The sequence below is a fragment of the Bombus pascuorum genome, chromosome 1 (genome assembly GCF_905332965.1).
Source record: "Bombus pascuorum chromosome 1, iyBomPasc1.1, whole genome shotgun sequence".
NCBI lineage: Eukaryota > Metazoa > Arthropoda > Insecta > Hymenoptera > Apidae > Bombus > Bombus pascuorum.
In genome coordinates this window covers 14,401,941-15,407,015 of record NC_083488.1, presented here as the reverse complement: position 1 = coordinate 15,407,015, position 1,005,075 = coordinate 14,401,941, and the positions used below count along the sequence as shown (strand labels likewise).

General features: G+C 32.9%; 38 protein-coding genes, 4 long non-coding RNA genes and 3 other non-coding genes across 76 annotated transcripts; 22 read left to right on the top strand and 23 right to left on the bottom strand.

The window, feature by feature from the left end:
- The first annotated feature begins 59,868 nt into the window (after positions 1-59,868).
- Positions 59,869-59,981, top strand: LOC132916147 (U6 spliceosomal RNA). The gene has a single exon (XR_009660030.1). It is a non-coding gene; the product is annotated as a U6 spliceosomal RNA (small nuclear RNA).
- Positions 59,982-131,877: 71,896 nt separating this feature from the next.
- On the top strand, positions 131,878-210,727 carry LOC132906065 (fibrillin-1-like). The gene is made up of 20 exons (XM_060957925.1): positions 131,878-132,203; positions 133,894-134,045; positions 134,951-135,082; positions 137,965-138,087; positions 140,341-140,598; positions 141,047-141,289; positions 141,401-146,131; positions 147,236-147,349; positions 147,421-147,534; positions 148,134-148,239; positions 148,562-148,751; positions 149,619-149,808; positions 155,721-155,835; positions 157,593-157,729; positions 173,548-173,687; positions 176,087-176,189; positions 177,443-177,468; positions 181,297-181,371; positions 182,072-182,258; positions 208,990-210,727. The coding sequence occupies exons 1-20, from the start codon at positions 132,076-132,078 to the stop codon at positions 209,142-209,144; spliced, it is 7,419 nt and encodes a 2,472-aa protein (XP_060813908.1). The 5' UTR covers positions 131,878-132,075; the 3' UTR covers positions 209,145-210,727.
- A 2,400-nt stretch (positions 210,728-213,127) lies between these two features.
- LOC132906132 (uncharacterized) lies at positions 213,128-291,678 on the bottom strand. 3 transcript variants are annotated; one of them, XM_060958005.1, is made up of 13 exons: positions 291,488-291,677; positions 266,625-266,736; positions 263,933-264,120; positions 260,340-261,417; positions 257,690-257,943; positions 255,208-255,330; positions 254,268-254,525; positions 253,083-253,262; positions 240,223-240,348; positions 233,768-233,995; positions 232,404-232,655; positions 225,277-225,407; positions 213,128-220,003 (listed from the first exon to the last, which is right to left on the bottom strand). In XM_060958005.1, the coding sequence occupies exons 1-13, from the start codon at positions 291,564-291,566 to the stop codon at positions 219,893-219,895; spliced, it is 3,120 nt and encodes a 1,039-aa protein (XP_060813988.1). In that variant the 5' UTR covers positions 291,567-291,677; the 3' UTR covers positions 213,128-219,892. The 3 variants fall into 3 exon arrangements, with proteins under 3 accessions (XP_060813988.1, XP_060813994.1, XP_060814005.1); XM_060958011.1 differs by having other exon boundaries at positions 260,340-261,414; positions 291,488-291,676; XM_060958022.1 differs by lacking the exon at positions 255,208-255,330 and having other exon boundaries at positions 291,488-291,678.
- Positions 291,679-293,381: 1,703 nt separating this feature from the next.
- LOC132906000 (transmembrane protein 53) lies at positions 293,382-296,975 on the top strand. Its single transcript, XM_060957817.1, has 5 exons — positions 293,382-293,783; positions 294,544-294,751; positions 294,837-294,989; positions 295,174-295,299; positions 295,412-296,975. The coding sequence occupies exons 1-5, from the start codon at positions 293,569-293,571 to the stop codon at positions 295,688-295,690; spliced, it is 981 nt and encodes a 326-aa protein (XP_060813800.1). The 5' UTR covers positions 293,382-293,568; the 3' UTR covers positions 295,691-296,975.
- A 342-nt stretch (positions 296,976-297,317) lies between these two features.
- Positions 297,318-298,946, bottom strand: LOC132906023 (structure-specific endonuclease subunit slx1). The gene is made up of 3 exons (XM_060957851.1): positions 298,256-298,946; positions 298,109-298,160; positions 297,318-298,019 (listed from the first exon to the last, which is right to left on the bottom strand). The coding sequence occupies exons 1-3, from the start codon at positions 298,432-298,434 to the stop codon at positions 297,477-297,479; spliced, it is 774 nt and encodes a 257-aa protein (XP_060813834.1). The 5' UTR covers positions 298,435-298,946; the 3' UTR covers positions 297,318-297,476.
- A 402-nt stretch (positions 298,947-299,348) lies between these two features.
- On the top strand, positions 299,349-301,319 carry LOC132906009 (protein NipSnap). Its single transcript, XM_060957830.1, has 5 exons — positions 299,349-299,717; positions 299,841-300,023; positions 300,246-300,414; positions 300,535-300,802; positions 300,960-301,319. The coding sequence occupies exons 1-5, from the start codon at positions 299,635-299,637 to the stop codon at positions 301,106-301,108; spliced, it is 852 nt and encodes a 283-aa protein (XP_060813813.1). The 5' UTR covers positions 299,349-299,634; the 3' UTR covers positions 301,109-301,319.
- A 6,174-nt stretch (positions 301,320-307,493) lies between these two features.
- On the bottom strand, positions 307,494-314,161 carry LOC132905966 (serine/threonine-protein kinase Tao). 2 transcript variants are annotated; one of them, XM_060957766.1, is made up of 12 exons: positions 313,198-314,161; positions 312,418-312,860; positions 311,967-312,315; positions 311,651-311,826; positions 311,356-311,518; positions 310,905-311,254; positions 310,582-310,827; positions 310,288-310,515; positions 309,943-310,182; positions 309,350-309,607; positions 308,834-309,090; positions 307,494-308,607 (listed from the first exon to the last, which is right to left on the bottom strand). In XM_060957766.1, the coding sequence occupies exons 2-12, from the start codon at positions 312,721-312,723 to the stop codon at positions 308,487-308,489; spliced, it is 2,694 nt and encodes an 897-aa protein (XP_060813749.1). In that variant the 5' UTR covers positions 312,724-312,860; positions 313,198-314,161; the 3' UTR covers positions 307,494-308,486. The 2 variants fall into 2 exon arrangements, with proteins under 2 accessions (XP_060813749.1, XP_060813739.1); XM_060957756.1 differs by having other exon boundaries at positions 313,818-314,161.
- An 807-nt stretch (positions 314,162-314,968) lies between these two features.
- Positions 314,969-317,676, bottom strand: LOC132905974 (vacuolar protein sorting-associated protein 33A). Of its 2 annotated transcripts, XM_060957777.1 has the most exons (8): positions 317,469-317,676; positions 317,047-317,243; positions 316,477-316,961; positions 316,236-316,356; positions 316,017-316,177; positions 315,381-315,926; positions 315,185-315,307; positions 314,969-315,088 (listed from the first exon to the last, which is right to left on the bottom strand). In XM_060957777.1, the coding sequence occupies exons 1-8, from the start codon at positions 317,571-317,573 to the stop codon at positions 315,000-315,002; spliced, it is 1,827 nt and encodes a 608-aa protein (XP_060813760.1). In that variant the 5' UTR covers positions 317,574-317,676; the 3' UTR covers positions 314,969-314,999. The 2 variants fall into 2 exon arrangements, with proteins under 2 accessions (XP_060813760.1, XP_060813770.1); XM_060957787.1 differs by lacking the exon at positions 314,969-315,088 and having other exon boundaries at positions 315,191-315,326.
- A 254-nt stretch (positions 317,677-317,930) lies between these two features.
- On the top strand, positions 317,931-324,171 carry LOC132905930 (Fanconi anemia group D2 protein). The gene is made up of 16 exons (XM_060957685.1): positions 317,931-318,168; positions 318,229-318,582; positions 318,747-319,020; positions 319,109-319,468; positions 319,550-319,910; positions 319,986-320,419; positions 321,104-321,195; positions 321,268-321,442; positions 321,507-321,764; positions 321,847-322,180; positions 322,308-322,623; positions 322,711-322,917; positions 323,060-323,357; positions 323,433-323,650; positions 323,754-323,962; positions 324,041-324,171. The coding sequence occupies exons 1-16, from the start codon at positions 318,009-318,011 to the stop codon at positions 324,161-324,163; spliced, it is 4,173 nt and encodes a 1,390-aa protein (XP_060813668.1). The 5' UTR covers positions 317,931-318,008; the 3' UTR covers positions 324,164-324,171.
- LOC132906015 (transport and Golgi organization protein 2 homolog) lies at positions 324,034-325,901 on the bottom strand. The gene is made up of 4 exons (XM_060957842.1): positions 325,565-325,901; positions 325,161-325,410; positions 324,698-324,916; positions 324,034-324,630 (listed from the first exon to the last, which is right to left on the bottom strand). The coding sequence occupies exons 1-4, from the start codon at positions 325,704-325,706 to the stop codon at positions 324,417-324,419; spliced, it is 825 nt and encodes a 274-aa protein (XP_060813825.1). The 5' UTR covers positions 325,707-325,901; the 3' UTR covers positions 324,034-324,416.
- Positions 325,902-326,699: 798 nt separating this feature from the next.
- LOC132905984 (uncharacterized) lies at positions 326,700-330,036 on the top strand. 2 transcript variants are annotated; one of them, XM_060957799.1, is made up of 10 exons: positions 326,700-326,999; positions 327,067-327,219; positions 327,317-327,608; positions 327,680-327,732; positions 327,810-327,890; positions 327,958-328,227; positions 328,296-328,400; positions 328,966-329,034; positions 329,112-329,261; positions 329,336-330,036. In XM_060957799.1, exons 1-10 carry the CDS (start codon positions 326,790-326,792, stop codon positions 329,564-329,566), a joined length of 1,614 nt encoding a protein of 537 aa, XP_060813782.1. In that variant the 5' UTR covers positions 326,700-326,789; the 3' UTR covers positions 329,567-330,036. The 2 variants fall into 2 exon arrangements, with proteins under 2 accessions (XP_060813782.1, XP_060813789.1); XM_060957806.1 differs by lacking the exon at positions 329,112-329,261.
- A 236-nt stretch (positions 330,037-330,272) lies between these two features.
- LOC132905947 (girdin-like) lies at positions 330,273-334,183 on the top strand. 4 transcript variants are annotated; one of them, XM_060957725.1, is made up of 12 exons: positions 330,273-330,467; positions 330,633-330,852; positions 330,922-331,188; positions 331,378-331,840; positions 331,933-332,602; positions 332,671-333,018; positions 333,133-333,300; positions 333,361-333,405; positions 333,481-333,550; positions 333,622-333,775; positions 333,843-333,921; positions 333,995-334,183. In XM_060957725.1, exons 1-12 carry the CDS (start codon positions 330,273-330,275, stop codon positions 334,088-334,090), a joined length of 2,775 nt encoding a protein of 924 aa, XP_060813708.1. In that variant the 3' UTR covers positions 334,091-334,183. The 4 variants fall into 4 exon arrangements, with proteins under 4 accessions (XP_060813708.1, XP_060813702.1, XP_060813724.1 ...); XM_060957719.1 differs by having other exon boundaries at positions 333,361-333,550; XM_060957741.1 differs by lacking the exons at positions 333,622-333,775; positions 333,843-333,921.
- Positions 334,184-334,483: 300 nt separating this feature from the next.
- On the bottom strand, positions 334,484-339,910 carry LOC132905941 (uncharacterized). Of its 2 annotated transcripts, XM_060957696.1 has the most exons (10): positions 339,222-339,907; positions 338,937-339,159; positions 337,099-338,815; positions 336,372-336,632; positions 336,153-336,303; positions 335,920-336,093; positions 335,571-335,838; positions 335,213-335,365; positions 334,979-335,121; positions 334,484-334,890 (listed from the first exon to the last, which is right to left on the bottom strand). In XM_060957696.1, exons 1-10 carry the CDS (start codon positions 339,449-339,451, stop codon positions 334,644-334,646), a joined length of 3,567 nt encoding a protein of 1,188 aa, XP_060813679.1. In that variant the 5' UTR covers positions 339,452-339,907; the 3' UTR covers positions 334,484-334,643. The 2 variants fall into 2 exon arrangements, with proteins under 2 accessions (XP_060813679.1, XP_060813689.1); XM_060957706.1 differs by lacking the exon at positions 334,484-334,890 and having other exon boundaries at positions 335,048-335,121; positions 335,221-335,365; positions 339,222-339,910.
- Positions 339,911-354,496: 14,586 nt separating this feature from the next.
- LOC132905894 (dephospho-CoA kinase domain-containing protein) lies at positions 354,497-355,967 on the top strand. The gene is made up of 3 exons (XM_060957630.1): positions 354,497-354,862; positions 355,152-355,443; positions 355,545-355,967. The coding sequence occupies exons 1-3, from the start codon at positions 354,751-354,753 to the stop codon at positions 355,846-355,848; spliced, it is 708 nt and encodes a 235-aa protein (XP_060813613.1). The 5' UTR covers positions 354,497-354,750; the 3' UTR covers positions 355,849-355,967.
- A 1,898-nt stretch (positions 355,968-357,865) lies between these two features.
- Positions 357,866-372,157, bottom strand: LOC132905848 (zinc finger CCCH domain-containing protein 10-like). The gene is made up of 4 exons (XM_060957551.1): positions 372,015-372,157; positions 360,448-361,051; positions 359,998-360,283; positions 357,866-359,876 (listed from the first exon to the last, which is right to left on the bottom strand). Exons 2-4 carry the CDS (start codon positions 360,975-360,977, stop codon positions 359,406-359,408), a joined length of 1,287 nt encoding a protein of 428 aa, XP_060813534.1. The 5' UTR covers positions 360,978-361,051; positions 372,015-372,157; the 3' UTR covers positions 357,866-359,405.
- On the bottom strand, positions 362,114-367,367 carry LOC132905819 (sarcolemmal membrane-associated protein). The gene has a single exon (XM_060957479.1). It carries the CDS (start codon positions 366,209-366,211, stop codon positions 363,809-363,811), a length of 2,403 nt encoding a protein of 800 aa, XP_060813462.1. The 5' UTR covers positions 366,212-367,367; the 3' UTR covers positions 362,114-363,808.
- Positions 367,817-369,356, top strand: LOC132905888 (G patch domain-containing protein 11). Its single transcript, XM_060957617.1, has 2 exons — positions 367,817-368,670; positions 368,774-369,356. Exons 1-2 carry the CDS (start codon positions 368,448-368,450, stop codon positions 369,292-369,294), a joined length of 744 nt encoding a protein of 247 aa, XP_060813600.1. The 5' UTR covers positions 367,817-368,447; the 3' UTR covers positions 369,295-369,356.
- On the top strand, positions 369,492-370,457 carry LOC132905918 (partner of bursicon). Its single transcript, XM_060957664.1, has 3 exons — positions 369,492-369,900; positions 369,981-370,105; positions 370,193-370,457. The coding sequence occupies exons 1-3, from the start codon at positions 369,780-369,782 to the stop codon at positions 370,361-370,363; spliced, it is 417 nt and encodes a 138-aa protein (XP_060813647.1). The 5' UTR covers positions 369,492-369,779; the 3' UTR covers positions 370,364-370,457.
- Positions 371,791-373,663, top strand: LOC132905909 (bursicon). Its single transcript, XM_060957654.1, has 4 exons — positions 371,791-371,854; positions 372,022-372,188; positions 372,822-372,947; positions 373,397-373,663. The coding sequence occupies exons 1-4, from the start codon at positions 371,836-371,838 to the stop codon at positions 373,544-373,546; spliced, it is 462 nt and encodes a 153-aa protein (XP_060813637.1). The 5' UTR covers positions 371,791-371,835; the 3' UTR covers positions 373,547-373,663.
- A 672-nt stretch (positions 373,664-374,335) lies between these two features.
- On the bottom strand, positions 374,336-419,680 carry LOC132905795 (eukaryotic translation initiation factor 4 gamma 3-like). 5 transcript variants are annotated; one of them, XM_060957452.1, is made up of 25 exons: positions 418,747-419,680; positions 393,333-393,691; positions 392,847-393,089; positions 392,494-392,620; positions 392,230-392,430; positions 391,211-391,407; positions 389,606-390,506; positions 381,945-382,753; positions 381,761-381,865; positions 381,258-381,569; positions 380,966-381,187; positions 380,798-380,874; positions 380,531-380,690; positions 380,185-380,449; positions 379,814-379,911; positions 379,545-379,705; positions 379,293-379,345; positions 378,845-379,074; positions 378,322-378,491; positions 378,023-378,102; positions 377,619-377,845; positions 377,406-377,543; positions 377,254-377,329; positions 377,017-377,166; positions 374,336-376,942 (listed from the first exon to the last, which is right to left on the bottom strand). In XM_060957452.1, exons 1-25 carry the CDS (start codon positions 418,934-418,936, stop codon positions 376,728-376,730), a joined length of 5,766 nt encoding a protein of 1,921 aa, XP_060813435.1. In that variant the 5' UTR covers positions 418,937-419,680; the 3' UTR covers positions 374,336-376,727. The 5 variants fall into 5 exon arrangements, with proteins under 5 accessions (XP_060813435.1, XP_060813444.1, XP_060813452.1 ...); XM_060957461.1 differs by having other exon boundaries at positions 392,853-393,089; positions 418,747-419,678; XM_060957469.1 differs by lacking the exon at positions 418,747-419,680 and adding an exon at positions 416,133-417,089.
- Positions 378,572-378,737, bottom strand: LOC132916149 (small nucleolar RNA SNORA53). Its single transcript, XR_009660032.1, has one exon. It is a non-coding gene; the product is annotated as a small nucleolar RNA SNORA53 (small nucleolar RNA).
- On the bottom strand, positions 394,165-395,274 carry LOC132905923 (uncharacterized). Its single transcript, XR_009657888.1, has 3 exons — positions 394,858-395,274; positions 394,713-394,783; positions 394,165-394,620 (listed from the first exon to the last, which is right to left on the bottom strand). It is a non-coding gene; the product is annotated as an uncharacterized LOC132905923 (long non-coding RNA).
- Positions 419,681-420,396: 716 nt separating the features above from the next.
- LOC132905901 (protein LZIC-like) lies at positions 420,397-422,314 on the top strand. The gene is made up of 3 exons (XM_060957643.1): positions 420,397-420,909; positions 421,000-421,135; positions 421,265-422,314. The coding sequence occupies exons 1-3, from the start codon at positions 420,809-420,811 to the stop codon at positions 421,604-421,606; spliced, it is 579 nt and encodes a 192-aa protein (XP_060813626.1). The 5' UTR covers positions 420,397-420,808; the 3' UTR covers positions 421,607-422,314.
- A 252-nt stretch (positions 422,315-422,566) lies between these two features.
- LOC132905836 (zinc finger MYND domain-containing protein 11) lies at positions 422,567-428,676 on the bottom strand. Of its 2 annotated transcripts, XM_060957516.1 has the most exons (8): positions 428,243-428,676; positions 424,841-425,251; positions 424,441-424,771; positions 424,018-424,331; positions 423,783-423,815; positions 423,163-423,669; positions 422,905-423,087; positions 422,567-422,822 (listed from the first exon to the last, which is right to left on the bottom strand). In XM_060957516.1, exons 2-8 carry the CDS (start codon positions 425,234-425,236, stop codon positions 422,700-422,702), a joined length of 1,887 nt encoding a protein of 628 aa, XP_060813499.1. In that variant the 5' UTR covers positions 425,237-425,251; positions 428,243-428,676; the 3' UTR covers positions 422,567-422,699. The 2 variants fall into 2 exon arrangements, with proteins under 2 accessions (XP_060813499.1, XP_060813508.1); XM_060957525.1 differs by lacking the exon at positions 423,783-423,815 and having other exon boundaries at positions 428,243-428,672.
- A 351-nt stretch (positions 428,677-429,027) lies between these two features.
- Positions 429,028-430,763, bottom strand: LOC132905874 (pyridoxal phosphate phosphatase PHOSPHO2-like). Of its 2 annotated transcripts, none has more exons than XM_060957604.1 (2): positions 430,637-430,763; positions 429,028-429,934 (listed from the first exon to the last, which is right to left on the bottom strand). In XM_060957604.1, exon 2 carries the CDS (start codon positions 429,932-429,934, stop codon positions 429,188-429,190), a length of 747 nt encoding a protein of 248 aa, XP_060813587.1. In that variant the 5' UTR covers positions 430,637-430,763; the 3' UTR covers positions 429,028-429,187. The 2 variants fall into 2 exon arrangements, with proteins under 2 accessions (XP_060813587.1, XP_060813581.1); XM_060957598.1 differs by lacking the exon at positions 430,637-430,763 and adding an exon at positions 430,266-430,630.
- Positions 430,764-431,280: 517 nt separating this feature from the next.
- LOC132905841 (ankyrin repeat, SAM and basic leucine zipper domain-containing protein 1-like) lies at positions 431,281-434,732 on the top strand. The gene is made up of 9 exons (XM_060957540.1): positions 431,281-431,724; positions 431,939-432,104; positions 432,192-432,314; positions 432,402-432,522; positions 432,589-432,694; positions 432,758-432,892; positions 432,949-433,295; positions 433,391-433,613; positions 433,685-434,732. The coding sequence occupies exons 2-9, from the start codon at positions 432,014-432,016 to the stop codon at positions 433,841-433,843; spliced, it is 1,305 nt and encodes a 434-aa protein (XP_060813523.1). The 5' UTR covers positions 431,281-431,724; positions 431,939-432,013; the 3' UTR covers positions 433,844-434,732.
- On the bottom strand, positions 433,647-437,392 carry LOC132905826 (conserved oligomeric Golgi complex subunit 5). 2 transcript variants are annotated; one of them, XM_060957493.1, is made up of 14 exons: positions 437,118-437,392; positions 436,958-437,050; positions 436,764-436,888; positions 436,470-436,689; positions 436,247-436,389; positions 435,908-436,174; positions 435,700-435,820; positions 435,526-435,643; positions 435,309-435,449; positions 434,853-435,233; positions 434,647-434,772; positions 434,467-434,575; positions 434,165-434,386; positions 433,647-434,047 (listed from the first exon to the last, which is right to left on the bottom strand). In XM_060957493.1, exons 1-14 carry the CDS (start codon positions 437,158-437,160, stop codon positions 433,862-433,864), a joined length of 2,295 nt encoding a protein of 764 aa, XP_060813476.1. In that variant the 5' UTR covers positions 437,161-437,392; the 3' UTR covers positions 433,647-433,861. The 2 variants fall into 2 exon arrangements, with proteins under 2 accessions (XP_060813476.1, XP_060813485.1); XM_060957502.1 differs by lacking the exon at positions 437,118-437,392 and having other exon boundaries at positions 436,764-436,859.
- A 5-nt stretch (positions 437,393-437,397) lies between these two features.
- LOC132905859 (AP-3 complex subunit mu-1) lies at positions 437,398-439,653 on the top strand. Its single transcript, XM_060957562.1, has 9 exons — positions 437,398-437,571; positions 437,776-437,960; positions 438,037-438,271; positions 438,348-438,507; positions 438,604-438,717; positions 438,781-438,960; positions 439,038-439,196; positions 439,287-439,337; positions 439,405-439,653. The coding sequence occupies exons 1-9, from the start codon at positions 437,537-437,539 to the stop codon at positions 439,537-439,539; spliced, it is 1,254 nt and encodes a 417-aa protein (XP_060813545.1). The 5' UTR covers positions 437,398-437,536; the 3' UTR covers positions 439,540-439,653.
- A 219-nt stretch (positions 439,654-439,872) lies between these two features.
- LOC132905864 (transcriptional adapter 1-like) lies at positions 439,873-441,651 on the bottom strand. 2 transcript variants are annotated; one of them, XM_060957575.1, is made up of 5 exons: positions 441,341-441,651; positions 441,091-441,127; positions 440,794-441,003; positions 440,214-440,726; positions 439,873-440,134 (listed from the first exon to the last, which is right to left on the bottom strand). In XM_060957575.1, the coding sequence occupies exons 1-5, from the start codon at positions 441,409-441,411 to the stop codon at positions 440,000-440,002; spliced, it is 966 nt and encodes a 321-aa protein (XP_060813558.1). In that variant the 5' UTR covers positions 441,412-441,651; the 3' UTR covers positions 439,873-439,999. The 2 variants fall into 2 exon arrangements, with proteins under 2 accessions (XP_060813558.1, XP_060813567.1); XM_060957584.1 differs by lacking the exon at positions 441,091-441,127.
- A 1,664-nt stretch (positions 441,652-443,315) lies between these two features.
- LOC132905789 (uncharacterized) lies at positions 443,316-443,957 on the bottom strand. The gene is made up of 2 exons (XR_009657862.1): positions 443,829-443,957; positions 443,316-443,472 (listed from the first exon to the last, which is right to left on the bottom strand). It is a non-coding gene; the product is annotated as an uncharacterized LOC132905789 (long non-coding RNA).
- A 6,824-nt stretch (positions 443,958-450,781) lies between these two features.
- LOC132905467 (polypeptide N-acetylgalactosaminyltransferase 35A) lies at positions 450,782-454,898 on the bottom strand. Of its 2 annotated transcripts, none has more exons than XM_060956775.1 (7): positions 454,751-454,898; positions 454,283-454,631; positions 453,468-454,149; positions 453,262-453,379; positions 452,709-453,197; positions 452,515-452,646; positions 450,782-452,438 (listed from the first exon to the last, which is right to left on the bottom strand). In XM_060956775.1, the coding sequence occupies exons 2-7, from the start codon at positions 454,629-454,631 to the stop codon at positions 452,277-452,279; spliced, it is 1,932 nt and encodes a 643-aa protein (XP_060812758.1). In that variant the 5' UTR covers positions 454,751-454,898; the 3' UTR covers positions 450,782-452,276. The 2 variants fall into 2 exon arrangements, with proteins under 2 accessions (XP_060812758.1, XP_060812766.1); XM_060956783.1 differs by having other exon boundaries at positions 454,698-454,876.
- A 160-nt stretch (positions 454,899-455,058) lies between these two features.
- Trnar-ccu (transfer RNA arginine (anticodon CCU)) lies at positions 455,059-455,131 on the top strand. The gene has a single exon. It is a non-coding gene; the product is annotated as a tRNA-Arg (tRNA).
- Positions 455,132-455,237: 106 nt separating this feature from the next.
- On the bottom strand, positions 455,238-461,305 carry LOC132905510 (asparagine synthetase [glutamine-hydrolyzing]). 5 transcript variants are annotated; one of them, XM_060956885.1, is made up of 10 exons: positions 461,168-461,305; positions 457,638-457,782; positions 457,407-457,532; positions 457,077-457,313; positions 456,835-457,009; positions 456,530-456,759; positions 456,332-456,459; positions 455,958-456,247; positions 455,655-455,889; positions 455,238-455,579 (listed from the first exon to the last, which is right to left on the bottom strand). In XM_060956885.1, the coding sequence occupies exons 1-10, from the start codon at positions 461,278-461,280 to the stop codon at positions 455,399-455,401; spliced, it is 1,860 nt and encodes a 619-aa protein (XP_060812868.1). In that variant the 5' UTR covers positions 461,281-461,305; the 3' UTR covers positions 455,238-455,398. The 5 variants fall into 5 exon arrangements, with proteins under 5 accessions (XP_060812868.1, XP_060812896.1, XP_060812903.1 ...); XM_060956913.1 differs by having other exon boundaries at positions 457,638-457,777; positions 461,168-461,292; XM_060956920.1 differs by having other exon boundaries at positions 457,638-457,732; positions 461,168-461,268.
- On the top strand, positions 458,244-459,462 carry LOC132905769 (uncharacterized). Its single transcript, XR_009657855.1, has 2 exons — positions 458,244-458,371; positions 458,509-459,462. It is a non-coding gene; the product is annotated as an uncharacterized LOC132905769 (long non-coding RNA).
- A 130-nt stretch (positions 461,306-461,435) lies between the features above and the next one.
- Positions 461,436-595,742, top strand: LOC132905496 (serine-rich adhesin for platelets-like). The gene is made up of 16 exons (XM_060956831.1): positions 461,436-463,207; positions 495,052-495,774; positions 500,708-501,294; positions 515,161-515,254; positions 515,360-515,700; positions 516,340-516,555; positions 525,417-525,456; positions 554,758-554,891; positions 573,664-573,712; positions 591,111-591,248; positions 591,465-591,617; positions 591,699-591,877; positions 591,960-592,163; positions 592,246-592,392; positions 592,577-592,670; positions 592,773-595,742. The coding sequence occupies exons 2-16, from the start codon at positions 495,060-495,062 to the stop codon at positions 593,051-593,053; spliced, it is 3,372 nt and encodes a 1,123-aa protein (XP_060812814.1). The 5' UTR covers positions 461,436-463,207; positions 495,052-495,059; the 3' UTR covers positions 593,054-595,742.
- On the bottom strand, positions 595,708-598,067 carry LOC132905580 (WD repeat-containing protein 74). The gene is made up of 8 exons (XM_060957059.1): positions 597,875-598,067; positions 597,544-597,691; positions 597,364-597,459; positions 597,003-597,309; positions 596,814-596,911; positions 596,522-596,723; positions 596,156-596,428; positions 595,708-596,060 (listed from the first exon to the last, which is right to left on the bottom strand). Exons 1-8 carry the CDS (start codon positions 598,017-598,019, stop codon positions 595,971-595,973), a joined length of 1,359 nt encoding a protein of 452 aa, XP_060813042.1. The 5' UTR covers positions 598,020-598,067; the 3' UTR covers positions 595,708-595,970.
- Positions 598,068-599,723: 1,656 nt separating this feature from the next.
- Positions 599,724-656,781, bottom strand: LOC132905681 (uncharacterized). 2 transcript variants are annotated; one of them, XM_060957247.1, is made up of 6 exons: positions 656,560-656,781; positions 651,226-651,431; positions 638,335-638,467; positions 628,709-628,842; positions 626,303-626,504; positions 599,724-599,826 (listed from the first exon to the last, which is right to left on the bottom strand). In XM_060957247.1, the coding sequence occupies exons 1-6, from the start codon at positions 656,624-656,626 to the stop codon at positions 599,822-599,824; spliced, it is 747 nt and encodes a 248-aa protein (XP_060813230.1). In that variant the 5' UTR covers positions 656,627-656,781; the 3' UTR covers positions 599,724-599,821. The 2 variants fall into 2 exon arrangements, with proteins under 2 accessions (XP_060813230.1, XP_060813221.1); XM_060957238.1 differs by lacking the exon at positions 599,724-599,826 and adding an exon at positions 623,337-623,520.
- Positions 656,782-657,359: 578 nt separating this feature from the next.
- On the top strand, positions 657,360-661,566 carry LOC132905508 (vacuolar protein sorting-associated protein 53 homolog). The gene is made up of 13 exons (XM_060956870.1): positions 657,360-657,781; positions 657,942-658,342; positions 658,433-658,553; positions 658,627-658,763; positions 658,838-659,273; positions 659,356-659,702; positions 659,774-659,926; positions 660,005-660,130; positions 660,212-660,290; positions 660,383-660,531; positions 660,600-660,765; positions 660,875-661,021; positions 661,089-661,566. The coding sequence occupies exons 1-13, from the start codon at positions 657,695-657,697 to the stop codon at positions 661,248-661,250; spliced, it is 2,511 nt and encodes an 836-aa protein (XP_060812853.1). The 5' UTR covers positions 657,360-657,694; the 3' UTR covers positions 661,251-661,566.
- On the bottom strand, positions 661,517-664,097 carry LOC132905711 (large ribosomal subunit protein eL8). The gene is made up of 6 exons (XM_060957312.1): positions 663,938-664,097; positions 663,479-663,593; positions 663,218-663,367; positions 662,901-663,121; positions 661,959-662,081; positions 661,517-661,757 (listed from the first exon to the last, which is right to left on the bottom strand). The coding sequence occupies exons 1-6, from the start codon at positions 663,950-663,952 to the stop codon at positions 661,575-661,577; spliced, it is 807 nt and encodes a 268-aa protein (XP_060813295.1). The 5' UTR covers positions 663,953-664,097; the 3' UTR covers positions 661,517-661,574.
- Positions 664,098-664,646: 549 nt separating this feature from the next.
- On the top strand, positions 664,647-670,694 carry LOC132905566 (UDP-glucose 6-dehydrogenase). 3 transcript variants are annotated; one of them, XM_060957027.1, is made up of 6 exons: positions 664,647-664,934; positions 666,047-666,529; positions 667,984-668,181; positions 668,442-668,888; positions 668,974-669,129; positions 669,199-670,694. In XM_060957027.1, the coding sequence occupies exons 2-6, from the start codon at positions 666,068-666,070 to the stop codon at positions 669,373-669,375; spliced, it is 1,440 nt and encodes a 479-aa protein (XP_060813010.1). In that variant the 5' UTR covers positions 664,647-664,934; positions 666,047-666,067; the 3' UTR covers positions 669,376-670,694. The 3 variants fall into 3 exon arrangements, with proteins under 3 accessions (XP_060813010.1, XP_060813021.1, XP_060813030.1); XM_060957038.1 differs by having other exon boundaries at positions 664,648-664,934; positions 666,231-666,529; XM_060957047.1 differs by lacking the exon at positions 664,647-664,934 and having other exon boundaries at positions 666,057-666,157; positions 666,231-666,529.
- Positions 670,695-671,225: 531 nt separating this feature from the next.
- LOC132905553 (TGF-beta receptor type-1) lies at positions 671,226-739,584 on the top strand. Of its 7 annotated transcripts, none has more exons than XM_060956973.1 (9): positions 671,226-672,402; positions 689,626-689,740; positions 695,888-696,045; positions 707,921-707,959; positions 726,442-726,669; positions 727,598-727,831; positions 731,065-731,405; positions 732,495-732,734; positions 737,434-739,584. In XM_060956973.1, the coding sequence occupies exons 1-9, from the start codon at positions 672,318-672,320 to the stop codon at positions 737,554-737,556; spliced, it is 1,563 nt and encodes a 520-aa protein (XP_060812956.1). In that variant the 5' UTR covers positions 671,226-672,317; the 3' UTR covers positions 737,557-739,584. The 7 variants fall into 7 exon arrangements, with proteins under 7 accessions (XP_060812956.1, XP_060812966.1, XP_060812976.1 ...); XM_060956983.1 differs by lacking the exon at positions 695,888-696,045 and adding an exon at positions 710,410-710,561 and having other exon boundaries at positions 671,227-672,402; XM_060956993.1 differs by lacking the exons at positions 695,888-696,045; positions 707,921-707,959 and adding an exon at positions 717,977-718,146 and having other exon boundaries at positions 671,227-672,402.
- A 23,328-nt stretch (positions 739,585-762,912) lies between these two features.
- On the bottom strand, positions 762,913-764,300 carry LOC132913301 (odorant receptor 13a-like). Its single transcript, XM_060971584.1, has 6 exons — positions 763,868-764,300; positions 763,640-763,804; positions 763,465-763,555; positions 763,252-763,388; positions 763,040-763,172; positions 762,913-762,963 (listed from the first exon to the last, which is right to left on the bottom strand). Exons 1-6 carry the CDS (start codon positions 764,224-764,226, stop codon positions 762,913-762,915), a joined length of 936 nt encoding a protein of 311 aa, XP_060827567.1. The 5' UTR covers positions 764,227-764,300.
- Positions 764,301-767,768: 3,468 nt separating this feature from the next.
- LOC132916037 (uncharacterized) lies at positions 767,769-768,351 on the top strand. Its single transcript, XR_009660005.1, has 2 exons — positions 767,769-767,903; positions 767,994-768,351. It is a non-coding gene; the product is annotated as an uncharacterized LOC132916037 (long non-coding RNA).
- Positions 768,352-815,231: 46,880 nt separating this feature from the next.
- Positions 815,232-817,559, bottom strand: LOC132916036 (cytosolic endo-beta-N-acetylglucosaminidase-like). The gene is made up of 6 exons (XM_060975781.1): positions 817,114-817,559; positions 816,607-817,050; positions 816,352-816,526; positions 816,060-816,278; positions 815,557-815,785; positions 815,232-815,466 (listed from the first exon to the last, which is right to left on the bottom strand). The coding sequence occupies exons 1-4, from the start codon at positions 817,137-817,139 to the stop codon at positions 816,255-816,257; spliced, it is 669 nt and encodes a 222-aa protein (XP_060831764.1). The 5' UTR covers positions 817,140-817,559; the 3' UTR covers positions 815,232-815,466; positions 815,557-815,785; positions 816,060-816,254.
- A 116,639-nt stretch (positions 817,560-934,198) lies between these two features.
- Positions 934,199-988,271, top strand: LOC132914721 (lachesin-like). The gene is made up of 9 exons (XM_060974069.1): positions 934,199-934,265; positions 961,049-961,155; positions 963,719-963,904; positions 976,107-976,190; positions 978,758-978,878; positions 983,477-983,614; positions 983,732-983,851; positions 984,916-984,918; positions 988,057-988,271. The coding sequence occupies exons 1-9, from the start codon at positions 934,199-934,201 to the stop codon at positions 988,269-988,271; spliced, it is 1,041 nt and encodes a 346-aa protein (XP_060830052.1).
- The last annotated feature ends 16,804 nt before the right edge of the window (positions 988,272-1,005,075 follow it).

Here is a 1,005,075-nt window from a genome sequence, read left to right as displayed (position 1 = left end):
AGGCATAATACTTGGCAAAGCAACGATGCGACGTAACAGAATGTGATATCGAAATGTGTAGAAGGAAACAAATATTTAAACTTAAATTTTAAATAGTACGAAAGATAAAGTTGTTCTGGAAATATATACCGGTACACCTCGGATTTCATAGAATATTCCTTGTCCCGTAGTGAACAATTTATTCATATGTGTGTGAGCTATTTAAGGCATTCTATCATAGATCTTTAAAAAAATCTGTTGATTGTACTTTTTAAATATTAGAATCACTTCCAATGTGTACTTTGAAATATATTATCGTATATGTATAAATAATTATAGTTAACAGCAGTTAAAAATATTAGGTTGTTTTATTGGAGCAATAATAATTCAATAAAATAATTTAATAAAATAATATAAAACGAAAAATGTTGTGTATCTGTTATTTCTTTATAAAACGAAAGAAACACGTTTTTCACAGTAGAACATCCTCTTAAAATTGTTATCTCCTTAAACTTGCCTTCTGTTTCGTGAAACTTTCGTTTCACTGTGAGAAATAAAAGTCGGACGCAGTAGTCACTCTTTATTTACATTAATCTGTCGATGAATTTAATTGTTTAATTGTTACCAATCCTGGCTGATTAACTTTGGAAGCATTTATTGCTCATACCGTCGAGAAGCATCGATAATAGCCCTATATATTATTCCGAGCGGGTTTTGCTCGATCGAAACGAATGATGCGGAATTTGTCGCTTTGTAAAACTCCGGAACACGCTGTTTTTGATGAAATATCGTGGCCTGAATTATCGAAATGCGATAATTCCATCAGTGCTAATAATCGAAACATCATTCAGTTGTATAGTATTCGTGCCAATTTGCTGTTACGCTAAGAAATGATTATTTACTTAAAGAAATATAAGAAGAGAAAAGAAAAATATAGACGTTAAAGTACATATCTGTTAGAACTTAATTTTAAAGTTAAGATTAATAATCTGTGGAAGACACAACGTTTATGTTACAATAATATTCAGTGATATTTATTAAACAGAACTACAGAACCAAACGTATATAAGCGAGTGATATAATTAACAAAGTATGGAAGAATTATTGATTGTTGGCCAGTTACTCTCAGACTAGACGTAGGTAGTGACCCATGATCCCTTAAATATTTTGAACCCCATTCTCTATACAGTAATGAGTATGACCTGTGTAAGTGTCCTGCTCAAATGCCTGTGGGTGTCTGTGTAGGAGTATTTGTGCCTATGCGTGTAATATCTTTATATCATAGAAATTGCCATAGAAAATCAATCTTAAACAAACTTTCACGAATAATAACAGAAAGACACAATATAGATGTCATAAATACAAATAACGCAGATTATAAATCGTCGTCAAATAATAGAACGTTAATTTCGGATTCAGAAATTGTCGATAGAAAACATTGTCGCCTTTCAAGAAAACGATTTTAGGCTGCAATGTGCCGAACCTTAGTTGGGACATTCTACTTTATTCGTTGCATTGCATCGTCCTGCCATCACTTAATTCGTATGTACCATATAAAATGCTGATTCGGTAATTGGACACACGTAAATTTGAAATACAGTAATTGGAAATATGACTTAACGTATTCTTCCCTCGTAAGTCTTCATTTATAGCAACAATGTCGGTTTCCATTTCTCATCTATCGACTGTACCCGCTTCCTTTCTCGTAAATTGAACGTATCCGATTACAGGGAGTTTGCACTTATCCAACGAAGACACAGAGGCATTGCCGGTGAATATTTCACAAAACGGCGCAAACGCATCGGGCCTCTAGCAATTTTGGGAATTTTCGTTGTGCACGCCTGAAATATTTGCCGGCCCGTATTTTCGTGCAAACGCATAATCGGAAAAGGATACGCGATATTTCCCCCTCGGCAGGCACAGCTGCCACGAGCACAGCCAGCTTTTATTTTTCTGTCAACAACGCTCGTGCAAGCTTTATTACGCGACGAGGGAGAACACGCGACTGCCTCCAACTTCTCTATCGAGGTTTCCCTGTTTTCCTCGTCCCTATTCACGCCATCTTCTCTTGCTTCGCGGAAATTCCGTCGACACGGAATTCGTTCTGGTTCCACGGTGACTGTGCTTTCTTCTAAAACTGTTATCGCCTACGCTACGGAAAACGAAAAGAGAATAGCCTGTAGCGAACGATTTTCTGCGACGAGAAACCCTCCATATGCAAATTATTATCTATCGGAGAAATTGTCGGAAATTTGCTCGGTTATACGATTTCCAGCGTCGTGAAATATATCTTACGTCTGGTCTACGCTGGATGAACGAGCGTAAATTAACAAAAGCATGAATTATGCATCTGTATCATCCCGCTTATAAGTATTAGTATTCGAAATATTTAAGAAAATATGAAAAAGTAAATGAAAGGACAGCTCTAGTAATCTGGATTTGGTTGGTGGGGTAGCGAATTTCAAAACTACTTTAATAACACAATATGCATAATATCGATAATAATACAATAATCTCATGGTACAATGAATACTTGTAAACTTCTTCTGTGAATATGTTACGTGTGTTACATGGTACATTATAAAGTTTCACTAGGTTCATAACGAGACGCAACTAACTTGATTATATTGGTAAAGTTTGAAACAAATCTAAGAACATGTAGATAGAAATTACAAGATATCCCGTACAAATATATATTTCACAGAGATCGCGTTATTTAAATTATTTAAATAACTAATTATCCATAGTAAGCCTAAAAATTAAGTGGAACTATATTTAATACTTATTATACGCTTAAGATGCCTACGTATACTAATTGTTTATTAAATACATATATATGTTTGCCATGAATGTCTTGTAATTTCTTTATATTAGGTCGTCCGAAAAGTTTCTTTCCTTTTATAAGGAAATAATGGATACACGAGATTCTCCGTTTTATATTATTTTATCGAATTAGGTATAATTCATTTTGTTCTATCAAAATAAAGATTACAACGTTCGACAGATTAGGTTTCATGTTTGTATAAAGATGCATCGTTGTAAAAGACGTGTCTGTAAAAGAAAGACACTTTTCGGACAACCTAATATATAAAAGTTTTCTATGGTAAGTATTCAAATAATTTTGCGAGCCATAGTATGTGTACATAGTAAAAGACTCGTTTGTTTTAAGTGCGGATACGGCTTGAAGCGTAGACTTAGAGTTAACGTGTCTGTAAGAAAAATTCATCGAACATACGATCGTAGTGTCGTTCCGTGCGAAATTTCCATCGTTCCTAAAACAATTTTCCTATGGATTTTACCATCGTCGATTTAAAACGTAGAAAAGGTGGAGTTCCGCGGTATTGGAAACGTCGATTTGGTATCTCTACTTGCCAACTTCATTACCAGGTTGTGGTGGCGCGGCTTTGCGCTTTCTCATGCCAACTTCTCCGTTTGATAGCCGAATTGCGTTTAACAACGTGGCCAACTTTCTTCCTCTTTCACGCTTCTGTGCAATACCATTGCGGTGAATCACTTTGTCGAGTTTACTGATCGTCGATAACACCTGCAAGACAATTGCATAAATTTATATTATTACGTTGTAACAAAGAATTAGTAGATTAAAAAGGAAGTATCGAGCAAGGCAACAAACATAGTGAACTATAAATTTCATCGTACGTAACACAACTGCCGATATTTACTTTCTATAAAAAAATTGAAAGTGCATATTTTTTATGTTTAATTACTATTATAATAAATACAATTACTATTATAATTATTTTTTAAATTGTTCGTTTATAATATATTAAATACAATTACTACTGTAATTATTTTTTAAATTGTTCGTTTATAATATATTAAATACAATTACTATTGTAATTATTTTTTAAATTGTTCGTTTAGAATTCTTCGTTATTTTGTTGCAAAAGAGATATCAGGTACTCTATTTAGCTCATGGTCGCTTAAAAGTGTCGCGAATGTAGATATTAGAGGAAATTTATTAATCTTTATCGTACAAAACATTGTCTCAGTACTAAAGCGATAAATGAGCCGGAACATAGAAATAGTATTTTTTAAAGCATTTAGGGAACTCAAATTGCAACGTATCCATTTCTCTGTCTATCATTTTTTCAATCTTTTCGAAAAGCAGATCATAGTATCGTTTTTGATTAAGTTACGATCTGTCATTGTCTCGTTTCCGGTCTCACCGATGTTACGAGCTTCTAAGCAGCACAACGAGAGACCTGTCTCTCCACACTTGCGCAAGAAGCATCCCTTCTTCTCGTCATTTCGTAAAATTCCTTCTTTTTCATTCGTGTTTCCGTGAAGTCCTAGTTTCGACGCCGACTACGAAACGTGCGGTACTTCCTCGAATCGAGTGTTATTACGTCGGAAGCGTGTTTGCTTTTTACTTTTCTTCTTCGAAGGATTAATGAGAGCGCATTTCGTTTTTCATACAATGGCTTCATAGAAACTTTTTACCCAACATATTATGAGCGATACATGAAACATTTTTCAATGTCATTAGCATTCTAACGAATACGTTGCGAATATCCACGCAAACTCGTATCCTGACAAAGATAATTAAAAGAATGGAACCTAAGCAAAGATTTATTTTATTTATTAAATATCAGGTAATCGAGACGTTTCTTGACGTTTTAATCAACAGAGATAAATCTAAAAAGGGCAAGAACTTTCTCGGTTACCCGATATTATATCAAATAATATTCAAATCGATATTATTTATGGAAGAAATACCTTGTATTTACCGTAACCATGTAGGTACAGGAAAATCGTGCTCGTTAATACACATTTCTGCCATATAACGTCGCATCAGTCATCACTGCTATATTATGGTAATATGTATATAGTAAGCTCCGGGGCTTGGCTTAGGCAGTTCTGCTGTAGATCGACATCAAATTGCAAGTTATACGTTGTAACATGAACGATATGAGAGCCGTTCTTTGAGCTATTTTTACGGCCTTAAAATTATTCTCGATACAATATTATTAAAACTTTACCTTCATACTTATGAAAACCTTCTCACGAGTCATATTTAATCTGTTATATGAGATAGATTACTTTAGTTGTTTTAATAAGACATTTATCATGTTTAGACAGGATGAATCTAATAACCGAGTCAGATTACACCTCTGTTTCTACTGCAGATGGATAGAAAAAAAAAAAAAAAAAAAAAAAAAAAAAATACGGAGAGAAATTTTGCATCCTTTGTCAGGTTCTACCTATCGTGTGGTGCGATTGTTTTCAAAAGTGCATCGACGCAGTTGCAAAGTCCACTTTATTTTTCAAACAAAACCCTACGACTTTTTTTGCATTAATCGATCCCCGTGCTATCATTTCGTTCCATTGCGTCGTTTCAAATCCGATAAACTTGTCGAAAAAATTTCCTTTCCCGTTATTCGAACAAAATTTCGTTCAACTTTTCTCCAAAACAGCTACGCTACGCATTTTTATGCGTTTATAGGAAATCTGAAAATGCAGATATTGAAAGCTTATAGTATGCGAAAATATACAAAACGTCCATAGTATAGTACCTTTTACGATATTTAGTAGATAAAATAGTCTTCTATCTAAGTGCTGTGTTTTCTAAATTATATTCATAAAAATATGAATTTGCATAAATATCTTCGCTCTAAGGATAAGTTGCCACGAGTGTTCGAACATTTTCACCTGTGTACGTTGCCGAAATCACTATGTGAATCGCATATGCGGCAGGAAGAAATTCGGAGGAATTTATCAGATCTGGTGGACATCCTCGGACTGACCGTGTCAGCAGGGCGAGGCTGCTCCTTTCGGCTTGTCTGGCGTATCTATGTACATTGTTTTTACCGCGACATGGTAGCAGCTGCGAGCCAGAAGCCGCAGGCCAGCAGAATCTTCGCGGCGAGATATCACGATGTCCCCTTTGCACTCGTTTCGCCGGCGCTCTCCTCCGCTCGCCAGCTTTCTTTTGTGTTTTCTCGCCGTTCTCTAGTGGTTCGACCCGGGCTAAATATAGAGGCGTCGCAAGGGTCTGTCCCGCTGACGGGTCAGAAGTAACTTGTTGCTATTAGCGGACGAGGGTCGAAAGCGCAGGAGGAGCTCGCCAGAGGCAACCTTAAGTTATCCAAACGTCACGAAATAAGAGGCACCAATGGACGAAGAAAGAGGGGATGCACACCGGTCATGCGACGCAACTGCTGTCACTTCGTTAAATCATCCTTCGAATTAATAGAGTCATTTTTAACGACTGTTTCTTCTTTATCATCTTTCTTAGTTCTGGTTGTTCTTTACAAGGAATCTTTCTTGGGTGATGAATTTGTAGCAAGTAGATGGTGGAAAGAAGACAATAACGTAGACCTTGATACATACTACATACGTTAATCATCTGTTAGGGTTTCAGGAATTTGAAATATTCGATTTAGAAAATAATTACACATATATACATTTTTCTATCAGGATCTAACTTTGTCTAAAATTTGTTCCAATTAGAGACTTTGTCATTTATACCACTTGTTCTTTGATAATTATCTAAAGACGAACGCATATATCATGGATAAAATATATCACGTATAATTGTATAGAAAGGAATATTTGTAAAATATATATTCGTACTTGTTTCTGAAAATACGTTAATATTAATTACAGTATACGTAGTGAAACGTAGCGAAATTTGAAGGACATTTTATTAGCTATTGTCCTATAAATCATATCAACACGTTTTCAGTATCAAGTAAGAAATGAAAATGAATTATTAATTACTTTGTCATTTAATCTTCAATTTTTCTAAAAACTTCTTGTATCGTATGATATCGATCATTTTCTTTATTTTCCCAATGTTAAAGATTTCTGCTTACGATCGAAAGGAATTAAAGCGGTCCTCGATCCTGGAATTTTTTTCTTTCTCCGTCTAGAGGCCAGCGAATAAATCGTTGAATAGAAGAGAGGCGCGTTATGCGGCTTCCAGCCCGTCAAGCCTCAACGATGATTCGAAATATCGTTTCTCTTTCACCGTTCCTTTCCTTCTCTTTTTACGATCAGACGTAACGTCTTCGTGGTACATTTCTCCCTCCATGGTCGCCGTCAATCGGACTCCATTTTATGGATTCCCTTTTACTATTCGATTCTGTCCCAACGTTTTGCCCGCTTCGCCGTCTGTTTTACCGTTTTCAACACGTTCAAAGATTTCCCGTCGATCGAACCTTCTTATTCCACGGTTTCTTTCCTTCTTTTACTTATCCCTTGTCACGAATCGAGGTGTGAAAAGAAAAGAAAAGGAAGAGGAAAGAAGGAAAAAAGAGGAGAATAAGACTGAGAAACGGTTTCCTTTGAGCCGTCGCGAATCTCTCTGCTTCAATTTTCTTTCTTTTTCTTCTCTCTTTTTCTTTCTGTACAGACACGCATCCGTGGGTGCGCAAGTGGTTCGCGAACCTTTGCGAGCTTCTTGAGTGGTTGACGGAGACGCGTGCTATGCCCTCGCATAAACGTTCGTTAAAGCAGAATTCACATACATTTATAACATAACGTCGCCATGTAACCTTCTTGGACGAACGAAAAGAACGAAACATGGATGAGATTCTGTAATTATATCGCGAATATGTTTTGGCACGGAGGATGTTGGTAATCATCTTTGATTAGTAGACTGTGAATCTCTGTGCATTTATGGGAAATTTGGAGATGGAAGAAGGACCTCTCATCTCCGCTCAATGCTTAGCGACGAATTTTATTTATCTTTTCTATCGTATTCGTAAAAACCGTAATTGTACAATAATTATCATTGCCTATCTTTTTCACAAATCTAATCATTAACTTATTCACGTGTTTTAAAAAAAACATATATAGGAATAAACAACATTATACAACAAAATTAAATAAATAAAACCAATAAAGCTCGGTAGAAGAAAGTTATATTAATTTTTATAATTATTCAAAATAATTAACGATCGCATCATATATATCCGAACATACTACAATAGAAAAGCTATGTCACAAAGTTCGATAGAGTTGAATGAAGCGATTGAAAAAGATAAGAAAGGAAATGTTGCGTTAAGGTAACGTTGATTTTTAATGGGTTAAAAATCTGTTTGCTTGTTAAGACAAGAGCAAGACGGAGATATGAAAACTCGAGAACTGTAGCAGAGTCAAGTTCCTTTGTTCGACCTTTCTTTCTCACTTTTCTTGTCACCTCAGTTTGGATGGTAGGAACCGGCCCTTTTTCTGACGAGCACCTTTATTTACGGCACCGTAGTCGAAGAGAAATGGTAACAGGGTGCACCATAGAGGGGGTACAGCCACTCCAGGGACGCGAAGCAACTTAATGACACCAATAACACGACTAATTTATGCTGCTGGTAAAAGTGTTAAGCTCGAGCCGTATCGTTAGGCGCGACGGCGATTATATTTTGATCATCGTTTCGTGGCAGTATGTTAAGCATCGGTAATATCAGACGCGCACAGCCGGTTGTAGGAACTTGCTTAATTTAATCCTTATGTCTATAATTAGAAGTTAGTCGGACACGTAGACGCTTAATGGAGCCGGGCAAAAGTAATGTGCACGCGTTATTAAACAGTTTACTATTTAAGTTTTGCTGATCTTTTTCCACGAAGTTGTTTAATGGGACAGGCGAACAGGAAACTTTTCATTTTCTTTTATTTTTTTGGATATTAATAATAGGTAGTTTAGAATTGCAGCGTAATTATTAGGCTGCGGGTTTCTGTGCATCTACAAGAAAGACGATGGTGCAAAAATGTGATGGTGTTTGAATAAAATGTGCGAATACGTACGATAGAGAGTTTAAAGAAAGTTGAGAAGAAACAACAGTTTGTAAATAAATATCAAATTCCAGTGATTTCTCTTATTAATGGCGGTTAATAGCAGTTTTGCTTATATATATATAGATTAAAATTAGTTTGAGATTCATTCTTTAATCAAACAGTTCAATAATCACGAAATCAAAAATCGATAGAAACAAATGGATCTGAAGTAGGAGGATTTTTATTCTTCCGAACAGGAATGTAATATATTTTCAACAGCAGTGAAAAGTCAAGTTAAGATATAAGGGACCCATAAATAAGGAAGTTATGCTATCATAGATATTAAAAATTGAAACGATAAATTAGCTCGTTCTTCTGAGTTAACAGATTCAAAATGTATGAAAACTAAATATAAATAAGGAACATACGTTATTACAATACGAATTGTTCGGAAGCAATTAAGAGCCGTTTCGTTCAAATGTAAAAGTTCAAATGTAACATTTCACTCTCCTCCCATTATGAAGCTTTTATACAAATAGTCATTACTTTCGCGATATTTCAAGAATCAATTATTTTAAATTGGATGCACAGTGTATCAATTAACTTTCCTCTACAAATAACGCGTAGTAAACATGCATTTTCATTCGTGTATGAAATTAACAATTTTACTACAGCTCGCAACTTATCATTGCTGTATTAACTGTAAATTTCACGGTTCGGTAGCTCGTACAAATATAATCAATTATCATCAACGAAAGATTTCAGTATCAACGTACCAGCGACTTTATCGCTGGTTCCATGCCTGGTTGATCCCACATCTGGCAATACTTTGCACGCGCGCTGTATTTATACAATATACCATAGATCCTGCCTTCATAAAACGCTGTATTATGAGAATCCCTGCGACTTTACACAATGTACCATCGCTATTTTCTTTTTCGAGAATTTATTCTCTTTCTTACAGCAACTCGTATTGATATTTGAATATCATGGTGGTCGAGAGATTATTGTTCTTTGCATTACGCGTACAAACGAATAATCCAAATCTTTCACCGAGATTCAAGGTTTATTTAAAGAAAGATATCGCAAGTTGTTCGATCAAAGTATTTGTCGTTGCGTTCTATAGCTTTGACGGACAAAGGAGAACTTTTTGTGAAATTGCTGCGTGCAAGGCAGCTTATTTACTAGACATTATTCCTTTGGATTCCGATCGATGCCACATGGTTTATCCGATATGCATTTCCAATTAATGAATCAGATACAAAAATGACTTGACGACTGGTTCCTGTCCGAAGATACAGCATTTTTCCGTGGCGGAATTCATCACTTGATAAACGGTTTAAAATTATAAAAAGCAACGACGAATATTTTGATTGAACAGCTTGTTGTACCTTTTTTGAAGTAAATTTTGAATCTCATTCACAAAATGTTTATTTTTTAATATTATTCATTTGTACAACCAATTGGTCGTTTTTTGGTATATCATATTAAAATATTTATTCTAGTTAGTAGAAATATAAATTTTGTTTATTTAATGCAGATAGTTTTTCAAGTGCCGAGTAAACAAAAACAGGTGATATTAATATGTTAATCTTCGACATGATACGAGGAGCATAAAGAGTGAAGTCTATATCGTCAGTTTGACGTTAGTTTTGTAAAATGATTCAGGCATGAAATTTATTGTGATATTGAATTAAAAAGAAAAGGAATTGTCAAATAAAGTTAATGCCCAGTAGCTATATTAGATAATTTTCAAATCTTGAATTTTAAATTTTACATCGTCTTACGTCTTTAAAGCTTCGACAAATCTTGGAAATCTTAAAAGCCTTTAAGACTTGGACGGATATTCAATATCTCTAGTAATTCATGTTTCGAACTTCTTACATGTATTATATCTATTTTAGCTTTGATATATCACAAAATTGTATCTTCAATATATTTTACATAAAGCGTTGGATATTTACCAAACTTTCAAAATTTCCTAGACTTCAAGTACTTTTAATACCTTTTAAGACTTCCAGTATTTATAGGAATGCAGAAAGTTCAAGATCTACTAAGACTTTCAATATTTTTATATATCGAACCATCAGTGACTAGAATTTTTTACGCCATTGAAAAACATGGAAATTCCGATCCAAACGTCCGCCTTAATTCGTATCCCTCGCGCCTTTCAATAATCACAGAAACGTACAAATCCCGAGATTTATTAAGACTTTTGATATTTTGAAATGTCGGAATTTTTCAAATTTGTCGCAATAACGAAGAACATTGAAATTCGGATTCGAACGTCCACCACTGCTCGTATCTTCGTGCAGACAGCTCTCTACCGGTGGACGTCGGATGATCGCGTCAAAACAGCACGGCATCGTATTGAATTTTGTGCGAGCATTTCGTGAAAAGTGATCTCGCGGTTTTCTAGTGGCTCTTTTCTACCGAAAAGAGTAGACGAAACTCCAGACGGAAATACCAGATGCACGTACCGATAAACCGAAGTAGTCTACGAAACCCACGGGTCACGGCCCACGGAAACGACATTCCTGTGCGGCGTGCGACGCTTTACAACTTTATTGCCGGCTGATTATCGACTGCGTGGTCGCACGATCTGCCGGATTCACTCTGATTTCACTTTTATTCTCATGTCAAAGCACGCACGCTCGTAGTAGCTGACGAGCAGGATAAAGTGTCTCCGTGGAGATGCACGTGATCTATAAGGGGAGACGAGTATTTTAGATGGCTCGTGGTGCTTGGTGTATGTAAGTACGCGCGCCGACGAGGGAGACTCTCTGTGAAAGTTTGTTTGTATCTTGGATTGAGTTATAGAGGGGAAGATGGTTGTTTGTGTTTTGGAAGATGATGCGTATATAGAGTATGAAGGATTCTTAGCTTTTTTCTTGGTTTTGTTTTAATACAGGCTGACTTATAAATACATGTCCATGCTTCAAGTCTGGCGAGTCTAATGGCATTAAAATAAGTAAACGTGTTATACGGTAATTTAACATTTTAATTTAACTAATAATGTTCGTAATACTTACTCTTAACGTTTGATTTTTATTACGAAACTTGCCATTGTGACGTGCAAAGATATTTATTATCTGATATTGGTAGAGAAAGATACCGAAGTATCTATTTGTTACTAATGTTATCTAATTGGTAACAAATAACAGGACCGGATGATTTTTTAATTAGTGACGTTTGTGGACGAATGGTAATTTTCCATTTCCCATTGTGATTTGTGTGCATTTCCCATGCAGAGAGAGAGAGAGAGAGAGAGAGAGAGAGAGAGAGAGAGAGAGAGAGAAGACGTTGGTTTGTAAAAGATTTTCAGCAAGTTTTTGATCATTGCGATTATGTTTAAAATATGCCAAAACTTTAGAGTAAATTATTGCATCTACTCATTTGTATATGAATTCTATGATCTCGTGATAATTTTGCGAATATTTCGAAAATACGAAATTTGACGTGGAATTTTAAGTTTTAACGCGGTACTGCTAATTCGGAATACCAAGGGAAAATCTACTAAGAAGGATGCTGCGTACCTCTTCTGCAATGTGAGTTACAGCGAAGACAAAAGAGACGAGTGGCTGCAGTGTTTCATGCGCGAAATATGGTTATACCGTGAATGTGTTGATTATGACTCCGAAACTGACATTTATGATTACTGTATGTAAATTTTAAGACCTAGAATTGATATTCACATGAGATAATTGTTGCTATACTGTGATTTTTGTGCTTGATTAGATCATAAGAGAAAACAATTTTATTATCTACTTGTTTCTTTAATTTTATAAATTGAAGGAAAATTGGAATATATCTTTTTATTTTTCACTTTTCTTTTTTCACGATTACCGACAATTCGAGATATAAAAGTTTATTAGTTTCCCTATGATATTATGCAGTTTTATTTGTATCCTCCGCCATAATTATTCTTCGTCTTTAACAAACTGGTATTCCAAATATGCTACACTTCCTCTAGTTTGTAAATTCTTAAAAAGACTTGAACTTAGTTGAAAACATCATCAATTGCCCAAGAGCGTTCTGGATTTTTCTTTTCATAAAATATGAAATATTTCGAATGCATTTACCAAATTTTAAATCGTAAAATAGGTAGAAAGTGAAATTCACAAGACGAACATTGTATTGTAGAACAAACTCTACATAAGATATAGGACAAATCCATCGAGTAGGTATCATAATTCTCTTGGAACTAATAAAATATTCCATTGTTTATCAAGTATAAGATACTAGATTTCTTCTTCATTTCGTTATTTGATTGGTTGCAAAATTTGTTTGGCTATGGTGAAGGCACTGTGATATTCTCCAGTAGCGTAAAGTTCCAATTACTGGGTCACGTATAAAATTCCATGAATATTTAATGGAAATTCCGATCCATTGGGAAGTTAGTTTAAGCGGAACGATATTTGCGTATATACCATGTGAGTGTACATTAGGCATTTTGTACATACTTGCCATGCGGGTTAATATTTCGATACGACCGACGTTCATCGTTCTCGATGAATCGAAATAATTGCTCGACAAACATCGTGAAACGCTTTGAGGTACTTCATTTTTTCAAATTTATTCAGCTTTATAATTACGTCATTAGATTTTTAAGAGTTTCGCATGTTAATTTTTCATGAAATTCGTTCCCTGCAGACTTTCCGACGCAATTTTATTTTCTTGAGAGTCGCTATTTTTAATTCTTTTACAAACATAAATAGCTGGTTACAGTGGCTAGCAATCGGAGACTGAAAACAAGTTCAACTAGAAATAATTTTCTGATTTATTCGATAAAAATCTAAAACAACTACAGAAACGTAATTTGAAATATTATTTTTCATCCTATTACAAGTCGTATGCGTCATTATGCTTATAGTGATACAACAGAGATAAAATATCGAGTGCAAGGGTTAAAGCAAGTTCCGCTAAAAATAATTCTCTGATTTATTCGATTTATTTGCTTAATTTAATTTGATTTATTTAAAATTTGACGTATAGACATCTAATCTAAAATATCATTTTTCATTTGATTACAAGCTATACATGTCACTAGCATTTATAGCGATAAAAGAAAATAAAATATCACTGAAGTGATTATTATCTAATGTATTAACCACACATTCAGGTTAAAAGAGCCAAAACCAGTCATTGAATGATTAAGAAACCGATCGTAATCACGATGGAATTACATCGGTGATCGATAACAATGTCAAATGGTTAATGCGAAAATCGCCGCTCGTACGTGTCGGGATATCAATTTACGACGCGTTCATTAATCAAACGCTAGACTATACGTTGCCATTGGTAGCCCCAGCGACTTTCACGCGATACCGCGCCGATTGCTTTGCGAAAGTACATATACAGCGAACCGGTCTATTAAATACGGAGCGAAAAGTCGCGAACAGCAAAGTGACTTCTTCCTGTCGTGACGAGGCGTCGTTTCATAGACTATCGGCGCGTCATAACTTAAACATACTGGCTAACGTGAAAGGAAAATTACCACGAGTTCTCGATCGTGTGTCCTATCTTCGATCGCCTGTAATCAAGTGGACGATTGGTTTTCTCTATCGTTATCGTATCTGGCCGTGATACAGATGTAATTTCATTTTGAATAACGACGCTGTAATTTGTTAGCGTAGCGGTGATTTGTTGCGAAAATCGGCTAATACCCGACGACTGTACACGCGTATTGCGAAGTTTTGAAAGTCGACTGCGTTTTCTTTGACCGTTCCGGCAGTAGAGAACGAGGGGAAAGAAACGAACGTATGTGGAAGTAATTACACCTTGCAGGGTGAACGAAGGAATTGTAGAATTAAGGACGAAAGAATCGATGCTGGACCCTCCTGCATAATTGAGTTGATATTATTAGCGGAATTTCGTAAGTCACTAGTAACAAGCTAATAGCGGTAATAAATTTTCTTATAGTTGGTTGCCGCATAAATTCTGTCCGTCTTTATATAAGCAAGTTATCAACGTTATAATTACATTGCGATTTTTATTCGTTTATGTAAAATTCAACGGTGCAAAGATTCACGGCATGAGCGTAATATGCTAAAATACGTACAACCACCAAAGTGTAGTACTTGTTAGAATATTTTGTAAGCAGAACAAGTTCCTCGTTAGATAATACTCTTTTAGTTGTGTTCATAAAAATATGAATTTGCATAAAAAACTGCGCTCTGTTTTTAACAAATGTAGCATTATATCTGTGCAGAAGAGAATGAAAAAGAAGTTGCTATACAATATGTTTGTTTCAAGTGCGTACTATTTTTTAAATGAAAGTTGTATGATATCGGAGGTAGCATATTATGATGATAATTGTTTCATCTTTAAATAACATTGACGCCACACGTGAAGATAGCTCTTTTATTTTTAAACGCGTCCCTAAATTTTTTATCGTATAATCTTGCAGCTGATATCGAGATTTTTCCAAAACACGCGTAATTTACATACACCGGTTTAGAGATACGACCTCTGAAAGTTGACGTACCGCCGATATTTGCGTTGCCCGATGTGCACCTTAAAAGGCTATCCGATAATCCGCGTTTCTTTTGTAGATAAAGACAATTGAACCACGTGGATTCGATTCTGTTTATTTGTCACCGTGCGATTGTACAGCACCATTAGCACCTACGTATTGTTGCAACCTTGCAATTGAAGTAAAATGAAGAGATTCGTTCTAATACGTTAATTTTGCATAAGAAATAATGTATAGTTGTATGTGCAAACAATTTCATAAGCGTTTTCCTAATCGAGTAAAATCACATGTTACATTTTCTTCAAACACATACACACACACATATGTAAAAAGTCGGGTTTTTTTTTATATATAATACATAAGAAATAAGGATTAGTTGAATTTGTATTACTTCGAGGCGATGGATATTTATCTTATCGCAAAGTGTGCAAAAAATTTCATAAGCGTCTTTCTAATCGACTAAAACCAGATGTTACATTTTCTTGAAACACATACACGCACACATATGTAAAAAATCGGTTCTTTCTAGAGCCACCATGGTGCGTAAAGTTCGACCGAGAAACATCCTCGTGGTGTACATTGGGTAACGTTAATGCCGTAGACACATCAACTTTTAGAGGTCATATTTGTAAAACGACGTATGCGAATCGCATGTGTTGTTAGTGTTTTGAAAAGGTCTCGAATCCGCTACAAGAATACCCGATAAGAAATATAAAGATCTATTCGATATTTCAAGTGATCTTCACAGGCTGTTCCAACGTTCTCTGTCTTCAATCTTCTCTCAGTGAAATATTTTTTCGTATCTTTGGTAGTTATAGAAATAATCGCACGTACACACAAAACAGACATACTGTATATAGCTGTGTCCGTACATAGAAGTAGTTGCGTCTTCTAGGATGAACGAAGGAATTCTAGAATAAAGAAGACGGAATCGATGTTAGACCCTTTTGCATAATTAAGTTGATTTTACTGGTCGAATTTTGCAAATCACGAGTTACAAGTTAATAGCGGCAATAAATTTTCTTATGCTTAATTATTTATACTAGATAAATTCTGTCCGCCCCTTTATTTATATAATCGAACAAGTCATCGGTGTATAGTAGATACAATGTTACATCTATAATCATCGACGTAAGCTGCGCTTGTATAACTTAGAGGAGACATAGGAATAAGATATTTCCATTAGTTCTTAACACGCTGATTCGGATTACAACAATTTTTTACTGCCGTCAAAACGATCTAAATTTTATCGACTAACAAGTTTTCACCAATGCGTATGATTCCGATTAATCGCGAGGGGAGAAACGAGGGGTTGGGAAGCACCGGCTTGCAAATACCATGTCTTCATCTCGATTTAATAGGAAACGACAATTTTAATAGAAATCTGGAAACAATGGATTGGCTGATTAACGGGTGTAATAACGTTTAAACAAATTCCACACCTCGGTCAATAATCAATTTGTGAGGCGTACCAATGAATTCAGGTAATTCCGTGGCCGTCGACAAACGAACACTTTTCCTTCGCGTGTAGAGGGCTATCAGCGACCGCAAAATCGCACGCGCATCGCCTCCAATCGGATTTCGCGGTGGCCGCTCGTATTATTTGCATATCGCTGCACAGACAGCGCGAAACAACGAGGCCGCCGTATCGACAAGTTATGCGGAGGAACGGAGAAACGCAAGAAAAGAAGAAATAAAATGGATATGTGGAACGGAGAAATAAAGCAGCTTTTAGTAGGTACAGCTTACCAGAGGGAGAGATTAGAAGGGTAGGTACAGTGGCTCATGAAAGTATTCGAACACTTTTAGAAATTTCCTATGTACATGTATAATATACAAAATATTTTGAAATTTCATCAGCACTGTAACGAAACACGACTATAGTGATTATAGCGAGAAAACTTGAAAAAGATTTGAAAATGTACATAGAAGATACAAGATGTTCGTTAAAAGCATACACTTCGCGAAGATCATCAAAGTATTTGAACAATCAATTATTTGCTGTATCAATAAGTCACGATACGTAGAGAAAGTATTTTTAGCTCCGCTGTACGTTTAACGCCATTATTCACTGTGTATACTAATTTTTCATCAAGTGTATGTTTGCAGTAAGTGTCTTGTAATTCCTATATACACTCTTCCGGATCGATTTCAAATTTTACTGCTACGATCACGATGGTCGTGTTCCATTATGGCGCTAATTAAGTTTCGAATGTTTTGGATAATGTATATAATATGTATATTTGTAAAAAAATTCTCTGGTGTTCAAATACTTTCGCGAGCCACTGTATACTCGTATCTCGATGAATTTATGAAACGTTGCACGGTGACGTTTCTACGAGCTGACGTTTTGCGCGAGTATCAATTTGCATAATGCGTGCACTTCGGTCGATTAATGCGAGACGTAGCTGAAACATTTTTCACGTTAATTCTCGCGAATGTTTGTCGCAAGATATTATCGGAGAGTCGCTGGTCCATCGAGTGGTAATGAATTATTTCAACTCGTTAATGATACTATATTATAAAATTGTGTGATGTTGTTGCATATTGTAGGGGAAACGTAAAATAATATCGGTCCGTAGCTAATACACAGTTAAGTATAACATGTTAGTTATTTTGGTATTCTGTGAATGATTAAGTATGGTGTTTGAATAGAATTCTAGCGAATCGTTGTATCGTATATGCGATATAAGATCATTTAAGAAGAAATTAGATTTAAGAAATTGGAATCGAAAGAAATGAAAAACGTCTTTCAAAAATGCAATAAACATTTTAGAATACGATTGTATTATGTCGTTATATCGTCAATATTATTTTCCGAGGATATCACGTTATAATAATAGAAGCAGCGATTAAGTAAAATGACGAACCTCTTACAATGTTATCTGCGCAAATTACTACCAAGCCTTAATTACGTTTTTCAAACGTCATTTCCAACGTAATTACTTTCGTCCCACAACGTAATAAATACACAATAGACTTTAATAACCTTTTTAGAAACAAAGATACATGTTAAAAGAATTAGAAAAAGATTAAAAAATATGAATTGACGAGCGATACCGTTTAGAAGAAAATTGCAGTCGCATTGGAATCGGCCTACACGGCGCAAGGATCGCTCACCCACGCGATGGCGACTCAGCCAGTTCCCTTTTCCTGTCGCGTTACTCTTTCACAAGGTGTATCGGTAATAGGCCAAACGATCAAAGATTCTTATCGTCTCCGCGAAAACAGGCCGATCGGTGGAAACGCCTCCGTGTCCTGCGAGAAAGTCGAATCTAAATGCTCACACGTTGGTCGAGTGTCAATTTTTCTCAAGTTTAGAACCACGTGAAACAACCCGTTATCACGTTTGTAACTGGTGCAGGCATTAAACGTTGGGTAATTAACACGCTTTGGTCAGAATTTAGATTCAAACGAAGTGATTAGATCAGAATGTTTAATCTTTTCAGCGTAGATTAAAATGACTGTGTTGCAACAATTAAAAAGGCTCTTTACATGATATATAATATTTATATAATAATTGTATAATATTTAATATCTAATATCAAACAAACGGACCGTTTATTTTGAAAATGGTATAACGTGGTGCCTATTGTCCTTTATTTTGAGATATTGAAATGTTCGGGACTCCATCGGGTGAAAAATATTGATAAAGTCTACCTCGCCTGTCCACGTCTCCGCGTATTTAAATAGATGTAAATTCATTATACAAATAGCTTTTTTGAAAATTAATTGGACTAATATCATGTTCAAGGATCATAAACGGACTTACATCACTTTCAAAGTTAGTGAGTTGTACAATTCATTAAATTTTAATTATTTAAAATTTGTATCTTTGTTTAGAAATAAGAGCAGGAAAAACAAAATACTGTGGTTTAATTTCATTATCACTTGTTTTTGATTACTGATGTTTCTACTGTTCGGACAGGCTACAAATTACAGGAAATGGGACTTTACCATTTTCAAAATAAATGACCATGTATTTCATTTACTTTACCTTTACATTACTTTCAAAATAAATGTTTTAAATACTAAAAATATTAAATATTAAATACGTAAATAATTTGTATATCTTCATTTATGTATATTAAAGTAAGTTTGTTTGGTCAATGAGATCTTTTACGAAAATGCTTATACCTTTCCCCTGCCAATAATGGCTTATAGATACCGTAGATAGTTCGAAAGGCGTTAAGTAGAAATAAACGGTCGATGAAAAACAGAAAACCGAGTGAAGAGCGAAATTAACGCTGGAAACAAAAGCAGCCAGCGGTTGAAGGAAGTGGAAGGAGTGAAAGGGCGGGAAAATAGAATGGAAAAAGGAAAGCGCGGAAAAAACGATGGCGCGAACGCATTTCGCCATGAACAGGATCACAGGACGATACGTTAAAAGGGCCATACAGATTTTTGTCCCTCTTTTTCGACGTTCAAGTTGTGATTTCAAGTTTGTTCCCCCGTTTTGTCGCCACTTGGAAACCATTCGTCGTCCTGCCGTGCTCTTTTCTCCCCCGAGACATTTTCAATGTTTCGTACTCTGTTGTGTTTCGTTCGAGAACCGTCAGGGAAGCTCGTTCCTTTCGGGAGATTTCGAAAAAAAGAAGAATATAGAAATAGTGTGAAGAAAAAAGAAAAAAGGAGAGACTAATATTAACAGTAGAAGAGCCAGAGAAGTTGTTGTACTCGCCGAGGTAAAAACCGAAAAGTTTCCTAACGAGTATCGTCTGGTCGTTAAAAACGGAAAGAAAGAGCAACGCGACGTCCGGGCGAAATTAAATCTCACGGCGGGGTTGGAGAAAGGGGGAAGAGAATGGAAAGAACGATTGTTAGAAGGCAAAGAGGGCCAGGCTAGAAGCGGCAACTTTTCGAATCGCAGAAGCTTTCCCTCTGCTGTTGCCTCGGGTACACGTTCGCGGACGTTGAATTATCGAATATCCGGCGATTTAACAGATTTTCTCGACCCTCTTTGATATTTCGCTCGCTAAGAAATCTCAGAGAGGACTTGTATTTTAATAATTGGCTCTTACTAAAGAATTGCAATTAGTTCAGAAATATTCTGCCGTAGTACAGTAGTGTTTATCGTATCTTGAAAGTTTTCGGTCAGAAAATAGTGCAGAACCGTGCAGGAGGTTACAACCGTGTGCCTCGCTTATTTTCATAATAATTCAAAGAAACCGGTGGTCATTTGGCGATTATTTTTCATCGTATGAAAATATCGTTGAATGGAAATGTATTAATTATCAAAGCAGTGTTTTCGTAATTAGTTGATATGCTACGCAAAGAAGTATATACCAACAGTTTCTATTTAAAGAATATTTAGAAAATTGTTGACCTAGATAAAGGTGAAAAATGAATTTGGCTTCTAAAACTAATTGTGTCGTTTTCTGTAGTATTTGTACGAGCTTTGTATCTTCTCGAACCATATCAAAAAATCTATGTGACTTCACCATGAATTGAATAGCGTTCGTTGTAAGAGACAACTCATTGTCAATTAAAGAGTTGATAAATTTTTTACCAGATACTTTAATAACAAGCCAAACTCGTACTTCAGTACATTCAATTTTATGATATATTAAACGGATTTATAGCATTATATCGTAAATGTAATAACCATACCGGATACATTAAATTCACCTCTCGACGCTATTAGCTCGCTGCAACTTTTACAGAATACCTTTTCCATAAATTACTCGATCGCGTTTATAACCCGCTTTTGTTACCTATAGCGTGAAGATTCGTTCACCAGAATTTTCAATTTCTCAATATTTCTGGCAAACAGAGAGAAACACCGTGTGCTCGTTCGTTCGATTCATCGATAATGCAATTAATTCGCATGTGTACGAGCGTAAAAAAAAAAGAAGAGAAGTGAAATAGAAGGGACGACGAGATGAAGGGAGGAAGCACATACACATACATACACAAAAAAAAAAAAAGGAAAACTTGGCAAGGGAATTCGTTTTAGATGTGAGCGTTACGAGGCGAACGATCACGGCCGTATAAACGTGATTACGGTTTTAGCCGGGAAAAGAGGTTGCTCGTCTGTTTGCCGAAAGGAATTTAGTCCGCGTTACGGTTTTAATGTTCACTTTGCATGGAATTAAACGGTTAATGGAATTTTCGGAAATTCCTCCTTCGCTGGAGATAAATTGCGCGAGTACGCGACCACGCTACTCGTTTTCCGGCTATTCATCTAATCAACGAGCATTATGTCGTTTAAACAATTTCCTTCCTATTTTGAATACAATTTGTTGCCGCGAATAACGTTAGAACGCGCCTATACATTTTTAAAGCTATTTTTATTAAATCAATTTTGTTATCGTTAGCGTTATTCTTTCTTGTGGACAGGGGAAAATAAGATACAATATTTTTGGAAATTGACCAGCTGATCTAACAGCAAAAATTTGCATCTATGGAAGAACCAATTCAACTTTCAATACGCAACACATACATTTGGTATCGTAAAACACGTTGAAGCGATATGCGAACAAAAGTGGAACGTGTTATGGCAAAATTACGATATAAACTTTCTCTATAAATTAATCCCTAGCTTCCATGGTTTGAAGACAAAGAAGTTCAATTGTAAAAGACATATCACAATAATTAGGATAAGATCAGGACATTTACGTACTGACACATACGTACATATTGAAAAATAGGTTTCCTGTTAAACGTAACATCTGCAATGCGAGATTATCAATCAGTCACATAATCATAGAGCGCCCTATGCACAATGAAGTAAGACATAATGTCAACAATAATCTTAAATTTTAAATGATAATTAAATTTTAAATGGTTAAAGCTTATCAACTTTTGTAAAGAAATGAAGATACTGAAAACAGAATTTAATAAATCATACAAAAATAGTCGCTAATGGTCTTGGTAGTAGATGCGATCTTCAATAAAATAAACAATAATAATACTAAGACAGCTTGGGTTGGAAACTTTATATCGATCGCTTCGAGTAATGCTCCACTATATTTTTAGTTTATTTGTGGAAATAAGGGAAGGTGAGATTTACTTCATTCGAAATGATTTATTAGTTTGTATAATATTTCTCTGTTCTATCTCATTCTGTTATAACGTAGTAATTTTACGTTATCTTTTATATATTTTCCATTAACTTCTACAGGGATGATTTATTATTATCATTTTGTTGATTAACGAAGAATTTTGTTTTTCAATCGAAGAAAACGTTCCTTGATTTTTCTACATACTGTAACTATTTTGATATTTAAAGTATTCAATTATTGGAAAATGCCACATCGAATGCCACTAACTTCGATAGAATTGTATATCGAAAGATTGTTCAGCATCTTCAAGGCAGGATTCTTCTTATCGATTACAAAATGAACTTACCACTTGAATTTGACCAAAGCATTGAAATATGTATCCACTTTCGAGGGTCACGTAACTACGACCATTACGAAGAATAAATTCAATTGCACTTTGAGTGATCGATAATTTTGTAATAAAATTACAGCATTCCAGAAGCAAGCAAGCGAATGCCTTTGAACAATAACACACGTACAGAAGCATTATTTCTAGGCTCCGCGTTTCATCTTCATGGCATCAAATTTTTGTGACGAATATCAAAGTACTACTAACGACATGAGAGATATACTTGAAGTATCGATGATGAATATAATTAATACGTAGATACTGCACAAATACCTTTTACATCCATTGTATAATTAAATTATCCAATTTTTCCACGCAACTTTACCCAACTACCCCATTCCCTTCTACTTCATCTGTCTGCTAAATACTTCACAATGCACCCTCATAGTCCATAATAGCCCCTACAACCTCACACAAAGACTTAAATATTTCGCAAAGTAATCAACTCGGAGCTATTACGAATTAAAATTTGCACGGCAGAAGTGAACTGTTTCTTCCTGGCTGTGACATTTACATCAAAGGGAAAATATCGCGTGCAGTTATCGCGAAATATACGTGAAAATATTGCGCCGAGTTATTACAGGGATGCATGGTAACGGCATGAACCGTTGCAGGCCGAGGCACAAAGGTTATTCCGTTAAGTTGCACGGAATTTATTAGATAATTAGCGAGCGCGCGGACTTATTTTACTTTCCATTGCGATTTCAACGTCACTTTCGAGAGCGCTCCGCGTTATTCAGTCGCTGGTCGGTATGTGAAATCGGGGCGAAGAGACCTGCTTTCAGGATAGCTGGTTTCGAGAAATATTTCAAGAATCGGAGAAAACTAATTCAAGAAAGAGGGGGAATGCATTGGCCCCTTGAGGGTGATTTAGAAGAAATTTAATGAAATTGGATGAGAGATGTAAGAATGGCCTTCCGGCATCTTACACCCTTCGATCTTGTAAAATCTCGTGCATAACGAGCGATCGCGAATTCGTGGAAAATTAGGAAATCTTGTAATCTTAGGAAATCGTTGCTTACCTACAGAAATTATACAAGGTGATTCGAGAGAAGGGATAATTTATGAACATGTAGTAATCGTTAAATCGACCGTTTGATTAGACTATTTCAAGAGTAGTTTGAATATTTATTCCATTAAGAAAATTTTTTTAAGAAAGACATACGACATAATACGAGTTTGAGTTGAAATGGTCAGTTTTATTTTGATTTATGGTTAATAAAAAATACTTTTTACTTATTTTTACTTATTACTAAGGGATGCTATACACATTCAAATTTGACCCATTTTTAAATCATTTTGTATGTGTTTATTAAATTGAGATCAATATAATTTATTTCTTATTAAAATCACAAATGCTTTATATCTGTAAATATTTAGAATTAAGAAACTACAGATGCTATATAATTTTAAAGATATTTGAAAGATACATATACAAAAAATGAATAAACGATTTGGTGTTTTAAGAGAACCCTCTAGCTAAAAATTCAAATAAATATAAATTATATCTAATAAATTACCTTCAGGACAACGTTTAAATACATCCTGTGAATTTAATTTGTCTCCAACTATAATCTTGACCGAAGGAGATTCGGGCTTAACGAAACGTTAAGCGGAACGCAAGATTCTTGATAAAGGACAGGTTGAAGCAAACGATACTCCTTCCAATTTACGATGGAAGGACACTCGTGATCGATTTAAATGCATCGGCAATTTTTATCGGCCGAGTCGATCCAACTTTTCTGGCCGTGTACGGCGAAAAAGTATTAAAACGTTAGCAATTGGACGCGGCGATAAATCGAGGTCGTTGTGGCCGCAGGAGAAAGGAAGACAGAGAGCGAAAAATGGTGCAGCAGAGTGGGATAGGGAGCGAGTCATTCGATCAATTAAATTCGGCTGACTAATTCAATGCGATCGAGCTTTTAACTCGGCGATTAAACCAACCTTGCCGTTTTCCTCCCTCTACCTCGTCCCACGGTGCTTGCTCGTTGACGTGCCGGCACAATGGAATCCACTCTGGCCCGGAGATTAGATTTCTGCATCTGACAATGGGATCATTCTCGTAATTTCGGAAAAATTCGATCACCGCAGTCGTATGGAATTGAAAAAAAATTATGATGTAAATAGCAAATTATGATGTATAATATAGAATCTGTGCGTAGTTACATATGAAATAAATAATATATCCACGATTAACCATTTTGCTGTGGATTAAAACAATGGTGTGCTGCCAATAATTATGTTGCAAGAGTTAAAACGAAGTTGTTTTGTTTTGGATATAATTATTTATATACTGGCCAACGTGCACTTCCTAATACGAATGGAAGTTAATTTTGTAGATATTTAAGTTTGAATATAAGGGATTTGAAGATCCAGAAAGATGAAGAATTATATAGTAAGTATAGATTAATAAAATTAGTTAGTAACTGAAGATAAAGAAAAATGTAATAAATAAATCGATTTGAGGTTTGGATTATTAATTGAGAATTCACAGTTACTTTTAAAATAGGAAGTACACGATGATTCGTGCATCGTTTTGATCAGATCTTGTGGAATAGATTTCCTTGGATGAATCTTCACGTAATAGAGATTTTACCAAGTACAATAAATAGCCGAGCAAATAGATCGTAAATCTGAAAACAATGCCTATTTTAAGATACTTGACAATACTGTCCTACATAAAGCTAGTTTTTGTCCAGTATTGGCTTACCGTTATGATAAACAGTATGTATAATAATGTTATGTAAATAATATAAATAAATTATCGATTTAAAGAGTTGATATATGAACAATGAAAACAGGATGAATAAAGATTATCAGATATATAGTTTGATTGAATAGGATGTTTCGATTTATATATTATTCAATAACCTTCGAATGGATTAATATTCACCGGGGTTTGTGGCATAATCATGTTTCGGCGCATTCAATAACCTTTGAACACACGCTGATGATATTATAATTGAATAGCTGGCATAAATCGAGGTTAGATACGGAAACCAACCATTTCCAGAGAAAATTAATAATACAGATATCCTTTTCAATAAGATCCTGCTTTAAAATTGAATTCTTCGGAGAAAATAAAAAGTAACGAATATCGCTTTACTGTTAAAAGGTACGTTAAATTAAATATCATTCGATAATCCGACAATTAAATTTATTTATTTCATCGTGCTTTGATAAAAATTTCTATGATTAATATTTTTAACATTTAATTGTTAAATACGTATGATACATTTGATAGAAAATAACGTACTCGCGTTAGCCATAGTAATTTTTAGTTCGATCTAATTTCATTCACAAAACTACTCAGTTCTCTCTTATCTATCCGAAAAACCCGTTTTTTATTTTTTATTTATAATATATAAAACATTCGTCATTTTATTACATATAAAACATTAACTTTAACTTTTTAATATATAGGTTGTTTAAAAAAATTAATACCGTACTTTTAGCGTGAAACCAAATTGTTTATAACTCGAAAAATAATCGTTAAACAACGTTTCTGTACACGAAACTTTCTCACATTGTCTCAATGTTTATAATTACATACGTCATATAAACATCGCCCACTTTTTTCAATACCGCGTATTAATAATTTTTAATAAGCTCGAATTTTAATTTTTAACTCTTTCATAACAAACAAAGGAGACCAAACATCCATGAAAGAAATACTTCTACAAAAACTGCCGATTCACCAAAAAGCTGCTAGTGACTAACAGGAGATAACGCCGGCCGGGCAACCATTCCGCTATTATTTCATTCCGCAGTTCCGATCGACGAAGGCAACAGATCAATCAGCCAGTTTATCTGAAGATCGATGAAGACGGGGTCAAATGGTGCCGGGATAGCTCGTAATTCTTCCGTTGGCGTCTATCGAAGTGGCCAAAATTAAACGGGAGTCGATCCTGTTACAAAAACGGCCGGAATGGAAGGAAAAGAGCCGAGGGAATGATAGACGTGTGGAAGCGGTGGTCTTCGACACGGGATCGTACATTAATTGAATCGGTAATTTGTACAGTCTGCGATCCTGCTTCTTAATTATCCTCGTCTCACCGGATAATAAAGGATCCTGGACGTTACGATGGTTCGTGGACCATCGATCGGTTACCAGGCATCCGAATTTGATAATTGCTGCCTCTGACATAGCTATCTTGCTTCTTGTTGCTCTTTCACTGTTATCAGGGATGGATATTAATCACTTTAGCCGTGATCGACTTTACGATGCACGCGAGTAACACTGTGACTAAATCTGCAGTTTAGATTTTCGAGTTAGGTGTGCTTTTAACGCGTCCGGTGTTCGATGGAGGATATCAGTGGACAGAATTTAATTTCGCGAGCAGATTAAGTTCGGTCGATATACATGTAGCGGCTACAAGAAATATCAGTACATACGCTTATTTTCCAATATAGCGTGTTTTATTATCAGGTTCTATACGTTTAATTTTCATAGTATTAATTTTTTGTAGTCTTGTAAAGAGAGTATTATTAGACGATACGAAGTTTAGATGCGCGTCTTCGTACTGGCTTGTGACAAGCGATTTTTTTGTCGACTATAGCTGCGTGAAGCAGTTTACACAGCCTTTTTAACAGTTCACCGCTTAATTAGATGCCATTAAAATTACATTAACAATGATTAATGATGATTAACGCGTCACGATGATTAATACGCACTGTAATTCGCGTAAATGAACTACGCCGACACTGCAATCATCCTTTCAAGACCCTTTATTGTATCAACGCAAACATATTTGCTCGATAATGTAGGACGTCAAAACTTACATGCACCGCGGCAAGAAGACAAGAAAATCGTTGATCCCTGAAAATATCCAGAATATCGATTAAATATTAGAGGACTGAGTGATATTTCCGGAATATTTTATCGAACACACGTATTCTGAATTAAGCCTTTCTACACGGTTATTATTGTAAATTATTAATGTAAATAAATAATAATGATGGAGGGTAACCAACAACACCCGAGAAAGAATATACGTTATAAATAGTTTCATCGTTAACTACAAACGTTTGAGTTTGAGCTTTTTGACCTGTCTATTTTTTAATCGATTTATCTCGAGTCGCATCCAACTCTGAGTGTTATTAACGACTACAGTTGTATACAGCAGTATTTCGTAGACTTATATGATATCATATTAGGCTAATACGTTGTTGTTTGATCATAAATATGTACGATATTTACACTGATTAGCGGGCTTAACTATCTATCGATAATACACGTCAGTGTAGTAAATGTCGCATCTTTTCTGAGGCCAGATTAGTTGGAAAAAGTTTGTGGTTTTTAGAAACTGTAAGAGCCGTGTTATTCCTTCCTTCTTATTTAGAATCATCTTGAGCTTGCTTGGAATGCTATGCGTTGCCCTGCGTTTGGGAATTTTTTTCCTTTCTTACACACAATTCACCATGGACTTACATAATTTACAAATAAGTGGTCAATTTTTTCTAGCAGTAGTTTCTTTAAACTTGTTTCTTCGTTCAAGTGACAGCGACTCGTACGTATTCCAAACACGGCCGTTACGTTTGAAAAACAAGCGTGAGAAGTCCTTTCTCACAGTTCGTAAAAACACGTCGCGTAAATATACAAAGACCGTGAGTGGCGCGGGACGGTTACTAATTCGGCGAAGTTTTCTCATTTGGTGGAAATTAATGCCGGTCTATTTGTCCGGGTGGACGCACGGGACGAGTGAAAAGAGTCCGAACGATATATGTATGAACCGGCAAAAATAAAGCCGCTGCTGCCGCGTATATACGCTTTCTTTTTTCGGGACGCCACTGTCCGACGACCTCTCGTGCTCGTTTGTTACGCCGACTCCTCGAGTACCGATGTAAAAGGCTTAAAGGTCTTTGCCGCCGGGAATAATAAACTTTGCCTGGCTTCAGGGAATTCGTGCCGGGCCACCGCACCGGGCGAAATTAAGTCGAAGAGCTCCTCTGCAACTCTTTGTTCCTCGTTTTCTCTATGCTTCTGTTCGCCTTTTATGAGATTAATGGAAGATGATCCGCGTTTGCCAGTCGTTTGAATCGATGATTATCGCTGATCAAAATATGGCGGATTTTAGGTAAGCGCTGTGGTTTTCTTTTGCAGGAAGCTCTTCAAGCATTAAAATTACACATCCATGAGTAATATCGTGATTACATTAATTAAATTAAATTAAAAAAATATTAATATGAAAAGTTTATTACATTTATCAATGTATAATAGATAGATTTAAAAGAAAATTCCTTTTTAATTTATTAGTATTAATTGCTTTTATATTAGGACTATTTGCAATGTTTGTAATTGTTGATTTGGTAGCATACAGTTCGGTACTGCTTGCTTTTATCTTAGAAATTCAAAGTATAAAATGATAATATTACTCGTATATAGAATACTCCGATTTAAATTCGGTTTTTCGACGATGAGCTTTATTTCTCCTGTTTACTAATTTATATTTTAAATGAGATTTAATTAATAATTTTCTTTCCATAATAATTATACAGATTATATCATGACAGGTATATGTATTTATTTCCATTAAAACGCTAAATACACGTATTAATTTACGATTATCGATATTTCTGGGAAATATCAAAGTATATATAAATCAAGTATTATACGATATTTTAATTTTATGTAATTATAAAATACAATTATTAATATCTGATTCATATAAATGTAGAGCATTTAAGATAATATGTTTAATCAACAATGCAATTATTTCTAATGTACTCCAACAAATATGTTAAATAAATTTTATATTTCTCAATACATTCATCAACTCCTTCGATAAAACTTTCAATTTACTTATTATCTTCCGCATTCTGATACAAAGTTTTTTCTTTGGAAACTGTACTTTAAACAAATAGAATTTTCTTCCTATTCAAAGGCAGCAAGAGTTTCACGCGCTTTTGAGCACGTTATCTCGTTACCAGGGATTCCTTTGCACAACTTCCGGAATCGAATCGCCGTGAAGTCATCGGAGAAAACGGCACAAAGCACGTTGAAACTTTCATCGAACTCGAGCCTCTGTTTGCGTCGTCGAAACTCGTCAAAGATGCGTCGCAATAGCTTGATTCGTCGCAATAGCTTGATTCGTCGCCGCTAACAAGCGTGGTTATAACGAGCGAGAACACGCTTTAGTTTCACCACAGGTTCATTTTTGATAAGTGCCGTCTGCGGTTGAAATTCCCCGATACATAAAACTTTGCAAAACTATATCACGATAACTATGACGGCAAGAAACTTTCCGCGATTCCTCCGCTTCCTGTCTATTTCGCGGCTCTTAACTTTTACTTTAAGAGGATATTCGATTATAATCGAACGTCGTTACACGCCCGCTTTCAGCAAGATTCTAGTTTACGATCTATGTTTACGTACCATTAAAATTTATTTCGCTTCACTATGAGGCTCGACTATGATGTAATACGCTTTAATAAAAGGCATAAATATCGCGAAAATTAGTTGGAAATTTAAGAACCTATTTCGTCTTCCAAAATTGACACTTAAAGAAATTAGGTGATGTAGGTACGTACATTTAACCTCATTACATTTTACATACGAAAACAACGGAATAAATATTCTTCTGTTGGAAACATTTTAGCAGAGTTTAAAATTATCCTTTTTAAACGTTGAATAATATATAAAAATAATATTTCGTTGGAGATTCCCAAGACCCGAAGATCACTATCAAAATTATAGAAGAAAGATAGCTCTTTGATTGCCAATAATTTTCTACTTCAAACATTCAATTTCTACTCGTTTTCCCCAAATGTATTTTCCTTAGTTATTTTTCTAACGAATCATTACATACGACTTACATTATTATACGCGTTATCGATATTTATCATTAAAACTATATATCAAGCTTCAATGTTCCTGCGACAAAGTAAGGAGTATCCAGTGACAGTATTTTAAAAACTATGTCAAACTACATACAAAGGAAACTATAATACAACAAAACGATAGTTAATCTCACATTTTCATAGTCAAAGAACGTGTCTGTTTACTCAATGAAACTTTTATTCTCGGTAGCTTCCGCTGTCCACAATAATTTCTTCGAAAATTGACCGACATTAAAAACTTTCCACCATTCGCTCCACTCTCTTTTACCTCGATCGCTATATTAACACAAAATACAAGGTAACAATCCCATAAATAAAATCTCCTCCATGCAGGAGGAACAAACACATTCCAAACTCGAAAACGAGCAATTCATCATTCTCATCCCATCGATACTGCAAAAACCATTTAATCCCAGCCTCGTGTCTCGCCTATACCAACTAACTAAAACCAAAACCCCGATCGATCTTTCATTTAACGTGTACAACCTCAATTACTCGGAGCAGTTTAATCAAACGTCAATTACTAACCTCTGCAATAACAATCGCTCTTTAATGTTCGACGATTTAACCGTGGTTTGGTTCGGACTAGGAACAATGAAAAGAAGCTGCAGCGGCTCAAAAGGGACGATAATTCGAAGCATACGTTTAGAGGAAGTCTCGTCGTAAATCGTATTAGGGTTACGACCTCTTCTCTCTCTCTCTCTCTCTCTCTCTCTCTCTCTCTCTCTCTCTCTCTCTCTCTAGATACGATTGCAACGCTCGAATCGTCCCGTTATCGTTGAAGAAGCGTTTCGAGAGAGAAGTTCACGTGCTGGATTACAACTTTATCTCGGTTTCGTTGCGGGTGTCAAACGGTTTTCACGTTACGTACAGTTCCAAATTGTTGCAAAATTGTAAAGGAACCTATTTGCATGATTGGCAATATTTGATTATATGTAACGAGTAACAAGTAGTTTAGTAACTGTTAGTTTATGGGCTACGGATGTTTATGCACATGCATATTTTTATGGAGGTAATTAGATGGATGGAAACTAGGTAAAAATTGTTTTACGTATTAAATACCGTAATGGCTATTATACTTTGGATATTTGATATATGTTTGCATATTACGTGCATTTCGTGCAAGTTTGCAGCTTCATGTTTCCTATAAACGTATACAAAAATTTACAGCATGATTATAACAATGTGAAATGGCGAATGTATTGTTGACCATTATAATAGCTCTTTTCTACTATTATGACTTGCATTATTCAAAGATAAAAAGAGAGACGTCCAAAATGTCATTGATGGAAAGACCAAAGAATTAAATAAAGTTTAATAATAGTACTGTTTAATTGAATTAACTTATACGATATTATACTATACCATAGAACTTAGTACCTAATTCATGACCTAATTCAGGACTTGACATAGAACAGGTAAATATAAAAAGCAGTTAAAATTATATTAAATGTGTACGTTTGTAACAGGAATTGTACCCAGCTTTAAGCCTCGCTACAATAAACAAATAGTAATAATGATAAAATTAATTTAGTATGAAAATAACAGGCTTCCAAGAGATTACATATTAGAATTTCTATTTTAAAGATGTTTTCAATTTGAGCAGTTTGACTATTTCAAATGGTTCTGTTGTTGTTGAAGCGCGAGAGGAGAAGCGTTTCGAGAGTTTCGCGGCTGGTTACAACTTTATCTCAGTTTCGTCGCGGGTGTCAAACGGTTTCCACGTCACGCAGAGCTGCACCGTTTCAGGTTGCTGCAAAGTTTTATACAGCACGCCGTGCCGCGTCGCGAGGAACTTCCCCTTCGCGGCTTTGAACTCGACGACGAGCCTTTTCTGGGTCCATACGGTCGAGGAGGAGCGTACGCTCGCCACCATATAAAATTCGGAGTTAAGTATAAACGAAAATGTCGGCCGTGGTGCGCGTGGAACGAGAGGAATCGCCGACCGCAGCACACTCATGGACCAACAGATCTCTTGCCTCGTTCTTTGAAGTCGTTTTTCTTCTGCTTCTGGGCGGGACGTTTTCGTAAATGGAATTTTACGCTTGCGACTTTACTCTACTAACGATGATTGGTTTTTGAATTATTGCATTTTCTTTCTCTTTCTTTGATTATGCAGATTTTTATGAAAACATTCATGCGCTATTTGTTTTAGAGAAATTTCTTGTAAATGGTTTCTGCACATTTCATCGTGGGTCTGTTACCATGTGTCACGCGAATATAAAACTATCTTGTTCGATTTCTGCACAAGAACCAGCTTCAAGATACGATATGATAAAAATTGGTTAGAAATAGATATGTAAAATCGATTAGTTATACTTATTGAAAATAGAGGAGAATCCTATGTTTAGTAAGTTATCGTTACAATTTTGTTTTATTGTATAGAGATCAATTTTTTATGGAATAAAGTATTCTTTTATCAGGAACTCGTTGGTTCTAGAAATTCTAAAAATAATATTGTATTTTTTGTATAAAATATTTTATACAATTTATAGAAACGGTATGCGGCAGTTGATCAGAAATAAAGGACCTCTTCGTATTATTAAAATTTGTATTTGGTGCAACAACAGACTTTTCCAGAGTTCCAAGGAAATAATATTTCCCATTTCTCCATCATGTTTACGGAACCATTTTTTTTTAACCTATTGATTTTTTTCATAAAGATGCCGAATGCAATCGCTATACAGCATTGTTAACAGAGTGCATTGTGCGCGTTTTGCTTTCAAATAAACGTGTTTTCCTCGTCGTAGACTTAACCAACTTTCTGTCGTTTAAAGCAACAGAATCGCTTCGTTATCAACGGTAAATGAGATTATTTTATCCATTCACGACACAGCAAAAAAAAAAAAAAAAAAAAGAAAAGAAAAAAATCGATGCATTGCATGGTTTCGGTAACTTTGCTATTCGATCTAAACTTCTGCAGTTAGCTGTAAAAAAGAATTGCCATTACATCATGTTGAACGTATGACGAAAGTAAAGGAAACCATAAGACCTTTAATATCAAAAACGGTTTCTTCTTTATCGTCGTGATATTCAATTTTCATTTTTCTCTAGCCCATTTCCTATTTTTCACGTCCACCAACCATTCACTTTCCAATTTTCTCCATCCTCGGACTTTCATTTCTCCCATTTCCACCTGCCATTCTACCACTCTTTCCACTTATTATTTCCCAATCCTCGCTTCTCCATTTTCTCGATAACTTCATCTCCTATTTCTTCATTCTACTTTCCTGCCCTCTGTTTTTTCCATCGTTTCATTCTTCGATCTTCAATCTAAAAAAAAAAAAAAAAAAAAAAAAAAAAAAAATGGAAAAATAAGAACCTCCTTCGACCATAACCAGGAATTAGCGTTCCTCTCGAGCGCAGGAAAGTACGTATACACTTAATCCTTTCTAACTTCCTAAGCTTGATTCTCGTTATGCAACGTACATATATACATAGATACTTCTGTTCATAAGTGTTGGGATGTCTGCTAGTTTATACGAAACGTAACGAATTAACTCGTATTGTAAATTGTAATTAACGGTTACATAAAGTCTATTAATAACCATTTTTGTACCCTATACAAGTATTAGAATCGTAAAAGAAATAATTCAATAGACTGGATATTGATTTACTCAGCGAACATTTAAAAACTCTACGTTTTTATGTTGTTAACAATGAATTTAATACAAATTTTATATAGAGAATTTAATATAGAAAGAATTTAATTTTACCTGTATAACATTGTAACAAACACGAGATGTTAATGATTTTTTGGATTTATTTTATTTCTCTTAAGTGTCGTAATATTTATAAACGGGAGTGTACATGGCGCAGCGTAACTCGAAAGTAACGTGCTTTGGATGTCGATAGACCTTTCGCTTTAAATACTTTAACTGCCCTTTGCCGACGAGACCCGCGTTCTTTCATAATTCACTGTGCCGAAACGTTTAGCAAAGCTGCAGCTAACTCGTGTTATCGTCGTCGTCGTCGTAAAGAGGAAGGTGACGTTCGCATCGATTCGCAGGGGCAAACAAAGGACGAAGACTGAGGACACACATCATTCTTCGCCGCAGATATCCGTTATAATAAGCGGTGCAACGTAATACGTAGTCGGTTTTCTAAGCTGGTTGATCCCCGTCGCTGTTCAAACGAGGAACGCGGCCTGAGTGCTCTTTCGTGGTCGCGGTAATACGATAGAACTATGCCAATGGCTGCACCGTACGGCAAAAGTTCGTGCGGCTTGGAAAACCTTCCTTCGTCACGTCGAATGCTGGAACGAGTGCCGTTGACGCTTTCAGCCGCGATCCGTGGATTCGTATTACCGAATCGAACCGGGAAAAATCGGTCGCGCAGATGTCAGCTTCACTGCGTTCTACTATTTAACGAGATTAGTTTGAATTTCCCGCGCTCTCCAAAAGTACGCGCTTCGCGTTCCTTTGTTATTTGTATCCTCATTAATTAAAATGTTGCATTCAGCATTTTTTAAAAATATCGCGCGTATATTTCAAAAGTGACATTCGGTAATTGAATTTATTATATTTTATTAGTATAGTATTGGTTTAGTTATAATTTATTAATATAGTATTTAGCATGTACTCATCTTTTAAGATATCGGAAATGTATTTAAAAAAAAGGTTTCACTGAAACAAGTTTTCCAGAGGAAGCGAAAAACTACTTGGAATCTTACAAGAGAATTATTCATCTAAGAAACAATATGTTAATGCGAAATATCATTATTTTTTTATTATTTTTGTAATTTTCCATTCTTAGCCCTTGACAGTTTTATTCTTCTTCTAACACAGCACAGAGATATTTTGAATTGTGACATTTTTGAATTATGCATATGTAGAACGACTTTCTTCTGCCAGGTTTCTGCGACTCATTCTGTCATATTTTGTATTTGTATATTACTTCCTGAACCATTTTCGCTTATCTCCATTTTTCATTATTCGCTTCTTTTTCTTATTTCAAAATTTATCTTCTACTATATTGCTTGTTACCTGTATTGATTATCAATAGTTCAAATGCCACAACAGATTTATACTCAATTTTTGATACGTCGACGTTTTCCGAAGTATTAGGTCGAAACGATTGCAGGATAGGATCGAGCAAGGAGAACGAGCCGGACAGGAAATTCACGGGAAAAAAATTTCAACTAACCGATCAAAACCGATGCCGGATCAAAATGGTTTCTCGCGTGCATCGAACGACCAGGACAGAGAAGAGTGTATCAATCGGCTTGTCTTGTATTACGAGCCGTCCATTTCGTTCTATCATAAAAAGACAACGAGAAAGTAGCAGCTCGAGTTGCTTATCCTCTTAGAGGTTCTCACCGTCATTGGCCAGTATTCGCAACTCAGGAATATTTCAATTTGGCTGACGTCGAAATTGCACAAATTTCATAGAAAATATGTCGAATTTTTAAAATAGAATACCTCACCTTACAATTTCAAGACATTTTCCTCCTGCTTTTGACGATGAAATGGATTAAGCGGCAAAATATCATTTGAAAAAGGAAACTACTTTTGCAAATCTTTTCTTAAATCGTACAATGGATCAAAAAGTTTCAAGATATGTTTCTTTTTCGTTCGACGATGCAACGAAATAAAGCGTAAAATATTATACAAAATACCTTACCTTAGAATTTCAAGTCTTTTTTTTCTTTTCCCTTTCGGAGATGCAACGAATTAGACGGTAAAATATTATCAAAAACAGAAAGCTATTCTTGTTTTTCTTTTTTTAAACGATGCAATGGATCAAAGAGTACAATTTTATTGGAAAAAGGAAGGAAGGTGTATATTTCTAATTTTCTTGCTTACTAGATGAATTTGAGGTTGTTGTGGTGCACGACCACTTCATTTGGAAAATTTCATCCGGGAGTTTAATTTCACTGGAAATTGGAATCCGCGGTGCCGTCTAAACAGATTTAATTCTCGGTGACAGACTTGATTCAAACACGCTTCCTAAGGATCTTTCGCTAGCAGTATACGTATTTGTATAGTACACATCGTTCCGCAAACTGGTATATGAAAGAAAATTACGAACGCGTGAACACGAAGACTTCCATCTTTGCACGATATTTTCCGGATTTTGGCCTACTTGAACGTCTATTTCTTTCCACAAATTTAATCCCTTTCCGCAGAATGTTCTATACATGGATTTAGTGACAATCTGGAATTTATCTAAAGCATAATTCGATATAGTATGAAACGGTGTATGAAATTCCACGAGATAAATTTTAATTACTTTTTCTCCATTAGTTCTTTTTAATTGTCTGTTTGCAGTTTCATCAGCCATTCTAATAGATTGTTTACGAATAATTGAAATTATACGTTCAGTTTTATAATTCTCGAAAAAGATTGGTTTATTTAAAAAAATTTAACAGCTGTTAGTGTCTCATTTGAATTTTCTGTTATTTCGCATAAAAAAAAATTAGTATCAAAGTATGGTCTAGTCATACAAATAACACATAACATGATCTAACAATAATTATTACTTCCTAAACGTTAAAATGAAAAACTATTTAAGCAAAAATGGGTCTAGGTATTATCGCCATTAGATCATTTATGAAATTATTAACACATTCGTTTCTATCCATCAATAGAAGCTTTGTTTTAATGTCAATAAGCTGTTCGATGTATACCAGTTATCGCTCATCGTCACCATTAAAACATTCACATTCTACATATGTATATAATTCAAGTCAATTATTAGAATGCCCTCGATTAATTCACGAATAATTTATGTATTTGACTTATTTCATCGGAGTGACAATGAGATTTGACTTTAATTCGTCTTATTTCTTTTTATCTAACTGTTGCTTTTAGTGTTTATTTTCTAATCGAATATTATCTTTGGGGTATCTCAAAAACTATCATACTTTTTCGAAACTATAATTTATGGAAACGCAACGAACAATGGGAATACCAACAATGACCAACGTAGAAAGAGTTTTCAAACCATATATCAGTATGTATGACGTATATAACTTACCTTCGATAGATAGTTAAAACATAACCGAAAACAATGGGCAAAGCAATACGATATATACAGGGTGCGCCGTTAGAATCCGGACAAAAGAAGTTTTGTGCAGAAAGTTGTTTATTTAAGTCAATACACAAAAACACATGAAAATGTTGTTATATCTCATTTAAAGGGTCCTTGCTGAGAACTTTTATTCTATGTAACCACCCTCTGCCTCTATGACCTGCTCTATTCTTGCTCTAAAGCGCGAGCACGCTGACTTCAACTGGTCGCGTTTAATTGTCGCGAATTCTGACTCGATAGCAGCTCGTAGGGAGTTGACGTTGGGGTGCCTGCATTTATTAGTTTGTCTCTCGATAACGCCCCACACGTAATAGTCCAATGGGTTTAGGTCGGGACTGTTAGGAGGCCAGAAATCTTTCGACCAAAACATGTCCACATTGTCAGAGAGCCAATTTTGAACAAGATGACTTGTGTGAGCAGGTGCGCCATCTTGTTGAAATAAATACGGCCTTCCAGAAGCCGTAATTTCCATCCACGGCTTTATTACTGTCTTCAGGACCTCCAAATAAACCTCCTTTGTGATTCTTTCGCCTTTTTGGAAGAAGTGCGGAGGCATGACGTCGCCCTCACTTGAGACAACGCTCAAAACGTGAACACTTGCTGGAAATTTGGTTTTGCCCACAACAAAATTAAATTACCGTCGATCTTGGGTAGCTAAAGAATTTTATAATTTCGACCGGCGTTCTCCCGGCGCGAAGACTTTCTATAATCGCCGCTCTTCTATCGTATTCCGGGTTTTGCTTAACGAGTTCTGTCATTTTGAGGTTATAGAAGACTTATTGACATATTTAACTAACTTCAGAGTCAATCAGCACAAACATCTGAATTCTAATATGGTGGGAACTACAAATTGAATTCTGTCCGAATTCTAACGGCGCACCCTGTATATTCTGGCGACATGTCGTCGCGTCGATAGCGTAAGTTTGACCAATTCAGTATCATCGAAACAACCCAGATCCAAGTCCATATCCAAATCTCTATGTAAATCTCCATATAATATTGTAAATCAAACGTTATTTTCAAATAATTGCACGTGCAAGCAATAAAATGCGATTTATAGGATATACAGTGCTTTTCTGACTCTCAAGACTCCATTAATACTCGTAAGATTATCGGATTCGTTCTATTATTGAAGTACTTGTAAGTAGATTTTCGAAACTTGCAAGTACTCGGTCTAGGGCTCGAAAACAGTTTGCGAAGATCGAATACTTCGCAAGTACAATGAATAAACCATTATATGTATGAGTAGTATTCCAATCCAATCAAGTGCTGACTGGCTATTGGATTTGATTCAGATTTATAAGTACACACGTTGAACTGCATCTCATCACCAACTATGTATGCTTGTACTAAATACCTTGTAATGCCTATATACATTTTCTATTCTAATTTTGCATAACACCAACGAAATGTGAAAATCTTTCGTACAACACTCGCGATATGTTTCTAAAAGCTGTCTACGATTGTTCGAATAACTTCGTGACCCAGTGTACGTTCGATTCTTCGGACAAAATGTGTTCGAACAAAATTCAAGTCTTTCCTCGATCGATTTGACGAGGCCCTGACCCTTTGAACGTTAATGTGATTAAACTTTCAATTTGCTAAAAAGCGATAGGTAGGGGTGCGACGGACGGTTTCTCTCGTCCCTTTTCCTTTCCTCGCTTCGCATCTTCTTTTTGCCTCGAACGTCATTACTTATTCGTCGTTCTTGCGCGAAACGCGGCGCCAACGGCGGATTTATTGGGTGAAAAATTCAGCAGGGAGAACCGGCAGCCACGCTGGATCAGTTTCACGGTGCCAAATGGGAAACCGTTGTCCGTGTAGCGGAGGATTCAGTCGGCCATCAACTACCTGCTATGGTGGAATACGTGTGCGGCCTGGCATGTGAATAAATAGCGGCAGGAAACGGACTGTACTAGTTGCACCGTACGCTCCGCCTCACAGTGACTAATCTTCCAGAGGTGTCGTTTTACGGTTTCATTAAGCCACGCGCGCTTACTCTGATGGATAATGAAACAGTTCAGGATACTTATCATCATCCTTTTGGATCCTTTCCCAGCCAAAAGTCTCATACCGAGAGCAGAGGAAAAACGATTCCCTCCCTCCAAAGATTTTGCCGAACTTTAACGATGCGATTCCTTCAAGAGGAAAAGCTCTTGTCAGGATACGTTTAAAGCATATTTATGACGAACCCGTCTTAGTGAGTGCAGAGGATTATCGTGATTCTCAGAAATTTTTGCAATATCGGTAGTAATTGGAAATGTTGGATTTTTTTATAAAATCATGTAATTTTCTTTTTTAAAAATAATGTAATTTCGTCCAGACGATATTTTAATGGCGAGGAGCTTTTACTGGGTGTAAGAGATTTCCTATATACTAAGAGTGTAGTTTTCTTGATTTTAAAGATGTAACTTAATTCAGAAATTTGATTTAATGAAATCAAGTATATCGTAGATGTTTAGTTTGTTATTGTTCGCAGTTTATCCGTAGAAATATGAAAAAACTGTCTATAGTCATTGTATCAATACGAGATTGAAACACGAAGGACAGTTGGAAAACGGAAAAAATTGAACGTGTCAAAACAGAATTCTTTTTGTAAAAAATGGATATGCATTTGGTCTTTTTTGTTAGAACAACCAGAAAATAAAAGAAATTTTTAAATCTTTTTGCGATAGAAAAAATCTGGTTTTCGCAGAATAGAATGTTACGAATGTCAAAGCAACTATTTGGAGGAATGAATACTGCATCGTACCTTGATAAATAACCAAAGTAACGTTGCGATAGTATGTATATTGCGTTGTTTTTAATAGGAAAACAAAGAAAAATACATACATATGGTCGTAGCTGAATTGCGCGGTACAACGCTACTCGTGTACATTTAGTATTAATCCGCTTGAAGATTACAGGAAAGAACACGATGAGCCAAACTCTCTACTTTTTACAAGGAAACTTTTTACAGTTTCAGACCTCGATAAATCGTCAATCAATCCCGTATCATCGCAAATTTTTATTCATTTATAGGAAAAGTACAAAATTGCACAGAATAATATAATATGAAAAATATATAAAATATCCAGAATATATGCTTTCTATTTATAATACTCGATACGTAAAATAATTTTCTACCCAAGTTCTATTTTCTTAATTATGTTCTGGAAAGTATGAATTTGAATAAAAATCGCCGGTCTAATAATTTCTCCCGAAATATAAATTACCATTATTATCATAAAAATATTTTATTTTATTAAAGAAATACGTATATCGAATTGCTCAAGTCATCGATCCATCCTAAATTTATCATCCTGTGGTTAATTAAAAATGGGCGGAGTTTATTTGTAAACTCACGACGGTTTATTTGTTGCGATTAATTCGAAGGATCGATCCGTGTGTTAACGAGTGGTCCCTATGGTTGTGCATGGTCAGTCTTGGCTCGCTAATTGCTATCGGCTGGAATTTGGAGAGTTTCTCGTAATTAGGACTGTTTATTTGCCCGTTGCATCGCGTCTGTTTTTTTCTGTACGAACTAATAGCTCCTCGTTGTCGACGTTTATTGGCGTCCCGTGTTGACGGGCCTGACTCTTCGTTATCATTCGATTGACATCTTGTTTCGTTGTTACGCGTTATTCAAAATTAAGGAACGTATTAGCAGTTGGTGTATCGATCTCTTTTTCTTTCGAAACGTTTGAAATATTTGAATCTTTAATTTGGCGTGTAAAGATGTAAAAAATGTGAATAATGTGCAAAAATATATAAAATATCGATGGCAAGGTGTTTGTTATAATATTTAGAGGATGAAAAAAATTTCTATTAGGGGTTGGTACATTAATTTTATTGGATCGCTTTCTTTTTTAATTTCTGAAGTATTTTAATCGGTATATCGGTCCTTGTTTTTCTTTTGAAACGTCTGAAATACTTGAATCTTTAATTTGGCGTGTAAAGATGTGAAAAATGTGAATAATTTGCAGAAATATATAAAATATCGATGGCAAGGTGTTTGTTATAATATTTAGAGGATGAAAAAAATTTCTATTAGGGGTTGGTACATTAATTTTATTGGATCGCTTTCTTTCTTAATTTCTGAAGTATTTTAATCGGTATATCGGTCCTTGTTTTTCTTTTGAAACGTCTGAAATACTTGAATCTTTAATTTGGCGTGTAAAGATGTGAAAAATGTGAATAATTTGCAGAAATATATAAAATATCGATGGCAAGGTGTTTGTTATAATATTTAGAGGATGAAAAAAATTTCTATTAGGGGTTGGTACATTAATTTTATTGGATCGCTTTCTTTCTTAATTTCTGAAGTATTTTAATCGGTATATTGGTCTTTTTTTCTTTCGAAACGTTTGAAATATTTGAATCTTTAATATGATGTGTAAAGATGTAAAAAATGTGAATAATGTGCAGAAATATATAAAATATCGATGGCAAGGTGTTTGTTATAATATTTAGAGGATGAAAAAAATTTCTATTAGGGGTTGGTACATTAATTTTGTTGGATCGCTTTCTTTTTTAATTTCTGAAGTATTTTAATCGGTATATTGGTCTTTTTTTCTTTCGAAACGTTTGAAATATTTGAATCTTTAATATGATGTGTAAAGATGTAAAAAATGTGAATAATGTGCAGAAATATATAAAATATCGATGGCAAGGTGTTTGTTATAATATTTAGAGGATGCAAGAAATTTCTATTAGGAGTTGGTACATTAATTTCGTTGGGTCGTCTTTTCTTTTAATTTTCGAACTATTTTAAGCGTTTGTGGAAAATGGAAATGCGTAAAAATATATAAGATGTGCACAATAAGCAAAAATATAAAAATATTCGAAGCAATGTGCTTATCATAATACTGAAGGAGCGAAACTTATATTATACATTATATATTATGACATATATAACATATATTAAAACTATATAGGTTACACTTCCTTCATTGCGTTAATAAAAATATGAATTTATATTAATATCTAATACTCTATTTATGAAAGTATTCATTTAAGAGTAAGGAAGGAAATGAAGAATAAATTAAATAAATTGAATAATTTTTCAACAGGAAACAATATATGAATATAACGAATATTAAGCACTAGGTACAGCTTCGAATGAACGAAAGTCGGTCGAGATTCTACAGGAAATACTCGTCTCACCTGACTCGTTTTTTATCTCTATCTTTTCCTATTTTTATCTCCGAATTCTTGTTTCAGAAGGTTGTTGAATATGAACTACTCGTTAGTAGAAGCTGACTGTACTCTTATTTACTTTGTTTTCTGTTTTTTTTAATCACGTAATAAACTTCACGGTAGCTATTCGTCTGGTCGTTTTGCCTTCTTACAACCATTCGATTGGCGCCTTGATTGTTCACAGTTACGAACCAATCGAGCTTGACATTCATGCGTGCAAATGATGCGTGTAGATTCTCGAGTTTCTTCATACGACGTTCAAGATGATTTCCTTATAGCAAACCTATGACGCATATATCAAAAAGGAATTATTCGATATAATTAACGACTCGTTAAAATCGATAAGCCGAACTGATTTGCTTTGTAATTAATTCATCGTTTATATTTTATACATTATACATTATAAAACGACGTACCTCCAAAACAAGCAGTGTCAAAAACAGTCTACCTGGAAGGAAAACCGACAACGATATGCTTTATCAATGGTGGTGAGTGCCCAGCCAAAATAATCAATCTTATCGAAAATTCAAATACATACGATCAAGTTTCCACATTCAAAGATTTAGTCAGACTCTCGCATATAGAGAAAACTCTCCGTGAAACAATCGGAAAGATATTGCTGTTTTACCTCGACGTATTCAATTTAGAGACCGACCTTTTACCATGCACTAACTTTGCTAAACACACAATAACGTTAAAAGAAAATAAAGTCATTAACACAAAATCTTACCAACCACCCAATGCCACACGACAAATGGACGAAATGCTACAAAAGAACATCATAGAACCATCTGATTCCCCTTACAATTCACCAGTCTGGGTAGTACCAAAAAAGGTAGACGCCTCAGGGAAACAGAAATGGCGAATCGTAATAGATTTCAGAAAAATAAACGAGCTAACTGACCAAGACGCATACCCATTACCTGACATAGACGACATACTATCCCAACTAGGCAACGCAAAATTCTCCTCAGCCCTCCTCCAGATTCCACCAAATCCCAATGGACACAGACTCTAAGAAATACACGGCGTTCTCCACACCGCAAGGACACTACCATTACAATAGAATGTCATTCGGTTTAAAGAATGCACCTGCAACGTTCCAACGCATGATGGAGCTAAGAGGACTCATAAATAAACATTGCTTTGTGTATTTAGACGACATTATAATATTCGGACAGTCGATTGAAGAGCACAATAGCAACCTCGCGATAGTATTGCGACGCTTACGCGAACTCGGACACAAAATACAGCCAGACATTTTGGCTAATTAGTTTAAATACTTACGAAGAAATTAAATTTTATTTCCTTTATGTTTATTGTATTGGAAATTTTAAACAAGGTTTTCCTATAAATTAACATTCATTCGATGTTAGTATTAGTCCGAGAGTTGATCACCATTAATTGACGCTTTTGAGTCATTACATTTCAAATCAGATTTCGTAATTGCGCGTAATTGACCTGTTAACAGTTAACAAATATATGATGAATCAGTGACATCCAAGGTTTACATCCAACTCTCTTTGACTGTCTAAGTTTATTAGATACTATTTTATTATTTAATTTTATTAAGTGTATCTACTTTATACAAATCGTATATGTATACACCGTTTTCATATGTATTAAACCGTTTACGATAACACTCACAAAAGAATTATTTCGTTAAGTATTTCTGTAACGAGCTAGATCAATTATCATGTTCTGTACGAATTATTTGAATTTAAAGGAAATTAATTGTAGATGAATTATTTTCTCTTGAAGTTTAATGCTTATGTTAAGTTAAAAAGTATATTACGACAATAATCAGAGAGTACATAGTGTACGTTGAATTAAGTAAAATTAACGTAGTCAATGCAAATAAATAAATGTATTCTAAGATCAACAAAGACAACTTATTTATCTGCTAATATTTATTATATACAGTGTATATAATGTATATATCATGTATTCTATTATATTAATTCTATAAATGCTTTTTGTTTTAGACAAACTAAAATGAATCTAATTTCTTTTTAATGAAATAATCTTTTTAATGAATCTAATGTATCATTCAGAATTCTTATCTGCTGTATCAGCTTACTGTTCTAACGAGGAGCAATATTTTTTTCAGCAAATTTTTCCCCGACTTATTTTACGTTATATAGCACGTATCATCACGAAATTTCAGAACCTACAAATTTTTCCACAATTTGTGTTAAAGAAGTTCGTCTCTTCTAACAATATTATGGTTTGATAATCATATCTCGTTACACAACTCATAAAATTTCACAAAGTTCTGTACAACACACATAATGCATTGCTATGCGTAAAAATGCACAAAACAACACAACAGATAATGTATATAAAATATCAAAAACGTGACTATGATATTCGGTGGGCAAAAGAAATTTCTGCGGAAATTACATTTCTTTCGTTATATTCGTAAAAATGTAAATTTGCATAAATACTCACAGTTTATTTATACAAATCTTCCAGGGGTATTTTAACACTTTTGGACAGTGTTTTGACTGAATATATATTATAGAAATTCTCGTTTAAGATTCTTCTTCTAAAATGCATTTGTCGTTTCTCTTATACTAACATCGTGCAATTCGATATATTATAGGAACTCGCAATCAAATGTAAAATTATCAGATACGTAATTCCAAAGATAATGAATCACATGAGTTTATGGTATAATCATTACATTATTATACTATGCTTGTTATAATTAGACCGCGGATTTCTATGCATTTATGGAAAATTTGAAGATATAAAAATTCACAGAACGAAGATAATATGTAGAAATGTATAAAATATTCGAAATACAATACCCTTTACAATATTTAATAGATAAAACATAATAACAAATGTTTTTTATCCAAGTTTCCACATTATAAATTGTACAAATTGTAGATTATATTTATACAGAAATATGAATTTCCATAAACATTCGAGTCTAGTTATAAAACTTACACTTAATACGTACTACATTAATGTAACAAATTACCGTGATAATGTGACACGCGTAATGTGACAAACTGCTACAACCACATAATACGTACACTTATAACGCGTCTTTTAATTTACATAGCTGAGAAGAAGAAGAAGACAGTCAGCCTATTTCTTCAATGAAGAAGCGAAAATTTTCACGTTTATGACATTGGCATGAAAGGGGCGACATTCGAAAATTGCTTACCGCTGCAAATGTTAATGATAAATCCAAAATCCACTCTGACAACACGATCAAACCACATTTAATTCTTTGCGCTCTAGAGGCGACTCTCAATAGTCACGGCAACTCCAGTGGCGAGTGACAGGGGACAGTTCCTGTTTATACTAAATTTCGATATCTCTAATTGATGAGAATGCAGAATAAATTCGTAAATAGGTTCCTTAGCGCTTTATGTTCTTTGTTAGGAAATGTGAAATGTTACACTTTAAAATGGAGATAAAATATTTAATCTCAAATGACTCAAAATTATGTTTCTGGAAACCCCTCAAAAATGGGTTTCGGAAGTGAAATTAGCTCAAATAAAGATGAACTTGATTTTGAACTATTGAGAAATGAGATCAATTATATTCTAGAATGCATCTTGGTGAATGCTTTATAAATTATCATACAAAAAAATACAGAAGTTACTACTATTATAAACTCACATTTTCAAAGATGTAAATATAGATAAATTGTTAGAATATAATATTTGTGTAAGTTAATTTGTATATAAAATTATTTTACACTACCTGTAATTAAAAAACGCGTCACATATACGATAAAACTCTTGAGTCGCTGTTACGCCCGACCGAAAAAGTTCTCGAGCGCAAAGAGTTAACCCCGACATTAATCGAGATCCACTATCCCAGGCTCGCTTTAACGTTTCTGAAATTCCACACTCCCAATTAAGTCGCGTATCGGTGCGTTTACGTGCTTTTTTAGGGAAATGTCGGTCGATGATACGGATGGTAGCGGCGTTTTGCTTGCTCGTTATCATTTGATTGGCGCCTTGGTTATCGATCTGTGCGTCCTCGCCGTACGAGCTACAAAGAAGGGGACCACGTGTGTACACACGCGTGCAAATCGCCGAAAGCGAGTCGGCTGCTCATTCGCGAGTAGAACCGGTCGACGATCACCGTCGATTGTAATGAACTCATTAGCACGGGAGGTCGCGGCGTGCGATTTCTTTTTTGTGCGCTTCGAATGCAGTGTCTTTTTTTTATCACGAACTCAAACCACCCTTACTCCACTTCGTTTGACAATACGGAATAACACGCGGAGAGAAACTAGGTTGCTACCATTCAGAGGGAAAGCTTCCATTTCGTCTAGCAATCGGTTCATTACGGATAGCGAGGGTAGGGAAGATTTTCACCAGTTTAACCGGCGACACATATTTCACTTGGTAGACGTGTTCCGAGGATTTTGATTCCTGTTAACACTTAGCCAACCGAATAGGGAGATCTCCCCTCTGTGAAGAACATCGCTGCGTGACCAAACGACGAGATCTCCCTTTTTGACTTTTGCAACGCGTTTTCTTTTCTTTGTTGTTATTACCAGTTATTGTTTACTTGGAATTTTTTCCAATTATAATAAAATACAGCAATTTAGTGGTGTTAAAATTAATTAAAAAGTTACACTATCAGTTATGACTAAATAAAATCATAATCGAACGATACCAGATTGTAAAAAGATAATAAATTGCATTATAAATTTTTAATTTCACCTTCAAGTCGTATTATTTATCTTTAGATATCTTTAATGTTTTTAATTTCATCTATATTTTTTTATACTTTTAATATATATTTTTAATTCGATGTTTTGTATAAAAAATATGTGAAATCGTTAAATAAGATCATTATCGCAAAATATAATTAACCACTTACATAATTTTTAGACTTCTTTGTTTTTTAAATAGTGAATATTAGTTCTGGATACTTGGAAAAATGCATGGTGGACAGCATATAGGTTGGCTGAGTGTTAACGATGCTATAGTGTGGCTATGTATGATCCTATGTTATAGTGGAGAAGTGTATACACTTATCGTAAAAACATATGGTGGAACACGAAAGTATCGACACATTTCTAAAAACTTTTTACGTATATCATTCGTTCGTTTTTATCTCGTCAAACGATATCAGCATATTTTATGATTAAGAATAAGGAAAACATGTTATGTAGACATAAGGTCGTAAATGCTTTACTACAAAGCTATAACGAAGATACTAAAATTATAAATGTTTGGTTTCCTGTTTGATTCTGTATGAAAACGATGTCAATTTTGCATATGCAAGAATGATATTCTGAACAAGAGCTTTGGTAAACACAATCGATCAGACGAGAATTTAGTCATTTATAATTTTAGTGTCTTTGTTATAACTTTATAATAAAGCATTTACGACACTATGTTTATATAACATCTTTTACTTATTTTTAATCATAGTATCTTTAATACGTCTACATTGTTTGACGGGGTAAAAATGACACATGTTGTATATATTATACAAAATATTTTACAATTTTATTAGTAATTATCATGATTAGATTGTTTTTGAAATGGTATGAAAATGTACATAGAAGTTACACTTCGCAAAGAAATTAAACTGTTCACCAGAGTATTTGAGCAGTCAATTATTCACTACATAGAAAGACCATCTCTAGTACTAATTGCGTATTTAAAACTTTTATTCATGCGGCAAAATATAAATTTCAAATTGCATCTACCTACATCTTCTTTACTATAAGAGTATCAAATTATACAAATGAATCATTACAACATAATTCATCCATAATCTTGTCACCCACAATTTCAAAGCAAATGTAACCATCTTAAAATTTTTGAGTGGGAATGTAGTTTCTCATTAAGTATATCATTTTGTCTTCGATGACTGCTTATGCATTATTTCAGCCCTCTCTGTTTTCATGTTTGCTGAGTAGTTGGTGAAAGATGATCAAGGATTAGTAACACGATTAAAGTAACAAAAGAGGAACGATAAGAACGCGGAGGCGTATCTCCGCAGGTAATTCATTGCGTACGTGGCAAATCCAGGTGGTTTAACCCGAAGAACCCTGGTGCGCGTTAACCGCTTTGACATCGTGCCACATTACGAAACGGTTAGTCACGCGCGTCCATTAAAGCCTGCTTCACGATCGAAATCGCAGATTTGATGTGTTGTCCCCCTTTAACAATATACACGCGGTATACGTGGATCCCACCCAGTGTCCGGCTCGTCATGCCCCTTGAACACAATCGTCGAGAATGTCGGCGCCGGGGGAAAAAATCCTTTATCGGTATTCCGGTACGCGAAAGGGCTGATGCACGTGGCTATCGCGGCTATGTGGTATGAATAGAACGTTAACAAGATGTATCGCACGCGGATACGTGCTGGGCTCCAGTGGAGTCCGCCTGTGAATCGCTTTTTGGGATCAACATTCACGACACGGTTCAGTTTCACGCGTCTAGCGTGTAGTTTATACGTTTTGTTCAATTTATCGATTTATGTATATTTGGAATTGTTATGAGTCGTTATGTGTTGTTTCGGGAATATTGCGATGAAAGGGAAATTTTAGCGATGACAAGCAGATTGCAGATGTGTTTATGGATTTCTGGAATGTTTAAAGATGATAGAATGTACGGAATGTACACGTCCGTGCATAAGTGTTAGGATACTTCTGAAAAATATCGTACATATACGTAGTATGTTCATGTATCATCGTTGTAATTCTTAGCTGTTCTAACTCTATTAAAAAAAAAAAAAATGTAATTAACCGATCTACATATATCTTATTGGAATATAAATTAATGACAATAGGATGAAAATTCTATTTAGAAAGCAACATATATTCAGTTCTTTATTTATCTTATATTAACCTCCGCGAACTTTAAGCTCGGTTTTCTCAGTTTTCAAACTAGTGGAGGTAGACTAATTAAGAACTGGAGCGACGATATGTAAATATTCGTAGTTTGATGATAAATAATATCTATGTTTGATTCGGGGAACATTTTCCAGATATCGCTGAGAAAACGTAATTATTGATTGCGTGGTAAGTTTAACCTACCCATAATTCCAGTACATGGGATTAATGGAAGTTATCGAAAGCAACCAGAATACGATAGGAGAAGAAAACACCGAAACATCGAGATCCTGAGGATTATAAGTAACTCAAACATTCTAGGGATTTCGAGGCCTCCAGGATTTGCGAATGTTTGGTGTATGAGGTCTGAGAAGTCTGGAAAATGTGGTTTTTAGACTTCTAGGAACTACGACGGTCTTAAGGGTTTCGGAGGTCTCTGGAGTTATAGATTTCTTGGATCCGGTAGGTGTGAGAGGTTGGAGCGTTTCAAGGGTTTTGGGGATTGTTGAAAAGACCTGTGTGTATCAGAGTTATTGTACTTTATGTTTTGGCTTTTACAAATTGCAGGGAATCTGATTAATTCTGAAATCAGGCTGAAAAATCTAAGTGTATACAACAGAAGATAGAGAAGATATTTAATATTAATATACACTTCGAAAAAATTATAGAAATATTTAAACATTATTTATTATTGTTACCACTATTTTTACTAATTATTTATTCGCTATTCATACTATATATGTAGTAATTTTTTATTGTAAATATACTTTTACGGTAAAAATCTTTTATATACACTTTCAGATTGCTTTCAAATTTTACCAATATTATTATGCTCCCGTATATTACACTCGTGTCTCATTACGATGCTAATGAAATCTTAAAGTGTTGCACGTAGTACATAGAATATATACATGAAAGTTTTACCTATATGATAAGTGTTCAAATATTTTCGTGAAACACTATATATACACAAAATTTTTGCACGATTTATTTTTATGAAAATCACAAATATAATTCGTTCTTACATGTACGCAGAATCTATTTTTTCCGACTATTTTTTCCAATACCAGTTTTGGCACCGATTCGTTGATTAATGTCACAGTCTTTTAATATTTTGTCTGTGCTAAACGCCCCGTTACACTTAATGATGTCACATTGGCGAGACGTTATAAAAGTAGAACCTATACCTTATACATCGTGCGATTGGTATACTTTATTTTGTAGCAGAACGGAAGAAATAAATTACCCGTATTTAAGGATCACATAACATATTCCGGGAGATGTTTCACGAGTCAGAGTATACGAGCCGAAGAAAATTTTGTCTGCTGCTCGACACCGAGAGAAACGTGCCATTACGTTCTGCTTACAAATAAATGATAAAGACCGATAAAAGTGCATTCTTCTTTTCAGGTCTGTTCTCCTACCGAAAGGATATACTAGGTTTGTAGCAAAATTATTAATGGTTTGAATTTGGCTTCTTACTGTCTCACTCAACAAAGCTATTTTTCTTAATTTAATTCTTTGAAATATTTATAAATCCCTTAGAATCCTAGACGATGCACATTGTTACATTAGATCAGAGTAATTACAATATTGCAGAATAATTTGCAATTATTCCGAACCTAATGCATTGTGAAATAATGCATCGCCGAAAAATGCTCAGAAAGTAATTGAGCTTTTAATATTACAAGGTAAAATAAAACGAGAAATAGAATAGAGGAAATACTTGATAAGTGAGAAATATTAATGTAAATTGTTCATTTCTTCAAAAGTGTTCAAACAAAACGAGCCGATAGCATCCGCTCTGGCATACTTAGCTCACGTTCTATGAAAGGCTATAGCAGCACGTAGAAGAAATCCAAACAATAGTGATTTGTCGTTTTTGCAAGCTCTTTATAAAGGGACTAAAATTTCGTAGTTAAGTTGAAGAAAATTGTACGTTCAAGCTAAAGAGGTAGAAAAAGATCTTCTCTCCTCCATAAAGGAAAAAATTGTTGAACGAATGGATTGATTAAACATAAATTGAATTTTATTTACCAAAACGAAAAATCATTTTCGTTTTGTACTTTTCCAATAAATTGAAAGCCTTCCCATCGGTTTAAAAGAATTTCCTTACTTTATAGTAATTTACAACTCAGCAATGAAATAGTCCGAAGATGAAGAGCTTGTCCACTAACAAAAATAGACTTGCAGGATATGTCACTTGTAAACACCGGTTTTGCTATTGATTCTTAAAAATTAATTTAGTCTCAGCATATTGTAATATCCTGTTATAGATAGATTTGACGATTTATCTGTAATTTCGCAAATAAAATACATTTTTCCTATAACATGCATCCCCCTTTCTGTACATATAGCGTTATATCGCTTCAAATTTCATATTAAAACATAATTCATCCATAATTTTATCAAATTTTGAAACAACTGTCCTAAGACGTTTTCATAGTAGAAACAAGCAAGTATCTATATCTAGTAGTATCTGTACACAGCAAATACATTAACAACATAGCCAACCCATCTGTTCATTTTCTATATTTTTCCTATTCGATCCAAGTGGCTAATAACATCGAGATGAACAAAACCCATTTACTTGTACCGCGTCCCGACTTTATTTATTCCATATCGCCTACAGTTTACAGTTTACGCGATCTTGAACATTGTGAAGGCAAAGCGAACGGTGTACGTGAAACGAGATTTTTCGCAGATGACGATCTTCAAGTTCACGTAGACGAAGCTACGTAGTCTCGAGGGAAAAAGAGGAGATGGCCAGAAGGCTGAAACTCTTTTAACGCCCATCCGAGGCGTCCGTAATTAAATCACGATCGCTCGGCTACCATGAGAATCCGGGGTCGAGATCGTAATTTCTCCTCTGCTACGAAAAGGTTATCCAGGCGAACGGGTCCGGCTATCAGCTCTCTGTGCTTGCCGGAAGCCAGTGTACAACGTTGGAAGCCTCTGATACGGTCAGCTTGCACGCCGAAAATCGAGTTATCCGGAGCTTGTTTCGACGTCTGGTATCGAGGTTCTAACCAAATGGTTCACAGTTTAATTCGATGTTTTCAGTTTAAGACGCTTCCTCTTATTCGATTCAAGTCGTTTTTCTTCAAGACAAATTAGCGTGTCGTGTGGTTCAGCATGGCCCACAGCCTTGTTGTTTGTTATTACTAAGGGAGGGAAGATTCATTATGCTAAGTTGCTTGCGGCTGCGCTATTTATTCAAAGATATATTTGGTTTAGACCCCACATTATTTGAGTAAAATATTTGGAGAAATATTATTTAAATAATAATATTATTAATATATAATTATATATAATTACGTAACATTTTGTGTTTGTTATTTTTGTTGAATGTTATTTTGAAATAATTATATGCTAATTTATCTGAATAAGCAAATGATTTTTTTCTCTAAATTATTTCTCCGTTTTCTTTCTTATTCATTTTTATTATTATTTCTTATTCATTATTAATTAGAAAATGAAATAATTCTTTTGTTTTAGATACTCATCAAGTACTGTGTAAATTAATCTCCGGAATAGGTTCTGATTCTATTATATCAATATTATCAATTTTGTCAAAAATGTAGATCATTTTATAAGGTCCTATGCGTATAGACATTTATCATTTAAGAGTAATAGAAATTAATATACTTCCAAATGCTGATACGTTGGACAATAATTCGACTACTTTATCTATGGCTCAAATGTATGCAAAATGCAATATTTAGAATTCCAATAAATATTAAGATCCAAACTATTTATCATTTTATTTGAAAATAAGCTAAAAATAATTTATTTGATTTCAATACAAGTCTTAATACAAGTTTAAACAAAAATGTTAAATCAAACCGATATCAAATTTCATAACAATATTGTTTCCTAAACCTTTTCGTCTAAAACTAAAGATTTTTACAGAATATTCAAATTTGTTATATCTCCTAATACGAAAGGGTGTTAAATCATAAAATCAAACACCTTTGTCATTTTACTGACTCAGAACAAAATCATAAATTTCAAGCATCATATCAACCTGAATAATTTGGTTAATCTTGTGATTTACTTCCTCGCGAATAAATTGAAACTGTAAGAAAATCGAAACTTTTAATATCGTTATAATGATTACGAATAACTTGAAGCTACACTTCATCGAACGAAATTTCGCACCACGTATAATGATGTTCCATCTGCCTCCCTGTTTCGTTTAATTAAAATTTCAAATACGAGCAGCAAAATATGCATAGAATAATACTTTTAACAAGATTGTTATCGGGTCTCGAGTATTTGCGGGCTTGAGTTATTATTAAAATTCATGTGGCTGAATCTAAATGCTACGAATACTTTTTAGTATGTTGATCAGTATACACCGTTCTAATAGGATTTGTATAAATTTTTGATGAATGGAAGTGTTGGTCTCGGGAGACGATTGTATTTTGAGCTTTCTAAAACCTTTGTTATATCCTATTTTACAGTATTTCAGTCGTTGGCATTGATTACAACAAATAATATTTTAAGGATTATTAATGTTTGAATCATGCTGATTGGTATTTTATTTGAAATAATCACATTGCAATGTATAGATATGGAAACCAGATATCTCAAATAGTTTGTAACACAAATAATGTTAAATAATATAGGAATAATAACTAACATTTCTTTAACATATTCCAAAATTATCGTAGATATTTTTATTAATTTTTAAAAGATACAGTTTGAACGAAATTCGTAATTATGTTGTGTCAAATATTTTATATTGAGAGGATGGCAAGCATGTCTGAGTCAGTACCTCGAATCTGGCATTTATTTGCTCTATATTACTAATAAAATTTCTATAAACCATGAAAATATTACTTTCACGAGTTTATATCGTTTCTCACACGGTTTTATTGATTCAGTATTAAATTTATTAAAACTTCTCTTTCTAAATGAAGGTCTCTAATACGACTCCAACAAAACATAATTCTGCATAATTCATAGAACTACTTCCGTGACAACCGTTATGCACAAATTGCTCCTTGAATAAATTTATTAAACCTTCTCTTTAGATAAAAATATTCAGCATCACTCCAGAATAGCACCATTGTGCATATACTGTAAACATACACACTATAGATTGTAAACATGTTTGCCTTGCAATCATGACGCGATTTTTCTCTCAATTAATCAACTAAATCTACCAAAACATCTCTTTGTATATAAAAAAAGATCCAATACCAACCCTGGAAAGCACAATTTTCTATAAACTCTATATCCAATAATCAAACTATAACAGCAATTCCATTATCCAGTTACATTCATTGAAATTTCTGCCTTTAGATAAAAATCTCGAATATCACTGGGGAAAAAAGCATAACTTTCATTTTATGGCGTTTGCCAGATCAGCATGGCATCGTAATAAAGGTCCGAAAAAAATGGTCCGGCAACTGCAATCGGAAATCCGTACGTTCTTTTCCACGCCTCTCTTCAATCTACCCGAGAATTATCTGCGATTCGAGTTGAACGCCAGGTCACGGGTTAATGCAAACCATTAGTCTCGGAAACGAAAGGGTCGCCACGACGAAAATGTGCACTCACCGCGAACGGGAATACTCGAAGCTTGCAAGCAACGAGGTTGTTGCTTCTAAAAGAACATATACCTATGCTACCGCCATTTCCTCCCATCCTGATGGATGTGCATCTCGTTCGTTCTCAGTGAACCAACGAGTACTTACTGAAACGTATCGACGAGGACTGTCTTCAAATTTATGTAGTTGTTCGAGAGACAAATAAATACTGAAAACACCGTATTTATTCTTCTTCTTTAGCGCGATCAGTTGCAAACATAATGTGAAACATTAATAAGTAAATACAAATTTATTTCTTCAACATTGTACTAATACCTGTTTTTAGACTGCGAAACATGTGCAAATGCATAGAATGCACATAATGTGAGATATATTTGAAGTATAGCGATACGTAATACTTGGTAAATAAAACAATTTTCTATTCTTTCGATTATATTTCCAAACATATAAATTTGTATAAAAGTTCATAATGTACTTATAAATACGCAAGCTACTATAATTTGAAGTTATGGTATGATATATTGGAATAATGAGTAACTGTATAGAATAACAGAACTGTTTGGAGTACGTAAAGGAGCAAATAATTAAAATGTAGAAATTTTTGAGTGTCTTTAGTATTTATTTTTTTGAAGGATTTATTTTTAAGACGCTCTTCTAAATACTGTTGTTTATTATTTTTATTTATTCGTAATAATAGTTTTGGAATACTTTTGAAGAAATTTTTAATACGACGCAAGATTTAATTGGCAGACATATAAAACAATTTTTGTATATTGAAAGAGAATGTAACTTATTAAATATTATGTATCTTCTGTATATTTTTTTATGGATCTTTAATATTGAGCTGACGTTTCATCAAGATAAAGAAGGAACGTGATGAAAATTTTTGGAAAACTTTAGAATCGCTCAAAGAGAACTTTCCATGCTATATGCAATTTTCATCTTGCAACATACATAAAATCGATATGGTTTCAACTTTTCTCTTTGAAAGAAACATATTGAGGGCAAAAGAGTGGGTATAAAGTTCGTGACAGATTTAGATTGAAGTCAAAAGACAGAATATTTTTCCGAAGCAACATATAGACTTCCATGACAGTATTATGAATCTGACTAAAGGGTTTACTTGAATGTGAATAGAACGAAATATCTTCTTTAGTACGTATTTACTCTGGTTACATCACGAAATTCAATATAAATGGAGGATTTTGAGTCAAACCTTTATGCTTCAAACAAATACTTCCTTTATCTTTTATAAGTAAAAGATCTTGAAATGAAGTTTTCCTATTTCCACTAATTATATTTCTATCTATTTTGACTATCTTATCACACGTCGAATCATAATCCTATACTCATAAATTCCATACAGCCCACTTTAAACTTGCAAATTACTTATGCAAATTATTAGAGATAAATTAGTAGAGCAAATGATTCTTTTTGTTCTTTTGCTCTACTGTAGAGTTCGAGAAGCGATTACAGTTCAACGTAATACGCGACACGAAACAAACGAATAAAATTGATCGGCTGACCCCCTAACAAACCGCGATCTTTTTATAATGTTCATGAATAGTCTCATGTACAAAGGAAAATTCAGGTCTTTTAGAAGGATCAAAGAGTGTATGGAACTGGAATTATCGTCGTTTAGCAGGAATGAGCTGTAACAAGCGGGAAGTAGCGATAATATGCGCAAATGGTAAATTAATGGTTGAGAAGTGATGTGTTTGACCTAAAAGGGCCACTATTATTGATTATACGATCAATATATAGATATTGTCAATATTTCAGCATCCTCAATATTATTATACATTGTATGTATACAGACGACCAACTTACATATATTAACCACACAATATGTAATATCTGAGGGTTTCCTTATATGTACGATAATATTGAGAATCCTGAAATATTGAGCATATGATTGAACGTCAGAGAGATCGTCATTTAACGAAACGACTCGCGCGTGGATTCGCGATAGTGAATATCTCTACTACAAAGTCACCTATTGTATCAGAAGTGAAACTAAAGGGAGGAACAAACCCTGACTCCCATCCCTGATACGGTTTGCAATTCTCCGAAGGGTCATCATGATCGGCTGTTCCCTCCTAATCAAGATCGTTGTTGATAGGAAGCAGGCCGATCGCTGGACCAAGGATGAAGAAATTCGTCGGTCTTCTTTACGGGCAATTCGTGAAACGCGATTAACTGGCAAAGTTCGGTTCGTTCGGGCTCGCTAGCGGCGGCCGGCGTAGCGTTAATGAACCATAGTTCGCTGATTCGACGATGAGCATTCGAGAGTTAATCGTCTGCGCTACGAAAGCAATTTTGCCAACTCGACTTGTTTCGCTCGATAAGGTCTCTTCAGGCGATTGTATCTTTGTACGTATACACGCGTACATCGGAGTACAGATTGTTTCACTGACTTGTTTCGAAGACGAACTTTGCTTTGTTACGTCGGAAAGGAATTTATACGGGTACCGAGACGAAACCGTTGAGAATCGTTGATCTAGAAATTTTGTTACTAACTTCTAGACGTTCATGAGCGAGTACTTTAATTCGCTTTGATCCTCTCATATTAAAAATTTTGCTAGTCATGCCATTTTTTCTTTGAATCTCATTAATTTATTTTTAAAGTACTTATTTTTACTATCAAGGAAGTCGAAAAGTCTAAACTATGTAAGCTAGATGAAACACCTTGTACGTATATATATATACCTATATGTGCACTGTGTGCATACATGGCTGCTCCGTGACCCTTTTCCGGAATTCGGGCTCGCGTTCTTCTTCTTTCCCTCAACAATGCCAACTTTTACAGTCAATCTCGTTTCATTCGGATGGAGAGTTCGAGTTCCGTACCATCCATGGCCGAAATGTGTGTATGCGCGAACAGGGACGGGACGAGATGGATTTGCCTTTTCGTTCCTTGACTTTCGTTGGAAATCTTGTTTGCCACGTTACGACCTCCCTTTCTTACTACGGCATTTATTTAATCGAAACTAACATAAATTGTGTAACGAAAGGATCATATTCTTAATCTTGTTTTTTAGTATTTTTAGAGAAATTTTGGTATCACTCTGATCATTTTTTAATATTTTTCTATTATGTACGTGTTATATTTGGAAATTTAATATCGTTACGAATGCTGATTTTTGTAAGGAGCTTGGGACTGTTTGAAAAACAATTATCAACTTACTGTTGGTCTCTTCTTTAGTTTTAAAATATATTACATAGAGAATTTAAAAAATTGTAGTGTCACTTTGAGCACTTTAGATATTAATAAAACCAAATTATTTTAATTCTAGCAAATGTGAATATGACATAATCTATTTTTAGTTTTTTCTAGATAGATTTAGTTTAGATAGATTAAAAAGGGACTCATAAAGGATTCATAAATAAAAAAATTATTATTATACACAAGAGATCGAGAATTCAATCGACGAATTAATTCGTCTTCTACAGTTAACAGATTAAACGGCATACAGTAGAGTCCGTTAAAAGATGGTCAAAATTAAAATGTTCAAACTTATCTAAAAAAAAAAAAAAAGAAAAAACGCTTTTTTTATATCATGCAAATGAGATAACATAATTTTCTGTCGTATGACGTATTTCCTTAAAAATATCTCGCATAAACAAAAGTCAAATCGGATTATCGTGTAAGAACGTACGATACTGCATCAGGAATACTAATTTAAGCTTAGAAATGGTCAAGGAGAAGGTATCGCCATACTTCTACGGAATGAAACATGACAGAACGGAGCACGCCCTTTTCGTCCTTTCTAAAACAACTACCATCGCAGTTTCTATGTTGTCGTTCTGTAAATCCACAGAACACGTCTCGAACGATAATAAGTAACAGTCCGCAGGAGATTTATTACGTCTCGTAATTTGTCACGAGTCTCTGAAAGCCAATAAATACCGGATCGTTTTATTTCCAGGCTGTACGTCTCAACACTCACTTCGTAAAACAGATTTATCAGGTGTACTAGGAACTGTTTAGAGAAAGCTCCTTTAATTTCTCCACGAACAAAACAAACGTCACGTTCGGGACTTAACCTCTTAAGTACGATGCACCACTATAGTGGCTTTCGCGGATGTCATCTTATATTACGACGCGCCACTATAGTGGCTCATTCTACTGACTCATTCGCTTACCGTTTGAACTAAATGATGATGTATTTCATTTGTCTTGCTTCACGCTTTTTTTGTTCTCGCAATGTTTTATAACAGTGTTAACAATACACAGGCAGAGTCTTTATTTTTGATACGCCAGTGTCAGATATGAATTGTTGCTTTCCGTTAAAATAGATATATATCATTATTAGATGCTCTTTTTAACATGCCGATCCGTATCCTTATAATTTTTTAGAATCTTCAACTTCAAAATGTCGCTACAAAACAGAAAACGAACAGCAATTTGAAAAACGCTGTAGCGCTATGAGTGTGAAATTTGTGACGTAGTCTATGTGTCGTACCATGCTTTAAAATATATCATACTCAATTGTATTATTAATTATTCAAGTAAATTATTAAAGTTAAAGTATATGCATCGTACCTTTAAGAAAAATTATAATTTAATTATCAAAAACTTCGTTCTAATGTGGTTGCGTAGAGAACAGTATTATCCATCACACATTGCAGTGCTTTATCGTTTACGCGTAATTCGCGTCAAACTCTGGCGTACAGAGAAACAGCCTCGCACAAAAATCAACCGTACCTATGAGGTTAATATAGTAAACAATAAGTACTCTTGCGTTTGTAGTACACCGACGCGTCGCTAGGTGGTGTATAAGATATTTATTTTTTCACTAGTTGTCGCAAAGGTAGTATGTTGCATTATATACGGGAAACAAATCGCACTTTACGTACTTCCTTCGGTAGTACATATACTAAAAGTGGAACGATACAGAGAAGTGTATCATGGCCTGGCCCCTGCACACGGATGACACGCAAAATCGTTGAAGTGTTCCATTGAATATGTGTGTGTAATATTGTGCGTTACAACCTGGGTTGGCCGCGCACTAGTGATATGCATATTTGCAGTGAGTGTATGAGTTAGTTTGTGAGTTTGTGCGTGACACTAGAAGAGTAGTGAAACACATGTAATTGTTATCTATGAATATATTGTAAAACACATGCTAAATAGTTGCAAACATTTTTGTATTTTATCATCTCTACATGTAATGAAAGTGTTCTTACATATTTATTTCGGCAATTACGATCCATAATTCTTAAGACGTAATATGCATTCAACGTAACAAGAATCTCATATGATAAATAGTTAATGTTTTATTTGAGACAAATTAAGTTTGTGATAGAGGAAGTTATGTTATACAAGCATTTCGTCTTTTTGCAATTATGAGATTTCTCGGCGACTTATATCGGGGTTCCACGCACTCGTACCGTAGAAATAATGGTCGCAGTAAGCATATTGCCAAAGCAAACTACGCGTAATACGTTGGACAACTTGATAATAACTTACAGCTCCGAGTTTCAGATCACCAAATTTATTCTGCGGTGATCGAACATCCGGAATACGGAAGATTCTAATAAACGACTTCCGTTCCCGGGAAAATTCAAAATGTCAAAAGTTCACCCTTAGACTGTAACCGTTTTTACGGTACTCTAACTCCGACTTTCGTGTCCGATGCATTTTTCAGTGAGTAACACTTGTTAGAAAAATTCCAAAAATTCCTATGATATCTTCAAATGTTTTGGATTAAGGTTATCGTAAAACTTTTTTCAAATAATTTTTTTTTAGGCAGGGGGCTGGGAAGGTTTTCTACCTGGTCCCTTGCGAGAAACTCAACTCGGTGAAAATAACTTGGACATGAAATACCCACCTCTACAGTTCAAGGGTTAAATTTTCTTCATCTTTTATATTCTTGTATATTCTTTTCCTTGAACAATACAACAGCAGATTATTGCGACTGATGGCACAAGCGAACGAATAATCTTCCACATTAACGAAAATACTCAAAAGCAGTTGAAAACTTTCATGGAATTTTAGATAAATTTTTTACGTTTTTCATAAACGTATTAACATGTGTCATGCGAAGCATGAAATTTCATTTCACTCTAATGAGACTCGAAACTTCCAAATGTTTCATATAACACATATAACATACACGTAAATGCTTTCTATGGAAAATCCAAATACCTTTATGAGCTACCGTAATGAGGGATGAGAGACACGGAGGAACTTTTTACCTGCTTGTGGTGCACCGTTATGTAGCTCTTTAACTTGTTAGGTACGATGCGCCACTATAATGGCTTTCGCGGATGTCATCTTATATTACGACGCGCCACTATAGTGGCTCACTCTACTGATTCATTTGCTCACCGTTTGAACTAAATGATGTGTTTCATCTGTCTGGCTTCACACTTTTTTGTCCTCGCAATGTTTTATAACATTGTTAACAATATTCATGCAGAATATATAGAATTAAAATAGATGTCTCATTACTAGATGCTCTAACATGCCGATCCGTATCCTTAAATTTTTTTAGAATCTTCAACCTCAAAATGTAGTTTCAAAATAGAAAACGAACAGCAATTTGAAAAACGCTGTCGCGCTACGAGTGTGAAATTTGTGACGTAGGTCTATGTGTCGTACTATGCTTTAAAATATATCATACTCAATTGTATTATTAATTATTCAAGAAAATTATTAAAGTTAAAGTATATGCATCATACCTTTAAGAAAAATTATAATTTAATTATCAAAAAATTCGTTCCAATGTGCTTGCGTAGAGAACAGCATTATCCGCCACAAATTGCACTGCTGTATCGTTTACGCGTAATTCAGACTTTGCCGTACAGAAACAGCTCTGCACAAAATTCAACCGTACCTAAGAGGTTAATGATTCCCTTTTATCCGTTTAAATTTTCTTTTTACCTTGTTGGAGTTTGCTTCGATGTTGTTTTTTGTATCTATACGACGCCATAACGAAGACTCTGTATCGGTATCATTTACTCTCTGGAATGTTGTTTAACTTGCAGGTTAAATAATTTATATGTTCACTTTTTATTTTGTTGGAATACAACGATATTACACGCATAGGCACAAATACTCTTACACAGACACTCACACAGGCATTTGAACAGAACACTTACACAGGTTATACTCATTACTGTATAGAGAGTGGGGTTCAAAATATTTAAGGGATCATGGGTCACTACCTACGTCTAGTCTGAGAGTAACTGGCCAACAATCAACAATTCTTGCATACGTTGTTAATTATATCACTCGCTTATATACATTTGATTCTGTAGTTCTGTTTAATAAATATAACTGAATATTATTTTAACATAAACATTGTGTCTTTCACAGATTATTAATCTTAGTTTTAAGATTAAATTCTAACATGTTTAATTTATTTTCTTAACTTATTACTATTGTATATTCTCCCCTTTCTCGTTATAATACTATAATAAATTGTATACAAATACTTTTCCAGAATATAAATAAATAATTATGTACATAATTATGAAATAATAATTCTTGTATGTATATAATGATGAGACTAATTCCTTACAATATATATAGGTAATTATGAGATTAATAATTATAATAAAAAAGTATATGACGAATAATTCTATAAAAAAATCATTCTAAATGTTTACAGAGTTAAATGCATATAATTATTATGTATTAATGAATAGATATGTAACTTTCAAGTTATATAAACCGTTGCATTTTTTAAAATTAATTCGCTTTTTATAAATTATACAAGAGAGCATGTATCGTTTTTAAGTTATACATTTGACAAAACTACCGCCACGTCTTGCTGTAGTACATACGTATCAACTTATTCTATTCTAAGACTGCACGCCATTTTGCATTTCCCCCTTTGCATCATTTATGCGGAGCTACCTATTTTATTTTTTCCTCCCGAATTATTTCGAGATGGAAAGCGGGTCAACGGAATTTTTGAAGGAATCCGAGAAATTTACATACAAATCGTAATACATAAGCAAGGATAAGCACAGTCTGACGTGTTAAGGGAATATTGCCAACTGATCTTAGAAAATATGGAAATTCGATGGGTGGGAAAGAACCGGAGGAACATCCGCCAATGTTGAACGTTCACGATGTTCTTGGGAACCGAAGAGTCGATTTTATCAGTGCTGAAGTGTTTGACTAGCACGTATTCTGATTGGAACTTTTAAGACAAGATGTCATGAATTTGTTTTATGTCGCCCGTTTCTGTTCCGACGTTTTTCTCGATCCTGAACGTATTTCCGAAACTTCGAATTCACTTTGTGTCTGGATTTTCAGCCGTGAACAGCGGTCTTGTGTTTTTAATTTAAATAAATTTGAATAAAATGAAACATGGGAAAGGAGTCCAAAAGGTTTTGTTATTTGATGGTTCTTTTACATCGTCATATATGTTGTTCCGTTCTTGTATAGGTATTTCTTTTGTAAAAATCTCGCGTTAATTTGTTACACGAGAAATGGTTGAAATGGGAACGAACAATACACTGCTTCAACTTTAAATGCTCCACTTGAATTTCGTGTAGAAATATTTATGTCAACAAGCCAGCTGACATTTTTCAAATATAAACTGGCACGACTGTTTCTTCGTAGAATCTTTATGACAAATATTTCTGAAACAATGTCGTTTCAAATGCTTCTTCCTTCTTCGCTATTCTAACGAATATTTTATATTATACTTCGATATATTTTGTTGGACAATTATAATTTCCATACATAAAGACAAATAAAATTTCTTTCCTTAGAATTGGCTAATTAATTTTGATAGCTGCGCATTCTGAAAATATATATGAACCAATTTTACAAAAATTAGTTAATAAACCATAAATAATTTTCCAAAGTTTTATTCAAAATTTAATTGACGCACGAGTACTTTTCGTACTGTTTCGTACTGGTCTTGAATTTAAAAGCACAAAAAGAGAGGTAAAAAGAAGAAAAAAAAAATTGTTTCGAACCACATTCGTTTAATTTTTTAAATTTTGAATTAAATTCATTCGAGTCTCTGGCAACATTCGCGATACACGGGACACGAATTCGATCCATGTACCGCACGATATCGCGCGTCGTGTAAATTAGAGCGCTAATTAATCGGAACGACCATTGACCGTGCTCGTATATGCAATCCATAGCTGCGTACGCATGTTACAAAGGAGCATCAGGTTGGCCAGAGCAAGTGGCGTTGTATGCTGTACTTGGTGTAGGGCTTTCAAACAATTTACAGAGCCTTAATTATACAGGATACACCAGTTTTTCCCACAAAATGATGCTTCATACACTTTCCGTGCTTTACAGAAGAAAAATATTAAAATTCGTTATATTATCAATTAATTTTATATAATCCATTTCTTTCTTTTTATTTGATGTTGCCATGTATTACACGTATGTATATCTTCCTCTCTTTTGTTGGAAATCTCAAAAATATTAACGGTTATATGTAAATTTATATCTTCATGGACACGACTAAAGAAATAGAAGAATCGAAGATTCGTTCTATTTATTAAAAATTATTATCAGCATTCTACTTTAAATATTTTATATTCATTCTGTTCTTTTCTGCATATTCCTATATATTCCTGTATATTCCTAACATTATATCATTGATTTAGTATGATGTTAATTATTTGCAAAGTTGTCCATTAGCGTAGCGTCATATCAGAAGACAATTTGCAAATATTACAATACATAATTTCTATGTAATTATGTTCCCTCTAAAGAGAATTGAGATTGAAGTCAGAGTCCCAGCTAAACTTTGTTACGAATACGACATAGGTATTGTTATTGAATCGAAATAGTAATTTCGACTATGAGTATGAGTGGATGTTACCAGGACAAAGGGTTAATGTTAATGCCATAGTACAGGTAACGACATTTTCTCAGTGAACTCGTGATTAATCGTAATTTTGATTGCGGCAAGCTAAGTACAATTATATCAATCAAGTAAAGTCAATAACCAAAATACTACAAATACCAACAGTTCCGTCTTTTCAAATAAATTATTTAAATTATAGATTGCCTTAGAGATTAGTTTTACACGGAAACTTACATAGAAATAGGTTTACGGATGTCCTACTTCAAGAATACACACAATTTAGTTACGTCATCTTTTAAAGAAACACATGGAACATATTTACAAGAACATATGGAAGTGTTAATTTTTCTTTGAGAATCGAACATTAATCGCATATTTGTGCAATGAAATTAAGAAATTCGTAAAAGGTGGAGTTGATGGGTTTGACCTTTGAGAGGCTCCTTATGAGGAACGATCAGTATTTGAGATAAAGGTGCGAAAGAAGAAAGTATGGTTATCCAAGGTTTAAGTTGGACGTGACCAAAATTCTAAAAATAGTATGCATGGTATTTCTGAACTGAATGAAAGAGATTGTAGGATAGGGAAAGAGAGAACATGCAAGTGTATGTGTATGTATATTGGGTGGAAGATGCGTGCACGGGGTTGGAATTGGGAGCCAAACTCATTTTACGTTGTCGAGTCATATCGTTGCATTCGGTTGCATATCTAAGGATTACTTTGATATATGTATACCAGGTTTATTATTTTATGCATATTTTATCTACAATAAAACAATTTCTACGAATCACGTATTGTTAATAAACATACAAAATGAACTTGCATTATATTACTGTTTAAAATTCGTGCTTTGATATTATTTTGTAAATTTGTATGCATATACAAGTTAGTTAAAAAATTTATAACATTTTTCTTATGTTCGCCAATGAATACATTTTCTATAAGATATTCTAATATCTTAACATCATAACTTGAATAATAAATTCAAATAGATTGGTTACAAAAATCACGTATATTCGATCTATATTCGTCTGCCTCACAGATACGTATATCCGCTAATGGATTAACTTATTAAGTAGCAAGCAATACTTATAGTTCATCGTAATATTGAAAATTCTTCAATTTCTTCAAATGTTATACAATCGTAGAATCTAGTTAAAAAAACAATAAAAATATTAAACGAATCTTTGCAATTTCCCTTTACGTTATCTATGCACCTTTAAGTTTCCCATAAATACATAAAAAGCTACAATTTATTCGTAATAGACTAGCCAATCAGTCAAACAAGAGAGTCAATGAAGAAACAGTAGCATTAAATCAGAAAGAATAAAAGGTATATACCTCGAAGGAGAAAAAGAAGAAGACGAAGAAGAGAGAAAAGGAAACGAAGGAAAAGGTACGAGGTAAGAGAAATAGAGCCTGGATGCTTCGTTATACAAGTTTTGCAACAATGCTAAAAGACTGTACCTACATGTACAATACATAGAATATAGTAGAGTATACAGGCTGGCGCATTGGCATCCGCGCGCAAAGAGGAAGGCTAACGAGCCATGCCAGCAGTGGCGCACGTTCTAGCTATTGTTGTCGGGTAAATCGACGTCCGAATCAATTCTAATATTTCTCGCGAATCGATTGTTATCGGCATGGGTGCAATGGTTCTGCCGGCGGCGTCGCTCCGCCGCCGCTTCATAATAATAGATCTCCATGATAATGAACCGGAAAAGCGTTTCGCGATGTGGCTGCCACGGTAATTCGTCGATCCTCCACGAACCAACGCCGCTTCTAATGTTGCATTAGTGGAAGACTGGTCGAGAACGTTTCGACTTCGTCGTTTCGCGAATTAAGACTTTCGGTACGGTTCTGTTGCTACTTTTCATTCGGGATCAAAGCTGTTCAAGTTTTAAACGCGAATAGACTTCTCGGAGATTGAAGATTATGCAGCTGCGTAGTTGCGGTTTTGAAAGGTTTGAAGAAAAGGTGGCTTCGAATCCGCTGTTTTCATTAGAGTAGAGCATTTGTAGTAATTCTAAGAATAATATGTTGTGATATTATGGTTTTAGGGAAAATAGAGTTGTGGAAAATTTGGCCGTTTTGAATTTTATTTCATTTTATTTCATATAAAACCGCGACCTTATCGTTTTTGGCAGTAGCTAAGTTAATTTTTACTCTTTCTGATCAGAATTTTTATAAAGCGCTTGGAAATCTTCACTTCGTCGTATTGATAGTAAAAATTTCGTCGACGTCGACGCATGGCATAGAAAATGATGCACGCAGAAAAAATTAATCAGAGGAATATTTGAAAAAAATGGACTGCTAGATTTTTAATAAACAGCTATTCGTACGACGGACGTGCTATTTACAGTCTCATCATGCGAGGCATGGAGAGCATAAATTCGCATGTATGCACACTATTGCACACGTACACCGGTATACCGGAGAGGTAGGTACCTAGCTATTGGAATTCGCGCGGAATCTCCCGAGGAAAGTAGCAGCAAATCGAAAACGCCCGGAAGTATTTGCATACGGTGGAAAATTCGAAAGAAGCTCGAGGAATTTCAGACGTTGCCGTGGAACGGTTTAAAGTTTCGAAATTGGAAATTGGAAACGTACACTGTCGGCCCCCTCGACTATGCTGTACATGTAGGTCAGTTAAGGTGACCGCTTTCATTCGTCACTTCCTACTATTCTATTCGACACGACTCGTTGCCTTCGAGCTTACGCGGAAACTATTTCCGCACTTCCGTGTCCTTCCGGCTCGATCCTCGAATTATTTTGAATGGACTCTGACAACGTCCGATTTTTCTTTATTTCTTCTTTGTCGTGAACTCTGTCTATTCCATTCGTTTGGAGGAGACAGATTTGCCATTATGTGCGTGTCAATGATTTCTTGTTTGAGAGGATATTCTTGGGATTTTGCTGACTGACGATAGAAACGGACTACAATGGTAGCCAGAAGAAAATTTACAATCGATACTTGTGCATTTATTATTATTATTTATTATATATGAATGTGAAGATATCTGTGTTAAACATTTTTTCTGTATTAAACACTCGTCGAAATAAATGTATAATATAATTTAACAGAATAATTATGTTATACATTTATTTCTTTTGTCAATTATAATCCACTTTTTTTTTAATTACTGCGATTTTTTTCGGTTTACACTTTAAACTCCTTTTTGGCCATCGCTGTAAGTCTTTTGTTAAAACACATTGTCCGTCACGCGAATTTTATATAATTTGCACTGGAAGCCGTAATAGATTGAAATATATTGTGCTATAACATTCAATTTTTGCAAAGTATATTACATTGCATTTGCGCTGTTTTTTTCTGACAATGTTATCTAAGTCATTCACATTCTTGAAAATTTTTTAATTCGTCAAATTTATCTGATTTTAATCATTAAAAAAATATAGCACTGTGGATCTTCTGTATTACATAAGAAAAATTTGAAAATAAATATGAGAATTGGAAAAAGTTGCTACATTTCTAATCATACGTTTTTGTTCCCGTTGAAGCCTAATTTATCGATACTAGGAAGTAAATCGAATGCCATGGGCGAATGTCCAATATCAGCGTGTAATTTCGCTATTCTGCTGGCAACTCGAGGAATCATGCAATCATGCGCTGTATCGGTTTGATAAATATTCAAACATCAGGTAAACATGCAACAAAAAGAGAGAGTATGCCAGAAGAAAAGAAAGGGATGGAATAGAAGAAAAATGAATTGAAGTTCAAAGTAATAACACAAATGGAATGTAAAGTAGTGAAAAGTGATTTGTGCGAGAGAAAGCAGCGGTCAAATTAAACGAAGAATGAATAGAAACGAAGTGAACAACGAAGAAAAAATTCTCGAAGTTATTCCAAAGAAGGGAGAACAGACATCTAAAGAGGATTGTAGAGAGGTTAAGCAAATACCGAGGAGAGTAAAGTTCTAGTATTATGGTCTTTGAAAGGAAGAGTTATAAAGAGGAGAAATGATCGAGGAATATGAAGTTCTTAAGTAAAGTTTGTCTACAATTATTTTCTATGCACTCGTAAACATACAAAATTTCGTTCGTGACTTAAAAAGAGAGAAATTCCAACTTCTCGTCTTCTACAGCTCGATGTTGTTATTTCAAAAAGCGTCGAATTCACGTGGAATTTTTCATTCTTACGATAGAACCATAGAAATAATTGACTATACTAATTACACAAGATTACAAACAGAAAACCCCAAGACGAATTTCATTTTTTACTGAAGCTATTTTACAGATTACAACACGATAAAATTTGTTTGCAAAGTTAACACCTAATAAAAAGGTCAGTTTCTATAAGTGTCAATCATTATAGAACAATTTTGTTAACTAGCTATTTCCAATCTTAGTATCTTCTTAATTAAACTTACAAGGATATAAAATCATTGCAAAATAATTTCTCGCATAGATTATACCGTGCATAACGTAACGAGCGAAAAAAGCAGTAAAACGCAAGGAGCCCTCGAAAGGCGTAGCCACAAAGAGAAAGGAAGGTCTATTAAATGTACGTAGCTGAAACAAGAAACGGCAGTGCGGGTAGAATGTAAAATGGTCGAGGTAGAAGATGCAGAATGCATGAGAGGCTATTATGACAACGCAAGGGAGAAACAAAACTATTTAGAAGAAAGAACAGCGGGAAGAAAAAAAGGAGGCAGTGTGAAGGAGGATACAGAAGTATAAAGCGCGCTGAAGAATATAAAAGGTAATATAAATGGCTGGTGGGAGGCAGCGCGGGACCGGAAGAAGGAAAAGAAAGAGGAAGTCCTGGCGCTGGCCGTTCGTATATACGCTATTCCATGTGTTTCCCTTCTTGTGTAAACGTATGCACAAGCACTGAAACTCGCGTATCCAACGCCAAAACTACACGCAGGTTTATCAACGACACGACAGTCCGAGAGACGAAACGGACGAAGCTTTTAAACTTCAACTACCATATCTGGCCTGATACGGCAACTTGGATAAGCTGAATCAATCTACGTACAGGAATAACGAACGTTGAAGGAGCAACGTGATTGCTCGTCCTGTATGTATAAGGTGTTCTGAACGCATGAAGCATTGCTTTGATTTTAGTATACACTGTGGTAATTGGTTTTGTTTAACAATTACTTGCGAGTTAAATGAAAACTTCAAGTTCAAGATCTGATCAATGATAATGATTAATGATTATGCATCAATTCCACTGTATAAAATATAAATGTCACCGTTTATAGGTGTCAAAGAAAAAATAATTTTAAGCGTTTATTACTTTTCACGATTGATGTTCGATATATTCGCGGAACCGAAATCAAACGCACAGAGATTGCACTCTGATTTGTCGCAGTTCAGAAACTACGATGTGTAGAATCTATTCTAGGAAGAGATAGAACTGATAAACGGGCTTGCTAGACCGGAATTGAAACTCGGATCTTTGAGATTGCTCTAGTAATTCAACTATTCAGGCTATCTGTATAATACTTCTTGCTAAATCTATTGTTAGAAAAACAGACTTTCTATACACACTGTAGCCGATTATTATATTCCCGCCTGTAAATCTTCGAACGTTTGGAATGCTCGAATTTATTAGGATGAATCATGAATTTCTGTCCAGCCTGCATTTTACTTCACTGACAAATTATGTTATTTAAATAGCATTACCCATAAACATTGTATAGTCATGCGCATAGCACAGAAATAGATTAACGGTATAAGTCATAATGATTTTTATTTCATGGGCTATAATTCATTAAATGAAGTTTTATAGGAGAAATAAACATTGCGTATAAACTCAGGAAAAATGTTTCAACTTATTCTTTTGCAAATTCTCTAGGGGATATGTCAATTATATTTTTATTAACGTCTCATACGAAATCCATCACAATATATACAGTGGTTCACAAAAGTATTTGAACACTCGTTGCAACTTTGAATATACTATGTATGTGATGCAGACGATTTTATATAATACAGGATTACGAATGTTACGATAATATTAATAAAGTTTGAAACAAATACGAAAATATACATGGAAGTTACAATATACCTATTTATTGCAATTGTACATTTTAAATACATATATATTTCGCAAACTTAATTAAATAGTCAACTATTTATTATATTAATAAGCTTCGATATTTAATTGAATCACTTTCAATAAATTTCCATACTGATGATGATCGTGTCTTATTACAATGTTAATAATAAATATAATATATTCATAAAATTTTTTTATAATAAGTATTCAAACAATTTCCTGTGTCACTATGTATATGCCTATATTTTATTTAATGTTAATAAATATTTAAAGTAATGTACGGGTATTGTGTACGATTAACAACAGTTAAGTATTCTCCACTTTAAATACAGATTATACTCCACACAGTAGAACTCCATTTCTACAAACTCTATTCATTGGAACGAAATTCTATCCAATGCTCGATTTACTGTGAATTCCTATTATTTGGGCTATTGTCGAACATCACTTCAATTGCAGCAACGCTTACACAATTTTACTCTTATTAGTAGTTGAAGGATTGCGTAAATGCATGTTTGTATCTAGCTACTCGAACGTGAACTACGGTTATTTAAATAAAAAATTAGGAATAGTGGAAAAAGTCAATAAACTTCTATTACGTCGTTTATTTAACTGATCAAAATGTTACCAATTTCGATCAACCATCGACTTCCTCTTAACGTTTAAGTATCAGTAGTATTCTTCAACAACGACACACCCTGTATACACGGTGAATATCTCTGTCGATTTTATGTCGACGAGTAATCGTGCAGTCGGGCAGTTCTATAAAAATGTGGAAGGAACGATGAAAGGGGAGATCGAGTTTCGGAATATGGCAGAGGACAAATTGCACGAGCCAATCAACTCCTGATTAGCTGGCACAGATCGTAAATAATGTATGGAAATTGTGGCTCGTTGTAGATACATCACAGGCCGAATATTATAATTTTGTACCACGAAGCGGTTTTGATCGTTTAAATCAGCAGTCCATCACGTGATGAATTGTGAATTATAGAAAAGGTAAAAAAACTATTTCGAAAACGGATATGCAACCGTTGGAAAGCCGTGAAAAACCTGTACAGTGGTTCACAAAAGTATTCGAGCGCTTGTAGTATTCTAATATTTTAGTATAGTATTTGTAAATATTTTAGAATTATATTGGCACTGCGATGAAGCCCGACTATCATGGCTATATTAATAAATTTTGTAACGAATATGGGAATATATATCGAGATTACAAGTATATAATACGAGTATACTTTTACAAAAAGTATACTGTTTTACAAAAGTATGTAAACGGTCGATCATTACTTATGCTACTAAATCTCAATAACCAGCGGGATGTGAAAAATCAACACTTATATTCGTAAGATGACTACTTATGCTTCCATATAGTATGTCTCCAGTAAACATCTTGTAACTTCTACGTATATCTTCCGGTCGGCTCTAAGTACCAATATGATCATGACAGTCGTATCTCACTATAACGCCAATGAAATTGTGAAATGTTCAATTTAAATATTCGAACAAATACTTTAGTGAATCACTATACGTTTCGTTCAAAACCTAATATCCGTAGAAAGGTTCGAACGCGGATCGTTTCTGCGAGATGTAACAACCTCTTAGAAAATATTTTTCAACACATTCACGTTTTTCCACGGTACATCGATGTTCTTGTCACGTAGAAGACACAGGAAATCGTGAAATTAACAGATCACCGGTGGTCTCTTCGCGTCGTAGTTCGAATATTTCGCAAGTAATGTGAAAATTTCGGACTTTAGATATTATATATGTCGAGTTAACATTATGATTAGAGTTAGGGGCGTGTAATGAATATTCTCTGGAATTAGCCATCGTTGTTATGTAATTGAGGCAATGTTGATTAGCACAAGTGTGAGTATTACAGAATCGACAAGTAACCGCGGTGATTAGACGCTAATGACAATGGTCTTAGGTCCGATAACGAATCCGCGGTCAACGGGATAACAAATATACTTTCTTTCAAAGTCTAAGTCGGACTCGTGATTAAAAACGTGAAGTGTCCATTGATCATAAAAGGCGTTGTTTCCTCATTAATGAGACCGCACGAGAATGTCTCTCCATCACGGTGATGCTGCAGAGGAAAACTATGATGGGGTGTGTCTTAGGGCACGAGATCATCGGTTTCGTCGAGGACAACCCTCGTTCAGAAAGTGAGGGAAATGGACGTTACTGTTAATTGGTTAATTTCTATGTTGGTGGTTAGAAAGGGACGCTAGCCGCCCTTGAGAGAAAGTTGCTAGCGGGAAGCGTCGTTCGCGAGGAAAGCCGATCTCCTGTATCTTTCCGTAGTAGGTGACAGATTTACGGACTGTTAATTTATAGCGGGTCCTCCGGCTAGCTGAACATATACTGTGAATGATGCATTGACATTTGGCAATTATCTTGCCCGAAGAATAGGGTCTGTGTGTAGTGATCCACGAGGCAGAGGCCGTTGGAATGTTTACTGTTAGGTGTCGGTACAACTATTTATTTTTTAAGGAGAGCTATGTAAAACCTCTGTTAGGTAAAACGTTCGTCCCGTAACCGCGGCTACCTTCGGCGAAAAGTTGTCGCCATGAGCCCAAGCTCATTATCGCAAAATCTCGTACAATTATAATCGAGTTAACTTATAGAGATTAAAGTATTGGGGATTTTCTAAAGAGTTCCAAAGGAAAGGCCCGGTGTCCTTTCATCTCCGACATATAAATTCAACAAAGTAACGGTTCAGAATGTTATAATAAAATTGTCTTGAGTGCTGATTTGGAAAACTTTATATACTAAGGTTTGGTCCCTCAGGAGAGATTATCGTCGGGTATCCATCAGACGTGGTTATCCTCTTCTATCTGGTTATTGTTTCGATGGTTGTAGCATGCAGGATATTTTGTTTATGCTTTTACTGTTTTCTGAGCTTGTGACATTCTCGACGCTTGTTTTGTACGAACAAAAATTATTGATTAGATCAACGAGAAACGCATTCGGGAAATATGCACAATTATAAGTATTGTATATCGGTGTACGATGTCGATTAATCGTTATGTTGTGTAAGTTAGTTCGATCCGAAATTCTCTGATTAATAGTATCGGTTCGGGATGCGAAGGTTTTATTACAGGAAAAATCGTTTTATTTCATTATTTCTATATGCAAGGCCTGGCGTACATTTCATACCACATTTCATTTTTCACGTTTTGATCGAAAGAGGTCAAAATGCAATTTTTAATGATAATTGCTCGTGATAAACAGGTGAGCCTGCTTGGTTTCTTTTGCAAAGAATTTTTCCACATCGGTATTTATTAAAAATGAGAATTGTACGAATGGTGGATGGCCTTTGATCAGTCAGTGGGACGATTAATTTTGCAGTTGAAATTTTACATTTCGTTATTGCGCGATCCGATGATACTTTGATAAATACGAAACGTTCAAATATTATTTTCGCAAATAAATTAGTCGCGTTTCTCTCGTTCTTTATCTGACTTTAAAAGTTCATTTTATCTGTGTTATGAACATTTTTATATTATATAATATTAGATGAAATATGAATTTAACGATTAAATAATTCCTTAAATTATTTATTTCGCATATATTTTTAATATAAAATCTTCGTTTTTTCTCCGTGCCTTATATTTATATAAATAATAAATTTCCAAATTTATCAAATGTTTTATATTCTATAGTTATACTGCATTTATATAAAATTTATAGGAATATATTTTACTATTGATACTATTTTTAAATTAATGCATGGAATAACAAAACATCTCATGTAATAAATCATATTTTCTTCTCTCAAGAGAAGTTTTCATACTCTATTTACTAAAGGATTATATCGTATTTAACTAAAATGAAGTAACTTCATTTAATAATGTACTTAATATTCATTAAGCGATCTCTTCATACAATATAATATTTTATAAAGTATTTTACATTAATAGAGCTTTTAGCCTCGTTACCGCTTAACGAACTAAACACAATGTTGGCCGGCTATTTTGTGCAAAGACTAATACATCCATAATTAAATATAAAGATTGAATCTATCCTAATAAATTATTTGCATATAATTTAACAAATACTATCGAATAAACTAAACAATATTACAATGACTACTTACAAGTATACACGTTGCTCTAAATTTGTAATACAATTGAAGTCAGGGAGATTGTATGGCTCAAAATAAAGTGAAAATCAAGTATAACAAAATCATGTCGAAGATTTTATTTTGAAGAAAATCGAGTTGAAAAATTTATCAGATATATGTCAATCATTTAGACGATCGATAGGGAGCTACTCTACATTTTCGACTTATTTTCGCAATAATCTCCTGTCGATTGTCTACTCCTATCTAGTTGGGATTATGCAAATTAACGTATACTTGACAAGTTTTCAAATTTGATTTTGTCGAAAATGAAACCACGATTTTCGTCTTATTTTGAGCCACAGGACTTCAACTGATCACGAATTTAGCAACTCGAATTTAAGTACACTGTCACATATAATACTTTGCTGAGTCTACAGTACATGTATCGATAATCTCCCTTGAAAATGTCTTTCTTCCCTTACGATGACATTTCAGTTTCCGATCACTGTCCTTCTCTGGAAAATTGCGTCAGTCACTATTCATATTCGCGCTCAACGATTTTAATAGTATAGAAAACTCGATCGTTTATCGAGAAGACGCGTGTCGAATAGTGGTAATTCAGCTGTCCGATAACACTTACAAGGGCATTTCGCGCTCGAAAGTCTACGTGAAGGACGTTGTTTTCTTCGTGGTTTCTCGAGAGTTTGCTGATAGCTGTCGTTTCGAGCATCTGTTGTAACCAGGTTACTGGCAGACTAGTTTCACCCTGTCGTATGTTTCAGCAACCAGATTGCATGAATGTGGTCTGACGTTTTCATAGTGGCACAAAAAATAAGCGCCATTCCTGGCGTGGACATTTTCTGCAGTATCGCACAATGGCAATATTTCTCATGTAACCTTGAAACGAGATGCGACACTATGCTTAATCCTGTAGTCGACTTGCATCGTAAATTTCTTTGACTCTGCCAAAGCAAGCTGGTTTATCTTGTTCTAACATATATCATTCTAACTATTGCTTATTCCAATATATCTGTGTCGGTTAAGTAATATTTGCGCAGAAACAATTTACAATTATAATAAATTTAAACTTTCATTGCGATGATCCGTAAATTGTCAGATTGAAAGTATGCATGGTTGTTTTCGTCACTGAAATTCATAAAAAATTTCACGCTAATCTCAGAATTTTTTAGTCCAAGATTTCATTTCAAGATCATAGTATCATACACAGATGAATGTACATTAATGTTAGCTTACAAATCTCCCACGATAATTCTTAGACAGTAATAATAAAAAATAAGTGAGCTTGTTACCTTTGGAGATAAATTTAATAACAATGCACTTCACAAAAACAAGATAATTTTTTTCAGTTGTAATTATTTATTTAGATATCATTTATTAATTACTCTTTCGAATTTAAAATGATTTGTGGCTCTTTTAACTTTGGTTGATATATTATAAAATTAGATTGCAGATATTTTTGCACTTATGGAAAAGATATAACAATGTATGAGATATGCATAATGTACAAAAATGTAGAATATATCCAAAGTAAGATGTTCTTTATAATCTATTTATAGCCCGCAGTCTACTTATAGCTGATATTAACATTACATGGTCCTAAATCCTATGGATGATATCCTATTCTGTAGAAGATGCTATGGACCATAACTTGATCCTTTCGGATCCTTCGACCTAGGATATTCTCTTGGTCGGGTTCTTTGGTCTGTGACATGCTTTACTACAAGTTTCTCGAATTTGGAGTGGTGTATAGCGCGAATCCTTGATCCTGGTGTTACGTACAACTAATACAATAGCTGAAACCTATTTACTTTGCACTGTTCCATTCCTGATACTAAACATTATTTACCTACTATAATATTATGAAATAATCAGACTACAAATTGGTAAATAAAATATCCTTTATATATCATAATCATATATCGTCCAATAGAAAATCTATATAAAACCGCAATTATTTTATACTTTATATACATATATATTACAGAATTGATTTGATCATAGTTTTATAATACAATTATTGTTCTATATATATAATATCGATAATAAATAATATCGAGCTTACATCTATATAAGAAACAGGTACATACCACACATACTGTGTGGTCCATTCTTCAAGGAAATACAACGATTTGTTAGAACGAAATCGGAGTAGCATTTTAGTTGCCCATTTTCTCTTCCCAATTTTGTGTATCCCACTTCCTTGTGTGAGAATAAATCGTTAAATATCGTTTGAACATCTTTGAAGAAGCAACGATGTAGTGTCAGGAAAACGTACTGCATGGATAGCAAAGTATGATGAGTTTAGCATGACGGGATGAGAAACGCGATCTTTGCCGATGTCGAATGAGAGGATAAAATTTTAACAGGCGAAATTTCGGAGACATAAGAGTTAGTACACCTAATCTTTGACAATGCAATGAGATATAATTACCAATCAGAGCATTGTTTTTACGAGTTTATCAAAATTTTACGTTGCACAGAATTGATATTGATAAGATAAAATATGAGACTGTCTCGCTGAATGTGCGCAGTTGCTATCAGTGTCGTAATGTTAACACGTTAAGTGGATTGTATCTTAACCAGGAATTTCCACAACCACGGAATTGAAACTTAGAATTAAGACTGTCTATGAACACGGATTTTATTGATATTTATAAATTTATTTATAGTTCTTTTAATATTATGAATGCTGTTATGGCAGCATTAATGTATCATAAAAGGTTAATGGTAATAAATACCTCGTAATGAAAATGCTACTGTCGCCATCAAATTGTTCTAAAGTATAGTCCTATTTCAGTTTATACCCTAATAAAATATCTTGTTGCAAAAATTTTTACGATATTGGACTTTATAAGATATGTACTTATCTGTATCGTTGTACAATACTGAGAATCACCCGTAGGATATATATTAAGTTAGCAACCAAGTGATTGCGGATTTTATCATTACCACCTAATGACAAAAGCTCTTAGTTGTCAATCACTTAGTTGTCAACACAATAAATAAAGAACAATGCTAAATGAATTTACCAAATGCCGATCTGGGCAGATTTTAAAGATAAATATATTTCAGAAAAAAGTATACTCTATCGTATTTTTGTATCACCAAAAAATTTCTCAAATTTGAGGAAAAAATGAAATAATTATTCTTGATATACACAATTTCTTGTTTCAATCTTTTTCTATAAATGTTGTCAAAATATTAAACATTTTCTTATTTGTTAAATAAATTATATAAATACGTAAAACAAAGATATGATTCGAACATAAAAATTCGAGAACTGCAACATACGTGTATGCAACAGCCATAATCTTCACATATATCTATATATAATTTAGTTTTCCAAGTTAACATGATATCTCCGCAGCAAGATACACTATATGTAAGTCAATAGGACGGTTACTTTTGGTGTAAATAATCTTGAATTATCGATCTATGTAAATTGCGGCGGTGTCAGTAAACTCGAGGGTTTCCATGTAATCTTTATGTAACACACATCCGAATGCCTTCGGGGAGATGACTCACTTTACCACCAATCGGTTTTGCATGCACACTTCTCGCTTGCATTAGTTCACGCGACCATGTTAACGTGTTCTCGCGAATTCTAAGCTTCCACGGGGTTTATCTCAACGCTAATCTCGCGAAAAGCTGTATCATATCATCTTCGTGGGAATCGACCGTGTCAGAAGTGGAACGTAGCAGAAGTTTCAGAGAAGCGTTCGTTATCGCACAAGTTTCCTCGGTATACATATAGAGGATCGACCGTTTTCATTCGTTCATTGAAAGCAATATGATAAATGGAATTAACACTAGAACTATCGATTTCTAATCTGTAAATAATATCAGAAATGTATCTTAAATATAAACATGTCATAAATGTTTTTAAATATATCATACATGTCATGTTTCTAAATACGAGTATACATATATCATACATAGAAGATTATAATTAAGGAGAAGCGACAAAAAAAAATAAATATATACAGCGACGAGTAAAAGTATGAGTAAAGAGTAAAATGGGGAAAAAGCGCAGTAATTTTGTGAAACTAAATTATAATAGCAGAGAAAAAGTGTTTAACACAAATTTGATTCATATTCATATACACAGGTATCTAAGCTTTTTTTCGTCTGCCACTATAACAACGTTAATTTTGTCGAAAATTCCTACGATTTTAGAAATTGTGAAGATAAAAATATGGAACTATTAATTATTCTAACTGGTTGAATGTGATACAGAAACAGGAAGGTCAAACAGAATAAGAGCTGCGGAGTTTCTATGAAATTTGTGTACCTTCCTCTTAGCATGCTAATTTTTCCGCGGTAATTAATTTAAAATGACAGATTTTTCTCTTAAAAAATTGCTTGTTTATTTGCGATGTTAATTTAATGGTTTAATTAAAATGTACTTCTGGTTTCATAGTTTTAAGGATGCTCATGTGTATTTCGAGCTTACAAGATTCGTTAACTTTGGACTTTTCTAGACGAAGATATCGTCCGCTATATTTAATTACTGGTTTATTCAAACAGGTCCTCTCTTATGAATAAATTCATGTATAAAGTTTTTAAAGATTATTTAAAGATTATTTAATGATAGATGTTCTGTTAGTTGTAGTTCTGACTTTGGAGAAAGATGTATCGTATAATAACTGAACAATATATCTACAGTTGCGTCGTATGAACAATATATTATTATATCCACATTTGCGTAAAATTACACAAAATTACGTCATTTAATTCTATTAACGTTTACCTTCATGTTCGCGAAGAGTTTCTCATCGAGCAATAATCCAGTTAACATGTGAATAAAATACAGTATTAATAAGCACGATTCGATGCATTTTACTCGTATTGTGTTTTTCATGCGAGATATTTCTGGTACAGTGAAAAAGCCGATAGAAATATACTAAGGAAAAACAATGTAAAAGGAACTAACGAAATTATATAACTCATCACGATATTCCTGTTCGCTCAACCTTACAAAACTGGAACAAACTTCGAACGAACGAATCCTCCGTGGTTCTCTTTAGGCAGTTCGTCTTTTTTAAAAATTGTTCAAAGCGGCGCTGATGAAACATAACCATCGCGTCGAATGAAAGCCACAGTGTCAGAAGTGGATTTCGTCTTTGAGAGCCATGGCAATATTAACGGAGTGCTGCATTATTTTAGAATCTGCACGAACCGCCGACGTTTATCCGATTTGCGTTAATACAAACAGCGGATTGTCTGGCTCGTTGCGTCGATTCCGCTGTGAACGCCCCCTCCCCCTCTTGGAAAAATTTGTTCTCGTAAATCGTCGGCTTTAGTTAGGTTCACTGGTTGCTGCTTTGGTACTTTCATGAAAGGGAATTTCATTAAACAAGCGGAATATTTATCGGTATGACTTTCTAGATGATTACGTTGAGGATGCCGTAGTGTAAACGTAAATTGAATTTTTACAATTTTGTATTAGATATGGTGAACAACCTTTTATTTGGGGCGATTTTGCTAGATCGTGTGATTATGGAATTGGAGCGGAAAATACCGTCCACTGAATGACGTTTACGAAAGTAATGCAAACAGATATTTTGTCGATGTCATTATACTGTTTCAAATAGTTAAAAGCTAGTATTTATTCTGCACAATATCGTACCTATAGCACCAGCTACAATATAATGCATTCCATAATGAGGCAATTTAAACATTAAAATATGAAATTCAAAATTGTAAACTCATAATCCTGTAGCACGTTTTTGAGTTATTTCAAAAACAATTGTGTGTTTTCATTGTTAACAACACATTATACGAAACCTTTTCAAAATCTAGCATCGTAACGACACACGGCTACCATGATTATACTAGTAAAATTTGAGATCAATACCAAAATGTACAAAACAATTAATGAAAAATTAGCATACATCATAAACAACAATGGTTCTAAACATACAATCAGTGTCAAAGATAATCTCATTACATATTCTGGCTTACTAAATACACAGTTAATAATTGATTGTCCACTTTGACTGTAATTTGGTGATTTTTGCAAAATTATGCTTCCAATAAATATGTTACGCCACAAGGCTTAGTATAGATCGTATTTCTAGCCGTTGCTCACGGTCCTACAGCGTCGCAGACAGATCGTCTTGTTTGCCCGACGAAAAATATACAGTAGCGGACAAAAGTTTAAGACGATGATTTGTAAACCGGATTACAAACATCTTATACGCATATTGTTCTTCTATTCGGTTTGTCTCTTTGGAATAACGTAGCTGTATGTTTGACCTTCGTAACCTCAGACAGTCAGTTGTTAAATACAAACAATGTAGGAGTTACAACAGTTAGTTACCGCCTAGCACTTGGAAACAGTGGACATTAGTTTAAGACGATCTGTGTAAAACGTGAGTACGAGTACAGTTTTTGAACATTTTGATTCTGGAATGTCAAAATCATTGTTTAGTGTACCTTTTATTGCTTAAAATTCATTTAGGTAGGAACAGACTATGGGTAAATGAAAGAATTTACTTGAAAACGAAAGGGAACAAATCGTAAGGCTGCGAAAGCAAAGTAAAACCTTCACCGAAATAGCAAATATAGTGAACAGGTCAGAAACAGCTTGTAAACAAGCTTGGTATAAATGTTTAAAGACAGGCATGTATTGCGATCAACCGAAAAACGGAAGACCACGGAAAACAACACCGAAAATGGATCGCCGGATTCATCGATTGAGCGAAAAGGATCGTTTTCGTAGTGCAAATAATATTGCTGCGGAGATAAACTATGAAAACGATACACAAATTAGTGCTAGAACTGTTAGGAGAAGATTAGAAGACTTTAACTTAAGAGGACGAAAACCCCAAAAGAAACCACTGCTGAGTTCTAGGAATCGAAAAAGACGACTTGCATTTGCTAAAGCTCATAAGCATTGGACAAGTGAAGATTGGCAAAAGGTATTGTTTTCTGACGAATCGAAATTCAGTCGCGTCTCTTCTGACGGGGTACGGTACGTTAGACGTCGAATTGGCGAAAGTTTGAAAACACAGTGCGTTTTAAAAACTCTTAAACATGGTGGTGGCAACGTTATGGTGTGGGCGTGTTTTTCTCGAAGCGGCCCTGGTCCGATATGTCGTATCAATGGAATTATGGACCGTTTTCAATACAAGGACATACTCAAGAACACAATGTTACCTTTTGCACGCAACAATATGAGTGATGATTTTATTTTTCAAAATGATAATGATCCGAAGCACACGGCTCGGGTTGTGAAACAGTTTTTTCAAGAAGAAAATATCACCGTGCTGCCGTGGCCGTCCCAATCACCAGATATTAATCCAATCGAGAACTTGTGGAGCATCATAAAAAAGACAGTACAAGGTTATAAACCGAAAAATTTGAATGAACTTTACTCTACAATTGAAACAGCTTGGAGTAATATTACGGTAGATCAATGTAAAAAATTAATAGATTCAATGCCAAGAAGATGTACCGAAGTGATAAGAAATAACGGATATTGGACAAAATATTGAATTTAAACAAAAATTGTGCATATTTTTTTACCAAAACTTAATATTTTTTGTGTAGTCTTAAACTTTTGACCGACAAAATATTATACAGATTTCGTTCCTTTTTTTGTAACTTCGCTACTGAGCAAAATATCAAAATGAAATTTTTTTTGTAAGTGTATAAACAAATGCCTAATTAGTTAATACCAAATGTAGAACACTGTATTTATATTTTTTATGGAAAGTAAATCAATTATTTATTTCTTCCATTTCGTCTTAAACTTTTGTCCGCTACTGTACAATGTATCGACGTGCGCATAGTTATCACCAAGCAGCGAGTTCCAGAAACGTCGATTTCGGTTCGTTATTTTATTCTAACAAAGAAGGTGGCCTACGTAATCATCGACACGAGCGGTGGCGTAATCCGAGCGTAATGGGGGTTGTCTCCCCGAGAAGACAAAGAATTGATCCAAGGGCAATCAGTCTCATTTGAAGATTTAAACGATATACATCGAGAGGTCCGACTATTGAAATTAAAGTCGCTTAGTCTAACGAATTCATTGAGAGATATCGTAAAGTCGGGTCGAATTTCTGTAGCGCATTAACTGTATTCATCGCTAAATAATTTGTGACGCTTTTATTATTACATAATTTATTGTTAAATATACAAGTTATATTAACCTGTTAATACAGTGTTAAATTCAATGAACCACCTCTGTTATCTTAACCGAAACAGGGGAACGACTAATTCGCGGCGTTGATTATACGAATCGTAGCGAAAATTTACGCATCTCGCTGACGCGTTTTCCTCGCGACCGTGTCTCTCCGTGATCGGTCGTAACAAAATATTTTGTAATTTTCATATATACCTTCAAATCGGTTTCAAAGTTTGCTAATAAATATAATGGCGATACCCGTATCTCGTTACAGTACTAATGAGATTTCAAAATGTGTTGTATAATACAATATATCTATCAAAATATTTGTATACAAAGTTTCTAAAAATATTTTAATACTTTTGAGCTGGTCTAAGTGTATAAAAAAATCGTTATTGATCTAAACCTGAAAATGTCAGGTTCTGAATTACTTGATTTCAAAGCACGGATATAACAATTACTTATCACGGCGACACTGAAATTTTATGCCCTGTATCTAGAAGTAAAATTTTAAACTCATGCGATAAAATTTCGTAAAGAACACTGAATGCTGAGTCCGGCAGTTTTCGAGAATCGTTCCTCGACGAAGCTCGATGGTTTCACTGCGAGTTTTGATCCAACTTACGGATGAAACAGCACTGCGAAACTAGCTGTGTGTAACAATACGTAAATCTTGGGATTGTGACAACGCTTGGCTCGCCGGTTCCTCCCTTCGATCGTAAAATATTCCAGTGGGAGAAATATACGAGTGGAGCGGGTTAGCTGTCGTTAAAAGGGAGGCGGGTGCGACGAGGCTTAATAACGAGTACTTAGAGCGACGTAGATGCCGCATCTATCGATCGAGAGAGAACAGATGACTCGAGAAGATTAATACGATATTCAAATGAAAATGCAAAGCAAACGAGATGAAAAGTCATTGTGACAATACGTTTATAGTATAAATAATATTATAGCAAATCCAGCGAAAACGTATAGGTTATTGAAATAAAGTTTAAGATTGCGTATTCCGTGCTCATAACTAAAATATGTGAAGAATAAACATGGTAAAACTTTTACTTGGGTATTAGAGAGTAAATTCGATGATATATTTTAGTATAAATTTATAATAAGACGACTGATGTATAGCTTATTATAAGAAACTTTAGCATTGTGTAATATATATATTGTGAGCTTATAAATAACATTTAATTTGAAGAATAACAATTAGATTAAGAGAATATAAATAGAAGAGAAAGTCAAAAAGGAAACGTTCCATCATAAACGCGATAGCGCATTCAAAGAAACTGTTCCGATAAGTACAATGAATTTCTATAACAATATAATGCTTATCGGCAATATTTGCATTCCAACGGCAGAAGAAGTTGCATTCCGCGGAATCTAACTATAAAGTCGGGCAACACGCCTTTTGGAAGAGAGATCGCGGGTGACGTTAATTAGAGAGTCACTACGGGCAGGCTGCATTAAGTAAATGGGGTCCGGGTTCGCGCAGATTGCTTCCATAAAAGACTCGCGATCGTTTGTTTTCCCTGTTGGTAGCTTGTGCACGATGTTTAGCCGCGAGAATTTGCGGGGTGAACAAATTACGCTAAACGCCCAACGGGCACGAGTTTCTTTTTGTTCCTATACAACGGCACACTGTTAACCTTTTCTTTCGAACCATGTTGATTTTTTGAACGGGAACAAGCAATTTTTCCGCGGTCTCGCGACAACACCGAGCTGCTATTCACGTGGAAACGATCAAAGAATCGAATCGGTTTGCTCGCGGTCGCGTTACGTTTGAGTTGCCAGCCTTTTGTAAGAGTGATTCAAAGAACGAATGGGTGATTTTGTTTTTCCGATTACGCAAGTAGTGCGGAAAACTTCGCAGTTTCTGCTACTGAATCACTGTCAACGTTTATTCTACCTTTTTTAAATCGTGTATAATGAACGACATAACTTTTCTGAAAAGCAGGCTTTCTTTCTACAGAATAAGCGTCATTATGTTAGACATACACCGTCGTAGGAGACTGTTTGATCATTTATAGAAACTTTTTAAAAGTATATTCTATGTTTCATACGAAATATTTTGAAATATCATTCGCTCTGTAATGAGATACAATTGACTCGATTACATTAGCACAGTTTGAAAGCAAATCGAATATATAAGTCATAAAATTATCTATTTCAAATATATACCTTACAGTGGTTACAAACTGTTAGAATTTAATCTTAAAGTTAAGATTAATAATCTGTGGAAGACACAATGTTTATGTTAAAATAATATTCAGTGATATTTATTAAACAGAACTACAGAACCAAATGTATATAAGCGAATGATATAATTAACAACGTATGCAAGAATTGTTAATTGTTGGCCAGTTACTCTCAGACTAGACGTAGGTAGTGACTCATGATCCCTTAAATATTTTGAATCCCTCTCTCTATACAGTAATGAGTATAATCTGTGTAAGTGTCCTGTTCAAATGCCTGTGTGAGTGTCTGGGTAAGGGTATTTATGCCTATGCGTGAAATATCGTTGTATTCCAACACAAACATATTTAAACAACCAATTATCTGCTATATTAATAAGCCTCGATATTTAGTAGGGCCATTTTTAGCAGTAATTATGGGGTTAAGGTGACTTACTGCAAACATACACTTAATAAATATTTCATATTTTATCAATACGCGTATAATCATGATAATCGTGTCTCGTAATATTGATGAAGTTTCGAGATTTTTCACTTCTTCTTTGATATCACCATTTTATAATAATTTGGGGAATAATGGAATAACAGGGAGCGGCGAAATCCTGAACTTCTGCTATTTCTAATTATGTGCAAATAACACAAGGAATTTTGAACTTTGTACTATTTCCGATTACATGGGAACAGTGGTGAGAGGATTAAATTTTGCAGAGTTGGTAATACGTACGATAGAATAGTTACGTAGACAGTATATGATTGTTCGATAACTAGATAAAAGCGATTATCCTTTCGTTTTAATAAAATTTCAGGCAAAAGAGAAAAAGAAGAAGGAAATAATATTTGAAAAGCGAACTAATTGTTAGAAAATTCATATTTTAAACAAAATCAAATAAGTGTAAACATTACATATACATACATCAACATTTTAAAAAATCATGAGGAGATTTTTAAACTTATAACGCAGAATGGAGAATGTCGACACGATCGCAAACGAATTTATCATATTTCCATCAATCACATTCATATTGTCTTAAAGAAGAATTTCGCGTGATATAATTAGACAACCGATAATCGTTACAATATTATATTATCTTGTTACGAAAAAGTCCCTCTGGAAAGAAAAAACTCCTCGAACGCTCACAATGAACCGTAACTCCACAATTTATAAGCAGTTTGCAGCATTTAACGTTCTACCGAGATACCGGACAGAGAATATTCTTCCTACGTTTTTCCCTACAATTCGCCTTAAAAACTAACGAAATTACACCCGTTTTTTCAACGTTCGAACTATCTCGTTAGTACTTTTTGTTAATTAGCGTTGACGTGGCTTGTTCCTAATTTTCCTTTGTTACTCGCCGAGATGGGTAACTTTCGTTTACGGTTAGATGATGCTATTTACAAGTAAAGTACACTTTAAACATTTTCATAATATTATTATAATCGCAGCGAAACATAAAACTACGAATCGCATAACGTCGAAATAAAACATTAATGGACATAAAATTAGAAATAATGGAAAGGAGAATATTTGAAAATTTCTATAAAATAAATCATTTGATTGTGCACTGGCGAATGCTCGTTAAAAATTCAAAAGGCACTGCAAATTTCGCTGGCGCACTGTGGCCTGGCTGAAATTCTAACCAGTCGTTATCGACAGGCATAAATTTCGCGGTTAACGCTAACGTGGCTGGCTTTTGGGCCCGCCCAACCACTCATTTGATACAATACCGCTCCGTACGATCGGTTAATTATTTCGATTCGACTATACGTGTCTGGAGGCAGCGCCTCGAAAATTGCTTGCACCCTTGTGCGTCGACGAATTAATTTATCGAGGCATTTTAGACGAGTGTTCGTGACACTAATTAAGGTGTTTCAATTAAAGTGTTGCTTCCCGTGATTGAAATCTTCGTTCCTCTATTATACATGTATCATGCGTGACGAATCTATCTTGATGAAAATTCTTAATTTTTATTCCAGTCCCTATTTGAAAAATATTTATAACAATTTTGATTATATTGTTATAAATTTATTGAGATAATATCTCTGATCGGCTGTTTATATTTGCGGAGTTACTGTCAAGAAGATGTTATAAAATAACATTTTCGATCATTCGATCTAATCGTTCTTTTATATTTCTGAAATTTTTACGTAATAATTTGTATTACCATATAAACTTATGAAAGAAATCAAATTTCAGTGATACAAAGAACAAATGCAAAGACATGCAGAAATGAAATTTCAGCGGAAAAGTAATTACGGGTATTAAAAAAGGAATTTCAGCAATGAGAGCAAAGAAAAATTTCAATAATAAAGTACATGAAAATACACGGAGAAAGGAATTTCTATGATAAGAAAAAAGAATGTAACTACATGAAATTCCAGTAATAGTGTAGGTCTAGTGTTAATATACTAAAGGAAAAAAAAAAAAAAAAACGAAAAGAGGGCAAGAAAGAAAAGAATGCTAATAAACAACAGAAGATTTCCTAAAATATGGAAATTAATTTTCTAGAATTTCAATCATGTTTGTATCTAAATTTCTCAATTCATCCGTATTCGTTTCTGCATGATATAGTACTATATAGAAAGCGAACGAAGCATGTAATGGGGTGATCAATTCCCGTATCTTTATACATATTGTGTCGTTCTATTCATTTAATTAACGTTCTTCGTTTGATTACGTTTCTCTCTTTGCCCTTTGAGGAATATCGAGGCACATGAATAGAGAATTGACCGTGCGCTTCGTGTTCCAACAGCGTCTTCATATTAATTAAGGAACGTAAACGTTCAGGTATTAATTAAATGACAGACCTTCTGTGGATGATGCTTTGGGCTTCAAACGGAAACTTCCTTCATTTCGCTTCGAGTCGGAAACGTTATCATTTTATATGCGAGACATCGGATTGCTCACCATGGAATTCGTCGTGTTACCGAGTTGTAATGTTTGTAGATTATTGTTCGTTGGATGTTCATGCGAATATTGGAGCAGAGTGTTTCGAAATTGGTCACGGAATTACGGTTATACTGTTACTGCAGAGTAAAGCGTTGATTTTGTCGTTTTCACTGCCGAACTATCGAGTAGATTCAGACTTGTTTTTTTTCTTATAATTATTAAAAATATGTAACTACTTTTAGCAAAATTAATTTTCAATTTTATCGAGATACCTGTAGAAAAACACTACAACCACGTTTTCCCGATTTTTATTATAAAACACAAATTCTTATATTGTATATTTCTTTTTTTACCTCGGCCAATCGTTCAAAATGTTTCTACATCGAAAATACTTGTCGACCATTGAAAAAATGGATGGTAGATATTACTTAGTCAACACTGCTATAAAATTTATAGCACGAACGAACAAACTTATTGATCGATCAAACAGTCAAATTTCCATGGAATTCGAATAACATATAGCCGGAAGAGTGCGTAAACAAAAAGTTTGTACGGGAGGCGGTAGAAATCGAAGTGTCCGCTTATCACGTAGAAATCACTGTCCACACACACAACGAAAGTCGTTTCGCGCGGCGACTTATGACTCGGAGACTCGTTTCGTTCTGGTCATCGTTGGCGGTGGCGAACATGACCTCCGGTCTTGTGGCTCGTAACTTGTCCAGATTTTTGTGGCGAAACGATTAGGAGCTTACCCTTCTACTGCGGAAACTACTGGTGATTTTACAACCGCCGAGGTACTCGTGCTTTTCTTTTTTTTTTTTTTTTTTTTCATTTCGTGTTACTATCACTCAGGTCCAATTTCTTTGGTATGGATATATATTATAATTTATAATAAAATGACACGTAATATTCTAAAAGTGAAATGTACGATGTTCATTAACTTATTAAAAATCAAGCAACGAAATAATGCATGAAAGTTGAATAAACGCAATGTTATTAAGTAATTTAATGTAATTTGTAACTGCGTATTTTGTTAAGGTACAAAAAATATATTAAGAAAATAAATTTAGTAATCAACGTTATTTATTTTACAGTAGATTATATTATACATTAACTTTACAAAACCCCACTATAGAAACCAGAAACATGGGAAAGTTCTCTATTATTTAATAAAACGAATAATTTATCATAGTATCGTAAATATCCCAATTTTTTCAATTTTCATGAAACCGTACGATCAGAAAAGAAATAATGACAAAAAGATATCCCACAAATATCTTTGAAAATCGTTTTTACAACTACGATGTTAGTTTTAAAGAAACTTTTATAATATACTCGATAAACCAAATTTCTATGAAAAATATGCTCACCAATTCTCGTACCTCAATGCGTAGAAAGAGAACTTCGTAGCTACATTAAATTATAAAAGTTTTGTTACCGAGTTGAAAAAATATTGATTAACTGCGTACGAGCTTTTTGCTCTTATAAGCGAAATTGGGTAGTAACCAATCGCAGAGTTAATTGTGATGCTGGACCAATACCTCTTCGAAATTAAATTTTCAGTGTACTCTCTCCTATGTTCCGAGCTCATAAAGTATCGCAAAAACTGTTTTTTTTTCATTTAAATAATGATTTAGCAAGACCAATCACAATTTGGAAACATACTGGAATCATATCTTTGTATAATAAGTCAAATCGAAGATAATTTCCAATTTGTAGTCCTTTAATTGTTACAATATATATATATATATATACAGTATAATAAAATAAGAAGAATTGTTAACGAAACAGCTTAATTATCTTATTTTGTAAATAAATTTTGTAAATTTGTAATGTAAGGGCTTTCTTGTACGATAATTTATCAACTAGTAACATTTGTAAATTGACACTATTTCGTTGAGTATAGTAAAATTCGAATTTCTTTAGGTTTTTAATGTTCTAACGAAAGAAAAAATGTACAATGTATAAAAATTGAGAAAATCAATATTGTATTCGATACAACGAAGTGAAATCGTGGCGAAATTTGATGTGCAATAAATTCAATATTCTGTCGATATCAGGCTTGTTCTGATAAAAGTGCATGACATTTCGAAATTCAAAAATAGGTTTCATATTTTATATTTTTGTTACAATTGTTTAATACAACATTTATTGATCTTTCCTATTGATTTATTAATATTTTAGTTTTATTCGTGACTGTAAAGTACAATAGAAAAGTTTTTATATTCTGTATAGATGTGTATCTTCTTCTATCCTGAACCGTTAAGTTATAGGTCGATAGCTTGGATCAGATTTGAATTGGGTTACTTAATTTTAGAATATTTAATTCTAATTTATATACATATGTATATACTCTATGTTCTATATTCTATGTGAACATCTCAAAATCGAAATTAAAATTAAGTCAAATGGAATTAAATTATTTGACCTTTCAGCGATGCCAGTTAAGCTTTTAAATCAAAAGCAATGAAATCATTATTACTATTACTAAGTACATACTTGTGTCCTGCAGATTTTGAGAAATTATTAAAGAAGAAGTAAAACCGAGGAACGATATTTCCCCGACATATTATTTCCCCTATATCTTTTTACTTTTCCGATATTTCATTTTCATATATTTAGATCCACTTAAGAGACCAATTCTACTAGGTTTTCTCAACAGGCATTAAATCTATTAGTTACAAAGTTTTAAAAGATTTATTCAAGCATAGAACCTTTTTATTTTCCCACGCTTCTGCACGATTAAAGCTCTGCAATTCGACTTTCAGGAGTTCTGGGAAATTGTCCCCTGGTGCAAGCACCTCAGTGGGGAAGAGTGAGAGAGCGCGTCCTTAAGGATGGTACTTTACAGACCGTGTACTCGTGTGAACCAGGCCGTAGATTGAAGGGCCATAAAATACTGACTTGCACCGCCGACGGTTGGAATCATCCTATCCCGAAATGTGTGCCACACGGTAAGTTACTTCTACTTCCTTTTATGTCTTAGCCCTTAACATACTTAAGTGTATTACATTTGGAGTCTTAACAAACTTAAATGTGCTACAAGAAATTCCTTTCTCAAATACCACATTCTTTTCTTCAAAGTTGGCATTTTCAAGATTTTTCTGCTATCTATTTTGGTAGTGACTAATTTCTTAAACACACTATCACAGACCTACAAATCTATTTTTGTGTCTTTATAGAACTACACATTCTCTACGATAAAAATACACAAACAGGGTTCATTCGCTTAAATATCCCTTTTCATATTACATTTTAGATTTTTCAAAATAATTAATTCCAATTAATTTCATTGATAAAACAGTAGAGAACAAGACGAAAAATATAAAATTCTAAAAAGCAACTTTTATCAAAAATTTGAACAATCCAAGTATGCAAGCAGATAATTTTGTACAGAGGAATTTTTGTGAAAGCATTTGCGATAGGTGGAGTGAAGAGAACGATTCTCTTTGAATAGCGTGGAACGTGGAGAAGTTATCGAGTAGAAGGCAAGTAATATCTAACGGAGAGTGGAATGAATCTCCGGGTGTTTGTGGACACCACGTGTTTGCATAGGCAGAGGGTAAACATATGAAATCCGGAATAAGTGTGTTGCTCGCGATTTATCCAGATAGACGTGCCACTCAACAAGCCTATTCATCGTTTCCACGTGTATCGAGACGTTCTCATTTCGTGACAAAGAAGTTCGCGATCGATCGCTGAAATTATCGTCACATTGCTAGAAACGGAGATCTTCGTTAAACAGAAGAACGTAATCTTGCTGACAAGTGGTTTTCGAGAGATGTATTGTATGTCGATACCTACGCTTACGTGACAAGTAGACTGTGGATATTTATAGAAATTCACGTTTTCGCAAATATAATTAAAAAAGTAGAATGCAGATGGAGAATTGTTTTACTTGTTAAATATTATAACGAGTACTTTGGATCTTTTAAATATTTTTGCGTATTATATGCAAACTGTACTTGAGAAATATTTTCGGTATGCAATATATGAAATTGAATCGACATTTTGTCTTTCTTAACGCTCTGTCGTAAATATATTAATGTGAGTGAGCTAAGAAGAGTTCGACGTTACAACACTTGTGAGGTAACTGATATAATACCACGACATGTATCTCGATCCAAAGTATCTTGCAAGTATCTCGCCAGATGTCGACGTAATAATACGGCAAATAGCCCACTTGACTCGTGATGATCTCGTTTCAGAACAAGATAAATTTTTTAAATCCACTTTCCACGACATACTTTCGTTTAAGTGTCTGATTTTTATGTTACATTCCCCTTTTTATTTCAATTCTTTCTTCGGTACTTATACTTTTTTTTTAAATTAGTAATTTTAAATAAAATAGTTAAACGAGATGCGAAACACTTTTTCAAAATTAGATCGAACTTTCCATTTCCTTTTAACAGATTTAGGGGCCATTGATGTAATATTATCTAAATATGAACAAAGCTTAAATGTAGCTTATGTAAACGTTCGATGTTTTTGCATATTTTGACATGTCCTTTCGTGAAATGTATTTTTCCTTTACAATTGTCCCAATTATACATTTTTACAAAGTGGAATATTTTTTTCGATCTCTATTAGTCAATACGCACTAAAAAAAGCCTTATAGCAAATGTTTGTAATTGAAATTTCTATTTCTAAAATCGTGATTAATTTGTGTTACTGTATCAAGCAATAAGTTAAATAAACATTTACTATAATACGATACGCGCGCGTGCACACACAACAAATTAATATTCATCAGGGTAATGGATTACGCATAAATGCCAGCAGTGGCATGCAACGATGGGATGCACGAAATGTGGATTTTGCTCTTTTAAATGTACAAAATGCACAAATATGTAAAGTGTCCTATCATTTCGTCCGGCACTGTAGATGGTGCTCGGAGAAAAAAGAAAAAGCAATAAAAAAGAAAAAAGGACGGAAGCGGTGGATGGAAAGAGGTGGGTGGTTTTGAAGACGCGAAGGCGCCAGCAAAGAAAAGAAAGGAGGCGATGAGGTTGCGGGTGGGCAACGATGACGAATGGATTTTTCGCAGCGCGACACCTCCCAGGGGCTGTGGTCCTGAAAAGCACCCCTTTCCTTCGAAAGCCGGTCGGGATCGAAAGCAACGGGATTTCGCTTTGATTTATTGCCGCGGTCTCGCGCGTTATATTCGAGAGGCAACGCGACATCTTTCTTTCCGACTGGGCGGACATACCGTGTGCCCAGGACACGTGTACATTTTCTATCTCCCGAAAATATTGGATTCCTGGCTTATAGATATTTTTGTATATATGAGACATGGTCTGTTCGTCGTTTGTTATCCTTTGCGTATTTTCTGTTAACTTTAGAGAACACTATTACGGGAAATTATATGGATTAAGATGTAGAGGGAACAAGATATTGGGGTAGATTTGATCCGATTGTTTGTAATCTTCATAGGATTTCTGAGGTGCTTTAGGTACGTAATATAGAAGATGAAACTGGTATTGTTTTGTGGTGTATGGTTTGAGTGACTTGACGAAGTTCTTCCTAATTTAGAGTTTTGAGAGATATAAATATATGAATATAATTGTATTCATTAGTACTTATCTTGAAATGTGTGGCAATTAATCGCTTTTAAATCATTTTATTGTTATAAAGTGTCTACGATTTAAAAAGAGCCTATGCAATTCCATTGCACACGAGGGACCGTTTTAATTGTTCCATAGGGATCCCTGAAGTTTGTAACGAACAAATATTCATTTTGTTCCTTTTCTCTTTTACCAACTTATATTAAAAGCCACGTATTCTTTTTATCATAAACTTATCTATGTTATCTTATTGTACATTGTATTACGTTCTTTATGTTACCTTATTACTTTTGTTTTAATTGATTATTTACCGTCATGTTAATCGCTATGATAGGTTATTAGTGATTCAGTTGAAATGAACTAAATTTTATAATATTTGGGAAAAATTGCTTTGTTTTATTAAATTATAATAACTGTAACGGTTGATTAAAATTTTTGTAATTATTTTTTATGCAGGAGGATTAAAACAATTTTCATTAGAATTTTCAACAGAAAGTTTGTAGTTTCCTAAATTGTTTGCTTTATAAGTGAACGATAAAAAGATCCACTTTCTTTTTTGTATTAACACAGTTCCTTTCTAATCGTTGTCTTAATTAAGCATTTGATCGGCCGATTCTTTGATAAAATAATAGGTTTGCCGGGTCGTGACTTTAATTCTTGTTTGACGCTACGGCTAGAAACAGTCAACTTTTCAGAACGCAAAAATAGTTCACGGGAAATTAATTGAAACGTCGCTCATCAGTTAAACCGGGTCGTTAGGAAAGCATGTACAAGCATAGTAGCGGGTAGGAAATATTAAATCTTATTAGAAGCTGTCACAAACACGACGGCATCCTTTCAACGGGTCGCAACGATTAAAGGAAGATCTTCTTCCGAAGTTGGAAGAATTTCGTCTGGTAAATCCCCAAAAAAGGTTAATGCCAACTTAATTTCCCCATTCCTGATAAAACTTCTTTGTTATTTGTCTTAAACGAGGAAAAACCTAGATGGCACAGTTAAATGAATCAATTAATCACTAGGATGACGTCTCTGAACGGATTCTGCGGATATTACGGTATGCCAGAATATATCGTATAGCCTTTTCATGAGACCATTAATGCTATACGGTTTGAGAAGCTATGGGTGCACTGATTACGATTATTATTGTCTGCGCTGCCCAGAGAAAGAGTTTTACAAATGACAAAATATTAGGTTGTCCGAAAAGTTTCTTTCGTTTTATGAGGAAATAATAGACGCACAACGTTTTTTGTTTCATATTATTTTGTCGAGTTACGTACGATCCATTTTGTTCTGTTGAGATAAACACCGCGACATTTCACAGATTTGGTTTTACGTCTGTACGAAGGTGCACTGTTGTAAAAAACACATTTGCGAAAGAAATACACTTTTCGGACAGCCTAATATAATATTATATTAATATTATATACTAATATGATACGCTAAATTGAAATTATTTTACAAGGAAGCCGTTTTTTAAATCAGATTCTATATTTTATTTTCATAATATGAAATTTCCAATTCTAATAGTAATAATAAACACAATATGGTATGCAAATGATTTTTGTAGCCACTCTGTACATATGATGTTATCTTCCCGTGAGCCCTGCATTTTTACTCGTTAGATTTTATGCGAAACAAACAATATAATATAATATAAATGTATAAACAAGCACATGAAATAAGCAATATTTTTCCGAAACCTTTTCGTATTACATAATTTTACTGTTTCGACATATGAAACGTATTGCAGTATAAAAATAAGCCACGGTTCTGTTTGAACAGAAAAATTAAAGGACTGTAGATAACGAATTGAATATTGACTTAAAAGGAAGAATATATAATTCGAAGAAATTTAAAATTCTACGAATTAGTTAGGTTCTGCTTATAGACCCTGGGAAGGAGTATGGACTGTTTTAGGTCAATATCACGTTTCCACATGTGCACCACGCAGCTTGTATCTCTTCTAATGCTTTCGACAACATGTTCCGGCGTACGTGTGCCTTTTCACATCCTTTTAAGTGCTCCAGCGTGTTTCGCGCCGCATGTTACACGCGTGAGAACACGATTTTGGTTTTCAAACGATTCATCCGCCTTCATCGAATGTTTTGTGTAATACATGCATAGAAATATGACTTAATATAGGTTTATGATACGTCAATCGTTGTGAAAAACGAAGGAAGTTTGTCAGTCTAGGTTTTTAGGTCACACGTAGGATTTGCAGCTTTGTGTTCTTATATACGTTTCGTCATTTATTATGGAGCGTAGGTGTGAGACAACTTTAGGCGGGACAAGTTGAAAAACGTTAATGTGTGTGTTATGATGTGCAAAGAAATACATAGATTAGTAATTAAACTAAGTTATAATTTTATCTTAATATAATATTTGACACTTTTATCGTAATATAATTGATAAAATTTACGTAAGGAAATAAGATATTAAAATTTATACTTGGAATGGAAATATAATAAAGATAAAGTAAATTTGAGGAAAAAATATGAGTAGTAATAAGTAATAAAATATTATTATTACTATTCTGTGGGAATAGCTTTAATCTATGCCATCAAAATAGTGATACGATACAAAAAGGGTTGATGTTACATGAAGAAATAAAGATTTAAATGATTTGGAATGTTCTAAATTTTCAAAAAGGGGAAGGTTTCGAAATTTGAAATTTTATATATTATAAAATATATTTATACATTTCAAAACGTTGATAGATTAATTAAGGTACATGTTCCTATGTTTTAACTAATCAGATACTATTAAGCACGTCGATTCAAAGAGAAGGCGAATCAATAGAAAGCGTCGAACGCGTACAATAAAGATTCTCTTTCGGCGAGGATAGTAAACCAGTCAAACTCATGAGCTGCGCATCTGCATAAAAGTCGAAGTGCCGCACTCAGTCTCGTACATTTAATGCAAGCGCGACCGCCACAGAATTGGTGTTAAAGTATCAAGTAAGTAAGTGAAAGAGGTCACTTGTACCTTTCCAGACCATTCTCGTGCATTTTCAAACGTGTCCTGCTTTTTATGGTAATCAATTAATATGTGTACGAGCCTATCCCCGTAAAATATACTAATTTAGCATGTCTGAATCTGGAAATCCGTTTGCTCGAAAATATAATAATAAAACAAAAAAAAAAAAGCGAAAGTAAAAGCTTGATTTTGACGGAGAGTATTTGTTTTGTAATTTTTGAATTGATTGTTTCGTTTAATTGTTAGAATTTAATCTTAAAGTTAAGATTAATAATCTGTGGAAGACACAATGTTTATGTTAAAATAATATTCAGCGATATTTATTAAACAGAGCTAGAGAACCAAATGTATATAAGCGAGTGATATAATTAACAACGTATGCAAGAATTGTTGATTGTTGGTCAGTTACTCTCAGACTAGACGTAGGTAGTGACCCATGATCCCTTAAATATTTTGAACCCCACTCTCTATACAGTAATGAGTATAACCTGTGTAAGTGTCCTGTTCAAATGCCTGTGTGTCTGTGTAAGAGTATTTGTGCCTATGCGTGTAATATCGTTGTATTCCAACATTAATGAAAATTAATTACCATATTCAACGCGATCAATGATCATCATATAAGTAATGAATGAAATACACATCCTATTTTGTGACATGTTACAATATAAAATTAAGTTATATGTATATTTCATTGTTCATTGTAATTTAAAATAGTATGAACGACGTGAATGGAAAGTCAGCTGAAGTTGGTTTCGCGATGCACGTGTTAAATTTAGTTTTATTAGATTATTTAGAAATATAATACGTTAAGAAATTATATTAAAAATGCAGTCCATAAAGGATATAGACATTTCACGATTTGATTCAGTGGAAGTAATGTTGTAGAAAGAGAAATGAGGACAGTGCACGTCGTGTTTACCCAAATAAAATATAAATGTTTCCCATATTTCAATATGTTACTAAATAGAAAACCTATTACAAATTATACAACATCTTCCATCCATTCAAGCCACGTTCTTCGCAATGTAATTTCGACATTTCCATTCCCCCTAACTTCGTCAAAACGGCGACGATACATCTTTATCATCACACCGGTGCAATCGCGAACTCGATTTCCTCATAAAGTTGCCGCGGATACGTCGCGGAATAAAAGCTAATTAAGAGGAGGCGCGTTAAGCGAGCTTTCCGCGTGGTTAAATCGAATGAAATCGTAGATTAAATGCGGAAGATCTATTATGCCGTTATCATTGCACGTAGTGGAAGCGTTGTGTCGCAGCGGGAGTCTTCGTTGGCGTCCCGTTGAGCCGGAATTTAACATAGGAGTTCAGAGGAATGCCGCGTGTTTCCGTGCACAGCACCAACAACGTAGTCATTAAGTTGTCCCTGACAGTTGCACCTTCGTGAAACTGGAGGGAATAATTCGCTGTGTTCTCGAACTAACACTCGCCATTACTAGGGAAACCCACTTCTCAGCACAGTACGTACATCGAATTAATAAGAAATGCTTATACACATATTTGTACATAAAAAAGTATTCGAATACTTGTAGATACCTATTATGAACATACTATGTGTGTTATACGAAACGTTTTAAAATTTTATTAATAACAATAATCTCAAATCCCATTATTTACTTCCAACTCAATCTGCTCGTCTATGTACTTCTTCTCGCATACCTTGAGACACCTTTTATGAATGTATTACGTACGTTGTACAGAACATTTTGAAATGTAATTAGCGCAGTTATGAAACTCGACTATCATGACAGTATTGATAAAGTTTGAAACCAATGTGAATAGAAGTGTAAAATGTATGACAGAAAATATCATACGGGAATAGACAGTAATTGTGAATCAGTGCTAAAACAAATAATATAGCGATCTATTTATTAAGATTATCATTTCAATACACTTCCTTCAATTTTAAATACGAGTACTATCGCGAATTATTATTAACAATCTATCACTAAAATCAATGGATCGCTGAAAACAATTTCTCATTGTCATTCTCGCGTATCTACATTCACGATACTTTAAAATCTTTAAAAAGACATTCTTGTCGGATGACTGGCAGAGGACTCACGTCTCGATATACTTCCGGATCGACTCTTCGCTACGGAGTGGCCACTCATCGAAGCACTCCTTAAAGAAGGTCGAGAGGTCACGGTACTCCACTCGAATCGAATCGAGAAGCACAGACGCGCACACACACATACTCACACGAAATCCATGGACGGCGGTTGGCCATCAAAGAAACCGAGATATCACGCATAGTGGTGTACCTCTTTCGTTTGTCAACACGACCGACGACGACGAAATCTCCACTGGGACACTGGGATAGCGAAACTCGTACGAAAACAGAATGTATCCGCCTTATCTTTGGGTTCAGCGAAGGACTCACCCTGTTCGCCCCTTTCGCTTGTAAAACTGTTACGGAGGGAAAGATTGAAGAAATTGTTTTCACGGACGGATGAAAAAGTTTGATTACTTTGGATACGTCGCGTCGCTGCAAACAGTTGTGGTTTTAGTCTTTGGGGAAGATTGAAGAAATTTTGTGAAGAAATAGCTGGTGGAGCAGCTAAAAGAATTTGTAATGGTTAAAGCTTGGATTTGGAAAAATATAGATCAAGGATCCCAATACATGTTCTTTAGTGGCTTTGAATAATTGTTATTGAGTTATTTCCAATTTCTATTAAAATTTCTATCAAATAATGAAATGTTCAAACAAATATTAAGAAAAAAAGTTAAGGTGAAGTATCGTATTTCATCTTGCATTCGCACGATGACTTGTGCAGTAATGTATACTTATATAAGAAGGTTTGAGTCAGGGCCAATTATAGGAATCTAGAATCTAGACAGATTGAAGGATAGACTTGATACTTGATACGTACGTGGTTTATGTCAGAACTTGTCATATCACACTAGCCATGCATAAAGTACGTACTGTGTACCTATACATAAGATATGTTAAGAGCTGATTTATTATCCAACGAGGACTTTCTGATTGGCAGATAGTTAGATAGCTTAAATGAAGCTATATATGTATTAACACAAGATCATTGATGGATTTGTAGAATTTATAAATTAGAATAATAATTTAGAATTACAATCCAGAAATTAGAATAATCTTATAATTTAATTCGGATAATACCGATCATCTTTATTTAACTAGTTTTAGTATAGTAAATGTAAATATAGTATACGTGAATTTTATACTTCTAATCTCAAAGTAGGATGATAAGATAAAAAATCTGTCCGAAGTGAATAGTCACATTTCTATTTTTATATAACGTATTTGATCCGGATATGTGCATATATCCATTTTCATTTTATCTGTACATTGTAAATTCGCTTTATATTTATAAATGGATGTATTTTAAAACATTTTTTTTTTGTGGAATCATAGCTGCCAAGAATATATTTGAAGTTGCACAAATTAAAAACTAAGTTTATGTAACAAAACAGCAAATGTGTGAGAATGTTTATTCAATGATACATACGGTTTAGAGTAGAGTTTAGAATATCACGGAAAAATTGTGAATTCTTTATTTTGACATAAACGCGAACTTGTTTGCATTTAAAATTGACTGTTAAACACGAATGATTCAAGGAAACTATCTCTTGTAATTGTAAATAAGGATTTGAATAAATTTATATTAAATATGACGAGAAATCAAGATGAATTTCCAATTGAAATAGTATATTCAAATTATTCAATTTTTATGAACCTAAATTAAGTTTTTTACATATATATCTATATAACACAGCGATTTAATATCTTGAAAAATGATTAGGGTCGTTTTTACAGAAACATTTTATAGAAACTACCTGAACCTTTTTTCCTCTATTTTTTCAGATTGCTTTCCAATAAATCCAACAAGATAATCTCGATTTCATTCATGTTTCACCTCAATTCGGTAAAAGCGAAATTTCCAAATCAATTCTGATGTTAACGTACCGACAACCTACTACAAATCTTGATCATTCTACTTTATTGACAAACAACGCGTACCTACCAATTTTCCGTGTATGCGAGAGTTGGAAAATCTTTGTAGAACGTGGATGGAAAAACACTAATCTACATTGGAAATAAAAAGCAAAAATAGACCGAAACTGCGATAGGAAAATTTATTGCTGTGTAAGCTGTACCAATGATAACGTATCGGAATTCCAAAAAAATTTTTGTACACAGTTAATTATCTATGCTAGAAAGAATATAAAAATTTTCGACAATAATGCATTCGCTCGAATAATTTACATATCTTTTTTGTTGAAAATTTTATAATTTAGTTAATGATAAATTCATGATAATTCATATAATTCTTGTAATAGATTTCTATCTTTCGAACTTAATTTTTTAAGTGTAACAAGATTTAAATATGTTTGCGATAAATATGTTTATTGATTGAATCCACGGGGACGGTTTTCCGAAATCATACCAAACGATCTTCTAAAGTTGATAATTTTAAATAATGTTTCCCCAATATCGTCTTACAACTTTTCGATAGTATTTGATTTGCAAGTAATCATTACATTGTTTGCAATAAACCTTCTGTTATTTCCCAACTTGAAGTAATTTCTACAGAATTTCGACAGTAATTTTGAAGCAAGACTATTAATCTGATTAAAAACCTATTTATTCTAGCTCTTTAATGTCCAAATTATTTAGCAATCACAAGTACTCCTTTCTGTTTATTACGTGACAAATAAGTAATTTATGAATATTTCCTTATTTAGGAACATGTATCTAAGGATTATTCCCCTGAAATGTAATAAGATTTTTATAAACACCTAAACAATTCTTTCTTCAAGAACTTAGAACTTTTTTCTGTTGAAAACAAAATAATCGAATTTTTTGAACAATTATCAACCTGAAGTCATCAATATATATTCCTTTTCAGAAATAGCTTGTAGATTGCAATGAATGTAATATGATCATGAATTACAGCAAATGTAAACGTTATGGCATTATCGGTATTTATGCCCGACCAGGTTGATACATTTATATTGAACTGTGACTATATTTGTAGTCATAGGATACAGTGCAACTCGTATCGCGGTTTACCAACGATTAAAACATGGAGAACAGTACCTCGAAAGAAGCCACAGTCATTCGCGATGGCCCAGAGCTGAAAATTCTGTTTGGTCAGCGCTATCACATCTAAAAGGCCGACGATGACAGGAGAAAAGTTAGACAGCAGGATTCCGAGTGACGGAAAGATAGAGAAGAATTAGAGGGATGCGACAAGGATTTATAGCGAGACGCTCGCTTTGAAGCTTCCCCATGGGACATAGAACGTTTTGTACGACAGAATTCTGAAGGACATTGATCCTCCTCTTAAATTTTACCATGTAACGATGTTTAACACTCAACAAGGAGAATTGCAGGTATCAAACGGCGAATCACGCGTCAAATACCAACCATGCAAATATGAAATAACGAGATTCGTTGACTTTAATCCGATTTATTTCTTCCGCTTCTTTTCTTCTCGGTCCTTTTTTTTTCTCTTTATTGTGGTGCAACGAATCCTGATAAATCAGACTACATGCCTTAATGGAATTTTATTTCCGCATCATAGAGAAGGAACGGTGTAAATATTCTTTTCTTTTTTCTTTTATATCTGTTAGCCTGTGTGACATTGATCTCCCGTGCCTCGATAAAACAACATGGAATATTGCAGGAATTCCAACGATATTTAAAAATACGATTTATAAAAGCCGGTCAAAGCATAGGGAACAGGTTTTTCGTTCACTCTTGATGCTCGATATTGGGATTTGTACGTGAAAGAACATTGTATACACGTCGCTGATTCTCTTTTCATTTGCCTGGTTTGAATATGTGGAAATTTGGTTGCTTCCTTTTTAAATAAAATATTTAGTAATTTAATACAGTAAAAATATATTTTTGTCGGATTAATGGCAAGAAATATTCAATGTTTTATAATTTTGATTTTAAATCACCCTATTTTACAAAAATACTTATAATGTTTAAAGATAGAATATACATGTTCTGTTCTAGTATTTATGTTCGGATTTTACTTCTGATCATTATTTTTTCAGCACAAAGATAAACGCTACCATTTACGGATATTATGTATATGTCTAGTGAACAGGTTATGATGAATTTAAAAACAAGTCATGTTCCTTTAATATGTCATGAAACAATTTGTAATGGCGTGTGTTGATTATGAGACGTCTTTCTGCTCTTCTAAAAAATACTTTTCAAGTCTCAATTATAAATTCGAATGTTACATGTACAGAACGATTCCGAAATCCTGGTACTGGAAAGGACGTGATTTCTCGCATAAAAGTAAGTTGAAAATATATGTAGAATACAATTTTTTCTGGATAACGTTCACATAAAACAATTTTATGCTATATTTTGGACTTATTTTTATGTAAGGAATCGCATGTTTTTCGGTTGTATGATTTAAGAATCACCCTGTATTTATTACTCCTCGAAATACATGAAACGTTTCAACATTGATCCATTTTTCATTAGCCTTATTTCAAAATATATTTTTCAAATCTCAATCCCAAACTGAAATCCCATACACTATATCTTTTCGCCTGAAAACGTGCCAATATTCCAAACCAACCACCGCTTAACTTCCGTCTACAAGATTTATGATTCCCGTCATATCTCTTCCGCCACCAGTACCCTTATTTCATACTTCTAATCTCTCCTCTCTTAAAGACGATGACAAAATGAAAAAATAAAGAAAATAAAATTCTACACTCACCAAAGCAACCTCCTCATCTCACGAACATAACCTGCGAATCGAAATCAATTCTCTTCTCCTTTATCTTTCCACGCTATTGATGCCAGTAATGCAGCGTTATTCCTTTCAAGACCTACATGTATACGTTTGAAAGGCCTAAAACCATATCTATGTTTAGGATTTTTTTCCTGTGAAAGTAAATACAGTTTAAAAAATAACTTTATATTATTCCAGAAAGTATTTGGCCGTCCAGAAAGTTCGTTCCGATTTACATTTCGATTTAATATACGTTTATTGAATTATATGGGTGCTATTTTGTTTCACAACCTTTTTTACATCTTCCAGGCAACTTGAATATTCAATCATTCCAGAACCTCCTAGGTTTTTCGGCGAAAAATTTTTCAATATGATCTTTCATATCGACCAAATTCTTTAAAAATCGGAACGAACTTTCCGGACGACTCGATGTATTCGAATTTAACCATTATATAAATTCTATTACAAAATACTGAATCAGTATTTTTGTATTTTTTAGGATGTAATGCGTAAAAAAATTCAATTGATTTTTGAAGTAGATAAGCAAATCTAGTTTTCATCCTAGTTGATTGAAAAAATATTAATTTATCGGCCACTCAAAGTTTTTTAAAGTGCAGAACAAATAGAAAACACAACACAAAACAGATATAGAAGCTGTGTACAAAATTATTCTATATATAATATGTAATTATATATGACTTCAAAATCTACATCTGATGATGATAAATGACCAATACTTTAAGTCATTTTGAAGATCATTAAAAAATCAGACATATGTCTGGATAGTATATAAAATTCATCATTGAAATGATAATTTGATTAAAATGTTACGAAACATCCAGTATTTTGATTGATAGTTTTAAAATAATTGGGAACAGTGGCCAAAGCAGTGCAATATTTTTTGATACACGCACATATTACATCACACATTCAGATAAAATTAACGTGATATGCCAAACAATCATGTACAGTTCTCTCTCTTAAAGACAATGACAAAACGATAAAATCGGAGAAAAGAAAATTCTGCACGAATCTTACCTTACGAACATAACCTTCAAATCGACGAAATCAATTTTTCCATTCTTTATTTTCCCATGCAATTAACGCTAGCAATGTAACATTATCCTTTTCAACTTTCCGTTATTTAATTTGTTGATATCCATCTTCATTTTCAAATAGAATTCAGAATCCCGGAGGACGATTTCCTCTTTTCATGGACCGTTTTCACGGCTCCGGGGTCACATTTTTCAGCGAGCATTTAACACGAACGTTTCGGATTTTCAGCGGTCCAAATGCCGCGAACAAGGGACGACGTTAGAATGGCCGTGAAAGAATCTCGTCCGAAAGAGTGGTTTCCCCGTGGAAGCTTCTTCTTCACCGTTTCCTTCTTTTTTCTTTTCCTCACTGTCGTTTTGGTTCATTCTTTCGGGTCAGATGTGCGATGGGACATGAGATTCGCAATTTGTCCTTCGCAGGAACACGGTCAGATGCATGTGATTGGTGAATGTCTGGTTATTACTAGCCCGTGACAGTGCCGCCAGATGAAATTGCATTCATTTCACTCGACGAGATTAGGCTTTCTTTCGGCGTCCTGTTAGACACGTATCATGATTCGTGAAATTCCACGTCAAGTCTTACTTGTATACCGTAAGATTTATTATATTATTTTTATGAGACTTGTGTTATTTATTTATCTACTAGTCGATTTATATCATTTCTGATGGGATTAATTAACCAAGCGTAAAGAAAAAAGCGTCTAAAAGAAAAAGAATAAATGTATTCAGTAAATTGAAATAACAATTGTACACGAGTCAAGTTGTGTACACGTTTTTAGTTTTATGTTGTTCACACACTTTCTCTGAACACACGCTGAGATCAAACTGTCTCCCTATTTCACTGCCTCCTTTTTGCTTTACACATGGTTTATACTACGTTAATCAGTTCGGGTTCCAATACCTGGCCTCGATTTAAACTCAAATAAAAATTTACTTAGATTACGCTATTTTTCTTTCTTTTAAATCGCTTATTCTAACCCTTCTTACTTACATTAACCTCATGGATTATTAATATTAGTACATTTTCTTAATTTTATGAATCTGTCTTTGACTAACGCTTTGGTCATTATATCCGCTATGATTTCTATGTGTTTGTGTCTGGTTTCGAGTTTTCATATGAGTTAATCATACTTATTACTCATTGATTGTTCATTTGTAGAATCTTCTTGTCATCTATATCGAAATCTCGAACTATAAAGATTTTAAAGATCTCCACACCTTGGAGATTTATTAAATCTTGTACAGTTGAGGTCGCTGCCACATATTTTGCTTCGGTAGTCGATAGTGCTACACACGTTTGTTTCTTGGAATGCCAAGATACTGGGTTACCCGAGGAGAATATTGCTCAGCCACTTACGTTTTTCTATGAGTCTTATCACCAGCCCAGTCAGCATTTGAAAATCCTTCTATGATCCTGTTTTTAGATTTTTTATATTCTAATCTCATCTTTTTCGTACCATTTAAATATCTTAAGATTACCGGCTTACCGGCTTTTCAAGTTTGTTCGTGGGTCTATTTAATACTCTACTTAAATATGAAACTGCGTACATTAAATGTGGTTTGAGGTTACTGCAGCATACATAATGCTACCTATTAGCTCTTTGAATGGTACTTGTATCTCCTCTAAGTCTGTATCTATTCGGAAGTTTGTTTCCATGGGAGTGATGGCTGTTTTATAATTTTCCATATTAAATTTATTTATAATTTTATCTATCATCCTCTCTTGACTTATTAAATTGTTTATTTCCTGTTTTGTAATTTCCATTCCCAAGAAATTGCTCATTTCTCCCATATCCTTGCCTCTAAACTTACTCATTAATGCGTTTATTACCTCTGTATAATTCCCACTTATTATTATGTCGTCCATATAGATTATTAAATAGCAGTCTTGTTTATAATATGTGCAAAAATCATATTTTGGTCACAGAAATCCGAATTCAGTGATAAACTTGTCAAATTTATTTTTCCAGCACATCGGAGATTCTTTTAACCCATACAGGACCTTCCTTAGTTTCAAAATTTCGATCCCGTTATGTTGCAAATCTTTTGGTATCTGAATGTAAATATCTGATTCTAAGTCCTCACTTAGAAATGCTGTCGGGATATCTAATTGCTTAATAGTTGAATTTTTCTGGACCGCCTTTCAGCATTTGTATGGTGGATAACTTTGCTACAGAGGCATGTATTTTGATATCTGTCTTCTTTCACTTGAAACTCTTTAACAACTAATCTTTCTTTCTTACGTCCATTTTCCTTTGTTGCGAATACTCATCTTGTTTCTATCGCTGTTTTTTCTTTGAGTAACTTGGTTACTTCCCACGTTCTCTGGTTTTCAAGTGTTATCACTTTCTCTTCTATTGCTTGTTTCCATTCTTTTGTTTGTGTTGCTTCTTCAAAGATGGTTGGATTTTCGCTTTGGGTCAAAAGACAATACGTCATATACATCTCATATTCGGACTGTCATTTAGATTTCTTCACTATCCTTATGTTCACTTTCTAACTTATCACTTTCCTTTTCGCTATTTTCAACTTCACTGTGTTCCCTTGTTGATGTAATTTTTCCTGTTTCTTCTATGTCCTCTTCTTCCTTGGTTTCTCTCTGTCCAAACGGTTCTTTATTGTTCTATTCCAAATTTCCTAACCTCTCTTCATTGAATATCCCTTGATACTGTTATTTTCTTTTCTTCCGGATACCATAGTTTATACCCACTCCCTTCATATCCATCTAATAGCATGGGTCTTGCTCTGAGAACTAGTTTACTTGATCTGAGTACAGCAACCTTCCATATAAAGCAATCAAATACCTTTAATTTTGATAAATCATTTTCATTAAACCAAATTTTTGCTGACGTTACATTCTCGTTGGCATTTGCTGGGCTTTTATTTAGTTCGTAAGGTGAACATCTAATAGCTTCTCCCTATAGGGTGTTTGGTAACTTTGTCTCAATGAACTTAACTTTAGTTCTATCCATCAGAGTCCTATTCATCCTCTCGGACTTGCCATTTTGCTGGGGAGTGTATGAACACGTATACTGAATTCTTATGCCTCCTGATTTATAGTAGTTCTTGAAGGAACCTGATGTGAATTCTCTATCATTATCTAGTCTTATATTTTTTTATTACTATTCCTCCTTGTGTTTTCATTTCTATATAATTTTAAAAATTTTCTTCATTCTTTTGTTTTTGTGGATATACTAAATAAGGTCAGAATAGTCATCTATCATCACTTGAAAGTATCTATATCTCTCTAGAGTACATGGGTCCTAATAGATCGGAGTGTATCAAATCCCCTATTTCTTGAGATTGTTTCTTTCTCTCATAAAAATAGGTCTTCCGGCTTTGCTTTCCACACATGTGGAACACTTGTCATTGTTCATTGGTAGCCCTAGAATTCGCATTCCTTTTCTATTCAAATGGCCTAGACTTCTATGCCAGAGCTCAGACTTTTGGGTTTGACTTGCTTCGAAACCTACACAAATCTTATCGTTTTTAGGGCTTAATTTCAAGATATACATGTATAGGGTATTTTCCCTTTTGCAGTATAACTTATGGTTTTTGTTTACAACTTCTACGCTGTTCATATCGAACGTCACCTTGTAGTTATTTTGGGCTAGCTTTCTAACTGACAAGATGTTATATTTTAACCCTTTTACTATTAAATCATTTATTTTTCCCTTTTTCTCTTTGTACATTCCAACAAAGTCACCCTTTTTTGTAGCCTTCATTTTCTCCCCATTCCCCTACGTGGATTGTTAGCCCTTCCTGTAACATTTCTATATTGCTCATATATTTTTCCATACTTGCCTTCATTAAATGTACAGTCGTGCCTGAATCCAGAATAAACTTGGCAAATTTACTCTCATTGCGACAGACCACGCTGCTTAAGGCCACAAATGAGATTTCATCCTTAGTAGCTTGACCAGCTGTCTCTGGTCTTCTTGGTAGGTAACCGCTATCTCTGAAGAAGCTTCTACCCCTATACGAGTTCCTTTTTAGAAAGGCTTTAAGCGTTACCTTGTCATTATTGCTTTTCTCGTTCATCGTCTTACTCATCATTTTCAACTCCTCATTAAGCAGCCTAGTTCTGACAAAGCCTAAAGCGATCTCTTTATTATTCATTGCCTTGATGGCAGTTATTACGGCATTATAGTCCTCAGGCATCGTCAACAGTAGGTGACAAATATTATCGGATTCATCCATTTTGAATTCCGCATTTTCCATCTCCCTTATACTCAAATTTTAACAAGAAATCTTCCAGCCTTTCATTCTGTCCACTCTTCAGTGAAAGTAGCTTTCTCTTTAAGTGCAATTCTGAAAACGTGCTGTTGCTCTCAAACATATCTTTCAAAATCTTCATCATTTCTTTTCCAGTGGATGCATCTTTCAGTAGATCCAGATGCTTGTCCGTAATGCACTGCGCCACTATCGACTTGGCTTTCGCGTCTCTTAACAGAAAACTCTTTCTATCTTCACCCTTTGTGAACGACGCGATTTCGACGCTTAGCGTATCATCTATCTGCCTTTCACCCAACAGGCATTTAACTCGGAATTTCCAGTTATTGAAATTTTCTGCGGACAACGGGAGAGATACTGTGCTGAATTCATGTTTGCTTTTAAAATACTCTTTTTGAAACTATTTACGTTTTAAACTGATTTTTTATCTTTTCGCTGCATGTGGTTACCCTCTCGATTGTCTGTTATAGATTGTCTCTTTCGTTTTCTATTTTATTTCTACCTCTTTTACACCTACTCTGGGTCCATAATCTGATGGAATTAACCAAGCGTAAAGGTATAAAAGGAAAAGTATAAATGTATTTAGTAAATTGAAATAACAATTGTACACGAGCTAAGTTATCTACACGTTCCTAGTTGCACGTTGTTCACACACTTCTTGAACACACTCTGAAATCACGCTCTCTCCCCTAGTTCACTCTCCCCTTTTGGTTACCACATGGCTTATATTATGTTAGTCAGTACGGGTTCCAACAATTTCTCTTTCTGAATAAGGTGTACTTGTTGTATTTGAGTAAATATGAATGTACGAGTATGTTTACACGACGAGAGTGAATGTGTAAATTTTGCAAAGTGTAATTAACATGTAATTAACATGGCAGCTATTTTACCGAGATTCGCAGTACTCCTCATAAATGTTAAGAAATTTACAGAAATAAAAATGATAATATTGTACATTATGTTTATTATTTTAATTAGCAGTACTATACAGTGTGTATTTTCTAATATTATCACAAAAGTAAACATTAAAATATTTAATGACACCATTTTATCAATTACAATTTGGTATTTGACATTAGTTTAATTTAAATTGGAAGAAATTTTTGATGTTTCCAATTACTAAACTAGGATGTCTATATCTATGTTACAATGAAGTATATGAAAGAATGAGATCTAATGTAGTAACAACGCTCTTTGTGCAGATGATAGTTGTTATTTTCAAAATATTCATGTCATCATATAATAAATATTTCGGATATATATTATATCAATTATTGCTCATAGCAATAATGGAACATTGCAATGAAATTGTATTGTATTCTATTCCAATAAAAATAACCTTTCTATAACTTATAAACTGTAGGTTTCTGACAGAACAATCAAGGAGCGCTTGATTCTACGATGTTCTCATTTCGTTAAAAACCTTTTGTTGTTCCTTTCGTCAGTCATAATTCGAATATTGACCGCTGGTCAATTGAATCACGGGTCAATCGATCAAGTCTTTATTAGTGTGAATGAAGGGTCGTCTGGTGCAAGAAATGTTGCTAGTAAATTCTCGCAGTGCACGTGATGAATTCCTGGTATTGTTTATTCACGCGAAATATATTTTTCATTATTTCGTCGAAGCCTTTTAATTCCCAAAGTGAACAGACACAGAATATTTAAACTACGTATAATAATCGTTTGGTCCACACACATATGTATATTTTATCTCCGTTTTATTCTGCACCATTCATGTCGTGTAAAGATTCATAATCTACTACAAAAATGAAAAAGATTTTAAAACCTGTAAAGATTTAAACCTGTCTTTCTATCAATCATTTTCATTATTCAAGATTAACTCGATTACCATTGCAGTTTTGCCATACGATTTCCTGGAATATTTAATCCCTTGCTGCACACAATAAAATTACAAAATCGGAAATAAAATGCACGATCGTATGACTTCACGTAAAATTAATTTCTAGCGAAGTGGATACATTTCGTCAAAATATGAAGCAACAAAGCGCAATAGATAATCTTTTTCAAAAAGTTACTGATTAATTTACTGAAATCCCATTCAAAGTTTAAATACAAAAAAGAAAATGTTGAGAAGAAGAGGGGAAAACGAATAGTAATACAACCAGTCGTAAACAGCAGAGTGAATATAATATCATGGTTTCTAGCATAAAATTTTTTTCATTTTAGATAAATGTAGCCGCAATTTTAGGGTTTACATTTCTGGCTAGAATTAAGTTTTCATTGCTCGTTCATTATGCGCACAATCCATCATGATAAAAATGACTTTAATTTTTCTGTCTGTATTATTCTGTAATTGATTCTTATCGACATCATTCAGGAAATATTTTGTATTTGGTGCATACTAAATGTTAGTTTATTGATTCGAAGTAAACAGTCGAAATAAACATTTCAATTATTTACATGATTTCAAAACATGCATTTGCTGCAATCATTAAAATCATTTTGAAGGTCATTCCACGATCATATATTATTACGTAACACATGTTAATATTTTACGTATTAATATCTTTGACGTTACAACTTTATACCTTATAATTAATACAAGTTATTCATCCTATAATTGAGCCGCTTATTTGTTAAATCAATTAACTCCACAAAATAACAGACAGAGAAGGCACTAAAATTTAATTTACTTTGGCACTAAAATTTCAAAAGGTAGAGATAAACATTTTGGCTTGTACACAGCACAATTCAGGATTACAGATCACACATTTATATGAACTTCTTTCTTTATTTTTGTGTTCTCTATCCACTAATAAAATGGTAGTTAATTCATCATGAAATATTATAAAGCACTCTATACTTTAATTTTAAATTATTAAATAATTGCAAACACTGGTTTAGGTTTGTGGAATATTCTAATGTTACGTTACATCCAAATGATATCTACGTGATATATTGAATGATCCAAACTATTTTAAACGATTACATATGGTTCGAAGGCTCGATGTGCTACTGAAACATTATTAGAGGACAACTGAAGTTTGCTTCTTAGCGGATAAAGATCTCGACGTGTCCGTATATCTTCAATTTGACAGAGGATATAGTTTTTACGAGGCTAGCTTACGTGTCGTCAACTTGGCGTCACATCGTCGAAGTATAATAAACACATATAAGAGTTCAATTTCGGAGTTGACGTTGTAATACATCAAAATTGGTTGAGCAACGACCACATTCGTCTCGTATCCGTAAATCGAATTGGTGGATAAGGGTTTCAAATGCTGGTACCGTGATGTAATCCAGCGTGTATGAAATTGTTCCTACGATATTATTCCTTTGCTAATGGGTAAGTCGAGATGATACGTGGTACGGTTGAAACGCTCCTGTCAAACAAGATACGAATGATCTAAAATACAAGAGAGAATATGGTTCTTGGTTTGCTTGATAAAGGGAAAATGCAGAAAAATAGCAGAACCTATTTGATGTAGAAACTTGACCTCAATATAGCAAAATAGCAAAAATAATTTAGTAAGTGAAGTTGATAGAAACATTTATATCTTTCAATGTTTTAATCGTTTTCCATGTTCCATTTTTATTATTGTGTAAAAATTGTCTCACGAATGGATCAATTAATACTCGCACTTTTTTATTAAATTGTATCAGGTGCCTAAATACCCGTGAACGATAGTGTGTGCATAGGAAAATTGTAGATAAGAAACTTGGGAAATTTGGACGTAAATAGCGAATACATAAATATCGGAAGTCTACTTTTCTAATTTTTCGTCGATTTTAATCTTCATCCGAAAACAGCTTCTTCGTATTAATTTATGCTTATTTATATATATATTAATTCTAATCATCAGATGAATTATTGCAGAGCTTATTCGTTCAATGGACATATATCTTATCACTACTTTATCGACGCGCGTTAGATTTATTTCTATTCCATATATTATCCTTGTTCTATTGTTCGAACACGTAATATCTAGTTGTGCAGTGCAATATCTAGCGTACAGTCGACGTTCCCGCAACGAAAGGATTAAAGCTTTCCGCATAAGATTTATCGTAGACGTACCAAATATGCCAATATTAATTTTATCGCCACATAAATGTAATACAAAATTCCGAAGTTTAAAATGAGAAAGATTGGAAAGTTTAATACTCTCAGAGTCAAGGAAATAAAACAAAAATCATAACTTACAATCTATGGCAAATCCTTTTATTAAATTTATTTTTTTAATTTTACGCTGGTCCAAAATTTTTTGCTATCAGCCCAGTTTCTACTGTCTGCAAAATTTTTCTAATTTTTCCTACTGCTACTATTTATCTATCTTTCTTTTATAAAATAAGAAAAAAGTATCCAAATTTAGTTTTATACGGTCAGGACACGAAAATTCGAGTTACCGTGTCATTCCTGCGGTATTTCAAAATTAAAAAACGTTTTACACCGATAAAAAAGTTCCTTTGCTCTGGAAATTTCACGGTCTGCCGTTCACTTTGAAATTATTTCACTCCCATGGTTTTCTATCTACCTATCAAGCCGCACTTTTATTTTGACTTTATTTCGTTTATCCGCTGCAATAAATTCTATTAACTATTCGTATCTCGACTGGTTCAGGATTCGACGATGTCCGAAATACAGTGTGACTCGTTATCTCGTAACAGTCATATATTTTTTTATTGCCTTATTGATTACCAATAACTACAAAATATATATAGACATAGTTACACGCGGTGCTTCAAAAGCACTCGTCTCTTTACTGTCAAATGTACGCAGACACGCTCGTTATTTTTGTTTCAAAACGATGTTCTCATCGTAAATATGTTCTCGTTCAACAAAATGGTACTTTTACGTACATATATCTTGTAAGGTTTCCAAGTGGTAATCGTAAACTGTGATAATTGGATACGTCTTGTAAAAAGAAAAGAACAACTAGCGTGGAATTGTTGTACCGAACATTAGATTGCCTGGAAAATATAAAGTTTATTAAATCAATAATTTTTATTATTATTTTAAAAGACCACTTTTAAGAATCGCATGTGTCGAACATTGATTAAATTCACTTTGAATTAATGTCATATATGTTTTCAAGAATTACGAGAATTTGATATTTTTAATTCGAAAAATGTTATTTAGTTGGCATTAGGTCGTTGACGGATGTGATAATTTCAGGGTGACATGACATTTCGACCAAGTTTGAAATATTATTATCTTCTTCTTTGTGTGACAGATAGATTTTTTTATATTTTCAAAATATGTTTCTATTGTGTTGATACATTACGATGTAACCATTTATATATTTTTTGTAAATATCTATAAACTGCATTGAAGATCCTATAATAATATTAATAATACGGATACTAAAAAAATAGCAAGGGTAATAAAACGTAACAACAACAATAACAACAACAATGATAATAATAGTTGCTTCACGTTCAATGATCGGTTAAGTCTATTTTGTCTAATAACCAAGAGTTAATCTCTCTCCCAACATTGTTAGCACGCAGTTAATGTCAGCAGCAGTTAGTTCCCTGCCTCAAAATCGGCTCATCCATCGATCGTTCCAACGCTTCCAACTATCCCAAGAAACTGTCACGAAAATATGTTTCACTGTTACGATATAATTCGGCGTTACAATATCGCTTACGAAATTCCGCCAAAATGTAATAACATTATCACCGGTCTCGAGTACAAACCGGAAACTTTCTCTTGTATAGAAATTTCTCATTGGCCGGCAATTTTACACGCTTCGATTGTTTCAATTTGGGATATTTGCTTTCGAATTTTGTTCTTCCACCTCCCTTTGTACCACTTTCATCGTTTCTATCCCGGCAAGAGTAACGTTCCGACGAACTTCACTTAAAACTTGTGTTCAACTTCACTGCATCTAGCAAGTTGCATCGAGAAGTATTTTCCATTCTTCTCTAGCCCGCGTTTCCGATGAATTACTTGTCGCATTATTTCTAGGAACAGGAGCCGAAAATTCGCAGGAAAACATCGCTCAAAAAGAGCGTGCGCGTTCAGGCATAAAGAAGTTTCCTTTGTTAAAAGGACAAAGAGCATTAACCGGCGAGGAGACTTCCGGCGTTTCTTTGCTCGCCGGGGCATTTCTCATGCACGACGATTGTTCCACGATCGCCCCGCGAAAGATGCCGGCGGGTTCGCATGCTTGCATTAAACTCGAGGATTGCGGACCGTGTCGTTAGATAAATCGATACGCGACAGGAAATGAAGTCCATGGAAATGGTACCATTGATTTAGTCGTTCGTTGTCGGGCTTTCGTTGCAACGATGAATTTCTTACGTTTGTTTAAAGGTTGTTCCAATGGAAGTTTATGCAAGTAGACTTAAGCAAGGTACGAATTATAGAGAAAATTGTTGTCGCTTGAGGAAAAATTAATGTGCTTGGGTAAAAAACATTTTAATAAATCATTGATTAATTAAACGATAAATATATTCGGTAAAAGTGGTCATAAATTTCATCGCGTTGTGTCTTCTTTAGAAAACCACCCAAAAAATTTCTTTCCATTATTTGTAACGAATAAAAATCATTTATCTCACAGGCTGAGAGATTCGATCCTGAAAGCATTAGTTACGTTCAAATTTGCTTAACCATATTATAATACACCTTTTTAGAACTGTTATTTATAATATATATGTAAAAAACATCATATTTTAACATATTTTAATATATTCATAAGCCAAATTGATGTATTCTATTTTTAAAAATTTTCATAATTTATATTTAATATGTGTTTAATCTTCAAAACTCAAATGATATTAACTACGAGTTGGTGGATCAATTTGGCTTCTGTGTAATTCTGATCTGTAATTAAACAATTATTTCGAAGAACTATAAAATTTGAAATGTAAAAAATCATATTCGTTGGATCCAGTTTTTCTTACATATTTATCTAGGTAGCTACGAATATAGAAAGACATTTACGTAATATTAAATATTCGGCGTTTGACGATATTTTATCTCTTCTTTTCTTCCCTCGTGTCTGCTTTTTAATATTGCATATTCAATGTGGCCCACGATTCATCCTGAAAATCCTATTCGGGCGCATTATTATTTCAATACGCGAGTCTGCGTACGCCTCGTACGAGATTTTATAGCTCTATTCGGTAACAATGGGCAAACTGTTAGCCAAGTTTTAAGCAGAGAGCCATTAAAAGTGCGTCCCGAACGTGACTGTGCTAAAAGTTCGAATTAAAATAAAATCGTACAACTCGGCTTGAATACGTCAGTTGCGAATCTCCGCTTTAATTCTCCCTCCCTAAATCGCTTGATTTAGATTTTCCTTCTATTTTTTCGTTGGTAGAGCTGATGATTTAACGCGAGCGCTACGTACTTTAAATCGTTGTTAACGTGGAATCATCGGATTTGTGTAGTCTCTGAAAAGTTGGAATGAATTATACATCTTTTACTTCGTGGAGAACCAATACAAAACTAAATTCCGTTCGCAAATTTCTTTTTTGTATATTAAATTGCATGAAAGTCTTGATACAAGAGAAGCGTACTTTTCTTTGTGGATGTAAATGTGAAGCATAAAATTACACAATCACGATAGCGAAGGTGTCTGAGAAATGACATTTTTCTATATACCAATTTTCCAGATTTTTCTCTATATCTGCTGTATTTCTTTCAATATCATTTCAGTTTCAATCCTTTTTTTATCTCGCCAAGTATATAAAAATATACATGTATCATTATATATATTAAAAGTGTCATGAACTTTCAGATTACCCAGCATATCTGTTCTCTGCAATAAACTCGAACAAGAGAAAATGATTTTCATCTTAAGCCTCTTTATCCTATAAATTATTAACGGATTCTGCTGTGCGGAATAAGCTACTTGCGAATTCCTCTTTCTCTAAAATCATAACGAAGAAAATGGAAGCCGGAACGTTTCGCAATTGATAGGGTACGAATAAAAATCCCTGTAATCGCGTTGCTCTTGCTCGCTTCCCACGGAAATTAATATCACCGCTCTGAATACTAATCGATTCCGTTCTTCGCCCATCGTCCATCGTCCATCGTTTACACGCCGAAGGATTTTCATTTCAGCCAAAGGATATTGCCTTTGCTTTTATTCCTCGTGTCTCGCGATGTTGCATCGCTTTGACCAAGAACTTTGCCTCGTTTAGCATAACTAGCCTCACAGGATACTAATGGAAAAGAGAACTGCTCAAGTGGTAGCGCATCAGCAACGCTGTTTGATCGTTTAAAAGCTTTGAAATAGTAAATATAGAGCTGAGAACTTGTAGAAATTTAAGCACTGGGCACGGTATGATATCGAAATTATGTTTAGTGTAAACAGATCAGATTCAGTAGTGATTCACGACCACAAAAGAATTGTACGACTATATTATGTGTGCTAAATGAAACTTTTTGAAATTTCAATGCGTACTGCAATAAAACTCGACTACCGTTATTTTGTTGGTAAAATTTGAAACCAATCCGAAAATTTATATGGAAGTTACAAAACATTTATTGTAAATATACACTTGGTAAAAAATTAGCACACAGTATGTGTAATCTTAGACATACGAGGTTACTTCTAATAATGGTCGCATTAAAAATATTGTTATTTATTAATATAATAAATAATTGCCTTTCATCAGTTACTATATATCAGTTTAATAATTCTCACGTGAGATACTTATCCGTGAGATACTTTCATCAGTTACTATATATCAGTTTAATAATTCTATAGTATTTGTAACTATTCTCTCGAGTGAATAAGCCAGATGATACGAGGTTAGATTCTTCAACCATCCGTATGGAATGGCGGAAGAATTGGGTGATCTCGCCTCAGATCTTGAAAGGAATGTGAAACAGCGTCACGCAAAACATTCTAATTTACACGTTCCTTGTTTGACCAGTTCAACATTGACAGACTTTAAATCTCAGGACATTAAGCTCGCAATGTCAGCGATCAATAAATGAAAGCTTAGAAGTTACTTGTTTGACTTCATGAAATGTAGAAATTCAACAGTTTGATCGAATTGACACAATAATTAGCGTTTCTCCTAGTTTCATTTCTACGCATGACATTTACTCCCCTAACGATAATTAGTTCAATTCTATCGTCGATCGTTTCATAGATTCATTCCTCGATTAATTCGATATGGATCAACTTGCGAAGTTTTAGGGTCGTGGTACTACATTTAATTAAACTCGAAGTTTCGGAATTGGAATTGGGATTGAGACGTCGTATATTCAGTATCCGTGAGTCATAGGAATTAGTATATTACAAATCTGAGATCCAGAACGTTTAATTTCTGATATATCGGGATCGTGAATCTACTCTCAATATGCCAAAGGTTTAGGAAGCTGTCTCTCCTTAGAATACGAAGCTGATCCCATCATATCAGGATCCCATGGAAGATCTCAGTCTCTGAAATCACGAGTACAAGGCTTGCAGATGTATCATAGATCACCCAGAGTTTGTAGAACCACAAACTCAGATCTCTCGAGATTGTGAGATCCATTACGATATTTGAGAATAGGGAGATCCATCCTTGACCGCCCACAGTTAAGTACACCGAGCCACAGATTATCTTAAAATCGTAGGACTTCTACCTCAGTCCTCTCGAGCTCGCACGAAAGACATTAGAAAACATATTAATATTATTTTAGTTCTTTAAATATTATTTTAATATTATTATATAAAATTATTCCAAAAGAGCGTATGCAAATATCTTTTAGCCCAAGTGTAGAACGTTGTACTGATAGGATTTAAGTAATTTTAAGATTATTTTTAAGGAATCGTGGCAAAGATATTGTTACGCAACTGGTCTACAAAAGGTTAATGGTGTTAGTGTAAAAGATAGTGGTTACAGCGATAAATCATGATGAACCGTTTCAATGAACTGTATCGAATTGACTGAGGAATGAATCTACGGAATGATTAGTTAAGGAGCTGAACTAAAGTTTATTAGGAGAATAAATGCCATGCGTAGAAATGGAACTAGGAGAAACGCTAATTATCGTGTCAAACTTTCTGCATCTTATGAAATCTTTCATTCGTTGAAACACTGCTATTAACAAATATTAGTTCTAAATGGAATAATGTTCAGATAATACAATGGTGGAAGTAAATCAACGAAGGTATATTAATAAATAACCCTTCTTTAAAATGTTGTATGTCTAATAAGAAAATTTTAATTCGATCGTTTGCATTCTAGAAAAAGGATACAAAATTATCGTTTTAACATTATTGTTTGTAAAATATAGAATCTCTTAAATTAGATATATGATAAATGTTATAAGATAATATTATATAAAATATAAGATAATGTTATAAGGAATAAGATATAAGATAAATGTTTCCGAATTTTTCACCTATTTATAACATTTTCACAAAAATCGATACACAATACTGGTTGCAATACCTGCTCGAATAATCAAATATTTAACCAATCTGAAATCACGAACTGACCACTGGATCACTCAACCACCCGGACTAAACTAAATCACGTATCCTCCGCTACAAATCCACGAATCCTTCTCATAAAACGTATCCACGAGTGAAAACGGTGGTTCGACGAGTGGCAACAAGCGTTGCGCGAAGAGTAATGCGGATCCTCACGGCTTATCGAGAGGATAAATCGCGAAGCTTTCAAAAGAAGTGTACTTCGCTCGATTCCATCGTCGTTTCAATCGTTTCGCGAAGAACTGTCATTTCTCGACTTCATGGCCATCTCGCATTTCCATAAGAGTATCGCTTATTTGATTTACGACCGTCGATACGCGATCGGCAACGAAACTGCCTGGCGAAAACGATCAGAGTGTTAGGCTCGCTGCACACGAGAGCGATTTACCGATCTTGGAAAGTAATTTTTCAATTTATGAGTTTTTTAATTAAAATTCAAAATGCAGTAATAATGGACTGTCAATTTTATTAGGTAAAACTTTGTAATTGAATAATGATGGAAATGTATTACAATGTTGGAATTGGAAATTCCAATTATTATATTTTATCTTAAAATGAGAATTATATCTTTATCGATATAATATAATTATAAATTCTTGCTACTTTCCGGATAGATTCTTCATAATTAGATAATTGGATGATACTATACTTGAAGCTTCTCATAGATCGTAGACAGTTCTATAATTTCATTTTATCGTGTAGGTATTATGTTATCATTCTTTTACCTACATATCCGCTTCATATTCCATCAGTGATAAGTTTGGAAGCTCTATATTACCAACGACACTTGATGAATGGAGGAAATGATAAAATTAAATTCATTGTATCGTGCTCCGAATATAAGTTATCATTTACCATCAGAACTAAAGCCTACATTTTAACAGTAGAAATATCAGAGTGGTCGGAACGATCGATTCGAAACTTTTCATAGGAATTTTATAGGTTTGCAGATTTGTTAACTGATAATTTTTTTTCAGGTAACATTTTATTCTACCTCGAGTTTTCGAACTCAGAATGAAAAATAACAGATGATATTATTTATGGAGCGATCTAATAGTTAAATATCATTTTGGATTTAAGTTATAGTTTTTAAAATACAACGTGATTTGACACGATTACCGTGTCTATACTACGTCGGCGATAGCTATATATTGGGTAAAAAATAAGATTCTTAGTATGATATTATAACGTCGATCCATGACACTCGTGTGTACCAGGCTTTACGACAATCGTTAGTCAAGCTATCTAAAGTACCGCGACACTTTTAGCTTTTCGCCCGAAGACACCGTTCTGTTGAGATATCTTTCTGAAGAAGAGTAGACAGTGAATAAGATGTTGAAATTTTTAATCGTATAGTGGTGATGGAAGGATAAGACTGTGACCGAAATTCTAATTGGAACTCATAGTTAGCCGAGGAAATATTAATCAGATTTTCAGGTCAAAAATGTTTTTAGGATTGTAAACGTCAAATTATGGATTGTAATAACATTTGATCCTGATTAATGGATATGATAATTCAAGAAATTTTAAGAAGATATTCAGCGTTAGTTTTATCGGAGCTTTGCAAAGTTATACTGTTTATGCAAACTACTTATCATTTATCTATATATCATTTGTTGAATTTATTAAGAAATAAATCTCTGTCGTTAATTTAATTGAATTTTCCTTTTTAGCAAAGAAAAAGGGTAAATGGATAACTAAATTTTCTTCGATGTTATCCGTGTCTAGCATCACTTTTGTTCTACAGCGAATCTAAATCACACGACGAAATAGAATTTTGCAAAGTTTGTTCTACCTTATCATCTCCGTCCTTACTGCGAAAATTGTTAAAAGTCTGAGGAAGTCTGGAAATGAGAACTCTGGTTCGGCGCTCTTCCTCAAGAGAAATGTCTAAAGCACAAAGTGGACCTTGTAACTCTAAAATTTTGCTATTCTGGACTGTACAGTCTAAGTTTTATAATAGTTCTGCATACACATGCTCTTTATAATATTACCGATGATGACTTCCTTTTTTAACTTTAATATGATTTCTACGTTTACATTGTTTTTCATTTGTTTATGTTACGTATTAGAATTTTCAGATTTTGTTAGATTATTTTAATATAGACAATGGTTCGCCAAAGCATATCTATAAATTCGATTTACAATATCCATTTACCCCCTTTTTTAATAAAAATTTTCGGTCTTGCCATTTAAAAAAAGGACTTGCACTTTTACGATTTCAAAATTATTTAATTTCTTTATAAAAGAAAATATGACGTCAATATCGGTACCAGTTCTATCATTATAGAAATCTTTCTGAACGTCTGATCGTTAAAACGAAATTCTATATAAGTGATAATTTAATGTATACTAAATTCCAAACTCGAAACATTATAATACTAAATCAATTCAACGTTTCAACCAGATTCATAGAGGATTTCCATTTGAATCAACTGGTTGATTACGCAAACCGAAAATAATTCAATGGAATAAGAACGCGTTAGTGGGTGTCCCTTGCTTTAAGCAACCGTTGAAAGGTCGAGGACGCGGAAATTGTTGAAGATGTTGTCGATTTACGATCGATTCGGCGGTCTGCCGTCGGAACGGAATAGCTGAGGGGCCGTAGAGAACTCCGGAACGTTTCTGCAGTGGTTGGGGAATTTGTCGAGTAGCGGTTAAGGAACGTGCCCTCGTGAACGCGTCGCCCCTTGTTCCATTCGGCGTGCTTCAGGGGCACGAAATTCACCGGCATAGCATACCTCGGATTTGCCGCGATCGAGATAAACCTCTGGCTGAATGTATCGTATAACACGTGGAGACCATGTTCCTTCCTAACGATAACGTTCGCGATGCTCATCTCGCACCGCCATCTCTGTTTTTATGTTGGCCAGCGCTCCAGATTATTCGAATATACTTTTTATTTCAGCGTAGTACTTCAATGAATTGTCCGGAGAATGTTGTTTGAACGAGTTTTTATATGAACGTGATAACTCTTGGATTTTTTGAAGATTTTTTTTATTCTTTCGAGAATTTAAAATTGGTGTGTAGTTAAATCTTTGAATTTTTTAAGATTAGAATCTTTGAACTCTGAGATTTGGGTTAGCTATCTGTACATATTTGTGTCTTAAAAATTTGGGATTTTTGGAATTCGATTTTTAAGTCCTAGAAATGTAGGATTGTTTAATTTTAAATGTAAAATTTTTGTGAATTTTTGCACCTTTGAAGTTTAGAGCATTTGAATCTTTAAATTAAATAATGTTAACAAATGTCAGTACGATTAATTATTATAAATATGAATGCTATTAGTAATTATGGGTATTAATATTAGTTTGATAGTATATATACAGGGACTTTGCGTATATAGTAAATTATGATCAGAATCCTGAGATGACGTTGATACCGAGTACAACTTGGAAATCCCTAATTCTAGAACTTAATCTATTCTCTTCGATGTCTCTTGAAGGAATTTGTGCACCGATCCGTGCGTTTGAAATCTGACTGAAATCTCGCTTTAATCTTGTAATTTACATTGCTCGAGATTTTCTACAGAAGCTTCATTCGTATTTTACTATTTTCATCTTGTCTTTAATTGTTTATTATTCCGATTTTATCGTATCGAGATTTTAACAAGTCTCTCTGCTTTTTCCCAAGATATTTTTATCGTTTTAAAAATGAGAATTTTCTTGTTCATATACGACTTCAATCTTTTAATTTTATCTTACGCATATAACCGCCTCTGTTTTAGGATTCAATCAGGTATAACACGCGAAAGATCTCATATAATAATTTCGTATGTTACGATATAATAGAATTTCGATGGATTGTTAAATAATTTTCGATATATCCTTGCGTTGAAAGCTTCATTGCTTCAACGACATTTTCTGTTGACTTTCATTACAGTATATCTTAATGGACTCTATTGGAAAAATATAAGAGCTATGACCTAATTCTTTCTCTGTTACAATCTTATATATTATGATTTATAGCTTCGAAGCATCGCTAGGTAATTCAGAACGAAAACGTTGGGCTAGAATCGTGATTGTTTTAGTGATCTTTTCAGCTGATCTTTGCCTCTTCACGTCTCAATCTATTTACTGGAGAAAATTGAGGAACTATGACCTAACCCACCCTTTTATCGCGACCTCAGTGTACTTTCTTTCGAAAACTATCTTTGTGCTCCAGAATACGATTGGTGTCAGAGTAGGACTCTATGAGGTTTTGTTTTACAAGGCCCATAGCCCTAGCAAGTGTCACATCAGCCTTGGAAACAGACTATAGGAATTTCTTATGCCTTCATCCACGTGACAAATATCAATTGTACAAAGTCGGTAATTAGGAAGTACGAATTTAGATTTTTTTGTTTCTTCAGCACAAGACAGTTATTTATTATAAATAATATATGTGAGGTGGTTAATGTGTAGGCTTGTTTGATAAAGAAACGAGTGGATGAATTTGCAATAACAAGATATATTGAAACAAATATAGAGATAATGTATGATCGATTTTGATCGTCGTTCACTCAATGCTACAATACCAAAAGAATATCGTAGAGAGCACGTTCATACATTTATATCAACGAATATTACCAGAAAAAGTTAACCTTCTTGTGTAACTCTATCTGAAGATTACAAGAAATAGCAATAACAATCTAGACTTTGTAACCGAAAACAACGTTAGTGTCCAAAGGCACAATAATATCGGTCTCTCCCAGTTTTGAATTTCCCGTTTCAACTTGAAACTTTTTCTACGACTATGGGCCGCTACATATTTAATCAGTTTATAAAATAAGAAAGAAGAGAAAATAGCAATTGCTGAATGATTTGTTAAATTTTACGCATCACATGAGGCGTTAATAAGATGCGAGTGTAAATATGTGGTTGGTAGGCGACACTACTATGCGACTAATTCTACTGATTCGAAGTGGGTCGGGCGAAGACCGCGGAGAAACCTTCCGGGTAATCGTGTGCACGCGCGTGCCAGCGTGCAAATCAAGTGCATTGGTCACTGCAGGCCCAACCCTGGACAGGAAGCACGGTTGCATTATGTGCGTGGTTAGGATCCAGTCTCGCAAACTCTGACTTATACAGGATGTCCCACGCAACTTGGCCAAACCACATCTTTAACCAATTAAATAACATTTTATTTGTAATTTGCGTTCTTTCGGTCATCTTCGAAACAATTGTATTTTTCTAATGTCAGAACTGTCTGAAATTTGTATAAAATATGAAACGTTTTTATTGGTATATATGACTTCTTTGAATATTATGTTAAACATTTGTTTGCAACGTTAAAAATGTTTTTGCTGAAAATGAAAGCAAAAGTGGTATAAATTTGGAAATGATGACAGTTAATTCGTATTCGAGGAGCAGTAATTTTTACGGTAGAGTTTTGATTGGTGATGTTGAAATTAATGATTTCGCTGTGAAATTGAAGCTAAAATGAGAGAGGAAAATAGCATTGCGCTTAATTCATTGTTTATCGACGTGCAGAGTAATTATTTCGCGTTCAAAGTTAATTCATCGCGCAAAGCTGTTCTCGTGTTTGAAAATGACTCTGCAAATGGTCACTGTTTCACGATCTTGATAAACGTGTTGTGATTGTTGTCTAATAGGATTTTGACAAAAATGCCTGTTCATAAGTCTGTACTAGTATTTCTCATCTATAACGTGTTTCATCTTATCGAGATAGAATCATTTTTTAAATTAACTTTTCAAAATGCCCCCAAAGAGATTAATTACTTAGAAAAACCATGCATTTTTGTCTATATAGTTATATACATCTATTAAAATAATAAGAATCAGAACTTCCATAGCACTTTACTTTAAGATTTAAAAAATATATCTTCGAATAAGATTAATAGATGAAGGTTTTAGACGGGTCAGTTTGAAGTTTATGTCCTTTGTTTCCGATGTTTCTTACAAGTCGCTTGTCCCAATGCTCGAAACACGTGTACGTTTGACGCGTGGTCGAATTTACGGCTCGTCCCGTGTCTCTTCCAAACGAGTACACGTCGTTTTATAAATCTTCGCGAGGGTGTGGTCGGTTAGATGGCAACTGTATCTGACAATGATTTAGTAATGACGGGATCCTCTTCGGGGCAAGATCCTTTGTTACGTATAATGTAACAAAGATATATCTATTTTTAAAATATTATTCATTCTCTTTGCTTGAAATGGAATTATTCCAGGCAGATGTTTGAAATCATTCAGAATGTTGCTATTTCATTTTAAATACAACAGATCCTCACCTATTTCTAGTATTTTTCTATAATATAGAATTCAAGAATACATTCCTTACAGTTTGAAACACTAAAAATGTAGAATAGCTTACAAATCTTTATTTCCAGAAACAATTACGAAAAAAATTCAGTTGAACCTACATTTGATATGAGAAACTTCCCTACTACTTTATTTTTCTTTTTTTGATGTCAAGTAGAATCGAATAAATTTTGGAGAGATTTTGTACAATGAAATATTCCGATAATTCCGATCAGAAAAGTCAACGCCAATTTTCGATGCTTCGCTGCGAGATGCTACGTTTTCATTAATCGATAACGACAAAGGCTTTCCAGAACCCGAACTAGGGTAACAAGGAAGTTACGGTTGCCACGAACTTTCGAAATCATGCGGTTAAGAACCGATCAACGATTTTCATCGCATAAGAATGCTATCGATTACCGCGACTGAACTAAGTTGACATAGTATGACATTGAATTATTGATAATGATCGAGAGATTTGATGAACAGGATTTAAGGATGGGATAAACTTGGAAATACAGAAACTATTAATAAATACATTTTAGCTGTTTAATTGGGAAAAAATCACATACTACACCTCAACTACAAATGCAACTATAAAACCACTGCACCATAAAACCTCGTAACAATAAAGAATTTCAATTTTTTTATATACTTTAATATTTTAACGTGATAAAAAACGAAGCATAGTATTCTTCGTACTCGATTCATTTATTTTTATTGGTTGTATTATTATTTTCAGGAAGTTATAGACTTTGACAGTCTTATGAAGAGTTCGATCTTTAGTAGCTAATTATAAAGTATTTATTACTTGTTTCCTTATTCTATCGAATTCTATCGAATCATTTTCTTGAGAATCATCAGAAATAATTTTTTCGTTGATGTTATTAATGGATGTTCCAAAGAAAGCGATTGAACTCGATCTTTCCTATTTTAGAGAAGTGCGAGGCGAAGCAGTTGATTCGTTTATTAGACCGTTAAATCGCTCCGAGAATAGAACTGTTGCTTATTCGCTAATTAAGCTGTATCTCTATGTTTGAATATGGAATCGTTTATTCAATGTGATATTGTTGTCTTACAGTCCAGTTTAAAATCGAGCGAAAACTATGTATTATGATAATAAATTTATTTTTAAACATGATTGATTCATCTTAATATTCATTGAGATTGAGATTTAAATATATTTCATATTTTAAACAACTTACAATTTGTATAATATATTTAGTTAGAATATTAAAAACGATTTATTTCATCATTTTAATTTGTAGAATTATTTCTTATTGTTCCTTCTTTCATATTATTAGAACTTCTAAGTAATTCTACATGTTTATCGTGAACATCTTAAAAGCTTCTCTTCTCTTCCTCTTTCATCTAATAACTGTATTTCTCTTTTTACACAATTGTATCTCATCTCAGTTGTAATAATTTTTACCTGAATTACCAGAAATTAAATTTAAAAAATAAAAAGAGAGCAAACCACGTAGCTTTCGGTGTAATAAAGTTACTAATATTTTATATATTTATTTATTTATGTATTAACATTATATTCACGTTATTAACAGAACAATATCGTCCATTTCAAATGAGTTAACGTTGAAACACGAAGTCATTGTCCTGCCTTTGTCTTTGTTCCTGAGATAGAATGAGCTATATAATTCATTATGATGAAACGAAACCTCATCCAGAGTTGACTTTGGAAATATGGGCAAAAGTTGTAAAACTTTTAAGAGGATAATGCAAGCTGGAAAAGGATCAACCGACCGAAATTTCTTCGAATCAATTATCTCTTATCCTACATAACTTTAACTAATGTCCACTTATCTGATTTTAATATTTACTAAGCTACTTCAAAGTTACCTATTGATATTAATTTTCTTTCCGAATTCCATTTTTATTTCATATACGGTAGAATTTCGTTTATCCGAACTCCGTTTATAGGAATCTGTTTTTGTTTATCGTTAGTTATACAAGCACTCGTAACTAAGCACCTATTATTCGAACTATACTCCAGCGTACTTTCATTTATACGAACGCGTTTATTTAATACAATTTGTTTCGAAATTGTGTTTCAACTTCAGTTATTCGAATGTCAACTTCTGTTATCGAAATTCATAGCAGCAGCTGATGGAAGTAGCAAGCGAGTTTTTATTCGAATACCCGAAATATTTTGTCTCTTGACCGGTTCGGATAAAGTAAGTTCTATTGTGATAATTTTCTAAGTCGTTATTACCTAATATGTTTATTAATTCAATACTGTTTCCGCTTTTCTTCATTCAATTTACAATATTCAGTTAGAATATCGCAATAGTCTGTATGATATAACTTTGCTTAAAAGAAACGAAACGCTGGGAACTTCAAATATTTTATCGTATTCTGAAAACCGTAAAATGCCAGATAAGACATTTCAATTAAAAGAGAACAAAGCAAGCTTCTTTTGAATAAAAATGATTTTCCTAGTTTTTCCAATTATCATCTTTCGATGATATTTTCGTTTCATTAAATTTTATTTACTTTGTAATCATTCATATACATCGTAATTAATTACTTTTGTTTCCTTTTAATTTCATAACTAAAATAATTCAGCTATATCAGCAAACGCGTAAAAGTTCCATGATAGTAAAATTCCTATACTTCGTTATGTTCCGTATTAAATGAAGTATTCTCTCCAAACCGGAAGTATGTCTTAATCTACGATCGTCTTTTAAAAATCAACTTTTCGAAATTTTTCAAGTCGTAAGATCCTCAACATGTATCGCATATAGCCATCTAGCAAGAAGATGAAACGTATCGGACTCAGTAGTCGTATCGGAACGGATTTCAGTAAACGCACGAGCAAACACGCCACTTACGAAGAAAGTTCTGGTGACGACCGGATGTTCCGGCTGTCGAAGTTGTAGTTCTCCTAAAGTTTCGGGTAGGAATCACGCGTGCAACGGCACGCGATCATCGTTCATTGACGCATTGTCGGTATTTACTGCTTGTCTCTACGCCGCGATAAACAATATTAACGCGGTAATGCGTGCACACACGCATCCGTTGTGTTGTTGAATTTAAGCAATGACGTTCGTTATCACATTAACGATCGTAATACCATACATGACAAACGGTACACGGTATCGCCATGCCACGATTTAATTAGCGTTCAATCTGAATTCAATTTGCACGCGTTTCATGTTGTACGTATTTCTCCACTGTGTCCTTCTTCTTTGGCTGCTGAAAGATGAAAGGTAGGATACGATGCTACTTTTAGTCAATCTTTTTTTTATTTTGTTTTTCCAGAGAAAGTTGATTACATAAGTCGTCGCAAGATCGTGTTGTAAATGCTCAACTAAAGCGACAATACATGCATAGTTTGTAGCAGCTCGATAAACGAGCTTCATCAAATAAATTACTTTCAATTTTTTCAAGATATCATTACTAACTAGAAAAGATTTTTGAATATTATTCTGCACCTCGTGTTAAGACTGTTTGTTGGGATAAAAACTAAATAACAAAGGAAAAAGAGTAAATAAATTAAAACCGGAAAAATAGATAGAAATATTTATATAAAACCTTATTAACCTAAACTAATCCATAAATATAAAGAAAATACACTTCTTTAGTAAATCATCATGATTGCAGAATTTTAGTGGACGCAACTAGGATATGGCATTAGTTCCACTAAGATCAGCTGACACTCTCAATCCGCCAATATCTGTCAGTGTCCTGTTGAGGAATATCAGTCCTATCCAGCCGATTTAGGAATTATAAATTTGCAATAATTACTATCACGCATAGGTTTGAAACCGCACGTCAATTTTTTATCATAAACTTGTCGAAGAGTGTGATAGACTATAGGAATGTTTCGTTCGTCTTAGATTAAGCCTGGACCATCCAAATAAACAGAAGGTTCTGATGGAAAGTAACTTGATTCTGCCGCTTCAAAATAACTCGACTGTGGATAAACCATATAAAATTATTACTAGATATATTCCAGTAATTCCCCGTTAACTTAAGAGTGATTAAATCAATTCTTGGAATTTTGGCGGTATTATAGAGCACGCGCTCACTCGCATTTTTCAACCACTTTTCGTTACATATCTAATGAAAGAAGAAAATTGATTCAAGTGCCAAGGTCTTTAATTTAAAAGAACTGTAAAGTTAAAGGTTCTTTTTTAAAGGAGTATTCTACTATGAAACATTTTTTTAAGGATGTTTTGGATATTTTTATATAAAAATATATTTGACAAAATACCGATAAAAAATCTGTATAATGCTCCATATATTAAGATATCAAATGGTGCGACTAAATATGGAGAACATTCGTACAATTTTTCCTGTAGAATATGTACAGTTATACTACGTTTTCACTGAGACCTTTAGTTGATAGATGTTCCGCCGTGTATTTAGATCATTTTGGCGGTGGAGATGTGATTTTGATGCATGGTTAGCTGCGTGTTACACAGTCTGTTCGTTATAACTCAAATTTGAATTTATGGAAATTTGGGGAACTCTCTTACGCGACTGTGTCAATTACTAAACTGTGTTATCCATTTTCAACTTAATGGTAGCAGATTTATGGATGACCACGGTTTGAATCAGAGTTTGTTTAATGAGAAATAAATAAACTGTTAAAACTGACCTGACAAGACTGCAGTATATATTTGCGAGTGATGTTTGATTTCTTCTATCATTCTTCTATCAAGAGAGATTTATTTCTATGAATTTAGGGAGAACATGCCTTTCTTTGGAACTCTAAGGTTGTTCGATCTTACTATGATGCCTCTACAACAGCAAACACACGTATAATATATCCACAAAATTAATTTTTTTGACATGAAACGTAGACACAGGTAAATAATATCACTATAATAATATTAATAACAATAGATTACAATGGAACATTCATTACCTAGCACCTATTATTCAGATGTTCCGCTATTCAAATATTCTGTTATCTAAACATTATATCGCTCGAACGGTATATTAAAATGGAATTTGTATCGTTTTATGTTACGAGTTTAAAAAAGAAAGTATGACGCTAACTATTGAAATGAAGAGAAGCTATTTTATAGGGTAAAATGCGGTAAAAGTAGCGTAAAAGTCGCAAAAATGTACATCGTTGAAACCATTCTCACTCTGAAACATTTATACTAATATCAGATGGAAGGACATTCACATGGTTTGAGAGATGGCTCTTTAGCGAAATGTAATTCAACGCAACTTAACATATAAAAAAATCTCTGCAATTTAAATTTAGTACAAGAATATGAATAGAACATTCACGAATAATTTATAAAATATTATATTTACATTGTATCTTTTTCATTAGTATTATGACAGATATTATTTCATATTTCGATTATAGTAAAATGCGTTACAATATTATAATATACTTTAATATGTAGAAACTATGTTTTTCATTATGTAAAAGCTTTCTTATCCAATCGATCATATCTTTCTATTCATTGAAATATTGAATATTCTACAGTATCTTCACTGTCATGCAATAATTGCTTATTAAAGTAATATGTATAATTAAAGTATAGATAAAATAAGGAGAGAGGAGTTAAAAAAGAAAGGAAACATGCAAAAAAAAAAAAAGAAAAATAGAGGAGGAACAGAAGTGAATATGCCTGTATGCTAAAGGTGAAGTGCAACTATGTGTTGCCATTAACTAAAAACCCATTCCTTTACTAATATTTTCAAGGTTTCTGAAAAAACTAATTTTAAGCATTATATCAACAGGTAATTCTCGTTTCCTACACACAGTCTGTTAAGTGGTAAAAGTTTATTATGTAGATGATTCTCTGTGTGGAGATAATTGGTTCTGCGATGACCGCGTAACAGTAGAATAGCCAGGGTAATGGTCAGACATTAGGTTTCAATGCTTTTTCAATGAAGTACACCTTCTCTGTTTATCTTTTGCCGAAAAAGGATTATGTTTTCAAAATTTTGGTTAAACAGGGGATGAAATAAATTTAAAAACATTTGATACAGTAGAATAAGTAGAGAAATGGTCAGACGTTAAGATTCAATGTTTCTTCATTGCTCGGTCTATCTCGTGCGTGAAAAAGTTATAGTTTATAAATCTTGTTTCAATAAGGAATGGAAATATAACTAGTTGACACAGTAGAATAAGTAGGGTGATGGTCAGACATAATGTTTCAATGATTTTCAGTCAGTAGACTTTCTCTGTTTATTGTTTGCTGACAAGAGCATTATATTTCTCAAGTTTCAGTTTACATGTTGGATGGCTCATTAGTGACATACACATCCTGGATAATAAATCACATAAAATTTACGTCACACAGAATGTGTACTAAATTAGTTTCTACATTAAAATACACAATTCCGTCCGCAATGTATTCATCATCCTCGTTCCTTCAGTCTTTTCATTTTCTATTATATTCTCCACAAAAATGACAGCTATTCCCTTCAACACGTATCATTATTTAAATTTCCGCGGATTATTCAAAGAATTACCGCCTTCATTACCTCGGTCTCTATCGCAATTTTGATCTCCGTTTAGACAACAGATTCCGACACTTTCGTAACGATCTGTATCTCGGTGACGATCCAATTTCAACGACACCGTCGGAGGAAAGGGCGGCGAGGGAGAGGCTGAGGGCGCGCAAAAGGATCGGTGAGCTGAAGAAGCGGAGGAAGGCCAAAGAGAGGAAACAGAGGTTGAAGCAAACTGGCGAGAAGTCGGCGCTCGAATCGCCGCCAGCTATGGCGCGCGCCGCGCTCAATGAAACAATAATGTCGAGGTTGGATCTCAGCTGCTTCATGAAAGCTCGCAGAAAAGGATTTGCTAAAGCTCCTCTGCTTGAAAACGCGAATCCTGCCAAGTACGCCAGGTTTGTATCTCATTTTCTTTCTATCTCTATCGGGAAACAGAGGGATAAAGGAAGCGAATGTTTATTACGTTTGTACCTGTTTCTCAACTATTTTCTAACTTGATTTGCGGTTTGATGTTTCGTGGTATACCTCGCAAGTTACACATTACTCTTTTGTATGTTTTTCTTGATTGTTTGAACATGATCATAGAGTTGATTTTTGAGGTAATTGAAGGAATTCTTTTTATTGTTTTGATTTATTTAGTACGGCTGTGTTTCATATAATTGCTATTTGCGATATTGCATTGTAAAAAATATGGAGATTGAATAGGATTTCGACAACTGTTTATTAATGCGATAAAGTGACGAGGAATTCAGAATGAACACTTAAAAGATAATTATCTCCTTATTTTCAAGACGTCTTACGTTTCTGATATCAGATGCAAAAAATGATAGTAGTAATTATATTATGCATAATGACGTTTAACATGCGAAAATAGCATTAGATGTATTTAGCGGTTTGCCTGAGCGCTGCCAGGTTCTTCCCAAAGGATCAATGTTTGAAGATTCTTTATTATTTATTGTATATTTCTTGTATATTAGAGGGATCGGGAATCGAAGAAAAGATAATATCAGGGTTTAAGAAGGTTAATACTGGATGAATTTTTAATAGAGAGTAAGCAAAAAATTCCATATAAATATTTCTTCAATTTGACAATGATGTATCGATAATTACAAGTTTGAAGGATCGAAATAGAGGCTGTTACCTAAATTCGAATTGAAATTGGAGAATTAACTTCGTAACTTGCTGTAACGTCAGAAACTAGGTCGGATGAGAAATTAGAGAAAAGCGATACATTTGTTAACGCGTCCCTTGCTACGCAGGTCGCCGGTAGTTTATGATATTTCTGAGAAGTAATACTTTTCAATTTTCATCAATCAAACAAAAATATTGGTCATTATATCGATTCAGCCATTCAGGTAATAGATATAATACTGTGTGCAGATTCTAATCATTTAAGCTCTCACGATCGATAGATTCCTCTAAACAGATCTCGCTTATCAACATCATATTCCCATGAGTTGAAATAGTCTATTGAGGATTTCTATACATCCTGCGTTTCGAATTTTCCCGATAGAGAGCTTCCGTACCTGATTAAGTGGCATACAGAGAGTTCTAATGTAACTCTCCAGTCCTACAGAATTTTGTCTCGTAGATATAAGAGCAAATCTTGGTAATTTGATTAAATGTATACGGTAAATCTTTTTATTGCAAAAGATTCTTCTCTCGTAATATTCTGTACAGAACTTTTCGATTAATTCAACCAATTGTATTTCAATTTTCTCAATAATATAATTCAGAAATGTAAATATGATAAAATCCAGTTCTTAGTTTATTGAACTTTCAATTTCTCGGTCCACCAAATTTCAATTTTTTCGCTATATATCCACTTTTATTTCGTTAATATAGATATGAGACTTAACTTTAGGCACGACATGAATTTGAACATAATATCAGAATTTTTTCTATTTTCATCGTGCAAAAGATAAAGTAGTTTTGAACATGCTGTGTGAAGTAACGAACATTATATTGACTTATGAAGATTAACTGATATCTTATTAACGTAGCGTCTCGTTCGATAAGGATTTATCGCAATTTCGAGTGCGGGATACGACCACCAAACATGTTTCTCTGGGTACTTTTTTTCAGGAGGAAGAATATACTGCCACCGTACAATCGATACCTCGTAGCAGTTTACGAGTGCACCAAGGGATACGTTTTCGAGGACTCCACGGCTGATCGACTTTTCTGCAGCGATAGCACTTGGTTAGGCGTACTTCCACGTTGCGTAAAAGAGGAAGGTAAGATGCCGTGAAAACAAAATCGATACACGGAAAAATATTTGTCCGAGACATTCAAGATAATACTACCTTTTAAAACGTTTTCGGGCAGAAAAATATAGAAAATTGAAGTTTTAAAGTAACTTCTATGTCCAAGCTTCAACTTGACTCACGATGGAACCTTCTTTTCTTTCCTTTGATTTTGGTGGGAATTAAAACGAAAATGAAATAACTTTCAATGAAAGCTTCACGTAATTTTATACGTTAAAAGAGTATTTTAGTTTAATGCATCGCGTTGGTGTTTTCAAAAAAAAAAAAAAAAAAATCGTGAGGCATTTTTGTATCAGCGTTTTCTTATCTATTTTTGTTATGCTTCGACAATACTCGTCATTTTTTTATACAGAAATAATTAAAATTAACTAAATTAGAGGACATTGATTAAAATAACTATCTCATCTCATATCTCATATCTACACCGAAAAGACTCAACAGAATTTTAATTTTAAAAGTTCATCACTAGTTCAATTTCTTTTTGCAGAATTTTCAAAGAAATTCTATTACACTGGGAAAAAGAGGAAAAATTTTCTTATACGTTTTATATAAAATCAATACAAAGGAATTGTCCATATTACAAAAGTTCATCACTGGTTGATTCTCATTTTCCAGAATTTCCAAAGAAATTCTATTGCTTGTGGAAAAAGAATTTTTACAGAATTAACGCGAACATAACCGGAGTGGGGTGTGATATTTTCCTACACTACAGGTTTTATAAATTTCAAACTTCGTCACCGTAGATAACACCATATACCAGACACAAAGAATCCATAAAAATATCGCGCTCGATCAATTTAAAGTCGCTTCTCGACGGGGGAAAGTCGGTCGGATAAGAGTCCACGTAGGGAAAAATTCATTGGCTTTTGTTTCAGAAGCGACACTGAATAACGTGAAACGTTGCAATCAGGATCGTGGTGGGTGCGAGCATGTGTGCGAAGACACTCAAACGGGCGTGAAATGCTCGTGTTTCGACGGATTTCGTGTCAAAGGATCTTCCTGCATAGGTGATTTATGTTTCATTTTAAACGTTATAATTGCAACTATTGTTTCACGATGATATACGTGCGGATGGAAAAAGTTGGACGAAAGATATTGTTTATAGTGTTACACAGTTTGATGTATTCATTCTTGACAACAAATGCTACCATAAGGTGCATTCGTGAGTTAGACAATTTGTTTTAGAATTAACGAAATAGTTTTACCTTAATCGGTAAAAATAAATAAGCAAATATATATATTTATATAATATATATAAAAGTATATATATACATATATATGTCGTGATGTCCTTAGAAAACGGGGTGTGTAATGAGTCTTGCTGCGAGTTATCCATAGTTGTTTTATTTATGGGAATGTATTACAAACGCTAACAAATGATGTCGATGATTGAGTAATCGTGATAACTATGACGATGAATTTAGGTTCGATAACGAATACACGGTCAACAGGATGACAAGCGTTCTCTGTATTAGTCGAACTTATCGAATAGAATCTCAGTCCAAGTGAAACTGCCCTTATATACTCCTCTCCGTATTCCTCAGGTCAATCTCTGTTTTTAAGGAGAGTTATTTAATTACTTTATACCTCTGTTAAGTACACGTCCCTCCCGCGACCATGGCTACGTTCAGTTACACATTATGTCACTTCGAGCTCAAGCCCACTGTCATAAATCTCGGATAATCATAATTGACTTGACTCATAAACAGCTATTTTTTAGTTTTATTGTTTAAGTACTGCTATAATAAAAAGTCTGGACTAAAGTATTGGGGACTTTCCCAAACATACCGAGAGAAAGGCTCCGGTGTCCTTTCATCTCCGACATATATATATGAGGTGGTTTATTATACGTGTTGGTTTACTAAAGAGACCAATGATAAAATTGTAATAGTCAGTGTAAATTAAAATCACTTTAAGTACAAGTACAGAGATAGTGTATACCGGACGTAATTGTCGCTCGGTGAATGCTATTGTTCAATTCTACGCTCGCTATTCGACTGTATGACTCGCTATAATGATCGTCTTAGAGAGCACGGTCGTCTATTTGTATCGACCGGTGGTATTGCAAAAAGTTCAGACATAACTCCGGTTGACCATTACAAATAACGGCGATAATGTTTTGTCCGGAATTCGTTTACCTTTGAACCTAGCAAACCAAAACAACGTTGGCACAACAATATGAGTCTCTCTCGATTGGAATCTTTCATTGACTCATATGCCGTTATATATATATGATGAATAGATTAATTCATTTCAGAAATTAATTTGATTAATTGCAAATAATTTTTCACGAATTGTTATTGTTACAATTATATTATTTCAAATTCAAACGAATTACCATTTACTATGAGACTTTGCTATCAACTTGGTTCAAAAATTAATTCAACTAAGTGCCAGAAATTGTTATTTAACTTGTGAAATATGGATATTTTAAGCAGTATTGGTAACATCGGAAGAAATTCTTTCTTTCAATTATTCATAGTATCTAATATCTCGTACCGGCAAATCCTTGGATTTGTAAAGCCGGTAGGATCTGAGATTGAGATATAGCACAGTTGTCACGCGGGCGCAAAAGGTAGAAACCGTGACTTACAATTTTCTATCCCTAAAACCTACGCTCGGCGCGACCATCCCCCATGTTTCTTTCGTGCAACTTGCTGGAAATACGAAAGGGAGTAGAATCTGAGGTTGGAGGATCGCGTAGTTCAAGGCGTGAAAAAAGCAGATACGATATTGAATGAGAAACTCGTAAATCGTGAGATCTCGCTTTCCTTAAATAAATTCTACTAAATTCCGATAAATTCCTTAGAACGTATATGGTGGAAAGAAGGGTTGCTGTTAGAAACACGGATGCGTCTGCAATTTTTAATGTCTTTAAAGAGATATAAAATGAAGGGTACTTTTTGACACAAATAATTCCCTGCTGAATTTTAGATATTTTTTAATAATTCCTCAGATTCTGAGTAATTTGAGATAAAAAAGAAACCAAGAAGCAAAGATTCTGAAACCGATACCTATCTCGAGAACACAAAATTTTAGGCAAATATCTGAAATTCCAAACAGACCGCAGCTACAACCAATCATCCCAATCATCATTAGAGAACAATCCGGCATCCATCAATCGTTTCGTTCCGTTTGGCCAGAAGCCGGTGAATAAATCACCGAGCACTTTCGCGTCGATTAGTCAACTTAACAGGCGACTGTGTGCGATTCGCAGACGACGCGTGGCTTGAACACGGCGGAGGTGCCTATATAATCCCATTGTATGCTAATCGACGTCGGTATCTCCGTGAAAACGAGCTCGCGAACACAAGCTCGAATCGAATCGTGTTTCAAGTGCAACCGCGCTCGCCTCCAGTCTCTACGTGCCGGAATTCGTGTCGTCACGATAATCTCCTGTCTATAAATTCACATTCGCGTGGTCACGCGCGATATCGTGTCGTCGAAAAATTGACGAACGATGTATGAATGCTCTTTGGCAACTGGTCCTTGATAAAATGGCATTTATTAGAATATTTAGGTAATTTAATATTATGAAGTAAATATAAGCTATTTTCAATATCGTTTAATTTTTATCTTTTTAGTTAGAGCTAGAATATCTCATTAATCTTTTCGTAATTCTTCTTTACGATCTAACGTAAACCAATGTTTTATGTGATTTTTATAAACTTAGAAAAACGATACAAATTTTGGATATGTATTTGGAAAGGTCGATAACAGGAATAAAAAAGTGGAATGATAAAACATTTTGAAATAGTATATTTTTGGAATAAAAAGTACAAAAGTATTGAAATATGAATTCAGTCAAAGACGCGAATATACTGCTGCGATTCGATTTAACATTGTAAATAATTGTTTTGATAGCAGTTTTCTCGTTGACTCTTCACAGACATAGATGAATGTGCCGAAGGTACAGCTGGTTGTGCGCAAATTTGTCACAACAATCCTGGCTCCTTCCATTGTGAGTGCCGTTCTGGTTACCAACTGGGAATTGATGGTAAATCATGTCTGGGTGAGTTATAAGATCAATTTACTCTTTTACACCCCCTAGTCGTTTTTTTTTATACAGCGAAACTTATAATTATATTATCTTTGTGCATTGTATACAAGATAAAACATATTATTATCGAAGTTCAATTTCTTTGTCAATAAAAATATGAATCTGTACAGACAATCGCGCTAATAATTAGAATTAACAGTATCAACAATTTCAATGGACCCGCCAACCTCAAATACCGGTAAAAGGTAAAAAAGAGCACAAGAGGAAACAATACAAATAAAATGAAATGAAAAATCCGCTGCATTTTATTCATTTATTAGCTCGACGCGTCGTTTAACGAGGCAAAAACTCGGAGATTCGTGCAAAGAATTTGTATGGCGGACGTTCAACTCACATAACGAATTAATTTAACCTCACCCCGCCCCCAAGATACCCAGTAAATTCAGCTTTTCCTGGGTAACTAGCTAAGGTGAAGGAAGCGAAGCTTTGGCTTTCCGCGATTCAACAGCAAACCGAAGAATTACAAACAACCCTTCCGTTTATCGAATTACGTATTGCGGTTCGTACATTTGGACGAGTTTTACCGTCTGTCCCGCTAATTCAAACTGATTAACCCTCGAGAACGAGTGGAAAAAAACGTGGAGCAGTTGAATGTACAGGAGGAAATTTAAATTTGATACGAGCCATTTCAACGAAAGCACTTTTGAAACGAAATTTCGAGACGGGCATACTATTTCGCGTTCAACTTTGTCGACGTGGATTAAATCAACGGAATTGGATGAATTTTTAGGGAAGTTTTGACGGTTCTTGATTAAACTGGTTATCGTGTTCTTAGTTGGCGAGTAATTAGAAGTTAGGCGTAATGGAATATTTCTTTTATTTCTCTTAATACAATTCGCACAATTATAGTTATCATCAACTGAATTGGATTACATTGTGGAGGAGTGTTAATGGTTCATCAGTACATTGATCATAGTCCTTTAAATTTCTTATGGCGTAATTAAAAATTAAACTCGAACAGAGTATTCTTTTGTTTATATTATTCCTATTGATATCTTGTAATTGTTATAAACAAAATTAATTAAATATTTGGGAGAACTTTAACCGTTCTTTAATAAATATATTATATATGGTGTTCTTAGTCATGCAGTAATTAAAGTAAATATAATAAACATAATTGGATGAATTTTTGGGGCAATTATAACAGTCTTTAACTACAAAATTACGCTTTCTATCGTAAAGTTACTTTGAAACTTAGATGTGAAATACTTTTCGATATTTTCTTCGTAGTATTAATAGAAAGGTACCGAAAAATATGATGTTTTTTTAAAAAGTTTACGTTGTCGAAGCATCGAATGATTGGAATGTGGCATATCCTGTAAAATCCGGTGGGCGTTTATTGACTTTGCGAGATAGTTCGATTGGAATTGAATGGAATCGATGCTTGGATAATTGAAAGCACTATTAACTGGTGCTCAAACAATCAAGAATCTATTATAGCTGCGCATAGTTGTTGTATCACACGATTCCGTCTTCTTTATCAGAAATTTGTTTATACCAGAAGATAATTTCAAATTAATTACATTTCTGCTTTTGATGTTTCTAAATTCTCTGTATTCTTTCCCTTTCGTCACTTTTCTTATTACTCTCCTGTTAATTCTTTAGCTGTTCGTTCAAGCATATAAATATTCAACTGAAAAGAATTCTCTCCATAAATTGTTATAAGCGAAACAGAAAAAAATAATTCTTCCTTCTGCTACGGCTTTATAAATTATTCACAGACTCTTTCACAAATTTTTCAAATAAATTAACTTACCTTTATTAAACTAATCTTAAACTTTTGATGAAATTTTTCAATTAAATTTTATCTATTAATTTAATTTATTAGTAAATAAATTAAATGAAACTTTCATTAAAGTAATGATACTACATATGCCATAAAGTAATACTTTTATCAAATCAATGGAACACATTCCATTAAACCATTGTTTGAACAAACAATATCTCTTTCCATGTCTCTATCGTACTCGGTTTATCGAAACTTCAGATCCAAAACTTCTTACTTTCTTCGTTCTCAAAATGTGAAACGAATGATCATTACTTCAAATTGAATTAGGTTTGGATTAAGTCAGTTACGATGCTTTGCGAGAATCGCTGCTCGATGCTGTGTGAGGAGCTAAATGAACAACGAAAGTAGATAGTCGCGAGTTTTGTTCGTTAAATTTCGAAAGCAATTCACAAGATTGCTTGGTTGTTCTCGTTCAGACGTTAACGAGTGCCTGGTGAATAACGGGCATGGCCCATGCCAAGGTACTTGCATCAATCTCGAAGGGAGCTACGAGTGTAGCTGCGCCGATATTCCTGGTCACAAATTGGCTCCGGATAATCACACCTGTGAGGATATCGACGAATGTTCGACGAACAACGGTGGATGTTCTCATGTTTGTTTGAATACACCCGGAAGCGCCTTTTGCCTCTGTCCAGATGGCTTTTATCTGACCAGTGACTGGAAGACTTGTCAAGGTAAACCATCTTTCCGTTATATTTTAAGAATATCTGAAATGTTCGATAGAAAATTCCGTTAGAAGCTATTACGTTATTGAAAAATTATTATTAAAAAAGTTATTGCGTGTTATTGGAATACACACGCACACACAATGGAATTTTATTTATATACTTAAAGTAATGTTGGAGGCAGCTGGATTTGTAATATACAGTAGATATAAAAAGTATTTGTGCACCATTTATCATTGCATTGATATACTAATTAGTTGAATTCGACTATAATAAATTGTGTACCATTTAAATATATAGAAAAGCTGATAATTTTATTTCAATATATAATTTAATATAGAGTATATGTTGAAAACGAGTAACCATAATCTTTAAAAAAATTAATTTAACATAAATATAGTTTGTTTGATCTTCGTTGTCTATCATAATTAGATGATACAATTTATCTTATTACTAGATGTGAATGAATGCGAAAACGCATCCAAGGTTTGTGAGAATAATACTGATTGTGAGAATACTATCGGTTCGTTTAAATGCGTCAGCAAGCCGCAAAAGATGACAAAGATTCTTCAGGATGAGGATTACGACACGGAAGATGACGACGACGATGATTACGACGAGGAAGAGAGTATCACGGAAATTCCAGAATTCGGAAAATGCGAGGATGGCTTTCGAAAGAATAACAACGGCGAATGCATTGGTTCGTACATATTCTATTTTTATGTAGCACGAATTAGTAATGTTTGACAATGATGTTTATATGGTAAATTGAATTTACCAAATTGATTTTTTAAAATCATTACTGTTTCAGACATTGACGAGTGCGTGGAGGGTGACGGAGGCGAACCTCACGGTTGCCAAGAGGAGTGCATAAATGAGCCTGGTGGTTACTACTGTAGTTGCCACTTAGGATTCGAGCTCCATGAAGACGGTGTGTCCTGTATCGACATCAACGAGTGCGAAGGAACATCAACTCCATGCTCCCATACTTGTAACAATACCATAGGTTCCTTTGAATGCATCTGTCCTACAGGATTCATCCTGAAAGAAGACAACCTTACCTGCGTTCGTGCAAAAACTTGTGAAAGTCTCACAACACCCTGTTCTCACGAGTGCCAGGAATCAGAAGATGGACCTATTTGCGTCTGTTCTGGTGGATATCAGATTCATGAAGATGGAGTGAGCTGCACAGACATCGACGAGTGTACTCTGGACTTGTGTTCTCATTTCTGTGTGAATTTAGAGGGTAATTTCGAGTGTATCTGTCCGGAAGGCCTTGAAACACTGGAACACGATAAATTTAATTGCACTGACATAGACGAGTGCACTAGAAGCATGCATAATTGTGAACATGAATGTGTAAACATTCATGGCAGTTACACTTGCAGCTGTCGACCTGGATTCACATTGAACGACGATAAGAAGACCTGTTCAGATGTGAATGAATGTTTAAACGATGAACATAGGTGTGACCAAGTTTGTGTAAATTCCTTTGGCAGCTACAGTTGCTCGTGTCGTAAGGGGTACAAACTTTCTGAAGATAATTTCAATTGTGAAGATATAAACGAGTGTGTTAACGAGGAACATGGATGTTCCCACGAGTGTGTCAATGAAGAAGGAGGATTTAAATGCAGTTGTCCTTTCGGTTTCTTATTGAGCAACGATACTAAAACTTGCCAAGATGTGAACGAGTGCTTAGAAGGCACTCATCAATGTTCCCACGAGTGTACCAATGTACAAGGATCATACGAATGTAGATGTCCTCTTGGAATGATGGTAGCAGAAGATAAAAGATTGTGTATTACAACTGACGTGTGTAGGTTGGCTAATTGTTCTCATATTTGTGAAAAACATCAAGATACATTCAAGTGTAGTTGCCCTGAGGGATTCATTATGCAAGATGACGGGAAGACGTGTAATGATATCGACGAATGTCTCGAAGATGAACACGATTGTTCTCACGACTGCGTAAATGCAGTGGGAAGTTACAAATGTGTCTGCCCTGAAGGCCTGGTGCTTCTACAAGACGGTTTGACATGTGAGGATCCATCTTGTCCCCGAGGATTGCGTGAGAATGAGAAAGGACAGTGTCAGGATATCGACGAGTGTTTGGAACAGAATCACGAGTGTTCGCATATCTGTATCAACGAACATGGCTCCTATCGTTGTTCCTGTCCTCCAGAATTGATGTTATCCAATGACAGCATTACGTGTGTCTACAGCGATCCTTGTTCTCACCTATCCTGTTCTCATCTTTGCATACCGGATGGTTCGTCCTACAGATGCGATTGTCTTTTTGGATATAGAATAAGTAGAGACAATATAACTTGTGAAGACATCGATGAGTGTCTAACTTTACAACACAACTGCTCCCACGAATGCATAAACACCATCGGCGGATTCGACTGCGCTTGTCCACCAGGATGGAAGCTCGATGAGGATCTAAGAAGCTGCCGAACATACACCAATCGGAATTGCTCGCACACGTACGAGGAAGACGGCGAAGAGAATCGTTGCGGTTGTCCCGAAGGATTCGAGTTGCAGGAAGACGAGAGTACTTGCGGCGATGTAGACGAGTGCGACGAGGGACTTCACTCTTGTAGTCACGGTTGCGTGAATACCAAAGGATCTTACTACTGCGAGTGCCCTGCTGGTCTTCGATTACAAGCAGATAGAACAACCTGCCAAGACATCGACGAATGTCTTGAAAATAACGGAGAATGTTCTCACGATTGCGTAAACACCGAAGGCAGCTTCGACTGTACATGTCCGGAAGGGTACGAGTTAACGGATGACCGCAAGATCTGTTTGGACGTGGACGAATGCAAGGAGGATCTCCATGAATGTTCCCATCGATGCGAAAATTTGGACGGTGGCTACGTCTGCTTGTGCCCAGAGGATTTGCTCCTCGGGCAGGACAATAAGACCTGCTCGAATGAGGGCCCGTGCGAACGTGCACACAATTGCAGCCATACATGCGTGAACGTCCACAGTGGTTACAAATGCGAGTGTCCCACCGGCTGGAAATTAAGCTCGGACGGTTGGACGTGCGAGGAAATTGATTTTTGCGCCGGTCAACACGACTGCTCCCACGAGTGTGTCACCAGCCTGGACGGTTTTCAGTGCCGCTGCCCGACCGGTTATATTTTGTCCAAGGACAACAGGACCTGCCTGGACAAAAACGAGTGCGAGGAGGCGAACAACGAGGTAAACAACGGTTGCTCTCATTCCTGCGTCAACACAGCCGGCAGCTTCGAGTGTGGCTGCCCGAACGGCTATCGACTGGCCGTCGATCGAAGGACCTGCGAGGACGTGAACGAGTGCATCGAGGACAACGGCGGTTGCTCTCATCTCTGTGCAAACATCGAGGGTGGCGTCGAGTGTGCTTGTCCTGATAATTACAAGTTGCTCGAAGACGATGGGAAAACATGCGTCGAGATCGACGAATGCTTGATCGATAACGGTGGTTGCTCTCATTTGTGCCATTACGAAAATGGCACTGTGTCCTGTTTCTGTCCGCCTGGAATGCTCCTGGAGGATGATAATGCCACTTGTACGGAAGAGAACAAGTGTTACGTAGATAATGGTGGATGTTCACATTTTTGCAACAACGAGAATGGACAGATATTCTGCTCCTGTCCATTCGAGATGACCTTGTCAGAAAATGGAACCATTTGCGTGGAACAAAACAGATGTTTGGTGGAAAACGGTGGCTGCTCTCACGATTGCCATTACGAGGATGGAGAAACGTCTTGCCACTGTCCGGTTGATATGATCCTTTCGGACGATAAACTTCTTTGCATTTACACGAATAAATGTTTCGTCAACAACGGCGGTTGCTCCGACATTTGCGCCTATTCCAACGGATCTATCAGCTGCGAGTGTCCATCCGGATTCAAGCTATCGGAAGAAGATAACGCCACTTGCATCGATATCGATGAATGTTTAGAATTATTCGACAACTGCACGCACAAGTGCTTGAATACGGACGGGGGATTCGAATGTTCCTGCAACGGAGGATTCAAAGTGAATCCTATCGAACCCGCTTTTTGCGATGACGTGGACGAATGCGAGGACTCGAATGCAGGATGCTCTCATACCTGTCTAAACTTGGTAGGATCGTTTCGTTGCACGTGTCCATCAGGATATACCTTGGAGAACGATAATAAAACATGTAGGTTAATCGATGGTTGCAAACAGAACAATGGAAACTGTTCCCATCATTGTCACCACGAAGAAGGCAACGAAAAGATTCACTGTTCCTGTCCTCTGGGTTTCAGATTGAAACAAGATCAAAGAACTTGTGAAGATATCGACGAATGTGAAGAGTTTGAGAATGACGTAGAACTAGGTTGCTCTCATATCTGCGTGAACACCGAAGGAGGCTATTACTGTGAATGTCCTTCAGGATATATTTTGTTACCAGAGGACAAGAAAAATTGTATCGACGTGAATGAATGCCTCAATAGTCAGCACAATTGTAGCCACGACTGTTTGAATCTTTTAGGAAGCTACGTGTGCACCTGTTACGAAGGACACTATCTGCACTCTGACAAATCCACTTGCCTGGACATCGATGAATGTCTCGAAAAAAATGGCGGCTGCTCCCACCAATGTACCAACACTATAGGTGGTCATTTTTGTTCCTGTCCAACAGGTTACGAACTTTCTCAAGATGAAAAGACCTGTGTAGATGTAGACGAATGTGAAACTGACATAGCTGATTGTTTCCATGAATGCATTAACACGTTAGGTTCATGGAAATGTGCTTGTCCCGATGGTCACGTTCTGGCAAATGACTCCAGAAGCTGCGTGGATATCGACGAGTGCAAGCTGAACAACGGAGGTTGTTCTCACGCGTGTTATAACATTATCGGAGGTGTTAAATGTAGTTGTCCCATTGGGTTGCGTTTAGACGAAACTGGAAAGACGTGCAGCGATGTGGACGAGTGTTTGACAGAAAATGGTGGCTGCTCGGACATCTGTGTCAATTTAGAAGGAAATTTTTCCTGTCAATGTTTGAGTGGTTTCCATCTGCACACGGATTCCAAGACTTGTTTGGACATTAACGAATGTGAGATGGAAAATGGAGGATGTTCTGATAATTGTATAAACGTGGAAGGCAGTTATCGTTGCGAGTGTCCAAATGGCTTTTTTTTGAAAGATGATTCAAGATCTTGTTCTGATACAAACGAGTGTGAAAATAATAATGGTGGCTGCTCTCATGAATGTATTAACGAACTTGGTTCTTATCGATGCGATTGTCCAATTGGTCACGAATTGAAGAATAAATCATGCCACCACATAGATCCTTGTGGCAATAACAATGGTGGCTGCGAGCAGATTTGCAACGCGAATAATGGCACGGTTTTATGCACGTGCAAGGAAGGTTTCCAGTATGACGAGACCGATCGTTCGAGGTGCAAAGATATCGATGAATGCGCTGGTCGGCATGGGTGTGATCAGTTGTGCGTGAATACTATTGGATCGTTCGAATGCACATGTAAGGATGGATTCAAGATGCAGAATTCTACGTGTGTTGGTGAGTATTATGAACATATCTCTTTAGTTTTGCTTGGTAACTCGAGCCCTGTTCCATTTAATTATTTAGCTTCTTAGTTCATTTTAAGTATAGAAATATGTATGCACAATATTTAGGATTAGGACAGATATGTTGAACTATTTAGCTTCGAGATTTAAATTTTTTAATTGATGATGGTATCATTATTTTCTGTGTATTTCTTAAGACCAGACCTTTCTTCTTCGATCGAATATAACCAAGCATTGCATGAGGTAGAAAATTAAAAATTCAGGTCAAGGAAAATTAAGCACGTACAATATGTATTTACAGTCGCTTTTTTTGCGCAGGTAGCATTATTGTTGAAAAACCGGAAACATAATACTTTACCTCGGTATTTCACTTTTCTTAGAATTCGGTTTCATTCGTTACCACAGTTTCCTTGAAAGTTTGGTTTCTTGTTCCTCGTGGTTTCAATTTGCAGATTTATTCATAATTACAATAAATTGGACAGAATAATAATACCGTTACATAGTATTAAAATTAAAATTTCATGTTTACAAATGAAAAGTTTGAATATGATTTTGCAAACTATGTGCATAATTGAAGTAAATAGAAATACTTCGTCAATAGAATTAATTAGACTTTATTTATCCAATTGTAATTATTAATCGTAAAAGTGAAAGACAACACGAATGTAGTTATTATTTTTCCGATTTATGTTGGTTAGTTTTCTTTCTAGTAATTAAATGGCTAATACACCGTCATTTTTATTATTCAAACTCGAGAATCGTATAAATCAATAAATGAAAAGAAATATTACACAGTTGTTAAACCTCATGACCATCATTTGTTAAAACGTCACAATAATCAACAATATTTAGACTATGGATTTTTACGCATTTATAGGAAATTTGAAGATGTAAAAATGCATAGAATATACATAATATGACACAGATATGATACAAAAGTAAATAAAATATCCAAAGCGGAATACTTACAATGTGTAGCAGATAGAACAATTTTCTACCTAGCTTCCATTTTTTAAAATTATATTCGCAAAAATCTGAATGCGCACGAATATCCGAAATGTAATAATAATTTTTTTCTAACACTAATCATTTTCAGACATCGACGAATGTACAACAATACCCTGCAAAGGAAAGGAGTGTATCAACACTTATGGCAGCTATCGTTGCAACTGCGAGACAGGCTATCGATTGGACGGCGACGATTGTGTAGGTACGTGGAAAATATTTACTTGATCGAAATATTCGCTACATTTCTATTAAGCGCAAGATTGGACTGTGCAGATGTCGACGAGTGTGTCGAGAACGCGCCTTGCAAAGAGAACTGCATCAACACGGTTGGCTCATATCGATGCAGTTGCTCGCAGGGATTTAGGCCACGCGTAGATGATTGCATAGGCAAGTATGGTCGACTACGACGGTGTTTCGGAAGTGAAACTGTCGTCGTCAGACGTGGTGCATGCTTCACCTATGTAATTTTGGTCAGATGGAAAGGTGTCGCGACGATTAATCGTTTGTTAACGGCCAAACAGGAATACTTTGGCTCTCTAAAAGGCTGTTGCGCTCCAGAAATTCGGAGAATGTCGGAAGGAATTTCGAATGATGCTGAAGTTTGATTAGGAAGACAAAGAGTAACACCAGCGCCGATTTTCGGAATAATTGAACGCTCGTGTGTTTGGGAAACTAAGCAAATTTTCAATGAAATATTGCAGCTTGATTTAAAATATTTCTCCCTTTTTTTCATAAAGGAAAATTCAGAGAAAAGGACCAGACAATTATAAGTCAATGGTTACTTTGCATGATTATTTGAATCGTAAAAACGCCTCTTCCATAATTGTTGTTTAAAAATTCGGAACTATTGAAAGGAAAATATTTCAATTCACACACTTCACACTTTATAATCAAAGTTAATTAACACATGAATACGATCGTTTGAAAATTATGAAAAAACAGAGATATGCATATGTTGACTATAACACCTTCTTGTTTCTAATTAGATATAAATGAATGTGAGTGGAACAACGGCAGATGTGAACAAGATTGCATTAATACAGTCGGTTCCTATGTATGTGCTTGTCGTCCTGGCTATATATCCAGTCAGAGGTGAGAAAACTAATTAAATTTATTCCCTTATAGCTGACTATAAAACAAAAATATTCCAAACAATTGTTACGCATAATTAAGATGTCAGAAATAATTGAAGTTATTCTTGTTTTTAACCACTAACATTAAATTTCATCGCGAACGAAATATATTTTACGAAATTCAGTTCTCTACCTAATTTTTCTTCTGAAAATTGTTTCTATATAAAACAGAAATTATTTAGACTCCCGTGTGTATAAATTCAATGACACTTTATCGAAACGTTCGACGTAGTTCGTGTCATCGAGATTTTCGTAGACGAATTTCTGGCTTTTGTTTCCAGAAATAGAAGCCAGTGCCAAGATATAAACGAGTGCTTGAACCGTAACGGGGGCTGCAGCAGCGAATGTATTAACACAGCCGGAAGTTACTACTGTACGTGCAGCGGCGACCTGGTGTTGGCTTCCGACGAGAGAACTTGCGTTTCAGCGGAATTGAGATGTCATGCCATGGAACCGCCTTTGCACGCCGAAGTGCGTGACAATTCGTTCTATAAAATATACGTAACTGCTTATATATATTTGAAATATGTTAATTTCATCTGCATACATTTTCGTCAGTTTTATGTACGGAAACCTGCACGAGAAAGAAAAAGGCAGTATGGAATTATTTTGTAAAGATTATACACGATGCACTTTTTTCATTAAAAAAATTTTAATACGTGTTTTTTCTGGGGTTTTTAAAGTATTGATATGCGGGTAGTGGTACAAAATAAAAAAGAAATAAGTTACCCGAGCTATTTCGCTTTTAAAGGTTTTTTTTTCAAAAAATTCACCGGAAAAATTGCGAAGTGTCACTGAAATAAAGGAACATTCTGTTGTTTCGGAAAGAGTGTTTTTCTCCTAGGTAAAATACGTTCCCATATTTAAAACATTAGAATATTTACTAACAAATTCTAGTCAAAGTATTTATCTAAATTTAGTCCAATTTTTAGCTTCAACTAATTTTCCTCTAAAACATTTAAAACGGAAATTATATGTACATCGTATATATAAATTTTATCTCCATTTTACTATCTAACCAAAAGATATTGTAAATATTTCTCCAAATGCGACATTGCAAGGTGAACGAATTTACTACGCAACCTAACACATTAAAGTCAATATATCCTATCGCTTTCGAATCTCTATATCTGTCATCCTACTAACCAGTAAAAGGAAACCTGAACATAATAAAAAAAGAATCAAATCTCTGATCGTCAATACCCTCATTTCAATGTCACAGCCACTTTAATACCCAATCCTCTTACGTGTACGAATTCTCTAGCCGGCTCGGAACAATATTCTTAAAATTTCTGCTCCTGCAGACATATTGTATTTTTGACGTCCCTCTTATTCTAGATCAGATGCCCAGGTCATTCTTCCGGGGCAGTGGATTATCCTGTTGGAGCCAGATGTCATATACGATGTGGAAGAGGTTTCAGGCTAGAAGGACCGCACACGAGGTACTGCATGGCCGGAGATCGATGGAACGGGAAAGAGCCGACTTGTATTCAAGAATCGATCGTGACCGATTCCCGTTATCATTCAGGTGAGCTCTTTCTTTGACCTTTCAGCCCATGGTAATCCGTTGCGAAGTCAATCTTTAAATTTAGATGCTTTTCCTTAGATATTCCTTATTTATATTTTAATGTTTGATTAAAACTAGGCTAAGGTAGGTTTATTCGAGTCAAGTTAAGTAATTTGCTTGTAATTACGTGCTTTCAAAAGAAAGTTTGATCCACCCACGATTTCGAGTTATTTCTTCGATCCTTTTTCACATTCTTCCTTTATATTAATTTGTTGATGTTATTGTTATCTGTTTCTGACCAGATTCGTAACAAGACATCTTTAAATAACATTTTACGTTACGTGATATATTTCCATCGGACCATCACATGTTTGATAGGGTTTTAATCTAATGTGCAGAGTAGGCCACGGTAGTGAAACGATGTTATTTTCCTAAAAAAATTACATTCGCTTTGTAAAAAAATAATAATCCGCAGTGATTCGATTTAATAATATTTGTCTGCTACACAAAAAAGCATTAATTCCCAGTGAAACCATATTTTTTTAAAAATAAACTATTTAAAAACTTCAAAAAACTATTTTGTAAAATCTTTATAAAAAGAGTAGTAAATTTTGTAAAATCAGTACGAATTATGTAAAACATATTTCGATTTTAATTGCGTACAATGTTAGTTATGTGTAAAAATTCCGTTACCAATTAACAAAAATTGCACGAAGCCAATCTTCCAAATTATTTTAACGAAAATGTCAACTATAATAAACGGATTCAATAAAAGATTTGTACCCTTTCCTAATTTGTTTTCAACGGTGAAATTAACGAAGAAAATGCAATTAAGAAAATTAGCATAGCAGACGATGAGACGATATCTGGTCGGTGTTCTTTAAAATTTAGTGTGCTTCTTGAACGTCAAATTAAGTTACGTTAAATTTGGCGTTGCATTTGAAACTTTTATTATGACGGAGAATACACACTGTGCACTAGAGATATCTAGTGATTTGAGATCAAAATGATGGACGTTTTAGGTTGAAGCATAAATGTTAAATTTGAAATAATGTAGATTGATGTTAGAAAGATTTTATTTGTAGACATTACGGATGAAGAAACATAGAACGATAAAATTGTTGTTAAAGAAAGCTTCAGAAACCATACTTATACGTTGGTGTGTTGATATTATTTACTGTGAATATTTACGGTGGCTACAAAAAGTGTTTGCACATTTAATTTTCATATTATCAAATTTTTATAATAATATGAAAGTATTATTAAATAGTAGAAAAGTGTAATATATCTGGACCTAATTAATTACTATGTAAATATTGCAACAAATACACTCTGCAAATATTTTCTGTAGCCACTGTATATTCTTTGGAATATTTAATATGTAATTTCAATCGTTCGATCGATAACGTGTGTTTACCACATTTGTTTAAAGTTATCTCTATCGAGAGATATATAAAAGAAAAAAAAAATGTTGCAAAAAATCTAAGAAAATGCTCTGTCATAAATCCAAATAATTGTAACTCGTAGATTTTCCGAAACATTTAATAATTTTAAACTTCTGATTGATAATGCGTTTCTATCGTTTTCATAGAAATATGTAATATAAGGAATCCTGTGTATATTTAAAAAATGGGTATTATGTAACAGAAAAATAGAAAATGTTGACACATTTTTTCGAAAAATTTAAAAAAACGTCGCTATAAATTAAAATGATCCTTCCGAGGAACCGCGAAACGTGACGTTTCGAGTAATCTGTTAGCTCGCCTGTTGAGGGAACGAAATTACAACCTCGAGATCCGAGAGGGTCGGCTTACGTCTCATTTTCCAAAACGAATGGCAAAACGGTCGCGGAAAGTTGGGGAATCCAGTAGTCGGCTCGCAGGTGGCCTTTGCAAACGATCGGGAAGAAAGATCACCGTCAGCAGCAATTATTTACCAACGAAAATCCTGCCGGCGCATTTAATTAGTCACGCGGCCGGTCTAAACAGCTTTTAATAATAGGAAGTTCTGGCGTAAAGGCCGGTTGCTAACGACGCTATACGTTAACGCCATAGCTTAACGAGCTTGCAGAGACGCATTTCAGTTTTTTACATTTCATTTCCTACACTCCCTTGTGTTGTTTCCATCGTTTCGCTTTCTCTTCTTCCTGTCTATTCTGAATGTCTATTCTTCTCTTCAGTGATTTCCATGCCGCTTTGTTTCGCGCGACAGCGATGAGATTTCCACGTGTTGGTTGTCGTGCTTTATTGGAGCGTGCTGATAAGAGTCTTCTTCTTTTTACCTTTTTTGATGAAGATGAATTTATTGCCTGCTACTGAAATATAGAATATCAGTTAAAAAATTATATAACAATGACAGTAGCTTTATTGATCCTGGAATATCATATATAACCTTCTTAATCTAATTTATAATTCAGAAATCAAGCAAATTGAATATGAATTCTTGTTTAACTAACAGAATAGTTCCACAATGTTTGATAATTATAAGTAGTTGACTTATAAGTAGTTAATTTATTCGTATAGAGACATTATTGTATTATTATTATATTATATAATTATTAATATATTATTATATTATAATATTGTATTATTATTATTGTATTAACAGTAAAATCACATTATTGTATTATTACTTTGAAAATATAACAAAGATCGTCCAAACATTTGTAGTATATAGTATTGTAGAATTTGCAATCTATCATTGTAGAAGGGTAAAATTAAAAGTTCCACCTTGTCGATTCTAACATTGTATATCTACAGAAAACCCATGAGACACGAGACCAATAACTTCACTACACTAATCCATGATTCAAAATCCATAGTAAACATCTCAGATACAAGAGTCATAGAATTTCGGAATCTACGTACCCGAGGGCGTACAATTCACCAGAGATTACACAAAAGTCGCAGAACTTGCGTTAAACTAGTAGTTCAAAGTTTGGGAACTATGACAGTTCCATCTCCGAAATGATAGGATTTACCTTGATTCGGATCGGAACCCTTAGCTTTCTGACATTAGGGTTACAGAATCTTCTTCAGGCTGGTTGAAAGTCTAGAAACCACGACATTCCTCACTTGAAGCAGTAGAATCTACTACAAATCAGTTCAGAATTCAAAGATCTCGATATTTCGTTTATAGAATGCGTCTTGAATCTGTTCAGGAGCTAGGAATTTTTAGATTTCTAGTTATTCGAGACTGCAAAATTGTCTTGAATCAATCTACAGACTAGAAACCGTGATATTGATTTTCGAATAATATTTGTAGTAGTATCTACTTGTATTCAATTGGATCGAAGGCTCTTTTATTTTTGACTTTAAGGACGTAAAATTTTTTTCGAGTGAGTAATTAAAAGTATCAAGATCTCGACGTTTCTGATTTTAAAATGGTAGAATCCGCAGAATCTGCAAGGATTGATCTCAATGATTAAAGACCTCGACTCTTCCATCACTGAAGTCACTAATTTATACTTATTTTCAATCAACTCAGAGAATCTTGAGATTTTTAATTCTATATATTTTTCAATTCTGAAATTTGAATTTTACTGATCTTCTAATAAAATTATATTAGAGTACTTAAAACATTTGTGCGTTTTCATGGAAGTTCTAGTAATATTTCTTGTATATATAAATATCCTTCCTTACCGTCATTCAAAATGAAAAAACTTCTTCTGTTTTTAATGGAAAGTCTAGACACTTTATCGGTATTAAACAAACTGAAAATTGTAGCCGTGTTATACGAAATAATTCGAAAATTTCATTTAATTAATTATACTTTAAATATGCATCCGTTTAAATAACAACAATTTCTGTCCAATCTTCAAAAATTTATTCATGTAATATACCTAATAAATATACCTAATAAATTTTCAAACTCAATTTTCATATCATATGTAAGAAATCACTTTTCAATCACGGATTTACAATTTACAATTTTAGAATCACGTTGTATATATCACATGGACCGGTTTCCTCTTGCAAAAACTTATGCAAAACATTCTAGAGATACTATGATACGATATATCCGCGTACGGTATGCAAATCATAAATTCGGCACTATTCTATTTGGCGTCTTAGCGTCGGATGGGTCGAGAGTCACTTCTAAGTTGTGATAGCCATTAGAGACACTACTTCAACTACTTGAGAGGGAAACGCCGAGAACATCCAGCGACGATAAAATTTGCGTCGTGGATGCTAATACGAAAGACTTCGGAAGTGGTAGAGATCCAACGAGGAAGATTTCTGCTCCTAGAATTTAATATCGAGGGGTTGTCAGGTCACAGACTCTGATTACGATGATCCTCCAGTGAAGTGTGTTGATAATGGTTCTCTGCAGGTCAATAGCGACAATTAATTCAGAAGTTGAGCTTTATGTGTTCATAATTGGTCTGGCCTTTCTGACAAATTTCGAGTCGTTATAAATCAGACTTATGGTCTTATGTTAATCCATATTTATCGTTATCAGCTTTCTTGCTACCATTAGTGCACAGGTTGTTGGTTCGATGCCGAAGATACGACCTTTAAAAACAGGATTGTTAAAAGATGCTAGCAGAATATCACAGAACGAACAACAAATTGTACTTTAACAACTTATCGAGTAATTGAACAATAAATATATTTTTATTTTCTTTTATATAATACAAATATATCTATGGTAAAACTGACCTTAATATTACTGTATTATGCCCTATCTATAGAAAAATATGTGCGTTAATAAAAAAGAAAATCAGGTAAATGTGTGAATTCATGATAAAAATATGTACTACAAATTCTGCGAACAATCCAATAATTCTTTCGATAAAAATCCGCACCCTCGTGTTAGTTGAAAAAGATATCAATTTGCAATGAATACCAAATGTCAATTTCATTATGAGAAAAGCAAACCTAGGAATTAGCTGTCAATCAATAGCAATATATACTATCGCTCAAACGAGGTGTTTCAGTCGTTTGACGGGAGAGTCAACTCGTGAAAACGTTTGACTTCCACGCTATTTACTTCCGACCAGACATTCAGCCTAGCGCGCGCATTCTGTATGCATAGAACAGGGGCTGCATGCAATTAGAAACGCTTTTTACGGCGGCAAATAATTACGGGATATGGGTGGAACGCCGTCAAACAATTAGACGCGTAAAGTAGCTGGTCGATCTCGAAGAGGACAGTTTACCGCGTCTTCGCGTTAATTGAGTTCCACGAGTAATTTGGCGAGAAACCCAATCGATAATTCGACTTCTCACAAGTCGTGAAACGATTTCGCGTGACAATTTCAATGCAAAATATAGTTGCAACTTCGAAAAATATGATAAGTCATATAGCAATTTTCTTTGTTTTCTTTCCACTGAAATTATCTAATTCATCAATCCATTGATCTAATAAAAGAATTTAGGAAAGCACAGGTTGTACCCAATGTACTGAACACGAACACGATATATCTGCTTTAACTAAATATTGAAATGTGTTCTCATGTATACCGTCTTCTTAAAAAATGTAATTTCCAAATTTAAACTTTTGACAATTGACATTACGGTTCCCAATTTTTGTACTCTTATGGGAAGTTTAAAGATACAAAAATGCAGATAAAAATACACAAGTATATATAAAATGCAAAAATATATAAAATATCCGAAATAGAGTACTCGTTATAATACATAAAACTTGTTAAGATTTCAGTTTTCTAATAGTGTGCATAAGGATATTAATTTGTATAAATTGTAGTCTAATTTTAAGGTAATAACTTCATGTAACAGCTAATGTGAACCACATAGCTCTTTATGACGAGCTTTGTTGGGGCTTAATAAAAAAAAAATATTCGTAGGCATTTCGAAACAATGAATAGTATACGGTTGCATCACATCCTTTCCGGTTCCAATGGTTATTAACTATAATTCCAGACGTTTCATGGAACACCACATGTTTAATAACAGGCTTTGTTGCTTTAGACATGCCACGACCGTTCGTCAGGTGTCCCCGAGACATGGACGTCGAGCTACCCGCAAGGCAGAACACGATACGCGTCTCGTTTCCTCAACCTAAGTCCAACATGAACTGGTGGAGGTATTTATCAAGACACTTTGTCCATGTTATTATATCTAACGTTATTTCCGTAGGTAACGTAAGTTGAACGTGATGGTGAATTTACGATAAGGTAAGGAATTGGCATTAATTCTAATGTATGCCGATGGTTATGGCATTAGGCTGTGGAAAATACGATGTTTTTAGTTCTTTTTAACTCAGTAACTGACAACTCCTCTTGTGTATACATCTAAAAAAAATACACTGTACCTTATGACTATGAAATGATCATAAAATTTTGAATTTTTAATAACACCATAAAATCCGACTAGAAATATACAATATCGAACAATTAAAACTTACAAAAGTTTTCATTACAATCTCATTTTTCTTCTATCAATTTTTCTATAATAAAGTACTCTGTTATACTCGTTATACATACATAGCAATTCGTAATCCATGGTACAAGTGTAATCAGGGAGATTCTATGGCAGAAAGTAATACAAGAGTTAAGAATAACAAAACCCTGTCAAAAGCTTCATTTTGAAAAAAAATCGAATTTGGGTATTTGTAAAATATACGTGAATTTGGGCAGGGTTAGACAATTGAAAGGAACTATACATTTGACTTAAATCAATTCCAAACGTTCCAAAATTGACACCAACGTCATTTCCACTTCATAATTCTTTTATGCCTGGGCTTCTTCGGCCCAGATTAATTTTCATATTAAACACGACGGTCAAAGTAACCCCCCATTCGTAAAGTTTCGCGTGACGAGGTGAAATTAATTTCTTTTCGCGAATCTCTTCGCTGCAATATGTCACCACAATAGACTGGTTTATCTTGTGTCGCAAGCGGGTCTGCTTGCAAGCCTTCCACGGTGCACAATGGGAATTCCAAACGAGCTTAGGGGCTTCCTTCCAAGGCCGTATACACGTCTTTGCCCCGGTATTTGTGCTCGCGTTTCTATTTATTCAGCCGAGCGTCGAGTCGGTCGTGCACGCTTTTACGCGGTCCGATAGAGAAATCATCCGCGACGCGGCCCCGTCAATCGCCATGGGGATCGTAAAGGCAACGCGGATTCGTATTTGTATTTTTATGTTAATGGGCTGCCGATCGATATCTGTCTCGCCTGACAGACAGATCATGATCTCTACAAATCTGTCTATGTTAATTGGATCAATGCATGACTCAGTATAATATACAAGTCGTATGTAAAAGTGCTTTGATGGGTAAAAGTAGATATCCAATCACAGAGGATTAAATCAACTGACAAAATGAATGTCTACGATTTATTAATTTTTTTCATTAGGTGCTAAAAGTAAATGAAGATCACATTGAGAATTTATGACAAGTGCGTTTTTGCTAATCTCGTGATTTTTATAGCTATGTAATATGAAATTATTAGGAAAAAGTATAACTTAATGGATTCAAAGATATAAGTCTCTTGAAAATAGCTGGTAAATCATAATAATATTATAAATAATATTAGGTTAGTTTAACTTTACTAGTATTAGTCTGCATTATGATTAATGTTATTAATGTCTGTTAAATATTTAAAAAAGTAACAGAAACATATACTTAATCCCACAACCAAATACAAAGATGCTACATGTTACATGGTTACTTAAGGTTTAGTTGTTATATATACATATATTCATTTGGTAATCGACCGTCGATTGGTCCTTGATTCGTCTGACAGACATAGAGATCATGATCTCTATAAATCTCTCGCTGCGTGCATGACGAGTCTGAATTCTACGTTAGTTGGATCAATGGTTGACTTGGTTGTTTTGCAGATACGTGGACGCGTCGCCGTCGTGGGCAAAGCAATTGGAGGCGGATTTGCCGGCAGGTACGACGATCGTCACTTTCACGGCATGGTCACCCGTGTCGAATTATACCAGCACGTGCAGGATAGTGATCCGCGTTCGAGGTGAGTGTTCCTAGATAGTCGTACGATTGTTGATTGTGAATATACCGATTTATGACGAGATTTCTGAATACTGGTCATTGTATGTAGATGTAAGTTTCGCATGTATTATCGATGGGAGACACGTAAAAAATAAATTGAAATTGCAGGGGACGTTTTCCTACAGAAAGCTTTCTTTCCAAATAAATCGATGACGAAAGATAGTGAGAAAAATTTATATCTAGCCAGCTAAATATATTTGTATATATTTTTGAAATTTTGTAAAAGACGAGTCTATATTGGATTATCTTATCTCTGACAAAAACATTCTACGTCAAATGTAGCTATTACATATTCCTATTTGTCAAAACAATGTCCCAATGTATGTTTGTAAATTAGCAAAAAATAGAGTCAGAAACATAGAATCTTATTTATTCTCGCAGCACGAAAAAATGATATCCTGAAGAATCTCCAACAAGTAAAGTTTGAGAGTTTAATTACAAAAATTTCAAACCAAGTTTAAATTCCGTTCGGAAATTACCAACGTCGAGTCGGTGATATTTTTATCTCGTGCAAAAGGTAATTTCACCTGTAACGTTGTTTTCGCAACAAGAGGACATTCGTGAGGCAATTTCTCGATTTATCTACGATACTCGAATCACACACAAACGTACAAACTTTAACAACGTGACTATGAATATGGAAATATCGATATCGAGGAATTATAAGGCTCGATCCATCGATCCGATGGAAAATTCGAAAATTACCGTTTACAGGGATAATTTAATGCGGGGATATCGCGATTTAAATCCTATTTCACGTACGAGTGGTCGGAGAATTACCATTGTCGTTTCAATTCGAATTTATGCGACTTTCGTGTCACGCGATACTCCTGTTAGGCGTTGCGATCTTAATTCCATGGAATTAAGAGACACAGTTGTGGCACACGCTTGCAGTGTATGCATTCTTATATACCATTATAGTTTGCTTCTAAAACTGTTAGGCGTGGCATGTATGTATGTATGTATGGCGTGTATATCTTTTTCAAAGAATTTCCACGAATTAGTAAAATTCGTTTCTACGAAATAGTTTTTAATATTGGACTAATGTTAAGCTATCCAGATTTCAGATATTAACCGTTTGAGTCCCAGGGATCATTGGAAAAACAGCGCAATAGCGCTCGTCATATTTGTTACTTTATGAAATAGATCTATATTATTATATATGAGTACTGTAAGTTTATAAATATTTCAAGTTTTGTTCAATAAAAATTATCGAGAAGATAACAATGAAATACAAAATACCGTCAGTCGCCCGTAGCGTTCAAATGTACTGGGACTTTCCGACACTAAATTTAAATTGCTTGGGACTTGAACGGTTAAATCACAATTTTACAACTGTCTACCAGAAAATATTTTTATTATTAACAATGGATAGAAAATATTCTTCTTATAAGTTAAAGAAATGTTCGACCCTGAAAGAGTAAGATTAAAATTAAATTAAAACGATTTATATATCTTTCATCATTTTTCGTTGAAATTTTGAGACAGCGATGAGGAAAGCGTATTCGTCCTTTCTACGAACAATCGTCTACAATAATCATGCGGTTTACAGTTTCAGACCAAATTAACCTGGTAACTACACAATTTCCTATATGTATATACAGTATAACGTATGTAAGCCTTGTTACGATACAATACAAACGTTCTTAATCAAATAGATATAGCACATTTCATCTATATAATACTTTAATCACAATTACAATTAAATTAATTACTAGATTACATTAAAAAATTACACAAAAACCAATTTCAATTACAATTATTAATTTCATCTCTGAAAGTTAAAGTTAATGAAAGATCGCTGTAGCACATATCTTGAAATTAAAAGATTAATAAAATTAAACAAATGGGATTAAATGTTTTACTATTGATCAATATCGGATGAGTAGAAAAATTGCTATTGACAGCAATTACAAACAATAACATTGAGGTATTACAGGACGATAATATTGAATTAAAATTTGTTTTTCGAATGAAATTTCATCCATGATAGCTTTTGAAGATTAGAACCGTCAAAATAATTTCTCTCCGTATTTTCTCCCTCTATTAAAATTTCCAATATTTTTATTGCTCTTTAAAAACTTTAAGTAACTTGGTTACATTTCTCTGGTATTTTTATTACTTTTCACAGACTTTAAGTATCTAACAAATATTCGATTCATCGACAATTTTTGAGACCTAGTTGACTATTTCGTTCCATGGGACACAACGGTCACATTAAATTCATCGAAACGTCATTGTTTCATTGGTTTCCGCGAGTACGAAATAACACTCGACGGAAAGCGTTCTCCAGAGGACCGCGACGGTTTCCGGTACCGACGTCATAAATACACGGTGGTCCACGTTACCTGTAGCTCTATTTCTCCCATTGGCTTTTCCACCGAGGTCATCGAGATATCGATGGGAAAAAAGTTTTTCACGCTATGGAAACATTATTTCACTGGTGTCTACTGCGCTGTCTATTTTTTATCGACTGCACATGGTTTTACTTTTATTTTTTCTACTGTGCCTTTTCATCACATATGGTAACAGTATTACAAAATTATTTGTCCGGTAAGAACTATAAATTCTATTTAAAAAGGCTATAAATTTAAGTTAATTGATGAAATAAATATTTATAATTTATTAATTTTCTTCGATATATTTTGAAATTGAAGAATTTAGGAAATCATTTTAATGATTCTGTAAAAGAAATAGAATTTAAGAGAAACATTTAGTGATCGTTGCTTGAGACTTTCAAGAGAACCTGAAAATTTAAAAAATTACGAAACTTCGTGCGTGTAGAGTAGGTGATCCGTAATAAAATCCTATTTTTTGTCGATGTTAACTTTAGTTAAACAAGTTTAAAGAAAAATAAATATCTTTTTCGATGGAACGTTTCGTTCCCTGTAGAAAGATTCTATTTTTCATTTGATTCTACAGAATATTCACACGCGTGATATCAGATACGAGATTGTATGAGAAAATAAAATTTCGAATGTCATTTACAACATATTTGAAAATGTTAAAATTGTTTTTCTTTCTTAATGGGGTTAGGAAACAATTTTTCTTCGATCTTTCTACTTGTAATGTTGTATTATAGCGAAAGAGTCACTATATTATATTTATCATATATTATACATAAATATATTAAACATATTTCTATATTCGGAATAAATATTTATATACTCTAAATTATAATTTCTATATTTGGAACTAAAATATGTTTGCATATATACAACATACACGTACATAAAAAAATATAATTAAAATTAAAATTTGGAAAAATCGTAAAATTCAAAATTCCGTATTTCTTAGACAAATTCGAACGCAGCAAGATGATGACTTGAAATCGTTTCTAATTTCATAATTTTCTACGATTTAAAAATATCTTTATCACACTTTATACATGTGAGATTAAAGCATGATAAAAGAATAGATCAATTCTGTAAATATAATGTTAACGTTTAATATTGGAAAAGAAAATTATAATGCTTCTTAATACTGACCTGATAGAAGATAGAATTCTTATGGCTGATTGTTAATGAAATGAATGGCGTTGAGGATCTTGAAAGGAAATAATATAAGAATGAAAAGGAACGATAATAATGATGGTAATAAGAAAAGGTCGAATATGCTGAAAGTAAAGGAACAATAGTAGAAGAAAAATTAATGAAACGCAGAGCTTAAGATCCCCTTTGAGTTTAAAAGTGAAATTTAAATACCGTAGAACTGTTATGTATACTACTACGGTGTCCCGCGTTGATCCTGAGAAGCATGTTTCCATTTTATGGTCATTTACAGCGCGCGACCAACTTTTGCGATCTATTTAATTCGCAATCTATTTAATGTATGTTAACAACAAACTCTCTACTGTTGTAAAGGGAACGAAATTGTTCACGTATTTCATATCTAATTAATATCATGAGAATGCTATTCTGGTTATTTCCAGTCGGAATTTCATGTTTATTTTGCAACCACGTATTTCGTAAACTTTATGTTACTCTTGTGAATATTTATAGTAAAATACAGACGTTTATAAGATCGAATTCTAGCTAAAAGAAAAATGAAACTAAATACAGGATTATTTTTTAAATTTCAAACATTAATACGTTCTTTGTTTTTGAGACGAAAAAATATGAAAAAATATATCGTGGAATCTCAATGACATTGCTAATGTGTAGCAATAACTTATTATAACTATTAGTTTAGCTAGTAAATTCTAGAAAAACTTTTAATGTGTGTAAATTTTATATACAATGCGATCTATTTCTTCCCCTCTACTATCTAAAATTCTACTTACTGGATCCACCCACTACGAATAATACTCAACTGAAACACAGAAGTTATTAGAAAGTATCACTTATTGAATGTCCAAAACGGTCGAGTCGATTAAGATAGTCGTTGAACCAGTGAAAAATCTGTACTTCAAAAAATTGCTGCACGACGAACTCGAACGTGCAAAACCGATAGTGCGAATCGTTAAAGTTTCGATGGATGTATTCGCATTCCATAGGTCGGCCACAATATCGCGTAACGCAGAAGAGAAATGAATGGCTGTGGCCGCAGACAGTTCGAATAGAAACGTTATTTTGCGGTATTATTTGATCTCGGTGATGCATGATTTACGATCGCGCTGCTTAACCAGCGGATAATGGGACCGTTGCCCAAAGCATTCGCGTAAAGAAAGAAATCGAAACGGTCGATCACATATCATCCTGGTGAACAGGCTTTCTCACGTGGTCCCTTTGTTTCTCCAATTTTTCCTGACCGCTTGCCTCGCCTGCCAGGGTGCAACCAACGTGTCCCATAATTCTTCATCTTGATCGTTCAATATAACGTCTCTATTATTAATGTCGGGTTTCTAGCGGTACCCGAGCTCGCGCGAGGCTTAGCTTGCGTTTCGTGCTATTTTATCGGGTTTACGTTTACATGACAGCTAGTTTTTTTTCAGAGGAAATGCCTTCATGGTAAATGTGAATCTATGTACATACTTTTCTGTTGCTTTTATTTTCCGGTAAATAGAGGGAGTCTAAGTAGATACAATTGGATTTTTGTACTTTTTATGTTATTATTTATATTAATTAATATTCTTATCCCCCGTAAATCCTACGTAAATCGTACATAAGATATAAATGCCAAAAATAAATAGAATAATTTTTCTCACAGAATGAAAAAGAATTCCGTTATGTAAGGATTAATTGATACAATTGCAATTTAGAGATCATTATATTCATAAAATCAAAATAATTACAAGTACTTACGGGTTTTTAAAATTTCAAATTAAATTGATAAAATTAATAAACCAAGAAATTATAAAGAGATGCGGTTCGTGTTAGTATGAGATTTCAGAGCTTTCGAAATAATATTCCATAAGATATTATGAAAATAATTTTTAGTAGTTGAATTACATTTTCATAATTTTTCGTCTTACAATTTTTTCCCATAAAATTAAGGCTGCAAAGGAGGCAAAGCCAAAAGCAGTCGGTTTCGTATTTTCGCGCGCACAGCAGGACGCTTAATTCGCAGCAGAGTACCGTCCGTAAATTACGAGCGAGCTTCGTGAAACCACAAAGGCCGATATTGCCATTGTACGAGTCAGGATTTCTGCCCGCTTGCTTCATTTCTTCGCGATATTCGAATAGTCGATGACAGGCGGAATCTTTGCTCGTCCTGTCACTAGCAAACTTCCGTTTCTCCGTTCCTGATTGCTGTTCCTGAAAGGAAGTGTCTCCTACCTCGGGACAAATTACACGGAAAACAATTTAAAGAATGGCACGTAGACGCTTGGTCGATGCGGAATAAAACAGCGTAATTATACGACAGTCTTGCTTTGAACGCGACACAATCAGATTTTTAAAAAATACAAAAAAATTATCTTCCAATATAGTAACACTTACTGTCTATTAGCATTTTGTTAATGTATTTATCAGAAAGATTTTTTTAATTAAATTTATAAATTACTATAAAATTCGCAAGAGGAAAATATGATTAATTTATTAAAATTTAACGCAGAAATAATATTGCATTGAGTTAGGAAAAAATTTTATGAAACATTATACATAACACGAAATATAGTCTACGTTAGAAAAAAATTCAGTGAATTCTATACTATACTGTAAAATTGTATATAAAAGTTGTACATACAACTAGTTTAATAAAATTCGATAACTAAATATCTAAATACATATTGTAGTGTATTTGCTACATGTAGGTACAAGAACATTTTTGTTCATTTTCAATAAATCGGTTTCAATAAATTGGTTTCAACAAATCTTACTTTTTATTGTTAATTAAGTTTATTGTTAATTAGTTGAAATGATGTTGATGAACGTCAGTTAATTTTATAAACAATATTTATAGCTTTATAGACTCAAGCAACCAGCAGACATTTTTATCGAAGTAACGATCGAAAGCTTTAATTCTTCTTTATAACCCAGAAAATACTAAAATTGAACATACAAAACGACGAGGTACCAAGTTAATTAATCATGGGTATAAAAAAAATCCAAACTCTATAAAACAGGTAACTCGCACCTCTCAGTTTTCTAAACCCAAAGATGCAGAACCTTACCGCCGAAAAACATCTCCTTTCCGAGCGCGAAACTTCTAAATTCGTACAATTAATTTTGCCTCCTCCATCCTCTTGCACCTACGTGTTTTCTACGTTACTGTTTCCACGTCTAAGCAAGGTGAATCGTTTCGCGTTTACCCGGAACAAGTTCGCAGACAACAAACTCTCCGGCGCAAAACTACAAGGTGCGCCCTGGTTAAGAATCGGTACGGTCGTTTCTGCTCACGGAGGAACGTTTGTTCGAAGGCAAACAAAAAACGTACGCCAATTCACCGGATAGACCAACGATCGAAGGGCATTAACGAACAAACCGGACGGGTTACAAAGCCGCGGTTCAATCTAGAGTTAGAAGAAAAACAGCAAGAAAGAGAAAACCAGCGAACTCGACGCTGGACGACTAGGTAAAGGTTGGCGGAATCGGAGAAACCAAAGAGGAAGAAAAAGCGAAGGGAACGCAGGATGTGGACGAATAGACTAGCTCGATTCTCTAATAAAAGGAAACTTTTTCAAAAGCTTGGGGACATCGAACGAAATCGGCCTCGGTCCCAGTTTCGAATCGGAGCTCCGAGACTGGTAGAAGTTTAGTTTCGTTGGTAGCGAGTGCACTTAGTCCAGTCTCGCTTAATTACTCATTCCTGAAGTTCGCGAAACTCCCTTTAAGCGAGTTCCTTCCGATGGACGCCGGTGCTGGACAAACAGGAGAGAAAAAGAGAGAAAGAGAGAGAGAGAGAGCTGGCTGACACGGTCAGATGGATTCTGGCTCGATATGCAATTACGTGAAACAGAACTGCTGTTGATCCAGCAGTGCGAGTGAATCCGGCACGGTGATTCTTAATTGCTCGACCTACGATTTCATTATACCGTGAAATCTCCCGCTGGATTAATTAATGGACGATTTAAAAAGCGCCAACTTTTTCTGGCCGGTGGACATGGAAATGATGAAAGCGCGCCGATGTATCGTTGGCCGTGGAAAGAAGTGTCAGAGAACTGTCTTTTGATGATGGACAACTTTGTGTGAAATATCGTAAAAGGAATTATAAGATGTAATGAAAACTATTCTTGTTCATTGACGAATATTGTAGAGTAGTGTTTATTAATATCAATGTATTACATAATAACACAAGAGCTTTAGAAATTTTAACTGAACGTGTAAATGACGAGAAATGTTTTTTCATTGTGGAGAATTTTATAAAATAGAAAGAGTGATGGGTGTTGTTCGACTATGTTCGAGGGAAGACACGTCTGCGATGTGACTCGTCAACGAGAGTCGTAAATTCTCGTCTCCATTAATATCGACATCACGATTCCCTACTTCGATGACGATAATAGGGATATTTTAATAGAATCTAACACAGGGTTTTACAGTTTAAATATAACTATATATTTCACAAAGAACACCTTTGAAGACTGAATGTACGGATGAATGTCAAGTGTAAGCGGAACGGTATCATTTTCTGTGTATCTTGTGCGGAGAGCTGAGAACAAGTGAAGTATCGATGGTGCATGTAGAAAGGATGAAAACTTGAGATGGGTGTGCCTAGAACATGGGACAAACGTTAATTCGTCAATTACAATCTTCGGCGAAGAAGTAACAGCAACGATCATCGCTCCTAATTGGTTGGAAAAGCAGGTAGAAAATGATCGACCCCAAACTGAAGGTCACTCGAGGGTACGCTCTATACCGACATCCCGCGTGTTCCAACGCTCAATTGTTATCGTTAATAAAATCAAACAATACAGTTGAAATAAGAGACTCGACGTATAGTAGAAATAAGGGAAACACTAAACCTTATGGCAGGCAGATGGAATCATTGATAATACAGACTAATTTTCATCACGGCAGTAACGGCTCCTTGGGGATTATTGCTGGTCTGAGTGGATTTGTTAAGGAAAGCGTGGGCGGAGAAATTAAACTGGAGAAAGGTATATGGCATCTTTAGAAAATTAGAAACGGCTATTCTCGAAAGGTTGTTGTTGTGGGAAAGCGATACGGGACAAGTGTCACGAAAATTATTCTTTTCGATCTATACATCGCATCTATTTATGTATATTAGTTTTTATATTTAGAATAGAGTTTAATAATGTTTCTATAGTACATAAATATACTACGTATTTGAATAATGCAAAGATAACTTATTAAGTTTTGGAAAGAGACGATACAATAACTTTATGTTTACTGAATGAAAGTTAATTATAATTCCACTTCAAACTCAATCAAAAGATTAATTAAGCTCTGCATGAAACAATATTCAAATATTTAAACTGTTCTTAACCGAACTCCCAACTTAACAGACTGGCACGATAAATTGTACCCCATTCACCACTTAGTAAAATAGTAATAAAACACCAAATTATATTAAGTACATTGTAAGATAAAGGGATTGAAACGGTTAAAATTCTTTCCTTAGGACTTAGACAGGAGTTCAAACAAGAAATTTCAAATTGGTCAAGCGTGAAACTTTTAATCGAAAACAAAACCATGATCAAAGAACTATTCTGGTGCAATTTATCGCGATAAATGTCCTCGTCTGAGTTACCGTTGAGATCGAGGGCATCAAGGATCTTGTCGAACTATTAAATCGGATCTGTGAAACTTTAAATTGTGTCAGACCGTCTTAGCAAAGTGTCTCCTAACACGATTCGTCGCTGCTGCTCGTCAGATCTTGTTTCTGGTTTAATTAAAGGTCATAAAATGATAAGCTGGATAATCTATTGACATGGAGAAGCAACCGATTGGTAATTGCAGTCAAATCGATCGAGCCCTCCAACGAGGATGATTTACTATGAGTGTCGTGAGAAAGAACGTGGGTAGCTCACGCTTGCAATTAGTTACGTTTATACGTACATTTTTCTTTGGATCGATTTGGCTGGAGCTTAAGCATCAGTGAGTCTTATAATGAAAAATGAGAAAATAGTTTCGTTACAGCCTCATATACAATAATTCGCAAAATGTTCTTATATTTATTATAAAAACCGAGAATATTCAAACACAACATACAAACATCTTTATGAATTTTTTTATGAATACCTGTGTAAATTCTATAGAATTTAGAACATCAACCGACGGTTTGACTTTCCCTGTGTTTACTTTCCCTGTGTGGGAGTCGGTCGAATAATATAAATAGAGAAGGGCGGGGACTTAGGATAGAGAATAAAACAGGATTTCAAGAAGCGAAGATTAAACAAAGAAGAAGAAAAGCAAGTTAAAAGTTAGAAGGAGAAAGGAAGAGAAATTAGAAGCGAAGAGTTTTGAGGAAATACGGAAGAAGACTCAGAAAATTGATCGCCTGGATTCCAAAATACTACACCATTACATATTTTTTTTTATTTTATTTTGATTATTTTACAATTTGTCCTTATGGACATTTGGTAAAGTGTTATATCTTATTGGTGAAGAAAAAGAAAGTAAAAATAAATATAACATGTGGGTGGTTACCCCCAGCGGGGTGCCAGCTTCGTTTTTTCTAAGTTATATCTTTTATGGTTACATATGTATCTACTTAAAATTTCGAACCAATCTAAAAATGTACGTGTCGCATAAAATGTGATATAGATAAATACTGTAGATTTAAAACATAATGTGATTTTGTATTACGTTTATCTGAGTTGTACATCACTTCTGCAATTTTTATGTAATTTTTAACGTTATTAACTCAGAAGAAAGGAATATCGCAATATCTCAAATAATAAGACAAACAAGCTAAAAACAGTCTTCTTTTATCGTATAAATGAAGAATATAGTAGGAAAGAGATATCGATTTCTCTCTTGACGTAAGAGAAAACATATCTTAGTACCGAATGCACAGTGAGCTTTACCGAGATATTTTATTGTTAGCTAAGTTTGAGCATAAGACACCACGTATCTGTTGTGGTTTAGAAAATCCCACGAGGAAGACATATAACGTATACTTGCCGTACTTGTACTTCAGTTCAACACTAAATCTACCACTGCTGATCAAATTGACCGTTTTCAAATTTCTACACAAATTTAACTATATTTAAACGTTATCATAAAGCTTCAAAATTTATGACGTTTCATAAAACATGTATACAATACATTTTTCGGTATTTATTTTCAGTTTGCTTTTTTCTTTTCTAAGAAGAAATTATATTCTGTTTTCTCTACCGCGGGTGGTCAATTTGACTGGTCGATAAAATATTTTATTTACTTTTAAAATAAATGCAATCAGTACAAAGAAAATGGTATCTCAAGGTCAGACTACAAACAAAATCAGCAATAGCAAATAACAACTGTTACGCCCATAATCTTGTTATAAACCATAATTCATCCCTCGATCAAGATAGCCACCAGGTATTAAAATATATTAACTCAGGCCCACAATAATCCTAAGGAACCGCCATAAAATTTAGCATTTTTTACGATCAATTGTTACAAACATTTTAAAAGTCGAGAAGTTTCTTAGGGTTATTGCTCATTCCGGTAAAACACGGGTCTTTCCTATGTTCAACGATCAATTCCACCTTCGAGCAACCGTTGATGGAGAACGGCCAGCACCCATAAATATTTTCGTATAAATATCGTCGTCAGAGACCATATTCTTACTTGCTATCGTCCTTTCGACCAGAATAGACCTCAGTTTGTTAATCAATCAGTCGACATCTAAACTTGTTATTTCTAAAACTCAGACAGCAAGCATCTCAGAGCGTTTTGTGTAAAGTTGTTATAAAAGAAAAAGTAAAGCATATATAATTTGACAATAATTTTGTATTCCGCACATGGTGTTATTCTGTGATAAATATTTACCTCAAAAATGTCAAGACTTCCCCCCAAAAAAACATTATTAAGAAGAATAACGGACATAGAAGAAGACTGTTCAGTGTGCGTTGAACAAGATGAAATTACAGCAACTGAAAACACCATGGAAACACATGAAAAGCTATTTACAACCGAATCAGAGTTGAATATTATAAATAAGCGTTCACTTCCAGCGCAAAAAAGAAAGAAATTATCGTTGGCAGCAGAGAGTGAGACTGATGTAGAGAGCCAACTAGATCCGATGAGACAGTTTGGAGAGAAATAGATGCAAGTTCCAAAGCTGGCAGGACGTCGGTTCATAATATTTTTAGGGATATGCTAAACGGCATATAATGAAAGGACAAGTAAAGACGGCATTTTATCTTATTATTGATCACCGTATAAGGAATCATATAATAAAATGTACGGAAGAAGAAGCATTTAGAGTATTGGGACTAAGTGAGAGCTGGATACAACAAAACTAAATGCATTTATTGCTCTGCTATATACCCGCGGTGCATATCAGGCAAAGAATTTCGATGTCTCATATTTTTGGAGTAAAATTTGGAGACATGCATTTCTTTCAAAAACAATGGCAGCAATGACTTTGCTGAAATTATGAGGATTATATGATTTGATAAGAAGAGCGAAAGAAGCCAACATTTACGAACCAATAAATTTACAGTGGTATCTACAGTATGAGACCGATTTATAGAGAATTCACAAAATTGTTATAAACCTGGTACACGCATTTCTGTTGTATAAAGAATCGCGGGGGAAAAACCTTGCAATAAAACTATCGACAAGTTCAGATTCATTACCACAAAAAACTTGTCAAGTAAAATATTATAAAGGTTACAAAACTACGAAAATCTGTTTAAGATGCGGGAAATATGTATGCGGCAAATGTACATTTGATGATAAGATAATTTGTAAAAAGTGCAGCGAAGATGAATGAGCTATATCTCTATATAAAATAAAACTGTAATTTTATTTAAGTCTATAATTGAAATTAAACAAAAGTAAATTTGGACGAAATGTTCTAAAAGTTCATCATTTTACATACATTCAGTTATAAATTGACCGTTATCTAAGTTAAATCATAAAAGCTATTACTTTTCTAATCATCGGTCATTTTGACCGGACAGGGTAGGAATAGGTATACACGAAATGTCGGTGGGTTTAGTGTTAATGATCAAAAGAACTAAAGTGGACTGTAAATATTGTTGTGATTTTTTGCTTCAAATCACTTTCCAAACATTGCTCTGGATAACTCAATGATGCTCAAGGCACAATATAAGTGAAAATGGCTACGGAATAGTATTGTGTAGCATATATACATAGTAGATATGTGTATATAGTAGAAGTATGTAGAACTATGTATAGATTAGGTTGTCCGAAAAGTTTCTTTCGTTTCATAAGATGATGATAGACGAACAACAATTTCTGTTTTATACTATTTTATTGAATTAGGTATGATGCATTTCGTTCTATTTCTATTATTATATTCGTGCATAATTCAATGAACTAATATAAAACAAAAAACATTGTGCTTCTATTATTATTATTATTATATATACAGTAGCGGACAAAAGTTTAAGACGATGATTTGTAAACCGGATTACAAACATCTTATACGCATATTGTTCTTCTATTCGGTTTGTCTCTTTGGAATAACGTAGCTGTATGTTTGACCTTCGTAACCTCAGACAGTCAGTTGTTAAATACAAACAATGTAGGAGTTACAACAGTTAGTTACCGCCTAGCACTTGGAAACAGTGGACATTAGTTTAAGACGATCTGTGTAAAACGTGAGTACGAGTACAGTTTTTGAACATTTTGATTCTGGAATGTCAAAATCATTGTTTAGTGTACCTTTTATTGCTTAAAATTCATTTAGGTAGGAACAGACTATGGGTAAATCAAAGAATTTACTTGAAAACGAAAGGGAACAAATCGTAAGGCTGCGAAAGCAAAGTAAAACCTTCACCGAAATAGCAAATATAGTGAACAGGTCAGAAACAGCTTGTAAACAAGCTTGGTATAAATGTTTAAAGACAGGCATGTATTGCGATCAACCGAAAAACGGAAGACCACGGAAAACAACACCGAAAATGGATCGCCGGATTCATCGATTGAGCGAAAAGGATCGTTTTCGTAGTGCAAATAATATTGCTGCGGAGATAAACTATGAAAACGATACACAAATTAGTGCTAGAACTGTTAGGAGAAGATTAGAAGACTTTAACTTAAGAGGACGAAAACCCCAAAAGAAACCACTGCTGAGTTCTAGGAATCGAAAAAGACGACTTGCATTTGCTAAAGCTCATAAGCATTGGACAAGTGAAGATTGGCAAAAGGTATTGTTTTCTGACGAATCGAAATTCAATCGCGTCTGTTCTGACGGGATACGGTACGTTAGACGTCGAATTGGCGAAAGTTTGAAAACACAGTGCGTTTTAAAAACTCTTAAACATGGTGGTGGCAACGTTATGGTGTGGGCGTGTTTTTCTCGAAGCGGCCCTGGTCCGATATGTCGTATCAATGGAATTATGGACCGTTTTCAATACAAGGACATACTCAAGAACACAATGTTACCTTTTGCACGCAACAATATGAGTGATGATTTTATTTTTCAAAATGATAATGATCCGAAGCACACGGCTCGGGTTGTGAAACAGTTTTTTCAAGAAGAAAATATCACCGTGCTGCCGTGGCCGTCGCAATCACCAGACATTAACCCAATCGAGAATTTGTGAAGCATCATAAAAAAGACAGTACAAGGTTATAAACCGAAAAATTTAAATGAACTTTACTCTACGATTGAAACAGCCTGGAATAATATTACGGTAGATTAATATAAAAAATTAATAGATTCTATGCCAAGAAGATGTACCGAAGGGATAAGAAATAACGGATATTGAACAAAATATTGAATTTAAACAAAAATTGTGTATATTTTTTAACCAAAAATTAATATTTTTTGTATAGTCTTAAACTTTTGACCGACGAAATATTATACAGATTTCGTTCCTTTTTTATAACTTAGCTATTGAGCAAAATATCAAAATGAAATTTTTTTTCTAAGTGTACAAACAAATGTACAATTAGTTAATACCAAAAGTAGAACACCGTATTTATATTTTTTATGGAAAGTAAATCAATTATTTATTTCTTCCATTTCGTCTTAAACTTTTGTCCGCTACTGTACATATATATATATATGCTACAATACTTAATTTCTTGAATAAAAATACTTTGTATTGAGTAAAGTAGTGTTGGAATCAGTGAAAGAGGACATGATTAAGTAATGAAGCTGTTTATATATAATTAGCTGTTTCGCTAAACTACGAGATAATGGAAAAATAGCTTAAATAAGTGACTATATTTAATGACCCGCTAATGATTATTTTCTTTTTTTATTCTTAAATAAGTTATATAAACTAGCAAACTCTTTTTTTACGAATAAATTGTACGTGTACTTCATTCACAAAATACAATTTTTCTCGAAATCGTTATTTTTAAAATAAAAGTCTCGGAGAAAATTTACCGAATAACACACAAAGCTCAATTTTTTAAATCGTGCAATCTTGTATAAACTAAACATTATACATTCTCCAATTTTCAATATAACATATCAAAGGCAATTGCAACTGCAAATGTTCTTGAAATTAATTACTACAATTCCGACGATGATACAATTTCTTTCCAAAATATAATTGCAACAGAAAAAATTCTAAAGTAAAAAGAAGTAGAACTCTAAACCGAGAAAAACGCTTACATTAACCTACATACAAACTTATCCCAAATTTCCCCACGTACTTACTAATTACCCCAACGCTTCCAAAAGCTAATCTGATTAAACAAAAAAGTAAAATAGAGTAGACAATTTTACGCAACTTATACGAAACATTATAAATTGCAAAGATATGACCGCAGTCTTGAAAATCTTTCTTTCTAAAATTTAAGCTTTTGTATCCTGAAAGCTTCGCTGTGTACTTTAAAGCGCCAATTTCATTAGTGTAGTACCATGAATCAAGTACCTATGTAGAATGATATCAAATATTTTTAACGATATCTATAAGAGGATACTGTGTAGAGTTTCATAACGTATTAAAGTAGATAGAAATGTAGTAGATATTTCCGTAGAATTTCGTATACATATGTATACATTTATGCTATGATAATAAAAACTATTTATACACAGTGTCCCAGATATTTTCCGCAAGAAGAAAAATAAAAAAAGCTATCATATAAACATAAACTTGTAAATACTTTATTATTGTAAATGCTTTATGAAAAATGTATAACTTTAGATTGCTGATTCTATAATAGAGATAGTAGTGAAACATAATAATCGAGATAATAGAACCATTTCTGATGTTGGAATTGACATTCGCCGTGCATTTGGAAACCTAAAACGGCTCCATTTGTTTACCATACTGACGACTGATTATATTACCATTTACAGACACGGAGAATCCAAAAGTTTCGACGTGCCCGACGTCCTTTGAAGTGCGGCTAAGCCCCAGCGAGCGAAATCGCTTAATATTCTGGCAGGAGCCAACGTTCACCGACAACGTCGCCGTCGAGCGGGTCTACAAAACGAGGGTGAGCAAACGACATCGAATTCGGCTGGGTAATCCCCGCTGTCTCCGTTTCCGACCGCTCCACCCGCCCCCTCTGGACAGTCGGAAATTTCTGCTCGCGTTTGATCTTGAGAAGATGACGCCTCGCGACAACCCCTTCCTTTATATCCGACTTTATTTCTTCCTTTATTTCCGCGTGGAAAACGCCCCTTTTTACCCCCTTTTCGCATTCCTCGCCGCGAGGGGATAAGATTCTCATCCTCCTTCCTCCTTCCTTCTCTCTTCTTCTTCGTTTCTTTTCTTTCTACCAGACACTTCTTCTCCCACGAACAGTTTATTAAAACTTCTTCCCTTAACGATCAAACTTACCAATCTCGCGGTTATCTACGGTCTCGTCATTAATTACCTCGCTGTGTCTCGAAGACGCGGACTAGGTAAAAAGAGGAAGAATAGTGGAAATTCTTTGGTGATCAACTTTTTTCTACTCTCCTTTTCGCCCTTTTCCTTTTATCTATCTTTTTTCTTCATTTGTTTACTCGTTTATCTAATTCTTCTCTTTTATTTCATCACGAAGTGTTCCATTCTGTTTTATCTAGCTTATCATTAGAAATCGTCCGTTAGATAAAATACTTTGTTCTTTATAAAATTTTAATTTTTAGTTCTTGTCGAATCTAGGCATGAAGAGTCCTAGTAAAATAGTAAATTAGTAAAAATAGTAAATTATTACGCTTAATAATTTACTATTTTCGCTACACGTAACCACACATTGGTACGGTGAAACAGAAATTAATGCCAACGCTATTTTATCATTTTTCTTATGGCAAATTATAAGCTTCGATAATTACCATTTAATTTTACTACAAAAATTTAAAACGCAAAATAAGAGATGACATTACTTATAGAATGACCTACAAGAAACAATTATTATTGATATTTGTAACTTCCTGCTTTATTCTTATGTGAAAGATTTTTTTGACGCAATAAAACTTGTTTTCTCGGTAGAAACAAAAGCCGGATTGGGACATAAAAGTTTCGAGGATCGAATGGCGCTTAACTTTTCCTTTTCTTCTTCTCCCCTTCTTTCCTTTCTCTTTCTCTTCTTTTTTAATTTCTGTTTGTCTATCTGTTTGTCCCTTCTATTTTTCTGTTGAACTTGTACTTTGACGGGGGTTGTACACTTTACTTTGGTGAATGGAGTGGGTAGTAAAGTTAGAGCAGGAACTTTGAGGTCGATGATAATTAGTTACGGTTGGATTTCGAGCACTCGTCAAGCAGGCGAACGACATCGCGACCGTTGCGTTATAACGTGATAACGTGTTCGCGAATTGGCTGGACGGGCGATAATTGACCCAGCCGTAATTGGAGGGCTTCCTCCTACGCGGCTAATAAACGCGACGCGACGTTCCGGTGTGCACCGACAAATTGCTAAGTTGCGTCGATTAAAGTGGGCTTCGAGTGAAAAGCGAGGGTACTAGGATAGGGATTAAAAAAGGGAATATTGGCGAAGAGAGAAAAGTGCGTGTAACGAGAGTAACGAGGAAGATACGGAAAAAGGTAGAAAATAATGGCAAATGAAGGTACCTATGGGGTTTTAAGGTATTAAATTTCAGTCGATTTTATTGATATTAGATTGAGAATGTTTACGTATTTTTGAGAAATTCGACTTTTGCTTTGCAAACGTGGGCGTTTCGTCGTCGGATAGTTGGAATATAATACTACGCTTTATGTGGTTTGTTATATACTAACTATTATATGAAGACAACATGAGAAAAATATTCATAATAAGCCCATTTTTAATTCACGAACTTTCATATAACTTGAAATGATAAGAAACAAATAATATTAATATAATTGTCATGTTAATTGATCAATGTTGACAATATTTTTACGTGTTCAAGAGGGTTATAAAGTCAAATATAAGGATAGATGGGTTAAGAAATTCTTGTTTTCCAAGTCCTTAAACTTTTCCAAAATTCCATTCAGCTGCCAACAAATTTTTAATATTATAATCTTCACTATTTTCTAAAATACCAATTCACTACGTAAACAAATGGAAATAAATAAAAATATCAGTGAAAACAAACAAGAGAAAAGAAAAGAACAGAAGAAAGGGATCGAATGAATGGAAGAACCGGGTGGAGGGCACGAATTAATCGACGCAACGCGATTCAATCGTCGAAAGGGGTGGGTATCGTCTGAGAATTCATTGAGGATTCTATCGAACATTGGCCGTGGTGTCTGGGAATGCAGAGTTATCGAACGATAAACGAAACTCGTCGCACGTCTGCCGCTTTAGATAATAATTCGAAGTGCTCACGATATCACGGCGGCTCTTCTGTATTTCAATCCCCAAAGCGGGGCGAGTTTCAACACGCGAGGGCGGTTGCTATCGAAAGTTAACTCGCGTATATTCCCACGCAGGAACCCGGACAACTGATGTACCCCGGCATTCACAACGTGCGCTACATCGCTTCCGATGCAGCCGGAAATCGAGCCGAATGCCATTTCTCGATACACGTACGAGGTAAATTTATGTAATGTGAGAGAACGTCGCGCTCGGTTGAGCAATCGATGATATCGAACTACGACGACCTCCGCCGAATATTTTCGCTTGGTAAATTGGAGGGTGGACAGAGAACGTCCTGTTAGCTGGACGCGATGATTGCCTGTTATATACGATCACTGCGCTGAGCGGAGGATCCTGGTTTATGGTTTGTTAGGAGGCTGAACGAAGACTCGCTCGCATGCGCGTTTGCAGGGAAGTTGTTCCTACTAGCAGATAACATGTGGATGTTCATGCATTTAAAGGAACTTTAAAAGTGCAAAAATATTCAAAATTTATATTTACAATGTTCATGCAAATATATAAAATAGGAAATATATGAGAAGTGATATATAATTATATTTGGTAATAATATATAAAAAATAATCTGTATAAACCATATATATATATTGTTATTACATTTATTGGCTGCGATAAATTTCTATTCAGGTTCCATTTTTTTAAATATGAATTTGTACAAATATCCGCAACCTAATTATCTCTTTAAAGCAGTGATCGTTTTAGAATTTTAGATTTGATAAATCCTTTGACAGTTTTTATGAAAAATGGAATTTCTTATTCCAAGACTAACAGAATTTAATGTAAAGTAATTATAAGAGAAATTTCCAAGGAAATTTTACGTGAATAACTGGAAAAAAAATATTTCAGTTGAGGTAGATCCGAACACCATTTTTAAGAAAAAGACAATACATTTAAATTACTTATTTCCCATGAATTATAAATCTATATCATCTTTTAAGATAATAATTACAGCAAGTACTAATCAGAATAATCTTTCCATTAGCTTTAAAAAAAAATATGAAGACTGTTAGAACATAAGTACCAAAGTGTAACTTTAGTAATAAAATAATAATTAGCAGAAACAAAAGAATGATCACTAAGGTGTAACTTCAGGCATGAAATAGTAATTGTTAGAAACGTAAAAATACCTGTAAAAATTATACATTTCTTGGGCAAAGCCCTCTTTTCACGCAATTTATCAGATAAGATCTATCTTAATCGACTTCACCTAATTATATCGGTTTAATGGATTCAATGAAGGCGATTCTCATAAAATTTCCGTGTAGACCAATCGCCTAATCGAGGAATCGCCATGATAAGAAAAAGAATTATACTTTCGTCGGAGGCTCGGGGAAATTTCATCGTCGATAACATCGATTGCGCACGATAGAAGACGATTAATCGAACTTATCTGGTGTCCCGTACATTTTCAGAATCCGAGCATCGTCGAGATTCCGAGGTGAGCTAAAAAGGGATCGTTTGCCAAGGTTTCGTACAAGTGGAATAGTTTTCTGATACGATGAAATGGCTAGTCCCTTCTTTCATCAGAAATATAACTTTATTTTTTTCATTTCGTAGCATTTTCAACAATCCTCATTTTCTTTAGCTTTAGAGCTCCGGAAGTTTCACTGCTGCATGTTGTCGCTCGTTATTTGATAACATTACAATTATAATTAATTAATTCAATTATTTAATTTTTTTATCGACAGTTGTGAAAAATAACTTAGAGAATCGCTGGATTTTATTTATTATTTATTTTTTGGAAATATTTTGTTTATTTTCATTCTTGGCAACTGTCAATAGTATAAAGTTACAAACGTGTATTTATTGAAAGTTTGATACCGAAAAGGTTGTATATATATATACAAGTATAAACAAATTCAGTGAACATAGGTGTGAACGTTAATCCCGAAAAAAAATAATTCTAAAAAAGTTTTTATTTTATCTCATTTTAAGTAATAAAAAACTACAAACCAGCAACGTGACATAGGATGTTGTAACTTACGTACTGCCAACTCTAACAAATAAAATGGATTGTCTGTATTTATTTCGGGATTAATTCACAAACCTATATTGTTTGAATTTTTCTGGTTTATTTATACAAGTATTGAACGCCTATAAATTATTCAGCTTTTTTAAAATCCCTCTGTACATAGTACATGGGTCAAGTTTGAAATCACTTTCATTAGAAAAATTAGTAAATTTGCAATGCTGTCTAAAATTTTCTAATTTATAAGCTAAAATGTTTGTTTATTCTTTGTTTATTCTTTCAAACGCTAGATAAAGCATATTCTGACCTACATTAACATTGCATGGTAATTTTATCTAACCCTCTAAAAAACAAATTTCTGCTTTAGATTTAAAATGCCTAAAAAATGCACGTAACTACGTGTTCCACTTTCCCGGAAAATCGTAAACTTATTCGTGAAAAAAAATGCTCGAGGTGGATGCACGAATGCACGAATCTTCGCGAGAGAAGACATAAATTCGTTGGCGTTGCATAATTCGACGGTGACGAATACGGGCAAGTCTCGCCGGAAATCCGGTATCCATCGCGTGATCTCGTGCACTCCCTTATCTTTTCTCTTCCATGGAAGAAAAATTCCAGAAGCCGCGGGATGCTGTTGCATGTTCGAAAGTGTTCTACCCGAGAAAATTTCGAAACGCTTCCTACGTTTACTTAGTTTATCACGCGATTTACGAGAGAGGATTTTCTGGCCGAGCTGACAGACAACTTTATAGTCGTTCCACGAGTTTTTCATGCGAGAAAAGCGATAGCTTCTTATAACGGAAATAGCTGTACGCGGTTGTAAACGTAAGGGAAATTCGCTAACCGACAAATTTCGTGTCGTCTTCGTTTTCACATCAAGTTACTCACGAAAGTATTTGAACACTTACCAGAGAAAACTTATAAAATTATGAGAAAACAGATAACATTATGTGTGTTACGTAAAACGTTTAAAATTTTCATTCACATTATAATGAAATAATACTATCGTGATTAATATTGGTAGAATTTGAAACTAATTTGAAAATGTATATGAAAGTTACAAGCTACACATTGTAAACACATATATATTTAGTCAAAATTGGTATATATTATGAATAATCATCTTATACATAATGTATAAACATATAATAAGTGTTAAATATGGTCCATTAAATGTGTATCGAGTGGATAATAATTTAATATTATGGATAATCGATTACGTGCTTTTGTGATCTTTGCAGCATGTATACCTGCATAAAATATCTTGTACAATTTATGTCCATTTAAAAAAGGTATTATTAATTAATAGTGGATTGTGGACTTTTATGAATTTATAGGAAATCTAAAAGTGCAGCGTTGCACAAAATACACGCAATACAAAAATATATAAAACATCCCAAGCGTAGTGCTTTCTTGGTAAGTCAAACGATTTTCCTCAGAGTTTTTAGCTTTTTATATTCCTAATTTTTTATATTCCTATTTTATATATTTCTAAAAATATTAATTTGTACAAAAATTGGCAGTTTATTAATTAATATACGTCTTACGCGATATGATAAAGGTATTATAAAGGTCCTGTATATTCCGGTATTATCCCAAATTACTTCGTTTTTATTTTAAATCTTTGTATATACGTACAAATTCCTATGTACTTCGTCTATTGCAAAATGATAATTTTAAATATTTAAGTGGCTCATTTTTTGTATATATTCCTCTCCTACTTTCTACTTTGTTTTGTCTTTAAAATTCAATAAGGAATTGAATATTTTCTACCTAGTATTTGATAGTACCACGCTAAAAAGATAGCAGATAACTGGTTTGTGATTTAATGGTTCGACATCGGTGAGATGGTTTTATTAATGCAGCAGCATCCCCGTTAACTAGAAATCAATTAACTCACCTGTCGATTATTCGGATACCTATTAATTAAACTCTCGATCATCTGCATGCATAATAACCGTACCGATATTGGCATAATTAGACCCTCGTCGAATTGGTAAATCATATTAATACGTTCGATGCTGAATAGCGTTAATTAATGTTAAGATCGATCATTGACTGAATTCTTTTTTTCTTATTTTTCTTATTTAGGTTTACATAGTTTTTCCTTTTTTCAAACTAGCTGGCTTAACCAATCTAGATGCGATTAACGTATTATGATGCTTAAATTCTAAATACGTGCTTGCTCCTCAGGCTACATACATATAATTACTGTTGCACGACCACTTTAAACCAATATTAATGATCACTTGATTATTGAGATCACGTTTCAGTAACACTCGCAGCTGGATATTATTCACGTGATTTAGGTCGAATGCTACGTACAAGTTGGGACAAATAACCTGTATTTAATTTAATAACGCTTCAAAATTATATAATCGTTGCTAATTGTCGTAGACTTTGATTAATGTTCCAATAATTGTTGGACAAGTATGGTATAATATCGATGATGAGTAATTATTGAAATGATTATAGTTAATAATCAAACATTTTTCATTTCTATCAAGATTTTAGAAATATATTTTAGAGTATTCAGAGAACCAATTCTAACCTTTGATACAAAAAGTGATTCAATGATCTACTATCATACGAAGAAGCTATCAAATTCTTCTAGCTAAAGTGTAAGTCTATTTCAACTAAATTTGTACACAAGAATAACACTCTTGCTTCAAAGATTTTAAACCAGGTCCGATTAATAATTTTATAAATTATGTTGCATTGTTATGTGTTCTCCTTTTCGTTCATACGACGAGTTCTACAAAATCGAAATTCAAATATCTTTCAAACCAATTAGTATTCAATTATTTCACTTTGATAACCTTTTGCGTAGGCTGAGAAGACAATACGATCTATGCAAAAAGGAACGTGAGTTTCCATTTTAAAAAATAATACAACTGCGAAATGCATCATCGCACTTATAAAACAAGTATGGTCGTGGAAATGTAGTCCTGCTTCGATTATTCATCTTCTTCCTCGAACATTTCCTTTCATCTTAAACGAAGGAAGAAATATAACTTGTCCAACTTGTATACACCTTGGCCATCAAATTTTGACAGCAATCGCAGCTATAATTCACAGCAAATCGTTATTCAACCTCGAACTCGATCATCATCATCACCATTAAACGTCGACAATTTGTTCTCGCGGGTTCTTATCTGATGCTCTCGATCTAAATCAAAGTGATGCCCAGCTCCGAGTGTTAAGATAGCGGGCGTTTAAATCAAAGCAGTGGTTGAACGCCGTGCAACCAGCAGAATCCAATCTGAAACCGGTGCTTACACTTGTTTTGCTATTTAGCCACGGTACTATAGAAGAAGGATGCTGATGTGTCCCGGAAGACCACCCCAGCCGATACCATCCACCGCTTATGGGGTGAGTGTACGCGATTTCTTCCTCTAGAATAATTTTCGCTCTAAAGGCCCGTTCAAACATGGCCAGCAGTTTAGTCAAACGACAAGTAAGAAACTTGGTACTAAAATTTTAAGATAGCGATCAGATATGTTCGATAAATCGGTAAAAATAAACGGCTGGATATATCTAAATGGTTTTTAGGCATCTATAGCTGAGATGACCAGGTCGCTCGATCAAAACCAGAAGAATGAATTATTTCTGATTGGACGACTACGATGAAGATATGAGATGTTGGCACACTACCCACAACCTGCAATGACACAGGGGAAAGGGAAATCGTCCGACCCAGCCAATAATAACAATGTGTCTGAATAGGGGCGTCACTGTTTTGTCCGTCGATTAATACGAGCGAACGATTCCTCTTTCCCCAGTGTCGTTTCAACTTGCAGGTAGTATGCCAACATCTCATCTCCCTAGAGTAAAAGTCGTTTCAATTTGGTTGACACTGTGTTTACACGAGTGAATTCGAACAACTTAAAGTCGATCGATTAAATCGTTCAATCAAAAGTTGCCTAATGTAAATGATGTTTAAAGGCCCTAAATTCTAAACCTTTAGTAGTGAGTTACTTACTTGTCTCGTTTGACTAAGCTACTGGCTATGTCTGAACGAGCCTCAAAGGAGAAAATAGAGGGAGAAGAAAATCACGAGTCGCATTTTCAGTGGCAGATACCGAGCGGATGCTATCTGAGGTATACAAGAATCTTCTCCGGGGCGTACGCTGTTCAGAACTATCGAGGACAGAGACAGGACGCTTATCAGGAAGCGAGGGCGGCTTATCACGAAGTTCATCCCATTCACGAGAACCAAGGTCAAGCCCAACTACCTGCCTCGTATCCCCTCGGAGACTGTAAGTTTCTGCACGTTTCTGCACGTTTCTACACACTTCTGTCCTTTCTAGTATTACTCTCCCTTTGTTGCTCTATTAGATCTTTGGGTTCCGATTGCACACAGTTTCATGCGATTTCCAAGTTTGCAATATTAAAATTCATATTATTTACATTCAATGCGGGAGAATCTCTACAATTTTTTTCTTCCACGAAGAATATTGAACAAAAAGAATTTTTCTTGCATTTAATATATTTATAAAAAATATTTTTAAAAAATATATGACATCATCGACATCGAGCTTGCTCGCCCTCCAGAGATGTATCGAAGCCGCATTGAGTGCGTTAATTTTACATGATTTTGATAATTACCGAAATACGGATTTCGCACAAACTTCTCGAAGTTTTCCACCTATTTCATCTCAGATTTTTTCAATGGAATCGAACGTGATTATAAGGCCTAATTATATACGTGTCATAAGACTTAATTATATAATTGGTCATTGTACCAACGTTTTATGAAATAAATATTGCATATTTTTAAATACAAATGCTCTTGACACGTTTCATTGTCTTAAGCAGAAATTAATAATCGTAAGAATCTTACATAAATTTACTGTAATATATATAGCAACATCGTGATTTAATTCTCAAGAAAATGATTAGAGCTTATACACCTTGTTCTATTTCTAGAAGATATTAAGTTAAATACACACCTACATTAAAACTTCCTTTTATTACTTTAGACAACTTAATGCTATGTAATGAAGCTTTCTACAGAATGGCTTTGTCAACATACCGGGCAAGAATAATTAACTTACAAATGTACGAAGTCACACAAAATTCCAAAACGATATAATACTTGATTCTATCATTCTACCTTTTACACCTATTCATCAACTCGTTCATAAATTTGGAATAGAACAGTATAATACCTGCGAACAATCTTCGTAATCGCGGTCAGTATTTCCATTTTATTCAAGTTCCAGAGAATTCTGTTGAAACTGTATTGCAAACATTAACTTCGTTCCACGTACGAATATTTCGCGGAAAACGAACTAATCCATTGCATCCAGTTAAATGGATGGATGTGTGTAATGTTTTCTCACAAATGTCGTGCTTCACTGGGAAAATGCCAAAAAATCCACTCGATCGACTGATTTAAACATTTTTTTGATTGCATTTTTTACGGGAAATAGTCCACGAGGAAAAAACGGGAATTAACTTTTAAAGGGACTTTTTCTAACTATTGTCGCAGAAATATTTCAATGCGCTGGCTAAAACAAAGTAGGGGGTGTAACGACCCCATTTGCGGTCGTCCTATGCACGATCGCGGAAAAATTAGTATCATTTGCGACTTGTACACAACAAAGTGGTAACTGCTACTAACTGGCCCTATGAGACCAATTGTAGTTTACGTAGGAAAAATGTCACGTTTTTTACATCTACCGAAAAGAAACACAGGCTAAGATGTTAAAATAAATGTTCAGAAAATAATATTGCACAGAGATTAATTTTATCAGAGATTAATAACAAAATAATAAAACATATAAATAATAAAGAGTTTCCAAATAATAAATAATATTATAAATAATAAATAATAATAAATAATAATAAAAGAAAAAATTAAATATCAAATCAAATCTGAGACGATAAATTTTGTTGAAACTTAAAATTTATTTTAACAGCGTTCGAATGAGGAAATTCAAAAACTTATTAGGAGTTAATCAGTTAAAATTAAAATAAAGGAATATAATTTGGAACGTATTGTATTATGTAAAAGTATGATATGGATTTGGACAACATAAATAACATTGAAAATTGTATATGTATATACATACTATGTTTAAGTCTTATTTGTCACATTTGATCTTCTCATAAACATTTTAAAAATTCCAAGCTTCTTATAACATCTATCCTAGTCTGGTCTTCGAATTTTTATTTTATTTTAGTTTCAACTAACAAAAATATAATTAACATTTCTATGAAAGTTTTAGCATAAAATTCGAAACAGTTAGATGGTTTAATTCAACAAATAATCGCTTACGTTTTAACTTTTCGTTAAATAATTACCTTTTCTCTTATGATTTCACAAACTTTTGTTATATCGACTTGTTGCTACCATCAGAATTCGTTCATAGTATCGTTATAAGAACTAAACGTTCATAAAAGTCTATCTGAATATAAAACAAGTTTTCACATAGTACTTATACAGATACAACGATATAACCCGTTTTTAGTTGAAAACATGTTCCCAGGGGAATACAGGACACAAAGTAATAGTCTCATTAGAATTTTAAATCCAGTATCTCTCACTGTATCGCGGGGATTCGATGCGCCAACAATTTCGACATTTTTTCAGTTCAAATATTTCGCACCCTACCGGTTCTTCCTTCTTTTCTTGCCTCTCTTCTTTTCCTCTTTCTTCATTATCACTGCATTTAATACAGTTCCAATTCTGATTTCGTTGAGATTAAAGCAACTTGAGAAGAAATTACTTTCCTCTGTTTTTAAAGAATTTTCAGGAAATCATCGGTTCTGTCCAGCTTCGACCTTTCTCTCATTCCACTTCTTCCACTCACCCCACCATCTTAGCCCAGTTCGAGGCTGAAAATGCAGATAGTTGCAGCGAGCTCTTGGGACTTCCTTTCTATCCACGATCTTCGAAAAATCATCCATCTCCGGCAAGTGTTTCCCCTGTCCCTATCGATTCCCCCGCTTTCTCGTGTATTCCATGTCGCGATATTTCTTTCTCAGCTTCCTGGAATTATTTTTCGTAGATATTTTTGAAGCATTCTTTATCTGTTCATGGATATGTCTTATTTATTAGAATGCTTTTGTTTACTTGTTTTACCTACTTTTAGTTGTTTAGGTTATTTTATTTGTCTAAGTCTGTAGTAATTAAAGGAGTATACTTAATTGTAATTTAAAGTCTTAATTGAATTCCGAAGCTATCAAACGCAGAAGAAAATTAAAGCTGTGTCGATAAATAAAGAAGCTTTTACATTGATCAGTGAAATTAAAAATTAACTAAAAATGTTGGAATATTATATATATTATTATATACATATTTAGTTATTGTATAATGTATTTCTCAGTTCAGCAAAATAATTTTACAATATTTAGGTGAAATAATAGTACGAATCTGTATGATTCGCAAGATCATAGAACTGTTTCAGTAAAAATTGATTTACGACTGATTTCCATTTCCAGATTACTTTGACTTATCGCTGCGTTATTTCATGGTCTTGATTTTTACTTACGGCACAATTTCCGGGAAAATGTTTCCCGCTCGGCCGCAGACAAGCCGTTCTTTTATTTAGTATCACGATACTCTCAGGCGGAATTAAAAAATAATTCTCCCTCGCGAGATTTCTCTGTTCTAGCTAAAGCGATCTCTTTCTTCTTTTTAGCCTGTGTTTTCAACTTGTTTTCATAATTTTTCTTACCTTGCTCTGAACAATCGTTTCCAAAGATAAATAATGAGAAGTTTAATTTTAATGGACTTCGTTTGATGTATTGAAAGCAATATTTAATAGATATTTTATGACAATTTATCTATTGAAGAAGATATGATTGCTGTTGAACTAATACTGTAAATAATAGTTTAATTTATTAGTATTAATAGTGTAATATTTTTATAGTATTTGATATGATGAATACGCTTTATATAAACAAGCCAGAACTTTGTAATTTTATAACAAGTATTTTTTAATCTTCCACTTATGAACATTTTAAATAAACGCAAAATGCGTTTCCTCAAAAGCAATCAAATCTCTTTTACTCTTCCGTGATGAAAAGATTACAACAAATAACGTTTCACAAGTAAAATTTTGTTACTATCCGAATGTTTATGGGACTAATTTGCCTTTCACTTTGATTTTCTTGGTACCTGAAACTTCAATCGTCAGTAGTTCTAACGTTAAAGCATTTGGAACTATTCAAAACGCTGTTCCTCGTCTATTATCATACCCAAAATCCACATTGGAATCACGAACATCCATCCAAATGATCTTAATTCTCGACATAAAAGCACAAGAGAACGTTTGTGTTTCTTCAAAGGCAACAGAAAAAAATGCATCGCAACGATGTCTATTTGGCAATAGAAACGCAGTGCTTTCCGCGAACGATCTACCCCTTTACCCCTCCGCGGTAACATTCTATTTTCCACGCGAAAATCTGACGGAAAATGTTGAACAACACTCGCACGTATACGTGTATATGTATATATACAAAGCACGGGTAGCCGGCTGCGAAATGAAAGAGTGCGAAGCCATTGTGCATCGAGTGGTTCGCTGACTGCACTTGGCTGCTACGATACGCGCGAGCCCGCGCCGATGGTTTCGCGCGTATCGTGGCCACTTTCGTGGTCCCATTTCCGCTTTGCCACCCTTTTCAACGCTGATTTTTCGCCGATTCGCGCACGTTCCACGATCCTCGATCAAGAAACAAAGATTCTCTAGGAGTGAAGAACCTACGTAAGAAGAACCCAGCTCTAGGTGACACGACTTTTTGAATTTTGGGTATTGAAGTCGGATCTTGGAATTTATTGAAAAATTCAACCACCGCACTACCCTAAACTTTCTTAAAGAATATTAATTAAACATTACAACTGCTAAAATATTTCAAACAAATCAATCTTTCCCAAACAATTACAAATCCAACACGTCATACGTATACTTCCAACTAAATCATTCAATCACCAATTATCGTACTCGATGCGACTATAATTAATTGATTAAAAGAAGAAATAACAATAACTCTAACGATTACAACGTTCCGTCGTAAAATTTCACTCACAATTCAAAGAAACGTATGCAAGCCCCCCTTGATATACTCGAGATTTTTCAGTCACGTCAACCGAATACCCCGACTCCCATAATTTTTCACGGCACATCGCGGCGTGGTCGCGTCGACTTCGCCTCGAAGCGACAGATTACATCGCGTTTCTCGTTACCGCTGCCCCCGTAGGCGTGTTTTTCACCCAACCCTACATGAATATACAATCATACGCGATCGACCTGGTGTCGTTCCCATCGCGGTATACAGATTAAATTTCGATAAAAAGGCATGGCCGCGAAAATCGACGTTACCTATCTCTTATCTCACCCTCTTGTCTGCCCTCGCTTCGCAACTTCCGTCTGGCGTCGCGATGGCGTCCCAAGTGACTGTAATTCGTACGGTAATTACGAATTAACGAGCGCACTCGGGCACACAGGGCGGTGTTAAATTGGTCCCGCGGAGGTTTCGCCGAAATTGCTAGCGGAAACACGACACATCGCAAGTAGCCCACGGGCGAGCAAATACGAAGCGAAATCGGATGTAGTTTCATGGTTGACGAATTAGCAGCAAGCGTTTAGCGGATTCTTCGTTTGAAGGGATATGGGGTAGTTCGTGCCGTTTCAGATGTTTGATACGAGGTTCTCAATGGGTTTGTTAGATAATTAGCAGATACCGTTTTAGGTGAAGTAGAAGAGAATAGCTGGAGTGAAAGTTAAATGGCTTTTGTGTTGCGATTTCGTGCTTTTGTACTTCTTGTATTTTTCTGTTGTTTTGTGTTTATTGTTTCTTTTTCATGTTTTGTTATTTAATATATACATATAACTTTTACTGTTATAACATATGTATATATTGTATTACTTTGTATTATATTATATTGTATTAATATAAAAGTGAGTAATGATTGTAAATAAAAATAGTAAATGTATCATGTTTAAGAAAGCGGCAAAGAATAATGAGAAATGAACATAAGTAGCTTAAACGGTTCTTAGATTTTTGTTTTTCTTTTTTTTTTTTTTTGTCCTTCAAAATTATTTAAAGAGCATATATTGTTGAGTATATCTATCATATTATTCTGTAGTAGGTAATTAGGAAATACAATCTTAGTTGAACTGGAAGAGAATGGCCAGAAATGAAGAATAAATAGCTTCCATGTTGCGATTTCTCATTTTATGCTTAAGGGTTATTTAAGACTGTATTTACTTTGTCAGAATATATTATATATAATATGTGCCTGAGGATGGGTAAATTGGATGAATATCGTTATGAATAAAAATTCTACAATCCATTTTATTAACGAAAGAGAATAGAGATGTATGAAATTAAATGGCTTAAACGTTACCAATTTTATCGATTGGTACCCATTACTTCGAAATAAAAAAAAGCTTCTTTCCATTGCAATTTAATAATAAGATAAAAACTAATAAAATCGTGTGATAGAATATATTTGGATAGGAATAACGCTAAACACCAAATGGACTTCGGAAATCCGTAAGAGGACAGACTGTTGAAATAGTATTTCGTAGAAATCCAGTAGCGATACAGCACGTATGGAGAAGGATTGAGAGGACTAGTAGGATGAAATTTTGAAGGTAGCTGAAATGGAATTTCGAAGGACTGTGAAACGGAATTCTGACAGGTTGTATGTTAGAATTTTAGAGAAACAAAGAATGAAATTTTGGAAGGACGAAAGGAAACTTTGCCACATACACAACACGTTTTCTCCATAAACATTCCATTTTCATAAATAACGAAATAAATAAATTCGAGTAAAAATATAAAAAAGTATAATATAAAATAATAAATATCGGAATGTTTCTGATTTTCGTGAAATTTTGAAAGAATATATTATATTACATTTGTATTTCAAATAAGGATAAACGTTTCTTTCTTTGATTTACCTTAGTATGTTAGCAATGAAAGCTGAGTTTCTTTTTCAATCCCAGTGGAAATTTTCGATCCAAAAATGACGAACTCGATGGTAGATGAGGTTCTAACGGGAGATTCTTGAAATCAGGCCGTTCGCTTAGAGCTGGGAATTTCCCTGGTGGTACGCGACAGTAAAACTTAATTCCATCCATTATTTAATTTTATTTGAATAACGCCGGCAACTTGAATTATTTAAATTGTTTAAATTGCTCGTGAATGGCAATGAGCAACGAAACAGTAGACGAATTGAAGGAATGCGATTCATTTAAAGCTTCGCTAAGCGTTCATAGTCCTTGATTCGACCCCCTTGAAAGGATTTATCGAGTTGGGGAACTTCAACTTATATTTATTTATTGTATTTGTTCACCGGCGTTGCCTTTAAGTTTCCAGCCATCAGTATAATATTTTAAATGTGATTATTAGTCTGCGGATTTTTATACGTTCATGCAACGTTTAAAAATACAAAAATGCATATACAGACGTATATAATATGCGAATATACATGAAACATACAAAGTATAGCAACCGTCATAATTTTCAGCAGATGAAACAAATCTTTATGTAGATTCTAGTCTTTTACTTGTATTCATAAAAGTATAAATTTGCACAAAAATTGCAGTCTAGTTGTTATTCTTCGTATTTCTTAAATTTTTTTCAAAAGTGTCAAAAGTGATCACTTAAACTATGGACTTTCTGCATTTATCAGCTTTAAAAGTTTAGAGAGAAAATGAATGATAGATAAAAAATACATCAGGTCGATTACATTTATTTCTTTGTACATTATGCTTTCATCTTTTTCAACCATAGAATGGTTGGCATTTACGATCATATATTTATCTTCCAGTACATGTAAAAGTTGAAATAAATTTTTCTAGGACCTTTTTTTAACCATATTTGAATAGAATTTCGTTTCTTTACAAAATGATTTCTACTGAACAATATTACTGTGAAAGATAACATTGTACCATTAAAAGACGGCACCTATTTATGAATTCCTGTTTTTTCTTTTCAATTACTGCTTTTAATAATGTCGTCAAATTTGGCATTTCGTTATCTACATGGCAAAAGTTGATGATTTTTGTCATTTTTAAGTAGATAAATCTATATAATACATTGACAGATTATCAAAAGGAAAAAAGTTCTATACCTAGTGGTAGGTCGTTGTATTTATTTCAACAAATGCTAGCATATCATGAATATAAGGATATATTTTCAAAAATAACTTGAATTTCATATTTTCCTCGCTACTACGTTTATAGAAAAATTACTTGTATTAAATAACATCCCTCTATATACCAAACAACTTTTGCATAAACATACTCGACAACATCAATCTCTCTTGAGATATTGCACTTTCCTCATTTAAATGTATTAATATTTTCGGAAGTCCTCAAATATATTTTAATGTTTAATACTATTCTTGAATTAACAGAATTACAGATTAACAAATCACAAAAATAAAAAAAGCTCACAACCCTCAATATACGGTTCTCTACGGTTTTCCCATTTTCAACTCGTCAATTTCGTTACAAATATTGGCAAGCAGGGGTTAAGTTAGGAAGAGAACATAAAAACAAGCGAACACGATCTTGGAAGGAGACGTGGCGAGGAATGGCTGGGTCGACCGGTAATTAAAACCCCCGAAATTTTATTTCCGCTCTCACGAAGAACGCGACCAACGTGTATTCCGCGAAATCGTCGAGGCTGGGCAAGCAAAATGAACGACGAATAAACGAGAAACAGGCGACGTCGCTTGGATAATCCTTAACCTCGTTACGGGACTATTTCGTCCGAGTTTATGCAGAGTCGACGGTCGTTCGGACGGCACCGTCTCTTTTAATGAAACTGCTAAATTAACGTCGATCCGCGACGTCTTTGCCATTTACGTGATACGCGAGAGTCGTACATGATTCGAAAGATTATACGACGATTTTATTCTGCAGACCGAGTTCAATAAACGTTTCATACAGCTGTGTCAATCGTTTCGGCAAATCAAACGATACACATGTCGAGTTGTGGCAACAAGATCGAAAATAAGTTGTGATAAATTGTTCTCTGTTAAATAGATTTATACTTCATTTAACCCGAGCTATCAACCCCACTTACATTTGTTAGTGTTTTGACACCCTACTAATATGCCAGTTTGATAGATCAATCTTTTGGAATTCAGTGACGCTTGTCATGAAAATTGTGCAAACAAGATATTTTTCGATTAACAGGTATTCGTTTTATTGTATGATGTTATGATACGCATGTGTTAATAATTAAAATAGACAATTATGATAGCTTTTAACGGGAATCATTCGGGAATAGAATGTATCTTCTGAACGATTTAATTATAAAAACTAGATTACAAGTAAAGAGATTTTACATATCTCTGCATATTACATGCTTTCTGTACATTTTTACACATTTTAATTTCTCGCGAATATTTAGCTATAATTATAATTTACACACAATCTAATTATAATTATAATTTTCCTTATTATCTAGATAAAAATTGAGACTATATAAAAACCAATAAAATACTAAATAAACCCTAACCAATAAATCCTAAAATATATTTACATTTCCTTCGAAAAATTAAAATTCATACCAATAAATCAAATCTATCCATTCCATTTATTGCGTAGCCAAGTCACGCGAAATCGAGTTTCATCGTTGTGCAAACATCGATCATGGCACAATCTAAACATTTTACCCGTCCCGACGCATATTACAACAACTTTTTTTCTCTCCTCTATCCGTTAGACAAATTCGTCACTGTAAATATATTGATTCGCCTCGTCTACAATATATCGATCATAGAGATATATCGTGAGTCAGTACATATTCTCTCAAACCATCGCTAATAATCAGTCTAGATTGCACATATTTATGCAAATTCATGTTTTTATGAACACAATTAAAAGAATAGGATTTTGTTAGAATTTCTTACTTATTTGTTAAATATTATAATGAGTACTGTACTTTAGATATTTTACATATAATCGGGGACGAAAGTAAATAGACAACTAGTGGAAACAGATATCAATGAAGTTTCGTTAAATACATATTATTTGCACAAAGATGTAAATATCAATTTCGATTGCATATCGATAAATAAAACTTAAGTATATAAAAGTAGTTCCGGTTCGATTAAACTTCATTGATATTTACTTTGCTTATATCGAACTATTTGCTTATCTTTGTCCACGACTATGTCTCTGCGCATTCCCGTCTCTCTATACATTTTTACATTTTAAAATTTCCCTTAAGTGCATAAATATCCGCAATCTACTAATAACTTTGTAATTGACACTGGCACTAAAGACTAATTAAAATAATAATTAAAATGGGAGCTAAAGGGAAGAAGAAAAGAAACGAAGAGAAAGGGGAAAAACGCAAATAGGGAGAAAATAGAATGAAATAAAGGACGTGTTGCGAGGGATGAAAGGCCGTATCAATCCCCGGCGAGTTTCAGCGTTATCAGGGATTTAAACTTCATTACTTCAATGGCTTGGCAACATCGGAGTAATCAGCCGTGAAAAGTTTACAGATTCTGCGCTTAACTATCCGAGCTCCGGTCGTTTCGTGAACTTCTTCAGAAAGCAATTTCACCGTAGTCCGGTGCCGTCTATCGTAACACAACTACGAACAACGCGTGTATATACATCGTTCCATGATATTTCTCTCTTTTTCATTTTTTGTCTTATTGACTGACTGCTTTATCGTATTATGCCCGAATCGTTTCACTTTTCTGAGAATTCAGAAAGACGGATTGAACTGTACGATCGATCGTGCTGACACAATGGGACTTATAATTTGACCGACTCGGTATTGTAGCTTTATAATTGAAAATATTCGTATCGTATTGGACAAGACTATTCGTACGAACGTGGAACAAATTCAAAAGAAGTAAGAATTTTATATAATTAATTAAAATAATAAATTGGTGTGGTTCAAATAATTTTTTGAACAGAAGGGTTAAAATAATTCTTATATAATTTGAGATCATTTTTCTGAATGTGAATCTATAATATAATATATTTTCGACATAATTAATATAATATAATTAGTAAATGACTCATGGTATATTTATTCTTTACTTTTCTTCTTACTAATTCTTCAATCTTTGTTACACTTTGAATCGCTGTTATAAAATATGTTTTCTCATTGTCAGCGTTCATTATTCTTTTGAATTGCAGCGTGAAACGTTGCATATTCGACTTGAAAAATTCAGAGTAACCCTTACATGTGCAAAGTAGTAAAAATCTAGTTACCATACTTTACGCATCCCTTGATATCATACACTTTTTATTTGAAATGTTTTTTCATACAACACGCAGTTTACAAGCAATTTAAAGCGGTTGAGGTAGGTAAATCACTCTATTGGGAGTCGTTGGTCGCCAGTTGTAGATTACGTGTTACACTTCGATATAACAGAGTCTCGTTGAAATCGAGCGAACCTGCATATCATTTATACAAATGTTACTAACAGGAAAATGTGTGTGTTCGTTAATTCATAATGGAAATTCCTTTCATTACTTTTAATTACCTCATAAAAGATAATTGCAGGTAAAGTTGCGTAGATATCCACGGTATAGTAACGACGAGAATGATTGCACCGATAATCAAAATCAATAGTATTAATCAAACATCGCTTTCTTTCAATAGAAAGCATCTTATCCGAAAATCAGAAAACGTTGAAAATTCGTGTTCACTGACTCCTTTTAAATCTCGTCAATATTTCCCATCGCTAGCTAAGTTTAGAACGTAACACGAAATCACGCGACGTATATGACACGTTCTGCATACAAAGAGCGTATACCCACGTATAATAAGAAAATTTATGAATATTCCAAACGGAAAAGGAATATGCGACCGTGCCACGATCACCTGTGCTTACGAAACGATCATCTATGCTTACGAAACGATCATGACGGATTAAACGGATTTTCCATGTGGCCGAGAAAATTTATGAAAGCATCGATAGTATTTCGATCACGGTTGCTGCGCCCGCGCTTGTTCAAACTTAAAACGATTACATTGTAAATGGAGTAATTCAAGCTGGTTGCCATTAAATCAGTTATGGCCGGCCATTTACGCAAAACATTATACCGGTTTTGTACAAATTGCGTTTTGTTCATCAAATTTTGTCAAGCGCGAATTTCAATAATTAAACTCGGGCCGTGGTGGATGGCGGCGCATTTTCGTTTAAATACATCGCGTAATGGTAATAATTTAAATTGTTCGGCCAACGAGCGTCTATTATTTTCCATCGAAGGTTGCCTTAGTGATCCACGGAAGTGAATAGTAAACTACCAAGGAGCATTTAGGCCGCTTATCGTATCACAATTGAGCATTTAATCGTTGAACAATAACAGACAACTGGTAAAGGGAACGTATCTCCACTACCTTGTATTGCTTCCACGGTATTCGACTATTTTATTGTTCTTCTCTGCTCATTTTATTGCAGTTTCATTATGCCGGACGTTAATTACCATTCGATGTTTATCGAATTATTTTACACTCCAGGAAATTTGCCATTTCGTTGTTTAGACTCGATTTAAATGGGATAATTTGCAATTACCTTTTAGCATTGAAAAACGCGTTTTTCTATTTATTATATAAGATATCTAAATTTAAGCTCTAAATGCAAATTTCTGCCAAACTAGCTGCAGTATGAAAAAGATTTCAGACAAGAATTAAATAGTTTCGAGGGGAACATGACCCAGTGTAATTTGTATAGTTTTTCGTAGATATGTAGAAATGTATTAGGTCGTCCGAAAAGTTTCTTTCGTTTTATAAGGAAATAATGGATGCACAAGATTTTCCGTTTTATAATATTCTATCGAATTACGTATGATCAATTTTGTTGCAGACGCATCGTTGTAAAAGACGGGTCTGTAAAAAAGAAACTTTTCGAACAACCTAGTGGAAGGTGATGTAGAAGGTGACATACGTTTTCTTAAAGGGAGTTATGTAATTTGTAATTGACTAATCGATCTGTCTCGGTATTTTCCACAAAAAGACCTATAGATCTACTTATGTCGGAAGACGATGGATTTAAAAAATTAATTAATTAATTTGAAATACTCGCTTTTATTTTGTACGACCTATCGTATGGAAAACAGAGAAAGACGTAACGCGCTATTTTAATATTTGTACAAATTGAACAAAAACGTATACTTTATACTATACTTGTGTAGTGATATTTATATGTACAATATTTCATTATAGAAAAGAGAAGATTAAAAGACTGCAACTTATTCAGGATTTAAATTACTTAAAATAATATTAAACAAGGTATGAAATGATCTTCTCACGACTTTAAAAAGTTCGTCTTCGAAGAGATTAAAGGCGATACCATGTAAAACTATCTCAGTAGCTTGTACGACTGAAACAAAGGATCTGAAAGTATTTTCCAATCTTTCCCCGGGGTCCCACAACATGAATATCGCCGCGGCAGTAAACACGAAAGGACGTGAAACGACAAACGTGGCCAATATTAAAATCCGAAGAAAAAGAAACAGCAGTCGAGCCGGTCGATATCGAATCAAACCATCGAGACGAGCAGAATCTGCTTCCACGTATCACCCTATTTTTCGAGCAACACGTTCTCACCGATATATTCCCTCGCGAAAATAAAATTTTCGCTTCCTGGAATATGTAAGGATTAAGTGATCTTACATTGAGGAATTTAGTATCTAGACAATTGATATTGTATAAATATAACTATATATATGTTTGGATGATTTAAAACGAGTCAGTGGAATATCTTAGAAAATTCAGAAAATAAGAATATCTTTAAAGTTTATTTGAGAAATTTGCATCGAGTATCGTTTACATACATTGAAAATATTATTGTTCAATTATTTAAGTATCATGTTCGTCATTTCCATGAGAGAATAAAATTTCCATTTAAAATATATTTCGTGGAAAAATCCCACATATTCCACAGATTATTCCTGGATTTATATGTAGAATAAAGCGTTCTAAAGTCCGGGTAGACCAGAAAAGAATTTCTTCCATTAAAACATCAGTTTCTATTAGAAACTAGCACTTCTAATTTCCATAGGCTCCATTACCCCATACACGAACAAATTTCTTATTCGGATAAGTTCTTATTCGACTGGATGTTTATTCACCAAATAAACTTTTATTTCTTATTTTTATACATTACCTGTTATATGAATCGAATTGCGTCCAATTTTACTCCCCACTAAACAACGAAAACATACATAAAATTTTGTCGATCATGGAGCGCCACTCGCAATCACTCGGATATTCTAGCGGCGAAAGACAAACGAAGAAAAAAAGTGACGAGCGGAATCCGGGACATCGGCGATCGTTCAATTATGGAAAGCGTTTTCGAGGACAGTGTGCGGGCTGCGAACGACATCGATCGGTCGAGCTTCCATCTGATCGAGATTCTAACATGAGGCACGAGACTCGAGGAAGCACAGCTGCCGGAAATCGAGCAGGCACCGAAGAAAGGCACCGTTATGTTGAACGTTGTGGCGCCCGGAAAGCTTGTTCTAACCTTGCAATCGATACCACCGTTCGTTGTCGAGACTATTTTCGCTTTGACGCTGACCGTGCTCTTGGCTGTACCACTCATCCTTCGCGTTCAACATTCTCTAGTACGTGCACTTTGGTTAGGCTTGCCAGAATTCAATCCAGTACCTGCGTGCGTTCGGTGTTTCCTTGGAATTTCATACTGTTTCCATTTGCCATTGAACGTACTTTGCGTGAGTGCGTTTGACAAAGTAATTTAATTGCGAGGGTGATCCAATTATAAAGAAAAGTAAGAAAATAATTTCAAATGTAAAGATAAATGTATGATAAAAAATGGAGGTAAAAAATGTAGAGATTGACGAAGTTAAATTATGATGTGAAAGATTGGACTTGTAGTTTTAAAATGTAATCATACATTTAAGAAATATCTCCGTATTTTTCTTTGTAAATGAGAAATTCAAGGGCCATCAAAAAGATAGTATAGACGCATTTTTCCAAATTGATTCTTTTATACTCTTTTGCTACATAACAATTAGAACATGATATTCAAAAAATAAATGATTTACGTATGAAATGCAACAAAATTAAACAAAGAACAACGTTTTGCCAACTTTTGAAGCGTATAGCTCCTAATTACATCAAAGACGAAAGATTTCCAAGGAACCCACCGTAGGAACGAAGGCATCTCCGAATACGGTCCCTAAACGAATCATCCCCAAACACCTTTTCCCTTAACCTTGTCTGTGAAACGATATACCATAGCAATTCCTTGTACCAGTATACACCACACAACACGCGACCTAACACGTAATCCAATCAAAAATCCTCTGCTTTCGTTTCTTGCATCCCTGCTTCGTCGTACATTCGTTTGCGCACACTGTCTGAATATCCAATACCTACACCGTGTGGCAGCAGGATAGCTCGATGAAACTCACCACGAAGACTTGGCAGACTCGGCAGACTCGGCAATGTAACGTGCACAAAGTGGAACAAAGTCGAGATCGCGTGGTGACGACGCATTATCCAGTCTCGACGTTCGACTCAGCCTCGAGCTCGAGCGCGGATTTCCATTTGGAATCGGCTCGAAAGACGATCTCGACGCCCATTTTGCAAGCGAGTGGTGACAACGTGAGGACGGAATATTGGAACGCTAAAACTCGGGCAAATGTGCAGGAAGCACGAGGAAAAACGGAATCAACGACGAAACAGAACGACGTGGTTCTAAAAGAATCTTCATCGTTCGTCGCCACAAATTCTGAATTACCAATCGTCGACATATCTGCGTTTGATTACGACGCATATCGTTTCCAACTGGTAGAGGCTGCTTTGAGGAAACAATACGATGATTATCAGCCTCCTGGTGACGTCGTGTTAAATTCTATTCATTTAAATAATAATGATTCGACAGTTGCTATCAGATTGAACGATCGGTACCATCATAGTCTGTTTGACTTTATCGAGGAATATTACGATGCCACGAAAGGTATGAGCAAAAAGGAGACAGAGTATCTCCATCCGTTGGATCACTTTTTGATAAAGGGGACGCAGAAGCCGGAAACTGTTGAGAGGGAAACGGAAACGAAACATGTGGATGTGGTTAATGCTGCTGGTCAAGGTGAAAGATCGCCCAGAATTTCGTTTTATGATGATACTGTTGTGGGTTCGATGCAGAGGAGACAAGGTATGTTGTACGAGAAACTGCGTTGTGTAATGTTGTTGGGATACTTTTCGTGAGAATATAAAAAGAGATAAATCGGATGAAAAAGAATGCTAGAGTATTTACTGACGTTCCGTTTGCACTTTTATCGAAATAAAATAGTCGGAGAACTTGTCGTTAATTCCAGTTTAGTTTTTCTGCGAAATGAATCGTTCTTCATTCCTTTTTGTTACCGTTTCTTGCTTTATATTCAGGGGAACTCGTTTAATTCTACAAATTGATTGTATAGATTTAAAAGTTTGTTAGTATCAAAGGTCTTAAATATTTTGTAACAGTAGTAAGAAAAGCTTTTTTAATAATTAAACTCTTGCAATTTGCTTCATGTTTCATCTAAATTCAGGTGTACTATTTTCTTCAATAATGCATAACATCAATCTCTAATAACGATTCTAACAAATTCTTTAAAAACCCATAGAAAATGGCGAAAAATGCTAAAAAGAAAAATAATCATTCACATAAAAATATAAATGAAAATTAAAAAAAATATGTTAAGCAACTGCCGCTTTTTCACGTAAATTATAGACTCGATAACGAAAAGAAACTTAAGACCTCTTAAACCAAGACCATCCAGCGCGGGAACCGATTCAACGACGTCGAGAAGATCCATGTTACAACGATCTTCAGGCAAGAAGAACGCGACGAAATTCTCAAAGAACAATTCGAGCACGGATTCGGTCAGCTCGAAACGAGACACGCTCTCAGGCTCGCAGAAATGCGAAGACAAACGCCAAGCTCTGTCATCCATCGATGGAGTTGAAAGAGAATCGATGAACTGTATGACGATCAGCTCCATCGACACGGAAAGCATCCGCAGCGAATCCAGCAAAGCTCGCGATGACCATTCCGGACGATCTCGCGACTCTTCTGTTGCCTCCAGGCGGTGTACTTCGGAGAAACCTCAAATTCTGCCTTGGTTGACAGGAAACCCGCGGATATCCTTTAACCAAAAATACGGAAACTCTGGCAAAACGTTATCGAAGATGTTCGAAGCATCGCGGAGAAGTTCGATGACAAAGAAATCCAGCTTCCTGAGTAAACAGAAAACCAACAAACAGTCTGATCGTCAGAGTTTAGACTATATGGATCAAATGTCCACGGATTTACCTCCGTTGAATACAAATTTTGATAGATCTGATAAGAACGAATCAAAGCTCGACGACACTAAGTTGAGTAATCAAATCGGCAAGTTGGAAGTAATCAGAAGCGAAACCGAAGAGTTACCAAGGGCAGATTTTCCCACAAGTTCCACGATTGATTTGTCTCGTAGGGAAAACGATTCTTTGGGCCACGTTTCGAATCAGAATTGTCCAGCGACGATCGCCGCTGATAAACAGCGTTCGCCAGCGAAGAATTTGTCCGAGCGAAGCTCGCCAAGAGGTCAGGTGATCGAAACGATCGACTCTTCGGCGGAGATCACGCAGCAGCCTCCCGGAGAGCCAAGGTTAGCGCAGACTAAGTCGAAGAAGACGACGAACGACGAGAGCATTAAAGAGTGTTCGAGAAAGTCGTCGGCGAAACACGACCAGCCGGAGAAACTTGGGAAAGTTTTGAGCGACAGGAAACAAGACTCACATACTGTCGGCCCTATATCGGCGAAACAACCACCGAAATTGGAACTTTCTACTGACACGTTTCTCCAGCAAGTGCTTCGTGGAAACATCGACGATTTAGGCAAGTTTAAAAATAACGAGAAAAAAAAGGAAGTATCGAACAAAGAAAACGAGAATATTAGAATGTTGAAAAGGGACGTCAAAAAACATCAGGAGAATCAGCAAACGAATGTGGATTCGAGTTCGGCGAAATTGAATGCGTGCGGGAGGAAAAACACGATCGATTCGTTTCGAAGTAAGAACGAGGAGAAGACAAGCGACGTTAATAGAAGAAAAGCTTTCAGCGCGATCAGAAATTTCGGATCAACGAGCACTGCTAAAAGCAACCTTTTGAATGCCGGTAAGCTGTCCTCCATGTCGAAGAGCTCGCAACAAAGAACGACGGGCTCGAGGCTGAACACCGGTTTGCATGATAATGTGATTGGCGCTCGATCGATGCAAATCAGGTCGAGCAAGTCCCCGATGGGCGAGAGGAAGCCTTCGAGGGATGAAAAGCCGGGAAGAACCGAGGTGAATCGGCCGGAATTGAAAGAAAGTGGTCCCGATGGCTTAAAACTGCCTCGTCGTGACTCCAAGGCCGGCATAGCGATGCAGGTCGGATTGAAGAAGTATATCAAAAAATTGAAACGAGTGCTATCCGATCGCGACAACACCGATATAGGCGAATTGGCATCTTTAAGCCTTACCGACGCCATTTTGCCGGATCTAGAGTCGACTTTGTCGTCTGTCGAGGTGCAGCAAGTACAGGATCTGTTGAACATGGCAGAGAAGAAGTCTGAATTGATGGAAAATAATTTGTCTGGACTTAAAAAGAAGGCTTTCTGATGGTTTCCTTCTCTGGTTCCCTCTGTCTATATTATTATATATTTTGTTAATATTATTGGAATTATTGTATATTTGGCTTGAGAACTTTTTGCGAAGAAGATGATTTTATATTTGAGAGCAGGCTGATTCTATAACCTTTGGAAATGTAATATAATTTGGTATAATATAGTTTGATATAATTTAATGCAGTTTTCATTGATTTTGATGATTTGGATGATTTTATCGTCTATGTGTTCATCCAATTCGTGTTTTGACTAAAAGTAAGTCTTTAAAAATGGTTTGTTTAGTTACATATTTGAATTTAGTAGATTTAATATCTTTTAGCAATAAAGTTTAGTTAATTTGTCTTTTGAATATTCTTCTTCATAATATCATAAACATACAATTTAAATGTCTGCTTGAGAAGATGAAGTGAAACTAAAATGTAGGAATTGGATGGTGGAAAGGTTCTTGCACCTGTTACCATTTTAATTAAGTCATTCAGATAGTTAGGCTGTTATTTATGACAATAATCTCGTCGCATGGTAAGTTCGTGGTTGTTCATGAAATATTAATAGATAATATTAAGAATATATACATATATATATTTACATGTACTGATTGTAAGACAAGGAATTTCTATCTCTTATGTTAACATAAATACGTACGTGTATATTTTTGGTAAAAAAATTTGTATTTTGCAAAATGCTGTAAAACGAAGTATCTTTCATACATTGTCGTAATATATTTTAAGTTATATTTATTATAGTGTATTTACATATTACACTATATTAATATAATTTATTAATACATAATGTTAATATAATGCTACTGAATAAAAGATAGATAGAAATGATTATCTTTATAAACAAGATTAAAAAAATTAAATTTCTAAATATATCAAAAGCAGAAATATTTTTTTCAATATTATAGTAAACAGTATAAATTAATTTTGTACGTGTAATATAAAAATGTAGCGACTCGAAAAATAGTCACCGGTGTACCTTTTACAACATTGTGCTTTTTAAAAGAAAAATAGAACAGATAAATGTATTCTACAACACATAGATACATTTAGTTTATCACAGGCAACCAATCATTTTTCAATTGCAGTACGATCTACATACATAGTACTTTATATTTTCCCTCCAATATTCATGAACACCAGCTTTTTGAAAATCTGTTATGCAGTATTCGTATTCTAGCATCAATGGCAACGTTCTAAAAAACATTTAAATCCAGCTAAAAAATTTTGGAATCAAACCTATCGGATATTATACAAAAGTTATGTTACCAGCAAACGACGCTAGAAGAGTTCGATTCAATACATATTACTATCTCTAAATACAAATAAAATCGAATTTTAGTAAAATAATTCCTTTTTACCTATATTCTTCTGTAGATTTTATATCTATATACAGATATAATTCCATTCATATTCCATTCATATTCATACAAACGAAGCTTTCTATTTCATGAAATATTAAATATCTATATCTCGATATTAAATAGATTTCGAACAATAATATTTTATTGAACTCATGTTTATGATATCGTTTCTCATTACTCTTTGTTCGTTTGCAAAAATTATTAGGTTATTCACCAGGATCTTCTCGCGCAATAATTTACTAACTAATAATATTAGTGAATTGACAAATTACACGTTGTAGGTTATAAACTTGTCTTAAGCAATTTACACGCTTGCGTGAGATAGGATAATCAGATAACTTGTAATTTATAAAATTTAATTTTGCTAATAACCAAACTTGCTGGTACTAAGTAAGGGGATTTATTACTGTTGATAAGGGCTATGTTTTATATCACACTGTGAAGATTAAAGCATACCGTTAAGGTATAAAGTATCATAATGTGCATAATGTGCAGCTTGTTAATTATCTCAAATGCCATTATTCGTTTGCAACTCAATTTGCTCGTATACTTCTTCTCACATACATACATATTTACACACATAATCAAAAATTCTTTTTGTGAGAATTTATCCGTTCGATATTCGTGTACAAATTCCATTCTTTGCGAATTAACTATACGAGTCTCGTTAAACGATTCTAACTGTTTTAGTGATTTATGTGTCGTTGACAGTCATCGTGTCAACGACGAGCCTATTAATAATGCATAGCAAAGAAAGAGGACGATGTCGAGGGAAGACCTGGAGGTCGAGACATAAACTGCCGAAGAAGATGGTCACGATTGTGTGTGCTTGCGCGTGCACGTGAGCCAACTTTCCACGATGACACCCACTTGCGGAAGACCAGCTCACGGCTCTTCGTATCTCGATACCGTCTGCAATCTCGTTTAAGCTTTACGACACGGCACTTAACGTTCAGGCTGCCCCTGCGATTTTCTTTCCGTGGCTCCCAAGGGGTTCGTGGCCGGAAGCGAATTTCTTCTTGCTAAGCAAATATTCGATGCTCCGACGTAAACAGAGAAAGTGAAGATAATCGACGATGAGCTTTTTACTTCCAAGCGATAAAAAATGAACATTTTTAGGTTTCACAGTTGAATCTTATATCTGTGAACACATATTTCTCTTTAGTTTTTGTAATCCTTTTTTTACCATGGTTTCGTAATTATTTTCTTGAAACTGTAAAACTTGTTCTTTGTCCTGTAACATCTTAACATTTGTAACATATTATATAACATATTTGTTACGTATTACATATTACATCTGTAACATATTATGTAGTATGTTACGTGTACGTACGTAGCATGTAAAAATATGAATCACTATTGATATGCATAAATTTTCGTTTCAATCTTATACTACAATTTTTCTTACAGTGTTGAAACCCTCTTTGTTTGCTGAATCAAAACGAAGAACGAGACACACGAGCTCTAGAACCGCAGCAGGTCTAACAAATATATGTACATGATTTCTCTTAGAACATTAAGTATATTTCGCCTAAAACGAGGACGAGAAATTTCAACGATCGTAAATTTAAAAATTAATGTACCGTTAAAAACCACGGTTGACCGGAAACATGTTCTATATAACAGCATGTAATATTCAAAGTTAAGTTCATACGAAACAATAACTCAGAAGATACGAACTGGTACAGTAACAAGGCCGATGACGATTAAGAAAGCGTGCTTTGAGAGTCAGATGACTTGATTAATATTCGCGCACGCGAGCGCGTTTACGGAAATCGTGGAACAGCTGATTTATATCCCTGTGTCCGGATACAGCACGCAATTTCGCTTCAGAAGAGCTTACCATCGTGCCATTAACGATATTCGGGTCACGCGACTTCTTGCCGTCGTATCACGTCGGCACTGTCATCGTAATCGTCTCACGGCGATGATCTGGCGATGTTGTAGTTTTGATTTTCAAACCGAAAATCGTACGTTTTTCATTGATTACGATAAGAACAAGAACGATAACAAACAAGGTATTTTGAACAAGTCCGTTTGAAGATCACACGAGAAAAATATAATTTTTGTGGATTAATTGGTAAAAATAATAGCATAGTAATTAGATAATAATAATTAAATAATTGATAAAAATACATTTTTCTCAAAGTCTCAAAAAAGTCGATTCTGAATGGGATAAAATGAGAAAACTAGAAATATATGCCATTAGCAAGTTATCAAGTAATGGAAAATCAAAAGTAATTAATTTACGAGCTGAAAGTAAAAGTAATTATATGTTCATTAAGTATATGTATAATATTTAATTGTTGCCCGACAATTTCATTTCCGTAAGTACATATTAGGTCGAAAAATAGGTGGAACGATCGATTATTTTCATTGTACGTTGCATAATGCCGTTAATTGCAAATGCACCCGCGAAACGAATCGCTAACATGTGTTCATGAGAGAGCGTGCACCACATTTTATCGGCCATCCAAAATTCTGTGCAGTAAATAATTCTAACACCAATGAAACCGATGAAATAAAATTTGTAGCGCGATGATAATGTACAATCTACAGAACGCCATTCCAGTAAATATTTTAAATTTCATAAAAAGGATTATGCTACAACCAAAAATGACTTACTTTCGTTTGAAAACCATTCTTTTATTTATAGCGCGAAGCTACAATTTTTTTTTTTTTTTTATCTATATCGTGTTGATATTTGTGTAATACTTTTATATAACTGTAAAAAAATGATAGCGTATATTTTTTAAAATTTTTATTAAATTTGTGTAATACTTTTATATAACCGTGAAAAAATAGATAACGTATATTTTTTTAAATCTTTATTAAAATATCAAAATCAAGCATTTTCGTCCATTTTTCTTTTCGCATTATATGATTAGACTTTCGAAACCTGTCTATAATTTTACATTCCCTCGTTGAGTTACGCTATTCTCACGGTTTTCAAGAATTCAGTCGCTACAGAATGGAGGAATTTGAAGACCTTTGAGTTTTAACATGCACGGAAAATTCTTTCGTCCAGACGTAACAAAATTGGAGGGTGTCGAAACAGAAAAAAGATGTAAATTCCAAGTCTCCAAAATAGGAGAAATATTATGTTCTTGTTATAAATGTATTTCTCATAAATCTTCAATAACTTTTTCTACTAATAATTAATTAATTAATTAACTTTATTGTTTTTATAAATATCATATAGTGCTGTGTAAAATAGCATTTAATCTAATTTATTTTGCTTTTTGCATTTTGAAGTAAATATAAAAAAATAATTAGTAACACCAAAATTAGTTAATAATAATGATAATACTAAAAATAATGTATCTAAACTTGCAAGTAATATTGCACATAATTTGACATAACTTTTTATATAAAATAGCAAAGCAAAGACTGGGAAATGAAACGTAAAAAATTTCAAGAAATATCCTCGCTTTCTTTTTTCTCTTTATTTCCCTATATATTTGCGGGACATTCTGGACAAACTAATTTACAATGGCAGTACATTCCTCTAAGTGCAATAACAGTAGCAAGAAGTTAATATCCTACGCGTTCATAAGCTGATCTCACCTTCGATAACGAAACTATTATCTGTTCCTAGCATCTGTAGCGAGTAGTACCGAGTTAACTACATCAGAAAATCTTCTAAAGTACTAAAATACACTAAAATAACAAAATACAAACATTAAAAATAATCCAAATTGCAACTTTTTAACAAACATTAGAATTTATTTATTATTACACTCCATCAACATTCGCTCAAAAGTTTAGAGCACCCTTTGCTTTTTGTCTGGTACAAACCTTTTTGTATATCTCTTTGAGAAATAAGAATACATAATCAGGATTATAAAAAAATAAATAATACAATAGTATGAATAAAGTTTCTTTTTAAAGACATTGTTAAAATTATTGTTTATCTTTTAGCGAATATTTCGTTTCACTTGTTCAATCGTCGAAAGTGAAAATCTTTCTGAAGCATTAAAAGCTGAAGTTTCTTTGATATTTCACTTTGTTTTTCGAACTTTGTAAATATAAGTCGTACTCGTATTTCACGATAGAAACAACGAAACAGAATGAAAGGTAGAGAAACAATGGAGAAACGAAACATTGATGGCCGTATCTGGCGAGAATAAATCAGTAAAAGAAGGATTTAGGTATCTGCTTGAATTACGGACGCCAGTGGTTAATCTGATATCGATCGACGTTTAATGATTTACAATCAGAAAAAAAACAAGTCATCGAACGACGGAACATGCTTTTTTCGTTTGTTTATATGTTCGTTTTCGACGAGTCGTTTCGATACGAAATAGATGTTTTGACAAATGACGAGCCATTTTACATTTATGACAGAAATCTTAACAAATCGCTGTTGGATTGCTGCAGAGACAGTAATTATTTAACGACGACGATTTATACAAACTATCGAGATTTGTATGTGTAAACTTTATTCAGCTAAAAGCGATTAAATTCTCATAAATCTTGGGTACAATGGTAATTGACTCCTTTTTATAAAGTTTTGCTAAGTATATTTCTGTTTTTGTACTCTGGAAAATTAAACAATCGTAAATATTTAAAAATATAGGCAATATCGTTGTATTTACAGTAAAATATTTCTATACGTTTTCGCTTTGTTTTATTTAAGAGTAAATGTTTTCCGTTTTCAGGTTATTGAATAACATAACAGGTTTAATACTTAGTAAATATTTTATAGAAGCTGTTAATGTTTCGTCAATTTCTGTTAACTATACCCTGGTAATATTAAGCAATTGCAAAGCTTTAAGAATTTATATGTTATAATTAAATATAATCACTTAAATAGTAATAATAATATCGGTATACATATTGTAATATATTGAAATTTGAAATTACATTGAATCTAATTAATGAGGTTTAGATGATAAATTATTAGTAAACTCTATGATAAACTTTCGAAAAATGAACCACTTTTCGAGAAAGGAAGAAATTAGCTTTAATTTAATTCGAGATAATTAGTTGAGTAAAATGCATAAAAGTGATTATCAAACTTTGAAGTAATATTAATTTTCCTGAAACTTAAAATCTCATTTGCACTTCTCGAAGTACTTAAAATGATCTGTTGGGATAACTATGCATCAGTAAAATATGGCAGTCTTATGTATCATCTTCCAAATATCCAAATAATTTTTTGAAAACTTACAAAACTAAATTTATCATTTCATAACGATTAAATTTCTTGAAATCTACAACGAGTTCGAAGCAGATCTTCAACATTGACACTCATCCACGTTCCAACCCGATTACATCGCGTCTCACTGTGACATGGTAATTACCATATGACACGCATTGGGTCATCTGAGAAAGAATTCCAGTAGCTTGATCCCGCGACGATAGACATTCCGTTCTACTTATTCGCAACCACACGATAAGCAACGCTTGCTTGTATATACACGTATACACAAAACACTTGTAGTTAAGCGAACACTAGAAACTGTCTGAAGCTTGACGAGACAATACAATATTCACTTCCTCCTGCAGCAATTGGCCGTTCAAATCGCTCTACGTTACGATGGCTATCAATGAGTTAGTTTATCACGTTGCTCGTTTGTCGATCAATAGATTTGCTAATGGTCTGTCCGTAAGTGCTCAGCTGAAAATTTGATCAGCAATTTCGAACACATATTTATTCTCTATCTTGTTTTTAGGTACTATTTTAATTTCGCGTGTACGATATAATATAATAATAAAGAGATTTATTAAAATTTATTAAAAATAGAATAAAATAAAAGTCGAATAAATATAATTTAATACAATAACAAAGAAATTTCTTAACATTTTTTTTCTATTTTAAAAGAAAAAACGCAAAAGGTATATTGTCTTATAAAGGAAAATTACGTAGAATGTGTCAGATACGCTGAAAATTCAGAAGCACCGATTTACATACGTAAATTTCGCTAAAGCTCGTAGTAGCGCCCTAAAAGCGTCGGCGGATAAGTGTCCTTGACTGCTCAGATTTATTGTCCTGCCTTATGCTTCATTCTTTTTACCTCTTTCTTTTCAACAAATTTAAATACTCACCTTCCATCCATCTGGTTAAGATTAAGGTTGTCTTCCGGATTCAGATCAAGGTCAAGAGTTGGGTTTAGAAAGGTCATCTGATGTTAAAATCAATTAAATCAATTGTTCGAATGGTTCTTTATTTTTCGACGTCTCCAGTGAGCTCAATTTGTGAATGTACTCATTGCAGCAACCTCGTTGAAATTACAAGCCCAATTTAATAAGTGAATTAGTGACATTTCATCGAAGTTCGTCGTTTCGCCATTTTTGTGTGACGACTGCAGCTACCTAATCACAACAACTTCTTGGCACAACCTCTTTTTTGTTAAAAATCTATTCTACAGTTAGACATTATGGTTAAGAAGAAATTGTTTGTATTTTCAAGCTAGAATAAATGATTCATATTTTTATGGACTAAGCAACACAATATTTTTATTATCATCTCTTATACAAAGCAACAAATACAGAAATAACAAGAAAAATAGAACCCTGTCTATACGAACCTATCGGCAGACAAGTTGGATCATATAACAAGGTCGTTCATATAATAGGAGTCCGTCTGTTTTTCCTCACCACCTACGACTTTTCGTTAAGATAATAGTTCAGTTCGTGTTCATATAAGAGAATACCACGATACATTTACATTTAAATACATAATAAAGTTGCAAACTTGTACCGACTACGAAGTATGCTCCACTGTTTACATCTTATTGTTAAGCATTCATATAAGTAGATTGATGCTCGACGCTAGTTCCAGATAATAGTAGATCAGCCAGAATTCAATTAACCAGACACTATCAAAATTTCATTCGTATAAACGGAGTTTACATAAACGAAGTTTCATTGCGATACTGTGTTGAAATAGTTCGAATAACTGTATCTTAACGTGGAAATGTGGTAGAGTGGGGCAAGCTCCGTGAACCGCGACCTTGACTCGGCTAATACCGACTCAGGCTATGGACCAACTGAGACTAACCCAGATAATTTTGTTCACAGATCGACACGCGAGACAATATCAGCTTCAGCAGTTGCGCGAGCAACAGCAGCGGCATTCATCGAGGGCTGACCACGTAGTATCTTCACCAACGACTCATTATGGCAGAGGCCGTGTCGAGACGAGAATATTGCCACGGCGTAAATGTTGCGTATAAGAAGATCGATTGTTTGCCAACGAAACACGCAATAACCGAAAGTAATTTAACTGTTAAAGAACGGCCGGTCTGTGGCTCGCACATAAATTATGTCAAGAGTTCCTCTCACCGAAGGAGTAAAGCAGGAAGGCAGAAAAGGTAGAGAAGGCTACTAGTTCGTTCCTCGCTTTAATTAAGTCTAATTTAAAGTCGGTTGATTTCGCGAGGTGCACGACCGGTTCGCCACTTCCATTCAGTGGATCGACAGTGTTCCAATGAGTATTTCCTTTCCTCACCAAACGAATCTTGAGTGAACGGTGATCTTTGGCTTTTAACCCTTCGCACTGATAGATTGCGTTGTAGCAAGAAGTTAAAAGTGGACTTTTGTACTTGAAACGGATCAAATTTAAGGAGATTGAAGGATTGAGTGGTATTGATTAGATAATAGTATTCTCTTGTTCTGAAGTACGGTAGAATTTTATTTAACTGAATCCAGGTACTTTGTATCTTAATACCATAAAGATAATATTTATGTTCTATACCATGGACGTAACGTTTTCATATCATGACATAATATCAGTTGCCCTGATGCTTCCTTGATTTATCAATGAAATTAAAGTATTATACTTATAATATCTATTTAATGAATTCTTACTTGTTTCTTGCAAATTTGATATTCAGTATTGTAGTTTGAACTAATTTCGTGAAAAATCGTCTATTAGCTTTAGTTTACAAAGTCTCTTTCAATAGACTTTTATTCTCATTTTAAACAACTGTGTTTTTAACTGAGGATATTTAAGAAATTCTACATTCAAAAAGAGAAAAGCCGGACTTACTTTAATTTCCATTATATTTTTTTAAGGGAATATTCTTCGCGAGCTACTTGCACATAGTCCTGCACCGAATTATACTGTTAACCTACTTCTCAAACAACTCTAAATTTAATTAAAATTTATATCTTATTCGTTGTACTGCAAAAATGTTTTAGAAGATGTTTTCGAACAACTAAAACCGGTTATTCTTTCCTAAGTATTTTCAACAAAATTCCCATTCTTCTGTTTTTTAATTACGACATATAATATCCTGCTCATTTATTTTTAATGTCATTGTTATTTTATTCCACTTCTCTTTCTTAATCAGTTTAATCTCATTAACTGAAGGGTTAATCCGGAAAGATCACGAATCTCAAAGTATCGTACGAACAATGCATCGGTCTAGATTCTACACTATATATTCGTAAATCTACACGCTGCACGTAGATTTATTACGACTACATAATTATTTTGAAATAATTACTGCCATCCAGCACTGCCTTTCACAAATTGTAATTAATAATAAGTTTTTAAAGCCAGGAAAAAGAAAGAGAATGAGCTCAGTAGAGGAATTTCAGAGGTGTTTCTTTTTCACTATGTCTTTTTTTTTTTTTAATCTTTCTTTCTTATTCTTTGTAATATACATATATATACATACATGTATTCGATACATAAATTTTATACATTTATTTTATCGTAATGTCGTTAGGATTACGTTACTCTTTAACAATGATATGCGAGTGGCGTGGAGGGGTATCAATAAATAATAAACGAAACTTCGCATACATTAAATCGTTCCCTTGTGTTCTTTCTTTTTTATCCTTTTTTTTTCTCAATTACAATACTTAAATGTAACGCAATCTAGTTTTCCCCTTAGTGTGTTGTTAACTTCCGTTCCATCGACGTCGTCGATCACGGAGCAATCGTATCCTCGTTTGGAAAGAGACAAAAAGTGCGCATATCGAACGCGAACCGCAGTTTCGATTGCCGTGGAGAGGAACATTTGGTGCAGTGCTACTCGATGATTTATTGATTTCGCTGCAGAGAGGTAATAGGCGTATTTTTTCTGTTTTTCCTCGTTTTGAAGAAGAAGAAGAGAGGTATTTTTTTACGACTGTATTGACTTAACGATCAAAAAGCGTTTTTTATACCAATGTGTTTTACAACTTTGTTAATTTTGTAACAGAAAAGTGTTTTGTAACTTTACCGATTTAGTAAGTTTCGAGATAAATTTTATAAATCAATGCTCTTAACACTGTCACTTTTCTATACTTTCCAATTTTGGAGTTGATCAATATGGCTTGTGAGTGGTTCATTTCTGGCAAATTTATCGAGATATACGTTTAATGGGCGTATAACTCGACAATAGACATGGCCTAATGCGATCAATATCCTTAATGATAGCCAATTATTCTATCAACCATACACAGCGTTGTTCACCACCTTTTATGGACAGTATGTACTTACACTACAATTAGAAAGGGATTGCACCACAGAAGTAGCGTCATCCAGAAACACCGTGATCACGTCATTGATGAAGTAGCGCGATATGTATGCGAGGTGTGAAACACAATTGAAATACTTGCAGCAAGAAAATAGATGGGGATATCTTTATTAATGGATGTGAAACTGGTAATTGAAACATAGGTTCTGTAGGAAGATTATTAAAGACTTCTTTATTGGTGGGCTGAAGGTTTGAACGTTTCATTTGGTATACTTGCTTATCGATTACTGACCGAAATAATTATTGTTGTTGTATATATTTCGTTACGGTAGTTGTACGGTGAATTCATATGTACAAGGTATTTTGTAAATGACGACACAATCAGATATGAAATGATTTTACTTAAAAAATTATGTCGAAGATGTGGAGTAAAATTTATTCATATGACGTTTCGCTTTTTAGAAAAGATTTCCAGTTTTAAGTCTTGATAATATATTTCCAACTCTTTTTTGTTTTAGAACTTCCCTTAATTATATCATCAGTTACAAAATATTTTGTATAATATATGTGATGAAGAAGAATCGAAAAAATAAGGAAGATAGGCGTATAAAAATAAAAACAAACAGCGTAAAATACCGACGAACAATAAGTAAAGCCATCGGTGCACCGATAATAACCACCTCTTGAGATATATACACTCTCGCCACTCATTATGCCGGTTTTCGTTCTTAATAGCCTATTGTCTAACGACGCGGTTGTGAAGTATTCAGTACCTTCGCGACAATGTTATTCAGGAAAACAGGAATCTGGCGATGACAGAAGCATCGTCTGGAACTACACCATATATATGATGGTTATACATTAATATACGTAAATCTGGTTCACGTGAACGTGAAAGCGTAGCTTGCACCAAGGGATTACCTGCTCGTGACGTAGATACATGAAAATTTCCTCGTAAAATATTTAGGATATACTGCAAAGTATTGCACGGCTATACCCACTGTTACCGATTAATTTTGGATAGTCTGTTGAAATCCAATATACAAGATACTTTATCCAAATGTCCGAAGTAGGAAACGTTACGGTTTGAAAATGTTCTAAATGAAGATTAGAGAAAAGATCTCATAAGGCAAAATTAAACGACCTCGGATAGTAAGTTTTTTAGTGGATGAGTCGTTTTTATACGCGGTGCAGGCAATGTACCGCTGTAGTGAAATCCAATTATCCTAATTATATTGATAAAATTTGAAACAAATCTGAAAATATACGTATATAGAAATTATTTTGAAGAAATGAAGGGCCAAAATTTTATTTCTTATAAAATATTGTTCTAAACCCAAATATCATTTTATCGATTATCTATTCCATTCTCCCATCCTATTTGTTATTATTGAATTTATTAAAATGTCCTATATATTATGAAGAAACTTATATATATATGTATATACATCACATAAATGTACGAATAATATACATAGGTGTAAAAAGTTTTTCTACATAATTATATTTATATATCTAATAATATCTTATATTAATTTTCATTGTTTATTTTTTCACGATAAACAAAAATTTTGAGGCGAGCTGTTTCTCTTGGAATAAGTTAAAATATAATAGTAATAGTATTATAATATAATAAAATTTAGTTATGAGAAAGTAAATATATTTATAAAGAAAATATATTTTGTTAGGCTCCGTGATCATCGACGATTGTTCATGATGGAAACAAAAGAAAAAAGATCTTCTAACTGTTTTCTCCTGACTCGTTTTTTTTATTTCGTTCTAAAAATTACGGCTTCGAACGCAGTCAGCGCTTATCGATATAATTGAAGGTATCACAAACTTTTGATGACCTCTAATTACATTTACCATATATTGTCCCTATGCTTATTAATTAGTTAAAGTGATTTAATCAATAATCTCGATTATTATACTCCTCGTTCCATGCTTTGATCGAGGTTCAACAGGGTGATTTAACCCTCAAAGTGGAACATCGTGATGGTATGTAGGTAATTGAAGCGTTTGAATATTTTATACTTTATAAAGAGAGTTGAATTCAAATTTGAAAGTTTTCATAAAGTTAATTTCGAACAGATTTTGGAGACGGTGGAATACTTTTTACATTTAAAAATTTAACGTACTTTTCTTAATGCGTAATTTACATATTCTTTAGTTTAAAAGACCTTAAAATATCATGTGATACTTTCCAAAATGTAAATCATTTACAAATCATGTAACAATTTCTTTGGTACCATAAACGTTATGAATTTACATATTTTTTCGATTAACCTACTTTCATTTTAATCGAATTTGTAAAATACAATATGCATGTATATTGTTTCCCAAAAACTTCAAATTGCTATAACATGAAAATTATGTTTGTATCAAACCTCCATTTACTTTATTTACGATGTAATTTTCTAGATTTATGTGTCATCAAACATATCTAAATTTTTTCAGTAAAAAAATTTTTGTAATGAGATTATAAAAAGATGAAGCTTATATAATTTTTTCCAAAAATGTCCAACATGCTTCTGTCAAAATGCCAGGATATTCCAGTTTAAGAATTAATCACCTTCTTCCAAAACTTCTTCCCATTCTCACGAAATCATCATTCTTTATACTAAATTTGAAATTTCTCTACCCAGCTACCAAATAGTCCCTTTTCTCGCACGTTCTTACATCATTAAGATCGACGTCGCCGACATTTGATTGCTTGGAATTCATTGCTCACGCGTGAACATCACATCTAACACGCTAACCTCGCTCCAATCGATGATACTGTTCGTCGAGCACAAATGACACGGTGTACACGAAAAGATCTGACCATTCAATTTTTCACGTTTTCAACTAATCGATAGTTCGAACGCGCCTTCCACCTGCCTCAAAAGGGTACCGAGGTACGAAGGATTAATATCACGTCGATTTTTAATGACGATTTCATAATACGTTTCCTGGAAATCGTTTATGCACGGATCTCGAACAGTGATTACGTGGAACTGTTCGAGTTAAAGGAGCACTCTCATCTAAACGACTCTCTTTAAGTAAACTCTGGCACATTTACCTCTTTTTATTAATTCCGTTAATATTTTTAATCTTGTCATGGCCGAAAGCATAAAGATCAAACAAATAAATTTCATAAAAAGGTAGTAGGCTCTTTTATTTATCATATGGATTTTAAATATAACAAAATAAAGCTATAATTCAACCAAGATCACCTATTATCGATTTGTCTGAAAGAAAAAGATAAGTTCGAATTTGGGTGCCAGTCGCTTTAAAAAGATACGTCAAAAAGGTTTTCAAGCAACTATAGTCTTTAAATTTTCAGAAATAGTAGGAATTTCTCCTTTGTAGTTTACACATACACCTTCATATAGTCCCAATTATGTACAAAAAATAGGAAATCGAATTTTCGGTTTTTCTATACTAAAATAGCTCCTTAAATGCAAGTATTTGCACAGTAGTAGTGCGTACTGTTTTATCATACTCTCTACGATTTCTTAGACGATTACAAGCCTCGAGCGCTCCTTTTTATAAAGGCCCGTTGCAAATCAAAGGTAAAATGAGTTTTATAATAATAAATGTCCTTAGTCATTGAAAAAGAAGAATGAGAACATACGTGTATACACAGTAACGATAATATTCCATGTTTTGCTGTATGTGAAAGAAGTCGAGGAATTTTGAAATATATAACGAGATTGTTTCGAGAGAAACATTTCGTTATTTATAATGTTGAATAGTAGACGCAAATTGTAATATTACAAGAAATTTTATACCTAATATAATCTTGAAGAGATATTTATAAATTAATTATTAATTAATTATATTTAGAATAAAGTATAACTACTTACATTTTATAACATACTTTTCGTGAAGTACGGTGATAAAAAACAATATCATACATTTAATATAAATTCTTTTGATTATATACGATAAGAGTATAACATAAACATAAGGACTGTTTTTTGATAAATTTTTCGTTTAATAATCTAGGAGTATACTTTATACAATAATTATCCCCTATTATGTATTGGTAACAATTAATTAGCGAAAGAATAAATAATTCGATTAACGTAATAAATAGTGGTAAATTCCAAACAAACAATATATAGTATAACATCTTTTAGCTTGGCAATGTGCTTATCGCTGATTGCACCGATAACAATCGCGTTATTTATTTCGAACTCATGACTGTAAAATCAACAAATTGTAGCACTAGGTGCTTTTACTTTGATAAATTCTTACAGATATCGGAAAAAATTTATTATAAAATATATCGGATGTAAAATAAAATTGGGATTTTACAACATATAAGAAAAGATTACTATCGATATATGGATTCATTTTTAATTTGTAATTTCTAATCTTTTATCTTATTTTAAATTTCCAAATTTTCCATTTTCATTGTTAATGATTTCTCATTTTAATCATACAGCACGTAGGTTTACGTATTTGTTGATCGTTATTTTATTAATTACGGCGCAATACTATAGTATTAAATTATTCTGTTAACAATTAATAACTATTGAAAGTATAATATTAATTTATAAAAAAATATATAACATGTAATTTATATAACAATTTGTGACAAAGTAGTGCATACTACGTGTAGGTATTACGAACAACATATCAGAAAAAGATCGTACAAACAAATAGCGATGCAAATACGAATCTCCTCGACGTCTTTGCAATAATAAAATTAAATATCATAGTATTCGAAAAAGATAACGAAAAATCACAATTATATTTATTTTACGGTCGTTCAACAGAAACTTTACGTACTAATGGAAAATATGGATTTTAAAGAATTGTAGAAACATATTTGTGAAATTGAATTAAACAATATTAATCCTGCAAAACTGAGTGGTTTTAAAAATGAAAATATTAAAAGTCATATGCAGAGTGTAATTAATAATTACAAATATTTAAAAAAATGAAAAATTTAAATAACACGTAATCACAATCTGCACGGAACAAAAATATTTTGTAAATCAGTAAAAAGAAAGAATAACTTATTGTCCGATAAAGTGCTTAAATGAAAAATGAATATACTATGAAGTTACAAATAAAATACAAATATGCAATCCCATAGCAAAATATTATTGATCAAACGTAATAATACGAGATTGACTAAAAATATTTACGTTATACGAATATCAAATGTTCTTAAAACAAAAGAGAAAGTAAGGATCGCTTAACAGAACACACATTTTTATTTATGCTATTAGTATTAAGAAACGGAAGTGAACAAAATAGATATATACTTAATATTAATACTATAATTTTATTTAATTTTTCACATCAAAGTCTCAATGTTTTTCTCAGTTTTACAATAAATATATAATATTATTGCGTTTGATCAAAACCATTCTGTCAGGGATCGTAGTTGATTGAAAACTAGAAACGTACGAAACAAGATGCGAACCATAACGTTCAAAAATATTCCAACCGAAACGTAAAGCGCGACCGCGGGAACTGATTAAAAGACGTTTCGTTTTATCCGTTAATCGCGGTTCTCGGTCCAATAGAACGCATAATTCGCGCACACTCGATTCGACGGGCTTTGACGTAACCTGGGAACTTTGCAATTTCCATAAATCCGTTTCGTTTTCCGATCGGCGTGCGGGCGACCAGCCGAAGACCGCCCTTTAACACACACTCTCTCTCTCTCTCTTTCTCTCTCTCTCTGCTGAACGGGATTAAAACTATCGTTGTCCCGGCTTGTCAGCTGCAAGCCGCGTGAAAACACACTCGACGAAGCGTCCAATTTCAAAATTAATCGCGACCGGCTTCGTTTAACCGGCACGGACATTGTCCGTCCCTGGCGAAATTTTAATCGACGATCGACGATTAACACGGAAACTCCGCGTGAGGGTGAAACGGGGAGAGGTGGAGGGTCAACTCGAGTTTCGTTGTATGCGGATCGAACCTCGTTTCGTTCGACAAATTCGCGATCGTTGTCCCGTGAAAAGAAACGAACGTAAAATCGCCGCGTCCGCTGCAATGCGTGTTTCGACCAGGTCCTGGTAATCGGCGAAACTCGTTCGACCAACGACAACGCACGCTCGATTCCAGATTTGCATAGAACTCCCGATAGATTTCCCTACTCTTTACCGTCTACGAATCTACGGATCGCGGATAAATCGCCCTTTGTTCCGCTCTTGGCTGTGCTTCCGAAAGGCACCGATAACCGATCGGGATGAAATTTGGTAGATAACACGGGTTGAGATATTAGATTTGAAATATAAAATCCTAGCTTTCAGAAATTAGACGTTTGGAAGATACATGTCCTTATATGTAATAGATCTTCGCTGCTATAGGTGCAATATTGGGTAATCAGTATAACGATGTAGGCATGAATGACGAATAAATATATCATTAAAATAAAAAATGCTTAATAGGTGAAAGGAAAAACGATTAGTCTCTTTTGAGGAGAGATGTCGGTATATGTTTGGCTTGGAATTGAGTGTTTTTGCGGCGAAAACGCTGTCACTAGATCAATTACAGTGGCTACAAAAACTATTGGCATATCACTGTATTTATTACAACACTTACGTACTAATTAGTTAGTGCAAATATATTAAATTTCGTATCATTTACTTTCATACGGCCGTAAAAATTTGATGTTATGAAAGTAAGATGTGGAAATCGATAAAAAACGCTTTATTGGCAAATAAGGATACGTGCTAATACTTTTTGTACACATGATTTCTCGGAGTTAGGATTTTATAATTCAGATTTACTATCTCGTCCAATAATACCCGCCAAATTTCATCACGATTAACCATCGGTGCCATTCGGAATAATATCCCCGCTCTTTCCTTCTTCTTTTCCCTTTTGTCCTTGGTTTATCGCGTATGCCGGTCACGCAACCATCACTTGTAATTTTGTTCGAACCGACAAGTAGCAGCGAGGAGAGTGGCTTGCGTATTTCCTCGAATTTCTAGATCTCCTAGATGGTGTGTCGATCGTGATCGTAATCATGATCGTGGTATGTAATAAGTGAATCGAGCCTCCTGGTGGAGGTCGAAGGATTGATCTAGGGTCTAGATTCTAGACGATTTGCTGCAGGGTACACCGTGTGCGGGCCACGATAGATCGGAACGTGAAAGAAACGCGAGAAAGAAAAGACGAGAGTGCGATGGGGAAACCTGTGGATCGTTTCAAACCGTGAAAAGTCAATCGTGATGATCGACGAGACATCTTACTCGAATACCTCGATTACTACATGTTACGCGTGTATATATATGGTGATAATTACAAAAATGAGGTACATTCACTGTTGTTAGGGACTCTCTTGTTTAAATGCAGATTATAGCACGTATATGTATATGTATACATAAAGTATTTCGTACAAAAATCTCAAAGTAAAAATCCCATTCTTCGGGAGATTAAGAAATGATCTCGAATTGATTATTATTAATATACTATAATAAACGTAACAACGTAAATGTTACACCATTTAGAATATCAAATAAGAAAAAGAATAATAATCACCAATTTTCTACGGATAAATTTGAAGCTAAATTAAACTAAATGAAGTTTAACAGATTCATTAAATACAAATTATGGAACATACGTATACATAATGTATTTCGTACAAAAATCTCAAAGTAAAAATCCCATTCTTCGGGAGATTAAGAAATAATCTCGAATTTATTATTATTATTAATATACTATAATAAACGTAACAACGTAAATGTTATACCATTTAAAATATCAAATAAGAAAAAGAATAATAATCATTAATTTTCTGCAGATGAATTTGAAGTTGAATTAAACTAAATGAAGTTTAACAGATTAATTAAATACAAATTATAGTACATACGTATACATAAAATATTTCGTACAAAAATCTCAAGGCAAATTTCCACTTTTTACGTAATTAAGAAACGACTTTAATTCTATTATTAATGATATACTAGTATAAAAATAACAACGCATAAATTATACGACTCAGAATATCAAACAATGAGTATAATAATTATCAATTTCCCGAAAATGAGTTTGAAACACCAAACTAAATAAAGTTTAAGAGAATAATACCCATTATATTGTTTTTTAAACTATCATCAGCAAATGTAAAGTAAAAGCAAGCGTAAGAGCTCTTTTCCAAGCTCAGTGCAAAAAGATAAGAGAGAAACATTTCTCGAAACATTCTCCAAAATTAAATTATCTTTGAATTCCATTCAAAAGGACGATTTCCAACAAGCCCTTTTCAGTATTCAAACCAAGAGATTTCCATCTCCGTGTACACGCACTCGCGTGTGTATCAACGAGTACCACGAGAAGATATCCGTGTCTCATCCGCGTTTAACCTTCCGGATAAAACGGAATCCATTACGCACGCGGAGGGAACGTTGCACGAGTCCAGAGCATTTCCATTTATATTACCTTATCGTTATTCTTCCGGTCTGCTACCTTTGCCCCCCTTTCACCTGGATTCCTTTTTCTCCGTCGTTCCTCCTCCTCCTTCCTCGTTCTCGCGCTCACTTGATCGCTAAAGAATTCGCGACTCACTCCTGACGTAGGACCACGGTGAACACGCACTTGCTTGACCAACCTGCTTCATCGCTCGCCTCGTACTCTACTCTGTGACCACCGACGTCGAAACGCCGGCCTGGACTCTGAAACGAAAAAAAAGTACGTCGAATGATGAGTATCGCATAGCAGAAAATCGTAGGTAAATTATGTTACGATACAATTAATAAAATGGATAAAGAAGTACAGGGTAGTTAGTAATTTATGATACAAATAGGGGAAAATAAGAATAATTAAATTGCATTGGAGATCTCATTTTCGAGAAATTCGAATTTCAAAATTTGACTAGTACTTATACTTCAAAGTTCTGGGGTAAGTGCCGTGTGGTCTCTCACAGTCCGCTTACCAGAAGGGGATCAATCCCTTCCCCACTTCGTGGCCAGATCCTTTCCACAAAGTCTCTATTCTTTGGTAATACGACGTCAGATCGCTTGCCACCCGTAAACTATCTCACGCGTCTTCTAAACACTTTATAGCTCGGCGACTTCGAGTCTTGACTGACTCCTCGGCTTACACATAAATTATCGTAAGGCTAAATAGCAGCATGCTATCCTAATCATTGTATTGACACGATGGTCCGTCTTCGCTAACATATATTAGCCCTTATTTTCCTAATCTGTGGAAGCTAGCACAGATCATAATGTTACCTAAGCCAGGCAAAAACCCACACCAAACTGCATCTTACAGACCAATATCACTACTTACTGTGTTTTCCAAAATACTAGAGAAAATATACGAACGCCTAAAACCAACGATAGAGAAAGAAAAATTAATACCAGATCACCAATTTGGATTCAGAAACAAACACTCCACGATAGAGCAAATGCACAGCCTCGTCAACGAAATTTTACTAGCGATAGAAAAGAAACGATACTGTACAACTCTCTTCATGGACATTGAAAAAGCATTTGACAAAGTGAACCATGAAAGCCTCTTACAAACAATCAAAAACACTTCCCGGAAGAACTCCACTATTTACTCAAATCATACCTAAGCAACAGAATCTTTGTAGTAAAAATACAGGATGTATTTTCTGAAGTAAAACATCAAGCCAGGGGTACCGCAAGGAAGTGTCTTAGGACTAATATTATACATACTATACACGACCGACATATCAACAACTACCAACAGCAAAATACTGACATTCGCAGACGACACGGCTGTACTAGTCAGGCACGCTAATCCAGAAACAGCAGTCATTACTACAAGAGCACATCACAAAGATGAAAAAATGGCTACAAGATAAACAAATAAAAGCGAACCCTAGTAAATTCAATCATATTACATCTGCACTAAGAAAACGGAAACCACCAAATATCCAATTGAATGGCATGCACATAACACAAACAAGGCAAGTTAAATACCTAGGACTCCACTTAGACACACAACTTACATGGAAACAACATACTAAATCAATTATAGACAAAATACGGATAAAAAGAAGACAGATGTACTGGCTAACTGATCAAAATTCTAAACTCAGCATAGAAAATAAATTAAAAATATACAAAACAACAATAAAACCAATTTGGACGTACGTAATACCACTATGGGGGACAGCAGCAATGAGCCAATAAATAAACTAGAGTTGCTACAATCGAAGATATTGAGAACAATAGTCAACGCGTTATGGTATATCAGAAACGAGGATGTACACAAAGACTTAAAAATACCAACGGAAAAAGGAGAAATCGGCAGTTACGCAGAAAAATACAAGGAAAGAACGGCAACACATCCAAACCAGCTGGTTGCTGAAGCGAGCAAAACTTTCATAGAAAGAAGACTAAAAAGAAAACATTCCACTAAACTCACTAAAGAAATAAAATAGTCAATCTCGAAGATGATATCTCGCTGGGGGTAGCCATCCACGTGTTATTTAGCAATTAAGTTAGAAAAATTTACCAAATGTCCAACTGGACAAATTGTAAAGTACAAATTAAATAATTAAAAAAGAGAAAGATATCTAAAGAAGTTTGGAAAGGGAACGTTTGGAAGAAGCAACATAAAAGATTTCTTTTAAAGAAGTTCATTGGTCTGAACATAACACATGTAATAGCACAGTAGCATAATTACCACACCAGTATCCTATCGTAATAGCATCCTATTAAGGTGTTTTGGAGATTCCAACTTCCTAAATTGAAAGTTCGTAGGATCCGATGAAACTTGTTGAATGGGAATGGTATCACGCAAAAGTGGTTTGAATGTTATTGCCGAGTTTAGTGAAGTTTGTACAGCAGGAAATTGAAATGTGACGAGTATTGTTTTAAATGTACAGTAGTCGCATGTGTGTTTCTCCATACGAAAAGCAAATATTTTTCAATATCTTAATATTTTTCATCGTAAAATAAAGGCAATTCTTATATATTGTACAGTAATTTATTTAGTTTGGTAGATAATTGAAATAACTTTTCATTAAATAAATAGAAAATAAATCCAGAAAGCCCCATATACAAATAATCACTAAAATAGATAAAAAATTACTAACATAAATCAATTTTGTACATCAATGCAAAATACAGAATGTCAATAAAATATTTTCAGAATAAACTCAGAATTTTTTAAATACTTTTACCTCTTCCCCATGAAGATATGAAATTTACATCAAAATTGAAAATAGAAACGTATGTATATCGTCTTTTTTAAAAAATTTTTAAAAATTTCATTTCAAATAAACTCCAAATAAATCATTATTTATTTGAATAAACATTGTTATTTTTTATCTATCTTCTTTAAGATTAATTCATGATATCCTAGTCTAGGAAATATAAATAAAACATTTCTAACTTACCTTCATAAGAGCGGTATATTCCTAACAACAAATTGTTCAACATTTTTCTGGATCCCGTTGTACGTAAAATGTACATACATATATTCAAATGTTTCTTTGGCAAAGTTTACTTTTAAAACTCCTGGTAATATTTAAAATTACTAGAAATTTTAAACAATCTTAAATATAAAGACTATAGAAGAAGAAGCTACATCTACTTTTTTGATTTTTAAATTTAATCCTGGAGCTAAATGTGTGTTGTTTCGTCTTCTTCATAATTTTAAAAATATTGCTTCTTGCAATATTAAGATATTGTTTTATCTTAACAGCTATACTGTATTACTTTGCCTTTTGTAAAACTCCATCAACTATGAGTATCTTTAGACTTAATAGACCAGTTATTTTATATTAAAATATTCCTCTTTAGTCATAAAGTGACATTAAAATAACAGATAAAAAACAACAGAAATATATTTATGTGCTTACATATTCAATAACTTCTTTCACAGTACTTTCACAGAAAAATATTTAATTCTCTAAAAAGGATAAAGGTACACTACGTGCTGTCATTTGCTTTCATTTCAACTACGGTTTAATTCAATTGGATCTGCCTTGAAGCACGTCAAGAGGTTTAGAATGCACGTAAAAGGGTAAAGAGCAGCCAGTATTTATAAGGCAGCGTCATATTCTCCGTACAATGTAGCCGTGAGACATAGCTTACCATCACGAACTAGTTTGTAAACAAAATTGTTACACGATATTTGCATGGAAACACAGGTCGTTCTCCGTGCAAACTTCGCACGGTTTAAATCCTCGACAAACTTTCTGCAGTTTGCACGAGTAATTTGAACTGATACACCGGACCGAATCGACATCGACCACAACGACCATGATTTTGTGTAACACCATAATGAAAATTGAGATTCGTTCGACAAATATCTCGTTTGCGCTATGATCTATTCATTTCCAATTTCTCTAAATCTTTTTTTCGCGTTTTATTTCATGCAAATTTCTGTAAATATATTTTTGCAAACTTCGTCTGCTTTCAATTCAATAATAATATCATTCAAAATCATTTACTAAAAATGCATTATATGCATCTTAACAAGTTTCTGTTCTTTACAATTTGCTGTAATATTTATTCTTTTTGTCCCGTTGAATCTCTTTTATCATTATTTAAGCAAATGAAAATGTATTTTTCCACGGTTAATACTTACTATGACCTATTTGAAATTAAAACACGCAGAATTAGAAATTTAAATACTACGTATTCAATTTTCCAGTAGTAGACAGTGTATACGAATAAACAATTCATTAAACAGTACAACTAATTTATGTGATGTAACATTAATTTACATACAAGATTAAATAACTAAAATATCGATATGAATTATTCAAAGAGAACAATGGATAAGAAAAGACAAACGTACGATATTCTTCTTTTAATGAAATTTCCTTAGAAATTCCTGTATGTCGGCGGAAGTACAGAAACGGTGCTTTCTATAGCAAGAAACCCTTCGCCGTAATTTCGCTGGAGAAGAGTATTTCAGAACCGAGATTTCTGTTTGCACGCCCGACTCGTTGGCCTTACTTTTTTCTAATGTTTCTTCTTTCCTCTTGAATTGTCTTTCTTATGTAAATTTTCCCTCCAAATGATATTACGAAATTAAGATAACCCGTACTTTGTAGACGGTGTGACTTAAACCTGAATTATACCAATACGATATCAACGTTGTGAAAGGAAAATGAAAATGGGCTAAAAAAAGAGATGAATTGCACTGAAATTTATGATAACATAAAAGAAAGAAAGATTATCAAAATCATTTACAGTAACTTTCTACATTTATAAAATTGTCTATTTGCCTCCCTTCTTTTTCTCTTTTTACCCTGTGCAGTAGTAAATTCAAAATTAATTTATATTTAATTATAATTTACAATTATTAAACAAAAGCATTTCTAATGAGCACATTTATTCGAAATTAATGCCGATCGTCGAAAGGTTTCAGGAACTATGGAATTTTTATAACGTATCGTGTATAGAGACAGATATATACAAAATTAATAAATGCCGCATGGAATCGTCACATAGATCGAGATTCATGCGATTGCCTAACACGGGAAACCTTTTACGCCATTACAAAGTAAATTGGGACGAAATAAATGATATCAGAAATCGATAAATAAAACGTTATTAATATACGATCTAGTCTTGCATCATATAAACTGCATCTCGGAACTTCAAATTATCCAAGATTTTTTACATCTTCGCATGTAGCTGTGAAAGTAAAAGAAAATAAACATCTATTTATCGCTATCAATTATAAAACGTACAAATTAATCTTCCATTCTTCATCGGTGATCAAATGAGAAAACGGGAAAAGAAATAAATTACTGTACAAGTGTTGCGTGTTATGGGCATTACGCTTCTCCATCAATAGACTCGCATAATCAGTGTATAAAGTCCAAAGTCTATAGAGAACTCATAGTTTCCTCTCCAACAGGCGTTGGTCGTTAAGAACGTGACACACATTCGACAATCGCAATATAATCGAACTTCGTTAAGAAATTAAGTGCTTTATAATTAATACTGACCTCGTTGCTCCTAATCCGGGTCACCTTCACATTGTCCGTAAAAATTGGTTCGGTCCACGTGATTGCCGTCCCATTTCTTCCAGTGACCTCTATGTCGTTCGGACAGTCCTTAACTTTTGGCGCTTCACCACCTGAAATACGATAAAATCCAATCAAAGGACCTTTTCTTCGTTCAGAGACAGAAAACTCGGTTGAAGTGAGTTATAAAACGGAAAGGAATAGTGGGATACGGGCGCGGACGACGTGAATTTTCGAAATGTTAAAGTTCAAATCCTTACGCTTCCCTCTATGATTGTTGAAAATATACAGTGGCTCACAAAAGCCTTATAAACCTCCTATGCGTACAAGGTGGCCCGTAATTCATGATACAAATAGAATCAGAGAAATTTTATGATTCAAAGTAAAATAAAAATCAAGAACAACAAAACTGCGTTGAAGACTTCGTTTTTTTGTTCATGTTACACAACATGGAGATATTGTTCATTTTTAATATCGTGGATATTACAAAAAATGTTCAATGATGGTGGTGTAGTTTGAGCATTAAATTAATTTACATCTACTATTAGGTTAGTAGATCTCACGACAGTTTAAATTAAGTTATTTAATTTCAAATATACTTCATTTTCATTCGAATTTTGTATTTTGCTTGATTAGATCGTACAACATTCATTGAATAAACAATACAAAGAAATACGAACGAGTTGTTTAAAAAGTCGAAAAGGAAACAAAAGAAAAAATCGATCTTAGTTAAAGTTGCGCAGTTTGAAAGCAAATAATCACTTCGTTACATATCTTAAATGGCAGCACTTACAAGTAACGCAAAGTTCAATTACGAAACTTCATCTTGTTTCAATTAAGCGAGAGCATTTACCGAACGTTTAACAGAATAACAGTCTTTAACGATTATTATAGGGTACATTAGTATTACGTGAGGAGTTCTCCAATGTCGACAAGTTAATATTCTGAATATTCCTTTCGTTCTTCCCTCCATTCCTCCCTTTTCTACCTGACGCCATTTGCCAAAATTTCCATCAAAATTGCAATTTTTCATCAGTAGACTGCGGTTCTAAACTATAAAACTATTTTCTATAGTTAGAAAAATATAAAAACACGTGCAAGTTATAAGCAAATTTCGAAAATAACTTATTCGATACAAACCAGTTGGGATGAAAAGAAGCTTATAAATAAATTTCTCGAATCGTAAACAGTTAATAACTGTGTACCAAACAAAACACAGCTGCACTTCATTAGTATAGCGTGGAAGCTGTCCAGAACTATTATGGCGTTGTGCGAGCAACGAATTGCTCCGTGTTGGTAGCAACTTCTACAGTTTTAAAATCGATACTTGTTACAAGGACTTCATTAATAATCTCTACGGCCATCTCATAGCGATTACATTATTAAAATTTTCACCAAATGAATTACTACAAATATCTGTTTAGAGTGAATCGCCATGCTTTAAAGTTTCATCTTTATCAACGCTGAACATGCATCCCGCTTCTGACCAATAAATCACGGGCTATGATTAAAAACTCTTTCCATGGTCGAGAGAGAAACTGACTCCTCGACGAGTGGAAACTTCATCCGGTCGCGTTTAATTAATTCTGGTAAATTAGTTTCCGTGGAGGGTGCTGCGTCGGGATCGTTGTGCGTTACTTTGCGGAAAGTTTGCGTATTTCATTGACGAAACGATCGGTTACGAACGTCGCATATGGAAGTTCGATAGTTGTATGGAAAAGAAGCTGATAATGCATGCAAGTATTGTGCACGGTAATAGAATTTTGTGAAGTTAGTAAAATGTGAAGAAAATTTGGAACCCGTGAAGTGAATTTGGAGGAGAACCCGAGAGAGAATATCAGACACGTAAAGTGAATTTGAAAGAGGACGATAGGTGTGTGAATGGTGAATACTTGGTATAGAATGTTAAAAATTTGAAAGAAGAATGTTTGGGACCATATGGAGAGGATATGTTATTGTGGCTACAAAAAGTATTTGAACATACCCTTATTTACCAATAAAGCATTTTGTTATTAGATACTATATTTTATTTTCATAATATCATAGTTATATGAAAATACTACTAGGTAATACGAAAATGAAATTATACCGTTGCGTTTGATGGTTATATATAGGAGAAACAACAGTATACGAACACGGAATACGAAACATTTGGCACATTACATTTCACGTACAATTTGCATCAAACTGAAGCGGGTTGTTGCACGTTGAAAAGGAATAAGCACATTTGTGGAAAGATCGCTTGTAGCATTAACGCGTAAACGCGCGTTTAATTGCTTTAGAAAGGGAATCGTCGATGTACGCGGGTATCTACGTTCCCATACGCCGAATTAATCTTGGGCTGTACGATGGATAATGTTGAATGAGAATTAGCTGTGCAGTTGCAGAGAGATTTCATTTGTGGATTTCTACGGATTTTCCTAAATAAGAGCTTATAATTCTTGATTAGTAGCCGACCACTGACTTTCCTACAGTGACTTTGTAAGGGCCTGCAAAATGGTCGCATAATACACTGACTTTTATCCGGAAGGCATTCGCCTATTCAAATGTTTTTGTAAGGGTTGAAACACTCTTTTAGTGATATTATCATGACGACACAAAGGATAATTCACGCAACTGGAAACTCTTTTTTGCCTAAAATTAGAATAAAATGTTAGGACAAAAAAATTCTAGAAAGACAAGAATGATTCAACGAGGAGTACAATTTTACAGCCATATTTTCTCCACAAGTGCAATGATGTAAACTAGTGTATTTTTACAAATACAACAAACATACAAAGTAGGTAAAATAATTTCTTATCTAGACTCCATTTTTTAATTATAAATACCCGCAGCGTGTTAAAGCTACTGTCACGAAAACGATAAATACAACTTTAGAATACAGTTAAGCGAATACGTCTAATGCAAATATGTGTAATATAGTATGTGTACGGAATGTAACCGCGATATTATGGCAATAATTTCAATTTTACTAAACCGAATTAATTTAACCTGAATAAAAACAACTAGCTGCAAATGGATACATACGATTCCAAATAATAGTTTAAATAGAGAAAACAATTAAATTGATAATGGACCACGCCTTGGTTACTTGGAAATGATATTAATTTTGAATTAATAAGGCTTGATCAAATTACATTCGCTCGCATGCACTGAATTACATTTGAAGCTTGCTAATGCGAACACAAAGAAGCAAAGGATGATCTTCCTCTTAGCGTATAGCTTTAAACATATCTTTTAGATTATCGTGAGTAATGTGGGTTACAGATTAAGCGGTAGTTAAATCCTACTTTTATTTTAAACGCAAACAATCTCATATTTAATTACTAACGTTGCGAGGTAGATTCCTTTGACATAAAAACATTTTTATCTCAACAAAGGGAAGGAAAAAGTTTAATGAAGAGTAAAATCGTAGCCAGTTTTTCTTTGTTTAATATATATTGAGCGTGGCTTTTATTATTTTTAATGTTTCAAAACTGTTAGCTGCGATTCAACAATTGCGTTTTATTAATTATGTACGCATTGTGAACGAAAAACACAACAATGACGAAATACGATTCTGATTTAACTTCCATTATTTCTTCGAATGGCTTCGTTCTAGATGTATTCAACAATGGTTTGAAAAAAGTTCAAAAGGAAAGAATTAAATAATAATCCCAGTATATTGTACTTATTATATTGTACTTGTACAATATTCTCTTTCCAAACCATAAACAATTTTAAAAGCATAGAGTATAAGGCATTAAGTATCAAGAGATGAAAGAAAATATGCTTATATAATATAATTTGAATGTGGCATAAAATATAAGTTATTTTATTTGTCATTAATCATTATTATATGTCATATTACATTGTGGTAAACAATTTTTAGGGAGAATTTTATTAATCATTTTTAAATATACGAACTGGATTTCATTATAAAATTATTCAAAACTTGCATTAAATATCATGTAACTTCTGTGTACATTTTCAATTTTGTTCTAAATTTTACCAATGTAATTAATGATTTGTATTTTCAAAAGTTTCTTTCTTGAACGAATGTATGATGACAAGTAGACTCTAAAAGGTCAAACGAAATTCGACATGTAAAAACATGTAGGACAAAAGAAACTTAGTAAGACTAAAAGATCACAAGAACACTAAAGCCAAGCCTACATGTCCACCAAAATATCCACCCATTTATTCCTCCTACGCAAATCATGCAATCTGAACGTTCCACCCCCTAAACCTTAACCCATTCAAATCACCCTCCTAATTATTCCAATCAACATAACTCGCCTGGCAACACCCCAATTTGTTGCCCCATTTCTTCGATCGTTCGCCGTGGTAGATCGTTACACCGACGAGATACTGTTCGATACTTCGTCGAACGCGTTAAATCCAAAGCTCGACATCGAATAAAAAAATAACAACTGGCGTAAGAGAACAGCGAGTAATTTCCTTCGTCTAGGGATTCAGCGGTTTCCGGCAAGAATCAGTCGAGCATTCACTCGGGGATTCATCGAATAATCTAATTCGTTGGGGCAACGAGCAACGATCCGTAGATTATACAGCATTGTGGCGAACCCTATTCCGGAAACGCATTTAATTAAACCGTCGCGGAGCTCGGATTCCAGCAGACGAAGGAAGAACACTTATTTGAGTGGTAAATGGAAAATTTCTGTCTCGACCTCTGTCTCAGTGGCGTCTTATTGTTAACAACGCGTAGTGTCATTTTAATGATCTATCGAGTGAAAATTATAAAGTATTCTGCTAAATGTTGATAACTACAGTGACTCACAAAGCTATTTGAATACTTATAAATATTTTTTTTTGTTTAATATATAATGTGCGTTACATAAAATATTTTGAAATTTTATTAACACTATGATCCGAGACTCGATTTTCATGATTATATTACAAAATGTAAAGAAAGGTTAAAAATGTATATATGTATATACACATGAGCCATTTAATGTAAAAGTGGTGTAAATCAAAGAAGGTTCTTACTTATTCTGCTATCCACCGAGAAACTAATAAAGAAAACAGAGTGAAGGTTACGCTTTCGTGATGTGGTGTTGAACCAAATAGGCAAAAAATTGACACATCATTTTTACCATTTTTACATTAAATGGCTTATATATAGATGTACAGAAATTACAAGATATATACTTTTAAAATAAGCACTTGTCTACATAATGTACTAATTTTTTTATTAGGTTATTTTACATGCTTTTGTATATGTTCTGAAACTTAGATGTGCAAAACATTCGTAAATTCTTATGCAAGATGTCAAAGTGTTAAAAAGCAAATTTGTATAATCCAAGCATGTAAAAAATTTCTGTCTATATTTCACAAGAATACGCATTTTCATTTATAATTAAATTACCTAATTTTGCTAATTATCTAATATTTATGTTTAATTTAATTTTATTTTATTAATAGTCTTTGTCACGATGAGTATAGAATACCACACAAAATTATATACTTTAAAATTTAATAACCTAATCACTATAGTCATCCATAACTCAACGATAGTATTTGAAGATTAAATAAATGCATAAAAAACTGCAATCCAACAATAAATATTTATAATTTAGATCTAGGCTGTGAGTATTGTAATTTGTCTTACGGAATTACAAAAATGTCAGGATGTGGAGCGTCAGGACGCCACGCTGGAATGTCAACGACAATGTCCAGTACTTTCGAGTGTCTTTTAATGGAAGAACACAACGTTCTCGTGCGTTTCAGACGACTGTGTTAATAGCCACTGCCATGGCAGAAGCTTTTAAAACAAGCGACACGCTCGACACGAAAACGTGTAATGACGCATTAAGTCACGAGAAAATGCGGCTGAACGGTTATTTCGCGTAATAGGTTTTTCGTCAGAAATACATTCCTTTCTTTCCTTCATTTAGAACATCATTTCTCCTTACCAAATGGATTCGAGGCAAGAGATGGAAGATTTAAAGTTTGAGGTTCACCCATATCTGAGATCGTCATTTCTGAGTTTACCCTCGCGGGACAAGTTTCGTTTAATTTAGTTCCTTTTCCTTCGGTTTCTTTTTATTCGATACACGGTGAAAGTGAATGATAGGTTAATTAAACGGAAATGAAAAAGACAGTTATTTGAAAGTTCTGGGCAGAACTTTAAAAGTAATCGAATTTGTAAAGAAATTTAATTGCAACATGAAATCGATGATGATAATGTGAGAAGTTTTTTAAAAGTCTAATTTCGTGTATAGACGATTTTTAATAAATGGTATTTAAATATGGAAGCTAAAACGTATTGATATAGAATGTTTGTAATGTATAATATATATAAATGTGGGATACTGTAGAAGAGGATTTTTACAATTCTCCGGTTCAAATAAAAAAGCTTATGTAGAGATACGTACCGTTGCCTATGTGTAATACAATACATCAAATCTTACGACTGATGTATTGTATGGAACAATTACTTTAGTGTGCAGAATACTCTGTAGTACCCATTTGATTAATCAAATGTAAATATATTACGCGTAAATTAATTCCGTGTCTTAAGATTTGTAATAATTATTTCAAAAGTCATAGTAATAAATGTTTTATTAATGGTAGATGTCAGTATGTTTTATAGTAACTAATTTAACTTAAACATTTTCCTGACTTTCGTTGGAAAGGTGGTTAAGTTAATGTAGAATAATACAATAGTATTTAAAACGATAATGAAGATAAAAAAATATATTCGTAAAAATTTTCAAACACGTATTTTGAAAGAAAATATGCATCGTTTGAAATCGACTCGATTAAAAAAATACGAATACTTTTGTAACTCCTCGTACTCGCAATCAGTAAACATTGTATTAACACTTAAAGAAACGGAAAGCATAATTAACGTTCCAAACATAGAACCGCTAAATAACTAATGTTTGCAACCAGAACGGTACGTCGTCGAAGACTATCTGCATGTTGTCAGAAACAGTTCCTTAACCCCGGAAAATTAATCGTTCCTGATTCCATTCACCGATAACGCGGACTACGAGCAGATCTACCCTCGTTGATTAATAGCTCAGTTTGATAATCAATAACGATTATCATCGCAAAGTTTACATGTCACGCATTGATTTCATGCACGTGTATTAATTAATCACCTTTGACAATGATGCGTAACACGCAGCTGGCCTGTTTCTTCGATACCGGGTGTCTCGCAAAAAACGTGATCTCGTGCATGCCGGGGGTTAGATTCGCCTCTAGCCTGGTCCCCCAAGAAGGTTTCGACCTAACATATCGGAACCAATCGAGATCCGTCGACGGCTGATCGAAAGTCACAAAGGCCTCGTCTCGTCCGGGCGGTAGTTCCGCGATCACGTCTTTTGGACATTCTAAGCGAGGTTTGCTGTATCCTGCAACACGAAGTAGTTGCAAATCAGAGTAGAGAAAAGGATAATTGCAATTTCACTTATAATACTTGTAATTAACTACTGTAATATTTATAATTATTCGTGATACGAATACGTAATACGAATACACGTAATATGCAAAAATATGTAAAATATCCAGAGTATACCCGTTATAATATTCAGTACGTAAAGTATTTGTCTACTAAGTCTACCTTATCTACTTATAATTGCAGTTCAGCTTTAGCTGTTGAGATATACACAAAGGCATCTTTTAGTGTTTAGATTGGATTTATATATGTAAATATTAGGTTTTGGTAGGATAATAAATGAAAAACAGATAACTTGCAAGAAATGTTATAGCAATTTTCTAAACGAGACTTGCAGTATCCTGCAAGCAAAATTAATTGGATATTAGAGCATCAAAAAAGAAAATAATTGTATAGAAAATAATAACAAAGATAATAGTAAATAGAAAAAAATAACAAAATAATTACACACCTCTTTCTTTTGAGTAATTTGAGGAACGATTGAAATTATTAAATTAAAATTTGTTATAATCTTATTACGTTGTCAAGATTTACTTAAAATACATTTAAAAATTCGTTTATATATTCATATTTCAAGGGACTAATTTCATTAAAATTATTACTAAGAACATTTTCTTATACTTGTGGGCATTAACTTGTACATTAGTACATCTTTCGCGTCTGTAGCTAACTTAATTAGAATCTGAGTTAGCACATACAATAGAAAGACTTGGACTGTGATAATCTCATGCAAAAAACATTAAGAACGTATGAAGATCCAAGTGTTTAATACTGCGTTGTTATTTAAATTGTTAATACTCATATATATTATTTATTAATTACTAATAAAATCAGTTTCATATAGTGAAGTAAATTTAGCTAATGGAATTAGACTTCTAATTGATATTCATCATCAAAACGGTATTTAACCATAGTGGTGTTCAGTAATATTAGTTAAAGAATACACAAAATTATGTGAAATTTAACAAATTAGTTTCTGCGTACTATCCTATACATGAAGAATTACATTATCTTTATGTATCTAAGAACAGAGTAAAAAGAAACAATTGGATTAATATTTTTACTCACTGACGCACTCGCCGTGTTTCGGCCCATCCCATGAACCATCCGATCGACAAGTCAATTCGTATTCTCCATGAAGCTGATACCCATGGGGACACTTCAAGAAACATTTGGTACCTGGCCGATTGGCTACTCTTCGTCTACCTCTCCATGGCTTTGGCGTTGCCAAACGTGAACACATTAAATATCCTCGGCCCTCGGGATTCAATGGAGGACAGGACACGTTATTTATATCTGAAAGAGACATTAAAATAAACCGATATAAAAAATATAAATTTCTATTATTTGATTGTACGAATTGAAATACTTTTTCCCAGTTCCTTCCAAGTTTCCATTATTTAAATATGTATATATATAAATCATGTTATGTTAGCACAACCTCTGTCGTGATTAACTCTTTGAAGACTGCATTTATGAATTTCTGAAAAATGGCCGGTGAATTGCATAATCCAAACGGTATTCCAAGAAATTCATATTGACCTGCGGGAACTACAAATGCCATATATTTCCTGCTACTTTCCCCGATGAGAACGCAAAAGAATCTGTTCTTAAGTCTAATGTATTGAATATTTTCGAGCCTTGCAATAAATCTAATTGGTCCTTGAGCAAGGGCAGTGGATATCTATCTTGCACTATCTTCCTAGTCTATAGTTGTCTATAATCAACACAAATTCTAGTTGAACCATTTTTCTGTCTGATCAACACACGATCCAGCTTGCATAGTCAGACTGGGACTGGCATATCATCCCGTCTTCCAACCACGTTTTGATTTGATTATCGACTTCGATCTTATCTCAAGGAGATAGCCTTCGCGGTCTTTCATAAACGGGGAGATCGTCTTGCAATATTAAGTTCATCTCAACTTCTACCTCGCACGTTTTCTGCGGCCTATAACTTTGAATCAGATTTTCTATAGTTTGCCTGTGTGGGATATTCGTAACGTGTGATAAATCTACCTCGTGTGCCTTTACTTCTATTTTAAATATCTCCGGAAGTCTATTATAATCTTTGCTCTCTATTTTATGAATAGTGATGTCTCTTTCCTTTATGTTTACTTCGACGGTATTCAGAAAGTCTGTGCCGATGATCAGCGAATGTTGCATCAAGGTATCCGAAACTACATGTACGATCATAACGTACGACTCATCATCTATTATAACATTCGTCGAAAATTCTCCGAGTGTGCAATTACTCTCGGCAATCTCCGATCTTAACATCTCTACAACGCTCCGTCTGTAACGACTGCGACGTACTGCACGCATCCTTAGGGAACTTACTCAGGTTGTTTCATTTCGATGCGATGTGTCCGTACTCCTGACATTTGAAATATCTAGCACCTTTCGTTGCTTTTCGTTGGACAGTTCGCACTTAGATGAGTTTTGTCTCCGCATAGAAAACACCGTCGTACCAGCTCCTGCGTAGTTTCGCTGCGACTCGTCCTCTTGGATTTTTCTTCGACTCGCTTGCTTTTCGTCTTCGCGTTTTCCTTCGTTACGGGGCGAACTTCTCTTTTAATTCTCGAATATCCTTGGCGCCATACAGTATTATTTTGTTGGTCTCCTCGTCACAAATTCCGTTGATGATATATTTTATCACGGTTGAACTTTCCATACTCGCTTGCTTAGCTATGTCGAACATTTTGTAGACATACTCCTGGTATGTCACGGTTTCCTTTTTAATTCGACGCAACAGCTCCTTGTGCGTAGTTTCGTAGTCGATGAACAACTTTTCCGAACCGCGTAAAAGTCTCTTCGCGTATATTATTCGCAGCAGGTCAGTCCACCTACAAAGGTCACATATTTCCTCAAATTCTAGCAATCAGCTTTGCACATTGACGTTATTATCGCCACTAAATGTGCTCATGGACTCTTCCACGTCCCTGAATGTTAGGACGTGTGCGCTCCTACTGTCGATTCTAACGCGTGTTTCGAACACATCACACTCTCTTTGTCTTCTTCGTCTTCCTCTTCGTCTTCTTCGTCCTCACCGTGCTCAATTTCCAAGGCAATGAAAGCTCTTAGACGATCTTGCAGTTCTTTCTTCTTACCAATTATTTTTAATCTTCATTTCTTGAGTTCACCTTTCAACTTCGCAACTTTCATTGTTCCGATTCGGGTCAGCTTATCGTTAACAACGCACCTTTCTTCAACATCGACGATGGTATTATCCGCGTATAATCCTTCGGTCATGGATAATGATTCAACTCAATTTCAACTCAATTTCACAATTACTACACGAATAGTTCTGTTAAATAGTTCGTTTTCTGTTTTGTTCAATCCTGGTCCGAGCCTCCAGAATTATAGCGACTTATTTATTTGATATATTTATTTACAATGATGAAACAGGAAACTATGATTACTTAACTAAAGAACTATTTCTTAATGTAGTAATATAATACAACTAAAACAACTAAATTGATACAACTAAACAACTTTTAAATGATACTTCACAACTCAAAACTCGTAACTAATAATTCACAACAATCGATAACCAAAAACTCGCAACTCATGACTTACTCCAATTGATTAATTTTCTCCACCAAAACATCCTTTTATACCAGTTTTAGTGCTCCGACCACGTACACGTGTTGATGACCCAAAATGGTCAAGTACATCTTTCTTCAACTATCTATTCCCCTATAGGGCCACAAGCATATTGCTGGGCCACATGGCCCATTGGGATTTCTCATCCTTTCCGGCACTTTCATCTTTCTCTGCACTGTAATTCATCTGTAGTTCCTCCTAAATGGTTTTTCCACCATACTACGTATATGTCCACCACTGTAAGTTAGTATTGAGCCTGTCTTCACCATTCGAAAGTTAAATATTAAATACCAATTCCATTAATAAACGAAACACTGTAGACATTCTGTTAGCTGATTCACTTTCCATTCTCCGGAGAACGATTTTCAAAGCCGTGCATCGATCATCGATATGATACCGCGAATCCCTTAATCCGCTTACAATTAGCTGGATTTTCGCTGACGCGTAGTTGCTGGAAGGCAAGAGAGTTTCTGTCAGCGTTAATCGGTTGCCTTGGAGGCAAGAACGGAACCGAGGCGTCGATACGCGTCGAGCGCAATCTCAACCCTACGACAACGCCAACCAAGCATTATCGTCCATAGCAGATGTTCGCTCCTATTATTCTCCACGTCTGCATAATATATGAATCGTGGATGTTAATGACGACACGTATCGATACTGCATTTGCGAGAATCAGTTCCGTGACGGTTCTGCATGGCGCCACGGTGTATCGACGTTGTTCCAACGCTGGACGGCTTTCGATAGAATGCTCCAGGATTTCGTTGTGTGTGTGTGTATATATATATATGTGGAAGCGAACACCGTGGAAATCGGGTCACTTGACGGGGAATCTTGCAGATTTGCAATACTGCATCCTCGATCGAATAAGCGACTCGAGTATCGACTAACCCATTAATGGCCAACGCTGCGTTAACGCAGCATTTCAATTGCAATCTCTTCTCAGTGAACACATTATTAACTGTGTTGTTGTTGGGAACAATAACTTTAGTCGAATTGAATCTTTTTAATTAATCTGCATATTGGAGGATATATTGAAAAATTTATTTCAATTATAATTTTTTAAATTTAAGAATATACATTGTCCTATACATATTAAGATATCTACTCGTTACAATTATTACAAAATTCTAACAAGTTTTACCTTATCTAGTTTTTTATATTATAAAACATGTGATACGAGTGAATTAACAGATTTATAGTAAAACATGTAAAAAATAAAATCAATAAAAGGCATTGAAGTTAACATCATGATGTGTTTAAATCGGAATTCCAAATGGAATATACAATTCTTCCAGTTTCAATAAACATCTGATACGGTGGCACGTTTCCTTCTCGCACCCAACAAATTCTTTTAGAACTCCGTAAGGTAGAGCAGAACAAACTCCTTGTTAAATTTCCAAGTGTCGTACATACTAGATTTCGCGACTCGAATAACCAAACACATTCTTTATCGATAATTTAATGAAATTCGGCAGTTATCGGTTCGTCGCGAAATGTATACCGTCACGGCATAACTGTGCAAACAATCTCAATCTGGGTCACTTGATTTCATATTCCCCGAGAAACTTGTAAAACGTTAGCGTGCACCCAAGGCGATGCAAATTTCACGCTGAAACTTCTTGTGTCTTTCTTATTGCCCGATAAGTTTATGCAAACGAGAGAGTAAACTGGCAGCAACAAAAATTTGACCAATACGCTGAACGAAATCGGAATAATACTTAGAAAGTTCTAGTCTCAATTCCGTAAGGATACGACGATACGGATGTATTTCGAAAAAGCTGCCAATGTCTCCGTTTCACATTTTCTACGTTGTACATTTTTCCATATAATATCATATAATAATATATATTCGATCATTAGTTTATTCACACGTGATAGATTTATTTTATTCCATTATTATCTTAGTTCTATTATTCGTGTATGCAATGCATAATCGTGCACAATAGTGCATAATAATTGTTCGTTTCACATTACCCTGGGAAAGGGTTAACGAATGGGATCATTGTTCCTAGAGGATTTGGCCACAAAGTGGAGAACGTAAAGGAGCTTTCTGATAAGGGAACTGCGAGCAACAACACGGTACTTAGTCCGGAACCTTAGGTATTTACCCCAAGATCCCGCAATTGAATGCGAGTGATTTGGCTATTCCTTGCGACAAGAACTTTTTATGATCTCTAATATATTGTTGTAGACAGCGATAGAAATAGATTTCACAAAGAATTTAATTACACTTGAAAAGAAATGGTAAAGATAAATCCTCGCTGTTCAATAATATTGATTTAATTTTTTCAGTATAATGAATCCATTATATATTCACGTACAATAATTCAATATATAATATGAATTTATTTGTGCATCTAATATTAATTTTATTGTTGGGTTGGGAGATGAAAAAGAAAAGTAGTCGTAAGAAACCGTTTTTATATTCTATACTTAATTTTTAGTTTAACGGAGCTTTTCTCTCGCCATCTGCTATTCACCACCTGTGACTTAACATACACTCGAAAAAATTAAGGATAATAGATATTTTAGAAGAATTCAATACAAAGATCAAAGATATAAAAATACTTTCCCTATTTTTAAGTATAATTTATATTGTATTGTAAATATTTCAATTTCCTCGAATATTATAAAATTGTAAAATTTATGTGAAAGAAGAAATATCAGGCAACTTCTCAGAATTCCCTTTCATAATCGCGATATTTAAAGTACAGAATTCAATAATATAAATCGACTACAATAAAATTGCAAGTGGAATGAAATGGAAAAATAGTGCTTATTTGATTTAAATTAAAAAAATACTACTATCTCTTAATGAGTTCAAGAAAAAACTAAAATAAGAATCGAGAAACTCTCGCGTGGACAGAGCACTCGATAAAACGCCAAAAACTAATCGCCTAAAGAATTTCCTAAAGGTGCAACATTCAATACCATCTAGATAGATCCCTGGGAAAACTACCAGTAGCGATATGCGGAAAAGTGGATCAACAAAGAGTGACAAAAAAAAAAATAGACAAAGTTCGCCATGCATAATACGAAGCTAGAGAAATGAAGGGTTCGAGACATGAATCCAACTGCAAGAAACGTGGACGAATTTATCGTTGTCCCGTGAATACGTCTGTCTAGCAAAGAGAACTTATTACTCAGTCGTAAGTATTAATCGCAAAAACGTTGCTTGTCGCAGAAACGTTCGCGCGCGTGTCCACGATAGCATTATTACGACGCAGCCAAGAAATTTCCCCCGTGTCACTGGAACATATTGCGTTTCCCAGACGCGCGAATGATGTATGATCCTAGAGGATGGGACAAGGAGTCGAATGAAAAGGAGAAGATCCGAAACTTCTCTCCAAAGAAAAGGGAACGTTTCAAGGGACGAGCCGTGTACAAGCTGCTACAAAATTGTTGGTCGATGGAGTAGAACATGGTAAGCAATGATAGAAGGGACGTTTCTTAATTAATAGATGCTTCATCTTTTGGTAAAAGATACTTGGACATGAAAATTTTGGGCTCCGAATGTCGAAATATATATTAACGATGTGAAAAATCTGTACATATGTTATGCGTCGTAAATATAAATAATATTTACATATATATAATTTCAATTTCAATGGTAATTGATAATACACAATAACATTTCAATTTATAATTCTTAATATAATAAAAGCTTTGTTTATGGTGTTTTAGAGATACGATATCCTTCGTTTCACATATTATCCTTTATTTTATGTATTAAAGATTAAACATCCACAGTCCATGTGTCATATTTAAAAAAATATTGCTATACCTACTTCCTATTAATTAATTTTTATGTACGCAAAATTAATTTTTATGTACAGAGACGATTGATGATAAACGTTTTTATAAAATGCTTAATCAAGCGACAGTTATGAAACGCTCAATATAAGATAAGAAACTTACCCACGCAGGATTTGCCATCCGATGACAGAGCTTTCTCGTCACCGTCGCAAGCGCAGAAGAAGCTTCCGTCTGTGTTCTCGCAAACTTCCATGCATCCACCATTGTCGACCGTACACTCATTGATATCTACGCAAACAAATGCAAAATTATTTTATATTTTATGCATGAGAAACAACACAATACAAGCTACAACACAAGGGCGAAACTAAACGCTCGGAGAGTACGCGAATGGAATACCATTTCTTTTTCCATCTGCTCACGATCACGATTTAAAATTTTCAGAACCGACTGTAGCGTGCTCAGTTTACAAATGCGCTGCAATAAACGCACATAGAAGGCCTGAGTTTATACGATGGATCATATTATACACGGTGACGTGTTATTGACTGGAAGCCATTTGTTTCAAGTAGATAGTAATTAATCGTTAGTTTACTAATGTGTGCATTGCCTGGGAATATTTTAATCAGGGTGGTGAAATACCACTGTTTGTGATTATCGTAAGTGTTTAGTAAAATCGAAAAGTACATTTTTAAGTTATTAAAAACTATTGATTTTTTGTATTTATGTGGTATTTTGAAGTTTGTATTTATTATTTGGTAAAAATATTATAGAAACGCTTATAAGTCGATACTAACTAACTAAATTAAAATTGCAAATAGGATAATAAAAAGGATAATGGAATAATGGAAGATCATGTACCTTGACAAGTATCAATATAACAGATGAATTTAGAACTAATCATTGGTTATGATAGCAAATTCTATCAAAAACTTCCTACTCTTTATGGCCTGTCTGATATCTTAGGAAATCTAATTCCATAAATGCGTAACGGAAGAACAGTCACTATATCGTTTGTAAAATTGAAAGAGAAATTTCTGACGATATGGAATACCACATTGGCCTCCGTTATTCTAGCAGTAACAAGCGTTTCCTCCCTATCGTGGTACCGACTGGTATCGATCGACATTCCGCAAAGTTCAAGTTTCAGAACGCGAGTGTACTCGCGCCTGATAACGTGTGTGACCTTTCATCGTCTGGGTAGTCGAGGGAAAACGACGGAAGGCCCCTTTCATTCGCATACAACCACTCCTCGTGAACGTGTCTGCATTCTTTTGCTAGTCAACCACCGACCGGCCGGTCAATTGTCCACCCGGTGGCGTTAAATTGACCGAAATAGACGTACAAGGGTCGGCCAGATTGCGATTGCCTCGAACGCTTTCAATGACCGCCAAGAGTGCTCGACTTCCGTCCCTTTCACGACCTACGGTCGCGATATGCTATACTACAAGAACTATCCGCGTGATAATGACGCGCCAACAAAATGAACAAGCAATGAAACGTCCCTTCTCGTCCACCTTATCCGAATCCTGGGATAACTCTGTGGCGAATCGATACAATACCCCCTGATTTTGTCCCATAGGATTTCTATTGTTGGTTGTGCGCATTCTTGCTGCGAGTTGATATCTCTTGAATGTGAAAAGAATACAGGGTGCGCCGTTAGAATTCGGACAGAATTCAATTTGTAGTTCCCACCATATTAGAATTCAGATGTTTGTGCTGATTGACTCTGAAGTTAGTTAAATATGTCAATAAGTCTTCTATAACCTCAAAATGACAGAACTCGTTAAGCAAAACCCGGAATACGATAGAAGAGCGGCGATTATAGAAAGTCTTCGCGCCGGGAGAACGCCGGTCGAAATTATAAAATTCTTTAGCTACCCAAGATCGACGGTATACGACATTGCTAAGAGATACGCAGCCTCAGAGTGGTTCGAGAAGGGTTCTCCTTCTCCGGCGAGAAAAGTTCAGCGTTGTCTCAAGTGAGGGCGACGTCATGCCTCCGCACTTCTTCCAAAAAGGCGAAAGAATCACAAAGGAGGTTTATTTGGAGGTCCTGAAGACAGTAATAAAGCCGTGGATGGAAATTACGGCTTCTGGAAGGCCGTATTTATTTCAACAAGATGGCGCACCTGCTCACACAAGTCATCTTGTTCAAAATTGGCTCTCTGACAATGTGGACATGTTTTGGTCGAAAGATTTCTGGCCTCCTAACAGTCCCGACCTAAACCCATTGGACTATTACGTGTGGGGCGTTATCGAGAGACAAACTAATAAATGCAGGCACCCCAACGTCAACTCCCTACGAGCTGCTATCGAGTCAGAATTCGCGACAATTAAACGCGACCAGTTGAAGTCAGCGTGCTCGCGCTTTAGAGCAAGAATAGAGCAGGTCATAGAGGCAGAGGGTGGTTACATAGAATAAAAGTTCTCAGCAAGGACCCTTTAAATGAGATATAACAACATTTTCATGTGTTTTTGTGTATTGACTTAAATAAACAACTTTCTGCACAAAACTTCTTTTGTCCGGATTCTAACGGCGCACCCTGTATATGAGAGGATTTATTTTAATATTAGAAATAGGAATTTGGTGCAAAAAATGAGGAGTTAGATTCGTTAGATCGGTGCGTGTGACATATTGTCTTTTGAAACTAACATATTGTTATCTCTCTCACATTATTATGATTAATAAACGATGTAGTATAAAATGAAGTACATAAATCATTTTAAAAAGTGATGATTCCGTTGCTTTTAAAGGTTGTGAGGTATCTATTCACAGACAGTTTCGGTAATAACTAAACTGTAATTAAAAAATGGATACATTTGTTTTGAAAGGATGCAAGACTTATTAACTTTCCAGGATTCAAATTTTCTCAGCACCTTGTTCGGTGTATCTGTCTTCTTTAGAGCCACGTAAATTTTAACTGATTCGTTTCTCTCACAGAGATAAGCATGTACATGTACATATCAAGGCGCAAAAATAGCGAGCTATAATTAATCTTCGTCGTAAGAAAATTCAATGCAGTTTTCTAGTCAAGACTGAAACAATTTGTAACGCTTCGCGTTATGCGTTATTCATTGTGAAACTTGGAGGCAAATCTGAGAACTCTCGGCTGAGCTAGACAGCTTTTTATACTACTTCATGAGACCCGTGTGCGCATATGGTAGACATCGATCCAACACAGCCATATAGCAGTTGACAGAAGAAAATGTATTGGAGAACGGAAATCGCTATTACATAACTCCATTGCTCGATATTGTCTAACGATAAGAATATCTCATACAGTTTCTGCATATTTCATTTCATATTTCATTTTTGCACTTCGTCTCATAACTATAGAACTACTTTAAAACGTTCAAATTTTATATATTACATTTTTATATATTTTCGTATGTTATTTTTATATACCGATAAAACCGAAGTAATTATGTTTAAAATCGTATTAAACACTTCCGTCTTTTTTAATGATATTCATAAAAGCATGAATTTGCATAAATATTTACAGTCCACTCACGACTATAGAATCAGCGTAGCAATATATGTTTTTATACAAAACCTGATGTCAGGGTATAATAAAATAAAATTGTAACAGTATTTTTTGTAAGTTTAACTTACCTCATCGTCGATATCATTGAAACCTTATATATTCTGATTCAGATCTTTTGAATGCAACACCTCGAACAGAAATGAGCGAATAAATAATTTGAAATTACACACCTACATGCATTGTTCATTTATATTACACTCACAAAAGGCACAGAAAATTATATAGTAAGCAGCATTAAGCTTGTAACTCTCTGATTTGGCACACGTGCTTTCGACATTGATGGCAAACGACCATTAGTCACTAGAGGCTATCATCCACCAACTAATCTAAAAGTCAAAATGCAGAGTGTCATGTACACAATGACACCTGTATATATATGAAATACAGAAATTTTATACGGTTTTAAATTTCATCAGAATTGTGCACAGATCATTTTGTTCTTGTAATAGTTTTTGTCTTGTAATTAAAGTCTACTTTTCAACGCTTTCATCTTTTCTCTGTTAGCTTTGTTCTCAACTCATTGTTTTCATTGTTTCATTGTTGGTAATTACTAGTATATTAATTAACAGCATGTTGTATTAGCTGTCAATAATAGGAATATGTTACGTTACTAAACAATAAGTTATCGCAAGCTTATTGAAACAATTAGCAACAATACTGGTAACACATGATGCATGCGGAACAAACACATTACATACATAAATTATGTTTAAATTACTTAATTATTCTTACGAAATTAGATTTTAATAAAAAGAAATATAGTTCAATAAAATCAATATTTTGCAATTAAAGGTATGAAAATAATAATGTACAATATAATAATATATAGTATTGTTTACATAATATAATTAAATTCATTGTTTATATTTTTATATTCCATTACAATTTATAATTATAAATAACAGATATCCCAATATATTTATTTCAATTTTAACTAGAAAAACAATTTTTATTTTTCAGAGAACTAGATTATTCATAGAGAAAAGCATGCACCGCACTGCTGTTTGTTTTTCGTTCGCAATAATTTTTTTACTGTGATTTATGTTTCAGTTTATCAAATATTCCGCGACATATTTGCAGGTATAATGCTTCATTTAATTGCAGAGTACTAATTACATTATGCTGTGACTCGCTGTTTGGACAAATATAAAATTTCGTTCGTTGTTGCATGATGAATGCACAACTCATCGTATTTATAGATGACAAATATATTCTACTAGTTACCGAATCGTGAGCATATTCTGATACATTCAATCAATTGGACTGTACAATTCATTTACATAAATCAGCAACTGGAAAATTTAAAACATAAATTTCAATAAACCGTGCAATCACATACAATAACGGTCTTATCGTAAAAAAAAAAAAAATAAAATAAGATAAAATGAAAACAGAATATATATAATCGTACGACTACATGTATATTTCCAAATTGATCGCAAACTTTATCAGTATCATCTCGATAGTTGAATCTCGTGACAGTTGCAATGAAATTTAAAAACGTTTCCTATAACATACATAATATGTTCATAAAATTATCATAATCTACAAGTGTCCGAGCACTTTTGTGAGCCTGTGTATGTCTTATATAATATTGTCTTCTTAATTAAATTTGTAGAATACATATAACAAAATTCGATTGTTAGATCATGGGGCATCTGGTACATCTCGTTTTCATAAATATTTACATATAAATTTTCTACTTTACTGACTGAAAGCAAAGAAAATGAGATGGATTTCCAACAAAAACATTTCTTAGTGGTCGTCTTCATTAATTCCATAGCGATCACTTTCTAAACAAAATTACCGTTTGACGTGCTTCTAAACTGGAAAAGAGAAATTTAAATAACCGTAAGAAGAAATGTAAATAACCATATGAATAACGATGGACACGGGCAGTCAAAATGTTTGTTCGTGTCCCCTATCTTCTTTGCTACGATTCAAAATGAAGAAGAAGCGCTGCACACATACGTGTACGGAAGAAAAACAAACTCTCGCGAAAAGTGCACAAAGTTAACCGGTAATGAGATACTTATAAAAACGAATGCTGTGTTCCACAAAAGTGAAAAGGGTACTTTGGCCACGAGAGTAAATTTTTATGGAATGTTACTCTTCTAACAATTTTCTGAACTTATAACGACGTCGGTGAAACTTGGCCAGGGAAACGTCACGTCCAGATGAACTACAACGAAAACTAGAAAAAAAAAGGAGACAAAAGAATGAAAATACGATAACGATGGAAATCCTGAGAGGATAGTTAACGAATTTTCTGATGTTCAGGCTATTTCGCCGAAACGTAATGAAAATACCGAGACAATAAAGAGAAATTACAATTTTCCTCACATCTAGTGCAACGGGGCCATCGTAAAAACTTAGTAGAATCGCAGAGAGTTCGCGGAGGATCTTGTTAGAAGTTCGTCCGGACCGAGGAAAATATGAATAATACTCGGGTAAACTTTCACGTACGGCTCAGTTTTTGTAGGACCATTACGGAAGAATTGGCACAATAACTGAAGAAACAGTGCAAGAAACTGAGTTGACCAAAGATCTTGGAAAAAGATCTAGATATACTTTTTCCTGAGAAAATAGTGAATAATGTAAGAATGATAATAAGGATAATGATATGCTTAACAAAATATTCAAATTCAATTTTCTCAAAAATGAAGCGTCGTATGAAAAATATTTTATTCTATATTTTCTCCTTACTTCTTCATAAGGAATCAAATCGTACGCGTTTATACGTGTAATTCGGTCACGTCTTGTACAGCTCTATTGTCAATTATAAAATGAACATAAATCAGAACAGTGCCTTAACCGATAAGAAAAAAGGACGAAAAATTCCCTGATTCGCAAAATTATTCGGAGAAAAGGAGGGAGCCCACAGTGGTAGAAACGCGGTTCAAATATCGCTAGTAAAAAAACGAACGTAATGTGAAACGGATTCAGTAGCGATAGAAAAGAAAAAACGCGTGAAATCTTTGCACTCAGATGAAGGCAAGGGAATGAAAGCGTTAGCTTTCCTAAAGTACATCGCTTCTCTTTATCCTTGTCTCATCGAAAAACGAACGGACACTCGACACAGGTACCAAAAAATGAGCTATCCCTTCGCCATAAGAAAGCTCGCGTTAAAAGACTCGAACGAAACTAATTCAGAATTTCTTGCGACCGCATTGAAAGACTTTTACGATGTTCTCCGCGTATTCTGCCAGAAACTCTACGAAACTAAAGAAAAAGAGACCTCCTTTCGCTTCTGCGCGCGCTATTGTTTTCCATTTTTATTCATTCGCGAAACAGTTCCCCAAGTTAATCTTCGTTGATAAAAGTTCCTAAATAGAGAAGTTTACGTAAACCAAAATTGCAGTTAAAAGTCGAACGATTCCTTAATCTTTCGTTGTCTTTAGATCTGTTCGCCATTGTTTTTTAAAAGTCATAACTTTGTGCGTACAAAAATTTCATATTTTTATCAAAGAAATTTACGAATTTATCTAGTTATCTTTTCATTATACATATTGATTTCTTATCACTGTATCAATTTAATACCAAAGGAGAAATTAAACTGGGAAAATGGTGATAGCGAATGATGGTTAAAGAGTAAAAGCGTTAATGATGACGTTCATATCGATTTCTATTTACTTTTTTCTTGGGAACATACATGTCGGATCATCTTTGGAAAACGGGGCGTGTGATGAGTCTTGCTGCGAATTGTCCATAGTTGTCTTATACCAGATGATATTTGTTTATGGGAATGCATTACAAAAGTTAACAAGTGATATCGATGATTTAGTGATCGAGATGTCTATGACGATGAATTTAGGTTCGATAACGAATACACGGTCAACGGGATGACGATTGCGATTAGGAACTCGATGTACGTGTTCACTGGGCTAGTCGAACTTATCGGATTGCGCCTCAGTCCAAGTGGAACTGCCCTTATATATTCCTCTCCGTATTCCTCAGGTCAATCCCTGTTTTTTAAGGAGAGTTATTTATTTACTTTATACCTCTGTTAGGTACACGTCCCTCCCGTGACCGTGGCTACGTTCAGTGACCCATTATGTCACTTCGAGCTCAAGCCCACTGTCATAAATCTCGGATAATCATAATTGACTTAACTCATAAACAGCTATTTCTCAGTTTTATTGTTTAAGTACGATTATAATAAAAAGTCTGGACTAAAGTATTGGGGACCTTCCCAAATATTCCAAAAGAAAGGCTCCGGCGTCCCTTCATCTCCGACATACATATGTATGTACTTATAATAAGTCTACGGATCTCGTATTTTCAATGGAATCAAATATGTAGGTTTTTAATTTTTGATGTATACTAGCGTCTTGTTCAGCTTTTAGTTATGAATGTAAAATTTTATAATTTATGGGAAATTTTAAGGTGCAAAAATGCACAGAATGCATGTAATATGCAAAAATATATAAGATCTCCACAATATAGTACTCGTTATAATATTTAGTACGTAAAACAATTTTCTATGTTCCATTTTTTAATTACTTCCATAAAAATATGAATTTGCATAAATATCCGTAGTCTAGTTATATGATATGCATACTATACTTTATATTCCAATGTAGTAGTGAAATCATACAGAAAAGGAATGTAGGTCACGTTTCAGAAATTAAATCTTTTCCTCTGTGATCCTTTACTACGAAGGCTTTACTGATCGTCAATCAGTTCAAATCCTATCTACAGATCCCTTCAGCGTGTTTCTAGCTTTGGAATCCTTCTTAGACAGAAAATAAGATTTCTGTGGTCGCTTTTCAAAAGATCAGTTTAGTATTAGAATGATTTATTAGTTTGGAATTGCAATATCTTTGTGTAAGGAATATTCAAAAATGTTTGTTTAAACAATATTTTCGAAACGTTTTCTTCAATTGCACATACCAAATTTTTATTTCATATTCATACGTATCACTTAATTAAGTTGATGTTACTGCACTCAGAGATGATAAAACGTAGAAATAAGAATACGTTTAATTCGAAGATAATTAAAGGTTTATTATGAATTAATTAATCAATTTAACAATAATGAACGTTCATTATGTTTGAAAATATTTCAATTAAGATAATAAAAGGAATTAAATTCGTTTCATTGAAATTCATTTCGATAAAAAATTCCAAGTATTCTTTAGTAATTTGATGTTCCCAGAATGAAGTCGGTCGTAACTCGTTCAATTATTTTTCAATAATTGAATTTATTCGTTAACAGGAAAGTCGACTTTTCTTCTCAATATCAGATATTAATAATCATAGGTACTGCATTCATATCATCGTAATTAATTGGTATTACGTTTGGCAAATATCATTCATACTTTATACAATATTTCTTCGAAACTGATTATTTCTTGATTGAACCCAATTAACAGAAATATTTTAAATCACGAGTCTCAAAAATATCGACGAGCAACGAATTATTGTTGTAAATTGTAAAACTATTGACTGGAAAATATCGGACATAAAAAACGTACGTAACTTAGAAATAAATCCATATGACCAGATTCTGAAAACAATTCGTATCTCGTTCGTAATAAAAAAAGGTATTCCTAAATTTAAAAAATTCCCTAAAAATTTATCGAACCCAATAAAAACATAAATAAAATAAAATAAAATAAAAGCAGCAAATATTTAAAAAGAAGCGTATATTCTCACGTATCAAATAATATTTTTAGTAATGACACAAATCTCAATAAATTTCCTTATTAAGAAACAAAGAATGTCCATTTACTTTCTCCAACAATTTAAAGTAAGAAATCACACCGTTCTCGAAATTGTCAACAACAGCTGCGCAACGAAACACCACAATACCATGAATGAAAACTTAATCATCGTTACACCCACGATTTACGAAGCGCCAGACCAAAAATTTAATTCAAAATGCGTTAAGCTCGATGAAATTTCGCGATAAATTGCCTCCTCGAATTTTTAATTTTTGTGAATTAACTCGGCCGGAACTAACCGCTTCGTGCATCACATAATGAGTCGGGCATAACTTCATTAATGAATTCGTCCCCATTTTCACGGTAAGTTCACATTTGTCCCTGCCATCTCAACCAACCGACCCTTTATATCCCATGGGAGAAATTCCGGCAAACTGTCACCTTGTAATCAGAATCGTGAACGTGCAGGTTCCTTTAGACGAAATCCCCTTAAATCAAACCATTTCTCTCGACTACTGTTTCCTGCAACCCCTAGCGAGTTTGTTTCGAATGGTAACCATAAAACGGTGGTGAATTAGAACAGGGGTTCAAAGAGGAAAAACCGAATTTCGCGGTTTTTCGTGAATTTTGTGCTTTTTATTTTGGTAAACATCTCAAACATCTAAAGAATGTTCCGTTTCTAGCGGAAAATACTGACGGATTATTATAGAAGAGAAAATTAAGTTTTACCACACTCGATGATCTGACCTTTGGAAATTCTTGCAGAATATTACAATCATTTGAATAAAAAGTGGTCGCATTTCGCAACGCTTGACTCTTTACTCTGAGAAAATCTCGTAGAACATTGAAAGAATTCATTTCAAATGGAAGATGTTAGGAAATTAGAAAAGAGATTCGAACACAGGAAACGATATTCTGCGATGCTTAGCTTCCTGGCCTTCTAGAATTCTTGTGGAATATTGAAAGAAGGGGATATATGCTTTGAGAAGGGAGTACGGTATGAGTCTTGTGTTGTGGTAAATGCTCTAGGACCTATAAGAGAATGAGTGAAAACTAGAAATATATAAGCCAAATCCTTTTCCTAGACTGTGAAGCCGAAAAATAAATAGATATAAAGTTGCATTTCCCCGTTTATCATCTTTCCCTTCCTTTCTTTTGCCTTCGCTGTATATATAAAGAAAATATATGAAGGGAAAAGTAAATTTCATCACATTTGATTTTTTATAATTCTTGTGAAATGCCGAAAGAATTTGTAATAAAAAACAATGATAAATTAGAAAAGAAGTTCGCATTTCGCAGTGACTGGTTCTGGTCTTTTGTAATTCTCGTGGAATATTGGAAGAATTTTAATGACAAAATTTCAACGGCAGCGAATTTCTGTAAAAGAGAACTTTGAAAGGAAAACTAAATATATCCACATTTGATCTTCCGGAATTATTACGAAATATTGAAAACATTCATTCTGAATGGAATACAACGAAGAATTAGAAAAGAAGTTTGAAAGAGACAAACCTTATTAATAAGCGGTTAAGAATATTCGAATTAAGAGATAAATCTGAAGATTTAGATATTCGTAAAATGTACTACATACAATTTTATCGTTTAAAGTATAACGATATCTTTTTTATTTTAAACATATCAAATAGAAAAAATTTTTTGCCGTGAGAAAGATTTTCTACCAGTATAAAAAAGTCAAAGAAAAATGAAATAAAAGAGATATTTCAAGTTTCAAGATTTTCAAATGATGATCAAATGATAAAATTGAGTGAAACGCTCAGATACTTTATATGAAGATATAAATTGTCGTTGTTATCTTTTATTAATAGAGTCGGCTGATCCTATCAGTTAAGCTTTTATGATGGTTTGTCAGAGACTGAGCAGTCGCTGAGACAAGTTTTGCATGATAGATAGTTGCGCTTAAGATCAAAGTTTCTTGCCAACGTCTCGAGACACAAGTAGATTATACGTTTCGTCTAATAAGAAAATGATGCATGATGGCAATCTTACTGGCTAATTCCACTTAGATAGTTGCGGTGATAAGTGATTTGTAATTCGTACACGACATAAGGAAACAATAGCAACCTAGCTAAGTTCTGATAAATTCTGATCCTTAATCATGAGTACTAGCAAAAGTTGTTAATTTAGTCGCTTCACACTTGCATTTCAGACTATTTTCAATCACGAAGGAAGATTCTATCATTATAAAAAGGTATTGTTGAATGTAGAAAACAAATGAATAAAAAAGTCTCTTATAGTAAATTATATAAAAATAAATTAATATTTGTTAGTAAAAGTTATTTGAAAATTGAAACTTATCATCTATAAATCTTTTCATCTCTATAACAATTCCCTCAAATGATTGCTCAACCAAATTGATTTAGAAGGTGTCGCAAAGGTCAAAGTCGGAAATAGGATCTTATTGGAAAATTGATCTTGAGAAGATCTTAACCACGAAGTAACAGTGCAAGTGTGTAACAACAAACATTTTCTTTAAATATGCTTAGAAAAAGTGGAAAATCTCATTGAAAGTTGAATAACATAAAAAATTGAATATCCTTCTATCCAAGTAATTATGAACTTGCATAGCATGTGCATTTTTGCAATTTTAAATTTCCTATAAATACATGAAAATCCGCGAACTAATCATTGGTTAAAATGAAATAAATAAAAATGAATTCATGAAAATGGATTCTATTCATAATTTATACGAAGAAATGGAAAATAATAGAAAAGCTTTCTCTAAGCTAACGTGAAACATTTCGAAGCAGCCACGAGGCCATTAATTCGGACAGTTTTCCGACAGTTGATGATCCAGAATCTCGACCCAATATTGCAGCAGAGAAGCCGCTCGCCTACCGAGTGGATCCATGTGCAGGCTAATTCGATTACGTATATACTCGGATCGTCTAGAACGGTATTATGGGGCACGACTAGGGCCAGGCGGCAGAATCTCGTTAGGACGCTCATCTCCCTATAGGGAATTGTTATCGTACTACCCATCAGTTGACTATACTGAAATTTTGCGCCGCGAAATGAACGACAAACGCAATTATGTCGACCAGTGAAGAATATCATCGTTACGAATGTTAGGACGTCTCGTTGTTTTAAATACACTACGGAAATATAATAGAAACGAATTATACTCGATTCGTAACTCGATATTTGTTAAGTGTCCATCTTATTAACGAATATACGGTAAACTGTGCTAATTACTTGTGACGCCATAGTGAAAAGGAAAATCTTACTTTCGAATGATAATCTGGTCTTATATGAAGTAAAGACAGAAAAATAATAGAAGTAGAAAATGTTATCAGAAAGATAAAAGTTGGGAGACAGATATTTTTATACGAATTATAATGTGTATTCAGAGTAGCATCCGGAATACAGAAAAATTTATTAATGCAAACTATAAAAACAAAAGTTAAGTATTTACTCTATATCTTTTTTAGAAATATTCAAAGTTTAGATCAAAACATAAGCAAATATTTTTGTGAAATCTAGATTATTAGAATACTAAATAACGAAACGATTGATCAATTTAAATCAAATTATCAAAACGTCGATTGACAAAAGATTTTGTATCGTCATTTGGTGATTTGGTGAATTGTTTTAAACTGCGTTTAAAACCAGTGGTACGTTTCGTAAATCGTAAAGCATGGAAATCACGGAATCACAAGAATCGCAAGGCAACCAAAGTACAATGTATTACACAGCGGAGTGTATGTTCGCAGTGAAAAGTGTCTGCCGCGGGGCTTCGCTGGCAAATCCAACTTCCTGTTAAATCACCCGTACGGATTAAACCACTTACCGATACAAGTTCCATCGGGGGTGGCCTCGTAGCCTGGCAGGCATGTGATCGACAAGCTGTCCAGTATCGGTTGATCCTTCAACTCCATTGGTTCGGCGCATCGATAAGATCCTGGCGTGTTGATGCAACCGTACCGGCACATTTCCGTTTGCAAATCTGGTTGGGCACACTCGTCCACGTCTAGAAAAGAAATGAAACATCCTGTTATTTCTTTTTTTATTATAATCGCTATAATTTTTCATCTTTTCAATAAATGAATTTTCCTAGTATCGATGTTACTTCTGTTATAACTCATCGAGATAATAATGGAGGGTACTTTCATGCTAAAACTTTTATTTATGTATGTATTTCAGTAAAGCTTCTCATAGATGAAGAAGAGCATATTGCATGCGATTACATCACACTGTTTAATAGGAGGTGATAAAGGAATCTTTTTAAACGCGATAATTCATAAATTGTTGTACTTTTTGTTTACTTTAAATATTATTTTGCATTTTAAGAGAATTGCAGTAAGAAATAATAGAACGATAACAATCTTTACAGCAAAAATTCATGGATATCCTTTTGTCACGTGACTCGATCTATGCTTAGATAAAACTAGATAAAAAATTTGATTTATTAAATAATAAATTGAAAACATGTAGCTGGCAATGTTTTACAAGCTTTTCCACTTAGATATATTTATTGAATATCGAATTTAAATTAAATATAAAAATTGATTGATATTGTATTCGTTCGAGTAAATGGTCAGAAGGAAAAGAAGCATTTTGAAAACAAACTACTAAATGGCAGGCAGCTTTTATTTGCAGTTCATACACTTCTAACAATAGCATATTCATAATAGACGGAGATCTTTATACATTAGCTAAAAAGACGATTAAAATCCCAAAGGGAAAGAATGTCGTTTATAAACCTGTCATACATGCATATTACACACGTTCTCGATTTCTCTGACGGGAGTAATTAAGAAGTCTCTTGACTGTGTGGGATGACGTTCCCAATTGTACGAATCGCTCATTTACTCGAATCGCTCGTTTACTCGCTCGAAACATATGATTATTCCATATTTTCCACAATTCTTTCTTGTAGCATATTATTAAAATCTGTTTTTGTCATTCGAATGTTCCAGGGGAGAACAATGGACAGGGCTAGGAAAGATGGCGAACGATCAGGAAATTCTATTACCTTGACAGGTCTTCCAATCGTCCTCTAGGATGAAACCATCAGGGCAGAGACAAAATACTCGTCCCATCGTGGAGAGACAGGTGTGGGAGCATCCGGCGTTGTTGACGCTACAGGGACCTGCGTCCTGACACGTGTGGTTGTCAGCTGACAGAACAGTATCCTGTAGACCATCGCAGGAACATTCATAGCCGCCTATGGTGTTCCGACACGTATCCTGACACGGCCCGTGTCCGTTGTTCAACAGACACTCGTTAATGTCTGCATAATGAAAGCGGCCGAGTAATTTTATTTTACATATCCCATTTCACATTTTTCTCTTACATATAGTGGATCAAGTTTGAATTGAATTGACGCGGATATTGAAGGAGTGTACAACATTCTTGTTTTGGTTAATTACGTTCGAGAAGATGGAAAGTGGCATAAATACATTTTTTTATTTGGGACAATGTGTATTTAGTTAATTAATTTTGAAATTTCTATCAAGTAAACGCCTACATCCAATTTCTTTTGCATATTACTTTACGTTATCTAATAAATTCTATCAAACTATCAGAATATTATAGTATTCATTAAAATATTATTTACACCAGTTTCTGCGTAGTACTTTCAATTACATAAATTCTTAAAACGTAAATTTTAAGAACATATTGACATAAAAGAACATTCGAAATGAATTACTCGATACAAAGGATATTAAAATAAAAAACAAATTAAACAATTTAAATTAAGCAAGACATTAAAAAAGAAGCGAATTGATAATATTTCTAAGCAAATAGGAAACACACGATCGAAATTCCAACTATAGTCATGGATGAAACAGCATAGGCTTTTTCGCGATGTTTACACTTGTTGCTTTTTCAAAGAGAAGAGCAGAGAGAGAGAAAGACAGAACGATATTTTTGTTTCTCGAAGGGTGTATATCCAGGTGCAAATAACTCACCCTTGCATGTGAACCTGTCTTCGTCTAGTTTCATCCCTTTCGGACACTCACAACGAAAGGATCCCGGCGTGTTCACGCATTTATGTTCACAACCTCCCTTGTTATCCTTGCATTCGTTCACATCTGAATTTTAACGAGTACGTGTAATTTCTGAAATTTAGCTAACTTCCGTGATGGTCTGCGTTTCCGATATCATTTTATAGCGCGGTTAATCCATTATAAGTATAATAATACTTTAACACATATATATCATGTTTCGTAAATATTTTTTCGCAGAGAATTATATACGAGCTAAATAGTTTTAATGTAATAGCCCCAGATTATACGATACTTTTTAAAAATTACGAATATGATACTTCTTAACTTTTTATTTGATTACTTTCAAAAATATAATCGTTTCAATAGTAAGAGGAATCTGTTTTTTAAATAAATAACTCTTATTTCTTATTTATTATTTCGTTAAAATTTTCTCGAAAACTTGATGCAATCTACATGATGTGGAATGATACGAACGTGATTCGAAATGACAAAATAAAACCCTTGAATGGGGAAAAACATTTCCGAAGAATATGTAAATGCACTGAATCTCGTTGATAGAAATTTAGTTACTTCAACGTTTCATTCTATTCGTATTCCTTGTTCCTCCAATTTATTCGAGTCAGTGATTCTTTTATTTTGTACGTATATACATGTATACCTCGTCGAATTGAGTGGAACTTTGTTTTACTAGACTCGGTTAAGCTGGACTTTTAACTAATTCGGATTATCTGTCTTTACGATTCGCTTAGATTAACGATATTTCCCCGTTCGCTACAAGCTAATTTTTCCAAGAGTCCGTTAATTCGAATTTATGCTTGATTTAAACTACTTTCTCATTCAACTTAAATCAACAAACTTTCGTTCAATTTGTGTTTTCCTACGCTTTTAATACAATTTTCACCCGAGGATTCTATAGTCCCATTTATGTTTAATTATCACGAATATATAATGATAATTTATATTAAAAGAAATTTCCCGAGAGAAATATTTTAATTTAAAAAATTTGCTCTTGATTCCTTGTTTCTTTTGACATTTTAAACTGAACCAACGTGATTAATATCGGAAAACAGCTTGTGAATCCATTTTTGAAATTAAAATCTATCTTGCAATAAACGCGAGAAACATTGAAAAAAAAATAAAAACAGTGCGACATTGTCGATATCCAATTTCCCTTTCATTTCAGGATATACAAACGAACTTTGAAATAATAATTTATAATCGCCCTTCAGTTTTATAAGAAACGGACACTAATACATTCCACGGGCAAACAAGGAAGGATTTCTGAAACGAAATCGTTGATGTTTTAATACAGACAGGAAGAACTTGTCTCCTACAGAACGCGGAAGCCGTCAATATTTCAACGAGTATCCTGTCGATATTTCATCTCGAGACATTTCTTTTTCACCGCTTCGACAGCTCGTCTTCCGAGGAAAAACGGTATCGTTTCTACGTTTTAGTATTCATTCCGCTTAAAAAAAAGAGAAAGAAAAAGGAGAGGAATAAAAACGTGAGAGAAATCTTTGAACCGGTGGACTATCAAAATATTATTAGATCGCAAAATGTTATGATTATTTTACAGCATGTCGACATCGAGAACGTTTTGCGCTTCTCACGAGTAATGATCTTATAAAAGCTTGTTCTAGAAATATTAATCAATAAAATCATCTGATCGATAAACTAAAATTATAGTAAAATATAAAATATGTAAATTAGAATGAACGAACATAAATTTAAAAAATTAAAAGATTATTGCTTCTACTTAAAAGATTAAAGAATATTTTAACACTTAATTGTCCATGTTCGTGCATACAATATACTCCGATTTTTAGCTTTTTACATTTTAATCACTAGCAAATAGAATGGAAGATTAACGTTTCGAAACAATTTGTTACGCAACGCTGAATACAAAGATGAACGTGATATAGTCTCTGATTTATGTGGTTAAGCGTTCCATATATGCTTGATAATGTGTAATAAACGCAATTTAAGCTATAGATACACACAATTTCTATGAAGCATTATAATTCGATTACCTTATACTTGAAACGCTAAATATTCCAACTATGTAATATTGAAAATTGAAAATTTTAAATATTGAATTCAAGTAGCCGTTTTTGTTCATCAAGCAAATATGTTAATAACCTATACAAGCGGTTGATGCGACACTAAATAATAAAAAAATAACATTTTGATAGAATAGCAGATAAAACATATAAACATGGTCAGTTAAGTATTACGTCTAGATTGTGAATATTTACGGATTTATGACTAGTCTGCATTTTGAGAATAAAGCATTCTTTTATATTCAAGTTTCAATTTCTTATCTGTGTCTGCAAAAATATGAATAATACAATATACATAAATATCCACAGCTTAGTTATATCATATCCAAATAATAAAAGGGAAACAATTGATAAAGCGAAGATACGCAAGCATAACTCACCGATACATTTATCATCTTCCAACCGGAAACCCTTGTAACAGGAACATACTGGCCTGCCATCGACTTCTTTGCAAACATGGTCACAAGAAGCGTCGATACACACACCTTCAAAATTCGCTTTGATCTTGCACTTTGGAAGTTGCCCTATCCATTGACGATTTCTGCAAAGTAGTCTAGTTATTGTGCTCACCATGTAGTACCCTGGAGCACACTCGTAATCTGCCTCCAAATACTCGTGGCCTGGTATCGACGATCTTGGAAAAATAGCAATCATATACTTAATATCAATATACTTAAACATTTGCTAAATGATATAATAAACTTTATATAATGTGCATGGCATGATAGTTCATTATCTACATTGCACGATTAGAATTATTTATCATCATCTACTACTTAATCTTTGATTCACCTACGTAAATTGGTTTTCCTTGATTTCTCCAAAAAACTAGCGGAAAAGACACTTTAAAAGTTCGTAGCCGAGAAAGTGAAGTACAAGGGAGCTTTCGTAATAAACTTTTGTTTGCATTGGTTGCCCGTGGAAATTAATTCCCTGATTGGTTACTGCCCCGACTTCAAAAGTTTACGCTGTTGGTAGATATACAATAGCTGATCGATAGTTTCCAACATGATGATGTAGACTCTCGCGAAAGAGTTTATGATCCGTTATAAACCCCTAAGTCTATCAAATTCAGTAACATAATTGAAATACAGCTTCCTCGTATAACACATAATAGATTTAAAAATCTTTGAAAAATATTATTACAAGAACCACTCCCAGACTCGTAACTTTTTTATTACTATATTCTACCATTCAAATAATTAATTTATGGTGAATAAAATAAACTAAACTGTGAAAGAAATTTCATATACGAGACAATATTTATCGCAACAATTTCTAATAACTTATGGAACATAAATATAGAAATAAAATATGTAGAAAATAGAAATATGAAATACATACATTTAAATAAGATACATATATATATTAAATAATATATAAACATAAATATAAAATAACAATAAAAATATTTAACGTAACAGGATATTGAATATAAAAATTACATAATGAAAGAGGACAAGGTACATTCAAATCCTCACAATCACTCATTGCTTCTTAGAATCGTCATCATTTTTCCAATGTTGTTCCTAATACGTTTCCAAACTTTTGACCTTCCTTGTTCTTCTGATTCAACATTCGATAGAATCGAGATTTACTTGCCATTACAGTCACTTGCCTTACTTTCACGATCTTCTTATATTTTGCAGCGCTGTCAGGTAATTCCAGCACGTCGAAGCATTGAAAAGTTCGAGACCCCCGATCCGAAACTTTTCTGGTTCTACAATCCCGGCTACGAACTTGTCCCAGTAATTCAGTTTTCTGACGAAAGAGGAGAAGGGAGTGGAAATTTCAAGCAGCAATGGATGGACGTTTCACGGCGTAGACCAGAGGCGTGTGCTCGATTAAAGAACGGATCAAAGTAAAGGGGCAAAAGAGAGAGCCTTTGAAAGGAACCTTTCGCTACCAACCGGAGAAGGTTCGTTTCAAACGGAACGAACAACAAGAACAGCAATTATAGACTTTTTCATCTGAGTCTCCCAAGGAGAAAAAACGCACACTTCCTTAGAGATTTTGTACAAAATGCTCAAAACGAAACGTTCGTTCCATATATCTGATAGAAGCCACGCGTTTGTAAATCAATTTTTCCTTTTTATTATCGAGAAAGTTTAAACACCTCGAAAGATTGAAAATATTTGGAAGTTCACTATGTATCGCTCAAAAGTATATTAGTTTTGATGAAGTGTAGGTAACCTTTAATTATGATATTAATTATGTGTTATGAATTATTATGTGTACATCAAAATTATGATCATTGTAACTACATATAATGGTATATTATGATTAAATTGATTTTTGTGAATCAACATGCGATAATAAAGTTGGTGTTTATAATAGTCAAACTTTATATTATTATTTTGTTACTTGACAAACTCTGTGTCTTTCATCCACATGAAAATGTGCAAATACTTATATGCGGCAATTCGCATAGTAAATGAAACATTACTTATATCAATGAAAATAATTTGAATTTCTCAAAATGAATCAACATTTCAATTTAGTTAAGCGATCATGATTGTTATATTAACATAATAATTATCATTAATTAATCCATAACATTAATTAACGAACAAACCATTCCAAGGAACATTTGATTAATCAAACCACATAGAATCTTGTAAACCAATTCAAATTATTAGCTTTTATTTTTAAATCAATGCAATATGTAGCTAATTTTATGCAGGTAATGTAATGTATGCATTATGAATATGTTAAATAAATAATATTATACACTCCTATTTAAGTTTCCACTTAAATAAACGGAAATGAATCAGCTATACTATTCATCGGACAAATGTTAAATCTAACTCGATTGACTGAAATATATCCAAATTATTGTTTGCCAACACATGAATAAAAACTCTAGATGTATGAAACTCGCATTAATTACTTCCGTTCTGGCTCTACTCTATCACGAGAACATAATACGCGCGCAAGATCCATCGTCATAAGAGAAATCGCATTGGCTGAAACCAGGTACCTGGCCGGCGTTCGAGATGAGTTGAATTATTCATGCTAAAAGCCACTTACTTTACATATTTGATCAGTGCATGGCGGGCAAGGGGTGCCGGCACGAACGTCCCGTTTATGCATGATAAATCCCCTCTCGTATCGTCCTCGTACGCCATGGTGCTGCTCATCGTTTCCGTGCTCTTCTTTCCGCCCAACCTATCGAACTCTACTCCGTCGATTATGGGTTTTCCATGAAAATGCGATCCGCCAGTTTTCCTATGCTCGATTTCGTCCCGCCTGGGTACCATCGATAACTTCAAGCTCGACGTCATATAAGCGTTGTAATCCTTCAAGGTCCTCGCCAGCACCTCGTTCTCCAAATCCAAAATAGGTAAATCCTCTTCTGTCCGTGAATAACCTAACATTTTATCGGCGTCGTACCTCGAGTTGCCAAACTTCGACTCGTTCGTATTTGTAGAACCATCCTCTTTATGTTCTGTATTCTTGTGAGAGGATTTTGGCACGGAACTACCCAAGATACGGTTCTCCAAGCTGGCAGGGTCTTCCATCTGCGTCCGCGAGATCTCTTTTTCAAGCTGCTTCGAGAATTCCCTTTCGACGGTATCTTCGTACACCTTGTAACGCGATGTAGTGTGCGTGGACCGTTTCGTGGCCTCGGTAGTTAATTGGTCCTGAAGATTGAACGGCGAGGTAACGTCAGAACCGTTCGAGAGATTCTGGTTACCTCTCCCAGTCACGTTCGAGGAGTCGTAGCCGGAAACATTGTCCTCCGCCACGTGACCATCGATCTTGCCGAGCAGTAGCGCGGCGGGCACATCGTTCATTCTTCTTTTGAACTTGGACGTCCTACGCGCCTCGTTTTTCTCTCCGTTCTGCTTGGACCTCTTCCTTCCACGCTTTCGTTCGCGGTTTTTTCTCCTCCTCCAACGCTCGACGCGATACCTCCTCGCAGCGGTATCCTTCGATTTTTTCGTTTGACCACCTCGTTTCCCCCTAATCTCGTTCTCGTACACCTCCTGCGTGTTCTCACGCTGTCGATCCACGTCGGAGTTCTTCGAATCTTTGTTTCTACGTCGTTTCTTACGGGATCTGTCGTTGATATCCCCCTTTCGACGGGTGATAGACGTTGATGCTGCTGAAACCAGGGGTTTTATGTGAAAATACGATGTAAACGTGTGAAATGGAGCTGAAAACTTTGTTTTTGCTAATATCCGGATAGTTTTCTTACATAGATAGCTATGGATAGATAGCTTGGATTTAGTCATTTTCGTTTAAAATTGTTTTAAATCTTTGATAATTAGACTGCGGATATTCGTGCATTTATGGGAAATTTAAAAATATAAAAATATATACAAAAATATATAAAATGATATATAATATATAAAAATATATAAAAACAGCCATTCAGAAATTTGGATGAAATAAATCACGAGTTAGAATCAGTATGTTTGTTTGTGTTCTTAAAAATATGAATTTATATCAATGCCCACGTTTTATTGATAACAAATTTTATGACTGTTTTTATGATATTTTTAATTCTCTTTAAGACGCGGCAGTTGTGCGCGTATAAGCGGATTATTTTTGCAATAATGTAAGTTTAATCGCTTAAATATGGAAACATAAATTAGGAAATAAATAGTATGCAAAGTAGACTATTTTTGGATTAAATGGCAGCGCATTGAATGTCACCATAAACTGCTATACTATAAAAATTATTTTCCATGCATGATAATTTGAAAAACAGCAAACGATGCGTTTGTCACGCACTGGTCCGTATGTTTCTTCCCTAGTTGAAGTACGCACTATCTTCCCTATCGCGACTCAGCCATTACACACTCGTCCATTTCTTCATCCACGGTACTTCACAATTCTTTCCTATTTCCATAACAACCTTTTGAGAATAGCTGTTTCTAATTTTCTAAGGATACTATACACTTTTCTCCAATTTTTATTTCTCTATCTACGCTTTCCTTAACATATTCGCTTGGACCAACAATAATCCCCAAGGAGTCGTTACTGTCGTCTCGAAATTTAATCTTTATTAGCACTCATTCCATCCGCCCGTCATAAGGTTTAGTGTTCTCCGTCAACTTTCTTATTTTTACAATGTATTATTTAAGTCAAGGCGCTGCTTGATTTTATTAACGGTAATGATTAAACAAACGTTGGGACACGCAGGATTTCCACATGCGTCACTCGAGGGAATGCTCCGTATTTGCGAGTGACCTTCAGTTTGGAGGCAATCAATTCTCACTTTTCCTATCAGTTTCCAACCAATTAGCAGCAATGACCGTTGCCCTTATTTCCTCGTCGAAAATTGCAATTGACGGATCCGCTTGTCCTATGTTCTAGGCACATCATCTTTTCCACATGCGTCACCGATTCTTCATTTGCACTCAGCTCTCCGCACAAAACACACAGAAAAATGACACTGATCCGCTTACACTTAGCATTCATCCGCACATTCAGTCTTCAGTCTTAGAAGGTGTTCTTTGCGAAGTATATAGCTATTTGTAAAATGTAAAACCCTGTGTCAGATTCTATCTAAATATCCCTATCATCGTAATCGAAGTAGGGATTCGGCTGATTCGTGGTATCGATACTAATCAAGACGAGAATTAATAATTCTCGTTGACGAAGCACACAGCAGATGCGCCTCCCCGCGAACACAATCGAGCACACTAATTTATGTATGCTCCAACGTAAACTCTGTCGTTCGCTATGCAGTAAATTGAAACAATTTCTGTTAGCAATCAAATAATATTTAATTTCTCCGATGACGTTTATCAATAGTGATTTGTCTAATCTATTTTTAACAACAAAAGGCGCATTTGTAACATAATGCATATTGGTTTCTATCCGTAGCAATTATTTGTTTATTTAAACGTTCTCATTGAAGTACTAATTTGATGTAATTACTCGGATGATAAAAATCTATATAAGTAAACAGATAAAAAAAATAGGTATATAAAATAAAATTTTAATTCTGATTTTTGATATAAAATTGATCATTAAAAGCTTTAATTAAAGAAATTTAATATTACATATGTAGAAAAATGTAGAACTTCTAATTATGCAACGTTTCAATTAAAAACTAAATAATAATCATAATAAATATCTATAACCAATCTATATTATTTGTAATACTTATTGACAAAATTTCACTTCTATTCTATCGTTTCACTCCTCTATAAAAGATTTTAGACAAAATTATAACTGTTAAAATTTTTAAAACAAAACAATCTTTCCTAGAAATGATAGAACTCAACTTATTATTTCAACTGAGATGCTAATAACCTATTTATTATGTAATAATTCATGGAAACTGTAAATGATTAATTATAAAAACATATTTAATTTCTCATCCTGTTTAGATACAATTTCAAACACATAAATTTTCTAATGCGTTACAATATGTCAAAACTACTGAAACAATAAATGCTTTAATTCGAATCAATACTGCGTTCATAATAAATTATCAACGCAATCCTCTGTAATCATTCTTTGAAACTAATGAAAGCAACCTTTGAAGAGTGGAAACAAATAAAGCTGTAAAGCTTTATTTCCACTTTTCATTTACAGCACGTAAGTTACACGATCATACCTGCGGCTCTTTCGGTCCGATTTAAAAAGCAAACGTTTTTACTCACTGACATTCAAACCCTGCCGAAGCGAGGAGTTGGAAGCATCTTCTGGTGGAACGAGGACCTTGTCCCTATTTCCGTCAGCCCGAGGCGCTGTTTCCGCTTCCGTCTCCGGCACCTCTGCCGCGTTTCGAGACGAGAGGGAGCTCCCGTCCTCATCGAGCGCCTTTTTACCCTCGAGAGACGCATCCCAGCTAATGGACAACATAGCCAACCGTTATTTCTCTCTTTCTTTCTCGACAAAATAAAATGAGATTATACCTGGCAATATAGGCCCCTTCTCCCTTTGGCATGTATAATGTTCTGTATCTTTTTAAGTTTTAACCTCTTTTAATGTTTCTACTATAAACAAGTGGGATTTTGTAGAAGAATTAAAGAATTAAAAAAGTAATAGGTACACATCTGTCTTCCTGTGAAATTGTTCGAAAATTCTGAATTTCATGATTCGACACCTTTGAGAAGGTAGTGAATGTGTTAGACGAATCTGATCCTATTAAATATACAAAAATCTCCGTTTCAATAACGTTCCAACAACGAGGACCAAGCGGTCTGATTGCATGCATAATTTCATAGGAAGCCGCGAAGCGTACTCAAAGAGTCTCAGCCATCCCAACTATCGTAATAACGACAAACGAGGGAAACTGTAACCACGGTCGTTAAACATTCCAGCACTTGTAAATGAAAATACCGTGAAAAGCTGGGATTCCTTTAGAAACGAAGACGCGTGCACCGCCTCACGAGAACGTCGAGCACGATTCCATCCTCTCGGGACCCTTTAGCTTCGGTAATTATAAGTCGTGCTAGTGTGTAATTGAGACAGGCGTTAGGTGGTGTGCGCGCTTTAACCGGGTTTCCATGACTGCGGTTCGACTGTGTTACGTATCAATTAGAAAGTTCGAGTGTGTAATACCACCGTAATACGACCGCCCTTATTTCGTGCACCACCGTAATTATCGGTTCTCCAGAGTCCAACCGTTTGATCCTCGATGCCCACTCCGTGCACCGGAACTTGCGACTCTACTTCAACGACGATTTCCGTGACCATTCCATCGACTTTATTGAATTCGCCAAGAGGACTTGTTGCCCAGAAACAAGAAACGTGAGACACGTTCCTTCACTTTTCCTGCTCCTTTATTTTTTCTCTCCTTTTCCTCTCTTTTTCCTTCGTCTTACTCTTTTTTTGGTGCAGCAACTTATCAGTATCGACATTTGTAAGTTAGTTTTGCAGTTTGTGAAAAAGAGATAAGTCCATATATGAGGAATATAGGCACAGTGCAGGATTGTTATACGTATGTATTGTTATTACTATATGTATGTACATGGTTGATTCTGTATTCATTAACATTTAATCATTTGACAAAGTCCTGATGATATTAACATATAATCGAAGTCTACGACTTTTATTAAACTACCAAAAGATAATTATAGCATAAAACGTATTCTACGTAGAATGTATGGAACTCTCAGTGTAAGTGCATCCAGATAATTAGTAATTTTTTAATATTAATGATATGACAAATTTCTGATGATATTAATCGAAACCTATGACTTTTATTAAACTAGCAAAAGATAATTATAGCATGAAACGTATTCTACGTATAATGTACAGGATTCTCAATGTAAGTGCATCCAGATAATTAGTAATTTTATAAATAGAAAAAAGAAATGTTTGGGAGAGAGCAAGAGAATAGAAAGCGAAGAATCAAAAATGAATTCAATTCAAAAAGACACATTAGTGTCAGCACGTTAATATGACATTTAGAGACAAATAGCCTGCTACTTTTGAAAGATTTGCCAAAGATGCCAAAGATTTATACCACGTGCGACCTTAAGAATACATCTAGAAAGAATGTCTAGATTCGTAATTATATACGAGCAACCGTAGGAAGTTAGAAGGTCGATTTTTGAAATGGTAATCGACCCGTCAGAGTATTGTTAGAGATTAATTTCATTATTCCCAAGTAGAAAGGATCTGGTTACAAACTAGAAAGGACGACAATCTACCCTTTTGACAAGAAATCCCACATTTTTAGCAAACTGAAATATTTATAAGTCTGAAAATATATCTACCAAAAATATACTTGACATTGAATATAAAATTTAAATTATCTTGACAAATTTTGGCTGTAACAAGATTAATAAAGCTATAAAATAAAAAGGAATATATATACTTAAAATGTTATTTTAAGATCAATTGGAAAGTGAGTTCACTTAAAACAATTGACACTGCTCCACAAACATAACGATCGACCTTGATAATTAACGAGCCAATTCGCTCATTAACTCTGATGTCACAGGCACGCGTTACACATTCCAGAGGGAGATGGGGCAATTGCTTTCAAACTGTAATGAATCATTTTACATAAATCACTGCAAATTCTTATACCGAAAAAACGTTTTTAAAAAAATATTCTTGTCATTGTTCAGCGATGTACAACCTCCGTGATTTATTTACATAAATTACTGCGAACTTTTACCGAGAAAAACTTTCCTAGAAAAATATTTTCAGTAATTTTACAGCAAAAAGTGATGCTTTAAAAAATGATAATCTTAAAAAAAACATGGTCCTAAAAGTGTTCAAACTATCGCTCGTCAATTTACAAGCCCGATTGATGTCTGTTTCTATTTCCTCGTACACAAAGCTTTCGATAACCGACAACGTTCGATCGAAGGCATCAAATATGCATAAAGTACTTACACATACGACTGATCCGCATCGTCAGCCTGCAGTTCGTCGCGCAGATCGCCTATTTTCCTCGTATCATCCCTGCTATTCGCCTGTTCCCGTGGACCTGCGTTCTGGCAGCGTCCTGAAAACACAAAAATCGCATTGCATTCATTTCACGTCGAATATGAAACATTGTAATAAATCTAAAAACGACAGAAAAGCGCTACTGCAGAAAAAGAGAAACAGCAAAAAGTGTAGAGAGAAAGAGAGAGAAACATACACGCGCGCGATACTGCTGCGTCCGTACTGAACGCGGAACAGAGGCGCGAGAGTTTCCATTTCCGGCTGGCGGGAAGTTTCACCTGGCCGAGGAGGAAAGTTTTCTCAGTTCCAGGTCTTAGAACCTTTCTTTGGTTCCGCTCGCACTCCATCCGAAAGTCAATAGGACCCTCGCTACTTTGAAATGCCAGGAGAAGTACTTGCATACACCCCTCGCCGTACCACCGTTTGAAAAGTCAGCTTTTCAGCGCGATATTGAACTTTTTATCGCATCGAACGGGAGAGCATGAAAGGTTAAAGCGAGAGCCAGGCAGGAAACAAAGCGGCGGTTTGCAATAGTTGTTCTGCGTACAGATAGTCGTAGAAATCGTTGATCGAGATGCGCATTTCACCGACTACCGTTGGAATTTGCTTACGAACGTTCTTCTATTTCGAAGGTTACGAGCATGACTTGCTGATACGCGATAGCTTTAAACGAAGCTGGCATGAGTAATGTAGAAATCGGAAAACAATTTTGGACATAGTGAACTCCATAAAAACGATGTAGCATCGTCGACGATTTTAACGGTACAGCTATTAAATCAGTCAAAATATCAGGTTTCAGTATTCTCGTTTTCGTAATTACTAGAACGTAAGTACTTTCAACAAAATTAACGTTGAATTTTATCTTTACTTGTCTTCATCATTTCACTTTAATTATAATCATCTACTGTCCCTGATCATTGATTTAAGACCACTCAACATTTTCGCCGTTTTTCCTTTTTCACCTTTTGTAATAGCAGTTTAATAACGAGATTCTTACATAATAAAAAAAACATAAACCAGAAAACATAACTAAACGTAAAGGAATAATTCAAACCTTAATGAAACATTAGAAAATGTACAGACACAACTATTAATTATTCGAAATGTCAATCAACAATTATCATAACTAAAAACACATCAACGTTACAGTTAGTATTGAATTGTGTCTATGAAACCACAAATACTTAACCTAGCAAATTCTACAAATACATAACGCGATACGGAATAATACCAAAAATAGAAGATTACACTCACTAAGGACCATCAGTCGAGAGAACACGCAATGGAAGACTCATGAGATCAGTTCCAACAAAACCACGGACGCATGGGACTACGTTCGACATGACCCTGGACTCATTCGACCAAGACCAACATAATCCCGAATCTCAAACCCTCGACAGGACCTTATAAAATGAGTCAAGGTGCTACTGGTCGCAGATCATGTCGAGCTTGGTCCTATGGATGCGTGGTCATGTTAAACCTAAAGTGGGGCGTCTAAAACTGATATGTGAATTTACCACCTCTATATTGGATGATGTTTAGCAGTGGAGGTTGATTGATACTTTTATTAGCCATTAATCTGTTCGTAATCACAGACGCAATTAGCAATGAACATGATATACAATATTTACAAAAATTTATATTTGCATACCACTGTATTTATTATGGTATTTATTATATTTACATACGAATTAATTAGAACCAAGTGTGATTTATCTTATAATTCAAAAGTTAAAAAATTGAAAAATCTGAAGATAAATAGTTTGTCCAGTAACAAAATAATTCTATAATGTCTGATAATTAGAAATGCCAGTTTTATTGTTACATAAACATCAATTTAATCTAGTTATAATATATGTACTATTATGTATAACTATGATCATTATAAGGAAGTTTAATTTATTATTTGCAGTTTGTTTTATCAATAATTTTATAATTAAAGATATTCACATTTTTATCAAAAATAGGTAAGTATCCAGATACTTTTAAACGATACCGTACATGCTATTGTGCTTCTCTTCCTATCTCTTAACAACTAAGTTTGCCATTGAATTCACAGCGTGGTTTCACTCAACGAAAGACACAAACGTACTTTTATCTTTTATAATGACAGCATTAACGTTGACGATTACATAATTTGGAACCTATTAAATTGGCACAATTCTGGTGTCCTTTGGCACCTCTGGACTTGCTCTGTTACACCGTTATCTTTTTCTGTCTGACTTCCTAAAAATTTATTTTGTTTCTGAATTGTTTTAAATTGAATGAAAAATATGAACGCTTTTGAAAGCTTTGATAACATATTGTTCATATTATATAGTTACGTTATACAATTGAAATAAATCGCAGAATACTAAATTTATTAGATGCAATAGAGAAAAACATTTTTTCATTTTTGTGTATGTACGAAATATGTATCTATAACGCTTTCTCTCTTTTTGTAGTATTAAATTGCATGCTTTGATGTTATTATATTTTATATACTACGTACAACTCCATTAAATCATTTAAAATATGGATATTTCACGAAATATTTTCAGCTTGCTGCTAATTTTTCAAAAAATATTTATAGAATATCTACAAAATATGTGTAACAATTTATTATATTATTTAATTTTTCTATGTTCCACATTTCTTTCTTCTTTTATTGACAACGAGAAGAGAATAATGACTTATCTCATATGTATGTGTTGGTATTACTTGAACTTCCTTTTTATTAAATACATCGCATAAATCAGCTAACAGAACTGAGTGCATTTGGTATTTTAAATGATATTAAAACCGTAATAAAATATTGTATTAAATCGAGGAGTAAAAATTCAATTTTTTCATCGTCTACTTAATCTGGCACCTCAAAAACAGAAACCTAACGTGCCCATAGTATGATTTGATAGCACTGCTACGTCTTTGAACTAGTAAGTACGTAACGGAAAACGTCTGATAAAGTTATGAATTATGATGCATTGGCCTTCGAAGCTCGTCGAGGTCGTTCAACATGGGATAGGTCAGTTGCTGGCTCTAACTCATTCTAACGGGGGCCGCGTACCATTCCCGCCGCCAATTCTACGTGAAGCGGAAATATAATGGCGTCGGTCTGATTCGGAACCTGAGGAGCACACTTCCGTGCGCGGCAAACGTTACGAAACTGCTCAAAAGTAGATAAATCGAAGAAGCTGGTGAGAAATTTGCTACTGATACATTATAGGGATGCTATTAGGAAAAATGAAGAGCAATGAAAGTACGAATGATACATTCAAAACGTTTTAATGGACTCCGGTTTCTATGAAGATTTTGAATACAGTCATTAATGAGAATTATTTAATCCGACGTTACATTAGGCTGATTTAGTTTTTAATTATATCGAATTATTGAGATTAAATAAAAAGTTTTACCGCGTAAACTAATAATTGCGTGAAGTTGTGGTAATCTTGATAGTCCGAATTAATAATTACACACGCTGTTCACGTTTAAAACGTGACGTTTAAAAATTGTTAAGTACAAACATACACAGAATGCGCGTAATATGCACAAATATCAAAAGTGTAGTATTTATTGGTTATAGGTAAAAATATAAATATCCATAAACATTTCCAATCTATTGAGGCAAATCTACAAAAAAATTTGAGGACACAAATACATATATATGTTAAGAAAAATTGTTTCTTCGAGTTGTTCAAAATTGTTCTACGAAAACACACATGTATAACGTTTCTAACGAAAGGACATCAAAAGAAATTATATATGTATGTTACCACGGCGAAGACATTGTGAAAGAAATAAAATGTGTCACGCCCCATGGTACATCGAGAAATTCGTCTGAGATCATCGGTTTATATAAAACTCCATTGACAAAGCGGCGTTTATACACAAGTATCAGGTCAACGCGCGACGACCGCAATTTTAAGTTTCACACCCGAGCTCAGACGCTGTATTAAGCAAATCCATATCGGGGAAGTGATGAAATGCTCATTTCTTCGTATTTTGCACGTGGGAGTTAATGCCGTATGCAGTGAAAGGAATCTTGATAAATATATGTTGCTTTACCTCGAAATAATTTCTAGCATATTTTCTTTATTTTATAACACGAAGTAAATTTAATGCAGGGATTCCTTAATAATAAATTGATAATTTTACCTTACGCAATTTTCTTTGTGAAGAATATCGATTATGAAGGATAGTAAAATTTCATAATGAAGCATATACATGTTTTTAGATAATCTGATTGAGGTACTCATTTCTTACGTTTAATATAACAGATATAACTATATTGATATTGGAGTATATTAGTATTACATCGATGAAGACAGAATAATTTTACTTAGCTTCTATTTATTATTAGAATATTTTCTGCTTCAAATCTTTTTCATAAGTTACTCGTTTAAAAAGCTTCTTTAGAAAGTTTCTAATGTAAACTTTTGAAAAGCTTCTAACAAATAACTTTTCTTATTGATGAACTCAAATAATTTTCTACTTTAACATATTATTTTTAAAATTGCTTTTAAACGTGTCAGTCACTACTCGATATCTGAGAAACTTTCAGACATTAATGTATAATGCATTCGAAATACATACAAATCAAACTCTAAGCCAAAACTACGAGAGTAGACGAGAAGTCAAAGGAATGTTTCACAATTTTGAGAGACAGAGTAATAGTGAAGCGAATCGTATGCGGAATGGTGAACCAAACGTTTATTTACACATAAAAAGTTACCCTATTGCGCCGAGAAAGTTTCTAATTGATTTTGCAGAGCGTCGCTGACTCCAACGCTGAAACCTTCCAATCTTGAATTATTGAGCTTGAAAGATCGTGGGTAGATTTAAGCTCTTTTCCTTACTATTTCATTTACTATATCAATATTGAAATTCAAGACTATAGGTGCAATTATTAAACACTATAAAACTGTATCAAGATACATGCACGAATATACATATGTTGTTCATTATTGAAAGCGTACTATCAAAATCCTTCGATATTTTCCGCTTAGTTCACGTTCAACCAACACTATATACTTCACTCGTGAAAACATAAACAGTAGCTTCCACAAGATGCCTTACGCTCCCAATTAATTGGACGCCATTAACGAGAAACGTTTGACAATACGAAAATTCACAGTAAGCCTGAAACTTTACAGAAATGTTGTAGAACTAGAAACTTTACAGAACTATGTACAAAACATTGAAAATGAGATTTGCACTGTTTCGTAAATATTCTTGGTAATATGGCAAGTTGCAATTTATTTAAGTGGGTAATTCCATTCCTAAGATCGTTTCTTTATTGAATCAAAAGATGGTTATTTGAATTATTTTCTTGTATGAATTGTATTAGCGTTACTTAAATTATACACCGTGGCCCTAAATTCAATTGAAGATAGACAGATCTCATATTTCAAAATAAGACGAAAATCAAGAATAATTTCCTGCAATTATATATTTCTGTCTAATGAACTGACGTTTATTTGATAAATTTTTTAATTCGGTTATTATGAAATTGAAGCCTCTAAGATAATTTTACTACTTTCCGTTCTCGTCTTACTTTAATTCGTAGAATATACTTGACTTCAATAGTACGACGAATTTAAAACCACGATATATTTCTAAACATTCATAATTTAACATATCTATATATCGAAAAGAACATAAATTCAAAATTGTATATTTCTTGATACCAGTATTCTGATAACAAAATTCTTGAAAAACACTAGTTTTTACGAAATATACCCTCGCTAACCTTAATTTTTCGAATCTCCATCTCCATGAAAAACGAGGAAGAGAACGAAGACATTCTGTCAAATTACCTTTTTCTTTTATTCTCATTTACTCTTAAAGTTGTAGATTAGCTTCCAGGGTCGCGAATTAGTCACAGAAACGTATAGTTCCATACTTTACTTAGACGCGAGAGTTCAGAGTGCTTAAAGCTCCTGAAAATGCCGAGGTAAGTCTTTCCGGCCCGCCTTTCGCGTGCACCTTTCGGTCTCTCGTTTTTCCCTCCTTTTTTGTCAGCTTACCTGAGCGGGTAATTAAGACGTTCTTCCAGTGTGAACCCGGGAAACCCGCGAATACCGGAATTATTCTTCGCTGTAGCGTACGCACACAAGACGAAACTTGCTGTCGTGAAATACACCGACACCTGTGCAATGAAAAACTCAAACGATCCACGGAGCCCTCGAAGAAGAGACTTAACTTCGTCTGGGTTCCGTTTTAACCCTTTTTTCACCTAAGAAGATGAGGAAGTTATTCCAACTTTGAGCGACAGCTTATTTCATATTGGGATTAAAGGATTGAAAGATATACTAAAATTATTTTGTTTATTTATTTATTTATTAAATTATTATTTTATTTTTTTATTAAAAAAGCTTATTTAAGCTTTTTTAACGAATAAGTATTTGGTAATGTGCAAACAAAGTTGAAATTATTATTTGCCTTTTTTATTTTACATTTGAAGATTACGTGATAGAAATATCATGAATCTGTTTTTGCTGATTTCTTAAGTTTTATGCTACTTGTTGGCTGAAAGGAAATACTTCAACGTGATACAATTAGAAAGTGGATCAATTTGTCAGATGCAAAGATATAAGTTTTGTAAAAATAGATAATAGATATGTACGTGCATGAAATATTACGCAGAATCCACGACATAATTGATACTGTCACTATAACTGTTTCTTAAATGTTCAAGAGGATGAGGGAACGACATATCTAATCCGAAACCCAAATAAAAATACGAATCGGTTCATATGAAATTAATTAATAGCGTAGAAAATGTTTAAAAATATAACATTATATTCTCCTCCTGTGATCATCGTTTTAAAGAATATATCAATAATTACAAAATTTCACAAATTTCCACTGCTATTTTTCCCTCGCTCGAATCCCATTTCCCATTTCCAGCAATTTACCCTTCGAAAAGGAGCAGCAAACATTCATTCTCCTAAAACCCTTCCCAGTATTTACGCAAGAAAGGAGAAAGAGAAGAGGTGAGCCCATCAGTCTACAAAGAAACTTATCAACGTGGCCGATAATAAAAATCTCTCGGCTCGGAGGATCGGCAAGAATTCAGGTCTGATCCGTGGGTTCTCGCGCGAGAAGAGAAGCGTGCAAAAGGAAAACTTTAACGCATCCCCCGAGTTAATTTTGCGGTAGGGCGTGGATCCGGGAAAGGGTGAGCGTCTCTCGGCGAAGTTGAAAACGCTTTCCAAGTATCTGTCGGTTGAAAGTACAGACTTTCCACATTCGCAACACTTGCCACGGTTTACTTGATTTAAGAGGCCGGGTTCGTTAGCCAAACATGTAATTAAGGCCGAATCGGAGATACTTTCGCGGTGCAAGAACCGGAGAAATCGATTCTGTGGACACAATTCGTACGCAGCTGCGATCCAGTTCCAGATTTTATGGAATATTTGCGCCACCGACGAGTTTCAGTCTATCGGAAGTGCGAACTTTGCACAGCTTTTCGCGTAGATTCGAGAACAATTATGTCACCATCGACGCTTCGTTGCGGCGATTCGGTGTTCCATCATTGTGGTCTTTCATCATTCCTGGTTTTATGATAATGAATGGACATGGTTCAGGATGGAGAAATAGTGAAAAGATTGGTAAATACATGAGAGGAGAGTTCATCGACCGTATTCTCTTTACTCTCAATTTTATGAAGCGAGAATGTCTGTACTCCTGTTAACCATGCCACGATGAGGTTTAGGAAAATGAAAGACGTTAGATTTTAGCAAATGGAATAAGATTTTAAACTTGAGTGAATACTCGAATCACATCTTAAATGTCATGTGCAACGCAATAATTAATACTTATTTGTCATAAACAATTGAAACTATGTGTTTTTTTTTTTTATCTAATACCAGAAATACAGAAAATCTTGGAGGCAAAGAGATAATTATATTCTAAATCGTTCATTCTGAACTCTCCGTTATTTTCTAATATGTCGAAGCCTTAAAGATTATTGATTATTCCTTAACATATTTTATCCCTTATTATATGCTCCTTGCTACTTAACAAAGTTCATTTCTTATTGACATCCCTTGTCAGACATTCCTTATATTCCTCAACAAACATTATCCCTTACTTAATCCTTTAATAAATAATCCTCCAAGCACCACATACGAGATACAAATATCAACTTTTCACTTTCAATATCACTTTCCTGAAAAGAAGTAAAATAACGTGCTATATATCGTGCGAACAAGAGAAGAAAGAGATGAGCGAACGCATTGACCTTGTTCCAACGACGGTGACAATAAAATATCGATTTCATCATCTACACATCTCGCGGCTAACTCGCGAACGAAGAAGCGTCGATAATAATTTTCGCTGTTCGATTACGCCAATTATCGAAGAGAAACCCGTCGATCCGAGACGATCCATTTTCCTGATTCCATAATTCGCTTAAAAGCAACTTCACCTCCTTTCTACGGAACGTTCCTTGTTACGAAACGTGGCCGTGAAACGAAACAGCGAAACAGCAAAAGACGGCAAAAGAAAGAATCGTTCCAGGTGGAAACGATTAAAGCCGGCAACAAAGCCACGCCGACGGGCGATTGAGAGTAATTCGTTCGTTCCTCCATTGTAAGCGGTCACGCCATGCCGACGAATCCATTGCAAAAGTTTAATTAAACCTCGACAAGGGGTGGCAGAGGGTGTCGTCCTTCAACAACCCTGATCCTTCTTACGTATACGCGACTTCACCAAGCTTTTTACGAGCCGAGGTGATCGACGGTTTGGATGGTTCTGAAGAACTCGATATGGAGAAACGAATCCCTTGAGTAACAACTGAAAACTCATCTCGCCAATAAAATACAACGTGACGTCTTTTTCCCAGGGAAAGTTATTGATCTCCGCTGGATACGGAAAAGATGTTTTACGAGATAATTTTAATCGTAACGTGACACCCATTCAATGATACTGATATTGAAATTTAAGAAACTCTGTTGAGAAATTGGAAGAAAGAATTATTGCGTTTTTAGAAAATATTTACAAGATGTATATTATTATAATGGGCACAATTGAGATAAAAAATTACAGTCAAAATCAACACTTCGACAATCTGACAATATATAGGTAACATGAAGAACATTTTTCGTCTTTTATAATAGAGCAATTTTAAAATTCAACACCTTGTGAATTAATTTTGAACTATTTTTCCATTTGACTGTAGCTGACTATTAAATCTTATATCTTTTGAATCAATTTATTGAACATTTGAAAGATGTCAATAGTTACCCAGAGAAAATCATGGACATTTTGCATTTTTTAATTAATATTATGTAGACACTTTGTATAAAAGAACATTTTTAACGATATAACTTAATGATCTTAAAATACTTCTATTGATATTCAGAGATCAATCACCGACACTATCTTGAAGCCATTAATCAAACCTTTCGTGGAAAGATAAAAAAAGATTTATTACCGAAAAACCACTTACAAAAGAAAACAAATTACAGAACATTCACAAATTACAGACCAGAAGGAACTTCTTAAATAATACACGTGACTTCTACGAGCACCTTGCAATTTCTCGCATAGACTTTGAATGCTCTATCATACGAACGCAATATCAGAAAAACCTTTTCGCTTAACGTAGGAACACGAGAATTATTAAAATTAAATACATTCGATGAAAATTGCATCACTTATACTCTTCTGTACGTTCGAACATATGTGTTAATAATCGAACGAGTTACTTTGATAGATGTAAACAGGATGCGTTAATTAACATGTAAGGACAACGATACAAAATCATCAACGTTTGTCGATAACAGGAACTTTTACCGTGATATATTATTACTAAAGTGCGGATTTTTATACGTTTATCTGAAACTTAAAGATACAAAAATACGTAGAGTATAATATACATTATAATATTAAGGATTATAATATAATATTAAAAAATAATAAAATACCTAAAGTATACTCGTTATAATATTTGAAAAATAAAATATGAATTTGTATAAAAATCCACAGTCTAATTATAACATATCTAATTGTACGAATGGAGAACGAGCAACGTGAAGAACCGACGATTTGTCGTGCAATTAGCAGGCCCTTTCTCCGCTCTTTTCTCAACACCGCGATTTCTCGTTTCCGGTCGTCGATCGTGATCTGCTCGAGGCTACTTTTAAGTTTAAATGTATCTGAGACACAAAGAGCGAGATCCACCGAGAAGTTTCAGTTAGCTGTGAACGAACGTGCAAAGCGACCAGGGGCGTAATTAACCTTCCCTCGCGTTGGCCGGCCATCCGACCAAAGAAATTACGAAATTAGTTCAACTTCTTCCTCTCAGTGGCTATGGAGCTCGTATAATGGTCATGTGAGAAAATGTAGCGCGTTTCTTCGTATCGTTAACGGTTTTTACCGTGAATGGATATTTCCATCTTTCAAGAGACGAGGGTGGATTTCATTTCTTCGATAAAAAGTTTTTGCGATCAGAAAGTCCTCATTACTTCTATATTGCAAATGGCTCTTTCTTGATTGATGGTTTATAGTTTTTTGGTGCATCGTAAAATCGATTATTGGATTTCAAATTAAGGTCGTTTTTGCGATTTTGAGATAACAATATTTGTCATCATATTGATCTTTTTATGCAGGTTAAAGTAAAGAGATGCTTTAAGACGGAAATTTAAATAAATGTACAAACATGTACGAGAACGAACGAAATATAAATCTCTATTTAGTTTGCATCTCTTTATTTCTGTTCATAGAATGTATAAACATGTACAGTTTAACAATTATGATTAATTATATGAGAAGAAAGTATGTTTTCTTAATGACAACATTAAATTGCGAGAATTAATTTAGTTTTGAGATGGTGTTTCATTTGACATAACTTTCTGTGAAGAAAACGATGGTTCTGCAAAATGTTGAAAAATTCAAAGATCACGGAAAAAGTGGAACTTGCATTCATAAAAATATGAATGTAACCATTCACAATCAACCGACTCTGATTGGCAGATATGAAAAAAATTGAGTTTGTTAATGTCGACATTAAATTGCAAGAATTAATTTAATTTCACAATGATATTTTATCCGACTTTTTGTGTAAAAGACAATGTTTCCATGGAATATCGAAGAATCCAGGGATCACGAAGAAAGAACAATAGTATTAAGCGAGAAGATTGCATTGAAATTCTCTTACGGACTTACTGATTTTAGATCGTTACCTTGGATCCTTCTATTACCTTCTTTGTTAACTTTTATTCTTTGTTCATTGGAAGTTACTTCAATGAACTGTTCGTGAATAAAATATACCATATCTTTTCGAAGGTACTGTTACTTTCCTTTAATTAAGGGAAATTATGAAGATTTATTGCCAATCTCTATTATGAAACTTTCAATTAAAACGTTACCTGTTCGCCATTCTATATTCGATACCGTAGAAAGAGAAATATTTTCTATATCATTAAATACATATATTCAAACATATGTAACTGTGTGATACTTGTAGATTAATATTTAGTTTGTACATTTATGTCTCTATATTATTAGCAAAAAAATATTATATTCCCATTCTTTTTACTCTCTTCATTTCTATATGTTCATCGTACAAATATCTTTATCTCATACTGTACGCACACTTATACTTGGAATAAACCCTGTGATATATAAAAGGTTGAGTAAACTAAATTCCTATCATACCTGAACATTTAGAAACACTATTGACGGAGTACCTCACGAATAGCGAGTGTTCGACTTCATCGCCTAATTCTCGGTATCGTTCTCTATATATAAGCGCTGTGTCACGCCAAAAATCTGCAGATCGACAAACAAGAGATTTTATATAGCACCTCTATTACACGATTTCATTGACAGAATTAAGGTTAAGGTTTTGATCCAATAATTTCTTCGTTTTTAGATCTCCCGTTTTATTATCTGGGTATATATTGCTATGACTCGCATTAAAATAGTTCATATTTATGTGAAACATAATTCATGATATTACATCATTTATTTAATTTAGAAAAGTAATATCATAATTCCATCAACTTTAATTGAGGCTAGTATCAGTTACATCTGATCTTTTATTGATCATAGCCGTATTAATATTTCATTATATTACATTTATCGGTCCACATATATGCCGAAAACATTTTCTATAAATATCTGGCATAATACCATACAATTTTTAAGTAAACAGAACTCTTAATATTGAAAGGTCTCATAAATTTCTATTTGCTGTTTTAGGCTACTCACGTTCAATCTACGCCTTAACTTTTTCTTACAAAGTATGAAGTAATCGTAATATTGATTTACAACCTCGTCAATTCTCTTCCCATAAACAAGCTTTTTCAAAACAAATGTATAACAGAATATCATGATACGCGATTAAACTGATTTTTAAAAGTCAATATGTAATAATAAAGAAGACATATATAATTGACGAAACCTGTAGAATTATTTTGTTACTTAATCTACATTCTATAATTTCTGCATTGCAAGTTATTATAATGAGTTATCACAACTTCCATATATATTTTCAGATTGATTTCAAATCTTACCGACATACATTACAATACTAACAAAATTTCGATATGTTTTACATAACGCATATAATATGGACGTAACAGTTTTGCAAGTCACTGTATTATTGCATTGATCTACTAATATGGGCCACTCTAAACCCAACCCGTATCGGTACTCCAAGGGTTAATGTGGATACCTATATCCGTGATACAACTTTCAAACGAAAGGGACGGTCCCCCGTTGTTCCATAAATTGTTTTTACGGTGGCCGGCCACATGCATCGTGGCCCAACGCAGAAATTTATCTTTTCCTTGTAACAACGCCGAGGCCAGACAACGTAATGGAATTTTTTCATCAACGGGCTTTCCCACTGACACGCTACTCCTAAAGCCCCCTTCATACCCCTTATCAGGTCTTACTCCGACGTCGTGACGGCGGAGAGCTACGATTTTCACCGGGGATTGCATCGGCGACGAGACAACCAGTGGAGGGGAGAAAGAAGAAAATTTCATTTCGAGCCATGGCCAAGAAGAAGAAGGAAAGAAAGAAAGAAAAAGGAATTCTTCATTCGCTAAGGAACCGTAGTAATCGAATAGCCGGCGGAGCTTTTGTCGATGTAACCGGAATACTCGCAAGAGCCAACGATCGATGAAAAGCAAAAATGACCAATGGTCCATTGGCCGCGGCGCCGATATCGGATTGACGTCTTCGTGAGTGGCCGTCTAATGAGATGCGGAAACGATAGGACAATCAATTAATCAAGTTGCCTCTCTCAAGAAGATTAATGCGTATATACGACCCGTGGACGAGGGAAATTGATGCGCCGGATCTTTGCGGAAGAATGGAAACATGGTAAACTGTGACGCATCGATGGGAGCAATTAGATCGTCCAGTTGGATAACATTGGGAAAATAAATTGATTACCGAGGACCAGAGTTACCTGATTTTAAAGGGGAGATTGGATTTTATTGAATATACTATTTTGTTTAAAGTTTAAAATTTTTAGAGGATTTAAAAGATTGTTAGAAAAGGGAAAATTGTTAATTCATGATACATTATTTAATGATTTTTTGAAGAAATCTTAGAAGGAGTAATAACTTTCTTTTATTATATTAATATTTTTGACAGAGCTCACAGTGCAGCACGCGTAAAATTTGAACATTAGAAGCTCAAATGAAAGATCGAAAAAGTACGAACAAAATATTTACAACTTGAAAAATAACTGCATCAGAGGTTACGAAATTCTTAGAGTATCGAAAGTATCGCAAGTCCAAAATGTCTTATAGAGTTTCGAAAGTATACAGAATTCTAAAGTCTTTAGGGAATTTGAGGAACTCCTTCGGTACCAACAATATCACACGCTTTAAGCGATACACAAACTTATAATGTTACAAATTACAGAAAATTTGATACGCTCCACAACTGTGATAAACATTCAACCGTATTTGAACAGAGAACGCACAGAACATAGAAATACATACTTTCTTACAAAACATACAATAAGACAACTAGTAACATATAGGCGTGCGTAGTATGTTTTTCTATTAATAATTATACATCGTATCTATTTCAATAAAATTCAACTTTCCCTCATTTATTTGTACAGTATGTATAAAAAAAGTAATTTGAGCACTGTATTACAATTTGAAGTCACTGTATTCTTAAGAAATATTATTTAATAGAACTTTAGGATCAAGACTCATACAAGGTTAAACAATAGAATATCACTAATAATACCATATCATACTGATATTATATCCCAGATAATAAACATGCTACAATTTTATCATCCTAAAGTTTAATATGCAATCAGCATACGCTACAAAACGTGGAAAACAAAGGAATAACGGGGTCATTCATAAAAGTGATCTGTATGCATTAGACATAGTGTTGACATTAGATTAAAGCATTGTAACGCGAAGTTTTGGTTAATGTTAATTTACAAGTCAACCAACACGATAATAGCAGAACTAATTACGCTCAGCATAGGAAAATGTCGAGACAAATGAAGGAGTTAGTATTTCCTTGTGGTCATTCAGTTTGCAGACTGCCGTAAAAATTAACAGAGTTCCCGTCAAGTCATTCGTAGTTTAAGGCGGCAAACTGAAGCTCGACAACGGCTCGGATGTAGAGCTAAAAGCAAGCTTTTTCATCAGATACACACGGTGAAACGCAATTTCTTCGAACTACTTTTTCCGGTTGACAACACGAAACAAACTTAATCAAAATGTTATCATGCATTGAGTTATAGTGAATTATTATTTAATTACGAGTCATAAGATTTGTTAATAGGTTTAGAAAATAGCGTTGTATACTTTAATATTTTTAATAATATTTTTTGTTGTCTATATTTCTTACCAATAAAGATACGTTTTCGTCAATTACAGTATATACATACATACATATGCATACAATATTCGGATATTTTGGTCGATTTCTGGTAACAATATATGGATTTTATATCGCTCAAATGTAATACAATATGTATAAATTAATAGTGAATTGGTAATAATTATTAAATAATGAGTTAGTAATTAGAAGCAACGTTTACTATCATAACGATATATACATAGAATCACCAGATTATAAATCTAATAAAATTTAAATTTGGTATACAAAAATTTATATTATTTTTATTTAAATCGTTGTCTTTTTATTACGATACTATAATGATTATATAACATGTAATACAATAATAGTACATTTGTATTCATCACATGTACCTATGTATGTATTTTTAAATAATATTAAATGTATAAAATATAACATCATTATTCAATCATTATTTAATTTATCTCGGTAAAATGCAACGGAAAACGTACCCATTGTTTAGCATCGAGCTATGGTTTGCGTTTATTGATTACATGGCTGATGCAAAAACACATCAGCACGCATCATTAACGCACAGACTGGCTGTAATACAATCGATATTCATTAACACATTAATTAAGAATAAATGAAGAGGCTTACTAAAAGTTTGTTGCATAAATCAACAAAATTAACCGATGAATTAGAGGAGATTAAATCTCTTTTTTTGAAAGAAATTTAAACTCATAATAGTATTTAATTTAGATTATGAAGCTACAGAGAAGTTTAAACTTCGAATCGAACAATCGTTTCCTATTATTTCCCATTTGAAACGCAACTTTGATTCCACGTAGAACCAGGTGGCCTTTGAAGAGCTGATCGAAAGAGTACGTGAACAATACGTTCAAAGATGAATTCGTCCTGTAGATCAGGAATATCGAATTTACATTGCTAATTTCGCGAGATTTCGGCTGCTAGCAGCTCACTCACATTGGAAAGGCAGTGGAGAGACCACAATGAAAGATCGACCTCGTCGAGAAAAGGTACCTTCATCATCAATTCAGATCTTCTATTCTCGTTCCATGAAATGTTATTTACCTTGAAATACGATGTAGAGTACGTGGGTAACTTTGATTTATTAAAACTGATCGTCGACCTATTATCACTTAATCATTAAACCTACAAAAAGGATAAAACTTATCTTTCTATATTTATATTTAATTTAAAAATTACGCATCTATACATTTCTCAAGTTTTATCTCGTATTTCGAGTGATCGTCAATATCTTATTTTATCATCATATTATTACATTGCATTGATCAATTTTTTTGTAATAGGTACTCTATTACAAATAGGTATTCTAGATATCTATTGCAAAGAGATAATAATGTTGCTTTAAAACAAAAATAATTATTTCGGGAAAGAATAGAATATAGAATTTAAAAGAACAGTATTTCGAAATTTATTACACCTAGTGATTAAAAATTTCATAATGCATAATAAATTTATCAGCGGCAATTTAAAGGAATATTTCAACAACACCCTAAATCACGTTTGCTACAGGTTCAATAAGATAAGGGGACGTACTAACTTCTCGTCCAATTACCTTCATCCTTAATTACCAGTTACATGTAAACTCCGTGCGTTTTGTCGCTCATATGTAATACAATTAATTTGCGGCGAATACACTGTAATAATTTACACCAACTACTAATGTCTAAAGATCCATTTCTTATTAAAATAAATGTTCTATGTCATCTTCCAAAGAATTGGAAGCGTTAGAATCTTAAAGAAACTTAACAAAATATATTCACGAAAAGAAGTTCAGAAGAATAAAGGAATAGAAACGAAGAATCTTTCTCTAAGGAAGCATATTTCAAGCCCGAGTAATGCAATAACACAAGACACAAATTCATCGAAAATTTATTTGGTAAGACAATTTCGATAACATAGTAACATATACAATATGTGTATATATATTATTATGTATATATATTACATTATTACGTATATACATATATATTATGAATATTCATAATTTATTTATTACTTAAAGCTCGAATTTCGTTAATACGTTGAATAATTAATATATATATATATATATAATTAAACAACGATTTTTAAGGATGAACTAAATAAATTGCAGGAAAAAATTTTTCAAATCTAAGCCAAACAGAGGAAGTGATGAGACAAATGAATGATGAAAAAAGGATTATACCAGAAGACGTAGGACAAAAATATGATTTTTCCGTACCGTCGGGTCGACTTACGCTTTCCATCGAGTATTTTCATTCACGCTGTTTTCTGTAGCGTATCTGTGTATTTCTGGCTTTAACTGCGATTCATGTGTAACAAAAATTCACGTGATCCAAGTTCCAATCTCCGATGTTTATTCCGACAAACATTGGATCGGGAAGTAAAGCTGGCGATAGGTATTGCCGTTTTCGATTGTTCAAATGACTCTCTATTCCATCCTCTTCGCTCCTCCGTCTTATTCGTTGCCACACTGGCAACGCCATTAATAAAAGGAGCGATACAGCGAAGAGGATTGATATACTCGCAAGACGGGAACGAATGGATAGTTCTTTCTTGTCATTGTCGATAGATTCAAAGCGTTAAATCGATTCGAGACGTGTATAACAGGATGTTCCGTTTATCTTCACCGGTTTAACCCTTTTAGAGAGTTACAGTCAGTCACAAAAATCTACATATATTCCTTATATATAAAGCATTATAGTAAAAACGTTAGCTCTATGAATTTTTTTGACAAATTAAAGACACATATAGTTAACAGTAAAGTCTCTCAATATTCAAGTTTTTAAATAATCATAAGAATGGAGAGAATAGGTATTTAATCTTGAAATCAATCATATGGACAATTTCGATAATATAAAATTATTTAATAACGTATTTAATAACGTATTGCAATGAATAAGATACAAAATGAATATTAAAATTGCTTCGCTATAAAAAACAATTAGAAATATGCGCCATCGTATCTTTTTCCTGTAAGGATTAAATGTTTTTGATTTTTTCCCCGTGACAACTTTTCTAACGTTCCCAAATATTTTGTTATTTTTGTATTTCTTTAACTGGCGGTAAATGAATTAATTCAGCTATATTTCTGTCTGAAATGTGTATTTTATCAAGATTGGAATTGCTGAATGTAATCGCTTCATGAGTTCGCGAGGAGGAATTAAATACCTTTTTAATTTTGCATGTAGGAATAAAATGAGAAATTTTTAAATATGAAGGTAATATGAATTTGTTGGAAATAATAAACGTAAAAAGTGAGAACGATTTATCATACGAGTTTCGTGATAACTTAGCTGCTACATATAATGAATTAGAAAATTAATATTTAGAATCAAATAAAAGGTTCGATATATTTTATTTTAAACATTTCATAATCCGGTAAAGAATACATATAATAATAAACATATAATAAAAAAATAATAATAAAAGACAGAACAAAAAAAGGAAACATAAGTTATTTTACAGTGTTTAAAATAAAACTTCAATTTATTTAATTTGCTTTTATTGAAATATTCGATACACCATAAAAATTTCAATTAATATCGTCGGATCAAAATATCTATAATAAAGCCGTTAGCAAATAAAAATCAGTCAAAAAATTCAATAATCTGGCCATAGTTCATCCATTACGTTCTAAATTAATCATTATAAAATTCTTCGTTTATAGATTAAAAATGAAAGACAAGCTCTCGTGAAAAAATTTATCAGAACCCAGCTATTTTCCAAGATATCGGAGAATTAGTCCACTTTTTATGGAACATTGGAAATATTATATAAAGTTGAAGAAGAACTTTTGACATCGATATTTTCACAGAAAAGAGGAGATGAAATATGTAACATTTCGAAATCAATTTTTCTAGACAAAAAGAAATCGCAAAATCTTTCGTTTGAATCTGAATGAAGTGGTCGAGATTTCAATTTCCATTATCGAAGAAAATACTAAGATCTGTGCCAGAGCCACTCGCTTCTCCATTCGACCCTTATTATCGTCTTATTTGCGATCAGCTATACCCACTTTGGCCCGACAATCCCAGATAGGTTGCTTAACTGTTCGATCTAATCTTGACTCCCCTGCTTCACTTAAGGATAACTTTTCTTGGGACTCGCGAAACATTAATGAGACGATGGATAACGAATATGCAAGTTTAAACGACAGTAATGAGACGTTCTCGTCTCCTGGAACTCGGTAACCAAGTAAATACTCGAATGCAATGTATGAGAACAAAATTATCTGCACTTATTTGTCTATAATGATTTCTCAAATTTCCGACATTGTATTTCCATGTACATTTCTATGTACATATTCCTGTATCTGTATTTCTATGATTTCTAACATTTAAGGTAATTCTTCTATTGATAACATTCTGCAAAATTTGCATACTTTTTACCTTTTAAAGATCGAATATTGTAAATGATATATAAAACTGAATATTTTTATTACTAGTATTCTTAATCCTCTGTAAACATTGTTTAGAATAATTTTTACAGTTTACAAGATTTAGGATTATTCCTTTTTGAATATTGCGTAACGTCTTAGTTGATAATGTTCTGTGAGACTTAGAATTGGTGACACTAAATTTACACATACATATCTAGTTCCTAAATCGGGTGTGGATAATATTTGCAACTGGCAAATTATACCGCCATAAATATACAAAAGCTTGTTCCAAATTCCAAAATTTAAATTGGTTAAAGTTTCAGTTAAAGAAACTCTAAATGAAGATCTTAGTGGCAGTAAAAGTTCGAAAGTTTGCTGCTTTCTGAAAGACACGATGTCCTATAACAAAATTTAACATCTCTGTCTTCATTATCGTCGCTAATAACAACATATCATATAATGACAGTTAACACAATGTCAAAACCTAATAAAAAAGATTCTGTAAAAAATATGCAGTATTTTGTGAAGTTCGAAGCTTTTGAATTTTAAAGTTCGTATATCGACAAATTGTGATTATTAGTGATGTGGCTTTTTTATTATTAGTGTTCTTGGTTTATTTTTTATGCATCCATTGTAATGCAAAATGTATCTTCTTTTGGATGAGAAAATTCTTAAAGGATTATAAAAACAGGCGAGTAAATGCGGATAGCTTCTTGAATTTCGCATTCGTATCAAATAGGACTGGTGCGGAAGAGCGTGCAATTATGCAAAGCATGCACCGTTGATTTGAAAAGCTGCCCCTCAAGCAATTCTGATTTGATATTTAGTGTTTCTGCAGCTATGCGATACATCAATCACAATTTAGATACGAGGCAGAAATCCTTTTAATTAATATTCAGTATTATCTCAGACTATATCAAAATCCACTAGAACAAAAAATAGTTGAAACATCGAAAATCACAATATCGAAATACCTTCATAATAGCTTGTATGATAAAAAAATGTTAAAATCAGAATTATCGAAGAAGTTGAAAAGCTCGTATCCGTGATAAATAATTTTTAATTAGTCTAGTTTAGTTAGTAAAGCTAATATTAAGTTAGCTAATACTAGCTAATTTAACATGGATTGTTTTTATTATGAGCCCATCAATTATTTATTTCGCGATTTTCTTCAAAAATAATAACGAAATGGACAATATGATTAATTCTCTCGCCCAACGTTTTATCTAAGCTTCCAATTAACTTCTCATGATAAAAATTGTCATTTTCCAAACACTATTCAAATTATAATCGCATAAAAGTCAGAAAAAACGAAGTGGAACAAAATTTAATTAAAATATAAATCAACGACTGAGATATTTTGGGCATGATCAATCAGACAGGAAAACATTCGATACGTGATTTGTTAAATCGTTAAAATTTGTAAAAGTTATGCGTAAACGATACATCCTGTGCGAATTACATAAATAAACAGCTGACCATGCTGCGATCTTTTATTCGGCGTAATCGAAATAATTAAAGGCAGTTTCCGGAAGAATGCACTGTACGTGAAACAAAATACACATACACTTGTGTACTTGCAGGTTTCGAATATCCTCGAATGTCCGTTTCTATGATTTGCTATTAACAGAAATATTTCAGATAGTTCAGTAGATTAGTGACCTACTGAGAAATTGGTATTATCCTGTGCATCGGTAATGATGACCGATGACGACAAACATTATAGCAAACAATGCCCTGTGAAAAATAGAAAATTAAGAGAGTTAATTATCGACAGGCTAATTACAAAGACGAAAGCGAGTCAACAATTGCCATCATTGGATCGCGAAATGTTTGATGAACTACTGAAAATTGCGCCGATTGTCGCACATGTCCGAATAAGGATAGAAAATATTTCGAAACTTTAAAGGGATATCAGCCTATAACTGTTTGTATGACAATATTCCGTGACAAAGGTACACGACAAGTAAAACGTAAAAACAGATGTAATAATATAAAAATAATAAAACATAGAAAAAACAGCAATAGTCAGAAAAATACTACAACAATAACAGAAAAACATATATTTTAATAAGTAACAATAATAAGTCACATAAATGCGAACGAAACCTTTTGTATAATGAGTGAATATCAAGTTTGAATAATAAGGATTTAATAATATGACATTACAAAAAAAGAATGTAAAGATATATTACGGATTGTACTGACGATGAACGACACAGGAACAAAGTAAACCAAATTCAACAAAACAAAAGTATTATATCTTAAGCAATCAAACGTAACAGTCAAAACGAAATTATTCAACGCGAAGCCTCCACTCTCGTCAAATTCACAAGCACTTTTTCATCGAAGTCACCCTAATATCAGAATATAGGATAACAGGAAGCTAAGGTAGTCGCTTGAAACTCATAGCTTCCGATTTTCGCGGAAAGAATTGGGCGTAACGAGTCTTAAAACACGATTATCCAATCGCGTCGTAAGCGAACGGTGGTAGTAAGGATTTTTCGTAGCTGAAAGAGATATCGAGCCGGTTCAGTTAGATCCCTGGTAAAATTCTTGTTCCGATACAAGGCGCCGACTATCGACGATATTTTCCAACGGGGGGTAGGAGCGACGCGAGGCAGCGATGCATGCCGAAACTGCATAAAATAGCTGTTCTTCGTATTTCACGGCGTTCAGAGGACGATAAAATATTCTCCGGAGTACACTTTGCCTGGAATTTCATTCGTCGTTTGGAGCTGCCACGTATTACGGCACGTAATATACCAAAGGGAGTCGTTGTTGCGTCTGACAGGCCGGTGCACGAGTTTTGAAAAGGTCATCCGAACCTCCGAGGAATTCATATTAGACAGCCGCGCGTGCGAACAACTCAACAGCTTGACAAGATGATTACCGTACAATTTGCGACATTTCATCGGAGGATTATGCCTACGATTGAACAGTCCCACTCAGATTCGACTATTCCGCAACGCGCACGCGATCGATGACTTTCAAAGTAGCCTTAACCAGATTCTAGGAAATCTTCTCATCCGTCAGAAGGTAATTTTTGTATAATTTTTAACAATCGCTGTGTATGTGTGATAATGCCTTAATCTCTTAATAGAAGGTAACGAGTTAAACTGTCGGTAACGAGTTAAAATATGAGTATTTTGTTTTTTCTTTTTTTTCGAAATAGATTATACATTTCCTAAGTAGATTTAGTTACAAGTTTATTTCCAACTGTTGATTTCATAAGTAGATTTTGTTATACGTATATGTATACCAAAATATATGATATCAAAAATTGTATTAAGACAGAATTGTATTTATTAGGAAAAAATAAACATTTTAATGGACTAATATATTAATGAAAATGATAAAATTATTATAATAAAAGGCAACTTACGATGCAAATGAATGTACTACATATGTTTTATAAGATATATACATATCTTAGTCTATAAAGTCATAATGATCAAAGACTAAACTAAAAACGATTTATGTCTCGCTGCATTAGATGGTCAAGTACTAAATATATCAGTACATCGTGATCTTTATATCTGTAACACGCATCAGATTGTACACATCGAAAGAATGTTCATGAGCTTTCCACGTAAGCCACTGAATGTCGGAATTCGTTTACTCAAATTCGATTTTTCACAGAAACGTAAACACCTTTCACAAGCAAAGAAATGAAAAATAAATAGTTGAAGCGATCTTTCTTTTTGAAACACGCTCTATTTAGTCAGAATATGCCGCTTCGTCACTCGTCAAAAACTCAGTTTTTAAAGATTTATTTTTGTTATAACAATAGCAAAGAATGAAAAGAGGAAAAGCAATATTTTCTTTCCCATCACTGTCATGACAATGCAAAATTAAATATATTAATAGAATTATTAAAAGATAAAGAAGTTAACTTTTTCAAAGACATATTTTTATATATAAAATTATGGATAGCATACAGGTAGGGCTATACAAATTGAATATTCAGTATAACAGTTATTTATAAATGTTTAATATTTTCTATGTAAGCAACGAAATATGAATTTTGTTCAATTAATTTACCTATTTGGAACACTGTGCATCTTCACAAAATTCTCACAATTAAACTGCGAATTTTTATATATATATATATGAAAAATATAACGGCGTAAAGATGCCCAGAATAAAATATAAAACTCATGTTAAAAATATAATACTCGTTATAACAATATCAAAAAATCTTTACCTAGGTTATATTTTATCAGTAACATACATAAAAATATGAAGTTGTATCAATATCTGCAAAATTTATTGAATAATATTTGTCAAATTTAACGCATGATTAAAACGTGAATATCAATGAATCAGTTCTTTTATAGCCATCTGAAGTAGATCGATCTTAAATCATTAATTCCATGAGCAGTAGCTCAAATGGAAAATCTGCGCGAAAATTGATTCCCTCGAAATGGCAAACCGTTATTTATACTTTCGATGACGATTCAATGATGATTTCAAAGACGAAATCGTACGACCCTCGAAAAGAGATCCTTGTTTAACATCCTAAACGCATTCCAACGTCGAGGAATAGATAAATGCAACACGGAACACGATACTGTTTCATAATTAAACGTCACCCTTGTTCGTTACGTTAATTGACAAACTTGCTATCATTTTGTGGTTTCTATTTTGTATGCATGCGTGAGTCTGGTCTTTTCCTTCGTTCGTATAATAAAACTGAAAAGTTTGTTTAAAAAAGTTACACGCAAAAATATGAAAAAATCAAATTAAAAAAAGATAATCGTGTTAAAGAAGAATTTATTACTTTATATTTCATTATTTCATTATTTCAGTATATTTCAGTAAACGAAAAATATAACGTTTAGTATTAATGAAATTTGTTTGATATACATCATTCGTCATTTCGAAATTTGAAAAATTTTATTGGCATTTGTTTATTTTTATCGAAGCGACTCTATCACAGAAATAGGAGAAATATGAATCAAATACAAGAATTGATAAAGTAAATAAATATTAGTGAAAGTATTTTATATGAAGAAGACTCCTTTTATAATCAAAAATGTCTATTTCCTATTTCTACTCAAATTTTATACTATCGCATATGTAAAAACAACAGTACTACGATATTTAAAAAATAGTCCAAGTAATAAAGTATTTTGAAAGAAACCTTCCAAAGCAATAGACACAAATATCACTGTCAGTGTAATGATTGAACAATAGCGTATTAAAGAATTTTCAAATAACAATCAACATTAACCTAATATTACTTATTAACCAACATTAATCTAAAATCAGCCTTAACCTACTAATATCTATAACATTTTGACCTGCTATTAACTTACTATTCACATAAAACTATTTTATTAAACAAATTTTTATACAGCTCCTATTTTCTTTCTATAAAAAATGTCAAACCCCATATTCATGGCTCTCCTTGTAGTCAAAATGCTTTTAATCACACAAATTTCACATTGTTGTCATAAATCGTAAATGAATGTAACTAGTGGCCACCATAAGAAGGAAAAAAATAAAACAGTCGTCGCCGAACAATTACTGCTTGTATTACTAAAAGGTGGCTTAATTTTTTAATGACAACTCCTGAGGACGATAAAGTTTTATCGAATTTGATTCGTGTACTCACCGTATGGAAGAACAAATCCACAGAAGAGCGATATGGAACAAAGAAGCCACAGGAAATTCGCACTTTTCTCGGTACACATGGCGCGATGCACACTGTTATCGGCTGTTTTCAAACACCCGTGCCGTATCGCGCGGCCACTCTCGTGGCTCTGAGAGTTCCTCGTTAGATTTCGAGTTTGAATCTCGGTCCTTCTCTGTCTTACGCTCTTCATCTCGCACGCAGCCTCAGAAAGCGGTCCAGCGCCTGCTCGCTGACAATATTCCGGATAAACTAATCCGAACAGAGGGCACCACTATTCAAGCATGTTCACCTGTACCGACAAAGCAGATAAAACGTGGTAACTGTTTCCGTAGAGAACTACAGAATAATACTAATTTTGTTAAATGATTGTTTTATAAAATAGAATTATAAATAGTATTAACAAGCTACACCTCGCCAGCGTAAATACATAGTATGTTGTAATAAACAATAAAATCTTTGAATAGATCTTCTTCGTTGATGGGTTGGCTTCCAATATTATCAACTGAACATAGAATAAAATTAGAATTATAACACCCCTAGCGGTTAGAATTAAAATCTACTACTATCAAAGAGAATTCTGGAATTTGAAGATTCTGAGATCAGGACTTTGAATTTTGAAAATTCTAAACTCTGTTATTTGGAGATACTAAAGTTTAAATCTGAGTGTGAGGTCTAAAAACTAAGATCTAGAAATTCTAAGGTAGTTTTTAATTAGAACATAAAGATCTAGGGTTTGATGGTTTTAAGATCTAGGGTCTGGATTTGGTATCTGGGGGATTGTGATTGGTAATCTGGAATCTAGGCGTCTGCGATTTGGAGTCTGGGAATTTTTTAAATGATTGAGGCCTGATGGTCTTAATATCCATGAATTCTAGAATATCTGGAAATCAGTTATTGCAATCTTGTAGTGTACATTTGAGATTTCAATTTAAAACCTAGAGATTAGGTATATGTTATAATATTTAGTACTGTCATTAATAGAATTCCAGTTTTATTTTACATTGTATCGATAACATTGACACAAAAGTTAAAAAAATTCGCAACCCTCCAAATCTAAAACTAATATATGTATAATACAAAAAATACTAATAGAATATTAGGTTATAAACAAGACTAGTTAGGCTTACTTTATAACTTATCCGTATTTCGCTTATCATGATAATACGTCATTTTACGCAACAATGCCATAGGAGTAAAAATAAATCAATGCCATCAATTCTGCTTTGTGCGTTTCACAGCAACTTTATTTTTTATATAATTTACATTTACAGTACCACATGTAACTACGAAATTTTTCTTTGTAAAATGTATAACGTAAAAAATGTTAACACAAGAAATATTTCTCATTCTTAATCAACAATAATTTAACTAACATTATTGACATGATGTTGCACATCATATTATAATACAGTATTGCTATCATCACCAATCCATTTACATTACCATGGTGATATCTACAACTATCAGAATCCAACTTAATAATTACATATGATACCACTATTAGCTGTGAAATTCCGCGCCAGCTAAAACGCATAAAATTTTTGCACACGTGTAACGTGACATTACATCCGCACCGCAGCATCGTGAACCTCAGCGCCAATCCCGATAGTCTATTATCAGCTATCATGTATGGCCCATATCGGCCGAAATCGATATTCGCTATCGATCGGTAAAGATTCGACTAATGGAGAGTCCCGTCAACGGTAACGTCCAAAAAGAAATAAAAAACGCTCTCTCTACATAGAAAGGCCAACGTTAAACATCGACGTCCTCATTCGTGACACCTAACTTTGGTATACAACCATACGAGCCTTTGATATCGATCCTCTGGCAGCTCGGTTCTCTCGACAGCGACGCAAGCTCAACTCGGAACGAGGATCCGTCGCGGTAGAGGGGTGATTTGTCCTCCCTTTCGTTACCGCTACGAACTCCCTCTTCCCTCCCCTCCTCCCAACCTTTTCCCTCACCCCGTTAGCTTGCAGCCCCCCTCACCTTCTGTGTTTCTTTCTCTCCTTCTTTCTCTCGCATCCTCACGAGGAGGAGAACGAGAAGCAGGAAAGATGAGCAATCAAGAGGACCTCGACTATTACATCATGTTCCCGTCGTTTCCGCCGTCCCCGAAGGATCCAACGTTAACCACCGGTAGTCAGGATCAACGTGAAGAGTTCGTATTCGTTTACAAGGAGGACAAACGACCTGTAATAGTGCTACTAGGATGGGCCGGCTGTCAAGACAAATATCTGGCCAAGTACAGCGCAATTTACGAAGAGAAGAGGTACTGATGTTTTGCAAAACTAACCCCCTCCCCCTTTTAACTGTTTCTTCCGATTAATTTCTTTCTTCTTGCTTTTTCATTGTTTCGTATAACTGGAAGTTGAAGATGAGAATATAGATAATAGTTTTTTAGATGATCCGTGATGATAGATTTTGTGGAGTAACAGTTTGATGAGCAAGGGTTGAAGTAGGAGGATGGATATACGTTGTACACGCATGTATTTTTGTGACAAAATATTGAAGGAAAATGTAGAATTAAGTGTCATGTAGTTCATGAAACTGTTGATAAGATATAGTAGAAAATGCCGGCAATATCATGCCGATGATACTTGTTTATTTAATCGATAACAATTTAGAATTTGACTTCCGAAATGAATTTTTATATTTATTTGAATTCCTAGTGAATGTTGTTGTATTATGAGAATTTATCGTTAGCAATTAATAACTCAATCGTATTTTACTACTACTAAAACATAATAATATAATATTACACAAGTCAATAATTAATTAATCATAAACATTATTTTAGATCAATAATAGAAGATATATTCTATACATTTATGTTTATATTATTTTTGTATGAAATACTTTTATAGTAAGTAATTTATTGTACCATCCATACATTTCAATGTTTTCGAATATAATACATAGTATAAATCGAACGATACTCTAATAATCTATAAAATATATTATATACTTCTATATAGTAGAGATTTACAAATTATTTAATACATATCGATAAATAATGTTCCTTTTTCAAGCTGCATCACACTACGATACACAGCACCAGTAGAATGTCTATTTTGGCGAAGAGACAAAATGCCTCATATTGGCAAACGGTTGATCCAGGTAATCACAGACAAGAGTTTAGATCAACACCCGATATTCTTCCACGTCTTCAGTAACGGCGGCGCGTTTCTATATCAACATGTAAGCCTTGCGATGCAACAAGCTAACTCACCGCTTAAGGTAAAAAATACTGTTACCTTTCACCTTTCCAACATTCTCTACATCATTGCTTCACGTAATATACATATTAACATTGAAATTCTAGGTCAAAGGAGTGATATTTGATAGCGCACCTGGAGAAAGAAGATTAACTGCTCTTTTCAAAGCAATTAGCGCAATCATCGGCGGACATCCACTTACGAACATACCAATGTCCTTCCTCATTACGATCTTCCTCTCTATACTTTGGTTTTTAGAGGTATTAATAAAGATATTACTGGACTATGGGTTTTTATACATTTTGCAAAATTTTCCATTTCTAGGTTCCATTTCTTTATTGTGTTCATAAAGATATAAATTTAATTAATAAAAGTCCGTAGTCTAGACATTATATTCTTTTTGTATCGAATTTATTAGTATTATCAATTTAAATCTTGATTTAGGTAATCGCTCACGCCCTTGGTCGTGGTTATCCAGTGCAAACGAACCCGATCGGTCTTGCAGAAGAATCCTATTCTTGGCCGCAATTGTTTCTTTATTCGAATGCTGACACTTTAATTCCGGCAGCGGTATGTATATTCTTGACATAATAGTTCGTTGCAAGAATCCACAACAGACTAAATGTATTTGTACCTTATTCTTTTATATGAACTTATATATTATACTTGTTCGTATTTCAAGGACGTCGAGAAATTCGCCAGTCGACGAGCAGAACGTGGTGTACGAGTGCAGCTGGTACTTTTCACCAATTCTCCGCACGTCAAGCATTATGCTACTTATCGTGATGCCTACGTAAATACAGTTTGTAGTTTCATCCACGAATGCCTGACGTCACCAAATTTAGAATGCCTGGAATTGCCTCAGAATCACGGTATGGAAAATAATTCCCGGAATTACGTCACTATGCCGAGTCTTACCAAAAGAGTTGTGCTACCTCATGAGGCTACTAAGTTAAATTAGAAAAAAACAAATGGAATATTAATGATAGAGTAGCAATATGATCGACGGAAGAGTCGTGTTCCGTACAATTTTACATGTACGATTATACACAAACAAAAGTGGACAAACTGGAAGACTAAGAGGGTCGGCGTATTGTTTGATTTTCATCGTCGAACTTCGTATATTTGAATATATGACACGCATTTTTTATACAGCGTTGAGTCTTAACATCATTACGAGAATCTTCTTATTTGTATTGATACTAATATGTAGTGAAAAGTGTCAGCTACTCAAAAAAGTACATTTCATATAAAATAAATTTTTACTAGAATAATTTCGTTTGTAATATGTTTTATCAAATACTGTTGTCTTTATTTGTTGTTAAATAATCATTATAAAAAATATAAATCATTTAAAAATAGATTTACACGCACAAATATGATATATAGATAATATTTAAACATTACAGCACAGATACTTTCAAATTTAATTTTAAGAAATTTAATATATGTTTATACAAAACTCAACGTTGATTCACGTGTAAAGATGAATTAATCTTTAGCTTTTTGTAGAAATTTTAAAAACTAAACTGAGCTCGACCTCTCTTTCTTCCTTTTGTCCTCTTATACTTATTCTACTTCCGCTTGGTATTTCCTTCGTATCTTCCAGTTTCTTCCTTCGCTGTGTGTTCTTGAACGTCAATGTGCCTGAACTTCACAAATCGACACAATTGCGTTCCTTTCGAGAATAAAAGAAAGAAAGTACACATTCGACAGTGTACAAGTATACGCAAGTACAATTCTGAATTTCCAGAAAGTAAATGGAATAATGTTGCAATACACCCTAAATTTCCATGTTTGAAATATTTCGTAACCTCATATAGTGAATTGAAATAGAAACTCTAGATGCACTTGACAGCGAATTAAGGTGAAAAATTGGAAATTAGGAACCTAGACGCTTGTTGATGTGATCGAAGTGCGCACAAGAAATATACGTTATTAATTGAAATATCGAGGGATCATAATCTCACGATAATTCAATTTCGACGTAAAAAAGTTCTCGCACAAAAGGATCAAGCTGGTCTTGATTTAGCTTTCAATTTAATTGCAGTTGTAATTAAGTATCAATGAAACAGAGGAATTTTCTTGTATCTCTCCTTATCGAATAATGTTATGTCTCTACATAAAGTACACAGCACACACACACATCACGTGCGCGCGCGCACAACACACAACAAACACATATATATACATAAAATATAAATATATTTTGATCTGTCGATTAGTTACAAATAAAGACTGATAAACACACATGATTTATTGTTTTCTTACAGACATATAGCTGTTAAGTGAATGAAATAATCAATATTTAATATGCATTTATGTCTTTTTCAGGTAGAATATGAGATATAAAATTTTTGTTTCATAAAATAGAGATATTTAATATCAACTAGTAATACATTTATGAAATCTTTGTATAAAATGTAAAAGCGTTATTTTTCCTAACATTTTCTTCATTAAATTTTTGTATTACAAATTTTAAAAATCATTACAAATTTTAAAAATCAAGACATACTTGTTATTAGCAGTAGCCTATAATAGTAGCTTATTAACTTAATTATTTGCACATGATACAAAATAAGAAAATGTTATAATAATAATTCATTTTATTTTCAAAATGTTCTTTTACAGATAAAACTTTAAAAATAATAAAAAGTTGGAGCAATTAGATGATCTTAAATTGTTGATATATTCATTGTTGTTATTGTTAAAACTATATACAATTGAAAAAGTTTATATAATTTATCTCAAGTATAATAATCTTCATCACTGAAAATTTCTTGCAAATTTCCATAACAACCAATCTTTCTTCTAATTAAATCCCCCCATAAAACATTGGTATTACAAATAGGGCAAGTACCTTCAATTGGTAAAATCATGTTGTCTTTATGAAATAATTGTGCCAAACAAATTAAGTGAGCTATTAATGAACAGCTAGGTTTTATACAGCGAACTGCTTGTTTTCCTTCTACAGGTGCATTACAAATAGAACAGATTATAGATAATTCATCCAATGTTTCTATTGTATCATTTGTCTTTTTAATCTTTTTGGAAATTACTTTTCCATGACATATAGGCATATGCATTGGAGCTGAAACATAGCTAGAGTACCTTTCAAAGAACTCATAATCTAGCCAACGAATTGTTAAAGGTAAACGGCACCAAGGTCCAACTTTTAACATATTTGACAGAATCAGAAAGCAAAATTCAATTACTTTCTGTTGTGATTTTTTCTTAGGTACATGTCTCAAACGGCGACTAATATGAGGGTGTTGCCAAGCCCACTCAAACTAAAAATAAAAACAAATTAAGCTTCAAATGCAAAAATTACTGATAGAGTGCTACATAATTCTTTTTTTATAAAATTAAATGAACGTACCCTAAGGGCAGATGTATTATTTGGAAAACCATGAATAATTAATACCATATTCCTAAAAGGAAACAAAATATCTTTTTTACAACTTACATGCAATTAACATAACAAAGAATAACATATTTTATGGCTCTTTAAAAATTATATAATTACCATGGCCCTTTATTACTTGTTTTCCATGCACCTCCATGTTCTTTTCCAGCATTATGTCTCTTAAGTCGACGACAAGGATCAACTGTATATCCTATGTATGTTCTTCCCTTATATTTTGGATTCATACAATATAGCAAATATACACCATAAAAGTGCTCTATAATTTCTGCGTTTTCCATTTTCAAATTAACTAGTATAATACATTAAACTACACAAAATTTACAGTAAATTTGAATAATAAAAGAATTGCATCAGAGTACAATAAATGTTTAATGTCATGTTACCAAAATAGAATCATAGAAAAAAATTAATTTTATAATTTTATTATCATTTCATTATTTACTCTCTTCCTATTATTTATTAAGGCAATTACAAATCAATAATGAATTATAAAGATTAATGTATATAATTGACAATGTTAACCTAACATCCCATATAACAAATTCAAACTAACCTAGCCGAATTTAATATTATCAAAATTAGGTACTTATATGTAGATGTCAGATAATGCTATCGAAAGAATGTAAACACGATGATTAGCAATAAAGACTTATAACATATTATTATGCATATGTATTTCATGAAATAGATATTGAATTTATAAAAGACATAATTCAAACATTTTTTCAATAACACAAATAAAAGTGTACAAATCTACGACTAGCACTCTAATAATATTACAGTTAATAAATAGTACATATATATGTATTATCAGATATTATATTTCCTTTCTTAAAAAATAAGTAAATTTATGTATTACATAATAGATTATTATATCTTGCATATATATAAATGCGAATAAAAATTTAAAAAGTTTTTATTGTAGCGCGTTGTTTAAAATAAAAAATGTGTAATGTTTATTTGCATGAATATTAAACTTTTTAAAATTTGCATTTATATACTTATAAATTTTTTCATTTTTACATATCCATTTATATCTTTGTTTTTGAAATTTTTCCTCATTTATAAATTTACATTATACAAACTAAATTGTATATGTACTAATTTTCTTCCCATATATAACTATTATTGCAAGTTATTACATCCCTCTCAATCAGGAAATAAATCAGAATGGAACTAGTATTTTGACGTCATTACCACATCAAGAATAAAATATTTTATTGAAAGACGCAAGCGCTGTGACACTAAATTCCATAGTTTATCAGACAGGTGTATTTTTCACGGTTGTAAGTTTTATTTCGTGTTAAGAAGAAGAAATCGCGAATGGAGATAAATAAGAATAGACCAACAATAACGATCGGTTTCTCCGGGAATGTAATTGAAAGCGCCGCGTATTTAGTTGCAGCACTGTCGAAATTACGCTTTGATCTTGATTGGACACAAACCAGAAGAGATCTGTACGCGAGGATCCAGTAAGAATGGCTGCCGTTTTTAGAAGATTCAGAGCCGTGCAGATCACGGTGATCGGCAAAACTAAACTACCGTCATTTGTTACCAGCCGGTAGGCGATCACGACTGCAAAACTTTGAAGAGCCCTTTTTTCATATGTTTCGTGTATAATCTACGCGAGCTAGTACATAAACGGCGGCTTTTTAGGGCAATAGCCACATCGTGTGTGTTGTAGATCTTTTGCAAGGTCATCGATCCGACAGGATATCAGCGAAGGATGGATAAACAAGCTTTTCGTAAGAAAAATCGAGCCAACCAAAGAGTCTCATTCAAGGATGCTGTCAGATAAAGGAGTTATTTACGCCTTGCACACGCACAATATTCGACCCGATTCCATTGATAAATATTTGACCAATTAGTAAGTTAATTTTGTTTACATTTTCTTTATCTTAATGTCAAGTCGTATGTTTAAATCATAAACATGTTTAGAATACTCGCACAAAAATTCTTTCAAAATTCTTTTTTTTGAAGTTTCAAAAAAATATTAGATTTTGTTTATGTCGCAGAATTGGCATGCACAGAGAATTATTTATATTAGGAAAATTATATGGGGACATGTTTGTATTTTGGAATATTACAGTGAAGAGATTGTTAACATTATAAACTCCAAGAAATCTGAATTGAAATTGGAGCTAGTTGGTTCATGGACTGTCGTAGCTGGTGATATCGATCAAGCGTTGCATCTATGGCGATACTCTGGTGGCTATGATAGTGTTGACCGCGCACAAATTGAATTGTCTAAAGAAGAGGTATGAGAATTAAATAAATTTATTTATATACAATAATATAAAATAAATATTTCATATATTATTTTATTATTTATTGTTATATGATATTCATATATTATATATGATATTGTTTACTCTCAGGCATATCAACAATTATTCAAAGAGAATGGCAAATATCTACGGTCACGTTATTTACAATATTTATTGGCATTTAGCTATTGGCCTCCTCTTACAAAACGAAATGGTTCGAATATATATGAAATACGTAGTTATAGGTTAAAGGCTGGTACTATGATTGAATGGGGTAATAATTGGGCAAAAGCCATCAATTATAGACGTAACAACAATGAACCATTTGCTGGTTTCTTTTCACAAATTGGTAGATTATATAATGTCCATCACATTTGGTGTAAGTATTAATGTTAATATTATTTATGCATTCCTTGTGTACCAGATTAACAATATGAACTATATATAATATTAATTCACAGAAAAGATATATATAATTTATATTAAATATATATAATCTATATGTTTTTAAGAATAAAAGACATGTTCATTTCCAGGCTATAAAAATCTCCAAGCGCGAATGGAAACTCGTGAAAGTGCATGGAGATCTCCAGGATGGGATGAGTGCGTTGCATATACTGTACCATTAATTAGGGAAACACATTCCCGTATATTAAGACCAACTAACTTTTCACCAACAAAATAAGATTTTATGTCCACAAATCTAAATGCATTTGTATAATACAATTTATTTCTTATGTTTACATTATAATGTAAAAATATTTGTTATATTATACACACTATGTTTATATAACTGTATAAAGTAAGCGCTCAATATGAAATGAAATGTAGCATTTTGTTGTATTGCAATTACTAAAATGTATTTTAATAAAATTTAAAATTCTTTGTTACTATAATGCTTCACAATATATTTTTATTGTCAGTTTTTAAATACATCTATATATTGATGAGTATATTGATCGTTGTATTTCTGAACATTTATCTATCTTCCTTTACTAAAATTTTCTACTTTTAATGTTCACATAATGATTGATCAATAATTCAATAAAAATTATCTGGTTTTAGTGAAATAGTTTATAATAAAAGAGGTATGGGAAGGTCACGAAATACGAATAATTATTAAATATCGTTTATTTTTATTATCTAATGAATATATCAAATTTGATCAATCTAATCTGTTTAAAGTTTAAGTGATAAACATATCCTCCTCTCCAGTCATATAATTCAAAGGACATATTAATTTAATTAAACATGGGAATTATGACAAACAAAGGCCAATTACAGACGTTAATTGCATTTTATATTTAATTTTACTGTATTTTCCTTATAAAGATACTAGTTTTTAAACTTTATTAATTAAGCTATATATATATATATATATATATATATATATAATAAAATGATAATTGTCATTGTAATAAAGAATATTATTATTGATAATTAGATTATTTTCACATTAGAAAAAATGTTTTATATATAAGCATATTTAGTATTTTCTCATCACTTAACACAATTAATAGTCAAATTAATTTAAAACACTTCAGCATTGCTTAAATTTTTACTATACTATACTATACTTTTACTATATTATTTTTAAAAACAATTTTTACCTCTATTTAATGCATCAAGTGTGGGAATTAGAGTATATTATTATGTATGTTACTTTCTCACATACTTTTTTAAATACAGAGTTAATGAAATGAAAGATGATTATCTTATGACCTACATCATATACTTTATTAAAATTTATTATGTTAATGTCCTTTGTATGAAATCTTATATCATAAAATAAAAATTTAATTTGCTTGAATTATCCTTAAAAATTATTATGATTCATGCAGCATTATTCTTACAATGCTGATGCGTTTCAAGAATAGAAAAAGTTGGAAATGTAGTAGAATTCAAATTATAGCAAATTTTTCTTATAATAACATAAAGGTGGCGCAACAGTGGAGGACTTATATGTTTAATGATATTGAAAATAGAAAGCATCTTCAGAACACAGAAATAAATATCGATGAAATCTTTGTGAATTACGAATATTTACAATATACAAATATATATACAAGATATATATATATTAACCAACATATTACTTTATAAAAGAGAATAAAATAAGTCAGAATAAAATTCTGTATCAGTACAAAGTTTTGACATTTAATTATTCTATGTCAAGTGATTCTTATATCAATATTCTACACCAGACAATGTATTCTTTGTATTCTTATAATTATCTTTTCAGTAACACAATATTTTTTTGTAAATATTAATGTGAAATGGAAAGTTTAATATTGTTAAACAATTAATTCTGAAATAATGAAGATTCCTTATCAGAATATTTTATGTATCAATATCAGTATTTTATTTTATCTTTAATAGAAGAGTTTATTGTAATTAATAAATAAGCTTTATAGTACATATGATTCATAGCAACCCAATTTTAAATATTATTTTCAATTGTGTTTTAAATTAAAAAGTGCTAAAAAGAATAAAAAGTTGAAATTTGTATTGTTACATAGTATTATATTATAAACTTATATAATTTTAATCATTTGACACAGAATAGAAATTTAATTTTTACAAAAATGCAAAATCAGTAATTAATAACTTTTGTAATTTATTAATCTTATCTTGTGACTATGCATAATGTTTTATACTAAGTAAAGTACAAACAACATAATATCAATTTAAAACGTTTTACTACATTACTGATAATATCATATTATCCGAAATTATACTTGATAAAGTAATTATTGTTATGGATTGAAATTCTAATAAAAACCAGATTTATATAATATATCAAATAATATTGCAAATACATTATACACATACATACATATTCATTAAATGTAACATAAAATAATTTCATATAATATAATACTATATATATTAGAAGTTTAGTTCATTATATCGTAAAAGGCAAATTGATAATGTACTCCAATGATATCTGTAATTTTGTCTGATTTTGTAATTTATATTATGAACTCTTTGCATAAAATTTTATTCTTTTAATCATATAAAATATACAGATATTGCCGAAAATCTCATAAATCTCCGCCTATGTGTGCTCTGAAGTGTTTTCCTATCTTCTAAAATTTAATCAGTGTTAATTCTTGAACAATGATTATATTCATCGTATTATATTATGCAGTCCTTTTCTTGTTAGAAAATAACACTACTAAAAAAGAAAATTATAATCTAGTTAAAGCCAAAAATTAACAAAACAAAATTAACGAAACATTCTTTTAGTAGATTTTTTTTCATTTTTAAATTGATCTGCAAAGATATTATATATCTTAGTTTAATATTAGTGAATATACTATAATACAAACTATTGTCAAAACTAAGAAATCACACATGGATGGAAATAAGTGAGAAAGAAACTGATTTATATTGATTACAAGTATTAATTAGTAATTGATAATTAATGTGCCATGCCTATATTGAATTGGCTAGCTTACTGTATATCACGTTTTAAATTCAAATTACCAAGTTAATAGACATAGCTTTGGAGAATTCAGTAAATTCTATTACATTAAATCCTATTCTTCATAATCAAGATTCAATTTCAAAATCTTACACAGAGTAAATAGATATTTACAAAATGCTAGTAACAACAAAATGTAATATTTTAAATTAATATTTAGCATTTTTTTGTAATGATAATCACACAGTTGTGATCAAAGAATTACATCTTTCCTCTTCTTTCTTTAATACATACATACAATCAGACTTATAGAGAATCCGTGCAACACTTAAGGAAAATAATTATAAAATAACGTTAACATTAATATAATTAACTTTAATAATAATTGAAGTATATGTATGTGATGATACTATTTATATATTTGCTTACTTCACATGAAATTTCACATAAAATAGTATGACCTGTCCAAAACAAAATATTTTAATAACTCCTTATACTACACACGCACGCACACACACACGCACGCACGCACACGCGCACACACACACACATCCCAAAATACCATAACATTCGTTCTAAATAAAATAAGAAAAAATTAATTATCTACAATTTTGTAATATTAAGTTTCATTTTAATTTTCTTAGAATATATATTTAGAATATATATTAGTCCTCTTATGCAATCCATAATTTTTAAGGCAAATATGTTAATTTGCATTCATTACAAACTGAAAATATTAAGAAGCTTTATTGTGGATATATTAAATATTTTTCTTAGATTAAAAGTGAAATATTGTACATACACTTCCAATTTTTACAAATTATAGAATTTGGAACCATTAATGAATAAATCTTTATTTATACCTTAGTTTCTAATATATAACACAATTTTTAAATTGCTATCAGCTAAATGTAATTTTTGTTATAAAAGGTTTTGTTCTTTTATGTATATAATTACAAGTCATGGACAATCTATAATATATAAATTTTAATTTTAAGTTTAATGATGCATGAAATCATTTTCTCTTGCCCACTGCTTTAGAGTTTGATACAATTATTATAAATCTATATCTATATATAAAATTTCCTGTAATTTAAATTCTCTATACTTTTTATAAATTATTTTTTGTAAATTATATTCCTATAAAGAATCAAATAACAGTACTTTACACATTGGAACAACTTTCTTATGAGTCACAATTATAATTTGATTTTTTTCTATATAAAATACAGAATAATTACTCTAAGAACAAATATAGTAATTATCAAATTTATTAGCATGATATTAAAGTAATTTATCTTAAATAAAATGCATTTATATACATATAATCTACAATGTCAAAATATTTCTTTATAAATCTATAATAATAATTTTATGAAAAGATATATGGATTGCCTATGGACTAGGATTGAAATATTATGACTTATTTTATTTACTCATATCACAACATAAAATGTAGCACGAACATCTCTATTAGTCTCTATTGTTTATTATCAATTATAGAAGTTCATTAAAAGTCTGTATTGTATTCATGTATCCTCCTAAGAATAATTAAAGAAAGAATTTATACAAGATACATATTAATATGCAATGCTACAAAACAAATAATTCAGTTGATTGTGACCATTTTCATTTAAAGAGTTTTGAACACATAAATATATATATAAATGTTCCTATTTTTGCTTTACATTTTTATTCTTGTAATTGAACACATTCTCAATTTTTATATCATGGAAGTTCTACTTTTTAATTAAGTCGTTATTAATAAATAATATTAGTATGCAAGAAAATTGGAACGTGTGCTACATTTTTAATGCAAACAGTGGTAAAACATAATAGATAAATATTGCTTGTCGTTTTTATTAAATTATCAATTTTGTGATGCAATGTTAGAGAAGCAAAATAATCTAAAATAATTTTACTACTTCAAAATTAAAGCCTTTTTACTGGTTTTACTATGCGTGCATAGAAGAAATATTTTATTATAAGATATGTAGCTTAATTTATGTAGTATACAAATTGATATATTTATGTAAGTTTCTATTGTACTGAAATATATGGGTAGATAACTATATATTATATGTTATATGACATAACATAAACATAATTATTAATGAAAAGATTTTGAATTTAATGGAAATAATTTTCCGAAAATAATATTATTTTTGTTAATTGAATTGTAGGGAAAATATCATTAATAGTATTGTAAACGAGTAGAACAGTCACAATCACTGAATTTAGATGAAATACTTCATAATAAAGATGAAGATATGTATATATGTGTATGTATGTATACACACACACACACACACATACATATAAAATAGAAAAATACATGGAAATGTTTTAAATGAAAAAAAGACAGAAATTAGTTACTACAATATAAAAGTACAACATTGGGATGTGTACTGGATGGAAACTTTGGACAATTATAACAAAATATAATATAATACAACTGAAAAGTCGATAATAAAAGCAACAATAATGCTATTCAAATCAACACTGAAAGAAGAAGTACTTTATATCTGGAAAATTAATATAACGGATTTGTAATATACCAAAATCAATATATAGACTAGAATAATATTTGCAAATTCATTTCAGTAAGTAAAAGTATATATAATTTAATAATTTTCTGATCAAGCAAAATCAAATGAGTCGTTAGGTGTAATAATAGAGTAGAATTTTTATATCAATCTTAATGTATTATTTATAATGATAATATATTAATAATAACGATATTTGCTTCATTGGTAAGTATCATCTTGAGGAAATGCATAAATTGATTGAATTATATGCTAAAAATAATATTGTTTACATTACATTATATTTTATTTAATCTCGCATATATGTTTCCATTTTTGCAGAATAAAATCGGAGGAATTTGTTGCTAAAAACAATGTTTATTTTCAGCATATTATTTATATTAAATGCCAAAACTTCGAATATATAGCACTATATACATGGGTACTTAAAAAACACCACTTAAGTTATTTTCTACTTCTTTGGAAATAAAAACAATTGTTGAAAACAGGAAATATTTGATATTATATTTAAACATACTAAATTACAATTAATTATTTTTAGGACTTTTTATAATTTGTTATTTCTTATTGTAATAAAAAATTATAGATAAAATACTCTATTGTACATTTAAATTATTGTAGAAAAATTATAAAAATTTAGAAATTAATCTCAATACATTATAAGATACAACGGTACTTCCATGTTAATCATTAGAATTTTATAAGAAAGTTGAAAATATAGTACAAAATTGTATAGTAATACAGTAGTATTATAATCTTAAAATATGTGATTAAGAATATTATAATTATAAAATATCTAAACATGACATCAAACATTTTTTATCTAAGACATTGTCTTTTATTTTAAAAATGCTAGCATTACTACTTAAGTGAATTATTTAGGTATTTCCCACTGTATAAAGTTTCTTATTTTTTATTTCAAATATAGAATATGGTGTTTTAAAAAATATGTATCATAAATTCAATTACAAAAATCAACGTAATTATGTAAATAATTTACAGAGATTTGCATCAAGGCTGCATATTCGATAATATTAAATTAAAATCAAAAAAATATATTTTAATGTTGAAAGGAATTTGAAGTGGACACTGTCATATTTTGGTAATTCAACAATAATTTTATTATCAATTTAATTTTTGATATTGACATTCTTTCTTAGTAATGTAAAACAAATTGTATAAAATAGTAAAAAAATGTCTTTCAATTTTAGAAATTAATTTCTCATTGAAATAACAAATATTATCTATTATGAATGCATTATTATAACTACAACATAAGATACTGTAACTAAATTTTTTCATTAGTCTGTCACTTTGTAAATATCTTAATTACATTAAGAATGCAATTAAATAAATAAATCGACTCACTCAGTTTTTGTTAAATCAGACTAAGTGTCACTGAAAGTTTGAAATAAGGTTTTCGAAGATCAACACATGCAATTATCAGTAAGATTATTTAATACTAGACCTTCGATAAGTTAAAATCTTACCGAAAATATTATTCCTGTGTTGTGCTTATTTCAAATCTTCAATTAGTCAAAATCAAATGTATAATAATTCGAGCATTATGATTATACTGTTTTTTCTTTTTTTATTATAATTGCAAGATATTGATAAATAAATGTCTCTAAACATTTTCTGTAGTCGCATATAAAATTTTCTGTATGCTATAATAGCTGGCTTACTTCAAGCCCAAGAACATTAAGATTTACTTTTCAGTATAGTAGATGAGACTGATACTTAAAAGAGTTTTCTTTTTTAATCCTATTTAGTTCACAAGATATTTGGATATGGTTAATAAATATTACAACGTTGCAAAAAGCATCTAAGTTCTTCTTCAATATGAAGCTCTCTTTCCAGATAGATCACATTGACATATTTTGATAATTAAAAAATATGCTGTTACATTAATTTCAGTCCAATACACATTCCCAACCCTAACAAACCTTTTAGGTTTGGGTCAATGCATATAACGAGCCAACTTTTGCTATGTATGTAAATCATTGAATTAAACGTCGATAGACTCGTTATGCATTCACTACAGGCAAACGTACATACATACATATTCTATTAATTGATTATGATTAAAATTAAAGACTATTAGGGGGGAAGGATGTAGAACTATTACTGTGAGCCAGACTTAACATTGAGCCACTAAGGCTTTCATCGTCTGGGTAAGATTCTTTTGATGCCTCAGCTATCGCCAGAGCACTGCAATAATTTGAAAAAAATGTATATAGGTACATCTACAATACTTCTTTCTAAAGTTCTTAAATTTATCTTTCTATTTTATGAAATGGTAATGAATGATTAGCTTAGCACAAATATGAATTAAAAATAGAAGTATAGAACTAAAGAACAGTTGAAACATTTTCTTCTCCCGTTAATATTTACGAAATTTGTTCGAACTAAAAACTATGAATCACAAATTACATACCTGAATCCTATTCTTGCACTTTCCTCATCAAATTGTTGTAATTCACGTTCTTGTCTTTCATGTAATAAACGTATCCGCTCACTACGTTCACGAAGGAATTCCTGAGTTTCAAGCTCCATTTTCTGTTCAAGCAAAGCTCGTCTAACTGATACTCGATCTTCTAATTCACGACGTTCTCTGTTTCTTTGAGCTTCGGCTTGCATTTTATTCTTAGATTGATATGCCATTAAAATTTCTAATTCATAATTTAACCTTTCCTATAAAACATATGAGAAATAATTATTACATTTACATTACTGTGGTTCTAATACTTGTAGGATATTTGTTTCAAGCATCATCAAAACCAAGTTTCAAAATTATAATATGAATTTTTTTGTATATTTGAACAAAATCATATTTTTACAAACTCATTGAAGAATGTTAAGTTCGTGAAATTGTATGAAATTGAAATTGAATGAAATCGTATTTTAAAAATCTTGTAATTTTATCAGTTTTCAAATAAATGCAATATTTTACCTTGAGGTTATGGCATTCAACTTCTTGTGATTCATCTAAACGTATACTTTGTTTCTGGAGCATTTCAGCAATACTTTGTTCATACTGATCACCCAATAAAGCTAACTTCCTTCTTTGTTCTTCTTTTAATTTTTTGATAACAGCCTTTTGCTCTTCTTTAGCTGTTGTTTGTAATATTTGAGCTTTTAATGCCTTATATTGTCGCGTTTGTATTTTACATGTTTCTCTAAATTGTTTTCGAATTTGCATTTCTTTTTGCTAAAATGATAATAAAGTATTAAAAGCTTTGATTTATCTATATAAGATCTAAACTTTTATTTTTCCCGATATCGGATTTTATTGTTTAAATAAAGTGTTTATATGTTATGATGTTGAAATATATGTTTAATTTGTAGTATTAGATATATGAGGGAATATATATGTTTGGGATCGAAGAGTGGATGAGTGTGGGTCTTTGGATGCTGTAAGAGTTGTATGGGAATAAATAGGAGTTAAGTATATGTAAGCCAAGTCCTTTTTCTCAGCTGTGAAGTCGAAAAACAAATAAATAATAATAATACTATCGTTTTGAAAAATTAAAACACGTTACTTACTTTGAGACTCTTAGGTTGTTGTTTGAGCTCCAATGCATGCTTTTTACGTAAATCACGTTCTGCTCTTTGCATGTAATCTTGTTGATTAGAAAGTTCTGTAGCATGTTGTCGATGAACTTGATCTTCTCTAAGAGTATGAACTGCTCTTTGTTGCCTGTATTCAAGTTCTTGTGTTTTTTCATGATGTCGTAATAACATATTATGTGCTTGTTCTAATTGTTGTTGTCTCTTATTTAATTCCTGAATAATACAAATATATTTATAACATATATTTTAAAAAATGTATTCAAATATAACAAAATAAAAAGAAAGAATTATTTATATAAAATAAAATACTGTACTAACTTCTCGAAGTAGCTCTTGTTCCAAACTATGAAAAACAAGTAGCTTTTTTCTACGGAATTTACGAATTTCGAGGTCAAGGTATTCTCTTTGTCCTCTTGCAAGGCGTTGCTCTTCTTGCGCTTCCATTTGTCGTAAATTATCTTTGTGACTTTGAAGTGTAGCATCTCGTTGTCGCTTCGGTGTAACTTCATCCTGAGATAATTCTTTTTTCCATCTTTCTTTGTAAACCTTAAAAAAACGAAATATCGTTAATCATACAATATTATCGAAAAATATAAAGCTTTTTTGAATTACCTTATAGTCTTTCTTTTGCTGTGCTTCCAATGCTTTCCGATCTGCTTCCTGTCTACTTGTAATTTCTTTGTGTAATTTTTTCTCAGCATTTTGGTTTTGTTTAAGCTTACGTTCTAATTCTTGCAAATGCCTTAATTGAAGTTTTTCCAATTCTTTACTGAACTGTTGTAAAAGAGTTTCATATTCTTTATCTAATAATTGTTTATGGGATTCCATTTCCATTTTACAACGTTCTTCTAATTTTACCTTTTTAAATAATTATAAATGAGATATATTATTCAATAAAAATTACATAATGTTTAGATATTAAATTAAGCACTTACCAAAGCACCTTGATGTTCCCGCCTCATTCGTTTATATCCACTCATTTGTTCATGCATTTCCTCTTGCATATGTTCTTTTTGTTGTTTAGTTACAATCGATGTCGTCCTAATTGTTGCAAAATTATTGGCACCATGTTCAAGAAGATTGGCAGTGACACCACCTGCTGATATTTTATGTCTATTTCGTACAGATCCCGTGGTATAATCATTTGCATCAGCATTTGGCAGTGGCAAGCTATTGGTGGAGGAACTTTGAGAACTGGCAGAAACACCCATTGAATGAATTGAATGCTCTGAGGTAATTGAATTGCTCTTGCTACTATCACCACCTGTTTGTTCATCTGGAGTATCTATAAGATACAAGTAAGAATATAAATATAAAAGTCTAAAAAAAAGGATATAAACAAATACTATGATCTCAAATCAAATTTCAACTGAAAACTTAACATACCATCAGCATCACCAACTGTACTTTCAGTTTCACAAGCATCGATCATTAAGATCTTCTTCATTTTCCGATAATTCAAATTATCCAATTCTCTAACAGCAGCTTTCGTTCTCTGAATTAAGTCTATTAAAACTTGTGGAGAACGCGTTCTGGTGACAAATTGATGCTGTAAAATTGAAAGCCTATAAGAAAACAACTAACTAAACTATAGTATATCTGTTTATATGAAACTTGAACAGTAAAGCAGCAAAAAATCTATATACTGCAGATAAAATAAAGATTTTTGTAGAAGACTCACTGATAACAGTTTACCAGAGGCTGGTCTTTCAGTTGGACTTTTAGTTAGACACACTTCAACGAAGTGACGAAAAACATCTGACCAGTCTGGAGAATTTAAAGTTGGTGTGTCATTCTGAGCAATGTGATACAGAGCACTCATAGCATTCATATTAAAATAAGGTGGTTTTCGTTCCGCTGAAATTGTAATAAATATTCACATAATTCAATAAATATTTTGGTCTAATTTTAAATGATTTGTTTTTTTTTTATATATTTTTAAAGTAATTTATTTTTTAACAGAGTAAAAATATATAACTAAATAAACATTTTGATACCTAATTCAATACATGTTATCCCCAAAGACCATACATCTACTTTTCCATCATATTGTCCTTCATCCATAGCTAATATCACTTCTGGTGCCATCCAATAAGGAGTTCCTACAAAGCTATTTGCTGGACACTTTATGCTTGCCGATCCAAAATCTGCCAATTTTACTGTCCCATTTTCGGTAAGTAAAATATTTCCAGCTTTGACATCTCGATGTATTCTTCCAAGAGAATGAAGATAATGCAAACCACGTAGCACACCTTCACAAATTGCAGCTATTTCATCTTCTTTTAATGGTCTCTTATGAACTTCAATAATGTCTGATGCAGAACCAAGGCAATATTCCATTACCAACTATAATTAATTTATAAAGTTCATCACTGACAATTAAAAGAATGCTTATAACACAATATTATTTAATATATGACTTATTAAAATAATTCTGAAAATATATACCCAGGCAGTGTGGTCCCTGAGATAACAGCCCTTATACTCTATTGTGTTAGGATGGTTAAGTTGCCTAAGAAATCGAATTTCTTTCAAGATATCCTGCCACTTCTCAACAGTTTGTTTTCCCACATATGACATTTTCTTGATGGCAACAATTTCTTTGGTAAGCAAACATCGTGCATAATAAACAGCCCCAAAACTGCCATGCCCGATTTCACGTAAGTCTTCAAATATTTTCTCCGGATCATTTTTTTCAAATAATTCAGCAATCTCTGGGTCCTTAAGGCTACCAGGCCTTGGAACAGCTGGCATAGTAAAATGTTAATAATTAAATAACCAAGGCCTATTTCAGACACCTTTAGACGTCTTCTTGTCTTTCAATCTTCTATCCTAAATTTTATAATATTACTTAATCCTCTGTCAGTCCATTCCAAAATTTAACATTCTATCTGTGAAAAAGAAGCAAATTATATTATTTTCAATTTTGATAATTAATAACTAAACACTAAATATTATACTACTTCTGATTTGAATATATTAATTGAATTTACTTAGATGATTTTTCATTTTATTTAATATTAGAATGTGATTCACGTACAAAGTATAAGGAATAAAGTAAACAAAGTACAATTAATATGTTTTTCATTAAAAATAGACATAATTTTTAGTTAATTCTTAATATTTCTACAAACTTTATATCGTATAAATTAAGTTATTTTTAATTGAACAAATATGTGTATAATATATAACAACTTTGTATATTATAATGCACTGTGATTTGCATACCTTCATTTCATATTTCTCCTAATTTAATTTTTTATAATACATTAATAGCAGCAAGTCTCTCAATAAGTTCAATGACAAACAATATTCAACAAACAAATACACAAGTTTGTGGAATATACAGGGAGTACAATTAAAAATCTTTCCTCGCTATAAAACGTATTTATAATTAAGATGAGCTTGACACTTATCACGAGGTCCTCAATACGAAACACACTATTCTATACGTGGAAACTCATTTGACTTGAATTAATATCATATGTTTTTAAACGAAAAATCTGCAGAGAAGATCGAATCGAATGTTATCAATAGTACGTGAAACTCTTAAGGAGTAAGTATTTTGACGGTGAGAATAAAAATAATAGTAAAATTGGGGTTGGTAAGCAAAGAAGGCGGTCGAGTGAAATTTGCAGGAGGTAGAAATGCGGGCGTAAGGAGGGTTGGGTCTCTGACTCGAAGCAATCGCGTCAGATTGGTCCCGCAAATACAGTAGAGGGATATCGTCGGTGTAGCCAAAAAGGCTTGCCGTGTTTGGATCGGACGTACAACATCGTGGTCAGATCCCCGTGTATCAACTGTAATTTCTCAAAAACTCTGGCAACAAGGAAAAAAGTGATATTCACCTCCAAAATGGCGAAGGAGCAGGCACAGAAGCATGCGCGCAGCTCCGAGCACTCTCTTCAGGCGGAGCACCTCTTTTTCCTGAACTTGGCCGATCCTTCAAGCATATTAAGATCTGAGGATCACGATTTTTTGTTGTGCAAACGCACCGCACCCCGGAAAAGTACACGCCTCGTACGTGTCACGCACGTACGCACACACGCGCGAGACGCGACAATCCGCGGCAACGCAACAATACGGCACCCACTATCGGCCGGACACACGAGAATTCGCTAACTTTTTGACGCCTTTTCGGCTAGCCTGGGTGTACTCTACACAGCAGGCGAATTCTCCGACGATGATCAGTGGCGCCTCTACGTCGATCAAGTACTAAACTAAAAAATATTACCGATAACTAATAGCTACTACTTTACCAATTTTACGCTTTTAACTTGATAAAACAATGTTAATAAATAGAAAACGATCAAAATATACGATAATACTTGATATGTCATTTAAATTTTAGAAATTTATTGTATGTAATAAAATATAAAGTAGTGTTTGATTAAAATTAGCTTTGTTATTTGTTAATTTTAGATAAGTGAGAAAATACGTTTAATAAGAATTTTATAATGAATTTATTTTTATACTTTTTCTTTTATAAATTTGTTGATAAATTTTATATGATTTTGATATATATTTTAAATAACTTATACGCATATATGAATATAATTTGTTATCAAAATAATCATAACTATTGTATAAATATGTATATAATTTTATTTTATATATGTATATTTAAAATTTTAAGAATAACTTATAAAAGCTTCATTTTTTTAAATTTGGCTTTCATATGCTGTAAAAATTTAACTTAGTCTAATGTGTAATACAAGGTTAGTTACTGCTATTTATGTATATACATATTGATATTATATACAATTATATCAAACTTATACATATGATACAAAAGTGATTTTTTTTAACTATACATATAATTTGATACATGTGAATATTGCAAAGAAACGCTTATAAAAGACTTTTGAAGGTATAAATTAATTTTATCATATCTGTACACGTATTACTCTACTTTTTTAATGAATATGCTTATTAGAAAAAAACAATTTACACATATTTTTTAAAAAATATGTATAATTATTTTGCAGTCAGCAATGTGTACGCATAAAATAACGTTCAATTTTATTAGATTATGTACTTTCTAGGTTTTCCATTAATGACATTAAAAATGTGTTTCCATTTATTAGTTTTGTAGTGCAGACAACAAATTCTACGTTTACTGAAAATAGAAATTTTTCTCAAAATATATCATACATATAAACAGAAAATCAATTGTAAAGTTTCAATAATATAATAGATTTATTGTATTACTTACAATCTTCTTGCTGAGATAGAAATCTCAGCGCAGAAATTTCTGCAAATGTACATCCTCCAATAAAGAAAACCATTACTAATTTTGGTGGTTCTGAATTAAAGTCTTCACTAGTAATAGAATTCCCTAAAAATTTAATTTATATCTATATCACCTACAATATAATTGAAATTATATTTTTTTTACATATATTCCTTACTTCTCCCAGATGACAGTATGTTATATGGTGAGCTACTAATAGTAGGGCCAGGTAATAATCCCATTACATCATTTAAACCTTGCCAACCATTTGGTTGTACAAGCTGCTCTGTCAATCGAACACTTAGTGGTGCATATATAGAATGAACATAACTAATATCCTTTGGTGTAATTTCGCTTTCATCTTCAACAGTAAGACGTAGTGCTTTTCGTAAAACTGCATACTGACGCGCAGATTGTTGTTGTTTTAATAATCCGGCTTTTTCTAAGTTTAATATAGTTGGCAAATTATGATATCCGTATGTTTGTATTATTTCTCTCTTATAGTAGTCCAATAACTTTGGCTTGAGTCCAGAATTTGTTAAGGATTGTATACAAAGAAGACGTAAAACTTTTAAAAGTGGTTGTTGTTGTATTATCATATCTTCTATAAAAGTATTTGGTTTATCTGTGTCAATACAATTCAACAATTCTTGCTCTACTTGCAATGATTCTAAAAAATTACTAGAATCTGTTACTTCTTTTATCATTTCAGCTATTGTTGTATCTAACAATGAAATAAAAATAAGTATACAAAATAAATCATACTATAATTAATGACAATTAATATTATTAAATAGAATTAAAAAAAACTTACGTTTTGCTAATGATTGCTTAGTAGCCAACATATGTGGTAATCGTGCTATAAATTGTTTAATTTCTTGCACACTTTTATCTCCATGTCTTTCATCAAACTGTGATGAAATAACTTTAGCTTTTTTACTAAGGATAGGTCCAACTCCATTAAAATTTTTGTCCCTATAATTATAAAGGCTCTGTAAAATATGAAATTATATTAAAATATAAAAATACTCACCTGATTTCTGCAAATAATTCTTCTCCAGAATTTAATATAATTTGTTCTTTTTCATTAAGAGTCATTGTTGTTGGGGAGTCTTGAGAATCATGAAATCTTCTTGCTGGTAACTGTACAGTATCTGAAATTATAATATTTGAATAAACTAAAAATAACAAATTATAATAAAATTACTTATAAGGTATTTTGTTATAAAAGATAAACTAAACTAAAGTTGAAAAGAAAGTAAAAAATACTCAACTATATTTTATCCCAAAAATTTCATCTATTAATCCCTCATAAGTTAATTGCGTAACTAGAGGTGAAAGTAAATCTACAGAGCGATCTAATAATAATAAATGTTCTATAGTAGATGACTGAACTGATGTTGTTTTATTATCCTCTTCTTCTCTATTTAATCTTTCTAATAATTCCCATACTTTGCTAGCAGCAGGTCCTCTTCCAGTAACTTTTGGAATTTTTCCATATAATCGTTGTAAACCTTGAATAGCTTGTGCAACTTGATACAAACAAGTGGGATCATTTTCTAGATGAAATTCCTTAAATGAACCACTAAGCTCCATGGAAAGAAGATCATTATCAAAAGGAAATAAGTCGCATTTAAATTCTTCTATCAATGTGAAGCTACCAAATACTCCACGATTCTGAAGCTTTTTTTGACAAAGAAGACTTTTTCTTGGTACAAAGAACAAATGAAATTCTTTGCGTGGTCTTTTCCCCTCTTCTCTACAAATTTGTTATTATGTAAGCTTCATAATATTATCTTATTGAAAATTAAATTTAAAACAAATATTTCTTATTTTATACATACCCATGAACATTTTCAGCGATTAAATCCATAAGTCCTAACTGAGGTCTAGTTATAAATATTATATTAACAATATTTGGTGGTATTGTCAAACTTCCGCCACATAAAGGATACATTTTAACAACATCATGTTCTTCAAGTAAATTATATTTCGCAACAAGACCAATTGGTCCTTCAAGAGATTGATCCCATATAATTGCCTATTATAAAATACAGGTCAAAATATTTCTAACACAATATGTTTACTGATAATGTAAACAAAATATATACGATAACTAATTATACTTTAATTGTACTTTAAGGTAAACTATGAATAAAAATAAGTTAATTGACTTTATTTATTAAACTAGTAACAACACATATTATCTAACAATAGCAATACATATTAATAAATGGTGAAAGATTGGAAAGGTTATTGTTAATACCTTTGTGCCATCACACTTTTCAAGCAAACAGAGTAACTGTTTCCTGACTTGTACTTGAATAATTCCCACATTTAGACGTCCTGTCGATAAATGTGCCGATGACATATCTTTAATCCTACAATTTGCACACAATTGTTAAACGTACACCGCCTTCTGTCACTTTTGTATCTTAAATATTGCTCTCCTCCCTTCTCTATATATACGTATGTATATACATTCGTAAATTTGTATATTAATCTTACTATAAATTTTGATCAGTGTTACCACTATTATTTTAGAATCTCTCATTTAAAAATATATAAAGATATTTTATATAAAAGTATAATATTTTGATTTCTATATATTTTTACATTTTAACGATTTCCATTGTAATAGTGTAGTTTATTAATTATCAAATTTCTTATAAGGAAAACTCGAAGTATATAGTTATTTTCAATTTGATAGTGTGCATATACACATTTAATTTTCATACTACCTCTTTATACTATAGCGCGAAAAGACATTACATATAATCGTACGCAAAAGTACAATCACTTAATTATGGATAAAAGAAAATTAAAATTTAGAGGCGGTTTACATAAAAATTTAATAGGAAGTCCAACATCTTCAAGAAGTGACATATCTCAAACTAAATCTTTAATTGAACAGTTGCCAAGAAATAATAGTACGATATTAGCCGGAAAGGTCTTCTCAACTCAAAGTAAGCTCATTGATGAAATATTTCGAAATGAAAGAAAATTATTAAATAAAATATTTACAGGTCAAAACAAATTGTCAGATGAGGATATTTTTTCAAGTAAATCACGTAAGGTAGAAGTAAGAAATGGAGAATCATTATCACGTAAACGCAAATTGTCAAGTCTTACTTCGTCAAACTATAACAGTGACGATGATTTAGGTTTCCCTTTGGCAGAATCTACAGTTTTAAAGAAAAAACGAGATGATTCTGACACTATATCAGATAAATGTGAAAATAGTAATCGCAGAAGTTCATCAAATTTATCAATAATTACAGAGAAAGATGTTAATGCGGTTTCTATTACAAAGTGTAAATTTCTTGAGTTTTTACATGACTCAGGCATTAAGATAAATCCAGTTGTTCCACATGTACTTTGTAAGTATATTAATTATCTAAAGCTTAAATTATATGATGGATATTTTGTATATTGTTGTATATAAATTTCAAAGTATATTTGATAGTATAGTACATAGCATATTTAAAAGTATATTCGATTAATGTTATAATATAAATACATTGTATTCATTAAATTATTATAGGTAAAGATGTCATAATGGTACAAAGGAAAATGAAAGAATTATTAAATTCAAAAAAATATAAAAAAGATGAGTTAATTACCCCAATGGAAAATTATTTTGAAAATGAAGAAAATTTAAAAAATGCTTTAAGCGATATGGAATTACTTATTGATGGTGAAGTGTCAAATGTGTTACATAGTTCATCTCTTATAAAAATTCTGTTACAAGTTTCAGAACTACATCCAGAAATATATAGCAGTCTTTTGTCTAGACTCAATGAAGCTATACTTATAGCGTATGTTTTCTATTGTTATAATAGTTTCTTATAGTTTTCCACAAATTTTGAATATATTTTTATAATTCTTTTAAACATATTTTTTTAGTGATTCCATTGAATCAGTATCTTGGGCTCTTCCATTATTGCAACAATTTCGCTTCTTGGATGTTGTAATTAATTCTGATGCTTTGGTCAACAATTTAGAACAACTTCTAGAATCATGTCCTTTATGGTTTCAGAGTGAATTAATTATGCTTTTACCTGACATTATATCTGACAAACAACATCAAGCTATTGCTGAAATTTTGAATAAAATTCTAGAAGATAATTCTGAATTAATAAATTTAATATTATATTGTATGGGCAACTTAAATCTTGGAAAAGAATATTTAGATGAATACAAGGAAAAAACATTAAATTTGTTGAAAACAAATGTTAAAGTAAACGCAATATCAGCTATTATAAAGTATGTTTTATTAGTCAGAAAGTAGAGTATGGAAATACAATTACATGTACAATTTTTATCTATTTTCTCATTCTTCTACAGGTTTGTTTTAGAAGATTGTACAAATACAGAAATTTTTGAAAAGACATTAAAGGTATTACGCAATACTGATATACAACCTCTTGTTGGAGAAAAGATTGAAGAGTGTTATCAAAGTCAATTAAATATTGTGAATACATTAAAAATAAGTATGCTTCTTTCAAAAAATATAGTAAATGCAACTATAACAGTTATAAAAGATATTACTAAAGATCCAAAACCATTAGATATCATTCTTTTGCTTCTTATATCTTTAACAACAGAAGTGAAGAGAAAAATTATTGAAGCTATATTTAAACAACATATACGATCTGGGTTTTATAGAACAAGCTTATTAAATTTATTATATAGTGATTATAAACAAGTTCGTACAGCATAATACAATGTTAAGATATTCTCTTTGTTAAAACTTTAATGTAATTAAGATATTTTTTTATAGGTTGTCCAAGAACTGCAACCTATTGCTTTACAAATATCTAGCAATTTATTAAAAACAGATGAACGTGTATTTATTGACTTCTCTATTGATTGGTTGCGTTTACAATTTAAATGTCACAAAGAGAATGCGTTCAAACAACGAGAGATTCTAGAAAGAATTATATTCCTTATGGGTGATTGCAATCAAACAGTTAAAAATAGTCTGGCGTTTCTGTGTAAAATGGTAGAAAAAGAAGAAGACAGACAATGTCTAACGCCACATTGCAATCATCTTCGTATTTTACTTGAGAAAATGGATAACTTGAATTTAAAAGAAGTTGGTACATTGAATGACTTATTGCAACATTTATGTACAAGCTCTAATGTTATAGCTGATTCACTACGTGATGACTTATTCATACTACTGCAAAAACAACTATCTAATTTTAAACCATTGTATGTATTAACATTACGAAAAACAACGTGAAAAAAATCACCAATTCTGAAATCTGTTGTCAAAGTATGATTCCGAAACTCGCTTTTTCGAGTTCCTTAATTTTGAAATAAATTTCGATTGATCTTATGATCTTGAAATAATCTAATACTACCTATGATTTCAGAGTTTTAGAGTTCAAAGTTCGATGGTTTAAAGCAGATTTTTTCAATGTCTTTTGTATAACTAATCTTATGATCTTAGAAAGAAATAAAATAGGTACCATAGTTCGAGAATCATAAGTTACATGCAATCATAAGTTACAGTTGCATACAATCCTATGGCTTTGGCTGAACTATCTTATCTTAATATGTAGTCCACATTTGCTGCTACGTACTCCAAATGACTCGTAGTGTATCACATTTTACTTTTATAATAATTGTTTCTCCAATTTAGTGTACGTTATCATTATTACAAAGTGAATTTGCATTTATTTCCTTGTTTTTAATTCTTTCATCAAATATTGAATAATGCTTCTAATATCTCTAGAATCAATGAATACATAATTTATAAAAATTTTGCTTTGACAGTAAGTTCCAAATTGGTTATTCTTTTCCCAATATATTCTAAGTAATGTGTAGAATGCTTTTAGTGAGAAGAAAAACATTTTCTGATATTGATTTTATTTTTAAATGATTATATTTTAGCACGAAATGCAAAGGTGTTTTAGGAGCAGTAATGGCAATAAAACATTTAATGCAAAAGACAGAGAAGTCTGATGCAGCGTATAATTTATTTGGTAAGCACCATGAACTACCATTATAAAATTTTATATCTAAGTCATAAAGATACTAAGACTTTAATTTTATAGAGACAGTATTAAATAATGTGAAGAAATGTTCACGATCACAAGCTCTGTTTTATGATCAATTGACTTGTATCATTTTACAAACTCAAAATATTAATACAGAATTTATAAAAAGACTCACAGATTATATTGAAGAAGAATTTGTTATTACAAATATGATTGATAAGTCAAGTTATAGGTATATAATATTTTATAATCTTTAATATAATATTCACTTATCTTATAATCTTGTGTATATTTAGAGGAAATTTAATTCCTAAATTTGGATTGAATAAAGCTGAAGATGAGCCAGAAAACTGCATTTTAACTTTTGAAGACAAAAAATATGGTGCAATTGTACCAATTTCTTTCAAACTTCTCAGAACTTGTTGTATTAAACTTAGTGAAAATGAAAATCTAGATGCTATAGATTCTCTTTTAGGATGTGCAATATTAATGCCAACAGATTTTGATATAGCAGAAAATTCAGTAATCGATTTAATAATATGTTGCATTAATTGGTAAGTTAAAAATTAAATAAGTAAATAGAAATATAATATTAATTTTAAATAAATGGACTACAAAATTTTTATTTTTTTGTAGGTTTCGTGAAGTGATTAGTGGTTTTGTTACACAAAAAGATTCTTTGTTACAGAAGCAAGTATTACAACGATTAGACAATTTGATAGATTTACAAAGTGAATTGAGCACATTGTTCTCTTTGTGTGACACAAAATATCAACCACCTCCATGTTATTTTCATCAGTTTCCTTTACCGCCATTTGTAAGAATAGATAAAAAAGTTGGAAAAAAAGGAAAAAAAGAGAAAAAGAAGTTCAAAGAAAAATCTATTAGTATAAATGAAATTAAAGACTGGGAATTGGGTTCTTTAATATGTTCCAAAAATCCAACATATTTTAGAAAATTCGATGCATCGGTATATACATTTTAATATTAAATAATTAGTATTGGCGAAAAGCACTTTTTTATTTATATTTATATACATTAAATATTATTTACGTTTGCGTTATACTTATTTTTATAATTAGCATAATATTTCATAGATAGTACATCTATTAGATATAAAGATGGACATGGATACAACACAATCTGTGGGACACAGTATATCTATAAAACAAGTATGTTTTATTGTTAAAGAACTCCTAGGAATCTTTGAGCATGACAGTAATGAGAAATTTGTAAAGGATTTAATTAAATTATTACCAAAAATTTGTGCAAAATTACGAGATATTGTAGACATTTTGAGAGAAGAAAATGAAGCTCAAAGCAGAGAAGCTGTTCGATTATTGTTATGTCTTCTAACAAAAATTTTTAATTGGAAAGGATTTGAAAGTGTTACTTATAATATATTATTACGAGGTATGACACTTATATATAGTATATTTATACATAATAATCATATTGTAATTTATAATATATTTTAATAATTTCTACATATTTGTTTAGAGGGTTTACGAATTTTAGCAAGTCAAGTTGATGAAAGCAATATTACATTAAGATCGTGCAAAGAACTTGTTACAGAATGTTGCAAATATTTTGAGTCTTTATCCGATATTATTACACAAATATCATTATCAATTTCATTAATCAATGTATGTCAATCATTAATGAAACATTCTGAATCTTATACTAAGGAAAATAAAGAAAAGTATGGTGAGGAATATTATGTATAATATGTTTGCATAATATATATTGCATATTATGCAATTCATAACTTATTAAATATTAATTTTACATCTAAAACATATTTAATCATTATAGTGTTCAGAATAACCATTGATGCTATCATTTTTAGCAAAAATGGCATTTGGATTTTTATGCCTTCAGTGGCCGGAAGACAATCATTCCAGTACTCAATATAAATCAACTGTAATTGAATTGTTAAATAGTTGGATTAATAATGAATCGCTACCATTAGAAACAGTAACTTCAATTTTGGATTGGTTACCAGATGAAACTTCAGAATTGGAAAAGCCACAGGATAGACTAAGTAGAATACCTTCCATATCAAGAAGTAGCTTTCATTTTTTATTTAAAAAAATGTTCGATGGTTTAATTAATGGTATAAAAACAGCGTTGCAAATGGCTGATAGGTATGTATCATGTACTTAATAAAAATTGTTTTACATGAAATGAATATTTTATAAGTTTACATGTTTTTTTATCAGAGATCCTAAAAGGATAAGTGTATGGTATGAAGTTGCGAAAAACGTGCAGAAGTTAGTTCAAATATGTAAAACATTAACAACAAAAAATAATTTATTGATATTCCTAAAACATATGCCTATATTATTGAAATCTTTTTTAAACCTTGGAATGCCAGTTCTAGAACATAATTTAAAATATCAAACAGAAGAAGTAACAAAAATATTGAAGATGATGCAAGGTATAAATTTTAAGTTATCCAATAAATAGAATAAAGTAATAAATAGCTAAAAAGATATTAATAGTAAAAAAGTAATGCAAATTATACATAAAATTTGTTTTAGGAGGCACACGATATTTACATACAATATGTTGTGATAGTGCAGAAAAGAAAGATCTTACATTATCAAAATATATTCCTGCAGCAAAATCTATATTAGAAAGATTAATATACAGTGTAAAGGGAATGTTAGTTCTTAACAATAGTCCTACTGCTTTTTGGATGGGTAATCTTGTTAACAAAAACTTAGAAGGTCAAGAAATTTTTTCTCAGGTTTGTATTTTTTGAAATATATAATCTTTTAATGTATCATGTTTTGATTGTATTTTATATACTTACTGATATTTTTAGAATTTATCATCAGAAGAAAGTTCTGTACAAAATTCTAATATAGCTGATGATGCAACTAATGTATCGTCAGATATATTAGAAAGCGATTCGAGTGATGACCTTGTTGATGAAAATGTGCCATAATATTTTTTATACAGAAGATTTAAAAAAATAACTGTACTAAACCTAAATAGTATAAAACAACATATTTTTATAATAACAAATTTATATTATAATACTTCTTTGTGTACTTTGTACATGTACTTTCATACACGTCCAAAGAATTATGTATTTACATTTAACATTATATCAAATGTTATAAACTAATAATATAATTATTAATTAAGTAAAAGATTAACTATATAAATATCGTTTACAATTATTTTTATTATCACTGTCAATTTTTATCTATTAATTTGTTACTAAATATTTGACGTTTCCATGTTAAATTCGGCATAAGTGTTTCTTCAACAAATGTTAGTTCATTGTTTCCATTAACCAACAAAATAGAATGAGTTCGTGTACGATATCCATTAGCTGATACAAAGATTGAGCTGAGTTCCTTATATCTTTTTGAACAATGTTTTTGCAATTCAGGATCTGGCAAATATCTGGAAATTAAAAGAATAATGTGTTAATAACAACATAAACTATAATTTTTTAAAAAATTATGCATACCTTTCTTTTGATTTCAAAAATTTCAGAAGTTCTTCAATCAAAGTCATTTGTCTTGATACCTTAATATCCTTAACAATATTTTTGAAAATTTCTTTTCCTGCTTCAACTTTTTTATATGGAATATCAAGACCACTATTACCAAAACCTAAGATATTGTCTTGACTTGAATTAGGTCCTGTTGAATTATGAGAACTGCTCAGATACTTAACATCTGCATTCCTAAATGAATTAAAATATATATTAAAATTTTAATTAATTTATATATTAATTAAAGAAAATTTATATTATTAAAAAATATATATATATAAATTTATATAAATATATATATTGTTTAAGTATATAATATATTTTATATATTAAGTATATATATATATATATATATATATATATATATATATATATATTATACTTTGATTATTAAGATTTTTTTGGTTATAAAAATATTATAAATTTATTCACATACTGTAAATCTATTAAAACCAAAATAAAAGGATTATATATTTGATTTTCATTATTCTTCTTGTATAATTTGTCTAAATATGAAACTGCAGATTCATTTGTTGTAACAAAATTAGGCACTAAAAATCCTCGTCCTTGTTTTGGTATATTAGTTGAACTTGCTTCATCAGATAAATTTAAAACAACACCAGCTTTTCCTGTTAATGACATTGCTAGCCAAGTCCCACCTTCTTTTCCAGGCTCCATATCAGTACCTAATAAAATATAAATTGTAATGATTTCTAATTTGGAATTAATTATTCAATAATATATTAAGATAAACATTTTGTACAATATATACATATATGTTACTATACATATATAAACTTAGCATGTAATTAATTTCAAATGTACATAGCTTTAACTTACCTCCTAAACATAATGGATGGTGTTCCCAATAATGAGCTGGTGATGTTGGACGTTTAAAATCTTCATCTCGGTTTGAGACCAAAATCAATCGATATGACTCACAATCAGCATCAGGATTACGATAAATAAATAAAATACACATAGTTGTAACAAATTACTTAAATACTCCAGAGCAATATCTGCTTATATCACAGGCTTTTGTTTTACACCTCTTTTATTGTATGTCATTGATAAGATTAAACACTTTTTAATCATAAATTAAGATAATGTTCTGTTCATTGATAACTGGAGATAAGCTAGTAAAATATCAACATACATTTGCATGAAGCATGAAATTACATTTTACAATTTATAAATGTAATTTTTTGAAATAAAAGGTAAAATTATGAAAAAGGTAAAGTAATGCTCATAATTTTAATTATATTTATATACAGTTTTGCCTCTAAATAAACAACACACTCGGGTCAGATTAATTGCGTATTAAGAGTCAAATATGCTATTCTGTTTGATTTTGTTCTTGAATGGGACAAAGAAGAACACGGAAAACGAGCGAGAGGCTTGACATAGTGGCAAATAATATTATGTTATTAACACAAATAGTGACATAGTGACATAGTGATTGGTCGAATAACATATAAGACGTCAGGATCGCTAATACTAAAATGAGAAAGCATTATATATATTGTATTCATCTTTTACTAAACGCTGTCATTGTTCATTCAACCACAAAAATTTATGGATCCTCGTTTTCACAAACCTCTTACTCCTTCACCGATCTCTCATTCTGTCGACAAGTTCAAATAAAGGAGAGGGGATAGAGGATTACTTATTTCGAGTCAGAAACCAGTTGCTTATTTCGAAGAAGAACTATACTATGTAATAATAATTTCTGCACTTTAAAAATCTAAGCAGATGTATGTCTATTTTATAACATTGATAAAACCGAAAGATGTTTATTAATATTACCTATTAGTAACTCTGATGTCAACTTACAAAATAAAATATTTTATTATATAACTACATAGGTTTTATTGATCACCACTTATGTTACTTTGCATTTTGTTTCTTAATAGTTACTATAGTACATAAATAAAAACAATCAAATAAATAATACAATTTATTTTATATTATATTATATTTTTAAAAAGAATTTTAGATTTAGATCCGTTAACAGTAATAATAATTAATGTTACTGATTTTTTGAGCAAAAAGAAAAAAAGTAAATATGTCTTATGTAGAACATGGACCTCGAATTTTTTTAGCTAGTAAACATAACTCAGGAACACCTTTGATGTATGGTGACTATGTTTTACCGAAGAAACGTTTAGAAGGTCGATTAAAATTACATGATTCTTGTTCAGATATCAGAGCATGGAGTCCAAATTCTTTAGAAAATTCACGTTACTTTCGTGAACTTAATGAACATGACTCATCAGTATGTATTCAATTAAACAAAATATTCATATCAAAGAAAAACATTCTCACTATGTATTTTCTTGCAGATGGGAAAAATAATACCATTTAATGTAATTATTGATAATATTATTCAACTCAATCCGAAAGCACAAAATGAACTTCTGATAGTTAAAAAAGAACTTAAAAAATATAAAACTCTTAAACTTACCACTAAACAAGAAGAACAGTTACAAAATTTAGTAAGTTTTTAAACAATTTACTTTGTATATTACTCTTTTATATAATAACTTAAAATTAAAGTTAAAAGTAACTTAATAATGTCATATTATTTTTTAGGATAACATTTCAAAAATAAAAGAATTACCACAGAAAAACAATTATACAACTGGAGTTCTAAAAGGTGCATTTTTCAATATCAGTAAATCGAGTCCTATAATTCAATCAAATTTATTATCAATCCATAAACCTTGTAAAAGAAATTCACAGTCTAACACAAGAAATGTATCAGCTATAACAAACCAATATAATCAATTATATTCTTATTCTTTAACTATGTTTGATCCATCTTTGAAAAATTATAATTTAATACCATCATGTAGGTCTACTGTAAGATCACTTCCTTCTGCAGGTAAAATGAGACAAAAAAGTATTAAAAAATTTTTTGCTTTCTAAATTCTTATTTGTACCTTAATTTTGTAGATTACAATAAAAACACAGCATCTTGGATAGAATATATTGATGTAGCTGTACAAGTAGTATCATTATATCATAATCAATCTATTAGTACTATAATTAAAATTACTTAAATAAATGTAATATTTACTTACAGGTAAACACAGAAACACATGATATAGAAATACAAATTGATGATGAAGTTGATAAATATCTAAACAAAATTATAACAATATCTGTATGAAAATAATTGTGCTTTTTGTCATTTAAACAATATATTTTTATATAAATATTATTCTATCTAGGCAATGTCACAAACGTCATTCACATCAAAATTCAGTAATGAAGATAACAGTGCAGATCTAGACAAAAATAGTTCACAAACAAATAATCACAAGGAACAAAGTTTTGAATGTGATGCTTCTTGCAGTAATAGTTCACAAGATATTGAAAGTCTAATAGAGTCTGACACTGAAATGGGAACAGAATCTGATTTTGATCTACATAATAGCGTTCATAAAGGGATTATCATCCAGAAAGATTCTGAAATTATTGTTTTGAAAAATGAACTCTGTGTATGATATATCAACTTAATAATTTATATAGCTATATTATAATTTATACAATTGTATTTAATTTCTAGGTAAGGGATGCTGAGTTAGAAGAATTACATGATATGAATAAACACTTGGAGATTTTACTAAAAGAAAAAGAAAGTTGCATATGTACTCAACAAGGAAATCTCAAAGCAAGTATATAAAATACAATTTTGTAGAATAATACTAAAGTATGTTGTATGACAAAATTGAAGTCAATTAATATCTAATAATAGTAGTAATTCATTTTCAGTCTCCTGGTCAAAAAGAATTTGGTTCACAATTATTTTCCCTGTTTCCTTGCGTTCTCACTTATTTATTTACACATACATCCACTCACTCAGACGCACAATTTTATTTTACTCTATCACATATTTACTTTCTATCATCTATTTAATTATTAATTATTATTATATGTCTATTTTCTGTTATCTATTGCACAAATCTTTACCTACTTACCTCTTCACTCTTTTCTTTTTTTCTTTCCCAATTTCTTCACCAAGTTGACAACCCTATCTTTTCCTCTTTTGTTGGCTATTTCTCCTATACCAAACCTGCTTTCTAATTTCACTCTTTTTTCATGTGCTCTAAATTTCCATATTTGTCCCCACAAAGGTTACATTTCTTTCTTTCACTCTCTTACCAATAGATATTCCACCTCTCCATCAATCCGCATCTCACTAGTGCCAGTAATAATACTTGATAATAATTATGCAGATGTTACATGAGAAACTATATAAATTGGATCATGAACGTAATTGTGAAGTAGAAGATTTGAAAAAGAAGGTAATATGTTTATATATTATTTTATATATTATCTTTATATTATTCCACTTTGAAAATTTTATCTTTTCTTTTTCTAGCTCTATAGTTATAAATATTTAATGGAACAACTCAAACAAGACTTAAATGAGAAATGTGAAAGTTGTTATTTATATTCTGAAGAAATTGAAAAACTTCAATTGTATGTCAAAGAAACAACAACATTACGATTAGAAAAAGAGTTACTCTTAGTTAGTTATCACACATATCTAATATCAAGGATTAATTTTCAAATAAAAAATTATATATTCTTACTGTATTGCAGAAAAAGATACAAGAAATGGAACAACTAGTAGAAAAAGCAGAAAAATATAATATAATACTAGATCAATTAAAGAATGTCTTAGAAGAAAGAGATGAACTTAAAAAACAAAATTATGAACAGAATTGTATATTAACAAATCAAGAAGAAAAGCTAAATCAACTGTTAAAAGTGATCAAAGAACTGTCTATTCCATATAATGAACAAGTACACCATTTTTATTATATTTATTAAATACTTTATTCACACATAATTATATACATTTACACGATTATGAATAATTATAATGTCAATTACGTTAGATGGAGACAAAGAATATGTTAGAAGTTTTAAAAACTGAAATCCAAGATAAAGATATTAAAATTGCTCAATATAAAGAGCAATTGGTTTCTATGAAACAAGAAATTAGTGATTTTTTCAATAAGTTAAAATATGTCTTAAATAATTTGGAAGAGCTTAATGGCGTTTGTGAAGAAATTTGTAATTGTTCAAAATGTAGCTTGGATATTGGTGAAGAAGCAAATAATATACTGTATAATATAAACATCATTATAACAAGATTTCAAAGTTATAAAATAGAAAGTCAAAATCTCTTACAACAAATTGGAGATCTAAAGCATTATATGGAAAATGATAAACTAGAAACTTTCTCTGATCAAAATTTAAAATATATGATTTGTGAAAAACTTTCTTGTGATTCTGAAGTGAATTCAAAAAATACAAGTAATGCTGTTATTTAAAACATACATAATAATATATAGTGCATTATATACCTATATATATATATATATATATGTGAGTCACATATCACACATTTTATATATTATAAGTGAAATCAATATTATATGGTTTATATAATATCATAATAATATCATGTATTATCATATAATATTTATATAATATATAATATGTGCAATACATATGTAATATATAATATATTATGTATAATTATACATATGTATATGTATGTAAATATTTTGTATATATAGTTGAAGACAGTGTAGTTGCATTCAATGTAAAGCAAGATATGACTAATTCAAATGAAATAGAATTTGACGATATTTCTAACGCAGCTAATAATAAAAATTTATTAAGTGAAATAGCAAATAATTTAGATTCTTGTGGATTTCAAAAGGTAATACATGTCATTGACCCAATCTTTTACTTAAAAAAAATAACAACCTATTATAATATTTTAATTTTATTTTAATTTTATTTTAATTTAATTTTAATTTAACATTATAATTTTATTTTAATGCCATATTATAATTTGTTGAAAACAAATAATGACATTTAATAGGAATATCACAATTATACCATTAAATTAAGTAGAAAAGATGTCATAGATAATATAGAAAAGGAAATCATTGAATATTTTACACATTTTTTAATTAAATTACGTTCTCTTACACAAAAGTTAAAAATATATGTAGAAATCGAACGCCCTGTCATGATTAAACAAACTTATTATTTTTATGAAATTCTGAAAGATACACAATCAGCTATCAATGTTTCTCAAGGTAATTTAAACTTTTGGTTTGCGTTTTTACACATGTATATGTATATCAGCATATTAATTTTTTTGCTAGATATAACTTTGAAGAAACAACTAATTTCTGAATTATATAATCAGCATAAAAAAGAAAATAAAAAATATGACTCTTGTATTAAACAGCTTCCTAATGATTTATTGCACGTACAAAATAAGATAAATGAATTTATTGAAAACATTTTATATCAGTTATTAAATGAAATATTACATACAGAGGAAACATATTTATATGATGAAAAAATTAGTAAAGCGATCGAAATACATTTGAAATCTTGTATCAATAAAATAAATACAGCTCTGCAAGGTAATTTTTAAATGTTTAAATTCCATTGTATTATAATTTCAGTTATATTTTATGTATAAAATTATATATTTGTAGTATTTTAATTATTTACTAATACCAGTATTTCTAAATGATTAATTCCTTCCACGATTATAATAAATATTAATTATATATACAGTATTGCTTTTTTACATGAAAAATTATGTTAAGGTGCTGGAGATCAACAGGTACAGATAACTGAAACAATAGAAGAACAACAGAAGGAATTAAAAAGAAAAAATTTAGAAATAGCTCAATTGAAAGAAGCAGTGCAACAGCAAAGAGGAGAAGGTATTAGTTTAAATGAAGAAAATATAAAAATTAAAGAACAGCTATCAAAAATAACTACAGCACTTAATAAAAAGGACGATCATGTATTGAAGTTAGAACAACAACTTGAGATACATAAAAGTGAATTATTTATATATAATAAAAATTGTAATGCATTAAAAAACGAAAACAAGAATTTAGAAAATATAACAAATAGATTATCAAAAGAATGTCGAGAGAGTAAGAAACAATTAACAATAAAAACTAAACAAATTAAAAATTTATCAGAGGAAGTTCGTGAACTTCTTGAAACTAAAAACCTAAACACTACTTTAGAAAATAAGATTAAAGAAATAGAGAAAAGGTAATGCTTCTATTTGTTTTATAAAAAAAAGAAATATTTTTTATATTAATTATTATTTTATATCATCTTTTAATTACTAACATCTTTTGCAGATTGAGTGATTTACAATTTGAAAATTATGAATTAGAAAAGAATATTATTCAATCCAATATGATCATTTCCACAAAAGAAGAAGCTATAACTACCTTGAAAAATAAAATTGATGCAAGTAATAATATTTTGTCACAAAAAATTGGTGAATACAAAAATGCAATGGAACAAAAACATCATGAAGTTATAAAATTGGAAGATGAAAATATATTATTAAATGGAAAGCTGAAAGATGTTGAACATAAACTTATAGAAATGAATCTAATAATTGTATCCCTAACTGAACAAAATGATAAAATTAATATTATATATACAATGCAAGAGGATCTTGCAAAATTGGATAAATATGAAAAAAAATTAAAAGTTGAACTCAGTAATTTAAGAACACAACTTATAAATGATCAAAATAGTAACAAAAAACTTGATAATAGCTTAGACATATATCTACATGAAAATGAAATATTAGAAAAAAATGTGGAATATTGGAAAAATGAAAACTCTGAATTATTAATTAGACTGCATGATGAAGTAATGGAAGAAAATCTAAAAAGCAAATTATATACTCTTTCCAATCAAATATATGAAAGGCTATTAAGTCTTCAAAATCTATCTAATTTAGAAAAAGATTCATCGAATAGTAAATTTATTAAAAAATTACATGATCAGTACATAGTTAGTAGTTTTTGAGATATGTTTTATTTCTTATTAACTATGTATTAATATATTTATTTTATTTTTAGATTCAGCAAGATGAAATAATAGAGTTAACTGTAAATAATAGAATAAAAAATTTCAAACTAGAATATAAAGATCAAAAACGAGAAGTAAAAGAAACTGAAACAGAAAAAATCGATGTACAATTATCGAATAATGTAAATATAAAAGAAGTACCTGAAAATAATTGTATAACATTTGAGCGATCCAATTCTCCAAATAATTTATTGATGAGGTATAAGATGGAACATTCGAAAAGTGAACATGATGAAAACCAAAATGAAATAATGAATAGAGATTGTGAAATAAAACATTCTAAAGAAATTATTAAACATTTAGTACAAGAAAATGCTGAGCTTCGTGCTATCCTTAAAGTAGCTATTACTTAATATTATTATAGCAAGTATATTATTTCTATTAGTACATTATGCTCAACTATTTTATATTAGATGATACTTTTACTTTAATACTTTTACAATGTTACATAGTCTCAGATGGAAGAATATCAAGACAAAATAATATTAATGAAAAAAAACTATGACAGTAGTTTAAATGCAGTTTGTGAAAGGCACAAAGCAAACGTTGAAATTTTGCAAAAACAATTTGAAGATGATATGAAGAGTGAAAAAATATTTGACTCAGAAAATTGGTTATTAGTATGTAACTGTACATTCATGTAATGAAACATTTAATTGAGGATAATTACATGCTTTTAGTCATTGAATATGAAAGAATTAATGGAACTACATGAACAGATAACTGTAATTATAAACAACAGCTCTGATGTAATTCATATGGAAAACGAAAATCAATGTTTATATGATAATGCTCAGCAGGAATTTTATGCAACACTAAATGAAGTGGAGAAAAAATTCCAATTTCTACCCACAAATGTACATAAAGAAGGTAATACAAATAATATTTAAAATAAGTAATAAATAATATAGTTCCATTGATATATTCATTTTAATTTAAAGAATCAATGTACAAAAGAATAATATCATCGATTTCGAAAGAAAGAAATTCACACATACAAAATCAATGGCAATTTATGCCATTTTTGGGTGATACTCAAAAGTATCGAACTTCACAAACACAAGATTATAAATCAAATTTGGGACATAACTTTGGGTAAATTGTTAAATATATCACCCTGCATTAAATATCATTAAACTATACCATAAAAATTATGTTATAGGTACCAAAATGGTGAAGAAAAATCTCCAGAATTAGAAAACAAATCTAAGAAAGACAAACAAATTGAAAAAGATATCACTGTATATTTATTCTCTTAAATTTGTTTTTCTTTAGTTATATTTATTTTATTCTAATACATACTTTTATTTTCAGTTTGATCAACAAAGATGGAATTTTATTAATCAGTGTAGTGCATACCATAAATTGAGCAATATATATGAATATACTACAACATTTCCTACAGATTAATATTATTGAAGTCTTTCAAGATAAATTTCTTTAATTTAAAAAAAAAAATTCGTTCTTTTACTTAAATAATAAATTTGTAAAGATTTTTTATAAGATGTTTATTCTGAATTTTAACATTGTAATGACTTCCTTACTGTAATTTATTATCTTATAAATTATGTAATTAATGATATACATCTAAGCTAAACACGTAACAAACATATAAACACATATAAAACTAAACATTTAACATTCAAATGAGAAGTAATTGCAATAAATTTTTATAAAAAGTATAAAATCATTATTTGTAATAAAAATTTAATTTATATAGAACAAATGATTTAAAAAGTACATTGTATCTTTTTATAAACAAATATATTTTTTAATTTGAAATTAAATTATATGTAAAGAATATTTAAATACTGCAATAAAGATTTATTCTTTGAAGGACATGTTACAAATATATAAAAACAATAAAAATATACATTTAATACAATATTATTAACATACAAATATTAAAAAATTTATATTGCTACTCATATTTTACATTTTGCAACTTCTATATTTTTCTTTGTTATACAGAAGTTACTTCGGATTTCGAATTAATACGTAATAAATTAACAATTTTATCACAATTTGTTACAAAGTCAAAGGCACTTTTATATGTCAAAATTTCGTTTTCTAGTTCTTTAAGTTTTGTTATACCATTTTTATGAATTTTTAAGTTTTTCTTTTTATATCTAACTGCTGTGATCATTTTATCTAAAGTATAATGCAGCCATAAAATATTTGTATAGGGTTCAAATGCTTGCCAATTGTTCCTAAAATAAAGCGCAAACAATAAATACGCAATTCAATAAGTGAATAATAAAAATTAATATATGGAAATTAATATACTTAAAAACTTACTTAACTTTATCCCTCATCAAACGATATATTTCAAATTGATATTCGCCCTGAGCTGTAAATAGTGTAGGATCTGATGCGAGGTCATTAAATACACTACATCCTTGATACTTGACTCTTGAAAGGGTGAAATCTATAATAGACACCTAAAACCAGAAATTCAATATGTTTTTCGATTTAATTTAAAAAGAGAAATCTCACAATTAGCTAAAATTGAAAATGGTCTTCTGTGTATACCTTCACACCTTTACTAATTAGTTCAATGTTTTTTTGCCCAATCTTATAATGTACATAATCTTCATTTGCTGATGATATTAATATATTTCCCCAATGTAAGTCTCTGTGTTCAAATTCAATAGCCTTTTCTGCAACTGCTAATGCTAATGCAGCCTATTCAAAAATATTAAATATAATTATTCAGGTTGATGAAAAATTAAATGTAAGTTGACTTGCTATTTTAATTATCATATGAGATTAGTTATATATATTTAAAAATAAAGCAAAAAACACAATAATTGAATATGACAATGAAACTTAGAAATGAATGTTAATATACTTAAAATTCTTATAATATTAGGTACATTATAATAACAACCTGTATAAACAAAATATGAGCTTCTTCTGCAGTATTAAATACAAACGCTTCTAAATCTTGACCTCCATGTCCAAGTTCCAGAACAATGTATAATTGGTCATCATTAAACATTGATGGACAATCATTATCAGAATGTTTCTCTTCATCATAGATATTCCACAATTCTATAAGTCTTTCTGGATATTTTCCTTTTATACATTTAATATCTTTTACTTCTACAAATCCATCAGTATTGTACCTGGTGTTGAATCTTAAATTGTGTAATTCCCTAAAATTATTTTTATTAAAAGATTAGTATCATAATTAATTTTAATATTCATTATAACTAACAAATTGTAATTATAATTACATTGCAATTACAATTTCTGATAATATCTCATGAAATTTCTTTTGTGGTTCTCCATTAACACAATCACTACCTTCTATAGGAATAATCTTTATAACAGATTTTTTATTTTCTTGTTCATAAAGAAAAACTTCACCATATACACCTTCTCCAATTTTTCGACAGTGTTTCAGGTATCTAAACAAATTATTATATTACTATTCTCTAACAATTTCATTATATATACATATACTTACGAATCAGAAAAGTATGTTGTAAATGGTATATAATCTTTTTGTAAACATCTCTGTAAAATAACTTCTCTGGCTGTTGAAACTACATGCTCTTTAGTAACTTGGATATCACTGTCATTATTTTGAATGTTACATATAGAAGATTTTTGAGGATCTGTATGCAGATATATGAATATAATGACAAAAACTTTATTAAAAATTAAATTTAATGATATGACTTACTATTTAATAATGTAAATCTCTGACTCTTAACAGGAACAATACCATAGACTTCAAGAAATGATGCATCTTCAATAGATTTTACTGTTTTATGAATTGGAACTACACGAACTGATATCCTTTTTGAAACACGTGTGAGATTGGTGGAATCACAAGTTTTACCTTTGTTATTAATCAATTCATATTTTGATTTATTAATTACCTCATTAGTTGTTCGTAATTTTGTATTACTATCATTCTTTTTTATGCAGCTTTGTATAATTCCTGCATATATGAAAAATTAAATTAATTTCACTATAATATATATTTAGAAAATTGTTATTTATATTACACTTTTAAAACCTACCCATTTACAACATATTTACAAAATAATGTGTATTTTATCCATTTTTTAAATAGAAAAGCATTTTTAGAATGAAAACTTATTTTAAAGTAATGGATACTTAAAAAATAAAAAATATATAAAAAGTATAAAATATGAAATAAACCATGTATATTATATCATAAAAAACATAAAATATTAATATTTCAGGTTAATGAATTTTACAGTAATATTTTGTTTTGTCAAATAAAGACACAACATTCAAATGTTTGCATGATCACATATGTATTACATTAAATTTTCTCTGCTAACATTATAACAAAATCAATATAATGTATAATCTATTAAATCAAAAAGTTTTAGTTACAAAATGTATAAAAAATGTCTTTTTAATCATTGCATAATTACCTTGTGTTTGCATATTTAAAATATCCTGAACACTATATCTCCATTTTTTACCTTTGCCAACAGATAATTTATCCAGATTAAATTCAGTTTGCAAATTATGCAAAATTGACAAAGATCTTATCCAAGATTTGCCTGGTTTTAAATAAACAGGTTCTCCAACTACTCTATGAACATTATTAGTACATTCCTCCGTTATATTTTCTAAAACTGATAATTCCTTTCGTGATAATATCATTTCTCTTTCAGTGTTTGTCTTTCCTAAATGTATCTGTTTTTTCTTCAGTTCTGTACTATTATCACAATCTTCTCTAATACTAACTAAATCAAGATCCCATTTAGTATATTTTTTTCTTTTTGTAACTCTAATGGAATCTTGCAATTGCTTCAAAACTGCACGAGATTCACCACATTTTATACTACTGTCTACAGAAGAATGGTTTATACTTAATACACTGTCTCTGCTTGACAGAATTTTTCCATCTACATTTGCTATATCATTGTTTTTATCATCAGATGATGAATCTGATTTCGTCAATTTAATCGGGACTGAAATTGCAGGTAATTCTTCCTGTGACTTATTGAATGTTAAATTTTTATCAGTACTTATATTTGCAGTAGATATTTTATTTAATTTAACAAAATCAGAGTGCCTCTCATTATTTAATACAGTACTTTTTTCATTTATCACTAAATTATTAATAGATATTTTTATTATATCATTCACTCCAATATCATTGCCTAATGGAGTTTGAATACTTCCATTGGTATTATCAAATAAAGAACGTGACATATTTGCATCATTAGAGAATCTTAAGATATGTTTGTCTATTTTTACATTTGAAATTAATTCTTCTGTTAATACTGATTTATTTGATATATTATTTTTTTCAATTCTATTTCTTGGAACATTTTGAATTGAATCTCTTTTTGTTAAAAATTCTTTCTGATCACAATTCTTGCTATAACTAAGTTTAATCAATGAATCTATATCTTTTTTATCTATATTTTCAAATTGATCGAAATTATACTTACTAAAATTAGATGTGTTTGCTAAATAACTAGATGACTTATGTTCATCTTTACATTGTTTTGTTATATTTGTTCCTTTATACAAATCATCACTTATTAGTTTAGATTTTAATAAAATTTCATTATTTTCATTAAATGAGATATTGCTTGACAACATTGTGGAATCCTTCAACTTTTCAAAATATTTAACTGGAATTGGTGATAAAGATATTAAATGAGCATTTGATCTAATAGGTCTACCATTAGGTGTACTACTGAATACATTTTCGTATTTTTTTCTAATATCAAGTGGTGCTATATATGGATTTGTTCCTAATTGTTCTAGTTTAATAGTACAATGTTTTATTTTTGCTTCATCATGTTTTAAATTATCAACACTGATTCCACTAATTGAATGTTGGTCTAATAATTGATCATTTTCTTTTAGTAAATTATTTTCTATTGTATGTAACTTACTATTCCATTTTGATACAACAGATCTGTCTAAATTAATAAAACATGGTTTTATCTCCACATTGTTACAAGATTTATCACTTTGTATATTACAAGCTTCTTCGTTGTTTTTTACAAAATATTTTTTATTATAATTTTTTTTAGATTGTTTGATATATGAGTATTTAAATGGCACTTTACTGTTATTTCTCGTTTTACGCAATTTATACTTTTTATGAGATACGTCTTCTTGTACCTATTCAATAATATATGGATATTTATTACTAATACTTTTAATATGTGTATATATTAACTTATAATGTAATTTTAATGTAAATTCAATATTATGTAGATATACTTTATAATATCAAACCTACTTTAGATTCTCTATTATTTTTTAACACAGATACATTTTTCTTAGACATTGTTTTCTTTGTAATATGCACTTTTATCTTTCTGTGTGTTGTTCTAGAAACTGGTTCTGTGTTAAAATTTAATGTTTTATACAATGAAGATTTGTGATCGTGTATTTCAGATTTACTATCTGAACTAGTTAGTAGTATTGTATCACTATGTGTCTTTGGCATAGGTGGTAGAATTCTATTAAACAAACAATTCTATTAATAATTGTAATATAATAAAGCAATAATAAAATTTCGTACCTTGCATTTTTAATTAGTCTATCAAATGTTGTCTCAAAAGGATCATTATATAGAGAATCATTATCAACATCTTTCTCTTCAATTATATTTGAATCATCATTTAGTAAAACACGATTTCTGCTCTTCATATTATCTAAAGACGAAATAACTATTTTTGGTACTGGAACTACAGCTTCTTTAAATTTTTTTCTTTCATAAGTTCGAATACATTTCTTGACTCGTTGATTCATTTTGAACACTTTTTTATAATTTATTTATTTCTACGTAGAATCAGTTTCTCTTCTTTTCGTTTAAAAAGCACAGAAATTTCACATTTCCATAATAAAAATATATGAGATGATATTACCTACTAAACAATATCATATACTCCGAAAGATTTAATATCCCAAAATCAAAGTAAATAAAATACTACAGTGAAATGAATACCAAATCTTTTTACGGTTTTATTATAGTACAGAAAGCGCGTTTTTTAAAATTAAAGATGGTGTATCAATGTTATGGCACTAACAGAGAAGAAGAAACGAGAGTGCTCACGCTTATGATTCTGCTTGTTTCCGCATTAGTGCTGCACCATGCGGTCAAGTGCTGAGATTAAATAAAGCTAGCATGTGCAAGAACCTATAAAATTGAAGATTTGCTCAGTTTGGTTGCAGTTTAGCATATACAAGAACCTATGCATTGAAGCTCAAAGTTAAGAATCTGCCCTGTTTGATTCCACGCTAGCAGATACAAGAATTTATTTAATTAAATCAGAAAAGGAGTTATACTCGCTATGGTTCCACGCTACAAGAATCGTTTCGTTGTTCTATGGAAATGTTTATTGTTTTCTATACAATATAGACAAGTATGAGAATAATACAATCGTACAATAATGTACGATTCTACGAAAAAGCTCATGTCTACTTTTCTATCCGAAATAGACAAGTATGAAAATGACGAAATCGTGCAATAGTGAAACTAATTGTATGTTGCCTAAAAAAGAGAAATTAATTGTTTATTATATCTCCTTTAGAGAAACGACAATGAATCAGTGGAATGATGAAAGTAATAGCATCAGACGCAAATAATTTTAATATTTTTCCGTACACCATTTAGATTTAACATTAATCCTCAATACTTGGCATGTCAATTGTACTAGCGTGAATATTTTTTCATCGTCGCATGGAATCACATATTCTTTTTCCTTAATACATACGATGGTGTTTGTTGAGACGGCCTTGCATATGAGGTCATATATTTTTATTGATGAAAAATCAAACATAAGAAAATTTGAGTTTTGAGGTAAAGATCTCAATTTATCGCGGGTCTTTAAATATTTGTCGACCGCTTCAATTCTCAGTCCCTCGTTCTCTTTCACTTGCATTGCCCTTTTCTACGATAGGTACAATTTAAGATCTCCAGTTTCAAGAAATAAAATTGTTTCTATATCTCCATTATTGCAACACTTGGGCTCCGATTCTTATGCAATTATCGATTTGTAAAAACAAATAAGAACGTTTAATAAAGAAAAATTAAAGAAAAAATAGCACAGAGTAGGTGTTGAACTCGTTGACAATGTCCAACGAGACCGCCAACGCCACCTCGCCACGAGAGACCATAACCCCCGACACGGCTCGCACACGATTTACCGCATCCACCGTTGAGCGGCCGCGCCGAAAGCCGTACTAACTTTTGTGCCAACCGGGCACCCGCTCTGACATGTGGACCCCCAGACAGGCAGTAAATACTCTTTCAAAGAGTTCGCCCACCTCGTCTAATAGGCACACCGGCCGATCGTATTATAGTGCCTGGGTTCGTTTGAACTAGACGGCAAACGATGAAAGTTGTTTATGTTGAGGTGATGAGGAATTTGAATGGACGCGCGTCGAGGGACGAAGGAAAGTCCGAAGCCGAATAGAAAGCTCGACGGGCAGAGAGGGGCTTAATGGCAGGACTCAGGTAAGAGTAGCCAGAGAGAGGACGTCGAGAAGAAGGAGAGAGGCGATCCTCGTTAAGGTTGGTCAGGGCACCAATTGGATTGACTCCTACAGGGAGGCCGAGGTGAAGAGCGCCCTTAAGGAGACGACAGCAGTGAGGAAGACCAGAGCCGGACATGTCCTGATTGAGCTCACCAGTAAAGTAACGGCGGACGAAGTCGCTGATAGCTTCAAGAAAGCTATGCGACAGGGTACGAAGATAGTTTCTCTGGCTAACAGAGAAACACTTGAAATGAAAAATATAGACCCGATAGCTACAAGGGAAGAACCAATCCAGGATATAGCAATGGGATTAGACATTGAAGCGGAGCAATGTATACAGGTGAAGTCCTTAAGAATGACGCCATGGGGAACGCAGCAGGTGGTAGTGGTGCTGCCGGCAAGCACCGTACCCAGAGACAGGCCGATTAGAATTAAAACATAGCTAACAATAGCGACGGCTGGAATTTCAACATAGTGGGATGTTATAGATGTCACATGTTGGGACATAATGCTGCTAGGTGTACGGCGTTGAGACCAGGTAAAGAGCTGTATAGGCGGTGTGGTGATAAGGATCATATCATTAATCAGTGCATCAAGGAGCCTAGGTGCGCTATTTGCGCCAATGGAAATAGAAGAAATCTGAGGCATATCACCGGATTCCTGGCATGCCCGGCTGTGAAGGATAGAAGAAGAAATGACATAGTACGTGCAACGTAATGGTACCAATAATTAATTTGAACAGACTTGCACAAGAATTAATGTACCAGTATGCCTACGAAGTCAGAGTTAACATAGTGTTTATCATGGAGCCATATCGGCAGCAGACATATCGGTTCAATGATGACAAGGGCGATATGTCGCTATGGATGAACCTCTTCAAGGGAAAGCAAGCTGGCGGTACTACATTGGTCACTAAAGATGGCATCGTCGGTATGAATGTGGGCGATGTATTCTCCATTGGGGGGTTATTGCTCCCCCAATGTGAGCACGGAACAGTTCAGTTCCTACGTCAACGAACTGGACACATTGATACGTGTAGCTAAGATGAGTTACCCAGCGATGATGATCGCCGACGACTTCAATTCAAAGTCTACCGCGTGGGGAGGCAGGGTGAATGACCGTAGGGAAACTTGCCTCCTGGATATAATAATGAAAAATGGAATTGTACCAGTCAGGACGACGTGCATGGATTACACGTTCTCTAGAAACGGGGGAACAAGTTTCATTGACTTAATTAGCGTGAGCAAGGGACGGGCGAGTAGGTATGTCGGTGGGAAGATGCCGAAAGTCTCGTCAGCATCAGACTACCCCTACGTTCTACGTAATTTTAGGACTACAAGGACGAAGCGTAATGCCGAGAACTTTAAATACTTAGCAAAGGACACGGACATGAAGAAATTTCTTTTAGTATTTGACGTTAATTATAATAATTTATTGGAAGACAATAAGAGGGACGTGGAGGCATATGGTGATTGTTTACATGAGGCACTGGAGATGACATGTGCCTCGGAGTTGAAAAAGGTTTATTCACTGACGAGGCCGACGGGAAGTAATGACTCTATGAACTCTACCAAATGTTCTTCAGAACAAATTGTAAAAACCAAAATAAACAATATAAAAAAAAAAAGAAGTAGGAGGGAGTGGTGCGTAGTTAAACTCAACCCTGAAGTAACGCTATAAGGCGGTTCCGGGGTTGATGCTTGCACAGAAGTGGAGCGGAGAGAGGAGGAGTTTTTAGTGGGTATGGCAACGCCGTCGGCTGAGTCTCACATAGTTCAGTCTTGGGTATCCGTTATTAAATGCTATTGCATTTTCCCTTACTCGATAAAAAAAAAGAGCCAGACCGAAACATTTTGCCCATACGAAAATAATAAACATGTTTTTTTTTATTATTTAATCTGTACTTTACAATTTGTTCAGCTGGATATTCGGTAAATTTTTCAAGCTTAATTGCTAAATAACATGTGGATGGCTACCCCCAGCGGGGTGACAACTTCCTGTTTTCTAAGTTATATCTTTTATGAGGTCTATTGGGTGTTCCTTTTTAATCTTCTTGCGATGTTTGTTGTGTTGTTCGTTTCCGCTGCCAGCTGGTTCGGGTGTGTTTCTATTCTTTCTCTGTATCTTTTTGCGAGTCTGGTAATCTCCTCCTTGACCGTTGTTATTCCCAGGTCTTTCCGTATGTCCTCGTTTCTAACGTACCATGGGGCGTTTACTATCGTTCTAAGGATTTTGGCTTGCATTGTTTCGATTTTGGTTATATGGCTCATTGCTGCTGTTCCCCATAGTGGAATTCCGTATGTCCAGATTGGTTTTACGATTATTTTGTATATTTTTAGTTTGTTTTCTGTGCTTAGTTTGGATTTTCGGCTTGTTAACCAGTGCATTTGTCTCCTTGCTATCTGTATTTTGTCTATTATCGATTTGATGTGCTGTTTCCATGTGAAGTGTGTATCTATGTGAAGTCCAAGGTATTTGACTTTCCTTGTTTGTGTTATTTGCGTGCCGTTCAGGAAGATGTTTGGTGTTATCTGTTTTCTCAATGTGAATGTGATGTGGTTGCATTTGTTAGGGTTAGCTTTGATTTGTTTGTCTTGTAGCCACTTTTCTATTTTTGTGATGTGTTCTTGTAGTACTGTGGCTGCTGTTACAGGGTTAGTGTGCCTGACTAGCACGGCTGTGTCGTCCGCGAATGTCAGTATTTTGCTATTGGTAGTTGTTGGAATGTTGGCCGTGTATAGTGTGTATAGTATGGGTCCTAGGACGCTCCCTTGTGTAACACCTGCTTTGTTGTCTTTGGCTTCGGAGTGTGCGTCTTTGATTTTTACTGTGAAGGTTCTGTTGCTTATGTATGATTTTATTATTTGGTATATTTTTTCCGGGAATTGTTTCTTGATTGTTTGAATTAGGCTTTTGTGGTTTATTTTGTCGAATGCTTTCTCTATGTCTATGAATAGGGCTGTACAATATTGTTTGTTTTCTATTGTGTGTATTATTTCGTTGACGAGCCTGTGCATTTGTTCTATGGTGGAGTGTTTCTTTCTGAATCCAAATTGATGGTCTGGTATTAATTTTTCCTTCTCTATTATTGGTTTTAGTCGGGCGTATATTACTCTTTCTAGTATTTTGGAGAGCACGGGGAGTAGTGATATTGGTCTGTAAGATGTTGCTTCATGTGGGTCTTTGCCTGGTTTGGGTAACATTATGATTTGTGCCTGTTTCCATAATGTAGGATAATATTATATTTTTAGTATTGCATTGAATATTATAGTGATTAGTCGTATCGTTTTTGGAGGGAGGTTTTTCAATATTTTGCCATTGATTAGATCGATTCCTGGTGCTTTGTTGTTTTTTGCTTTTTCGATTATGTTTCTAATTTCTTGTGCTGTTGTTTTGGGTATGGTGTATTGCTTGTCGATTGCAGTGCTAGTAGCTATCGCATCGTCGTCCGTATGGTTATTGTGGTTGCTGTTATTGATGTTGTGTGGTGTAAATGTGTTGCATAGGTGGTTGGAAAATTCTTCGGCTTGCTCTTCGTTGCTTCATGCCCATGTGTTGTCTGCTTTTCTGATTGCTGGTGCTGGTTTTATTGCCTTCTTTATTTTTTTTTGTGGCTTTCCATAGTGAGTAGTTGTAGTTCTCGTGTGCAGATAGTGACTCTATGAACTTTGTGAATTCGTTGTTGTTGTGCTCATTTATTTTGTTTTTTATTTCCTTTGCGAGTTTGTTTAGGTGTTTTTTGTTTTCTTTTGTTCTATGTTTTTGCCATTTTGCTTTCGCTTTTCTTTTATCTCTAATTTTTTCGAGGATGTCTGATGGGATTTGTTTTGTTTGTCTAGTGGTAGTTTCTGGTTTTGTGGTTGCCCGTGTTGCTTCTTGTATAGTTTCTGTAAGTGTTGTTACAGCTTGTTCGATGTGTTGGGGCGTTTTCAGTGGGATGTTGCAGTTGATTTTGCTTTCAATTATTTCTTTGAAGGTTTGCCAATTAGTGGATTTGTTGCATAGTGTCTCTGAGTTATTGTAGAGTATTGGCTTGTTTCTGTATGTTATTATTATGGGTGTATGGTCGGAGCTAAGCTCGAGGCTGGATGCTATATTTATTTTATTTCCATTTAATCCCTTTGTGACTGCAAAGTCGAGTAGGTCAGGGATTTTGCTCAGGTCTGTCGGCCAGTATGTCGGTCTTCCTGTGGATAATATATTGAGATAGTTTTTCCTAATGTGTTTTTCCAGGGTTCTGCCTCGAGGTGTAGTGATTCTTGATCCCTATGTTGTGTGCTTTGAGTTGTAGTCTCCTGCTGCGATATACTTGTCGCCTAGTTGTTGGAAGTATTCTTTCCACATTTGTGTTGTAATTTTGTGTCGCGGTGGTGCATATACTGCTGACAGCTGTAGACGGTTGCTGCTAGTTTGTACGGTAACGGTAGTTGCTTGTATGTGTTCTTTACTAACTTGGCTGTGTAGGTGGTGTTTAATGTCGTTTCTTATTATCACTGCGGTTCCTCCGTGTGCTTTTCCTGAGAGGTGCTTGGTATCGTATATGGTATAGTGCGGTATTTTTGTGTAGCTTTTTGTTGTGAAATGCGTCTCTGATACGAGTAGTATGTCTATGTTGTTGTGGTATAGGAATGCTTTGGTTTCAATGGCCCTTTGTTGTAGGCCGTTAGAGTTCCAGGCAGCTATTTTTAGTATGTCCGTTTTTACTTTTTGCTTAGCATGGTTGTTATCAGTTGTATCATAGCTGTGATTTGTAATGATTGCTGTTTGAATGCTTCGTTTAGTTCGCTTATCGTTCTTGTTAACATGTCGGTGCTTTTGATGGATTGTTTTAATAGTTCTTTTATTTCTGTAGCGTCGTTGGTGTTGTTGTTGTGGTTTTGGTTGGCTACGGGTGTTACTTCCTTGGTTATTTGCGCGTAGCTTCGACTGCCAGTGGTGTTGATATTGTTGTGGTTGTTGTTCATTACGTACTGTACTTTAATTGGTGTCTCAGCTTCTGCCCTGTCTTGTTGTGTGTGATGGTAGTTATATGTCCTGCTTCTAAGCGGCGGAAACAATTTACGTTGGAGTATTTTTCTGGCTGGGCAGCCTTTGAAGCTGGCTGGGTGGTTTCCGTTGCAGTTGTAGCACTTTACCTCGTTTATTTTTCCCGTATATGGGCAGTAAGTTGTCAGGTGCTTTTCTGCGCATTTGACGCACACCGGGTTTCTGTTGCAGTAATTTTTTGTGTGCCCATATTGTTGGCACCGCATGCATTGAGGTATGTCTTTTTTTTGTCTGGGTGGTTCAACTGTGATTATTGTGTTTAAGATTTGTTTAATGTCGTAGATTTCCTTGTTGTTTTTATTCGGTTCTAGTTCTATTAGGAACAGTGGTAGTGGTTGTTTGGTATCAAATTTTGTTATGTTGTTTATTACCCTTACTTGGTGTCCGATTTTGGCTAGTTCGTCACATATGTTGCTTATGTTTGTTCTTGGGTGTAATCCTCTGATTACTACTTTGTAGCTTTTATCCGATTTCAATTGGTAGGTGTGGTATCCGGCGTTTTTTTCCTTTAGTAGCTTTACCACTTTTCTATAGGTATCTGGGGTGTTCGTTTGCACTTTTATTTGGTCTAATTTTAGTTGTTTGATGTTGTAATTTTCTTTGCCTGCCGTGTTGTTTAGCAGTTCGAGGAGGGGGTCTATTACCTGCGCGTCTATGTAAATTGGTGGTGGTTTCGTGTTGTGTGTTGGTTTTTCCGTTGTGTCTGATTCTTTCTCTTGTGGCAGTGCGCTGAAGGGGTTTTGTAGAGGAATTTCCTGGAGCCATTGCTTCCTTTCTGTTTCTGCAGTTCTCCTAGTGTTTGCGTTTGTTGTTATTTTTCTTCTTTTGCTGGGAGTTACGACCTTCCAGCTTCCGTCTTGTTGTGTCAGTTCGTTGTTGTTGGTGTTTATATCGTCGCTCATTCGAGTGATATCCATTTCGGTTTCTGTACATTCTTGGATTTCCATGTTTTTGTGTATGGCGTATGTTTCGCTGTTGTTTGATATCCTGAGCGGTGGCACTCGTTGCATTTTTTTGTTTTCCCTGTTTTTCGCACTTTCGGGAGCACTTTCTCTCCACGTCCGGTTTCGAGGAAGAGACCTCTCCGGCCACCCGGCACGTCTGCACTCTTCGGCAGTCAAAAGGGAACTCGAGAGAATCAGTGTAGAGATATTGACTGATCTATAGGCGAGAGCAAGTCCGAGTAGATATGTTGACTGTCCTGTCGTTGTAGAACAAATGTTGAGATGTTGATTGATCTGTAGTCGTATAGCCAGTCCGAGATGTTGACTGTAGTAATGTCGCAGATCCAGTCCAGAAATGTTGACTGATCAGTAGTTGAATAGGAGGTGTTGACTGATCTGAAGTAGGGTAGCCAGTGAAATCCCGTTCTCGCAAAGTAAAATTCTTGTTCGATAGTGATTGCCCCACCACTGATCGCTTGCGGCTGAAATCCTGGAAAAACCCAGGTTATTTTTTTTTTTTACCTGATCAAGTAATAACCATAAGGAACTTTCTGGGTCGAAGCTGTTTTACGCCAATTGACGGACTTAACGGTAAATCAGGAAGTCTCGTTTTATAGCCGTTCCTTAGACTTATTACGACCCACTTAATTATATGTACACAGCTAATGGCCACCTCGACCGCAGAGAGTCACCGGACATAACATCCTCCACTCTTTAAAAGGGTACCGATCCAAAGTTCTAAAAGGTAAAATTAGTTGGACTTCCCATCTAACATTTTGTTGATTGCTGATTGTCTGTATTCCACTGGATTGAGTTGGCTCGATAGTGGGACAAGCCGCTTGTCACCGCGATCCAAGATGCTCGTTGCCGCACAAGCTGTGATCGTCCGGATGATGCCGTCGCCACCAGGGTGAATTTGATGATACGGTCGAAGATCTGTTGCGTTGAGGGCTCGTCGTCTACCTCGTAGTGCGGATGGTCGTTGGTCCTTGTTGTAGCCAATAAAATTAATGCTGGAGTTCACAACCCAGGACGTGTCGTGGAACGCATCGATTCTGGAAATGTCGTGGAACACCTCCCAGGAGGTGTCGATGAACATCTCGGCCTAGGAAGTGTCATGGAACACCTCTGCCCACGAAATATCATGGAACATGTCGGCCCACGAAATGTCGTGGAACACGTCGGCCCAGCAAGTGAAGTCCCTAGGTAGATTCATTGCGGAGGTGCGAAGGATGGTTATGGTTGATTGGCAAACAGGGCTCCCCCCGCTAATCGGGAAAGAGGTGACCGCGCGTTGCCACTACTGCGATGCAGGTGTGGACTCGGCGCAGCACACGCTGGAACATTGTACGGCGTGGGCGGCGCCGCGCCACTCTCTCACCGTAGAAATAGGATACGACCTCTCGCTGCCGACGATTTTTGACGAGAATCGCTGACGAGCGAGAGGGGCAGGAAGGCCGTAGCCTCCTTCTGCGAGCTAGTTATGCTGCGGAAGGAGGCAGCCGAGCGGGTGAGGGAGCGGGATTCCCATTCCGAGAGGATTGGCTGACAAGGGCGCAATTGGCTGACCTCCGATAGGGGTTGAAATTAGTGATGACCCGGGGGCCAGCAAGTAGTCCGATTGGGGATCCGGACGGCCCCCGGGGAGGGGACGCGACGTGACATGGCAGCACACCGCGCTATTTGCGGACAGATTGTTGTGCGCGGGGGAGCCTAATGTGTCGCCTCACCGGTTCCCGGGCACCCCTCGATTGCAAGAGAGACGGTCATCGTGGAGGTTTGGGTCGGTTGAAGTCTGACATTACCACGCCGCTCTTCCCCCTAGAAGCGGCGGGTGTCCGTGCGGATTTCCTCCACGGAAAAAAAAAAGAAAAAAAAGGGCTCCCTCCGCTGACCCATCCGTCTCGCGCTTTCTTGCTAATGATCTTGGGTGGTGAAAGGGGGTTGGGCGTCATGGCGTCCGTGATTGTAACTTGAGTTGACGTTGGACAGAGTGCTGTCGTCATTGAAGGTAAGGGTAATTCCAGGGAGTGGGTTGTGGTTAGAGATTGATTTGATATGGTATTCCGTGAATTCAGTAAGTGTTGAGCTTATGGGTCCCATTATCCATGGAAGATCCTGGATCTTTCGATCATCGTAGATTCCGGAGAGTCTGCCATAGGTTTCGACTTTAGATTGAACTCGGTGTCATTGACGGGATTTAACCTGTTACTCTCTACGTTATGAATTACAGTTACAGGGCATCGCACATTCTTGTAACGGATTCGGAGAGATCAATGTCTGCGACGGCTTGTCACCTGGTGAAGTTTTCTCTTTCTTCTGGTCCAGAGGATCGTGAGTTGTCTGATTCAAGGCATTTGGTGGCGTTGAATCAGAATATTGAGATGCTGAACATGGTTATCGTCAGGTCGCGTGTAGGTGAGACGTTGCGAGTGTCATGCGACGGGATCGACGTTCGATTCCATACGATGTCTTCTGTCGGCGGGGTATGATCATTGGTACTGTTGTTTCTATTTAAGTATTTCTTACTTCCCTGGAAATGGTTAGACGTGTTGCTGCCCTTAGGTATCGACGGGGTTGCTGATCGCTTACCCTGTATCAGATTCTTTAATCGAGCTCCCAGGGAAATGTATGTTTCTAACGTGTCTATTTCGAACGTGGAGTCTGCTTCGCCGAGGTCCTCTGAATCCTCTTGGGCGAGTCGGAACCGTTTCCACTCTTCCTCGAGTTGGGCTTGATATGTTTTCAAGAGACAATCGTCATTCTTGTTAGCCTGTTGATATTGGTCGACGCGTTTCTGTATGGTCTGGATGGTGCCGAGATATTTATCGCGTTTTTGTCGTATGATGTTGATTTTTGATGCAGTCGGCATTCTTGTGGTTGCGAGATTTCGTTGTTGCTGGAATTTGTTGCGCTGATGATTGTCCAGCTACGGCGGGAGACTACGTGGTTGCGTTCCTCAAACAATGGATTATGCTTCTTGATGAGGATACTTCGTTAACGAAGGTGATACTTAAGATGTGCAATCGGCGATTCCCGATGCGGAGTTGTTCCGGCTGGAGTTGTCGCTCGTCACTGTGCAGCGAAATGTTGTTGACGTGCGCATGTCCAGATATCTGACTGAATCTTTGTTTGCAATTGGAATATTATTTATGGTCACTTGTGAGCAGAATGGTTTTCGCAGCGTGAAGATTATATGACTGGATTTATTTTCATTTATTTTGAAGCGCCATTTGTGGAACCACTTTTCCATAGAGTCGAGACCTCGCTGGAGAGTTGAGGAGGCAATTATCGGGTCTGAGTGGGATGCTAACAAAGCTGTATCATCAGCAAATGTCGCTGTGGTTATCTCTGTTAAAGTTGATAAATCGGCAGTGTAGATGGTGAACAGCAGAGGTCTGAGGACACTGCCTTGGGCCAGCTTCTATTGGAAATGTTGCGGTTATAGCGTCCAAGTGTTTAATCATGAATAGTCTATTGGTTAGATATGATTTTAAGATGGAGTAGTAGATGTGTGCTAGGATTTTCTTTAGTTTGAACAAAAGTCCTTCATGCCATACTTTGTCGAACGCCTGCTGAATCTCCAGGAATACCGCAGAGCAATATTTTTTCTTTTCTAAATCTTGGGTGATTTTATGTTTTAGACGATGAATTTGCTCTATCGTAGAATGTTGCTTCCGAAAACCGAATTGATGATCTGGCATTGTCTTCAAATCCTCTAAGAGTGGAAGGAGTCGTTTCGTTAGCATCTTCTCAAATAGTTTGGACAAAGTGGGTAGAAGACTAATTGGGCGATAAGAGTTAGTTGCATGTATTGGTTTGCAGGTTTAGGGATAAGAGTAATCAATGATATTTTCCAAGACTTAGGATAGTATTCAAGGCGAAGAATTGCATTAAAAATAGAAGTGATGAGTGCAATCCCGTTTATGGGAAGTTCCTTAACAACTTTGTTATTTATCAGATCATGTCCTGATGCTTTTCTGGGATTTAGACGACGGATTAATTCTATAACTTCCAAAGATGAGAAAGGCTCAATAGGAGGAGAGATCTGGAAGGGTGAGTGCAAATATTCAGTTATTTCCGCTGTAATAGTGGAAAAATACGGTTTGAAAACATCAGCTAAGTGACTTGCAAACAAGTTGGCTTTTTGTATAGGGCTACGCGTCCATCCTCCTTGCGGACAGCGAATTGGAGGGGGGGGGATTATTTGCGGAGGACGAATGAGCTTCCTGGATGCCTTCCATAGTGAGTAGTTGGAGTCAGCTATGGGAGACAGATTAGCAAGATATTTTTGAAAACAGTCATTTTTATAATTTTTAAGGGTTTTAATTAGTTTTCTTGTTGCATTATTTAGCTTACGCTTGTCATCAGGTGTTCTATGACTTTGCCATACTCTTCTAAGTCAGCGTTATTCTACGATTTTTTTTATTAAGTAATGGGGGTATAATAAACATAAATATGTTTATTAGCAAAACTTTAGCAAAAAATTAGTAGGAATGGATCGTATTTGTATTTTCGTCCAGTCGCAGGGAGACGCGATCGCGTTGAAGCGCGTCAACGGGAGTCGTAAATTCCCGTTACGATTATACGAATCGACACCACGAGCAGGGCGATCCCCTTATTTCTTTTGGGATAATAGGGGTGTTTGTTGTTGAATACGACTGTAGTCTACAGTTATATAATATATATATTTCCACCAAATTACAACACTTATAGCGTAGACAGAAATTATTTGACTTCGTCGTGTCGGAAAGTACAATGATGGACCCGAGGGATGATAGAACAATAGATTTGACTGCCCGAGAAATGTTAGAACAATAGACTTGACTGCCCGATGAGTGAAAGAGCACTAGACTTGACTGTCCGAGGAGTGTAAGAAGAGTAGACTTGACTGTCCGAGGAGTGTAAGAGCAGTAGACTTGACTGTCCAAGGAGTGTAAGAGCAGTAACAGATCCGTCTCGTACTATTTAGGAGGAAAGCTCGGTGTGGGTGTACCCTTTTTGAACTAAGAACGCGGATTCGTTGCTCGTCGAGCTTTCTATTCGGCTTCGGACTTTCCTTCGTCCCTCGACGCGCGTCCATTCAAATTCCTCATCACCTCAACATAAACAACTTTCATCGTTTGCCGTCTAGTTCAAACGAACCCAGGCACTATAATACGATCGGCCGGTGTGCCTATTAGACGAGGTGGGCGAACTCTTTGAAAGAGTATTTACTGCCTGTCTGGGGGTCCACATGTCAGAGCGGGTGCCCGGTTGGCACAAAAGTTAGTACGGCTTTCGGCGCGGCCGCTCAACGGTGGATGCGGTAAATCGTGTGCGAGCCGTGTCGGGGGTTATGGTCTCTCGTGGCGAGGTGGCGTTGGCGGTCTCGTTGGACATTGTCAACGAGTTCAACACCTACTCTGTGCTATTTTTTCTTTAATTTTTCTTTATTAAACGTTCTTATTTGTTTTTACAAATCGATAATTGCATAAGAATCGGAGCCCAAGTGTTGCAATAATGGAGATATAGAAACAATTTTATTTCTTGAAACTGGAGATCTTAAATTGTACCTATCGTAGAAAAGGGCAATGCAAGTGAAAGAGAACGAGGGACTGAGAATTGAAGCGGTCGACAAATATTTAAAGACCCGCGATAAATTGAGATCTTTACCTCAAAACTCAAATTTTCTTATGTTTGATTTTTCATCAATAAAAATATATGACCTCATATGCAAGGCCGTCTCAACAAACACCATCGTATGTATTAAGGAAAAAGAATATGTGATTCCATGCGACGATGAAAAAATATTCACGCTAGTACAATTGACATGCCAAGTATTGAGGATTAATGTTAAATCTAAATGGTGTACGGAAAAATATTAAAATTATTTGCGTCTGATGCTATTACTTTCATCATTCCACTGATTCATTGTCGTTTCTCTAAAGGAGATATAATAAACAATTAATTTCTCTTTTTTAGGCAACATACAATTAGTTTCACTATTGCACGATTTCGTCATTTTCATACTTGTCTATTTCGGATAGAAAAGTAGACATGAGCTTTTTCGTAGAATCGTACATTATTGTACGATTGTATTATTCTCATACTTGTCTATATTGTATAGAAAACAATAAACATTTCCATAGAACAACGAAACGATTCTTGTAGCGTGGAACCATAGCGAGTATAACTCCTTTTCTGATTTAATTAAATAAATTCTTGTATCTGCTAGCGTGGAATCAAACAGGGCAGATTCTTAACTTTATAGGTTCTTGCAAATGGAACCTTCAGCACTTGGCCGTATTGGTGCAGCATCTGCACTATGGAACAACTAAAACAATGGGCGTGAGCACTGTCATTTCCTCTTCGTTCATATCTTATTGGTACCACGATAATATAGATCTCGACACTCGCTAGGGGAAACCGTCCGAAAATTAAGTCGTACTTAGTCATGAAAAATCAACGTTGAAGATTGACAAAGTCCGTGTTCTTGCGAGACAAACAGAAATGAATAGAGTGTTACTGTATCTGCTTGAAACATTTATAGTATGTCACGCATGCGTAGAACAAGAACTTATCTACCATATAGATTTTTCACAACTAGTCACGACTCAATTTTTGAACGGTTTTCCCTAGACTACGGTAGCTAACGATGGAGGGAAATTTCCTCTCTAGTTACAGTATATGAATGTCGAGATCTGTTTATATGATCGTGATCGGTACTTAACCAAGTTAAACTATATTTCACAAATATTCAAAATCAATTTTCTCAGAAAGAAAGCATCATATGAAAAAGTTTTATTCTATATTTTCGATTTGTTTTTTCACGTAGAATTACCTCTCGCCTGATTATACTATGATTATCACCCCAACTGTGTTTCTTATTTAAAAAATATCATATTGTAATAAGTCATAATATACACGCATTTGTAGTTATAATTTGAAATAATAAAAAAATGTCAAAGAATTTCAATAAAGAAAATATACAATTTTAAATAAATTATATGTAATTGTGAATAATATATTGTAAAATATTAGGGCATAAAATATGTAGTGATTTTAGATATTAAAATTACATTTATATACTCTAGTATAATAATTAATAAAATAGAAATTAATGAAATTGTGGAATTAAACTATATCAATATTAGTCCATGTTTCATGAGTTTGATGATTATTATTAAATAAATCATTATTTATCTTAAAAGATCGTGAAACATTTTACGTAAATGCGGAATATATAAAATAAGAAATTACTGAAATATCCAAAAAATTATCTTCACAAATTTATCAAAATTCAAATTCAAATTGGACATTTTTATCAGTCCCATTAAATCATTAATCTATAGCAAATTAGGTTATTATTCATTATGTTTGATTCATTTCATACATCGTTGATTAGATGATGTATCTAATTTCAATAATACTTTATATCGAAATTATACAAAAGAAAAGGTTTTGACTTCAGTGAAAACCGTCGTAACGTGACCAATGTCAAATAGGATTAAATTTTGTAATGCTAATAACAGTAACAATGTTCGTTTAGCTGATAACAAAGAGATCAGGGAATAGAAATAAATACATATTTAATAAGAAATGTTTTTAGTAGGTTTGACAGGAGGAATAGCTACTGGGAAAAGTAGCGTTGCTGCTATTTTTCATGAATTCGGTATACCTGTCATTGATGCTGATCAAATTGCACGAAAAGGTTAGAAACGAAACAAAACTTTTTCTCCGTGATAATTACGATGTAATTTGTTATAACATGATTTTAATATTTTTGCTCTCATATTTCTTTATATATATAAATAAATAAATATATATATATATTATATGTATTATATATAACAATATATATATATATAAATATATATATATATATATATATATATATATATATATATTTATGCTGTTTATATTTTTATTACTTTGTATATGTAAAAAAGATGTATATTTCATTCATTTGTTTAAAAATTTATATGTTTCATATTATGTAGTTGTGGAACCTGGAAAGCCAGCTTGGCATAAAATACGAAAAGAATTTGGTTCAGAAATGTTCTTAGATACAAATGAACTTGATAGAACAAAGCTTGGAGATATAATATTTAATGATGTAGAAAAAAGAAAAAAATTAAATGCTATAACACATCCAGAAATATATAGAGAAATATATTGGCAAACATTCAAATATTTTCTACAAGGACATCAGTTTATAGTTATGGATTTGCCATTACTTTTTGAAACAAGACATATGTTGAATTATTTACATAAAATAATTGTTGTAACTTGGTAAGGATTTTCATTTACTAACAATTATAAGAATACATATACATAACTAATCAATAGTTTAAAGTTATTAAATATGAAACAAAATGTACATTTTACTTTAGCGAAGAAGATTTGCAATTGCAACGACTTATAGAAAGATCAGGTTTCTCAGAAGCTAAAGCAAAACTAAGAATTGCTGCACAAATGTCATTGGAAAGGAAAGCAGAAATGGCAAATTTTGTTATTGAAAATTCTGGTAATGTACATGATACCAGAAAACAAACTATTAGAATTATTAATGTTTTAAAGGCTTCCAAATACCACTGGAAGTTACGTTTTTTGGTTGGACTTTGTTGTACTGTTTTACTAGCAGGCGTATATTGGTTACGAAGTAGAAAAATATGGTCTTTACCAACTATAGTATAATAGTCGTTCACTTACAAATGCTTATAAACACAAATACCAAATTATAGTGAGATCTTAATACTACATTTGTCAAATTTGGAAATTAACCTGTTTGTATAAATAAATAAGATAGTTTAAGAGTATATAGTATATAGCTATTACACACTTTACACACATTTGAAAATATAAGATGTAATGATATTATTTACTAAAATTTTCTTATATTATTTTTTTTGTAAACTAAGTGAAATATACGAGGATTGTCTGGAAAGTAATACCCGTTTTGAAATAACAACAATACAAATACATCTTAAAAAGTTTTCTTTATTTGTAATTTTAGTATATATACTAAGTTATTTTCGATATAACCACCAGCTTTACATTTTAACACTTATCGTAACGTTATGCGAGTTTTTGTATATCTTCGTCATATACTTTCGCCGTCAGTTCACATGACCATCATCTTACGCAATCCTTTAAATCATCGTTTCTTGCGAAACATTATCGACCAAACAACTCTTGAAATTTTACGAAAAAAACTGCAATGAATATCATTTTGCTATGAAATCACAGACACAATCTTAAGTTCCTCTATAATGAGGAACGGGCAACCTGAATGCTTATGATCACGTAGTTTCTCTGTCCCTATTGAATTGTCGCATCCACGATCTTACTAATAATTCATCCATAACTCTATTATCGTTACTTGCCGTAGTTCGGTAGTGAATAATTTTTGGAAGAATTTTTCAGCTTTCGAGAAGCGTGAAAGTGTCATCGACGGGATTTTCAATTCGCATCGTCATTTTAAACGTGGGATACAAAGACAATTTAAATATTTAAACACAAAATTTTTCATGACGTATGTTAATACATGAATGAAGCTAGGTGACCTTCCATAAATACATTCCATCGTTTTACATAGTTGCTATATATAAACGGGTAGTACTTTCTGCATGATCCTCGTACATTATGCTTTACAGTTCTTCCAGTAGTAGAAATTGAGATATACATATATGTTAGTATAAGGTACAAGATTACAATTACTATCTGCTTTATACATATATTTGAATTAGTGAATGAATTATGAGTTATTATTAGTGATTCATATAATATCAGTAATTATGATAAATTTAATGCACGTATTACATAAAATGATTTTATATCTGATATATATAATTATATTCACTTTTTAGATAATTAACACGAAATGTATCCTTCAAATGATATGTGATTTTATATATAATGTATTTTAAAAAGTAGCATGAGTCAAGACATATTACGTGAGAAAAAGTTTTGAGATCTTAAAAACAAATTTACCTGGTTAATTATTTTGATCTACATAACTTGTTTTTAGTGCATAAATAACATTGATAATTATTAAGACAGAATAAGAAGTTGTAACAGTGATGGAAATACAAACTCATGGGTTCAGTTGTAACTTGCGAATTTCTTAATATCTTTTGTATCACTGGTTATTACTCCTAGTATATCTTGTATAAATAAATAGCCAAATGGCACATAATTGAAATTATATCAGAGAAGATTATTATAGAAAAATTTGTCCATGTGTTTCTATATGTACATACAAAAATTTATTTTCAACTGTGTTTTTGAAACAGTTAGCAAACATTCGCAAAATTATGAAACGTATTTTTTAACATTCCTATTATATTACCCTTTTTCCTTTATGTGATGGCGATCTTTACATTCATAAAATACCTACAATGGAGGATATTACTGTAGAGACATGGCTAACCAATCTGTGTTTGCAAAAGTACTCTAAACTATCCATCTGGACAAAGAGCTTTGCAAATCCCACTTATTAAAACTCATAGGAAGAAATATGGAAGAAAATGTTAATATACAAATTTTGTACATTATAAATACATAATTTATAACAAGATGTATTTATTCTTAGATATATAATTCATTATTATTCATTCACAAGATTTCTAAGAAGATTATTCTCCACAAGATTATTTTACCTCTATAAAAAATAATTAAAAAGTGGAATATGAGAATAAATAATTTGCAGATCTATATGTAAGCACATTTATTTCATTTTATGAATTTATCAATCAGTGCAGTTATAAACATTTTGAACATCAAAGCAATACAATTGTTTGAACAATTTCTATATTTACAATTTCAGAAATCAAAAATATTTCGTAATATTTTGTAAATGTCAGAATATTCGATTTTCATTAATAAGAATAACGTTTAGAATGTAATGGTACACTAAACAAAAGTTATATGAAATACATTTTTTCATAATTTTTTAGAATAAAATAAAATATTAAGTAACAAAATAAAATCTTAAAAAACTTCAATTATGTGAACAAAGAATGTGGTGTGAGTACTACTTCTGAAGAATTTAAAGTAAGAAGATCTATCTTTTTAATGAAGTGCTTATTAACATAAAGTTATACATAAAAGATTATACATTTGTATGCATATATAAAATATACGAGTACTTATTGCTCAATTTCTTATACTAATTACGCAAAATATATACACATATATCAACCCATGACTAATAATATGACTTGAAAACATACACATATTTATTTGGTTTATGGGATGCATATTACATTATCTGTATACCTGATTCTTACATTTATGGGTCAGGTTTAAATCCATAGTCTTTACTTTCCATCACCTAAACCCAAAGCCATTTACTTAAGTAAAATTGTAAAAACACAAAAGTTCACAATAAGTACTTAATTAAAATATCACTATTTTATAAGAATCGTTAACTTATTTGCTAAAAAGATGGAAGTATAAAAATTTTTTCTGAGAAAATGAGGAAGCAACAGAATACTATTTACAGCAGTGCATAGAGAACAATCATAAGGTTCACCACCATTTTTGTCGCAGTGATAAACCTTAACTTTGAACTTTCAATATAATTCATTTACATACTTCATTCTAGTTTTGTACTTATCTTAACATATTAGTCTAAACGAGTCATTTCTTACCTATATCTTTTTTAATTTACAAATTTGTTTACTTGTGTGAGATTATTTTTTTAATGATACAAAAAATTACCTACAAAATTATTTGTATCTTCATGATATTACATTATTAAAAGAAGAATAAGAGAATATCATTTTTGACCATCTGACATGGTTCTAGATCAGTATTCTTATTAATCTAAATCTATACACACTTTGGACATTTATTATGTTGCACATATTAACATATTAATGTAGTCGGCATTCACGTTCTGCAGGATAAATTACTGAAAGGAACGAAAATATTCAACTTAAGCAGCTGTAAGACATAGTAGTACAAAACAATTATGATCGTTATATTTGCTCTGTATGATAATTTCTATGAATTCCTATATAAATATTTAAGATGTCGCATTCTTTAATTAATATGACATTTTCATCTTTTTTTATAGTCTGCAGACATTTTCTCCATTTTTTTTTTTTTTTTTTTTTTCATTCGCATTCATTACTTGTAGTCGAAGAAATACAGTATTATTTTGAAAGACTGAATGCAGGAGACAGCACTCTTGACTTGTCTATGTGCTTGAGGTACTATTTGACGTTCCCTTCGTGCTTATAATTTATTTACTGCAACACAGGCCTAAGTTCTTGAGTCATAATGGGATACGAAACCAACGGTGCAGTAGCACCGGATATCGAAAGAGGTAAACTAGCAGGTTGCTGTGTATTAGGTGGCTGTTGATTAGTTGCCTGAGGACCTGAACCGCTCATCGTAATCGTTTGTTGAGCCATCGTAACGATAGGCGGCGGGATTGATACTGGTGCCATTGAAACTGCTGCAATAGAAACAGGCGCAACTGTGGCTATACTTACAGGAACTGTCGCAACGCTTGCTGTAACTGTACGTAAAGTTCCAGCAGCTACCGCTGCGTTAACCATTTGTTGAGGTGTTGGAGCTTGCGATGGTGGAACAGTGTTTGTGATAGTAACTGCTGGAACTGTAACAGCTGTTACATTTGCAGTTCGTTTCCCTGACATTCTTAACTGAGCATTTTGATCCAAAAGAAATTCATTAGTTGCTGTTAGATCGCTAACCTAAAGAAATAAAACGTATAAATACATCAATTATATGTATACAACATAAAGAAAATAATTATAACAATGGAATTAAATCGAATTGAAAATAATTATAGTAATAAAATTAAATCAAACTGACTTGCTTTTTTAATTCCTCTATTTTCTTTCTTAGTAACGCATTTTCATCTTCCAAAACAATTGCTCTAGCTTCATTACGCGGTATCACTGGATAATAATATCCTGGAGTAACCGGTTGCGCAGTATGTTGGCCTACGAGCGGTGAAGTTTCAAAATGAACAACAGTTTCACCAGAAACTATTCGTCTCTTTGGTTCAGGAGGTCCTATATAATCAGGTGGATGTGAAGATGCATTGTAACTATTATTTGTGACTAAATTATGTTGATCTTCCATTTGCCAGTGAAAGCTATAAAAATATATAAATATGTCATTAAACAAATATATTTCAAAGATATTTGGGGGTATTTCAAAATATATTAAACATTTGACGAAAGTTTTGTCTTTTTTAAGATACACATCAAATAATTTAGATAGGAAGAAGATAAACAGTAAAATTTTTAAGAGACTCACTTTCTATCCTCCTCGTATCTGCGATTCTCACCATTACTCGTACCATTGAAATTGTGCTGCGGCCTGGACACATTATGATGGGATGTTGTGATCAAATTATGTTGTGGTTCCTCATTTTTCCAATGTCTAAATTTACAATTTGTCCTTTGGCAGCTACCCTTGATAAAATCCTTACACATTGGATATTCGGACTTTTCATTGTTATTTTTAAGCCTACTCAAGATATGAGCAGGTAATTCTCCTGTTGCTCGAAATCTCTTCTCCTCACTTTCTGTGCAGTGAAGGAATTTGCAGCCAGGCCAATTGCACATCCCATTTTGAAAGTCATGGCAGAACGTATATTCTTCTACAGGATCGTCCTCGGAACGTTCGTGCAAATACTTGCAACGTTTACCCCTATGACACACGTTTCGCAGAAAATCTCTGCATACGCGGGTAGGTGATGCATCTCCGCTTACATTCGTCGCGCCTACTGTCTTGCTCGCTTGCCCGCCTCTCGTGCTATCCGACTTTTTTTTCAGCTTCTTCATCGATGATACATTGCGATCATACCTCGTAACGAATTCTTAATCAATCGTTATTACTCACACGTTATACGTATGTGCTGTAATTACAAAACAGTTTATTATAATACAATTGGTAATAGGTAAATCAATTTATTTTATACAAAGATAGAAATTGTAAAATTGAACATAGGAAATAAAATACATTGTCATCGATTTTCCTATTGTGAAAAACTGGAACGTTAGAACAATATCGATATCGAATATATCAGTATAGAATCATAAAACAAGTCGACAAGACCAGTCAAAATAAAATGATTCTTGCAACATCGAATTATTTTTAGAATTATTTATCAGAAAAACATTTAGGAACGCAAGATTTATTTTAGCAATTAACAAATATATGATTTGAATCATTTTAAATATTTTCTATGATGCCGTTAATTTGTTACTTCATTCTAAAACGTGCTTGACTTGCATCCTTTTGCACTTACGTAACATAGTCGGCAAAGTTGTATCGTAAAGAAAAATCTCTGGATATAACAAATAGAGAAGATAATATTTCTCTTGTCGCGTAAAACCCTGTAACATTTAATGCTTAACTTAATCAACTTACGTACATACACGCATATAAATAATACCATTTTTATACTTTGAAAATAATTTGGCATATACGTATATAATGTTGTAAAAAAGAAGAACTACCTTGCCCAATTGTTTAATTATATATTGCTGAAAGATTAAATGATTAAAATATTTATTACGATTACGTAACTCTCTCGCGGTGGAGATATTTTTAGTTCGCGTATATGTAGTCATGCCAAAAAGCGATATTATATCACAGAAGCATTTTCTGAACTTTACTACAATTTGGTAATTCAAGACGCTACAATCCAACACATGTTCAAACTATAATTACACCTCGTACGAGTTATAATTATGCACCATAATATTAAGCCATAATGTTAATTACTGTGAACAGGTATTAGTATAATGGATAGAATATACAGTAAAACATGTATAATATGTGTTTAAAACTTCCTTGTTAATTTTTTAATATCTGATTTTTGCAAAAATCGCGTAATTATTTAATAAATTTCCATATTCATTATATAAATTGATCGATGATTAACATAGGTTGTTGGTGAAGAAGAGTAAAAGACTTCAGTTAAATTAATTTTTATTTTTTTTATATAATGATTATTACATGAGTGGTAAGAGGTCAACAATGTTATATACAATATTACCTTATTATTTATATAAACCTTCACGATCGTAAATATAATTTCAATCTACCAAGAAAGTAACGTCCCTATAAAGCGGTCAGGCCAATGTTCTTTTTTGGGAAACTGAACACACTTTATATCATTCACTTTTACAATCGATCGGTATCTAGCGTTTAATAGGGCAGAAATAGATCGGGCAATGGCACTGTAACTAAACTATTAATGAATTAAAAAAATACGATTAATTTTAGTCGCGTTCGTATAAAAAGAATAAATAGAAAAGTATAACTACAACATTGTCCATCTTTTTTTTTTTTTTTTTTGTTCTTCTTTGTTAGAAACAGACATCTAGGCCATCATATTTGGAAAACCGCTAAATACATCGATTTAATAATAAGAACCACAGTAAAAATTTCGCACTGAAGAATCATTTTCGTCTTAAAATTTATTAGGTCGTTCGAATCGATATGCTTCTATTGTCATTCTACTAGTAAAAAATAAAAAAGAAAGGGGAAAACAGGAAACAAAAAAAGAAAAGCACATAATATGTATAACGAAATGGGAAACGAAAAAAATTATTGGTCAATTCTTCAAGCTACTGAAGAGTGTTAAACATTATATCAACAAATTATTTTTTATGTATGTACAGAAAATAATTACATATTGAACAAAGGAAAAAACAGCTGCAATTTAAAATCGACTAAGACTTAACATTAAATAATTTCTTTAAATCAACGAATTTACAATTAAAAGATTATATAATAATGTGATTATTGATCAAAGAGCATGATAATTCGACTTATTTCAGCTTATCATTATTATAATTACTACATTTCTCATTAAAATTCTTAACATTAAAAAATGTCAAAAGAACCGAATTAATTAATGGTTTACACTTTGAACACAAATAATCCCGAAATCGTTTAAATAAATACCGAGTATTTTTAATTAGAACGGATTTCAAACCACTAATTCTACAAGAAATATATTAAGGAAAGTTTATCAAGACGTAGGATATCGACACAGGCATTTATAAAAATCGTTCTTTGCATATAAACGTTATTTATAATTTATGTAATGATACATTTGAGTCGTAGGGTGCAGTGCTTGAATTGATCGCAAAAAATAATGACGTAAACGTGTGTAATATCTGTAAATAGAGATTAATACCATTTTATTCAAGAAGATATGATATCGAGATTGGCAGCATGTTGAACATTTTACATGGTATTGTCTATATTTTTTCTAATACATTTTCTCCTAGCCTAGAATTTTGTTCTATGTACATATTTATTGCTACAATTCTCTGCTTAATTTGATTTTGGTTCCTTGTTTTTAAACGGTAACATGGTATACGTTTGCATTATTCTTGTCATTTATCAGAGCAGGTTTTTGAGATTGGTGCTTCAACAACAATATCGGAAAAATATATACAATTCTTAATATTTTTGTTGGTATAAAAATGTTCAAGACTTTTTTGTTGAACCTACACGCTACCCAATTTGTTATATTCTGTATTCTCGAAGTATTTAGCAAACGATACAAAAAAATTACGAAAATAAAAGGAAAAAGAAAGGAAACTTTAAGATTAATCAATGTTAAAGTTATATACAAAAAACAAAAAGAAAGACATTAAAATATTTTTTCAAGCAACATCCATATTAATATAATTGCAATAGGTGCCACATAATGTATTGGTATAGTGTAAGTTGTATTTAATAAATCACCGCATTGTGCTTTAACAGATGTATATTTTTTCAAGAGCTCTGCTTTTTCTTCAACAAATGCATTGTACTTTTCTTTTAAAATAACCAATTCTTCATGGAGCTCTTGAATTCTTTGAGCTTCGTTCTTGGCACGATAATACAGTTGTTTTAGCTTCTCAACAATTTCTTCATGAGATTCACAAATTAACCAGTCCTTTAGGCTTTCTAGCTCTTTCTTGATGGTTTGCTGTGATTCTAAATTGTCTTCAACTTTTAGCGAATCCAGAGATCCTATCAAAGTTTGCAGCAAATATTCTCTGGTATGTACACCTTGCTGTGTGGTATCATTCTTAGATAATGGTTTTAGAGTTTTGACATAATCTCCTTCTAAATGTTCTTCTTCGTATTCTTCATCTAATTCATTGCTATCTTTATCTGTTTCATCTTTCTTTTCAAGCTGATCAATTTCCATAGGGACAGGCTCATTTGAAATGATGTTAATATTGCTCACGCTGTCAACATTCATTTCTGTTTCTTCGTTTCCCTTTAATTTTTGTACAGTTTGAGGTAAATGAGAAATTTCCAGCTGTTTAACATTTTCTTCGCACATAAATCTAACTTCCATTTTATAAGGTACAAAAATTTCTTCTGCTACTTTATACACAGGTTCTTCTTTTTTAACTTCTATAACAGATTTCTCACTTGTATCATCACTGGTAATACTGCACGTATCATCTGTTGCATCTGAATTAGCATCAGATTCTGAATTCATATCTGTATTATTTATATTTACATTTCCATTAACTAAAGTTTTTCGAGATGGAGGTGGTAAAATATATTCCGTTGAATTATCATTATTAACCAATGAATCATCTAATTGTTCTTTTGAAAAAGAATCATCAGAATTTTTCAGCTGATTTGAATCAATATCTTGTGAATTAATTTGATTATCTTGTTCATCTTTCACAGAATAAAAGTCCATTTTTGTCTCTAAATCAATGTCTACATTGTCAACATGAATGGAATTTAACTTATTAAGAATAATATTGATAGCTTCTATAGGATTTTCTTCATCCTTTGCATCTACCATGCCAGTTGTTACTAATTTTGAATTCATGTCCTGCAAAATTTGCATGTAATTTCTGAGGGCAGTGATCTGCTTATAGATATTCACAGAATCTAATCGAGAATCACGTAATCTTGCCTGCAAATTTTTCTCAATTCTAGATTGATCTTCAAGTCTCTTTAAAAATTCTTGCTTTTCTTGTTCTGTGCTTTGTACTATATCCTGTATTTTTTCTTCACTTTCTTTTAGTTTATTTGTAGTTTCTTGTAATTTTTTTTGTGTTTCTGTATATTTGCTACATAACTCCTGAAACTCTGTTTGAGTATATTTTGCTACATTATGAAGGCTTTGACATTCTTCTTCTGTTTCATTTAAACGTGCTTCTAATTGGACTAATCTTTGAGTTACCTCTAATTTTTCTTGTAATACTTTCTGTAATGCCTCTTTTGCTGCATTTTGGTAATGTACTTTTTCTTCCTGAAGCAATACCAATTCGTTTCTAATTTTATCTTCCGTATAATTTTTAGAATAAACAGCCAGTTGATTTTCCATACTCTCCACCCAAGATAATAACCGATCCTCTGTTATCAATGCTTTCCAAGATTGATTAGCAGCCTTTCGAGTATTTGCTACAAGTTGTTGAAGATGTACTAACTTAGAATAAAGTGCTTTCTCGCGTCTTGAGGCTTCTTGCATGACTTGATTCAGCTTGTACACATCTTCCAATGAAACATTATTGAGTGGAGATGCAACCGATGTACTAAGACTAGCTTTAGCTTCTTTTCCATCTGGCAAATATAACTTTAATGTTGCAACTATACATCCATGTCTAACTTTTTTTGTACTTTCTATCACATCTACTCCAAATTGCACTATGTCACCAGAACATACTTCTTTAGGTGCTGATTCTAAACTAGCTGCACTGAGTCTTTGATTATTAACAAATGTACCATTACTGCTACGTGTGTCTTGTAAAAAAAACTTTCCACCTGAATACCATAGCAATGCATGGTTTCTGGATAATACTTTACAATCAAAAATGGCATTGTTTGGTGTAGCTCTGGCTCTTGCCACAGAGCGACCAATTTTAACAGGTTGCTCCAATGTCAATGTACGTTCTTCAAAAGGATGAGAATTATCACGGCAAATTAAAATTCCTTTGGCTGTCATTTTGTTGTTTTGCATAGAGTTTATTTTCAAGTTGGAATTCTGACTGGCAGGAAAACTGGCATTTTGTACCCACTCACCACTGGCTACAACCATAGCCGATGTAAAATCCAAATGGCAAGTTTTTCAAGAAAAGTTTAAAACTCGTATGAAAAAGGAATTATTGATACATAATGAAGAAGGGGGAATTTGAGAATTTTCAAAGTCACGCGTTTTAATATCATCGAATATTTTTACTATCGTGTTGGTTTATCACGGAAGTTACTACTCACACTCGATCCTATAATTTGGACATGAGGATCATACATCGACTTTCCAAAACTTAAAATTTGTCATAATAATAAGTGACATACGAATTCACATGTTTTTGCAGTAAAAAAACTTCCGTTACTATCTCAACAGTCTTGTGGTGTTTCTTTTTCTATTTATCGTAAAATTCCTCGTACAAACGTTACAGTTACACTGTATTCGTCAATTACTCGAGTCCAGAATATTCCTTGGTTGGTTAATCAAACAAACGAACGTTTCATCAACAATATAATCAAATCGAATATTCCGAACGCATTAAGAATAGCCAAAAGATATGTTTCTTCGAGTAAGTAGCAGTGAGCGTACGCTTTCACACTTTCGTCCTTCGTACCAGTTCCCTAGCACTTTGATGTCTTCGACGATACATTCAAGGAAGTTCATTAGAAAAGTGTGAAATACACAATGCGTATTCAACAATACTCGAACATGATAAACCGAGTGATGTTGTGATCAACTAGATTAAGACTAAATATATTATTCTCGAACTACTGCATTACTGTATTAAGATACAAGCGGTCCACATTCCTTTAACTCAGTACTTTTCAGTTCCGCGTTTCGCTGTTTATCGACCGACGGCAGTATAGTCATCTATACGACTACAACGGTGTAGCAAATTCAAAGTAGACACTTGGGCGTGCTACATCGTGACAGTCATTCACGAGAGAAAGAAACGTATTTAAATAGAGACATTTAAAAAAGCATTTATAACCAAAGAACCAATGGCAGAACTAAAAACCATAAAATTGGTGTATATATTTCGAATCAGTGACGTAAAGCACTATTCATAGATAACTAAAATCATTAAATATTCTTTCAAATAATTATGCTAATTTTTTAAAAATGCCTATTTTATGCTATTTATTCTATGTTATTTATATTTAGCAAAACAAATTTATTAAGTTTGTTATAAAAGGTTAATACTTTATAATATAGAAGTATTAATTACTGTCACAACATAAAATAGAAGAATAAAATATATTTATATTTTTGTTTGCAAAATACAAAATGTGTAGTATAAAGGAAATATTTCCATATAAATATCAATGGACATCGCATGCATCAGTGAACTCAGATAGATTTGCACAAAAGAATAGGATAATAATATCGTTATAAAAAAATCTTTTAAAAATTAATTAAGAGTACAAAATGAATATACGTATTCACGGTGTTTCTAATACTGCTAGTACTTGATAAAATACTAATGTGATCAATAAAAAGGATAATTTATATTTAAAAGTATTGGTAGCTTATTTTTATAACGCAAATTTTATAATGTACATATATAAAGTTTTATAATTTCAAAGTAATAGCTTATTAAATGTTGTACTTTCAAAACTAGAATAATTAATTCACAATGAGTTATTGGAATTCTTTCTTATAAAACATTTATTTCTATTTATGAAATTATAATTAATACGAATTTTTATGATTGAATACTAGATATCAATTTATGTACGGTTCATAAAAATCATGCAAATATAGAATTGTTGTTCATAAAACATTATAAATAACTGAACAAGATAAATAAAACTATTATAGTTAATGAATACCTTTAAAAGTATTCGATTTGAATATTCTTACATGAAAACATACGAAGATCGATGTTTGCGGAATAGCTTAATGTATCCGGAAACACTGTGAATATAACCTAAATAAGATTACGTAGTAAATTTTCACGGTTTTAAACAAAGTTCATGGAATTTTTAACGTACAAATCATGTATAAATATTCTAATATTCAATATCAATTCATTTTTTGATTATATATAATTTTATATTTACTTCTTATAACTGAGATGTGAAATAAAAGAATTAAGTAATTTAATACATATAAATATCTTACATGTATGTATATACCATACACATATATGTCAAGTAGCTATGTATATCTTTTTTTCAGTGATTAATAAGTATTTTGTAATTTTATAAGACTTTGTGTTTCATGTATAAATAACCAAGATACAATAACATAATTTATATTTATAACAATAAAACGTCATAAAAAAATAAGCGAATAAATAAACATGTCAGATACAGAAGATTATATGTCAGATAAATTTTTACATGGAATTGAAAAATCTACTTCATCGAGTCTCATATATCGACATGCAGATAAAAGAAAATTTGAACTTATGAAGAAGAAAACTCAAATTGAAACAAAATTGAATGAAAAAAATAGCATAAAACATATTGAGGAAGAAAAAAGAGAAGCAGGTTTATCCTCTGCAATTACAAGTTCTAATAAAGGTTTGTTTTCTTTTTATTTCTACTAAAATTTCTGGTTTAATGGCATATTATATTATTGTAATGCTTATATTATGATTATACAAATTTATGAATTTATTCTTAGGTTATGAAATGATTATGAAAATGGGATATAAACCTGGTCAAGGCATAGGTAAAACAGGATCAGGAAGGATTGAACCAATTAGCCTTGAAGTAAAATTAGACAGGCAAGGTTTAGGAGAAGGAATTGCAAAAAAAGAAAGGAAAAAGAAAGATAATTCGCATCAGGATAAATTAGATAATAAGAGTATGAAGGATTTTCGAGATAGAATCGCACAAAAAAGAACAGAACAATTGTTAAAGACAGACTTGTATAAAAGTCAAAAAGTTTGTCAGAAATTAGATATGCGACAAGAGATAAAAAAGCCTAGAGAAATGTGGTTTTGGTTACCTCAAGATAATGAAGATGATGATAATAGTGATGCAGAGGAAGATGATGATATTTTGCCTGTTAGTGGAAAACTTGAAATTTTAACTAAATATTTAAGAGAAAAATATTTTTATTGTATTTGGTGTGGAGTAGCACATCTAGATGAAGATGATTTAAGAGATAATTGTCCAGGAGATACAAGAAATGATCACTAATGCTATTAATTTGTATTACTTCAATGAAAAGTGCATATAAATAAAAAAAAACAAAATCGAAATTTACTATGTTTTTACTTATACCTATGTTTTAATCATATAGTAAAGAAATCTTATAAAAAGCATACAAGATTCAGCATCTAAATAACATCAGTAATGCTTCATTAGTGTGGTCACCCACAGTGTATGAAGACATAAAAGATCCATTAGAGTCATAATGCAAAATACTGAAAAAGTACAGCAGAAAAAAATCTAGCAGTGTACAATGTAAAAGCAAGGGAAACTTAGCCTGATTCAGCTATGCTATTATTTCCTAGCAGGAGTTCAGCACCCCTAAGTAACAACATGTTGGAGGGAAAGTTACCTATAAAAGCATCTGTTTTATTTTCTGTTCTTTCATTTCAGTCAGAATCTTTGACCATACCTTTACTATATTCAAAATAGATTAAGTAAAACAAATATCACTTAAAGGAATCCCTATCACAATGTTTATATTTGCACTTTTCTTTGTATTAACAGCATTTATATATATGAATGATACAGTTGCTCAAGTAACAGATGATGAAAATTGTGAAACACTACAGTCAGAAGTACATATTACAAAAGGTACTATTTTTATTTTGAATTAATTAGCTTCATATACAAGCAAGTATGTGTAAAACAAAGATATTTTTTTATTATTTTAGATCAATATGATGAAATAGGTCGATTAAAAAGAACATGTAGTGGAGATATAACAGTTACAAAATGTGAAGGGTTTTGCAGTTCACAGGTACAACCAAGTGTTGCAAGTACAACAGGATTCTCAAAGGTGAGGATATTGTTTTAAAGAAGAACAAAATTCATATAAAAGTAATGAAATATACATTTTCGAAATTAATTTTTATTTCTCCAATAGGAATGTTATTGCTGTCGTGAGAGTTATTTAAAAGAAAGGCACATCACACTACACCATTGTTATGATGCAGATGGAATAAAATTAATGAATGAAGAAGATGGGGTAATGGAAATCAAGATAAGAGAACCAGCAGAATGTAAATGTATTAAATGCGGTGATATATCCCGATAAATATGAAAATATTTTATAAAAGCATTAATAAAATATAAAATAGAAATTATATGTAATACAAATAATGTGATTTAAAATAAAAATATAGAACATATTTAAGACAATTTACTTTCCCTTTCCTCTTATATTTGTAAACTGTATTAAAAAATACAAATTAAATACTACAATGCTAGATTAATTAAATGTGTATTTTGAAATGTTATAAATTAGATACTAAAAAACAATAATAGATATTATGCTCAATATAAGGTTGTTGGTTTTTATATTATACATAATTTTGTTTCCATAACTAGCGAGTAATAAAATTTAATTTATTTATGACTAAAAATTTTAACAAAAATAGAATTTTATTTATAAAAACAAAAATTGATATAAGATATTTAATATAATCGTGAATGGAATTTAAGATAATTATCAATTAAATTTCACATAGATTATATTAATGCATATTATTAAAACAAATAGATTAAAACGTCATTAAAATAATAGATAAAATGTACCAGTTATTAGTATAACTAACATATAACAAATAATTAATTTCCCAATTTTATCATGAATAAAATAGTTAAAAGCTAAAGCCAAATGATAACATTATAAAAAATACTAATAATACTATATTTTAGAATTTTTAACAGCTAGAAATATGTATATATGCTGTAAAATATACAAAATAATTCTTTGCCATCTAAATCAATAAAGCACCATAGTTTATATACAGTTTATTGTTTGATTATAATTTTCACTGTGGTAATGTACAACAAATTATTGTCAAAGTCTATTATACTGCAATGGAAAATAATATTATGTAATATTACTTGTATAAACAATTAATTTAAAAAGGAATTGTTAATTTTGTATGTAGATAAAATTATAAATATATAAATATAAATAAAATTTAACATGTAACTAGGATTTGCATTGATTATAATATACTAAAAATTATTTATGATTTAGATGTTTTAATTGTTAGCAAGATTATAGTATTATAGAATATAATTTTTATATACATATATATGTAGTTAATATATCATGCATATAATTATTACCAAAACAAATGTCATTATATTTGTAAATATATAGTGATAACTTATAATAAAAGCATAACAATATAAAAAAAGTTGTAATGTATAAAAAATTATAAGAAATTAAACTTTGTCTTTACTTATAATAAATTGCTTTCATAGAATATTATCATTGAATATTATAAAAGATATTATTTATAAATCTAAAGTATGAAAGAATATTTGATGAAAATGTTTGCTATATATATGAAACAATATTTTCAAAAACATTTTTATTCCCTAATAATAGTTCTATATCATATATTTAATCCCTTTCTTAATGCTATTAACATACGCATGAAAAGGGAAGGGAGAAAACATGATCACCTACAGGGTATAAAAGGATAGAACGTACAATCTCTAAGCACAGTAAAGTGGTAGATCTAAGAGGAAAAGTATCGTGCTAACACTATGTTACTATATCATATTGGTAAATAAAGAATTATATAATACTTGTGTTATACATTAACATTAAAATTAATATAAGCAAATAAAATAAATGAAATTTTATAATTGAAATTATAAGCAAAATAAGAAACATAAAAGTATAATGTATATCGATATAATATTTATATTATTCTATTACTTACTGTGTAGTAGGTGCCAGTGTTTTAATATCCCTGCTAAGTGAAACTGCAGAAGCTCTTATAGGCGTTGATGAATGTCAAGCAACTCCAGTTATCCACTTTTTGCAATATCCAGGATGTGTCCCAAAACCAATTCCTAGTTATGCTTGTAGAGGACGTTGTAGCAGTTACCTACAGGTAATATACATATATAAACAAACAAGTAATTTCACTTATAAATATATCAATATAAACAAATAAAAACATTTCCAATATAGAAAAATACATTGTATTTTATTTTTATACAAAAAATTTATAAATCTTATCTACATTAAGAATAAAAACAATAGACAATTCTTTAAGAAATATTTGTTTAGTTTTATACTTTTCATTAATTATTGATTAAAAATAAATAAAAACATATTACTTATATTAATCAGTTTTAAAAATCTTTCAAATTTTATTATATATTATATAATATTATTTTATATTAATATTAACATTAAAATAATCGAAGTTTATGTAAACATTTAAACTTAAAAATATTCTTTTAAACATTTATAATATTCTGATTTGTATAAGCGTGCATAATAAGATGTAGGTATCACTGTTTTTCATTCATGATTATAATATATGTATAAAAAAGTCTAAGTATTTTCTGTTACTTATATTATTTATAATTCCTATAAACATACAATTAGGCATCAGCTTTATATTCATATTTACTGAATATCATAGTATCCTGCACAATGTTATCTCAACCATATATTTCATAGAAAATTGACAAATTAATATATATAAACATCTATTCATTCGTACCTGTTTCTACAGGTATCTGGATCAAAAATTTGGCAAATGGAGAGAAGTTGCATGTGTTGTCAAGAAAGCGGTGAACGAGAGGCCAGTGTATCCTTATTTTGTCCGAGAGCCAAACCAGGCGAAAAGAAATTCCGAAAGGTTAGGTTAATGCTTTGACTTAATCATAGATTTTTTAACATTTTGGATAAATGTGATAAATTAATGAAGTGTTGGCCGATTAGTCACTCGCACTATAAAATCAGGAGCAAATCTTTTGATACCATGAGTTCCTCACAGCCATATTGTTTTTGTCTAACTGATCAGTGGGAAGCGCATCTGAAAATGAATATCGCGCGTCATTTGAATTGGATTATCCTACAAGGACTATTTATAAATACAAAATCATGTTTGTTTGTATAATTTATAACTAACATGTATAACAAATCAAATAAAAATATTTTTATTTAATAAAATTATGTATATATATATACAATTATATATAAAATTATATATATATATACACATATTGAATTAAATTATTTGAATATATATATATATCCAATTTAATTCAATTCAATTCAATTTACCAGCTAATTATTCGTTCATAGGTAATTACTAAGGCGCCTTTAGAATGTATGTGTAGACCATGCACTAGTGTAGAAGAATATGCAATTATCCCACAAGAGATTGCTGGATTTGCCGATGAAGGCCCGTTTACGACCTCTGCGCATTTTAGAAGATCTTCCGACTTGCAGTAATTCTTTTATCAAACTTTATATTGTAAAATTAAAAAAATAAAAGAAAATATTATAGATAAGAAATACTTTATTGGATGTAACGTTATAAAAACGTAAATAAATTGAAAATGTAAAGTATTTGATGTAAAAAATTCATTGATATATAATATAAATGCTATACATTATATTAAAAATGTGTTTATCCTCTGCTAAATATTTTCCATACATAGAAAACCTTCGATGATATTATATATTATTTATATACGTTATTTTAGCATTCTTACGTTAAAGGAAATGAAAGATAGTTTTAAGAAAATATCGTGAAAGATAACTAATATTTTGATGGATGTATATCAGAAGCCTTATTATTTTGTTATAAATAATTTCAGTTATATTACATACATATAAAATAACTACATTGTAATAAATATACAATATAGGATATTACGCGTTTAGTATTTTTCTAAAAATGCGTATTTAAGTGATACATTACAGTATGATTATAATTATTGCATCTTAATGTTATACTGTAAATTATTACATCCTGTTAAGTATACAATATCTACAATTTTTGAAATTTCAAGTGCATCAGATATTAACGTTGAAACTTTAATAAGATTTATTCGAAATCGTGTACATATATATAATTCGTATAGTATTACACGTATTTCGTTCAGGATTATGGAAACAATATTATTTGAACAGTGTTACAAAAAAATATACAGGTTACTAATTTAATTAATTAGTTTCTTCGGCGGTGTGATCGATGTATCTAGACAGGCGTATATTCAAGAAAATAATCAACAACAGTTTGACATGGAGTTCTTTTTTATTTTTTTTTCTTTTATGTATAGATATGATTTATCATAGAAGTGTACGTGTGTATTTTTGTATTGTGTTTTGGAATTTTTCGTGATATTTTATTTATATTTTGTATATGTGTATTAATGTAAACGTAGGCACACGCAAATATATGTAAAATAGCTATATACGTGCGTGTTCATACGTGATCCATCGGCACAATGCGTCGCATGCATGTGCAACATTCCAGTCAGCATAATAACAATGCTATCTTCTTCCATTATTTTTGCAAACTGATCATATTTCACTTACAATATTTACTTATTAAATATTTACAGGGATCATTTTTTTGTTGTAATTCACTTATCGACATTTCCTCAACAACGTTTTTTAATATATAAATTATTGTAATTTTATTTATTTACTGCGCCTTCTATTTTATGTTTCAACCCGTCGAATGATACATTCTACTACTGAAGTAGAATGAAATCTTTCAAGGAGACAAATGTTATAAATCATTAATACTTAGCTCATACACAAAATTTTCCATTCTTCTGTATTTCATGTATGTCTCATTTTTACAGTGTGAAAAAAGTAATAGTGATGTATTTGACTTTCCCTACAATCTCATCCTTCTTATCTCCTTCGATTTTGTCATGTTCAAAAAAATGCTGCGTTTTATACTTAAAAATTTTCTATTATATAATTCACAAAAAACAAAAGTTTTTCAACATTCTGTAATTAATTTTAGATTATTAAACAGAAATAAAGAATTTGGAATACAAGCAAATTATATAGTGTAATTATAAGATGCAATAAAAGAAATAAACATATAATGAATTCACGATGGTGAAGGGTATATTCGTATGAAAATTTAAGAACAAGCTATGGACATTCTGTGAAGCAAGAACTATAATTTTTTTATATTGTATATTTACATACACATGTACATGTATAAACATATGTTTACGCATACATATGTATTTAATGCAAGTTAGATAAAATATCTACGTGGTAACCTTCTATCCCTTCAACAACGCAAAGAAACTTTGAAAAAATGATAAATGACAAATTCTGCTAGTATCTAATAATCAAATAACAAATTTGAACATTTCGGTATTAATTAATAATTACAATTTCTTAAATAGGGAGAATACATTCAATACGAGAAACATTAGACAAAAACAATGTAGTATTTCCTAAAATTAAACGAAAATTTTTCATGATCATTCAAATTTCCTATTTCATTTTGTGTATTATATATAAATGTACATACACACACACGCGCGCACGCACGCACACACTGTATATATAAAGTCATATATATATATATATATAATTGTGTGTGCGTGCACGTGTGTGTGCAATATACTCAGAAAATGTATTTTTCACACTGTACTTTAAATTAGTGTAATAATTTTATACAATTTCCTATTATACGGTCGATCTGGATTCATGCAGACATATTCCACGCACTATGACCTGCTCTCTCAATGTTCATAAATAACTAGTGTTAAAAAATAGTAGCGCCTTAATATGCACACCATTTGTATCCTTTTTCTAGTTTCAGCATATTTTGCATTACGAAACATATCGCACCGAACCACAACATGGTTCGTAGTGTTATGTTTTAGTGTTCACTTTCATTCACTTTTAGTTGTGAATGTATATTTTCCTTCATATAGTTGAATACATTATAAGTTCGCAAGATATAAATTAGTAATTGTTATATTTGTTATAATCGTAGAAAGAACCATTGCCCTTGCGTCAGGCTTGGTTATATAGTTTTCTTTTGCATATCTCAAATATAATTTACTTAAAATTGATCTACTTATACACATCTGATTTTTAATTTTTTATCTACCTTGCACATAGCAAGTACCGGCTGTTTTGCAAATATCATTTGATGAAATTGAATAAAGCTTTTAGAGTTACCAATATAAAGCGTAAAAGAAAAATTGTACGTAATATTCAATTTATTGGGCGATTGACAAGCTGCAGTGACATCGCAACACATAAGAAATACGATAATGTCCTTGAGTGTTTTTTTTTTTTGCTTTATTTAAACTTTAAACCATTTCAATGAATTATATATAATAATTATCTTGTATTTACTTCTGTATCATAATTAATAATCTGCATCTTCATTATGTATAGCGGTCTCAGCTATTGTGTCCGTTTTTATGATAACCTTCTTTATTATTTGTCACTTCTTGTTCTTTGAAGTTCTATACTATAATACATGCACACGCGCACATCACTTTTTGTATTCTCTCAATACATATGATGTTTTCCTTTAAAAAAACTGCAATTTGATTTCACTTCGCGTAGTTTTTTTTTAACGAGGAAACATATATTTAAGTCTTTTTAATAGACGATACTGTACTCGATCACGGTATCGTCAACAACGTTCTTGGCTGACGCTAGTTGATACGTCTTCTACACTGGAAGCATCATCAGCTTCTTGTAAACCAGTGAAAAACGAAGTCAGCGCCATCGTCGCAACTCCATGCCATTCACGCTGGGCTGGTTCAGGACTCTTTTTCCACGTTAGGAACGCGTCACTGGATATTATATTATAGTCAGACAAATTTGTCATAATATTGAAGAGAGTCCCTGTAGGTTTAAATTTTTTATAATTATAACTAACTTTCTATTACAGAAAACAACATTTTATTCTTGTATGTTACCGTGTGGATATTGTAGATTGTGCAAATGAAGTTGGATTGCATAAAGACACTGCAATTCTAAAGATTCATTCGCATCGACGAATCGGCGAATTAATTGTTGTAAATTAATAAAAGCTTCGCTGTTTAAACACCACCTGCTGTTCACTGGTTCTAATAATAATAATTTAAAAAGCACACAAACAATTATAATCAATAAAAAATGTTAAAAAAGAAATATGATAAAATAACAAAACGTACCCATGGACGTCTCTAAAATGGCAGTCGTTAATACTCGAATGAAAGTTGGTTCTTTGACCCGATTACCTACATGTACCTGTAATGATCAATGAATGAAGTATAACTGTTTAATATTTTGTAAAATAATATACAATTAAATTTAAAATACTTACAATTATCCACCCACAAATTTCATCGAAACTACTTTCTTTCATGAGTCTCCTAAGTTCATCGTGAATCTGTTGCATTGTGGGTTGATTACTAGTTGAGCTTTTGGCACTATTATAATCACCAGTGCAGAACTCTAAGTTCTAAGAACAATAACATTATTCTTAATTCTCGTTATTTAAAAATAACATTTATTAATAATTTTAGCGCCAACTTACGTAATCTTTAATGATTTTGTCAACTTCTTCAAGTTCTGTATCAATTACATTACTCAACTTAAGTCCACTTTGGTCCCATTTATCTGCAACCCACTTATGTCCTTTATCTCGGGATATTTTCGATAGTAATTCCCCAAGGAATTTTCCTACATATCCCCGAGTTCTTAAACTATCAAATATAGGTTTCAACTCGGTTAGGGGGACTATCTCCTCTTCTATTGGATGTGCTGTAAAAAGAAAGAAATATCATAATACTAATTTTCTTTTGGTATAAATAGTATTTTTTGTCATTGATTTCAGTCCTGTTGAGCTAAAATTCCCGCATGGAAACTCTACGGTGAAGAATAATCATCATAAATGACAGTTATCTTTAAACATAAAAAGTGTTAATGTTATTTACTTACATAATATCTCTGCTAGATATAACCAAACTTTAGGTATATCGAGTACGAGATCATCAACTAGTTCCAATATTTCAATGAATCTAAAAAGGTAATTGTGATTAGTTTTACCGAAAAAACATACATTTAGAATTTTTATACTGAAATTTTTTATCAGTATCCTTTTGGCTTTGTATTTATTATTCAACACCTTTTTTCTGCATAAATATTTCATCATTTATACAAAAGATTTAATTAAAAAGTGATCTTAATTAGTGCATCAAATAACACTATAGACATATATACGTACAAAAATAACTTACCCGTTTCTTAGATGTGATATAGGTAAAATTTTTTGAGTAATTAAATGCGACAAAAGATACGATATGCATTCTCTGTCGAGAGGCGACTTTTCAAGAACGAAGTTGATCAATTCACGTATGAATTTTGTTAATGTGTTATCGAAGTTCTGTTGAATAGCCAACGAAACTTTCTGCAAAATAAAAAATTCCAATTACAACAGATATTTAAATAAATTGTATTTTATTACAATGGATTTTTTAAATAAAATAGTGTGTCCACCTACTGATCACTCAAGCAATTATTTATATAAATATAGCATTATAGCTAATTTATAACACTGTTTAAGAAGATCAGAAGGAAGGTATTACATAATTTAGCACACTAATGACTCAAGCATCTCCTAGTAAAAAGCAGAGATGGATCTAAGGAGCGTGCTAATGTTAATAATCACAATATTATCCACTAAGGATTAATACTGTGATATAATAATGTATATAATATTAATATTTACAAACATAGAATATGAATATAGCGAAAACTCACTTCAAGGATAGGATTTTTGAGATAGTCTTTCATTATTTTGTTTAACGTTTTCATAAATTCTTCTTCTGACATCTGAGGTTTATGGGTGATAGAGGTAGATTGTGAGGACGATTTTAACGATGGCGGTGGCATAGAAACGCTTTGACTTTGTGAATTATCTAATAACGAACTGTCTCTACTCGACGACGAACTGCTTAATTGATGACTACCATTGCGTGAACTCCTACCATCTATAATAATGAAAATATAAAATTTTCTTACATTTAAATAATATGAATAAAGTAAATGTGAAATGTATTTTTTAAAATATCAGAATCCTTTTGGCTAACAACATTAAGTTCAACTTTTCAAAAATAAAAAATTTGTCATCATGCGTTTCATAATTTTTTGCTTAAAAAAATCAACAAATTATTTAATTCTTTTATTATCTAACGTATCATAGACATACCATAGGAAGGTTTGTAGTCTCGACCATACTCTCTTGGTCCAGTGGACCTTGATCTAAAAATAAATGAGATTATAATATTAATTATTCGGATTATTCAGTACATCCCATATGCGATTATTAAAAAAATATTCAGGATATTTTTAAAATCATACTTCATATCAGAAACTCTAGCCTAATAATCTGTATTTCATCATACCTATTTTATTAAATATTGAGCAATAAGAAATATAATAAAAAATATTACTCTCTTACCCAGAGAGTTGTGGAGACGTTTTTCGTTTATCTTGATCTAAGTTCGATACATTTTCTAAGCATGCAAATTTATTTGAATTTATTGCCTTTGAGCCACAACTCGAAGGCGTTTTCCACATATACATATTTCTGCTTCCTAGTTGTAAATCATCCATTGGAGGCTAAAATAAAAATGATGAATATTTATTTGTTATTATTCATCTTCACTGTACTTGTGATTATAAGCCTTTTGTAACTATTATTGAAGTTTTAGTAATATAAATGCTTACAGGTTTGTTTTTAAGCTTAGCTGTCTCAACAGAATATGGTTGCCTTGTTCTGACAACAGGTTGACTCCAACCACCATCATCAGTGGGACCCACACCACCTACATTATAATGCATTATTGATTGAATAACATACTATGTATATTTATTTATAAGCGATATAATAATGTAAACAATTAAATAAAAGTTGTCAGAATACACAATACAATCATTCTTATCAGAAACTCTAGTCTGGCAAAAAATGTGTGATTCATCATGCTGCTGCATTATAAAAGCGAGTTCTCCACTTATAAAATATCAATTTATTTATAATTTATATTTATATCTTTGTTATAGTGTTATTAATTCAGATATTACACTGACTAAATACTTACGATTCCTTTTTCTATCACTAGTACGTTCATCTTTTCGAGGTGTACTCAAAGGAGTGTTACTCAATTGGCTATCTAATCTTTCAGAATCTGCTTCTTTCTGGATTTGGTCGATTGTTTTCGGATTACTATCATCTCTCCTTGGAATCCAGCTATTTGCTCTTAAATCTATTACATCTTGCAGCATAAAACGGATTCTGGAACTAATTTTTCCATGTCCCCGTCGTGCAACGATATCTTGCATTTTATTAAAATAATCTTGCATTTCCTAATAAAAAGGGAATAAATTATTATCTTCTTAGTAACGAACTGAATACTTTTTATTAATTATAATAAAAAGCGAAGTTACTTCTGCAGACACTTTTGACTCTAAATCTTTCCCGACTGTTGTTAACAACTTGCACAAACATTCAAGACTATCTTCATCACTCTGAATTAACAGCTCCTTTATGCAACGATGCATGATTTTAGTTGTTAACATTCCTTGTTTATACAATTCACCAATGAATCTGTATAACAAAAAGTAAGAAATGTAGCATAAACAATACAAAATATATCAGCAAAAATTATAATGTTTATTATAACTACATATTTTAGGTTACATTTGTTACTTTACCGTATATTTCCTACTGATTTTATACGTGTTTTTCGTTCTTCATCTTCAAATTGTAACTGCAAATCTTTTTTCTTTTCCTAATTTTAAATGTAAAACAATTTGATGATAATGAAAATATAAAAATGTATAATACAATACAATACAGAAATATTTATTGATTGAACTTACAGGATCAACACATTCTTCTATTTCTTTAAGCTTAGCAGCTCTTGCCACCTCGTTTACTGGATTTCTTTCGAATTCCTTTTGACAACGATTAATAATGAGTTTCTTGAAGGTATATGAGCACTCTTGCTTGTCAGAATTCTTGTCTGAACCTGAGACTTCCATTACAGCAAGTTCTTTGCACATTAATGCATATGCTACAGAAAAGCTTGGTTCATCCACAGCCTAAAAGTTAATAAATTATACATAACTAAGAATTACATAATTATTGCAGACATTCAATAAATAGATTTACCTTCTCGAAGACTAAATTGATGACACCCTGTAGTCGTTCCGGAGTGTCGATGGTTAATGTACGAACCTGATCGACTAAAGTATTAAATTTTTGGGGTGTGAGTTTATTTAGTACACTTCTAACTCTCTTGTAAAGAGCTTCCGATTTAGCTTCTTCTTCACTAAGATTCAAACTTTTCAATCTTGTCGGCCTCCATGCATTTTCAGTTTCTCTCAATTTTACGTCTTCCCTCAAAGATAACGATACATGAATAACATTTGGCTTTGTTGGTTTCGATGATTTGCCTGGATTGCTCTTCCGATTCGGTGGTAGCTAAATAGAGATAAATACATTATATCAACATGTTAACATTCATGATGATCTAATGTACAATAAAATGCAAATATCAGACAAAATATTCTTTATCAAGGAATTTCAATCCACTACTTTTCCCATTTATAATACATCACTTACTAATCATTCCAACTCTACCTTACAACTCTATTTCAACTTTTCCAACTTACCGCTCGGTTATTTGCGTTTAACGGTTTTATGAATCCAGGGAATAAAACATCATGTCTATTGATATTTGTATCTTTAAATAGCCTAAGTTCAACATTATTTCTTGCCTATAAGAATTATCATTTTATATATCATATGTATTTATAATAATAATAGGAAACAGGAATAATCATTTTTATACAATACCTTTGAACTATCTTTCAAAACAACGTCTAAATCTGGTAAATTAGACGGTTTGATTTTGCTATTGGGATCATCCTGTAGTTTCATTAAAAACTCACGATCATAAATCTTTTTACCGCTTTTATTTATAGGGCTCCACTGGTCCTCCTTATATTTGTATTTCAATTGTATTTGATTAGTAACCGATGTGATTTCAGTTTGAACCGGAGCTTCGCTTTCGGTTGTTTTTTCAATAACCGGAGATGTTTGCGGCTTCTCTTCGTTTACCGTTCGAATTGCTGAAACCTTCGAATTCTCTTCGTTCTTTTGTGCTACTATCGCTTGTACGTCAAATTCTTCTTTAACTTTTACATGATCAACAACATCATTAGGAACTGACTTTGATTGCATATTACATGCGTTCGATTTATTACTATCCTCTATCTTAGGGGAAGATTCCTTTATAGTTTCATTTTTACTTGGCAGTTTTTCTATAGCAGGTGTTTGTATGGGAATACTTTCTTTTAGGCTATCTGGTGTCACGGGTGTTTGTTTCTCCGCTCTTTCCTTTGTATGATCGGAAGTAGCTTCCTTCTCTTTTTTGTGATCGTAATTATCTTTTTCCTTATTATCTTTCATAATTTCACGATTTCCTTCCTTATTACTGTCCTTCGGTGTTAAAGGATCTTTGTTGTCTTGTTTTATTTCAGGTTTCGCCGGAGGTACCGTGTTTACGAAAGCATCCATATCTGTACCTTCTTTCTCCGCTCCTTTCCGATTAAGTTCACGGGGTTTGAGCCTGTTTTTACTCTTCTGTTTCTGCATAGCTTTACCTGACAAACAGAAAAACCATATTACATATAATAATTAGATTACTAAAACTTGTCTAAAACTTTATATAATACTAGATTTTAACGAAAAAGTATACATTTATTCGCACGATGCGTGAATCATAAATAGTCATCAAAAGTATTATTACATTGATATCACTACCGAGAGATGCAGCTGTAAAGAAAAGTGAGTATTTCGGCTACAAGCCAAGGATAATTATAGTCTCAGATCACAGTACATTTCGTAGTGTGACATTTCACTTTTTTATTAATGTATACAGAAATTTATGAATGTTAGAAAAAAAATTTATGATTTGCATTAGCACCTCATCTTATCATTACTTCACAAAGAAGTAAGAAAGAGAAAGATGGTTCCTTATTCTCGAAATAATATTGTTAAAAATAAGTGTATTTACTCGTACAAGAACTAAATATATTCGATGATACCACATCCTTTAAGTAAATAATTTAAGAGCAAAGATTTTAATGCAATAAAATCAGTAAATTGCATTATACATGTAATATATTGAAATATAATATATTTTCTAATATAATAACTATATTTTCTAAAATCTACCAATTCTAAAATCAACCTAAATTTGTAAGTTTTTGAGTGATTATAGAAATTAAAAAATAAAAACTGATTAACCCAACTTTTTGAAAATTTCTTAATTTCGAGACTAAAATACACGATTAGTGTTTAATGTTTCGAAAAGCAAACGATTATTCTGGACGAAATTAATCGGCTTGACTTCTATATGGCTCATATATGGAGCATTTCCGTAACATTCGAAATAGAAGTACGAAAATGAAGATGAAAGTAGCGAAGTAGTTTCTTTTAACATGTGTTATCATACACTCACTTCATGTTTTATATTAATATATAATTAAATATGTACCATGGTCTCTGGAGCCCCGACGATTACTTCTTGATCGGGAGCTGCTGCTGACACGAGCGTTACCATTAACTTTGCGGTCACTCATTTTCACGATTATCAATAATCAAAGATATACTGTTATTTACGCATGTTTAAGCCATAATGTGTGCCTGTCCATGCCATATTACAAGCATATTACATATTATTGCAAATCACATTCTTGAAACATAAAACTCTTTGTGCGGCTCGAGTTTCAACAGCTTGTATGCTACTGCTGCACTGAATCAGTATTTATTTATAAATCTGCCAAAAGCTTGCCAAAACTGGGGTAGATGGATCCATGATCACACGCGTAACATCGAGCAACCGTGCACAACGCATTTTAAATTCCTTTTTTACTCTTTTCACAGCGGTAGATAGAGCACAGAAGAAAGTCAAGATTACAGTACAATAGTAACGGAATTCTCTGAATAACAGCAAATAAAAAATACAGGTACAAATGAATTCTCAATGAAAAGATCGATGTATACAGATTTTTCGGTCCGGTTTATACAAAAAACTGTAGTAACACTTCAAAAATTCCTTTGGAAGCTCTTCTTACACGACTTTCACGCATCTATTTTAACCTGAGAACTGGTGCAAACCGACAGGCACGACATAGGATTTCTTAAATTAGTTCTGTTCGCCGGTTGCGCGCCGGAGCAAGCGCATTAGTGACTTTCCTAATACCTAACCTGATATACGAACTGCTTTAGCCGAAATGTATCGAAAGTAGAATTTCTACATCTTCCATTGGAAGATACGTTAATAGTCTCAATGATAAAACTTATATTACGATCAATTTCATATTCGCTATCATTATCCATAATTTTTCATTTCTTTGACTAACCATAAATACAAAAACTCTAATGATGCTGAATGATTGTTGGAGTTAGTGTTATATTATGAAAAATTGCACATTTATCATCGTAAATGAATAAATATAAATTCAGACATAAAACTATGCATGAATTATCTTATTAATATTTCGATAAAGCTTTTAAAATAACTGCTTGACAGAAGAAATTGAATTAGTTAGCTATGCAGTAAAATGATAATCTTTCGGCAGAAATTTTAATGAAATTTTAATTCTTAATACAGGAATAGTTCCGTAACTTGACAAACTTATTCAGTACAACCCAGCATCTTCCTATTTTCCAGCTTTATAATACTAAAGAAACAATTCCGTTTAGAAATAAAATTTTGCTATGTATGTATAGAGAATTATGTGTTTATATGTGCAACAAAGAAAAACAAAATCAAATAAGATACCTGAATAATAAAAGAAAGCAAAATAAAGACAATATTTTATTATTTTGGAGTAACGATTTAAAATTATTCCTATGTACAATTCTTTAGCAACAACTTTTTAAAAAAGTATTTTACTATGAGATAGCAGTTAATTTGATGCATGAAAGTAGCTTGAGTAAGATTTTATAAAAGCAGGTCGAGGTAACAATATCTAAAAAGAATGTTGAATGATCGTTAAAGGTATACACTAAGTTTATTTCATTTTATTATTCATCAAATTTACCGAATAGGATATTAGAACAATGTACATAGTTTATATTAGTTCAGAAACATAACAAAATTATAGGTAATACCGAATATGAAATTGACCATAACATATGCTTCACTATCCATCTGGGCGGAAATTGGAAATGTCAATTGGAATTAAAAATTTGAGACGATATTTCAAAAACGACACTTTCACGATTTCATTTGTATAATTTTTAAGAATCAGAATTATAATAAAAAATTATGCAATTTATTATTACTATAGCAGGTAAATAGCAACTTTTATATTGATAGAATTAAGAAAATTTTCCAATTTATTGTATATCGTTATTCAATTTGTTCACAAAATTAGCATAGCATCATTAATTTATTGAATTTTATCGTATGGGAAATATATACAATTCATACGACCAATTTTTCTAACCAGTGGGAACCTTTCACCGGATTGGTGAACGCTCAAGGTTGCCACTGACGCCGAAAGTCTTAAGATATTTTTTGCACACGCATGACGCGTGCTCTTGTGAAACGGTATTAAGAGACCTTCAAACCATGCATGTAGCTCGCCATACATGCGTGGCCGTGACCTCATGCGACTTAATGACCGAACAGTAATACAATTTTCACTATCATATACCCAAAAATGGTGCTACTTCACTTCGACACATGAAATAAACAATTTTTTATGAAGTGAAATGAGGAATAAAAGTATCAATGAAAGAGAAATAATCTTATACTGAGTTAGTATTTCATGTTTAATTCCACGCTATAATATTAATCTAGATATCTAGTAAAAATAGAGTCATCCATAAATGAAGTAGTGAAGACATACTCAATAATTTCCCCCGTAGTTATGTCTATTTCTAAATAATCAAATGTGTATTTTTCTTTCTCTGCTACTGGCTCTAACCAATATTAGACTTTTTTCAATTTTGCTTACGAAATAATATCAATGAACAAATATCTTTAAAAATTAATCAAACTTTTTCTGCTCATGCGGTATGAAAAATACTTAAGAGGTTACTTTAGAATAATTTACTTTACGTTATTCTTATTAAACATAATGAAATTATTCACATGCGGTAAAAAAATATCTGAACAGAAAGAAAATGAACAAATTTAAAAATTTAATGATTTCAGTTATCATACATTGAAACTGATGATCAAATATGGAGTAGTTCTCTTTTGTAACGGCTCACAAAATGGCTACGCAAGCTGATACGTAGAAACATAAAACTACTGTTAATAATACTGTGTAAAAAATACTTCTATTCTGTAAAATAAGCATTATATATTAACCAATTTTTAATATATGCAAGCCTATAAATTTAAATAACGGATAAAAGGCAAAATACTTGAATATTAAATCATTTCAGAAACACGTGTTTAAAGCGTAATGGACGAAATTTAACTATAGATTTCAAATTAGAGATTTTCATAGAACTTCAATTTCCTCTTATAATAAATGTGCTTTTTAACCTTTAACCTTACTAAATAATAATGATTTTAAATCTCTTAAAATATGATATTCACTATGTGTTCCGTGAGGTCAAAAGCAGCCATATTTGAACACAATTGATGCTTCGAAATATATTTTCCACGATTTAAGATTTACTTTCTTTTTAAAGAATAAATATACAACTTGGGAGAAAACTACAAAAAACCTTAAACCAATTACAAATATGTAAGTATAAAAAAGTATTAGATGTTATAATGGAGCTCACATTTGAGAAAGTTTGTGAATACAAGATGTCGGAACCACGTTGCGAAAAGCAGGTATTATATTGCAACCATATCTATTAACTTGATAAACTGTTCTAAGGCCAAACCAAAATAATTTATACATACATTTTTTATCAAGTTATTCCTCTGCCGTGGTCGTTGCATCCGCTTGATCACTTTGTCACAGTAACAATAATTTAAAATAAAAAAGTAAAAAAAGAATGCAATAAGACCTGTATCCTTTAAAGCCAGTACACATAAGGACTTTCAGATTGAAACGCGTAGATTTTTATAAGGAAAAGAAAAACGATGCGTGTAAAGGGCGCTCGTTACAATTAAATAAAGGATTATGTGTATAAATTCTACAGAATATCGCAAGATAAAAAAGAAACCTTATATAGGAACGGAATATAGTAAAGACGCAAATACATTAAGCGTATTCGTTACGTTATGAAGTATGCAAGCTCAAAGATGAGTAACCTTTTAAGTAGTATGAATGTAAATGTAGAATTATGTATAACTACGAATATACAATTGTTGATTAAAAAATAATAATTATAAAAGGAAAAGGGAAATGGGAAAAACGGAGTAAAAAATACAGCTGGCTAGCACAGCACGTGCTGGCTACTGGAGGAACCTCCGTTGTTCGACGAGGAAACAAGTCGGGAACCTCCCTCCAGCAGCACAATCGCCGATGTTCGTGTACCTTCGGTACATTTCGCGCCTTTTCGTCGTATGATGTCACAGTTTGGTTCAAGCTCCCTTCGGAGTTTTATATATACCTTGCATTTCAATCATTGAAAAAAGATCCGTTCACATTAGAAACATGTATTCCAATAAATTACATGATGTATGCTACACTTTGTTCATAATATTCTCAAATTTTTAAAAATTACCAGGAATAATCAAATTTGTAACTTGTATAATGCAATTTTGTTGAAACGATTGAATTTAATTTAGTGTGATTAAGAAAACAAATTTTAATCTCATGGACAATGTATGTATTGTCACTATAATCCTTTCATTCCATGTATTTAAGAAGTATTTTCCCCCAAGAAATAAGAATTCATGTAATAAAATTAAGGTTTGACAAGTACACGGAAAACTATTTTGCTCGATTTTTCTCCATACAAATAACGAAAACTTGACCTTCTTTTTGTTCCCATTTTTAAAAAATATCTATAATAGAAGTAATTTGGCATCCCTGTACTTTTATTCCACTTTGCAATATAAATTAATGTTTTATAATAGAACTACTTTAAAAATTAACAGTTTGCACTTAGATCATTATTATGATCTAAATATTTTTGTTTTTAAGAAATTTTTGTCTTACAGCACTATTCGATCGTTTCAATTATGAATCTGAGATGTATGCTTTAAATAATGTGTCTTCACTTGCTTGAATGTTCGAATATCTTTCAACTTCAATAATGTTATTACTTAAATGTGCCATATTAAATTTCATGAAAAGTATCACCTTGCATAATCTATTTTGAGAAACGTTTAATGCATCGTTTAATGCAAACTTTTTTGTATACGTGTAAAAATAATCTATGTATATTGAATGCTTTAATGTATATTGAAATGAATACGAAATTAATGTATCATTTAAAATAAAATTTGCGTCACAATTGCGAAGTTTAAGTTGGATGCAAGCAGAAGGAATTTTAAAACTTTTAGGTTAGAATCAAAGTAAATCGTATTGTATCATCACAGTAACATCCAACAACCCTTCTTTTTAACAATATTTTTAAATAACATAACCACACGACATTTCATTAATAGGTGCTTTACATTTTGTAAAAAAGAATGAAAAGTTTCAAAATATTCAAATCTATTTCCACATGTGTAACTGAAGAAATACGTTTCTTTCACACATATGATACATATGTCCTTAAGTATGCTTATTTGAAAATATCTCCGCGGGTAAGCACACTATATACCATGATTTAACATTAACATTAACCGAATTACTAGTTCATAACAATTAACATGTAAACTTATGGACAATAATGATTATTGGAGCTATCACAGAAGCAAAGTTCAAATTACAGTCATATGAGAAAAAAGGAGGAAAACTATGTAGATATATCGGAAGTCTTAATCTAGAACTCTAATTTGTATATGTATATGAAAATATTGTATTCTCAAGAAAAATCATTATTGCAATATATGAGTGTAGGATACATACAAAATGATTAACAATCACGAACACAACTATCAATAATATTGTAAATCAAATAAGAAGTATCTATACAAAAACATAAATCAACTATTTGTGAGAGAAATATAAAATAAGCAATAATGTATGTGTTCATATACTACAAATATTTTGAATAAAAAAGAGAAAAATAAAGAAATATTTTTCGTAAAATATTAGTTAATATACTTCATATAAATTTAAAAATAGCTATATAAAATCATAAAAAATTTACGTTTTTTAAACTTTTTATTCTACAGAGATAAAACATATTATCTGCATTTTGTTAATTTAAATGCCTTTTTTATATAATATTACTCAAATATCAACCAAAAAATTTAAATATAATAACAAATATAATATAATATCCCTTACTACGAACATTATTATTGCAATATCATATATTACTCTAACTATATTATCATGAATTATGTATTATGAAAGCAAACAGAAAAATAACCGATAAAACAAATGAAAACTTAGAAGTTTGCAAAAACTTACCATCAGATGATTTTTGTTGTTGAACTTCAGTTCGAACAGGATCGGATTCCAGTTTATCACCAGACGCATCTCCATTGGTTTTCAAATGATGATCTGTTTGATTATGAGCAGGTGTAGGAGTAGTACCTCTAGAACTAAGACTCTTTTCCCTCGTCTTTTTATCTTTTTGTTCTTTGGCACTCGAAGGCAACTCAGTTGCAGCAGCAGCAGAAATAGTAGCAGTAGCAGTAGATTGATTGTGGGTGTGAGTCTGAGATTTTCTTCTAGGCGGTGAACTCGATGAATTTTTATTGGATAAATTTGGGAACGGTTCTCTGGCAGGAACAGGGTTAGCACTTGGGGCAGTGGTGGACGGTTTAGGGACCTCCGGAACGTTCGTACTTGGTATAGTCACAGTGGAAACTGATGTCTGTGTTATAATAGATGTGGCACTCGTACTCTTCACTTCAACTTCAGTTACAATCATTGCGGGTAACTGCGCAGAAATATCATCCTTGTTTACGTTACGCGATATAGCTAATGGTGGTTCCTCGATGACTCCACTTTTTGAATCGCTTCGAGGTTGGAATTCCTTCACAGGAATTTGTAATGGTTTCGACTCTGTTTTCATTGCACAAGAGTCTATTAGAGACACGTTACTAGTGGTACCTAACGATTGACTACATAACGCGGTTACATTAGGTACATTTTGTGTTGGTGAACTGCTACTACACTGATTATTCACGTCATTAGTAGAATTTGTTTGGGTATTAGATAAACTTTGTATTACATTTTGAGTTGTAGATGTGTTTGGTACACAAGTCGGTACCGTCGAGTCGGAATTGGACTCTTCGGTCGCGACTTTCACAAGTGTTTTTGCAACCCGGGCTGCAAAGTCGGCTTGCACTTCGACGTCATTATTCTGTAACAATCACCAATTCTGCGTGATAGACAATGATACATAGCAATCGGATAAAGATTATGTTTGACAACTAAAAACTGGCTCCAAACTTAAATCATAGGACGAGAAATAAAACCAAATGTACTAAACGAAATAAAAGAAACATTCGATATATTTTATACCTCTGTAACCCCTCAGCCATGGTTTGCAAACTATAAGCAGAATTACAAAAAACTGTATGTAAATAACGTATCTACATAATAATATACCTAATCCAGATAAAAATTAATTCTATTCTTATAAGAGTTAACTGCAATTGAGCTAAGTGGCTTCATCAATTCATTCAAATTTTGTATATCGACGTAAATTTAGTACTACTAAAATTCTATCATACATGCAAAATTTAGTAGTAGGAGTAACATAGAAATAGTAATAAAAATTTTCATACAATATTCTAGTCGTCCGAAATAAGAATATCTTAAAAATACTTCAATGATCATGGCTTTTGGGTACAGATATTAATAATGTAAACAACTGACTATAAGATTACAATAAAACATCACATTCATTCTAGGAGTTGTTATTATAAAAATAATATTGGTATAAATATAAAAATTAGAACGCCAGCATTTGCGTTTTATTTACATTTAATCTGATTTTTCTTCTTTTAAATACAAAGCTCTTATAGTCAATTGTTAGTGTATTAATATAATAATATTACTCACTTGTGGCTGAGGTGTTTCACGATTGCTGGATTCACCGCTTTGAATAGTTTCATTATCTTTGTAAATTTCGTGACTGATATTTTTACCAGTTGTTGGATCTACAATATCAGTAATAGCATTTTGTCCTCTTGGTTTCCGAGATTTTGTCGTACTATTTGACGCACTTGTTGCACCACCATTATGACCTGAGTACATATCTTTAAATAACAAAATACATGATTTACAATATATACAAAGACCTAATTGATTAATCAATTAATGTTGAATTATTCAAATGGTAATATTTGTTATTAGCATCTTCAGTTTTAGTTCAGTTTTTATATATAATACAAGCTTGTGTGAGCTTGTGAAATCTACCTGAATCTCTACCTGAATTTCTACCTGAATTCCTACCTGAATCTCTACCCGAATCTCTACCTGAATTTATCAGAAAATCTCTAAACTTAACAGTTTCAAGTTGCGATTTGAATCCCTGAGTCATAAACAAAATTTCCTGCACTTTTACTACCTTTCTTTCATATATTTTCCATGAAATATGATGCATTTACCCTTCATAGAGATTTATGAACCATAAATATTCTATATAATCGCGGTAAGTGTTTGGGGAAGTTTAGTTCTTAAGTAAAATAAAATAAAATAGTGATTTTTGTTGGAATTGGGGTCTTCCAAATTTGAGATACAATATTTATTTGCAAATGTTGAATTGTCATAATTTTTATAACATTTAAAAATCCTTGCATATATATATGTATTTGTCTATATATACACGATATTCAATTTCATTTAAAACATTGAAACTATTTGTTAACATATTGTAATGATAGCTAACAAGGAATTTATGTATGTATTATATTTATATAATTTTGATTCTATACATTTTACCAAATACTACTTATTTTATTACATTATATCGTTTTCTCCCCAAAAAATCTACTTCTTGGAAATTACCATTAACACAACCTAACAATCTAGACAATACAATTTATATTGAAATATGTTATGTTCATTTTGCAACTTACCAGTCTGAGAAAGAGATATACCCATGGGGGGTAAAGGCTGAGCCTGTTGCGTAGGTTGCTGCAGTGTACCTTGTGGTACGACTGGGGCTCCTTGGGCACCGGCCAGCGGGCCTGCAACATGTTGAGCCCCACCAGTGACTGCACTTGCACCTGCTCTACTTAAACTTAACGGTGTATTTGGTTGGCCTGTAGGCCAGTAATCTATAAAGGAACATATAATTTGATTAATTTTATCTTCAATCTTTACAGTTTTGCGTTACTTACAAGGTTGGGGAGTAGGTGCAGGTGCACCATATCCAAACATACTCTGTGTTAGAATGGCATTATGTTGAAATGGTTGGAAATAAGATTGATTTTGATGTGTTGGATGCCTTTGGGGTGGAGCACCAAACTAAAATTATAAAATATTTATTACATTTATAGTCATTATCAATAGAAATGATGAATATGATAATATTTTACAAGCAAGTAATGATATATTTGGAAGAAAAGAGAATAAACTTTAATTGCAAAATAACACTTAAATACAATAACTTTTGTTAGAAATTATTCTTTTGATGACACAAATGAAATGAATAATGCATGACGATAAATATATAAAATCAACAGTACTTAACTACTACCTGAAGGGGCATTTGATTGTTCATTGTGTATAAGGATTGCTGATGTGGGATCTGATGAGGGACTTGGTATATTGCTCCAGTTTGAACTGGCAAACCACTTGTATGATAAATTGCAGTTGGTTGTCCTCCACTTCCTCCAACTCCCGACATTCCAACTACTTGTGCACTAGTACCCCCTTGGCCACCTCTATGACTAATACCCCTTGGTTGTTGGGGCCGGGGTCCTTGATAATATCCCTGAAATTGATAATGCAATTAATAAGTAAAATTTATAAATTGATGTGCATTTATACATAGAATTAATATCAAATTGATAGCTTACAATATATATTATAAAAACACAAATAAAATTTACAATATATTTTAAATATTTCTAATACTTTTTATAAACATTAATATGTAATATACAAATTCATATAGCTAATACACGATAATGAAAGTTCTTATAAACAACATTTTTTCTTAACAATTTCCTCTTACTTGGGATGTTGGCCTTGTTTGCGTTGGCCCATATACTTGTGATAGAGGTTGTGGTTGAGGTTGTAAATGGGCCTGTTTTCCCATTTCCTGCGGTGATGGAGTATGTACGGGAGGTGTCGTAGTTGGAGCCGGACCTTGCGGCGGTTGTGATTGTACCCCAGGTGCAGGGGTTTGTGGTGGTGCTTGCCCTCCAGCAGGGCCTCCTGGTGGAATACCTGCTGCTGATTGTCCAATGGACTGTAAGCCACCAAGTGGTGGAGGTCCTCTGCCCCCAGGTACTCCTACACTACCCCCACCCCCACCCACCTGGCCCCCTGGTTGGGTGCCGTAATTTTGACCAGACACATGAAATTCTGATCCTGAAATTCAAAATAAAAAAGATATTAGACATTATGCTTGAAATATCTGAAACATTTAAATGTAAATAATCGAATTTTACAGATAAATAATATAAATGAATATTAAATTTATCTTTAACAAGGTTATTGCTATTATTATAGTTCGTATTTTCATATGTACATCTAGAAATGTTTAAATGCTTCATGCATTTTCATATTTATGTTGTTATACTAATTGCTTTAAGGGGAAACAAAATTTAACTGTTACCATATGTGTAAAAAACAAACTTAATTTCCTTTAAATAAAAATCAAGATTTATGTTTGTGGCTCTTTTACAACGATCATAAATAGATAATTTAACACATATCCGTCAAATATTTTATATTGTACTGTAAAATTAAAGCATTTATTTATATAATGTGAAACATATTTCTGAGAAACTATCTAGGTATATAAAACATATTAATTTCTTGTTAATGAGAATCTATTTCGACAATATTACTGACTTTACAAAAACTTTCATATATGAAATGCAATGGGTTCCTCCTTACATGCATCATTATTATACAGGATTATTATGCATAATTAATATACGGGAACAAAAAATAATTTATTTTTCTACCTAAATTATAGTCGAGCATTGTTTTCCATGTGCATGGGGTCATACAATGACTTGTAAAAAAGTGATATCGCTAATTGCTATAATGTAACAGGAACTTCATTATTATCGTTTTATCATTTAGCTATTAAATATATATCTGGTTTTGTAATATAAACAAGAAACAAGAAAAGAAAAGAAAATAGATAATTATACACTCAAGTTTGCATATGCACGGTATTATCCTACCATAATATGTTCGCCATTCTGTCGTTAAATGAATTACTCGTGAAAGCGATTATGCGTGGAATTGCATGACATCGCTTGACATGTCGTCGTTGTCGTCATCGTCTAAGAGATACAGTATGATTGATTATGCATATGTATTATCAAAACATCGAATGGATTACAATTATTATTCCTAAAAGACTCTATGTACTTACAATAAGTATTACGCATAAGGTACATGCATTTTCACAAAAACATGAAAAAACTTTATCACCACATGCTACGACTTTATGACGAGAAAATACGTTAAGGACATAGAGAGATAAATGAAGGAAAAAATATGGATATTTGAGCGCTCACCGTTGAAAATCGAAACAAAGCTGGTTATCGTGTTTTGTCACGGAAATACTATGTTTATTCGTACAAGCGAATTTTTTATAATGAAAGAACAATGAAGTGACAACAAGGCTGAAACGTGAGCAAAGAAACCGAGAAGACGGCCTCGCGAACGGCCATCTTTGCACATGTGGACAGGGCTCGAAGCAGTGCTGCTATCTGTAGTCCCGTAAGTACATTGATTGCTACGAAAGGGGGGCGAGGCCGAACTCCATCACCAGGATCGTACTAACTACCGCACCGTGAAAACACACAAATTAAATGTATCCATAATATAATAGCAAAGAAATTCAGAACTTCATGTCGTACATATTGAACTCATTTGTAGCGAAAAAAACTCATTTCTAATATATCGACCATATTTTAATAAAGTAAGTTCATTAATTTATTGTCCTCTAATAGAATGAAAAGAGAGCTGTATCTTTCTTTTTTATATCACTTATTGTAAATTACTTTTTTAGAAGATTAGAAGTTTCACATTGAACTATAATACGGTTGTTTTATTATCAGAAGTAGTTTATGTAAATTCGAGTAAGCTCTATCACATATTATTTTATACATAAAATGTTTATTTATGTAACATGCGAGTTAAAAATAATTTTTGTCATATTCTCTAACATCATACATTCATATTGAAAAAATTGTAGAGTTGATAATCTTATTTATTCATAAAAATATTGATAAGTAGATATGTACGTATTCCCGCAAGTTTAATAATCGGCGATCTAAAACAACACACACGCGCGCGCGCGCGCGCGCGCATATATATATATTAACAGAGTGAAAGAACATGGCCTGAAAAATAATCCAGAATGCAATACGTCATTTCCGGTACCGATTCCTTCTCTCTCTCCTCTCATTCGCGCGTACACGCACACGTACACACGCTTTCTTCTCCCCCTCCCTCCCTCCCTCCCTCACACACACACACACACACACACACGCGCGCGCGCGCGCGCGCGCGCGCGCATTAAATTTGATTTTCGCTATTCAGCCAAGCGAGATGAATTGAAAACAATTCGGGGAACTTAAATACAAGGAGAAATCAGCATTACACATAATATGACGTATATGAAAAGAAAAGTGAGGTTAGAACGACCACACTTTAGCCACGTGGCTGGCCAATATAAGAATAGTAATACACTTAAACGTATATTATAATTCTATAAATTATATAAATATTATAATCATAAAAACAAGATCTTTTAATGTTGGAAGAATATTATCAAAAGGTAAAACATACTATCACAACGAGTCCTCTAACTTTCGAATTTTGAGAAAATGCTTTCAGCTCGCACTTCATTCTTTAAATATTGAACTTTATAAGCAAAATGCTATTATTTAATACTAATATTATTGCTCATTATTAGTTGCTATCGTGTATTAGAAAATAAATTTCCTTTATTTATGGATTCAAATGTAATCTTTCAAGAATCAGTACTGCCTAAAGTAATATGATAAAAATTATAGAAATAAATATAATAGACAAATTTTTTAACTATTATAGGTATCTATAAAATATTATGCTGTAACTTTTAGCAATCAATCACGGTTCAAAAAACATTTTTCAGATTCATGAAAATAAAATATAACAATTGTAGTACAAAAATTTTCATTGATATATCATTGTACGTATAAATGCATGTTATTTTATTAATTTACTAGAAGCTATTAATAAGTATATGTATATATATATATTCAATAATATATATTTAACTTAAAGAAAAAATAATATATGATAAGTAAAATAATTAACTGTACTTGAAATGAACAAAATATTGAAAATGTATAAACTTCAAAATTCTTAGAATGGCAAGAATATCTTGAAATCGTACGTTGGCGTCATCACGGCGAGACATGTCATACAAGAGTGCAAGAGGAAAGAATCGAATGTACCTTCGCGACTGTATAAGGTAGAAAGCATTTTATCGATTGACCTATATCGTGAATTGTCTACAATGCCGCCCAGGGGCGCTAAGGACTAACCTAAATACTAACTACTCGATATGTATATCAATACAATAGTCAATCGTAAATTACGAGTGATTTATTCATCAAGTCTTCTTAAATACCTGTCCTGACGGGAAGATTTCAACTATTTAAAATTTTGGAACAAAATTTATTTCACGTTAAAGAAATTAAACAACAAATATGCATATTAAATTTTTAGCATTTATAGTAATTTATACTGAAGTTACTAGGAAATCGATTTGATGGAATTGGATTAGTTCCACAAAACAAAACTCACATAAGAAGATGTGTACACTAAATCAAAAACATGATTTTGTTACTATAAGTGAAAGTATCGTAAATTAATTTTTGTAATCACTATGTGGTATAAATCGAGCTTAGCCGTGTATCTACAAATAGATGCAAACGATTCGACTTCTGACAGATAGGGCACCAGGTCAAATTAACTACCTCCAGTGTGCTCGAAAATAACGGTCTTCATGTATGTACATCTCTTTCTATATATATAGATGCGCGGTGTTACAGAATATATATTTGTCGAGTTCTCCTTAGGGTTGGGGGCGTGTGACGAATCTTCACTTGGATTAACCATTGTTAGTGTTAGTGGCGATTAGACAATGTTTAGACAATGATTAGACAAACCATCGTTACTATAATGGTGTGACGAAATTAATGCAGTATAAAACATATAAAAATATGTTTTATTTATACATGAAATATAGATCTATCTTATGTAGGCCCCGCACCAGTGGCTGTTGACCATGGGAAAACCCGCTTTTACCTTAGTGAACAATAACCCTAAGGAACATTTCGACTTGAAAGATGTTTGATGGCAATTAAGAGCTTTAACAGTAAAGTAACAAATGCTAAATCTTGTGACGGTACTTTAGGATTATTGCGGGTCATAAAAGTATGACCGAGGGATGGATTATAGTTTATGGTAGGTCCCGGAACGTAACGGCATAGAACATTTAGCAACGCGAAGAAACAATATGAGATAATTGATAATAGTAAAGAATAAGTGAATCGACAATGCTAATGACTATGATCTTAGGTTCAATAACGAATCTATGGTCAACGGGATAACAAATGAGTTTTCTTCCAAAGTCTAAGTCGAACTGAACTTACTGAGATCCACAATTCAAGTGTAACTCAACTTAGTTGTCCACAGTAGAACTCAACTAACTCGTCCACAGTACAAGTAGAACTCAACTAACTCGTCCACAGTACAAGTAGAACTCAACTTGTTGTTTAAGCAAATAAGTAAATAAATATAGTGAGTAATAAGTAATAAAAATAAGAATAAATAAACAATTGAGGTCAGGATTTGAGAAAATGCTTCCATTGGTCACGAAAATGTATGTCCATGATGGAGCAAATGAAGAAGAGATTTTGCTTGGGTGAAATATGTACATGCAAATAAATGTCTAATGCGACTATAGTAAGAACATAGTACCTATTTCTAACTTGTTTACTAAGAGAAGTTCTAAGAAGATGATAAACGAATAACGTATATTACTTGCTATCCATGATTATTAATACTTTGAATGCCATGGGAGTCACCGGTGACCGGCGCCCCAAGATTAGTAGAAATACATAATTTGAACAAATGTCAATAGTTATAAATTTTTTATTATTACCATCGTTACTATAATGGTGTGACGAAATTAATGCAGTATAAAACATATAAAAATATGTTTTATTTATACATGAAATATAGATCTATCTTATGTAGGCCCCGCACCAGTGGCTGTTGACCATGGGAAAACCCGCTTTTACCTTAGTGAACAATAACCCTAAGGAACATTTCGACTTGAAAGATGTTTGATGGCAATTAAGAGCTTTAACAGTAAAGTAACAAATGCTAAATCTTGTGACGGTACTTTAGGATTATTGCGGGTCATAAAAGTATGACCGAGGGATGGATTATAGTTTATGGTAGGTCCCGGAACGTAACGGCATAGAACATTTAGCAACGCGAAGAAACAATATGAGATAATTGATAATAGTAAAAAATAAGTGAATCGAGCGAAATTGCATTATCGGTGGGGGTCACCGGTGATCTCAGTGAGACAAATTCATTAATGATTATACACCGTAACATATCTCTTGTAAGTAATATTTCAACATTATATGTATCGCATAATAAAAAATCGTGGCGCCACGACCAAACCTTGTAAAACTGACGTGGCATTCAACGTGTTAAATTCTAAAGTTAAAGACTTGTCTTTCTAATAGAAAAAAGTGATTAAGAATGTTGAATAATAAATCGTTCACTAAACATCAAGAAAATTTTAAATAATTAAAAATCTTACGCTGTTATTTAAATCTTCTTTGATATATTCCGAGAATTTACTGTACGACGATACTCAAGTCACAAATTTGGTTAAAATTTACTACATGATCAGTAAATAAAAGTGTGCTAAATGTACAATTAAGCAGTAATCGACAAATAAGCGAGAAATGGAAAATACATTTGCATTATATTTTTGTAGGTATTATAAATATAAATATATAACGTCGTATACCAATTTTCAGCCTTCTACTTCGACTGGAAGGATAGTTACTAGTTGAATTCGGATTATCCGTTTTTACGTTATTTTCCTTGTTTAATGTAATGCAAAATGTTGACCTGTTAGAGAATTCTTTTAGATTTTTTCGTTGCAAATATTAAACGCAAAAAATGAAAAACGTAAAAAAAATGCTGAAAAATATAGATTTTATATAGAATTTTTAGAGTGACCACTATTTTATTTCTATGGTAGCGACATGTTACCTTGACTGTTGTCCTGAATCTTTTTCAGATCTTTTGGTAAGGTGCACCGTAGCTAAAAAAAATCAAAAACCTTTTTTTCCGACCTATATGTCCCTTATCTTCTCGGGTATTAATCATCAATTCAACCGCGAAGTGGTTATGGTTAAAATATTTGACTGTGAAATGTTTCTTTATAAACCTTTTTTTGTCATAGTATCGCTCCTCACGGAAATTCAATTTTTTATGCTAATTTTTTTCAATCCTTAGTTACCTGATGATAAACGATATTCACTTGCAAATGTTCTAAAAATACTTTAAAAGTATTTTATCATAAAATGTACATAAAAATTAGAACTCAGGACATTACATATTGTCTTCATCATAAGTCATCAATATGGCACACAACATTGTACGATAAAACATTTTGTTTTAAGTATCATTTATTGTTATGTAATTGATAAATAAAAGAGAATTAATGATACAAAACAAACTTAAATTTGTATGCGAACCAACTACCAAAAAATTTCATAGAGGTTTCCTAGTCGAATACCTTAACCATTGGTTTCACTACATCTTTAAATGGACAATTGATATTTTGAAACCTAGAAGATAAAGAAATATGTTTTTCAATTAATTGAAGTAGTTAATTCTTTTCATTTATATATTATTTTTTCGAATATAAAAATGTTGAACACCACATAATATATTCACTGTATTTAAAAAATGCAAAAATTAATGGTATTGATCACGTTTCTGCCCGAAATTTCTTGACAAAATCGGTGTTTGATTTTTTAAAGTATAGTATACATTGCCAAAAAATATTTGAAAAAAATTGAAGACAATAGGCATGCTAATATGTTGTTACTGTCAAAATAGGAAAGTGGTCGCTCTAAAAACTATATAGGAAATCTATATTTTTAAGAACGCTTTTGCATTTTTTTTTTCTTTTTTTTTTAAGTTTCTAAAATATACAACCATGTCTGCAATGACCCAGAATTTCTGAGAATTTTTGCATACCATTAAGTAGGGAAAATAGTATAAAGGCAGATATTCCAAATTCAATCTGTAACTATTCTTTCCGCCGAGATAGAAAGTCTTATTATTAATTAATTAATTTACAAAACAATACTGCTCAATCGATACATGTAGCTAGTCATTAAATTTTTAATAGACTGTTCAGTAAAATCGTTCATTACATGTGAATATTTTACAGCGATTGAAATGCATATAAATATATATGTACATTGTACATATCTAAAGGCAGGATATGTATTTCGTCCGAATATTTTTTCAACCAGTTTTGTAATTTCATAAAAAAAGAAGATAATATATTCGTATTTTGATATATTATTGCTATCAACGAAGATATCATTTGTAAAACATCCGATATAAACTTCGTTCTTTTTATTTCATTCTCGCTCTTCATTGGTTGTTCTTGTACTTACTAGTATTTGCAGTAACGACTCGATATTGTGGCGGTGCTTGTTGATGCTGGGTTTGTTGCTGCTGTTGCTGTTGATGGCTCAGATGGTTAATGTTAACTGTTAGCTGATGATGGCTCAGCTGATGATTCAAGTGGGGACTCGGCGAGGGTGGTGGCTGATGGGCCGGATGCACGTGGTGATTGTGACCTGGCTGTGGATTTTGTGGGTGGGGGGCCGAAAGATGATGATGGTGGTGGGGCCCTCCACAATGTGGCAAGAGACAGTGCATAGGTCCTACACCTACGGCTACACCCACTGCGCCCTCCTTAGAGACGCCATATCTCGAAACCATTCTTCCTGATGTACTTTTTCTTAACCAGCGTCAAAGTTACGCACCGCCTTTGATTGATTGATCAAAAAATGAACCGATCAGAACGAGCCGTTTCCGTCGATCCTTTTAAAAATCTTTTCAGATGACGAATTCATTAGGATTCGAACGATCGATGTTTTTACAAAAATATAATAATTAAACTTAATTCTGCATAAATTTCCAATCAACCAACTTTTTTACCGTTGGAGCAGTGCTATCATACGTGTTCATTCGTTTATATTCTTAAATAACATACGCGAGATCGTATGAAAACACGTTTCTCAGTTAGCTGTGTCGTAAAAATAAGTAATGTTTTCTTTGTCTCTTTTTTTATTTCTTTTTTTGTTATTGTGTAGACGAGCACAAAACTACTGACAGGTTCAATACATTGAACAAACAGACAATGGTGTCAAGTGCAAAGAGCTCATCGATATTTAACCGACACTACTTTCGTTGTCCACAAATCTCTCAATCGGCAATGCTGCACCATGATGTCATCTACTTGATCGACAATGTAACATAGGGCTTTACGAATGGAGTTCATCTATCGTGATAGTTGAATACGCCCTGCGGTGGAAGTCACGAGAGGTTTTCTTTGAAGATACTGGCAGTATTGTTGATTTTCCTTTTTTTCTTTAAATATTTATAAGGTTTCCTTTATTCGTACATGTATAGTCATTTCTGACTTTCTTCTCTAATACTATATTATACTTTTTCTTTTTCTCAAGTTTAGTTAGTGGAATATATCTTGAATTTCATTTATTAAGGTATTTAACGCGAACCGCGCCATAAATCATGCCTGTAAATGGAAATTCTTCAAGGCTAGGAGGAACGTAGATCAAATTCTTGAAAATTGTAAAAATTTGAAGAACGACGTAATTTCCATTGGTATGATAATAAAGGGAATAAAATATCTCTTGACCAACATTTAATGGTATGATCGATCGATAGTCACCGAATATTCCTGCCTAAGACGTGTTTTATAGACAAAATGTCTGTACACGTGATGATCGGAAAACAACATTTTTCATTCGACACTTTTCAAAAATAGTATGATAAAAATAAATTCACTCGTGTGATTCCATTATTCAAGAAACGATCGCCCACAAATGAAATTTAATTTTCTGCCAGAAAATATCGCACTACCATATTGTTTTTGTTTCGTATCGATGCATGCGATGCCACTTGATGTAATAGGCCCGCACTCAACTGTCAAAACTTGTCAACGTGGAGATGCACAAAGGTAAGAGACACGCTGAAACGGACGGACTATCGCACCTCCTCCATGCCAAAATCGATATTTAAGGCTCGACCGGCGTCTCCCTCTTCGCACCGCCCACTCCTGCCAGAGAAAACTTTCTGTTCACAGGGCACATATAGGTTATGTCCACCGTAGATTTACCACAAAAACGGAATCAAGCGTCACCAGGAGTCCATTTCACAGGCCAGAAACCTTTGAATTTTTTTCGCACGTTTTCCTTCTTCGCTATTGTATTACTAAGGGAAGTCTCGAGACTTGATGATCGGAGGTATTCGGCCGCGTGCCGAAAAGTACCGAGTCGCGCGTTCTCTGTAGTTCTCCGTATCGAGATTTATGAACGCGATAAAAAGCGCCGTAGGTAAAGAAGCGAATTGCTCACAACACAATGCACACACGGAGACTTTAGTAACACTAAAAATATTCAATAGCACGCACGTTACATAGTCGAGAAGGAAAATGTATACGGGATGTAAAAGTTAAAACTGAGCAGAGGAAAATCGAAAAGGCGTCAAATCCGTTCCTAGGTTGCGTGAGATTCTTTATACGGACACCATAAGGTTGTCCGAAAATGTCGTCCTTCTTCAAGGACTTCCTTGTTCCTTGTTCGATATTACAATCGAAATATGGTATATATTTAACGATGCGTTTATAGCTGTGTAACGTGTGCACTCGGAGAGGGGAGAGATAAATCAACGAAGACGTGAAGACGAGCGTACCCTTTTGCAAGGGACGCGGCGTAAACTGATGCAGGCTAGTCCTTCTCGCACGACCTACGAATCGCGACCCGTGGCCCCCTACTTGTTTCGTTCTGCAACTAAGGAGTGACAGGATCGTGCATCGATTTTAAAAGTACCCTTTGCTACATGACAATTTCTGGCATCTGATTTCTTTTCAATTCTTATAAATACAGCACCTCAATTATTCTCAATAAAGAATTAGCAATAAACTATTATTTATTTAAAAATGCTATACAATATCAAATATTTTTAAAAAATCATTAAAAGAGCGAAATATTTATTATTAAGCACTATCTTTCTACTTTTCACTCATGAAAATAAAATCCTTATTTTATTATATTTAAGTTGTTATTGAAATAAATAAATGTCTATGTACAATTTCTTCAAATAAGTTTTTACTTTCAAATATACAAAAGTATATAAATATATCAGATTTTGATCACGTTGGAAAGGTATTTTTTAAATAACATTACTTAGTATAGTTAGATCTGCCATTCTATATGAATAGTGAAGTGAAGAATTCAAATTTCATAACTGTTAAATACACGTGTTGTAATACGGCCCTGAAAAGTAGTCAAACGCCAAACCCACACCGAGTCGAAGGTACAGCCGCGTGCGCAGACCAGTGGACAGAGTGCAAAGCCCTGCGCATGCGTAATGGACGTCGACACGGCAGACCCTTCAACTCGCATGAATGCAGTAGGCGCAGCCCCACGACACTTGAGGGTAAGATGACGTGCAGCCTTGTGCATGCGCGCATATAGTCAATTCACCTTAACTTCGCCACGATGTCACACCCGTCTGTTTATACTTTGTATTACCGTGAGAATCAATGTGCTTGTACATAGATAGATATTCTTCAAATGTCAATAGCAATATTTCAGAATTTCCAAAAATTTTATCTTTTCAATAGTAAAATTTCTTTAAAATCTTTAAAATAATAAAAATTCACATAAATACAATAGAAATTACTTTCTCGTAAATTCTGAATGATTAATTTGTTTCATTAATAATATTAGCGAATTTATATTTCTCAAATAAAATTATTTATAATGTAATAAAAACGATGTATGATAAATATATAAACGATATAAGCTTGGCAATCATGTTTATAGTGGAAATATTATTCAGATTTCTACAATTATGTTAAAGGACTTAGTTATTACATTCTTAATTTAATGCCAGTATATTTTGTATGAATGAAAGTTCAATGACGTAATATCAACATTTTTACGAATAATACAATTAATCATAAGATTTCTTACAGAAATCTCACAAAATATTTCTACGGGAGAGTCTACCCAGTTATAATACGCAAAAAATGGAACATATTTGAAACAAGAGCTGCATACGTGGATTGACATCCTTTATCTTTCTGCACTGCACGTTCCAAACATTATGTATTATGATTTTGTATTACGCATCCCAGAGTCAAAGTCATACGTACAAACATACATGAAAGTGCGATAAATGTTTCCTATCAATATCGTATATACTTCTTTCCATCTTACTATATCATTTAGGTCATTTTCGATTCAATTATGCTCTTCTACCATTAAATAATTCTTCATGTTTGAAGAAAATATGTACTGTTATCCATACATATAATTTCTCATATTAGTTTCATACAAAAGTCTTACTTAAATCAAAAATCTTTTCATTTGTTAAATCGAAAGTGGAATTTCAATATAAAAATTAGAAAACCATAACCCAGTTAAACCAATGTGTTGATTATTTAATATCCTCTGTGTCATAATTAATCGTTATCTACATATGCTTTCAAGAAATAATTTTTAATAATCATATGAATTAGTTTTCACTGTTTAATCGCTAAATACGACAAAGCAGCTGAAATGCTCAATCATTTGCAATTCAAACTTCTCCCTACACTACAATAAACAATGATTTCATGAATCAAAACATGTATGTAATCATAGCATATATGCATACACTGCTACCAACAGTGAACGTTCCTCTATTATTGTCGCAAGAAAAGAGATGGAGGGAGTATAGTATATTTCTTAATGACAATCAAGATGATGCGGTGGAACAAACAGAGGTAGTAAGAGAAGAACGAGCAGTCACGAAGATGCACGAGTGTATCCTATGCGTGGGTGAAAATGCACGAACGTGTGGATACAGAGAAAAGAAGAAACACAAGAGGCGTGCTCGGCTTCGTTCAAACAAGGAACAAGATCCGCGAATGATGTGTATAGGTTAGGTAGGTAACCCAGTTTCGCCGGTGCACCAGGCCAGGCTGCAGCAACGCCGTTCAACGATCGATACGTATATGCACCCCGGTACTGCCCACAACCTAGATTCGCTTGTCTAGGATAGGTGCAAGAAGGGGATAGCGTGACCTACATCTTATGAACAAATGTTACGAAAAAATGATTTAGAGATACAACATCAGAGTTCATTTATTAACAATGACACCATAGTATCGAGAGAATGATTCTCTTATACTGGTATGTTAAATTCAAATTTGATTTATGATTCTTATCCTTAGATTTATCAAGATAGATCTTGATAAATATCTTTGAAATATTTTAATCTTGATACTGAGCTGACGTACTTGGCAAGTGAAGTTTAAGGTTCTGAATAAAGCTTTCAGTGTCATATGCGCATATATGTAAATGATGTAATTTAAAAAAGCTCATATATGTGGAATCAGGAATCATTTTTGCGATTAATAGGAAACATTTTGCATTGTAAAATGTCTTATCAACGGCAGAGAAAGATATAAATTATTGATTATTATTATCAAGAATATAATTACATTAAAAATTTTGCAAAATCCTATTTTTGCAACTTTACTTAAAAAATTAAATTTCTTATTATTCAATGCTATAATCTAATTTTCAATACGACAAAAAACAAAAAATATTGATTTTTCATTTGAATGCATATATGTACATTTAAGGGATAATTTCAAAAATATATTTCCATAACGGCAGAAGATCTTTGCGTACAAAACGCAATAGTGATAAGAAACAATCATTCAGCTTTTAGCCTTGAAATCGTAAAAATGCAGAGATCTATGTCTACCTATGCACACATACATCTCGTCTTTGTGATGTATATGTGTATATACATAATGTACAAGACGCATATTTGCGTATATAATAGCGAATGTAGTCCAAACAGACAAGAAAACCGTCTGGTCGCTTAAACAAAAAAGACCGAAGGATTTCGGGGGATGAAAGGTAAACTGTGCGTCGAAGACGTACAAAATGTTTCATGGGGAGGGCAAGGAAAGGGGAAGAAGAAAGGAGTTAGGTCGTAACCTCCAGCAACCTTTGGTTGACTCGGTTCAAACATTTCTTCCAGACGAGACGTAGTAGTTCAAAATCCTCTGGTGAAAACATAGCCACTGACTCATGTTTACCAAAAGAATTCAAGGAAACCAGGCATGGTCGCAAACTTTTCCAAAGTACACAATGATTCAGTGATAATTACGCCTCTTAGACGAAAACTCTAAATTTTCATGATTCATTCGATATACAAGACTAAGTAATCTTAAAACTATTTATATGAAAAATATTACTCGGAAAGAAAAGATAACAATTTAGATACTGATAGCTTGTAATATTTTCAAGAACGCATTTACTCGAACGTATTTCAGAGAAATATAAAATCTTTGGTATAGGATGTTGACCAAAAATGTGCGTGTCTTATAGAGATTCCATAGAAAAGACGAGGACCGAGATACAAGAGAAAAGTAGATATTGAAGATGCTCGCAGGCCATAGAAGTCGGTTTCCAGGGGTCTTTGAGCCCTCAAGCCGTTGACCTTGGAAAGGTAGCATGGAAATCTTGTGGTGTGAGAGCAGTAGTACTCTGCCTCTCTACGTGGGCGTTCGGTAGGAGGTTACAAGCCTGCAAGAGGAAAAAGGCTAGTCGCAAATGTAGAGGAAAGGAATAATGCCAGCAAACGTATGTCTGGATAAAGACAGAGAGTCTCTATGAAGGGAGGGTCGATATTTACCGGCTTTTCCCCTTCCCTCGGCCGGGCAACGACCTACCGCCCCTTGCGTATCCGTTAAATCCTCTCTTTTACCCTTCGTATCGCTTTCTGTCTTACATTCAATTTCCCTCTTCTCTCAGCCCCTTCATCGTTTCGGTCCCGAGGCACGTTCAACCGCCCATAAGCATTTTCCTTCTCCCTTACTACCCTGAGTGTCACTACGTTACACGTTATTGTGTCCTAACCCTGAAACGACCCAACTTGTGTCCCTTGAGATGTCCAACTACCAAGAAAGACACCGTGGTCAAGAGCGGGGACTCGACCGTGGCTCATCCAATACACGTGAGCAAAAACAGGAAATCCCCATCATCCTATTATAAATCATCTGCCTTAAAAATATCCAAATGTTGAACACAATACAATAATATACAAAAGTACCAATTTTTACAAGTTCAGTTTAATTATTCACAGTGTATTTATGTAATTGTAAATATGCATACTTAAAACCAGTTTTAGTTATCGTTTGAGCTAGTATTGTTTAGCTCTGATGGGAACGTAAGGCTACTTTTATAGTTTGTTTTTTTTGCATAAAACCATCCTGTGACAAGAGCAGTACGAAACAAACATGTTTAATACGTTTATAAATGTATTTTATAGTTCAATGTTAAGTATGTCTAGCGTAGTAAATGAATATATTAAATAGTAGAAGCAATACATGTAAAAATAGTAACAGAAAATGATAATGTTAACAAATTTTAATGTATTATACGTATATACATCACTATTACTTAGAATTTTAGTATGAATTAAGCACGATACTGTACTGCCATCTATGCGTATCAACGAACAGATCAAGGAATTCCGCCAACTCGGTCGGTAAAAGAATGTGCAATTCAAACTGATGTTTCCTAACAGTTTAATGTAAGTTCAATTAAAAATATAACAACAATGTATACTTACGTAAAAAGATTCGAAAATATTGATCTTATTTATGTTAAAGTTATGAGCTATACTGCGTGTATATAAATAATGGATCTAATATTCTACATTCTACGTTTACTCTTTCGTACGTTTATAGTTTTCAATACCGATAATTTTTTTTTAATCAGAAACCTGATTACTTTTTTACTACCAATATCGAAAGTAAAATGCAAATGGGTAATGGCAATAAGATGACAAAAATCATTGTGGTGAATATTTTAAACGATCGCGCATGTATTCTGACATCTCAACTTCTCTAATCAGGATCACGCAGCAGAAGTGTGCCCTGGTATACATAATTGTGCCGAATGAAACTCAAGCGGAAGTAACAATTTTACTAACTGATCTAAAAACATATCTCCTTTGTTCGTATTTTTGTTCCTATTTAATCGTTTTATAACGAAAATCACCAAAAAATTAAAGAACAAAAATAACAAACGCTATTATTTTGTCAAACGATTGTTATTCTTATTATTTAATTATTATATCATGTGTCATATATGTACATATGTAAACATATTATTATACAACAAGAAACACAATGAATATGATAATGAGTTCAAAAGAAAAGTATTATGATTCAAGGTTCGTGTGTGTGCGTTTGTGTGTGACGTAATTACAATTTCCAATCTATCGCTGAAGTACCTATATACTGTGAAACTGCCTTACTGCTTTTCTAGCAAGATGGAGTCTCTGATACAAATTACAGTGTGTATTTAGGAATGAATCAGGTTGCATAAATCATGATGCATCGGTCAAGCGGACGTAGAGAGACTGAAGCTACTTCGATCCCAGACTTCACTTGCGTTTAAATAGTACATATCAAGTAGCAAGGACATTTATTAAAATTTAAAATTTCTAGTAGAAACTTCAAAAGTAAAATATAAGTACAGAAGAAAATTACGCATTTCTCAAAAAATTAATTATTTTGTATAAAAATTTTCTATGTTTTCGAGGTATAAGGTCAAAATTATATGTGAATAGAAGAAATGATAAAATCCTTGATTGAAAAATGTAGAGAAATAAATTACATAAAAATCAAATAATATATAAGAGTTAAAAAAAAAACTTCTTTCACTTCAATACATAGAGCAACGAATGCTCCAAATGTAAATTTTTATTGCATAGTAATAATATCAGTCTGTAGTATTACTGTATCTGCCTGAGGCAGTATCAAATGTAAGTAAATACAGTTGAGCGCACTGTTCGGAATTTTGAGTGGTCGTCTGTTTATGGCACGGATAGGTCCATTCCCTTCTTTAGAAAATTCCGAATTACACAGCTCCCCGAGCTGTAAACCTAATGACTCCGAGGTCAGGTAAAAACCCCGGGAAAGGACCAACCGGAAGGGCACGATGGACAAACAAAACCTAACGGTTGGTAGGAAGACATCGTACCGTACGGGTGAAATAATTCATTCCCAACAAGATCTTACCACCGTCGTGTTCATAACTGTTACTCTTATACAACAAGTGCAAATACAGTGCTGGATTACTCTAACACTCGATCTATTAAACCTCCTCCACTTTGAGCGTTTTTCGAGGTACGCGATATCGACCGATCGGTTTGACCCGACCGGTTGCTCTTCAATCGATAATTCGCAACACGCATCTCACATGAAACTTGTACCATTGAACTATATAATATCATTAGTAAGTAAAATTTCACAAGTCACAAGTTTGGTAACAAAATAAATAAGATTTTACAAATTACATGTTATTTGATCGAGTCCTCATCTCGAGTTATATAGCGAGGTTTAGCATTATCGTACATAAAATACCTAAAGGATTAGTTCATTCTATAAACGCTAATTTTTCGCGTTTAAATGTTCGCGCGCATATCGCAAAGTGGATAACGCCTACCATTGTCAATGGGTATACTTTTCATATGCTTCCATGGATATTTCCAAGGAACACGTATTTTTCTTGTAATTTCATCGCAGAAAAATATCTCCTAACACTGTAAAGACTTTTCTGGAAAAAATAGGTTGCCTCTTACACCCAAACTTGAAAGCAACTACCTTATTCCGCATGCAACCATAAAGCACTGACATCGGCATTAAGTGAAACTGCTTAATGCATATAGTATCATCATCATGAAGGCATCAGCATCTTCATTCATACTATATTACGTAACGAAATATAATGTGTTTTAAAAATCTGAAACCCGAAATTGAAACAAAACACATTATAGAAAATTAGATTAGATAACAGTATGAACTTCTAACTTCAAAAATTTAATACAAGTATAGTTGCAAATTATTCCAGAAAACTAAATCTATATCTAATAATTTCAGAATTTATTTTCTTTCCTGGCGAAGTAAACTGTTTTTTGTTAAATTAAAGAATAAAAAATTATTACATGTATTCGCACGTATATACATATACATATATATAAATATATGTATATATAAGTTATATTAATTACAGTACAGAAAAAGTCTTTTTGGTAAATATAACGACCACAGAACGATCGGTACAGAGATAAAGTGAGAAACAAACGCTAAATAACTAATACGAAATAAATATGAAGTATAATAAAGAATTAAATTTGAAAAATTATTGAAGAAAATATATCAAGTAATAAACATATAAAAACATGGCTCACGTAATAGTGCAAAATTTTTGTTGATTACTTAAAACATAAAATTAATATCTTCCTTAGAAAAGTGTTTGTCTTTACTTTTACATAAGTAAGTTCACCTCAACTTCTTTCGTTTGTCTTTTTTCAAATAAGCACATATGTTATTTATAATTGTACTAGGTGCATAAATATAATGAGCTAATCGCGTTTGTTATAGATTATAACGATACGGAAACAATACAACCTACAATCTTTTGGATTAAAAATATAAAAGTAACCAAGATAAACCTTGCGTCATTTAATCAAATGAATAAGAGAATAGATAATTTCTTAAAAAGTTTCTAATCTATTGTAGAAAATACTTAGGAAATCTACAAAACTCATTAAAAAATAAAAATGTTTTCCATACTTATATTTACTATAAAAATGATACGACAAATACTTTTTTGTTCTGTATGTATGTAGAAGTACTTGGAAAATCGATGATAGTCTTTAGAAAATTTGAAATTTTTTTGCTCGTTACGTATGAAATCATATTCTTAATATTTACATTTATTATAAAAATTTTAAGACAAATGATTTTTTTTAATAAATAGTCTACATTAAAATGAATAAAATAAATTATAATTAGCTATGAAGAATACAAAATATGTAATGGTTAACACATACGCGTACGCATGCATCAACACAAAAAGTATTTAGTGATATATAAAAGTGCACTTTCTACCAGGAACTATACAGAACCTGGTTTACCAACCAATATGACATGAATGTGTTAAATGTTACAATGCTTAGTCGCTATAAACTTACTAGGAATAAATTATATAACATGTAATAAGTTCTCAGTATCAAGAATATTATTTTAATGGATTTTCGAATGATCTAATCAACTATATACAAAAATAAATAAAAAAGAAGTGTAAATGATCTAAATGAAAGAAATTAATACTATAGATACACATATACATTTTTTGAAAGTAGAACTTTTTTTTGTAATAGAAAATATATAATGTATCTATATATATGAATATATTGAAAGTAAAAATGCTACAAATTTGAGTGTAATGCTGTTGAAATATGAAATCATAAGAGCCGATGTTCATATTTTGGTTCATGTGACTTTTACCGCATTGCTGAAGAGCCCGTGCGATTAGAATTAGGTCTTACGATAAACTCCGTCAACGTAAATTTCGAGATTCTTTATGCTAAAATGCATTCTCCTATCCTACGAAACTATCTATAATTATATTTTTTAAATTGTCCGTTTTCTAATTTTTTATTTAATTAACTATATTCATATAAAAAATGTATTAACAAACAAAAGTTTCAAAAAAAATACATTTATAATTATTCATTCTTCATTATTTTCTAATGATATTTTATGCAAATAAGATACCATTCTATACATATACATATAATAGAAACAAAAATAGATATTAAATATTAGTTTCTTTATTAATTCAAACAATGGAATTATAGCAGACTTATCAAGAAATATCAAAACTTAGACTGTTTGTTTCAACATGAATTAATATTCAAATTAAAAAAAATGCAGAAAGATGTATTAATAGCGTATGTATACTTAAATAATTTCAGTAACAAACGTATTTTAAGTTTCAGTTATGTCTATATGTTTACAAACATTTTCTATACTAACATGGATATCAATCATCAATAACAAAATTGTGACAATTTTTTCTTTCTATTCATTATTTAGAAAAAATTCTAAGCTTAAATAATAATAAACAATTTTAGTAGTAATAAATTTTCCAAAAATGATACCAAAGAAATATTATTTTCCTATAGTAAAACTACCAATGCCATTCAATTGATCCATCTACAGAGAACGTATTAATAGTGAATAGTGAAGAAGTATTGTAGAATATTTCTTAGAATATTCGGATTTAACAAATTCAAAAAAGAAACAGCAATTGAGCGCAACGGGACCGTAAAAACATGGTTGTTGAAGAGGCGAAGAGATCAGTAAGAAGCAAGCAAAGTACGGTTAGTTTCTCTCCGGATGTCTGATGGCCTCTTTCTCGTACAAGCGGCCTTGCCAGGAATGCACATTTTCTGCCTGTTCGCCGTTTGACGTTTACTTTGGCTTCGATTCGAATCGATGCACAGACGTCTGCCACCTTTCACCCATCGTCTTCTAATCACGTGATTGTACTTGTTATCGTTCAATTTCGTCATTATGCTTATTATCACACAGACTATCCTAGGAACTTTCGGTAGCGATTTTCAACTTTCTGTCGAATATCTACTTCTTTCTCAATTAAAAAAATAACATGTTACTTGGAAAATACCTAACAATGAGGAACTTCTACACATACATACAGTGGGTAACGAAAATATGTGAACGACGTAGTGCGAAATATTTCATTATGTAAAAATCAGACAATGGATTGCGACTTGCTGAAACAAATTGCATACTACATATATACTAGAGTTATAGAAATCATTTATTACATTTAATCGATTATTTATTTAATAATGTAATAAATATTTTTGTTTGTAATTTATTCGTTACAGTACAAACACAATTCTATTTTTAATGAATTATTTTTTCTGTTGTCATACTATTTTTTTAGTAATGAAAAGAGCATTTACAATCATATCCGGACTGTAAAATTCTTGGTCTGAATGTTTCTTTCCAGGAGTATTTTAGTTCGCTAAAGTTGAAAATGAGGCTCATTTTTCACGGAAATGAACGGTTTAAAACTTCGTCGTAAATTCATTTATAAATATCTGATCGATAAAGATCTTAACATTAGAAATCCGCATAACCAGCCGCATCACAGTGGCCGGAAAATATAAAGTAACCCAAATCTAATTTAATAAATTTAAAACTTATAATTTACATGTATATAAGGTGTGCTATACAGTAAATAAAAACATTAAAAGTACTAAATTTTTAAGAAGTCTCCTTAAAATCCATAAGAACACATCACACATCAACAAATTGACTGAAATTTTGTATGCCTTATTTCCGTAAAAAGCGACGTTCATTTTCGACTTCAACGATCTTAAAAATCCCTAAGTCTCACTTTAACCGAATACTTTGCAGTCTTTGCAAATATTGCAATATAAGAAAAATTTTATTAAAAAATTTATTCATAAACATAATTCTATTTTTATTCAACCATTTTTTCCTGTTGCTGTATTATTGTGTAATAATGGGAAAAATGCTGTTTCATACAGAAATAATTGAATGTATACATATATACATTTTCAAAATATCATCAAATGGCTAACAAATAATAATACTGATCAAATACATCTACAAAATGTCTAAATATAAAATTATTTGGAAATCAATAAAATTGATATTTATAATCTATTGTGCTGTTATTTGATTCCCTATCCAAACTATTATTAGTAATATAGAAAGAGAAAGGATTTTCGCAATGATATTTCAACACAAGCAAATAACTGGTTCCTAATGAACGCGAAAATTAGTGACTGCTTCTGACGGTACACGTGTGTGTATTATTGCACTCTCTGCATATATAGAGTAAACGCATAATATTATTAAAACAACGAACAGGTAAACTATCGCAGAATGCAAAATTGTACAAAGTACAAAGAAATATTTGACAGTACGTAAATGAAAGCAGAGTTACATTTTATTATTTAATACTTCTAATGATGGAATTAAAATTTTATTTGAAGACAAATTTACGTTGCACTCATACAGAAGTTGAATTATACGTATAAGAAATCCACAAGATGAACTAGTGACCTGAAATTTACATAAAATCCAATCCAAAGCTAGGTTTCCAGGTTGGATTGCGGAATCAGCGGGATTACGTTGCAAAATTCATATCCTGATGTAGGAAGTTTCAAATATTTCATAAGTATTGAAGTTACAACTTCCATGTACACAACATTTCAGGTATAATAGAAAAACAATAAAAAAGAAACTTTATTATTTTTTTTAATAATAAAATCATAACGTAAAAGATTAGAGGAAAGTATTAAATCTCTCAAGCAGATGCTTGAAAATAGAACTGTTCTTCAATTATTAGAAGAATATTGCAATTAGATATTGAAATTATTAAGAAACGTATCTAATTAAAACAACAAAAATAACAAAATTGTTATGTCTGCGAAATCATGGTTCAGAATCACGAACGTCTATTTTATGCATGTGATATTCAATGGAACTGAACAACTGGCAAAATAAATATTAGAATACAATTTTAAACAATAATACGCGCGAATTAATTAGAAGCGCATCTATATGGCAAGTTTGATTTTATTGAGACCTGAGTATTATGCAATTTCGTCCATGAAGGCCTTTATAATAAATAGATATTACCTAACAAGACGAGACAGAAGACCTTGACAATCTCAGTAGAATCTTAACCTAACAGTGAACAATAATTCTTTTATTGCATGTTGTATTGTAATAAAGTGCTATTAGAAACCCGTATTCGTGATAACTGCGATTTCCAGAAACTATAATTGGAAATATGAAAAATTGCTCACCGCAAAAATTAAAAAATATTATAAAGGAAAATCAGATGCAGCTTTTAACATAGACATCTGTAAGCATGTAAATAAGTAATGAAAAAAAATAAATTTTATCTATGAACAGATTGACTACGCAAGCATAATATAAACATAAATAAATTGTTACATATATACATAGTTGTTGGATCATTTTAAAGTAAAGTTTTAATGCTATATATCGTACATTTTTGTAGTTTGATGTCGACAATTTAGAAAATATTGGACGATCTTACAGATCGTACTCTCTTATACACGTGACACATCCAACTGGTAGGCAGTTAGCTACGTCGTCACTTAGCAAATGATTACTGACTCACGCGACATCTTCCGAAATCTATTGTAAGTACGTATCATTTCATCTGATACCAGAATTAAAACTTTCAAAGAATTTTAATTTATTTATCGGAAAAATAATAAATTGTTTTAACGTACAACAAATACAAAAGAGTACAAATAAAAACATTACTTAAAATTTCCATACGAATCAGAATTAATTGAAAATTGAATGATACAGTATGAGAAGTTTGTTGCAAATGCTAGTAACGAAGCACATTACTATCTATGAGATGAGCATCAGTTCGTACATGAATTATATGAGCGATGTGAAAACATTCGATCATTCGAATAGAGGCAACTGTCCCTACACCGCAACATAGCGTGACATTCAACTTACCTATCACCGTGGACATTTTTCGCCTTATGTGCTGTTGTACGTCTTGTCCAAGTTTTCTTACGACCGTTATTGCTAGTGATGGTAAGAAACAGTGACGATTGAGAACATCTTTAGTGGCGTGACTGCCTATTGGTGATCCTATCCACTTTCGTTCTCAAACATATGAAGGTAACACACGAGATCTCTCTTCGTGAAGAATATACGCCCTGTATGGCGCAAATACTTGAAAGAACAATGAACTATCTGAATGAATGGACACTCCTCATGCTTCGCAAACGAAAAAACCGCTCGTCGAAATTATATAACCTCCGCGGCAGCAAAGACGATATGATACTGGCAAGACAATGTTTTTGTCGAGTTAGTAACTACGAGACCCGGCAATACCACTGCTGATACTGTTACTACTATCGTAAAACTCACTCTCGGTACGGTAAATCACCAAGTTTTAAAAAGACTGTTTCGCTTGTCAAGTATCAACCAATATTTTTTCGCCCTCTTCCTTACACGTGAATTCACATTATGTGATAATTACAACAAACATGTTCTGTTACTTAAATTCACGCACTTTCAACACACGCTTTTAACGACCATATGTTGTTTGTAACGATAATTCCATACGTAATACACAGATGACACAATTTGTTTATTGACAAATGTTAACATACACAAAATACAAATTGCAAAATTTTCACGTACAAGCGAACTATCTTAATAAAATGTTTTAGAAAAAAAAATGTACTTCTGACTGTGATATTTCAAATCATAAGATTATAGAGACAGCCTTGAAAATACAACTCCTTAAAAAGAAAATTATGACGTTCCTTTTATGGTACTACGCACAATTTCTTGTTGTATTATCGTGAACTTTTGTATACTCGTGGTGAAATTATACTCGATTATTTTCACTATAAGCTAAATAAGAAAAAAAAGAGAGCGAGAAACGTGTGTACCGTGTGGCTTGATTGCCACATGTACACAGGCTATGCACGATATATAGCCGAACTCAATGTTCGGGTGTTTCCGTAAGCCTTCGTCAAGTTAGCTATGTTGCCTCACTTCATCCTACTCTCCTTCTCTCTTCCTTTTGTGGGTTCTTTCCCTATTTTCTCTTGGATACTTCTTCGTTCATCCTTTCACATAACCCATATATCTATTATTTTTACTATTTTAATTCACCCATTAAATAATCCCTAATTTACTGGAAGAAAACTGTTTCGTAAGATTCAACAGATTGTTCCCCCACTCTCTCACTTACGTTTGTTTTTATTTATATCCGCATTCAGTATATTATTATTTTCCTTGTTACTTCTCATTTTCTTATTAGACTTTTCTTAAGAAAGAAAGAATCCGTATCGAAATTAAAAAGTAAAATGAGAAATAAAATAAACCAAGAAGCCATGGATTTAAGAGAACTAATTAATAAGTATAAAAACAGATTATCGTATCGATGTAATTTAATAATAACGTCAAGTGTTTTGGATAAGGTCATTTCAAGATCGATTAATATTTGTATTTACAATATGTAAATCAATATATCAAAAAGAAAATAAGAATTTCCTCTTAATATAATTATAATTCTAATCGTTATTTTAATTATCTCCTATTTATGATCCATAAAGTATAATATCAATACAAATATCTCTGACACAAACTTATAATTGCAGAAAAAATACGTTTTCCAAATATTGGTAATTTATTACGTAAATCGTTTAGTTTCAAACGAGTATCTCAAAAGACACTTTTAAAATATATTATTATGTAATTTATCTCACGGAAAAATGTAACTTGTAAAATTTTTAACTATATTAAAAAAATTGGAACCTAAATAAATCCGACACATCGAAAAGTAGTACAACTCGTATAATTACGATGTTTCTTCTATGGCTTCCATAATTTCATTAAGTTAATTTTCTTGTATGTTTGGTTGTTAAGTATATATTGGCAAAATGAAATAATTTGCCATCTACAGAACATGTTTGTCTATAACACATGGACAAATCGCTAAGTATTAAAAAATATAAAGTATTGAAAAAAATAAATATTAAGCAGGTGCAACATATTTAAAAATGAAATCAAAGATTACAAATTGTTATTATATCAGTACAACAAATATAGCGACAAAATAAATAGATTGTTAAAAATTATTTAAAAAATATATTGTTTAAATTAAAATTTTGAATTGATATATCAATCTATTACTTTTAGAACAAAAGTACACTTTTACAAATCGTAGAAAATTTATCAATCAACTTGCATATATGTATGTAAGTGTTGCTTCCTTTGTTCAGGATTCTATTATTCTTCAAGTAATATTTTAATAAAATAAATATTAAAAACAAAGAAAATAAAAATTAATAGATATAAAATATTATTAGATGGAAAATAAATGTGTCCTTGTAGACATTTTTACGAAATGCTTCTAATGCATAGCCACATGGACCGCATGGCTATTCTAACCTCAAAACTTAACCTCCTTCCAGTATTTAACCAATATATTAAATTCTAATCGTGTAGAAAAGCACATACACACAACAAATAACAAATATCTGGCAGCGTGTATAAAAATTAAGTGAAATTAAAAATAAAGTTGAAACTATTGCAATTTTGTACTCACCAGCATTCGGTACAAAACGCGGTGTATTCGTTGTAACCACGGTGTTATAACTTTGAGGAGAATGAACACTTGGTTGATTGACGTTCACTATGAGTTGAGGTTGATGCTGTGGCGGATTATGATGCGACTGTGAATGATGCTGGTGATGTTGGGGCAGGTGGTGATGTTTCCCCTTCGTTGGCATGCTCATCGCAGGCGTAGGCCTCCTTTCTTTAAACTCTCCACTACCTTCAAAGTTTGTTGCCTTATGTGGCTCGCTGAGGTCCTCATAGGTACGTTATTTTCGCACGAGCGTAATTAAGTGTAATGTTTGTCGAAAGACTTCTTATCCAAAGCAAACTTTGCTGAAAAATTGGTGGTACGAAAAATGACGGTTAACGTTCGGTCAGCCGTACAGAACTGATGGCACGGTTACACGCGCGCGCGCTTCAATCACGGTCAATTCATACGCAAAATTATTTCTTCACGTTTTCCATATTTTTTTTTTTATCAAAATAACTAGATTCGTTCGTACTCGCCGACAAATTATATACTTTTTCCGCAGACTGTCTTCCTCCGTTGACTCATTCGATCAAAAAGTGTTTACGTTATTATCACTTTCTTTTTCCAAGATCGCGCGCGGTTACAATATTCAATTACGCACGATCACTTAGTTCTTCTTGTAATACTAACAAGCTATTGTCGTCAATAATCGTACCTAGGCCGTTCTACCTGCCTAAAATGTCGCGTAAATTGTCTAACAAACGGTAAATGACTTGTTTCCTTCTAAGAAAAAAGAAGCGACGCGCACCATACATTGAGCACAACCACAGCACGCCTTTCTTTCCATTTCCTCCTACCCAACGTTCCTTAATGATAATACAAAGATCTTAAATATCGTTGCACATTCGACACGATAATGATTTAAAATGGATGTAATAAATTGTTGATAAGTGATATTTATCAAACTATTTAATTATAAATTGCAATTATATGCGTATTAATTAATTTGTCCAAAAGATACTATTTTTTCGAAACGACACAAACGGATTTGTCGTAACGTAACGAAACAAAATTATCTACCAACCAATCAGATACTTGGCATAAACTGTACAAGGAACATAGAACCTATCAGATAACTATTTGATTGGTTGTTATGTTGTTATCCACGCCCGTTTATGCTGGTTATGTAGATAATAATATATCTAGATAAACAGCATTTTTTGTTGTAAAAACTGCTTTCAATAATGAATTTCAAACTATTTCTACATATTGCAACATTTTGCTGTTGTGCTTATATATGTGTATATATATTCTCATATGCCCTCTAAATATGTTATAAATAAAACTAATATCAAAAACGTATATGAATTTGCTACTGAATAAATTTTATATTCTTAAATAAGAAATGAATATTGATGATAGTAATGAATGATAATGAATATTATTATGACTTTGATATAATTATGATCGATATTGACATAAATATATCAATACAAAATATGTAATAAATATTTCTCCATAATTATATACTTACAAAAAACAGAACAAATACATATATATATTAAATGCATAAACATACATTACATATTATACTAAGGTCATATTTTCCATTACATGTGCACACATATATGTATGTACATACACACATCCATACATGACTGCTTTTATACTTGATAATTATGTATATATCTACTATTGATAAATTTAGTTCAATTATTATATTTTTTTATCTATTAATGATTTAGTGTAATGTTGTTGCACATGTTTATAGAAATATCATAACTACAGTTACATTTTTAAAGTTAAGAAAGAACTAAAAACTTCTATAACAATAATACATATGAAAATCGATATAGTTACATATGTGATATAAATACATAGACATTAAAACGATTTAAAAGGTTTTCAGACAAGTACATACCTGTCAAGATAATTTACTACAATGATAAAGAATTGATTTTTTAACCGTAGTTCTTTAACCGATTTCACTTTATAAAATTCAGACAACCATATAAATTTAAACGTTTGTTTTACTTTTTGCTATTAATTTATCTAATTATTATCGTTTTAATATTAAAAAATGAGTTCTCATGGTAAATTACAAACGGAGAAACTAAGAAAAAATTTAGAAGCACAATTGGATAGACTGGTGCAACAATTAGAGGATATAGAAGAAAACCGGTATTATTGATAAATTACATTTCTTAAAATTGTTCATTTAATAATTTTAGAATTAATATTTTTCTTCTATAAAATGAATATATTTTATAGAAATTCACTAGACGCTGCTGCTTATGAAGAAGCTATGCAACTTACAAAAGAAGATTTACAGGAATTCAATGAAAGTTTACAAAGAATGATATCTGGTGACACAACATTAGTTGATCAATTGGGTGCAATACAACTAGTATGTACTAATACTATATCATACATTATAAAAGCATAGATATCATTTGAATTTTAAACAATATTAATATAAGGATATCAACTATAATATTTTCAACAATATTGTAAATATACTTACAATTCTAAATAGGCAATTCAAGCAGCAATTAGCGAAGCATTCAAAACTCCTGCTGTTATCAGGATGTTTGGAAAACGAGAGACATCGCAACTTAGAGAACGATTAGCTCAAATTGATCGTGGTGTAAAACTTGGAAAATTAAGTAAGGAGGTCAGTGATCATCAACGAGCAGAGGTCTTAAATGCATTAAGGCAACTTGGGGAGAAATTGGAACCTCAAGAATTACAGTTATTGGAAAAATTGATGCTTAGTAACATTGACACAACAAGTTATGTGCAAGTAACTGATAATGTAGAGAAAGGTCAAATGGCTATGGCAGCGGTAGGTGATGAAGTCAGAACTCAAAATACTTGAACTGGAATATTTTTTCATATAAATTTATAATTTTTTACCAAGTTTATAACAATTTACATAAATAAGGGAACCAAGTATGTAAAAAGATTGATAAATTAATAATATATATTTCAATAATATTGCTAAATCAATATGTGCGTATAAATATGTGTATAAATATGGAAATATGTATTTTCAATTTTAAATATAACAGCTTTATTGTAAGTAGATTGGTTGTAATGTGAAAAATTTGTATTTTTTATTATTTAAATTTTGTAGTTGTTCTCTCCATTTTCTTGCTAATTTTAATTAAATTTCCAAAATGGTTACTTTCATAAAAATGTGATTGATGACTTAAGACTGAAAATAATGTTAACAATTTTCACCATAAATTTAATTTTATAAGTAGAATATAAATTATATATTAAGCAAATATGCATAGTTTTATCTTTAATGTATCTTGTGCACTATAAATTATAATTGTGTTTATTTCTAGCTGCATTATAGTACTGCAGTACAATGTAATAAAATATGTTTGTTTTATTTCAATGTCATATTTCACATAAATGATTTGGGAAAATAAGGAAACATACATATATTTTGGATTGTATCACTAGTGTTAATATGTATACACACATATGTTATACAAAAATATTGCGAAGAATATTGTGAACAGTCACATATTTTATCAATGTAAAATTTTAATAAATTTGATTTTAAATGTATAAATGTACTATTCACATTAATACCTAAAGGTTTCACATTAAGAATATGACACCAACATATACTTAAAATAATGTAGTTCATTATTCAAAAATGTCAATTTCGAAATAAGTGTATATATAATAATCAGTTATTATCTCTTTACATTTTTACTTATAAATAGGACTAATAATTACAAATCAAAGCACTCACATTTGTTTGCATACATATTACAAATGCTTCCGTTTAAGTAGGAAGCTCACAACAAGGCATGTCAAATTAGTGTCAAGAATATATTAATATACTTCTACAAAGCATCGTCTTTTTTACAAATACAGCAATTTCAATCTCTTTCTCATTTCAATTTCATAATATTTTAAATTTTACTGCACTTATTACACCCATCACTAATTTAACGTTTACGTCGGCAGACTCTTTTATGCTCACGCTGCCAGTGGATTTGTTGACAATCAGTACTGCAATATGCAGTATTCCAACAGCAGTGATATATGGCTTCAGCTTCACAATTATAACACTAAAATTAAGATAACTATTATAATATATGTAAAACAAATATTAGAATACGTGTACATAAGAAAATATTAAAAGATTATTACCCATTGTTTCTTCTTTATTTCAGATATAATTTGTTGGTGTCTGTCTGTTAGTTGCCGTAATTCTTTAGCGTGTTCGGCTTGTAATTTTTCCAGTTCTTTACATTTTTCCAGTTCTAATTCCCGACGTAGCTTCTCTAATGCAGTTGTAGTAGGTTGTTCCGATGTTCTGCGTTCCCTTTTTATCTGTAAAACATAACATTATGAAATTATATAGATACGTAATAAATACATTCAATTAATGATTTTTAAATATTATACCTTCGCAGGTAATGTTTCCGTTTGTATTTGTTCCGTCTGTACGAAAACACATTTGGTTCTTGGTTCTTGAGAACTAGATGTGACCATATCTTCTTGAGAACCTTCTTTCTTCAAGCCTTGAGGACACGTACTGGATATTTCTCTTGCAGGTTCATCTTCTGCCACTGGCAAGCAGGGTACTTGCCTCTCTTCACTTTTAGCTTTAGTTTTTGAAGAACGTTCGTTATGTAAGGTTCCCTCCTGATTTGGTGGTATATCATTGTGACCGTCTGAACTGAGACGTTCTACTTTAACTCTTAAATCCTTAAAAAGTTGTTTCGCTGGATTAGGATTTCCCGCCGTATTTTTTGAACCTGATGACTCTATATTTCGGATTTTAGTTGGTTTTGGACCCTCGCTATCGTCGTCGATGTCCAAATCCCCGATGCTCTTGCCCAACTTTAGCAGCAAATTCTGATGATGCTTCAGTTCATCAAATGCTCTGTTCCAAGCAGTGGATCTTTTTATCTATGGAAGGTAAATTGTGCACGTTTTAAGAAAGGATGATTTTCTTCTGACTGCACAATGAAACAGAGTGGTGAGAAATTAGTTGTACACTTTAGGCCACAGTATGTGCATACCTCCATTTCTTTCCACTTTCCTTTTTCCGAAGGCTATGCAAGAATTTGTTGTTAAGATAATAATATACCTAAGTGCAACAACAATTTCTAAATTGCTTTTTCTCTCGACAGTTCTCTTCTATTGTGTCAGTGATACGATACATTGTAAATGGCGTGTAACCTAAACCGAGAATTTCACAGTGTTCGCGTGACAATTTCGCGTTGAACGCCGGATAATTTTGTGACTTATCTTTACCTGTAAACTCTGTAGACTGGCGGTAATCGGACGAATGAACATCTTTTCGATGTTTGCACGCATATGATGACCTCCAAAAAATCGGACGTCATAAATGTTGCCATTAACTTGCATCACTTTAGCCGGCCAGTAGGGGTATCCTTTTTGTTTTGCATAAACTAGCTGATGTGGTGGATTACAGGGTATACAAAACCACAGCTTCTCTGATTTTTCATTTGATATCCTATAGCAATCGGCACAGCGGCGGATTTCTTGAAGATCATAGCAGCAATCTTGATACATTGTATTACTCATTTCTCCTATTATGCTATGAGCTAAATAAATATCCAAATTAAAATTTATCATTAGTATATTTTTAAATAATTACTAATTTAATACATTTCTTGAAGATAATAATTCATAAATTAGTTTCTAGTTATATACCTCCATGATATACAATGATATTATGTAGCATGTTATGTGCATCAGCTTGAAACTCAGCAAGATTATTATATTCATTTTTCTTAATTTTTGAATCCATGATTGCTAAGTCCATATGGTGTTTTATAAGAACACCTGGTCGCCATGCATCTTCTCCTTCACTAATGTAAGTTGTGCCTGAATATCTATTAGTTGGTGTAACAATAGGATCATTGTTAAAAACGATAGTACGATTTGTAATTTCTGGTGGTAATTTTGCTTTCAAATGTCCACAAGTAAAATTCAGAATGTGATTGAGATCAATTTTATCTGGGTATGTGTCATTATTTATATTCTGTAACAATTATTTTTACTTTATTGGTATATAAAGTTTTAAATTTTATATCTAATGTAATGTACTTACTTCACAAAAATTACATATTTTCATTTTAACATTACTAGGCATATGACATTCAGGGTGATAAACCCTATGACATTGTTGACAGCATTCCACAGTTCCTGCTTTGTGACATTTGCAGCAATACCAGTCATGACCATCATTAGGTATAATATCTGATGGTAATCTGTAACTCTCTTGCTCTATACCATTTTTTGTTGGTACTTTCTTTAAATAAACAAGTCCATCATCAACTGCTTTATTTAATTCTTCCTGGGCTTCTTGTTCTGTAATTCCATAAACTCGAGCTAGATGTCGTACCATACGATCATTGCTTGGTAAACTTCTTTGATGTACAGTTATTTTGATAGCATCCCATATTCGTTGTGTCATGAAAGGATCTGTCCTACGACGAATGGACATGATGATAAATACGCACTGAAACAAATATTGAAAGAACATTGGACTTTTATAAGCTATATAAAAGTAATAAAATTACTTTGAATTAAACGCATTTTGTGAAAATATATTGTTTTTCATAATTTTACGGATATTAAAATTTATTACATAAATGTAGCCTATATACATGAAAATTATGCATTAGAAATATGATATCAATACCAGCATTTACTGATATATAGATAATCAGCATACCCCCATGTTACAATACTTGTCATATCTAAAATGGAATAGTTAAGATACCCCTATAGCTTAACATAACATGTTAAAATAAGATACTTGTATATATTTGTATCCAAGAGCATTTTTAAATATATAGTAGCTTTTAGAACTGCACAAGGTATATATATGAGAAAATTATAATCATTACAGTAAATTTACTAACAATTAGTATTGCATGGAATGCAACACAAGTGAAACTATAATATATAAATCTTTATATATATAATATGTATTTTATAATGCTAAATGTATGTGCATGCATATTATTGTTATCCAGTGTTCTTACAATTGTAATTTTGTTAAAAAAGCAATTTAAACAATGGAAGGGTACACCATTATATATTTTGACAATATCTGATGTATTGTTTTCTATGTTTACATCAAGTATATTATTCACAAATTGTATCGTACACATTACTTATATCAACCATAATAAAGTGAACAGTGTCTTCCCTATAAGTGACAGTATATGGAATACAGAAAGAGGTAATGAAAATCAACAAATAAAGCTTAAAAGCTTTGCAGAAAAATTGAACACTGTCATAAATCCAGACTATTTTAATGCAATTCCAAAGTGTAATATAATAAGTATAATAATGAAATATGGAATGCTATTCTTTCCATTTGTAAATTCATTTGTATCTTTGTTAATATTCTCTGTAGAATGCAATTTAAATGTATTTTATCTTAAGAAGCAGTGCTTTAAATTTCTACATTCAGAAGAAGCAATATGCGAAGATGATACTAGTATAAATAAATTTAACAATGAAATAAAATTTGATTCTGTAATAAAGTCCAAAAATATTTCAGCAATCAAACAGTATATGAAGAATATTTTATATTTGTTTAATTATAATGAAACAAAGAAAGATAAAAAAATTACAATTATATTTGTACTAAGTCAATGGATTGTACCTGTTATTATCACAGGATTGTTATACTTGTCTGAGTATAATACAAGTCCTACAAGGGACATGGAAAATAAAAAATGTTTTATTGAAAGTATACTTTTTCTTGATGATTGTCACAATAATATTAAATCCATAAACATGTTTCAAAATCCTGAATTTGAGGCCTATACAGCTATACTATACGATAATTTTACCAATAATGAAGACTATATAAAATTACAAACTTCCAACATTACTCAAGTGAATGAGATAATATCCAAAGTACAAAATCTTATTTTTTCTGCAATGAATGACATATCCGCTATGTCATTTAATACAACTTCATATAACACTTCTGAAGTTATAGATAAAACGAAGTATTTGGATACTTATATAAAAGATATAGAGCAAAATAAGAATGCTGGAAATGTATTTAATCCAGTCAGTGTTAAGAATAATACAAACTTACAAAGTAATATACAATTAAGCAATTATACTAATAGAGTCAATGAAGAATCATTATTATTTGATTACTCAATGAGAAATTCTTCAACAGACACATTAAGAGTAAAAATTTACAATAACGAAATTAATATAAATACCACAGAAAAATTAAATGTTAGAGAATTACAAACAGATGTTACTGAAAGTAAAGGTACTATAAATAATTTTATGAATACAACTGAAAAATATAATATACTAATTATATCAAATGATTCAAAATACCATAATAATAAAGAAGTAAAAGAGTTGAAAGAGTTAAAACCAACAGAAATTTTTCTACGTACCAAAATCAATATTCATCAAAATGATAATACATCAAAGACAATGCAAGTGTATATAATAGATAAATGTTTTGTATCAATTCAATTTTTAAAAGTACATTTGCTTATTCTGGTATTTATAATATATTTTCTACCAATTTTGTTCTCCTCAATTCTACAGCAATATGGTAAACTAAACTGTAAAATTGTTTTAGAAAAGTTGAAGGCAAAAAATAAAATTCTGTTAAACAACTTTAAATCTGAGTTCACAAATGAAATTAATAATATGTATTTTGATGTTCCTACGAATTCCAAAGGATTTACTTTAAAACAAAAATCTAAATATTTGGATGAAAACCTTCATACACAAGAATTAGTTGATTTTAATAAATTACAACTAATGAGAATTTATCACGGAGACTTTAATCAAAAAAGGAACAAGCACTATAAAGATAATAAACATAATATCTCAATTGATGAGACAAAAATACAATTGAATATGATAAGTCAACGTGCTACAAATATGCTACAGCTTTTTGACAGTATTAAGATGTGTTTACTAAGTGGGGTATTATTATGGACACCTTTATTTTTTGAATGCTTAATCAAAGTGTTTACAGTTTTATATATACCAGAATGGTTACTGAATATAACTTATCTGACTGGTATAGCATTTAGCATATTACGGAATATTTTCAATCTTAAAATGATAGAGCTTCAAGAGAAGGACACAAATACTGCAAAAATAAATAGTATTCATCCTATTACATGAATTTCAATTTCATATTTCTTTAAATATTCCAAGAAAATAACATACACATTTAGTTGTAGTAGCTTCATATTCAAAGTTTTATATAAAGCATATTTTTAGTTTTGCATATAAATGGCGTTATGATAATAATGCATTATCAGCTCTTTAGTTCTTTAACTAAAAGTATCTAAATTTAATTAAAAATTGATTTTATGAAATTTTTCCATTATAACGTTTAACGTTATGGAAATATAAATAAATTTACTTTTGTGATACTTTAATTGATTATTTTCTTGTAATTATAATTGAGTAAAATTTTATAGGAGACTCCAAATTTTCTTACCGAAGCTGATACACTAACTTGCTGTTCGTATACTGCTACTTTCTGATCGCAAAGAAAAATGTTAACTTTTAAATCACAATTAATGATCAATTCATGTTTTTCTGTCTTATCATAAAATACATTAAAGGCAAAAGTAAAACTTTTGCCGACGCCTGCAACCAATAATAAGACAATAATTAACGTTAGAGACGCGCAACTATATTGCACATATCGCGCACGTCATAAGTTCAACCTAACCCTAATAATGCGTGCGCATGTTAGTTCATGATTCATAATTCACAATTCAGTATCATTCAAATTTGTATAATATAAAGTTAAAACAGTGGCACAAATACTATAATTTTATATAAAATATAAAATTTTGATGTTTCAGAACTTAAGAATTATCTCTTGTACAACTAAGAGTAATTAATTTCTTTATTTTCATATTTTATACATATGTAATGTATTTTTTTTTACGTTATATATATTAAAGGTAATTTTTTTTAAATATATCTTTCACAAAATTTGAAAATATACTAATTGTGTGTAAAAATAAGTTTTGAACTATATAAATTTATAAACTGTAATTATAAAATTTCACATGTATACTCCTTTTTACTAAAAAAATGTTTAATGTTGTTTCATCATATAGAATATGCAATTGCATGAAATAATATATTATATTAAATTGTGTATACAAATATTTTACTAAGTACAATTAAATTTCTAAATACATTGTTGCAATTATCATTTTATCTTATGCATAAATGCGCCTGAAATTTGTTTTAGAATAAACGGTATACTTGGAAGGGAAAATTTTATATATGTATTTTTATAAGGGACTTGGAAATATCACTATTATATCACATAATAATTATTGATAATAGTATAAGTATTTTTACCTATTAGTTATAATTAAAGTTAGATAAGAATAAATAAATGTTTTGTTCATTTTCTTCAGGATTATAAAGAAATTTGAGAAAATTCAATTTCTTTTTCTAATATTTTTAAAATTTGTACACCGTCGCTCCATGGAAATACACGTGCACTTATTTTTGGAATCTGGTTATTTTCAGCATGGTTCAACATCTTCATAAGTGTATAATCTTTTCGCGGAAATGCAACATCACGTTCGGAAAGTCGTAAGATCGGGCATAAATCATTTTTGCCATCTCCAACGTATGCTACTCGATCAAAATGTACTCCTTCATCGTTTCTTTTTTTAATGTAATCTTCTAAAATTTGCCCCTTGCATAAATTGATAGTACTCAATTTACAAGAATTTTGCACGTGATACATGTCTAGTTTTATGACCCCATCGTTATCGATTTTCGCAGGATTTGTAAATGTTTCAGCAATAACATAATTTAAATTTTTACTTTTTAACCATTCGCTAATAAATAACGTATTTGAATCGCTAATAATAATAATTTCACAACCTCGAGAATGTAATTCTTTTAGAAGATTAACAATGCCCGGTACAGGAGGTATGTTATTAATAGCAGTTTTGATTTGTTTTATGTCGATGGAATTATTGTGAAGCAATTCAAATATCTTCCCCATGTATGTGGTCCAACCGTTAGAACGATATAGATCCTTTACACTGTCTGGCAATTTTTCGTTGGGTAATAGTTTTCGAGCCACGATATCAGTATTATCATTGACAATCGTATGATCAAAATCAAATGCGATGAGTACCGACCGATGCATCTATTAAAATACAAAACATTACAAAGGTAACCGGTATAAATTTATAAGGTTATTCATTTTGAATTTTGATTTTAATATTTCAACACAGTATATTTTTCTCGGGATAACTCGCGACTGGGACATTTCTTAGTATATATTTAATCGTTTAATTCTTAATATTTGTAAAAGATGAAATATATTACTAATGTATATTGCTCTTATTATTAGCAATACATAAGATTATATAATTTTAAAAGTATATACTTAAATAATTATATACATGATGTTTTAATTATAAAAATTATATTAAAATGTTATGCAAGTTATTTCAAAATATTATACTGTTACTTACTGTTAACCAAATTTTCAATCATACATAAAACTGCAATTTTGATAATATTGTAATTTTTAAATGGAGAACTTGCAACCAAACCTTGCGGCAGGTGTCCAATAACAGATCTTTGTAGAGTTAATAATTTTAACAATATAAATTAGGAGCAAAGAAAAATTTGCAACTGAAATAACTGGCAGATATTCAAATACTGACGTTTGTATAGGTTAAGCAATCTTGATAATATGATTTGTAAACGAGTAAAAATTTGCAACTGATCCCTCAGACAGGTGTCTGAAGACTAAAGATTGAAGACTTACGCTTGCAGGTTAGTATTGTGGACATGAAAATAAATAGTATTACTATTATATCAGATACAATCAGATACATACAAACCCATTACTTCCCCCACACGCAGATTTTATATAATAATAGAATTTATATATATAATGTATATTAAATATATATATATATATATATATATTATAATTTTAAAGTATTTTTCAATATTATACCTATTACTTTGTTAGTTTTTTATGTTTCATTAAGTTTATTGTATACATATTTATATATTTTTGAACAATTAATCGTTTTCATAATTTTATACAGTTCGTCATTTTGAAAATGTAAATAAGTAAATATTACTATAGATCTCTCTTTTATAAACAGATGTTTAATATTTATAAAATAATCAATGTGTATTTAATTACAATGTACTATTTATACAAGTATGATACAAACGTTAATTATAATACACATTAATAGCCATTTGTATAAAATAATAAATCACTGTATATATAATATAATTATAAAATTCATTAGTGGAACAATATGCTCTCGTTTTCATGTAATATAACAGGGGTAATATTTTTACATACTGAAAGAATTATATTTAAAAATAATATTTCATGGAAAATTTTGAATCTTTGTTGTATATATTCTATGTTTTGATATCCTTTTTTATTGTTAAATTTTATAAAATATGCTAGATAAAAAAAATGTTCAGTTTGTCCTATGATCATGCAGACAGGTTCGATACTCATATATCGAAGCCTAGAGAGAACAGTCCGAAAATTGAGTCGTAACTAGATGTGAAAAATCAATATAATAAGTAAAAAGGTTCTCTTTCTTCTCATGCGTGATATGCTATGAATATTTGTGAAAGAAACAAAGACATTCTACTCACCTTTGTCTGTCTCGCAAAAATGCAGATTTATTGACTATCCATGTTGATTTTTCATGACTAGATACGACTCAAATTTTGGATGGTTTTCCCTAGTGAATGTCGGATCTATTATATGTATGATCGTGGTACAGCGCATACGTTGAATGGAAAACATTTTCAAATTTTACAAAGCTAAAAAGGAAAATATTGTCATTTTTATTTTATATATTTTAATGAAATAATGTGCTTCCGAGAAATATTAAAATATTAAGTAGCGAAGTGAAAAGTGACGAAAATTTTTCTCTTTCGGAAAAGGTATGAAAATACATACATACATACGTATACATATGTATATATATATAACTTATAATTTTGAGCCGATATTTTACTATTTGATTGCAATAGTAAAAACTAATCCTTTTAAAAATATTAAAGAGATTGAAGAAGGAATTATTTAATTCTATTAGTACAGAATAAAATTTTTTTTTATTTTATTAATGAAAAATTAAAAGTTTTATATTTTGTATAGCAAACAAGAACTAGGTATTGTGTCAAAAACAGTTTAGAATTAAAAAATATAAATACATTTAATCAAGATAGAAATATGGATAATAATAATGAACAAAGTATTGAACGTGAGATGATAAATGCATGTACAATGGGCAAGTGCGAAATTGTAAACAAATATATTGAATGTAATTATTTTATATTAATAACTTATATTTTATATTGTAAAATAATAATATTTTTAATATAAAGGTATATTTCACTATAATATATAGCATATGATATAAATAAGTTTTTATGTGATGGATGGACTCCACTTCTGTATGCTGCTTTTAATGCGCAAATAAAAGTCATTGAGTATCTCATAAACAATGGAGCTTATGTTAATAAGCATAAAGGTATTTACTTTGTACTTTGTACTTTGTGTTATGTATTAAATGTTTGAGAAAAATTTGAAATCTTATATCGATGGTGTAATATATTAGATGGCTATACACCGTTAATGGCATTATGCAATTCTGTTAAAGAAACAACAGAACAACGTATAAAATGTTTTACAACATTAATTGAAGCAGGTGCTAATCCAAATGCAATCAATAAACAAAGGTATTTATAACATATATATTTTAATATATTAATTATTTTAATAACTATTAAGTAATATTTCTGCAGACAAACACTTCTCATGTATGCTTGTATGTCACAAGAACCAGAATTTATAATAGAACTAGTGAAATATATAAAAAATATTAATGCACATGACAATAGGAAACAAACTGTAAGTTCTTTTAGTAATACTAATAGTTATTTTCAATAATAACAATAAAACTATTATTTGTAGGCATTGATGTATGCAACAATAGCTAATAAACCAGAAGTAGTCAAAATATTAATAGAAAATGGAGCAGATGTCACATTAACTGACTGCAGTGGTCTAACTATACATGATGTAGCTTCTATGAAAGGATATGATAAAGTATGTTAAACTATAATATCCTATTATAAAATATAATATAATGTTAATTATTACAGATTTTGTCGCTATTAAATCTCGATGAAGAAGTAACAATAAATACTTATAAAATATTTAAAGTGTATGAGTGGAAACATATGTTTCCATCACTAGTTAATATAGACAATCAAACTATAGATGCTGATGTTTATACAATCTTATATGGGATGAATTTAGAAAAATATACTCATATTTTTCAAGGAATAAATCTCAAAACATTTTTAACATTAACTGAAAATGACTTAATTCATTTAGGAGTGGATATTAATGCACATAGAATGCAATTTACAGAATGTCTTCATAAATTTCATAGGAAAAAATGGAGTATACAAAGCATTGGTGCTATCAATAAATCGTTACCCTATACGTATGTTTACTTCATAATACAATTATGTATTAATTAATTAACTGCAATTATTGTAACACTGAATTATGAAAATGTAATTTTACATTCGTTTTCAGATTATATAATGGTATAGTCTCATTAGGTATATTATCTAAACAAATTTCTGTTATTGGTTCTAGTTTTCGGTATATTAAAAATAGCTTATTAAAGGTAAATAGTGGAGATATATATTTAACTACTGAACAAATATCTAATTATGAGCAAGAGCTTAAAAAGGTACAAGAAACGCTTAGTATTCTAAAAAACGAGCTTATGCAAATAAAAGCACTTTCTAAAAGGGTAAATATATAAATATCTGGTAATGCACATACATTAAAGAGGAAACATTAAAATATATTTTATTAACATAGGTTGAAAAAGAAAACGATATTGGTATACCCGCAACATATATCAGACCAAAAAAACGTAACATAAATTGGCCTATGTGTTTAAGCATTACATTAATTGCAGGAATCTATTTATCTAAAACAATATACATCCAGAAATATGGAAACATACATCTTGTGTAATACAAAATTTTACAAATTTTAATGTTCATTTAAATTAGCTAATTTTTTCATTAATGGAAATAGTGGGTGGAATGTTGGAAGATTTTGTTGTCTGACTGTTAATTGATAACGTTCCAGTGGTCCACTACAGAAAGCTAATCTATCTCTTTCATTTGGATGTTTATCCATCCACTGAGATAGTCGACCCACAGACCAACTTGTACTCTATATTAATAGTACAAATTAATAGTACAAATATTAACAAATTAGTACCAATCTACATTTTTTTAAATTTAAGATAATTCAGTTCCATTACAAAATAATAAACATATATTCTCATACCTGATGTGGAGATACTAATTCAGGTGGTGCAGTAGAAAATAAATGTAAAAGAACAAGAGAGGAAGGTATGCCACATTCTCGTTCCCCTCCTAAAACTTTTTGGACGATATCATCCGGACTAAGTGGAAGCAGTGTTTTTAATGCTCGTAATGTTCTATATTGTTGTTGTTCTGATGATCCCAATTGCCCTCCTCTACATAATGGAGCAACAGCTATTTCTATCTAAATGAAAATAAAAAGATAAAAGATTGAAACTTAAATACAAAATTTTAGCATGATACTACACATATATTACAACATACCTGACTAAAATCAATAATGAGTTTGGCTCTTCCAAAATCGGTTAATGGTCTTAATATGCAAGCATGTCTTACAAAAAGTTCAATGCACCGTGAAGCAACAGATTTACAACTAAAAATATGATTAATTTCAGTATTATATCGCAAATACATTATAAAAGTTATAATTATATTTTTAATTACCATTCAGCAACTACTGCCTGATTTTTATATGGCATAAGAAATGTATTTACAGAACGTAAAATAAATCCTTGCAATTCGCGCATGTAGAGTGAGCAGTTAATTTCTTTTCCCATAGGACTACTTGGACTGTAGAGGAAGAATATGTATACATATATAGTATATATATTTTAAGATATATTTAATTTCAGAACATTGTATTTACTTACTCTCGAAATTCTGCATCATCATGCATGGTTAAAATAATACTTTCAATTGCGTCACTAATAGACGCTAACAACGGCGATAGTATGTTTTTTGTTAATACGTCTACTTCTTTAAGAGCTACAGAAATTACTGAATTTCCTTCAGATGGGAGACCAGATAAATTTGCTATTACACGAGTTACTTGACTAGAAAGATAATAAAGTAGGTTTGCAAGAGACACATTTGTTTGCTGAACAGTAGTTGGAGAATCAATTACTTGACTAGCTTCTCCACCCACAAGTAATCCTTGTTCGCATTTTAAGCAAAAGAGTCTTATAGCTTTTCCTACATTACGAGCAACTACTGTTGAAAGGCCATCATCGACCAATGACACACTTAATTCACTACAAAGAAATTATGGGTTGATATTTATTAGACAGTATTAAAAATGAAGATATATATCTATTATCTTAACTTACTTTGTTACTGTTCGTATAAGACTATCAATTTCATCCTGTGTAGGTAATCCTTCCCCAGAAAACATAGTATGTACTGGATCTAATAGACGTGATACTGACCGAGATAAGTATGCGTTTTCAAATGGTAATAATACATTATGACTGAAAGAATATAAATATTATTTTTATTATATAAGATAAGTTATTTGACGTCTTTTTTATATATCTTTCTATTTACTTGATTTTGTAAATACTAATGCTCTGTAATCGTTCCTTCAGACGTTTTCTCAAATCTAGAAATATTCTCAAAAATTTTGGGTATTCACCTTCTAATGCTTGTTTTACAAACGATGAGCCTGAAAACATAAACGCGTTTTTATCAGAACGAAGATTTCAATATTATAATTTTTACCTTGTGCACGTTCGATTAATACTTTAGAAAGCAGAGTGTTTACTCTGTTCCAAAATTTCTGTGTTAGCTCATCCAATTCCTTTACATGATGTTCAAATAGTATTCTTTGCAATAGTTCAATCTAAGATAATAATATAGCATATAATTTGAAAATATGAGTAACTAGATTTAAGAAAGATACAGAACAAATATTTTTCAGTTACATTACTTGTAAACAATGTGTATAAAGAGTATCTTGAAAAAGTCTTTCAAGATTTTCCCAAATTCGTGTGCGTAAATTTCCAGAAGATCCTGGAGAAGGAATAGCAGCTCGTCCAGGTGCTGCTCTTTTTCCAAGGTCTTGATTTGTTGTTAAAGTTACATCTAATGATTCTGAAGCAATTTTTTCAATCTCTGATAAGGCAGAATCTATGACATTATCTATAGCTCCATTTACAACTCTCAAATTTTGAAATACCTGTACAGCTGTACTAACCTATTTGTTGTAAATTATAATTAATAGTTATAAAGATAATAGTATCTAAAAGAATAATATGTACTTATATACTTTAGCTCTATCCATTGTTTGTAAACCTTGAGATAAAGTATGAGTTGCTATTCTCTGTACTGTTGTTCTATGAGATTTTACAACTTGTTGATCATCAGCAATAACATCTAATCCATTTAAATCTGTATCCATCATCAACTGTTCTATAAACAACAATTATCATGTTTCTTATATATATACTATATATTTTATGAAATGTAAAATTAAAAATAAATTAATATACCAAGTTCATGGAGGCTATTTGCAGCTTTTATGATATCTGGACCTTGCATATTATTTGTCATTTGAGAACATAAACGCTTTGATAAATGTTGCATTCTAGCTACTCTCCGTAGCAAATCAGAAGTTTCATGAAGCCTTGCTAGAACAATTGTCTGAGTTTCAATTCTATTAAAAGGATCAATAATTTTTCCACGTAAACGTTCTACAGCTGATAAAAGGCTCTAAAACAAAAATTTATATTTTATTCAAAGTAATATTTATTTCCCTCAATATTTATAAATGTATTTATGTGTACCTGGACATGTAACTGCATTATTGAAAGCACACCTTCCAATTTTTCTACCCATGATGCTTGTGACAATAAATCTTCATGATTAGCTAATACTTGCTTCTGTAATTCGGCATTCAATATTTCAATGGCTATATCAAAAATATTATATGTTATAATATATCGTAACATTATGTTGGAGATATAATTTTTTTATTCACCTTGTCCTAATTTATTTATTTGTTGTGCCACTGATAACATTTGACTAATATCACCTTTTTTGGATTCACCATCAGAAAATTGTTTAAAAAATTCTGAAAGGCATATACTTAAAAAGATAGCTTTAATACATATTTTGACACACAATGTTGAATAAATTACCATCATTTTCTATATCCTCCCAATTTTTAATTTCATCCATCATCAAGTTAAGAGTGTTGAAAATACAGATTGAAAATGAAAGATAATTAATGACACGTATGTAGCAAAATGTTATAGGTTGTAATTATTTCATATATTTTAAATTTTACATTTACTTATTACTATAAGTATGATATTTTTTATCATTTACACTATATTATTTAAGCGAAAATTTCACTAATAAAAATATCTGCATATGTAGGTATATCTTCGTTATATTTTCCTCTCTGGACAAATGCTGGATAATAAATGTAGGTTCATGCATCAGTGTTAGTACAATTTATAAATACAGAACCATATGTCAAGTGTATGTAACATATCAAAATAAAATTGACAAACAACTTGAACAGTGGACTGTTCAGATCAATTTCTTTAAAAAAATGATACATAGTCTTTTTATTATTAACTCGTCAGGGTAAGTATTAAATCGTGGGTAAACATATATATTTGGTATCTGACAAGTATTTGGTTAGAAACTTGCATATGATCATATATATATATTATCAACTCTGTATATATATATATATATCGTATTTTATACATATTTCAAAAGATTTTATATATAATTAAAAAATTTCAATTCTGGGTTTCATAAACTTAAAATACTGTTTATCCTTAGAGATGTTTTCATGGAAAAACATTGGAAAAGTGCAGTGGCACGGTCACTATGTGACTACTTCTTTGATCAACAGCGAAGAGTTTTATCTCCTGAAGACACACCACCTGTAATAGCTACACCTCATCATTATCTCATTAGTATATATCGTTGCAATATGTTTTTTGTTGCTGTATGCATGACAGAAGGTATTTATTCATAATATGATATTAATAAATTGTTTCGATTGTAAAATATATTTTAAATATTATTTTTATTTTATAGTTCCGCCATTATTTGTGATAGAATTTTTACACAGAGTAGTGGATACTTTTGAAGACTATTTTAGCGAATGTACAGAAACTATCATAAAAGAAAACTATGTGGTTGTCTATGAATTATTAGATGAAATGTTGGACAATGGTTTTCCATTAGCTACAGAATCTAATATTTTGAAGGAACTTATTAAACCACCAAATATATTAAGAACTATTGCAAATACTGTAACAGGAAAATCTAAGTAAGTATATTAACTATATATTTGAAGTAAAATATAAAAATTGATATATATATTTAATTGTATATATAAATTATAGTGTTAGTGCAACATTACCAAGTGGACAATTATCTAATGTTCCTTGGAGGCGTACTGGTGTTAAATATACAAATAATGAAGCATATTTTGATGTTGTAGAAGAAGTTGATGCTATTATAGATAGAACTGGTGCAACTGTGTTTGCAGAAATTCAAGGCTATGTATGCTTTTTGTCTAATATTATCAATACTGATTTATTTATTGACAAAAATATTTATGCAATAAATATATTGTATAATTATATGTTTAAATTATAGATTGACTGTTGTATAAAATTAAGTGGTATGCCAGATTTAACACTTTCTTTCATGAATCCCAGATTATTTGATGATGTCAGTTTTCATCCTTGTGTTAGATTTAAAAGATGGGAGGTAAGAACAAGTAAAAGTTTAAACTTATTAATTACATCATTAATAGAATACTTTTTTTCCCAGTCAGAACGAATACTTTCCTTTATTCCACCAGATGGTAATTTTCGTCTTCTTTCTTATCACATAGGATCACAAAGTATTGTGGCAATTCCAATATATGTAAGACATAATATTAGTCTCAAGGAATTAGGAGGTGGGAGATTAGACATAACTGTTGGGCCAAAGCAAACCATTGGCAGAACTGTGTGCATTATATTTTTCTTATATTTTTATGTGGAAATGTAAAAAACTGATATAATTTTAATGTATATATATTTCAGGTAGAAAATGTTACATTAGAAATTCCTATGCCAAAAATAGTTTTAAATTGTACATTAACTCCAAATCAAGGAAAATACTCATTTGATCCTGTGAGCAAAATACTCTTATGGGATATTGGAAGGATAGATGTTTCCAAATTACCAAACTTAAGAGGCTCTGTAAAATAATTATACAATTATAAAATAATTTTTTAGGGTGTAAGTAAACATGCATAAATTAAAAACTAATTTAAAAAATTAATTTTTTAGATTACTATTCAAAATTCTGCCAGTATAATGGAATCTAATCCTGCAATTAATGTATGTATATATTATATATATGTATTACTATTGTATGTAATATAGTTTAACAATTATTTTACTTTAGGTTCACTTTACAATCAATCAGTTGGCAGTTTCTGGCTTAAAAGTTAATCGATTAGATATGTACGGAGAAAAATATAAACCATTTAAAGGTGTGAAATATATTACCAAAGCCGGAAAGTTTCAAATTAGAATGTAAATAAGAATAATGTAAAACATTTCTCATATCAATCATAAGATTAAATATGTGTGTTAAAATTCATAAAAATATATATAATTAAAAATAAAGAATAATAAAATCTTGTAAAACAAATTAATTTGATTTTTATTCGCATTATATGTTAAACTTTCATTCTGAATGTACTTACAGTCAAGCATTTCATCATGCTTTTTAACGTAAATGATTTCAAGTGTACTATATTATTAATGATACAATAAAAAAGTGTGTTCACTGGCAATGGAATAAACACTAATGAAAAAATTTATGAAGAGGGAAAGAAAATATTAAAAAAATATAATTAAAAACTTGAAATTAATTTGAAATTTATTTTATTAGCAAAGTATATTTTATAAAAGAATGTCATAAATAATATAAGTAACTTATTTCGAACTTGTTTTAAAACACTTGTTTTAAAAAATAATCTAGACTATTAAATAAATTAATCTATAATAGGTTGATGACGTGATAATCTCTTAACTTCAAGGTCTTCCCATGTTAGATGTGTTGCATATGTAAATAATCGTTCCATATTAGTTGCATAAATTGTATGATTACTAACAAGATTTTTATACATCTGTTTGAAATAAAACAGATATTAAACCATAAAATATTAAGCATTATTTAAATAGTTACAATGAATTACTTTCCCTAACCTTTAGTGTATGTTGTAAATCAGATGTATTAACAGGTTTTAATGAAGGTGGAATAGTTTGTGGAGAACATGCGTAAGCAAAAGCTGTAGCTTGCTCTGCTTCTTCAATATTTGGTTTTATCATAGGCACTTGACCATAAGGATCTATTATTTCTGTTACAGTGTAGTCCGATGATCTTAATATGTGAGTAGAATTTCTTTTCCATGAACTAGGTACTGGTTCTCCAATATTATAAATAAATGAACCATCTCTAACAGCATACCCTTTTCTTCTTGTAAATATTGCTGTAAGTATATTTTTTAAAAAGATCTGTGTAGCTGCTATAACTATATGTGCAGTACTTTCTTCTGCTCCATCCATATTATTTTCCCATGCTGCAAGCATTAATCTTGCTAAAACAAAAGTTCTATCTGGCAGTACAAGTTCTTGAGCACTAGAACGATTTGCTCCAATAGGCTCATCTCCAACAGGTGATGAGGTTTGACTTAATACTTCAACATACATATCTGCGGGCTAAATATAAAATATAAAAGATGTTATAGTTCATGTATAAATAAATAAATTGACTATAATTCCATACCTCAAAATTTGATTTATCAGTTCTATATTTGCGTTTTAATCTTAGCCTCTTTTCTTTTATAGCTTTATCTCGATCTAATTTCCGTGTAGGTGTAGCAGCAGCTAAACCTCTAACTTTATTAAATAAACAAAGAAGAAATTCATTATGAAGATGAACTTGATCTTCTGTCATGATATTTCTTGCTTCACAATCAAATTCTTCTTTCGTTGTCTAAAATAATAACATTTTATGAACGACATTATTAATGATATTATAAACTATTTTTAAATATTAAAATGTCACAATAATATTAAATACCTTCATTTGAAACCACAGTTTCATCTTTTCGAAATACCTATCAGCAAAGTAAGATTTTTAAGAATTATACTTCAATATTTATAAATATTTTATATAAAACATAAAAAATAAGAAGATTGTAATCATTTAAAATGATAAAAAGTTCTGAAATATAATATTCTATTTATAATGAAAAATATGTAAAATATTTTTTTCCAAATGCGTTGGTTATATAATAACCTTTTTCTTAAACTAATAAAATATATCTTACACTTTTGAATTTTCACCAAGCGAGGCTACAAGACTTTTTCTCGCTAAATTTAATTCTTTTGACGTTGTCATTTTTGAGAGAAAAATAAGCTCTATAGAGAATAACCTATAAGTACGGTCAATTTCAACGTGATCCTTAAATATTGCTTTCAATTTGTATTTATATGTACTGTAATATTTTTGATTTAATTACACTGTTACTCATATATTTCGATAAAGTTTTATACTGATTGTTTATAATTTTGTGACATTTCTCTAAGCAATGAAGTCTCTAATAAAAATTTTTATACTGACTTCCATATTAATATGCAATGTAGTATATACATATGAATATGTATATACTTATGTATGTATATTGTTTAATATTATAAATTTTTGAATGTTTTATATGGGATACTTGAAAATGAAGAATAAATATTATTCAATTATAAATTATAGTTATACAGATATCTCCCATATAACATAATATTTCTATAACATAATTTCGCTTATCGGTTCGATAATTGGAGAAATCGCCGTAGAAAAAGGTACGTAATGAAAATTTTTAAATATAAGCATTCGATATTTTTCATTCGAGCAAGCGTACATATTATCCTAAATTAGCGTACCGAATTTCGGAATATTGAAATTTTTGATTCATTTTTAGTTTTTGCAATATGAAGCCTTTGAAAAAGCCGCTCAAAAATTTGTTTGCAATAAGCAAGTAGCAACTTGAAGTTTTTTTGATAAAAAGTTGATGATATTTTTTATAGATAATTTAACATTTAATTATGCCAGATAGTAAATTTTCTCTGTGTGGAAATGAAAAAATATTAGGTTGCTCGGAAAGTTCGTGCCGATTTTCGGTAGGTGGCATTAGGACAGGTCTGAATATATCAGAATGACTGAAAACAAATAACATGTGTATATATCCTAAAAGGTGATATTTCAGGCATCTTTAGAAAAAAGTTTGGTTGGGATACATTAATCTTTGTTAGTTTTATACGCTCTTAAATATGGGAGGAAATAAAGCACTTATAGGCATTTGATGCTTTTCTTCTACCGAAAAGGCAAAAATGCAACACAAGCAGCAAATAAGATATGCGCTGTTTATGGTGACAGCGCTATAGTTGAAAAAATTGTGCGGAAATGATTTGCTAGGTTTAAAGCTGTTGATTCCAACCTTGAAGATAAAGAACTCACACCTATTGTTCTAGTTATCCTATACTACAAGTGCTGTACTGTGTGGCCATGTGCTGAAGGTGTTGCACGTTAGCATATACAAGAACCTTAGTTGCACCACAAACACCAGATATATTTGCTGTGGTCCACACTACAAAGGCCTATTTCATTATACTGTTCTATGGGAAAGTTCATATTTTTCTACCCGAGATAGATAAATACTAGAATAACAAAACCGTGCAATAAATAAACTCAATTGCCTCAGAAAGAGAAATTAATCGTTTATTATATTTTTTTTAGAGGAGAAAAGAAAATCTTTGCTTTCTAACGATAATAAATCAGTGAAATGATGCAGTAATTCTAATATATTCTTTATACACAATAATTTTTTAGATTTAACATTAAATTTATTTTCCTCGTGAGAATGTTTTTGTTATATTAAGGCCTATGTTACTTCTATAGAACGTATTGTAAATGTGATTGCTTTGAATTCGCCTTTAGTATTTTCATTATAAGTTATAAACTTCTGCATTTTTTATTTTCTGTTAATAAAAATCTTATTAACATATTAGTGAAACATTCCCGATTAAAATGAAACCAAATACAATATTGTTATAAAATTCGATTGACTGAGTTTATGAATCTTCCTTGATCATACTTGTCGTTGTACAATATCAAGCAACGTCCTAGCTGTTAAGACTCGTTTTACGTTTAACCCTTTGCACTCGAGAGGTGACAGTCCCTGTTTATGCTAGATTTCGACATCTCCAATTGATGAGAATGCAATATTGGTTCGTAAATTGGTTCCTTAGCTCTTTCTGTTCTTTGTTAGGAAGTGTAAAGTGTTAGACTTTAAAATGGAGATGAAATATTTAATCCCATATCCCTCCGAAACTATGGTTCTGACAACGTCTTCAACGTTATTTCAGATTCGACGATCATGGCAGAAGTATTACAGTTTAGAAACCCCTCCTCCCCTCTCATCCCGCCCCTTCCCAAAGTCCCACAGCACACAAGTAGACTACCGAAGCGTCCTGTTTTGCGGCCAAGTTTCAGGACAAAAATAACAACATAAACAAGAACACACAAAAGCTCCGCTCCCCAGCGGCTTAAATCCAAAAAAACCAACACAAGAACGAAAACACAAAAATTGTAAAAACCACGACACTCAATACAATATGGCTACGTCGTACTGTCGCGTATCGGTACCTTTGCCTAACACACCTTATTCTAATTCATAGTTTAAGTGAATTACTTCAATGTATTAAAAAAAAAAAAACAAATCTTGGCATAAATAAACACTTAAAAAAAAAAAGCAGTTTAGAAACCCTAAAAAAATGGTTTTTGGAAGTGGAATTAACTCAAATGAAGATGAACTTGATTTTGAACTGTTGAAGAATGAAATCAATTATATTCAAGAATACATCTTAGTGAATGCTTTATAAATTATCATACAAAAAAAATATAGAAATTAATATTACAAAATCATATTTTCAAAAATGTAAATATAGATAAATTATTAGAATATAATGTTTTTGTAAGTTAACTTGTATATAAAATCAATTTACGCTGGCTGTAAAACACGCGTCACGTATACGTTAAATCATCCGGAGTAGCTGCTACGCCCGACTGAAAAAGTCCTCGAGTGCAAAGCTTTAATCCCTTGTCCTATAAAAACGAGTGAAACTCGTGGTAAGAAATTTGGGTCAAAAACAATAAGCATGAGCCTGACTCGTAGTACTTTGTTCGGACCAAACTTAAACAATACAAGCCTGGCTCGTGATATTTCATTCGAGACAAAGGTAAATAACATGAGTCAGATTCGTGGTTCAGTTATCCTTGATATTTTCTTTAGTTATGTGTAATTCTTTTTACTTTCACACGTTTGGATTATAATTGCCTAAAAGAATTAAACGACCCTTATACCTATCTTGTCAGCAAAAAGAAAATTTAATATTGATGACAGTAGTAAGAAGTGTGTTATTATTGCGGATAGTGTTTCATTGTTTCGAAAAATATCGCACGGTTGAAGATTACTAATTTTCTACGAGTTTTCTCAAAACATTATTAATTTAAACTAAGTATTAATTTACAAATTGATACATTATCCATTTTCAAATAATAAATCATTTTTGTTCACTGATGAATCGATCATAATTATTTCCCAGACATCTTAAAAGCATTAGTTGTGCTCAAATGTATTTATTATTTCACAATTTCTGTCGTTGCGCCGAAATGTACATGTCATAAGACGCATACAATTTGTGCAAGCACACGGCTAAACAGCTAAATGGCTCAACACATAACCGACCTTCTTGTTTATTGTGGACCGAGCAATCGGGAGTTAACGGGTGAGACAAAGGGTTAACGGACGATATAAATAGACACGAACACAATACACGATAACATACTAATCATTGTTCTTCCTCCTTCCCTTTTTTTTTCTCGTGCCATTGTATGTCATTATCTTTAATGTTATGTATGTAAACAAAAGGTAATCGCTGGCTACAATCTTAGGTGAGCAATCTATTAAGCATCTTTGTGTTAAGTTATCAATCTTAATATGTATTGTAATCTTTTATAGATTAAATCAATAAATAAAAACTCAGAGAATTAATAAGTTTTATCGCGTAAGCCGGTTGTCTCGTGGTGGTCAGATTGAAAAGAATTATCTCTTAAATCATAAATTAATCTTGCATATGCAGTTATGCACGGAGCTTGTCCCAAACTCGCCCTACCCTCGTTTGTCTACATAAACAGAAGATAAGCGTTAAGATTCGAGTAAGTCGTTCTATCCAGTCATTAGAAATTAATACAGATGCATATGATGCCACGGATGCACAATTGCAGGCAGAATTTACTATACATAACAGTTACATGCAAAGAAAAAAGTTCAAAATGTTGAGCTTTACGACATATTCTAACAACATCAAAATCAAAGTCAACCATGGAAATCGAAGCAGACGTAGCGATTCTACAGTTTCACCGATAAAATAATAGAGGAAGCATGTCAATATCATTCATTTTGTAAGGAGCGAATACAAAGAGATTTATAATATGTTTGTTATTGTAGATAAAACGTATATTGGTTTTCGACAATTTTAATTTTGTGAAGATTCTGAGGTAAGTGTTAAGCTTTTTTGATTCAGTTCACAGTCCTCTTGACAGAAGGTTCATCACTCTGATCACCCCGTAGCTAAATCTTTCTAGAAAATCCTTATTGCTCTCTACGTGTTACGAGGCATCGTAATCCCCAAGACATCGACTTTGTGTACGCGATACTTGACGGACAACAGAGGCTCTTGTTTGTACCTCGAAATTATAACATTCACGACTCTTAAGCCGGACACTCATTTGTTATTTTATCATTTTACTGACACTCGTTAGTTCGTTAGTGGTAACGCGATTCGGTACTGTAAAAAGCATTAAAAGTGAATTCGCGATAGCGTGGTTTTGCTTTTACGTTCATTTACGGTGACGACTGTATAAAAAAAAGGCGTCACAGCTGCGTAGAAGGCTGTCAACCAAGGCTCACCAATCTGTGCTATAGCGAAGCGGAGTGCATAACTTTCAACAACCTCAAGTGGCTTCGCTATTTCTTTCTAGAACTCAGGATGACAGAATCCAGGCAATCGCAAGCGCGAGACGTCGGAATCGCTGGCCTACATACCATGTTATCATGTTATTATGTTATGGTATTATGTTACATCCGGTGACTCTTTACGTTCAAGGTGGCCACCAGCTGTGCGCATAGAATTAAGCGGATTACAGTAATTCTAAGGAACTGTCATAAAACGAAGCTTTTTGTTTTACCGTTAAGGCCGTCAATTGGCATAAAACATCTTCGAGTTAAGAGGTTCCTTATGGTTATTGCTCCATCAGATAAAAATTGGGGAAAGGTGAGTTTTCCCACGTTTCCCGGGATTCCACCCGCAAGCGACCAGAGGTAGGGCGATCACCACCGAGTAAGAGTTTTCCTTTGCAACAGCATCGTCACTGGACTTCACTGGTTTATCATCTTTAGAACAGTCAACATATCTTTACTGGGTTTACACCCGTCAATCATTCACTACTTAACTTATACTTCACGCACCAGCGTAACTCTCTTCTTTACAAAGTTGTTGGAAATATATAATATCTTCGAACTGTTAATCAAGTATTACACTAATTAAACCACCTCTATTATCCTAATCGAAATAGGGGATAACGGAAATTTACGACCCCCGTTGACACGCTTTCTTGCGATCGCGTCTCTCCGCGACTGGTCGAATAGACATGGTCCTTCGAATCGGATATATGTCAACTGAAAAGTGCACTCAGCAGTGACGACACAGTGTCACGTGAATACATCAAAACCAGCAGCGGAAGCGTTATCACTTCAGCGAAGCCAATGACGTCAGGAGCGTCACCTTCGAAGAGGTATAACCCGTTGGTCGAGGAACGCAATCACGCAACCTCCCACCGTAGTTGGACATCTAGTGTGTCTTTTGGTAACGGGTTCATTCCTTAGCGTAGATCGCCATGATCTACGATTGACTGGATCCGAGCATAGGGCCATAGGGGTTGGGGTTATACCCAACCAGCGTACAAGGTACCCAGTACCTTGCTACCTGAATTAGTTAAGCTTGCAGGGGCTGTCACTCGGTTCAGGTCGAACGGGGCGCTTTCTAAGTCCTACCGTCTCTCCAGGACGGTTATAGAGCAGGTGGGACGCTGCTCACCCGCCGACGGCCATTCGGGGGAACCAATACCCCTTAAATCGGCCATCTTGCCAGCATCTTTATTTTTTTTTTTTTATTTTATTCTAGTTATTTTACAATTTGTCCTTATGGACATTTGGTAAAGTGTTATATCTTGTTGGTGAAGAAAAAAAAATAAAAATAAAAAATAAATATAGCATGTGGGCGGCTACCCCCAGCGGGGTGACAACTTCCTGTTTTCTAAGTTATATCTTTTATGAGGTCTATTGGGCGTTCCTTTTTAATCTTCTTGCGATGTTTGTTGTGTTGTTCGTTTCCGCTGCCAGCTGGTTCGGGTGTGTTTCTATTCTTTCTCTGTATCTTTTTGCGAGTCTGGTAATCTCCTCCTTGACCGTTGTTATTCCCAGGTCTTTCCGTATGTCCTCGTTTCTAACGTACCATGGGGCGTTTACTATCGTTCTAAGGATTTTGGCTTGCATTGTTTCGATTTTGGTTATATGGCTCATTGCTGCTGTTCCCCATAGTGGAATTCCGTATGTCCAGATTGGTTTTACGATTATTTTGTATATTTTTAGTTTGTTTTCTGTGCTTAGTTTGGATTTTCGGCTTGTTAACCAGTGCATTTGTCTCCTTGCTATCTGTATTTTGTCTATTATTGATTTGATGTGCTGTTTCCATGTGAAGTGTGTATCTATGTGAAGTCCAAGGTATTTGACTTTCCTTGTTTGTGTTATTTGCGTGCCGTTCAGGAAGATGTTTGGTGTTATCTGTTTTCTCAATGTGAATGTGATGTGGTTGCATTTGTTAGGGTTAGCTTTGATTTGTTTGTCTTGTAGCCACTTTTCTATTTTTGTGATGTGTTCTTGTAGTATTGTGGCTGCTGTTACAGGGTTAGTGTGCCTGACTAGCACGGCTGTGTCGTCCGCGAATGTCAGTATTTTGCTATTGGTAGTTGTTGGAATGTTGGCCGTGTATAGTGTGTATAGTATGGGTCCTAGGACGCTCCCTTGTGGAACACCTGCTTTGTTGTCTTTGGCTTCGGAGTGTGCGTCTTTGATTTTTACTGTGAAGGTTCTGTTGCTTATGTATGATTTTATTATTTGGTATATTTTTTCCGGGAATTGTTTCTTGATTGTTTGAATTAGGCTTTTGTGGTTTATTTTGTCGAATGCTTTCTCTATGTCTATGAATAGGGCTGTACAATATTGTTTGTTTTCTATTGTGTGTATTATTTCGTTGACGAGCCTGTGCATTTGTTCTATGGTGGAGTGTTTCTTTCTGAATCCAAATTGATGGTCTGGTATTAATTTTTCCTTCTCTATTATTGGTTTTAGTCGGGCGTATATTACTCTTTCTAGTATTTTGGAGAGCACGGGGAGTAGTGATATTGGTCTGTAAGATGTTGCTTCATGTGGGTCTTTGCCTGGTTTGGGTAACATTATGATTTGTGCCTGTTTCCATAATGTAGGATAATATTATATTTTTAGTATTGCATTGAATATTATAGTGATTAGTCGTATCGTTTTTGGAGGGAGGTTTTTCAATATTTTGCCATTGATTAGATCGATTCCTGGTGCTTTGTTGTTTTTTGCTTTTTCGATTATGTTTCTAATTTCTTGTGCTGTTGTTTTGGGTATGGTGTATTGCTTGTCGATTGCAGTGCTAGTAGCTATCGCATCGTCGTCCGTATGGTTATTGTGGTTGCTGTTATTGATGTTGTGTGGTGTAAATGTGTTGCATAGGTGGTTGGAAAATTCTTCGGCTTGCTCTTCGTTGCTTCTTGCCCATGTGTTGTCTGCTTTTCTGATTGCTGGTGCTGGTTTTATTGCCTTCTTTATTTTTTTTTGTGGCTTTCCATAGTGAGTAGTTGTAGTTCTCGTGTGCAGATAGTGACTCTATGAACTTTGTGAATTCGTTGTTGTTGTGCTCTCCTCATTGTGACGTCAAATTTAAAATCCTTCGACGACTACCAAACCGCTCTCTGTTCTCGCCTAATTATACTTCTAACAACAGCTCATAGCAAGCGAGATTTGACTGTAATATTAAGCGTACATATTACAATGTTGCCACTCTCATATGTTCTCGTGAACGCGTGTTCCGAGTTAAGTGGATAACCCTGCATATTGGTTACCGGTTGCCGATCGCTTAGCTTCTGTTTATTAATGAGGGTCGACCGAGCTTGAAGACTCTGTGCACAACGTACATATGTGAGACTATAAGAAACGTCTGTTACAACTTATAATTCAATTAAAAGTGAATGTCATTAATGTATTAAGTTTGGGTTCGAGTTAGGCTTTTCAATCCGATCACCGTGAAGTGTAGTCAAATAATAAATTATGTAATTATGAAGATAGTAAATGAATGAATAACTGATATTATTTTACGAAAAGTACAATTTTTCTTATTTTGCGGAGGCGTTTCCGGTCGCCTCTCGGTAGCTTAGATTGAAAAAATTAATTCAAATCCAATACATCGATACATTTATTCACTTTTAATTAGGTTACACCAGATATTTCTTACAGTCTCACAAATACACGTTGTGCACAGAACTTCTAAGCTCCCCGGCTCTCGTTTATAAACAGAAGATAAACAGGCAGCGGTCAACAACCAACAGACGCATATGCTGTTGTCATGTCGAAGACACGGGAAATCACGAAATTGACAGATCATCGGTGACCTCCTCGCGTCGCAGTTCGAACGTTTCACAAATAAGGTAAAGAATTGAACTTTAGATATAATAGTAAAATTTATTGTATGAATCCAACAGAGTGACGATTCAGAGTTATAACAGAATGTCTAGAGCTGATTTTAGGAAGGTTTATATACTATGGGTTTGGCTCCTATGGAGGGGTGTCGTCGGGAGTGTCGCCGGGGCACAGGTCAGAGTTGGCCATGCTGTTACTGTTTTTTGACACTGGAACACTCTCTACGTTGTTGTTTCGATGACCTGCAGGATGTTCGTTAGACTCCCTTGATTTTTCTATTGCTAATTTATGGCTCCTGTGACTATTTGTGACACTGTTAGAGACACACAATTGTAGACAGAATGTACTGTAGTGGTACCGACAATTTCTTGCGAATATCTCGTAAACTAAAGCCAAGCAGCGATTATATATATCGCAAAAAGTTGTTCAAAATATTGATTTCTACAACATATCTAAAAATTATTGAAATCAATGAAATGAGTGCGATATCGACAATTACCATGATCTTTTTACTTTGTTCAGCCATTTAAGTCCTAGGGGTCATTGAAAAAACAGGATCGAAATATCCCGAACAGCACGATAACGCTTGTCTTAATCAATTGCGAAGAAAACCAAGCGACGTAATAGTGCTCGTCATATTTGTTACTTTATGAAATACATCTATATCATTATATATGCATACTATTAGTTTATAAATATTTCAAGTTTTATTCAATAAAAATTATTGAGAAGATAACAGTGAAATAGAAAATACCGTCACTCGTCCTTTCCGACACAAAATCTAAACAGCGTGATTGCGCTGCTTGAAACTCGAGCAGTTAGGGAGCAATGGACATAATATTTGCGATTAAGGCGAATAAAAGTGAAAATAGAAAATTTGAAAATACATATTGTATGTCGAAATCATTGTAAAGCTATATGCCATTTCTTCATGGCTGTATCGTAAAAATTGTTCGGGAATCGAAGGAGATCAACTTCACTTTTTTAAATGAAATGTTTTACATTTTTTAATACATTAATCGATTCATCATAGCATTCCTTATAGAAAATTATTTACCTATTTATGTCAAAAATTTATTAGTAGTGCGCAAAAAACTTGTTGCGAGGGTTTAAAAACATAAAGAAAATTAATAAATTTTGGGTTTTTGTCAATTAGCAGTCAAATGTATATACCGTATATTATGATAGAAAATTTCTTTGTCATTATGATATGAATATCATATCATATAAACAATGAAATTATTTATGTCAATATTATACTTTCGAGAGAATGTAATCTGATCTATCTATTTGCTTGAATCGAATCACGTTAACTTTTGGGTTTCCCAGCTACATAGAAATAATGTTATTGGTTAATAGCTATTTCGAATGATCGATGTATTAATTTTTTGATTAGATGTCATTTTTATAGGTGGTTTGTTAGGCTGCCTGGTGCGAGTATAAAGACGCGAAGGTGTGTGGATCATCAGAAAATCTATATGTTGTTTTGTTACGATGCGCGACATACATTTTGTCCTGAAGATAACGGATTTCGGTACGTGATTTTTCCGAAATTTCATCGGAACAATCGATTAAACTCATTAAAATCATCACATAAAATCATTGAGGAAAAGGCTCCTTGATAAGCTTTTGTAAGGTCACGAGGCAATCTCATGCTAGCCCGAGTTAAATGGGCCTTCAAGGCACTTGAACTTAGCTTAAGTAGAAATGGTTCCATATATGTGTACAGAATCGATTTTTCAAGTGGCTGAGCCAGTTTAGTTTGCTAATGAAAACGGCTCCATATAAATAGATTGAGGCAAATGTTCTTGGATTAGCGTAACTTGCCAGTGGATCTTCAGCTTAAACCTTGATGACACATTATTTATGGTTCCGATACCGCATAACATACGACGTATGAGCTTGACATCTGCATTTAACTGCATTGACTGACTTGAAGTTATAATATATGTACAAATATATGTATATGTACATATCTATACATATGATTAAATATGTATATGTTTCATATGTTTCTACTTTCAGAGAAATTCATTTCTATTAATAAAATATTAGCTATAGTAACCGTTCCATAATATTAAAAATTGGTTAAAATTGTATTTAAAATTCTTTAAAAAATTCAATTTTTACTTTTATACATTTTTAATAATAATAATAATTATTTCATCTTCATAATGTAAAATAACATTAAAGAATGCAATGTATAAAACAATATAAAAATCCTAAAACTTTCATAATAATCTATTCCATATCACAAACGCTTGTTAAAATTTATGATAATATTTATGATAATTTTCCTCTTATTACCTTTTTTCTCTAAAAATCTATTTTTTATCTTTTATTTCTGTAACTACCATCGCCCCATTTGATGTCACCTAATTTCTTTTAAAAGAATTTTAGAGTGTACCAAATCCCATGATATAGAGCTTGTATCTTTTTTAGTACACAAATCCATTACTATTTGTGTGCTTTTTACTCCCCGCATTATTCCCAAACATGTGCCAGCTGCCATGTTATATATAGGTGTATTATTCTAAACAAAATGTATTTACTCAGTAAATATAATATAATTTAAAATTGTAAATATTAGAGAACTAATAAATACTTACAGTATTTTTATGATGCCATTCTTGATTGCCACCCATCTCATGGCATTTTCCAAGCTTTGGAACTTTCTCAGCTCCTTCCATGCAAAGCATCTGGCCAAGTACTAATTCGTTTTTACCAGTCTCATACCACATCTATGAAAATTGAAATAAGTTTAAAGAAACTTAATTTGAAAAGATATAATGTATTTAGTTACCTGTGATTTAATTCTTAAACATGGTGCTAATATAAGTTTAGAACCTTTTGTTTTAATATCTTTCTCACTTTGAATGCATAATGCTGAATTAGAAAGTCTAATTTGATATTGATCAGTGTAATTTCTTTTCCTAGAATGCCAGGGTTGTATCGGTTTCTGTTCGATTTTTGCCCATTTTTCTTTTAATCTATTTTTATTATCATCTGGTAATGCTAGTTCAGGGTATACTACATTTAAGTACCATGCAAAATTTTTACATTTTAATCTCTTTCTTAAATTTAATCTTTCCGAAATATCACCGTAATCAACTTTTTGAACATTTTTTAAAAAATAATCTTTATATTCATCTAACCAAACATGTGCGACGCGTAATGAATTTTTCAACATAGTATCATGTTGATCAAATGTACCATATGGTCTCCTTCTTCTAAATACATGTCCAACTCTTGAGCATGGTATTAATTCAATACTTCCACCACACATCCAAATCTAAAAGACATTACAAATTATTATTGGAATATAAAATATATGGTTAAAAAAATGATTATCTTACTCTAAATGATATTTCAAGATTTTCACCACCCCAGATATCCATACCAGCATCATATTCTCCCAATTTTGTAAAGTATTTTCTGTCCATTGCAAATAAACCTCCAGCCATTGTTGGAGACCTATTGAATAATAATTGCTAACATATATATTACAGGAAACTGTTATATTAGTACACATGTAACTAAATAAGTACACATATATCCTCACTTTATAGGTTTTACAAAATCTTCATCATGAACAAATGTACCAATTGGCACATTATCCCATTTAAAATGCAAACCCCAATTAAAACCTCCTCTTACCAGAGGACTACCAGTATATTGAAATGTATCTGGATTAATTATATCAATAACTGGCATGGCAATGACAGTTTTTGAATGAGCAATTTGTGAGAGGAGGGGTTCTATCCACCTTTTGTTTACTTCTATATGACTGTCTAAGAAAATTAAAACTTCTCCAGTTGCTTTCCTTGCACCAAACATTCTTGCTCTGATCAATCCTTCTCGTTTCTCTGTTTTATAAAATTTCACTTTACCATCAAAATTGTTGGCAATGTATGTCTTAATTTTTTCATGTAACGCTTCGCTATCACTCCAATCATTTACTAAGATAATTTCATGTAGAAGACTTGCAGGAGTTCTATCAATAATGGAATGCAAGGATCTTAAAAGTGTCATATAATGTTCATTATAAAAACATATAACAATACTAGCATTTGGTAATTTAGAAGAATAATTTTGTATTTCACATAATTTATGCCTCGTATCTGGTAATTCTCTATGCAGCCCAATATTATCTGACACTAATATATTAAAGGAGTAATTTTTATATCCTTCATCTCGTTTTCGTTGATCTTCAAAATTTTTTACCATTCCTAGTTCATCTAAACCTATAAATAAATACAATATCAATATGGAATCGAATTAATGGTTTAAAAAACAATTATACATGATATAGTGATAAATAATATTAAAAAATGTTATATCAAGAATTTAAAATAAATATTAGTTCTCTGAATATACCTTGTCCTAATGTAACAGCAGGTTTTACTGGTACAGGTTGTAATTGTTGTAATAGTTTGTCACTATTTTTAAAGGCATTTCTCCTTAAATTATAAGTACCTTTATCTATCATACTTTGTTTGTCATGATGAGCAATTAAATTATTGTGGAATTTAAGATGTTGATTACTATAAGTTTTATGATAAAATTGAGAGTCTTTTCCTAACTTTGAATTCTCTAATACTAACATTGTTGGATTTGCAGTATTAGTATTTTGAGATAATCTTGAATAAAGATATAAACTAGAGGCCCATGTTAATGAAGCTATTATTATTCCAGATATAAAAGAAACATATCTTGTTGACATCATCTGTAAAGAATAAAAAAATAACATAGCTTGTATTATATACAACGGTATATTTACTACTAACATTACTTTTATTAAAAGCAATTTACGGCAAGCAAAAGATTACATATACTCCAACTTACGTTGGAATACTTCTTTCTAGCCTTATTCAAATTCTGACTATCTGATGAAAGTGCATTCTAAAGATAAAAAAAGCACACAACGATGTTACTACAAGATACTATGTGTCACCATTTTGTAATTTACCCGTAACAGCTGCATTATTGATTTCTAATTATTTTATGATATATGTGTATATATAGATATATGTGTACAATAGAAAAATGTAAATATTTTAACGGTAGTATTTATATCTATATTAATTTATTAATAATATTTATCTTTTTATATTTTTCAAGCAATTTAAAGAAGTAAGAAGTTTCTTCTACCAGCCCCTGTGGCCTAATGGATAAGGCATCGGTCTCCTAAACCGGGGATTGTGGGTTCGAGTCCCACCAGGGGTAATCTCAAACAAATAAATTTTTTTCCTTACAATGAAAACTTATTTCGTATCTTTACGTTTCTCGTTATTAGTATTTATCATTACTGTCTTTAGAAATGACAGAGAAATTAATAAAGACAAGGTAATTTATTTACACAAATATTTTTTAGTATTCAAATGTTTACATTATTGTAACAGAGAAAATATTCTTTTACAGACATTTCTTACACATTCCTTGTTTTTTTAACTAATTTATATAATAATTAAATATCTGTGCATATTCAGGATATTAATTGATTTTTGCATTTTTAATCTCTGCTTTATTTTTTTTATGATTGTTTTCTACATCTGCTTTATAATGTGCAATAAATCTTGCAGATGGATCACTAACTCCCTTTGTCCATCGTGGCATCCAAAAGTATGGCACAAAATTTTTAGCTTGTTTTGCATAATGTTTCTCAAAAACTTTTCTGAAGTATAAAAATTAATATTTATTTTTGGAGTACTAGTAAAGCATAAAGTAAGTGCAAAGATAAATATCAGACCTGTAATAAAGAGCTTCTTTGGTTTTTGGAGGACAATGAGGGAAGTTTAAATAAGCTTTTTCTAATTCTTCGTGTGAAATACGGGTATTTACTATGTCATCTATAATGTGGAAAAGCGATTTCTTAAGCGATGTTACACCATCGCTGAAAGCTTCTTTATGTCTCCATAATATATTTGACGGTAACAGGTTCGTATCATCAAATGCAGATCTTAATAAATATTTTTCAATTCCTCCTGTAGTAAATAATATATTTAAATTTTAATTTAATCCGTTAATTTTTGTTTATTTTATTAGACTGTACCTTGAGGCTGTCTTGAAGCAGCATCTAATGATAAATAATAATTTGTGAACTGGATGTCTAAGAATGGAACTCGTAATTCTAAACTAAAAGCACTGGTTGTTCTGTCTGCTCTCAAGCTATCATATAAATATATATCCTTCAATAATCGAACAGACTCATTGTGAGCTTCTGTTGCATTTGGTGCATCTCTGAAATAAATGTATCCTTGTGCCAACTCGTCTGCACCTTCTCCACTAAATATTACAGTTGCTTTTGTGTTATATTTTATGTATCTTGAGATAAGATACATACTGAAAATAAAATTAATATCTCTGAACATGTACAAATTATTTATTCATAAAATTAAGATACTTTGTTTGTAGAGTGTAATTTACCCAATAGACGCTCGAATTGTAGTAATATCACAGGTCTCCAATTGATAAATGAGTTTGTCCAAAATATCAACTACATCATCTTTGGAAAATATTACTTCATGATGTTCTGTTCCTATATGTTCCGCAACCTAATAAATGTTATTATATTTAATTATGAACCTGAGGAACGTATCATTACATAAAAATGTAACTTTCAACCTGTCTGGCTGCAATAATATCTGGGCTGTCTCCCATACCAATTGCGAAACTTTTTATTTTATATGGCAATTTCATCTCCTTTGCATGTTTTACAAGTAAAGCAGCAATTAAACTGGAATCTAGACCACCTGATAGTAGACAACCAACTTCTCTGTCACACATGAATCTTTTTTTCACAGCAACCGAAAGTAGCTTTCTTATATTTCCATATACATCTGTACTACTCAAACCTGAAATATAATTTATTAAATTATTTTGTTTGTTTAAGGTTTATAAATACTGCAATATTACATGTTTCAACAAACTATTATAAGGAACAAAAGCTGCAAAATGAGGCTTGTCTCCAGGTTGATAATAGTTTACTTTTGTTAATAATTTCGTTCTACCACCATTTAAAATTTCATACTCTTCATAACTTCCTGGTTGAAATGGCTCCAATGTCCATTTCGATGTCATTTGTTTAGTTATTTCCATAAGCCCCTAAACAAACATTTTAATACAAGAAATGTTTATTTCATACTGAAAGAATATACATTTAATTTATTACTTTGCTCTCTGAACAAATCCCAAGTTGTCCATCATCAGAGCTTAATCGGAAAAGAGGTCTAACACCATAGGGATCTCTACCAATAAGAATCCTTCTACTTTCAATATCCATTAAACAGAATGCAAAAACTCCATCAAGCATTTTTGTCACATTTTCAATACCAAGATGTACATATAAATGTATTATCACTTCAACATCACATTTGGTTGTATACGTAAATCCATGTTCCATACCAAGCTACAAAATTACATTTATTATGTAATAAGCGAAACAGTTATCTGAAAATGAAATAATATTTAAATAAACAATAACAAATAATGACAGTGTTACCTTTTGACAATTATAAATTTCACCATTGCATAGTAAAAATAAATGTGGATATTGATAAAGTCTCATTGGTTGCATTCCATGAAGATTGTCCACAATTGCTAATCTATGAAACCCAAGATAACCATTCTGCAAGAAAATATTGCAAAAATGTGTTTATATTATATAATTACGTTAATAAATGTATGTATAATTGTTTGAAAAGTTCTTTGAAAAGTTTTAATGAAATCATACCTTAACTGCATGATCAAATTCAAGTTTAAATGCTTCTGGACCACGATGTGCTATCCTCTCAAAGTTTTTAGAAATATTGGTTAAAGATGGTACATCTAATCCAAAGAGAGCCCAAATTCCACACATCTTATATTTTTTAACTGTACTAGTTTATAACAAATTATTATCGATTTATAATGTAAACATCTTGCATGGAAAAATTAAAGCATGTACTAAATAAACACTGAATGAAAATATTAAAAACAATAAAAAGTACCTTATGAGGAATTGCTAAGAGTATCTTACGAAAAATCGAATTTCTCTTTCGTTTTAATTGTTATTATATGTATATACATATGTACAACACATATAGTAATTGAAGCGACAGATGTTAAGAATGAATGAACACGTGTCCATTACGAATACGCTATTCCACGTATATATGTAAGAATTTACAGTTTTGTGACGTAATGTTGATAACATTTAACAAATAAGATGATAATAAAATAAAAAGTATATTAATTTAATTCTCATATTGCAGTGCCTGAGTTCGTTCGAACTAGTTAGCAAACGACGTAAGTTGTTTATGATAGGATGATAAGAAGCTGAACGTATCTTTAAATGATGGATTTAATCAGTATTCGATAGTTCATAGATGACTCGCTATATTTGATTGCAATAGTATGTATACATGTACAATGTTGCCATTTTTAATCTTCTCGCGAGCGTGGGTTCCGAATTAAGTGGATAACCCCGTATGTAATTGTTAACTTCTAAATTCATCTCAGCTTTGAACCACGACTGTCATTCTATTTTCGTATTTTGTACTCTTCTTACTCTTTTTACCTATATTACATTCTATTACTATCTATATGTACTACTCTTTTAACAGGCAATCCCAATTTAAAATATTATGTTGCTCCACTTTAAGGAATATGAATGTCTGCGCCAATCATTTTTTATCCGAAATGTTCAAAGCAAATCCTACAAAAAATACAAATAGAAGGAAAAGGTTGAAGGAGAATGCCGTGCCCGAACCATCACAATATTTCTGTAAAAAATAAAGAAGAAAATTAGATGTACAAGAAAGACAACTTGTAATCTAAAAACAGCTGATGAAAAAAGAAGAAGGGCAAGCCGAAGAAGGACATCAACATCACCACACCACTACCAACAACAGCAAGTGAACGTGGTTTATTGGTGTAGAGGTAACACATTTTTTTGGTGTTAAAAATAATATTTTTTAAAACATAAATTTTAATGATTTCACATCAGCTTCATTGCTGTATTATTCCAGAGGTAAATATTAGTGAATACTTTTGGAAAAAGTACAATGTTCCAGTTTTATTTCTATTAAATGCATAATAGTATATATTCGTACAAGAAGAGGAAGACGAATCAAGAAGAAGAGGATGAATCCCGACATTTTCGCCTGAGAAGAGGACGCTTCGTTGCAGAAGGCGAAAATGCTGTTTCCCGTTGATTCTCTTATTCATAAGATAAGGCAATCAATCACTGTGAAGTCAGCCTACAAAACAATCGTGTTCCGAATTCCACATTTTCTGAAGAATCAATTCCTTCAATTATTCTGAAGGAGAGCTTTCCGTTAAAGCTGAAGAAGATCCGCACTCGAGAAGACATAAAAAAAAAAAGAGCGCATGCATGTATCAAGGGTCAAGAGGAAGGGCGAAGATCAGTTTAGATTTTCTCAACGGCAGAAATTTATTTATTTCCTTTATTTTTTGTTAGTAAATTATTATATTCTAAAAGTTTGTACTATTTCTAACTCTACTTTATATGTGTCATCGTTCAAAAATATAGTAAACAATTAATTTCTTTTTCTTAATTTACAATTAGTTTCATTATTGCACGATTTTATCATTCTTATAGTTGTCTATCTCGGATAGGATAGTAGATATGAACTTTTCCGTAGAAACTTATAATTAAATGTTTCTTGTACAATTCAATGGAATTTGGAATGGAACTCAATACGTTCTTGTCTATGCTAGTATGCAACCAAACAGGGCAGATCCTTAATTTTCTAGGTTCTTGTACATGCTAATGTCAATTAAACTCAGCATTTAGTCGCATGGTGCAGTATTAGTCCGCGAACAACTAGGTCCATAAGCACTCTCATTTCCTCTTTCATTCTACTTTATTTTATTCTATTTTGTTATTTATGCAATAAAAATTATAAGATAGTACTTTATATTTTAATTCATTTGAAATTTTCTAACTTTTTTATTCATAATAATGACATAGAATTGTTTTCATAAAATTTTTATTCATGATTTAAAATATTGAAATAAATAGAAAAAACAGAAGCAAATCATCTTTTCTAATTTCTAATTTTGATAAAAGACTTTTCAAGCGTTAATAAGATATCTATGTATGTATGTATATATGTACTTATGTACGTATGTATATTATTTATGTAATGAAGCTTAAACCCTAGATGTAGTATAATTTTTGTTTACATAAGTGTATGTTTAGTATGATTTATTTTATTAAAATATTATATTTTATTTAAATAAAAAATATTATTTTTATAATAAATTCAAACGTTCTCTACTCAGTATTTATGACAGGCGTGGATTGATATGTCCGAAAATTCTTCTAGTAAAGATGATTCCATAAAGCATATTTATTACGTAAAAATTATATATATGTATATTTTAGCATATATATAATTTGTTAAATTCCTTTGACATTACACACAATTAATCAATGAAAGAGTATATTACTTATGAACAAAATATAATCTACAAAGGTACGTCAATGACGATTAAACATTTTTCAATCACAAATTAAAAAATTATCTTTTATTCCCGCAAATTGGTTGAACCTTATTTTAAGGTATCAAAAATTATATGTTTTATTTGCAATTTTGTAGTTCTCGACCTATAGAATTTCAAAATATAAATTTTAAGTTACGGAATTCACTGGTTCAAAAGTTCTGACTGTCACGGACATGGGAATACAGAAACTGTAGAGACTATAGGGACCGTGCAATAATTGAAGAAAGATGGAGCCGTTTTCTGGCAGGGGGGCATAGTATTTGGGGCCGCATTGGTGATTGGATGTGATTGCGGAAGCGCAATTTTATTTTCATCAAGTAACACTGGATCAATGTAAATGGTTAACTGGTTTATTTTCTCCTTCCAATACAGGTCATTAAGTCAGTGATCAATGATCAATGCGACCCTAAAGTACCACATGATCGTGTTTTTCATTTCCTTCAGAGTGGCTCATACAAATAGATCTCAATATTTGTACACCAAAGTCTAGGGAAAACCGTCCGAAAAATGAGTCGTGACTAGCTGTCAAAAAATCAACATAAACAAGAGGGTTCTTGTTCTGCGCATGCGTGACGTACTATGAATGTCTCAGTCAGAGACAGAGACACTATATTCATCTCTGTCTGTCTCTCAAGAACGCGATCTTTGCCTACTGTCCATGTTGATTTGTCACAACTAGATACGACTCAATTTACGGTCGATTTTCTCTAACTAGTGTCCAGACCTGTTTATATGATCATTAGTAAAATTTACCTTGCAGGGTCGTAACTTAGGCAGTCACCGTGATGGGAAAACTCATAAGTTATATTTGTAGGAATATAATAGGAACTGATAGGATTGAAAGTACTAGCGTGGAAGTATCGCATGTCGGTGTGCCGCTAGCCATCTGATGGCAGAGTTTGGAGTGTCTCTACATGATTGCAGTCAGTGGTGCCCTCTTTCAACTCGCTTGAAAATTTGGTAACTCATATGAAGTAGTGATTATATTAAAGACAGGAGGGGGACATACGATCGCTGTTCCTTTCCTCTGGTTTGCTCTTTTTCCGTTTAATTTCTTTGATCGCATAGATTTTTTTTTGGTAGTATATGCATTTAAAATTCAAGACAAGTTACATTTAATTTACATAAGTATGTTTATACAGAGTAGGAGGTAATCAAACTGGTGTGCGTAATAAACATCTAAGTAGTTTGTTCGATCAGCTGGTCTCTTGTGAGTTGTGCGAGACCGCCTTGAATGTTGGCATACAAGTGCGCCGAGCAGTTGGCTCTTGCCAGGGCTCCAGGAAGGATGTGTAATCGGGGGTGTACGGTTCTTGAGACTGCCACCGGTTTTTTGCGTGCCGGCCGCTTTATGGCCTACAACGCGGCACCATAGCCTCGGCTATCCGATTAAAATATCCTTATTTCGTGTTTTATTCATCCGTCCGATGTAAAGAGTATGAGCGACAACTTGTATTCACAAAAATGGAGTAGTTGTTGGCGAAAAATTTTCGGTGACGAGTTATTTTCTACGGTGAAAACAATATCGAGAATCGACGACGTTCGTTAGTTACCGCGTACTTATCGTTAAAGTTTCAGTTCGACAAGTTGAAACCTGTATTTTCAAGGTTAGAACTGACGAATATCGTGCACACAACACGACACGACACGACACGACTTGGCGGTGGTGCGCTTCGTATTTTTACGACGCGCTTAGGTTAAGTGTCATTCGATGTACCATCGAATTGTTGAATGACAAGTTGAAAAAGAGGCAGATACTTATTGTATCAATTATATCAAAATTTTCTTTACGGATACTATACGAGTGTACACATTCTGTTTGAGAGAAAGGGTAGTAAACGTGATTCACTGTGGCGAAGAAACAACGAGACGAAACCTCGCCATTGCAACTGATCAAATTCAACATATGTATTTGTGTGCCCTTCTTGGTGCAACGAAAATTCCCGCAAAACAAGCCGGTCGATACGATCCAAGTGTCTCAGAGAAAGAAATTTGTGGATTTCCTTGGTAAGACAGCGTGGTGATCATCGTTCTGCGTTAGTCGTATTGATAGATGATGGGAATGATCCAAAATGTTTTTCTGCAAACGTAACATAACTTCTCTGATCAATTAAACAAAATCTAAAAAAGAAATAAAATAGTCTGACTCTAAGCTGCTGTAATATCATTCAATTCATTAAATTTTCGGATCGTATTAATTACTGAACATATTAATTGTTCATATCGATACGTGTTCCAAATTGCAAGAAACCGGAAGGAAGTGTGTGCAGTTAAACGATAAAAAAGTACGGCTGACGTGGGTTAGCAAATTATAGGGTTTGTTATCGACGTCATTTAATGGCTCACATGATTCTTGTACTTAATGCAAAACCTAACCTCAATGCAAGCAGTACAAAGTACTTATCGTAAATCGAAATCTGCAGTACTTTCATTTCTAATCGATGAGACAAGCAAGAGAATACGTCAAGTTTGATTTTACAATCGGTTTCTGAAAACGGCTTGACTACCCGATTCCAGTACTTAACAGTTTCGATCTTGGGAGAAAAAGAGAATACACTGTGCCGGCATTATCTATTTATCGACAGTTTATACTAATGTATAGAGTGGTGAAAAATTTATTCAGTGTGTGCATAAATAATTAGTGAAACGCTTTTCTATATTAGCAATTTTGTAGCTACTGGCTAACCAACTTTATCGGAGGACGATTTTCTAGCGATAACGAAAACGATTATTACGCAAATAAACGACATCGCTGCCGAAAAATTTTTAGACAGTGCAACGCATCGTATCAAGGTAAATGCATATATGCATAGTGGCATGAAAATAAAACAACTATCTAAGACAAATTATCTTGTATGAAATCTTATTTCATTTCTTAATTTTAACATTTTCTCTGAAAATTTTTAAATTTGTTTTTTGTTTTACACATTATCACATTTTAAATATCATAATGCTAACGAAACGTGTATTTTTAACAACTTGTATTTTCTGTGTAACTAGTTTTTTTATCGTTTATATATTTTGATTAATTCTTCAATTTAATTCTTAGTAAATGATTAATAAGCATATTCTTTAATGTGAAAAATAAGCTTTCTTGGAATAAAGTAAGGTAGTATTTATTTATTAATGTAAAGATAGAATGTAATGTAGACACAGAAACGGAATTAAGATAATTTTTATAGTATGTAAGAATGTATGATAAAATTTCATTTTGGCCAAGCCAAAGACAATCCTTAATAATCAAGACACCTTATGTAAGATATACCGTGTATTCTTTGGGTTTGGCTAATCAGGAAGTAATAATAGCTGAGGTATATACACATACCTATGTATATATATCTACATATACATATGCACTTGTTATGATATTGAGCTGCTGTTTACATTTCAATATTTTTTTATATAATTTCGATATAATTATCGATTGTTGCGATATGTTTGTTTAATAATATGAATTTTTGGAAATTTTGAGTTATTTAAGGGAAATCAATTCGAATAAAATTTCTTTTATTTTTGCCGACAGGAATAAAAAAATGCTTAATCAATGTAGAATTTGTAATCAATTTTTTTGGAGTAAAATATTTTTTGGAAGTACATACATACATGTATACATTTTTTGGTAATTTCGTATGTGTGTGTGTGAGTAACGTTCGTTATTCGCTATTTTAATATCGGCATCACACTATTCATTTAAAACACAATAAAACGGTAACAAGAAATCGTGCATAAACTTTTAAGGAGTTGTTGTAAAAGAGAGGTTTCAATCTTCATTCTTCATGGCGATGTAAGCTTTGAAGAAATTTTTTAAATTTTGCAGAGGCGTTTAGTTCTATAAAATTTTCGGGGAAGGAAACCATCTTTACATTTTCATACTGCTTGTTAGTGTAAACACATCTTCGAGGTGATTCATCTTACTGAGATGAAAATATGGGTTTCGTAGTAAAATGATGTCAAATGAATTGTTATATGATTTTGCCTACCAGGTTATAACAGTTCGAATATCAACACTTTTTCGATAAAAATTCTGTAATATAATTTCTTAATTTCATTACTGTGGTTTTCTTATTATAAAAAAGACTATGACAAATTGAAAAAAATTTAGTTAGGTCATCCATGATTTCTTTATCATGAGAAACTCAACATAAATTAAAAGTTACCATAACGTATTATACAATATAAACAGTAGTAAACTTCGGTCCCTTTATATTTTTCTCACAAATCTATCATTTACATCATTTATGCAAAATCTCTGACAGTCAATAGTATTCTACATGCTATACTATACGTATGTATATATATATTTGTAAAAAGTCTATTCATTTTATCTTTCTTTCTGTTATGTATTACGCATAATTTCTGCCCATTGCTGTAATTCAATTGGATTGTTATGTATGAACAAATCAATCTCATTAAATTTTCTTAGAAGAAAATGGAAAGCATTAAGCTTCCATTTTAGATTGAAATTATCATATCGATTAATTAGTTTTTGTTCTTTCTAATGAATATTATGAGTTTTTGAAGTATTAAACGGAATCCTTTTTTTTTCTTAATGTGCTACGTATATACAAAATTTAACGTCGAACTTTTAATGAAATATTTACTATATTATACAGAGTGTTCTGTGCAATTTGGCAAAACTACATAACTATATGTAGCTCTAAAACGATAGAAAGTAAGAGATATGTCATTAGGCAAAATGAAAAGGTTCCGATTGTGTTTTGAAAATTTTACGTTTACCTTTATTTTTCTAAAGTGAATTATAAATGTTTCTATATAGCAGTCGATGCCAAACGATCTTTTTATTTTCTACATATAAAAAATGAATATCTCTTACTTAATAATCACATAGATCGAAATTGATTAATTTACAAGATATCTGAACTTTCATTTCGTAAAACTTCTCGTATGAAAAACAAGGAAAGATATATCGCAGTAGCAATACACTTGTGTTTATACCTATATATATCTGTTTGTTTTCCATACGATTATTTTTACAAGATCAAAGTTAAAATATATCTACGACTAATCAATTTAATGTCATTTACGTGGATCACTCTGTATACATATGTATGTACATAGTATATGCTTGTCCATGTTAATCGTGTGACAGATATCTTTTCAATTCTTATGGTTTCAACGATGTATTAAAATCACATATGTATAGTGGCTCGCGAAAGTATTCGGACACCCTATAGAAACTTTTTATAAATATATACATAGGTATATTACAAGTGTTATACAAAACTTTATGATGTTTTATTAGCGCTGTAATGAGATATGACTATCATGATTATATTGGTAACGTTTGAAATAAATCTGATAATGTGTATAGAAGGTATAAGATATTTATTAATTTATTACAAACATACAAGTACACTTCGTAAAGGTTACTATTTAAGCAGTCAATTATTCACTAGTGTATTTAGTAGAGTATTTATTGTAATAAGTCATGATATTTGGAGAGACCATTTTTACTATTAATTATGTGTTTAAGACTTATGTAGTATATTAATTTTTTTATTAAATGTATGTTTGCAATGAATGTTTTGTTACTTCTACGTATACATTATTGGATTGGTTTCAAATTTTACCAATATAATCACGATAATCGTGCCTCATTCCAGTTCCATCCAGATCTTATTCCATTAATGAAACATGAAAAAGTTTCGTATAGTGCACATAATATAATACATTGATAAAAGTTTCCTATGGAAAGTAAGTTAATATTTTCGTGAGTAACTGTGTTTCAAATATTCAAATTAGATGCAATAGCAAGTAACAGCCAAAAATGATAAGAGAAGTTGTTATCTGCAATAGATCGTGTTATTGGATTTAACTATTATTTCCCAAAATAAAATCGATTGTAACTTTCCTTTTATGAGTTATTATATGCCCGATCGTGTGTAAGTATTTTCAGAAACATTTACAATTAACTGTTCGCATAAATATAATGATGTCGAACGTTGCCGTTTATCTACCCGTCTATTAATTATCCGCGCTAATTACCGTTAATATATTCACATAAATAACATATATGGATAACGCCTCTTGGGTGGGAACATAAAATATAATAAAATTAAATTATAAATAATTTAATTGCTACCTTCTTCGGTTATTTTCGGCCCAATTGTATTTCTTTAACGTTTTCCTTAAAATATTACAAATCTTTTTTGTTCGTTACTATAACGAGAGCAGAATACCAATATAAAAATCTCGTTAGAACATATATATTGTGTAAAGTAATATTTTTAAAAAATATTATGTGGTGAATATGAATTTATAATATTTGGTATAGGTATTTCTAGCATTTTCAATCAATTTATATATTTAAATTTTAATTTTGTACATTGTTTCTATAAGAGGGAATTCGTAGGATATACTTAATATCTTTTCCGTTAATATCTGTTTCCTCTTCAATTCACATATATTTTATTTGATGAAATAAATTTTACAAAATTTTGAGAAAGGTTGAAATATTTGTAACAATACGATTAAGTACCTTGTTTTTATTTATAGAAATTATTTTATGTTTTTGGATTATGTAACTATAAAATATTTGTTATTTTAATAGATGTTCTGTTCTCTGAGTAAGCATATGAAAGTTTATTTATGTTTTTCCCGTGATCCTTAATCAGTTCAGGTAATTAGTTAATTAAACGATTAAAAACTGGAACAAATTCATTATTATTTTTTCAAAGTTTCGATTAGATTTCACTGCTTTATCAATAACGTATTTTATTTACAATTTATCCTCGTAGATAAGTTATTTTTTCGTGTACATTATATATTATTTAATACATATCATCTCGAAAGAAACAGGAAAATGATTAGTTTCATTTATTTCATGACAATATGAAAATGATTGTTTAATTTGCTATTCTTCTGATATGTAGAATTTACCAGTATTCTCGTTATCGTCACAGTACTGAGAATTATTTATATTTGGATCGTTTATACAATGCTTGTTTCTGCTATCGATATGCAAATGATTGTACAGATTATTTATTTAGGTACTTTGTGGATGTGCTTTTACCCGGATAGATCGGATTTGTGCCAATTCCCAATGTAAACACTTCAATTTAGGTTAGTAACGATGACTTATACGTCATCGTCCTATTTTTTAAATATTTGTGATATCGTTGGTAGTTGCGTGTATATCCATTTTTGCCTCTATAAAAGGCTTCGTTTACATCTGTGAAAAATCTGATGGTGATGAAAAGAAGTGTACAATTTGATATCTGTTTCTTACAGCAAAGATAATCATTTATATTTATTATTATTTTCTAAATTACTCATACTAAATGTTTCATCATTTTATTACAGTAGCAGAGGGTTACATCAATCATACTTAACATAAGTATTAAATATTAAATAAAGTTATGGTCGCTATGGATAACATCGGGCCCGTCAAATTCGAGACAAACACGAATCGATTCAACAGACATAACAAAAACATTAGATCCATCAGCTACGATAAAGTTACCAGTGGATTTATCACTTTACTAGGTATCATGCAGGCATTTCTAAACTTATCAGGTTTAACAGAGCTATATTAGGATTTGGGGGAACACGTCCCGTATTCCGAGACATTTATATCCTTCACATATCATAGTTTCACTGACGCTGTGCTCTATGGTACTCCTGGTCAGTTATCATTCGAGATTCCATGTTGCTGATGTAAGAAATATACTTTAAAAAAAAGTAGTCTATATTTCGTATTTACTGCCGCTATTTTAAAACGTTCGGTTAATCTCCGATTACAACTCTATACAGCATTCGTCGTGTTGAAAAGGTCACTGCCACAAAAAGCAATGGAAATGACCTTGCTACAAAATGCAACCGTATACAAAATGAATATAAAATAAATTCGACGAGTTGGATCGCGTGTGTATCATATCTGTGGGAGTTGCTCGTGTCTGTATCCTGTATTGGGTATGATAGGTCGAATGGTGTCTGTAACGAGACTGGTGAATTTGGTAGAGTATCTATCGCGTGATCGATGTGGTGTTTCTATTGGGATTAGCGCTTTTCGTAGTGTGTATATTGAGACTGATTGTCCGATGGTGTTTGTATTGGATTTGAGAAAGCCGTGGTTCTTGTATCCGGTATGATGAAACGAATGTTCCCATCTATGTACGTACATCGATGTTTCTATTCAATTTTATATGTTTCTTATTGTCTGTTCATATATGACAAATCCGAATTCATTTGTGTTGAATCTGATAGGACAAATTGAGCACAGGTCGGTGTCTTCTCTACGGATTCTCATGATTCTGAAGTTATGTATTTAATCCGATGATTGCGTTTCGTTTTAATTGGATTGGGTGAGGTATATTTTGTAACTCTCTATATCCCATTCCAGAAAGTTAGAATCCTAATCTTGTATATATAATTCATTTGTCAGTATTACTAATTTGTATATTTTATATTTGTGTTATATAATTTGTCATACTACAGGAATATTTTCCTTCCTACCTTTTCTTTTACTTTCCTCGAGACAATTTACAGTTTATTCATAAGAACATTCGGTAAAACAAAAATAGTAGGCTCATATGTTGTTTCTTTGTTTTTCTTCGGAGAATATTTTCAGTGATAGGTATGCCATTACTAATTTCATGCATTCTTTTTTCAAATTATAGCAATACTTTGTTTTGATATTTGTGTGTCTTCTTCTTTCATTATTTTGAAGAAATATGCAACGATATGAAACAACGTCCCTTTCTATATGCCTTATGTTCAAAGACAAACCTAGAATTAATATTTATATACCAATAAACATCACTAATAAAGCGATCAGAGCAGTTTAAGCATTCAAATTTTGAATACATATATATAGCAGCGGATAAAAGTTTAACGCGACTACATTTCTGATAAATTATTCCGCTATATTATAGATAATAAATGATCAATAGTCTGCAATTGTTTGATATTATTTGAATTGTTCGGATAATGTAAAAACTGTTATTAATGTAATAAGATTGTTCGAATTCCACTTTATTACACTTTCTAATATTCGATGTATCAGAAACTAACACTTCTTCCAAATCTTGCAATGTCCAGTGCTTGTGTGCTTCAATGAAAGCAATTCCTAGCTTTCGATTTTTGCAACTGAGTATTCTTCTGAAATACGCGTCCTTTGGGACCAAAATTATCAAGATATCTCCGAACGGCTTCCAGACAAATGTTCAGATTATTTTTAGTACAAATTTCATTTTAGAAATCAGTGGCAGTTCGAAAATGATTCTTTTTGGATAAGCGATGGATGCAGTAGCCTACCTTTAATGTAGTCTTTTAATTGATCCCAATAGCAAGCATATTTTTCTACACTTATAGATACCATACTTGCTTACAAACTGTCTCAGATCTTCCAACAATATTTGCTATATTTCAGCAAATGTCTTTTTCTTCTTGCGTAGTGATGTTACAATTTATATATCCTTAGGGCGTAGATTGTTGGCTGTATCCACGATTTTCATTTAAATTTGGTAATTATTATTATAAATTTAATATATTATGTTAAATAGACTTATTGTTGTTCGATTAATTTGCAGCACTACTGTGTTTGAATGTTCACCTTAAATTAATGTCAGCAGCAAATACGGTATCGAATCGTTTCATACTCATCTTGTCAAGTATTGTTCGCGTTTTGCAAGTCTCATGATCGTTCGTAGATAGGGTGTGAGTGTACATATAATCGTAAGGACAACTTCGAACTGTTGGTTATTTAGTATTTATAATATGGTGTGATAATTTATCAGGAAAGTAGTTGTCTTAAACTTTTTCCACTACTATATATATATGTATATTGCACAGCAAATTCTGCTTTGTTACGTATTTAAGTTATGTAAATACATAGCAGTTGTTTTCGGTAAAGATATTTGTTGATAGATATAAACAAGTTTATATATGAACGAAAAATTTGAAATTTAAACTCGTTTATTTTTGAAACGTCAAAACTTTTATATCTTATACTACACTACAGCCTTTTCTCTTAAAATTGTATATATAATATGGTATATATGTAACTCAAATGGAGAAAAAAAATAGTCGTTAACTACTTTCAACTATAGTGTATTCTAACTCGTATTTATCCACTCAAATGTCTCTAACAATTTGAGCAATTCGAAAACTGAAATTATGAAATAATAAGGGTGCTATTATTCAACAATTAATTTACTTGGCTTATTGCAACTTTCCGGACTGTATAAACTGTAAAGTGTACAAAGTATTGGGAAAGTTATTCGAGTTAGTCGATTTCCTAATTACATTTCAAACAATTACTCGTCATATTAATGGGCAAGGTGCATTGGAACATAATTTGACGGCACACTTACTCTACATTTCTCGTGGAAATTGTAATTTGGTGTGGTTGTGTATAATTAAGAACTCTATTGGCAATATATCAAGGATTACGCCGGAAGCGAATACGTAGCCATGCGCAACAGTACGATTAATTGCAAGGTCGAGCAGACTCGATGGTTAATTAGTTGGTATTTTTGCAGAAGAAAGATGAACGTCAGCTATATTATATTGGGTGATGATGATGCACGTGACACTGTCTGCTCTGCCATGTATAGACAGAAACGCGTTCGTCACATTCGTGTCGCTTTTAACTTAAATTAAATTGGATTCGTTTTCATCTCACTATCGTATGTTGCTCGTTATCCGATCTTTTCCTCTCTTTCATTATTAGCATTATTCATTAAACAGCATTTACCTATATATATAGCAGAGTTGTTTGATTAACGTTACGCTAAATTGGAAATAGGGTATTGTCGAGTGACTTACAAGTTGCTGGAGACAATCGAGGCATTTTCTATGCTATACAAAATTTAGATTTTAGATTCTAGATCATATAACGATGGAAATGAATCAAATTAAGTTGTGGAGATGAAAAGAATATTTTAACTTTGTTTAATACAGCGATGCTTCTTATGGATGCTTTTCAATTCAACCTGCTAACTCGTAACTTGGATTATCAATTCCTTAGACATAATAATTTCTTTATTTAGGGATTCCGCATTTTCTCTATTTCTTCCGTGAATAAATTATATCATAGCTATATTTAGAAGAATTTTAAATCGACCTATTTCAAATTGATTTATCTTTATAACTTTTAATTTCATGATGCTGTAGATATTTATGCAAATTAGTGTTTTATCCATACTTTTTTAAGAATAGCAGAAATGCATTCTATATTCTATGTACTCTATGTTGTAAGCAAAAATTTGTTTCACTCATTAATGAGTATATTTTATATATTTTTTAGTATTATGTGCATTCCATGCGTTCTGCAGCTTTCAGTTTCTCATAAATGCATATAAATCTGCAGTCTATTTATGATTATAGAAATTTCGAGTTAAAAGATCCTCTGATTAGGGGATTGAATATTAGGTTTAAAGCTGAATATACACAAAGAAGTTTTAGTGTTTAATGCTGTAGAATATTTCATACTATAATACTTATAATTAATGTAACTACTATATTAGTATTCATTCATTAGTATTCATTGTTAGTAACGTTCTAGCTGCGTCAGTCAGTATATATGAAGATGGTTGATAAATTTTATATAATGCAATATTTCTATTAGTTTTATCTGTCAGAAAATAAATATAAGAAAAGATGTATCGTTAAAAAAATATTCAGATAACTTGTGTTATTTCGAACTAAAATTTATTTAAGTTGCAGTGTTTTATTAATTGTTACATAATATTATTTTGATTATTTCCTTGTATTCCTATCTCTTTTTCATATTATATAAAATGTTATAGCGATGCATGAAGCGATCGAAAGTGATGAAATATTATAATTATAATGATCAGTTTTAAAAGATGTCAAAATCGGGATGCAATCGAATCGATATTTGTCCAAGTTGAAGATAAATAGTTTCAACTATAGTCAATTAAATTTGACTCACAACGAAAAGAAAATTCTGGCATTTTATATATATGACAGTACAGTTTGATGCCTCTCTATGTATGGAATGGTTTGAAACATACGTATGTGTAGTGTATGTACACACATTTACGGGTAACACATGTATGTATGTCTATACTATTAGAAATGTTTAATGATGAAATACTTAGATAGAATAGACACTACAAATGACATAAGAAATAATATATGTATGTACATATTTGCAAAAACTATTTCTGCATTAAGACCGGATAGATTGTGAAGTTCTATGACATAGATCTCTACCTTTTTCGTCCGTTAGTTAAACGAAGCTAGAGAGATTTCTGATAATAAGTAGTTTTTATATCTTAATTATGAAACATTATATTTTTCATATCTTTAATATATAATTCAATATTTAATATATAATATATATATATAACAATATAAAATAATATATAATTATCTAAACATGTTTAATAACTCGTAACCTCATATAGTTTATTTTTATGAATATATTTTTTCGTTTTAGTAGATTAAAATATGAGATACTGTATTTAATTTTATTAACCGAAATATCATTTTTTATATGCTTCTATTTATATTTATTAATACAGTTACTTACCAACATATTATACACATACAATTTGTCAATATATTTATTATCAACTAACTTCGTTACATAAAAAGTTGGATGAGTTTTATTTCTTTTCAACGATATTATATAAAATGAAACAAATTTCATCATAGTGATGAATGTTATATTTAAAAACAGTAACATCATCGTCAGAAGTAAAACTATAAAATTTTCGTAGAACAGGTTTCGTTAAACAAAAAATTGAAGATATGAAAAATACATATTTAAATAAAATAACGTAAGAAGTTCCGTATTTTATAGAGGTTTTTATAATTTGTCTCTATTATTTTTGCTTCATTTCCGAAGAAAATCATATCTATCAAATAATTCTTTTGTCACGCATAAAGTAACAAAAACACGTATTTTGTAATCATGGAAGTGTGTCATTCTAAATGTTATATGCGATACGACGATACGTCATCGCTTGACTTACATTAGGAATGTATTCAACAGTGTATTTCTTATCGAACAGTACGTGCCGTATGACGTACCTAGCTTGACTGATCTATAAGTTTAACTGAGCAAAAATGAAGTCCCTAGTCTCTGGTCCCTAGATTTTAGACTCTAGGACGAAAAAGTGGCAGTAGAAGAGAAATTAGGTGTAGTCTCCTTTCAGACATAATGTTGCATGATCCTCTTACAATTAAAAGATGGCATGATCAACGATAGGTGACATGCGTAAGCAGTAAGCAGTTGGCACCAGATCAAAGGGATAATGTCTGGCGTTCAAGGAGTCATCCGTCAGTAATAATTACAATATTTTTATTAGATGTTAATAAAAATACTGGATTTCCTAGATTACACTAATAAAAATAAACCCAAACACGATATATTTATAATTAAACAATTATTGAATTACATAAACGATAGGACACAAAATTCTTAAGGCGCTAAAGATTACAATGACTTTTCAAACATTATTTTCCTTAGCAAAATTGGAAACAAATGAAAAGAAATCTCATGATATGAGACGAATTCGGACCCTGGTCGTTCTAGATCCTAGACTCTACATTGTATATTGCAGGCTGGGGTTGGGTTACCCGAGACCCATAATTCGAAATAAGAGGTTTTCCGTCAAGAAACAGCATACTAGGGTAAAATGGTGGAGATTTGAGCCCCGTGTCCCGCCGAGGTCTAAACCGTGTCTGTCTGCTCGGTCTGTGACGTCAGAGACTTCACTTTTTCTCGTTCGATTAATGAAAAAAAGAGATTATACAATATGATATTGCTATCATATATATATATATATATATATATTATAATACTAATTTGCAAATTAATTAGTAAATATTTCAACTGTTGTTACGTACATAATATATTCTAACAACTTCCGTCATTCAATAGATGTGAATAGTCAAATCCAACACGTGTAATCATTTTAAAATGTCTCTAATCGTACAGTTGCAAATTGCGAGTTGTAATACAGAATTGTATAAATACGCATCTTCTGAAAAATATATATATTGTATATGTCAGTACATTTAACTACTTTTTGCAAGTTGCATTTCCACTCTTATCATGTTTTGCGTTCTTATCATTTCTAAATGATATATATTATCGTTACTGCATTTTTAAAATTAAATCTCGTATTCTTTGTAATTGAATGGAAAAGTTGATATTAGAAAGTTGTTCGATGATTATGCCTTTAACTTTTACTAAAAAAAACAAAGTTGCCACATTATACATACATATATTAACACTCAAAAATATTCGAGTTTTTGCTTTCCTTCGATAGGATAAAATTTAAAAAGCAATATTTTTCCTTTTGATCATTACAACTATGTATTATAATATATAATGATGCGATAAAATAGATTTTTAAAACATATCCAATAAATAATTTGTCGAATTCATATTGATCAAAGCTTGTGAAAATTTTGTTTGGAAAATTGTTTATTGTCGGTTTATGTAATTTTTCAACTATGAGTTAGACGGAAACTGTTCTTTTAAATCGATACGAATATCATCCAAATCATTTTAAGTACATGATGATATCTAAAATCGACGGGTACTGAGTGCTAAATCAGGGATTTAATCCTTTTACAGTTATGTATGTAATGTCGTAAATCTCAGGGTAATTCAGGTGATCGATTCTGAAGTCTGAAAATCGAGTTTATTGTGAAAATACTCAAATGAAATACAGGAGTAAACAACAATTAATACCAATCTATAACAGTAAACAATAAATAACAAGTTGTGTGCAATGTCTACCTGAAAATCGAGAATCGATTTTCAACGTCCTGAGCTACCGATCTTTCTCCGTCAATCTTCAATGTTTTAAATAATTATTTTTTCTTCTGTGATCTTGTCTATCTTTGATGTTGCTCTCTGTCCGTCCGTCCGTTAGACAAAAGAAAGTCGCTTTGTCCGTGAAACAAAGAAAGTCATGCTGTCCGTAAACAGAGAGAGTCCCTGTCACACTTGAACTCTTTCTTTCTTTCTTTTTATATATCACATTAGAACACTAATTTTAAGATACACTAAGATTTAGTGTATTTTACTAAGATGAAAACAGTATTTTCTTCGCACAATCCAGAAATATTCGGTTCTATAAGAATTACTGCAAACTTAATTTAAGACAATTAACTACTTTCCTTTTCGCTGTTATTATTACCACGATGCTGTGATTGATGACTATCGAACAAGTAATGCTAAACAATTTAAATTTAAAATGTACAGAATGTATATAAAGAAGTTTAAATTTAAAGAATGTGCGGAGTGTATAAGTAAATTCGAAGCTTCAATATTAAAAATTTCTGCGTAAATTTCGAATAAAATTTAGTAATATCCAGTCTGGATATCTAGAGGAGTTTTGTGATATTTTTATGAAAAAATGAAAAATAAAAAAAGTTCTTAAAGAAGATTATGGAAATAAGTATTCGCTTTTCCATGCCAACAATAACGTTAAAGAAAGAAAGAAGAAAAGAGGAAAGAAGAATGACAGAGTTTCCCGATCAATCTAATACATACATTTATCGTTACCATTAATTCGTTAGTGTTTGAATACTTACGTCTATGACTTTTATGATATGATTATTTTATATTGTACTATATATACATACATCTGTCTCTGTTGAATACGTTAGTACCAGCGCTTTATTTGGCCGAAGTAAATCGTCTTGTTCTAAATTCTAAGTTCTAACGATGAGTAACAAAATGGTAGAAGAGGTGGTGTGTAGTGTGTGGCAACTATGTTCCGCTGCTGCAGACATCGCGGCGACGTGACACGAAGGGGATATACCGTCTTTACCGACCGACTTGCCAAGGTGGCTTGCCACTTGCCATTGCCATCATCGTCATCCACGTCTTCGCAATATGTACTTCTCTTTGTTGTAGCAATTCATAATCGTTGGCGATGCATTATTTGCAAAAGCCCTTGGCAACGATTCTTCTCGGGAAATATAGCGTGATCGAGGGCAGTTGTGGAAGGTTGCTCGAGTTAACAGTAAATTCTTCGTTTGTTCTTCTTTTCCCTCCACGAGGATGAAAGAGCGTCTAGCGTCTTTAATTTGTAATGCTGTACAATGTCATATTATTGTCTAACGTATGACTCGAAGGTTACATGCTTGTTATTCATACCTTTTTGAGTCTTATTTTATACGATCGTTACTACATATGTATATACATACATATATTATTGAAATTGCATTATATTACATAATTTATTTAAAGAAATAGATGTTATACAAAGAAATAGAACCTGAGTAGAAATTTGTTTCTCCCTGTAAATATTATAATTTTGCTTTGGAAATTTTGTACATTTATTTAATCACTTAACTGAATGCACATGATTTTTTTAATGTGATTAATTATTTTATTGTAGTTATCTGTTTCTATTCTATTGATTCAAGAGTTCTGGATCTCTTATATACTAAAATATCTATATATTTTACAAACTTCCTTTATTTGTTTCTTTATTATAAAAAGAATTGAATTATCTTTACCGATAAATTGAAAAAAAAATTTGTAAATTTTCTAAAGAATTGGATCTCCCATAAATGCATAACAAAATCAGTCTATTTACAATTATTATCAGCTTCTGTTCTTAATAAACATAAAACTGTAATTAATTATAATTTTCCTCTTTGTGTGGAAATAAAGATCGAAGTATAAAGAATTAACAATCTATTTTTCAGTAGACAGAGGTTAGAATTTCGTAATTAATCTACGTAGGAACTTATTTATGTAATTTTCCTTGATAGTGTAAATGTACAATATTTTCAGAAGTTTTCTATTCTATCCTAGAAAGATTCTATGGTAATAAAATAAACTAAAGTAATTGAATTTGTATATTGCAATTTCTTAATTTTATTAATGCTAATCGTTACGGACGAATGATTACGAAATTTCATGAGTAATCTCCGTCCTTACTCCGATTTTGTAATGTATCTCTTTCTCTCTTCATCTTTTTCGGCTTTTGTCTTGTACAACATATATATTTTCCAGAATTCTTGTCGTGAAGGTGCCAGAGATGAGGTCAGACGCACATATAAGCAAAAGTTCTAAGTAAACCTGTTGTAATCCTCGGCTCTCTTACATTTCGTATACTTCGCTGGTCTAAAAGTTGTTCAACGTGTTTATTGTTATTGTGAGTTATTCTAACTCACCCGAGATCTCGTCGTAAACCAAGCAATTTAGTATCTACGAAATGCTCCTATCAATCATCGTTTGTTTTATTTTTGTATTCGATATTCTTTATTATTAAATTTTTAAAGTTATCTTGAATAACTATATGTATATGAATAATTGATTTATTATGAAACATGAATTTTATTTATGAATATTTAGTCTATTGAAAGTGGTAATTCATATTCCTATGTTTATACATGTGTGTATGTACACTCTCGATAAGCGGGTCCTACTTTATTATATTAAATAACACTTTTATTCAAAATAGAATAAACACAAATTATATTCCTATTTTCATATTTTACTCAATTCAAACTTGTGATAGTTATAAATAAATACAGAAGAAGAACATAATATATATATATATATATATATATAATTGTTAATATATATATGTTACACGTATGTTGATATATATGTATAAATGTCATATTTTACTCAATTCAAACTTGTGATAGTTATAAATGAATACAGAAGAAGAACATAATATATATATAGTTGTTAATATATATATGTTACATGTTGATATATATGTATAAATGTATTTTAAGTCGGTGTTATTAGCGACTGGTTTTGGTACAATGGGTTTTCGTGACTGTGACTGTAAACGTGATCTATGGTGTTGGATGGATTCCGAACTAACAGATTCAAATTTATGTTCCGCGTTGAAATAAGCACTGTACGTACATAGTGCTATAATACATACAATGTACAACACGAATAAATCGAGCTGCAGAGATTCCGGCCAAAAATCGATTGAGACTCGAACTCGCGAACCTTGGGTCACGAATCCGAGATCACAGCGCTCTTTAAACAATTTTATTATTTGCACATTTAAAATGAAACAACAATTTTTAAATAAATAAAAAGATCTTCTATTTGGTTTTTACATTAAGTTTGTCTATTATTAATTTTTTCTATTATTCTGCACATTTAAAAAATATGAATTCTAATGTTTGCAATGTTCTTGATTCTTTACAAAGTCTTATGAATTTGTCAATCATTTTTTAATTTTTTGGTTTCCATAAATTGTTTACCTTTTCAACTACATATGTTATACCTATTAAGTACATATTTCTTTCTAGATATTGGATAGCATTAAAATAAAAAAATTATCTTATCGCGTTTAAGTAATATATTTTCTGTGATCTTCAGATGGAAAATCTGTAATGCCTTTTAATTAATTTATTTTACTTCAAATGGAGAACGGAAATATCACTGAACCAAAGGTTCGAAAATAAAGCCCAAAAGTGATAAAAATTAAATTAAATTAAATTAGATTAAATTACATTAAATATATACATTCTCTTTATTCCTTAGATCGGTGTCAACCATGTTGTCTTCGCAATATCAATTACGTTACACGTGTTGCACCGTGGCAATTGAGTTTCAGTATCGTTCTAGATCCTCTTTTCCTTTGCTATACTCTATATCTGAACCGATTAACTCGATGGCACGTTTCATTTTTCTTACTTCGTTCCCAGTTAAATGCAACACGTTTATTATCTTTTTTTCTGCATCTCTTTCTTCACAATTGCGAAACCGAGCTGCAATGCGATCGCTCATTTATTTGTATTCGAAAAGAAGCGAGTCACTTTCCGTGGAATTCCTTCTCGGGATGGAACTCTGTTCACTGGTTTCGACTTCGAGCATAATTGATGCGGGGCACGTGCTTTCAGCGTTTGTCACGTGGTTGATGGCGGATCACCAGTCGTAATTTTCCCGCGATTCGTGCAAGAATCGCATGATTTACTAACGTGGATTTATCATCCAGCGCTGACCGCGTGATTAGATATTTCTCGGACGCGTATTTCTTTATTAATTGGTTTATTGTTCTACCGATGTTTTGAAACAATAAAGCACAATGGATTTCATATTTTTTTATCGTCCTTTTATCTTTGATGCATGTGCTCTTTTGATAGGAATGTTAAGCTAGATTGAAATGAAAGCATAAGATATTTCTGTAATGCGTGGAAAGTGGAAATTAAGATAAATTTAGTCTAATAGAAATATAAAACAAAGTTAAATAGGTCAGAATATTTAACCAGTAACTGATTGTGGGCCATCCAGAGGCTATGACAAACAACTCTATGAATTTAAAAGTAGAAAAAACTAATAAAACTTTTATAGATACTATTACAAAATTTCTTTATAGAATTTACTACTATTCGTAACATTTTCTTATGATGTACATATGAACTGATCATTAATCCATTAATGCTTGTATCTATAATGGAATTAAGAAATATTAAAAGAGAGCTTGTTACGTAAGATTATAGACAATATGTTGAGAAATTTATAGATTAAATTAAAAAAAAAAAAGAAAAAATAAAGAAGGTAATATCGTGAGTTACCTTATTTAAAGACTAGTTAAGTAATGCATATTTGTATATAGGTTATCGTTATCAGATACTAATACATACTTACTTCATGATGAATATTTAGCAAATTACCAAAGTAAAAATTGTTGCTATCTGATACATAGACCATAGAGCCCGCTTTATCAGTTACAGAACGGAATTATTGGCAGTTTAAATTCTTTTGTAGGTATTTGGCTTGAAGTAAGCAAAACTGTATAGGCTGTATAAAGATTAATGTAAGTGTAAAAATCAAGAATAATTCTCACTGGCTTGTATATATGTTATAGGAAATGTTATTTCCTATATTAATATGTTATAAGTAAAATCAGTTTTATATACAATATATGTGCAATATATGTACAATGATACATATATTATATATACATATATGTGTAGAATTAATGAAACTTCAATATCGTTTCCCAAGCGAACGGTTGAGTTGCGAACCACGGTTTCCTTGTGACTTTTTATCCCCATAATGAGTGGAATATGATGCAGCAAAAAAAGTCCTTGGGAAAAGACCTTGAATTTCAAGGTCAAGGTCAATTTTGTTTTACAAATCTCTATCGATCCGGAGGTGTAGAATCCCGCTATGGTGGTTTTTATATTTACTTTTTGTACATAGATCCTGTACAAATGAATTTTCCGGTAAAAACATATCAAGATATTTTTATGTCACTTTGCTACGGATTGAAGCACCCTTCGCGTTTATTGAGAGTAACATTGGCACAAACACCTCGCGTCCTCTGTTAAATTTACGTCATATTTCGGTACTTTTCCAGACTCTAGAGAATGGAAAGTTTCCTTCCTTCATTGTTTGTAGTATTCATCGAAACGAAAGAGTGATCCCATCCCATGCATACACATTGAAATCGATACGTATTGTACAACCTTTTGGGATATTGTACCGAGTATAAAATGTCACATTAAAAATTATAATTCCATTTGTTTATACCGATGAAAGATACCTTATTGACGTAATAGGATGTAATATGTTTTTTTTCATAAGCATTCATAACATATCATTTGCAATATTGTACCACATTTTTTCTACTATACACATACATAATAGTAATATAACATGCACTTTAGATATTTTCCATATGTCTACAAATTGTCCACTTAATTTTATAATTTTTCTCCATATATGTATTTCTCAATATGTACTTCTCAAATAATGAAACTTTTGCACAAAGTCGTTGATCCTTGAACCTAATTTAACATTTAATCCGTTTCATTTATTTCTCGCTTGTAAATATTTAGCTATTTAATTGTGGCTCTTTAAAAAGAATATCCCCAGAACCATAATTGATTAATAGCTTTTGTAAAGAACTGTTTTTGTAAAGACTTAATTTAATCCATTTAACTCGTTTCTCATTTGTAAGTATTTGGCTATTGTTCGGTTTTCAAATAAAATATTTCCAGAACGAAAAGAAATAAATCATTGTCAGAATATTTTTTCATTTGTAACTTCATTACTATACACTTAACAAACATTTTTGCATTATTTTTACATTATATTACATTATATTACCTTTCTTAAATATATATTGTATATTAACTCCAAAAAGTAGTACCGGGATATGTTTGTTTCCTTCAAACATTTTCTGATATTTTTTACGAATATAGACCGATAGCCGATAATAATCAATCAAAATGGTTAGCTTTATACTATCGAACATAATATAATTTTTAGAAGGCATATTTGATTTCTCGAAAAATTATGACTGACAATGAATTTTTGATACCTCACGCTGTATAAGTTTCAAAACGGGCATACAACAATAGCTGTTAGTTATAAACAATATTTTTTCCGTTTACGGAGTAGGTATCTTGTCGTTGTTTACTTGCAAAATGATTTTATTGTTCTCATAAAGAAACTCTTAATTTTCAAAATTAGTTATATCCTGAACATCCATCTCAGTTAGATAAAAAGGGACTATTTAGAATCAAAGAACTATTTAAATTAAGAATTGTACAAGAACTATTTAAAATTTTAAATCCCGAATATTTCAGAATCAATTGTCCTTATTTAAAGAAAATGGTAATGATACTAGATCACTACGGTAGACGATTAATAACGGATTAATACAATGGTGTACTATAAACTTCAATTATAAAAATAAAAGGAATAAAATGTCACCATTTTTTATGCATTAGTAAAGTAAAAGAATTTATATAAAAAAGAGAACCTACTATTTATAGATAATACAGAACACGACAGAGCTTTCGCATTTACCTAATGGTAACCTTCCTTTCCTTAATATTGAAGCAAAGAACGACAAGAGAGGATAATAAATGTAGAATTTGATATTCCTCGATACCTGATATTAGATTATTAGATTATCTACTTACGCTTGCCAACTAACCAATTAACGACACTCACTTGATGACTGATGACGGACAGTAATAGTAATACAGTTCATTTAACATAAATACTCGGCTCGAGGTTTATTGATGGATCACTTTAATTGCTGACAAATTGCTTTCGTATCATGCCAAAAAATTCCGTCCAAAATAACTTCTAGTATGCCCATTATAATCCATATACCAGTTGCCAATCGATCGAAACATCTCTTTTGCAGCATGTGATATTATATGCATAAAAAAAAGTTATGTGTAATCATCTATGATGATGTACAAATTGTAGAAGGAACAATTATCACATCGCTTAGTTGCAACTGTAAACAAAACATTTTAGTGTTTTTGTTAACGATATAATATTTACGCTTTAAATGAATACATAAATTATAAATTATTTAAAACTCCCTGCAAGAGTAGTTATTATAGAAATCTTCTGTGCTATTTTTATGAAAATACTTGAATATCTGCGAAAAGTAAAGAATGTAAAATATATGTAAGTATATGAAAACGAAAATATTTATTCGAAGAATATTTTCGTAAAAAGTAAATGAGTACATTATAATTAAGTATATACGTAATATTTTTGATTAAGAGATATATTTCAAAAGAATCTCTGGAGTGAAACGAGTCAAAATTGATTCACATTAACACGATTTTCATTTAATTACTCCCAATGCCAATCCCATTAACCATATCAAACCATTTCATTCTTAAAATTCAATTTGCACTTATTAGCAAGCAGAGCACGATTTAATCCACTAACGATTTTAAACAGAGCTTATAAATCCTGGATAGATCCTTGACAGAAAATCATTACGCCAGGATAACGAAAGATTGAACTATCATATCAGTCAGTTTTCATGGATAGTTTGACCTGTTTCGTGAAGGATGAGCTCGTGTATAAGTATAAAGATAGGTTTATAACGTGAAATAATAAAGCGTGTCATTCTCGTTGTTTAAGACTTAAGGTAGGTCGGAGGTTACCTCAAACGTGAGTTTATTACTATCAAAGAAACGTGCGACGTCAGTAGGCGTCGACCTTGAATCAGCTGTTTGCTTTCAATGTTGACCAGTATTACTGCAACGCGTGTTCTACATATAAAACTTGTGTATTCAGTTGTTCAATCGTTTCTTCGGTATACATTATACATACACTATACATTAGTTGTTCGTATCTGCCTTGGATATTTCATACAACGATGTATAATACATACTTGTACAATACATGATACTTACACCTCTCGAGGAGAAATTCTTCGACGGAAAGGACAATAATTATAACGAAGAGTATGTAATAAAATTATTTATAGTAAAATAATGTATTTTATTTCTTATTTCAATCGGTTACAATTTTTAAATGGTTACATACTTTTCTTTTATATACTGTGTACAAAAGCAAAAAGTTATGAAGTTTTCTCCATATATTTTTTATTTTTAGGTTCTTGTAAGATGATAATAAAATTATATATATCAGTTTTTACAAATACGAGACGACATATTTAGTGAATCATTCAGAATTACGAAGCAAATTTGAAATAAGTCATTTTCCACTTTTTACGAGACAAGATTTAAAATTCAGTGTGCTACACCGTTGATCAAGCTGATGTCACTAAAATTGTACTTTTATTGTACGAGTGTAGCATGTAAATATTGAAAGACATTCAAATATTGTTTGTTTTAACAATTATATTCTTGATTAGATCTAATAGGATTTTTTTTCAAAAATTAACGAAGATGTACACATGTACACACTCAATGTCTTTTCTATGATCTTTATATATATTTAGTATACATTTAGTGAGCATTTTACATCGTTTAATGTAACAGTACATTAAAGTTACTACAGAGTAACATCATTTGTTTTCTCTCTTGGTAATTATCTTATTCTCTGATAAACGAGATCTTCCAATTATTCGTACTCGTTGACTTGGTGCACTAACCTTTATCGATTTCTCTTTCAGAAATATTTCCGCATCGGAGGACGATAGTATTATGTTGTAAATAGAAAGTTAAGTTAAGAGTCATCGGTGTTTCCTATCTGCTCGTCGATGATAGTCTATCCACAGGACTCAGGATTGCTTCTTGTTATATGTCACCTTGTATAATACCAAGCCATTGTGTTGGTTCGAATTATTTTTCTCAATGAATGTACATTCGTGTGTTTGCCATCTGATAAAAAAGATTGTATTGGTAACAGTTAACAGGTTTTAGTGGAATAAAGAAAATCGATTACGTCATACGTAAAACGGTGTCAGCTCATAAAAACAGTCAGAATCATAAATTTTTCTGTAACGACATCGATTCACTAATACTTTGCGTGTGTTAAACCATTAAGTTTTGTTACGTATGAAAGAAAATAGATAATAATGTATATTTATTCACATTCGTTTATATCGAACAAATACATTTCTTTTAGCATTATCTTTTTATGCTTTTTATATTCATTTTTTGACTCGAAGATTTCACTTTGAGTTTGCACGTTAGATTGAAATGTGCGCAACTCGGATATTCTCGGAAAACATTCTGACATGAAACATACGGCATACTTTGAGTCATAGCTTATTGTGATCATCTCCATTTTTATTCCTTTTCCCACATCTTTTTTCATCATCGTACGGTTAAATGATCGATACAGAACTATGACAGCAACAGTACGATAATGGAAGACTTGGTCGATATTTTGCACAGATAGACTTTTTTCTCCTGCCCTACTTTCTGCAAATGTTTCATGCAATTTTCTCTCTGATTGTGCCAATTGAATATCATTTTTAGTCGTTTCTTTAATAACATACATGTTTCTTATGATTCATTGTAACATTTATTTTGTCGTTGTCTCGATATTAGGAAACAAATGTAATCACGAGATTACTTTTTGCTTCTAATCATATAATCTTCCTATCTGGTTTAATATTGTATGACTTAGTATCTAACATATCTAAATACAAACAATAGGTATATTCGTCTGATATTATAACTCTATAGATATATTCTATGCTGTATTTTACATTACAAGTCTATGTTAATTCCACATATTAATCTTCTCGTGAGTTTTTTAATAGCTGGATAAATTTAAAATATAAGAAATGTACATTTTTTTCTATTTTTGTTCGTTATATAAAATTAAAAGATAATAATCTTTAAAAATCCTGTTCTTATGGAAACTTTTACGAAGGATTGCACGTAATTACGAGTATGACAAATTTAAGATTTTGTTTCATTTTCTCTAATTAAAAAAGCACAAGTAGAAAAGAGTCGCACAGTATTGGCCGTTCTAAGTTTTTTCTGTTATATCTTGGGCTAAAGTCTGTAAAATCAAAATTTTTAAAATGAGTTTTTAGTACAAATGGAACTTAATAAAAGAAGAAAGATTAATTTTGTGAAATTTAATAATAAAAACTAATAATTTTTAAGAGCAAAAATATTATAATTCGTAGAAAACGAAAAATTATAGTTCAGTACTGACTATTTACGTAATTAGTAGATTTGTTGATTTGAATGATTAATAGTGTTAAAACAAAACACGTTTTATTCCAAATCTTATTTTTACATATATCGTAAGTAACATAATTAATATTTTCGTGGTCTGTGCATTCGACGTGTGCCTAGCCTTCACATTTGTTGTTATAGCATTGAAAACCTCAACGGCTTGTCTCTGGGTCATTTTATTTTCAAGGAGTAGCTTGAAGATCACATTTAGTGTGTTCTCCTCTATTCATTTTGCTTTATCTGCTTTGGAATTGAAGACATTTTTCTGCAGGAAAGGTAGAAGAAAGATTAAATGAACTGATTAAATGAATTTAATATAATTTGCCAATAGATTGAACTTACAAGTAAAAAATGTAGTCTGTATTAGTTGACGGTAGTTGGTACTGGACGGCAGTTGAATGGTCGATAGTAAACGACAAACATGTGAAAACGTTTTAGTTTATAATGTATATAATATACAAAGAAAATTGCAAAACTAGGGCTGGTAATTACTCTTAATAGACTAGATATGGTGTACATAATAAAAAAACTATTTATTTACCAGAAGAAATATAAGTTTTAGAAAAAACTTTTATTTGGAATATCATCGTATACATTAAACGTGTCTGAATAGCGAAAACAATGGAATAAGCAATATGGTCCCGAAATATGTTACACAGAATCGTTATATTCAATTTGTTTGTTCAAATAAAAGTGCTAATATCTAGTGCAAAAGCCAGAACTGATTTTGGTTGGTACTACACGATTCTCCTCTATACAATGTATGCTTGTACTAAAATTCTGTATTATATTATATTATATGCTATAGTCTACTTATGCGTATATCATAATTATTTATTAATTCTATGCCAGTTCTCCTGAATTAAGATAACTTATTTGGCATTTTTTATTTTTCAAATTTTTCCGTATTTCTTTATCTTTTAAGCAAATATATGTTATTAACTGTCACTAAATAATGACTAAACATTTCGAACCGAATGAAGAAGAACAAATATGACAAAAAAAAAAGAATAATAAAATTTCAATTCTCTTCAATTTCAAAAAACAAATATTTCAACTAAGGACTAAGGAAGACAGATACATATTATATACATATATTTATTTCTTTTGATTATCTCTACAAATGGACAGATTTAAAATCTAACTGTTGTAAATTTTTTCTATTTTTAATCATCATATATTATCTTCATATATTATCATCATATATTATCTTCAACCAGTTTCTTTTTTTTTTTGAAACTTTTACGAACGATCATAGTTAGGAGTATGATTGGTTTTTCCTTATTTTCTCTAACTAGAGAACACAAGTACGTTGTCAATAATGACAAGAGAACGGTAGTGTTCCTTGAACGCTTTCAAGAGATAGGAACCTTTCACTTGTTTCGTGCGTTCATTGCTGTTACATGACTACTAGCGCTTTCAGCGTTACTGTTATTGTTCTTGGCCGCTTGCACGCAACGCGAATGAACGTATCTGCAATAGCCAATATTTTTCTTCGACTACCGATAAAATTACATAATGTATTTTCTCGAAAAGCTTCCGTGATAACGAGGTAACTTCGATGTGCGATATACGATGACTGTAACATGCTAAATGTTACATTAAAAATTTGTTACAGATTTGGCACTTTTTCCTAAAAAATATTTCAAACGATGTAAATCGTGCAATAATGTGATTGAAATCAACAGGCATCACAACTTGAAAATTCGATAACTATTTATCGATAATATTGTGTGCCTTTTTAAATTTGTATAATTTATATATACATATTTACACATACATACTTATGTACACTTTAATTGCAATGTACCTATATATGTGAACATACATTAGAATTTACATACTTTTGCTGGGAGAATGCGGTTACATGTTCCCTTTTTACAAAATTTAGCATTGAAAAGGTTTGAAAATGAAAAAAATCCATCGAGTGATCCAAGTTAAAAAAAATAGTGTTTTTACAAGTAATTTACTTATTTTGTTTAAATCAAAAATAAATCTTATAAAAATGATATTTATATATCATTATTATAAGTAGACGGGAGAAAACTTAGCAAAAATTGCAATTTATATTATTAACTGGAAGAAATTGTAGTTAAAAATATTTTATATTGAATTTTGTTCTTGAAAAAAGTCTGTAATGTAAAAAACATAATATGTAGATTTCTATAAATTTCTGTGAGCAAACTTGTATAAAAAGTAGGATTACTACGGATGTAAGTAAGATCAGTAGATAATTTTCAAAGAAAAGATTCTGATTTCTAATTTGCAAGAGGACTCAATCTAAATTAGAAATCAACTACTTCTCAGGTGCAACTTACAATAATATTATAAACATCTGAACTGAAGAATATTATAAATATCGTATATCATTTTACGAGGATTTGTGCATAATGTTAATTAAAAATTTAAAGTCTCTATATTCCAGAAATTCGTGGAAAAAAAGTTAATTCCAAAATCTTTTCATTGCTAAAGTTTGTCAGAAGAAAGAAAGTGACAGCAAGGTAAGCTTCACTAAAATTTATGTTTTTTCTAGTGATTCAGACAAAATATAAAAATAACACATTTAACAATTCGAAAATACTTAAATACTTAAACAACGAATAATTTTTAGAAATAGCTGTAAAAATATCGAATTGTACGTCAATTTAATTCTACAAAATTCATTTTTTGATTTAATTTGCCGTTTTTCAATTATAGAAAAGGAACACTTGAATAATAGTTTTAAGAACGATTTTAAGAAGCATTCGACCTGTTAGTGCATTTAAGAAATCGAAAAGTCCCTATATTCCTGATCCCTGATTCAATGTTTTCATTCGATTGCACAAAAGTCGTGTTTCGCATTTGTCTTCCACACTATACATGTAGCGTGTAGGTGTTCGTCATACGTGCTACGATTGCAAACACTCGTGACAAGGTGCACTCTTTCGATGTCTCATCCAACAATTCAACGTTAAAGCGGCGATGCTCTAATCTGTACGTTCCACTGTTTATTCTACGAATGTTTGCACGAAAGAATAATACAATTGCATTTCATGGATAGATCGAACTATAAAAAAAAAAAAAAAAGAAAAAAGAGAAAAAAGAAAAACGCGTCAAATCAATTATTAGATGTGAGAACGTGTAGTATATGCATACTCGATGGTTTGAATTGAAGAAGGTTCTAACATAATTATAGATAGGAAACTAATTTTTAATTGTATTTAAATTAATGAAACATAAATATTTCCATTATTTCTATTTGAGTGAATGGCGCCAGCGTATATGATAAGGAAGGAAATAGAAAAAGGGAAATTAAGGTGAAGAACATAGAATTTTGAGAGGATGTTTAGAGAGAGGGGGGAAGTGGATCGGCGAGGAGCGCCCTAGCCCTGAAGGTGATAGGGTTTTACGTCACACTCTCATACGTGGGAAACAAGTACATATTCGCAAAACGAATCTGGCGTGCTGCCAAACACCCGCATATGTTTCCGCGATATTTGTCTATCTATATCGCCGAGACTACTTTATTCTTGTCAAGATTATGTTAAACGGCTATGTATAACTCTATTCGTATTTTTGGTAAATTTCATTCTAGAACTCTTTCGTCGTAGAAAAACCTGTTGAAACTCATGATTATTTGCATTAATAGTTGAATAGTTCAACTTGAATCAATAGAAATCAATACGTATCAATACGCTAACCAATAGTGTTTTATTTTTATACTTTTATTTTGTTCCTGCTTGATCGAACTGATGTAGATTATTTTTGATTTAAAGTATTTATGGACACTCCCGATGAATTATGATTTTGTTGTATTTATATTAATATACATAAAAGTTATTTATCTTATCCGTGTCATGTTTGCTTTACCGACATTATTCCAGCGTTAACCTGATTCGCGGGGATTAGAGAACTGTCTATTTAAATTACTTTCTTTTTATTAATAAGACTAACTATCCGCCCGCGATTTCGCTCGCACACTATTTGAATTTATATTTATTATCCTCTGTTTGAATCCTTTAAAAGTTAAATTTTATGTATTTAATTTTAGTGGACATAGAGACATGTGTATCCTGTAAAAAAAATGTTGTTCACTTCTTATCTTTTTAGGGTCCCTATTTCCAAAAATTCTTGCGTATCCCGTACCTATGTCATAAAAAAAGTACACTGTGCAATGTCCAAACACGTTTCTAGATACAACGATTTAAGGTGGGCGCTGATGAGTAGGTCAATTACCTTTGTATTATATATATACAAATAATTTGAAGGTTTCGTAGTGGTTTGTCGATTAAAAAAAAATGTTCTGAAACGTTTTTACTAATTATCGATATCTCATCCATCTCACCGACTTCGATGATTTTTTAATTAATTGTAGATGTCAATATTTTGGACAACATTTTCCTGTATACATATAAGTAACTTCCCGTTATGTCAAACGACCTTAGTTTCCAAGATATATGCAAAAAAGTGTCGGTATCAGTATAGTGAATTCTGCCTATAATTGTACCAGATACAATGATCTAACCTAAATATAACCTAACTCTTATCTTTTGTTTATAGTTTATAGTATATATAAACGAGGACTAGTTTATAGTATATATAAACACTTGGATAGGCGTGGGACGATTTTATTTCACATTTCACTAATTCCATCGATCTTTCGAGTGAAAGTGTACAAGCCCATATGTGGAGCTGTAAGAAATGTCTATTAGTTGTAACTTAATTAAAAATGTATATAATTAATATATTAGTAATGTATTATTGGTTTGGATTAGCTTTTTTAATTCAGCCGGTAACGTTTGTGTAAAATAATAATAAATTAATTAATAACGAACGTCGCAAACAAATCGATCTTTTGATAGTTATGATACAAAGATAAAGAGATCGATGGCTGATGGATGTAAACAGATCGTCAAACGGCGAACGAAGTGAACGTGTCGGCTGTGCTTGTGATTGTGTTAGAGAATACATATATGGGCAGGATTCAATGTGTGGTTGCAGTGTATAGTACCAGTGTATCTATGTGTAGTATTCTACGAATATCTCGGAAACTAGGACTGACTGACACGACGGCTACATGTATAAGAAAAAGTTGTTCAGAATCATGCTGCTGACAACATATTAAAAAATTATCGAAATCAGTGAAGGACAGGGAGTAGCCTTGCAACACGTTCACCATTGTACATCGAGCGCTGTTTTTCTATAATAAAATATTCTGTTACGTAGGACAAGAATAAATTAGAATAGTTTTCTGCTGCTTTCTTTTCTTTTTGGGAAAGAAAAGGATGAATTATTTCTCAATATCATTTCAAATATGACGCATGTACGTCGTCCTTTATCACGTTAACATATAAACGTAAAAATATCTAACACAACCCATGAAATTTTTTTTTATTATTTAATTTGCATCTTACAATTTATCCAGCTGGACATTCGGTAAATTGCCCATGAAAATTGAAAGCTTTTGCATGATTTTATAGTTGTGAGACACACGTGAGTGTATATTTACTATTTTACGTACACTTACGTATGTAATATGTAAAGATTTAAAACAAAAACGTTTACGTAATTATTTATTATCAAATATATGTTACTATATAAAAGATTAATATATATAAGTGTTTTAAATTGTTTAAAACTGAAATTTGTAGAATTATTACAAATACTATAGTGTCGTGATATTTATAAATTATAGTATACATTAATAATAATTAAGAAGGGTAATTAATTATAACCAGCTCTAATTTATTGATGAATAAATTTCAACCTGAATTTTCCAAAAATTAGAAATGCTTTTATGTTATTGTAGGCCTATGTAATATAAAAGATGCGATATATTCAATATTTTTAAATTTTTGATTGTTTCTATAATTACTGTGACAGATATAAGTATTTCATGTAATACTTTTCACTTTAAAAATCATTATGTCTTATTAATCATACGATTCATTACAGCTTAAGATTACTTCATCACAAGTTATGTATTTAAGGTCGCATGCAACTGTTATCAAAGTTTGTAACCTTATGTGTGATATATTCGATTTCGTCGAATGAGTTATCAGTTTATTGACGTTTGTTTGTGCATAATAATTTTCTGAAAATTATATCAAGCATTACGTGCAAACTGATTTTGTTTCGTATTCAACCGCATTTCTTTCTTTATTTTGAATTTTCGGTTGATACGTGGGAGTACGGGAAAAGTTCATTGATAAAAATAATTGGTGGTGTAGCTATACGTCAGTCTTAGTGCTTGTTACGTCACGCCGCGCCGCGTCGTGTCATATAGGTACATTACGTACATACCGTGATTTACTTGCTTTTCCTAGTCGGTATGGTGAAGAACCAGGTTGCTGTACAATGTACAATATGCATCTATAGTAAAACTTAGTATACAGGCAAACGTTACCACGGTTACGAAATAGAGGGCGTACTTACCGCAATGCGCCAGTGACGTGTTCACAGATGCAATAAAGCGTCTTTTACTTCTTAAAAAAGAAAAAAAAAAAAAAAGGGAAAGGAAAAGGAAAATAATATTCGAAAAACAATTTTCGTAATTTGCATTTTGTTGGTAATTTGGACGTTAATCATGCTAATGTTCGAATTTAAATAGGTATATGTTAGGTTTATTCCGGTTCGGTAGACTGTTCGGAATTTTTCACGAAGAAAACCAAACACAAAAAAATTGATCGAAAGAGGAGAAGAAGCGATCGAATTGTTGAACCAAGGATTCGAAAACAGAGCTTACCAGCTTATTGCATTTAATCAATCAAGTTATTTGGGTCAACGGCCATTTTTGTTTCTTCCTCTAAGCCTCTAGGCCTAAGGTTTCAAGTGGCAAACGTAGTTCTCGTTCAACACGTATAACGAATAAAAATTACGACATAGTAAAAAAAGCAAAGCCGAATGATTTTTGAAAATCGCAGATGTAAACGGGATTCGTTCCATCGAATCGCTGAATTAAAGCTTTTTCTATTGGATGTTTGTTTTAATCTCAATCAATTGCGTATGATAACTTTAATTTTTTTTATTTGAACAAGTCAAAATTCGTTCAAAATATCGATATATTCTTAAAACGAATTTTTATATAATTGTAATGTTCACTTGACTAACATAAAATGTATTAAAATGTACATAGATATACATAGGTATATAATATGTATTGAACTTTAGAAAATTAATAATTAATAATAATATTATTGTTAGCTTACGGCTGTATATTTGATATAGAACCTATTTTCAATTAAAATTCTGTAATATTTTTTGTATGACTGTACGAAAAACAGATGCAAGTTCCTTAAGTAATCTTTCCGGATAGAGTATCTATAAAGCATTCTGGCTGCTACTGCTGATGTTGCTGTTGACCAATAAGGGGAAGCGCATGTATCTTAGAAATTGTAAATGATGGTTAAGATTTTATTCAGACGTTATCGCGATATTTCTTCTTTGTGTTTCTCGTTACAACTTGCATAAAAGCGTGATTCAAGAGACATGATCGATCAATTAAAAAATTTGTATATCCTTTTGTATATTCCATTACGTTGCATTATGAACTTTAGCTTTTTTATCATTTGGAAATATTCGTCTGTTCTATTATTTTCGATTTTGACGTGATTATTTGCTACGTTACCTTGTATTGCGAATGTGAATGTTACGTTGTGAAAGGAAAAAAAATGGAAAGGAATATTTCCTTTTCATTCTGTATTTCGTACTTCTTGAAAGGAAAAAGATGAGAAGAAGAAAGAAAATATTTGTAGGTTTTACGAATATTAATAAAAGGAATAATTATATTTACGTTCTAGGAGGAGACAATAGGTACAGATTAACCCATCGACTTACGAGCATATTATTACACAATTAATCGATTAATAAGTTATTTTTAATTTTTTTCGGTGTCTTAATAACTATCGCTTCGATTATAAATCGCATCGCGTTAAAAATCTGTTTTCCTGCCATTCTGGAAAATTACAAAATTGTCGTGAATGATTTTTCTACGTTAGAAAAGTATTTAAGAGTATTTAAGGAACGACGAAATAATCGCGCAATGAATAGTGAAGTAGATATATACCACATACAGTGTACATCATCATTAACTGCTTGGAGCAAAGTCTTTCATGTACCATAATAGGAACTTCTTTGGGGTTTACAGTCTTGAATTTTTAAGATAATTTTTCTTTATAATTTGTCGTTATTTCCATACTTCATACTCGTTTATTTCTCTCTTAAAATAATTCTAAAACATGCGCTTTGCAAAACTTTTTCCTGCTAAAATAATTCAACATTAGATAATAGACTAATAGACTAATTTTCGAAAAAATGGATATTTCTGGTATATAATAACTAAAAATTATTTGTTTGATTGGCATTTGTGTTAATGAAAATGGAATATACATGCAAACATAAATGCAAACACAAATGTATTTTATTTCTTTGGTTAAAACATATGTATTATGGGATATTTAAATAAGCCTCTGCTGCTTTCAACTAAGAAGTCGAAATAAAAATTTGATATTACTAGACTATAGAGTTTTATGTATTTATAACAAAGTTAAAAGTGTAAAAAGCATAAAATGTATACGATATGTGAAAATATATGTAGATAGATATACATAAAATATCCAAAGAATAGCAGCTGTTATTTGGTGGATGAAACAAATTCTAGCCCAAATTCCCTATTCTTTTAATGAATTTGTATAAATATCTGCAGTCTAGAAATTATCATTCCATTTATATGAGTATAGGGATTAGATGTAACGCTCATTTTGTCTTCAAATTTGCTCTTATCAAATATTACTATATACATACGCGTATGTTTAATTATTGTTTAATTTAATTATAATTTCAAAAAATTCAGAGATACAACAGCCAAGTGTGTGTATATATATATGTATTATTTTTCTCAGACATTTCAAGACATGATATCTACAAATCATATTTTGATCCTTTCTAGAATTTCCTAATCGTTTTTGAACCGTAGAAAAAATTTTTATCTATCAGTCATTGATAACAGAAACACCATTTTTCTGATATAAAGAAAACATAATGCACGTAAAAGACAATCTATATAGACAATAAGACAATAATTTTCACAACGATGCGTAACGATTAGATCAAAATATAATGTATAGTAGTAATGTAGTTTTAATAGCATAATATGGTGTATTTGTGGAACGACAATGTTAAAACGAAATTACGTGGGATTTTATGAAATGAAATTACATGTCTAACAATAATTATTCAAGAATTATAGTTGAGTACAGTGAATATTAAAGAAAAATTATACCTTTCAGATTTCTCAATGGAGAGTTCCGGTGGAGACAAGCAAAACGAGTCGGACGAATGTGATGTGACTGCTAATAATCAGCGTCAGAACAAAATGACGGGTCAAGAAGACATTAACGTGAAAATAAGTAAGGATTTAGAGGAGCAGGAGGCGTTGAAGAATTTAAAGAATTTAGAGAATATCAGTCAAAATGACGACGAGGCTTCGAATAAATTATCAAAGGCTGTATCTCAAGATTCTCAAGACGAAGATGACGACGTGGACGAATGTAAAGGCTCCGATGAAGATGAACTCAAAGAGGAAAAAACTGATGGGAAGAAAGACGAGAAATCATCGAGTAGTACAACGTCTACCAGCACTTCTGATGACGAGTCTGAAACCAGTTCAGATGATAAGACGGAGGCTTCGAAAACCGAGCAAACTAAGACGGTTACTTCAGAAGTCAAGAAAGCAGATCAAGCGACGAAAAATGACGACACGACGGATGACAGTGATATCGAGGACGACTTGATTTCAGCTATTAATTATAATACTATCACCTCTTTAGCTGCCCTTAAGGATATGCTGCAATCTTCTGGAGAGGAATCAGATGGTGTGGATAGTTTCTTTCATCATTACTTCCTGTCTCACGTCAACAGATTACCATCCAGAAATCAAACGCATAGTCCTTATCCGTGGGGTAGACGATTGTCTGAGTGCAGGGAAGAGGATGAATACGAAAATGAAGACGGTAAGAAAGATACATAATATTAGTATTTATTGTATATTATAATATACAATATCGGAAGTTAGGTATATACTTATTACTGCTGAATCTTGTCCTTTGCGTTGTATATATATATATATATGTCTTTATTTCGGCGTGTTGCCAAGAAATGGTCTCGGTTTTACAATACTAGCTTATTTAAAATATCCCTCTCATACTTCATCCACTTGCGCCTCTCTCGCTTCTCTTTGGCCTTGTTATTATCCACTTCAACTTGCTATACTAAATTATATTCTATTCATATAACCTGTAAATATACTGTACTATTTTTGTTTTTCGAACTCTACATTTATACCCCCTCCCATCACTTTGTACTTTTACTTTCGTCTTCTTATTGCACTATTCTCCTTTATTGTTGTTCCTTATATTTTATTTCTTAAGCGCTGTATCTCCTTTCTTTTCCTCTCCAGCTGCCTGTACCATTCCATCATTTTCTCTTTAAACTCCTCCGCAACTATTTCCCGTTCTTTAAGTTGTCCTTTGCACTGTTTGATTTGTTCAACATTACAATTCTTGTCAATGACTATTTAGTATGTTCGATTAGCGTGTAAAAAGATTTTATTATCATTATTGTTCTAATATTTAGTTAATGTGCGAAGTTTTATTTACAAAAATAATTGAACAAATAAATTCTTATTTATTTTAAAGTTCTAACATTTTCAACTCTTAACCGCTTTCCAACCATGGATGAGATATGTCGTGATACAATATGGATCGTATGATGTCACGGATGCATTGTCCCGCGACACAGTATCGTTTATACAGTGGGCTACTATGAACGAGATATCTCGTACATTTATTTATCAGAACGAGAGATTTAATTCGAAAAAATATTAATTCACAAAACCTCATAGCGGATGAAAAGCATATTGTTTTAGGAACACATTGTTTTTAAATATTTCATCCATGGTTGCGAAGCGGTTAATTGCTACTATGGGATCCAGTTGTGGAGTACTTAACTCGGGTAATACAAACACTGTCGTTATTTCGTTCTAAAGTAACACACGATGCAAAGCTTCCGTAATGTTCAGTTAAGTTGAACTTTATAATCATAAGCCATAAATTACGATTCAAATTTTCATTGAGATATTTCACGATCTCATAAAAAATTAATATATTCTCTCACCGTTAAAAATGTAAAAGATAAGAAAAGAAAAAAGAGTTAATTATTTATTTACTAATCTTTTACATAAAGAGAAAATGAAGTCAAATTTTGGAAAGAAAACAAATATTAAGTTAGTTGATAAATAGTATTACTTAAACTGGTTTTCTTCAAATAAAATGTAATTACTATTGCAGTTAAAATTCTTATTTAGTCTGTTATCTGTTTAAATATATTTAGATGTATAGATTATTACTATAGATAGATTTCATGGTTCATGAAAGTCAGCTAAAATTTTTATTGCGTAAAAAAAAAGATCGAAACATCAAAGAAATCAGCGTATTTGTTATTTTTCTCGAATAGATATCTTTAATATTTCAATGCAAATTTTCCACACGCATTGACATGTTTTTAGAACGTTTTTTTTCTTGTTTACATAGAATCTGCTGAATCGTGTTATCTTGACAGGGACATCTTTTATATCATTTGGCATTAATGTTATTAAAACTTGTTCTTTTAAATTCCATTACCTCATTGGTTATCTCATATATATCTTAATGTATCATAATGTATCCATGATATTGAATGCGTTGCCTTTTAATTCACAGGAAAAAAATGATCGATAGAAAATTATTGTATGCATAAGTTATGGTATATCTGGTTTTATAGCTATCTGCTATCTCATTAGTTGTTTAAAAAATATGCAAACTCGTTTGTTATATTAGAATATCAAACGTTATGTAAAAACGTTATCTAATTACGGAAAAAGCTAAAATCTGGTTAAGTAACATATTAATGTTAAAATTATATTATGATATATTTGTTATTTAATAAATTAAATTTTTGCATACAATTTGAAAAGAAAGATCTTAATAAAACATAAATTTCGATAAGATGGTAATCATATAGCGGTAAACAATTAATGTATCAATATAATTAGATATTTTTTTCTTCTGAGACATATATACATACCTACGTAAGTTGATAACATATCGGTATTATTAGGTTGTAAGTAAGCCTTTCATATACCTTCTTTCATTTATTACTTTTATCGAAGTTCTATTATATTTTTATACAAATAAAATATGCTATTTCATGTAAGAAATTAAGTCAACAGACATTTTGTTTAAAATTTGTACAATCTTAATGTTGACTTTACTCGTGATATGCAAAGCTGTTTGGTTTTATTTACGCATAGCTACTTTATTTAAAAACATTCTGTAAATAACTCCTACATTTTACTATATCTAACTATGGAGAAAAAAAGTAAATAAATTAAACAAAGAATTTGTCATAAATCTACACAAACTTCTGCTGTTTATTACGTTTATTGTGTTCTGTCTAACGGTAATAGATATATTGGTTTATGCATTAAATCACGACACAAAATATGTATTCATGTGTGTTTAAAGTATCTTGAAGTGGAATACAAAGAAATTCATTCATACACCATATTTGAGCAATATTGTACAACTACTGTTTAGTTTAGATCATTTAGTTAGACATTCAGTGAATATTTATTATTTTATCTTATTCTTATATTTAGTTATTTTTTTATAGAAATTTTTGTACAAATTAGGTACATAAGCTAAAAAAAGACCTTAACAAATTAATTTTATTATCGAATCTTTATGTCTCAATCTTTTTTTCGTTCCAGCAAATAAAAAGATTTGTAATGTTTGAAGAAAAAATTTTCAATGTAAAATTGTGTGTGTATATATGTGTGTATGTATATTATTATTTGTGCGTGTATGTATATTATTTTATACCTTCTTCAAATCTGAAAATCTGTTTGAACCGAATATTATTTAAGAGACATAACAAAATCAATTGGGTATATGTGAATAAAATGAAAAATTAATTTTTTGATATAATTACTTTTCAACAGTTAATCTCATTTTTTCTCATTTCTTTCGTTTCGATTTAAAATGTTACATGTTCCTTATAATGGAACCGGATTGATTCTCTCCGATCGTTTGCAGTCCATTGCTAGCGTCTATGGAAGATTGCGAGGAAAGCAGCATGTTACGAAACATGATTCGAGCATTAAAACGCGCTAAGAGCTATTAACGCTCGTACTCGTTCAATGAGAACTAAGATTAGCGTGCGGCTAGAGGTTTAACAGTGTATAGTTTCGTTTTGCAATGTTTTTACTATCACTGCAAGAAGACACTTTATTTTTAGATAACGATATGTTATATTTATTATTATGAAAAAGGGAAACGTTATACATACATACCTTTACTTTTCTTTTAATCGCTATCATTATCATTAAAAATCAATTAATATCATTGATGCTTTATATTCCAGAATAATTTTTACCAATCAAATATATCATGTCGATAAGTTTAATGACAACGCGTTACATTTTCCATTAATTTCATTTATTTTTCTTGTGACTACCAATCGAAACGATTTTTTATTTGCGATATACGAGAGCAACGCGTCTACTGTTTGCGAATTACCCACTTTATGGAACACAGCTAGAGATGCGAACAGTTACTTCATTTAGCCGATGTTTATTTATAGAGTGCCCCCGGAAGCATAATATTCCACGTTTCCAACGATGTAATAGTTCCAAGTGCTTGCGAATCTTCCACGTTCTCTTTCCTTATTCAAATCGGCAGCCCGAACAAGTTGAATAGTTGTTTCTCTTGAATTATATCGCTGCTTGTTAATATTATACATGTTTTGTCAGCCAGGGGAATAGATATTCATGCGAAGAAAAATATAATAACAGACGACGTACAACGCGACATGTTACGATGCTGCATGATAGAGTCTGGCAAATTGTGCACACGAGCGTGTGTCGACTCGGTTCACGCAGCTCAATGCTCGGTAACATTGAAACAGACTTTATAACAGTGAAAGGAGCGGGTGTTACAAGTGCGACCGACTCAAATAATAGCAATTTTGTCGGTAATTAATAATTGGACAACGAGATCGCCACCAGGAATGTTCCCCGTTAATTCGTACTTATTAGAAAATTTTATGTCATTTTCATATGCATGAATTATTGCTTAGTTTAGTCAAATCATTCAGGCATGCATTAATTTTAGAAGTCGTGAGGTAGTTTCGTACTATTCCTCATACTCCTCTTCTACGAACAGTGTTCCTATTCTTGATAGGACAGAGTGTGACAGTCGAAATACACTCGCAGCAGAAATTGATTATACACTAGAAAACAATAAAAAGGGCTATAAACATATGTTCTATTTGTTTCTGTTTATAAGATTTAATGAATTTTATGCTGCATTATTTGTTTTACAGAAGATGCTCAAAGAGACCATCATGCATTTCAAGACAAACCTGCGAACATTGTATCGTTAGATGTTAGGTTTATCGTTAGATTTTAGTGATCGCTGTTGCCTCCTATCGCATTTTAGCGAATAGTTAACAAATTTTTATATGAAAATTTTCTAAATATATAAATGAATTGAAGCTCCGGTTTTTAGAAATTTTTATGTGAAGAAAAATAAACAAAAATTCGTTAAAAAATTGAAGATTTCCGAAGACTTAACTGTCATACCAACATATGTATCACAATAGAATGTCTTACTGGCATTTAAATTTTAGCCTGTCTTAATAAATGATGCATGTTTCTAGACTGTTTCTAAATTTCTACGAAATACGTAGGATTTTCTAGTTTTCCTTAAAATGAAAAAATACTGAACAGGACACATTCGTATTAACAAGGAGGGCAAAATTGTCGTAAAGTTGAACAACGTTAGGCCAAGTGGCATCGATAATCCTTCATAGTATGTCGTTGCTAACATACGTTTTTTTGTATTTCAGTGAAAAACTTGGAAGCATCGACCACGGAAAACGCTAGTGAAAGTAAGAAGGATGTCGCGAAGACGGAAGAGTCGGACGAAAAGAACGATAGTGACTCCTCAAAAGCTTCTAGTCCGTCTACTTCAGAGAAATCCAGCTCTGAGAGAATCGATCAAAAGTCAAATCCTACCCCCAGTATATCTGAACCGAATACCCAAACTACCACCTCTTCGGTGACAACGACGACAACTTCGACAACTACCTCGATGATCACGTCGACAACGACTGCTACGACAACTACTTCGTCATCTAGGTTTACGACGTCGACGGTTACTTCACCGACGTCCACCACGAAGCCTCCTTTAAGAAGAAGGCATACCACTGGCCCTGGGATGACCTTCCCAGCCACGGATCCGCCGACCTATTCGACCAGTATGACTTTCTCGAGGACCAGTCCTCTCCCTAGTCCTCATCTTGATAAAAGGTTCTTCGACAGCAGTTTGATAGAAATGAAGAGTCAGGCGAGTAGTTCTAGCACTCTTGATTATGATTCGACGGAGGAAGTCTGGGTTCGCAGGGTAGATTTCGTTCAGGAGAGAAAAAGAAAGGTAAGTGAAATTGTTTCTTTCGAATTATTTATTTATTTTTTGTGGAAATTCAATCACATCTTTTCGTTGTCAATGATGGTATTAGTATCACGGTAGGGGAGTAAAGGAAAGGTATGCTAAGGCTTATTGTTAGATCTTCTAGGTATCTAGGTATCTATCTAGGTTTATGAGAGGTACACCTTTTATCTATGAAGAAGGTCGTCTTAGGGATAGCTAGATTAGATATAAGATTGAACCAGAGAAACGATATGCTGATGTTACAGTGATGCTACAATGACAATGACACCGTAACTTACTTACTTTATTAATGGATAATAGAAATATAGTTGAGAAAATATTATTATAAAAAATAATTTTTTGGTTTATTCATAATCATTGTTCCTTTTGTTTTTAGTGCTAATTAGTAAATTAGGCATAGGTAATTGTGAGCCAATTTTGAATTATCTGAACTGTTTATTCATATAGTTTGATAAAATTTGATAGCCATTAGATAAAATCAATAAATTTCTATTTCCTATGCAATTTTTTTCTATACTATTACAAATATATAAATATATCATAAAAATTTTGTACGAAGACATCAATTTGAAAAAGTTAATTCTTGGTTTTAAGACAATTTTAAGACAATAATTATTAAATTTCTAAGAGATTTTAATAAAATTAAACGATTAAAAAATATTAACTTTTAAGCATTCTGGTAACTATTATTTGTACCAGAAATTGTTTTTGGTTATTACTAACGAAAAAATATTCTCATCACCAAAAATGATGATTTGTAACTAAAAACAATTTCTGTCATGAATGATGGTTATTTATAAACAAAATGATTTCGATCATTAATAATTGTTATTCTTAAGCAAAATCTTAAATTTTTTATTATAACTGTTGGAAAATGTAACTGTTATCTTTAATTTATAACTGCACTTGGATACATATGTAATTTAATTAGGTTGTATTTTATATGAATATAGATTTTATTTTTTCACAAACATTCATATTAATATATATATGCGAAAATATGCGAAAATGACTGAAGAATCGCGGAAATTGAAGATACAGTTTCAAATTACATGATTGTTCGTTTATTTTCTTAAATAACGAGTATGAAATATCTCTTAATACATAAAAATAGTTGGTCACAAGGTTGTTTATGAGTCGATGATACTTTTCATCTAAATTCCTTGCGTTTAGGCAGGAAATTATCAGCAGCGATAATAATGTTCGTTTCCGGTTAAAACGGAGAAAGAACGTTGCTTATTTTGTGAAGGTCTGCTGTTTTGTTGCTTCTTATATCTTTTAAAAGAAAAAAATTGCATGAAGATAAAGTAAATATGATGAAAATAGTTCGTAGTTAACTATTTAAATTGTCGTTCACGACTATACATATGTGTGTAGTGTACATCATAGTAAGGTGTGGTGGATTGATTCCTTACTTTACGCGTGATTTCACAAAATGATTTGTATTTTAGTTTATTTATTTATTTTCCATAGTCCTTCCCTCTGGGTTAGAACGGTCTTTCAGTTACATTTCTCTTTGATCAAACGATTTGTATTTATATAATAATTTTTTTCTTCTTTTCAAGTATTGGAAATAATCTTTAAGTAACTATTAATTGTTAATTATTACTTCGTTAGATGCTTGTTATAAAAAATATTCGAAAAGAATATTGTTTAGGACGAAATTTTATTTTATTTTACTATTATTAAATATAATCGTGTTTATTGATATCGATATATGATACAATGAAATTTATTAGTAACTTTGCTTTATAAATCAATTTTATGTATGTTACGTATGTTTTTATCAATATTACTATGTTTTAAAGCAATTTTCTAGTGTGTTTTGTAGTGAAATACTGCAGATTTTTATTTATTTATGGAAAATTTAAAAGTGAAAATGTGCAAAAAATGGACATAATATACAATAATATGTAAAGTAGCTGAAATGGGAACTTGTTATGGTATCTAGTAGTGAAAATAAATTTCTACTTAGATTTGATTTCTTTTGTTCTGGTAGTAATACATATTGAGTAATATTGGCAGAAACTGTCTTCAAGGCAGTAATATGTATAGTTGCACGAATTTACTTTAATATCGAAATCCTAATGATTCAAATTCTCGGTAGCAGGTCTTTTTTGAGATACAATTCATTACCAGTAAGAGGTCTATAGATATGACAGAATTAGTTTTCCAACTTCGCCAATTTTCCAAAATTTATTTATTTTTAAAAATTTTAAGTAAAACATGCAAATCATGTAAAATAGTTTTCGTAAATAACGAATGTAACGAACGATCCTGAACATAAGCAGGGGTTGTGTGACGAAAAATGTGATAAATTGGCCTCAAGAAACTTGGAGGGCCTTACCTTCTTCTTCTGTAAAGGGTAGATTACCTTCGTCACTAAGTGTAAGGGCAACGAATCTTCGTAACAGTCTTTTCTTATTTTTAAAACAACAAATGATATCCATAGAACATGAAATAATAGGAAAAAATTTTTGTTATAATTAACAAATCTTAAGGTTCAATAAATGAAATTATCTCAATTTTTATGTTAATTATAGATATTTTTTTGATTAATATTTCGCCTTAACAAAATGTGTATGTTTTAGTTATTACTTTTTGATGTGAATTTATTTTTTATTTAATATTATAATATAAAATTAGAAAAATGTATTCGTTTAAATCATAAAATATAAATAAAATATTTGATGTCAAGAGTCAAGATCGACATATGTGTATACATACATACATACGTAAGTAGGTATGTACTTGTACTACTAATCAAAAGTATACACATATTTACAATTAGTTATTTCGGATAAGATATAATTTAATTACAGAATCATAAGTAATGAACTATGTGTTGATAAACAGTCAGTATATTCTGTATTATAAGAATATTTCCTTATTAAAACACGGTAAAATTGATTTTAAAGAACTAATAAATATGAAAATTTGTAACAAAGCATTCTGGGAAAAATGTCTATCCTTAGAAACTATCTAGTTTTTAAGATATAAATCATATAAAAAGATTTGTCTAAAGTCACGAAAAGATTATTGTTATCATTTATTTGAACACTAAAAAAATTAGGAATTTAAACATTTTAAATGAAAGTCAAGTAGGAGTTAGATATATCGATGAATCGCGTATGTAATATTTCATCTTAGTATACTTCCGGAAAATTTCTAAACAGATAATTAAGGTCTGTTATTTGAAAATTCTGTAAGAATATGATAAATATTATTTTATATATTTTATTAACAATCATGCATCGTATGTGGAAATTTGACTAAAGAATAAGCAAAGTATTTAGCATATTTAAAATATTTAAAAACATATTTAAAACACTAGCATATTTAATAGCATATTTAAAAACACTGATTATAGTAGATAAATTCAAAAAAGAAATATCTTACTTTCGATGGTACGATAATGCTAATGGTAATAATAATAATCATTAATCTCCGTATGAGATCTGAGATCAATTTACAACATTTATCTACATACTATTAAAAATTGCATAAAATCTTAGGTGGAAATGTATGTAAAGGTGTTCGAGGTTTGTATTTCTAAATTTGCGATATCGTTCGGTCCAGATCTCGATATATGACTTTAATGTTTCAATTCAACGTTTCATGGGTGAGGTTAGGAGACAGGGGAGCGTAGGTACAAGGCTTCCTTTAAGCTTTATCGATTCGGTTGAAAGACGAATTACAATGCGTTGAGGGCTATTATGACTATGACGGATACGTCGACACGTAAGGTCTCCTTTGCGAATGCTTCCCGTACGTGGATTGCTAGCTCAATTAGTAACGCATAGAGATTAGGTTAGTAAATAAATCGTACGAAAGACGATTTGTAATGAAGATAAGATAATACACGCGATAGTATCGATTAGTAATGCTAATTAGATAATGCTCGAGAGGAAGTTCAATCTAGAATGTTCACAATCTTAAACACGTTCTTAAACTTCGCATCATCCGATTTGCTAAAAACGGCCAACGAAATCAAGTGAAGTAAACGTGCTTTATTTGTTTGCGATATTTTACTCTTTGTTGCGTAACATGGCCGTCTGACGACTCATAAGCCCGTTTTAGAATACAAAGAATTTTACACGTGCTTCGTGTTCGCTATAGGCATCCGAACTGAGTAATTGCATACCCTGTGCGGTTAATCTATTTTAGTCGTGACATTTTCATGTTGCATTCTTTCATTGAATTGTTTCGTTCTTATTTCCAACAATGATGAGAGTTATTTAATATGTCGTATATTTTTCCTTGAATTAGAGAAAAGCTTGATGCATGTATGTACATCTTTATCGTCTAACGCGCTTGTCGACGCAGTGCAGTTCTTAATGTTATCTGCATTAGTTGATAGATGGCGATGCAATACGTCGAAGCTCAGCTGCCATCTTTATGAAATTATTTACCTATATACATACCTACATATTCGGAATGAAAACCGTAGACATACACTATATTATATCATATCATATCATATCATATCATATCATATCATATCATATTATATTATATTATATTATATCATATCATATCAATTGCGCTTAAAATTTGCGCTTAAATGGTTATACGTTACAAATAGTTTCTTTATTTCTTTATTTTATATATACGTTTAAATGAGGAATATATATAAATATATATAATACCATAAGAAATATGTTACAGTATGAACATAAGTATACAAACAAGAATTATAAGTATGGAAACGACGACTTCAATATTTAGAATAATCTCTTACTTATGATGTTTTAAACGTTTAGACTGCTTATCCTTATGAAGGAACTGAAGGAACACGAAGGGGGCAATATAGATAAAATGATAATATTAAATTCAGCTTTTAATAAAATGAGTCATATTATAAATTGGAGCACGTGAATCACGGAAGTATTAACAATAATGTGTAAAGTCCAGCACATAAAAATTGTGCCGCTTAAAAAATGTCAGTGACCTTGAAAAATAGAAAGAGAAAGATGATGAACGGAAAAGCGTAAGTCATCATATTTGTTGTTCTACATCAATCAACTTGGTTTTGACACAATATTTTTGTATAAATAAAAGCAATTATTAATATAATCCGAAGTAGACGAAACCCTTTGTATTATACTATTAGTATTGTATCTGTATACTTTATTATATTTTTTATATTATTAGTGCTAAATCGAGCAATCTTAAGAGAACCATATAAGTTCGAAGCATTAAATCGTGCAATACGGTTATCTTCTAAAACGTAAAGGTAGTAAAGGTAAAGGCGAGAATATAATCACTAAGCATAATTCGTTAATTATCGCTTAGGTCAAGAAATTTTGCCTGATATTTTTGCCGGTGGCAATGAACTAGTATTTTCTTATCCAGCACTACACAAAAAGCCGTATTCAATTTAGCAGGACATTAGAAATTTTGGGAATGGATATCAATAACGGTGTAATTCAGTAAGATTACACGAAATAGATATAAATTAGTAATACATCTGTAGCCGATTTATATGGATGTAAATTTCGGTTAAACGTTTTTTAAGCTTTGGAACGATTGGCCTGGATGGGTATATACGAGGTATTATCTTATTAATCACAATTCATTCGCGATAAGAGAACATTACCACAATTCTCCAGGGAAAATTATTATCGATATGATTTCTTGACGAAACGAAAAGATATCAGATAGGTGATAGTGAATCCCTGTAGCTTGTGCCACCCACGAGTGCTGGTACTGTCAGTCAGTGGCGAAATCTCAATAGATACACGACCCTCGCGTCATGAATATTTGAAAACTTTGGTGGTGCGCTGTTTTTTTCGTCGTTTGTGAAAATATGTCAGCTGTGTCGTTGAGTGTCGGAAGAATTCGGAAATATTCTTTGGTGCCATATTTAGATCGATGTCCAGAATTTCATGGAACTTATAAGGTAATCGAAATATATCGAAACAATCGACATATCCTCAATTTCAAAATTATTAATACATTATACATACATTTGAATTATCAATCTGTCGGGCATTGTACTAATTTCTTTATTTAGGAATCCAGTATTTTCCTATATGCAGTTTCAGTTCTGTATTAAAAAATAAGTTATATCGTATTTATACTTAAGAAGTAACATCGAGCTAACTAAGATTGATCTGCCTTTGTGAACTTTTAATTTTCTAATTACGGATGTGTCTGATTAAGGGACGAATCGGTTTACAAATTAAAAAATACAAGTTTAATTCTACTGCGGATTTCAAATTTTTGCTCAATATCATTCTCATTTCTACGAGTAAAAAATTTGCTATGTTTTAAGAGAATCTGATTAAATTTTATTCTTAACTAAACTAAAACGAGAAATCACGCATTTAATTTGAGGATAGTTACGAGATGTACTGATCGTTAAAAGGAATATTCTTAATTTTTTATATGCTGACTATGTGAATTATTGAAAAACACGATTCGGAATTGAAATATAAATTGTAGTAACAAATGTATTTCTATTTGAATAACTTGTTGCCGCACTTTTAGTTTAATTTGATATCGATAGAAAGCAATTCTATACTAATTGGAAATGTTAACACTGTTTAACACTGTTCAATTACCAAATTCTTGAATGATTCTTGCGTTAATGTTTGTAGTTTGCCACATGTTATGAATTTAACATATCCTAAATTTATATATTTTCAATTTAGTTTATGCAATCATTTCAATGAATAGTATTATACATGTAACATGGATATGCACAGTATACATTAGCATTATCATTTCATCCCAAGTAAAGTATTATTCTCCACTGTTCCAATTTTTATCCATTACTATACGTTGCAAATATACACATATGTATGTATATAACACAGAATTTAATTTCTAAAGTAAAATACTCTAAAATAATCAATGGCAAACAGTAAGTTCTATACTAAGAATTACATCAAATAATTTACTATTATATAAATAACAAATTTGTCATTAAAAAATAAATCGATCTATTTTTTAAAGAATATTTTATATATAAGTTTCAAATATTTTTAATATATACAATATCTATATATTTTCAAATATACTGTGTATACATATGTATATATGTATTCATTCATATATTCATGTTCTTTTAATTAATACAGAATGTGGTTTATGCACTTGGCTCAATATTATTTTTGGATCTTATTTTCCTTTGGCTGTCTTTATGATGTTTGTAATTATTATATTTTTTAAAATACTCAAAGTTTGGGTAGGTCTGAAGCGATTTTAAAATTAAAAGAATGACAATTTTAGCGGGATATTCATTTATCAATTTATCTACAAATTATATCAATATGAATACATGTATGTCTTCTGTCGAATAAGACATTTTGTAATCTTATCGATTTAAGCTTTAATGATTAGCTATACAATTTGTATTTGATTTAACAGAATCACAAAAGAATGTTTTCATCGCATAAATAATGTACTTTTTCGAAGTACAGCAAAAGTACAAAATTTCGAAGTACAAAATTCAAATGAATCCGTCAATATACTTTTAAATATACTTTAATATCTAAAATATAGGTACTACAAATATTTTATTATCTGAAATATTGTATTATTATTATTGTAGTGTTTAAAAAACATATTCAATGTGAAAATTGAATACTTCAAGAAAGAAGTAAAAGTAGAAATAGAAGTGGAAATAGATGTTTTAATTAATTCATTACTAATAAACAACATAAAAAGAATGGACAATTTTTTTGAGAAAGGGCTCTTAAAGTTAGGGTTAGTAGTAAGAGATGAAAAAATCATCGAATTTACAAAGAAAATACTTTAAACGAAACTGTTAATATTTTAAATTAGTTAGAATTTTTTTAGATTTCGCTATGATTTTTCCAAATTCAATATGTACAAATACATTTTATATTTACGTAATGTGTTTTACGATCCAATCTACGTATTTAATTGCTATCTGATACATTTCTGGAAAATTTTTAAACTGACCAAGAGATTCTTTGTTTTTCCAAAGAATAAATGACGTGGTTGTTATTTATTGTCGCTGGCACTCGTTTTCGTTTTCCATAGAAACTGCGTCTCTCTCCTCTAGATATCGAACGATCTTATTACAAGCGCCCAGTCCTCGACTGGTTATTTATTTTTATGTAAATATTTTAATTTATCATAAAATCAATCTTGACTTTTGTGTTTTTTAATAAAAACATAAGCCAAATTTATTTCATTGTTCCTGTATTTCTGTGAATGTATGACAAAGTAAACCGAATCTTCTGCAGAATCTAAAAAAAGTCTCATAATATTTCTAATGTTAAGAAAGGATAATGTTTCTGAAAATTGTAAAAGAAATACTCGAGCAATATGTTAGGAATGAATCAATGAGGAAGATAATTGGGGAAGAGTGAAAGAGCTAGTCCTATCTAATGTGGTTAAATTTTTGTCTTAATCTTAATACTATTCTTATTTTGATGTATATATAAAAATACTTTTAACGTATAAAAAAAATATTTATGCTAAAAATCCTTTTACATCTTTCTTGAAATTTAAGAAATTAGTAACGATAAATAAACTCTAAAACGGCTGAAAGGATGCAGCTGGGTTAACAATTTTTGAAAATTTTGAAAATTTGAATCGAAATATTTTGCTACATAATATAAAGAATATGATATTCACGCGGCATTGAGATGCTCAATTTTTCTTACTGTTTTCTGCCCTCTGCCAATTTTAAACTAGATTTATTTCTGGTTTCATAACATTCGTTACGCACTATATCATGTACATATATAGTTCAGTCGTATTGTATCAGACGTCAGGCCAGCGCAACGTTAATTCAAAATGCCAGTCGAGCTCGGAACATTGAACGAAACGATTCGCGAATTTAGGGATATATAATATTTTTGTTCGGTCAACAAAACTAGTGAAAAGCGAATGGATATACATACAAATTGCACGAGAAACTACGTGATATTTCATGCGCGAAATATGTTTTATTCTTATTGTTTTCACATTTTTTAAGTTTCTTTTTTGTTTTGTTTCAATAGAATTCTGCATTTAGATCGATTTTATTTCTAAACTATTTTACACGTCATTTTAGTGGTACTTCTGCTAAATGCTCTATCATCCTTTTTTTATCTGGTCTAAATGTTTTCTACGATCATTAGATTTTCAGAATTATGACTTATTTATCGAGATTGTTACACTAGATTTCTTGTCTATCATCACGAGATAATAGTTACGTGAATTGTTTGTCAAACAGTGAAAAATGTGATTGCATGTAGTAGAATTTCTTGTTATCAGTTCTCATAGGCAATCTTACGCTATCCAGACAAAATGTTTACCTTTTGTTCAAAAGCAAATGCTATTAAATAGCATTCCACGTATCCATAGATACTTACTTTTGTTAAGGACGTATAATATTATAACTACTTATATACTCTTCCTTTTTTAAAGTAAAATTTAATAATACTTTTTACATAGTCCTGAGAAATTAGAGTACCAAGATTCGTATCAACGTTATATTGTCACGTTATATTTGTTGATCAATTCCACATTCCATCCTAGATTCATATAATGGTGGATCGATATTATAGATACTTATTATTATTTTAAATATATAGAAAACAATATTTAATAAGATATTTGATTATATAATATACATAATTAATATAAAATTATAGTTTGCACACTTATATTTATACGAAGAAACGAAAATTGCTGCGTGATACAAAAATGAAAGAATTGAAACAGAAATAAAATCTTTTAACGCGGATCATATGAAGATAGGATTAAAATTTATGTCCACGAGCGTGAATACAATCGGCCGATGACAACGATCGATTGAATTTCTATGGTTTCTTCATGTCTGTGCTTCTCTACGAATCAGTACAGTATCATTCCATTCACTGTGAATCGTTAGAAAGAACAGATATATTATATATACATATGTATATAAAAATTCTGTTCACTATAGATGTCATAATTCGATGAAAAATGCGCGAGAAACGTATCTATGGTGCAGGAAAATAATATATTTGATTAAACTTGTATTATATTATATAAGTTTATATTTTACACACATGCATACACATAGGCGCGCGCGCGCATCATAATATGTATGATCCCCAAAATTTTTGTTTTACGAGCACTTCAAGAAGCTACTGAGAGCTTGCTTAGTGATCTGGTGCCAGATTGTGCGAAAAGGGTACGAAACAGAATTAATTTGAATAATAATGATATACAATGAATCCTTGAAGACTATCATGAATGAAATTGTACAAATTGTGAATTTTGTTTTATATTATTATATTTATAACGTTATTTGCATAATACTTAAATATTAATTTGTAAAGTATGTTCTCCACTTTTCACTTCATATTGAATAATTATGAGGCATTTAAGTGCGTTTATTGCAGTTTATTAATACTAAAAATATATTGCTGTGAAAATTCACTCATGACAGAATAATAGCTAGAAAAATTTACCTAATGCCCAGCTGGACAAATTGTGAAGTACAAATTAAATAATAAGATAAAAAGAAGATAGAATAAATATGATTTCCTTTAATGATAGTTTTTAAGGGTTAATTAAGTGTCTTATATAAAAGTATGAAACTGCATATTTTCTTTTGATTAATTTTTGCATTAAACAGTAAATAAATGTTATCTGTTCGAACGATATGTGTATATCGATATGTTAATAAATAAAAATATAAGATACATGTACATAATGAAGTACAGCATGATAATAATCAATGATCATAGATACGAAAGTGGAATCTTGGATCGATTAAGATTAAAGCATATAATGTATTTCTTATGTTATTGACAATCGATAATTGATACCATACTGTGTAATGTATCTTACAGAAGAATAATAATTTCTAATAAATGAAAATAAATATTAAAGTAAATATATATAAATATTTTGAATTATGGTCTAAAGCAATTTTGGAGATGCAGATAGGAAATTAAATCGAAATTAGTCCAAGTATAAATTTAATATTTAATATTAATTTCTTAATAATCTTAATGTATTATAAAAAAATTCTTGAATCGAATTGAAATTGTTGATTATATAAGACATTTTTATAATATATAGAACCGGCAAGGATAAAGAAGTTACTTTTTGTTACAAATGTTTTCATGAATAGGTGTAAGACGTAAGACAAGTAGCAGATCATTTACAATAGACTTTGATTATCATTCAGTGAAAGTACTTCAATTGATCCGTCGATATAATTGGATATATTCCAAGAATTCGTAATACAGTGTACGAATTACGAAACACAATGTGTTATCTCGATGATCCATCTTACTGTTTAATATAAAGGAATGTTACATTTAATTTGAAAAGATCATTTGGATAAAGGATAATAAATTGTCAACAATACATTTTCAATTTTACCAATAAAGTACGTCGTCTTCCATTTTTGTTACTTTAAACGAAACGTGAATACTTCTTTCCACGTTGAAATTAATAAAATACTGTTTTTTAACAATTAAATTATAAAAAAAATACATACCTCATGGGATTAAACAAACCTTCTGTTGCTTTGCTGTTATTATTTAAATTATTAAAATTTGATTGTAACGTTAAAATCTCAAAGTTCACTTTTTGATTTGAATATACATACTAACAGATATGTACGTTTGGCATGTAGGTATCTATCTTTCTATGTCAAAATAGTATTATTCGATAAAAGAAAAAAAGAAATATATACAAATCGAGTCTTTGAATTAAAAGCAATCTAAGATTTTCAGTTTATTGCGATATTAAACCTTGAGATTGTTTCCATGTACTTACCTTTTCCATCGTAGTAAAATAGTCGGAAAATTGGAGGAACAGCTGGCTATCCTAGATTTGGATATAACATAGATTCTGTTTTTCTCTTTTAATAGATTCTCAACTGTGCTGTTCTTTCGGGACATGTTCAATGCTGTTGTATTGTTCTTTATAATTTTGCTAATACACGCGCGCGCGCACTCACACACACACACAGAATTCTGGTAGTATAATTAGCAAGAGGATAATTATACATGAAAAAATAAACCCCAATAGTACACAAATTATTTAATACTTGAGAACATTTGGCTTTTTATGGTATCTATATGTAGATTATAGATATTTTCCGATTAATCTGGTTGAAACAAAATCTGTATGTTTTTGCAATAATCATTGATATAAATTTATTTTTTATCTAATAAAAAAAATAAAAAGAAATGTATTAGTTTAAATCATAAAATATAATATAACCAAAACATTCGACGACGGAGGGCTAGAAAACATTTCTTTCTTATAAAGCTTTATTTCTGTCAAAATTTATCTATTAAGTACTAAGTAATACACTTAACTATGTTTCGAATTGTCGAATTACGTTATAAGTACATAAATGCTTTTATATATACAATACTTACATATATTTATACTTATTGCATTGGTAATAAAGGCAAGCATTATACGAGATATTCATCAAGAATAAATTTTATTACTTCAAAAAAATGTTGAAAATATTCTGTCTTTGTCATATTAAATTTCTGCGAAATTAATTAATTAACCGGTTAGTTGTTGCAACCTCTTTGAAAAGTATGTGCCTAAAATGTGCCGTAAAAAAGAGATAACGAGTATACTCGTCAAACACAGAATGTTTGTAACTGTTATAATATAGAACTATAATATAGAAAGTTGTAATTAAATAACTCTTTTATTTTTTAATTTTATCACTGACAGATCTCGTCATAACACAAAATATTGTTATTTCTTCATGACGAGTATACTCGTCAAAAATAGCTAACTGGTTAATAATGACACCTATCTTTTCGTTCTGTTTCATTTATGTGTGTTCTTCATTATTCAAAACAATAAACATAAACGTAAATAGAAATAGTAAGATTAGTCAAATTGAGACAGAGTTTAGTGTAAACATCCCAATGTATTAAATAAATATTTCACCATGTATTCATTGTTAAATATAACTTGGAAACGACAAAAAATTAGCAACGATAAACAAAGATTAACATGGATGAAAAATCGAACGTGTTCACTGTTGTTTATGATAAGGCAATTTACGCTCACATTTGCAAAGATATCACGAAACATATCTATTCTGAGAAAGCATGTGAACGTGTCAAAATTTCCTCTTGCAAGATACTTTGCAAGAAAGTCATCAAAGATAATCTAGCTAAATATAAAACATTATATCACCTAGTTCTTGATTATACAACAGTATCTAATCGTCTTATTGTGTCGTTTTATATCTGTGGACAATAATACTTCATTGCAACTATATTTTCATTCATCTTCCAACGTGTCAACCAATTAGTCTTTCTATTAACCGATAAATTCTCCCCTGTGAAGTGTACCGGTGTGTATTTGCTCTCTGTAACCTAAGATAGTAAAGTACAACAGTTGAAATCCAAATAAAAGTCAATTCCAGAAACTGGAATGAAAGTAGTAAAATATTTTAATAAAAGTATGTGATTGAAAGTCCAACATACTAAACATTCTCTCAAAGAATTAAAATTAACAATATCGGTTTTCTGAAGCTTAAAAATAATCCACATTAAAATAGCAATGAATTTTAATAATTGAAATTAAAATGACTATATTTTATTTCAACAAAATCATTATATTTCAATAATCGAGATGGTAATGTATAAAATGATTGAAATTGTATGTCGAACACTTTAAAATAGTCAAAATTGATAGTATTTATTCTCTGAACTTTAAGGTAGTAAAGTACGATTATCGAAACTAAAATAGTAGCGAATTTTAATAATCGAGAATTTAATAAAAACATAAAAGTAATTGAAATTACAATTTTAATTCTCGATATTGCAATATTGAACATTGTTTATAATATATCTATGTACGTACGTACATACATAATGACTGTTATACTGATTTTTACAGGAACTTGGATCGCAACCTTTGCCGACAATCGTAACAGAAGATGCAGATACAGCGGGTCATGCCTCTCACGATCAAGGTCATAGGCCACGTGCAGGTGAGATGATTGTATTTTATCGTGTAATTATATATGGTTAAGTTACTTACCTGATTTGTCTCTGATGTTATTTACATATCGAATATGTTTTTTCAATCATGATAGGAACATGGGGCTCGCATTCGAGAACAATCAGGAAGCCGACCTCAGGAAGCGCTCCTGGTTCTGGAAAGTCGACTCCTCTTCCGCAACAGGCGGAACCTTCGAGTTCGTCAAGTTCAAGCAAAGGTGGCAGAAAAGCTTCTGGCACGCGATCAGGCTCCACCAGTCGCAGTAATAGCCGTAGTAATAGCGCGGAACGCAGAAGAAGCGGTGGTGGCACTGTCGATGATACGGCTAGCCCTACTAAAAAACCAGCGCTATTCGATGCGTTTAGACCGAGAAGTAAATCTGATGCTAGCAAAAGAAAGCCCAGTATTATAGCGAATATGAAGAGTGCCGTGCAGGTACAATGATAATTCTGATACCCATTGATCAACATCAATTAGCTGTTTGGTATCAATTTGGGAAATGCACATGACTTTCTATGTTATTGTGTTTTGTTATTGATTAGATGCATAATACTTATTATTAGAGGATGTATTTAAAGTAGAGTATATAGACTTGCAAGTACAGTGTCATGCGAAAATTTTTACATGAGATACATTTTTTATAATTACAATATTATATATTTGTATGATATTGTTCATGTGTGATACTGTTTTCTTCTGTTTAATATTAGTTGAACTTCTTCTAGATATCTTTTTTGAAAAATAAAGTGAAAAATCTATCTGGTTAGAAACATTTGCACATCACTATATGTTTATCACAGATTATTTTATTCTGTAATTTATATTAGATTATACGGTTAGAAAGTACTGCAGCTTTCATGATTCAAGTGTATTATAATGAAAGCTTTTCACAAGAAAAAAAGGAAACGATTAAAGAAAATAACAGATTCATATAGAAAATATAAAGAGTACATAGTTAATTAGAACAGCCAATTGATTTTAAAATAAATAATGAATTTACATATATTTATATTGAAAAAATCAAGAAAAAGATTACAGTATTACATTAATTGAATACCATTGGATATTTTGCAGCATTCATTGCATAGAGGCTCACATGGGAGCTCGTCAACAGACGTACGTACGGATAAGGATCATCACAAAGACAGTAAGGATCATAAGGAAGGTAAAGAACCTATGGGACGTCCTCGAGCAGGTTCAGAAAGTAGCAGAAATCCTGTTAGCAAAGTTATGGATCTCATTAGGCATAGGAGTCACAGTGCTCTTAGTGCTGAAGATAAACGAAAAGCGGTGAGCAATTTAATTTTATGCTACATTTTGTATCTTTTCCAAAGTTAAAACGTTATAAGAATATATGTATATTGGCTGCAGCTTGCAATGATGATTACTATGTGCATATAATTACCGATCTAGAATTTAAAATAGATGTCGACTTTAGCATTATAATATTAACGATTAGTAATTATTAAATGTTCGAGCCGATTCGTTTGTAGATAAAATTCTCTATTATACATGCATATGCAAAACACACGTAAATATGATTACATAATTAATGCGAATAAATTAATATACAACGTCCGAGTCAACAAATATAATCATTATATATTTTACATTCTTTTAATAAGGAATATTAAATACAATTTGCATACATCTAGTATTTCAATTGGTAGACAAAATGATTGTTTAACTTTCATACAATATTTTTGTTTTACTATGCAATCCTCGGGTTATGAATTTTAAATTATTAATTAAATATACCATTGTAAAAAACTTCTCGAACTTTGAATAAGAGAAGTAAGAAGTTTAGATAATCTTCTTTGGTTATATTCAAGTCATTCCTTGAGTTCTACACTATATAAGTAAAGAACTCAAAATTACATCATGCATCTTATTCCAGTGTTTCTGCTCTCGACAGAGCATGACTTTTTGTAACAAATAACCACTGCTGGTTCGTCCTAACAATAGTATCTTAGGGAACAAAAGGATGATCTTTGAAAGCAGAGAACACATGTGTTGACGTCGACGATTCATCTTTTCTTTACACAATTCACCTTACTATAATTCTAAAAAATGGTGTTTTCTTTTTACTATTATGCTAACCTTAATCATGTTGTTTTATTACTTACTTTATGTAATTTTTCCTTATTATATGAAAAATGTTATTTAGCAGAATTTGGATTTCAATATTAAAGCTAAATATTCATTATTTATTTTCATGTTCCAATAAGAATCTAAAAGTTTCGTATCTATAAAACAAAAGGAACTATCGGTTGAGCAACGGTCGTTCTTGTAATGAAGTCGTAAACAGCATCTGTTCAAACATTGAAGTCACTAACTCGTGTTTCGTCACTGATTATTTTAAGTTCCACTGTGAGGATTTTGTGTTTTTGTTTCAGTTTTAAATTCTGTAGATTTCTAAAACTCCTATATGCATTCCTAAAATTAACGTTAATCTTTGAATCAGAACTAAAAAACTTATTTCTTTTCTTGAAATAAACCTGCTAATACGTTTTGCGTATTAAGTTAAACAAATAGTTGTATGTTCACTGATTACGTTTCCCAATTACATACATTAATTTAAATGAATATTCTCTGTATACGCAGTATGACCCTGAAATAAATTATCTTTTTTAGATAATTTTCAATGAAATTCTCTTTCGCTTTGAACGTATGTTGTATCATCGCACGTCACATGACTCGTTAGCGCTGAAACCAGTTTCGTTTCTCTTACCGATCACAATATCGTAGCAAATTTCTTCACTTCGCTGAGAAACTTATTTCTGATTCTTACGGTTTAGGTTATTTTACGCAAAGTGGTACATGCGTAAACTTTGAAGTAAGTGCGAAAGTTTAATTAATATATTTCACTTCAAATTTAATTGAATAGAAAGACATATTCTTTTCCAAACTTTGCAATAAACAAAATTATTACCATTAATTTATTTTATGTTGAATTTAATTTATTAAAATTTAATTTATTACATTTACATTACATTTAATTTATTAGGATTTTATATTTATCGAATTTATTTTCACTGATTTCCCGTAAAAACTAAACTTAATTTGTTTCAATCAAGAATATTACCGTGAATTTATTTCGCTTGAAAAACGTATCAGTTAAAAAAAAAGGAAGAAGGGTAGACGAAATAATTTTTAATTAAAATGAAAATAATTTTATTCAATTTATTTGAATGAAAATCATTCAAAGCTGCTAGCTTATTATCTTTCACTAAAAGAGCTACGTTGTCTTAATAAATAGAGGAAGGAAAATGTAGATCACATAATTTTCTGATATTTGATTTCGTACTACAATTATTCAAGAAAACTATTCTACTCGCGAATTATTTATTAAAACAATTTACATATATAATATTCATCGTATATCTAATATCAATTCGTAATGTACTGTCTAAAATGAAAGTTCCTTATTTATGCCATACTATCTCTTACATCGAAGTTGATATTTATGTTAATTGTAATTTCTCATTAGCTACGATTCAGTTCAATATGCAGTATTTAAGTCGTTGGGCAGGTGGTTTAAATACATACATGCACATGTGTATAGACAGAAGAGTCTATGACGTGGAGATTTCGGTGGGAGTTATGCGTATATACATCTATGTACGTTTGTGCATATGTAAGCAACTTAAGCGTGTGGATGTGCGTGTATGAGCACAGAGAGCGGGGAAAAAGACGGATTCAAAGGCGCTGTTTTTCACTCAGTGAGCTACGGAACTTGCAACGTTGACGGTGCTAGGAAAACGTATTTTCGATTTGAATCGCGCGTGCTTATTTCTAACCGATCCATTTCTAATCTTATGGAAGATTTACAGTGTGTTATTCTGGTGAAATTTCAATCGTGATCAAACTTCTTTAATCGTGATCACATCCGTTTTCACGTGTTACACAGCCACAGTTTGTTATTCCAATTAGAGATTTAGTTTTTCTTTTAACTTAATTTATTAGGAGGAAAACTCTAGTGGTGAAAATTATTCTTAATTTTAGATTTGTGACTGTAAAGTAACAGAAAATTGAAAATTTGTCTTGAGTAACGTGATTCTCGATTATTTATATTTGCTGTCTGGCTTATTTTGTAAGTGATATCTTATCTCATAGTAATCAGTATTTTCATACATATGTACATTGTAGTACTATTATAGTGTGCATATGTGTGTGTGCAGAACTTACTTTTTTTATGGATTGATGAACTATTAAATAAAATAAGAAAATTATGAAAGCAAGTTGGAGTCACGTTCCAATATTTAGTTATAAAAAATTAGTCTCTTCTTCTAAACAGTTCGTCACAGTTCTTTTCCTAAGATCAAAGAATATTTTCGGACTAAAGAAATGTTGCTTCTAGTGATTATTTCAGATTTACAATGACTTTTGATATTCTAAACCTTAAACATTCCGGAATTTTTTTTTTTTTTTAGGAAAATTGTAGTTTGATCGTGTTTATAACTGTATTTTTATATTTATTATTGCAAAATTACAATTCTATGTTATCATTAAAATATTTAAGTCTTTCTAGTAGTAAGGTCATAAGTATATTTATATTCGTTCAACTTATTGAATAAAAAATATCGTATAGTCACAGTCTTCTTAACTGCGACATAAAAGACGCTGAATGGTAACTTACGGTCGTGAAGGATGTCTCGAGTTCATTGACAAAGCTTCTCGCCATTGCATTGTTTAGTTCTTCTAAATTGAAAGCTAGCAGTTTTATGCTACTTTTCTTCAACCTCTCTTCCTTCACTTTTTCGCCAATCTCCGCTTCGAATACAATGCCCCAACAACTTATGAAAATACTTTTTTTTCTTGCTATCTTTAACCATCAAGTTACACAGTACAGAGTATTACATCTTACCATTATCAGAGTATCATATAATTTCACAAACATTACGTTTAGTCATTTTATTTCATAAATCGCTGAGTTATTAACATTAGTTTAATGTAATCGTAAATTGCTTTACTGTTTTATTATTAATTTCTTTGTTAAGATTAATTCAATGGCAAGCGCGAAATATTTAAGCGTTGAATTTTTTAACCTGTCGAGTGAGTCATCCCATTAACAAAAACCTTTTACATACAATTATGAAATTAAAAATTAATAAAAATAGATCAATTACAATTAGGATAGTTCTAATTTTTAATCCTTCTAAAGGATATTATTATTTAATTGATTTGTAATAGAAATGGAACGCCACGTAAAAAGTGACCTCTAAATAAAGAAGAGAGAAATTTCGAATAACTAATTAACTTATCTTTTCCGAATAACAGATTAAAATCCCTCCATTAAATTATAGCGATAAAACAGAAGTTCTAATTTATTTCAGAAGCAAGTGGTCTATAATTAAGGATTGTTAGCGATTTTAGAATTTTTGCGAATCGTTTATGTCCAGACAATAGACATATGTAGCATATTGTGAAATACACTGCATTGATGTATGGAGTATATAATACGATAGGAATATTTTCATTGTATCTTTATTATACCTGTCACGTCTAAATTGGATGTTTAGCCAATTTCTGGAAATATTTGGAGCTCCTTTGCTCGATAACCTAAATCGATAGTCTTCAAGTTTAAAGTGAACTATTGTACTCTGCGTATCTTCTTTTTTTTCTCCTCAATACAATAACCTGTGTAAATGATGGCGATTCTTCCGTTAAAACGAGACGGCGCGATCATTTGCATAATGTTAAAATATTCGATCGGATGATCGTCGATGTTTTTATGATTTTCTTACTTTATTATGTTTCTTACATTGGTAATTTATAATCGGAACGTTATTTACTTGTTAAAAGAAATAGTTAATTACAGACTATTTTGCTATCAAGTATGGAAACTTATAATTGTTACAAATAGAGAACTTATCGTTAGTCAGATTGAAGTATGTAGATACAAAAAATATCGATGATTGCGAAACTTGTGGAAATAATTGATTAGATATAAGAAAGAGTTTCATATGAAAAATATTGAGATTTGTTTTACTTGATAACTTGCTTGGCTATTTCTTCTAATTTTAGAAGATTAATAGATGCTACAGGAATAATACAGACACATACAAAAAGATGGAATATACTCTTTATATTTTATCTCTCGCTTTGTTACTATATAGTAACTGCATTACATATTTATTGGTTCTCATATTATCAGTTTTCTGTTTATGATATTAAATGAGTTAAAATGAGTATTATGTCTTTATGGCGGCATTGTGTCGTTAATAATGTAAAAAAAAAAATGTGGGTTATTTTGTTCATAAAGTATTAAAAATAACATTAATTCTTACAACTGTTAAAGAATTAATATTGGTTTTCCATATATGTATATGCATGGAATTAGAGATCGGAGTCAGGTTCACGTATAAATTATCAGTAATTTAATTCCAGAAAATGTAAATTTGTTCAGCAGAATAAATTATTTATGATCAGCAAGACCGAGTTGTCACGTATCATAAACGATCGACTTTATACGTATAAAATAAAAATAGTTACAGGAACTGTTATTTAAAACAGAAAAATACCATAGTCGTTAAGGTACGACTTCAAAAATTGATCAGCCTTAAATGTATTTGAATAAATTCAACTATGATAATAGTAGAGTGAGGAATTCACGTGAGTATCGTAATGGCAGCTGTGTTTTAAACCTATTGCGCGTGTTGTAACGTTTGATTATCTATTTTCTAAAAAGTAAGTTCAAAAGTTCAGAGTAGAATTTTTAAACAATTTTGTGAACTACAGTTTCGTAGTATTACAACAATTAAGTGATAAACTTATAACAATAATATTGAAAAACTGCAAATTCACAATGTTAATAGTAGCTACATATATATTTTGATTATAATGTAATAATGTATCTATAATAGCTTCGATTTTCAGTAATTTCTATTATAAAATACTTACTATATCTTTTTACTATAAAATATTATATATGATTTTACGATAATATGTATGTATATACATTGAATTTAGTTTAATCTAATTTGGATAACGTTATAGTTAATTCTCATCTACCGCATGGTACATTTTGAACGTGTAAATATTTTCATAAAACGTATTTTGATAAAAACGTGTCACCTGAGAATTTACGATGCAAATGTAAAGCTATTGCATTTTAACGTTTAGTTGTTATCATATTCAATCTACGGTATTCTTTGTGATATCGTAAAGAACAAACCTTTTCGTAACTTCGTTATCTATAATGAACTGATTTTATTAGCGAGAAGATTTAAATAATATTTGAAAATACGTAGTCATTTTTATCACACTTAATTATTCATGGATGGAATGTTCCTCTATATCCGGTTGACAGAAAGCATTACTAGTACAATTTTGCCATAAACAATATCGTTCAGGCAACCTGTTATCATTGTTCACCGTTGAATTATCAACTCATCGAACTTGACAGTTAAATATCAGTATTTTCTACATCCCTTTTGGTAAATCACTTCTATGTTTTATTATTATGCCTTCTATACCTTATTTTCACTTTTCACATTTTAATTTTGTCTCTTTATAATGTAGGTTTGAAATAATAATTTTAATTCAGAAATTAATTGACAAAATTAATCTATCTGATTTCTTTTACATCTATAAGAATACAGTGAACAAACTTCATATTGTCAGATTTGAAATTATGTGATTATATATGTGATACTGTGTTAGTGCGTAATAAGTTGAAAGTGCAATATGTCGTCGTATTTTCGATGGATAAAAGGTGGAAAAAAGGATGATTATTTAGAAGGAAAACCAAGAAGTCGTTCCTTAGATTCGAAGAGTCTCGAAGCATCAGGGATACGGTTGATTCTCCAAAATGTACTTAAAATTTATTATTTTATTATATAATATATTTTTTAAGATATAAAATGTCAATGATTTTAATGGTTTGTAATAATCATCATTGCAATGAATATTGAATATATCTCTTAAAGTCAATTTACACTATACGATGCGGACCGTCACGTAACGACAATGTAACGTAACGATTGAGGATGGATAGTGTGAACGATCTTATTTAAAATGTATGTTTCAATGTTCCCGTGCTGGTGTCGCTCCGGTAACGGTACGTGACAGTCCGTACTGTATAATGTTAAAACTGATCTTTGTACAAACGAACAGTACAGGAACAATACATTTCAATTACATTTTCTATTTTGTATCGAGGAGCAATTTAAAAATTTAGTACGTTGTCAATTTATCAAGTTCTTTTATTTTGTTTTTTAAAATGTTAAAATGTTTATATATGTTTGCTTTACAAATTATATCTTTAACTTTTAGAAAATTAACAGGCTTTTCCTATTTTTAGCGATGTATTTTATATTGAAACATTTCTTTATAGTCATAATGTTATTAAAATCAAGAATCATCGAAAATGTATTTACAGTGCTGGACAAAAGTATTGGCACAGCATGATTGTTATGATAGAAATGCTTATAACTACTAAACAAATTGATTTAAACAAAAAACTTTTTGACGTATTTATTTATTATCTATTCTAGTTTATTACATAACAAGAGCAACAATATAAATAAAATAATACGCAAAATAATAACAAAAATATATTTTTTGAACATTTTATGGGTGGACAAAACTATTGGCACAGTAGAATATTTACGCTTATAACTAATTACATAATAAACTTCTAATATTTTGTTGGCAGTCCTTTTCTTTTAAGGACTTCCTTTAATCTTCTGGGCATCGAGTGGACTAATTTTTTAGTGAATTCAGGTACAATATTGCTCCATTCCTGCAGAAGAACTTTCTTCAGTTCAGACTTGCTTGTGATATTATGTTTCCTAATTCTTTTTTCCAATTCGTTCCACACGTGCTCAATGGGATTCATATCGGGACTTTGAGGTGGTGTGTTTAATGTGTGGGCAGTATTATATATTATCCACTGACGAACAATATACGCCATATGTTTAGGATCTCGATCCTGCTGAAAATAGAAATCCCTGGGGAGGTTTAATTTTTGAGTACTTTTCAAAAGATTTTGCTTGAGTATATTTAAATATACATATTCATCCATTATCTCATCAATGAATATAAGTTCTCCTACACCCGATGATGCCATACATCCCCACACCATTAAACCACCACCCCCATGTTTCATGGTGGCTTGCAGATTCAGTTCGTCCATCTCTGTGTTGGGTTTTCGCCATACTAATATTCTGCCGTCAGATTTAAAAATATTAAACTTACTTTCATCTGAAAACATGATCTTTTCCCAAAAATCAGTATCTTTCGTAACAAACTCTTTCGCGAATTCCACTCTTTTCTTTTGGTTTATTTTACTGATGTAGGGCTTTCTTCGTGCTGCACGGGCAGAATAACCGGCATCCTTCAATACCCTACGTACAGTTTTGGTACTTACTTCTTTTTCACACTCAGCTTTTAACATCGAAGCAATTTCAGTCGAATTAGTTTTTGGATCCTTCTTTACAATATTTACGATTTTCCTTTTTTCTCGAATTGTTACCTTAGAAGGGCGACCACTCCTAATTTGATTCTCTAGATTTTCTTCACTTTTAAAGCGTTTTATGACTGAACGCACAGTAAAACGACTTCTGTTTATGATTTGTGCAATTTCGTTGTAAGATTTATTCATCTTATATAAATTTAATATTATTTTTCTTTCTTCAATTGTGGTTTCTTTCGTTTTTCTAGACATTATTACTCTTTCTTGGTTTTTTGTTGTTTAATAACTGAAGTCTCCAGTTTCACTGATCGAGTGTTATAATTAAGAAGATTAAAGGAAGTCCTTAAAAGAAAAGGACTGCCAACAAAATATTAGAAGTTTATTATGTAATTAGTTATAAGCGTAAATATTCTACTGTGCCAATACTTTTGTCCACCCATAAAATGTTCAAAAAATATATTTTTGTTATTATTTTGCGTATTATTTTATTTATATTGTTGCTCTTGTTATGTAATAAACTAGGATAGATAATAAATAAATACGTCAAAAAGTTTTTTGTTTAAATCAATTTGTTTAATAGTTATAAGCATTTGTATCATAACAATCTTGCTGTGCCAATACTTTTGTCCAGCACTGTATGTAACTTTCCTGCAATCTTCAAACATATTAGTTACTTCTATCCTACTTCAATAATGTACAATGCGTTTAAAACAAACGTTTGTTGCTGTTACAGAGAACTGCAGCCCAACATCAGTCTCAAACAGCTTCACAAAGTAAGTATAAATACGTTTTATATTTAATTAGATTTGGAATCGTGTGTCTGATTATTAGTTCCAACAACATAAACATTTAAGTAATAACGACCATACATACATGTCGAAATAACTGAGATATGTATATGATGATGTCTGACTGATGGTGTCTGACTGATAGTGTCTGAAAAACAAAATTACATGTTTTTTAGTTACTTTTTATACTGTCATGACATGTTGTGACATATTATGTATAATCAATTAAATAAAAGTCAGTACGTCTATTAAAAATAAATACATATATACATATAGATATCTATATTTATATACGTATATAACGTTTCTAATTAAAAAGATGAAAGTTTTAAAAAACATAAAATATTTTTAAGGAAAATTTAGATTACATTAAGAACATATTATATACCTCTTCTACAATAATCACATTACAACTATGAGATAATGTTACATAAACGTATATTACAATTTCTCAATATTTAGATACTGTACACATACATACGCTATTGCTCAGAAATATTCCGGTACGTGATTATTTGGAGAATATAATTCAACTGCAAAGTCAAAAATGAAAAGAAATCAATGATAATTCTATTATTTGTTGTTATTACAGATTTTTCGCTATATCATAAGGTATTATGACATAATAACATCGCTTTTCAAAACCTAATATGTAATAATGAAATTTTCTTCTATAAGGTCCCAACATTTCGGAATAGTTTCATTATTTAAAAAATTCGGAATCTTCAGATTGTTTAGCTTCAAATTATCAAGGTGGAAATGGTTCTTCTAAATGACTGAATATCGTGATTAAATCATGATTAATAAATTACAAAATTTAACTTAATTATAAGAGAGACTTTCTGGTATACTATATATACTATATATATATATTACTAATTTTCATTATTTAATTATGAATAATATATATTATATATTATATATAATAAATATTAATTATTAGTAATATATTATTAATAATAGTATATCAAGATACAATAGTATAAATTAAATAATATATAATACAATTGTGTTAGTTTTGTGTATGAAATATTATTATTAATACTGTCCATTTTGATTCTTCCAATGCAAGTTTTGTGCTTCAATCATTGGTGATTCTAATATTAGTTCATATGTATTAATAATATATATTACTAATATGCATCAATGCAAATCGATCAAAGTATCCGGATGATTATGAGCGGTATTGTATCTTGTTTACAGTGGCTTACGTCATGAAAGTTTTTGAACATTTGTAGAAACAAGAACTTTTTATTGATATATGTACATATTATGTTATACGAAGTTTGGAAACATTTTGAAATTCCACTAGCATTATTATGAGACCCGATAATCGTAATTATATTGATGAAGTTTGAAATACATTTAGATATATTCATAAAGGGATCTATGGGGGAGCTAGGGATCAGGAAAGTATGTAGGCAATCAATTATCTGTTACATTAATGAGCCTCAATATTCAGTCTGACCATTTTTAACACCTATAATATGTTTATAACGGCTATTCATGCAATAAATATCCTATAAATTTTATGTGTTATACTATTATGTATATATACATCTTCAGATAGGTTTAAAAACCAATATAATCGCGACAGCTGTAGCTCGTTACAACATTAATGAAATTTCAAAGTATTTTATGTGATATATATAATGTACATGTATACATGAAAGTACTTGGAGATAAATGTTCAAATGCTTTCGTGAGCCATGATAAATACTGTGACAGATACCTCGCTTATCAAGAGACGAAATATGTATTTCATAATAACTCTCAACATCGCCGCTAGATGTCGGCTTTAACATCGCATTTAATATGGCGCGTATATTGCGAAGTATGTATGTAGGACGACATGGAATGGTGACGGGACTTGCGCCTCAGATAGTTTTTGTACTGCAACGCGTACGGTGGCACGTGCTTGAAGTTGCTTGCTTCGTGTTCTCTATTCACCAACTTAACGATTAATGCCCGCGATTCTTTAAAACCACGCGTCATCATTGAAATAACCAATCGTGCAAAAGTTACGGATTGTTCTTAACCTACAATTGTGCTCAATTAATACGGCGTGCCGAGCCGTTGCGCGCGTGAATCGTCGTAGAAAACTCGTACGTGCGAAATGTAACGTAGTATCGTTCAAGATTTTCCACGAGACTGGTGTTGAAAACTTATTGGTTGTAACGTGAAACATTCGATGCTATTACTTTATACTTTAATGCGCAGTCTTCTCGATAATACTAAGAAGCGAATTGCTATTCGAACAGACTATGATCAGAACTTGTCAATAACGACACGACCTGTGATCGTAAACGTAAACACAATTCCGCGTTGCGTGCTATTCTGCGGCAAACTTGCCCGAGTGTGTTAGAACCGGTACTTTCGTTGCTTGACAATCGAACGTCGCGTCGGTAGTTTTTACTTGTTGGACCTTTCATCGTTAAGATTACTTCATTTGCTGCGCAAAACTGCCCAATGGTGGTTGTAATTAATGCTAAGAATTTTCGCGTATGTGTCTCAAGAAAAGCTTCAAATCGTCGATTTTCCGTATAGTGACGGCCGATAAATTCCACCAGATAGATATTGCTTTTACGTAAATGTAAACAGTGTGGACGTTTTACAAGTGTTAAAGGATATTAAATTAAAAATGGAGTTAATTGTGTAGTGTATTGTGAAATTTATAAGTATGTAGGAGAATCGAAGAATCGGTGAATCGGTCGCTGCGTAAACGGTCTACTCTGCAACAGTTGGTAGGTATCCATTACGTTTTTCCAACTTATCGTTTTATTTTCGTAATGATTGGGAGACGTGGACGTTTATTCGATGAAATAAGTATCGGTGCACTACCTTTGAAATTTTCTTACTTTTGTACCATGTTGTACTTATCTTCTACGTATTATCATTCTCATACGAAGCTTAAAACAGTTTCATATAAAAATATAGTTCAGTAGGACATAATATAATATCACGCCTTTGAATGCAAATGTATGTCTGTACCTTACTACTCAGTATTTTTCCTCTAGTATTAACACTCGCATGACTATTGATGAGACTTTTTGGATCCAGTTTTTTTAACAAAAACATGATTTTATGAATATTTTATGATTATTTCGCATGATTTTTAGCTCAAATCACATGTATCATCGACTATACATGCTGTCACTTATTTATCTCGACTGCAATCACCGAATTTTCATATTTATAATGTTTTAGAAAGATATTTGATATACAATTGAAATATAAAATCGCGCATACCGATAATAATTTGTACATGTTTTGCTCAAACTTAAGCTTGACGTTAGGAAAATACTATCGAAAATGACGGAAAAAATACAGTAGGGTTAACTCTTTCATAATGTTTCATGAGAAAGGTTCGAGCAAGTTGTTAAATATGTAGTAATATGTATGTATCTATCTATCTATCTATCTATCTACTGTAAATTTTATATCTTAAATATTATTATATATGCGGTAATTATTAAAATTGATCGCCATTAATTTACCGTTAATTCAAAGATTCGGTAACCTTCATTTACACGTGTATACGTTTATTAGATATACCAGACTGTTCAGATATGTATAAACAACAATGTACGATATATTTCAGATATTTCATTTTCTTTTTTCGTGTTCTCCTTCAGTCACTCTGTCACGTGTGTGGTCATACCAGAATAAATGAACGATAAAAAAGGAACAGGTCTAGAGAATTTATCTTCTTTTTCGAGTCACGGTTTTAACGGATTTAACTCGAATGTGCAATAAAATATTCTCTTGCACATTACATATTTACCTTATCCAGAATTATTATTGCTCACGTAATTTACATTTATCGTCCGTTGTAGTTTTATAATGAAAGTCTTTTATTAGAACTTGTTTTGTATGTATTGTAAATAAATTTCAAGGTCACACATAACACCCCCGATTAAAAACACGCCTCGAAATTCCATGCAGCCTGCAAGGCACAAAAAATGCGTATATAGTTTTGTTTGCAATCACATTAATGAGCTGCGACAACAAACATTGTTCTCCAGCACAATCTCCTCACCCTTCGAGAACTTCTGAACTTTTTGTTCGTTTTCTTGTGTTTAAAGATTTATGGAAGGTATTTAAACTTAAATATTTCCCTTGTACTCTATGCGTTATACATTTTCTATAGTTTTTTTATTCTTTTGAACAAATTAAACATTACAGCAGGAAATAATATATATTTTCTACAAAATTTCGTATATTATAATTTTTATAGCGTTAGATAATAAAATTAATCAATAATATAATTATACTCTAGTAATGAAATTACAATAACAATCCCAAAAATAACAATTCTGCTAATTTCTCGATAAGCTAAGTTTAAGTACACTTAACAAATTTTCAAACTCGATTTTCTCGAAAAGGAAACGTTATATGAACAAATCGTATTCTACTTTTCGTTGTTTTCTTCACGTAGAATTACCCTCTTACCAATTGTATAACTATTGCTGAGACAGCCTATATGTGTGTATATTGTTAATCAGAATGTTTTTATTATATGATGAATAACTTATCAGATTTGGATCATAAACTCACAATCTGTCGTTAATGACGTTGAAAAGTTATGGAAATTTTGGAATCGATGTAGTATTGGAGTTCAGGTAATTAGTCCCATAATTTAAAAAAAATCTTGTTTAACGTAGAGAATTGGTAATTAGATTGTATGGAACATTTTCTGTGTATTTACTATTAGTTAAGTAATTTTATTAATTATTATAATGAATGAAAATGTTCTTAAAATCTTTCAGTTTAATACGTTACAAGTCCTAACTTTTGACCAAAAGATATTCTATCTTCATTCATATTTATTCATTCATTATTCATGCTAAACGTTTACCGAAACGTACCCACCGAATTTTTAAATATAACTCTGTTTGCAAGAATTACGGTATTTTTGTCGGCAGAGAAAAAGTGTGTGAGAAGATTTAGTTTAGAACTGACATTAACGAGAAAATATTTTTGAAAATGTATATACGTATATTACTGATGAAGTATGTTCAATAGTTTTGTATAAAACTAAATTTTGTACAGTAATTTAAAGAAATTTAGATTGAAAATGTAGGAAACGCAAGTATAAAATTGTAATATATATGTAATTTTAAAATTAATTTTAAAATTGGAAACCCGAAAGTATTGAATTTGTAGGTAAAATTTTTGGAAAGTAAAAAATTCGAATGCATAAATTAAAAAATTCGGATATGAAAATTTGGAAATTTATTAATTTAGGTGATATGAAATAAATTAAGAAGGATAGAATATGAAAATTCAGAAATTAAAAAATTAGGATATAGAAACTTGGAAAATAATAAATTTGCATAGGAAAATTTAGAAATGTAGAGATATATATATGAAAATTTCAAAATGACGAATTTTTACGTTTTAATTAGCAAGCTTATAAAGGAAGTGCTGTTTTATTAGGCTAAAAGAAATTCTACTTATATGTATACGTACATATGTATGTAGATTGTACAAGCAAAGTGCTCCTGCTGAGAGGCGATTCTCACGAACTGAACGTACTAGTTCTGACAACTTTGCATGTATTCCAAGGAACAATCACCTTGAAGTACAGCTGCGAACCTACGACTGGGAAACGGCTTTTATTATATATTTACATTGCCACACATTGATAACACTTGCAATAAAATTAGAAGACGAGTGGTGTCAATAATTCGCTGGTGAGCAATGTAAAGATGTAAATGTGGTGTATAGGCAGAAGGTAATAGAAGACGTATTCCCCTACTTTGCCAACTCAGAATTTCCATGTGGATAGTAATGTCCTAAGGAGAGGGATAAGGTCACACGATACACGATCCCTTCTAACCAAGATTCTTTTTGCATGGATTATTTCTTTACTTTCTTTGTGTTTTTGCCTTCATTGTAATTGTTATTATGACGGTAGTCGATAGTTGACAATGGAGGGATCTATTTGTAATCAAATTGCACAGTAAATTGGTTATTACTAGGCAAAAGTAGAAAAATTAATGTTTATATGTCAAATTACTTTATAATTAATTATCTCATTTGATCGGTGTTATTTATGAATTCAACTCCTTTGTATTTTTTGGGTTATCTTTCGACCGAGTCGTATCTCTTTATTGTTAGAGAAAAAGTTGTGAAAATAAAAGGATCGTTATTATGGTATTTACTCACCAATTCTCATTTCACTTTATGTTGAAGATCTCCTTAGGACATTAAATTTTCCTTTCTCTTAAAATGAAAGCGAGATTGAAACATAAAATTCAAGGATCGCAGCAGAATTAATGGAATTACGGGATAATTGAATATTAAATAAAATAAACTCAGAAATAATTATATAGTAATTATACACGTAATAATTGGAATTTTTAAGTTATACATATTTATTTATTTATTTATCTATTTTATTTAATATATTGTTTTAGAATTGTCTTAGAAATTATTCCATTGCTTAATCACTAAGAAACGTTGACGTATTCTATACGGCTCTTATTTCTAAAAATTAGTACTTTTATGAGTATCACTCAACTGAACTTTTATTCCTATTATAATATTATAGTAGTGAACGATAAAGAGATTCATTTCTAATTAAGTTATGTACGTAGTTGCCGAATATTATATAATATTAAATGGAAGAAGCAAAATCAAGACCTTTATATGTCAAGCTATTTTCTTAAATAGTGGTTTTATGTGGTTGGTGTTTACGATTTTAGTTGAATTATGAAACGCTTGGGTGGAAGATGGAACAGATTGAGAAATATTTAAATAAAGATTTAAGTTTCTTGATAGTTTTATTTATGTATTTCACTTGCTTTATTGATTTACTTTATTTGATGCATTGTTTAAAATTTGAAAAGCATTGAAATTGTAAATTCAACGTATGTAATTAAGTATACAATTTAATTGTTTGGCTACTATTATTGTTGTGGACAATCATCAAAGTTTGATATATGATATAAATGGAGATAGAAATACGATAATAGTTATTGACGATGAGAGATGAATTGGTTGGCAGTTATTAATGGCTAGTATTTATCAACAACATAAAAAAACGTAATTGTAAAATTTATACATATATTCTACTAAACAAAGAAACGGTATGAAAATATATAAAATAGAAAATAGGATAAAAGGTATTGTAGTATAATATTTGTATTATTATTGTAGTGCAATATCTTTTATCCTGTTCTTTGTATCATATATTTTCATTCCGTTTTCTCGCTTAAAAACGATACATGTTTTGTAATTAATATTTTTATGTTGTTAATAAATATATACTAGTTATCAGTAATATTAATAACAATCGTTAGCAGTCGAATGTAATTAAAAAAATTTTTCGTGATTAATTAATTAAAAAAATAATGGTGTCGATGATGGGTAACCAAAATAAAATTTATGTCATTGATGATTATTGGTAACCATAATCAAATTTCCGTTATCGACGATGTTTATGCATAACCAAAATTTTCTAATTAAAGATATTAACTCTTATACCATAACGTTTAAAATTTGTCTTATACCAGTTATGATGTCTGGTATCACAGCGCGAATAAACAGACATACGTCAGCTATCTATTCTTGGTATAACATAAACGCGCAAGAAATAAATTTCCATTGATTGATACCATCAATAATTTGTTCAATACGCATTACAGTAAAATTTCATCCAAATGTTCACTAAAAAAAATTATAATAACATATGAAAGTAACTAAACTCTGATAAATTGACCTGCTTCCATTTTATTTAAGCATACTAATTTTAAACATTACCGAAAGTCATTAATCATCTGTCATTAGATTCGTATTTATTCGTAATACAAATTTTCTGTTCAAAAAACGAAACGGAGAAAGAAACTAAAAAAATGCATGATATAACAATGAATTTTAGATAATACTCTCGATTATTCGTGAAACACGATTTACAGGCGTTTAGGTATATAGGTCGGTCACCGAAGAACTTGTTAAGTATTATAGTAAACATGTTGCCACAGCTGGTTCTGAAAGTGCAGTCTGGTGCTGACGGGTCTTCATCGACCTTGAAGAACCGGTTTCGAGATCCACATGTCGACCATATCGATGCTCGAAACCGGAAACATGTTTAAGGAGAAGGTGAAACGCTAAAAAGTTTGTTTATAGTTTTATAGGCCTTTCATCATATAGTAAAATCATATACTATGTTTACGCTTCACTCATTTTCCATTGTTTTACTTATCTCTGTTATAATATGCTACTTGTTACAGCGTTTACGAGTATATGTATGTACTTATTTTTTCTTTCTCTTCTTATTCTTTCAATCTTTTTAAGGGAAATATGAATTGTAGCTAATTACTTCTTTATAAAAGGAATGTTTACAATATATACTATAAAGCAAACGTTTTAACGGAAAGCGTTAGTAGTGAAAGCTCTGAAAATCTTATTAACGTTCTATCTTATTAGCTAGATCTGATATCTTATACGAACTACGAAGTAAGCAGTGGTCTCTGTATAGTACTCGGCGGCTTTTATCTTCCTAAATCAAATTATTATATGTAGATACAATTCGTTGCGAGGAATTTCACATGTCTTCTGTAATCCATGTTTAGTGATTTTCACGACGTAATATCACTGGTTCTGCGAAATCGGGTTTTCAAACGTGATCGAAGCAAAATTGACATCGAGAACTTCAAGTAATCATTATATGTACTGCATCGTGCCACTGCAGTTTGCGCTATATGTAACGTGTCATGAAATGTGCATATGTTGCGAGTCTCCAGATTCTAGATTTCAGATACCATACCACTATTTGTGCGCGTCATTAATACAAGAAATATTCAACTTGATGGAAATTCTTTTGGGATTACTGGAAATTAAGCTTCATTTCAGTAAACCAATAAACAGTTTTCTATAACTCCTTTTAACTTCAAAATTTATTGATATTTCTTACGTTCTGGACTAAATTAAAAAAAAATTCAAGACTAAATTAAAAAATTATAGTAATCTATCGTATTTGTTTCCTCTCGCAAGTAAAATTGAGTTCTCTAATTATAAAGGGATAATATAGAAAAAGTGTGAATATATATGTACTTAGAACAGATGGTATAACTAGTCGTATTTGTGGTGTTTTGTATTTCGGCATTTTTTTTCTTTTCTTTAAATCGTATTGTCGATATATTGCGCTTTCTTCCGATATTTTGTGAATATTCCGCGTTACTTCTTCAGGGCAGATCTTAAAATTCGTTGAACGTTGGAACGATGAAAACGTAACGTACCAATAACACGATTCAAATACGAAGAATCGCAACTACGTCATCTAATTGTCGTAAAAATTTAAAATTTTAGATACATAAACTAATTAGGCGAATCGAATAGATGAGATTTTTTAGTACTTTTAGCTTTAAGGCGTATAAATAGGCTTGTTTTACAGTTTCTGTAAATGCTTAACAACTTTTGCATTCACCTTTTTTTTCTATCCATCATTTTTGCGATCAACTATTTAGCTATCTCAGGTTTTAGTTTTTTTCTTAAATGCTTTATGCATTTATGTTTATTATGTTCTATGAGAAAAGGACTAGTAAAAAGACAGTTTATACTGTTTAAAAAGAACTGAAAAAGTAAATTATCGCTATGTACGTATGATAACTTACGAGAAACCAGCTTATAACATCAGTTTACAGGACGCTCTGCATATCGATTTAAATTTAAATCAGGAATATCGCGGACATGATCACTGTCATTAAACTGTAATTTAATTTCGATTGGCTTATGGTGAAATACTGACACTTTCGGTGTGTAGACAGTAGCAGAACGGATTCAACGTATCATTCACTTTCGATTATGGTATACATAAATGTAATTGGTATGTATTGTATGTACACAAACATATGTATGCATACGTACTATAGTAGAGGTATATTTTCTCTGACCGGTAATGTTTCGCAACGTCATTACATATGTACATACATACATATATGTATCGTGTGCGACATTTTAAAGATCGATTCGGTGAACCATCTCAACCGAAGTAATCACTACCTCAACCTCAAACCGAGTATTCTAACGGTATGTAAATTGAAAATCCAATGTATTTATAAATCCTTTGATGTAATTTTTCATGTTGATGTTGCTCTTAGCCTGACCTTTACGCAGATACTTCATGGTTTACATATTATGTATAAATTGTTTTTCGAGTTACGCGTGTCTCCTTATGGATGATAATGTACAAATTTATTAGGCGGTTATTGTCAACTCTTTTCTTTACTCGTTAAGATAGAAACTGTTGCAAGAAATTTGTTGTGTTTGATTTCTTATATATGTGATAATACTGGAACGATAGAAATGAAAAAGTAACGAAACACGCACTTCCCTAATTGCGTTTGATAAACAAAAGCTAACTAAATAAATGATAATAAGTTGATATTAAACTTAATAGTTTAGTTTGTTACGATTATGATTATGTTCGTCATCGCTACCAATTTTTTGAATATTTCAATTTCTTAAGTCTCTCGTTTCGATCACGTATGAAGATGATAAAGATGAATATGATAAGTCATAGTTTCTGTTTTTTAAAGGGTAGCAAATCTTTAAATTCGATGTTGTGAACCAAACATATGTTACCAAATCAATTATTTGATTTTAGAATTATATATATGTACATATTATTATATTCTCGTCATTCTTTTGAACATTTTCAAAATGTTAAGCGTCATAACATTAATTACATCATTACTTTTATAAATTTCCACCAATTCTTTATTTATTTTTAGAAGATTTATCTGTATGTATTTATGCTTTATATCTGTGAATCTAATCAAAACTTCTTCCTTCTTCCAAATATAAAATTATGCATATTATGTATAACATATTCTTCTTTTGTCATCTTCATATATCGATATAACAAACAGTTAAATGGTATTATATAAAATATACTGTATGTATGAGTGAGTGTGAGTGTGAGTGAAGTGCATATCTTCATTAAATACCTATACTTAGCATATATACCTGTTTGATAAAAGAATGATAAACAAAAACATAAAGAATATGTACCTATATAGGGTTAAAAAATATTAGGGTTATAAACTGTTATCATATATGATATTCCAAATTTCTAACAAGTATAAAGAATTTGTAATTTAGGTATAATATAATTCATCTTTAGTTCATTTTATTTTCATAAAAATTATTATTTTCTGGCATGGTCTTAACGCATGATTTAAACACGTATTAAACTTACGTTAATTACACACTATACATATAGCATCTTTTATAATTTTTCCTAAAATTTGTAATTCTTTGATTTGTTGTTGTGTAATATCTGTATGTATTTCTTGATAATACAACTTTCAAATTTGATCACTGTAGTTTTAGTCTGATTCGTTATGAGATATATGTACTTTTTTTTCGTAACTTTTCAAAATTTATTATTATGTAGACGTTAGTTTTCCTTGAGTCAATTTGGGTTAAAAACCATACTGTAGTGAACTACAGTAGTAGCAGTGTGTAAGAGTTACCGCTTATTACTTTGAGATCTAAATTCTAGTGAAACTCATTGATTTTCATCGAGTCTTTAGAGAGAACGTAGAAAAAGAAAGAGGAAAACTGTTTTGCAGCAAGAAACCTGCACCTAATTATAAATGCAAAACTTACGCAATAAGCGAACACATGATAACATAATTCTATTTTTAGGTCAAATTGTCTAAAATCTAGACCCTTAATATCTAATAATTTAAATAGAAGTGAGTGTAGTAAATAGTTTCTAAAAATTTTTAACAGAAATGGAAATAAATTTTTCTCTTTTGAAATATCAATTTATTATTATTATTAATAAAGTAATATGTAAATTTGATTGAATTATGATACTCCTTTATTAGGATATTTGAAATACAATATTAATAATTAATATGATTAGAAATTAATTAGTTTCGTAACTAGTATTTATCCTATCGCTTGACATTAACTAAATATGTATTATTCTTCCAACGCATGTTTCTACGAATGACATGCTGGAAATGATTTCCGTTATGCCTAAACTGTGCGTGATTGGAAGAACAATAATTCTGCGGACGTCATCGCCACTTATTATTCCAGTATAAATTCAATGATACTGCGTCTATCAAAATTTTTTTCAATACTATCAACGTAAACTTCATCTTGCCTTCATAAAAATTAAATAAATTTCCTATATTATATATACGGATATTTTACTCATTTATACATAGATATCATATCTAGTTTATTTTATTATTATTATTTTATTATTAAGTTGTGTAGAGCTCTTAATTGTTAAATATCTCAATTATTACCTGATTTTTAGAAAAATAATGTTATTAAAAGTTACATTCAAGTGTTAGATATTAAATATTGAAAAAAATGAAGCTAAGTGAAATATTTATTAAAATTATCGAACATTCGAACTTAAATATTATATATATATATATATATATATATATATATATATATATATATATATGTTTTATTATTTGTATATTACAGTTACATAGTTTAATATAATTATATATTTTTAAATGCTTGAATTCAATTATCAAATGAATCAAAATGAAGCGAAGTTATTAAGAAATTATATTACTTTATTGGATACTAAATATCGGAAAGAACAAAATCAAATAAGATATATATTTGTAAGATGATAAGATTAAATAGAATGATATTTCGCAGTATCAGAATTTAGATTCAGTTATGTATTTTAGTACAGCTATATCTTAAAATGAATTCAATTATCAAATGCTCTGAAATAAAGCAAAGTTACTAAAAATTGCATTGAAGCATCGAGTATTAAACAACGACAATAATGGAATGAAGTTAAATACACATTAGTGAAGTAATAAGATTAAATATAATAAAGTTGTCGAATATCGGAATTTAGCTATATATAGTTGGTTATTTCAATATAACTATACAAGATGTTAAAAGACAGTACCTATACGAAATAATATAAGATATAATAAAAATAATTTTCAAATGAACAAATTTAGAATTATATAATATAGAATATAGGATATATTATGGAATATATCATTTTCCAATTTTTTGGACATAAAAGTTTGAAATGCAATAAGATGAACGAAAGAAATAAATCTTATCAGGCAATAAAATCGCGATTCGAACTTGGTTTCTATTTTTAATATCGTTGTCGAGTTTCTTTCCTTAGTTCTAGCTACCAATTTCACTCCTCATCTCGTTGCACGAAAGACGGAAAAAAGGGAGAACTATAATAATTCTTTTAAGCGCGCACTCCTCTAGAATGGGGAGACAGTCAATCGATATGACCTAGTTTCCTTGCCACGACCCCGAAATTTGCCACATCGACGACCCCGTTGTCAAAATTGGGACATTTCCAAGCGTATATCCGGAAGGCTGGTGCCATGATTTTAAGTTCGTGATAGCACAGTGACTTAATAAAAATTAGGGAAGCGTAAACGATCGAACGATACGAAATTAAATCGATTTTACCCGTTAACTGTATCTTAAGCGAAATTTTAATCTCTTATTCTTATAGCATATTTTAAAGGAATACTTGAAAATTTTTGTAAGATATTACCTATAATTTAAGACAAGGTCTTGTATTATATAATTATATTCAAGATATTTAAGACATATGTAAATACATAAAATACATATAAAAGTAAAAATAAAATGTTTTGTTAAGTTTATAGGAATTAATTATTGATTATAGTATTTAAATCGTGTATACGTATTTCATTTTTATAAATTTTATATATCCTTAATAATACTCTGCGGTATTGTTAGAAGTTTCATTTGCATTTTTAAAATATCATTTTATTTAGTTAACAGTGACTAATATCTTACTTTGTCTTAATATTTTATACTTTAGGAATTACCAGTGTGCCACTATACTTTATCATTATATTATTGTAGCGATACCAAATTTTTACCGAAGATTAGCTGATTACCGATAGAAAATTAAGAAATTTGTAGTACGATCGAATGTTAAAATGAACCATCCTATACATTTCTATGAATTGCTGCAAGTTTTAACTTGCAGAGATGTTTTACTGTTACAACCGATAATCAATTTTTTTCTATCCTGAAAGCGCTATAAACTTCCAAAAGAAATGATTATACTGAAATGAAAAAATGCTATTATATTTTATTCATCATATTTAAAATAACTTTGATATTCTAATAATAAAAAAAATTATAAAAATTATTTATATATATTAATGAATAAAAATTATTGGGTTGGCAACTACCACCTAATGACAAAATCCACAATCACATATTTGCCAACCTAATAGAAGCAGAATTTAATCCCATTGTTTCGTGTAAATTAAATTTTTCATCTCAACATCACCAAAAATTAATTTCAGCGTGGCTTTAGCAATTGGCCAAGACGAGATTCCATTATTTTCAATAATAGGAAAATAGGATCATTCTCGTGGAAGCAACATAAATAATAATCGGCTGGATCTGAATACTTCCTCTAATCTCGCAACCAGTCGAAGAAATGAATCTAATAAATAATAAATGCTTATAATAAATGATAATATAATAAATAATAAGCTAATAAATGCTTCTTCCTGAAGTCTAATTTAACTATCGCTCAAGGATGTGCCCGTTCTTCACTTCCACTATTATCTTTGCGCATTTGATTCTGTATCCAATTATTATATACACCGATAAATATGTACATATAATTTGTCATTGTACTGTTTTACTTTACATTTGTTTAAACTGGGTTTGTTTCCATCTTGAGCAATCGACGATAAAGTTTATTTGGTAACAAGATTCAACGAGTTCGTCGTTAGATACTTAACGATCGATTTTAATTGAAGTAAATAGTCTTACTTCTAGGACGGAGAAGTTAGATCGAAGATCCATCGGCTCAGCTAAACTATGAATGTTAAGCGAAGTATTGTGTTTTCCACTAGAAGCGGTCCCGTATTCCGTATAGATTATAGATGCATCGATGCAGATGCTTTCACATTTCGCTATGTTTAGCATAGATTAATTTAGCTTATCGCTGGATATGCGGCTTTAAGTTGGATAATGTCTAATATTATGTCGGTTGTTTACCTGTTTTTTTTAAAGGAAACAAATATATACTTTATATTCGTTTTGTTTACGAATGTATGTAACATATTTGGAAAGTTAAAACAATCGAATAAGGAGGAATATTAGAAAATTCATTTATTCTGATATTAGACTGGTTTGAAAATTTTATATGTATTGTAGGGAATATGGAAATTTTTATAAAAAGAAGGCAAGTTCGAGTCAGCGTAAAAAATGTTCTGCTATTAAAATGTTTTGAAATATAATGAATTTACCATTTGTTAGATAATACCTATATTGATCTTAGTCAATCTGGATCTCGCGTACTGGGATAAGTATTGAGGTTTCTTGACTCAGTTCGCAGTTCTTTTGCCAGAGGATTCATCACTCCGTGACCAGATCCTTTTAGAAAATCCTTATCGCTTTCCGTGTTACGGAGCAACGTGACCTCGCTTCATTGGCCCCGTGCCCACGGTCCTCTGCGACGAACAACAAAGCGTCGTCGGACCTCCGAAACTATACACCCGCGACGCACGGTCATACAAACAGGTCTGGGCACTCATATACCGAAAGCGAGTCCGCCGATTTAAGTCAACTCAAAAGATGAACGGTTTCCCCTGGCAAGTCTCCAGACCTGTTTATACATATGTATGATTATGCTTGAGAGTATCGTCAGTCGCTATTCAAAGTCGTTACCAAGTATCGAGCTTAAACACTGCTGACACATGTATAATGTTCAATTATAATCTGTAATTGTATTTATATATGTTCAGTTATAATGTTCAGTATTCTTCGAAACGAATCGCGTGATACATCGACCTTGACACGTGCATCTTTTTTATAAAGGAATTGACACTAATATATTCTTATTATATATATTATACTATTATTTGCAAAAAAATAAGACAATATAAGTTACCTTAAAGAATAATATGATACTAAAATTCGATGATATAAAATGAATTGTTATTAGTAACGTTATTTTTGGACCAATAAGAAATTGAAAATTTTCAGAGGCTATTGACATTTTCGGAAAAAAATATAAAGAATTTCAAATTAAATTCTGAAAATTTATAATACTAATATTTACCAAAAAGAAATAAACTACCACTATTAGTTACATTAATAATAATAATAATGCACACTCAATACCTATCAGTTTCAATAATTTTAAGATCAATATCTTAGTAAATCAGAAGTTATAATATTTATAAGAACTTTCAGGAGAAAATCAATATATTTAAATTTATTTAACTCTGCTGTAGTCCTTGATTTAACTGCACACTTAAGGTTTCCGAGACAAAAGTGACCCTTATATGTAAAATTCGTTTTCTTAATTTTATTTTCTAACTAAAGGATCAAGGAAATGTTATATGTTATTATATATTTTTTTTTTATAATGCCTTATAATAAAAAACTGGTACATTCCACTAAAGTTGTTTATTTATAACAAGTTGTAAATATATGATAATAGTAGTTTTTGACGTTCGTAACATTTTTGCGAATTTTCCTTTTATGTTTTAATACATATTTGTTATCTGTCTCTTTCTTTGTGAACTTTTTCAGCCGATGTTGAAGATTCCGACGTATTTATAATACTCCACCATATCTCTTTTGCAGCTTTCGTACGCGACTAATACTTTCATCGTAATGTTTTCATAATATAATTTTGTATCAATCCGTTCTCTAAATTTTTTACGAATGCTCTTTTTCTCAAAGATGTCGGTTTTTACGAGGAATTTACTTTAGAATATAAAACATAAGCATTCAATGCTGATATGTCCAACACAGTTGAAAAGACTGTTACTGGCCAATTATTATAATTTAGAATAGGAATGGAACTATTATAATGTTATTTTTTATTATTTATCTTAATATCAGCCAATACTTCAAAATATTTCACTTTAATGATTGATTTCCATCTTTACTTCGTGTCTTAATATTTATAGACAAAAATGAGCCGAAGACGTTATATGTAACTATTTTTATTTGTAACATACCATTTGAAAAGGGACAATGATATTGTAATATAATGTCACGAGGATACAAACAAGCATATTCATAATAATTGTTACGACCGTCCGCGGAGAGACGCGATCGCGAGGAGGCACGTCAACGGGAGTCGTAAATTCCCGTTATGATTAAACAATCGACGCCACGAACTGATCGATCCCCTTATTTCTATTACGATAATAGGGGTGGTTAGGTTGAGTTCACACTGTGTTAATATGTATATAATATAGTTTATTCCAGCAGCTTTGAAAAGATGACTAGTTATGCTGATGCGTCGGTACAAGATAACCCCAACCTAACCCGTCACAGACGTTTTGACTGTTATAACGACGAAAAGGAACTGATTTAAGGGTAGAATCCGTTACAGACTTGTTGACTGTTCTAACGACAAAGACGAAGTGTTTAAGGGTAGAATCTGTTATAGACTTGTTGACTGTTCTGACGACGAAGACGGAGTGCCACGAAAGTGACGATGCTGTGTCGGAGGAGAGCTAGAGAAGGGTGTGTCTAGCGCACGGGACCATCGGATTTGTTGATGACATTTTTTGGTCGGGAAAGTGAGGGTAATAGACATTGTTTCTGATTGGCTATTAAGACTGTTGGTAGACTAGGAATGGTCTTAGCCGCTCTATATAGAAAGTTGATATTAGGAAGCATCGCACGTGTGAAAAACTAACTTTCCCGCGTTTTCCCTAAACAAACTATAAACCTTAGAAAACGCTTTCGTAAAAAGATGTTTGTTCGATCTGAAAGACTTTAGTTAAAATTTTTTGAGATTTATGGTCGGTCCTTGAGAATCTTAAGGGTACGGAATAAGAATGTGTGGACATCTGGCTGCCATCCTGCCCGCGATGTGTGACCTGGTCTAGGTAGAGAGTCGGTCGATGTAACAATAATTTTACTGAGACCACAGTAGGGTTAAAACATTTTTCAGTACTAAAATCTATCAAAATAATATGAACAATATTCATAATAATAATAATCATCAAATATTATATTATTAATACTGGCGCAATTAACCAAATACAATAATTTCAAATAAAATACTATCAATCTTTTATATAAAAAATCTACTCAGCAGTATGAAATTTCCTCAATTTAATCTGACGGAAGGACAAATGTATACATGTAAGTTGTATGTACTTATTAATCGGGTGCATTCATAATTCTGCGGTCATGCCAGATGCGCATCCAATGTCGCGTATCACGCGGAGAATCGTGGCTATTTCACAAAAAGTTAGTTGTTTATAGAAATGGAGATGGTTCGTGGTGCCAAAAATTGATCTGTCCTTTTACACCAATCTAAATATCGAACTATCTCTGCAAGAGAGAAATTTGTCAATTTGTAAATACACACAAAAGACCTTTTATTGATCGATTATTGCACGTACATTCGTAACACGAGCGATCTTACCTCACAGAAGCTGTAAATACAGCACGTATTCCATATATTTGCATGCAATTTAGACTCGAACACGAGTTACTCTAGAATTGATTTGCGTAAGCAGAAACCAGCGTTAAGAGTTCGAAGCTCCGCTAAATTTAGATATTTCGAGACGAGTTTAATTTTCAAAGAGCATCGTATTTGTTCGACTGCATTAATCTCCGCCTATTCACGCTATTTCCTTGAGTCGAACAGCAGTTCTTTGGAAAGCAACGAAAATCTACGTTATTCCGCCGCTATTGAAATATTTGGCAAATCTGTAGAAGCTTAGTTCTTGTATATTGAGATACATGGTATACATAATGCTATGTATATTTGTTCTATCAAGCAATTAGCCAGTCAAACTGTAATAAGCAATAACCGAGTTTCTTCAATCGATACGTCCACGTGTCTCCGAGTCATTTGGTTTCATTTATTCCATATAAATAGCACATGTGTGTGTGTGTGTAATTGTTTGTCACAGCTTCACCGGAACAGCGTCTTCCCTATTGCATTAACGAACAACGATCTCGAGGATCATCGAGCGACATCGAAAATTGAGAAGAAAAGACTGCTCGGATACATTCTGCTCGATTTACAATTTTCATTAAATGAAAAAGAAGTAAGAGAAGAAGAAGAAGAAATATTCTTCAAAGATAAACGATATCTTTTTAAAAATACCAAATAAAAGGGAAAAGGTTTTTTAGTAAGATGCACGGAATAAGTCATCTACTGTCCCACCATAACTCCCACAATGGCGACACAAGGACTGTCAATCATCATCAAGACAAGACCTCCTCCGTGTCTGACACTAGAACACACGACACAAAGATCCTGCAGGAGTTGTTAAATCACAAACATATTCAAAGACGAATATCTCGAGGTTCAGTGAGCTCGACGTATTCTTATGGTTCTTCAACATCCTATGGCTCGTCTCACGGCTCGTCTCGCGGCTCGTCTCACGACTCGTCTCACGGTTCAAACTCTTCCAATCACAACTCATCTCTCCATCACAGTGTGCACAATCACTCGGTGTATCACACGATTCATGGGAGCAGCCACCATCATCAGTCAATTCACCATCATCATCCCCTTCATCATGTTCATCAGCTACAGTCACAATATCCACAGAATCATCAGACGAGTAGCGGAAGAGCTTCACCCACGTCGCTCAATCTGACCAGCGATCACGAGAAGCATCATCATCATTACAGCATTCAGGAGATGATACGACACTTTGGGAGAAGATTAGGCCATATGAGGCGACAGAGCGAATGTCAGGACCCGCCTAAGAAGAAAGAGGAGGATTTCCGGAATAGAAGCCAGAGTCTGGATGGCGGCGCGAAGCATCCTAGTCTGAGGGATGCTGATTGTGAGACCACTTACAGAATCTACGAAAGCATTCTTAGGCAAGGTAACAGAAAAAACGTATCGAAATGTGGGCTGCGAAAATTTATTAGAATTCTGTAGATTTGGTCAGTTATTCTAGGGAGAGAACGAATATTTTTATTGGCACGACTGAACAATTTTATTATTAGATACTAATTTCTTTTATTTTTAATATTAATCAGTTGCATATATGTATATAGCTAAAACTTTTCATTTGTCCGTTTGTAAGATAGACATTGGAATGGTGCTTAACTCGATGGTTGAACAATTTTTTTTATCCTATATTTATCTATGAAATAAAAGTATTACATAATTGAAACTTCGGGACTCGAGGCACAATTGAATTAATATTATTAGTGAACTTTTACATGAATTATAAGTTACAAGTTATCAGTACTAATAAGTTTTTTTATAGGTTTGTTTGCTTAACAAAAGAAATAAAATTTTACAAGTAAATTGTACAAATTGCCGTAATTATTTGACGAGAACTTATAAAATTATAAAATAAAAGTCAATACCGTATAATCTATTAATTCACTAATATTATCAGTTAAACCTTTTCAGAGATTTTGCTATTCTGTTTTCTAATACTTCAAATTAATATCTCTATCGTAAATTAAAATCAATTTCATATCGACAATCTAACGCTTTAAGGTCAAGCGATTAATTCGAGTGAAAAATATTGTATGTATAGATTATATATCGTTTCTCTTCTTGTTTAATTTGATAATTTAAGTAACTTCAAACTTTTATATTTGTTTGCGTCATAAAATTGCAAGTGTAAGGCGCGTTTATTTACGAGAATATTTGAAATCGTTGTTGGTTTACGCTTATTTTCCTATTACGTATCATTACGCAAGTTGTTTTCAAAATTGTCGAAAGTGGGTATTCCCTCTATTTCGATGTGCCAAATTGAATTAGACTATTCGCGTTTGAATTTCTGAAGTATTTAAAGATATGTATATGTATGTAGAATGTATATAATGTCATTGTAAGTCTACATGGTTCAACATGTAAATGTCAATTATTATTATTATGATAATCAAGTTTTAGCCGAATAATATAAATATAGAACAATAATTCTAATTTCTAAATTAAATATTTAATACATTTAATGGATTAATTATATAAAAATATCATATCGTTATTAAAGTTACTATAAAGTATTACTATAAAATTGATTATCAAAATGTCATAAGAAGAATATAAAATGCAAAGGAGTAATGAATTTACAGTTACCTACGGGCACTGATACGAGACACGAAGAATTATTTCTCTGTTTCAAAATGTTCGTCGTTTCTGTCGATACAAGATTGACGGTAGTAAAAATTGGATTTAGTCCTCTACATAGTTCATTTTGATTTTTTTCTTCTCAATGAATGAAACTTTAATTCCGCGTATCACTTTATCACGTATTAATTCTGATTTTATAGGAACTCTTCCTTTTTTTTCTTCACGTTATCAATGGATAAAATTCTAATGGATATGATTGATGTAATTGATAGAAAATTCAATTTATCCATTCTATTGGATAACACATACATCGTTTCCGTAATTTTTTCTTAATTTTTAATGTTGTTTGTCAGAAGATAGTTCCAAGCATTTTTTGCAAGGATTCAATGTCTATGGACATGATTGATGAAATTCAAGGAAAACTATATAAAACTTTAGATACTGTTATTATTCTATTGGGTAACGTTACATCGTTTGTTTCAGAGATTCATAAGTTTTGTACAATTTTTCATATTGTTCATGAATAAATGATCACAATTTTAAGTACCATTTTGTAGAGGTTCAATGTAGTTAAAGAAATTAAATTGCCATCATAATTGTGTGTAAAATCAATGTTTTTGTTACTGGTAAATCTTGGGCGTTCCTATATAATTAATGCATTGAATTCTTGCTCCAAATGAGACAATATTTATTTGATTCAAAATATCTCTAATTATTCGATACTTTATAAGAAATTTAAAACTTCTTCCGCTCTCACTAAATGCATCGCAAAGTTTAATATCGATACTTGCTAATAAGGCTACAAACTTTTCAAGCAATCCAATGTATATATTGCGATATCGATGACCTTTTGCCTTTTTTGAATTGTACTTAATAACCATGATTTTGTTTCTTTCATATTTCGTATTTTTATTGAAATCCTTTAATAAAGCCTCTGACGATTTATATCTATATAACATTCCTTCTTATTTTGACTCGTAGAACGCACTGATAAAGGTATAAATATTTATACTGTCATTTGCATTTAATAATATAAGTATTAATAATAGTAGAAATAAAAGATGTCTCGTATAAATATTGCAAGGTTTATTTTTTAAATGATTAGAAATTGGAAAAAATGTTATAAAAAGAGGATGAAATAGTATATAGAATGAGGTATGTCTCGAAATTAACTTTATGTCGTTGATGCATTATGTATGAGCTTTTTTCAACTGCATGTAATTTTCGATTACCTATAAAAAAATATTATTATAGAATACTGATACTTAAAAATGATAAAAATGTGAAATTTTATATATTATTTCTTTCTCTTTATTGCGTAATGAATGTGCAATATAACATGCGTGAAACGATTAATTTCTATTCTATTTTGAAATATAGGCCCGTAGTTCCTCTTCATTTGAGCGAAGAAATTATTCTACTAAATTATTACGAATTATTTCTACTAGTGTGCTGGACTTACAATTATTGTAGTTGCACTGTATTATGCGTTTCTACTATATTTTTGACTCCCAATAAATGACGTTACGCAATATTTTGTTCTGTAAGCTCAGCTCTGTAGAGTTCAGTTACCATTGAAAGATCAAGAATCACCTTGACCCGATCGTATAACTATTCCGCTGTCTAACAATAAGTGGTTTACATATTCAATACCTCATTGCAGAGTTTACCAGCTTCATCAGCTATTCACGTATACATATATTTTTAGATCCTCCTACCGCCTACCTCCTACGACCTTATTGTTAGTTTAAAATCTTGCATGTAATATTCGAGCAAGCAAGGCAACTTTTGTCTAATAATCTAATTCACAACATAAACTGATTTCTACTTATGATATGATATTAACTTACTATTAAACTGTGAATGACAAAATAATTTTAACCGCTTTTGGTAAAGTGCTTTCTTATATCTATTTATCTTGTTTTTGGACAAAATATATGTACATGTATATATAATATATACTAATACTTTTTTTCTCCGAATCCTCTATATTCTGTAAATATTTTATTCTCATTCTGTTCGTATCATTCTATGATTACTATAGAAAGCTTTTATTACATAGAAGTAACTATTGTTTTTTCCATATTTTCATTTCTCTAATTTGAATTATTATTTATACCGGTAAAATCCTGGAAATACAGGATAGAAGGTTAAATTTCTTCAAGGTAAAATTGATCGAGTATGTCAATTAACTGGCCGTGAGATGAAATATCATCTGAGCGATGCGAATGTGGAATGTAACGAGGAAACCGAAGCCGAACGTTCCTTCTCCATTCTAGTTATTCCAAAGGTCACTTCCACCGTTGTGCATCATAGTTAGCCCTCAGATATACTTAAGAATTTATGAGAAGATTAGCAGTGTAAAAATGCACAGGATGTTCCAAACGGTTTCGTTTGGTTATAGTATTTCGTGAGCGAACGAAATTTCTGCGTAGGTTTCATTTCTTTATTTATATTCATAGAAACGTGAAGGTATTCATTAAATACGTCAATCTTTATAGCGAATAAAATAACCATCCGAAACTAACAATTGAAACGAATTCCGGTTTTCTGTATCGTACGTGATAGGAAATTTTAACGAGGAAAAGTTTATTTTACGAAATGCACGACCGGAAATCTTGATGCTTTTGGCGCCGCGCTGCGCCACGCCATCCAAATCGTGAAAATCTGTAGAATTCAAATCTTTCGTTTCTCACGTTTCGAAGAATGCAAACGAGGTAATATCACGCAACAGAAATGAGACATTCTGTTTTATGCGGGCAATGTGATAGCTTATTTTTTCTTACGAAGCATGTGCAGTAAAACTTTGTTTAAAAAAATCACATATCTATGTGTTAATATCATATTTTTAAATTTCTATTTTATCTACTTATCGTTACATTACTATACACAGCTATTTTGTCTGCTTATGATTGCGCTATTATCTCCATATTGTTGTTAATTATCGTTGTTAGTTACTATTTGCAGCAAAGTGATTTATAACGGTCACAAAGTATTTGCACACCTTATCTATAGATACACTTATTTTCCAAAGAAAAATTTTTTTATCAGATTCTACATTTCATTTTGGTAGTACGAAATTTTTGCAGTCATATGAAAGTACATACTACCAAATGATAATATATTTTAATATATATTTAATTAATTGGTATGTAAATGTTATAATAAATACAGTGGTATGCAAATATTTGTTGCAGCCACTGTACATATTTGTAATAATTAACAGGTTGAAAATCGTAATGGCGTATGTCAAGATTTTGAGAATTTGGATTTAGTCGCGTGTCTCAGCTCTTAAAAACATCATCCTACTAAATGCCATAAGAGGCTTATAATCAAATAAATTTATAAGAAAATATATAACTTTATTCTCTGTCATAGTATAAGTCAATACTTTTTTCTAACCATGGATCAATATTGAATTTGAATGCATTTTTTATAAAACTTAATGAATTAAATTGGCCAAACTAAACTAAACTAAACTAGGCTAAAAGCTTTAATTCTAGGTATGTAATAGTTATAATTTTGTTTCACACTTGTCAAAATATATCGAATCTGATAATTCATAATTAGATGAACTTTTAAAGACTATCATGGATGAAATGTCATGTCATGCGAATTTTATTCTAATGTTAACCTGTAATAATACTGATACTTATTTGTCATTTAATGATAAGAAAAATTGAATTTGTGTTTGACTTTATTGATTTTTAAAATAAATATTTCACCCATGATAATTAACGTAATTTTCTTTAATGATAGCTTCTAAGGGTTAATATCATTTTTAAGAAAAATATAAACTTATTAACAATTAAGCGGCGAAACCAAACCACTCGAATTTCCACAATCATTCGAATTTTCAATCATCTTTGTATACAACGGTCTCTTATCTTTTATCTTGATACAATAATAGATCTCTTATTATTTTAATACAATGAATCTCTCCGGTTGGAAGCAGATCACATCTTTATCGTTGTATTGTAATGTACATATAAATTACATCTTCATATTTGTATTATACACACGTATGTATGTACTTATGTAAATTACATCATACTTATATTTTTAATTTGTAAGGCTACAATCAACCTTTCTGAAATTGATTTATCTTTATTACCTTCGAATCTGGATTCTCGAACTTCTATAAGACTGCTATTATGATCCCCTTTCGCTTCGTTGCGAGAACTTCTAGACGTCGAAATAAAATTGCAGATTCATTATTTTATCTCGGTAACTCGAGATTAGAACAGCCAGACCTGTACTAGTCGAAGTGTTTATTTTTAAAAGTTGAATTTCTATTGCTGCTGCCTCTACAACTCAAAGTGTAACCATAGTTATGCTGTCTGTTGTAAGATGTAAGAAGCCAATTATTCGATATTGTCTCCTTTCCTCCTATTGTTAGGATTGTCTCAAATAATGTAGAACGGATAACATAAGACGTACCCCTACTTCGTCGCTCTTCAACTACGTGTATATCCGTGAAACTAATCTTTCTTTGTTAGTCGTACACTTGCTATCATCTCTCGCGTCTTTAACTTTTTATTTATGTACGTTGAATATGATGAATTCTAAAAGGAAGTGCCAACTTTAAAATACTAACACTTTCTGAAAAGATGAATGTGATTGTGCGTTCGTAAAAAACTTCAGTATGTCGAATCTTAGTTTGTTAAATCTCTTTTACTTGGAAACTTTCGATAAGTCTATAATTCAAAGATTCTAGCTCTTCCTTTGAGATTCGAATTACCGAGATTCGACTGTAACATGTAATTCTGTAATCATAGAAATTTCTAAAAAAATGGTAGAAAATTGTAGAATAAGTCACAGAGATGAACTTCACGAGCGAGTTCAATGTGAACACCATTGAAATGTAAATAAATAGTCGCATGAGATTTTATGTATTCCCATAGAATATAGCAGATTGCACATTGTACACGTCTGCCCATAAATTATGTTAAATTATAATTAGTTAAGGCCAGTATTGGTCAACCAGCATGGCCAATCCGTGAGCATAAAATTTATCAGAATGAAGAAATTTAACAAGTTTCATTTTCGGTGATTCACGTATGGGTCATGATGATCCGAATTTACATATACAATGACGTACCATTGTAATGGCGTGTAAAAGGAACGATGAGTATCTTATTGCAAGTATCGCAGCATAATTTAAATATAAAGTCTTCCAAGAAGTTTTTTATCCACAAAATTTCATAATTTAAACCTGAAGTTTTACAAGAAACTTCTTAATGTACTACGCACAGAATCTGCTTAATGTTTATGTATTACTGTATACGATGAGCAAATATTTCCTAATAATAAAATACATGTCTATTAATGTGTATTGTGTTCGCATATACTTATTTATATATCAGTTTGTTAGCTGGGAAAGACGAGCAAACTCGTTGTTACATAAAGTTCTCAATTTCTTGGACATAATAATTTTGTTATTTATGCATTTACAATTTTCTAATTCACCATATTAAAAGTATTTCACTTTGTATGTAGTATATAATTTTTTTTAATATAAGTAAGTTGTTTATTGACTTTCGATTGTATAATTATAAAAATTTCTGATTAAGAAATGGTTCGGTTAACAGATTATATATTAAACGTTAGAAGTGTTTTGGAACAACTTAAACAATATTGTAATGTGTGGTATTTTTTAAAATTTTGTTGATTAAATAGAATATGATTTATTAGATGGAATATGATATTCTTGTTACCGACTTGGGTTCGTTAGAGTAGTTTTATATTTCACTGGTAAATGGGAAAGAAATATTTACCGACTATGGCGCTTACATATACAATACGATGGAAAATGCATAAGGTAGAAATATAAGTGATAACTCTTAATATGCAAGGCATCAACTCTCATCCACTGACAAATTATTCTTTGATTCTGACACATCTTGCGAAACTACCGAGCGACCTTCGTTTCTGAATACATTAACATACGTTCAAGATGTTTCATTTGTCTTTTCTCCGTATCTGCCTCCATATCTTTGTTATTTTTAACAGTATAAAATAAGTATTATGTAAAGAGCATCATAAAAAGACAATTTTAGTATTCGAATCCTTTTTTTTTTTAATTTCTGACCTTATCGATGAGATGATAATATATGTATTTGAGAATAATACTCGTGCCTATCTTTGTTATCATATTCTTACATCTGTATAACTAATCTATTAAAAAGCAACATAACAAAATTATCAGTGATCTTGGAAACTGAAAAACAATTTTGTGATTTGAAATTTATAATTACATTATTTTTTGTGTAGAAATAAACAATTTTGCTGTTAGTATTTTTCTTGTTCCTTTTTGTGCTGTCAAAAATATCGAAGATGTAAATGCGAAGATTGACAATGTAAATGTAATGGAAAAAGAACCGTATGAGATGTTGCCCGGAAAATTCGTGCCGGTTTTCGGTAGGTGACATTAGGACAGGTTTGAATATATCAGAATGGTCGAAAACAAATGACATGTGTACATATTCTAAAAGGTGATCTTTCAAACATCTTTAGAAAAAAATTTGGTTAGCAGACATAATTTTTGTTACTTTCATACGCTCCTAAATATGGAAGGAAACAAAGTGCATTATAGGCATTTGGTGCTTTTCTTTCACCGGAAAGGCAAAATGCTGCACAAGCAACAAATAAGATATGCGCTGTTTATGATGAAGGCGCTATAGCTGAAAGAATTGTGCAGAGGTAATTTGCTAGGTTTAAAGCTGGTGATTCCAATCTTGAAGATAAAGAACCCCCAGGTGGGCCCTCCATACTGATGAAGATTAGATCAAAACTCTAATCGAGAATAACTCATACTATACGACACGTGAATTAACAGAAATATTAAAAATATTAAAATCCACCATCCACGAGCATTTTGTGAAGCTTGACTATATAAACTGTTTTAATGTATGGGTTCCCCATGATTTAACAGAAAAAAATCTGAAGGATCGTATTTCCATTTGCAACTTACTCTATAAACGCAACGAAGAGACACCATTTTCGAAGTAAATAGTGATGGGGGATGAAAAATGGATTATTTGTAATAATGATGGGCGGAAAAGATCTTGGGGAAAGCGGAATGAATCACCTTTAGCCACCCCAAAAGATGGTCTTCATCTGAAAAAAGCTATACCCTGTGTCTGGTGTTTCTACTAAACAACTAGACGATAAATTCGGAAAAGTATTGCTCGCAATTAGGCGACTTAAAAATAGCAGTTGAACAAAAACGTCCAGGCAACTAGCGAATCGGAAGAGCGTTGTGTTCCATCAGGACAATACGCGACCTCGTGTGCCATTGTCTACTCGACAAAAAGCTGTTGGGGAGGTTGTTTGGGATGTACTACCCCACTCACCGTATTTACCAGACATTGCGCCCTCAAATTTTCACCTTTTAGGTCATTACAAAATTCCCTTAATGGTAAAAGCTCTTTGGTTGACATAAAAAATCATATTGAAAAGTTTTTCGTCGAAAACCCTCAGAAATTCTGGAAAGATGGAATATTCAAGTTGCGTGAAAGATAGAGAAAGGTTGTGGAATAAAATGGTACCTATATAATTCAATCGTATACTGAAATTTAAATGTGCTGCATTTGAATTTTCCTTAAAAATCGAAACGAACTTTCCGGAAAACCTAATACATACATGCCCTCTGTTATTTCTAACGGCACGAGGTAAACCACGATTGATTTTGCCTTTTCTTTAATGAACCATGTGACGTAGAACGCAGAAGAAGGAGAAGAAGAGAAGAATATTAATATTATAAAACCAGTTAGCTCGTCACTCGAAATAACAATATCGTGATCTCTTAACCTCCTATTTTTAAGCATGTCGGTTCATTTTTGTTACAAATAAATTATATCATATCTACATTTACATGAACCATTATTCTCTTAATTTAGATTGGTTCTTCTTCGTTAATATTTTATTCTATAACGCTTCAATTAATAGATTGATATACATATATTAATTATTACATATAACGTTAATATGTAAAATTCACTTTAATTTAAAATTTAATTTAATAGAAAAATTATTACAATTAAATTAACTAAAATGAAGAAATAGAAATAGAAATTATAATGAAAATAACGTCTTTTCTTCTTTTTTTTCATGCAGTTTAAATTTCTGTTATCATTTATAATTTTATATCAGACACTCGGTTTCTTAATTATAATCTTGGCATTTTATTAAACGAACGATGAAATATGAATTGAAAATTTCAGGCGCGCTTAGACGGAGCTCTTTGGATCCTGGTGCCAGACGATTCTCTTTGGGCACACCTGCGATTCCTCATAGAGCTTCCGATGCTTGTCTAGATCCTGTGCACGCCGCCATCCTCTTTCGAGACGCGAGAGGGGTGAGTGTTAACTTTAATCAAAGTTTTTATAAGTCGATGTTGGTTCATCAATATTGTTTTTCGTAATCTATTTCTATCTGCTAAGATCTTTATTGGGGATAAGTAACATATAGGGTGTTCCACATAAACTTGCAATAGTTGCGATATGTTCCGTTCACATAAACTTGTGGATGTAAGAATGTAGAGGAACCATATAATATGCAGAGATATAGAAAATTAAAAAAAATACCAAAAATATTTACTATAATACTTAGACTGCGGATGTTTATGGATTGACGAGAAATTTAAAAGTGCAAAAATGTATAAAATTTCTTTAACTATGTCCATAAAGATATGAAACTGAGTAAATAATATTTTATATATTTGGTAGAAAAGACCACGATCAGAAATTTTCACTTTAGATTGTTTTTTTTTTTTAATATTTCAAGGTCATTTTTTATAACTTTTTTAATAGTTTTATAGTATATAAGATAGTAAATAAATAATATAAATAGGTAAATAAATAGATAATAGTGAACAAGACAATTATTAATATACAATATGTGTAATTTATGATGGCTTTAAAGAAGAATGTCGGATAATATTTTGTCGGAAGGTGAAAGCGGATGAAGCTTATGAGCCTTAGCGCATGGATTAATATTATGTACATAGATAACACCCATAAAATTATTCTTATTTTGGCGATTTAAGGCCGAGAAGTTTATGTATTCATCACATTAAGAAAATGTGTTAAATTAAATTGCAGCCATTCATATTGTGTTTTCTAGTAAACTGAAAGCGAATAGAAATTTCAATATAAAGATTTTGTACGCTTTTGCTTTTCTGTAGATTATAGTCTATTGATATAAAGATAAAAGAAACGTTCCTCAGTAGATATTAATATCTTTCCATTATTTAGAGAATCAAATGTACGAGTATATTAAGGGCATATTAAAATATATAAAGTTTCGTTAAAAAGTATTAGTGAGCTCGAAACTCAATTAATTTGAATTAATTAATTATTATTAAATATAATAATGAAAATAATAGTAATAATTATCTATCCTATCCAATCGCATTAATAAAAATGTTTTAACTATGCTGATGATTTCCAAGATCAACTTCTCTTATATCTTTTCTTTTTATATTCAACTATGTTAATAGGCTCTGTGCCTTTATTAGAAAGTAGTATTAGAAATTTATACACGAGTAATATGATAATTGTCTGAAAAACGACACCTCAGAGCCATAAAATAAACATAACATCTGCATTATTTTAATAAAAAAAAAGTAGTCGCTAATAATAATCTTAGTAAGTTGATGTGATTTTAGATAATAAAACAACATTCAACCGTGCAAGTTATATGGAACATCTTATATATCTAAAGACTGAGTTCAAACTTCTTTGTTCTCGTATGCTTTAATTATTAATTTAAGTCGTATTTAGTTGAAAACGATTAGTGCAAAACATAACGATATACAAATATTTTTTTCACTTCTTTCTCGTTCTCCTTGATACAAGCTTCTTGCAGCGGTCAATTTTTCATTATCACGCATTCCATGTGAGATAAGAAGCTCATGTTTGCAAGACTTGCGATATCCAATATCTGCATCGCGTTACGCGTCTACAGTGTTCTTAGGCTATGGTTTTCTTCATAAGGTTGCTGGATAACCAACGGATAACGAACATAAACAAAACGTTCGCCAGTCGTTTATTTTTTTTGTTTTTCCTCTCTACTCTAACTCATTATACATATGCAAAGCATTTGTATATATCGTCCGACGAAACACGAGAAGAATCTAGGTCGCAATGAAAGCTTGGAACATAAGGGAGAGGGAAATTCAATAGAATCGTATAGAAAAGAAGTAACGTTGTTCTCATAGGTGCTTTATCATATTGGAGAAATGGGACAAGGTTATTCTTTTTGCTTATGTATCTAGTCAAATGAATGAGATATGCAACAAACTCATAAATGAAATGTTACCAACTTGATACATAAATTGTTCGTTAATGATTTTATTTTTTCTCTTACCAATTAAACACATAGATAAAGTTGTAATGGTCGGTAAGTAGTATCCGGCAGTTGGTAAAGATGATACCTACGACATTTTGATAATGTTTCTTAAGTAATGGAACAGCTATTCTTCCTATGTTATCGACGCTAGCTTAAGTTCATTTTTATTGATATTTGTTAACATGCAGTTGATTTTCTTCTCTGCATTTTTCATTTCATGTTGTGGCGACTTTAATTTTAGTATTATTTTTAATATTATCGATTTACCATAGAATAGTACATACTGCAATCATCTACAATGCTACAATAGTGCAAGAAATTTGAACTATATATAATTATGAAATAATGAATAAGATATAGGATACGATACGGTTGTATACACAGGTGTGGAAATTCTGGTGGAGGGAGCTCTTAATGTCAGGAATTGTGTTTTACAAATCGGCCGTCATAGAGTGCTACAATCGAGAAGTTAGAATTTTGTATTTAGCGCCATCCTTTGGTGAAAGTATTAAAGGTAAAAAATATAAATTAAAACACTAAGCTTATTCAATGACTGAACTAAATCATTTTTCACAATTCTTTACCATTAATTTAAGGTAAATATATATATACAGAAAACTGTACTTTGAATGAATTAATTATGAACTATTATTAAATATGTATTATTTTCAACGAAAAAGTTTAACAAAATCGCAACTTCCAAATCAAATATGCATACATATATTTAATATTTTTATATTTGACGTGTATATTGGAAAGTAAATTTGTTTTTAATTTTCTTAAATTCGTTAAAAAATTGTGTAACTATTAGCTCTATCTGTAATACATGTTAATAATGTCACTTCCAAAGTATATATATGATTGAAATATTTCAATATTATTAAACTTTTTATTGTAAAAGCAAAATTATAGTGTAGTAAAAGCAAAAGTATAGTGTATTTTAGACTTTACAAAGGCTTTTAATAATGAAAAAAATATTTATATTATATAACATTTATTAGACATAAGTTAGATATAAAATAATAAAAGTACGCTTTTTCTTTCCACGCCCCCTGTTAATCGATCCACTGTGAGATGAGTACGTGGCTGCATTAAGGAAAGACAGATAAAGACAGAGAAAAAAGGTTCTCACTACTTTTACACGATGGCGTTACACAACGAATCCTAACTTCTCAATTGAAGCGCCGTATTGCGGAAAAATTAAGAAACATTTTTCGGTCTGTATATATGGCCGTGGCTGGGGCTAAGTTTTACATAGGCATAAGGCAGGCCAGGAAATGTTTGTCAATTTGTTCGCAGTAAAATGCTTCAATCGATTTGTGAAGCTTTGTCGTACAGCGCGACCTCGTGCCTTCAACCTGTAGCACGACCGTGCATAACATTTTCTGTATCACACGAAATATTCTACAGTTACTTTAAATATATTCTGAAAAATTATGAAAAGTACTTTACTTCCGTTTCATTTATATTCTTTACCTTCAGTACACACACTTATTGCTTTCACCGCAGAATGGCGTTAAATGTAAAGGTTTAAACGTTATAGCTAGTTGTCGATTTACAAAGCGCATCTCACGATCATGATCGCGACATTAAGGCTAAACGCACACGTGCGACATTTTACCGCGGAATCTCGCTATGATCATATAGCTGTCTTTATTGTTCTTAATAAGAAAACAGAAAGAAATATGGTCACAGCGACATCGTATGATAAAATGTCGCTCGACTGCTTATATTTAGGAAACATATGTAAAGAATGTGTTTTTATCGAAACTCTATCATGACTTTAAATATAGAATCGAAGATTGTACGATTTGTTAAGATGTATTCTTGGAGCTTCGTCAAATATGCGTCGTGGAAAGGGTGCAAAAATTTGCTACCAGTGATATATAAGTTTACGAATAGGCTTGAAAAACATTGTCGGGTAATATAAGACCCAATGTTCTTCACTCTCCATTCTTATTCCTGCAACTTTTTATTTCTCTCATTTTCATTCTTCTTATTACTTTTCTTCTTCGTGTTCGTATTTTTATTTACAAAAATTGAATGCCCAAAGCTCTTCGAAAATCCTTTTTATTTACTCGAATTGTTTTCTATTTCTAATCGCGAAATATATACCTAAAATTTATTTATTTTCATTTATTCGCTTACTTTAACTCCCTACAACATGACGTAACTTGAAAGTTACATTATTTAGTACTTTATTTACAATAGTATATAATAGTAATAATAGTACAATAGTATATATATATATATAAATCTGTCCTTTTAAATACTATTTCGTATATTTATTATTGTCATATTTTCTTTTATTATTACTATATTATCACATCAGTAACAATTATTAAAACCTATCACTCATATTAGAATCAAAAACATTTTGTTGCAACATAAATTCTATCCGTCTTTTTATTTATATGTATAAGTAGGTTATCATAGTTATAATTAAGCTGCAGATTTTTATGCAAATTTAGAGTTTTATAAACACAATTAAAGAAACAAAATTTAGATAGAAATTTGCTTTAACTATTAAAAATTATACCGAATACTTTACTTTGTATATTTTATGTAGTTTTATATATTATAGATATAAATGAATAAAAATCCGCAAACTAGTTATAATAAATGTAACATTGCTATATGAGTCGATATAAACCGTGTTCCTGGAGGTTATACAAGATACTCCCACTATTTCCATTAGTCTCTTAATAGCGGGGCATTCAAAAAGGTTTTATAATGACAAATATCGCTTAGAATAGATCGAATAGATCTTCATTCTTTGCATGCAAAACAATCTGGCTAGAAGAAATTAAATAATTTGAAGATCGTAAAAATACAGTAAATATAAATAAATTCCAAGATGTTCGTAGCAAAATAACATAACGTGTAAAGACGAATGTTAATTGAATTTATAGAAGATTTACTCTAGCAGATAGAACATATACAGCAATTTAATAGTAATCAACCATATTTTTTTATGAGCAAAGAAAAATCTGCTTATACAGATCTAATTACACCTCTAAAAAAAAGTGAAATATTTAGGGAAATTATATATGTATCTCCGCACATACACACACACACACACACGTGTTGAAATTCGAATAAGTTCTTTGTTTTGTATCACTTTCTCTTATTCACGTTGCATTTATGGCACATGCCCCTACGCTTATCTGAAACCTTATCGCTCGTGTATCCATAGTTGAACGACAACTACACACGATAAAGAGTGTTTACAGTCTGCGCTATGAACGTAGTTAAATACATACCATACATATGTATGTCATAATCTCAATATGAATAGATTTTCGGGTACAGTTACTCATATATTCTTACAAATCATACGAACCACCAAAAGTATTATAAAATTATGAAAGGGGTTAAAAATTTAAATAAGATGTAGGCGCCCGCAAAACGATATCTACGTACAATGTACTTAAATACTTCGAAAGATACGCCTTATTGATAACGTAGTATAGGAAAAAATATACAGAAAAATCGATTTACTATGGACTCTCAACGCAGATAATTTCGTAGGTCATATCTTGAATCGATTTGACTATCAAGCGATTTAAAAAAAAATTTGTTTGCCGCAAGCGTTATCTATTACTCATCGTGTACCAAAGCTGTATAATTTGCATGATAAGGACCGTTTTTATCGCGTCCTTTTTAGATGTACCGATGTTCGTGAAGTATAAAGTATAAACGAATAGAAACAGTTCGTAATCTGCATGCTGAAGTTTAAGTAGACATCAACGTTATTCACATTCGATCACACTTGTGAATCAGCCTTTGCGCGAGCTACTATAATCTTTGTTTTGCCGCGAATCTTTAGTATTCATTATGTAACTCACGAATTTTAGCAAATTTTGATTTTTCAAATATTTATTACTATATATTTTCAGAAAATTATTGCCCCCTTAGTTTTCCATTTTTATTGCGTTTTTTAAACTGGTACTCTGATATTTTGATACTTGTATAATTTTTATAATATTTACAAGTTTTGATCAAGTTTTTGACAGAAAATGAGCTTGTTTTTATTATTTTACTTAAGAATATGAGTAGGATGTTTTATGGTTTTAGGATGTATGTATCTATGTTTAGTAGAAATATTTTGGTTCTTGGTTTCGGAATAATTTTGGTTGAATACAGTAATGGTTGTTATAGATATCGAAACTAGGTTTAATTTTATATTATTGTATATTCTATTATTTTTTTATATAAATTATCAATACTACATAAGAGACATTCATATACATGTACATACATTTCCTTTTTCCCCCAAAAAGATATCCATCTTAAAGTTTCAAAAACATAATGTATTTAATGAGATCGAAATTTTCAGAAATATGATATATTCTTGCGTCCCGTAAACATATAATGAAAAACGACTTTCATAGCAAAAAGAAATAATTCTCCTGCAAAGATTTACTATTTATCACGATTAATCATACTTAGAATTTATTACCTTTTAACGATGAAAATATTTTTAACTTTCCAATTAAATTCGATACTCGATTATATTATTTATTGCTTCACATATTGATTTTGTCAGCTCTAACTGACCAACTTTGCTATACTTTATGATTAAAATTTGGGTCATCAATCAACCATATACATTATACATATCTATTATATATATTATATATATATATATCAAATTAGTCTCATAAGTCTTACTGTATTAGCCATAATCCATATACGTAAATATTATTACAAGTTCTTTAGAGTGACAAAAGACGCACACGGATCAGTGACAGAATAATCAACGTAAATGAAGATTCACGCGGCGCACGTGACTTTCCCAGGGAAAGAAACAGAAAGTCCGTGAAATTGCATCGGTTGAGTGTCGCGCGCGCATACGAGCCGATGCGCCGTAAATTTCCGACACAACGTGTCGTGGACTCCGCCGCGCCGGCTTGAAAGCCGATCCAGTTTGCAACGAGCGACCGCGCTGGTGTTGTCCGCGACACTAAAATCCTCGCCCCCTTGACTTTGTACAATCTCATCACAAGCCGATTTAAATCAGCCTAAATTGTCCATGAGGAACATTTTCGTGTTACTTTCGAGTAACGATACTTTACATATATTGTATTACTTTCGTTATATGTATAATGTACGTCCTGAAATGTTCAACCGATTAAGTTCAGTTCTCGATGAGACATCGAAGAAACTAAATACTCGTTTTGTTAATCAATGAACAAAAGATAATTCTTGTATTCGACGATGTGACGATGAACAGTAACAGTGATTTAGGTCAGTGTAGTTCAAGGTGAAATTGATTGTGAGTCTAGCCAAGTGTGAGAACCAGTTTTCCCGAGTTTCCTCTCATACGTTACGTTGAAACTTGGTAGATAGGTCGATAGTTGGTGGCCTGTAATTCGACACGTAACATCCGCTATCACCACCGGAAACTTGACAAAACATAAATGACTTTGAACTTTGAGGTTGGATCTTTGTCAAACACTTCGCCTCGTAATTCTAACCTTACTATGATCTTCAAATTTTTTCGTATATCAATCTTATCCTTGTTTCAACGAGTAAAACGGTTTCTAAGCTTTCTAACGAAGAGTAATTTCAGCATAATATTGAAACGATAAATCATATACATATATCAGTAGCTTAACTTTTATATAGCTTTTGAAATTTTCTTCAAATTTGAAGAATTTTTGGTTGAGTTGGATATGAGTCCAATAGGCAGGGTTAAAATTATTTGGAACATCCTGTTTCGTATCATTGAATAGAGTGCAGAGGAAAGTTTCTGATTTGCGAAAGAAGGAGCGAATAAATTGCTCCCTCGAACTGATAAGACGTCGCACGTCGTCAGAGTGACAGCATGCGACGATGCGCTAGGTCAGTGTTGGTATTGAATTCGTACAGGATCAAAGACCGTTGGGAATGTTTCCTTCTAGATAGAAACATTACCACGAACGCTGTTGTGGGCCTCGTTACCGATGGACAACCACGCCACGACAATGACGAACACTTGTTGCTAAAGGCTAGAGACGTGTGTCGAACGAATACCTGCTCCCGTTCTTCTCTGACATTGTTTCCTATTGGAATTATTGCACTCGTGGGGGTAACACACAGTCTGCTATTCCACTTGTGAAATAATAAAACTTTCCTCGGACACTGTCATTCCCGGATGAATAGAGTGAATTAAGCTTTTCTTATTGATAGGGAATTTCGTTCGATATATGTATGTTCGATTATGTATGTAGATTAGACTAAGTTCAAATTTTTTGGTTACTCTTGTAAATATTGGATAATCATTAGTCACATACATACGTACTTCCAAATTTTTTTTAATGAAAAATATTCCTAATCGAGAACTTCTAAATGAAGTTTTAAAATTCTGAATGAATTTAGATATTTTATTGTGAACATGAAATCAGGTTATAATTCAAAATTTTGTTAATGATCCTATTAAAAGTTCCTGATAAGGACGGTGATTTATAGTTAGATAACTTAATTTTTTTTCGTATGTTTTTTTTTAAATTATGCATGTCAAAAATTTCCTTAATATTGTAGCAGTTTGACATTTTATAAATTTGTTTCTTGGAGAAGTTTAATATCTATGATATTGATGTAAGTTTTGAGTGACGCTATTTATACGTTTTATATTCACTTATCACGGTGACGTACATAATGGTTGTTCTCTCTAGTCCTGATAATTAATTACCGTACATTTATCTTTATGTGACTGACCATGTTTACTGTGACCGGTTTTGTAAATATTTTCATCAGGCAAATATGTTTAGATTATTGTTTGAAGATACGAGCATCGTCAAACAATATTCACATTTCTCTGGTAGATGGCTGACGATTCTCGCAATAAATTTCGCTATTATAAGAATATCGGTCATCATCCAAAACGCTCGTTAGGATAATATACTGATGCTGCGAAAATTCACGTGACCAATGTTTACCACACAAACTAGATTTTCATTTTCGTACAATTCTGTACGTTTATTTTCAAATTTAATCATCTTTCCGTGTTTGGATCTTTATGATAATACGTAATAACTTTTCATGTTGATGTGTGCTAAGACTACATTTCTTAATTTTGCCAATTTATCTATGAAACTATAATTTTTTTTAAAACGAATATAATTCTTCGTATCGTTTATCCAAAACTAAATAATTTTCGTTATAGGCTGTATTAATATTTTTAGTAGCGAATTCATTAAGGTTGGAAAATAATCATTTCCGTTTCCCAAACACAGAATCAAGGGACCAAAAATCAAATAATTATTTGGTAAACCAGAAAAATAGGTTAACTTCAAATAAATAATATCACGTTTATAGACGTTCATTAACGGAATTTTTGTGTAGCTGTGCTATTTAAATTCAGTCTTTTCACAAGTTGTATGTCCATTCAACTATATTTGACAATGAAAGAAAACTAGACTACAACAATGTACGAACAAGCTTAACGATGGTTAACATCGATAGCCTTTATTTGTTAATTGCTTGAATTTGTTTAATTTTCTCGTAGGAAAATAAATTTATTTAAAATGCATTATATACATACATACATATGTATGTATGTAGGTATATCGCGGAAATGATTTATAATAAATTTATTTACTTATTTAATTTTAGAAATTTAAAAAAATAAAAAGAAATTTTAGAAATAGAAATTTAGATATTTAAATGAATTCAATTATTACTAAAAAATGAATATTCGTAGCAAATAGAGTTTGTTTTAATGGATAAGTATAGCTATATTTACATTTAGAAATAAATGCTTCGTAGTAAATTTAAAATCGTGTGAATGGACGATACATGCTATTTCTAATAATTTATAGCTATTTGATCGATCGGTGGTTAGTATGTTTCATGGTCGATCGTGGTTGAATACACGCCAGAAACAAGAGGTACCTTATATTTTTAGAATCGTTTCATTTGCGCCTTTTTAAGCTCGAAGTCAACGAAGATCTAGCGTGATACAATAGTGTCAAATCAACAGTTGTGTAGAACAAATTCCTACTAATAAATAAAATTCAATATTCCTCTTCTTCATCCGAATTTAGAATATTTTGTCTTTTTTCTTTGATAACATAAGTATAAGACAATCATGACATAAGTATGTTAATTATGAAATTAATTTAGAATTATTTTTACCTTTCATCGTAAAAAACTTTATTTACAAATTTTAGATTACTAATAAGATTTTCTTACAATTTATTAAATTACTTCATTTGAGAAAAATTATAAGATTTTGAAAAGTTCTGACATTTTGCTTTTTCCCTATTTACTTTGCTTAAACATTCTTAATAGAGTTAAAAATTGAAGAGTTGAAAGAAAATTTTAACAAGTATTATAGTTTAATTCTGATAACGCCGAACTTTTTAAGCAAGTTTCATAAAAATCACAATGTAAATAAAATTCACAATGAATTTTAATACATTAACGAAATGGAAAAATTTATCATTTCCGCTAATAATAACAAATTTACCGTTAAATATTAATTTTAAAAAGAATAAAGAAGATACACTAAACTCCTGTGTTATATTTTGATATTCTTTTTGATATACTTGGTGGATAATTCATTGGCATATTTCTAAGTATATATAAATGTAAACAACATCGAATCTGGTTCTAGTAAAATTTAACATAAAAAAAGCTACACCGATCTAACATAACCATTGGATCCTATGAAATCAAACACAATCGAGAAGTTTGATACTTATACTATCATAACATTACAGTACTCCTGGTATTACAACATGGTTCAAACCGTTCTACAAAGTCTTGGCATGTCTTCAGGAACTCTCTTTGTGGCGCTAATGACACAGAAAAAATAGACAGTATTTATATCGATCGATCTCCGAGCTGTTTCGTAGTACATATTTTCGAATTATCCGATAGAAACGCAATAACCATAAGAAGAATTTAATTAAAAACAAAGAATTTATTTATAAACGATCGTTCATTTTATTCATTTTATTATGCATTTCTAAAGACACTAGAAGTTACGCGTACTATCGTATCCTGTAATTTCAAATTTTATTAACTTATCGTAACAAATGATTCATTTACCATAATTACTAGTCCTTAGATTGCAGGTAGAAATAAATAAATTTTAATCAATCGGGCAGTTAAGATGGAAAAATGGCACAAGTGACAAAATATTTAATTTAGGAAACCTGCATAGGTATAATTCATGAATAAAGTTAATTTTCAATAAAAGTACGATAGAAAAATCTGTGTGTTTCGAAATATTAAATTACACATTAACAATATATTGTTATTCAATCAATTGTGGAGAAAAACAATAACCGCAAGAAAATGTAAAACGAGATTTCTTTGCATACTTCACGTTTGAATAACTCTGAACATTTTTCTCAAATTTGATTAAATGCGAAGTGTCAGAATATAAATCTCTCTCTTAATTAAATTAAATTGGTATAAATTTGGTTATTTACAAATAATACATACTGCTTTTCTTTTTTCCGTAATTAGACCGTACACGTGCATACTTATAAAAAGACTGTATACGTTTATATACTTGTAGAAAATTTAGAGATTCAAAACTGCAGGAAACACATAATATATTCAGAAATACATATATAAAATATTCAAGTGTAGTGCCCATTTATAATATTTAATTTAATATGTCTGGTTCCGTCTTATAATTGTGATAATAAAAGTATGAATTTGTATAAACATCTACGATCCAGTTATAACAAATTTTTATATTCGTAATAAAACCTTCTAGTTAAATATAAATTTCAAATATTTGTGTTTATATCTATTTCGTATCATTTTGAGGAAAGAATGCATCTGTACTTCATTCATATCGTACAAAACCCTTAAATTATATGTATTTATTTTCTCTTCTAAGAAAAGAAAATCCTGACTTTTAATTTTTTTAATCATAAATTAGTCTGAATTTTGAATTCTCCTTCAAAGCGGAAGAACTGTTATATTCGTCGATATTTTGAAAACTCACTGCGTTTCGCAGCAGAAATTCCATTGGTGAAATAAGCACGTTGATCATGATCGTTGGCGCCTACCTCGTCCTATCGTGCGTTCGTTTATTGTGCTTGTTATATACGTGTATTTTGTTCGGCAATCTACTCTACAGTATCACTATTCTTGGCACGGATCGAATGAGTCTGTCTCGTCTGTCTCGTCTGTATATGTATGTTGGTTAAAAAAAAAGAAAAAAGAAAGAGTTACGCCCATCGAAAGAAAAGAAGGCACCTAGTGATTGGTGATTCACGGAAAACACCGGTTTCTCTCATGATTACCGCTTGTCGGTAGCTGTCGGTATTTTTGTATGAATTTTTTTGAGTTTTTCTACACCGGTATATACAAGTTTCCAACTAGATATTATATATTTTTTACTTTATATTTCAATATTATATTTCAAATATAATCGCGATATTTGGAAGAATATTAATTAATATTGTGTATAAGGGCATGGCAACGAAAAGAAAACATTAAAAGTAATATGTAAGTGCTGTTGTAATATAGTTATATAACACTAGTTGAAATTCTTTAAAATATAGTTTTTAACGTATAAAGTGAAAAATCTGTTTGATCAGAAACTTTTGTCTGCTACTATATGCTGGTTTGTACTCATCTGCGTGTTAACTATTTCATTCCTTGTTTTTAGCGTAAGCTTTTTAGATTTATAGTTCAAAAAATTTTTTATGTTTTCTCGGATTTTATTTATGATGTACAGCATATTGGAAAAACACATTATTGCGTGTTTGGAATATATCTGCGTGTCGATAAATATTGGCATTGGTATTGCGTAGAGTAGCGTTGCGTGGGTATTCATAATGGAAGACATAGACGAGATTCTACCTTTTCTCGACAGAAATAGGGATATTGTTAAAAACTTGGAATTAACTTAGGTGCTGGGAATTATTTATAGACATATTTTGTATATATTATAAGTACAGTATATATTATGTTTCTTGAAGGTTTTATTAGAAAATTTATTTAAAATTCTACCTAAGAACTACTTTTGTTTTTACAATATGTGTATATAGAATTTAAGTTATAAATATCGTACGTGCTTCTATGGAAACATTATAGTGTTATAGTCGTTTTTTTCTATTTTCTTTTCATAAATAAGAGACGTATGTGTATTAGAACAACTAATAATTAATCAAAAGTATAACATATTAATATTACATAATGTTTCCCTTTTCATCACTGCTAAACACCACTAAACGAAGACGTTTCTTTTCTGGTTTCATCTAAATATCCTCATCTTTTGAGCTTTGTTAATTCATGTATGATTTCATCACGATAATGTGTTAGCTGTAAAAACATCGACTTTTTGTCAGGAAATTTTCGAGTTGCTACTTCTCTTTAGCGAAAAAGCTTTTGAGAGCAAATGAATCGAAAATTTTAATATTTCAAACTTTCGTAAGCAAATCGCAGACAACGCACATGAAAAGCATCGAATGACGTTAGGTTGCACTTAAACATTCTCATTACGTGCCGTTTTGTATTGGGATTTTCCCTGTTCTCTAACCATGTTACAGCAAAATTGTGTTGTAGGAATTCTCACACTGTGTTACAGCGAACTGTGTTACTCCGACAACATATTAAAAAATTATTGATATCACACTCGTATACCAAAAACTAGCCTATTGTTCAAATAACATTTTTATAATTATTCATTAGAAGCTGTTATAATTGAGAAAAATATATATGTATTATTCACGGGTGAGGAATTGAGCAAATATGGTCATTTTAATAAATAATTATAAATAGGCTTAAACGAAGTATCACGTAGCCACTTTTAAGTAACATTTACTTCTAATATCATTTAACTGAAATTGAAAGAAAACGACTCTAAGGAATAACATATTGATATAAAATATGCTTACCATTATTTCTTTTCAAACTATTAGATAAAACAAATAGTATGCTTAAAAGAATGTAATGAAATCTTATTTGTATATTGTTAAGATTTAAAAGTCGTTTAATATTTCTCCGAATATAATATTGTGGGACAAGTCAATAATTGTATTATGTAGTTGCTCATTTTTAAAATTTTCCTTATATTTCTTACTTTTATCCATCTACAATTTTGCATATCTAATGTATTGTTACAGAACTTTGCCAAGAAACTTGTACTTATTTGCTACTCGCAACGTTATACATATACGCGCAACGATAACGCAGCGTAAAACGCGAAGAATCAACGAGAAAATTAGAAAGTCTTCGCCGGTTTTCACGAACTCTCGACAATGATACCGGCAGACACTTGACAAACTAATCTCTGTAAACTTGCTGCAATTTACTAGACCTGTGGAAGAAACGTGGTCGTCTAAAATCTAGAATTTAGAATCTAGAAGAATGTCCCGTACGGTTAAGTGAACGTTTTATTTTGCTCGTAAGAAAGGTATTACGTGATCTTCTGATATATTTCTATCGCAACGAATTCTCTCGAAGAGAAGTAAATGTGAACGACTGATCGTGAGAATTGTTGGTTGAAAAATGAATTTTTATGTATGCCTACCTATGTAAACTATATATTTTAGCTAAATTAATAACAAATACACAATTTAAACAATTTTTATATCTATTTAAGCTATTTGACGTTTTTATACTTTTAATTATGAAAGCTAGCAAGGTAATTAGATTGATACGTATGTAGTTATCTTTTTTAATTTTCTTTGAAATGTGAATGAGAAATTATCTACATTCTTTGGATCTTTTGTAGGGACTTTTAATTTGGATTTGACTAATTATCAGTTATTCAAAAGTTGATATATTCTAGAGTTGATAAATCATAGCATAATTCACTATAATCTATTTAGATTCAAAAATGAAACTTATTAGAGAAGTTTATTAGACAGAAACTAATAAAGATATTATTTAAATCCAACTTTATATAATCCAATTAATATTATTTATATCTAAGTTCCTAGAAAAAAGTGGCTATATTTATTTCTTTTAATAAAATATCGCCATAAGAAAACATCTTCATTTTTATCGAAGTTTCTCATAAAAGGAGATTTTCCTGCCTCTTTCTCCTTTACCTTTTTGTAAGTTATAAATTTTATCTTCAATCAGTGAGCAAAAATATACATATTCTAGTCGGAAGTCTATAAATAGAAGGCTTGACAACGATACAACATGCATTCGAATACACCACATACATAGTATCCTATCAACGATATGACGAGTGACAATCTTTAATTAAACAAGAATAACAATATGTAAACTATTGATCTTGCAGAACTAAATACGCAAATTTTATGAATCGTGCTAATTTCCATGATGCTTCACGATATCTATTATGTGTGTGCAATATCTATATCATACACAATATATATAACATGTAGTATCTATAATATATAACATTCTACGAAAACAAAAAAGAAAAAATGGAAAAGTTCTATATTAATAATTATATTAATAATTATAATAATGCACTAATCGATGCAGTTATTTACTTTTGATAAAACAGTATCAAAGCATATTTGTACAAAAACTGAATAGTTTAGAGGATTACTTTCTCAAAGTTAGTGCTCAAAAATAGCATTGTTTAACCGAAAAAATTTAGTTGAAAGTAATTAATAGTATGCTTTTCTTAAATTTTGAAGCCTTACTTATTTATTTGTAATCGAATTTTTTATCACATTAAAGTTTTTGTGAAGTTAAGAGAAGCGTGTACAATTCAAAATGTTTTAATTAAACCTTCTCCTGTGAGCTAGAATTCCAAAAAGGATACGCTTTTTCGATTCACTTGGTATCGGGCAGAGATCATGTCATAGAAGGAATCATTTTTCTTAGTGTATTGTTGTGTTTAACTCATTCGTATTCAATGCTAGTAGACATGGGCGTTCAATGCCAATGTGGCATTAGTAATCTGTGATACTCTGATACTCGAATCAGTCGTTCATTCCTCGGAAGACATACTCGTACAGTGCACCGAAGAAAGCTGTGTCATCGAAATCTTCTTACGATATTTCCATTTGTTATCCGTGTTGATATTTCGACGGTCCATGGCGGATTGTAGGGTTATTTTTCTAAATTTATCAATAATTGTGAGATTACCAAATTAAAATACAGCAAAGCAAATTAAAATCTGCTTAATAAATTGTTAAATAATTGGGAGATATCACACAAAACATAACAGGAAAACAAAACAGGAAAAAAGATGTTACAACGATGTAATTTTTATCTCGTATAAACGAGACACTTCAGTGTTTGATGAAATTCTTATAATATTTCTATAACTTTGTTCACAGAGCATTGAATTCCCAATACTCTCATGTAGTACTTTACCGACCAAAAATTTTAAGCTACGTACAAAATGAGAATGTTTTGTTTTTATGAATGAATATAAAATTTGCTATCATTTTAAATTATAATTCATTTAAATAATTCATTTAGGAAGCTGTTATTTCTTAAAATGTGTTTACTATAGTTTCAGAATTATTGGTGATTTGTAGTACAAAAAAAAAAAAAAATATTGATATAATTTTCTTTTGTTCTTTTGACAGCGAAAGAATATTTTTGTTTATTTAAAGGAAACTTTATTTCTGTTGGTCATTGTAGGATATTTTGAATAGGGTATTTTTTCACGACAAGATTTCTCAATTTAATACCGATTAATATATCATTCTCATATAAATGTTTAAAAAATAATCGTTTATACGAAGATTTGTTGAAGATTCGTGTCTTCCTATATTTCCAAAGAATCAAATAACATTTGGTAAAGCGTATGAATGTCTCTTTTTTTCCCAAATAAAGCTGAAAAATTGATTTGATTTCCCGTAAAAGTGAAGGATGTGTAATCAGCAGTTCCTGTAAGGAATAAATTGATAAAATGTGTTTTATATGTTGTCTCTTGATCTCGATGTTCAATTATTTTCCGATAAGAAAGATCACAATGCGCCAGCATACATACTTATACATATGTATGTATAATGTATTGTAGAAGATCTGTTCGAAAACCGACATCGAGAATTCTCGAGGATTCTTGAAAATATACACGTTCGAATAATCATGAAAGTTAATAGGCAAAGTTTGTAAATGTTTTCGTGAAATAAAATCTTTTCCTAGAAGAAAATAATAAATATATATATTAAGAACTAAAGTATTTATATCTATCAAATACATTGAAAAACATACATTGAATGTATTGGTAGTTTATGATGTCATGAAATCATCTCTTAAAAAACAATAAATGTTAAAAGTAAAAGGAAATAGAATAATATAAGCTTACTTTTTAAATGGAATAATCCGAATATAATCGTGCATGGATTGTGATCCTGTGAGAGTGAGTCGAGTAAAATCTTTGTGTAAAAATGGTGTTTCGTCGGCAAACCAGCGAACCGACCGGAACTGTCACCAAGAGTCCCAGCATAGCTCATAGTACCAGCTCGTCTGGTATTTTATCGAATTGGTACACGAAAATCACGACAAACGTAAAGAAGAGGCAACCGTTCAGTCCAAAATCTTTGTTGAAGAAGACGTTGGTACTTATTGTTTCATTTTTTAAACTATATATCTTCCTGTATATCTGAGGACATATCTTATAAGCAATTTTGCTTCAAATAAAAGTGAAAGAGATATTTGTAATAAATAGACTGCGGATTTTTATGGAAATTTGTAGCTTTATTTTAATTGAGGGAGTTCTAATCGAGAAATCAATATATTTTTTATTATTTTATTAAGAAAGCATCAAATTTAGAAATTTTTCTGTACTGCGTAAAAAGAAATAAAAATATATTTTTTCAATATAATTCACTTAACGTTTAAAATTTACTAAAATGGTTAGTTAAGTTTGTCTTGTATTTTCGGATTCAGTTAGCTTTCGATAAAGTTATTTATATACATACGGAAAAACGGAAATACATATTTCGATTGTTTAAAAAGTTGTTGACTCTGAAAAGACCCAAGGTCCATCCTAACCTGTTTGATAAATTTTGAACATTAAATGGATTAATGCCAGAAACATTATATTTTAAAATTTTTCGTTGTTTAATAAAACAAAGCTGAAGTAAAATAGTCAAAATTGGGAAAATGTCACTTAACTGCATTATTACACATTTTACACTTTTAAATTTCCTGTAAGTGCACAGAGATTCGCAGTCTATTAGTAAAACTGTAAAACGTAGTTGGGATTTATTCCTCACGATTTTATATAAATTTATTATATAGGGCACATTATAAAGTGTGGGTATACTATTATAAAATGAAAGTATTCTATGGATGTTCTACTTCAATATGAAATAGGTACTTAAATGAAGTTAATCTCTGGAAATTTTCAATGAAATAATATTTCTACTGAAAAGCGGGATAATATTAATTTCTATCTCTTGAAAAGTGGTCGCTACAAAAAGTAAAAACAGCTCTGTATGCATACACTTAATGCAGTCGTGTATGTATTATATATAGATCTAATTTAGTCGCAGTATACGTATGTTGATGGAAGGAATTTCGATTCTAAAGTTACACCTACGTTTTGTGACACGTGTAGTTTTCGTACTGTTCAAAATGACTAGAATTATCTATGTAGATTATAAATGATTTATTAAAACATAAAATATAAAAAAATGACGTAAGAGCATCTCTTTTTATTTATTTCATAATTATACATGTTGGTAATGTTTTAATAAAATGGTTCTGACTGCTATATAGAAATAAAAGAAACATAAAAATATCCAATGAAAAATATTTTACTGTAATATTCTGTAAGATGAAATGAAAAATACAATTGACGATAAAAACGATAGATATTACAATATAACATTTATGACGAACAAATAATATTCATTTGTATTCTCAATTTTCAGCTGCCCGTTGTAGACCCTTTTCTGGAGAAAGTTTCGCTCTCTGATCTCGGTGAGTATTGTTCTATTAATTATTTACTTGTACATTGTTACATTTTGCATTGCGCTTCGATTGGTCTCCTGGGAGTCGGGATTCAAGGTTCTACTGATTATTGATGTTTTATATAAATAATGTAGTATATGGATTTTAAACGAATAAAATATTCTAAAAGCATTAAAATTAAAAATAATAAAATAATGTGCGAGAATGATAGAAAAATATTCCGATAAGTTGTTCAAAAAATGATTAAAAGATTCCATTTTACTTATATTTTATTATTATTATTAATAGACTAGAGATTTTCATACATTTATGCCAAGTGCAAATATGCAAAAATGAATAAGGGTGAGCACACATAAATGTGGAAATACATATGTGTATAAAGCATTAAAAGTGGAATATATCTCATATTTATAACAGTTTCGATTCTTTATCACCGCCTATAATTTGCATAAATATCCATAGTCTACTTAGTAATAAATCGACCCGATTTGTTAGAAATACTATAGCATAATTTTTACATATGTATAATAATATTTATATACCTATATCATATATACATAGAATTCAAAATATTTTGTTAATTAAAACATGAAATTATATTATTTTTTTCTGTTGTTTAAGCATCAAAAGCCCCAGGAGACTTATTATAAGTAATTACTAATTATTCGTATAGACATATGCAGATGATTAAACAATTTATATATGTACATTTTTACATGAAACGATGTCACAATGTTTAAAATTTACAGTAAAATTATCATAATCATATATAATTGGAAATGAATAAAAATGAATAATATATATAAATATACACGAAAATTAATGGATAGTTTCTATTAAATGAAGTGTATAATATATAATATATAATGAAGTGTATACACTGATTATATATACTCGAATGTAGGTATGTTATATATTGATTTAGCTTTTCATGTAGCTTCTTGTTTAACTGTTTGCTGAAAATGCTTTCAATGAAATATCACAAACTCCTTGTGATGATATCCTAATGCTAATAAATTAAAAGTATTTTTGCCCTTTTTTCCGAATCTCTTTCTCTCTATACATATTGGTATTACTACAATCCACCTCGTTTTATTGGTCCCACAACCGAGTACGGTCAGGTGATACAATACTTTCGTGAAAGCTTCCGAAGGAAAAGAGGGGAAAGCCGGTAAATCGATGGAGCAAGTAACATATTTATAAATAAGCGGTAGTTCGTAAATAAAGATACGTAGAATGGATTTGAATGAATTATTAAATCTCGTAGAGTTCTAATGGAATTTGTTTATTATCCGTACATTCAATAATAAATAAAATACGATATTTTTATATTATCTTTATTTTTTAATAATGTAACACGATATTGACGATGTTTTTAACTTTTAGTAATATAAAATATATAAATAATATTTTTAATAGCACGATTTGTAATTTATTATGTTTCTAAATATGCTTCGGTTTGGATCATAGTAATTGCATAAGGTAAATTTTGCTACATTTAATATTTCACAATAAAATAAAATATAATTATTGCAATTGTAAGTGTTTATAAATATGGGACTTTATAGCTAGAGTGCGGATTTTTACGTGCAAGGATACATAAAATATCTAAAGTATTATAGAACACTTTTTATAATATTTAATAAGTAAGACAATTTTCTATCTAACCTCCATCTTTCAAATTATATTTCGAGAAACATGAATTTATATAAATATTTGCGGTCTATTTATAATGTCTAAAAGTTAAGAAGAAACTTATTAAACCTAAAATGGGTAAAATAGCAATTCTGCTGGTAGTAAACAAAGGAAAGGTGTAAAAAGATTTGGTAGTATCCTGTTAAAGGTGGATACTGTCACATTGTTATTGATTCGCAGAAGTAGAATTTAGACTTCCAGACAGAATTAGAATTCATGGGTTGGATAGAACTGGATTGAACATATTAACAAGGATGTTCTATAATATCAGATAATTTATTCGAATTCATTTCTTTAATATATTTAGTGTTGAATTAAATTACATTACGTTAAATTAAATTAAATTAAATCAAATCAAACTGAGAATGAAGTACAAAATTATTAAAATAAAGGAAATGACACTTATTTAAAGAAATATACGTAGTAATCAATGTGACGTTGATTAAATGCATAAAACTTGTCAATTTTCATTTGCATTCACATTCAAAGTACCTACTCCGAATTACTGTTCATGCTTGCTTACTTTTCGTCCCATCTCATGTTTGATTCTACGAAGAAGAAACATTCGTCGCAATTACCTTTTTTTCTTAAAAGAAAATTCAAAGTACACAATATCGAAAAGAGAAAGAAACGAGAACCGAGTTAAAAACTCACTAACTTGACGAGAATAAAAATTGTTCGACTAGGAACGAGTAAACATAGCAAACGAAATTCAACAGGAAACTGTAATCATGTACCTATACCTGTATGTAAAATTTTACATATATACTGACTATACTGGCTGTTTCATCCCGTGCAGTGCACAGAAATTTAGTTTGTTCAGGCAGGGTTTCCGAGTAGAAAATATAATATATCCTATAAACTCAGAAAAGCTCTAGAATGCTCCAAAATTGTCCATACATTTTTTTATTTACATACCTACCTCCTATTTTTTAATAAGTCGTACCATTTTTGTTTGAAATAAATTATACCAAATCCATATTTGCAAAGATTGGGGTTGACTTACCTTTAATTCATTTATACGTTTAATACGTAATTCGTCTTATTTTTTTTTATTTGGGATTTGATGTTAATATTATACTAATTTTCTTTATCAAATTAATTTGGTTTCCTTGATAAAGAATGATATATCGTGGATTTTGTTGTCTTTTTTAATTTTTAATTCTATAATTATATAAGTTTTTAATTAACAAGTAATTCGGTTAACCGATTAATGCGACTGACATGATAACGCATTATATCGCACATTTGCAATGAATGTTACACAACCCGAAAAAGCGCGATTTTCGAGTTATCACTATGAACATGTTGCAGACACACTGTTCAACCCATTATGAAAATCTTGTTCATTTATCTTCATAATTTTGTCGGTAGAGAGCAGTTACCTCGCTTTCTTCTGATTCAGATGACGTGCTGTTTTCTATAAATGCGTCTTATTGTGAATTGCGTTCTAACTAGAAAGGGGAATCTCCAGAGTTAAAAGCTAAAAATGAAGAAAAAATACACTTGAACCTGTTTCATAAACATTCTTCTTCTTCTTCATAAATTTGATTTAATCATGTACAAAAATAGTGTTTCGCTTCTTTTGGAAAATCTAGTTCTTCGAATTGAATTACTTTTGTCGTAAATGTGCGACCTGCATGTATTTTGTAAAGAAATAAATATCATCGATATCGATTGAATATCATTCAATTATGTACAGAAATTACAAATACAGTTCTCAATTTCTTATTCCTTTTTCTAGTATTCTATTCAATTTTGTTAGAAATTTCCGCAATTTTTATTATCTTTTCTCCTTTCTAATCAGAACTGTTATTTCATTCATTATCTAATAAAATCGTAACCTTAAATATGTTAACCTATTAATCGGATCATTTTGCTAATTAACATTAAAGAAGAAGAAAGACTAGTTAATTTTGGTTAGAACAATTTTAGTCCTTGCAAATATAAGCTATGTAACTGGTTTTTAAGACCCATAAAGAAATTATATAGGAAAATTCGATTAATTAAATAATTAACTCATCTTCTCTGGTCTTTTTCTTAAGAAGTTAATTATTATGCTTGAAAAATATTTCTATATACGTATGTATTACAACACTTTCTACTCAAGAAATTCGATATTACTCCAAACAACGAAAATTTTTTGTTCAGCATATTGAAACACCGTATGAGTACTTACAACCATCGTATACGTGCGAGTGTAATCGATAAATTACTCAGTAACGTACGGATTTAGGGGGTGATATTTGCGATACGAATATCCCAGATCGAATCGATCAAAAACAACTTTAAATTAAACCAGGAAGCTTATCCTGTGTACTCGACGATCTATATTGGCTGCTCCTTGAAATTGTGATACTGGGTCCTTCGGTATTCCTCTTCTCCCCTCCATTTCACTGTCTGTCGTGGGTGGATGGAGCCGATCGATGAATTCCCGGGAGTCCAGCTCGCTCGCGTGTACGTTAAACAGAGATAGAAGATACGGAAATTCCAAGAAATGTGACGGATAGAAAGGGTTGATTCTTGAATACGCGAAACTGATAGTAGCATAGACAAATGAGAAAAAGGGGACATGCACACACAAATTTTCGAAGGAAAAAAGAAAATGAAAGAAAGAAGGTAAATAGCAGAGAGAAAAACAGGGACAGGAAAATAATGCACCTATAGATAGATGCGATAAACGGAGTGTAATTTTCGAATGTGAAGTTTAGCAAATTTTGTATGGTGCAAAAGTGAAGAAGTGCGTGGTATACTTCCATAAAAAAAACTAAACATTAGGTTTTCATTGTTTACCGAGATTTGTAGATAGTGATAGTCTTATATTTCACGTATAGATGAGGGAAATGGAAAACATATACGTATACATATACAAGGATAGGTAGAGGTTGTGATTTTGGGAAGTTTAACGTATTAAAAAATGATAAAAGTGCACGCTACTCACGTTATCACGTCTCTTCTGATTGTTGAAAATATTAGATATTTATAGCTTGGTACTACTAGTTCTGTGTTTCACGTATGGTTTTTTTATAGCAAGTTCAGATTTCATGATTACATCTCGTAGAATGGTAGACGAAGTGGCGAGTAAAACGAGGGGTTAGAAGGAAAATAGGAGAGATAGTAGTTTATCGAACTATAAAATGGGAGTAGAAAAATCCTCGGCTAACAATAAGGGGGATGGATGAAAGCAGAGCAGAACCGACCAAGGGAGAGCATAAGCTCTGACCGGTACAAGGTCGGCGAGATTGCATTCTATGACGCATTCGCACATTTGTATTTGGGTCTAGGTCATGGGGTGGTATACGTTCGATAATACGGAAACTCGACAAGGCGAGTTAATAGAATTTTTGTACTACTTCGTTGCTGTGTTTTCGATACGTTGTTTCTACTTTTATAGGTACACATTGTTGCATAACATTTGGAGAGACAGGGTTCCATTGTTTTGATCGATTAAAGTCGATGAAGGCTTACAATGGTTTGTGTATTGTACAAGGTATTTCGATTATGATGAGTGTCCAAATTATTTTCACATTGAAAATAAGAAAATCACTTTTATAGAATCATTTAGTTATTTGAAATTATCTATTAAATCACATAGCAATAATAAATTTTAATATCTTTAATACTTTGTACACCTACATACTACTATATACATACATATACAATATACGGGTATACATACATATATATACATATATATATATATGTATACATAACTGCTTTAAAGAAATCAAAATGAAAGATATGTAAGTAAACGTATACCTATAATGTAATAATATAAAATATATGATATAAATTCACAAAATTTCTATAAAAAATTATAAATTGGTTGTTTTGGCCACTTCGATAGTTCTAGTGTCAACTCCTTAACGTACAAATTTTTTTCCTTGAATTATTAATAGAAATGATTACATTCTTTTACAATAAAAGATAACTGTTAATAATACAAGTAGGTGTATTATATACTTTTCATGAGATATATAGATATTTTATTTTAGGAAATGTAGCTTGAGTACATAAGAATCAATGGAAAAATTAAATAATTAACTAAACTAAAGGTAATAATCTATATTCGTATATATCACATGCATGTGCATTAAGTGGTTAAAAACAAGTCATACATGAACATCGTGTATTGTTGATTAAACAATGTACCATATTTCTTTTATCATCCTCTACCAGTTCATGTTTAAGTATTGTACTTTTGAAACACCCTGTAAATCACTTTCCTGCTAGAAGCGATTAAAGTTTCTGAACAGTAATGCACATGTACTCAATCGGCAAGTCTCGTGTGAAATATGAAAAGAACGGAAATACATATATAGCCTGGAATAAAAAGTTAGACGAAGCTTCGTTGCAAAACGAAGGATCGTTCGTTTGTTAGGAAGCTGTATGAAGAAATGTTATATTACTTGGCGGTATATATACGTGGAGTTCGTTCAAACAGGTTTAATGTTCAAACGCAATTTTCTACAACGGTGGTCTCTAAGAAAATGTTTATTTATAATTCAACGTTATATGTATGTATACATAAATACATAGGTGGAGATTTGGGTTGAAGTCATTGGAAAATCTATTGCTGTTACTCAAATTTGACTATGTGTATAACCAATTTCATTATGTTCGAATGGGGCTGAGTGATAATTCATGCTATTACAATTTTATACTACCGATGAAATCCAACTTTTAGTGATGTAAAATACAATGCTACCTTTAATCTTTTGTCTTTTAATATTTATCAGTATTTTAATCTAATTTTAATTTAAATGTTAGTTTTTAAATTTTCATATAGGTACTAACAATAAGTATGTATATAGGATGTCTGGGTTAATGCAATATACGTATCAGCATCTTTAAGTTAATAGAATATTTAATACCACAACTACCAACTTGTCCACTACAATAAATATTCTGCGTATAAATAATTATAATTAAAGTGGTACAATGAAAAAAAGATATATAATGTATATATTATAGTGATTTGAAACATGATTTTAAATAAAATGTAGAGATACTTTATTTTGTACGTTGAAGGCAAGACAATAATACGCTTTTGCTCCTTTCAAATGTACTATCATAATATACATACATATAAGAATGTTTTCAAGCAATTTTGCAATTGGGCTATATGAGAGCACGGTGGCTATTTTCTGATCGCGTTATATATGAGGTCCTATTGTATTGTGCCAAAATCACGTATTGTGTATAGTTTTTGTTAATTGCAAAAACAAAAGTACTAAAATCAATCGTTTTGGCAAATTAGTAATTATATTGTTCAGTTGTAAAGAAAAAATATGGAAGGCTCTAAAACATTTTATTATTAAATGTTAGAAAATTCTGTTAAAAAATATGACAGTTGATTAATAAATATTAATAAAAATGATAAACGTCAGAAATACAAAGAACTCTTCGATACAAGCTATAAAGATCTTCTTATTCACGGAAATTGATTGGTATTTACTTACTCAGCTGAAAATAAGGTGCAAATACAGGATACGTATCTTTTAAACGAAAATAACCTCTTATTAACGAAAATTCCTTTCAAAAACTTGCAAAATATTTTTGGCAGTTCAAGTCTAAAACTCATTGACCTGTACTTACACGGCTTATTCGCCTAAAAAAAATGTCTTTTTATTGCGTGTACTAATTCATTTGTTATTTCTACATTTAATCAATGATAACTCTGTTGTACATGAAAAATTTTTTCCCCAGTTGTATATCTTTTATCTTATTCAGTAAAAGGTGCACCATATAATTATCGAGTCACATTTTGTCTATTTTTTTGCAAATAAACTTTTCTTACGTAAAACAGGCACCAAATTAATTTAAACACCTTATAAATATGAAAATGATTAGTAATATGGCGCGAAATCGATAAAATGTATGATGTAAGGCGTAAGATGCCAGGAGTTTTACCTGTTGCAATTCTCAAAGACAGGCGCAATGTTAAATGTTTATTTTGAATAAATACTACTCATTTTAATCGTTATTGCAACATGTTCCTCAAGGGGCAATTATCTGTAGAGTACAAATGACTCCATCGAATCATTCTCTTCGAGCATTTCGTTGAAGCCGTATCTCGTATAGTACTGTGTAATAATAATCATGGTAATGGTTATTATCGATTAACCGTCACTATGCACGTGACTGTATTTGTTGCTAAACCGAGACAATCGATAATTCTAGCAGTATATGATGTTCCGATTAAAGTATGTTCGATTAGTGTTTCATTATTTTTGGAACGTTCTAATTTATAATAAAAAAATGTATTCCAGTCAAATTTTAGGTCATGAAGTAATCAGTAATCATTTCTTTTATTTTATTTTAAACTCACTTTTGGCTAGTTATCTATTTTTTAAATAGCTTCTTCAGAGCTTCTGTATTTTATATGATTCAAGGAGATAACTTCCCTTTTACATTATTTAAACTTAAACCAAGCTCAACAGTAATAATCAACAAATACGTGAATATGCAATTAACTTATAATTTACATCCCTCACTACGGAAGAAAGTTCTTATTAGGCTAACTCTTCGAGAAAATGAAAATAAACATTTTCTCATAATCCACATAGGAATAATGAAACTTACTATCAGCGAAACGCCTGGGTCTTTAATACAACTTCATACCTGAACTTGATAAAAATACGAAAAATAGAAAAGAAAACAGTCATGGAATTAAAATATCTTGAAATAAACCAACAGAGAGAAAGCGAATATATCGTAATAGTAAATAAGCAGTTTTTACCTTGAAAAAGATCGTCATATGCGAATAACATCGTAAGAAGAGGAATTTACAAGCCGAGCCCCTTGCTGGTAGATCGCCAGATTTACTCGAGCATCTCGAGCATTGCTATCGATCAGGTAGCTCGCCTATCATCTACTACTCTCTAACTCAACTATTGCATCGATCCAATTTCATCCAATGATCCAATCTAAACAATACTATTTTACTTTGACGACAAAGAAAAGCAACAGATCGCAAAGCTATCGATCTATCTATCTATCTAACACATCATTTATATACATATTTTATAATTAAAGATACAGGAATGAAGCCGAGTAGGAAAATCGGAAATAGGAAAATAGGGAAATAGGAAAATTCAAAATGTAAGGTAGAGGAATCTCGACTGAATTTTTTCTTGGCATGAACATCAGCTTTCGTGTGGAGTTATTCTTGGCACGATCGTCCATGACGATGACGAGCATCGTCGATGAGGTGGTGGTCGGCAATAGAAGGAAGACACGAAGTAGTCGGAGACGGTTATTCGGTTCGCCAGCGACGGAATCGAGGAACATTTGCGACGCGTCGTCGGTCAAAGAGTGATGATTATTGGTATCGAGAGTAACCCTATTGCGGATATAGAGTTGTCAGGTGAAACTTTGGTTCATTAAGACGATCCTCGAGAGCCTACAAAACTAGAAACTCTTCCAACTGCGAATGGTCTCTTGCACTTATTCCTTTTCATAATCGTTGTACTTACGATTTAATCTCAGATTATCGTTTCATTTTGGAAAAATAAGAGGAAATCATTTGGTATATTATTTTCTACATTTATATCTAAATATGATGTTTTCTAAATTTGGTCATAATATGGATAACATTATTTACTGTGACGTTCCTTTGTGAAAAGATAAAAGAATTTTTGGGGGGGGGGATATAATTTTTATATTTTCTAAATTTAAATATAAACATAATACTTTCTAAATGTTATAATAATATGGAATTATTGTGGATCATTTTCTTTTTGAAAAAGTAGAAGGAAGCTGTCTGGTGGTGTAACATTTTAATATTTTCCAAATTATAATATAAATATAATCTTTTTAAGATTTTATTACAACATGGAATTGTTTCGGATAACTTTATTCGTGAAAAATTGCAATCGTTGTATGATTATCAAGACTCTTTTAGCAAGATATTTAAGTTGGTTAGGTACATGTTAAATGTTTATATGTATATGAGAAACATGAGTGATAATAATTGCCGTGAGAGGTATTGAGATAGATCTATTGGTGAGATATTGTGATTAGAATGACCACCTTACACTTGACTGACGTCCAACTGTCAATTATCCGTCACATATCCGACCGATTGGCAATGAAAACGTTCCTATTTATAAGTTATGCATTTGCAACATTTCGATATTATATTCGTATGTTTTTGTCAAGGGTTTCTACTGGAATTTTTGGAAAATTTCTTCTCGCTAAACTCAATATTTTCGGCGAATTTTTACGTTAAGGGTAATGATCTATGATCCTCCATGCACAATAATATTTTGATCTTATTTTAGCAACTTATCGTAAATAAGAAATTCAAATACCGTTTACTCTACGCATAGATATATCGATCGCGGAGGTATACAGCTGATCCTAGACTATAAATAATCGTCCTTCTTAAATGAACGCATCCTCGAAAATTTGCAGACAAATTGCTTCACCTCCCAAACTATTCCAACATATTAAATATTTTCATTATTTTCAACTACAAATGAAATGTATTTTCTATTTTTTGATTTTTGATTATTAAATATAGCTTAAATTATCCCCCAAAATTTTTATTTTTCCAATTAATAATATTGCAGTAAGATATTAGAATATTAGAATAGTAAAAATGTGGCACTTCTTGGGTGCCAATAAAAATCCACATGTTTCAGTTGACTGGTAGACTCGAGGAGAAAGTTATCATTTATAAAACAAGCATTTGTTATCCTAACAATAAAGTTGGATATTTATAGAAATACCTATAGATCTTCGAAACATTATTCAACCAAATAATTGGATCATAAATTACAATGTAAAAGGTCTGCGCATCAAATTCGAAGTCCGTCAAGTTACTTTTTGTCATGATTCGTCCAACAGCTCAAGTGTCATGGGCCAAGTAAACTCTATTTCAATCTTCGGTTTTATCAGAACCCTGATCAATTTATTTGCATCCTCGATGAACTTTTCGCCACCAGCAGAAACATCCTAAATTTTAACGAACAGAATTGAAATTTCATCTCGCGATTAACATTTAGTAATTTTTAATTCCACTTTAATTTCAATTCGGTATCGAAGATTCATTTGAAAAATTTCTGTAATTCTTTTAACCGAAATATCGATTTCTTTGTAATGTTTTTTTTTTTTTTTTTTTTAAATAACTTTGCCTCTCTGCCTAAACTTTAAATCAAGTAAATGTTTTTCTGTTATTTAATCAATTGAATTTTTTGCATTGTTCTTTATTATTAATTCAATATTTCAGCTTTCCAAACATATGATAACACATTATGTGATGCTAAAAATCGCAGTATAGGTAAAAGAACAAGGCTATCTTGTAGCCTTTTGGAAAAATACTAAACATACATATTTCAATCCAGGAAATTTTATTTTATCTAATTTTAGAACTTGGACATAGTTATAGGAATTATTATTATAGATTAATATCTATAATTATCGTTAATTTTCATTAATATCTGAATTATAACGTCTACATACTTTTATGTTATAGATAGATTTATTTTTGTATCATTAATCTTTTTTATTATTCTACAACTATCGATATTCGAATTTCGTTACGTTTGTTTCCCTCCTTATAATTTTTAAAATTACAAATCTTAGTAAATTTATAGTTCACATTTCTTTTTTTAGATATAATTGTAGACTGAAAAAGCTGTAAAAAAGCTTTTATGTAAAAACAGTATGATATTATCTCTCTTCCGCAATAATCCCCAAACAAAATTGGGAAAAAGTCTATTTTAGAGCAAATCCGTATAATTAATCATAATCGAAGAACTCGGTGAAATTCAATTTGAGCATCATAAAACATTCTCTCTTTTGTGTATGTGTGTGTATCGCCACCTCCTTCTTGTTACGACATTACGGATTACCGAAAATAATATTTTCCTTTTATCCTCTTTAGCATTGTGGATATTATAATCAGACGAAGAATTCATCTGACAACTCAAAAGTCGGTCTAACTTCCTAGTTAATGTACATGGAGAAACCAAATACAAATACAATACATAGAGAAATCAAGTTCTGTGTTTAGTTGGTTCCGCAGAGTGAATTTACCGATTAAATATTGAAAATTTGAACTAGTTTCGTTCAAATTTAGCAACTATTGGCAGAATGATTTGGAATTTTTATGAAATCCCGTTTCAATTATATACAGATACATATACATCGTACAATGATTAATTTAATTCTAGAACTTTTTACTAATCATAATAACGTCACGATCAAACGTCTAAACATGGAATAACATTTCCTGAAAAGGAAAGAGTAAAGAAAAACTAAATGTATGCATTAGAACAAATATAGATATAATTAATGAAAATTATTTGAATAAGAAAAAGGGCTTGGTCATTGATTTAAATCGCCAAGATAGGCGTTTCGATGATGAAATCTCGAACAAGTTGTGGTTCGAGTAGATAGTGAATCGATAGTACGATAGGAATTTTCGAGGCGATGTCACCGCGGACAGAATCAATATCAGGGGCAAAAGTCCGGTCACGGAAAGTGACGATGGAAAATAATGCTGGCCCTGCATTATTATTCGAATGCTAAGGGAGTCGGTGCCACGTTAAGGAAGGTCACTGGTGCCTGGTGGAGTGAAGACGGTGATCCTGTTTACTCGAAAGATCTCATCAAGGAGTTTGAAGTGGAGAATCCACCGCTCGAGGATGAGCTCGCTTGGATTCTCAAAAAAGGTATTTCGCTATCCGACGCTTGATATTTCCAGTTCCGAGTGTCGTTTCCAATAGGAGTTTATATCGTTATGAGTGAACGTTATCGTTGATAGAATTGTTGTCACTGGCGTTTCTCGTAATTTGAAACCGTATAATACCCGATGGATGAGACTATTTTATGTGAATTTGTCGTTTAATCTGTTATCCGGGTCAACTGTTAACTAGAAACTCGTATGAACATGAAATTAGAAATTAATCAAGACAAATCAATTTTAGCTCCTCGAAATTTAATAATTAAGAAGTTCTTTTCACCACGCTGTTAAAACATTACGCTTTGATAAACTATACATTAGAGAAATCAAATTTTCAATAATCGTATCTAGAAAGAGAGAAAGATGAACACCGCTAACGAGAAAATATTGAAGCACAGAATGCAGAATTCAATAGTACAAGATTCAACTCTGCAACTGGAATTGTCGACAGACTGTAACTTGTAGCGACTACTGGAGGGTAAAATGTCATTCTAATTCATAGATTTCATACAAATCATTTTAACGTGGAGAGTATTTTCAAATTACTGCAATTTCCTGACTGGAGAATTGGCGTAATAACCACGACGTAGTTATCATTCTGACTTTTATTCTTGGTATTTGATCGTGCAAAACGAAAAACAGGAAAATCGATGTAACGCATGTGACGCGTTCAGACCGTCGCACGTCGCGTCGCGTCGCAAAATATTATCAGGTACCTACCTATTCCGAGCACTAAACATGTTAAGGACATTGTAGTTATTAGCGTTTCTAAATTGGTATATAGTGAAAATATGTACACAGTTACACATGTATATTTACAGTTTCGGATAATATTTAAAATTTGTTTAGTTTAAGTTTAATCTATTTAAATCTATTTAAGTTTTAAAAATTTGTTTAATGTGAAAACTTTTTAATGCAAATACATTTTGCATATTTTGTTCGTGATTATTAGGGAAATCTGCAAATTTTTAAACATAAAACAATTTTTGTATATCTTTATGATTTTTTGCAGAAGTAGAAATATTGGGTTGACAACTAAGTGATTGCGGATTTTATCAATACCACCTAATGACAAAATCCGCAATCACTTAGTTGCCAACCCAATATCAGCAATTAAAGATCATTTAACGATGGCTTTGAGAGTTTCGTGACGTAATAATTGAATACTCATTTTGAGAAACTATTTTCTGTTAACTATACTGACACGTTTCCCAGCCGATTCACCATCATTGTCTTCATCAGTATATTTACAACACGATGACGACGAACGACAGCCTAGCACTGTACTGCACAGTCTTTTCGCCAGTCAGTAGCTTCATTATCTTTGTACAGAAAGCCCGTGTAGTGAACGTTTCTCTAACCAGCACGCGTACAATTTATTCCAACATAGTAGGCAAGCCTTTGTCAGTATATTTATAATTCATATTTAATCAAAATCTAAATTCCTAGATTTACTATACAATCACCGTATCAAAAGATAGTTTCACCTTTCGTGATCCGAGCAGAGAAAACTCGTTTGGCCAAGGTTTCATCAATTTTTACGTGTTCAGTTCATTTAGTTCATTACTCGGTTCCTCGTACTTATCATTGTTTTCGTTAGTGTATTTGTACTTTAGTCTCTGATAAAAAATAACGATTTGAATTTACAACGCGATCTCTTTAACCATAGATAGATACATATTCCCTTTACAGAGAATTCGTTTAGCGAAGAATTTATTTTTATGTATGATGATTTTTACTCGATATTCCATATTCAATTTATTACACGCTTTACGGGTCGTTGGTATACTTACAGTTGACCTCACAATCAGCAAATAGAATCTTTATTTTCCCATGCAATTCTATTATCAACCAATCGATTCGTAATCATTTATTCGTTTTATATGCGTAGTAAAATTGAACGAAAACAGAAGGATAAACAAATAATATGAAACGTATATGGAATAGCTTAAAAGAATGATCTCTGCTCTAGTGACATAGAAAATATATTTTAATGAATGTTTTGTAAACCTTGATACGTATATTTATAAATATTTGGAAAGTCTATGTTACCTGTGAAAGAATTTCTCGTGTGATTCAAAGTTAGTGTTAGTATCAGTGAATTGAAAGTATTAATTCTTAGAATTAGTATTACATATTTATCATATGTACATGTGTATGGTTTATATGTGTACGGTGAATGTCGGTACTACAGCCTTGACTTTTCTGTAATTTACAATTAATCGAGGAAACGAATTTTTTATTCAACCATTTATGTCACGTAACATACAGTGACTCACGAAATATGTATGTGAACACTTATAAGAATTTTTTATCAATATATTGTATGTAGGTATATAGAAGTCAGAAGATATGTACTGCAAATTTATTTAGTAAAAAATTAGTACACAACATGAATAGTCATTCTAAACGTGTAATATACAGTGCTAATCAAATTTCAACATAATACATAATATATTGATAAAAGATTTCTATAAGTATCAGAATACTTTTGATTAAAGAGAATTAGTTTAATTTCATTTAACTTGTAGCAAAATAATTATTATAACGTGTTAGTGTATAGTGTACAGGATTAATTTATTATTAATTAGTTTATTATTCATTTACGCACTTCTAATTATCTTTAAGTTGGAAGAAAGTTATCGTGTTAAGGAAAAAAGGTGATCAGATTCATGAAGGATACATATAATCTGAATGACCGGAATTTAACTGGAATTTTGTTCACTTCATATGACACCTACAGATCCATTTTATTCTATCGCAAGATGTTATTCAACAGCACTTCATCCTATTGACACTGTTGTCGCAGTTCTTCCAGTTTCGCGATTGTTTTTTTCCCATCTCATAGTATTTTTACTCTTTCTCTCTTCCATGCTGCTGCTACGTTCTCTCATATCTTGTATATTTGCGTCCTCGAGAGCTTTCCTCGCTTTTCGCCCTTTTTCTCTTTTCCTTCTTTTCTGTTCTCTCTCTCTCTCGAGAGAGATCTCTCCCCCCCGTTATCCATTGTGATTTTGCACGTCCTCGAAAAAGCTGTTGCTTGCTTTTTAAGGGTGGACAAAATGATAAAAATGGTAAGAGTTTCGTTTCATATTCTGTTCTCGATATTAAAACATGTTCAATCTGTGTTTATTTTATTTATTACTACACTTAAGGCGTGCAATTTTTATCTTTAGTTTTCAAATTTTCATTTGATTTTCAATACATTTTATTTTCAAATTTCACGCCAACTCATCGCGATTGTTGGAAAAATTTCATAGACCTTTTATTGGTATGTCTATTATTTTTTATAATCTTGATAATTGTTATTTGATATATCTATGTACTGTTCTTTTTAATGGTTCAATAGCAAAGTGTCTTTTTTTTCAAAAGTTAGTTAACATAGCAATGTCTCGAATGTGTTATTATCTTAAAGTTAAAGTAAAGTTCTTAGTACATTACTACTTACTTATTTCGCTACTATTAATACTTTAATAATGGGATTATTCAAGAAAACATTATTAATACATTTAGGCCATGTAAAAGTACACATGTACGTCTTTTGTATATTATCATTTACACTGATTACATAAAAGTATCTCTTTTTGTATAAAATTGTTGTATTTTGATCGGAAATTGAATACATTAGCAAAACTTGTTATAATATTAATATATCAATATAAAAGATGATAACGATGAAAGTATGTACATATATTTTTTCAATATTATTATCAAAATATTGTTTTACTACATTAATAGTGACATTATTCAAAGATATATTATTCGAATAATAACCTTATCATCTCAAATTATCTTAAAATACAATATGATATTGCATAAAATGAAAAAAGAAATCAATTTATATTTTATATTTCATACATTTTTATGAAACCATAATTAGATACATGTAACGTCTGAATTGACATAACGTACATTCATTTATTCGCATTATAAAATTTTTAATATCTGAAGCAAAATTATTTCTATTATTTCCCTCATTTATTATCCTCTCTTTTCTCATTTCGTTTATTACGAAATAAATATCATACTTACGAAAACAATTAATAATCGTCGTAATGCATGGGAACTTTACAGCCATACTGCATACATATGTATATGCTCTAGCTCTGAGTAATGGGATTCTATGCTACGTTTTGCTAACGTTATACCTTACTTGCTTGTTATTAGAAGCAACTGCGTATATATTACGTGATGTAACAACAAATAAGTGGTACACTGATATATAGAATGTTTCATTTATTTCGAATTCTTAAATATCTTATGTTATTTACTTCTATCAATGAAAAAATTGTATCAGGACAAAATTAGTTGATTCAAAATATTATGATATTTTGACTTATATATGCAAAACAATATTCTTGTATTTATATTTTATACGATAAGCTCTACAAAATTAAGATTAATATCATTTAAACATAAAATAATTTTTATGCATTGTGAAGTAACTAACAAGCAACACTGTTTAGTTGATAATGGCATAATACAGATTTTGTCATGTTAATCAAAAGTATACTACTTATAAAAACTTGTAAAAATTTAAACAAAAAATTTGTATGATACTCAGTATCACACATTTCTAATAAGTGATACTCTCGTATGTTTGTTACTTTGACATAACTGTATTTCATATTTGTCATATATATTCAAAGGTAGCGCCAGAAGTTTTGATTCGGCGCCGAATTCTGTTACCATAACCTATCATAATGTAGTCACAACCACGGAATCATGATCGTAGTCATAGCCCTAACACCTATATCTATAATATAGGTCGTAACTCGCAAGTATAAAAAGTATCATTTTATCAAGATTAAACTATTTGAGTATGTAAAAGAGTCAAGTGTCAACTTTTTTGTTATGTAGATTAAATATTATAATAATTCGTTCCGGCTGATAAGGCTTGAAAGTAATTCGAAAAATATTGTGTAAATTGTAAGAACATTGTGACATCGCATGAAAAAATAAAGATGCTACGTCGTAACCAAAAAGCGTTACTCTACTGTGAACTATTTGGACTTTCAGAGGAGGACGAATCACAGATTTTCGTAAAGTTCTTCAAATTTCACAAGTGTTATGATCTAATACCAACCAGCGCTAAATTAGTTGTTTTTGATACGCACCTCCTCGTCAAGAAGGCCTTCTTTGCTCTCGTTTACAATGGTAAGTTGCAAAATTATATGTATTTGTATAGCATTTTAATGATCATTATTTCATTTCATTGCTCAAGATCAATTTTTTATAATGGGAATCCTTTACATTTACTACATGATTTAATGCATTAGTAAATATTTAACAAATTATTTTTGATATTTTTGTATTTATTACTGATAAAATTATTTGTTTTATCGTATATTACATAAATAACTTTATACACAGGTGTGAGAGCTGCACCACTATGGGACAGTTCAAGACAAGAATTTGTTGGAATGCTAACTATAACAGACTTTATAAAAATCTTACAGATGTACTATACCAGCCCATCTGTAACAATGGATGAATTAGAAGAACATGAATTAGATACATGGAGAAGTAAATATTTTTTATCGATAGATGTTCTATAGATTATATATATGTTCAAAAATATAAATATTTGAAATTTTATCATTTTAGAAGTCTTGAAAGATCAAGTGCATCCATTAGTGAGCATTGGCCCAGATGCATCTTTATACGAGGCTATTAAAACTCTAATTCAAAATAGAATTCATCGTTTGCCTGTGATAGATCCAGATACTGGAAATGTTCTCTATATTTTGACACACAAACGAATCCTTAGGTTCCTCTTTCTTTATGTAAGTATGAAACAAGAAGAATTGTAAAATCAAAGAAACTACTTATCAGCATATATATCTTATTTGAATAATTCATTAACAGATACACGAGCTACCAAAACCATCTTTCACCAGCAAAACATTGAGGGATCTAAGGATAGGTACCTTTGAGAACATAGAAACAGCAACAGAAGAAACTAGCATAATTTTAGCTTTAAAGAAATTTGTTGAAAGGAGAGTTTCTGCATTACCAATTATTGACACTGAAGGAAAGTTGGTTAATATTTATTCAAAGTTTGATGTTATTGTAAGTGAATTTTATAAGTCTCAAATACTATACTTTTATTTTTAATAATATTACCTAATACGCTATTTTTGTATTTTCACAGAACTTAGCTGCAGAAAAAACATATAATAATTTAGATATTTCATTAAGAGAAGCAAATGAGCATCGTAATGAATGGTTTGAAGGAGTTCAAAGTTGTAAATTAGACGAAACCCTATTTACTATTATGGAGAGAATTGTTAGAGCAGAGGTATAATCTTCATATTTTTCATATTAAAAGAAAATGTTAGAAATGATTACTGATTGTTTATTGCGGTACATTTTAAATAGAACAAAGCTTATAATTATTTAATTTTGTAGTATAATGTACTATTTTATAGTGAATATATATAACTGTGAATATAAATAAATAAGTCATATAAAACTTTTTTTAGGTCCATAGGTTAGTAGTGATTGATGATGATGATAAAGTGATCGGTATAATTTCTCTATCCGACTTACTCTTCTACCTCGTTCTTAGGCCTTGTGGTAAGAATATATCTTAATTTACATTTTTTCAAGACAAAAGTACACAGCATTAATATTATTAAGATTAAAAGGTATTAATAACAAACAAATACCTATGTTTAGGTGAAGATGGCAGTAGCAACAAAGATAGTTCTGTATCGTTAAGAGCACAGGATTCTGCGTCAAAGGCTCCGAGTTCTGTGCAATCGGAGGCTTCCATTCCTGATGGTGAAACAGAAGCTGAACAAGATACAGCTGAAGTAAACCAATCTGAAGAAGCACCCGCAACACCTAGTCCACCGCTGAGTCCTGCAGCATCAGATATTTCTGAACCTCAGTCAACTTTAGTAAATCAATCTCAAGAATCTGCGTGGCGGGAAGTAGCCGTATCAGGAGGAGATTGAACCTATATTATCTTAACATGCCGTTAAGCATGAAATTGTGAATCAATTGTTTGACTATAACGTCAAACCGTTATAAGATAACGACAACAAGCAGTGTACGACTGAGCTTGTTTTTCGTTTGTTCTTAATGCTTGCGCGTACAATGCTTAAGAACTTAGGAAAAATATGCGAAATATTGTTCTTCGCTCGTTCGATCAATTTACGTCACAAAACTAACTGTTATCTAAAATAATGTAATCATGTTGAACGCGTGAAAATAATGAAATGAATTTTACTGGACGCGACAAACGATAATGCGATGCTCTATTATGCTGTATAAAATAATTAAACTTAATTTTTTATGGTACAAATGCTACTCAGCGTAAACGTTCGAGCTTCTTGCCAGGAACGGTTGCTACGCCATTATCTACTCAGGGTATGATATTCTGTACACCCTTTCTTCAATCGTACACTGGGAATGTTTCAATAGAATTTTCGAGGAAACAAATAGTGGTTTCTTGCATCCTTTAGATTTATGATGTTACTACGCTCCTAATACTGGTATCCTTGTATTTTATTTCAAATCAAAGATTATGAAGTAATTTACTTTACTCATATAGTATAGAAAAATGTGCAGAAGACATAAAACAGAATAGTCGTATGTCAAAGAGTGCTCCATAATTAATAAATATGGACCTCGTTTTTACAGAGGCCTTCCATGCTTTCTCCTGACAGGAACGAAATACAGTGTTAAGCAAACGTCTAAACATGTACATATATCCTGTATGCTTATCTATAAAAAAGCTTCTTATCCATGAACTGTCACGTTGGATGTCTGAATATTAGAAACTGATATGCATAATAAACGATTTTGTTTTAAACGATTGCACAGCATGTGATATTTTTAAAAAACAAAAAAAAAAAGAGAAAAACATGGTGCTTTTGATCTTGCATTAACTCTGATATAACGATAAAATGGAAGTAGTGTGCAGATAATGAATAACAAACAATAAAATACATACGTAGTAGATAAAATGTTCGAAATTAATTGTATTATCATCTAACTTACATAAGCTTCACAAAATATTTCACTACAGGAAAGCAATACTTGTTAAATTTATATGTTATTATTTCATGTACGTTTTTTAAGAAATAACATTTATGAGATGAATATACATTATTAAGTACTGAAAGGCCTACAAAATATGAAAAATAAGAACAATTCTACAACTAATATGCGTTGCCACGGGTATTTTAATTAATGTATAAAAATACTTGCTGCACTTCGTTCAAGTTATTTATGAAACTATTTAATTACGAACATATTAGTCTTTTTAGACTTGTGTGTATATACATACATATAATTTTACTTAGTAGCGCTTTTTTAAAATACTTCTATGTTTGTATTTGCTTTATATGCAAGAGATTTTTATAAATTAACTATCATGTTCACGAATTTTCCTTTTGAAAAGAGAACATGTTAAAATTTTTACGATTTCTTACTAAATTCAATACGTCATTAATCACTGACAAAGAGACAACTCTGAGGCATTCGAAAAGAAATACAGTGAATGAAAAATTTTGTAATTGTATTTTATGTTGTTGTTATTTTTTATATGTAAGTGATGATTAGTTAAAAGAAATTATTTCGTAAACTGCGAAAATTGGTTCTCGTAAATATTTATAAAATTAATAGTATCATACAAAGATTAAACAAGCACCAATATTGAACTGTACTTGAGAATTATATAAAATAGATACTCTACTCAATATTGTATATTGTTTAAATAACAAATTATAAAATGAGTGACAGAAAGCATTCCTGAAAAAATGTTTTATTAAAAAAACACTGTTTCAGCTTGAAACAGACTTCATTCTACGCTTACTGCACGTAAGAAGAGGTGGAATTATAAATTATGCAGGATATCTGCATGTGTTACATTTATGTGGAAATCTGTATATAAGTGGCCTCTGTGCCAGGGAATATATTTTCCTTTTTGGCGCAAAGCTCCATTTCGTCTACAGAAATATAGATGAAAACTACCTATTTGAATCTTGAAGGGGACAGTGCCTGTAATTTAGTGAGTTTATTCCTAGGTACATTTACAAGGATAAGAACAAATATTCCATTTCAGATGAGAGCGCAGTCAGGATAAAGCAAATTTACGTTAGTATTAATTATCAAGAGGCGTAGCGAGGGGACAATGATTTTTGTACAGCTGAAATGATTGTAGCTGAATAAGATTTAGTGTGCTATAGCTGCGAATATTAATTCCTTTTAGTACAAAATACGTTTCAACTTTACAAGTTGTCACGTTCACCTTTTTTCTAGTTTTTAGACGTAAAGAAATCTACAGTAGCCTACATTCTGCAGCGCATCCGATTTCAATATTATTACATGTTGTAGCTGAAAGCACAAGTTAATGTAACGTTAACAAAAAACATTTTCTGTGAGAAGCCATTGAAGTCGGTATACGCTGCATTCATGAACCAAAACACTATAGACAAGGTATTAAGAATAAATTGTACAATAAAAAGAATTAATGGAATAATTAGGCAGTACACTTAGTCGCGTCGCAGTACTGTATATCCAGGGCAAAAGCTATTAGCGTATTATTCATGTCCCTTGTACATGTAACGTACAAATGAAAAAAAAAAAAAAAAAAACGAATTGCTGAGTGACAAAATACATCGTAACTGAGACATTTTATTTCATTGTTTGTAATGATTTCTATGTCCCTTTACCCTATCTTTATATTATACTATACATATGTATTAACATTTTTAATATTTTCTATCTAATACAAATTTTTAAAAATTTTATAAGATGTGACATACATCAAACATATGAAAGTATAAAAAGATTTTCATTATCACTCGTGAACAATACTAATAATTAATATTAGATACTGATAATACGTGATCACTATTATCTTACTTATAATTCTATTAACGAATTTGACTTCTTCATCTTCTTATACTGTCTTTTTGACAGTTCGTTTTTCCTTAGTTCATGTTTACGAGAAATCTGCATATTAAAAAATAAAAAGAATATCATTTGTCTTCATTAACTGAAGTTTGTAAATCAATTAGAAAAGAAAAAAAATATAACAAATCACTTACAATTTCATTATCTAACCTTGAAGGATTTGCTTTCCTTTGCTTTTTTTCTATTGATCTATCTTCTTTGTTACTAATTACTGGCATTTTTTCAAATAACATATCATATTCTGAATCAGAATCTGAATTGCTTTGCACAGTTTGCTGTTTTCCTTGAAAATTCTTAGTGGATTTATTCTTACACTGTTGTGTATTTTCTTCATTAACTTCTTTATTCGTAGAAAATGAAAACTCTGAACGTAACAACATACATGATATTTTTGACGTTAAATATACCTGCAATATAAAACAATATATAATAAGTAGCAACTTGATTAAATTAAATACTATTCTTTAATATAACATTCTCCAATAGTGAATTATTTTTACCTTTCTTAATAATTCTTTTGTATTAATATGATGTATTTGCAAAAATCTATCTAAACCAACACTGATGATGTAAGGTTCAATTTTACTACAAGCTATTCCTGTTATAGCTCCAACTGATCCTTTATATTTATTTAATACTTTAGCTGGTTTTCTTAAGTCTATGAGATTCATTACACCTTTGCCAGAACCAACTATAACCTGCCTACAATTAGATAATTATTTTTTCATATTTATATATGATATCCATTAAAAAATATACATTACATTTTTTATGTATATTATATATAGATACCTTTTTTGTGGCACCACAGCTAAAGTTGTTAATGCTTCATTTTTTACTTCAACATTTATAACAGGTCTTCTTTGTGATTTTGGATCATATAAACGCACCTTAAAAGTTTCAGTTTTGTACAATGAAAGAATATTTACATAATGTAACAACTACATATTAGAATCATACATATATCAATCAAGATCTTACATATCCGTATTTACTAGTTGTAACAATTTCTTCTGTACCAGGAAGAAAATCTATATCAGAAATCCAGATAGGAACCCTTAACTGTAACCAATCAGGAGGTACATTTTTCTCTATAAATATTTGTGTTTGTTTTTCTATATCAAATAATTTTAATGCATGTTCTTGACCTCCAGTAGCTATTATTTGTTTATTTATTTTCGAATGACGCATTTTATCTAAATTTTTACCAGCATTTATTAAAAATCCATCATCTTCTTCAAATCGCCAGAGTTTTATTTCTCCTGATTGTACAGCAGACAAAATTGCTCTGTAAATAAAATCTCATATTAAAAATATACACCACAATTTAAAAGTTACTTACTCATTATATCGAGATATGCCAGTAATTTTTCCTGTTCCAATATTGCAAAAGAAGGAAGATGTAAATGTTGAACAATTGGTATCATAAACTTTTATACTGTAAAATAAAAGAAGTTATGATATTTGTATGAATAATAAATGAAATTTCAGTATAATTGATAAGTGACTTATTATACATGACCTCCTAATGTCTTTTACGCCACACGCAATTAGAATTTCTCTTTCTTCATCATCACTCCAAGACATTGTCGTAACCTCATCGTTATCAGTTATGGTAATTAAATTCTGTATATTTTGTGATATACATTGTTTTTTATCTATTCTTACACCTGCCGATAAAATGCACAATTGAATTTTATATATTTCGTTTAGCTGCCATTATTATTAATACAATATTTCGTACATAAAATAAAAACGATCTTTTTAGATTAATGTATCTCCTAATCTACTGTAAAACATTCGATTTTTCAAATTAAAGTAGACATAATTTAAAATTAGGTATTTATAATTACCTTTGAAAATTCCAGATTTACCACCAACATAAATATCATAATTATCTTTTGTATTCATTTTCACTAAAAGTAATTTTATAAATAATGAAATTCGATAGCAAGACTGAACATACAAGTATGTACAGGGTTCGAATAATAAGTACATAGAGTGAAGCTGTTTCCTGGAAGCAGGATCCCAGGTATATGGATCCGCATTGGTGATTGGTTGTGAATGCGCAAGCGCAATCTTATTTTTAACCGACTTCAAAAAAGATCGAGACTATCTCAATTCTATGAAGATGTTTTTCTTTCTTTTTATGTAAATGTACGATGAAAGCACCTCATAGTTAAAAGATTGTAAAACCGTAACGTCCGTGAAAAAATCACCGCGAAATAATTTTGCGCCGGCACGAACCCGGGACATGACAACTTACTCTAAATAAATGGTGAAAAATTATGAAAAGTAGTTTAACTCAGTCATTGAGTATCGATCAATACATATCGATAAAATTCAAATATATCGGCATCACTAATACATAGGTCAGAAAACTCCTACGCTGGGGTTAGTTCCAGATTTGAGGACAGAAAGATTCTTGTATTGTCCATCGCACATAAGGCGCTAATGTTGAGTAGTTAAAACAATTTCAATATAGTACCTTGTGGTAGAAGTAATCAAGTAAATTTTTTATAATTTTTATAATATTTTATGAGTAAGTATATATTATTTATTCATAAACAATTCTATGTATGGTTAAACTTCGTTTTAGGGGAAACAAAATTGTGGCCTTGTATACTCTATTGTTTTCACTACTCTGCAGTAACGTCGTTAGTGGCGGATTGGAGAAACACAAGTCACCGCATTATCGTAACATTTCCCTCCGCGGGAGTTTCAAAACCAATCGTCCAATATGGTGCGATCGTGGACACGATCATATAAACAAGTATCCATACATGCTAGGAAAACCGTACAAAAATTGACTCGTGTTCAGTCGTGAAAAATCAACATGAAAAGTCAACAAAATTCGCATTCTTGCGAGACAGACAAAGATGGATAAGGTAGCCTAGTCTGAAATATTCATAGCATGTCACGCATACGCAAAACAAGAACTTTTTGTCTTCTATGCTGATTTTTCATAACTAGTCAAGACTCGATGTTCGGGCAGTTTTCCCTGACATTGGTATACGAGTGTCCTGTTTAGACCTGTTTAGATCGTCGTGTCCGTAGGCAATATGTATAGATTTCCTTTAAACCTTTATGAAAAATGTTATTTGACAAATCGATTTATATATTAATAATAAGGTCATATTTTGCTACTTTATGATGTTGCAATAAACAACAAAATTCACCGTCTAAGTGGTTATCACGTTAATGAAAGTTATACAATACGCTTACAATACATAACTTTTGAGTTAGTGCGAATGGATTCCCAAACTTCAAACCGCTATATTTTGTCTGTATTCATCGAGTATTACGTATCAAAAAATATGAAATAAATTAAAAAAGGAATGATTCTCAAAGGAAAAGTTTATTCAATTATAAAATTCTATTAATTAACAATGTTATAAATTAGAATCTCGGTTTATTTAATGCTGATGAAGCGATGGCAGGATAATATTTATTTACCACATTCATATAGTACATATAAATGTTATTGCTACAATAAAATATTTTTCTTTTGACCTATCATCTTTCATTTGATTTATAAATTATTCGCACATACATATATAATTTATTTTAAATACCGTTTATTTTACAAAACAAAGAATATCATCAGTTTTATAATGAGAACGTTTGTAATATCAAGAACACATATTTGAAACGCAGTGTTGTTCTGTACAGTTTCGTTTAACCAGTTTAAATATAAGTCTACTCGACAATATACGCCTGGCCAATTAGGACGAGCACAACCTTTTCCCCATGAAATTATTCCAACTTGCGTACCATTGCATAAAAGTGGACCACCACTATCACCCTGAAATATATTTCTTTTACGAAAAGGATACCTAGGTATAAAATAAATTTGAATTTAAATTGTTACAAACTTGACAAGCATCTCGTCCACCTTGTAATACGCCTGCGCATAAATGCAACTTACTATCTACTCCTGAAACTGGACATTTTTCCGTTGGAATCAAAGGTAATTGGACACTACGAAGGTAAGTACCAGATCCTCTCTAAATAAAATTATTTGGCTGTACTAGAATATTTGTTATTCCTTATAAATGTAATGAAATCTTTTATTAACCCGTTCCCTGTAAGCATTCAAGTTCAAATTTAAAATCACGTTTCTAAATTCAATTTCAAAATCAAAATCATCTTTCTAAATTGAAATGTGTTACCACAAACAAGTTAGAAGTTCTTCTATTCTAGTCGATTTGTTACTCACTGTCGAGTTAGAGTTAGAATTATACCGTAGAGTCTATAATCAGAAACGAAATTCGGAATATGAACAAAAAAAGAAGACATAGGAAGAAGGAAAGAATTATAAAATACAATACAATAAACAAATTAAGTAGAAAAAACACAAAATAGGATGAGAGCATATGTAGAGAAGAAAATAAAATTGGAAGTAGACTTCATTTTTTTCTGTTCAAAGGATTAATGAAATTCATTTTTAGATTCCCACTATACGATCTATATTTACTCTGTATTCTTTCATGTACTCTATTCGATATTCATGCTTCAAGTACTTGTGGATTTTCCACGCTTCGTACAGTGCAAGTTTAAACAGAATGTCTCTACGCTTGTCAATCAATAAAACAATTTTTGTAGATGACAGTAAATAATTAGATGCGATTAACTACGTACATTGGATCCAGGAATGTGTCGTCCCCAGCCAGCCACAGTGCAGGGGTCGGTGTACCTTTGGAAAATATCTGCGTCATAAGCAAGAGGAAGGGTGACGTATTTCACGTACGAGTTAATATGAAAGGGGTTCCGAAGCTGGATATAAAAATAAACACAATAATAGAATGAAAATGATATTTCCATGAATTTCATCTCTTTGTATATTGTTTCATTTTTCTTTTTTCGTGTTGTTTTATTCCTTTCTTTATTCTCTATTTTTTATATATTTTATGAACTACTACAGAGAGCTTACTGAAGTTAAATATAAAAGAGAATTTTGAAAATAGAACAAGAAACCATTGATCTAATTTGGCTGATCTTCTTTTCATTCATTCCTTTTTCTTTTCTCTTAAATTTGTTTCATTTGTCTTATATGTAATTATTATTGCATATAATTTACATACGTATATATACACTAATTTATATAAAAGAATTTTATTATTGAAGATATATATGAAAATGAAACAGTCATCGATCGAATAATCTACAATCAGTCGAAGATTTCGACTTGGATTCTTTTTCCTTTCTTCTTATTCTTTTCACAGAATTTCCAGCCGCGTGTAAAATTTGTATACATTATAACATACATATAACATACATATAACATTCTACACCTTTGAATCGGTGGAGTTCTGTCGAAAAAGTTGATTGCAAAATTAATCTTGAGCACGATCTTCAAGATTTTTTTTTTTTTTTTTATTGCGTCGTATAATACTCATCGCGAGGAACAAAAGTCTGAAAGGAACCATTGGTTGTAAATGGACTTCATGGAAAATGATAAAAAAATGTTATTATTGCTGAAACCAATCTTAATTATGTGTGTTTTACATATTTAGTAAAGCATGTTATCGATATTATCATTTGTTTGTTTGCTGATGCATATTGATATTGCAATTATGCAAAAATCAAATGTTTCGATGCGTTTCGTAGTTCTGACGAGTAAAATATAATATGAGAATGTAGAAAAGTCCAATTTTGATGTAATTCCCGGACTATCCAGCGACAATAGTTTCTTCTACCAGTGCAGACGTTATTCCAGAATATCTGTAGTCTTTTTTCTTATTTATCTTCTTAAAATTAATTATAAATTAATGTGAATTATACAACGCACTATATGTGAGATGCCGGCGCGATGAGCGGTGCAACGTAAACCCATTATTGAGTATAAACGTGCAAGTGCAAGGCCTTGTTCTTCCGTACGCCAATGCACAAGCGGTCGACTAACTTTCCTATAATTATTAACGGAGTTCAATACCGATACTCTATCTCCAAAACGTTGGTCTAATTATTGTAATTCCGGCCAATCAGGAACTTTTACCATCTTTTAAAGCGTGTAAGCCCTACTTTATACATGTATACACACAGTATAGTATATGTACTACGCGTGTTCTGGCACAGTTTCCAAATGCTTCATCTATTGCATGAAGCATTTGCCGGATATTTATATATCTTTGTACCATTATTGACACTAAATATGAACGCTTGAAACAAAAGCCAGGTGTAGACTGGGGAACGAACATTAACGAAGCATCGGACAAAGCAAAACAAGAAAAATAATTATAATGCGGAAAATCAACTTATGTATACTTGTTTTTCACTGCTATAGTCTGCAACAGTTTATCTATATCTCCAGAGTCCAAAATAATGTACTGGTATAATACGAAAAGCATTGTTATTAGATACTTGGAGAACTACATCAGATTTGGATTTTTTAATATTCTTATATCTTATTTTACTCTTCAAGGGTGTTCGATCGTTCGCGGAGAGACGTAATCGCGAGGAAGCGCGTCAATGAGAATCGTAAATTCCCGTTACAATTATGCTATCGACGTCACGAAATGATCGATCCGCTATTTCGGTCAGGATAATAAAATTGGTTGAATTGAGTATACACTGAGTGAATCGGTTACAATTTACAGTTTATTTCAATAACTTGTAGACAAGATAGATGTAAGTTAATAGAAAATAATTAAGATCTCGATTGATAGACGATAAGTTACTGCGCAGAGTAAGTATAGATGGTGACGGATCAAAAAATGTAGAACAACTGAACTTTTAATGACGATGATGCTGCGGAGGAAAAGTTGTGATGGGTGGGTCTAAGGACACGAGATAAGCTGATTCATTAAGGGCAAGTTTTCGTTAGGAAAGTGAGGGAAATAGATGTCTGTGTTAACTGGTTAATCTACCAGATTGATGGGTGAAGAAGGGTACAAACAGCCGTCGAGAGAAAGTTGCTAAAAGGAAGTATCATACGCGAGAAAACCCAGATTTCCCGTATCTTCCCGGAATAAACAATAAATTTAAGAAACAATTGAGATAAAAAGATATTAGTTCGGTCTGAAGGACCTTAACAAGAAAAATCCTAAGATTTGTGGTGGGTCCTTAAGACTATTGAGGGTACGCATAAGGAAGTGCCAACAGTTCTTTTTCGACTGCCGAAGCGTGCACACGTGTGTTTAGTGCTCAGAGAGGTTCACAATAAGTGACGACCCTCCGTTGAAAGTGAGTTGAAACAGAAACAAGCCAAGTGTTTTATAAACTTACTCGTGGAAAATCCAACACTTCTAATCTCTGATCCAAATCATAGCTTCTCGACTAGTTATTTCAATTTGAATTAACTAGCTTGAAGATGGCCCTAGTAATTCGATCAGGCCCTCACGAACAAAACTACAACCGCGCCGTTCTACCTCCTCCGTGGCAAAAGGATAATATATCCCATCTTTTAAACCATACTAACAACATCAAAAAACGTAAGCTTGATTCAGTCAAAAAAAAATGTAAACACTAGTCAGAACAAACCGTCAACAAGTCACGTTACCACTCACAACAGATTCGCAATATTAGAATCTACAAACAATTCTATGGACATAGTTGAAACATCAACAATTCAACACACACAAAAAAATCCTCCTCCCCCACCAATCTTCATTGATGATGTTATCGACATTCAAACAAAGATGAAGTCCATAGAGAAAGATATTAACAAAGAGGATTACATACTAAAAATTAAACACAAGCAGGTTAAAACCTTCCCGGCCAATCCAGATTCCTATAGAAAAATAACAAAGTTATTAAAAACTCTGAACGCAAACTTCCACACATACCAACTGAAACAAGAAATACCTTTTCGTGTGGTACTACGCAACATCCACCACTCAGCTAATTTAGATGAACTGAAACTGGAACCCTTAAATCATGGCTATGAAGTATAACCAACATTAGCAACATAAGACACAGAATCACAAAAAACCCACTACCTTTATTCTTTATCGACCTTAAACAAAAACCAAATAACAAGGAAGCCTATAATATCAATTGTTTAATGAACTCGGTAGTAAAAATTGAACCACCTTTTATATCCAATGCAAAAGGTGCCACAGGTATGGTCACACGCAAAAATATTACAACCACTACCACCGCTGCGTTAAATGTGCAGGTTCAATTCACCCTACAGATCAGTGCATTAAATCTTTCAGAAATCCCTGCGAAGTGAATCTTCTGCCAAGGAGAGCATCCTGCGAACTATAAAAGTTGCAAACCCTACAAGACCTTGTATAAAAATAAGTATCCCAAACCCTAGTAACTTGCTATCATTACTTACAATTATCATGGACAAATTAACTCCGACGTAGAATAAAACCAATACGCGTAGCTCTTTGGAATGCTAACAGTCTAGCTCAGCATAAATACGAACTACAACTCTTCCTAAAACAATAACAAATCGACATAATGCTCATATCTGGAACTCATTTCACCGATAAAATTTATCTGAAAATAAATGGTTATAACTTTTACCATACCTAACATCCCAGTGGAAAGGCCCACGGCGGCACCGGAATTATCATCAAGACCAGCATAAAATACCATGAGCTTCCATCATTCCAGAAGGACTACCTCCAAGCCACAAACGTAGCGATAGTAGACAGGCATGGTCCAATCACCGTATCAGCAGAATATTATCCCCCTAGACATTCTATTTCTACGGACAATTTCGATAAATCCCACCTGGGCAATAGATTCATAGCTGGAGGAGACTATAACGCTAAACATACGCATTGGGGTAGCAGACTTATCACAGTAAGGGGCAAAAATCTTTTGAAATCCATAGATGTTAACAGACTTAACTGCCTCAGTACAAACGAACCCACTGACATTAACAAACTACCTGACTTATTAGACTTCTTTATAACTAAAAGCATCTCGCCAAGATACATCCAAATCAATTCCTCTGTGGAACTTTCTTCAGATCATTCACCCGTCATAGCAACAATTAACTCAAATTATCGAAAACCAACTTAATGACTTTATTCGTAATCAACTCACAAACTGGCAGCTCTTTAGAGAAGTATTCAATCACCGAACATCAGCCTCAATATCTCCAAAAACAAACGAAGATATAGAAGCAACCACGGAATATTTAAACACCAGCATAATAAACGCGATCCGTTCTTCCACCTCTACTATATGTTTTGTCAATAGACATAAATACCCCCATTACATAATAATAAAAATCGCAGAAAAACTTAGACTTAGAAGAGTATGGCAAAGTCATACAACGCTTGAAGACAAGCGTAAGCTAAATAACGTAACAAGAAAACTAACCAAAATCCTTAAAAATTACAAAAATGACTGTTTTCAAAAATATCTTGTTAATTTGTTTCCCACAGCTGACTCAAACTACTCACTATGGAAGGCATCCAGGAAACTCACTCGTCCTCCGCAAATAATCCCTCCAATTCGCTGTCCGCAAGGTGGATGGGCGCGTAGCCCTATACAAAAAGCCAACTTGTTTCCAAGTTACTAATGTCTTCAAACCGTATTCCTCCACTATTGCCGCTGAAATAACGGAATACTTGCACTCTCCCTTCCAGAAGTCTCCTCCTATTGAACCTTTCTCATCACTGGAAGTTATAGAATTAATCCGTCGTCTAAACCCGTGGAAAGCTTTAGGACATGATCAGATAAGTAACAAAGCTATCAAGGATCTTCCCATAAAAGGGATTGCTCTCATTACCTCTACTTTTAATGCAATTCTTCGCCTTGAATACTATCCTAAGTCTTGGAAAATATCATTAATTACTCTTATACACGAAACTAGCTCTTATAGTCCAATTAGTCTTCTACCCACTTTGTCTAAACTATTTGAGAAGATGCTAACGAAACGACTTCTTCCACTCTTAGAGGAGTTGAAAACAATGCCGGATCATCAATTCGGCTTTCCGAAGCAACATTCTACGATAGAACAAATAAGACTCAGAAAAGAAAAGACATTTCTAGACATTCAACAAGCGTTCAACAAAGTATGGCATGAAGGACTTTTGTTCAAACTAAAGAAAATCCTACCACACACCTACTACTCCATCCTAAAATCCTATCTTTTTTATTTTTTCTTTTTTTTTCGTGGAGGAAATCCGCACGGACGCCCGCCGCTTCGAGGGGGAAGAGCGGCGTGGTAGTGTCGGACTCCAACCGACTAAAACCTCCACGATGACCGTCCCTATTGCGATCGAAGGGTGCCCAGGAACCGCTGTGGCCACACACCGGGCTTCCCGCGTACAACATTCTGTCCATATTACGTCTCGCACTCTCCCACGGGCCGTCCGGATCACCAACCGGACTGCTTGGTGGCTCTCGGGTGCTGGAAGGTCCAGCACCTAACTTCATTCCCCTTCGGAGGTCGCTGCGGCTCTCACACGCCTCATATAGGCGCGTCCACGGGCACCTCCGCGCCCTCGTCGGCCAATCCTCTCGGAATGGGAGGCCCGCTCCTTCTCCCGCTCCGCCGCCTCCTTCCGCAGCATAACAAGCTCGCAGAAGGAGCCTACGGCCTTCCTGCTCCTCTCGCTCGTCATCAGCGCTTCAAAAATCGCCGGCGGCGAGAGGTCGAACCCTATTTCCCCGATGAGAGAGTGTCGCGGCGCTGCCCACGCCGGTCAATGTTCCAGCGTGTGCTGCGCCGAGTTCACACTTGCGTCGCAGTGATGGCAACGCGTGGTCTCCTCCTTCCCGATTCGGCGTAAATACTCGTCGAAACATCCTTGTCCCGTGAGCACCTGCGTCACCCTGTAGGTCAGGGGAGGTGCGCCTCCGTCCAACCAAACGTCCCAGTTTGGGAGAACGGCCCCGAGGACCCTCAGCCCCGGCGCGCCCGTTCTTGTGTCGAGGCCGGCGCGCCATCTGTCGAGTAGCTCCCGCCGAGCCCGCGCCTCCGCGTTCGCGTCCGTCGCTCCAACTCCGCCCAGCAGACCCCGAGTGCGGAGATAAATCTCGCGACACCTCAGGGCCTGCAGCTCCAACGGGGTAAGCCCGGCGAGCACCGCCGAAATGGTGCGAAAACCCCTCGTTATTCTGATGGCCACCGACCTGTGCAGTCTCCTGATCGCTCGGAGACTGCGGCTGCTGGCCCTCAGGTCCTCTGCCCAGATCGGAGCTCCGTAGAGGAGCTTTGCTCGCACCACGCCGGCGTACAGCCTACGCACTCTGACACCGGGCCCGCCTAACTGAGGCAGCAAATGTCCTAAGGCGTTCGCCGTCGCCTCGACCGACGGTATTAGACGCTCGAAGTGAGCGCCGAATGTCCAGTGACTGTCGAGAGTCAGGCCCAAGTATCTCATACTGGTCCCGACCCCGATCTCTGCCCCCGCCAACCTCAGGCGATAGTCCGCCAGAGGCGTCCCGTAATCGGCCCTCCGGCAAAACCACATCGCCTCGGACTTCTCGGGGGATACCTCCAGTCCCAACCCTTTGATCGCGGTGACCGCGCAGGCCACCGCCAGTTCCGCCAGACGGACGGTCCTGCCCCATGTCGATCCCCATACCAGCACCAACGTGTAGTCGGCGTAGCACGTCAGTGCCGAGTCCGGAGGCATCGGAGCCCGAAGTACCGTGTCGTACGCGATGTTCCACAGCGACGGGTCCAGTACCGAACCCTGCGGGACACCACGGCACACCGCCCTCCCCATCATCCTTCCGCCCCGCCCGGTGTAGACGATGCTACGGTCCCGGAGGAAGGCCCGGACCACACCCCGCAGGTATGTGGGCACCCGATGGAACTCGAGGGCCCGGCCTATCCCGCCCCAGAGGATGCTGTTGAAGGCGTTGACCACGTCTAACGACACAGTCAACGCCACGTAACCCCGCCGCACGGCCCCGTCGACGAGGGCGCGGACACGGCCGATGGCATCGGCCGTAGACCGTCCCCTCCGATCCTAAAATCCTACCTAATCAATAGACAATTCATGGTAAAACACTTAGACGCTATAACCTCAACATTTCCAATAGAAGCTGGCATACCCTAAGGCAGTGTCCTCGGACCCCTGCTGTTCAATATCTACACTGCAGATTTATCAACTTCGAAAGAGATAACCACAGCGACATTTGCTGGCAATACAGCCTTATTAACCTCGCACTCAGACTCGAAAATTGCCTCCTCTACTCTCCAGCGAGGTCTCGACTCTATGGAAGAGTGGTTCCACAAATAGCGCTTCAAAGTCAATAAAAGCAAATCCAGTCAAATAACTTTCACGCTACGAAAACAAACTTGCCCACAGGTGACAATAAACAATATACCTATTCCAGATAAAGAGTCAGTCAGATATCTGGGCATGATTCTGGACAGAAGATTGACATGGAAACAACATATCTTAGATAAATCCAAATAACTCAAAGCAAAATTTAAAAAATTCTACTGGCTCATCACGCTTAAACACGCAAAGTAAAATTATATACAAGGCCATATTAAGATTCCTAATAGATGCACCTTGGTACGTCTCCAACGAAACAATGCATCATGACCTCAAGATACCCACAGTCAAAGAAGAATATTCAAATTCAGCAATAGACATAGCACAAGAGTTAACAACCACCAAAACCCTCTAATTACTCAGCTACTCGACACGTCGGAACAGATCCGCAGGCTAAAAAGACATTACACCTTAGACCTAAGCACTAGATTCAAGCAGAATCAAACATACTGTAAACACTTATTAATCATGTCATAGTACCACGCCAGATAAATTAACTTAAAATTCTTTACGAGAATTGATTGTAAATTAAATGCAAATAAAAAGAAAAAATCTGACTGCCATCTTGCCTGCGGCGTGGGGCCTGGTTTGTATAGAGTTACCGGACATAACAAAGAGTATGAAACGCTTCAAAACATTTTGATTTTCTCTTGATTGCAATATCAAGTAAGTTAGCAAACAGACATATGATAACATACTTTACTGAAAACGTACTTTACTTTTACGTAATTAAAATCGGTTTTGGTAATAATAACGTCCTTTTACCACTTTACACGAGAACAGTTCATTTGCAATCCATGATTCCTTTTAGACTTTCTTTCCTCGCAATGAGTACTATATGGCGCGATAAAAAAAATTTGGAAACCATGCTCGAGGTCAATCTTGCAGTCAACTTTTTTAACAATCTTCATCTTGAATCTCCATCGATCCAAAAGTACAGAACGCATTTACAGTAACCAAGATCAAATATTTCTTTACACCTGTATATATTCTTTATTCAATTTCAATCAAAATATTCTCAGAGTTGAACATGAAAGGAAACGAAAAATAGTCATCGGCTATATCTATATATATATTTATCTATAAATATATATTTAGAGTGTAAATACATATGTAATTACATAGATATATACATATATACGAATGTATGTATGTATATACATATAGTTGGTTCAGGATATTTCATATTAACTTCAACCTCTCTTCTTTTTTCTCTCTTTTTTTTCCATTTCTTTCATTTATTTTATTTGTTTTCACACAGAGTTTATATATACACATAATAATCACCCTGAACAATCCAATATCGTGATGCATGTTCGAGAATCTAAAGTTCGTGTGCGGTAATATTCTGTCTATCAATTCCATCTGTATGGAACTCCAGCTTGGAAAGTACACATAAGTGGCTCCGGCGATCGCGTAAAATCGACGTGGACTTTCAGCTATCCAATTGCCGTCGAACGTCGGTCTATACGAATGATTTAATCGAATCAATTCTAAGTTACACATCATATTCTTACATTGTTCGCTCTTTTCATTGCATTACATCTTTTCCTTTCTTTTCTACCTAACGCACACATAAGAACTTTCGCGTAGAACAATAACAATAGATCAAGTAATTTTGTAGGATCATCACGGGCGGCCACTGATTCCTTGTTTCCAAAGTGGAGAGAAAGCTGATTTCACACGGAAAGATAATAAACGCTTTTCGAAATTTGATGGAAAATTGATGAGTCGGTTACAAAGATAGTGACGAATGATTAGTGCACTTACATTGTCAGTTTCCGTTTCTTTTCTTTCTTGTTTTTGCGATTTTTGTCTTTTTTTGTTTTTTTTGTTCTAAGTTTGGGTTGTTAAACGTTAATAAGATCTATATAACGCCGCTAACCCTTTCACTGCTATGGTCGCTACTGTCGTTGGTATACACTACTACGTATGCTGATCGGTGTAAAATAGTACAATGAAAAAGTAAATTTTGTGTGGAACTTGAAATCTTTGGTTATTAATTATCAATCCGTTAGTTGAATTATTTGCAATTTAACCCTTAAAAGCTGTAATCGAAAGAAATCACGTTAATATTGTACTATCATAGGTGAAATTTTACACCAATATATTATATATATGTATGTATGTACATACTTTTCATTTTACAAATCAATAAAGTCAAACGAATGCAATTACATATTTTATTATTATTTGATATTAGACGAATAGTAGAAAAGTCGTTTGCAGTGTGGAAGTTAACAATTATTACAGGAAAGTAATATTAAGTGATATTCACATAATAACCTTTAAGGGTTAACATTAATTCATAACTTACGAATTTTTTATTTCACTGCTGAATCGATACGTATTTTAAAGTGCTCCTGTTTCTTATTAGCTATAATACATATGTGTATTTTCATCAGGAACTGATTGTATTAAATTTTTGTACAAGTACTTATTAAATTGTAAAGTGGCTTTTCAATGAAAAAGAAATATTTCTTAATCGAAGGTAATCTAACTCAGTTAACAGTTTGATGGTCGAGTAATTAATTATTTGATTCGTATGTGCAATTTTATCGATTTTCTGTTCAAATTGGATTTTCAACAATGCTTCTGCTATAGACTCATCCAAAACATAGACATTCTACCTAGATTAGATTGTACATGTAGCGATCTAAAGGTTAACAATCGCAGCGATTCGCAACGCAGTCGCAAAGGTTAACAAAACATCGATTTAATGGTAAAATTGACTTTGCTACAGCTAGTTCAATTGGCTGATCAATGCTATTTGTCCCGTCATAGATGTTATCATTTATATACTGTGATTTATCTTTTGATTTAATTATGTATTTCATTTCTTTCCAAACATATCTATAATACGAATATATGTATATTGTATATATATGCAACGTTAGACTTCAACGGATTAACTTTAACGGTATTGCTGATTTATATGCAATAAAACAAAGAACGTTTGTAGTTTTCAAATATTAATAATTAATGATTAATACTAATAAGCAGAAACTGCAGTAAATTGCAAAAGTATAGAAGTAAACGAAAAACAACAAAGTAATAATCGAAATTCATAATTAAACAGCCTGAAATTAAGTAACGTAACTGAAATCTACATTCAACTACTCTGGTCACCTATAGCTAGATACTATAACCGATACTAGGAAAGGAACAAACTCTTACGATGTTTATTTTTGAGAAATAAATCGTAGATTATGAAATTTTGTAAAGAACCAAATACATACCTAATATTATATTGGATATAACAATCAATAATTTTGAAATAATTATAAGAGTGAAAAAAGTACATACTTAATTCTAAAGTCGAACAAAAGGATAATTTCGATAATGCGATATAAAGGCGCTAAAAATTCATATTCAATTATTTCCGATAATGAACTTCTTCATTTTTTCAGTACGAAACCTATAGAATAGGTAGAATAGGCAGAATAGGCCTTTATCTTCCACTAAATATTTCAATATTGAAGCTGTCCCTTATTGCTACAAATCCTTCAATTATCCATAATAATCCATCCAAACATACATATACATATAATGATAAAACTAAAACGATAAAATCTTTCATTCATAGATTTTCCATAGATTTTCTATAGATCTTTAACTCATTCTTTTCATCTGATACTTGATCAGATATAAAAGACACGATTAAGTTATAAATAGCCTTGAATCAGTTAATTTTAAACGAGCTATAGAAGATCTCTGATATCCTTAAAATTAACGTGTCGTATCTGTTACATTTGGAGATCTTAAAAGCAGCATACGTATCTATAATAGCAATGAAAGCGCTACGAGCGAAGAACGCTCTATGACCGTAAAATGGTAGCATAAAGATACGCGAGAGATATTATAATAAATCCTCTTCTTCCACTCATGTTTCATCTATCTACGGTTTTAATAAAAAAATAACTATTGACAGCATTTATCATGCCTTTGGTTTCGATAAACTGTTATAACTAATCTTTGTAAAATTGTCGGTACGTCGAGCTCTGAAAGGAAATCGATTCTACGTTCTCGTTTCTATGGCTTTCAACAGACCAACTTTACGTTTACGTATCTACACAAGTACATTGTACATATACGAGATGCACAATGTAACATTGCGTGATCAAAGAATATGAAAGAAACTAGGTGTTTTACAATCGAGTGTGTTTTCATAAACGGAATTTCATTAATACGAAGATCATAATACGTAGAAGTCGATTTTATATGTTAAAAAGCAAGATAGCGTTACTTAGATTAATTACTGGATACATAAGGTTGGAACTACTGCTTACGTGGTTTAGGTATATTGGATTGTAATATACGCATGCCGTAGATGTATAATTTATATTTTACGAATAAAGTCTATTTTTTATAGTGTTTCTCTATATAAAGAGTAATTTATAAATTTAAAGGCGATTATTATTAATTAATGTTCTTGCCATTTATTACAATGGTAGAACATATATTTCATAGTATCCGTTGTTGAAATGATTTTGAAGTTAAAGTTTTCTGCAGTAATTTTTTTCGTCATATAAATAATAACAATATATATATATATATAATATACTATATATAATAACAATATAATAACATATGAATATTATTTAAAATATAAATGTATATATCGTAACAATATAAATAATAACAAATAATCTGTTTCCAGTAGTTAAAATTTACTATTTTGAAACATCCAACAAAACGGAAGTTTTATCATTTTCTTTGCTTTCTTCATTCAGTTCCAAATATTTAAATAATTGTTTCGCATCAACTTGTAGATACATCTAAATAGTGCAACTATACACCAGAAAAATATGAATATATCAGATCTTTTGTTTTTTACAATTATGTACATATATATTTACACTTAAAAATATACAAGCGTTTTTGATAATATTATGTTTTTCTTTTATCGTGATAGAAACAAGCAATATTAATTGACTATTTTTCAGTATTAAAAAGGAAGAAACATAGAGACTTGAATTATTTAAATATACTTGAAAACTGAAAAACATTCTAGATAGAATGTTTTAATTAAAGAGAGCACTAATAGCGTACAAGTTGTTATGGGTACTCACTAACAAATTGTAAAGAATAATATTCTGAAATCTACAAAATAAATCTAAACTCTTTAAATAATATAATATTATAGATATGTATATAATTGTAATTCGTTAACGAAAAATTCTTTTGGTTTCATTAATGAAATACTTTTAAATATCTTAGCGTAAAGTAAAGTTAGACAAAAAGACATTTCATATGTTACAATTCAATATACAAATTTCCCAATTCATCTCTTTTTCATTATTAGTTCAAGAAGTACGATTAGAAAAAGTCCTTAGCCTTGACTATCAGCAATTTCTCCGGTATTCTTTCTACGACCAATTAAATGACTGAAAATTAGTCCCTAATTATCCTTAGAAACTTATAAATATTCCCGGTGTATGAGCGATATATGTATAGCGTGTATTCATTTATCATGTACTCACTTTTCAAAGCACCAGTGAGAATTTGTTGAATCGTCAAAAATATTGCAACATTTCACTAATCGAATATTTTTATTAATCTGTCGGTTAAGATATCCAGTACTGGCGATACTTTGCTACCATTTTAGGGATAAGAGCCATAGACTGTATACATACCTACATATGTATGTGTCGCAGTCTTACAATTAGAACGCACCTGACCATGCAATGAGCGGCGGACAAAATGAATCTCGGTGCTATATAAGTACCTCCGCAGACATGACTAAAGTGTCGCCGTTGGACCGAGACCTATGAGAAATTGACATTGAAAATTCGGTTTCGTCATCAGCGAACCTGTACTTCTTACCGATAGAACCCGGATACTTACAATGTACACTCTAATCGTCTCCGAAGAAATTCCTTATCCTAACGTACATTTATGCATTTATAAGAAATTTGAAGATGCAAAATTCACTAAATGCATATAATATGCAAAAGTATATAAAATATCCAAAGCATAGAATATTTTCTAGAATATTTAACAGGTAAAACAATTTCTTACTCATGTCCCATTTAATTATATTCGTAAAAGTATGAACTTGCATAAATATTAAACATCCACAATTCTTTTATTAGGTTGTTCGAAATGTTCGCAATATCATAACACGATGTAAGTCAAGATTTTAGGAATTCCGATTTAATCAGCTCTTACAAGTATTGTCCCATTAGTTCCGTAGTTAACGATGCTATGTCTTTATTCTTTGCCTGAATACACTTATATCATTTAAAGAATGAAATAAATATTAGGAAAATAAATGTAGAACACTATGTTGTGGAAAATGACAATGGATTGACTTACACCAATAAAATTGTCAGCCTTCCAATAGATAGATACTAATACTCTGTTATATAGTATGTATATATTTGATAAAATTCTTTATCAAAGAGAAAAATCCTGCATTCATCGATATATCGATCCAGAAGAGGCAAAATATATTAGACTTTAGTTGAAAACGTATATTCACCAAATATAGCACCATTCGCTTATCATATATTCTAGGCTTTAGAAAATTGCTTGATTTCCAAGAAACTGAATTCTCTATAAACCTAAAAATATTACTTGGAGCAACTAAATTTAGAATAAAGGGAAAATAAAACGACGGATATACATGCAACCTAATAAAATAACATTCCATAATAATCCTATAAGAACAGATTGTCATGAAACTTTTTTGAAATTTTGCTATCGACTTCACGAACAATTTATATAATATAATATAAATTCAAAGAAATACTGCTCTTAACCGATCATTAAATGTAGTAGTTAAAGAGAAACATTTAGAAAATATAGTCAATTAGAAATCGTTTTTTAACAAGAACAGGTTATAGTAAAAAGCATCGAACCTCAGCTAGAAAATAAGCTAATTCGGTGGAATATTGGATACCTGAACGTTTATTTTATTATATTATTGAACCTGAAACATTTATTTTAGTTTTCATAAAAATTTTCAATACGTCGTAACTTGAAAGAATTCATTATCGAAAGAACGAAAAGCCTTCTTGAAAAATAATCGAGGCCACTCAGTAGATAGTAAAATATCATATAAAACAGAATAGTAAATAAACATTCAACAAAATGCTAATTACTTTTTTTTGATTACTTTTTTTATGCATCTCGCTATCAATTTTCGAACAACCTAAGACTTTCAGAACTAATCGAAGAAATGTTTGCTACAGAGACGAATGAAAATGAGAGATATAATAAATAATTTAGGTGCGTATATTATCTATTAAAGTGAGAAGAACACTATTATTAATAAATTGCAAACTTTTATGCATTCATAGAAAATGTGAAGATACAAAAATACGTAGAATGCACATGACGCGTAAATATATATAAAATTATAATATTTAGTAAATAAAACAACTCTGCACATAGATTCTACCTCTTTAATTATATTCATAAAAATATGTATTTGCATAAGTATCTGCAATACTTAGTAATATAATTGTACATAGGTTTGCAAATTAATCTTGAAAGAGATATTAGATCCGGTTATGGATGAAGATTGTTTCGACGAGAATTGGTACATTTAATTCGTAGGAAGAAACTCTAAACTCTGAACATTTTGAAATATTCTTTATCGACTAATCTCATCAGTGTTCGTTTCAAGGCAGATTTTATTCTAGTTTTCTATTTAATATAATAAGTATTTCTCTACAAGTATATCTTCAACTTGGCCGAAGATTATGTATATTTTAGAATAGTATTGGGACTATTCTGGAAATTATAAATTTATATCGAATTTTGTTCTCGTTTACAGGATTAATTTGGTCAGGGGCACCTATTATGTACATATGTAAGTTAATAAAACACTTTCTCCTTATTTATACAAATTGTAACTCTGATTAAGTATTCTTCTTGTCAATCTTCACGGATAAGATTGTTCCAAGATTAATTTGTACCTATATCGATAAAATACTTCTTACTTTCATACTGATTTTCTGACTTTTATATAGACACTATACGCCCCTAAATTATTATTTAACTCCCTTTTTCAGATCACCATTAGTATATTCTCCCTCCTACTTTTACCTTGATCAATTCCGTTAATAGGAAACAGTTTAAATACGTACTTATTTTCTACTATTCTCTACGAATTTTAATAAAATCGCGAGGAATAATAATTCTTACCATGTTATCGAGACATGAAAAGATTTCATAAATAGATATTTTATTGGCGCCATTTTCTATCTGTATCTTTCCTATTTTTGTATTTTGGAGACGATTAGAGCATGACTCGCGTATCCGCAGTTTTAGATAATATTTAGGAATCTTCACGGGCGCATTTCACCTACGAGAAACGGATAATTTCTTATGCTCGTGATTTCTCCGCCGACTATCCTCACGGCTACTTTTCTCGCCGGACTGATCAACGCTTTATCATTGCTCGATGGAATCTCGTTCATGGTTACAATCAGCGCTTGGAAAGAAGACATCAATGTGAATAGCAACAACATTTTTATCGTTTGTCAACGATATTCTATCGGCCTGAATTTGCCGGTTTCTTCGTTTTTGTTCGCTATTCATTGTCAACCGTTTTTTGTCTTCCATTTTGCGGCTTTCAGAGTGATAAATTAAGAAATTAATAAAAAGTATGATTGATTTAGTTTCTGAAAAGCTGAAGTGCACAATACAAAATCTTTAGTTATATATCCACGGAGACGTTCTATTCTATCGGGTTGTTCGGAAAATTCATGACAAAATTTAAGAATTTCGGGGTACTACTTATATATGCCTATATATAGCCTGAGAAAATGTTTCATTTTTTTAAATGACACTTTTTATTGACCAATGCCAGATTTTTCCCTCAATCGTTAACCTTATTTTATATCCAAATTGTAATAATCTTTATTAAGCAGCTTTTTATAAAAGTGCACAATAAACGATTGTTGCCAAATATATAAAATATAATAGAATACATTGACTGACGAAAAAAAGCTACGAATTTTCAAAACAATCGTTTAGGAACTAATATAATATCGTAATATCGATAGAAACCTTCTTTGTAAGATGATCAAATCTAATGTTATAACTACATCCAGGTTAAAAACAAAGTTTTGTTTTAACATGTAATACTATATATTTTGGCTATAGAGCACTCGAAGATATACGATTCGTGTGAATTGTTTGTTATGGATATTAATTCGTTCACGTTCCTAAGTAATATGACATCGAATAATAAACACTTACGTCTATACAAGTACGAAGTAAATAATTAATACCTTGAGTTTAATCAATTTTGTACAAAATGTAACTAATAAGTTAATGACATAAAAGCATTATTTGAATTATACTGCTGAGTCATTTTAAAAATAAGTACCATTATTATCTTCAATAAAAACTGCGGCTTAAAAGTATGCAGACACTTGTTTGGTTTAACGAAACATATTTTCATTACGCAATTACGCATAAATTGTACTATAATTTTACATTTTCTCCGTAATCATCATATTTACGTATAATAAAATATTGCGACGTGATTAAATTAATTTTTAACATATAGTGCGTAATGATAAAATTAACTTGCGTAATTGTAAAATTACTCTTTACTTGGCAAGCTTTTTATCTTTAGATTCTTGGATTTCTGTAAATTATAAGTTAGATCAAGAAAGTTCTTCCAGATTTTTCGAATAGAAAAATTTTCGAGATTAATCCAAGTAATGATATTTAAATAGTGAATATTGTGTGTGTGTGTGTGTGTGTGTGTGTGTGTGTGTATATATATTATTGCTATATCTGTTATTTATTGAAATTATTTACTGATTCATCGTCAATTTGTATATATTGGTCAAATTCAAGAAGTTTTACTATAAATTAACCAAAGTTTCCGAATGCTTAGAATCAATATTTACATAGTGTATATTATATGTGTTGTTTTACACATATTCGTTTGAACAAATTCTAACTAACTAATCTTGATCTGTTTCAAATCTTTCGTGTTACTTTTTTAATAGGTGAGACATTTTATATTGCAAGTAATATTTAAATCTGTTTAATTTAATATAACATTATAAATTCCCTGCAAATAGACGCATAATTTTATAAATTATTAATATAAACTTAGATCTCATAGATATCATAGATGTAAAAATTTTACTCTCCTAAAAAGCTATAAATTTAAAGCAGAGACTATTCAAATCTTTACGTATATAATTTTACGTTTAAATCATATCGTACGCATTGTCCAACCAACTCTGAAAGTGGTCTTCATTATTCATGTTAAATTCCGTTTCGGTTGACTCATAATCAGTCTGTATAATGGGCAGAGCTGTTTCGCGTTCGTCAGCGTCTCCATTGCATTGTATCGGCACGGTGCCGTAGCTAGTAGCTATTCGCGCGCCTCTTGAGATCAGGGGCAATCAAGTAGCCGCGAGGCTCGGAAAGATTAACTCTTTATGTATAATTATAACGCTACGATATGTTGCCCGATACGTCGAAAGTACCTATCACTTGCTAAAGAACTCTTACCATTATGAATGTAACCGTCCCCCCCCCCCCCCCTCCCCACTCGCAGCACTTGTTCCCTCTTTCTTTTTTCTCTCTCGTTTTATCTGTATCTATCTGTCACTTTCACTCCCTCTTCTCGTTCTTCTTTTTCACAGAACGCGTTAAACTGAAAAAAAGAAGAGAAGAAAAAGGGGAACGGAAGCGTTTTAGAATCGTGCACACGTGGCATGTCCCGGAAAGCCGTCGTATACACAACTTTATTGATCGACACGACGTGCAGAACACGGTGCGTAGGCAAGGAGATTCTATAATTACACATGTTGTTTTTCTGTTCTTGTACAGGATGGCCATTTATAGACTATTTGTCGTGCTAACAAAATAGCTAAACCTTCGCCTGTGATAAAATAAAACGTTTCCTTTCTTTCTTTCGTGTTTTCCCCTCTTTCGTTAAAAATAGGACATGCTATGGGATTAGCGCAATGGGACGCGTCGCGCAACGAACAAGTTTTGTTCTTAAGGGACCATCCTACGTGTGCACGTATGTTATCAAGTTATCTATACACGGTTAATTATAACGTGCAATATAACTATGCGGGAAGTCCGACAAAGTGGGATTAAAATAAGTATCAGAAATTCGCATTCTTTTGCTTCGATATGATTAGGCAATTATGATAATATAATTAATTTAGTTCGTTTGCATTTAGCCGTTTTAATAACAAATAAATCATTTATTAATTATTACTATTATTTATTTATTCTATATAAAAGATTGTCTAAGATTTTAGTTATTTTAAATAACAAATAAAAAGTTTCAATAATAATAGATCATGATCTCGTATATCTACTGATATGTCTCTATTTAAAGTAAAAAAAGAAAGAAAAAAAGGGAGAAGATACCAATTTGATTAAATATACATAATATTCATCTTTTATAGAAGTTGTATTAGAATTGAGAAAATAATTGTACTCTATGTACATATGTATCTATACATGATATGTAGATCGACAAAGTGTACAGCTTTGACCTGTACTAAACTTTTTCAGGTAACATAAATGTATGTATAATTTATACTAATAATATTGCATAGTAATAGAATGTATGTCATACACATATAATGGTTCTTACAATGTATATGATTAGTGTATAATGTACTATACATAGAGGTATAATGTATATCGTAGTTTTATTGCACGTTTTAACTAAACGTATGTAACTAGCTTTACATTAATGATTTCTATTCATGAATTTCATCAAAAAGCGCGAGGAACAAGCGATTAAATGAAGAAAACATTAATAGCAGAATAAACGAATATCATAGTCAAATACGACCAATTATATATCATTATACTGATAACAAGGTACAACAGTCTTAATTTCTGATTTGTAAATAGGATGCCAGTTTCCATACCGGTATACATACTTAACGTCTGCTATCAAACATACATAAGTACAGTAGCGGACAAAAGTTTAAGACGAAATGGAAGAAATAAATAATTGATTTACTTTCCATAAAAAATATAAATACGGTGTTCTACTTTTGGTATTAACTAATTGTACATTTGTTTGTACACTTAGAAAAAAAATTTCATTTTGATATTTTGCTCAATAGCTAAGTTATAAAAAAGGAACGAAATCTGTATAATATTTCGTCGGTCAAAAGTTTAAGACTATACAAAAAATATTAATTTTTGGTTAAAAAATATACACAATTTTTGTTTAAATTCAATATTTTGTCCGATATTCGTTATTTCTTATCGCTTCGGTACATTTTCTTGCCATAGAATCTATTAATTTTTTATATTAATCTACCGTAATATTATTCCAGGCTGTTTCAATCGTAGAGTAAAGTTCATTTAAATTTTTCGGTTTATAACCTTGTACTGTCTTTTTTATGATGCTTCACAAATTCTCGATTGGGTTAATGTCTGGTGATTGCGACGGCCACGGCAGCACGGTGATATTTTCTTCTTGAAAAAACTGTTTCACAACCCGAGCCGTGTGCTTCGGATCATTATCATTTTGAAAAATAAAATCATCACTCATATTGTTGCGTGCAAAAGGTAACATTGTGTTCTTGAGTATGTCCTTGTATTGAAAACGGTCCATAATTCCATTGATACGACATATCGGACCAGGGCCGCTTCGAGAAAAACACGCCCACACCATAACGTTGCCACCACCATGTTTAAGAGTTTTTAAAACGCACTGTGTTTTCAAACTTTCGCCAATTCGACGTCTAACGTACCGTATCCCGTCAGAACAGACGCGATTGAATTTCGATTCGTCAGAAAACAATACCTTTTGCCAATCTTCACTTGTCCAATGCTTATGAGCTTTAGCAAATGCAAGTCGTCTTTTTCGATTCCTAGAACTCAGCAGTGGTTTCTTTTGGGGTTTTCGTCCTCTTAAGTTAAAGTCTTCTAATCTTCTCCTAACAGTTCTAGCACTAATTTGTGTATCGTTTTCATAGTTTATCTCCGCAGCAATATTATTTGCACTACGAAAACGATCCTTTTCGCTCAATCGATGAATCCGGCGATCCATTTTCGGTGTTGTTTTCCGTGGTCTTCCGTTTTTCGGTTGATCGCAATACATGCCTGTCTTTAAACATTTATACCAAGCTTGTTTACAAGCTGTTTCTGACCTGTTCACTATATTTGCTATTTCGGTGAAGGTTTTACTTTGCTTTCGCAGCCTTACGATTTGTTCCCTTTCGTTTTCAAGTAAATTCTTTGATTTACCCATAGTCTGTTCCTACCTAAATGAATTTTAAGCAATAAAAGGTACACTAAACAATGATTTTGACATTCCAGAATCAAAATGTTCAAAAACTGTACTCGTACTCACGTTTTACACAGATCGTCTTAAACTAATGTCCACTGTTTCCAAGTGCTAGGCGGTAACTAACTGTTGTAACTCCTACATTGTTTGTATTTAACAACTGACTGTCTGAGGTTACGAAGGTCAAACATACAGCTACGTTATTCCAAAGAGACAAACCGAATAGAAGAACAATATGCGTATAAGATGTTTGTAATCCGGTTTACAAATCATCGTCTTAAACTTTTGTCCGCTACTGTACATACGTATATAATTTTTGTTTTATATATAAATATGTAAGATATGTAAAAACAAAATATTCACATGCACACGTACAAAGCTCGTATGTACCATACCTATTCAACTTATAATATTTTTTTTATACATACATATATACGATATGTATATGAAATATATAGGTAATTCTTCGTTCTTACTTATTATTAGTACATAAATTAATTTTTTATGACGAGTACATACATGATACTACAACTAGGAATGTAAAAACGTTAAATAATCGATCACAATGTTCATCTTTGGTTATGCATGTCGACAAGAAAGCAATGACAAGAAAAGAATATGTTTAATGGTAATAATAGTAACACACTAAAGATATTCAATTCTTTTGTTTGTTCGTATTAAATCGTTTTCAGTATTTCGGAAATCGAAACATCAATTTAATAAACGAAAAATTTATATATTTAAATAACAGATGTTAAAATTAGAAGCATTAAACTATATACGATAAATGCTTCAACATTTGTTTGAAACGATAATTATACGATTACATTCCTTAATTTCGAACAAGAAATTCGATTTACGAATTGACATTCATTATACCGTGTTCGATCGTTATAATAGACCGATCGAATGAACGGATTTGTCTATCGCGGCTTGTCACAATAATCACCGAATAGCGATAGATAACTCTCTTTAACTTATCGATAAAACAATAAGTACATCCGTATATACTTATTTTCTCGCGGATCTAATAAGTTCTTCTCGACGGTACAGTACGAAATCGATTTAATTCGATATCGTATCAACGTAATTAAAGAATCTGAAATCGTGGACACTGATATACGCAGAGAGATTTCGAACGATGGTGAACGGATCGATGTTGCGTGGTCGACGTTACGAGAAGAAGAAAAAATGAAAAACAAAACAAAGAAGAAAAAGAGAAGGAGGGAAGAGGAGAAGAAGAAGGAGAATAAGAAGAAGAAGAAGGACAAGAAGGAGAAACAGAAGAAGAAAAAGGACGAAAAAGCAGAAAGAGAAGAAGGAAAATGCGCCCGTGCGTATATACCTATCTCTTTTTTTTTCATCTTTTTCTTTTTAGAAAAAATCACTGTTAACCGGCGAATTACTATTCACTACGTGTTATTTCGTTTTCTTTCCTCCTATTGCCGTTTCATTGGTCTCATTTCTAACTCTTGCGAGTCGAAACAGACCAGAAAAACGAACGGAATTCTTCCTTGGAATTCGACAATATTTTCGCGAAATAGATAACGATTGATACAAGCGACAATCGAAAATAGTTGCACGAAGAAGCCGCGTCTATATGAGTTTATAAAATTTCTGCAAGACAATAAAATCGCTGCCCCCGTGTATTTTGGGTATAATCAAGGAAGACATTGTGATTGTTCGTTCTTTAATATATATATATATATATATATGTGTGTATATATATATATATATATGTATATGTATATAATATATATTCCCCCCTCCCTCCCACAAATTCTGCCTTTTTTCTCCACTTGTGTTTACTCTCCGTTTACGTATATTATACATCTTTTTTTTTATTTTTTCCTGTGCTTTTTCCTTCTCCTTTGTTTAATTTCTTTCTTTTTCTCTTGTTTTAATTATCCTATAGCAATTGACTTTTATTAAGGAATGATCTTGTGCATCGCGCAGAGTATGCACAGTAATGTAGCTAGAGGCCACCCCCGCGCGACATTTGGTGCTGAGGACTCGGCGATCGGTGCGGGTATAATTTGCACTGGAACAACGAATTAAAAAAACAAATATCACGTTAGAAACACAGAATGTGCAAACTTGGACAATAGTAAGTGTCCAAGTTGTCAAAAAAACTAATTCGTGATTTTCTATAGAAATTTTATAGATTTACATTTTTAATAATTTAAATGATTATTTCATAAAGTATATGGATTTTTTGCACTGTTTTCTTTGTGTAACCTTCCTAATTTTGATTTTGAACACATTGATCAAATGCCACCCCGTAATTCAAGTAATATAGTTCGTGTGAAAATTTAATAAACGACGAATTTATCGCTGTGAAATATTTGATAACTAGTGGTATTTATATTCCCAAATTCAAAAGTCTTACAATATATTTTATCTATCATAAAGTGTCAATATTTAATATAGATAATGAACTTTAAATTATATCTTTTTCATAGTATATATTTTAATACACTAACAACTTTTATATATATCCAATTCTTTTTTTGCCATATAAAATATAGAATTAAATGACATTCCTCGATATCTTTAAACAATTATAAAACTTTTTCGTTTCAAAGCAAACATAATGACTGTAAATAAAATATAATGTTACGAAAGAATTTATCTGAAAACGTGAAAGAATAGTCCACAGGATCAGATAACAGAAAAACGAAAAGTTTTTATACAAAAAATACATTGCATATTTGCAATTATTTTTTTGCAAGAAATTATAGGAAACGAGATACTCGGAAAATACGAGAAATTTTAAATAGGAATTTCGTCTTCTAATATAACATGGCGTACAACTGTTGACGTAACTGGAATAAATTATAGCGTCGAATGTATTTCTAATGAGAAATGGAAGAACATGTTACGAGAGGTATGAAGATAAAAGCACATGGAAAAGATATGATAAATCTGTTTCTTTTAATTCTCTGACTTCTATTTCACTAGCTAAAAACACGTATTTTAATATAAAATAGCCAAAAAACGGAGTAACCAGATAGATTGAGGGTATAAGTCTTTTGAAAGTAGAAGATAAATATACATTGTTTCGTAAGAAATGAATAATATGAATTTTGTTATTACGATAGTTTAAAATAATTTATATTAATCTACATAACTAACGTTGCAATGATTGATCACATTATGTTGTCCACTTGAGAATTACCATTTGTTTGGAATTTAGGCATGAAACTGTTGAAAAGTACATGTTTTTAAAATGAAACCTGTTTTATCAAAAATAAAATATTCTTACGTGTTTAATAATACGTTAGAACAACGATTTTAAGACTAAAAGTAAGCAATTTTTCATTCACGGTTTTCTGCATTGTATCGTCACAAATGATTGACAGATCATATAAATTACTGAAACGAAAATATAGTTCCTTCTACACAAGAGAACATTAAATATATAATATAAGAATTATAATATATATAGGAAATCTATTTTTATTATATCATAATAAGCTACTTTACTCTATATCTAAACTATTTTCGATATCACAGTTTAATAATGTTCGCTCTAATATATCACATACAGTTTATTGAAAGCTATATTTCATTTTCAGCATAATAAATTGACTTAATTATAGCAATGACAAAAAAATAGAAAAATTAACAGAAACACGCTTAAGCACATTGCTTATTTCATATCTTCCGCCATTACTTTTTTTTGATCACATTATTTCCGTTTTCAATATCACATTTATCTTTACATTCTACACGCTCTACATTTAATAATTAATATATTTGATATACATATAGCACTATATATAGTACAGAAGATATTATATTATTTAGCATGGTTTGTGCTACAGCATATTATATGCATGAAAATCAAGTCAAATATGGAACAGTTGCTATGAGTATGAGATTAGATGTACATGGAACTGAAGAAAGTACGAATTTCGCAATTGCTATTTCTAATTGGATGGTTCCTCTCGCGATGCAATAGCACTTCAAACGGGTTAATTAGAACTACTTTTTGGGGTAACTACGCATCTCATTCATTAGTTCACCTTATCTGAAGCATGGAAAAGGAATTTGAGATGGAAACCTCGGAACTACTAGATTAGAGTAAAAGAATGTTTTTTAGCAGAAAAAAAGGACAAAGAAATGACATCATGTACGTGATTCTTTTTTCTCTTTGTGAAACCAAATCTGCTAATACGTACTTGTGTATCGATGTCTATCTGAAATAACGAATCTCCATTTGAAAAGCAAATTTCTATTTAAACCAGGCAAGTTCTATAAAATACGGGACATTCATCTATGATTTCCGGATTAAAAAAAAAAAAAGAAAAAAGATAGCAAAAATAAATAGGTCACGTGCGCACTTCGCACGCGATGAATAGCATTCGAAAATTCGATTGAGGACCTCTCTAAAAGTGAGTGCTCGATAACTGATACATAGAAAGGATATGACCTATGAGAAAATTGTAAAAACATAATCCTCAATAATCGTTGAATCAAAGTTTAGAAAATCTGTATTGAAACATTGAATAAAGGGACTGTTTAGAAATTATACATTGGTAGTTAATCTGCCTCTTTTATGCACCTGGAAAAAATGTTCTAAAGTTACTTTCCTAAAATTGGATCAACGAGCAGTGTTAAAAAATTCTGTGAAAAATAAATTTCTGGAAATAAATATCTGCAAACTGGATTTATACTACCTAAACTGGATTTCCAATTATATCCACCACGCCATATTCGTGATTTCAACAAAATAATAAAATAAATACATTAATAAATCCTAAATTGAAAATTGGAACGAAAATATAATTGTTAAAAATTATATTAAGTGGAATAATTACCTGAAACCGATTCCATCCTAACATCAGCGTACTGCACGTGGTGTAATGGGTATTCAGGAATAGTTGAATAGCAACTGATTTCCAAGTAACCATTCTCCCCTGTATGCAACGCGGATACTTCTATCGTTAGCTTTGCAGTAGCCGACATCAGCTGGTGTTCGTGATACGTGTGAGGATAATAGTTTACCAGACTAATATCCACCTACATAATATAACACACAAAAAGTTCATGAGATTTGGTCAGAATAAATTTTGGCAAAAATATTATTATTCGATGACGTATTTATGGCTTTTCGGTATTTCGTATTTCGATCGTGTTCTAACGATGCGTTGGAGTTATGCAAATGTTTCGAATATATTGTTACAGTCTACTCGTTCATGGCAGACCTGAAATTGACGTAATGACTTCGGGCCGTGTTGTTACTATTTATTTGTATGCTAGCGGTGGTTTGGAGGCTTCTCAGTTTCAGCTCTGTCCTGAACAAGTAAACTGCAATGTTCTCAAGACGTCGCCACGTCTCGTCGACACAAACATTAACGCACGATTAAAAACTTGAAAAACCATAAATATATCATCCAATAATCGTGTAAACTTAAAATCTAAAATTATTATTAATAAAATAATAATGATTTTGAGAATCATAATGGTGTAAGTCAGACCATCGCTAGTTTTCGTAATATACTCTTCGGCTTCTATTAAGTATTATAAAGAGTTCGACATATTTTTTCAAGTCATAAAAACATATCGTGCCAGTGAATAAAATTGTAACTCAATCAATTTGAAATTACAAATATGATAGTTAAAAACTAAAAATTAAAATATCCAGATTCTCAGAATCATGACTTATATCACTATAATTTTTAGTCCGTCGTACGATGTATATAAAGAAAAATAAAAATATCATTCGCTGATCAGTTAAAAGAATCATCGTTATACTTTTATTACAATCTTTTGTGTTTAGTATTGGTTTCAACGAAATAAAATTGAATAAAGATTTTAATATCGTGGAAACATGATTACAATCCTTCAAAAGTGTAGTAAAATAATGAAGAATTTAGAATGAACGACTTAAAAAATAATTATTTCTTTATGATAATTATTTATTTATATTATCTGCATAGAAAATAAATATTATATAATAATTGCGTCACTTATTATGACGTTTATATGTAGTTGCTACTATGTATTATGTATATTTGATGGTTTAGTCGGACCAGACTGTAAAATTTCCATTACATTTAAGACGCAAAATTTCTCAAAACAAAAAAAGGACAAAAATAGCTGAATGACATTGATCGGCCGCTATATTATTACAGGATAACTCGGAGAGTTTCGCGTACGCTTTTATAAAAAAAGTTATAGCAGTATTACTCATGGATACGAGAAGATAATATCAAAGTTTAACTCTCGATTTAACTTACACAACTTATCGTACCGTAATTCGATGATTATTCTAAACTAAACTAAACATCAACTTAACTTGCCGCTTATCGAAAACTTCAACCTTTGAATACACATTTTCTTGAAATATACCTAATAAAACACATTAAAATTGCCAATTGATAGAAAAATAATTTTAAAAATCTTTCATTTGTTTGTATTTTTTTGTTTAGGAAAGAAATTATAAAATATTAATTTAAATATTGTGCAAATATAATTACTCATTTACATTTATAGCTCAATTTTTAAAATACTTTACTTAAGATAATTTTTACTTAATACCAAAATTAATTGGTTTATTAAATTGGTTGGGTTTAATATGTATATACATATTTTGTACTTTATTGAACACACTAAATATTTTGATTATTATAATATTAAATATATTCTTAATTGTTTACAAAATTTCATAGATATAGGTCTAAAACCTAATATAATTTGTTTACAAATATATGTGTTTAATGTAATGTTGATTGCATTTTAGCTTTACATATCTACATATGTAGATATATGCATCTAGATATATGCTAATAATATTGAAATTATAATAATATTGAATATTACAGTATTATTGAAATTTAACTCATCGCCTTCTTGAAATAATTCCCTTGTAGTCTTCAAATATTATATACTTATTGTATTAGGAAATATAAGTATGTTGGAAATTATAATTGAAATTTGAGATTAACGAGCAATATGAAAATAAATAAAATTTTAAAGACATACACGACAGCGTTACTAATTAAATTAATCCTTTGAATAGAGTTGACGTTAATAGACAAAGAAAAGAAAATTTCGTGAAACACAACTGCTGTCAGTAAGTGACGACACATGAAGAAAAAGAAACATTATGAAGATGTAGCTATACTTTAAATGGTTAAAGCTAAGGACATTACCGAATAAAAATTAATTCGTTTTGAGTTGTTGAACAGGCTGTTTGGCTGTTATCTTTGATATTTACTCACCTCCTTGCCGTTTATGTACCAAGTCAAGTAAGGAACTGGATGCGCAGCCGAGGAGGTGCAGTTTGCCTCTAAACTTTCACCGACCACGTACATGCTTTTCTTGAACGTTATTTTTGGGTTTTCAGTCTGTGGAACTGTACAATATCATAACACTAATTAAAATAGAATTACTCTGGAGAAGACCAGTGCAAGAACAATTCAGTGCTACAGAAAACTTCGCTAAATGTTTACTTCTGCTTCATTTTTATCAGGTCACGCAGAAAATTCTTTCCTTTTTTAATAAGCTATAACTAAGTTGTAAGTAATGTACCTTTATATATGTATGTAGTACTAACAAAATTTATTACATTCAAACAAAAATCTTCTCTTAACCAATATATACATATACTCAATAATATATATATTCTCTTTTTCGAAAATTCAATCACATTATTTATTAAATAATGAATGAAATGATTTTGTATGTTTGATAGATTATTGACCCTTTGAGTGTTTAAATATTTCAGAAAGAATACATTCTTAGTTTGCTGTATTCTACGTTTAATAGAAAAAAATATTTTATAGAAATTTGTTCATCTATTGTTCGCTGAACAAAGATAAATATACATATCTACCTAGAAAGACAATGTTTCATTATACGAAATGTGTAACTGGAAGCCAAGTTGCACTAGAAACATAATATAATTATTCAAACTATGACAACTATGACAACCTAATCCCAACTTAATCTCAATGAATGTATTATTCTATGTATATGTATGTGTATATACTATATGTATAGAATGCATATTCTAATATACATAGTATTCTTTTTTCTGTTTCTTTTTCTTTTTTAGTAGACTATTTACAATCAATTCTCATAGAGAATTATAAGTAAATTATTTTGGCATGGTACTGTAACTTGGATTATAAGAGTTTATAGTATGTTTGATTCTAGTAGAATCTAATGCTTCGATCTAAAGGGTATTGTCTTTTTAGTCTGCGGATCTGATTCGTCATATCAAGTAATTGGGTAACTAATGGGTTTTGGTGGTTGTTAGCTCTTATATTACATCTGTTTCTGAACTTGGATGTTTCTTCCTTGACTGTGGATATTTTAAAGTCGCGATGTATTATTTCGTTGGTAACATATCAAGGTGCATCTATTAAGGATCTCAGAGTTTTTGATTGAAATCGTTGGAGAATTTCTATGTTAAAATTAGTTGCTGTTCCCCATAGTTGGATCTCATAGGTCCAAACAGGTTTGAATAAGGCTTTATATAGCATTATTTTACTTTGCATGTTTAAATTGGAGTGTCTGCCAATGAGAACTTTTTTAGTTTTATTTTCAGTTCTTTGGATTTATTTACGATGTGCCGTTTCCATGTCATTCTTCTGTCCAGAATCATGCCCAGATACCTGACTGTACCTTTGTTTGGAATTAGAAAATTATTTATGGTCACCTATGGGCAGGATTGTTTTCGCAGCGTGAAAGTTATATAACTGGATTTATTTTCATTTATTTTGAAGCGCCATTTGTGGAACCATTTTTCCATAAAGAGCTGCCAGTTTGTGAGTTGATTACGAATAAAGTCATTAAGTTGGTTTTCGATAATTGTTGAGTTAATTGTTGCTATGACGGGTGAATGATCTGAAGAAAGTTCCACAGAGGAATTGATTTGGATGTATCTTGGCGAGATGTTTTTAGTTATAAAGAAGTCTAATAAGTCAGGTAGTTTGTTAATGTCAGTGGGTTCGTTTGTACTGAGGCAGTTAAGTCTGTTAACGTCTATGGATTTCAAAAGATTTTTGCTCCTTACTGTGATAAGTCTGCTACCCCATTGCGTATGTTTACAGTTATAGTCTCCTCCAGCTATGAATCTATTGCCCAGGTCTTCGTGGGATTTATCGAAATTGTCCGTGGAAATAGAATGTCTAGGGGGATAATATTTTGCTGATACGGTGATTGGACCATACCAATCTTCGATCGCTACGTTTGTGGCTTGGAGGTAGTCCTTCTGGAATGATGGAAGCTCGTAGTGTTGTATGCTGGTCTTGATGATAGTTCCGGTGCCGCCTTGAACCTTTCCACTGGGATGTTGGGTATGGTAAAAGTTAAGGTAATTTTTATCGGTGAAGTGAGTTTCAGATATAAGCATTATGTCGATTTCTTGTTGTTTTAGGAAGAGTTCTAGTTCGTATTTATGCTGAGCTAGACCGTTAGCATTCCATAGAGCTATGCGTATTGGTTTTATTTTACGCCGGAGCGTGTTAATTTGTCCATGATGATTCATAAGCAATGATAACAAGTTATTAATTTGCTCTGTTTCTTTCACGATTAATTTTTCAAGCCTATTGAAGTTATCCGTGTCTTGTGAACTGGGAACACTAATTTGTGATAGAGCACTATAGATTTTCGGTCTGCTTTGATTTCCTTGAACTACCTGTGCGTAAGAGATTGAAGGGGTAGTGAATTTTTGTGGATTAAGGCTTGGTTGGTTAGGTCCTTAACTCTGGGTTTGAGGTACTTATTTTTATACAAGGCTCTTGTAGGCTGTGCAATCTTTATAGTTCGCAGGATGCTCTCCTTGACAGAGGATGCACTTCGCAGGGGTTTCAGAAAGATTTAGTGCACTGATCTGTAGGATGAATATACCTGCACATTTAACGCAGCGGTGGTTCTGGTTGCAATATTTTTGCGTGTGGCTATACCTTTGGTAACCTTTGCATTGAACGATCTCTTTTTTTATAAAAGGTGGTTCAATTTTTACTACCGAATTCATTAAACGATTGATACTATAGGCTTCCTTGTTATTTGGTTTTTGCTTTAGGTCAATAAAGAATAAAGGTAGCGGGTTTTTTTGTGATTCTATGTCTTATATTGCTAATGTTGATTACTTCATGGCCATGATTTGAGAGTGCAAGTTTCAGTTCATCTAAGTTAGCTGAGTGGTGGATGTTGCGTAGTGCCACACGAAAAAGCTTTTCTTGTTTCAGTTGATATGTGTGGAAGTTTGCGTTCAGAGTTTTTAGTAACTTTGTTATTTTTTTATAGGAGTCTCGATTGGCCAGCAGGATTTTAACCTGATTGTTTTTAATTTTTAGTATGTAATCTCCTTTGTTAATACCTTTCTGTATGGACTTCATCATTGTTTGAATGTCGATAACATCATCAATGAAGATTGGTGGGGGAGGAGGATTTTTTTGTGTGTGTTGAATTGTTGATGTTTCAACTATGTCCATAGAATTGTTTGTAGATTCTAATATTGCGAATCTGTTGTGAGTGGTAACGTGACTTGTTGACGGTTTGTTCTGACTAGTGTTTACATTTTTTTTGACTGAATCAAGCTTACGTTTTTTGATGTTGTTAGTATGGTTTAAAAGATGGGATATATTATCCTTTTGCCACGGAGGTGGTAGAACGGCGCGGTTGTAGTTTTGTTCGTGAGGGCCTGATCGAATTACTAGGGCCATCTTCAAGCTAGTTAATTCAAATTGAAATAACTAGTCGAGAAGCTATGATTTGGATCAGAGATTAGAAGTGTTGGATTTTCCACGAGTAAGTTAATAAAACACTTGGCTTGTTTCTGTTTCAACTCACTTTCGACGGATGATCCGTCATTTATTGTATTGTGAATTTCACTGAGCACTAGACACACGTCTGCACGCTTCGGCAGTCGAAAGGAAACTATATACGTAGTATGTATTTTAAAAAAAGTGATCTAAAAGGGCGACAGGACTCTCCGCGGTACCTGGGCCTTCTTCCACAATAATCGACTAATTATGTAGTAATATTATAAAATTGAAAAATGACAAGTGCCGGTTATAGATTACTATTGCACAAACTTTTTATAATTTTTTAAAATTATTTTATAAATCTTTATTTACATAGTTACTAGGCTTATTACCGTTATAAAAGAAAATTTATTAACACTAATAATTTGAGAAATTTCAATCATTACATTAATTCAATATAAAAAGTTATAAATTACGAATTATCAGTATTAATAAATACATCTAAAGATCATTAACGAGTTTAGTAATGAAATGAATGAAATTTTGCAAGTGAATTTTACAGATTATAGATTATTCAAGTAGATATTCTTAAGAAAACAATTCCAAGTACGAAGAATAGATACGAAAAATTACTAAGTCATAAAAGAAAAGTTCATAATTTATGCTTATAACTTGACAATTTGCAATTATATACATTATTATTTGGTTAAATACCATTAATTATTATTCAGGAGAACTCCGACAATAAAAACATTTTAGATTAAAAAGAATAAATTCCGTATTTGCAATTATACATTATTCCTTCTATGAATTATACCTGCAAATATATTATATTATATACAATATATGATAATATATGTTATATTTGTTTTTAATCAAATAATTTCTTCTAACCTGTGTGGATCAGTTATGATTTATGCCGATAAAAGTCACATAATTTTACTGCAAGGACGTTGTGTTTTATCATGATTTTATTTTACCATATAAACGAAAACATTGCTTAATTAACTAATCGATCAATGAAAGAATAAAGTGAAGTGTTAGTATCAGATTAACGTTCGATAAAAGTTTAGAATCTTACCAAGACAAATGTATTTTTGTTTAACTTTAATATAAATTGTAATCGCGTAACTGGAAAAGGCATGAGCCAACTTAGGCACGTATGTACTGGATACGTCCGTGTACATACACGAATAAACGCATTAAACACCTTGAAATATAATAAATGCAAGTGGTTTTGTATGGTATACATACTGCGCGCATATTGATCGTTCGATGTTGTCTATACTTGTCGATATACGTAATTTTTTCATCCGATTCATTGTGACTGAGAATTCGTGGTCGAGATATTTCAAACGAATAATGATTGTTTATCAAGTGTTTCTTTCGTTTCATCTACGAAGAATATAAAGATGTGTTTCAGAATTTATTCTAAAATAATCGCACTCTCGAATTTATCCGATTGATTTAAAATCTCGAACCAAAGTACGATATTTTTCATTTTCCTCTTTTAAAGAAAACATCTTGTTTCCTCATTTTAATTTTCCATTTATTAGTAAGACTATAAATAAAAGATTATCAAAGTAATATATAATAAAAATTTGCTAAATCCATGTCCATTTCGTACAATATGTAACACAGAACTGATCATCCAATACTGTGTACTGAATTACGTATCCAGTATGTATAACCAACACACCACTTCATTCGTCCATATACATATATACATACATATATATAAATCCAAAAACGCATTTATGTGTTGATATAAAATTGAATGTAATTGAATTTAATGGTACTCGGCTCCAGCTCTACTTATGTATTATATATCGTTTTATGATGTATGTAACAAGCGCGTATTATACATACTTGCAATAGTTACTCTATTATTCATTTCGCGAGGAAGCGCGCCAACAGGAGTCATAAATTCCCGTTACGATTAGTTAATCGATGCTACGAAATGATCGATCCCCTATTTCGTTTGGGTAATAGGGGTGATTGAACTGATTATAACACTGAAGTAACAGGTTACAATGTATACTTTATTCCAACAACTTTGTAGACATAGAAGGTACGCATAGCTCATTGCGTATAGATATAAGTTAAACAGATGACTGATCTAAGGCTGATAAACCAGTCAAGATATTGACTGGTCAACGTATGAAAAACTAGTCAAGATATTGACTGATCTAAGGATGACAAACCAGGGAAGTTCGGCGACAATGCTGTCGCAGAGGAGAACTATTGCTGGATGTTAGTCACCCCACCACCGATCGCTTACGGGTGGAAATGACCGTTGAACATGGGAAAAATTCGACCTTCCTATTTTTTACCTGATGGAACAATAACCATAGGGAACGTCTCGACTTGAATATATTTTATAACAATTAAGGGTCCTAACGGTAAAATACAAATGCTTAGTTTTATGACAGTTCCTTAGGATTATTGCACAGTTAGTGGCCGCCTCGACCGAGAGATGGATTCTGGTTTACGTAAAGAGTTACCGGACGTAACAATTAGCATATCTGAACTTTATGAAACAAACGTAAATCAAGTTTGATAATAGCTTTGCAAAATTCACAATTTCATGCAACGCAACGGTGAAAATAAACTGGTTAATATGTCAATTTTATATGTATTAAAAAGTTAACACTTTGATCTTATATACATATCAATCTTATATTGCTACTATTATAAGTTATTGTTAATGTAACATCGTAATACATATTATTTTAAAGAAGACATTTAAACAATTTATAAGCGAAAGTAATTAAACAATTTTAATGAAAATATTTATCAACTTTTTATAAAAAGTTCTAAAAGATCAAATAGGATAGGTATTAATAAATTAAAGTACAGATAAATATTTAATCTAAACTATTAAATAAATTTTTTTTATAATTATTGTAGTATTGTGGACAGATTGCCTAAGAAATATCAGGTGAATCATAAACAATGTTACGAGAAAGCCTAAGTGCCGATAGGCCAGAAGGGCTGGACACTTCAATGGGCCGAGTGGCGCATCAATGTGTCGTCCGTACTTCAGTCGAATAGTTGCGCGGAAGAAGGCCTACGTGACTGTGACCGCGGACGGTTACGGAACACGTACATGGTGGGGCTATGAGAAAAGACAAAGGGATGCTTAAGGGAAAAAGACGAATTAACAGACGGTCGTAAGTTAAGAGTCGAGTTGTGAGCAGTCGTTAACTAAGAGTCGAGTTATGAGGAGTTGAGAATTGAGTTGCCAAATTGTTATGAGTTGTAAATTATTAGTTGCGAGTTGTGAATTATCTATTTAGTTGTCTTAGTTATAGCACATTACTGTATTTAGTTCATGTTAAATGACCATCGTTTCCTGTTTAATCCATTGTAAATGGATCCATCTATCAATAAACTTATCATTTAGGATAGAAATCATTGAAAACCCTAATTTCTAATATTTCTGAATAAATAAATCCTATATTATGAATTTACATCATATATATTATATAGATTATATGAGTACTTTTTACAAATACTTAAAAATGACATTAATAGTTAGAGTATAAAATATAAAAGTCAATGTTTTCATCTCTCTGTGTCTTCACAGCAATGTTACATTAAAGAATTCTTTTAATTGATTTACAAGTACTTTTTCACATTTTATAACATTTCCAATTTTTTCAAACGTTGCTTTTCGCTTATTAATAGATAACTGTATTGCAAAAGAACTTTTTTAATATATTATACACTTTTCAAAATCCAACCTTCACATTTTACTATAGTTCCTAAGTTTCTACAGTAATTTAGCACTATTAATCTTTGCGTGACTAATCTATTTGGAATAGAAGACATTTTGTCTCGTTTGTTGTTATCCGTCAAAGGACATATTTCTTATTATAATTTTTCGTTTCATACGAAAGTAGAAACGTGGAAATAAAGAAAGTAGAATAAGATATTTGGCCTCACTTTTCCGGCCAAAAACTGTCATCAACAAATCCGATGGTCCCGTGCGCTAGACACACCCTTCTCTAGCTCTCCTCCGACACAGCATCGTCACTTTCAAAATAGTTCATTTTCGTCGTCAGAACAGTCAACAAGTCTATAACGGTTCTACCCTTAAATCAGTCCGTTTTGAAAAGTCTAACTGCATACATCGAGAGCTCTGACGAATAAGGTCGCTTAGTCTAACGAATTCATTGAGAGATGTAAAATCGGATCGAATTTCTGTAACGCATTAACTGTATTCATCGCCAAATAATTTGTGACGTTCTTATTATAGTACAATTTATTGTTGAATATACACTCTATATTAACCTGTTAACACAGTGTTAAATTCATTGAACCACCCCTGTTACCTTAATCGAAACATGGGGAACGACTATTTCGCGGCGTCGATTATCCGAATCGTAGCGAGAATTTACGCCTCTCGCTGACGCGTTTTCCTCGCGACCGCGTCTCTCCGCGAACGGTCGTAACAATAGGTATACTCTAATTGCAAATTATTAATATTATAGATATAAGATTCGATCTTTCATAATGATGTTTCTTATATTTAAAATTGAAGATGAAAGAATTTTCTGAAACTGAAGATGAAAGTCAGGATCAGATGTGATAGTTTGGAAGAGGCAAATAAGTCCTGGTCGACACAGGAGGAAAAGACACGTACATTGAAACGATAGATAGGATGAATTTGTACGTCGAGAAAATTCTGGATAAAAATAAAAACATGAAAAAAGTGGTTGTGGAGAATAGAAAGGAAGAAGGAAAAGAATAGGAAAATAAGGAAAAACACAAACAGAAAGGAGTAGAAGTAGAAGAAAGAAAAAAAGAAGACAAGAAAAAATATATTTATTGTGAAATACGGTACAAGTAAAAAATAGATCAAATGGATGGCGGAATGAACGAATAGATGAATGAAACGTAATGGGGAGAATGATTATATAAAGATAAAGTATTTAAAGATACAAAAGAAGGATTATCAAAGAATTGACATATTTTTATGCTATCGTAGTTATCTGTAAATTTAGTTTTAGTTCTTTTTATGTTTATGAACTATGTAAAGCCAATTTCAGGCCATCAAACTGAAATAAATGTAGATATAAGTACATAAGATAATTAGGAGGAAAATGCCAAATAGGAGAAGATGCTAAGCAATTAGAATTCTAAAGTCTATCCAGTATATGTTATCTATTATGTGTACTTACGAATTCTTCCGTTATGTCAATTGATAAAGAAGATCGCTTAGCATTTGTTGTAATATACAGCATGAGTATGTTGAAGAAATTTATGCTATGTCGTCCGCAAAAATTTTTGTTGCAGCTTAATATTTCGTATTGTAATAAAAAAAAAAAGGAGTGTTATTAACAGCGGTAGGTTATAAACTGGAAAAGAGGAATTTTTCGAAATTTCTTTTACTTTTGCACAAACGATAAGCATAAAATTTTACCTACTTAACGAGCTTAGCATCTTTCTCAGCACGTTGGAGTAAAATGCCGCGTCAGTATAGTGGTTGCAACTTACTTATTTCAGTAAACAATGTGTATAGTAAACAATGCGAACCTACGTGAAAAGATCGAACAGAAGACAATGGGCAGAGGATGGGCTTCGATCTGCTGCACTAGCGTTAAAGGATAAAATGAGAAATGCGAATAAAGAGTACCATATAATTTTTTGTTTCGTTAGCATCTTTTCCAACGTTTGATTCGACTTGAAATGGTATCACAATGAGATTAAAATGTCTAACGAATAAGTTTCTTTATATTGCAAATTATATGTATAAGAAAAAGTAGTTCAAAACGTTGATTTCTACATATATTCAGAAATCATCGAGATGGGTGAGATGGATATTGTAAATAATTGCACAAGATTCTTTAGAAATTACTATTTAGTAATTGAAGTTTACCAAGGTTCCTTGTATATATATTGTTCCTTGAATTTATCCCATTTTTTTTTTTTTTTTTAAAGGCACAATTATGTCATTCTTTCGCTGAATCCTTCATTTGTAAAAAATTATACCGTATCATCATAGTCATAACATAAATTGTAGATCATAACTGATAACGCTACAGCAGCGTCATGGCAAGTTTTAAATATTATTATACATACATAGATACATAGATACATAAATGTAGATATTTATCTTCTCTTACCTATAACTTTCATTGGAACGCTTTCCGAAGTCTGGCTATAAATAGGAGTCGACATCGAAACTTCACAGCTATACAAGCCGGATGCCTCGTAACGGACATTCTCTAATTTGATTGTCGTGCCATTTTCAAAGCGCTGTAAACAAACAGTGTTTTAGTGCTAGTAGGCGGTAAAAGGTTTTTATTAAATAAAATAAATAAAACGCGACCACTGTTTCCGCGTACTCGTTCAAACTCAAATCCTTTACCATTATACCACTGCCTTTATCAGTGCCTCTTGCGTGCGAAAGCATGGTTGAAAATGAAAGGAACGTTTGTGTATCGATCCCTCAGAAATTGATCAAACGTCTGTTCTTTGATCGTGTAGGTGTTGGAAGAAAAAGCACAAGAAAAGGAATGAAATGTAGAAAGAGAAAAATTGTTATCTACAGTAGCGGACAAAAGTTTAAGACGATGATTTGTAAACCGGATTACAAACATCTTATACGCATATTGTTCTTCTATTCGGTTTGTCTCTTTGGAATAACGTAGCTGTATGTTTGACCTTCGTAACCTCAGACAGTCAGTTGTTAAATACAAACAATGTAGGAGTTACAACAGTTAGTTACCGCCTAGCACTTGGAAACAGTGGACATTAGTTTAAGACGATCTGTGTAAAACGTGAGTACGAGTACAGTTTTTGAACATTTTGATTCTGGAATGTCAAAATCATTGTTTAGTGTACCTTTTATTGCTTAAAATTCATTTAGGTAGGAACAGACTATGGGTAAATCAAAGAATTTACTTGAAAACGAAAGGGAACAAATCGTAAGGCTGCGAAAGCAAAGTAAAACCTTCACCGAAATAGCAAATATAGTGAACAGGTCAGAAACAGCTTGTAAACAAGCTTGGTATAAATGTTTAAAGACAGGCATGTATTGCGATCAACCGAAAAACGGAAGACCACGGAAAACAACACCGAAAATGGATCGCCGGATTCATCGATTGAGCGAAAAGGATCGTTTTCGTAGTGCAAATAATATTGCTGCGGAGATAAACTATGAAAACGATACACAAATTAGTGCTAGAACTGTTAGGAGAAGATTAGAAGACTTTAACTTAAGAGGACGAAAACCCCAAAAGAAACCACTGCTGAGTTCTAGGAATCGAAAAAGACGACTTGCATTTGCTAAAGCTCATAAGCATTGGACAAGTGAAGATTGGCAAAAGGTATTGTTTTCTGACGAATCGAAATTCAATCGCGTCTGTTCTGACGGGATACGGTACGTTAGACGTCGAATTGGCGAAAGTTTGAAAACACAGTGCGTTTTAAAAACTCTTAAACATGGTGGTGGCAACGTTATGGTGTGGGCGTGTTTTTCTCGAAGCGGCCCTGGTCCGATATGTCGTATCAATGGAATTATGGACCGTTTTCAATACAAGGACATACTCAAGAACACAATGTTACCTTTTGCACGCAACAATATGAGTGATGATTTTATTTTTCAAAATGATAATGATCCGAAGCACACGGCTCGGGTTGTGAAACAGTTTTTTCAAGAAGAAAATATCACCGTGCTGCCGTGGCCGTCGCAATCACCAGACATTAACCCAATCGAGAATTTGTGAAGCATCATAAAAAAGACAGTACAAGGTTATAAACCGAAAAATTTAAATGAACTTTACTCTACGATTGAAACAGCCTGGAATAATATTACGGTAGATTAATATAAAAAATTAATAGATTCTATGCCAAGAAGATGTACCGAAGGGATAAGAAATAACGGATATTGAACAAAATATTGAATTTAAACAAAAATTGTGTATATTTTTTAACCAAAAATTAATATTTTTTGTATAGTCTTAAACTTTTGACCGACGAAATATTATACAGATTTCGTTCCTTTTTTATAACTTAGCTATTGAGCAAAATATCAAAATGAAATTTTTTTTCTAAGTGTACAAACAAATGTACAATTAGTTAATACCAAAAGTAGAACACCGTATTTATATTTTTTATGGAAAGTAAATCAATTATTTATTTCTTCCATTTCGTCTTAAACTTTTGTCCGCTACTGTATATGGTGTTGTAGAATTACAGATGAATCAAGTAGAAAGCTAAAAGGACTGCACTGTATTTCATATAGGTACTACCCATATGAAAAAATTAATTATAAATATATAAATTTATAAGAGGTTCAGATACTTATAAATATTTAGAAATGTTCAAATATTATATTTTCGTGAGCGCCTGCACTCGTATATACTCGTATCAAGCCATTTCATAAGTAGTATCTTTCTCCATTTTGCATTTTGCATTTTGCATTTTGAATCGCTAAAGTAGGATCAAATAGTAACTGCCGCAACTTGTATACATAATCACTAATTAAGAGAATTACAAATAACATCAATAGAGAAATGTTCAATATTAATGAACCGGAAAGTCTGTTTCATCGTGTCAATGGTCAGTCACACACAGTAGAAACGACATTACATATGTAGAATAAAATACATTTGGAAATTGTTCCGTCATCCACTTTATTTTCTATATCTAACATGAATAAACTTTTGTTTATTTGACGACAAAATATATAATTTGATAACGAAAAAATGTTATAAAGAATAAAAAATTTTTAATTTTCGCAAGTTTTCAAGAGAGGAGTTAAAAAATGATTAAAAAGCAGGGATGTCGTGTCAAAAAGCAATAAATAATACATCGCTCGTTAACAAATACGATAACATAGATATTTTTACATACTATGTTATACGCTGTAACTCACGAAAGGATACGTGTGTATACATATATAAATTTAAATAATTTTGAAATTTTATTAATCCTGTAACAAGACACGACTATCGTGATTATATTGATGTTTGAAACACATTTAGAAATGTACGTATATAGAAGCTACAGACTATTTATTGGAAACATATACTTCACAAAATTTACCAACGTATTTGAATAGTTAATTATGCACTATATTAACAAACCACAATATTTAGTTAGACCATCTTTAACATCAATTGTATGTTTAAGACTACTATTCATGCTGTATACTAAATTTTCACTAAGTGTATGTTTGCAATAAATGTCTTATAAACTTTCATAAACATTTTCCGATTGGTTTTCAACTTTTCTATTACAATCATGATAGTTGTATCATATAACAGTGCTACAGAAATTTCCACAAATTTCGTATAATGTACATAATATATTCATATAAATTTCCTGTGTTTAATATGTTCGTGAGCCATTATACACAATGTACATGTATACACAATTTATAACATATATAAGTATGACACGATTTAGGTATGGAATGATCAGATATCTAAAAAGAATGTATTTTCATTATACCCTACTATGTTTTACTTGATGTATCTTTAATTTTACAACGCTCGGATATACTCTGACGGGATATGTCATGAATCGAGGGTATCGTGTTATATTTTTATTAACGTTGCATGTTTCGATGCAGGTTGTTTCACGTGGTATCGGCCACTGGTTAAGAAAGTCCGTCCCGATATTGTCTCCCGACATAATACAGACTATCGTTAATACCGTGTTTCAATTTCCTCTGGCAACGCCTTCGTGGTTTCGTCCCAATGAAAAGCGATGTTTTATTTAATTCCAGGTCACGAGGACGCTTACACGCAGATTCGTGCATAGAAAAATTTTTGTTTTACAATGTTCTCGTCGTGTAACCGTATGTCGAGATCAGCATGGTTTCCGTAGATTGTAGACTATAGACTATAGAATAACGGTCACGAAAAATGAAGTAATATAAGGGAGCGTAAAACAAGATTGGATAACGGGCTACAAGTCTATACCGTATATTCTTTAACGGCGAAGCACAACGAACGCGTTGCAGCTAAGCTATAACTAAACAATATTTTGCACAATTTTTCATTCGCTATCTTCTACGGATTATTATAACTAACGGAGTGTTTTTAAGTACGAGATTCGTAACAACAGCCTTTATTAAAAAATATAATGGATGCACTCTCAGAACACCTCTTAATAAATAATATTTCACGTGATTTTCGTTGAACAATCTTTTGCGAATTATTATAAATCAGGAATATAGGTAAAAATATCGTCAGTCTATTTTTCTTAATTTTTAGATTTTTATGTTACAAGCTATTTTTATGTTTACAAGAGAAATTCAATAACTCAAAACTCTAGGAAAGTTTGAAACTTTGTAGAAATGTAATTCCAACGCGACAGTAATAGCGTAATTTCCTGTTCCAACAAATAAACCGTACATCTATTACAGTACGCTTTCTTGAACGAAAGATTGATTTTGGCTATTCTAAAAATTTTGTAATATCCATATGTGTATGTATTGTATGTATGTACCTACGTACATACCGACCATACCATATCTATGTATATGGTTTTAAGAATTTCTTATAAAATATTAAAGATGATGCGAGTAAATTTTGAAAAAGAAGGGTCTTTCAAAAATTCTTTACCGCCATAATATGGAGCATGAAACTGTATATATGTATGTATGTATATGAGTATAATGCAAAAGTGACTGATCCACTCATTGATCTAATCATTTTGGGCACAGCCCAAACCGATATACCTAGAAAAGTAACATTGGGACACTATAATTGTTTTATGACGTAGGCATGAGATAAGAAAGAATTTTTGAAACTACTCTAAATCCTAAAGGGATAAAAAGGGGGTAAAATCTGTTTTACAATATATCCGTATCTCTATGTTCATTAAAATTTGAGGCGTGAATATAATGATAACTAATCTTATATAAAAGATCATGTTTCCTACCTGCGACTTTCAATTGCAAAATAATTTAAACGTGGGAATTTTACAACTGCAATAATCACTCTGTTGTAGTGAGCTCTTAAAAAACAATATAATTACTTCATTATACCAAATCTACTTCCATACCAAAATCTTTAAATAAATTATTAAATAGTATACTAACAACACTAAACCTACCAGCGGCTATCAAATTGACCGCTCTCGAACTTCTATACAAATTTAGCCATATTTGAACTTTATCATATCGCTTCGAAATTTCTGACTTTTCCTGAAACATACATACAATATATTCTTCGGCATTTAATGTTAGTTGGCCCTTTTATTTTCTGAGAAAAGTTTGTACTTTGCCTTGCCTACCGTAAGCGGTCATTTTGACCGTCCGACAAAATATGTTAGTTATTCTTAAAATAAATGCAATTAGTACAAAGAAAAGGCTGTCTCAAAGTCAGATGACAAACAAAATCACTAATAACAAATAATAACAACTGTTACACCCGTAATCTTGTCATAAAACAATCCATCCCTCGATCAAGATAGCTACCATCTGTCAAGACATATCAACTCAGGCCCATAATAATTCTAAGGAACCACCACAAAATTTAGCATTTTTTGCAGTCTATTGTTACAAACATTTTAAAAGTCGAGAAGTTTCTTAGGGTTATTGCTCATTCCGATAAAACACGGGAAAAACTTTCCCAACTCCACCCTCCGTTGATGGAGAACCGGCCAATACTCATCAATATTTTCGTAAAAATATCGCCGTCATAGACCATATTCTTACTTGATATTGCCCTTTCGACTAGATTACATTTCAGTTTCTTAGTCAATTAGTCGACATCTAAACTTGTTATCTCTAAAACTCAGACAGAAAGCATATCAGAGCGTTTTGTGTAAAGTTGTTATAAAAGGAAAAGTAAAGCATATCAAATTTGACAATAATTTTGTATTCCGTACATGGTATTATTCTGTGATAGATATTTACCCTAGAAATTTCAAGACTTTCAAAAAAAAATTATAGAAAAGAAATAACGGACATAGAAGAAGACTGTTCAATGTGCGATGGACAAGAAAAAGCTATTTACGACCGAATCAGAGTTGAATATTATAAATAAGCGTTCACGTCCAGGACAAAAAGGAAAGAAATTATCGTTGACAATGTAACGCCACCCAAAAGCCTGGCATCTGCCGACATCGGATATGTCGATAACACCTAGTCATGCGATAGCGATGAGAAAAGACAATAGCTGGATTCCCACCCATAAGATACGTGAATCATAATGAAGAGATAAAAACCCCAGTCCTTTAGTCAGTAAGTCAGTTTGTATTCCGCAGTTAATAAAGCATACGAATGGGCTATTGCTCATTCGCCTTTTTATAACACCTTGTCATTTATTACGTGACAACAGCAAACACTACGTGAGACTGACGTAGAGAACCAACGTATCGAAACTGGGCCCAATGGGACAGTTTGGAGAGAAATAGGTGCAAATCCCAAACCTAACAGGACATCAGTTCATAATATTTTTATGAATATGCTAAACGGTATATAATGAAAGGACAAGTAAAGGCGGCATTTTATCTTATTATTGATCACCGTGTAAGGAATCATACAATTAAATGTACGGAAAAAGAAGCATTTAGAGTATTGGGGGCTAACAGGGAGCTAGATGTAACAAAATTAGATGCATTTATTGCTTTGCTATATGCCCGTGGTGCATATCAGGAAAAATGAGCAGGAATGACTTTGCTGAAATTATGAGGTTTATACGATTTGATAAGAAGAGCGAAAGAAGCCAACGTTTAAAAACCAATAAATTTGCAATGGTATCTACAGTATGGGAACAATTTATAGAGAATCCACAAAATTGTTATACCTGATGCATACATTACTTTTATATAAAGAATCGCGGGATAAAGATCATGCAATAAAACTATCGACAAGTTCAGATTCATTATTACAAAAAACTTGTCAAGTAAAACATTGTAAAGGTTACAAAATTACGAAAATTTGTTTAAGACGCGGGAAATATTTATGCGGGAAATGTATATTTGATAATAAGATAATTTGTAAAAAATGCAGCGAAGTTGAATAAGATATATCTCTATATAAGTAAAAATGTAATTTTATTTAAGTCTATAATTGAAATTAAAAGAAAGTAAATTTGGACGAAATTTTATGAAAATTCATCATTTTATATACATTTAGTTATAAATTAACCGTTATCTAAGTTAAATCATAAGAACTATTACTTCATTAATTAATTAATTCCTTACTGGTCATTTTGACCGCACACGGTAGGAATAGGTATACTCGAAGTATAAGGGTTAGTGATAAATTATAAATTCGTAAAATATCTTGGTTAAAAAGTAAAGCAACGCGGTACTTTCGTTGAGTATTCTTCTTGCAATTTATTATATTCGAAAGAATCATATCTTACAATTAGAATTTTATAATTGCAATCATCTTGTTTGAAGAATGTTGTTGAAAAACGTGTTGCTAAATAATATTCTATTTATTTTCTTGTAAACGCCTTTTTATAAATTATCTCTAAAGTAAAATAGTTTTATTAAAGAATGTAACAAACTTTCGTTTCGTATTCTCTTTACAATGTGTTACACTTATAGAAGAGATTAAATATATGTTTTTTCTAATTGCAGCCCTGTTATGCTATAGGAGCATGAGCATTTACTTTATAGATCTGATTTTATTTTACCCTCACTTCTTGTTATATCCTGAAAATGCATGAACATGTGTTATATTAAAGAAGAGAAAGGAAGAGAATGGTAATTAACGTTTGTAAAAGGCTGTTTTAGAAGCATAGGAATCAATCAGGTCTTAAATAATGTTTTCAAATATTAAATAATCGTAGTAGCCATTAAATTCCTAGTTCCTCTTTTCCTCTTTTCGGAAGTTACCAGGTTCATGAGTCCTGAATTGCAAAGTTCAACAACGTTCACGGGGTATACTATGTAGACGTAAAGCGTAAAGTGTAGAAGGTTATGCATATATGTCACAGACAGAGGAAGCAGAGTATAGAGTAAACAGAACACAGAAGACACGCGTTTAATGGACACTTTTTGTACGTTACTCTTGATGTCTCAAGCACGACGCGGTTCATAACGCAAAGTAAATCGTTTGCACAAAGCATGAGTTGAACATTGAATATTGAACATTGAACACTGAACATGCAGTGAACTTGAAACACCGGTGTGAACCATCGTCCTACGTATAATTAAAGCCATGCCGTTTCTTTTATACCTATTATAGGAATCTCGTGTCTCTTGTAAAAGAATTTACAAGTTAATCCATTGTTAGTTTCAATGAAATTGTGCTCAAATTAATCTTTGATATTTGGTATAAAATATTTTTAAAATTCATTAAAAGAATATTGCATTAACAAAGATTATAAATTTTTGTCGATATGTTTATAATTTACGTCTTAACTGGAGTAAATTATCTTTATATTTTCTTTATTATTCTTTATATATATTCTCTCATATATATTAATCGACATTAATCTAACATTATCGATTACGTTTCTTCTGTTATGATAAAAAATAATGTTTGCTTTGGGACAAAAGTAATTTATTATAATTAAGAGAAATAGAAAATAAAACTCTTCAAATAGTTATTTCTTTTTTATAGTTCGAACTTTTAAAGAATAGGATGAAGAATAGAAATTATAGATTCTGTTTGTCAAAGTTTTCTTCATAAAATATCGCTTAGTAATACCAGAAAGTCCCGAAATTCTACCTATAGCTTCTGCAAATAAAATCGATAGCTGACACACATAAAAGAATATCTATTTATTCAAATTCTCTTCAGGTAATTAGAAAAAATTATTTATATTTTATGTACAACTTCAGACACTAATTTTTATTTAGTTACGTAAAAATTGGTGAAAATAAACAAGTTTTATCTTTTCAACTATCACATTTTTTAAATATATGTATGTATGTAGGTATACAATATTTTTTAAAAAATAGTTATATAATATTTAGTTTATCAACAATTTTTCATATGATACTTATTTTAATACGACATTTTGTTTACGATCTGAGTCAACACGAAAAGTAATATCAAACGTATCCCAGTTTTATTTAACGTTTACAATTTACAAATTATAAGACACAATAAAATATATATGACTTCTTTTGTGCCTATTATAATTCATTAATATATATATATATATATATATATATATATATATATATATATATATAACATATAAATCAGTCTCGCATAATTTTGACAATACACGTTTCTAACATTTCATGTTAATTTTATCGGATAAAAGTTTTGCATTTGTGGATACAGGGTGAAAAGTCAGAAAGATAGTATATCAGGTAGCTCATTCATCGTTCTTTCGACAAATATAGTTTATATGTATTGTACGTACATATGTATATCGTCAAGCAGAAAACGCATTACATTTGCATGTTGCGACACATTAATTTTGTTAAATTACTCGTAATAGATGAAAAACATGAATATTCGATACAACAATTCGGTTAAGTGGATCTTGATATATTTACTTTATTTATTTATTTATTCATTTGTCCGTCGAAATCGATATGGTCGATGAAATCAATTATTTTCTGATTATTTTTAAACGATGACCATTTTTCTCGTTTCAGTCGTTTCAATTATTTCAGTCGTTTCGCAGCGAGTTGCCTCGTAAAAATTTGCATCCTCCTGCCTTGTTCTCTTTCTTTTGAATTAATCCATGAAAAAACGATACGACATTTTTAAAAAGTAATATATCAAGAGAGAAATCGAATGAAAACAGTACTAAATAGGTCTTTTCACGCAAGAATAAACGAACGAGCCTGAATTAATTATACATTTATATCGTACATATATGTATGCTGACCGTAGAACGTAGAAGTGGAATAACGCTATATCTGATCGGACATATATTGTACAAGTAGAGTAAGACGATTTGTAGTGAAACATGGGAGTAAAACAGAACGCGACATGCAAGTTATAAGAAAGACAACGACGATATTCATATAAAAATAGCTATATAATTAACTATAATTTACCTATCAACTATTAACGGTAGCCTATTACAAACACTCTGCTTATGTGTAATTGTAGGTTAAAAGAAACGAAATTATCTATTAACCACATCGAGGCATCTGCTACAAATGGATACTTGAAAAAACTTTTCATTTCTACATAATTATGGAGTAAATGAAACGAAAAAATAAATTTTTACGAACTTCATCATTTATCATATTACTAATGCCGGGAATAAAACTTTCCCTTTCATAACTTGGATTTTTACAACGGCTTAAGAGTCATCTTATTACATTTAAATTTAGAAAGGCGAAGTGACACGATTATTATCATACTTATAATAACAAAAAAATAGTCCTTTTTTATATATTGAAAATAGTTCTTTCATAGGTACCTGTAAAAATCTGATAAATGATAAAGATTTTTTAATGTCAAAATATTATATACATTCAGTTTTTTTAAATAAAAAAAGTTCTTTACATTAATTATTTTCTCTGCAAAAATATTACAATAATCATTAATAATAATTAATGTCTTTAAACAAACACGAATACTTTAAACAACAAGATTTAAATAAAAAATTGAATTCTTGCCCTTTTCCAAGAAAAGTTTTTCAAGTCTAGGTGCAACTTATCGTAATTGAAATCTATTACGCGGTTTTGTCCATGTGATTGCACATTGAACTAGTGTTACTCCAACAGATTAAATAGAATATTCAAATGGAGTAAATCAACAATTTTCTCAAAACCGTTCGATTTGATTGCAGTGAAATGCGTTTTCGAGCGTGATACGGCTGTTAATCTAGACCTATGTTCAGACGTATATAGATTAAAGTATTAAAAAAGAAGCCAGACGGGTTCGTTGAATGATTTATTTTTAGATCAGACGGGGTATGTACTATAGAACCCCAATGCATCGGCACATTAACGATATATGCATGTTCGTTGAACTTTACTGACCATGACGGCCACTGTAATTTTGATCCATTAAATGGTGCAGAAGATAGTCTACTTTCATCAATGAGAATGTTCGTATATTTCTGTATTAACAGCAATAATAATAATAATAATAATAATAATAATAATAATAATAATAATGATGATGATGATGATGATGATGATGATAATGATAACATGCTTTTAGTACTTTACGTATACTTACACATTGATATAAAAGGAAATAAAAAAACTTTTAATCTTTTAGATAGTAAAAAATAATAGTAGCGATATGACTTCATTACTCGTTACTTATTACTTATCATGCATTACAATAGTACGCACAAGAGACTAGATAAGCTAAAATAATTATATGACCTTATTCAATAAATACACCTACAAGATGTTTTATCCAGAAATAGCTACTTAAATATATATCCTACATGTATTGTATGTACCTCTTTCAATTGTGACGATACACAAAAATTATTTTATTATCCAGTCAAATATATAGGTCTCCAAAAACGAATACCTAAATACATTGCACAGAATATTTTTATTTTGATTTATTTCATAAGATAAATTTTAAGACTCCAAATATTTTTTACACATAATTTTCTTATAAATTTTTAGCATACCCTTTTTTTCGCTTTCATATTGGTACTGGTACTGGTTCATATTGACGATGGATGTAATGATATAACCTCGTTACGAGTTACGAGCACGAGCTTCGAGTAGCGCAAAAGACGATTGCAATGTGTTAGCAAATACATGAACGAACCTGACATAAAGCCAGGCAACTGCTAGAATTTTTGTTCGCGAGAATGAACCTGGCGCAAAATCAATCAGGAAACTTCTAGGATGGAATCATTTACGGACGAACCTGGGGTAAGCCGCAAGTCGCAAGTCGCGAGCTGCGAGCCGCGAGCCGCGAATCGCGACCACGAGGTCAGGCTGCAAACTGCAGACTGCAGGAGATTGAAATTTGGCGAACGGACCTGATGTGATATCGCTGGGAAAGGCGGCACAGATAAACTTGAGCGATGAGGCAAGTATTAAAAGTATTAAATCAATATTATAATCGTTGACAAGATTGGTTTTAATTTCGATACTGACACTTCATTTTCATCCGAACAGAAAAAAAAAATTTAATTCCAGACAATTACATTAATGGAGACTTGTAAAGTTCCAGCATCACATGTTCCGATAGAAGGCAAAAACTTTCTAAACAATATTAGACATGAATACACAGGTAGCTGGTATGTAACTCGAACACGTACTCATCTATCAAAGTATCACGGAATCGTTAAATGCATTAGATTAATGAATTACTTTTTCATGTATAATTCGTGAGCGGGTATCATTAATGACCGTTTCTCCATATTTTCTGCTTATTTGATGGAAACTAATTAACTAAGGGCAATTATTTAATACAAAACGATAATATGAAACGGAGGATCAATGTGACATAAAATATAATATAAAGTGTAGCGTAGTGATACAAAGTCTCTTATTTTCGCCAAAACTTTAAATAACGTCAAATAAAATAATGCAGACCCGAAATCGATAAACGAGGAAACTTAAAAACCGTAAATTTCAAGAGATTTTAAAATTTATTTAACATGAACGAAATAAAAAAGTTGTATCGTAAAATACTAAAACGCCTCGTATAAGATAAATGTCATAATAAATTATAAAATTTTATCCACTTAAGAGAAATAAAATTCAAAGTTACATCTACCAGAAAATACTAAAACACAACATAAAATACGGATGCGATAGTAAATTATAAATAACAATACATTTATCAATGTTTAAAATATGATAAAATACAAAATTGAGCCGATATTCACATAAAACGTCAAGAATTTAAGGTTACAGGTAATGTCATATCGACAACGCATAAGATATTAACCGTATTAAATATAATATAAAATGAATTCGTTGGTAAAATATGCGTGAAAATATCAACACAATCTTAAGTCAATGATATTTCGCTGTATCAAAGAAAAAAGGAGTAAAAGAAAATAAAGCTGATTTGTCAATTTGAAGATTATCGTTTACTCGGGATAGCATATGCGATGAGTATGACTACGCAATTGTTTAAAGACTGCATAATTGGAAAACAGCCAGGACCAGTCGTATGTTGATTGTATAAAACTCACCTTCATGTTTGCGCCCTCTATTTTCCAGTCCTTGAACGGCGGTTTCCTGTCCTTTATGTATTGTAATATCTTCTTGTCATCCTTCATGAACTCGACTTTATGCAAGTAAGCATCTGGGACACTATGATCGCAATGCAGAGTAGCTGTGCTGTTGTATGTTACGTAGTTGGGTGCTATCAGTCGTACATGCACCGTGCAAGTTGCATCTGAAAGTCACCGATGACGTTTTACTTTTTGAATAACAATTTCTCGCTAGGGCAGTAGCTTTTATGATTATTTAATTTTCCAATCTTTTTCATTAAAGTATAGAATTTATCAAATATTTTGACAACTATATATCTCTATGCTTCTTTTTCCTTTGATCACATAATTATAATCCCATTTTCCGAGCTTTTCTGTTAAAGTATCCAATACGCTGAATAATGAACATATATGAAATTTTCTATTACGAATTGATTAACATATTTTTACTTCATTTATGTACTTTTTATTATGTGAAAATATTATATTTTATTCTTGCGAAATATCCATCTCGTATTGGGTTGGCAACTAAGTGATTGCGGATTTAATCAATAAGTGGTCTTAGCATATTCTTTTGTTTTGTCAACGTGTTCAAAGCACCTAACCTATATTGTTTTCTTGTTGTTTGAACTTCCACCTTTCATTTAGTAAAAAAATTGTATCGATTAACTAATCGATTAAATAACTATTTAGTTTCGTTTTTATCCCAATTTCAAAATGGAAGAACACGCGCATTTCAGACATATTTTATTGTATTATTTCCGAAAAGGCAAGAACACATCGCAAGCACACAAGAAGTTACGTGCCGTGTATGGGAATGAAGTTTTGAAAGAAAGACAGTGTTAAAATGGGTTTGCTCCATATCAAGGCCATTATCGATTATAGCACAACGCGCGAGATTGCAGAGAAGTTCAATGTATCGCATACATGCATTAAAAAAAAATTAAAACAGCTTGGCTATGTCAAGAAACTCGATTTATGGATCTCTCATTCAGATTAAAGAAATTCATTTGACGCAACGTATTAGCATTTGCGTTTCGCTTCTGAAACGATTGATTACTAGCGACGAAAAGTGGATAGTTTATAATAAAGTTACTCGGGAAAGATCGTGGGTGATGCAAGATGAACCAGCCCAGACGACACCAAAAGCTGAGATTATGCTGTTAGTTTGGTGGGATTATAAAGGAATTCTGTACTTTGAACTTTTACCAAGAAACCAAACGATTAATTCAAACGTGTACGTTCAACAACTTGCCAAACTGAGCGATGCAGTTCAAGAAAAGCGACCAGAATTGGCAAAGGTGTTGTTTTCCAGCATGATAATGCAAAGCCCCGCACATCTTTGGTCACTCGCCAAAAATTATTGGAACTAGGTTGGGATGTGTTGTCACATCCACCATATAGCTCTAATCTTGCGCCTTCAGATTACCATTTATTTCGTTCCATGCAGAACTCCTTAAAGGGTAAAATTTTTAATGACACTGATGATGTAAAATCATTTTTGTTGGCAAAAATCAGAAATTTTATGAACATGGAGTTATGACACTGCTTGAAAGATGGCAAAGGTCATCGACAAAAACGGACAATACCTAATTGAATAAAGTTATATTTTTAAGCAAAAATTTTGAATTTTCCTTCTTATATAAAATACGCAATCATTTAGTTATATATATATGTAGATATGTCAAAATATAAAATATGATCATATTCAAACAGTTCTCAGAAAAAAAAGAAGATGATTGTAGAGTAGAGTTAAAGCGAAATATGGCTGAAATGCAGATAAAAACGCGACACAGAGCACATGCAGGATAAAAGAACGTTTCACGTGATAATGGCGGTGGGCTTGAATGGATAATAATTCGTTTAACGAATCTCAAATGTCTCATTATTATGCGTAGTGAAAAGTACACGCAGCAACAGATATAACGGGAAACGGAAATCACAAAATGTAACACGCAAAACTTGCCTCGTTATGATTCAACAAGAAAATGTTTTGCCCTTCTTGTCCCTTGCCCCTAATTACATCGTTGACAATAACAAAATCGTTAATTTATTCTCTGGACAACAAACTGGGAAATTCCACCCGTTCGATAACATGACATAAAACTTCAAACATTGTGCTCGGCTGCGCCCGCTAAAACGAATCTTGTATTCCTCGTTTTATACGTTTATTAAAATCATAATTAATGGCTACGTTTCATGAAAGGTGGTCACAATTATAATGACGGTTAAAAAATATTTCGATAATACAAAATCTATGATAGGTATATACAAAAAATAAGGCAAAATAAAATGAATAATACTTTTGTCTGATTTTTAGTTGTTTCAGATAATTTTTCTGTTATATTAATAGAAATAAACTTGATGATACGAGCTTTTTTTGGAGAGTTTAAAACAATTTAATAGAATGAATTGATTAGAACCGCCATTATTATCGACGAGTTTATTACGATCATGATTAAAGATCGATTTTTGATAAACTGATAACGTTCTGATGCATCAACTGTCACTGTATTGTGATCCATAGGAAATTCAGATCTAAAATTATTCGAATGTCCTCCATACTAGTCTAAATCTTTATCACGTTTTAAATAACTAGAACGTACATAAGAGAAAACGATTTGACGTATCTTAAAACACATAATTATTGTAAAAACTTTATAACGATTCTCAAACTATGATGCATTTAAAAATGTTATTATTGATTGAAATTAACAATTTTTATTAATCCCTTGCTTTGTAATATCGAGTTACACTAACAGCGAGAATTAAGGAGCAAACGTAACAAGATTTCTATTCGTCTGAAAATTCAATTTCAACTCATTGTCGGCATTTAATCCTTTGTATTCCATTACGACACCTTTACGACAATATTGATAATATAATTACTTTTCTTATTACTTTCACCGATAAAAGGTGGGAAAGCAGAAAGCTCTCCAGTATAAATACAAACATTTATAACATTGTTGATCATGCTGATGTTTAATACAAATTAAATGCTTTTCATTTCTCCTACCTTTTTAGTTATTTTGTTATATATTATTTATTATATAGGTAAATTTGCAATTCCATTCACATCACCTGAATATTATAGGATAAAAGTACGATAAGTACATTTGTTTGATTCTTTTATTTTAATGTTTCGATATTTTAATACAAGGCATGCAATATTTTTAAATTATGGTAAAAGTGGAAACATACGTGTTTACCCCAGCATCAAATAATTTACTGAATTTTCAAACTGTTGCTCTGTAGAAAATGGAAAATATGATTTATTGCGTTCTTCTCCTAATTTTCATACGTGCCATACGATGTAAAGTACTAAATGAAGTAAAATTTATTAGTTTCCCAATAGACGTAAAGACTAGGAATCCTAATACATATGACCGACAATATGTATATAGATAGATATACAGAAAAACTGATAAAGCAAGGGATTAGCAATATCTATCTTTTCAATTATAAAATCTCAACTGTAGATTGAACAAAAATTTCAGATCCCGGGTCATATCTTTCAAAGTAACCAATAAACTTTCGCTTATATTTAACGAAACAGCTGGTACGATCAAATTTACATGTTATCGCGTTAACGTTCGGACCGTGCGCCGCGTAACGTCGCGACGATTCGCTGTTAATGTGTCGAGTAACAATTACCCCGAGCTACATCATCGGGCAACAATTAATAACCGGATAATCGATACAATTTAGCGTGCCGGAAGGCAAGTGTCTGTTAATGCGAGCGAGTTCCTTCGTGAAATCTAGGTCGTTGTAGAAGTAGATCCAACGTATTCGTGTCAATTTTTCGTTCCGTTCATCCAATTGTCGCTTGTCTAGAACCTCATATAAATGATCGAGATTATGCTAATGGGCTAGCTGAAGAGAAATTTTTAAAGAATAAATAAGTCAAAAGGGAGATATCGCGGAAAATACGCAAGGTTTGATGAAACCGTAAGGAAGGATGGAGAGGTTTCGGTCGACTATAACTACTTGTGGCAGTACCCTGTTGCTGGGAGGTGTTACTGTATCGATCACTGAAAGCGCGTGTTACTAACACGCGCGCAGGCTATTCCGGGTATTTTTAAGGCATTTCGAAATCAGCATATAACAATGAATAATCGTTGAAAATGGAATTGTTTTATGGTATATACGAATCACCTAGATCACGCACGTTTCAGATTTAAATAAATTTTTCCGAACAACGTTCGCAGTTCGCAGCTCGAGAGTTCTTCCGGAACGCCTCTGTGTGTACCGTGAAACGAAAGGGAAGAAAAAGCGAGCAAATGGCAGAAACGAGAATCCGTTCAACGATTCGTCATGTATTTTAATTTTAATTCTAGTTTTCAGTGATAATCTACGAGAATTATCATAAATCAGCAAAAAGCAATATAATAGATTTAAACAATATTTCCTGATAATAATATAAGATCATAATTATTTTATTTGTGTAATTATTATTTTTGAGGCGAAAAAATGTTAAATATATCTGTAATATATCAAGAAAAATAAAAAATTTGATATAAGTTGTAGCCATTTTGTTAGTGGTTGAAATGATTGAATGAGATTGAACATATGCTGAGCCATTTTTGATTCCTTGTTGTATCCTGCTTCTGTCTTCCTATAATTGGAAGAGTAGACAAATGTCAAGCGAATTCCATTTATAAACTGCCGTAATGAATTTTAGGATACATCTTATCGTAAACGAAATGTTATAATAATTTAAATAATTGAAGAAAAATATTTAATACGTGTGACACGTTACATATATGTCGAAAAGTTTAAAAAAAACCGCGAAGAATGTAAACACATCTATACACTTCGTAATTCGGTAGAATCTCCAACTAATAATATTTCACTAATTAACAATACATTCTTTTTAGCCAAATTTATTAGACGTATCAGTAGTTAAACTTGCTTCTGATTATCTTTTCACTCATAATCACTGATAATACATTCGTATTGTCTAGACTAAATTCGAAATATATAATATTTTACATAAATGAAGTCACGTATATCGATGTACATTTATTTCACTAGATTATTTGTTTTTCTTATACTGTCACTGAAACACTAGTACAGATGACTTTCTCATTCAAATTCTGAAAAGACTTAGAATGTTTCGTATAAGATGTTTTACAACGAAAACGATCGGGCAAATTTCTCAGGATAGGAAACTTGATTTCGATGATTGAGTTCCTTTTCAGTTTGAAACATTATATAATACTAAAAATTTCGATAGAAAAACAATCGGTAATTTTCACTATCAAGAACAGAATGAACTGACCGGGTGGGTGTTCACGATTGCGTACAACTTACATGAAAATAATTGTAAAATATATACGAATACGAATTTCCCCCAGTATGCTGACTGAATGCGTGGCATCCTCGTATGAATTTTCTCGCGTTGTCTCTACGCAAAATCTTACTGCTCTCTACGTTACTTAATACGGAAAAAACGTGCGTCTATTTTGTACAGTGATGTGCCTTTAAACTACACAACTTCGAGCTGAGTCGGCGCTACAACTGACCAAGCTTTTCGATCGTTTCACCAACTCCCATAGAATATAAAACATAGAGCGGAGACTCGCTGCCTTTTCGCTTATCGAGCGATCTTCAGCGTTGAATTTGCTAATGGGTCAGCCATGAAATAAACGATGCAAAGTGTAAACCGAAATGCATAACGCTTTGGTACCTTCATGATAAGGTGGAACCGTCAATTTTAATTAACACAGTTGCTATGACAAAGAGAAGATAAATTACTATCGTGAAAAGAATATTATTACTTGTAGTAATATACTACATAACTTGTATATATTTCCAAATAATCTTTTATAGTATAATATATTTATAATTGAAAAATTCGATTAAAAGAAACAGAAAAAGATAAATTTATATATACATATATATATGTATATAATATTCATAATATAAATATTTTATTATTCTGTTCATATTTTTAAATACTAGGAATGAAATAAGTGTTAACAGATTAATAAAAATATTGTGAAAACCACCTGAATAGTGCCATTTTTTATTTCAATGTGCTTGTTTTATTGAATATTTAATTTTATAGCAATGAAAATATTAATTATTTTTAACTTTTTTAGATACTAAGCTATTATAACAAGTTATAATACATTAAATATAAATGATAAATGACATAATATAATGTGTTAATGTTAATTTATACATATATGCAAAATTCTGGCTCATATATGGCTCATTACTGTTTGAACTTATGACAAAAATAATTAAATGTTGTATTGTGAGGCGTAAAAATAATATTCAAATGAGCGACACTTATAGTATAAAATTCATTCCTTTCTGCTTTTGTATATTGTGGATTTGAAGTATTCGTATAAACATTTTATATCTTGTCATATGCTCATACAAATATGTTTAAAATGAAATACGTATGAGTTGTATAGTTGAGATTGAAGCATAAACAGAAATGGAAGGACATGAGGAAGATGAATTAGAAGATTTACATTCAACTATTTATACCTTTCCACCTAATGTACAGAATGTGATCGAACAGGTTAGATTGACCATATAACTGTCAAAATATACACTGACATTTATCCTTAATGTGCAGTTAACGTTTTCTTATTTTGTTAAGTATTACGATTTATTTTTCCTTTTTTTGTTTTAGTGATTTATATGAATTTATATTAAATAAATTATTTTTTAATTTTTAGGTTTTACCTAGTACAGATCCATTGGATCAACCAAACTTTAATGTAGTAGATTATATAAATTCATTATTCCCAACCGAACAATCTCTATCGAATATAGACGATGTAGTAAATAACATGGAATTAAAAATATGTAACATAGACAAGGAAATTCGTTCGGTAGTACGTGGACAAACAAATGTAGGTCAGGATGGGAAAGCAGCATTAGAAGATGCACAGAAAGTAATAAAAAAATTATTTGTGCATATCAAAGATATCAAAGATAAAGCAGAACAATCTGAAGAGGTCGTTAAGGAAATAACAAGAGATATTAAACAACTGGATTTTGCTAAAAGAAATCTCACTGCCTCGATAACAGCTTTAAATCATTTACATATGCTCGTAGAGGGTGTAGATACTTTAAAGTAATGTACAATAATTTTTTAGAAAAAATATAGTTAACACATGTAATTTAGTGATTATTACTTTATAATGTTATTTACGTGTTACTTTAGAGTATTAACACAAAAGAAACAATATGGTGAAATTGTTTTACCATTGCAAGCAGTGATGGAGGTGATGCAACATTTTAGTAGTTACATGGATATACCTCAAGTGAAACAATTGTCTGATGAAGTATGTAATATATGAATTTTTATAGCAGTAATAGTAAAATATATATAATGTTTATTAACATTTTGAAATAAAGGTACGCCAAATACATATTGAACTGGCTCAACAAATTACAGCAGATTTTAAACAAGCATTTTCTGGTCAAAATCCAAAATACTTTAATCAGTTAACAGAAGGTTGTTTAGTGTTATCCGTATTGGACCCTAAAGTTAAGTAAGTATGTTTATTAGAAGATTAGTTACTCAAATAGTTTTAACACAAATGTAATGACTAATTCTTTTTATAAGGAAAGATCTACTTACTTGGTTTGTGGGTATTCAATTACAAGAATATGCACACCTCTTCGATGAAAATCAAGATTTTGCATGGTTAGATAAAATAGATCGACGCTATGCATGGATAAAAAAGCATTTACTTGATTTTGAGTCAAAATTTGGTACAATCTTCCCGCAAGATTGGGAGATTTCTGAACGAATTGCTGTGCAATTTTGTCATGTTACAAGAGAAGATCTTACAAAGTTAATGCATAAAAGACGTTCTGAAATAGATGTAAAACTATTACTTTATGCAATTCAAAGAACAAGTAATTTTGAATCATTATTAACAAAAAGATTTAGTGGTATTACTTTGGAAAATGTGGATATAACAAATAAAAGGATTACTACTACTGCAGACACGACTGATAATAAAGTTCCAGGAAATCCGTTTGAACAAAATGACCAGGTTTTTAAAAATATTGTATAAAATTGTCTTCTACTTAAGATTTATACTAAACATTTATACTAACGGTTGTATTATATAACAGGTACAAAACGAAAAGCCAAAACCATCACCATTTTCAAATCTTATAGGAAAATGTTTTGAACCATACTTAAACATTTATATAGAAAGTTTGGATCGTAATCTGGCAGATCTAATGGATAAATTTATATCAGATTCTAAAACACAACCACCTGGTGCAAAAGATTTTGATGGTATTGAAGGTCCTAGTAGTGTGTTATCCTCTTGCGCAGATCTGTTTGTATTTTATAAAAAGTGCATGTTGCAATGTACACAACTTAGTACTGGCTCGATTATGTTGAGTTTAGCTGAAACTTTTCAAAAATATTTGCGAGAATATGCTCTTAAAATATTACAAAATAATTTACCTAAGTAAGTAGACTACACGCTTTTTATTTGAATTAATTAAATTTATGACTTTTTATAATTAAAATTTATTACAGAATCGGAGGTGGTACAGGAATTGGTACCAGTATGAGTAGTATACGTGATTTTCGGGACCTCTCAACATCGGGTTTTATACAAAATTTTCAAAGCTTTCTAAAGGAAGGTGAAAGCACGAGATTTAGCAAAGAAGAGCAATCGCGTATATGCTGGTAACAATTTGCTAATTGATGGTATTTTAATTAACATAATATTTATAAAGAAATTAATTGCACGAAGTTATTTTTCAGTATACTAACAACAGCCGAATATTGCTTAGAAACAACACAACAATTGGAAGAAAAATTAAGAGAAAAAACAGATAAATGTTATTCAGAAAAGATTAATCTATCTCAGGAACAAGATATTTTTCATAAGTATATACTTATTTACATATCTTTTTCAGGTTATCGATATTTAGTTAATTTTTTAAATATTATTCATAACAACTTTTCCAGTGTTATATCGAATTGTATACAACTACTTGTTCAAGATTTAGAGTCTGCATGTGAATCTGCATTAACTGCAATGACAAAGGTACTTATTCAGTTTTATATTTGTTATACGTATGCTTTATAAATATTTTAAATGATTTTATTCACCGTTATTGATATGCAAATATTTCTTAGGTTCAATGGAGTGCCATAGAGGTTGTTGGTGACCAAAGTAATTATGTTAATACTATTGTGGCACATCTTCGACAAACAATACCTACTATCAGAGATAGGTTGTCTTCATGCAGAAAATATTTTACTCAACTCTGTGTTAAGTTTGCCAGGTAAAAACTGAAACAAAAAGTGAATTTGTTTTACTAAGGAAGTTAATGAAAAATGTATTTCCTTGCAGTTCTTTTATAGTAAAATTAGTACAGCAATTGTATAAATGCAAACCTTTAAATACTGTGGGCGCTGAACAATTACTATTAGACGTACATATGTTGAAAACTGCTCTTTTAGACCTCCCATCAACAGGATATCAAGTTCAAAGGAAAGCACCAGCGACATATACTAAAGTAATTTTTTTTGATATATTAACTTTTTATAAATTAAGCAGCACATTAATTTGTATATATTAACTTGATATATTGATTTGTACCAAAATATATATTTTACTATAAACAGGTAGTAGTAAAAGGCATGGCAAGTGCGGAAATGATACTCAAAATTGTGATGTCACCAATAGAATCTCCAAAAGAGTTTGTAAAACAATGCAGAATACGTCTACCAGATTTGCAAGCGCCAGAATTTCAAAAAATTTTGGATATGAAGGTAAACTAATCTTTTTATAAACATTTAGAATACTTAACGGTCATATTAAAATCTCAATAATTCGTAGGGCTTGAAAAAAACAGAACAAGTTCTATTACTAGAACAGTTCAAGCAACCTGAGAATACAGATATTTCACATGACATTAGGAGTCACATCATTCAAGATAGCCCAGAACATGAAGCTGGACGAATAAAAAGATTGGAAAAATTAATTAAAAAAAGAATATGAATGTTTCATAGTAAAACTTATATATATATATTATATATACTATATACATATTATAATATATATAATATTATATTTTAATGTACATATACAAATTAAATATGATTGTAACTATATAATTACTAAATTTGCATAATTCTTTCACTTTGGTTTAATAAAGTAAAAATTGTTTTTATATAATGAAATTTCATCTTCCTAAATTAATAATTTTAATTCTCAATTTTCCGTCTTAATCAAAGGATTTGTGTGTTATATAGAACAACAGAAGCTTTGGTTTTGTATTTTATTGTTGTACTTAATAAACAACATTCAATAAGCAGGTAGGTGTTAACCCTGTTTTTGTGCAAGTTCCTTTGCTTTAGCTTTCTCTAACTTAGCTATTCTAGCGGCAGATTTGCTGCCTAGGAGACCACCACCCCAGTGACGTCTGATTTCATCATATCTATCATTAAAGTTTGTTTTAATAGCTTCAACCAGTTTCGAGAAGTTGGCTCTATCGCCGGAATCAACCTGAAATAAAAATAATGTGTTACCGAAAATAAAGTACATTAAAATTATAATACATAATACTAATAAAATTATATCAGTATAATATATTGTTTAGTTATATCACTAACATTATCATTGGATTGGCTCTATTTAAATTCATCATACTATAAATTATTAATTATACGTTATGTAAGAATAGTTGGCTTTGATGAAAACCCTTACCTGTACCAAAGCTAGTGCAGTACAAGTTTTACGCCTAACAAGGAGTCCCAATCGCGATTTACCTTTCACAATACAATAAGGTACACCCATTTTACGACAGAGGGCTGGTAGAAATAGAACAACCTGTGATAAAAAATAATATATCTATCAAAGAGAATAATATTGTAATCAATAGTTTATGAGCACAACTATATAGTACTCAGAGTCACATTTCATCCTTTGAAAAAGATTGATTATATCAATTTATTCTCAGGTGAAGAAATTCTAACATCATTGTGATGGAACAATTAACACGTTCGTCGTCCAGCATGATTCGGCTAAGTTTCCTGCGGAGCCCACATCCGACCGCCGAAGAATGTAAATAGAGCAACAAGCAGGAATTCATCGTTTATCGCCTTCGATTCATTGTAAAGAAAAGATTATTTATTTCTGAAATGGAGAAAGCGATAAGCTTTCCAGTTAGAGTATTCCGACGGATTTCGTGGCAGATATCTCAGATCTTTCATTTAGTCGAAAAGCATACTTGTGAGACCGTACATCAGTGATTTTTTCATCCTCAAAATGTTCAGTAAACAGCGTGAAAATATATTCGAAAGTGAGGAGAGTAGTGATGACAAAGTCTATAACTATTGTTCGAAGTGCCTAAAATCACCCCAAATGTGTTTGGAATGTTTTAACGAATACCGTGCGATATAGAATAATGTAATATATTATCCAGAATATAAATTAATAAAAAGTATGGTATAATGTGTTTTTAATATTTTTATGTTGTATATCCTATATATAATATCGTATATTTAATTAACTCGAACAAGAAGAACGTCACCATACTCTGATGACAGAGCCTCCACGGAAGTATACCCATCGCATAGATATGTGCGACTTGGTGACGAACGTGTTAAATATACTTTACATAGCATTTTAAGAGACAAGGAAGCATACCTCAATTGGGTCCACATCATGGGCAATTACAACAAGCTGAGCTTTCTTCTGTTCTACGAGTGTAGTGACTGTATTTGTTCCACTGCGTAACACATTAGGTTTCTTTACTGGTGCATCTTCTTTCTTTAAAACTTTTTGTTCAGCTCTATCTTTCAGCTTCAATTTTTTCATAAGAACTGAATCAGGTCTATATTTTTCCAACATTTTGAATAATTGTGTTGCTGTAACATGAAAGGTTAATGATAGATCTCTATGAATTGTTAAATTTTCTTAATTGTTTTATTTACTAGCATGTAACAAATATAAAATAAACATACCTGTTTGTTTATCCAATGTTTGTGTAAATTGATTGATTGGTGGTGGTACTTTTAGTCTTTTTTGCAATACAGCTCTCTGCCGCTGAATACGAATATACTTGGGCCATTTCACAAAGCGGCTAAGATCACGAGCAGGTTGAATATCCTGTCCTAAATAATAGATGGTTTATTATTCTGTTGTCATGTATGTTATATTGTATGTTATTTAATGTTAATATATTATAATTAATTTGTATATCTAAAGTTATGTGTCCAACTTACCAATACCAAAGTTACGAGTACGTTTTTCAAACAGAGGATTGGTTTGTTTTTTGGGTTCAACCTTCTTGACTGCCAAAGGTGCAGCAGCCACCTTCTTTCCTACTTTCTTCTTGGGCTACATTTTTGTGAATGCATATATTAATATCATTTATATCATAAATATTATTATACATTCATTATAATTGTTCAAAATCATGCGTACATGCAAAATGTGGCAGTTAATCTTATGAAAACTAAAACATTATAACCTTTGCAAATGCCAAAAATTTATATACTTCTACAATAATAAATAATATCATTTCCAATAACTTATAGAATATGATAAACAAATCTATATGAAAGAAATACATTTATAACATCATATGTCCAAAACATGCTGAGATCGAACCACTATAATTCATAACAGTAACTAATTACTGTTAGAAATATTAATCTTATTTAGCCATTTAGTAAATTTACCTTCTTCTGAACCATCGTTTTAACAAAAAACCTAATGGATCTTTTATATCACAATGGATATAAAAGTTTGTATCTTGCTTAGAACAACGCGAGGTATGACCGCCAAGAACGTAAAGGAAGGTTCACGCAGCAGCGACACCACAAGCATGCAACAGCGCCACTTGACAATTAAAATCTCAATATAATTACTTGCTTCTAGAAAAGAAACACAATGATTGTTTCTATTTCTTCAAACCACTTATTGCAATATATTTTTAATAATAATCCTAATTATCTTTTTAAATTTGAAAAAAGGACAAAGATGAAATAAATTCATAATTCCACCGTTAAAATTATTGTTTCTTTTGTGAAAATATATGTATAAATAGAAAATTTATAAATTTACAAACAGAAAAGATATAAATAGAAAAATAGAAAATATGAGATGAATAATTGTAAAATTTATGGATATGAATACATTAAGATTCTATGCATATGAAGCACAGAAATTATATGCATATTGATTTAGAACGTATTATATCAATGAAACATAAACGTAACAATTAACATTATGCCTAAGATACAGTTTGAGAACAAGTTTTCTTTCCAAAATATGTTTATATATCTGAAAGATGCGACAACGAATTAAACCTGTTCAAAGGACTCATGCATGAATTCACTAGGGACAAAAATGTGGCAACAACGACAACGACGGCAACGACGGTTCGCGCGTGCGATCTTCGCGCCTCCACTCTGGACTGTTTTCTGAAGGAGAACGCGTAGCGGCTATGATGTGCTAAGTTCATAATGTGTCGACAATCCGTCTGAGATACTCATCTGTCATGAAAGCTGATATTTGGTATTCGAAAAACTTTCGTTTATTAGTGTGTTCGTGACAGTACGTAACTTGGATGATTAGTGTTAGTTTCCGACTTATCGTGACATTTCCTTCCTTGCAACTGTCGATTCTGAGAAATCTCACATTTTCTATTTGGGTGTACTTTTTGGATCATTACAGGTAATGTTAATATATACATTAAGTGTAACCACTTTATATTATCTTAAACATTATTACTGAAGATTTCTATTCTATCTGTTTAAAGCTAGCAATAGATTTTATGGTTACTACTTGCATCGTATGCTGAAGCGTCATGTAGAATTCTACTCGCGATTACTGACAAAAACATGTTAAATACATCTTTAATGTTAATTCTATCAAATCCACATTAAATTATAGCAGTATGCAACATTTTTCATTGAAAACCACACTTTACTTGGATTGGTGAAAATATGAATATGTGTACTTAAATTACCGTTGAGGATAGTCTGCGAGAAAGGAATGCAACTAAATGTTAAAATTAATTTTTTTGTTATATTATTATACAAATTTTGTAACTCGTACAACAATCAAATTTACGTTTCACTAAAACATCAACGAAACATATATATATTCCGATAGAATCTTTCAATTTTCAGTTTATTAAGAGAAGCATGTCGCGGAAAAAAACATCTCGGTTGATTTCGATTTATTTAACTACAGATTAATATTATCAACATACTTCTCAATTTAGAAGACCTCGGTGTCTGCAAATGTCGGTGTAAAAATGTTAGCCGATAATAAATTACTTTGTAATTGTAAATACAGTTTATTGCAGCTATAATTCTTAGTGTCAGTTAGCACTAAATAACTATAATAATAATAATATTTTTTCCAGTAAATATACATATGAAATAAACATTACGAAATAAAAATTTGATATCATTCCCTAAAAACTTTATGAACCTATGAAACGTAAATATACTTAAGTGGCCACAAAAAGTATTTGCACATCATTATTTTTATTATAGTACATACTTATTACATAATTAATTAGTATCAAATTTCGTATTAGTTAGTAATATATATTACTCTCATATGACTTCCAAAATTTGATACTGTAAAAGTAAAATGCAGAATCTGATAGAAAATTGCTTCATTAGAAATAAAGATATGTGCAATGCCTTTTGTAGTCATTATATTTAGCGATAGTTAATGATTATTGCAATATATATATTAATCTATTATATTTTATACTATACAAATTATTTTTCTTCGAAGAAGATAACTAGCAATAGTTAAATGATTGATAGGTTCAATATAAATCGATCGATATGACTATCAGAAAGATTTGCGGTATCGGTGCTGGATATGTAGGTGGACCGACGTGTAGCGTGATAGCCTTGAAGTGCCCAGAGATTCAGGTGACTGTAGTGGACAAGAGTAAAGAAAGAATTGCACAATGGAACTCAGAAAAGCTTCCGATCTATGAACCAGGTCTCGATGAGGTTGTGCGTAAATGTCGCGGCAAAAATTTATTCTTTTCTACGGACATCGAGACCGCGATCCAGGAGGCTGATTTAATTTTTATCTCGGTCAACACGCCAACAAAAACATTTGGCAATGGGAAAGGAAGGGCAGCCGATTTGAAGTACGTCGAGAACGCAGCCAGAATGATCGCGGAAATTGCGACCGGGGACAAAATCGTTGTGGAAAAGAGCACAGTCCCAGTCAGAGCAGCGGAGAGTATCATGAATATTTTGCGTGCCAATCATAAACCAGGAGTATCGTATCAGGTAACATTTCCGTTACGAAAATTTACGACTGCATCAACCATGTTGGCGAAATCTTGATCGAATATTTTTACTACGTAATAGACAATTTTATGTAAGGAAAGCTTATGGGAGAAGTAAAAAATGGTTTAATTTCGCGTTCTAGACTCTTAACGAAACTAATATTAGTGAAATTTTACAAGTTTTAAGTAAACTGGGGATGTTTATGCAAATTTCTATCTTTAAGCATTTAAAAAAGTGGAATCTAAATAGAGATTTCTTTTGTCCTTTAAATATTATAATGAATACTTTATTTCAAGTATTTTATATATTTTCTTATATAAACATCTGCATGAGTTGCAAATTATTAATACATTTCCTTGTATAACCCTAACAATTTCGGTGATAAATCAAACGAGATTTTATTAATTCCATAAATTACAAAGAGTCTTATTATCCTATATTTTAAGACCGTGAAATTATAAAGGAGAAATCCATAACCTACGACTTGCAAATTTAGCAGAATATTGTTAGTTGGTAAATTATCGTGCAAGACAGTTGTAAAATACTAATTATTTTGATCGAAGTATAAATCCTTTTCTTGGAATTTCTTTGTTCCCTTTCGTTGCTCTCTCTCTAGATTTTAGAGTCGTGTAGAATCTAGAGAGTGATGGGTGGTCGATTGCCACGTGGCTGGCTTCCTGTACTCCGTTGTGTAAAAGTACTCAGAAGCCAAGATTGAGCAGATAGATATGTAGTTTATTGGATTGAGTATCGAAGTAAAATAAGAGCAAAGGAAGTTTAGAATAGTCGCTTGTTGCTTGTAATAGAGTATTTTACTGTATCCTTTGAAGCTATTTTTAGGCTCGCTGCTCGCCAGATACAACTTTTAGTGCATGTGGATTAATCTCTTTTCCTTTCTGTTTATGGGTTATGCTAATGCAATTTAAATATCTTTTAAAATATTTAAAATATACTTGCTAGTTTAAAATTTCAGAAACATAATGAGGGATAAATTTCGAAATTGAGTCACGATTAAAAGTAAATATTATTGCAAACGAGAAAGTCAAATAACTGCTTCTTTAATTATTCCGAATAGCGTATCGATAATTATCAGCTGTGTACGACCCTATATAAATATTTAATTCCACAGCTGTTCAATTTATCATTTCAACAATATTTTGAAATAATCGTTCGATGATATGCAGTGAATAATATTCCTGATTCTTGCTTACGTCTATGATCAATATACATATTAACTGTCGGGCTTTGGAATTACCTGGTTTAATACTTGATGACTTCGTATCTGCTCAAGTGTACAAGAATTTCTATTCGAACTGCTTTTCATTCGCCACGTATCGTTCGTGACCTTTTTATTTTCTCAGCTAATCAGCCTTTCTATTATTTGTCACGTGTTCTTAGTTTCATCGCAATCGTGCAAGACGAGAGTAACAGGAAAGGTGTAATCTCTTCTTCAGATCTTATCAAACCCGGAGTTCTTGGCGGAGGGAACCGCAATTGAGGATTTGGTGAATGCAGATCGCGTTTTAATCGGAGGTGAGGACTCACCGGAAGGGCAGGCGGCCATCGAGGAATTATGCAAAGTTTACGAGCATTGGATTCCAAGGAAGAATATTTTAACTACGAACACCTGGAGTTCGGAGTTATCTAAGCTGGTAAAAGCAGAAAATAAAATATTGGTTTATTGGTGAAACGATACCGTTGCTGTTTGCGAAATGCTAATGAACGAAATTAACTAATTTCAACGCAATGTATACATTGATAATATTAAAGACGGAAAGAAAACATTATTTGTCAAATAAATGACAACGCTACGTCGTCATGTTTTACATTTGAAATATCATGTTGCTACGGCACGTAGTCGAGCTTATACGTAAAATCATTATGTAATTATTTGAATTAATTGTGATTTTAGGCCGCCAATGCCTTTTTAGCGCAACGCATATCAAGCATAAATTCCTTGTCAGCGGTATGTGAAGCGACTGGCGCGGACGTGTCTGAGGTGGCACGGGCTGTTGGCCTTGACTCTCGAATAGGATCGAAGTTCCTCCACGCATCAGTCGGATTTGGTGGTTCGTGCTTTCAAAAAGATATTCTTAATTTGGTGTATATCTGCGAATGTCTAAACTTACCGGAGGTGGCGGCCTATTGGCAACAAGTCATAGACATGAACGAATACCAGAAATCTAGGTTCTCCGCAAAAGTAATCGAGTCTCTGTTCAATACCGTCACGGACAAAAGTATTTCTATGCTAGGCTTTGCCTTCAAGAAAAATACTGGCGACACGCGTGAGTCACCGGCCATTCATGTTGCTAAGACCCTACTCGATGAGGGTGCTATGCTTCATATATATGATCCCAAGGTAATTCTCATCGATGAGAATGTAATCTGTAATATGTACATTTGACTAGTTACTAAGCGTTTTGTATCTTTTTTCTCTTATAAAGGTCGAGGAGAGTCAAATTATCGAGGATTTGACACATCCGAGTGTAACTAATGATCCAGAATACGTAAAAAGCAGGATCAGTATTTACAAAGACGCTTATAGTGTTACGAAAGATACACACGCTATAGTACTGTGTACCGAATGGGATGAGTTTGTAGTAAGTAACAATTGTAATTATTTAAAAAAATAGTTTTACGATTATTTTATGATTTATTATTTGTTTTAGGAACTGGATTATAAACGAATTTATATTAACATGATGAAACCTGCATATATTTTCGATGGAAGAAAAATTTTGGATCACGATAGGTTACAAAAGATAGGTTTTATCGTACAGACTATTGGCAAAAGAATTACGAGGACCGTACTTTCAAGAGCATGGGGAAGTCAACCTCAAATATAAATAAATATACGCAGGTTGTCATATGAAACCGAATTCATTTAATTTCATAAATATTTTAATTATTACGCGAGTGGGTTTAGAATCTTGTAAATTCCGAAATGTGCTAGATTTTATACCCTCCATGGAATAATTTTGACATAGAAAGTAGTATTTGCTTTTATTTAAAGCATTTTCCTCTTTTACAGATTCTGTGAAATAGTAAATTAGCTTACAATTTTTCCAAATTTGCAAAAAATGTAGATTTACAAAATTTTGAAAGATCGAGCATTTTTAATGGAGCTTAGATTTAAGATTATAAATGTTGGAAGCAAATGCGCCTTTTTGAGAACAAGTATGTACCTAATATATATCACTTATTGTAACTGTTTGTAGTAGTGAACAACGTCAGTTGTATCAAACATTTATATATACTTTTTACATAATTTGATATGTAGATATCTGCAATTATTACAATTATGATGATAAATACTGTAGCTTTATTCTTTTTACAAGTGGGCATTTATGCGATCTATAGCGAAAGATCCTATTTTAAAAGAAACAAACAAAGAATATTCCTTTACTTTTCGTGCAATATATGTTATGCATATAAAACAAATATTGCGCGAGCGAGCACGGAGGTATGAAGTTTTTGATACTAATTACATTACTTATTGCGATACACTATGACATTATAGGATACAGTACAATACTTACCAATATTTTAACTTAAAAAGATGTATTAGTATTTTCTATTATGTGGAGAATTATTGTAATTCTATTTTTTCATACTTCCATATTCATTTATTGCATTTTTGGAAAACTTTTCCTATAGTTTTCCATTTAATTTTAGATATTACGCTCTTATTAGATATTTTTACAAGTGTAAATAATTCGTTCTTAATGGTACTACTACTTTTAATGTTATAATGAAATTGTTATAAAAGTTGTTCTTTGCTTTATTGTAGAAAAAATATTAGTTTCAAAATATTATATTCTTTTGTGGTAGTAACATTAGGAAGGAATGAAAAAAGTAAGCAATAATATCAATGTTATATTTGGTATATTATATTAAATGTCAAATATATTTGATATATGTTTGATATCAAAATGTTTTGTATAATGTATAATATGCATACCATTTATAAAAAACAAAGTCTTAGAAGATTAGCAAGTTAAAATATTCATGATAATTTTACAAGAACTATTTCCATTGTACGTAATTATAGGAAACTGGTATAAACAAATAATTTAATATTGATTTATTCCAAGCAACATAATACTTTACTTTTGTGGATATATACACGAGATTTATAAATAAATGTTAATAGAAAGTTTTCTAATTCAGTGTCCTTATTGATTGTTTACATTAATACATTATTAATACACTTAGTATATATATACATATATATTCCATTAACATTCCTTAAGCGAAATACTGTACACTATTTTCAAACAAATATTTCAGTATTCTGTTCCCTGAAATGAAGGACAATAAAAAGAAAAATTTAATTTGGAAAAAATAAAAAATTTTTCTTTAATGCAAAAATTATTATTGGTATCATCATCATCATCATCATCATCATATATATTCAATTTTTATGTAAGAAATGCATAGGTTTCAAAGTGTTATTGCTACGTAAAATTATAGAGTATAAATATAATAACTAGAATATCGTTGAATGAATGATATCATTAAATTTGTTAATTTTTTGCAAATTGATAATTTATCATCAAATTAATTCCGTAACCGATATACGAAATTCTGAATGAAGTGATAAGAGTAATTAACAAAAATCCTTGAAATTCGCGGTGATGTCGATGTTGATATTTACGGCCCTGATTTGGAAGAGCGATGGCGCCGCTGAACGAACTACTGGTTGCAGAAGCAGAGGCAGCAGCAGTAGCGGCAGCAGTAAGCAGTAGCAACAGCACGAGTCGTTGTGTGTCTCAGTCTCGCCGTGAAAATTCGTAAGTGGTCCGCGTGACAGTTGTCTGGAGGTTACGTTTACAAGCCGGACGATGATGTCAAAGAGTTGGTGTCGCGTGATTCGCGCGAGATCGAACCATTCATCGAATTGTCGGTGAATCATTACGTTCGTTGTTGGTTTTTTCTTTGTCGGTGCAAGCTTCTCTCTCTCTGTTGGCCAACAGGGATAATAGGCCGGGCCTATCAGTACAGTAGGAAAATGGCGGCTTGCCTTGCGCGATGTAGACGATGAGAGGCAACGAGGTTCTTGGCGTGAAGCGCTTGAACACATTACGAAAAAAAAGTAACCTTTTGTTTTATTGTCGATTGTTCGCGGTGTAAAGTGTGTGGAGTTGGTGTTCGATCATCGGCGCGGTGAACGAAAAACATAAGAGAGAGAAAGAGTGGGAGAGGTTAAGAAAAAAAAAGGAGGGACCTTGTTAGCGCGAACACCACGAGTTACGAGATGAGAGTGAGACGTGAGGAAGAACGAAGGAAAAATAACACGAGAGCCGAGTAACGAAGAACCACTGTGCATTCAGTTTGTGTACGCGTGTGTGCTCGTATGAGAGCGAGAGGCGATCAACGGTGACAAGTGTTCCGTCGACGGGGAACTTGGCCTTAGCCCCACGTCGACAAGAAGATGATATTCTGGGTATCAAGATACCGCCGTGGCTACGTCGACCGCGATCCTCGTGTCGCCGTTTGCTGTCGTCGCCATTGAGCTGCGGCTGCTTTCGCGAAAATTTGTTTTTTCGCGAGAGGATAGCGAGGCCGTGGACGACGAGAACAACGACGAGGACAACAGCAACGACGACGACGACGACGACAACGACGACCGCCACCATCACTATCACTATCACTGTCACTATCACTATCGCTATCGCTATCACTATCACCATCACCATCACCATCACCATCACCATCACCATCATCACCACCACAACCACCACCACCACCTCCACTACCAACGATCACAAGGAAAACTCGAGGGAAGATGAGAGGCGCGTGCGACGGCGGCATAGCGAGCTTTCTCGCTCTGGCGCTCCTCTGTTTATTCCACACGTCATGCCTTGTGGACGGTATGTAATGCTTCCATTGCCCGTCAGTTTAGTTTCTCTCTCAGTCGTTCTGTCTTCCTATTTCTCGTTGCTTCTTTCTTTTACAGTGGTTACAAAAACTAGTACAGAATATACATACTAATTACTTAGGTACAGATATATTAATTTTCATATCATATAAATCATTCCGCAAATTTAAATATACAGAAAAATGATGATGATGTTACAGACAGTATTTTTAGTATTTTCAGTATTTTTAAAATTTTATTACTATTGTTTATAGCTTATACCATATTCAATAAATAAACTTGTTGAAATAAGACACTGGCAAAAAGTGGAGTAGAATGTTTGTCATTTGACAACTTTTTGAAGAACAAACATTTAATGAAAAATTATAGAACTTGATAAAAAAAGGCTTCACTTGAATATAAGGGCATGTTTCGATACTTTTTCCAGTCATTGTACATACGTAGTATATATATCCTTTGTATGATCCTTTCTCGAGTCGATCTCTTCCTCCCTCATTTCATTCGTGCATCCGTTTCTACCTGTTTTTCATTCTTCTCTTCTTTCCGACTTCTGCCCGACCGTTCTTCCTGCTCTTCCCCTCTTTTCCTTTTCTTTTTTTTTTACTTTCCGGACTACGTAACGTTGCGTAAGCCATAAGCAACGCGGCATCATGCGCGAATACAGAAGGGCCGAATTAATCTTGTTGTACCGAGGCTCGTCGAGTATGCGGAAGGGTATATGTTTCATCAGCGCAAACTGTATGAATATGAACTCCCTGTTTCACGCACAATTTATGTGATAACTCCTTTTTTGCCACTATAAAGTAGTATTTTGTTATAAAATTATTACTAACCTATTTCATTCAGGCTTCAGGTATAATGTATTGTATATGTTTACGTAAAAACACAAAGAAAATCTGAATAATATTCACAGTCATTCTATAAATAATATTGCTTGTTATGTTAGATACACAGTGTACCTTGATTTTTACATTCATTATTTGTAATTGTTACATCATTTTTATGTCTTTGAAAAAATATTTTTTTCAATCTGAATCAGATAGTCGAACCGATAAATTAGTTACTTAAATGATAAATTAGAATATAAACAGAAATAATACTATGTTATGTGTAGTACGATATAATTTAACTAAAGATCAGTATAGTTGAAAATATTGATAAAATGCAATGTAGACGTATTGAAACTGAACAAATTGTAACAATGTTTCTCGAAATGTTAAAATAATAATTTTATAAACATTTGTTATTGTTATAATTTAAACAATGTAAACTATCGAATTGTAGCATTAAATTTTGTGATGTAATGTATTAGAGGTTGTAAAAGTGAAATAGAATGAAATTTAAGTATAAAAGAATTATTGAAGAACCCGAATCTATCTAATTTCATCGTGGAAGATATAAAACACAATTGACAATACAATACACTAAAAGTATGATAGTATATTAAAAATGCTTGATTTTAACCAAATTTGTGTAAATATAATACATATATCGTATATAATCGTACTTTTTATGTAGATAATTCTTTAAAAAGGCGGTAAAAGAGACCTAAATTATTATATACCTACATATGTATAAATTCTTACATATTCTCAATAACATATTTCATGTTAAAGCCCAATATAAATAACGACAGCTGAAACTAAACTTAATTCAAACTAAAAAATTAAGGAATTCACTGATAAATATACATGTATTAACTAAATGAAAAATTTATTGAAAAGATTAAAAGCCTTTGCAAATTAATAAATTAATTCGTATCTTATAGTTAAATCGTTAAATATTTGAATTACACGTACAAGAAAAAATATTCGCTATTTTTGTTATGTAGAAACCTTCCCAAGATGGAAACTTGGTTTCAAAATCGCGGTACAGTAATTACTTTTATTACATGGTAGTTATTTTCATAACGAAGATGTCGATAAGCGGTATCTCGTGATTTTGAAATCCAATCGTCTTCGCGAGATACGTAATCATTCGTGTAAATTGTGCGTGCAATGTGTATGCAAATGATTGATTTTCCAACGTCGCTCGCTTCGTCGTGCTACCTCCACTTATCAGTCTACGTATGCTGTGAATTTATTATTATTATAAACACATCCTTATAGTCAGAGCACGGCCTTTTAGCGCCACGTTTCGTTGATAGTTAATTAAGATACTTTACGATCAATCTCATTTTATTTTTGCCTCTTTCGGTGTCTTGTTGACCTTCCTTCGATACCACTCACACTCGTCTCGAAGAAATTGCTGCCTCTCACAACACAAGAATATATATTTCAGGACACTTCGTTCCGATATTTTCATCGGTAACTTTGCAAATAATTTGAATCGCATCGGCGTAATATTTGAAGTTAAGAGACTCTGCACTTTTTATTTGATAATTTTCACTGTATATAATTGTATCAATTCACTATGTCAATTTGATAAATAGTAATTTTTATTTTGCAATGTGATACTTTAAAATTGCGACATTTGAACTTTGAAATTGGGAGGTTTTGCAAGCTGATACGTTTTCTGACTTTTTTAGATAAAACTAATGCATATATTTATTAAATTCAGAACTTTTATTTACGTACATTGACAGTGAAATATCTAGCATCTATGTGAATACATATCTGTGTGGTGGTTCTGTAGTGTTTCTGTATTTCTGATAAATTTGTGTTTATTGAATATGTATACTAAAATTTTATGTAGATACTCAGCTTTACTTATTTTACCTTTACTTATTTTTATAGTATAATTATACATGTATGTTTTTCTGTGTATAATATAATTGCCCAATATAATATAGGATTTATTACGTTTTCTTATGGAATAGAACAAGATTGTATTATAAAGTGTTATAAAATTTATATTTAATCTAACAGAATTATATATTGATATCGTATTTTACTGAATTTATTGCATATAATAGAATTTTACAGAATATTACAACGTAACGTGCTTTATTTTTATTTTATTTTTGATTAAAATTAAAGCGTTGTACAAGTTTTGATAGAATCTACAGGTTGTACCATGTAACGTCATACCGCCATGATTTTCAGGTACTTCCGATAATTTGATGAAGATACACGTTTCGAATAAAAGTTAATCAGCTTTTAATCGGCTAGAAATTTTGGATGAAATCGGCTAAGAAATGAAAAAAAAAATTGTTTTTTGAGAAGAAGTTATGGTCATCTTGACATTGATATTACATATAAAATAACACTACGTATTTTTTACTTTGTACCGTTGTAGTCGATGTTAAGACGAGTTCAACGACCTATTTTACTATGACTTTGAAATGGTCCTGAATCTTGAAATGACGATTTAATTAAGGGAAATATTATCGTTAAAAATTATTTTATTTCGATTAAATAGCATATTTCGAAATGGAATATTCATCATACGCACATTATAAAAGCAACATAAACAGCGTGTAGAAATAAACATACACACACTCTATTTCAAAATGGATTGAATTATGACAAATATTGTATATGACCCTTTTTACATGTTTCGATTCTTCAATGTGTTTTAGATTAAATTTTGCCATTTATGTTTTTTCTTAGAATACTCTCTTTTATTAAAAGTATATTAATACGATAAGAATAATGAATAAAGATTTATTTTATTCTATGATATAGTTTTATAAGTATATAATTTACTGTAATGTCTTTTTAATCATCCTTTAAAACTAAATTATGTTCTTCTTCTTATTATTGTCTATTTCATTTGCATAGGTTGTATTAATATTATATTTCTACTCTCTATTTACATTAGTTACGTTCTTTAAATTTTTTTTATTTAATGTTAAATTATTAAGTGTTTTTATTATTACTTTATGTTGCGTTAAGTGATATAATGAAATTTCATTTACAAAAGAAATATAGTAAAAGTATATGAAATATATTCATTCGAAAAATAATATAACGCTCTAAATATCTCTAACGTTACGCAGTTCAAAGTAATTAAAAAATTTTTAAAACATCTGGAACGCGAAGCTATTGTGTACTCAGTGGTACTGGTACATAACTTTCACCAGAGATCCATCCGTTGTGAATAACTTTCATTCACTCGATTATCGACTTTCGTTCGTGCTAAACAAGTTAAAAAAACTATTCTATTGTATACTAGGAAAAATTTGAGATTCTATATAAACGTTCTTCGTGTAAAAATTAACTTGCTTAGAATCATAAAACATGAAAGATATTATATGGAACTCCTTATACCAATACATGATCGATAGCATGAATGTGCGAATTTCCACTATTTCAGTAAAAAAGGAAAGCAGAACTAAATGTCCTCTTCTTTTGTTTTTAGATTATGGTTATACTTTAAACTCGATTCATGATTTCCAGAATCATTTGATTATTTTACGTTCACTTATGAATTTTTATAATCCATCGAATCGCATATTTATGGTTTTGATATAAGAGGAACGGATATATTGCTCATGAGTATTGTATGTGGATACTGTCGATTTGTATTAATAGTACATGTATATGAATGTTGCTAAATATATGAATTAATGGGAAACTAATGATTAAGCGATCTTAAGATACTTATTATTAGTAAATATTGAAAAGATAACAAGATTTTTATGGAATCAACAAATTACCTTATATCGTACTAAATTTAAATTTTCCATTTAAAACATTATTAATGCTATATTAAAATTAAATACACGATTCCTCAAAGTATTAAGTGGTTAATTATTGCTAGAATTAATCATAACAGTCTCGCTACGTATTTGGAAGATTCTTCTCTTATCTTATGTACTAAGTATTAAACAAGCTGAGAATCATGAAAACTCTTTCCAAACAACGAAACTATTCAGAAATTTTTGATTATTTACAGTTCGATAACTCGAATAAGAGATAAAATTGTTCTGGGCCTTTCTATTCTTAATTTTGTAAATTATATCCTACCAAAAATAAACAGGTGCCTACATATGTGTGAGCAGTAGTGTACAATGGCATATATGTACATACATAAATAGGAAAAGTTCTTATATCAAATTTAATTTATTTTATAATTATTACTTATAATAAGAATTTGAAAGATGATTACATTTATAATACTTCAAATTATAAGAAATACATTTTCAAATCCTATATTATAAAACTAAAACTTTTCATAATACGGTCAGAGATGAATTACAATACAATAACCATTTCCCGATTTATATTAAAACATATTTCATATTTGTAGCTTTATTTGCAAGCCTTTCTGAATTTATAATACTTCGAAGTATAAGATATGTATTTTCAAATTCTATATTATAGAAATAAAACGTTTCACAATAGAAAATCTTTTGAATTTACGATCATTCCCTTATTTACGTACATGTACAATACTCGCCACTATATTCTTTCATCGATCAACAGAAAACATCATGATTTATCTTTATCATTCTCTACTTATAATGTACACGTGGAATAAGTTTCGATGTATGAACATTTTTCATTATTTCCCACGATAATTGCGTAATCGTATAAAGGTGGATGAAGAAATATGTATGTATAAAAAGAAGGATATACGAAAAGAGAAAAAAGATGATGAAAGAAGTGAATCAGCTGATTGGTTATTATACGAACATCATTCCAATCAAGTAACACATTACTATGTAAAAGAGTCGTTTGTTTTGCATATATATATTACACACACACACACACCCACACGCACGGACGGACGGACACACGCACGCACGCACGCACACACACACACACACACACACACACGTATACACATGCACACACATTCACGCATGAATCCGGCCTTTAGAATGCAAAATTCTCTCGAGAATACATTCTACGCAACCGTATTGTTGAATCGTAAATTAGGTCTAAATACGAATCGCGCGATCGCTACGCGACCAATCACGAATCTGCGCTATCGGATAAATTACATAGTGAACGGTCACGTTACAGGGTTATTGGTCACTTAACAATTCCTTTAGAGATAATTTCTGGGAAGTATTTAATTGATAGAGTATATCGTGAAGAAATTGCTCGATCAATGTCTTAGCTAGCTACCTGCCTTGTATTCCATGTTAATGTTAACTTATGGCGAGATTACGACATATTCCTTTTCTGTGTTCTCTCTCATTCTTTCTCTGTTCGCATATTTTTCTTTGCTCTACTGTGAGCTTCCTGCATAATAAATGTCGCTTTCAGTCATATTTAGACGTTTTGTTTTAGTTATTTTAAGTTCAAAGAAATATTTGATCGATTGATTGATTTGATGATTTGTTTGCGTATTATCAGATATTATATAGTGCTACAAGTTTTCAACCAAAGTGCAATTTTACTACATTGCATCGTTAGGATAAAAAATCTTGATAGAAATAAAAATAAAGAATTTCGAGAAATAGAAATCTATCGCGATGTAACGTGTACAGTATATAGCATTTTATAAAATACAATACAATACGTACTGCGAACAGAAGAAGAATTTTATTAATGTATAAGTTAGATATATACATTGAAATAAATATATATTTGGTCAGAAAGATCTTTGGCATATATATATATATATATATATATATATATATATGCCAAAGATCTTTCTATATATATATATATATATATATATATATATATAGAAGTCTCGATTCGATTCAAATTTCAAATCTCTTAAAATGATATTTCAAATAGTACAGTCCTTCGAAAATTAGGAGACGCGTCACCTTTCGTAAATTTCGACAATTTTTCAATTTTATGTGTTGCCTGAATCTTTTTTACAATATTAAAGTATATTAAAGTAATATTAAATTAATTAATTAAATTAAAATTAAAATTAATATTAAAGTGATATTATTAGTGAAGTTTAGAAACTGACACTAATAAATTTTCTTGTTTAACAGTAAAAAAAAAATGGTAATGAGCAAAATTAAATTTTACAAATTATCTGATGCTTCTATTCGACGTAAAATTCTACGATCTACAACCTATAAGTTATCAATTTACTAATGTCACTAGTTGGTAGATTATTGTACAAGAGAGCACTGGGTATATAATTACTGTTAAAACTCAAAAAACTACAACTGAGTTACTTACATTATTTGTTTAACATAAGCAAACGTAGATTCCAAGTAAATATGAGAAAATATTTGTGATTTTAAAGTTTTCAGTTTATGGAGTTGATCAGTATGGTTTCTAAATATCTCAATTATCAACCAAGTAAAAAAAAAGAAATGTTTTATGAATCACGTACATTTAATGTTAAGATTTATAATAAATTTGGCATTGGTCATCAATAATCAGAATATCTATTCGTGTGATTTCCTTATACGAGTTGAAATTTGAAGAAAATATTGCAAAGATTATTGAAAATTATATTTGATGTAATTCATAACGTTGGCACGCGAAAGTCAAAACAGAAGTTTTTGAATAGAAAATGAATCAGGAGAAAGGTCATTGACATCTATACACAATAGATAATATTTTAAAAGATTGATAATGACACGAGAAATGGAGAAATAACAGGAGAAATAGCGTTCGAAATAAATGTAAGTCATTCTACTATTATTCGTCATTTGACTTAAATTGGAAAAGTAAGGGAAATGGACAAATGGGTTTTGTATGAGTTAATTAAGCGAGGCACAGACGAAGAAGCTTAGACTTTAGAGTTTAGTCAAGTGTCATAATTCGTCTTGTTACTTGAAACAAATAAGCAGAATTTGTTTATAATTTATTTGTTTTATTACTAGCAAGAAAAATTGTTGTTATTTATTAAAATATGAATATTTGTTACACTCTTCCTATTCTGTCGATCTCTCATCTACGAGTTGTCTATTTTTCCAATCAATTTTTGAGCAATATTTTAACGAAAACATTGTCTTGGATAATTTTTCTAAATAATTTTTAAACTCCAAAGGGAAGAATAAAGAAAAATTTTAAATGTACATAGTATTTATTCATCCAAGGCTTATATATTATGATCATTTCTTTTCATCTGGTCTTAATATATACGTATGCACTTTAAGTACATAGTTGAATTTATTGGCTATATGTATAAATATATACACTATACACTGGCTGTTTAAGGTACGTTTTCACGTGATAGTAAATCGTGACTTTTACGGTTATGATACTAAATGTTACGACTTTTGTTGTCATGAAAACTAGATGTCGCATTGTTGTGACATTGGACTTGCTGTCGCAACATTACTGTTACGAAATCAAAGTAGGCTTTATTTTCTAGTGACATTTTAAGTTAATGTTACGCATGAAACTTGGTGAAAACCAGAGTGTTTTATTATTGCGACAATACTCGTTCTTGTGCAGTAAAGCGAACGAAGAACTACGAAGCGAACGGAGAAGTAGTTAGATAGAGGTTAAGAAAGACGTTTCGACGTTGTATCGTTCTTATACGAATACGAAAAGCATCCATGTCCATGTCTATGAAATAAAATATGTAGACACACATTTTAAATGTAGATTAACGAAAAGTGAAGAATGATGAAAACGCTACGAAAAAAGATTAAAAGCATACGAGCAACTTATAACACAGAGGTAGAATTAAAATTACAATTAAAAGTTGTAAGAAAAGTGATAGAAATGTGGTAGAAAAGAATAGCCGCAAAGAAATATTATGCTGTACTAGTCCTGTCCTACAGTGTTACGATCAGAACAAAAGCCGTGACTTGGGATGTTCTATGTGCGTTCGCCGCGCCGTACGCGTTTGTACTAGAAGCAGTCTTCCGTTTTAATAATTTTAAGCATGAAAATAATAAAAAAATTAATAAACCAAGCTTACTGAAAACAAACGATAAAATGTTCACTATCTTTTATCTTACATGATTATAAAGAGGGAATACAGAAATTTCGTTATCGTACGGAAGTGACCGATACTAAGTTCTCACAAGATGCAATTTTATATTACGGTCGATGCCAGACGAGTGACGCGACATCGCAGTTGCGACTGTTGTGCAATTGTGCGATTGTCGCAGATGGGCGATGCGATGCTGCCGCGGTTTGGCACCAAGCACAATACGTTATGAACATACCTACTTATTTAGGAATGTGCGGTAGTGATGTACTCGATGATTGTTGATGTACTGGTGATTCTTGACGCCGAAATAAAACGAAGATCGAGAATAAAAAGAATTGCGTTTTCGGCTTTATTTTTTAATTATTGACAATTAAAAATATCCCTGCACGCGAGCAAAACTGCTTATACGAACGAAAGGAGGTCAGTCTAAGCAAGGAGCGATCCTCACTTCGAGCGGCATATGAGCGGCAGCTTACCTCGTACAAGTTGTACAGAAGAAGATCATGGTATTCGGAGACGTAAACAACCTGTGCTTTGGCCTGTTCAGTCCCCAGATTTAAATCCCCTCGACTTTTACTACTGGGGACACATAAAGATGCAATACGGAAAAATTTTAAGAGAAGACTCAGGTTCTGTGTTTGCAAAAGAATGGATGACACATCGAACATTTATTGTAATTTGTTGTATTTTTTGTGGACATGCACGGCCGGAGCAATCGCGGTACGTGTGTGATTTTGCTGTAGACACTCGCGGAGGTAAGGGATTAGAGGAAACATTAATCCTCTCTACTTGTGAAGTTTTCGATATGTTCTTATCGATATTCACGAGTAAGCAGGTTTAATGTTCAATCTACCATTTCTTTTGCAAAACATCGCGCGGAGTTGTTTATGTCTCTGAATACCATGATCTTTTTTTCTACAACTTGTACGAGGTAAGCTGCCGCTCATGTGTTGTTCGGAGGATCGCTCCTCGCTTAGGCTGATCTTTCGTTCATCTAAGGACGTTTGCTCGTGTGCAGGGATATTTTCAATTGTCAATAACTGAAAAACAAAGTCGAAAACGCAATTTTTTTTATTCTTGGTTGTTGTTTCATTTCGGTGTTAATAAATTGTGTAAAATCAGTAGCCGAACATCCTTACGTAATCGTACACCCCACGAAACACGTAGCGGTATTCTTATGTTTACGTTGCCTTTGTCTTTTATACATTAAATTTGACAAATTAATGGTAAAATATCTACTAAAGTAATAGTCTGCGTTAAATACGTTCATACCTTTTTGTAGAGAATCTCCAGCTGGGTCGATCAATGTTATAAAAAATATACGCTGCCATTTAAAAAACTCAAGGTCTCCTTGATATCTCAGAAAATATAATTATATAAAAAAATGAAATTGCATTCCTTCGATGAGTCCTTTGAAATGCAACAATTTATTTAAGACGTTTTTCGATAAAATAAACCAACCAATAGGTAACAAGTTATTTTAAATTTTATGATAGTACTACATACGATAGTAGTACATACTATATACATACTTCTTATTTTGTCATTGACTCACCCTATATTTAATAAGTTCAAAATGGATTTGTATAGTTAATGATTGCAGTAGATAGATATAAGTACATTATTATCGATCTTTTGATTTTAAATGGAATCAAGAACAAATATTTTTTTAAATATAAAATTGCTAAAAATAAAAAGAAACTTAGCTCCAGCCAAAGGTATAATTATTACTATCGTATTTTCCTGTTAAGCACTGAATTATTTCATATAACTAATAAGAATTGCCACTGTATTTTGTACATTAATTTTAATGATATATTTGCAAGAAATTCCTCAGAAAATAAACTTAGGTATAACACCCTAAAGTGGAATATATACATGCTCTATTTTGATAGCGTCTTATATGCACGAGGAGTTGGTGTTGGATGCTACGCACAATTATGCAGAACGGCGTTAAATGTTCGTGTTTAATATCGCCACGTACGGACGAAACTCTCGTTTCGTTGGTGGTTTGTTACCAGTTTGCCGTTCAACTCGATTATATGTAGTTGCTCTTGTTGTGGCGAGTTTGCGTAGTATAATCGGTCTTCCTCTCCACGAAAGCCCGTTCGTGAGGAAAGTTCACCGTAACGTTTGTCTTAGTTTGATCTGTACTCTACTCAAGTCTGCTCTACGTAGTACGTTGAACAATGCCGCGTGTGTAAAACAATGTCATCTTAATCTTCGAATCGATATCGTTCGTTTGGCTGATAATCTAACTCTGGAAACAATTGAAATCTACAGAAGATCATGATAAGGCATATTATTTTTACATTTTTTTCAAAAGAGTAATTATATAATTTATTTTACGCGAAGATTATGGAAGAAAAACACGATAACTACATTTTTGCTGATTTTTTGATTCTAACGTCATTTTAGGATTAAACAGAAGGATTTTAATACGACAATTGGAAACGGAAACATTCTGTTAAGTCTAAGGAGGAAGTCTAGAGTAAATCTTTCAAAACTAGTTGATTAGTTGATGAAATTTTATGGAAACCAAATATATGTACATTTAGCATAATTATTAAGACAAGCAATATTTTAATATACTCAGTATTTTAATAGTACGAGTATGAAAATATGTTTATAATTTTGAAAAGTAAGAAGGAATATATATTTGCAACCAAAACCAAATATATAAAAAGACAACTTTGCTAACGCGGGGTTGTTCGACAACGTATTGAATTTTAATACCGCTTTCGTATAAAAAAGTAGGAAATGTCATTTATTATATGCTTTCATGTAAACCCCATATATCATTCTTACAGTTTTCAAAACTCAATATATGTACTAGATTAATTTCAAATTATGAAAATTGACCTTCTTTTTGATTTCACGATTAAATATGTATTTTTTCCATTTTTATGATTATTTTAAGATTATCGATTGTTATAATTTATAATGTTAGGTATACATTTGATTGTTTACAACACTTACTAAATCTGTGATTTATATTTGGAAAGCTAAAATATCGATAAATTTCGTTCTAAAATAAATTACCTTATGAATTTCTTATTGAAAAAATCAAGGAGTCTTCGTCATCCTATCATTTTCATATACACGCATACGACATATTCTTAATGTCTTATTTATTCCTAAATTTAATACTTATAATATTCCTATGAATCGATTACGTAAGGATTTGAGAAGAATACAAATATTTTTGAATTTAAAACTCATGCATAATAATTTTGCAAATTCGATATATTTAAAAGGTTCGTATAAAAGGGAAAAAGATTGGTAGCAGCGTAATTGGCACTCCGAGTGTAAAGGATTGTCAATTATAAGCTAACTCGGGTGTCTTGCAGAATCAATGTTCATTTAATGTGTAATTATTGGTCCGTTACGAGTTACGAGCCGGGGCTTCGGCAGCGCGAGAGACCGGCGAGAGTATTTTGGGGCTGAGGGAATACGGTTGCGGTGTGTTAGCATTAGCACTATCAGGTATGTATATAGACGAACCTGGCGCGAGGTCAGCGAGTCAGCCGCAAGAGGTTGAAAGTTGGAATTGCGTGAACGAACGCGATGCGAAATTGGCGAATCATTGAGACAGGCAGCGCAAGCAAACTATTTAACTCGATACGGAATCGGGGAGACACTGGATTAGAAAGATTCTCTTTTGGATTGAGACGCGCGAATGAATCTGACGCGAAATCAGAGAATCGCAGGGAATGTTAGTAAAAACTTCGTATCTAGATTAATAAGAATTGACTCGAGCAGTAATGTCGTATCTTGTAGATAAGTTCAATTATGTTATAGTTGTAGAAAACTGTAGAGAACACAACTATATCTGTTATATATAAAACAAAACATTGTTACAAGTATGTATGTGTCGCGGATAAACGAGCATAATGTAATGTATCTTAAAGTTTAGTCGCACGGTTTTGACGCATTGGCAATGTCTTAAGATTTAAAATTAAGAGTAGTTTCAAACTGATATCAGACTAAATTTAAACTGATTCGCAAATTCTGACGGGGAAATCCGACGATTGATCGGAAGGGAATTTTAGCCCGATCTCACTATACGACTATACTGACTGTTAAAAACGTGACGCGAAGTAGCACGATGATACTTTTCATGACGTTCTCTCTGTTCTGTTCGAGGAGTGTGATTTATTCAGCTCCTTATATATCATGAAAAATCTGAAAATTTTTGTGGTAGGGATTGAAAAATTTATCGTATACATATGGAAACCACAACACGTCAAGAGTTCTGGGAACGGCACCTCCGGATGTATCGTACACGCCTTGCGTTTTATCTATAAAGTATAACCGCTGTCGTCTTTTTTCATTGTTTAGATTTAGGTAAATGTTTAAGAGAAAGGCATTTCTGTTTTCTGAGTGCGCTTCAAGGAATTTGAAAAGTGCAGCAGGAGAAAATTTCTCCATCTATAACAGCTCTATTCTATTATTTATATTAATTAATATCAACTGTTGTTTTCATCAATATTCATCAACTCTATATGGTTGCCTGATAACATCAGAGGATAAGAGTAGATTGAAGATGTTCATTACAAATTTAAAAGTACATTTATTATTATTTTTCCAAATAAATAATGATTTATCTCGAAAAGTTTCAGAAACTATCCTAAAGGAGTGAATTTTTGATCTGGCCCTCCTTTTGGAATTTTTTGAACATGTAAATTGAAAGTTGTTCTGGATTGTTCTACTTGCTCTAAATATTGTTCCAAAGTATTATTTCGCTATTATATCTAATTTAAGAAATAATATGAAAAACTGTATTTATGATAGAATGGGTATTTCTCTACATTGAAACAAAGATAATACAATAAAGGGAACATGTAGACCTGAGAACAACCCAAAACAAAAATTTGAGCTAGCATAAGTATAAGGCTGATTGCTTTACTTTTGCGTCGACGCTGCCTCCAGACGACATTTTATCAATTTTCTTGAAAATGAAAATAGTCGAATCGAGAATAAAGTATTGTATTCTTGTTCTTTCGGACGGTACACGTGTTTGCTAGTGAGATTAATTTGTAAAAGAAAATGTGAAAAAAGCTTCCGATTTTTCTAACACTGTGATCTACAGTAACTAGTGGAGATGAAACTTTGATCGGAGAAACAAAGATATTTTTCCAATTAGTTATTATGCAAATCATGTATTGTTTATTATTATGTAATCATGTATGAAGATTAACATTTTGAGCAACGTCTTCCTAACATATAACTGCTGTAACGTCCTTTCTATTTTTCGAGATATTCATAAAAATATTTGTGATACATTTTATCTTGGCGTTAGGTTCATGTATGGATATGATTATATTATACATGTGCTTGTGACGCAATGTGTTTATACGTTTATACGTAAAGACAGGGAGAGAGAAAAAAAGTATAATTTATTTTTGTAGTAGCTCATCTATTCAGGAGTATATATATTGTACAACTTATATATACCAGTAAATGACAAATTTTCTTTCTTTGATATTTGGGTTAGATAATTGAGTTTCTTCATAAAAGAAACTGTTAGAACTGTAATCTTTTTCGAATAAATGTTCATTTATATTCATAATTCTGGATAACAAGATATCTATAATAAAATATTCTATAGCGCTTGTCGTTTAATCAGTTTAATGTAATGAAGCCAAATCTCATTTTTAATTGTAATGTATGTCAGGCATATATAAAATAAATGTAATTATTGCCGTAAATAGGTGCAGACAATAAAGAGCAGTTAAATAAAATTTTGAATCCAAGAATCTCCCTGACTTCACCCGCACCACGTATATTACCACATTTTTCCCACATCTTCAAAGGAACGAGTTGATACTCTCTTTTTCTCTCTGTCTCTGTCTTTCACTCTCTCTCCCTCTTTCTCGTTCTTTCTAAAATACCTTTCGTGGTTCCTCGATGAGAGGATTAAAAATTCTTCGCTAGACCATACTATACTAAAACAGATCCGCACGAGGTTTGAATTTACAGAGGTGGTTCCATACGAATCGCTCTGGCCATAGGAAGGGTCCATAGTCCATAACGGATCTCGTGGGCGCGCAAAAAACGTTGTATGGGGCTCGGCATGTTGTGAATCTCATACAGGTGGTATATATTATTTCCTCGAGTTTCGTGGGACTCTACGATCTGTGTCCGCTGCGGCGAAAGAGGTGGTCTCGGTCCGCGAGACCATTCGCTGTGGGCGTGCACTAATGACTTGAATTAAACTTGTTTCGTCAGGTCGTACCACCTCTCCGAAATCATGTGTTCTGTTGATCCACGGAAAAATATTGTACACGTGATTATATATTTCCGCGAATCGACTAAATTTCTCGATAGCCTCGTTTTGACTCCTCTTTTCATTCTTGTAGTTTAGATTAGGATATGACGGATATGATACGAAATGGGGAATTTCGTTCATTTTTATCTCTGTTAATGTATCAGAAATTATCATATGATTCAATTGATAAAAATTGAAATTCTTCATAAACGAATATTAAATTATATAATAAAAATTTTAAATTACCGAACGAATATTGCTATAATGTTAATATTTGTTTGCCACATAATATATTCTGCTATAATATCATTAGTAATAATAACCTTATAATTAATACAACATTAAATTCCAATTAAAAAATTCCAATTAATTACGATTTTTAATCCTAAGACCTTTTTACACTTTGTGCGATTTATAGAAAAAGTAATTCTTTGGCATAGTAAAAACATTGAATAATTAATTACAACTGCATATTTACAAGGCGGAAGTTAAGATATACTTTTATTTTGTTCGAAGTAAAGTTTTTCCAAATTTCCGGAATTTGTTTGAATTCTATTAAGATCATACACATTGTATTAACATTCATACTCGCATGTACATATTACATACTCTTGGATTATTAACCATTTCATGCCCCATGTTGCGTGTACGCAATTGTATCTACTCTGATAATTAATCTTAAATTTTAGTATATTGTATCTTGTATAGGAAAATATTAGAAAAAGTTTGTTTTTATTATTAATAATTGATAACTTAAAGTTTCTCCATAGTCCTGAAAAAATAATGTGTCATTAATCAAAAAAATAATGTACTATCAACTGCCATTTTGATAGTATCTAATCAAAGAGAAATCAAATATTTTGCGATTAGACTATCGTGTGTCATGTATTAAATGCTAATCATAAAGTATACATAAAATTTTGGGAAAGGAAACCTTGAAAGCCCAGTGATGGTGAACTTGTCTTGATATTTGTTACTACAATATGTATGTACATATTTCGACATACAGCTAGACAGGTTCGAATGAAAAAAGAAGGTACATGGTACGATCGAAATGACGTGCGTCATCAGTCATCGAGCACGTGATAAATTACCGAGGAGATAATGCTTCCATCGTTTTTCTTAGTAAATCGAGTTGCACTCGAAGCGACGTTTTTTTAGCTTGCCCAACTTATTACGAGGAATTTAAATTCGAGTTCATTTAAATTTAAATAATTGCGTAAATACCCTTGATTCTTATGTTTTCTGCAGAGAATATCGTAAAATATATTTGAATATATTTGAATATCATACATGCAAAAAGAATTGTTACGCTTTTAATATCTATTTAAAAAATTGCAAGCATTGAAATATGTCGCGATATGCGGGAAATTTAAAAGAATAAATTTGTGTAACGCACTGTTCGAAAATAACGAAGTAACGTTACCCTATACCGTATTCGATCCTTATCACGTTAGGTTATCTTATTTTATTAATCGTTTTATTATTATACGAATAAGAATGACGAAAGATGTATTTAAGTATCAAGTAATCATGTTAGTAATCATATCCGATTATTACCATATGAAATGTCACTTTATAAAATAAAACATTAGTTGTACGTTATTAATTGTAAGTTTCTTATCTTCTGAATTATATATATAATCAAAGTAAAATATTTTGTTTCGTTATTTATAAGATTTGTAAGAGTTATCAATCTTCGAATCCAAAATGCCTTGGAATGGAGTTGCTATAATCTCTTCATTTACAAATCTCTTCCAAATAATTGATGGATTATAAGGTTGCTTAGGTAGAATAAGAAATATTCTTAACACTCCCCAAATATCCGAACACTAAATTTATATTTGCAGAAATATTCATGCCATTTTCTCCTTTAAATTCACTTAACTAAATTACACAAATATTCCGATTACGCGTTAATGTCGGAATAATAAAGTTTGCTTTCTTTGTTATAAACTTTCTTGACATTGAATATGTGTGATTTATACCTATGTGTGATTATTTTCGTTTAATATAGTGGATGATAATTCACCATTACAATAAAATAAAATTTAGTGGGTGATAATAGCCCACTAAATTCAAACTTCAAACAAATGACATTTCATATGCATTAAGTACGTGATATTCGATGACATTCAACTGGTTTACCATTGTCAATAAAATTTCTTTCTTTTTTTCATTTTTCAGGACTGTTGAAGTGTTATTGCGATATTTGCACGGACACCAATCACACGTGCGAAACCGATGGTTATTGCTTTGCTAGCACCAGCTTGGAGAATGATATGACCACATATGCCCGGAGGTAACGTATTTGCATGTGTATTTAGCCACGACAGTAATTTCTCACTGACCAAAAAAATCAAATTCTCTTTAATCGTCGATTTGTCGTTTTCAGTCGACAAAGGTTAATCTTTCGAACGATCCATTTGTTTCTATTGAGTTTACGAAAACGATGATTTTATTCGAAAATCGTTTTGATTTTTTAATCCTTCGATATTTCGACAATCATGAATAAATTATTTACATGTTTCTATTAAAATTAAATATATGTTACATTTATATTGAATTGGAACATGTATATGACAATTCAAACGACTTGCGTACATATAGATATTACGTTTACGAAATGTAATGGGTTGTAATATACATATATAAAAGTTATCTACTATACGCAACGATACAAGTTATAAATTTCATTACGATCCAACATTTGTGAGGAATATTTAAGACAAAATATTTTTTTATAATATACGACATAATACGACTATTATGATTATATAGTTGGTAAAATTTTAAACAAATCCAAAAATGTACATACAAGTCACGAAAGTATGTTTGTAAGTCACTTATTGTATGTTTGCAATAAATGCCATAACTTTTATATACAGAGTGGTTCACAAATTGGTTACCAAGATGTTTGAGCTCATAGTTTAACAAATAAAATGTTTCGAGTAAAAGTTGTGTCCTTTTGTATCTTGTTCTTCTATGTTTATTTTGTATCTTTTCAGTAGTACCATATATTCTTTTTGTCATAGTCTTCTATCTATAGGTTTCATTAGTTTTGGAATATCAATGTTACTTATGTATCTACGTTGAAGTAGTAAATGACAAGTCAAAAATGAATCAAATTGGTATCGAATGAAATGAATTCGTTTTCTAAGGTAGTATAAAGATATGACAAGAGAAATGTATGGTTCCATTCAGAAAAGTACCAAGTACAGAATGATTTTTGTTTTTTATGAAGAAAATGATATTTTTGAAATTTTGTTTACATTAGTAAGTTCCACATTTGACGGCAATGAACATTTACTCGAAACATTGTGTTATTTAATTTACTAAGTTCATTAAGTTCAAATATTCTAAATTACGGGGAGTATCTCGTGTAATATCGCAATATTACATGAATTGTTTTGAATTGTCATTTATATGTTTAATAGTTGAACGTAGTACCACTACCGTTAAATTTCTACATTGAAACGGACTGTGCGATAAATTTCGTAACAATGGCAAATCATGACATTAGGGGATGAACAATATCGATGTTCATATCAGGGACTAGTAATTAATTTTACTACATCTATGGACGTAAAACAATATTTGCTTCGCGTAATCGCGTTATCTGAAATAAATAGAAGCAATATCTGTCCGCGATAATCGCGGCAAACAATGTGCTTCCCCAACTCGAGTATCCGGCAAAGTGATTTTTTAACTTAATTCCAGCGTTAATTGGACGTTATTGAGGAATAAATTATGGACAGAGTAATAAAACGAGCGATCAACCAGCGCGGTGTACCGGTGAAACTTGTCGGTAATGCGTTCCTTTCGTGAAACGCACCACGTAGAATAAAACAAATTAAATATATAAATATGTCGGATGAAGATTATCATTATCCTTCTTACATGTGTAGATGTTTCATTGCCAGTTTTAAATCACGCTCGTTTTATCGAATTCCATATAACGAATTCGCCGTGAAACATATCCGGATTTGCTATCAGAGCTAATAATTGTTTGATTTTTAAGGTAGCTTAAAAAATTTCAATTTTATGGTAATAGAGTAATAATTTACAAAATGGAATCTCGTTAAATTATATTTGAGTATATTTTGGCGTAGACTAAATTTTTTTAAATACAATATTGTTTTTAAGTAAAGTTACTTCATTTACGAAAATTTGATATTTCTACTTATGGTCATTAATTCTTTTAATTTCTGATTATTCATGTACGTGAAACATAAATCAAACGACTTGATGATGTATGATTAACTTAAACGATTGACAAATTGAAATTAATGCAACGAGTTTAATTTTTTCTTTGAATTTGAAATACCTAATCGTAGGTAGGTACAATAAATACTAGATTAATTAACGAAAAATTTGAGTATTGAAAGTGATTCGAGCAGATACGAGAAAGTAAAAACTCCGATATTAAAAAATCCGAATATACAAACTCAAAATCTTCGATGGTAAAAAAATTCCATTGAAAAAAACAAATACTCAAAAGTTGCAATATTCGATCGAAAATTTTGATATGAAAGAACATCATTACTCGAAACATTAAATATTCAAGAATTTGAAGAGTCAAACTCCAAATTGTTTCTTCCGACGCATTAAATCAAAAGTAGTCGAATCCAAAATATTTTTTTAAGCGCGTCCAAATATGTAATAAGTCAACAATTATTCGAATAACAAACTATTAGAGTGTATTTGAAAAAAAAAAACAGATTCCATTGATTATAATTAATTGTCCGTTTCAATACTTTCAATTCAATGATTTTCCAAAGCAACTGAAAATTCCATTTTAAAGACTCGATTCCTCAACACACGAAGCTGTCGAAATAATACGGGGTCTGACCGAATAACATGTAAAAGCGGACACGATGTGATTTCTTACGTAAAAATAAGAAAAGAATACAGAACACAATTTTTTCACTTTCCACTTAGTTTTCGAGAAAGTCGAGTTTGAAAATTTATCGAGTATATTTGAACATGACTAATTCCACAATGTACAGGACTAAATAATCGCCAGGAGGTCATTCTATGTATGAAAATAAGTCGAAAATGTGGAATAAGATTTTTTCACAAGACACTGCGTTTCCGAGAAAAATGAATTTAAAAATTTATCAACGCGTGTACTAGGCTGATTCTTAACTAGACGCGTTCAAATTCTACTCTCTTGAAAATGAAGTCTTAAAAGAAACAATTTTATTCTACATTTTTGTCTTATTTACACATGTAGAACGGCCTCCTGTCGATTATGTATTTAGTGCTGTTCAGTCCTAAATTAACCATGTTCAAGTATACTTAATAAATTTTCAAATTCGACTTTGTTGAAAACTAAGCCGAGAATGAAAAAATGTTGTTCTATATTTTGTCTTACTTTTACACAAGGAAATATGTATTATGATATTCGGTCGAATCCTATATATATTCTGGCTCATTTTGAGTACTCGGACAGCTCTGATTTCCCAAGTTGGTTCGATCATGTTCATCGCGAAAGCAAATTCAACGATTCCGTTCTCTTACGTCATGATTACGATCGATTCCCTCGTTGTAGTTTCCAGGAACATTTAACCGCTTTTTTCAGTTAGCCCTGCCAAGGCATGATTAGCGTCTATTTGGCAGTTTCAACGCGACGGAAACGAATTATTGTTGTCGGCCGGTGGTCGCGTTGGTAACGCTTCAACGTAGCCGTTCTCGCGATTTTTGATTCTCGTCGCTACGAAAATACGAACCAAACGGAAGTGGAAAGGTCTCGTGAAAACACCCAATAGTAACTATCATCTGCAATCTATATTCTACACCTCACTTTTTTTCAGTTGATTTTTTTATTCTCGATTAACGCGTGGGGGTAGCCATGAATTTAGCCCTAGGGAAATTCTAGCAGAGTGAACAATAAGTATTTATTATTTATAATTTATATTATGTAATCCTCTATAATCGGATAAAATTATGGTTAACTATTATTTCTAACTCTTTTGACAAGAATAGCAATTATACATACATATTTCTATATGTGTTATATATATATATAGTACTGATATCTTTAACAATAATTCGAAATTACGTATTTTGAAGATTATAACGCGCTCCCACTATAGCTGTGTCGTTTTTTTATTCAAGTTATTTGTCTGACTTTGTACTTTTATAGTAGAATTGTTCTGAGAATTGGTAGATGAAAAAGTATCACGTATATTTCTATCTTTTTCCTTAATATAGTATATCGTAATATATAATAAGAATATGAAATAATTAGACCGTGGATGTTTATATAAATTTCACACTCTTACCAAACAAGGAAGAATAACAAAAAAATGCAAGTTAAAAATTATAACCAGTAAATCTTCTGCTTTGCACATTTTCTATTATATTTATATTTTATTTTGTATCTTATACACTTTTGCTATTTTTCAATATTTGATAAATGCATTAACTCCAGACATACTCGTAGTTGGGAATTTCGGATATTTTATAAAAAGCCAAGATGGTTGCTGCTGTTTCTGAGACGTTATATTTCTTTATTGGTAAGAGATCGTTAATCAATTCCATTTTTATCTGTGTTACAAAAAGGTAGATTTCAATGGTTCTCGGAGCAAATAGTACAAACTCCATTAACTAACTCACAAAATTACTGACTCTGTAAATTGTAAACGGCGAAACATTGTTTATTATCGATGAAGATAACCACCTGATAACGGCGTAAGGCGTAAAATTGCTTATTATGTATTAGATAATATAAAGAATGAAATATGTAATATATATTCGGTCAAGCAGTCGCAGTTATTTTTATTTATTGCATCTATTCTCGTATCTAAATCGAATAAAATAGGCTGGACCAATATTGATCAGATTTCATATTGTTTTCTTCACTCTTTTTCTGCGTTTTAATGAAAGGAGCCGCCGATTTCAAATCATATCTCTACATAAAATTTCCTGTTAAACAAGCAAATAATTAAAGAAATAACATCTGGCGTTAGTACTAAAGAGCCATCGTATATAATATGCTTGCTTTATGTTGATAATAATAAACTTGGTAAAGAGAATTTACATCGATTTGATATACACTACAGCTAGTATGATCGTTTAACAACATGATGTGGATAGCATAGCAAAGAGTATAATATATACCATACAATATGATACGATACGATACGATACGATACGATACGATACGATACAGTATGATGCGCAATTTTGAAATCGGATGAAATCGAGCGAGACGATCTGTGACGGCTTGATGCCTGAGGTCACAGACATACGGACGGGACCTCAATGTTTAATGCGCTAGGCGGGTAATTCGGATAATTCAGCCGGAGATCGTATTGAAAATAGCACGACCGAGATTATTTGATTGGTCGAAACGAGAAAGCAGCACGAGACAATTTCCTGCTATCGACCGATTACAGAATGAAGTGGTTGATACGCGAATCGTATTAAATATTAAATTCTCGTTTCATACTTGGTTTCTCTTTTACAAGCATGTTCAGTGTCTTTTTTTCGCGTTTCTTGATTGTAGTATATATATACGTACAGTGACTTTCTATGAATGCATATATAATATTGTATGATAATTTATACTTTATAAATTATTTTGAAATTTAATTAGTTGTTTAACGAGATTCGACTATTAAGAGTGTATTGGTAAAGTTTGAAACGAATTTGAAAATTTATATAAAAGTTACAAAATATTAGTGTAAGCATATATTTTTTAAAGATTAATAAAGTATAAGAATTAAATTAAAATTAAATTAAATTAAAATTAAATTAAAATAAAAAAAATTATTTATTATATTAGTATCTAAGCCACAATATATGGTCTCACCTGATATTGATATCTTACTTTGCGGCACTGTTATTATTCATAGTGAAAAATGCTTCAGGTAAAAATTAAATGGCTTGAAAGGAAAGAAATACAAAAATAGTGCCTTACGTCTTTCCTTGTCTTTCATACTACAGTTTTTACAAAATAAAAGTTTATCTATCGAATTAATAGCTTCACTAATCTCAATTTTTTTATTTTCAATAATCTATTCTTTAACTCCTATTTACTTTTAAGTTTTGATTTATAAAAACAAAAAGCAATACATTTACATATAAAAAGAAAATCTTCTGTATGTATATGGACGTACTTATCACACAATACTTCACACTTATACTTTCAATGCTAATCTAGCTACTGAAATCCACTATTTTCTTTTGACAGTCTACCGAATTCTTTGAAATAAGTTATTTCAAATAACAGTTGAATTTTATTACGCGTAAAATACTTGGTCGAAAGAAAGAAAAAAAGAAAGAAAGAAAGGGAGTAAATAAGAAAGGGACGAAGAAAGGAAGAAAGAAAGAAAGAAGGAAAGAAAGAATACGTTATACATATGTATAGCACATACATACATACGTAGGCGATGGAGAACGAACTGTTGAAAGTAAAGGTGGTATTGTGATGTTGTGAAAGGTGCCTCGATCGAAAGCAATGGTTCCCACCGGAAGAACCGCAGTCCTGCAACAGAAAGCCGGGTATCTATCGGTCCAGAATCTGCTGCGATAAAGAGTACTGCAACCTGAATTTATATCCGGCCTTGCTATCTCCCGACTCGCCTGAATTATCCTCAGGTATTCTTTTCGCTGTTCTCGACCAGCGTAGAAAACCTTCCACCTACGTGTTTTCTATTTTTGCCCCATTCTAATCTTTTGTTTCTTTTTTTTGTTCCATGCCTTGTTTTATTATTAACAGGAAATAAATAGCCAATGAAATGATTGTTTAGGTTTTCAAAAATCAATTGTTTTTTATAAAAAGTTTCCATACAAATTTTATATCACGAGAAAGATTGGACTTTCGCAAAATTTTGCACTTAAGTAAATTCACGAGTCAAAGTTTTCCCGATGTAAATAATAATTTATATCAGCAGTTATCTTATAAAAACTAATAATTGAATTAAAATACGTACGAAACTACGATACACCTATTCTTACCTATTCTCTTATTCTCTTATGCTTTGTGTACGCTATATATGTATACAATAATCCGCTTTTCACGAATTATCACATTTTGAAACAATGAATTCTGTCAATATACATATTCGTTAATTAGAGAACATCTGAATTTTACAAGATATGAATTTGTATTTTATTAAAAAAATAACGCATCGTGTACAATTGATGCTTTTTGTTCAAAGAGAAGAAGACCATCGTAATTAATTAAACATCTGGCATAGCGTAGTCACATAAAGTACAATATTTTTTATGATCTGTCGCTAGTACCTAATCTTGTAGTCGATGTGATTTATGAAATTAATCGTTAATTCTACGAAATTAATCGATTATTAACTAAATAACATGTTATACTGTTATACCATTCAATGTTAAAGTTTGCAATTATTTTTGAATAAACTATGATAATCGATAGATCGATAAGCTATATAATTTATTTGGACAAATTATTATCTAATGATAATGTTTCTTTTATAAATTTTTTTTTTGTTAAATTCTTATTCATTCATGAAATATACAATTTTTTGGATCAAATAATATGTAATAATAAAGTTGGAAGCCTTTTTAGATAAATTATTACTCGATGATAATGTTTGAAATTTTCTTTAGATAAACTAGAATCTGTAATTCTTTTTGTATAAACTACGTATTATCCAATTTCTTTGATGCACCAATACTATATACTTGTATCAAGTACTCGCAATATTTTGGATTATTCATGACTGTTTGCGCATTTCGCATTTCTGCCCAAGAAAACTCACATTAACAAGGTTCATAAATATTTTCCGCGGCCAGTGGATACGCTGTTAGTTACCATTCTCCGAATATATTCCTACTCACAAACGTTTCAATGCAACTTTTTGTAAACATATGTTAAAAATGCGCCGTTAGTAGATATAGAAGAATATCGAATAAAATTTGTGTCGAAACTGAATTAAAGTAAAAATAAAAATAAAAATAAATAAATATATTACTAAGAATTGAATTGCAAAATAATAGAAAAAAGATTATTGAAAGATAAATAAAAAAAGATTACTTGAATTACAAAAATATCGATTGGCTATTTATTTTCTATTAATGTGATATTTTTTTCATTTGTTTTATTCTTCAGTTTTTTATTAACATATTTGTGCGACGATTTGCGAGGCGCAGAACAATAATATTATGTGCATTTAGGTGCGAAAAAGCCGTGTTCCGCTGCAAACGCAAGCAACACACTAATCCATTGGTGTATTCATCATCCTGTTGGTTAGGATTAGAACTTAGGAGGCACGCGTAACTGGTGTGCCCCGAGTTTTATAAATCGATGCTGGGACGAAATTGCAAAATGATTCTCGTAATGTTTACCCATAGGGTTTGTCACACTTTGCCACCGATGCGATTGATTCCGGAAAGAAAAAGAAATTGTGATTGCGATTGAAAACTGTGTCAATCTTCGTGCCACTTTTTCGATACGATCCCAAGTAAAAGAAAATAAAGTTCTTCCAAGCAGTTTATTGTCACTATTGTGCTGTTATTTGGTTGGATCGGAATGGAAGTTGTGCTCGTTAGAACAGATAGAAGGGAGAGTAACGATGATGGAACTTCATTGTTACGATTATATAACTGTTGTGTCACAACGTGCAATCCCTGCTTTGAATAAAATTGACTACTTGAGTTATATATATAGATATATGTATACTATTATTACAATTTCATTGTATTTGTATAGTAAGTCAGAAAAATATTCAGATATTGATATAGATTTGTCTTTTATGCCCTATATTTTATGTAAATATGTAAAGAACAAAACTATTATGTTATGTTATAAAAATGTTGTTATGTTACAGCATAGTACAAAAATCAATGATAATTAAACATTTCTATATACTAAAATTACGAAATTTTTTTATGTATTGCATACGCTTAATCGAATAGTACCTACTACTCGCGCGAAATAGTAACAAATTAATTATAAAAAAAGTAGATGAACGAAGAGGATATTATTTTACGATAAGAATAATTATTATTATTTTACGCGAGCATTACAGTGTTCTTAAGCGTTTCGTGGCAGCCGTATTGCAAAGATTTACATTTAGCCTAAACACAATAAATACATTTATCATATTCATTTTTGAATTATAGTAGGCGTTTACAATTCTTGTAGTTTCGTATATGTACAGTAGAGGACAAAAGTTTAAGACGATGACTTGTAAACAGAATTACAAACATCTTATACGTATATTGTTCTTCTATTCGGTTTGTCTCTTTGGAATAACACAGCTGTATGTTTGACCTTCGTAACCTTATTAAATACATATCGTTACTAAATACAAACAATGTAGAAGTTACAACAGTTAATTACCGCATATCACTTGTAAACAGTGAACATTAGTTTATGACGATCTGTGTAAAACGTGAGTATGAGTACAGTTTTTGAACATTTTGATTCTGGAATGTCAAAATCATTGTTTAGTGTACCTTTTATTGCTTAAAATTCATTTAGGTAGGAACAGACTATGGGTAAATCAAAGAATTTACTTGAAAGCGAAAGGAAACAAATCGTAAGGCTGCGAAAGTAAAGTAAAACCTTCATCGAAATAGCAAATATAGTGAACAAGTCAGAAACGGCTTGTAAGCAAGCTTGGTATAAATTTTTGAAAGCAGGCATGTATCGTGATCAACCGAAAAACGGAAGACCATGGAAAACAACGCCGAAAATGGATCGCCGGATTCATCGGTTGCGATAAAAGGATTGTTTTCGTAGTGCAAATAATATTGCTGCGGAGATAAACTACAAAAACGATACATAAATTAGTGCTAGAACTGTTAGGAGAAGATTAGAAGACTTTAACTTAAGTGGGCGAAAACCTCAAAAGAAATCACTGCTGAGTTCTAGAAATCGAAAGAAATGACTTGCATTTGCTAAAGCTCATAAGCATTGGACGAGTAAAGATTGGCAAAAGGTATTGTTTTCGGACTAATCGAAGTTCAGTCGCGTTTCTTCTGACGGGATAGGGTATGTTAGACGTCGAATTAACAAAACTTTGAAAACACAGTGCGGTTTAAAAACTCTTAAACATGGTGGTGGAAACGTTATGGTGTGGGTGTGTTTTTTTCGAGGCGACCCTGGTCCGATATGTCGTATCAATGGAATTCTGCACCGTTTTCAATACATGGATATACTCAAAAACAGAATGTTGCCTTTTACTCGCAACAATATGAGTGATGATTGTATTTTTCAAAATGATAATGATACGAAGCACGCGGCTCGGGTTGCGAAACAGTGTTTTGAAGAAGAAATATTACCGTGCTGCCGTGGCCGTCGCAATCACCAGACATTAAATTAATCGAGAATTTGTGGAGTATCATAAAAAAGACAGTACAAGGTTCTAAACCAAAAAATTTAAATGAACTTTACTCTACAATTGAAAAAGTTTGGAGTAATATTACGGTAGATCAATGTAAAAAATTAATAGATTCTATGCCAAGAAGATGTATTGAAGTGATAAGAAATAACGGATATTGGACAAAATATTGAATTTAAACAAAAATTGTGTATATTTTCTTACCAAAAATTAATATTTTTTGTGTAGTCTCTTTTTTTTATAATTTGGCTACTGAGCAAAATATCAAAATGAAATTTTTTTGTAAGTGTACAAACGAATGTCTAATTGGTTAATACCAAAAGTAGAACACTGTATTTATATTTTTTTATGGAAAATAAATCAATTATTTATCTCTTCCATTTTGTCTTAAACTTTTGTCCGCTACTGTACGTTGTGCATCGGATCTTTAAGGGCGCTCCCTTATAAACAGAAGATAAGCGACCGGCAACCAACACTAACATATCCGCTGCCACAAACGTACAACTATAGGCAGAAATACGGTGTGTACCAGCAGTTCTTCGCGAACATCTCGGGAGTTAAACGAGTTCAGCCCTTATATGGGTAGGAAAAAGTTATTCAAAATATCAATTACAATTACTACAATATATTCAAAAATCATCGAAATCGGAGTCCAGTTAGTCTTTCTACAGTTTTACTTTAAATCTTTCTAAACTTCTAAAACGATCCAATTCAGAATTATTCGAAGCAAGTTTGCTTCAAGCAGAGCTTTCTGCTATTATTACATTTGCTCTTTGATATGTACTCCAATCTGCCGTTTATACAGTAGCAGTTTAACGAATATTGTTTTCAATTATCATTATCGTATTATATAGAAAATAGCAAACGTTCTGACAATGGGAGGACGTATGAGAGAAAAGCATATTCCTTACATTATACTAAATAATTTTAAGAAAAACTTGTAAAAAGATCGAAATATCAACGAATGTGTAAAAAGATGTTTCGACGCCTGTTACCACCGCGATGTCGTAATACCGCCTGATCGTAAGCGAAGGAAGCGTAATCGCGAGATTTAAAAATAGAGATTTCGGAATTGAGAAGAAACGAGCAGAACTTTTCAAACCAGCTAGTACACTTTGCGATTTTATTTCGTGACTAGATTGTTTCCTTATAACATTCATTATAATTGCCATCGATCCAATTAATCAATTCAATTAATCGATTCAATTTTCAATCGCAAATACGCACGAAACTGTCTCATTAAAGAATTCTATGGACCTTTTTATTATTTTTTATTTTTTCGTTATTTTTCTCTTCTCCTTTTTATTACAGTACTTCAGCTTAATCGGATCTTTAACCAGATAAATAAATGATCGGTTAAACCGGAAACATATAGTAATTATTATTTATCTATTCTTAAATGAAAAGAATGAAATATATAATGTTGTTTACCCGATCAAAAATGTGACTAGTTAAAGGTGCATATCCATTAAATCACCATCTAACCGGACGTTTACTGTATTATGTTATGCGTGGAAACCGTTTTTCACGGAAATATTTTTCCATTCGACCTCGCTTCAACTCTACATAATATATATGAATATGACCATCTAAGCCCTATTTACTACTAATATGACGCTCGCCCACATCTTCTTATATCATAGCTAACCGTGAAAACAGGCGCAATAGCGAATTTCCTAATGAGATCCTTAATTGCATTTCTTGCAGTCGTGTATATATATAACAAGTATCGTAATCATAAACGTAGTATCCGTGTTTCTTTTCTCCTCCTCTCCCACTTTCTCATTATTTCCTTTCCTATTTTTTCTTTTTCCTCTTTATCTATCCCGTATTTTGCGTCCGCATTTTGCCCCTTTCCAATTCACCAACATACTTTTCTCTGTGAACACACATGTTTGGAATGTGCACTCGATTAAAATTTCGCCGCTCATAAATACCTCTCTTTCTCTCTGGAACCACTCAAATCTCCCTTTTCTCGACTCTCGTGTTTCATATTTTACATTTGTTAACGCACCACTATTTAAGTTCAAATAGTGTGAGGCGTCCACGTTATGTACTCATAGCTTAACATGAACATATTTCCCCTATCGCGGATCAAACTTTATATAGCTGGAGATCTGATATATTTTTCTTAACATGATTCGTGTTACGTGAGCCATCGTACTTTATTTTAAAATCCTAGAAATGTTTGAAAGACCGTAAAGTTAAATCTTAAACAAATAAGATGAATACAAGGACAGATTGGCTATAATTAGTAAAAAAAAAAAAAAAAAAAAAAAACAATATTATGAACGATGTTATAACCTAAACCAAATCTAATTAAAGTTATTTTAATCATCTATGACTCAATGATATCAATTAATAATTAAAATAATTAAAAATTTCCAATCTTCCTCCATTTTATAAGTTTCTTAGAAAGCTCAGAACTTAATGACCAACGACTAACGATGTATCATCTTCGACATTTTTTTTGTCAACTGTGTATATTTGTAGTTATATGTCGAATCCAAGAAATCTTGTACATTATATATTCTTAGCCTTCGAATTGGATCGGCTGCGAATCAAGCTTTTTACCTGCGTTAATTTCAGGGTCTCGAAAATAACAGTGAGATCGTTTCTGAAAGAAACTGTTCGAAGAGCGAAAGAACAGAGAGGAGCTCGATGTTTGGACAGTGACGTAAAATCTTCTCGGGTTTACGATTCTGTTCGTGTTACGCTTTCGCGTACATACACTCACGGTTTATCCATTAAAACTAAACAGGCGAGAGCTCGCGAAGCTATAGGAACGACGTGTTACACGCATCTAAATAGAGTATAGAGTATAGAGCATAGAATAGACAACGTTGTTCTATGATGAGTTTCTTTCTTTCATGACCTTGGATGCTTCTCCACTGAGTATCTGTTACTTGCTCAGTTCGTTACTTGGTTTTTTTTTCGCCGGTATGGATGTCCATTGGATTGGAGATTGGAGAGGTCGTTAACGGTCTTCAAATAAAAACGGATTATCCAACTTAAGAGGCTTTTGTTAATATCTCGTAAAACGATTGATTAACGTAGGCCGTAGTAGTATTCCTATATCTGATATATTTTATGATAATCCTCTAATCCTCGGCAATGTTTAAATTTCGCTACGTTTAAGATACCCAGATAATATCGTTATAATATGCAAATTCTTAAAGAGAAAGTTCTTCCTCGCTGCATACATACATATACAAGTAGGTACGTATCTACTACTGCTCAAAAGTATTTGGGCACTTGCTTATTTTTGGTAGAATGTATTTTAGAATCACAAGAAAACGTACATTGTGTATTGATAAATCAAAAGAACTGCATTCTGTATCATTATTTTTTTGTTATGATATGATAAAATTAATTTTATTGTGATATGAACAAGTTATGGCACAATTTTTCAATAAAATTGATAATAAAACATTCTGGGGAAGTTATTTATCCTCAACAAATAATCAGATAAGAAAAGATTTTAAAATCTATATTGTTATTAATTCAAACAATAATGTTTCAAATCGATACATACATCGATTAATCGCGTTTCAAATTTCAATATACTGTTGATCAATTTTTAAACAAGTAATTAGAATGTATTGTTTGTTGATCCTAAAAAAAAAAAAAAATTATGAATATTGCTGTTAATCATTAGCTTCTGATTAATTTGTACATTTTACTAATATTCGTGTACTGTTGTTAGAAATTAGCTAATGTATCAGAATACTCAATGAACGTTAGTATTTAGTGATATGTATTGTATATATGTATATGCACAGTTAATTAATTTTGGTGAATTATCATCCATTATAATTCATTCAGAGCAATTTAAATTTTCTGTTCTAAAAAATAGAACTAATCATCGGAAATTGTTTCCTTCCTTTTATCACTCCCCTTTCCCGCTTTTATCTAACTTTCACTTTTCTAGTTTCTCCAATTTTTGCGTCACGTATTCTCATACAGCTCGACTACCATTGTGACACGTTTCGCGTGTAATCGATTATCGATCGGGCACAAATCCTTTGGTGCTCGATTCAGGAAAATAAATTCAATCCAATTTCAAGAATGGATTCAGCGTAAAAAAACCGTACAGATATGTGTCATATTTTACATACGAAGTCGAATGGAAGAAATATTTTATATGCTCGGATTGACCTTACTCAAGCTATATTGTTTGTTTTAATAAATTGAATCAATTTCGTTGAATTTTGCGTAAACGATGCTTAATATTGCTTGAGAATATCAACATCGGTGACAGTGATTAGCGATTATCTATCCGCTAAAGATATGTATTTCATTTTTTAAAATGATTTTATTTAATATGAAATGTGTACTATGTACAGTAGCGGACAAAAGTTTAAGACGATGATTTGTAAACCGGATTACAAACATCTTATACGCATATTGTTCTTCTATTCGCTTTGTCTCTTTGGAATAACGTAGCTGTATGTTTGACCTTCGTAACCTCAGACAGTCAGTTGTTAAATACAAACAATGTAGGAGTTACAACAGTTAGTTACCGCCTAGCACTTGGAAACAGTGGACATTAGTTTAAGACGATCTGTGTAAAACGTGAGTACGAGTACAGTTTTTGAACATTTTGATTCTGGAATGTCAAAATCATTGTTTAGTGTACCTTTTATTGCTTAAAATTCATTTAGGTAGGAACAGACTATGGGTAAATCAAAGAATTTACTTGAAAACGAAAGGGAACAAATCGTAAGGCTGCGAAAGCAAAGTAAAACCTTCACCGAAATAGCAAATATAGTGAACAGGTCAGAAACAGCTTGTAAACAAGCTTGGTATAAATTTTTAAAGACAGGCATGTATTGCGATCAACCGAAAAACGGAAGACCACGGAAAACAACACCGAAAATGGATCGCCGGATTCATCGATTGAGCGAAAAGGATCGTTTTCGTAGTGCAAATAATATTGCTGCGGAGATAAACTATGAAAACGATACACAAATTAGTGCTAGAACTGTTAGGAGAAGATTAGAAGACTTTAACTTAAGAGGACGAAAACCCCAAAAGAAACCACTGCTGAGTTCTAGGAATCGAAAAAGACGACTTGCATTTGCTAAAGCTCATAAGCATTGGACAAGTGAAGATTGGCAAAAGGTATTGTTTTCTGACGAATCGAAATTCAATCGCGTCTGTTCTGACGGGATACGGTACGTTAGACGTCGAATTGGCGAAAGTTTGAAAACACAGTGCGTTTTAAAAACTCTTAAACATGGTGGTGGCAACGTTATGGTGTGGGCGTGTTTTTCTCGAAGCGGCCCTGGTCCGATATGTCGTATCAATGGAATTATGGACCGTTTTCAATACAAGGACATACTCAAGAACACAATGTTACCTTTTGCACGCAACAATATGAGTGATGATTTTATTTTTCAAAATGATAATGATCCGAAGCACACGGCTCGGGTTGTGAAACAGTTTTTTCAAGAAGAAAATATCACCGTGCTGCCGTGGCCGTCGCAATCACCAGACATTAACCCAATCGAGAATTTGTGAAGCATCATAAAAAAGACAGTACAAGGTTATAAACCGAAAAATTTAAATGAACTTTACTCTACGATTGAAACAGCCTGGAATAATATTACGGTAGATTAATATAAAAAATTAATAGATTCTATGCCAAGAAGATGTACCGAAGGGATAAGAAATAACGGATATTGAACAAAATATTGAATTTAAACAAAAATTGTGTATATTTTTTAACCAAAAATTAATATTTTTTGTATAGTCTTAAACTTTTGACCGACGAAATATTATACAGATTTCGTTCCTTTTTTATAACTTAGCTATTGAGCAAAATATCAAAATGAAATTTTTTTTCTAAGTGTACAAACAAATGTACAATTAGTTAATACCAAAAGTAGAACACCGTATTTATATTTTTTATGGAAAGTAAATCAATTATTTATTTCTTCCATTTCGTCTTAAACTTTTGTCCGCTACTGTATATATATTCCTATATTTTGTCTTGGGAAATTTGGTAAATAAAGCATAAACTTTTTCGTCCCAGATTCACATCGAAACACGAATAAAACGCGAAAATGTTAAAAATTCGATATTTTTTTGTTATTACATAATAATTTAATAATATAATATAATATAATATAGTATAATACAATACTTATACTAGCAATACTACTAGTGATACAAGCAAACTTGAGTAAATTTTTGATATATCACAAAATAATTAAAAAATTAATTATTTTCCATTTATATACGGACTGAAAATTATAATTCACATTCCTTTAGATCAGGATTTTAAGAATTTCAATTTAGTCACGTACTGCAACTTTTAGAGTTATCATCCCTTTAGTTTTATAGTTAATCAAGTTATAACTTCATTCTCTGCAGCGATACATTTTCATAACTTAAAAAAATATAATCAGTCTTTATCATAATAAATGTAGCACAGTTTTATGAAAACCAGCAGTGGTGAGTGGACTGATATCGCTTTGATTTCTAGTCCACAGTATTTGAATGAATTTAATGCTAATATTGTTTACGAAAGGAGGGGATATAATCACGCCCTAAATTTGCGTAAATCGCACTAAACGCTATTCAAAATTGTTACGAATAAGAGAAAAAAGTAAAGTATAGACAAGCATAGATAAACATATCGTATATAGCATGAAGGAATATTCGAGATTTCGTACATGGTTTGGCTTGTACAAATACCTACGTGCTCGCAAACGCGCGCGTTCGAATTACAGCTCGTTGTGGATCATCTTGAGGCTTGTTTCGTAACGAGTAACGAGTTGCGATCCTCGTATGTACAATGTACACTCGCATATTTCGTTTGGATTTCTTGCCCCTTCTATATTTCGTGTTTTGCCTTTTTTTCTGTGAAAATTTCAATTGATTTCGTTGAACTCCAGGTATGGACGACCTTGACTAACAACATATCACTGCATCTGTGATAGTGATGATGATGATCTAACTACCGCCGTTTTCTTTTTCTTTCTGGTTTCCTATCCTATATACGTTTTTTTTTCTTTTATTTTATTATTTTTTATCCTCATTTTGGTGTGTTGGAGAGTTTCGTTTTAATACATTGTGCCTGCTTTAATCCAGCTAGATTTTAACTTTGGCTCAACGACCGAAGAATTCTCTTCTCGATGAGATCTCGTCATTCTTCTGATTGTGAGATCAATTAACGTTATTAACGAACGAATAAATTCGAAACTCGCACAGACTAGATGCAGTTAAAAGAACAGCTAAAGCTAACAGCTAAATCGTACACAGAACTTTTAATCTTCGAAAGGTAAAATAGATGGTCATAGCTTTATGTTTTATCCACGTGCGAGGCGGGTACTGGGTCCAAACGGACTTCCAGCGAAACATTCTTTAAACATCTAATTTAACCCACATGACATATGGCATATGTTCGTCAAATACTATATATATTGCATAGGTATAAATTGTTTTTAGTTTTAGTCGATTACTTTCAAATCAGTCATTGATTTTTATGGATTTAAGTATTTGCGATATTCTACATATTAGGAACCAAAAATAACAAGATTTTAAATTTTACAAGGAAAGTCATAGAGAAAAAGTTAAACAAATTTTTTCTTTAACGGAAGACAGTGATCATGAAATTTTAAAGAAGCTTTTTTAAAAGATGAAAAAATATCAGTATTTAAATGTTATTGTATAAGTATGAATACTGATTAGAATTTATTTGGTTACCGGTAATCATTATACATACATATGTACATAGACGATGAAAATTTTGTTTAGTTATTTTCAATTATCTATTAGTGTCTAATACTAATACGAGTATGTGGTAGAATTGATAATGGTAGATGGTAGAAACTAGTTGAACAAAAAAAATGTTTCGTATTCTATAATGTCGATAATGGTTACTGGTAACAAAAAATAGTATTATCATCATTATCACATTATCATATTATCACATTAAATCTTCATCTCTCAAACGAGATAAGGTGTTTGATTTCAGGCGAACATTCGCGACTTTAAAATAAGCGGTACGCGGCTGGGTCCGTATGAACCCTATATCCGCCGGGCGAGGGTTAACTACTTTTATTCTATTCTTTACTTTTCTTTTTCCTTTTTTACTGTTTGCTCTGTGTACACTGGCCGGGAGAGAAATAACGGGATTTCAGGAACGACGATCTGCTACGACTGGCTACCCCCACTGTCAGGTATCGCAAACGAGTGTTGAATTGCACGGTGTTGAACAGTTTGTTTCTTCTTCCCTTTTTCGATTTTTAACAACTCTACCGTTTACACTGTTACCTTCTTTCCGTTTTGAATTTCTTGTTTTTTTCTTCCGCTAGTTTTTTCCCCTTGTTTCTTTTTCAGCGTTTGCTGAAGTTTGTTTAGTGAGCTCATTCGCGCCAGCATCCGCCTGTTTTAACAGTGGTGCGAAGTAATCAGCGACCGTACACCTCGAACGTGTCTTTTTCGCGAGACGGCGATCCCGTGGTATGCTGTACGTTGTACGCCGTACGCAATACATTATACGCTGTACATTGTACATTGTACAGATGCATATTTGTGACTCAAAGCCGGCTACGAATTTTATTCCGCTGTACGCTCACTTTGCTCGTTTCGAAAAGATTCGCGCGTATATGAGACAACCATGTTATCACGGAATGATGGAGTCTCGATTAAATATAAAAGGATACGAGCATAATTGCGGTAGAACGATGAAGCTTACGATACAGTTATACTGCCTTTTACTCTTTTTATGTTCCCCTATTTCGATTATACAAGTAACAAAATATGTAATTTTATAAATAAGATATGATAGATACAAATATCAGCTTTATAATTGCGTATTATCTTTTAAAAGTTAATCCAGTCAATAATATTCTATCATACATAGCTACGATGATCAGAAAGAATAAAATCATTACAGATATCCATAACCTTGTAATTATGGTACATAATTACATTTTGTTAAAAGTAAGCAAATGTGTGGATATTATTGAATTTTTGAAGGTAGTGTATGCGAAATGTGAAATGTGAAGGGTTTATGGGTTATGGGGAACAAGGAATATCATACGTGTCGTAATTAAAATAATTGATTTATCCTCATAGGTTATTATGAGTAAAACTCCATTTCATAAGAATTTTCTTTCAATATTATTTTTAATTATTTTTACAATATTTTAACGATCCTGTTGTAATGTTATTTCTAACCATTAGATACAAATAATATTTTTTCTTCTTTTCATCTGGTATTGGATGATAAAATATTTAGTTGCGTCTGTTTGACTTTTAAAATATATCGAATTTTCAAATAAAAATTTATCCATTAATAGCATTAAGATGATTTCCATTAGTGATAGCTTTCAAGAGTTAAACTAATAAATTTCAAAATTATTAGAACCTGTTTTTATATCTAAAATAATCCACAATTATCTCTGGTTATTTAATTTGATCAGTCTAAGATATCATTGTTAACTTTTGCAACTAGTATTTCGACGTGTTTTTATAAAACACGTTCCTTGAGTAACACATTCGTTGCTTCGTTACGTCGCGTCGTTACGTTTCCAAACGCGAATTGATATTTTTAGATAATGATCTCATGGTTGTTGAAGGTTTCATGACTTCTTTGTTATGCAATCTTAAATCTTGGCTTATCAAATTGAATGAAATTATTATTATTAATTGCAAGAAATTCCTTCGTTTCTCCGTCGTTCATCTTTAATTTCTCAATTCATGATTTAATTTAATCTATTAACTGACTTGTCTCTGAAATAGCAGCTTCTGTAATTGTGAAAATAAGGCTTAACAGACATAATACCAATTTTAGTTTGATTTATTTTAGCACTTTTGAATCAAATAAAATATAGTGGCTCACATACGAAAGTATTTTAACTCTTATAGAAACTTTTTATGGATATTAATATACATTTATAGGGAGTGTATCAAAAAACATTTTGAAATTTCATGAATATGATACCGATACATGACTAGCATAATTATGTTGGTTCAATTTGAAATGGATTTAAAAATGTAAATATATAGAAGTTACAAATTTATTGCAATTTATTGCAACACTTCGCACGGATCACCAAAGTATTCAATCATTAAATTATTCATTACATTAATAAACCACGGTACATATTTAGTGGAGCCACGTTAAAGCACTAATTATATGTATATTTAAAATGATTATTTATGTTTCACTAGCTTTTCGCTAACAGTAGGTTTTGGAATACTTTCGTGAGCTATTCGTGGATGAACAATTCGAATGACGAATTAGCTCGTCTTTTTCAGTTAATAGATTAAAAATAAAGAAGGGAATGGAAATTAAAATAAAATGAAAATGATAAAAAGGGAAAACGTATCTTATGTTATTTTATCGTTCTACCATCGCGTCGCGTCGCATCGCGGTGAATACTACTCGCGAGAGTCGCGTTCTCCCTTGAGAGTAACTTACATATACATATACACATACATATGTGTGTATCCTCCTTAACATTGCCCTTGATATTTCTCACGGAGTAACGTCAAGTGTCCCCAGCCGTGATCCAAAAGCACGATTATCCCCCCCCCCCCGCCCCAGATGACATTACACGTTGTGGTTTGCCTCTTTCTTGGTTTTTTTAAAATTCTGAACTGGTGCAAACTCGGCTTGAAGGTGCGTGCATAAACAGCTGTCGTCGTCGCAGCCCGAACCGCTCATCTTCTGCATGACGAGCGACTCGCGAAACACGACCTTTGTCATCGAGTGCTGCAAAGAGGATTTTTGCAATCGGGATCTGAAACCTCAGCTACACCCTCGCAACAAAGGTACAGTCAAACGACCTAGAAGTAGCGATGACTCTGCAGGTGGCTCAGGCTTTTGCTGCAGTTCACTTTGTTTCTTTCTCTCACTCTTTACTCACTTTCTTTTCTATTATTGTCTTCTCTATCTCCTTCATTGTAGCTACGATTCCCCACACCATTTTTCACATTTTTCACATTTTTCACATTTTTCTATCTGCTAATCTTTTTCCTGGTACTGCAGACGTTGACTTCCGTTAGAACCAAAAATATTGTGTAGGTATATATTTAGTACATATAAATGTACTAGGGGTGGGTGTGTATGTGTGCGTTTTCGTACGCGTGCGTGCGTGCGTGTGCGCGTGCGCGTGCGTGCGCCTGTGTGTACATGTTATAAGAAATATATATACATACATCTATATGTATATCTATGTATAGAGTACTGTATACAAATCTTAAGTCACCTATTAAATGAATATTTTGTTTTTACAAATGAGTAGATATTTAATGTTATTTTAAATCTAGTATTACATAGATATTGACTTTTCCAGATATGCTTATTTCGAGAATTGTAGATTATGAGTAATTTATGAAACAGGAATAACTACAAGTATTCGCATAAAGGAAATATTAAGAGATCCATTTTTATCTAAAACAATGTGAAAATACTTTCCACACCATTTTAACAAGTAACTACATTGAAACATCTCTAAGAAGATTGTCAATTAGAAAGAACTATAAATACATAAGTAACGTCATAAATAATTATCAAAGGATTTGAAAAGATTTTATGTAAGATCATGTGAAAATATTCTCTATAAAATATAATTGTTATCACTATCACTGCTACTACTCAGATTACTATTGTAAATGACCGAGACCTTCTGTACAGTACTAAGTATAGATATATATGTATATGATAATGTGTAATAATGTCGGAGAGCATCTTGTTAATTTAAAGTATCAATTACATTTTCATGCTGTTGACTCGTCCGCGTGTTTCCACTGATGCTTTAATATAATTATTTTATTACTTCCGATTCAATTCGAACGATAATTATTCGTCGCTCAGCAAACGCTCAGTGTCCATCATTGTATCGCATCCTAGCTCATGCCTAGTCAACCTCTTTCACTCTCTCCATCGCTATGGGTATTACATACATTATTATTATCATAGTATGTGCACAGCATTAGCAGCAGTAGCAGCAACAGTAAATGTTAGCGACGTAAAAGGTTGTACGAGTGTGTACCTATAGTGGTATACGAAAATATTGCAACGCTTATCATAAAAAGTTTTCTTGTATATCCACACATATTATTTATGTTATATGAAACATTTAGAGAAATTTCATTAATTCAAAACATTTCGAGGTAATTGATCTATATTTCTCCAACAGAATATTGCAAAAAGTCTTTGGCAAAATAAGTAATGCCAAAGTGAGTAACTGAGATAGCCTACAATAATTTGACAGATATTTGACAATCTGTCATATTTCTAAAAATACTATTCCAGGTACTATTTTATATTTGGATATCATCCTTTATTGTATTAATATGTTAATCTCGTCTTTGCATTCCGTATATAAAGTTATTAATCTACTTATGTCAAAAGACAATTAGTTCAACAGCTATTTTAGTTAAAATATAATTTAAATAGTAATTAAATAGTTTAGTAAAATATATCGTATGAGAGACAAGCAGAAGAAATATAAAAGTAATGCTTTACATTTGTTTCATCCGGTATATTTCCCAAATTAAAAGATAAAATATCTGCTAAACTAATTGTTTCTCCATATAAATAGGTTAACAACTTTTTATACAGAATGTCAAGAAGGCTTTTTCGAAAATTTTTAATATCCAAATTACATTATTTTGTTCAAATTAACAGATTTGAACTTTTGTTTAAAACATTTTACTGGCAGATTATTGGAAATGTCCGAGAATTGGTGGTTAATCATAGACGGTCTTAGAGGACACATCCTGTATACATGCAACATAAAATTTGTATTAAACATATACATATATGATACACATATTTAACTTAATTATATACATTTAATATATTAATATAATAATAAAAGATATAATATTAATATAATAAAAGAAAGTAAAATAATATATATATATATGTATATTAATTTAATTATAATATAATCATGATAATACATTCCACAAATAGATAATATGTATTATTTTTATTCATCTATTTATGATTAACTTCTACATGTTACTAACATTCACATATTGTTAACACAAACCGATCAAAGTGTTCACATACTTTACGATGACAGTGTATCTTTATAGCTTTAGAATGAACTTTCTCAAATATCTAGGAATTTTTTATTCAAATACGTTTCCGCCTGTCTCCTCTCTTGTTTTTCACTGTTCAACATTTTTTTATTGCAGCACAGCCGGTTGAAGAAATATAGCAATAGCCTTTCCTTTTTTTGATTTCATTTAATATTGTTTAATGTATTTATATTAATAAAATTTTAATACATGAATCGCAGAAGTTTATAATTGAAAAACTTGGAGATAAAAAGAAATTATACTACTACTATAGTAGTGTTCTTTTAATTTAATGAAAAATTTCGTTTTTTGATATTTATAGATATAAAAAATTATATAACGATGATAAATGATTTTAAAAAGAAACAGTGTGAAAATGTTTGCCACCTATAGAGGTTCTAGTTACTTCAAGGTACTCTCCTCCTGCATATTTTCACTTACAATTGCACGAGGAGACCGCAAGTCTTCCCGAGTGAACTTAGAAAGCACCGGTAGCATGTTGCCATATACGTACCTCTCTGCATTCTCTAACGAAGATAAATATTGTAATGATATTGGTAAACAGATTCTTTCAAAAGGTATATCTTTTGTAAATACACATTTCTTCTCAGTTTCTGTAAGGAAAAGGAGATACAGATTTGCTCTGCTAGGCTTTCTTAATCTTCCTTCAATCTCATCCTTGTATATATGTATATAATATCACACCAGTTCTAAGAGATTATGCAATATACGCGTTAATTTATCTTTTAGAGTCGTAGATAGATAATAACCTTAGAGCTCGAAGGGTCGGTGAGAGATACAATAATATTACATTAAGTATTATCATTAAAAACATTTAAGAGTCAGTTGTTTGCAAAGAAGTATTATTCAATTGACGATACAATCGCGTAGATCTATGATAGTAATAATTTTTAATATTAATCGAAAGATTATACTATAAAGCTGCCAAAAATATTTAAGAAGATGCAGTCGGTAATTAGTTTAAGAATTAACTCTGTTTTTATTTACTGTAGTTTTCTTTGTAGCGAATCAAGAAAAAATCATATAGGCAAGCGCTTATCTTCTTGTGTTATCTTGTTTGGCGTATGCTGACTATATATCTTCACGTCGTAATCAAACATATTTTTTGAGGAAGAGAACCTCTGTACATTTATTTAAAAATATTGTAATAGATAAAGTCCCAAAAATGCGCATGTGCAGCTTAATGACCATTTTTCACAAAAATAGACCTAGCTCGTAAACTAATTATCAATTACATATTTTTAAAATACTTTTGAAAGTTTTGTGTTATTCCTTTTTGAATCACGTAAAAAAATTTACGCGATTCCATCGTCAATCGAACAATATTGGTTATTAGTCGGTAAATTTATTCGTCATGTTATACTATGGTATTACCGATAACAATAATTACGCATATTTTGTGTGAATTGTTTTACTCGTGGCGTACTTAAATTTATAACGTCGTTTAATCCCGTGAAAACGCAATCGAGGCTTCGATGTTGTGTTAATGTTAACTCATTTAACGAGTGATTATTATCGAATGATGCTTACTTGCATTGTAATTTGGTTAATTTATTATTCGCACTAAATGTAAGTGGTCTTTAAGCTATCCGTGTTCTCAAGTGCTTTTTTTTAAAGCGCAAAATGTTTATTGTAATCATTCGTACGATTCTCATACGTAAAATAAAATCTTGCACCCACGCTTCGTTTCTTTTTTTTTTTTTTTTTTTTTTTTTCTTTACCTTAGTAGCTATTATTATTTTCATCTCTGCACGTCCTTTTAATTTAATCTCTTCAATTCCTTTGTTCTTGTAAATTGTCTGTTTGAAGAAGATGACGCAAAAGCATCCGAAAGGTAAACAACTTCAGCAGAACGAATTAAATCCCGTTTTTCTCCGATTTTAACGGAGAATCGATCTTAACTACCTATCCTCCGCGGCTTTTAAAACTCTATATAATGTATATATGTATATTTGTACTTGTATAATGTAGGTACATGTACTACTTCTCAGAGATTAAAAATGTTTACTTTATACTGGTTTAATGGGAATATTCACTGTAATTAAATATTGGCAAATGTTTCGTATGCTTTCTTTCTTCAAAAATATATCTAGATATTGTGCATTAAAAAGTACCTTGTTGCACAAGTGCTTGTCAAACTATGGTTGTATTAAAATATTTCATGAGTCAACATTAAACATTGCGATAATTTCGTATCATGCTAAGTTCAAAACGACAAAGTAGATTTATAATAATAGAATTGACGCCGTCAATATCCATTTATGCGTTCGAGTAATGAAAAAAATTATAAACTAATCACGTGAGTATCTTTCGACTTACATATCTTTCGTATAACGGTAGGTATAGCGGCTCACGAAAATGTTTGAACATTTGTGGAAATTCTTTATAAATATCTATATTATTATGTTACATAACATATTTTGATGTTTCATCAGATCAGCATTATAATGAGACTATGTTGTAAATCTTATGATTATATATATTGGTGAAATTTGAAACAAATCTAAAAATATCTGGAAATATATGTATAGGATATAGAAATTATTTAGAAGATATATATATAAGATATATATATTAGTAAAATTTGAAACCGATCTCAAAGTGTAGGTACATAGGTATAAAAATTATAACATATATTTAGTGAAAAAGTTAGTATATATAGCATAATTCGAATCATTTTATCTTAAACATATAGGTTATAAATAATAAGTACCTATTGAAGACCCACTGATATTCAGACATGTTGATACAATGTAAATTCACCGTTTACATATTTTTGTGACCTGTACAAATACTTATCTTTCTAAATATCTTTTATATATATATATATATATATATATATAAAAGATATATAGTATATTATAGTATATTATAGTATATATAGATATATAGTATATTATAGTATAGTATAGTATATATAAATATATAGTATATTATTTAGTAAAAAAAGATAAGTATTTGTACAGGTCACAAAAATATGTAAACGGTGAATTTACATTGTATCGACATGCCTGAATATCAGTGGGTCTTCAATAGGTACTTATTATTTATAACCTATATGTTTAAGATAAAATGATTCGAATTATGCTATATACACTAACTTTTTTACTAAATATATGTTATAATTTTTATACCTATGTACCTACACTTTGAGATCGGTTTCAAATTTTACTGATATAATTATGATAATTGATTGTATTATAATTTTAATGAAATTTTTTAAATCTTATATGTATAATATGCACAATATACTCACACATAATTATTTTCTATGAGACGCGCCCAAATACTTTCGTGAACCGTCATACGTGTATAATAAACTAATTTTATTGAATTTCCCCTTTGAGAACCGTATCTTTGATGGGGTGCAGTGGTTCTTTTTTTTGTTGGAGAATTTATTGAAAGAGTGCGAAAAAAGAAATTACCGACGCAGCGACGCGTCCGTAAAAAGTCTGAAGATAACGACGTTATGTTATAATATGGCCTCTTAACGGCCAAATTACCAAGCAAAAAAAAAAAAAAAAAAAAAAAAAAAAAAAAAAAAAAAAAAAAATGAAGAACCATGTGAATTAATGGCCGCGATCGTGAGTTATTAATGATTAATTCCCAAATTTATCTCGGCTGCCTGTTATTCGTTGTGTGCTCTTCCGAATTTATAACTCTTGTAATAAGAGTAATTTATCACTTGGCCAACGAAGACCTTGAGAAAGAGTAGCAAAAGCAAAGAAAGAACAGGGAAAGAGCATTGACCAGCTGCGGCTTTCGTCTGTAATTTATTTACAATATCTTTACGCGCAGGATGACGCTGATACTTGATTTAAACGTAACTGATCTTGCTTGGAAATAAACAAAGAAAAATGAGCAAGTGGCCGTTCAATGAGGTACCGTTACAAAAATTCTCCAAAAATATAATACATCTTTCTGCCCTAAATTACAATTACGATACGTCTCATAAATATAAAACTGCCGTAAAATCTTCAATATGAGAAAATTTGATTAGAAGCATCTATGTGAAATCAAACATTACAATTTATAAAAATTATTGTTACAATTTCATTTCATTGCGCTTTAAGCTCAATCTTTGTTTACATATATTTGTATAAAAAAGGTGTAACACATTACAAGAACTGTATGATAATTTATTTAAGAGAGCATAACTGTGCATGCAATTCATGTTTGATATTTTCAATAGCTTTTATATTAGTAAGACTTATTTTTACAAGTAGCAGTTTCACCTCATCTCATATGCGAAAACTTCATTCTACATTTTCGACTTATTTTTTCGTGAAGAATCACTTCTTCTCTGACTGCATCTCGATTGTACAGACATCCTGAATACATATAACGAAATACATAATATGAATACGTATTTTATATAATAATATACGTACAATACTGTTCTATGAAAACTAGCAATGGATTAACTTACACACTACCACTTACACTACCACTATAATCGGAAGTAAAAAGTTACAGTTATTTATGACACTTTTACGGAGGAAGTCATTGAGTAAAAGTTAATTTTTGTTTAAGTAGAAAACATCGATCGCTAAATTTTAAAGAGATTCTCCAAAAAATGAAATTATTAAAAAATAATATTATTTATATGTTCTGGTTACGATTTAGGTATATCGATTATGTTATAAATAATTACAACCTTTTTCATGATTGCTGATTAGCGGTAATCATTATCGACGACGGAAGTTGTTTTTAGCCAGCATCAACCAACGAATGCTTTCATTGCCGATAATAACGATTAATCGTTGCCAGTAACCAAAAAATATTAATCATTTATAATGATTATTCATACACTTTTCAATTTGAGTTATAACAGTTATGATACTGCAGATTGTACGTACATACCTACATATACATATGTATTAGATAAACAACACACAAAAATCGAAAGCTTTTCAGTGATTTTATACTTATGAGACGCAATGCATTATCTCTGAAATAACTGAACATAAAAATATCAGAAAATCACGACATGCTTGAAAATAAATGCGTATACGTAACACCTAATAAAGGAATGAAAAGAGATCGAATTTGTGTAACAAAAAAACTTTTCTTCCCTTTGATCGGAGATACGGTAAATATTCTGGTTCGGAAGTGATGTAAATTGTTCTCAGGTGTTATGATAAGGTGCGCTTCTTCCCGGCACCCGAATACTCAGTCTGGTGCAAAGCGAATAACACGCTACACGGTCCAGGTGACGTGGAATACGCGGTCGCCTGCTGCGACCACTCCGACTTCTGCAATCGCGACCTAAGGCCCTCTTTTACTCCTCGCGAGTCCAGAGGTGGGCCATACTTCCGACTCGTCGATTACCTCGAACGAGGTACAGCTTCCGCAACCTCTGTTTCCTTCCAAGGTCGATCGACTGTAGGCGAAAGCGAATGCACAATTCCTATGAAATTTGAAATTGTTAATCTATTTGTTGTTCGGAGAAATTAATTTATTTGTTGTTTCGGTTTCGCGGCAAAAGTTCTCTCGACTTCACTCTTTTAAGTTGATAAATACAGTATGAGTACGAATTAACTGTACTTACACATGACACTACTTCGCTAACTATTAAAAAAAAATTACGATCACATTTCTTTAGGTAGAATCTTAGCAAATAGTTAAGAAACAAGCGTAATTTTTTAACTGGTTAATATATAAAAATAAAATGAAGAGAATAAAGGTATTAAAATTAATCGATGAACGAAGAAGAAAAAAACGAAGTAAGTAGATATAACTTTTGATGTATTTGCGAGACGCGAATAATGAATTCTATCTTTGTCTTACATATTGTGGAAATATCTGTTTTCTTGCTGCTTAAATATAGGTATCTATGTATAATATATATTGGTATTATGATTAAGTATGATGGTGACGTCGCGTCATGTGCCTTTAATTGTTGAATCAATAAAATCGGGAACGGAAACCAGAAATTTCGACATAGTAAACGAAGAACTGAACTAATGCATATTGATCGATTTACATTTTCAAGGCGATAGTGACACATGATATTCAATATCTAACGTTGAAAATTAAAAGTAATCTATATTATATATTCTTATCTTCATCAATAGATAGCGATTGCGTAGAAATCGGCAAAAAAATTATTTTAAATTGTAATAGTGTATTCTTTTACCTATTGTAATTCTATCTAAATAAGGAGAATCTTCGCAACGACGACCTTGGAAAAACATGTGCGATAAAAATAGAATAAATATAAAAATGAAGTAAAAAAACAAAAAGAAAAAGAAAAAAAGAATTTTGGGCTTTTAATCATCGATTTTTGATGCTTTTTGTGAATTGTCTGGGTCCGGGTGATCATCTTTGTCACATACACATTACATATCTAGCTCTATACATGTCCTTTGTAAGTATATACACGTTATCTTTGTTCATGCGTCCCGTTTCACTATATCGAGCTGACATAATGCAGCGACCGCGAAACGAAACACCGTGATTCGTTTACAGCCCGCGTTTCCCTTGTCAGAGAACTGTTTGCGAAGCTTGAAATTCAATATTTTGCACCGCTATTGTAAGGCCGCTGTTTCATTGCATAACCCGATGATACATTCTATTTACATTATGATAACTTACGTCCATCTTTTGCAAATGTATCACGCGATTTATCTACGGCGAGTAACGAAAATATTAGAACGACGTATTAGGAAATAATTTATTATGCAAAAGTTCATAAGATAAATTGCAATTTGTTGAAACTTGGAACAAATTGCATTTATGTTAATACCTATATATTATATAAAATGTTCATAAAGTTAAAGCAGAATTCAACAACGTGTGAGCAAATTGCACATTTATTAAAATTAATTTTATTGCACATTTTGTAGAAATAACAAGTAATAACAGTATTCGAACATTATGTTGTAGAGTCCATGATATATGTATTTAGTCAATGGACTAAGATAAAAAAGTTTGTTCAGTATGCCACTAATAGTACTTGAGAGCAAATGGAAACGAAAATTTAAGTGTCCAAATATTTTGCACAGTAGTCTAAGTAAATACTTGTAAATTATCACAAGCATATTCAGCAACGATATAATGAAATTAATCGAACAGTATTTCATCATTATAGGGGTTTTTCACTACCTGCATAAAGAATTATTATTGTTATTGCTCTGTGTCTTATTATTTCTACTATCTTGCTGCATATTCTTTCCGAGATTTTTGTTGAGATCAAATATTTGCAATATTTCTTCGCTGTTATACTTTTCTATTATGTTGTATAGCGAATCATTAGCGTTGCAACGAATTTATTTTTGTTGACATTTTAGTTACAATTTTTCCTTGAAATTGTTTTGCTACATAAAATTAAAAGATAATTAAATATTCGATTGGCCTTACGACTTTTCATTTGAAATCCTTCAGTTCTGTTCTTCTTGCGACATAGAAATATTAAAAAACTTAAGAATTACGTGTTTAATTAATTTTTTAACCTTTTATTTTCTGTTTCCATTTTCTTGTAACATAAAACGTATTAAAAAATGAATTTATTGTCGCGTTAGGTTTGAAATCTGCTGAACCATACTTCTATGAAATCTCAAATAATAGATTGTTCAAATAGCGATATCGAATGAGGACATTGAAACGTCATTTAAAGAGAAATTGAAAAAAGAAGCTAGTACAACTGAAGGTAAAAGCCAAACATCTTCTCGTTTCATCGCCACAATTCGCCATTCTTTGTCACGAATGTCACGAATGTCACGATGCAACGACGATGACGATACGTTGCGTCATCAGATATGTAAATACATAGATATGTATATATCTATTGTCCACTGCTGGAGACAAGTCCCGCGAAAGGAATGCGGACCCAATTGGTTATTTCTGACAGACTCGACTCAATCGTAAAGATAAGCACGCGGAATGGCCGACAGTGTCACATATACTAATAAAACAATATCCATATGTGAGCAATAGAGAGCAATGCTCCCCTTACCTCTGTGCCACACCGTCCAGCGGGACTTGTTTCCAGCAGCCCATTATACGTGATAGTAATGTGCGTGTAATAGTAGTGTACGGCGGTTATGGTCGCTATGCTATTGACTCTTATTACAAAAACGATGTTGTAAAAATGCGCTGTCAATGGAATAAAAGAACAACCGCCTCACACTTATCTCTGCCGAGCTCTTCCAAATACAGACTAGCTAAAAATGTTTTGATTTGAAATGCAGTTTTTATTTTACATATATCTCGATCGTACGTTCGTCTCGAGTTTAATTATCACACATTCTCCATGTCAAGTGTCTTGGAACAAATGTCAGAAGGATATTATATAACAAGAATGTTAACCTAGCTTAAAAACGAGTAATCTGTACAATTCACAAATAATTTTACAACAATATAAAGTCGCAGTAAAGAGTAGAACTGGGTTAAATACATAGATAATAATTTATAAGAGGTTATAAGAAGATTCTGAAATAAAATTCAGATGATTCTCTTTCCAAAACTTTCTTTTAGGTTTAGAATAATTCTTAATTCTTTGCCATATATTTTATGCCGAACAGACTCGGATAGACGTAATGTTTCGTCTTGTTTGAATCATTTTAGTTCTAATATATCTACTTATAATAAAAGTGCATCTCCTATCTGTAGTAAAATCGCCACATTGTCAGAATATAAAATATTAAAATAATTAACGAAAATATCAAAAGACTGTATTTTTAGAAGTAATTTAGTAAATACCTAACATATATTGTATATTAAGCATAAAGTCTGATCTATTTGTAAAAGTTTGAATCACCCTACTCTTTACGAGTAGGATGAAACAAGCTTCCATCTTTTTACAGCCTCTTATTTATTCAAAATACAGCTACATACATAGAAGCATTAATTGTATGTAAATTGTATTCCGCCTAAATATAAATAATAAACAAATTTTTCTCTATATACATACATATGTATATAAAGTACAGTTTATACAGCTTTTAAACGTATACGAAGTAATACAGGCTACAGTTTCTATCCGTAACTATATGTATATCATTTACCAGAAATATTACTGTATCAAATATATAGATATATACATATAAATTTAACGCTTACCCCTTTAAGATACTTCAAATTCTGAAGTCATTCATTTAAACTTGCGAGGTCGAAATTTTGTTTATTCGTGAAAAAAATTATTTGTTATTAGTTATTAATAATAAAAATAGAATTTTTTCTTGTTTTCATAAAGAAAATATAATGTATTAAAATTTGAAGTCAATTTTACCGAGAACAAATTTATAGTTTATTTACTGTTTAGTCAATTAATAACTTACTATATCGTTTAAAAATATATACGTACTACTGTTTAGTTATCTTTGGTTTGTTTAGTTATCTTATTTGAGTCGAGGTATCTGGGTAAATAAAAATGAGAACACAACCCTCATAGCTATCTTATTCATTTACGATTTGGCACGTACGCTACTGGCGTAACTGTCACGCATCGGACAAGCAACCTCTCAATATACAATATATGTATGTATGTATGTATATAATATTATTGTCATCGGCAAGTGACCAATACATAAGCTTAATAGCCGTATGGAAAGTAGATAGAAAGGAATGTAATGGAGAACAGGACGGCATGGCAAAGTTGAATAAAATGGACGACAACACGACACGCTGTACGTAGAATAACGAGGCGTATTCGCGCGGTATTGACGGAGGGTTGATAGAACGTATCGAAAGCGGTATTCATCGATTATACGGGTTCCACTAAATCCGAGGGAGAGTAAGCTAGTTATTCGTGTGAGCTTTTGGTGCAACGATTTGTTTCGGTTTGGATATACGTCCGTAAATAGTGTTGCTCAGCAGGTATTTTTCTTTCTCATCTTCTCTTTTCTCAATTTTTTTTTTTTTTCAATATTCTTGCCCGTAAAATGGTCCGATCGTTATAATATAACAATTATTATTAAGCTATGTTATAATTACCGACCGATTGGAAAACTTGGCATATAAACACAGAATTATAGAAAAATTGGTTTACGTTTAGATAAAAATTTAATTTAGATTTAAATGTAAGGTAGAATACGAGAACAGCGGCCTAATATCCATTAATTATTCACAGTGCGCTATATTTTCGAATTATTTTATGCTACAGTCATGATTTGTGAATTATTACATTAATGCTATGGCTATTATAGTTGAGATTGTGCTTTTAACGATACGAATTACTAAAATATGGTTTTAAGAAATGCTTATATTTGTAGGAAAGTAACTTAATGACTTGGAATACTTAATTGAAAAATATAAAGATAGACAAATAAATATATATGTTGAAGAAGAATGAGAATAGTATTTAATTGTCGCATGGCACCAATGTCGCATCAACGTCAATGGTCACTATTGTCATAGCCATAGCACTAATGTGGCAAATGGTGACATTAAATCACTTTGCTATTGTAAATACAAGTTTTTGAAATTTCAGTATTTAGGTAAACTTGTTTTGTAGTATTAAGCAGGAAATATTATTTAGTAAAAGTAAAAGTAACATGTAGTGGAATCAGTTCGTTACATTGAAAGTGATGTAAATGATCATTAATAAACCAAATACGTTTTATTGTTTATGTGCTGGTACATACTTTCTATACACAGAATTTCTTATTGTTATAAATGTAGATACATCTACTTTATTCTATGTTATTCTTTGCTTTTAATAAATTTTATTAATAATTGAAATTTGCTTCTGCATCTTATAAATATAGATTTAATAATGCTCGTATTTTTTCGTAAAAAATTTATATATTTAATAATATTTAATAATACATTATTCGAAACAAGTGTGCCATTAAAAACTAGTAGTAACGAATAACAAAAACTTGTATTATTATACAAAGAGATCCATTGCTAACCTAATAATTCACAGAAATTGTTTCCTCTGCAGAAAAATACTCGTTGATCGATGAATTTCGACGATAAAGCAATATTACAACATTTTTTAAAATTTTCTAAACAATCACGGAGTTGTTTGTTATATTTATGTACATAAACGGTTATGCAATAAAAAGAAAGTTCGATATTCGCGGAACATTTGACGCGTGAGATTGTATGCTTGGTTCCAAATGACATATATCGTGTATTACGGTCGATTTAAGGATGGGGGCACGAGTTCATGCACTAACATTACGCGTCAGCAAGATACTGGTTTTTGCCAATCTTCATCGGACATCCCCTGGACGTGCAATCATTCATCTGTGACTCGTCTGTCTCATCGTTATTCGTCATCTCATCGAATATCTCGTGGGAATCAATTTGATGCCTTATCGTGAAATTGCTAGATGGATGCTTCTTGTGCGGACGCCAGTTCTGTGATCGATCTGATTTCACGAATATTTGTTCCCTGTGGCGAAGCACAGCCGTTCGTTCCCATCATCTTTCCACTTCTCCTGCAGTATGCCTCGAAAAAATTGAAAATTACAATAATAGTAATGGTGTGTAGGTATCTGTAACATAATACAATAGATTCCTATATAGTTCCATTTGTTTTCAACGTTCAACGTTCAACTCAATATCGATTATTTAATTTGGCTCAGAGTTTGATCCGAAAGCGCTTTTATCGAAATTTAAGCGGAAAGCAACTTTTTGTTTTAAAATTTGATTCAAAGAAATTGTCCGTTTTTAAATTTTATACATAAATGATTTTTCCTTTCGTAATTTGATTCTAAAATTCGATTCATTCGTATTCAAATTCGATTCTAAGTCGATTATTCATTTTTTAGTTCGACTCGAAAGCTAAAGCGATTATTCGCTTCGAAATTCGATCTATACTATTTCAAGTCTAATTCGAAAGTAATTCTCGATTTTTTCAAAAATATCAAACACTCCTAATAGGAATATCCCAAATTTAACCTCGTGTTCTTCCTAATGTGATCCGTGTGGTTTTTCGAAGAATAACCGATTAACAGCATCCGTATGAAGGAAATCATATTCTTTATGTAGCAGAATCAATCATCAGGTAAGTGAAGCTGGGAACAGTACAATACGATGATCCAGACATCGTGAAAGGAGCGTTGCATCTACATGATGACACGATGACTCATGCGCGGGTTCCGTCATCGTTGTACGAGTAGGTATATGCACTAACCGGACAGGTAATGCAAAGAATCGCTCGTTTTGACGTGATGGGAAGAGGCAGAATCATTGAGAGGATGTTATTTCATTATAGTATGTTGATACTTTCGATGCTTTATTCTCGATCGAATTCGTTTTTTTTCTTTTCTTTTTTTTTTTCTTTCTCTATACTTGTATCTATAGAATACAGACTGATATGGAAAGAATAAGGTACGATACGAATCGTGTATCGATCGTTGAAGTATTTATAAAGAATTGGAAAAGAGTTTGTTCCTAGTCCTGACCTACTGACCTTCTGATATCTAATTGTAACCTGTATGCTTCTGTTGATTTAAAGTTTAAACTAAGCTGTTGCAACTCACTGCTGCATACTTCTGGGGGTGCTCATCACTTAGCCTTAGCATGTTTCACGAAGATGTTTTTGCATCTGTGTTGTTTCCTAAGCTTAACGCATGTACCTCTTGATTTTTATTCCGAAAATGGCTTCGCTGGCTTTTCAAATCATTCCAAGAAACCTGTTACGTTCAATCTATTGGATTCGTTTAACTTTGTTAGCTTGATCATACAGCTCGAGTTTGTCTTTTTTTTTTTTTTTTTTTTTTTTTTTTTTTGTAGAGTTGAATAGTTGAGTTTACAAAGTATAACGTTTTACAACATTTTTCAACTTATCTTTAAATTGTCTCTAACTGTTTAATATAAATTGATTCACAGGATATTTAGCTACGATAACAAATGTTAAATGTTTCTTTCTCATTGAGTTGAAAAGTCTTATTTATACACATAATTGTCTGTAGATACGTGTATACTATTTCAAATATTATAATAAATTTCCGTGTCTTTAGCTTGGTCCATTTAGAAATAAGCGAAATTTCACTCTTAAATATGTTGAGAAAAGATATGGAATTGTTATTAAAAAAAACCTTCTTAAAATAAACCTTAAAAATATACTGGATAATAGAATAGAACGATCAATATATCCACTATGGATCCAATATTCATTACCTATCTACGATACTGTAGACTGTAAACTAATAGATATTTTTCATACAATACTTATCTGTAGATACAACATTATATATTTATGTACCTGTGTATGTGTTGGATACGAATTGTTCTCAAATCTTTTCTATAATTTCATGATTTTCAACTTCTCAGTGAACATGTTATTATCTAAGTAACCCTGAATTTTGTTAAATTCTTTGAAATCTTGCAGATTACAAAACTTTGACGTGGAACAAATAGTTTCAATGAAATGAAATATTTATAAAAACAGACAGCGACAAAACAATAGAAAATTAAAAATGAATTTAAAACTTGGCAACATTCTACTATTTACTTTCATTAAAAAATGTAGATTTGTATTGTTATTGGATATTAGATAAGTATAATAATAGTGAAAAAATTAGAAGGTCGAAAGTTGGTGATAAAACTATCTATGGTTTGAACGTTTTATGTTTCTTGGAGTGATCTGTCGCGTAAATGATTCACTATAAAATGATAATGAAGTATTTGTTGGGGAAAGTGCGGTCGGGTGGCGATGACACGGCGTGGGTCACTTGGAAGGTGGCCTTGATAATAGCAACGCCAATATGCCTGATCTGCGTGGTGGTTATGGTCGTTTATCACGTGCGTAAGACCCCAGAAAGACCAGGAAATAGCGATGATTCGCAGGAGGCACCAGATCGACCCATCCTGGGTGGTGTTACCATCAGGGATATGCTGGAAATGACTACCAGTGGCAGTGGCTCAGGTAGGTCAAATTAAAGTTCTATATATATTAATCAAACTTTTTTTAATTTTCGCTACTAAATTCTGTATTAATCAAGTTTCATTTTTCATTTTCACTATGTATCTAGCAATGGATATTTTATAACTAAATCAGATTTATCTGCGAAAATAGATGTCACATTTAAATTTATTTGCGTTGCTGAAAAGACGACTAGCGTAAGGAATGCGAGCTTGATTGGCTGTTTCATATAAATTCTACACAATCATAAAGATAGCATGCGTATTGGCCGAAAGTGTCACATAAATAAATAAAACAATACAGAGGAATACCAGTCGTGCCCGCATCGCGCTAGTCTTCTATTCAACAATGCACAGTACATATATGTATATCGAATATAATAGTGATATTTTGGATGTAAATTTAAAAATAATTCAAACAGTGGTTTGCTATCAGTTAGTCCGTTACTTCTTTTTATTTTACACGACACTCCATCTGGACTATAGTTGTATTGATATTAATTTCAAATACGTATATTAAAGTTCATATTGAAGTTCCGACATTCATTTATATTATACTTTCCAAAAGTATATTTATTTCTTAAAAGTGTACTTCTTTCACAAAATTTCTTTGTACTGTAAACTGTAAACGGCTTTTAAGTGTACCAGGCGTAATAGCTATTCAATATAATCCAGTTACGATAAAATGCTGCGTGCGGTGTGGGCCACGAAGAGATTAAACTGTCCTATTATTGTATCGTATTCTGTTTGAAACTCATACATTTTTACATAAAGAGTTTAACCACGAAAGGGTTGAACTATCTTGCTACTGTATCATATCCTGTTTAGAATTCGTAAATTTTTACACAAAGCACATTATTAATGTCGTGCACACGAGAGTCATTTTCAACTATACTGAAATTCGTGTTCTTCAATGCCCATCCTCTCCCAAGTAGGCCTGCCGCTTCTGGTACAGCGAAGCATAGCCCGCCAGATTCAGCTGGTGGAGACGATTGGAAAAGGTCGCTTCGGCGAAGTCTGGCGTGGTCGTTGGAGGGGTGAGAACGTTGCCGTGAAGATCTTCAGCTCGCGTGAAGAAAGGTCTTGGTTCAGGGAGGCCGAAATTTATCAGACGGTGATGCTCAGACACGATAATATCCTCGGGTTCATCGCAGCTGATAACAAAGGTAGGTACAAATTTGCACGCAAGTGCATAAACATTGCGTCGAATTGGAATTCGTACAGTTTTAACTGTCGGTTACTTAACGACTTAACGACTAATTTAACGACTTTAACCTTTTCGAGACTAACGGATGATAATTATCCGTTAATTCGGATAGCAACGAATAAGAATTGGTTGCTAGATTATAATGAACATATTTCTTAGTGTTAAGTATACATACTATGTATACTATATAGTAGAATTAAGTTATTATGCAGTTAAGCTTTTTTCAATAAATTTTCCCCTGTAGACAGGGAAAGGAATGTATTGGATCTTCATATGGGATTATGATTATAGATACTATGATTACTAAAATTTTCACATATCATGTATGATGTAGGTATCTGATTTAGTAAGTGTAGCAATTTATTACTAGTTAATGCTTGTGAATTAACCAAGTATTTTATATATTCACTATACCTGTAAATTTTTCGTCCGATATATAAGCTTCCACTACTATGGTCTCAAAGATAGCGTCGATTGGGTTTTCCTCGCTAAGAAATTTGTTATTAACATAAGTAGCTACTTTTCCAGTAGCGCTGAATGATTCTATTTATCTTAAGTCTTCGATCGTTTTTAATGCCGTATCGGATTCAGTTCCCACGTTATTATATATTTTAATATTAGTATGTATTACATGTTTGTTGGAGATTTTTAATGGTTCTAGTTATTCCATATTTAATGAAACTCTGTCTCAGGTTTGAGCAGGAGATCAATAGGGGTATGATGTAAACGGTTAATGAGATTGTTTCCATTTTCTGTGTATTCTTTGCCTATTTCCGGTACATTTTCTAAAAAACTGCATAGCTGCAAAGAATTAAGTGAAAATTATTTTGGATTGCATTGCTTTATTGTCTTAATTGAATTCATAATAAATTGATCAATGTTTGGTACCGGGCATAAAATTCGAGACTTGCGAGGTTCTCCTCATTGCCCATAGCACGAATTATCAGATTGAACTTGGATTCGATCGATCAGGAGTATCTGATAAGATAGAAATAAAGGGTAATGCTCGTCTAGTTTCTGTTTTGGCCGATAGGAATGTGATTGTAGGTATAAGGGATGAGGCATTGTTCGTTAGATTTTTATCTGTTCCGCTCGACTTATTATTTATTTTATTGCTAGCTTGACTTGTATTAACAGTTGCTGGAAATGTAGTACTTAATTCTGAACTTCTTAAAGCATCTATTTAGCCTTATGTACATATATTATGTATACATATCCTCTTGTATAGGAAGGAAGTATGTAAGATTCCCAGAGGATATCAAAGTCCAGTAGTTCGTATTATCAAATTGAATTTAGAGGACCTCAGGGAGTTTATCAGTATCATCAGGTTGTATAAAAATCTGTCATCGGGAACTCATGATATATCAGTCCTTGCTCGCTTAAACTAGCTCTCAGAAATGATATGGCAGAGTATGGTTTCAACCCTAATTTGTGCAGAATGTCAATTATTAAAACGTAAGGAATAATCGGAGGGACATTCGATAAAATTATCCTTTCCATTCTGCTAATTAGTAGTCTAATTTCCAACTCGTTGTTATTGATTTTGATTATAGGACGCTTTTTATGACGTTAATAACTATAAGTTGAACAGAAAACACAAAGATTTGGTTTTTATTTTTTGCCTTTAAATAACATTAAACAAGGAAATAGATATCACCAATCGTTTCCTTTACTCGAGTAACGCCAAATTAAAGAAAAACTGTCTTTCTAAATGGTATAGCTGCCGAGATAATGCGACTTTTTCCTTTCCATGAGTTACAGTTTTCGCGCGATCGTGATTCCGGTCGAGTCAGCAACGACGCGTTGAGCTCTCATTGTCAGCAGCCTCGTTCACTACATTGAAGGCCTCTAATCGCCTGCTGTGAAAATGCATCAACTTTGCAAATGTTCATTAATTAATTAATCTTTTATGGTCATCCAATCAATACGAAAGGATCCACATATAATATAAGTAATAAACTGTAAAACTGTTTTATTTCCTAATGTTTCACATTGACGAATTTTTGAACGAAGAAAAATAGATATCTGTCAGTAACTAATATCAGTCAAAAATAGATATGTCAATTGGTCCTAGAGAAATCCTTTTTTTTTTTAAATTACATGAAATGATTTCAGAAATTGATAGAAACAAATTCCGCTATGGTAGGATAAAAAATGTAAAAGTTATTGCATTTTACAACTAATAAAAAATGATCGTAGCTGTATTTTAGCCAAGAGCTTGAATGAAAACATCTTGTTCGGTTAAATATCAAAATATTTCCCGTTTCGTAAGTTGACAAATTGATTGTACGAAAATTAACAAACGGATCAATTCGAAATTTGGTTCACTACACCTAGTTTGATTCGACTAGTATTACAGAATGGTAAGTAAAGTTTATAAAATTATAAAATAATAAAGGATTAAGGAGATAAAATTATAAAGGATTTAAGAAAAACGGATTTCTTCGCATCTCTTACTAATTTGCCATCTAACAATTGGATTTATCGTAACGTAACAGCTAAAATTTTATAGATAATTTTATTAGCTATAACTTTTTATTGAAATTTTTTCACGCACGATAGATTGTTTCTAAGGTACAAAGCCAAGTGTAAAAAAAGTCTTTTTTTCCGTTTAATTGATATTTTGTTTATGAAACAGCAGAGGTAAAAATTGTATCAAAATCGCTTATTTTGTGCAAAGTATTGTTCCGAAACATATTATGCAAAAACATTTTTACTATTAATTTGTTCCTGAAGAAATATTGAGTAGGCTGGACTAATTGTAATTACACACATGCATATACATGTACAAAGCAACATACACGTGTACGCGCTGTGAATAACCAGATTTTAGGCTGTATGTAAACTTCGCGTCATTCGCGCAATACGTTGGCCAAGCACGACTGAGATGCGTCGAAACCAACCTGAATAAAGAAAGTTCTTTCAATTTAAATTCAAATGACCCAGATCCGCTACTCTTCACTAGACATTGTAAGCTAAACTTAATAATAAAACCAGTGAATGAATATAGTCAGAGAAAGTAAAGAATATGTTTCTTGCTTGTTTTCACTATATCCTTTTTATTGTTCTTTGTAAAGGTGCCTACAATCCGAATCCCTCGACTTATTGGAATTTAAGCAAACACAAATGCATACGACATACATATTTAGATTAAGAATAATCCGAAATACAAGTTGTGTCTTTGTTCCTCAGATAATGGTACGTGGACCCAGCTGTGGTTGATCACGGATTATCACGAGAAGGGTTCGCTGTTCGATTATTTGAACAGATCGACCGTTGATACGAACGGTATGATCAGGATGGCTCTGTCGATTGCCACCGGGTTAGCGCATCTTCATATGGAGATCGTCGGCACGCAAGGGAAACCAGCCATCGCTCACAGGGATCTCAAATCGAAAAATATCCTCGTGAAGACGAATGGCACATGCGCGATCGGCGATCTTGGATTAGCCGTCAGGCATGATGTAATAACAGACACCGTCGATATCCAACTAAATAATCGAGTGGGCACTAAGCGGTACATGGCACCCGAGGTAAATTATAGATTTAAAAAATTCATATTTTACCCATTCGCTTTGTTTATCGAAATAGCCAAATGTGGGCGAGATATATTGGAAATATTGAATTGTAATATATTAGGTTGTCCCAAAAGTTTCTTTCGTTTTATAAGGAAATAATAGATGCGCAGCATTTTTTATTTCATTCATTTTGTAGTAATACAACAAAATGGATCATACATAATTCAATAAAATAATATAAAGCAAAAGACGTTGTCTCTATTATTGTCTTATAAAACGAAAGAATCTTTTGAGACAACCTAATATTATATGCATATACGTATATAATATTAATGTACATATACATATACATATGTATATAAAAACACGCCAAATTTATGTTATAACTCTACACATGTTCAAGTATTATAAGCATATAAATAGGGAAATCCTTATTGCTAAATTGAAAAGTAATTATGTTACGGAAATTTCTATTTCCATTTTTATTTCTGTAATACATATCAGATTTGAAAATATATATTTCGTACCCTTGGTTGTGTTTTATACAAATCTTTCTTACACTATTTTCATTTAATGTAATTCAGATAAGAACGTCAATTTCTTTTCCCATACAATTTAATTTAGATTTAATACGATTCAAATGGCGCCTTTTTCCTAGAAATATCGGAACGTAACCCAATCAAAGATTTGTTCCATCTACTGAATATATATTATAATAAGCAATTTGCTGTGGACATTTCATAAATTTTTGAATATCCTATGCATTTTGATGCTTGGAAATATCTCATAAATGCATAAATACCCGCAGTCTATCGATTGTTATTGATTCAAATAAATACGACAAATTTTTCTTCCCTTAGAATTAACGATAACCGACCTACCTTGCAATATTTCAGTTATAAAAAATTTTGGAGAAGTCAATATTTTCTTACATATGCTATAAAACACATTTAATCACTACTTTTGAGATTGGTGTTTGACATGGAAGCGGGATAGGCAGCAAAGTTAACTCGCTGGTTCTCAAACTTTTCGCTACGGAGAAAGCCCATTCTCACTCTCCTCTTGAAGAGTGCGGCTGCTGAGAATTGTTACTTCTGCTTTTAGGTTCTCGAAGAGACGATAAACATGAACCACTTTGATTCCTTCAAGAGGGCTGACGTGTACGCTCTCGGGCTGATCCTCTGGGAGATCGCAAGGCGATGCAACGTCGGTGGAATTCACGACGAATATCAGCTGCCGTTTTACGACTTGGTGCCTTCTGATCCAACGATCGAAGAGATGCGTAAGGTTGTGTGCACCGACAGACAGAGGCCATCGATACCGAATCGGTGGCAGTCGATCGAGGTACGTGCCACGTGCTGCTTCTCAAAACTTCTTCGGAAACTTTGATCCTTGCGTTCTTAAGAAAAGGCTTAAGAAAAAGCTTACTCCATAAACCTTACTTCGCATTGTATATTTGCTACTGTTTATATTCGGGCTGTTCTACGTAAGACGTAAATGGGTCAAATCGTAGGTTTAAAATAATAGACAGTAGAGTAGAACTATTTTATTACATATAATTAGCTATTAGATACATAAAAGAAGTTTTCTGATTCTCTTTGCTACTTACGATTTTTCATTTACATAATATAAGTTTACGTTCATTTAATCCATAATCAAGAACTGTGTTAAATAATCAGTCAGTGGCATAAGTTATTCTAATAATGAGTCTTATTTACCCGCAGCGCTGAAAACATTTTAACTGTTATTCCACTGATCACTCCTAATAATTTTAAAACAGAGGTTGGTTATTATAACAATAGTGTTATGAGTAGGAGCAGCGAGTAGTGCGAGAACCCGACGATTGTATTTTATAGAATACAGATTTTATATATATATAAATATATATAATCCTTATACATATATACGTATTCTATAAATACCATAAAATAAATGTAAATTCGTTAGTAGGTAAATACGCGGTCAAACGTGACACGAAATCAGGATGCTAGGACTGTTGTTTGCGAGGACGAACCTGACGTAAAGAAACCTGTAAGATGCGGACACAGGGAGTCATGGGAAATATTAGTATTGATTCTGTTTTGGTTAAGAAAAGTCAACACAACTTGAGTAGTAAAATCGTATCATGTGGATATATTCAACTACCTTTGTGAAGGATTGCAAAACTTGGGTATTAGATCTAAAACAATTAGATTCGAATTTTGAACCCAGATATGGATATTATAATTATAATCAGAAAGATTATTATTTGTGAGATTATGAGTGTGGATGCTCTGTTTTCATACACTGGCAGTGCGGTAACTAGCGATACTAAATAAAATCGAATGATCAAACGAATTTACCTGAGGCGAGGTTCGCTCGTAATTATATGAACAGCTCCGTCCGAAGAGATTGCAAATGCAGTTTCCTTCTTACCCTTTAGTCGTTATAACCTTCGGAGCGAAAAAATCGCTGTCCTGTCCGCGACTCTCGTTTACACACGTCGCTCTTTTAGATATTTGAATAGATCTAAAATTGTAATTTTAATCGATCGAACACGGGGAAATAAATTCTTATTACAGAATTTTTTGATGGAGATCTGATTATCGATGCAGTTTTGCATTATTAAGGATTTCAGGAGGCAGCATTTTCTGAAATTAATGGAATTTTGTGACTGGAATCGGTTGGAACAGGAGAATCTACCTGCAGGGCGATCGGTGCGAAAAAATATAACCCTTTTGAGTTTGCAAAGAATGGTACTTGGATTCTTCTCATGTGGCGACGCGACGTGACGGTCTATTAGGTATCCAGCTCAATCGCAGCTGTGTTACATTGTTTAGATAAAGGATGTTTAAAATTAGATAGAGAAATTTAAAATAAAAGGTGTTTCTGTTCTTTAAGTGCTCTTGAAGGCATCTCAAGAGTGTGGCGGAGACAGGCTATTTTCCATGCGTAATAATAGTAAGATAATTAAATGCATTATCTAGTGTAAGGAACTGTAAGAAATATATGTTTTACAGTAGTTTATACTTCGTAATTATACACTGTGAACTACATGTCACTATTTCTAAGATGCTTAGCTAATCTTCGAGTCGATACGATACAGTACGTTCGTTATCACGGAAAAGGATGACCTTCTTACACTCCTACGAAGGTAAGGAGCTTGTTGTCATTCGATTAGACAAATTCTACGTCGTTCCTCGTCCACTATTTTATGCTTTTATATTCGACGTGGATGCTTCCAATATTAACGCATACGCTGCTACGGACGCAAAATTCACTGTCACCAACAGTTTCTTTCGAAGATCTCGGGAACTAAGCCCTTACCCAAGATCGATGGTTATATGTACAGTAAAAAATTGTGCAAAGCGTTCACAACATACATATTTAAAAATCATTGTAATTGGGGAGGAGGTAACTTTTTTATAGTTTCACCTGATTGACCAATTGAAAATTAGAATAAAGCGCAATATTCCATATATCAATTGATTCGTCAAAAATTGTTTCACGTTAATAGAGGATCGTTCGCTATAACTGCGAATGCCTATTCCAAAATGAAGTATACCTAATCGGAATGGCAATTTAATCGAAGTTTTTTTCGCTAATTGAACGTTTTGGAAACTAAGGCCGAACAGGGATCATATGCACAGGAAAAACTCGTTCAAAATATTGATTTTAATGGTAAAATCTTGAAAAACCTTCCCATAGAAGCAACACGATTAATCACAATAATATTCAATACAATTTTAAGAATCTATAATGTTACCTCAGCCAAGCAAAGAACCACACCAAACTGCATCTTACAGACCAATATCACTACTTCCTGTGTTTTCCCAAATACTAGAGGAAATAATATACGACCGCCTGAAACCAACAATAGGGAAAGAAAAATTAATACCAGATCATCAATTTGGATTTAGGAACGGACACTCCACGATAGAGCAAACGTACAGGTTCGTCAACGAAATTTTACTAGCAATAGAAAATAAAACAATACTGGACAGCCCTCTTCATGGACATTAAGAAAGCATTTGACAAAGTGAACCATAAAGCCTCTTACAAACAATCAAAAAACACTTCCCGGAACAAATTCACCACTTACTCAAATCATACATAAGCAACAGAACCTTTGTAGTAAAAATAAAGGATGTATATTTCGAAGTGAAAGACATCAAGGCAAGAGTACTGCAAGGAAGCTTTCTACCAATATTATACACACTATACACGACCGACATATCAACATCTACCAACAGCAAAATACTGACATTCGCGAACGACACGATTGCACTAGTCAGACACACTAATTCAGAAACAGCAGTCACATTACTATAAGAGCATATCACAAAAATAGAAAAATGACTGTAAGATAAACAAAGAAAAGCAAACCGCAGTAAATGCAACCATATTACATTTACACTACGAGAACGGAAACGACCAAATATCCAATTAAATGGCACACACATAACACAATGAAAACAAGTTAAATACATAGGAACACTTAGACTCACAACTTACATGGAAGCAGCATACTAAATCAATTATAGACTGAATATGGATAAAAAGAAGACAAATTTACCGGTTAACTAGTCGAAATTCTAAACTCAGCATAGAAAATAAATTAAAAATATAAAAAACAATAATAAAACCAATTTGGACGTATGGAATACTACTATGGAGGGCAGTAGCAATGAGTCACATAAATAAACTAGAGTTGTTACAATCGAAAATATTCAGAACAATAGTCCTAATCCAGAAAGACTTAAAAATACCACTGGTCAAAGAAGAAATCGGCAGATACGCAAAAATACAAGGAAAGAATGGTAACACATCAAAACCAGCTGGTTGCCCAAGCGAGCAAAACCCATATAAAAAGGAGACCAAAAAGAAAACACCCCATTGACCGTACTAAAGAAATAAAATAGACAAACTTCAAGATGGTATTCCGCTGGGGGTAAACATCCACATGTTATTCAACAATAAAGTTAGAAAAATTTATCAAATGTCCATCTGGACAAATTATAAAATACGATTAAATGAAAAAAGAAATTAATTTTGACAACGTATTTCAAGGTCATTGAAATTAATAAGGTGTGCCCTAATTGTTACATGTAATTATTAACTTTATTACAGTTGTACTTATAAAAATGAAAACTTACATGAATATCCAGAGTCCACTTATACTCGAATATATTTTATTATACATAGTAGTAATTCATTATCGCTTTCCCTTCGGGATTACAGAATTCTATTTCTTATATAATAGTTCTTATTGTGCATCTCGTTATCTATATTTAAGCTAGCTTATCTTATCTTATATTTCATAACAGATTCTTTAACCAATTAACTGCCTTCGACGTGTATACACATCAATCTAAAACTTTATTTCGGTGCGATTGACGTGTATGCTCGTCGTGTAAAATAAAAAATTACCATTTATTATAAAAACTCAAAATTTTAGTAAAAAGTAATAGAAATGACATTTAGTGGTATGTTCCCTTTATACTTCCACTAAAACTTATGTATTTTATTTTATACATATACATATTTTTATTTTATACATATTTTATACACACATATATAAAAAAAAGAGTTTGATTATTTGATTATTTTCTTTGTCATATCGGTTACACATCGTATAATTTATTGCTTCTTATAAATTGAGTTGATTATTTTTTCTAATGCATCGTCTATTCCTCGAATTGTTTTGTGTACTTTACTTTATTATCTTTTGGCAATTTTTAAGTTTTTAATAGTAATACCATTTTTCAATAACAAATTCTTAATTTTTTATCGTATAGAAATGTAATCGTTCCTCTCATAAAATTTATAATAGGAGCATTTACCCTGCGGTCGAGGTGTATACTTGTCATTGCTTGATTTTACCTGCGCACTCTTTAAGGAACTTTTGAAACTAAACTCTGCAGTTAACAGATTAAAAGAAATTATGAATTAAATTTTCTATATTTTGCTTGATCATTAATTATATGTCTGCAAAGGTATGTATGATAATTGTAAAAAGTTTTATACAATCTATGATACACGCGTCGTTTGGTTTCTTTTCCAGGCGTTACAAGTGATGTCGAAGGTGATGAAGGAGTGTTGGTACCACAACGCGGCAGCTAGACTAACCGCGCTTAGGATTAAAAAATCTCTCGCAAATTACGGTGCGATGGAGGACTTGAAGTGAAATGAAGAGAATCAGCAGGTCGTTGAAATGACCGGAATACTAGAAGTGCTCGAAACATATGTGGACATTTACTTTAATTGTAATACTTTTATCGCAATAACACTTTTAAGTGCCGTGTTACTCCGCGAGTGAGCGAGAGAAGGAGAGGGGGAGAGGGAGAGAGAGAGAGAGAGAGAGAGAAAGAGAGAGAGAGAGAGGGAGAAAGAGAGCATGGGAAAAAGAGCGAAAAAGAAAGAGATAATACATTTGGTCGTAAATGAGAAATTCTAATAGTTGGATCAGAGAGCCTAACGAAAGACTGGTTAAAAAGATATTAAAAAAGCGAAAAATGAGACAAAAAAAAAAGAAATAATTGAAATGGAGGTGACGTTCCTTTGATCGCGTTGACTTGGTCGAGTTGCAACCCTAATTTCAAGTTTCAGCTTGTACGTATAAGGTAGCGGAATTATTCTATGTAAAGAAGTCGTAGTCGGGCAACTGAAAGGACGTCTTGTTTTAAAAGATAAAGAAAAGAAAAAGTAATAAAGCATGTTAGGGAGCAATGGCTAACAGAAACATGGACAGGGTTGGTGATGAATGTCCAAAATGAGAGAATATCAGGGCGTTCAGTTCCTGGCGATCGATCGATCGATTGGTTGAAACGGAATAAATAAACATGCGTAAAGTGTTCGGTTAATCGAATATGATATCGTGCCTAATCACATGTCACACACCTCTGCTGTATATTTATTAATAGTAACGATAAGATAATGACGTATATAAATTATTGAGTAATATTAATGAATATTATTGAGTAATATTAATAAATATTAATAAATTTGTATATTAATATATACACATATATGTAATTACGTATATTCGTTATTGGGCGATCCGATTCGATTAACCGAAGTAATTTATTCGTCGACTAGTTTGTAATGGAAATCATTTCAGTAAGATGATTAAATAATTAACTATCGAATTCGATTGACCGATCGACAATGATTCCTGACAGATGGACCTTCCTCGTCCAGCGTATGGGTTGAGACGACTTCACGAGAAAATAATGGCCTCCGCGTTACAATTTCATATGTTTTCGCTCTTTTCCTTGTACATTTTATACATATATAGTTTTCTTCCTTTACTCAAAATTTACACATAGTGTCATATGGATTTATTCGCCTATTTTACCGGTGCGTGCAGAGACTAAGTTTCTTTTTCCTTCTTTTATGGAAGCATATCCATACACATCATGTTACAAGAGAAATGCATATCCTTATTTCTCGTTTTTGCAATTAGACAGAGTCGAATATTTGCATCGATTCTGTACATATATACAGGGTAGTTAGCAAGAGCCGAACAATTTATGGTTGTCGAATAGACACGGTTACACAGAAGTATACGTGATTTTGTTTTTGTTTATAAAAGAAACTATATGATCGAGATGAATGCTTAAACAAAAGAAACAAAAATAATAGCATTTTTTATTTAGTTTTTTTTACGTGATCTTTTATTCAACAGAAACGAACAATACCTTTTACATACAGGTATCCTTTTCGCAGCGATAAATTTCAAATTGTTCTCAAAGTTTTTACAACGAATGACATTTTCTATTATTTGGTTTGGTTCGTTAACCGGATATTATACACACACTTACACGTATAAACACATTCTATACACACATATGATACGACTACACGTATTCTTAGCGTTAGACATACCCAGATGTTTTGCTCAAGACGAAATATTTTTGCGTATTAATCGTGATACGCGAGCTGAAGGCGGTGCGTCATGATACGCGGGACTTTCGAAGCGTGTTTCCTTTGTAACACAGGAAGGCTGAAATTAAAGGGTGCTAAGCTCAAGAATGAATGTTCGTTTACGTATGAAAGGTACAGACTGAGCAACTGCGGAATAGAAGATAGAAAATGGAAGAAGAGACAGACTGCGAACCTACGACTGAAAGGTAGCGAAAAAGAGAGTTTTAAAAGTGAACAAAGAGGAGAAATGAAAGCAAATTGATACAGAAAAAAAGAAAACAAAGAAAAACATTGGAGAAACTATATTTTCGTGAATTTTTTCATGGATCGATGAGAAAGGGAAGCATAGAGAGAGCGAGAGAGAGAGAGAGAGCGAGCGAGCGAGAGAGAGAGAGAGAGAGAGAGAACGATGCTGATGCTTCAATTACGAACGCGTGTTCTCCTTGAATATTGTTAATTATCGCTCCGACTTTTTCATGAGTGATATTTTATACGTTTTCTTTAGATTCGCGTTTTGAGGAGCAAGATAAAAAATATTCATGATTGTAACACACGTTTCTATATGCCGCGGTTTCCGAAAAGCAATCATGAGAGATGGAGTTGTGCGCGTGTTTGTTACATAGTGAAAACGAGCGAGTAATATGGAAATATGCGTATGGTATGTCTCTACGAAGCTAAATTGTGTTTGACGACCACTTGTTGCGGCCCCAAAGACGGTTGATTGAATCGGTAATGTTAAATAAATAGAAAAAGGGAAAAGATAATTAAGGACGTCAAACTTCCTTCGACGGAGATACGTGGTTATGTTATCGTATATTATCGTGAAACAGAGCAGACACATTCAGAAAATGGAAGACACAAGACAGCATAATTGGAACCGGACAGGAATAAACATGAAGTAACAAGAACGATAGGAAATAGATAGTGCGTAAGAGAACACCGAGAAAGAAGGGAAAGGGAAAATTGAGTCATTATCATCCAATAATCAGCGTAAAAGTCTACAAACTTGCGATTAATTATTGTATAATTAATGGAGGGTCCTTCGACATGCACATAATTGTATTTTTATATTCCTTTTTTTTATTAACTGCGTTCCTGAAAGGGAACGTTCAACGGATTTTTCTCTTTTGCTTTCTAAAAGGAACTTTATAAACCATTCGAAACCCAGCTGCTACGACCCTTTTATTACGAAAAAAACAAAGAAAAAAGAAACAATCACAATGTCGATGACTCTTTTTTTTTTTTCTTTGGAAGAAAAGCGACATCGACAGTAAGAATACTAATGTACGATCCAATTAAAATTTGTGTATAAACGATATAAATCTCTTATAAAGGTGGGAACAAGACGTATCTCTAGAATATTTTGTCAATAAACAAATTAATAAAATTCGTTTCTCTTCGACGACCGACGATGAGATTCTTCTCGTAATTCATCGATCGAGCGTTACCGACCGGAGATGCGTTTATTTGTAGCGACATTGTGAACGCTGCAATTCACCAAAAGACTGAACGATTAAATATTGTTCGATTATAGTAAGTAAACTATTTTACGTAATTGACGAAAGAGAAAGAAAAGGAGATATGATACAGTAGCTATTAACCTCGTGACGTGTTCCGCGCGTGCATCCGGCTCCTGGCTCGCTGTTCGTTTTTTCTTTTTGAATGAACGAATGCTTCTTTGGTGTGGGACCCTATTTTTTCCACCGACGTTCTTCTCGTACACATTCCTATTACGACGTAGGTTAATTTATGATATTATAAATAATAACAATACATACATAGAATTACTGTGGGTCAATGTAGTTCCACCAACAAATTCACTCAGAATTTATTTGTTAAAACGCGTTTGAAAGAATCACTTTGTTGTGGAACTTTCGACAGTAACGTGTTTTCACAAATGTTTCCATATTACTAGTACAATTTTGTGCCAATAAGAGATATCAGTTTTAATTAAAGTGAGTGAGTGAGTGAGTGAGTGAGTGAGTGAGTGATTGAGTTAATGAGTGAGTGAGTGAGTGAGTGATTGAGTGATTGAGTGAATGAGTGAGTGAGTGAGTGAGTGATTGAGTGATTGAGTGAGTGAGTGAGTGAGTGAGTGAATGTGTGAATGTGTGAGTGAGTGAGTGAGTGAATGAGTGAGTGAGTGAGTGAGTGAATGGGCGAATGAGTGATTGAGTGAATGAGTGAGTGAGTGAGTGAGTGAGTGAGTGAGTGAGTGAGTGAGTGAGTGAATGAGTGAGTGAGTGAATGAGTGAGTGAGTGAGTGAGTGAGTGAGTGAGTGAGTGAGTGAAAATAAGTGAGTGAGTGAGTGAGACCAATAATGGTATAATGTATACAGAATATTCTCGTACGCGTGTATAACTACGTATTTGCGCGCTCTTACATACGTAGAGATGTTCGTTGGAGGAAAAATATCTTTGATTTAACTTGTTAAAGCCTCACATGTTACCAGTGCTTTTTCTTACTGCCCCATTTTATAAACACGTTTTATAAAAAGTGTTACTCTAGACTAGACTGAAAAGATTTTATCAAGAATAGAAGATGAATTATAGGGGGTTCGAAAAAAACGTTATGTTAAATTTCGTAGGGGTATATGATATGTATCGTACTTATCGCAGTAAACGTTTAACACCATAGATAAATTAATTATACGTGATATATTCTTTTAATTTTAAATAATATTACATATAAATAGGCTAAACTAAAATGCTTTATAACTAAACAAAATAGTTTTTAAATTCTTTTTTATTCGTATTTACACAATGTTATCCAGTCACTATAACGACCACTACATATTTTCATTTATAACAGGAAACAAAATCACTTTTGACACTTTGACTGCCACGCCAAAATCACATGTTTCGCTCAGGACGCCACGGGAGTATTTTTATTATTCAAAGTATATAATGGAAAATAACAATAAATTGATGATGTAAAACAACATTCTTCCCCAATGGACCGTTTATCTTATTGGTGGTCACGGGTGACCACCGTGGCGCCTTGATAACAGTTGATAGCGACATATTATAACAAGGCTTCGTTTATTTCAACATACCATTCGCATTCGTTATTTCGTCGTAAGCAAAACATACAGAATATATTGTTGAAACGTGTAGAAGTTATTAGTAAACAGTATTTGCTCATTCTATATATAATAGTAAGGTATGTTCACACTTCACTAACTTCACTTATAAGATTATAAAGCAGCATTTACGATTATTTTCTAAGGTATGTTTATAATAATATTCGTAGATTACCCCTCAAAGATATGGATGCAAACACAGTGCACCGTTAGATGCAAGATTTTTTCTCATTTTTTTTTTTATTGATGTTCTAATAAAAATGGGGCACTTTTTATTTCAAAGTATCTTTTATTTATCGGTTATATTCAAAATGCCTTAACTGTCAATTTTCATTCAATTTTTACAATTGTAAGAAGTTCAAGCGCTCCGGTCACCAATGACCACCGTGGCGTCATAGGAGAAACAATATATGACCAACATGGCAGTCAAAGCACTTTTTTATTCGAAGAATTTTTTAAAAGTTACCTGCCACTATATAAGCGTCGTTGATCTTTGTTGTTTATAGCAAGCTGTTTCAAAAATCCCATATATTTGCGCGATTATTATCGAGTCGAATCTCCAATTTAGATTCTAATTAAAGAGTAAGAATAATAGTATCGATCCTGTGTCCATTCCGTCGTGTTCAGACTCAATCAGGAACTTTTGTCGAGCACTCCCGTTATAGATATGATCTCCATATCTGCCGCCGTTACATTTTCTAAGCAATTTTCGTGGTCGATGACGTTTTAAGAGTCGAGGATAAAAGGATATCGTCGCCTGGGTCTCGAAATAGCGAACAGTCTGATTCATATCCGACAAAATGCCAAACTGCCAAATAGTATATTTTACACTAACTCTCCCAACCCTCCCCCTGTAACGCTCTTCTTTGCTCCCTTACCGCTTAATAAGCGCTCCCCAACTCCCTACTCCTCGATTTGTACAAAACGAGAAGGTGAAAGAGAGAGAGAGAGAGTGAGAGAGAGAGAGAGAGAGAGAGAGAGGAAGGAAGATGTAATAAATAGTGAAAGATAAAAAAAAAAGAAAGCGCAAACTGTGCAAAACGTAGAGTGTAAACCTGTATCGTGTCAGAATGCGAGAAACCTGTACCTTCGAGGCGATGCTAGAGATGTCTAGCACCGTCCGCCTTTGGTTTAAAGCCATGTTTCATCTTTTTCAGTATGTCAGTTGCGTGCAGTTTAGCAGCGATGCATATACATTGGCGATTACTGTCGGAAAGATTTTTTAAAGAAAAAGAACAAAATTTTTTAATTTTTCGTTGCATCGCGTCGTTTCAATTGAACGTTGGACGTTGACGTGTTGATCGAAATATTAACTTCTTGGAATTGTTGTAAAATTGCCTTGGGAATTTTTTAAAAATAATCTTTGTAATTTTTATAAAATAATTCTTGGATTGTTTTGACGATAACGTTTGTCTACGTTGACTATAGATATTTTGTTATTTAACGATTTTAATAATGATAAATTTATTACTTTGGAATTGAGAAGGTCTTCTACTCTTTTGTTTTAATATTCCTAATAATTAATAGATATACTGCTTCCAAGCTTATTTTTGTTACTTTGAAATTTGTTTTTTATAGCCTAGAGTTATATGAATATCCTATTATAATATACACGTGGACAATTCTATACATTAGTCAACACGTCAGCGCGTATTTTATAGTGTTGTTGTAATTTTTAAGAGTTAATCAACGTAGATGTTGGAACGTCGCTGCGATTCTACTCTTAGCTTTTACAATTGCGTTGTGTTATCACATTTGCGTCAATCAACTACATACCAAATTAATGTCGATTAACGTTCGCATTGTATTTGCAAGTCAATCTTTTCGTGAGAGAGAGAAAGAGAGAGGGAGGAATTGGCATATGTTGGCGTGTGTTGAGAACACACGTGTGTAGATTTATTCCTGCGTCCTTTGCCTTACGTTACCACTCATTTGCTTATTATTAACGGTACGATCTTTTGTTTTCTTAGTGGTAGTAAATTCGTTCTACCCCATACGAGTTTTAACACGAGTTTTAACACCACGAAACAAATCGCTTTTTTTTGAGATTCTTTTATTATTTTCTATGAGGGCACAACATTTCTTAACGCTAAACCTACCGACATTTTGTGTATACCTATTCCTACCGTGTGCAGTCAAAATGATCGGTGATTAAAGAAGTAATAGTTTTTATCATTTAACTTAGATAATGATTAATTTATAACTGAATGTATATAAAATGCTGAACTTTCATAAAATTTCGTCCAAATTTACTTTCGTTTAATTTCAATTATAGACTTAAATAAAATTACATTTTTACTTATATAGAGATATATCTTATTCAACTTCGCTGCATTTTTTACAGATTATCTTATTATCAAATATACATTTTCCACATAAATATTTCCCGCGTCTTAAACAAATTTTCGTAATTTTGTAACATTTACAATGTTTTACTTGACAAATTTTTTATAATAATGAATCTGAACTTGTCGATAGTTTTATTGCATGGTCTTTTTCCCGCGATTCTTTATATAAAAGTAATGTATGCACCAGGTATAACAATTTTGTGGATTCTCCATAAATTGTCCCCACACTGTAGATCCATTGCAAATTTATTGGTTCGTAAACGTTGGCTTCTTTCGTTCTTACTAAATCGTATAAACCTCATAATTTCAGCAAAGTCATTCCTGCTCATTGTTTTTGAACAAAATGCAGGTCGCCAAATTTTATTTCACAAATATAAGACATCTAAATTCTTTGTCTGATATGCGCCACGGGCAATAAATGCATCTAGTTTTGTTCTACCTCTTTCTTAGTCCCCAATACTCTAAATGCTTATTCTTCTGTACATTTTATTATATCGTCCCTTGTACGGTGATCAATGATAAGATAAAATGCCATCTTTACTTGTCCTTTCATTATATGCCGTTTAGCATATTCCTAAAAATATTATGAACTGATGTCCTGCCAGGTTTGGGACTTGCATCTATTTCTTTTCAACCTGTCCCGTCGGGCTCAGTTTGACTCTCTGCTGTCAACGATAATTTCTTTACTTTTTACCCTTACGTAAATCCTTATTTATAATATTCAACTCTGATTCGGTTGTAAATAGCTTTTCATGTGTTTCCATACCGTTTTTAGTTGCTGAAGTTTCTGGTTCATCGCAGTCTTCTATGTCCATTATTCTTTCTTTCTTTCTTTCTTTTTTTTTTTTTTTTTTTTTTTTTTTGAAAAATCTTGACATTTCTAGGGTAAATATTATCACGGTCTGTGATGGCGATATTTTTACGAAAATATTGATGAGTATTGACCGTTCTCCATCAACGGTTACTCGAGGTTGGAATTGGGAAAGTTTTTCCCGTGTTTTATCGGAATGAACAATAACCCTAAGAAACTTCTCGACTTTTAAAATGTTTGTAACAATAGACTGCAAAAAATGCTAAATTTTGTGGCGGTTCCTTAGAATTATTATGGGCTTGAGTTGATATGTCTTGACAGATGGTAACTATCTTGATCGAGGGATGGATTGTTTTATGACAAGATTACGGGTGTAACAGTTGTTATTATTTCTTATTAGTAATTTTGTTTATCATCTGACCTTGAGACAGCCTTTTTTTTGTACTAATTGCATTTATTTTAAGAATAACTAACATATTTTGTCGGACGGTCAAAATGACCGCTCACGGTAGGCAAGGCAAAGTACAAATTTTTCTCAGAAAATAAAAGGGCAAACTAAAATTAAATGCCGAAGAATATATTGTATGTATGTTTTAGGAAAAGTCAGAAATTATGAAGCGATATGATAAAGTTTAAATATGGTTAAATTTGTGTAGAAGACGCGAGAGCGGTCAATTTGACTGCGCTGGTAGGTTTAGTGTTAATCACGCGAAAATTCGATGTTGTATTTCGAGATTCGTCTTATACGCTTGTATCCTCGCTCCATAGATTATATTTCCCTTTCTATTGTTTCATGTGTGTGCGTGAAAATTTTTCTTTCTTTATTTCAGCAGGTAGTCAAATTTCTTTGTTTGCTTGTTGCGAAAGGACGGAAATGCGTAAAACACGTAATTATATAATCATAAAGCAAAATCTTGTTTTCTTGATTTAAAACTAGGTTTACGGGACCCGTCAATTTGACGGATTTCAAACTTCGAAATGTAATATTCCAAGAAACCATAGTATTAATTTTTTCTGTTTTGCGTCATAAATTAATTATTTCATCTAAAGAATTTATACACACAATTATTTTTTCTTAGGCTTTCTAATTTTTGAAATCTGTATGTAATATACCTATCTCTACGAAACCCGTCAAATTGACGGGCTAACTGATTTCATAAACAAACCGTTTCTCAAAGACAGTGTGCAAAAGTTTCAGTTATTGTAGACATTTCCCATTATTGTCTCCGCTTATTGTAAGTATTTACAATAGGATAATTAAATTTGGGCACAGTATTTTCTTTTTTTGACCTTTTCTAACAATCATGAGTACATCCAGGAGATATAATAAAATATTGAACAAAACTGTCAACATCAGTGAAGATTACCTCCGAAGAAGATCAATATGAATTAGTTCAATGCAAAGCTGACAGTGAAAGTTCTGAATACTCTGAAAATGGAGAAATAGAAGAATCTTCGTATAGTGAAGAGGAAAACTTTCTGAAAGTGTGTCGTAACAAGAAAAAGATGCGATTTTTTCTATTTCTGATTGCGAGGATGAAAGGACTAGCATTCCGAGCACATCCCAAAATGTAATGGGTGAAATTGAAATTGCAATTGACGGGATACAGTGGATAAAACTGAAAGCAGGCAGATCTAGAGATAGCACGCCCGTTCGTATGATATTCAAGGATATCACAGGGCCTACTGGCTATGCTAAGAGAAATATTATGTCAGGTTGTGTAACTAGTGCTTTCGAATTGATAATTGACAGACACATAATGGAACACATAAAAGATTGCACTGAAACCGAGGCGCATCGAGTTTTGAAAAAAGACGGACAATCACAGTTGCAGAGTTATGTAGTTTTCTAGGGCGCATATGAAGCGAGATCATTGAAAGCTTCCGAAAAATTATAAACAGGTACATTTGCGCTGATATACGAAATACGGAACAGATTTATAAGTAATAGCCAGGCTTGTTACAAGTCATATGAAAATATCACAATAGATGAACAATTATTTCCAACGAAAGCCCGATGCAGGTTTACGCAATATATGTCGAATAAGCCTCATAACTTTGGCATTAAGTTTTGGTTTGCAGTTGACGTCCAAACAAAATATATTTTGAGTGGCTTTCCTTATATGGGGAAAGATGAAACCCGATGCTCAAGCGGAAAAAGGACAAGATGACTTTGTTTTCCTCAAATTTATATAAATCAGAAAACTAAAAGTCCTCCTTCTAAACGCCAAACATACAGGTATACAAGTAGAAGACAATTATAAACGTGTTCCAGAAACCATTGCTTTTTATAATAAAACAAAGTTTAATATGGACGTCGTTAACCAGATAGCACCCAAATATAGTGTGAAAGCAGGGAGATTCCGATAGTCCCTTCAAGTTTTTTTTCAATTATTTTAGATTTGGCAGGAATAAACACGTGGATATTATGTAAAGAGTGCACCGGATCGAAAATATCCAAAAAGGAGTTCATATTTTGCTAAAGATCAGACGCTTCATTTCTGTCACTTTCAAGGTCAGAAGTGCGAAAAAGTTGCCAAGTGGGCTACTGCAAAAAGAATAGAAGCAATAATTGTTATATATATTGCAGATTTTTTACTTAGATAGTAAGACTTTTTACTTATTAATAATTTATTTAAACGTGAAACCTAATATTGTTCAATTCAGACTTAATTTGAGTAAATCGATATTTTAAAGAAAATGCGTATTTTCGTTTACCCGTCAATTTGACGGGTCCTCGTAGAGACAGGTATATAAGAAACGCCCGTAAACCTAGTGTTAATCTTGTTGTTTTATTAAAAAGAAGAAGAAGTTTAAAAAATATCTGTACCTACCATTATTAGGATTAATTGTAATAATTATTATTTTATTATAATTACATTATTACCGTAGCGACGATCTTTCTGTTTATCATCGTTCTTTTCCCAATGTATTATATCCTGTACATAACGGTGTAAATGTTAATCAACGACTTACATACGATAGAGTGAACACTTGTAACTTTCGTAATGACGAAAGGGTGGATTGGTGGATGGTGTACTTTCTTTTGTTTTTCTAGTTTCATGTAACGTATGTTTGTAACAGGCATGTTTTGTTCCAATCTGATTCGTACGACTGCGATTAAAAAATATAAGCGTGTCGCTAAATTAAAAAGCAACTTAATTATATCGACTGGACAATTGAGTTCTTTTTTCTAGAGTGTAACAAAATCGCCGATCGTAGAAGTTGGATAAGAACAACTAGGTTGAAATAGATCTACGACTAGATAAAAAAGATTGTATACAAAACATTATTTTACGATGCTTATATTTATTCTAATTCTGTTAATCGACTTATTCGAATTTCTTCTATAGTTGAAATCATTAATTTTTGAGATAATTTAATGTTTCAAAGTATTATTGATAAAATCGGTTTTTATTCTAGGTGATGAAGTATATATCTTATGTATAATAGTGCTCCCTTAAATTTTTCAATGAACTTAGGATCGACTTTAATATTAATAATAAAAAGCATTTTCCCAAAGTATGGTTTGAAAGTAATAGCTTAAACTTCTCTATATTCTTGGTTTTTAAGTCCTTTAAATCTCCTACTCCAAAAATTTAAAATTTTAACATTTATAATAAAAAATCTACTACAGCAAGATTTTAATTCAGTCGATTTAATAATTCATATATTTATGTCATTTTGTTGAGTATAACACATTAATCAGATAATTTATAATTACACTTTTATAGTTATATTACGATTATCAAACTTATAAAAAAGTACAGAATTAGTGGAATTAAAGGTACTAGGTTATTTCTTCCTTACTTCATCCAAAAGGTGATCTTCGATCAGCGACACGTTTATCCTATATCCTGTAAGTAAATCATATCGATGAGCAAAATTTTGTTCCACAACAAAAAATGAGTAAAGAAATACGTAAAGAAGCATTGTATAAAATGGAAGAAACAAACACATTCGTTCAATGATTGATCATCTACTGTTACTGTATGATGCGTGCCGAACGATGTGGGTGAATCTTAATACTGCTAATAGATATACGTACCTAATGTTATTAATTATTAATTAACGATTGATTTGTAATTACAACGGGGCCACGGAATTCTTGAGGCTCGTTGAGCGCGAGTCCGTTTGACAGCCTTTTCACGCGAGTCCGTTTGACAGCCTTTTCACGCGATTGTCTTTTTTTACGATCTCGCGAATTAACACAACATTTTTTAACAAAAAGGAAAACTAAAAATGTAAAAAAAAGAAGAAGATAGTTGAAATGAATTAATCATCGAAACAAAGTTTGATACGTGATGTACCTATTCGAAGCCGTGGTCGCGACTCTCGCGAAATACTCGAAGCCTCTTGCATTGCGTGTCCACGCAGACCTTACTAATAAACGCCATAGTGATCTGACAATGAGAAATAATTGGTTGGAATAAATTAAATTGACACTGATAATCATCTCAAAATCAGTCATTGTCAGGCATTTCCGATTTCTTTCATGAGTCAACGACCCTTCCACTGTATTCCTTACTAGATTCCACTTCCTATCTTAATTTCTATTCCATTCTATTTCATTTTTTATTCTTATTATAAAGTGAATTATTTTTCAAATTAGATTTAGAATAAATTCGATATTTTTCTACAAAAACGGCAATATGAAGGACATATAGTATAGCCGTGGGTTGTCGAGTTCTTGTTTTATACTGCGATGTAGTTTTAGCGTAGAATTTAGAAAAAAAAAAAAAAAAAGATAAGAGTACACAAGCAGCTTCAAAATGATCAAAAAAACGCATACGGATATTCTTTCGATAAAATGAAATGTAAGCTTGATCTTCAAGTCTTTAGTAAGATAGTGTCATCTTCATTGTTCATCGCTTTATTAACGGGTTGCATACAAACAACGATGGTTCAACGCACTACTTTCTTTAAAACGTTGAATGACTTGTTCGATAATTTAAATAGTAGATGCACCTGTGACAGATCACAGATTGAGAAATCTAAACAAGTGTGCGTTTTGCAATTTTACTCAATGTAGCAAATAATTTGGAAAAGTAATTATATGATATGTAAAATTGGTTTGTTCTTTCACTGAAATGTTTGGAAGCACTTTCTTGTTTTTCGAAATTACGGCAATCTGTAAGTGTTATTTTGCAATTGTGAAGCAATTTAAAAGAAAGAGGAATTATGTTTTTAATAACTTTACGGTGCAACATTTTCCTATCATGATGCTAAGTGGACAGAAGGGAAAATTGCACGAATTAACGATTAACTAATTAAGCGAACTATTACGTAATCGAACCGGTAATAAAGCCGAACTGATTGCGCATTTGTTACAAGCTGACTCGGATATTGAAAAATCTCTTCCGATTGGTGCAGGGGAAGTTGATGCAAGATCTTTGGGAAGTGCAGCAGCCAAACGTCCTGTAAAAAGCTTGGATACGCAAATTCTGCTACAAATGATGGAAATGATGCGCGCGGAAATGAGAGAGAAAAAAAAAAAAACTCTCCTCGACCGGACCACCTACCGCGGGCAGACTGGCAACCAGATGTCCGCACATTATCGCGGCGCGCCTTCAATAATCTCAAGGAGCCATCCTTATTGTTTATTCCGGAAATATTCGTTCCGTTACGAATGGTGCTGTTGCGCCGCGAGGTTTAGTATGGATCGTATTTCTAACCGTCGCCAGCGGTTCGCCGGCGTCGTATATCAATGCAATGTATCGACGAGTGTATGTTTGCCGCCTGGCCGCGAGTTCCAGAAACTTTGATTGAGATCTGTTTAATTTTAGGAAGACGTTGGCCTACGTGATCATTGGCGCGTGCGCTGGCGTGATCCTAGGGTAGTGGGGGTTGTCTCCCCGAAAGACAAAGAATCGGTCTAAGACAATCAATCGCAATCGAACATTCTAACTGATGAGTTGTATTCGAAAACTCTATCTGTACGGTCGCATCCAAATCAGTCGCATTTTACAAGGTCTCATACGAACATTCTAGCGGTAACTTCCGATACGGTTAAAACCAATACTTTCTGTATAAGTTGTAAGTGTTAATCTGATATAAATATACATGTCGGGTTGAAGGTAGGGGCGTATAATGAATCTTCACCAGTGTTGTTCATGGTTGTCGCACAGATATTTATTACACAAGTATGGCTGATACAAGATTGACGATCGGACGCGGTAACTGGACGCTAATGACAATGGCCCTAGGTTCGATATAGCGAATCCACGGTCAACGGGATAAGGAATATACTTTGCTTCAAAGTCTAAGTCGGACTCAACTTACTACTCGTGATACTAGGAACGCTTGATAGACTCTTAGCTAATCAGATTGCCAGAAAAGAATGACTTTCCGTCGCGACGACGCTGCAGAGGAAAACTATGATGGGGTGTGCCTAAGGGCACGAGATCATCGGATTCGTCAAAGAAAGCCTCCACTCGGAGGGTGAGGGAAATAGACGCTGCTGTTAATTGGTCAATTTCTATGTTGGCGGTTAGAAAAGGATGCTAGCCGCCCTAGAGAGAGAGTTCCTAGCAGGCAACGTCGTACGTGACCAAATCAGGCTTTCCCATAACTTCCCGCAATAGGTGACAGATTTACAGGCTGATAGAATAAAGACTGTTTGTCAATCTGAAGGACTTTAGTTAACTAAGTCCTAAGATTTGTAACGGTTCCTCAGGTTATCTGAACATAAAACTTGCCATGACGCTGCTGTAGCGTTATCAGTTATGATCTACAATTTATGTTATGACTATGATGATACGGTATAATTTTTTACAAATGAAGGATTCAGCGAAAGAATGACATAATTGTGCCTTTAAAAAAAAAAAAAAAATGGGATAAATTCAAGGAACAATATATATACAAGGAACCTTGGTAAACTTCAATTACTAAATAGTAATTTCTAAAGAATCTTGTGCAATTATTTACAATATCCATCTCACCCATCTCGATGATTTCTGAATATATGTAGAAATCAACGTTTTGAACTACTTTTTCTTATACATATAATTTGCAATATAAAGAAACTTATTCGTTAGACATTTTAATCTCATTGTGATACCATTTCAAGTCGAATCAAACGTTGGAAAAGATGCTAACGAAACAAAAAATTATATGGTACTCTTTATTCGCATTTCTCATTTTATCCTTTAACGCTAGTGCAGCAGATCGAAGCCCATCCTCTGCCCATTGTCTTCTGTTCGATCTTTTCACGTAGGTTCGCATTGTTTACTATACACATTGTTTACTGAAATAAGTAAGTTGCAACCACTATACTGACGCGGCATTTTACTCCAACGTGCTGAGAAAGATGCTAAGCTCGTTAAGTAGGTAAAATTTTATGCTTATCGTTTGTGCAAAAGTAAAAGAAATTTCGAAAAATTCCTCTTTTCCAGTTTATAACCTACCGCTGTTAATAACACTCCTTTTTTTTTTATTACAATACGAAATATTAAGCTGCAACAAAAATTTTTGCGGACGACATAGCATAAATTTCTTCAACATACTCATGTTGTATATTACAACAAATGCTAAGCGATCTTCTTTATCAATTGACATAACGGAAGAATTCGTAAGTACACATAATAGATAACATATACTGGATAGACTTTAGAATTCTAATTGCTTAGCATCTTCTCCTATTTGGCATTTTCCTCCTAATTATCTTATGTACTTATATCTACATTTATTTCAGTTTGATGGCCTGAAATTGGCTTTACATAGTTCATAAACATAAAAAGAACTAAAACTAAATTTACAGATAACTACGATAGCATAAAAATATGTCAATTCTTTGATAATCCTTCTTTTGTATCTTTAAATACTTTATCTTTATATAATCATTCTCCCCATTACGTTTCATTCATCTATTCGTTCATTCCGCCATCCATTTGATCTATTTTTTACTTGTACCGTATTTCTCAATAAATATATTTTTTCTTGTCTTCTTTTTTTCTTTCTTCTACTTCTACTCCTTTCTGTTTGTGTTTTTCCTTATTTTCCTATTCTTTTCCTTCTTCCTTTCTATTCTCCACAACCACTTTTTTCATGTTTTTATTTTTATCCAGAATTTTCTCGACGTACAAATTCATCCTATCTATCGTTTCAATGTACGTGTCTTTTCCTCCTGTGTCGACCAGGACTTATTTGCCTCTTCCAAACTATCACATCTGATCCTGACTCTCATCTTCAGTTTCAGAAAATTCTTTCATCTTCAATTTTAAATATAAGAAACATCATTATGAAAGATCGAATCTTATATCTATAATATTAATAATTTGCAATTAGAGTATACCTATTGTTACGACCGTTCGCGGAGAGACGCGGTCGCGAGGAAAACGCGTCAGCGAGAGGCGTAAATTCTCGCTACGATTCGGATAATCGACGCCGCGAAATAGTCGTTCCCCATGTTTCGATTAAGGTAACATGGGTGGTTCAATGAATTTAACACTGTGTTAACAGGTTAATATAGAGTGTATATTCAACAATAAATTGTACTATAATAAGAACGTCACAAATTATTTGGCGATGAATACAGTTAATGCGTTACAGAAATTCGATCCGATTTTACATCTCTCAATGAATTCGTTAGACTAAGCGACCTTATTCGTCAGAGCTCTCGATGTATGCAGTTAGACTTTTCAAAACGGACTGATTTAAGGGTAGAACCGTTATAGACTTGTTGACTGTTCTGACGACGAAAATGAACTATTTTGAAAGTGACGATGCTGTGTCGGAGGAGAGCTAGAGAAGGGTGTGTCTAGCGCACGGGACCATCGGATTTGTTGATGACAGTTTTTGGCCGGAAAAGTGAGGCCAAATATCTTATTCTACTTTCTTTATTTCTACGTTTTTACTTTCGTATGAAACGAAAAATTATAATAAGAAATATGTCCTTTGACGGATAACAACAAACAAGACAAAATGTCTTCTATTCCAAATAGATTAGTCACGCAAAGATTAATAGTGCTAAATTACTGTAGAAACTTAGGAACTATAGTAAAATGTGAAGGTTGGATTTTGAAAAGTGTATAACATATTAAAAAAGTTCTTTTGCAATACAGTTATCTATTAATAAGCGAAAAGCAACGTTTGAAAAAATTGGAAATGTTATAAAATGTGAAAAAGTACTTGTAAATCAATTAAAAGAATTCTTTAATGTAACATTGCTGTGAAGACACAGAGAGATGAAAACATTGACTTTTATATTTTATACTCTAACTATTAATGTCATTTTTAAGTATTTGTAAAAAGTACTCATATAATCTATATAATATATATGATGTAAATTCATAATATAGGATTTATTTATTCAGAAATATTAGAAATTAGGGTTTTCAATGATTTCTATCCTAAATGATAAGTTTATTGATAGATGGATCCATTTACAATGGATTAAACAGGAAACGATGGTCATTTAACATGAACTAAATACAGTAATGTGCTATAACTAAGACAACTAAATAGATAATTCACAACTCGCAACTAATAATTTACAACTCATAACAATTTGGCAACTCAATTCTCAACTCCTCATAACTCGACTCTTAGTTAACGACTGCTCACAACTCGACTCTTAACTTACGACCGTCTGTTAATTCGTCTTTTTCCCTTAAGCATCCCTTTGTCTTTTCTCATAGCCCCACCATGTACGTGTTCCGTAACCGTCCGCGGTCACAGTCACGTAGGCCTTCTTCCGCGCAACTATTCGACTGAAGTACGGACGACACATTGATGCGCCACTCGGCCCATTGAAGTGTCCAGCCCTTCTGGCCTATCGGCACTTAGGCTTTCTCGTAACATTGTTTATGATTCACCTGATATTTCTTAGGCAATCTGTCCACAATACTACAATAATTATAAAAAAAATTTATTTAATAGTTTAGATTAAATATTTATCTGTACTTTAATTTATTAATACCTATCCTATTTGATCTTTTAGAACTTTTTATAAAAAGTTGATAAATATTTTCATTAAAATTGTTTAATTACTTTCGCTTATAAATTGTTTAAATGTCTTCTTTAAAATAATATGTATTACGATGTTACATTAACAATAACTTATAATAGTAGCAATATAAGATTGATATGTATATAAGATCAAAGTGTTAACTTTTTAATACATATAAAATTGACATATTAACCAGTTTATTTTCACCGTTGCGTTGCATGAAATTGTGAATTTTGCAAAGCTATTATCAAACTTGATTTACGTTTGTTTCATAAAGTTCAGATATGCTAATTGTTACGTCCGGTAACTCTTTACGTAAACCAGAATCCATCTCTCGGTCGAGGCGGCCACTAACTGTGCAATAATCCTAAGGAACTGTCATAAAACTAAGCATTTGTATTTTACCGTTAGGACCCTTAATTGTTATAAAATATATTCAAGTCGAGACGTTCCCTATGGTTATTGTTCCATCAGGTAAAAAATAGGAAGGTCGAATTTTTCCCATGTTCAACGGTCATTTCCACCCGTAAGCGATCGGTGGTGGGGTGACTAACATCCAGCAATAGTTCTCCTCTGCGACAGCATTGTCGCCGAACTTCCCTGGTTTGTCATCCTTAGATCAGTCAATATCTTGACTAGTTTTTCATACGTTGACCAGTCAATGTCTTGACTGGTTTATCAGCCTTAGATCAGTCATCTGTTTAACTTATATCTATACGCAATGAGCTATGCGTACCTTCTATGTCTACAAAGTTGTTGGAATAAAGTATACATTGTAACCTGTTACTTCAGTGTTATAATCAGTTCAATCACCCCTGTTACGGCGCGCTAGACGGTCAGTACGACGTACCTTTCGGTCTGACCGCCGACGCCTATCTCTCATCAAACTGACCTGCAGTAACCTAGGGAACCACCATAAACCGAATCTTTTCAACTTACTTTCGATTCATACAAATATTATTCGGTTTATGGATGGTCATTCGAACAGTCATTAGGTTTATTGCACTCTCTTGTTAATTACGGGGAAAGCAGATGTGTCCCGTTGAATGGCGGGTTTTTCCCAAAAAACAGATGTGTCCGTTTAATGGTGGGTTTTTCCCAAGAACAAGGACATCCATGAGCCAAATATGCAGGAGACTTTCTCCTCGCATTATATGTATTAATATTGGCTAAAAACCAATGGGCATCGCGGATCGTTACCCTCACTATTCTATCTAAAGGTGTGAACAACGAATCCGCGTCCTTAGTTCAGCAAGGGTACACCCACACCGAGCTTTCCTCCTAAACAAGACGAGATGGGTCTGTCACTGTTCTATTGCTCCTCAAACAGTTTAGTTCACTGTTCTACAATCAGTCACTCGGGACTGTTCTACTGGTCCTCAAACAGTCAAGTACACTGTTCTGCAATAAGTTACTCGGTGCTCTTCTATCAAGAAGACAATCAAGCAGTCAGTCAAGTCACTGCTCATCATTCAAGCAGACAGTCAAGTAAGTCTTTGCTCTTATACAAAGCAGTCAGTCAAGTCACTGCTCATCATTCAAGCAGACAGTCAAGTCTCTGCTCATCAATCGGCAAGTCATTCAAGTACAATTATAGCCACCGAGGCAGTACTTCAATTCACGCGAACGAGATATTCGATTCTTCGCGTCAACATACTTCGGACGGTTCTTGCAATCAGTCGGCAAGCTAGTCTAATAATTTCATACGATATCGGGATTCATCGCGTTAACCGATATCCATTTCAACATATTTATGTATACGTTCCAAGTGTTGTGAAAAGTGGCAAAATAAATATAAATAGATAACTGGAGACTACAGTTATTTCAATTAACCACCCCTATTGTCGTAACTGAAATCAGGGGATCGCCCTGCTCGCGGTGTCGATCATTCGATCGTAACGGGAATTTACGACTCCCGTTGACGCTCCTAACGGAGACTCGTCTCCCCGCGACTGGACGAACAAAACAACCCCTATTACCCAAACGAAATAGGGGATCGATCATTTCGTAGCGTCGATTAACTAATCGTAACGGGAATTTATGACTCCTGTTGGCGCGCTTCCTCGCGAAATGAATAATAGAGTAACTATTGCAAGTATGTATAATACGCGCTTGTTACATACATCATAAAACGATATATAATACATAAGTAGAGCTGGAGCCGAGTACCATTAAATTCAATTACATCCAATTTTATATCAACACATAAATGCGTTTTTGGATTTATATATATGTATGTATATATGTATATGGACGAATGAAGTGGTGTGTTGGTTATACATACTGGATACGTAATTCAGTACACAGTATTGGATGATCAGTTCTGTGTTACATATTGTACGAAATGGACATGGATTTAGCAAATTTTTATTATATATTACTTTGATAATCTTTTATTTATAGTCTTACTAATAAATGGAAAATTAAAACGAGGAAACAAGATGTTTTCTTTAAAAGAGGAAAATGAAAAATATCGTACTTTGGTTCGAGATTTTAAATCAATCGGATAAATTCGAGAGTGCGATTATTTTAGAATAAATTCTGAAACACATCTTTATATTCTTCGTAGATGAAACGAAAGAAACACTTGATAAACAATCATTATTCGTTTGAAATATCTCGACCACGAATTCTCAGTCACAATGAATCGGATGAAAAAATTACGTATATCGACAAGTATAGACAACATCGAACGATCAATATGCGCGCAGTATGTATACCATACAAAACCACTTGCATTTATTATATTTCAAGGTGTTTAATGCGTTTATTCGTGTATGTACACGGACGTATCCAGTACATACGTGCCTAAGTTGGCTCATGCCTTTTCCAGTTACGCGATTACAATTTATATTAAAGTTAAACAAAAATACATTGTCTTGGTAAGATTCTAAACTTTTATCGAACGTTAATCTGATACTAACACTTCACTTTATTCTTTCATTGATCGATTAGTTAATTAAGCAATGTTTTCGTTTATATGGTAAAATAAAATCATGATAAAACACAACGTCCTTGCAGTAAAATTATGTGACTTTTATCGGCATAAGTCATAACTGATCCACACAGGTTAGAAGAAATTATTTGATTAAAAACAAATATAACATATATTATCATATATTGTATATAATATAATATATTTGCAGGTATAATTCATAGAAGGAATAATGTATAATTGCAAATACGGAATTTATTCTTTTTAATCTAAAATGTTTTTATTGTCGGAGTTCTCCTGAATAATAATTAATGGTATTTAACCAAATAATAATGTATATAATTGCAAATTGTCAAGTTATAAGCATAAATTATGAACTTTTCTTTTATGACTTAGTAATTTTTCGTATCTATTCTTCGTACTTGGAATTGTTTTCTTAAGAATATCTACTTGAATAATCTATAATCTGTAAAATTCACTTGCAAAATTTCATTCATTTCATTACTAAACTCGTTAATGATCTTTAGATGTATTTATTAATACTGATAATTCGTAATTTATAACTTTTTATATTGAATTAATGTAATGATTGAAATTTCTCAAATTATTAGTGTTAATAAATTTTCTTTTATAACGGTAATAAGCCTGGTAACTATGTAAATAAAGATTTATAAAATAATTTTAAAAAATTATAAAAAGTTTGTGCAATAGTAATCTATAACCGGCACTTGTCATTTTTCAATTTTATAATATTACTACATAATTAGTCGATTATTGTGGAAGAAGGCCCAGGTACCGCGGAGAGTCCTGTCGCCCTTTTAGATCACTTTTTTTAAAATACATACTACGTATATAGTTTCCTTTCGACTGTCGAAGCGTGCAGACGTGTGTCTAGTGCTCAGTGAAATTCACAATACAATAAATGACGGATCATCCGTCGAAAGTGAGTTGAAACAGAAACAAACCAAGTGTTTTATAAACTTACTCGTGGAAAATCCAACACTTCTAATCTCTGATCCAAATCATAGCTTCTCGACTAGTTATTTCAATTTGAATTAACTAGCTTGAAGATGGCCCTAGTAATTCGATCAGGCCCTCACGAACAAAACTACAACCGCGCCGTTCTACCTCCTCCGTGGCAAAAGGATAATATATCCCATCTTTTAAACCATATTAACAACATCAAAAAACGTAAGCTTGATTCAGTCAAAAAAAATGTAAACACTAGTCAGAACAAACCGTCAACAAGTCACGTTACCACTCACAACAAATTCGCAATATTAGAATCTACAAACAATTCTATGGACATAGTTGAAACATCAACAATTCAACACACACAAAAAAATCCTTCTCTCCCACCAATCTTCATTGATGATTTTATCGACATTCAAACAAAGATGAAGTCCATAGAGAAAGATATTAACAAAGAGGATTACATACTAAAAATTAAACACAAGCAGGTTAAAATCCTGCCGGCCAATCCAGACTCCTATAAAAAAATAACGAAGTTACTAAAAACTCTGAACGCAAATTTCCACACATATCAACTAAAACAAGAAAAGTTTTTCGTGTGGCACTACGCAACATCCACCACTCAGCTAACTTAAATGAACTGAAACTTGCACTCTCAAATCATGGCCATGAAGTAATCAACATTAGCAATATAAGACATAGAATCACAAAAAACCCGCTACCTTTATTCTTTATTGACCTAAAGCAAAAACCAAATAACAAGGAAGCCTATAATATCAATCGTTTAATGAATTCGGTAGTAAAAATTGAACCACCTTTTATAAAAAAAGAGATCGTTCAATGCAAAGGTTACCAAAGGTATGGCCACACGCAAAAATATTGCAACCAGAACCACCGCTACGTTAAATGTGCAGGTATATTCATCCTACAGATCAGTGCACTAAATCTTTCTGAAACCCCTGCGAAGTGCATCCTCTGTCAAGGAGAGCATCCTGCGAACTATAAAGATTGCACAGCCTACAAGAGCCTTGTATAAAAATAAGTACCTCAAACCCAGAGTTAAGGACCTAACCAACCAAGCCTTAATCCACAAAAATTCACTACCCTTTCAATCTCTTACGCACAGGTAGTTCAAGGAAATCAAAGCAGACCGAAAATCTATAGTGCTCTATCACAAATTAGTGTTCCCAGTTCACAAGACACGGATAACTTCAATAGGCTTGAAAAATTAATCGTGAAAGAAACAGAGCAAATTAATAACTTGTTATCATTGCTTATGAATCATCATGGACAAATTAACACGCTCCGGCGTAAAATAAAACCAATACGCATAGCTCTATGGAATGCTAACGGTCTAGCTCAGCATAAATACGAACTAGAACTCTTCCTAAAACAACAAGAAATCGACATAATGCTTATATCTGAAACTCACTTCACCGATAAAAATTACCTTAACTTTTATCATACCCAACATCCCAGTGGAAAGGTTCAAGGCGGCACCGGAACTATCATCAAGACCAGCATACAACACTACGAGCTTCCATCATTCCAGAAGGACTACCTCCAAGCCACAAACGTAGCGATCGAAGATTGGTATGGTCCAATCACCGTATCAGCAAAATATTATCCCCCTAGACATTCTATTTCCACGGACAATTTCGATAAATCCCACGAAGACCTGGGCAATAGATTCATAGCTGGAGGAGACTATAACGCTAAACATACGCAACGGGGTAGCAGACTTATCACAGTAAGAGGCAAAAATCTTTTGAAATCCATAAACGCCAACAGACTTAACTCCCTCAATACAAACGAACCCACTTACTGGTCCACTGACACTAACAAACTACTTGACTTATTAGGCTTCTTTATAGCTAAAAACATCTCGCCAAGATACATCCAAATCAACTCTTCTGTGGAACTCTCTTCAGATCATTCACCTGTCATAGCAACAATTAACTCAACAATTATCGAAAACCAACTTAATGACTTTATTCGTAATCAACTCACAAACTGGCAGCTCTTTAGAGAAGTATTCAATCTCTGAACATCAGCCTCAATATCCCTAAAAACAAACGAAAATATAGAAGCAACCATGGAATATTTAAACACCAGCATAATAAACGCGGTCCGTTCTTCCACCTCTACTATATGTTTTGTCAATAAACATGAATACCTCCATTACATAATAATAAAAATCGCTGAAAAACGCAGACTTAGAAGAGTATGGAAAAGTCATAGAACCCCTGAAGACAAGCGTAAACTAAATAACGCAACAAGAAAACTAACCAAAATCCTTAAAAATTACAAAAATGACTGTTTTCAAAAATATCTTGCTAATCTGTCTACCACAGCTGACTTAAACTACTCACTATTAATCAGTAATAACTATGATCACTCTCAAATATCGTATTTACTTCCGTTATTATTGGAAAAGACATTACCAAGCCATAAATCGCTCACCTTCTAATGCCATAAACTCCAATTAAATTAATGTGTATTAGCATTAGTTAATAACAATTTGTGTTATTGGATAATAAATAGATCGTAGATTATCATGTAAAATCTGAGCAGATAAATAGACTATACTACGACCCAAAAAGTAGAATTGTTGAATCGTTAGGACCGTTACACTGAACTTAGAATTTAAATAAATTTCATAAAAGTGCCAATCTTTGTTAAAGCATTAAATCTATTATAATTCAGTTTTAAATATAAATTATTGTTCAAGTTAATTTTTCTTGTAATGCATTTCTTTACTATTTAAACATTGAGTTAGTTTTTTCGAATTGTTTGAAATTAAAACGCGAACAGAGTGCTTCAGCACTTCACGGGCTGCAACCTCGCCAAATTCTCCAAAATCTTGGAAAGGCCACGCAACATTATATTAATGGGAAACTCGAAATCTAGCACCTTCTTATTTTTTTTCTAAACAATCCTATTATATGCATTAATTCTTTTTCTATTTATTCCAGCTATATTATATATTACTTTAAAATAGAACATTGGTATTGAAGTGATCATCACTTCTAAGAAAACTCTACATCTGGTCTTTAATTTTCTCAAGCACTGAAGCCATCGACAGCCTATAGACCAAAGACTGCGTCGAAGGCAGACCATAAACAGTAGATAGGCGACGTTGGCTCAGGGTTTTCAGTCATAGGGTAACACTGCTAGCGTATGGATCTGGATCAGCTCATATTATATTCCGATTTGTATTTACACTTCAGTATTTAAAATATATATTTTCTACCTTACAATTTATCCACGCGTTCCTTTGTATTCACATACGTCTAATAACCTCAACAAATGGCATAATCTTTCTCTAAACTATCAAAATATTCAAATATTTCTTATATATCTTTGTATATTTGTAGTACAAAACGTTAAAAGGCATTATCTCCTTATATGTGACAGCATGTGCTGTAAATAAAAATGTAATGTACAAAGAACGAAATACACTATACGGATAATTTTTATTACATACGTAACTGGGATACATCCAATTTTCATTTAAGTTCATGTAGTTGACAATAGCACAGTGAAATAACTCATTGCGGTTTGAATAATCTGAAAGTATAAACAGTAGTCCAATTATGAATGATTTTGCGATTATTTAAAATGTGCCGTAGTAAGAAGATTTTACCGAGAGAAATGTTTCCATTGACATGACCGAAAGTTTGAAAGCTGTTATTTTGCTAAATACCATAGTCCTTGTGAGTAAAAATATATATAAATTATGGCACCTTTTAGGAAATATATACCACACTACCTCGCATCTAAATGAATCAGTCTTGAATTAACCCTTTGAAATATGAATGGTGAAAAAAATATCAAAGAAATATGAAATATTCTTACGCCGCGGCGTACACTTCTTCACTGTGATTTAATAGTGTTTGCCCTGGAAAGCAAAGGATGAATATGTGTATAGCTTGTGCCAATGCAAGTGCTCCAAATCGCATCGCGTTCCTTGTATTGTCTAAATTCAAGACCGTCTAGAAATAGTGAAGTATTTATGTATTCCAATTGAGAAAGGATCTTCTAGTTTAATTTGTATATCCCAATACCTACTTCAACTCCACCAATGCTAAGACTGACGACGTTACAAAACATCTGAGCTAATATGGATTTAGTGAAAAATGATTCAACGAGGTTTGAGTATCTACGAAAAATATAATATTCAATAGTCTCTCACTCGAAAGAAATGAACACTGTGACTATATATTAACACAATAAGATTACCAACCTTATTGCATTTTGATGTCTTCTTATGCAAAGCAATAATTTTTTAAAAATTTTCTTCTGTTCGTCTGATGATAATTCGACGTCTTTATACTTTTCGAGTAAGTCATAATCCTTTAAGTTTATTAAGCTACTTGTATCGAAAATGTGAACAGTTTTCAATTCATAACTGGAATTTTGTTTTCGGAATCAAATGTTGCGAAATTATTAAATTAATAAAGACGAACTTTACCTGACTATTGCAAACAAAGCACTGGCATGGTGGGCGTATAGCAAGTACGTGCTATCGCAAGATGCGATTACATGAGGAACTAGAAACATTGATATGTACAAAGGTATAAATAGGTAATAGAAATATTCTTGTATGTCTATGCCATAATCGATTTCGATTGGTAAGCTTCTCTCTTCAGAATGATTGATGATTTCATTTATCAATGATACCGTTGGTATCAGTACAAAAGCTGTGATTGTTATATAAACGTACGCTAGAATGGAAATACTCTTAAAGAACGATGAAAGAATTTCTTTCATTTTGAAATCTAACGCACTTACAGACATAATAAAGTATAATTTTGCTTCCTTGTCTGGCATAATATTGAAGAATCATATTTTCTGGACGATTCATGTAGTAGTTATGATCATTTTTAATGAATAAGAGCATATCTTTGAACTGTAATAAGAAAAAGAAGAAAGATTGTTCGATAAAAATATGAAAAGAGGAGTTTGTCCTAAATTACAAGAATTTTGTAGAAATATCTTTGAAAGTTCCTTCGTGCTTTCATCATTACGTGTAAATGTTAATGGCAGCGTGGAGTAAATTCTCCTTTAGTTTGAGAAAATTATTCTTTATTATGCAATAGAATCTGAACTAAATTAATTAATCGTATTCAACTTTGAATATTTGTAGACCAAATGAGATAAAGAACCGTTCGTACCTTTTCCGCATTAAAAATCAGGTTAAAATAAGATGCCACTTGAAGAAAGATTGTTACCATCGGTGGTATACATTCGATGATGGAATCTACACTGATACTCCACACATTGAGTAATCCTCTAACCTGGAAAAGATATATAAAATATAAGATTACAAAAATAATTAAATGAAGGCATGTTTAAGATATTGATGCCTGAAAAAAGTAAGAAATTCTATTCCATGCCAAATTGTCACATTTTCTATAAAAGTTTAAAGTTTAACTATTCATTGATATATAAATAATTCATTAAACGCATAAAACTATCCTCTTGATCTGTTATTAATCGATCATATGAGATTCAAACATTGATCATCTTAACTGGTTAAGCAATTACAAGCAGACTCGGGAGTTCTGCCTAATCAGCTGAGCTAGACAGACCTGAAAAATTGTGCTTCAGTGAAAGTGTAACAGGCAGTGAATTTAGTTGGACGAAAAGACAACAAACACTGACAAATGTTAAAGCTGGAAAATGCAACAGCAAATATTACCACTCAAAATAACGAACAAAGGTGAAATATATTACATAAATGACGCTACAAAAGAAATGGAAACGATTCAAGATCAAGAAGAAAACAGCTACGATGACGAACTATCATATCAAGATGAATACTACAAGACAGCAACAGAGTACAAGAAGCGTAAAATAATACCAGGCCCAAGCGTCATGAAAACTTCACATACAGAAAAGCAACAATGGCTATAAGACGTCCCACTCCGAAATTCATTCGGTTCACTAATAGAAAAAATAGATACGGACTCAAAAGAAAAAGCCCCAACTCATATCTTTAAACCACTATCGATCTACATTCATGCCCAAATAATAGATCCAGTCATCGAATTATTGTACAACACTGCTGGAAAAGAAAACTACAGTATAAATCAATTAAAACTAGAATAAGTAAAAGTACAAACAAATCTCCAGAAATCTTCAGAAAAGAAAAAAAAAAACGCTGAGTATCATACATACCAGCTCAAAACAGAAAAAGCTACAAAATAGTGATTAGAGAACTACATCTAAGGACAAACACAAAAAATATGTGCAAAGAATTAGCAAAAATGGAATACACCAAGCAATAACAATAAATAATATAACCAGATATGATACGAAACAGCCATTGCTACTATTTCTAATAGAACTTAAATCCAAAGCTAACAACAAAGAAATCTTTGACATTAAAAAAATCCTAAAGACAATAATAACAATTGAGCCATCTCTTTATAAGAAGGACATATGCATACGGTGCCAACAATACGGACACAAAAATCTACTGTAACAGAAACCCGGCGTGTGTCACATGTGCAGAAACCACTTAACAGCAAACTGCCCATACACAGGAAAGATATACGAAGTAAAATGCTATAACTGTAATGGAAACCACCCAGCTAGACATAAAGGCTGCGAAGTCAGAAAACAACTACAACGAAAACCGTTTCCATCGCTTCGAAGCAGAACATACGGCAACTATTCCTTGCAATAAGAAATTACAGAACCAGAGTCAACACCAAATATACAAAACGTACCGAACACCAACCAAAGAAACATCAATACTTTTGGTCGCAGAAATTATACACAAGTAACTAACCAATCACCAACTTTAAACAACCAAAACCAAAACAACAACAATAACGACGCTACAGAAGTCAAGGAACTGCTCAAGCAATCCATCAAAAACATTAAAATGCTAACAAAAATCATAAGTGGACAAAATGCAATACTAAGACAACAAACGCAACAAATTATAGTCGTGCTACAACTACTTACAAGCATGTTAAGTTAAAAATAGAAATGGACACGCTGAAAATAGAAGCTCGGAACTCCAATGGCCTACAACAACGGGCCCCCAAAAGTAAAACATTTCTGTATAATAATAATACTGACATATTATTTGTTTCAGAAACACGTTTCACACCAAAAAGATATATGAAAATACCATATAACACCGTCCATGTTACCAAGCACTCCTCAGGAAAAGCAGACGGAGGGGCCGCAGTGAAAATAAGAAAGAATATCAAACACCACTTACATAGTCAAATTAGTCAGGAACACGTTCAAGCAATCACCGTTACAATACAAAATAACCGCAATTACTTCCAGATGTCAGCAATATATGCACCACCGTAACATAAAATGACATTACAAAAATGGGAACAGCATTTTCAATCCTTAGGTGACAAATACATCGCAGCGGGAGACTTCAATGCAAAGCACACGCTATGGGGCTCAAGAATTAACACACCTCGAGGTAGAACACAAGAATAGAACTAGTAATTTTAATATATTTTCCACAGGAAGACCAACATACTGGCTGACAGATGTAAACAAAATTCCTGACTTGCTTGATTTTGCAGTTAGAAAAGGACTAAACGCAAACAAATTAAAAATAACATCCAGTCTTGAGCTTAGCTCCGATCATATATCGATAATAATAGAATACACAAGCAAACCGATACTTTTGTAACAAACGAGAGTCGCTTTGCAATAAAAGCATCAAATGGCAAACATTTAAAAAACTAATCCAGAGCAAAATTAACTACAATATTCCACTAAAAACACCTGAACACATCGAACAGGCAGTAAAAAATTGATAGAAATTATACAAGGAGCAGCATAGGCAATTACTACTTATCAAGAAACAATACTCTACATCCCTCTTTATGGACATTGAGAAAGCATTTGACAAAGTGAACCATTAAGCCTCTTACAAACAATCAAAAAACACTTCCCGGAATAAATCCACCACTTACTCAAATCATACCTAAGCAACAGAACCTTTGTAGTAAAAGTAAAGGATGTATATTTTGAAGTGAAAGACATCAAGGCAATGGTATCGCAAGGAAGCGTCTTACCAATATTATACACACTATACATGACCGACATACCAATATCTACCAACAGTAAAATACTGACATTCGCGGACGACACGATTGTACTAGTCAGGCACACTAATCCAGAAAAAGCAGTTACATTACTACAAGAGCACATCACACAAATAGAAAAATGGCTGCATGATAAACAAATAGAAGCAAACCCCAGTAAAGGCAACATATTACAGGTGACATATTACATTTATACTAAGGAAACGAATACCACCAAATATCCGACTGAATGGCACGCACATGACATATACAAGGCAAGTTAAATACCTAAGACTTCACTTAGGCACACAACTTACATGGAAGCAATATACTAAATCAATTATAGACAAAATATGGATTAAAAGAACACAGATGTACTGGCTAACTAATCAAAATTCTAAACTAAGCATAGAAAATAAATTAAAAATATACAAAACGGTAACAAAACCAATTTGTACGTATGGAATACCACTATGGTTGACAGCGGTAATGAACCACATAAATAAACTAGAGTCGCCACAATCGAAGATACTGAGAACAATAGTCAACGCCCCATGGTATGTCAGAAACGAGGATATACGCAAAGACCTAAAAATACCAACGGTCAAAGAAGAAATAGGCAGGTACGCAGAAAAATACAAGGAATGAACGGTAACACATCCTAACCAGTTGGCTGCTAAAGCGAGCAAAATTCGCATAGAAAGAAGAATAAAAAGAAAACACCGCACTGATCTCACTAAAGAAATAAAATAGTCAAACTCGAAGATAGTATCTAGCTGGGGGTAGTCATTCACATGTTATTTAGCAATTAAGCTAGAAAAATTTACCGAATGTCCAGCTGAACAAATTGTAAAGTACAAATTAAATAATAATAATAAAAAAACAAGCAGATTCGTTTTGTGACCACTCCATTCAGACACTACTATATTTCAAGAAAAGTATTTGATTTTTTATGTATTCTTGCAACTTTTATGGTTTATCAGGTGATTGAACTCAAATAATTCAGAAATCATCTTTAGAGTGAAATAATATTTCGTTCTCTTTACATCGTAATGTTTAGTATTAGCTAGATTTCATCTTTTAACAGAGTATCTTATATTAGTAAAACACTTAAAATTTATCGAAATTGTAAAGAAAGATATGTTGACCTTTTATCAGATATAGACAATAATATCGATAATAATAGTACAGTGACAATTGATTGCCAGATAGTGGGAATGATATCGTACAGTGAATCAATTTATAAATGTACTGAAAAGATCAATAGTTAGTGACTTTGATAAACTTCCTTCCAATGAAAGTGAATAGTCAGAAAATGATTATGATTTTTATGTGTATGAAATAAATTAAGATTATATAATAAAGTTTCGATAGTGATGAAGGATTTAATGCATTTTGTTCAAAAAGTATATCGGAATTGTACTGAGATATAGACTATTGCACTACAATAGACCGAGTCAAAAGTGCAAGCAACAGGTAGAAATCAATAGAAAAAATTGCAGTCGTCAAAGTGTCCACATTGCGTGCTGTACACCGAAGAAATGCACCACTCGAGGGCTAGAGGTATAAACTAAGACTCTACCGAAGACAGACCCTACTCTAAAATGAAATCCTTTTAATGCGGGGAATCATTTTCTTATAGCTGGCTTTTAGGAGCATGTTTGATGACAATCGATTGCATACAAATTAAGTAAAACGTCTCTGTAAAATGACATAACGATAATTGCACAAAAAATGAAGACGAGGAAAGAATAAATAAGCGATAGATGTCTAATTAGCTATCATTTCATCATAGTATGAATTTATCATTAAAGAAATGGAACCTCGACGAAAACATTTTAAAGAACGTAAAAATCTCGTCTCTTGGATATAATGAATGTGGAAAGACAGATTGTTGGAATAGTTCAAATTATTAAATAACTCGTTAATGATTTAATAAGCCAATCTTCAATCGATTTCCTTCTCGAGTTTTTATTAACTCGTGTTCATCTCCTTCCTGCGATTATGAGTCGAAATAGTGAAAGAAACGCGATAACCGACATGGATTTCTTTGAGCAACCTTCCTTCCGATTGAACAAACGTCTTTTGTCCACCATTGGGGTATGGCCGTTTCAGAGGACTCTAGCGAAATTGTCGAGGCAAGGCTTCGTTCTATTTTTGAATATCACTCTCTTCATAGCTGAGGTAATTCTATAAAATACGAATTGTTTTTTTACAACTATATATAAATAGATTGATGCTACTATAATAAATGTCTGTAATGATACTACACTCGAATAAACAGGATGAAATCGTAAAAAGGACAGTAGCATGAAATTTATATTTAATTAGATATTTAGTGATAATAGTACGCAATAGGATATTATGGTCAATTGTATTGCACTTTTGTTGATTATTCAAAAAATTCTATATAATATATATTCCATGCCAAATTATCATAAATTGTAACTATCTAATTATGAATTTGTATTGTATACTAATGATTGTAGACATTCATTGTTTATGCAACATAATATTTAGTGTTAAAGTGACCAAGTGTATAAAAATTCTTAGTATTTTCTAACAGAATTTACTTCTTTACTTTGTGGCTGCAAGAAAGCATCCTGTTACGCCAACTCGAAGATGGTATCCCGCTGGGGGTAGCCATCCACATGTTATTTAGCAATTAAACTAGAAACATTTACCGAATGTCCAGTAGGACAAATTGTAAAGTACAAATTAAATAATTAAAAAAAAAAAATGTTACGGCAAGAATACCATATGGCAGCTGCGAAAACTTCACGACTTCTCAACGTTTAACAGGCCAATGCTTAAGAACCGTTGGAGTAGAGCGAAATTGATCTTTTCCTGATGGGCAGAACGCTAATAGAAATATGACAATCGTGCTAGAAATATAAGATTTTCCTAAGATACGATTTTTGGAAACTAAGACCGAGGTAACACATATGGAGAAAATTTGTTCAGTATGATGACTGACAATATATTTCAAAGTATTAAATAATAATTATCAAAAGTTGTTTATAGTGTTGTTGAGCTTGACAATATATTTAGATATCATCGAAATCAGTAAGGCAAACCCTATCTATAAGATATTTGTACAGCACGGTTTCCTCCAAATACTATTACTATTTTATTCATTGCAATTGTCAATTGCACTTTTAGAGGTTATCCACAATTAGGAGATTAATATTAGTATCGAACACGTTGTCCGATGGATGAAGGAAAGGGTATAACAAGTTTTAAAACCTATCGATGAGGTTTATGCAGACTGATCGCATAGCGCGTGGTTTAGCGAGTTCAGACGAGAATATATTTTGTCTTTCTCCAAAACTTGCAGGTATTCATATAGTTGAAAAGATACTATAAAAATTACTGGGAAACGGAATGACGTAGAAAATGCTACGGAAAAGGTGAGTACTTTTTAAAGCACAAAATAAAGGGTTATCCATTAACTGGGAATTCGTGCTCGCGAGAATGACAACAGTGTAACGTATACGCTTACTACTCGAATCAAATGTCTCTCGGCATCTATGAGTTGTTGTTAGAAGTATAATTATGTGAGAACATAGAGCGGTTTAGTTATCATGAAAGGACTTCAAATTCGACGTCATAATAAGGAGAAGACGATCGCTGAGAAAGCGAGTCTCGCATATTTGCTAGACGATTTCATGTCCCTGCTCATTTTCAAAGCTTCGAAGTGAACAAGCGCACCCGATTGCTGTTCTCACACGTAACTCAATTTTGTTTTTAATAACTAATATCTTATGTTTATCTGATTATGTTTATCTGATTATGTTTATCTGAAATGTAATTACAATGTAATTTTTTTTAAATGACATTCTACTGCCAGAGTTATTAGCAAATTACAATGGAATTATTCACATTCTTATAAATATCGAGGTGCCTTTTTTATTTCATTCGTTAATTTTTAGTTTTAACGAATCAAACATTTTCTTTTACTTATTCACGTACGTATTTCAAGATTTATTAACGATCACTTTCTACATATAGAGCTATTACCTGATTTTGGGTCGCTCCCCTGTGAATACATCGAATGTGAGAATGAGGAAGAAGTAAATCAATTGAGATACAATAAGAGACCTTATAGCATCTATATTTAGACAGGCCAGCTTAAGAAAATAGAAATTAACTTATCTCTTGTACTGCAGTGGTTGGATCCGTTTTGACTAGTCGGCCATATTTTTCCGGAAGTTGCGATTACATTCCATGTTCCTTCTTTTTTTTAGCAAACAACGATACTATAATGTGGTTTTAATTGTATCCTTTGTTACTTATCATAGGACTGATCTAGGAATAACCACGTTTATGCGCTTTTGAGGCAAATAGAATACTCTTGTACGCGTGTTTATCGGCTTCTATGTATAGAATATCGTTGAGTATTCTTTAAAATATTAATTCGTACATATTTCGTACTTCTCACTGTGTACAATGATATTGTCTATCATGAGATCACAGTTTATGAAGTGTACTGTGTGTATACCTTGTCGATCTATTTCATATTATTGGTAAAGAAATTCTGTAAATAATTCCACGCTGGTGAATCAAGACTCCTCCGTAAACACGCGAATAAGTAAGACCTCTAACGTACCAGGATTATTATTGGACGTGAATGTTTCGAAGGAAGTCGTTTCCACATCCTTGTACATCGATGACATGGTTGCTTGATTGCCACGTTCCTGTTGGGTACTCGTAGACTTTGCACCATTGTCGTTTTTAACAACGTTGTCAGCGTAACTTATACGAGGTCGTTTTTTTTTCAGTGTAATCTTTTGATATCTTTGTTCTTTCCTTTAATAGTTTTTGATTGGCGATGTCGCAATCAGTGACGGTTACGTGGAGAGTAACAATGTTACTTTCCGGATGTATTCTCCACCAAACGTTTAAAAGGTTCCATTATCGGACATAAGTCGCATTTTAACGCTATGCCGTATCCATCTTTTCAATTTTCGACGCCAAATATTTGTTTACGTATGGTATCGTTAGCCTTGACTATTTTTTTACATTAGAACTTTTCGTTGTTTTCCTTGTTTCTCATCGTCGCCGTCGGCAACGTCGGCAGCAATATGCTTCGCATGGAGATGTTAGTTCGAGAGAATACTCTGAGCGAACGACATTGTTACGCTACGACGTATTTGTTAAATTCTCGTCGATATTGACCACAACATATTTAGTTGTCCTTATCTATTATAAGAAAGTTGTACTTTTGCAACCAACATTAAAAGCGAAGATTAGAAAAATTTTCGAACGTCATGTTCATGTCCACACATGGGGGCACACATTTTCAGGAAACTGGTTCCCCTGCGGTCATTTACATGGCCTTCCCATGCGGTGGCCTTTGAGTTAAAATCGCCCGTGATCATCCTTGCTGGGTAATTCCTCTTGGTCGCCTGAATCAGAGTGTCCAACTCCTGGATGTAGCTGTTAAATTGTTCCATATTCACATCGGGAGAGTAATAACCCCCAATGCAAAACACGTTGTCCTCCTACGATTCCATCTCTAGCGACCAAGGTGGTCTCGTCTGGTTGTTTCCCTTTGAAGAGCGTCACCCACAACGACGCATCGTCCTTGTCGTCGTTATACCAGTATGTCTACTGCCTATAAGGCTCCGATATGAATACAACGTTTACTCCCGCTTCGCAGGAGCTATTCACCTGCAGCTATTCAAGTTAATTATTAAAATCTTTATCTTCTGCTAGGATTACCTCTTCATACTTTATCTCATTGTAAGGCACGCCAGGGATCCGGTACTGCATCTCAGATTATTCCTATTTTCCTTCAGGCAGACGGCAGACCTTGGTTTCTTCGTGTACTGGTTTATGGTTTGGTCCTTGTCCCCACATCTTGTGCACAATTCTCTATCAGGGCTCACTATCGTATACCTGGTCGCATTATGTCCCAGCATGTGACATCTATAGCAACTCACTATGTTGGGGAGAATCCTCGCCGACGCAATCGTCAATTCTGTTTTAATTTTGATCATCGGTCTGTCCCTGGGAACAGTGCTCGCAGGCAGCACAAACCATCGCCTGCTAGGTTCCCCACGGCGTCATCATCATCATTAGGGACTTCATCTCTATCCATCTCTCTTTATGTTCAGTTCAGTGGATATGTCATCCACCAATTCTTCCTTTATGGCGACAGGGTCGATATTCCTGATTTCCAGGGTCTCACAAATATTTGACCTTACTTAACTTCTGAAACATGTCCCTATGACGATCTGAATCTCGACTTTGATCAACGAAACTGATTATTGTGCCGTATGTAAGATGATGTATGCAAAGTTTCACGATTCTTGTTACAGACACGGAAGACTGTTACTGGATATCACGGACTTCTTACTTTCTAGTCCGTTTATCGTTCTAGATTGTATGCGGCAAAACGAATCTTTGAAAATTGCGATGGTTGATCTCCCTCCCAATGGATTGTTTTTGGATGTAAAATGATTAATTCCGTAAACTTTAAATTCTGAAGACTGGTGAATGCTACGTTTGCAGCTAATCGATGCGAATATTTCAATTAATATCACCATCAACGACGATGACTGTGTCACGTAAAATAATAATGAATTTAAGGAGAAAAGAAACTTTTATTTTTCTCTTTTGTTTACAATACACTTCCGAGCTCTAGACGTGACCGTTCAAGACTATCTGACTGCTCTACTGCTCTTACTGAGGAAAACTCGGTGTGGGTGTTCCCTTTGGAATTCAAAACGCGGATTCGTTGTCCACACTTTTTGGTGGAAAAGTGAGGGTAATGATCCGCGATGCCCATTGGTAAATGAATTAGGTAGTAAAGACAAGGAGAGCTAGATATGGCTCGTGGGCATCCTTGTTCGTGGAAAAACTCTTATCTTGTCAGACACCCGCTTTCTCCGTATTAGGTAAGAGCGTGCAACAAACATAAACCGAAAATGTTTACGTGAAGGAAACTGAAACTGAACAGATTCGGTTTATGTTTGTCTTCCTAGGCCTGTTGCGAGTTAATAGAACAATAGATAGGTCTTGGCGTCCGGACTACGGGGAATCTCGCAAGGACCGTCACATCTGGCGTGCCACATGGTAAAAGGGAAAATTGATTCGTGACATTCCCCCCTCCTTAGATTGAACTTGGTCCCTCAAGTTGTCTTCAGAAGACTTTTGTGGAATCGGACTCGGCGTGGCTCGAAAATCACAGCTGATCCCTCTCCTTCTTTGAAGTGGTATGAGTCGGTTGGGGTATAGATGTTGGATGTGGCGACCGGGGCGCTTGGTGGGGATGTAGCATCGTGGCTATTCATTACGGTTTCATTTCGACAGCAAAATAAATTAATACATGGATTATTCGGTATACATTTCTTGACGCATTTGAATACTCCTATCTTGTTTAGGCCGTGTACAATTAGATTCGTGTGTTTTACATGAATGATAAAAAAAAGAAAAAGATCGCCAATCTCATTTTTACATACCAATTATTCGACCGTGGGTGCTTATGCATTTTTGGTAAATTTAGGATCCAAATATCTGCAGAATGCATATAATATACAGAAGTATAAAACGATATTTCAAGTACAACGTCTATTATAAATCTTAATTTCTAGTTAGATTGGTGTTAGGTTAGTCACAAAAACATAAAATTGCATAAGTATCCACAGTTTACCAATTATTTTTCTAACGTGCTTGAAAAAGCATTATATATCAAACTGTGCCTACTCCGAAGCATCCCCTATAATGAAACCCTATAGTTATACTACAATCTATGTGCATCGTCGAAGTTTCTCGTACTTCGATTGACTATCGAAGGTTTTCGTGGCGTGCTAATGTCTAATCCTACAATAATATTGGCAGTATCGCTATACAAATATCCTTTCCTTCTAGTGGTGTAATACTTATTTGCGCGGACATTATTTTGACAAAGAGGGGCGTCGACCTGGAAAGTAAGGTTTTAAACGATTACCGTGTATTTTCTTTATAATCTTATCAACTAGGATTTCGTAATAAGGAGTTTTGATAGAGTGGATTCTGTATGGTCCTAACCATTCAGTGTCTAATTTGTCCCTTTTGTGATCATTATGGATTAATACAAAATCTCCTTCTTTAAATACCGTTTGAGTTCGAACTATCCTTTTTTTCTGGTCTCGAAGGTATCGTTTCTTGTTGTTTATTAATGTTTTTCTCGCGATATCTAAATATTTATTTAATTGCTTTTGCCAGAGTGAGAACATATCATTGTAAGTTAAATTCGAAGTTTTCGCGATTGCCGATGGTAGGTTTGCGTCTCTACCGAACGTTAGTTTAAAAGGTGAAAATCCGGTACCTTCGTGTACGGCTGTATTATAACCCAAACATATGAAGTTTAATATCTCATCCCATTCTTTATCATTGTTATCATGCAGACTTGTACGGATTAAATCTTTTACTACGGCGTGTGTTCTTTCTAGAGATCCATTTGACTGAGGGTGAAAGCTAGTGGTTTTAATGTGTTTAATCTTAAATGCCTCTTCGAATTTTAACATAAGTTCACTAATGAAGTTTTGTCCCTGGTCTGTTAGAATTGTTTTGGGTGCAGAAAATATGTAAATGTAGTGTTCTAAGAGTGCATTTATTATGGATTCTGTCCGTTGTGTTTTTAGTGGTACTAGGATCAAGTATTTTGTCAGTTCGTCATGTATTGAGAGTATAAATTGGTTTCCTTTCTTAGTTTTGGTCATAGGTCCTATGATGTCCATAGCAATTTTGTCGTTAGGTTGTAATGGTGTGTCAGATATTATTGGTTCTTCTTTCGGTCTAATACGCGTTAATTTCTCCTTTTGACAAGCTTCACATTTCTTTATAAACTCTTCGACTTTATTCAATAAATATGGAATTTTATATCGTTCCTTTATTCTTTGGTAGGTCTTTTGTACCCCTAAATGTCCTATCGTACCGTTATGATTTTCGTGAATTATTTTCTCTATCTCTTCCTCGGTTAATTCTTGGATTAGGTCCCACGCGAAAATGACAGGGTATCGGGTATCATTGAAATATATAAGTATGAGTTTGATCTGGTTTTTTTCTAATTCTGTAAACGTATTGTCTCCTATACCTACTTTCTTGTTATTTCGTAATATGTTGCCGATTTTCCGTAACCATATTGCCTCGTCGAACTCTCCTAATTCTGTCTTAGTTAACTGATAGAAGGATTGATCGTTGGGTTTCATTTCTAATCGTTTTGGGATTTCTGACTTCCTTTTCCATTTAGTAAAATGTTGTAAGAAATCTAAGGCTACTGTTCGTTCAGGGATTTCTACTTTTCGAAACGCGTGAATTCTAGATAAGCTATCTGCGACTGGGTTTTCTTTGCCTTTAACGTATTCGATCGTGTATTCGTACTCCTCTAGTTTTAGTCTCCATCGCATTAATCTAGACGACGGGTCTTTGCAATTATTCAACCATTTCAAGGCTTGATGGTCTGTTCTAATAACAAATTTTCTTCCTAACAAGTATTGTCGTAGTCGTTTCAATGCCCATACGATAGCTAATAATTCTTTTTCTGTAGTCGTATAATTTTTCTCTGGAGGGTTTAGCGTTCGAGAGATGTAGCAGCACGGGTGTCCGTCTTGTGATAGTACGGCTCCTAGTCCTTCGTTACTAGCGTCTGTCGTTAATACGAATGTTTTAGAGAAATCTGGGTATGACAGAACAGGTGCTTGACAAAGTTTTCGTTTGAGTGTATCGAAACTGTTCTGTTGTTTGTCCGTCCAATGGAAGTTGGTGTCTTTTTTGTTTAGGTCCGTCAGGGGTTTGGCTATTTTAGAGAAGTTACGTATAAATTTCCGGTAGTATCCCACGAGTCCTAAGAATGATTTGACTTCGGTAAGGTTTCTAGGAATTTTAAAGTTCTCGACTGCTTCTATTTTCTTCGGATTAGGTTTTACTCCTTCTGACGTTACTATGTGTCCTAAATATTCGAGTTCTGGTTTTAGAAATTCACATTTATCTGGTTGGATTTTTAGTCCTAATTCTCTTAGTCTTTGTAATACTATGGCTAAGTTCTCATTATGTTTTTGAATAGTGCTTTCAAATATAATAATGTCGTCTAAATATGCAAAGCAGTGTTTATTAATTAATCCGCGTAACGCTGTATCCATCATTCTTTGGAATGTGGCTGGTGCGTTTTTGAATCCAAAAGGCATTCTGTTAAATTGGAAATGTCCTTGCGGTGTTGAGAAAGCGGTGTATTTCTTTGAATTTTCGTCCATAGGGATTTGATGAAAACCGGATGATAGATCAAGTGCTGAGAAGAATTTCGCGTCACCTAGTTGGCTTAATATGTCCTCTATGTCGGGTAGTGGGTAGGCGTCTTGGTCAGTCAGTTCGTTTAGTTTTCTAAAGTCAATAACTATTCTCCATTTCTGTTTTCCCGATGCATCTAGTTTCTTGGGAACAACCCATACTGGTGAATTGAAAGGAGAGTCTGATTCTTCTATAATGTTTTTATTTAGCATGTCTGTCATTTGTTCCTCGATTTCTCGTCTGTGGCACTCTGGGGGTCTGTATGATTTGGTATTTATGATTTTGTCTTGTTTTAATGTGATTGTATGTTTTGTCAGATTAGTACATGGTAATAGGTCGGTTTCTAAATTGAATACGTCGATGTAATGTATCAATATTTTCTCTATGGGTTCGCGGAGTTCGCGTTCAATATGATCTGTTCTCACTACGGTTTTAAATTTAACAATTTGATCTAATTCTTTACTGTTATCAATGTCGTTAGAAATTTCATGGTTTGACTCACCGGAATTGAAGAAGCATACTCGCGTTGGTTTGCCTTCGAGGTAGATGGTTCGAACTCTCTTTTCGCCTGGTTGTATCGCTTCTGGTTTATGAAAATCTAAAATATTGCTATCGAGTTTTAATCTATCGTTGGAGATTTCATATTGGTACTTCTCTAAACAAGGTAGACCTATTATTCCATCTTCTATTAAGGGAAAGTCATCCGGTACTATATAAAATTTATGTTCCTTGCCAAACAATTTAGATCTAATAAACTCGTTAGTGGTATATGTCTTGTCCCATGGAGAACATTCGAGGTTCATCGGCCTTGAAGATTTGACAGTCTACTTTGCCCCTTTTCAATAGATTAATTCCTGCTCCTGTGTCGATGAGGTGTGTCACATGTCCAGTTCTTGTGTTAAACTGTATTGTGAGAAGTTTGCTTGTCGTGGTGTTAACTCTTGGGATTTTCCTTGGTCTTCCGTCGTTTTGTCGTAAGTTTCCGTTTCTGTGTTGTGTGTCTCGAGATTGTGGACTGCTGGTGGTCTCGGGTGTTGGCTGGGTGTTCGAAAATTTTTACACTGATTGGAGACATGTCCGATTTGGCTGCATTTGAAGCACTTCAGTTGAGTTCTTTGGGTAAGTGGCGTTCGCTCAGCTTGCTGGAAGTTTCTTGGCATTGGTTTAGGTGTTCCTTGGAATCGGGTTTTAGCACTCTCAATTGGTTGATACATTGTTCTTCCTAATCTTTTGTTGCGTTCGATCTCCCCTATGACTAACTCCGCCTCGAAAGCTGCATCTTGCGCTTCTTGAAGATTCTTCGGCCTTGTAGCTGATGTGCGTATCTCTATTTCGGGTTTTAAATTCAGCACGAAAACTTTGGTTGCTCGTTCAGTTTCGAGATCTATGGCGACTGCTCGGCGTACTGGATCGCGAATTTCATGTTGAAGCGCGTATATCAGTTCGTTGAGGTTGTGTCGGAACCTTTTCACATAATTGTGTACCGATTCGGTTTGTCGCGTACGTTGTAACTTATCACGAGCTCCATTGGAAGTAATACTTACGGATACAAATTTTCTGAGGCTTTCGAATAGGTCCTCGTAGTTCTCGATTTCAGAGTGGCGGATACTACGTTCCGCTTCTCCGATGATTCTTTGTGTTAGAATTAGTCGTAGTAATGTGCGTTTTTCTCTACATTCGGCTCGAGCTTCCCTTACCCGTTTAATAAACCCTTCTACTCCTATATCATCTTGTCCGTTGAGTATAGGGATAAAGTCTAAGCAGGTTTTTGCACTGTACATGGGGTTGTCAACACTTATTACTTCTCCTTCACTGTCCATATCGTCCGTTTTGTCAGATTTTACAGGTGGTCGCTTTATCTGAGTACTGCTGGTATTAATTTCATCTATCGTAACATAGGAGCCTAATTCGGTAGTAGCGCCACGTCCTGAATTTATTTTAAAGATATGTTTTCCCAACAGTTCTATCTCCGCTGCAAGTTTTTTGTTTTCACTATCGGTTATTCGTTGCGCCTCTTCCATTCGTAGCGTAAGAAGTTCGAATTGTTGAATAAGGTTCTCGTTTTGCTTTTGCATCGTGTCGAATATGCTACGAATCGAATTATCCATAACTCCGGTTGCGGAAACGGTCTCGGTTTTGTCTTTTCGCGATGTAGACATGATTCTAATTAAGTTTACTGAGTCTGAACTATTTATTTGAGCTCGAAACGCTCGAAACGCTTGAGAAACTTGATTTTCTCGTACGGTAATATACAAATGAATCCAGATTTCCAGCTTACCGTAGTAGCTATGGCCGTTGAGGAGTCTCTGGGATGTTTCCTCTCTGGTTGGTTCTAGATTCCGAATCTTATTTGTAGGCTTGCTCTGCGCTGACCGTAGTCCTCTCGTCTAGTTTCACCGTAGTGGAACGTTGAAAGTTGCTGCAGGGCTTCGTAGTAGCAAAGATTCGCAGTGGTCCGCTGATCCTTCAATCTTCAATGATGCGCGTACGCCGAAATCGTAATTTCGTTTTCACTGAAGCGAATGGATCCTGGCAGTGGATCGCCAAAATGTCACGTAAAATAATAATGAATTTAAGGAGAAAAGAAACTTATTTTTCTCTTTTGTTTACAATACACTTCCGAGCTCTAGACGTGACCGTTCAAGACTATCTGACTGCTCTACTGCTCTTACTGAGGAAAACTCGGTGTGGGTGTTCCCTTTGGAATTCAAAACGCGCATTCGTTGTCCACACTTTTTGGTGGAAAAGTGAGGGTAATGATCCGCGATGCCCATTGGTAAATGAATTAGGTAGTAAAGACAAGGAGAGCTAGATATGGCTCGTGGGCATCCTTGTTCGTAGAAAAACTCTTATCTTGCCAGACACCCGCTTTCTCCGTATTAGGTAAGAGCGTGCAACAAACATAAACCGAAAATGTTTACGTGAAGGAAACTGAAACTGAACAGATTCGGTTTATGTTTGTCTTCCTAGGCCTGTTGCGAGTTAATAGAACAATAGATAGGTCTTGGCGTCCGGACTACGGGGAATCTCGCAAGGACCGTCACATCTGGCGTGCCACATGGTAAAAGGGAAAATTGATTCGTGACAACTGCGTCACCACGTAAATCGCAAGAAACATCCAATACTGTGCGTATTCTAGGTCTAAGGTATGCTCTGACGAACTTAGAATTAACGTTGGAGAAAAATTTTGCGTCAAATTAACTATTCAAAACAATTATGGAAGGAAATAACGTGATCGAAAAACAATGTTCAATAATTATTTGTAGTCGATCAAGGATGAATGCAAAGATATCGGTTGTAAATACGTTGTAAAATGAAATAAAACCTATTAAAATGTCGAAGGATACTGCACTTACATTTATTACTGATATTGAGATATGTATAATTTTGTGTGCTAGACTAGATTGGCCGCGTATGTAGTGACACACGTATGTGAATATGAGTGTGTGGAAGTACGTGTGTGTGCGGCGTCTCGAAAAACAGATGAATGTAAATGTTCCGTTAGTAATCTGGTATGGAAGATGGCGAGACAAAGAAAGTGCTGAGACGCGTGTAAATTTATATCGACGAAGATTCTGGAAATCGCTTATTAAATAAATATAAAACTATTTTAATTTGAATTCTAAGTGTAACCTCAGTGTTCCTTTACTTTTATTTCAGATATTAAGATCCACAATTCTGAACAACTGAATGTACTATGAATAAGATATTTGAATTAGAATATTGTATAAACCATATGTTTTCGTGGCTATTCGAAAACGTTCCGATAACTAACAACAAATACGTGAGATTTATCGAAATTGTATAAAATGCGAATACGAAAGATTATGCGAACGCTATATTGAACGATGAGTTTTCGAAGAATAGATAATATTATAGATTGTGAAGAATAGATAACAGATTCCAAATAGATTGCGAACTATTAACTTTTTCAAAGTCCTAAGAAATGATAGACATGATAATTTTGCCTCGAACTTGTCTGTATGTAAAAGAAAAGTGCGGGGAAAGAAAAGGAAAGAGACAAGGATGAAAATTATTGTCTTGTCTCCGGATGACAAAACCAGTAGCCTTTCGATTGCATTTTAACTAAAAACTGTGATGCACATCTGGTTGCGATCATAGAGATTTCCACAAAATTCGTATGATCACTCAGGTTATCGTTAGACTGCAAAACGCATAATGTGACAACGATAAAATAGATATTTCAATCAATGCTACGTATCATTTGCGATGCAGAAAGAAATTATTCTTCAGCTTGAAGAATAATCTTTCCAAGGAAGATAGCTACCTCTAGAAGAAATACCAGATCGATATGATTTTTAAAAATTGGATAATCAATTTCAACATCTAGAATTTATACTGTATCATCTGAAACATTGGAGAACAGAATAACCTCGTACTAATAATATAATACTAAGCAAAATGAACTCATCTACTGAAATAAGGAAAAGCGAATTATCACTTATGCCCGTATATACCGGTTAGTAGATTTACGCGGCATTGCCTACCGGGTCGGAGTCGCTCATAATACACTGCAATGAATAATCCGCGAGGAAGACCCACGATCATACAAAAATCAATGTGTTCGACTACTTCGACCAAATAACTGTATATTATTTATCGAAACTTCTTTCGTTGAATCTTAAACAAATTGCAAAGAAATTCACTATTTCTGCGAAGTGTAATATTTACGAGACGAATGTAATTTTTCCAGTATGAGTATTCTGAGTCGGCAACACGCCAGGATATTAGGCAGGAATTGAGAATCATAGTATAAATCCTACTTATTTACTTATATCGTTAATTGGTGTGCACAAATGTGCGATCACTCCGATTTCGCATTTTTAACGAGCTACAATTACTTATACATCAGAAAAAACGTTCTATTACCTATTTTATGCATAACAATGCTCCGCTGTATCATTGTCGACCTATTTGCCAATTTTTAAACGAACTGCACAGTTGTGTTCCACACATTTAACTTCTTCGGTCGTCAGGTTTAACACTACATTTTTTTCTTTGCGAAGCGGCGAAAGAAATTGTTTATAGATCAGTTGCTGAATTCAAATCAATATAACAATTAAAAAATCGAATTGTGCAAACATTTCATCGTCTTCGATCAGGACCAAATATCGTTGAAACATTAGGAAAAAATATTCAAATGAGCCTAGAAGATCATTTAAGGAACAATGGAGGACATGTTGAAGTAGAGGCACAGGCCTCTTACAGGTGGTTACCGAGAACAATTCACCAAGATAAGAGTATTTTATGGATTCGTGAAAGAAATAAACGAAGGAGATGCAAACACCTATCGTCACAAATGAGGAAAATGTCTCCGAAATGTAAGTAGTATTCCATAAAACTAGTGAAATATAATACAATGTAAAAAATTAAAATTTTTATTTTCAGATTAAGAATAATTTTACGAAATCGACGACAGAGGGTGCTTTAAATATGGAGCAGAACTGCATTCTATTCATTGTGTTTTGGACATGTCCTCCGTTGTTGCTTATCCGACTCTTGTCTTGCTGATTCAAAGTGCTCTCACTTGAAAAATTACATTCGTGCTTTATTACGACTTATTATATTTCATGTCACAAAAAATTGTGGATTTCTTTGCAATATGTTTAGCAACTAACGACAAAATTTTCCATAAGTAACTTACTCGAAGCGCTTGATTACGTGGAACTTAGGATGGTCGTAAGTCTGCGACCTTGCGGATTTCAATCCGACAGATAATGTTGCGTAAATGTAGGCAGAAGCTACCTGACCCCCGGATTAGGTGTCGTCACTGTGGTGTCCCCGGGCATAAGATAGCGGACTGCCGTACGAGAATGAGAACCGAGAGACGGGAGAATGCACGACGCCAGGAGAGAAGCCGACCAGCTGGATCGTCCAAGGTGTCCTGCTTCAAGCGTCGCGAGGAGGGCCATATCGCACCCAACTGCCCGTTGCTGCGGAAAACAAATCGCGACTCTGATAACGAACGCCAAGTCAACTCCTGCGTGGTGGAGTCTCCAATTGGTAAATTAAGCCATCTGGGTGAGTCGTTCTCGTTTTATTTCGATTCTGGAGCCGAATGTTCGCTAATCAGAGAGTCCATAGCCTCGAGATTTTCCGGCAAAAGAACGACCGACGTAGTAGTAATGCGAGGGATAGGAAATCACCGTATTAATTGTACGTCTCAAATTGCGTCCATAGTACGTATTAATGATTTTGCGTTGGAGATAATTTTCCATATCCTTGCTGACAGCTATCTAAATTACGACATCATGATAGACCGCGAAATTTTAAGCCAAGGTTTTGACGTAAATATTGACCAAAATAGCCTCGCTATTTGCAGGGCAAAAGCTGTCAATGTTTGCAATATAACCGCCGAAAATAAAATCGATATTAATGGGGTCGACACCGAGGTGCTCGGTGAAGATAAAGACCGATTGATTTCCATTCTCGAAGAATTTAAGAGTTCGTTTATTACGGGGTTCCCGCGTACACGTGTAAATACGAGACAATTAGAGATACGTTTGATTGATCCTAATATCACCGTACAAAAAAGCCCCTACAGACTTAGCGAGGCAGAGCGAAGCATAGTACGTGAACGAATAAGCGAATTAATTAGAGCAGAAATCATAAGGCCTAGTAACTCACCGTTCGCGAGCCCTATGTTACTCGTAAAGAAGAAGGACGGCTCGGATAGGTTGTGCGTAGATTTCCGAGAGCTAAATAAAAATACGGTCGCGGACCGGTATCCCCTACCTCTTATTGCGGACCAAATCGCGAGGTTGCAAAAGGCGAGGTACTTCATTAGCCTCGACATGGCCAGCGGATTCCATCAAATCCCCATTCATCCCAATTCGACAGAATATACAGCGTTTGTCACACCTGACGAGCAATACGAGTATACAACGATGCCGTTCGGATTGAAAAACGCACCGTCTGTTTTTCAGAGGGCTATTCTCAATGCCTTGGGCGACCTTGCCTACTCTTACGTCGTTGTCTATCTGGATGACGTTTTAATTGTTGCCGAATCGGTAGACCAAGCCATAAAGAGATTGCACATCGTACTAAATACCCTCGTAAACGCCGGGTTCTGCTTTAATTTCGCGAAATGATCGTTCCTGAAGACGTCGGTACTTTACCTCGGATACGTAATTCATAACGGAGAAGTTCGCCCCAATCCTGGTAAAATACAAGCCTTGGGTTCTTTACTTACGCCAACAACCGTCAACTTAGGCAGTTTATAGGTTTAGCCTCCTATTTTCGAAAATTCGTCCCTAAATTTTCACAGGTAATGAAACCGTTGTACGCACTTACCTCCGGTAGTAAAAATCTAACTTGGAGAGATAGACACGAAATCATAAGACAAAAAATAATTTCCGCCCTGACTAACGAGCCGGTGTTAATGATATTTGACCCGAATTACCCGATAGAATTACATACTGACGCTAGTTCGGTACTCGCATCGTCATGGTCACTGTTCTTGTCATTACCGCAGACGTCCAACTCAGTAGGAACGCGACTATCTGGCATTTTCTTTAATTTATCATGGCTGAATTTATATGACCGTTTGCCGTCTAACGTTTTTAAAATGTATCTATCTCCTTCCAAAATTTCTGCTATCACAAATGGACCCCTAAACTTCGGATCAAGTTTCGTTTGATTCCTTTCCTCATTTTTCTTTAATACAAAGTCACCGACATTGAATTTAACTACTTTGCCTTTTGTTTTATCAAATCTTTCCTTATCGTACTTAGCGCTATCTTCTATATTTCGTATGGCCTGTTGTCTTACGTTGGAGATGTCTATTTCCTTTTCCTCGGTGTTTTCGGGAAGTAGTAACCCGTAGGGTCTTGCTGTTTTACCAATTAATAATTCTAGCGGACTCGATTTAGTCACACGATTGGTGGTGCAATTTAAAGCTAATTGTATTTCGCCGATCGCGCCTTGCCATGATCTCCCGGTCGTTTCTACCGTTGTAAACATGTTCTTTAATGTGTCCATAGTACGCTCTACCTGTCCATTCGCTCTACTAGCACCGGTTGCTATTAAGTGGAGTTTAATTTGTTTATCCTGACAAAAATCTTGGAACTCCTTACCGGTAAAACATCGCCCTTGGTCCGCTATTATCCGAGAGGGGCTGGCGAATAGAAATATGGCGGACTTAAGTGCCTTAACGGCGCTAAGGGAGTCTATTTTACGAGTGTGGTGTAAGTATACAAATTTGGTAAAGGCATCGATCAGGACAATGACGTATTCTTTCGAGTCGTTCTTGTCGCTCAGCTTTCCCGTTATGTCTACGTGAATGGTATGCCAAGGTATGCTGGTCTTAGGTATGGGATGTAATTCAACTTGCACTTTGCCCGAATTCGCCTTAGAAATCTGACAAGCATGACAGTTCTCTACGAATTTGCGAACATATTTCGCCATCCCTTCGAACCAGTAATACTCGTACAGTTTCTCGAACGTTTTATCCCAACCTAAGTGCATAATTGACTGGTTTATGTGGTTAATGACGGACCACCTAAACCCTCTTGGTACGATGGGCAGGCAGAGGGTTCTGCCTCTCCTTTGTATTTTACGGTAAAGGGTACTGGATCGTAACTCATACGTACTCACAATGACTTCCGCGAGCTCGTCGTTTTGCAGTTTGTTGGCGATTTCAGAGATTTGGGGGTCGCGACGTTGTTCCGCTAGTAGCCAATCTTCCGAGATTTCGGCCAGATTAATTTTCTTTTCTTCGATCTTGTTGGTGGGGGCGCGGTCGGTGTCTACAGGATTACGCGAGAAGAAATCTACGTGGGCCATTCGTTTGCCTTCTCGGTACATAATGTCGAAAGTGAAAGTTTGCAAGTAAGCCCACCACCTATGAACCCTGTCACTCAGACTTACCTAATTACGGGCTGCATTTAACGAATTACAATCAGTGACAACGAGAAATTCCCGTCCGTGCAGATAGTGGTGAAAATGTTTAACGGCGTTTACAACTGCCAGGGTCTCTAGTTCATATGAATGATACCTGGATTCCGCGGGGTTCGTTCTCTTACTGTAGTATTCTATTACTCGGTTTTTGCCGTCAATTTTGTGCATTAAAGTAGCACCGTATCCGTCCGAACTAGCGTCAGTATGTAACTCTATCGGGTAGTTCGGATCGAATATTATTAACACCGGCTCCTTAGTCAGGACGGAAATTATTTTTTGCCTTATAACTTCATGTCTATCTGTCCAGACTAAATTTTTGTTACCGGAGGTAAGTGCGTACAACGGTTTCATTACCTGTGAAAATTTAGGGACGAATTTTCGAAAATAGGAGGCTAAACCTATAAACTGCCTAAGTTGACGGTTGTTGGCGTAAGTAAAGAACCCAAGGCTTGTATTTTACCAGGATTGGGGCGAACTTCTCCGTTATGAATTACGTATCCGAGGTAAAGTACCGACGTCTTCAGGAACGATCATTTCGCGAAATTAAAGCAGAACCCGGCGTTTACGAGGGTATTTAGTACGATGTGCAATCTCTTTATGGCTTGGTCTACCGATTCGGCAACAATTAAAACGTCATCCAGATAGACAACGACGTAAGAGTAGGCAAGGTCGCCCAAGGCATTGAGAATAGCCCTCTGAAAAACAGACGGTGCGTTTTTCAATCCGAACGGCATCGTTGTATACTCGTATTGCTCGTCAGGTGTGACAAACGCTGTATATTCTGTCGAATTGGGATGAATGGGGATTTGATGGAATCCGCTGGCCATGTCGAGGCTAATGAAGTACCTCGCCTTTTGCAACCTCGCGATTTGGTCCGCAATAAGAGGTAGGGGATACCGGTCCGCGACCGTATTTTTATTTAGCTCTCGGAAATCTACGCACAACCTATCCGAGCCGTCCTTCTTCTTTACGAGTAACATAGGGCTCGCGAACGGTGAGTTACTAGGCCTTATGATTTCTGCTCTAATTAATTCGCTTATTCGTTCACGTACTATGCTTCGCTCTGCCTCGCTAAGTCTGTAGGGGCTTTTTTGTACGGTGATATTAGGATCAATCAAACGTATCTCTAATTGTCTCGTATTTACACGTGTACGCGGGAACCCCGTAATAAACGAACTCTTAAATTCTTCGAGAATGGAAATCAATCGGTCTTTATCTTCACCGAGCACCTCGGTGTCGACCCCATTAATATCGATTTTATTTTCGGCGGTTATATTGCAAACATTGACAGCTTTTGCCCTGCAAATAGCGAGGCTATTTTGGTCAATATTTACGTCAAAACCTTGGCTTAAAATTTCGCGGCCTATCATGATGTCGTAATTTAGATAGCTGTCAGCAAGGATATAGAAAATTATCTCCAACGCAAAATCATTAATACGTACTATGGACGCAATTTGAGACGTACAATTAATACGGTGATTTCCTATCCCTCGCATTACTACTACGTCGGTCGTTCTTTTGCCGGAAAATCTCGAGGCTATGGACTCTCTGATTAGCGAACATTCGGCTCCAGAATCGAAATAAAACGAGAACGACTCACCCAGATGGCTTAATTTACCAATTGGAGACTCCACCACGCAGGAGTTGACTTGGCGTTCGTTATCAGAGTCGCGATTTGTTTTCCGCAGCAACGGGCAGTTGGGTGCGATATGGCCCTCCTCGCGACGCTTGAAGCAGGACACCTTGGACGATCCAGCTGGTCGGCTTCTCTCCTGGCGTCGTGCATTCTCCCGTCTCTCGGTTCTCATTCTCGTACGGCAGTCCGCTATCTTATGCCCGGGGACACCACAGTGATGACACCTAATCCGGGGGTCAGGTAGCTTCTGCCTACATTTACGCAACATTATCTGTCGGATTGAAATCCGCAAGGTCGCAGACTTACGACCATCCTAAGTTCCACGTAATCAAGCGCTTCGAGTAAGTTACTTATGGAAAATTTTGTCGTTAGTTGCTAAACATATTGCAAAGAAATCCACAATTTTTTGTGACATGAAATATAATAAGTCGTAATAAAGCACGAATGTAATTTTTCAAGTGAGAGCACTTTGAATCAGCAAGACAAGAGTCGGATAAGCAACAACGGAGGACATGTCCAAAACACAATGAATAGAATGCAGTTCTGCTCCATATTTAAAGCACCCTCTATCGTCGATTTCGTAAAATTATTCTTAATCTGAAAATAAAAATTTTAATTTTTTACATTGTATTATATTTCACTAGTTTTATGTAATACTACTTACATTTCGGAGACATTTTCCTCATTTGTGACGATAGGTGTTTGCATCTCCTTCGTTTATTTCTTTCACGAATCCATAAAATACTCTTATCTTGGTGAATTGTTCTCGGTAACCACCTGTAAGAGGCCTGTGCCTCTACTTCAACATGTCCTCCATTGTTCCTTAAATGATCTTCTAGGCTCATTTGAATATTTTTTCCTAATGTTTCAACGATATTTGGTCCTGATCGAAGACGATGAAATGTTTGCACAATTCGATTTTTTAATTGTTATATTGATTTGAATTCAGCAACTGATCTATAAACAATTTCTTTCGCCGCTTCGCAAAGAAAAAAATGTAGTGTTAAACCTGACGACCGAAGAAGTTAAATGTGTGGAACACAACTGTGCAGTTCGTTTAAAAATTGGCAAATAGGTCGACAATGATACAGCGGAGCATTGTTATGCATAAAATAGGTAATAGAACGTTTTTTCTGATGTATAAGTAATTGTAGCTCGTTAAAAATGCGAAATCGGAGTGATCGCACATTTGTGCACACCAATTAACGATATAAGTAAATAAGTAGGATTTATACTATGATTCTCAATTCCTGCCTAATATCCTGGCGTGTTGCCGACTCAGAATACTCATACTGGAAAAATTACATTCGTCTCGTAAATATTACACTTCGCAGAAATAGTGAATTTCTTTGCAATTTGTTTAAGATTCAACGAAAGAAGTTTCGATAAATAATATACAGTTATTTGGTCGAAGTAGTCGAACACATTGATTTTTGTATGATCGTGGGTCTTCCTCGCGGATTATTCATTGCAGTGTATTATGAGCGACTCCGACCCGGTAGGCAATGCCGCGTAAATCTACTAACCGGTATATACGGGCATAAGTGATAATTCGCTTTTCCTTATTTCAGTAGATGAGTTCATTTTGCTTAGTATTATATTATTAGTACGAGGTTATTCTGTTCTCCAATGTTTCAGATGATACAGTATAAATTCTAGATGTTGAAATTGATTATCCAATTTTTAAAAATCATATCGATCTGGTATTTCTTCTAGAGGTAGCTATCTTCCTTGGAAAGATTATTCTTCAAGCTGAAGAATAATTTCTTTCTGCATCGCAAATGATACGTAGCATTGATTGAAATATCTATTTTATCGTTGTCACATTATGCGTTTTGCAGTCTAACGATAACCTGAGTGATCATACGAATTTTGTGGAAATCTCTATGATCGCAACCAGATGTGCATCACAGTTTTTAGTTAAAATGCAATCGAAAGGCTACTGGTTTTGTCATCCGGAGACAAGACAATAATTTTCATCCTTGTCTCTTTCCTTTTCTTTCCCCGCACTTTTCTTTTACATACAGACAAGTTCGAGGCAAAATTATCATATCTGTCCTTTCTTCTTTCTATTTGGTTTCTTTTCTCTGACATAGGGATTGAAATGTTTCCAAAAACAATTGTTTCAAATTGTTATATATCGGTTTTGACTAAAACAGTCAAGAACCGATAAGAACCGATAAAATGTTATAACTGTTATTGGAATAACGATTCTGATCTAACATAGGTTCTAATATTAGTTCTATATCGATTCTATATCGGTTCTATATCTGTTACGCTGATATTTTAATTCTATATCAGTTCTATTTCAGTATACAGGTCACAGTTATAATTATAATTATGTTCATTCCAATATCGGTTTTATTCTGACCCTGCATATAATAATTGGGAGAGATGAGAAATTAAGGTTAATATTGTAATAATATTAATTTTTAATAAGTGGAAAATTGTCTGCACGAATTATATTCTGGTCTTATATTCCCTTTATGAATATTATATAAGTTTAAAAATTAATATGTGTATAACGAAATGATGAGAGACAAGAGTTCATAAAAAAGGAAGGGAGGAAAACTAATATTAACTTCTTTGTTTTACGTGTTCATATCTTAGTAATAAAACGGATTAAATGGATTAAAGAGACTCACAAGTTTCTTCAATCTTTATGTGGCCAAATGCCACGGCTTTAGCATCGCAATGTCTGCAAACGTGTGCAGTTGCAATGTGCAATTATTCATTTCTTAATCTTGGAATCCTTTAGGAACCTTTAAAATGGACAATGGGTAGAAGGAAATGTGAAATTGTCCGTAGATGTTTTAAATTATGTGCTGAAGGGAAACTTAAATATGTAATTCGAAGCCGCAGTTCAACCATTTCTTTGTCTATATAACTTACTTATTTTTGTTTGTGACGCGGAATATTGCTAAAATTAGTATGTAAAAGTAAAATTAGTACATACATGCTAGTATTCTACAACAGCTATGATTCCATATTTCGACATATAATCTTAATTTAAATTTAAATTTTAATTTTAATTTTAATCATAAAAATACATATTTGCAGGATCATTCGATAAATCTGCAGAAATATTTATAATCTTTATCCAATTGAATTTATACCTATAATATTAAAAAACAGAAAGACAAAGATAAGAGATAACTCAAATAATTTTGATGATATTGCTAAGAAAAGTTATAGAAAAGCAAAAGTAGACACAGTGAATGTATGCACTGACCTGCCCGGAGTTTGCTAAGGAAATTTGTTGAATAACGAACTAAAATATGAACGACGCTTCGCTATATCATAAAGTCAAGGCATTGCATTCTCTAACAACAAGATTACAATTAAAATATATATTGGACTAGTCATTTTGCAACCTAAATATCTTAGTACTTTAATGAAACTGTAGAAAGAATGACTAGACTCAGATTGCGATAATTTTTTGATTTATTGTAAAATTTAACATTTTGAAATATCTTATTCAATATCTTGGAAACTAAGCAAGACCACTCCTTACGTGTATAGAAAGAAGTTGTTCAAAATATCGATTTCTACGTCATATCCAAAAGTCGTCAAGATCGGATGGTAGTTATCTTTTCTACAGTTTCATCCATATTTTTTAATTAACACCTTGTTATGCATTGCACAAGGAACATACATGATAGGGTGTATAAAAAGTAAGTACAGAAACCACCGCAGTGTGATTTCACACCTCTGGAAGGACGAAGATTTATAAAAAGAAATTCGTGCAAAATTGATCTCGCGCATGATTTTCAAAACCAAAATTTTTGTATTGTATGTTAATGTTTTAATAATTCTTAAATTGGTTTTATTTTCGACATGTTTACATTTATATTCATAATTAGGAACTAGTTTGCTATTTCCTGCAACTGGAAATTATAGATTAGCTCGTCAAATAAAGGGTTATTCACTAAACTCGGAACTGACGTTTGCGAGAACATATAAAAATGGCAACAGTGCAACATGTATGCCTACTCTATGAGCTGTTACTAGAGATATAATTAAGCAAGAACACAGAACGACTTGGTTGTTCCTGAAGGATTTCAAGTTTGACATCACAATAAGGAGAAGACAAATAGGTTCTTGTCTATGCTAATAGACAACCACAGATGTGTATACAGCATACATATTGCATCTTATGCGACTTCGTGTTTCATGTTCTGAAATATTGATCGTGTAAAAAAGCAGTGTTTCTTTCGCCCTCTGCGATTTATAACAGTGAGTGTAGGAATTATATTCAATCTAACTAATAAAATTGGTGAGGTTACAGACGAGTGTGGCAAAGTCAATAGGAGTAAAAAATCTGTAGTAAAAATACCCTTCTGGCTCTACATTACACTTGGTTATGCGGTTACACTAGAAACGATATATGTGTACGTATGCATTACTGGAGAGGAAATTTCCTCTCCTACATCGTGTTTTAAAATATCGTGATTTAAAATATTTAACGATTTGACGACAGCGATTAAATTTTCGTATGAGATAAATTCAGTTATATATCAACTAAAAATGTAGTTATTAACTTATATTTTCTATTACAACACGACGAAAATGTTATCAATTATGAAATATTTTTATACTTTATTTAAATATGATCTCACTAAAACAACCTTCATTCATAAACGACCATATTATCACAATATTTATTTATATAATACAAACCATAAAGCATTGATGACTTTATACAAATTTAATGGAAGGAAAAATACAAGTACGTATACAATGTGGGACACATATAAATGAAACCACTTAGATTATTGTATAACTAACGATTTTAATGTAAAATGTTTCAGATAAAAGTTAAATGGTTTCAAGGAGGAAATCATATGATGTGATTAGATTGTGGCAATTATTATTCTTATCACACATAGATTTTAATGCTTTTTCAATATCTCTTGGGAGCATGATTCTGAACAATCTTCTTTTATACATGCATGTAACCGCTAGTCGGCTCTCAATATTTTCGAGATATTCGTAAACAATTGAGAAAATTATATACAGGGTGTTGGACTATAGGTTTCCGAAAATTTAAGAGGTGATTCTTGAAGCCGAAATAAGACGAAAACCCAGAATAAAAGAATTGCGTTTTCGGCTTTGTTTTTTTAGTTATTGATAATTAAAAATACCCCTGCGTGTGAGCAAACCTCCTTACACGAATGAAAGGAGACCAACTTAAGCAGCAGGGAGCACAGTGGTTATTGGAATGATGTTTGGGTTCTGAAACTCGAAATAATAACGAATCGTTAAATTCTTTGATATGAACTTTTGCTCCGAAACACATTCATTCAGGAACGCGGGCCATTGAAATTGCTACTTTTCTCGCTGTTAGTATTTTTAATGAAGATTTTATATCCAGTTTAAAAATACTGGACGTTATGGGAATCACGATTGATCCAGAAGCCCTTGCATTCGCTGCCGAAGGGGACGAAACTCGGGTCGAACGCTATGAAATCCGAGCTTCGGATGCTTCAAAGGAAGTCAGGATTGCTTGTCTACACGAAAGAACTTCGGAGAATGAAAATTTTGAAGTGGAGGAAGGTCCATTGTATGGAGCAGTAATCGCCGATTGAAAATATGTAAGTATATGTAAGTATAGTATGAGTAAAACTGCCTGAAACTTTACTCAAAAACTTTAAACGCGTTTTTCTTGAAACTACTCTTTTCAAGCCGGCGGGCATAATATCTCAAGTTGTACTGAACCGATTTATTTGAAATTATGTAAAACTTCTCTATACATCCCTCTGTCGCTTATCAGATTAAAATCAAAAATATTAATTTTTACTATTTTTAAAAAATTTGAAATTGTTAAAAAAAAGTGAAACAAATTTTTTTTTTAACAGCCGCCATTTTGTGAACAAAATTTTTTTTTACTTCTCTGAGGTAGGGGCAATAGCGACATCTTTACTGATTAAGAATGCGTTGGAATTTTTTGTTTCAGATGACTAGAAAGGTTGGAATCACGTACGCCAAAACATCCCTTTCTTTTAACTTCCCCCCCCCCCCACTTTACCAACCGAAAACTTTTCGAGTTTTAAATTTTTTAAATTTTTTATGTATTCTTAAAATATAAATAAACGGATGATGAAAAAGTGGATAGTAAAAATATTCTTTGTTCTTTCTAATAGAGCTCAAAAAAACGCCCGAAATTCGTGCCTCTAGATTGGGGTTAGGTTTCACTTTAATCTTATAAGCAACCCGATTATAATTATCCGAGATTTGTGTTAATGAGCTTGGGCTCAAGGCGACAACTAGTCACCGAAGGTAACCGCGGTCACGGGATGAACGCTTTTACCTAATAGAGGTATAGAGTAATTGTATAGCTCTCCTTAAAAAAGAATAGTTGTAGCGGTACAGTAAACATTCCAATGGTTTCTGCCCCGTGGTGCGCCACACACAGACCCTATTCTTCGGGCAAGATGATTATCAAATGTCGATGTATCTCCATAGTACATGTTCAAATAGCCTGAGAACCCGCTATAAATCTTGGGATTTAGTTAACTAAGGTCCTTCAAACGGACAAACAGTCTTTATCCTAACAGTCACTAAATCTATCACCTACTACGGGAAGATACGGGAAATCTGCTCTTCTCACGAATGACGCTTCCCGCCAGCAACTTGCTCTCGAGGGCGGTTAGCATCCTTCTTCAACCACCAACATAGAAATTAACCAATTAACAGCAACGTCCATTTCCCTCACTTTTCGAACGAAGGCTTTCCTCGACGAGTCCGATGATCTCGTGTCCCTGGACACGCCCCATAATAGTTTTCCTCTGCAGCATCATCGTGACGGAGAGGAACACTCTCGTGCGATCTCATCAGCGAGTATTACAACGTCTTTACGATCAGTGAGTACTTCACGTTTTTAACAAAGAGTCCGACTTGGACTTTGGAGGAAAGTACATTTCCTATCCCGTTGGCCGTGGATTCGTTATCGAACCTAAGACCATTGTCATTAGTGTTTAATCACTGCGGTTACTTGTCAATTCTGTAATATCCACACTTGTGCTAATAAACATTACCTCGATTGTATAACAACGATGGCTAATTTCAGTGAAGATTCATTACACGCCCCTAACCCTAATCATAACGATAACCCGATAACATATACATGTTTCAAACTCAATCTTCTTAAAGTTTAGTAGGACATCTGATGATGTGATTGAGCCACTATGTTCTATGTGAGGAAATGTAAATTCTGAAAAGATTAAACTTTAAAAGAAACGCAGGTATGTACAAATGTGTTACAAGTATAGCCTCGCACACACTTAGAAATATTGTCTTAGAAATTGTTTCTAGGTAATTTTTATTCAGTTATGAAAAATACAAATGTACAAAAACGTGCAAAATATATTAAAATTAAAAAATATGCGGAATGTGCGAATTATTTTATAAAAATATGATTTTGCACAAATATCTGCAGTCTAAATCTTTTTATATGTTATAATAGCTTATTTCGCCATAAAATATAAAAAGGTATAAACACATAAAAATAATTACAAATTTTGTGAATTTTATAATCCAGAATTACTGTGCTTGTGAATAGAACATCTCAGTTGGTGAGCTAGTCCATCGTATCCTTGTCAATTTTGACTGTCATAATTAAATAGAGTATACCTTTCCCATTTTCGATTAACCAGTATGTATATGTTTTACTTACAGCTCCCGATAGAAAATAGAAAAAATGAAATAGTTCACTCAAAATAAATGTTTCGCTACGTAATGCCGAATAAAAATAATCGAATACATGGTCTTATATGTTTTTCAGTTAATTTGTAAACTGCTCTCGTACCTTTATTGCACTTTAATTTCAATAATGCTAGAATACCAGTGGATCGTTAATTAGAAAATCATACTTAAATAAATCTTTTTTCCATTTTTAATAAGGATTTTCAATACTAATTCATTCTTCTGTCATGTTCTGACTACTTACATCTTGATCGGAAACAATAGCTCTCAAATCTGTACTGTGTAAAAGATCTAAAATAACATTTACTACCTCTGATAACTGATTAGTTTGAATTTAATTCCTTGATATAAAGAATGTTATTCTTTATGAATAAATATCAATTACATCGAGCCAGTGAGAATGACTGTGCTAGGACTGGGTCTCTCTGTTTAATCTTTTAAACTTGAGAATATCATGCATTGTATTATACAGAGAGGGCAAAGTGCAGTGTAGCTTTAAACAAAATCGCTGTTCATTCATCGAATAACTATTTGGTCTGTCATAAGAAAAAAATTGCATCGATATAAACGTTAAAACGAAATTGAAAACTCTACGCGTGATTACCTTTTTCAGACGTACATCATTATTGTTACCTGAAGAAAGCTTCTCAGCTACTTTTTTCAATGCTCTGCACTTTACGAGTAATTGTAAGACAGGAATATTGAACGTATTCTTCTCTCGCTTTAATTTACACTTCAGTTTTTGAATTTCTTTGTGTTCTTTTATTCTTGAAATATAAATATGATTTTTGAATGTATCATTATCATTACTTGAATACAAACAAGGAATACCATTCGTCTTTAATCCCTTAAAAGCATAAAAACTATCTGTCGGGCAACGCCTACTACAAATATATTTATTTTTTAATTCAATGCTTGATATTTTAACCTAACCAATTAGTTCAGAATTTACTATCTACATAACGAATTAATCATTACTGTTACTAGGAAACGAGTGAAAACTATAACCATCCATACTGCGATTAAAAGAATCGCAATTATAATACGAACGTTCCTTATAATGTCTTCTTTGATCTTTTTGATGTTCACTGCACCTAAAACTAAATTATATTAACTAACAAACACAGTGAAATAAAGCGAAAAAGGAGAAAGAAATTAATTACTTAATTATAAACAAATTAATTAACAAATTGTAAGGAAACTAATTCAAAGCTACCAGAAAATTACTTTTAAAGAAAGAAAATTATTTTAGGAGACATAATCTGTATTATGTACCTGTTGTCCCGCCAAACATACTTAGATTGGCATTTATTTCACAGATATTTATCATTTTAAAGTGGGTGTTGTTCATGTAACTCACCATGCAATTTGTAGTTCTTACCACAATAAGCGCTTCAATCTATTTTTGTATTCTGTTGGTAACGTTGCAAGTGACACGAAAATGATAATAGGACTCTAGAGCTCCAAGAATGCGGACAAAAAAAATATATCTCAAAACTATTCTATTCTTTCTCTCGTTTCTCTCGTCCGTGCCAATAACTGTGACAGACAATGTTTTTTCGTATTCCATCGTTTATCGATTCAATATAGGAGTGATTTGGATTGAAACTAAATTTTTTTATGACACTGCAAATAAGATACAAAACAGGATATCTTAAAAATGAAGTACAGAATTCTATAATTCTGCAATATGTATTTTTTAATCGTATTATAATACAGCGGATTAAAACGCTGATTAGAACCTATTAGATTGGGATTCTTAATGTTCTCCGATTTTAATGCGTCCCGACTACATAAACGTTTAGTTTGGAAATCATTAATGTAATACTGCGATTCTTTTCCGTCCCTATGCACGAAAGTTTATGTTTCTTAACTAATAATTTTTCAAATGCAGAAATCTTTTTATACTATCCGAATATTACAGATCAATTTTTATTTTGTAAATATTTAGAATGTATAAAACCAAGTCGGGCATCATTTTCATGAGAACAACTAGTTTCATTAGCAATACATAATTTTTAAGAATTCTGTGTTTAAAACTGTAGTATGTATCATTTACGCTTGCGTGTGATTAATTGGATTATGAATGATTAATCGTTACTTTGATCTTTGATAGACAGTAATATCACTTGTTCAATTTGAAACACGTGCCTATCTGGAGAATACACTATTTGCATATCCACATATTTTTTTCTACTCTGTTATTTTTAACAGAGAAAGTAATTTTATATATAAATACCTTGCCGTTGTGTAATTTTAACATCACGTTGAAGATCGCTTTAAGGAATAGTTGAGATAAGAGAACAAGATTTTATTCGAATGTTTTCATCAACTTTGTCCTTCATATTTTACGTGAATTGAGGTGCGAAATATTTAATGACCCATTTCTAAATAAATTGTATTCAAAAGAATTTGTATAAAATAAAGTACATCGACACAGTTTGGCATATACAAAAATGCTTTCATTGTAGGACTGTTCAAGATTGTCCTAAGTCCCGAATAATGCGTTGTATGCGATGAATAATGCGAATCGGAATCTCGGGACACGACTTGAGTTACATACATAAACGGACAATCTAACTTCGGATCACTTTGGAAAAAGTCGGACGGGATCAGTTTAAAAGTGGGATAATAAGCGTGTGGCTAGTGTTACCGATTTTTTCGTAAAAGGATATCGATATCTTTCTTTAGAGAGACAGGTTGGACATGAAATTCGGCACAAGTTTGCGACTAGCTGACAAAAATATTCTTTCATCTGTTTTAAACGAAGTAATTTGTACACATTATTGCTGTATCACAAATAAATCCTGATTTCGGAATTTTTCAGAAATGTCAAACAGCGATTTCGAAAAAATTGTAAAATAAAGAGTCATTTATAATGTTCGAGTGTCACAACATGAATAGAAAGCAAAAATAATTTGTTGAAAATTTATTTAATTAATGAATACACGTACACCTGGTTTGGATTATTGCGTTATACAATCTTGAAAGTATCTTTTGGTAAACTTCAGTAAACGTCGTTTTTTCTTGGGATTGAACAGGACTTTAGCAGGGAAAATAATAAAAAGAATCAGTCTTGAGTGATATTTAAAAGAATGAAATACTTCGTTACTTAACGAAAACCTACACTTTCACAAATTCAAACGACCCATGAAGGTGAAGCCGGATCTACGAGAGTAAAATAAGATCCACGAGAGGGTTTCACGAGGGTAAAATTGAATCCACAAGAATGAGAACGGATCTACCAGGATGAAGAACACTCTACCAAAATGAAAAACAGCCTTTGAGTATGAAGAACAGAAAGTAAAGAATGTCTGGAAAATAAAGAATAATCCTATTCTTATTTAATAATAATCATAAATCAAATTATACACGCGAATGAACACGCATCGAATGCAATGTATAATCTGGCTGACGCACTACTAATAGCAGTAGCATTCTACAATCAAAGACAAGAGCATTTTATTTTTTTCAAGGTTATTGGTATCCGACAACACTTTTTAATTTTTTTTCTTTTTTTTTGCGACATGTACGTCAGAATAAAATAAGTAGGAGCGGAAAAAATCGATCTTGTTGTCGGGCCAGCAATAATTCGTGCACACTACTGCGTATACTGAAGCAGAAAATGCGCATGTGAACGCGGCCGTGGCTGCAGTGCGCGGCTCTGGATTACGAATGAAGCAGTCTAGATCTGTCATTCAGTTTAATCGTTTCCTATGCATTCCGTCGTATCCATTGTCGACCAGAGCTCTATAATAATTTAATGCCAAATATAATAAGTTACTTGCTGTCTGGCCAGCTGCCAGGCTTACCCTATTCATTCCTCTATGAAAGCTGAAAAGCGGCTGCTGCTCCCGCCGAACAGATAGAATGTTAACTTATAGACCGGTGCATCTAGTGCTGCTCGGCGCTGCGTCGCTCTCCGTTAAGCCGACTGCTCCCTTCCCCCCAATCTTAATTGGTCAGCGTCGCTAATCGATACAGCCATTATAGGCCATTAACACGCGATCAACTGACATTAGCATTTTACTGGCCGATAGGGAAACAATAACGCTAATTACCGCTGGAATCCGAATAGTTTCCAGTTCGTAGGTTGATAATCGAGAAAAAGAGGTTTTTAAAGGTGTTTCGGTATTCCATTGCCTATGTCGGAGCGCAAAATATCTTGAGTTCGATGAAAGTTCGTGAGTAGAATAAGGGTTTAGAAGAGATTCCTGGTTTGAATCAATAGAATTACTGTATCAGTAGGTAAATGGGAATTAACTTGTTTTGTTGGGAATCAACAAATGAGGTATCGAGGTGGTAGATTGGACTACTGAAAATGGATATTTCATGTAATTATGGAACGGGTATCAATATATGATTGTCCGGATGACAAGCTTTAGATCTATTATTTCCTTGTCTTTATTTCGCAACAACTCATAGTAATAAATGAATGATAATTAAGAGAAAGAATAAAAAAAAAAGAACAAATGAAATCAGGTGCTTTCTCTTTTTAACTATACATACATGCTAAACAATGTTGTTAAATGCGATTATTAAGGAACCTATGATATCAATTAGGTTTTTAGCCAGTGATACAAGCAGCTTACGGAGCTGCTAATTAATAATAAATAGTTCATTAATACTTTAAATACTTCTTGTGGTTGTTTCAGCCTCCGTTCATTTATAAAATTTCTTAATAACTTCCAATTAGAAAACTGCTTAATTTTTCGAAATGTGTATTATTTTGACAACGTTCGAAGAATATTAAGTTCAAAAATGGAACAATTTTAATACCTTTTAATATATGACAATATCCAGAATGCATCTTCGCGTTAGACGGCAAATAATACTGTCTGGATTAATAACAAGAAGTTGGAAAGTCGGCAAAAGCGTAAGATATTTTAATTACAGCAATTTAAATTCAATAATTTTGGTATTTTGCTCGGGCTGGCGGAGCTGCGCAGCTGTTCTATAAATTAGCATACTAAACTTTATCACCAACAGCTCGACAAAGACATGCCAAGACGGCTCAATTAATTTCAAAGATAAAATAAAGTTGGAAGCGTGCGTGCTCGTCTTTAGCTGCTTTCAGAAATTAAGTTTAAGGCAAACTATTCTCCTTATTAGTATTTATTTTTGCTTGGATTCCACGTTCTAATAAAAATCTTGCACTACGTAACTGATATAATAAATTAAAAGCTACAATAATAACGTTTTGTAATAGTGTCTGAACGATTTGAAATTATTATAAAGTTTTATGACACGGCCGAATATTCCTCGCATCGAGATACGTCCGTTCGCGAAAAGATTTTCATCGGATATATTTAAAAAGTTTACAATTGCATGACATGAAACAAGTTCCAAAGTTTAAGAAATATAATTCTACGAATTTTGCATAGACAAGCCTCGATGTAATCACTCATGAACTTGAAAATATTTCGCACGCGTCAAAATATAATCCACACATAAAAGTATGCCCTCGAATAAATTATGCCGAAGAATCACAATTCTCGATATCTTGTTTTAATCTCAGGGATTGATCAGCGACAAGTTTTGTTTCAATAAATAATGGTTCATCATGAAAGATGATTTTGCAGAGCGATAGAAATGCGAGGAAAAGGAATTCGGTTGGCTTTAGATATTATCGGAATTTTAATTTTTACTACTCTAGAGGATACTTCAAAATATGATCTCGACTATTTTTCTAGTCTAATTCTCATTGACACAATTTTCCTTATATTCAAAGGGAGGAAGTGAGTAGTAAGTAACTCGTACTTCTTATGCAACTAACTGCTTCAGAAGAGAGGAGCATGTAAAAAGAAAGAGAGACAATGGAATAAACAATGTGATGGCAAACTAGGGGAGGATGGAAAAGGGAAGAGATTCAATTTCATTACAACTGTTTTATTTTGCTCACAATTGGTGTACCTGCATATATTGCGTATTACGTCAGAAGACGTGCCTAATCTTTCAAACGATCTTTACATTATCAGTGCAGTTTTACAAACCACGTGGAAGCGGAAAAGCAGTTTTAGGAGTGACATCGTTGTTACATGCACGCTTTGTCCCCAACCACGAAGAAGCCACAGGTGTTCTATCTCCTTCGCGTTTCCTCTTTCCAAGGATTAGCGGAACGTTAGTGGTGTAATAAACGAGACCACTTTCCGACTAGTTACTTTTTCATGGGTCCCTGTACATTCTTTTAGAAGCGATAGTATAACGTTCGACAGCCATCTAGCCCCGACTTCTATTTTATTGCTATTCTCTTTTGTATCGAAATTCCAACTTCGTTGTAATTCAAAGTTTAGAGTTTCGAGACGATTATTTTAAGTAAGTTCGTATGACTAAATGGAACTATGTATTAGCTTAGTAGAAAATACATTTCGTCTATGAGTCACTGGTATCAACATCAATTGCAGATGCCTTTGTCATGTGTGTACATATGTGTATGTTTCTATTTACTACTCTTCTTTATAGATACACTCTCATTTCATTACCCATTTCCTCTTAATTCTGCAACTTTACTATTTAAATATCAAATTGCGAATTAAACGAATTTTAATTTTCTATTTAAAAAAAGCTAAAGACGAAATTGCAAATTGTTAGATATAATTAACAATCTACAGAATGCCTATTTATTAACAATAGTACAACTAGAGAGAGAGAGAGAGAGAGAGAGAGAGAGAGAGAGAGAGATGAATTGCGTGGATGAATGTATAATAGAAAATATATTTAAGGAAGTTTAAGTACTATGTGTATGCTAATCCAGATCCGCACGCTGGCAGCGTTAGTTCACGAAAGAGCTTCGAAGCCATGGATCTATCATCTGTACAAAGTATGTTCCTAGAAAAAGGCTATGAGGCTGAGAGGCCCTTCAAATTAACTTAGTGTTAAACAATACTCAATGGCTTCGAAGACTAAGGAAATTTAATATTAGAAGAGATGTGGAGTTTTCCTTCAAGGACCTACTTCAACACAACTGAATTAAACAATCTTTAAGTTCATTGCAATAAAAATATGATGCTAATGATACAGGATAGACACTGGTAATATTACGCGTAATGAGAGCCTGCCGTTACACATTAACTAGATTGATTACATCCCCGATAAAACCGTAAAGGGAGTAATTACATATCATGAGTCGCTTGATCGATAAACACAATATTCCACAAAGCAAAGAGAAATATTTGCAAGGAAATAGCGCATAACATTTACGCTTCGACAAATACAACTAGAATTACTTTATATTGTATTTTGGGGAAATAAAACTTACAAGATTCATTGATCGATAAAAAAGGCTTCCCGCTAAAAAGCGGAACGAAGGAAAATAAGAGGTGTATAGGCGAGAATGTTATTGCATTCAGAAACAAAAATAATACAAAAGCAAATCAACGAATAAAGAGAAGAAAGAGAAAAGAGAAAATTTTCCAGTTATGCAGACTACTTTGCCACGCACAGGACAAAGCTTCACTCTGATTTAATGTGATTATCGGTATAATTTTACCGGTACTCCGACTTGTTACCCGCCAATTATTTAATCCATGGCAATTACTCCAATTTTAATGTATACTATCTGAAATCAGCTGATTCGTTCGGAATTGTAGAAACTATTGCCTGATGGCTGAACATCCAATGTGTGACATTTTCTATTTTTTGGAAGAAATTCATGTGACTCTCGTGGATAATGAGATCCACGTATCTGCGATTGGAATAATGTCCGTAATTCCCATAAAAATAGCAGCCAATCAATTTTCTCCCATTTTCTTGTTTGATCTAATACAGAAAATTTCTAAAATGTTTCATTTCATAGGATATTTCGCTTGTATTTGAAAATAAGCGAAATACTGTGGCTTCAAGAATCCTACCGGAATGAATTGTGTATTCAAAAGGATATAATACAAATTGTAAAATGAAATAAATTATCGACAAGTTTATTTACATTACTCTGCCTAAAAAAAAAAGGTAACGAAAGGACACAGCATAAATTCGGCAATTAAGTGAAAATTTTATTCATTAAACTACGTGAAACGTGAAATATCTAATATCCTTAAACCCACGTGCTGCTCCACTAATTATAATTTATAAATTAATCACTGCAAAATCGTGTTTTTCATGATATACTGTAAATACGAAAATAATAAGTCTACATTATTACGACCAATATCTAAATTACCAATGTTGAATAATTGCATTAATATAATACACAATAAATTACTCGGTAGGATAGTGTAAATACCTCACAATGTCTTTATAGAACACTGTTATTCGATGGACGCGAATAATAATCTCGCGTCGTTACGAATACAAAGGCAAATACAGAAGAAATTATTATTTAGAAGTCGTTGAATATAAAGTAGCATACATAATACACTATCTCTTTCGAACATCGTTATCTAATTGTATGCTGGAGTGGAAGTCGGAAGAGCGTTGAGGGAGGACTAAAAGTGAATAAAGGGTAAATCGTATTATCCGATATACATTTATCCGACCGGCGGAGAATCCCTAGAGGCTATCGCGACTTTGTGCGTGTCAATAACATGTCCGTAACGATTTCACGAACAACTTTATCCTCCCTTTACGGTTTTATCGAGGATATAATCAATCTAGTTAATGTGTAACGGCAGGCTCTCATTACGCGTAATATTACCAGTGTCTATCCTGTATCATTAGCATCATATTTTTTTAAAAGCTTATCAAATTTTCGCGAGGATTATGCTCATTTCGAATTCTTTTGCTGAATTCTTGATTCAGCGTCAGAATTTACGGCGTCAAAAGAAATATTTAAACATGAAGATAATTTAATACGATATTTAAACAATACTATTCTAAAATTTTGAATCAAGTTAGTTTGAAATGCAAGATACTTCGATTTTCAAATATTGTTAATTTTCAGATATTTGAGTAAATTTAATTTTTACACGTAAGTTTCACATAATATAACTGGCAACTACTAGTATTGAAAGATGCATCACGAGACTAATGTCTCTTACATTAGTCTGAAAGGTTCATTTGAGATTCTTCGAGTTTGTTTTATGTCTCGACAAAAACAATAAATACATTATGTGTTTATTTGGGATTCAAATAAGCCAACACTTGATATAGGTTAGTTTTGTGTCAAATTCAGTCTACTACCTCAAACAATAATACTTCCCACAAAAAGTTTAATCGGTGAAATCTCGAGTGGCGAACGCTCTGACGAGACAATGACATTGTGCTGCGTTATGCATGAATCATCGGGAATTATTTATACGTGTACTATTAAACGTAAAAGTACAGAAATCTAGGCAAGTAGGATAAATTTTGTTAAAATATCAATCAAACACTTTGAAAATTATACAAATATTTATTATGTTAGGTTATTTCTCGACAATGAACACTGTTGCGACCGTTCGCGGAGAGACGCGGTCGCGAGGAAACGCGTCAGCGAGAGTCGTAAATTCTCGCTACGATTCGGCTAATCGACGCCGCGAAATGGTCGCTCCCCGCGTTTCGTTTAGGATAACCGGGGTGATTCACTGAATGCAACTTATTCTACGATTGTAGAATAAATATATATTTGTATCACAATAACACTTACAGTTTATATAAGGTGTCGGTTTAAATAGTATCGGAAGTTACCACTAGAATGTTCGAGTTATATCTTATACAATGTGACTGATTTGGACGCGACCGTACAGAGAGTTTTCGACTGCGACTGATCGGTTAGAATGTTAGATTGCGACTTTACGATGCTTCTCAGTGAGTTCGTTGGACTGAGCGATCGTGGTAGACGTGTTGATTGAATTGACGACGAAGACGAACTGACTTGATCGTGACGATGCTGTGTCGGAGGTGAGCTAAGGAAGGGTGTGTCTAACGCACGGAATCATCTGATTTGTTGATGACAGTTTTTGGTTGGAGAAGTGAGGGTAATAGAAATTGTTTCTATTGGTTAGTAAGACTATCGATGGACTAGGAAGGGTATTAGCCACCCTCGATGGAAAGTTGGGAGTAGGAGGCATCGCACGTGTGAACACTTAGCGTTCACGTGTTTTCCAGACGTTAACCAGAAACCTTAGAAAACGCTTTCGTGGAAAAGCCCTTGTTTGCGATGAAAGACTTTCGCCAGAGTTTTCTGAGATTTATAGTCAGGCTGCGAGTGTTTTCAAGAGTATGCGATAAGGATGTGCGGGCATCTGGCTGCCATCCGTCCGCGATGTGAGGTCCGGCTCAGGTAGAGAGTCGGCCGACGTAACAAACACAATGTAAATTTTTGTATAGATCTCCGTATAGGTTTCTTTAAAATACCATTCCGCATTCGTGTTTTCTTCAAAAACTAATTGCTATCCTTCAAACAGAAAAGATAAATTAAAAATCTTTGTAAATAGAAAGCATCACCTTCTTGCGCATTTATTTATTCTTTAAATGATTATCTGTCACTCAATAGCTATCACTAAAAGACTGTTGCATTCAGCATAAAACATGCATCCTTGGCAATTAATTTTATATGATATCTCATATATATCATTATATATGTCGGAGATGAAAGGACACCGGGCCCCCCGTTGGAGTTACTTGGAAATCCTCAATACCTTAGCATTTACGAAATAACCCAACACAGTCATTCGAAACTTGTGACAATGATCTTTTAGGCTCGAGGCGACAATCGGTCGCCGAAGCGTAGCCACGGTCGCGGGATGAACGTTCCGCCTAACAGAGATATGAAGTTACATAGATTTCCTTTAAAGAATTGGTAGTACCGACACTTAACAATAAAACATTTTAACAGCCCCGCGGCTCGCCACACACAGACCGCATTCTTTGAGTAAGATGATCGCCAGATGCCGATGCATCATTCACAGTTTATGCTCAGATAGTCTGAGGAGCCGCTACATATCTTAGGACTTAGTTAACTAAAGTCCTTCCGATTGACAAACAGTCTTTATTCTATCCGCCCGTAAATCTGCCACCTATTGCGGGAAGATATGGGAGATCAAATTTCCTCACGTGCGACGCTTCCCGCCAGGAACTCTCTCTCAAGTCCCCCCTTTAAGTCACATTGGTTATCTCGTCAGTGAAAAATCATATCAACGTAAAATAACAATTATTTTAAAGGGATAGGTTTCCTGCGATTGGTATTGACTTTGTGAAAATATCAAGTGAATGATTTGGGGATAATAGTAACATAAACGTTTGAAAATTTTAATAGACGTTATTGATATGTTTGCTGGTGTAAGTTATATCGTTCGAAATATATGCTTCATTTAAGGTAGTATGGTATAAGTACGAATAAAAGAACAATATATGGAGATCATTTACTTTTTAAGGAATTATGAATTGTCTTTTTTTTATTATTTAATTTGTAGTTGTACAATTTGTCCAGCTGGACATTCGGTAAATTATTATGAATTGTGAACGAATTGTTCAAAATACAACGCAAAATATAAATGGGAAAGCTTTTGTGCTAGGACGTCATTATTAAGAAATGTATTTGTTTCATAAGTTATTACACAGTTAAATTTCCTTTCAATTGGAAGCATCATCCATAAGAAAGCAAAATTCTGAATTTAATTAGATACATATTATACCTACATACATGGCATTATTTTACAGCGGGAGACAACAAATAAATAAATCTTTCCAACAAATGATTTCACTATCTCCGAAAGATGAAAAGCTAATTAACAAACCTGTTGAGGATCTATAAGTTCCAATGCAAAAGAATGCAACACACATTCTATCTTCTACCATTATACTCAATTATGAAATGACTATGAACAAACGATGAAAAATTAGCATAATCCTAAGTATAATTAGTATAATCCTAAGTATAATTAATCCTAATTAGTATAATTACTAAGATGTGAGATAATTTCTTGGAACATGAACCGAGTGGGTACTTACAGTGCTGGACAAAAGTATTGGCACAGCATGATTGTTATGATAGAAATGCTTATAACTACTAAACAAATTGATTTAAACAAAAAACTTTTTGACGTATTTATTTATTATCTATTCTAGTTTATTACATAACAAGAGCAACAATATAAATAAAATAATACGCAAAATAATAACAAAAATATATTTTTTGAACATTTTATGGGTGGACAAAACTATTGGCACAGTAGAATATTTACGCTTATAACTAATTACATAATAAACTTCTAATATTTTGTTGGCAGTCCTTTTCTTTTAAGGACTTCCTTTAATCTTCTGGGCATCGAGTGGACTAATTTTTTAGTGAATTCAGGTACAATATTGCTCCATTCCTGCAGAAGAACTTTCTTCAGTTCAGACTTGCTTGTGATATTATGTTTCCTAATTCTTTTTTCCAATTCGTTCCACACGTGCTCAATGGGATTCATATCGGGACTTTGAGGTGGTGTGTTTAATGTGTGGGCAGTATTATATATTATCCACTGACGAACAATATACGCCATATGTTTAGGATCTCGATCCTGCTGAAAATAGAAATCCCTGGGGAGGTTTAATTTTTGAGTACTTTTCAAAAGATTTTGCTTGAGTATATTTAAATATACATATTTATCCATTATCTCATCAATGAATATAAGTTCTCCTACACCCGATGATGCCATACATCCCCACACCATTAAACCACCACTCCCATGTTTCATGGTGGCTTGCAGATTCAGTTCGTCCATCTCTGTGTTGGGTTTTCGCCATACTAATATTCTGCCGTCAGATTTAAAAATATTAAACTTACTTTCATCTGAAAACATGATCTTTTCCCAAAAATCAGTATCTTTCGTAACAAACTCTTTCGCGAATTCCACTCTTTTCTTTTGGTTTATTTTACTGATGTAGGGCTTTCTTCGTGCTGCACGGGCAGAATAACCGGCATCCTTCAATACCCTACGTACAGTTTTGGTACTTACTTCTTTTTCACACTCAGCTTTTAACATCGAAGCAATTTCAGTCGAATTAGTTTTTGGATCCTTCTTTACAATATTTACGATTTTCCTTTTTTCTCGAATTGTTACCTTAGAAGGGCGACCACTCCTAATTTGATTCTCTAGATTTTCTTCACTTTTAAAGCGTTTTATGACTGAACGCACAGTAAAACGACTTCTGTTTATGATTTGTGCAATTTCGTTGTAAGATTTATTCATCTTATATAAATTTAATATTATTTTTCTTTCTTCAATTGTGGTTTCTTTCGTTTTTCTAGACATTATTACTCTTTCTTGGTTTTTTGTTGTTTAATAACTGAAGTCTCCAGTTTCACTGATCGAGTGTTATAATTAAGAAGATTAAAGGAAGTCCTTAAAAGAAAAGGACTGCCAACAAAATATTAGAAGTTTATTATGTAATTAGTTATAAGCGTAAATATTCTACTGTGCCAATACTTTTGTCCACCCATAAAATGTTCAAAAAATATATTTTTGTTATTATTTTGCGTATTATTTTATTTATATTGTTGCTCTTGTTATGTAATAAACTAGGATAGATAATAAATAAATACGTCAAAAAGTTTTTTGTTTAAATCAATTTGTTTAATAGTTATAAGCATTTGTATCATAACAATCTTGCTGTGCCAATACTTTTGTCCAGCACTGTAGATGCATGCATGTATCCCCTAAGTGTCGTTGTCGTTTCAGCGTTGCGACGCATTATATATTGTCGCAATTGTGTACAAGCATCGGTATATAATTGGGATGAATATTGAGAAGTTGGTTCTAAGTAAATTTGAATGTCTCGGGGCGAGTCCGCTCTGTCGAAGAGCAGAGACGTGTTGCGGACAAACCTCCTCTCATCTCCTCTCCTAACCCACTCTTTATTCGTCTATTGCCTACTGTCTTTTGCAAAACTATACGAATATTCCGGATTATCTAGCCCAAATATGAAATACTATTCACAGACGCTATGTTTCTCTCTCCATTGTCTTCATTGGGATTACGACGAAATAGTACAAAATGGAGATCAAGTCTGCTTTATCTGATACATTGTCCTTATTCGTAAATTCTCCTCAAATATTGTGAGATTTTTGGCATTTGAACTAGAATGAACGAAATCGTTGCAGAATTTAAGGAAAACTGGTGGTCATTGAGATGTTTGGTGCTATCTTTTTAACGATTCAATTATGAACCAATTGCTGATGATCTAATTCTGTTTTACGAATATAAATTGTTCTATGTAAAAAGAAATTAGAAAATTTTCTGATAAAATATGATGATATAAAATATCATAATATAAAATATGAAAAATTCTTCTTGAAAATTGAGAAACGGTATACCAGCTTGGATTGAAAAAGAAATTGAAGTACTCGTAAATAGAACTACTCGAATGTGATTCTTTACATTTCTTGTTTTTTAATTACATCTTCCTTCTTCTCTATTTTCCGCTAAGGTAAATCTACAAAACAAATATTTATACTTAACAAATTGAAACTAAATTGTTCATTAGAACAAAAAATTTGACAAGATTTATGCAATATTTAACGGTTGTTTTCTACAAAACAATACATGTTGTCGTTTATTCTATTAGTTTCTTTTCCTAATTAATCTGTTTATCTATTTACTTATTCTTATTTTATTTTATTTTCAATTTTTTCTAGTTAAGCCGATTATTCTAATATTTTAAATTTCCCGATTCTTTAAGATTAGAGTAAATAAATTTATCCTCTACACGTATTCAATCGCAGCATGTTGTCAAATCTTAGAGTAAAATTACAATGATATTGATATATACAATCCAGTATGATCTATAAACAAATTTCATTATGCTAATTTACAATACTCCGGTAGAACTTATTTCAAATGACACACCGGCCCTGCAGAAAGTTTTCGACCACATCATAATTTTATTATACTTTTATATTGAGATATATATATTATATTTTTAATATTGTACTTATACCGTACAGGCATAATACCTAATGCTACGAATACATAGTTGAAATTGCAAATAGAATATAAACTGCAGACAAAAGTTAGGAATGAAGTATAAAATGCAAATGGAAATGAAATTTATAATTGGAATAGAAAATATATATATAATTATAAGAAAAAATTACAATTTGATGAAAGTCTATTGATAAACATAGTGTATAAAGAAATCGTTGAAATTAATTTTTAAGTTAGATACACAAAAATAATACATGAGAAATTATTGTAAAAAAATTCTTATTTTCAATAAATAATCCATTTAAATGATACGAATTAAGCACATTTCTAGCGATGGATAATTTAGAGATTCCCTTGAAAGTATTCAGATCATGTTTTACATTGATTAAAATTTTTGTATAACGATAATAATATTAGGACAAAAATGTGCAAAAAATTAACACAGAAGGAAAGGAAGACTAGAATTGATGCATGGCATATGCGAAAGAAAATTACGTAGAACTAGAAGAATATATAATAAATTGGAATAACGTTATCAGGAAAAGTTATCAGATATACCATTGAATCACAGTATTAAATTTTATAATCATTGCTTTATAATATTACATCAAACACATACATCATTTGAATTAAATTTTTCGACCACCGACCACTACGTACATTCGTTTTTTTTTACAATAACGATGAATATATTAGATATACAGCGAATAATCTTTCTCTATCCAAACATATTAAAACAATCATATTCAAATAATTTATGATCGAAGCATTTATTAGCGTCTATAGCAAAAGTGAAGTCGACTTAAGTCAAATGATGCAGTCTGTATTGAGAAAGCAGGTCATTCAAGTAAGCGAACAAGCAATACAAATTCAACTCGAGCACATTGTTGGTCTTATTTTTCTCAATCTGTATTCCAAATCAAGACGTTTGAGGTAAGTGTATTTAACTATATGTATCCGGTTAAGTTTATACATACAGGATAATCCGTAACTACTGATCTAGATCGAAAAATAGGTCGAATATATGGAATAAAATTTTTTTCATGTGATGCTTTGTTTCTGAGAAAATAAAGTTCGAAAATTTATCAAGTATACACAAACTTGATTAACTAGGTATAAGTTAAAGGTTATTATATGTGCAAAAATAAGTCAAAAATATAAAATAAAACTTTTCCGCTTAAGATCTCATTTTCAAGCAAGTAAAGTTTAAATACGTTCAGTTAAGAACTGCTATGGTACAGGCGCACGATACATTTTGATATTTATTTTTCTCGAGAATAAGACGTCTTATGAAAGAATTTCATTTTACATTTTCGATTTATTTTTACACGTAGTTTAGTCTTCTGCCATGTTATCTTGATCTCCTGTTATTTCCCATTGTTGCGTCCGGAATTAGTTGTTTAAAAATACTTGTCACATCTTTAAAATCGATTGTCTCGTAAACAAAGCGTTATACATACAACTTTTATTCTATATTTTCGCCTTATTTTTTCTCGTAGAATCATTTCGTACCCTATTGTACCACCCGTTACGAACTACTGGTGTTTTAAATTTCCATCATAGCTTCCGTTTGAACCTTCGTATCGCGCAACTTGTAAAATTCATAGAAGTTCTTAAAATTCATCCAATGAATTCTTTAAACACATTACATCAAACTGGATAAAACGATAAAAATTAATGAATAAGATTAGAATGAATAAAATTTAACAGGTTTTTATCGAACCTGAGTTATTTAGTTTTTAAAAATGTATTTATAAAGAAATGTTTATGAAGAAATTGAAAGAATTGGTCAAGGATAAAAGGGTACAGTGGAATAAGCACGATAAAAATGCCGCTAAACCAATTTGAGTGCATATCATTCAATAAATTCCTTGAGGAGAATCTTTACCGCAAAGTAATCAGGTCGCAAGCTCTACTATAATGATAATTATAACGGGAAGCGGAATTTATAGTTCAAGCTCTATTTCTTTTGTTCTACTCAATGAAAAATTATTCGACTTCATTTTCTAAATCAAGGTTATTCTACCCAGTGGCGTAAATGTAAATTTTTTCAGAATTTTTGACTAGAGCAATCGATTTTTAAGAAATTCGGAAATATTTTAGAAGCTGATTTTACATTGAAATTGTCGAGTTACCACATTTATATTTTTACAGTATTAGTGTCTTGTTGTGGTTATTAATGTACGACTTTTTTTAGATTTATTGAAAAAGAGAAACATAGTTAAAAGAATTGAAAACAAATTTGTTCATATTGCTGCTGTAGTTATTGATATGTCCATGTTAATGTTTTCATAGTTCGAGTAGCTTCTGGGCAGGGAACCTGAGGGCCAGCAGCCAGCAGCCGCAGTCTCCGAGCGATCAGGAGACTGCACAGGTCGGTGGCCATCAGGACTTTTCGCACCATTTCGGCGGCGGCAGCGGCGGTGCTCGCCGGGCTTCCCCCGTTCGAGTTGCAGGCCCTGAGGTGTCGCGAGATCTATCTCCGCAACCGGGGTCCGCGAGGTGTCCCTCCTCTTTTTGGTCCACGCATCGGAAAGGGCGCACGTGACCAGAGAATTCTGTCTCGACAGACAGTCTGTATTCTCTTTTTACGGGTACCCTTACCTGGATTGAACCTCATACAGGGCCCGGGTCCCCTAGGACCATACGGGGTCGGGTTCACGCCCGACCGACGCACAAGGTACCCAGTACACTTGCTTCCTTTAGTAGCTAGGCCTGGCAGGCACCTTCGCTCGTCTAAGGTAAAACGGGGCCATCTTTCCTTAGGCCCTACCGTCTTCCGGGACGGTTCCGGAGCAGTTGGTACGCTGCTCACCCGCCGGCGTAACCGTTTCCAGAGTACGAGTGGGGATACCTCGCATCCGGGGGACCGGCCGCCTAGCCAGCGACTCGGCTATAAACCACCGCCACTACGAGTCCATACCCAATTTTCGGACAAGCAGAGGGGTCGCTACTCCCTCCGGGCTATTACTCGTCCTGCCCATGGTACCAGCTTATGTCGCTGGTGGGACCACCGTGTGGATGTACGGCCACGTCACTGCTGGCCCGGTGACCTGCTAACCGGGCATTCAACAGACCAAGATGGGACTTCACGCAAGCGGGGACCTGTGACACTTTCGTGCCCAGGGAATTATCCCGGCGGTCCCATCATTCGCATCACGATCGTGGGTGCGCTACTACCCAAGACCGTGTAGAGAGAGTATGGCCGCACTTAAGCGCACGCATACTCTCGGCGATCTTCCCTGCGGAGTACACAGAGGACTCACGTAAGCGGAACGCTCGTTCCGACGGTCCTCCCTGGCTGCGGGAACATGGGTTTGCCAGTCCCCATAGGCTTACGCCCTCCCTGCGTTGACCTAACAGAGGTATAGAATTGCATAGCTCTCCTTAAAAAGAAATAGTTGTACCGACATCCAACAGTAAACATTCCAACGGTCTTTGCCCCGTGGCTCGCCACACACAGACCCAATTCTTCGGGCAAGATGATTGCCAGATGTCGATGCATCATTCACAGTATATGTTCAGCTAGCCTGAGGACCCGCTATAAATCTTAGGATTTAGTTAACTAAGGTCCTTCAAATTGACAAACAGTCTTTATACTAACAGTCCGTGAATCTGTCACCTACTACGAACGGGAAGATACGGGAGATCTGCTTTCCTCACGAACGACGTTTCCCGCTAGCAACTTTCTTCCAATGGCGGCTAGCATCTTTCTCTAACCACCAACATAGAAATTTTTTTTTTAATTAACAGATTATTTGCGACCAACTCTTATATAGAATTTTAAGTAAATACATAGAAATTAACCAATTAACAGCAACGTCCATTTTCCTCACTTTCTGAACGAGGGTTGTCCTCGACGAATCCGATGATCTCGTGCCCTGAGACACACCCCATCATAGTTTTTCTCTGTAGCATCACTGTGATGGAGAAGAACATTCTCGTGCGATCTCATCAGCGAGTAAAACAACGTCCTTACGATCAGTGGATATTTCACGTTTTTAGCAAAGAGTCCGACTTAGACTTTGGAAGAAAGTATATTCGTTATCCCGTTAACCGCGGATTCGTTATTGAACCTAAGATCATTGTTAATAGTATCTCGAATATCTAATTACCACAGGTACTTGTTAAATTCTGTGATAATCATATTTGTACTAGTAGATATCTTCTCTATTGCGTAATAACAATGTCTAGTTCAAATGAAGATTCCTTACAAGCAGCTAATCATAATGTTAACCGGACACATATATATCTGCTTTCTTAACAAGAAAAATATATCTGTGTGAGATACATTTATTTAGAGTATAATCATAACTCATACTATATAAATATTTAATATAATGTAATGACATTACATATCCCTACAATTATTTTATTCTTCTAATAAAATGTTTTCTAGGTTTAATTATTTTTTGTTTTTTATGTTACAAATATTTCAATTTATATTTTGTAGACTTACCATCTTTTCCAGTTGGCAACCAAATCCCTTGATTTATAATGAATGATGGATTTTAAGCCGGTATTATTGCCGAGAACTAGTATTGGTTCGTGTTGACTTCCGTTTGCTATGGACGACTCCATTTCTTTATAAGCAATGATTGCTACAATGTCTTGTTGAAATTCGATGTGAACGAGAAATAGTCTGTAAATGAATTTAAACACATAATTAATATAAAAAATACAATTGTGTGAAGTATCATAAATTTAATTACAAAATATAGAACTCCTTCACCTGTGATATGATTTTTTAATACTCGAATAACATTCTTCCTTGTTTCATAAACATATTGTATCGGTTCTTTCGAACACTCATTTCGATCGTTTTCACTTTTCGGTTCTGGAAGTTGAGGCGATGATGTAAATTTCATGTGCGGTATAGGTACTGAAATTTGTGGATTTTGCAGGGATAAATTGTAAAATGGTTTGTGTCTAAATCTTTTTCCATCCTTTTCATATAGTGCCTGCATAAAATATGTGCATTTCAGTTATAATATATTCATGTAATAAATTCAGTTTTTTCTTTTTTATATATATATAGTTTATTTTGGTTTTTACAATTTGTCCTGAAGGACATTTGGTAAAGTGTCATATCTCATCGGTAATAAAAAAAATAAAATAAAAATAAACATAGCGTGTGGGTGGCTATCCCCAGCAGGGTACCAACTTCGGGTTTCTAAGTTATATCTTTTATGATAAATTCAGTTTGTTAAAAATAATGTGAGATATCTAATATACCTGACCACAGCGATAATACAAGCTACCACTACCACAGCAAAATGATGTTTTGAATACTTCTTCTTCGTAGATAGGTACATGAACATATAAATAAGGAAACAACTGTGCCCAAAATAGATCTTCTATTTCTTGGAATGTCTTAGATACGAAAAATTCGTGAGTCCAACCTGGACCAAAAAGCGCAACAGAAAGTCCTTAGTGTCGTATTTTTTGTAAAGCCTGTAGATTATAATGGTTTAATGAAATATTAAATGACTATATGCTACAATAAAATAAGTAATATTGTAATTACATATGTTGAATTAAATCCACCACCACTAGGACAACCTCTTCCCCAAATATCAAGTCCTACATAAATATCATGAATATCTCTGCCGTGATTTTTTGCAAGTGCCAAACTGTTTTCCAATTGTGATTTCGTCCAGTTATAATTCAAGTAAATGCCATCGCAGTTTAAAAAGAAATATCTGAAACATTGTATTCAGAACATTAAATAAAATTTACAAACAGAAACAATTGTAAAAGTATAGGAATGTAATAAGCTTACATGTTTTTACTATTAAGCTCATTTTGCCAATTTAATTTTCCTTCATTGGTTACGCTATCGTACCATATAATTTCAGAATTTCTAATTGCTTCATGAATATTTTCTGTCAGATATTTTACAAAATAAATTACATTATTAACTTGCTCACTTTTAATGGTATTTTCAATATTTAATAACCAGCAATCAAACTTATAAAATTTTGCAACAAGTATTAGTGCATCTGCAAATCTTCTTACTTCTTCCTGAGATTCAAGTATAACATCCCAGATACCTTCTCTTTCCGTAATTACAGTACCAAGAACTTTTACACCATGATTATGTGCTACATTAATCCATCCAAAAGGGGGCACAGTTATGAAATGATGACTAAAATACACAAACGTGTCAATAACACTCCAGTGATAAAATAGGTAAGAATCATAAGATTCTGATCCATATATAAATCTGAAAAATCACGGGTATATTATGTATAATATATGAATTAATAAATATAGCGATTTCTATTACCTGTCTTCTAGGCAGCCACCTTTCATATCATGACAAAGCAACGTTTTAGGATGTACTTCTCTATCCAATTTTTCTAACTGCGTTCTTTCCGCGCTTATTTCTAAACCACTGTACACATGATCAATTGAATCTCGTAGTTATTCAATTTCCGGTCATGGTTTCAAGTTACCCACGTTATCGAATAATTCTTTTAAGTTTTTGAAAGGTTGTGACTCTGTAACTTCCGTCCTCATCTCTCTGAATTATACTGTTCCACAGATCACTTTCAAATAGTTTTTAATTCATTAACTCAAACAAAGGTTTCTCTTCTTATTTTGGTTCACCGGAAACTTGTATATACAACGAAGCAGATAGTGTTCCCATCTAACGGAACTAGCATATCAAATTACGTCTCATGATATAATACCATTATCTACCAACTGCTAATGGACAAAAAGATGTTCATTTCTCTAACTGAAACAAAATATATAAAGTAAAATTATGAATTTATAATGCACCTACATCAATGTTTATACGATTGTTTCGACTTTGAAAGTAATATTCTTATTTACAGAAGTATATATTCTTTAATATTTTGCAAAAATTATATCGAAACAAACAATTTGGAATAAACATAACTAAGTAAATACTTTAACTTTTTTTTATATTTAATTAAATATTTTATTTGATTTGAGTAGAATTTAACACCTAACCTTCACGTTTAAAATATTACACTTTCTCATTCTCTCTTTCAATTTTATTTCTTCTGCTTCCGTTTTATGATATTTATGACATTTCTTAGTTCAGATATAAGTAACTTTTTCGTAATTTATAAAAAATGACACTCTTTTTAATTATCGTACACTATTAATCCATTACATGTCTTGTTGTAATTTAACTTTTAGCAACTTAAGATATGTGCATGTACAGAGTAATTTTGTTCCTAAGAATAATCATTTAATATTACGATAATACTAAAAACTTAAATTAATTACTGTTGTTAACTAATTTGCAAATAACGTAATGCACAGCCATACACAAGTCATACAAGTTATACTTATGTCCTTTAAGTCACCAGAAATAAATTTTAAATTTTATATTATATATTAATATATATTATACGGAGAAGCACTATACAAAATAATAATGTTAAAGACATACATGTAATTTATTAGTATAGATACTTACTATATACAAAGCGTTCTCTTCAAAAATAATATGTCGGCTACCAAACGATCGATTGCAACCGAACGCATTTCTGGTACTGATAATAATAGTATAGTTACAAGATAGTTGTGTATCTATGTCCAACTATAAAATTTGAAAATCGGTGCTTGGTCTCGCGGCATGTCGCATGTCTCATGGGACATACAATGTATCGCCTACAGTCTACGATGTGAATATATTAATAAACTTAACAAATTTGTTATTATTTTCTCTAGGTAATTTTTCTCCCTCAAGATTCTGAGGAAAGTACTGAACTGTTGACTCGTTATCAGTGTTGTCAAAAGTTTATCATTTATCACCTTCGTAGTCACTTCGTAGTCAGGTTTTTCAAACAAAGAGCGGCATATGGTACATTTGTATTGTACGTCGAGAGCACAACCACACACAAGTATGTATCCCCTCCATAGTATGTATGCGAGCGTTGTATGATGGCCTAGGACTCCGTTGAGAAAAAAGAGAGAAGCGGAGTGTGAAAATCTTATGCCCTAGATCTCTGGCGAGTATCACACGTGGCGAGCAATTACCTGAATATTAGAATAAAGTTCCTTATAATACCTCTCCAAGTCCTCTCCATATTTAATAGCCGTAAATTGGCGCAGCAGCGCCAAAATTTGAAAGAATAAGGAAACACATATGTATGTATCTTTCTTTTGTGAGATAGAAGAGCTTTATTTTTCTGGTCTTCCAACGTTGCCGTCTGAAGCGTGCTTTCCATTTGCGACTAGCCACGCGATTATAAAATCCATTGCCGAATATGGCACAATTTTTATTCGTACTACCGCGATTAAGGATCGCGCGCGACTGTAAAGTTGCGACTTATCTCGACAAGTCAGTCGCCTGCAACTACAAAGTATACGGAACATGTACGTGCTATATCCATAGCCAGAACAATCGCGCGGGACCGAACGTCATTTTGCTGCTAGAAGTGTGGGGACTCCTCACTAAGGACGTCTTAATATATAACACTATTAACTTAAAGCACTATATAATATTATGTAGTTATATAACCTCAATATAAATAATTAATATTACAGTGATAAAAAATGACAAAAACCTAAAATTTAATTATTTTATTTATATTATTCAGCTTTTCCAAAGGTTTTTCGTTCAGTACTAATGGTTTCTCGACATAAAAGGTTACTATCCTTTTATGAGAAATGCAGATTGATTAACAGATTGATTAACGTGTTAAAAAATGGATAGTTCTATTAAAAAGAATATAGCTGATCTTTATTCGGTGTCGCGTGTGATACTAGCCAGAAATGAAAAGAAGCTGAAAGACGTTCTTATTCCTTATCATTGTACATGCGTCGTGCAGTATCATCAAGTCGAGTTATCGTCACACGTGCATGTTTCCTAAGAATCAATAAGAAGAATATTGGGATCCTTATCGTGAACCGAAACTATAACATACAGCCAAATTTACACCTTTTCACTTTGGATAATCTGTAAGTAATATACGTTTTACAACGGTTTGTAATATTCCTCAATTATACAATTTGAATTGCATTTCACTATCGTTACTCCTAAGATGCTCAGCTGGTCTCTGACTCGATACAAAACGAGAGGAACGGCCCTCCTACGAATATTCTGTTTGAAATAAACTGATATGTATTCTGATTGTATTAGAAACAAATTCTTAGTAGAAACGTTTTTGTATCATATGATTCGGAACGATATAGATTTTTTTCTTAAATCGTTTATAACGTTAGTTAAAATTGTCATACAATATTGAGGTTTTATGGTATCAGTCATATCAAAATAGGATACCAAATTTCAAATCGATTCGTTTGTTAGTTTTTGTAAAATTAATTAATTAATTTACGAAACGGGAAATTTTTAATTTGTAAGAAAAATATGTGAGTTTACCTTAGTTTATGCTCCGATCTTCTACGCTATGTAGAAGATTTATAGTATAGATATGCAAGGGTAAAAAAATGTTTTCGTTCAAAGGCATAGCTAAAATACAATGATAATTATTTTTATTTTGTTGTTAAATACAATAACTTTTGCAATTTACATTCTATCGTCGTGGAACTTGCTTTTATTAATTTCTGGAATCATTCCACGTAATTTAAAGAAAAAGACGTTTTTCTAGGATCGATTGGTTCCAAGATGGGGTTTTTTTTTTTCAAAAAAATTGTCTGCGCTAAACTAAATGCAATGAGCGTTGTTCTACAGTTTATGACTTATATTATGCGTGATTTCCTTTTCTTGGTTGAATGCCCATAAAGCATAGAAAAAGATTTATAAAATTCTTTCATTTTCGCTGCGAGCTGTGTAAAAGTTGCGTATGCAGTTTCTGCATTGACTGTGCGAAAACTACAACTCGTGGAGAAGGTCGTGTTATCTATGCAACTATACAATTAGGGAGACGTTTCTTGTTTTTAATTCGAAGTTATCCAAAAAAGTAGGAAATGACTGGTAAAATCTGTTTGCTTGTGCAACGTTATTTAAAAACCAAAAAGTAGTAATTAAACTTCTTGTATTTTTTATCCATTGAGGGTTATTGTTAAAATTACACTTATTGTTACAAATCTGTATTTTCGCGAATAATAATTTATTTCTATGATATATGTTACTTCGTCCAGCCGCGGGGAGACGCGTCTCGGTTAGGCGCGTCAACGGGAGTCGTAAATTCCTGTTACGATTATACGAATCGACACCGCGAGCAGGGTGATCCCCTTATTTCGGTTAAGACAATAGGGGTGGTTGTGGTTGAATAACTGTAGTCTATATTTAGCTAATATAAATATATTTATAACCGTTTACAACACGTGGAACGTATACAGAAAATCTTGGAGTTCGTCGGACCGTACACTGTTTAACCCGAGAGTTGATATCGTTAGCGCGTTGAATGCCGATCCCGTGTTGGATTAGTAAACGTGATTGCCCGATGAATACAGGATAGAATCGTCCGATGAATCCCAGACAACACCTAGAGTTTTTAGAGTTTGAGACTTACCCAGAAGAAGCTTGTCGTTTATGTCCTGTTCGGGAAGTCCGTTCAGCAGTGCTCGAACATTTGAAGCCCATTTTCGAATATTCAAACCAGCTAATTTGAGCAATTCCGTGAGCTCTGTTCTCAATGATCGTGCCTCGATCCTTGTGTCTACTCCTGTGAAAACATCGTCGACGTAGAAATCTCGTTGTAGGACTTCTGCTGCTTGTGGATATCGATGTCCCTCGTCGTCCGTCAATTGTTTGAGGCACCGAATGGCTAGATATGGAGCCGCTGACAGCTCGAAGGTCACTGTGTTGAGTTGATAGGTGTCAACTTCTCCCTTATTATTACGCCACAAAATCTGTTGGAACTTTCGGTCCTCTGGTCGCACAAGAAATTGTCGATACATTTTTTCGACATCACCTGTAAGGACGTATTGATGAGAACGGAACCTTAGGAGAATATAGAATAGGTCCTCTTGTAGCTTCGGTCCCGTATGAAGTCTATCGTTTAATGAAACTCCGGTAGTAGTTGGTGCAGAGCCGTCAAACACTACTCGAAGCCTTGTGGTTTGGCTGGACTCCTTGATAACGCCGTGATGTGGCAGAAAATATCTGTCGTCAGTTGAGTGGTCCGTGGTGATTTTTGTCATGTGTCCCAACTCCAAATATTCCTCTATTACGGCGCGATAGTCGGCTTCGAATTGCTTATCTCGTTGAAACCGACGGCCGAGAGATGTGAGACGCTTCGTCGCCAAGGCTTTAGAGGATCCAAGTGGCGGGGTCATTTCGTTAAATGGGAGAGCGACAATGTATCGTCCTTCGTCGGTGCGTTGGACGTGATTTCGGAAATGTTCTTCGCATTGTCGTTCTGCCTCTGAAATGTGAGAAATGGGTGTTCCTGTTTGAATGGCTGATATCAAGTTGACCGACGCAGAGGGATGTTAGTGTTGGTCCGGCGCTCAATATGATTTCGATCGGAGCGGGTCTATGGAATTGTGGATCGGCTAGTTGGAGATTCCTAGGTATTTGTATCATTGGGCGATCTACGGGCTGATCTGGGACCCAAGTCGATAGAGTTGGCATAATTAGGAATGTCAATGTGCGTTCGTATGTGCCGTCGATTGAGGCGATTGTGGCCGTAATGTAACGTTTCGATGACGTCGATAACGCGTTTAAAGCTCCGATTGGGACCGAACATTTCCGTTGATTGAGTCTCAAGGACTTGGCAAGTTTCTCGGTGATGAAGTTCATGCTAGAGCCGGTGTCTAGCAGAGCTCTACAACGGAATGGTTGATTTTTATCATTCAGAATTTGTACCTGTGCTGTCACTAACAGATCGTGGTACGATGGTTTGGAAGGAAGTGAAGTGATTGAATCAGTTTTATGTGGTTCGGTCCCTAATAAAGTCGTTGGAGGTAGTCATTGTTTCCCTTGTCGTTGAGGACTCGGCGATAGATCTGATCCGATTACATTTGTTCGTGTCGAACGAGATTCGCGTTTGGGAGACGTTCGGGGAGACGTTCGGGGAGACGTTCGGGGAGACGTTCGGTGAGATGACCGGCGAGATGACCGGTTAGATGATCGGGGAGATGATCGGCGAGGTGATCGACGAGACGCGTCAGATCGTCTCGAGTGAGGTGGTGTACGCGGTGTCGGTGAACTAGGTAGCGATCGTCTGCCTGCTGATCGGTCGCTCGACGATCGACCGCTCAATGATCGGCCGCTCGATGATCGATCCCCTGATGGTCGGCCGCTATGTGGTCGTGATTTGCCGTGACCTTGATCTCGATGTAGATACGTATGATGGCGTAGTCCACATGTGCGACATGAACCGGCGGGATATTGAGCCACAGAATGCCCTTTACCTAAACAATTTGTGCAGAGAGAACCCCTTTTGACGGTTTCAAGGCGATTCTTGACCGATGTCGCCTTGAAAACATTGCAATGCCAGATTTCGTATGATCCTTGGCAAGCTGGACACACCAACGTCCTACCTGTAGTGGTAAATGTGTGGGTTCGCGGCGCGGTTCGTTGCTGATGATTGTGTGATTCGTTAGCCCGATTTTTTCTCACGCTTGTGGTGTAGCTTGCTCTATCGCCGTTCGCTCGTGTTTTTAGAAAATCCATCAAGTGCGTGTACGACGGCATTTTTTTATCAAGCAGGGTGCATTGCCATTTGCGGATGGTGGATGCTGGTAGCTTCGAGGTGAGTAATCTAATCAGAACGACGTCTGAGGTGACTGGTTGACCTAGTTTCTCTAAGGCCTTAAGGTTAATCTTAACTGTCTCGAGCAAATCGTCCAATGCTTCAGGTGTTTCTTCGGTTATTTTTGGATAATCGAGAATCAGATCCCAATGGCGCAGGCACACTTGGCGGTGGCAGTCAAATTTGTCCTTAAGAGTGTCCATAGCAATCGAATAGTTAAGGTCCGTGACATCTAATGTTTGAATACTCTGTGCGGCCTTCCCGGTTAAAGATAACTGAAGGTAACGGAATTTTTGGACTGGTGTCAATCGTTCGTTTCGATCTATCATGGAAGAGAATGAATCATAAAAAGAATGCCATTTTTCAATTGTACCGTCGAATGTGGGTAGGTGAATTTCTGGTAGTTTAGTCAGAACCGGCTCGGCGGTACTGGGTGAATCGCGATTTGGGAGGTTCGAGGATGATGCTGGTGAATCATCCATGAGCGCGTATATTCGTAACGTCAGATCGTAATATGTGTTTTCGACTTCGGAAGTGCGTGCGTCTGGTTCTTCGCCTAAATCTTCAAGTTGGTCTTGAAATAATCGGTATTGTTTCCACGCGTCTTCGATCCATGCCTGGTGGCCCCGTTAAATGGACTTGTTCTTTTGACTGCATCGTTCGTATTCGTCGAGTCGTTTGATCGCGGTAGTGAATAGACCAATTTGGACACCTCGTCTTCGGTGCAAGGAGGTAATTTGGTCTGGGTTTTCCATTTTTTGTTCTTTGGCGGTTTGTAAGGACAATGCAATGAACGAGCTTACCTTGTAACTGTGAGTTTACCGTTGCTCGTTACTGTGTGTGGTTGGCGTGAGGTTCCGCGATTGCGTTTTTCAATCACCGGGTTTTGTCTCCTCAGAATTGACGGCCCTGGCGTTACTGACTTCGCTGGAGTGGTGACGCTTCCGCCGTTGATTATGTTGGATTCACGTGGCACTGTATGGTAGTGGGTGTCACTGTTGTGCACTTTTCACTCACCACTGAATCCGGCTCGAAGGACTAAATGTTACGACCGTTCGCGGAGAGACGTGGTCGCGAAGAAAACGCGTCAGCGAGAGGCGTAAATTCTCGCTACGATTCGTGTAATCGACGCCGCGAAGTAGTCGTTCCCCGTGTTTCGATTAGGATAACCGGGGCGGTTTAATGAATTTAACACTGTGTTAACAGGTTAAAATATCGTCTATATTCAACAATTAGTCATACAATAATATGAGCGTCACAATTATTTAGCGATACGTACAATTAATGATTCGACTCGACTTCTGACAATTTTTGAATGCGACTGATCAGTTAGAATGTTTGATGGAGAATGACTGTCTTGGACCGATTCTTTGTCGTTCGGTGAGACAACCCCCACCACCCTAGGATTACACCACCGCACGCGTCAATGATCACGTAGGCTGACTTTCTTCGTAAAAGTAAACAGATCTCAAAAGAAGAATAGAATAGAATTCCCGTCCGCGTGCCATTCACTCTTTCACACCCTATCCTCGTTAGGGTCAGTGCACAGTGACAGGGAGCCCCACGAGAAAGTGAGGTGGGTGGTCTTGTCCGCTGTGGGCTCACCAACTTTTCCCAAATTCTCTGCACCGGATCGGCGCACCGACAAGAGCCCGAAGGCACCGATCGGCAGCGACCCCACTATAGAAAAATGTCGGAATCATTGGGGTTTCCTACGGTGTAGTCCTACTTCGCGAGGACCCATATCCGCCTCATGCTGCCCCCCACTAAGCAGCCCTTTGTCATCGCAGTCTTCATACTGTCACCACACGCACGCGTTCCGCAGCCGTCCATAACCATGGTCATTTACGCCTTTTCCAAGTAACTAATTTACTGAAGGACTGCGGACATATTGATTGACCACTTGGTTCATTGGAATTTCCCGTCTCTTCTGGCCTGTCAGCATTTACACTTTCTATCTGCATTGTATTTCATCAGGTCTTTCTTAAATAATTTTTTCACGATACTACAATATCATATAATCTTTAAAGGTCCCAGCCTTACCGAGATAGAGATATTCACCTTCAAAGTCGGAAATTTTAACACACAATTCTTACTAAACTGCTGCAGGGACGACTTTTTAATTAATTGTAGAAAAACGGTTCTCACAATTATTAAAAAACTAATATAGTACGTAAAACGAGTATTACGAAATTCACCATTTTCGGATAAAAATGTAAAAATAATGTGAAGTGCGTAATATCGGTATTTTTTCGAAGAGCAGGAGCGATGACAGGAAAGATGACTTGGACAAACAGCAATGACGCATTAGCCAATGCAGAGAGAGAATGCTTCTTGTTTAAAATATGTCATAAATAACTTTTCATTTTTAAAAAAATACAGGTGTAATACATAAAACTATTATACATAACTATTTCATACTCGAAACGAATATGTACATACATATACGTATACAATACAATATACATACGCATATATACGTATACAATACGGATATGCATACACACATTCAAATGTACAAAAGCATTTAAAAGTGTAAATTATAGCAATTTTACTAAACTTATAAATGACACATTCAAAACAGTGTTAATTTAAAAATTAAGAAACATAAAATATATATCTTTATTTTAACTTTAAGTTAAAATATATAGAAGTAAGCCTTTAGTAAACTATTGTGGGACTCGAAATTATTTTTTAAATAACCGAGGATTTTTCTAAAAACGCTTTCAATGTTCACAAACTGTGATTTCTTATTGTCAAATTTTTCTGTCGACAGCTTTATAACTTCATCTTCACCAGCATTTCTATATAAATTTTTTTATATAAAATATAAAATTTTATATATTTTTTTATAAATTTTTATATAAAATTTTTCTATCTAAAATTTCTACGTAAAATGTCGTATTAGTAAATCCTTCTGCAGTCGAAATTCACAAAAATTCATAGAACAAAGTAGATAGTTTATACATTCTTGGTGCTTTTCGGTGAGGATACCCTTTTTAAAAGGTTTGACGGTGTCCGAAAGCCCAGAAATTATTTGAAAATTTGTTATTAATAGGGTGAATTAGAATGTTCCTAAACAGCGTTTTTTGTGATTTTTTTAGAAGGGAAAGAAAGAATGAAGTTATTGAATTTTGAGGTATGGCTTTATATATATTTAACGAATACAAAAAAATCTTTTTTAAAGTAAAAAAAAAAATTATAACAGATTTCTAAGCCTATTTCAAGGGCGTCTTGTCGCTGCAGTCTTCAATAGGCGGGAAAGGTTCACCTCGTAATTCTTAACTGAAACAATAAACCAAAAAAGGATTAAATTACTATATATTTTTCTTCTGGGTGAACTAAAAAAAGCCAGAAGAAAATGTGAAATTAAAAATTTTGGCGAGTTTACAAAAACGTGTTAAAAAAAGAATAAACTTTAAAGTGCTATAACAATTATTTAAATAAGTTTTTTGACGAACTTTTTTAATTCACTTCGAAGAAAATTTAATACCGAAGAAAAAAATATTTAGTTCAATTAAATAAGTCGTTTAGCTTTTTGCTATTACGCCCGGCAATTTAGAAGAATATAACGCGTCTTTTAGACCCACAGAAATCACTTTTTTATTGTGCAAGTATAATTCTCCATCGATACTGTGTAATCCAGCTATTTTCGTTGTACTCAGGAAAATGCATAACATCAGATGAATATAAACATTGAATGTTCATTGCCCATTCTGCACTGTAATCTGTAAAATATCCGCAGTCCCAATGTTTCAAAACCAAAATACACGATCTTCGGTCGATACTACTATGGCATTGTCTGTATCAGTGATATTAATTAATTTATTGAAATCAGTATCGATTTCACAGTTAGACTGATATTGGATAGCTTCACGCTTTCCCTTTTTCTTTTCTATATTCTCTTTTTCCTGAATTGGTTGGTGTTTACTAATTTTATTAGACTTTTAATTTGCTTCTTATCACTACCATTTTTCGTAGTTTGTTGGCTTATTCACGTATTTTAGTACCTATAGGTCGCGAGACAGATTCAATTTTCCGTTGATATCTAACAAGTAGCTTTCCCCATCATTTTTGTAATATATAATGCTTCCAACTCGAAAATCTGCTGCAGCACATTTGCTGTAGCACGTGATTTTTGGTAACTTGCGTGCAATTCTGTTATTGACACTTTCGTTGGCTTGACTCAATGTAATAAAAATCGAAAATTTAATGCATATTTTTCAAATAGTTCTTTTAATTTTATATATAATTCACATAATTCATATATATAATTTTATATATAAATCACTACTAAATTTAATCGTTTGCTTGGAGCCATTCGCATGTTGACACCATTCAGTACAATTTTCGTGTTGGCCGTACGACCAACTGTGTACGCATAATCAAGAATAGAGTGTAACGTTTCTACCAACTCAAAGCTATTGCTTCTTTTTGCACAATCGTGTAAATGAAGCATTTTTAAAGTGCTAAATTACATGTTTCTGAAATCCTTTATATAACTATTTGCTTATTTGTATAAATAGTTAACAAAATTTTTAAGGAGGTGGTTTTTGTCCCTTAATTTATAAATTATCCATGGGTTGCTTTTACGAACAACTGCTATGGTGCTACTATCTTCAACCCTGATGACAAACGCAACGTTCTATCTTACTGCTTTCAAAACTTCGCTATTATTTATTAAACATCAAATGTATCACCATCTGTCTCAGTGGATTCCACTTCTCTTCGAAATTTCTGAAGATGTCATAATTTTGATTTGGATTGCATAAGTCGCATCGAGTTGAGGGTAGTGTAACTCAGAACCTTGCCATTTAGAAAATCAATATACTATATTCTCATAACCGTTGAGACTATCGTAATTTCTACCATTCCCTCGTCTGCTCCATTCCACATCCTACGAAAGAATAATATTAATGACATTGCCTAATATTGCATCAAAGCTTGCATTTGGCTGATTATTATTGGGAGATTTGTAGTCCAATATTTTCATTTGTGGAAAAGCGAAAGATTTGGAGGTTCATGTAAATACTGGTAGATATATCTATAGGTTTATGGAAAAGAAAGAAGAGTGCAGATGTTAAAAAAATTAATTATTCTTTAATTAAAAAAATTATTCTTTATTTCTCCATAAAATTTAATATTTCTCATAATACTTCAGTGATTCTAATTTATTTTTTTACTGAAACTGTCCAAAGTGTATTTTAAAAAGCGGAAGTATCTTTAGAAGTTAATATATATTTATATAAAATAATATAATTTATAAACAAAAATTTATAAAAGAATCAATTTATGAAAAAAGTTAATATATGTAGTATCAGGAATATACTACTTAATAATTAATTAAATGATTAAATGATGGTTTATTTACAAAGAATGGATTGATACAGATATTGATTAGACAGGAAACGATGGTTATTTATGGTGAACTAATCGCAATAACGTACTATACTTTAGACAATTCAATAATTAATTTGCAACTCTCGTCACAACAGATCCAACTCTCTCTCTCTCTCTCTCTCTCTCTCTCTCTCTCTCTCTCTCTCTCAAGGCCTTTTTTCTACGTAACTCTTCAGTTAAAGGACCGACGACACATTGATGGGCCTGTCGGCACCTCAGCTCGCGACAATGTTTACCCGATATTTTTAGGCCTTTTTGTCCACGATACTACATATATATTGTTTAAAAATATTCTACAGATACTTTTACAATTTTATTGATTCTATTACATTTATTCAGTTACATGTAACATTATTCCTTTTCTATCAAACTATATTAAAAATTTAAAAGATTACATAATCATGTTTCATTCATATAATATTGATATAATAATATTCATACAATTTGTTCTTTATATGTGGTTTTAAATATACAATTATCGTATAAATCGTATCGTATAAAGCTACTTTATCGTAACATGTCTAACTAAAACGTATAATTCATAAATTCTGTGATGTATTAAAATAGTGCATTAAAATAAATTCGTAGTCTTCATAAATATATATTGGTGGAGGTGTGTGCAAGAACCCGAATATGTCAGAAACCCGATGCTTAGGACTGACTGAGTAGCGTACCGAAAGCATCTTGTGATTCGAAATTGTCAGTTTCCACGACTTTCGGGATTCTCGAGTATAAAATTATATAGTCTAGGATATGAAGCAAAAATATTTTAGAATTATATCTTAAATACAATACTATATCTACCACATATTTCATTATTCTTCTTGTTCCATATCCTAGATTATATAATTCTTTAATTCTTGAGAACCTCGACTTTTTACTATGTGATATATTCGGAAACCTAACCTGACCCGAGAAAAATTCTTAATATATTTTTGGGTTCTCGCATACGTCTAATATATATATACGCATATAAAATAAGTATATAATTGCAAAAAAAACTTAATGTCATAAGTCATAATGTCATAACACTTGTACGCATAATTGTAAATATACAACGACAATAATGTTACATATAACCGTGATCTATTTTAACTTATAAAATAATCTTAATTAGAATTATTGTATTATAATTCTTCGCAGAGTCTATCAACTTTGTCTACAACTGGTGAGCTTCTTCAGCTGCTTTTTTGCAGTCAAAGCAGTACATCCTACACCAGAATGTACAGCATCTGTATAGAATGTAAAGAAATATAAAGAGAATCATAGCGTGATTCAACACTTTCAGATCGATAGAAATTTGTAAAGAAACAACTGATGTAGAAATGTCCTTGATCTTAAAATTCAAGATCAAAATTTGTTATTATTTCCAAAGAATTCTACTCATCACAAGGAACAAATATCTGAAAGAAGCCATGGGTTGCAAATGATCTTTTTTCCTAAAAATAAATGTTAAAGTATTAATAGTTCCTAAACTAGCTTTATTCGTATTATATTTATATTTATACATTCATCCATATGTATATAACATACAGTTATACGTTAATTTATATTTGCATGCTTATAATTACATTTATTCTTAATAAGAGAAATAACGTGTTATCGATGAAGCAGCAGGAAATTACAGATGTATTAGAATACGGGAATTAGAACAGAACAGACGTGCAGAAGAAACTGTGCGACAATACGATTTTCAGCGTTGTAAGTTAACAATTTGATGGTTAAAAAGAACAAGTCAATCATTACCTTTGTTCATGTATATGCACTAATATTGAATGAGTTTACATAGAATAGATTGTCGAATCCATCATATGTGACAATATGAGAGAAAACTTTCAATATTATAAAAATCCGTGGCGTTCACGTACTCCAAATAGTTATGCCACTCAATGAAATTTTTGTCATTGGATGTTATTTAATTTGCAAATATGCTTCTTAGGCCCGTGATGATAGATCCTTAATCAACAAATACTAGGATCTGAATTCGCAAAGATCCACGTGCAATGAAGATTCAATCGTAAATGAGTAGAAATTATATACTATAATATACTATAATATAATATAATAAAATATATATAATAGACCAAAGTATATTATTTATGATGTAAATTATATATTACATTTGCGATTTTTCTGTTCACATCAATTACGCGATAGTTAAAGCAAATGCGACAACTCTATCTATTTCATGCATGATTGCTCACGCTCCATCTCATAGTCGACCAAATCGCCAATTTTTAAATGAAATATTTGTATTATCGTGAAAGAGCCGCCCCTCATGGACCACCTCGTTTTTCAAATTCAGCATCATCGACTTCTTCCTTTGTGAAATAAATCATATCTTACAATGTTTGGTTTGACAATTTACACCCATTTGAACAGCAATATCAAGTTGGATATGCTTTCTGTTGCCTACGATAAAAAATTGTTTATTGTTTGTTTTATGTTACATTTTATTTATAATTAAGGATACCTATCAGAATAATCATTGGTGGAAAAGAAATCGGAGTGGAATATATCGAATTGTACGTTGCTTTTATTACATGAAGTGAAGAATTCAGGACTGTGTAAATAGTGAGAAAGAAAAGGAGAAAAGACAAAAAATGAAACAAATAAAGGAATCATGCGATATATAATGATAGATTTGGAGTATTAACCTGTATTAATAAATGCTATTTTTTTTCTTTCTTGTATCTGACAGCAAAATGTAAATACATTGTGAATGAAGACAGTTTATGAATTATTAACATTTCAGCGTTTTTTCCGGAATAAGAAATCACTTGCGGCCCGTAGTTCCTTTGAGATTTTCTCATTATAAGTAGAACGTGTTGCATAGCGCTGTAAAAGGCTTGTAGAGGATGGTTGATCGTGAGGTTTATACGACGAGATTGCTCGTTGTTGAAACCGTCAAGTGTATTTTATAATAATAAATAAATAAATACAGACAATGTCGCTAAGATGCTCGTATTAATGGATTCGCTAAAGACGCTGTATAATCGCTAATATAATCGCTGATAACTCGTTGGTAACTGAACTCCTTACGATCGCTTCCGTTTATTTATACTGGTCGGGGAAGAGCCGAAAAATTCAAATTTGTCTTCGATTGACGGTTGCACGTAGCGGCGACATTGTTTTGCACGGTGTTTATTTATTAATACATTGTGTGTATCCTAACGATATCGATACTCTGAGGCAAAACAACAACATGATTTGAATTGTCCTCTAGCTTATGTGTCGCTACAACGCAATAATAAAAAAATTTGGCCTTGAATTTTAGAAAACTGAATTTCATTTCTGCACCAATGTATTTTTACAAATCTCCGTTGATTCGAAAGTGTAAAATCACGTTACAATCCTCTTTGCACCTGTACGTGAAAGATTTGACATTTAGTGAGCAAATTATAAAATGTACAATACAAAATATTCGTATTAAAAATATATAGCTTATTAACTACAGCTGTGAGGTTGAGATTTGAATATTTCTAATTTTTGTTCATTTTGCCTGAGGGGCTGCCGTTTCTACATTGTGCTTATCACACAATACACTTAGCACTGAATAAAGACTAGCGGGTCCTTTACCTTGCATATTTTGCAAACTTAAAATATCATTATACTTCAAGTACTTCAAATTTTTCCCTAATTCTCGCAGTTCAACAATCCGTTTTTATTCGTAAACTGTATTTTTTGCTCGATATTTTCCCTCAAAACTGACACAATACATCGTTTTTTGACTTTCGTCATTCTTGCCAAATTTTTTATCTTATTTTCCTGCCTTTTTCTGCAAATCTGCTATTTACAATGCGAATCCTCTCAGACATTGTGTTAAATTGAAATTTTGTTATTTATACCAAATGCTATCCGTAAACTATGAAGCTCGATACAAACAAACGACTTTTGTCCGCGCTATACCGTTGCAATATGTCTGTCTTCCTTGTTCTTAACTGGGAAAATAAAAGATGTATGGTCGCAGAGATTTCATGTAGATAGTATTGAGCCTAATTTAGTAAACGCAATATTGCCGATTTGTTTCTTTCTCGATTTGTTTCAGTTGTTTGTGAGTGTACACACGTATACACACAAAACGTGCACTGGTGAGGGTAAGGAAATTGAAAAGTACAGACAGCCAGAATATTTCTTCCTAGCGGGAGAATCTTAGCATGTGTGGAGAGTATTGCTTCCTAATCTTAACGTGTGTTACTTTTGTTTGACTATAAATACCTTGTTGCGCTATAAATACCTTGGTGCATCGATAAGGATTGCCGAGAAGAAAATATTACTGAAGGTAGGTTCGATACGGCAGAAGATTACGTGAGATTTCATCTGTTAGAGCTAACGTTTTCTGGAATCATTTCCTAGATTTAATTAAGATTACATTCAACGGCGCTCATCAACGAGTATTGTATTTTTGAAGTCACTGATAACTGTGACTTTATGAGTTTATCACTTTTGGTGCTATCAACATATTTTCTTTTCTCAGGAGCAATAATAATTTTTTATCAGAAACATCTTTGTCGTTAATCATTATTTGGGTAAACTTATAAAAAATCAATTACAACATCATGTGTACCTATTATTGCGATACGATATCTTCCCTTTAAGTGTAAAGATACGGCAGTAACGAATATTTGAATAGAATAATAACGCAATAATCATGTTAGCATTATGATAGCGAAATGTTTGAGGAAACCACAGAGCATTTTAGTTGTTGAGTCTCGGAAATAGTTACGAATCAAATATCAGTTAGATATTTACATATATGTGGAACCACCTTTCCCTCCTTATTGTTGCCTATCCTAAACGAATAACAAAGCAATCCTCCCATTCCTCGACTGAGGGGAGAAGCGTAAAAACTCAACGTAACCTCGGGTAACGTTGCCTTAATAACGCCACGTTTATTATTCCGAGAAAAGCGCGATAATATTTCGCGTGAAATTCCAGCATGGCGTCGCTGGAAAGTGTAATCGGTAGCTTGGCAGCGTAAAGCGTAAACCAGTCCCTATTTCCTACCGTACGCAGCTTCCAGCTAGTGCGATTGTAAAATGTGCATAGCCGTTGCAAAACGCTCGAGGCCATATCTTCCTCGGTGCGTATAATGTCGTATAAACGCAGGACAATATTAAAACTAGTGCGAATTCCCGTGGAAAAAGACCTGTATATCCTTTAGGTGAGAATCTTTTAGCTTGTCTCCAATGCCGATAACAAGTCAAAATAAGTATTTGCCATGTATTGACCAATCTTTGCTATTTGCAGACGCCCTGACTTGCGCACAGTAAAGAGGATATATTGGTTTGCTTACTAAAATATTCAATCGTCTATCGACCTGTGCAAATCTCATTCATAGTAATGACTCATTCATAGAATCTCATTCATGTATTGTGACAATATGCGATTCTTCCTTATTTTTCTCCATCAATGTTCGTCTTTCGTTTCGTAGCATTTCTTTCGAAATTACTTTATGATTCTTTAGTCATTATGAGAAACGTTACGATATTTTATCATAATTTTTGTATGAATTGTACAGAATGGTTGGAAAAATAAATTAGGGATATCGTAGTTAAATATTGTAAAATAATCTAGCATGAAAAAATTATAACTACTTGTGGGATAAACAATAAATAAATTTTCATTTGAGTGGGAATGAATTACAAGTAATTTGAAAGCATCTGAAAAAACTAATATGCTCGGTTCTTTATTCTCTAATTTTTTCTCTTTATTTGAAGACTACCCACTATGGTTATCCTCGACTCGTCACTATCCCACGCAGTCTTTATTTTCGGGTTCAGCTGCATTTTTAACGACGCAAATAACCAGATTCTACTTGCAAAAGGGAAAAGAGGAAAGGAAAGAAGAGGTTTTGGAAAATTTAAGGTCTAGTTACTAGCTAGTTCTGATCGTCTCAGTGAGACAACAGTCCAGGAATACTTTTAGGTTTGATTAAGCCTTGTGTGGCCATTCTGGGTCCACCTGAGTAATACTATTTAGTTTGTTCTCGCGAAAACTTGAACAGTCTGTAGAAAGAGATACAGAGACGACCTTCCATCTCCTTTAGTTGAAATTTTCTCAGAGTGCAGATTTAAACATAAAACCGTTAGGGGTAAACTCATTAGATGATCTTACAGGCAAATACAAAGGACTTGACGCAGAAGATGAGTTCTGTCACGGAAAAACATTAATCGTTCACGAAAAATTTGAGGATCGAATGACATTTTAAATAGAATTTTCATACTGGAGTTTATCAAGAGTAATGGTGCAAAGTAACGAATCTCTTTACATGCTATAAACGTGCTATAAATATAAATGATGATATGTTCCATTTTGTAACATTTGGTTGGAGCGAGACGACAAAAGTATGCGCAGGTATCTCTCGTAGAAAATTCAGCATAGGCCAACTTCCCGTTTCGCCATGAATTTCTACAATTCTCCGACTATTGTAACCATTCTATTTGTTGAACTTTGAGTAACTTAACGCTTACAATGCTGTTCCACCGTTTCGCAGAAATCGGATAAATTCCCATTGAAGTTTAACAAATTCTGTCAAAATCTAGTTTACTCTAGCTCCTCTTCTTTCTTCTCTTCTTCCTCCTCTTTTTCCTCCTCCTTTTCCTCCTCCTCCGCCTTCTTCTTTTTATTTTTTCCCTGACATTAGATATCAATTTCAGCAAATCGTATTATTACAGACGTAAATTTGAAATTTGCACGGATATGTTATTATAGTACTTACAGTACTAGCCAGCACTGCAACGACGCGCTGGTTTATCACGACGATGATCCATTTTTCGAAACTTTCATCAATTTTGGTTAATATTTACTCACCTAGCTATATTGCTGTTATTTGAATATACATACGTACAGAACATATACAGAACATACATACAAATGTTCTCTATTATCTATCAGTCGCGTCTAGATTTTTTTAAACTGTGGCTCTTATATTAATTTTTTATCTCCTTTCTCTCATACGTTAGCAAAGGGATAATGTTAATTTCATAACTGTAGTCTTTTCATTGCTCACCTTATCTTCTCTACAATAATCCGAACACTCAATGAGCAATTCCATTACAATTCCGACATCCGAAATTAATTCCCCATGCAAAGAAGCAATCCTGATGATTTCGATTCAAAGAATGACAGTCTTGAAACCGGGATTTTGATAATTATGTAAAAAATCTTATCGATTTTTATGAGATTTAGAATATATTGTCCAGATCAACATTTTGAAACTTTTCGTACACATGTTATTGCCACTCGGAAAGTTTTCATTCCGTTAGTTTTCGAGATATTTGCAAGAAATTTTATGTTATAATGATAAAATTTATGTTACGATTACATTTTATTCTGGAGTAGGCGGGAGAATTTTCATATAGTCCAACCTATACCTAACTCATTGATATAAGAGATAGTTATTTTTAATATAATTTCTTATAGTTTGAATAACAGTACTATACGGCGGCCATTGGTCATGAGATAATTTTCAGTGAATCTATTGATGTATGAAATATTGCACTATGCCTTACCTGTTTGTTGGTCACGTACATGCTAATAATTAGAGTCAGCAGATACGTATACATGTGCCTCACATGTACCCTAGTGATAACCATGCACGGCCTTAATTTTCGAGTTATACACATAAGTACGTTAAATAGTATATATAAATAATAGTATATCGTAGTAGTCGAATTTATGATACATGCGATACACAATTTACAATACACTTACAGAATTGAATGAAATGAAAATTAAGTTATCTTTTTTCATTGAAATTAAAGATGACTGGCATCAATGAATTAAGTTTAAATTGGGCTACATATAAATGCGGTCACTTACATGTCAGAAGAAAGTGTAATGCAAAACAAATTTAATTGAAGTTTTTTTGCAATATATTGGAAACGAAGACCGAGTGGCGATTACATATACAGAAAAAAGTTGTTTAGAATATTGAACATAACAATATATTTCAAGTATAGAGTTAGTAGGATCTTTCTTACGTATAACATTTTGCATTATCGCGATAGAACTACGTCAGTAGAAAGTGGTTGACATTAGATGTTCCAGATAATCGTGGTGTTCCGGTTGCAGAAACTGTTGCTGCTACAGCAACCTGGTCGTAACAGTAGTGCACAAATGTCATCGAAACACTTCGTGTTTCAAGCAAATAAAATTAATGTCAGGCAAGTGAGAAACACTTATTCGATTTAATCACTTGCCAATTATAATCCCATATACTATATAATAGATCGTGACAAATAACCATTTCACTGGAAGTCGTGAATAATAGAGAGAAGAAAGCGATCTCATTTTTATTTATGTTTTATGAAACGAAATCGAAAAATGCAAAAAATTCAATCGTCTCAAAAATAAAATATCCTGCAAGGGAATAAGTTAGCTAAATGATTAGATTCGAATGTCTTTGTTACGTTCGAAAACATATAAGTATTATTCAAACAATATTTATATGGAGACTAGAAATATATATGATTATAGTGGCAACTGAATATACGAATACGATTGCCGATAACAGAACATACCGCAGTAGTTTTCATATCGTTTTGAATATAGTTGTATATATGGTGGAAGACAAAATATCATCTCTTGACGTTAAAAGGATTTTTTATATGTAAATATTATTTCATTTTGGTCGAATTATTACAGAGGAAGCAATATATGTTATGTTAAAATTAAAATATTTTTCACTGTATAATAGAAAATATTTCTTAGTCCCTTTCCCTCATATCGAATCAGGATTTACAACTGCACGGACACATTTCATTGCATTCACGCATATGGATCAATTCGCTCGCGCTTGTTAATCCTCTTCATTCACTGACACGCGCGCGCGCACGCACGCACGCACGCACGCACGCACGCACGCACACACACACACACACACACACACACACACACACACACACACACACACACACACACACACAAATTTGTGTACATGGACATCTTAATATTCACGTTCAGCTCAGTGCTCTCGTTTGGTTCATCGGAACAAAGTGTGGCGAACCGAACTTGTTAGTGAATTTGTGAATCTGCTTTGATTTCTCCCATTCCCGATTATTTCTCTCACTTTTTATCAATGAATCCCGATCACCAGTTCATTCTACGGTTTCTACGGTCCTTTCTACGATTTCCACGGTCTTTTCTACTGTTCCTCCTATTCCACCGTCCGGTTGTTCATTTTATCCTTGGATTAGTATTCCGAGTACATCGCCCACGGATTATCCACTGTAGCATTCAGAAGAGCTTGTTTGGTCCGACAAATCGAATCTCTTCTACTTATAGAGCTTCTGTGATTACAGAAAATTACTGATCTTATCACTGTAGATAATTATAGAGCAGTTACAGTAGGAACTTTGATAATGGTGTAGCAGTCATTGTCGCTAGTAACGGAACTAATCGAAGCATCTGTGCAAAATTTTCTAGTCTCATGGTTAGCCACAGTGTCCTAGTCCGTGGCATTAAGTGAAGGAGAAAGCTGAGCTGCTTGTGGAATGTTATCTTGGAAACTTCAGACCGACGCGACGCGACTTGACGTAGATAATGTTGTTGCGTTGTTCATGTCTGGGAACATGGTTCTCGTGGGCCATCCAATGATACGAAGGGAAGATGGCTTGTGACAACAGTTCACGGTGTCCGAGAAAACTTGTTCCCGAGAAAATAGAAGTACTCGTGAGCACGGTAAGTAGAGATCCTATTATTTTCAAAGTACGCATATAATCAAATCTACATAATAGAATGTGGATTTTATGAGAAGATATTTCCTTCGATTGTTTATGTATGAATTAAATGACTAGATCATAATTGACTTCGTTAACCATGTTATTCGCTGTTACATTAAGCATACAGTGGTTCCTTTTGTGAATGTAAGTTTTTGCTTAATTAAGGAACTCCTTAGAATTTATTAGAGTTTATTTGTTTTCTAAATATTTCGCAAAAAATATTTCAGAACTAATGATTTTTTTGGTAAAAGCTCAGTTATGTAAATGACTTGGAGAAATGGAACGCATATGATTTTTTTTAGATGGTTAATAATTAAATAATAATTTGTAAAGGAATGAAAATCATTGATGAAAGATGCTACGAGGATTGTTATAGATTGATACACTCCTGCGGGAATAGACGCAAGAAAAGTAATAGTTCGTTTTACTAAATAAATTGTAATTAGGTCTAATTAGATTTATAATTAAATAAATTATCGTATAGATGTTCCTTGGCAAATGATTTATTTATAACAATCGATGCTTTATTACAGGCAAAGGACAGATGGATAATTTGTTTAGTGTTCTTAGTTTATTCGCTGGGTTGTGAAAAGTTTCAATTAAGCGACACAGGTCGATTGTACTTTTCATAATTTAAAAGCCACAACGTCTCTTCGATAGAAAATATTGGAAAGATGCTTGTAATAAAAAATGTTGCCAAAGAATGTATTACCGACTTCAAAATGCTCTAAAACGTACAAAAAGTTTCTATTTTATCTATATTTTATTTCGACGCATATGTAACGATCAAAGTCACTCATTCACTTACTACTCGCTACATTAAATATATTGTAACCTTCTCAAAGACACTGCAAAATACCATAAAATTTAAAAACTTAAATGTTAATTCTTTCTATTCTATTATATCAATCATATATGTATGAAATGAATTAGAACACAGGAAAATAAAACAGAATTATATGAAATGACACAATACGTGTATACGTTGATCCGTGGCAACGCATTATCGTGTCCTTCTTTAATAGCCGTCGGATTAATTTGCATTTTTCAAGTTTGTGTTGTTTAGAGAGTCAGTCATTATGAAATTATAGTGGGAGTAATTATGTCACCGTCAGGCTATGTCTATTTCAATTATCAAGTTACATTTCTAAATTTTCGTCCGGTTTAATGGTGCTACTTAAAGTGAAATCAGTGTCGCGTGTCCACACCCCCGTCTCATTCGTGCCTTCCAGGGAATCGATGCGGACCATAATAATTAATTCGCTTCCCTACTTTCCGTAATTCTACCATAGCATCCAAATGAAAAGTATGGACGAAGAAACGTGAAATCTTTATGATACTATTTCGAAAAGATTGCGTTCTAGTGAATTGTATAAACTATATCAGGCTATTTCGCAAAATATATTGCTATCAAATACTGAGAATAAGTGTGATATACTATAAATAAATAGATTAACAGTAAAATAGATATAAAGACATTATTTATTGAAATCATAGTAAACGTTCATAATTTAATTCTAAAATTCTCGAGTTTGATTATTTTTCTTTTGAATATAAATTGTGTAAAAAGTTGGTTCCGAAGAATATACATTTGCTGTTTTCATCCATTAGTCTTCTGTCTATTTAAAATATTTCGACTATATTCTACATTTCTGTCAACTACAACAGTTTAATATCAGGATTTATTATAGTGAGGTGGTATTAATGTGTGGTATTAATGGTGATGATTGTGATAGTCAGTTATATTAAAATCACTTTAAGTACAAATACAGAGATATTGTGTTTCGCCGTAATCGTCGATGGCTCAATGCTACTCGCAAATTGTTCAGCTATTCGACTGTATTGGCTCGCTTGTTAGACTAGACTTCGAGAAGATATTCGTCTACTTATATTGGTCGGTGGAGTACCAAAAATTTCGAATTCGATTTCGGTTAACGATTACACGTAACGGCGATATTGTTTTGTCCAGAGTTCGTTCACCTTTAAATCTCGTAAATCGAAACGGCATGGATATTTCCAGGTACAACAACATGAGTCACTCTCATCCGTCCGTCACCGCGACGGATAACTCATTCTCTCGTGCGATCTCATTATCGAGAAAACAACGCTTTTTACGATCAGTGAATACTTCACGTTTTATTTTAACCAAGATCCAGACTATCCACCCTTGTGCTAATAAATAATATCTCGATTATATAACGACAATAGATAGTTCTGGTGAAGATTTATTTCACACCCCTGGCTCTAGTCCTAACTACAACGACAACCCGACATATAGAATACTATTTTGAAGAATTTAGACAATTTTTTTATGTTGACAGCAACTCAATACCAGCTGGGTACTATGAAAGCACAAAACATCTCATAATAAAAAATTTGCAATTATAAAAATTGCTTTTTTCAAAATCACAGAATGTTACAATTTGTTGATCAATGTTATATTACATATATATGATAACGTTTGAGGCAACGACTCGATAAAATTTGGTATGCTAAAGCCATCGCGTCGAAGAATATGTACAATAATGTACATATATACTTCAACTATAACTTCAAGTGTTGTCCATTATAATTTCTTACAATCTGTCTTACAACTTCCTACAAATATACGCTTTGAAAAAGATCAATGAAATACAATATATGTGGAATTAATAAAGAAACGACTTACGTTAACGAACAAATGAAAATCAATATCGTTGTTTCTATAGAATAATAAGAATATACATAATAAGAATAACATACGACAATGCATAATATCCAATAATTTTTACGAATTTAGAATGATATTTAAAATTAGTTAATCATTGAAAAGAGTTTAGAACAACTTCATTGACTAGCATTGTTTAAAACAAATTAATTCAATTAAACTTGAGGTGTGATGTTGTTTGTAGTTGTCTGGCCGGTATAGTTGTGGGTGATAGTGCGCTACTGCTAGTGTGTGTAGAGTGAGACAGATTCTGCTGCGGGTCACCGGTGTTGTAGCTGGGGGTACTTCTGTATTTTCTTTATATTTCTTGGGAATTTTTATATTATATTTCTTGGGTGGAAGAAAAGTCGGTCTCCACTCGCCGGGATTTGAACCCGGATCTCGAACGTTCGTAACCTCAGGCGCTAACCACTGTGTCACGGTGATCTCGGAATATAGAATAATCATATTTTACATACCAGTTCGCATACCATAGCCATCAAAACTACAATTAAGCAGTAACAGCATACCCGTGTGCCGGCATCCAACGATAACCCCTCCACAGGAGCCAAACCCTTGATATAAAAATCCTCCCAAGTCAGCACTCGACATTCCATTCTTATTTCTCTTCTGTTAATGTGACATTCTGTACCGTTATTCTGTCAATTTTATAATAAATTTTGAAATAACTATCACAATTGGAGTACGAATCTCTCACCTTACGTGCGGAACGTGAAATAATCTCGAACCGACGCGACAACTGCGCTGCCGTCGTCCGACTCTAGTTAGTGTCGAGTGGTGGTATTTTTGCTGTCGAGTGTCGCCACAAACTCATCCTTTAGGACAAATTAATTCATGAAAAATTTTTAATAAAAAAACTATTAATTCTCAGCTGAAAAAGATTTCTAACTAAACGACGATCCCACTAATGATACCATCATTTTGATGATGCCAAAAATCATAGCATATTCTATTATAATCTTTTGTAATACTTATCATATCTTCTTCAACTGTATTGTCATATCGCGTAAACGTAACGATTCACTATTTTAATTTACCAACGTTCGCATGTTCACGATATTCTTTAATGAAGATATCTCCATTCAGATAGGAACTTTGAGAGTGCCCCTTAAACCATAGAATAGGTCTACTTTGTCCATAATTTAGTTAAGAGCGTCATGCGTGTGACGTGCACGGTATAGAATAGATCGAAACAACCGAAGCGCGAATACAATTGGCATGCAGCCAAGCCCCTGTTCCAGAGTCCGTGTAAGTGACTTATTATCCGTCGTTTATACGCGTGCCCTCTACTAAAATATGCTATACAGCTTGGTCCTGTAGAAGCACGTGCCTAATTCTTCTTTGTAATAGCGCCAATCATTAAAGGTTGCATGTAATTCCGCTCATTCGTGTTTGTATATATACACGAGACACGTACCGTACACATACTAAACCAAACATGAGTACCGTATCCTGTGTCTCCAATGTCACTATCTATTTAATCAAATTACTCTTACAATAACGCATTTCTTACTTAAAAAAATCCATTTCTTCCTAACAATAAAGTTTCAATGAAAGGATATATGATATATTACTTTGCTAAACAAAATAGTTACCTTCCTACTAAATCAACATTCGTAAGAGCGCTAGAAATCACTTTGTTAACCCTAATACACAATACGCTGTCAGAAGTTTTACTTTTACCCGCTAGCCCAGTAATGAGCTAATGCAATCGCAAATTTGATTAAATTTTTCATATTTTCGCTCTTTATTTGTTTCCCGTGTCCCATTTTGCAGATATCGTTTTATAATCTCTTTGCCTTTCGTATATTCGCGAAACGTGGATCAATTCGATGTAATTACGTTGCTGGACGATGATTATTGTCGAAGAAAATTCAGAGCCTTATTTGTACATTTTCAAGAAAATCGTGGAACAAAAAAGGTCCGCGCAGTTCTAATATTTATTCGCACGGATGATAAAAGCGACGCGGAAATATATAACCCAAAATTTGTCATAAGCAGAGCCTATGATCCTTGTTTATAATGATCCGTTGTATTGGTTAAGGGGGATTCGGCTGGCAAGGAATGACAAAGATTCGTTTCTCGGATGAATGGGGAGTAGTCATTAGTCATGTAGAAGCCACCCACTATGCAAAGACAGCTTTGTTAGCTGCAATATCTTTTCGCTTATGGAATGATATAAATACAACCAAAGACAAAGATAGTATCAAAAATGATAAGACAAAATATAATTGAGACGTAAATATAAAAGGTAGCGATAAGAAATTGATGTTTGCTGATCAATAGATAAATTGAGAAATCGAAACGATAAAGGATGCAAATGTTAGAACGGAAGTTTTCAATATCAGTTAATTTTGCTGTTCGCGTCATTTATTGTTCAAATACTATAAATTTTTAATGATTATCACGATTAAATATAAATGAGAGAATAAATGGTAATTTCATCTATCATAAAATCATATATATCTAAAAGAATAAAAATACATATACGTAAAATATGTTAAAATTTTACGCATACTATACATATAAAAACGGTTAATTAGTCGAACAGGTAGAAACTGAAATTTCATAGAATTCGCAATCTATCAAGAATGGGAAACGCCCCACTGTCCGTCCATTTGTTCTCTGAATACTCGTCCACGATCTTCATCGACATTTATCTCGCCAGAATATCGCAGAGGAAGTAAAGTATCGGCTGTCACATTTACCGTATTGAACATCGATCGAACAAAGGAACAGTACAAGTTCCGCAACGTTCTTCGGAAGTCGAACTGAACATTCGTACCTTGAGCCCTTCTTCATCCCTCTACCTTCGATATATTGAATCTCCGAGATGGTATTTAAAATCATTTGATCCTTACTTCATCGAATATTTGTCGGATTTCACCTCATCAGGATGACGAACCTTTGACGAATCTTTACTCATATATGCATGCGCCGAAAGAAGAAATTCACCTCTTTTTTATAAATGATTTCGATCATAGAATGAGTTAGTGTTATTTTTGATTTCGATTATACAGTGAGTTAGTGTTGCTTTTGATTTCGATTGTCAACTGTATATGATTTGTCGGAATAGAGAGATTGAAATATATTTTGGAAAAATTATTGAAATTTTGTTAGCAACAGGATCAGATGCGAGATCACTCAACTTGGATAATTTATCGTCAATCCGTCAATGTACGTTAACACTTTACGGACCGATAGCCTAGTAATCGGCTTTTTATCGCCGACAATCTTTTTTATTATTTGAGCAGTAATTTTTTATTTAGTACTAAGGTACCTTGTTCAGTTGCGTCAGTCGCGTTGCTTTGAAAGCTCCCACAGTTTTATACCAATTTGAAAAACTTACCGTTCGCGATGAACGAAAAGAATGGTATTGGAGAGTCTAAACCGAAACGGAGCCGGCGCCAGGGATAATCTGCGCCTGAGCTGCCGGTCGGACGTATGCTGTTGAACCGCTAGCGGTTAGTAAAGTGTTAAGTCTTAGACCAAGCTAACTAGAATATTCTGGAAGCACACGGTCGTTGAACTACGATGATGTTTCAGGATCGATCGATGATAAAGTAGATAAACATGTATCATGTCTCGAAACGAAACTTTCGACCATTTGAAAATAGATCATTTTTCCCCATACCCTGTCAAGATAAAAATTCATAAATGAATGTAATTAATATTTACATACGTATGCTTTTCTATCGTATCTGATTTATTCTTACAACCAAATAATTTTCTTTGGTTAATTTTAATTATTAAACAGTTATCAAATGCATATTGTCACGTCGTGTGCCCCGCATGATCCGTAGCGCGAAAGTAAAATTGGTAATTTCTTTCAAATCAAGGTAATTTAAAACGTTTATTTCAAACCGAGTTTACAGTATTTGAAGTGAAAGGCAGTTAAAGTCGCTAAAAGTTATATCTTGCGATAAAGTCGGCAGTTTGAACAAACGTTGGGGATGTTCCCAAACATTTTCAAAAGAAAGAACCCGATGTCTTTTCATCTCCGACGGATATAAATAAATGTAACAACTCAGAGCAGTCAGTTATAATTACCGTTCGTCTACCGAATAGTTAGTTATCATTTTGCCAACCGAAGAGTTTTACACCTGTCAGTCAGTCAGTCAATTGTAAATATCGAAATCGAATAAGATTTGGATAAATCGTTACATATTGTTAATTTATTTTCGAATAACTTTAATCCTCTTCCGTGCCAGTATTCCCGCGCATAGCAGGTTAGCAGAAAGTGGAACTTATTGCCAGTTGCTTTAAACGCTAGTTAAAGCTACCCGTTTCATATCATCACATTCAAGCAAACGCGGCAATCAAATAATACGTAACACATATTACAGTCGAACAAAATATAAGTAGGGATTTATGGATAATTTATTATCTTTCTCTAACATAATCTGAACACGATAGTGTTTATTAGTTTTTGAATGAGACTGGATTGGAACTATAAACTTCGACGATTGATATTGAATCCTTTACTTTACGATTTATATGACAATACGTGTCAACACTTCGATAAATGTTAAGTGTCTACAAAATAGACAAGCTTTAACGATCATTCAAAGTTTCTTCTACATATGTACATATAGTGATGAAGAAACGAAAATCTATAAAATAAGGAGTATGAAAAGATACCATACTTTTTTTAAAATGGATTTACGTCTAATAAGAACAATGGGTAAATGTATTAGGTTGTCCAAAATGTATCTTTCTTTTACAGACACGTCTTTTATAACGACGCATCTTTATACAAACATGAAACATAATCTGTCGGACGTTGTAGTCTTTATCTTGATAGAATAAAATGAATCATACGTAATTCGATAAAATAATATAAAACAGAAAATGTTGTGCATTCATTATTTTCTTATAAAACGAAAGAAACTTTTCGGACAACCTAATAGTATATACTAATGAATAGATGATCGTTATTAATATGGTAAAACATTTTTAGTACAAAAGTTACTAAAATTATCAACATAGATTATCAATTTTAAACTTTCTTTTATTCGCTTCTGCATATATTAGTTATTCGGTAGGTATTCGGTTTCTCTCGGGTGTATTTTTTTCTGAATTTATTTCGGAGCCTTTTTATATATGCTAATAGTATTGTTGTTAGAGGCAAATAAGTAGAGTTTGTTGCTAATGATCAACATTTCGAATATAAGATCTAAAAGAAGTAAGTTATATGTATGTATATAGATTATATTATGTAATCGCTTATTCATGGCCGTGATTGATCTTGTGTGTTGTGTAGGTCTTTGTATTCGCTTAGCGCTTTTGTGCTAAATAACTTTTATTCGAAAAATTGTTCTCTTATTCTCATAGTTCCAACGATATTCGATGTTCAATATTCAAAGCGGTAATTCTTATTGGATCGCGTGTATATAGAGATCTTGTATATAGAGATAGAGACAGAGGTAGAGATTTCTGAAAATAAATGAGGATTATTTCTTGGAAAAAAGATCTTGAAAAATGTTGATTCTACTCTATAAAGGTGAAAGTTTTCTCCATTTCGAAAGTATATTTTCAAAATTCTAAACACTTGAAAAATGCAGAAATATTCAAATACAAATCTCTTAACCTTTCAAATTAGAATACTGTTAAATGAAGCTAAAATAATTCTTGGCACGTATCAGGTACTGTAGTATAAATAAATATGAATTAAAAAAGAATTATGTTCCCCAACATAACAAGGTCAATAGAGGAAAACGGTAAGTTCTGTCGTAAAAACCGGCGAATACGTATCTTCCTTGAAATTTTCACAATTTTCACTAGCCGGAAAATTACGTAAAATTCTCCACTCTAATTAGTAATTATTCACTCGCGAGACGGAGTTAACTCTCTGTAATCGTAAGTACTTGGTACTCTAACTGGTATCAGGACCAGATATCGCAAACAATCGAACCATAAATTTACGTTATCCGTCGAAAGGAACAAATTTACACTAAACAACGTTCTTTCGGCTCATGAAACCGTGTGTATTTTTCCCTTCCATGAAATTTATTATATATTTATTATACACTTATATATTATGTAAGAAACTTAACAGTACATTTGTTCATTTTTCTGATGTGTTATAATTTTAGTTTAATCTTAAAAGGGATATTAACATAATCGCATAGAATACTAATCAAATCTATAAATTCAGATTCAGAAAAAATACAATTTTACGTTTAAAGGGAATGATTACAGACATTTTATTTCTATTTACATGGAGAAGAAATTTCATTAATGTACTCTTATGTATGGTCCCAAAACATCATTGACCTAAAAACGTCTTATACTACAATACCAGCATCGGCAAATTTCTAAATTGGTTTCAATGCGTTGCAGTATACAGCATTCAGTAAGGCTAGCGAAACCTCCGTTGCTAGTCACTGTCCCAATTCGAAAACCAGAAACTTCAGAAAACCAAAAACATAATAGCACATATTTAGTAAAAATTCATAGTATTAAATATTTATTTGAGAACGATTTCTTCCTTATTTTAGTACGTCATTCAGAAAACTATTTCGAAACTTGAATTCTGTATATCATAAAATTGTATGTATATTTTCAGTACTTTCTTTTAACATCCACACCATTTTTCATTACAAATTAAAGTGAAACTGTAAAAAGACTGACTAGACTTTGATTTCGATAATTTTTTGGATATGTTATAAAACTCAACATTTTGAACAATTTTTTCCTATAAATATAAAAGCAGAACTCGCTTAGTTTCCGAGATATTTGCCAAAGTTGTTGGTATCACTATAGGGAATTTTGCACATACGTTGTATATCTATGACACAGTCGCAACATAGTCGATACATTCGCCACTTCGTTTGCCAGTTTATTCGCCTTGCTTGACGATCTGTTTATTTACATCCATTGATGTCTTTTTCTTTGTACTATACTTGGCGAATCTAAGTAATTATTCACAACTGTATATGCAAGACTGCAAAGATCATCGCTGATATCATGGCTGAAATGTTTCCAATTTAAGATAATAATTCTAAGATATAAAGTTTACTATAAATTGTATTATGTTATTATTTATTATTTTGTAATTATGCTATTATTATTACAAACCTATGTCAATCGCTACACACCGGACGAGTTTAAAAAACTGACTCAAATCTAATCCATATCATTAATGATAATAATTTTTAATACGCGGTTGTGCACAGTATTACATGTAAAGAGAAGATAAGATTTAGGTTTTTGTTAGCTTTTTAAATCCGGTAGCCGCAAGGTGGCCACCAATCAATTTTTAAACATACGGTGTTACGGACTTACAATTATGAGCAGAATTCATTTTAGTAGTATTGGCAGCTTTTTCGAAGGTCTCGCAAACTTACTGATCGAGCAGCGGTAACATGCAAAGGAAGAAGTTGTTCAAAATGTTGATTTCTACAACATATTACAAAATTATCTAAATAATTATTCTAATTAATTACAATTTTTCTTCATTTTTACGAGTACTATGTATCTGTAGCGTTCAACTGTTTCCGCTAATTGCTGTGTCCAATTCCTGTATATTTATTGATTGCGGTCGTATCGTGAGCAAGTTGCACTCGATAGTGCATAAACCAAATCAGAGATCGGTGATGTCTATCATATAGCGAGCTTGAAATTCAGCAACAAGTTCAGTCGAGTATCGCAAAAAAGGAACGCTCGGATAACTAAATAAAAACTTCCGATACATAAATATTGAACAAGCATACTCTTCGCCACCTGGCTTCGGCTTTGTATACTTTTTTATATATCGAAACTTGCTGCAGCCTAGACACGAGTTTTGCATAAAGCCGAAGAGAGTTTCCTTATTTAAACATCTTCGATGTTCACGGATTAAAATTCGTACCAAAACCTACCTCTACGAAAAAGTATCGCGTGCCACGTCTATTTTATACCTCGTCTGTGCTTAATGGTACAACAGCTGTTAGAAATGTTGTTCTTTTAAATCAAGAACTCGCTTTTAGGTAGCTTTTAGGTAATTTTAACTGTATTTATTAATTTATTACTTTATTACTTTCTATTATTAATTTTATGTAAAAACTAAGTAATGTACATTATATATATAATATATATGTAATATATTAATAAAATATATATTTATATATATATTACTATATTGTTGTTGACGCACAAATGGTACAATGCGTGATTTTTAGCAGCTTGACCAGTTTATATTTCTCTATCTTATACGTGTTATTAGAAAAAGGAAAAAGAGGGAAATTTTCCACCATTGAACAAGCTATATCATATTGTTGGTGAATCGTACTGGTATTTTTACATATATTGATTCATTATTATCAGACATCTACTAGAAGAAAATTACATAGCCTTGATCATGAAAGGATTCGGAAGCTACCAATATCTATCCATTAAATTCAATCATGCGCATGGTACCCACGCGCCTACATGAGGCGCACGAGAGCCGCAGCGACCTCCGAAGGGGATTGAAGTTAGGTGCTGGGCCTTCCAGCACCCGGGAGGCACCAAGCAGTCTGGTTGGGGATCCGGACGGCCCCTGGGAGAGTGCGAGATGTAATACGGACAGAATGTTGTACGCGGGGGCCCGGTGTGTCGAACAGCGGTTCCCGGGCACCCCTCGGTCGCAATAGAGACGGTCATCGTGGAGGTTTTAGTCGGTTGGAGTCCGACACTACCACGCCGCTCTTCCCCCTAGAAGCGGCGGGTGTCCGTGCGGATTTCCTCCACGAAAAAAAAAATAAAAAAAATATGAAAAAAAGAGCCTGTCCTTGCTCTCTCGCTCTCACCGTCGCTCGCAGCTTGTGATTAATCCCCGCTCACTCTATCCGAGTGAGAGGTGGCCCTGGAACCGACCTTCCACCCCTCGTTTGTCCAGTCGCAAGATGACCGTCGGCCCGAGCCTGGCACGCCACTCGAAGCACTGTCGGAGTCTGAGAGCTCCGAAACCCCATGCGTCGTAATTTTCTTCTCTTTAATGTACTTATCCATATTCATGTTTTATAAAATACTCATAGTCCAAGATCATAGCCAAATTCATCGTACCATCTTGCCATTTCCTTCCAAAAAAATACCAATTCATAGTCCGTAAGTAAAGCCAGTTCTTCCCAATAAAGCCACCAAAACCTATACTATAATTTTCATACGAGAAAACTCCATCAATGCCATCCTTCTTATGTTTGATTCGACCTCCGAGTAACTCCATAATCAATTCACGGTTATGTATGTGCGTGCAAAAAACGTGGATTGGTTTATATGCTCTTTGATTCGTGTATGTTCGTTCGGCTCGTCTGACGCGTACGCTATTACTGCAATTTATTCATAGTTTGAAACTTTTCTCTAGCATCAAATTTAGCCAATAGCAAACTGCTTCTGTATAACTTTTATTAAAATACATTCTATCTTTGAAAACCACCGAACAGCTAAGAATTACCAAATAAGCGCTCTTGGCTCCTTTACAAATATAATCCCATAAAGCAACATTCGAGCAGTCGACTATATCTTAGTCGACTATTTCGATGATCTATGAAGTGCCGTATTTATAATATGACGCCAACTGACCAGCACCACCCATGTCGCCTTTACACGCGCTATTCGGTCTATTCGCGCTACTATTTCAGTAATTCTTCACACTTCCAAATTTTTCTCTAACACCAAATTTAGCCAGTAAGAAGCTGCTTCCGTATGGATTTTACTAAAATAAGTTTTATCCCCGAAAAAATTTCCGAAATATCGATAATCTCCATATAACGGCTCTCACCACCCTAACGATTATAATAACATGAAGGAACTTACGGGCAGTCGACTGTCTGCGTCGACTGGTACAAAGTTCTATGGCGGAGGCCGTCTTCGCAACATGGCGTTAACTGACCACCACGCGTGTCGACTATACTTTCGCTATTCAGGAGTACAGTTACGCGTGCGAATTTCCGCCAACAATAATTCGCCAACTACGGATATATCCAGACCCATGTTATCTACGTCGAAGTAAGTTCCATCTATGTATTAGTACAATACCTCTCGTTATGTTTTAATTACTTCTCAATTTATTATTTATTAGCTAAACCTTCAGTAATCACACGCGTTGTACTAATGCCTATTCTATTGCCATCGTGAAAGCGCTCGGTGTTATTAAAGTATAGCCCATGACTACCCGCCGGCATTCCGAAAATTAACAAAGCAAATATTATTCTATATTGTCTGAGATACATACAACGGTGGAACTTACTTCGAACCGATTCTATCTCTGTCAACACGAGATCTATAGAGTGGAGTCATCCTCCCAATATGGCGCCAACTGTCTATTACCGTGCGCGGCATTCTAGTCCGACGCATGTGTCACGTAAAATAAAAAGAAGATATCAAAGACGAAAAATAAAAGATAAAAAATAAAGAAATAAAAGAGAGAACTTATTTCTTAGCACTTGGTTTACACTAACTATAATTCCTTCTGAACTCCAGACGCGACTTTTCAAGACTGAAGCTCTTTTGTTTGTTCCATCCACGCGTTTGTTAGGCGTTCTCGAATATTCTGTGAAAGGACCGTTGGGATATCGAGGGTTCATTAGGCACTTCGCTTCGGCGACATACATTGTCGCCGAGTGCCGCCACATCTTTATTTCCGTCATCAGCCCATTGGTTCCGAAGCGCAGCCTGGTCCCCGATGCGAATTCAGATGTGGTTGGTTACAGATGCCTGGCTTTTAGGTGGCGTTACACATGCATAGCGATCTCGATCTCGAATACTGCAAGGCAGGCACGTTTACAATATGGCGCCGAATGCCGATTACCGTATGCATCGCTTATGTATGCACTAATCGAATGTTGTTATATACAGTTTAGCAAAGTAGTCGTCCGTAATAGGTCGCTAGATGTTCTTCATTCACTCTACCAACGTACGCGTGTATCAAAAAACTTGTGCAGTGGTCTGTTAATTACACCTTAATCAGCCACGTGTTTGTGACATCAACCACATCTGAATCCAACACAGAGACCAGGCCACACACCTCAATACCCTCAATAGTCTTAGGGACCCACTATAAATCTGGGCATTTTCATAATTAAGGTCCTTCAGACCAAACAAGTATCTTTTATTTCAAGCGTCTTTTACATTTATTGTTTACCACGGGAAGATACGGGAAACGTGGTTTTTCTCACGTTCGGTATCTTCCATTAGCAACATTCTGTCGAGGGCGGCTAAGACCCTTCCTAGTCCACCAACGTTCTTATTACCCAATCAAAAGCAATGTCTATCGCCCTCACTTACCTAGCCAAAATTGTCCTTAACGAATCAACTCATCTCGTGTCTTTAGACACACCTATCACTAGCTTTCCTCCGCCACAACATCGTCACTAAACTTTACTTATTCTCTATCTTTAGAATAGTCAACATCTCTTTACCGAGTTTCGACCTTTAGATCAGTCGCGTACTTAATTTATACATACGTATTATTGAATTCATAATAAAGTTTGATAAAAACAAAGTTAATAGTTGTGTTACGGCTCAACCTTCTTGTTTTTAACATATAAGTCTCAAGTTTACGTGACATGTTCATGGCTACACGGACCGCCGTTCATTAGGTCTTAACTGTGCTATACAACTCCCTGAGTGTATTAAGTGTTCACCCACTCCATTTACTATAACATCCATCGAACTAGTTATATACATCTACTTAATTATTTCTATAGAAGCATAATATCCGTTCACTAAATAAACAGAACCGCACTCTTCAACCTTGCCAAGGTTCGAGTAATCTATAAGGTGTCTAACATATTCTTAGTTCGTGTTTTTCTTAACTAAATACAAGTTCGTTTGTTATTTAAATCTTAATTCAAGTTATTCGACTATTTCTTGCAATCTATCTAATAAATACTACTCGCGAACGTGCGATCATTTATTAAATTCAATTATATTATTTAATTTCTAGGATCGGCATAGCAGCCCATTCAGACATTATATTTCCGCTTGACATTGCTTGCCAATAAATCATAATTGCTCTGTTCTTCAATATTTCTTTTGCTGTTTTCCATTTATAATAAGAAGTACACAAAATAACTGATAAGTCATTATATATATATTCAACTTATCCTATTATTATTTTGTACAATTTACCTCCTTTGTTCACAACTTCACCTCCTTTGCTCCCTACTTACTAGTCGCTATGCTTAATTTATTATTTAATTAACTCCTTATATACTTGTAATTTGTAGCGATATATGCTGTCTACCAATACCATAGTTAATCTAATTCGTTTTATTTCCTGTTTTAGGGCGAAATAGCCAGTAATTTAGCTGCACCTAGATTTCGAGTTCTCCCTAAATTTGGCCAGCAAAATTCTTCCTAGTGTTCAAATATTGTGTACCTATTAGTTTCAACATAATTTTCTATAGTATAACTGCAACTTCTTTTCAAATACTATAGATTTATTATCTTTATTTTATTTTAGGCTCGGACCACCGATTCCAACTAGAACTATCGAATTTGCCTTCTACATGACCATAACCAAATTCAATATTTACTTAAACTATAATCTACCATTATTTAATTTCACACTAACTATCGCCACTATTACAGAAATATTTAGCCTGCATTTATATTTAATAAATAATATTAAATAAATTATTTTTTTAATTACACATTGACTCTATCTACACTATCTACCTTGACATATGACTCATAGTTCTTCCTTTGTATTTTTCCCGTATTATAACCGTTATTACGCATTATTTCCAATTCCTATTTTATTTTAGTTTAATTATAATTTTACTTTCCTTTTAATTTAATCAAAATTAAATTAAACTTAAAATTGATTTTAGTTCACTTTAACTTTTCTTTAGATTCTACTATTGCTTACTCACACAATACATTACACATTATAACGTTTTTTAGTCTAGCTACGCTTTACAATTATAGCCAATGACATCCTGATTATTATACTGATTTCTCTCCATTCATTCGCCACTCAAATATTTCGCCACTTATTATCACTTCCATTATACAAATTATCGACACTATCGCACTTGTTAACCATTTAATATTTGTAATATTTCCTTTTAATAATTCCACACACGTTTTTACACATATTTACCTACAATCATCTACTATAATAGCTAGTCTTATGCTCTCGAGCAGGAGCTCGCGGCGAACACGTCCGCACGCTACGGCTTCTCAAGCCGTCAGGTGGCCCTACCTGCCCACTAAATTTTTTAATAAATCGAAAAATAATAAGAAACCGTTTGCGTCACACTTGAATATCATAAAGAATTAATCAAACAAAGATTCAATAACGATACTATTACTTATCTCAAACTCTTCCATATCACTCAATACTACATTGTCTGAAATAAATATAGCGAATGTGGAAATTGAAAATGGAGGAAGCAAATAGTGCCAGAGAGAACATAGGAGGCTTAGATTTATGCTTCCTCGATAAAGCATATCGACAGGTGAAGGTATGGCTGATGCGATTACTAATGACCGTAGATTCAGAATAGAAAAAGAAATTGTTATGATAATAACAATTATATAATATAATAATAATTCAGTATATTAATAATTATATTAATATAAAGTAATTATTTGTTTAAATAATACTACATTAATATTAAGTAACTATTACTATTAAATAATTGTTATCATAGAAGTTGTTAATCTTATAATGCTCATTTCTATAATTATAATGATTATTTACAAAACGATTCCAAAAGTACTCTAATATATAAAAATGTGGCGGCACTCTACAGAAAATACTACTGGACGATGAGAACGCAGTGGTTAGCGCCTTTGGTTACGAACATTCGGGACCCGGGTTGGGATCCCGGCGCCCGTAGTCCGATTTTTCTTCCACGCATCTAAATTAGAAGAAATTGCAGCAGTGCCCCAGCAACTCAACTATTCTACATCTACATCAGCAACTCAACTATCACGGCCTATTCACCTTAAAAATATGTTTAGATAAGTTATAAAAACACGAAATATAATTATTGTCAGGTCCCATTTTGACTGGACGCAACGCGGTGCGCTATTCTATTAGGTTGTCCGAAAAGTGTCTTTCTTTTACAAACACGTCTTTTGCAACGATGCATCTTTATACAAAGATGAAACCTAATCTGTCCAAGGTTGTAATCTTTATCTTGATGGAACAAAATGGATCATACATAATTCGATAAAATAATATAAAACGAAAAATGTTGTGCATCCATTATTTTCTTATAAAACGGAAGAAACTTTTCGGACGATCTAATACATACACCTATCCGAGTACAAAGCTGCACATCTCTGCGGCTCGTCTATCGTATACATAATGAGTTGGAATTTTTGTACAATGGAGCAACTTTTTCCTCCCTTTCGTCCACTTCCTTCCACTTCCTCCCAATTTTATTATCCCCTCCCGCCTCCCTCCCCAACCACACATACCATGTGTCTCGTTTTGACCTTTGAAACGAATTGAGCGCGCTAGTAAACGAAATTAAAGCGAACATTCCGCGAGACTTTGTCGTTAGGGACGTATTTTTCCTTGTACAAATACTCGCAAAAATATAACGATCGAAAACGTGAGAAAGATGAACCTTTTTGAAAAATCTGAACGCGATAATCCTGTCCCTTACGTAGACACGCATGGCAATGTCATATCTGTGCATACGCATGCTTTATATTCGAATATCCGAATTATATAATCCAAGCCTGTATCGAAATAAATACTTTGTAATTCTTTATCTCAAAAACGATACTCTTAGGCCTCCCTTTTTCTTATCCATCTTTCATTTTCTCCATCTTTTAATATAAGAATTGTGACACAGTTTCACATCATATACTAATATTCTTTTAAAAATCTTGAGAAAATTTTCGCTGTAATAAATGAAAACGTCGTTTTGACGACGGTTTAAGAAATTACGTGTTAAATATGGAAACTTTGTGGCTGAATATCTCGACCCCAGTACCCCTTTAAATCTTCTTTAAATTTTTTAAATTTTAATTTTTATTTTATTTTAATAATGTATCCTTTTTAACACATAGCTAAAATTTGAAGAAATTCGCGTTGTGATAATTTTATTTTAATAACTATATCTTAACTGTGTTATATGTACTTACATACAATACAGAGATAACAAAACGAGTCGTTATGAAATTGATACCAGTGCGTGAAATATGCACAACGTAAAGTCATTTTTTACATCAGTTTAAACAGAATAATACATAAACTTGTATTTCTTTCCCGTTTGTTAATTTTCTTCCTTTTCCTTTTCTTATATCTGCATTACCTTTATTTATCATCTGTTTTTATTTATCATCTCCATTCTTTAAAGTTATTACGACGAGACGCGTTCAGTACACGCTGCGTTTTATAGATTGACTACACTTTATTATTTATTATATACTATAACTTTATTATCAAATTATTTATTTAATTCTCGACAGATTTCCTCTTTTATACACAGACACATGTCCGGGCGCGTGTTGGGCCATTGTCCTTTCTTTTATTTCGCGCCCGAAATGTGTCGGTCAGATAACAAAAGTTATGTGAATTTTTTGTTTCGAATATCCCGTTCGATGACACGATATCATGTGTCAAGAGGCCTTTTATTGCATTTTTCGAAATAAGTGCGTGCCTCTGTACTATTTCGAAACAAAAATGTTTGACTGACTTTACTTTCGCAATACTTCGTACGGTTACACGTAAAAAATGTTATATTGAAGAATGATTTTTCGCGAAATTCTAGATTGCGCGACTTTTATCGTGAAGAATACATGTTAATTCTATCGTCTATTTTTCCTCTTAATTAGAGATTCAATTTTGTAAGAAGATATAAAAATATTCTATTAAAATCAGTTTAAAATCTTTCAGTAGGTAGGAATAAATAAATACTAACGTGTCTACCTCTAATCCAAAAACGGTGATTTCACGAACAAATTGTTAGTGGAAGTGTTTTTGTGTGATATGATTCAGTACGATATTTAGGATAAAATAAGTAACATTAAAACAATGTTCTTCCGATATTTCGTAAATAAAATATTGATTAAACGAAAAAACCGACCGTTTTACATTTTGTTTTATATCTTAAAAACCATTTGTTTTACGTGAAAAAATTCCAGTAGGAAGTTGTAACTGATAAAATTATCTATAAAATGAGATCTATCAACATTCCAAAGGTAATTTATTATTCACAACAATATGATTTTACAACAAGTTAATTTTAACAATAACGATAAGTAAAAAAGAAGAATTGTTTTTTTATTTTCAGACCTTAAATAACGTTAAACAGGTAAATAGGTTATCAATGACTTTCTTTTTTTGAGTTATCTCAAAGTAAGAAATTCTAAGTGCTATAGTGCCGGAATAGTGTGATTTTTCTATGGGATACACGTTTTTGTACGTCCGAGTCAGAAACGACGTGTATAGTGTCACACACCTAAAAGGACCAACCGCTCAGTAACCAGATAAGCCGAACACCCCGCATATCGCGCCTGTTGAAACAATAACTAAACGAGCCCCCTCCAAAGGGACTACACTCTCGGCAGAAGGACCTTCCTGAACTAGCGTTAAGTCAGTCCGTTCTAGCATCTCGAATCAGTCTGTCTTAATATTCCGAACCACACTGTTGTAACCGTCACTCCGTCAGATTTCTACAATAAATACATTGTTGTATACAAAGTCTATTTTCTTCACCCTGTTTGTGAAAGAATCGTTTCGTTCGAACCGCAACGCGAGGAGATTACCGGCGATCCGTTAATTCCGCGATCTTTTGTGTCTCCGACGTGACACTAGCAATGTTACCCTGAGACTAAAAAACCCTGAAGCCAACGTCGCACGTGTACCGCTTATGGTCTGTCATCGACGCATTCTTTTGTCTATGCGCTAACTATGACCTTAGCGCTTGAGAAAACCGAAGACCACACGTAGAGTTTTCTTAGAAGTGGCGATCACTTCAACAGTTCCAAATCGCAATCGTCATTCCGTTGACCGTGTATTCGTTATCGAACCTAAATTCATCGTCATCGACATCTCAGTTATTCACTCACCTATATAATTTGTTAACCTTTGCAATACATTCGCTTCAATCAATATCATCTGGTATACAACAATAATGGGCAACTCGCAAAAAGATTCATTACACGCCCCGTTTTCCAAAGACAACCCGACATATATATTATTATATTATAAATTTTAATTATATTATTATATAATAAATTTTAATATTATAGATATATATATTGATGACATATACATAATGGTAATAGCTTATGTTGAAGTATTGTACATTTTTACTGTTAAGTAATAAGGTTGGATTGTAGTAGTTAAGAATTTAATTTAAGTAAATATACATACATAGTTTGCGATAAAATCTGCCTTAGGTACTGCATTTCGTATGTATGAGAAATAAAGAAATCAGTTATTTAAAATATTTTAAAATTTGTTGACAAGAAGAAAATTTAATATCAGCAATATGATAGTAACATGTGAAGACACTGGAAAGACATTTAAATAATAAATTTGAAGAGTTCGGAGAGAATAACGATTAATGACAGATAGATGGAAAGCATGCGTAACAGTGAATATTATATCGAAGCCTAGTTAATATAGTAAAAATATTAGTTAGAACAATTAACTAGTTTATTGCTAAAAGAAAGAGGAACAGGACTTCAACGACTAAACTAATGTTTCTTTCATTTAAGAAGATAGAATACCCTACTAGTATTTTTAGTGAGAAAATAACAAAAAACATGTAATGTTGTAATATTTTTTAATTTGCTTTTCTTCTTCTTTGTTCAATTTTCGCTTATGGAAAACTTGTTTTATTCTCTCTTCTAAGTCCCCATCCTTCTGTATTTATACTGTTCGACCGACTCCCAGTAAATACAGGGAAAGTCAAACCGTCGGTTGGTGTACTAAATTCTATAGAATTTACAAATATATAATAAATTCACTTTATACCGCAATACAAATTTTCTCAATATTTGGTGGAACGGTACAACACGTGCAAATGAATGATTTTACTTAGACTTATTACGTAAACGCAAAGTATTGTAAAATAAAGTGTCTGTTGCCTGAAATCGAAATTCGATCTATGTTTACGGAATAACAAATGTTCTATAGTCTATACTGTGATAGTAGAGTATAAAGTATATATTCCTATCCAACGTTCTCACAACTCGCAACAAAATGTTGAATCGCGTATGCCGTAACATAAATCCAAATATACTCCACTAGGTTGTAAAACTTCAAAATTGCATTAGGACATTCAACTGTTATAAAAATGTTGGACATAAAAATATTCAATGCAAAGATAACATGAAATCAATCTTGTTCGTTTCGTACAACAAAATGTGTAAATTGTCCTATATGGTTAACAAGTAACAAGTAACAAATAACAGATTAAGAGCAAGTATTTTATTTGGAAAAATGTAGATGATAAAGATATAGAAAATCTTCGATTCTGTTCAATCCTAGAGAAATAACTTGATATCATTAGCTCGAAATTCTCATCAACATGTTTTATCTTTCACCTTGAAAGTATGTGTTGCAAAATCGAGTTGAAATCCGTTATTCAATCTTGAACGGAAGCAGACTTTTTATAAGAAAAGAAATGAAAGGTTCGAGATTGATCATGACGTCAGAACGAACCCTACAATAGTTGGGCGATCCCTTGGCGAACCAATCGAATAATCGGCGGAGTCGCAGCCGGCAAGGGAGATAAAGGAACAACGCTTGGAAGCAGCATGCCGCCATATGCGTGTTGGCTACGATGAAACATGAGCGTTAATCAAGAGTCGTTCTCGATTGCGATATACGCCAGTGCAAGGAAGTTGATCCTCTTTCTTCCTTTCTTTCTCTTTCTATCTTGGCTAAATGAGAATTTGTAATGCAAGCTTGTTGTTCGAGCAGTCGCCGCATCATATCCGACAACAAAGTTCTGCGACACGATCGGATCTAAAATGCCGGTTATTTTTGTTATCTTAAATTGTTTCCTACTAATTCTTTCCTCTTAGTGGTACTTGCCGCGGTGGCTTGTTATCTAGTGGATAATTCAATAAATTGTCGCGCTAAGTTTGTAAAGCGAAAATTTCACGGCTTGATGATGGAAAACAATGAGACCATCCTTCCAAAGACATGGATGCTACTAAATCCTGGATAGGACCCTGAGTCGCTAACTTAGCTGCCACGGCCAACTCTCATTGTTTCTTTCGATCTTTCGAATTTTTTAACGTTTACCTACTCAGTTTTCGACTATTGCGTTTACACTTTGAGATTCAACATCAACTTCTCGCATCATCAAGTCTTCAATATTCTTCTGCATTGAAACTGCGTCTTTGTTGACGCGCGAAGCTGTTTGAGTATGCTTGCTCCGATATGTTCGAAGCTAAAATTGAAAAGTTTTCTATAATTTAAAACGTTCATTTTGATTCATTGTTAAACGTAACTTGCGCGAACGTTTATACAAATTTGTACTTTTACGGACACAACCAAGCTTTGTTTGGCAATGAGAATAAATAGACTATGTAATCTAATCGTTTATCACATTACCGTTTCTTCGTTAGCAGACACTGGCGTTCCGACAAAAATCTACGACACGGCGCGGTGGATCATCAAACAACTACAGTGCTGGACAAAAGTATTGGCACAGCAAGATTGTTATGATACAAATGCTTATAACTATTAAACAAATTGATTTAAACAAAAAACTTTTTGACGTATTTATTTATTATCTATCCTAGTTTATTACATAACAAGAGCAACAATATAAATAAAATAATACGCAAAATAATAACAAAAATATATTTTTTGAACATTTTATGGGTGGACAAAACTATTGGCACAGTAGAATATTTACGCTTATAACTAATTACATAATAAACTTCTAATATTTTGTTGGCAGTCCTTTTCTTTTAAGGACTTCCTTTAATCTTCTGGGCATCGAGTGGACTAATTTTTTAGTGAATTCAGGTACAATATTGCTCCATTCCTGCAGAAGAACTTTCTTCAGTTCAGACTTGCTTGTGATATTATGTTTCCTAATTCTTTTTTCCAATTCGTTCCACACGTGCTCAATGGGATTCATATCGGGACTTTGAGGTGGTGTGTTTAATGTGTGGGCAGTATTATATATTATCCACTGACGAACAATATACGCCATATGTTTAGGATCTCGATCCTGCTGAAAATAGAAATCCCTGGGGAGGTTTAATTTTTGAGTACTTTTCAAAAGATTTTGCTTGAGTATATTTAAATATACATATTTATCCATTATCTCATCAATGAATATAAGTTCTCCTACACCCGATGATGCCATACATCCCCACACCATTAAACCACCACCCCCATGTTTCATGGTGGCTTGCAGATTCAGTTCGTCCATCTCTGTGTTGGGTTTTCGCCATACTAATATTCTGCCGTCAGATTTAAAAATATTAAACTTACTTTCATCTGAAAACATGATCTTTTCCCAAAAATCAGTATCTTTCGTAACAAACTCTTTCGCGAATTCCACTCTTTTCTTTTGGTTTATTTTACTGATGTAGGGCTTTCTTCGTGCTGCACGGGCAGAATAACCGGCATCCTTCAATACCCTACGTACAGTTTTGGTACTTACTTCTTTTTCACACTCAGCTTTTAACATCGAAGCAATTTCAGTCGAATTAGTTTTTGGATCCTTCTTTACAATATTTACGATTTTCCTTTTTTCTCGAATTGTTACCTTAGAAGGGCGACCACTCCTAATTTGATTCTCTAGATTTTCTTCACTTTTAAAGCGTTTTATGACTGAACGCACAGTAAAACGACTTCTGTTTATGATTTGTGCAATTTCGTTGTAAGATTTATTCATCTTATATAAATTTAATATTAAAGAATTAGGAAACATAATATCACAAGCAAGTCTGAACTGAAGAAAGTTCTTCTGCAGGAATGGAGCAATATTGTACCTGAATTCACTAAAAAATTAGTCCACTCGATGCCCAGAAGATTAAAGGAAGTCCTTAAAAGAAAAGGACTGCCAACAAAATATTAGAAGTTTATTATGTAATTAGTTATAAGCGTAAATATTCTACTGTGCCAATACTTTTGTCCACCCATAAAATGTTCAAAAAATATATTTTTGTTATTATTTTGCGTATTATTTTATTTATATTGTTGCTCTTGTTATGTAATAAACTAGGATAGATAATAAATAAATACGTCAAAAAGTTTTTTGTTTAAATCAATTTGTTTAATAGTTATAAGCATTTGTATCATAACAATCTTGCTGTGCCAATACTTTTGTCCAGCACTGTATGCTGAACCGACACCAAATAAAGTATGTATGCGCTTAGATGCGCCGCCCAGCAGTTGATAACACTGTATAGCAGTTTCCTTACATTTTAAATATTTTATACATATTTTATATTTTTAAATTTTCCATAAATTCATGTGCCTCCCAAGAGAAGATAGTTTATAATACCATATTGTCATCGTTAACTAGGTATGTATATGTCGGGTTGACGGCAGGGGCGTATAATGAATCTTCACCAGTGTTGTTCATGGTTGTCGCACAGATATTTATTACACAAGTATGGCTGATACAAGATTGACAATCGGACGCGGTAGCTGGACGCTAATGACAATGGCCCTAGGTTCGATATAGCGAATCCACGGTCAACGGGATAACGAATATACTTTGCTTCAAAGTCTAAGTCGGACTCAACTTACTACTCGTGATACTAGGAACGCTTGATTGACTCTTAGCTAATCGGATTGCCAGAAAAGAATGACTTTCCGTCGCGACGACGCTGCAGAGGAAAACTATGATGGGGTGTGCCTAAGGGCACGAGATCATCGGATTCGTCAAAGAAAGCCTCCACTCGGAGGGTGAGGGAAATAGGCGCTGCTGTTAATTGGTCAATTTCTATGTTGGCGGTTAGAAAAGGATGCTAGCCGCCCCAGAGAGAGAGTTCCTAGCAGGCAACGTCGTACGTGACCAAATCAGGCTTTCCCATAACTTCCCGCAATAGGTGACAGATTTACAGGCTGATAGAACAAAGACTGTTTGTCAATCTGAAGGACTTTAGTTAACTAGGTCCTAAGATTTGTAACGGTTCCTCAGGTTATCTGAACATAAACTGTAAACGATGCATCGGCATCTGGCGATCATCTGGCCCAAAGAATGGGGTCTGTGTGTGGCGAGCTGCGGGGCTGTTGGAATGTATTATTGTCAAGTGTCTGTACTGCCAATTCTTTAAAGGAAAGCTATGTTACTTTATATCTCTGTTAGGTGAAACGTTCATCCCGTGACCGTGGCTACGCTCGGCGACCGGTTGTCGCCTCGAGCCTAAACTCATTGTCTCAAGTTTCGAATGACTGTGTCTGGGTTATTTCGTAAATGCTACAGTATTGAGGCTTTTCCAAATAATTCCAACGGGGGGGACCCGGTGTCCTTTCATCTCCGACATATATATATTATTTGGAAAAGCCTCAATACTGTAGCATTTACGAAATAACCCAGACACAGTCATTCGAAACTTGAGACAATGAGTTTAGGCTCGAGGCGACAACCGGTCGCCGAGCGTAGCCACGGTCACGGGATGAACGTTTCACCTAACAGAGATATAAAGTAACATAGCTTTCCTTTAAAGAATTGGCAGTACAGACACTTGACAATAATACATTCCAACAGCCCCGCAGCTCGCCACACACAGACCCCATTCTTTGGGCCAGATGATCGCCAGATGCCGATGCATCGTTTACAGTTTATGTTCAGATAACCTGAGGAACCGTTACAAATCTTAGGACCTAGTTAACTAAAGTCCTTCAGATTGACAAACAGTCTTTGTTCTATCAGCCTGTAAATCTGTCACCTATTGCGGGAAGTTATGGGAAAGCCTGATTTGGTCACGTACGACGTTGCCTGCTAGGAACTCTCTCTCTGGGGCGGCTAGCATCCTTTTCTAACCGCCAACATAGAAATTGACCAATTAACAGCAGCGCCTATTTCCCTCACCCTCCGAGTGGAGGCTTTCTTTGACGAATCCGATGATCTCGTGCCCTTGGGCACACCCCATCATAGTTTTCCTCTGCAGCGTCGTCGCGACGGAAAGTCATTCTTTTCTGGCAATCTGATTAGCTAAGAGTCAATCAAGCGTTCCTAGTATCACGAGTAGTAAGTTGAGTCCGACTTAGACTTTGAAGCAAAGTATATTCGTTATCCCGTGGACCGTGGATTCGCTATATCGAACCTAGGGCCATTGTCATTAGCGTCCAGTTACCGCGTCCGATCGTCAATCTTGTATCAGCCATACTTGTGTAATAAATATCTGTGCGACAACCATGAACAACACTGGTGAAGATTCATTATCCGCCCCTAACGTCAACCCGACATATATATACACATATACACACGTACGATCTTATACCAAACGACTGCGTGTAACATACAGTCTAAAATTCCTCTTGATTTAGAAATACCAGAATCATATCTATCATGTGACTAAAAATTATTGGAAATTACTGAAGCCTTGAAGAATTATTATCTCGTTGAGTTTTTACAAACTTCCATACAGCTCTTCATAATACACGAAATAACGATCACGAATGAAATTTACTTTCAAACAACAGTCAACTTAACATTCCTACTGTATATTTTCCAATAATTTTGATCTTTTCACTACCTAAATATCTCTTTAGGACGCAGAACAATTTATTACGGATATTGACTGCTGGAGGCTCATGCATTCCTTCTAAGACCGTGCGACATAAAGAGGTACAGATAGGCGATTAGCAAGACGAAATTAATAGAGCACGATCTGACAGGAGAATACTAAGATCCACCTGGGCCCATTACATTCTCAATGATGTTATGCTAGCGGGAAAGTAGTATTTATATAACTTCTAAATTATTAAGAATTATTAAGAGGCGGATTCACTGGCATCACTGGTAAAAGTATCGACCCGCTTTTCCTGCACTACCGATATATACTATATACTATATACTATACTATATACCGATATATACACATATATAGAAAATCAAGTGTATAGCAAAAATAATTAATGGCCAAACTTTCATAATTGTACGCCCGTAAAAGAGAAAAATAGAAAAACTGGTAAATAGAGGAAATGTTGAAGGGATAAGTTTCGATTTTTGCAAACGATGTCATTAATCTTTTTGGATTCCATCGATTTTTCGTTGAACCTACTCACGAATTGGCTAATCAATATGTAACCCCGAAACATAATCCCGAACAATCGGGGGAATCTGGTGGATTTTTAATGCTTTTTTTATATATTTGACATACAATTATTGCTAAACTACAACAGAATATATGAACCTATTTTTTAGAAATTTGATCGTTTCTATTTCATGTACTAGATTTTAAGTTTTATTTCCGGTAATAATTCAAAATAATTAAATGTTTATTAATCAGATGAAACACTAGTAACTTATTTATATTTCTAAAGGTTTGAAAACCTCGATGAAGAATATAGGGAAGAATTTGTTTTCTAAAACGCAACTGAAGGGTCAGGTATATCCGGATAAATTCGTATAAACATTTTCTGTGGACAATTCTGGGAGATGTATCTCGGGTTCCGCAAAATTACGAAATAACTGAGTCATTATCAGTGAAGCACGGTTCGTTCGTCATTCCTTATTATTATTACTTTCTTTGACACGTTCATGGAAGCATCGTTTCATTCACCGGTTACGCATTTTAATTCCTGTACGAAGGTCGCACTTTTTATCGTTCTATAAATCCGGCGTCATCTGTAAGTAGACCATTTATCGCAATCTAAAATCTTCTGCTACAACTAGGTATACGTAGAATATATCCGTACGTAAACAGTGCCTATGTAGAGGGAGCCACTCAACTACTATAATGCTGTGTAGTATGCTAGTGGTGGAGGTAATGTGATATAAGCGAGTAACACATATCGGAAGTTTCAGCTACGATGTACATAGATGGTATCCTGACGTCCAAGAGAGATCAGGATATTATGCTGGTTTAATGAGGAACCTCGAACGCACTACATACTAAATCATATTAGTGTAAAACCTTTCGCTTCTTCCTACAAACAGAAGGAAATCTTCCTAACCGATCATTGAACACAACTTTGTTTCAAATCATTGTCTTTCCATCGTTTCATCATATATCATGTCCTATAATGATTGTCATATGATGATTCAGAGACTTTTTCAAATAAGACATATACATGATCGCTCTAAGAGAGTAATAAAAAGTAGATGATGAGTAGGGAACGAATTGAACATTTAGAGATTATGCATATCCTATAACCAGGAAACAAGTAAAATTTATATGGTAATGGTAACACATATTAATTAAATGAGGAGAGTGATTCCGTATTTATCAAGCTATCATATCAAAATCTATACTAAACCGGAAACATTTGTAAATTAACTAATCAGCGTTTTCAATTCCAGCGAAATACCCAGCAATCTTAGGGAGAGACTTGACCGAAATGGAGAAATGTGAGTTCAAAGTTGCTTAACACGTTGACGCCGACGCCAATATTCAGGGTTTTCTCTATGAGGCGGCGCCCGAATGCACGGTCTGCTTCGTGGGACGGCGCAACGTCAGATTAGACTGTTCGACACGACCGCAATTTTTCAAGTTTGACCTCAATTTATAGTAAAATTGTAAAAGCTATACGATTCCTGTTGGGTGCAATGAATTCCATGGACTTCAACTAATACATTGATATACAATAGTTCAGCAATATCAATTTGAATATATCTGTAAATGTTAAGTAAAGTTGACGGGACCAGCTTTGGCCCTAATTTTGGAGTACTCTTTTCGATTTTTCTCAAAAAGTAGAGATCTGACACGAATTCTGACCATCGTACGCAATTCTGTGAACATTTTTCTATAAGAAACGTGTATAGCGCGAATCAAAAAATTTTTCAATTTCGTACAGAGAAAAAGAATAATTATGCATGTTCGTCGGAGAACAACGGCGCGCGTAAGGAATATGCACGATGAAAATAGTGTTAGGACGTAATGTAAGCTTTAGTCGTAAATTATGTTTGCATAAATTTAGAAATATTGTTGACGCAATTGTCCATACGTTTAAAAATACTGTTAATCCTGGTAAAAATATTATAATTGACGAAATGGTTTAGGTTTGCGTTAGATTCTTCAATATGGTCGACGCGAAGCAGAAACACTGATAATATTCATTTTTAAATGAATTATAATAAACATTTTGTTACAGTCGCATATGCAGTTGTGCTCGGAGCTTAACCTAAGTTCGACCAATATGTATATGCTATAAACTAAAAATAGGAGTTAGGTTTCGATTAGATCATTATACCCATCCGCTACAAGGCTGCTGGCAACCAATACTAATGCATACGTTATTACGAATGCATAATTATGGGAAGAACTTACTGTAACGGTTTCGAAAGTTTCTTGCGAATATTTCGGAAACTATGACCAATCGACAGCTACAAGCATAGGAAAATGTTGCTCAGAATCATACTCCACAAAATCATTCTATTTTTACTTCAATTTTATTGTGAATGCAGTTTTTTAACTTAATTAATTCTTTCATTACGATAGCCTAAAAATTAAAAAATCAATACGCGGATTAAAACGTTTCAAAATAAAATAAGAGTTTTTATTAATATGAAAGAAATACGTGTGTAAATAATGAAATACTTTGTGTACTTAATTAAAATGAACTATATATAAGTAATAATAGACATGATACATGTATGATACATGAAATATGTATCACACAATGAACGTATGTATACTCATACTTTTAGCAAATGAATATTCAATTCCTGAGCGTAATTCAGTTGAATTAACATTTTTTCAAACACAAGTTGATAGTAGAAATTTGTTAATAGCTTTTAGTAATAGAAAGTGGAAAGATTTTACGTGATATAATCCGGAACGATATTTAGAATACAATGAGCGACTTTGAAACAATTTTCCTCTAGTACTTCAGAAACAACCGTTTAAACGAAAAAACCCGGCCTTTTTTACATTTCGCTTTATATTTCCAAAACTATTTGTCGTACATGAAAAAGTTTCAGTAAAAAATTGTAGCTAATAAAATTATCCGTAAAGTAAGATCTGTAAAAAGTCCAATTTTCCTAAATCATGCATAACTGTATTTAAAATTGTCATACAATATCGAGGCTCTATGACAAGTACTAAGTACTAAGTACAAGTAGTAATTATATCAAAATTGAATAGCAAATTTCGCATCAACCCGTTCTTTAGTTTTCGCACAATAAATTTGTCGACTTACGAAATTTTTTATTTGCAATGACAATGTACGAATTTATCTTATTTTATTCTTCGAGCTTATACGCTATCTGGAAGATCTATATTTTGATATGCAAGTATTAAAAAGTTTTTCATTCACATGCTTGGCTAAACTACAATGATAATCGTCTTTGTTTACTTGTAAAATGCAATAACTTTTGTATTTTTCATTCTACCGTAGTATACTGAAGAAGAACCTGTTTCTATCGATTTCTGGAATCATTTCACGCAAGTTAAAAAAGTCGTTTTTCTAGGATCAATTGGCTTTCAGATAAGTTTTTTTTTCAAAAAATCGTCAACGCCAAACTGCTAAACATCAAGAGACGCGACAGGTGTTGTTTTATAGTTTATTACTTTTATTATATATGAATTTTTTTTCATATTGATCTAATGTTGCATACACGATAGGAAAACGTGTGCAATGTTGTTCCATTTTGGCAGCAGGCAGCAGGCGATCAGGCGGCTTCAACACATCGGGCAAGGCAGTTGCTATTGTCACGTCGGAGGCACAAAAGATCGCGGAATTAACGGATCGCCGGTAATCTCCTCGCGTTGCGGTTCGAACGAAACAATTCTTTCACAAACAGGGTGAAGAAAATAGACTTTGTATACAACAATGTATTTATTGTAGAAATCTGACGGAGTGACGGTTACAACAGTGTGGTTCGGAATATTAAGACAGACTGATTCGAGATGCTAGAGCGGACTGACTTAACGCTAGTTCAGGAAGGTCCTTCTGCCGAGAGTGTAGTCCCTTTGGAGGGGGCTCGTTTAGTTATTGTTTCAACAGGCGCGATATGCGGGGTGTTCGGCTTATCTGGTTACTGAGCGGATGGTCCTTTTAGGTGTGTGACATTCCCCCCTTCTTAGATTCGCTTTGCTCCGCTGAAGCGTATGGCTCTGGTGGGTCGCCTGATTTGGATGATCCTGTTATCTTTATCATCTGCAACGTTTTGGTAAGTAACCGTCCTTGGTACGGTTGATATTTGATCGATCCTGTTTATGCGAGCGGTAGGACAGAGTATCCTGATACATACATTTTTGGGAAGTGATCGGCGTAGACATTCGAAAACTTTAAATTTGTATATTACATATATTGTTCCTAGTCCTAGGGCTACGATTCCTAATATTTGTAGTGCAGATATGCCATATCCCTTCAGGGAATTTATGCGTCGCTCAAATCGCAGGGTACTGATTTGCATTTGCAACATATCGAGGTCGGCTTTATATTGATTAAAATTGTGAGTTACTCTTGGAGCTGTCTCTAATATTTTCTCTAATATTGGAACGTCTGTTCCTTCGAAGCTGTATACACTATTCTTAAATCTGGTTTCGTAAGAGATATTTTTATGTGATCCCCTTATCTTCATAATATTGTGATCGTATGTGATTATGCACCCGGCTTTACTGCTAATTAAACTTGGCTACCTAATTTCCAGGATTTTGTGTGTCTTACATAATACGTCGATTTGCACATTTTTTGTAGGAATAATAATGTAATGGTTTTCTGTCTGTAAAGGTACGAACGTCAATCCTTCCAATTTGAAGACAGCAGTCGGGCAAGTCCTGACTGACTGTTGATTATTAATTAATTCTGACCTGCATTCAGGTGAGTTCATTCTATTATGACTTGGTTGAGTTCTTTTACAAATGTGGATGATTGCTGTTCGTTTACAATATTTATCTAAGTAGTGACTATCGACAAAGGTGTATCGTTCTGAATTGGTTAATATCAAGTCAGTTTCTATTACAGGCGCAATGAATACAGAGTTTTGTTTGGAAGGTATCGGATAAATCTTAGTCATTTTCCACTCGTTGTTTTCTAAAACCGGCACAGTTATCGTATATATAAGTTTGTTATCTCTTATCCATAATTTTAATTTACTTAGATCTAGGATTAGTTGGAAGTTTTGAACTGAAGGTTCGATACGGTTAGTCATAAAGCTTTGTCTCGTTAGTTGGTCAAGTGTTTTTAAGAATTGTTCAGGTTCTATAACTTGTGGATTTATGATTCCTTGTTTTCCTAACGTGATAGTGTTAAAAATTTCGTTGATGTTAACATGGAGTTCCGATATGGTAAATTCAGTTTGAATTACTAGGGAGACTAATATTTCGCTTCTGTCATTGTGGTTTTCAATTTTGTGTGTATCATTGGCAAGGTTTTCAAGTTGATCGAGATCTGTTTTGGTGTCGTCTAGCACGCGTTTGATAAGTGCGGTTTGGTCACTAAGGATTGTTTTCGTTAACGAGTTTTAGGTCATTTTCGTCGAGAGTTCCGAATAAAGTTTTGGATGCTGAACCTATGACATTGAGTAATCCGCGTTTGTTTCTATAATGCAATAATAATTTGAGTTGCCGAGTCAGGTTTTGAAGATTTCTATATTTAGATCTTAGGCTGCTTATTTCTGGTGTGTGAGCGCAAGGTGGTTTACATTGACGGTCTATTAAATCTATTACGCGTTGTAATCTATTAACTTGATCAATTGGGTCGTTAAGCCCTACTATAAGGGTGATATCTATTTGTTCGTTGTACAGATAGCAATCGTCGATGTGTTCCAAGAAAATGTTGGCGTAATTTAGTGGTTTTACTACTAGATCGCTTTTAATGTATTCAAGTGTTATAATGATCCATGTTATGGTCTTCTTCCTGAAAAATATGGTTTTAGCCTGTTACCGTGGACTCTTTGCGTGTGGCCGTTGGAATATTCGATAAGATAGGTGGGTGGATTGGAGGAGAGGATTTCTGCAGGTCCTAGCCATTCGTGATCTAGTTTGTTGGTTTTGTGATCGTTATGTACCCACACTTTGTCTTTTACTCGGAATATAGTTTGTGTTTTAATAATTTTTCGAATCTGATCCCTTTGATACCGCCTCTTGTTTGATTCAGTGATTTCTCTTGCTTTCGTTATATAAGCGTTATGTCGGTTTCTCCAGAGTTTAAATAATTGATCTTTAGTTAGGGTGGGGGTGTTTGATATTGAGGAAGGCATGTTAGCTTGTCGTCCAAATGTTAGTTCGAATGGGGTATGTCCGATCGTTTCGTGTACTGAAGTATTGTATCCCATGCATATTAGTTTTAAATTTTCGTCCCAGTCGTTTTGTCGGTCGGTTGTACAAGTTCGAATGAGATCTTTTACCACAGCATGTGTTCGTTCAAGAGATCCGTTAGATTGCGGGTGGAAGGAAGTGGTTTTCACGTGTCGAATCTTGAAAGCCTCTTCAAATGTATCCATCAGTTTACATACGAAATTTCGTCCCATGTCCGTGAGGATACTTTTCGGTGCAGAGAATATATATACATAGTGATCCAGGAGTTCGTTAATGATCGAATTGGCTGTTTGGTCTTTTAAAGGTATGAGGACGAGATATTTGGTTAATTGATCTTGGATAGATAGGATAAATTGGTTGCCTCGTCTGGTTTTGGTTAGGGGTCCGAATATGTCCATTGCGATTTTATCATTGGGGTTAACGGGTGTGTCAGTTATTACGGGTTGTTCTTTGGTCCTAATACGGTTTAATTTTTCTCGTTGGCAGGTTTCGCAATTTTGTATAAATTCTGTGACGTCTTGCTCTAGGTTTGTCCAGTGATGGTGTTCTTGTATTCGTTTCACGGTGCGGTGTATACCTAAGTGCCCTACTATTTCGTTATGATTTTCGCGCAGTATAGTTTGTTTTTGTTCGTTATCGTAGTCTACCGGCGGATCTTGTCCAAATACCAATTTAATTTGAGGGAATCTAGTCGTTAGAAACCTTAACATGAGTTGAATGTTCACTTTTTCTAGTGTGCTAAAGCTATTGTCATTTATCCCTATATGCAAGTGTCCAGTCTGGTTAATAAAGTGTTTAGTTAATTGATGCAACCAATGCTGTTCGTTAAAGTCTCCTAATTCGGTCTTTGTAATCTGTTTAAAGTGTGGTCTGTTAGTCTTTTGAGTTATTGGAGCTGGGGTGATGTTTGTTTTCCAATCGACATATTCGTCGTAATAGTTCGGGTTTTCTAAATCGGATTGAATTTCGTCATTGGTGATAGGATACAGTCGGGACAGAGTATCTGCAGCTGTGTTTTCCCTTCCCTTTTTGTATTCTATTTCATAATCATACTCCTCGAGTCTCAAGCGCCATCGCATGAGTCTCGATGAGGGATCCTTAACATTTTTTAGCCATTTCAAAGCTTGATGATCACTTTGAATCTTAAATTTTCTACCAAGTAAATATTGTCTCAGTCTTTTGATCGACCATACTATCACCAATAACTCTTTTTCGGTTGTGGAATAGTTTTTCTCAGGAAGGTTCAAGGTTCGGGATATGTAGCAGCATGGATGTCCATTTTGGGAGAGTATTGCTCCTACTCCTTTGTTACTTGCGTCTGTTATTAACGTGAATGTCTTTTCAAAGTCCGGGTATTGCAGTACAGGAGCTTCACAGTGTTTTTGTTTCAGCGTGTCAAATGCAAGCTGTTGTTTATCAGTCCAGTGGAATGGAGTGTTTTTCTTTGTAAGGTCGGTCAGTGGTTTCGCGATTTTGGAAAAATTGCGTATGAATTTTCTATAGTACCCGACGAGTCCTAAGAATGATTTTATGTGAGTCGCGGTTTTTGATATTTTAAAATCCTTCACGGCCTGGATCTTTTCGGGGTTAGGCTTTACTCCTTCTTTTGTTACTACGTGTCCTAAATATTCTAATTCGGGCTTTAAAAATTCGCATTTATCCGGCTGTATCTTTAAACATAAATTTTGTAATCTGTCTAATACAATAGCTAAATTTCGGTTATGTTCTTGTATGGTGCTTCCGAATATTATGATATCGTCTAAGTATACGAAACAGTTATTTCCTACTAAACCCCGTAGCGCGGTGTCCATCATGCGTTGGAACGTTGCCGGAGCATTTTTGAGTCCGAAGGGCATGCGATTATAGTGAAAGTGACCTTGTGGAGTTGAAAATGCAGTATATCTTTTTGATTTTTGTTCCATAGGTATTTGGTGAAATCCTGATGAGAGGTTTAGGGCTGAGAAAAATTTAGCTTTGCCTAAATGATCGAGTATCTCGTCCGAATTCGGTAAAGGATACGCGTCTTGGTCTGTTTGTTCGTTTAATTTCCTAAAATCTATGACAATCCTCCACTTTTGTTTACCTGATGCGTCTAATTTCTTTGGAACTACCCAAATTGGTGCGTTATATGGACTGTCCGACGGTTTTTTGTGATTCTGTGTCTTATATTGTTAATGTTGGTTACTTTATGGCCATGATTTAAGCGTTCAAGTTTCAGTTCATCTAGATTAGCTGAGTGGTGGATGTTACGTTGTACCACATGAAAAGGTCTTTCTTGTTTCAGTTGATATGTGTGGAAGTTTGCATTCAGAGTTTTTAGTAACTTTGTTATTTTTTTATAGGAGTCTGGATTGGCCGGCAGGATTTTAACCTGATTGTTTTTAATTTTTAGTATGTAATCCTCTTTGTTACTATTTTTCTCGATGGACTTTATCATTATTTGAATGTCGATTACATCATCGATGTAGATTGGTGGGGAAGAAGGATTTTTTTGTGTGTGTTGAATTGTTGATGTTTCGACTATGTCCATAGAATTGTCCGTAGAATCTAATATTGCGAATCTGTTGTGAGTAGTAATGTGTCTTGTCGGTTCATTCTGACTAGTGTTAACATTTTTTTTGCCTGAATGAAGCTTACGTTTTTTGATGCCGTTGGTGTTGTTTGAAAGGTGGGTGATATTATCCTTTTGCCACGGAGGAGGTAGAACGGTGCGGTTGTAGTTTTGTTCGTGAGGGCCTGATCTGGTTACTTGGACCATCTTCGAGCTAATTAATTCAAATTGAAATAACTAGTCGAGAGGCTATGATTTGAATTAGAGATTTGAAGTGTTGGATTTTCCACGAGTAAGTTTAGAAAGCACTTGGTTTGTTTCTGAAAACTGATTATAAATGTGACAACAGAAAGGGAGGAAAATCTGATGACAAAATATTAAATAACAATCAAGACATTAGAATAACGATATATTTATTTCGATAATATTTCGTGTACTAATCAAATTAGGAGTACTTAATTATTTATTGGAAAGCGTTATTTTCACGGAATGGTTGCATGAAAACGTAGGCTTGGCCGGGCCAGTACTAAAACATGTTTCGAGGTGAGGAAATATCACATAAATCAGGATTACTTTGCACGGCACATAAGCTGAACGAGAAATCGTCTTATCATCGAACCTGTGCTCACTTTTACTAGTGGGGGGGAGACGTTGAATGTCAAATTTACGGCCCTTTATCACTGCAACCCTTGCATATATCACACAATTATAAGAAGCTTTCAGAATACAAAGATTGAAAATAAAACGGTCACGTTTTTGTAGCGTCCTCGATCTATGCTTTTGCCTGCAAGCTTTTGTTTATATCGTACATAACACGGCTTCTGTGCATAATCTTTTGCCGCGTTAAGGCGAAATACGAAATATTTACTTATTAATCAACAATACAGAGGCGATTTATTTCTTTTTTCATAAACAATTTGTGACCTTTGAAAACATGAAAATATTAATTTCGATATAAAATATTGGATTGAATTCCCATCAGTTATTTATTGTTTCTAGTTTATTTATTGTAATTTACGTAAGTATTGTGTTTCTCACTTTCGAAGATCAACGAATATTTCTATACGCAAGCGTATTTGCGTATAAGCATATACAGGGTGCGCCGTTAGAATTCGGACAGAATTCAATTTGTAGTTCCCACCATATTAGAATTCAGATGTTTGTGCTGATTGACTCTGAAGTTAGTTAAATATGTCAATAAGTCTTCTATAACCTCAAAATGACAGAACTCGTTAAGCAAAACCCGGAATACGATAGAAGAGCGGCGATTATAGAAAGTCTTCGCGCCGGGTGGATGCCAAAGTGAATCGGAGGAACGACCGTTGGCTGGCCCACAATCTCGAAGATGTTCCTGTTGTGGGCAAAACCAAATTTCCAGCAAGTGTTCACGTTTTGAGCGTTGTCTCAAGTGAGGGCGACGTCATGCCTCCGCACTTCTTCCAAAAAGGCGAAAGAATCACAAAGGAGGTTTATTTGGAGGTCCTGAAGACAGTAATAAAGCCGTGGATGGAAATTACGGCTTCTGGAAGGCCGTATTTATTTCAACAAGATGGCGCACCTGCTCACACAAGTCATCTTGTTCAAAATTGGCTCTCTGACAATGTGGACATGTTTTGGTCGAAAGATTTCTGGCCTCCTAACAGTCCCGACCTAAACCCATTGGACTATTACGTGTGGGGCGTTATCGAGAGACAAACTAATAAATGCAGGCACCCCAACGTCAACTCCCTACGAGCTGCTATCGAGTCAGAATTCGCGACAATTAAACGCGACCAGTTGAAGTCAGCGTGCTCGCGCTTTAGAGCAAGAATAGAGCAGGTCATAGAGGCAGAGGGTGGTTACATAGAATAAAAGTTCTCAGCAAGGACCCTTTAAATGAGATATAACAACATTTTCATGTGTTTTTGTGTATTGACTTAAATAAACAACTTTCTGCACAAAACTTCTTTTGTCCGGATTCTAACGGCGCACCCTGTATACATAAGTGTACACAAATTTTTGCAACTTTTGTTAGTCGACTTTCATCCTTCATGACCTGAAAGTATTTTAAAGTACTGTTTTCATTATTATATATTATATACTTTATTATATATATATAATATATATAATACTATTATAAACGAAATATGCTTAACAATTTGATATAGTACCTACTTATACAATGATGCTTATAAAGTACTATTTCTGTTGATTTGTATACTTACCTATATATGCATGTATGTATGCCTTAATAATATTTTTGCAATATAACTTTTATTTAAAAATAGAAATAATATTTGTACGATATTTCTCTTATATACCAATAGATACTTACACTTCAAGGATATAAATAAGAACACATGTAAATGAATATATGTATATAAGAATATATGTAAAAGTATTTACATGTATATGAAATGTTCAAATGAAATTTTCTTTTTTTTTTATATATTTACTAAATCTTGTATATTTAACCTGGTATCATCGATACATATACAAGATTTGTATAACTATAAATTTAATTTTAATTTCATGTACATTTAAAATAAAATGGTATTTCAGACGTCTATAAATTAATCTGTCGATCATCAGTGAGAAATTGATTTTATCTTTGTATTTTGAAGAACCACGTTCATTTGCATTGTATATCACAACGCCCACGTCGAAAAAGTTTCTTTCTATATGAAATATCCCTTTGATAATTATAATAGCGTCCTAGAGCCCTTGCTGTCCATATCGTCGAAGTTAATCAAACTCAGAAGATGAGGAAATGATTTCCCTAGGTGTCAAGTGATGAGTAAATAATCCAAAACGCAAAGCAGTCCTTTTGTTGTAATTTACCAACCACCTATCGTATAATTACTTTCATCTGTGACCGGTTGAACATGGAAAAGTACGTTCATCCGTTTAAGAGAGAATACTACTTAGTCTGTTCATGCAATAATATATACGTGTAACAATATATTGATTAATTTGATAAAATTCACAAACACTTTATCAATTGAGGATGCTGCAACTTGAGAAATTGCTTTCATTCTTAAATAATACACGCATCGAAATTGTGGATCGCGTTGCGACTTAAGTAACATACAACGGCAAAATCTTCCCTTTTCGTTGAATAGTATTACCATTTGGTTGGATCACTTGAAAGCGGTAAATTTTGTAAGATCATAAGCCTTTTTCTTAATTATTTATGTGATCGATTCTTACTTGACGAACTATTTTATGTAAATTCAGTAGTAGATAAGCACGAGCAAAAGTGATAATTAACCCGTTGTTCTTTTTGTCAATTGATACGGGGTTGATTTGCATTTAGATATCGCAATATTAATTCATGACCACATACATTTTCCACTCAAATTACTGATATACTGCGTATTACAATATACATGAAATATATCTACACATGAAATAAAAAGACGTGCCGGGTGCCCGGAGAGGTCTCTCCCTTGAAACCGGACGTGGAGAGAAAGTGTTCCCGAAAGTGCGAAAAACAGGGAAAACAAAAAAATGCAACGAGTGCCACCGCTCAGGATATCAAACAACGGCGAAACATACGCCGTACACAAAAACATGGAAATCCAAGAATCTACAGAAACCGAAATGGATATTACTCGAATGAGCGACGATACAAACGCCAACAACAACGAAATGACACAACAAGACGGAAGCTGGAAGGTCGTAACTCCCAGCAAAAGAAGAAAACTAACAACAAACGCAAACACCAGGAGAACTGCAGAAACAGAAAGTAAGCAGTGGCTCCAGGAAATTCCTCTACAAAACCCCTTCAGCGCACTGCCACAAGAGAAAGAATCAGACACAACGGAAAAACCAACACACAACACGAAACCGCCACCAATTTACATAGACGTACAGGTAATAGACCCCCTCCTCGAACTACTAAACAACAAGGCTGGCAAAGAAAATTACAACATCAAACAACCAAAATTAGACTAAATAAAAGTGAAAATACCCCAGATACCTATAGAAAAGTGGTAAAGCTACTAAAGGAAAAAAACGCCAGATACCACACCTACCAACTGAAATCGGATAAAAGCTACAAGGTAGTAATCAGAGGATTACACCCAAAGACAAATAAAAGCAACATATGTGAGGAACTAGCCAAAATCGGACACCAGGTAAGGGCAATAAACAACATAACGAGATTTGATACTAAACAACCACTACCGCTATTTCTAATTGAACTTGAACCTAAAAACAATAACAAGGAAATTTTTGAAATTAAAAAAATTCTAAACACAATAATTACAGTTGAACCACCCAGACACAAAAAAGACATACTACAATGTATGCGGTGTCAACAATATGGACATGCAAAAAACTACTGCAACAGAAACCCGGTGTGTGTGAAATGCGCAGAAAAACATTTAATAACGAACTGACCATACACGGGAAAAATAAACGAGGTAAAGTGCTACAACTGCAGCGGAAACCACCCAGCCAGCTACAAAGGCTGCCCAGCCAGAAAAATACTCCAACGTAAATTGTTTCCGCCGCTTAGAAGCAGGACATACAATTACTATCACACACAACAAGACAGCGCAGAAGCTGAGACACCAACAAACGTACAGCAGTAATGAACATCAACCACAATAATACCAACACCTCTGGCAGTTTTTTTTTTTTATAACTTAGAAAAAAAAAACGAAGCTGGCACCCCGCTGGGGGTAGCCGCCCACATGCTATATTATTTTTTATTTATATTTTTTTTCTTCACCAACAAGATATAACACTTTACCAAATGTCCGCAAGGACAAATTGTAAAATAACCAAAATAAAATAAAAAAAAAAAAAAGTTCAGTAGCTCAAAAAAAAAAAAAAAAAAAACCTCTGGCAGTCGAAGCTACGCGCCAGTAACCAAGCAAATAACACCCGTAGTCAACCAAAACCATAACAATAACACCAACGACGCTACAGAAATCAAAGAACTACTAAAGCAATCCATCAAAAGCACCGACATGTTAAGAAAAACGATAAGCGAACTAAACGAAGCATTCATCAAACAGCAATCACAACAAATCACAGCTATGATACAACTGACAACAAACATGCTAAGCAAAAAATAAGCACAGAAAACAAACTGAAAATATACAAAATAATCATAAAGCCAATCTGGACATACGGAATTCCACTATGGGGAACAGCAGCAATGAGCCATATAAACAAAATAGAAACAATCCAAGCCAAAATCCTTAGAACAATGGTAAACGCCCCGTGGTACGTTAGAAACGAGGACATAAGGAAAGACCTCGGAATACCAACGGTCAAGGAGGAGATTACCAGATTCGCAACAAGATACAGAACAAGAATAGAAACACACCCGAACCATCTGGCAGCTGAAACGTGCAACACAACAAACATCGCAAGAAGACTAAAAAGGAAACACCCCATAGACCTCATAAAAGATATAACTTAGAAAAAAAAAAAAAAAAAAAACGAAGCTGGCACCCCGCTGGGGGTAGCCGCCCACATGCTATATTATTTTTTATTTATATTTTTTTTTCTTCACCAACAAGATATAACACTTTACCAAATGTCCGCAAGGACAAATTGTAAAATAACCAAAATAAAATAAAAATAAAAAAACATGTTGTCAGAAAATCGAAAGAAATATTAAAATAAGATAATGTTGTCGTTACATCTTGTTTTTGTTCCACAAATCTGTCGAAGATTTCATAAGTTGAGTTCCAATGAGTATCAGCTTGTATTTATTTATGATTAGGTATTAAATATTAAAAGGAAATTACGTATTAATCTATGATTAAACAGTTTGATTATGTTCTGCATTTCAAATAATTTGCTTTTTGTTAAGCAACTTGGCTTAAAGTACGTTACCGTACGTCGGCATCCTTGATGAAACGTAATTATATCTTGACTTGAACGTATTATTTTTTTAGGCTATATTACTTTCTACATTTCTTATGTTCTTAACATATTTATTGTTTTACAACTGCCTTTTCTTTACTTTGTATATTCCATTCTTGAAGCATATTGTTTAAATTCTCAGCTAATACAATTGATATGACTTGCACTAATTCTTTTTGTCTGGAGTGTGCATGTGTACACTTCAAAATTATTATTAATAAAAAGACGTGTTAAGACGTGCTAAGAAACTATTGATATAAATACACGTCTATGTGTCGTTTCTTACGAAAATATCAAGGGCTTCGTCAAATTTCTTCCGTACAATTTGCTTCTTTTTATTGTAAGCGACATCGACTAATTGTATTAGTACATTTCTAGTGGGAATAGAACACTTTTGATCTAAATAATTAATCAATTCTTAGAATCCTTGAACCTTCATAATACCAAAAGATTGTAAATCCAAGACAATCAAGTCTGCAAGCAATTTATCAATTTTTAACATTCTATCATTAATATCTAAAAATATTAAAGAACCCATATAAAAATATAATTTAAAAATTAAATTGATACATAATAATGCAATATAATATTCCACTACGTAGAAATAAAAGAAATCTATCTTAATTTTACAACCGTATGGAAGACTGCATGACTTCGCGGAAAAAGTTTCTATTGTTTTTGGAAGTCGATGAATATTGCTTAAGTGTTTTATTGAAACTGTTATAGAATTGCAAGCTTTAAATAAATAAAACTTTTAAATAATTTAAAGCCCAGTGTCATAAATCTCGGATAATCATAATTAACTTAAGTCATAAACAGTTATTTCTCAGTTTTATTGTTTAAGTACGACTATAATAAAAAGCCTGGACTAAAGTATTGGGGACCTTCCCAAATATTCCGAAAGAAAGGCATCCTTTCATCTCCGACATATGTATACACTGGGCCTTCCCTTTGGAATTCTTAGGGATATCCGTAACACTTTAATCTTATAAGCAACCCGATTATAATTGTCCGAGATTTGCGATAATAAGCTTAGGCTCAAGGCGACAACTAGTCGCCGAACGTAGCCGCGATCACGGGATGAACGCTTTTACCTAATAGAGATATAGAGTAATTGCATAGCTCTCCTTAAAAAAGAATAGTTGTAGCGGCACTCGACAGTAAACATTCCAATGGTTTCTGCCCCGTGGTGCGCCACACACAGACCCTATTCTTCAGGCAAGATGATTATCAAATGTCGATGTATCTCCATAGTACATGTTCAAATAGCCTGAGAATCCGCTATAAATCTTAGGATTTAGTTAAATAAGGTCCTTCAAACGGACAAACAGTCTTTATACTAACAGTCACTAAATCTATCACCTACTACGGGAAGATACGGGAAATCTGCTTTTCTCACGAACGACGCTTCACGCTAGCAACTTTCCCTCAAGGGCGGCTATCATCCTTTCCTAACCACCAACATAGAAATTAACCAATTAATAGTAACGTCCATTTCCCTCACTTTCCGAGCGGAGGCTTTCCTCGGCAATTCCGATGATTCGAGCCCTTAGACACACCCCTTTATAGTTTTCCTCTGCAGCATCACCGCGACGGAAAACACATTCTCGTGCGATCTCGTCAGGGAGTAAAACAACGTCTTTATGATCAGTGGGTACTTCACGTTTTTAACTACGAGTCCAACTTAAATTTTGGAAGAGAGTATATTTGTTATCCCGTTGACCGCGGATTCGTTATCGAACCTAAGACTATTGCCATTAGTGTCTAATCACCGCGGTTACTTGTCGATTCTGTAATACTTACATTTGCGCTAATCAACATTGCCTCGATTGCATAAGAACGATGGCTAATTCCAGAAAATATTCATTACGCGCCCCTAACTCTAATCATAATGTGAACCCGATATATAACGAGATAGAACGTGCAAAGTACAATATAAGGTACAAGGAAATAAGGACAAATGTACTCCAGAGTATTTGGGAAGATTTGAGGGCAAGAGCGAGATGCGGTAATACAGAAAGATGGAACAGGATCTAGGAAGAAGAAGAGGAAGTGCGAGACTTGTCATGAAGGATGGAGCACGCCAGAACATACGGTTAAAGAATGCGAAAAACTGCGAAATTGAAATTCGTGAATGAAGGACATAGTCAATGGCAGTGAAAGAGAAGAGGTAATAAAATGATCAAGAGGAGTGGTGAAATGAAAGGGTGGTGGAAAGGATAATGAGAGGGAGAGAGGTGGCGGGGGGGGGGGTAATTAGAAATTAGACATGAAAGATTAGAAAAGTTAAATTATAGACATAGGTATAGTCATTAGGTTAAGTAAAGCGATACTGTAAACAGATTCGGAGCAAAGTCTTTTTTAAGGTCGTAAAGCCGAAAATAAAGGTATGTATATATAATTTATTAAGTACTAATACAGTAAGACATTAACAATAAAAATATTTTAAAAAGTTGTCCATTAATCTAAAAAGTAAATATCTACTCTTTTGCGTAGAAAATTTCTTGTTGGTTTTAAATACAGTTTACAGTTATTTCGATGTTAAATATTCAGAATACTTTATGTTGAAATTCGTTTCCAATCGATAGATAGGAGGCTGACAAAGAATTAATTTCGTTTCGTTTTATTTAAAAGTGTCACTTTTGTAACAGTACTTGTATCCGCAAAGTTTAGTCTCCGCTTTCAGTGAACATCCGCGGAATGTTCCTCACTTCCGACGATTTTTGTCGCTTGTCTTGTTTTACTTTACGAGTACGTATTTCACATGTGTATCCGATATCAAATTGCTGGTATATTTTCTACCAATCGCGGGGAGACGCGATCGCGAGGAAGCGCGTCAACGGGAGTCGTAAATTCCTGTTACGATTATAATAATCGACACCACGAACAGGTCGATCCCCTTATTTCATTTGGGATAATAGGGGTGGTTGGTGTGGTATAACACTGCGATTAACAGGCTATAAAAACTATATTTCCAACAACCTAGTACAAGAAAGAGTTACGTCGTTTCGTAAGATATAAATGTCGTAGACGAATATTTGACGGGTGAAGACCCGATAGAGAGATGCTGACTGTTCTGTTGTAGTAGAACAAGTCCCTTGCAGTTGATTGATCCGTAGGTGACTTGATGCCGGAGTATTGACTGAACTAATGTCGTAGAAGCAGTGAAGTTCGTTCTCGTGTTATTACAGAGGAAAGCTCGGTGGCGTGTGCCTTTTGAACTAGAAATGCGAATTCGTTGTTCACACTTTTCGTTAGGAAAGTGAGGGTAACGATCCGCGATGCCCATTGGTTATAGCCAACGTTAATAAATAAAGATAGGAGGAGAAAGTCTCCTGCCAACGTGGCTTGTGGGTGTCATTGTTTATGGGAAAAACCTGCTTTTCCGTTATACAAATATTCGCTTTTTCCGTAATTTGTAAGGGCGTGCAATAGACCTAAGGATTGTTATAAGGACCATACACAAACCGAAAATACTTGCAGGATTATAGATTAAGTTAAAAAGATTCTGTTTATGGTGGTTCCTTAGGATTATTAAGGGTCTGTATAACGGTGCGTGGGCCTTGGCGGCCAGACCACGAGGGACGTCGCGCGCACCATCTCACGTGTCACGAATCAACTTTCCTTTTGCCATGTGGTACGCCAGATGTGACGGTCCTTGCGAGATTCCCCGTAGTCCGAACGCCAAGACCTATCTATTGTTCTATTAACTCGCAGCAGGCCTAAGAAGACGACATAAACCGAATCTGTTCAGTTTCAGTTTTCTTCACGTAAACATTTTCGGTTTACAGATGGTCCTTATGTTTGTTGCACGCTCTTACCTAATACGGAGAAAGCGGGTGTCTGGCAAGATAAGACTTTTCCCATGAACAAGGATGCCCACGAGCCATATCTAGCTCTCCTTGTCTTTACTACCTAATTCATTTACCAATGGGCATCGCGGATCATTACCCTCACTTTTCCACCAAAAAGTGTGGACAACGAATCCGCGTTCTGAGTTCCAAAGGGAACACCCACACCGAGCTTTCTTCTTTGATGGTACGAGACCGTTCAAACAGTTCCATTTTTAATTCCAATTCAGTTACAATATTGACCTTTGTAACAAAACTCTAAGTCTAAAAAAATAAAGACTATTTTAAAATTCAACAGTTGTGTAATTATTCAGAAATTACGTGACACACGCGACGTAACAGCTGGACTGTATCGATTTATCGAGCCACACGTACCAAACAGAATATAAAACCCAAAAAACGCGTATAAAAAATATTTATTCAATTAAATTCAAATGCAAACGATATTTTTTTCGTTATTTGAAGAATTATTCTTCTCGATAAACCTATCTATGGAATAAATGTAATACAGAATGGAAAATTGATACATACCTTGCACGGGTCTTTCTCCGTTCCGTTTAGCTTCATTTTCGATACGAATAAATCTAATTCATTACGATGTTATTTCCTCGTTTTATTGTCACTTGCATATCCTACTCTCTGTCGTTCATCAATCTCACACCGTACACACATAATTTGACATTAACAATGTGTGTGAACTGAAAAAATAAAATCATCACTACGCATCTCAAATTTCTGAATACATTCTCCGTCGTTTGTCATTTACCATCGATACGCAGACACACAATTTTTTTTTTTTTTTTTTTTTTGCCGAATTTTTTTTTTTTTTATTTTATTTTGGTTATTTTACAATTTGTCCTTGCGGACATTTGGTAAAGTGTTATATCTTGTTGGTGAAGAAAAAAAAATATAAATAAAAAATAATATAGCATGTGGGCGGCTACCCCCAGCGGGGTGCCAGCTTCGTTTTTTTTTTTTTTTTTTTTTTTAGTTATATCTTTTATGAGGTCTATGGGGTGTTTCCTTTTTAGTCTTCTTGCGATGTTTGTTGTGTTGCACGTTTCAGCTGCCAGATGGTTCGGGTGTGTTTCTATTCTTGTTCTGTATCTTGTTGCGAATCTGGTAATCTCCTCCTTGACCGTTGGTATTCCGAGGTCTTTCCTTATGTCCTCGTTTCTAACGTACCACGGGGCGTTTACCATTGTTCTAAGGATTTTGGCTTGGATTGTTTCTATTTTGTTTATATGGCTCATTGCTGCTGTTCCCCATAGTGGAATTCCGTATGTCCAGATTGGCTTTATGATTATTTTGTATATTTTCAGTTTGTTTTCTGTGCTTAGTTTGGATTTTCGGCTTGTTAGCCAGTGCATTTGTCTCCTTGCTATCTGTATCTTGTCTATTATTGATTTGATGTGCTGTTTCCATGTGAAATGTGTATCTATGTGAAGTCCAAGGTATTTGACTTGCCTTGTTTGTGTTATTTGCGTGCCGTTCAGGAAGATGTTTGGTGTTATCTGTTTTCTCAATGTGAATGTAATGTGGTTGCATTTGTTAGGGTTAGCTTTGATTTGTTTGTCCTGTAGCCACTTTTCTATTTTTGTGATGTGCTCTTGTAGTATTGTGGTTGCTGTTACAGGGTTGGTGTGCCTGACTAGCACGGCTGTGTCGTCCGCGAATGAGACACACAATTCTCTCAGTTTTTGGTCATATCTCGTTAGTTTAATATTAGTTCATATTAATAGACTGGTAAAATAAGTGCAAAAACTCCTTAAATTTTTTTAAAGAAATAGGTTTCAATTTTATATCAACTTTTTATAGACACAAGTATCCTAATCACGGATGTGACATTAAATAAATAGGTAAATAAAAATTTGGTTGATATTGAATATTTTCAAAATGAAAATGACATACGCGTTCATCTTATGCGTTGGATAAGGAAGCAGAAACGATAGAAATAGTATCTTAAAATGGAAAAGTTGGTTTTTCTTCAATATCATCGAACAAAATTCAAATTACGATAAATATCGATAACTACTAGAACGAGTAACGTTTTGAAGAAATTCAAATGTAAAATACTATCGTTATGACTAGCAGTCGTAACGTGAGTATGACGTAATTAGGTGAAGACGACAAGAAGACAAGAAAAAGAGGCGACGGATTAATGTTTATCGTACGGCTTCATATGACACACGAAGCCTTGTCTTTATTTCCTCCTGATACTGACTACAATATGTTCACAAATATTTACAAGATTCCGTTACATCATTCTACATCTTTTATACAGAGTTTTGCATTTGTCGATGGTTTTTGCCAACCTGCTGATAGAAAGTCGACTATTACAATGCAAGTGGATATAATTATTATACGCACCTTAATGTACATACATAGAACTGTTAGACTAATAAGAAGCCATATACATACATATAAACGTTTGCTTGTTTCAGTTACACAACAATATTCCTCTCTTCTCTTATTTTCCTTTTTCATCGATAAACCAGCAAGTCGACCATACTTATACAACTATTATACGTAACAAACATCGCTTATCGAACATTATTCGTGAAGTAAATATTATGGTATAAAATGATTAAACCCTGATTATCGGAACCTAGAAGATCATGATTAACTTAATTGTTACATTCGATAAACGGATATCGTGTGTGGATGAGTACACTTTCGAATTGATTCTCTGTCAACGGATAGCAAAATACTTGTAATTTCAACAGTCCCAACAAGTTAACAATTGTTTCATCATATGCCGAAATTTAATTGTACGTTTTCATATTACTATACCGCCGCAATTTTTGAAATCTGGTCAACTTTCTTTTTGCTGATAAAAAATTTTGTTTACGATATCTGCAACGTTCACCATCTGTGCAATTTAATTATTACGTAATATCATTACATCAAGCTTCACGATCGAAACAAATAAAAGTAAATACCTCCATTTGCTTCATGTACATATATACATAAAAGTATATGTATTTCTTCAAAACAAGAAACTGGAAAAAATGGTTGGAGGAAAGATCTCGAAAAATACTTAAACATCTTTTTCTCTGGGATGTATACAACGCCACGAATGTTTAAGAACTAGAGATCTCTTCATCATCGAAGATTTTCATTAACTTTATTTCGAAGAGACAGGAATCTACGTGTTAACCAATAAGATATTTTATTCCAGCTACTATATAATTATAATTGCGTAAAAATTTGTTTCACCCTTCGTAGTCATAAAATAACTTTCTTTTTCTTTGTCTCTTTGTTCTGTTCTCAGGCGAAAAAATGGGAACAACTCCCATGACAAGCAACGGGATAATTAACGTACTGAAATTAACTCTACGATTCTCTTTGATCTACATAATGCGACGAGATGTCGTATGTTGTTTATCATATGAAAAGGAAATATTCAGAGTTGAATAATAAATAAAATTTATTAACGTTCATTTATATTGTTTTACTTGCGCATCCAATTACGAAATAATAGCCGGTGACATGAGATAAATCCCCAGTAAAATTGCCGATAAACAATGTGTTAAGCATCATCCAATTTTATTTGATGTGTTTGAACGCGGAGAATTTTATTTGATATGATTGATTGATAAGATAGATATCATATAATTGCAATACATTGCAATAAAAACAATTTTGACCTTACTTAGGAAAGTAAGAACTTTCTTTGCACCCTGTACATTCATCTACGTAATATCATTCACCATGACAAATTTGTATACTATAAATTATTTCTCACATGCGCTACATGAATGTAATGTTTCCTCTTTGTTGTTTCCTTTCAGAATTTTTGCTATCATTTTAGTTTTGGTTTAATCACGTAAAATGCACTTACGGGCGGATATTGTCTTCTTTTACGGAAAAATATTAAACTAGAATGAATAATCAGACATGAAAATTGTTCGATGATCACCTAGAAACCATGATTACCGAAAGTATATAAGTATATAACTGCTGCTTCGATACTATGCAATTACATTCCTAATTAAGTAAATATACATTTACATATATTTCATCTTTCTTTGTAGATGCTTATAATTACAAAAAAATAAGTTTTCTACAGCTATAAATGTCGAGAAAGAGAGAGAGAGAGAGATTTCGGAAGATATGTTGGAGTTAAAGCGTAAGTACAGTTAATGTATACATTTATTGAAACGTATGCCTTTACCATTTGCATGTAGCGAAAATACACATAAAAGAACCCATGCTTTACATACGGATTGGATAGTTAATACTTGTCATTTACTTCTTGTTTTGTCGACCATTCGTGGAGAGACGCGATCTTAAGGAACGCGTGAACGGGAGTCGTGTAATTCCCGTTACAATATACAATCAACGCCACGAAATTGATCGATCCCCTTTTTCGTTTAGGGTAATAGAGGTGATTGAATTAATTATAACGCTGAGGTAACAGGTTATAATGTACTTATTATTCCAACAACAATTGTAGACAATATGATCACGCTCGTTGTGTATATATATATATATGTTAATTAGATATATATTGACCGAGTTAAAGTAGTGAACCCAGTGCAGAGATGTTGACTGATCTGTAGCCGTAGATCCAGTTAAGTTCGATGACGATGCTGTCGCAGAAGAAAACTCTTACTGGGTGTTGGTCGCCCCACCACCGGTCGCTTGCGGGTGAAAACATGGGAAAACCCACGTTTCCCTACTTTTCACCTGATGGAGCAGTAGCCATAAGGAATGTTTTGACTTGAAGGTGTTTTGTACCACTTAATGGCCTTAACGGTCAAGTCGAAATTCTTTGTTTTACGACAGTTCCTTATGATTATTACGATCCAACTAATTATATTGACGTAGCGAGTAGCCGCCTCGGCCGAGAAATAGATTCCGGGCTACGCAAGGAGTTACCGGATGAAACACTTGTTTTATCGTCTTCCGCTGTGATTTTTCGTATTTTTTCTTCGTCTTATTTCTTTTTTCTTCTCCTTTTCCTTTCCGATGTTTCCCCTGCTATCTTTTTTCAACTTTTGCCTTTCGTTCCTGCTCTTGTTTCCATCTTCCTTCGTTCAGTTCTGTTTAGCTGCTCTATGTATCGGTCTCTATTATTTTCTGGCAATAATTTTCACTAGAAAGCGAGATGCGTTGTTTAATGAAATGTTAACTACTCTGCGGTAGAAAAATGTACAAAAAAGGGAAACGGTATCTCGATCCTATTTCGTTTAGAATCATTGGTAATTAATTGAATTCGCGATACAATATTTATAAGGCATAACGTAATTCCAATCTTTTTTAATTGACGTATCGTCAAAAGCCACGGTTCTTTCGTTCTTGTTCGTTTAAGAATAAGCGAATTAAGTTTTTTTGAGAATTGAATGATGACCAAGTACCACTTATTTCCACTTGTCTTTGCCTTTACCTTTCTTCAATCAATACATTCCAATTTCTTCACACATTACTCTTTCATTTTCTGTTTTTCTTGACTTTCGTCTAACTTCCAGCGAAGCGCAAAGCGCACTTATTTTTTCATTTCTTTTTATCTTCATTTTTCACCAATCATCTTTTTCGATCACCTTTGACAGTCGCTTCTCTAGTCTGTCACCTGGTCCTTTTCTCTTTGTCTATTGCATATTCTCCTCTCACACACCACTCTTCTTCATTTCTCACTTTGTTATTCTAAACCTTTCTTCGTTTTTCATTTTCTTTACTCTTTTGTCCAAACTTGTTGCTGAGTTTAATCTCTCACGTTGTTCTGTCATCTTTGTTATTTTGTTTATGCTCTCTCCCCTTCTACGAAACTTACCGTATCCATCATTCTACTGATATTTTATTCTAAATATACTATACCTTTCCTCTCTTTTCTATTATATAGCTGTAACTATTTCTTTAGCTTTTTCGAAAAATTCTTTGCATTTTCTTTCCCTTCTCTTTCGATTAACTCTATTTAATTCTCTTTTTTTTAGATATCTACTATTTTATTAAATCTTCTTCAATATACATATCTCCATTGTGTAACGGCACATGAATCAACGGAAGATTTGAATCGGGAGAGACTCATATTATTGTGCCTTTGAATACCAACGTTGTTTTGATTAGCTAGGTCTAAAGGTAAACAAACTCCGGACAAAATATTATTGCCGTTATTTGTAATCGTCAACTGGAGTTACATTTGAACTTTTTATAATAACACCTGTCAATACAAATAGACGAACGTGCTTTCTAGGACAGATATATAGTCGAATAGTCAGTCGAATAGTTGAGTAGTTAACGAGTAAAAGAGTTGAATTGTGATACGAGTTTCGAGCGAGCGACGATTATGACCGGCATACGCTATCTCTGTACTTGTACTTATAGTGATTTTAATATAATTGACTATTACAATTTTATCACTCGTCTCTTTATTAAACAAACCAACATGTTTAATAAACCACCTCAATTGTTACTCCCTTATTTAGTTCCTCTATATCTATATCTTCGTTCCTCAAAATCATTTGTTTTATGATCCTTAACGCGACTTAGTCGTATGAGTTCCCTTTTGACTGCCGAAGAGTGCAGACGTGCCGGGTGCCCGGAGAGGTCTCTCCCTCGAAACAGGACGTGGAGAGAAAGTGTTTCCGAAAGTGCGAAAAACAGGGAAAACAAAAATGCAACGAGTGCCACCGCTCAGGATATCAAGCAACGGAGAAACATATGCCGTACACAAAAATACGGAAATCCAAGAATCTACAGAAACCGAAATGGAAATCACTCGAATGAGCGACGATACAAACGCCAACAACAACGAGATGGAACAACAAGACGGAAGCTGGAAGGTCGTAACTCCGAGCAAAAGAAGAAAAATTACAACAAACGCAAATACTAGGAGGGCTGCAGAAACAGAAAGTAAGCAGTGGCTCCAAGAAATCCCACTATAAAACCCCTTCAGCATACTACCACAAGAGAAGGAACCAGAAACAACTGAAAAACCAAAACACAACGCCAAACCACCACCAATATACATCGATGCGCAAGTAATAGACCCCCTCCTCGAACTGCTAAACAATACGGCAGGCAAAGAAAACTACTCAATAAAACAATTAAAACTGGACCAGGTAAAAGTGCAAACCAACGCCCCAGAAACCTACAGAAAAGTGGCAAAAGTGCTAAAAGAAAAAAACGCCGGGTACCACACCTACCAGCTCAAAACTGACAAAAGCTATAAAGCAGTTATCAGAGGGCTACACCCAAAGACAAACACAAGCAACATATATGACGAACTAGCCAAAATCGGACACCAGGTAAGGGTAATAAATAACATAACAAGATTTGATACCAAACAACCACTACCGCTGTTCCTAATAGAACTAGAACCGAACAAAAACAACAAGGAAATCTTTGACATTAAACAAATCCTAAACACAATAATCACAGTTGAACCACCCAGACAAAAAAAAGACATACCTCAATGCATGCGGTGCCAACAATATGGGCACACAAAAAATTACTGCAACAGAAACCCGGTGTGCGTCAAATGCGCAGAAAAGCACCTGACAACTTACTGTCCATATACGGGAAAAATAAACGAGGTAAAGTGCTACAACTGCAACGGAAACCACCCAGCCAGCTACAAAGGCTGCCCAGCCAGAAAAATACTCCAACGTAAATTGTTTCCGCCGCTTAGAAGCAGGACATATAACTACCACCACCAACAACAAGACAGGGCAGAAGCTGAGACACCAATAAAAGTACAGTACGTAATGAACAACAACCACAACAATATCAACACCACTGGCAGACGAAGCTACGCGCAAGCAACCAAGGAAGTAACACCCGTAGCCAACCAAAACCACAACAATAACACCAACGACGCTACAGAAATAAAAGAACGATTAAAACAATCCATCAAAAGCACCGACATGTTAACAAGAACGATAAGCGAACTAAACGAAGCATTCAAACAGTAATCATTACAAATCAGAGCTATGATACAACTGATAACAACCATGCTAAGCAAAAAGTAAAAACGGACATACTAAAAATAGCTGCCTGGAACTCTAACGGCCTACAACAAAGGGCCATTGAAACCAAAGCATTCCTATACCACAACAACATAGACATACTACTCGTATCAGAGACGCATTTCACAACAAAAAGCTACACAAAAATACCGCACTATACCATATACGATACCAAGCACCCCTCAGGAAAAGCACACGGAGGAACCGCAGTGATAATAAGAAACGACATTAAACACCACCTACACAGCCAAGTTAGTAAAGAACACATACAAGCAACTACCGTTACCGTATAAACTAGCAGCAACCGTCTACAGCTGTCAGCAGTATATGCACCACCGCGACACAAAATTACAGCACAAATGTGGGAAGAATACTTCCAACAACTAGGCGACAAGTTTATCGCAGCAGGAGACTACAACTCAAAGCACACAACATGGGGATCAAGAATCACTACACCTCGAGGCAGAACCCTGGAAAAACACATCAGGAAAAACAATCTCAACATATTATCCACAGGAAGACCGACATACTGGCCGACAGACCTGAGCAAAATCCCTGACCTACTCGACTTTGCAGTCACAAAGGGATTAAACGGAAATAAAATAAATATAGCATCCAGCCTCGAGCTTAGCTCCGATCATACAGCCATAATAATAACATACAGAAACAAGCCAATACTCTACAACAACTCAGAGACGCTATGCAACAAATCCACTAATTGGCAAACCTTCAAAGAAATAATTGAAAGCAAAATCAACTGCAACATCCCACTGAAAACGCCCCAACACATCGAACAAGCTGTAACAACACTTACAAAAACTATACAAGAGGCAGCACGGGCAACCACAAAACCAGCAACTACCACTAGACAAACAAAACAAATCCCATCAGACATCCTCGAAAAAATTAGAGATAAAAGAAAAGCGAAAGCAAAATGGCAAAAACATAGAACAAAAGAAAACAAAAAACACCTAAACAAACTCGCAAAGGAAATAAAAAACGAAATAAAAGAGCACAACAACAACGAATTTACAAAGTTCATAGAGTCACTATCTGCACACGAGAACTACAACTACTCACTATGGAAAGCCACAAAAAAATAAAGAAGGCGATAAAACCAGCCCTAGCAATCAGAAAAGCAGACAACACATGGGCAAGAAGCAACGAAGAGCAAGCCGAAGAATTTTCCATCCACCTATGCAACACATTTACACCACACAACATCAATAACAGCAACCACAATAGCCATACGGACGACGACGCGATAGCCACTAGCACTGCAATCGACAAGCAATACACCATACCCAAAACAACAGCACAAGAAATAAGAAACATAATAGAAAAAACAAAAAACAACAAAGCACCAGGAATCGATCTAATCAATGGCAAAATATTGAAAAACCTCCCTCCAAAAGCGATACGGCTAATTACAATAATATTCAATGCAATACTAAGAATACAATATTATCCCACATTATGGAAACAGGCACAAATCATAATGTTACCCAAACCAGGCAAAGACCCACATGAAGCAACATCCTACAGACTAATATCACTACTCCCCGTGCTCTCCAAAATACTAGAAAAAGTAATATACACCCGACTAAAACCAATAATAGAGAAGGAAAAACTAATACCAGACCATCAATTTGGATTTAGAAATAAACACTCCACCATAGAACAAATGCACAGGCTTGTCAACGAAATAATACACACAATAGAAAACAAACAATATTGTACAGCCCTATTCATGGACATAGAGAAAGCTTTCGACAAAATAAACCACGAAAGCCTAATACAAACAATCAAGAAACAATTCCCGGAAAAAATATACCAAATAATAAAATCATACATAAGCAACAGAACCTTCACAGTAAAAATCAAGGACGCACACTCCGAAGCTAAAGACATCAAAGCAGGTGTTCCACAAGGAAGCGTCCTAGGACCCATACTATACACACTATACACGGCCAACATTCCAACAACTACCAATAGCAAAATACTGACATTCGCGGACGACATAGCCGTGCTAGTCAGGCACACTAACCCTGTAACAGCAGCCACAATACTACAAGAGCACATCACAAAAATAGAAAAGTGGCTACAGGACAAACAAATCAAAGCTAACCCTAACAAATGCAACCACATCACATTCACATTGAGAAAACAGATAACACCAAACATCTTCCTGAACGGCACGCAAATAACACAAACAAGGCAAGTCAAATACCTTGGACTTCACATAGATACACACTTCACATGGAAACAGCACATCAAATCAATAATAGACAAGATACAGATAGCAAGGAGACAAATGCACTGGCTAACAAGCCGAAAATCCAAGCTAAGCACAGAAAACAAACTGAAAATATACAAAATAATCATAAAGCCAATCTGAACATACGGAATTCCACTATGGGGAACAGCAGCAATGAGCCACATAAACAAAATAGAAACAATCCAAGCCAAAATCCTTAGAACAATGGTAAACGCACCGTGGTACGTTAGAAACGAGGACATAAGGAAAGACCTCGGAATACCAACGGTCAAGGAGGAGATTACCAGATTCGCAACAAGATACAGAACAAGAATAGAAACGCACACGAACCAGCTGGCAGTTGAAACGTGCAACACAACAAACATCGCAAGAAGACTAAAAAGGAAACACCCAATAGACCTCATAAAAGATATAACTTAGAAAAAAACGAAGCTGGCACCCCGCTGGGGGTAGCCGCCCACATGCTATATTATTTTTTATTTATATTTTTTTTTCTTCACCAACAAGATATAACACTTTACCAAATGTCCGCAAGGACAAATTGTAAAATAACCAAAATAAAATAAAAATAAAAAAAAAAACTTTCATAGTATCATGCCATTACCTCTCAGAATCGAAACTTGAGCATTTCTTTTTTCTCTACTGTGAACCTCTTCTCAACCCTTTTCTTATATGTCTTTTCCTGTCGATCATTTCGATTATTCTATGATTCTTTACTATTATTTCTATCCTCTTATTTTTCTCTCGCTGTTCTTTCTTACGACATACAATTAGAGATTTTGGCTAATATTGCTCTTTATTTGGATTCAAACAGAAACGAAAGATGTCAATTTGATATAATTAATCGCTTCGACTACTTTATGCTTGCCATTTTAACAATAATGTAGGAAGAAATTAACATAATTTCGCGTTGCGCGAGATAATAGAATCAGGAAATATATGGAGATTATTTTGAGAAATATGTATTCGTACACGAAATAACAAGTAAGATAAATAAACACTGAAATAATTCTAAAAATAATACTTTGCTCAATGAAATAGTGGACGTGTAATTTCAGTAAGTAATAATATTTCAACGGATTTACTGAAGATAGACATCAAATTTTGCAATATGAACGGCGTTCACTTTTGTACCTTTTCTATCTTTTATACCCTTCGTTAGTTCTATTCTCACCAATGTGACGTCCCTTCCTCTCCCATGGCCACGTGTTGCTCTCTGTTACTCCTGCGCTTCAGCGGGCTTGCGCGCCTCATCCTGTACGGAAGGGGTCTCCTCGACCACCGTCAGGATCACGATCAGTTTACCGGCATCTCTCAATCCGTGAGTGCGTATTCGATACCAGTGATCCGTGTGCTGTTGAATACGTGCATCCACGCGAGACGCCGACTCTCACCACTCGGACGATCACTGTGCGATAGTGCGATCACATAGAGAAAAAGAAAATTTATTTAGTAAAAATTCATTTAGTCGTGTATATGTATATACATATTTCGTGACAAGTCATTGACAATAAGAACGGGACGAAATTTTTAGTTACATTAGGAGGATGTTTTTATATTCGGGGTAGCTCAAAAATTTAGTGAATCATTGTGTATCGATGAAGATCGACGGAGTTGAGGATTTATGTAAGTTCCATCGAGTCTCTCGTAGAACTTCGTCTCGATGCTAATAATTCGATTGTGGTTATGTTAATGGAAGGCTGATCGCGAATGAGGAAACCATCCAACGTTTCACCGTGAGTATATTAACGCGTACAGAGAAAGAAAGAGAGAGAGAGTCTGCCCGATCCTGTTTAAACATAAGAAAAATAATTTCTTATTTCTTTACTTCGAGGCAAAAATTAGTTTATGATATTCTTTCGCTATCCTTGTTTCAGTAGAAAACACATCATCTTTATTCTGAGAACTACGTTTATTCCTCAATTATTTCATTTGAACACAGTTAGCTTCTCGTGTCAGCCGTTCCATGATGCGGTTGGAACGAAAAGGATTAAATCCTTTAACCTATAATGTCGTGTGAGAGACGTGTTACATCGATCGAGCCAAACATAAACAACACGTGTGAGAGACGTGATACGTGAATGTTGTTGATTTATTATTTACTTCAAGATAATAAATCCTTCTTGTTCAATGATCAATTGGTAGTAATAATTTACTAAACATCTTGCAAAATAAAATTAGTTGTACCTTATACATGCATTTACATGCAAAAGACATATGCAATTTGCACAACTCGAACGCACAGCCAAACCGTGAAATGGCTCGACGTGTGATCAACCTTGTTGTTTATGGCACGCGCTATTGGAACTTAAATTGTAAGGCAGGGGGTTAAGTCTAATACATCAAACATGAGTCCCGCGTTAGTGAATCGTAAATGATAATTCAAAGTATCATTGAATAGCTGACGTTCGTCAAGCCCCGAATTTTCTAAAGTTTCTGCAGCAATTTTCCATAATGTGTTGAGAGTGTAGGAGACATCGTTGTTCTGAAAGGTTTCGGATATGGGTAGCTTTTAGATAGATCTTTGTTAAATGTTGTCGGGTAATATTTGACTTGAATTTCTGGAAAGTTTTCTTCGGATAGCTATATAATGTTTACGATTCTAAAGAATTTAACAACACTGACGTACTTAATCGCTTTTTACGATTATTTATAATTTGCAAAATACAGGAACAAGCGAACGAATTATAGTGTTGTAATGCACAACGAAACTAATTTCCATTAAGAGGCATCTTTTCGTGATTTTCGTGATTTTAAGTCCTTAAGCAAGGACATAAATGTGAAAACGCCACGGGAATAACTAGATTGGTGCCTCTGCTCGGTTTCTTCGTTATCTTTTTTAATTGAGACATATTATACATGGAGGCACGCGCTCGGTAAGTGTGTCTGTATTTGTATGTTGACCCCGGAATATACACTAGACTGTAAACTACAGAACAGAACAACGGCTGTGCTTGATATTGCCGTATCGGGACCGGTTGTCGAATTTTTGTGAAAAGTAAAATTCCACGAGCGGCGTAGCTGCCGCTTCGCTATGAGGCCATGCGATCGTTTTTGTAATTTACGATAATTGAGCAATTAGCAGGAGCTCCCTAATCATGGGGGATCGCGTGAAACAATACGAAAAGTGATTTACACCTTACGTGCCACTACCAGTTTTTCATGAGTTGATTTCTTATCAAATTTTCTTGCTCTCGAGTCCGTATGCGCGATTATTCATGTAATGCATATGCGAGACAGAGGGAATTTGCCAGACACAAGAATGCAGAGTGAAATGGTGCAGTTGCTCGCATCTCGTATTTATGCTTCGATGATTCTCAAATATAATTCACGGCACGATATCGTAGGGCTGTGGCTCTAAGTTAACGATGGGTTCTTAATTGTATTACTTTTGCAAGTTCATTCGCTTTTCAGATGCGTTCCTTCGTATTCTCGATAGTTTCATTCTTAAAAACCTATTTGGCGGTACAAGTTTGTAAATATCGACGATCCAATTGTTTTTTCCTTTTCTATATGGACCTAATTAACCTTGCATTAAGGAAGTCATAATATATCGTAGATATAGGGAAATGGGACGGGTTCATTTACAACGTCAAGTTACTGTAGATGTATGTACAATTTACAAAGTAATCCGTCTATTATGTATATTTATAATTGTTAACGCAACAAGCTCCATTACCATTTAAATAAAATAGAGTGGGATTATGTAGAGTAGGATTCGTTCCTGAATTCAATTGTGAAACGTTACTATTTATTTTACGCGAAAAACTGATCCTTTAATCCGAGCTATATTCAAAACAGGAGGGAGAAGAATATTTTTTTTTTTTTTTTTATCGCACAATTACGTGCCGATGCATATAATAAGTTGTAGTTTTAATAGAACGTCCGATTAAAAATTCGAATGTGTGCATTTCCAATTGAATAATTGAATAGGGAGGAAGAAAGAAAAACTAGCAAAATAGCAAATAAAAAACTTTTTCCGAAGCAAAATTTCGCGATTCATTGAAATCTCTAGAAATTCACGGCCGGTTGCGATAAGTCTGTGAAAAAAAGATGTTTTTTTATACTTATTTCCGGTTCAGTGGCAATGAGCAGCTGATTTATTTTTTTCTAAACCACATGCACGATCCTCTGTTTCAAACTAATTAGGTAAATTACGTTTTGGTTTGTGGGTTTTTAACTTGAGGATTGAACGTCGATAATACTGGTCAACGATCAAAATGTATCCGTCCTATAAATAATCCATCCTAGTCTGTGCGTGTGTCTGTATCAATTATAAAAAAGAGAGCTGTATTAGGATATTAACTTCAAGTTTTCCCACGTAAGTAATCAATTTTAAACTAATTTATTCCGTTCTTAGTGTTACATCAACTGTAAATAGTAATTTTGTAAGAATATTTCGTTTTGTAATGTATTTGTACTTTCATCGATATAATTGGTATATCTCCGCGTTCCTGTTTTTTTGTCCGCTTACAACGAACGTGGATCAGAAAAATTTGCATGAATTTGCATGAATGTCTTGGGTCCGGGTGGAATAGCGTGACGGACGCTTGAATACCGTTGTCAAGTTTTAATGATATGAAAATAATATTCTTTTAGTGTAAAAAAAGGAACGCGGTCCACGGTAGAACGTTTTTCTTCATTTCTCGGTTTAATCAATTTAATAATAAGTAATGATAATTGCGAAACCGACTTAAACGGGCAGCAGGTGTTGCTGGATATTTAATCCGATTTTACAGCGATTATCAGAGCTATCGAGGTCCTTAATCTGACAAATATTTTGAATTTTTCAAACTACAATACGTTTCTTATTGTCGTTACAATCAATCTTCAATCGGTATTGTTGGTTGCTAAAACAGTTCTGATAGTTTGTTTATTAGCCCAAATTTGTATCTGGCACTTTATGGTGACAAAGATCACTTAAACGGTTCACCACTGTTCAAAAAAATCATCTATGTTTACTCATATATGTAGGTATGCTTTTAACATGAAAGACTGTTCATGACAACTCTTTTCATTTGTAAAAGCGAATTTTCACAAAAAACTAATTCTATTATACCTCCTATTTATCTATGTACTTATAAGTTACAACATCTTTATTTTCTTACGAGCGTTCCAAACTTTCCTTTCAATCCAGCATACATCTTACACAACAAAAAACGATACGTTGGCAAAAGCGTTATTGTACTGTTCTGAAAATGAATTGAATTGAGCCTGCTAGTGCATCAAGCGCTGGAAGAGAACGAATGGAGCTGGAGAAGAAAAAAGTCCATGGTTCTATCATATTTCAAAAAAGTAACTGAAACATTATCTTATCGACATATGTATTTTCCAAGAGAACCACGATTGAACCCCATCTCATTATTATTCGTTCAGCTATTATTCTGTTCATTGCAATCCCACGACTTCTCTGAACCCCTGTGTTTAGCTACCATTTTGTGGACACATGAGGCATGTTCACAAGAGATAACGGAAACAAAAAGGAACATTCTCCTCCTCTATTTTCGTAATTTTCCAAAATCCGTTATGGTAGTTTGATAATTATTTAACAACCGTATTTTTTTGAGCCACGAATAAAAAACATCGTTTCGTTACTATTAGTTCTGTTCAACAAATATATGGATCACATGATCGCGATGTAACATCTTAAATGATTTCTTTGTTACTAAAGTTGTCAGAAGAGATTTTCTCTTGGGAAATGTGATATTTATTCAATGAAACGCATAGAGTTCTACCAATCCTTCAAACCTTTTATTTTATTTTTAATGGAAGATTATCTTGTTATTAATATACATACCCATATTGTGTGATATTTAGTTAAAATTAAGTGGAGAAAAAAGGAGAGAGTCCATTCTAAATTCAAGATGAAACATGGGGTAAAAATTCCTTCCTCTATTTATTGTTTCTTTCTCTAAAACTATACATAACGCAAACCCTTTAAATTATTGAAATATCGTGTATAAGGATATTGGTTGTTAAGAACAGAAATAATTTTCGGATTTATTCACTACACCCTGCTTTTTACCATCATACTCATGTCACATATATTTCCGTGATGAGTGCCGTAAAAACATGATTCTAATGCATTAAAGGCCAGAAGTGCATTAAACACCAAGGAATCCCAACTTTATTCCTAAATTCGTTGTCTATCGACGAACAAATAAAAAACAACAGAGAAAATTAGATAGTAGGAAGGAGGGAAACAGAAGAGAGCGAAGATGGCAAGGGAAAGCTCCACTTGGAATTGTGGTTCCTATTTATCATACATCATGACACGATCAATGACGATCATGGATAGCGAATCGGTATCTATCAATATTCATGTACCAAGAAACAGATCAGTTTCATCCTTTGAAAAAATTTTTTGCCTGTTTTTTATCTTCCAATCTCGCCAAAAAAATAAAGAAGAAACGTTTGATGAATGAAATTCGCTTATTTGGAAGCATGCTAATTTTTTCGGTGGTTTATGCCTGCGGTGCACGAGAAACTTGATTATCTTCCCATGAGTTATAATTATACTGCTTAGATAGTTCGTTGAAGCATAATTAAGGTCTTGATTGTGAGATGGGAAATTGTGTAAATGGAAGAGGACAATACAAAGCGCAGGCGAATCGTACTTCAGATCAAGCCATTACGAAATCATTAGCTACGATATAATAAATCAATTTAAAAATAAATTTTTGTTTATAATAAAATAACATTTGTTTCCATTTTTCTTCGCGTTTTCTTCCCTTCCCCTCTCTCGCCATTCTTCTTTTTTGACCATGTATTTTCGTGGACCTCCCTTTTTTTAATGAATTAAGCTAGATTTGGAAAATTATTTTGTTGTTGATTGTCCAATTCCTTTTTCAATCTAACTCTGTTACATTTAAAATGTTAGTTCCTACAACTCGAGAAAGAATTTTGTTAATTATACAGAGCGCAAGCTCTTCCAGGTAAGTTCAGCATAATTTTTCAGCTTGCCAACGTCAAAGACAACTAATTTTAAGTGAATTTCAATGTGAATTTTATTCAATTACAAAACATTCTTTAAAGTTGAAGGGATTTGGTATATTATACTACTCTTTAACTATACAGCAAAATGTTTCTACATTTTGGTAAAACATAAGAAATTTTACTTCCTTCGTTATCATTTTTATACTTATTGAAAATACGAAAATATTGTTCGTTTGTTTAACGCAATAATTAGTAAAATATTTAAATTCATATTTTAAGATAATATTTAAGGAAATTTCGGTATAACCATAATCTTTCAAGTGGAACTGTACACTTCTATAGTATTATTACAGATTTATTATGTATTCCGAGACACGTTTAGCAATATAATATATAAAATGTATCTCTGAATATAATAATATAATATGAATATAATAATATAATATGAATATAATACATCCAATATTACATATGAAGTTTGGGTGATATAAAGGTTTGCTCACAATATAAAAGTTAAATCGAAATTGAAGCAAAGTTAATCACAATTAAAATTCACAAGGAGCACTGTCAACCGATATCACTGAGACGACTTCGTGTGAAAATGAAATTAGATTGATTTTGCCAATATTGATACCATAAATATTTAGATAAAGAATTACGGTTATTGTAATGACTAGTGACCCCTAATTCTCATAAGCAATTTGGAAGCGAAGCTCTCAACTCTTATCAGACGCACATGTTACTAATTTTCTTGCTCGTCCGTCGCTACTTAGACTTTCTTGTGCCAGCGATCTACTCTCATTTCCGTAAAAACGTAAATTATACTGATGGTAGGTAGGGTTATAGTTTTCAGTCTTATCTGCCGTACCACTTGCCCCCGAAATCATGGATTGATTCACGCGTGTTAATGCCAACTGAATTTATGCGATCCCCTGCCTGCCCGATTCAACATAGTTAATTCTTAATCGGTCTGGTGACTCGTCAACCATTAAATACGAATTTAGATCGTCACAGACCTGTGTGACAGCTACTCGTCAATTTCCGAGATCAATCGCACCAAATTTGTCTGAACCAGTAGACAACTACAAAAATCTGGATGAAACATTGGGTACAAATTTTGTGTACTCAATTTTCGTCATTGACAATTTAGAGTTCTTAAATTTATTCAGATTCGTAAATTCGTTAGCGTTTTGAATAGAGTAATAAAATAATTTGAAACTTTCCTTTTTTACAACTTTATATCTTTACATTTTGTAAAACAGTTCGTTCTTGTAATATGTACAAACTTCAAATGCGGATGATATATAGTAAATGAGTAGAATATACGATAACCAAGTAAATTTACATAAAAACCAACAGCAGGAAACGGTGCGCAATGTCAAAAAATGTGTACCATTCGAAATCTTAATATTTAATAGAAACATCCATTTAAATCGGTTTCCGCAATAAATCTCGAAGATATTAAAGATTATGATTACGGAAGAAACATTGCTTTTTATTGCAGAGGTAGCTGGCAGTGGTAAGTCGTTAAAATTACTTGTTGAACATGTTTAAAGCTGCTAGAATCACTAAACGTAAATGAAATTGGTAAACAACAAATTCTTTGGAATAACAATAGTTAACAATGAACAAAATTGGAAAAATTTGCTAACGGAATCAGTCGGTGAACTATCTCTATAAAATGCAAAAGGTTTTATTCCCATAACTCGATCTAATCCAGAGTAATCCATAAACATATGTAAAAATAGGATTTTTGCAAAAAAATTGATGACCAAAAATAGACGTAGGAAGATCCTGATTAGGGAGAACATGCTGTACAAAATGCAAAAAAATCATCCCGATTGGTTGAACCATTTCGGAGAAATAGGAGGAAATACATAAAAAAGAAAAAAAATGAGAAAAAGATATACTCATCTAATCGAAATACCTTCCTTCTTTTTCGGTCCATTATATTGATAACTAATATCAATGATGAACATTTTTTCTGGTTACATTCGGCTATTGTTAATTGTTATTAACATCACTTGTAATTAGTTCATATTAATGGGCAACATAAAATTTAATTATAAAACTTATATATTTCATTAAACAGAAAGGCGATATGAGAATATATGAAACAAAAAAATAGAATAAACGATATTGTACTACAATATTCATGCAAGTATTAATAAAAATATTGTATTACAATATTTTTTATCCTATGCTTTATTTTATATATCTTCGTGTAATTCTTCTTTCGTCTAATAAATAAGTTTTGTAATTAAGTCTCTTTATGTTATCAATGAACAGTAATTGTCAATACTGTTAACAGTTGACAATAGTCGAATGTAGAAAAATTGTTAACCTAGATAATGATTATCGGTAACCAAAATAGAATTCGTGTCATCGATAATAGTTACTAGGCAATAAAATTTTTAATCATTCATAATGGCTATTCGTAATCAGAGCAATTGAAAATTAATACTTTTTAATTATTCAATTTTTTGAGAAATGTCTGAGATCTATTGATAACTGGTTCTTATTTATATAAAAATTAATTTTTATCCAATGACTTTTTCCAAAAATGTTTAAAACAATTGTTACTTTGCATTTTTGAAGAAAATCCTTCGTAGTCAAAACCCTTTTTCCATCTTTAAGATCGCCGGGAGCGGCGCGCGCAAGATCACGTTATAGCTATCAGCAGAAAGTACAAGGCGTGCGTGTTAGGAAGAGCTCGAATCAAGAACTCGAATAAAAACCTCAGCAGATAAGGATTTGGAGAATTGTCAAATTTTCTTCACCAAACTTCCTAATGTAAGCCACAATTTTTCTGACTGTATAGCATACGCAGCGAGTAGTTTAACTTTTGCACTTGTTCTGTACGAGCCTCGAGGCTCGTAATAAAAAGGACTAGTCAAAATTTCGAAAAGTTTTCTCCAATTCCTTCCTCCATTCTAAAGTATTCAACTTATCTCTTATCCCTTTCTCTATATTCGTTATCGCTCTTATATAAACAACATACATATGTATTTAGATAGTATGCTTCTTCGAAGAGAAATTATTATATTAGTAAGAATTGATTTGAAATTGATTCAAAATTACTTTCCACGCATCAGAAGCAAAGTTATAACGCTATCCCAGACCGAAGAGATCCACGTGGTGAAATATTAAAAGCAGGTCGCTTTTAAAACAGATGTAAGTTGATTGTAGTAACTCGACTGTCATGAAAGATAAAAACCAGTTACATGGACTTATACTTTTGGCCAATAACGGAATATACGAGAAGGCGAATAACTACGATATTGGAGAGAAATTCTTTTTTAAATATTTACAGGGAAATGTGGACGTATGCCGGTTGGATCGTCTTCGACATTAGAGGAATATACAGGCTGACGTGGGAGAGATGAATCGCGAGAGTGCTTAAGAAGAATAAAGTTCATGATTTACCGCGTTAGACATTCCTCTGATAAAATCACAAATGGAAAAAATTGACCTTATTACAATTAAATATCGATTCACACAGAGAATGCAAACCAACAGTCGGAAAGATTCAAATATTTCGAATATGTTCTTTCATCGCTAGGTTTTACTCCATATTTTCACTTTATTTCTAGATTTTCAAAAATTCGATACCGGTCATCTTTTTTTCATTCTTTTGCTCCATGCATGGCTAAAATGTCGGAATATATGCACAAAAAATCAACTTTTTCCTTGTCTTTTTAAATAATTCGTGAGTAAAAGTATCATTTATACATTTATTCGAACAATCAATGCCAAATGTGCAAATTAGAGAAATTTAGATTTTGGAAAAAATACTACGAATAAAGTAGATATTTAGAAATAGTAGAATTACTACGAATAATAAAGACAATGTTCTTACTATACACTTATTTTTTGCACGAACGCTAGTAAGTTTCACAGAATACTCGTTAATTATTTTATTGCAAATGCGCGAGCTTGAATAAAGATTTTACAAAGTACATCGTTTTAAAGAAATTCCTGAGGTGGATAGGTCGTGATAGATACTGCTGGTGTATGGGTCGAAATAGGTATCCTGGTGTATAGGATGATTGATTTTCTTCCAATCATCCGAACTGTTCTCCTTCTCATTTAAGATTCGTGGAGAAAAAACCAGACTATGAATGCCGGGATTCGAACCTGGTCTTGAACGTTCGTAACCAACGGCGCTAATCACAGCTTTTTTTTTTTTAAATCGTTTATTTTACCAAGGTTTGTTTTTTTTTATACATTTTTGAAATTCACAATAAACAATGAATTTGAGTAAAGTGTGTTGCTAATCACAGCTCTACCGTCGTCCGGTCGAGGGTAGGGTCTTTGTGTAGCAAGCCATGGGATAGGATCCGTTGGAAAGTTTTTTACTGTCGAGTGCCGCTACATTCTCTAGAAATGTTTTTGTAAAATGTTATCCGAACAAAAGTGCAAACTTGGCGTTGCAGACATTTACCATAAGATACGACCTTATTACTCACTTAGAAGTCAAAAGTAGATCTAGAATATGAGAACCCACAGAAAGGAGCAATACCATATTTTACTATTAGCATAATGCAAATTTTCCTCATTTTAGAGAAAGTACATTGAAATAAAACAATGGAGAAAATGTTTTTCTACTTCTATAGGAACGTTAAACATTAATCGTCTCACTTTTAATTAACATATATTGATTAATTCTCTTTTCAAAATAGAAACAGCCAATTTTTTCCACTTCTTTCCAATTTTTTCCTTTGTGTATATTTTAGCCGATGTGGATAGTATATTAACCTATTCACTGTCAACTACGAGATACGTTGTAAAAAGCGTATGTAACCAGATCGCCGACTACAAGATAATTCATAGTTTGCGGAATAAAGACAGGAATTTTATTCAGTGACGCCAGCTACGAGTTATCTCGTAGTGTTTTTTCATTTTCAAGTTACTCTAAATACCATTTTAATACTATATCCACAATTAATAAAATTTACCTAACAGTGAATGGGTTAAAAACAATATAGCTCTTCTTTCTCTAACAATAGGAAAGCATATTATTTGTCTCGATTTTACGTTTACAAGTACTCGGAAAATTTTGTCGATCGAAGAATTACAAAGGGGAAGGATACCAAGAGTTACAAAGTGGAAGGGTAATCTACACAAAGAAATAAATTTTCCGCCTATGAATCTCGATAAACGAATCTTACGTAGTACTCTCGCTCCTAGACTACTTGATTCTTATGAGGCACATACGACTTGATAATTCAAGTCCGTTTCCTTGAATATGGAGATTGATTGCGTTCCCGTGCCGGATATTCTAACGAATGCGATAATCGGTCTGAAATGATGTACACTTGAATCGAATATTAGCCAGCTTACCGTGTCGCAGAATTTCAATGCGCAGCAACAATGATAGTATTGAGATATGTATAATTTTGTGTGCTAGACTAGATTAGCCGCGTAATAGTGACACACGTATGTGAATATGAGTGTATGGAAGTATGTGTGTGCACAGCGTCTCGAAAAACAGATGAATGCAATTGTTCCGTTAGCGGTGTGGTATAGAAAATGGTGAGATGAAGAGAGTGTTGAGACGCGTGCAAATGTATATCGATGAAGATCCTGCAAATCATTTATTAAATAAATCTAAACTATTTTAATATAAATTCTAAATGCAATCTTAGTGTCCCTTTACTTTTATTTCGACGATTAAGATCCACAATTCTCAACAGATAGTTTGCCTTGTCCATGTTTTCCTATGTTTTCTACGAATCGATTAAAGAGAGATACTAAAAATGTAGCTTCCGTTATTCCTAGATTAATTATTACGTAATAACAAATCTACTTGCAATCAAATCAATTCGGATCGATAAACGTCGCCCTTCTTGTAGTTCTACAAAAAACACGGACACGCTGGATCGGTTGTACACACCGTTGTTGTAGGTAAGAAATTTCTGGAAAGATTTATGAATAGGAGGCGAGAGCCTGGCTTTCTGTTTTCGACGTGAGCGGAACGATGGGACACTGCGCCGTAATATCTTTTTTATTTGGAAGAATTTTACAATCAATTCTTATTGAGAATTATAAGTAAATTATTCTGGCGTGGTACTATAACTTGAATAATAAGTGTTTATCTTATGTTTGATTCTAGTTGAATCTAATGCTTAAATCTAAAGGGTAATGTCTTTTTAGCCTGCGGATCTGATCCGTCGTGTCAAGTAATTGAGTAACTAGTGGGTTTTGGTGGTTGTTAATTCTTATATTATATCTATTACTGAATTTGGATATTTCTTTTTTAACTGTAAGTATCTTAAGGTCGCGATGTATTGTTTCGTTGGTAACATACCAAGGTGTATCTATTAAGGATCTTAGAGTTTTTGATTGGAATCGTTGAAGAATTTCTATGTTGGAATTACTCGCTGTTCCCCATTGTTGGATCCCATAGGTGCAAACGGATTTTAATATGGCTTTATATAGCATTATTTTACTTAGCACGCCTAAGTTGCACGCGTCTGCCAATGAGCCAGTAGAATTTTTTAAATTTTCATTTAAGTTGTTTGAATTTATCTACGATGTGTCGTTTCCATGCCATTCTTCTGTCCAGAATCATGTCCAGATATCTGACTGCATCTCTGTTTGGAATTTGAATATTATTTATGGTAGGATCGTTATCGCAGAGTGAAGGTTATATGACTGGATTTATTTTCATTTATTTTGAAGCGCCATTTATGGAACCACTTTTCCATAGAGTCGAGACCTCGTTGGAGAGTTGAGGAGGCAATTATCGGGTCTGAGTGGGATGTTAATAAAGCTGTATCATCAGCAAATGTCGCTGTGGTTATCTCTGTTAAAGTTGATAAATCGGCAGTGTAGATGGTGAACAGCAGAGGTCCGAGGACACTGCCTTAGACTATGCCCGCTTCTATTGGAAATGTTGGGGTTATAGTGTCTTAATATTTAATCATGAACAGGCTATTAGTTAGATATGATTTTAAGATGGTGTAGTAGGATTTTCTTTAGTTTGAACAAAAGACCTTCATGCCATACTACTCTGAATACTGCAGAGCAGTATTTTTTCTTTCCTAAATCTTGGCTGATTTTATGAGTTAGACGATGAATTTGCTCTATCGTATAATATTGCTTCCGAAAACCAAATTGATGATCTGGCATTGTTTTCAAATCCTCTAAGAGTGGAAGGAGTCGTTTCGTTAGCATCTTCTCAAATAGTTTGGACAAAGTGGGTAGAAAACTAATTGGGCGATAAGAGCTAGTTTCGTGTATTAGTTTTCCAGGTTTAGAGATAAGAGTAATTAATGATATTTTCCAAGACTTAGGATAGTATTCAAGGCGAAGAATTGCATTAAAAATAGAGGTAATGAGAGCAATCCCTTTTATGGGAAGCTCCTTGATAGCTTTGTTACTTATCTAATTATGTCCTGATTCTTTGCTGGGGTTGGGACGACGGAATGATTCTATACCTTTCAGAGGTGAGAAAAGCTTAATAGTTAACAGAGTTACAGTCAGTTGTCGATCAGTTATCAACCAGTTATCAACGAATTATCAGCGATCTAATTAACGAGTCATTAGCGATCCTATTTTACGACTTATGTCTTTTATGACTTGTACTAACCGTCTTAGCGAATCGGTTAGTACAAGCGTCTTTGCGAACATTATCTGTATACTAATTTATCATTTTAAATATATTCGACGGTTTCAACAACGAGCAATCTCGTCCATTGAACCACACCGACCAACCATCCTCTACACATAAACCTCTACAAATTGGTAGGAGCAGACATCTGGAAGGGAGAGTTCAAGAATTCAGTTATTTCTTCTGCAATAGTGGAGGAATACGGTTTGAAAACATTAGTTCAGTGACTTGCAAACAAGTTGGCTTTTTGTATAGGGCTATGCGCCCATTCACCTTGCGGACAGCGAATTGGAGGACGAGTATTTGCGGAAGACGAGTGAGTTTCCTGGATGCCTTCCATAGTGAGTAGTTGGAGTCGCCTGTGGGAGACAGATAAGCAAGATATTTTTGAAAGCAGTTATTTTTATAATTTTTAGGGATTTTAGTTAGTTTTCTCGTTGCATTATTTAGCTTCAACTTGTCGTGAGGTGTTCTATGACTTTGCCATACTCTTCTAAGTCCGCGTTTTTCTACGATCTTTTTTATTATATAATGGGGGTATCCATGTTTATTAACAAAACTCTTAGTGGGGATCGCGTTTATTATGCTAGTGTTTAAATATTCTGTGGGTGCTCCTATATCTTCATTTGTTTTTAGGAATATTGAAGTTGATGTTGAATACTTGCTTAAAGAGGTGCCAGTTTGTGAGTTGGTTATGAATAATGCTATTAGGTTAATAATATATGATATAATTGATGAATTAATTGTTGCTATAACGGGTGAATGATCTGAAGAGAGTTCCACAGAAGAGTTGATTTGGACATATCTTGGCAAAATGATTTTAGTTATAAGAAAATCTAATAAATCAGGTAGTTTGTTAGTGTCAGTGGACCAGTAAGTGGGTTCGTTTGTACTGAGGTAATTAAGTCTCTTAGCGTTTATGCATTTCAAAAGATTGTTGCCTCTTACTGTGATAAGTCTGCTGCTGCATTCGGTATGTTTAGCGTTACAGTCTCCTCCAGCTATGAATCTATTGCCCATGTCTTCAAGGAAGTTATCGAAGTGTTCTTTGGAAATACAATGTCTAGGAGGACAATATACTACTGATGTGGTAATTGGTCTATGTCAATCTTCTATCGCTATGTTTGTGGCTTGGAGGTAATCCTTCTGGAATGATGGAAGCTCATAGTGTTTTATGCTGGTCTTGATGATAATTCCAGTGCCGCCGTGGGCCTTTCCACTGGGATGTTAAGTATGGTAAAAGTTATAGCCGTTTATTTTCAGATAATTTTTATCGGTGAAGTGAGTTTCAGATATAAGCATTACGTCAATTTTTTGTTGTTTTAGGAAGAGTTCCAGTTCATATTTATGCTGAGCTAGACCGTTGGTACTCCAAAGAGTTATGCGTATTGGTTTCATTTTACGTCGGAGCGTGTTAATTTGTCTACGATGATTGTAAGCAATGATAACAAGTTATTGATTTGCTCTGTTTGTTTCACGATTAATTTTTCAAGCCTATTGAAGTTTTGAATCCGTGTTTTGTGAATTGGGAATACTATTTTGTGAATGATCACTATAGATTTTCAATTTGCTTTGATTTCCTCGGACTACCTGTGCATAGGAGGTTGGAGGAGTAGTGAATTTTTGTGGATTAAATGCTTGGTTTGTTGTGTTCTTAACTCTGGGTTTAGAGTACTTATTTTTATACAAGGTTTTGTAGGCTGTGCAACCTTTACAGCTCGCAGGATGCTTCCCTTAACAGAGGATGCACTTCGTAGGAATTTTTGAAGATTTAGTTCACTGATCTGTAGAGTGGAGACCTGCACATTTCACGCAGCGGCAATTGTGGTTGCAATAATTGTGCGTGTGGCTGTACCTTTGGCACCTTTTATATTGAACTATCTCTTTTTTTATAAAAGGTGGTTCAATTTTTACTACAGAATACATTAAACGGTTGATATTATAGACTTCTTTGTTATTTGGCTTTTGCTTTGAATCAATAAAGAATGAGGATAGCGGGTTTTTTGTGATTCTATGACTTATATTGCTAATTAATTTCATGGCTATGATTTAAGAGTTCAAACTTTAGTTCATCTAAGTTAGCTGAGTGGTGGATGTTGCGTAGTACCACACGAAAAGGTCTTTCTCGTTTCAGTTGATATGTGTGGAAATTTACATTCAGGGTTTTTAGTAACTTTGTTAGTTTTCTATAGGAATCTGGATTAGCCGGCAGAATTTTAACCTGATTATTTTTAATTTTTAGTTTGTAATTCTCTTTGTTAATATCTGTTACGACCGTTCGCGGAGAGACGCGGTCGCGTGGAAAACGCGTCAGCGAGAAGCGTAAATTCTCGCTACGATTCGTATAATCGACGCCGCGAATTAGTCGTTCCCCTTGTTTCGGTGAAGATAACAGGGGTGATTCAATGAATTTAACACTGTTAACAGGTTAACAATATGTTCAACAATAAATTGTATAATAATAAAAGCGTCACAAATTATTTAGCGATGAATACAGTTAATGCGTTATAGAAATTCGACCCGACTTTACGATATCTCTCAATGAATTCGTTAGACTAAGCTACTTTATTTTCAATCATCAGACCTCTCGATGCATGTCGTTTGAATCTTCAAATGAGACTGATTGCCCTTAGATCAATTCTTTGTCTTCTCGGAGAGACGACCCCCACTACGCTCGGATCACGCCACCGTTCGCGCCTATGATCACGTAGGCCACCTTCTTTGTTAGAATACAATAACGGACTGAAATCGACGTTTCTAGAACTCGCTGCTTGGCGACAACTATGCACTCGTCGATACATTGTATATTTTTCGTCGGGCAGATAAGACGATCTGTCTGCGACGCTGGAGGACCGCGAGTGACGGTTAGAAATACGATCTATACTAAGCCTCGTAGTGTAACAATATCTTTCTCGATAGACTTTATCATTGTTTGAAAGTCGATGACATCATCAATGAAGATTGAGATGGATCTTCTTGCGTATGTTGGTTTGTTAATGTTTCAACTACGTTCATAGAATCGTCTGTAGATTCTAATAATGCGAATCTGTTATAAGTGGTAACATGGCTTGTTGACAGTTCGCTCAGATTAGTGTTTACATTTTTTTTGACTGTATCTAGCTTACGTTTTCTGCTGTTGTTTGTGTGGCTTGCAGGATGGGACAGATTATTCTTTCGTGCACAGAGGAGGTAGAACAGTGCGGTTATAGTTTTGCTCATGAGAGCTTGATCGAATTACTAGAGCCATCTTCGAGCTAATTAATTCAAATTGAAATAACTAGTCGAGAGGTTATGATTTGGATTAAAGATAAGAAGTGTCGGATTTTCCACGAGTAAGTTTAGTAAACACTTGGTTTATTTCTGGTTCAATTCAATTTCGACGGAAGGTCGTCACTTATTGTATTATAAATTTCACTGAACACTAGACACATGCCTACTAATAATACTACTAATAGACGGCGCGTCTACTAATGCGCCGTAATATCGACAGTTTTTTCTACGAAGTCCACAAGACGCGACCAGTTGTGATCTTAATGTTATGCGATCTTTATTAAGATCAACTATGCGATACATTTATCGTAATGTTATTTTATTTATTGAAATAATTTTATACCTATTTGAGTAAAATTGCACGAGTTTAAAGGTTAATGAATCGAAATAACCAAGAGGTAATTGTTATGTATTTTAAAGAGCGTAAAATAAAAAGTAAAATTACGGTAAATTTTCGTTTTGTTTGACTAAGTCAATATGCGTGTAAATAAAACTGTAAATTCAAAGTAACATGTACCAAAAAGATTTCCATTTGAAACGTTTTGCGCGTGTAAAAAGTAAAAACCTGCAATCTTAATACACATCGTAAAAAGGAACTCCTTTCAACGACCGAAAACATGATAGAACATCGCACACAAATATTTTATTCTATAACTATTGTAACATTAACTATAATATTTTTGTTATTTTAAGAAACAAACGAAAATACGAATATATTATTCTTTGTCAACCAACTATAATATTCTATGTCAGTGGTAAGATTTTCTTTCAGTTTTTAATTGAAAGATTTTACGTCTTTTATTATATTTGATTATTATTATAAGTTTAACGTTAGCAGTTTTGCAACGACAAGCTCGCTATAACATTTCCGAAATAAAAATTTCACTTATTAACAATGACAAACAATAATGGTCTTTCTTAGTGATTCGCAAACAAATAAGTGTGAAATTCTCTATAAAACATATATTAAATTGTCCAAAAGTTTCTTTCATTTTATAAGGAAGTAATAGATGCACAACATTGTTTGCTTTATATTATTTTATTGAATTATGTGTGATTTATTTTATTCCAATATAACAAAAAATGTTGTGTATCTATTATTTTCTTATAAAACGAAAGAAACTTTTGGACAAAGTAATATTTTCAAGCAAAGATAGTTACGGCGATGGGCACGCACAAAGCTCGCGCGTCTCATCTTTTAAAGCTTTTAATAATCAGTTTGATAAAACAGCATATAATATAGTGTTTCAATGGCAAAGAATAAAACAATAATATAATAAAAAAAAAAAGAAAACCGAGAGAAATATTCCTAATGAAAATTAATTTTCATTAATTACCGCAGCAATTTCCTTGCTACGTTCCGAACAGCTCCTCATGTGGTTCGGGAACATTCCTCCTGTGGTTAAAAAAAAGGAGACGTATGATACGCAACAAGTTAAAAATAAAAGAATAAAAACGCTACAAAGATCCCGTTTCCTCCAAAGCCATAGGATAAACACGTATTATAATACTTCCGGGTTAAAGTAAATTCCGGCTAAAGACATGCCTATAATCACTCGAATTGCAAACTACAGAAAACACATATAAAAAGACCAATTTTTTAATATCGCCAAGGAAGAAAGGGCATTTCCTATATGGATAGGAAAGCATGGGCTTTTGCTGTCCCTAAAACCAGCATCAAATTCGTTACTCAACTCCCACGTTTCGGCGGCGCAATGGGATCTAAATTCTACATTTTACGGAGATCCCTGCTACGAGAAAACGCCAATACACGGCTACGAGTTTTCTAAAACTACATGAAAATCGTAAAACACATAAGCTGCAAGATACGAGTGGGGGAGCTCTCGCAGTCTGACGGTGCTGACTTCTCGGCCAAAAAACGGGAACGAAGAGAAAAGGATGGGGTCACTGAGAAATGACATTGAAAGGGATGAGAAAGACAAAGACTAGAGAATCAACGAATGGGAGAAACGGATAAACTCAAGAAAAGTTTTCGGAATCGAACACGACTTCTTACAGTTCCTTTGGAAGCGAGTCTCTGCTCCATTGTGAGAATGCGCACCCTGCCACGTTTGTTTCCACGATCCTCTCCTCTTCCTTTACGGTACTAATAGTTTTTCTAATTTCGCATTAATCAATCGACCATTGGCTACGGAGTACAACGCTCGGTTTGGCCATTAGCGAACAAACGTCAGAGTCAACGAGAGTCTGAACCTCCATAACGACTTTTTCCTTGACGACTTATTTTGTCCAACATAGCACATCGTTTTTCTTGGAGAACAGCTTTCCTCGCTTTACGACGCCTTTTCTATGACTTCACACCGCTTTGCATGTCTGCTATTTATATCCTCCGTTCGATTTGTCCAGGAATAGGCACCGCCGGGGCAAATATGAAGGTGAAAGAAACCTCGTTTTACTGGTAGTTTGGTAATTTTATTGTCGATAAAATTTATCGATAATATTCATTTATTCTTACTTTATGTAACACATCCAACACGAAAAGCTCGCAAACTAAAATATAAAATTAATTTCAGTAGTCTTCTTATTTACGAAAGGTAAGAAGCTAGAGACAGCAACTAGTAGTATATTCAACTCAAATTTTATTTAGTTTTGATTGATTAAAAAGGAAGCATTACATCTGCGATCGAATGATATCGATTAAAGAGGGAAAATAAGAATGAAAATAAGAGGAAACGTTTTTAGACGGGCGCAATATTACCTCACAAACATGAAAACATGAAAACATTCGAGCCAAGCGCTACCTACCAAGATATTAGCCTTTTATAATACTATAGATTATTGTTGTTTTTTTACCGTTGATTCGTGATGAGGAGATCAAAACTACCCGACAAGGATGGAAAAGTCACTAACAATAGCAAAGGGAAATATAATAGCAACTCATTTTCAAGTATCACATACGCCATTGAATTTCTGTTCGGGCTTTCCCGTCGCTTCGCAAAAACCATTGACCACATGACGATCGCTACGAAACAGACAACAGAGGAAAGTAAGGAGAATGAACTTCCACCACAAATTTCTTACTTTCACGCGATGCGTTCCAAAGTAAGTGAGCGAGCAATAATTTGTTCATTTCTAAACATAAATTACACGGAAGCCTGTTTATCGTAACCTGCGAGTATATGTGTACGTGAATATTTCGTAAAATATTTCACAAAATAATTGTTGTAAAAAATATTTTTTAATTCACTTAATTCAACATTTTAGTGTATGTAGAAGTTGAAGAAAGTGAAAAAAAGCTGTAAATCCATAAAATGACTATCAATCATAAGAAAGTAAATATTTCATATTTCTGTATTACATTTACTACGTGGCAATTATGTACATGTTTATTAAAAGTGGAAATGAGAGATATTAGTTCCTTTGTTGCACAACTGTACAACCCTATATTTATATATAAAATGCTAGAAAGAATCGTCAATACAAAATATATCACCGAAGGACCTACGATTCTCTCGCTGAATATTTGGAAGAAGGTCACAACGGTGACAACAGTCGCGGACGCCTAACGAACGCGTGTGTCACGTCGGAGACACAAGAGATCGCGAAATTAACGGATCGCCGGTGATCTCCTCGCGTCGCGGTTCGAATGAAATGATTCTTTCACGAATAGTGTGAAGAAAATAGAACTTCGTATGCAACAGTGAGATTTATTGCAGAAATCTGACAGAGTGACGGTTACAACAGCGTGGTTCGGAATGTTAGGACAGACTGACTTGAGATGCTACAACGGACTGACTTAGCGCTAGTTTAGGAAAGTTCTTCTACCGAGAGTCTAGTCCCTTTGGAGGGGGCCCTTTTAGTTATTGTTTCAACAGACGTGGTATGCGCGGTGTTCGGTCTATCTGGTTACTGAGCGGATGGTCCTCTAATACGTGCGTAGTAGGGATATCGAGGGGCGACAAAGAAAAAGAATCAGATCAAAGAAACATTCGAGTTTTAACAGCGAAGCGAGAGAGTGGAGTTTTAACCGCGAAGTGAGAATAGCCGATAGTTGTATATAGATAATTGAGAATAGTTGTAATAGAGAAGCGAAAAGTGAGTTGGAACTGTACGAAATGAGTTGAAGATAAGGATTGTTAAATAAATATATTGTTGAACACCGCCGAGTATTTCTTTAGCACCCTACACCAAACACCACCTCAAAATTAATGAAATGGAAATAAATTAAAAGATTATGACTACAAATTGTATTAGGTTGTCTTAGATAGCCTATGGAGAATTAAAAAGAATATAAATAGAAACACCAAGTTTTTTCTCTAAATGTTTGTCGATAAATTTAAGGTTTCGATTATTTTTCAGAGATATAAAACACAAAAGATATATAAAGTTAAATAAAACGAATAATGTTGGCATAATCCAACTATCCGGAACGAGTAGTACTCATTTTTTGAAATATAATAAAAAATTTGCGAAGCGATATTTTGCAAAAGTAACGCGTAATTCGAACGAAAAGTATCGTAGAAGCAATGCTGATTCAATATCAATTTTCACGATGATAATTCAAATTAAGCCAGTCGCCGGAGAATACCCTCGCATGGAGTTGAGATCGACAGCCTCTAGACGTTACGCCGTGCTCTATCGCTCGAAACGTATAAAATGCGTCCGTTTAGAATGGAAACCGAAATTCAAACTGAAACCGAAACCGAGGCAAAGACTGAAAACGAAACGAAACAAATGTGCTTGGACCGGAAATTTATTCCCTGGAACAAGTGACATTAATTTTCCCACGAGCACACAAATGGGCTTGAGCCTCTTTTAAAACATTTTAAATTAAATTTGTTCGCTGCGAGCGTCCTCTGTCCTTTTCCCCTCCATCACAGTATAATGGCTAATTCCTCCACCATTTTTTTATACCTCTGTCGTATTCAGCACGAAAATTCAAACGTCGAGAATAACGACGATGTGGATGTGATGTAAAATAAAAAAAGAAAGGTCGAAGATGAAAATAAAAGATAAAAATGAAAAAATAAAAAAAGAGAGAATTTATTTCTTAACACTTGGTTTATACTAACTACAATTTACTTCTGAACTCCAGCCGTGACTTTACAAGACTGAAACTCTTACAATTTAACTTTCGATCGGATATGTTCCTTTTTTCTTTGTCACCCCTCAATATTCCCACTATCCACGCGTTTGTTAGGCGTTCGTGACCGTTGCCATGCACGCCTTTCTCTCGAACATTCAGTGGAAGGACCGTTGGGATATTGATGACTCATTAGGCACTTCGGCGATATTGTCGCCGAGTGCCGCCACATCTTTATCTCCGTTATCAGTGCATCGGGTTTGAAGGATGTCGGTCGTAACATGGACGACGACAAACGGAGAATTCGGAATCGTAATTTGTTTGCATGCGCTTCTCACCGATTTGCTTAATGTCATAAAAGAGAGAAAGAGATGGGACAAAAAGCGAGTCTAACAAAGTTGAGAGAAAGCAGAGGAAAATGGTAACTAATGGTAGATCAGACACAGACAGCACAAGAAGACACGCATATACATCGATTACCGGAGAAATTCTTCATCAAAGTTTTTGCTCGTAATAAGAGAAGGAATATGTGAACTGGTAACCCATGGTAAGGCTATATGGTATCTGCTTTAACATGCTTCCATTTTCAAACTTGAATTCAACCGACGCGTTCTGTTCTTGAACGAGATCAGAAATCATTAAAATTATATATTCGAGTGGTATTCGAACAATAATCGCATTCGAGCATAATCGGCTAATTTGGCCAATTAAAAATTTCCTGTAAAGTAAAGCAAGGCGAAATAGAGCTTTCGATTATACCAGTCATAGGGCAAATTAATACTGTATGACCGGTTTAATGACGGATATCAAAGGAGTCTGGTGCAACAATGGTTGGTAACAGTGATGCGTATTCGAAATGGGGATCGGCGCTGCACACCAACAACCACGTGCTCTTTTGATAAAGTTTCACTCGGAAACGTGGCTGAGATGGTTGTCCAAATGAAAATATCACGAACTGCGTTAGTTGAAGATCGTTCGTTAAAGAATAAACGCATAAATTAATAAAATATTATACCAACGAAATATGCGTGGATATTTTACACTTTCGTTGTCACACAAATATTTATAAATATAATAATTAATGACAAGGAAAGAACAAATGAAATATGTCTCAGGAAAAATTACGTTATTTCATTTATTTACTCATCGCTTCTATTCCTACTTATCTATATTTTACATCATTTTAACTATTTAAATATTAATCCTAATTATGCATACGTTAATTACTATACATACTTGTATACATATCTTATATAAATATTAATGTATGTATAATATTTAGAGATTAATGTTATTAGAAAGCAGCGCTTTCTATCACCCAATTATGATTTTATACCTAAATTATACTTAAGATTTTATTTTAAAAGTAGTCTATCTATCTACCTTAACTCGAAAAGATTCGATCTAACTGTAAATTTTACCCCATTTAAAAATATCTTCTACCTAAAATTGCCATCGTTTGATTCTATAATATCACTGAAAATAAGTGACCAGAGGAACAAAACTGCGACTTATCAATCGACGTGAAAAATATTGTCATTAATGCTACTTAGAGTAGTCCGTTGCATAAACCGCACTCAAGATGGAACCATTGGTCCTCATAGTAAAAGCGGAGGCCGTGAATAATCTATAGCAAAACGATTAGTCTCGATTTGTTTAAATGAAATATTAATCTTCATTAAACAAAATTTTAATAACAACAATACTCATAAAAATCGGATCTCTCTCTCTCTCTCTCTCTTTCTAATGTAAAAATTCGAAATTTAAAAATGTAAAGATTTCTAAGACATATCACACAGTTTCATTGTATAATTCAATACCTAAATTTCAACTACTCCTACATCTTATTTCAATCAAAGAATAAAAATTTTAAACTTGTCAAATCTTCAATAAGACCCGATTTATTTATTAATAATAATCGAGCCGTTTAATGCAAAAGCGATGTAAGTCAAAAAAGTTGACTACTGGATAATAGGCGATGCAGTAAAGATTCTGTAACAGGTTAAATGGACAATTCCGAGTTAGCCTGTTATCTACTGAAAAACTAATAAAAATATACTTAACTATTTTTGCACAAAACAGAATGAAAATTACGTTTTCGAGATATGATGTTTAACCAAAGAGATAAAAAATTCACTTACGCTACTTTTGCATTAAACGGATCGCGTACAGCAGTGTACAAGGAATCAAATTAATTGAAATTTTTTTTTTATTTAATTTGTACTTTACAATTTATGCAGCTGCACATTCGGTAAATTTTTCTAGTTTAATTGCTAAATAACATGTGGATGGCTACCCCCAGCGGGATACCATCTTCGAGTTTGTCTATTTTATTTTTTTAGTGAGGTCAGTGGGGTATTTTCTGTTTAGTCTTCTTTTTATGAGAGTTTTGCACGTTGGTTTGGATGTGTTGTCGTTCTTTTCTTGTATTTTTTGCGTATATCCTCGTTTCTGACATATCATGTGTTACAAAGGTGGTTGGAAAATTCTTCAGCTTGATCTTCGTTGCTTCTGGCCCATGTGTTGTTTGTTTTTCTGAATGCTGGGATTAGTTTTATTGGCCTCTTTATTTTGTTCTTTATAGTGTCTCTATGAATTTTGAGAATTCGTTATTATTATGATCTTTCATTTTACTTTCTATTTCCTTCTTAAGTTTGTTTAGATGTTTTTTGTTTTGACGTGTTCTATGTTTTTGCTATTTTGCTTTCGCTTTCCTTTTTTTTTCTGATTTTGTCAAGGATGTCTGATGGAATTATTTTTCTTTGCCTGTTGTTTGGTTCATAGTTAGTAGTTGCCCATGCTGCTTCTTGTATAATTTCTATCCATGTTGTTACTCCCTGTTTGATGTATTCGAGTGTTTTTAGTGGAATATTACAGTTGATTTCCTCCCGATTAGTTCTTCAAATGTTTTCCATTTGATGCTTTTATTGCAAAGCGACTCTGATGTACTATAAAGTATTGGTATGTTTGTGTATTCTATTATTAGCGGTGTATGATTGGAGCTAAGCTTAAGACGGGGTGTTATTTTTAATTTGTTTGCGTTCAGTCCTTTTGTAACTGCAAAATCAAGCAAGTCAGGAGTTTTGTTTAGATCTATCGGCCAGTATGTTGGTCTTCCTGTGGAAAATATATTAAAATTACTAGTTCTATTCTTGTGTGTTAACCTCGAGGTGTGTTAATTCTTGAGCCCCATAGCGTGTGCTTTGCATTGAAGTCGCCTGCTGCGATATATTTGTCACCTGAGGATTGAAAATATTATTCCCGTTTTTGTAATGTCATTTTGTGTCGCGGTGATGCATATACTGCTGACAATCTGGAAATAATTGCTGTTATTTTGTATTGTAACGGTGGTTGCTTAAACGTGTTCCTGACTAGTTTGACTATGTAAGTGGTGTTTGATATTATTTCTTATTATCACTGCGGCTCATCCGTGTGTATATTCCCCTGTGCGCGAGTAAACCTCCTTGCATGAGCGAAACTGGGCCTATTTAATCAGTGAAGTACACAAGGATCCTCAAATCGAACGATACATGAGCAACGCTGCAAATTATTTCGTACAAGTAGTAGAGAAGAAAATTATGACATTTGTAGACGTAAACCATCCTGCATAACGTTTTGTAAGAAAAACTGTAGGTTAAACACAACATGGCGGATGGCGAGATTGGTCCTGTTGCGGAAGGAGGGCCGTCCGCTGGACTCGCCGTCCGCGTACAGGCCGATTTGTCTTTTGGACGAGGTGGGCAAACTCCTGGAAAGGATAATTGTCGCTCGTCTGGAGGCCCATATGGAGCGAAGAGAGCCCGGATGGCACAACAGCCAGTACGGGTTCCGCCGAGGACGCTCGGCGGTGGACGCGGTGAGGCGAGTACGCACCAAGGTGGAGGAGATGGTCGCACAGGAAGGAGTGGCGCTAGCGGTTTCGTTAGACATAACCAACGCCTTCAACTCCATCCCGTGGGCAAGGATAGTGGAAGCTCTGCGTCACTACGAGATACCGGAGTACCTCGTAGGGGTTATCAAGGCATACCTCTGCGACAGGTGGGTCGTGTACAACGATAAGAACGGGGAAGTGAGGAGACCAGTCGAGCGTGAGCTACCACAGGGATCAGTATTACAGTTGTTAGGTTGTTGCTAGTTTTGTGAAAATTTGTATTTCGCATGGGTCGTATAGTATAACCCTGAATACGGTGGCGAGGCGCAGTGTAATTTACAAAGGTAGTTATTGTTTAGTAATTTACATTTGTTAAGATCTCTGCTGTTAATTTATTAAACTAGGTTTACTACAGCTACAGCTACAGCTAGATATATTTCGGTGATATCTAAATAAACATAGGACGATTCTTTTTACTTTTGATTTGTTTTAGTACAGGATATAATATTTATTATGATATACTTTGATGGTATGATATGATATACTTTGCATAATTTATAGTAATATATGAGTAATGGGATTTTTATAAGCGTAGTGATTAAATATGATGTGCAGTAAACCGCTAATTCAATAACTAATTCCTATAGAGAGTGGATACTTTCGATTATGAGCGGTAGTGGAAAGTTTAAGCCTTTTGCTAACTGAACTAAGGCCGAATTTTTAAGGTAATCAGTAACCTATGTTGGAGATATGGAGAGTTGGGTTGTAAATCTCTTTTTGTGTCTTTTGTGAATTATAATTCCTTGTACCTTCGGTTAGACCTTTCATTACAATTTTGATAATTATAGAATTTTTCACCCCATGAAATATAATTTCCTACATCTTATCTTATGTCTGGCTATGAATGTTTTAACAGTATGCACTTTAAACTTTGTTTTATACCTAAATGCCCACCTAACGGAGCATCGTGATACTTATATAGCATGAGTGTCTTTTCGTCCTCTACATGTCATCTTCCGTCAGAGTTCAGCAGCAAATTCGATGTTCTTCTTTCTTATCGTCTTTGCACGTGTCACAGAGCCATAAATTAGCAATAGAAAAATCAGAGGTGCCTAACGAACATCCCGCAGGTCATCGACACAACAACGTAGACAGTGTCCCAGTGCCAGAAGACAGTAACGGTACGGCTACCTCTGACCTGCGTCTCGGCGACACCCCCGGTGACAGCCCCAGTGACACCTCCGGTGACAGCCCCGGTGACACCTCCGGTGACACCCCCTTCATAAGAGCCAAACCCCTGGTATGTAAATCTCCCCAAAATCAGCTCTCGACGCTCTGTTATAACATTCTTAATCGTCACTCTGTTGAATTCACATGTCTGAATTTTTCTTACCTTGCTCGTGAAACGTTTAAACCTGCGCGAAATCATCCGAACAACGCGAGGAGACGACCAGTGATTTTCTTAATTTCACCACTCCCCGTGTCTTCGACGTGACACGCGCGTTGTCCAACGTATTAGTTACAAGTCGATCGTCGATCGGCAGTCTCTTCCGCCGCTTTCCTCGTCTGCATGTAATATATTAATACATTCTAAGAGCAACAACATTTTAATTTTAGTCATGATTAATCTAAAGCCGGGATCTTTTACGCTAAAGAGCCATGTCAGAGGTTTACGCTTTGTTACTATTATGTATTGGTATGTTACTGATATTTAATTCCATATAGGTAAGTTCGGAAACGCTGAGTCACCCATACGATTGCTAGTAACTTCTTTTCTATTGTATTATAATTAATTTCGACTTTTTTAAACATTGTACTTGCAAAATCTTATCGGTAAAGCAAACCGGTAAAACATTGGATGTTGTAAAAATGATGCAGACGTAAACTTTTCTTTAAATATGTAAAAAGCCTTTTGCTTCTTATCAGTCCATAAGAATTCTATTTTTTTTTTTAATAACTGCGACAGTGGACCCGTGATATTTGAAAAATATACTATAAATTTTTGGTTATAACCTGCCAATCGTAAAAAGGATTGAACTTCCTTGATTCGTTTAGGAAAAGGTAAATTTTTGACTAATTTTGAGTTTGGCTTTATGCCACTATCAGTAATTACATGTTTTAGATAAATTGTGTTTTTATGCAGAAATTAGCATTTATTAGGTTACAACTTTAATCTACTGTGTGTCACTTATTCTTTAAGAAATTTACTATAATCTTCTTTAATGTTCTTCAAATGAACGTCAATGAACAATTATATCATCCATATACAATATATACAAAACATTTTATTCCGCGTAACCTTTCTAGCCAGCTCCATTACTCGTTGGAAAATTGGGAGAGCACCCTTAAGCCCGGACGGCATACGATTAAATTCAAAATACCCATGTTGTGTTAAGAAAGCAATTTTCTCATGATCCTCAGGGTCCATGTCAATCTAATAAAAACCTGTTGATAAATTTAACGTGGAAAAATTATCTAAGTGATCGAATATTTCAGATATATTTGGCAGGGAAAATGAGTCTTTAATCTCTGAAAATCTCCATCTCCAATAGTTCCATCAAGGCGTCTCTTCGTCATTCAAATTGCCTTTAAAAACTATCTTTATATTATCACGTAATTTCTTCACCTTGTCCTTCCTAATCAACGCTTGAGTATCATGTGCTCGCATAATGTTACGGTCTTCAGCGGCGACTTCGTCAGATAGATCAATGTACTGTACTGTTGAGAGTGTTTCCAGTTACATTATCGGAAGCCCTAACCGTATCGTATAAATAGTCATGTTAATTATTGATATGGGACACGTGGCATTCCTAGCCGTAGTCAAACAATTTCCTGCATATATGCCCGTTTCTAGCATTCATTTCTCTACTAGTCCTTGTCCATTATTGTTTGTAAGTGTTCGTATTATAGTCTCTATAGGTGATTGTATACTAACCTGTTCCTTTTATACCAGTGGTCAATACGTGCTCAAAATTTTTACGCGTGTCCTCGGTTTAATTATTGCCTTGTATTTACTTATATAATTCTAATATTCTATCAACTTCTAACAGGAAATTTCTTTCCTTTCCGCTCTTTACTACACGCGAAAAAACATAACGAATCTGTTGCCTATTCTCACGTTAATGTCAATTCAGCAAATCGTAGGAATTTCTGTGCGTCTTGTACCCTTCATGGTTATTATTTCGCGTGTGGTATTTACTGACCCTATTTACTACTACCAGAGTAAAGTTATATCTGCTCCCGTGTTGACTAACACATGCTCTGTCGCATCTTCTATTTTTTTCCCTTCTATTTCTATATTCTGTTACCTAAATCCTTCACAAATACAATTTACCTGATAAGAACTAATACTCTCTCTTGTATGATATGATATTAATCTTAAGACAAATCACTTATTTGTGAGAGACTTCGTTTCTCATTCGAACCTAATCCTCGAGGTCTATTACTTGCTTTACTTGTATACGATCTAATCACTTTATTTCTGCTTACGTCATGTCAGTTTCTGAACGTTTCTCTGCTATTTCTACTTACCGTTTCTCCGCCATTGACTCTGATCAACGTTCTATGTACAATCTAGAGCTCTTGCCATAGATATAAACTGTCGCAGCGTGATGCACCTCCCATTTCATTTCAAAGTTTTGGCCATTAGATGGTGAAACTAATCGTGGAATGCTTAAACTTGCATAAAAATTCTTTGCAAGATGCCCTTGTCAATGGCATTGCCTCTCGCATTGCGGAATATTAAATCTGTGGCTTCTGCTTCCTCTAAAATTCTGGATCTTCCCGAATTTTCACAGCTATGCGTGGAATTTCACCCTAATACCTGCTCTTTTTTCATCACTGCATTTACGGCTCCTTTAAGCGTACCAAATTGTCATGATCTTATTATTGCTCCCAATTTATCTTTTAACTCTAAGCTAAGAACGTTTGATACCTACTCGTTCTCCGATTTTCTTAAAGCCATATTTACCATGTTTCGGTTTTCGTCATCAATTGTGACAATTCCACAGTTCGTTTCTCTAACGTGAATGCGAATGACATGACATTACCGTCGTCTCTTTGCCGAAATATATTAAATTCAGTTTCTGCCGCGCATAATAAACATTCCTTTGTAAATAATGATAACAAGGATATGTTTAGTGTGTCAAAGCTGTATGCATTTAAGTATTCTAGTTGTATTCCTTTATCTTCTAGTTTCCTTCTATCCTCTAGTTTCATCCTTAAAATTGCTCGCAATAATAAAAATTGCTCTTCAACGTAAACTAACAAATAGGAAAGTTCACAAATAAAGCCGCAGTGAACGTATTATAAAATGGAAGTTAATATCGTGATAATTAATATCCTTTATAATATTAATGACGAATCATTGTTTAGATTATTTTTTCTTATGTATTGTAAACTAAACTAGCTTAAATATTTTTTAAATTAAATTAGTTGAAGAAATATTGTCCTAGATTAAGATTTTATCTACAGCCAATTTGCTCTATAAAATCATTTGCCTTTCAATATTTTTTAATAATTATTTACAAAGCGGTTGGCCTCACTGATTTCAAAGGCCTTGAAATATGTTATCAAGACCAACATTCTGAACAGTTTTTCCTCATACATGTTATTGTCGCCGGGAATTAATTTCCGAAATATTTGCAAAAAACCAGTTCAATTTGTGTTACGATTACACTTCATTCCGCGATACTTGCTTCTGCATAACACAACTCAACTCATTTTTGATAATTATTTTCAACTTACCTAAAACGAAAAAGTAATGGGGTAGGTTCGGTAACTATATGACTACATTAAGGCCGCCGATAACGCTATTGAGTGAAATAAGTTAAGGTATTAAATAATAAGACAGATACAATACATATTAAGACTAATATTATAACATCGTTATTCGAAATTGAAAACACTTCAGATATGATATTGAAAGAAGCGAGTAATATTTACATAATTTCGCGCCAGACACATTCGGTATATTATGTCTTACTGTCTGGATCAGCAAAATTTGGTTTATAAAGAATTAAATGCTTACATTCTTCTTTATCCAAATTCCGGTAGAATTTCCAACAATCTGAGATAATGATGGTTCCAGGCTTAATAAGGAAGTACTTTGATAAATAAAACCTTTAGAAATTCACTGTCTAGTAATGAATCGACCGTCGTTGAATTTTCTCTTTACAATTTTCGTCTCATCAACTTCTACAATCTCACTCTCACCACCAATTTGAGTCGATTGCTTTTCCATCCATAAGATGCACACTTCTTGACAAAAGCTTGCCCAATCAACGACTGTTTTCAATGGAAGTCCCAATTCATTCTTTAGAAATTGTTGCTGTCATGCTCCTAGCATCAAATAATATCCAATATAACGGTACATATCTTAAACAGGAACATGGAATGTATATTACTGAATTAATACTGATAATATGCACTTATTTTCGTATTGTATTTTGTCTGGTGGTACTTTATGACATCTATACATCAAGCTGTCGCGATGAAATTTCATTGCATTTCCACATTTAATGCAATTCATATTATCATGAATTACATTCTGCTCAATTAAATCATTGCTGCTACTACACATAAATATGTGTAATATTCATTTAATAATATTCGTATAATTTTATTTTATTTAAATATATTTATTTAGTAGTGAATCTTAATACGTTATCTTTGTGAAGAATTAAATTACTACACCTGTACTGAAGAAAACTGCTGAAGGCACTAACCTTGCGATACATCATTCACACGTAAAAAACGTCTAGAGCTGTGTGGCTTGTAATGTAGAATATCACAGACCAGCGATATACATATTGTAACAGTAAAATATGAATCGGATATATTTGTGCAAATATCTCGGAAACTAAAACCGAGCAACGATAGCATATATAGGGAAAGATTGTTCAGGATGTCGACTTAAACATATTTCATATTGAAATCAGTGAGGCCAGCCGCTTTGTAAATAATTATTGAACAGTTTAGGTTTTATTTTTTAATAAAACCGTTTCGATCATAATATATTATTAGTTTCCTAATAAGGCAAAGATTATTCAATATGAATTAATATCCGCCCAATCATAGTGACAGAATGCTTTTTCCCTTTCTCTTTAGCACATTTCATTCATTTCAACATATTATAACACTTTCATGAAAAATAACGGCAGAAGGAAATATAGTGAAAATAAACTGCTGGGAAAGTAACTTTGAGTCTCCAATAATTTGGAAAATCCATAACTATTAAGCGATTGAAGCTTCTTAATTGCTTCAGTAATCTTTGCACTTTCTCTTATTAAACATCAAGAAATACATCACGTTAGGCTTCAAAAGGACTCTATTGAGTTTCCGATTGAGAAATATATCTTAGCGTCTAAAACGGTGTTTCAGAGTAAATATATTTGTCAGATTTGTGTAGAATGTATAGAGTATATACATACACAGATATATGTATGTTAATAAACTTTCGACCATTCGCGGAGAGACGCGATCTCGAAGAAACTCACCAACGTGAGTCGTAAATTCCCGTTACGATTTGATTAATCGACGCCACGAATCGATCGATCCCTTATTTCTTTTGGGATGGTTGAGTGAATATAACTCTGATCTTAACAGGTTATATAATATATTTGAAAGATCCAACAACTTCAGTGTGCTACAATGTTATGTGTCGAATGACAAACTACGAATGAGTACGACCTGAGAATCCTTTCCTGTTGGCGAATGTGATGAAGAATCTTCGTTTGATGAACGAACGGAATCGTCTCCACAGCGTCAGCATCAATTCGCGCCGCAACTCCTCTATTTTATGGAGGAACAGTAACTTCCGAATCCCTTTCATTCACCTCCCCGCCCCGCTAGAACAGCGGCGACGGCTTGACACTGTCTGCAAGTGCGGCGACGGTGAGGGTAAGGGCTCATGATAGCCGTTGGGGTCCCGTTGGTACCCCTCCTGTTCCCTACCGAAGTTGTTTCCTTCGCTTCATCAAGAACCTTCGACATCTTCGCCCTCTTTCTCTTTTCCTCCTTGGTCTGCCGCTCCACCGTTTCTTGGAGACGACCGATCTCATTCTCGAGGACCGACCGCGCCCTCTCCCTCAGGCGTACGTTCTCCCTCTCTCTGTCTTCCTTCTCTCTCTATCTCTCGGCTGCTAGCTGGAGCCTCAAAAAATCGTACGCTGCTGAAGCTCAGCGCCCACCGCAGTCTTCTTATATAGATCTCTTTTAAGTTCCTTGAGGTGGACGCAATATGCTTCACCTCTTCCATTTCGCGTATTAATCTCGTGTCAAAGTCGGCAATTATTCGACTGACCATCCCCTCTCTATATTTCACCACCGGTGATACTGGTTCGGCGACGGTTACGACGCTTCTCCGTCGCGGTTTCTTCACTTTCACACTGGTACTTGAGCTTCTCTTTCTACCCCACGCCTATTCCGGTTTTCGGCTCTCCATCTTCGCCATCATACATCCCGGTGATCCTCTGGTACGATCGTTTCCCCAATGCAGTCACGTTGACAGAGTAGGTCGCCGATATATATCGTCGGACTTCATGCCTCCACGCCACAAAGGAAACTCATTCCATAAAAAACCTGTGTCGCTCCCTTCCGATACCCCCGATATGTCGAAGTTCCTCCCGCAGTCTATTTCCATGTTTCCTCACCAGATGCAGAAATACGTCGCGGGCCTGGCTGTCCACCCCCGAGTGGCTGTGGTCGTATGATGACGACGTGGTGGGGCCCACTTTACTATCACCACCTACGCCAGTACTAGGGTATCCCTCCCCTGTACCGTAAATATTGCTCTTTTGTTTGTCCATATCCATGATTTACTTTTTGTCGTCTAGTCAAAACGAGGAATTCCCGTCCCACTCACTCTTTCGATCCTACCCCGGTCAGGGCTGGTGCACGGTGACAGGGAGCCCTACGATAGGGTGAGGTGGGTAGTCTTGACCGGTATGGGTTCACCAGCTTCTCCGAAATTCTCCGCACCGGACTGGCGCACCGACAAGTATCCCAAGGTACCGATTGGTAACCACCCGACTATAGGACAATATCAGATTCATTGGGGTTCTCTACGGCGTGGTCGTACTCCGTGAGAATCCATACCCGCCTCGTGCTCCCCACAACTCGACAACTCACGACGATTCGACAACTCATGAGTAGCGATTAACCCGCAACTACTCACAGCTTATTCGTAAGTATAACTAGTCGCAACTCAATCATATTTACAACTGTAATTATTACACCAAGACGTCCCCTTTTATACCAAAGCCTTTAGTACTCGTACAACACACATGTGTTCCACAGCTGTGGATAACCTAAGATAATCACTGACATCTTTTTTAATTGCCCAATGTCCTAAACATCAACTGACATATGGCTCATCGGGATTTCCCATCCTTCCCGGTCTGTCATCACTATCACTGTCTTCTCTACTTGTAGTTCATCAGGATTTTCCCAAGGGTTTTTCCACGATAGTGCACTAATGTGAAGTAAATTTTATCACTAATGCTATATAATTGGAAATATTTCTGTCATTAAAATTGAAAAACACAATTATTTAGTTGTCGAAATTATGCGGTCCGCGAATCTAACTATACAGTTTCACTGAAAACCTCATTCATATTTAAATTATGCGAGGCTATAAGAAATGTCCTCGAAAATTTTATTTTAACAAAATCTAGTTCAACCCAATACCAATACGTATGTACGTGAGGCAGAAATTTTTAACAAAACTATTTTTTGGCCGGAAATTAAGCCCGCTTTGTTTTGTGTGAGATTGGTATTGAGTTGGACTAGATTTTCAAAAGCGAGATGAGCGAGCGAACGAAATTGAAGTAAAATTTTCGAAGATACTTCTTATAGCCTCAGATAGGCAGTTACGAACGAGGTTTTCAATGAAGTTGTATATGATAAAAAGATAAGAAATTCAACGACTGGATAGTTCGATGGATGTAAATAGGTCATTACGCGGCATATGGAGCGATGAACATGTCAGTTATGCGTGTGACTGTGTCACAAATCGCACATGTGGGTATAATGCATTGTAGTGATACCGATAATTTTTTGCAAATACCTCAGAAAATAGGACCGAGCAGCAGTTACATGTGTAGGAGAAATTTGTCCCGAATGACGATTTTGACAGTATATTTTAAGTTCATTGAAATCGAAAAGGACCAGTTTCCGTACATCGACCACCCTTTGCCATTAGCAAAAAGATTGTCAAGGTCGGTTTCCGCCAATCGAAGATTTTTATATCCCTAACCCTATAACGATACTTTGTTTCAACAGGATGTTTCTATGATGACTTAGTTAGGAAGAAGTTAAAGTTAGCGTTGCGCTACTCATATTGATCGATTATTATCCAAAATACACACTTCAAACCTGGTAAAGTTCTCAAATATATGATAGTTCCCGATATTGCCCACCTATTGTTGGCCAGTGCCAACATTGTTCAGATTACAGTGAATCTTGTTCGCTATTAAAGTATTTCTTCGCACTTTATCAGGCGGTGATGTGTAATGTTGTGATCGCTCGTATAAAGCCGGTTCTGTATACTCTGCGGAATTCTTTTGACACATATACAATCTCTGAGTGGAAGTAGGATGAATTTCCTGTCCAGGTAGCTGATTGTTCGTGCAGTTTGATATACGAGCGAACTTCATCGAAAATTTCCTTAAATTAACGGACCGTTAGAACACGTTTGAAGAGGACGGCTTACTAACATGATCATTCTACATTCAGAATGAAACTTCCAATGTAGATTACTTTTTGCGCAACTTTCTGTTTCCGTTTTAAAAGTATACGAAAGTTGCGAGAATTAAACACAGACCAATGCTGGCCACTTTAACAAATATTTGTACCGTTTTGTGTACACAACATCGCTTCGTGTCACGCGAACTCTATTCTTGTAACTTCATAGCTATCAATGAATGTATATTATTTTTCATTTCTTTTGAATGAAACTTCAATATATTTAATTGTGAGGTTTTTCTGACTAAAATAAAACCAAGCACGAAATAATTTCGAGAAGGTTTGCTTATATAATGACATTAACTTATCTTTTTGGCCTATTAGATATGTAAATTAAATATGTAATGTAATATACTATGTTATAATCTAAAAGACAATCTGTGAATTCGTCGAAAAGCTATTTTATTTCATCACCGATTTCAATGATTTTTGAACATATCATTGGGGTCTAGATTCTAAACAACTTCTTCTTATACATGTAACCGTGGATGGACCTCAGTCTCCGTGATATTCGCCAAAAATTAACGCCATCATGAATTCTGCTTATAAATCGGTTGCTGCATTTTTTTTTTTTTTTTTTTTTTTTTTTTTTTTTTTTTTTTTTTTTTTAGGAAATTACTGAAAACAAAAATTTGGGTTATTAATAACATTTAGTTTATATTTTCATTAGATGTATTTACTTATTGATCAAAACAATTAAATTAGAACTGTACTAATATTTGAACGGCACACAATCTCGCGTTTCTTGGTCGGCGTCTTTGTGACATTACGAACCTGTTCTGTAGTGCACGATCGTATACATAGGTGGTTCGGCAACAGGAGTAAAAAACTTTAAGCGATAATTTTTTGTGTTAAAATAAGATGAAAATCAAGAATAAAGAATTGTGCTTTCGGTTTCGTTTTTTATTATAGATAATCAAAAATTGGCCGAAATATCCCTATGCACGAGCAAACTACGTGCGAGTATACGAATGAAAGTAGAACAGCCTAAGCAGCGAAGAGTGTACAGAGATCTTCAAATAGAATGATACATAGCTAACAGCTTACGATGGGATAAGATTATGATTATGATATATTATGATATATGAAAACGTAGCTCATTACGCCTATTCATTTAAAATCCATAACAGAATATCGAAAATCGACGCATGGAATTTTCGAGTAGAGAGGATTAATGTTTCTAGTACTTCTTTGCCTTCATAAATAATTAATAAATAATAGCATATATGAGCAATGTATATACAAATTTCACATATGCATTGCGGTCATCCTGTTTGCGGGTGTCCATAGAAGAATCACACACGCACCGCAAGTATCCAAACTGCTCATAGAAAAATCGTATCGAAAATAGTAACTGTTTTACATTACAGTAAATGATCAATATAACCTGTGTTTCCTCGCAAACAAAGTACACAATAAATACGATACATACAACACGTACTGTACACACTACACACAAAAATCGCTCACGCTAGAACTAAATAAAAAAGATTAAAAAAATAACAAAGAATATAAAAATAATGCAAATAAAAAAAAAGCGATATATAACAGAAATGTAGCAGAATAGCTTAAATCTATATTAAATCTACAATTAGCTCCAACTTTATGTTTATACAATTCTCCGAACTTCTCTCTGTAGCTGTCGAAATGATTCCATCTTTCCAGAACTGTTTGATCCTCTTACCAAATTTCTAAAATCGCTAAAACATATTACGCAACAAGGTAGTAGTGGAAGTTCATCCAGAAAAGAAAATTTACGATGTTCGTTGCTAACGCTTTCGCGCTACATTTGACTCTACATCAATTTGTATTATGTCATATTACTGCTTAAAGTGATACCATAATGCTTCCAGTATAAATTTAAACAACTTTTTTGATGTTCTCTTTTTGTTTCCTTCTTTTTTTATTTCATATGTATGTATACGAATATTGCAATATGTAGTGATCAGTAATTTGAGTGGAAAATGTGTATGGTTCATACAAGACAACGTTTGACCACAATTAGCAGCACTTCAAGAATACTTAATGCGTACGTGATCCTGATGCCTGTATGAAATTTGTTTATATATGCTATTATTTATTAATTATTTAAGCAGGTGAAGGATTAGAGGAAACATTAATTCTCCCTCTCTACTCGGAAAATCCATGAGGCGATTTTCGATATGCTCTTATGGATTTTAATGAATAGGCATAATGGGTTACGTTTGTGAATGTCGTAATTTTCTTCTCTACGACCAGCACGAGATAAGTTGCTACCCATGTATTGTTCGATTTGAAGATGCATGTGCCCCCGCTGCTTAGGCTGGCTTATTTCGGTTCGTGTAAGATGCCTTGCTATAAATTAAAACAATTAAATTTGACAATTTTGACAAATTTTGACAATTAAAATTGTCTATAAATTAAAAACAGAGGCGAAACAAGATATTCGTAAAAATGCGCTATTTTTGCTACTTTTTATCTTGCTGTGCGTGAGGCTTGGGTTAACTCCATATACGGGCATGATGATATTATATGTGTTCGTGGCTCTCGCATAGTAAAAGCTAAGTTGAATACGATTGCATCGCGGCAGAAAACTTCTATGATATCATCATGTCTATATATCATGTATATAAAATCCAAATCTAACACACACACCAAAATAAAAAGAAGCAAAAGTATTTCTATCATGTGTATAATAATTTTATCAATGTTTCAAATATTATCTATAACATCTACATATTTTAATAGATGGGGATATAAAGATAATTTTATATTTTCGGTATTTTAATGTAACGCGCATACATATCAAAAAATTTATTTGTCAATTTCTCGAGAATTTGTGATACTCGAAAGTAGTTATCGCTGGCTGTCCGTTTGAATGTACGTAAAATGATGAATATCTAGTCTATTTGTCGTTAAAGAACTTCGTTATTCTCTAAAGAAAATAATGCAGAGTAATAATCTATCACTACATCCTCTATAAAAATATCGTAATAATTCTTATCGTTCTTTCGATTCGGTTTAAAAATGTTTTAAGTTTTTCGGTCCTACTCGGTCGAACCGAGTCATATTACGATTATCACGAGAAAACAGGATATCTCTTTTATTTCTATCGAGCTCTTCTTATCGTATAGGATGAGAAACAAATTGGTATTAAATTGAAGAAGATCGCGGATTTTCTGCCAATACTTCGCATTTAATAAAACACTGATCGAACTAAATATAATTTGAGTACTATAACAAAATATTTAACAATCTTGTATTCTTTAAAGGTAAAGGGCTCTGTTTTAAATAGTTTTTCAAAGATGACAATTATTTTGAACGATCGAGAAATTACGTTTAACTTTGTGTTAATGATTCTTGCGATCATTAATTTAATGTGTTTTTACCAATTTGGAAATGAAATATTCAAGTCGTTGTAACAACAGCGGAATGTTTTTAATTTATGTTATAATAATGGTGAAATTAAACGGAAATTTCACACGTAAAGTTAAGAGTTCTATTTGTTTATAAAGCTAAAATGGTTTATTACTGCTGTTTAATTATTTCGAATATTGTGCTAATCCTTTCTTTTTCATGCGTTTAATTACCTTTTTCTATTGTTCCAGCTAGATCGAAGATCATAACAAAATGGTGGATAGGCGAAAAGCACTGATGATGTTAATAGCTCTCTTAATTTATCCGAACGACATTTTTGGTAAGTCTCACGCAAAAAAAAATTTTAATGAAGCATTTTCATTTCACAATACACTTGAATACACATAATGTTATAAATATTTCAAATAAGTAACTTAGTTGGCACATTTTTCCACAACTATTAAAAATAACACGTATGATATCTGTCAAAATATTACTTGAAATTTCGTCAACGAACATAAACGAACAACACGTCACGATAATTATCATCTTATATGATATGATCACATTTCTATCGGCAAATATGAAACAAAAATATTTCAAATAATATCAAGTGTAATAATAACATATAAGTAATAATATAATAATATCAATAATCAAATTTAACATGCCTTGAAGTTTTGATACCGATATTCTCATTAATTTAAAAGACACCTTCAACATTCTTAAAAAAAACAAACTTTGTTTTTTTAATCCTGCATTTTCTGAAGTATTCTCGATAAGAAGCTATCTAGCTTGTAAGAAAAGAGCAAAGGCTGATAATTAATCTTGTTTCTATGTAAGAATTTCTATTATTTTATCGGATTTGTTAATATTTACAAATAAAATCTGCAAATTGATAGTATTTGAGATTGCAATCTCAACTTAGTGAAAATTTTTAGCGCACAATCACAATATCGCATAGCGTTTAATCCTAAACAAAACATAAATAACGAATGTTTTGGCACACGATCAATCTTGTTTTTAACGAAAGCAATTAAATTTAAATGGAAACAATTGAAGTAATTAACTATGTATATAGTTATTTATATACGATACGATGTACATGCGAGCAACTTCTCCTCATCCATTGCTCGCGAAAGGAAAACAAAATTATCTCAGCTAACAATATTCAGTAACCAGTTTCTAAGATCGTTAATTACCGTGGAAAATTATTTCCATAAGAATTTGAAAAACGGACAAAATACAACGAATACCGGGAGTTATTATAATGCATCCACAGATTGCATGATCAATTTTACATCTAAGCTGTTCACTTCACGACCACTTGTAAATACAATACCGAAACTAATCCGCCTTTGAAATGCACACTATCACCGATAATATGCGCTTATATTAACCTTACGACATTCCTTCCCAGTGAAATATTAGTAATACTTTTTACGGACCGAGCCAGCTATGCTGTTCTCTTTTTACATACAAATCGAATGAAGCTGCAACTTCCCAAAAATACTTGTATGAACCACATAAAAAGAATGCGAAACCCACCGTGGTTGCAAATGTACACGTTTTTCCTTCCTTCTACTGCTCTCCTCTTTTTTCACACTTGTTGCAATTTTTCTTAGGAGAAGTTTTCGATATTTTCATATGTATGAGATACTTTTAGTAACAATTTGGGTAAAATAATGGCTACTATAAAAGGAAGTAATTGCAAAAACGTATAACATTTTCTTTCTATCTTTAGATCAAATACAAAAAGATATTCTATTATATTTATAAGTAATATGTTACAAAGTGCTCCACACTTAGGCAGATTTGTATTGTTCATTCGTACAATTTTTGATCACTTGGTCTGTGAATTTTAATTTCGTCAAAAGAGATATAATGCAACTAAAATATCACGATTTATTGTCAAATATCAAATACTGCAATAGGTCGTTTTTAACCTGAAATTTCCTGAAATTACGGAGATATTGACCTGTAATGTGAGATGTAAAAATCATATTAACATGATTCTACGCCCCTGGCTCGGAAGAGATTTTTAAAAAAAAGTTCGTGCAAACTTGATCTTCAAGGTCAATAATTTTCACAATTTGCAACGAATTCAACTCGTTACAAGGAACAAAAGTCTCACAGGTACTATGAGTCGCAAATCATTCCTTCTTCCGAAAATAAATGTTAAAGTGTTCATAATTCTTAAACTAGCTTTGTTTTCAATATGTTTACATTTATATTTATATTTAATGAGAAAGCAGCGTATTATTTTCGAAGTAACGGGAGATTACAAACCAGCTCGTGAAATATATCAGAATATAGGAATAATGGAAGATATCTATATGGAGACATCCCGTAATATTGCAACTTTTAGCGGCTGTGTTAATAATGTAGTAATCAAAAATAAATTGCGATATCTGATGGTCGATCCTTTATTAATTGGTGTAAAAAAGAACAGGTTAATTATCGCTTTTTCTCGTGCTTATCTGCTATTAGACTTACATAAAATGGTTCGGCAATCACATGAATAATTCGAGAAAAAGCCTTACAACCTTACAAGATTCGTCGAGTTCAAGCACTTCAAACGAATGACTATACTACTTGATGAAATTTTTGTCGTCGAATGCTACATAAGCTACAACTCGTCCTACACTTATTGAAGCATATATTATTTACGAATGAAGGAAGTTTTTTAAGTTGTAGTATTCTCAATCGACAGATTGTCAAAATTTAGGCTTTAGATATCCACATGTAGTGGTTGAGTAATTTAACCAAGGATGATTCAGCACAAAAGTATAGACAGGAATTATTGGAAATCATATTATGAGCCCTATTTTCTTACCTACATCGATGAAGAGTTGCAACATACTTGCAATTTCTATGCTCACATCTCCTAAGCGAATTACGTGTAATTATACCACAATAGAATCATCACTTCACTCATTTTATGCACAATGGTACTCTATCTCACCTTAATCGACTGATACAGAAATTTTTAAACGAATTGTTTGAGATAAGATTGATAAGACGTAGACCTGTTCCTCATATGTGACTATTTATGAGATTTTACGGCACTGCACTTTTTTCCTTGACAAAAGAAATTGTTTATAGTTCAAATGAATAGATTACACCCGTTAATCTCTTAGGTACGGCTGAATTTTGCGCAGGGCTGTTTCTCTGTACGGCAGAGTTTGACGCGAATTACGCGTGAACGATACACCACTGCAAAGTATAACGGATAATGTTCTCTACACAGGCACATTGGAATGAAGTTTCTGATATCTAAATTATAATTTTTCTTAAAAATATGATGCATATTAACTTCAATAATTTACTTTAATAATTAATAATACAATTGAGTGTGATATATTTTAAAGCACGGTACGACACATAAAGACCCACGTCACAATCTTCACACTCAACGCGATAGTGTCTGTCAAACTGCTCTTAGTTTTCTATTTTGAAGCGACATTTTGAGGTTGAAGATTCTAAAAAATTATAAGATTGACATGTTAAAAAGAGTATCTAATAATGATATATATATTTAAACGAAAAGCAACAATTGATGCCTGACACTGACGTATCAAAAACAAAAAATAAATATATTCTGCTTGTATATTGCTAACACTGTTATAAAACGTTGTGAGAGCAAAAAAAAAAGTAAAGGAAAAAGATCATTTAATTCAAACGGTGAGCAAATGAGTTAGTAAAGTGAGCCACTATAGTGACGCGTCGTAATATAAGATGACATCCGCATAGCCACTATAGTGGTGCATCGTACCTAAAAGGTTAAATAGTTACAACATCCGATTGAATGTGATTTTTACAATACAAAATCAATACGTAACTTTGTAGAAAATCTTGTATTTAAACAGAAAGGGAAAAAGAAAAGAAAATATGGGATATATAATAATAGTAGGTGCTATTTTCACTGCATCTGACTGCAGAATGTAAACACGTTGTGAAGAAAGAAAATTTGAAAATTATTAAAACCTTAACATCTTTTTTCCGGAAGAAGGATTCATTTGCAACCCACGATTCCTTATAGACTTTTGTTCTTATTAGTGAGTAGAATACGTTGCAAAATCAGGTGCAAAATCAATTATACACGATTTTTTTTTTACAAATTTCCATCGATCCAGAGATGTGAGATCATCGAGTTACGATAGTTTTTACGCTTACGTTTATTCTGTACTTTCAAAATATAATGCAGTAATAAACAACGAACTCGAGATACGCACATTTCATATTTATCATACGCATTGTGAAATAAAAAAAGTATAATCATGTTATCAATATACCCTAATAAACTTAATTGTCAACATCTGATTATTCTCTTTGGATGATTGATTATTTTATCTATAATTACTAATTATTGCTTGCAAGTAATGTAGGGTATTTATGCATTTCGTGTATACACATATAGACGTAACTTCAACAGTTTGTACAAAGTATTTCTCAAGTTCATGTTTTAATATTTAATCTACGTATACCGCAAAAAATACTTTTTTCTAATATAATAGATTCAGATTGAATAAACAAAATCATAAACATGAGATACGAGCAGATAATCCATAATCCATTACACCGACCATTTGGTTGTTCTAGTTGTCTACTAGAACGCAGTTCGTTGCACATTCTTTACTATTAACGTCTCGTCGTGAAATGAACCTTTCAAACTATCGGGGGTCTCTTGGAAAAGATCCGAAATTCGTCCATTTCCTTTTTTCCACTTGCTAGTAAACACGAGAAACTGAAGGACAGCTGGTTTTTCATTTTCTCACTTAGCAACTTGCCAAATCCCATTAAATAGACTTGTTATGAAAGCGCGCATCGTGCTCTTCAATCGAATACATTCCCCGAATGAATTGTGACTTTACTTTAACTTTTTCTCCGCTTATTATCCGTTAATTCTTCCGTGAAAGTTAATGAATAATTGGAGCGAATGCAGTAACCTTTGTACAGGTTACCGACGCTTCGTACACTCAGCAAGACTCCACCGCATCACAATCCGTGCTTTACTTTCCATGAAATCATCAATTATCCTCCAGACTTCGACATCGACAGTTTCTTTTGAAGTTGAATCTTCAGTAGCAATCATCCTTTACGAATGATCATCGTCATATTGTCGCAAAACTTATTCTAATTAATTAATAGGTCTATTTTGTTTCTCTATTGGTATCGATACCATAGACTGATAATATTTATCAAAAGCATCAAAGAATATCAATTCTCAGAAACAGTATGAAATTCGTAAAAATCGTCATTTAGGATGGACCACATAACAAGAGAATAACAGCAGAGAAGCTCATATTCTTCGAATTCGTGACACACACAGATTTTAATTATTCTTTGATGATTTCACGCGCTATGTTTTCGCACAATTCACAAGTATGTATCATAATCGCATTTAAGATGTTCTCAAAAATGCGTAACGCTTCCAAAGTCGCAATTCGATCATCAAATACATCGAATAGTTGGCGATCTTGGAACTCGTTTGAAACAAGCTTCGAGTCTTTATTGTAAGGGCGGAACTACCATTCTGCAATCGCGGTTATTTCTAGTACATACTTCCATTCTCACAGAAGCATGTACCTCATAATAAGTGCAGATAGCATTTCCTTGAAGTGGAAGTACAAAAGAGACATGCTGAAATGAAAGCATGTGGCTTACCAATTCGTAATGACACCGCTTTCTAGCATCGCGAGTATCAATTCCTATCGATTAACCGAGGACCGTGAGTTCGGTTTTATACTACAAAAAAAATATAATTTTGTAGTTTTTCCTTGATCTAAATGTCTGCAACTACTGCGTACTACGGCAAGATTTTCTTCAACATGTTTATTTTCTGAAAAATGCAAAAGCAAAAAGTGATGCGTTCTCACTTATTATTTATACAATTGTCATTTAAACATATGTAAATGTCTATGACGTATTAACAATCCATATTATTTTATCTGGAAGAGTTCAGAAAACTTTTCGTATTGAAAGCAATTCAATAGCTGCTACTGTAAAGGTAAACTAAAAATCTCCACAGTAGAAAATTTATAGTTTTTTAAACAATTGATTTGTTTCAAAATTGTACATGGGTATTTGTCGTTTGCGAATTCGTATTTAGCTCTCAAAAGTCTACAAGAATCGCCTATTGAATCCGAATTATATTATATATGTCGGAGATGAAAGGACACCGGGCCTTTCCTTTGGAACTCTTTAGAAAATCCCCAATACTTTAATTTCTATAAGTTAAAACAGCGTCTTTACGATCCGTGGATATTTCACGTTTTTAATAAAGAGTCAGACCTGGACTTTGGAAGAAAGTACACTATGCTATCCCATTGACTGCGGTTTCGTTATCGAACCTAGGACCATTGTCATTGGTGTCTAATCACCGCGGTTACTTGTCAATTCTGTAATATTCACATTTGTGCTAATAAACATTACCTCTATTGTATAACAACGATGGCTAATCCCAGTGAAGATCCATTACGCACCCCTAACCCTAATCATAATGAGAACCCGACATATAATTATATCCGAAGCAATAATCAAGTGCACGTCCACTCGATAAAAATTTCAAACTCGATTTTCTCGAAAAAGGAGTCTCAGAGGAAAAAATGTTATTCCCCTTTTTCTACTTAATTTTATATGTATCCTGTACCACCCGTCCGGCCTGACTCTGTACACACACACATACACACACAGGCGCGCGTGTATAAAAGAAATAATTTTTCAATAAAATTAAGATCGTCTGTGAATTGAATACTCGTTACTTGAATAATTCTATAAGCTCAAAGTGCTTTCGTAAGTTCGACAAAGGTATCCAAACAGACGTTCAGAAGAAGATATAAAAGAGACTCGAGTAAATCATGCTTATAAAACGATTCTCGATGGGAACAGAGTTATGAGAAATAATAATTTTGGCCTAGCTAAGGGTGCTGAACTTGTAAAAAGGGGAACGGGCACGAAGGGTTCAACATTTTCGTTATATCGAATATTGAACGACAATGGCCAACAGTGAAAGGGCTAAATAAGATTCTGAAGGAAGGTGTGAATTGCTGAAGGGAGGCTTTTAGTTAATTGGGAACTTGTGCTTATCGCCTGCTTAACGAACAGCAAAGCGAAAAGGGAGGAGCTATTCAACTCAAGAATAAGCAGCTATACTAAAAAACAAATTAAATTGAATCAGTTCTGGCTGTTTTTATGGTCTTGTTCGTGCGTCCTTTTAACAACCGCGATGAAATTTTTTACGCTTTAAAGAGCAATCGAGATGAAGTGAAAACAAAGAGAAGAAAAATGAAGAAATGAAAAGTTAGCAATAGGATTTTAGGAAACCGGTACATTCTTCCGTTTCCTTTTTCGTTTTTCTTCGAAGCAATAACCAATAATTAATTGCAGATGCATATTTCACTTGCCCCTTCCTCCTCTGTTACACTCTAATTGTTCACGAATAAAATTATGATGATTTATGCTTCTTGAGCAATCTTTAATCGTTTATTACACACCCAAACCACATAATTTTTTATTTTGTCATTCACAGATGGAGATTTTACTGTTAGAACTTTCAAAAGTTAATATACAACTGAATCAGGTATATTGTCGTTTAATTCTCATTTTAATTCTGTATCTGTTTAGATGCAGCTTCTGTTAGCATAAGGCTAGACCATCACATTTTTGCACTCACCTTGCGATTACCTTACAAGATTAACAATAGCTATACATATACAGGACGGTATTCTACTATAGACCTTTAAAATGGTCAATATATTTTTCTTTGTCTTTCCTTAAGGAACATCATTTCAAAGTGAAAAGCTCTTATGTCAAAAATTAAGTAAATAACTGTCAGTGCGGTAGTCACTTCTGGCTACTCAAAACTTTTCGAATTTAGCGGTCAAGTTAAACAAAGGGGTGAGACTGTAATAATAATAAATAATTTTTGGATATGTTACTGAAATCGATATTTTGAACAACCTTTTCTTGTACATATATGTAACTATCGATCGGCCTTAGCTCTCGAGATGCGCGCATAAAACTATCGATACCATCATACTGAATTCTACCTATAATTGTGCGTTCGTAAATACATATGAATTAGTATCAGTTGCTGGCAACCTTGCGGTGGACGGATATAATAACTTAACTCTTCTCTTCTATTAATTACATATACACTTTAAACGAGGATTGGAGAAGCTCGAGTAACTAACTAGTGCACAGCTGCATATGTGAAACTGTAAGAGATGTCTGTTATAATTCAATGAAAACTGAATATCATCAATGTATTGGATTTTCATTTGAGTTAGTTTCCTTAATCTGGCTTGCGTAAAATAATAAAAGTATTTTTTTCATAATTTTCAATATTCAATATTTAATTATTAATTCATTTACGATTTTTATAATAAATTTTTTCTTATTGCACGCAAGCATTGCAGGTTGCCTCATGGCAGCCGAATTGAAAAAACTAGCTCAAACCTGATACATCGATAACATTCATTTTTAATTGAATTATAACAGACATTTTTACAGTCCCGCGCATGCAATTGTACATGGAGCTTTACCCCAAGCTCACCCCATCCTCTTTTGTATTAATAAACAGAAGATTACTGGTAATTTTCAACCAGTTCACTTTATCCGGCTATTGGAAACTAATACAGATGCATACGCTGCTATGGACACACAATTATAAGGCAAAATTCACTGTAGTGGTATCCATAGTTTTTTGCAAATATCTCGGTAATTATAGCCGATCACCAGTTATATGTAGAAAGTTGCTCAAAATGTTGAACTTTGCAGTATATTTAAAAATCATCGAAATCAGAAAGGACGTAGGTTTTTTTATAGTTTCATCAAAAAAGAAAAGTGGATTCTGTAGATTCTAGAATTTAATATAATGATAATGGAAAACGATAGTTTTCGTAATTTTCTTCTGTCTATTCATAAATATTTGCAGTAAGGGTATTGCAATCCTAAGTTTTTTCCTCTCCAGCATTGCATTTTACCATCGATACTTATGACTTGTGGAATGAAATGTACGTAGCATATATGTAATAGTGACAGGTTCGTCTTGAAAGCGAGTTCACGCTCATGTCTCTTCTCATTTCATCTGCTTTGGTAAGTAAAAGAAAAGGAAGGAAAGAAAAGAAAGAAAAAGAACGGAAAGAATTGGATAGGAGTGAAAGAGAAAACGTGATAGAAAATAAACGTGCAAAAATGCGGTATTTTAGAAAAAATGTCAGTTAAGAAGAAACAAGCGAAACGAATTGGAAAAACATGAAAAACTAGAGTAAGTAAGACAAGAAGTGGAAAGCCGATTTATTAGAAAGACAACAGAACTTTTAGTCAAGATAGGATAACTAGGATATTAAAGAAACTAATTGTAAGATATAGAAAAGTTGGGAAGACGGACAAGTTTCGAAACGGTGAAGAAAAACGTACGAAGAACAAACGAGAAATTACAGAATACCGAAGAATTGGAACGACTAAAACTTAAAAGAGTACAAAAGTGCGAGATACAAAATGTGGGTAGCAATAACAAACACAGAGATGAATAAAATGTTGCGAAAAATGTTCCTCGATTCAATAAATAAAAAGTAGATATAGGAAAACACAATACTAAAGCTATTAAAGTAAGGAAAATAATTTCTCAACACTTTTACAAATCGACTTTACGAACATTTTTCTACCTACATGTGAATAACTATTTATATAATGCACTCGTAATAGTTTCGCATCCCATTTCCTATATATGATGTTTTATAGAAGATAATTTGAATCTTCCTCTCAAATATTATAACTATTATATAATATTATAATGCCAATTCAGATCTCATAGTAGTATTTCAGAAAATTGACGAAAATTCAATAGTTCAAAAGTTCATTTCAGGATCGCAGTATTCTTAAATAACTTAGTGTGTAATCTCGTAGAATTTTTTGTCACACTTCTTCAGTAATCTACCTACAGCAGTAAGAATTCGAAGCATTCATCATATTGCTTTAGCTTAGAATAATAAAAGATAAGGTATTTCAGATTAAAACTTTATTTAATTTTATAATTATAATTATTATTTTTACTTAGAATTTTTAAGGTAAGTTAATTGTGAATATTTATTTCGGTACATAAATCTAGGCATAAAATATCTAATTATGCTGAAATCCGTTTGCAATGTTGCCGTAACGTTACAATGTAATTTCTGTCTTTTTATATTTTTCATTCGTTAAATTATTGATTTCCGCATAACAACGAAGCCTATATTTTCAATGGATAAATGAAGTCGATTGCGAGCCTTTGATAATTCGTTTCTGTCACTTTTTAGACTTTTACAATATGCGTCTATTTCAAGAAGTTAAAAAATGGCTAGTGATGCGTACGAATTTCCATATGTGTACGTACATATATACACGATACCAAAAGGAATAGCGTGGCTGCAAAATGCTTTCAAGCTACTTTCGAGCAATTTTACGTGGGAGTGAAATAAAATCTCGTTCAATTTAATTCTAGGGAAATAATTCCATGCCAGTTCTGTGATATTCTATGCTATAGCAGTTCCAACCCCCCTCCCTCGCAATGCGCTTGGTACGGTCACCATGGGGTTTTAGTCGGTAAGTGTGACACTATCCCGCATTCTCTCCCCGGGGGCCGCGGGGTGTCCATGAAGATTTCCCTACGTATAAAAAAAGAAAAACAGAAAAAAAGTTCCGCGATATTCTGCTATAATACTTGGCTGTTTTAGAGTGAATTACTTATGTTTCAAAATATCGCTAATCAAAGCCATATATACCGACTGTTTTATATTCGTCGTTTTATATTCTTTGCACTAATAGAGGTAAAACGCATCAAGTAATCGTTCGATTACTAGCATAAATAATATCTATATAAATGATATCAATATGATAAATAATATCAATATAAGTAATAAAATCTTACTAGTTTTAATAAGAATTTCTATTTCATTTTGCAAAGCCTCGCATCTCGATCGTACATACGAAACACAAAAAATCAATATACGTATTGCCCTTTCATTGCATTGGCTTTGCGCAGAAACCTGTTTAGTTTTGCATTCAGCGCGGTGTACATGCTTTATTCTATCCCCAACAAATTTCTTCTTTCACCATAAAAAACATCACTATGCTTCCGGAACAAATAATTCACGCGAAATCTTTCTATTGCTTTACTAAAGTTATACTCTTTGAGTGAGAGAAAAAAGAAAAAAAGATGAAGAGAAGATAAAGAAAGAAGGCTATCATTAAAATAGGTGTCAACGATAGGTTAACTCGGTAAAAATGTGAAATACTGGTATTAGCGAATCCTTGAGCGTTTACTTAATCGTGCATATCCTTTAAGCTTAAACGGGTATAGACATATAGGAAGCAATGAAAACTGTAGGTTGCTATGATGCCACATTCCGTTCCCCTTTATCGTCCTAATATTGCATATCACAGATTTATGTTTTCCTTCATAACGTATTCCTTTAATACTGTTTTCATTCATTGTGCCCTGATTATTCGTTGAAGATAATAACAAACGCGAGGGAAATTTTTACTATATCTCACAAATTTTATAGGAGGAGAGGCAACAAACGAAGAAAGAAATGTCTAAAAAACGAAGCAAAAACAAAGGAAATGTTAAACGAAATGATTCCTCGATTGAATCTAACCTCGATTGAAACACAAGATCGTTCGGAAAAAGAACGATTGGCATGTTAACGACAGATCAACTATATTAAATAAAGATTGATAGTCGAATCTAAGGATTTTTCTTCTTTCTCGTGTCGTACAAACACGAAACTATCGTCGAAACTATCGAAAGGTTGTATAAATTTTTCTTGCGTGTTCTTAAAAAACGGTACTTCCCACGGACAAGTACTAACGAGCATGTTCTTATTTAATCAAAAGGGCAAACAATACCTCAGTTGCTCACATAAGTCGCTCGTGTGCAATGGATTAATCTAATTCATAATCGCGCAACATACAACTACATATCTTCCGCTATCAAAACTTTGCACGAACAGCTTATTATCGAACTGTCAGAAGTAGTTTATTGCTTATATTAAATATCGTAAAATTCTTCACTTCAGCGGAATATTTGCGTCAGGGTCGAATTAATATTTTAGACATAACTAAATGTCTCTTAATAAGTTACTGTATTAATCCTAACGCGACGAAATTTTCCTTTCGCATTTATCATGACAATGTGTTTGTATCCAACAAACTTTTCTCAGGTTTTGTTTGCTTTATAGATAATTGCAGGCTGTTAGACAATGTAATACGGTGACTTTATGATATAGCGAAACATATCTTAGTTCGCTCTTCAATTTCCTTAACAGACTGGCTTGCAGCTCACATGTAGCACTTAGTGAAAACTCGTTTTGTTAGAGATCGGTCATTATTCATTTGCTTACTAGAAAAATATCATAAGATCATATCTCAAAGGATCTTCCGGCGACCAGGGAAACATGCAGCAATTTACGATCTAGCAATTGAAGAACTATTGCGTAGACGTGATCTTGCGATGACCGACAATGAAGCTGAATTGATCGCGTTATTTAACGTGAACTAAGTACAGTAATGTGCTATAACTAAGACAATTAAATAGTTAATTTACAACTCCGTCACCATGGTTCCAACGCTCTATTTCACACGGACCATCCTCCTCGACAACGCTGACAACACTCTCCGACAATGCTGACCACACTGATTTCTCAACTCCTGACTGCCTGTTAATTCGTCTTTCTCCCTTAAGCATCCCTTTGTCTTTTCTCATAACCTCATCACGTACGTGTTCAGCAACCCTCCGCGGCCATGGTCACGCAGGCCTTTTTTCCGCGTAAATATTCTTTTTTTTTTCTTTTTTTTTATTTGCGTTTAATTTACAATCAATTATTGTTAAAGAATTTTAAGTAAATTTATCTGGCGTGGTACTATGACATGATTAATAAGTGTTTATAGTATGTTTGATTCTATTTGAATCTAGTGCTTAGGTCTAAGGTGTAATGTCTTTTTAGCCTACGGATCTGTTCCGACGTGTCGAGTAGTTGAATAATTAGAGGGTTTTGGTGATTGTTAACTCTTGTGCTATGTCTATTGCTGAATCTGGATATTTCTTTTTTGATTGTAGGTATCTTGAGGTTGTGATGTATTGTTTCGTTGGTAACGTACGAAGGTGCATCTATTAAGGATCTTAAGGTTTTCGATTGGAATCGTTGAAGAATTTTTATGTTGGAATTACTTCCTATTCCCCATAGTTGGATTTCATAGGTCCAAACAGGTTTCAATATGGCTGTGCAGAGTGTAATTTTACTTTGCGTACTTCAGTTGGAACGCAGGCCGATGAGCCAGTAAAATTTTTTAAATTTTGCTTTGAGTTGTTTGGATTTATCTAAAATATGTTGTTTCCATGTCAATCTTCTGTCCAGAATTATGCCTGGATATCTAACTGACTCTTTATCTGGAATAGGTATATTGTTTACGGTCACCTGTGGGCAAGTTTGTTTTCGTAGCGTGAAAATTATATGACTGGATTTGTTTTCATTAACTTTGAAGCGCTATTTATGGAAGCACTCTTCTATAGAGTCGAGACATCACTAGAGAGTAGAAGTGGCAATTGTCGGGTCTGAATGCGAGGGTAATAAGGCTGTATCGTGAGCAAATTTCGCTATGGTTAACTTCGTTCTGTCGAAGTTGGTAAATCTGCAGTGTCGATGTTGAACACCAGGGGTCCGAGGACACTGCCATGGGGTATGCCAGCTTCTATTGGAAATGTTGAGATTATTGCGTCTAAGTGTTCTATCATGAATTGTCTATTGGTTAGGTAGGATTTTAGTGTGTGGTAGGATTTTCTTTAGTTTGAACAAAAGTCCTTCATGCCATACTTTGTCGAATGCCTGTTGAACATCTAGAAATACCACAATATTTCTTCTTTTCTAACTCTTGGGTAATTTTGTGAGTTATACGATAAATTTGCTCTATCGTAGAATGCCGCTTCCGGAAACCGAATTAGTGATCTGGCAGTGTTTTTAGATCCTTTAAGAGTGAAAGGAGTCGTATCATTAGCACCATCTCGAATAGTTTGGACAAGGTGGGCAGAGGACTAATTGGGCAATAAGAGCCGGTTTCATGTATTGGTTTCCCAGGTTTGTGAATAAGAGTAATCAATCATATTTTCTAGAGCTTGGCATAGTATTGAAGGCGGAGAATTGCATTACAAATGGAAGTGATGATTGCAATCCCTTTTATGGGAAGCTCCTTAATGGCTTTGTTACTTATCAGATCATGCCCCTATGCTTTTTTGGAATTTAGACGACGGATTAATTCTATGACTTCTAGAGATGAGAAAGGTTCAATAGGAGGAGACATCTGGAAGAGAGAGTGCAGGTATTCAGTTATTTCGTCTGAAGTATCGGGGGAATATGTTTTGAAGACGTTAGTTAGATGACTAGCAAACAAGTTAGCTTTTTGTGTAGGGTTAAGTGCCCATCCGCCTTGCGGACAGCGAATTGGAGGGATTGTTAGCGGAGGATGAGAGAGTTTCACCATCATAGTTTTACTATGCTGGTGTTTAGGTATTCGGCGGCTGCTTCTATACCTTCGTTCATTTTTAAGCGAATTGAAGCTGATGTTGTATGATTGAAGATTTCCCTAAAGAGTTGCCAGTTGGTGAGTTGGTTGTGAATAAAGCCATTAGGTAGATTTTCCAGAATTGTTGAGTTAATTATTGCTATTACGGGTGAATGATCTGAAGAGAGTTTCATAGAAGATTTGATTTGGACCTATCTTGGCGAGATGTTTTTGGTTATGAAGAAGTCTAATAAGTCAGGTAGTTTGTTATTGTCAATGGGCCAATAAGTGGGTTCGTTTGTATTGAGGTAATTAAGTCTGTTGGTGTTTATACTGTTCAGTAGATTTTTATCTCTTGCTGTAATAAGTCTGCTGCCCCATTGGGTATGTTTAGCGTTGTTGTCTCCTTCTGTTATAAATCTATTGCCGAGGTCTTCATGGAAGTTGTCGAAGTCCTCTTTACTAATTTAGTCCTCTTTACTAGTATTTGTGCTGAGCTAGACCGGTGGCATTCCAAAGAGCTATGTGTAATAGTTTTATTTTACGTCGCAGTGTAGTTTGCTCACAAGGAGTGTAAGCAATGATAGCAAGCTTTTAAATTGCTCTGTTTGTTGCTCGATTAATTATTGGAACCTATCGAGGTTATTCGTGCTTTGTGGACTGGGAACTGGGACAGGAATATTTTGGGATGTTCATTATGGATTATCGGTCTTGTTTGTACCCCTTGAACTATCTGTGCATGGGAGATTGAAGGAGTAGATTGTTTTTGTGGGCTGAGTGTTGGAATCGTGAGGTCCTTAACTCTGGGTTTAGGGTACTTGTTATGTAAGATCGTGTAAGCTGAGAAGCCTTTGTAGTTCGCAGGGTGGTCTCCTTGACAGTGGCCGTATCTTTGGCACCTTTTACACTGAACTATCTCCTTTTTTGTAAAAGGTGGTTCGAATTTTATTACTGAGTTCATTAATCGTTTGAGATTATAGATTTCTTTGTTGTTTGGTTTTTGCTTTAAATCAACAAAGAATAAAGATAGTGGGTTGCGTAACTACTCGACTGAAGGACCGACGACACATTGATGGACAGCTTGGCCCATTGAAGTTTTCAGACCCTTTTGGCCTGTCGGCACTCAGGTTTTCTTGTAACATTATTTATGGTTCACCCGATATTTCTGAGGCAATCTGTCCACGCTATTACACTACAATATCTGTAATGTAAGTGATAAAGTTTTAATGATGAAAAATTTTCTATCGCATTATTGTACATACATTTGACGATGTGATGATATTTGCGATTGACAGGAATCCATAATTTAATGATTTTGTTTGTGTTCTGCAGCTTTTCTGAAACTTTTTTTCAGTTCCACGTTCAGTACTACGTAGGTTCAGTGGTAACAGTTTTTGGATATAAAAATAAATATAAATATAACTTGTTATAAGAAATACCATGATTCCCAGATCGATTGGTGCATTGAAAAATGTTCCATTAAAAAAATAAAGTTGATCTCGGGACCAGCGTCAACGTTGCAAATGTGACAGCGACCACACTCAAATCCACGTCATTCCATACTTTTTGATAATGAACTTTTAGACTTTGACCTTACCTTTGGACACGGTCCAACACCACACTTCCTCCATCACGTAAGGCACTCAGGATCCTCTCCTTGATCCTCAACTGCTACAAACTCAAACATATAAAACTGCGAGCATTTGACCACGAGACCAGTCTTGGGCCACAATCTTGACCGCGGTTTGAACAACCATTTTAGTACTTTGTAACTTCGCTACTTCACAACATTGTGATATTGTACTTAACCACGTTTGTGAATAAACCATATAAAAATATAAAAGGACAGTCAAGCTCAGCTATTGCTCAGCTCTTCCTTTTTCTTTTATTTCCTCATCACGAATTTTACGTGACACAAACCAGGATGAGTAAATAAGAGGACAATTAGAATAAACCAAAAATATTACGAATTACGCGACGTATTGGCATATAAAAAATTTTCCGTTGCAACGATAGGCTTTTATTTTATAATTTACTATCAATGAAGAATAACGTACAATAAATTAGGACATGCCACGATGGTTTAGGAATTAACAGAGTAATTGAAAATATTTCCAGAATTTATCGGTCTCTGAGTATGTCAAAATTGTCTAACGTGTATAGAATTCTTACCCTCTAGTGAAAAATCTGAAAATAATATGACAATCTGATATTTACATAACATAAAGAAAGATAATATTTTGTTTCGTACTTTACATATTGATCATTTCGTCCTGTTAGGGAAAGGCAATGTCATGAAATACATACAATGATTGACGGTTTCAGATAATTTTCACCCTTATAAATCTACAACGGCAATCGAAATAATCAAACACTTAAGGGCCTATTTTTGTAATTATATTATTATAAATATACCCCATCATATAATTAGTGATTGCGGGACCCGTTTCACTTCGGGCGCATTCAAAATTTTTCTTAAATAGTAATTAGTTAGGAACATGTTTTGATCGCGACCTCATCGCAACACCTCACACCAACGCAATATGCAGGTTGACGTTCTAATCACGTTATCGCACTCATATTAGTAAAATTATCCAAACATTCAGAAGTGATTTAAAATTTTAAGTAAGGTAAAGTTTAGACTAAACAATTCTGTCTGTCGTTTGACTGGTAAGATACCAAGTCGTTTGCTATTTGAGATGAATCAGTAAAGCGTTGTTAATGATAGGTTACGTTTAGAATTAGTAGCGATATTGTAATATCAAAGTAGAAAGAGTACCATCCCGCGCAAAAAAATTTGATGTATGTCTTATTCAATTAGGAACAAAAATCAAGTTTCTAGACATTTATCTTTATCATTTCGAGGATCAAACATTCTTATTTTAAAACAGCAAATTTCTATAAAGAGGTACTATTAAGACATTTCGAAAATAAGAGTACTATGTAATATCAGATTCAACTTTCTATATTCAGGTTCTTTCAAATTAAGGAAGTAGAGTGCTTTCAAACTATATTGTTGAAGCTGCCAAATTTGTCAAAATGACACATTTTGTCATCAATGAGAATTCGGTCATTCTGTTCCTACACTTATCTAAATATGTAAATGTTTTTGATGCAAAATTATAATTATTTACACGCATTGTATAAAAGTACCTACACGCTAAAGGATATATATAAAATCCAGCTAATACAATCCAATTTTTTTTTTTTTTAAGGTAAACTAAAAGATATATATGTCGGAGATAAAAGTACACCGGGGCCTTCCTTTTGGAATTCTCGGGAAAATCCCCAATACCTTAGTCTTTATGATTCAACCCAATTATAATTGTCCCAGATTTCTAATAATGAGCTTGGGATTTAGGATTCAGTTAACTAAGGTCCTTCAAACGGACAAACAGTCTTTATCGTAACAGTCCCTGAATCTATCACCTACTACGGGAAAATACGGGAAATCTACTTTTCTTGCGAACGACGCTTCCCGCTAGCAACTTTCTCTCAAGGACGGCTAGCATCCTTCTCTAACCACCAACATAGAAATTAACCAATTGACAGGAACATCCATTTCCCTCACTTTCCGAATGAAGGCTTTCCTCGACGAATCCGATGATCTCGTGTCCTTAGACACACCCCATCATAGTTTCCCTCTGCAACGTCATCGTGACGGAAAGTCATTCACTCTCGTGCGATCTCATCAACGAGTATAACAACGTCTTTACGATTAGTGAATACTTCACGTTTTTAACAAAGAGTCCGACTTAGACTTTGTAGAAAAGTACATTTGCTATCCCGTTGACCGCGGATTCGATATCGAACCTAAGACCATTGTCCGTGGTTACTTGTCAAACTCTGTAATAATCATATTTGCACTAGTAAATATGTTCTGTATTGCATAATCACAATGTCTAATCCAAATGAAGATTCGTTACGCGCCCCTAACCCTAATCATAATAAGAACCCGACATATACAGTGCTGGACAAAAGTATTGGCACAGCAAGATTGTTATGATACAAATGCTTATAACTATTAAACAAATTGATTTAAACAAAAAACTTTTTGACGTATTTATTTATTATCTATCCTAGTTTATTACATAACAAGAGCAACAATATAAATAAAATAATACGCAAAATAATAACAAAAATATATTTTTTGAACATTTTATGGGTGGACAAAAGTATTGGCACAGTAGAATATTTACGCTTATAACTAATTACATAATAAACTTCTAATATTTTGTTGGCAGTCCTTTTCTTTTAAGGACTTCCTTTAATCTTCTGGGCATCGAGTGGACTAATTTTTTAGTGAATTCAGGTACAATATTGCTCCATTCCTGCAGAAGAACTTTCTTCAGTTCAGACTTGCTTGTGATATTATGTTTCCTAATTCTTTAATATTAAATTTATATAAGATGAATAAATCTTACAACGAAATTGCACAAATCATAAACAGAAGTCGTTTTACTGTGCGTTCAGTCATAAAACGCTTTAAAAGTGAAGAAAATCTAGAGAATCAAATTAGGAGTGGTCGCCCTTCTAAGGTAACAATTCGAGAAAAAAGGAAAATCGTAAATATTGTAAAGAAGGATCCAAAAACTAATTCGACTGAAATTGCTTCGATGTTAAAAGCTGAGTGTGAAAAAGAAGTAAGTACCAAAACTGTACGTAGGGTATTGAAGGATGCCGGTTATTCTGCCCGTGCAGCACGAAGAAAGCCCTACATCAGTAAAATAAACCAAAAGAAAAGAGTGGAATTCGCGAAAGAGTTTGTTACGAAAGATACTGATTTTTGGGAAAAGATCATGTTTTCAGATGAAAGTAAGTTTAATATTTTTAAATCTGACGGCAGAATATTAGTATGGCGAAAACCCAACACAGAGATGGACGAACTGAATCTGCAAGCCACCATGAAACATGGGGGTGGTGGTTTAATGGTGTGGGGATGTATGGCATCATCGGGTGTAGGAGAACTTATATTCATTGATGAGATAATGGATAAATATGTATATTTAAATATACTCAAGCAAAATCTTTTGAAAAGTACTCAAAAATTAAACCTCCCCAGGGATTTCTATTTTCAGCAGGATCGAGATCCTAAACATATGGCGTATATTGTTCGTCAGTGGATAATATATAATACTGCCCACACATTAAACACACCACCTCAAAGTCCCGATATGAATCCCATTGAGCACGTGTGGAACGAATTGGAAAAAAGAATTAGGAAACATAATATCACAAGCAAGTCTGAACTGAAGAAAGTTCTTCTGCAGGAATGGAGCAATATTGTACCTGAATTCACTAAAAACTTAGTCCACTCGATGCCCAGAAGATTAAAGGAAGTCCTTAAAAGAAAAGGACTGCCAACAAAATATTAGAAGTTTATTATGTAATTAGTTATAAGCGTAAATATTCTACTGTGCCAATAGTTTTGTCCACCCATAAAATGTTCAAAAAATATATTTTTGTTATTATTTTGCGTATTATTTTATTTATATTGTTGCTCTTGTTATGTAATAAACTAGGATAGATAATAAATAAATACGTCAAAAAGTTTTTTGTTTAAATCAATTTGTTTAATAGTTATAAGCATTTGTATCATAACAATCTTGCTGTGCCAATACTTTTGTCCAGCACTGTATAATAGCGATACATATATGTACGTCGCTCCTTGAAAAATTGTGTTATTTTATACACATTATTTCTTTTCCTCTGTTTGAATGGAAAGAGCACTCTTTACGAATGACTCATGAAAATAGTTGGTACTCTTATTGTTACGTCGAGTAACACTCTCCTCCACCGTATCGCATGCCGCTGGCAGGCTGGCAACCAGAAGTCCATACATTGTCGCGGCGCGCCTTCAATGTCGTGTTTTTAACCGTCGCCAGCGGCCCGCGGTATGTCATCCGGTGTCGTATATCAATACAATGCATCGACGAGCGTATGGTTACCGTCTGGCCGCGAGTTCCAGAAACTTCGATTCGGATCTGTTTGATTTTACGTGTTCATTGGCGCGTGCGGTGGCGTGATCCTAGGGTGGTGGGGGTTGTCTCCCCGAAAGACAAAGGAATCGGTCCAAGACAGTTTTTTTCTCCATCAAGCTTTCCAACTCGTCAGTAGCATTCGAACAGTCATACAAATTAGTCGTATTTCACAAGATCTCGCTAGAATATTCTATCCGTAACTTCAAACACGATTAGAACCAATACTTTCTGTATAAGTTGTAAGTGTTAATCTGATACAAATATATATATATATATATATATATATATATATATATATATATATATATATATATATTTGCTTCGCTTTTATTTCCACGTAATGCAGCCATCATCAATTTACTTTGCTTCCGGCCACTCGGCAGACTGCTTGTCCCACGGCGATTGTCATTTATACTTATAATACTTTCTAATCTTATTATCACTGTTATAAGATAAATAGGTCAATCTTGTTCTACAAGATCTTGTTCTACGGCTTGATTCTGAGCTTATCTTTGCTCCAGAATCTTCTTGCCCCTTTTGTCCTACAGTTTACCTCACGAGCACTACCTTACCCCGTCGAACGAAAATGTGTCGTGCCTCTTGTTTTATTATCCCGCGACATCTCAGTTCGGCTCTTTTACTTAAACTTTCCATTCTCTCCATCCTCTTCCTCATCCCTGCCCTTCCTGTTCTGTTAGCTGTCGTCGCTTAACATTTGTTTCCTTCGTCCCTTTTGACATGACGCAGAAAAGGAGTTTAAAAGTCTCGAGCCTGGACAACGTCGAGCGAATTATTGTAATTTCATGCCCTTGGAATACCCTCTGCCACCGGCAACTTGTAATTGATCTTGCTATCTGCTTGTCAACAGCAGCTTTTGAATGAAAATTTTGTACGACAGCAACGGTGCACCCAAGATTTATTCTGCTGTTTTTGCATTCAAAGATGTGACTGATTATTGTCATGGAAACGCTGGCGAAGCAACATTTCTTTACCGCGTTGCATCTCGTCAGATCGTACCGTTTGTATAGTTTCTGAAACGTCGACATCGCGGTTGACTGTATAAAGGGAAGGATGGAAATAGTAGTCTTAATGCACAATTTTTCTTCGTGACAGAATTTTAGTCTCTGTAATGGCTCTGCACTTTGAATCTTCTCTGAGCTTATTTACCATAAAAAAAAAAAAACGATGTTTAATAAAAAGCAATTGAGCAAGGAATCTTATTCTTGTGATTCTTCGTCAGATATTTCTTGTTGTGCCGTTGAGCGATTACGATAAAATATTTTGATTGATTTTTTGGATACCGCCAAAAAAAAATTAGCATTACTGTAGGATCTTACTACAATTAATTTATTTACAATAAATGGATTAAACAGATGTTGGTTAAACAGGAAACGATGGTTGTTTAACGTGAACTAATCATAATGACGTACTATAATTAAGACAACTAAATAGTTGATTTGCAACTCTCGTCACTACGATTCCAACGTTCTCTCTCACGTAGACCACCCTCTCTGGAGAATGCTAGTAACACTATCTCGACAACGCAATTCGCACTTTCTGACTTCTCAACTAACACTTTGTGGTTTCTCAACTGACACTGACTGTTAATTCGTCTTTGTTCCTTAGCATCCCTTTATCTTTTGTCTTAGCCCCATCACGCACGTATTCCGCAACCGCTCGTGGCCAGGGTTACGCAGGCTTTTACCGCGAAACTATTCGATTGAAGGACCGACGATACATTATTGGGCCTGTCGGCACTTCAGCTTTCTCGCGACATTGTTTATATCGATATCTCTTAGGCTTTTTGTCCACGATACTACATTATTGACTAGTGAAACGGAAAAATGCATGACGACAAAGCAAAACGTACTTCAGATTCTAGATTAGCATGCCAGATGTAACAACGAGTAGTTACAGTAATTACAAGCTACAACCAAATTGCATCCAACAGATTAGCAAAAAGTTACGATTCTTTGCTGGAAATTCAACGCTGTTGTAACAACCTTACAGAACCACGAAGCTTCTCTAGCAAACTTGATAGTTACATGTATGTATGTAGAAGGATTTTAAAGTTTCTCACCCGGAAAACAAGTTATTTTCGAAAGAATAAATTAATAAAATTGCAAAATTTTACATCGTTTCTTTTTGCTGAAAATCACATGTTAATTAATACAACTAGTACAATCAATTTATCAAACAATAAATGAAAAATTAAAATAATTTGTGATATGCTAATTTTTACAAAGTATGTATATATTTATTAATATTGCATATTTTTAGCTATAAATTAATTCCATATAAATAAGTTTGTTCAGTTGTCATTAGTCAAAAAAGCAAAATTAGTGTTTTTGTCAAAATTATTATAATATATGTCGTAAATGTTGTTATCTGTTATAAGTCGCAAATGAATTAAATGATTATATTATTGTAAAATATATTACAATGATATCGATACTTTGTTGTATGTGCTTAAAAATTTATGCAGTTGAAAACTTTGTTCAAAGAAATTTTTTTAAAAGATACATTGTTACAAACCGAATTTACCAATACACATCAATCGTACAACTGGTGAAAGTTGTGAAACGCAAAAATGTTTCGTTATGCGTAGATCAAATATTCTATTTGCCAACCTAATAACTTTACGAGTCTCGTGTAGGCAAATTTTACAATCAATACTAGAAAACTGTTTGTACATTTTCAATGAAGAAGTATGCATCAGCACTTTATTGCGATTGAAACACATAACAATTAAAATATCGTAAATATCGGGATGCTTCAGAAATTGTATTTTCATATCAACGTTGAGCTTTCATGACGAATGATATACATGTATCATCATTATTATTATTCGCGTGTATATAACTCTTTAGCATACAAATTCGGTTACGAGTTGTTTGTGGGTGACATTACTCTATTAATATCATGTTTGAAGGAAGATTGTAAACAAAAAAAGTCTATCTATAGGTGACAGATTTACGAGCGGATAGAACAAAGACTGTTTGTCAATCGGAAGGACTAAGTCCTAAGATTTGTAGCGGCTCCTCAGACTATCTGAGCATAAACTGTGAATGATGCATCGGCATCTGGCGATCATCTTACTCAAAGAATGCGGTCTCTGTGTGACGAGCCGCGGAACTGTTACAATGTTTTATTGTCAAGTGTCGGTACTGCCAATTCTTTAAAGGAAAGCTATGTAACTTCATATCTCTGTTAAGCGGAACGTTCATCCTGCGACCGTGGCCACGCTTCGGCGACCGATTGTCGCCTCGAGCCCAAAGGCTCATTGTTACAAATTTCGAATGACTGTGTTGGGTTATTTCTTAAATGTTACGGTATTGAGGTTTTCCAAGCAACTCCAACGGGGACCCGGTGTCCTTTCATCTCCGACATATATAATAGTTCTACTGGAAGTATAAAGTGGACATACCACAAATCATTATTTATATTATTATGCTTTTCACTAAAATTTTGAGTTTTTATAGTAAATGGTAATTTTTTATTTTACACGACGAATGTACACGTTAATCGCACCGAAATAAAATTTCGGATTAACGTGTATACACGTCGAATATAGTTAATTGCTTAATCCCTTCGTCAGTTGTGAAAGCGATGCTGAGGGAACAACAAGAGTTCGTCGCAATCTGCTTCTATTGCGAAGGAGTAACGCTCCTAAAGGAGTGGACAGAGCGGGAGAGGGTGAGAACATCCCACCCTAGTAGGGTTCCGCGTCGAAGGGCGGCTCTGCGCCGCCCTAGGTGATTATAGGGATCGACACACCGAGGAAATTCTGGGATCTACTCAGAATTGTACGACGGTCCAGAGGATAGCGTTGAGAGGGGTGGTCTCTCCCAATGCCCGAACTAACCTAGGGGCAACTCTCCCAGAATGGTAGAAGACGCAGGAGTCCTTCGGCAGTAATTTGAAAGAGGTTCTGGAGCATCCCTGTTAAGCGTAAGGCGGACCACCGTGGGGTTTTAATCGGTAAAGCCCGACACTATCCCGCCGCTTCCCAGGAGCGTTAACTGCATAATATGTGTTAATAAAAATATTGTACTACAATATCTTTTATTTTATTCTTTATTTCATATATTTTCAAATCTTTTTCGCTTAATAAATAAATTTTATAATTGTTTTTTCATATTAATAACAATTGACAATAGTTTAATGTAATCAGAAAAAGTTTTTGTGAAAAGAAAAGTAACAAAAGAATTTTTTCATGGCCGATAATGGTATCGATAACCAAAATAAAATTCGAACCATGATGGTTATTAGTAATCAATATTAAATTTCCGACATCGATAATGGTTAGCCGTAGCCATAAAAGATTAATCATTTATAATGATTATTCCTGATCAGAACAGTTAAAAATTGATATCATTTAACTATTCAATTTTTTGAGAAATTTCTTTGATATTTATTTATAACACTTTCAGTTAAATAAAAATTAATTTTTACTTAGTGACCTTTTTCCAAAAAATGTTTAAAATAGCTATTACTTCATCTTGTGAGGGAATAAATTTATAGCAATTTATTAAAAATTGGCCGAAGAATTCTGGACATTATAAATATACATGATTTCATAAAGTAAGGATCGATACTGTCATTACCTGGATCTGTGTTTACATTTAAGTTATTAAATCTTGCTAATATCTATGCTCAATCCTGCAATATTAAGAACACAGTTGTGGTTACAGTTCTATCGTGTGAGCAATCCGTATCATCTTAATACACATATCTTCAAAAAATTGAATTTAGTACGTAGAAAACAAAGATTTTAAATATATTAACACTAATTAGTACATCCTATAACATAGCGTTACTTTATAAAAATTCGTCGAATTCTTTTTCGAAATAAATTCCATAATTTTCATACTGTTTTCCGTGAAACAACGCACGCGAAGGACATGAGATATGCGCATAACTTCGAAATTCATCGATGAAGAACTCGTAGGAAGGGCTAGTTAGGGTTAACCGAGTGCCCTTTAATATCGTACGAAATGTAAGGCATTTAATATAATGGGCATCGTACAACCATGGCTCATTTATTTTGTATCAAATTATCCTGTAACGCGCTGCGTCACCAAAATTAAACACGAAATTCGATGTATAACTGCACCAACTACTAAAGCATCTACTCTGCGATTGCAAAATCTGCGTCTTTTAGTGCCCAACGAGGGATGACACATTCTTCTTCTTACGGATAAACATACGCAACGATATTAAATATAATCTGTTCTTATAATATAAATATTACCATTGATAAGTGTTGTGAAGACTACACGGAAATTTCACCGAAATACACATGAATACAACACAGACTGACTGTTAATCGATTCACGGTTGATCTAGTGACCGTTTATTGTTATAGGACAATTTGCACGTATGTATATGCCGACGATAAATTAACTCGAATAATCTATAAAAGTATTACATAAATGTGATTAAGACTCGTCGCCACTACCGAGCGTCCAGAAGCAAAAGTCCAACAAATCATCTAATCAATCATCATCTGAGCAATCATGAAACATTTGGCTATGAGTTATAAATAAAATATAATAACCTTCTCAAAAATATCATGTAACGTGCCATGTCAGAATTTAATCTAATCCAACAACTCTCTTTATAACAACCATTTTGAATGCTTACCCGTTACAAAATTCATTTTTGTTTTGTAATTTTGATTTGCATAGTTATTACACATATTAAAAAGAACTTGTATACTTAATTCGGTGAATTTTAGAAAGAATATGATAATAGGAGCCCGTGTGCATATATATGTACACAATGCAGAGAAATAGATGAAAATAAAGAAAGGAGGGGAAAGACAGCAACATCATTTCTACGCGTAAAATATCCGAAACGCTTATCTATTGCGCGCATTAATCTATCAAATAATAAATCGTAAATAACGTAAATAAAGTACCAAACTAATTTAACAACGTTATTACATATGAAATGCACTAAGCAAATTTGAATGTTATTCCGTTTCTGAAATCGTGCGCCGATCTATCGTTCCTATTCCACGTATTACCAAAATTACAAAGAAGGTCATGATGAAAATCGTCCTATTCTCATCTTCAGGTATTTTATTAAGCCTGGAAATAGAAAAAAATTTTATGTTTTTAATTTCATACGCTGTTTTATGAGATCAGATTCAAATATCAGTCGTTTAACGTTCTTATAGATTGTTTTATAATAAACATCGTTTCGACACGACAAACGTCACAAATATAGCTTGTTTTAAAATGCAACATTTTGAATTAAAGTATTCGAACTACTAAAATCGATACGTTTTCCTTAGTAAATACTTTAATTTTTAGAAAGGAAGATATGTTCTCTCACAGGAGCAGGAGTGTCAAAGTAAAAGCACAAACTCTTTTACATCTGTTAATTAATTAGAATCACGGAATTTTCCAACCCTCCGCAACTATGAAATCTGCCATCTACTAGACAAAACTTATCTTGTTTCTTGCTCTCTACTCTATAACTACTCTATAATTCTTTACCAAGTGTATCTCACTTAGTAAATGAACGTCATGTCTTGCAGGGAGCAAGATATGCAAATCTAAAAAATTTCTCACGTGCATCGTACCTGTTTCAGGTGGTTCTTTCCAACCCGAATTCGCTGATACTATCCAAGATGTAACGGTATCGCTGGGAAGGGACGCAACTTTTACGTGTCTGGTCAATCATTTAGGCGACTACAAGGTAAGTTACCCCTAGTGAAAATTCATTTGACGAAGGTGGGACACGCGTACACCGGCCAGATTTTTTATTCGTTTAACTTTTTTCCCCCGTTTACACTATTATTTTATCCATTGTAAAAGGGCAAGAATTTAGGAAAGATTCATTACAAGTCGCAATTATGGAATTGAATTTTATTCAAATCTTTCTATGTCTCATTGACAGACAAAGAATCGTAGTAGTTTTCTGCAGTGAATTGGAAGTGAACTCATTTTATACAATTTTCTTTCCAAATTTTTCCGAACGAAAACATTTTATAACTTCGTTTTAAGGGATTTTTTCGTACAATCATAGAAAATAATAGAATATATAGAAATGTCTTCTATCCTGTATCTCGGCGCAGATAATGAAAATACAGTCAATAGTACACATCCGAAATAAATGCTTTATTAAATATTATACTTTATAAAATACTTTATTAAACTAGTTGGTATAACATGTACTTGAGAACTTTCTTAACGCAATTCATGGTTAAAAATCTATATCCTCCAGACTGAATACATACGTACCGAAAGAAAAATCGATCACACCTTTTTTTATCCAAGTAAAGTATCTAAGTAGCCAACAAAACCAATTCCTCCAACAAAGTATACATATACCACTAAACCGACAGATGTTCTTCTTCATTCGATATTCTTCTTACTGACACATCCTTATATTTGAACACAAAAATAGAGCCATTTTCCCTGTCATATTGGATTTCATATCCGTCACCGTGAAGACAATTTAGTTACGCATCGTCGGGTGTACTAATATAAAGTTTCTATTTGCTATTATTGAAACTGTTATTGCCCAATTTTTACAATGGCAGCCTTACCATCTTCTATACTGTCAACGTTTAAGCTAGCAGTTTTAAAATAGAATAGAAACGACCAGGCAAATAAATTAATGTTTGCTCGGTTAAAACAGGGAACAACTTTTATCCTGTAAACTGTAAATATTTGGTTACACACGTATGAAAAATTGTACAGTTTATCTTACCGTAAATGAAGGCCGTCCGTGTAACGCGTGTTTCAAATTCAACGAATTAGACAAATAAGATGGATAATAGCAAAGAGACGACGTCAAAAATTCAAAAAGTAGCTGTTCACAGAAGGTGAGCGCGAGATGTTGTATAGCAGCAAGCCTGCTTCCTCTCATTAAGAACGCTTTGGCACAGCTATAAAGAGATAAATAATCTACTTACGATCGTCTAATGACATTATGCGATAGCAAAGTGGTAACAAGCAAATTTGCTGCAGCTAATTTTTTATTTAAAGATTAATGTCGAATCACGGTAAGTCCAACAATGCGGCTGAACCCTGCATACAGAATTTCTGCTAGATTGTTTCGTAATACAACACCCTCTATCCGATCGTATCTTAAACCAACCAATTAAACTAATTGCATCATATTCTAAAAATTTCAATATAATTACTTAAGTTGCAGATTTATATTTGAAGTGCCAGAAATAAAACTAATATTATAGAAGAGACGTTGCTAAAAAAAGCAAATAACAAAATCTCAATCTGTATGAAATTAATTTAATTATAACAATTATGTATAACTCTGACTCAAATTCAATATTTTTAAACGATGAGCAGATTGGCTCGATTTCCTAACTAGCCGTGTGAATTTCTAGTTTTTATATATAGATACGGTGAGAATTAATCTCAACTACATCTTTCTAGGGGAGAGAGAGAGAGTCACTCTCCGGAAACAATTTCAAACACCATTACGACATTGCTCCAGTACACCCCATAACACATTTTCTATTAATACAAGCGTTCTCGACATATCCATAATACGTCTCTGTGGCTTCCCAAGATTTGGAATATTGTAAGAAAAATGCAAATATCTTTCCGAAGTTTAGCGAAGGAGATAGAAGACGCATACGCTCCGCCTATACGTGTCTCCCCGGCTGTATCGTACGTATCCGGCTTGTTTGCATTCCGTATTCGGCCTGTCTATAGGGAAATTGGGATGTTCTTGACCATCGAAATCTATGAACACGTCTGTGCCCTCTGATCGTTCTCGTTTGCTCGGTGTGCTACCGTCTCATTAAACCTTTCGATCTGACTGGCTTAAGAACTTACATTTGACTAGCAGGTTCAACCTATGTGGCTCTGGCTCTAGTAAATTGCTTGCTAAATTAAATTAAAGCTAACTTCAAGAAGCGAACACTTGCCGCATCTCTCCGAGCAACCGTCGTTTCATTGCGTCTGAAACACTACTTTGCGAATCTTCTTTTCGAATTGGAAGCTACGTAACGATATAATCAATTGGCATCGTACGACACAATTTTTCCTTCAAGTAGAATGTTTGTTTGTGAGAAAAGTTGTGGTTAAAAAATAGGACAGTAAATCGAGTTTAAGAGAATAATTGACCTTCTTCAAGATATCATGCGAAGAATGATACGAAACTTTACTTTAATATTCATGGAATCGATCTTATCGAACGTTTAAAATATTGCAATACCGTATCGACGTTAAACTGTCAATTTAGTTGTTTGCATCGTTTTTCTTGTAATAGATAAATATTTCCGTAGGTTGGTTGGCTGAAAGTGGATACTAAGGCGATCCAGGCGATCCACGATCACGTAATAACTCACAATGAAAGGGTCTCGGTATCTCATAGCGACCATACTACGTGGAATCTTCACATAAAGAACGTACAAGTGGAAGACGAGGGACGCTACATGTGTCAGATTAACACAGATCCGATGAAAAGCCAGGTATGTATATCATGTCATTTCTTCGAAATTCTTCTAGTGCGATTGTGTATAATAGTAACAAAAGTCTCAACTAAATTATACTATTATGTAGAGTATCTGCTCAGAGGATGAACTAAAAATAGATAAAAGTGAGAGTTAAAAAACTAATTGTTGAATATATAGTACATTTGTATTGTACGTGCGAGAGTGAGGGAACGTAGAGCGAAAACACATACAAGTATGTATCGCATCCCTAGTATGTATATAAGTATCGCATAACAGCCTAGGACTCCGTTGAGATAAAAGAGAGAAATGCAGTGTGAAATCTCGTGCCTTAGGCTTCCGGCAAGTAGCCCACGTGGCGTGTAAGTTATGCGAATATTAAAATAAAGTTCTTTGTAATACCTCTCTAAATCATCTCCATACTTTACACTAGTTATCTGGGGACGTCGAATTTCGAACATTGGCTCAAATATTTAACCATGCAGGATTTTCCTATGCAAGAAACGGGTTATTTATAGAATTTAAGCACAAATCGCTATCAGACACATTTAATTGGTTGCTATTTTGAGTGTTGTCAGCAAATAAGTAATCGAAATCAGAGCTTTCTGCGATTCTGCGCACAGTTTAACCGATAGGACGAATCGTGGTAAACCGAGAAACTTGGTGTAATAATTAGTTGGAAACCTATTTGGATCGGTAAAGTTCTAGAATGCATGTCGATTATAGAGCACAACAATTCCAATTAAGTGTACGCCGCTATACATCTTCCCGTTTAGTTCAACATGACTCTTTGCCATGACTGACTGAATTTGCATACTTTAATTTATCAATACGCAATTAGTGTACGAACGAATATACATTCCCATAAATATAATATATCGAACTGTTAAGAAAGGTCTGCAAACTAACGAATAATTATTACCATTACTTAATGAATCTTTAAATGGTATAAATGGAATATTATCGAGTTATTTTAACGGCACCTGTGTTCATGTAATTCTGATTACAATGCAGTATTAATTGAATTTTTAACTAATTAACTGTACGATGATAAGCACATTCTCATATTTCTGACAGTTTCTAATGATTTTTATGACTAGTATCGTGATAGAAATATATAGCAGCTACGCTATTATTATCTAAAATATGAAAATTTGGGAACGCGGACGAGAATGGAGACGGAGAGTTATTAGTTACTTGCGATGTTATAATTTGTACAAGTATCGAAGGTATTCCTTTAGAAGCTCCAGAAGCATGGCATACCAGAAAATCTCACAAGCTGTCTAGTAGTAGTAGTAGATACCTAGTTCAGGAACTCCCGCTTATGAACACCTTGGAAATAACACTTAAGCTTTGATCACTTTTTCCATAGCAAAGGGCAAACTTTTTTAAATGCTACTTATTAACCACGTATATTTATATTGTTATTAACAAAACATTTATTATAAATCTTTTATTAGTATTTTTTATTTAAAAAAGTCTCAGCCAATCCTTTTTTTCTTATACATAACATTAATATAATCTCTTTCTAATAATTTGAACAGAGCATAAGTTATATCAGAATTTGCAGAATTCTAGAACTTGTTTCCAATAAATGGCACGACGAACAATGACACGCGATGATTACGCAGCAATTTAATGCATAGAATTTGTATTTTGCATAAAATAAAATTTGTATTTTTACCTATTCCACCAACTTGGTCTCTTTTAGAAGCGTAAAAGGCAAAGAACATTACATAAAATTGACGAGTAGCTAGACGACCCATTTCCTTCCTACGTTAAAAATTTCAACGCATTCATGAACACAGAATTTACGGTGGAATAAAATTTCGCTTTTAAAAAAAGGGGATATGATGCATTTTAGATTCCAATAAAGCCAGTAAAAATTATGCTTTCCATGTAATTGAGAAATGACTGTTGCATCCTATTTAAGCAACCATGATGTTTTTGGAAAGTACAATTCAGAGGAATTCTTTTCATTAATTTTTAATGATCTTTCTTACATTTACCAAATTCTTTGACGTGTTAGATTAATAAACATTCTATAAAAGTGACCTCGATTATTTATTATTATAATTACGATGTATCTGTTTCTTAATTAATAGTTACTTCAACACTAAACCTACCGACACTTCGTATATACCTATTCCTACCTGTCCGATCAAAATGACCAGTGATTAAAGAAGTAATAGTTTTTATGATTTAACTTAGATAATGGACAATTTATAACTGAATGTATATAAAATGATGAACTTTTTGTTTATTACTTTTGTTTGTTTGTTTACTACTTTTGTTTATTAACTTAATTATTATCTTAATTTAATTATTGACTTAAATAGAATTACACTTTTATTTATATAGAGATATATCTTATTGAACTTCGCTGCATTTTTTACAAATTATCTTATTATCAAATGTACATTTGCTGCATACATATTTCCCGCATCTTGAACAGATTTTCGTAGTTTTGTAACCTTTACAATTTTTTATTTCACAAGTTTTTTGTGGTAATGAATCTGAACTTGTTGATAGTTTATTGCATGGTTTTTCCCCGTGATTCTTTATATAAAAGTAATGTGTGCACCAGGTTTATAACAATTGTGTGATTACTCTATAAATCGGTCCCATACTGTAGATACTACTGCAAATTTATTGGTTCGTAAACGTTAGCTTCTTTCGCTCTTCTTATCAAATCGTATAACCATCATAATTTCAGCAAAGTTCATTTCTCCTCATTGTTTTCGAAAAAAATGCAGGTCGCCAAATTTTATTCCACAAATATAAAACATCTAAATTCTTTGCCTGATATGCGCCACGGGCAAGAAATGCATCTAGTTTTGTTCTATCTAGCTCCTTCTTAGTCCCCAATACTCTAAGTGCTTATTCTTCCGTACATTTTATTATATCATCCCTTGTACGGTGATCAATGATAAGATAAAATGTCGTCTTTACTTGTCCTTTCATTATATGTCATTTGGCATATCCCTAAAAATATTATGAACTGATGGCCTGCCATGTTTGGGACTTGCATCTATTTCTTTTCAAACTGTTCCATCGGGCCCAGTTTCGATACGTTGGTTCTCTACATCAGTCTCACTCTCTGATGTCAACAATAATTTATTTCCTTTTTGCCCTGGACGCGAAAGCTTATTTATAATATTCAACTCTGATTCGGTTATAAATAGCTTTTCATGTGTTTCCATGCTGTTTTCAGTTGCTGAAGTTCCTTGTTCATCGCATACTGAACGGTCTTCTTCCATGTCCGTTATTCTTTTTAATAATTTTTTCTTTTGGAAAGTCTTGACACTTTTAGGGTAAATATTTATCACAGAACAATACCATATACGAAATACAAAACTATTGTCAAATTATATATGCTTTATTTTTTCTTTTATAGCAACTTTACACAAAACGTTCTGAGATGCTTTCTGCCTGAGTTTTAGGAATAACAAATTTAGATGTCGACTGATTGACTAACAAACTGAGATGTATTCTGGTCGAAAGGACAATAGCAAGTAAGAATATGGTCTGTAATAGCGATATTTATATGAAAATATTGATAGGTGCTGGCCGTTCTCCAGCAACGGCTGCTCGTGGGTGGACCGTTGAACATGGGAAAACCCCGCTTAATATATATATACATATGTATTATGTATGTAATACATTTAATATTATAATTATGAAAAATTGTCTATCATAACCTATACATATGCCTAATTGTTAATATTTGACAGAAACAAAAAATTTAATTATTTTATTTATTAAAATTTTGCTTTCAATACCAATAGTTTTTCGACATAAGTAAGTTACTAACTTGTTATAAGAAATGCCATAACAGATTGATTAATGTATTAAAAAATATTTGTTCCATTAAAAATAATGAAGCTGTGCTTTGTTCGATGTTGCGCACGATCTAGTCGCGTTACCTAGCGAGTTACGTGCGACTAGTGGTAAGTGGAAGAGGGGGCTTTAGTTAATCAGTGGAAATCCCCTCGAACTTGAATACAGGTTTCTTCCGTCTAAAGAGAAGTGAAAGCGTTATAGTGATACTAGATCAACTCCGAATCGTACCGCCCCGCTCTCATTATGTATGTCACGATCGAGTGGGAAAACTCGACATCACTCTTCAGCAGTTTCCTCCAGAAGTTTCTATGAGCAGTTTCCTCCAGAAGTTTCTATGAGCAGTTTCCTCCAGAAGTTTCTATGAGCAGTTTCATTTTGGCGTTTTTTTTTTTTTTTTTATTTAGTAGATTATTTACAATCAATTCTTATACAGAATTTTAAGTAAATTATTTTGGCGTGGTACTGTAACTTGGATTATAAAAGTTTAAAGTATGTTTGATTCTAGTTGAATCCAATGCTTCAATCTAAGGGGTATTGCCGTTTTAGTCTGCGGATCTGGTCCGTCGTGCCAAGTAATTGGGAAACTAACGCGTTTTGGTGATTGTTAACTCTTATATTCTATCTGTTTCTGAACTTGGATATTTCTTCTTTTACTGTGGGTATCTTAAGGTCGCGATGTATTGTTTCGTTGGTAACATACTAAGGTGCACCTATTAAGGATCTTAGAGTTTTTGATTGGAATCGTTGGAGAATTTCTATGTTGGAGCTGCTCCCCATAGTTGGATCCCATAGGTCCAAATAGGTTTTAGTATGACTTTATACAGCATTATTTTACTCTGCATGTTTAAGTTGTAGCGTCTGACAATGAGCCAGTAGAAGTTTTTTAGTTTTGTTTTCAGTTCTTTGGATTTATCTACAATGTGCTGTTTCCATATCATTCTTCTGTCTAGAATCATGCCCAGATATCAGACTGAATCTTTGTTTGGAATAGGAATATTACTTATGATCACCTGTGGGCAGGATTGTTTTTGCAGCGTGAAAGTTATATGACTGGATTTATTTTTATTTATTTTGAAACGCCATTTGTAGAACCATTCTTCCATAGATTTCTTCGGACTACATGTGCATAGGAGGTTGGAAGAGTAGTGAATTTTTGTGGATTAAGTGCTTGGTTTGTTGTGTCCTTAACTCTGGGTTTAGAGTACTTATTTTTATACAAGGTTTTGTAGGCTGTGCAACCTTTACAGCTCGCAGGATGCTTCCCTTAACAGAGGATGCACTTCGCAGGAATTTTCTGAAGATTTAGTTCACTGATCTGTAGAGTGAAGACCTGCACATTTCACGCAGCGGTAATTATGGTTGCAATATTTGTGCGTGTGGCTGTACCTTTGGCACCTTTTACATTGAACTATCTCTTTTTTTTATAAAAGGTGGTTCAATTTTTACTACAGAATTCATTAAACGGTTGATATTATAGACTTCTTTGTTATTTGGCTTTTGCTGTGAATCAATAAAGAATAAGGAGTGCGGGTTTTTTATGATTCTATGACTTATATTGCTAATTTTGGTTACTTTATGGCCATGATTTAAGAGTTCAAACTTTAGTTCATCTAAGTTAGCTGAGTGGTGGATGTTGCGTAGTACCACATGAAAAGGTCTTTCTTGTTTCAGTTGATATGTGTGGAAGTTTGCGATCAAAGTTTTTAGTAACTTTGTTAGTTTTCTGTAGGAGTCTGGATTGACCGGCAGAATTTTAACCTGTTTATTTTTAATTTTTAGTATGTAATCCTCTTTGCTAATGTCTTTCTCGATGGACTTTATCATTGTTTGAATGTCGATAGTATCATCAATGAAGATTGTTGAGGGGGGGGGGATCTTTTTGCGTATGTTGGTTTATTAATGTTTCAACTACGTCCATAGAATCGCCTATAGATTCTAACAATGCGAATCTGTTCTTATAACATATATATAAGTGGTAACATGGCTTGTTGACGGTTTGTTCTGACTAGTGTTTACATTTTTTTAAACTGTATCTAGCTTACGTTTTCTGCTGTTCTTTGTGTGGTTTGAAAGATGGGACAGATTATCCTTTCGAGCACCGAAGAGGTAAAACAGGAGTGCTGTTATAGTTTTGTTCATGAGAGCTTGATCGAATTACTAGAGCCATCTTCTTAGAGTTCAAATTGATATAACTATTCGAGAGGTTATGATTTGGATTAAAGATAAGAGGCGTCGGATTTTCCACGAGTAAGTTTAGTAAACACTTGGTTTATTTCTGTTTCAATTCACTTTCGACGGAGGGTCGTCACTTATTGTGAACTTCACTGGGCACTAGACATACGTATACACGCTTCGGCAGTCGAAAGAAAACTGATCATTTCGGCTAACCGTATTTCCCTGTGCGTTTCGATGTGCCTCACACGTGGTGACATCTCTCGAGTACGAGCTGTACTGACTCCGCGGTTTAGAATATACGCCTCGGAAGGAATTATGCTTACGGGAGATGCGATGAAAGGAATCTCATCCTGTTGGTTTGCGAAATATGATTAATGGAGAGAAATCCTTTGTGTCATTAATACTCACTGAGTCGAGGCTGTAGCTATAGTATCACTTTTCCATGTCATCCTTGCGTAACAAAGAAAATTTTAAATCTTCTCATAGATTATTAGATAATTATCATTATACATGACGATTTTCTTTTCTTACAGTTTAGCTTCAGTTTTCGCTATTACTTTCTGTAATGTTTAACATTATTAGGTGATCTTTGAATTTCGGCTTTATAACAGAAAATTGGAAATAATATCAATTTTGATCGTGCATAAAAAGTAAATTTTTACATATTATTTGCCTAGATTTATCTGAAGTTTCCATGTCTTTTGAAATAACATCCTTTATCCTTTTTTGTCTTTTCATCCGTTCTTTCCTGTTCCTTGCATATTGTTCTCGTCGAGTCCAATACGATGCGAAAGTTTATTACTTCTGCGATCGACAAAGAACTGTCCACAGAAACAAATTATAAATCGGCGTATTGGGAATTGCATTATCGCGTAAGAAAAAAAAGTAAAGATGATGATGAATGAGAATATGGTTAGTCATGAACTGCATGTAATTAAGGTTAAGTTATTATATAATTATTACAATTAATGTTAAAATATCTCTCAAATGTAATTTGTTTAAACAACCTTGGCGCCTTAGACTTACGGCGGGATAAAGGGATAATTAGAGAATATTGAATTGTGCATTGAATGCATGGTCTAAATTTTATCGAGACTCACTACAAAAGACGCGACGAGACATTTTTTGTAGTATAACGTGATATAAGAAAATGTAAAGTTCCGAACTGTTCTAGGAGAAGATGGTGAAGACACTTTGAGTGATACAGACGATGCTGTAATGCTTTATTTCAGCTCTCTCCAATAGTTTTGCAATTGCGGCACTTAGGGTACTTGAACATTCATTATGGAATCGTGAAAGAGCAGAAAAAGCATTTTGAGTAAATGGAATGAACTGGACCGTAGAGTTAGTAGAAAACAACAATAAAGAAAAACGATACGTTCGTCAAACAGAGGAATGAAATACAACATTGATTACTAACAAAAACTAATCTTGAACATATTAAACTGCTTAAAACGTGTGGAACAAAAGGGGTATCGGACAAAATATTAAACTTTTATTAAAAAAAAGCGACATTTTAGTTTTTTTAACATCAGTTTGTAGCGTCAGAATATTTGTGAGATATGAAAATTCACTTTTCGCAACATTTCTTTTAACATTTAAATAACGATTTGTTTTACATCAAAAGCTTTTTATATTCTGACATCTACATATTATACTTCACATACTGTAAAACATTTTTGTTGTTTTATCTATTTTTTTGTTTTATCTTTATCTATTTTGCATATAGAACATAGAAGTCAAAGTTATGCTAATGTTTGAATATTTGCGAGGCCGAATGTATGTAAAACATATCTTTTTTTTTTTTTTTTTCGTGGAGGAAACCTTCATAGGCGTCCCGCGCCCTCCGGGGAGAGGGCGCCGGGTAGTGTCGGATTCGTACCGGCTAAAACCTTCACGGTGGTCATCCCGACGTTTGGTAGAGGTGCCCCGGGTTCTCTTGCGAATTACTACCGGGGGGCACCCCTCGTCGTCTTCTCCCTGTAGGTTGAGGGAGGTATCCTGTCTGAGTGGGGCCGCTAGGGGGGGACCACACCCCCTAGCGCCGCGTTCCTTGGTCATGTCGATTCTAGGGGGGCGGCGGTGCCGCTCCCCTGCGGCGTATGGAGTCTCTTCGTCGCAGCGCTCTCGCTGGATCGCGCGTTTTCACCCTGTTTCACCAGCATCACTTGCTCGCAGTAGGTGCGGACGGCGATGAATTCCTGACGCCCTCTGAGCATGGCCTCGACGACCGCCTCGGGGGCTACACTCTCGCCGATGTCGAGCCGTAAGACACGTCGCGGATCCGCCCACGTTGGACAAAACTCCAACGTGTGCTGCGCCGTGTCCTCCTCTTCCTCGCAGTGGTGACAGATGGAGGTCACCTCCCATTGAATACTTAGCAGGTACTCGCCGAATACTCCGTGGCCGATGAGTATCTGTGTCAGTCAGCGGGATTCCGCCTTTGCCTCCCAGTTGGGAAGCACAGCGCGAACCGCCCGGTGTGGCCGCGCAGCGTCCTCTTCGACCAGCTAAGAGCGCCATCGCTCCCAGATCTCCAGCTTTGCCTCTTCCCAGATGTTCGGTGCCTATTATCGTAACTGAAATCAGGGGATCGCCCTGCTCGCGGTGTCGATTCGAACATCGTAACGGGAATTTACGACTCCCGTTGACGCGTCTCAAAGCGAACGCGTCTCCCTGCGACTGGACGAAAATACAATTACAGATTATCGCAAAACGAAGATATTTCTTTGAAAATATCTTAATTACACTATAATATATAGTCTAAAGTTACATTTATCTTTCAGAAAGAAATAAACACGGTATCTAATACTAACAAAAGGAGATCAATTTACAAAGTATCTTTACATAATTTTACAATATGTTGAATATAAGCTACGTTGTATTGTACAAAAGAAAAAATGATACTTAGAAATCTGGAGGAAACAAGGCGAGTTGAATTCAACGAATGATTGAAACTGAATCCGAATTGAGATAAAATTATAACGTCGAAAATGATTTTAATAGAACGGATGAGGTGTTCGAACGTATTCGAATAATTGAAACAATAATTGAACTTTGAATTTTCCAAATGACCCAATTCTAAATTATACGTTAAACTTCATTACGGGACTTCATTCACAGATTGAATTTGGATATACTTAATAGAATAATCGAATTTTTTAATGCGCAGTTGGTAAACTAATTTTATTGTTAAAACATAATCTCTGGCGTAGTTGATTGATATTTATGGAAGGAAGACGTAAAATAACAACAGTGAAGCATTCTTCAAAAAAATCGACAATTCTTGCTATGAATGAATAGTCCCGTTGAAACGAGGATTATTACATTACTACGTATATTTTTACAAGTTTTATAATTCATTCGTGACACCAACAAGTTACGCGCTTGGGCATGTGCCTGCCTGTCATGTGGCAGATGCAAGGGTGCCACGAAGAAACAGAGAACGAGAAAGGCACACATATTTGCTCGCTTACCTCTACTTAGTAACGTATTCTTTGAAATTGTTTCAAGTAGATCGGTAGCTTGCGACACAACTCGATTATAACGATTGAAGTTTCGTTGTAACATAGAATGCATTCTCGTAATTACGCGCACACCTCGCGGAAGGACGTAAGAGCAGATGCCTCCGCCTTCTGCTGATTGTTGGATGGCGTCCTTAAACTGTGAGTGGAGTAGAAAGATATTAGGGTAGAAACAAGTCCTTCGACTATAGCAACGACGCCATGCGATGTCCTGTCATTTGATTCAATATCATTTTGAAAAAACTCGGTGTTACGTCGCTTGAGATGGTTCGTGCGACGTCCTTCATTGTCCGACCGTCAAAGGCCTATGCATCGTTATACAGATCCTCAATAAACCTAAGGCACCACCATAAACAGAATCTTTTTACCTTAATCTTATTAACTTGTAGGAATCTTTATTCCTGCAACTATTTTCGGTTTATGGCTGGTCCTTAGAATAGTTTATTATTCGTTCTTAAAAATTACGGAGAAAGCAAGTATTTACCTAATGGGAAAGCTGGTTTTTCCCATGAACAATGTCACCCATGAGCCACGTTGGTAGGAGGCTTCCTCCTCCTATCTTCATTCATTAACGTGGGTCACAACCAATGGGCATCGCGGATCGTTACCCTTACTTTCCTAACGAAAAGTGTGGGCAACGAATCCGCTTTCTTCATACAACAAATACACCCACCCCGAGCTTTCCTCCGCGATAACACAAGAACGAACTTTACTTGTCCTTTAAAGTTATGCTCTAGACTTGATTTCTAGACTTGTTCCACGGTAGCATGGAGTAACAGTCGAAGCTCATTAGTAACAGTTAAAGAACAGTTCGAGTAAGAGAAGGACTAAGAAGTCAAGTCATCAGAGTCGCCAAATCGAAGACAGTCAATCGACAGAGTAACATACAGTCAATCGAGTCAAAATCATTCATCACAATCGCCAACACGAAACGAGTCTCAAGTCGTATTCATTCGTAGTTTGACAGTGAACATACGCACCATTGTATCACATATTGAAGTTATTTGATTGTTAGAAATATATATTATAACCTGTTAATATCAACGTTATATTCATTCAACCACCCTTATTATCTTAAACGAAATAAGGGATCGATCGATTCGTGGCATCGATTTTTCGAATCGTAACGGGAATTTACCCGTCTATAACCAGCTCCGCTTCGAAAACTATAGATTTCTCCTACAGATCGAAGAGACTTTAACTTCGATTAAATACATCTTCAGTATTTTAAATTACTAGAAGGTTTCAAGAAAATGATCACTGTAAAACCTATTTCAATAATCGGTATTTATGGAAAAGAGGCGCAGAGTGCTTACCTATTTTTGTCTGATTCAGGAATCATTCACAAGCAGGAAAAGACCGCTTTTACTGAAACATTCCTGAACGAATCTTTTCGCAATCAATCAGCCCGCACCAGGTGTAATAAATCTTTTCATGCAAGGAAGCAACGAATGCGTAGTTGGAAGAAACCAGGAAAAGACGCTTGTCCATCGTAAAACATTAGTAATCAGTATTCTACGAGAGATAACGAGCAAATAAAAGATATCGAGTTTTCGATGTGTCGAAAATAGTTTAAATGATGGTAAAAATTTTATGCTAGGGTCGCACAATTTATGAATGGGTCGACTGTTACGTATTATACCTCTCGGCGGTATACCGTTAATTAATGGAAGCCGTGGTACACATTGGCAACATCATCGTCGACGTCGTCATCGCTTCGAGCGTGGCTCGTATGTCCCTTGCTAGCACAGCTTTACAACCCCATAATATGTTGCTCCACCTTCTACTGCAACGAGAGCTAAAGAAAGTGAAAGACAGTCAGGATTTAGGAGTTCTTACATTATTCAGTCTCGCTCACGAAGAATAATGCGCATGGATATAATTTAGAGATTCGGTAAGAAAGGGCTTGATTTCGAGTTCATCGGGGATTTTATTGATATGCATTCAAATATTTTATTCTAGAGATTTATTACTTTGAAGAGCTTGATTGGGGTAAGAGAGAAATTGCCAATATCGTGTAATTCCAACGGAAATCCTGTTCCGAATGAAAAATATCTTGTTAGAAAAATATCTTCACTCGCGACTTTTCATTTTTTTCAACGCGCATAAAACTTACCTCTTTCCATTTGCTCGTGTATTAATTAATCGACACATGACATAAAATATACGACAATCATATCGGCTGGACACGGTATTTATAACAAACGTTCATCGTTATATTTTCTGCTTTACCGATTTTTCCCCGAAACAGTAACGTATTATAGTCACTGAAACACGAAGCTTGTTTGTGCATTGCTAATGTGCTCAATATTTGATATTACGTGAAAACTATAACCTAGCAAACACGAAGATGGCACCTCGCTGGGGGTAGCCACCCACATGCTATATTTATTTTTATTTTATTTTTTTTTTTACCAATAAGATATAACACTTTACCAAATGTCCTTCAGGACAAATTGTAAAAAAACAAAATAAACTAAAAAAAAAAATATTTGATATTAAATGAAATGAAACATTTTGGATAAGACCTTCATAAATCAAAATTAATAATCCTTGCTTTTTTTTTACAAAAAAGATTGTTTCTTCGAGCTTTAAATTTTTATGTTAGTGAAATCAATATCAGCAGCGTGATAAATGAATAAAATTAACTGATACAAGGTAATATTATATCTTTTCAGACAGGTATGTTGTCGGTCGTCGTGCCACCGGACTTTATTCCCGAAGAAACATCTAGCGACGTCATGGTACACGAAGGAGGACAGGTAAATTGATAGCTAATCAGTCTTTCTCATTAAATTTAGTCGAGAAATACGTTGCGTGTGTCATTTCGTTGTTGTTGGTGTTTATATCGTCGCTCATTCGAGTGATATCCATTTCGGTTTCTGTACATTCTTGGATTTCCATGTTTTTGTGTATGGCGTATGTTTCGCCGTTGTTTGATATCCTGAGCGGTGGCACTCGTTGCATTTTTTTGTTTTCCCTGTTTTTCGTACTTTCGGGAGCACTTTCTCTCCACGTCCGGTTTCGAGGGAGAGACCTCTCCGGGCACCCGGCACGTCTGCACTCTTCGGCAGTCAAAAGGGAACTGATTATCAATAGTGTCCACCTTCGAAACATCGACTAAATTGAACATTTACTATTGTCTAATGATAAATTGGTTGCAATTTAAGTTAATACTATTTTTTTAAACTTTTGTTTAACTAATCGCACTTTTCGTGAAATAAATTTCTAATCAATCTTTTGCATAAATGTTTTATGCATGTCACATTGAAATAACCTGAAATGTCATTCTTCAAAGTATGTTATTATTTTCACTCACGGTATCGAGAAATTTTAATATTATATAGGATGGAATAATTGGCTTTTGTTTTAAAACGATTAAAATAAATATAATTGGCCTGACAACTTGATTTATTCATCGTTCCATCGGAATCGACGTTCTGCTGTATTTTCACGCGTCCTCCATTGCTTTACACGATTTGAGAACTCGTGCATAACGAATGTATTCATACGTGGGGCGTAAAATAATACGTTTGTTACTCACTATACACCACGGGGAACAGTCCAAGTACTCAAGTGGCAAGTTCACACGTCTCTCGGGTCCTTTCTTCCGCTGCGCTGTTTTCTTACTGTATATGTATACACACACGTTTCAACGTCACTAACTTGCTTCATTCAAACACCAAGTATGACCGATTGTTCTCGACATGTTCTTCAGCTTAGGTTTTCGCTACGTCCCTTAAACATAGTGTAAGCTGATTCTTCAAATTCGAAAGAGACATCCACACGTGAAATTCCCGTGAAAAATGAGTAACGGCAAATAACGAATAAGGAATAATAAATAAAAAATAGCAGTCATAGATTTGGTCTAAGAGGTTGAGAAACACCTCGTGGATATCGATCAATTTTAAGTTAATTTAATTTATTTAATTCTCATCAAATAAGTCGTAAATTCTCATCAAATAAACGTTGTAAAAATATATCAAATTAAATTCCAATTTTGATATTAGAAATGCAATGTTCCAATTTAATATATCGAAGCTCAGAGCTTTATCGGCGGTTCTTTGGTAATTATTGGTAAAAAAATTTACATAATATAATTTATATCATGTTATTTAAGCATCACACAATTATAATATCGAGAAAATCACTCAATTTAAAAAGTCGGAGCACTCTTTTATATGTGACAACTTTTAGTTTACGTGTAATATCGTAAACGAGATTTCTGTAGTTTCTTACGTGATACTCTTGTATTTATTTTCAATCATATGAATAATATATATTAATATTTTGTCATTCAAATATGTGTAATATTTTTAACGTCGTTAAACAGAATCCATCTCTTACTTGGTATCATATTCATTGATTTCATGATTATTAAAAATAATCATTTGTGATATATATCTTTGTTAGTATTGTTCGCTACGTACAGTAGGAAATTTATTGGTCTCTAAAATGATGGAAAAATTTAATTTTATCGCATGACATATTTTTGCTGTAAAGTCTCGCAACACAGAAGCACTGTGCATCATAAATTCAAGCTACTTATAGTTTTCTTCAACACGGTTCATCTTGAATGACAAGCCTGCAATTTTATCGAAAAAGAATTTAAAATACTTCAAAATGCGTTTTACCTAATAAAATAAAACAATTATTAGATTGTGAAACGTAGCGAAAATTTATCACTCGGTAATGAACAATATTTCATATGAAACTATAAATTTCTTTGGTTATTGAGTTTGCAAAGAAACGATTTTCAACGATAATTAACAATTGCGCCATATAATTTCATACAAAAGTTTCATAAATTTTCATTTCATAATAGCTGACGTCATGAAAATTTTGAAGTCAACCGAGACGTTCTCCGTCGTCCGAAAATTTGTCATTTTAGAATTAGATTATCGCCTTTGTTTTCCCTTTAATTATAAATTTTCGAAATTTCTCTATATAGATTATAATGTACGTATCGTATAGTACATTATAATGTATTTATCTGTGTGAATTTTTGTAGAATAAAATTTCAAATGAAAATGTAAGAATCAGAGGAAGCCGAACAGAAAAAAATGTAATTTTTCGTAAATTATATGAGAACAGTGATTGTAAAGCATACAGCATTTTTAACCGTTCCTACTCGTTGAATATTTGGCTGATCTATCGAATAATCAATCTACCTTGTGAAATATCGAACAACATTTCAACAAATTCAGTTCAACAGTTCGCTCGAATAGTTTTCACGCATGAGCCTGCGACTTCAATTTTTATACGTGATCCGGCCTTATGCCGCGGCCGGTAATAACTCTTTATAATTTTGGTTCCATAATATGTACAGGTGAAGCTAATGTGTCGTGCAAGAGGCGTGCCTACACCTAGCATATCGTGGCGCAGAGAAGACCAAAAGGACATTATAATTCGAAGACCATTTGCAGGAAACGCTTTGATGAACTTTGAAGGTGAGATTTAATATAGATGACGCTTCTACCATTTCGCCGATATAACGTGGAGTATACAATTATGTTTTCCTCGAATCTGATTCACTTTGTATTTTAGTTTCCTTAGTTCATCGAGAACCGTTACTTCGTAACGGACTCACCCGAAACTGCCTACAAGGGACGTGTAACTTTCTAGAAATTGCTAAGTAACATTTTGTGCAACGCTTTACGGAATCGATAGAAGTCTCGATTGCATGGGTCACGTTAACGATTTACTCACGAAATTGGTTTATCTTTATATGCATAAGCACGTTCGTAGACAATTTCAAGATATCCGCATCCTCGATTTATTACAAACGTTGTATCGCTAGTATTATTTTATTATATAATGTCATTTTATAACTTGTATTATTTCCATAATAGTGTCACTATACAAACTGAAACACATACCTGCAACTGAATATCTATTCTCTAAAATATTGGGCTGTTCGGAAAGTTCGTTCCGATTTTCGGTAGGTAGCATTAGAGCAAGTCTGAGTATATCGGAAGATTGAAAACAAATTATATGTGTATATATTATAAAAGGTGATATTTCAGGCATTTTTTTAAAAAAGTTTGGTTAAAATATATTAATTTTTGTCAGTTTTATAGACTCTTAAATATGAAAGGAAACAGAGTGCATTATAGGCATTTGATGCTTTTCTTGTACTGGAGAGGCAAAAATGCCACACAGGCAGCAAAAGAAATATGCGCTGTTTATGATAACAGTGTTATGCTGAAAGAATTGTGCGGGAGTGGTTCGTTAAGTTTAAAACAGATGATTTGCATTTTCATTTGTGATTCGCTCTATAAACGCAATGGAGAGACATCATTTTTGAAGTAAGTAGTGACGGGGGAAGAAAAATGGATTATTTACAATTACATTTTACATATTACATATTACATTTGTATTACGAGCTTCTACCAAACAGCCAGATGATAAATTCGGAAAAGCAATGCTCGCAATTAGACGAATTAAAGATAGCAATTGAACAAAAACGTCCAGAATTAGCGAATCGGAAAGCTGTCGTGTTTCATCAGGACAATGCACGGCCTCATGTGTCTTTGGCTACTCGACAAAAGCTGTTAGATCTTGGTTCCCGTATTCACCAAACATTGCATCCTTAGATTTTCACCTATTTAGGTCATATTACAAAATTCCCTTAAGGATAAAACCTTACCTTTGTGGTCAACATTAAGAAGTAAAAGAAGGAGAAAGGTTGTGGAACAAAATGGCACTTATGTAATTCAAATGTAGATCGAAATTTAAATGTGCTACGTTTGAATTTTCTTTAAAAATCGGGACGAACTTTCCGGATATTTTTGCCTTTGCTTCCTTTATTCTATATTATATTCGTATACATAATCCAGGTTCTGATTGGTTTAACTGCTCTAATTACTAATTGTAAAGGCAATCAAGATCGTGACTCGCATTAAAATTCAGACATCATGGTATTCCAGATGTTATTGCTGTATATGTATCTACTGCACATTTGCGTCGAAATTAAACAAAAAATGTAAAAATAAGAGAAGAGATTCTCTTGGAATAATTCACTTTTTAACAATATCACCGGCCATTCATACAACTGTATTACGTTCTTGAAACGTTGGCGTGGCGTGGCGTGGCGTCACAACGGTGAACGCCGGTGAAACGATCAGTAGATAGGGTTCATAAAATCGCGGAATATTTGATCGTGAAATGTCGCGTCGCATCGCATAGCATCAGTCGGAGTTATATTCCTCATTGTCTCTTTACGCTCTACGTCCATGATTCGACCTAAACGACGCATTTAGCATTCACTTCAGCATGGTGTTACTAATAGCAGGCGAATTATATCGAGGGTGCTGTGGCAATGTATGCGAGTGCAACCCTCGCGACGCGACACGTGCTAAGTGCAGTGGCACCTAGCTGCGCGCAAACGGGATAACTTATTGTTGGCCTACAATACCGATAATTATTGGTTATCGAGGGAGAAACGTTGCCAACCTAACTACGAGGTCTGCAACTTCATCCATTGTAAGATGTTATTTCAATTTCGTGTACGCGCCTATGAATAAACAGTAAGATAACGGGATGCTGATTTCAAACAAACTGATTATTTAGACTACAGTGTTTATGCATCTGTAGGAAATTTAAACGCGAATTATTTCATATTTTTCTTGTTTTCATCTTGATTCGAACATGAAGTATCATGTTATCGTGATGTCAGAAATCACTAATCAATGTTAGTAGGATACATCTTTCACAAAGACGAATTTCAATTTTTTCACCATCTTTCACAAAATCTGTTGAATATTTTATGATCTCTACCATATTTTAGATATAATTCTGTCGTAGAAGATGGCAATTATTTCCACCTTAACTCTACAAAAAATATCTCTGGCTACGAAAAATATCTGAGCAACATAAAATTTCAGATAGCTGAACATTAAAATATAATACATATTATGAAATATGAATTATAAATGTCATACGCGATTAATTTATAAGAATATATAATATCGTCGTTTCAATAATAGCAATAATTATTCACTTTTTTCTTTGCTTTTAATCATATTATAATATCGTTATCTAAAAGATTCAATTATTTTTTATGACAATCTGCTTGGTATTTCTGATTTTTGGATCGTGATACATTATTTATAGTTTCGAGGTTTCTTAAGTTATTTATCTTGTATTTCTACCTTTGATTAATCATTCATTTTCAATTTTGAGTTTGTTCAAGAAATCGTGGTTTCCTGATAAATCGTAGATATTATACTTTTGTAATTATCGATGTTACACCACGTAATATACCTCACTGAGAGTTTAAGTGAAACTCGATGATTTATAATTTACAAACTCATTAATTAGCGATTTCCCTTGAAATGGCTAGCAAGCAGTACGACGATTTTGCGGAACTTATCTTTCAGTTGCAATTTTCTTTACGAAAATTATATGTAACTTATTTAGTTTTCAACATTTCTATTAAAAAAAATAAAGAGAAAAAGATATCGATATTAGTCGTCTTAACGTACCGTAGAGTTGTAATAATATGATATTATTTAAGATTTGTAGATAAATTTTGATGTTAGGAATTTGATGTTATGAGTTACAAAAAACATATTATAAAATGGTTAACTTGAATTCTCGCTACAAAAAGACGTTTATTTTAGCGGAGAAATTTTATTACCGTAGCTAAATAGAGACAGCATCTTAAACCATACAGCGTAACATTATTTCCTTAATTAATCCTTACGGACAACAACTTAGGCAGAGAAGAGAAACGACAGCCTCGAGTACCTTCGTCAATTTTAATAATGAAAATTTCTGCTTAACGACTGTAGATTTTAATAGTATTGCTAACAGAGATTTCTATTCATCTCCAGGTAGAATCCTATGACTGTTAATGAAACTGGAGGAAAGTACGATGCACGTTTGCTGCAAGCAAACGATCCTGCTATTTTCTGCTCTTATATAATTAAGTGGGGAATTACGAGTTCTATGAACCAATACCTTAAATGTATCTCGAAATTTTAAGAAAATCGATATTTTCACAAGTTTGTGGTAAAACACATTAAGGATAGCGCGTTTCGGTGCAATATTGTCGCTGGAACAGAGAAAGAACGGGTGTAACAAATTGTATTAAAACGCTTACATTAGGTATGTTGGCTAGTTTTTCCTGCCAATCTAAACATATTTTGGTATGATTAAAATATACCCGAATATAGTGTTTGTTTTATATTATCTTGAAATTATTTCCACTATTGTACATTCAATCATATCTCAAATTTTAATATCAGAATATAAGGAACACATTGATAAATTTCTAATTATCATAGCAATTTATTCTAAAATTACAAATGACTGTGTTCAAAACTAATTAACAAACCGTAAGAACGATATTAGATTTACAACGCTTTGTTAGGAATATATTTAAAGAAATTTTGTATACTTTTTGAACTTTCTTGTTTATGTTAAAATTAGCTCGATTCATAAGTTGTTAATGAAACGGTGGCGCGGAGAATTTTGTTTTTTAACTTTTCTTTATTGCCTCACTTGTTTTAAAAAGATTATAAAAATTGAAGCTAAAGTTCGCTCAGAAAGTCAACGTAACGATTCAATCGTTCCTGCTGTAGATTATGAATTATTATTAAATATACTTATACATGCTTGGTTACATAAAATTTCTTCTAGTTGCATAGGATTAAACGTAAATTCCCATATATTGAACAAAATAGATATCAAATACATATTAATAAAACATCACATAATAATAATGAAAGAAATCATTCACAAGGTATCGTATATTGTTATGCATTGTGAAATACATTTTGCGTAACTTAATGTTTTTAAATTCTCCGTTGCACTTTACATTTTCTGCAAATATGTATTGTAACCTATTTTTTGTTCAAACACATTTGTAGAAATAACTAACTTTGTTAAAAGTAAGAACACGTCTTTTACGAAAAATGAAGAAAATATTTATTTTGTTTTTGTACATGTATATGTACGTATAACTTATTTAGTTGCATATATATAGTAGAAAATTTCGTAATATTGCATTAACAAAATCTTTATCGGTATTTATTTGGTTTAGCGACTTCAGTGAACAAGTACTACGGCGAAGAGCTAAAACTGATGAAGATTTCGAGGAACGAAATGGGAGTTTATCTGTGCATCGCTATCAACGGTGTGCCACCGGCAATCAGCAAACGTATTTCTATCAATGTCCATTGTGAGTAGTAGTGACTATCCTGGCCAATAATAATTTACCAATCTCTAATAAAACGAGCAAAGAAAAACATGCTAGCATTCTACCTCTACAAATCCTATTTGGGATTCTGTTTTACAGTCTCGCCGGAAATGCATGTGCCTAATCAACTGGTGGGTGCTCCTCTGGCTACGGATGTAGTCTTGGAATGTTTTGTCGAGGCTTCGCCCAAGTCGATTAATTATTGGATCAAGAATAACGGTAATATCTTTCTGCTGGCGATATAGCATTATGTTATATTATATTATATAGCTATATAGCAGTAGTTTGATGCGATTTTGCAAAGATCTTTCCACATAGTATAATTTCATTTATATAGCGTGCGCACAGCTCGTTATTTCTTTTTTCCGCTCTCTATCGCTTTGCATTGCTTTTCTAAGACACCCTTTCTGCTTACTTTCTACATTTTTAATTACAAACGTATAATAACCTTAATGTGTTCCTTTTTATTTCTCACAAGAAAAAGGAATCATTCCCTGAAAAATTCAGTGTAAATAATTTCTAGTACGATAATTCTTCTACTAAGATACAATATGTAGATTATTCGTGCAACATTTTAGTATGTTACATTCTTTTTATTGCTGAAAAGAAGAACAGGGATACGGACCTAATTGGCTATTTTTAATAGACTCGACACGATTATAAATATAAGCACGCATATTGGTAGAAAAGGCCAAAAGCGTTACATTGTCACATATACGTATGTACAAATAAAACAATATAGTAACGCATGGCGGTAAATGATAAAGGGCAATATCTTGTTTGCCCCTATGCTGTCGCGCGAGTCTCTTTTCCAACAATGATGATAGACATTCTCTTTCTATAGATATACCATTTTTTAAATAAAATCGATTTATTCGCCATATTATTTGATTATTTTAGTAGTTTCACCGAATCGAATTATTATCATTTAAAACAATATCAAAATATTTCATAGCGCAATGATAATATCTAAACGATAAATTATATTATACTTTATATGTACTTAAATTGGATAAAATTATTCATCGGTGGCCACAAAGTAATTATGGTAAAACAAAACGGGATTAAATATTTAACGAAGTCTCGTAACGTGCGACTACATTCATTACTCATCGGTGAATGTGAACGCTACGTCCATATATACGTATATACATTGTATCTAACATTTATTAAATTATGTTGAAACACTAGCCGAACACTCCATAGAACTCAGTGTTCTATATCAATCGGTTTACATACCTCATTTATTTCAAACAGGTAGACAATTTCTAATAAGCTGAAAGATGGTGTTTGTCAGAAACAAGAGATGGAATCAAAAAAATATTTGCACTTTGAAATTACTTTTCGAGAAAAGAAGGATAGCTTTGTTAATTAAACGGATTAACTCTCACGATTAAAACGAATTGGCCAGTCTCGTTTTATGTGTTTCTTCTAAGGCGTGCCCGCGTAGGAAGAAACAGAGAAACGCATCTCCTCTTTCCTTATAAGGTTTAACATTTCCATGTAAAAGTTAGCAAAAAGGTACAGGCAAACGCAGGAATGAATTACACCTGCTCGTTCGCAAATACAGTGCTGGACAAAAGTATTGGCACAGCATGATTGTTATGATAGAAATGCTTATAACTACTAAACAAATTGATTTAAACAAAAAACTTTTTGACGTATTTATTTATTATCTATTCTAGTTTATTACATAACAAGAGCAACAATATAAATAAAATAATACGCAAAATAATAACAAAAATATATTTTTTGAACATTTTATGGGTGGACAAAACTATTGGCACAGTAGAATATTTACGCTTATAACTAATTACATAATAAACTTCTAATATTTTGTTGGCAGTCCTTTTCTTTTAAGGACTTCCTTTAATCTTCTGGGCATCGAGTGGACTAATTTTTTAGTGAATTCAGGTACAATATTGCTCCATTCCTGCAGAAGAACTTTCTTCAGTTCAGACTTGCTTGTGATATTATGTTTCCTAATTCTTTTTTCCAATTCGTTCCACACGTGCTCAATGGGATTCATATCGGGACTTTGAGGTGGTGTGTTTAATGTGTGGGCAGTATTATATATTATCCACTGACGAACAATATACGCCATATGTTTAGGATCTCGATCCTGCTGAAAATAGAAATCCCTGGGGAGGTTTAATTTTTGAGTACTTTTCAAAAGATTTTGCTTGAGTATATTTAAATATACATATTTATCCATTATCTCATCAATGAATATAAGTTCTCCTACACCCGATGATGCCATACATCCCCACACCATTAAACCACCACCCCCATGTTTCATGGTGGCTTGCAGATTCAGTTCGTCCATCTCTGTGTTGGGTTTTCGCCATACTAATATTCTGTCGTCAGATTTAAAAATATTAAACTTACTTTCATCTGAAAACATGATCTTTTCCCAAAAATCAGTATCTTTCGTAACAAACTCTTTCGCGAATTCCACTCTTTTCTTTTGGTTTATTTTACTGATGTAGGGCTTTCTTCGTGCTGCACGGGCAGAATAACCGGCATCCTTCAATACCCTACGTACAGTTTTGGTACTTACTTCTTTTTCACACTCAGCTTTTAACATCGAAGCAATTTCAGTCGAATTAGTTTTTGGATCCTTCTTTACAATATTTACGATTTTCCTTTTTTCTCGAATTGTTACCTTAGAAGGGCGACCACTCCTAATTTGATTCTCTAGATTTTCTTCACTTTTAAAGCGTTTTATGACTGAACGCACAGTAAAACGACTTCTGTTTATGATTTGTGCAATTTCGTTGTAAGATTTATTCATCTTATATAAATTTAATATTATTTTTCTTTCTTCAATTGTGGTTTCTTTCGTTTTTCTAGACATTATTACTCTTTCTTGGTTTTTTGTTGTTTAATAACTGAAGTCTCCAGTTTCACTGATCGAGTGTTATAATTAAGAAGATTAAAGGAAGTCCTTAAAAGAAAAGGACTGCCAACAAAATATTAGAAGTTTATTATGTAATTAGTTATAAGCGTAAATATTCTACTGTGCCAATACTTTTGTCCACCCATAAAATGTTCAAAAAATATATTTTTGTTATTATTTTGCGTATTATTTTATTTATATTGTTGCTCTTGTTATGTAATAAACTAGGATAGATAATAAATAAATACGTCAAAAAGTTTTTTGTTTAAATCAATTTGTTTAATAGTTATAAGCATTTGTATCATAACAATCTTGCTGTGCCAATACTTTTGTCCAGCACTGTATATTCTCCGAGCAGTTCATAACTCTGTATGGGCGACATGCTTTCGCTTCAGCGCAATTCTTGCGGAACAGTTCGTTCTAATGCATTCGTATGTAATTTTCACCTTATACGGAAAATCCAGTGACCCGTTTTCTTTATCTTACTTATGCATATATACATCTATATTAATATACACAGATGCGTGTGCGCGCGGCGTGTTCATATACAGGAACATTTCAACTGTAATATGGAGACTCAGAGCGCGTTTAAAGAAGTGAATTTTTGCATACTTTTATACGTCGTTCCGTATTCATTCCGTTCGTTTATAATATTCTCAGGTGATGTCATCTATGTATCTATACCATATATACATATATATACACCGTACATACAGAAATACGCATCTTATATTCATACATAGAATATGTGCCACTTACGATCACGGTTCCTTCTGTAGTGAAAATTATTTTCAAATTTATTAATGCTAGCAGTAGTAATAACTTCCTACTTTTCGGATGCGGGATTAACCCAGTAGTTATCATTATTGTTCTTAAATTCCAACCTTTTAAAACTCTCTTCGGGCGTTCGCACTAATTTTTCAAGAGAAAACCTTTCTTGCCTCTATTATTTTTATATGCAACTCAAGTGTCACGTCATTGACAAATGACAAAGTAAAACAACAATTTCATTAAGTTCAGTATAGGTTTTTGTTGCGAATTAAAACGTAAACAGAACTTATTGTTGAAAATTCATATCGATTGCCATTGATATTCGCACAATTTTTTTTGTAAATGAGCTATATCGTAAATATAAATAAACCTCAAGATAGATTTCGTGTGGACGATGTACAATAAAGACCCGACAATGATTCGGAGAATGCGTAAATAGACAGATTATAGTGCATGGTATCTCTCTTGTTGCGTATGGTAACAGTCTCCCTGGAAGGATCATGAGAGTTATTTCATTCTTATCTTATTGTTAAATAGGTTATAAGTTAGATTAACAGGTTTATTTATCCTATTGTATATGCATAACTTGTAATGAATGAAAATATGCGATCTATAGATTGCATCGCATGCGATCCGTTAGCATGTGCCTGTTAACATTCCTACGATATGATTACGATACTACGATTACTATGAGTAAAATATTTTCTTTGGAATAAAATTATAATTAAATACAATATAAAAATTGTTTTTATAGTGATGATATTATCGAGCCAACAACATGACGTGCAGATAATTGAAAAATCAAGCTTCGAGCTCCAGATGGTGTTAACAATTCGCAATTTACAAAAAGACAACATGGGTACTTACCAGTGTGTGGCGAAAAATTCTCTTGGTGACGTTGAGAGCAGTATTCGATTGTATGGTAAATATGATTTAGAATTACATATCTATCTCCAATCAATTTTATAAATAGCTATAGTTTCGTATATACGTATTAAAATTCATATTTTATTTATATCGTATTATTCTTTTATCACCATTTTTTAGATGTCGTTCTCTGCTCTTCTTTATGTTTGCTTTTACTTACCTTTTTCTCTTTCAACTATGAAATTTTTAACCTAACAAAAAATGCGATAATGTGCATTAATGTGCGCTAATGCATGAAAATTATCCCCTTTTAAAATTATAGCACTAGCCACGGTTCGATTGCTTATGGCATGATTTTTGTACAATGGTAATTCTACTTTCGATAAATCATGAAATGTAGCTGTGCATATACTTACATACATGTACGAGAGCAAATGAAATTTATAAAACAAAAGCTGTGTATTTTTAAGAAAGGTAAATAAACGTAAGAACAAGTACCTAATCACGAACCGAAAACTAACGACACAACGATAGCAACTATGGTCATCGACCTGACGATAGATAACGAGATAAAATGAATAATCATTTACATTCGAAAAGCCTCGCACTACACGAGTCCAACTGAAAGAATCGTCAAGTATCAGATAGAATAGGGCTTATTCGATTGATAGTCGTAACGCTCAACACCGGACATTCATCTCCGGTCTGGCATTATTCCACGGCTAATACGAGCAACCTAGGCGACAGGTTAACGAATCTTTCCAGAAAATCCGAGTGGAAATTGTTCTTGCCCGGCTGCATCTTGGATAAAAGACTGATCGCAGTGTGATAGAAAGCATTTCGCTCGAACATGTCTCGAACACGCTCGCGTTTACAAGCATCTTCACTTTGCGGAATTCTCCAGAGGATTTTCCCTCTGACAGCGTTCGGCTTCTTTCGGTCAATCCTCATTTTTTTACGTACGGACCTGAGGATCTTCGGTGCACTTCGGTTCAAGGATCTCGCACGGATGTATCCTTCATAAATCATCGTGAGAGCCTCTCACGTTTTAGGAATCAATGTTGTTCCGTAATACAGGGATTTACCTACTACTTTTCGTAGCACACAGCATACTGCAGCGGGTAGGTTTTCCTTTCTCATAAGAACATCGTCGACGACTCACTGCCACCATTCTCAATGCGTAAACTTGTTATTCGATATGAGTAGAGTAATTTTAATTCGAGTAAAAAATTTTTAATTAGTCTAAGTTTCTTTAAGAATTTCACTTAGATAGAACTAAGGCATTTTCTTCTTGCTAGCTCTATATAAAATTTCGGTTCTCTCTGTAATTAATCAACTACAAAATTATTCTATTTATCCACGGTTAAACTTTTATATCGGTCTTGTTTCTAATTTTCTCATGAAAATTACTGATTTCTTGTTGTAGTTGTTTTCGCCGATGAAACGAATATCTTTAAATAACAACAAATCGGTGAACTTTTATTATTGTATACAGAATATTTGACTGAAATATTACAAATAAATTCAATATCTAATTACTTCAGTTATCAGTCACGTTAAAGTAAAAGAAATTTTCTGCACGCTACTTACGTGCATCGAATATTAGAATGATTAATAATAAATCTATCAAAGCATCGTCGTTAACTAGTATTAGCTGAAAACATAAATTTATCATTCGAGGAAAGATAAACTTTATTCCATCTATACTATTTATTCTATCTAGACAAACTTTCGCTGCCTAAATTATCTGAAAAAAAATATACCAGAATTGTCCATTCTAAAAATTTTAGGTTCTTACGCTCGATAGAATTCGGAAGGTTTTTTTTTTTTTTTTTTTTTATTTTGGTTATTTTACAATTTGTCCTTGCGGACATTTGGTAAAGTGTTATATCTTGTTGGTGAAGAAAAAAAAAATATAAATAAAAAATAATATAGCATGTGGGCGGCTACCCCCAGCGGGGTACCAGCTTCGTTTTTTTTTTTTTTTTTCTAAGTTATATCTTTTATGAGGTCTATTGGGTGTTTCCTTTTTAGTCTTCTTGCGATGTTTGTTGTGTTGCACGTTTCAGCTGCCAGCTGGTTCGGGTGCGTTTCTATTCTTGTTCTGTATCTTGTTGCGAATCTGGTAATCTCCTCCTTGCCGTTGGTATTCCGAGGTCTTTCCTTATGTCCTCGTTTCTAACGTACCACGTGGCGTTTACTATTGTTCTAAGGATTTTGGCTTGAATTGTTTCTATTTTGTTTATATGGCTCATTGCTGCTGTTCCCCATAGTGGAATTCCGTATGTCCAGATTGGTTTTATGATTATTTTGTATATTTTTAGTTTGTCTTCTGTGCTTAGTTTGGATTTTCGGCTTGTTAACCAGTGCATTTGTCTCCTTGCTGTCTGTATTTTGTCTATTATTGATTTAATAAAAACAGTCTATGGTTCGGCAGAAATTGAGAAAATCGAAAACAAGCTTCTATCTGCGGATAACACGACCGATGGATCAATGTCGACTGTAAGGATCGATAAGAAGAAAACAACAAATTGCGCGTCTTCCAACGCGCATGGAGTCTCTAATCTCCTTATCATCGTGATGATCCTTATCATCATCGTTTATCAGAACATCATCGGTCAGTGAACAAACGGTCTGATAAAGGTTTGGAAAATCTGATGTTATTATACATACATCCAAATCGTAACAATTCGTAAGAAAGGATTGATGTACGGCGTGTTTTATTTATCGGTTAATTCTGTATAGATCGAGCCTGTATTCACATTGTTCGGAGCTTATTCATTTGGATCAAAAGATTTAGATCAGAAGGAAAGTATACATGCTGTAACGAATAGGAACCAGATTTCGAAACTATGAAATTGTCAACGAAACAAATTTTTTTTTTTTTTGAGAAATGAGACGAATTTATTGTTCCTCAAAAGGAATCTCCTGAAAGGAAAGGAGATATTAGTACTAATAGCGTAAGTTTTATTTATCGAATGATTAATCGTTTCGAAGTTATGACTCAAGTTATAATAAAAAATACATTGTACGTATACCGTATGTCGCTTGAAATTTTCATCACGAGGATCATTATATAATATCTCCTTTTGAAGTAAAAATATTTGATAGGAAATGGTACACAATTTAGTAACCAACTAAATAGTAAACAAATGTTTTTTATAATTATTTTTAATAATTATTTAATTATTTTTTTTAACATCTTTTATAATTATTTTTAAGAGCAGGATAATAGTCTTATTGTGGCGTTATAAAATCCTGAAGAATGTATCAACAAAAACTGTGTAACTGATTAAGGTTGTAACTGATGTTCGACAAATTATTTCTGAAATATGCTTATAATTGAACTATATTTTCATATATTTTTAATCAATAGTCCATATATACTTCTACATAAGTAATCTTTAGTATAAAAGGATGCGTTCCGTATCCAAAAATTGAAGTTAAATATTCTATTCATACTCATTCAATGTTCACACTAATTCATTCAACTCAAACAAGCAAGTGTAATTATCCTAAAGTACTGCGCAATGGACCATTGTTCTAGGACCAACGCTTTAATATTCGCGAATCTTCGAAATCTGTTAAAATTAACATTTTAGGTAAAAATTTGAAAAATTTTTAATTTCTAAACATACATCTCCTACAAAAGAAGATTCGTGAAGCCAAAAAAAGATATTTTCTGTTATAAAATGATATGTATATCGCTTTACCTATACGTGACTAGTAATGGATGAAAGGTTTACAGAACTCATATTTTGACGTGACTGGCATAATGTGTTCTATCCTATAAATATGATCTTGCCTTTTATTCTGTAAGATTGTTATCATTCCAACATTCCTTAACACGAAGAGAGGATCAAATTGAACTAATTACCCGCCGTCCCCTTTATTGTAGCTACTTTAGGATAAATGCAAAGGTTGACAATATAACTTAAGCACATATACGTATAAATATAATTCATATATGTATGTATGTATGTATTACATAGGTACGTAATAGAGAAAACGAGAAATGTGATTTGCGAGCATATAGCGCAATGAGATATTCAAGCTTCACTTCGAATTAAGAATAAATGGATAAAATATTTATATTATCAAAATTATTCCTGTTGTATGTGAATATATTGTTTGTATCGATCTAACATGCTTGATTATTCGTATCAATATGTATTTTGTTTCGTTTACTCGCTGAGCAAAAAAATGTGACACTTTTAGCCCTCTACTACAGGGAAAATATATTTTCATATATTTTTAATCAGTAGTCCATATATACTTCTACATAAGTAATCTTTAGTATAAAAGGATGCGTTCCATATCCTATAATTGAAGTTAAATATTCTATTCATACTCATTCAATGTTCACACTAATTCATTCAACTCAAACAAGCAAGTGTAATTATCCTAAAGTACTGCGCAATGGACCATTGTTCTAGGACCAACGCTTTAATATTCGCGAATCTTCGAAATCTGTTAAAATTAACATTTTAGGTAAAAATTTGAAAAATTTTTAATTTCTAAACATACATCTCCTACAAAAGAAGATTCGTGAAGCCAAAAAAAAGATATTTTCTGTTATAAAATGATATGTATATCGCTTTACCTATACGTGACTAGTAATGGATGAAAGGTTTACAGAACTCGTATTTTGACGTGACTGGCATAATGTGTTCTATCCTATAAATATGATCTTGCCTTTTATTCTGTAAGATTGTTATCATTCCAACATTCCTTAACACGAAGAGAGGATCAAATTGAACTAACTACCCGCCGTCCCCTTTATTGTAGCTACTTTAGGATAAATGCAAAGGTTGACAATATAACTTAAGCACATATACGTATAAATATAATTCATATATGTATGTATGTATGTATTACATAGGTACGTAATAGAGAAAACGAGAAATGTGATTTGCGAGCATATAGCGCAATGAGATATTCAAGCTTCACTTCGAATTAAGAATAAATGGATAAAATATTTATATTATCAAAATTATTCCTGTTGTATGTGAATATATTGTTTGTATCGATCTAACATGCTTGATTATTCGTATCAATATGTATTTTGTTTCGTTTACTCGCTGAGCAAAAAAATGTGACACTTTTAGCCCTCTACTACAGGGAAAATATATTTTCATATATTTTTAATCAGTAGTCCATATATACTTCTACATAAGTAATCTTTAGTATAAAAGGATGCGTTCCATATCCTATAATTGAAGTTAAATATTCTATTCATACTCATTCAATGTTCACACTAATTCATTCAACTCAAACAAGCAAGTGTAATTATCCTAAAGTACTGCGCAATGGACCATTGTTCTAGGACCAACGCTTTATATTCGCGAATCTTCGAAATCTGTTAAAATTAACATTTTAGGTAAAAATTTGAAAAATTTTTAATTTCTAAACATACATCTCCTACAAAAGAAGATTCGTAAAGCCAAAAAAAGATATTTTCTGTTATAAAATGATATGTATATCGCTTTACCTATACGTGACTAGTAATGGATGAAAGGTTTACAGAACTCGTATTTTGACGTGACTGGCATAATGTGTTCTATCCTATAAATATGATCTTGCCTTTTATTCTGTAAGATTGTTATCATTCCAACATTCCTTAACACGAAGAGAGGATCAAATTGAACTAACTACCCGCCGTCCCCTTTATTGTAGCTACTTTAGGATAAATGCAAAGGTTGACAATATAACTTAAGCACATATACGTATAAATATAATTCATATATGTATGTATGTATGTATTACATAGGTACGTAATAGAGAAAACGAGAAATGTGATTTGCGAGCATATAGCGCAATGAGATATTCAAGCTTCACTTCGAATTAAGAATAAATGGATAAAATATTTATATTATCAAAATTATTCCTGTTGTATGTGAATATATTGTTTGTATCGATCTAACATGCTTGATTATTCGTATCAATATGTATTTTGTTTCGTTTACTCGCTGAGCAAAAAAATGTGACACTTTTAGCCCTCTACTACAGGGAGTGCTATACATAAGTACACGATACACGATTGAATGTTCAATAAAACTATTGTAAGTGTGTAAGTTGCAAACTCATTTCCTACCTTGACGCACAATTTCAGAAAAGAATATCTAAAACATTTTTATAGACTTCGATAAGATTTAATAGACGAAAATTTCTTTCCTAGAAAACACTGTTCTTTTGACAAATTAATACACGAAAGTCGTAAGACTTTCTAGAGTTGTTGAAATTGATCTGACTTAAATTCGATACATCTAGTGAAAATCTTGCACTTTTAACAAATTTAGTTATAACTAATTGAAAGATTTATTTTGATCGCCTCTAACGTTCTCCATTATCAATCCTTGTTATTCTATGCTCCGATTAAAGTCAATATCAAATATAAATAGTTAATGGGAAAATTTGGAGTAATCCGATCCTATACATTAACTTTGGAAGCTGATCGAAAAAATATGAAACGACGATGTGAGAATAAGAAACTCAAGGAGGAACAATACAAAGAAGAGCAGAAGGTAAAAAATACAATCCTGGCAACATGTAAACATGGGCATACGCATATGAGGCATATACGTTATATTCGCGAATCAAACATCCAAGTGTGTATTTACTTTTCAGTTCTAACGACAATAAATTTGCGTGACGTACATGTACATATTTTTGTACAGGTATCTATGTATCATATACACATATGCTTACATATGCAGATGCGTGTGCATACTAACACATCAGGGTAACTGAGATATCTCTATACAGTTATCCATTACTATTCGAATACCTTTCGAAACAGAATAACTTTTTTAAAAATAGACCAATTGGCGTGATATTTGTTGAGAAGTTGAAAAAAGGATTAATTTACTAGATTACATGTAAATAAAATTTTGAAAAAGTTACAATTGGTGGGAATGGCGAAGTAGAAAGTAAAGGTCATCCTTCACACCTTTCTTATCTAGACATCTAATGAAAATTTGAACAACACATTTTGAAGATTTATGACAGTTAAATACTAGATGCTGAAAATTTTATCGAAATTTATTGACATTGACACTATTCTTTTATAATTCGTATTATTTTATGCAAATATTCCTGGCACCTTTGCGGGTACAAAAGGGAGAACCATCCCAGATGCAAAACCAAATATATTAATAATATTTATTTTTAATTAAATTATAACAGACAGTTCTTACAGTCTGGCATATGTAGCTGCACGGAGCTGTTACTATGCCGAATCCTCGTTCACTATGTACTATAAACAGAATATAGACAGTCGACAAGCCATGCTACCATGTACGTGTCACAGGTGAAATTCGAGCAGCTATATGATAAACCAAAATTCCGAGCGCCTTATCACGTGTGACCGTCCGGTCAGCATACTTTCTCAGCCGCCTGGGTGGCATTCGGTCACTCTAGCCCTTCTCCGAAATATATGATAAGTAAGACCAAAGCCTTCTCCCACTCCAACGAATAAAGGAATATAAATGCTCCCTTCCAAATCATCCAGCTCAGTCTAAAAGAAAATTTCTTAACTAACTTAAGTACTAAAAAAATTGTATCATCGCGAACCGAAAACGGTATTGTATAAATTGAAAAAAAAAAAAAAAAATAAAGAACTCGATCTCCTGTTCACAAAAAAACAAGTTTCTTGTTTTTTTCTTAATTTTTACGTGACATACGCTGTTACGGACACGCAACTGTAGGTAGAATTCACTGTAGTTGTATCGATAGTCTTTTGCAAATATTTCGGGAACAATGGCCAATTGACAGTTACATGTACAGGAAAAAGTTGCTTAAAGTATTGACTTGTACAATATATCCAAAAATCATCGAAATCAGAATTAAGATTTAGTATTTCTACAGTTTCATCAAAAGTTATTCTGTTTTAAAGATTGTTCAAATATTAATAAGAGTAACTGTATGTAAATAGACCTTGCAAGCATTAAGTGTTGGCAAAGTGTATCGCGTTTTTATTCGCTGTTGGCGGCAGCTTTTTAAGGTTTATGTCGAGCAATAATTTTGGCCAAGTCGAGCGTTTTATCTTTAACAAACGGATTCCTTCGATCGACCCAAGATTTTAAGCAGCGCATATACGCTCTAAACACACTCGCTTTCAGACAATCAGATCGAACCTTGATTAGATACATGCGATCTTTTGGTTTACCTACGTTAATTTAAAGTTGTTATATCTTTGCTTTGAAATATATACATATATTTCTAGCATTTAGGTAAATGGTTTCGTGTAGGTAAATGTTATACTGGGTAGGGCAGAACAAAGAGCGATTTTGAAAAGCGCGGGAATCGTGCTGTTCAGATGGGAGGGAATGGGGATGCTATCGGCGATGTTCCATGCCCATTAGCATTAATAGTAATGGCGCGGTGGACTCTTCAGAACCGCGTACGCTATAAAAGTGTTTTATCTAAACGGTAGGTCTTACTAGCAGGCGTACCGTGCTTTCCAAACTTGTTTTAGCATTAATTGGAATTGACCGCTGCTGTCTGCCTGCGCGATTAAAAAGTGGATTGAGAACTTCGAAGAGACTTCGTCCACGACAAGAAGTGGTTCAAATCCTACAATGCTGCGGAATGTAATGAGTAACTTTAAGGCCCGGCTAGAAGGAGTATGTACTCCTGAAAGAACGTTAACTTACTGCAGTCATTTTTAAAAATTAGTTTCTTTCCATTCTCATGCTTACTTTTCTTTAAAGCTTTTTTATGTAGTTGAAGGTGGTGAAAATAAAATTTGGAAAAATTGATTTTTGGAGATTTTTTTGCCCCATCTTGTACATTTGTCCTCGCCCCTGATAAAACTTTTGCGTAACTAATTCATTTTTCCATCAATTCCTACAGCAATCTCTTTCTTTTTCTTCTCTTAATTTTTCGAATTAAAATCGAGCTCTTTTTTCGGCCGCAAAGTCTTTATTTACACATATATTTATACGTACTTATTAACTGCGAATCAATAGAAATGCTTCGCTGTTCAATTTTTCTGCAAACTTTTATATCGGAAAGATGAATGAAAAGGCATGCATGTACAGGTTAAAATGAAAATTTTCGTTTGCACCGCCGCGATTCGTTTGGAAACAAAAAGTTTTTTTAATTTTTTTACATAAATATTGTACAAACTCACTCTGGTTAGTAATCTCTACAATGTTATTTATTATAATTTAAACAGGAAACAATGGATATTTAACGTGAACTTAATGCAGTAATGTGATATAACTAAGACAACTTAAATTGATTGATTGATTCACAACTCAACTCACAACTTATAGTTAACAACTCATAACAACTCGGCAACTTACAACTTATAACGACTTGACAACTCACGAGTAACGATTTACCCACAACTACTCAAAGCTTCCTTGCTACTTAGTCGCAACTCCCTCGCTACTACAATTCTCGATTCTACCTCTCAACTTCAACTCTTTATTTTCTTGTGTGGAGGAAACATTTATAGGCACCCCGCGTCCTCCTGGGAGAGGGCTAGGATTCATACCTCCACGATGACCTTCTGAAGTGTATCAGGAGGGGCCTTGGAATCGCGAAAGTATACTCACGAGGCCCCCCTTGCTGATAATAATCCTTTCTTTCCACATCTCCGCGATGTGTGGTCATGACACATCAGGCCCCAAACTCGATGTCGCCGTGTAAAACTGCCTGACTCCCCAAGAAGACAGTTTAGTAACACAGCGGGCCAGCACCTAGTGTTTTTACCTGCCGGAGGACGAGGTGAACCAAACTCGCCTTGCCAAGGTGCGTCCATGGCCTTTGCCCTGTTTTCGCCTACCGAACTTCTCTGATCACCTACTCATAAAAAGAGGCGACCACCCTTCTACCACTCTCGCTCGTCAGCAGTGCTATAAGAACCACGGCGACGACAGGTTCACTGCTAGTCTTCAGATCATACACCCGTAATAGCAATAATTAACTCAACAATTCTGGAAAATCTACCTAATGGCTTTATTCACAACCAAACCACCAACTGGTAACTCTTTAGGGAAATCTTCAATCATACAACATCAGCCTCAATTCGCTTAAAAATGAACGAAGATATAGAAGCAGCCGCCGAATACCTAAACACCAGCATAGTAGAACTATGGTGGTAAAACTCTCTCGTTCTCCGCTAACAATCCTTCCAATTCGCTGTCCGCAAGGTGGATGGGCGCTTAACCCTACACAAAAAGCTAACTTGTTTGCCAGTCATCTAACTAACGTCTTCAAAACAAATTCCCCCGCTACTTCAGACGAAATAATTGAATACCTGCACTCTCTCTTCCAGATGTCTCCTCCTATTGGGCCGTTCTCATCACTAGGAGTCATATAATTAATCTGTCGCCTAAATCCCAAAAAAGCATCGGGGCATGATCCGATAAGTAACAAAGCCATTAAGGAGCTTCCCATAAAAGGGATTACAATCATCACTTCCATTTTTAATGCAATTCTCCGCCTTCAATACTATGCCAAGCCCTGAAAAATATCATTGATTACTCTCATTCCCAATCCTGGAAAACCAATACATGAAACCAGTTCTTATCAGACATAATCTTCTGCCCACCTTGTCCAAACTATTCGAGAAGATGCTAATGATACGACTCCTTCCACTCTTAGAGGATCTAAAAACACTGCCAGATCACCAATTCTGTTTCCAAAAGCACTATTCTACGATAGAGCAAATTCATCGTTTAACTCACAAAATCATCTAAGATTAAAAAAGAAAAAGTATTGCACTGCGGTATTTCTAGACATTCAACTTTTGTTCAAACTAAAGGAAATCCTACCACACACCTACTACTCCATCCAGAATCTTAGATAAATCCAAACAACTCAAAGCAAAATTTAAAAAATTCTACTGGCTCATCAGCCGACGTTCCAACTTAAACACGCAAAGTAAAATTACATTATACAAGGCCATATGAAAACCTGTTTTGACGTATGGAATAACTTATGGAATAACGTAAAATAACTATGGGGAACAGCAAGTAGTTCGAACATAGAAATTCTTTATCGATTCCAATCGAAAACCTTAAGATCCCGAATAGATGCATCTTGATATGCCACCAACGAAACGATACATCACGACCTCAAGATACCCACAGTCAAAGAAGAAATATCCAAATTAAGCAATAGACATAGCACAATAGTTAACAACCAACAAAACCTTCTAATTACTCAACTGCTCGACACGTCAGAACAGATCCGCAGGCTAAAAAGACATTACACCCTAGACCTATGCACTAGATTCAAATAGAATCAAACATACTATAAACACTTATTAATCATGTCATAGTACCACGCCAGATAAATTTACTTAAAATCTCTAACGAGAATTGATTGTAAAATAAACGCAAATAAAAAAAAGAAAAAAATTCTTTTTTGAGTGAATTGTAACAGACATTTTTTGCAGCGTCACATATGGACGCTTATGCACGGAACTTTCAAGCTCGCCTGGTCCTCGTTTCTAATCATATGCTGTAATACGAGTTCCCTTTCGACTGCCGAAGAGTGCAGACGTGCCTGGTGCCCGGAGAGGTCTCTCCGTCGAAATCGGACGTGGAAAAAAGTGCCCCCGAAAGTGCGAAAAGCGGGGAAAACAAAGCAATGCAACGAGTGCCACCGCTCAGGATATCAAACAACGGTGAATCATACGCCATATACAAAACCATGGAAATCCATGAATGCACAGAAACCGAAATGGATATGACTCAGATGAGTGACGAGAGAAACACCACCAACAACGATCTAACACAACAAGACGAAAGCTGGAAGGTCGTAACTCCCAGCAAAAGAAGAAAAATTACAACAAACGCAAATACTAGGAGGGCTGCAGAAACAGAAAGTAAGCAGTGGCTCCAAGAAATCCCACTACAAAACCCCTTCAGCATACTACCACAAGAGAAGGAACCAGAAACAACTGAAACAACTGAAAAACCAATAACACACAACCCCAAACCACCGCCAATATACATCGATGCGCAAGTAATAGACCTCCTCCCCGAACTGCTAAACAATACGGCAGGCAAAGAAAACTACTCAATAAAACAATTAAAACTGGACCAGGTAAAAGTGCAAACCAACGCCCCAGAAACCTACAGAAAAGTGGTAAAAGTGCTAAAAGAAAAAAACGCCGGGTACCACACCTACCAGCTCAAAACTGACAAAAGCTATAAAGCAGTTATCAGAGGGCTACACCCAAGAACAAACACAAGCAACATATGCGACGAACTAGCCAAAATCGGACACCAGGTAAGAGCAATAAACAACATAACGAGATTTGATACCAAACAACCACTACCGCTGTTCCTAATAGAACTAGAACCGAACAAAAACAACAAGGAAATCTATGACATTAAACAAATCTTAAACACAATAATCACAGTTGAACCACCCAGACAAAAAAAAGACATACCTCAGTGCATGCGGTGCCAACAATATGGGCACACAAAAAATTACTGCAACAGAAACCCGGTGTGCGTCAAATGCACAGGAAAGCACCTGACAACTTACTGCCCATATACGGGAAAAATAAACGAGGTAAAGTGCTACAACTGCAACGGACACCACCCAGCCAGCTACAAAGGCTGCCCAGCCAGAAAAATACTCCAACGTAAATTGTTTCCGCCGCTTAGAAGCAGGACATATAACTACCACCACACACAACAAAACAGGGCAGAAGCTGAGACACCAATTAAAGTACAGTACGTAATGAACAACAACCACAACAATATCAACACCACTGGCAGTCGAAGCTACGCGCAAGCAACCAAGGAAGTAACACCCGTAGCCAACCAAAACCACAACAACAACACCAACGACGCTACAGAAATAAAAGAACTATTAAAACAATCCATCAAAAGCACCGACATGTTAACAAGAACGATAAGCGAACTAAACGAAGCATTCAAGCAGCAATCATTACAAATCACAGCTATGATACAACTGATAACAACCATGCTAAGCAAAAAGTAAAAACGGACATACTAAAAATAGCTGCCTGGAACTCTAACGGTCTACAACAAAGGGCCATTGAAACCAAAGCATTCCTATACCACAACAACATAGACATACTACTCGTATCGGAGACGCATTTCACAACAAAAAGCTACACAAAAATACCGCACTATACCATATACGATACCAAGCACCCCTCAGGAAAAGCACACGGAGGAACCGCAGTGATAATAAGAAACGACATTAAACACCACCTACACAGCCAAGTTAGTAAAGAACACATACAAGCAACTACCGTTACCGTACAAACTAGCAGCAACCGTCTACAGCTGTCAGCAGTATATGCACCACCGCGACACAAAATTACAACACAAATGTGGGAAGAATACTTCCAACAACTAGGCGACAAGTTTATCGCAGCAGGAGACTACAACTCAAAGCACACAACATGGGGATCAAGAATCACTACACCTCGAGGCAGAACCCTGGAAAAACACATCAGGAAAAACAATCTCAATATATTATCCACAGGAAGACCGACATACTGGCCGACAGACCTGAGCAAAATCCCTGACCTACTAGACTTTGCAGTCACAAAGGGATTAAACGGAAATAAAATAAATATAGCATCCAGCCTCGAGCTTAGCTCCGACCATACACCCATAATAATAACATACAGAAACAAGCCAATACTCTACAACAACTCAGAGACGCTATGCAACAAATCCACTAATTGGCAAACCTTCAAAGAAATAATAGAAAGCAAAATCAACTGCAACATCCCACTGAAAACGCCCCAACACATCGAACAAGCTGTAACAACACTTACAAAAACTATACAAGAGGCAGCACGGGCAACCACAAAACCAGCAACTACCACTAGACAAACAAAACAAATCCCATCAGACATCCTCGAAAAAATTAGAGATAAAAGAAAAGCGAAAGCAAAATGGCAAAAACATAGAACAAAAGAAAACAAAAAACACCTAAACAAACTCGCAAAGGAAATAAAAAACGAAATAAAAGAGCACAACAACAACGAATTCACAAAGTTCATAGAGTCACTATCTGCACACGAGAACTACAACTACTCACTATGGAAAGCCACAAAAAAAATAAAGAAGGCGATAAAACCAGCCCCAGCAATCAGAAAAGCAGACAACACATGGGCAAGAAGCAACGAAGAGCAAGCCGAAGAATTTTCCATCCACCTATGCAACACATTTACACCACACAACATCAATAACAGCAACCACAATAGCCATACGGACGACGACGCGATAGCCACTAGCACTGCAATCGACAAGCAATACACCATACCCAAAACAACAGCACAAGAAATAAGAAACATAATAGAAAAAACAAAAAACAACAAAGCACCAGGAATCGATCTAATCAATGGCAAAATATTGAAAAACCTCCCTCCAAAAGCGATACGGTTAATTACAATAATATTCAATGCAATACTAAGAATACAATATTATCCTACATTATGGAAACAGGCACAAATCATAATGATACCCAAACCAGGCAAAGACCCACATGAAGCAACATCCTACAGACCAATATCACTACTCCCCGTGCTCTCCAAAATACTAGAAAAAGTAATATACGCCCGACTAAAACCAATAATAGAGAAGGAAAAACTAATACCAGACCATCAATTTGGATTCAGAAATAAACACTCCACCATAGAACAAATGCACAGGCTTGTCAACGAAATAATACACACAATAGAAAACAAACAATATTGTACAGCCCTATTCATGGACATAGAGAAAGCTTTCGATAAAATAAATCACGAAAGCCTAATACAAACAATCAAGAAACAATTCCCGGAAAAAATATACCAAATAATAAAATCATACATAAGCAACAGAACCTTCACAGTAAAAATCAAGGACGCACACTCCGAAGCAAAAGACATCAAAGCAGGTGTTCCACAAGGAAGCGTCCTAGGACCCATACTATACACATTATACACGGCCAACATTCCAACAACTACCAATAGCAAAATACTGACATTCGCGGACGACACAGCCGTGCTAGTCAGGCACACCAACCCTGTAACAGCAGCCACAATACTACAAGAGCACATCACAAAAATAGAAAAGTGGCTACAGGACAAACTAATCAAAGCTAACCCTAACAAATGCAACCACATTACATTCACATTGAGAAAACAGATAACACCAAACATCTTCCTGAACGGCACGCAAATAACACAAACAAGGCAAGTCAAATACCTTGGACTTCACATAGATACACATTTCACATGGAAACAGCACATCAAATCAATAATAGACAAGATACAGATAGCAAGGAGACAAATGCACTGGCTAACAAGCCGAAAATCCAAACTAAGCACAGAAAACAAACTGAAAATATACAAAATAATCATAAAGCCAATCTGGACATACGGAATTCCACTATGGGGAACAGCAGCAATGAGCCATATAAACAAAATAGAAACAATCCAAGCCAAAATCCTTAGAACAATGGTAAACGCCCCGTGGTACGTTAGAAACGAGGACATAAGGAAAGACCTCGGAATACCAACGGTCAAGGAGGAGATTACCAGATTCGCAACAAGATACAGAACAAGAATAGAAACACACCCGAACCATCTGGCAGCTGAAACGTGCAACACAACAAACATCGCAAGAAGACTAAAAAGGAAACACCCAATAGACCTCATAAAAGATATAACTTAGAAAAAAAAAAAAAAACGAAGCTGGCACCCCGCTGGGGGTAGCCGACCACATGCTATATTATTTTTTATTTATATTTTTTTTTCTTCACTAACAAGATATAACACTTTACCAAATGTCCGCAAGGACAAATTGTAAAATAACCAAAATAAAATAAAAAAAAAAAAAAAAAAAAAAAAAATATGCTGTAATACATCAGAGAGAACGAAACGTTTCTACAAGTTCATCTTATTTTGTTCTGTTTTAGCTTCTATTGTTTATGAAGCAATTAACAGTTGATTTGTTTTGTAATAGTTAGCGTATCATTAGTAATATCGCAATACAGCATAATAATATCATTGGTTTGGGGTATTCGGAGTGGCACGGTTGTAAAATTGGAACGTTTTTGGTAACACGTGTCACTTTTTTAAATTTGTGATTAGTAAGACTCGAAAATAGCCAGAATATTTTGACAAATAGTTTGTTTTGAACGTTAATTAAGCATATTTTTCGTTGTTCATTGCTCGTTGTTCTTTCGTAAAAATGGTATGTCACGCTCAGAAGTTTTACAATTTAGAGGGTAATTCAAAACTTTTAATTGGTAGTCTATTTTACAAAAATTTTCAATATACCCACATCTTTTAAAGGCTCTAACTATTCTATATTAATGTAACACCAATTGGGAAGTCCTTCTGCTATGTTCCTCTGTACTTGTGCACACTGCATTTTCCTGCAGATTGTTCAACTCCGCAATTTTATCAGTTGGACCATAATGAAAGCTGACGCGGTGCCGCATCTCGACTAAAATGAAGAGAAAGAATTCGGTCAACACAAGAAATTATATGGGTGGAGTTCGGCTTTAAGGACTATGCGAAAAAGATCTTAATTCTTTCATAAATAAACACAACTGCCCGAACAGCTGGCGCGGACGTAATTTATCGCGATTTAATTTAAGGATCGACCTTTTCTTCCTTACCCGGTCTACTCGCCGCTATTCCTCGTGCCTTTCCTTCTCATCTGCTACTGGTACTTTCATTAAAGGCCTGCTGGCGCCATTTAGTGGCTGGCTTTATGCTGATTTTATTTCTTTTCTTTCAAGAACTCGAGATCCACAGTAATTGTGCGATATTATTACCGACATAATGGCTGTATGAAATATGGCCCATCAACCTGCCCGTACATTGCTGTACACAGACCACAGGATTTCACATTTCAATGAAAGTCATCGTTGTCAACCCAAGCAGTCCCAGAAGGTTCACTAT

Coding starts and splice junctions, on each gene's coding strand:
- LOC132905984 (XM_060957799.1), top strand. CDS start 326,790: ATGTCTTATGTAGAACATGGACCTCGAATTTTTTTAGCTAGTAAACAT. Junction 327,609..327,679: donor AAGATCACTTCCTTCTGCAG/GTAAAATGAGAC, acceptor TTAATTTTGTAG/ATTACAATAAAAACACAGCA. Junction 327,891..327,957: donor ACAAAATTATAACAATATCT/GTATGAAAATAA, acceptor TATTCTATCTAG/GCAATGTCACAAACGTCATT.
- LOC132905918 (XM_060957664.1), top strand. CDS start 369,780: ATGTTTATATTTGCACTTTTCTTTGTATTAACAGCATTTATATATATG. Junction 369,901..369,980: donor AGAAGTACATATTACAAAAG/GTACTATTTTTA, acceptor TTATTATTTTAG/ATCAATATGATGAAATAGGT. Junction 370,106..370,192: donor GTACAACAGGATTCTCAAAG/GTGAGGATATTG, acceptor TTTCTCCAATAG/GAATGTTATTGCTGTCGTGA.
- LOC132905553 (XM_060956952.1), top strand. CDS start 672,318: ATGAGAGGCGCGTGCGACGGCGGCATAGCGAGCTTTCTCGCTCTGGCG. Junction 726,670..727,597: donor TACCAGTGGCAGTGGCTCAG/GTAGGTCAAATT, acceptor TCCTCTCCCAAG/TAGGCCTGCCGCTTCTGGTA. Junction 727,832..731,064: donor CATCGCAGCTGATAACAAAG/GTAGGTACAAAT, acceptor TTTGTTCCTCAG/ATAATGGTACGTGGACCCAG.
- LOC132905711 (XM_060957312.1), bottom strand. Junction 663,368..663,478: donor TACTCGTAACTTTGGTATTG/GTAAGTTGGACA, acceptor TCTATTATTTAG/GACAGGATATTCAACCTGCT. Junction 662,082..662,900: donor ATGATGTGGACCCAATTGAG/GTATGCTTCCTT, acceptor TTTTTATCACAG/GTTGTTCTATTTCTACCAGC.
- LOC132905909 (XM_060957654.1), top strand. Junction 372,189..372,821: donor GTTGTAGCAGTTACCTACAG/GTAATATACATA, acceptor CTGTTTCTACAG/GTATCTGGATCAAAAATTTG. Junction 372,948..373,396: donor GCGAAAAGAAATTCCGAAAG/GTTAGGTTAATG, acceptor ATTCGTTCATAG/GTAATTACTAAGGCGCCTTT.
- LOC132905510 (XM_060956885.1), bottom strand. CDS start 461,280: ATGCGATACTTCCACGCTAGTACTTTCAATCCTATCAGTTCCTATTAT. Junction 456,248..456,331: donor ACAATTCGAGCGTCTATTGG/GTAAATTACACT, acceptor TTTTATTTTCAG/TATGTATCTTATCTCAAGAT. Junction 455,890..455,957: donor TGCTTCAAGACAGCCTCAAG/GTACAGTCTAAT, acceptor TATTTACTACAG/GAGGAATTGAAAAATATTTA.
- LOC132906065 (XM_060957925.1), top strand. CDS start 132,076: ATGGCGCGCGCCGCGCTCAATGAAACAATAATGTCGAGGTTGGATCTC. Junction 135,083..137,964: donor CAAAGGATCTTCCTGCATAG/GTGATTTATGTT, acceptor GACTCTTCACAG/ACATAGATGAATGTGCCGAA. Junction 173,688..176,086: donor AGCGGGTCTACAAAACGAGG/GTGAGCAAACGA, acceptor ATTCCCACGCAG/GAACCCGGACAACTGATGTA.
- LOC132914721 (XM_060974069.1), top strand. CDS start 934,199: ATGGTGGATAGGCGAAAAGCACTGATGATGTTAATAGCTCTCTTAATT. Junction 978,879..983,476: donor CGCTTTGATGAACTTTGAAG/GTGAGATTTAAT, acceptor TATTTGGTTTAG/CGACTTCAGTGAACAAGTAC. Junction 983,615..983,731: donor TATTTCTATCAATGTCCATT/GTGAGTAGTAGT, acceptor TCTGTTTTACAG/TCTCGCCGGAAATGCATGTG.
- LOC132905894 (XM_060957630.1), top strand. CDS start 354,751: ATGTTTTTAGTAGGTTTGACAGGAGGAATAGCTACTGGGAAAAGTAGC. Junction 354,863..355,151: donor TGATCAAATTGCACGAAAAG/GTTAGAAACGAA, acceptor CATATTATGTAG/TTGTGGAACCTGGAAAGCCA. Junction 355,444..355,544: donor AAAATAATTGTTGTAACTTG/GTAAGGATTTTC, acceptor ATTTTACTTTAG/CGAAGAAGATTTGCAATTGC.
- LOC132906023 (XM_060957851.1), bottom strand. CDS start 298,434: ATGGAAAACGCAGAAATTATAGAGCACTTTTATGGTGTATATTTGCTA. Junction 298,161..298,255: donor ACAAGTAATAAAGGGCCATG/GTAATTATATAA, acceptor GTTTCCTTTTAG/GAATATGGTATTAATTATTC. Junction 298,020..298,108: donor ATAATACATCTGCCCTTAGG/GTACGTTCATTT, acceptor TTTTATTTTTAG/TTTGAGTGGGCTTGGCAACA.
- LOC132905966 (XM_060957766.1), bottom strand. CDS start 312,723: ATGCCAGCTGTTCCAAGGCCTGGTAGCCTTAAGGACCCAGAGATTGCT. Junction 312,316..312,417: donor TCAGGGACCACACTGCCTGG/GTATATATTTTC, acceptor AATTAATTATAG/TTGGTAATGGAATATTGCCT. Junction 309,608..309,942: donor AACAACCTAAGAGTCTCAAA/GTAAGTAACGTG, acceptor TTATCATTTTAG/CAAAAAGAAATGCAAATTCG.
- LOC132906009 (XM_060957830.1), top strand. CDS start 299,635: ATGGCTGCCGTTTTTAGAAGATTCAGAGCCGTGCAGATCACGGTGATC. Junction 299,718..299,840: donor CCGTCATTTGTTACCAGCCG/GTAGGCGATCAC, acceptor TGTGTGTTGTAG/ATCTTTTGCAAGGTCATCGA. Junction 300,415..300,534: donor TTGAATTGTCTAAAGAAGAG/GTATGAGAATTA, acceptor GTTTACTCTCAG/GCATATCAACAATTATTCAA.
- LOC132905508 (XM_060956870.1), top strand. CDS start 657,695: ATGGAAGGACATGAGGAAGATGAATTAGAAGATTTACATTCAACTATT. Junction 658,554..658,626: donor TGAAACAATTGTCTGATGAA/GTATGTAATATA, acceptor TTTGAAATAAAG/GTACGCCAAATACATATTGA. Junction 659,274..659,355: donor CGTTTGAACAAAATGACCAG/GTTTTTAAAAAT, acceptor ATTATATAACAG/GTACAAAACGAAAAGCCAAA.
- LOC132905974 (XM_060957777.1), bottom strand. CDS start 317,573: ATGTCATCGGCACATTTATCGACAGGACGTCTAAATGTGGGAATTATT. Junction 315,927..316,016: donor TAAGCAATCATTAGCAAAAC/GTAAGTTTTTTT, acceptor TTTCATTGTTAG/ATACAACAATAGCTGAAATG. Junction 315,308..315,380: donor CATACTGTCATCTGGGAGAA/GTAAGGAATATA, acceptor TTAAATTTTTAG/GGAATTCTATTACTAGTGAA.
- LOC132905859 (XM_060957562.1), top strand. CDS start 437,537: ATGATACATAGTCTTTTTATTATTAACTCGTCAGG. Junction 439,197..439,286: donor TACCAAACTTAAGAGGCTCT/GTAAAATAATTA, acceptor TTAATTTTTTAG/ATTACTATTCAAAATTCTGC. Junction 439,338..439,404: donor AATCTAATCCTGCAATTAAT/GTATGTATATAT, acceptor ATTTTACTTTAG/GTTCACTTTACAATCAATCA.
- LOC132906000 (XM_060957817.1), top strand. CDS start 293,569: ATGAGCAATCAAGAGGACCTCGACTATTACATCATGTTCCCGTCGTTT. Junction 294,990..295,173: donor CTATACTTTGGTTTTTAGAG/GTATTAATAAAG, acceptor ATCTTGATTTAG/GTAATCGCTCACGCCCTTGG. Junction 295,300..295,411: donor ACACTTTAATTCCGGCAGCG/GTATGTATATTC, acceptor TCGTATTTCAAG/GACGTCGAGAAATTCGCCAG.
- LOC132913301 (XM_060971584.1), bottom strand. CDS start 764,226: ATGCCAGACAAGGAAGCAAAATTATACTTTATTATGTCTGTAAGTGCG. Junction 763,556..763,639: donor AGACATCAAAATGCAATAAG/GTTGGTAATCTT, acceptor TATTTTTCGTAG/ATACTCAAACCTCGTTGAAT. Junction 763,389..763,464: donor TTAGCATTGGTGGAGTTGAA/GTAGGTATTGGG, acceptor CACTATTTCTAG/ACGGTCTTGAATTTAGACAA.
- LOC132905566 (XM_060957027.1), top strand. CDS start 666,068: ATGACTATCAGAAAGATTTGCGGTATCGGTGCTGGATATGTAGGTGGA. Junction 668,182..668,441: donor GTTCGGAGTTATCTAAGCTG/GTAAAAGCAGAA, acceptor TTGTGATTTTAG/GCCGCCAATGCCTTTTTAGC. Junction 668,889..668,973: donor TTCATATATATGATCCCAAG/GTAATTCTCATC, acceptor TCTCTTATAAAG/GTCGAGGAGAGTCAAATTAT.
- LOC132905836 (XM_060957516.1), bottom strand. CDS start 425,236: ATGTCCATTCGTCGTAGGACAGATCCTTTCATGACACAACGAATATGG. Junction 424,332..424,440: donor TATCATTGTATATCATGGAG/GTATATAACTAG, acceptor ATATTTATTTAG/CTCATAGCATAATAGGAGAA. Junction 423,670..423,782: donor GAAAGTGGAAAGAAATGGAG/GTATGCACATAC, acceptor TACCTTCCATAG/ATAAAAAGATCCACTGCTTG.
- LOC132906015 (XM_060957842.1), bottom strand. CDS start 325,706: ATGTGTATTTTATTTATTTATCGTAATCCTGATGCTGATTGTGAGTCA. Junction 325,411..325,564: donor CCATCCATTATGTTTAGGAG/GTAAGTTAAAGC, acceptor ATATTTTATTAG/GTACTGATATGGAGCCTGGA. Junction 324,631..324,697: donor TTTTTGAAATCAAAAGAAAG/GTATGCATAATT, acceptor TTTAATTTCCAG/ATATTTGCCAGATCCTGAAT.
- LOC132905467 (XM_060956775.1), bottom strand. CDS start 454,631: ATGATGTCAACAAGATATGTTTCTTTTATATCTGGAATAATAATAGCT. Junction 454,150..454,282: donor TGCTGTTACATTAGGACAAG/GTATATTCAGAG, acceptor ATTTATTTATAG/GTTTAGATGAACTAGGAATG. Junction 452,439..452,514: donor AATGGCATCATAAAAATACT/GTAAGTATTTAT, acceptor CATTTTGTTTAG/AATAATACACCTATATATAA.
- LOC132905496 (XM_060956831.1), top strand. CDS start 495,060: ATGGAGAGTTCCGGTGGAGACAAGCAAAACGAGTCGGACGAATGTGAT. Junction 515,701..516,339: donor ATATGAAGAGTGCCGTGCAG/GTACAATGATAA, acceptor GATATTTTGCAG/CATTCATTGCATAGAGGCTC. Junction 591,249..591,464: donor CTTTGCTCTCGTTTACAATG/GTAAGTTGCAAA, acceptor CTTTATACACAG/GTGTGAGAGCTGCACCACTA.
- LOC132905681 (XM_060957238.1), bottom strand. CDS start 656,626: ATGCCACGCATTCAGTCAGCATACTGGGGGAAATTCGTATTCGTATAT. Junction 626,505..628,708: donor GGTACATAAACGGCAAGGAG/GTGAGTAAATAT, acceptor TATATTATGTAG/GTGGATATTAGTCTGGTAAA. Junction 623,521..626,302: donor TAGGATGGAATCGGTTTCAG/GTAATTATTCCA, acceptor TCGTTGTTCCAG/TGCAAATTATACCCGCACCG.
- LOC132905580 (XM_060957059.1), bottom strand. CDS start 598,019: ATGTACTTATTATTCGAACCCTGTACATACTTGTATGTTCAGTCTTGC. Junction 596,912..597,002: donor CAACTAGTAAATACGGATAT/GTAAGATCTTGA, acceptor GAAACTTTTAAG/GTGCGTTTATATGATCCAAA. Junction 596,061..596,155: donor CAAGGTTAGATAATGAAATT/GTAAGTGATTTG, acceptor TTTAATATGCAG/ATTTCTCGTAAACATGAACT.
- LOC132916036 (XM_060975781.1), bottom strand. CDS start 817,139: ATGAAAGGTGGCTGCCTAGAAGACAG. Junction 816,527..816,606: donor GAGCTTAATAGTAAAAACAT/GTAAGCTTATTA, acceptor ACAATGTTTCAG/ATATTTCTTTTTAAACTGCG. Junction 816,279..816,351: donor GTGGATTTAATTCAACATAT/GTAATTACAATA, acceptor TATAATCTACAG/GCTTTACAAAAAATACGACA.
- LOC132905930 (XM_060957685.1), top strand. CDS start 318,009: ATGGATAAAAGAAAATTAAAATTTAGAGGCGGTTTACATAAAAATTTA. Junction 322,918..323,059: donor GGAAAATAAAGAAAAGTATG/GTGAGGAATATT, acceptor TATCATTTTTAG/CAAAAATGGCATTTGGATTT. Junction 323,651..323,753: donor AATATTGAAGATGATGCAAG/GTATAAATTTTA, acceptor AATTTGTTTTAG/GAGGCACACGATATTTACAT.
- LOC132905795 (XM_060957433.1), bottom strand. CDS start 401,395: ATGGTTTCGAGATATGGCGTCTCTAAGGAGGGCGCAGTGGGTGTAGCC. Junction 380,691..380,797: donor AAATCAGTAGGAAATATACG/GTAAAGTAACAA, acceptor TTTGTTATACAG/ATTCATTGGTGAATTGTATA. Junction 379,075..379,292: donor AGACTACAAACCTTCCTATG/GTATGTCTATGA, acceptor TCATTATTATAG/ATGGTAGGAGTTCACGCAAT.
- LOC132905947 (XM_060957719.1), top strand. CDS start 330,273: ATGTATAATTATACATATGTATATGTATGTAAATATTTTGTATATATA. Junction 331,189..331,377: donor AATAAATACAGCTCTGCAAG/GTAATTTTTAAA, acceptor AATTATGTTAAG/GTGCTGGAGATCAACAGGTA. Junction 333,301..333,360: donor ACTCAGAAAATTGGTTATTA/GTATGTAACTGT, acceptor ACATGCTTTTAG/TCATTGAATATGAAAGAATT.
- LOC132905826 (XM_060957493.1), bottom strand. CDS start 437,160: ATGATGGATGAAATTAAAAATTGGGAGGATATAGAAAATGATG. Junction 436,175..436,246: donor AAACAATGGATAGAGCTAAA/GTATATAAGTAC, acceptor TACAACAAATAG/GTTAGTACAGCTGTACAGGT. Junction 435,450..435,525: donor ATTAGTATTTACAAAATCAA/GTAAATAGAAAG, acceptor ATATTCTTTCAG/TCATAATGTATTATTACCAT.
- LOC132905941 (XM_060957696.1), bottom strand. CDS start 339,451: ATGAATCAACGAGTCAAGAAATGTATTCGAACTTATGAAAGAAAAAAA. Junction 339,160..339,221: donor AGACTAATTAAAAATGCAAG/GTACGAAATTTT, acceptor TTTGTTTAATAG/AATTCTACCACCTATGCCAA. Junction 336,304..336,371: donor GAGATTTACATTATTAAATA/GTAAGTCATATC, acceptor ATCTGCATACAG/ATCCTCAAAAATCTTCTATA.
- LOC132905841 (XM_060957540.1), top strand. CDS start 432,014: ATGGATAATAATAATGAACAAAGTATTGAACGTGAGATGATAAATGCA. Junction 432,105..432,191: donor TGTAAACAAATATATTGAAT/GTAATTATTTTA, acceptor TATAATATATAG/CATATGATATAAATAAGTTT. Junction 432,315..432,401: donor TTATGTTAATAAGCATAAAG/GTATTTACTTTG, acceptor GTAATATATTAG/ATGGCTATACACCGTTAATG.
- LOC132905819 (XM_060957479.1), bottom strand. CDS start 366,211: ATGGTTGTAGCCAGTGGTGAGTGGGTACAAAATGCCAGTTTTCCTGCC.
- LOC132905888 (XM_060957617.1), top strand. CDS start 368,448: ATGTCAGATACAGAAGATTATATGTCAGATAAATTTTTACATGGAATT. Junction 368,671..368,773: donor AATTACAAGTTCTAATAAAG/GTTTGTTTTCTT, acceptor ATTTATTCTTAG/GTTATGAAATGATTATGAAA.
- LOC132905848 (XM_060957551.1), bottom strand. CDS start 360,977: ATGAAGAAGCTGAAAAAAAAGTCGGATAGCACGAGAGGCGGGCAAGCG. Junction 360,284..360,447: donor AGATACGAGGAGGATAGAAA/GTGAGTCTCTTA, acceptor ATATTTTTATAG/CTTTCACTGGCAAATGGAAG. Junction 359,877..359,997: donor TAGAGGAATTAAAAAAGCAA/GTCAGTTTGATT, acceptor TTATTTCTTTAG/GTTAGCGATCTAACAGCAAC.
- LOC132906132 (XM_060958005.1), bottom strand. CDS start 291,566: ATGTGTACCGAGAAAAGTGCGAATTTCCTGTGGCTTCTTTGTTCCATA. Junction 255,331..257,689: donor GGAAGATGATAAATGTATCG/GTGAGTTATGCT, acceptor GTTAAAATTCAG/ATGTGAACGAATGCAAGGAT. Junction 225,408..232,403: donor GTTACGCATCATTGTCAAAG/GTGATTAATTAA, acceptor ATCGTATTTCAG/GTGGTGAAGCGCCAAAAGTT.
- LOC132905874 (XM_060957604.1), bottom strand. CDS start 429,934: ATGCATCGGTCGGTACTCATCGCATTTGATTTTGATCATACGATTGTC.
- LOC132905864 (XM_060957575.1), bottom strand. CDS start 441,411: ATGACAACGTCAAAAGAATTAAATTTAGCGAGAAAAAGTCTTGTAGCC. Junction 440,727..440,793: donor CTGATAAATCAAATTTTGAG/GTATGGAATTAT, acceptor TTTTATATTTAG/CCCGCAGATATGTATGTTGA. Junction 440,135..440,213: donor ATTTACAACATACACTAAAG/GTTAGGGAAAGT, acceptor TATTTCAAACAG/ATGTATAAAAATCTTGTTAG.
- LOC132905901 (XM_060957643.1), top strand. CDS start 420,809: ATGAGTTCTCATGGTAAATTACAAACGGAGAAACTAAGAAAAAATTTA. Junction 420,910..420,999: donor GAGGATATAGAAGAAAACCG/GTATTATTGATA, acceptor TATATTTTATAG/AAATTCACTAGACGCTGCTG. Junction 421,136..421,264: donor AATTGGGTGCAATACAACTA/GTATGTACTAAT, acceptor AATTCTAAATAG/GCAATTCAAGCAGCAATTAG.